General features: G+C 36.5%; 1 protein-coding gene and 2 pseudogenes across 2 annotated transcripts; all 3 read right to left on the bottom strand.

Annotated features, from left to right (window-relative positions):
- Window positions 1-132,338: 132,338 nt before the first annotated feature.
- On the bottom strand, window positions 132,339-133,502 carry LOC144365317 (adiponectin receptor protein 1 pseudogene; annotated as a pseudogene).
- A 67,608-nt stretch (window positions 133,503-201,110) lies between these two features.
- Window positions 201,111-991,207, bottom strand: Cntnap5 (contactin associated protein family member 5). Of its 2 annotated transcripts, XM_021721849.3 has the most exons (24): window positions 990,816-991,207; window positions 809,296-809,400; window positions 782,787-782,980; window positions 655,322-655,469; window positions 633,591-633,794; window positions 624,218-624,402; window positions 608,683-608,826; window positions 576,417-576,681; window positions 561,652-561,801; window positions 558,457-558,628; window positions 524,952-525,058; window positions 484,182-484,301; window positions 457,724-457,924; window positions 365,140-365,296; window positions 349,716-349,843; window positions 349,369-349,539; window positions 340,571-340,789; window positions 324,694-324,933; window positions 315,752-315,976; window positions 264,553-264,683; window positions 256,664-256,751; window positions 213,964-214,182; window positions 211,001-211,072; window positions 201,111-208,247 (listed from the first exon to the last, which is right to left on the bottom strand). In XM_021721849.3, exons 1-24 carry the CDS (start codon window positions 990,895-990,897, stop codon window positions 208,051-208,053), a joined length of 3,924 nt encoding a protein of 1,307 aa, XP_021577524.2. In that variant the 5' UTR covers window positions 990,898-991,207; the 3' UTR covers window positions 201,111-208,050. The 2 variants fall into 2 exon arrangements, with proteins under 2 accessions (XP_021577524.2, XP_077873385.1); XM_078017259.1 differs by lacking the exon at window positions 213,964-214,182 and having other exon boundaries at window positions 990,816-990,991.
- On the bottom strand, window positions 732,174-734,213 carry LOC101961185 (nucleic acid dioxygenase ALKBH1-like; annotated as a pseudogene).
- Window positions 991,208-1,153,433: the final 162,226 nt, after the last annotated feature.

Raw genomic sequence — 1,153,433 nt, 5'->3', positions numbered from 1 at the left:
ACAGCTTACTTACCAGTATATGAAGAAATAAATGCTTTAGAAAAAAAAAGTTCAATAACTCAGAGTAAATTTCTAGGACTGTGATAAAAAAAAAAAAAGAAAAGGGAAATCTTTTAACCCTTTTCTCCTTTTAAATTCTTTGATTCCAATCAACTTTTCATCTCAACAGTGGGGTTGTGAAGAGTGCGTAGTTAATAAGGCAAATAATTTTCTTATTTTTTAAGATTTATTTTTAAGATGCACACCATATCTTCATTTATTTTACTTATTTTTATGTGGTGCTGAGGATCGAACCCAGTGCCTCATATGTGTGAGGCAAGTACTCTCCCATTGAGTTATAACCCCAGCCTCCCAAATAATTTATTTTTAGGTACAAATTTTTAAGAGAAGTGTAAAAATTCATTGTTTTAAAGACTTTTTTCACAAAAAATGAAGATGTCATATTATGTAACTTGGGTTACTATAGTAACAATGGGCATTTATTAAGATCAGATTTGTTTTTTGTTGTTCCATGGAAAATCTTATTCTGAATGTTTAATCAAAACTCTACAAGTGAAGGATTTCATCATTGACTTAAGTCTTCCCATATACTATTTATTTGTATCTTTGCATAATCTGAACACCATCTTTCTTTGGGTCTATGGCTTTGGATCATCTTCTCTACTGCTATCAGATTGTTCCTTCTTGTCTGACTTTGGATGTATTCCCCACTCAGTACATCCCAGTAGTTTCTACGTCCATTATATAAACTCAGAACATCTGAATCCAGAATTTAAGGTTTTTCTTAGAGTCTTTTTTACCACTTCTTTTTTTTCTGTTTTTAAATTTCAATACAAATTTTAGTTCATTCAAATACACTTGTCCCTCTTTCTAATCTGTGAATTTTATGTTTATATCTTGGCAAAATCATTCAGTGTGGAGATTAGCTTTACGAGTTATAGGGAAAGACATGGGAAGATAGGTAACATCTCCAAATGAGTTATTTCAGAAGCAAAGGATGTTGATGTAAGAATTAAATATATTCAAATATGTAATGATGACACAGTCTTTAAATTAAAATGTACATCAGAGGTAGAAAGGGAGGACTGGATCCCAAGGAGAAAAATGCTGAAATGCAACAAAAATTTAGATGTATATTGGTGAAGTTACCAGAATAACTCAGGGACAAGTAACAAGATAATAAATGTTAGACAACTATGTGCAAAAATAAGTATGCAATAATACACAAAAAATTTGAATTTGTATGTTTAAAAAATAAAAGCACCTCTTATTAAAATAATTGAAGATGATATAATGATGATGTAATGACAGTTCCAAGAAATTACCAATGCATCAAATTAAATCATTGATTGAATAATAATGAATAACAGAAGTATATATTGTATTGGAGGAATTGTTAGCAATGTCAATTAAAATACATAAGCTGAGAAATGTAAATTAAGAGCTTGTACCAGTGGAAATACAGAGAGAAAAACAAAATAGGGAGAAGGACCCAGAGGAATTGCATAATATTTCCATTCTTTCCGTTTCAGAAGTGAGCAGCTCTACCTTGGAGAATAATCTTGAGAATATATTTCATATTTAAATTAAGGCTAACTTGTACAGTCTTTCCTTTCTTTTCACTTTCTTTGTAGTGATTTCACACTAAGAAATTAAAGCAGAAAATTAATTAGATAGTGATTCAAGACAGAACAATATTTTACATAGGTAATGTCATAGTGAAGACAATACAGGAAAGAGTTTGAAAAGGATATGGTACATCTGTAAACAAGCAACACTTGAAGGGAAGAAGGGGAACAGAGATTAACTGGGGATTGGCTGACCTATGTGTGCCTTATTTTGTCAAGGTTTTATTTGTAACAAATGGAAATAATTATGTGGTTACAGATCCATAGCATCATTTCTTTTCTACCAATTTATATTGTTACCTGGAGGGCATTTTTGACTGAAAAAAGTAGCACCTTACCTGTGTAGCAATTTTAGCTCTGGTGAAAGTTTATTGCTCAGATTTATCCCCTGTTAATACAGGGTTATAAAAAATGAAACTGACAAAAGAAGATAAAAGAATAGTACTGAGATATGGTCAAAGGCTTGTGAATAATTCTTAGAGTTTGTAATTAAAAATCTATTATCTGATACCATCTTTGCATGCAACTGAGAGCAATAGTAAACTATAATAAAATGATTGCATGTTCAAAAAAATAAATAAAACAGGAAAAGTTCTAAGGAGTTTAAATAAGTCTTGGGTGATCTTAGCTAGAAAGATTAAATCCTATAAATATCACAATTTTTAAAATATTACTTTGGGAATGCCATGGGGTTTGAAAAAATATATTAACAAGATTGTCAGGAAGAAGGGAATTATGGACAAATTCATTCAAAACTCCATATATGGGGATAGGGTTGTGGCTCAGCAATTGAGTTCTCATCTTGCACATAGGAGGCCCTGGGTTCAATCCTCAGCACCACATAAAGATGAATAAATAAAATAAAAAGATGTTGTGTTCAACTACATGTAAAAAATAAATGAACCTCTATATGAAAAATAAACAATTGCAGTCAGAATATGTCTAAAAAAGAAGAAAAAATAAGGAAAAAATAAATTTCTTAAATAGTATCTTTAAAATGCTGGATTTCCAAATTTGTTATCACAACAAAATTAATTATAGCTGGATCAATGATTTAGATTTTGAAAAGGAATTATAAAGACATTAAAATCTAAAATAGGAAAATTGTGTAAAAGTTTAATTATAACAGAGGCTTGTGTTTTTTCTGTTGTTTATTTGTTTGTTTTGCATCAAGGATTGAACCCAGAAATGCTTAACCATTGAGGAACACCCCTAGCCCTTTTAATATATATATATATATATATATATATTTTTTTTTTTTTAATTTTGAGACAGGGTCTCACTAAGTTGCTTAGGATCACTCAGTTGCTAAAGCTGGCTTTGAACTCCTTATCCTTCTCCCTCAGACTTGTGAGTCTCTGTGATTACAGGGCTCACCACCATATCCAGAAAATATAGATGTTTTAATAGGCATGATGCAGAGTCCACAAAGAAAAGGTGGACATTTGACAATATAAAAATTTAAGATTTCTGAGTGAAAAAAATATAAAAACAAAATTTATAAACAACTTACAAACTAGTTACGGATTGCAATACATGTGACAAGAAAATGAAAATTTATTGACATAAATAATGTAATTATTAATTGGTCAATGACAAAAATTCATTAAAAATCATACAAATATACGACTGTTCAATGAAATTCATAACAAAAATAAAAACTAATTTTAAATATAAAAATATATAGTATTTTTTAACTTCTGGGTTTGTCAAAAATAAATATTTTAAAATATGAGATTTTGATATGTTACATAAATAAGTACTTCATGAACTATAGCAGAATAAATTATTGCTGTTTATTTGGAGGACAGCTTAAGATGTAAATAAAAAGTTTAATAGCATATATGCTTTGAATCTAAAGTATCACTTTTAGGAAGTTATGCATATTTTTCTTCACCTATGCATCAATATTTTATGAAAGAATGTTCAAAGATGATTTTGTAAAAACAGAACAGTAAAACAATCTAATCATCCAGAAGGTTTGGGTGGGCTAAAGGAATGTGAAATTTACTACAATGGAGAAATCATCAGATATGGAGAAACAGAGAGGAGCTTGCATGTATTAATATGGAATGAAAAATTGCTGTGTTAAAAGACATGCATTCCTCTCTTTTGTTTAGAAAATAAAAGAACATTCTGCCTGTTTTAGTGTGTGTCAGAGAGAGAAAGAGAGGGTGTGGGAAAGAAAGAGAGAGAGAGAAAAAAAAAAGAGAGAAACTGTAAAAAATACTCTGAATTCTAGGAGCTGCCTCTGGGAAGGGGTGATGGAGACCCAGAGCAGAAAAAGCACAGGTTCACCTTTCTGGGTTTGTCTCTGATTTTTTAACATGTGTGCATTAAGTTTTTAATTAATTAAAAAAGTTTTTTTTAACAAAAACTATGACCAAAGTGTGACCTGAAATTAGAGATGGGAGTATTGATAAAGAAAGGGCAACTCTGGATATTAAACATGAAATCACTGAGTGAAAACCATTAGGAGGGACAGCAGGGCCTGTGACTACATGGGTGGGGTTGGGGCTGAGTGGGACAGAAGCACTCGTGATGACTAAAGCATAGATTGAGAAATAAAAGCTAGTCATGACAAAATTGGAAGTAGGAAACACTTTGAGAAAAGAGTTTGGGAAAATGCAGAATTATTTAATTTAGATATCATATAAAGGCTAAAAATCCATTCATCAAAATGCACCCAAGTTTTAATTACTTTATATGTTTTAACTCAGAATAACACACCTAACAACCTAATCAGAAAATATTGGGCTAATGATGACTTTTAAAAATTGCTGATACACAATTATACACACAATGCAGATTTCATTTACTGCCAAAGGCCAATGTCTCGGCTTGGCACCAGAATCACGAGGCACTCACAGCTTTGTAGGTTCAAACAGCAATTCTTTATTCCCACTCTCACACCGCCTCCACACAGGTCCAGGGGCAATCGCGTTCTGCTGTCTGCCAGCACAATTCACCTACTCCACGAGGCTATCTCCAAATCCCATTTTAATCTCACCAGAACTCAACGGGAACAAGCAACAGGAACACCCTAATCCCAGCAATAATCTTCAATCTCTAACTTCCCTAAAACCCATTATCTTAAACTGGCAACGCCTTAAACTCAAGGAGCCAGTTACTTCCTCAAACCTGATCAGCTCTAAACCCGGATCCGCCTTGGTCCTTGAGCAAGGTCACCTTATTAAAGCATGCATGCAATGTCCCATCGAATGTCCTCTAAGCAGCATGGGGTACGCTTGGCAAGGAAATTTCGATGGTCATTCCTACTTGGTAATGGCCCTCAGCAATTTACTGCATCACACCTTCATTTGAGTCTGGGACAGACCCCCGATAATACATATATTAATATTTTTGCAGGAATGCATGAATAAATAAATGAAAAATCAGATTACTGAGCAAGATAAAGAGACTCTCAGCCTGTATGTTGTAAGCCTGTTTTACTCAGCTTTTGTGCCACGGTGACCAAAATACCTGACAAGAACTATGGAGGGGAGGGAAAGTTTATTTGTGAGTAGTGGTTTCAGAGGTCTCAGTTCATAGATGGTCAACTCTAATACTCTGGGTCCAATGTGATGTAGCACATCATAGCAGCAGGCTCCAAAGAAGAAAGACTGCTCAGATCATGACGGAGTTAAGAAGCAAAAAGAGAAAGAGAAGAAGGGACTTCGGTGATAACAACCCTTCCATGTGCTTCCACCATACCCCACCTACCTGTGGTTACCACCCCGTGAACCCATTCACACTGGGATTGGCTGATTAGGCTACAGGTCTCATGATCCAATCATTTAGAGCAGCAGATCCTAACCATAACCACCTTCTTGCAAGTTTAAGTTCTTTTGGTGACGTGCAGGGAAAAGCATCCATCGAGGAATGAAGCTGTGAGAGCTGTGACTAGAAGGATAGTCATTGTAAGCATGGGATGGGTGAAATTATTTACATGATGTTCACACTGAGACAGGAAGTAGCGTGGGGGATGAACCTGAAAGGTGTCAATGTTGAAGGCATAGGTAAAAAGATTCGTAATAAGTCATATGCATGGAGCATTTACTGGTCTTCATGTGCATTATTCCATTTCACTTTCCATTATCTCCATCAGAGGTATTTGTTTCACTCTTAACATTCATTTGTTGATTAACAAACTCTACTGGTTATATGTCATGGCTCTGTCACAATTGAAGTGAATGTAAATGTCACCCTTCTGTTCTAAAGATAGGGTTTTTCCATCTCACTGCACTGCACAAAATGGAGAATTAGAGTAAAAACGTGATTGCTACCTTTGTCTCTACTTATGTTTGAACAAATAATTTGATTTTTATTTATTCCACAAATCTTTATTGCATACCCAGTGGCATAAGAAACTTAAGATAGTTTCTCAAGGAGTTTAAAGAACATATAGGTAGTATTAACAAAATAAAATGATAATATCTTCAAGGATAATAAAATGATAATATCATTTTATTTACAAAATAAAATGATAATATTTTCAAGGATAATAAAATGATAATATCATTTTATTTATGAAATAAAATGATAATATCTTCACGTCTTGAAGGTGTTAAAATATGAGGCATGAACAATGGTATGGATAGGGAAAAGAGGGCAAACTCTTCCTGAAAAGATAAGAAGAAATGTTCTTGGAAGATAAGATTGAATGAGCACACCTCTAGCATGAGCAAATGCACACTCCTGTCAACAAGAAGATAGTGTGTGGAGGCTGAATAGTCATTTGGAAAGGGACTCACAGGAGAGAGGTTTCAGAGCTTGGATCTAGGCATGCCCCCTGAAACTTTCAGGTGTCAGGCAATGCAGCGATGTCCAGGGCTGATAACATTGGATTTTGAGTGCTGTAATCTCTTCAGTGGATTAACCAATTGGATGGATTAATAATTTGAATGAATTACTTGGTAATAACCATGGGCAGGTGGGGCATGGTGGGAGGAAGTAAGTCGCTGGGGACATCATCTGACCCATATTTTCTCTCTTTCTCTCTTTCCTTCCTTGATACCAGAGCAGCTTCCTCTTCCACAACTTCTGCCATGAAGTTCTATCTCCCTCTGGCCCAGAGCGAGGGAGTAGTGAATATTATTTTGACTCTACACAAGCCTATAAGTTATTTTCAATTGTATGACACCCCAAAGGTTAGATTCTGAGTAAAATAAAGTTTGGATGTGGTTCCAGCCATTCCAGAACTCAACCATAACTAAGCAGCCAAAGTAGCAATAACCTTTATTCAACTTCTCAAGAAGTTGGGGAAATGCCTAGTCCGGATAATGAAGAGATCTTGAATTTCAACTGAATCTCTTCCACATCTAAACTGTTTTGCATCGGATTGTTTTTTAACTTTAATTTTTCCACCTGGAAAGTGTTATCTTTAGTAAGCGTAATCAGGAAGATAGGTTCCCATTACTTTTTGTTTGAAAATCTACAAGAAAGTCTTTCTTGTCTCTCTGAACTTTTCTTCTTTCTCTCTCCCTCCCCGCCATCCTCTCTCTCTTTCTTTTTTTTTTTTGTCCTTACCTATGGAGGGAAAGGAAAAAAAAAGGTATGGTTTACTTATTCTATTGACATTTGAGTTTGCAAAGTAGAAAAATGAGTGCAGCACACATGATTAATATTAATAATCATAATATAAGCTCCTACAAAGGTTCCCCACTAATCTTATATTATTCAGGCTCTGGTGCATAATGAACATCCTGAATATTTAATAACTGAAGGAAAGAAAACTAAATTGTAAGAACATCTTGAGCTGTCATATATATGCATGAAAAAGCCCCTTATCCCATGACAAGGGAGAACAGACCGGATCTGTCAGTGGTAAAATACGACATTTTTATACCTTTAGTCAAATGTCACTACGGATTGCAAGTGACACCTTATAACAAAGAACAACTTCCTATAGAATATGAAAAATATAAATCCTTCTTTCACTGCTAAGAATTCATATTGAAAGGTCATTACAGTGCATACAAAATCCCACTGAAGCTGCTTAATGCACTTTCTACTTTCACTCCAATGCCATCAGGTGTTGAGAGTGGAGCTGGTATAATTAAAAGCAAGTTGTGATTTGCATAGGCAGAGGCAAGAGAAAAGCAGATAAGGGAGGGTTTGCTTGGGTAAAAATGGTTGATCAACCAATACATAATAGGGAAAGATAGAATTAACATGTCTAGGCCTTTGCATTTCGTTTGTAAGAAGAAATGTTCTTCTCCCTTTTATTCTTCTTTCTTTCTTGCTTGCTACATCCTCAGACAAGGCACAGGCATTTCTTTAGGGCAAAGACATGTTCCTATCAAGCACATAAAGGCTTTATGAGGTACAAAGTTTTCTTAAGAAAATGAGGGGTTTTTTTTCCAGTTCAATTCACAGTGGAAATGAAATTAGTTTAGTGTATTGTGTGAATTGTGGATTTTTTCCCCTTTATTTGTATATTCAGCATTTTGTATGTAACAGCAGAGACTAAGAGAATATATGGGAAAAGAGAATAGACCCCAAAGCAATTGGCTTTTATTTGGAGAATAAAAATGCCATCAGCAAAAGAAACCTTAGCGTGCCCTTTTACAGAATGAGCTGTTACATACATTCTTCCTCTTCATAGAGTGCCTGCCTTGCATGCACATAGGCCCTGGGTTCAATCCCCAGTACCACCAAAAAAAAATAATAATAATAAAAAAAATGGAATAAAATAAAATTGAGGGCTGGAGTGGTGGCTCAGTGGTAGAGTGCTCCCCTAGCATGCGTGAGGCACTGGGTTCGATCCTCGGCACCACATAAAAACAAACTAATTTATCCACCTAAAACTAAAAAGACATATAAATAAATAAATATTTAAACAAACAAACAACTGTCACCTCTTCAAATCAGGTTTCAGGGTTGTATCTTTCTTGCTTTCATGGTGCTGATTCCTACATCTGAACCCAATTCATTGGTGTTCCACATTTCTTCTCATTGTTCATTCCCATTAATGTTAACATGTTAATATTTGTCCTGATATTTTCATTTGAAGTCTAAGAAGCCGCAAAACTCAAACTTGGAAATCTTCGAAAAAGTTCCTGTAAGCTCAGATTTGCTAAATGTATCCTAGATCTCAAACCACTGGATGTTGAGTAGGATTTCTGTTTACCAATGTGTTCAGACAAACACCAGTAGCTTGGAAGTTAAAAATCTACACACAGGCCTGAACCTTGTGACTTAATTCAACCTCCCCTTAAGAATGAGGTATAAAACTGAGACAGAAACAAGAGTTGGAAATCCATTCTATTATAAATGTTCAAAGCTTTTAAGATATGTAAAAAAAATGCACTTTCTGCACTGATTTTTAAAACCTCGGCGGTGCATTTTACTATGTCTTCAAGAGTTTTCCTTCAGTTTACAGAAACTATGCCTTCCAAAAACATCACATGGAGGGATTGAAACTAAAGATTGCTTTTATAATATATTGGTGATCATGAAATCACAATAAGCATGTAAAAGACTAGGGAAATACTTTATTAAAAAAAGATTATTTCTAGATATTGGAATTTGAATGATTTCTTATGCTTTCAGTTTTAATCTAGTGACTACAATTTCTAAAATTTAAAAGACTACATTGTATCTTAATAGAAAACTTCAGACAGAATCTGTGTAAGGCAAAATTTATTTCCCTAGTAACTTACATAGCAGTGTTTCTGTGTTCATAAGTAAAATTAACAAAGCCTTTGTAGATGAACTCAGCTGAAAAGTTTTAATGACAAATGTTACTACATGCTAATTGAAGATCTATTCATTCATTTATTTATTTGATAACATTTCTGAATGCTTACAAAATGCCTAAAGTGTTACCAGGCATAATAAGTATTTGCTCAATGGTTATTACCTTCTGTTTAGGACCTCACTTCCCTCTAGGACATCACTTTCAGGAAGAAGAAAAAAAAAAAAAAAACTAACAGTTAAAGTAACTAGAATTCCGAGTGTCGGTTCAATAATTTTAAAGAAGCTCATAATTCATTTATTTATTTAAAAAATCAAAGATCTCACTTCTGTGTAGAATGTAAAGAGCTGAACTTATAAAACAAAAGTTAGAATGGTGGGTAAAAGAGACTGAGGGCAAGAACATGGGGGATCTTAACCAAAGAATTTAAAATTTCAGTTAGGAGGGATAAGTACAAGAAATAGAGATCCATGGTACATTATAGTTAAAAACTATGTTTAGATCATAGTTAATAACAATATGTTGCATATTTGTAAATTGCTATGAAAGTAGATTTAATTGTCCTCACCAGATAACCATGTGAGGTAACCCACAGGTTAATTAACCTGACGTACTCAATTGAAATTGTATGCATACATCAAAACATCATGTTGTACTCCATAAATACATGCAACCTTATTTGTCAATTAAAATAAAAACACATAAATTAACTTCAACTGACTAAAGAAAGAAAATTCTAGGATCATGATATATTCTCTGACATTTTAGCTATCATTCAAAACAAACTATTCATCATGTTGTCTCATAAAAAAGACTGTGTCCAAACAGATATAATGAACTAAGTAAAAGGCCATTTTAAATGCAAAATATCAAAAATAGAAACAGCCCCCTCACAGACACCTTACCTAAGTCCCTAACACTGTGCTAAAGTATACATATATGTATTTTGTTGCCCTGAGCAGTTATCTTCATTGTATAAATAATGAATATGAAGTAGAGAGGGCTGTGCTCTTTACCGGGTCTCAGTGCTGACCAGCAGACAGACTGAACTAGAACTGGTATGTAACACTCTGAAATCTGCCATTTTCATTTCGGTGGGCCACAATAAGTTTCATATTATAGAAATCTCACATAAATGGGTTTGAAAAGCATTTTGTGGTACTGAACAAATACTGAAGGATATGTGTAGTGTACATCTAAGATAAGAAGTACAAAAATAAAGTGAACCCCCAAGCCCACCATACCCCTCAAGATCTAGGATAGTATCGAGAGAGTTTAAAGTCAGTACTCCCCTTCTATCCTCGTTCCCTGTTTCCATAGTCCTAGGGGGGAAAAAAAGGTTTTTAATTCACTTTTTAAAATGTTAGCTAAGAAGCACATTGTTTTGTAGACTTGGTAGTTTTTTATAATGGTACCACTGGATTTCTGTTTCTGAGACTCATATCTGTCATTACGTGTAATTGTAGTCTATGTACTTTTATTTCTGTATATTGTTCCATTGAATAATTGGAATGCTTTAGCTAGTCTTTGGATGATAGCTACTTATTGTTTTCTATTCTTTTTGTTTTTGTACAGATAGTACACACACATATGCACATACACACAGAGATTGTAGCAGAATTCTTGTTTCTCTGTCCACATATAAGAGTTACTCTAATATAATTAGGAGTGAAAATGTTAGATTAATCCCTGTATTCCAATTCATTATATTGAGGCTTTCAATCAGTGTTGCAAGAGAATGTCAAACATTTTCACAAATGGTTGTACCAAGTCATACAGACGACAGTGGTTCACATCAATTCATTTTAACAAGTATCCTTTACAATACTCTGTGCTACTAGACTTTATAATCATTAGCAATCTAAGGACTATGAAATTATACTTAATTATCATCTCAATTTCTGTTTCTCTCACCATTAATCAAGATGAGCATCTTCTCATGTGTCTGTGGGCCACTCACATTTCTTTTTCTCTCTGAAATACCTGTTCACATTTGGTCCATTATTTAATAAATGTTTTGCATATGCTCTGGTGATTTGAAAAGTGTTTTTTCAGTTTACAGACAAAAATATTTTATTTTGCATGTCCCACTAACTCAGGGATTGCACTTTTTAATTCCTTTAAGATTATTTATTTCTAATCAATATTTTAAATTTTTATCCCACTTATGATCTGAGTTGCTATATCTTATATTTAAGATATACTTCTCTACTCTCAGAAAATAGTTTCCCATGTTGACTTTAAAAAGTGTTGAAGTTGGTCTTTTAAATTAAGACTATAATTCACTGGAATTAATTTTGTGTGTAATGTGAGATTATAATCTAATTAATTTTTATGTGAATAACTAGACCTTATAATGAAGGGTGATTCTTTGAATTACTGATCTACATAGCCATGTCCCACTTCAGTGTTTTCATATAGTTTGTGGTTCTGAGTTTGGTCTCTTTGTATTCTATTTATGAAAGTGTCAATCTTATGCCTGTTTCAAGCATCTTAATCAGTATAACACTATACATCATGATATGTGGCAGTTGAACTTTTTCATCTTTTTTTGGATTAGACTCACAAAATTTATGATCTCTGTGATTTTGTTTACAAAAATAACACTTGAATTATTGATTAAGAATACAAAATGTAGATGAATTTGGGGAGAGTTGACATATTTATTATATTGTTTTACTTAAGAACATGGTACAATTTCTCACTTATTTAGGACTTATTTAATGTTTAATAAAGTTATAATTTCTGTATTTTTATACACATTTTACTAAATGTATTCCTTTTTTATAGTTTTCTTTCTTTTTAAAATAGCAAATTATCTTCAACAAATTACTTAATGGTGAATAGAAATATAGAGTATTGTATTGATCTTACATACAATCACTTTACTGAGTTTTAAAAATAAATCACCTGTCATTTTATTTTACCTTTCTATATAAACAAACATATCAGCTAAAAAAAATTAAAGTTTAGAGATTTGTTTTAATAAAGCAGTGTCTAATTTGCTGTTTAGCTCATAAATTACATTTTGATTGTTTACATTTATATTTTAACTCTTACTTTTACTTTTAATTTTTTTCTGGTTCCTTTTGAAATTTCCATCACTCTGAAGGATATATTGCTTACTAGTGTGGTCATTTACAGAAATCTATTTTTAATAATATTGCCTCATAATTTCAATATTAGAAGTGTTCTTGGAGTGTAAGTCCCTGGTTTTAATTTTATGTGCTGGCTCCTATTGTGTAGGCTTTTTCCTTCAGATTTGATGTTTCTTTCTTTGAACTCACATTTGCTTAATATTAATCAGCAAAAATCCTGAGTGGCTGCATTGATGATTCTGCAAATTCTGGGACACTTGAAAATTGACAACTGCAACTGACTTGAAATCACTGTGGTTTCTTTCAGAAGACACCTAGGCTGAGTCTTGATGCATTTCCCTCTGGCCCATGGCATCCTTACCAAATCAAAAGATGTGAGAGTTGGGCCTGGGAGTTACTCTGGATACCTGCATTTTGCATCATCGCTCAATTCTGAAGTGTAGTTTTGTTTGTTTGTTTGTTTGTTTTGGTCTGTTTTGGTCTGAGAGTCCATAGAGATTTTTCTTACCTAAAATTTAGCCAAATTTTACCACATGCATGTATGACAAGACCACTAACCCCCAATTTTATTTGTAACTATAATGTACAAATTAAAAAAAAAAGCAGGAAGATCAATAGAGGGTAGAAGAAGGGGATTGGGTGAGGTTGGAGGGTAGGATTGGGGATAGTACTAAGGGTTGAAATGGAGAAAACTATGTTATATGCATTTACATGTCAAATGCACCCCACTATTATGTGTGTCTAACTGTAAGGGACTAAAATTTTAAAAAAATTAAAGTATCTTTTCTATTTGATCTTTTTTTATTGTTTGTGTGCTGTTTTTTGTGATTGGTAGGTTTCCTCAGATATCTGGCCCACAGTGAAGCTGAAACCAATCTACAGAATGAATTTTTTTTCATATGTACCATTTAGAATATAAACAGCTATGAAAATTCACAAAAACTGGGCTATGATTGGACTTTAGTTTGCAACTCTGGGTTATTTTTCCCATAAAACAATAGAAAAGGGACAAATACCCACATTGTTCCATACTTTATGAAATAAATCCATGAACTCATATGAAGTCTCTGTGTCTGTGCGATGCCATGGGAAGAGCCAGCTCAGAACAGGATATGGTTCATCCAATGCACTTAAGGCATTAGATTCTCCTCCCATAGAGAAAGATAATTGTCAAGTTGCTTCCACCTTGGAGAGCAGCACTTCCTGTGAGAGAGAAACAGGTTGTTGGGAAAGTTTTGTATTTTTTTTCCAGAATAAAGGATGTACATTTGTACACATGTGTTTGTTCCTGAATCCAGTTCCAAACTAAATAAAATATGCATGGGTCCCACCACCTACACATACTATTATAAAGAATACAAGGAACAGAGGAACAAAGAAGTACTTATACAAAATCCAAAAGCAAAATAGAATCCAAATGACTACAACCAAGGAACTTCATCATATTTTCCTGTTTTTCCTGATAGACTTCTAGAAATTTGCATAAAAATTTCCCTAAAATGAGATTGTTATAATATCCCTGTTCTCTTAAACAGAAAATGTACAACATTTAAGAACTGCTTGATGACTGAACTATATTGTTAATAGAATAATATTCACTATGTCTGTCTGTCTCTGCCTGTCTGTCTCTGGTGCCTTGTACCACCTCTTCGGAATGTACTTATTGTATAACTGTCACCTCCATCCCCTCTCCCCAGTCCCAGCCCACCACCCAGTCAATTGACTGTTTATAGGTTATGCCACATCCTTGCTCTATCCCCTGAAAAATAGGAATCCTGTTTTTATAGGGTCTTGTGCTTTTCTTCAACAGCTGTTACCCCAATTTGAAGTGAACGGTTATCTGTATAATGATCAGACACAAGGCTATCTACCCAGCCTTCTCTCTCAAAGCAAAATTATTTTCATTCTTTCATATATTATTTCAATCATTAAGCACAGTTTTCAAAACTAATAATCATTTTAACCACCATATAAATGTAAGTCTACATTCTACATTCTACACTTGATTTCCATGTTTTTCTGTTACAACCTCACAGCCACTGTGTTATTAAATTTCAAAGCTTAACTGCATTGCTGGGTGATAGTGCCATATTAGTGTCCTAATTATTCCTCCAAGAATGTGTATTTAACTCATTCTTCCTTCCTTTCAGATATCATCTTTTCTGTTATTGTATGTAATTCTATATTAAGCAGTTTCTTATATGCATAAGTTTTATTTTTTCCCATTTATTAACTGGATAAATTTCCAGAAGGGGGATATATATATATATATATATATATATATATATATATATGTATGTATTTTGCTCTAAAAAAAGGTTTACTTAAAATATGCCCTACAAACAGTGCTAGTATATAGGGGCTTCATTCTCTTTGCCACCTTCAAGATAATGTTAATGCTGCTAGGCCTTTCTCCTGGTTTCCATAAACATAAAACCTGTAAGATTATGTGGAGGGGAATATGTGTTTGCTCATTTCTCCATTATTTGGTTTTCTCATTCAACCTTCCCAGACATAAAATAAAGAATTAATATAACTTGTTGAATAACTGCTATTTCATAATATGAATCCATCAAATTTATCCTTTTAATCATCAGCCTCAATTCTCTCTCCAGGTTGTGCTAGTTTTGTTCATTTGCTTGCTTGTCTAGCAGCATTAAAAATAATTCTATATTGAACATGCTTGTACATTCCATCACTTGGCAAATTTCTAAAAAGAGATTCCCACAAGTGATGTTATTAGGTCAAAGGCTACTTGTACTTTAATTTTTAATTGATATTGACAGATTCCTTACTATAGAAGTCAACCAACACAGTACATGACATACATGTGAAAGGAGTCATTTTTCTATGCTATGCAAATTCTCTATCACTAAGCTACAACCCCAGTCCACTTAGTGTGACATTTAAAAAAAAAACATGTTAGTGTTTTAGATTTTCATATAGCCAAATGTTATTTTTTTCTGTAAATTCTTGGTTTCATATAGAAATAAATATCATTCTTATAAAATACATATACCTTTTAAATTTTTGCAAAAATTTTTAGTATTTTACATTTTCCTGTTCATTTTTATTCAAGTTTGACATTTAATTTTACAGGTGCCATGATGTAAGGATACTTTTCTTTGTTTTAATCTGAGTGGTTTATCAAAATTTTGTACAATAATTTATTAAATGAACTGTCATGTTTCCATTGAAATAAAATATTCCTTTCCATAGATATCATTCATATTTTTCTAAAAATTTTACTTTTTATTGTACCTTTAATATTGAGCTATGAACTTCAATTGTACATTCAGAGAACAGCTATTAATTTGATATAGTGATCAAAACCCCAGCATATTAATCAATTTATTTTGCCAATATTTTATTAGAATTTCTGGGGCTGAATAAAGCATATTGTTGCATATGAATGAATGAAAATAATCTATTTGATGACTTTTTACCCTCTTAATAATTATTTCTTGAGGAGAGAATGGTATATGAATTTATTAAATACATTTTCAGATATATTTGCGCATGATTGTTTTTCTTTTTCCTTTGATTAATTTGCTAGGAACTGTGCAGATAGTCTTCCCTCTAACAATTGTCACAAATGAAGGTCCATGTAGCCTGTGTCTAAAGCTTAAAAGTAACACCTTCAACTATGAAAAAATACATTGCTAAATAGCATGTGTTCTGTCTCCCTCCCTGGAAAACCAAATTAAAACTTAGCATTCTCTTCCTTAGGATTCTATTTCAAAACATGGGTGCCCGGGGATAATGGACCCTAAACTACTACCATGAGAATAGTAGTGATTTTGGTTTGTGTGTCTTCTAACTGTGATCTTTTATAACTTTGTTTCCTTTGCTTTGTGGATCATCACAATTGCCTGCCAATATTCATCAGTAAGAAATTATTACAGAGATTAGAGCTTTTCTCTTTTTTCCCTTTTTTGTTTCCTTCTCCCCTCTCTCTCTCTCTTTGTTTTCCATGTTTTTGATTTTATAGGACTTTATGGAGACTTTATAATCTCATTACTAAGTGTGATGATAGAAGCAGGTTTTGAAGAAATACATTTGATTAAGTTAGGAACTCCTATTATGTATTCATTATTTACTAAAGTATTCAATGCTAAATTCTTGTTTAATTTTAACAGATTTTTCTTCACCTATTAGAAAAATGATTATTTCTTGCTCTTGAAATCTGTTATTGTGATATATAACATCTTTATTTTTTATTTTGAGCATTTTACATTCATGAAATAATTTGTTCTACTCATTTTCTGTTTTTAAAATATCTATGAATATATACATACATATATATGAATATATATAATAATATGAATAAGTATATGTACACATATATTTTTTAATCACTTTTAGAGTTATTCCCCAAATAAGTAAACCAGTCACCATTTTTATTCTGCCTTTTTCTTGGGGGGGTGGGGAATGTACCAGGAATTAAACCCAGGGATATTTAACCTCTGAGCCACATTCCAATTCCTATTTATTTATTTTTGAGTCAGGGTCTCACTAAGTTACTTAGGGCCTCCCTAAGTTGCTGAGATTGGCTTTGAACTTATGGTCCTTCTGCCTCAGCTTCCAGAGTTGCTGGATTACAGGCATGCACCATGTGCAGCTAATATTGTTTTTAAAAATGTTTTAGTGTCTTGTCTTGGGTTTGTTGTTATTTGTGTGTCTGCTTTTAATATCCATGTCTCAACTTCTCATGTTGCTTTTCTTGTGCTGCTGTCTCCCTTAACAAAAGAAGAAATCATTACCTGCTTCAGGGCACCAGGGAAAACTGTTAAGCATGTATCTGTTCAGTTTTATTGACTCTAAATTTTTCAGGATTGCATAGGTGGTTAGCCTGTGTGTAAGTGATGAGTGTGTGTAACAACATCTTACATTGAACCACACCATGATTTTCCAGGTTATCTAGAACAGGGGTTGTGACATGGAATTCAGAGCTGAAGCTGGAAAACATCTCATGTTAAGTTTCCCTTTAACCTGGCCCATGCATCCAAGCTTACACACCATCTGAATCCTGCAAAGGGTGATGATTTAGTTGACATCTTTCTCTTGGAATAATCAGTTTCTTTCAGTTTCTTTCTGAGTCTTCTATACTTTTTTGAAAATGAGCTTTGCTTTGCAATTTTGACTTTACTGCTCTGCTTTTGATGACAGCCCTCTTTTTTCGTAAGTGGAATGAAATTCATTAATGCTGTGAACCCATCATAAATATGTAGGCCCAAGGAATCAGTGAAAGCAGACTCTTAGGAGTAAAATGCCCCAAGATTAAGAGTCAGAACTCCAAGGGATGCCTTCTGTGTTCAAAGAGGTTTCTCTTGTCTTATTATAATCTCCAAATTCTGTTCTAGATTGCTTACTAGTAAATGAAGTGGACTTGATGGATGCTTAAATTACTGACTTGCAAACAAACAGGAACCCCTACATATAATAGCAATTATAAAAATATATTGGATAAATTACTCATTCTCTTTGAAGTAGAAATTCTTCATGTTTAATCATAGATAACATCTTAGGATGGAAAAATTGGAATATATGAGAGTATGTCAGTGAAGTGTTAAGAGATGCAGAATGAGTTTGCACCCAGTTTCATTGCAAGCTAAACATAGTATCACTTTGCAAATCCAATGTTTTTAAAGTTATTTTAAAAATAAGAATAATTCAATTTTTATAGAAATTTTAGATACATAGATATTTAAATACTGCCCACAAGTTTTCCTTTTTTTCCAATTAATAAGTTAACTGATTTTGAGTTTATTCTTTACCATATTTAAGCTTATTCAAACATAGAAAAATATAAACAAGGCTGTCTGCTGCTGGTTTTTTATTTAATTTTTAAATACAGAGATGTACAACTAAACAATTTTTACTGTTTTGCCTAATGGTACAGCAGGGGAAATAAATAGCTATAGTTAAGTCTCCATTTTAGTAGCCAAAATATATAATTGGTTAGTCAGAAGATTTTCAGGTGTTACATTGTGTTTACCCCTCAAGCAATTTTGCAATTAAAAACTGCATTTTTAATCTTATATCTTGCAAATGACCTCTTATTTATTTATAAGTGATTCATGCATTTAGGATTGCTATGACAAAGCCTTCATTTTTCATATGTTACTGAACTGTATGATAATCCTTAAAACATTGTATCAATTGTCATTTTCACAACCAGTGAGAATAAAATAATAACTTCTTGGGATAAGTTAAAATACTTTTTTTTATTTTTATTTTTTTGTAATTAGTAGTATTGTTAATAGTTATATGTCCTGGTAATTTTGATATTCTCAATAATCAATTGTGTATTACATATTTGTGGAAAATATCAAGAAATGTCAAGAAATTTGACAATGTACTGGGGCAAGCAAACTGTTTTTCATAGCCTTGGTGATGGAGACTGAAAACAAAGCACATTTACCATTTCCATAGCGACATACCAAATGTTTACACACTCTACTGACATTGTTACAAATACACATTCTATACTACTGGGATTAAAACTTACAATTTATCATAACAAATTTTAATTTATGTCCTTGTATTTCTGAAGATAATATAGAAGAACATACTACAGTTTTTAGGGAGACCACTACACTTTCAATTTAATTCTTTGATGGTAGTACCAGTTTGCCATCTTTCTGGAGACAAAACATTGTATTTTGATTTACTACATTGCTTAGAGGAAGGGAACTTCAAAGGCTTCCAGCTGGCATTTCCTCACAAAGTAATTCAATTTTTAAAAAATAATTATAAAACAGAAATAAGAAATCAAGCCAAATATTTTTACATTAATTGGAAGACTAATACCATAGTAAAAGTGACCAATAAAATAATAAGCTTCTGAAAATTTTGATGAAAGAGTAATAGAAAGAAAAAGAAATGGATGCACATGAACATAAAGTAATATTATATATGAAATGGAGACAATTTTATCTATAGTAAATAATAAAATAATGAAAGTTCTAAAAACAAATATATATCAGTGCATTTCTCCCTAAAGAAGACTATTTCCTAAAAACATAATCACCAAAACTTGGTTAGAAGTGAATAAATAAGGACAAACCTGAAGTATTAAAAGTAATTAAAATTCTCAATTAATAATCACATATTATTTTTACTATCTTATGATATTTTAAGCTTTGTATACTAGAAAAAGATAATATTATAAGACCAATATCTAAGCAACTCAGTGAGATCCTGTCTCTAAATAAAAATTTAAAAGGGCTGTGGATGTGGCTCAGTAGTTATGTGCCCCTGGGTTCAATTCCAGGTATCAAAAAAAAAAAAAAAAAAGAGAGAGAGAAAAGAAAGAAAAAGAAGAGAAAGAAATGGTTGCATAAGAAAATTGAAGCAGAAGGAATTCTCTTATTTTCCTCAAGTCATTTATGGATTCAGTTTCTCCACAGAAACTGGCCAATTGTTATATTTTCATGCTGTTTTCACTCATGAATATAAATGCAAACATCCCTAAATAAGCAGACAATATTCAGTGATGTGTAACACAATATCATATGACAAACCCAAGTATCTGGGAAAGTGAAAATTGTGTAATATTACAAAGTCTGCTGATGTTTTTCACCATATAATGAGGTAAAGAGGAGTGAAATAATTTTTCTGAAAAATGTAGAATGTATATTTGATCTATGTAAACATATTTGTTTTAAAATTATTAGCAAACTAGGAATAGGAAAAAAATTTATTTGCTGTGCCTGCTGGTGATACCTGTAATCCCAGCTGAGACAGGAGGTTTGCAAGTTCAAAGCCAGCCTCAGTAAAAGTGAGGCTCTAAGCAATTCAGTGAGATCCTGTCTCTAAATAAAATAAAAAATAGGGCTGGGGATGTCGCTCAGTGGTTGAGTATCCCTGAGTTCAATTCCCCATACCAAAACAAACAAATTGTTTTACATTATAAAGCATGTAAATCAATCATTATGCCTAATGGTCACACATTAGATGCTGGTGTTTAAATCCAAAAATGAGAAAGATAAATTCACTAAGAATTGTACATTCCTAATAGCCATTTAAAAAAAGGCCTCAGAAATAATTCTAACAAAATTTATTAATGAACCTTATTGAAATATTACAGTGTGTAAACATGTGTATATGTTATATGTAAGTAATAATTATTATGTATATATATATGTATGTATACACACATATGTACTTTATTTGTTAAAAATACTATGTCTATGAAAATAATTCCAAAATGTATCTACATAGTTAAAATAGATTTAATTAAAAAGTTTTAGACTATTGCATGGGACTTAATATGCAGGATCTCCATTGTATATGAAAAGAGAGTAGAAAGATTAACAAGACAGCAGCATTATACACATTATCCAAAAAATAGAAACAATCCAAATGTCTAACTATTAATGAATTAATAAGGTATATATGGTATATCCATATCATAAAATATTATTTGCCAGTAAAAATAATTAAATATTTTTATAGGCCACAATATGGATGAGCCTTGAAAACATTCTAAATGAAAGAAACCAGTCACAAAGTGATACATGTTGTATGAGACCATTTATATGAAAAAGCTTGAGTAAGAAATTCTATACAGGTAGAAAGTAAATTAATGTTTGTTTGGCTGTGTGAGTGGTAAGGGATTGAAAGTCATTAATACTAGGTACTGGATTTATTTTTTTCAAAAATGAAAAGTTGTTAGAACGTGCTATAATTACGATGATGATATACATTTGATATTTTGACTGAAAAGAAAAAGATAATGAAAACAAAAGAGAAGCCCCAAGGGAAAGATGCAAGATACATTCATGAAAATTTGTTGCATGATTTAGGTTTTGTTTTTTGTTTTGTACCTGTGATCCTGTGATTGAACCCAGGGATGTTACTGAGCCACATCCTCAGCCCTTTCTGTATTTTATTTAGAGACAAGTTCTCACTGAGTAGCTAAGGGCCTTGCTAAATTGCTGAGGCTGGCTTTGAATGTGAGACTCCCTGCATCAGCCTCCAGATCCATTGGGATTATAGATATGCACCACGGAGCCTGGCTCAAAGTTATTCTATCAATCATTAAAAAAAATAAAAGAATACTCCAGAAATTATCCTAGAAAAATTATAATTGAATCCTTAATAAAATGTACAAATATAAACTAAGGATAAATTAATACTCTAAAAGAGAGACAAAACTTTGAAGATTATTTTGGAAAACTTAGAATAATTTATCATCTTAATGTGGGAAAAATATTAAATTAAGCTATGAAATAATTGATATTTTTTCTAATTAGTATGTATTAGCATCTGTGCATAAAAAATAACAAGAGTGACACAACAAGACAGACTTTATAAACTCATTTTCAAAAAATATGTTGAATGTAAGATCAATATCCAAAATAAAGAACTGCAAACCAGTGGGAACAAAAATAAACAAACTTATAGAGAAACGTGATGAATACATAATTGTTTTGGTCTGTTTTCTGTTGCTATACTTAAAATATCTGAGTGGATAATTTATAGAGAATGGAAAACTACTTGGATCTCAGTTCTGGACATCAAAAGTCTAGGAATATGGCATCAGCAACTAATGCAGACCTTCTGAGTATCCCAAATAGGAGAAAGCATCAAAAGAAAAGAAAGAGCGAGTGTGATGATTCAGGTCCCTTTTTGTCTTCTTATAAAGAACTAATGACCTCATGTGAACCATACCTTCATTATCTCCTCTAATGCTAATTACCTCCCAAAGTCTCTCAAGTACACTAAGTTACACATTTGGGAATTAAGTTTCAAACACATGAATTTGGAAGGGATGCATTCAAACTATAAAAGGAATTACTAGAAAATAAATTCTAACAATCTATATTTCGAACTTATTTTCTACCTCCTTTGCTGAACCTCATTAGAGAATAGGGAAAGTAAACTAAAACAACATAGAGCCACCATATCAGATTCCCATTTGTCAGAAGGGAAATAGAACAGTCATAAACTTCAAATTCCAGTTTTCCTTAGCAGTGCATTTTGTGCGCACATACACATATGGAAATATATATGTATGCATGTATGCACGCACATACTGAAAATAAAAGCACCTTATACCCATTAGCAAAAGAATGAGTAAATTAACTGTGGTTTATTTATACAACAGAACTGATAAGTGAAATGAGACACAGGAGAAAGAAATATCAATGTGAATAGTTTAACATATCCTTTGAAATACACAAATGCCAAAAATACATCAGTAATGAGCCAAGTAGAGAGAAATATGCAAAACAGAACATGCAACATATAATTTTAACATGCTTTGTTATATATGAATATATGCATACATTTATGATAAACATATGTACATCAGCATAGGAATAACGAAATCAAATCTAGAGTACCGGTGATCATTTATAAGAAGAGTAATTGATACAAACAGAAGAAATAACAGCTACCACAACTGAAGTGTCAGTAATTTACTAACTGAAGGTGGGAATGAGATTTGAGAATATTTTCCCCATTTTTTTTTTTTAGCTGTAGGTGGACACAATATCTTTGTTTTATTTATTTATTTTTTGTGGTGCTGAGAATCAAACCCAGTGCCTCATGCATGCGAGGCAAGCACTCAACTGCTAAGCTACAACCACAGCCCCTTCCCCATTATTCTTGATGTCTTTGCTATATTTTAAAATAAAAATTGGTTAACTATATAACGTAAATTGCTAGGAATGGAAATTTGTTAGTTAACAAATACTCAATTTAGTTCTATTCACCCTATGCATTTTTTCCAACAACGTGGTCATGTTTCAATTTTTTGGTACTTTTAAATTAGACTCTAGTCAGTGTACAAACTGTCCTGAAATCATTTAATAAATGTGATACTGCTATGTGTCTTGCTAGGCAATTACAAAGACCCGGTCCTATAATGTCCAGGTCCATGTGTCCAAACAATAATCTGAAGACTAGCAGGTCTTAATGATGTTTGCTAACATAATTTTAATAAGAAACTGAATAATATTGTGAATAAAGTTTAGAGGTAAAAATTATACTCATGGAATAAAGTTTACTGAGAGATAACTACCACAAATAAAGAAAAAATCGAATAAAATATCAATGTCTAAGTGTTAACAACTTTAAGTTACCATCTCTTATCTACAGGGATTCTTAATTCCATGCACTGTTAAATGAAATTCTCTATGAGGAAAAATGAAAGCCATATAGTTAAGCAACTAATTACAAAATGAATGATCTTCCCCTAAATATTAAACATTCTTTTCTTATTTACCCATCTCTGCCATTATTACAAAGGCTATCCATGAAGAACTAAGTTGTGAGAGGGTATTTAGGTCATAAGACTTGTAAAAAATATTGCAAGAGAAATACACATTTAGGCATCTTGATTACTTGTGCATTCACTCATTAAACACTAAATTGATCACTTCCTAAGTGCTAGTGTAGAAAATCATGGTTCTTTAGCGGATCTGCAATCTAGCAAGAGACAAGTGTTCAAACACACATATATATATACACACACAGACACACAAGATTGTGGTTTAGAAGAAGTAATATCTAGTCTAGAAAGAACTTGTGTGTAGTAGGTAATAATCTCAGAAAATGACACCTATCCTACATAATTCCTGAAATAATACAGTACTTGAGTCATTTTCAGGATCTATGTAATGATGAGTATCATTCTTTCTTGTAATTTAGAATGGAAAAGTTTATTGGGGGGGCACTATAGGCTCCACAATCCATCCACTTTGATTATTTAATGATTAACACCACACCGTCAAGTGATGACAAACAATGCCCCACACAGAAAGTAATGACCAGCTGTGTTCTTTCCACAGTCTCTTCCTTAAGCCCTATTCTTCTTTGTGCCGAAATTACTCTCACTGGAGTACAGGGGACTCACCCACTATTCATGAGTTCAGAAGAGAAAAACTCAGAGATGTCAGGGTTAGATACAACAGGCTTTGATGGAGAATTTAGTGATGGACGCAATTTTTACAAGGGAAGAAGATGGGAAAAGAAGAGGCATTTTTCTGTCATTTTTTTTTTCCTCCTTAAGTGCAAGTTGCTGATGTGAACCAACCTCAAGTAATTTAGCTATTTAATTTTCAAGAAGTCTTTGCCATCTAAGCAGGTGCTAGAATTCAAGCAAGCAAATAAATTTAATATTCAAGAGTGAGGCTGTGTTTTGCCTTTCCTGCAGCGTTCCGTAATTAAGATAGGAGTTGAGATAAGAATAAAAGATAAGTAAACATATTGCTTTTGTTGTTTGTCCATTTAAGTGCGGTTTTTCAAAATTGCTTTAATCTGCAACGGCTTGCAATATTATTTGAATAGTAATGCCTGGGATTTGTGTAAAAACCTTCTCCAAGGAGCTAAAGGAGTTTTATGGATGCTATCTAATTAGTCTTCTTAATAGCCCAGAGTAAAGAGGGCTGGGGCCAGTGGCCCCATTATCATAAATGAGAAAATACAGATAGGAAATCCTAACTAGCATCACTTCCAAAGTAGTTGTCATGGTTACATGGAAATGTGCCCCATTCCTACCAAACATCCTTTCTTTTATGCCAAGTGTTACAGTTTGTCAGGTAGAGGCATGAACACAGGCTTTTTGAAACCAGAGAGACCTGTTTTGAAATCCCAGCTCTGCTAGTTATCAAAGCGTGGTCTTGGACATGTGAACGAATTTCTCAAGCTTAATTTTCTGGTTGATGAAAATATGAACAGTCAGAAGAATGCCATTTTATTTAAACTAAATTTATTTTAACTGGTACATTAAAATTACACATATTAATGGAGTACCATGTGATGTTTCAATGCATATATATTTTGTGTGATATTTAAATGAAATTAAACATACATATCTATATCCTCAGCTTTTTTTTTTTTTTTTTGGTAGTAGGGATTCAACTCAGAGGTGTTTTACCACTGACCATATCCCCAGTCCATTCTTTTTTTTTTTTTTTTTGAGATGGGACATCACTAAATTCCATAGTACCTCACTACATTGCTGAGGCTAACCTCAAACAGGTGATCCTCCTACCTCAGCCTCTCAAACGACTAGGATTATAGGCTCAGACTATTGTTTTCTAAGGTGAAAATTTTCAAAATGCTTTCTCCTAGGTTTTTGAAATGTACATCTCATTGTTGTTATCTATAGATACCCTTCAGTTCAAGAACACCCCAGACCTTCTTTTTTCTTATCAAACTTCAACTTAATACACGTTGATAAACTTTTCCCCTCTCTTCCTTCCTTATACCCTCTCCAACCTCTGGTAACCACTATTGCTCTCTTATATTCCATATTTTTAAAAACATTCTTTATGAGTTAGATCATTAAGTAGTTGTATTTCTGTGCCTGACTTATTTTACTTAACATGATGATCTCCCATTCCATTCATGTTGTTGCAAAATGACAGGATTTAATTCTTTTTATGGTTGAATAGTATTCTCTTGGGTATGTATACCCCATTTTCTTTTTCCATTCATCAGTTGATGGATACAAATTGTTTCCATTTCTTGGCTATTATGAATAGTTCTGCAATACACATGGGAGTACAGATGTCTCTAGTAGAGCTGTATCATCTTGATGTTTTAATTAAATAGTGTATCTAAAACACCAAGCACTGTAACATACATAGTAAATGCTCAGCCATGTTATTTCCCTCAACTACATGACAATAACCCTCCAATGTCATACCGACTTCAGAATCCATGTTTATGTAATGTATAATTTTGACTTAATGGTTTAATCTGCATGCGACTTTTTTCACAGAGCTCCAACTTACTGACACCATCCTCTGTCTTCAGTACCTGTCATCTGAGGATTCTTTCATCCCTCTGGAGTTTCAGATACAAATAACTATGCCTCATTCACTCATAATCCTTCAACTTCCTTGCTTTTCTTCTGACTTTCCCACAATGCTTTTTCCTCATTTTTTGGCCTCCTTTCCACAGAACTTTTCTAAGTTTAATTTTAAATAAATCCATTTATATGATAATTGGTTTCAGTAGACTATTTTTGGAAGAGTCTTCCAATTGGTTTGCATGAGAGAAGCATAGCAGAGAGATGAACCTTGTAGTTACACATATTGCAAATAATCAAAGGAGGAGCCATGGGTTACAGTCCATGCAGTTTCATGAGCCACAGGTTGGTGGGATAAGGTGATACCTACTCAAGTGCTAGGCACTTCACAAACACTCTGGTGAGGGGCACTAATTCTGACTGTAATACCAGCTTGTGGCATCTCGGTGTTCGCTCTCACTCTAGAAAGGATGCCATCTGAGGCAACAAATTATGTAACAAATTTATCTTGAATCTGAATTTACATTTCACACACACAAGCTAATTTAAGAACTGATGACAGGAATTCTGAGAAATTAAGCAATTTTTATACTAAATCATTCCCATAATGAATGCTGAAGCCAGTACTCAAAATTTAAAGCACAGTCCTTAGCACATTACAAATACTGCAGATATTTTAAAATAATATATAAGTGGACAAGTCTCATGGTTCTTCCCAATAAATAGTGACACCACAAGGTATCATCAGAAGGCATTACATCTTCTTTTTTTTTCTGAATTATTTTTTTTATTGGTTGTTCAAAACATTACAAAGCTTTTGACATATCATGTTTCATACATTAGATATACAAAATCACACATCTTCTGAAATAATAAGGAGTGAAGTTTTACTTCTCAATCATAGATTATACCCATCATGTTGCTGAGAGCAGAGAGTTGGGTCTGGTGTCTTATCGGATTTTTTTTTTAAGATTGCTTTCAATCCACATTTTCATTTGTGAAAGAGATATTAAAAATGTTTTAAGATTTAATTCTGCTTATGTACTGTTTTGTTTCTATAGAAAATATTATCTTTTTAAATAAGAGATAATTTTTATTTTGCTATGGCTAGACTTATAATTGTTTGGTTTAACTTTTGAATGGTTTTTTTCTTCTTTTTATTGCTTTTTAAAAAAAATAAGTGACAGCAGAATGCATTACAAATTCTTATTACATGTTTAGAGCACCATTTTTCATATCTCTAGTTTTATATAAAGTATATTGACACAAATTCATGTCTTCACACATGTAGTTTGGAAAATGTTATCTTTAAGTATAGTGTTTGCTTGATATTTTTTATTTTTTGGTTAGAAAGCTTGCAAAATCACCAATTTAAGTATACTTCCCTCACTATTTTCAGTTTAAATACAGCCCAATTACCTATTAATAATAATAATTTTATATTTTCAAATTATTACACATTTTAATTCATTTATTTGACTACTATACAGCCTATGATTTTTAATACCAAAAAAAAAAGTCTTTAGGTTAAGCAGCCTTGTTTTAGTGAAAACCCCAAGGAATAATTATATCTTCAAGTATTATGTTTATTCTATAGTTTTTTATACCTTTTCATATAAAGATCCTTTTTGTTCCTGATCTAAGAGTATTTTTATCTTTCAGTTCAAGAATGCATGTTATATATTATCTGCATCTATCCTGATGATCATATAATTTTTCTTAATATTATAATGCAGAAAATTAAATTTAATCAGTTCTATCTAATCAAATTTGAAATCTTGATATCAAATTAACTTGATGAAAATATCTACCATGAATTTTATGTATGAACATATTTGGTTTGCCACTATTTTCCTTAGAATTTTTAATATATTTTCTTTAAGGTGATTGGACTAGAATTTTTTCTTTCTCATTGTGACCTTTGACATTTAGATATTAGGGTAATTAGCCTTATAAAATGATCAGAAAGATGTACTACTTTTTATATTCTCAGAAGAATTAATTTAAGACTAGAACAATTTCTGAGTTTGCAAATTGGATGGTTTTACTAATAAGAGCATGCATGTTTGAAAAAACTGCATGGAAATTTTAAACTATTAAATAAAAAAATCATTCATCATATGACAGTGTAACATTTTTTGTCAACTTTGTTAAATAATATTATTCCAGGCATTAATGTATTTCATATATATTTATACATTTTGGTACAGATTTCTGCATATGAAAGAGACTTACAAGAATCTCTATGATGATTTTATTTATGTGAAAAGAGGCATAGTATTGTATTTTTCTACTTAGTATTGATTCATTTGTTTTCTTATTTTTATTTCTCTTTCTCCTTCTTATATCATCTTTTTTGTCTTCCTACTCTAATTTTGATCAATTAGATCTTAGATCCATAAGTTAATTTATTATCTTGAAAAAACTACTTTTATATGTATAGATCTCCATAAAGATAGCTTCTGCACTTATCTTTATGATGATCTTTTCTATATTATTTGGGATTATGTAGTTATTACTCATAATTTAGCAAGAAACATTTTTCACATTAATATTCTCATTGATATTTTTGTTTCTAAAATATTTATTGAGGCTATATGTTTTACTCATTAAATATAACAGTAGATATTATTTTGTATCATCAGATGGTTTTGCATTACTATTCATTAAAATTTTTAACATTAAGATGTTCTCCAAGGTTTCATATAATTTCTCTTGCTCCATATTTCATTTATAAATTGTCATATATAGACCTAATCTAGGATTAATCTTTACATTTTTGATATTTACTTCTAGAATTCTTGCATTGTTGCCAGAGAAAGGATAAATGTATTTTAATTCAGTTTTTGAGTCCTATATTCTATATATTAGTTCATATTTTTCTTTTAATCCAGTACTCTTACTGAGGATATTTCTTGCTTGTTGTCCCAATTACTAAAATATATGTTAATATTTTCTACTGTGATTTTGACATATCTTATCGTATCTATCAACTTTTGTGTCATATTTTGAGGCCATGTAAATAGATATATACTGATATTAAATGATCTCCCTGATGAACAGAATGGGTTATATTATGAAGCAACTACCATTTCTAGTAATACTTTTTCTATTAAAGTCTACTTAAGTCTTATACTACTACTGGTGTTCCTTTATGCATTTATCTTGTATTTTTGAAGTATTACTTTCTGAATGTTTTTCTCCTTTATTTCTACTTCTAATTAATTGTAGTTGTGGATTACAATTTGCACATTATGGTGGGCTTCATGGTTACACATTCATATATACATACAACAGAATTTCACCAATTTCAGTATCAATTACCTCCACATTCCCTTCCCTTTATTCTTCCCATTTCTCCCTTTCTTCATTTTAATGGTCTCCTTTCTATTTTCATGAGACTTTCATGCAAGTACCTGTTTGTTTGGTTTTGCTTTTTTGCTCTCTAGTGTCCACATATGAGGGAAAACATAGTGACTGTTGACTTTCTGAGCTGATTTATTTGCTCACAAATTACCTAATTTTGTTCTTCTTTATGGATGAATCAAACTCCAGTGTGTGTGTGTGTGTGTGTGTGTGTGTGTGTGTGTGTGTGTGTGATGAGTATGCATGTATCACTACTGTATTCTGACTTTAATCATTTGGGATAAATACCGAGGAGTGTTTTATTTGGATCATATGGTGGTCCAATTCCTAATTTTTTTTTTGAGGAATCTCCATACTTATTTCCAGTGCTTGTGCTAATTACTTTTCCCAATAGTATGTACTGGTGTTTTATAAATGCCATATTTTGATTTTAATAGAGCCAGCTAAATTTTCAATTTTAACCTAAAAACATAGTCAATATACCCTTTATTTAGTTGATGATAGGGCTGGGGTTTTAAATTCCCTGCTTATTCTTTAGAATTTTCCCATTTCCTATCATTTTTGAATTTATTTCAGCATAATTTTCCCCTATTATTATGAATGTAATTCACTCTGCAACAATTTTAGCAGATTTATTAGAAATTTTAAAAGTGGTCTTGAATTAGATTATAATGTTAATTGATTATCTACCCTCTGCACAGAAAATACAAGATGTTCCACTCTTACAGTTGCATTTACACTTTGATGACTTAGTTTTGTAATGTAATTTAATCCTATTTCAATGATTTTTTTTTAAAAATCAACGTTATGTTGTTATTGCTTTAGACAGTCAAACTTCACTTAGGTATGACCACATACATGATTCACAAATTTACTCTCATATTTGTTACAATTGAAATATTTTACTTATTTGTCTCTTTTCTTTTAAAAATTTTCCAACTACTTGGAAAAGCATAGATCTTATTTTAAACTCCTTGAAATTTTCCAGGGTTTTGGAATCTGCAAATGTCTTTAATTAGTTCTTCAATTGCTTCAGCCACTTTTTCTTGGAACATTCCTTTTACCCATTCTTTAATCTTTTCCGTGAAACTACAATAACTGTGTGTTTAACTTTAACCCTTCTCTTCTCCATGCTGCTTTCCTTCCTACATATTTTTACAATTTTGTTTGCATGGTTTGCTCTAAGTAACATCAGCTGTCCTGTATTCTTGGTCATAATTTTACCCTAACTGTGCCTTTTCTACTCTTATACAATAAAATAGGAACTATAAATTATATATATATATATATATATATATATATATATATATATTCAGTGTCAGATTTAATAGTTTATTTTTTTGAAAAGTTTTAAGCTTGACTTTCCCACCTTTAATGGAGTAATCAATTATTTTATGCTAATATTTCTCATATATGGAGCCCCAGTGGATCTGGATTGGTTGTCAATTGCTTCTCCTGCCTCAAAATTATAGAGTCCAATGCACTGATTGGCATGTGTGGCTACAGGCATCCATTTGTTAAAGAGTGGATTTGAAATTTTGGAGGATCATCTTAAAGAATAATAAAATCTTCAGATTCTCTGGACCATGGAGAAAATATAAAGCCTAGCTATAGACCATCCATTGAACAATTTAAATTCTTCATTATTTTAAAAACATAATTCAAGGCAAAAGATTGCTTACTTGTTCTCTATTTTTGGTGAACTCAAGACTTCTTGTGGCCTGAATATTTCTGAACTAATTTTTACTAATTTAAATGTCACTAAGTGTCTTTCTGAGCAAGATTAGTGGGAGGAAAATAAAAATCTTATTTGTTGATATGTATGTTTTGTTGGGTTTCTTTTCTCCAATGCATTAATTGGATAGCATTCTCAAACTATTGTATGGATTCAGACTTTTGCTTATAATGGATCAGACTCTAGAATTTCTACATTTTTATATTTTTATCTTGGCATTTATAAATGTAATAAACATAATCTTCCCTGCTCTTATTTCTTACAGCAAAAGAATTTTCAATTGCTAATTGATATGATCACCTTAGCCACAGGAATAACCTCTGTTGGCTAAGAAAAAATTATAAAATGGATATTCATTGACAAATGACTGTTTTGAAGTGCCAAAGTAATTAATAAGCTACGAATATCTCTTTAGCATCAGAAGGAAAACCTTGAAACAAGGAGAAAAGATGATAATTACATTGATATTGCAGAATACAGAAAAGTGTTCTGGAAATTCAACTTCCTCGTTGTAAAAAAATTAAAATAAAATAAAACCTCATTTTAAGTCAGTAAATATTCAAGTTTCCAAAGTGTTTTGGCTCAGATTGGATGACTACTACAACAGACACTGGAGAGGAATTCCTCTATTGATTATTGCAAGTGTGCTCTGATTGTGATATCATATCATTCTAAGTTTAAGTCCCTTAGCTTAGTATAAATCTGCCTAAAAGGTGTAACTGTGTCTACAGGTGCTGTCATTTTATGGGCTTATATTGATATGATGAAGTTTTATTGCAGTACATCAAATGAGCTCCAATATTTCCAACTCCCTGAGGAACTGCCTTGAAGTTAGATGCTGCCAGTCCACGGAATTTCCAATGAGTAAAACAAATAGTGTTTTTCCTGAAGACTTTTTCAAAACAATGAACTCTCCAGGTGCATACTCCTGATATAAGCCATGGATTCCTTGTTTTTATTTTCAGGTCTTCAATTTCCATCTCTGAATGTCTCATCTTTGACCATGATTTGCTTGTTCATATCAGTCTCCCTTCCTCCAGTATCTGGATTTAAACTTCTCTACTTTCTCAACTAGGATGATATTTTCCTCTCTCCCAAGGGACATTGTGGAGATGAATTAAGTAGTATGACCTATGCAAGCATTACACAGGCAATAGGAGATCAATAAAAAATGCATTTTGCTTTTTTCATCAGGCTAAGATAACAAGGTCCTATAAGAAGTAACTGAATCACAAACCTATTTTTCTACAGATATTTTTAAAAAGCATAATTTGTTAGAGAAAGGAAAATTAGAAGTTTCTGTTTTAACTCACTGAGCAATCCAGTATAATAATCTTCATCTATGAAACTTCTATTGTTTTCATGGCTCAGGGCAGTATCATATTTGAGAGTATTGTTTTTTCCAATGGACAGTCTTTGTTTTACATACCATGCTGAAGAAAATGACAATATAATAAGGCAAGTACTAAGCTCAGCAAATGCACTAATCAAATGTACATATAGAAGAACAATTAATGTACTATGGATTAAAAATTCCCTACCCTTGTATTGCTGTTCCTGGGTTTTTCTCTACTTCTCCTCTCTTCTCTAAGGTCACTGATCTGCGTCTAATTGTTCTTCTGAGAATCAGAGTGGCAGGCATAGAATGCATTAGAAACAAGAGGAAAAAAATTGTGCAAATATACTACAAAGAGACCACAGTTCTTTCCTCTAAAACTGTTCAATAAATGGGTAACCTGGATTTCAAGCTAAAAAATCCCACAAATATACATGAGTTTACACACCTGTTTGAAAACACTATTCTCTTTAAGCTTAGTTTCTTATATTTTTGTACCTGAGAGACCCTGGAAAAGGAAGGCAAAGGAATCTTACGTGTTTGTAGTGAAAAAAGTCAATGTAAAAGTGAGATTATAAAATGAATGCTGAGCATTATTCCTTTGGAATAAGTGGAACATATTAATATAGAAATGTCAGAACTTTTAATAGGGCTGATTGGTTTAAAACTCACAGAGAATCTCTGAAGTTATAAACTTAGGAGAAGATAATATAGGAAATTATTACACTAGGCTTCTAATCAAGTGCTGCTATGTTCATTTTGTGTAATAGTTTATAATATATATGGTTGGACTACCTGAACAGATTATAGATTCTGTAACAAAGGGCCTGAGTAAACCACATATTCCCAATATGTGGCCAAAGAAGCGAAAATTATTAATAAATCCTTGTTAACGTTGATTTGCTTCAATACTAATAAGCTTTGTGACCTTGAGTTACTCAACTAGTATAGGCCTCAATTTTCTTAGCCGTATTGTGATAACCTAAGCCAAACACTGTGTCCAGTTTCTGTGAAGTTTATAGCTCTGATTTTATATACTGTTGAATTCAACTATATAGCTCTTGTCAGTTGTGTATTAAATGTTTGTAGATGGATCTTCAAAAGCCCATGATTAAATGAGATACGCTAGTTGTCATTCTGGAGGAGCAATGGAGGGTCTGACTTATGCTCTAAAAATAGGTTTATTGTCCAAAAGCCTACATGGTCAGGAAACATGCTTGGTTCAAATACACAGTGTTCTTAGTGAAAAATAGCACTCAAAGTTTCATCCTATTTTATCTATATGAGACAAATTCTTTGAAGTGACTTTTATAAATTTGTGACTTTTCATCTACCATGACTCAGAGAAGAGAATATAATTGAAAAAATCCTTTTGATAGAAGAAATTTGAAAGTTGTGTACTCAAAGGAGTTCTTTGGGCAGAAAGGTGATATTTTTTCCTCCTTGAAGGTAGCAGTAAAAAGATGGGCATTTGTTATCTATTTGGGTATTGAAGAGGCTTCAAAAGGATGCTTCCCTATTTTATTGCTTTCTCAAGTGTGTTTACTGTCAAGTGTGGTCACTTGAAGATGCTTAACCTCAATGAGTATCTGTTTTCACATGCCAAAGCATAGATAATGCCAAGAAATAGTTCAAAATATTCAAATTAAATAATTTTAAAATAACATATGTATCTGAATATGTGTAGGTTGATATATATATATATATCTCTTGCACAGTACAGGCACCAGCAAGCACTTAATAAAATCCAATTATTTATTTTCACATGGGTTAGGGAATTTTTTAAAAAAGAGCATTAAGCAGATTTTTGAGGCTATAGTATATAGAAAAGAGGTCACGGTACAGAAATGGAATGGATCTATTTTAAGATGAACTAACATTAACTCAACATATAAGGCATAGCAGGCATAAAGTGAAAACTTCTTCCAGGTACTATCTTACTCCATATCCGTAATTCTCCTGGTAAATAATACTGTCTTCATTTTAGAGATTAGAACATTGAGCTTCATAGCTCAAGAAACATTTTCAAGTCTTATTAAATATTTGGTCTGAGTTTAGGTTTATCAGAGAACATGAAGGCTATGCATCTATCTAAGCTTGAACCACATGAATAACATCTAAATATAAATAGTTATCAAATATTGTATGGGGGGATGGGGATGTGGCTCAAGCGGTAGCACACTTGCCTGGCATGCGTGCGGCCCGGGTTCGATCCTCAGCACCACATATCAACAAAGATGTTGTGTCCGCCAAAAACTAAAAAATAAATATTAAAAAAATTCTCTCTCTCTCTCTCTCTCTCTCTCTCTCTCTCTCTCTCTTTCTTTAAAAAAATTGTATGGAACATATGCATTTCATTAAAAAAAGAAAATTTAACTGCAACCTCCATATTTATATTTGCAAAATCTGGCAACTTATGTATATTCCTAGCACCAATTTTTTACTAGACTACCTCTCTAATTCCATTTTTCATATCATATAGATATCTTGAAGCAAATGCTTATTGTGGATAAAGGAAAGCATATAGGGTGAACAGAAGCTCAAACAGAAGGCAAGGCTGCCAGTCTCTGTGGCTACTAGCTGTGTGCATAGCATAAGGACAGTGTTCAAAGTCTTAACACCCACTTAGTGTAGTATGAAACGGTCGTTGTTCTGGGTAATTGATCAAAACACACTACCAAAAACACTAAGTGACTTATAAAAACACAATGTTTTAGTTTTATTATACTTCATGATTCTTTGGGTCAGTAATCTGGGTAGGGCTCAGATGAGTGACTCAACAGTGACATCAACTGAACAATGATTTTCAGACACCAGCTGGGCCAATTGGGAACATCAGAGACAGCATTTTTTCCTCACGTTTACTGGTTGTAGCTGGAAAGGTGGGATCAACTAGGGCTCTTCTTATTTTGTTTTCTCTCTGTCATAAGTATCAGCCCTCTCACTTGGTACTCAGTGTTCCAAGAAACCGATATTGAAACAACCCGTCATGGGTGGATAGCCTCATTTGTTAGCTTTCCCTTGCTGTGACAAAATACATTAGAAAACTGACTTAAAGGAGGAAAGATTTACTTAGGCTCATGATTTCAGTAGTTTCAGTCCATGGTCAGTTGGCTCCATTCATTTGGTGCCTTAGTGAGGCAGAACATCGGGGTGGAGAAAATGGAGCTAAGCAAAGCTCCTCACCTTCTGGCACTCAGGAAACCAAGAAGGAGAGGAGGGACCTGGCATTCCAATGCTCCTTTCAAGGGTTCACAATGAAATGATGTCCACTATCTCCCAATAGCACCACCGAGAAGATCAAACCATCCACACGTGGGCTTTTGGGGGACATTCCAAATCTAAACTTCAATGCCTGGGAACATTGGATGATCAATCCTGTTGCAGTCTATTATGTGTACATACATATTCACAAACTAACCCAAACTTAAGGAAAGAACAAAGAAACAATAGGAGCAGTGTCCAAAGCTTGGAAAGCTGAATATTGGATGGGGAAGAATAAACAATACTGTATGAAATGCTAAATATAAGCTTTCAGTGTTTATTAATATTGTTGCATATTTCTTTATGGTCAGTATATCTATCTTCCATCTTATTCCATTTCTTTGTCAGTGATTGACACACAGTCACTGCTCAGTGTTTAAACATGCATATCAAATAGCAAAATGAAAATGGAATGCAAACTTGGGGAATGTCCTCAAAATATCCTTCAATTCTCAGGAAGGGAATTTGTAAGTTAGATAGGGTAAGATGAAGAAGACATAAAGTAGCAAACTGTGCTATGAATGTTCAATTTAAGGAATGATTATAACCAAAGATGAGAGAAAATCAAGAGTTACTGGGTTATTCTGGTCTTGGTAGTCTCTAGAAAAAGAGGGTTCTTTTTTAAAATCTATGTATGAAATGAATCTGATTGGTGCAAAATGTTATTTATTTTTTTAAAAGCCCTTCATTAGTAGGAGAAAAGGTGGAAGGGGTCAATTCTAAATGAGAAGTGAGAGCAACTTCAGAGCTTATCATGTTCAAACCAAGCAAATAGAATGGTATCATCAAATGAGGCAGGATGGTCCTGGGATGTGTCTTGGTTGCAATGGAGCTGTGTGAAATTCCCTGAACACACTGCGTGAGGGAAGTGAGGCAAGAAGGAACTAGAAACTGTGGCTGAAAAATTATCCAGGACGAGTTTCTATGCCACAGAGGTACTTGGCTTTTATTATCTTTACTTAAAGTTACATAGACTCTCTTCTATAAGAAGTACTACAGTTATATAGTTATTAGTATGTTATAGAAAAGTAACTCCAGTTGCAATGTGAAAAAGAAAATGAAAGAAGAAACCACTTGCTGGCAAGTAATATATTAGGAGGACTTATTGCCAGAAAAGTAAGTAAAAATAAAATAAAATAAATCATGTATGAATGGGGGACATAAAACAGCAGAATGGTCAGCACTACTACATACAACTTTGATATGAATGCAAGTAGATCACAGAGATTCTCTGATTACATGGAGTATGACAATAAAAACTGTCAATGGATCATAAAGTCAAGTTTGAGTCTAATTCATGGCAGGAAGATTAATTAGAGAGAAATTTGGAAATTATCTTACTAGAAAATTTGAGAACCACAGTAGATGACAAAATACCTCCAAAGAGACAGTTTCTTAATCTATTAAATAAATAAACAAAACAGAAAAGGAAGTTGCTATAGTCTACAAGATCCTCTTTCAGTGAACAAATTGACAGTAAGTGCTTAAAAAATACCAGGCACTGTTACAGGTGCAGAAGATGTAAGTGAACAACATGAGCAAGGTATTGTTTTAGAATACAGTGAGAGTTGAAGATAGAAATTTTGTATGTTTCAGAAATAGAATATAATGGTGACTAAAGCAAAGCAAGTCAACTGAAAGGAAGGAGAAAAGAGATTGAAGATGAAAACTGAGAGATGTGTGAATGGGACCTTAAGATTCCAGGTGGTCAAAACATAGATCTCATATAGAAACTTATCCCACAGTTTTCAGGGACATCAGTCTACACAATATTGCTCAAATTGAACAAATTTAATTCTACAATTTGTAACTTCAGTCAAAGTGTATATCTCACAGGAGTTGAAACTGCTTTCAATGGTTTTATTTACTCTAGAGCCTTTTTAAAAATGTCCATTCCATTTTGTTTGTTTGTTTGTTCATGTTTGGATGTGGGCACAGCTAAATCAGATAAAGAAAAACTTACTTTAGTCACTAAAACAGAAAATCCTCACTAGTGACATCAGTTTGCTGATTTCTGCCATTCAACTACCAGATGGGATTAGACTTGTTAAGAGAGCTACTATTTCTCAAAACCTAAACCAAAACAAAATTCTCAAGCAGAGCCTAGGATATGAAATAGACATTACCCTCAAAGCATGATTTGGGACTTCATCTTTCACAGCTTTTTCTATTTCTCTTCCTTTACATCCCAAGATGGGGATAGTCATCTAGTGACCTGAGCAGACAACTAGAATCTTGTTCTGGCCTTTTGCAGACCGATTTCAATGAAGTAGGTCAAAGAGGAAAGGTGAAAGCATCCCGTGCATTTGCAAGCGATCATTTCAAACCAACCAGACTTGCTGGCATGCAACAGTCTTTACCAATAATTGACATCAGTGAAATCTACTTCAATACAGCTATTTTCAGCTTGTCCAACCTTTCATCTCAGACATCACCACGGGGTATAAATTTCTCAATTTCCCTAACTCTTCTTATTCCAAAATCTTGATGTCTGACTTTCTATCTTGCAATCTTCAGACTCTCACCTAGTGATTGCTGTTGAGCAGGTACTTAAGAATTTTATGACTTTAATATACAGAAGAATCATGAATGCAAAGCAATGAAGGATATACCAAAGCAGAAGGTAAAATTCCTCATTAAATTCCTATCCATTTCTCACACTGAAACCACAATATGAAACTGAATTTCATTTTAACATCATATATCTCAAAGACTTATTGTGATTACTCAACTGGTAGCTTGTTTTTCAATATTATAGTTTTCCCATTTCTTATTTAATCAATAATAGTTTTAAAACAGGATTTGCAAATAATGTGGGTCAAAGATCAAGCAGGAATAATTTGTGATTTTTTTTATCATATTGTCCATTTCCCAACTATTCAACTTCAGAATTTGTAACACAAAATAAAGTGCTACAAACAATAAATTTTAAAAAGCCTGGGTCCCCTGGGCACAGTAGTGCATGGTTGTAATCCCAACAGCTATGGAGGCTGAGGCAGGAAGATCATGAGTTCAAAGCCAGCCTCAGAAATGGTGAGGTACTAAACAACTCAGTGAGACCCTGTCACCAAATAAAATACAAAATAGAGCTGGGGATGTGGCTCCTGGTTGAGTGCCCCTGAATTCAATCCCCAGTACCCTCCAACATAAATAAATAAATAAATAGGTGTGTCTATCTTTTCATAAGTTTTCATTGAAAAAGAAACTTTCCTGTGGGCCAGGCTTGAATCATGAGCTCCACTATGCTGCCTCTGTAGTTTAAAGCATGTTACTGACCCTTATATTTTGGACTATTTATTAATTATCCCAAAGTTTTAATTAGTCAAAAAATGTAATGCATTAAAATTCATCAGTGTATACTGGAATGTCTTCTTTTTTATTGGTTCTTTTCAGTTATATATCACAATAGAATTCGTTTTGACATAATTACAAAAGCATAGAATATATCTTGATTCGGGTCCAATGTTTTCAACACCTCTATTTTTTTCAAATACATATGTGTAGCCATCACTTTACACTGTTGTCAATAACTCTGTACATTTATAACATCACATATATTTATACATTCAAATATATATAGGTGTCCCAAATTTTTGTTTCTGTAAAAATAAGAATAATGGATCCTATAAATTCTCTCATATATCCTATTTTTCTGAAAAAAAAATGATTATTTCATATTACCATTATCATTGCTAATTTTACAAACATTTGCTGCAAGATAGTCTAGCTCATATTATGGAATTGAAAAATCTTAACATATTTTACAATTATCAAAAGTACACTGTAATGGGTTTTAGGACTACAATATGACAATAATTATAATTGCACAAGATCATTTTATATAAAACCACTATATGAATGACATCCACTGGCCATAATGACAGAAACATCAAGAGTATCCGGGAAGAGTTGATGAAATTTAAAATACAAGAAACAGGATGGTGAAAAGATCAAATAAAGGCAAGGAAGTAGTATATCTGCTTTTCTTAGTTCAGGAATTACTAAGAATAAAGGCCCTGGGGGGAGGAACATTTCCTCTCAACAGGGAAGGAAAAAAGGATACAAGGCTGTTCAATGATGTTACCACAGACATCCATGAGTGACGAGTCAGTAATGAATTTTTACAAAACACAAGTTGACATTGTTGTAGATTATTGACATATTGTTCAACAGTGCTCTTGAAGGAGCTCTGTGCTCCGTAAACATACTCAAATAACTTTTTAAAAGAATAGAAGATAGGAAAGGTAGCAGGATACAACAGTTACTAATATGGCATTATGTAAAAATGTGGATGTGTAACTGATGTGATTCTGCAATCTGTATTTGGGGTAAAAATGGGAGTTCATAACCCACTTGAATCTAATGTATGAAATATGATATGTCAAGAGCTTTGTAATGTTTTGAAAAACCAATAAAACAAACAAAAAAAAAGAATAAGGATTCAGAGAGTAAAACTGCCTTTTGAGTTTTGAAAGGTGGAGGATAATAGTAGAAGAGTTTTTTCTACATTATCCCTCAGGCTAAAGATAATTACCAAACAGGGTCCAAAAAAAAAATAGAAGTTAACATTTTTAAAACATATGTTGGGAGACACTGGAAAGTGAGCAAAATAAGGGAGAAATTTGAGAATAGTCATTCCTTCAAAGAGAGAAAGGCACCTAGAAAGATCTGTGTTTGTACAGATTTTCACGGTTTTGTTGGTGCTATAAATGTTTTTCCCTTAATTTCTTTTTCAAACTGTTAATTTTTAATGCAATGAGACTGTCTTTTTTTGTCCTGACTTTGTATGTTGAAAGCATGGCAGATTGGTTTATTACCTCTTTCAGCTTTATTTTGGTGTCTGCAGGATTTCTATATATATGTGATGTGACCTATGGGAAGCAGATAATTTCTCTTATTTCTCTTAATTTGGGTCCCCTTTATTTTTTTTTTCCTGGATAATTGTTCTAGTTAGAATTAGATTACTTTGTTGAATATAAATAGCAAAACAGATCATCCTTGTCTTGGTGCCAATCATGGGGAAATTATTTCATTTTAATCACTGAGGTTGAATTTAGCTGTTTCCTAAATATATGCTATTTATCACGTTGAGGACTTTTTCTACTTTTATTTTCTTGTTATTTTTATCATAAAATCATGTTGAATTCAGTCAACTTTTTAAAATGTTCCTGTATCAATTGAGAAACCAACTGTTCCTGTTGTCCTTTTGTTATTGATATGGTCTATTATATTGATTTTTGTATGTTGAAACATCCTTCCATTCAGGATTAAATCCTGGTTATTTGTAATGTGCAACACTTTTAATATGCTACTGAAATCAGCTCACTGATATTTGAGGGTCATGGCACCTATAGACACATAGGACATTAGTTAATTATTTTCTTTTCTTGTAGTATTTTTGTCAAGTTTTGCTATCAGTGTAACACTGTCCTCTTAAGTCAGTTAGCAAGTTCTGCCTCCTCTTCTGTTTTCTTCATTTCAGAGGCATTAGTATTAATTCTTTTTTGACTTTTGCTATATTTCATCAGTCATCTGGTGCAGGACTTCTCTAGATATTTATGGTTTATTCAGATTTCCTATTGCTTCTTGAATCACTTTTTCCCCCCAAATTCTGCATTCATAGAAATTTGTGCATGTCATCTAAGATATCTTTTCTATTTACACACAGCTATACATGATATTCTCTTAAGTTCTTTTATCTTTGTAAAATTTTAGTAATATTCCTACTTTTTATCCTGATTTTCATAACATGTGCTTTCTCTCTTTTTTTAAAAATATTTCAGCTAAAGTTTGGTCAATATTGTTGATTTTTGAAATTACCAACATTAGGGGTTTGACTTTATTTCTTTGTTCTTTATTTTTTATCTGAATATTAATCTTTATTATTCCATGCCATATGCCAGCTTTAGCTTAGTTTTTAGTTTGCTATTTATAAATCTATTTTCTAAAAATGTAAAGCTAAGTATTGAATTGAGATATTTCTTCTTTTTGAATCTAGGCAGTCATATTTGCTCTATTGTCACAAATTTTCTGCATCTACTAAGTTTATTTATTTTAATTTGTCCCAGATATTTTCTAATTTCCATTGTGACTTCTTTGGCCTACTAATTGTGTAACTGTGTTGTTTCACACATGCTGAGAATTTATCTGTTTCATTGATTTTTAGTTTTATGCCCATTGAATAAATCTGACTTTAGTCAAGGCATTTGAGCAGAGAATTCACAAAAATAAACAAATGGTTAATATATCCATTAAAAGTTACCCAACACTACTAGTCATCAGAAAAATGCAAATTAATCCCATAAGGAGATACCAGAAGATACCCACTAATATGGTTTGTGAGGATATGGAATAAATGGAACTGTCGCACATGGTTTTTGGGGATATTAACTTGATTATTCAAACTAGCTTTCATGTATAGTAGTCAAAAATTTTTTAAAAATCCAAATGCTCCCTGTAAGATTAATGGGTAAACAAATTGTGTTATATTAAAATAGTAAATTAGAATTTAGTAATGTAAAGAGACAAGTTGCTGAAGTACAAAATAAAATCTGGGTGATTCTCAGTATTTTAGCAAAATATTTAGACACAAAGGATATTATTAAATTTATATTTTTTTTCAACAGGCAAAAATGATATTTTGCTGAAAAACAAGACAAAATTATTTTAAAAACCTTGATTTTCTGTGATAGGATGGTAATTCTGGAAGAACATGACAGATTATTCTCTCAAGTGACAAAAAATATAGTATAACTTAATAGGGATGCTACCTACCTTCATGGATTATCTTTAAAAATTCACTGAATTATATCTCTTAAAATTTGTGCATATTACAGTATATAAATTTCACTTCAAAAATAACTACAAAATATTTACCTCTAGATATTAGTTTTCCTTTTTGCAGTAGCATGTGTTAGTAATTGCAAAACTATCTTTTATGAATTCTTGTATCAAACAAATGAGTAAAGTCATTAAGCATAATGGGAATCTGGCTTCCCACTGCTTAAGAAGAAAGTGGCACATGTGGAAAGTAGAATACTCAGGATGCACTCTAAGTTCTTGGTTTGGAAGGCCTGTTTCTTTAAATGTATCCCAGAAATTATATATATGTATATGTTTATATATGCCATATAATATAAGATACATTTATAAATTTGGAAATACAGTAAATATACTGTGTGGGTGTATATGTATAAATATAAATAGAAATATTTACAATTGTGTATGTACATATACCTGTTTTTCCTAGATCTCTTTGCTACAAGGATTTAAAATATTGACATGTTGGTAACAAAATGAACACTTTGAACCTGGCTCTTTGTTTTGGAATATGTCTAAGAAAAAAATATTCAGGTCCCTTGGAGAAAAGTCTGTAGCAGAGGCTATAGCAGAAAAATAAAAAGTAAACTGGAAAGATCTTGTTGTTCCAGGAAACTGAAAAACTTTTTTGACAAAAATAGGACCATAACATATGGGAGTCAAAATTTGGAGAATTTGAGAATTAATAAAATAATAAGTGATTATAACCCACTGAATTGATCAGAAGTGTATGAGTCAATAGTGATATAATTTACCACTTATTAAGTAATTGATTGGGAATGGAAAGCACTCTGTTATAATGGAACATTAACTAATCAATACAGAAAGAATGTTATAGTTAGAAAATCATTTACCTACTCTCCAGGTATCTCTCAAATACTTATTGGTTGAAAATAGTAAGTCAACAGTGGAGAAAACTGGTAGAGGTAGCATGAAAGAATAAAAGTTACAGCCACCATTACTGGGACAACTCATCATCACATATCTCCTGATACAAAGCACTGGGAAGGATAAGCATTGCTCTTGTGGTATTATTGCTAAAATTTATACTTTGAATCTAAACACTAGGTCATTAGTATCAGAATGAGGGATGATATACAATAATAATAATGAATGTACTATCAGGAAACATACGGAATGGCAAAGTCAGGAGACCAAAAACATGTCTCAATTAAACACAGTTTGTGATCTTTAGTTTGTGTCTATATCAGGAAATAGAGATATTAGAGACATTTTTGACATCATAAACAAAGTTTAATTATGGACTGTAGATAAGACAACAATGAGGTATCAATATTAAAGGACCTGACCTTGTTTATTGTGCTGTGGTTGGTTATGAGAATGGTCTCCTTATAATACACATGCCAAAGTTCTTAAGGGTAGAAATATATAAGGCACAGATTTTTAAAAAATTCTCCAGAGACTTTTCATTTTGCAATAATCAAAATATATGTTTGCCACATGGAAGATGGAGAATATTTGATTAAAGGAAGAAAATGAATAGAGCATATAGATTTAATTTCATTAAAATTTGAGTATTTCATGACAGAATATGTGAACTTTCCACTTTTTACTCATTTTTTTGTTTTAGTTTTTAGTTGCCAACGGACTTTTTTTTCTTTTTTTTTTTAATATGTGGTGCTGAGAATCGAACCCAGTGCCTCACACATGCCAGGCAAGTGCTCTACCACTGAGCCTCAGCCCCAGCCCCATGTATGTATTTAGTCCTCTGGGTTCTTGTCTGGCATGTAACCCTATTAAAGTTAAGCTGCCTTTCAAGGCAATATGAATTCCATCAGTAAAACAGAAGTGATTCTTCTTTGAGATGAGCTTTATAAAAGTCATTGATCCAGTTCACTCAAAATAAAAGTCCAAATGATTGGCTGGCATATACTACAAGAAAAAGAAATCAATTTGACTCCTGGCATATAACTTTTAATTAAGATGTTTTCTTAACATGGCAAATTTTACGAGTAAGCAATTAATAAAAGTGGGATTATAGATTTATTTATTTCTAATTCTCTCAGAAAACACTTTTGAATTATTATGTTTTGGTAAATGAAATAGAACATCATGGTGCAACTTGCATGCTTTAAAGTCAGAATGTTTTGGGGTCTGCTCCACTAAATGCTAGTTATGTGACCTTGGTCAAGTTGCTGCACTTCCCCAGACTTCTGCTTCCTTATGTACAGCATGCAAATATTTAAAAAATATGATAAAATGCCCATTTCCTAGTGTTGCTGAGTGAACTGGTAAGCTAATGCATGTTAAGATCTCATTATCCAGAATGTAGTAAGTTCTCAATAAGTGCAACCTATTTCCTCATCAGCTTCATTAAATAATCAACACACAGTTGAAAACAGTTTTTTGGTTGTGTATGCCTAGGTTTGCAATATAAATCATAAACTACTGAGGTTTTGACATTCATATCAAATTTTAACACAAGTGACATCTCTGAGAACACACACACATGCACACACACACGTATGCATGTATATACTATGATTATGTGCATTTCTATGATTACATGCATAGAAAATTAATTTCCAAGAAGTCTATATACAAACTGGACAAACTTTTGTCATCTCTTTTAGTGAAATAATGGAAATTTTAATTTCTTCCTAACATTTTTTAAGTAGTTTTTTATTTCTTTTTATACATGAGGAGTATGAAGGGTGTGTTTCTTTTTTCATCAGTAAAAAGAAATCTAAACTGACCTTATTGGAAAAGTAAAAAACAATGAAGCGGATGACTTTTCTCCTGAAAAGAGACAGCCATGGAAGATGAAAAGCCAACTGAGCTTTTTTCTATTTGTTTTCTTTTCTCTCAAGTGGAAAAGATCTGCAGGGAACTTAAAAAGGTTAGCAGGCCCCTGACCTTTGCTCATCATGGAACTCTCTGTGGATCCAGTCTCACTGGAAAAACATAAAGGTGAAGGAGGAGTGCTGAACTGAAGCTTTATGGACGAGAGCTGAACACACATACAGGAGGAAATTCAAATATGTAGTTTAACAGAAAGAAAAAGAAATGCTACTTGTGAGTAGTAGGCCAATGGCATTATCCCATGTTAATCTGAATGGCAGATGGCTGAAAGCTATCACTGCCTCAGTTGGAGAGCTGATGAAATTTAGAATCCGAGAGTCTATGTTTCCCAACATTACAGAGGTATGAAGTGATGAAATCAGAATTCTATTCAAGTGTTGCATGTGCCAGAGTTATTTTTTAATGATACATTTTGCTTATTATAAATATTAAAACTTTCAAATATTAGATATTTTTTAGAAATAAATAACAAAAATCTTGTTTGAATATGCAGAACATTTCATACTAAAGAAAACTAAATATTTCCCCATATTCTGTCATTTCAATTCAATTCAATATTCAATTTGTTTCAATATAATTAACGTGTATGTAAAAATTTTACCTTATTTTTATATATGAAAATTTTACAGTATGTTTTCTTTCTTTTTTTTTTTTAAGCAGCAACTTTCATTTATTCACAAATACACAGAGATCCATCTTTTAGGTAAAATGTGGAGACTTATATATACAATCTAGAATTTATTCTTGAATTGTAAGTGATGTGCCTTTAGATGTGCTTGTGAAACATAACATAAATAATGGACAAAGTAGCCACATAGTACACATGAAACTATAAATCCCCCTCCTCCACAAGCAGAAGCTATCCTGTCATAACAATCTCATAATCAACTTGAGAATACTTTTTTTCTTTTTAACTTTTTTTATTTGCTTTTATTAGTTATACATGACAGTAGAATATATTTATGCACTTTGATATATCATACATAGATGGGATATAATTTCTCATTTTTCTGAGTGTCCATGTTGTAGAATCATATTGGTCATGCAGTCACATATTTACATACAGTAATAATGTCTGCTTCATTCTACTATCTTTCCTATCCCCACATCCCTTCCCCCCCTCCCATTACTTCCCTCTATCTAATCTAAGGTAACGCTATTTTTTCCTAGTGCCCCCCCACACCTGCCTTACGTGAATCAGCATTCACATATTAGAGAAAACATTCAGCTTTTGGTTTTGTGGGATTGGCTTATTTCACTTAGCATGATATTCTCTAACTCCAACCATTTACTGGCAAATTCCATAATTTTATTCTTCTTTAAAGCTGAGTATATATATCATGTTTTCTTTATCCATTCATCTATTGAGGGACACCTAGGTTGGTTCCATAGTCTAGCTCTTGTGAACTGAGCTGCTATAAACATTGATGTGGTTGCATCACTATAGTATGCTGGTTTTAAGTCCTTTGGGAATAAACCAAGGAGTGGGATAGCTGGGTTAAATGATGGTTCCATTCTCAATTTTCTGAGGAATCTCCATACTGTTTTCCATAGTGGTTGCAATAATTTGCAGTCCCACCAGAGCTATGTAATGTTTTGAACAACTAATAAAAAAAAAAGAAACACAATTGATCAAGAAATATATGAAAAAGTGTTCAACATCTCTAGCAATTAGAGAAATGCAAATCAAAACTACTCTAAGATTTCATCTCACTCCTATCAGAATGGCAATCATCAAGAATACAGGTAACAGGGGAAAAGGTACACTCATACAGTATGATTTCAATGGACTGTTATTTTTTTTTTAAGGACATCTCCATTATATTTCGGCATTAATTCTTCGTCACTTATATGCTGGCAATAAATTTTCCTACTGTGTTGTCTTTTCCTTTCAAAACAATGTTAAAATTTAAATATTGTAATTTTAATCAATTGTGTTCCTTTTTTTTTTAATTTTGGGAGGTTAATTTACCTATCACCTTATTCTCAATACTATAAGTAAATTCTCTTTTATTTCTCTTCAAATGCTTGTTTTTCATTTTTTAGGGTTGAAAATCAGGGTGAGATTTTGACCTTTAAATCTTTCTATAAACAACTGGATATTTATGAATAGAATAATTATATGTTTTACTAATTTTACATTGTACAAGATTCTGAATATTATTGAAAAGAACATTCGCCTACATATTTGAAATTGATTGTTATATGAATGCAATTTCTTGACTAAATGCAATTTCTACTAAACTGAATTCTTGTCTGTTAACTTATACTGTGAAGTAATGAAAATTATAATACATCAGTCATTTGTAAAATTGTCTTTACTATTCTGATATTTTTTTCTCGTAGGACCAGCTTATAAAGAGACATACCCACTTGATTCTAATGTATGAAATATGATATGTCAAGAGCTTTGTAATGTTGTGAACAACCAATACAAAAAATAAATAAAGTTTTATATAGTTCAAAAAAAAAGAGACATGAAAACAAATGTGTGAATACTTATTGGGATTATACTAGAGTCTTTACTTTAGGATTTGGATATTAATGATTTTATTTCATTTACTAGGTTAACTAAAGGAAACTTATTGTTTTTAAAACTCAAAATCCTTTTTCTCCAAATAATATATTCTGAAAAAAAAATTGTCAATAAAACTTTTGGAAAGTACTTATAGGAAATACCCATGTTTCTAGTGCCAAACGAAAAATTATAAAACAAAATTAAGCAACCCAGGAATAAAGAAATACGAAATAGTATTAGTATACTAATACTAATACTCTTTGTATAAGTATTAGTATATTTTTATATATAAAATATTAGTTTGCATTAGTAATTTTGTATTAGTAATTCAGATTCATTGTCTTCTATCTTTTTTTGTTTTAACAGTGTTGATCTTTAAGTCAAAGGGCTGAATGCTTTCTCATCTCTGTTGGTAGTTTTGGTACTCATTTTCTATTTCATGTAGATTTTTATTACTTCTGATAAAGTAATAAAAAGTGATGATCTTTAAGCCAAAGGGCTGAATGCTTTCTCATCTCTGTTGGTAGTTTTGGTATTCATTTTCTATTTCATGTAGATTTTTATTACTTCTGATCATTAAAAAATATTTTCTATAATTTGAATATGACATGAAATAAAATTGCTCTATACCTGTATTTTACAGATTTTTGCTAATACATAGGAAAATAAAACTTAAGAAAATAATTAATATTCTGATTGAAATTTATACTAAAATATCTTATTGCTGTATGTGCTAATAGTGTGGTCAGGTGATTACAGTTTCCTTGGTCTTTGATAGTATACTCTTATGATAATTTACTTTATCTTTTAATGTTTATAGATACGATTTTTTGCTTCATTACACTAAGATTAACAATCTCATATGGATTGCTAATAAGCATTTAACAAGATTTTAAGAACAAATATTTATAAGCAAGCTTATGGTTTATGAGATGAATATACTTAGTGTTAATGTGTATATGTCTATGTTCAAGGACACATGGCATTCTTATCTGGCTTGGAAATCAAATTAAAACTAATGAGGATATTCCCTATATATGGAATAATTTACATCATATGAAGATCATCTGTCTTTGAATTTCTGATACTTAGTTTTTTTTAAACCATCAAAATCAGATTCCATTTATATAAATGGAATTAATGCCGGATATCTTTTATGTGTACACTATAATTGTGTGTCTGTCTCTTCTAATATAACCACTGTAGTATAAAAATGTATGTATTCCTACAAATTATCTGTTTTGTGAATTTTCAAATTTTCTTAGAATGTGTAGCAGTAGCTTAACATGTTCTATGTGTAGTTTTTAAACTTTTCATTCTTATATACGTAAATATATCTTCCATTTATTCTTGCTCAGATTTCAAAAAATGAATCTTTGCATTTTTCTTTTGAAGGGAAAAGTTTTCAATTAGTTTTAAAAACACAACTGTTGAGAATGTTTAGTTTTAGCTTTGTCATATAGAGGACATGGAAGTCACCTCTCCCATTGTTATAACAAGAAAATTGTGGAGAATTTAAATTAAGTGGATTTTAGAGGAATTCATCACAAAACTGTAGTCACAGGAAAAGACTGCCACCAAAAATTCTGGATAGGGGGTTGAATCCATAGACTGGCAGAGAAGATCTGTCTATCTGTAGCTCAGATGCTGCACTGTAAAGTGAGAAGACATGGAAATGCTGTAGTGATTTTGACAAATTGCTGATGTGGAGTACGAATCTCCTGGGACGGTAGGTTTAGTGAGTTGCCACACGTTCACAGAATTTACCCCCAGAAAACTGAGCAGATTATCATACTAAAGATATAAAAATGACACTCTCATTGCTCTGTCAGGCGTTTAAGGTGGATTTAACTTTTGAACATCAATCACTGCCATCCCCCTCATCAACAGGCTAAGGAAGGAAAGGACTAAGGTGGTATCATTTGATGGAGAAAAGAGATTTGACAAATTCCAACATCTCCTTATGATAATAAAAATCTCAATCTCAGCAAAATAAGAGCAAAGGGATAACATATTCAACTTGCTGAAAGACGCCTCGCCTCTGTAAATCCAACAATTCTGTCAAACATAATGACAATAAAATGGACCACTCCCCTGACTCTGTCCAAGACTAGAAGCAAATGTAGGGTGTTGTTTTTCACCACTCTTATTTGATATCATTCCAGAAACTCATAGTACTGTAATAATACAAGGGAAGATAATTATCAGTAAATCAAATAGAAAAGAAGAAATAAAGTTGTCCATAATTGCAGGTGGCTAAATTAAAATTCTCAGAGTCAACAATGTTAATAGAAAAACCAGAGACTCTTGAAATCTTAGTACACACACACACACACACACAAAAAAAAAAAAAACAGTATAAACCTGTGTCCAAAGGAGTGAAAGTTGCAAGTTACAAGGTAATACACAGTGCCTAATTGCTTTTCTATAGACCAAGAGTAAATAAGTGAAACTTGAAATTAAAAATGCAATGCTTTATAATAGATCTTCCCAGAATAAAATACTTTTAAATCTTTCGATAAATGTATATGAAATATATGCAGAAAAAACAAAACATTAATGGAATAAATCAAATAAAAATAAATTGAGATATGAAATACAGAATATGTTTATGGATTAGAAAAGTAAAAGTTGTTAAACTGTCTGTTCTTCTGATTTTTTTTTTTGTACTGAGAATTGAACCCAAGCGCACTCAATCACTGAGCCCCTGAGCCCATCCCCTTTTTAATATTTCACTTAAAGACAGGGTCTTCTGAGTTGTTTAGGGCCTCACTAAATTGCCAAGACTTTCCTTGAATTTGCAATCCTTTTGCCTCCCCATCCCAAATTCCTGGGATTATAGGCATGAGCCACCAGCCCAGCTTGTGCTCCTGATCTTAATCCATAAAATTGGATGCCATCTCAATCAAATTCCCAGAAAAGTAGCTTGTAGTTTTAACAATCCAATTCTAAAGTTTTATATGAAAGGCAAAAGACCAAAAATGTCCACCAGAAAATTGGAACATAAAATGTATGTGGAAGGACTCAATGAAAATTGCCTTTACAACTAACTACAATCCTATAATAATTAAGACAGTGTGACAGCGGCAAAATAGGAGATGTATGATTGAATGAAATAGAAGAGAGAGCCCAGAAACTGATGCACACCAATGTAATCAACAGATCTTTCATAAAGGATGAAAGGCAATTCCACAGAGAAAGGAGAGTATTTTCAACAAATGTTGTAATGATCGGATGGCCATATGCAAACAACTCTGTACCTTTACTCCATTCACAAAAATTTCCTTAAAACATCTAAACAAAAGTGTGCATAATGACTTCCTTTCAAAGAATTCAGTATGGAAAGGGAGATAAGAGAGTAATTTCATAACAAAAGAAATCCTTGAAATATGATTTCAACCATGTGATCAAGATTAACACGGTGATTTGTATGTGCTACTGGTGAAGTATAATAAAAATTCCTTTCTCCGTGTGTTTTTCCTCCCAAAACCCATAGCCAAAGTCAATCATAAGAACCTCATTCAAAAAAGAAAAAAAAAAAACTTAGTTGAAGGACATTCTACAAAAATACTAGACGAAAAGTTCTCAAAATCATCAAGGTCATACAAAACAAGGAAAGTATGAGAAAATTTCATAGCCAAGAAGTATGTAAAGATTAATGACAAATTCCAGGTAGGGTGGTGCACACTTACAATTTCAGCAGGTCAGGAAGCTAAGGCAGAATTGAGGCCACCCAAGCAACTTGGCATTTACCATGCTTCAAAATAAAAAGGGTTATGGATGTGTCTCAGTGTTAGAGAACTTATGCAGCATTTACAAAGCCTTGGATCTAATACCCAGTACCAAAACAAAACAAAGCAAAAAAAAAAAAAAGAATTAAATGTAATATATGACCCTAAGATCCTAGATGATACTCTGGAACACTAAAAAGATAATTGGTAAAAACAGGAAATCTGAATAAAGTAGGGAGTTAATTATTATGGATCAGTATTAACTTATTAATTTTAACAAATTTGTGCTATAAGATTTTAGCAATAGAAGACACTGGGTGTGGGGTATGTAGGAACTCTCAATACTATCTTTGTAAATCTCTGTAAATCTAAAATTACTTTAAAACAATTAAAATTAATTATGAAGTACCTACACTGCTCTGGACACATTAGAAGAAATATAGATTAATTAATAAAAAGAGATCAAATCCTTGGCTCCTTTGAGCTGATAGACTAAGTCTAAGTAAAGAACTGAATGAACAAAATAGAGAGGCCACTCAATAGTAACACAGGCTTATTTGGGACAAACCTGTAGAGTGGGAAGAGACTGGAACCCATCTTCTGCTTACATCCTGGGGCAGATATAGAGGAATGAGGGAGGGAGGCATTAGGCCCTTGCTAGGGGGTTGTCAGGGAAGGCTCCTTGTAGTGTCAAGGTCACAAGGAACTAGGTGTTTTCAGCATTTCAGTCACACATAGCAGTTTCCTTTCTTGTGACCATGATGGCGTGTTTGTGGTTTCTTTGCATGATGATGTATTGTCTGGGGCTTAGATCAGGCAGCCAGAGTGACCTTAAGATGACTCTGGTTTTAAGATGGACAATATGTTTCAAAATGGCATTGCCCATGTCAAGTTCTACCTCACATCCCTTTTTTCTTTATTTGATAAGAAAGTGGTGATAGGAGAAGTGGTGGCAATGTAGCTTAAACACCTACTCACAGAAAGGGAGCATAGTTGAGGAACCCTGTAGGCACTGGTATTGAACAATTCTAACAGAACTCAGCAGGAGAATGTTCTGGAACCTCTGATCAGTAGATTCTCTGTAAAAAGTAGGTGAGTAGCAGAAACAGGGAGGGCTCAATAGCAAGACCAATAATTACACAGAGAATTGTGAATAGAAAAGGGGCCAGACAAGTTCCTGTCCTGTTACTGGGTAGACAAATGTAAGTGTTTCAATGCTACATGGGAAGAAGATTCCCTGATTATCACTGAGGCGGCCAGAGACATGAGAGACCATGCCTTGCTTTAGCTGGAGACGGGTCTTGTAGGAAAATGTTAATGTGAGTTTGGTGGGTGGCCATGGTGGGCTTGGGAGTATCCTATACTGTGGCTGACACCTGAGGGAGGAGAGCTGGCAGAGGAGTGAGAGGGGAAGAAAAAGCTTCAGCTAGCATAAAAGGATAAAGGAGGCAGAGGAATGTGGGGAGCTATGGTGGAAATTTAGATGAATTGTTAGGATGTTCCTGCCAAGGTTAAGAGTTGGGGACCCATGAGTGACTGGGACCTTCCTTTTAGTCAGCCAAAAACAAATGAAAAAGGCTTCAGCCTTGGGTTTCAATGTAGGGTGGTGGGATATTTATCTAAGGTCCTCATTTCTATCTGACTGTCAGAAATCTACCTCCTGCCTCAATCACACCTCCAAAGAGTCCTTGATTCTCTTCAGGGGAAAGGGGCAATGACCGCTCTGGCTTCTTGGAGCTACTGGTTGGTGTTGACTGTGGCAGTCAGGGAATCCCTCAAAAAGGTCTATCTAGGGGACTTTGGTGTTAGTTGGAAGGCAGCTCCATGGAGGGTCATATTTCCATGACCATCTGGAGTTTAGTGGACTCTGGGTATCTCTGATGGCAAATGGCCAATGACTCGACAAGGTGGACATGAGGGAGGAATCATGCTAGGACAACAATAAACAATACAGCAAAGCTCACTTTTCTGTAAAAAAATTAGCACAAAAGCAATCAGTGTTATCAGCCAACCTCTGAAGACCACAAAGATGATGACTTATTAGAGCTTAAGTTGTAGTCTCACATGACATATATTTGTGAGTGAAGGGCATTCAGGGCTTTAGAATCCTAATGGAGTTGCTAGAAACACAGCCTTTTAATTTTTATAATGGCACAGGTGTGCCTCCTGGAGTTGTGGAATGCCATCTGATTTCTGTGTTAACTGAAGGGTCCCTTTAGCTGTGTAACTTAGGACTCTCTTGGGAAAGTCAGCTAAGGTTTTTACATACCACATTTTATCTCTTAGATTGATCTGACAGATAAATATTGGAACTAAACCAGCATACCAATAAAAAACAGAGTTTACCTGTATAGAAGATTAGGAAAATTTGTAGGTTTCAAACTGACTTAGAGCAAACTTGTAATTCTGGCAGCATCTTTTTTTTCCAACTCCCAGTTTTATTTATTTATTTCTTGAGATATACACTTGTCAGAGAGCTGACAAGTGTATATCTCAAGAAATATTTTTTAAAAGCCATTAGTCCCCCTTCTAAATGTCCATGTAAGACTTTGCTTTGGTTATACTCTCCTGCTGGGTATTTAAGAACAAGTTGCTCAAAATAGACTTTGTTTCTATTGACTATTAGGGTCAGCTGAGCTTCCTGAGATTACACTTGGGAATGTGTGAGAAGCCTAGCCTTCCTCTCCCAATTGAGCCATCTGTCTGGATGGGTCAGACTGCAAACATCCCTTGCATGTATCAGGGACATTTCCCTTTGCAATGACCTTTCTTGTTGCAGGATAGGCATTGGTTGGCTTCCTGTTTTCTAGGGTCCTCAAGATTCCCTTGATTTGGAGTTTGAGGTCACTCATCAGAGATGCAAGGCTTGTAGAGGGGTCCCACCTATCCCTGTGTCCTGGCTGACCTTAGATGGCAAGTGCCATGGTATTAGCTACTTTTTTCTTGGCCCTTTTAATTAATTAACTTTGGTGTCCAAGTTTTTGATTTTAAATATCCAACAAGCCAGTTTCACCAGTCTCAAAATGGGAGTAACAGATTATAACTTCACTCTGTATAATTTTACAGTTACCCCTTGCATTTACATCAGGTCAGTATTAGTCCTGCAAGTCTGCATTTCATCCTATTTGTCCTAGGGATGATGGCTTATTGTATTCAACTAACTCAGGTTGTTCTGTTAGAAGTAGCATTTCTGCAAAACACTAACACGCAACAAAAGTTATAATGTTTTACAAGGAAAATGCAAAACAAACACTAATGTATCTTTGGTAACTATTTAGCCTCTACAAAGACTCATATTTATCAACACAATTATGTACAAGTTTTACTTTTTACCAACTTTTACCAACCTAAATAAATACCTTTTACAATTTACTCAAACCTTTACTTAAGTTTTATATTATATCCCTTGTTTATTTTGAGATCACAGTAATCTTTACAATAATAAAAAAATATTAAATATAACTTTATATAAACTTAATTCTAACCTATTTCGGAGCCATCCTAACATGGAGAAGGATAATAGGCAGAACCTTAACGCAGGTTCAAAGTATTTTATTTCTGAAGCTGATCTTTGCCTCTTTTTAATCTCATTCCACAAAGTTGTCATGTATTGTTTCCTGAGTCTAAATAGCAGTTAACATAATACAACATTCCATTTGAAACATGAATCAAACAGAAGGCTAAGGGAGCTCTTAACTAACAAATCGGACTCTCCCTATTACCTTCCAAAGTCTTTTTGAATTTTCATCCCAGTGTAAACAGCAATACAAAATTGTATATAACTTATTAGTAAAAGATTAGCTTTACCCAGTTACAAAAGATTAAATGACATAAATACCAACCAAATTTATTATTTTTATATAAATCCTGAAGGAAACAATCTTAGAGATAATCTTAGTTTGGAGAACACAAATTTGGTAAATTGCTCTCCTAAGCTTTACATTTTAAAAGTCTTTTATACTTGAAAAACATGAAATATAATTTAATATATTTAAATACATCTAATCTAATATACATAGAATCCAGTAATGGGTAGGGTCACAATTACACAGATGTTCTTATATATTTAAAGAAAAAATTAGAATCCATAGTATAGGAAAAACTAATCACAGGTCTGCATGAATTAGCACCACCAGCAAAGATCAAGGGATAGCCTTAAATCTGTTATACGTTTGAGAAAAATTTAAGGATCAGAAATAGATTCAACACAAACAGATAAAAGATCTTTATATGGCAGAGTGACCCTTCTATGTCAGATACAATGTACATACCTTGGTTACCTTGCCTATAATCCTTCATAAACTTTCATTTTATGAACTTTTCCATACCACTTGGACCAGACTCAGATAGTTTTCAGATGTACACATCCTTGTCACATATATTTAGGGTATCAACTATACTGTAGTAACCTAAATTAACAGCTGTTTCTTTGAACAATTACAACATAATCATTTAAATGATTATTACCTGTTTTAAATAATTATTACTTGTTTTAAATAGTCATTTAAACCAGGTACAAACTGTAATCCCTTTCAGAGTTCATTTCTCTAAGTAAAAACACCCAAGACACAAGAAATTATCTTGAGAGACAAGAGGAGATAGATGTTTTAAGGCGCCTTGTTGTTTCTAAATGTAGTGAAGTAGCAATTAAGGTCAACCTTAGGAAAAACCCTTGATAACTGACTGCCGATTATAAATCACTTAATTACATACATACACTTTTTGCAATTTACCTTCCGCAAACCTTTCTCAACTTGCTTAGATATTCTATGATCTGTTTAAGGTCCATACCTATAACTTTCTTGTCTTTCTTTTCCAGTTGCTGACAAATTTACATTCTAAAGCAATTCTTGTGAAGTTTCTGAATTTAGAAAAAATTACTCCTTTTTTATAAGATGAAATACTCTTTTTACAGCACTTTAAATAAAACACAGTTGAAACTTGTACTATTTGCATCTAGAATTACATCTGTTGGAATTTTGACCCTTAGTACCCTTGCTTTTAGTGAAGACTCAGAAACAATACAATCTTAAATTTCTTTTTCATTTACAAATTTGAAAAACACATTTTAATAGACTCAAATTCATATGACCTTATGGAATTCAAGAAGACAAAGAGTACTAGAAATTATATTTAGCAGTTGAGGTTTTTTAGTTTTTTAATCTATCAATGAATTATATATCTCCTCAAACACATTTATTAAAATTAATCCCATTTATGTTAAATCTAATTACTTAATTTTAACTGTTAACTTTAGGTTATCCATGAAAACAAAGATATCAACAGGTGTAATTAACAGTGTAAGCCATCTTTTTCCTGCTGAAGAAAAATCCTAGAAGCAATGGATACAACATTTTAAACATTTTATAGAAACTAGTGCTGAAAGCTTGGTCCTTGTTCCTGATGCCAATCCAATAATGAGGACACGGATTTGAGTAAAAGAAAAAGAAGGTTTATTGTTGTGCTAGAAAAGGAGAAATGCAGGGGACTCGTGTCCCAAAGGCTGTATGATTCTGCCCATCAGCAGAAACAAGGGACTTATGTAGAGGTGATTCAGAAAAAAATGAGATTAGGGAGGAGAGATCAGGAAGCAGAAGATCAGGAAAAAGAAGATCAGGGAGAATAATGTTAGGGCAAAGAAGATCAGGGAAAAGGTTAGAGAAGAGAAGATCAGGAAGAAGAAGATCAAGAAAAAGAAGGTTGCAAAAAAGAAAAAAAATGATGTATGTTTCAAAGCCACAAGGGACATAGTGAAAGCATCAAGTGAACCCCTGGTACACCTTAGTAAATTTAAAGACATCTTTACTCTTATCTGTTTAACAAACTTAAATTGGAGTTTTCCTTAAAGTTTTTAAGTCTCTCTAAAGTTTTGATGTGGCCAGGCTCATGCTGAACAAGATGGAGGGCCCCCAAGGACTCTGGCAGAAAGAGAAGCCAAAATCCAGGGGTGTTCCCATAGGAATTTTGATTTCTCTGATGTTGATTCAGAAACCACCTATGGAATGACCAGCAATGGATGGGCGTCCCCAAAGAAAACAAGTTGTTGTCATTCAGAGGTGATGGAGTTTCTGTCACCCAGAGATGGGATTTCCCAGAGGAACAGTATCCACAGAGAGAGAAACTGTGGCAGGATTCCAGGAAACCACAAGATTTGGAGGGGAGTCACTCAGCCAATAGGTGATGGTTGGTGGCGGATGGGAAGTCCAGCAATGTGAATGGTTCTTACTAGAGCAGCCCAAAGAAAAGAAGGACGGATGAGAAAGGGAAAGAGTGAAAGAGAGACCAGGTGGAGATCCACCCATGGTGGAAACCTTGAACACAGGTCTCAGATTTCAGCAAAAATATGTACAAAGCAAGTGAAGGAATAGGGGAGGCGGCTCAACTGTAACACAGGTCTCTTTGGAACAAACCTGCACAGGGGGGCTTAGTGGAGACTGCAACCCATCTTCTGCTTACACCCTGGGGGAGGTAGAAGTGAATGAGGGAGAGAGTCTTAGGCTCTTGCCAGGGGTTGTCAGAAAAGGGTTCTTGTTGTGTCACCCTCATAAGGTGTTTTCAGGATTTGAGTCCCACATACCAATTTCCTTTCTTATGAGGATGGTAGGTTTGTGGTTTCTTTTCATGATGATGGAGTACTGTCTCTGGTTTAGGTCAGACTGCATCAGTGATTTGAAGGTCGCTCTGGTTCTAAGATGGAGGATACTTTTCAAAATGGCGTTGCCTGTGTCAAGTTCCACATAACGCTAAGGAAACAAAAGACACTAAAGATATAAAGTAAGAAAGCCCATTTTACTACTTTAGAGAGTAACAAAACATAAGTCAAGGTGGTATTTATTGAGGAACCATCCAGTAGATGACTAGACCAATGCAGAAGCAGTTCTAAGTGTGAGGGGAATTTGACATGTGATAAAAGCTGGGGGCGGGGGGAACACTTAATAAATGGAACTGAGAGACAGGAAAAAAAAGGAGAAAGCTAACTCATTTCACATAATATAAAATGCTAAGAAGAAAATGTTAAAATGTTAAAAGAGCAGCTTTGCCAGGCTCAGTCAGTAAGGCTATTTTCAGCATTAAACAAGAACAAAGTCTCTGAGACATTCATTCACATAATATTCAAAGTAAAATGATTTGAGTTTGTCTGCTTCCCCCCCCCCTCCTTTGACCACAACTAAGTTATTTTTAAAACATTCACCTGAAACTTTCCTTCCTTCAGCCCTCACGACACATTTATTTTGGGTGTCAGGAAACTATGTGTTAACTCAGATCTACGAGGAAGAAAGAATCACCTGCTTCAAAGGGAAGGATTGGAAACTGAAAAAGAGATGAAAGGACCAAAATAACAGCTACAATAAAAGTAAGGATGCTGACTATAAAACTTAGAACTTACTATGTGTCATGCACTATTTAAGTATTTTTTAAATGTATTTTTTTTCTCACATGATTCTTTCAATATATTTAGTACCCTATGTGGTGGGCACTAAATATATCCCAGTTTTACAGAGAAGAACATTGATGTCTGAAGACACTTACTTACCTCAAAAGAATATGATTCAGACCACGGTCAGTGGCACCTACCTCCAATCCCAGTGACTCTGGGGAGGCGGGGCAGGACTGCAAGTTTGAAGCTAGCTTGGGCAACTTCCTGAGACCTTGTCTCAAAATAAAATAAAAAGAACTGAGGATGTAGCTTGGTGGTTAAAGTTCCATTGGGTTCAATTCCCAAAACCTCAAAAAAAAAAAAGTAGAATTGAGGGTGAAACAATCTGAAGCAGCACACATATCCCAACTGTGTTTGCATACTGTGAGCTCTGTGTTGGCTACTCTCTGCTGAAGTTTAGTGTGTGACAAGCAATGCCCCACATACTTACTCTCTATTTATCATTGGACTGTAATTATATTTCAAGAGTGGGGTACCATACATGCCTCTATTCAAATGATAAATATCTAAAGCAACTTCCAACTCAGCCAGTTTGGTGGCAGAGTTCATGACCATGGACATGCAAACATAGAGTCAGAGATGTGTTTTGGAGTGCTTTGAGAATAGAAATGAGACCAGGATTCTTATAACCAGAATAAAATAAAGACATTATACTTGCCTTCATTGTTTGTTGTTTGTATATTGTTGTAGTTGTTGGGTTTTTAAAAATTATTTTATCAGTCCTTATCATTTCTTTAGAACCCACCCTCGTATCCATGGTGGTTTTTTAAAAAATTTTCTTATATCATTGCATAATCAGGTAAATTTTCTTATTTTGTATTAATAGAAATTTTAATTTATTTAAGAATGATTTTTCCTTTTGGAGTTGTATCATGAATTTTTACAACGGTTTTCAAAACAAGTTTGAAGGTATCTACATCTCATGACCCAGTAATTGCACTTCCAGGTAAAACTTGAGACCTTCATGCTCCTGGAGTAAGACACTATTTGCATTACCATAATTCATGTATTAGTTTATGTGTTTCCTTTCTGTAGTATACAATTTCATTTAGGGGAGACAAAGGGTCTTATTCATTCAATAAATTCAATGCTAAGAATTAAAGAAAGCATTTGGAGTAAAAATTGGGAGTTCATAACCCACTTCAATCTAATGTATGAAATATGATATGTCAAGAGCTTTGTAATGTTGTGAACAACCAATAAAAAAAAGAAAGAAAAAAAAGAATGGAAAAGGTGAATACCTAATATGTTTTAAAATGTACTCTTTGCTTTTAAAAATAAACAAAATAGTAAAAGTAATTATTTGTTCAGTTATATCTACTTTTTAAGGGTGTCTTCTATACTTCTTCATACCATTTTCCTTCCAGGATGTTTGTTGTATGGGAAGTTATATAACAAAAGCAAAAACAAAACAAAACTAAACTAAAAAAAAAACACTAAACTTTCTTAGAAATAAAAAGCACTTCAATTATCAAAAAGTTTTGCTTCTGCAAATAAGTAATAAAACATTAAAGGAAGTTTGAGGATTCTAGAATCCAAGAACAACTTGTCATATCTGTACTGCACTGTATTTTTGAGAATCTCAAAGATTAAAGAATGTGTTGAATTTTCCCTATGTAAGAATCAAATCCCCAAAGATCTATACATTTCTCCACCCCAGATAACCCAAAATATACTCAGCGCTTACATGAATTACCATGGAATTCAAATTCTCCACTATCCCCCAAAACAGGAATAAAACAATAAGATGTCATTAATGAGGTTCTATTTTTAAATGCCATAGGAGAGTGGAGTTTGACTGTTTGTTATAAATTCAGTGCCTAAAAGGAGACAATTTATCTAAACCTAATAAAAGAATCTATGTCAGTTTTTGAAATGGTAATTCATAATAAAATATCTCTTAGCAATTGCATAGCATTTACATTTTTAATAAAAATCTCTATGCATGTGAACTCTTGGATTTTCAAGAATTTCAGAATCAGCAAGTTTTAAGAACTCCCTTAATATTCTGAAATTTAGTTAAATACTACTTTTAATTTATATTGTACATCTAATAAAGAATGAAGTAAGGTGATCAATTTATAAAAGTCATTAAGATATAACAATAATACATTATTATGAATTCAGTTGACATGTAATTAAACCACATGTTTTAACAGAAATATCATTTGGGAGGCTGGGCTCAGAATGGTACCTCAGTGGTCTAAAGATAATCTTAGTAGCAACAATTACTTCAGAAATAAACATGTGATAAATTCTGGCCAAAGGAATATAAGGCAAGGTTGCTACAATAATTGTGGAAACATGTTTTTTTCTGGTGTACTTAAACAAACACGGATGTTTAAGAGTTCTGAAATTTAGATATTTTTATTAAAAATGTAAATGCTGTGCAATTCCTAACAAATAATTTTATTATATATTCCCTTGGGATATCTATTAACTTCCAAGAAACTTTGTGTGTTTGTGGTTTGTGTGTGTGTGTGTGTGTGTGAGTGTTTGTGTGTGTGTTTCATATAATACTGGGATGAAACCCAAGGTATTGCATTTACTTTGCAAATGCTCTTCTACCAAGCTACATCCCCAGCTCAGTAACTTTCTCATTTAAATAAATTTCTTTTCAAAAAATATTTATTTTTTAGTTGTAGTTGGACACAATACCTTTATTTCACTTATTTATTTTTATGTGGTGCTGAGAATCAAACCCAGGTCTCGCATGTGCAAGGCGATTGCTCTACCGCTAAGCCACAACCCCAGCCTTTAAATTAATTTCTATCAGGAAAAGAAGAGTGAGCTGTAAGGCACAGACAACAACCAAGACTACAGAAGAGAGAGGTGGAAATTTTAGATTCTCATTGGATCCTGAGCTTGGGTTAATCCTATGTTTTCTAACATGTGCATTCATGAATTTCATAATTACATAAGGCAGTAGGGACAGGTAGTTACTTAAGGTGAAATACTTTAACAACTTCAGAGAGTTCTAGAAATAACCACCACTAAAGCTGTTTTCTGGCTTCCAGAGCTTTGCATTAGGAGCTCTCTTCACAGGCTTCCTTCCCGTAAGGGCAAGTGACAAAATCTGACTTACCCATCTTCATAGTGTTACCGTTTTCCCCAGATAGATATCTTCATTTTCCAATGTACTCTTATCACTTCCAGAAGTGAAAGTATATAGAAATTAGAAGTCTGATTATACCTTTCCTCCAAATTACTTAGATACACAGTGAACAGGAGAGCAAAATGGAAAGGGCAGAGTTAGGCATCTGCTCAGGGAGCTGTCAAAGAGCATGGAAAGAAGCAGCTCCTTTCATAGGGTCCTGTCATCTCTTGAGTGCCAGGGATTTAGCACTTATAGTCACTGGCTGGAACACGATGTTTCTACATAATGCACTTATTCAACTAGCCCTTTTAAGTAGATGTCTGGCATTAGGTGCTCCAATGCTAACACGAAAAAGTGCAACAGCGATCCTTATCCCTGAAAGCATTACAAAATCATCTAGGGTGAGCAGTCCATCATTACAAAAGAGGGACAATGTCATGAGAGGCAACCGATGTTTAGGTCAGAGCCACTATCCAGTTTTCATAAAGCCAGTAGGTATAAACCTCTCCCAACTCTAAAGTTTGTGGTATTATCTGCATTTTTCAAGACCTTCGAGTTTACATGGTAAATTATTTTGTCTCATTAATACATTTTATGAAAAAGTTGATATTTCAATTCAGTGTTAGAGGAGGAAAAAAAAGATTAAAGACCTGGAATAAACACAAAACACATAAAGGAAAATATCCCACTTCATCAAGAATATGGTTTAAATATATAAGTCTATGAGGATTTTTTTTCTGTTAAAAATGTTATTTGAGCAGATGAAAATATGATATCTAATGTTCTAAAAACCAAAACGGATGTTATTAGCAAATCAAAAATTTTAAACATTTTTGAATCTTCAAAGGCTTTTGGAAGTGAATAAAAATAAAAGACTTCTATTACTTGTAGGAAATAAATGGCATTGTTCCCAATGGATTTTACTTCACAGTAGGTAAAAGTGGATGCAGAAAAGCCCCCAGATCAATGGTCTATAGAGCAGGTAGAAGATGCCCTTACTTTCTGCAGAGACTCAGAGGTGTATCTCCCTAAAATCCAAAATGTACGAGGTCAGTTGAAATCCTACACTGAGGGGACAAACCCTGGGCACTTCTACTATTTGGCACAGCTCTTCCACAGTCCTGTGCAATTACAGCATGAGCTGACAACCATCACAGAAAGGGATTCTAGAACTAAAATGAAGCCATATTCATGTTCACATATATTGAACAACCAGCATGCAAGCAACTAAAACCTCACTGGAACATATGACAGAGCGAGTTCCAGGAGGCCAAACAAAGGTATTTTGAAGTAAGGTTAATTCCTATCTACTGAAGGATTAAATGTGTCATACACAGATAGCTATGGTAAATAATCAGAGATACTGTCATTTGTGACTTAATCATACAGATGAGCTTTTTAGTAAAAAGATGCAGTTAAAAAGTTATTCATTTAGAGTTTTCTACAACAAGGCAAAAGAGTTTAAAATATAATTTGTGGAAGAGAATTCAAGAGATAAGGTAATCATCAGAAATTTTAACCTAGAAAATCTATTTAAGTTGAAATAAAGATCCTGGTCCTCAGATTATGAATGGTGCACTTGATTGTGCAGAATAGTACTAATATTAAATGATAAATATCTAGACATGATGTAAAATTTTGAAAAATTAGAATAAGAAAAAAATTATAAAAGCCCCAATAAGCAAACAAAATGTGTTATCTCTTATAAAAATATAGATGAGTGATATCGTCAAAATTCATGTGGAAACCATTACATGAAATATAATCTCAAAGTAATATAATAACAATGTTAGCCTTAAAATTTAAAAAAAATTAAAAAATTAAACAAGGAAGCACATATATAAGAAATCAGAAAATTTATTATAATCTCGTTCTGTATAAAGATGTAACTCAAATTTTAAGTCAATACAATAAAAGTACAAACCTAGGAAACAGAATAAAATTAAAAACAAGGAAGTAGATTAGTCAGTATTCTAGACAAAATAGAATTCAAGTTCAGAATATCAAATAGGGCAAAGAAGATTATTTCCCATCTGTAAATTTTCCAATTAACTGTGATTATAAAGAAGACATACATTTCTGTACCTCTCTATCTACCCATCAAGTTAAAACAAAGTAAAAACAACAAAAAAGTAAAAACATAAAATTTATGTGAAACTTTATCATTAACTCTAAAAACCCATAAATAAAATGAAAATAGTTAAACAATGATTTTAATAGTGATTAAAAGCACAAATAACACTGGATGTGTGTTTTTCAAACAAAGTTGTATTAACTAAAACATAAACTCGGTTTTATGTTTTAGTTAATAAAAACGAGTGTCTATAAACATGGTTTGTACCATGAAAGCATGGTAACTCAATGAACATAGATAAAAGTAGATTGTTAGGGAGGGAGTAGTGGGTGGATGGTGATCTGGAAAGCTCAGTGGATGCAATTTACTCTCATTTTCTATTGGCCCAGTCCAGGCTGGTTTAACCATGTTTGTTCTTTGATGAACTAGCATAGTAAGAGAGAAGACCACACCAACTCATGAATTCCCGTTGTGAAATCATGAAATGTAGTAAGTCTCTGTGTTAAGTGGCAAGAGTGTGTCAATGAGTGGTGAAGGTGAACTGGCAACTTCCTATAATATATAGGAGGGATGGGTAAGGATGGGAGATATCAGTGCTGTACCACAACTTCACTTGAAAGCTTCTTTAGAAAGCAACATTTCTGTGGCACCCACCCTGATTAAATGGGGAAAGGTTTCCAGCTGCTTCTAGCCCTGCTTGGATGCTTCCAGACCAAGGAGTTCAATATCTCGGCATCTACAATCAATTTAAACCCAAGGTTTAACACCTTACATTGTTACAGTAAGCTGGCTTCACCTATTCAAGAATAAATTCAATTGTAATCTGAAAAACTGAGAACATAACTAAAAGAAGTAAGATATGTCGAATAAAAGAAAATAGCAAGGCAACTGTATAGCTATAGGAGTATTTTTTAGAATCCAGAATGTTGTGTTTGTGTATGTATTCGTGCCACACATGCACAGAGAGAAAGAGAATGAGTATTTTTGCCTGCTTCTTGTTCGTTTACAAAGCATATGAGCATTAGTAATTGCCAGTGGGTATGCTAAAGCTCAAATCATTCTTACTTTTTTGGTTTTTAGCAACACACTATGTTTGAAGCGCATTAGAATTACTCCATTTGCTTAAAGTATAAGAAAATGCTTGGAATATTTGCACGGAAGCCCCTCAGGCTTCATTTTGTAGGAAGAATATCCATAGTTGACTAAATTGTTTTTCTCAGTTTTTTTTTTTAACTTGGCTGGGTAATGCTACTTGGGTTTAATTAAATTTTGTTGCACAGGTAATTCCAGTGTCATTCTACATAGTCAATTCCAAACAGATGAATATATTTGCACACTGCAATTACGATAAATAAACTGGAAGAAAGGACTTTGGGCATTGAAATTTTTCTTTGGATATTGAACTATGAGTAGCAATTTTGTATATTTATAGATATATATGGGAACAGAGACCCTTTTTCTTACACATATGCCTACATGTGCATACACATATACACAGATGTGCATAGCTATTTGGCTATGAGAGAATGGCGAGCAGAAGGATACTAAAAAGGTCATGGCTTTGGATTCAGATAGTCTTGTTTGTTTTCTATCAGGGCCATTAATTGCTTGTGTGATCTCAGCATCTACTTCTATATGATGTAATAAAGGTATCTTCTTTGCAGGAGCACTAAGAAGCATAATACTACTACATAGACATTCTTGGCATGAAAGTTTATATTTGGCTGTCAAACTTCAGTACTTGATATATCATTATAAAATATATATTCCTTACTATTACATAATATATGTATAGTGTTTACTATATTTCAGTCATTATTTTAAGGTTTTAACCCATTAACTTTTTGTGAAAACCCCATCAATTGAACATCATTAAAACTGTTTCCATCTTAGAGAGAAGATCAGTAGGGCCCAGAAAGTTTACATGATTGTCTAAAGTCATGTAAAAACTGCTAATTGGTCACTAATAGTTGTATCATTTTTCCTTTCTATGCATAATTCATTCTGGGTGTTTTGTAACCAAAGCCAAATGTGTTAGAATGCTGATATCACTTTCAGGCTTGTTTTCAGATCTTATGAGATCTTTCTCTCTGTTCAATGACTGGTTGGCCTCCCAGGAGACAGCAGGATGGTAGAGCCACTGGACAAAGAGGCCTAGCTCCCTGAGTCATTAAGGGGTACAGAATCTTCTCACCTACAACCTCTTCCATCAGCTTGGCATGTAAGCAGAAACAAACAAGTGTTTCCCATATAAAACCTTGGGATTACTTGTTCCAACCCTCACTAACACTTACTTTATCTAAAGAACCTAGGAAGCTGAAGCTGATTGGTCCTTGGAATTCTTCAAACCCATCTTCCCTCTTTCTTTCTTCCCTCCCTCCCTCCCTTCCTCTCTTTCTTTCTTTCTTTCTTTCTTTCTTTCTTTCTTTCTTTCTTTCTTTCTTTCTTTCTTTCTTTCTTTCCTTCTTTCTTTCTTTCTCAGAATTTCTGACTAAAAAAAGAACATTTAGGATTGCTAGAACAAAACTTTAATTACATAAAAGTTTTCAAAAGATTCAGGAACATGATTGTTAGTCACCAGGTCCAAACAATTCATCATTTCAGCAGATTTCCTCTTCCACTTTGCAACCTCTTTCAATTAGAATCATAGGTCACACAAACCATAAATGTTAGCTGGGAAGGTTTCTTCTCTATGCTGTGGTCACTGAACATCTGTAAATGACCCTCCTGGACTTTGAAGCAAATACCTGGGACAACTGTCTCTTGATAAGCCATGGTACACTGTGGGTGACATTCTGCCTGGAAGATCTTCATTAGGAAAAGCAAGATGCTGAGAATCAACCACTGGGCTCAATATGGAGTAAGATTTAGAGTTCAAAGAAAAGGCTTTTGGAGCTTTAGAAACTCTACCATCTATGTATTCAGCAAGAGCATCATCCTGATTCCATTTGAACATTTCCTAGATAAACCTTATTGAAGGTTTTTAAAAATGTCCTGGATTGTTTCTGTCTAGATATGTAAGTTACTTTCTGGGTACAAGATAGAGATTTTCCCATAATGATGACAAAGTCCCCATCAAGGATTTACATTCTCAACGTTATAAGAAAAAAAAAAGGATTACTCTTTAATATAGCTATATTAACATTTGATGAAGAGGAAAATTAAATGCATATTTAAATGCACAAAGGCAGAGAAGGGAATCTTACTCGCTAGCAGAAAGATGGAAATGTTTCAACATGTTTGGGGGATGATGGACAGATTGAAAATGATCATGGATTTGATATTAATGAATGGTGCAATTGCAAAAGTTCCATCAAAAGAAATTCAAAGATTTATTATATTCAGGATGGATTTCTCAACCTTTGCACTGGTGGCATTTTGTGCAAGATATTTTTTCTGCTATAGAGGGCTGTTTGTTCTATGTGTTGTTGATATGTAGCAGCATGGCTGACCTCCACTTACTGGATGCCAGTAGCACCCCAACAGAAGGTGTGACAAATGAAATTATCTCTATACATTGTCAAATGTCCCCATGGTGATGGAGCAAAATATCTTCCTATTTGAGAACAATTGTAGTAAGGGGTGTGGAATTTGATTTTTAGCCAGTAGGAAACAACTAAATTTTTTTGAATAATTTCATGAGTTTTACACAGGTTTGTGTAGTGGCATTATGTAAGATTGATTGCAAGTCAGAAGGACCATCAAACTGATTTGGGTTCCCATTCTCTTCATTTTTGGAGCTAGGTTTTGTTTTGATCTTTTGTGTATCATCTCCAAGCTGGATAATCTTCTCTGGATGATATGATGAAGTACCAGTGATTTGGAATGAGTCAGAGGAAATATAGTGAACATCTCTGAGATGTACAAAGAGACTTGCTGAAATTGCTGTCGAAAGCTCAGTCCTTGTCCCCAGTGCTAATCTAATAATAAGGACACAGTTTTGAGCAAAAGGAAAAAGAAGATTTATTGCTTTGCTAGAAAAGGAGAAACCAGGAGACTCCTGTCCAAAAGGCTGGGATTTTCCCCATCAGCAGGAACAGGGGGCTTTTAAAAGAAGTGACACAAAGCCTGCATTTCACTTGTTCTCTGTTGTCTTTCATTTGTTAATTTGGGAAATAGTTATTTCTGGGATCTTCTGGGGGCCATCCCCAAAGTTTGGATTACTGCATTCTTATGTTGGGGTGGGGGGGTTCAAGGGCAGATAACTCTGTTTAGGACAGGGAAGAAAGGTAATCCTGTTTCCCCTGAGGTGGGGGAGGGGGGTTGGAAAGATGAGGGAGGAGCAGGGAGACAGGAAGAGAAAGAAACGTGTCCATTTTAAAAATAAGTTGCAGTATCAAGAGCAGCAAGGGCTGTATTCAAAGCAAAAAGTGAGCCAATGTTACAAAATGGTGCAATGTTCTATGGAGAGAAGGTCCGATGGAAAAATTAGAGAATTAGAATACCATAGCATGTTGTAAATGAAATTTTCATGTGAAAAGGAGGAAGAGAGGGAGAGGAGGGAGAGGAAGAAAGAAGTAAAAGAAAAGGGCAAACAAAAACAAAAAGAGAAGTTACTAGAAGGGTAAATTCAACTTGAATAATTCAAGGAGGTAAAAATCATGAGAGCCAAGAGGAGACAATAGGACATGTGTCAATGAACTATGTAAGTCATGATGAACAATAGTGGGGCAGGAATTAAGTGGATGTGAATTATGGAGAGATGGGTTTATACAGAGGCATAAGATAGCTATTGTTAACATTTTGCTAGAGTAAGAAAAATAATGGAAATTGGATGATATCCTGAAAGGAAGGAAAGATAAAGTAAATGTTTTCATGAGGCAAAAGAGACTGACATCTACAAGAGGAATGTGTAAGGAAAAGGGAAAAAAAAGCAATTGAAAACAAGAGAAATAAGTGTTCAATATTATAGTTCTTGGTTAGAACTTGGACAGTTTCCTGTGTTTGGACAGACATGCTATTAACTACTTTCTGCATCAATGGCTTTGAGCTGCATTAAACCTTTTGAAAGAACTGAACAAAGATTGACATAATTGAATATTGCATCTATTTATGCCAGAAAGAAAGCTCAAGTCCGATAACATTTGCCATTTTTCAAAAATTAAAAAAAGATACATATATTACCTACACAAAGAAAAAAACAAGCCATGTTTTCTAAAGGTCAAAAATCATGAACAGAAGCACATCCACAAGAATCAATAGTGCTGCTGTATTTATAGCCCGTGTTCCTGGTATGTAGAACAGGTGGAAGGTTTTTTTTAGTGAACTTTGTTTTCTACTTATTTTGTTACTCTTCAGACTTTTCTTCAGGTGTGGGCAAGAGGCCCCAAATTTTCTTAGCCAGTATAGTTAACTAGTAAAAAGCAACATGAGAGTTATGTGAGTTATCTTAACTAAATTGGTTTTAGAAATGCAAAATAATATGAAGAGCCCAATTTCTGGCTCCAAACCTGAGGCTTTAGTTATTTTACCTAAAAATACTTATTTTTTATAGTTATCAGAATAAGAGCTGATATTAAAATTATCAAGCTTTGAAGCTGCCTATCTCTAACTTACTGAATTACATCCTGCCTGTCCCAAACTCCCAGACTTGATTCCAGTTGTGGGGAGGTATGTTATTCACTTAGATACTGGGCTTCATTCTTGAGGTGAGTTTGGAATGGTTCACATAAACACTGCTCATTCGATGTTCTTTTCATTTCAAGAATGAAAAAAAAAATGAAGCCATTATGTGATGATCTAAAAGAACGGAATGTGGAATGTTTTCTTTGTATAGTCATGATTCTTTTTTATTATTAAAGTTAAAATTTTATATGCTATTATGCAACATGTCTTCCTAAATCAGTCTTAAAGAAATCAGGCTGCAAGCCACAAACATTTCTTCCTACAGGAATTGATAAATTCTGTCTCTCCTCCCACCTCCTCCTATAAGTTAAAAGCTCTTCAGTGACTACTGCTTGGTCATACAAACACATCACCACTCCTCACTATTTTCTGTCTTGGTTCTTCTCACCATTACTCACTGAAGACTTTGGAATGTCCCTATTGTGCAGGCCTTTACTAGAGACTGAGGATACATGGAGAAACAATGTTACTTGGCTGACAACAGAGATAGTCACTATAGCCATTCACAGAGGGGGAAGTTAGGAAGCATCAGGGAAACTTATGAAAGAGGGAGAAATTGTGTGATATGTTGAAATATGTCAGTTTATGAGGTAAGTAAAGGAGATTCAACAGTCAAGAAATTAAAACAGCAATGCAAACAGTACAGACTCATGACAAAACAGAAAATGAGATATTTCACAATATCCAAATCCTGGAAAACATGGCACCATAATTAAAAGAAACAAAGGCAGAGGAGCTACTGTATGTGAAAGATATAAAGAGAAGAATTTTCTGAAAATTACATTTGCCTACCAAACACATTATTGATAATTATTGACAAGAACTTTTTGTTGTGGTGGGAAACATGGGTCAAATAGTTAAAACCCTTACCAACTCCTAACTCCAGCCTTTGGAGCTGCCTCTAAGGATGGAATTTTTACAAGAGGTCAGGCTGGAAAGGCAAGGACTATATCCAGAATATCATCTTACTCAAAGTTCTTTCCTGAGGTAATGGGAGTCAATAAAATGTTTTTAGTCAGGAAAACACATTAGTTTTGCAACCCAGGCAGGAATTCAACAAAGGTTGAACTGAAGTAGACTAAGGTTTTTTTAGGAGTTCCTTGTTTAGGACCCCTTTCCTGGAATTAAAACACACAAAGACAAAAGCTCTGTTACACCTGATGCCAAGCTGACATTTAATTTGTCTGCCATTGATCTTGCGTTAATTACTTTTGTATTCAGGCAGCATCATGCAATGAAGTCAGACAGATCTGCTTCAGATTAGACTTCGGTCCAAAGGTCAGCCACATGACATTGTGTGAATTCTGTAATCTCCTGACTTCCCTCTCCTGATCTATTTATATTAGAAAAGTCTATTCTCATGCATTTATTTACATAATTTAGTTTATTTTTATTAGCCACACATGCATATAAAGAATCAGTTCTGCAAAGATTACCATAAAAAACATCATCCTCACAGTTTACTCAACCTAATTTCTATTGTCCTCAGCAAGACATATTTTGGTGCTATTTTATCTGACACTTTTGATATTGGTTTCTAAACATCAGGCCACTATTTATTATTATATTTAATGTCCATTAAAATATTTGCTAGTGAAACACATGGATTCATATGTGTGTGTATATATATATATATATATATATATATATATATATATATATATATATTTACTCTGACTGTATCCTCCCTGTTCATCTTCCTTCCTGCTCATTCTACCAGCATGATTAAATCATAACTAAGTGAAAATGCAGTGTTTTTTTTTTTACATCTCTATGATGATACAACTGCAGCTATTCACAGTTGAGGCACATATTATAACATATCAACTTTACCTTTTTTGTACAATTTTTTTGGCTTTGCCATTGTTGATATGTGTTGCTTTCTAGCTTTAATTTGTCTAGAGTTCTATAAACTTGTTAGTAGCCCAGCCATAAACTACCTTCCTCTCATGTAATTTCCCCATTGATACATTCAGCCATATTTGGAATTGTAAAGCTTTTATCTTCCTAACTCCAGAAGCCTCTTAACTACTCTGGTTTAGACAAGGCATAGACATCGTCCTGTACATATTGTCCAAGAGAACCAAAATGGGTGACACCTACATAAACCAAAAGTCCTGGTAGCCATGTTCAAAAAGCTAACAGTGTGCTCTGTTTAACATAATATAATCAAACTATTGCCATTTCAATACATAATCAATTTATAATTTTTGAGATTGGGTATCTTCAGATTTGTGTACTAGTCTTTAAAAATACACAGTATGTTTTATACTATGAAGAACAGTGTGCAAATCTATAGGAAAATTGTGCATGCTCTCTAACTTTGTGTCTAAGGACACAGCCACTGCCATTTGTTAATTATTAGCAATGATTTTTCTATGTTGCTGTGACAGAGTTTTCAGTTACATAAAACCTTAAATATTTATTTTCTGGGCCTTTATGGGAAAAGTTTGCTAAACCCTGACTAGAGCTCATCTCATTTTGAACTAATCACATTTCAAGTGCTTACTAGCTAGCTGTACATGGCTCAAGGCAAACCTATTGGACTCATTTCTCCATAAATTTGGAGAGTACCCTCTCTTCTCCCTTAACTTAGAGCCCTATATCCTATTCTCTTTCTTCCACTTTTGTTTTCCTCCTATGTTTTAATAGAGGACATCCTCTCATATCTTTCCGAGAAAAGGTGAATTTAAAGTAAAATTTTATAGACCTTCATGTGTTTTTTATGCTGTCAAAATAAATCAATATTTTAGACAAGTGCGGAATTTCAGATTAGGAGGCATTTGTCTCAAGCTTAAAAGTTTGCTTCCTTGTCTTTCAGCCATTCAAGATTGTTGTTGAAAAACCTGAGACTCATTTCTGTTTCCTGATCTCTTGCACAAACTTGTTTCAGAGTATTTCTCTCAGGAAATTCATAGAATCTTTTGTTCAGAGCATTCCGAGTTTTTTACAGTCTTTAGTTTGATTTTCTATTTATAAATCTTTACTTAAATTCCTTGTTTTGGTCCCTTCCTTCAGCTAAACCTGGTATTTTCATGAGTACCTGCCAGCACCATTTTATCAAAATTTTTGTTTTTCTTTCTTCTTTCTACCTTTCTTGTATATGCAAATTTGCTACTTATTTTTTTTTCACTGATGGCTTGAGTTATACGACTCTAAGGTCTGTTAAGCCAGTTTTCATTTATCTATCAGCTTTATAGCTTCCAAAATATTATATCTGTCTTCTTTTCTTTTTCATTGTTTATTTATGCCAGTAAAAAAAAACTTTAATGTAATTCTCATGAGATTTGGAGACATGGTTTTTTAATATTTATTTTTTAGATGTAGATGGACACAACATAATACCTTTATTTTTATGTGGAGCTGAGGATTAAACCCGGGTCCCACCGGTGCCAGGCAATTTAATCCACCAATAATAGGAAAAACTGCAAATTTATTTCAGAATTCTTGGTTTCTTATCTTTGAAGAGTTAATAACAGTACTTACTATACACAGTTGATGTGGAGATTAGAAACAATATGTGCCTAGAGTATCTGTCGTCTACAAACTTCATAGAAATAATTCAAACAACTATATTAAAAGTTCTCAAGAACAAGACACAATAGAAACCAAATGAGACAATGTCAAAAGAGAAAGGAGTAGTGTAGATTGTTACACTCAACCTTGTGACATTGAATTATAATTTCATTGTAATATATTTGTACTATTGTCATCTATTTGCAATCTGTCCATTGCATTATGCTATTAACAGCTCTTACTCAGATATATAAGTAGAACCCAGGCCAATTTTGAATGAAAAGTTAAAGTTTACTGAGGCTGAGAATTGTTGAAATAAATATGGATTTGTTGAATGAGCCTTGTAATCTCCTGTTTGCTCATTTCTTTTTAATGTGTTTAATTACTACCGTATTCTCTTTTAATTCTCTGTTTCCAGGGGATAGAACTCACAGGGAGCCAGAGGTGCAAGATTATAAAGGTAGGGGAGTTCACAATGGGCAGGTCACACAAGGGTAGACCCAGAGTAGAGGGCAGGTGGCACAAGAGTGAAGTGAACTTGAAAGAGGAAGAAACCATCCATTGCCTTGCTAGGACCAGGAAGAAATGCTGAGAGACATGAATATAAAGACATGAAGTGAAAGTTGTAACAAAGATCAGCAAGGCGGGAAAAACACAACAAAGTTGATGACTTACACTTAGATTCAAAATATACTCCACACACTCTCCAAACTTGACACTGATGGTGCTGTTTTTCCAAAAAGAGAACAGGTTAGTGCAATTCAGTTTATCCCTCGTTTTCACATTTTTCATTGCATAAAATCTATATGGCACTTCACTGATTCATTTATTCTGCATTTTATTGAAACTTTTTTTCCTCTAATTTTATGGCCAAATATGCTCCACTAGACTAGATCCTATTTGGCATACAGATTACCATTTTCCCTGTGTGCTGCAGTCTGGCTGGGTACAAATCATGAGCCACTGAAGCAGGAGCAAACTTTATTTCTGAACTCCACCAGCACACTCCACACACTCTGGGGAACTCCCCCTAATGCCACAGGGCTCCTCCAGAAACCAGCAACCGGAAATATCCCTCCTCCGGCACTTCCCCAACCAATGGGAACTCTCCGGGAATCCCTGTGAGAGCTCAAGCGGAACTCAACAGGAACTCTGCTAGAACTCAAAAGTCATCATCTTAATGGCTCGCTAGTGTCACCTCTCAACCACTACTTTTGGCAAAAATGACATGCGTCATCCCGACTCTTCTGTGGCCCTCAACACCTATGTACTCTCCCTTCACAAAAAACATCAGATTAATTTTGAAAATATCAATTGTTCCCAAATGAAAACAGACTGAAATAAATGAAAATCTAGAGAGTGTCTTACTCTGTTTTCTGCTGCAATGACACAATCTTACAGAATGCATAATTTATTAAGTAAATAAACCTAGGTCTCACGTTTCTAGAATCTGGAAAGTTCAGTAACAAGGCACTAGCCATCTGGTGAAGATACACTTGCTCCATCCTAAAGGCATCACGTGGTGAGAGGGAGGGAGCACATAAACTCACATCAGTCTTCCTTTTCTTATAAAGTTACCATTGCCTTCAGAGACACACCACCCTCCAGAACACATTTAATCTAAATTAGCCTTTGGAAAGCTCCACTCCCCAAACCATAAACTTATAAATTTTGAGATTAAGTTTCCAATACATGAACTTTTGAGGAAAACATAAACTTTTGAGGAAAACATTCAAACTATAATAGATAGTACTGTCTAGAGGATAAGAGCAATATTGAAATACATGTTATCTAAAAGGAACAGACTTTAGATCCAAGGAAAACAAGCAATTTTTTGTTTGCAAATGATACAACAATGCAAGTATGAAAATAGCAATCATAAGAGAAAGAAAGTGATCTTATTCAGGTTAGACAATATAGACAAAAAAAGAAGTATCATTAAAGACAGAGGAAACTTTCAGTATACAAGAAACACATAACAAATATAAATGTATATAAGCCTGAAAATAGAGACAGAAAATACATGAAAGAAAAATGGAAATGAATGAAAAGTAAAAAAAATAGTTGAAGAATAATAGCAGTTTTGAAATAAGCATTGTTATCATCCTTTATTATACATAGGGTGTTGGTTCCAGGACCCCGTGGGGATAACACAGTCATTAAGTGTTCAAGATTTTTTTTAATATAAAAATGACCTGTTTTATATATATATATATATATATATATATATATATATATATATATATATCCTACAGATATCCCCTCATAGTCTTTAAATTATCTCTAGCCTATTTATAAAAACTAATACAATGTAAATTCTGTTTAGCAAATAATGACAAAGAACCAAGAAGCTATTCAAGTTTAGTAGAGATGGAATTTTTTCCCAAGTATTTTTGTTCTATGGTGGGTTGAATCTGTGGGTACAAAACTCATGGGTACAAAGGATTGACTATACACTGTAATCAATCAACCATACATGGTTTAGGGCAGAGCAGATGGTAGGCCACAAAGGAAATAAGTTTAAAAGTAGTGAAGTCACAAATTATGCTACCTGACCCCAAACAGACTTAAGTTTAAAATAAACTACAAAAAGAGACAGGAGTCTTTTAAAGTATTTTGGAATTAACTTACTCATTTCAAACAAACTTGTGAGTCAAGGGAAAAAATCCTCAGGGAACTTAGAAAATAATTTGAACCTAATGAAATAAAAAAAAAATAATTGTAACATTCCTGGGCTATGGGCAAAAAAAAAAAAAGATTAGAAGAAAATTTGTTTTTCAAATGACTATAAGAAAAAACAGGCCTCAGATCACTTTAACTAATCTGTCACTAGCAAGAGACTAGAAAAATAAGGGAATACTGAACTCAAGGTAAGCAAACTATAAGAAATAATATACTTTGGAACAGAAATTGATTAATGATAACCAAAAATAGTGGATAAAGTCAACAAACCAAAGATTCCTTCTTAGAAAAGATCAACAAAGTTGATAAGCCTTCATTTAGATGGGGAGGGGGGTGTCGGTCTGCTGTACCTCTTGAGACAAATATTGATTGCAGAGTGCTTTCTCACAGTTTTTTTTGAAATGCAGCATATCTGCCCGTTAACATATTGTCATGGTGGTTGTCACATTACAGGAGCAGAGGTAACTTGTTGCTATAGACAACGTGTAACCTGAGGTGCCCAGAATATTTATTATTGAGCTATTTATAAAAAAAAAAGGGTCAATACATGATATAGACTGACTGAAGAAAACAAATGGCAAATTATTCAAAAATTAGATAAGAAAATCAAGACATAATCACCAACTCTTTAGAAAATGGGAAAAAATATTCCAACAATGAGTCAATTTAGAGGAAATTGGCAAGCATTAGTAAGGCAAAAAAAATAAAGAATAAAGAGAAAACAATAAACAAATTGAACTTAAAATTACACACATTTTCCAAGAAAATTATAGGCTCTGTCATTTCTATAATAAATTCTGTCTAATATTTAAAGAAATAACATAATTATTTGCAGTTTCAGTAAATAGCAACAACAACAAATAAGAGACATTGTTCAATTCTATGAGGCGAATATTGCCCTGATACTTAACCAAAGAAGACATCACAGTAAAAGGAGACTACAAACCCATATCCCCCATGAACACAGACACCAAAGTTCTTTAAAAAAAAATTAGTGGTAAGCTGAACCTAACAAAGATTTGACACCATGATTAAGAATGATTTATCTCAGGAAAGGCACAGTTGGTTTAACAACTAAGATCAAATAATGTATGAAGTTGATATAATAATGAAGCAGGAAAAGCATGAGAATCTCAGTAGATATAGTATAATTGATAAAAATTCATGCAAATTTATGATAAAACTCATAACAAATTAGGGGGGAATGCGAACTTCTTCCACCTGCATACGTGTATCCATAAAAATCTCATGTCTTGTATCATACTTAATGTAATCTAGTTAAGTACTAGACATTAGCTGACTGGGTTCTTTTAGTTTCCTTTTAGCACTCTGAATACATAATTTCACTCTCTTCTGGCTTATGAAGTTCATACTGAGAAATCCAGTGATAGTCTTACAGAGGTTCTTATGTACAAAAAGTCACTATTCTCCTGGTGTTTTCACAATTCTGTCTTTGACTTTCATTATTTTAAATATAATGTTAGGCTTTCTTAGATTCAATCCCGATCTTCTGGGATTCATGAAAGAGATTTTAATTTCCCTTTCCGAATTTGAGAAATCCCCAACCTTTTCTCTTACTCATTTGTCATTTCTTTGACATGTATATCAAGTCACCTCATAGTGTTCTATCATCACCCACATAAATGTAAGAGTGGAGCCTAGAAAAAGCATAGGAGAAGACATGAAGAAAATGTTCAGAGTTTGGGTTTGATAAAGCATTGTTAAGTACCTTATCAAAATATCAGATTGATGGCGGACCTTGGATAAAAATGGAAAATCCCCCCCCCAAATTGATTGGGCTATATTATAATGACAAACCTATCTCAATAGACCCCATTAAGGAAAGAAAAAAAAAAAGCCAGGCATGGTGACTCACATGTAATCCCAGTGTCTCTAGAGACTGAGGCAAGAGGATCAAAAAGTTAAAGGTCAACCTCAGCATCTAGTGAAGCTCTGAACAAACTAGTAAGATCCTAAAATTAAAAAAATACTTAAAAAATGTTTGGAGATGTAAAGCATCCCTGAGTTCAATCTACAGTACAACACACACACACACACACATACACACACACACACACACACATACACACACACACACACACACACACACACATACACACATGCATGCGCGCGATGTGTGGGGGGGAGGGGGTGCGGGAAACAATGAGCAAAAGATTTACTCAGACATTTCACTGATATAGATACATTCATTCATGGCTAATGAGCACATGAAATGATGTTGCCAATCAACAAAAATTAGGGAAATGTTACTTTTAATTTGCAATTAATTACCAATATACACCAATGAAAAAGACATAGAATGCCAGGTTTTGCTAAGAATGCAGAGAAATAGAACTCTTAATTTATTACTGGTAGGAATAGAGGAATGTAAATGGTATCAGTTTATTAGAAAATGTACTCGTTTCCTAAAGGGCTACAAATAAATATTATATGTGACTTAGAATCAATTATTGATATATGATACAATAGGGATACATTTCCAAAATATTATAAATGAATAAAAAGCTAAACACAATTAAATGTGTTAAATATATCAGAAATTTATATGAAGTATTTAAAAAAGGCAAATTATAAATTCAGAAAGATCATCAAGATTGCCTAAAACTGAGGATGGAAGTAGAATTTAAATTAAAATGATTATGAAGTAAATTTATTGGATTATGAAAATACATTGATGTTTGTTATGGCTGTACCATTCCATGAGCCTACTAAACTTTCATTAATTTTTACCCTTACAATGAATTAACTTTATAATATTTAAGTTATACTTCAAAAAATTGTTTATTGTGTCAGACTATCCAACAAACATAGTTTCTAAATGTCTAAAGTCAATACTAATCAGGAAAATATAAAAATTCATCATATTAAAATTCCCTATTATGCAATTAAATATAAAAATATTTAAATCCAACAATTTCAAGTCCTTGTAGAGGAATAAAGGAGTAGAAACTCATATAGTACTTAATGAGATAGCTACAACTAACGTGGAGAAAAATGGAAAATGCAGTACTGTTGAAAATATACAAGCATACTTCCAGAAGTTTTTATTTCACATGTAAGTCTACTGCTGTGCTTCTCAAGCTAATGTGCACAGAGATTAGCTTGGTATCTTGTAAAATGAAGGTTCTTATTCTTTCGGAATGCAGTCTTAAATTCTGCACCTGTTCTTAAGTGATACCAATTTTTCTGGTTTATAATACACATATCCTCCTGGACATAGAGAAAGATGTTTGTAACAGCACTCTTGATGATAAAAACAAATGGTACAGACTGATCAATATAATAGTATAGAAAAATAAGTTGACACATAATCATACTAAGAGATATTTTATAGTAATGAAATCAACATATTAAATCAAATATGCAGTAGTTTAAACAAATTAACTGTGCCATTACAATATATGTATGTACACATACTATATTATAAATATATAATGTTGACAAAAATAGCAAGTACCAGAGGAATAAATGAAAATTGTATCAAACATTTAAAAAAATAGGTGAAATACATTGATTACAAAGGTTATAAATATCATATGTTGCTATACATGTTAGAGATATGAATAAAAATTATGAATGAAACTATGAGAATTGGGTGGAAGGAGAAGAAAACAGGAATGGTATGTGGTTGATCTGGATCTTCAGCTGTACAGATATAGAATTATTGCTTTAGCTAGCGGTGTGGGTACATGTTTGTTCAATGTATTTTTCAACGTGCCATTTTATTTTAAGTATTTTGTAAATACTTAAGATAATACTTATAATACTTAAAATAACAAACAATTGTATAGAAATAAAATTAATGAAAAGCATACTAAAACTACATGAATAAAACCTTAAAATTCTATTTTGAAGAATAAAAAGAAAAATTTAACCCTCTCCTTAGACAAAAACTGGTACTACCAAGTCTTCAATTTTTTTCTAAATTCATTGATAAATACATTGAATTTCTAATTAAATTACAACAAAAAATTTAAACCACTCTATTCCTTCTTAGTTAAGTAAATAAATACAAGCTCACAAATAGCCAGTAAAATTCTGGAATAGAAGAGTTGTGAGAAAAATTAACCCTACTAGATACCAAATACAATTATATAGTTAGAGTAATTAAAAGTACTAATGTAGTAAAATAAGAGGCTTGAAGACCTTTCAAAATGTGATCAAAATCTAAAATTAATAAAGTTTGTGTTTGGATTTGTTTTTAAAAAAGAGGTCCCCATGTAAAAAATACAAAGATAAAAAGAAATGAAAAACTGTTGAAAACCATTGTAACACATAGTTCAGAAAATTGAATGATATTTTCAATAGATAAACAGCTACCAAATTAACAAAACTGTTAATGAACCATTTAAGAAAATGTCAAATGACATGAAAAAGCAGGCGATCGAATGAAATATGTATGACTTAAAGTGGCTGGAAAGACACCCAATTTTACTCAAAATAAAGAATGTTTAAATTAAAATTATAACAGCACATCAATTTCATTTGAAGTTGTAAAGTTTAAAAAATATAAAATAACTTCATGATCTAAAGACAAGCAGGGATTTTCTTACTTATGTGGATGAAGTGCAAAATGATAACTCATAGTGGCATAATTTGGCAAACTTCACCAATGCTTAAAATGCACACATACTTTGGTAGAGCACTTAATTTCTATGACTATATCCTGCATTAATACTGGCACACGTGCAAAATGGCAAATTCACAGTTTCCATATTGAATATGTATGTGTGTTAGCAAAAATGCTAACCATGTAGCTGTAGATCTACCAGTAGATGGCTGGTAAATATGTAACTGAATAGCATGCTACTGTGAAATGTAATGTAATGGTGTAGAAGAATCTTCAAGGTATATTATGTAATCTAAAAATGAAATAATGGATAGTATAATATCTTACCACTTTTTGGATGAAAAAAAAGTCATATAGTCTATATAGTGAATATTCCTCTAAAGATACACCACATAAAGTATCAATAGCAAAGTTTGCCTAGGGGAGGGAATAACCAAGGAGCCTGGGAGGATGGGTAATTTCTATTATGTGTCTACTTGAATAGTATATATGTTATAACCTGTTCATATAGTCCCTACAAAATTGATTCTGAATTATGGAAACTGAGTGATAGGATGATATTCTTAGTCATTTTTGTTTGTTTGCAATTGAAAGAGTAAGAACCAAACAAGAGTTCCCAAATATTCAACATTCCAAAGGAATGTGCTGGACCATAGATCAGGAGGCATTCAGCAACAGGTTAGTCAGTTAGTTCTTTCTTGCCAATTATCCATTGCCACATTTTACTGCCTATAATGTGGTTCAGGGATTGATCAGGAAGCTGAGGGTTTTAGAGTTGTTGGCATGCTGTGGTCTCCTCATCTTTAAAAAACTCTGCTGAGGAAAAGAAGGAGTGACTGTCCTTTACCTTGATACAAAGGGGAGAGTTGAAGAGCACTAATGGCAGACTCACTGTTGAAAACTCACTCCTGTTTTACAGAGGCTCACTTATTGAGAAAGGTGATCGGGAGCAGGTAAAGGTAAATATTTGGACAAAGGTACATGATTTACAAAGAGCCTGTTTGGGACCTCAAAGTTGAAAGCTCAACTGGGTCATTTTGAAAAGAACATCCAATTTAAAAAAAAAAAAAAAAAAGGTTACTTGGCAGTTGACCTCAGAAGAAATTGTCTGGTGAGATGTGTGGTATTGTAGCTCATGAGATGCATCAGCAGCCATGGGAGAAGAGATTGATAATCTATGTCCCTCAGTGAACTCTGGTCCAGAAATATCTGGGGCTGCCAGGAAGCAAAGAATACACATTCAGAATTATTTCTGCTGTTCTAATTGTGATACCCAGACCCAAACAGAAAACACATAGGGGAGGGAACTGGAGATGCTAAGAATCTAAGAGGAAAGTGAAGAAAGAAAGATATTCACAATAAGAGGCATCCAATTGCCTATCCCTGCAACATCCAGTGCAGGAATGTTGAGCCCAAGATCTGGGATCCTCAGGCAGAAGCAAAGACTTCAGTGGCCTTGCCAACAGAGATTTGGGTCCAGAAGAAAAGTTATCTAAGATAAAAGAAAATGGGAGAAATGCCATGGCTTTTCCCTTGTTCTTTTTGTCAATCTTATTCCAGCAACTTCCATTGTCCAAACCCAGCCAGAATGCCAACCCTTGTTGGATGAGTCAGCTAGGGTCACATGTCCTGAATTACACAGAGTATGTTGAGGAATGTATCTGAGAGCAGTGGTGCCCAAAATAATCAAAATAGCCACAGCGGTCAAATAAGACCTACTGTACTTAATTGAGGTGGGGAGAGATAAGGATTATGAGGTGAGAAATAGAGAAAACTAGTTGTGCTTATCCTCCTTCTCACTCCTAAACACTCTGACCAAATAAACAATTACACCCAGAGCTCCCTCATCCTTCTCTGAGGGAGACAAATCTATGTAAGATTAGAGATTAGCCACAATGGTGTACATCGTTCAAGTGCACCCTACTCCCTCACCATGGGTCCTATCACAATAAATGCAGACTCTATGGCAACAGAGACTTGTTCCATTCACTAGGCTGCATACAGTCACCAGCTGATGTTGTACTTCTCTTAGAGGCAGAACACAGCTTAGAGAAATAAGCATTCTGATTAAAATTCTGCTAAGTCTTTTTTAATATGGACAATCTCAATCAAGTTGTGAAACATCTCAGAAATGGAATACCCTCATCTATTACATGAGAATGCAAGTGCCAATCATTTAGTCTTTTGTGGTGTGAATATTCCCACCTCACACTACGTAGATGATCACTAAATGGGCATTTCCATTGTTTCATTAATTCAAGTATTCTACATCTCTTTATCATCAATGAGAAGCTCATCTCTTCTATAAATCAAATTCAGGACTTTCTTGAGATTAAATCTCTGTCAAAGAGAGGAATGCTGTTTATTCATACATCTCTTCCCACCAAGAGAGGAGTGCTGATTATTCATCCATTATTGGTCACATGTGAGTTGTGGAGTGATTCAAGATGGAGGCTGTAGATCATGAAAGAGTAAGGAGGGATCTCCAGGCACACAGTGGGCTCCATGCTACATTCTTCTGTATATAATCACCATTCATGGGCATTCACCGTTCACATCCTACTGAAGCTCAGACCAGCAGCCAGATTGCTGTAGTCAAATCATGGCTCCACTTCTTGGAAACTGTGTGATTTGGGGAAGATCATTCAAACTCTGTCTTCCATAGTTGTACCATCAACAAAATTTAAATAATAACATACCTGTCTTATAGGGTTATTCTGAAAAGTTAGTTCATGGGAGATGTTTATATTTATGTCTGGTGCATAATACACACTAAATGGAAGGTAGAATGGATGTGCAGATAAGCTTTCAGATCTCCTAAAAAATAATTCATAATCATCCAGGTGTGCTTTGTTACTGGGGGAGAAGGACATTTTATGCTATATGTTTGTTTATTTATACATTCTTTTTTTCTTTTCCACAGAGCTGTATCACCATCCCTATGTATTCCTTTTTAAACATTATTTTCCTGCCAATTTATTACCACAGGGAAATGCATGTGAACATGTAATTGTCCAGATTCAGTCCCCAAATATTTTTTTATGGCTCTAAATTATTTCTTAGGTGGTTTTCCTACAGAAATTGACATCTAAATAAAAATGAACACATTTCACTGAAATGAGTCCCATGGGAAATGGAAATCTTATCTATGACTATGTGTTTGTATGTATTTAAAAGTTATCTTTGTATACACAATATCTTTACGTACATTCCTTCCAAAATAGAATAATTTTAGGGAATTTTATTACTTTATTATTTATTATTTACTATTTTATTTTTTATTTGCAAAAAAGGAAATGCATTTTCTAAAGTTCTCATATATTTTTTCTTCATGATCTTTTCTTATAAGGACTTTGGTCCCTGACTTGCATCTCTGGGAAAGTCTGTACAGTCTACCTTGTTCCATCATTCTGATCAGTTGGTAGTTTACTGCCGCAGTCCGGCTGCAGCATAATAACCGGGGGGTGACGAATAACTTGTGTACGATGATGCAGCAGGAATGGAAGCCGTTTATTGTAGAACAACAGAGCTATTTATACATTTTGCACAGCTAATCTAATTAGCATAAACTAGATACATCAGTCAACCAATAAGGAATCTCCACACTTAATGGCTTGCTTTTGTTACTTCTCAAACCACTCCCTCTGGCATTTTGCCAGGCACCATCCAGACTTGTTTACAAACTCTAACATTTCTCTGGCAAAATACCACGTGTTATTTTGACTTGTCTACAGACCTTAACAGTTTACAAAGGAGAGAAATAAATTATAAATGGGTCGACTGTGGCAGAAGCCCCCACTTTAGTGAGCAATCTTCTCCACACAGGTTCACAGCCTCACATCTCTTATACTTGGTCCCCTGTTACCTTGCCAATGGGATGATTTTCAAATTAAAGTGTTACACATCCACCTTACAAGGAAGCCATGTTTGATTGTCTTGGCTTGTACCTTTCAGGTATTCTAATGAACATCTGTCATTTTTAGATCAATATAATTTAAAGCATGGTTTATTTATTTCCATTTCTTCTTCCCCTTGCTAAATAAAGGTTATAGCACTACCCACTATCCAAATCCCCCCCACCCCACATGCTCCTCTTCCAGCAAAGACACTTTTAGGCAGGCTGTTTTATGTCCAATTTGTGTATCGTGATGAGAAATGAGAGAATCTTTGACAGAGTCCATTAATTTTATAGCTTGTGTTTCAAAAAGTAGTTCCTGGGCTATTTACATCTCTTCATATTAACACCAGAGAAAATGAGTCTGTGGAAGATATAAAAGTTGAGAGCAAAGTGTGTTTACCGTTCCCCTCTAAATATAATTCATGGCTCAGAACAGGTCTTTATGACTCATGATCAAATATTTTCCTGGGGTTGAATTTGATGCTTGCTGCAATGACATGGAATGTCTTTGGATCTTTTGATTTTGAAGACATTTAGTTTCCTCTAGGATTTCAATATTCAAGGTGAAATTATTGCAATTCATCTTGGCAGGGACAGTTGCTTTTTGAATTAACTGGTATGAGTGTCAAGTGTTGCAAGAGATTTTCAGTCTAGGAAAAGAAATTACTTATTTGGTGAGAAGAGAAGCTGAAAGGAATCCCAGAGATTATACAGTGTAATCTTCTTATTGTTTTGATAGTTACGGCAAATGAAAATCAGAGCTATATAAGGACAAAGTTTATTCCAACATCTATACAAGCCTGGCATACAACTTGCAATGGAACTTATTCATTTATAATAAAAGAACTTCTACTCTTTCTTTCCCTTCTTTCCTCCTCCTTTTTCTCTTCTCTTAATGCATGTTAATTGCTGCTTTACTAGGTAATCAATTAGAAATGCTCATAAGCAAAGATGAGGTTCTTATACAAAAATGCTGTGTGAGGACCCTCCCTTTGAGCCAAAGCTCAAACCAGATGCTCCCTATTCAGCCTCAGGACTGCAAGTACCTTTACCAGCCCCCCCCCAAAGTACTTGGAGCACTCAATGGAGAGATTTGAACATTGTATTATTCACATGTTCCTCTTACTCCTCAGCAGAAGTGAACCAGGATACAAGGAGGGCCACCCTGTACCTACTAACAGAGGGAGTGCACAGGATGGGTCTGCCCTGGTGAAATTTTTCAGACATTTTACAAGAACATTTTTTACTTTACAATGAAAGTCACACTGTTTTGACTTACATCTAAAGACTGAAGTTAAGGGTAGTGAACAGTGTCCCCTCTGCTGTTACTTCATTATCAGATTATTTAAAAGAATCTTTATCTCACTGCAGGCTTTGCTAGGCACTGATTAGAGTGCAGCCCAACATCCTAGAAGGCAGATAATCCTAAATTCTGTCCCCCAGACAGTGGCCTGCCTACTACCACCATAACCTACATAAAAAATGAAAATTATGTCTAGACTATTGCCATATATTCTGTGTGGAATGACCTGGACAAAATCTATAGATGCATACTTTTATATCTTCTTTGGATTTCTTGCTTACAATACAAACTGGTCTGTCACATTTACATATCACCTGCACAAAATTTAAAGGGAATTATAGAGAGAAAATAAAAGGGCAATAAATGAGAGGGAAGAGGGGGTAAAGGTCATCAGGGATTTCAATGGCATTATGGAAGATAGAAGGCCAATAGGGCATTATAACTCTGATGAGACCATGGTCCAGAGAAGCTTCAGGGAGGTGGGAGTTGAGGCCACTCTTACAGGGGAGAAACTCTGATGTGATATTAGTGGGTAAAGAAAGCCAGAGTGGGAAGAGAGCAAGTGCATCTTTCTCATCCAATTGAAAACCATGGATAGTCAGCAGAGGGTTTACTCTAATCCACAATGGAAGGTTTTCTATCTGGGGGCATTGACTATCTTCCTGGGGAAAGCCAGCCCCCTCTGCTTGAATCTAACATAAAGATGAGGCTTTGGAACTATAGTGTGGAAGTAGAACTGGCAGTTCCATGTCTATCTGACCCTGAAAGTGAAATTATTCATTCCAAATAGACTATCCTTATATGCTGGTTTACATAATGAGCACTCCACCCTCTTCAGACACAGAAACCCACAGGTAGACAGACCTACTTAGGAGGCACAGAAATCCATGACCTTTCTTATAGTAATCAACATTTCTTCCCTCCATACTCTGAATATTCAAGTAAAGACCAGATAGTCAAGAAAAATAAGTGAACCAACAAAACAAAATGAAAGAAATGCAGACACAAAATGAAAGCTCCCAAAGAAAAACAAATATTCCAGGGAGAAAAGAAGAATTAAGATAAAACATTTTTGACAAGAAAAAAATTGTATTTATTTATTAACTACTAAATCTTTTCCAGGCACCAGTTCTGGGCCAGGCACTGTAGAAATAGAGAGGGTACATCCTAAAGCAAGACAGAGGATGCCTCAGCTCCCATGGATCTCACATGCTAATAAGAATAGTGGACATCAAAGCAATTAGCAAATAAAATATGATTTCAGAGTTCACCAAGTACTAAATACCTAATCAAAAGTTTAGGGATTTAGCAAGTTGCAAGCAACAAAATTGAATTTAACTGCAACAGAAAACAAATGTATCAACAAGAAAATCTTGAGAAGCAGTTTTTACAATGACCAAATTTCAGCCACACAATCCAGACAGTGGGGAAACCAATGCTGTCACTCGGGGCGGGGGGGCTGTCCATATTAGCATGTGTCTTTATCATTGGGAACACCAGAAATTACTCCAATTGCTGTTTTAGGAATGTCTAGGCTGCTTGCTCCCCTTCCCAGGAAACTGGAGAGTCTCCATTGTAGGTGTATCTCTAATTTCCAGGTTAAGAACCAAGGTGGGTACAGCTAGGGCAGAAGCTTGGTTTTTGTGACAACCAGGAAAGTTTTAACAGTTGGAAAGAAGCACATGTAGTTCTGGAGTATAAGGCCAACTCTAATGTTTTAGTGGATGGTTCCTGAGACATAGGATGTGTTTTAAAATGGCAGACCCCCAAAACAAGAGACAGACACCTAGCACAAAGAGTAGAAGAATCAGGCTGTGATTCCAGGGCATGTTTCGATCTTCCTTTGCCTTTAATGCCTTTGTTTCTTTATCCTAGGCATGAAAGAACCATATTCAGTTATTTCTCAAGTCCCTTCCTTTTTTTCTTTCTTTCTTTTTTTTTAATTCTAAGATTCACTGATTTAAACAGAAATATACAAGATAAAACAGTTCAACCATGATGTTCAGAAAGTAGATGGAAACAGGATGATGCAGATGAGAGAAGGGACAGGGGAAAGAGAAAAAAAAAAGAAGCTGACTTGTTCATTTATGAGAGAATTGAATATTCTGCAAGGAAACATGAATCAGCTAAATTGACTGATACAAGAAGAAAACTACAGATATCCCCTAAATTGACTGATACAAGAAGAAAACTATAGATATTCCTAGGCTCATGCTTACAGCAGAGGGAAATTGTGTACCATGTGAGTTAATGCCTTACCTGAAGTGGGAAAAGTCTGAGAAAATAGGAAAGAATATCATTCATTTTCTCATTCATCCATTTACAAACATTTTATGCTTCTTCCCACATTTATAAACAGTAGAACTTATACTCCCAGCTGCAAGAACTTCCAGCCTAGGGTTTAATGATTGCATCAGCATAGCAAGTGTCAATATATCAGTAAATGTGTCATAACATCAGAGAATAGAGAAAGATCATACACAGGAGCTTAAATTATCCATTCTATAATATACACAAATTTTAAAACAACATGTTGTATGTGATAATTATGTACAATCTTCATTTATTAGTGAAAAGATTAACTCAAAAATTAAAAAAAAAAAATATATATATATATATATATATATATATATATATATATATATATATATATATACACTACATCGGTTAACTAGGTACAGATAAATATAATCCTGAGCATGGTTTCCTCAAAGCATACCAAGCTATGTGTGTGAGTATATGAATGCATATACACTGTATACTATAAAGGAATGAAAAAAATCTAAAACAGTTTAGTCATACTAGATTTGTCCTGGGATCAGTTTCCTGAGTTCCACATTTCCTAACTAACTGGTAGCATTTTTGTAAGGCTAATATGTATTTCAGAAATATTTGTTTTATGGAAAAGAAGAAAATTTTATTGGATCTTTTAAAACAAGTAATAGTTAGGAATGCAGAAAACAGAAAGCAGAAATGTAGCTCTTAGGAGCAAATTGATCAATGGCTTGAGTTTGACATGAATCTAATGTGCTCTAGGAATGGAGAGACGATTATACCAATTAAATAAGCAAGCCTTGCCAGTACAGTGTATCTGTACAGTGGCATGTGCCTGCAGTCAGAGGTACTTGGGAGGCTATTTGGAGAGAATTGCTTGAGCCTAGGCCTGGAACTTGAGGGCCAGCCTGGGAAACACAGTAAGACTCTATCTCCTAAGAAAAAGTAAAATGTTTATTTGGCCCAGAGTGTAACTAAGTGGTAGAGCACATGCTTAGCTTGAGCAAGGCCCAGGTTTCAATCTCTAGCATTGAAATAAACACATTGCTAACAATTTATAAAGAAACAACACAGAAGGCTAAGGAAGTTAAAGTAATCAGCTCCTTCTAGAAGAAGCATTTCTTTAGTTCTCTGGGTGGTGATAGTAGAATGAAGTGAGAGAAGGTTGGCATAAAAAATAATTTGGAGACAAAATGGGATCACATAAAGCACATCTGGGAAGGAGACCTGGGTAGCTTGAGTGGCTACATGGAAATGAAGGGAGCGTACTGGGGTGTTCCTGAGAGTGGATGAAATGGAAAGATAAGATTTGAGAGTTGGGTAAACCGCCCCCCCCCAAAGAAAAGTCAAAAAGGAATATCTCATTTGAACAACAAGGCTATCCAATGTGAAGACAGGCAAACACAATTGCAAGGCATAAACACAGAAGTATAATTAATATTTTAAACTCTGTGCATGTACAAAATGTAACCCCCAAATCCCACCATTATGTACAACTATAATGTACCAATAAAAATATGGGGAAATATCTTTAAAATATAACTGCAGAAAATAAATTAAAAAATAAAAGACTATAATAAATTGGATGTGTCTACATGACAGGATATTGCCCCATATCTGTAGTTCAGTGATAAAATGAACAGAATTAGAGTTTGTCTGGGTTTGAATCCCATGTTTGCCACCAAGAATCTATGTCCCAGTGTGGAATTATTTTAACTCTAAATAATTCAATTTTTTTCTATTAATAAAGTAGTGAAAATAGTATCATGTATGCCTCATGATTCATAAAAATGTATCCTTCTATAAAAACAAGTTAATGAAATGAGTTAATTAGTGAATTAATAAAAATATAAAGCTTGTGTCTTTCACCCAAATGATCAAGAAATGCTCACTATTTTTAACTATCCCTTAAAATCGCTTTTATATTGTTAAGTTTCTTCATATGGCAATTTTCAAATATGTGAAACCAGACTCATTGTCAAAGCCTAGAATGACACCACTTCCAGTTCTTTCCTCTGCAGGTGATGGCACTAACATTGCAGTTACGTAACTGTTATTTTACTTCAGTCAATTCTGTAATTTTTGTTGTATTAGTACCCTTGTACACTTCTGTGTTCTTTACCTGGGTGACTTAGTCTTTTGATATTTGATGAAATCTTGATAAAGGAAATGAACATTAATATGCATTTCACCAGATTCTCCATGGGATTTGCACCCCCACTCTTACTCCCCAAAAGTATGTGTCTTCAGCCATTTATCACCTGTTGAGGCTGTTGAACCTTCTCTTACACCAAGATTCTTGCAAGGTGACTTATTCTGAACTTGTTTCTTGCTGTGTCAAACTTACCAAAACTCAGCCTGGGTATTCTGTCTCCTAGCATAGTATTTTACATTTCCCAGACTTCCTGTTAAGGCTATCCAAAAGATATAATTAATTAATGCACCTGACTTCACTTTCCACTAGCTTATAGAGTACATTTTTCCCAGGCAATGTACTAATTGTGCCAAAAGCGCTAATTTAAATTTGTGCTTTTGCACATTATAATCCCTTTTTCTGGTACACATGACCTTTTTTCAGCTTTTATGCCTAATGCTGGTTATGTTTTTCATACAAATGCTTATATAATTGGGCATTGTTCAGTATTTCACAAAAGTGAATAGAAGTATTGACAAAAGGGCTTATAAAATCTGAAAAGGATGATCATTATTTTATTTTTTGCTTCAGTTATCTGTAAACTTCAGCTATTCAAAATAACCCTCTCTCACTTGAGGATTCCAAATCATATGGACATTATTGATAATCTTAGACCAAAATATTCAAAATAATTCCTTTTATAAGAAATAGATTGCACTTTCTTTCCTTAATTATGTTGCATAAAGTATATTCTTCTGATATTCTATGGGAATAAGGAAATTCAATTTAAAATGATTAGACTATGTAATCACAGCAACATTGAAAAATTCATAGAGTATAAATCTTATTTTCTAGCCATATTTTGTGTAAAGTAATATCATATTAATACAATTATCTAAAATTACCTTTAGTCGTTTTTTTCTTAACTCAGATAATTTATCTCAATATTTCATGATCCATACAAGTTTTCTCATAAGTGTCCAGTTTGGACCCTAAGTTATGAACAAATCATAATGAATTTATTAATGATTTCTATGCATTTTTTAGGCATCTTGTAGACTTAGGATATTCTGTGCAATTATTTTGAGTTATATCATCTTCTTAATTCTTATGCTATAATCAGGGACAAAAACTAAGGAAGACAATTGTAGTTTTATTTAAATGATCCATGGAAATATTTTAAATGGAAATATAATTTTATTAGGAAAATCAGTGAATTGTAGAAATATTTTTAACAGTATTTTGAAAAATGAAAATAATATATCATGAAAAGCCATCATTTTGATTATAAAATTAGAGAAAATAGGGCTGGGTTGTAGCTTACTGGTAGAGCACTTGCCTCACACATGTGAGACACTGAGTTCAATTCTTAGCACCCCATAAAAATAAATAAATAAAGGTATTAAAATAAAATAAAATTAGAGAAAAAATAACGATCTTGCAGGAGACATCTCAGCAGTGTATCTTCTGCAAAATCATCTATACTTTCTCTAAATATTGGGCAGTGGATAAATAATTCATACTGTAACAAAACACATTGATAAATTGTAGATAACAGTTCCCTAGGTAGCTTGGTAAGGGATAGGTGACTGTGTCCTGAAAGGCAGTCACCAATGCATCCCTCAAGCTGCTTCATTTGTCAAATGACTCCAGTTTGAAAAAAGCAATAAAAAGATCATAAATATATTGGAGTGTTTTCCGTAAATTTGTAGGAATAACATCTGGTTCTAACCATCACTTCTATAATGTCAAATATCAACCGTAAGAACTATTAACAGAAAAATATGAGCAAATATATTTGTTCTAAGAACATAATGCATTTATGAAGAAGAAGATGCAAATTACTACAGATCAAACTATCTCACCCCTGATTTTTTTTATTATTGTCATTGTTGATGAGGATCCAACCCAGCACCTTGTACATACGAGGCATTTACAGTACCACCAAGCAACAACCTTGTTCTCACCCCTGACTTCTTACGATTAACATTAGCAATGGACTAAAGATCCAAAACTTCTAACAGATAATTGAAAATCATGAACTCAGCCTGACTTGAAGAATGGTCAGGGATTGAAGAATGACCTATATGATACTTCTAAAGCCATATGATAAATTGAAGCTCATTCAGCCAGGAGGCTCTCCTGTGAGATGCAAGGAGATTGTGAGTTGGGTTGCATTTAATTTTTCATTGTTATTAATGATACGAACAAGAGGATAAACAACAGATTAAATTAAACAAGCAGATGTAGAGGATTAGAAAGAGATGCATGCTGATGCAATACAATCATGCCCAAAGCAAGCTGAAATAAAATATGAACCCAAGAGATGACAAAGCACTATTTAAGACTGAAAATAACATGCATACACATATACAATAAAATAAAAAAAATTGGAGAAAATGGGGGAAAAAGAAAAGAGTCAGGTTAAAGTATTTAAGAATTAAATGTCCCAATATATGTAATATATATGTCTTTAATATGATCAAGTAGCTAGTGATCTCTTAATGTTCTATCTACCTCTCCTTTGTTGTATATCATGACACTTGGAATACCAAGTTAATATAGTCAATGTTTACTATAAATGCTTACTTAAACAGAAATTTATATATATGTATATGTGTATATATATGTATATGTGTACATATATAAATGTATAGTGTAACTTCTTTTGAAATGTAATAGAAGCCTAAGATAACAGTGACTCTTTTATATTTTGCTTTCTCAGCACCCTGCTCATATAGAAAATATCACTTACAGCTCTGTGCCTCATGAAGAGACAAGGGACAAGTAGATCCTCACTCTGTTAGTTCTGTATTCTTGACCAAAGAAATTGAGATTGATTGTGCAAGTGCGTGTTGGTATTTTGCACAAATCCACATCCTTACAGTGCTGTGGACCTACTTCACAGATGTCTTCTCTGTGACCCTAGGTGCCTTTTCAACACTTTGGTATATAAAATAATGTTCATGATGTCACAAACAGTAAAATAGAAAATGGAAAATCAACTGAGACAGTATACAGAAGAAGAAAAGATATTTGAGAGTAGCTATTGTGCCTAACCTCAATAATCATTGAGACTGACTGTTCTTTCTTTGTGTGAGAAGGAACCAGGCTGGTAATGGAGCCACCAATCAGCATAACACCAGCAATTTATTGACTCCCACTGTAATAGACTTCAGAAAGATACATAACAAATTACAAAATACTAAAAATATCAAGAGCCTGCCAAGTTGGTCATAGATTCACCAAATTTTGTCAGGCTCGACTATAGTAATTACATTAAAACATTCTTGGAACACGCACAGCCAAGTGTCAATTTCTAGGCTCTCGGAATGGGAAGGCAGATTAGGCAATCTATATTCACCCTCAAACTAGATGCATAAATCCCAAGTAAGTGGCCATGTAGCCTCTTACTGCACATTTCCAGTGATGGGAAATTCACCGACTCACCAGGCAGTTCATTCCATTTGAGGACAACTTTAATTATTTGAAAATCCTTTCTTCCATTAAGTCCAATTCTAGCTCCTAATAATTTCCACTTATAGACCTTAGGGTACTTTTCCCTGCTCTCTGGCTACACAAAAAAAGAAAGACTAGTAGCAAGAGGTCCAAAAATTACTCCTAAATATAAGCTAGTAAATATTTGAAGGCAGTAATCATTTCCACCTAAACCTTTGTCACAAGGAAAAATCATTGTGGTTTTTTGTTAACTCTTCTTTGCATAGGCCCTCAATGGTATGTCCATCACCTTCTTGTCTGCTCTCTATTATTCCTAGGTCCTTTGAAACAGTTTTATTTAGGATTCAATCTGCCACTAATCTAAACATGATACAATTATCATAAAGTGAAGAGATGTCATGACCATTTGGTGCTGAACACTAAGTTTATTCTCTGTCTAAAAGATATCACTAGCTTTCTTGGAACTTGTCTGTATTGATGATATGCATTTACCTGACGGCTGGTCACCCATATGGGATAACTTCTGTCATTCTATCTTCTCAAGCCACCTTTTTTCATTGGTAGGTTAGTAATCTTTAAGCAAAACTTGAATTCCTCATTGTATAGTCCCTTGGTGGGGACTGCACAGTGATTTAAAATCAATAATGTGAAGGCATAAATATTTATTACTAGATTATTGGCTGAGTGAATGAGGAGACTGGTGGTTATGGGTAATTTTGAGTTGTGAAGGGAAAGGGACTAGAAGAATGTAACTCTGTGACAAAAATACATGTTTTGCTAACTTACACATTTTTCCTATAGTTATCCTTAAGAAATGTGTGACAAGCTGGAAATATCATCTTTGGAAATAAGTAGACCTGGCTTTGAATTTGTGCTCAATCATTATCCCAATTTAGAAAAATTGCAAAACTTCTCTAATCCTTTTTATTCTCCTTCATACATTCTAAAAAGTTCTAGCCCTGCTTCAGAGATAACAATGAGAATGGAATAAGGTGATGTACTACACTCATGAACATAATAAGCCAGCATGAGGATCTGCATGTACAGGGACTTCCTCTGCTTCCTAACACCTTAGATACACCTACTGAAAGTTTTTAAGAAGACAGATAAAATTCCTTAAGAATTCTGATCATTTTTAATTCAAACCTCAGCCAGGATTAAATGCCTGCCTATGAATTGTTGAAAAATAAAAATAACATTTACCTGCATGCATCCCTTCCTCATCTCCCACTGCCATTGTGCCTTGGTCCTTTCTAATTTCTTACAGTGTTTTCATTTGTTTGTTTGTTTTTGTTTCTGGGACAGTAGAAATGTCAGAGAGTGTTGTGCAAAGAGAAAGAAGGCAGTTGGGAATAAGATGAGTCCAAGTCACTGGTCATCCAGAGGTCAGCTTAGGAAGCAGGCTTCTATGTGTCTAGGAAACTGGGTGGGGGACTACAGATTAATTGTGGAGACAGGAAGGGATTATCTGCTTCATTTTGAGAAGTATCCAAACAAATTTGAGATATTTATTAGCAGGTGTGGACTAGAACTAAATAGAATGTATACGGGAAGAGAGGAAATTTAAAAATCAGTAGAGGAGAATTGACCCAAAGTAAAGAAAAGACTTATTTTTTTAAGAAAGATTTTTTTTTTCTCCCAGAAGAGCAACAATAAGAGTCAAGGCACAAGTCTTTTGGCAGGGCATTGGTTAGAATGAGGCAATCAGCCAATAGCCATGGAATGCATATCATGAGACAGGTAGCAGAAGTTAATGTGAGAGAACATCTGAGAGCAACTTTGGGTTATTTCCACTAACTTTGCCCCTTTCCAGCAGAAAATAGCTTGGAGATGTCATCACCATTTTTTCCATAGAAATAATGTGAGGAGAGAGCCTATAGAATGGGAGAAAATCTTTACTACATGCACCTCAGGTAAAGCATTGATCTCTAGGATATATGAACTCATAAAACTTAACAAAGAATCAAATAACCCAATCAATAAAGGGGCGAAGGAACTGAACAATCACTTCGCAGAAAAAAATACAATCGACCAACAAATATAAGATAAAGTGTTCAATATCACTAGTGATTAGAGAAATGTAAATTAAAACTCCTCTGAGATTTCATCTCACTCTAGTCAGAATGACAATTATAAAAAATGCAAGCAATAATAAATGTTGGAGAGGATGCAGAGGGAAAGATTCACTCATACATTGCTGGTGGAACTGCAAATTGGTATAACCACTCTGGGAAGCAGTTATAAGATGCCTCAGAAAACTTGGAATGAAACCATAATTTGATCCAGTGATCCCACTCCTCAGTTTATACCCAAAGGTATTAAAATCAGCATAGTACAGCTACATCAATATTTATAGAAGCTCAATTCACAATGCCAAACTGTAGAACCTAGATGCCCTTCCACAGATAAATGGATAAAGAAAATGTGGTCTATATATAACAAAATATTATTCAGCCTTAAAGAAGAATGAAATTATGCATTTGCAGGTAAATGGATGAAGCAGGAGAATATCATGCAAAATCGATCAATATCAAGCAAACTAAGCCAATACCCAAAAAAACAAAATCTGCAAGTTTTTTCTGATATGCAGATGCTAATTCACAATAAGAGGGAGGAGGTTAGGAAAGAATAGAGGTACTTTGTTTAGACAAAGGAGAGTGAAGAAAGGGGGGATATTTGTGGAAGAAAATATAGTAAAACTAATTTGGACACTATTGCCCTACATGCATGTATGATTACAAGACTGGTATGATTCTACATTGTGTACAAAAAGAAGAGTGAGCAGTTGTGCTTCATTTTTGTCTGGTGTGTCAAAATGCACTCTACTGTCATGAATAACTAATTAGAACCAATTTTTAAAAAAGAAATGGAATGTAGAAATTAGCAGTGGGAAAATATAATAGTGGTCCATTTTATTTTTTGAATGGACATATTTCATCCTCTTCCTTTCTCCATGCTCCCCACTAATCTCACCCCACCTTAATGTCAGGGGAAAAGTATGACTTTGAATCCCCATTGTAGGCAGAGTTATATGTCCTTGAGCACTGACCCACCATAGGTATAAAGTAATCCAGACTTTGGGGATGGTAGGTAGCACAAGATCCCAGAAATGACTATCACTAAAATTAACAAGTGAATTATAATTCCAACAGAGAACATGTGAAATGTAGCCTTTGAATCATCTCTTTAACAGCCCCCTGCTCCCACTGATGGGGAGAATCACAGTCTATGGGACAAGAATCCCCTGTGTTTCTCCTTTGCTAGCAAAGCAATAAATCTTCCTTTTCCTTTCCTTAAACAAACAAACAAAGTTAATGTGAGATAAAGGATTCGGAATACACAGGGGCAGGAAAGTGCTGAGGAATTGCATTGCCACTGAGCCATGATTTCTGGGTATGGAAGGTGGGATTATCCAAGGTCCAGACAGAGAGCACTCAAACAAACACTCTCTACCCCTTCCTCAAGTTGGCCAGGACCAAAGTTATATGCTAGCTCAATGTCTTACATCTTTATTAAAACAGGTTTAATTATCTAGAAATATCAGATTATGCTAATATGCATGCCTTGGCTAAATACCACTACTGTAACTATCACAGAAATCTGATAAATAATGAAACCGTGTGTTAGATCTGAGTCCATAAATCAGGATGGTGGCGATGGCTATATAGGACTTGAGGAGTCACAACTGTCTATGATCTTTTCTTATTTTTATATTTTAAATTCTGAGGCTAGATCCTGGTGAGTCCTGTTTACTTGGCTGGTTTTGTGGAAACTCTGCTTGCTTTTCTGTTACGTTTTGATTTATTCACCTTTAAATAGGTGTGATAGCTATTTCCTTGGCTGCTGGACTCTGATTCCTATTCTCACGAATACAGTAGTTAAGAAAAAATATCTTTTATCTTGAGTGAGCAGGGTTTACAAAACATTTTTTGAAAGAACAAATTAAATCCATCACCTTAATCATGGTTTGAATAAGTGTGATTCCATTTTTAAAAGCTCCTTTAGTTCTCAATTATGTGTCATTTCAGTTAGTTCTTAAAAGGTCAGCAGTAAGTCTATGAGTCTTTTTTTCAAAAGGTTTCATTTCATTTGTGACAGGCAGCATGAAATGAGGGATTCCATTGTGGTTATTTGTACACACACACACACACACACACACACATGCACGTGTACACAGGAGTCACACAGTCACACAAATACATACACAAGGTGCAGCAGAGTGGAACAGGATCATGCTGCAGTATCAGCATGACCCAATTCAAACCAAGACCCTGGACTTGTTTTGCTGTGTCATGTTGGACAATGTACTCAACATCTCTGAACCTTAGATTCTTGGACCGTAAATCTTTCATAAACTTATTGTGCTAGTTTGAATAATGGTAGCAACATGCCTATCGAACAAAGACGTTTATCGTATATTGGCTAGTATTATAATCTATATGTATAAAGAATTCAGCATAGAGCCACATACATAGAGCCACATAGTGTTATTTAAGACATAGTGTCTAGTATTAGAGTTCTTACTTTTTTTTTTACCATCACATGAAGTGTGAAAGATCATGTAGAATACCATAAGTGTGAATGTGTATAGCTGCACTGTGTGATGGGGACCAAATACAGTTGTTACACAAATAGAGTAGATGAGGCTCGCTCATCTAGGTCAGGACCATATGAACAGGACACCTTTGATAAATGGTGGTAACAAGAGGGAGGATTCATAAATAGGAAAGCTCTCACCACAAAACTAAACCCACAGGAGTAGCTTAATAAATGGTGGCTGCCCTTGTGTTCTCCATAACCAGCATCACACCTAATAGCTTCATCCATTGCTCCAATCCATCCCCATATCAATGCTGCATATGAATGCTTCTTAAGTGGATCAATTTTATTTGACGAGGTCAGCCTTCATTTTCATCAAGTCCCCTGGCATTTTGCTTTGTTTTCTCTTTTTCCAAAGTGTTTAGGCCTTATTGATACAGGGCTTATCCAAAGCAAACAGGGAGAGTCCTCTGTACAAAGGAAAGAGTCAAGTAGAAGAAACATAGAGACATCTATGTCAGAATCAAAGGGGCTGTGGGCAGGCTGGATGTTTGCACCAACTCCAACTCGGCTGGTGTGGAAAGTCTCTATACATTATGTCCGTGCAGAGATGACAATCACCAAACAAGCTCACCACCAAGTGCAGGCTAGAGGAGATATATATGAAGGGGTTAGTTCTGTTAAGGAGTTTCTCCTCTGTGCACAATTCCAAGCATTAGGACCACAGACTGTTTAACCTAAGGATTTGGCTCTGCCTTAATCAGTCTTCAAGATCTTATTCTGAGAAAAATGTTTGGAATAAACCGAAAGAAAGAGAGCAAGCTTGTGTAAAAGCGTCTTGTGATTGCTGTTCTGTTTGTTTGGGGAACTGGTCATGGGACTCCCCTGAGTGGACCATCTGACAGCTGAGCAAATGCAAACAAGACTCAACATTAAAACACACAAGTACACTGTAAATAGATGAACAAATAGAAATTTTCAAGTACTATTTAACATGAGCCTAAGAAAATCATATTTCTTGTACCATACATTTAAAGGTCCTCAAATTTTGTGCCCACTGCAAATCAAGTGGAAGAACTCAGATCTAAGTATCTGTCTGGCTCACCTGAATATTTTTCTGGACTTAGGATCGTCAGCTCTGCGCAAGACAGCTCGAATATGCTTGATGTTTGAAGATATGCTCCCTTGTGCAGAGATTAAAGCTGATGAGCTCCTGGTCCTCATGATGGGAATTCCAGGGACATTAGCCCTCCTATTTTTCCATCACTGTTTTGCTGAGACTCTGACATTCTAATTTGAAGAAGAAAGTAAAAAAAAAAAAAAAAAAAAAAAAAATCCAGTGCTCTTCAGAAATGAGCTCCGTGACTTAAATCTATTTCATTTAAGTGACTATCAACCAACTTTCCTGAAAATGGATTTGGGTCAAAGGAAAAGAAGAAGAAAGGATAATGTGATCGAAGATAAAGAAGAAATGATATTGAGACGGTCTAAGTGATATACAGTTCAAAGGACAATTTCACTACTTGTATTATAGCAAGAAATGTTCCCTGACTCGGTGTAAGAAACCACCATATGTGTGCGCACAAATGCTAAGAAATGTAGATGTGGCTTTTGCAAATCTGTTGATGCAGAAATGCAGATCTCTTTCTGGTTTATTTGTTTAAAAAGTTCCCAGGGTTTATTTGACATTTGATTTTATTAAAACAATGGTGGCATTTTAACAAACTTCCTCAGGATCTTGAAATCTAAGAGGCAAATGAGACTTCAAACATGAGAACCACCCTCATTTGATTGAGGCACAATCTTTTTATTAAAGTATTTCTTATTATTCTTTTGCTTAGTGATTGTGCTTTGGTAATTCAACCTTTTGAGGGACTGCCAGGCTATTTCCCAAAGTGACTGTACCACTTACACTCCCACCGTTGAACCAAGCCTGCCATATCCTCCTCAAGGCTTGCTGTCCTGTGCATTCCTTATTAGCCACACTGTTGTACACAAAGAGCTTTCTTGTGATTTTCAATTGCACTTTTTTTTCTAATGGCTAATGATGTTAGGTATATACTTTCAAGTGTTTATCATCTATTTCTGTTTTCTTGCAAAAATATCTATTGAAACCATTTTCACATTTTAAACTGGATTATCTTTTTTGTTTCTTCATTGATATGTTCTTTTTACATTCTACCTATTCTTTCTTTGTCAGACACCTGATTTGCAAATATGGTCTCCCATTCTATGGGATGTCTTTTTTTTTTTTTTTTACTGAATAACATCATTTGCAAAACAAATAAGCTGATATTCAGAGTCATAGTCCATTTTGAACCAATCTTTGTGTACGATATGAGGTTGTGGTTCACCTTCACTCTTTTTCATGCGGAAGAACCAAACCCGTTTATTGATAAGACTATTCTTTGACCACTTAGTTATCTTAGTACCTTTGTCAAATACCATTTGAAACTTTTGTGTGCATTTATTTTTAAACTCTCAATTGTATTTAATTGAAATGTGTGTGTGTGTGTGTGTGTGTGTGTGTGTGTGTGTGTGTGTGTACAGGGTGCGATGTCTCTCCTTATTAGGGTACTGCATTCTTTGAATTACTGTGGCCATAGAATCTTTTCAACTTGAAAAGACTGAGGCATGGACTGTTGTTACAGATACTGAGTATCTTTGTGGAATGATGCAAATGTTCTGGAATTTTACAGTAGTGATGAGGGTGCACCTCTGTTAATGTCCTAAGTTCATTGAATTCTACCTTTAAATGTGTGGATTTATGATGTGTAAAGTATATTTCAATAAAGACTTTTTAGAGGCAGGAAACACTTCCCAGAGAAAATAAGGTCACATCTAGGTTGGTATAAAAATTTATAGATGGAGATAAAAGAGCTTCCAGAAAGAATATACAGGGTGGCAAATGCAGAGTGGTGTGAAACCATACTTATTGTTCAAGAAACTCCAACAAATATATTATTTGTGAGGTAGAATAAAATATCATAAGTACTCTGTCAGAAGAAGGGAAAAGTCCATTTAGAATATCATTCTAGGTGATAGAACAGAGGTCAGATTTTATTTTGTTGGTTAATAAAAATATTTTGGACATGTGTCCTATATTTATGTACTTACATACTTCCAAAATTAAAAATATATGTACATGCTACCAAGTCATTAATTAAGCATATGATATTTATACTTCATAATGGTATATATAATATATAATATAATACTTATATTATACATTTCAGTATATAATACTTAATACTATTTCAGAATTATTTAGAAAAAATGCAAATATAAAATAACAGTTAAAAATAAGGAATAATTCTACTGTTCAATAAATTCGAGTTCATTCCTTAGGTATGCCTAAATAAATATATAATTCTTCACTGTCTATAAAGAAAAAGGAAGAGAGGGAATAAAGAAGAAAAAAGAGAGAAAAAATTGTGTTACTTTAATTTACAAAGTTAAAGGCAAAATATTCCAAATTTCAGAGGAAGATTTAATTAATTCTAATCATGCAGTTTAGAATGAGACACAAATTATGCCTTTTTGACTTACTCTTTTTTAGGAAAAGAGTTAGTAGAAAATGATTTGTGTCATTACGTTACCTGGAACATATCCTTTATGATTACCTCATATAAAAATTATAGTGAATAAGTAAGCCTCTCTTGTTCTCTTGTCTACTTGAAGAAAGGGCAGATCACTGAAAGAGTAATAATTTTTATATTTTTTTTTCTCCTTCTTGTGTGGAAAAATAAAAACCTCACATTTTATAAACTAGAACCCAAGTTCTTATTATTTCACTTAATTGTACTTTCTGTTTGTCTAGCATTGGAGAAAAGACATTTATAGTCTCCACTTTATAATAAAAAAATTATAGAGAAAATTTGTAAATTTGTAAATTCCTCTATAGTATACACAATGTTGAACATCTGTAATCTTTTTTAATTCTTACCAAATATGTATGAACTAAGTGTTAGCTCCTTATTTTACAGGTAGGAAAGCAAAGTTAAAAATAAAGATCACTCTAGGGCACAGTGGTGCATTCCATAATCCTAGCAGCTCAGGAGGCTGAGGCAGTAGGATTGCAAGTTCAAAGCCAGACTCTCCAATCCAATGAGGCCCAGAGCAACTTAGCAAGACTCTGTCTCAAAATAAAAGATTTTTTTTTAAAGGGAGGACTGGGGACATGGCTCAGTGGTGGGGTATTCCTGCACTCAATTCCTGATACCCAAAACAAAAGCAAGCAAACAAATGAGCAAAAACCCTAAAAAACAAACAAAAAAAACCTTATTTACCTCCAATTGTGTGCTATACAGTGTTTGAAATATCAAAGACATGGGCATGAACAAGATAGAGCAAAAACTTGATTTCACTAAGTCAGCTTTGGAGAGCAAAAAAACAAATAAAAGCAGAAACATATTATACAATTCCAAGTGAAAATAAAATACACTGAAAATAAATCAGGCTAAGAAGTTAGAAACTGACTGGGGCTTGCGGGCACTATTTTAAATGAAGTCATCAAGAAAAACTTCTCTAAGGAGGAGACATTTATGAAGATTTTGGAATAAAAGTGAAGAGTGTACCTTAACCGGAGAGCATTTGAGTATTCCAGGAATAGGGAGAAGCGGTTCAAAGGCTCTGCAGATGAAAGAAGCAATGAGTCTGTCATACTGAGAAAGAGAGCTGTGGTCATTTAAGATTCAAAAGGTTTAGGTGTAGAAACAGCAAAAGTCATCAGGAGACTCACTGATCAAGAAACGAAGTTGTTAAAAAGAGACCATCAATGGAATGGAGGGGAGAAAGACAGATGGGAGATATTAAATAAAGGAAAAAGTAAACAAACCTATCTATTTTTTTCCCCCACTTGTTTTTCCTAAAGGACTGGTAAATGATTTTCCTAAGGGAAGATCTGGGGGAAACCAAAGTAGGAGTAAACTTTGCAGTTAGTGAGCTAGAATAATGTGTGGAGCGTGGTAAGTTTGAGTTGTCTCAGCCATGCAAGTAAGAATGTGGGACAAGCAGAAGAATATGTCATATTTTATTGATTCCAAGGCTCATCTCCTTATCACACCTGAACATCACTCTGAGATAGGGATATTTCCCACTAATATTCACTTCCATTGTAGCTGCCCTTGTCTGATCTTAGACAAATTTTATTGTAGCAATTTATATTGTCAGGAATTAATTTAAGTGAAGTGAGTTGTGTTGTTAGTCTTCTGCCATGCAAATGCCCTTCTGCTTTTTATCCAAAATATTGGGACTCTTCCACATGCAAACAGCATTTTGAGTCACAGGACTGGATGAGATGCTCTGTGCTATCAACACAGATCAGAAGACAAGGATCCTGAACTGAGCTCTTTGGCACGTCATTATTTAGAAGTCGTAAAGTCAGAGTGGAATAAACAAAGGAAAACAAAAGAGAGTCTCAATTAGATTTGAAAAATGGAAGAAAGCAGCATTTTTGAAAGCAGAGAAAATATTTACTTCTAGAAAAAGGAGATGACCAGTTATGCTAAATGTTGCTGAAAGCTCAAATAAGATAAAAAGTGGATTGACCATTGAACTTGGCAAAATATGAGCCATTAGTGACCTTTACCATAGGGAAGGAGCTCTACAGAGAGACAGAATCAAAAGTCTAAGAGGAGGAGCTTGGAGAAAACAAAAGATGGGGAAGCAGAGTCCCACATAGAATGGCTTTGAGCAGTTTTAGAATAAGGATATTTAAAAAAAAATCAGAGGAAAGGTGTATTGGAGAGAGAAGTTTTGTTTCAGTGTAGAAGATCTTACAGCCCCATTATAAGCTTATCATGATATCATAAAGAAAAGAGAAAGATGAAAGAAAAAAAGACATAGGAAAGAAGTAGGTGATTACAGGAACACAGTTGTTAGTTGAAGAGATGAGAAAGGACAAGTTTTGACTTTGGAAGTTTGGCCTTATAAGGCAAGGATCACAATGGTTCTTTTGTTCCATGGAGAAAACTTGCTTACCTTGAGCAGAGGAGAGATCATCCACCTGTACTAAGAGCAAGCACAGTAACCTAAGGGACAGTGACTTGGTCTTAGCATTAAGCACGACAAACTTCCAACTGTCTCCTGGATGAAATGTATTCCATGCATCATGCTTTTATTTAATGTTCACATGACTACAGAGATGGAAGGAAAGCTAGAATGCCTGGGTGGTTATAGCAGTTTAACGTACCCTACGAAATGCAAAGTGCTGCATTTGACTTTCATCTGACTGTTCTCAAAGTCAGTTTTTTGTCCCTATGCCAATGTTCCTCTGAATACCACCCTAGCAGCACCCTGACATACTTTATTGGCAATAGTAAAAAGCTTTGCTGGAGGAGAAACTTTGTGTTTCACTTCACATGGCTTGCTGTGTGGGGGTAGCTCATATACAAGGACAATTTAGAAAACAGTTGGCCCCCTGGGTCTCCTGGTGTGACTTTCCTCAGGGTGTGATTGCTGTGGCAGCACCACCTGGCACCCTCTGAAGTTACCAACTGTTGTGCTTCGGAAGAATGCATGAAGGCCTGGGACTCATGGGGAGACATCAACACCATACATCTTCAGAGAATTGGAAAATGTAAAAGATTATTGCTGAGATTTGTTTCAAAACAGATTTTTTTTTCTGTCTTCAAAATTTCAAACATGTAATGCATCTATGTTTCTGTGATAGGTATCCATTCAGTTCTATGATACCTGCAGAATGCCTATACTTTAGTCAGCTCTTTCGTCCTTGAGGGACTCAAAGCCTACGTATGACATCAATCCACCAGGAAATAATTGTCATAAAAGAGTAATATTTGGAAAACACCTAAGTTCCAGAGTGAAGAGTTAAAACAGCCCTCTCAACATTGAACAGGTCATATGGGAACCCTGATTTCTGGATTTCATTTTGAAGGTTGTAGGGGTGGACACTGCAGAAAATCCAGAAATGGAAAATAAGTGTTCTAAAGACAGAGATGGAAAATGACAATAATTTAGAGACTTGTGAAATTTAATATTTATCTACTTTTCTGGAAATTGATTGGTTCATAAATTACTCAAGGAAAATGATCACATCTTTCATTTTCCTGACATTTAATCATGGAAATCATTAGTGGGAGATATATATGGAGCAACAATTGGTCTCAGTATAAACCAATCCAGGTGACTAAGAACAGAGGACCTGTAGGACAGCACCCACCAGGGACCTCACTCTCTGTGGATTGGGTACCATGTGCCCAGGGGAAGCAGTGAGTTCCCTGCTACCTGTAGACCCTCACAACATGGGGCCACTGTCCCTGGATCCCACCATGGTGTGATTTCAAAACCCAAGACATTTCAGGTCTGCAGGAATGATTGCCACCAGAGGTGGGGGTTGTGCCCATTGTTCTCACCTGGCCAATCATTCGACTTTTTCTCTAAGTCCTTCCAGGGAAGTCTGGGGTTTGCCTTCTTCTTTCTTTCATTTCATAGTATATGAAGGCTTCTGGGGAGCCAAAGAACAGGGTGTATGGAAGTCTTCACAACGTCACTGATATGCACTGTGAGAATTTAAAGACCACTTTGGACTCTAGATATGGACATGCCTCCGAGAGCAACTAGAGGTTTCAAGAGAGGAAGTCTATCATTCAACTTAACCATGTGATGGGCATAGGCTGGAACTTAGCCCTGCTCCAGATGGACCTGAGGCTGCAGCCGGGCCTGGCTGCTAGGGTGCTCACAAGGGCTTCCCTCTGCCTAAAAGGAACCCTGGACTTAGGATCCCTGTGGATAAAGGATCCAGGTTCTGAGCAATCAGGCAGGAAAAGGAAGTGAAAGAAATACAAATAAGAAGATAAGTCAAATGGTCTCTGTGTGCTAATAACATGATCCTTGATATAAAATGTGCCCCCTAAAAGAAAAATCGGCACCAGACTTCTAAAGCTGATTGATTCAGGAAGTAGAAGAATACAAAGGCTTTCCTATACACCAATAATGGATCTGCCTAGAAAGAAATTAAAAATAAAAAGATCCTTTTCACCATAACCTAAAAAAAGAGAAAAGTAAAATACTTGGGAATTTATCTAGCCAACAAGATAAAAGACCTCTATAATGAGAACTATAGAATACTAAACAAAGAAATTGAAGAAGACTTTCGAAGGTGGAAAGATTTCCTATGGTTTTGGTAGGCAGAATTATTATTGTCAAAATGGCCATATTACCAGATGGAATTGGAGAATACAATGCTAAATGAAGTTAGCCAATTCCCAAAAGCCAAATGCCTAATGTTTTTTTCTGATATAAGGAGGCTGATTCATAGTGGGGTTGGGAGGGGCAGCAAGGGAATATTTGAGGAACTCTAGATAGAGCAAAGAGGGATGGGAGGAGAAGGGAGGGGGCATGAGGGTAGGAAAGACAGTGGAATGAGATGACATCATTACCCTAAGTACATGTATGAAGACACTTACGGTGTGAATATACTTTGTATATGACCAGAGATATGAAAAATTGTGCTCTATATGTGTAAAATGAACTGTAATACATTCTGCTATCATATATAACAAATGAGAATTTAAAAATAAATAAATAAATAAATATGGCCATATCACCAATAATGTTATACATATTCAATGCAATCCCCACTAAAATGCTAATGAAGTTCTTCACAAACCTAGAATAAATAAAGAGTCTTAAAATTCACTTGGAAAAATGAAAGACCCAGATTAGCCCAAGCAATCCTGAGCAAGAAAAGTTATGCTGGAGGCATCACAACACCTGATCTCAAATTATACTACTGAGATGAACATCTATTTTATTGCATGTGCTGTGTGACCTTGCGGGAAGATTTTTTTTTTTTTAAATGGGGATAACACGTCTGCTCCTTCCTGCCACCTGACATTCTTGGATCTCATTTTTGACCCCATGCTGTCCTGCCTACTCTCTAGATACGGATTTTGTGCTGGTCTCTTGGCTCCAGTGCACCTTCTGATCAACAAACTTCTCTCACCAGGCCTCTCTTACCCTATTTATGTCTGTTCCCCTTCTTATGTGATATTTTTACATAATTAAACAAAGTAGTGGAAATCAAAATGAAAAGATAAAAAGTATATGGGGTGTGGTAAACATGGAGAAGCATGGCTCTGATCTTCATTCAGGGAAGGGTTTCTGCTCAGCTGCTGTGGGGCCATCAGCTCTCAGGCAAGCATCAGCTGTCAGCCACTTCAGGTCAGCTTTGGCCGCAGTGTTGCCTCCGATGAGGCTAAGCTCTTCTTGGCTAGTGCACACATACGAACTAAGCAAGTCAAGGGTGTCCAGGTCCAGTCATTGGCCTAACATGAGATAACTCCATCAGCAAATAATCTTGAATTCTCACCAGTTCGGCCCAGGCTTTTGGGTGTTAGCTATAACTCCTCTTTTCCCTTCATACTAGTGATCCCTGTGAACACTCCAACTTCAAACTGTGTCAGCATCTGTTCGTGGAAGGCTCAGTGTGTGATGGGGAAATGGGACAGTTGGCTGCATTTTAACTAGTGACTCTTTGTAGAAAGATGCGATCATATTTTGTTTCTATTTCAGTTGATCTTCCTTAAGGAATAAAGACTTCTTTTGTGATGGTTTAGACTCTTAACATTTTCCCGTGAGTATGTCAGGCTGTTTTCTGTATGAATGGCAGCTGAGATTAGGTCATGGTGGTCTGGAACAGGGGTGGATTCTGTTTGAGGGACTGGGAAACTGTGAAACAGAGAAAGTCTAAAAGGAGTATCAGGATAAGAATTTGGTCATTCCCTGTGTGGGATAAGTGCAAGGTGTCAATGGAGTAGATCATGTGGGAAATAGAGTGTTTCCCACTGGGGTAAGGAAAAGTCTAATGTCATATTGTAATAATGCTTTGCACATGAAAAGAGCTTAATAATGTTGGACATTTACTGTTTTCTATTGTTTACATTATGCCTTTCTCCAGAAATAGAAGAGAGAGAGAGAGAGAGAGAGAGAGAGAGAGAGAGAGAGAGAGAGACACTTGACAAAGACAAGCTTTGCCTTCTCTGTAACTTGGCCCCGGCCCAGTCTTCTCGCCCACTGAAACCAAGAAAGAAATTGCTTAGTATCAGTAGTTAAATAAAAATAAATGAATAAATTGCTTATAATTTTCTGCAAAGTCTTTACACAAATGCAGAAATGAAGAACTAAGAAAAAGAAATTAGGAATGATAATAATAATAAAAATGGAGATAATGAGCATTTGAAAATAAGCAATGATTCATTCTTTTAATTGCGGTACAGATCAGAATTGATTCAGGCCATCTCAGAGGAGGCATGTGAAGAAATGGAGAACAGGGATGTGAATATCAAAATGATTTCAAAGGCATTAAGATAAACTTAGATAAAAGGACAGTAAAATATTGAATTTTAAATAAATATTCAAGGGATGAAAATCCATGGGGAAAAAAATATTCTACTTGCCTGTATAGATAACTGAGTCTGCTTAAAAATAATGTGCTTGTATCAATATAGCCCAATATCTGTTCTCTTTAGAGACATCAACCAGGCTTTTTTCTATTAAATGATTTTGAGGGTATTGTCAGGCAAGTACTTACCAGTATCTATTTCTTCTTAAACTAAAATCATAATCAGTAGCACTGGAAATTTGTACGTCATCATTTAATCCAGTGCTATTGTTTTAGGACTGATGATACAGAGTCCCAAGGAGATAAAGCAGTTCATGTCATGTGACAGAGATAGGAGAGCCAGGATGAGAGCACAGGGCTGAATTCCAAGCCAGCACACTTTATTATAACCCAGTCTTTAAAGAGTCATTTGATGGTAACAGACATGGCGCCACTTCTCCACAACATATCACAAAATTCCCTTTGTCTGAAATGGAGGTATAAAATGATTCAAAGGTGTCATGATGGAATGGCTCTCTGGGAAAAGGGCAGATTTGTAGATTTGCTGATGCCTATAGGGCAAATATTCATAAATGTGTTCACTATGAACAAGTTTAAGCTACAAAGGGACATCACCAGACACTGTTTAGAAAGAGATATGCATCCATAACTCTAATCAGAATCATTCAGAACATAAAATTCAACCTGCCCACAACTTGTCCGCATCCCCTCTTGTCTTGCATTCCTTTAAAGCCCAGGGAAGCATTTATCATGGGCTACAAATACACTTAGTGAAGAAACAAATTTCACCTATTAAAAAAAATCTGTGGGACTGACCCTATATTGTGAATTATTTGAGGTCCTCAGTAATTAGGGTGTGGGAGATGGAATAAAAAATGTTCCATGTCTTCCCAAACTAGTATGCCCAGTGATATACTACAGATCCTGTCTTCACTGTAACTTCATAGTCCTAGACCTGGGAAAGTCAGATAATTTAATATTTGAAATTGAAGCATCTTTTGTCACACAATGGAGGCTTCCTATTCTCTCCCTTAACAAATGAGAACCAAAAGTCAGTGTACAAAGCTCATTGGCAGCATAAGAACTACAATCCTGACTCCTAGCTGCAAATCATGCTCAAATCCATTAGCCTGAGCCAACCGAAATAAAATTTCTTTTCAGAATTAACACTAGGTTTATCTAAACCCTATTGTTTCATCTAGAAATTGAAAATCCACTATTTTTTCCCCATGGGAGAATTTTAATATTAATCATTTTCCTGATCTACAGCATGAGCATCTCTCTAACATGTCCTTCTTGGATTCTGTATTTTCTCTAAACATTCTTTCCCTCATGTCTTCATCTTGCAATTTACTCATAAAAAATTTATGTAGAACACCTCCATACCAGCACTCAAGAGTGCTCACAATCCAAAATGGAAGGCAGATAATTCAAAGCAACAGTTTGAAAGGAAAAGAACATATATAATAATGTGTGCTAGCACACATAGGAAGAGACATGTTGGGAAATCTAATATTTTTTGTAGGTAATAGGAGGTTCAGAGGATAGAGATTGCTCTGGTTCTTGCAGGATGGTGAGGAGTTTGCCAATGAGTTGAAAGATTGTACCCTAGTCAGTGGAAATAATGGCATGTACACATGATCATATTATATTTTAAGTAACCAAGGGGCATGCCCCCTCCCAAGCTACACTTCCTTTGTACTTATTTTCTTTCAATCCAAGATTGTATATCAAAACAATATCTTCCCCAAGAGTAAGGTAACAAAGACCCTTTTCTTTTCCATTGGAAGTGCTCCAAGATGGAAGAATATCACTGGGACACTGTTAAGTTTCAGAACCGTTTGCCTCCTGCTTTAGCTATCGACTTAGGAAATAGCTATCTATGGGGGTTCCTCTGTGCACTGTTATTTGGAAGAGATATCTGCTGAAAAAGAGAGGGCCCAAGTGGCAGTAGACTTTGATAAAATATTCCAGCCAGTCCCTAATTAAATAAATAAGCAATGCATTGCAAATACATGACTTGACACACTTGCTGAGACTCTAACATATCGAATTCCAATATATTTGCAATGTATTTACTAATAATAACAAAAGAATTATGGGTGGGAGAAAAATTATAATGTGCTAAGGAAATGAGATGCATAATTGTGTTAGCATTAATGGATATAATAAATATACCAATAAAATCACAAAATGGAATAAAGCTGTATTGCAGAAATATTTCCACATGTTATTAGAATTAACTGAAGTTTTGTATAGTAAGATATGTATGATAGACCCTATAGCAACTCTAAGGAAATAATAAAATAATAATGAACAAAAGTATAATACTGAAATAAAAAATATTTAATGGAAAATAAAACTATAAGGGTGGGGGAAAATTCACAGGCATATAATAGACATAAATGTAAATGGCAGACATGAACTATATCAACAATAACATTAAATGTGAATGAATTAAACAATATAATAAAAAGGCAGATAATGTCCCACTGCATTAAAAACATAATTTGGCTACATGTTTGTAGGAGAAATACTTGGTATTCAAATGCACAATTAGATTGAGAATAAAAGGATGGAAGAATGTGTAACACATCAACAGCAAAAACAGGAAAGCTGGAGTAGTTCTGCTCATGCTATACAGAACATTATAAAATATTATACATTATATAAAATAGGAAGTTACTAGAAAGAAAAGAGACCATTTTATCATAATGAAAGGGCTAATCCATGAGGAAGATAGAATAATATAAACCATATGAACTTAGTAACAAAGCACAAATACATGCAAAGCAAAAAATGACAGATATGAAGAAATAGACAATTCAAAATAGTAACTGTAGACTCCATTTCCTAACTTTCAATCATGGATGGAACCACAAGAGGAAAGATCAGCAAAGGAATACATACAAAAAAATCAATATCAATATCATAAATCAAGTCATTTCAATAAATATCTCTAGAATATTCTACACAACAAAAGCAGAATACATGTATTTCTCAAGTGTATTGGAGCATTCTCTGGTAACCATTTCTTGCATTATAGAGCACAACTCAGTAAATTTAAAAGGACAGAAATTATACAAAGCATATTCTTCAATTACAATTTAATAAAATTAAACATTTAATCAGTTCTTTTTTTCTGAAAAATAAGAAAAATCAGAGGAATGGTTTTAAGCAGTGGTCTGTTCTTGCATAATTGGAAGTATACATCAGAAAGATTAGAGACGCCCCAGGGAGAATGATTTTTGGCAAAGTGGTTTCAACTACTTTCAACTACGGCAGAGGAGGCAGAGGGGGAATGCAGGAAAAAAAAAAAAACTCACAAGAGATACCTCTATCCAGTCAGAATAAAGCAACCACTAAAAATACATGATAAAGGTGCAGAACAAGGACCACAAACAAATAAGACATTGTCAGGAAAAACCTTACAATATAAATAACATTGGAAAATGTTTTTAGGTTATTCACTTCTTTGTTAATAATGAGTAGGATAGCACAAGGATTTTTGGAGTGAGAGAGATGGAAAGAGAATGCCTACCTTTTACAATGGAGTTTCACACCTGAGTTCATTCCTGTGAATTAAAGCAAAAGATGCAAATTAGGTAAACAGTGCCATTTGGACTAGATCCTGACTAGTTTAAATCAGGAGCCATGCAGTCAAATTAACCATGCATGAGGATAAAAAGAAAGTATAGCAAGAGGTGAAAGGTGACACTCTAGCTCATAGTTGAACACACCTGTGTGTCTATAGAAGGGAATATGAAAATATGGAATTGAGCATACCCCTGGAGCATGACAGGTCGTTGGAAAATGATGATTAAAAAAGGCTGCATAACAGAAAGTTGAAGAGGAGTTGGTTCAGTGAATAATTTAATGGCTCAAAGAGTGATTAGGGTCTACCTCTTAGTTTCCTGCAGAGTCTATTCCTTATTGCATCATTAGTACTTATGAGAAAGTCCTAAAATAAACTATTGTGCTAAGTCTAGTCTTCAAAAAGAAATGAGAAGCATGGTGGTGTATGCCTGTAATCCCAGTGACTTGGGAAGCTGAGGCAGGAGGATTGCAAATTCAAAGACAGCCTCAGCCAACTTAGCAGGCCCTACACAACTTAGAGAGTTCCATCTCAAAATAAAAAATAAAAATAAACAGGGCTTGGAAGTGGCTTATGCTTAAGCACCCCTGTTTCCGAATCCCAATACCAAAAGAACAAAAAAAAAAGGAAAGAAAAGAAATTCTGCTATATTACAAGACTTTGTAAAATGTAGCTTAACAAAATCTTTACTTGTCACTTACCCAAATAATAAAAAAAGAAGTGTCACAATTCCTATATTGACTGAGAAATTGCTCAAAGTTGCCTGAAAAGGTGGTAATTATGGTAGTTAATAAAATGAGCTTCTAAGAATGAAATGTGGAGAAACTCAAAGAGTATAAGTTTTAAATAGAAACATACAAATTAAACTACCTATGAACTCCTAAATATCATCTTCTTATTTCACTCTTCAACATCTTCTCCTGTTCATGCACCCAGGAAAGATTCCCATCCTGCTTAGATTCTTCACTTCTTTAGAAAGTTTTCTATGATTTCTGTTGGAGTCTGTAAACAAGTCAGGATGGCCCCTGGCATTTTGCCAGAGAAATGTTAGAGTTCGTAAACAAGTCTAGATGGCATCTGGCAAAATGCCAGAGGGAGTGTTTTGTGAAGTAACGCCACCGAGCCATTAAGTGTGGAGATTTCTTATCGGTTGACTGATGCATCTTGTTAATGTTAATTAGATAAGCTGTGTGGAATGTATAAATACTGCTCTTATCCTCCAATAAACGGCTTCCACTCCTGCTGTATCAATGTACACAAGTTGTTCGTCACCCCCCCCCCCCCCCCCCGTTATTTTGCTGCAGCCAGACTACAGCAGATTTCCAATGCCCCAATATGCATGCATGTGTCTCCAAATGTTTGAGAACATCTTTCAACCTCTTTTTAGCAGAGGTGTCTCCTGAAAAGATGGTTTTCTGCATAGAACTAATCTCCCATACCCTCCACCCCTATTTCGTAGTCCTCCAACCAATCTCTTATTGGAATGTTAGAGCCAAAATCACACCCTTGCTCTTTGCTATTCAACAAAAAGTAAACACTCTAGAAAGTATCTTATATATTAAGAGAATGAAAATAAATTTAATCCTCAAAACTTGTCTTTTCCCTCCAGTGACTGCAGGGCTGCTTAATTTCAAAACAGTGTTGGAGAAGTCAGATAGGGAGGGAACAAGAGACAACGCTCAAGGGCTGGGGATGTGGCTCAAGCAATAGCGCACTAGCCTGGCATGCATGCGGCCCGGGTTTGATCCTTGGCACCACATACAAAGAAAGATGTTGTGTCTGCCGAAAACTAAAAAATAAATATTAAAATACTCTCTCTCTCTCTTAAATTTTTTTTTTTTTAAAATGAGACAATGCTCACTGTTCTCACCAAGGATCAATATTATTTTCTTGGATCAGATTGTTGCAAGCCCTTGGGTATTTTACAGAGTTCTGAAAAACTTGATTTTTTTTATAAGTAATTCTTTTATGGAAGTGTGGAATTAGAGATATTCCTTCTTCTCCATTCTAAATTGTGTATATAATGTTGAATTAGATTTGCATATTCTAGGCATATAGGGAAAAGAAAAAAAGAGACAGGAGAATATAAAGAAGAAAAGGAGGTGAATAGAATACAGAAAGGAAAAAATAATCAACTGATATTTGAGTGTTTTTCCAAAATGAGACGGTACAATTCATCCCTGGACATGTATCTTCTGGATCTTAAAACTATTTCAGTATTTTCAAAGAGGAAAAATACAATTATATACACACACACACACACACACACACACACACAAACAAACAAACACACACACACACACACACACACACACACACATATATATATACATATATTAATTTCAATGTTCATTTGGAGGAAATTTAGGAAGTAGAAAAATTGGGATTTTGATTGGAATTGCATTACATCTGCATAGTGCTTTTGGTATTATGGTCATTTTGATAATATTAAGTCTGCCTATCCAATAGCAAGGTAGATCTTTCCATCTAAGGTCTTCTTTGATTTCTTTCTTTCTTTAGGGTTCTGTAGTTTTTGTTAGAGTCTGTAAACAAGTCAAAATAACACCTGGCATTTGGCCAGGGGAATGTTAGAGTTTGTAAACAAGTCTGGATGGTGCCTGGCAAAATGCCAGAGGGAGTGGTTTGAGAAGTAACAAAATCGAGCCATTAAGTGTGGAGATTCCTTATTGGTTGACTGCTGTATCTAGTTTATGCTAATTAATATAAGTTGTGTAAAATGTATAAATACCTCTGTTGTCCTACAATAAATGGCTCCTACTCCTGCTGTATCAATGTACACAAGTTATTCCTCAACCCCCGGTTATTTTGCTGCAGCCAGACTGCGGCAAGTTTTCATTGTATAGATCTTTCACCTCTTTCATTAAGTTGATTCCCAAATGTATTTTTTTGAGGTTATTGTAAATAAGGTCGTTTTCCTCATTTCCTTCTCAGAGGATTTGTCACTGATATACAGAAATGGCTTTGATTTCTGGGTGTTGATTTGATATCCTACTACTTTGCTGGATCCATTTACTAGTTCTAGAAGTTTTCTGGTGGAGCTTATTGGGTCTTCTAGGTATACAATCATATAGTCAGCAAATAGTGCCAATTTAAGTTCTTTTTTTCCTGTGTGTATCCCTTTTATTTCTTTCATCTGTCTAATTGCTCTTATCAATGTTTCAAGAACTAAGTTGAATAGAAGTGATGACAGAAGGCATCCCTGTCTTGTTGCAGTTTTTAGAGGGAATGTCTTTAATTTTTCTCCATTTAGAATGATGTTAGTCTGAGGTTTACTGTAGATAGCCTTTACCATGTTGAGATAGGTTCCTATTATCCCAAGTTTTTCTAGTGTTTTGAACATGTAAAGGTGCTGTATTTTGTCAAATGCTTTTTCTGCAAATATTGAGATAATCATATGATTCTTTGAGTCTATTGATGTGATGAATTGCTTTTATTGATTTCCATATGTTGAACCAACCTTGCATCCCTGGGATGAATCCCACTTGATCGTGGTGCACAATCTTTTTGATAAGTTTTTGTATTTGATTTGCCAGAATTTTATTGAGAATTTTTGCATCTATGTTCATTAGAGATATTGGTCTGAATTTTTCTTTTTTTGATATGTCTTTACCTCGTTTTGGGATCAGGGTAATATTAGTCTTCATAGAATGAGTTTGGAAGTGCTTCCTGTTTTTCTATTTCCTGAAATAAATTGAAGAGCATACGTATTAATTCTTCTTTAAAGGTCTTGTAGAACTTGGCTGTATATCCATCCAGTCCTGGGCTTTTCTTGGTTGGTAAGCTTCTGATGGTGTCTTCTATTTCACCACTTGATATTGGTTTATTTAAGTTGTGTATACCATCCTGATTCAATCTGGGCAAATTGTATGACTTAAGAAATTTGTCGATGTTTTTAATGTCTTCTATTTTATTGGAGTATAAGTTTCCATGGTTATTAGGGCATAGCTTAGGCAAACTGAGAGGATTTCACAGAGTGGTGTTCTGAGCAGGTTGCAGACTCATGAACAACTATGCAGGACCCCTCTCATGGGCCAAGTGACGCACATCCTTGAGGCACCAGGGGTGTTAGGAAATGTTACTCACTTCTTCCTCTTCTTCATGTGGAGGTACATGAAAAATAACTTTACCTTGATTATGTTCTGTTGTTAATCTTGTACCCACTCCTGAGTTTTTGATAGGCCTGTGTTAAAGCTGAAAATTCTTTTTCCATAAACCTTTGTCTCTTAAGTTATCTTAGAGAGCAATCCAAAGTCTTCCAGTTAGTGAGGAGAAGGGGAAGGTCTGAGAGGTTAAGGGATTTCTCCAATGACCTTACCTCACTAGTCTACAAGGCTACAGTTGGGATTCATCTGATCCCAAGAGCTGATGCCCTTCACATTACTCTATCTTCTTTAAACAAAAAATTTATTTATTTTTTCTGACTGTCATTAGGTCTAGAGGGAAACACTATAGTGCCTTCAGGTGGAGTAGGTTGTGATTTCAAATTCTGTAAGTTCATGAATAAACAGAACTAAGGGTTTTTCCAAAGCATAGTGAATTGTCATTTGGACTATGTTGGTTAATGAAGATATAGGACAGTGTTAGCTGCCTTTGCCTGCTTCCAACCCTGAATTTAAGGTTGTGTGTATCAGATAATTTCAAATAGTTCAGACAGTATATTTCCAGGCTGGGGTTGTAATAGTGACAAAAATCTTGCCTAATATGCACAAAGCATGAGACCATTGGTTGATTCCTAATGCTGTCAAAAATTAAAGAAAGAAAAAGCCAAAAAAAAAAAAGACCTATTTTCAGACCATTACAGGTACCAGGCATGAGGGATGGGGGAGTGAAACAGAAGGAGAAAATTCCACATAATTCATTCCTGTAATATCCATCACTAGAGACATTTCTGATAAGTCACTACCTGCCTAGGGTACTAAGGGAAACACATTAATCCACTGAATACTCCTCCCAGTTTCAGGAGGTGAACACATGACTGCTAACTTCCATTTTTTTTTCCTATGGATGTACATGATGAGTGATCAGCAGGCTCCTGTGGACATAAAATGCTGCAGAGTCAGAGACACCCCAGAATAGGAAGTAAGCTATGTATGGGACAGGGTCTAATGTACAAGACATGAGGTTACATCAGTATGATTTGATTAATGCTCATGCAAACTAGTCACTACAGCTGCTGCCGTCAGATAAGAGGCTGAGTTCAGATAATATGAAGTGGTGCCCAAGGGGAGTAAGATCTCTGTACTGTCTGGTCCCATTTTTATGTTCTATTAAGTCCATCCTCTCCCAGAATGTCCAAGGTAATAGGAAGCCACAATCTCTACAGAAACTTCATGTAAATAATTAATGGAATAAGTTATAAGCCCTACTACTGCGTCCAGATCTGAAGAAATAATTGTTTTTTACCAACTTTTGTTTTCACTCCAAATTCTAGCATCCCTCACTTTAGCTTCACTAAGTTTTCTGATTGAAGGACTCAGGCTTTCCTGATCATCAGTGCCTAAACACTGTTGAGACTACAGACATAACTTTTACTTCAATCTTGCCACCTGCATGGAAGAATTAGAAGTCACCCTGGTGAATCTCTGCAATTATGAGATACATATGCCTCTGTCCACATTATGAAACAGTGTCAATAACATGTACCAGAAAAGTCATCTGTCATTTATCTTCTGGACCAATGACATGGAGAGTGGTCATCATGAGACTCTTAGCTTCAAGTCCTGTAGGATGTTTCTTTTCTGTTACGTAGTTACAGTGTCTTCCACATCAGCCCAAGAAACAGGACATCATAGACTTTGTGGGGAAAAGGAGAGGATATTTCACAGGTATGTTATTATGAATGATGGTAAAAGGTGTCTTCCTTTCATACCTTGTTTTATGAATGCTGGCTTTTGGGGACATGACACAGTATATTAGCTATTATTCAGCTTTAAGACTCTGTCATCAATATTGTAGATTTGCAGAGATTACAAAAACAAATATCTTGGACTTTTCAGGCTACTATACAAAACTATTACAGATTGATTGTTTTATAAAGAACAGTTATTCATTCATTATTTTTTTTTTCTGTTATGGGAAGTTCAAGTCTTTACATTGTGGAAGGGAAAGAGGAGTCTGTGTCACCTCTTTTGTAAGGGCACAAATTTCATTTATGAGATCAGAATCCAAAGTCTCCATTTTTCAATATTCTCATAATGGGGATTACATTTAAACATATGAATTGAGAAAGGATCCAAACGTTCAGTCAATCGCAATGATGGATTTCCTTAGGACAGAAAGTAGAACTAGCATTCTGCATAGACATCATAGCTCTACTTCTTACATAAATTAAAACTTCTTTTGTTCCTCCCTACTGACATTTTTTTGAGAATAGTGAATCCACCAGTTATTAGCCACATACTGAATATCAAGACTGTGTTAATCTGTTCCAGTAGAACCACATCAACCACATCAAATGTATAGTTAAGCTGCAATCTGGCTAAAATTACAGTAGTCCATTGACCTTTAACAAGAGCTATCTTTATTTTCAGAGGTCACGCAAACTAAGTGAATGTGGTGATAATGGAAGCAACACTGTAGCATTCTTTAGTGCTTTAAATCTTTAATGGTGGCTTAATCTCTGCATTTCCTATAAGGTGCATAATTATTTCTGATCTACTGTTTCTGCAGCAAGCAGAGGGCAGTGTCCGTGGAAATTTCAGACTTCATCTTTAACAGCAATGTGGTTTTTACTCCATAGATCATGAAACCCAGTGAGGTTTCTATGAACAGCTAAGAGTATTTATTTCAATTATACACTCAGACACTAGAGAAATGATCAAAAGGCAGTGCACAGAGGATTGAATCTATGGGGAAATGACTTGGCCTAGAGCTTCAGTCATAACTGGTCTTTATATCGCCTTCAGTTGCTGAAGGATTCTGATGGGTGTTTGTTTCACTGATATCAGTGATGTTCCCATATTCAAAGCCAACAATTGTGGAAAAGTTTGAGTGTACCATTTTTCTCCTAAGCAGTTTTAGTCAGATACATTACCCTAGGTTTCTTTCGGGAAGGATCTAGAGGATGTGTAGCATATATACTTTCTCTGGTATTGCAGAATACTCTCTTATTCAGTCCAGCAGTTCTGGGCCTATGAACAGTCTTAAATTGCAGGACCATGGTTTTGCTAAGCAGGACTGTCATCTGATTTCTGGGCAGCAATTCACCCTTCTTTCATTCCATGCTTCCTTCTTTTCTTCTTCCTTTTTACTTCCTTCTTATTTCATTCAATCTTTCCCTTCTTCCTTCCTTCATTTCTCTCTTTCTCTCTCTGGGGTAATATAAGTCAACTAATACCACAAACAGGTATTGACTTATGTTGTCTCATTTAATGTCAAGATCTATTAGCTCTCACCACAGATCCCAGGGGACAAGCTAATCTCATTGTCATTCCAGCCTTTCTGTATGTTTAGTAATTACATCTTGCATTCCACAGTTAAATGCCATCACCTGGCCCCTGCATTCCAGAATCCTATCATCTGCATTAGTACTAACTGCATATAATCTGCATTGATACTGGGGAACTCTGGTTTATGGCAGCATCTTCTACTTTCAGCTCCTGCCTACAGAGGAAAACCTGCACCTATGTATAAACAGCTTTTTATCTGCTAAAGTGGTGACATGTCTGCATACACAGAAAACAAAATCAAGTGACAGTTACTTTGATTCTATATAATTGATACCTTTTCAGATTTCTACCTCTGCCTCCCGAAGCCTTTTGGACCTTAACTGCAATGCTCTGATTCAGAAGTCCCGCCATTCCTGTGGCATTTACTGTTAACCTTCTGCAAACCTCAGCTTTAAAGACTCATTACCACAATGCATGGAGTATGCTTCTAGCTGACTTTCATTGGATGTGAGAGCTGCAGGCATTGGCTATTGTTCCCATTTCATTAAATTCTCACCTATCCAAATTTACATCCAACATCCCATTCCAGCTCCTATTCTCAAAAGGTCTGTTCTTATTCATATTCTCCAGATTCCCACTAGTGTCTTATAACGTCAGTGCTTCTTTTTCTATTTGGAGTTATTTACTTCCGGGCATTTTGACTTCATGTTCCTAATCTGGAGTAAGAATAATCCAGGTAAATATAAATCAAAGAGCAGAATACCATAATAAGAATTGGATATATTTTCATGGACACATAGAAGGTAGCATAGCATGCATGGAGCAGAGTCTGAAAAGGAGAGTGGTAGGAAGTAAGATCAGAGAACTTGTTAAACTTACCAGCACCTTATAAGGATTTGCCAAAATCCATTCCAGCTGCTTTGCCAATATCCCATAGATTGGGTGGTCCATGAACCATAGAAATTTATTTCTTACAATTCTAGAGGTTGGGGAGTTTAAGACCAAGATGGATTTAGTGCCTAGTGAGGACCTACTTACCTTCTGGTCTAAGATGCTGACCTCTTGCTCTGTCTTCACCTAGTGAAAGGGGACAAGGAGACTTCCTCAGACCTCAAAAGTAGGACACTAATCCCATTGGTGAGAGTGGGACTCATAAATCCCAAAGATTTAACCTCTTAACACCATCTCCTTCATGATGATTCATATTTCAATACATTAATTGTGGTAGGGCATAAAAATTCCAGTCCATTGCAGGCATGAAGTATCATTGTCTCCAATTCAAAGCAAAGTAAATTGTAGCAGGTTAAAATAGTTTCCATAATTGTATTCTCCTAGTATTCATACCAAGAGGGGCACACTGGCACCCTCTGAAAACCACTTCCATGCTCTTGATTCCAGGCATCATTTTAGCCCCTTCCATACTGACAGGTGTCAACTAGATTTGGACAGGTGGAACCTGATAGTACTTCATCTTCAGTACCAACCTCATTCTCTCCCTTTCTTATTCAGGGATAGCCCTTTGATGCTATTTTAAATGTCAACCCTGCAGCCTTCTCAGTTGCCCTCCTCTGATGTAGTACTCCACATAGCATTTTGCATTTTAATATTATTCCAAAAGATGGACCCATGTGTTTGCTGAGTTTCCCCAGCTAGAACGTGAGTTCTAGGAGGCCATCCTCTTTTGCATCCTGCTGTAATGCCAGGGCACAGAAGGATGCCAAGTGCATAGCAGGCCTGCAAACATACTTATTAAATAAATTAATGATGAATAAATACCCGGAGCCTACTTAGAACAGTATCTAACATGTTCTGAGAGCTCAATAAATGGTAGATGTTGCTATTACTTACTGTGTGGCAAGTAATACTTGAGTTCTCTAATTTTCTACTTTGTCATCTGCAAAATGAAACAATTATCTGCCCCATGTGATTTGTGAAAGTAGATGACATATGAAAGGGAACCTGCTCATAGTAGGAGATCAATACCTGATAGCTTTAATCTTTTTAATATTACTTCTTCAATGTAATAAGTATCAAATTCTGTATGATGAATTTTATTAAATTGAGAAAGACTTGCTCCATTTAATTTTATTGAGGCCATGTAGTTCACAGATTTTTTTGTTGTTGTTCCTTTCAACATTTTCCTTCCCTGCTTATTATTCATTTTTTCACTAAATGCAGACATTAAGGTTTAGCCTCAAGGTATTTTTTTTTCACAAATAGCATCACAGGAAAACCAAACACACTTTCTCACACTTGCAAGCAGGCATCTCAGAGTTAATGTGGATTATTCAAAAATGTAGGAAGAGCCCCAGGATTCTTAAAGAAAGTGAATTATTCTGAAAACACACAGGCCAACAACTCTCTGCCTCCTTTTGGCTAAGGAATAAGTGAAACCTAGTGTTCCTGTTGACTCTGGCACACCTGCTAGTATTGATTGCCAAGTTTTAGGACTTGGTCAATGCTGGCTCATTTACCTATCATTTTTGTTAGCTGTGTCATGTTTGAGTGAAAGCTGTGCTTGATTTGATTTATTTAACTTAAAGAAATAGTTTCCCAGAAATGGTTAAGATTTAATTTCTCTTTTCACTGAAAACAGGATTTTCTAGAATTATTCAAGTTAACATTTAAAATTAACACCACCTTCATATCAGCTCCACTCTTGATGAATCCTGTTTCACACTTACTGAGTGATGTTGCATACATAGCTGAACTTCACTCAGCTTGAGGCTCAGTTTTGATATCTGTAAAAAGAACAATAATAGTTTACAAGGTCTCTAGGAAGATAAAATTAAAGGAAGATCATACAAATGTACAATACATGCAAGTAATTCAAGAAAGGTAATAAATGGCATAGTTTAGCATGTGTTTTATGTTAAAAACATCTATCCAGTGACTGATATAATAGGAATTTCTCTGTACTCTTTGTTTGAATTAACTCAATAAATTGACACTACTCTTTTAAATATGCAGTTATCTTCATTTAAAGCTATTTGCAGTCAGAGTTCACAGAACTAACAACTTCAAGTGTACTGCACAGCATGATTTCCATACTTCCTCTTTGCACTGACCATACATCATTCAATCTCTTTTGTCCCCCATGCAAGAAGTACTAATATACTCAGCATTTTACACAGAAGGACACGCTGTTAGAGAAAAACCAGGAATCTGTGAGAAGTCCCATTGCCAGGAACCACTAGTCTGAAGAGGCACACTGAATCCAGGCACAGACTTTACCACTGTGTCCTGTTGCTGTTTGATTAGTGGCACTGTCATTAAAGGAACTTAAAGTACACAACATGTTCTTAGAAATCACTTCTGATGAAACACTATATTTTTATGCATATGTGTTTCACAACCAGGAACATCTGGAACAATGATCTGAATGGATATGGGGCTGGAGCTCTCAAACATGTCCTTGCTCATTGAGCAACCCCCATCACACACACCACCACACTCAGACTCATCATGAAAACTCAGTACTCAGTTGCAAAGCAGAGATAAATAGGGAGTTAATTGGTTTTATACATCTCAATTGGGATATTTGTTCATGTGCAAAAACCTCACTACATTAAATGTAATTTGATTTAGAAATATTTTTTCCTTGAAAGAACCCTGAATAATGTCCCCATATTCTATGTAATAAAGGCGGAAGGGACGATATTTCCAATTAAGCTCTTGAAAACATTTTATCTGTAAATTATTTTGCCAAATTTACGGCAATAAATTCCATAGAAGCTAATGTGGAGATTGGGGACATAGTGTTTGTTCACGGAGAAAGAAGGAAAGAGAAAGCATGTAAACATAATCATCATCTTGTAAGAAAACCTCCCTGAGGAAAGGGGTCTTTGCAGATCTATGTTTGCTGAGGTAATTGCCTGCTGAGTATCTATAAAAATATTTTACCCATTTAAAATTTTTCTATGTAACTCAAACATGGGCTAGGTATTTCTAACTGCCCCCGTCCCCAATATCCTATACCTAAACCTTACCACATGGAATTTTAACCACTTGTTTATTTAACTGTCTTTGCTACTTCTTTGAGGTCAGTGACTTTCAATAGTTATTTCTGTGTCCCCAAAAACTTGCCTCAGCCTGAGAGTTATGCAAAGAAAAGCTCATAGCCAATAAGTCACAATTGCAGAGAGTTGACCAGGTAGGGCCATTAGACTGGTAGGTACCAGGAAGAAAAGGTAAATGAAGACAAAAATATCAGAAGATATGTTTTCTGCCTACAAAATAACTTGCAGTTGATTTGAATGAGTATCAGCCATATTAATCCTTTGTTTCTCTAATCAACCATATTTTGAAGGGTCCAGAGATACAACTGAATGGTAAAGTACTTGTCTAGCACTCACAAGGCCCTGAGTTTGAGCCCCAACACTGCAAAAATAAATAAACTAATTAATGTAAATTAAACATTTTATGATATAAATAAAGTAGTTACTAATTCTGCATTGCTTAGAATACACTATATACGGAAATTTAAGTTTTGTTCATTCCTATGGTAGTCATATTTAAAATACACATTTCATGTGTCTCATCATTAAAGATTGAAGTTAAGTTGTTTAATCATAAAAACACAATTTTGTGTTGTTGCAGAGACTGGGAGTTATCTAGCAAATCTCCTGTTCCTATTTTTACTGCTGTGTTGTTGTGCCCTAGAGAAGGATGACTCCATGTCCAGGTGCAGAGGATGCTATCTTCTCTGGGCCCCATTTCTAAATTACATCACTGCTATATTCTGCCTATCAAGAAACAGAAGATAATGACAATGTCTTTGGCTTATACCAGCTTCAGTTGGGTTTCATAGGAGAGAAAACAGGCATTCTACTCTCCAGTTTTGTAAAACTCATTGGTACCATTCCTCCATCAAACCTTCCAAGTAATCTCTCCTCTAACCAAAATATCTTCAATTATCCCCTTTGGAAATCCATTATTCCATTTCTCCTCCACAAACATGGCCCTACCCCCACAATAGTAATCAATAAAAAAGAAGAAAGTGCAATCTTTTCTAACACAGAGATAATTTATGTTTGTCTTTCCAACTATAAAATATTCCAGCTTGCTATGGATTGAATTTGGAGTGAACCCCAAAACCTCATGGAACTTGGTTCCCAATGCAGCAATATCCTGAGATGGGACTTTGAGAAAGTAATTGAATCATGAATGATCTAGCATTATCAGTAGATTAGTCTAATTAATAGATTAATAATTTGAATGAACTATTGGGAGGTGGTGGAAACTGTGCAGTTGGGCCATAATTAGAGCTTAAATTAGGTTAATGGGAGAATGTCCTTGGATACAATATCTTATTCCTAGTTCCTTCTTCAGCTTCTCTCTCTCTCTGCTTCCTGGCTGCCGTGACATGAGTGACTTTCTTCTGCTGGGACTATCTGCCATATTGTTCTGCCTCACCTTAGCCCCAAAACAATGGAGCCAGACAACCCGGCATCACAGCATGTGAAGTTGTGAACCAAAGTATATATCTCACTCTTTGTTATTGTCAGGTATTTTGGTCACATTGATAAAAAGTTGACAATGTATCATCTGTTGGTTGATTCACAATAAAAGTAGCATTCACTGATTGGTTGGCTTTCTTGGTGGATATGCAATTGTAGCAGAGATTGTGGAATTTGGAAATTGTCACTGGGATAAGTGGAAAACCAAATAAAATATTTAGGAAAAATAGTATATTTTAGCAAAAGCATTTATCTTTGCTTTACTTGCTCCCTGAAGACATATGCCAGGCACGGAGCTGTGTCCCATGGGTAAGGAAACAAAATCTAAGATGTGCCTTGCCTTCCAGAGTTATATTTAATTGATGAGAAACGTGCACAGATTCTTGCCATTCACTATATGGTCAGTGACTGATTTAGAATTTAGGCAATAAATACTACAGTGGTATAGAAGTGGGAATGATTTTAAAAGCACAGTTTTTAAAAAATCATCACCTATACTCTTTGTGCCCAGAACTTGGATTCTCATGGAAGTGTGATGTAGGTAACTGAGCACCAGTCACATGACTTCAACATGCCTATAGTCCATACACCATCAGTGATGAACTATCAGATGTGGGATTCCCTCCTTTTCCTGGAACGTATCTGGATAACTTCAGCTTTAGATTTCTCTTACACTTACAGTATGTTCTCACCATGAAAAGTTAGATTGGGAAGCAATTACAGACCCTGAATTAAATCTGTAGAAATCAGAGCCTCTTCCGTGAAGATTGGCCTATATGGATGGAGTTGAATCAGAAGTGGTTTTAAGAAGTTTTCCTCAGTGTGAGACAAGCACTACTTATTTGGCATTCTGAACACACTTTTTTTTTATATAAATCATATATGAATCAACTTAACTAAATTTATTTTTCAAATAACAAAACACATTTAGTCATTCATATACTACAGGAAGCAAAGAGCTGTACAATTTTAAAAGGCAATTTCAATATTTAGCAATGTTTCTCAAGAGAAATGCAGATACAGCTCTACTTTGAAATATCAGAAAGTATGGTATGGGATTCAGGGGAAGATATGTAATCAAGAAAAAGGAATAACCATGACTGAGTCTGTGAGGAAGTTATGGAATGAAAAGCATCCAAACAAGGAGGAGAGTCCTATCTGGAAGCAGAGTCACCACCATGGTGGAGTCATTTATAAGCACAGTTTGGCAGTAAACAGAGGCAGATATTTGCAAACTCGTGGAGGAAGTCCCCAGCCTGACCAAACAGTTATCTAATGTGGGTCCAAGAGTGCATCTGGACCAGAGTAACTGAAACAGGCACAAGAGAATTTCTCCTGGGACATCCAAACTTGAGATACCAACAAGCTCCTTTGTCACTGGAGCTCCACAAGGGCTATTGGGAAGACACTAAGAATGGCCAGACAGGAGTGTCTGCACTCCAGAGCTGAATCTGGGTAACTTACATCCATATCATTGAATGCGAAACCTGCAGAGGATTAAAATTAACACCCTAAAAGTGGAATTTATGGAATGGTCCCTAGATCCAGACATTCAGCAGAGAACAGCATCTCCCAGCAACAAGGGGTTATGGATCAAATCTCAAATACTCATTTGCAGAGTTCCAATGTTCATTCAAAACTAAATCCCAACTACTGGAACTTTTAATTCTGAACTTTGCACCAGACCTGCTACAGGAGTACACAACTTGTCAGTCTCCCCAGTCTATCCCATCCTATACTGGGAGTCAGGAAGCTGAGAGCTACTACAACCCACTGTGTCTCCCAGTCATAGTGCTGGCAGCTTGGTGAGGATCACAAAGAGGTTGGACTGAACAACCCCCAGCACTTGGCCTAAGGGCTACAGAGCTCCAAAATAAATAAAAACAATAAAAACTCATCCTGTCAACAGTTTTGTCTACCACAGGAGAAACAAGCCCTTTATTTCTCATTAAGAACTTTTATATTTTTTTCTATCTTTTTTAATACTATCCTTTGACTCTTTTTTATTTTAAAGTAAAAAAATTAAATATAAATGTTTTTAAAATGTTATGTCATTTAATTTTATTTTACTTTTTCCATTCTGCAAATTTGGGTCAGGGAGTGGCTGTATGGGTGGGTGTGTTCTCACTGCACACACACACACACACACACACACACACACACACAATTTTACTTCTATTTTAATTACTTTCTTCCTCATGTGTTTGTTCTTTAGCCTTCGTTTGACTTAATGTGGAATAAAATTATATGTGGATAAAATTACTTAATGCCTATTATATATAGGATTTGAGTTGTTTTCATCTTAAATTTGTTTCTTTGTACCTTAGTTTTTGTTCCTCTTATTTCCCCTTCTTCACTCTGATCCCAAAGTGATAGTCAAATTTTCATGTTCTCTCTTCATTATTTTATTACTTTTAGTTATTTTCACTCCTCCTCTTGGATAGCTATAATCTGCTAATATTTCCTGCCTCTCCTCTGTTCACTTTTTAAATATTTCAAAATTTCTCTTGCCTTTATATTCAATTTTCTTTTTACTTGAAAACTGTAATTACACTATCTGATAGAATGGCATAGTTTATATCATTTCTATTCTATTAATGTTGTGAGTATCAATACAGTGAGTGATGTAGTAGACACCTGAAGTTTAATATTTGATCCAGTTCATGTTGTTTATTGCTGGTGCCGATGCTAAATGCTAACCTTACCATTCCTATACAGGTGGCAATCAGTGGTAGAGATGCCAAAGTAGACACCAGACATTTATCTTCAGGCTATACATCTTTTGCTAACAATATCACTACCCCTGACTCCCCTCTTCCTCTCAGAGTGAATGGAAAGTGATTAGAAACCTTCAAGTTCAGAATTTCAGAGTAGAAATTCTGCTGTTGAGCAATCCTCACAACTCAGTCAATTAACAACAAACCTCACTCTAAACATAATCAAGCTCTACTCAAGCCTCAACAACATTTCAACACATAGAACAGAGGAGACAAAAACCTCAAACTAACAACCAGGTCTCAAGTGGAAAAACCAGAGAGGGACCTTGTGTCTCACTCCTGTATATCTGTTTATACTTTAAAAACCAGAGAGAGATCCCAGAACATACAATATAGCTGCTTACAAAATGTTCCATATATAAATAAGGAAGGAAAATCCATGTTAATTGATCACAAGTCTAAGACCTCTGAAAATAGGAGTAAATGGGCAAACAAATCTCTCCACAATATTCAAAATACCCCAACAAGGGATCCCATATGGAAGTGGATGAAAAAATTTCACAAAAAGACTACAAAAAATTGAGTATTAAGATATTCAATGAACTAAAGAAAGATCAAAGGAATGAACTAAGTAAAGAATTATGAGAGAGAAAAGATCATTTCAATGAAGAAATAGAGATATTGAAAAGAAGCTAATCAGAAATCCTAGAAATGAAAGACATAGTGAATCAAATTAAAAATTCACCTGAATACCAGGCACAGTGGCCAAATGCCTGTAATCTCACAAGGTCTGGGTGATGGAGCAAGAGGATCACAAATTCAAACCCAGCCTCAGCAACTTAGCGACACCCTAAGCGACTTGGAGAGATTATCTCTAAATAAAGTATTTTAGAAAGGTCGGGGGATGTGGCTCAGTAGGTAAGCATCTCTGGTTTCAATCCCTGGTAACAATAAGAACAAATAAATTCACTTGAAAGTATCACCAACAGGTTATGTTGGGGAAAAATGAAATTCAGGCCTTGAAGGCAAAAATTTCAGGCCTTAAAGATAGTATATGTAAATTTGAATATTCAGTATTCAATAAAAGGAAAAATTAAAATCTCATGATCCAAATATATAAGAACTCTGGGATATCATTAAGAGAACAAGTTTGAGAGTCTTGTAATAAAACAGGTTATGGAGATATAGGTGAAAGGCATTAAGAACATTTCAATGAGACAGTAGCATAAAAATTTTCCCATATTAGAAATGAAATAGACATTCACATACAGAAACCCAAATACACAAAACCCCAAATAGACAAAATTTAAAAAAAAAACTACAAGAGAAAAATTTCATGTCAAATTTAGAGTCAAACCAATAAGGCTCATTTGTGACTTTCCAACTCAAACTCAAAAATCAAGGAAGGCCTGGAAGAAGATATTCCAAGCTCTAAAAGAAAATAATTGCGAGCCAAGATTGCTTTATGCAGCAAAGTAATCTTTCAAAATTGATGGAAAAAACTTTCCATGATAATGATAAATTAAAATAATTCACAACCACTAAGCCAATACTACAAAGAATACTCAAAGATATACCACATATACAGAAACACCAAATGAACCCCAAATTTCCCAAATAGATGAAAATCATTAGAAGAGTAACCAAATAAATGAAAATAGAGACAGGATTAAATATAGTAAATGAACCAAAATGGCAAGAAACAACAAAAAATCTAACCATAGTAACACTGAAAATAAATGGTCTTGACCCCATAATTAAAGGACATAGATTGGCTGAATAGATTAAAAAATAAGATCCAACTATATGCTGTTTGCAACATATTCATGCCATAGACAATACATATACTAAAAGTAAAAGGATGGAAAATAATTCCATTTAAATAGAGTCCAAAAATAAGCAGGAGTAGATATTCTCAAACCTGACAAACCAAATTTCAAGCAAAAATTAATCAGAAGAAACAAAGGTGGCCAATACATACTGATAAAGGTAACAGTCCAATAAGAAGTTTTAGAAATAAAAAAATATATATGCTCCAAAAATCAATGTACCTAGTTACATAAAAAAAAAAACACATAAAAAACAACAAAATAATCTTTCTTAACATTAAATACCAGATACAAACAATAATAATACTGGATAATTTCAACACACACTTGTCACCAGGAGTCTGATCACACAAATACAAAGTCAGTGAAGATATTTTGACCCAAATAGTACAATAAATCAAATGGACTTAAAGATGTCTACAGAGTGTGTCCTCCAAAACAGATGAATTTACTTTCTTTTCAACAGCTCATGGAACCTAGACCATATTACAGGACACAAAGTAAGTATTAGAAAATAAAATCTACATTTGCAGTTATATAAGGCTCCTGTATGTGAATGTATATCTCATTTTGAATATGGGAAATTTTTTATACTACTGTCTCACTAAAGATGTTCTTAATGCCTTTCACCTATAGCTCCTTAATCTAAAATTCATATCGAAAAATAAGTAAGAGACTCAGAATAGCTAAAACAATCCTGAGTGGTGTAGGATGCATCATAATACCTCATCTGAAATTATACTACAGAACTAAAGAAAAATAGCACAGCATTTAATTGGCATCAAAATAGACATGAACACAACTGGAATAAAATAGAAGACACAGAGATAAACTCACATATGTATAGCCATCTGATACTTGACAAAGGTGCCAAAACTATGTTGGTGAAGAAATACCCTTTTTAACAAATGGTGCTGGGAAAACTGGATATCCAAATGTAGAAGAATTAAACTAAACTTCTTTTGCTCTGTACAAAAGTCAAATTAAAATAGATTGAAGACTTAGGAACTAGACTAGAAACTGAAAATTCTAGAGAAAACATAAGCCCAACAGTCATATTTTTTCAGGCATTAACTTTCTTAAGAAGAACCCTAAAGCTAAAAAAAAAATAAATCCAAAAATCAGTAAGTAGGCTCTCATCAGATTATACATAGCAAAGGAAATGATTAAGAGTATAAAGAGAAATGGGAGATAATCTTTACCACTACTCCTTTGATAGGGCATTGATATCCAGAATATATAAAGAACTCAAAAAAGTTTAACACCAGAATCAAACAATTAGTAAATAAAGAAAAACAAAACAAACAAACAAAAAAAAAACAAAGAACACAATCAACAAATGAGGGAAAAAAGATCATATAGAATTTTTTAAAAGACAAACCACCAATGGTCAACAACAACAACAACAAAAATATATATATATTTTTTTCAACATCTCTAGCAATCAGGAAAATCAAAACTGCACTAAGATTTCATCACATTTCAGTCAGAATGGCAATTATCAAGAATACAATAATAAATGATAATAAATGGTGGTGAAGATATAGGGAAAAGGTGACTTACACATTGTTAGTGGAACTGCAAATTAATACAAACTATTTAGACAGCATTTTAAGATTCCTTAAAACCTAAGAATGGGATCACCATATGACCCAGCTATTCCACTTCTTGGTATTTTCCAAATTTACTAAAATCATCATACTATACTGATATAACCACATCAATGTTTATATCAACACAATTCTCAATAGCCAAATTTTGGAACCAGACCAAATGCCCTTCAATATGTGAATGAGTTAAGAAACTGTGGTGAATATACACAATAGAGATTTTTTTTGATGTTGTTTTGTTTTGTTTCACTGTACTTTCTTTTATTCTCATCATAGTTTTTGCATTGAGATACATTTCAATAAGAGCAAGTTTCTCTTTAAGCTTAGTATTAAATATTAAATATCTTTCCCCAGTTTAATTTACATTACTCTACCAAGAAAAAGAATAAAACTCAAGTTATTTAAAGTCTGGACACACTTCCATAATTAGAAAGGCTATGTAAAAAATTGTGTCTTTTTTTCCTGCTATGTAATCAGTTCTAGGCCCTAGAAAGATAGGTTATAATTGTTTTTGAAGAACGTGCTACGAAAATAAATGGCCTGTTATAAGCCAGGTTATAAAGTAAGGACAGGGGTAAGGGAGGGACATTTTCTTTCAGAAATAAACAGAATGTCTGAAGAGTCCCAGTCCATAATTTTTTCCTAAAATGGTAGAAGGAGGGGGTAAAAATCTCAAAATGAGCTTCAAAGTGCTGTCTCTGTGAGGGACCTGTATTTGTCTTGTTGAGGAGGGTGACTGCCAAGAAAGTAGATGACTATGTTGACCCTCCCCACCCTACCCAGCTAGGGGAATGGAAAATGGAAAGTTTATTGCCCTGTTTCTGTGAAAGTGAGCGGAAGCTTAAAGTGTACGGAATTCTCTAAGAGGTTTCTTCTACAAACAGACAACTCAGAGACTCTTCCTCTTGCTGCAGCAAAGAAGTTATTTTTAGAAGCACTTGGGAAGTTCCTCCTCCACCTCAAGGTGGGAAGGCTCAGAGAAGGGAGTCATCAGTACAGCCACCTTGCAGGCCATAACGGAATTCCTGAAGGTTGGAGACCCCATAGAAGTGGACAAAGGTTGCTGCCACTACCAGGCTGTGGAAAATCTGATGGGACTGGAACCATATGTCAAACTTCCCAGGAAAGAAGCGCTCAGGAATCCGAGCAGCGTAAAAGCCGGTTCCAGCGATGTACATTATAGCCGTGAGAAAGAACCAGCCCATCTGGCCCACTGTGATGGCCTTGACAAAACCCTCAGCCATAGTCAAGTGCATGGCGGGCACAGCACCACTGAGGCCAAGTCCCAGGAACACTGCTGCTCTTGTTTGCCGGTGCTCAGGAGTGGCAAACCGGTCCCACTGTGCCACGAAGATGGAAGAGATGCCCAGGACACAGATGATGGAGAGGTAGATGAGCCGAGGCTGCGGGGCGCAATAGAAGGAGTAATAGAGCCAGAGGACAAAGCCCCCCATAATCAGTAGAGAAATCCCTGAATAGTCCAGTTTGGAAAAGGTCTGAGAGACTTTCTCTGAATGACAATAGACAGTGTGGAAGAGCCAGGAGAAGCTGAGGCACACGAGTACACTTAGAAAGAAGATGCCCAAAACCACTTTCTCCTGGAGAGGGACCATGAAGTACATATTTGGTCGAAGCATGGTCAAGATTCCCAAAAAGAGAAACAGCACGAAACCAAGCAGATGGGTCCAGATGTTGCCAGTCTCTGTGTGGATGCGGAAGATGCTCTTAAAGCAAGCCCGAAAGGAGGGCATGGGTGGTCTGTGGCCATGTAGCAAATAGTTATTGTGCTTCAGCCAGTAAGGGAGCATCTCAAAAGGGATGACGCTCCAGTGTCCCTCCCAGACCTTATGCACGAACTCCTCCATCTTCTCCATGGCATGGTGAGCCTGCAGGGGGAGCTTCAGGACGGGTACCTCCTCCTCTTCTTCCTTGGGCAGTGGGCACGTTTGCCCCTCTTCAGCTTTGTCTGGGTTCGCAGTTACCCGCTTGCCCTTCTCTTTGGGCACAAGTCTCAGCTTAGCCAGTTCTACTGAGTTCGTTTGCTTGTTACTAGCAGGAGCCCCATTGCCCTGGGCCACCACTGGTCCTTCATGGGACGACATCTGGCTCGCTGGCACCTCAGTACCCTGCAGCTTCAGCTTTGGAACAGGTTGGGATCGCTCAGCCCCAGGGAGCATAGACCTCCCTGTGATGGCAAACAGGCCGGGTGGGCAGGCTTTGCTGGGCACCGCCGTCCCCCAGCTACATCCCCTGGCCCTGGAAGTGGCCTGCGGCCCAGTGGGCCCCAATCTTCAGTGTCCTTCCTTCGCCGGAAGGGGCGCGCGACCACTCGGCGTCACCTCCGCAGCCGCGTCACCTCCGCCATAGAGTTTTAATCAGTTTTAAAGAAGAATGAAATATGGCATTTGCTAGTGAATGAATGGAACTAGAGACCATCCTGCCACATGAAATAAGTCAGCCTCAAGAATCAAATGTGTTTTCTAATGTATGGAAGCAAGAGGGAAAAAAAATTCAGGGAAAGGGGGATATTGCATATCAAAAAGACATGGGGAGGATAAATGGAGTAGATGAAGGGGATTGAGGGGGACGGGAAGGGGGAGTAAATGGGAATGAATATCACAAAATCATGCTAAGTGCATGTATAAATATATCACTGTGAATTTTACCTTTATGTATATCTATTAAGCACCAATAAAAAATAAATGAATAAATAAGTTAAAAAATGTTCAAGAAAATAGAAGAAGAAGTATATGGGGAGGGAGGTGGAGAAAGAAAGAGCCGTCATGGGGGGAACTGAAATGGTGTAAATCAAATTTCATGCATCTATGATTGTGTCAAAATTAACTCAACTACCATTTATCACAATAGTGAATTAAGATAAGGGAAGAAAATGAACAGAAGATCCACCATTGTCAAACAATATATCTTCTTCTCCACCATTTCCAGGGCAAATTTGCTGTCTCAGAAATTCTTGGTTTTCTAAGTATCTACTGATCTGCCTCAATTTATAACTTTCATTGCGATTACATTCCCAATAAGCCCATCAGACAGCAAAAAATATGTGAACCAAAAAATTCACTCAGTGCATTTAACTGAGTAAACATCATAGTTCAACAGCACATCACACTGCAAGTACCAGTTCTTTCCTATTATGATGGCTTGGCTACCAGGGACCTGTGGCTCTCTTCCACTGCCCTGCGGTCTTGTGAGACCATAAGATCAAATATAAATAGCCTTGGGAAAGATAAAAAATTTAAATTTGAATTGCATTTTCAATTTATTTATCCTTATCCATCTGTAGACATATGTGTACTTAGGCTGGTCCCATAATGTGATTATTGTGATAATATACACAATGGAGTTCTTCTCAGATATAAAGAAGAATGAAAGTATCTCATTGGCTGTGACATGAGTGGAACTGGAGGACATCATGCTAAATAAAATAAGCCAGACTTAAAAAGTCAAGGGTCAAATATTTTCTTTCATATACAGAAGCTAGAGAAAAAAGAAAGAATTAAATAGGGAAATCTTGAAAACAAAGAAGGGAGAGCAATAAAGCAGAAGCAGGGGATCCATGGAAAGTGAAGAGGAAAGAGAAAGGGGAAGAACTGGGAAATGCATTTGACAAAATTATTCTATTGGCATATATGACTTTACCACCCTGGGTTCCAATTTTAGATCTAACTCTAATTCACCCATTTAAATTAATAAATAAATAATGGAATAGAGAAAGGGGACCAAGGGAGCTTGAAGGGGAGAAAACAAGGAAGTATTCAGCATTGAAATGGAGCAAACTATTTTATATGCATTTATGAGTATGTCAAAATGAACCCCACTATTTTGTGTCACCATAAGGCACTAATAAAAATTATTCAAATTACAGTCATTACTGAATGTGGGTCACTTTGGTACTATTGTAAACTTGAAAAACCATGCATTGAATCATGGTACATTGGGAACTCTGTATTTATTAAAACACTGTGGTTAGAAGTCTGGCTTTTTTTTTTTTTTAAGTGTGGTGGTGTGGGATACTGAGAATTGAACTCAGGGGCAATCAACCACAGAGTCACATCTTCAGCCCTATTTTGTATTTTATTTAGAGACGGGGTCTCTCTGAGTTGCATAGCTCCTTGCTCTTGCTGAGGCTGGCTTTGAATTCACGATCCTCCTGTCTCAGCCTCCTGAGCCACTGCGATTATAGGCATGCACCACTGTGCCCAGCTAGAACTATAGCTTTTTTATTCCAATATATATTGTTATCTTTCCTTAAACTCTGGATTTCTGTAGCTGTAAAATTTATCTGTTACATCCCAGAAATTACCCTCACATTTTAGGCTAGAAAAAAATGTAAAATAGATAAGGATTATGACATCTATTTCCATCATTTTCATTTATTTCTCTTTATTCCTTACTATAGGTCTTTCTTAACCATTAACTTTCTTAATATTTGTAATTGCCATAGGTTCTCACAGAAATTAACAGAGAGAGGTGCTGGGCTCCGTTCCAAGAACATGTTACATGCCCACATATATTTCTTACATTGGATAGTTTCATGAGATATAACAGTACTACCATTCTTTAGAAAATATTGTGCATAGAATTGTTTTTAAATGTTAATGTCTCTAATTTTATCTTCACATAGGTCTCAACTACAATATTTGTAGAAATTATCTTTGGGATGATCTCAAATATGTCACATTATACACTATATTCTCAACTTTTGAAACAATCTCTTCAACTCTCTTGATTGGTGGAGCACCAAATTGTCAAGTTTTATTTGATGCAATCCAGAATACCATAGTCACAGTGGACTGGTCAATAGTTGAACAACCACTTTCTGTGGGGCAATCAAGTGGCCTGGACACTTACATTGGGAAGCTTTGTCTGTTATCTTCTGATCACATGACAGTATATATGGTGACCTACCATCACTGAATTTCCATATAATGAGTCCGACATTTTTTTACAACTTTTATCTCTTAATAAGAGATTCTGTTGACCCTCCAGGATGAAGAAGCCAAGCAATCTTGAAACTAACTAGAATTTCTTCACACTCCACAGTAAAACATTTTTAAGAACCTGATCTGTTGGAGGTACAAAGCACTAGAATTTTCTGTGTCTTGCTCAGAAAACCGGATTCATTCTGAAATTAACTTCTGACAAAGAACCAAGTCTTGGTGATAATTTTTCCCCAAAATGTAAGGAAGAATATATTTGTAAAATATGTCGGTAAAACTATTTCCTTAATGGAGATGGGAAAGTTCAGATACAAGAGAGCCAATAGACATTGGGTCTCAAGTACCAGTAGAAAGAGAAGAATGAAACTAGAACTTATAGCAGCAAAGAATGTTGGAGATTTGTGGATGTACTGACAGCTGACTCTCGTCTTCTGCTGCATTTTATGGTCATAAGGCTCAGGATCAAGATGGCATAAAGACATTTATTCTATTACTTTATACTGAAGTACATGAAAATAAATAGCTTTCAGAACTCTCTGTTACAGTTAAAAGATGGGAATAACATATTTATCATTTATATCTCACTGTGGTGGGATAAAATGAAAATATATTGAATATTACATTGCAAAGTGCACAAGTGATGTATTTGTCCCCATGCTAGCCATCACCAGCTCTCTGACCTCACATGCATCTCTCCTAAAGCACTCATAGTTCATATCTAAAGGCAGACTACATCATCGCCCAACCTACAACAATCACTCTATGAAGTTAAACTCCAGATCCACATGTGGCCATCTGCAGATTATTCCTACATGTGTGATACACAACGTTAAAATGAACTCAGGAAAATGCCTCATTATCTTCCATAAATCGCAATCATTTTCTGATGTTACGGTTGCACCACCATCAGAAATCAGGATCTGTTCATTTCCTTTGCCTATTTATTGATTGGGTTATTTGGTTTTCTATTATTTTTTTCTTTTCTTTTTTCTGTCTTTCTTATATATTTATTTAGTTATTTACTTATTTGACATTAAGTTTTTTGAGTTCTTCTTATATTCTGGAAATTCCCTTCTCAAAAGAAGAAATACGAATGGTCAAGAAACACATGAAAAAAAAAATTCAACCTCTCTAGCAATTAGAGAATTCAAATTAAAACTGCTTACCCCACTAAGACTGGCAACTATTAATAAGACAAGTAACAACAAATGTTGGTAGGGAAAGGTAATGCTCATACATTGTTGGTGAAACTGCAAATTGGTATAACCACCCTGAAAAGCAGTATGGAGATTCCTAAAAAAAAAAAAAAAAAAAAAAAAAAAAAAAAAATGATGCTGTTACTCCACTCCTTGCCATATATTTAAAAATGCAAAATCAGCATATTACAATGACACAGCCACATCAATATTTAGAGCAGCACAATTCATAATGGTTAAACTATTGAACCATCCTAGATGCCTATTGACAGATGAATGGAAAAATAAATTACGGTATACATATCCAATGAAATATTACTCAGCCATAAAGAAGAATGGATTTTATGACATTTTCCAGTAAATGGATGAATCTGGAGACTATCATGCTAAGTGAAATAGGCCAATTTCCAAAAAACAAAGATCAAAAGTTTATTGCTGATATGTGAAACTAAACCACAAAAAAGAGGGGTAGAAGAGAATCAGTAGATTAGACAAAGGGAAATGAAAGGAAGGGAGGTGACTAGGAATAGGAAATACAGTAGAATAAATCTAACATAATTTTCCTATTACACATATGAAAATGCCTAAGTGAATCTCACCATTGTGTCCACCCACAAGAATGAGGTCTTCATTAGAATAAGATCTATTTCATGCTTATATAATTCTATCAAAATGGATTCTATTTTCATGTATAATTAAGAAAAAAAATAATAAAAAAAATAGGAAAACAATTACCCATCTATTGATCTGGCTTTTGTGTACCTCATTAGCCTCCTGCTTCCCTCCTTCTAGTATTTTATTTTGCAGTTATATAGAGCTTCTTTAAGTATATTGCATACATCATGCTTTATTTTATTACTTGGTCACTTTGACATTAGTTGGTACACTGAATTTTCAACTTACTTATTTCTGGGTTTACTCTCCTCTTGCAGAAATTCACCAGCTTTTATTTGTTGTTGTGATTTTGGTACTAGGGATAGATCCCAAGGGTGCTTCATCACAGAGCTACATCCCCAATACTCTTATTTGTTTATATGTTTATTTTTATTTTGAAATTGGATCTTGATAAATCTGTGAGGGTCTCAATAAGTTGCCTAGGATGGCCTCAAACTTGTGGTCCTCCTACCTCAGCCTCCTTAGTCATTGGGATTACATGTATTCATCACCATGCCTGGCTCATTAATTCATTCTTTTTTTTTACTTGGTCACTTTCGATGGGGAAAGGGAAGTCATTAATAATTATTCTGGAATAAGATAATAAACTTGGACTCTCTCAGGAAAATGAGGAAATCTGGTCACAATACCTTAAACCTATGTTTTATTTCCAGGGTAATTTTTCTAAAGAGAAAATGAAAAAAATGTGCTTCATTGCTGGCTTAAAATCATTCAGTAGCTTTCCAATATTCACAAATTACTGTGTTTCTCCAGATGCACAAGGTCATTCAGGTCTACATTTCCATCGAAAACTTTCACTATTGGCCTCCTCTTTTGTGAAGTACCAAGTATTTGCAGTTCTCCAGAAGCATCTCATTTTTCTTACATCCGAGTCTTACAATTCTCCTGCTTCCTAAAGTACCTTAAACACTCATACTTTGCTTAAATTCCACCTTACTTTCAAACTTTATTCTCTGTTGAAATAACACCCTACAGTCTTGAACACATCTTCTATCTAAAGTTTAAAATAATGACTGAATTTTAAATAAAATAAAATACAAAAGCAGAAAGCAGGGAGCACTTTGTGACCTAAAAAAAAAAATGCCAATTGACTTCTCCTTATTAGTATATTTCATCCATCTATTTACACTGCACGTATTTACTACCAATGCTATGGTGTTGGTAGCTGTTTCACTAACTTGTTAATTTTTTTATTCACTCCTTTATGATTCATAGTACACATTTTCTGTACCTCCAAGTGATTATTTTGTCATGATGAAATTAATATTTTAATTTACAGAGTTCTTTATAATCCAGCTCTACATACTATCTGCAGACTCCTCCACCCTTACCCCCCACCCTGCTATTTATCCACACCAAACCCTGTGGTCCCCTTTATCGCTCATTACGAGGCTTGCAAGGCTTTATCATTTCCTTCACTTGTCTGTAGCTTCTTGGGCTTCTTGTTATTGCAGTTGTCTAAATTCCCAGAAATCATAATCCATGCCCTTCTCTGCCCCCCTCTTCTGTGTTCAACACCTCTTACTCTCAAGAGGTCCTGTGGAGTGTCTATTCCAGGTCTCACCCTCAAGGTAAGCCCATTTTTTTTCTTGTTCACTGAAATGGAAATTGCTACTCCCCACCATTCACCTCATGCCTCCTCCTCCTGTGGCTACTTGTCATTACAATTGCCTTAACATCCTTTAAAACCGGCCAGGCAGGCACATTATTCTAAGGAGTGAAATTTATGTTACAGATAAAATAGAATTTTTTAAAAAAAGTCAATTATCTTAATGAGTTGCAAGTGTAGGAATAAAAGGGGGCATTGAAAAGGGCATGCTGAGGTGCTGTGCATGATGGAAATGAGATTGGTACTGCTGAGGTCCAATAGCAGCGAGGTCCACTGTGTCTGAATGCCAAGAACAGGATAGAGAACTGTCTTCCCTTGTACTGAGTTGACATTCAAGAGAAAGCAGTGTGGGGACGCATGGGGGAGTACATTAGCTAATTGACTGCAGCATAGGAAGCTGCATCATGGGAAGGAGAGGCCCTGTTGGAAGGGGAAAGCACTGGAATAGAAGATTTAGATACAAATAAATATAATTGGCATTCTGTTGGAGGCCACAGCCTCCACCTGGTGTGAAAAGGGCGGGTTCCTAAGGGAAATGAGATCAGCTGTCCCTGTCTTGTTTTTAGGAAATAATAAGAAAATATCTATACTTATTTTAATCAACTAACTTTACTTCTGGAAACTGGCTTAGGTTATAACAGGTACTTATTGTGAGATCCTGAGGGTCTCAATAAGTTTGCCAGGGTGGCCTCAAACTTGTGGTTTGTTATGATTTGAAGGTTCTTAACTTTGCTTTGTGTATTTTTATTGTCTTTTCTGGGTTGGCTAGGTTTTAACTCAGCAAGAAGACAAGAGTTATTCTGAAAACACGGCAAATTGATGGTTATTAGTCAGAAAAAACAAACAAACAAACAAAAAGCTTTACTTAATCTCCTCTTAGCTATTGTTTGTTTTTTTTTTTTTTCCTGGAGACCAACTCAATTCACATCATTTTCATCATATGAGTGAAACTCAAGTTTCATTCACTCATCTGTCCTGAACTTCCTTTGCCTTCAGTCTGTGCAAGTGCAAAACGATGGTTAGAAATGATTAGTAGCAATTCTAATTCACATGCATGTTTTACACATCTTTAAAAATTATTTCCCAGGCTGGGTGTGTAACTCAATGGTGAAGTACCTAAATAACATGTAATAGGCCCTTGGTTCCATGCCTAGCATACAGGGAAAATAGATTGTATTTGCATTGATTCTAATCAATTTGCATTGATTCTAATGGTGGACAAGAGTAAGCATCACTTCCTTTATTTTACAGTTTAAGTTGCAGATCATCAAAAGTGTTGCAGATGTACACAGGATTGCTGATTTTGTTTTCTGGAGTTAGGTACACTGCATTGTTCACCTCCCTAGAATAACTAAGATCCGAAACATAGACTCCTCTGTTCTCACATAAACCTGATGGTCCTCAGTCATCCTCTAACTCCCAGGTCAGATTTCAGAAATCCAGGACTTTGCTGCACTGTGGACCTCAACTAGAAGCACAAGAGCCACCAGCAAGAAAGCACTAAATGTTCCACTCCCACCAACAAAGGAATTGGTGTTTGAACAAATTTCTTTCCCCTTATTCAGTTTCATTTTAGAAAAACAATATATTTTGTCAATATTTGTCTCAAAACAACCACCCCTAACTTAGGCAGTCTTATTTTATTTTATGTTAGGGGGTTGAACGTTTAGATACTTGGTATCAGGAGGGATACCAAATCTTTGGATGCTCAACTCCCTTACATAAAATTGCATGGTATCTTTTTATAACCAATGCACATCATTCCACTTACTTTAATTCTTCTGTAGATTATTTTAGCCACTAATACGACCTACATTATATAAAAGAGTTGTTATGTAGTTTCATTTAGGGAAGATGACGAGCAAAGTCTGTACATGTTCAGGACAGAGGTAAATTGTTTTGAGGGCAATATTTTTGTTATAAGGTTGATCCAGCTTTTTACTTTGAGGGAAAATATTAAAACAACAACAGTTAAAAGAAAGAATCTTTGCACTTGTTCTACATATCACTGTTAAAATGTTCAAAGTTGACTGTGTTCCTAAAGTGAAGAAATTGTGACTAACCAGAGGCTCATCCAGATGTGGTAAAAGGCACAAATGCCATAAGATAAGTATGACGAGTCCTCCTAGTACAATACTGTCACTGGAATAAAGCATTGAGCTGGGATTCTTTTAATTTTAAACTCAAAAAAAATTGTGCTATACATATATACCTAATTTAAAAGAATTGTTATATTGGCTGGATTTTGAAAAGGTTCGGATGGAAAAACATGTGTGCAATAAACAATTGGAAAATTTGATTTATGGTCTTTTCTACTGTAATTTTATTCTCAAGATAAATGCTTCATATTTTATTAAAAGAAATATCAATTTTATTGAGTAAAATAAAACATCTGCACACATTTTTACAATAGAATAAAATCTTAATTTAGTCTTACAAAATTTCCTAAACTTCTAAAGATTCTCTTGAGTCCCTTTGAATAATGTGGAAAAGTCAAAAAGATACTTTTGGTACAAAAAGGCTTTCCAGCCTCAGCATAATTTTCTACTTTTAAACTTCTGTCTCTGAAGTAGCTCTGACAATAAAGTTTATTCATTTTATTACAAAATACACATGCAAGTTACATGTAATTTGGAAAGTGCAAAAAAATAATAATCAGAGGCATGAGCACATTATAAATAAAGTAAACACCTTGGGCTTTTCTATTTCCCAGTTGTGATGGTTAATCTGGATTGTCAGCTTGACAGATTGAGAGATGCCTAGGATAAAGGGACCTTGGCTGTGTCTATGAGACTGTTTCCAGAGAAGATCTATATGAGGCACAGGAACAGAGAGAGGAGACCTACTCTAAATGCAGGCACTGTCCAACATGCTGCAGGTCCAGATGGACCAAATGGTATTGGAAAGAGGAAACTGGAGGTAGATGTGAGGTCTATGTTGAGAAGGAGCTTTTATTGCTGCTATATTTGTCCATGGACATCAGATACCAACTTCCTCAGTCTTTCAGTGTGGACTGTTCCCAGTGATTCTCTAGGGAGTTTCCAAACCTTCAGCCTTGGGCTGGGGCTCCATCATTGGTCTTCTTGTTATGAGGCTTTTACTTTGAGAACTAAGGCGCTACTGGTTCCTCTGGTTGTACATATTACAATATGGCCTTTGTGGACTGCCCAACTTCTGATGGTATAAACCTATCTAATCAATCCCCTTTTACAGTCATACATATACAGATGCTGTTGGTTCTGTTCCTCTAGAGAAACCTAATACAACAATACATTATGAATATTTTTGTATGTAATGAAATATACTTATTAAACTGTATTAAAATGACTGTATATTGTTCTATTGAAAGATTACTCCATAATTACCTAGTCATTTCTTTATTGTTATAATTTTTTTCCAAGATGACCTCTGTTAAAAACAATCTTTTATTAAACATGCTCATAAATATTAGATATTTTATATGATACAGTTTTTATGGATTTGTAGAACAACAACATGAAACAATAAAAAAGAAACACAAGCTGACACATTTTTTAATAAGAATAGATAATTTTCTTGGGGTTTTCTTTAGCATAAATGGGTATTATTATGCAAAGGATCAATCAGGCTAATCATGAGTCTCAGTGGCAGGATGTATTCAGACAAATGTTGGCATCAGATTTCCTGGGAAAGCAGGTGGCATCAGAAGGGCATTCTTGTAGATAAACTTGAGCCCACCAAACTTAATTGTGGTTAGTTTTAGGATCAAAGTTATTCTCAGCTTCAATAATTTACAAGAATTCAGAGAAACCACTGAGACTGTATACTCATAGTTTAGTACAGAGAATGGATTCATACCAAAATCAACACAAGGAAAAGATAGAGTAGGCAACGTCTGGAATAAGCTCTAAGACTGAGCAATGGGAACAAGTCTATGTTAATTCTGTTTCCAGACCCACAGGCACAACTTTGCATAGGCTTAAAACAATTATAGTGTGTTGTCTCTAAACTCAGGGCCTTATAGAGACAAAATATAATGTTTGAGAAGGCAGACATTTTAGGCAGAGAAGACAAATGCAACAAAGGAACAAGTCCTAGGATCAACCCATAAGAACACACAATATCATCAATCTGGAGGATTGGGGGGCATTCTGATGAAGGTAAAAGAGATGGAGAAGTTATGGATTATCTAAGAAATTCAGGAAGCACATCTGAAAAACACTGAATTCTTCGTCAAGTAGCTAAATCCTTGGCTTAGGGTCACACATTCATTCTCTTTCATTTTTCCTCTTTATTTTTAACTAATAAAAAAACATAAAAATTTTATATATTACTGGGGTAATGTACTATTTTAATACATGCATATTTTACATAATGTTTAAAAGAGTTTACTATCTTGGGCTGGGGATGTAGCTCAAGCAGTAGAGCGCCATGCCTGGCATGCGTGTGGTCCGGGTTCGATGCTCAGCACCACATACAAAGATATTGTGTCTGCCAAATACTAAAAAATAAATATTAAAATTCTCTCACTCTCTCTTTTTTAAAAAAAGAGTTTACTATCTTTTCAAAAGTGTATCATTTCTTAGTGTTCAAAGCTTCAAAAAATTCTTTCTTTTAGATCATGAGGTCTCGTTTTTTTCATTCTTTTTTCCTTTTAATTAGATGTAGAACTCAGTGGCAATTTGCAACAGAATCATATTCCTAGTCCTTATTATTAGTTTTAGTATTATTTTTAGATGAGATCTCATTAAATTTCTGAGGATGGTCTTGAACACGGAATCCTCCTGTCTCAGGCTCTTAAGTCATTGGAATTAGAGGTGTGCACAACCACACTTGACCTGTGTTTTCCTTATGTTTATCTTTCTTCCTTTTTCTATTCTCCAATAATTCGTTGCAATTATCATATATCTAATACTGAATTAGAATTCGGTATTCAAATATGAATAAATCATAAATTTTACCTTTGGGGACAACATCACAATCTTTTGAGTCATGAAGAGATACACAAATAATGACTACACAATATGCTAAAAGCAAAGCTGCAGACGGATCCTTGAGTGGAGAGGAGTGCCACTCACCAGTTAGAAGGATAGGAGGAAAAGAAGGCTTTGCATAAAAAGTGGAGTAAATCATAGTGATTAGTCAGGATTAGAGAAGGAAACAGTGAAACAAAAACAAAAACAAAAAAAATTGAGAGAGCAGATCTCATGACTATACTCACACACTTAAGAAGAACAAAAAACATAAAAATTAATACTGATAAAACAATTAATTTATAATTGATAATTATCACAATTGATAATTATCAATTATATAATTATCTGCCAGGTGCTGTCATAGTACATCATACTTTTTAGCTTAGTTTTTTTTAAACTGTCAGTCACAAAGAACCATTATTTGTCTTTTATTTTTTAACCTGTTACATTGATGGTAATTCTACCGGGCACTACCAATGAGTAGCTTGCTCCACATGTAACTTAACACATACATTTGACAGTATCTAAACCAATCTCTATCCTGTTCAATGAGATATGTCTTCTGATCACATATAGGACAATGTAAAATTACTAAAAATATTTAAGTATTTCCTCTTAATGACTAAATCTTTCTTGAACCAATAACTAATAATGTTCCATAGATAGTTATGCTTAATGGAATGTGACCTGTGAGGTTGACAGTATGCCATACTCCTAGGAGACTCATGCTTGGTTTAATGCTTAGCTATCTACTTATTTTTTTTATTATTATTTGTTGATTTTGATGTACATGACAATAGAGTGTATTTTAACATACGTACATGGAGTATGATCCATTCCAATTAGAAGCCCATTCTTGTGGCTGTACATGATGTGGAAATACCCTGGTTGTATATTCATATATGAACATAGGAAAGTTATGTCCAATTTATTCCACTGTCTTCCCTATTTCCATTCTCCCTCCCTTCCTTTCATTTTCTTTTGTGTAATCCAAAATACTTCCATTTTTCCTACCCCACCCATTATTGCCTTATTATGTGTTAGCTTCTACATATCAGAGAGAATATTTGGCTTCTGGTTTTGGGGGATTGTCTTATTTTACTTAGCATGATAGTCTCCAGTTCCATCCATTTCCTGCAAATGCCATAATTTCATTCTTCATGGCTGAATAATGTTCAATTTGTGTGTGTGTGTGTGTGTGTGTGTGTGTGTGTGTGTGAGTGTCTGTGTATCACATTTTCTTTATCCATTTATCTGTTAAAGAGCACCTTGATTGGTTCTTTAGCTTGGCTCTTGTGAATTGATCTTTTACAAACATTGATGTGGCTGCATCACTGTAGTATGCCAATTTTCAGTCATTTTGGTTATGAGCTAAGGAGTAGGATAATGGGGTTAAATGGTGGTTCCATTCAAAGTTTTCTGAGGATTCTCCATACTGATTTCCAGAGTGGATGCAACAATTTGCAGTTCCTACAGCAATGTATGAGTGAAACTTTTCCCTCACATCCTCAACAACATTTATTGTTACTTGTATTCTTGATAACTGCCATTATGACGGGAGTGAGATGGAATCTCAATGTAGTTTTAATTTGCATTTCTCTAATTGCTAGAGATGTTGAACATTTTTTCATGCATTTTTTGACCATTCAGAGTTCTTGTTCTGTGAAGGTCTGTTCATTTCCTTTGTTCATTTATTGATTGAGTTATTTGGGTTTTGGGGTTTTTTTGGTATATATTTTTTTGAGTTCTTTTTATACCCCAGAAATTAATGCTTTTTCTGAGGCGTAGGTGGTCAAGATTTTCTCCCATTCTGTAGGCTTTCTGTTCACATTCTTGATTGTTTTGTTTGCTGTCAAGAAGTTTTTAATTTGATGCCATCTCATTTATTGATTTTTTATTTTACTTCTTGCATTTTAGGAGTCTTATTGACAAAGTCTGTTCCTAAGCTGACATGATGAGAGTTGGGCTTATCTTTCTTTTAATATGTGCAGGGTCATGGGTCTAATGCCTAAGTCCTTGATTCACTATGAGTTTAGTTTTGTGTAAGGTGAGACACAGAGGTTCAATTTCAATCTACTGCATATGAATTTCTAGTTTTTCCAACACCATTTGTTGAAGAAGTTAACTTTTCTCAAAATGACCTTACTACCAAAAGTGCTCTACAGATTTAATGCAATTCCCATTAAAATTTCAAAGATGTTCTTCATAGAAATAGAAAAAGCAGTCAAGTGAAATTCATTTGAAAAAATAAGAGGCTCGAAATAGCCAAAAACATCCTTAACAAGAAGAGTGACACAGGAGGCATCACAATTCAAGACCAAATTATACTACAGAGCTATAGTAACAAATACAGTATGGTATTGGCCAAAAAAACACACATGAAAACCAACGGGACAGAATAGAAGACACAGATACATCGAAATAAGATACAGTTATCTCATACTAGACAAAGGTACCATTAACTTACATTGAAGAAAAGAAGTCTACTTCTTGATATTCCAAATAATTGATGAACAAGAAACCTTTTATTTCTTCTGAAATCCTGGGCCCTGCCAACTTAGCAGCTGGTACTGTCCACAGATCACACTCTGAGTTGCATGGCATTTAAAAATTTAACACTCACAAACATCCTGTGGCGTACATATTATCTTAATCTTCATTAAGATGAGAGGAATGTGAGAGGCACACTGGTAGCTGGGGTTAATAGAACCCATGAGGGGACAAAGAGATGTGAAGCCAGTCAGAGCCCTGACTTTTAATAACATACAAAATAGGGCAAACGCTGGGAATGATGGCATATATAATGTTGCCAAAGCAAAAGAAATTATCCTTCAACAAAGAGGGACATTATACTTTACAAGCAGAAACAAGAGTGGTGCTAATGTGAAAGATGCTGCAGTGTAAGTGATGGCCTCTGGTGTTCTACAACTTGAGGACAGTGGCATGCTAGGGAACTGCACACATCATTTTTATTTTTGGAGTCCCAAGAGGTGAAGTCCCTGAGTATTTGAGGCACTGTACTGCTGGAGACCTGAGTAGTCCAGAAAGAACTCTTGCAACCTCCCTGCATTGGGGCATGAGTGGCCAGGTATCATTACTTTATGAAATCTATTCATGTGCTGCCATAGCAGACCAGGAGCTAGTGACATGTGGGAGAAGCTACATGGAGGATTCTCTCTGGTGGTAGCTTGCCTCATCTCCATGGTCAGCAGCAGTCCTAGGCCCTCTGCATCCATGCAGAACCATGGTGGTACCGCCATGGTGGTCTGATGAAAGCAATGATGTCCCCCACAGTGCTGGGACACAAGCAGCAGTCTGGCCGGTGGCTGCTCTTGGTCTGCCCATTTACAAGGCACGTTTTCCATACTTCACAACTATTCCTCCCCTCCTTGGTATCCTTTTGATGATTTCCACATTGTCTCATGGGATCCCTAATCTGCATCTGTGACATGCTAACAGGAGCCCTTACTGAGACAGAGACCGAATGCAAAGATGACATAAATCTTGACATTTCAAAGCCAAAGACAGCCCCAGAAGAGTGAGGTGCTGTGGGTCAGACACACAAAAAAGTAGGAGTTGCAGAGATACCATAAAAAAGGTAGAATTAGAATGGGTTAATTATTCATTTTAAAATTAAAAATTAATTATTGAGATTAATAACAACCTTACATTTATGGAAGGCATTTCCTACCTGAAGAACCTCTAAAAGCCCTTTTGAATTTATAAGCTAAGGTAATATATAGAACATAAAATCATTAATTAAACCATGAAATTTGTGAAATATATATGTCCTTAACCAGCAGAAAAAGGATTTGTGCAAAACTCTTATTAGTATCCATCATTAACGTAGTATTGGGAAGATAGTGGGGGTTGAAGTGTCATCTCTATGTACGTTTTTGTGGTATGGAGACCTTGGCCTTTTTGTTCTGTGTCTCCAGAAGCTTCTGCCAAGTTGCTTTCCCTCTACTCATTTGTTCATATCCCCAAATGACCCATCAGAGATTTTCACTTCAAGGGTGAGGTGTGATGGGGGGCGGTGCACAATGCAAGAAGCAAATGTGTCTGTCTTCTATAATCATGTTGTATCATTCACAAAGCCAAAAAGCTAGATGAAGGAAAACCTCCCCAAAACCAAAAATGTTACTGCTCAATGATTTTTGTGACACTGTAAGTAGGTAGTAAGAACAATAGTTTCTATGAATACACATCTCTTCAAGCACAGGGTCTCTCGGTTTCTCTTATCCAGAATTAAACAAAAATTATAACCATAGCTATCACTTTATCAGTGTTTAATAGAACAAAATGTCCACTGCACACAGCTTGGTGCATGTGTAAATAACCTCAATGATCCAGCACTTGAGATATTCATATTCTCTTGGTCACAGTGTGTTGGGGTAGGGCAGGAATTCAATGGCTTAGCAAGTGTTATAGTAGAACTTCCTGAAGGTTGATGTACAAATTGTATAGGCAAGGTTAAGGGGTGCAGGGGGTCTAAGAATTTAAAACTAGGGAAGGGAATTTCCAAGTCCAGCAGAAGCTAGCGCCAGAGAAATTTAGCCTGTGCAACAGGACCCACCAAAATGAAGAAGGAACCTGAGGACATCATGCCAGGTCTCTTTTCTCACAGCTTGAGAGGGCCATGATCTCCTTGGGATCACTGTGCATATGGCCAGCCTTCCAGAAACCAAGGTAAGGCAGAACATGGAGCTGGTGAATTGATAGAGACAGAACACTCAGCACAGCCATCAACTTGGCATGTAGGTAAACTAAAGTGCAGCGGTTCAGTGACCCATGCAAGTAACTCTGAAGTAGCTGAGTTGGAAACAGAAACGAAAATAGCACATTTTCTTTCCCCATTTACCTGTGTCTGACTATCCACACCTCTCCAAAACTTCTCAGATTTTCCCACCTACACAGCTTTAAAGTTAAAGGCAATTATATATAAACTAACGCTTTGTTCCTTTCAAGACCCATGGACACAAATTCCAGGAGAAGTTCTTTGGGAAGCCCAGAGGTTTCTTCCCTACTGCCATAATATACAGGTCTTTGCAGAACGAAAATGTCAGCTACAGAAATGGCAAATGAAATCTCCACTCTTGAGCCTGAGGTGAATCCTTGGAGTGCTTGTTTAGAGTGGCTTCACCTTAAAAATAATTCTTGGTCACCTGATTTTAAGAGCAAGTTAGGCAGTGGTGAAGGTGGTCTTGATGAAGAAAGGTAGAGAAGCTACACCAGAAGCAGTCATTTCCCACAATGGCCAATGTAAGAAATGTCAATGATTGGCAGGCCTCACTAAGGGGAGCAAGAGTGTTGTCGATGGGCCCCTTCTTTGGGCCCACATGAATGCTGTACAAGCTTTTGTGCTGATCCCCTGGGTGGAACTATCCTCAGCAGTAGCCTGGAAGGGAAGAAGGCTCAGTGTCTGGAACATCCTGAGTAGGTGAGGGAAGTGGTTTGCTTGCCTTCAGAATTGCAATCAAACCACTTCCCCCACCTACTACCATTTATTAGAAATATATTATGCATTTGCATTTTAATAGGTATTTTATATGCTTTCTCCTTTGGTCCTCATTAACAATGTTTTAATTTTTTTCCTCACTGCATAGAGAGTACACCAGAGATCAGAGAGGTAAAATAGCTCAATCAGTGTCACATAAAATTGCAGGAGTCTGACTTTCAAACCCACACTGCCTTACACTACCCCTACTTAACCTAAAATATATGATCAGCCTGGGATGGCTGAAGGGTGGAGAAAGACCACGTGGTCTTCCTAGGTTTGGTAAGAGGAACTCTTATGGGGTTGAGAGTTTGGCACCAACATCAAAAGAAAAACAGTTTCTACGAGTGATGGATGCTCATAGAAACCAATTTAGTTGAAATAATCTGTGTTTTGGACTTTGTTTCATTTTGACACCCAAAGATTCACATATGTGTCAGAAAGCTTTTACTGCTGCGACCTTTTGGTTAGGTATAGACCTAACAAGAACAGCTTGGAAAAAAGTGGTAGAGCGCTTGCATAGCATGCATGAGGCACTGGGTTAGATCCTGGGCACCACATAAAAAATTTAAAAAACAAATAAAATAAAGGTATTATGTCCATCTACAACTAAAAAAAATTTTAAAAAGTTTATTTGGGGCTCATAACTTCAGAACTTTCAATCTATCATCAGCCAACCCCATGGCTCTGGGCCTGAAGTATGGCAGAACACCATGGCGGAAGGTTATGGTAGAGAAAAACTGCTTGGCTCCTGGCAGCTGGAAAGAAGAAAGGCATGCACCAGGACCAAATTATAAACCTAAAAAGCACCCCAAATACACAGTAATCTGATTCTTTCTGCTATAACTTGGCTGCCTATACTTTTTACCTGGTACTAGATTCCTTTCAAATTAATAATCTGTCAAATACATCATAATCTAATTATGAAGAGAGCTATCATAATCTAATCATTTTTATTCCAGGCATTTCTGCATTATTAACACATAAGCTTTTGGGGATACACCTCATTTCCAAAACATAATAATGTGTTGGCTGCTTGGTGACCAGTGGGACAATGTGGGAGGTGATGGAAGTTGTGAGAGAAGGGGCCTTGGTGGAATTTCTTAGGTCATTTGGTGGTGTACTCTCTGAAGGGATTAAAGTAGCTCTTGTAGAACCACTGAGCTCTCAATAAAGCAAACTGTTACAAGAGCAAGCCTGACCACTGAACAGCTAGCTCCCTGCCTTCCTGTTCTCTTTCCACTACTCCAACTTCTACTATTTACCATGAGGTACCTGCCAAAGATGGCACTATGGTATTTGGACATTCAGCCTCCAAAACAGTGGAGAAAAAACAAACCAACAAACAAAAAACACCTCTTTTTTTTTTTAATTACCCAGTCTCTTGTACTATGGTAATAGAAAACAGACTTGTACAGCATATGCCCATGTCACACTATGGTTAAGGTCAGAAGCTTTAATCACACAGAACTGGGCTCATGCCCAATATTTATCACAATTTTGCAGAATGATCTTTGCCAAGTGACTTAAATTTTAAGCTTTTGTTGCCTTATCTGTAAAAAGCAATGAACCAGTTCCTACTTCGTAGGATGGTTAGGAGGATTCAGTGAAATCAGGCATCAAATGCAGTTGGTGTGACACATGGAAGCAGGCTCCTGGATTCTACCTTGCAGCATTAATGTTAATCATGTAGCACACTTAGCTAAGATGCCATCATGAATTACTGATTGGTTTCTAAGTCTGTGTAGTTAAAAACGCCCAAATGCTTGTATCTACAGGAAATGAAGAACTCTGTTTTGGAAGGAAAATGAGATTCCTTAGTCAGAACAGGTAGAAGCATTTTAGGAAGACGAGAAACTCTGACCAAATCTTTGAGGCTTGGGGCAGGAAAGACTAAAACAAGGCAAGCTGGAAGCAGAAGAGTACCCAATGCTGGGCTTGTCCTCCAATTTCAACTTCCTGGTTCACAGGTGCTTAGCTTGCTGCTCATTGGAGTCACAAGAGAAATTTATGGATGCCCAAGAACCACACTGGAGATACTTTAAAAAAAATTATATCTGTTTTTTTTAGTTGTATATGATAGAGTCTAGTTTTTGAATATTTATATAAACACGGAGTATATCTTATTCTAATTAGGATCACAGTCTTCTGGATATACACAATATGGAGATTCACTGTGGTGCATTCATATATGTACATAGGAAAGTTATGTCAGATTCATTCCACTGTTTCTCCTATTCCTATATCTTCTCCCTTTTCATTCCCCTTTATCTGATCCACTGAACTTCTATTCTTTCTCTCCTCCCTTTGTTTTATGTTATCAACTACATATCAGATTTATCCCACTATTCAATATATATCCAAAGAATTTAAAATCAGCATACTACAGTGATGCAGCCACAATGTGTTTATAGCAGCACAGTCCACCTTGGAGATCCTGATTTAACTGGTCTGCTGCAGCAGGAGCCTGAGTAATCACTGGAGTCACCTGGTGGCCCTACTGTGTAGCAGGGTCTGCTTGTTTGACCTGTCAACGTATCTGTCTCCTTCCTCAGCCCCCACCAGAAAGGTTCTGAAATTTTATTGAACCAGATCTCATCACTTCCAGTCTCAGGCTCCCATTTCCTGCATCCATAAAAACTAAACCTTCCTAATTCTGCCTCCTCCATCTTCTTCTCCTTCTCTTTTTCCTTTATTTGTTTCATATTGAAACCCAGGACTCCAGCACAGTAGACACCCACTCCAATACTGAGCTATCCCCCCAGCCTTTTTATTGCCATACCTCTTGGTAACCTCTGAAGTTTGTTACAGACCCAGCTCAGACATGGTGGAGGACAGGATCTCTGTGGAGGCAGCTATGTCTGCTCTGGGCAGCTCACCAACCATCAAGAAGAAGTTGATTATGATTCCAGGATCTTTCCTGGATCTGCACTTCCCTATTTGCTGGTCTTCAGTGGATCCAGCTTTGCCTGGAAAGAGGTATTGTTGGGTATTAACCAATTAATACATTAGTTTTATTCTCCTGTGTCCATACATTGTTATAGATCCTAAGCAGACTACCATAGATATTGAGTAAATATTCTTAGAAAAAACTTTTGCTTTTTCTATAGTGAGTGCTCAATAAAATTGTCACTGTTCCTGAGTCATCTCATTCCTCCTTGGAGAGAGAAAATGTGCTGTCAGGTGTCTGGTTGGGGCAACATTTCTAATATTATTCTGTAAACCAGAATATATATATAACCTACTGAGCAGGGAAAGCACATTGAAAATAAAAATAATAACAAAACATCATGGTCAACTGTAGCAGGATAAAAATTTATTTTTAGACTTGAAAAAGTATGACTCCCCCACCCAGGGGTCAGCTTTATCTGAACTATGCTGGAGGTTGTTGGCCTTAAAGTTATCATAGAATTTGCAAAATACTACCCTCTTATAAAGGCAGGGAGAGCAGAGATTCAGAGAGGAGAGAACCAGCAGAGCATTTCATTAGAACTGGGAGACTTCCCTCATGCTAGCCATTTATTGAGATTTACCAGATCCTGAGATTTACTGAGGGCAAGACCTCAGATGATTTTGCATTCATCTGCCTTTTGTCATCAACTTCACTGAAGTGACTGGGGCGGCAGCAGAAAAGGCCATCGTTTCCCATCACGAACATCTAGCCTCCATTAGCTATCCAAATGCAAAGAGAGTTTTGAGTGTGACCTATGGGGAAATGAAGAAAAGTCAGCTTAACGTCAACTGAAATGTCTTGTTCTTTGCCTTCAGTCCCTCTATTTATTTTTTCTCCCCTGTGGAGATTTTTGCAAGCTGTCATGGCAATTCTTCAGGCAAATTCATGACTTTTCCTTAGAATCTAAACAATGAAAGGCCACTTGTGCAATTTAAAAACAAAAGCAAATTGCTTTGTAGGTTATTGAGCTCCTCCCGGGAGAGGGAGGCCTGAACTGCTCTGGTCACACAGAAGGTACCTTTGCCCTCCCAGCAGAGGGTAATGATGGAAAGCACTGTGCATCCTGAACTGAACTGGTTTCCTTCTGCTAGTCTGGGGCACTGGCCTCTCCTAGTCTAAACTACCCCAAGTCATTCACAACAAAGGACTAGAGAGGAACAAATGCTCATTATACCTGAGGAACACACCTTCTATCCATACCCTCAACACATAAGCTCAATCCTGTGCCAGAATCTCCAGAATATACAACATACACTGTACCATCTCTTTGCCTTTTTCTAGACAACAACCTACAGTTAACTGAGACAGAGATTTCTGTGCTTGGGAGAATGACCTAAAAGGCAGAGGGAATTTAGGTAGAAAAAGTGGAGAACAAAACTCATTGTTGTAGGAGCAGCAGGGAGTCAGTGGACCAGAAAAAGGAGTTGTAAGAATGTATTGTATTCAGGTAGCCTTTTTTTTTTTCAGAGTAGATGGTGATGATAAAAATAGACTGTGCAAATTTTTACCAGGCATGTACCAAAAATCAACCCTCTTTACCATCTGTGTTCATTCGATTTTTGTTTCTGGGACCTGAAAACAACTTAGAGAAAGAAACATTGATTGTGGCTCAGAGGTTCAGTCCAGGGTTGGTTGGTTCCAGGACAGACACATCATGGTGGAAGGATGTGACATAGGAATATGGTAATCCAGTGACAACTGGAGGAGAAGACAGACCTTTTTAAGACATCCCCCTACTGATCTACTTCCTCCAACCAGGTCCCATCTCGAGGTAGTCTGTTCAGCTATTGATGGATCAATCCACAGGGAAGGTCAGATCCCTCAAGATCCAATCATTTTCTAAAAGCCCCAGCTCTGAACCTTGTTCCATTGGGAGCCATATTCTCAATACAGGAGATTTTGTGGAAATTTCAAGTCCAAATCGTAACACCATTTCATCTACACTAGAGCAGCTTCAGTGTCATAACTAGAAAAGGGCCTCAGATGATTCTTCATCCTAGACTCTTATAGAGGCATTATAATCCAAAGAAGTATAGAGCTAGAAAACCACGTGCTAATCCTGGATGAACCTTGCCTTGGACAAGTGAGTGACTCAGTTGACATAAGTCCCAATTTTGTCATTTTCTAGATGTTAATAATAAGAATACCTATCTCAAGAGTTACTATAAAGATTAAATAAAACATTTTGGGTAAATATGCCTACTATTAGGTCTATTACAAATTTTGATGCCAAGTAGCTATGACCACTTTTTATTGGATAGATTGCTAGGTTTTATCAGATTTTATTGTGTTCTGTTGCGTAATTTATAAAAGCTGCTCAGTTGAGACTTTGATTGGTTTGCTACATGTCATGTGGACCAGTAGAAAGGGGGCTAGGATTTATATCCTTTGCTATTTATTCAGCATTGCCTTTGGCACCCTACAGAGCATGGATTTGTAGGTATTTGATGTCTTGATTAGGTTGCCATCCTTAGTGACCTATAGGTCTCCTCCTTGTCTGTCAATCAGCAAGTCAATGAATATTTAATGAGTTCTGAGGATTTGAGAAGATGCTGAAAAGACAAATGATCTAAGTGGGCATATAAAGAAAGATCATCATCGAATTATAACCCAAATACCAATACAGAATAGTTCCAGAGGTATCATACCAACGAATAGGCTCAAAAAAGAAATTTATTCAGCCTAGACATTTTTATAGCTGTCTCCCTGATTTTTCAAATCCACATAGATGGAGAAATTTCAGAGAGCATCATGCTTCTGGCAATAAGAATGACTTATCTGAACATCATGAGAAGACATTTATCCTTTGCCCTCAGAGCTCAGAACATTCTATGAAGTGGCACATGCAAGTGAAAGATATTGAATATTGAAAGAAAAAAACAGTGAGATGGAGACTGCTTCTGCACAGTATATCAACATCCCATTAAATTCTGTTCTGTCGGAGAAAATGTGTTGCGGCTTTCTATGTGCTTTTACACTCCAGTTTCACCTTTATATAACCTTTGATAAGGTCCTACCAGATTCATTTTATTTTTTGTGATTTTAAAAATCCAAGATCTAGCAGTTCTGTGCAATGCTATTGGCCATGAGGAGAAACTATCCACTATTTTGTCTTCATCCTCCAATGCCTTTTTAACTGACTAGAGTGAGTAAAGGAACAGATTTTATGTGAAAGTCCCTTGGAACAAAGTGTTGCCCAGATTCAAGAAAGAGCAACTGAATAAGTGCTATCATTGTGGCAAGTTGAATAATGTCCCTCAAATTTGTGTCCAAGAATATTATCTTTATTCTAGAAGGAATAGATAGGCATTTATTGAAATAGGGTGTGTTGAGTTTCTTGGGCAAATTTCTGAATGCCCTCACAATATATTCACATATAATTTCAAATGCCTGATATTCCTTAACTGAATTTTTCTCAAGATTTCTGTATATTAGAATCACAGCAGGGAGTTTTAGAAAATACTTATAACTGGATCTCACCCTTAGAGGCACTGATATAATTTCTGGGAATCAGTAGTATTAAAAGCCCTGGTATGTAGAATAAGCAGGGAAAATATAGACCAATCAAATTTTACCAAATAATAATTTTACAAAAGTAGTTCCTACCCTGGCTTATGCAGAAATGTTCCTTAAACCAAAATGCAGCTTCCTGCATAGATGAATACGTAGAGGAGAGATTGCTCACTTTTCAGTGACATCACATTTGTTATCGTCAATACAGACATAACCTGTCTCAAAATACAGTGCTGAGTCCACATTTAAGCTAAATGTTACTGTGCATACTCCACCCCGGGGCTTTCAGCTTGGGAATCTTCCTTTGGATGTAGATAGAATGGTGCTGACAGAAAGTATCTAAAGTGGTACAAGGAGATGCACACACATGATTCATATAAAAGGAATCTCCATGGCGAGAGAGTAAGAGAGCAAATAAATACCTCATTTTACCCAAAGGCTGATGTGCAGCTGAGAATAGATGGGCTTTGTTCATGTCCAGTCTTGTTCAACAGCGACCATTCTATGCAACATGGCTAAAGTCAGATGGTAATGCCAGAATTTGGGCTTTCCCTCTGGGTTTCTGGAATTCTGTAAGCCATCTAAAGTTTGCCTTAAGTTGTGCACAAAAACAAGACTCATCCCACACTCCAGGTCTGACTTAAATGATACATTCATTACCTTGATCAACCCTTAAAACAATAAGGCATAATTTTCCAAAGACCATGCACTAAAAAGTAATGAAGCATTTTAGCTTCTGCTTAATCTGAGAGCAGATAGGAGTGGGGATCATTTGAGGGAGAGCTAGACTCCATGGTAGAGTTGAATAATCATTTCTGAGGACTCATTATTTAGGATTTCTTTCTATAGGATGCCAGCGTTTTCATTATTCAGGTCTGGGGAGAACTGACATTTACAAAAAGTTCTAAAGAATAACAGGAGGATTTCTTAAGATAAAAGACAGAAAAACAAAAGCACAGCAATCTCATTTTCCCCGCAGGATCTTAAGTCTTTAGATCATTTCACCCTTACCTGATTTAGCTTTTATGTTCACAGGGAACCTGGGAACAGTGGTGTCCACTTTCTTCTCTCAGAAGGGTTAAGCACTACTGCAGATCTGAAATCATACAAGAAAATATGTCGATTTACTCTGATTGGAGACTTTGCTTGATTTATTTGCATATCAGAAGTGACTGGATGAACATGGGTATCTTTAGGGATTGGAGGGAAATCAGCGAGTCTAGGAGGGATGACATATTGCATTGTGAAGTGTGTGTGAAGTGTCCGAGACACACACACACAGATACACACACACACATACACACACATACACACACACACACACACACACACACACACACACACATATATATATATATATATATATATATATTTATTGAAGGATGAAGAGGGAAAAAAGGAAGATAGAAAAGGAGGAAGAAAGCAGTCCACATTATAAATAAGGAAGTACAAATTAGAAACTTGTCAAAGATTAGGGCAAGGCAGACTGAGAATGAGTCTCTGGTGTACAACTATTGACCTTACCCCCAGACCCCTCCACGCACTCACTCTTTGGAAAGACACTAGTAATCAAGCATCTTTTGTCTCAGAACAAGCAACTGAAGCATGAGGAAGGAGGAGGAAAGTTGCCATGCACACATTTCACCAGGGAGTCCACAGCAAGTTGTATCTGACCAAACAAGGGGAGAGTGAAATTCTAAAGGAAAAAAGAAACATGCTAAGAATGTTCTAACTGTGTACTCTCTCTTCTTTCTCTGTCCTTACCAGATCTGACTGGATAGATAACTAAACTTCCTTTAAGTCAGGGTGAAGATAGACACAAATACAGATACAGATACAGATATAGATAGATATATAAATACAGTTCAGAAATAAAAATAGAAATAGATACAGATATGGGCATAGATAAATCCAATTGAAATTTCATATATAATTTTCTTTTTTGGTACCTTGATTGAACCCATGGATGCTCTAAAACAGAGCTACATTCCCAGTGCTTTTTATATTTTTATTTTGAGACAAGGTCGTCTTAAGTTGCTGACGCTGGCATCAGACTTTCTATCTTCTTTCCTCAGCCTACTGAGTTGCTACAAATAGAGGAGTTTGCCACCATGCTTGGCTCACTATTTTTTATCTACTATACTTTATGTACTAAAACCATGTGAAAAAAATAGAAATTACTTAAAAAATTTTATACTAGTTGCACAGTTTTGTCCCCCCAAGAGAAGGGCAGTTTTATTTTTCCACATGCATCTTTGTGCATATTTTACTAATTTATCTTATTTCATATATAATAATGACTATTTGTATATATATAATTTAATTTAAATCATGAAACATACAAGATGCTTACATGTTATTCTGAGTTAATTTTATTAGAAGATAAAAATGTACCAAAACCCCACTTATTAGTAACAAGAGATTCAAGTTGAGAGGCTAAGAACTTTAATTGAGTTAGTAACTATATCACATGTTTCTATTTCATTATAAAAGTAAGAAATGGAAGTAGATAATTACCTCTAATGGGACTTGAAAGGGGAAAAAAGTGAAAATATTTTCAGCTCCCACGAGAAACCCTATGTCTATAAATGGGCACATGGGAAACATATATTTTCCTCAAAACACATCTGTTTTATGGAAAGAATGTTGGGAGCATACTTCCATGAAAATAAACACAGTGTAAACTACAATATATTACACTTAAGATGGCACAAGGAGCTAGCTTTATCACTGCATGAATGGGGGATAAATTGTGAGCTTTTTAAAGCTTGTTTCTCCCCAACTCCAAAACAATTTTATGTGTGATTCACTAACAAACGCAATAAAGACAGTAGAGTGGAATTTGAGACATATACACACTCTTGCATAAAATTCTTGGTATAATAAAGGAAGATATGATTCTGTCATCCAACACTCGTCTCCTAATTATTCTTCCCAGGTAAGTGATTCCCTATTGCACACACAGACATGAACACACATGCACACACACACACAGGCACACACACACACACACACACACACACACACACACAGGCACACAGGCTTACCTAATGATTTTCCCCACTCATAGGAAGAGGCAATTCTACTCCATTACAGATGAGACTAGTCTCAGGCTTTTATACCTTTCATTCCATGAGAACTAGGGATAAAGCCTTTACCCACTACTACTAAAAGGTAATTCACTTCATATAGTCATTTAATATTGGACTCTAAAGATAATAACATGTTGGGACTGACATTCTTCATTTGGAACTACAGTTTGATAGTACATGAGCCGTATCTGAGACATGAGTGTCACCAATGCAGCTGCATTGAGAGGTGGTGAGAACCTGTGCAGAAAAGACATAAGAAAACTAGAAATGCAATCAGCATTTGTCTTCCCATGGGGAAGGGGGAAGTTGTTTTTAGAATTTAACTTAGTGGAAAGTCTTGTGAAAAAAAAAAAAGTACACAGGTCTTCTTTTGGTTACAGTCACCCCGATGAGACATCAGGGAATGAATGGTCACATCCCATGAATCAAAGTTATAGGAAGGCTTATCAACTGAAAGAACTTTCCTTAGAAGTTCATACAACATCCAGGATAGCTCAACCAATTATAAGAGACTGAATGCAATGGAGTGGAAAATTGTATTGACAACTTTTATGGTTGGAATGTGTTTTGTCCTCCTGAGGTTTGTGTTAGAAGCTTGATTCCCAGTGTGATGATTGTGAGGTGGTGACACCATTAAGAGGAGGGTCCAGTGGAAAGGTCTGGCTTATTCAAAAGAAATTAAGATAGTTTCATAGATTAGTTTCCCCAAAAGGGTTGTAATACAAGAAAAACCTGGCCCACCCCAACTGCTCTGGCTTCCTGTTTTCCCATACAATCCTTCCCTCTCGCTTGCACTTCTGCTGGAATGCTATCTGCCATATTGTGATGTGATCAAAAACTTCTCACCAGAATGAGCACCATGTCTTTGAGCCTCCTGAAATGTAAGCCTATATAAATTTCTTTTCTTTATAAAGAACTCAGCTTCAGGTATTTTATTATAGTAACAAAAAGTAGACAAATACACCAGCCCTTGAAAGTCTAAAGTGCAACAATGTTAATAATACAGAATATGGCTTAGGGGAAAAAAAACTGATTGAAAATACCAGAACACAGATGTTTAAGTGAAATTACTTGTTCTTATCAGTTTGTAATCATAGTTTATGGATTACATTGTATAATTTGTATAATTTCTGAAATGTATATACACCCATTTCCAATAAAATAAAATTATGTTATCTCTTAAGATACATTCATCCCTTGCCAGGCATAGTGGCACACCCAGGGGCTCAGAAGGCTGAGGCAGGAGCATTGCAAGTTCAAAGCCAGACTCATCAAAAATGAGTTCTTAAGCACCTCAGTGAGACTTTTTCTATAAATAAAATACAAAACAGGTCTGGGGATGTGGCTCAGTGGTTGAGTGCTCCTGAGTTCAATATCCAGTACTCACTCAATTCCCCCAAAATATATCCTTCTATATCCATGGAGGTTTGTTCTCTGATCCACTGTAGATTCCAAAGTTCAAGGATGTCTTATATAAAATAGCTTAGTATTTGCATGTAACCTATGTGTATCTTTCTGTATATTTTCAAACTATTTTAAATTACTTCTAATACCTGATACTGTGCAAATGTTATGTGAACAGTTGATTTACCATATTATTTAGGATATACTGACAAAAAAGTATATGCACATTCAGTACAAATATAATTGCTTTGTCAAATTTCTTTGATTCCTAGTTGCTTCAATTCATAGATATTGAAACTGCAGACACGGATGATGAATGTACTGAATTTTCTGATACTATCAGATGTGGGTGACTTCATTTAGTGGATAACTTTAACTACCACAGCTCCCCAGAGTGGGCCAACTAACTAATCAGTCTTGTTTACACAATTCTGCTTTAGCAAGATGTTTATCTATCAGAATATGTGACATGTTTCTGTGCCTTTCCGTAAGAGATTTTCTAAATCCTATGTAATTCCCTCCATCCTTTTTAAAAAAAAAATTCCACAAAAACCTTCTTTTATACGTGCAATATTCTCAGGTTGAGATAGATAATTGGGCAATATGTTCTAGAAGTTTAGAGATAGATATATATCCTTGTCTTTCTTTGTGATATTAGGTAAATTCTAAATTATTTGACTGTAAGCCTCCAGCGTCTCCTTATATGAAGAAGTATCATTTCTGACCACATGGACAAGCCAAGAGGCATAAAGAAATCTGATTATGTCAGTGCTAACATTCTTCCAATCCCAGAGTCATCTGCTTGCCTATGAATTTTGTCATGTTCCTAATTTTGGTGAATCATAGTATTTTTAAAATGAAAAGAAAATTCAAATGTTAAAAATAAAAAGGAAGTCCATTGAGTTAAAGTTCTATTTGTACTTCTGATTGTGTGAGTCTTACCTAATATCTAGAGATTTGATTTCCACACAACATAAATTCCTTTTGGGTGTCCCTCCTCCACTAGTGCTCTGAGAAGTCCGACACCTGCCTGTACATACACCTGGTACACCCTGGGGTAAACAGTACAAGGAGGTGTGATGAGTCCACATCTTCTCTGGTGGCCAGCTCCCCACTTTTCTCTAAAAATTAGATTTAAAGCTAACTTGTAGGTTTAAAGGGAACTATCCTGTGAAGGTTACTGCTTTTCATATATGAACATATAAAACATAATATGGTGACTTTCTTTTTATGCAAGAAAAGATTATTAAATACCTTCTTATTTTAATGTTGTTAGAAAGCAGATATGATTTTTCATATTGTCAACTAATTACACTATTATATTTTATATTATTTTTTATATTTTTAACTAATTATACCATTATAATTCTTTCATATATATTAATATTATTTTATTTAAACTAAAAAGTGTCAATATCTTATCTAATATTACCTATATACTATGTTGCCCATATGTTTACCTATTCCATAGTTGTTGAAGTAATTTTCAAATGTTTAATGCTATGTACTGGATGTTAAAATGTATCTGATTTATTTCCAAATTAGGTTAACTGATGGTGGATTTAAAAATAAGACAATAAATATCACTTTTAAAACATGATAAAAGCAAGTATAAATCAAAAGAGGAAATTCCTAAAATTTATTTTTATGTAAGAGAAAATTGAGAATGAGTCAAAAATTGAGGCTTGGGTGAAAATATATACACCATAAAAGTGTAAACAAACAAACAAACAAACAAAGAGTTTGTTGGTGGAAATCTGTGTGCATATAATTGAAAGACACTAAGCGCCAAATGTGAATTTTCAAAATGATTAGGCATAAATCAGTGTCAATCAGCAAAGAAACACCTTAAAGATTTTTCAAGGAATATTTCCTATAACATTGATATTATTGATGGGGATAAAACACAATTTACTGATAGATGAGCACATAATGCAGAAAAGAAAAGCATCAAAATCTTTTTTTTTTTTTTTTTTTTTTTTGGTACCAGAGATTCAATCAGGGGCACTGAACCACCAAGCCACATCCCTAGCGCGTGCGAGCGCTCTCTCTCTCTCTCTCTCTCTCTCTCTCTCTCTCTCTCTCTCTCTCTCTCTCTCTCTCTTTCTTTCTGTATTTTATTTAGAGACAGGGTTTCTCTGAGTTTCTTAGGGCCTCACTAAGTTGCTAGGCTGAATTTGAACTCATAAATCCTCCTTTCTTAGCCCCGCAAGCCACTGGGATAACAGCATATGTGTGCCACTGAAAATCTTTAAGTTGTACTCTTGTGTGGGAATCAAAGCTGACTGGTCATTTACTGCAGCCTCCTCTAGCTGTGTGAAATTGGAACTAAGGACTTTAAAGAAGGAAACTCAGTAATAGCTATCTTTTACCTAGAAGAGAGACTAAAACCACTTCATTCAAAGGACTGCAGAAGTGTCAAGCAAATTATAGCAGCTCTCCTGAGAAAGTGAGCCCCAAATCTATGGCACCTGTGAAAACAAGCACAGGTTTCACAAACTATGTAGTTGACAAAAATCTCCAAACCAAAATTTTAACACAAAAACTGATCAGGCACCTCAGGGCACCTAGCTCAGTAAAGACACCTCCTTAGGTCCAGAATAAGATAATAGTATTTTATATCCCCATCAGCAGTGGCTAAGAGATTGTTCCTTCTAACACTGAACAGCCTTGTTCTATTTTCATTAAAGCCTTTATAATAGTTGTGCACCGTTATCTCATTGTGATTAGAATATGGAATTCTCTGATGCCTAATGATGTAGAACATTTCATCTTGTGCTTTTTAAGTATTTGTATATCCTTCTTTCTTTTGCCTCTTTTCTAATTGGATTATTTGTTATGATTCTAAGTTTCGAGAGTTTTCTAGATTCTAGTTCATTAGCAGAAATGGGGTTTACAAATATTTTCTTCCTCAATAGGTTATCTTTTCATTCTTTTTATAATGCCTTCAACAGAGCAAAATCTTTAATTTTAGGAGGTTAGTTTATCAATTCTTCTTTTTATGACTTGCATTTTTGTTTCCAGGTTTAAGAAAATCCTGTCCAATCATGAATCCTACAAATTTCCTCTTATGTTACTAAATTTTCTAAGTTTGCCTTTAACATTTAGCTATATGCTCCATTTTAAGTCATCATTTTCATGACATTTTAGCCATATTTTTGTTTCTTACCTCTTTTCCTTTTTTTCATTTATTTTGCCCAGGGAAGTACAGTTGTTATAATATCATTTATTTAAAATGTCTCCAATTTATCTGCCTCTATATCCTTGACTAAAATTATTTGGATACTTATGAAAGTTTACTCCTAAATTCCTTATTCTGTTCAATTTATTAACATCTATTCTTTTACAAATAGCATGTGGTGTTGACTACTGTTGCTATATGATGTCTTGAAGCCAAATAAACCATTCCCTTCTACTTAATAGTCTTCTAAAACTGTTTTTGCTATTCTAGTATCTTTGGCTTTGCATGCAAATTTTAGAAAAATCTTGTTGAAATCTGTAATAATATATCACTGAGATTTTGGTAAGATTTGTGTTAAGCCAATATAACATCTTTATTGTGTTGAGCCTTCTAATCCATTAATGTGGTATACAAAAGATTACAAAATACTAATATATATGTATATATATATATATAATATATGTATATCCATTTAACTAGTTCATCTTTGATAGCTTTCATCAGTTTTATGTAATTTTCAGTATAGTTTGTGCGTTATTAAAATTACAACTAAATATTTAATTTTTGAACATAATAAACAAAATTATATTTTTAATTTCAATGCAGACATTCATTATTAATATATAATTGCTCTTTGTATGGTGATTTTGTATTTGCAGTCTTGTTGACCTTGCCTAGTAGTTCTGGGATCATTTTTGTAGATTCCTTAGATTTTCTCCATACACAATAAACCCTTCTGAAAATAAAGACAACATTTTCTCTTTTTAATATATATTCCTATTATTTCCTTTACTTAATCACATTGGCAATACATTTCAGTGCAATACTATATATGAATAGTAAGCAGACATTGTTGAGTTTTCTTTGTCATTAGGCAAATGTATTTATTCACCATTTTGCATTCTTGCCAGCAATGTAAAATGGATTACAATTTTTCCATATCGTTGCCAACATCTGTTATTATTATCATTAGTGTTAGTAAATATGAAGGAATATCTCACTGCTGTGTTGATTTCCATTTTCCTAATGACATTAGGCATATTTTCAAGTGCTTTTTAACCATTTACTTGTATATTTTTCTTCCTTCTCTCCTCACCCTTAGAACACCATAAAAATGTAATTTAGGTTAATTTAATCATCACTTTTTACATTATTTTGAAGTTTTAAATGCTATTTAGAGCTGAACCACTTAGTAAATAGGTTACTTTTACTTTCTATCACAACTTTTTTTTAAATAAATTCAGGAATAAATTTATTTTTCTTTTGTTCTACCTGGTATTTTTTTCACTACGGAATCACTATGAATCTCACCACAAGCTCTCTTATGACATTAACATTATTAGACAACACACAAATATATTCTTAAAAGTGTCTGACTTTTTTAAAGACATTGAATATCTCTAATTCTGGCACAAAATTTCTGTGTGGGTTTCTTCTGAATCACCATGATAGTAATTTTCTTTGGGCCCCTTGATTACTGAATCCCTATTGTCATTATTGGTTTATTCTCTTTTTCCAATGAGACACATAATTCCATAGCTTCTTAATAAAAATGTAGTACAGCAGGTATGCTTTTGCAGATATTTTGTAAAATTCTTTACTTTGTCAATGGATTGTTAATTTATCTTGCAACAGAATTCTAAATCAAAATAAGAGAAATCTTAAGTATTTGGACAGCTGATTGTTTTTATATGTGGTGTGTGTGTATTGCCTATATCATGTTTTGGGCGTATATTCATTCAATGTCCAGGTACACTGAGCTTTTTTACCCTGGGCATTCACACATGGCACATAAAGATTTTCTTTTAGTTCTGTTGTTGATTCTAAATCACTATGAAACATGACTTAGGAACATGCTTCATACAATTCTTAATAGCTTCTCTGATTTTTTTGAATCCTTTCTATTATCTATCTCATTTTTTGTCTTATTTTTCAAAAGATTTCTGTATCCAGTATTCATTCAATTACATTTTCAAACTTCTATTAAAATTTTTTATATGCATGACTTTGAAAATTTGTTTTGCTCTATGAGTATTCTTATTTTTCTAAGTTCTTTTCTTGCTTCATAATTACAAAATATTTTCATATTTCTCTAAAGTCACTCACTTATGGATAGTTATTTATTTGAAGTTTTGCTCGTCTTGACAAAGCTTTCTTAATTTTTTTTTGTGTGTGATTATATCTGTACTCAATCTCTCATATTAGAGAAATTTTCAGATAAAAATCTTAGCTTGTCTATTCAAAATTAAGTAGAGGAAACTAAAACCTCTTTGTAAACACTGAGAATGTGTATCTTGCATTCGCCTGATGGAAATTACATTGATCTTTTTGATTGGATTGGCCAGAGTTATCAGAGAAACATTTGCCAGCCTCCAGATGAAAGGGTAGAAGCCTGACTACCACCAGCATTCTGGAAACTGAGTAGAGTTCATTTTTGCATTCAGAATTCTGCTCCCTGACATTCTTCTTTGCCTCCATTAGGCATTTATACATTCAGTGACTGTGGTTTTTGTGCAAGACCCGGTCCTTATTATCTTGCCTTCATATATATATATATATATTTTTTTTTCTTTTTTAAATTTATTTCTCATGTTCACCAGGAATCATGCAGGTCACTGCCTGCCTTCCTCCATCATACCCTTCTGCCATGATCAGTTCTTTCTTACCTTTAGCCCACAGCAATGAAGTTGGACATCTATGGACTGAGACCTCTGAAACAATGAGCAACACATAAACTTATCCTCCTCTAAAATTGTTCTTGTCAGTTCTTGTGATCAAAGCAATGAAAAAATTGCCTAAACACACACACACACACACACACACACACACACACACACACATTGTATTACTTGTGATTCTCCAGAGAAATACAACCAAAAGAATATGTGGATAGATGGGTGAATATATTGAGGGATATATGGATGTTTGGAAAGATAGATAAATTTATTTTAAGATATCAGTATCTGTTGGATATACTGGCAGCCTAGAGACCCCATGAAATGCAGATGCTGTGCTTATTGTCCAAAGGCCATCTGTTGAAAGTATTCCATCTTATTCTGGGGAAGTCAATCCATTCTATTTAAATCTTCAACTGGTTAACTAAGGACCCACACACATATTAAGAAGACTAATATGCTTTACTCAAAGTAATTTAAATATTAATTTAAATGTTAAACTTGTCCTACAAAAACATCCATAATGATGTTTGACCAAATGTCTGGGCACCATGATCAGAGAAGTTTACACAAGATTAACCATCACACACACACACACACACACACACACACACACACACACACACACTTTTTTAAAATTAGAAATTAATTTTCCATGTTTTAAGGATGTATTCTCCACAATGCAGGAATGTTTAGAGGTGAAATGATTAGATAATAAGACATAATTAAATCAGTGGATTAATCCATTTAATGGATTCATCACTTAAATGGATTAATGGATGATAACTGTATTGGGGGTGTGCACTTCAAGAATATGTTATTCCTGGGCCTTGCACGCAAGTTCTCTCTGCTTTCTCTGGCTGTCATGAGCTGAAAAAATATCTTCCGTCATGCCCTTCCACCATGATGTTCTACCTTGCCTGAGGCCCACAGTTTTGGAGTCAGCTGACCTTGGACTGAGCCTCTGAATCCATAACAAAACAAACTTTTCCTTCTATAAGTTGCTCTTGTCAGGTCTTTTGGTCACAGCAATGTAAAGCTGAATACTTCATGAAATAGAATGGATAAGACCTTAGTTCTTAGATTCAGAAAGACCAGGATTCAGTTTGTTTCATATCTGAAGCTCATTTTCTCCTTTCTTCTTTTTCCTCCTCCTCTTCTTCCTCCTTCTTCCATTTTCTTCATTGCTGTTACAGTTTCAATATGAGGTGTCCCATAAAAGTGCATGTGTGAGACAATGTAAAAAGGTTTAGAGGCTAAAGGATTAGGTTATGAGAACCTAAAATTATTTTATTAATAATTATTTTATTATTAATTATTTTATTATTAATTATATTCCACTGATATGGATGAACTCAGAAATACTGTAGGCAGGTGGGGTATGACTGGAGAAGGTGGGTTACCGGGGGCATGCCTTTGGGGTATGTTTTTTTTCCCTGGTGAAAGGAGATTTCTGTTCTTCCTGATTGCCATGCCCTGATCTGCTTGTCTCCATCAAAACTGTCCACCATGATGTTCTATCCCACATAAAGTCCAGAGATGTGAAGTTGGTTGAATTTCTGAAACTATGAACCCCAAACAATCTTTTCTTCCTCTAATTGCTCTGGTTAGGTCTTTTACCCTGATGAAAAATCTAACTAAGTTGTCGAATAAATAAGCAGGGTTACAGTATCACAAACTTCTAAGAAGGGGAACTCTTTTATAAAGCAATGGGAGGAAGAAATGGAAAAGGCAAATGGAGCCATCAGCCTGTCAGACTATAAAAATGTACCATATAATGTTGTTATTATTATAGTATATGTCTAAAATAAGAATTAATCATGGAGTCATTTTCTACTGATTTCATCTGGAATAAGATTCCCCCCAGTCACTAACCTCTTTCTATGTCTTATTTACCCTCTTATTACTCCAGAAGGATGAGGTTCACACTTGCATTTTGGCAAAGTATACTTTACATGGATGGAACTAAAAAAAATTGAATAAACTGGTTATCAATATCAGAGAAATCATATGTATGCTCAAATCACTTTAAAACTTTTATTTTTATTCCTGACTTTGTCTCTTTCCAGAACTAAACATTATAAAAGCAGCTGTTAATAATCAAAAGCAGAATAATAGGAAAAAATGGAATTTGACAAACTGAAAATTTCCACTTATTAAATACATCATTAAGAAAATGAATAGACAAGCCATACACAATGAAAATATATTTTTCAAAATAAAATATATATCTGTCAAAGGAGTAGTATTCAGGATTTATAAAAATCTCCTATATTTCAACAATAAAAAGACAATCAATACAACTAGAAACAAGCAAACATTTTCACAGACACTTTACAAAAAAGAAATGACAATAAACTCATAAAAAACGATTCAGTATTATTAGACTGCAGAAAAACATCCACGAACTATACTGAAATGCGATTACCTCCCACTGGGATGGTAAAAATTAAAGACTGGTAATAATAAATGTTAGCAGGTATGAGGAACAGTAAATCTGTTACAATATTGGCAAATATATGAGATAGTACTAAATGCTATGGGAAAAAAAATATGAACCAGGATTGTGTATTGGTCATGGGAAATACCTAGGAGGTATCATGACAAAACTCTCTGAAACTCTCTGAGACTGAGTTCAGTTGTAGATTGCTATTTGGATATCTGAGTATATGCATTGATGAACACTAAGCAAGAGAACTTAAGATTTATGTAGTTCATTGTTTGTAAATATGAACATTATTAACAATATTGAACTCTATTTGACAATAGACAGGCTGAAGTATTTATCATGCATGTTTATTTAACTTACTATGAAATGAATCAAAAGATAAGGTTGATTAATTGGTGGAGATCTGGATGAAGAAAGGATTAGATGTGATCAAGCCAGCAGTCTATTGTAGCTTCCAGAGAATATTCACTGAAAAATTCACCCGATTATACTAAAGATTGGATAAATTTTATAATAAAATTTTGGAAAACATAAAATCAGAATTTTAAAGAATTGCAAGTCAAAGATATTGTAATTTTTCAAAAGTCTTGGAGTTGTTTGCTCTACTTGCTCTTGTGAGTGCTGAAGTTGTAAGAATCTAGGTTGGAAGGTCAGATGGCTTACTGTCCTCACCACCTGGAATTAGATGGTTCCTGGCCACACAACAGTTTTGAGTTCAATTCTATGTAAACCTATCTTGTTCTCAAAACGTCACTTAAACAGAAATAATCTGAACAAGACATAGGCATTTATTCTTTCCCTTGCCTTTTGGAGATACAAATGATGTTTTCAGGAACATTTCATGTAAATGTCAAAAGCCATGAACTGCATTTCAAGTCCACAGAGCACATGCTGACGACCTGCATTGAAGTTGTCCCAATTCTTACCTTGTGAAATTATTCAACAACAATCACTCTACATATGGTTAAATCAATACCTGGAATCAATACCTGGAGTTTGGGTGGGGGTTTGCTGCTGAGCATTTCCACACACACTGTTTCAAAGAAGAGGCTTCTAATGTCATGGATCTAAGATGAGTTGGGAGAAAAAATAGAATCATAAATCTCAAAAATATACTGATTCAATTGTTGCAGTGTAGAGAGGATTACAAGTTGGACATGTTTTAAATCTCATTTTAGACAACATTCCCCATTCTTCTTAGTCTGCAAAATACATTTAGATGCTCTGGGTCCAGGTCATGTTTACTCTATTTCTTTGTATTATTTCTAACACTGGATTATAGCTATTTGCATAAGGAACTTCTACTACACTATGCAACCTTGAGGCTGGTCCAAAACATGTTTTGCCTATTTCAGCTAGGTATCAGATTCATTTACAAGGTAGAAGTAAAATTAACTATGTGATAAATTTATCAATGAAAGAATGAAGATTGTTGGCTGATTTCATTGTGCTTAGACTTTGATCTAATGTGTTATACTATATATAACAAGATATATCACTTAGGATTTGTTTAATTGCAAATAAATAACAAAAGTCAACCAAAATTGGTTAATACAAGAAGACTCATGCAATGAAAAGCTGAGGGATAAGATTTGCTTTGCATGTGCATATCCTGGGGCTAATGTGAACCTGTTGTCTCTTCTTTTCAACTGCCCTCTACCTGTAATTCTCTAGATATTTATCTTAGTCACTGTCAGATTTCTCTATGATTCCAGTTGGCTGCTGTTTTCTGGGGAAAATTCTTTCAGACTCTGTTCAAGTAGAAGTGTATGAGTTTTTTTTTTTATGAATCTGTAGCAATAGTCAAGAATCATACTCATTGGTGCAGTTTTGATGTTTCCCTTTCTCATATGTCAAAGCTTTTATTTCACATAAACTCACAATTTCCATTCCACACACAATGAATAAGTTCCAAATCCATAAAGGGTCCATAAAGAATCTGTAAACCCTTATTTGAATGGCATATATAATAAAATACTTTTTTTGAAAAATTCCTCATATACAATACTACAGACAAAGCATTTTTATTACTTTGTTCTCCAAATTATCTTTCAGACAGATCATATTTTATACACCAAATCACTTCCTTCATGTTTTTTTCTTCTTTTCATAAAAACTGAAAAACTTATTGATGTGGCTAAAGTCATTTCCTTCACTCTCTCATTGCTTCTTGAAATCACATCTAGTCATCTTTCAAGGGTCAGCTCAAACTCTCTCTGTCCTCCAATATATTACAATCCCCAAAGTGAATACTGTGCTTCATATTTCTGAATTTAGATGATATTGAGAGTCCCTGCCAACCATTGTGCATAGTGCATAATGCACATTGGCCTTATATATGGATCTTAGTTTTGTGCCATGGCTAAAAGCACTTGATAGGAATTTAGTTTGTAATAATATGCCTCACCTTCAACTTTCCTTAGCTACAAGATGAGTAGAAAATGTGCACCCCATAAATCTAACCAAGAATAAACAGATGTTATAATCATTTTATTTGGCATACTTTCAACATTCTAGAAGTTGTTGCTGCAATGATAATTAATTAATTACCACCACTGTAAACTCTTGAAGGGTGGATAATCTTTACCAAAGTTTTTCTGCATCCTAATCTTCTACCACAACACCTTGAAGATCAAAGACATTTCATACATTTTTTTTATCTAATAACTCCAGTTGCTATTATCTACTATGTGAGATTAGTGCAATAGAAATTTTCAAGATAAGATACTATATACTTGTAGAGAGGGTCATTTTTTAGTAAAATATGTATCACTTTTTAATGGATTTCTTGTCCTTTTTGAAATTGTTTTGTCCCCACTACATGTGTCAAAACCTCTTCTCTATAGAAGTCTATCTATGTAGTCTGTGTAACACTGAGCTATTTTATTTCCTTTTCAACATTATTGGAATAACATTTTGATAGTAAAATGATCTAGAAGGTAAAAAAAAAATTACTCATCATAGTCTTTAGGGTGGACGTGTCAACTGATTTGACCTGTAAGATTGACATGGTTTGAAAAGGATTTTCAATATAATTATTTGTCTTTATTTTACATATATCTGGTGAAAATTCTGAATTTGATTTTTAAAGCTATTTTTGAAGACGAATAGCTTAAGTAGAAACATGGTTTGTTTTGATATGTGCTCATGATTTTCTATTACAGTGTTTTTAAAACATGTTTCCAAATCCTTTGACATTCTTGCTATTCAAAGGCTGTCTACATTCTCTCTGCCTGATCTTGGATGGCATTTTGGGGGACTGCCTCAACAAATGAAAGGTAGCGAAATTTACGTGACATGACTGCTGTGGCTATTTTAAAAGGGGGTGTATAGATTTTTTTCTAGTCTCACATAGGACAGTCATTTCAAGAGATCTGATTTGACCTATAAGATGTGCCACTATCTTGAGATGACCATGTGGGAAGACATTTGCAGAGACATCATGGAGACAGAGACATCCTATAATCCCCATCTTTCCAGCCCCCAGCTGTTTGAATCTCTCAGTCAACAAGGCAGGTACACCAGGGAGGGAGCCTCCCAGATGGCTCCAGCTTCATGCCCATCTGACTACAAAGGTGTGTCAAAGCCTAAGTCAGATCTGCCTAGCCAAGTCTAATCAGCCCCCACATTGGTGAGCAAAACAGATTTTGATATTGCCTTAAGCTACCATTCAGAAAGGCTTATTATGCAGCAATAGATAGCTAGAAGACTTTTACATCTGCTAGTAAAAAAAAAGACTTATTCTTTACAGTTAATTTAAGCTTTTCAACCTAAGTATTCAGACCGACCAATGTTAGGATACAATGCTTTTAGCATCTATATGGGTGTTTTTTCCTGATGGATGCAATTATTCATGAAAAGGAAATTATTTCTATATTTGTTCCTAGTAGAAGGAAGCAAATGATAATTTGATTAAGTCTTTTCCACTCTAAATGTCATTAGTATGTTCCATATTTTGTGAATGTAATATGTGTATACTATACTCCTAAGGGGTATATACCAAGTATATACTTGGTAATTTACTTATGCATTATTTTTCACCTTATTGTGTGGGTCTATAGCTTCCTCCAGGTATCAGCTCCATGTGTTCCTTTGAATATTCTAGAAGCTGCAAACAGCACAGTCACAAAGAAGTGCTCAGTGCAATAAAACAATCTTATCATCAATATTTAAAAATGCACAGAAAAACACCACCATCTCCTCTCAAACCCACCAAGTTGCATGTGCTTAAAAGATCAAAAAAATCACATAGAAGTAGACATTTTTCTGCATGGACAATGTGCAAATAAATTGGTATGATGTTGATTATTATCATTATTAGAATAATAAATAAATATGGCATGTACAATAGAATATTTATACAAGTAGCTTTTATTACAAAATCATAATTATAATACAAAGTCACAAAACATGAAAAATCAAGTCAGCAGAAATAAATGAGTAGTAGAAGGATATGATTTACAACACCATATATATATATTTTGGGGGGGGCGGGGGTGGTGCCCAGGATTGAACCCAGGAGAAGTTAACCACTGAGCCACATTCCCAGCTTTTCTTATTTTTATTTTTAATTTTTTAAAATATTTATTTTATTTTATTTTTTATTATTGGTTGTTCAAAACATTACATAGCTCTTGACATATCATATTTCATACATTTGATTCATGTGGGTTATGAACTACTATTTTTCCCCCAATACAGATTGCAATCTCACTAAGTCACTTAAGGCCTCACCAAGTTGATGAGGTGAGTCTTGTTTTGAACTTGTGATTTTCCTGACTCAGCCTCTTGACACACTGAGATTATAGGAATGAGCTACTGTGCCCAGCAAGCAAATATATGAATTAAAAATAAAACTTAAATAAAAATTTAACAAAGTATTTAAATGCAACATATTTGCTAATAGGTATATATTTATATAAATGAATATAAGCATGTATACGATATAGTTTGTCACATATCTTAATAGCAAATGTTCAGAACATTGTTAAGAAAAACACATATCAACATCAGTATACTGGTTACCTCTGTTATTGGATTGGAGGGGAATGGTGACAAAAAGGAAAATGACTTTCAAAGGCACATATAAGAGGGGATTCCAACATGGCGGCGGGCGCGGAGAGATCAAGTCTCTGACCTCTTCAGCTGTGCAGGCATAGGGAGTCGTAAACAGCCTAATTCTGTTCGCTCAGGATCACTAGGCAATGCTGAACTGACGTGGATCTTGGGCAAGCTGTTTGGGCCTCTCAGAACACACACTGAACCTGGATCGGCTGAATTCAAGCTCCCGTTCGCCTGCTTCCCGCAGACAAACAGCTGTGACTCAGCACTAATCCATCCGGCTGAAACAACCGGTCAGCCCTTCTGATCCTACGGAGGTAAATGCCAACCGAGCCTTCATAGGTAGTGGCCACAGGTTTGAAACGGGGCTTGGGAGAGACAGTAAGGACCCACCCGTTGCATTGGTCACCCGGCAAAGGGAAACAAACTGTCGCCATTTGCAAGAGATACCACCATGGCAGACAACTGACGTCATCAGACTGCAGAGGAGGAGATAACTTCATTGAAACCTGCGGCTACAGGTGTGTAATTCCCTAGCCTTCCCTCTCCACACATCGGGGAAACCTTAAGGGTCAATCTCAGCTCTTCTGTAAGGACCCCTCCCAGCTCTCCCGTGAGCACGGTAGCCAGACGGAGGGAATTAGAGGTGGTGCGGGACCCACGGCGCGGGACTACCACTCCCACCAGTGCTGACAGCTGAGGTCTCTTGCACCAGCTACCGGGGGTGTGGCTACCAGAGGGGCAGTAAAATTCGCTGAGGATTCTCAGCCCCAAGCTCTACAAACTTAGGGTCTGAGGGAATGGCAAACTGGAACAGTGTGCCCAGTCATTCATGACAACAGGGCTCCCGGGAGCAGCAGACCTGGCGTGTACCCAGTATTGTGGTGAGCGGCACCCTTGAGAGGGGACTGGCTAGAGGAAAAGTGGGGAAGTGACTAGACACAAGAGGACGCCCTAGGCACCCAGGATTAGAGACTCGCCCAGTCTGGGAGGAGGAGCTGCTGCACAGTGATTGGTTTCCGCATATTGATAGGAGAAACTTGGCCTGGTGGTCACAGCGCCACCTACTGGAAGAGAAGTTAATCAAACTCTAAGACTGCATTTATTAGTTTTTTGTTGTTGTTGTTGATGTTGTTTTTTGTTGTTGTTGTTGTTGTTGTTTAATTTTGATTTGGGGTTTTCTTTCATTTTCATTTTTCTTTCTTGTTTTTTTAATTTTTTTATTTTTACAATTTTTTTTAAAATTCTTTTTTCTTCCAATTTTAATTTTTTTTATTATTTAAAATTTTTTTTTCTTTTTTTATTTCCTATTTTTTTTCTTCTTTTGTCTTTTCATTTCTTTTCAATTATCTTATCCCCCCTTCCTTGAATTCTACCTGCTTACTCTCATTCTCTTTAGTGACTTTTTCCCTTCCCTTCTAATACCTTTCCTCCCAAGCATCAAATAAATTTATAGGAGTAAACAGTAACTCAGCAGTCAAACAGAACAAGAAGTAACATGAGCAGCTTCAAAAAGCAAGGAAGAAAAGGAGTACAAACAATGCAGGACAGCCTAAATATTCAGGAGGACTTAGAGTCACCAGAAAAATGGTCATATACAGAACTCAAGGAACACCTTAGACAGATGGAATGGAACCTTAAAGAGGATACAAGACAGCAAATTCAAGCAGCGAAAGAACACATTGAGAATGTATTACACAAACAGATAAAAGAAGAAGTTAAGCACCTTTATCAGGAGATAGAGATTATAAAAAAGAATCAAACCATAATCTTAGAAATGAAGGAAACTATAAACCAAATTAAAAACTCAATTGAGAGTATCACTAACAGAGTGGAGCAAGTAGAAGCCAGAACGTCAGATAATGAAGACAAATTATTTCATCTTGAAAAGACTCTAGCCAACTCAGAAAGGCTGGTAAAAAATCACGAGAAAAACATCCAAGAGTTATGGGATAACATAAAAAAGCCAAACTTACGAGTCATTGGGATAGAAGAAGGTACAGAGATTCAAACCAAGGGAATGAGTAACCTGCTGAATGAAATAATTACAGAAAACTTTCCAGAAATAAAAAAGGAAACAGATATACAAATTGAAGATGCATACAGGACACCAAGCACACAAAATCACAGTAGACCAACGCCAAGACACATTGTTATGAAGATATCCAATATACAGAACAAAGAGAAAATATTAAAAGCTACAAGAGAAAGGAGACAGATTACATTCAGGGGTAAACCAATAAGGTTAACAACGGATTTTTCATCACAGACACTGAAAGCAAGAAGGTCATGGAACAATGTATTTCAAACACTGAAAGACAATGGATGCCAACCAAGAATTCTGTATCCAGCAAAATTAAGCTTCAGGTATGACAACGAAATAAAAATCTTTCATGATAAACAAAAGTTAAAAGAATTTGCAGCCAGAAAACCAGCATTGCAAAGCATTTTGAGCAAAACACTACACGAGGAAGAAATGAAAAACAATAACCAAAACCACCAGAGGGAAGTGCCTCGGTAAAGACAGAGGTCAAGGGGAAAAATAATCATGGAGAAACAAACTAAATTTTTTTTTTTAAAAAAAGGATAAATAATCAAACATGGATGGAAGTACAAACCATATATCAATAGTAACTCTGAATGTTAATGGCTTAAACTCTCCAATAAAGCGACATAGGCTGATATCATGGATTAAAAAAACAAATCCAACAATATGCTGCCTCCAGGAGACACATCTGATTGGAAAAGACATACACAGGCTGAAGGTGAAAGGATGGGAAAAAATATACCACGCACACGGTCCTCGTAAGCAAGCAGGGGTGGCCATACTCATATCGAATAAAATCGACTTCAAGACTAAGTTAATCAAAAGGGATAAAGAAGGACATTATATACTCTTAAAAGGAACCATTCACCAACAAGACATAACAATTATCAATATTTATGCACCTAATAATGGCGCTGCGACATTCATAAAACAAATTCTCCTCAAGTTCAAGAATCAAATAGACCACAACACAATAATTATGGGTGACTTCAACACACCTCTCTCACCATTGGACAGATCCTCCAAACAAAAGTTGAATAAGGAAACTATAGAACTCAATACCACAATCAATAACCTAGACTTAACTGACATATATAGAATATATCAACCATCATCAAATGGATATACTTTTTTCTCAGCAGCACATGGATCCTTCTCAAAAATAGACCATATATTATGCCACAGGGCAACCCTCAGTAAATATAAAGGGGTGGAGATAATACCATGCATTTTATCTGATCATAATGGAATGAAACTGGAAATCAATGATAAAAGAAGGAAGGAAAAATCCTACATCACATGGAAAATGAACAATATGTTACTGAATGATCAATGGGTTACAGAAGACATAAAGGAGGAAATCAAAAAATTCTTAGAGATAAATGAAAATACAGACACAACATATCGGAATCTATGGGACACAATGAAAGCAGTTTTAAGAGGAAAATTCATCGCCTGGTGGTCATTCCTCAAAAAAAGAAAAAACCAACAAATAAATGAGCTCACACTTCATCTCAAAGCCCTAGAAAAGGAAGAGCAAAACAACAGCAAATGTAGCAGAAGGCAAGAAATAATTAAAATCAGAGCGGAAATTAATGAAATTGAAACAAAAGAAACTATTGAAAAAATTAACAAAACTAAAAGTTGGTTCTTTGAAAAAATAAATAAGATCGACAGACCTTTAGCCATGCTAACAAAGAGAAGAAGAGAGAGAACTCAAATTACTAACATACGGGATGAAAAAGGCAATATCACACAGATGCTACAGAAATACAGAAGACAATTAGAAATTATTTTGAAAATCTATATTCCAATAAAATAGAAGATAGTGAAGACATCAATAAATTTCTTAAGTCATATGATTTGCCCAGACTGAGTCAGGAGGATACACACAATTTGAATAGACCAATATCAATTGAGGAAATAGAAGAAGCCATCAAAAGACTACCAACTAAGAAAAGCCCAGGACCGGATGGGTATACAGCGGAGTTTTACAAAACCTTTAAAGAAGAATTAATACCAATACTTTTCAAGTTATTTCAGGAAATAGAAAAAGAGGGAGCTCTTCCAAATTCATTCTATGAGGCCAACATCACCCTGATTCCGAAACCAGACAAAGACACCTCAAAGAAAGAAAACTACAGACCAATATCTCTAATGAACCTAGATGCAAAAATCCTCAATAAAATTCTGGCGAATGGAATACAAAAACACGTCAAAAAAATTGTGCACCATGATCAAGTAGGATTCATCCCTGGTATGCAAGGCTGGTTCAATATACGGAAATCAATAAATGTTATTCACCACATCAATAGACTTAAAGATAAGAACCATATGATCATCTCAATAGACGCAGAGAAAGCATTCGACAAAGTACAGCATCCCTTTATGTTCAAAACACTTGAAAAACTAGGGATAACAGGAACGTACCTTGACATTGTAAAAGCTATCTATGCTAAGCCTCAGGCTAGCATCATTCTGAATGGACAAAAGTTGAAGGCATTCCCTCTAAAATCTGGAACAAGACAGGGATGCCCTCTATCACCACTTCTATTCAATATAGTTCTCGAAACACTGGCCAGAGCAATTAGACAGACGAAAGAAATTAAAGGCATAAAAATAGGAAAAGAAGAACTTAAATTATCACTATTTGCAGATGACATGATTCTATACTTAGAAGACCCAAAAGGTTCTACAAAGAAACTACTAGAACTAATAAATGAATTCAGCAAAGTGGCAGGATATAAAATCAACACGCATAAATCAAAGGCATTTCTGTATATCAGCGACAAAACTTCTGAAACGGAAATGAGGAAAAACACTCCATTCACAATATCCTCCAAAAAAATAAAATACTTGGGAATCAACCTAACAAAAGAGGTGAAAGATTTATACAATGAAAACTACAGAACCCTAAAAAGAGAAGTAGAAGAAGATCTTAGAAGATGGAAAAATATACCCTGTTCATGGATAGGCAGAACTAACATTATCAAAATGGCGATATTACCAAAAGTTCTCTATAGGTTTAATGCAATGCCAATCAAAATCCCAATGGCATTTCTTGAAGAAATAGATAAAGCAATCATGAAATTCATATGGAAAAATAAAAGACCCAGAATAGCAAAAGCAATTTTAAGCAGGAAGTGTGAATCAGGCGGTATAGCGATACCAGATTTCAAACTATATTACAGAGCAATAGTGACAAAAACAGCATGGTACTGGTACCAAAACAGGCGAGTGGACCAATGGTATAGAATAGAGGACACAGAGACTAATCCACAAAGTTACAACTATCTTATATTTGATAAAGGGGCTAAAAGCATGCAATGGAGGAAGGATAGCATCTTCAACAAATGGTGTTGGGAAAACTGGAAATCCTTATGCAAAAAAATAAAACTGAATCCCTTCCTCTCGCCATGCACAAAAGTTAACTCTAAATGGATCAAGGAGCTTGATATCAAATCAGAGACTCTGCGTCTGATAGAAGAAAAAGTTGGCTCCGATCTACATATTGTGGGGTCGGGCTCCAAATTCCTTAATAGGACACCCATAGCACAAGAGTTAATAACAAGAATCAACAAATGGGACTTACTTAAACTAAAAAGTTTTTTATCAGCAAGAGAAACAATAAGAGAGGTAAATAGGGAGCCTACATCCTGGGAACAAATTTTTACTCCTCACACTTCAGATAGAGCCCTAATATCCAGAGTATACAAAGAACTCAAAAAATTAGACAATAAGATAACAAATAACCCAATCAACAAATGGGCCAAGGATCTGAACAGACACTTCTCAGAGGAGGATATACAATCAATCAACAAGTACATGAAAAAATGCTCACCATCTCTAGCAGTCAGAGAAATGCAAATCAAAACCACCCTAAGATACCATCTCACTCCAGTAAGATTGGCAGCCACTATGAAGTCAAACAACAACAAGTGCTGGTGAGGATGTGGAGAAAAGGGTACTCTTGTACATTGCTGGTGGGACTGCAAATTGGTGCGGCCAATTTGGAAAGCAGTTTGGAGATTCCTGGGAAAGCTGGGAATGGAACCACCATTTGACCCTGCTATTGCACTTCTCGGACTATTCCCTGAAGACCTTAAAAGAGCATGCTACAGGGATGCTGCCACATCGATGTTCATAGCAGCACAATTCACAATAGCTAGACTGTGGAACCAACCCAGATGCCCTTCAATGGATGAATGGATAAAAAAAATGTGGCATCTATACACAATGGAGTACTATGCAGCAATAAAAAATGACAAAATCATAGAATTTGCAGGGAAATGGATGGCACTAGAGCAGATTATGCTTAGTGAAGCTAGTCAATCCCTAAAAAACAAATACCAAATGTCTTCTTTGATATAATGAGAGCAACTATGAACAGAGCAAGGAGGAAGAGCAGGAAGAAAAGACTAACATTTAACAGAGTCATGAGATGGGAGGGAAAGGGAGAGAAAAGGGAAATTGCATGGAAATGAAGGGAGACCCTCATTGCTATACAAAATTACATATAAGAGGTTGTGAGGGGAATGGGAAAATAAACAAGGAGAGTAATGAATTACAGTAGATGGGGTAGAGAGAGAAGAAGGGAGGGGAGGGAAGGGGAGGGGGGATAGTAGGGGATAGGAAAGTTAGCAGAATACAACAATTACTAATTGGGCATTATATAAAATTGTGGATGTATAACCAACGTGATTCTGCAATCTGCATTTGGGGTAAAATTGGGAGTTCATAACCCACTTCAATCTAATGTATGAAATATGATATGTCAAGAGCTTTGTAATGTTGTGAACAACCAATAAAAAAAATAAAAAATTAAAAAAAAAAACAAAGGCACATATAAGAGTCTGTGTTCTTAGTCATAACAACATTACTATTTAAACATTATTATTAATTAGTAGTTGAACCAAACTTGACAAAATGTTAGCAGCTGTTAATTCTGGGTGATGGGTACATGGGATTTATTGTTATTGTTTTTTTTTCTGCACATATAATCTATATTTGAAATATTTTATAAATCAAAGTGCTAATTACTTAGTCTCAGGATATATCTGTAATATTTCATGTTTTGTTTAAGTGCCTGTGCTGAGGTTTTTGTGAAATGTCATGGAGCTCAGATAAAGAACTGGATGCTATTCCTAGAACTGTGACAAGAAAGATTGCATAAAGAAGATACAGTGACCTTTAGTGACTCATAAGGGTACATTGTTTGCATATTGGAAAAGGAAATTCCAGTGAGGAGAAATTGAAGGACCAGCATCAGGAAGACATGAGATGCCATATCTAGTGCAAGCGGCAGGTGAGAAGTACTTCAGAGGAGGAGCTTAGGTTGGTCCTCAAAGCAAATAGAGTACAGGACACTTTCCTGAGCTCCCTGGTGGAGAGATCCCCAGGGTTCAGTACTATGTATAAACCAGGATGTATTAATATGTGTTTCCCCAGTGCCACCATGAGCTTATTTTGTAACCACAGCAAGATATTTTTTTTCAATAATCTTCTTTTTTATAGGACAAAATTATTTGCAATATTAATAATTCAATAAAATAATAGTGATGGCAATGAAAGGAAATATAGGCAGTAAAATGATCTTTTAATGAACTTTGTCTATGTAATCATGTCAGGGAGCAATGAAATAAACAAAAAGTAAAGTGAGCACTACAGTGTTATCAAAGCAAAACAATCAGATAAGTTTCTATTTTAAAGATATTATGGGGCTGGGGATGTGGCTCAAGCAGTAGTGCGCTTGCCTGGCGTGTGCAGGGCGCTGGGTTGGATCCTCAGCACCACATAAAAATAAAGATGTTGTGTCCACAGAAAATTAAAAAAATAAATAAATAAATATTAAAAATTATCTTTTTCTCTCTAAAAAAAGATATTATGTACATATGAATGTCATTACATGTATAAATTAAATTTTGTACTTAAGTAATAAATGGTATACCTCAATTTCACGTCTTAAAGTGTTTCATCAAATATTAATTCTGATTGGTTTGACAACAAAATAGCAGATTCAAATTATAGATATGATTCCTGAAAGTAAAGTGTAGGCTAAGTACTCCCATTTGATAATTACATGTTGTATACATGAATTATCACACTGTACCCCACACATATGTGCAATTAAAATAAATTAGTAAAAAAGATTATCTGAAACAGAAGAAAAACAAAATTTAAAAATCTATCTTAAATAGACATACATACATAGTTTTTAAAATATTTACCTATTTTAAAACATAAAAAAATGATTTTGGTTATTACTCTATGTGCTAAAGAAAAAAGAAGATATGAATTTTGAAGTAACGGAAGTTCTGTTTCTTCATGTTTTGCTCATGGCCCAATCAATGCTTCATTTCAATAGGAGTCTGTGGATACCGAAAGGGTTATACTAAAAACAAACTTGAACATTTCCACACCAGCACTAACTTATTTTCCAAATGATGTGTGGGATGAGTTCTGAAATTCATTTCAGTTCCTTGCCTGAAAGACAAAACATCTGCCTTCTTCAAAGTAAAATTGGAAACCATCCCTTGCATGTTCTTCAGGGATAGGAGATTCTGACCAGTACCTCTCCATAAATAACCCTCCAGCCTGAAGCAGTGGATCCTGCTTGGGAAAAAGGGGGGATTTTAAGTTTAAATTTGATAATATTTTGATTACCAATTGCTTCAGGACATATTAAGTTTCTCAAATGAGACTCTGACTGGGACCTAAGGTATTCTAGTTATTCTAAGAACCACCAGCAGTCACACAGACCAAGCAAGTTTTACATCAGGAACAGAGAATGGGCCTTCTTCCTTTTCTTGTAAGCTAGTTATTCTGAAAAATTATTGTTTGGAATTGCTCCACACAAACAAGCCTAACATAGTTACATCATAGTTTAGTTTGTAAATAATTAATTTAATTATTTGATAACTGAGTTAGGGGAGCTAAATCCAAGCCACAGATGGGTGGCTTAATTTTTTAAAAAACAAATTTAAAAAATTATTATTTCATATTTCTTGACTCCAAAAGTCCAAGATCAGATCAAGGTGTAGATGGGTTGTCTCTGGCAAGGCTTCTCTTTCTGACCTGCAGATGGCACCTTCTTGCTGTTCCATCCCTCAGTGCTTTCTGTATGCTCAGAAACAGTAATCACTGGAGTCTCTTCCTCTCATTAAAAGGGTACCAATCCTGTTGGGGTAGGAGCTCTCCCTTACGACCTCACTAGACTTTAATACACCCCTGGAGCCCCTATCTTCAAATCTCATCACATTGGAGATAGTTTTCAATATATGGATTTGGGGGAACACAATTGATTCCATAAAATAACCCAGTAGAGAAAAGATCAACTGACAAATACTGCTGAATGCTGCTTTTATTCTAACAGAATGTGGCAGCATAGTGGCAGCTGATATGATGGGATGAGCTCTTGTGGAGGACAGGACAACTGAATAGGTTCATGAAGGGAATGGAGAGGTTAAGCCCACATCCAACTCTGGTCTGACCAGTGCTTCTGATGAGGAGTGCTTCCCATACCTGTACCACAAATGTATTTTGAATAAATCCAGTTTGAAGATAGTAATCTTCCTAAAGACAAGTTTGCATGTCTGAATTTTTTCCCAAGCTATTAAAATATGCATTTGAGCAAAACTGTTAGAGATCTTTAGTCTTAATGTAGATTTGCTCAAACTATATTTGTCCATGTGGTAGAAGATAGAAAGTGAAGAAAGAGAAGAGCCAAATGTTACAACAAGAAAGAATTATGAAAGTAAAAACTATGCTAGCATCAATTCAAAGCTCAAAATGAAAGCAGATAACATTAAAGAAAATACTCAGAAGGAAGAGTGAAATTATGGCAGGGATAAACAGAATTAGACCCAGATGCTTCAAATTATTTTATTTCACAGAACCATACAGAGAAATCAAAACATGATTTATCCAAAAATTCTTGAGTTTTTCTGAACTCCATCCTGAGAAACCTGGTTCTTTCAGATTCCAATGCATAGCAAAGAGCTCACATCAAAAGATATCATCATGGATTTCAGAAAAGAACAAAGGTTGGATGAGGGATAAATCAGTGGTCACCCTATGAGGAACTGATATGGTAAAAAGGCTTTTTGTTGCCTATCTTAGAAGCTAATGTTGCAGTGGAGAAATGTCTTCAAAATGCTAAGAGAAAATATTTTCAAGGTAAAAATTTTATACCTGACCCAGCAGCAGCTAAACAAGTATGAGAAAGAAGTAATTTTTCAGATAAGCACAATCTAGAATTTTTCAATTTCTTCTTGTGTGCATGTGTTGGGGTGTATGTTTCAGGATACCCCATCCCCAAATATGAGAGAGAGAGAGAGAGAGAGAGAGAGAGAGAGAGAGAGAGAAGGAAAATGAAATCTTGCAAAGGAAGTATAATGCAGAATAATGCACAGTGTATATCTTGGCTGACAGTGAAGGGAAAGCCCAGGAGAACCGCAGAGCACTAGGCCCTGGTGAGCAAAAGTCTTGACTGGAGCAGTAAGATCAAAGACTTGGAGAGGCAAGGAGGAAATGAAACCGCATACATGATGTGTTTTAGCATACAGAAGGGAGAATCACACTCTAGGCAGTTTAAAGATAGATTTGCCATAGACTGTAGGCCATCAAACGCATGAAAATATAAGAGAGATTTACAAGAGAATGAACGCAACTAAAGCACAGTTATTGTCTTAAGTCAACTAACATTTATGTGTTCATAATGCTGTAAACACTAACTTGATGTAGCAAACAATTTTGCAAAATTATCATTCTTCTGGGTTGAGGGTAAAGGCTATTTTTCACAATAGAAAAAAAACATTTAGAGTGCCTAAAATTGAAAAATCAAAAGTTAGAAGAATGCACATGATATTTAGTAAAATAAAAGATGGTATGAGAAGAAGCAACCTTGAGGAAGTTAAAGTCGGGGAGGAAGATGGGTGAGACAGAGAACTGATTTTTCATTGTAAGTCTTATCAAACTATTTTGCTTTTTAAAGTAGGTACAGGTTCTAAGTTGATTAAATATTTTTTTTCAAAATTAATTACTCAATTCAAAGTTAACTTATTAACAAAAGATGTCTCCATTTTTGCCACAGTTAACTACTTGGTTACTTTAGGACCAGGGACTCAGAATACTGTATTCCCAAGGATGGTGCATTGTTGTACTGAGTACCTTAAACTGAAAATGACTGGCAGGGTCTCAAAAGGAAGGTTAGGTTGAACTTTGGAATATGGAAAACATATTATGACCTAGGAATGGAGATTTTCACTGTGGAGTTGTGAGAAATACTGAAGATATTTTAGTATATGTTCTGTAGAAAATAGTCGAAAATCAAAGCCTCCAGTAATTGATAAGTTTTCCAGGACAATGATGAAATGACAGGTAGCCAAAGAAAGTTGTCCTTTATTGGTGAAGTAGTCATGGAGCTCCAGAGAGAGGGTAGGACTTCCACAGGTATAGGAAAGAGACACCATATGACTTGGAATTTGGCAACATTTCCTGAACATTTTCTCTGTTTCGGGTACTCTTTTGAGTGATTTCTATTGACTTTTTGAAGCACTTTTTGATTCATCACATGCTATAGCTTTTACTATGATGACCACTCCTTTTCAGATTGGAAACCCTGAGGGTTGACACAAATTGAGTATTTTGCATGAGCTCTCGTGAATTTTTAAGTATAGAGTCATGGTTAAATGAGAAATTCACATTAAGATTGTTCAAGTTTGTCATCTGAAAAATAAATATATTAGGCTAAGTGAACTCCAAGTATTGTCCATGGTCCGTTCTTTGATCCTGTAACCTCCACATTGTTATTTTGGTTAGGACTTGCGTGAAGATTAAATGGGGGAGCAATTGTAGCAGTAGGCACACGGTGTACCCGTGTCTGTTTTTACAATCTGAATTATAATGCTCATTTCCCTTCAGATGTTGATAACAAAAATAAAAAAGAAAAAAAGAAAAGAGGGAGGCAGTTAGACCCCCAGTGTTCAAAATCCAATAAGGCACTAGCTAATTAGCTCCTTTAATTGGAGTTACTCTCTATCACTGATGACAAGTGGCCATTGCTTAATTTCTAGGTCAGTGAATTCAAGGTTTGGAAAATATCCCAGTTTATATGTTCGAGCATCTTTAACTTGCATTCTAATCAAGGTGGGTGTTTTGACTGAATTCCTGACCTAGAACACAGCATTTAATCTCATCATGAATTACCAGCCTCACGTGTATCCACCTCATACACGGAGGTGCTTGAGTTGGCAGGCATTCACCCAGTATTAAGAGCTAAGCTAGATAATACCAGGTCTCAAGCCAGGCTTTCTCACTGCCTATATTTTACCAGTGCAGAGAAGTAGAACACAGTGTTGAGATCATGGGATTTGGATTCAAGGTCTGTCTCTAAGTCCTTTCTGTATCCTTGCTGCATGACCTTGAAACTTAATCTCTCTAAGGCTGTGCTTCTTTATTTGAAAATTTGGAAAGAAAGAAAAAATGTTGGTGGGGGTTGGGGCTTCTCCACGAAGTTGTTGTATCAGAGATAATGAACATAAAACTTTTAGCACAAGGCTTGACACACTAAGATTTTTCAATAAATGTCTATGTTGTTTGTTGTTTGACGTGTTGTTTATCTATCTATGTATATTTCTACCTAACTACTGTTTTATCTATCTTCTATTTATTTATTTCATCTGTCTATTCATTCTTCTGTCAGTTCATATATCCATGTGTCTGTCCATCCTTTTATCTACCCATCTATCTTTAATCAGTTATCTATCTATTTGTATCTATTTCAGAACAAAAGAAGTCTCCATTTTTTTTTGCCACAGTTAACTACTTGGTTTCTTTAGGACCAGGGACTCAGAATACAGTATTCCACAATGATGGTGCATTGTTGTGCTGAGTACCTTGAACTGAAGATGACTGGCAGGGTCTCAAAAGGAAGGTCAGTCTGAACTTTGGCCTCTCCCTGTTCTTCCTAAGTGACCCATTTCCTAAGTGAACCATAAAAACTAAAATTTTTCTCCCCTAGAAAACTGGTCTCCTCTTTTTTTCCTGAAAATCCTCTTGTGACAAATATCCCATCTTATACTAGCAAGGAATGAATGCTCCACAGAGACACAGAAAGAAAAACTTGGACATTTAGGCATTGCTGGGTTCCTCTTTTTAGTTTATCCCTATTAGATTTTATCCTCTTTGTCCAGTCATGGTTCTTCTCCATTACTATATCCTGCACTCACAAGTCTTAGCATAAAAAATACACAGCTTTCCCTGGGTTGTCAGGTCTCCATTTAGAAGGTTCCCGTGACACCTAAAATTTTGATTAAATAAATTTGTCATGCTTCTTTCTTGTTAATCTTTCTTTTGTTACAACAATATCAGCTAGGACTCTCATGGTATTGGTTACACAGAAGAACAGGCATGTGGAATCAATTCATCCCATGTCCTATTTCACCCTTTTCCAACAATGACTAGAAGAACATTCATTCGAGAAGTTATAGTCTTTTGGAGACTAAATTTCTCATCAGGAAAGCAAAAGTTCTGGGTCTTATTTTGTAGAAGACTTGTGAAAATAAAAGATATAAACGGCAGTGCCTACAGCATTAGCTCAGTAGAAGCTTTCATGTCTGTTATTGACACTTTAGCTAGAAGAAAAAACAGATGATCATTATTTTCAATTCAGAATTTGATCCAGATAAACACTAAGGATTCTTTATTTCATTATGAGAAGACTATTAAATTTGTCTTATGTAATTGTCCCTCAAAAATCCTGAAAAAGTTTCTTGAACTCTCAATAGTTTTTCATTTTCCTCAGAATAGAATCATCAACTCATAAATTGAAAAGGGAAGGACTCCAGCATATAGCTTTCCTATTTCCTTCATCTGAAGGGGAAGAAACTTAGGATCAGAGTTGAAATGGACTCGATGGGACCCACTCAGGTCCTTCCGTGGAGAATCTACCTGTTAGAGGGGTTTCACAGCTTTATGGAACAGCATTCATTAATTTTCATATTAAACCTCTGCTGGTATCAAAACCCTGCTGTCCTTCTTATCTGTCTTTTCACTCTCAAACTTTAGCACAGCATCAGAGCAATCTTTTCTGCACAGAAATACACCCTAATCTTTCCAGTTAACATCCCTAACCTCTTTTAAACAGGAAGAGTGACTGTATCTTGTCCCAGTTTCCACAGAGCTGTTCAGAAGAGTGTCCCTAACACTGACAGCCTTGCTCTCATCAGATTGATGCTTTCATAGTCAAATTTCGGAAACTGAAGAACAGCACTGCATTCAGGAAGTCCTTCAGCATTTTCATCTGAATAATGTCAATTCTCCCAATTTCTCCTTTTGCATCTGCTTTGCTGGTCCATTATCTCCTCAGTCTTCACTTTTCTCACACCTGGGAGTGAGGTCCCCGGGGTGTGAGGGCATTTTTTACTTATGTGAATGGACTCAGCAGGAAGTTCTTCCCGCCAAAAGAACAAGAGAGCAGAGCAGACTAAACTATAGGGTATTTTTAACTTATATATGTGAGGGTGGGAAAACAGAAAGGAAGCCTAATATGGAGCTCTGTACTCAGACTTGTGTAGCTAGGATGCTGCCTTGCCCCCAGGGTGTGTGATGAGGAAGGAAGCAGCAATGATCCCGCGGAGGCCAACATTCACCTCCAGGTGGCGGTCTTGGGTTTCCCCTTCCACCCTTTCAGCCTTCCTTACCTGGGTTCAAAATCCCACCCTTGAGAGTGTGACCTTAGACATTGAACTTCCATCTTCCTTGTCTTGGGCATCTCTGTGTGTAAAATAATGAGAGTGCTTTGCATTCATTCTTCAAAAAATATGAAGTCACAGTGTTTAAGGAAGTACCTGACTAGAGAATCATCCCACATAACGGTAAGGAAGAAGCTACTGTGGCTGTTGACAGAAAATCGAAGAAAATGAAGAGTTTTCATCCCAAAATATTAGCGAGACCCATGCACCCTTAATCCTTAAGGATATTAGTGTTGATACAACAAATAAAAATAGTTTAGTTATGGAAGTTAAACTCAAGAAATGAACCACCAGACACATGTTAGCAACTAAAGTTGTTTGTTGAAGGAGGATAGACTGGTTTATCAACAATGGATCCCTGGGAGATTATGGATATTGACATAGGGATTAGAGGAGGTGTATTTCACCTTGTGGATGAAGTTAGGGTAGTTAACTAAACCTTCCTGCACAAAGCATTTCTTGGCTTCTTCTATCAAAACCTTATTATACTGATCTTAAAGGAACATAGATCACATCCATGGCTAAATTATTAGGCATTTTTTTCTTTTGCATGTTCTTTCTTTCTTTCTTTTCCCACAGAGAGATTACTAGTGTGAAACTCTAGGTTCAAACCCCAGCACCAAAATTAACTCATTAGTTAATTAAAATTATTGAAAATTATTAACTCTATCAGCCTTCAGTCTCATGTTTGATTGATTGATGTTATGTGTTCTTTGGTTTGATCTAGACTAATGTGAAAAATCAATAACAAAGAGGCTTCATCCTCTTGCTTTGAGAACAGACAAGGTTCTGAGACTCATCTGTATCAGCCCTCAAATTTTACATTTGTGGAAATTGTATTACTGAGCTTAAAGTTCAAGGTAACACAATGAGTCAGAAATGGATCTCAATCTTGGATTCTACCAAGGGCTTGGGAGAATATATCTCATGCTGAAAAACACTGGCATAAACAGCATAAACAAACCTCATGTATTTTTTACTTTACAGGGTTGGTTTCATTTTTCCTCATACATTGGATTGCCAGGTTTAAGAATCTACTTTATTCCTCAGATATTACCTACTCATGTGATCCTTTTGTATTTGCATAATATTTAATTACTCTACAGAACAACTAACCATAGATTTTGGAACAATTTTTCAGACCACAGTTTGCACATACTGTTTCAACACCCATGACCTTAATTCAAACTAAACAATGTTCTCATTGAAGAACAAGTATTGGCAATTCCTGTATCTCTTTGCCCACTGAACATCAGGCATATAATGGGTACAATGTGACTATTGAATAGTACTACTTATTTTCATATTCATAATAATAAAGTGATGACAATTTGCAATTAGCTCAATATCTAAACCAAAATGGGATTGATATTTCTGTTGCAGATTACCATGTGACAGTGGAGAGGTATTTTAATAAATTGGCTAGAAGTCTTTCTTTAAAAAGACTATTTTTGGTGCTAGAGAGAGAACCTAGAGCCCTCTATATACAAGCTCTACCATTGACCCGGGTCATACACTCCCAGCTCCCAGCCCAGGACTATTTAGCTTTAGGTGTCTATAAATTATATATATATATATATATATGTATTCTTAAGTGCTTGTCTTATCATAAGGTTATGATTTAAAGAACATTTATTAAACTCATTAATTTTTTGTTTGCTTGTTTTTAATGGGTTACTGTGTATGGAACAGAGCATCATGCATGCTAGGCAAGCACTATACCCGTGAACCACATCCTCAGACCCAAACTCAATGTCAGGAAATCCTATAAATATTGGATGACAAGAAGCTAGGTATAATAGCTAAGTTTTCTAGGACATATGAATTATTCACTTCTGTTCAACATTTTTAGGGATTTAGGCTACACCTTATTATTTAGGCTATACTGTATGTCTTCATAAAATTTCAAATATCTGTTTTCAAATATATTATTTTTTGAGAACTTACCAGGGTCCTTCCTGTCTTGGCTTACATTCCTTTTGAAAGTCATCATGGTATTTCAATCTGACATTTAACCATTGACCCATTCAACAACGTTAATGAGGAGGCCAAAGTCTCCCATGTGTTCAGCAGTGTATAAGGAAGGGGACTATGGCTTGACCACTGACATCAGGATGCTCAGGGACTGAAAGGTAAACCTAGACCAGCAAAATCCTAATAGCACAGCCATAAGTTCCAACACAAGGAAAGCTAAGGGAAACGGCTGGGACATTTATGGACAATACATATTGGGGAAAGGGTTCTTCATTTGACCTTTATTCAAATAAAAGCTGTGGTCTTCTTCAGTTTTTCCCTCTACAAATTCTTCCTCTTTCCGAATTTAGGTGTAATTATTATTTTTCTCATATTTATTCCATTTTGGCACCTTTCTGTTTTCAGTAGTAACTTTTTTTTGGACAATGTATCATAGCATCTTAAAACATACTTCTTTTACATTGTGATGATCCCAGTGAGGTTTATCTACATATATGATGCATATATAATTAATGTCTTAGCTGGGTTATGGCATACTCCAGGAGTCAGTATTGGGAACTAATATTGAGAGCCCTAGTTAAGACTGAGTTACAGATAATCACACAACAGTTACTCTTCTACCAAAATATTATACCCAAATATGCAAAGTGTTTTCTTATTGAATAGAATGTCTTATGAGGCAGAATTAATCACAGACTTTGTGAAGATAGACATCTGATATAGTTTCCATTGTGTTCTTACATTTCTGTACCTTTTCAATGAGAGAAACTAAGTCAACCCAGAAAGAATTGCTCTCATCAGAGGCTTGTATTCTAGTACCATAAATCTCAGGCCCCTTTCAGTTCACTCAGATAGGTCATACCATTGTTCACAAGGAATTCTCTTTCTTTCTGACATGCAACTTTTCAGAATGTTTTCTTTTCTTTCTTAAAGATCGTAACCAGCTGGATGGCTTAGCACCCAATTCCTCTGATAGGCATGTGGTGCTCCTCCTAGCTCTTGCAAATCTTTCAATATTTACCTGTGACTTTGCAATGAAACAGACAGTTGTTCAACTCAAAAATGCACATCATTTTTTTTTAAAGTGAGAAGTGAAAAAAGTTGTACAAACTTTCTGGATTTTATGGCTTTTTGTAAGGACTTTTCTTTTTTTAGCACAATACAAAACTTCTTGACCCATAGTCTAATGGAAATTTATGTCATTGTATCTTTTATCTTCTTTCTCTTAGCATTATGTAGCCAGCTGTCATTTTTCTCATTTTGTCCTTAAAAATCCTGTCCATTTCTTTATGCTTTACTCTTAGTTACATAATTCATATTTTTAAATTTCAATTCCAAAGTGTGGATCAGGACTTAGAGAATTTGATCCACCATCCACAAAGCCTCAGCAGGACATCATTTCTAGAACCTAGGACAGGGCCACCAATCAGAATGTCCCAGCCACCCTAAATCCTGCCATTCCACACTAAGGCTCTTAGGAAATCAATACCTTACTGGCTTCCCACTCTTCATGTAAAATTTACATTTGGGAGCTTTCTGTTGTCCTATCGACCTTGGAATCCATGAATGACAACTATGCTGAGGGAGTAAAACTCCCTTTCAATGTTTTTTTTTTTTTCCTGTAAATGACTCAGCCCAGTTAACTTGTTCATATAGGTAAATGTACAATATAGTCATATCACTGAGACTTCTCTAAAGTTTTGAACTTCCTTTTGGTTTCCCAAACCACACAAGCAAGATTTCAAACAAAAAGGAGGGTTTATTTCTATCCAAACACAAAATTATATATGCTTTTATGGTTAACACATGTTTTCATTTTTGCAATTCTTCTGTTATTCGTTTCCATGGCGACTCTTTGAGGTAAGTGAGAAATTCAGGTCCTCTTCCCGCTCCTGCCTGTCAGAGCTGTGACTCAAGGGACCCCTCTGCTTTAGCCTTTCTTATTCAGCTAACTCAAGAGCTGTCTTGATCTCTTTTGAATTCTACATCTCTCAGAGAGCTGGCTCTCAGCATTTCCAATCTTGTTTTTTAAAGTTTGTATGTATATTTGAATGGCATTCTTTTCCTAAGGTAAAAGAGCATATATTTTATATCTCCACTCCTCATGCTAAGAGAGGCTTGCCTCCAAATTCAATGAGTACTTGTCTGATTCAGAGATCAGCAAAACTCTGTTTGCAAGTCAAACCAGGCCAACTGCCTATTTTGGTACAGCCTATGAGCTAACAATGTTGTTTTGCATTTTTAAATGGTTAAAAAAAATCAAAAGAAGAAGACTTCATAGCACATGAATATTATATGAAATCTAAATTTCATTTTTCAATACATAAACTTCTGTTGGAAGCCAGCTGCACTCATTATTTTATATAGTGTCCATAGCTGTTTTCACACTTCAAAGGCAAAGTTGAGTCAGTCCAACAGAGACTGGTCCTTGAAACCTAAATATTTACAATCTGTCCACTTACACAAAAAATTTTCCAGTACTCGTCTGCTATTGATAGATATTTTCTTCCCTCCTTGCTTATAGATGTAATATTGATAGCTAATATGTTTATTGCTCTACATAGTTTAAACAAATGTGATTCTGCAATCTGTATTTGGGGTAAAAATGGGAGTTCATAACCCACTTGAATCTAATGTATGAAATATTATATGTCAAGAGCTTTGTAATGATTTGAACAACCAATAAAAAAAGAAAAAAAAACTTTTGCATTTCTCATTTTTTTTACTATTCCTAACAATCAAGTCAGGTAAATATTTTTATACTCATATTACAATTATATATATATATATATATATATATATGACTAGGGCCCAGATGAAGTGAAATCTTCCAACAGAAAATCCCATTAATGGTGGTTAATTTAGTAGTTGTCAGCTTGGTTGAATTAAGGAGTACGTAGAAAGTGGTAAATTATTATTTCAATGGTTTCAAGAGGCAATGAACATGGGAGTATGGGTGAACTAAATAGGTAAGATCTGCACTGTGTGTAAGTGAGCACCATTCCATCTGCTGGGGTCCCATGAAAATAAATGCAGAAGGTGAATTGCCTTATTCTGTGAGAGCTTGGGCAGATTTTTCTTTCTGTTGGCTTGGACATCAGAGCTGCAAGCCCCTCTGTCCTCTGGACTCTAGGACTTATACCAACTGTCCTCCAATCAAGTTTTCTCTTTCAGAATGAGAGTTACAGCACAGACTTCTCTGTTTCTGATGCCTTTGAACTTGGACTAAGCCACATTACCCACGTTCCAGCATCTCAGTCTACAATAACCTGTATAGGTCTTCTCATTTCTGTAATTTTGTAAGTCAATTCCCCTAATAAATTCTCTCTCCTGTGTCTGTATTCCTATTTACTCTTTCTCTCTCTTTCTATAGAACGGCAACTAATAGATCTTCTCATGTTTGCGTGGTCATGATGTGACCTAAATATAATGCCACTTCACTTTTACATCTGCCATGTCACCTTTGTTTTCCTTATCCCATTTCAGGAGCACTCACATACAAAGGCATCCTCACATCTCTCCTGGGCAACCTGCCATTTCTGATCACAATTTTCTAGTTGAAAGCTGAATTGAGTTATATGTAATTTTCTGAATTTTCACACTGGCTTTTGTTCTATGCCTTCTTTCAAATGCTGTTCCTTTTCTCTCTTTTCCAAAAATTATTTTCTTCACTTTTTTATTGTTGCATTATGGTGGTATATAATGTGGCATTTATTGTTACATACTTGTACATGTGATAATATAAATTGGCCCATATCCCACCTGAATACTTGCCCCTCTTTTCTCTTCAATGTCACTTTCTACCCAACTTCTAATCATCCTTTAGACCTTTTGCAAACAATACCTCCTTTAGTCAGGTGCTAGCTCCTGAATGAAAATCAAAAATCTGGGCCATTCTTTTTTGGGGGTCAGGGGACAGTACCAGGGATTCAACTCAGAGGCACTCAGCCACTGGGCTTTATTTCCGCCCTATTTTGTATTTTATTTAGAGACAGGGTCTTAGCACCTGGCCACTGCTGATGCTGACTTAGCACCTTGCTTAGCACCTAAAATGCTTAGCACCTTGCCACTGCTGATCCTCCTGTCTCAGGCTCTCAAGCCCCTGAGATTACAGGCATGTGCCACTGTTCCTGGCTGAGCCATTCTTCATAGCACCTGCTATTCATGCTCCTGTTCAATTGTTAGAATCCTTAAACTGCGGCCCCTTGCAAGCAGGTGCCATACCTGTCAATCTTATCATCTGATTATTTCTATTACCTCACTCAAAATTCATGTCAAAGGGCTGGCCAATACTTGCTGAATGAATAAATGCATTGTGGAGGAAATCAATAGGGTTTTTTTTTCCCAGATAATATAAGCTAGAGATGATTTTATTCACTGTAATACTGTTTGAGTTTCCCTTGAGACCAGAAGAGTTTTGGATTTTAGATTTTTTTCAGATATGAGAATATTTGCATGTACATAATGAGATATCTTGGGGATGAGACACAAGTTTAAATGCAAAATTCATTTATATTTAATAAGTACTTTGTACACATAGCCTGAAGATAATTTTATACAACGTTTTTAGTGCACTTGCATTTGGACTGTGACCTGTCACATTAGGTCTGGTGTGAAGTTATTTATCCATTTATGGTGTCATGCTGTCAAAAAATTACTGTTTTTTTTAACATTTCATATTTTGCATATTTGGATTAGGAACATGCACCTGTATTAACACTATAAAGTCATCTTACAAATCCTAAAGAAGAACAAAATTTTAAAAATCCTTTTATGTAAGATAAAATGCCAAATAACCTATATCCACATACCCAATAAGTTGAACCCAGTTTGTTTGTCTCCAGTCATTTTGATTAGTAAGGCTTTTTGCATAGTAGAATTTAAAAGGGAAGTTAAGCATCCAGCACATTACAGCTCTCTGCATTGCATCCTCATCTTTGCCCAATCAGTTTCCTCCAAGAAACCCAAAATGAAGCTCCACAGCACTGAAGCACAGCACTATGTGAATATACTACCAGTGTTTCAAGATGGTGCCTTGAGTGGTGAACATTCTTTACCTGCTTCTTTGGAGGAATACTTGACTTCTAACTGATTGTAAGTTTGTGTGCTCAAAGAAGTTTCCTTTTGTTCCCTGGCTTATGTGAACATTCCCCCAGAGGAAATTGAGCTTTTCTAGACATCTTCTGAGCAAATACCAGCTACAGTCTGCATTCACCAAGGAGTGTCCTGAGAGTCCCATGCATGTCTCATGCTACTATTGTCTCCGCTTCCATACTGCATGAGTGTACTTGTCCTGAAAAAGCTTCATTGTGATGTTAATGACTGTTAACAACTTTCTTTAAAATCTGCTTATCTTCCTGGAAGAAGATTTCCCACTAATTTCATGCTGCAGAAGAGGTCTGGGTCAGAGTATTGGAGGTAGGTAGAGCTGAGTGTAGTTCAAGACAGAAAATGGTTAGATTTTGAATCCTCCCTTAACCTTGTAAATCTTCTAAATAAATTCCACTTTCTCATTTTTTAAGAGAGAAACTGAGTCATGATAGGGTAAAAGATTTCCTCAACTCTTCGTAGATAATGCTTAACAAAAAGAATGTTAAAACAAAGTGTTTTAGACATCAAAGACAATGTATTAATTTTAGTAAATTAACTTCAGGCTAGATATTCTTATCTTCAAAATGAGAACAAATACTACACCTTTTCTAACTTGATTAAGACAATAAGTGGTAAGAAATTGGTAACATGCATATAGGACTGGTCATACAATAGGTCAGCAACAAATGGCTCAATTACTCTATTTATTATTACTATACATCATTGAAAATTCTTGACTCATTTAAATTCTCTCCAAAAAAACAATATTTCTTTTTCCCTCACAGTTTTACTATAGTAAAATATGCAGAAAAAAATTATCATATAAAGTTGTACAATTCAGTGATATGTAATATATCCCCATTGCTTTATAACCCTTACCATTATCCATCTCCAGAATTCATCTTTCCAAGCTGAACCTCTGCGTCTATCTGTTTGAGTCAACTTTTTATTGCTGTGATCATAATGCCTGACAATAACCACTTGGAGGAGAAAAGTCTCTTGTTGGCTCACAGTTTCAGAGATTCAGTTCATGGTCAGCTGGCTCCATTGTTCTGGACTTGAGGTAAGGCAGATTATCACAGCAGAAAGAAATGGTGGAAGAAAACTGGTGAGTTTATGGTAGTCAGAAAGGGGGTGGAAGGGCAGGCAAGGAGCCAAGGACAAAACATAATCTCTAAAGGCATGCTGCCTGTGACCTACTTCTTGTAGCCACTCCCTTCCTGCCCAGTGAGCACCCAGTCTATTCAAATTATTAAGCCACCAAATGGATTAATTCACTGATAACATCACAGCTCTCACAATCTAATCTTTTCATCTCTGACCAGGGCTGCATTGCTAAACACATGCACTCTGTAGGGACACTGACTATTCCAAACCCTAACACCATCAGATGATAACTCTCCACACTCTTTCCCCCCTTCTCCAAATTGTCACCATTCAACTTTCCATTCTTATGATTTTGACTCCTCTAAACACTTTATATAAGTAGAGTCAGTATTTCCTAAATAAGAGCTTTATGTAAAACCAAGGATCCTAGGAGACAAGGGCAAGTTGATCTATCCTCCAGAGCAGTGTGTGTGGGAAGAGAGTGCTAGGCCTGCCCTTTTACTGGGATCACACTTGGCCCTTCAAGTTGAAGGCACTTCTTCCCCTCGATACCGGTGAAGGATATGCTCTGAGACAGGCTTGAATTCTCGAAGGCCCTTTTGAAGAGTTGGAGCTCCTCAGAGGATACAGCTGAACTGGATTTACCTTTCTGACAAGTCAGTGCTGTCATTAACACTTATGTGTCCTCCCCAGAGATGGATTTTGCATACATGAACTTGGCTTTCAGCAAACTCCATGTGTTAGAGTTGAACTGAGCTGATCCACAGCCCTCCTGCAACCACAGTGCTTTTCAGCCTGGCCTCTGTGAGCACACACTGTGATATGATTTACCTGATCAGATTTTGGCTCAGGAAAATTCTTTCTTTTTGAACCATCATGAAAAGTAAAATATGATTGTATTTAATTTGACCTTGACTGAAAGTTTGTGTCCTCCACAAAATTAGTATGTTGGAATCTTAACCACTAGAGTACACTATTGGAAGGTGGGAACTTAGTCTTGAAGGTAGAGCCTTTGTGAATGGTATTTGTGCCTTTTGAAAGCTTCCTCCTCTTGTTCCTACCACATGATGCAATGAGAAAGTGACTTTCTGCAACCCAGAATGGATGACTCCCTCATCTGACCCAGCTATACTGTCACCCCACACTTCCAGCTTCCAGAAATCTAAAAAAAAAAAAAAGGTTTATTGTTTATAAGCCTGTCAGATTGTTGTAATTTTTTTATAGAATCCAGAAATTAATACATAGTTTAAAATTTTGAATATTTTTAAATGGCTTTGCCCCCTCCCACATATTGTATGTTTATTTGTACTAAGAGCTACATTTTATCCTCTTTTATTTCATTGGCTTAAACCAAATACAGGTATTTAAAGAAGAATTCAATTCAACAGAGTTCTTTACATATTTTTCATTTTACTCTTTGATTATGTTTTATGGCTAGAGGTAGGAAGGGAAATTGATGTTTTTATTAAGCATATGAGTATTTCTTTAAAATATTTTGAGTGATGAAGAATTGAGCCTTGATGATCAGACAGGACCCATTCACGTGCTGTCTTATTTACTTATTGCAAATATTTCTATTAAGAAAATCGATTTGATTCATTATTTAGAGTCATGTCTTCTCTTTCAGGGAGGACATCTCAAAGGCTTTCCATAGATCATCTGCAAATAATTTATTCAAGGTTACAAAGATAATTTATGACACGGACAGAACTAGAATTCAAAACCTATTCCCAACACAAGTTGCTTACAAATTACTACCAAGCATGATATGTGTCATTTTCTTTCTACAAATTAGAGAATGGTAAATATCTAAGTTATGGCAGATAGCCTTGTGGAAGGCCCTAGTGACCAGGGACTTTACAAAGTGGTTTAAACAAAATAATTTGATCTTCAGAATCTATTAAGTTTGATCTAGTTTGGTTTCCCAATTTACATTTGAAAATCTAAGGATTTAAGTGGTTTATTTATTTCATGTCACAAAATTAGGGAACAGAATTCTTTGGAATTTGAGCCTGTTTTATCTTTCCCTAATGTCCATGCATTTCTCCTTCAGATCTGGGGTTTGGAGACTCATTTCCTGAAACTCTCAAGTCTCTCTATCTCTTTAGCTGACTCAAAATAATATTTCTTACCTACTCCTTCATTAAATAACTCTAACAAGGGTCATTAGTGTTTGAGGATTGCTAAAGTCAGTGGCATTTATCTATCCTCACCTGACTTAATTTCTTAGCATTTAATGACACTCGACTTTCTCCTGATGAAGCAGTTTCTTCTCTGGTCTCCAGATTAATTGCTTTTTTTTTTTTTCTCATTCCTCAATGAACATGTATAAGTCCCTTTGTCTGGCTTATCCTCCTCTAGCAAATCATATATCCTGGCTCTATTTTCTAGATGTATTTGTACCCTACATGATCTCAACATGTCTTTCTCTCTCTCTCCTTCATAGTCACATAGGCAGATATATATTTCTATACCTATCCATACACATTTTTGCCATGTGTCTCTACAGATGAGACCTCTTCTCAGCTTCAGACATATTCTGAGCTGCCTGTCCAATATCTATACTTGACACCTAATTGGAATCTCAAATTTAAGAGAATCTCAAAATCAAATGATCCATTGTTCTAAATTCAGAGCTACCAGTCCCCAAAGCAAAACAAAAACTTTGCTCATATTCATTCATTGCATAAGCCGAATGTTTAATCTCTGATTCTTTCTTCTAACATTCCCTTTCAGTTCATCAGCAAGCCCTGTTGGTTCTTTTCTGGTGCCATCTACCATTGTACTCTCAGCTACTATCTGCTTAGTCTAAGCTACTGTGGCTTCTCTCAGGTTTCTGAAAGGGCCTCTATTGGTTTGCACATTTTTCTCCTTCCCATTCCACCCTCGTCCTTTCTCCATTGAGTTGTTAGATGGATTTTTGGGCGTGTACACCTGATATTGTCAATACCTTGTTCAAAAACTCCTTTCAGTTTCTAGTTTCTGTATGTTAACTAATTATCCCATGTACAGAAGTCTTAAGAAGCACCACCCAAAGTAGGTTGTTTTTCATAGCCTTTGGTTTAGAATTTCAAACACAGAATCATAACAAGAAGATACCAGCAACGTAACATAAGAAAATGCATCTGCTGTGAGGGGACACAAATGAGGCTTTAGCAGAGGCTTCGAGTTCCCTGTGGAATCCTGAAACCAGAATGGTTCCAGAACCCTGAACCTGACTTTTTACCAAATCAATGAGCTTGCTTTTGAACACTTTTGAGCCAGAGATGCAATCTAGGATAATTCAGTTGAGCAATGAGAGGACCCAGGACAGCACTTTTAGCTATGTAGAAATCAATAAAGCCAGGGAGTAGTTGTTTCATGTTTCTCCGGCAACCCCAAAGGTCATGTTGACGGGAAGTTAATGGTCCAAGGAATAAGAAGCTAATGATGGTCTAAGAAATGGGAGCTCAGGGATTAATTGCTTGACTCTTCATTAACCAAGAACAACACAGCAAGACACATTTGTCTTCCACACAAAATCATACAAAATTCTCTCTTTATTAAATATACATTATTTACAGTTTAAGTCTTTCTTCTGTACAACAATAACCATAGAAAACAAATAAATCTAAGGCTAACTTTTATTTTCCCCATACAGTGTATTAAGACATGTTACGTGGTCTACAAAACTGACTTGGAATGAGGCAACATCACTTGGGATTCTGTTATAGAAACAAAAATAAGAAGATCCAAAGGAAAGGAGAGTCTCCAGCAGATCCACAAAGGATATGACCTGTTTTGTGCTTTTACCATCACAAATAATCTGATATAGACATATCAGATATATATATATATATATATATATATATATATATATATATCAGATTATTTATGTCTTTTTTCACTTTAGTATTTACTTGTTAAAGGTAATTTCCCCTGCTCTTTCATTCTTCATATAAAGAGGGCCTGAACATGTCAGAGGAGGACTAATTTCCCATTTGAAATGGGAACTGTAATGTTCTACCTTAGGGATTGGGAAATTACATTTCATGAACCGAATCTGAATTGTTGCCTGATTTTATTAATAAAGTTTTATTGGAAAATGGCCATGAATATCCATTTACAAATGGCCACCTTTTGACAAAAAGAAGTGTCTGCTCAAGACAACACAGGATATCAAGAGGCCTGTCAACTGCCAGATTCAGGAAAAATTTCATGGTCTTGGTCCTCACCAAATACAAAATCCCTCTTACAATGTAACTATGCTACTTTAAGCAACATTTGGTATTTTTTGCAAGAGTTTTTAAGGCAGGACAATGTTACTCTGGTTGATTCTGCCATTCAACGTGAAGAGACTATGCTAACATTTCATGAAAAACCTTTGGGATTGGAGTTGACTATAATGAAAAAGTATGAATAGGCAGATGCCTATTAATATTATCCTGTAAAGTTGCATGTGAATTCGTTACCTGTGGGGAGACTTTTCAAAGAGTCTGAAAAGTAATGCAATGCATCTTCTGCATACCCAGTGCCTTTTTTCATGTTATCTGATGCTACTGTTTGCATTTGAGGCATGGGAGAATATGATGCTAATGACATAAGACCAAGCTGTCACCACTAACACAGTTAGCTTCACCTTTGGTCTTGACTTAGGGCTAGTCCCCTAAATTTACCCTGCTCTTCTGTAAAGCATTTCCCTGTGTCACTGGGGAGAATTGAGAGAAACAGTGTTAAATGAAATATATTGACAGTGATTAGTATTGGGAGATAGTGTTAGATGGTGACTCCAGTGTGCACTGTCAGGGCTGGAGACTATTTTAGCTTCTTACCATATGACATGTCTATGGACGGCAGGACCAGGGAAGGAGGAAGAAAGAACACGAGACACACTAAAGGATCTCAGGACTTCCGCTGATGAAGGCTCTATTTAGGACAGTGGACTTGACCTAGGGTGTTTTTTTATTAGTTCGTTTTCCTTAAAGCTTTATCTGGGTGCTTAACTTGGGCAGGTTAAGTAGCTGTGGTGATAGTTCTAAAGCACCCTGGGCAAATCTCAATGAAATAAAATCTTAGAAAATAATGTAGACACAGTACTGGTGGGAAGGGTCAAAAAAATTTCATGCAAAGGTAAGTAGAGAATTCATCATGCAAAGCCTGTGATATTGCCTCTTCCCTAATGTGTAAGACAAGGATCCAAATGCACTAAAGAGATGCCTGAGTTAGGAGCTAGAAAGTGGAGGAACTGTCACTGATTCTTGATAGAAGCAATGACATTCCTCACCTCCAAAAGCCACCAACCCCTGCCACAAATCCCTTCTTCCTTCTTGATACATCCCCAGCAGGCTTGGTCAAAACACCAAAACTAACATTTGCCCTACACTTTGTAGCTCATATCTGCTCAGCCACTTTGTAGACTATAAACATTACCAAAAAAATGGACAACTAATTTACGAATACAGTATTTCACTAGAAAATGTGCTTTCCTGTTCTTCCACAGAGTACCTTAGTGCAAAACAAGAGGAAAAAAAATCACTCAAAAATAGTAAAACAGTTAATTATTAAAAACTTACATGAAGGATTAAAATAATTGTCAACACAAAGTGGGAATGTTTCTGTCGCTATCAAGCAGATATGTATGTAAAATTTCCTGGAGAATACTTAAGTAACAGCCCTATTTTTTACAGTGTGTTTGTGTTTGTGTGTGTGTGTGTGTGTGTGTGTGTGTGTGTGTGTTGCACTTTTCCCCCTTTAGGTGGTTCAATTATTTGGAATTAATGAACAGAGTTGAGAACTAGGGACAACCAAAATCTGCAAACTAGATATCTCAAAAAGAAAGAGTATGGGCGAGGGTGCAGTGCACAGGGTAGGAAAGATCCAAAAATAGTGTATGAAAGTAATTCTATTACACTCTATGTCTTTTAAAGATAACATTTTCAAACCGCATAAGAGACATGAAATAGCACTCAGTTATCCTCCAAGTATTCCAACAGTTTTGAATTTGTTACATCACATTCCATTAACCTCCTGTGCCATGTTCAGGAACAACGAAGCCTATTTATTTATTTAGTCTACACTTGACCTGTAGGACAATTGAGGACTACAAGTACATCCAGGCCTTTAGCTTAAAGAGGAATGAATGACGGAACTATACAGATGTCTCAAAAGCTTCTTGTCAGGATGGTGTTGTAGCAAGAGTTTGATGGATTGTACCTGTAGAGGAATCCAAAGGAAGCCAGGGAAGGTGGAAGACATAGTATAAAGATTTTTTTCTAGAAAAAAATACAATTTGCCTGATTCCTGTATTCCTAGATAAATTGGAGAAATTGTTTTGATAGTAACTTTTAGGTGTGGTGCCTCTAAATGAATTAATGTGGTACACAGAGATGGCATACATGATCTTTGGGATTGGAAAAAATTTACCCAGGGCACAAAAGGAAGTCAATTATTTACTCAAGGATAGACTTCATCTACCTCTTGTAGATGTTCCTAAATAGAGTCCAAAGTTTATTTAAGAGAGGAGAATCTTAGAATGTGATAGAGGATCACAAAGCTAACTTCAGAATTATCTAGAATAGCAATGGTATGGAATGGCTTAAATGAATGGAAGTGAAAGACCTAAAAAAGGAGAAGGAGAGGAGCTGAAGTGGAGAGCACTCTTTTCTATCCCAAGTAGTCCCAAATTTCCTCTTAGGTCTAATTCATGGGAAAGAAAGGAGTCGTCTAATATACCTCAACTAGAACTGAAGCAAGAATGCAGAGAATTCTGCTGTCTCAAAAGTATGTCAGAGATAAGAATCATTTATTCTTGCTCTCTCAAAAGACGTGATCAATTTGTTTCCATAGAAATATATTTGTGTAAATAGATATTTACTTTGAGAGTAAGAAACTGGGAAGTCTATTGCAGATGAAAGTAATAATTGAGAAACAAAATTAAATTTGCCAGATTCTTGAAGTCTCTCGCAAGTGCTTTACAAAAATAATTGCACAGAGTCTTTGCCCTGTGTTCAGAGCACTTTATGTATACCCCTATTAAAACAATATGTGCCACCCCAGCTAAACTCCCCAAGGAGAAGAGCAAGGTATAATTTATGTCTGTATACGTAATGCCCAGCACAACAATCCTTGGAGTAGAGGGCATCCATTGTATACTTCTTGAATGAAATAGAAAGAAGAGAACAACTTTTTTTTTTTCAGTTTGCTCCTGTTACACCGGGCACATTTCTGACAAAAGAAAGAAATCAGGTTAGTACCACTTCCGTTATTACTAAAGAGAAAAAAAGATCATTTTAAAACATCAGCTGCAGGATTCTTAAAATAAATCACCCTTGTGTTTTGGAGAGTGAATAGAAGAGGCTAAGCTATTCATAAAAATATACATAGAGAAACACACAATGTCTATTTCTTTAGATGGATTCTCTTAGAAACCGTGAGAAACTTGCCCTCTACGCATAGTGAATGATATAGTCAGTCTTTTTTGGTAAGCAAATGTACTGTTGCTTAAATAAATAAATATGTTTGGTGGAAATAATATCAATGGAACAGCCCCCTTAGAATGTGAAATTGCACAGGTATTTTTGGTTTTAGTGTAAAGTAACTATATTCCATGAAATATTTCTATAAACAGCAGCTACCAAAGACTGAGTGTGGAACCAGAGGAGGCTATGGAGGTCTCGTAGCCACATGGTGCTGTCAGGAAATGAATATGGCAGTGGAACAGGGGTGGGAGGTAAAGAAGGATTAGAATGCAAAGTCTAGTTTTAGATTATAGTTGCCTGAAGATTGAAATACTCACAAAATTACATAATTACAGATAATGAAACAGATCGTGGTTCCAGAAAAGACAGAGAGGTACAGTTAGCATTTATTCCTAATTGTGAAGTGTGTTTTTGTTTAGAAAAGTGTGTTTTCGGACACATCCAGTGAAAGTCATAGTGTTTTCTGGGGTTGTGAAGAAATCCAGTCTTGTATAATAATTCTGATTCGGCACTGAGACTATTTATAGCAGTGTTGTGCAGACTGTACTTTCTGGGTATCCATCTGCCTTTTGGCCTGGGTATCCAGAGCTCTTCTATACACAGTCCATACGTGGGGGCGGGGGCCAGTAATTTGTGGTGTCCACGTGGCCAGGACAGAGCTTCACAAATTCTCCAACCTATACAACTATCTACAAGCATATATAAGTCCATGAAAAGTTCAGATAGGATGAGTTGACCTTTACTAGTCCTCCACGTCGGCAAAATATGGGACATGCTTCTCAGAGATTTGAATAAGGGAGAGTTTCAGCATTATTGCTTATACTTTCCTTTTCCTTTCCATTTTTCTTTTGGAGATGCTTCGGGCTAAACTCACTGCACTTTGTGGTGACTTTTATTTCAGGTGACAAAGGAATATGTAGCCAAGCAAAAGCCTGATTTATACAACCTTTTTATAGAAATAAAAAATTCAAAAGTGAGAACTGGAGAAAGAGGAAGAAAGGGCGGCGGAATGCAGTATTTAAAGATCTATCCTTTTATTCGGTTATCATTCGTCTTATTAAAGCTAATTTTTAAAAAACATATATTCTTGTTTAAAATCACTGTAAAATAAATTTACTAGGAAAATGATGATTATATATTAACTAATGAGATGACTAAAAATCCAAAGAAAATTGTAAGGAAAGACTGTATGTAGAACAATGTCTTAAAGTCGAGACATGATTATAAACTCAACCCTCCTTCATAAGCTTTGAAACTGGAAGAAAAGCTGGGGGATTGGTATGGAATGAAGCTAATCACGTGCTCCTTGTGTGCTTCCTAACACAAGAGGAGTGCTAAGGAATGAGAGGCAAAGGACATCAGAACAAGATGGACCGTCTGCTGTCAAGGCTGGCCAAAGCTAAGGTGGTAATTGTTTTGCAAATCAAATTCACCTAAAAAGAATCAGTAAGTATTTTCTTCAACTCTGAATCATTCTACTGGCATTGCTAGGACCCTGGAGCATTGATATCCTTTATCCCTTATCTTTCTCCAAGGTAGTCCAGGGGCAAAGAGTTAGGCATATTGCTACAGCAAAATCATCAGAATTCTTACTATCAAAACCCAGAGATAGTCTCAGGATGACTTCCCAAAGGGATGAATTCCATACTTTGTCACTAAAAGGGGCAAAAAGCCTGAAATTTGTTGCTGCCTCATCTGGGAATATACGTCTGCAGAAAAATATGTGTAAGTGGAGGCTTTTTCAATGTATAGAATGCAGCAGATTTCAAAATGGGGTGTGCTACAGAACCTAAGGGATCTTCTGAAATCAATCACTGGGTCAGCTTGAGGTGACTACAATGCCACATGGGTCAGTATGTCCGAAACCTCCTAGAAACAGTTCAGTGGACAGAGATGGATTCATTATAACTGTTCCAAAATGTAAAACCTGCAAACTGACTTTCAGTTTCTCCACCAGGTCTTTCATGAGTAGATGGAAAGGAAGAATTCTGCCTAATGTTTCAGTTCTTTCATGCAGTTTTTTCCATATATATATTTATTTAAAGCTGAGTTAAGATGGTTTAAGCTTTTTCATGGAACCAGGTACTATTTTAGACTTTTGTTTGAATTTCTTTATGCTGCAGCAAATTACATATATATGTGTGTAGATATATATTTTTTACCTCAATATAATAATCCCAGGAATAACCTAGCTAACATGTCTTACAAAATTGGAGGATATCATTTTTTGAAGTTATGGAACATCTACTTCCTAGCAACTTTCTTTTTACCTCCTAATTTCAAGCGACTATTTCCATGCTTCCTCTAGGTTTATGCTATTGTGTGCTGTTTCTAAAGTTTTGGCCCCAGGAGACAGCGATAAGAAAGGAGCAAAGTAATTGCTCACTACTATCAGCAATTCTATTTGAAAATACTCAGGGGATAAGAGTCATAGCCAAAAAGGGCGATGAGTTAGGGCAAGGGGCCTAGGGAAATTAAATTAACGCAAGTTGTTCTTGTTCCTTGTAAAATGCCACCGATGCAAACCAGGCCTGAAGGATCTCTCTGCCCTGGCTTCCCTGGTAGAGATGAACTGGGAATGGGAGAGGATGTCAAGGATGACCATTAGATGCCTAAGTCACAGAGCTCAAGTTCAAGGTAAGCCTGCCAGAATACGAGTCTGCAAAACTAAAAAGTGCATTTTAGAAAGTGGAACACAAAGCTGATTGTGTGTGTGTGTGTGCACATGTGTCTCTTCCTTGTCTAGAACAGTAAAGTCAGTGTCTTGAGTGGTCATTTTCACCACGATACAGGTGTCAGACAGGAAGGCAGTAGCTGTAGCTGCCTAGTCTCCTGAGCTGGGTCAAAGGGATTGATGTTGTGGTAGATGCAGGTTATGTTCCAAAAAAGGAATGGCAAACATTTAAGAGAGAAGGACCAAAATTAAAAGACAAAAGAGAGAAGAGAAGGAGAAAAAATTAACAAGTAACCACAGACATGAGTATCAGGTGACCCTGTAGTTTTTTCAGATGAAATATTCCCGTTTACACTCGCTGACTGTGTTTTGCAAGTCAATATCATTTCTGAAGGAACTGTCCAAATTCTCTGGATATTCCTTCTCCTTCATCTGGTTAGTGCGATGTGAGTGCTTATGCTGGTAAAGGAGGCGGGTCATGATGCCGATGATGCAGAAGGTGATGAATATCACCACTGCTATTACTCCTGTGGGGAAAGGAAGATGGAAAGAAGAAGAAAATTACCACAGATCATCTGGTCCAGAGACGATTCAACATAGACAGGGATGCACTTCAGAGAAAACAACACAAAACAAATACACAAACCAAACTCTACCAAAAGCCCAGAAATAAAGACCTGCTACATGACTTTAGTCTTCAATTACTATAAAACCACCTTCTTCCACACTAGGGAGGGAGAAAGTCAGTTTAAGTCACAGAAAGTTTTATTTCATGGTCTAAGAATGCTACCTTATAAAGATAGAATGAGAATAGCAAAGGATTTCTTCATATATTTTTTTCAAGATCTGCTTAAATAATGTGTCCAAATCATTTGTAATTAGCATATTTCATTGTCACCCGTACCTAAGGCTTCTAGAATTACTTGAACATCCTAGAAAACAATGCTTAAATATCTTACATCCTGACACATGCTGATATATTTTTGTTTTATGTTATGTTTGTTTGATAAAACTTTCATTAATAATAAATACTTACTAATGACTTAGGGCATTTCTACACTGATGGTCACTCTGCTAACTCAGACAAGGAACATAGCTGTTCCTGTAAAATTTATAGTTAACTGAGATGGTAAACTTCAGCCCAGTTCTGTTAATTCCACCTTTCCTTTGATTGTATGTAATAGTTCTGGATCTATTTTGCAAGTTGTCCTCATTGACCTTAATATCTTTTACCTACCTTTGCTAGAAAATTTTCTGGGACTTAAAAGACAGTCCAAATAAAACTGGTGAAATGTTGGTGGGAGAATATGTCTCTACACAAGTACAGGTTTTATACCATTGAAACCATTCAAAATACTATTGATAATCAAAGATATTCCATTATTAATAATTTTATATTCTGGTTAAATTTTTTCTAAGTAGCATAAATGTTGATAAAAAATGTTTACATTAGAAATTTGCTGTTGGGGGCTGAGGATGTGGCTCAAGCGGTAGAGTGCTCTCCTGGCATGCATGTGGCTCTGGGTTTGATCCTCAGCACCACATACAAATAAAGATGTTGTGTCTGCTGAAAACTAAAAAATAAATATTAAAAATTCTCTCTCTCTCTCTCTCTCTCTCTCTCTCTCTCTCTCTCTTAAAAAAAGAAATTTGTTGTTGGAGACTTTATGTTACAATTTACGCAAGCAAGTATATTGGAGGATTAAATATGCTCTTGGCATGCCTTCACCATTTTTTTTTTTTGAGAGCTGAGACAAAATTAAGATTGCTTGCATTTTTATATATTCTCTAATCATTAGGTAACATTGTCCAACTATTTTGGAAGAAGGCAGAGTAAAACCACCTAATCAATAAATATATGGATAAACTAGGTGGCAGTGAGTGACCCCGTGAGTGTGCTAGAGCTTCAAGACATGAAAGAGGGAACAGTTTTCTATTCCTCCAGTGCCTGGTTGATTCAGAGTTGGAAAGTATGAAGGCCTCTGGGAATTTTCCTATAGGGTTGAGATAACTTTCCTACTCCTACAGAGACTCACAGAAGCATGCAAATGAGTGGAGAAAAGTCAGCAGTCAGAGTCTCTTCCTCACTTGTCAAATGAAAGCTTACAGGAAGAGAAGCAGGCACAGGATACTTTCTAACATTTTTGATGCAAACAGAAATTAAGTTCAACGTTCTTTTCTTAAGCAGAAATTCAGGTCAGATGTTTGGTGAACTTCCATAAATAATGGTCATGGATCACCTTCCTTGTGATTGCATTATGATGATGTACCACTGGCTCCCCTTGTCATTTCCACTCCTCCCTCAGAACAGTCATCGCTCCTTCTTCTACAGTTTGCTTATCCCAGCTGTAATTTCTGAGGGCAGTGTCCCTATCTTTCATCCCATATCCCTATGCTTAGCACAGGACCTGCCCTGCTACTGGGACTCATTAAATATCAATTAAATGAATAGATACTGCAAAGTTTTAAAAAGAGAATGCTATCTTACCAGATACTGATCGGTTTATCTAGGCTGCCAGCAGGCAGGGATGGGGGCACCTGCTAGGCTGATAGTTCTCAGATGAAAATTCATTTATTCTCTCTCAGGCATCTTACATTAAACAAGGTTTGGGAGTCATTCTGTGTTGTAAGACCCAGATGGAAAAATCAAGCTACTGCAGGCAGCAGCCAAGCTGAGGCAGAATAAAAAGGGGGTGAGGCCAACATGCAGTTAGAAAATGGAAAAGTAAGGGAGGGAGTCAGGAGTTGAGTTTTTACAACACAGCCGACAAGATCTGCATCTGTAACCATATATGCTGCTGGATATGAAGCTACAGTCCTGTGGGCTTCGCCCTGCTCATTAGATCTAACCCAAATCACTTGTTGGAGAAAGCCCCCGACAGGACTACAGCTTCACCCATCTGTCTGCCCCAACGTGGCTTCTTCCCCATATGTAGTTTTATGGGTCCGCTTTGTTTGTGCTTTAGGAAAAGTGACAACTGGATGAGATGAACAGGATGCAGGCTGCCTGTCTGTAAGTAAATGCTCCAGCTGTTGACTCAGTGCTCAGCTGCTAATGAATCAGAGGCAGGAGGAATTCACAGAGCTGCTGGAATTTGAGGAAAGGGTGTCTTTGATCATGCAGCACACAGGATTATTCATTAAAAAGGCTCATGGTCTTGCAGATAATGTGGGATTCTGGGTTTTGGATGGCTGTAGTTAAGGACGGCTTCAGATAACTTCCTCCAAAATAGAGGATTATTTTTATCTTTTCTACTCTCAACAACAAAGAATGGCTTACCTCCAATGACCGCTGAATCACTCCGAACTGCATTGGTAAGTGGTTCCCGCTCATCTGTCTTCCCAAAGGGATCTAAGGAGAAAAAGACCTGAAACTTGACTCTCCACTGGAACCATCAGAAACAGGATGTAAAATACCTACAGATTATACCAAATGCACTAAAATAATTGTGAGTTAGCATTTTGGAATTCCAGTGAAAACAAAAAGAAGCATTTTAAATATGCTGCTTATAACCCACAGTTCCTAGACCCTCTTAGCTTATATGTAAATTACAGGATAAAGAGTTGAGCCAGAGAATACTGGTTTCTTGACCATATGTCCTCAGTCTTCCCTTGAGGTCCTTTGCTGCTTTGCTGGATAGTTCTTGTGTATGAGTAGGCTTCTTACTGTAAGCACACATCCCTCTCTGCATGAGGGTTTTCTTCATTTGCAAGAGGGTTCTGAGCCCATTGGCAGAGAAAAGAATAAATACTCCTAGGAGCAGCCCTCACAGAGATACATACATGGTACAAGTGAATAATATGTATATTATAGTAAAAGAAAAGAAAAACAGCAAGTTTAAAAGTACACAGATGTGGCTCTGAATCCTTGCTTGTGCTGTAAAATGTGATCTCTTTTGAAATGACAAGTTGCATACATATTAAAAGTGGGCAGGGATACTTATGTGCATGTATATAATGCATACAAATATTCAAAACCTGGTGGATAATACACATTTAATAAATAGCCACTCTTGTTTTCATTTCATCATTGAATTCTCAGGAATCGACAAAATTTGTATTAATTTAATTTTATTATTTTATTTTTTGGTATGAAGAAATAAGAATGGAGTCAGTAAGAACTTGCTTAATGCCTTGTACTCATTTGTTGCAGAGTGGAGAATTCAAACCCCAGGTATACAGGGCCACAGTCAGACTCTTTCTATTATACCTTACCACTGCCAGGAAAAACCTAAGACCAGTAAAGTGTTGAAAGTAACAAACCACCCTTTGCTCATAATTAATAACTTGTTTGGCAATTAATAATGCATTATTTCATGACATCACTAGAGCTATGTGTCATTTATATTTTTTCATCTGTTAGATGGGAAAAATAATAGTCTCTATAAGATTTTATGGGAATTACATGAGTTAATGTATGTTTTTAAAGTAGTGCCTGACACAATGAAACTGTTTAATAAATCTTGCTTCTTATTTTAATGTGGTGATTATTTTCATACACACATAGGTGAGCATGTACATCCTAGTCTCACTGCCCCCGCAGCATCAAGCTCTGATGGAAAAGACCAAGTCTTACACATGTATCAGCAGTTCTACCTGCCATGTGTGGCAATACATAAAAGATGTTGGGGTAGTATTTCTTGTGGAACTGGGTAAACAGTATTAGACTCCTTGTGGTATATTCTGTGGAACTTTTCCTAAGACTCATGAAACTGAAGCTCAGAAAAAAATACTAAGAAAGAGAGAATGAAGAAAAATGGGAAGGGCATTCAAGGAACTGGTATGGGGTGGACATTCTGGGTTGGAAGTATTTATAGAGTAGTTCTATTGAAAAAAATTTTGGTTGTGGAACTTGATAATGCTATTAATCATTGCTGGATGTTCAGATAGTTTACATGCATGTATGCATACATGAGATTGATGACAACAGGAGCGACAGTGATAGTGGTGTTTATATGTGACACACACAGAAAGCAAACAGACAAGGAAAGGTGGAAATGAGAAATCAGAAGAGGAGATGAGAAGAAGTGAGAAAAAGGAAGGGTTATGTAGAAGGTGCTCCAGGGCAAAGGGGGAGGAAGGGGAGAAAGGAGGGAGAAGGAGGGAGGAAGGAATGAAGGAATGAAGAAGTGAAGAAAGGGAGAAAAACAAAACCATTTAGTCATTATATTTCCTGTGTCCTCTAAAGCCTGCTGTTATTATGTATTCCTATGCCAATATTCCTTCCTGGAATTCCTCCCACTTTGCCATACATATATAAACTTAGCTATCTTCCAGGTTCAGAGCATGGTTTGTTTTTACTCCAACTTGCATTGATTCCTCTTTAATTTAGTCTATGCACTACTTTGTAACTGTATAAACCAATGCAGACTTGGTTTTAACCCAGATTTTTCAATACCTGACATATTTTGTTGTTGTTATATTAACATATATTAATTCAGTTTATTAATTCTAACTCTCTGATATATTTATTGGAGCCACAAATAAAACACTTCTGAGATGATAAGATGATGGTTTTAGTAACGTGATTAGAAAACTTTTAAAATAACAGGATTAATCCATGCTTGGATGTGTACCTCCAGGAAAATAATCCTTCAGGGTGTTAATCTATATATTTTTGGTGAGTATTGTGTTGATGGTTTGTCTCTATTGTCTTTTACAATTTTAAAGCCAACTGTGAGTTGTAAGTCCCCCTCTCAATAATGAATGACTTCATTTAAATACATACCTATATACCTCTATGTTTCCAGATCTGTCTGTATAAATATTAAAACACACACACAAACACACATACATAATGTTTAATAAGAACTCCCTGTTTTTTAATGCTAGACTCCTGTATCTGTATGATGAATTTCCCAGAGTTTTCTATGGTTTATTAAACATGCTAAACTGCACTAGAAATTCACACATCTACTTACATATTAGTTCAGCAACCAGACTGTACCTCCCTTACACTTAAATACTTTGATCCTCAAAACAGCAGCCACTTAAACAACAGGAACTATGTATACATATACACACATATAATATGATTATATATATATGTAAAATATATAAAATTGTGCCTTTAGTTCTAATTGTTCATCACATGAAATAGTATTATATTAAATATGTATGAAATCACCCAATTCAGGGTAAAGAATTGAGTACTATTAGCTGGCTCTTTAAACTGGAAGCTTCTAGAAGACAGATAAGGTAGTCTTAGTAAGGGGACTTCATTAGGCATTCTCAGGAATCTACCTGATGAAGAATGCACAGTGGTCACTGCATTCACTTCTGAATCCACCATGGAGCCACAGCTAGATTCTGTCAAGGTCCCCTGGACGGTCACAGGTGCGATAGTGGCATGACGCAGGGCTGCCTTCAGTGGTGCTATATGATTATACTGGACTGAAGAAAGGCATCCAACAAAACCCAGGGCATTCACTTTAGCAATTTCAGAATCCAATCCAATATTATCTGCAATGTAAAAGACCACCAGAAAATATATATATTTTTTTAAAAAAATATGCTCTATGTTTTTTGACTATTGTATATAATAACTGAAATGATCTTATTATTCTTTAAGGAAAAAAAACTTCCCGTCTTTATATCCTCTTTCCAACTTTACCCACCCCACACTGCAAGCATCAATGTATCAACCAGATTTTGTAGATAACTGCTTAGCCCATCTCTGCTTTTAGATAGAAATGTTTCAAAACAAAACTTGTATTCATGTATTTTATTATCTGTAGAAGGACAGCAAATGTGTCCTATACTCTTGGTGTTTAATAGAATTTGTATCAGCATCTCTTTTACCATTATCTGTGAATGCAGGTAATTAGGACATCCATACTACAATTCTCATTAAAAATCTCAATAAAAATGAAACAAAAAATGATAAGATGTAGACAATGAGATTAGAAATCAAAATGGTCTTCCCATATATTTATTGTATTTACTATTTTAAGATATCTGTGTAGATTAACCTCTAGAGAAAATGTCTACCTGCTTGGTTCTGCCCATGGTACTGACTGGTGAGAGATTGCTTTGTTATTTTGACAGCATTCAAGTTCCTAAAGTAGTTTTGAGTCTTTATTAAAGATGAAGATGCAATCATTTGGGATTCACAATAAGATCAAATGTCTCGTTTTCTTCAAGATTTGTAGCAATATTATCCAGCATCATATTTCTTTCTCTTAAAAGGGGTCATTTGGACAAATTGCTGTGATGCAGTTACCTAAACCTTCAATGCATAATAAACCATGTTCTTAAGATATGAGAGTTTTAACATAATTAGGTAGCTCAAATGGTTATTTTATCATGATAATCTTTTTTTTATTATTTTCTGGAAGGGGGCAGCTACTTTCTTAACTAACGCTGTACATTACAATTTTATTTTGATTCATAAATGGTCAAAGGGTGTCTTCATGGATCTGTAAGTATGCATTATGTTGGCAGTATTAAGGAAAAGATGTGATGAGATTATATTTGAAAATAATAAATTAACATCCCTTGATAATGCCTTTTCTAATTTATGCCCTCAATTTACCTCCCTCTTCAATACCCATGTAACCTTCATCAATTTATCATCTCTCTTTTCTTACATGAGAAGAGAGTAATTGCATATTAAATTTATGTAATTGCATATTAAATTTGCTATAACAAATTATCACAAACTTAAACAACTTATATCAAATAGCTTAAAACACAAATTGATTATCTTTCATTTTTGTAGGTTAGAAGTCTGATATAGCACTCGCTGGCCCCCAGTGTCAGCAAGAATGATTTCGTCTGGAGTCTCAGTATGATACGTTTCTGTTATAAATCTGGGATGTCCCCTGCAAAGCTCATCAATCTAGGGATTAGGACATGGAATCTTTGTGGCAATGCAGCAATGTTCAGAGATGAAAAAGATTGTATTATTAGAGGTGTAACCTCATCAGTCCATTAATCCATTTGGTGGATTAATAACTTGAATAGCCCACTTGATGGTAACTGTAGGAAGGTAGGACATAGTTGAAGAATTAAGTTACTGGGGATGTGGCTTTGGACTACATCTGTTCCTGGCTTCTTTCTTTGCTTCCTCACTGCCATAAGCTGAGCAGCTTTCCTCCACCATGCCCTTGCACCATGATGTTCTTCCTCATTTCAGAGTAGAGCAATGGAGCTGGCCAATCATACACTGAGACCTCTGAAACTGTGAGCTCAAAATAAACTTTTCCTCTTCTATGTTGTTCTTGTCAGGAAGTTTAGTCAATCAAAAGCTAACACATTTTCTTTTTCATTTTTTAGCTTCTAGAATCCAATCGTTTTTCCATAGCTTAGTCTCCTTCATCTATCTTCAATAAAATCAATGTTGCATTTCTATGTTCCTTTGTTTATAGTCACACACACCTATGATTCCATTATTTGGCCTCTCTCCTTCACCTTTAAGGATTCATGTTATTACATTGCATTTGTGCTGATAAGCAAAGATGATATTTCCATTCTAAATGCAACCCATTAGCAACATTAATTCTATTCCCAAACTTAATTCCTCTTTGCCACTTAGTCTAACATATTCAGAAGTTCTAGGGATTAGGACATGGAATCTTTGTGGCTCATTATTCTAAGACTCCATGTCAGATATGCTGTAAGAGCTGTCCTGGTGATGGAAATTAAGATCCAATAGCATTGTAATACTACTCTTCTTAAGTGTAAGAGACCAGTAGGGTGTGGGAGGAAACAGATAACTTCTAAATATTCAAATAAACAACCTCCATCCATGGCACACATTTTTTTACTTAGTAAATGACCACATATGTTTATTTGTTAGCATAGATTTTAAAAGACTGTGTCCCATATGAGATTTCTTGCACCTTGTTATGCAACAGTTTTCTAGATCAAAAAGCTGCGATAAGCTGGAGGCTATTAACCAGTGTCATCAGAACTCAGTGTACCCAGCTGTAATAGAGAATGTATGTGAATTTCTGATTAGTTGTTAGTGAAGGGTAAAATTAGAAATCAGTAGTATCTAGATGAAGAAGCAGAAGAGAAGGGAAGCATAAGTTGTCATGAAGTTTTTGCACTGTAGGATATAAAAGCAGTGGAAAGTGACAGGCTATTGAAGCTATGCCTTGAGGGTCTTAGTCAAAAGTGCCAGATCTCATTCTCAACACTCACTTGGAATGCTGCTGACATTGGTGCCAAGGTCATTGGAGGACATCACATAGTGGATGTCATAAATACCAGTCCCAGGTGCAAGAATAGGTAAGAGATAAAAAATGGGCAAAATGCCAGTGAGTGGCATTCTCCACTTACAGGAAAATTGTGTTGAATAAAGTCTTATCTTATAAAAAATATGTTTTTTCTAGATGTAGAAGAGAGATCTTGAGATATTTCTGGAAAAAAATGAAGAGAGCAAGGAATTCCTGGTATGAGAAAATAATCTCAGTATGACATCTCAGATAGTAATTTTTCAGATTTTTAGTAAAAGCCGAAAAGCAAAAACCATAGAACTGTTTCAAATGATTTTTGCATTTTATGATAGTATTATCTACTAAGTAGTAGAAAATAAAAATAAATGAATAAGAAGCTGCAGAAAAAAAGAACAAACTCACATTCACCAATCATTGAACAACTACTATACAACAATGTATAATTGCTACTCAAATATTTTTATATTTTCTTCAAACTTTCTTCCATGTATTTGTTATGATTCTAGAAAATTTAAAGAGGAAGGGATTGAGAAACAGATAACGTAAAAGATACAGTGAAGTGAGAATTAAGGTATAGACCCAATATGTTATGACTTTAAATGCTATACTCTTCATCTAACATATGATAGCTCTCAACTAAGTAAATAAATAAACTTCAAAACATTTTATACACAGAGTAAAATAATTTTACATAAATTATTTTCAAAAGCATAGGTTGCAAAAACTAAGAAAAACATAAAGTGTTTTTGTTGAATGTCTCATGCAATTTACTGAACTCTGTATTACATGAAAGACATAATGTATTTACCAATCAATTTAATTCAGTTTTTGGATTACAATTGCATTAGACTCATAAGGAGCCAAGTGATGAAACTATTTTGTGTGCTCAGCTAACAAATGAATATCCCAGAAGAATGCAAGAGTGAAAGTGGTTCCCCAGAAGCATATGGGATGAGAATGCAAAGATATTGCTACTAAAAAATATTCAAGTTCCCTTTCCCACTCTTCCTTAGATTTTCTGTTAATGTATAAAATTTTCATCCAAAAAAAGTATAATTGCAAAGTTTTCATTCATATGCTACCATTCTGAGAAGCCACGGGTGTCTTACAAGGAAAAATCTGCAGTATTTCCATTAGTCTTATTTGAAATACATACTTTGTCCCTCTCAACACAATTTAAATCCAATCAAAATGCAGTTTCTGATTCACTTTATATCCCAGCAGCCCTCTCTCAAATATTGATGTAGAAGCAGCATGGAGTGCTGACAAGGTATGGGGGAAGTTAGACATCAGTTACTTCTATAAGAGGGTGTGCCATCAACCAGAGTCAGGCAAGCAAGCACACTTCAGCTAGCAGCAACCTGTTGTTATAGCTAATGCAGCACTGCCTCTTTGTTTTGATAGGAGAAACTTGAAGTTTCAGTGTTCATTGCACAAGTAACTTCTGTTTCCCCATTTCTGAGCTCCAGTTTTGCCCATGATAAAATAGTGATCACTGGATCTGCCATATGCATCATGGTAGAAATAAACATAATGATATAGTATAATTCTTAGCTCAGTACCCATGATTTGTTTTTGGTGTTTTGATGTTGTTGCTGTTTATTTTTTTTTTGTTTTGATACAATATGCTGTTTTGATATAGGTATGTATTGTGGGATGGCTAAACAAAATATTTAGTGTATTTGTTATCTCACATACTTATCAATTTACTTTTAGGGTGAGAACACTAAATATTCACTCTTTTGGCAATTTTCAAACATCAAACATATTCTTATTAATTGCAGTCACCATGCTATACAGCAGATATCTTGATCATTCATCTACCTGGTTTAACTGAAATTTTCATGATTTATCAACATCTTTTCATAACAAGTGCATATTATCATTAGTAGTAGTTTCAGAAGTACCAATGTCTTTTATTCCTCCTACTGTTCTTCAATTCCAAACCTCTTTACCTGAATTCAAGACCCCTCAATATGCCCAAATAATACCGTGCTTGAGAAAGAAGATGTAAATGTTGATTTGCATGCTGTGCAATCTTTCTACTAAATTTTCACTTCACATGGACTCAGAGTTGAATAGACATAATGTTCAAAGTTTTAATGACTCAGCTGGATAATTTAATATAGACTAACTTCTTCAGGCATTTTAAAACCTGACTTTTTACATTAATTTGCAAACACTCTTATTGCTTCAAAGTAAAGCTGTACTTCACTATTAAATCTAGTGGATTTGAGATGCCAAGGAAAGTAGCACAGAACCAATTTTAGCCCCAGAAATGCTTCACACAATTGCAATTGTTTGACAAGAGGAGTCAGATAGAGCAAATCCAGGCTAATTTTATGCAGGCAGTTTTTTGCAGTGTGGTTTTTTTTTTAATACAAAAAAAAAATAGAGTAGGAGAGATCAGCACTTTGCTAAAAACAGACATTGTTCTGGGATGTAACATGGCATTTGCTGTATGTTAAAAGTCATTTAAGATATTCAAATCTTGAAGTGTCACAAAACAAGCCATGCAGACCCATGTGACCTGGACTTATAAGAGTAAAATGTTGTACCAAGATAAAATATAAATAAGGGGAACTGAAGTCAGTGGAAGGTAAGAGCAGCATACACAAATGAAGAATTTCTTTCTCTAGAGTTCTTTGGGTTTCAGGGGCGGGGGGCAAAAAGCCTGAAAACTTCACAAACAGAAGTTTGCTGAGTCTATGAACATGTTTCTCAGGTAAATTTTTAATTGTAAAAGGAGATCATCAAACTGGATTAAACACACAGACACAAGTTTGTATGCAAACTTGGGATTTGTTTTTTGCTTTCATATTTTGTCATTATGGTCATCTGCACAGAATCCCACATAAACTACATCCTTATAAAATGAGAAAGATTAAGATAAGTATACACACTATCAAATTAGAGGGAAAAATCATAAGTTCAAATTATTTTTCTAAATCAAATTAACAGTCTTTGGCCAATCTAAGCCTGGAAACTTAGGTCTGTTGGCTTCTACCTTTCTTTTTTGTTCTTGTTGTTTTTGTTCTATTATGCCATGCTTAACATCTTTCCTCTTCTGCAAAATATATATCTATTTATTGACCACCTATGGAAAATACAGTTCTATATTCATAGTGGTGGATTTGTAATAGCTAATCAATGAACTTTTCTCTCATCTTGGTGAATTTCAGTCATTATGGATGATGAATTTAATAGACCAGCAAAGATATCAGGTGATAAATCTTACAATAGAGAGAGATCACTGTGGCTGTGGGGTTGTAGAAGGGAACTCTGGAACAATATAGAGAAAACAACATTAAGAATGCAAAAGAACTTCCAGAGAAGTGTATTAAAATATATATCATAACTTTCTTATGCAGTTATGTTATAGATGGTCCATGGCCCACTCTTTGAGAAACACTGATTTAGAAAAGACAGCTTGGGATAAAAATTGCTTAAATAAATGCTGGAATGATGAATCGAGTATAGTTACAAAGCCAGCACAAGGCATAAAGGAACAAAGTACATCACATGTAAGACAAAGAAAAGTCAAGTTAATTTTGTGTTAAATAAGGTAAGGAATGATTTTGGAGAGATTGGTAGAAACTGTATAGCATAAATTACTTTCATATTCCCAAGGCATTTTTCCTACTGCTATTGGATGATTTTATTTCATGATAACGTCTGTCCTCTTCTTGCTTTCTAGAAGACCCTCTTTTTCAGATCTTTATCCCCTTCAACTAAAGTGAAGTGCCCAATATGCAGAATAAGTTAGAATAAATTTAATTAACTTTAGTGTTACATATTGAATATTAAATGTCCCCAGAAAACTCCTGTTAATGTAGGCATATTCTGAAGTGACATGATTAGATGATGAGAACTCTCATCTAATGAAAGGGGTTAATTCATTTGATGGATTAACAACTGGATTGGAATAAGTGGTTGGTAACTGTAGGCAAGTTGGAAGTCACTGAAGGAAGTTAGGTCATTGGGGAAAAACTTTGGGGGTTTTATCCTTTGGCTTCAAACATTGTTTCTCTGCTTCTTGACTTGGATGAGCTAAGCAGCTTTCCTCAGCCACAATCCTCTGCCTCATTTCAAGCCCAGAGTGATGGAGTTGGCTGACCACGGACCGAAACCTCTGAAACTGTGAGCCAAAATAAACTTTTCGTTTTATGAGTTGTTGTCAGGTATTTTGGACACATCAATGAGAAGCTGGCTAACAGAATTAGTAAATGGAATTAATGAATGAAAAAACATTTCCTATTATCAACTGCAATACAGTTTAATCAGGGATATATTAATAGGTAGATCTCAGACTTTTCCATTCTAGCCATTCATACATATACCCTGGTTTTATTTTTACATTCACACAAATGACATGTTATCCAGAACTCTGCTGAGGCAGGCCAAGTTCTGATAAAAACTTCATTCAGAACTCTTATAATTATATCAGGAGTGCACAAGAAATATGCCTCTCCATTATTCTCAGACTCTTGTGTCCTAAAGCTAAATGAACTGTCTTTATAAAATCTGCATGTGTGGGTGAGTTTGGTTGCTACATGTCATGATGTCAATACTATTTGTAATGACTTTACACACTTTACACATGAGGGCCTATGCACTGACTCTTCACATGCTGGGGAGACCTCCCTGGGGCTCCTTTCCTTTAGATATTAGGATAAAAATTTTTCATTGAAGAGGACTTTCATGGGTACCTAAAGAGTACATCCCCTGTTCCTTTCTCTATTTCTCAACACTGAACCCAATTCATGTCCTTTCAATTTTTTTCTATAAACTATATAACTATAATTTCACATACACATATGTGTGGGTGTGTAGGTGCACAGGTGTGTTTGCTTATTGGTTTATCTTTTATGCACCTCTGTAAACCATAAGTTTAATGAAGAAAATATGCTTTACCTTCCAGGTAACTGCCAATTTCTTAACAAATTCATAACCTTGTACATAAACTTTGCTAAATATTTTTGAATGTTTGACTAGGTCTACATTACATGGGGTCTGATAGGTAGAAGGTCTTATACAACTGTCATTTTTCTTTTTTTGGTACTAGGGAATCAAACACAGGGTATAAGGCATGCAGGTCAAGTGCTGAACACCCTGAGCCACATATCCAGCCATTTTTATTTTGAGAGAGGGTCTCTCCAAGTTTTCCAGGCTGGCCTGGAACTTCAGATCCTCTTGCCTCTGTCTTCCAAGTTGCTGGGATTATAGGTGGGTGTCACCACACTGAACTCCAACTTTTCTTTAAGTAAATACACAGAAATACAGGTAGGTGGATAGATGGATCGATAAACAGAAACAATATAAGAAGCAAATAAAAAAATCAATGTAGTAAAAAAAATTCTATCACTTGAGAATTAATTACTTCAACCTAAAATTTCACTGGCTGAACACATTTTTCACTTTTTAATTAGGTTGCCTTGTACCATACATCATATGAGTTCCCCTCTGTGGTTACAGGACAGTGACTGCCGAATCAGTGCAACCTTAACCATCTATTCAAATTTTGGAATTCTAGACATCATATTCCCATGGTCTATTTTCCTTATTTTACATATAAAAACAACTTCTCTGCCTTTAACACTTGTATTTGCAAGTTAATGTAGAAATTCATTCCTTTGGGATTCAAAGAAACAAAAATAATTCTTTCTAGGTTGTTCATTATTTATTTCATGTGGGGCTAGAACTGAAGGACTCTCATGTTTTGGTTTACAACAATGTTGTTTACTTTGCTAAGAGAAAGGAGCAAAACTAGGGGACATTATGTCCCAACAGAGAATCTTTGGCAGAGCACAAAATAATCTATAGAAATATAATACTCCGATGGGGAATTACAAGTGATGGAGTGAAAACATCAGGATAAGTAAAAGTTATAGCAGGAAACTTTGGTGATTTGATGTTGTTTTTATTTACAGGGTTTATGCAATACAAATTTTGTTAGGATGCTTTTTACAGCAGGTAACGGAAAACCCAACTGTAAGGAATCTAGACAATAAAGGACTAATTTTCTCACATAGGAAGTTGTCTAGAAGCATGGAAAGAAAGCTATGGTTCCAGGATACCAGATCACCCCCCGTGGCTGTCTCAATATCAGGCTGGAATGAGGTGATAATGGAGCTTCAGACATGATGTCTAGGTGCAAGAAGGATAATATGGAAAAAGAACAAGTGTCTGTCTCATCTTTTAAAAGGAAAATCCTGCCCCAGGACCTCATAGACTCAGCCACCTCACAGGCTTCTTCTAATTATCTGGATGTGGGTCATATTTATGCCTAATCCAGGTCACTAGCATAAGACATGGACATTTTCTTAGACTAGGAAACTCAAGATCCCTTTTCAACTTTTGAAAATCCTAAAGATGGTCTGGGGCTGGGGCCCAGTGGTAGAGTACTTGCCTGGCACACGTGAGGCACTAAATTCAAACCTCAGCACCACATAAAAATAAAATAAAGGCATTGTGTTCACCTACAACTAAAAAAATACATATTTTTAAAAAATAAAATCCTAAAAAGGTCTTAGATATCTGTGTGCATTTTTAAATCTACAGATGTCCATTTTTATTAGAAATCAAAACTGAGAAAGCTTTAAAACAAGAGTCCACAACATACTCTCCATGAGTTCACTTAGTAATGACATCATGAAACAAGACAACCTCTGAATAAACCTAACTATATGTATAAGACAACTGGATGAAAAAGGCAAATAACATCTACTGGGAAAATGAAGATACTTTTGACCAACTGGATTCCTTGGAAAGATCTCAAGATCTGCTTTCCCCAATGATACCTGCAACAAATACTTATAACAGATCACACAACTAGGAGGAATCCTTAATTATCACAGTTAGAGATGATTATCTGAAGAGCATGTAAGCTTATAGAAGAAGAAGAGTTACACAAAACTGGAATTCTGTTAGGAAGAGAGAGGGGATTCCAAATTGGTGCTGCATAGGCAACCAATACAGTTCAGTTATATTCATGCAAGCCAATCTCTGGAATCAAAACAAAATATAATATATATATATATATATATATATATATTTTTTTTTTTTTTAAGAGGCAGTCTTTTAGTGGGTTATATTCTGACTTCTATAAAGATTCTGATGCTACATGTATGCTCACATATAATTTGATCATCTATGTTTATGAGATATATATATATATAATTTTAATTTAAAAGTCAATTATTTTTAATGAATAATAAACTGATCTGAATAAGAATTCTGGTGTCTATACTAAATGACCTTAATTTGGCTGTTGTTAATAAGGAAAAGTAGAGCTATTCTTTGGGGGCTAAGTAGAATCTAGTAGCCACAGAAAAATTTGCCCTATATCTAATGCCTACATGGAGAGCGGCTTTTGTTTATGCCAAGTCTCCTGTATTCTGGTTCTAACTTTTATCATACATCACATACAATCCAATAACATAATGAGTCACACAGGGTAACCTTTGTAGCATTGCTCCATAGGAATATTAATCACCAAATTCTATCAAATTATGTGATAAAACATCATACAGAAAAATGACACAAATTAGCTTTTATGATTTGGAAAGGACAAAATAGTGGCATTATATCCACCATGCAGATCATGAAACAAACTCATAATGATTCAGCAAGATGCCCATTTACATAGTAGCTAAAATTCCTAGACTTTAATTACTAATTTTTTCTTGCATGTCATACTATCCCTTTGAATTCATTAACCTAAGCTTAAGACTGAATCTGACTTTATAGAAGAGCTGTTTTTATAATATCACACCATCAGTCACCTAGTACAGTACAGATAAATTGCAGTAGAGCAAGGCTACAAAAAAAAAAAAAACTACTTAAAGATGAGCTCTGTTCAAATGTCTTGGGACAAAGATTTGGGTTTGTGGTTGGAGAGAGCAGATCCTTGACCTGACCAGACCTCAACTCTGTGTATGAGTAACCACTTGTCCATGGCAGGGATGTGCTTACAGCAGTCTGGCTGCCTGGAGGAGGATCTTTCTGAAAACCAACAACAATGCATTTTTCCAAGGGCCTGCTGAGGTAAGAGTGATAGAGGTAAGTCTCTGTATGTCCAGACTGTAATCCAGTATGTGATTGTCGTTTTTGTATTACATACAATATCTAATGGAAACAATTTCTCCAACATGGGGACCATTAAATACAGTTTTTAAGCTGCATTGACTTGAATGTAAAAATGAGTTGATCATAGTATTCACCCTAAAGTTGGATTTTTAAGACAAAAACAAACATAAGATCTGAGTTATTTGGGTCATTGTGACCAAAAATACCCAACCAGAACATCTTAATGGAGGAAAAGTTTATTCTGAGATAACTGTTTCAGAGATTCAGTCATTAGCCAACTCAATCCATTGCTCTGGGCCTGAGATGAAGAACATCATGGCAGAAGGCCCATCCGAAGTAAACTGCTCAGCTCATGGTAGCCAGAAAGCAAAGAGAGAGCTGGGCGCTAGAAATGAAATACAAACCCCAGGACATCCTCCCATGACCTATCTCCTCCAGCCATAACTCATCTGTCTACAGTTACCACCCAGTTAGTCCATTCAAATCATTAACACACCAAATGATCAAATCAAATGTATCAATCCACTTATTAGATTAGAACTCTCTTAATTTAATCATTTCTCCCCTAAAAGTTCCTACATCAACACAGGAGCTCTGGTCATAGTCATAGCAATTCCTGATATTATTCTTAATAGTCCCTACAGATGCCCTTGTCCAAGTTCACAGTGCCTGTGATTATGTACCATAAATGGCAATAGGAACTGGACTGAGATGAATAAATGAAGGATATTAAGATTTAAAGATTATTCTGTATTACCCTGATAAACTCAATGTAATTACAAGAGTCCTGTAAGAGGGGACTAGAAAGATCAAAAGCAGAAGTACACCACTAGAGAGATCTAGGAAAAGAATACGAGCCAAAGAATGCACTGACCACTGTAAGTTGAAAATGAAAAGATACTAGAGTATTCCTGAAGCCTCCAGAAGTAACACAGCCTTAATTATGCACTAATTTTAGTTTCAAAACTTCAGCAAAGACTTTTGACTTCCCGAACTATAAGATAGTAATGTATGCAGTTTTAATCTACCAAGTGTGTGGCAGTTACCAGTAGTAGCAATAGAAAAATTGTATACTTTGGAACATTCTGTGAATGCTATTAAGAGGCTCTTTGCATCTATATTTAAAGCATGCCTAGATATTAATATTTAAGCAACTATACTGACAATAATAGTTTTCTCATTTAAATACTGCTATTCAATAAATTTGGTAATGTGAAACAATCTCTACTTTTCTTGCTTTCGTTATGACTGCATTTCAGTTGCCATGATTTAAATAGCACCATTCCTCCCAAAATAATAGTTCAAGTTTCATTTACAATGGTGTATTAACTGTGAGCAACTGCTAATGTGCAAACACGGGTTGTAAGTTCTTTTTTTCACAAATGAATATAAAATAATTGTGAGTTTGGGGATCAGAGTTCTATCCCATAATTTCTTTCAAGGTCTGTGGGTGACTGGGCACTGCATATCTGTTCACACACAAAAAGCAACATGTATAGTTAATGTTGCTTCTTTCTTTCCCAGTAACATGCTGGTGTGCCATTTTAAAAAGATAGATAATCAAAACAGGGAACTAAAGCTTGGTGTAGCGCTGCACACCTATAATCTCAGGAACTTCAGAGGCTGAGGCAGGAGGATTGAAAGTTGGAGGCCAGTCTGGGCCACTTATAATGAGACACTGTCTCACAGTAAAAAGTAAAGGGATGGGGTATCGCTGAGTGATAAAGCACCACTGGGTTCAATCCTCAGTACCACATGCACAAATACATGAGTACTCACACAGTGAGAAGGGAATAAAGGGAACTTGGTCAGCAAATCTGAAAGTGTGGCAAAGAAATGAAATCTGAAAACGCTGGAAGTGAAAAAATTTCAAATGTACATGGCGCTAGAGAGGAAATGGCTGCTCAGGGAAATGCCAATATTGACCCTGTGTGAGAGTCCGCAGGTACACAGCCACAGGGAATTAGTGACTTGGAAGAGGAAAGCAGTTATGACAAAGAGCACTTCCCACAGGAAGCCATGTTAGCCAAAAACTTCACATGAAAGGACCCTCCTCGGTATTTTACGGGATTGAAAGCACAAAGGACGAGATGTTAGAAGCTGATCCTGACTTAGAAAAGAGGATGACAGTTCACCAAGGTTTAAGAAAGATTTAAGTCAAACAGTCAGAAGGCCAGCACAGTTCAAAACATTCTTGATAAGCTTTTAGACAGAAATAAAAAGACAATTTCTCAATGTTTCTAGAGCTTTATATTGCAGTATACCCAGTATACTGTTTCAGTGCACTCTCTTTTACTAATTTTTAATTTTCCTATACAATAAGATAAGGTTAAGGCTTTGACAAAAGAAAATTAAAGGTCATAGAACCTCCATAAATTTTGCATGGATTATTAAGAGATATGAGGAAAAGACTACAAGCCAAACACCCAGTTTTAGCTCATGTGGTCACTTTCATAATCTTGCAGTACTGGAGAAATTGAGGACTGCCTGCATATTATCATGACTGGATTTCTCAACATGTGCCAAATGTTGCCTTTCGTGCCATGTGACTAGAGAACATCTTCTGGGTTACTCTGCCCCTTTTAAAGACAAGACAACGGAAAGAAAACGTAAACAATACTGAAAGTAACCCTCAGTAAGTCTCAGAGTTGGGATTTGAACCCATCATTTGTCAGCTCAGGACTAGGCTGTAGAATGCGAAGCTGATACTCCTAGGACACCAGCTATGTACTAGACTTCATGCTGCTCAATTTCAATGGGCAACTGTGTGTGATGATCACCTCGTGACAATTACTTTGGTATGTGAAAATTATTCATCTCTGTGTTGCAGATGAAAGAAACAGGCTCAAGTCCCAGGTCTCACAGTGAATGGTGAAGTCTTATTCCAGGCAAAGGGTCTTGGTGTAACAAGTATAGGAACTTGATATCTATTATTGAACAGATACATTTAGTATCTGGACCTTTACATTGTATTCTAGATATTTTTCTGAGAATTTGGCAAACACTTTCCCCTCAACTTATTAACTATCTTCAGCAAAGTTTGCTCAACCCAGAGAGCCTGTCTCCCTTCCTCCCTGAGGAAAGGAAATGCTAACTGACTGGAAACCTAATGAGGTAATCATGTTTGATGATTGTTTACTGTGCTCTTCTTCAAGATAGCTTATGTATATTTTAGAATTTGTCTTGATGTATTCATGATAAGAAGAAGCATATTTTGGGATTTCACTACAAGTGACATTTTGAAACTAGTATGCTTTGCAGCCTGCATCGAATCATACCACAAAGTTGATTCAAGAAATACTAATGAGGATGAACTGAGCACAAAGCATTGCTTATGCTGTCTGCATACAGGCTGACTTCTTAGTTTTTAGAGCAGGCACATCACAATTACACTGTAGCACTCACCACTCTCTGGAGTTTTTCCAGCCTGGAAACCTCTTACCCATGACCATGCCTGTTTAAAGAGAGTGATCCAAGGGCTGGGGCTGTAGCTCAGTGGCAGAGCGCCTGCCTCGCACATGTGAGGCACTGGGTTCCATCCTCAGCACCACATCAAAATAAACAAAGGCATGCTGTCTACCTACAACTACAAAATTTAAAAATAATAATTAAAAAAATAAAGAGTGATCCATATCATCCTTTACATACTACGGAACTCCTTGTCTATAGGTATTGCTTAAAACTTATCCTTGTTTTGTCTCTCCAAGATTTCTTTTTTTAAATAAACAACGAGGTGACTGCCAAGTTTCAATGGTGTAGATGTGAGTAAAAGCAAGTCATCCACTGACTTCTCTACAGGGCAAAGAACACATGAGGAATTGCTCCAGATTTCAAAATTACTGGCTTTCAGAAATTTCTATCATTGTCATTCTATAAGAATTTTTTGATTTACCTAAAATGGAAACATTACCTTCTCTCTTACTCCAACTGATCCTATGAAACACAGTCATAATTTATGATTTATAGTTTGCACATGTTATCAGAGATAAAATAATAACATGGCTCATATAAACTCAGAGTTCCTTTTTTTTCCCCAGTTAATATGAAGCCTATTATTAGGAAGTCTAGGGTTGGCATCCACATCTTGGCTTCAGATAGCATCAGAGAATCAGAATTGCTTTTGCTTAAATTTATGCTCCTCTCTCTACAGACTAGAGTCTTTGTCTTCTTCTTCATAAGATGACTTTAGGATCTCCAGCCATGCCCTTATGTTGTAGGTAGAAGAAAGAGGAAGAGTGAAGGACAAAGATGTACATATGTGTGAAATCATCCATCTGGAAAATTCTAGTGCTTTTAGCCCATGGAATAGGAGAATGTCCCATGGCTATTCTTAACTCAGTGGAGGATATGGAATAAAACATGTTTAATTTGGTACACTATTCCCTTAAAAAAATCAACTACAACAACAAAGAGAAAAAAGAAAGAAAAATGCCATAATTTTTAATTAAGAAGAGAGGGAGAATTAATATTGAACATTAATAGATGGGTAGCAGTCTCTAGCTCAACACTTATTTGCGAAATAAACTTTCTTTTTGATCCCTTCTCTCAATGAAACATTTAAACAATTTTCCCACTCGGCAGTTTTTTGTTTGTTTGTTTGTTTTATTTTTTATCATTAACAAATTATACTCCCCAGGTTCAACATTCAACTCTTTCCTTTGGTAACATCTGGCCCAAACTCTATCCTTGGACTCAGTTTCATTTAACCTATGAGATGAAGATGAATATACTGCATGCATATGGCAGATTAAAGAGGACAGAAATCTTTGGCGAATCTTTCACTGAGAGACAGGCATTTTTTCTTTTTTCTTTGAATTTGAGCTGACTTACAAATGACTTATCCAATGTAATCTACTGGAAATTATATTTTGCCAATTCTGAGATGAGCCTTCATCTCTAGCCTGATAGACCTTATGGTTTGAATATGAGGCATTCACCAAAAGCTCCTATTCTCATCTGAAGAGACTGATTCAGTGGTAACTGTAGACGGGTGGGGCATGGTTGGTGGAGGTGGGTAACTGGAGGTGTGTCCTGGAAGAGGTCATTTTTCCTGCACTCTCTCAATCCCCTTTTGGATTCCTGGCTACCCTGAAGAGGATAACTTCCTCTACCACACCCTCTGCCATGATGTTCTGCCTCACCTTAGATACACAGAAATGCAGCCATCCCACCATGGACTGAATCTCTAAAATCTGGGCAAAAATCAACTTTCTCCTCTAAATTCTTCTTGTTAGATATTTTGGTTACAGCAATGTCACCAAACTGACTAACAAAGAAAATATGTGGAAATACCATGAAACCAAATGGAGAAAGATAGGAACCCGCTTAGCTTAGACTTTCAGCTGGTCTGTTCAAAGCCACCCAAAACAGGAATGAATTAATTCAGACTCTCCTGACTATCCACACTCCCAGCTAGATATAAGTCAGTGACTTAGTCAACATCATAAAGAGCCAAAGAGCCAACCTAGCAAGCTCTATTTAAATTCTGAACCCCCCAAATATTGAGAAATTTTAATATGGATATTGTATAAAGCTATGTTGATGTTGATTGTAGGGTAATTTAGTACACAACAATAGATACCTATTTGTTGAGAACATTAAATATAATATTGAAGACAAGTATTTTAACTTATTTCCTGGCACATGGTAAATATTCAATGTTTATCTTACCCATTAAATTCTAAGACCTCATATATCTATCTATGTAAGAGATTTCCCATCCAATGCAAGATTTTGTCATGCACTCATCAGCTCAGAACTACATTTGCTCTAAATTAGACTTCCAGCTGATATTTTGCTTTCATTCAGCCTTTTCATAATTTCTCCTCTTTTTGCGTACTAACATTTTGGCCCTGTAATATTGCAATTTCTATGAAGCTAGGTTTATAACTTACATGCTTTTTATTAAAAAATACATGGTATAGCAGGATACACATAACTTTTAAAGTCAGGAAAATCTGATTTTGCATACCAGGTCAGTCAATTAGTGAATAGACGAGTGATAGTTTGAATTCTCAAAGGCAGCCATTTAGAACACAAGTATTTTTTTCTGAGTACTGATGAAAGCATTGGCAAGGTCATGGAGGAATTCAGATGAGAAGAAAATGTAACAGGTACATTATCAAACCAACCAGCACTGTGGGCAATAAGCACTTTCTCTTGCTAGGACAACTCTGGGAGCCAAAGAAGATCACATGTATCATTCTTGTTCCAATAGATGGGGGCGAGCAGGAATATCAATACACCAGCTCATCTTGTAACTGGCTAAGGATTATTACCAGCAGACACCAAAAAATCTGGCACTTCTGCACTGCCATATAGATAGGCAAAGCAGGCTTCCTGGACAGAGATGGCCACCAGGATAATGTGAAGACCTGTAAGTTCGAAGTGAGCTGGCATGGAACTGGTACAGGGAAGGCAATAGACTACAGCACCAATAGCATCTGCTAAAATACGTGGACAAGTTACTAAATTGGATTTCCTCATCTCTCAAACCAAGATAAAAATAATAAATCCAAACTTACGATGAACTCTCTGTAATTTCTAATCTTCCCAAAGTCCTACCCTTGTGCCATCAACAGACATAAAAGAATAGAATTTAGAAAACAGCTGGGATGCAATTAATGATAGTTGACTAAAGCTAAGTAATCCCACTAAATATGAAAACACATGACTGCTTTTGGAATATTTTACTCCTGGCAACCTACAAGCATCAGAGATAAGAGTGGAGATAAAACCATCTTGGTTTAAATCACTCAAATATTGTAATAAAAGCAAGAGGAAGAAACCTTGTGTGAAATAACAGTAAAACAAACAAAAAGCACTTGCTATCATTTTTTATCACAGCAATTATTGGCATTAGCAGTAACAGATGTAAAGCATGTTTTCATTTAACTTAATCAGTGAGCATCAGCTATGTCATAAAGGAGCATTTGAGTGAACATCTACAGAAATATTTGACACTATAATCAAAAACATAAAACAACAACTTAAAAAGAAGCCCTCCAGGAAAAGACCAGGAAATACTGTATTTAAGAATTTTTTCACCTTTTTGTTTAAAACTATCCATAGCTTGCCTTTTTATCTTAGATAAAATAAATCAGACAAACAATCCTGACTTTTTGAGACCTTAACTTACTAGTCTATCCCACCCCCACTAACTCTGGCTTCTGGGAGCCTGGCTGTACAGATTGGAATTTTTCCTGGGGAACCACTCCAGGGATTGAAGACATTGTATAACAAAGAGATCTAGGAGGCATGGGTGGTCTCCATGTGACAAGTTTTCTTTTCAGGTTGAATTTCACAAAAATTCTTCCATTTCCATTTCCAAATCCTGTATCTGTAACTGCCTTTACTTGGCATCTAAATATCAAGCAGTCACTGTGCACTAAACAGTGTGTGTATAAATGCATAATACATATACGCACTCACAATATTATATAATCATCAAAACAATCTGCATAGGTAGTCATGGTGAGTCCTGTGTTTATAGATAAGGAAATTGAGGTCAGATGAAGTGCAAAGTTACCAGTGTCTTAGGATGGAATATTGAGTCAAGCCTTTCCAAAGCCAGAGCTCATATACTTACCCCTGTCTTCTCATGACTTTATGAACCAGGCAAGTTTCAGTACTTGCTGCTCAGATGCTGAATGAATACACAGCTCTCTCTAGAAGGAGCAAAATGGACTGAGAAAGAGACAGCATTTGGGGAGGTGGGAGGGATGCCTGACTATCATAGAAAAGTATGTTAATTTATCTCTCACTGTCTTTGGAAGACATAGGAAGAATGTTTACATGGCTTATGACCACTTATGACTTTTGTTCATTATCTGAAGTAAGACATAGGGGAACACAAAGCAACACTTCAAAACATGATATCAGTATTCTGCAAGGTTACTGACATGTTGTATTTCAACATGTCGATGTGTATATGTGTGTGTGTGTGTGTGTGTATAAACACGTATATCCATCTATACACACACACACACACATATATATATACATGTGCGTGCTCGCACGCGGTTGCGCACACACACACACACACACACACACACACACACACACAGAAATCTAGAGACCTAGGAGAACTAATGGTATAAATTCCAGCCCAAAAGCCAACAGACTGGAACTCTATAAAAAACTGATGTTTCATTTTGAGTTCCAATAGGAAAAGACCTATATCTACCTCAAATAGCCAAGCAGAAAGAGGGGTACCTCTTACTTTGCTTTGTTTCCTTTGGACCTATTTCTTCTATTCAGATCCTCAACTGATTGAATGGATGAGGACCACTCACATTCGGAAGGGCAATCTGCCTTACTCTAACAATTCCAAAGTGAATTTCATCTACAAACACTTTCACAGACATACCCAAATAATGTTTGACCAAATGTCAGGGGACATATGACCCATTCAAGTTGACATACAAAATTAACCCTTTTGTTCCCTTTTTGCAGAGCTAAAAATATAAAATTCTGTTCCCTCTCTTGATTTAAATTTTCTCCACTCAACTTTATACAAAGAAATTATCATCTTATCAAGATGACAAGCCAGGCTCTGGCACAGGACCTCCTCCTCTGACCAGCAGACTCTCACTGGAGCTCAGGCCCAGCCCAGATCTCCGTACATCAACCTGTGGGGGACCCAGGCCCAGGGTAGATCCGAGTCCACTCCCTGCACCTGGGAGCCCACACTTAACCCACTTCTATCTTGGGACACTGCAGACATCACTATAGTCTTCCCCACACAGTAGTCTCTAAATTTTGAGAACAGGGCTTAGGAGCAGCTGCATCTCCAAGCAGGCATCTCAAAGAGAGTGTAAGGCCCAACCTTTCAGCTCCATCTCTGAAAGATGCTGCATCCATCTTGAGATACCTCCACTACTATCTTAAGTTATCTCCGCTATTGCTGAGACTACCTTTAGTTGTAGTAGCATACATGGAGGGACACCTGCAGGGTCTGGAAGCCCAATATCATGGTGAAGTACATAAAATATACATGGATACTACAACATTATAGTGTAGAAACTGTAATATCTCAGATTTATATTGCAAGAAAGGAAAAAACATAGACAACATAAAAAGACAGGGGAGGAAAGTGCCCCAAACAAACAAGGATACTACAATAACAGAACCCATGGACAGAGCAGGTGATGAAATGTTGGAGAAGTTCATAATTAAAATGATCTGTGAATTAAAGAATGAACTATTTGAGCAACTATAGGCAAAAGTTGATCACTCCAAAAAACATATTAGAGACCAAATATAGGTAGCAAAAGATTATTTCAAGAAAGACATACTCTGAAAAAAAACACTCAGAAATCCTTGAAATGAAGGAAACAATAAACCAAATGAAAAACGCAATAGAAAGCATCACCAACAGACTAGATCATGCGGAAGACAGAACTTCAGATAATGAAAACAAAGAATACAATCTGAAAAATAAAGATGACCACACAGTGATGATAGTAAGAAACCATGAACAGAACATCCAAGAGTTATGGGTCAGTATCAAAAGGCCAAATCTAAGAGTTATTGGGATAGAGGAATGTACAATCTCTTCAATGGGATAATTCCAGAAGTTTTCCCAAGAATGAAGAATGAATTGGAAAATCAAATACAAGAGGCTTACAGGACACCAAAATGTACAAAATTACAACAGATCTACACCTAGGCACATTATAATAAAAATGCCTAGCATACAGAACAAGGATAGAATCTTAAAGATTGCAAGAGAGAAGAATTGGATCACATATGGGGGAGGCCAAATTGTATCTCAGCAGATTTTTCAACCTAGACCCTTAGAGCCAGGAGATCATAGAACAGCACATACCAGGCTCTGAAAGAAAATGGATGTCAACCAAGAATCTTATATCCAGCAAAATTAAGCTTTGGATTTGATGATAAAATAAAAACCTCCCATGATAAATAAAAGTTAAAATAATTTACAACTAGAAAGCCTGCACTACAGAACATCCTTGGCAAAATATTCTATGAAGAGTAAATGAAAAAAAAAGATGAAAATCAGCACAAGGAAGTATTACACTAAAGGAAAAACAATCAAAGGAGAAACAAAGCCAAGTTAAATGCCAAAAATAAATAAAAATGGCTGGGAATACAAATCATGTCTCAATAATAACCCTGACTGTTAATGGCCTAAACTCACCAATCAAAACACATAGACTAGCAGATTAGATCGCCACCCCACCCCCCCACCCCGCAAAAAAAATACCCAACATTATTCTGCTTCCAAGAGGTTCATCTTATACGAAAAGACATCCACAGACTGAAGGTGCAAGTTTGGGGAAAATCATAGCATTCACTGGACTGCAGAAGCAAGCAGGGGTTTCCATTCTCATTTCAAATACATTAAACTTCAAGCCAAAGTTAATCAAAAGGGATAAAGAAAGACACTACATACTACTCAAGAGAACCATGCACCAGCAAGACAGAACAATTATAAACATATATGCGCCAAAGAATGGAGCATCTATGTTCATCAAACTATTCTCAAGTTCAAGACTCAAGTAGACCACAACACAATAATTCTGGGTGATTTTAGCACACCTCTCAGCATTGGCTAGATTTTCCAAACAAAAGGTGAACAGACAAACTGTACAACTCAATAATAGAATCAAAAACTTAGACTTAACTGTGATATATAGAATATTTTATCCTTCAAGGAGCAAATACATATTCTTTTCAGCAGCACATGGATCCTTCTCTATAATAGACCCATATATTATGCCACAAAGCAACTCTCAGCAAATAAAAAAAATAGAGATACTACCCTGCATTCTATAAAATTATAATGGAATGAAACTAGGAAACGATGATAAAATTAAAAATAAAAGCTACTCCAACACCCAGAGACTACATAATATGCTACTGAATGAACAATGGGTTACAAAAGACATCAAGGAGAAGATTAAAAATTCTTAGAAGTGAATGATAACACTGACACAACATATTGAAATCTCTGGGACACTATGAAGGTAGTGCTAAGAAGAAAGTTCATTTCATGGAGTTCATTCCTTAAAAGAAAATAAAGTCAACATATAAATGACTTAACATTACATCTCAAAGCCCTAGAAAAAAAGAACAAATCAACACCAAAGCAGTGAAAGACAGAGAATAATTAAAATCAGAGAGATGAAATAAACAAAATAGAAACAAAAAATTGAAAAATGGACAAAACAAAAAGTTGGTTCTTTGAGAAAATAAATAAAATTGATAAACCCTTAGCCATGTTAACAAAGAGAAGGTGAGAGAAAACTCAAATTACTAACACATGTGATAAAAGAGAAAAATATCAAAACAGACACTACAGAAATACAGAAGATAATTAGAAATTATTTTGAAAACTTGTACTCTAATAAAATAGAAAATATTGAAGGCATCAAAAAATGTCTAGAGTCATATAATTTGCCCAAAATGAATCAGGATGATATACACAATTTAAACAGATCTATTTCAAGCAATGAAATAGAAGATACCATCAGAAGCTTACCAACCAAGAAAAGCCCAGGACTGGATGGATACACAGCTGAGTTCTACAAGACTTTTAAATAAGAATTAGTGCCAATACTCCTCAAATTATTTTGTAAAATAGAAAAAGAGGGAGCACTTCCAAACTCATTCTATGAGGCCAGTATCACCCTGATTTCAAAACAGGCAAGGACACATCAAAGAAAGAAAACTTCAGACCAATATCTCTAATGAAAATAGATGCGAAAATTCTCAATGAAATTTTGACAAATTGAATACAGAAATATATCAAACAGATCATGCACCATGATCAACTGGATTCATCCCAGGGATGCAAGATTTGTTCAACATATGGAAATCAGTAAATATAATTCATCACATCAATTGACTTAAAGATAAGAACCATATGGTCATCTCAACAGATACAGAAAAAGCCTTTGGCAAAATACAGAACCCCTTCATGTTCAAAACACTAGAAAAACTTTGGATAACAGGAACTATCTCAACATTATAAAAGCTATCTATGCTAAACCCCAGGCCAACATCATTTTAAAGGGAAAAAAATTGAAAGCATTCTCTCTGAAAACTGGAACAAGACAGGGATGCCCTCTTTCTCCACCTCTATTTAACAAGATTCTTGAAACACTGGCCAGAAAAATTAGACGTATGAAAGAAATTAAAGGGATACGTATAGAAAAAGAAGAACTCAAATTAGCAACTATTTGCCGATAATTTGATTCTATACCTAGAAGACCCAAAAAATTCCACCAGAAAACATCTAGAACTAATAAATGAATTCATCAAAGTAGTAGGATATAAAATCAACACCCTTAAATCAAAAACATCTCTGTACATTAGTGACCAATCCTCTGAAAGGGAAAGAAAAAAAAAACTATCCAATTTTACAATAGCCTCAAAAAAAAATAAAATATTTGGGAATCAACTTAACCAAAGAGGTGAAAGATCTCTACAAGAAAAATTACAGAATGCTAAAGAAAAATATTATAGGAGACCTTAGAAGATGGGGAGATATACCTTGTTCTTGGATAGGCAGAATTAATATTGTCAAAATGACCATACTACCAAATGCACTATAGAGATATAAAGCAATTCTGATCAAAATCCAAATGACATTCCTCATAGAAATAGAAAAAGAAGATGAAATTCATCTGGAAAAATAAGAGATCCTGAATAGCTAAAGCAATCCTTAGCAAGAAGAGTGAAGCAGGTGACATCAGTATACAAGACTTTAGTCTTTACTACAGAGAAACAGTAACAAAAATAGCATGGTATTGGCATCAAAATACACTTGTAGATGAATGGTACAGAATAGAGGATACCCAGACCAATCCATAAAATTACAATTATCTTATATTAGACAAAGGTGCCAAAAGCATACTTTGGAAAAAAGATAGCCTCTTCAACAAATGGTGCTGGAAAAACTGGAAATCCATATGCAACAAAATGAAATTAAACCCCTATCTCTCACCATGCACAAAACTCAACTCAAAGTGAATCAAGAGCCTAAGAATTAAACCATAGTCTGTGCAACTCATAGAAAAAAAAGCAGGCCCTAATCTCCATCATGTGGGATTAGGCCCCAACTCCCTTATTAAGACTCCTATAGCACAAGAATTAAAATCAAGAACCAATAAATGGAATAGACTCAAGCTAAAAAAGCTTCTTATCAGCAAAAGAAACAATAAGTTAGGTGAATAGAGAGCATATATTTTGGGAACAAATGTTTACCACACACACATCAGATAGAGCACTAAATTCTAGGCCATATAAAGAACTAAAAAAAATTTTAAGAACTCAAAAATTTTAACATAAAAAAAAATAACCGAATCAATAAATGGGCCAATGAACTGAACAGACATTTCTCAGAAGATGATATGCAATCAATCAACAAATATATGAAAAAACTTTTCAACATCTCTAGCAATTAGAGAAATGCCAATCAAAACTAGTGTAAAATTTCATCTCACTCCAGTCAGAATGGCAACAGTTAAGAACACAAACAACAATAAGTGTTGGTGAGAATATGGGGAAAAGGCACACTCATACATTGCTTGTGGGACTGCAAATTGGTGCAGCCAATATGGAAAACAGTATGGAGATTGCTTGGAAAACTGGGAATGGAATCACCATTTGACCCACCTATCTTTTTCCTTGGTCTATATACAAAGGACTTAAAAACAACATACTACAGGGATACAGCCACATCAGTGTTTATTGGAACACAATTCTCAATCTGTGTAACCTACCTAGATATCCTTCAGTTGATGAATGGATAATGAAAATGTGGTATATAAACACAATGGAATACTATTCAGCATTAAAAGAGAATAAAATCATTGCATTTGCAGGTAAACGGATGGAACTGGAAATATTATGCTAAGTGAAGTTAGCCAATCCCCAAAAAACAAATGCCAAATGCTTTCTTTGATATAAGGAGGCTGATTCATAATGGGGTTAGGGGGTGGAGCATAGTTGGATTAGTTCACTACCTCAGCTCTCTGGATATCTTTCTTCCTTTTTTGAAGACCTGGCAGGCCAAAACCTGAGTCCTAAATTCCTTCACACTGCCGCCCTTAAAATGAAATTATGAACTTCCATAATTTAAGTTGATGAAGTTCTATGAATTAGAAGTTCCTATCCAAAAGGTTTAAGGATTCACAAAACTATGATGCTGTATAAATAAGTCCAGTGGAAGCTGGGGGCATATACCTCCAAATTCCATACTCTCTCCACTATGTGAAGAAAAAGGAAAAAGATGAGGAGTTACTAGATACTTCTACACATCAAAGTAATGATATAATTCAAGAGAGAGCAAGAGATTGTAGACAGTCAAGTGCCTGGGCCTGTGTTTGCAATAGGCAGTCAATTGAAAGATTTCTTCCATGGGAATTCAGGGTGTGTGGTCAGAGCACATTCAGGTATGAGGATAAAGCAAGAAGAGTTTGGAATTACACAAGCTTAAAAAAAAACATATATCATAAAATTCCCATACTTCTCCTTCATACAATTATTGAGTGCAAGCTGGTATTTTAACTGGGAATATCACCAAGCTCAATTTCTTTTTCAACAGAAATGGAAAAGTAGGTTTTCTTGTAACCTAGAAATTCACCAATTTAGGTCGGCAAAATTGACTTTCAATTTTCCTTTTTTTTACCCTTTTAAAAAATGAAATTAAATGTGACTTTAGGGTCTGCTTTGGATTTTCAAAGTCAAATTTCATCAAATTTCCATATATCACAATATCACAGGATGTTCAAAACTAGCATAAACTTCAAAGATCACCTGGCAGTCCCTGACATTTCAAAGAGGAAGAATTCACATCCAAGAGAGTTTTAGCAGCTGCTCAATGTCACACAGCTCTGTGAGCACAAAGACATTTTTGCCTGTGCACCTACTGCTTATCATCAGTTGGGGGGCTAACAACATATCCTTGAACCACTGATTGGAGAAAGACCATGTAATGGTACACAGTGACTCTTCTTATCCTAAGTGATATTTCAGGTTTAATAGTGTAACATTTAGTAGTATGTTTGGTTTCTCAGTGACACACAAAGTCAGGTACTTAAAAGAATAAATCAACCAGGACTTATCTTTGAAGATTTTCTTGTATTGATAAGGAGGGGAATGAGAATGTGGGAAACATAGGTTATAAGTGAAGATTTGCTGGATTGATCCCACTCACTTAAGCCTTGGGTATTCATGGTTTTCCAAAGAAACCAGATCCTGTCAGATTACCTAGGATAATTTTTCTTACCTAAAGTCGACTGAGTATGAATTTCATTTACAAAATACCTTCACAGCCACACTTGTGAATTTAAAATAGGTATTCAAATGGATACAGGTACACACATGTTTTCTGTAGCATTATTTACAATAGCCAAATGGAAATAACCTGTATGTCCATCAAATACTAAATGCATTAAAAATACATTGTAGTGCATACAATGTAATATTATCCATTCATAAGAAGGAAGGAAGTACTGACATTTAAAGTAATGTTATAAACCTCAAAAGTATCCTAAGTGAAAGAAATCAGACACAAAGTTTCCCCAGTTGTATGATTCCATTTATATGAAATGTTCTGAAAAGGAAAAGCAAAACAGATAGAAAAAAGATTAATGCTTTTCAAAGCTTCAGAAGAGGGAGGGATGGGGAGTGACTGTTTAAGGGTGCGGGGTTTCCTTTGTGAATGATGAAAATGTTTTGTAGATAAAGTAATAGTTTCACAAAATCGTAATTGAATTAAATGCCATTGAGTTGCATATTTCTAATTTAAAAAATTAAATTTATTTTTATTAATTACTGATTTAATTGTACACATTATAGGATATAGTGAGGTAACGATGCTACATAGAGAATATAATGGTCAAATCAAGGTAGTTGATTTTATAATGGTTAATTTTATCTCATGTGGATTTCACCTTAATAAGAAAAAACAGAGTGTGATGTAAAGATCAGTTGATGGGTCATGTGTCATCTTAAATAGGATACAGTCTCTTGTTGCTTAATCAAGGACTAATCTAATCACAAGCATTGTTATGAAGGTATTTTGTGACTAATGTTCATAATCAGTGGACTTTAGGTAAGAAAAATCATCCTAGGTAATATGGGTGGGTCAAGTTCCAGCATGTTCAAGTCCTTTATAACTGGGTGGCTTTTCAAACTTCCCTGAAGAAGAAATTCCAGCTTCAGCCTGCACTTCCTGTGTTCTAGAGCTATAGACTGCAGATATTATCCCCAGCCTCCATAACCACAGGAACTAATTCTGGACAGTAAGTCACAGTGCATGATCACTACTGATTGTGCTTCACTGTTTGAACTCTGACTGACAAAGGTGGGTTGTAAAACTAGGAGGTCTGTCATCTAAATGTCCTTAGTTCTCTCTCAGTCAACTCTTCACAGTCTCCTCACAAGATAGAAATCTTAGAGGAAAATGAAATAGTTCTAAACAGTCCACTTTATAACCTGACATACCCATAGTTTCGGAGAAAAGAATAAATCTAAGTGCCAAAACACTGCAGGGATATGACAGGTGAAAAAAAACACTCATAGCTAAAGTCAAGGATGTGAACTGAAAAATGACAAATGAATGGGCTTTTACTCAGAAGATACTGAAATCCTGGACATGACTCTGTTCCCCAACAGGAACTTCAGAACCCTCCCTCTTTAAGCCAGAGACTGGAAAGTCTTTCCTAGGAAATCTGCCTGCCCCAAGAATGGACTAAAGAAAAAGATTGTGGAGTTCCTCTAATTAGAGACTCCTTCCTCTTCTTCTGGGTAGATCCCAGTCAAGGCATCTGGCCAAACTCATTCTGAAACATAAGCAGACTATTCCAGGGCATGGGAATTTGATGAAACCCTCAAATGAGGGAATGAGACACAGTGACTTAAATGAGAAAAAAAAAAAACTTGGGAAGAGAAACTGTGCAGTGATAAGCAAAACAAAGACCACATACACATGGAAACACACATCTGTATTCACACACACAAACACATACACACAATTATGTACAAAATTGACATGGTCATATGCACATACAAAGATACACATGCACAAAGACATGTGTGCACTTCTGTGTCTAAACAGAGCTCTTTTTCTTGAAAATTTGCTCCTCTCATGGATTTCTCCAAAGCAATGAGAAAGTAATATTCTCACGTACATGGACACACAAACATACACACACACAGAGGCTATTAATAAACTCAGGGTGATAAGAAAAGATAATTCAAACTTGAAGCTCAATATTAATCTCCAAGAGTTTCTCTTCCTGTCTCCATGTATAAGAGATTTATTGATACATATTTGGGGAATAGCACCAGACATAAATGTATGAACAAAGCCCTTGCCTACCTTTCACAATATGCCAAAGTAGTCCCCACAGGTCCCAAGACAATGTGAGCTCTTGTTAGAAGGAATGATAGATGCAGGACTTCCGGTTTAGAAATCTAGAGCAACTGAAGTGATTTGCACTTGACACCTAGATATTACCCAGCCCAGACACCACTGTTCTGCATAAGCTACAATTGATGTGCCTCCTTCATTCAAGAACTTGACCCTCTACCAAGGTAAAAGGAGCTGACCCTCTACCTAGGATGGGTAGCAGAACAGCATCCTGGTTACTGAACGTTTTATTTTGATTTATCCTTTCTCTATAATCTCAGAATAGAATTTTTATATTCTAAATATAAATGGTTCCATAATTAACTATTTGCACCCAAGTTTGTTTTTCACACTCAGACCACTGGCCTTTTAAGAGAAGAAATGCCTTCATGCTCTTATTCTATCATTTTGGCACACCTGGGTACTGTGTTCTGCACCCTGGCGAAGACTCAGCATATGCTATTCAGTAAGCTGACTGGTTTACTCTAAATCCTTCCTCAGCCTCACCTGGGTCAACTCATCGCATACCATTTTGGATGGGGGCAGCTGTATTCAGCTGTCACTTTGAAAATCATGAGAAAAAAAGAGTTGCTCACCTTTCATTCAAAACTCTGACCCCACTTCTGTTAAACTATTCAAATTCCCTAAATTGAGCATGGTAAAGGGTGGCTAATGTCCTGGCTTGCCAGGGACTTTTAGTTTTAGCACCAATAATCATATGTCCCTAAAAATGCTTTATTACATGGAAAATCAGAATAAGTGGTCACCCTAACAGGGATTCTAAAATCAGCAACACGAACATAGACACTTTTATTCTGTGGTGGAAACAGGCATTTTGTCTGTAATGCACTAATCAAAAGAACCGCATTGTAAAATACATCTGAATCATAAGCAGAGCACCGAGGTCTTCTTTCAGGTAGGAATAATAAGACTATGGATAACAAAGAATCTCTGCATTCACACAGAGTATTCCCTCTCCTAGGGAGTATTCCCTTTCCTAGGGAAGCTGCAATATATACAGAAAAGAAATACAAGTCAGTGAAATGGGAACAAATTTGAGTTGAGGAAAGGTAGGTCTCATGCAACTGTGAACTAATGTCAAAATCCCCTCTATGATTTTCCAGGATTCCAAGTGAAACTCTCTCTTCATTGCAATCTGATATGCTTCTCTTCCTCTTGTCCTTAATGATAAAGACATCTCAAATCTACAGGCGGCTGAGCAGGATAGAGAGCTGCTTAAGAAGGAGGAAAAAGAATTCAGTATCATCATCCCTTATAATGTGTGCCCCACTTTAGTAAACATGGATGCAGGCCAGACCAGGATTGTGGGATTTCCATTTGGATTGACTGGCCAAAGTTACACCTCTTTTCCATTCCTATTGTTGCTTCCATTTCTGTTTTCCTACTCAATTAATTATCCAAATTTTCCAATTTCTATTCCATACCTGTAACCTGAACCTCCCCACTTAGACTCTTTTGTTCCCTTCTTAAAGGATAGCTATTACATACCCTCCATACCAAGTCTCTTTCTTCTCCATCCTACTTGATTTCCACAAGAGAGGCTTACAACAGCCGTTCTACCCATGAGAGTTCTCTTGGACTTCTTCTCCTACCTCCACAGTAAAATTTGGATTCTTTTTGCAGAGTAATGTATGTCTTCTGTAATGTTCTCCTATCTCAACATGCATGTTTTCCTTATAGGATCTTTAAGAGGTGACTTAAGTCATGAATTCCCTGGCCTTGTATTAATCAGCATTCGGTCACCATTATACACTGTCTGAGGCAAGCTACTTATGAAAAAGAGGCTTATTTGGCTTTGGAGTTTCACAGACAAGAGGCTAGCATTGATTTTGTTCTGTCTGGGATACTCTCAGTTGCATTACATTGTTCAGGGTAGTAGGGGCCAGAACATGTGTGAGAGGAAACAGTTATATCTGAAATCAGAAGCCAAAGGCAGGCTAGGTGGGTCCAGGCTCATGCTTTTAAAATGACATTCTCTCAAAAACTAACCAGGTCTATAGAAAAATTCCCTCTGAGGGCAATGCCTACAGTGAACCTGTAGACCTCCCATTAGATCTCACCTCCGGAAGCTTCCACCTCCCAACATTATATAGATGTTGGAGATCAAACTGTGTTTTTCATATTCATTTTCTTTCTTTTTTTTTGTACAAAGGATTAAACCCATTGGCACTTAACCACTGAGACACTTCCCCACCCTTTATTTTATATTGTATTTATTTTTTGGTGTTATAAATATGTATTTACAAATATAAGTTTTTGAAGTGACATATTTGCATATCACTTACAACACTGGGGCACAACACATTTAAGACTGGAATTACTTCTGAAATATACTTTTCTTGAACAACATGTAAAATACCACTTTTGCCTTGCTAGCATAATTTTTAAAAAATGACACAATAAGATGGGCATGCTAGTACAAGCCCATAATTCCAGTGGCTCTGGAGGATGAGGCAGGGGTATCACAAGTTCAAAGCCAGCCTTAGCAACCCAGAAAGGCCCCAAGCATCTTATTGAAATCCTGTCTCCAAACAAAATATAAAAATGGGCTTAAGATGTGACTCACTGGTTAAGTACCACTGATTTATATTTTATTTAGAAACAGGATCTTGCTAAGTTGCTTAGGGCCTCACTAAGTTGCTGAGGCTGACTGTGAACTCACAATTATCCTGCCTCAGACTCCCAAGCTGCTAGAATTACAGGCAGGCACCACGGCACCCAGCCCAAACCTTCAATATATATGGATCCTTAAGTTATAAACCACACTCCTAGCATGACAGGCTCCATGAATGGAATCACTTATGTCTATTTATGAATTAGTGATGTTACTGCAGAAGTGAATGATTTCATTCATGAATTAGTGATGTCACTGTAGAAGTGAATTACTTATCCTGGGAGTGGGTTATTCTGATAGAAAGGAAGCATTGGACTCAGTTTTCCTTCCCTTTTCATATATGTGCATTTGCCCTGTCACCATATTATGATTCAGCCTGGAGGCCCTCACCAGATGCGGGTTCCATGCTGTTGGGTTTTTATTGCTTAGGAATTATCAGCCTGTGGTATTGTGTTGTACCAGCAGTAAACAAACTAAGACACAAGGTCTCTCTTTCTTATTAACCCTAAGCACATCAAATCTGCATATCATTTATCAAAACTACTCATATTATGATTGTTAAGTAAGTATCATATCTCTATAGATGGGTTTTATTTTTTAGTAAAAAAGCCCCATAGGCCATACCTATTTAAAATTCCATACTTTACCTTGCCTTCATCTCATAGATGTTTAAGAGACATACAGTAAATGAATTACCTACAAATAATTCTAGGGGGTAATTTTCCTAATAACAAGTATTTATGTTATGTTTATATTTTAAGAGAGGCAATCTCTATCCAAAGATTATATTCAATAGGTGTACTTTGAAAATGGTGAGGAAATAATGAGAAAGTTAAAGCATATATCCAAATCTTTGGATTCATTAGAGCAGTAAGTAGTTCATTTTAAGGAAATGAACTCAAATGAGAAAACAATTTTTTTTACATATAATGATTTACTTATTTATTCTATCCATTGGGAAACAGCATTGTGAATCTTTAACAACCAAACAGTAGAAAACTTTAGAATATTAACCATCAGACCCTAACTCTGATACTGATAACTGGTAATAACAATTGTGGAAATGGAAAATAAAAAAATCCAGGGACACAAGGCAAATCTCTTTTAGAAAAGGATGAAGAGATATTACAATTCCTTAGTGAAATGAACTTTATGGTATTTTAACCCATTTTAATATTCAATCTATTTTAGTTAACGATATTCTGCAAAAAACAAAATTTCAGTAGAGTCAATGAGTGAGCAATGCCACACCATCTTCCTGAGCCTCTGATACCCTCTTCTTCCCCATGGGAAGGCATCTAAAATTCTGATCTTTGTTTTCTATCCATTTCATTTAGCTTCTAACCAATTAAGTGCTTGTATTCTCAACAAGCTTGGGAGATGTCTCTACAAGACAGTTACAGGGAGTTCATTACTCTTATCCATACCCTCTTCACTCCATTACCTTGTCAGCAATGACATTTATAATACCGTTCCAGATTCCACAGGCAAAGGGCAAACAGGTCAATAGAAGTGCCATTGGCTAGGAAGAGGAATATCAACCAAAGAAAATCAATAGGCAGCGTGGTTGCAAGATCTTGTTAACAATAGCCTCTGTCTGTAAATATTTCTAGGTGCCAGACATTTTACATGTTTATCTATAATCTTCATAAGAAATCCATAAAGCAAGTATGACCACTACATTACAGATGAGGAAACTAAGGCTCAAAGAGCTCAAGTTAATAGTGGCATAAATAGCAAGTGACCTTCATTGAATTTGAGGTCAGAGTTACCAGATTCCAAACACATACATTTTCCGACTTACAAAGACATACCATTGTAAGAAGAAAAGATAGCATAGAGGAGCCTGGAGAGCCTCATCTAAAACCTAGTGGCAAGCAATTGCATGGTATTGGGGCCATTAATGTGTAAATAATTTTTCAGGTTACTGCTGCATATATATATATATATATATAATTTTATATATGTATATATAAAATATATATAAATGTATATATAAAATTTTTATACATAGAATGTTTTATATAGTGCATATATAAAATTTTTGTAAACATATTGAACACTTAATATGTACCTGCCAATATTGTAGCAAGAAGAATAAAACCATAAATAAGTTCTTTGCAATTTTATGATTACCCCATTCTGAGAAGGGGAGAAGTAATGATTGATATCTTCAAATACCAGATCAGATTTTATGATTTTTTTTCTTTTGATACTAGGGATTGAACTCAGGGGCACTTTACCATTCAGGTACATCCTCATCCCTTTTTTATTTTATTAATTTATTTGGAGATTAGGGCCTCACTGAATTGCTGAGACTGACCTTAAACTTGGTATTCTCTTGCTTTAGTTTGCCAAGTTGCTGGGATTTTAAGTCTACACCACCAAACCTGGCTTAGATTTAATAAATTTAAGCTCAGTTGACCTACCAAGTATCAAACTGTTATAGACTACCAGCAGCTTTGCTCCTGAGAACTTAAGTTTAAATAATATCAGGTAGAGTTAGATGATCTTATTAGAAACTGAATATTGTCTACACCCCCTGCTTCTACTATTTGCTTCTATCAATAGAAGGCAAGAGCACACACTGTCGAATCCATTCACTCCCTCATAGCAGGAAAGAAAGGGAAATCCAGTTTCATTATACAAGAATACAGAGGACATATTTTTTCTTCCCTATGGGACATACTTACTCTGAAACACAATGGGAGGCAAATGTCATTCTCAAAAGGAAAGGGTTGGATGAGGGAGTTTCTCATATCTTTATCATCATCATCATCATCATCCTTCAGTATTGTTCTTGCAATATATTTATTGAGATTTTAATATATGTCAGGTATACCTTCTACTTTACCACCTTATATCCTGTATTTTAATTGAGATAGCTGAAGTTCAGCAAATTAAGCCATTTGTTTAGTCACATTAGTCAATAGTGGACTTGGAGTATGAACCCAGGGCTGATTCCAAAGCCTGACTTATAAGAAACATACTACACCCTCTTCATGACTAATGCCTTACTCTTCCTTTTCCTATAAACCCATTAAGTCTGAATAGACAAATCTTTGATGCAGGAAAAGACAGTGTGTTCTCCTTGTAATTCCTCTTGTTTGTCCTTAAAAATCAAACTGTGGCAGGGTTGGTTGGGAATATGGAATCCGACTGGCAGTGTCTGCCTTTCCCTGCCAGGTCTGCCACCTACTAGGCTCCTGTCATTGGGCAAGTCATCTATGACTCAACTTTCTCATCTGTAAAGTATAAGTAATGATAATACCTATCTCCCTGGGTGGATATGATCAAAAAGAAGTTAACCTAAAAACAAGCTTAGACCTGGCATAAAGCAATATATTATTAAATAACAATACCAATAATAACTACTCTGTTTTATTATATTCTTAGTATTAATGTATCATAAACTCTATGCCAGTATTAGTCTTCTTATTTGGTTATAGTGGGAAAAAACCTAGTATATATCCCTGGAGAACTTTCATATTCTTAAACATACTCTGATAATACTCATTTGAGAAAAATAGTTTTAAAGTTAAGCAAGATTTATAGCAGAGATTTTTTTACTTGTTCATTTGTTTCAGTATCAATATGGCCAACCACATTATGTGACCCATAGTCATGATCAATAACTTTGTTTGAAGACAATTAATTTGAACTTTTTATCAATAACAGTCATGCTCCATATGTTCTGGTCAACCTACAAACAAACCATCCTTTCCTAAAGCAGACAGGCAAAGATGGTAAGTCTGGCACTTCTTTGCAAGGACACCCCTCTGAGAAATGGATTTGCAATTGCTCCACCTAGCTAAGGACATTCTGTATTTGGAAGCAACATATCATGGATACTTTTGCTTCACTCATTTTTTAACCTGTTAGTAACACAGAACAGACAAGTGAGGATATCAAATGAGTAACTCAAGGGCATGCTGTTCAGAGACTGTTTTTGCTCTTAGAAAAAAACAGTCAACTTTTATAGAGCAGCCGAGTACGGAGGAGGCCTGTGCTCCTATCATGAAGTGATTCATTTAAGAAACAGAAATAAAATTGCATCTTAAATCAGAAGATAACATACCTTTCTGTTACATGAGGAGAAACTAAATCATCTATTGAGCTTCTCCATGGGGAAAAATGCAGTTCATTACTTTAAAAAGAAATAATAACAAAAATCCTATATAACCCAGTTACAATCCATCATTGGTTATCTATAAAGTAGAAAATACAAGACACGTATATTGAGAAGTTGGGATAAATCCTGAAATATCATATTTCAGGATGCTTTTAAAACACACCATTTACTTCATGGTGCAGACGGTCAGATTACATTAAAGCATGTGAAGTATTTCATTACTCAGAAAAATGGTATCATTAAGAATTATTTGGACACAATGTAAAACAATTACACTATATTATAATCTAAGAGTCAGCAGTTTGGGGATCTATTTATTTCCTAAAGATCCATATATGGCCATAAACAAAGCAAAATATTATTAAAGACACCTATGTATTTAAATGAAATTATATTTTTGGAGCGTTATGGAACTACAAATATGTTCAAAGGAAGTAGCACGCATTTCTCCAAGGAGTATCTCTAAACTGTTATATTTTTCTATTGTAACACATTCACATTCGGACTGTTGCTACATATAAGGACAATCCTTTCCCAAGATTATACATAACTCCTACCCTATTCCTATAACTTTGTCCCCTTTTCTCCTGCTTGAAAAAGACAGCAAAATGCAAATGAGAAAAGTGGTGATTTTACTGGATTTTGGTTGTTGTTATTTTTTTTTCCCCTCTCACAGTCCACCTCTCTCTAGTAATGCATCTCAACTTCCTTTTGAGAAATAACCTGTCCTTGTTTTCAACAAATATGGCTAACACTGAATCAACTTCTTTCCCTGGAGAACCATAGTGGGAAGATAATTCAGGCTTGGCATTGGATTGTTTCGAATATCTCAAACACCTGCACATTGTAACAGTCTGTGCTTGTCAGTCATCACAAATTGCTCTTCAAAAACTCAATCCCAGAACTTACTATCACTTTTAAAAATGAAAGGCTTTCTTTCCATATGGGATGCTGAACTGGTAGTATTTAAGACTGGATTTGCTGATTGTTCTATTATGTACCACTGAAATCCTATCTGAGAATGAAACTCCACAAAGAGGTAAGCAGAGTCAAAGAAGGGAGTGGGAAACAGACAGATCGACAAGGAGTTGGATTATGAGGATACTGGAGCTTTTAACTTCAGCAGAATCATATGCCTTGAAACTCTCATTTTCATCAAGCATGACAGGCTCTTTTTGCTGTCACTGTTTATGCTGGGAAGAACTTGATCTACCCTTGGGACAGTGCTAATTGACAGTGAATCACATTCACGTCTTCACAACTCACCATGTTTCAGAACTGCCCATTAAGAGCACATATCCTTAGAATTTACCTTTGTAGTCACTTTCTAGACACAATGGAAGTGAATCAGTTCTCTTTGATGTTCTTCAGTCTTTGATGCTCAAAAACTGTTGAAACTAACATTTATTGAGTAAATACTAAATACCAAGTACTTTGAATATAAAATCTTATAGAATCCTTACAGAGTTATATATATCCAATTATGTTCTCATTTTACCAGTGGAGAAGTATAGAATAGATAAATGCATCATCAGAGTCACATGACAGTAATTATGGGACAGAAAGAGATATCCACATCAGTCAATTTGTCCCTACAAAACCAAATATCTTTCACTCTAATTTTGTTTCTCGGTTTAATATTGACTGGGCCATATTTGAATCATAAAAACAGCCCAGCTGTGCACAAAATCAAAAAGGTATTAGAGCATAGTCTTCTCAAATGAGCACGTTGAAGGCCACATCTTTTATTTATATGTATAAATTCTGCTGTGTTTTCTCATTTGGCAGTCATTACTTCCCTTCTGCAAGATACTTGGGAAATGCTTCAATGGAAGAGCATTCAGGATATTCATTCATTCAACAGTACTGTGATGCTGTGGAGGGCTTGAAGCTCAAACCTGAGGGTCTGAGGAGAATTAAACAACCCGTTCTTCAATAGGTACAACTAGAACTCAATTCACCTTAACAGACCAAAAGCATACATAAGTGCTCACAGATTGCTTTGCAATTTTCTGATTAGATGGGTTTTATGTGGGCTGAAAAGGATTATTTTACACTTTCTATCTGGCCTTTTAGGATTGAGTGAATGTTGGAAGCTATGTGGGCAAACACCAATCAGAGCAGAAAATGTCTTTTACAATTGTAAGCTTTTACCTATCAAACTGGCATGTAGGCAAGGGATTAATAAACTTTGAATGCATAAAGAAACAAAGCTATCAGCATGTCCTGAGTACAAATCCTATAGACATTAATCTATTCAGAATATGGTACTTATGGTTTAAACACAAAATTATAATTATTTTCCACTTTCCACCTAATATTTAACTTGTTTCTATATTTTAATAAGTAACTATTTCCTAAATCTGCATACCAGCAAAAGGTCTCATATTATTTTCTCTTTCAGAAAAATAATAATGAATTCTGAAATCCACCAAAAAAGTGCTTATTTTTTACTTTACAATCATATTTAACAATACACTCTGGCAGTAACAGAAATCAGGTTTGGAAAAAAATAAACAGATACTGGGTTGGGGTTGTAATTCAATGGCATGATTAAGGTCATGGGTCCAATCCCCAGGCATTACCCCCAACACCACCACCAAAGAGAGAGAGAGAGAGAGAGAGAGAGAGAGAGAGAGAGAGAGAGAGAGAGAGAGAGAGAGAGAGAGAACAACACACAAAAACCAAAGAACTAAAAAAAAATTTCTTTTAGAAGCTTCAAGGTTTTTGGATTCCAAAATCTGACTCTCCATGTTCCTGTGATAGGAACAAATTACACCTTAAAGACCTAAAAACAAAGATATTACATTTTTCTTGAATCTGAGGAACACTCAATTTTTACTTTCAAATAAAATAAATTTCCAAAAACAAAAGATCTTTTCCAATTGGATGATTTCTGTAAATATATTCTCATATTCATATTCATTCTCTCTCTCTCTCTCTCTCTCTCTCTCTCTCTCTCTCTTTCTCTCTTTCTCATGTTACTTTCTCTTAATCTCACTAACAGAGTTCATCAGAACAAAGTAATTCCCCTTGGAAGAAAAGGAATGTCAGTAACATCCACCCCCACACACATACACAAAGACCTTAGACTTAGCAATATTCACAGCTTCTTATAGATTATGACCAACATTTATAGAGAACAAACAATACAGTTTTGGTATAGATGATCACGTCTACTCTTTTCATGGGCAAGTATACATCATAGGAATCCTCACAAAAGAAGCTTTTTTATATATCATATTTGAAGCACCAAGGGTGGTGCAGAATGATACTAAGTCACTGTCCTCTAGAATACTCTAGAAGAGAGAATTGCTCTTTCCTCTTATGAGAAGAAAATAAACAAAGTTGGTTCTATTTTACAGTAGAATGCTATTAGTGGTACTGAAGAAAACAAACAAATTTTCTATACATTTTTCTCTTAGTGTCTATGATGAAAAATGCTTGTAAATCCTTACTTTATAGTTGAAAATGTCCTACAAAGTCATTTTCTAAAATTACAGAGTGAGGTTGCATTTGGCATGAATTCTACTTTCTGGTTCTATACCATTCCTTCCTATTCCCTCCCTATCCATTCTACGCTCTGGTGCATGAGTCTTGGTTCTTTTGTTTTCTAATGGTTCCAGAAATAACATTCCTCCTTAATAATGAGCCTCACATTCTGCTATAGAACTTTCACAGACCAAAAATGTGGAGCACAAACATGACTCCAAATCTTCCTGTTGAATGGAAGTTTGGATGGGAAGGAAGTCCATTCATTTCTAGGCAGAGGGCTACCACAATACAACAATAATGACATTTTTTTTAAGTTCTCTCTCAACTCTTTCCTGCTTGATGATCATCACAAAGTATCAGAAAAAAAACCAAGGTGTTAAATATGCAATACCTTGATTTAAAATTTCACTGTATTATTCTCATTGTGCATTTAACTTGATAGGTTGAAGAGTCCTAGGCTTGCCACACATAGTACCAAGATACATGGAGTGAAAAAAGGCGGGAGGTATTATTGAAGCTTCCATTACACCATCAGGCACTATGAAAAAGGTCTGAGCTTTGTGGTGAGAAAGTTAGATCTCTCCTATCAAGGTTCTTCTGATTTGATTGAAGTGAGGTCTTGATGGTCCAAAATATTCTTAGCATAGGACAATGTTAACAGATTGCACAATCAAAAACGTAATTCTCCTTCATTAAAACCAACACACATAATTTTAATGCCTTCCTGAGCTTCAGGAAGAAAAGAGAAATCCTGTGTATTTGAATTTTTTGATTTTTTTTTGAGAGACAGGAAAGTTAAACCAAGATAGTAAACCAAAACTAATATTAGCATTCCACTGAGGAAAAAAAAAAGTTGTTTTGGAAAAGACTTGGAATTTCAAACTTTGTGCCTTTGAAAAGGGAAGATGTTGAAACCAAGACTTTGACATTCAACTTAAGAAAAACTGGATCAGAAAAAAAAATTATCTAATGTAATATGGGATAAAGTAAAATCCTTTCTAAATCTGGTGTGCTTGAAATTGAAAAACAAACAGAAACAACAAATCAAAAGGGTAATGAAATGATATATTGTATTAAAATTATCAATATATCTGCTGAAATTTTACCAAGATGCTTGATTTCACTGAGATTTGAAACTCCAATTTATATTCCTCCTCTGTTCAGGAAATAAGAAATAATAATAATAAGGAGAAACTGATAGCACCAGTGGACACTGGTAGCATTGAAATTGCTAGCACCTGTTGGCATTTGGCATCATAAAAAAAAAAAACTGACCTGACCTGTATGAAAGCTTCCCAATATTTTAGCCTCCAGATTACTACGAGTTAATTTCTACTAAGTATGGACCAGTGCAAGTCTACACATGCACACATACACAGAGATAAAAGCAAGTAAAAGCAAGCTACCATGGAAGAGTGCTAGAAAGTAGCAAGTAACAGATTTAGACCCCAAGACCTTAGATACTGAAATTAGCAGAGTCAAAAGTTCAACAGCCATTAGTGAAATGTTTGAAGATAGGAAAAGTTGGAAACAGAGGAAATGAGCAAGGGCAAGAAATTATCTTAATGGATCCACATTTTAGCAAAAGAACAACATGTTTCTTGAAGAAATTAAAGACATATTAATAAAAAATGACTTATCAAGTAGTTTAGAAGGCATTCGGTACACATGAAGGATCAATTATTTGAAGATAAAGCCAGTTTATTGTCCAGAATGCAACCTACTGTGTCAAAGAGTAAAAATCGTTATGAGAGGAAAATAAGAGATATGAGGACAGAATTAGAAAGTCAAAAGCGTTATCCAATAAAGATCTAAAATAATCAAATAGAGAAAATGTTAAAGAAAATATTTGGTATGTTGAGAATTTTTAAAAACTCATGGATAGATACAGATTAATAATACATATGAATTATTTACATAGGTGCATGTGAACTAAATAATAGATTCAGGAAGCCTAACTGATTAAGTATGATGCTTTAAAACGTTAACAACCAGATTATAGAACTATAGAAGACCAAAGAAAATGAGGTGACCTTGAAAGTAGCTTAGTGTGGGTAGAGGTGGTCAGAGGACAAATTGACAGACATTTCAGCAGTAGCGACTGAAACCAGAAGACAAGGGTAAAGTGGTATGTTTGTGAATATTTAAAACTGGCTGTTCAGGGGGAAGAGACAGGCAGCATCTTGGTATGCAGTGTTGTGATTTCCACAGTATGAGCACCCCCCAGTATCCATAATATGAGATACCAATGTACCATTGTAACATCACTAATTGCAGAGCTGGAGAAAGATGTGTGTTATGTGTCTAATGTGAGCCAGGACTGTCTCCATCACAGCTCTGAACACTTTCTCAACATCTGAGGAAAAAAAATCTCCTTCAGTGTTGAATTGCGTGTCTAGCAAAATTATCTTCTGAGAATGAAGGTGATATGAAACGTTTTTTTTTTTTCTTTTCCAGATAAAATTGACAGTCAAGGAACCTTGACACAGGAAAGAGATAACTGAATGGATTTAGTTTCGAAAAAAGAAAATCAAATCCGGTAGATAGTAAAAAGTTCTGAGACACAGGAAGGAATTGGAAATAAAAAGCTAGTGACAGTATTAGTAAATAAAAATATAAACAGTATCTACAGAAAATATAATAACTAGGAGGGGGAAATAGGATAAGAAACCAACAACAGTATATCCAGAATTTGCTTACTATTGATTGGTTCATTTAGCTGTCACTTGGGAAACTAAAATCGATGTTTTCTAGACTTAATACACTTAAGTTTCTGGATCCACGTTTTGTCCTGGAAATTATATACTCTTTCTCAGTTTAGAAGGCCAGTGAAATAGGAATCATTTCCCTTCTTTTAAATTCTTTCACTGTTGAGCAGTTATGATAGCATGGGGCACACTCTGTAGCCATTTTTCTAAGACCTCCTGTCTCTTGCAAGTTGATATGCTGTACTGTAGCCACTGTGGTTTCTGGACTCTTGCTCACAACAGTAGGTAATAAACAACTGTCCATAGCTCTGTGTTACTCCAATCAGAACTCCTAAGGAGTCATTCCAAAAGGGCCTCAGAAAATCCACACTAAATTCCAACACAATTTCATAAGAAGCAAGTTTCTTGTGTTAAGTTTATTCCCCCTTAAAATGCCTAAACTTATCAGTGTTTTCTGCACTGCATTATGACTGATAGAGTAACAAAGAGCATGAGAGAATCACAAGAAAAATTGGCCAATAGAATATAAAGAGGCAGAAAAAGCTCCCGCTATACTAGTAACCACAAAACATGAAAGGACCAGCACTTGCCAATATAAAAAGCAGAGATGGCCAGATGGATTTAAAAAAAATCAAAATTCCACTGAATATTCTTCATCAGGTCATATACAGGACTTAAAGAAAAGGAAAGGTTGAAAGGGAAAGGCAATAAAAGACCAGCCAAACAATAACCAATGGAAAGCTATAATACCTGTGTTATTAATAGACAAAATAAATTGAATCTCAAAAGACATAAAGTTAAAAGAGATAATAATCTCTCTATTTAGTGTGATAAATGCTTTTCATCAAAAAGATATAAAAATTTCAACTTTGCATGTATGTACTAAATACCTTTATATAGAAAATGAAAATCCACAAAACTTGCAGTAGGAAAAAAAATCCACTATTAGATCCCAATCCCTTTTCAATAGTCCAATTTCTTTAGCTCATGTCTTTAAGTAAAAATCAAGGAAATCAAAGGAAAAAAATTTAAGTGCAAACTTTCAAATAAAATTATTTAAAAATTCTATTATCTATTTCAATTATTTTACCAATCTACCTCTTTCAAGTTTCTATAGAGGAGAAATAAATCCCATTCTCCACTACTGTCATACATGCATCTTAGAATTTTATGTATCAGAAATTTTAGTCCTAGAACTTTGATATAAAGGGAGCAAAAGCTCCAGATATGAATTGCTAAAATTCAAAATAAATATTATTTATTTATTGGTTTATTTTGACAAATCACATTGCAAAGGTGCAGAGTAGAACAACAGACCTGTGACTTTACCCAGGACAAGTGACCTTATCGTCCTGAACTCTACTGCTGGGGAGAAGTTGTAAGTGAGCCGGAACTGCTGGTCCATCTGTTTGAAAACAAAAACAAAGGTCCATCAGCCAAGGTCCTCAGGAAAAGGGCATAAAACACACTCATCTGAACTCCCCTAGGATCTTCTCTCGGGAGACATGAGAATGTTTTCACTAGTTTTCCCATAATTCATGTAAAATATCCCTTTCTTCTTTGTGAAATATTGGTTTTCACAGACATCTTCTCCCCAGAAATTTTAGAGCTTTTGACAGGAATTTATCTTCCTTCTGAAGTTTTCTCACCAAATTCTTTGCTATAAACAAGTAAAGAAAGCTGCTGAGGAACTTTCTGTACAGTATTAACACTGAATGGGAACAGGCAGTCATTTCCTATTGCTCTCCACTTCTCCCCTTTTTCCTCAGGGCCACCAATGGTCTCCTTTCTGCCCTAATTCTGACCTGGTCTCATCCAGGTGTGAATTGAGAGAAGTGTCCTGGGAAAGAACTGGAGTTTGACAAAACATTTTGGCTGCAGGAGGAGAGGCTAACTGAGCAGATGCCAGGGACATAATTGGAAGATCACCCTTCCTTTGCAGGACTGAGCAAAAGTCACTTCTGAGGTTTGCTAGGACTGCATTTCTAGGGTATTTAGGAATGCTTCCTTGACTCAGTTGCTAATTCCAGGGCCACCCATTGTTCCCCTCCTCCTGTTTCCTAGGCAGCACTCCCCATCCATTGCCACACTTTTTTTGGACTAGTCAAGTCCAACCTGTTTCTTCCAGACTCTACTCTTGTGTCCATATAATGCTACCCATAGAAAGACTCCTTGTTATCTTGTAGGTCACCTGTAAAAAGAGAAGACTAAGAATCTCCTGGGCTATGTTACTGCCTTTGCACAGCTCAGGGAGCAGTATACATGTCTACTCACAGTGATCCTTCTCTGCAACTTCTTAGTCCTGAGGCAGTTTCTGCCAGTTACTGGCTATGAGCTACGGTACATGATCATATGCTTTATTACCATTTTATGAATGAAATTGTTCTGTAAAAATATTTGCGATTTATCAAACAATGGTATGTATGAGACATGATAACGCATACTTCCAAATTATTTCTCTCTGGAATACTATGAATTAGCTATTATTATCTCCATGTTAGAGATGGACGTCACAGAGATCAATGACTTGATCATCTTTAAGAGGGCCGCCCAATATATGATATCATCTCTAGTTTACTTGTCATACCTCAATAAATATTTGAGAGATTTTTAAATGAACACTGTATCCATTTCTGAATCTCTAGTGTACACTTTGAACAAATAATTGAAATCTGTTGTATGCCAGACCATAGGAACCCTGTAAGTCCACCTCATCCAGAATGTTTTTGTGGATTGGTAAGATTAGCTGCCTTCTTTTCCATTCTTATCATGACTTTTTCTATTTCTAACCTTGCATTTAATATATTGCAGTATAATGATTCTGCTCTCTCTCAGTCTCCCTACACTAACTTATTGGCTCTTTGAGGGCTCAGATCCCATATATCCATATGTATTTTGTAGGTCATAGCACAGCAATTGGCAAAGTTTGCAGTGTTACACAGAACATCCTGTATTACTTCCCCTTCTAGCTGGTGTGCTATGAAGTTTATCATAAAACAAGAGTATCTCTAGTGCCCCCCACACCTTTAGCTACAACACAAGGTATTTAGTACTCTTGGTCCCCATCCTTCGTCTGTTTAATGCTCATGGGTTTGGCTTCAGCTCTTGACCCAGAGGAGTTTTCTTCCTATCCTAATGTAGCACTTTTTCCTGCCTCTTTTTACTCTTTCCAGCAGGACACAGGATAATTTGCTGCCCAGGTAGCAGAAAGGCTAAAGTGAACCACGATGTCCTGCCACATAATGGGTAATGGCAGGATTTTCAGAACTGTAGGCTGAGTTGAGATTCCTCTGGTGTCTGCTCTTCACTTCCTCACCAGGCCCCAGAGGGCTAGTATCTATAAGCAATTCCCGGGACAATGACCCTCTGCTCAAATGCCACACATGGAAGAGCCAATTGTTCAAGTACCAGAGTCATTCCTATCCTACTGTTTTTCTGCCTGCTCCTTAGCACTTTAACCAGATGACAAATGAAGGAGAGAAGTGGGTAAGTGATACTCAAAGAGGCTTTTAGTGAAATGAGTGTCTGTAAAAGGTGGGAGAGGAAGTGGGCTGACTCAAAGCATTCTTCACATTACTAATGCACTGTGGATGCCTTGGGGGATGGTTCCCATCTTGGCATAGAGAAGGGCACCTGCACATTGGTACTGTGTGTTAGTCAGCTTTCTGTTACTGTGACCAAAATACCTGAGAAGAATAACTTGGATGAGAAAAATTTTGTTTTGGCTCACAGTTTCATAGGTTCACTATATGGTTGGCTAGTTCCAAGGCAGAAGCATTGTGGAGGAAGATAGAGGAAAGCTGTCGGTTCATGGCAGCCAAGAAGGAGAGAGTGGAAAGTGCCAGGGAGAGACACAGTTGAAGCCACTCCTCCAGTGACCTACTTCCTCCATCCATGTCCCACCTGCATATAATCATCTCCCAGTTGTCCATTCAACTACCAATGCATTAACCCAGCATAGGGATAATGCATTGGTAGTTATCAGTGCCCCCATTTTTGCCTAAAACATACAGTGTGGATCCTGCTTTAAAAACCATGAGCTTTGGCAGAGGATATTCCAGATTCAAACCATAATCCTGGTTGAGGTATTGGATTACCTGTCCAAGAAAAAGTAAATTCAAAGGGCAAAAGTAAAATAAAAGGGGGGAAGGGTTTACACAAAGATTTCTTTATAAGACTCCAGTATCTATGATATGGACTAAGAAATTTTGAGTTAATGGGAAATGTATCATTTTTGTCATACTTCCTTATGTCTATTTTATTATTTAGTATTATTTTGCTCTGTATTTACAATAGGTAAAGTACCATAGTCTTTAAACCTAGAGTTTAAAGTTTTCAATGTGACTTAGAGAGGCTCCACCAATCTCAGAAGCAACCAAGAACACTCAGTGACCTTGTCAAGTCATTAAATAAATGGGAAAAGGAGGATAATGGAAAAATCTTTTTTGAGCAAGCTGTAGGTGCCAGGCTGTGTGTGTGGTCCTTGAGCTTCACTTTTTTCCATATAATCTTTACAAGAAGTGACTCAGCCTGGTTGCATTCATCTTTATATAGATAGATAGATAGATAGATAGATAGATAGATAGATAGATAGATAGATAGATAGATAGATACAGATACAGTTGTAGACATAGATATATAAGTAGACTCAAGGTCATAAAGACGAGTAACTTGTCTAAGACCACAGAGCATGAATTCACACTTGAGCCTGTGTCCCTCTAGGGATGCTTTTTAACCTCAGGATCTTCAACTCTCAAAGAAATGAATTAAGGAGTTGGTTTTAAAACAATGCTCCCTCCTTTGTGTTCTGTTGACCTTTGGTTAAACTGACTCATTTGTAAAATATTATCAGTACATTTTAAATAATGGCACCAAAGTTCACCTTCACCATCAGGTCATGGGGTAGGAGTTGCATCTGAGCCTTAAAATATTCTAGACAGGGATGGGGACATAGGCAATAATAAAGTGTTTGCCTAGCATGTATGAAACCCTAGCACTGCCCAGACCTAACAAACAAACAAACAAACAAAAATCAATAGCCAATTCCAAGTCTCAATATCATTGCCAAGAGTTCTTGTTCTCGGTGGCAAGCCCAGGTTCCATGTTTTCCTTCCTATGGTCATAAAGAACATAGTAGATGAGACAAAGAGCAAGTCAAGGTGAGGTATTTTGGGGGAATCTAATCTTGAGATTGCATTATAGCTGGCTGCCTGTGGTAATAGCTGTCCCCTTTTCTCCAGCAGGTTTTGAGTAGTACCTGAGATCTCCTCCACAGGATTGGGAGTGGGGCAGAGGATATAATGCTTCTCTACATATTCACTAAAGGGCTTATTCTAGTGGGTAGAACAGGAAGAGATCTAGAATGGGTGAGGGAGATAAGAGTGACAGGGACATATGTGTGTTATGGTTCTATGCCATTAAAATTACTTAAAAGCAAAAGTCTTTCCCTCTACTTCTTTATGCTACCTCAGTACTTTGAAAATAATGTGTTTTCATCTAATATGTGCTTCTTAATGAGTACAAATTATTTAGATGGAAGAGGGAATGAAATGAATCTCTCATCATCATATCTGTATTTGTGGAAAAGGAAAAAGGGGATATAAAGGAGGATAAAGTAGACCTATGTTCACCCCCTACTTTTTCAATGAGGATCGCAGTCAAAAAAAGTCAGAAGTCAACATTCCTTTCCTAACCCAGTTTATTCCCAATCCAAAACTGCTCAGAGATTTTCCCTCTACTTATTTCTACTTCTACTTTACTAGAAGTAAACCAATTAAATCCTGATAACTCTAGATTCACTTGTACTATATACTTGGCAATTAGTCTTCTTTTTTTATTCTTTATTCTCATTTATTATATATGACAGCAGAATGTATTGCAGTTCATATTACACACGTAGAACACAATTTTTTATATCTCTGGTCATATACAAAGTATACTGACACCATTTGTGTCTTCATACATGTACTTAGGGTAATGATATCCATCTCATTCCACCATCTTTCCTATCTAAATGTCCCCTCTCTTCCCCTCCCACCCCTATCTAGAGTTTGTCTAATCCTCCCTTGCTCCTCCTCCCAACCCCACTATGAATCAGCCTCTTTATATCAGAGAAAACAATCGGCATTTGATTTGGGGGGATTGGATAGCTTCACTTAGCATTATATTCTCCAAATCCATCCATTTACCTACAAATGCCATGATTTTATTCCCTTTTATTGCTGAGTAATATTTCATTGTGTATATATGCCACATTTTCTTTATTCATTCATCTACTGAAGGGCATCTAGGTTAGTTCCACAGTTTAGCTATTGTTAATTGTGCTGCAATAAACATTGATATGGCTGTGTCCCTGTAGTATGCTGTTTTTAAGTCCTTTGGGTATACACTGCCAAGGACTGGAATAGCTAAGTCAAAAGGTGGTTTCGTTCCCAGTTTTCCAAGGAATCTCCAAACTGTTTTCCATATTGGCTGCACCATTTGGGGCTATTGTTCTTAAACTTCTATTTGCTTCAGATAATTAATAGTCATTCTTTTCCTATATTCCACAGCCAATAGCTCACCCAATGCTATCGATACTACTTCTATGAACTTTCTCAGATTTTTCTCTCCATGGCTCCCATTATCTCTTCCTGACTGGTCTCTGATTTATGTGTCCACACTCCCAAATATGTCCACATTTCTATCCAATGATCACAGGGAAGTCATGAAAGTGGAAATTTGGCCATGCTATTCCCATTCATAAAATCCAGTGGTTTCCCTTCCCTTCATGATAAGGTCAATTCAATCTCCTTCACATGGGACCTTTCTTCAGTTCTGCAAAATTCATCCATGTATTTCACAAATATTTATTTAGAACTTTCATATGTCAAGCAGTGCTTGGTAATGTTGGGGTTTTTTGATAATGAAAGCATATAAAAATCCCTGTTGTTATGAATCTTACATTTTTATAGGAAAAGAGACCAGAGAGAAAGTTCTACAAATAAGTAAATTCCATTGTGTATGTTGGGTAGCATTAAGTGATAATAGAAAACAGTTAAAGCTGGCTAGGGTAGTAGAGAGCTTAAGGTTGAAGTCAAAGAGACAGGTTTCAATCTGCCAGAAATGGAGCTAGGTATGCAGTTGGGATTAATTCATCAGCATAGACATGACATTTTTAAAATGGGAAATTGAATGAGATGAGCCGAGGAGTAACTGTAACGACCAAACAGAATGAATCTGAAAATAAGTCCTTTTGTGCTCTAGCTGATAGAGTTTGAACAGATGGGGGAAAACCAATGAGAAACCAGAAAGAGCAACAGAGGCAGAACAGGCAGGAGGGGTATCCTCCAAGCAATTGAAAGCTCAGTTAAGTCCCAAGGGTGGAGAGAAATCATTGTGTTAATGGTACTAAGAGGAAGAGTAAAAATATATGCTCACTGGGGTTTTCAGGATAAGGCCATTGGTGATTTGAGAAGTACAATTTTGGTGCAGCACAGGGGAGAAATCTCATTTGTGTGGGTTTAAGAAAAAGGAATGGGTAATTTGAAAGCTAAGTATATAAGCAACATTTCTAAAAAAAATTGGGCAATAAGAGAAAAAAATGGGACAATCAGTGAAATCAGGTATAAGATATTTCTTCCATTGACCCAGAAAGATTTTTGTTTGATGGTTTATTTTGTTTTGGTTGTTAACGCATATGATAATTGCCTGTGTTATGCTTTGGGGAGCCATCTAATAGAGCTGGAAAAAATAGTAAAAAGTTATAGAAAGAGAACAGAATGCTAAAGTGAGTTTTGTGAGCAGGCTATGAGATCTATCCCTCTGATAGCAGGTCAAACCTTCAATATAATCATGAACCATTCAAATTCAGCAACAGGAAGGAGAGAGCAAAAGTCAGGTGCAAGTAGGTGCATAATATGCTACTGAAAGTGTATGGATATTCTCTCCTGAATGCTATATTCTTCACAAAAGAAGAAAGTAAAGTAGAGGAGATGAAATTGCAATTGTTATTGTTATAAGGAGAAAGATTTTAAAATGGCCAGATAGAAAAACAGGAGAATGGATAGATTAAAACAATATGGAGTGATTGTTAGATAGATTTTAGGGCTCCTTTGAGGTTATTATTAGAAAAGGGGATAGTCTAGACTCTGCCTCTTCTCTACTGAGACCTGCCCTCACCTAATGTCTGCCCTACATATAAAGACACACTATGCTCTTTCAGATAGCTCTACTAGTGCTCATGTGAACCCCCTTCCTGAGCCCTCCTCTCTCCCTTCTTGAACTAGTCAATTGCTATTCAACATTCAAGGCTTGTTTTTCTCCTAACTTCCACTAGGAGGTGTTATGGTTTGGATGTGGTGTCCCTTAAAAGCTCATGTGTGAGAAGGTGCAAGAAGCTTTGGAGGAGAAGTGACTAGTTTGTAGCCTTAATGTGATTAGTGAATTGATCCCTGATGGGATTAGCTGGGTGGGGACTGAAGGAGGTGGGGTGTGGCCAGAGGAAGTGGTTCATTGGGAGCATGGCTAAGGGGTACATATTTTGTATATGGAGAGTAGAGTTTTCTCTCTGCTTCCTGATCATCATGTGAGCTGCGTCCCTTTGCCACATCCTTTCACCGTGATGTTGTGCCTCACCTTGAGCTCCGAGGAATAGAGCCTGCCACTTATGGACTAGGACCTCTGAAATTACCATGAGCTCCTAAATAAATCTTTCCTCTTCTACAGTCATTCTGGTCAGATCTGTCAGTCACAGCAGCAAAACAGATGATTAAACAGGAGGTAAGTACTGATGCCTATTGTGACCTGTGCCCTCCTCTGTGCTCCTGTGTCACCTGTGCTCACTCCCCCCATAGCTCTTGCCACATTTTATGAGTTCTCTTGACCTGTGTTCCCCACTATAATTTACTTGAGGTTATCAAATTCAAGCAGATGTTAGAGTTACCTGCTACTTACCCCTCTGGAATAGTTTCTGAGTAAGTAGATCTATGTGTGAGGCTCAAGATTTCACATTGCTAATGTCATCCCAGGTCATGCTGATGGTAGCAGGAAGTGAGAGAACATCCTCTGAGAGCCACTGTGAGAGTTGGTCCAAGGCTGAGGCCAAGTGTGCTGCATTTTGCTATCCCCAACACCTGGCTCTGCACTTGGCTTAGGTCAGAAGCTCAGAATAGCTTGATTGAGGAGCCATGGTGCCTTGGAAGAATAAAAAGAATGGAAGCAAATACCTGAATGGCAAGCTCTCTCCCCTCTCGGTTAATCTTCAGGTGGTGCATCTTTCTATTGGCAAAGTTCTCTACATCGATGGTGAATACATGTGTTTCTTCCTTGCCTAGCTGATAGCGAACCTGTAAACTTCCTTGAAAGAAAAAAATATATAAATTAGAATTAAGAATAGTAATCACAAAATGCAGAGCCATGATCAGTCTGTCTTTTAACTGGTCATTTCAATTTTCTAGGGACTCATGTCTCAATCTTTCCACAATTTGAACTCTTAAAATATATTACATGTATACATCATGGTTCAAATAGCAAATTTAAAGCATGTGTGTATGGTGTGTTATCAGTAATTAAAAAGCCAGTTTGAAAACCAAACCCATCTTGAGCTTGATTTGTGATTGGATTGTAAGAAATTCTAGTAAGAGACAGTAAAGACCTCTTTTTACTCTGTTAATTTCTTATAACTTCCTGTATCTCTTCATCCTTTTCGATTAAGAAAGAAGAGGAGAAGTCCTTAGGTTTCTCATCTGTTGATATATAATGCCTCTGATAATTGTACTGTGGTATGGTTAGGGTACAGTGACTAACTTTAACCCTTTGTGGCCCATGAGGACATTCAAATTTCACTAGAATAGTGTTTTTCAAATAACTGTTCATTATCCACTGGAGGTCAGGAAATCGATTTAATGCTTCTCAATCAATATTTCTTACAAAATGGAACAGAATTGAAAAAGAAATATGAGAGTCCCAAGAGACTTATTAAGGACAAGAAGGGAATTAGTTTCGAAAGGGAAGGAAGGAGAAAAAGAGAGAGGGAGGGATGGAGGGAGGAAGGGATAGGAAATAATACATCAAAATGCAAAATAATTACTATGGATCATATTTTTAAAAATCTGAAAATCATTCTATATGAGAAAACCAATGTGGGGAAGAACAAACATTTGTTGAATGACTACTTTATCATAAATGATCTTTATTTTACCCTCTCTCCAAACATGATTGGTTAAAGTGAAATTTTCTGTTTTCCACTCTGAGGGTCTTAGGCTCTGGTGTAATTGGAGACCTTACACAGAGATGCCAAAAGCTCTTTTTCTAAACATACATAGGGAAAGGAAACCTTGCAATCAAGGAACAGTGTTATAAGCTGTGGCCATTGGGCAGAAAAGTACATTTACTCAAGTTTGGTCCAAGAAGCATTACGGTGATTCTTCCTGATCCATTTAGTCTGTCATGCTTCAGAAATATGGTTTGACTTTCTCACATGTTTCCTAAACTACCACCAGACAACAATGGCTCATAAGTAAACAATATGTCCATGACTTATATTAGAGCTTACACAAGCAGTGGAATTTTCTTTTTTCTTTCTCTACCCCTGCCCCCGCCCCTCTCTCTTTTAAATATTTTTTTTTTTAATTCTCCTTCTGGAATTTCAGAGTGCATAAATGTGAAATAAAATTTTAAATTAATCTAAAACTAAATGAAACAAAATGATTTAGGGCTATATCACCATCACCCAAGACAGTAACTCTGTTTTTTCTGGCTTCTTCTAATTCTAAGAATCTGCGTGTTTTAATATTTAATTTGACCCAATAAAGTGAATCAGTGTGGGATAATTATGTGCTAGGCATGGTGATAAATACCGCATTCTTCAGGCTATTTGGACTCCCTTTCTATCCTACTGTTAGGGTAATTTATGCTTGCACAGGTATTATTTACATATTTTTCCATTTTAGAAATTACTTTTCATTTTATATATCCTTACTGACATGAACTTCACAATCATTCCTCTTAGTTACCAGTAATCTCAACAGAGACGGTCTCCCTTACAGTGTTCTGAAGCATCTCCAGTATCCTAATTTGAGGTGAAAATACTTCAACTAATTCTTCTACCATCCAATATTTCTTATTTTCTTAAAAATTCTGATGAAATCCATGCCTCTCAAAGTACCCCAACACAATATTCTGAAACCACTCACTAACACATTTTTCCAGAATCCTAATAGAAGAAAATTCATCCATAACTTTTCTAAATAAGTCCTATGTTTGGAAAGACGGTGAGAGGAGAAGGGCCCAGGATTGGGGTGAGGAATGAATTAATCACCTTCTGCAGCATCTTCTTTAGCTGCTTGGTCAGGAAGCTAAGAGTCTGCCCTCTGGAGATTTAGGAGGTCACTTAGCCTCCTGCCCAGCATTTCCAAGTCCCCTTGTCTCTGAAGAATCCTCAGTCCCAAAACTAATACCCCTGTCCTTGGGCCCTCCTCGGCCTCCTTACTTGCTTCATTTTCTACTTCCATCTTCTCCCTAGTGTTTCCCAGCCCTATGAACTTACACAGACTTGCACCAATGGTAAACACTGCAATTGATAGTCCCATAGACAGTGGGCAGAAGGAATGAGTTGTCTATAAACCTAATAAACACAAAAGTAAATTAACTGTCCTAACCAGGAGTGCATTAGAATTTTGTTAACACATTGTTATCAATGTTATCTCTTATTTGATCTCAATCTTTTTTAAAATTTTTTTTAATATACATTAACACCACTACAATATAAAAGCCACCTGGTATTTTATAATGTGCATATGAACAGAGATAAGATGTTCACGATCTGGAAATTAAAAATCAATCTGATTTGAGCTCCAGTTGGGTCCTTTTTTCCAAAAATGCTCTTGGAATACATATGTATATAATGGAATGGATTTTTGTCAACAGTAAGTACCTCATAACAATTTTAAATGGTTCTATTAATGTTGGTACACTCAAGTTATATCTAGCTGATTTTTCTTCTTTTTAAAATGTTTTCAGGCAAAATCCATATCATTTGTTTAAAACTAAACATAGATGTAACCAATGCCACTTAAAAAAACAAGAATAGAAAATCTATATGTTTTCATAAAAAGGACTTAAACATAATGATAAGTAATCTTCTTCAAAGGGAAGGTAGTCACATTCTGTTAAAATTTGTCTGAACTTTCTGGATGGAGCTACACTCCCTGGCTTAGTACACAAATTTCATCCCAGTTGGCTTTCCTGTTCAACATTCCACTTTCATTTGGAAGGTTGTTTGTTTTTATTTGCTTCATTTTAAAGTTAAACAAACAAACAACAACCAAAAAAAAAAAAACACAGAGGTGCTGTGAAGTAACTTTTCAATGTGCTTGGTCAGTGACAGAGTCAGATTTAGAAACTAAATCTAGCTGTTTCAAAAGATCACAGGTTTCCTCTAGACCACAGCAGCCCCAAGTGGTCATCTTTGCCCAGAATGGTTTCCATGATGATCTTTCTGGTTACATTTTCTTCGAGTCACCTTCAGACTCCAGCACAAGGCTGTCTGCCCCAGGAAGCACTTCCTGGCTTCTACTGGCTGACCTTGCTCCAGTAGGCCCTGTGATCACCTTTGTTCTAATATGTACTGTATGTTATCTACTTCTTATAGATTCTTCACCTTTATCTGAAAACTCCTTGGACCTCAGAATGTGTCTTATCTATCTTGCATTCCCAGGGCTTGGCCCATGTTAAGCACTCCATAGGAGGGAGTAGGGAACAATACAACTCTGGGTTGCACTTCTGTTCAGTAAGTCCAGAGACCAATTGTTCTGAGGTACCTTATTACTTAGGTGCTTACTGTTCTAGAGTTCTGTGTTCATCTATCTGGAAAATCCCAAGGGAGGCATGCCAAAGAAACTCAGCAATTCTCCATTCTCAGTTCTCTAGAGCTGAGAAGAACCTACAAAGGTTTAGCCTTCTTCTCACTGTGTCTGAGAATGTGAAGTCTCAGGAAATGCATTAGGTTTGGATGCCACCAACTGTCATGAGTATTGTGCCTCTAGTTAGTATTTAGGATTCCATACCTCAAGCTTTGCCTTATATTATGAATCCAGCTTTTCAAATATGTTTTAAATCAGAAGACTTTACAAATGGGATCTAGCAAAGAAACAGATAGACTTGGAGTTGCTTTATTGGGAGTAAGGGATGAGAGAACCCCTCTGTAACTGTTACTGCCTTGTCCCCTTTCATCCTGACCCCACCACATAGCCATATTTGACCAACAGAATTCCTTGATCTCTCAGGAGCACATTGAAAATACTTGCCCCTTCAAAGACACAACTCATACCATCTTGGTAACATCTTGGTAATATTTTCCCTAGACAGCTTCTTATATCTTTGACCTGACTCCCATAAGCCATGACCCAGAGATCAGCCCCTCTCTCAGGACTGATCCTTGGGACCCCACACTCCAGATGCCACATCTGACATGTTTATCACTGAGTTTGATTAGGCTTTAAGTTGATCAATGATGACTCTGTATATATCTAGGTACACACAGCTGGCTCAGGAAGGATCCCAATCAGTTATAGAGAAACTGGTCACTTAGGGAGATGTTGGGCCTACATTCAAAGATTTCCTAATAATCAGAAAAGGACACTCAAGTAGTTTGTAGAAAAATGTTTTGCTATTTATGCCCTGCTATAAACCTAGAATTGAAAAGCCAAAATAATATTCAGTTTAGCATTTCAAGATAGATCTTAGGTAAAGAACCTTGCACTTTTATTTTTCAAGACCACCATTTTCTGTTTTATGGTCTCACATTTAGTATTCCTACTCTCTAGGCCTTCCATGTTACCATTAAGGTGTGAATTATAACAGGTAGTTGGCCAAGTAAATATATTGCCTAAAAAATCCCAAGGGCTCCTTAATTCTTCATGATGTCAAACTTCTTAACCTGACATTTGAGAGCCTTCTCTTACCTTTACAACTTTATCATATACATATTGTTTATATCTTAATCACAATAGAGCACTCTATATCTTCCTTTAAGAAAATGTTCTTCCTTTCCTCTGTGAATTATTATCACTTTGTTTAGTTTTATTTTTACTTTCTTCTCGGCTAAACAGACAATGCTCCACTGCTCCCATGGGATTGTCTGGCAAGCTTCCCCTCATGGTTTAAACCCAGTTCCTAGGGCCCGGTCTCCACTTGTCCCTAAGACTGACACCATCTTTTCTTTCACTGCATTGCCACTGTCCCATTTTGAATACCAATCTCGACGTATGATGGCTCTTTGTCTTTCTCCTTCTCTTGAATTCAAGCTCCCAGGATGTACAGTTGCTTTTCTCATCATTGTGTCTATAAGGAACAGTCTATGACCTATCTTAGTTTACAGAATGTTTATTGAATACAACAACCACTCTGGAGAATGTTATCACCATATTCTTCAAATCATAAACTAATGTTTATTCAAGATCTGTTCCATATAAGATACCAGAGAAACAAATAATCATATTAAAATGTTTCTATCTTCGAAGAGTTTGAAAGAGATTAGAGCAACTTTCATACCTTGTGTGATGACGTGGCTACTATGTATGAGGCACCTAACCTGGTGTGTGATTTCAATATGGAATGTCCCCCAAAGATTCATGTGTAGAAGGCTTAGTTCCCAGTACAGAAATGTTCAGTGTGTGGGGGTGGGGTGGGGGGATTATGGAATAGGATTTAACATGAGGACTGTAAACTCACCAATGGATTAAGAAATTGATGGATTCATAGCTGAATGGTAGTATACTGACAGGTGATTGAACCTGTCGGATGTGGGGTCTAATTGGATGACACTGGTCACTGAGGGAGTGCTCTGGAAAGGTCTTCTTTTTGTCTCTTTCCTCATTTTCTCTCTGCTTCCTGGCTGCCATGAGGTGAATAGATTTTGCTCTGCAGTGCCCTTCCACCATCATGCATTGCCTCATCACAGGTCTAAAATCATAGAGCAAATTAACCATGGACTCTGAAATCATGAATCAAAATAAATCTTTCCTCCTCTAAGCTCTGGCATTTTATCATAGCAATGAAAAGATAATCTACTCTATGGAAAGTGGTGACAGTGATTGGGAAACCAGTGACTGAGACTGGGGTCCCTAATGACTTCATGGCTGTGGCATGGTTGGTGCCTGGGAAAGTTTCTGTGCAAAGATACAGGATGGCTGGTTGCTATGGTAATGACCTTCATGGGGAGGCTCTCTGCTGGAGTCTTATCAGCCTTGATTTTGCTCTCAGGCACACAGCTCCTAGGAAGGAAGGAATTGTCTTGCTAAGACAACCACAATGTTTCACCAGTTCAACTGCTCCTGAACCTGCCAGCATAATAGTAACTTTAAACAATGGACTTTCTTGAGAGCTTTACAATGGTCCTAACATTGCACACTGCAACTGTAGAATGAAACTGAAGAAATAGTTGCATAATTTTGTAACTCTGTAACTTCCATGAATACAAAGAATAATTCTTGAATGGTCTTTAATCTGATTAATGAAACATATATAATAAAGTTTGCTGGTGTAATTCTTTAGACCTGCTTCTCCACCAAAGAGCAGCACTCCACTGAATCCCAGCTGTTTATTTCATAATTTGAGTTCATAAATCTTATTTCTTCCATTCTCCCATCATCTTTCACCAGAACCTGCTAGTTTGGCCATGCTGGTCATGGCACTACACACCTTGAACTTGAAAAAATATATATTTCAACTTGAATAAATATATATATATATATATATATATATATATATATATATATATATATATAATTTCAACTCTTCACATTAGGAAATGGAATATCAGAGACCCTGAAGAGGGAAGGCGATCTTGAGAAAAAACTAAGCTAAAGACATCACACTTGCTATTTTCAAACTATATTGCAAAATAATTACTATTGCAAAATAATAGTAATCAAACTAGCATGGTAGTAGTACTACAACAGACACATAGACCAATGGAACAGAATTTTAAAAAAAGTAGAGTTTCTTCAGATATTGTTCTTGGGAAAACTAGATATTCCCATAAAAAAGAATAAAATTGAATCACACAAAATTTAACTTCAAGTGGACAAAAGACCTCAATGTAAATCTAAAATTGTGCAATTAGAAGAGAACATGGAGGGAACACTCCTTCATAATGGTCTTGGCAATGATTTCTGAATATGACACCAAAGCATAGAAAACAAAAATAAAAATTAACAAGTAGAACTAAACCAAACTAAGAAGTTATTGCACAGCAAAAAAAAAAAAAAACAATCAATAAAATTAAAAGGTGACCTACAAAATGGTAAAAATATTTGACTGTAATATATCAGATAATGGGCTAATATTCAAAATATATAAGGAACACATATACTTCAATAGCAAAAACAAATACTACCAGGTTAAAACAACAACAACAACAACAACAAATGACCTAAATAGAGATTTTTTTCCAAAGAAGACATACAGATGAGCTGTATGAAGACATACAGATGTGAAAATGTATTTAACATCACTATTCATCAGAGAAGCAAATGAAAACCGCCATGGGTACCACCTAACACTTTTTGGATGTCTATAACCAAAAAGACAAAAGATCAAGTGTTGGCAAAGGTGTCAATAAAAGGGAATTCTTACACACTGTACAAGGGAATGTAGAATGGTACAGGCTTTATGAAAAATAGTGTGAATGTTTGTACAGAAATTAAAAATGGAGCTACCATGTGATCTGACATTCCCATTTCTGGATATATTTCAAAAAGAAATAAAACCAGCATCACAAAGGGACAGCTATACTCCTGTGTTTATTTCAGCATGATTCAGTTAGCTCAAATTTTGGGGAAAAATATGTGTACATTGAGGAATAAATAAATAAATAAAATGTAGTATATTGTATACATTGTGATATTATTGAATTATAAAAATGAAGGAAATCCTTCCATTTACAATATGCATGATCCTTTGGTAAAATTGTCCTAAGTAGAGTAAGCCAGATGGACACAGAAAGACATCATGGGATCCCACTTGTACACTTTTATATGGATTACAAAGGTGGAACTCACAGAAGCAGAAGGAAGAGTGATGGTTGCTAAGGGAAGAGAGTGAGGAAAATATGAAGACGACAAGTTTTGGAGATTAAATGTACAGCATGGATGGCAATGGCTGTGTTAATTAATTTGATTGTGATAATCATGACATAATATGCATATATGAGAAGTTATCAATTTGTGCACCTTCAGTATATTCAGTCTTTGTCAAGTTAAATTTTAACAAAATGCACTCAGATGACTTCAAATGTTTTAAAAAGTTTAATATTCTTATACTTTTTTTGGCAAAAGACACATTTGTGCTTTAAAAAATGCAAACTCTGTGAAAGATAAAGTCATTTTCCCCTGCAAATGCAAACATTAAGGTTGTTCTCCATAGTTTCTATCTTGGGCAAGGTGAGGACAGATTAGAAAGAAAAGAATCAGCTATCCTAAAGAACATATTCTTAGCTATTTGAGAATTTCTCATGAATCAGTAACCACAAAGCGCTGAGCATTCCCAGATCCACTCAGCTATGATGGTTTTCTAGGGCTAAATTCATTTCTTATTCAAAAACAACCTTGAAAACTCTCAGAGGAAGTAATAAACAGGTACCAAATCCTCCAGCCTATGCAGCCTATAGGTTCTAGTTTACTTTATTCAGCCTTATTCTAAGCACTTTAATAAGGAACAATTATCTTCTTCTATTTCAGCACTTCTGTTTACGTTAGCACAAAATATCCCACAACCTGTCTTACCTTTAACTCAACAGACATTTGCATAGAAAAAGAGTCCCATTACTGCCAGGGAAGGCAGACCAATTACCACTTTTCCATGGCACTCTGTTCTGACCCACTTCTCTTTTGCCTGCTTCATGAAATAGCAGCTTTTTTTTTCAATAAAAGAGAAAAATAGATTGAATTATAAAATTAGGAATTTCTTTAATTTTTATTTTTCAGTTGATATATATAGGTAAATCTAAACAAGTTCCTCTGTTCAGGTCCATTCTTTAAATTTAGCTTTCATCTCTAGATAAGGCAAAGGGAAAAAGGGGAGGGAGGAGAAGGAAGTGGGGCATGGGGGTAGGAAAGATGGTGGAATGAGATGGACATCATTACCCTAAGTACATGTATGAAGACACGAATGGTGTGACTCTCCTTTGTGTATAACCAGAGATATGAAAAATTGTGATCTATATGTGTAATATGAATTGTAGTGCATTTTTTGTCATATATAATACGGTAAAATTTAAAAATGAAAAAAAAAATCAGCTTTCACAGGATGTATAAAAGTGTTAGTCAACAAAATTCCCTGGGAGAGACTGGCTGATGCTGTATGTGCTTAGAGATTTCGCCAACTACTGAAGATCTGTTTTGCTTTCTTCTGAGACCCAATTAAAGCTCACAGACACTTAAGAAATTCTCTTCTCTTATTTGTATATGATTTATGAGATTTGAAGGCAATAGTCATTAGGTCTCAACATAGTAATTAGTCGTTAAAGAATTTAGGATGAGACAGCTTTGTAAATTTTATGTTCATTTTTGATGATGCAGTTGCTTTTGGATATAGACATTTTTGATCATGACACTTAAAATTTTAAAATATGTGTAAAAAGCACTGTGTGTTTGAACATTCTTTTAAAGTTTCCATAACCACTGATACTGGGAGTGATGCAAATATACAGAAATATTGGGTCACAAGTTGTGGCTTGCTGCTAAGTTGGCTGAAATGCTGCTGAAAGCCACTATTTCTCTCTCTCAAAAAGAGCTTATGCCACTTTTTTTTCATCTCTGTAGCCTTCTGTGCAGGGGTCATCCAGAGCAGGTCCTCCATCAACATGCCATAGACAGAAGGTCAACATCCATTATGTTGTGCCAGGAACACTGTTATGAGTACCTGCCAGAGAAGCAAGATGTGCTTTCTCCCAAGACACCCACAGACTAGCAAGCAACTCAGAGCAATAAGCAGACTATGACAGAAAAGAGAACTGCAGGGCAGGAATTTACCCACATGGGAGGATAAGGAAATCAGAGAAGTTTTGCCAGGGGACATAAAACCTGAATTTGGGGTCTTGAAAACCACATAAAAATTATCCAGAAGGACAAGACAAAAACAAATACTTTTACTAGAGAAAAGAGTATACCAATAGAAGGGAGATGGGAAAGAAGATGGATTGTCTGTCTTGTGGTTGTGTGGAGAGTGGGAATGCTTGTGAAGAATAAGTACAAGACAATATTTGTGGGATATTTTGAAATATGAATCAAAATTTTGACCATCAAGACAGCCATTACCTCTATCTATGTATGGTATTCCTAAACACATTTTTTTCCCTAAATGTTACTTATGAAGATAATGTCAAAGGAAACACTACTGTAAATGGCAGTTCCGGTACACTTTAAAAAATACATTACAAGGAGTGGTCTGGGGGGTATTTGACCCACAGTACAAACGTATCCACATAACAAAGTGCTGATCCAAAAAAGTATTTAATAGCCAACTCTAAAATTATGTCTAATATTATGCACCTCACTTAGTAAACATTCCAAAATATTTTCAGGGTTTAGAGTGATGATTTCTAAGGTTTAATGATGTGAAAGTTACAGCTTAGTCAGAACTCTACCCATACTCCAAGGTCATATGTTTCCTAGTATCTATCAGACCCACATTGTCTGCCAAGTGCAGAAAATACAGCAATTAGTGAGTGCTTCAGGCATTTCCTTAAATTAAAATATAAATGATGGTCAATTGGAGATGATTTCCTGAACCACTTTCTAAAATCATTCACAAATGGCATAACTGGCTCTTGAGTAACTTCAGGCGCTGGCCACAATGCAAAGTCATGAAGACATAGTAACAACATTTATTTCATGCACAGAGACTATCAGATGGGGAATTTTGTTTTATTACTGAGTGGGCGTGTGCGGTACAACAACTTCTACTTGTGGAGTCCCACCTATGCAGAGGTAAGGACCCTGCCCAGGACATTGTGCCTTCCAGGTAACTAATTCTTTCTTACCCACCCCCCCAAATGGCCTCAGAAGTGGAATCATTGATTTTCATCTGAAAAACTCATTCAAAGAGGAACATGAGTTCTTTTGAGTGTCTATTCTCTGCCAAGCCTTGTGCGAGGTTTTTATGTGTTTATGCATGACACTTTAGTCAATGAAAGCCTCTGCTGGCATCTGAGGATACCCCTGACTGCGGGTTCACAGTCTCTGTTTCTTGACTCAGAATCCTGCCCCAATTCCCATGAGGGACAAGTTGACCCTAGCATCAGGACTGTGACAGTGACAGTGATTTGAAATAGTTATTATTATTCCATGTAACAAATGAAAAAGAAATGGAGTTCAAGAAAGTCAGAGTTTGGTCTAAAGTTTTGGTGGTCGCACAGAGATTTAAACCCTAAGCCTGTAAAACACCATGGACTTAGGCAGATGGGAAGTGGTGAAGGAGGGGTCTTCCCCCAATGACTTCAGATATAACAGAAAGAAAAGACTATAACAACTGTCCAAGAAGTTTTCATTTTTGTCCTCATCCCTGCTTTCCTGAACATGTGGTATAATTCATTCTGAAAGAATAATAAAGAACATCCCCCCACCATGTTCAAACACATTCTTATTCATGCTTTTTCACACATGCATACTCATAACATACACATGTCATATCCTTGGCTGATTCTCTGTGGTGTAACTTTTCAAAAAGATTTAAACATTCTGCATCCACAATAATAAAAATAACAAGGAATCTTGTTCTCTACAGAGAGGGTGAATGTCATGTCGTATGCAAACATGAATAATGAACCATGCTGGGGAGAGGGAGGTCAGAGATCATGTAACTAATCTTCCCTAGCATTACAGATAAGAAAATCAGGACTAAAAACCTGGGGTCAGAAATCATGAGTGGTGACATGACAATGAACTATGCTATGATGAGGATATTCATTGGCAAGTAGCCAGCGCATGCCTACTGAGTGCCTACTCTGTGCCTTTCTTTTGCTGACAACTGGGACTATATACAGTGACCCCTTCTGAGCTTGAGGAGCTCACATCTACTGGGAAAGACAGAAGGTGAATCTTCAACTACAAACTAAGCAAATGTCATGACCCAGAGCAAAAGTCCCAGGATTGGTGGGACCATATAACATATGAAGAAAAAAACAAACTTGTTTGAGGGGATTCCCTCCTTATTCTAAAATACCTGAGGGAGTACACTGTCTTCCCATTGACCATTCTTTCTCTAGCGTCCTCTCCTATCAACATCAAATCTGCTTTTCTCCACCAAGACTACGGTAGTGCTGCTGCACTGTGGAGAAACTTCCCTACGTAGTGACATAATGAAGTCCAAAGCCTGGCCTGCATTCTCAAGAGTTTTTGTCAACCTGTCTGTTGGCTGTATTTTTAGGAACCCCCTCCTAGTGTCCGTATATTCCATGCAACAGAGATTCACATACTTACAATCTTTATAACTTCTCACCCAATTCTCCTGGACCATAGTAAGTGCTGTTTAATTCCCTGCCAGATGAATGATTGCATTTCAGAAAACCTGTGCTCGAGAGGAAAACTAATGTCATTTTTCTACTATGTCAAGTATATCTGTTCTCTTATGGCAAAGTTGAAAATGTGCCTAGCTTGAAGGAAAATAATTGCATTTGGTTTTCCCGATATTTTTTAGAAAATATATTTGAAGCTTTCCAAGAAACACTTTTTAATTGACAATATGTTGTATTTCAGAGAAAAGTGGGAATGTAGAAAACTTTCTAAGGAGATTTGATTTACCAGGTTTAGCTAGGCTGGATCAAATGCTGAATAGTTTGGTACACTATGAACCTAAGTTTATACAGCAGGAGTCTGAAGAGTCGTGATGATTCTAGTAGAGAGGATATCCTAAGATGTATTTTAGGAAATTTACAAATAAAAACTCCAGGCCTCAATAAAAAGAATTATAGGCTGGATGGGAATGGGAAATAGCTGAAAGGCTACAGGAAGAAATCATGCAAGATTGGGTCAAAGAAAAGTTTATCCCAGACAGGATTTGGTGGCATTATTGCATGTATGGAGGCAAAGAAAAGAACCAGGATCTTAGGATGTTAGGTCCAGGGGTGACCTGGATACAGCCTGCTCTCTATTCCCTTCCCAAGGCAATCACTCTCATTGTCTGTGGCCAGCTAGACCTTGACATACCAACCTCTCTCATCTGGAAACCTTTACATAAGTCATCTCATGTACTGCAGTCAGCTATAACCAACACAACCAACCCCACACATCCCCAGATCTCAGTCCAAGTGTCTGTCTGTCTCAGGGAAGGCTTCCGCATCCCCCATTTTGAAATGAGCTCACATAGTATTCTGAAAGGAATAAAGTACTCTGTAATTTCTCATGTGAAACTTGTCACAGTTCACGACTATTCTGATTAATGTGGACGTTTTATTAATATGTTTTTCTTCCAGTTGAATGTGAAATCCAGTAGGACAGAGATTCAATGTTCTATAATTCTCTGTATCTTAGGTACTTATCAAAGACACCTGAAACATGGTAGCTAATAAATCTAAATCTAATGGATAAAGGAATAAGTCAATAAGTCGATTTAAGGAAGACAATATAGAAAGAAAAAAGAAATTTTAAAGCATGAGAAAAATCAAGTTTGACCACAAAATTATGCATAGGATGTTATTAGCTAAAGATGGCAAACAAAATACCTAAGAGCCTTGAACAAAGAAGTTGTAGAGATAAGATAGCAGACCTGTTCAGTTCAATCACATGTAGCATGACATTGTTTTATAGCAAGTTAGGAATGGTACCTTCAATTTAGTTCTTCCCTGTTCCTCAACCAAATGACTGTTATAATACACAGGGACACAAGCCATGTTCTTTTCTAAGATGCCCTGTAACCATTTAAATGACCGAATCCATGACACTCTGCCCCAGTTCAACTGGTGAGCCTGTATATCTAACAACATGTGTTTTCTGAGAAGGAGGAGAGAGTAGACATTTCAAAGCAGTCTGTCTGGGTCAAAGTTCAATGCATTGAGGACGCCAAGCAGATCAAACAAACACCCTGTGCATTATCTCCTCTTTGGCAAATGGATGTACTCACTGCCTCTACTTCATAAAACTGTGTGGTTGAAACCATATTAAGTACTTTAAGAGCATCTCAATCATAACATTCATAAGCATTAACTAGAATTACAATTACAATTTTGATTATTGTTATTTATCATCTCCAAAACTATACTTGCAGGAATTCCACAAGAAATGAGGATAGACATATCCTCTTCCTCCTCCTCCTCCTCAGCTAGTTGGCTTACGCTTTTTCCTCTGTGTCATTATTTTTTTTCACTGTTAAAATGAGTCTGAAAAGAGCTCTATTAATGCAGCCCCATATTAAAGAGCTCGATTTGCACAACAGGGAGTTGGAAAGAAGCGAGTGTAGTGTCGAACATTGAAACAGCCGCCTGGAGAGCCAGTCTCATTACCAATTGATATCAATTGAGTATGTACAATTTGCTAGGTAGGAAACAGCCTAGAAGAATTCTCAAAGACCTAATCCTCATCTCCAGTTCAAATTTTTGCCCACTGAAAATCTTGGAACAGATCAATTCCTGGAAGTAGCGGGGTTTTTACAGAAATAAACCAAACGATTCTTATTTACTTGCTGTTTTATAAATAAAATTGTGCTTAAAATATCATGTTTTCTAGATACTAATTCAATTACAGTTGAATTCTGTCCTAAACCAAAAAAATGGCCCACATAATTCCCCCAATACTTTCCATGGGCAAGGGAGGAACTAAAAATAGAGCAAGCTGTGAAAGAAGGAAAGAGAGCCATCTGATCTGCATATATTTCATCTAAAAAACTCTCTGCAGTAGGAAAAGAAATGAGTTATTTTAGCCAAAGTTGGGAATTAGTCACTAAGGTATTTCAAAGCCAATTAGCTCTGAATTGTAGAACTACAATCCATGTTTTAAAAACCCCCTCCCCCTGAATTTTTATTGCTGATTAATGAATGTTTCTAATAGTTCAAAGGTAGTACAGAACCCTGGCTTTCTTTCCAAAGGCCGCTTAGTGCTACTTACCTGGTTTTATAATCCTAGTTATGAAGTCAATCCTCACAAACTCAAATTTAACTTTAATAAAATCTGGCCTGTTACTAGTGCACAGTTTTAGAATAATTTTCAATATTATTTCAATTACATAATATTTTATTTTTATATAATTAATAGAAAATTATGTTACATTGTTTGCTTGTATTTCCCTTACTATTGGACACAAATTGATTTTAATATTTTGCAATTTAAAAAATGATATAATCAATAACTTACTACTGAGCTTTTAATCCTCAGTACCTTCTGGGGGTAAAACAAGATGTGCTTACTCTTGCCTTGGGTGGCAAGAACTTCTTTACTGTTAAAACCCTGATAGAAATAAACTTAAGTCCTTAGAGATAGAAGTCTTGGAAATCAAAGGTCTTATTTATTGTTTGCAATTTATATTTGCAAAGTGCTCCAAGCTCCCTGGGGAAAGTGGGAATGCAAACACAAGGTATGTGTATAATTAATAACTCTTCAATGGGGATTATGGCCTCTCTGGGTAAGAATGTGTATATACATTGACACTCATGCAAGAAAGTTAAATGATTTCAAAACAATCCAGGACACAGTGCCCTCAGGGTGTAGGGAGAGTTCATTTGCAGATTGCTCAAGAACACCCATGGAAGCTATCATAGACAAAGCCCATTGCAATCCACTCTCATCCCTGAAGACTGCAACACGTGTTCACATTGAGCTGGGAGGTGATTCTGCTGTGCTAACTTGAGGACAAGCAGGAAGCAGCAGAATAATTATTATGACAAAATGTGCCAAGATTGCTCTCCCAGAAAATCATAGACCAAAACCGGAAAAGAACACATTGTCCGCCATTCTTCCCTCTATAAAAAAGTCCACAAATTTGGCATGTTCGACTTGATCAGATGGATATAATGAAAACCTACAAGAGGTGAGCTGTCTATGTCGAGAAAAATTTTATTTTAGAGACTGATTTTATTTTTAGATGACATTAAAATTTCTTATAAAATCTTCTCTAACCTACTACCTTCTGACTAATACTATTATATAAGTGCATTTGTATGGAGTTTAACAAAGTACCTTGCTAACCATTTATTGATTCTGCAATCTTTCATAAAAGTTCTAAGGTGAATAGCTTCCTTAAATCGGCTTTTAGCCATTTTTTTCCCTGTAGTAATCTCTAGAAAATGGTATCTTTTCCCCAGTGTGTTAGTCAGCTTTTTGTTGCTGTGACTAAAATAACTGACAAGAAAAACTTAGAGGAGGAAAAGTTTATTTGGGGCTCATGGTGTCAGAGGTTTTTGTCCACGGTCAGACTCCAGGGCTCTGGACCAGAGGTGAGGGAGGACATCATGGCAGAAAGGTGTGGTGGATAAAAACTGCTCAGATCGTTTCTCTCATCCAGGGACAAAATAAAATCCCAATATACATCTCTAGTGACCTACTTCCTTCAGTTACACCCTACCTACCTACCACCCAGTACAGTAGACCTATCAAATTATAAATCTATCAAATGAAATTAATTAATCGAATAGATTCATCCATGGATCAGGTTATGGATCTCATAATCTAATTGTTTCATCTCTGAACATTGCTGTATTGTCTCACACATGAGTTTTCAAGGGATACCCCATATCCAAACCACAATACCATTGTCTTATCTTTCTCACTTCTATCCTCCCTATCTTGAAACACTGCTGTGGTTCACTGCTAACCGAAGGGTGAAAGTTGCAGGTTTTTACCATGGACTGCCAACCTCATTCGAATTCTCCTTTACTTTCTTATATGCCCTCAATAATCTACTGAGAACAGCAAAATGCTTTCTGTGGCACTGGAGTCCCCATACGTATGACAATATTTGTGCTCTAGGGCAAGAGACACAGTCCCTCTGTGATCTTCCTTAGGTCAGAAGACAAAAAGTTGAGCTGTCTTTTTTTACTGTGTGGATTCTGACAGCTCATGTAACCTCTCTGCTCCTAGCTACAAAATAAGGATATTAATGTCTGCTCCTCAGATATTTTTGCTACATTTGGGGGAAAAAAAAAAAAGAGAATGCTCCAGACTGCATAAAATATAACAGATACTGAAAAAAAAATAGTGATTGTCTAAGAGCCTGACATTGTGCACTATTCCTAGGGACAGGTCATGACACCATTGGTTCTCGTTCCAGACCTCATTAATACCACATTATTATTTTTGGCAGGGATCTGGATGTGTCTACCCAGGAGGCACTCATACTCAAGTAAATGCTTCTGCATTCTAGAAGCTTAGCAAGGAGGTGCAATCAAAGGACCTTGACAAGTTCTGCAACAATCCTGTCAATTTGTTTAAATATATATGTGTGTGTGTGTGTGTGTGTGTGTGTGTGTGTGTGTGTGTGTGTGTGTGTGTATAATAAAAAAAACTCCATAAAAATGTGCTGGGTACAGTGGTCCATGCCTATAATCCCAGGAGCCAGGGCTACTGAAGTAGAAAGATGGCAAGTTTGAGGCCAGCCTGAACAATTTAGAGACACTCTGTCTCAAAATAAAAATGGAAAGGGGTGAGCATGTAACTCAATGGTAGAGCACCCCTGGGTTCAATCCCCAATACCAAAAAAAGAAAGAAAGAGATAGAAGAGGAAACGCGATGCTGACATCCAAGCTGTAATCCCAGCTATTCTGGAAGCTGACACAGGAAGATTACAGGTTTAAGGCCAGCCTGAATGAATATTCTGTCTAGCAAGACCCTATCTTGCGCTGAGGATGTGACTCAGTTTTAGAAATTCCCTAGATTTAAAAATGCATATGCTTACATTAGCAATTCTACATTTAGGAATTACCTAGGGAAATAACTGAGGCTTAAAAACCTCAGTAGTAAGTTATTGATTATATCACCTAAAAATTACAAAATATTAGAGGCTGGGGTTGTGGCTCACTGGTAGAGCACTTGCCTAGCATGTGCAAGGCCCTGGGTTTGATCCTCAGCACCACATAAAAATAAATAAAATAAAAGTATTTTGTCCAACTACAACTAAAAATTAATTTTTTTAAATTGAAAAATATTAAAATCAAACTGTGCCCAACAGTAAGGGAAATATAAACAAACAATGTAATATAATTATCTTTAATTTATAAGAATATAATATTATGTCAACAACATAATTGAAAATTATTCTAAAACTATATATAGTCTGATTTTTTTTGCAGTGTTAGAGATTGAACCCTGCATGGTTCTACCTCTGTTCTACCTCTGAATATTATTCCCAGCCCTTTTTCCTTTTTCTTCTGAGGCAGGGTCTTTCTAAGTTGTTGACACTGGCCTTGAACTTGGATCCTCTTTTCTCAGCCTCCCAAAGTGCTGGGATTACAGGCATGTGCCACCATGCCTGGCTGCATTCTATTATTTATAGGGAGATGAATAAGTGTCACCATTAAATATGATCTCTGTGTTAAGCACTGCGCTAAGTTCTTTACCTATGTTATCTTAACCTTCACAATAACCAATTATTATTTCCATTTAACAACTGAGAAAAGAACAAAGGTGTTTTTCTATGATTTCCCAAGGTCCACAAGCATGTGGAAGAAATATGGTCCTACCCCAATGCTCAACTCTTATCTCTGCTAATAAATAAACATATAGCTATAGGAATAAATCTAAAGCCAAATTTTTAAAATTCCTTTATCCTGGTGATATTTTTACGGGTGATTTGTTATTTCCTCTTTTGTATATTTTTTTAATTTTTAACTTTTCTTCATTAAGTGTGTATTAGTAGTGAGTTATTTTAAAGTTATCTTTAAAGTAAATACACTATAGCAGGGTGTTGAGGATGTACCTGCTAGATATGCAAGTGTCTCTGTCACTGTCATAGTGCTCTTGACTCCCTGGTTCTGGTTCTGCCTAGAGCTCCCTTGGGAAGGATTCTGCAGTCTGTAGACCTGTTACTTACAGATCATGTTGGCAAGCCAGCCCCTGCTTCCATTGCCATTCAACAAGAAATATATCCTGGCAGCTTGCACGGGCCTTCTGCTGCAACACCTCCCCTTTATAGCCTGGATCTTTAAACATGAACTACCTCTCTCAGTGTGAAACAGCTGGCTATGAAGCCTGAGCCTTAATTAGCTGTTTCTCCCTAGGGATTGGTTCTCAGTAAATTCACTCTTCAGAGGAAGTACAGCTAGTAAGATGAAGCAACAGAGTCAATTGTCTAAAAATGTGTTTTTAAGAGAAGCATCATTTGTGAATGTGTGTTGTAGGGGTGATGTTGGTATTAAAGGCACTAGAGGTCAGTCTCCTTGCTGAGCCATTTAAAGCCAAAGTCAGTAGCATAGTGGTCAAGAGCACTGATTTGCAGCAGAGTATCTAGTTTGTCTCAGTTTTACTATTGTGATCTGGGTGATACCAGTAATGTGTACTACGTAGAATTACACACGGAGCCTTGCTACATAAGTTTTTCTCTTGTAACCATCCTTTGTATCTTGGTTGATGTTCAAGGCACAAGGGAAATCTCTGATAAATATTTTTAGCAAATGCTGCCACTATACTTTGAGTGTGCACTATACTTATAGTATACTATAAACCTTACTACACTTATAATACAGTATAAAGAAGCCATGTCTCAAGCAAATTCAATCATTCAAATATAGTTGAGAAAGAATGAAGAGGAGAATAAAACAATTTTTAAAAAAAATTATTTTTAACTGATCCATAAGAATTGTATACATTAATAGGGTATCATGTGATGCTTCAATACATGCATATATTGTGCAATGCTTAAATCAGATAAAGACTGCTTCCTCAAATATTAATCATTTATGGTGAAAATTTTCAAAATTCTTTCTTCTAGCTCTTTGGAAATATACATTACACATTATTATAACATGCAATGTTAGTATATATAACCACCCAACTATATTATAGCACACTAGAACTTCTTGCTCCCATCTAACTGTAGTTTGATCGATTTTTTTCCCTCAGCTCCCTTCCCGCCTCTGACTCTGCTCACCCTCTGACAACAAACCACCATTCCACTCTCATATTCTTTAATATAAAGCTTTTTAGATTCCACATGTGAGTGAGATCCTCTGGTACTTGTCTTTCTGTTCCTGGCTTATTTTACTTAACATATGTAGGGATGGCATGCCTTTATATATTCTACATTTTCTTCAGTATTCATGGCACATTCTTTTAAAATGAGAAATAGACATCAACTGTTGCAGTTTGGATATGAGGTGTCCCCCAAAAACTCAAATGTGGAAAAAAAAATGCAAGAATGTTCAATGGTAAAATAATTAGATCATGAGAGATGCAACCTAATTGGTGGATTAATCTACTTGAATGGATTCACTGGGTGGTAACTGTAGGAAGGCAGGGCATAGAAATAGGTCACTGGGAGTGTGTGCCTTTGGGATTTGTATTTTGTCAGTGATAAGGAGAGCTGCATTTGCTTCCTGGCAATCATGAACTGAGCAGCCTTCCATTCCTTTCCACCATGATGAGAATTCTGCCTCCTCTCTGACCTGAAACAAAGGAATTGGCTGATCATGAACTGAACCTCTGGAAATTCAGCCAAAATAAACTTTTCTTCCTCTAAGTTGTTCTTGTAAAATCTTTTCTTCACATCAATAGAAAACTGACTAACATTACCCAAATGTTATGGCATGGAATTTGAAAAATTCAATAGCTCTTGCAAAGCTATGATGGTGGCAGCCTCAGATGTAAAATGACAATACTCCTTCTGTCACTCATATCTGACCCTCATAGCCCACTGCAACCAAGAGGAAGAACAACTGAGAGCTGACTTGGAGACTATTTGTTTCAAGTGTTCACCCAGAACAGAGAAAATTAAAGGCAGCAAGTTTCATGACCTTCTGTAGATCAAATGCCTCAATCTGAGATAGGTGACGATAAGAAAAATGGGAGAAAACCTGCAGAACAACAGCTGCCTTAAAGATGACTTTAGTATGGCATACAATAGATATTAACACTTTTTAGTCCATTTAGTTGGGAATCATAATATAAAAAGAAAATGTATTATAAAAATAAATTGTGAATAATGGTATTTTATTTACAAATTAAATGAGAATTTAAGGTGGCTGTGATCTCCATGGATTCTTCTCTCTATCCTCAGATATTGCTATACCTGTCCAAGGTTGAGGATCCAGGACAGCTCTTCATTCAGGTGTCTTAAGTCCGACCAAAGAACATGATTAAAGAAGGTCTCTGTTAATGTAGGTTATCCTGGTGAATGGGGTTAGATCTTGATAGTCTAGTAAGTTTTCTCATCAGAATATGTGTAGAGACACTGGTGCACACAGACATAGCTGTTCAGAGAAAACGAGTCCAGGGCATTTAACTGTCCCAGGTCCATCTGGCTTTGGAACAGAACTGCTGAAATCTCCTGTATCCTTCAGCAGCATACAGTGTGCCATGGGACGTGGTGGGGATGGTTACCCAGTGGGGCCAAAGTGTGCTGAGGATATGAATGTTTATTGATGCTATTAGCCCATCAGGTCTAATAGTCTCAATATCAAAATTAAATACTTACATTCTTTAAATCATCTTATATATAGGACACCTATAAAAATTTTAAATTGAGCAACAAATATATTATTTATGGTCACTTTTAAATAAATATTATGTTTTTAGAGTTTCTGGGGCATTATATAGATACACTGAATCAGAATTCTCAGAAAGCATTCTAGAAAGGTATATATCTAAACAGTTTTCGGGCTGGGGATGTGGCTCAAGTGGTAGCGCGCTCGCCTGGCATGCGTGCGGCCCGGGTTCCATCCTCAGCACCACATACCAACAAAGATATTGTGTCTGCCGAGAACTAAAAAATAAATATTAAAAATTCTCTCTCTCTCTCTCTCTCTCTCTCTCTCTCTCTCTCTCTCTCCTCTCTCTCTCTCTCTCTCTCTCTCTCTCTCCTTCCTCTCTCACTCTCTCTTAAAAAAAAATATAAACAGTTTTCCAGGTGAGTCCTAGCACAAGGACGTTGTGGAAACATCATCTGGCTTATTCAGTGGCTTTCAGACAGAGTCAGAATCCTCTAAATTGCTGGTGTCTCTATCCTGGCATTTTTCACTTCTGAAATCCCCTGACAGGGGTTTGGGGTTAAAATTTGCATTTCTAACATGTTTCCAAGTGAAGCTGATACTGTGGGTCCAGCAACCACATTTTGAAAAATGTTGAGTTCAGAGAACTTGTCCGACCTGGAGCAAAAGAGGGGAGGCAATACCTGGGCTTCACCCCAGAATGAAGTGGTCAGGATCCGGTGAGGCACTGGGAACTGGGTCTGGAAGCATCTCCCACCATCATATCCCACCACTTTACTTCTTTAGCTCCTACATGCACATTCCTGAGTCTCCTGAACATCCCCCCTTCCAATTCTAAGCCTATCCTATTAAGAAAACAGAATGTCTATGGGACCCAAACTGTCTTTGAGGAAAGGCCATGCAATTAACTTAAGAGATTTTCCTTCACAGGAGCCCAGGAAATGAGAAGTAAAAGAAGACCAGTACTTTAGAAAATCTTTAAATAAAGTAGAAATATGATCATAAAGTTTCTTAAACTGAGGTACCTCTCCTAGTTTTTAATATTTAAGGCAATCATTCTCTTAAGTAAGGTTTTTAAATCCAAAGGATACAGATTTTTAAAAATATTATTTGAAATTAATATATTGATTTTAACATAATATGTAGATATTTTAGGTATACAATATATTAAAAAATAGAGTATATGAATATATAAGAATACCAAAATTAGATATTTAAATCCTTTAAATGCACTTCTACTAAATAGACCAACATAATTTTAAAAAGGCTCCAAAGCCCTTTTACTGTTCTATCCTTAAAGGCATTTTCAGGTTATTTCTGTCTTGCTGTATTGGGGATTAAACCCATCTGCGCTCTACCATTGAGCTATATCCACAGCCCTTTTTACTTTATTTTAAGAGAGGATCCAGGCTGGCCTCAAACTTGTAATTCTACTACCTTAGCATCCCAGGCACTTTGAAGTTCTAATAAAAGTCCTGGATCTTGTCCATGGGGAATCACCAAAGATTTTAAGTAAAGGGATCTAAATCCTGGGGTTCCTGGGTTGGGGTCTCTATCATGTCCATATGTCAAGAATGCCTGGGGGAGAAACTATAACAGATCTTCTGCCAAAAATAAGTCTCCTCTGCCTCATCCCCAGATTCCAGAATCAAAGGATCCCTGTGATCAGCAGGCATCCCTGACCTGTAAGTATAACTCCCTGAAATGTTTCTCAACCCAATTGCTGTTCTGATTGGGAAGGAATTCATATCAGAGGAAGAAATTTTGAGATACTGTCATGTCTCCCCCATGAAGATCTGCATCCAGTCTTGTTAAGTCCTTACTGTCTTACTCTACCTGCAGTGTAAGGGACTAATGGCAATGATTAATGGTAAATTTCTGTTATGACTTTTCATAGTTTTTGTTCTTATTACCTTAAGGTATGGTATTGAGGGAGAGGACTCCAAAGTGAACTTCAAGATATAACTGTTGATGATAAATAATTATATAGAAATATTCTCAGTGCTGACATCCATATCTCTGAATACAAGCAAGTAGTTTGGGAAAGATAAGAAAAGCACATAAAATAAGTTCTACTGGAGGCAATAAATTTCTATTCTTCAATAATATTAAGAATATAAATTTATGATTCTGATTAATTATAAAAAGTCACACATATCCTGTCCTTGGTGTTACAGAGAGGAAAAAGGATGATAAACAGAACTTAGCAGAGCATGGAATTTTTTTTTAAACTTTCTCTTTTTTAATATTTACTTTTTGTAGTTATACACAATAACTTTATTTTTTTATATGTGCTGCTGAGGATCGAACCCAGGGCCTTGCACATGCAAGGTGAACACTCTATGCTGAGCCATAACCCCAGTCCCAGAATTTTTATCAAAACTTCTCAATATACATGCTTTAAATAATTATGATCTTCATTTATTAAGTAATTCTCAGACCTTGCCGTTATTTCCTTCCTTGGTCATTATGCCATTTTTACAATTGTTATGAGTAGCTGAAATATTGTTCCAGTATTGTTTTCAGAATGAAGAAAGAAGAAGGGTAAATGGGAAAGAATGAAACAAATTTAAACAGAGTTTTGTTTCATTTCTGAGATCAGACAAATAATTTAAATCCAGTAATAACAAGACCTATTGGAGAATCAATCAATTAATAAATGAAGTGTGAGATATTTTGCTTGTGTGACATGCTAATAGTTTAGGGACCAGGACTGGTAGGATAATGAGTGATGTCCTGCCATTCTTGGCAGATATCACTAATCATGCCCTCCTTCTAGCCAGGGCCAAAGTGGCTTCACGATTGCTCCTGGGGCAGCCATAAATAATCAATAGGAGTTGCCACAGCATCACCAGGCCTAGAGAAGATATTATTTTAAATAACTGAATATCGTGGCTTTTCTCATGCCAATATTCTCCAGATGCCATCGCTGAGCATTCCCTCCCCGACCACTCTGCCTTAGGCACCCTTCAGAGCAAGCTTCTAACTAATGAACCTCCTTCCACTGCACATGGTGGATAAAACATTCTAGCAAACTGTGTCATCACAGATTTTTGTTTATTTCTTTCAGTCAGACAGCCAGCACCTGCCAGCAAGCATGCTACTTCCTGTTTGGAAATGCAGCAGGGGAATGAGCAACAAACTGTTTTGGGCATGTTAGCAAGAAAATTGAAAATAGCATACAAAGACAGTGAAATGGAATGATGACTCCCAGATGGTTCTGGGAAAGGACATGGTCACTTGTCTAAAAGAACATCAGAACCGTCACTCATTGCTAGCCCACGTGACAATCAGCAACATCAATCATAAGAATGATGGCAGCTCATTACCGTATACTTAGGTGAAAGTATTCTGTTAAGTACTTTATATGTACTGTACTAAGTCCATACAACTGACGTCTGGGGTCCTGCTGCTGTTACAAATGAGGGTCTTGTGTTCAGAGGTGTTCAGGCACCTGTCCAAGATCACACAGCTAATAAGTGTCAAAGCTGTGATTTATCCGTAGGTGTATCTATGACAATGCTTAGTCTAATGGTGACAATAAAGAACAAGATGAACAGGGATCTTGATAGGTTTTTTTTGTTTTGTTTTTTTTTTTTTTTTTTTTTTTTTTAGGACTAGAGAAATTCAGAGATTTGCAGTTTCCAATAAAGTCAGGGATAAAACACAGATGTTTCTAAACCTTAGACTTTTAAGTCTGTTTAAATTTAATCTATAAGACTTACTTTTGGCAGAAGCTCATGTCTTTGAGGTGTTTGCAAAGGTGGAATATGATTGGATTCAGGAGACTAAGCATTTGATAATGAGACAACTTTAGAAGGAGACCCAACACCCAATACAGCACCTGATAAATACATAATGAGGGGCGTCTGCAGACCAATAGAACAAGGGAGTGTATTAGTTCCTCTAGCACTAGATCTGTTGCCTTAGGTAGCTTTCTCAGAATTGTCAGCCATAGATAAGTTGGTTTTAAGAGTTTACTGCTCCATACCTGTGCTTACCAACTGAAGCTGGGTATCCATATAATTGATGTCAGTAACAGTCCCAAATTATTCTTGTTGTGTGGGTGAAATTATAATTAGCACCTCTAGAACTCTCTGTTTTTGACAATAAGTCACACTTATCGCAGCATGTATGATAAATATTATGCTTTCCCTATCTTTTTGTTCAGCTAAACTATAAGCTTTATAAGGGCAGGAAGTATATTTACAGAAGACATGGAATTCTGTGTCTCTAAATTTCATCTCAACCTTATGAACATACAGGTATTGTTGGAGATTGGAAAAGATTGTCTTGTTTCTAAATATCATCTTATCAACGTTTTCATCTAAGATGCCTCTACTTCCATTTCTGCTTGACATTAGTTCTTTACTCTAAATTTCTTTCAGCTGGAAAAACATGCACAGTCAAATAGAATATCCCACAAAATTTTCCCATTCAAGCCAAGACTTTTGGCAAATGTTCTGAAGTGAGCAAACATAACATCTGCATTTGCTACATAAACATCACATATTTGGAGTGAAATGACTCAGAGTTTGCCTAGAAATCATTTGAGATGATAATCTGTTTCTCTCATTTCATTGTCTACAGTCTTTTTTTTTCTTTCTTTTCTTATTTCCAGAAAACACAAAATGACTTCTGGATGCAGAAATGCTTTTCAAAAATGATGATCTGATACCTCGTTGGAAGGAAGCTACTAATTGTATCATTCTCATGAACAATCCATACAGTGGCAATCAGCCTAATAAATGAATTGTATTTTACAAATGCATACTAGAGTGAGCCTAATTATTTAATACATTGGATAAAACTGCCCATAATTGTAGTCTCAGAGGATAAGGGGAAGAACAAAGTAGGTCAAAGTCATAATGAGGGAAAGTGGAGGATGTAAATAGAAAAATACAAATCTTAAGGAACAGGGACTTGCATGCCTGGACACCCCTATTTAAACCTTCACATAGAATCAATGTAATAAAAGAGGTGAAAGAACTCTACAATAAAAACTACAGAAAAGTAAAGAAAGAAATTGAGGAAGACTTTAGAAGATGGAAAGATCTCCCATGTTCTTGGAGACGCAGAATTAAAAATGCTATATAGATTCAATGCAATTCATATCAAAATTCCAATGACATTCCTCATAAAAATAGGAAGATCAGTCTTGAAATTCATTTGGAAAAATAAGAGGCCCAGAATATCCACAACAATCTTTAGTAAGAAAAGTGAAACCAGAGGCATCACAACACCACAACTTAAGTTATACTACAAAGCTATAGTCACAAAACAGCATGGTATTGACACCAAAACAGGCAAGAAGACCAACGAAACAGAATAAAAGATGGAGACCTCACCCTTTTAAATGGTCATTATCAGAAAAAAAAAAAAGATGGAGAAACAAATCCACCTAAAATACAGTTCCCTCCTATTTGATAAGACAGTCAAAAACATACATTGGAGAAAAGATAGCCTCTTCAATGAATGATGGTGGGAAAACTGAAAATCTAGATGTAATTGAATAAATTTTAAACTCTGTCTCTTACACTGCATAAAACTCAACTGGGAGTGGATCAAAAACCTATGAATTAGATCATAAAAACTACAAATACCAGAAGAAAATGTGGGCCACACATTGCAGCTATTGGCTTAGGAACTGACTTCCTTAACAAGACATCTAAAGTACAAGAAGTTAAATCAATAATAATAAATGGGATGGCATCAAACTAAAAAACTTTTTCAGAGCCAAGGAAAGAATCAAAAACACAAAGAGAGCTTAAAGAATAGAAGAAAATCTTTGCCATCTGCACCTCAGATAGGGCATTAATTTCCAAGATGTACAAAGAACTCAAAAAGCATAACATCAAAAAACAAATTACCCAATCAATAAGTGGGCAAAGGAACTGAACAGACACTTATCAAAAGAAGGAATATGAATAGTCAACAAGTATATAAAAAATGTTCAACACCTCTAGCAAATATAGAAATGCAAATTAAAAGTATACTGAGATTCCACCTACTCTAGTCAGAATGGCAATTATCAATAATACAAGTAATGGTAAATGATGTCAAGGATGTGGGGGTAAAGGTACACTCATACATTGCTGGTGGGACTTCAACTTGGTGCAACCACTTTGGAATCCATATGGAGATTCCTCAAAAAATACGAGGAATGAAACCACCATTTGACCCAGCTCTCCCACTCTTCAGTATATATCCAAAGGATTTAAAATCAGCATACTATGGTGATGCAGCCACATCACTATTTATAGCAGCACAATTCACAATAGCTAAGCTATGGAGCCAACTAAGGTACCCTTCAACAGATTAATGGTTAAATAAAATGGATCATGACTCAGCCATTAAAAAGAATGACTTTATGACATTTGCCAATAAATGAGTATATCTGGAGACTATCATGCTAAGTGAAATAAACCAGTCCCCAAAATCCATAGAGCGAATGTATTCATTGATATGTGAAAGATAACCCATAATAAAAAGAAAGGATAGAAATTCAGTAGATTAGCCAAAGAGGAATGAAGGTAAGGAAGAGGGGAAAGGTAAAGGAAAGACAATAGAATTGAATCTGACATAATTTTCCATGTACATATGTGAATCTGCCACAGTGAATCCCATCATAGTGTACATTCACAAGAACAGGGTCCTAATTAGAATCAGATATAGTATGTGCTTTTTAAAAATTCTATCCAATGGATTCTCCTGTCATATACAACTAAAAAGAATCAATCAATGAATACATAAATAAATGAATCTTTCCATGCCAGCCCAGCAAAAAAGAGGTTTGGGAAACTTTAACTGGTCTGAGGTTCTGATAATGGACATTAGCCAGGAAGAGGAGCAGTGGTGAGCTCTGAAACTCCAAAGCATAGAATCAAGAACCATTCAGGATAAAAATGATAACTGAAGTTCAAGCAAATATTTGGTTCTAACTGTTGGACTAAATGGCTGAGTTAATAACAGAATCTAAGTGCTCTGATACATTCCTAGTAATAGGAGACCCTAATGCAATTGCACCTACCAGAAAAAATTCCTAGCTAGAGAGGTCTAATACGTAAGGAAGTGCCACCTGGGAAGAGTTTGAAAACCTGAAGAAATTTCAAGAAAGGGACATGCGTTAGTCGTTCAGTTCCCTCGACATAGTCACTATTGAAGCCACTAGTTTCCCTCTTTCCTTTTATTATTCCTGACTCTCTGTTTCTCAATTATGGTACTTTTTGTTTGTTTTTAAATTTTACTATTCTTACTTTCCATACCTCCCTCCCCTTCTCTATTTCTTTCCTTTAATTCTATATTGTTGATCCTGGTTCTTAAATTTAGCCATGAAGCTAAATTTAAATATCAGCCCATCCGTTTCCATAAACTGACTCTGAAATCAAAAATGGTTTATTTCCATAATGGACTGCAGGCTGACTCAAAGGAGATGCTCCATCAGAGGCAGCGTCAATTGTTCACTGATTTTGTTAAGATTATGATAAAACTCTGGTGACGTATGGTGTAAATTCCCAACCAATCACCAGTCAGGATCACACAGGCCTATGTTGCCATTTTGTTAGTTGAGGTAATTTTACCAGCAGGAAACAAGAAACCAAGCCACACATGCTATAGGTAGAAGTATGTGTAGGCTGAAGGATATTCTCCCTTGGAAAGAGCTGTGCTTGGAACAGTATGATTCTGGGCGGTTCACAAGGATACATTGAGCTTTACAGAGCCTTCAAAATGTTACACAATTCTATCTACTTTCTGATAGAAAGTGATCAAGGCCAATTTCACAGTACAGACTAAAAAAAATGAGGCTTATGTATATTAAATGTCAAACCTAAGATCACCAAGTGTATTTGTTTTGTTTTCACCAAAGCACCATATGTAATTGTAGTTAGGAAAGTGCATGGATCCTAAGTATAATGCTCCAAACATTTTCACAAATAACATTCTAACACCTAAAGGCCTTACGGCATGTCCTTATGATCACTAGCTCCCAAGGTCAACTGCTATTCTGGTTTCAAATAGCATGGATTGATTTAGCATGTTTTTAAAAATATTTTATTTATTCTAATTTGTTATACATGACAGCTGAATGCATTTTAATTCATAGTACACATATAGAGCACAATTTTTCATGTCTCTGGTTGTTCCCAATGTAGAGTCACACCATTCATGCCTTTATACATGTACTTAGGGTAATGATGTCCATCTCATTCCACCATCTTTCCTACCCCAATGCCCCCTCCCTACCTCTCCCTCCCCTTTGCCCTATCTAGAGTTCCTCCATTTCTCCATGCTCCCCACCCCATCCATCCCATTATGGATCAGTATCCACATATCAGAGAAAACATTCGGCATTTTTTTGGGGGGGATTGGCTTACTTCACTTAACATAATATTCTCCAACTCCATCCATTTACACATGGATAATTTTATTATTTTTAATGCTGAGTAATATTCATTTTGTATAAAAAATAATAATGGGTTCACCAGCTATGGTGGTTCATGTCTGTAATCCCCCAAACTTGGGAGGCTTAGGTAAGAAGATCATAATTTTGAGGCCAACCTCAGCAACTTAGTGAGGCCCTAAAAACATTAGTGAGACCTCATTCCAGAAATATACATAAAAAGGGCTACAGAAGATGTGGTTCAGTGGCAAAGAATCTCTGGGTTAAATCTCTAGTACCAAAAACGAAAAAGTGAAAGAAAAGAAAAGGATCATACAGAATGTGCCTTCTTTTTTTTATGTATGGTTTCTCTCAGTGTTAAAATTGTGAGATTTCTCATTTTTTTATGCCAACATAAGTCATTATTTCTTGGTGCTTAGAGGGAATATGTAACAGTGCCAAGTTTTTAATGACCAACTCTATGGTTTGGATCTAAAAGTTACTCCCCAAATGCTCATGTTTTGAAAGCATAATCCCCAGGGCAGGAAGGTTCAGAGTTGGGGCTTTTAGGCAATGACGAGAGCTGTAAATTCATAAATTGATTATCCGTTAGAGAAAATAATAATTTAAATAAATATCTAGGTGATAACCATAAACAACTGGAGGGTAGCAGGGGGAAGCAGGTGATCAGGGATGCACCCTTGGGGTATATCTTGGGCTCCTCAATCTCCCCTCCTCCCACCTTGGCTTCCTGGCTGCTATGGGTAGAGCAGCTTTCTCTGCCATGCCCTTCTGCCCAGGGCCCAAGGTGACCCATCACAGATTGAAACCATTGAAACCATGAGCCAGAATAAAGTTTTCCCTTTCTAAGTTGTTATTGTCAGATATTTTCATCACAGGGATGAAAATCTGGCTAACATAACCAAGAAGCACAAAAGAGTTGGTGAGTCTCTCATGTCCACAGTGTATATAGAACACCAACTCCTGAGCTTTTCTAAAACCCAGGAGCTGCTCTTAGTAAATGGCATACAGCAAATTACATTAAAAAGTGTTAGAATCTCTCTCCCGTAATCCATACCTCTGCCCATTCTCTTGGGCAGGGACCTGTGAAGAGTGCCCCATGGAAAGGAATTTTGATGGCCTCTAGGTGCTGAGAATAGAGCTTGGATTACAGGGGGAAAAAAAAAACTAGGAGCTCAGTTCTCAACCACAAGAAGCCAAATTCTGCCAACAAACTATGGAAACTTGGAATCAGAACTTCCTCTGGGGAGACTGTTGAGAAAACAGCTCAACTCACACTTTGATTTCTGTCTGAAGACCTAGAGCACCCAGATGAATGCTGCTTCGACTTCTACTGTTCTAACCACTGTATTCATGGAACAGTATCACTCAGCAATAGTATAGTAATCCAGGAACCAGTTCTCTTTTACAAAAAACAAAATTCATCAAATATTTATTTAATTTTTGTTAAAAGTCAAATTAAAATTTAAGCTAATTATTTTAAAATGTCATCCTAATTGCAACAGATATTTTTACCTTGTAAATAGGAGATAACTTTTCAACAATTTTTATTTGTGCCTTATAATCATATTTAATAGTAGGATTTGTTGTTACATATGTGTACAAAATACAACAAGATAATCTTTCTAATATGATTTTAACTCATTTCATAATATTTAAAGTAAAAGCAGCACCCCATCAACAGTTCAGCAGTGTTTCTTAGTTATTCAGTCTCAAGAATTATCAATTAGGCAAACACAGTCCATGCAGATCATGAGTCTTGGTCCTGTCATTCTAAATTTATTGTGGTCTCTTACTTTTGAAAAGTCATTTATTCATTAGTCAGACACAAATGAGGAAACCAGTGTAAGAAGTTGAGGTTGGGCAGCTCAATACAATTTCCTGGGAAGAACGATCTTAAGAGAAGAAAGGGGAAAATGGAAAGAGGAGGTTGCATATTTTCATGATGCTATTTTCGGCCTGCATTTCCCATAGAGGCATCTTAAGCACTTTGGAGCGGTGCCAGCCAGGGTGCAATGTGGTTGTAAGTCAATATCCTTACAACACAGGCACTTAACAGGAGGACACGCCTGATGCAATACACCTGCTGGCATGAGAAAAAAGCCTGCCCGCTCTGGGGAAATAAGTTTCCGATAGCCCATTTCTATTCCTTTTTTCACTTCGTCCTTGATTTATTACCTTTGCCTGACTTCAGCATGACAAAGGCTTCAGCTTTCACACAAAATGATATTCCATACTCCGCTAAATATATTTGTAAAACAAGGGCAGCCAACAAAATTAAACTGCCGGCACAAAGACCAGTGGTTATTTAAAGCTGAAGAGAGATCACAGGGGATTATTACTTTATCAAAAAATATTTCAGCGATGATACCAGTGCTTATTTCTCCAGTACCTTTGGCTGTCTGCTAATTTATCTCCCACCTTGCATGGATTTAGTGTTTCATTGCCAATTTATTGAAAAGCCTGGCAAATGTCAGCGCCTATGTTACAGGACACCCAGGCTTACTTAGTTATTGCTACAGAGAGCTGGAAACCACGACCTTCAAAGGAGAATTATATGCACTGCTCCTTTGATTTTTATGGTTGTGCTTTCATTTGAATGAGCTATCAGGCACTTCTCTTTAATCTCATTTGTCTCTTTAGAGGTCCCACTTAAGGGCGGCAATGCCAAAGAACCAATATTATTACCAAAATGGAGCCGATAATATTGTCAAAACTTCTTTTCCATGTCTTTTCTTAAATGTTGTGTGTTATCTGTCTTGAATTTTCTCTCTTTTAAGATTTTTTCCCCCTATGACTTTTAACATCCGTGGAGGGGACAAGTACCTGTCAAATTTTGCAGCCAAAGGACGAGAAGAATCCATTTTAATTATTGTCTATCACTTCCTGCATTTTTCCCTCATTTTACGTCCGTGCTTTTAATTTCTTCTCCTTCATTCTTAGGAGTGCTTTAGTAAACCACAAAGATATGACAGCAAACACTTAATTTAATTTCTTCTCCTTCATTCTTAATGAACCACAAAGATATGACAGAAACACTTCTAAAAGATCAAACACTTGAATATTCTCATAAGAAGGATCTTTTACTTAGAAAAATGTATCCCTTTGTCAAATAAGCTCTTAAGCAATTTTACTAGAAAAAGCTGCCTTCAATGGTGGCATGTTTATTGTGTGTGGATGCTGGGTCCCAGGTGGCACTAGGTCAGTGGTACTAAGTTCTGGAGTCAGGATCACTGTAGTGGAAGCGAGTAACAGTGATTATGACCACTTTTGTAATAGACTGTTGTGGAAGCCATTAAGAGAGCATTTAACATTGTCTTAGGGAAAAGGCTAACAATGCTTCCCAGAGAAAATTAGGTTAAGCTGAGACTTGAAGGAATAAGAGTTTCCCAGGAAGGAAGAATGGGAGCAGGCAAAGAAAGGATGGTCAAGCTGACTATATTGGTTCCCCTTTCATTACTGTGACCAAAATACCTGACACAAACAACTTGGATGAGGAAAGTTTGGTTTGAGAACACAGTTTATTAGATTTCAGTTCATAAATGGCTGACCACATTGCTATGGGCCTGAGATGAGAAAGAACTTCATGGAGATAGAATGTGACAGAGGCAAATATGTCACCTCATGGCAGCCCAGAAGCAAGGGCAGGGCAGGGACAATAGATAATCCCCAAGGTCCCTCCCCTCACTGACCTACTTCCTAAAACCACGCCTCAACTGCCTCTAGTCTTCCCAGTAGTCCATCCAAATTATTAATTCATCAAATAAGCTAAATTATTTTGGGGTTTAGAGCCCTTATAGTGCAATCACTTCCTTAAAGCCCCACCTCCAGACATTACTCTGATGGGGACCAGTATATGTCGTCAACATATAAACTTTTCTGGGATGTTTCAAATCCAAGCCACAGCAGTAACAAAATATGAAGGACCCATAGAAAAGATAGCACATGATGCACTCAGAGTTCTAAACATAATTCATTGTATCATAGGCACTTAAAGAGATTGCCTTTGTCAAAAAAAGTGACTTCAGTTGGACCTGCAGTTGCCTTCTGGGAAACTGAAAGCAGGATAAAGTTGGGGATCTCCACCCTCACTTTGTGTAGGTCTCCTCTATTACCTTAAACTTTGGGTCAGGTTCCTGCTCAGCTTTGCATGAAAGCATGTCAATTATTTAAGGAATGTTCCTCTAAAAATTGGTAACACAGGTAAATTCTTGTCCCCCTTCAAGACGTAAGGTTTGCAGCATCCTGGTTTAGATCCCTGGATTGTTGCCTAGAAGTCCTAAGTAGTCACACTATATCTCATGGGAGCTGAGATGCTCCTGTCTAGAAGGGCAGGTCTGATAGATAAACATCATGTATCCTGTGAAGCCCTCACAAGTCATAAGGACATCCCTGGACTCTCCTTCCAGAACCAGAACTGAAAAAAGTGATCAACCAGAACACAGTTTGACCAAGGCAGCTTAGTGATAGCTTCCTGTAACCTTCTGCCCCAACTCTTCCTATATCTTAGCCTAAAGCTCCCATCAGCATCCTGAGGACAGGGCTGAGATGCTGGATCTCACTTTGCCTTCCCAATATGATCATATTGATTAAAGTTTCCTTCCTTGTTTTTCATTGTTAGCTTTTCTTCTTAGTTTTTGGAGTGAATGACCAGACCTATTTTGTTGGGACTTCCACAATCAGGCCTGCATTCTGGGGACTTGGTAACACAATAGATAAGAGGGTACAGTGAGGTAGAAAAATGTTAAGAATTAAAACTTCACCAGAGAGTGCTTGAAAGTGAGGGGTTTGGGAACTATCAAAACATGCATGGGCTGGGAATGTGGCTCAAGCGGTAGCGCGCTCGCCTGGCATACATGCAGCCCGGGTTCGATCCTCAGCATGATGGATCCTCACATACAAACAAAGATGTTGTGTCCGCCCAGAACTAAAGAATAAATATTAAAATTCTCTCTCTCTCTCTCTCTCTCTCTCTAAAAAAAAAAAATGCATGACATGAATATATTTGAACTTTTAAAAGATCATCCTGGTCAAAATAGATAATGAATTAAAAGGAAACAGGTACAAAAGTCTGAGAGAAGTATATGAACACTGTGGCCATATTTGCTTCTAAAATTAGGTGGTCCAAACCAAAGATAACCAAAGTGGTAGTATAATGAATTAGATGAATGTAGGGGGCTGAGACTGTGATTCCAGGAGACCCTGGATTCCATCCCAAGCCCCACCCCACAAAAAATGAATTGAATGAATATTAAAGAGACTAAGGAAGTAGATTCAAAACAGTGCACATTTCCATGATTTTTAGCTATCTGTGAATTTTCTGTTTTTGTTCTTGATTTATTTTGTATTAAAATAAGAGACTTTTTCTTCTTGAGTTATAGAAGTTCTGCATATGATAATGATATTTGTACAATCCTTTTAAACCCTGGTCTTGTGCATGTCTTCATCTTTTGAACATGGAATAGATTCTTGGAAATGGCTGACATGTGACACGACTGAGTCAGGTTGGATTGACTTCAGCAGTATAACTTTAGTAACCATATGTTTGGAAGAATTTAAGCCTGTCATGTGAACTTGGAGACTGATATAATAAAGAATAGACAGTGTTGGAGGTGTGATTCTGATGAGTAATTGGTTAGTTGAGAAAGCTGAGGAAAACTTCATGCATGTGTGCCTTAAACAATTGGAATTGAAATATGTAATGTCATGTCATTTCTAAACTTTTGTTGTGGGAAATACTTTTTCTTTGCCTTTGGATCTGCCAGTGGGAGTTTGTGTTCTTTGTCTTGCTTGCACTGTATCTTCAAAGCATTTTCTCTACTTTCCCATTTGAGTCATCTGACTGCATAGAAACTGCAAAGCTGAGGCACAACAGCTCTAATTTTTATAATTTTTCTCTCATTTTTTTTTACAGCCATGCCATCCAAAACTAAACCAACAGTAACTTTTCTTTTTCTTTTTTTAACATTTCATCTTTATCAATCAAATTTCACAGAAACAAATCTTTTATATTCATATTTAGTCACTGTATATCATATTTAAATTATATGTAAATTTACCAATTCAATTTAAATAATAAATAAAATTGACTTAAAAACAAAACAAAACAAAACAGTGCAATATAGTATTAGAAGATTCAATATAAAAAATGGTTATTGCTGGATTCTGGAATGCAGAGAAAGAGGAAGAGATGACCATTGCTTGTTTCTGACTTGGACATTTGCATTATTGTAGAATATTTCTGTGAGAAAGGAAAAATTCATGCAGAGGTTTATCTCAGAGGGAAGAAGGGCTACAAGTGGAGCTAGGATCCTTCTGGAAGAAAGGGAAAAGTCAAGTGAAGTTGTCCCCACAGGCATTTGAGATGATTTTTGTAAAGCAAATGGAGCCACCCAAACTAGGCATACAAATGTGCAGATCATCAACTTACACAATCTGAAGTCATGGGAATAAGTGAGACATCTCAATAAGGGCAGATCTTTCCTCCCAAAGAGCAAGAACTTCCCCAAGAAGGCAACATTTAAAGGTTAGGTTCAGGATGAGAGTTCATACAAGACACTGAGACGTAGCCATCAGAGCTCTTCTCAATATGCTTGTCAGAGCACACATTCTACAAAGTTCATGGAAACAGGGGTCTGAAATAAGTCAGGAGATGAGAAGCTTCTTATTGGTCTCTGCTTGAATTATCCAAATGAAACATGTTTAATTGTTGGGAAAGTAATATCATTTTCTTTGTACTTGTTAATTCCAATTCAGTCATTTCATTATTCATTCTTACATTCTTTTCTTCATTCACTCATTGAAAGACTTCATGCATGGAGAACATCAAAATTGGGCATTAATGCAAAAGTGCACATAATTATCTCATATGTCTTTAATCAATCAATATTCTTTAGATATTCAGACATATTTGTTGCTGGGGAGACAAACTAATTTTCTACTAACACAACTCTTTATCACTTTCTTTAGATTATAGCAGTGCACTCATTTCAAGCATTTAATTATTTTTTAATCAAAGCAATGCATTTACAAAATAGTATAGAAAGACAATGTGATAAAGTACTCTTCCTCAGCCCTTTATCCTCACATGCAATTACTTTCAGTTCTATTCATTTTCTCATTATTTTCCTTCAACTATTTTATTAAATATACTGCTGCTTCTTATGTTAGCAATTTTAGATGTTTTTTTTTCCCTGCCAAAACAGTGAATGAAGAGTTATCTTCCTTAGACCTAGTCATTATATGGGACCATACCCAGGTCTCTCTCTCTCTCTCTCTCTCTCTCTCTCTCTCACACACACACACACACACACACACACACACACACACACACACACACATATATATATATATATATATAACAATTTTGGTTAGGTTGGTCTTCACAGTCTATACTGTTTATCTGATATAAATACAACCCTTTGCTTTGCATATTTTCTTTAGGAAAGCTCTCTCTTCTGCTTTGCAGATACTAGGCCTATTTTTCTGAACCTCAAAACTACCAATAAGCTAGAATACAGAATTCTTTGTCACGGGAAGCTCTCTTGGATTTTCAAAACATATCACAGAATTCCTAACTTCTACCCACCTTATACTAGTAGCACTCTCCATCTCAACAATGAACAGTATCTCCAGGGGTTGCCAAAAGTCCCCCAGAGGAAGCACAGAGAGTTTTGGAACACTATGCCCCTTTGACAACAATGGTCCTATAAGACTAGACTGGTTGATCTCTTGGACTTAGGCAAACACATTCTAGAGATATGACCTGGCCTGTTCTGAGGTGGTTCCCTGTTTCCTGAATTCCATATGTTTCCTTCTTATGTACTTCTTGAATTGGTGGAACACACAGTAATTGACAGCCTCCATGATGGACTTCAGTAATCCCTGACTTCTTGTATCCAGACCCTTGTGTGTTTTTTTCCTACTTTGTATGAGGTTCTCTCTCTCTCTCTCTCTCTCTCTCTCTCTCTCTCTCTCTCTCTCTCTCTCTCTCTCTCTCTCTCTCTCTCCATTTCTCTGAGGGATGCCAGATGACAAAATGTCTGAGTGGTCCCACTGGAAAGTCAAAGACCTGACAGTTCCTCTAAATAGCAACCCGAGGGAGCTTGGAAGCAAATGATGGAGCCCTTTAGATTACTACAACTCAGGTCAAGAATGGGTCCTCCTGGGAGACCAGGAGTTAGAATCATTGAGCTAAGCCAATCCCAGATTCCTGACTCTCCCAGTACTCTGTACTGTGATAGAGACTTTCTATTTTAAGGTGTTAAATTGGGGGATAATAATTTTTGAGCATTAGAAAATTAACACATGTATATAAAATAGCATCTCAGAAAAGTCTGTTACAAGATCATTGAAAAGGACCTCATGTGTGACTGACTGATAAGTTGACTAAACAGAGAATTCTATTTTGAAAATCATTTTCCCATATCATGAAAATAGGAGGACCAGTAGAGGAAGAAGGCCAAGAGAAGGGAGAACGGAGGGCCAGGGAAAGTCCTTGGAGAATGAAATTGACCAAATTATGTCACATGAATGTATGAATATATCATAATAAGTTCCATTAGTATTTATAATTATAATGCACCAATGAAAATGAAAATCTTCACTTGGAAATGTACGCATAGTTTCCCACTACTTGCAAATTTTTCATGTACTTGTTAAGACACTCTTTGCTATCCTGCTTACTGATCCTATATTTGTAAGAGACAGGATTTGGACTTTGCTTTGGCATGTTGTTTTCTAATCTTTATGCTGGGAAAGGGAACAAATTTTACTTTGTGTTTGCTTTTAATTCTATAAATTGTTTCAATTATATTTTGTTAGTACCCCCTTCCACTTCTAATCTCACTTTCTATAAATGCTTTTAGACATTGGACAAGTTTGTCATTATACAAAAAAGCATGGAATGTGCTTATACAAATCTAGATGGGATATTATATACCTAGCTTATATGGTACAGTTATTAGTCTTAGGCTGCAAAGCTATACAGAATATCTTTATACTCAATATTGTAGGTAACAGTAACCCAGGGGTAAGTATTTGTATATGTAAACATATCTAAACATAGAAAAGGCACAGTAAGGCTGGGGATGTGGCTCAGGCGGTAGCGCGCTCACCTGGCATGCGTGCAGCCGGGGTTCGATCCTCAGCACCACATACCAACAAAGATGTTGTGTCCGCCGAGAACTAAAAAATAAATATTAAAAATTCTCTCTCTCTCTCTCTCTCTCCTCTCTCACTCTCTCTTTAAAAAAAAAAGAAAAGAAAAGAAAAGGCACAGTAAAAATACTAGACGTTTAAGGTTTGGATTTCTAATGTCCCCTGAAAAGCTCATGTGTTAAGCAATGCAGCAATGTTCAGAGGTAAAATGATAAGATTATGAGAGATGGAAACTTCAACAATGGATTAATCCATTTGATGAATGAATAATTTGAAGAAATTTCCAGGTGTATCTATATGTAGTTGGGGATTTGCTGTTGGAAGTCATCACTGGCAGTGTGCCTTTGGTGACTACATCTTGACCCTGGCTCCTCATGATTCCCAGCTGCCATGAGCTGAACAGATTTCCTCAACCACATTCTTCTGCCATGATGTTCTCCCTTACTTCGAACCCAGAGCAGCAGAGTTAGATTATCATGTACTAAAACCTCTAGAACTATTATATTTTTTTATATATGAAGCAGAATGCATTATAATTTTCATTGCACATATAGAGCACAATTTTTCATATCTCTGGTTTTATACAAAGTATGTTCATACCAACCAGTGTCTTCATACATGTACTTTGGATAATAATGTCCATCCATTATAATCTTATGGAATCACCTGTATATGTAGTCTGTCTTTGAAGAAAACATCATTATGTAGTGCATGTGTATGTTAGCTCCTACAAAGCATTTTGTAGCTGAGAGACCAAAGAAGATGGCACGTGGGTGATGTCAGGAATTTGAATTGAACTCTTAGGACTGAAAATGATTCACCATCTCTTTTGTGCCAACTGTGGCTTTAGAATAAGGGATCTGATTTCCAAAGCTCTCATTTTTAAACATAGAGAAGTCAGGCTACTTGTTCAAGCAGCAGCGCATCTTTAATAACTATGAATTAGGAGAAATAATGATCATTCAAGGCCTACTTGCTTCACAAAAGGAAATTAACTGCACAGAGAACTGAACAAGCCCTGAGCTTGGCCTGTTGCTGAGTTTGTCTTGCATCTCGAGATGTAAGTATTTACAGGTCAAGTGCTCTGAGGAGAACAAAACATGTCTTTTCTCTGAGAAAAGCTTTCTTCTAACAGACTCCAACTATTTCCTTAATCCTTAAACCTCTAATTAGAGTTCTAGTCCAAAAGCTAAACATTCAATCCCCCAATCTCTTCACCCCAGCTTTAAAAAAAAAATTCCAGGTGGCTCAGAAACCAGCCAGCTCTTTGGAGAGTTCTGTAATAACCCTTCTGGTATTTTTCCCACATCTTTCATCCGAGTTCCTCCAGACCCTTTACAAATAGGATCTCATTAATCCCCCACAGCACTGCTGTGAGACCCTTGACCAACACAATTATCCCAAATGTACAGATGAAGAAACCAAGGCACCTCAAGCATTCCGTTTTCCTTTCTACAAACAATGTAACATCACAGGGTGGATAATAATTATCCTGATTCTCACACTACAGTTGTTAGCAACTGGTCTTGTTAAAAAATAAAAAATAAAAAAAAAAAAACAGCTGCTCAATTCTAGGAAAAATTTCTCAAGTGTTTAAAGTGGAAAAGCACAAAGTGAGAAGACATAGAAAGCCCTTGGAAAATAAAGCCACAGAACACCAGCTCCACAGAGACCCACTCTATAAACAACCCTGTTTCTCACACATATATCACAGGTGGCAGAAAAAAATACTATGAAGGACAAAAACACTTCAGTATAGCCTTCCTGCAGTCCTATGAAGCTGTTAGCTGCTAAACTGACACATTTAGAAAAAGCTTCTATATTTACACGAGTGAAAAAGTTGCAGCTCCTTTAAATGACTGTTACTGCACTTTCAAAGTTGTTTTCCTTTCTGTTTGTTTTACATAAAGATTACAGAGAAACTTGAGAGAAGCTAGTCAAATGGCAGAGAACTGCCTCACTCCTTTCAGGTGATCTAAAGTAAAATGTGCTCATTATAATATTAAATTCCACCACCATTAGGCATTCAATTCCTTTTTATTTATTTTTTTAATGTTTTATTGACCATGACGTGAACATGCTCAGAAATGGTCCTGTGTCTATTGTGCTGATGAGACTCTTTGATATGAATATATTTGTTCCCTCCCAAGTCCCCTTGCTTTCTATCTTTGGGAAGAACTCCACCTTTAGAATCATCCCCAATGTTTTTCTTACTTGGTGAAAGTGATAAACTTCTATTCACTCTTTTACCTTCTGGTGGTGCTTCTTGGCTTTGCATTCACCAAGAGGAATATCCATTTCATTTGGTTACAAAAATCTCCTTGTGGATTCTGTGGGGGCATTCCCACATTTGCTAGATAGAATTCATTTCTTCTATTACATTCAAAATGCATAATTTGCCGAGCACTGTAGCTTGCACCTGCAATCTCAGAAACTCGGAAGGTTGCAGTAGGAGGATCATAAATTTGAGTCAATCCTTGGCAACTTAATGAGACCCTATCTCAAAATAAACAAAAGAAGGGCTGGGGATATAGTTCAGTGGATAACTACCCTGGGTTCAATCTCCAGTACCAAAAATAACGATGACAACAAAAACAACAGAAAACCATTAATTCAACCCAGGAATATTCTCCGTACTAAGGAACTATGGCAGATGCTTATGTTATAAAGATGAGTCATATATGGCTCCTAAACTTGGGAATAGCCCCGGAGTCAAAGATACCATATTTATTTTTCTATTGTGACATATAGAATAGCTTATAGCACATGGTTAATGTATGCACTAATAGCACATGGTTAGTGTATGGACTACAACAACTCCACAAAATTTATATGCTTAAGAATAGCCCCCAATGTGACTCATGGAGGCCTCTAAGAAAGTAATTCAGTTTAAATGAAGTCATAAAACTGGGGCCCTAATTCTATAAAATTGGTGATATATATATAAATGAATGACAGTGGAATGCATTATAATTCTTATTACACATATAGAGAACAATTTTTCATATCTCTGGTTTTATACAAAGTATATTCACACCAATTTGTGTCTTCATCCTGTACTTTGGATAATAATGGTCATCACATTTCACCATCATTAATAACCCCATGCCCACTTCCTTTCTCTCCAACCCCTCTGCCCTATCTAGAGTTCTTTTATTCCTCCCATGCTCCCTATCCCACTATGAATCAACTATATATATATTCTGCATTTGTTTTCTAGGGATTGGCTGACTTCACTTAGCATTATCTTCTCTAACTCCATCCATTTACCTGCAAATGCCATAATTTTATTCTGTTTTATTGCTGAGTTATATTCCATTGTATATATGCCAAATTTTTTTTATCCATTCATCTATTGAAGAGCATTTAAGTTGGTTCCACAGTTTAGCTATTGTGAATTGTGCTGCTGTAAACATTGATGTGGCTGTGTCCCTGTAGTATGCTGATTTTTAAGCCCTTTGGTATAGACCTAGGAGAGGGATAGCTGGGTTAAATGGTGGTTTCATTCCCAATTTCTCAAGAAATCTCCATACTACTTTTCATATTGGCTACACCAATTTGCAGTACCTCAGCAGTGTATGAGTGTACATTTTTCCCCACATCCTCACCAATACTTATTATTGTTTGTCTTCATAATAGTTGCCATTATGACTTGAGTGAGATGAAATCTTAGAGTGGTTTTGATTTGCATTTCTCTAATTGCTAGTGATAATGAACATTTTTTTCATTTATTTGTTAACTGATTGTACATCATCTTCTGAGAAGTGTCTGTTCAGGTCCTTGGCCTATTCATTGATTGGGTTATTTGGTTTTTTGGTGTTTAGTATTTTGAGTCCTTTATATACCTAGAGATTAGTGCTCTATCTGATGTGTGAGTGGCAAAGATTTGCTCCCAAGATGTAGGCTCTCTTTTCACCTCACAGATTATTTCTTTTGCTGAGAAGAAACATTTTAATTTGAGTCCATTCCATTTATTGATTTTTCATTTTAATTCTTGTACCACAGGAATCTTATTAAGGAAGTTATTATTAAGTTATTATTAAGGCCTAAGATCTACCTTGCTCTTGGATAGGCAGAACTAATATTATCAAAATGACCAAACTTTCAAAAGCACGATACATATTTAAGGCAATTCTGATCAAAATTCCAATGACAATCCTCACAGAAATAGTAAAGGCAATCATAAAATTCATCTGGAAAAATAAGAGACCCAGAACAGCCAAAGCAATCCTTAGCAAGAAGAGTAAAGCAGATGGCATCACTACACCAGACCTTAAACTATACTACAGAGTAATAGTAACAAAAACAATATGGTATTGGCACCAAAACAGACTGGTAGACCAATGGTACAGACTAGACGACACAGAGACTGACCCACAAAACTATAATTATCTTATATTAAACAAAACTGTCAAAAACACGCATTGGAGAAAGCCTTTTCAATAAATGGTGCTGGGAAAAACTAAAAATCCATATGCAACAAAATGAAATTAAATCCTTATCTCTCACCATGCACAAAACTCAAACTCAAAATGGATCAAGGATTTAGGAATACAACTAGAGACCCTGTGTCTCATAGAAGAAAAGGATTGGTGTCTTTGTATGAAGAGACAGTAGAGAACTTAATACAATCTCTCTCTCTCTCTCTCTCTCTCTCTCTCTCTCTCTCTCTCTCTCTCTCTCATGAATGTTCAGAGAAAAGGCAGTCAACTCAACAGGTACCAGCACTTCTGCCATCTTGATCTTGAACGTCAAAACTCTAAAAACTACAAGGAAGGGAATTTCCATTGTTTAAGTCAACCATCTGTGGTATTTTGTTATGGCAGCCATAGAAAACTAAGATCCTGGGTATTAAAAAAATATATGTAGAGTTACTTGAATTTTTTGTTAGTTTTATTTCTGTACTAGTCTTTAATTATGGTCCCCCACCCCCCATGAACTTAAAGAACTAGATCAATAGGTGTGGTTCCCCATCTTGATTTTCCTTGATGCTGGCATTTGCTGCCCAGCTTGCCCCACAAGGAGAGTAGTTGGGGTTGAGGTGGGACACTTCTCCCACATTTGACTACATCTCCTACAATGTATCTTGCAGAGCCTGACTTAGTGGTTTACTCAGAGAAAGTTTACTCCCTTCCAGAGTTTTCTCTGTTTTTGAAACATCAAACAAGTTCCCTGTTTCTTGAAGGTCTGCATCAGAGGACATTTGAGAAAATAATCCTTAAAATGTATTGTTTCCCTGCTCTTGGATAGTAAAATATGCTGCCTGTGTCCAATGACAATCAGCTAATGTGCAGAGTGAGCACCCACTGCCTTATCTTTCTCCTTCTTCAGGCTAATGTTCTGCCCATCAAGTGCTCAGCCTCTAGCCACTGGGCAATTTCCTTTTCCTCTTTGTATTAAATTTTAATCCCAAATGCATTTAACCTTGAACTTTGTATTCATGCTCTGATAACACAATTATGCAAATAATTCTTATTATTACCATTATCAATAAGAAAATAAAAATGCTATGTACATTATAGCCTGCAATGCACGTCCATGTCCATTTGTATTGCTTTATTTGATCTCTGTCTGTTCAGTCAGTTAAAACAAAATATGATATATTGAGTGGCCCAAACCAGAGAAACTTGTTTTCTCACAGTTCTGGCAACTGCAGGTCCAAGGTCAAGCTGCCAGCTGATTTGGTCTTTTCCCCAAGGAAAGGCCCTTTGAGCTTGTAGAGTCTGACTTTTCACTCTGTCTTTACATGGCATTTAGCAACACAAAGACAATTTTGTGTTCTTCTTATGAGCTCACAAATCCTGTTGGTTCAGGGCTCCAATTTTGTGGCATCTTTGACATGCTAACTTCTTTACAGTAAATGCAGCTACACTTGGGGTCGGGATTTCAAAATGAAGATTGAGGGCAAGGGAAAAACTAAGTTCATAGCAACCTTCAAGAACCTACAGGGACAATAACAAATTAAGGTGTTCATTACAACAAAGTTTAGAAAAACAAGAAAGTTTCCTCAAATACAATTCCACTCAACATGTTTCTACTTTCACACTCAGACTCACCACTTAGCACTGGAAGCTAAATATAAGATAGTGCACGTTCCTTTTGTTCCAGCCTCTGACACTTCCCCTTCCCCTAGGAGGGAGAGGTGAAGAGGAGGACTCTTGATCATCCCCTAGAGGTCATGGTATGCCTTACCCACATTGTGTAATGGATGATGAATGACAGACAACAAGAGATAGTTGGAAAGCCTACAAATGTGGGAAATGAACAACAGAATCAAATTGGGGGAAAAATACAGTATATTTGGTGGATTTCAAATCAAAGCTAGCAAAATTGCATGATGCAAGCCCCTGAGACACGAGTGATCAGGGCATAGTAAAGCAATACAAATAAGCCTTCTGAGGCTTCTGAGGCTTCTCTCAGTCTGTTTATCAGAATCCCTGCTGCCTGAGGAACACAAACTTATGCCAATGTCAGAGAGTGGGTAGTAAGAGATAGCACTAAACTCTACGGGACTCACATGGAAGAATGGTGAGGATAACCTAAGGCCAACTCAAAGCAGGAAGTAAGTTTTGTCCTTGGAAGACACAAGAGTCTTTGGATCCCTGACTCGTGTGTTAGGGATCTGTCCAAATGTGAAGTGTCTTGGTTCATCATTATTCCCTCCAAGGTGTGTACAATCAGAAATGCAGACAGTTCGTCTTATGAGTGTATATGTTCAAAAAGATTAATAAAGAGGAAATACTGAAGCAAAGGCAGACAAACCATTTGGTGCTGAAGGGCAGCTGAACAGCCACCATGGTAAGGTGACCTGGGAGCACCATTTGGATTTTGTACTCACAGCATGTCACTGTAGTTTGGTGGCCTAAAAGTTAGCACATCTTTCAAATTTGACTTTGTATACTACTCAGGATCCAAAATGGACTAATGTTTAAAACCATATTGAATAAAATAGATTGGGAATATATATTTCTGCAGTGGCATTACAATGGCGAAATGCAGAACAAAGAAACATTTTTATTAAAGAACATGGTATCTGCATAGAGAATACTGGCTTATGTGTCATAATTCAAAGTTCACCCACTGCATGATGCCTTTTCTGACCTTCTCTATCAGAGAAAATTGGTTCTTTTGACTTCCCTCTACCTTAACCTAGGATCTAGTATATATGTACCTGGTGCCATGTTATGTGGTTGGTTGTCTTTATCTCTGTCCCAAAACAAATTCTGTAAGGCAGGGTCTTGTTGACCTCTGTCTCTCTCTCTCGGATGTGAAATTTAATCTGCTTGTGGAAGGGTCTCCTTGACTATTTTCAAATGAGAAACTTCAAGGACAACATTCCCCGCCCCAGGACTGTAGAGAAGGCAGAGCCATCCCTCAGCAGAATGATGTGAAGGTCAAGTGTAGCTTTAAAACACTCTCAGCTCCCTCTCTAGAAGCTTTCCTCATTTGAAAGACCCTTCTCTTCTAATTGCCAAGTCTCTGAGAAGTTGCCTATGACTCAAAGCCCCAGAATATGGAGCTCTAATTGCCCTCTCTCTCCTGAGAACTACCTGACCTCAAAATGCCTCTGTTTCTGCCTCCACTCTTCCACCCACAAATTAAAATCCTTTTCTTCATTTAGGAAGAAGAACCTGTTTTCACTTAAAAAAAACAGCAGCAGCTTAAATCCAAATAAATCCATGTTTGGAGAAATTTCAAGAATAATGATAAAGGGCAAAGAAGAATTCCAAACCAGCCAAATCAAACCCTTGCCAGGGCAAGACTTGTAAGCATGACTTTGAATCACATTGATCTTTCCTCTGGCCTGCAGAATTTTATGAAATAAGTTTGCAAGCTGATAATTCAGTATTTGCACAATTTATCCAACTAACTCCCCACCCTGGCTTCTTAACCTACGGTACTGGAATTAAAGCTATTTTGTATAAGATGGTTCTGGATGTTTGCTTCCTCCTGGGAAAGCAAAAAGGACTCACTTCAATAGGGCCCTTCCCTCATAATTCCACCAGATTCCCAAAAGTGTTTTAGATTCAAAAAAAAAAAAAAAAGGTTAAGAAGCCTGCATGAGCACAAGTCCCTTAATTCCATCTCAGCTAGGTATGACTCAATCTTATTATAAAAACTCTCACAGATAAAAGACCTTACCTAGTTAACCTTTTACTATTTTTTCTCTCCTTATCTTTTTCGCCCATAAAGTATTCCTGATTTCCAATAGCATTTTCAGTAATGTATTTTTTTACTGCAGTGAATCAAAGGCACATTGAAAATATTCCTCCCTCTTGATAATGCAGTGCCCCCACCCCACATATGATTCACAAGTGATTTGGTCAGAAACTTGGTATCATGGATATATTTACAAGTTGTAAAGATATCAATTCTTAATTCCTCAAACCAGCATTTCAAGGTCTGTAAAAGAATTATTAATAGTAAGCAATATTCATGTCAGACTACACCAGCAGAAAACAAATAATCACAAAATCTAAGATATGGGGGGGGGGAACTCCACCTATTTTTTTCTCTCTTCTGCTGCTGGAATTATTACAGTTTCTCCAACAAATAGTCATTTAATTATTATCTGAAAACTCCAATGAGAAGGCTACCACTTGACTATTTGATCCCATTGTTATAATCCCTGATTGCTTTAGAAATCTGGGTACTTCCTTTTCTCACTAGGCTGCCTTTCTAAAACTTTAAGACAGTTTCTGTGTCTCTTCTTCCTTATCACCTAGACAACACACTATCTTGCTTATCTTTTCTGTCTTTTCAGTCTCTCATACTACATAGTTGAACCTAGTACTGACCTTAAGAGTTAATGGAAGAATGAATGAGTGATCATGGATCTTGGTTGTATCTCTGTGGCATAAGGAGATGACAGGTGATACTCAGGATTCTATATGCCTTAGTCCTTCTCCGAGGCATTCACAGAAGTGTTGCCTGGAACAACATGGGGCTGCCTATTACTAACCACGTTGTGGACATCCATCCCTATGGTTTAACCTGAGCTAAAAGGACTAGCCCTTGGGCTTTCACAATTTCCCTGAGACCTAACCATAAAACAAACAAAGCACAGGTCTCCTTATTTCCTGAATTTAGCTAGTGTTTTAAAAAAACACAAATGTCTATGGAGTCAGGCCGAGTTTCTGATGATACAGGAGGCTAGGAACATGGCAGAATTCAAGAATGCCTTCCCTATTAAATATATAAATTATTTTTAAAATTATTACAGAGAGAGCTGTAACTCAGAGGTAGAGAACTTGTCTATATATTCACAACCCTGAGTTCAATCCCCAGCACTACAAAAACAAACAAATTTAGCTCTTATGACTTAGAATACAGAATATGCTACCAGACTGGGGAAGGGAGGTTGAATCCTGAATCTGCCCCTTACCTGTTAAAAGATTTTAATGAAGTTATTTGATTATGTGCCTCAATAGCTCCAACTACGGAAAACTGGGTTTTTAGGTTATATCCACATCACCAATTAAACAGAGTTGCTTCGAGAACCATGGACAGTCTGAGTTAATTAAATTAAGTAGACAACATCAGTCTTGTTATGCATTGTCTGCATTCATGACAGTCATATTCATGGTCCTGGCCTGACAGCAATACATGTGCTTGTGAAGTTACACTCCAAAGAGGCTTTGGGGAGAATCCTGCATCTTACTTCTCCATAACCATCTTTTGTTTTTTTCAATTCTCTTTATTTTATTTGTTCTTTTTATATATACACGAGATTGAGTGTATTTTTACATATTGTACATAATGTTCTATTCATGTGGTTGTACATGATGTGGAGTTTCACTGGTCACGTATTCAGACATGAACATAGGAAAATTATGTCCAATTCATTCTACTGTCTTTCCTATTCCCACCCCTCCCTTCTCTTCATTCTCCTTTGTCTAATCCAATGAACTTGTCTTCTTCCTTCTCCCCAAACCCATTGTGAAATTATTTCACATAACATGATAATCTTATTTCACATAACATGATAATCTCCATCCATAACTATCTTTTTTTTTTTTTTTTTGGAGAGGGGTTACTGTGTAATGAACCCAGGGGCAATCGACCACTGAGTCACATCCCAGTCCTATTCTCCTATTTTGTTTATTATTTAGAGACAGGGTCTTACTGAGTTGCTTAGCGCCTCATTTTTTAAAATTTTTTTGTTGAGGTTGACTTTCAACTCACGATCCTCCTGTCTCTGCCTCTCAAGCTGCTGGGATTGCAGGTGTGCACTACTGCACCCAGCCATAACCATCTTAATATGTTCCATCCACATCATTAGACGATGAATTGATTTAGAGGGAATATTTCTAGACTGATTATCAGGAGATCTGGGTTACCGTCCTAGTGTTGTCATAAATCATCTGTTTGGCATAGGTTAACCTGCTTGACCTCTGCATCACCCAGTGTCCTCAGCCAGTCTTATCAACCTCAAGAGGAATTATAAGGCAAAGTGGAAGACCTGGCATGTTGATATAGTGGTACTAACGACAATCATGTAAAGGTCTTCCAATAAATAGAAGACTGAATAACCTTTCTCTCCTGTAGATTCCTCAAGGACTGATGCACTTGGAATGACCTGTCTCCCTCCTTCAACTCCTTCTTCTCCTCTTTATCTTTCTCTCTCTCTTCTTCTCTGTTACTCATACAATGAATGAAACCTTTTGCATTACCTGGGCCATTGTTATTATCATTGTACTTCAGGCCTGATTCAAACCACAGGCTCCCCAATTTTGATCCTACAATTAGAATCAAATACACCATTCCTTACTTTGAAAGTCGTAAGTCATTAGACATCAAAAAGCAGGATGAAGTAAAGAACAATAAACCCAATAAAATGTAGATAAAGAAAATTATTGAGAATCTCTCCTAAGGTCTAGAAAGGGCTATATAAGTGCTTCATTCCTTGAACTCTCCTTCTACTGAGGGCCACCACAATCCTTCCTATAGTATACCAGTTTGGGTCCTGCAGAACTGATCAAAAGCCCATGTCATAATACCTGCAGATTTCAAGAGAAGGAAAGGGAAGCTCTTGATTACAGGACAGTGTTTTTGGAGATCATATAACAGGAATATCTAGGTCTTGGCCATTTTACCTGTTCAAGCAATTATACCAACCCCATGGGGTTCTAATTTTGTAATGTCCTTGGCCACAGAGATAATAAGAGTCCTTATTCTTGCAAGGTGTAATGAGGATATATGAGAAGAAATCCTGACTTCTAATAACCTTAATAACTGGCCACCTTCAGCATACCTTGTGTGGAAGACAATCTGGCCCTTCATTACCTTAATCTTCTCATAGTCCATTTTGCCCACATTCTTTCCACATTCTAACCTTTTTCTTAAATGAATAATGGATAATTTAATCATGAAAGCCTAGGTTCTATAAGATACCTTACAAATGGAGAAACAATGCCTTATTTTCAAATATAATGATACTGAACGTATCACCAGTCCAGAAGCATAAACGATAATATATTATATATAACCTTCAAAAATAATTGGTTCTATTTATTTAATTTCAGGAAAAAATGCCATGCAAGTGTTTGTGAATTTCATATTAAGTTGGAATAATTGTAGAATGAAAAGAAATAACAAATTGTTTATTTATAAAAACAATAGTATTATTGTTTTGTTGAAATAAAATATCACAAATTTTGCTGTTGCAAGATAGAAAATGCTACAGTATGCACAGTCTTTAACTATATAGAAAAGTTTGTCTCCCCCCAACCAAAATCTGATTCTCAGAAGCAGATTCTCTCTTCCACAAGGTTATAACTCATGTATAGTACTTTTCTCTAAGACCAGGACAATTGACATCTATTAATATAGCCTGCATTTTGCTAGGTGTTTTAACAACCCTCAGTAAAAAGGACTGCAGCAAAGATGACAGGATATATGTGGCAAGTGTCCTTCTGAAATTCAGATATGCTTATGATCTTCTCCTTTACACTTAATGGATTCCAGCACAGAATAAATAATAAAGAATTACTGCTACACAGTTGAGGCAAATTAAAGTCAATGCATTTGAGACTTCAGCAGTGAATTGACACTGGCCCTGAATACCAATTGCAACTCATAAAGGTAAAGTATAATCAAGAGTTTGGCTGGCAGGCTTGAAAAAAGCTACCCAAATGGGACCAACTTTAGGTTAAAACTATGCAGCGTTCTGGAGGACATGCACTGTCCCTCCCGGCCAGTCTGACACTCCACTGGACTTTATGTCATCTACACTTACCATTTTTGCAGAGCAAGATAGCCAGAAAGTCCTGAGAAGAAGAATTGAGAAAGAGCAAGAGGCTGGGTGTCTGAGCTGTCACAAAACTGAATGCAATGTTCTCTTTGGATGGAGCCGCATCTGTGTAAATAGCTGAAGATGAGAGGTTTGTATTCTTGGTGACAGGGTAGGGTTCTTGAAACATGTACGTAACTGATGTTCCAGCCTCAAAAACAGCAGAAACCTCTGTAAAAGAGAAAAAAGGGAGCACACATTGAAACAGTCAGTGAAGCATTCAGAATAGTTATAGTTGCTTGTGTATTGTCTCCTACACACCAGGCACCATGTGAAGGGTTTTAAATGTATTATGTAACATGCTTCCCATAATAATTTTGAAGTGGCAAAAATTATTATTCTTATTTACAAATGGGAAACCTGAGACTCACGGAGTTTAAGAACGTTGAATAAAGTTGCACAGCCAGAAGGAAGCTCACATTTGCCTCCTAAAGTTTAGGTCTGGATCAACATACATTTGCAGAATGACTACCATATCCCAGGCTAACTTTGTTAGAAGCAAAATGTAAATGTCCTCAACTTTAGCATAGTGCAAAAAGAAATTTTGCTGGGACCATATTACAATCAAAATAGAGAGCTTAATAACTCCTATGTGTATTTATCTGTATAAGATTACAGGATGTGAATGGGTATTCAATTACAAAGAGTAGGACATGGAGGATGGGCAGATGCCATTGTCTATAATGTTGGGTCAAGCATGAGCATGAAGGGAAACAGTATAGAAGGAATTTTCTGAAACAGTAGCAAATACATAGATATCAGTCTTATAGGCATTGATACTCAGTTCCCAAAACTAGCAGACTTAGGCACACAAACCCTATAACACAGCACATTGGATGAAGCTCTGCCAACAAACACCATGGAAAAATGTGGCGTCTATAAAGTAATAGAGTTCAATTAGCAGAAAACTGAAAATCACTCAATGCTCCTTATAGAATGCTCCCACTCCATTACATCATTTTAGTTCATAGAACTAACACTGCAAGAATCAGTACTAGATTTGATTTCATGCAGGCTCTGTGGTCCTAGGTAATGTATTGAATCCTATGGAGACTTTCCCTCTGGCGAATGGGAATCATAACACCTACCTCATTAGTATTTTTAATGAAACTGTGCCAAGCAATGCTCTTAAGTGCTTTACACACTTAAGAGCATTGCTTGGCACAGTTTGAACTCCACATTAGAAGAAAATTTAATCTGAACTCATTCCTGTTGCCATCATACAATGCACCATTTTATTTACCATGCATTCATCCAAATGCTGAAATATTTATTCTGCTTAGACCGAGGCTGCTCTTGAGTTCACTTAAAATTTCATCTCTTTACCAGGGTGTGAAGGAAAAGTTCCTTTGTAGAGCAACACATCTTACATCTGGTAGCCATCTCTGCCATAGAAACAGCACAGCAAATGTAAACGTGTGTTAACTATTAACATGATGAATTTCCCTTCATCCTAAATGACATGCAGAATATTCCTAATTTCTCATAAAGTTCTTTGATTGAGTTTGTAGCACCTAGAACATAATGCAACCTGGATTTGCTTCCTAATTCACTCACAAATTTGTTCCACTTTGTGAAAACTCTGTTCCAGTGTGTAATCATCTCAAAAATTAATGTTGCATATTTATTAATATTGCTTAGCAGGTTGAGAATATTAGTTTGTTCCTACTAAAGATTCATAGAAAATGTTTTGTATTAATTGAGCAAGTTACAATATTGGTATTCCTGATTATAAAAATATGCATCAGATAACTTGTGAGAGTGAAGATCTTGGCTAATCATCAGCGTGATCCAAGTATTTTTCTTGAATAATCTTCCTAAGGGACATTTATCATGTATTTAGAGCTACTGTTTTCTAGTTAACACAATGAAGGACTTTTATTTGATGTTTGTCTATATGCTTAAATATTCACAAGTCTAATTCAAAGCATTCTATTACATATATTATATATTGGCTTATGTCTTTTCATATTTAGGACAAAAAATTAGAAATAAAAAGCATTTCATATTTAGATACGTAAAGCCAAGTTTCTGTCATTTTTCTTCCCCTATCTCCAGTTCTAACTATTTTTAATGTTTAGATATTGCCTATTTTAGCATAAAGCTAAATTTAATAATGTACCTCGATTCTGTTATTCTTTCTGCTTCTTATGTTTTATAATCTGAGAATCAGCTTTTGATCAAATAAATTGAGTTTCTGGATATTCAAAACAATGAGATAAATGGAAGAAAATATTTAATTCAAAGGTGACTGCCAGTGATCATTGTGCTACTCCAACCAGTGATGTCAATACTAACATCCCTGCACATCCACTTGGTAAATGAAGCCATAGTGTTAAGGTCTGGAGATAATAGGACATGCATTTAAACAAATAAATACCAGTGGAAATAAAGGAAACTGGAAGGTATTATCTAAAAATCTGAAGGAAATAAAATACAAGGGTACTCACTATATTCCTTCTATCTGTCTAAAAGCAGAACAGGAAATTACAAAAATGAAAGTTCTTTGAAAACCTTTTCTCTCCGGCTTAAAGAGAGAGAGATAAATTCTTGCTTGATTACCAGTTCAAAGATATGGACACTAACCGAATCTGCAGGCTCACTTTCCTCCTATAAATTTGCCTTCCCTATTTTCTTACTTCTGAAGCCTGGGACTGCTTTTCCTGTGTTGTGCCACTTCTCTAAAATTTATTGTTCTTTGTTGAAATACTATTAAAGGCAGATCCCTGAACCACTGCTTTGAGTAAATCTTCTTCTCTGTGATATGAATTCCAAAGACTAATTGATCTGCTTGTTTATCTCTGGTTAGTCTGTTTTTACAGAGTTTTGTCCCAACTCTATACTTATGAGGATTGGAAAAATTGATCTTTTTTCCCCTCCCTTTCAGAACATAAGTCTAAGGTTTGAGTTAATTTGTTTGAGTGACAGAAACCAAGGTTCTCAGAGTTGTATGCTCCTGAGGTCCAGAGAACCCTAAGACCTGAAAGAGGTGCTCAGCATTGATAGGACCTTGAAGTGGAAAATTAACTCAGAGGAGGTTCTAGTAAACAGGGATATCCCTATGGAGGGATCCTGCCTGGTTGATCTGGAACTGGATTCTGGATTTGTCTATTTCTAGCTTTCACAGAATTCAAATCAACCTCCAGTTTCTTAGAGACCGATGGGGGTATTTAGTCAGTAATAGGTTGGATGGAAGATTTAGAAGACAGTGTGGAAAAGCATAGCACATAGGATTAATTCAATAAACAGCAGCTAGTCTTAATAATAGTGACAGAATTAAATTAAGAATGAGAACAATAAAGACCAGTGTACGATAATGTATAGTCTAATGGATACCTAGAAATCATATGCTGCATTAATTTAGAAAAAAATAAATATACTAAAAGTAAATTGGAAATGTGCACATGGAATATATATTTCATAATATTAAAAATTACTATTACAGTTTTTCCTTATGAAAATGACCCTATGCATGTGCTTTTAATGAATCATTATCTTCTAGGAATCCCTGCTGCATTATTTATACATTAGATGATATTATATCTGAGATTTGCTTCAAAATAATAAGGGAGGAATACAGGAGATGCTTATATTGATGAAATAAATGAGTTGGTCATTGTTGAAACTAGAAAACGGGTGTATGGAGATTCTTAAATTCTTTACTGTACTGTAGTTTGTTTTCATTTTCCACAAGAAAAAATAAAACAAAATGATATAAATTGGTAGAAATGTAAATATTAAAGGATTCTTGAACAGAGTTTTAGACTATGTAAAAAGAACATAAAATATATATGCTATCATTTTCACTGAAATTCCATTGCTAAGGAAAAATTAATCCATTTGTTTATTGTAATATTATTTAAAACAAAATCTGATCCAAAATTCAACAGATGGTCCAAAATTTTGAAACAATAGGAACTGTAAGCATTTAGTGTGACTTTTTTTTGCAGGAATTATCTCAAGTGCTTTGTGGAGGGTTCATTGGATGCTAAATCTCACTATTTGTGAAAGATTCCTGCATTTTCCATACTTGGTAGAGAAGGAAATTAAGAAAGCTTGAGGTTCAGTTTCATGACCAGCTTCACATACAGCAGGGTGCAGGCAAGCCAGGGTCTGAATTTAGTTAGATCTCATGGCAGAGTTCCAATATGATTTGGGGGGCTGTAATGCTGTGGTGGTGGAATGAATTAAATAAGAGAAGGCAACTACACCAGATAGAATATATTGCAATCGTTTAAACTGATACTTACAGATATTTATGATGTATATAGGAATAAAATAGATAAAATCCATGGTGTAAAATATAATGGGTAGCACTATCTCTGCTCTATTAAATACAAAGAAAAGAACTAGAAGGAAACATTTTTTAATTATAGTAATTACATTGGGTTTTACCTTTTCTAGTTTTCCAAATAAATTTCGACATATATTATCTAACATTTTATTTAGGAAAAATATTTGAATGACATTAGCATGACAGTCTTACCCAGATTATTCAATTAATGGTAAGTGGTGGGGGGCTAAGGACAAATACATATCAACAAATGATATGGGAGCAAGTGGATATGAACATGCCAGAGAATCAAGGTGGATCCCTACCTCACAATACACATACACACACACACACACACACACACACACACACACACACACTTAACTCATAATGAACCAAAGCCATAAATTTAAGAGCTGAAATTATAGAAATTTTAGAATAAACTATAGATGCAAATTTTCATGTCCTTGGACGAGACAATGATTTCTCAGATATGACACTAAAAGCATAGAAAAAACAGTTGATCAACTGGGCTTTATCATAATTAAAAACTTGGTGCTTTAAAAGATAATGTAAATAAAATGAAAAGTAAACCCAAATAATGGGATAAAATAAGTGAATATATATATATATATATAATATATATATATGTTATATATATACATGTTATATTCAGAAGACACAAAAAATCTGTATACCTGAATAGTATAAGAAAAAATGAAAAATTGGCAAAGGATTTGAGTAAACATTTCCCCCAAAAAATTATACAAATGGATAATAAACCCATGAAAAGATGATCAATGTGATTGATACTTAGGGAAACACAAGTCAACACCCATTGTAATACCACATCATAATCAGTAGATGTCTATTACAACAAGTCAGGAAATAACAAGAGTAGGCAAGAATGTGGAAAATTCGAATATATATATACATACACACATAAATACATACTGCTGGTAAGAATTTAATGCCCAATTGCCTCTTTGAAAACCAGTTTAGAAATTCTCAAAACATAAAACACATAGTTACAACAGGATCCAACTACCTTATTTCTAAGTGTACACTCAAGAGAATAAAATACATACATCCATACAAAAATATATACTCTAATATTAATAGCAGAGTTATTAATAATAGCCAAAGAATTTTAACCATTCCCAAATTCTTCAACTGGTAAATGGCACATTTATACTGTGGAATACTCTCTGGAATAAAGAGAAATAAAATGCTAAAACAATGATACAACATGGATACACCTTAACAACATTGCATTAAATGAAAGAAAGTAGACTAAAAGAGGCCAAAAATTATGTGGCTTCATTTATATGAAAAGTCTAGAATGGGCAAATTCATAGAGACAGAAAGCAGATTAGTGGTTTCCAGGGACGGGCAGGTGAGGTGAATGGGAAGTGACTGTGAAAGGGCATAAAATTTTTTGGAAAGGATGATGAAAACATTCTGGAATTAGATAGTGATGATGGTGTGCCTCTCTGTGAAAATGTTAAAAATCACTGAATCGCAAACCTTAAAGGTATGGATTTTATGGTATGTGAATTATAATCATCTAATAATTGACAAAACAAAAAAATACATACAAAGCAAAAACTCACATAGTCAGAGAGATGGAATCCTATTACCATAGTTCTATACAGAATTAAATTAGAATCATAAACAAGAAAAAGAAATAAAAAATATGCTGTATGAATCTCCAGCTTTGGAACATATTAGCAAGTCACCGAATCTTCTGTTATGATTTGGGGTCTAGAATGACTGCCAAAGGCCTACATGAAAATGGCTTGGTCACCAGCTTGTGGTGTTCCATGGAGGTGGCACAACTTTTAGGAGGTGGGGTCTAGTGGAAGAATTTAGATAATTGGGGCCATGCCCTTGAAGGAGATATCAGGATTTCAGCATTTTTCTCTCATTTTTCTTTGCTTCCTGGCAGCCATGAGTTGAAGAGTTTCTGCTGCCCTGTGCTACCTGTCATGATATGCTGTACTATGCCACCCCAAGTTCAGAGGAAATAGGACAATGTGACCATGAATGGAAACCTTGGAAATTCTGAGCTGAATAAACATTTCTTGCTTTTTAGGTGATTATCTCAGGCATTTTGTCCCAGGTACAGAAAGAGGATTAATACACCTCTGTGAAGCTCTCATATGTTAAATCCAGATTTTAAATAAGCCTGTCTTATTGGTTTAAGGATAAGGAATATATATTGCACTTAACATCCAGTTAATTTTATGACTTGCATTTCTCCATATTACCCTAAGAAATAGAAAGTGGGCCAATGGAGTTTCTGGCCCAGGATTGGAAATGAACATGTCCCTAATTCCACCCAAGATATTTTCACTATTTCCTGGGATACCCTGTGCTTCAGTAAAAGAAATGGAAGAACACCCCTGTAGAAAGGGCATTTTGGTCACGACCATCTTGTAGCGGATGGCTTCCTATTTCAGTTCCACACCACACTTCCCAGGGTCAATTGGCATGGTTAAAAGTCCCATGCATTGCAATAACTGAACATAGAGGGGATTATTTCCTTTGAATATGGAGAGGGGAAATTTGGAAATAGTGAAATCCGAGGCTCCCTGAAAAGGCTAAGCATACATCTGTCCATTTAATTTACAGATCAAAGTAAAGGTGCAAGAGCACAGAAAATTAGCATATGTAGGCAACAGATATAGTGGCGTGGCCAGATGAGACTAAATAGGAATTCTCTCAGACAAAGGAGGTGACAATAAAAAGATAAATCTAGAACAATGTGATCTACAAGACACATGTTGGAATCACATCCCTGGAGAAATGCAGGGAAATCTATTTGGCTTTTTTCTAGACAGTAGCCTTGGATGGGGACACTGTAAGATGGTGCTTTTGCACTTCAGTGACCAAGCCTGGTAGTGTTTATTCTGCATTTGTTCTTCTTAGTATGTGGAACCACTCTAACAATGGCATCCAAACTTTTCAGGGGATGTAACTTAGAGATCTCTCCCAGTGTGAAACCTAGTAGCATTTTTGCTTGCCTTAGCTCATATTAAGAACCTACTGAGATGGCACTTGTTATATTTCAAGCTCCCATGCAGGGCCCAACACACTCTTGGCCCTAAAATTTGTACCATTAATTTTTCCCAAGGAGTATTACATGCTTACCAGCAATAATAAGCACGTAATTCAACCTAAATTGAGGAGAAGGCTAAAATGAAAGATTGGAGAGCTTAAAATACAGAATATATCAAGGAAAACACTGGGTGCTTTATGTTTCTCCTTTCATTTTTAAGTTCCAAAGTAGGTTGAACTACAAAAAGCATTATTGGTAGAGACACTTGGAAGATGTGTTTTAATGAGCTGACAAAATTACTTATAATTATGATCATCATTTTTATGTAAACGGTTCCGTACCGTGATTAAAACATTTTAATATTTTATTTATTTATTTAAAGAAATATTTTTATTTTTCAGTTATTGGCGGACACAACATCTTTGTTTGTATGTGGTGCTGAGGATTGAACCTGGGCCGCACGCATCCCAGGTGAGCGCACTGCCACTTGAGCCACATCCCCAGCCCCACAGTTTAATAGTTTAAATGCTACCCTGGGTATACTATTTACATTATTTGCTCAGTAAACAATTTTCCATCAATAAAATAAACTTTAAAATACTGCAAAGATTGATAATTGGTTTTGTCTTTGTTTGAAAAATACTGAGTGTTTACCCCAAATAATAAGATTCTACAATATTTTAAAGCTATCTAGAATTTATCTAGAGGAGTCACACCATATCACTCTTTCACCAAAAGGGTACGTCAAGCATATAATGATATACTTGTGGATATAATGAATTCATTAGATTTGGGTGTGATATGTAAAGTGCCCCAGGGCAGGAATTTTGACTTTTACGTTTCAATTCCAGAAGAGCAAAACATGAGTTCTCAAAACAGGGTTTTTAAGATGTGTTTTAATGAGATGTCCATGTTCATCACTTGCAAAAAAGGGAGATTTCATAGGGCATATGATATTGTTTTTATTAATTTACCTAACTCGGGCTGGGGATGTGGTTCAAGCGGTAAGGCGCTTGCCTGGCATGCCTGGGGTGCTGGGTTGGATCCTCAGAACCACATAAAAAAATAAAAAATAAAGATGTGTGTCCACCAAAAACTGAAAAATAAATATTAAAAGATTCTCTCTGTCTTAAAAAAATTATCTAACTCTTCTTTTTTTTTTTTTTTTTTATAAAAATGACTTAAGATGGCTTCAATATCTCAAAGGCTCCCACAGAGCTAGATGCTCTGATCCTTTGCTTACAATTGTTCACTGATGAATTAGAACTGTAAATAATAGTCTGCTACTTATAATCCAGCAATGAAAGTCCACGTCTTCTGGTCTTCAGCTGGCTCCCCAGCTACAGACAACATGTATTTCTGTAACTACACATTCAGTTCAATTGCATCGACAGTGTCCATTCATAAGGAAGATGTTTAGATGTAATTATGTTGAGGAGCTATGTAGAGCCTCCGAGCAGAAGTAAATCAAGTGAAAGAGCACAATGAGGAGGGGCACCATGTGTCCTGGTGGTTGCTATCACCCTGCACATGGGAGACCATGAATATCCATACCTTTTTTACAAAAGGGTCCTTCATATGGTGAATTGGTGCAGTCGCAGAGGTAGCCACTGTGCTTCTCCACACACTTCCCACCATTGTGGCAGTTGCTGCCATAGCTGCTGCAATGACCTGGGCAGCCTGGCCTGACTCCAGATGTGACTTTTGCCCTCTCCTCCAGGTCCAGTGTCTGCCCATTCAAGTGTAAGGAGCGGATGCATCCTAGGAAGCCTTTCTGCCTTGATGATGTTCCTCCTAAAGGTAAAAAAAATAAATAAATAAAAGAAAATACTGTAAGATATCCTAGGGCACAATTCTTTTACTTTTAAGATCCTATGTGTCACAGTTAACTACTGTCCTATTGTCGTATTTTGCTGAATTTTTCTGTTAAATTTTCCGTAAAGAATTAGAAGTTTAAACCTGGGGGAAAAAATACTTGTCTTTCTAGACTTAGAACCACCCCCGCACAAACCCACACAGAACACACAGAGAGAAAGAGAGAAAGAGAGAGAGTTAGTTTTTGAGGGGTCCTTTATAGGTTTATGAGTGAAACTTCAGATGGCCATAGTCTTTGCAAAGAAAATAAAATGACTTATTGCGTGGTCTGCAGCAAACTTTCATCCAAAGTAGAAGGTACAGAGTGAGATTGACCTTCTGGCAAATTTTAAAGCAAGCTGTTAGCTACACCAAGCTAGAAAACTGCAGCACAATTCTCAGTACGTATGTAGCACAGCTCATGATTTGGAAAAGAGAATGGACTTTGGGGCTTGCTGCAGATTAAAACTCCATGACCACCAAATCACTTAAGCCTCAACTACTTGATCTATAAAATAAAATGAAATCCATTTAATCTATTTTGTGTGTTGACAGTAACCTCAGGTAAGAACATGGAAGACAGTGTGCATTCAATCATTGCTGTTCTCTTATCCCTTCGCTGGGGTCCTTATAGTGGCCAGAAGCTGTAGGTCCTTATGTGCTGATTGATCTTACAGTTTATCCTCAAATTACTATTTGGAAGACAAGGCATCTGGAATGCAGAATAGGCTTGTACCCCAACTTTCTGTGGAGAACACATGTTGAGGGGTTCAGACAGGCACAGTACACTCCTTACAAATTATTGAAAAATGGAGCAGACCCAAAGGTTCTAAGTATTTTGTTCCCACTGAAAATCCAGAATTCTATTCACCTTTTCCTCTGAAATCAGAAAGTATATGTGAAATGGGATCACAAATCAGAAAATAAATTTAAATCCCACTAGCAGATATTTATTTGGTTTTGGGAATTTGGGGAGATTCTGGAGGAGGCAGAGGTCCAGCCTGCCAATATAGAACAGGAGTTTTGTTCTATGTCCTTGGGCTCAAGGAGACACACTTGCATCAGTGGAGAACACATTCAAATCTTTGAGGTCTACTAAATGTACTAATAGAGTAACAATAAGGGCAGCAACTATGTGACATTTATTTTTTGTCTCCCAGGGATCTCCAGTCTGAAACTCATTCATTTCTGACCCCTCGTCCTACAATTTTATTAAATCTTGGCCTAGTTAAATGACTAGATCAGCATATGTTCTCATCAAGGTGGATCAGATGGGAATTTCAAATGTGTTATCTTAGACAAGAATTATGGATGTTAAAAAAAAGGTACAGCTATAAATTAAAGGAATGAATAGGGAATGGGGGAGGCAAGAAAATAATTAAAAATGTAGGAGTTTTCAAGTCTGGGTGAGTGGAGGAGATCGCCCCTTGCTGGATCATAACAGATTACCAGATGAGTAAATAAAAATATGAAATTCACTGCCTGCTTCCAAAGACTGAGATGGAATGTTCCTAAGGAATAAATCTGTTTTCATATTCTGAAGTAATGATCAAAGTCCATTGTACATTCAGTTCTGATATGTGATTATCAAGCAGGCCAAGAGAAGAAACCCAAATTGCATTCCCCTGTCTATCCCAATTTTGGTGAGCAAATCTCCTTTTAACCACAAGATTAATCAATTATACACATGGGCAGATCACAGAGGAAGGTTCATTATTTCTTTCCCAGAGACTGTGCAGAGTAAGAAAGAGAGGATTTATGTACTCAAATGTTTTGTTTTTTTCCTCCTGATTTTTTTAGTCACTTCCTATGGTGGATTTGAATAGCTCTTCATACATCTTGTTAGTATAATTTTTCTTCTATCAGGAGTGGAGAATGTGAGATCTATTGCACATTTGCTTGTGTGTGACTTAGTCAATGAACTTATATAAATAGAGAAGAAGGTGACTAGGTTGATTTGCTAGGTAGGAATACACTCCTTGAAATTGGAAATACACAGACCTGGTCAGCATGCTCCCCAAAGAAAGGGATCATCTCACTTGCAAATGCTGACAAGACCCAATGACCCATGGAGACAGAGCACAGCTAAAATGTACAAAGAACTAAATTTCAGTTTCACCTGATTCTGTTATATTCTTTACAAAGGAGAAAAAATACAGAATCAGACCTCTTTATTTTATTGAGGCAAATATACAGTCTAAGAACAGGATAATTTTAAGACACCCCCCCCCATCATAAACACACAGGCACACCTGCACACACCCACAGAGACCCGGAGTAGTTGTTGATTCTCTACATCCTCTGATGAAGTTAGCTATTATGTGTGATGTCACCTACTATGTACAGAGACCTGTTCAAGCCTTGTATCTTCTACAAAATGTAAATTCTGTGCAGAAAGGCAGCTGCAATCTTCCTTTCTTCTCCTCACTCACAGCATAGATTTACTCTCCCAGATACTTCAGAATCCATCTTCTTCTTTCTATAAACAGCGTCCCACTCTGGCACAGTCTCCTCACTCCCACCCTAATCCCTCCAATAGCAGCCTACCTTCAGTCCTGACTGTAGCCATTCATTTAGCACTTTGCAGTCAGAATGGTTGCAAATTTGTAAATTGGATTCTGCCATTCCTGCTTGATGCCCTCTCTAGACTAGTCATTGCCCTAAGGATCAAGGTGAAATTCCTTAGCCCGCCTGATATAATAAATGAGAACTGGTCTCTGCTTAACTTTACAGCTTCCTTCTCCAAACTCCCAGCTAGGTTCCCCAATGCCTCATGGTCTGCCTAGACTTTGAACCTCTGCATATGTTTTATTTACTTGATTTGCGATGATCAGCTTTACATCATTTTGACTAAAAAACTGACAAGAATAACTTAGAGGAGAAAAGTTTATTTGGGGCTCATAGTTTCAGAGGTTTCAGTCCATGGTTGGCCAAATCCATTGCTCTGGGCCTGGCATGAGGCAGAACATCATGAGTGAAGGGCATAGAGGAGCAATGATGCTCATCTCATGACTGAGAAATAGAGAGTCAGGAAGAGGCCATGGACAAGAGAAAGTTTCTAAGACCATGGCCTCAGTGTTTTGATTCCTCCAGCCTAGAGTTACCAGGGAGAAGTCCATTCAAATTATTGGTTCATCAAGTGAGTTACTCCACTAATGAGATCATAGTTCTTATAATCCAGTTTTTCACCTCTGAACATTAAAGCATCACCTAACACAGAAGCTTTTGGGAAGAAATTCCAGATCCTTCAAAACTGTATGCTATTTCCCCCCATGTTTAACTAATGTCCAGAACAATTCATCCATGCAGTCACAAATACACATACCTGTACCCATATAACTAATTCTTTATTCACTTATATTTCTACACATCCACTATTTGATTATTTTAATTAGTTATCATTTTTTTTTTTTTTTTAAAAAAGAAACATTTATTTGGGGCTCAGAGTTTCAGAGGTTCATGGTCTATTGCTCTGGGCCTGGCATGAGGCAGAACATCGTGGGTAAAGGGCAGAGTGGAGCTCTTAATTTTAATTAAGTTTAACATTGAAAAAATCATATTTAAGTGAGCCCACTCTCCTACGTGTCAGAACTCAAGTGAAGATGCACAGAGTCAGCTCTCCTGAAGGTGGGGCATACACTCCCCACTTGGCCCCATGCCCCATGGAAACCTCTGCATTCATTTACGCTGCCTTCCTGAGTCTTACAGGCATTTAGTTTTTCAGTCATTATTGGAACGTACTTTTCTCCTTCCTGTGTGCATCTTGATTTATGCACAGTTCATTGAATGATTAGAAGAACAAAAAGCATGCAGCATTATTCTTAACAGTAAATTAAAGTCATGTTTTTAGGCTTCACTTTACCTGCAAATCTGTTAGAGAATCAACACATTGGCATTTACACTAAATGTGTCTATTTCAAATGTGCTAGAGTTTAGTTTGTCCTAAACTCATTGAATTCACAGTGGGAATTCATATTGCATAGTTGAGAAAACTTAGCATCAAACTCATTACCTTGGCTAGAGTCAAGGATCAAATAAATTTAATGTAGCAGATCCAGGAGTCAGACCTGATCTGGTGACTTCAAAGCTTACACTTAAATCCATTCCATAAGATCATGAAATGAACCATTAGATTACAAAATCTAAGTGAATACTGCAATTAAGTGATTCTTATACTTTCTTTCTATGATCTTTTACATTGTTTCTTCCACCAAGTTAGATACACGGTTGCATTTGTCTCCTTGACTTCCCCATCACTTTCCTTGACAACTTAGACCATTAGTTGGCTGGCCTAGCTAGAAGCAATTTTGTATGAAACTCTTCACTTGGCCCTTGGTAGCAGCTACCGTCATTATGGTGGTATTTCCTTGCACTGACTATGAATCAACTCCTAAAATCTTTGCTGTCATCATTCTAAGCCTGTCTTAGAAATCTTCCATGTGTCAGTTCGACAGATGCTCATTGCTTTCCGAGACATATCTCACTGCCTTGTGCCCTTCTGAGCATAAGCCCAGGAAGCTCTATTTCTTTCACATGTGCTTGTTCTTTCCGGCACAGGATCATGCAAAACTCTTGCTAAGAACTCCTTTCTTGGAATAATACTAAAAGTGCCAGGTCAGGCTCTTTTCTCACAAAATTAATTCAGTGCTTTAGTTTCTGTTCTTGTCCTCCCTTGTCTTGCCCCTTTCCCTCTCCTTCCTTCTCCTTCTCTTTTTTTCTTTTCTCTCCCCTACCCCTTCTTTCTCTCTCTTTTCCCCTTCCTTCCTTCCTTTCTTCCTTCCTTCCCTCCCTCCCTCCTTCCTTCCTTCCTTTTTTCTTTCCATCCCTGAACACTGATGAATTCATTCTAGATGAATTACTTGTCTAAAGTCAATAAATCTCATACTGAAGTTTACCACCTATATTTCAAACTTTAACATGAAGGCAGTTTTAACATATACATCATAAAATGACAAGTACACTAACCATAAGCTGTCTTCTTTAAATCCTGTCCTTCTAACTGCCTGAACATTGAGCCTTACGGGAAAGGTAACTTCCTTAGAAGATGAACCACAAAGAAATAAGTACATGAAGTGAAATCCTGAAACTATAAACTTTTAAAAATGTCCCTTAATAGTAGTCTCACATAACAAGAGTTTTTTCTTTCTTTCTTTTTTTTTTTTTTTTTCTTTTGGTACTGGGGATTGAACCCAAGGGCACTTTACTATTGAACTATATACTCATCTCAATTTTTTTTCATTTTTATTTTATTTTTTAAAATTTTGAGACAGGGTCTTACTAAGTTGCCAAGACTAGACTCCAACTTCTGATCCTCCTGCCTTAGCCTCCCATGACACTGAAACCATGCCCAGCAACAAACATGATTTTATATGTGAATGCAGAAGAATGTGGACTAATAAAGAAACCTACAAGTCACGAAAAAGACAGTAGCACTGGCAGGTCAGGGACAAATTGTACTCAAATCCCCATTAACACTGTTTGGACAGTCTGATGATATTGTGCAACGAACATTTTGGTGTTCTTTTCATTTTATCTTCCTTCGTGGAACTGATGGCAGCAACATAAGACTTGGGCATATCATTAAATATGAGTAGCAACTCTGGTCAGAAAAATAAGTCAAAATTTGAAAATAAAGCAAAACAAATGACTGATGTTTGCGTGGCAGAGATGCAAATTTGTTTGCAGTATGACAGACAACTCCAAAGAGGTCATTTTGAACATTCATTGGTTTTATATCTATTCCAACAAATTCATCCTAAAATTTGTTATTAAATTGTCTGCAAAAAATGTTAATATTCAAAAGTTTTTCAATTGGTCATAACCTATTACATGGCTTCCTCATTAACTACTGAGGTAAATAAAATCTATGATGCACATTCATTGTCTCTTTGCCCAAGACTCAGATATTACCTTTTTGAAGATTACACTTAACATATACCACCAGCTTGGATTTAAATGATGTTACTTTTCATTAGAAAGTAGTCAACTCTGATGACTGTTAATTCTATAATGCATGCTGACAGGGAGAAGTTTAATAATAATAATAATGAGAATGCAGGCATCTGTGGAGGTTAAGTGACTTTCAGGTATAAAAGAAAGAAAGAAAGGTGGATTTGCAAAAGGGGGAAGGAAGAGAAACAATGAGGAGAAATAGTAAAATAGAAAATAATAAAATAGAAAAGGGGATTTTAAAAAATGATGAAACCAGAAAAAAACAGGATCAGTAGGCTTTCTATATTAAGCGCATGCACACACACACACACACACACACACACACACACACACACACAAATGTGGTTTCTGCCCTGGGCAGGGACCATTTCTCACTACTGGTTGGGTGGGTCAGTGTCCAGTGAGACTATGCTGAAGTCTGGACTTCAAGGCAACCTCATCTTAGCAGTAGCCCCTATCTCTAATACTGATGAGTTCATTTCTCTGGGGAGGGTCTGGTTGGAGATGAAATGTGGAGAGGGAAGGATCTTTGAGAACAAAGGCTTTGGGGGATAGGGTAGGGAATAGAAAACAGAAGAGTGCTGCTCCATTGTTGAGCAGCAGCGTTAGTTCACTATTAGATGACAAACAGGAGCCTAAAGCAGGGCTCCAGTCAGTGCAGAAGTGGCTGAGAGGGGAAGGTGTTCTAGCCCCCAGTGGCAGTGCCCACTGTGGCAAGTCAAGTGGGAAGCAGGATGGGGATGTGCAATATGTGTAAGGTCCTGAAAAGTCAGGGCTTCAGTTGTCCTTCCAGAAAACTTAATAAACAAGTGAGCACTGAAACCAAATACCAGTTCTGCTCCCTACATACCAAGAATGTGCCCAAGTCTCAGACAACTTTGCAAGGGCTGGTGCCCTTAGAGACTGCACCAAACTGTATATTGACCTTATTTCCCAAATGTAAGAAAGAGAGAGGCAAGAAATAATTATCCTCCTAGGAGAGAGAGAGTTTAGAATCTGCCTTTCTGCCAAATTAGAAACGGGATCCTCTTTGCTCTGTTCACACCACCTTGAAGTTTCAACCCCTAAACTTATTTAAAACCCAACACCCTCCATACTCCTTAAACAGTGGATGGATCTCTAAAATATATTTATATTTTTCAATGAATCTTTTTAAATTTTTATTTATTTATTTATATGTGGAGCAGAGAATAAAACTCAGGGCCTCACACGTGCCAGGCAAGTGTTCTACCACTGAGCCAGAAACCCAGCATGGATCGATCCTATTCATCTCCATGTTTCCATTTCCTAACCTAGGACTGATTACTGAACATACACTCAGAAAATATTTGATCAACAAATGGCAGCAAAATAATGTGAAAAAATGAGGAAGAAGGACACAGAGTAGCAAGTGGAAAGGTAAGCTGAAGCAGCATGCCTGTTCTCCTGCCCTGCATTCTAGCAAATAATGTGAAGGATGCAAACTCAGCTGTAGAAACCATTAAACTTTAAGTAAACTTTTGGACATAGAGCAGAAGGGGAAGAGGCTAATCTCTTGGAGAATGAAGGATATATTTTGAGGGATATATTTTGCTTAAAATTTTTGCTTTAATATTTTAAAACAAGAAAAAAAGACCTTGTTTTATGCTTTTTTTTTTTTTTTTTTGCTTTATTTTCAGCCCAGCCCAAGAGAGGGACAGTAGCTGGGGAAGGTCACAAGTGTGTGATGAATGTGGTTGGCTTTCAGTTCACGCCATGAAACTACTGGTGTCCTTGAAACACAAGCTCAGGGCTCATCTCTGGTCTGAGCACTTGTTCTTACAACTAGATCAAATGCAGTTCTCCTTTAAAATGTCTGTATTTATTGAACAAAAGGGGAAAAATCACACCAATGTAATCTGACATTCATACCTCTGAAGTGTGGTGTGTGTGAATAGTATACCAATTTTAAAACCTGATTTCGAAAATTCCATGCTAAGGAAATGACAGTTGCAACGTTTCTCTTTCCTGAAGGCCCCAGCCTCAGACCTGAAACATTCTCTCTCTGGATACAGGAACATATAGGGGCACTTGCTGACAGATGAAAAAAGGGATAAAATCCAAGGTAGGAAAGGTCCTTTCACTCTGGATCTGTTGCACCCGCTGAGTGTGTTCTTCAAATGCTCAATCACCCACATTTCCAGGAGTGCCTAGTTATTACACAGAGTTGGGGGCACAAATGGTTTCCCATTTTAAATAGTCTTTTGTTTGCACTCTTATTTCATTTAATCTTATAAAGATACAAAATGGGAGAGGAAAATGCCCATTGTCGCATTCAACATTGGAAACTGATTCATCGTGTATTGATCATTACTGATTATTATTAAATTCAGATGGAACAATCAAGGCTCAGAGGAGGTAACTGACCAGCATACAGCTGTACAGCTATTGTTATTAGAGCCAACAACATTTGGAACTCCACTTTATTATTTTTTTAATTCATTAGATATTTATTATATACAAAATATACTGGTGACCTCAGCCCAGAGGATAAATTCACCACTATATCTGCCCCCAATGAAACATTAGCAGGGATATGGACAATAATCAGGGCATTGTGAAGACCTGTGATGAGTGGCTCAAAGAGGTCTGTGGGTGTGGGTGTGGGTGTGCAAGAATGAACTCCTCCAAGCAGCAATAGTTATCTGAACCATAAAAAAAAATATCCTGTATCATTAATGAAGGAGAATCTGACAGGTAGATGGGGAATGGGAGCAGACCCACCCTGGTTTGAACGATGGGACCTTCAGAAAGCAGTGAAGCAAAATGCTGTAAACTTGCTCTAAAGAACCCACTAGCTTTGAACACACTTTGCTAAAGAAAGTGGGAGAGGAGGAGGCATCGTTTTATTGACAGCCCCTGTGAGGTCTGAGGAATAAATTTCACTTAAGGAAATTGATTTCATTTTTAAAAACTAAGTAGGCGTGTGTGTGTGTGTGTGTGTGTGTGTATGTGTGTGTGTGTGAAAGAGAGTGTTTGTGTGTGTGTGTTGCATAAGAAATCTATCTTATTCTGTCTTAGCTTGGGTTCTCCAGTAAACAAGCTCTGAGATGGAGTGAAGGGAGTAGATCATTTTTATAGAAAGAGGTTCCTGGGAACATCTGTGAAGAAAAAAAAAAAAAGTAGGGATGCACAGAGGAGAACTACCCAGACAAACTACTGACAACAGAATAACACAGCCCCACCAGAAGGTTGGAGTTAGAATAACTCATCAGAGATGACCCTCCTTGGAAGGAGGACAGACCTTCTTTCCCTGGAGTTAGCAGGTCACTAGATAAAGACCCTTCTGGGAAGGAAAGAGCTCTAGTGATGGTTTCTCTGCAGCTAAGGCAGACCCTGAAGGGGGGAGTGTATATGAGGATTCCTCCAACAGCATTCAAAGCCTTTCTTATTGGAGACTCTGGGCAAGCATCCCAGGGTCTACTCACACAGCACAAAGGGCCTGAATTACTTTCTTTACCCATTAGCCTGAGACAAGGGTGAAGAAGTCAGAAGCTGAATTCATCATGGATCTTCTTACCTCCCATTCTACAATATCCTTACTTTAGTAGCTTTGGCTCTAAAACTCTTTCTCCCAGGATCAGAAGAATCTGATAACATAATGAGAAAGACTAGGAATCTGCCCCCACAGTTTGGGGAGGGTGTTGCTACATCTTCCCATCCACTGCTCTCCTCAAGGGCTTTCTCACCCTCTACTGAGCCATCAGGCTGTTGACAAAGACTTGAAGGAATCAAAACAGGACACTAAGTCTTAGGCTGAGGCCAGCATCAATGTGCCCCCCTGGGTTTGCTCTTTTTTAGCCTGGACTTTTCCTTGGGCTGCTAGGCATGTCCTGGTCACATTAGTTCAATGACACTTTGGCTTTGGGAAAGGTAACCTGGACCTCTGAACTGTATAATGTTTCTCAGATTGGGTCCTTGAATGTGCAAAGAAAATTGATTCATTTTCCTGAAAAACTCTGGCCTGAATCTCTTTTTGTAAGTATAATCCTAACTCATATAAATAATGGCATTCTCATTTTTCTTCCTTTACTGAGTTATAAATTTTGGCTACTGAACATACCAGAAGAATCAAATAACTATTTCCAATCCTGAGTCTCTGTGCTCTAATTCTCAGGGCTTATCTCCCTCAGCTGCATGAAAAAAAAAAAAAAACCAAGGCCATATTACACTCTCCTTTAAAAAAGACATTATGATTCCTGATAAGTTTTTACAACAGGAAAAAAACAATCAACAAACAAGAAAACTCTTCATTCTGCTCCAATTTCGCATTATCAATACAACAGAGACCAATACATGGTGAAATGAGCTTCAATTAAAACTGAAAAAAATTGTAGATAAACATTTCAAAAATGTTTCTTGAATGCAACGGGGCAGAAAACACTAAAATGGTTTATTAGGTTGGGCTAAATGTGTCCAACTCTCAACTTATTTGAGAAGAAAATAAATTTTTGCAGACGAAATTTAATGGTTTAGCTCTCTGAATATAAAAGTGGACCACTGTTGTTTCCAAACATTTTCAAGCTATAAGAATCTGATTTTGTGACTCAAAGGTATTTGGAAAGAAAAACTGATGAAGAACCTGATGGTTCTTCATCACTTCTTTTTAAGTGAAGAAACATTTTTTAAAAGGTAATTGATCCATAATAATTATACATATTTATGGGGAATAGTGAAATACTTAGATACATGTAGAGAATGTATGATGGTCAAATCAGAATATTGATATCACTATATCTCAAACATTATTTCTTTTTGTTGTTCATATTCAAATTCCTCTTTTCCAGCTGTTTTGAAACCATCCATTATTTTTAACTATAGTCACCTATTGTTCTAGGGAGCACTAGAACTTAGTCATCTGACCTAACTAATTTTGTACCTATTGACTTACCTCTGCACTTTCTACATGACACCCTCTACCCTCCAGTGACTACTATTCCATGCTGTATGATATCTACTTTCCACATGAGGGAAGAAGCATTATTAAAAAAAAAAGCATAACAAATTAAAAACTCTCACATTTTACCTTTTAAATGTTACCATGACAAATATGAATATTTATCTGACTATATCATGTTATGATAAAATCTGGTCTTCTGAAACTTCAACATTTGGTTGGCATGTTTTAAAATGTATCATTTGTTTCGCATTTGATCAAGAATCATTTTTATTGAGTGGCTATTATGTGCTTTTCCAAGTGTTTATGATGCAATAACCAAGTAAGGTTCTCTAGAGACATTTTGCTGAAGTTTGGAGGTTTTGCCAACTTCTTAAACTGAACAGAACAATTCCCTTTATGCAATTATTATATGTAACATCAGAAGTCATATGTCAATTTCTTCCAGAGGAAAATGATTCAAGTTTACTTGACATATTATTTAACTTCGAATCAAATGAAATTTTTCTGGCAAAATAAATATATCTAATTAGACATTTATACAATTTTACCAGGACAAATATTTTTTAACTTTTTGCTTTCTCAATGACATAATAAGAAGGATAATTATATATTTATGCAATAAATATGCTAAAAAGTTGTTTTCCAATTATTTCTTAATGTGAAAATAACATATACATCCTCCTGTGCTCTGAGACACATCTCATCTTCTCAAATGGAAAAGTGTTCTGACCTGCATCAAGACAGCCATACTCATGAGGCACTCAAAAGGATAAAATACAAGTTACTAATCCATGGGAGATGGTATTTGCTTCACACTATGGATCATGAATTTATAAAGTGCCTGAGTACAAAATTAATGTACATGCCAAGTCTTCTTGGTTAACCATCAACCTCTCTAAGTTTGAAAAGCTTCCCCTGCCTATAGCAATAATAGTTCTCTTCTATCCTGGAAAGAGGAGTAGCATTTGGGGGATCTCTTCATTTTATGATTTATCAAGTTGGTATAGTATTTTCCCCTGGTGATTGTAAGTTTGAACTAACTTTGGTTTATTTTGACACAAATAGAGCAACTGAGCTGAAGGGGGGAAAATGGGAACATATAACAACAACAGCAACAAAAATATTCATAAAATGAGACTTCTAGACCTACATTTGCACCAAATTTCCACTCTGTAATTGCTGTATACTTATACTCAATTTGGAAAGAATAAGACACTTTCCTTGAAATTATAGAGACATGGACATGGGAAGTATGATTGTCATTTCTAATATATCCACACAAGGAACAGATCTTCAAGTCTTAAAAGACTGGTTGCCAGTTTTCATTTTCTTTCTGAATATAAAGACAATAGTAAGCTTAGGCTAGTTGTTTTCCTACCAAGGTCAGCTTGCAGTAGCTGATCTGAAACACATACTCAAAGTTCTCCTCTTCACTTTTAGCAATGGATGGAAGGTTCTTGGATTTATCTTGCCTCATCTACATATTACTGGACACATTAGTAGGCAATAACTAAACAGAAATGGTGATACCATTAGCCAACTATAATACTGCCACGTGCTTAGAGCATATATTTCAAAACCAACATGGTATGAAATTTCTCCCATCCTGCTAGACAATGCAACCAGCAAAGTGGCATGGATGCAAGTGTCCCTAACAATCATGGTGATAAAGCAGCTTGAAGTTAAAATATCGATTCTGGGAATCCAGCATGCATTGACTGATGCATCAGCACTTCAGCCTGTCACATTCCAATGACAAGGGCAGAGCTGAGAGACACATCCTATTTTATAAAATGCAGCCTGGGTTTAGTACTGAGGATCACAGCCGCTTTGTGATTTTTGTAATGCTGAATGGTGCTCTGTTATGATTGAAAGATCCTTCAGGGACCAAAGGTATGTAGTCAGACTTATTCAACTTAATATTTAAATAATGCCACACTCACTCTATCCCAGTCAAGAATAAAACATCATTGATACTTTTCCATGCATAGCAAACATAAATATTTAGTGTCTCAAATTTTCTGATTGAAAAAGAATGCAGTCTTTCATTTGGGCTGCTATAACTGAGTAGATGATTGCAGACTGATAAATTTATTTATTCATCTATTGAACAACTGAATTATACAAAATGATGATATTGGGACTTTAGCTTTTTTTTTTTTTTTTTTTTTTTTTTTTTAGTTACCTGGCATTTCTAGATGTGCATTTCACTGAATTCTAAATGATAAAATGTAAACCAACAGGCATTTTTTTTCTTCTTCAAGTACCTTTAGGCAAATTCAATAAAGCAGAAACACATCTGAGATGGGACTTATTGGAAAGAAATATAAGAGGAGCATGTCCTCTCACCAGAGTGGACCTTGACTCCGGCTTTGGCAACCCATCTCCCCCAGCCCCTGCACATGCTATTACCTATCACCACTCACTGCATTTGTGATTAATTTAACTGAAATATTTGTAGATATAAACTCACCAAGAAACACGACTGGGGGCTGGGGATGTGGCTCAAACAGTAGTGCGCTCACCTGGCATGCACAGGGCGCTAGGTTTGATCCTCAGCACCACATAAAAAATATAATAAAGATGTTGTGTCCACCAAAAACTAAAAAATAAATATTAAAAACATTCTCTCTCTCTCTTAAAAAAGAAAGAAATCCAACTGCCACTCCTCCCTTTGAACTTGCACAAAATTTCCCACATATTCAGTCTATACAATAATTTCATAGCTACATGAAATTGGTATGAAAGAGCAAATACAAATTATGCTATCTTTTTACATTCTCCTTAGCCACAAAAAAATCATAAGTTAAACATTGACATGGAATAAAATTTATGAAAACTACAAAATACTTAAATTGATTCTGCTAAAAAAGATATTAAATCTTAATGACTAGGAAACTTCCTTAGAGAAATAAAACACAATGTTTAAATAGAATTAAAACAGCAATATAGATGTTTAAAAAATTAATAGTAAATCATAGCACCTACATGAGTTATTAATTAAGCAAAAAAACCTGTGATCATAAAGATTTTAATCACTACCATTTTAGCTTCTGCTGGATATGTAAATTATAACAGATGAAGAGAGAAACGTGATTGAGGAAAAAAAATGACACCCTCCTTCTGTTACATTTTTTTTCTTTTGGTTGACATGTTTTTGGTGACAGTTTTTTCTCACAGTTAAAAGTTGTATAAAGTCAATTTTAAAGGAAACAAGTAAGAAATGCTCCTTAAGTGGGGAGAGCATTTCATTACTAGCAGTAAAGTTATGTAGTTTGGGAGATGATTTATAGACAAATAAACAAATGCAGAAAAGAGGTTAAGTCTGGGCAGATTGGCAAATTTTGTTCACTTATTGGCATCCCTATACCAGGCATCTGAATTTCAAGTTTATACAGGAACACACTTATGGCTTTTATAGAGTTACAATATCCCTAATGTTTAAAGCTCTATTTTGTATTTTTATAGCCTTACAAGCCCTCCTCAAATCCATTTTCTAAAAATCTTTTCCAAATTATGGCTATAAAATGGCCTTGTATTAGTCCAGGAAATTACCCGAGCCAATGTTGTTGAAGCTTTCCCTCTCTCTCTCCCTCTCTCCCTCCGACACATGCACACACACACACACATGAACACGCACACACACACAATCCCTTATACATAACAAAATACAGAAATTGTAACAAGAAAAATAAAATGTCAGTTGAACAGTTGAAATGCAGTTAAAGCTCAAACACAGATGAAAGAACCCCTGTGAAATCCCACCCCTGCCTTCTGTCACACATGTGTATATTCACACACACGTCACATACATGCATGAATACTTGCACATGCATGCACAGAGAGAAGACCATGATCTCCTTTAGAAGCAGTGGCATTGCTCAATTTATGTTTCATCCAACAAGGGTGCCTGACTAGTGTTAGATGCCCAATGACTATTGAGGGAAAGTAGAAAGGAAAGAAAAGGAAGGAGGGAGGGAAGGAAGAAAAGAGAAGGAAGGGAGAAAGAAAGAAGTAATGGAGGGAGGAAAGCAAGGATTTAGGAAATGATGTTGGAATACATCCCATCTTAATCCCAACAGTGACTGCCATGTCACAGGTTAATTCCAGCTGAGAGATATCTATTCAGGGGCCTGGGACTGCTTTTCTGCGCAAGTATAAAGCACCTACCTAAGTGATATGATTTCAGGTAGGATCAGAGGAGCCCCTGGTTAAAAAAGCAATGGTTCTTCCCCCAACATATTATTGATGATTGAAATTCCTGTGAATGGGCTCAAGGATTTCATTATACTGTGACTAATAATTATCACACCTCAGGCATCAATCACTAGCAAGGGTGTCCCACTGTCCTGGAATCTTTACCTACTAAAGTCTAATAGGTTAACCCATGTTTTCCTTGAGAGTAGACTTTGAGCATAATGATGAGAAACAAAAGGAGTCCTTAGACACTGGAAAATAATATAAACCAAAGAAAAGGTACAAAAAGGGTCTGAGACTATCCTCAAATTTGCTAGTATGTGATATAATCATTTATTGCTATCACCAATGAAGCTAGACAGGAACAACCTACAGAATTGAATTTATAATTTAAAATGATATATTTTCATCATTTCCCTGACCTCAAATAAATGCAAGATTCATTGGACCTAGTCACATAGTGGTCTTGTAGGGTGTTAAACACAAAGGTTGTTTTAAGTTGTCTCCTACCTACAAACAACTGGCTGTTCAGCTGCAACCGGAAATGGCCCTCCTCTGAAGTCTCTCTGGTGCTCCTTGGAAGGCTGTCCACCTGAAGGGAGGTCTCTTTGAGGTTCCTCTCAGCCCGGACATAATGCCATTGGTTGTCATTCAGAGCAGAAGGAGACTGGACTACAAGTTCTACTGGGCCATTCCCAACATCAATGGCAAATGTGATCTCAGAAGGAGCTGAAACAAAACAAGAAAACAGGCAGAAGGATGAAAGATGAAGGAAGTTCTCAGTGTGTGGAGGACACAAGTATGTCCTGAATGAATGAGAGAAACAATTAAAGTCACTGTCATTACATAGCAGACATACTCTTTAAAATCAACACTGAAGTTGTTATTAATAATAACAACCACTAAATACTAAGAGCATACATGTTCCAAGCACCAGCACCCTACCTAGTTGGTCCTAATGGTGTAAATCCAGGAAATAGCATAGGAAACTGGGAAACTTATGCCTATGTGATAAACACTAATCTATGCAGAGGCTCCTGGGTCTTCTCAGGCTTCAGCTGTGTCATCCTGGACATCTGTAGATATGAGGTCATGTAGGCACTTTTGCTACTACAGAGAGGAGACACACAGCCTAAGCCCAGTACCCACTTTCATGATATCTCATTAGTACATATGATACAAGCATATATGCTGTTCCTGTGTCTAAAACAAACAAGAACAAAATTAATTTGAGAGACTAATTTCCTTGACCAAGGAGAGATGACTGCAATGCCTTAACACAAACGCAAGCCTCTGCTTCCACGTTGGATTACTTTTATGCCTCTTTTTGTCACTCTAGAATAATCAGATATCACCAAAGTTAGGTGGCAGCCAGTTAAGAGAAATAATACCAATGATATTAAAATACCACAAGTATCAGGGTGGTTGTGATGGTGATGGTAATAATGGTGGTGGTGATGGGAGTGATGACATTGGTTGTGGTGGTAGTGGTGATGATGGTGGTGACTGTGTGTTGATGAATGGAGTTGACGTTGATGATGATGGTGATGGTGCTCTGTAATGATTGAGAGGGATGGACGGACGTGGGAGCATAATAGGTAGACTGAGCTCTCTATCAGCCACTGTGCTAAGTACTGATGGTAAACCCTCTCATTTTAGTCTTCAAAATATCCCAGGTTGGGAGGGGTAACATTATTATTCCCATTTGAGTGGAAAAAGGCTCCAAGAAGTATGAATAATTTGCTCAAAATGTCCCAGAAAATAGTAAGAAGCAAACTCCAAAAGCAGATTTCTCATCATTTTTCTCTATTGAGAATATTGTCTTGCATTTTCCATTATTACACAGGAATTATGTAAATTTGAAGGAAGTGGAGAAGTTAATTATAAAAGTGAGGTTGAGGAGAAGGGTCTCATGTGAGAAAATGGAGCCTTCATATGCCAGACCTTGTGGTCCTTCTCGGCACTCCTTGATTGTCTCCTCTTCTCTCCCCTTTCAATCAGAAAATTTGCATTTATTTACTTGACAAAGTCATCAACAGCCAGATCTAAATTATCAAGATACCAACGGTCATCCACTTCCCCAGACTAAAACCTTAACAAAAACGTTTCCTTCCTATAAGAAGCCTTTATAATGCAACATTTCAAGTAACCAGAGACCACAGATTGCTTCACCTTCTTGTGAGCTGTGACCTTAATGAGAAGCAGTAAGTCTAAGGCTGAAAAGGGGGATTTGAGAGAATACACTGATACCACCTTTTCCTAGAGTAAGTTTTTGATGACACACTTTCTCAGTTTTCTCATCTGTAAAATGAAAATAAAAGCAATACCTAGTCATCAGGTTGTTTATAATATTAATCTATTTTTAAAGATTTTTTTAAAATATTTTTTCAGTTGTCAATGGACAATGTATTTATTTATATGCAGTGCTGAGAATCAAATCCAGTGCCTCACACATGCTAGGCAAGTGCTCTTCCACTGAGCCACAACCCCAGCTCTATATGTTAAACTTGGTGAAGTTTTTGAAGTGTGCCTGCCATCCAATATGAGCCCAAGTTAGGGATGCTACTGTCACTACTTCTGGATGACATAATTTCCCCACCCAGGTGACTTGGCTATGACTTACAAAGCCATGCATGGAAGGAAATGGAATTGAAAGAAACAAATGGGTGACAATTAATGGATAAAAGTGAAGAAAGTCCCTAGAGTCATTTTTTATTTCTGATTCACAACATCAATGGCACTTTGCAGCCCCAAACATTTCAAAACCAAATGATTGCTGAGAGATGAAGAGGTTCTGTATTTATTTCTCTCTACAGAATATAGGTAACAATAAGTAAGAATTTGGAGGGAAGAATTTTAAAGATTTTGCTAACAAATATTCCTGCAAAACCAGCCTTGTGGCGATCAAGTTCCACTCAGAGAGCACATTCTGGTGGGGGGCTCTGTGCTTGGCTGTGTCTTCCCCCACCTCTATGCTAGGTTTCCATGTATCCCTTATTGTTAATAATTGGTTTGCTGTGTATCCCCCCTACAAATCTGCAAAATCTGGATGAACTCTATTTATTTTAGACCTAGCACATAACCCTGGAAGCTCTTGCCAAATTAAAATTTTATTCATTAAAACATGGTTATATTGCAACTATAAAATGCAATTTTCCTTAGTTATTCTTTAGCTTTATATCAAGATATTAGGTTCCTGGAAAATTTTTTTAAATATTATTTTATTCAAATAACCATTAAAGACCTACAACATTTAATCTTTCCCTCCTAGAACTGAAAGAGTCAGTGAAATGAAGTACTAACAGTTAATATTTACTGAGTGCTTGCCATGAGCCAGGCACTCTGCTAAGCATTTTGGGATGACCTAATTCACTTGAGCCTTATTACTGCCTTGTGAGATTGTTACCTTACAGATGAGAGAACTATGGTACAGGTGACAAAACAAGTCATCCTAGTGGCAATGGGGTGGAGTAAAGTTTGATTACTGGTGATGTGTTTCTGAACCTCATTTTCAAAACCATTTCTCTAAACCTCACATTGAGACTCCTATATACTCTTTGGGGAAAGTTGAAGCTAGAATATATAATACAGATACTTGAAAATAATTGAATGAAATATTTGTGGGTGAATGAATGATACACCCCACAATGCCTACAGACTATGTGGTGGTGCACTGGAGCAAACCCAAGCTACTATGAATGACCCAGTGGCCCTGGGGAGGGTGGCCCTGGGAAAGCAGTAACTCTATGATAAACTTGCATCTGACTTTTCCACACCCTAAGTGTCAGAAAGATACCTTCTCTCAGCATCAACTATTTTATTGTAACCATAAAATAGTGACCATAAAGGAGTCGTCACGTTAGCCTTTGAATGGGTTTTTATCAAGTCAGGTCCTCTGCTAGGCACCAAAAATTCAGAAATGAATGGGACAAGAGGAATCCACATTTTAATTTAAAGATTGATAGTGGGATGTGAAAATGCCCCAACGGAATGTTAACCAATGCTATGACAGAGGAGAAGAAGCCTTCTGACCAGAGGCACCTTTATGATGTTCTTCCTGACCTCCATGGGAAGACCTGCTGACCATATCCTTGAGAGTGTTCTCTTAGTAAACCCTCACACGTCTCCTCTGAGGACGAAGTCCTGAGCTTCATGAACATTAAAGCCCAGCTTCATTTCTGTGTCCTCATCTCCCAACCCGGGTCAGACATGAGAGTGATCTCAGGTACATTTGTGGAATAAGGAGGTTGCAAGTCTTTAATGTAGCCAATTAACCTCCCTGACCTCTCATGTCCACATCTATAAAATGAGAAATATGAACTGAGAGGAAGAAATATGGTCATAGTGTTCAGACACAAGCGCTCTCTGAGGATCTGATGACTGCTGTGATTTTTGTCTTTTACACTATAGTTTTGCACAAAATCTCAGGAACTTTGTGAATGCCCTATGCCTTGAGATCTGGAGGAAAGTCATTCTGTGTTCTCCTGAGTCCTAACATTCTTGAATCTTGAGACAATTCTTCAAAGCAGAGTAGGGAGCTGATGTAAGGATCAGAGGGATGGGATTGAGTCCTGGATTCTGAGCCTTCAAAGTGCATGGAAGGACTTTCTGGATTGTTATATATACTCTCCAGGTTCATTTTCTTCCTCTGCATATTGGATGAGAAATTGAGCAATGATAATTATAGTACAATTCAGAGATAATCATAGGTAGGATTATTTGAAAACAAAAGGAATTAATGTAAAGATTTTAGTCAAGAAACTAATCAACGTAATCACTCAACAATTCAGTGAAAATTAATTTTAGCAGTCTTAATTTTTACTATTCTCTGAGGTTATGACTATCATATATTCAAATTAACATTGAATTTAGTAATATTCTTAGTAGGATACATCTGAAATGAAAACTTTAAATATTTCTGTCTCTCTACATATATATGTATATATACATGACATATACTTATGTTTTTTTTTTTACTCGGAAACTCAGGAAATTTATGGATTTTTTTTCTACTTAATTCACACTGAGAAGTATTATAGAGATTATTTGAATTAATATTATTAAAATCATCCAGATAATTAGAATAAAAAATGAAAAGATTAAATTTTAATCATTTACAGAATAAGTGATAATATATTAGGCCACAAATAATACTAGGATTACAATTGCACTGAAAACTAATATGTCCAAAATTAAATGCCTATTTGCTGGTTCCCAATAACCACTCTGGGTATATTTTTTTGGGGGGGAGAATACCAGGGATTGAACTAGGGGCACTCAACCACATCCCCAGCCCTATTTTGAAAATTTTTTTTAAGAGATAGGAGCTCACTGAGGTGCTTAGTTGCTCTCTTTTGCTGAGCCTCTCTTTGAACTCACCATCCTCCTGCCTCAGCCTCCCAAGCTGCTGGAATTACAAGTGTGTGCCACCAGGCCAGAACTCTGGGCATTTTTATGCAATGACTCATCTCAATCCTGAAAGATGTGCCTTAGAAGAAATCATAATTGATTTCCTTCTACCACTCCCTCTATAATAGTGCCAGAGTTTGCTTTGGGAAACTACCTTCTCTTGCACTTTGGTATCAGGCTAGCTTTGCCTCAGATGGGAGGGATTTTAGCATAAACAATCTACCATCTTTTCTTGTCTGGCCACAGTCTTTGGTGTCCAGGTTATCAGGTGAGTTTTATACTACCTAAATATTTGATTATCTGGAAATGAAATGACTCTAGTCTTTTGCAATGTAACTCTGCTGTAAAGGACAGCTAGCCTGAAGGAAATATTAAGAATTTAGAGCACAGAGAAGATACAAATCATCCACTGATGACTTTTTTTCAGTTGCTGAATTCAAACAAATGAAGCCAGACCCATGGCCTCTGTGCTAAGCCATGCACCCCAGAACCAGGGTTGAATTCCCATTCTTGTGTCTGTCAGTTCAGAATGAGTTTTCTGTTAATTGTGGCCAAACACATCCAGTTGGTATCTGAGTGTTGTCAATGCCATGGTACATTAATAAATACTGAACAGGTGAAGAAATGTCCAAAGTGGCTCATGAAATGACTTGGACAGACAGAAATCTGAATCTATATTGGGCTCTATAATTCAAGTTCTTTTTATTACATTATACCTACTCTTAAAAGTGATTTCCTATGCTCCTTCTTATCTAATCCAAATACCTAGTTCCATATGCATACCATTGTGGGATAATTGTCAAATGGCAATTTTTCCCACAATCCTGTTTGAAACACATTCTCTAAAACTTGAGAATATAGTGAAGTATTTTCCTTTTCACAGACTACAGGCTAATCCCAAGGTGACAGAACCCAAATGCCTTAGTTGGAAGTAACTTAGAAGAAATGGATTGGAAATTTGACGGAAACCTGCTGTTTCCTGTCTATCAATTTGGATATATCAACCTTGGAAGCTGCTATTCAGATGGTTATAAAGGAATACTCCTTGGGGATGGAAGCAGAATCTATTTGGAGCCTCTGCATCTGGTAAAAAGACTTTTCCTTTCCAAGCAGCTAGAGTATATGGGTTCCTTGCTATGAACTCTTTAGGGTAAAAAAAATCCCATCTGCCTAAAATCCATAATGTGAGTGAAGCTGCAAATAAAAAATGCAAGATGCCCTCACAATTTGAGCATTTTCTCTTATAAACAATAATAGTGATAAAGATAATAACATATTTTGGAAACATGAAACCTTGCACTTTATTTTTTTATATTAAATCTTGTTTTAGAAATCTAAATTCACCAATCTCGTGATAAAATATGCACCAAATAATTACATAAATTAGTTTTTTTGGTAAATTTTTGTATTAAGAATATCTTTGTACAATTCAAAGGGCAAAAAACAGCACCACAAAGTACAAATTAGAAATTGATATGTAATTAATGCTAAATTATAACTCATTATCCTCCAAAAGTATACCATGACTTTGCTGTGGCTTTAATGAATCAAAAGGCCGTGGGGCCTAATTTTTATTACATTTACAGTGAGCTTATTGCTTCCATATTATGCAACATTTTCAGAGCATGGCCAAGTTAGTATGAGGAATTTCATTTTACACCATAGCCACAAAAGCTTCCTCCCATTAGTAGACTAAATCCTTAGAGGAAAAGGTGAAACTCCCAATTAAGAGGCTCTCTTGCTTTGTATGTATTGTCCTGTAGCTGAAAAGAAAACACTTAGCTGTTCCTTGATTTGCGGGAGATTTATACAAGTATCTCTGCCATCTCTACCAGGCAATGCTTCTGTTTCCTTTTCCAGATCTCTCAAATCCCCAGTGTCTGTTTCTGAAGTGTTGCTTTGTTTTTTCAAGATATTTCATGCAGTCACATCATTGTTGTGATATGGTCAGTTGCTTCACTCAAACTATACACAGAGGGATGGGGCACTCAGTGACAGGCCCAAGTCATCACTCTCATGTGCATAACAAGGGCAAGGCAGGGGTGTAGTCCACACTCTGTTTGTGAGCAATAAAAGTATGCATTGGGTGCAGAAAACCTAAAGGAATGGCATAAGCAATTAAAATGTATCTGATTCGTTCTGGTTTTTTGTTTTGTTTTGTTTTGTTTATTGGTACTGGGGAGTGAATCTAGGGACGCTTAACCACTGAGCCACATGGTCAGCCCTTTTGTGTATTTTATTTAGAGACATGGTCTCACTGAGTTACTTAGAACCTCACTAAGTTGCTGAGTCTTGCTTCCTGGCTCAGTCTCCCAAGCCAGTGGGATTACAGGCATGCACTACCATGCTTGGCTTTATTTTCATTATTGAACAGTAATTCTAAGCAATGTCAATGATAAAACATTCCTCCACCAAAATAGTTTTTTGCTCATCTACCTTTCGACAGATGCTAAAGTCACTGTAAAATTTTAATAATGTATATATCAACTTCATTTTATTACTATATTTTATTACTTGCCACTTAATAAATGTTATAGTCTGGGGCAAAGTCAATACAGACAACTATTTAAAGTGTATTTAAACACTGCTGGCTTCTGAACATGCAGACTCACACACATGTTTATTTTCAAGAGTAAGAACTCAACTTCTGCCGTTTTATCTATACACTTTCTGTGCCATCATTGTTTAGCTTGAATCTACTATTAAATGCAAAATGTTCAGTACCACAAGGGTTGTACCCTAAAAGAACTCAAGAAATTATAAAGCATTGGAAATTTTATTTTCACTTAAAAAAAAAAACGTATTATTAATTTTCTGGTAAAAGCAGAAGATATTTGGTTTCAGAGCTATTTGGAATTTCGTAGAGCTGATCCTAAAACAATACAGATACAGTACCATAATTTCTGGAATTTATTGTAAAATAGAACTTTTATTAATCTTTAGCAAACATTTGCACATCTGTGGCTTTATGTGGAAAACCAATCTAATTTAAAATTAATAAAGAAATATTCTTTGTTCAACATAGAACACAGATGGACAAATATGACTAAGACTCTCTTTTTAACACAAACATGTATACAAAATAAATTTTGATGAAGTCATCAACAAATTTGTAGAAATAAAGATTTAGAAACAGAAATGTTAATGTCTTCATTACTGGTAGAGATCAAAAGATTGGTACTTCTCATTTTTAAAGAAATTATTTGCCATTGTATTTCATGTACTGAAATATATTTTAGTAGTATCATTATATATAAACTGCTCAATAGTAGAAGATTTTACTATTTGTATTTCTATTTTTTTTCAAATCATGTGATGATTATTGCTGAAAAAAATCTGTATATGGGGGATGGGCTCTCTATAGGAAGATGGACATCCTGGCATCTCATTCTGTAGATATGCCCCTGTTCATGAGGAAAAGATGGGGAAACTGAGAATTCTGATTGTCTAGTAACACTATCTTAGTGGGAGGAGAGAAGTCAGGAAATCACTTTTGAAGCACCAGTGCAACAAAGAGTTTACCTCAAATGTCAACAAAACGTATAATTATGATAATGATCTCTACTTTCCATAAAAGGTATATTCCTTTGGTATAAAATCTCAAAGTCATGGGTAAAAAAAAAATAACCATGGCTCAGATAATGGAACCCACAATAGGTATCATCAAGAATTTCTGGAATGTATATATTTTGATGACAGAATGACTCATAAATGCTGATAGGACATAGTTAGATCATAAAGAATTCAGAGGAAGTGGAAATTATCACTGCTAATTTTACCCTTGTCCAGAAAGATTAACTTGATGATAAAACACCACTGTGCTGTGGTTGGTGTCAAAGTCAAGGCTAACACTTATCCTGAAGATCAATGATAGTAAATTTGTAGATGAGGGCACTTACAGCTTATTTCAAGTCGGATGAAGTCTTTAATGCCAAGGTTTTCAAGGAAAACTCCAGATAAAGCGGTGGTTTTAAAAAAGAAGGAAATATCGGCACTGAATTCCGCATGGAAGGTAGGAAAGTGGAGATAAGAGGCTTCAGTATAAAATGAAACAGCATTCCAGAAGTGTCCTGCAAATGAGAACATCCTTAAGCATGGTTCATTGTTTTCTATGCAGGATGGAAAACACTGGGCATGTGGATAATTTTCAGGACTAGGGGAGACTGCAGGGAAAAGGAATAAGCGAGTTAAAACATCTTGTGCTCATGTAATGCAGAGAGAAAGCTTCTTTCGATTTAGTACTCACGGTCGCCATAGCAACGCAAGGGACCAATTCTCCAAGCAGCTTCTGAGTTTGATCTGTTGGTATCAGTGATAACTATCTGAGTGACAGGCAAGTGGTCTTTGAAGGAAAGAAAGCCAGTATCATTTGTCCTGCAAAATATAAATTGAAAAAAAAAAAGAGGACAAAATGTGAATAATCTCAGGACTCTATGTCAAGACCCCTCTTTTCAAAAGTAACCTGATTTGATTGTAGAAGGCACGAGTGCAGGAGTATAGCAGACGGTCTTTCATCTCAGGAGTGTATATGGAAGGCTGGAATGCCAATTACAAAACCCATGGCCGGCTTCCAAATACCACTGGATTTTACATCTTCCCTAAATGTGGTTGCAGAAACACTGATAGTTTACAAGGATTTCTGCTACTCCTTGTGACTAAGAGCACCCCACCTGCCCAAAACAGTGCTAATGTAATATTAAACGTCACCTCACTTCCTCATAAAAAAAAATCAGCTATCTTAGCAACTAACTTGAAATAGACATCACAAATCCCTCTCAAAGTCACTCCAAGGACTTGTTTCAGTCACCTGCCAACAGGTTTTAATCAGCTTAAGATGTTTCTTATCACTTTTTAATTCATGTAAATATAAATCTTTATAGTTACTGGTTGCTTTTCATTTTGTTCTTCCTTTTAAAGATCTTAAAAGTTAATGACTCTGACTTTGTTGGTGTTAATTATGCAAATAAGAAATTGACTAGTTACCTTTTGATAAGAGAGTTTATTTAAAAAAATAGGGAAAAAACCATTGTTCCCCCCCCACACACTTTCTAGGTAAAAATCAGAAGTAAAAAAACTGGCATTGAAAGTATGAATATTGTGAGCCAGAAATTGACTAGGGATGGGTATATTTTTAACACAGAAATGCCTGTTCAGTGAATCCCATTAACTCCATTTACAGATGGAGAAACTGAGGCCATCACAGTTCCTAATGTGCCTAAATTCACATTGCAGAAGGGACAGGAACCAAGTCGCATTCTTGAAGTGCCCCAGTATCTGTCACATGTCTTTAAGGACAAAGCTTTATAAGTACACACATTTGCTCTGAAATTCCAGGTCTCAGTTCCTAGCTGTGTCAGTTTGAGCAAATAAATTCCTTTCTGAAATCCTCACTCTACTTCGTTTCTAAATGGAGATACATCTGCAATAACCACATTTAAAGGATTAAGTGAGATTATATAGTCACTGAGCATGGTGCCTGCTCTATGTTAAATATTCCAAAATCTAAGTGGTGACACTTACTTTAGTTCTCTCATTTGTCCCTGAACCACTGTGTGGCCTCAGGCAAGTCAATTTTTTTTTTTTAATGTATCTAGCTGTGACTCTGTATTGGAGATTTCTTGCTATATAGGACATGTGGAAAATTGAATTTTAAGATTCAGGTTCAAACTCACAAGCTTTTAAGAAAACACATATTAATTTATTTTGGTTATAAATAAATCAAATATTCACTTGCATACTTTTCCCTCCAGTACTATTAACCAAAAATGCTAAGAAACACATTATAGAATACCTATAATTTGAGTACCATATTTGGAGGACATTAAAATGATCTAATTTTAGGTTTAGAATTTAATTTAGATCATTAAATTAATCTAGAATTAGGCTTTATTTTCAGTTTGAAAGCACATCTATGAAAGTTATGTAGACATAGAATAAACTTGTCTTTTACATTCCGATATATTTTCAAATAGATTTTAAAACAAATTTCAAATAGACAAAGTAGAATGAGTATCAAGCCCAGATTCTTTCCTGAAGAAACTTGGTGATTTTATATAGTATTTTATTTCTCTCCATTTTTACTTTCAAGGTAAAAATGATTGATTCTGAAGTCTGTCCATCAATGCTAACTTCTACCTCCTTTACACACTATGGCATCTTGCCTGCATCAATTTGATGTTCTTGTGTCAAAGTACTGGCCTATACAAATAGACCTGTAAGAACGAAAATCTCTTCCCAAAAAAAAGAAAAAAAAAAATCACATTTAGTTTGATGATGCAAGACACATCACCAAGCACACTATTTGTTGTTGTTGTTGTTGTTCTAAAAACTTAAACTGAAAGAAAAAGTAAGTTGCTTTCCAAAAGTTGTTTAAAGTAGCAGAAACAGATACAAACTCAAATGCCTAGAGGGGCCAGGCAGGTAATAAAAAGAAGTGAAGCCAGCTTTATGTTAGTAATAAATGGAACCTGATACACAGCTTCATTGTCATAGAGTGGGTGAGAAGAGTGCCTGGTAGAAACTAGATGTCTCTCTTAAAGTGGGGCAGCAAGTTCCATTAGCAACAAGTAATAATGCAAATCAAGAATGCAAGACCAATGGGCTAGCCTGGAATCTTAATATGAGATGTTTCCATTGCAAATCTTGGCAAAGTGCTTAAAATTCTTTAAAAAAGCCAAATGAATAAAAACATGGTGGGAACCAACTCTGAGTGGGCCAATAAACTACATGTAAGGGTTGTGTTCAGCCTATAGGGAAGTAAGCTATCAAGGGGAACTTACAAATTTATTCATGCCCTTAGGGATGCATTGAGAATAAAATTAGATTAAATTTAATTTATGAGTAGCAAGTGTAACTTCACCATTTTGAAACCACGAATAGAATGTTTGGGGTGATACTGATAGCGGTCGTGGTGGTGGTAGTAGATTGAATAATAAAATGATATGAATTATAGTAATACCACCTGACAGGTAGGGAGACTGAAGCTGTAGAATTATTTTTTTCACATTAAAGCTAACATTTTTTAAATACTGACTTCCTCTGAAATGATCTATGAGATCTTTGTTATATAACTGCAGTTTTGAGGTGACTGTCATAGTGGGAAAGCATTTTCATTAGAAACAAATTAGCAAGAGCTGGAACTATGTGGCTCAGTACACTAGTTGTATGACCAATGAGATCACTCTGGACCTGTTGCCTTACCTTCTGAATGGCTATAATACTACTAATGGATATTTTGCTGTAAAAATCAAAGTCAATAATTTATAAAACAGCTAACATGCTGAGAAGCAGAGAGACTTGATAAATACTTAATGAAATTATCAGTGATATTTGAAATAAAAATGCTAAATGAAGGGAACCTCATTGTTGGAAGGAATGGGCAGGCTAGCCAAAGGGTCCAACTCATAAGAGCATGTGGATCAAAAGAAAACTCAAATTCTCACTCAAGAGCTGGGCTGAGGCTCAAAATCAGTCAATGTGGTTGCTCCTTAGCTTAGTTATTTGAATCTGGAGATTTCTCTAAATTTAGAAAAGCCGAGCTGAGGTGGGAGCTGCTAATTTACTAGTATAACCTTGGAGCAAAGTGTGGTGAAATGCCACACGCTAAATGTTATTTCCATCAACCAATTTTGGTTAACTGTTGCTCTGGAACCTTCTTTTAGTACAGTCATTTGAGTGACTGAATCCATTAAGAGGGATAATGTTTTTTCCCCTTTTTATGTCCTTTCCTATTTCAATCACTCTAAAGTAACAAATAAAACATTATGCATATGGCAGGCAGACTTAGAAAATTATAGGATGAACTCAAGACCTCAGCAACTTTTGAAGTCCTTGTGTGAACTCGAGTGGATTAATATTAATAGATTCTAAATAACCTTCCTTAGAGTGGGATGCACAATGTTGTTCCCTGTGGTTGCAAAGTGAGGATGACCAGTAGGATGGCCACAAGCAACTCTGCAAATCTGAAGTTCTATATTGATGTTTGCCAATGACTCTATTATAGCTTTGTTTAGAAGGCATCAGTTGCATTTTGACTTCCTTCTCCAGACTTCCCAGGAAAAAGACCCAGGGAATTAGTTGATAAGAATCTCAAAATGAGCTGAAGGGTCACTTGTCTGTTAACAAAAACAAATGCAAACATTGACAATGTCTACACATGGATAACACCCATCCCACTGTGCTTCCTGGACTATTCTTTTTTAAGTCCTGAGCACAATAAACATAAAGAAAATATTACTTGCATACACATTTAAAAAATTCTGAAACTGTTTTATTTTCTATAAATACTCTAGAAACCTGAAAGCCTAGGGCTCTTCACAATTAGATGTAAGAAAACAAAGTCAGGTCTTGGCCTAAGAAATCACAGTCAATGTTTACTCAATATCACTTTCCTGTGAAGAGATAAAAATGGCCCTCAAGACTTTATAGGTATGAAACTGATTTAAAAATAGTGTCACTGATGAAAAATCGTGGAGGCATCATTTGCTGAACATACTCTGGATTCACAGATTTGAAAGGAACAACCAGTAGTGCCATAAATATATGCCTTTCTAGACTCATCAGTCCTAGTCAGGAAGCAAGTAGATTAAAAGTCAAAACCATTGGATTGTGGAGCACACACACTTGTGATTCAACATCACTTAGATGCAAATGACTCCATACCCATCTCTCTCATTCCCTGAAATAAATCAATTCTTTTTTCAACTCTAAAAATTTTGCCATACTCAAATTCAGTTCCTCCTCAAAAATGTTCCCAAATGTTCTGTATCCTGTCTTCTTTCTCTGCCCTAAATTCCTTCTTCTATATATAATTTTTACATATATATATATATATATTATATACAACGATGTCTGATGTTTGTTAACAAATTGACTTGTGTGCATTGTGGGAAGCCATTCTTGCATATGATTGGGCACCTCCCGGATTGGGTGTGAGGCGTTCTGGCAAAACTGTTTCGGAGCTATCCCCACCCTCTCCAGGTGCAAGAGCCTGTCCGTGTGGGGGTGTGACTGACCACTGACCCTGAGGCCAATCACTGACCCTGACCTTGGAATGCTGCCCCCCTAGACCTTCATTGGATGGAATTTTCCCCTGAATTTCTGTTCCCCAATAAAAGGCCACTCCCTGGTGTGCTCTTTCTCTCTCTTCTGCTAGCCCTGAGTAAGCCTTGCTGCCCCACTGGATGGTTTGAGGTGAGAGCCAGAGAGGTGAGAGCCGTCTTGGACCTGGTCATAGAAAAAGGTAATTGAGTCTGTGTGTTTTATTTTGATCTCACTAGTTAACTTCTATGCCACGAACCTCTTTAATGAAACGTGTGTGCTGGTCACCTGGTGGAGTGCATGTAATTATTTTTCCCATTGGAAATGGGTTGATATTATATATAAAGTAAGCTCAACTATATGCAAGGATACCTAAATTATTAGAGCATCTGTTCCCATAGTGACTTGCTTCCTTGGCTTTCTTATGGTTTTAGGGGTTCAACCCTGGATAATCCTGCATTTTGAGTCCCATCTTCTCCTGTTTTCTCAGTTCAATTTCTCCTTTAATAGATCTCTATCCTTATATTTCCCACCTTCAATTTCTCCCTTTTACCCATCTCTTTCTGTTCATATGCTTTGGCTTCCTTAAATCTACCTCTCAATCCAGTTACTTCTCTTTCTCCTTTTCTCTTCAGGGCTCAACCATTTTTTATATAAGTATCTGCATTCTCTCCTTTATCGCTCTCATTTTTAAAAAATATTTTGTTTTAGTTGTAGTTGAACACAATATCTTTATTTTATTTTTATGTGGTGCTGAGGATCAAACCCAGAACCCCGCATGTGCCAGGCAAGAGTTCGACCTCTGAGTCACAACCCAGTCCCCTATTTTCTTTTTTGAAGATTTTTCTTTTAGTTGTAGTTGGACACAATAGATTTATTTTATTTATTTTTTTTAATGTGGTGCTGAGGATCGAACAGTGCCTTGCACATTGCTTTGTGAGTGCTCTACCAATAAGCCACAATTCCAGCCCCCTTTCTCTCTTTTTATCCCTAATCTCTCTTCCTCCTCAACCTAAATAATCATCCTTTCCTCTTTTTAACCAATGAAATGTCTCCCTTTAAATTTCTAATGATCATGCAACATATCAGCCTCTCTCCCCTTCACCTTGTTGTAGTATTTTACATTATTGCCTTCATGCTTGGTAGACACACACACAGACACACACACAATTTTTTTTTTTTTTGGTGGTGCCATATTGAACCCAGGGCCTCATGCATAATAAGCAAGCACTCTACCACTGAGCTACTCCCAGTCCCGAACTTTAAAATATTTAGCAAAGTGAACAATAAGATACCATTTGAGATCATTTTGCCTTTTTTAGAGAGGAGTTCTTTCTGAAGAAAATCATCTGAAAGTTGGAGTCATTACTAGATAGAGTTAGCACTGCTATTCTTGGAACATAAAGATGGCTTGGGGGTTCAGTTGCAGACCTCATATCTCCGAATTGAGTGTGAGGGTTGCCACTCCATTTCCCTGGCCATTGGATATAAAGTTTTATCCATGATCTCACTTAATCGTGAGGAAAAATCCTGTGATGAATTTGATAATAATTATCTTGTTGTGCAGGAGAGAAAACTGAGATTCAGGTGGTGACAAAATTCAACTTGCATCATTTGCAAATGGAGTAGCCATTTGGAGTGAGCCCAGATTTGTACACCAATAAGTACCATGTTGTTCTGTGCCTTCACTGTCCCCTGGGTATATTTACATTTATTCTCTGCCTTGTTTAGACAGTGCTAAAAGTACAACACCAGGACCTGAGTCCTTGAGCTGTCCTTGGTGGGTTTTGGGCTGACCATCCCCATTCTGTTCACACAGGCTTTCTCCACATGAGATACAAGTCAATTGATTAGGTTTCAGTTTACTAATTTGCAATCATTTTCCAGACCTGCACTCCCTGAGATTACACCTGGGTCACCTTGGCAAGAATTCTGCGAGTCCACAAACTCTTCAGTTACACATTTACAAGCAATCTTTTGGCTTATTTCCACGCAAGGCAGACCCATCTATTACATGCTGATTTTTACCAAGAAACTTTCAGAAAGAATTCCCATTTTGCCAAGAAAGTTCCTCGGTATTATTTCTTTACCCCAAATTCGATGAGTGAATGAAGTTTGTGAAGGTATACTATTGCTTCCTTTATGTTATTTATCTTATTGCATGCATGTATATATACATGTTTTAGAGAGTAATTTAAAATCTAGAACTCAATAGTTCCTCTTATAGTTTATTTATAATACTGTGAAAATCAAGAAAATAATAACAAATGTGATGACATACATTTTTTTCAGAACTGACTGCATACCATGTCTGCTAGATACACAAACTATTACTAATTCAGCCAAGACTCTCTAGAGGATAGTTATCCCCTGCCTCTCTATTTTTTTCTTTTTTAATAAAATAAGAACCTGAAGCTAAGAAAGGCTAAATCATTTAGATTCTACAATTAATAAGCACCAAATCTGGAATTTGATTGTCCAAGTACAACTTACAGATTTATTATAATTTTGTATCAAGGAAGTGACAGGCTACCAAGAAAAGAGAAAGAAAATAAAAATGGAGGGGGGTGTTAAGATTGTGTTTTTTATAAATGCACTATATGTATTAGCTCATGATATTTTCAGAAAAGAAAATAGTTTTTTCTTGCACATGATGAAGACTTTATATTTTAAAAAAACATGCAGAGACAATGGGATTTATTTGTCATTAGCTAACTGTATTACCACAGGTTATGAAAGCAGCACTAGGTAGAAATGAAAAAGGCAGAGAGAAGGTACTAAGGAGGACCAGATTCAGCAATAGCCTCTAAAGTGAACTGTCCCTTTAGAGCTGTTCCCTGGAGCCACACTTGACAAAGGAGTCCAGCAAGTTTTCAGAGCAAGGTTGTTAGAAACATCTCCCTCCACCCCACCACCACCACCTATTTGGCTGTGTTCTGACTCTAGAGAGTTCTGAATATCTCCATGGTAACTACCTCCACAGGGAAGGGGCTATTTCCCTCCACAGGGTCAGAGCAGCCCACTGGGTACTGATTCACCTGCAGTCTATATGAAGACCAAAGTTCCTTCAGCAATTTGATCCAACCTACCAAAATCAATAAGTACATCATCTGATAATTCTATGGTGGTATACTCCTCAATAATAATAATGTAAAAAGTAGAAACAGAGCATAAATCTTTTTTTTTTCATTCTAAACTTGTTTGGAATAGGAAAAATCAGTCACAAATCCAATGTTGTTCATCACAAAGACATGGAAAAATAAGTAATGATATAACCATACCATGGGACACCATGCAATCATTAAAATGGACATGGTACATTCATTTTCATGCTTTTTTAATAAAACCAAGAAAAAGATCTCCAATATTTGGGGCAGAGGAATTGGAAAAAAAAACAATTCTGCAGAATAATGTATAACTTTATCTTAATTAAAATATAGAACTAATGATAGACCTGTTTTAATTGCTCAGTAATAACTGAACAAACATATCTAAAAACCTGCTACAAGTATAGAAAAATTTTATGTATAGAAATATCTTACACCTCCAACTATTTTCTGTAGGAGCAAGATTCTGCACATGGGGAAGAAATGAGGACTCAAAGTGGTAGGGAGCTTCTACATTTTATTCAAATATGCCTGAAAAACCTTGAATATTTTATAAGATTATATTATATTTCTTTGATGATAAAAAACTCCTAACATTAAGAATATCAGAAAAATAATTCCCTGTATACATTATTTAAATTGTGGTAGAGCAGAACTGACAACTATAATCAAACTTGCAGAACAGACAAAAGAGGTAAGCAATTCGTCTGATTCTAATCCTGATCTGAGTAAGAGTTAGTATTAGCCGGGTGATGTTATAAACTTGGTGATAAATAGGTAAATTAAAATGGAAGCCAAGGCCTTATTGTATTGAAGTATATAATATTTTTGTATAAAATAATAGTCCAAAATAAAAATGTTGTATAAAATATTCTAGATAAATGTGAAACTCATTGTCAATATTGACTCTGTGTTCTAACTATGTACCTTTCCAATTTCTCAAATATGAGACTTCACAGACAATCTGGCTTTTTAGAGATTGATAGATGCAAATGAGACCTCAGTTTATATCTTTCTTACAAGTAGTAAAAAGAACTATTCCATAGTTATATTTTGTTTTCCAGAATACCTGAATCATAAACTACTCATATTGGATATTTTCTCCTAATAGATGATGAGATGGCATCATCATAAAATAACAAAAACAACAACAAATTTTCTCCTAAATACTAACCTTGGCAAAATATCCACTATTTTACCCCATCTAGAATTCTACAAAAGAATGAGGTGATATTATGATTTTGACTTGTCAAACTCTGATTATTAGTTATTCTTTTTTTTCTCATATTTTCCTTCTTCTCTTGAGTGTTCAAAGCTCTTTCTACTCTATTCCAATGCACTATGAAACATTCTGTTTTGTAAACTCTGAAGCCCAATGATGGGGACACTACTATAAACAAGGTACTATCAAGTTACCCCAGAATGTGTACTCTGAGGAAAAAGGTAATGTCTGAACTAGCAGGTAGAAACTAACAAGTAGAGGGTAGATTTAGCATAGAGGAGAAGAAGAGGGGAAAGGAAGGTACTCCACCACCCATCCATTCACTCACTCACTGATTCAGCAGTTAATTCATGGATAACCCACCATTTGCCATGGACACTTATCTCCAATACAAGGACGAAGAGCCTTGATCTAATTGCTAGACGTAAGTGGGAATTCAGGGACTGAGTGAGTAACAACTCAGATAATCCTTTGATAATTCCTACCTGCTTGGGAGAAAAGCACTTCCAAAGCTCAGTAAAAAGTAGAGTGACTCACAAACAAAGTCACAAATAATAAAAGTCAACCAGTAGAGATTGGACAATATTATTATTATTATTTTAAATAAAGGATAGAACCTTAGTATGCCCTGCGGTGATGTTTTCTTTCCTTTCAGGATTCAGGATCAGAGCCCTGCCTCAGGATGCAACCCAGTAGGAGGTACCCTAACTAATGTCTGAGCATAGGGATCTCAGACCTGGAAGTTTTGAAGAAATCAAAGGTTTGAGAGATCAAAGAACAGCCTAGGCCAGGAAATAGCAAAACCCTAACCGCCATGGGTATATCCAGGGTCATATCATTAAATCCCATGAGAAGAAAATGAAGGGCACTTATGAAGGGCAAAGTCTAGGACAAGAATTAGACATGGACTTTCAAAGAGAAAGGCCATTTGAAAGTAAAGGTTATAAACAGGTATCTTTTGCAGGAGGATGAACACTTTTAAGTACTTTGTAAAAATTAAGTCATTTTAATTGACAAAAAACGTGTATATTCATAGTATATAATACAGTGTTTGAATATATGTATAAATTTTGGAATGACTAAATCAAGTTAATTAACATACCACACTAGAAAACAACCTAAGCGTTCATCAATGGGAAAATGGGCAGAAAAAAAATGTGTACCAACTATACAGTGGAAAAATAAAACATTCCTGCCATTCATGATTTGGAGTTCATAATGTTAAATGAAATAACCCTGGCACCAAAAGATAAATAACTACTTTTGATAGTGAAAGATAATTAATCTCTAGCAAAAACATTTGTTAAACGTGGTAAACCTTGCTTGTGAGACTGTGAAAGATAAGCAATGGTTAACAGTAAAGTAAACATCAATGAATTCTAAAATGGTCATGACTGACCTACTAAAAGAAAAAGATGTGAAAATATGTCCAACAGAAGCCATTCACCCATCTTTCATTCATGGTTTCAGCAACGTTCATTAAATAATCGCTCTGTGACAGAGAAGTAGAATCAAGGGCTACACAGAAGGCAAAAGCTCCAGGATTCCATACACTGAAGAAAACCAAAAAAAAAAAAAAGGTCCCCTAAAAATATTCTATTTTTTAAGAAAAAGACCAGTAGGTTTCCTTTCTTGTCTTATCAGATGAATAGAATTTAAACCCTATATCATTTTTTCTTCCTAGTTTGTATCATATCACTTTGTACAAGGATACACTAAGGGCAAAAGGCACAGAATAGTTTTTTCAAAAATCAGATAAAAACTTTTACACTTTCTTGTACAACAAATGAAAGAATGCTCTGCTGCAAAGCAAGAGAACATTTCTGTCTTTCAACCTGGAGAAATGGATGAAAAAGCTCCTGATCAGGCTGTGGGTCACCATCACCAAGGAGCCCACTATACACCTCCCACCTGCCGTCCCCAGTGCTGTCTACCCCTGCTTTTCATCCTCCACCTGGAAGATTATTTCACCTCCCACACAGCCCAGCTCTGCTCTGTGCTATCTCCAGGGCTGCAGGCTGGGGATGTCACTGGGATTTTCTTTCCTAATCTCAGTGTGGTTCCTCAGTCTGAAGTACTTGCTTCAGCAAACTCATAGTTGGAAAGATTCCTATCAATTGGATAATTAAATAAAGAAAAGTTCCCTTGCAAACAGTCATTAGCTGGGAAACTGTTATATATTATAAGTTTCTTCATTCCTTTCTCTTTCTCCTTCCTATTTCGTTTTTAGGCTGAGATAGAAACACTTAAGAGATCAGTTCCATGGTAAAATCAGCCCTCATAGCCACAGGTTTGGCATCCACAGATCTGATCCACTACAGATTGAAAAGACATTTCAATTCTAATTGTGTCTACTGAACAAGAACAGTCTTTTAAAATTTTGTCATTATTTCCTAAGCAACACAGAACAACTATTAACATAGCATCTATATTGTATTAGGCACTGTAAGTAATGTAGTGATGACTTAAATTACAGGGAAGGATGTGTGTAGGTTCTATACAAAGTACTACTTCACTTTACACAAGTGACTTGAGTGTCTGTGGGTTTTGCTATAGGGGTGAATCTTGAAACCAAATATCAGGAGATATCGAGGGACATCTGTACACATGATTTACTTATCTAACTGGGGCTTCCTTTTACCCAAAAGAAATATACTACTTCTTTAAGCAGCAAATGTATTCCTAGAAATATCCATTGGGCAACTCTTTTTCTGTCCACAGGCACTCCATCTTTTGACATCTCTCACTTTCACCCAATCCTAGAGAACACACCAATTTTCCTTAATTAATTGGTTCTCATTGGAACATATGACGGTAAGTTACACAATTACAGAGGCTTACTGAAATAGTCCAAAGAATTCTCAATCACCAGAGGCTTGGAAGTCAGCCCAGGTGCCATGAGCTATCTGACGTAGCAAGAAGAAGCATGCTGCAGTGATGTGATTTGAAAGATCCTGGGAGAATTCTCTCAGCATCCTCGCCGACTAGCCATGATTGAAATCCCAACATTAGCAGTTTCTTTGCTATAGTCAATAGGAGAATCCTTGAATTCAGCTGAAATATCAATTTTTTGTTCTCTTACTCAAATGACCTTAACCATGCCACTAATCATCTCTGAGCCTCAGTTTCCTTTTCTGGGTAAAGGAGACGATAATAAAACCAACCTCAAGGGGTATTGAAATGTAAATATCAGAAACAGTACATCAAATACTAAGAAAACTTCAGATGCAATAGCATTTTTAAGGGACAATATTATTTAGGAGTTGTAATATATTAAACTGCTCTCTGGAAGGTGCTACACTAGCCCAAGTCTGTTCTGATTAACTTTCTCCAAGATCCGAAACTCCGAGGGAATTTTACAAGGCAAAGTCATTTGTGGTTTATTAGATGCCCTGGGAACACCAGCAGTGCTAAAAGGAACATGCTATCTGAAACAAAAATCCGAATTTTATGTGGAAAAGCATCTTAACCGTAATTTGGTCAAGAATAATGTTGGATGAATGTTGAACCTAATTAATCATTTCAACACAGTATCAGCTTTTGTACTTTTCCTTTTTGAAATAAATAATGGAACCAGGTACATAAAAAATGAATGCATTTCCACAAGGTTCTACCAGGTGCTGTGTCTGAATGCATATTGCATGTCCTCAATCCCTATGCAGACAGAGCTAGCTCATTGATATTTCCCACAGAAGGAGCTTGCTTCATGATCATGGATTCAACCTTCTTTCCTAGTTTCATCCCCTGTAGATTCTCCATATGAAACTATGCAACAACTACACCAATGAGCCCATGTTTTGGGGAAATAGTGATTTTCATACTTTTTTCACATTACTCTGTCTCAGCACACAGAGGTTCCTCTTTCCTGTATAACACTAATTTGCATATTCTTCTAGATGGCTGGCACAGAAGGGAGACTTTGTAAATAAGCAAAAAAAAAAAAAAAAAGCAAATACCACATGGCATAAAACATACAGTTGCTCATATAAAATGTTATTCTCCCAAATCATGTATCCTTAGACAATGGAAAAAACCGAAAAGAGTTAAGTTGGAATCTCAGCCTCTGTTTTTTCATGAGAATGATGAAATGCACTGGGTCTTTTCCCACCTAGACTTTGCCCTCACAGGTTCCATAGGAACCCCTGTGGATAAGGCACACAATGTTCTGAAGGGAAAGTTAGTTCTCGTCTCCTGATTCTTGGAAAGTTGGCTGCTAAACAAGACCCATATCTCATAATGACTTTTGACAATCTAATAGAGGTTGCTGGCCCTAGAAGGAGGAAAAGAGTGGGATTTTTGCATGTCTCTAAAGGAAGTAGAAAGGGTGGTGAGATGTGCAATAATCTCTAAGGTGCTAAAGATGTGCTGGCCTAAGAGTTGGAGGAAATCATGTCCCTCTGAGCACAGTCTAGATGATGAAGACAAAGCAACACATGAGGGGGTTCAGAGGTTCATGAACTAATGAGCAGATCAGAGGAGGGACAGACTGGAATCTTAGTAGAAGTCATGAAAATATAATGTTCCAGAGAAGTGAGTATAGAGTAACAACCATATTAACTGAATGATACCATTGTCCCCACTTCCCTTCAATGTGCAGTAAATTAAGCACTGGCCTGTTGTTCCCTAAAAGAGGAGTTTCTCAACAGTGTGCAGTAGGAAAACCCATCAAAGGAGAAACACTTCCCTTTATCAATGACTTTCATCTTGCATCCTACTTCTTACATCAACTTCTCTAATTATACACCAAGAAGTGAAGGTGTTTCCATTGAAGCCTATAAATCTGTAGATAATATTAATATCATGCACAGTGAAGCTGAACTTATGAATCAAAGAGATGACTGAATCCAAGCTGCTGGGAGTGGAGAACTTGAATATGTTTTTCTGGCAAACACAGCCCTCTACCATTTATCACACGTAACTCCCATGCTTGTAGAAGACATTTTTGTGGTGATTCCTCCTCTCCAAAGATATTTAAAGTTTATGTGTTCCACCAACTACACATCAGGTGTCTACTGCCTCATGAGCTGGTCTTGAGTGGTATAATGTTAACAGAGATACAGTCACAATCCAGGACACAACTTATATTTTTTGTAGGTTTTCACAATGCTATCAGAGAATTTACTGCGGGTAAAGTAGAGGTCCGAAGAAAACCAGAGGGCCATTGTACGTGCAGTCAACTTCATCTGATTCTCTCCATATGAAGAAAATAGGGTAAAGAGAAGACAGTCAGGAAACTTGCCGTAAGAGAGCAGCCCTGTGGTGTTCTGAAGTGATTATCCATATCATATGCAACCCAATGGAGCCAGATGCTCAGCCCTTTCCTCACTGAAGTGAGATTTAGACTCAACCTGACATTTTGTTTGCAGCAGTCCCTGCTGGTAACAATTTGAACAGTGAAAGAAAATTACTGTTCCAAAAAGAAATTTTATCTGGGCAGAGAGCAGCTTGACATAGGGATTCTTAAATGTGATTGAGCTGCATTTGATGAGGCAAGCAAAATTGCATAATCCAAAACCAAATAATGCCTTAAATTCAGTCAATACCAAAGGGTATGTGGAAATGCTCTGTGCATATTTTCATAGCTAATACAGTAGAAAGCAAACAATTCAGCTGGAGGACGAAGGAAACATAGTTTAATGGGCATGAAAACTTAAAACGCGACTACACTTTACAGAATTAACTTAGTTTAGGAGAGTTTGATATATTATCGCTACAGATAGACCAACTTCAAATTTGGAATTTATTATGTGATAAACATGCATGACCCTGGGAAAAATAAATTATCTCCTCCCAGCCTTTTTCAACCTAAAAATGAAAAGCCAAAAAGTCTTACGGAATATAATGACTACCATGAAGGTTAGTTAGATGATCAATATATATGAATTTGCTATATTTTTGTTGGTGGCGAAAGGAACTAAAAAAATCAGTGACAGAAAGGAGAAACTTTCTGTATAATTACATATTACAAACCCATCACTTCCTTCACCCAAACCTATATTCCACCCATAATTGACTCAATTGCATAGCTTAATATTGCTTTCCATTCCTTTGGTTTGAAATGCAAGATTCCAAATACAAGAAGACAGGCAATGTTGTAACCGTATGCCTTCATGTCACAAACCTCAGTAGTAGTCCTGTAAATATCAGAACTAGCTATTTTCAAAATTAAAAACAATCACAAATATCATGGGGCCTGGGTTCTTATTGAATCTCTCATCCACATTATTCTCTCTTTGGGGAAATTTCATGCATCAATTAATGTGCTTCCTCCACAACTGTAGAAAGATCGAAATTCTCATTACCATTCATCCTTGTCAGCGTCACAATTGCAAAAATGTCGAATGTCCAGGCAACTCTCTTCCAGGCCACATCCACACTGCTGGACTCCGGGAAGAGACCCTCCCCAGTAAGGATGCCTTTCATTGGACCGCCCGATCCACCAGGTAAATGGGGTTCCATCTGAAAGACAAGAGAGTTCACAGCTTAGGGACACAAGGTTGAAGCAGAGCACAGGAAATCATAGAACTGAGAAGAAAATGTCTCAAAGAATTTGGGTTGTATGTGTACACCCACATTAAAAAGGAAGGAAATACTTTTTGGAGAGCGTTTGTCATGATTCGCCATATATATATGTCTCATCTCTCTGCTTTCTTTTCTTCTTTCCTTCCTCTTTTCTTTCCTTTTTCCTCTTCCTTCCTTCCTTTCTTCCTCTTTATTTCCCTTCTTTTTCCCACCCTCTTTCTTCCTTTCCTCTTTTTTCCTGCCTTTTTTTTCTGTCTCTCTCTAAATATACATAAATGTATATATGTATGTATGCACACACATATATGAACATACAAATCATATTGGCATCAAAACTGTTTGAATATTGTTTAGTGACAACTCTCAAGAGGCAGGGCCACAAATTCAGGTTTCTATGATATCAGTAAGGAATCATAATTGAGTGAATTGGACATGCGTTGACATAAACCAAACACAAAACATTATATATGAATTTTAAAAATTCCTTTTAAAAAGTATCAAATACAAAAGCACCACCATCACCAGGGCCAGAAAGAGTCTGACCTTTGTTCTCTGCCTCTGTGAGACAATGAGGAATGTGGAGCCTGAGAAAAAGGAATGTTGGTTCAGGAAAGGGGTCCTGACTTACCTCCCATGTGTCAGGATAAGAACAGCTCCGGGTTGACTTTACATTTTGATGTTTTTTTTTTTTTTTTTTTTTTTTTTTTTTTTTTTTTTTTAAGATTAGTCATGAAATTTCAAGCTTATAGGTTTGGAGAAAACCCATCAGATAGGGGCAGTGACACATGCCTGCCATCCCAGAGGCTCAGGAGGCTGAGACAGAAGAATCATGAATTCAAAGCCAGCCTCAGCAACTCAGAAAGACCCTGTCTTTGAATAAAATACAAAAATGGCTGAGGATGTGGCTCAGTGATTAAGTGCCCCTGGGTCTAATTTCCTGCAAGCAAATAAAAATCATAAGCATCAGGAAAGCCAATAATATGTAGAGCAAACAAAACCTTCTGAAGGCCATTTTCTCATACAACTGAGAAGAAAATGTCCTTCTCAGTTTGGGGAAACCCACGAAATGTGTTTAACCCACAAAAATGGGTATGCTACATACAATTTCCAGTTCACATAGTTAATAGCAAACCATTCCTGAGTTTTGCTCTCATTTTTTTCCTTTACAAATTTGAATGTATTAAAACCTGTTAGATATTCTTTTCGTGATTAAGAATGTTTCAGTAGCGTAGTATTACCATTAAGAAAATTATAGTGTATTCTAAACAACAGGTGTAGATTGAGATGGAGATGTTTTACATTAGGCTGAAAGCTGTCCTGCCTGGGCTCCCTTTGATAACCACTGTTGTGTTTCTGTTCGGTATACAAAAGGTGCTTATAATGTGCTTATTTAAAAAGTGAAGGAAATATTTATTAAAGACTGTTTTTCAAGATTCATCATTTAAAAGTAGAATAATAACACTTGTTTGAGGAGGCTATTAGGTTTTATTGTGCAGTAGGTTCTCATTTATAAACAACTGCAATATATAAACAGTACCAACTTTCTTTTAGTTGTCCTCATGGCTAAGGTTCTCATGGAAGCTACTGTGTCAAGTCAAGGAGGAGGCCACCCCAGAGCTTTCCATAATTTGTAAAACATGCGAAGAACATGAGGAAGATTCTATTAAAAGCAGAATTATTTTCGGGGTGCTACTTCACAGCAGACAGTCTGAAAGTCTGTATTAGCCCCAACATAATGTTGTACCTATCTAAAATAGTATACACCCCTTTATAATCTTCTGAGCTAGAAAAGCAGTTACAGATATTTGCAGAAGCAGTATCCTTCTTAATAATAATTCTAAATGACATAACTCCATTTTCCCTAATTCCAAATAATTATAAGTCACTGTTAAGTACTTCAAATGAATTGGTTTCTCCTTAAATCCCCACTCATTGATGTGGCCTGGAGGGCTGATGGGTATATCTAGTGCATACAGCACTTTCAATAGGAAGCTTGGGTAGATGGTTCCATTGTGTGAGTCCAAGTAACATAATACTTGGGCAAAGGATTTCCTATTTTGTATGCATTCACCAGTGGGGCTTGAGTCTGAGAAAGAGAAGACATCGCTTAACCCCTTTCTCTTTTCAGCACTACCCAGAGATCTCCTTTTAAGAACATAGAATCTAGACTAAATAGTCAAGCTCAGTGTCATCATGGATTTTTTTTTTCTATTTATAAACTATCCCAAAGGGTAAGCACATTAACAGTCCTGTTATCAATGGTATAATTTTCTGAACAAGCAATTTGTACGCAACTTACCATGAATATGTTGCTTCTAGAGGCTTTACAATCCTTATTTGGTATTTTACCCTGCCTAGAAGTTCTATAAGCTTCTCAAGCCTGTTTTGTTTTGAATGTATTAATGTCTTATACCACTGAGGCTCAACAGTCCTCTCCTAAACTCTAGCAATTGGCTTCAAGGTTACAAATTGTATTAACCTATTGACTGTCAACAAAGAAAAAAAAGGAAGGGAATGAGAGAAACATTTTTTTTTTTTACATATATATGAATGATGTTGGTGAATTTTTTTCCCTAGATGTCCCAGCTCATCCCTGTAGAGGACTAGAGAGAACATAAACATGAGGAAGCTGAGGCTCAAATAGGATAATTGGTTTGCCTCAATCATGACTCTAATGATATAGTCAGGAAAACATTCTATGCCTTAACTGCAAATTTTGACCACTGAAGAAATTGATTTGTTTTTCTCCTTACAAAATTTTCTTTCACAAAGGAAAGAAAAAACTCATAATTATAAAAATTGCACTTAAAAGATATTACTTTATTCAGTGAATATTTACTGGGACTTTACAATATTTCAGGTACTATTCTGAGCACTTAGAAACATCATTGACCAAAACAGAGAAACAAACAGTGCATACTTCCACAGAGCTTGTATTCAAATAAGAGAAAATGTACAATAATAATAATAATTAAATAACTTAGTATTTAGAAAGAATAAAAAGTATAGAAAAATAGAGCAGACTAGGGAAGTAGAGCGTATTATGAAAAAGGGAGGTTTTCAATATTTAGTGAAAATGGTCAGGGGAGACTTCAACTGAGACAAACTATGAGCAAAACCTGAAGGCACTGGAAAAGTCACATGTGGCCACTGACCAAAATGCATCACAGACAAAGGAAATGGGCAACCTATGGCCTAAAATAAAAATCAAAGCATTTTCTAAAATCCACGACCATTGTGGTTTGGATCTAATAACATGCTCCAAAATGTTTATGTATTAGGCAGTAAAGAAATGTTCATAGGTGACGTGATTATGAAGCCGGAATTCGACAGGCAGTCAGTATAGATAGATAAATTGACTCAGTTCAGACCAAGTCAGGCCAGTTTTGAATAAGTCCTGGGATGTTGGAGACTGTCCCCTGAGGAATTGAAATGTTAATTCCTCCAGAGCCCTTCCTCCACCCTTATCAAGAACCTGCCCCTGCTCCAGCCTGTTGCCAAGGTAACCTGTCCCAGGAATTGCCCCTCCCTACAGGGAGCTTAAGGTTGATAATGTGTTCTGAGCTGTATCATCTTGCCCTTCCCCCTTCAGCCCACTGGTTTCCCTCCTTTTGGCCATCCCACCAAGCATTCCTGGGCCTAGTCACACATGCAGGAAGAAGAAAGATGGGGTGGGGGTGGGGGGGCAGGAGAGCAAAGGAAGCCTAGGACATATAAAAAGGGCAGAACACCTCACTTCTGGGGATACCAGGATACCAGCTATGGCCCCCTTCTCCCTTGTGGGAGAAGTCTGTGTTACCCCTTTTTAAATAAACCCGGCTTTATATGCTTGCCTTGGTGTGCTTCTCTAATGTTTAAACTTCAACATGTCAGATAACTCATCATCACCGATAACCAGCAGTATCCATTAAACCTCTGAAATCCCAGGTTTTTTTTTTTCTTTTCAGTAAAATGAGATTACTTATAAAAGTGTCTACCTTTTCTTTTCTTTTTTTTTTATTGGTTGTTCAAAACATTACAAAGCTCTTGACATATCATATTTCATACAATAGATTGAAGTGGGTTATGAACTCCCAATTTTTACCCCAAATGCAGATTGCAGAATCACATCGGTTACACATCCACATTTTTACATAATGCCCTATTAGTAACTGTTGTATTCTGCTACCTTTCCTATCCCCTAGAGAGAAGATGGGAGGGGAGGGGAGGGGGGATAAAAGTATCTACCTTTACAGATATTTCTAAGGAAACAACAGACTCTGTGAAAAGTGGGGTAAGGGCAAACAACAATTTTACTTTGACAATCAGGAAGCCATTCTGCTTTGAAAGGAAGCAGAATGGGAAACGAACAAATCAATTCACCCCACAGCTGCATTCATGCAACATAGTTCACAGTAAAAGAAACATGCAGGATGCTTTTTGATCACAGGTCCTGAGGCCCTGCAATTTTACAGGCCAGCTCCTTAGCCAGGAGACAGTTTTCCTTCCCATGCACAGCTGCAGCAGCTATATACCACAAAAACTTCCTCTAAAGAGTCCAGATGAAAACCAGGAAAGGATTACCTAGGAGAGCACACCAGGATCTCCTAGGAACTACCTTAAAGATCTTGGAGGAAGGTAAGGACCCCAGAACAAAGGAGATGGAAAAGAAACCTGAGGAATTGCATTAATTTGAATTACTTTTATACATTTAGGATCATTATTATTATATAACTTCATGTATACAAATAAGGTCTGGGAAATTCAGATTCCACAGTTAGTATGCAGATTTTATTACCTTTTGATATATAGTCAGAAGTGGGATTCTTGAATCAGATCTATACATTATTTTAAATGAAATAAGCCAGACCCAGAAAGATATGTACTGCCTGTTTCCTCTCAAATGTGAAAGTAGAAAGGAAAAAAAAAATAAGTCAACCTGAATGTACAAGAGTGATTAATAGAGGTTGAAAAAAGTGTGGAGGTCTGGGAAAGATGAAGGATAAAAGAAGGTGGCATTTGACCAGTGCTTGCTGCATGCCTGTAAGGATATATCATACTGAATCCCATAATGCATGCAATTAGTATATGTTAGTTAAAATAAAAATAAAAGATGAAAATAAGCACACAAGCACACACATACATATACAAATTTTATTATTTGAGTGTTGCTCAGTTTTTTTTTAAAATCCATTTCCTAGAACCTGAATTATCTGCTGATATTTTTATTGGTGCATTATAATGATACATAATAATGAGCATTGTTATGTCATATTTGTACATGCACATAATTTTTTTAAATCTGTGAATTTTAAATGCTAGGATATTTGAGAAGCTAAAATAGAAAATTTTATAAGACAATTATTTAATCCACAAGGCAGAGCTGACTGGATGGAGATATATATATGTAGGCTCAAATTTGCTCATAAAATCTCATTTCCAGAGATGTTTTCTTAGCTTTTTTAAACACAGTGGGCTTCTTTCCCTCTCTATCAGTGCAGAGGTATAGTTCAAAGGCCTGCATACTCTGGATCTCTGTCCCCACTGCAGAAACTTTGGGATCTTCTTTACTTTCTGTTGGGATTACCAATCATAGGTTACCATTTATCTGGCAACCCTCAAAAAAATCATGCAATATAAACTTAGAAAAGAACTCTCAACAGTTAGTCAAAGGATGATAGACATAAAGATAATACTGCATATTATATGGTATCTTGTAAAAATAATTAAGTTTGGCAAAATTTAAGTGTTTTTTTGGTGTGTGTGTGTGTGTGTGTGTGTGTGTGTGTGTGTGTGTGTGTGTTGAGTGAGAGAGAAGAAGAAGGAGGAGGAGGAGAAGGAAGAGAAAGTAGAGAAAAACAGAGAAAGAAAGTTGCATATTCATTTATTAACTTGGAAATTTGAGCCCATGTCTCCTCCTTTATGAACAATTTCAGAAAAAAATGTTAGGCCTGAATTTAAAGTCTTAGTAAAGGTCAAGTCAGGAAGTTTTGCTAATGAGTACATAAGCGTTCCATACTGCCTCTAATGTTTCCTCTTTGGAACTTGTATATGATATTTATAGGAAAATAATTCTAGGAGAGAAGAAAACTCAATATGTTTTATAAAAGAAAAATAAGACAAATTTATACATGCCTAGTTCAATTGTGCTTTTCCTCACATAAGAAATTCAAGATAGGGGCGGGGTGGTGGCTCAGTGGCAGAGTGCTTGCCTAGCACATGTGAGGCACTGGGTTCAATCTTCAGCACCACATTAAAAATAAATAAATAAATAAAGGTATCATGTTCATCAACAACTAAAAAAATATATTCAAAAAAATAGAAATTCAGGATAATTCATTGACCAGGTTAGTTGCACAATTTTATGGCTTCATCACGAGGGGCTATTGAACAGAATCCAAAGTGGAGATCCCTGTTTAATCTTGCAATTGTTAAAGTCCTGACAGCCTGGGAAACAGTAAACACAATAGCCTCTCAACAGCCAAGAGAATTTGGCCTGTTCCCATTGCTAGGAACAGTCCAAGCATCATTTCAAACAAAGCCAGAGTGAATCTGAAAACTTCAGTAGATAGGGGAATGGTGCTACTATGTTGACCTATTATTGTCATTGTTTTCCTTTATTTCACTTTTAAGTTTAGAAGTAACATAGGCTCATCACCTTACTTTTGGGTAAATACAGTATGCCAATAAAAAGGAGTTTAGCTTTTACAGATTTAAAGCTTTAATGGGTCTACATTAATCAGCAAATCTGTGACATTGGGTTCATGGGCACAGTAGACAGTCCTGCCCCATCAGTGTTTGGTTTGGTTTTGCTTCCTGTTTCACCCCATGGAATGTGGGCAGAGGTGACAGCAGGTCGGATAGAGTCTAGACCTGAAGAGGAATGCACATTCCCCTGCCTCTGGACAAGCTTCTCTGTAACCATAGAAACATATTCAGATGGTTTGGCTTCTCCATCATGGACCCTAGGATGTGGCAATGGAAGCCCAATGGACGGCCAGGATTGTGAGCCTGAGGAAAAGGATTGAGCACTGCATGTCACTGAGCTCTGGTAACGGGTTATAGCATTACTGTGTCAATAACTGACACAAAACAAATTGGATATAAGCAGGTAAAAAGAAATCTATACAGATTGTAAAGAAACATAAAGATCAATGATGGTCCTACTTTCAAGGTGTTTTGTGATTTAGTTAGGAGTGTAAATAAGGAGTCAAACAGGTGGAGAAGAAATATTAAAGGAAGCATCAGCTGTTTTTACCCATCTCTCCTCTGACTTTCTACCCATCCATGGAAGGACTAATCAGTCAGGTCACCCCTAACACCTTCTACTATTCCTACCCACATTCTTATAATTCTATTTCCAACTCAGTACATGCCTTTCTCTTACCTCCTTCAAGCACTGTTCTTGGTTGTCTCTGTGATGTGTGTGTGTGTGTGTGTGTGTGTGTGTGTGTGTGTGTGTGTGTGTGTGTTTTCCCAGTGGTGATGGTCTGGCCTCATCTTTCTGAATCTCGGTGTCTTCCACCCATTAATTCACTTGGAAGTATGGAGAAACAATTTCATGGCTGGTCATTTCACTATAACCTGGTTAAACCAAATCTTGGACATCTTATAACAGCTTCTACTCACCAAATAATGCAAGACCAAAGGTTTCATATGAATTAAATGTAGTAAATGATTCATAAAATACTATAAATAATAAAATGGTATAGATTATATTATCATTACATTCAATGATTCCTTAATTCCATGCTGTGTAAAGGTCATGGTATGACCTATCCATGATATAAACTTTAGTAGAATTTTGTTACCCTCAAGAAGCTCATAACATTTAGGGGGAGAAGGTCATGTGCACAGCTGTGAGTGGTTCAAAGCAGAGCCAGATAAGCTCCAAGCAGAGTAGTTAATAAAATGCTAGGGAAGTTCAGAGTAAGAAGCTAACTTTTCTCAGGAGACCTGGGAAAGGTCTCATGGAGGCTTCACATTGAGGAGGACTTCAGCAAACAGTGCTATGTGGGAATTACAGAGGGAATCTGATAGTTCACTTCAGTATTTCTAGGAAGAAACTATTTGAAATAATGATATTTCTAAACCTACATACTGTGTTTTAGTTCATTGATTGTAGTTGAATGTTGAGGGTGTAAAAAATCAGAGTAGCAAATGATGGCACCAAGGTTCCAAGGCCAAGTAATTACCAGTGATTGCAGTACAAGGTTTCACTCTATGAAAAAAATGTGAATCATCCAAACACTGGCTTAGAAAAGTCAACCGACTAAAGAAAGTTTTTCATATATGCCTTTCCCCCCCCCCCCAAATAGATATCATTTTCTGAGGAAACATTTAGTTTAAAAGAAAAACAACCTCATCCACATCAGAAAATAATGGCAGCCATTTATCAAAGTCAATCTTCTTCTTACTGCTTGCTGGTCAGGATGATTAGATCAGAGCATATGTCTAATAGTGTGATTAAGAGCTAGTCAGTGACATTAGGAATTAACACTTTTATAATGTTGTTCATTGTTCTTCTCTCCTGCCTATTTAATTGAAGTTAACCCAAAAGAGAGAGGGAAACAGCAAAGATTAATGATACGGCTTCCAAAACAAATGATAAAAGTCACTTGGATGAGGTCATTTAAAGCTGAATTAGACACAACTCTCTAGAATCTACCACAGGGATCCTTCATGGAAAGAGAAAGGTAGAAAAGCAATTTAATTCAAGTGATTCTATTTACATTGTTTAAACTTTTGTGTAAAAATATAATTATTTTTTTATTTTGATATTATAAAACAGAATATGTTTTATTTTGATATTTTTTGGAAGAGTTGTAATGAAGAATTCAAGCAAGGTTAAGTGACTTGTTTAAAGCCACCAGGTAACTGAGGGACAAGCTGTACAAAGGTAAAGTTCCTAGGCCCCTAGTACACTACATAGCATGGTTTGAGTCCTGCACACCACAGACCAATTTTTCAGTGTTCCAGAAACACACTGAGGTAATGTAAGCTTCACAGATAAAAATGACAAGTTAAATACACTTTGATGAATTTGTGGGATTGGACAAACAATAAAGGAGTAATTCAGCATCAGAGTAAGATCTTCAGTTTCCCACACAATTTCTGACACACTTGAAAGCAGGTGTTTCCAGATGTAGTGTGACATAATACAAGAAAACTCTGAAATCTATGTCACACTGTGATATGAGAAGAAAGGGACCTTTACTGTGTTAATCCACAGCAATTTGGAGTGGGGTGTGTATGATTTCAAATGCACTGACCAAATATACTAAATGTTAAAATTAATGGGAAACAAAAGGAAAATAATTAGTATCTGCACACCACTATAAAGATGGGGAATTATAATAAATCTGTGTACAAATCTAATTAGTATATTAAAATTAGTTAAAAATCTAGTATTTATTGAGCATTTAATATATTCTAGGCAGTTTCATACACTTTTAATATCCTGGTTCATTCAATCTTCATAATAACCCTAATAAGGTAATGTTTTTATGTTCATTTTGCATATGAGACAATAAAGGCAAGGAGAGGTAATATTTACTTGCTCAAGGTAACTCAGCTGGTAAATGAAAAACCCTCGTCATGACTACATGGTCTCTCTTGTAAGAAATTACATTAAACTCAAAAGTAAAATGTTGGCCTCCACTATTATTCTATTCCCCAAAAGGTTAATCTTGCAACCTCCAAAGGAGAACTTTAAATTACAATCAACTTATGAGGGATTGGTTCCAGGCTCCCTGAGGAAAGAAAAATCTTCAGATTCTCAAGTCCCTTTATCTAAAATGGCATAGAGTTTACAGATATCCTCTCATGTTAAATCATCTCTGGATTACTGATAATACCAAAATACAATGTAAATGCAAAGTAAATAGTTGTTGTTATGTACTGTTTAAGGAATAATGACAAAGTTTGCTTGAAAGTTGAGTACATTTGCAATTTTTTTAAAAAATATTTTTGATCTGCAATTGGTTAAATCCTTAAATGTAGAATCCATGGATAAGGAGGCAGATTGTATATAACAGATGATTTGTCTCTCTGTTTAAAATCCTCCAATAGCTTCCTACTACAACAAGGATAAAATCTAAACTTCTTATGATGACCAATAAGACCCCAGATGCCTAGCTCCTATTTCTTCCCTCTTGACCTTATCTAAAGTACTCTCAAAGCTCTCCATTGTCCTTAGGAGTTCTTATTACTGTGGGAAATCATTCTATGGTTTGTTGGTCTTTGTTTAACAAGTTCCTCATGTGTCACACCTCATGGAAATGAGGGAAAGGCCTTTTCATGACTTGTTCATCACCCAGCACATAGAATGTTGCCTGATTCATTCTAGAAACTAAATATAATACTTGCTAAATGAGCAAATCATTAAATATTAAGAAAAAGAGATATCAGCTTAGAAGGATTTCCCACAGGTGACTCAAAAACAGAATGAATTAAAGTAGAAAAAAGCTTGTTGCAGAAATATATATGATTAAGATATTTCTAAATTCTACATAGGTACATAGTTACGTGCTGCATACTGAAAATATGGTCAATGATAGACTGCATATACAACAATAGTTCTGTGAGATGATCTCACCGGGTGAGTTTGTTGCTCCTTAGTTTGTGTAAGCACACTCTTTGATGTTCATAGAATAATGAAATCATCTAATGGTGCATTTCTTGGAACATATGCTGTTATTAAATAACACATGACCTTATATTCAACTTTTGCATATCAAGTCAAAATTGAAGACATCAAGTAGCTTTTAAAATTACAGTTACTGATCCAGATGACACCCATTCAATCTTTGAATAAATACTTACTATAAAAAATGGCCTATAACAGATCACTATATCTCAAGGTGTTCAAATAACAGTTCATTCCTAAATTTAACAAAATGACTTAAAACATCTACAAAGGACAAGTAGCTTGCTGGTTAGAAATTAAAATACAGAACAGGTATTTGTCCTGCCATCAATACCTGAAATGTGGTAGACAGAAAACAAAGAAACAAACAAACATTAGCTTTAATGCAAATTAGACTAAAATAAATTTGAAAGGAATTCAAGCAATATGAGGAAAGTCAAATGGGAGAAATGGCTAATCAGAGAAGCGTACATTTATGTGGGAGGGTTTAATGTCATTCCTATTACAAATACCCCTGCAAGTTTTGTTTAGCTACTAGTGAAATAAATTTGTAGTTACATACTATTAGCATTCAAAACAAGGTTCACATAACTTACCTCATTCAACCTTTCCAACAACTCTATGAAGGCTTTTAATTCTAATTTTTCAGGAAAAGAAATAGAAGCTAATAAAAGATCAATAAATTCCCTAAGGCTACGAAGAAAGGATTACTCCAGTTTAGATCTTATGGCTCCAAACCTTAATAGTAATTTTCTTATATTTTGTAAAATCAGTCCTTTATAAAGAGATATAAAAGCATATCATAGGTCTTCAGAAAAAATGTTCTTGAATCAATATTAGAACAATATATATCAAATAAAAATTGAATCAACAAAACTATAGATCTGTATTCTGTAGTATCCCCAATTTTTGGGGAGATTTTCCCAACTGCACTGTCTCCCCAATTATATTGTTGTGCTAATTTATAAAAAAAAATAAATAAATAACAGAAAAACAAAAACAAGTAACACCTTTAGAAATAAATATTCTACTAAAACTAAGTACCATTGATTCTGAGAAGTCCAATTTGCCTGAACTCTTTTAATATTGTTCAATAGTTATTTAAAATAATGACAAGATAATCATATAACTAGGAATCACGTTGAATTTCTCTCTAGAAATCTTAGATCTGTTTCTTAAAGTATAGCCCCTGGCCATTCGACTTGGAATCATCTGGGTTGCTCATAGGAACATCTGTCCATGGCCCTTCCCAGATACTCAGAAAGTGGGCCCCTAATACTATATTTCTATCATACTTATCAATTGGCACTAAAAATTTACCCTAACTTTTACACATTAAAATATCAGAATCATGGGTTACCAGGTTTGAACTGTATTCCAACTTCTTAAAAACTTTTTACATTTACTCCCTCTGACCTTTTATTTAATTTTACATTACTATTTTATTTTAGTTAAGAATTATTATTTGATAACCTTACAGATTGGTAAGTACAAAGGAGCTACTTAATTTTACATTTAATTCAGTTGTCAAAATACACGTATTAAGTTATTTTAATTCCAGCTAAAGAAAGGCATAATAAAAAGAGACAAATGAAATATAGTCTAAAAATGAGGTTTCCTTTGTAACCGAGAAGAAAGTCACCTAATTTGTACATGAGCTCCTTTCTTACAGTCATGAACCTACTGCTCTTCTGTCTTGATCCAGTATGAATATAGTTAATGGGTATTTGATACTGCTAACCTTTTCATTCAGTCCCCAAGATATACCAGAGAAGTGTATTCCATAATTTTTAATTCTTCTCTATCCCCCATTTCTATTCCATTTTGATATGTTTCCTGAAGCAAACTCTATTTCATACTTTGAAGAGATTGGAATGGTCCAGTTTAGGTTTTCGTAGTTTTCTTCCAGGCTGATGCAAAAAAAAAAAAAAAAAAGTTTCCAGTTTCAAGTCCTCTCTCAAATGATTCTCTTATGCTTGCTTCTCATTTCATTCAAAGGAAAGAATGATAAAATTGACTTCTATCATTCTGTCCCTCTCTGTTCATGAGCCCACCCACTCTTATATCCCCTTAGGTATTATTTACCTCCCCATAGCCCATTGGTGGGCCTGGTAGTTGGACGTATGGTAGTATTTTTCTTTGACATTATTAATAGATACTTCAACTCTTACTTACACACAAATAGCTTAAATGTGTATATGATCCATCCTTGCACTCTTTCTGAGCCATTTGATGGACATTTCCATATAACAGCTGCATCAGTATCTCAAAATAATGTGGTGTCATATGTCTTCCTCTCCACCCAGTTTCTCTCATATTTTCTCATTTCCCCTACATTTTTAAGCAAAGAAACTTCATGTTATATTAAGCAAACAATATTCTTGACCATGAAGACAGAAATGACTGTAAAAGTTCTTAGGAACAATCTCTATTTCATCAAACCCTTTCTTCCTGAATCATTTGTCAGGCTCACCATGTCCTGCTTGCAAATCATTCCAATTCACCTGCACAAATGCACTCAGCTACTTCTCACAACTAACTATTCCATTAGGGTGTTGTCTGGAAGCAAAATATACCACAGCATCTCACTTCTGAAATTTTCAGCAGCACCTTTTTTTTTTTCCAAATGAATTTTTAAAAATAAATAACATTTGCAGTTTGAAATAAAAAGTCTCTACTGAAAGGAGAGACCCAAGCTACTTTTTAGACTTGTTTGCTCTCCTAGACATTTGTTATTCTTCAATCAGATTGGATGATTCTTCACTTTAAGTAAAATATCTTTTTTTAAATTTTGTTTGGCTCTCTTCTAACATAATTCTTTCTCCATCACTAATTGACTTCTACCCCTCCACATTTGACATATTCAACTTCTATTTATCTTCCTTCAAAACCCATCTTAAATACTTTTCCCTCTAAAAGATCTTCTCTGAACATTTTAGTTGAAAAGTGTTCCCTCTTCTCAATTGAAAAAAAATATAGGAATTACTTATTACATACTATCATATTAGGTTACTTTTACTCATTAAATAAAAGGTCTATCTTCTTTATAGAGTTGTAAGTTTTTTACATAAGACTAATTATGTGTATGAAATGCAATGTAGCAAATACATTATCACATATATAATGTATATATAAATAATGGGTGTATGTATATATAGTAATATACACACACTATTTATAGTAATATATATTACTATATATATGTACACATATATGTAGAATTGTACACACAGAGATATACATGTATGCAAGCTCCCCAAGAGTTTCTGATTTTTTCTTAAATAATGCAATCAATAAATCAATAATTTTATGTTAAATAAAGTGAAACATAAATAAACATTGCCTCACTAATCAAAATGCCATTGTGATCATTCATATTAATATACCCTCCTAATAGTAATTTTTACCAGTTAATAAGGAAACAAGTACATTGTGGTTTATATCACGCATCTTTCAACCAGATTGTAAGTTCCTCATGGTGATGGTAATGTTGTGGAAGTTTTATATTGAATAACATATAACAAAAGGCAAGAATGCTCCTATATGGTACTGAAAATTGCCTGTACTTTGATCTGCTGGTATGCATTCACCCTAAACGGTAGAAAGTTTAAAATATCATTTGAACTACTAAATTCATCACATTTTCTTTTTATAAAGTAAATCCATATAAAACTTCACTCATTTGAGTTTTGGGAATAAAATAGCATGAACTGGATAGTTTGTGAGCAACAGAAATTTATTTGTATGGTCTAGAGACTAGAAAGTCTAAAATCAATGCAGGGACAGTGCATGTCTAGGGTCTACTTTCTGGCTTATAGACAGAACCTTTTTGCTGTGTCTTCATGTGCTGTAAGGGGTGAGGCTTTCTGTGGGTTTCTCTTATAGAAAGATGCTGCTGCAGATTGGATAAACATTGGTGGTGCTATTGGGAGGTGCTGTTAGCCTGTAGTGGGGCCTAGTGGGAAGTTGTCCAGTCATTGAGGGCATGCCCCTAAAGGGGATTGGGACTTCCTTTCTTTCTTGTTTCCTGGCCATAAAAGGACCAGATTGGTCTGTCATATACTTTCTGTCATTGCTATCCAGCATGACCCCAAGAGGCCCAAAGGAATGGGCCCACCCATCTTGAGCTGGAACCCCCCAAATTGTAAGCCAAAATAAAACTTTTCTCTTTATAAGTTTATTATCTCAGCCATTTAATTATAGTAATGGAAAACTGACTAACACATGCAGTAGTCCCATTCATGAAGTCTTTACTCAAGGACATAATCACCTCTGAAGACCCCATCTTCTAATGTCATCCCATTGAGGATTAGTTTTTGAGATGTAAATTATGGAGGCACAAAATATTGTGAACAAAGCAATATGACAGAATGTTTTCTGAGGACAGGGAGAGAAAATTGTGAAAATAAACAAGCTGAACAACCAAGAATTAATTGTGTTTTCTTTTCAATCACCTCCATAATCTTTATCAATGTTTTATTTTGAGCAAACCCATGATAAAATGAAGAAGAATAACACTTCCTCCAAGTACTCAAGAAAATCATAATATAGATCCCTGACAGGCTGCTATTTGCTTTATAGTGTATTTTCTTGATTTCTTTGTCTTATTTAAGTGAAATTCACTAAGACAGAAACCTAAATGTGTTCAGAGCACAAGAATAAATTTCACCCAGATGTTGAACAAGGAAACCTAAATGAAGGGAGAGAACCCCTCTTGTCCCTTTTCTCTTTTCCTCATTTTCTTTGATTGACCTCTAGCAGTAACTCTTAATTTCTTCTTTTTAAACACATAACCTAGCCACAGATTCATCAAGAATGGATCACAATTCTAATCTACAATATTCTATGGTTAATAGGCATGATCTACTTATGGTAAAACAGAAAGGAAAGAAAAAAGAGCCAGAAAGAATCCTTGAAGTGAATGCGTACATGAATCAAGGTTCCCTTCAAATTAGTTGTAAGAGGTGAGCAAATACATCAAAGAGAATCTGAAGGAGACAAAGTGAGTTTGCTTTTCACAATGCTAATAGACAAACAAAAAATCCTCTGTTCATTTATTTCTGTACTTGAAACATAATTGATGGCTGCAAGTCTAATATTCATTACTGGACTGAACAAGGCAGGAATAGAAAGTTGATGGAGCTCACAGATCACACCCATTAGGAAGTGTTAGAAGCAGCCAAGGCAGCAAAAGAAGAAGAATGGGCACAGAGAAGCTCTTCTAATGAATAAAATATGAAGAACATTGCAATTACATACACCAGAGAGAAGTGGCCAGAGGATCATCAGCATAATGACAGTAATAAAAATAGGATTTCATGCCTGTATCTCCTATTTCATATCGCCAGATCTGAATAATATTTATTAACCACTCTCCTGTTTATGATTATTTGCAGGGTGCATAACAAAAAAATAGAGCAAGGCTACAGATTCCTGCCTTCAAGGATTTTCTGTTCCGTCATGGCCAGCAAAGGTCATTCAATTATTCTGAAAGTATCCGACAATCAGGAAATAGATGAAAGCGATAATTTTGGTTTGTGAGCAGGAATATACCATTCTAAAGACTGCTTTACATGTTAAAAATTAGATTAAATGACCAGCTGATCTAAATGATTAATTTTATGTGTTGATAAAATGCAATTTTCTAAATAGAAAGCTGAAAATATGGGCTAGTGTTTACTGAGGACTTACTATACACTGGTGGCTAGGTTTCCACATCATAGAAAGTAGAGAACAAGGAATGAGGCTAAAAGAGGTTGACAATAAGTTACATAGGGCTGGGATGAATAGTAATCATTCTGTTTCCAGCATATACTAGACATCCACTAATTCTTCAGATAATAACTGAATGAATAAATGTTCATATATGTGTAGATACATATGTCTATGCACAGGCACATGCACACACAAATACACCTATGCACAACGTGGAACTGTCCTTTTTTAAATGATGTAGTGGCACAGTTTTAATGACAACTCTATTATAAATCCCCAAAAGATGATTTATTTTACCTATGATTTAAGACAGAAATATCACCCCTATTATACACCCCCCCCAAAAAAGAAAAAAAAACCTCAAAAGTTTTCTGCTTATAACCAGGTATAAACTTTTTCAGATAAGATGGTACAGGGTGCCATTCTTCAAGAGGCTACTTTGTTGCTATCACAAGAAAAAGCTGAGTGATTGAATATAACTTGATATAGTACATTAGCCTTAAACTCTGATGCTGGCAGACCTATTGGTTGTCTGCCATCAGAAGCTGCCTTCTAGGATCTCAGTCAATAGAAGCAAGTCAATTAAAGGACCTTTCAGTTAACAGACTTATAGCTAATGCATTGCTGGCTGCTCTTAGGAATCTGGAATCAAATGAGAGAGATGAGCACATTATATAAAAAACCAAAACAAACAAAAAAGTCCTCTGAGGGCTAACAGGTTTCTAGATCAACACAATTAAAGTAGACCTAAGACCTAGGACTCATTTGTAGTTATATGGAATATATCTCAACACAAAAGTTGATATTAGATTCTAAGTATCTTGTTATTCTGTGTTTTTTTTGTGTGTGTGTGAATTACAACTATCATATTTCTTTTTATTTAATACCTTTATTTTTATTTTTATGTGCTGCTGAGCATCGAACCCAGCGTTCCGCATGTGCTAGGTGAGTGCTCTACCATACCACGGAGCCACATCCCCATCCCCACAACAATCGTATTTCCTTCAAAACAATGAAAAAGATTACCAGTAGTAACAAGATGAATCATTATTTTACGTACATCTAAGAAAAAATAAACTGCTCCAATTCAACCAAGATATATCATTGATTCTAAGAGCCGTTTTAGCACCAGAGATATTAAAAATGCAAAATGAAATTTGGTTTCAACTGCATTTATAAACATAGTTAAGCTTCTTGTGACTCATTGCATCTGTTTTACCTATTCAGGAATAGTACTTAATATTTTGTTGTTGGTGTTTCTAATATACTTAATAAGGACCAAGTGTGATTTCTGTAACAGAAAATAATATCAGCAAATCTGTCACGATTCTATCAATAATTTCCTATATATAATAACCACTGCTTGCCTTAAATTAGGCAGTGATACAAGTTTTTCATGAATATATTTGAAGACTAAAGTTTTCAAGTAAGAAACATGTATATAAGCTGATTTCAAAGGGGGTCCTGAGCACCTCTGATACTCCTCAAACTGGGAGGTAAAGTTAATGTCTCCTTCCCTAAAGGTTACTGGGCTGGTAACTGCTCTAGTTAGCAGATCAGAAAAGAGTGAACCTGTGTGACTTCTCAGCCAGTGTCCTAAAAGGCCTGGTAGCTCTGGTACTTCTAGCATTGTGATTTTCTTTGTTTATATTACCTCTTGGGAGAATAAAATGCCCCCCCATTATATATACCAGTCAATCAAGTAACAAGGCCTTTCCAACACTCTAAGGATATTTGGAATTTGACACTAGATAAGAACATAGTTCAGCTTACATAGTAGATTATAAATTCTCATTCAGTTTAGGCTGCAAATTAAACTATAAAAAAAAAATTACCCAACTCTATTTTTGTGCAGTTACCATATTCTAGGATGGGCTCATTCAGAAGAGTAAATGGACCCATAATGATCTGAAATATTTTAATATTTCCTTGTCTCAAATTTTATTACAAATATTATCTCTTTCATGAAGCTTTCTTTGACCAACTTAGCTATAAATAACTACCATTCATTTGGAATGTTTTTTTTTAAATTTACATTTAATAAAATTCCATATTCAAAACATTTTAAGTTTTGGGGAAAAAAATGGAACATTATTTCTTGAGTCAATTCATATATTCTATTTGAGAGGATTTTCAATAAGAACATAATCCACAAGTCTGAACAGATCAATGATGAGTAAGGAGATTGAATAAGTAATCAAAAACCTCTCAACATTTAATACCTTCATTCCAAACCCAGACAAGGACAAAGAAATTACAGGCCATCATCTCTGATGAAAATATAAAACGTCCTCAACAAAATACAAGCAAACTGAATTCAACAGCACTTATAGGAATTGTATAACATGATCAAATGAGATTCATCCTTTGGGTGTTAAGGATGGTTCAATAGACACAGACCAATACCTACAAGACACCACACGTTAACAGAGTAAAGGATAAAAACCACACAGGCAATCTCAATGGCTGCACAAAAGGTATTTCAAATATGTTTTCAACATTGTCTCGGGATTAAAAATTCTCAAGGAATTCTGTATATAAGGAATGAACCTCAAAACAATGATGGTCATATATCACAAGCCACAGATCACACCAAATTCAGTGGTAATAGGTTGAAGTTTCCTCTCAGATCAGGAATGAGACAAGGACACTCAGTTTGGCCACTTCTATTCAGCATAGTTTTTGAAGTCCTCAGTATAGCAATTAGAACAGGCAAATAGTTCTAATTTACTTCTTCATACGAAATGAAGAAGTAAAATTGTATCTTTAAAAATAAAGTGATCTTATATTTACAAAACCCTAAAGACTCTATCTACACCCCCCAAAAAAATAACTTTAAAGCTAGTAAGTGAATTTAATTCAACAGGATGGAAAATCAAAATAATGAAAATTCATACTCTTTCTGTATGTTCATAACAAGCTATCTGCTTAAGAAGTGAAGAAAACAATGCCACATATAACAACAACATAAAGAATAAAATTTCTAGAATTGCATTTAATCAAGAAAACTATAAAACATTAATGAAAACATTATGAAGGGTTTAACTATTAAGATCTCCATACTTTTCAATGTTCTCTGTGGTTCCAGTGTAATCACCATTTAAAATAAAATGCCATTTTTCACAGAAATGGAAACAACAATTCCCATATTTATATGAAAGCAGAAAATGTCCCAAATAGCCAAATCAATCTTCAACAAGAGCAAAACTGAAGTCATCACACTTTCTTGATTTCAAAATGTAAAGTTACAATAACTAAAACAGTATGGTACTGGCATATAAGTAGATATATATTTCAAAAGGGACAGGATAGAAAGTGCAGAAATAAATTCATACATTCACAGTAAACTGATCTCCAACAAGAGTGCCAAAGACACACAAAGAAGAAAGGATAGTTTCTTCAATAAAGGGTGTTGTTAAAATTGTATATTAATAAAAAGGGTAATACAGTCCCCCTTATCTCATACATATTCAAAAATCAACTCAAAATAGGTTATTAACGAATTAAATGTCAGACCCCAAACTGTAAAACTACTAGAATAGGGAAAATACTTCTTGATATTGGTCTAACCAATAATTTTTTTGAATGTGACACCATAGACTTTGAATTTATTGGGGTAGGGTTATTGTATTTTGCTTGTGAGAAGGGCAGGGATTGGAGGAGTGTAGAATGTTATGTGTTTAATTACATTCCTCTCAAATTCACATATTTCAGTGTAACCCTTAGTATCTCTGAATATTTGTACAAATGAAGTTACAGCCTAGTAAATATGTCTTAGAGTGAAAATATTCTAAGTTGAAAGTGTCTTTAATAACAACACCCAGCATGCCAACAATGGCTTAGCACCACAATATACTGAAGAGTTACCCTGAAGTAAATCAACAGCTGTCAAAGAGCTAGTTGTCACTGCCCAGTGTCACAGAGATTCAGAACACGTATCACTAGCTCAGGAAAAGATCCCAATTCAAAAGTTTGAAGTAGAGTTTCTAATGAATGCATATGGCTTTCTTACCATCATAAAGTCAAGAAGCTGAGGATTCTCTGTATTTGGAGATAAGGGCTTTATAATTCATTTAAAATAAGCCGTTCATGTGTAGCATCAATACAACTGGTGTCCTTATAGGGTCTGTTTTCCAGAAATTGGCCAGGGATGTGCACACAGGAGGAAAAGGAGCACAGACCTGTAAGCCAAGGGGTGGCGGTTATCAGAAGGAGAATCCTATCAGCACCTGGCTCTTCCATTGCTCATCTTTGAAGACTAGGAGAGAACAAATATTTGTTCTTAAGTCATCTAGTCTGCGATATTTTGTTATGGAGACCCTGGTGAACTAAATCAGTACAGTTTAGCAATACTCTAGAATTTTGAGAATTTTACATTTTAAGATATTCAACATACTGGGCATAGTGGCTCAGCAATTTGGGAGACTGAGGCAGGAAGATCTCAAGTTCAAGGTCAGCTTGGGCAATTTAGCGAGACCCCCCTCAAAAATAAGTAAAAATGATTGGGAGTACTGTGAAGTCATAAAGCACCTTGGGCTCAGTTCTGTTTCACAGTAAATAAATAATCCAAGACATTGAAGGGAAACTCTAATTGCCCTTAATGACTAAGAAGAATAGTGGTATTCATGAAAATAGAGCAATAAAACTTTAGTTTGCTTGTTTATTTTAAAAAATTTTGATGTCTTCTGTGCACTTTTTTTTAGAGAGAGAATGTTTTTTAATATTTATTTTTTAGTTTTTCCGTGAACACAACATCTTTATTTTTTTTATTTTTTTTTATTTTTTTTATGTATTATTATTTTTTTATTGGTTGTTCACAACATTACAAAGCTCTTGACATATCATACTTCGAACAATAGTTTCAAGTGAGTTATTTTATGTGGTGCCAAGGATAGAACCCAGCACCCCGGACTTGCCAGGCGACCATGCTACCGCTTGAGCCACATCCCCAGCCCTCTTCTGTGGATTTTGTTTATGCTTTTATTTTTTCTTTTAATTTATCTTTCTGTTTTCTAAAAGCCTACATTGAATTTTTAAAGGTAAACAATGTAGAAATACAGCCACTATAAATATGCTGAGATCTGTCCACTGCACTGTGGAAAGGGAGCTGTTCAGAGGCAAAGGTGAGCAATGGAAGACTCTATCCATTTAATGAGATTTGCCATTTTATACCTCAGGGTGTAGATTAGTTAGGAAAAGATAGAAACTGAAGCAGACAAATAATCCACTGAGCATGGAACAGTATCTTTTAGTTTGTCAGGGAAGACAGAAATTTTTACCCCTGGTAAGTATAAGTTGAGTATCCCTACTTCAAAAAATCCAAAATAAATGCACCAAAATCCAAAACTTTTTGAGTGCCAACATGAAATCACAAACAGAAAATATCACTGCATTAAACTTTCTTCCATGTGCAAAATTATTAAAAATATTACATGAAAGTAGTTTTAGGCAGTCTACATAAAATAAATATATCATAAATGAATTTCATGTTTAGATGTGGGTACTTCCTAAAATATTTCATAATGTAAGTATAAATATTACAAACTTTGAAAACAAATAAACGAAAATAACCTGAAATCTCAAAACTTCTGGTCCCAAGTATTTCAAATAAAGGAGCATTCAACCTGTACATTTAAAAGAAAACTCCTGCCTCAGTCTCCAAAGTTGCTGGGATAACAAGTATGTGCCATTATGTCCAACATGTTAGATATCTTAAAATTCAAAATTCTAAAAATTCCATTCTTAGAATGATCTGAAAAAAATTATTAACTAATAAAATTTATTGTTCTCTTTTCATAACTATAAGATCATGAGTTCACAAATAATGTTATCTTGAAATAATACCAAGTATAATAAATGTATTTACTCTAAAATATTGATTTAAAGTTACCATTTTATGCAGGGTGTAAGCACACCTGTAACCCCAGCAACTTGGGAGGTTGAGGCAGGAGGATCACGAATTCAAAGCCAGCCTCAGCAAAACAATAAATATTTCTAATTAAAAAAAAAAAGTTGCCATTTCTAAATGCTGTGTTTTGTAATTTTAAGGCTCCTAGCGAGGTTTGCTCAAGGAAAATAAAGTTTCTGACTCTGTCCTTTCTCGGTCTATGCCTACTTCTCCTAAAATTGATCTCAAAATAACAGAACCACCTGAAAATTTAAAATAATTTTTAAAAAGTGATTTTCTGTATCCTTTAAAAATTTCATTTTGAAAAATATATTTTCCTACAAAAATACCATCAACTTCCACATTATTTCCAGTTACATCAATTGTACCCTTGAAACCCAACAGAGCAGAATGGATCCCATAGAAGCAACTAAATGGGAGGTAACTGCAGCTTCAACTAGGGAAGAGAGAGCACATGTCCCCAGAAAACACTGAAAGCAGGAAACCACTGGGTTTTCCAACAGCTTTGATGGCAATGTTTGTCAGCTAAAATCCTTCAGATAATTATCATGAAAATAACTAATAATGTACTCAACACAAAATATCCAGACAGCGAAAACCCCTTCTCACATTTGAAAAAAAAAAATTGAAGCTCAGTTTGGGATACTGGTGTTCAAGTGGGGAGGCAGCACGGAAACCCAGATATTCTGGCACCATCTAGGACCAGAAGGAACACCAGGTTCACAGATAATTCAGAACCGACACAAAGTCTTACTGTCATCCTATTCCTATGGGCTGATTTAGTTTTCCATTATTTCTAATCCATCTTTGAGGAAATATCAGTAGCCAAAGTATTCATACTTTCCTTCTTTCCCCACAACTCTCCAAAGAAATTCTTTGTTTCAGGCAAAGCAATCTACAAATATTCTATCACCAAAATGGTGACCAGTAGGACATCCAAAGCAAATTGACTTATGTCGTATCATAACCATAGATATACACTCACCTAAATACTTTCTAGGGGTTATTTAAAAGCCTTAATAATCCTCTTCTAAAGATATATCTTAAGAGTACTTGATAAGAATATTCATCATGGTTTTACTGAAACTAAAAGGAAGTCAAAATGGGAATATAAGGCCAGTGCCTCCAAAAAAAGTTATCACACAACTACAAAAAGAATTATTATTTATATGCTAAAGATTACCTTGCACAAGAAGTTTTTGAGTTGTGTATAGTGAATTTGCCACCCATAAAAAATAGATGATGCGATTTTAAAACTCTTTTATTTTGCACCGAATATCAGAACAAATATCATCCCTATCCCCAATCCCATGGTGAACTTGTCATTGGATCGGCTGTTCTTTATGTACATCCGTCATATGTCCTTTTAGACTGCAAGCACCAGGCACAAGAACTCCGGTTACATTCATTGTGCAATCATTTTTTGTATCAATCACAGACTTAAAAACCTGTGCATGAGTTTTTTTTTTAATATTTATTTTTTAGTTGACCCAATGTCCTTATTTCACTTGTTTATTTTTGTATGTGGTGCTGAGGATCGAACCCAAGGTCTCACACGTGTGAGGTGAGTGCTCTACCACTGAGCCACAACCCCAGCCCCACATGATTTTCATAATACTCACTTTACCGTTAAAAAGACTAAACCTTGAGGATGTTAAAAATTAATCCAAAGTAAACATTGAGCATCCTTAATCTGAAATACTTGGGATAAGAAGTATTTTAGATTCCTGTTTTTTTTTTCTTTTAAATATTTGAATATACATAATGGAATGCCCTGGATATATCCAAGTTAAAACACAAATTCATTTATGTTTCACATGCATGTTATGCACATTGTCTGAAAGTAATTATACATAAGACTTTTGTGCACTTGCATTTTAACTGCAACCAGTCACACAAGGTCAGGTATAGAATTTTCCAGTTGGGACACCATGTTGGCACTCAAAATGTTACAGATTGTGGAGAATTTTTGGATTTCAGATTCCCATGAAGAAAAAAGAACCTAAACTGAAGCTTGACCTGGTCATTCTCTCTCTCTATGCTGTTCTCCAAGACAAGGCACCATGTTCTTCTAATCCAAAGAAAGCTCAGTGGTTTGTGTTTTGAGAAGTAATGACTTGACCTTGATTAAGCCTATGTCATTCCTTTTTGTCATTGGTCTTGTGTCATTTCTTTAAGGTAGCCTTGGTCTAACAAATTTATGTACCTGGATCTCTGAGTAAATGGTGTGTGAAAGCCATTATACCAATAGGAACGTTTCTGCATCCCTGATCGTCACCGTGGTTTTAGGAGCACCAGCATATTTAAAGATAAGAACTGGGTGTATTTTTTGTTTGTTTTCCAATAAATGGGAGTTTGGGCTCTTTGTTTATTTCCTCTTGACAGTTTATGCCATGACACATCCTGACATAGTTGGAAAATGCCAAAAAAGAGACAGAAGGAAAGCAAGGGCCAAAGATATTCACTGACAGTAACCTATTTGGAGAGTTAGTTTTACTGATTTTTCTACTATTTTCTAGGTAAAAAGTCAGACTTAAAAAGTGAAAGTAGGAAAAGTCATCTTTCCCCATCATAAGTCCCCCATGTAGGATGGCTTTCCTAGACATACAGGTAGTAATTAATCCATAATTATGGATTTTGTCTTTCTAATTTTATGTCTCCAATTTAAAATTTTCATATTTTATCTTTCATTGGGTAAGAATAATAGAGAATTGGAAGTTTGGATATATAGGGGAGATCAATCAGGCAATTTGCCTCTTTACAAATATGAATCTTCTACATTATTTGGTGCAAAGATGTCAAATGTGATTAGATTAATTCACATGCACCTGGTCAAATATTAATATTATTTTGGGGAGTGGGTGAGCAATTTGGAACTTGGGGCATCCCTGGCCATAAGAATTATCTAAGTTTCACTGTGAATCTGTCCTTATTGTCCTTATTGACTCATTATTGAAGTTGCACAGTTCATTCCCACCAGCATGGATTACATTGCTGATTTCCAATTCCCCCAGTATTCAGCAAAAATTGGCATTTATATACAAGCTGCAGCTGATCCATGCAGGTTGTATTCTTCAATTCCTTAAGTTCCAGATTTCTATGCCTCTATATCACATACACTAAATTGGAATTATGGGGACAAGACCTAGAACTCAGCATTTTTTCAAGTTTCCTATGATTCTTACACACACTATCTTTTGCAGGAACACTGGCAAGCTAATGCTTTTACATATATCTGAGTTTGGATCTATTTAAACCAATATATACAAAGTGCTGAGTGTCTCAAGGCAGGTACTACTGTTTCACAGGATAAAGTGCACCATTCCACCCTCTTCAAATATCCCGAGTGTTAAACTGACACAAATCCCACAATTTCATTCCGAAATGAAAACCTTTTATAGAACAGAAATTATGCCACGGTGGCAGCGTTCAGCCACCGATCTCCATTATGTTACCTCACAGCAGGCACTCCCCTCTCCTCTGTCCCCTGGAAACACCATCACAAAGCAAATCAAATTAGATTCTAACCATTTTCATTTTCTAACCTACCCTGGAAATGGCATCATTTGCTATCGTGGTTAAAGGAGATAGTGCTCCTGATTAAAATAATTACATAGCAGGAGCTTGGCCAAATGAAAATAAAATGTGGGGGATGATCATCGAGAGATTAAGAACTGTGTTCAAGAGGATAAGCACCCAGGATATTAAGGCAGGGGGTGATTATGAGTAACAGGAAGGAATTAGGCAAAGGAACACTTGCATTGCGTGCCACAGATGTGTTGCCAGACAGCCGTGTGTTAGAGGAAACTGATTTCCCAAGAGGTGGACATTTGTCTACTAGTTGTTGGACACAACAAAGAAACCAACAGCCTAATTTTATTTCCACTCATCCTAAATACGTGTCACGCCAGAAAAATCTATCAGCTAATCAATATCTATTTATCATTCACCTCATAGTTATCTATTCTAAAAAAATGTATATTTTCATTTCCTATTCATGTAGGCATTCCCAATATCTGAAATAGATCTTTACACAGAGTAGGTATTTGAATATTCTTATCAAAAATCCTAAAGATAAGATTTTTCACTGCCCTTAAGTTGTTTGCAGTCTAACGTAATTAAAAATCAATATTGATAAGATATTTTACTAAAGATATTAAGAGTTTTCAGATATTACATAGGTGAGAGCTTCTACTAGTACTATTCTTATATCTGATTTATCCAACAATTTCACACAGCATCGCTTTCTATAAGTGAACTTTCAAATAATAAATGTGGATTTTTTTCATCATGCATTTTTGAGAAAAATGATGATAGTAATATATTCTGATAGGAAGTTTTGAACTGCCCCAGGCTTTATTAAATAGGAGATAGCCCTGAACATTCAGAATCATTAGTATCAGCAAAAACTGTATATACCAGGATTTATTTAAGTATCTAGAGATAATGCAATTTATTTTTGTTTTTACTGCTTTTTAAAAAATCATTTTTTTGAAAGTCGTAATGTAGGGGGCTTGGCTGAAGTGTGAGGAGAATTTTCAAATAAAGGACTGTCAGGTGGGAAGAGAATAAAGGGGAGAATTAATGTAGGAGTATAGATGACTTTTTCTTCAGTGTAGCCTTTAAAAATTTAAGTAATAAAAAAGGAACTAAATCAAAGGACAACTGGCCTTGAAGCCACACCTGCTCCCTGACGCATATAAACATAGATCTCAGTAGGAATGGTCTTGGATGAGTTATAGACTTGTACTTTTGATAAGTTCTGGTATATTTCAATAGGAAGTCATTTTGGGTATTTGCTTTTCATATCTGCTTATTTATTCACAAGTCCATCTTTCTCTACCAGTGGAGGTGACAAAAACCTGTAATTGTTCCCCCATATCTATTATCATTCATTTTGTAGCAATGGCATTTTTAGAAGAGTGTGGTTTCATCTACATCAAGGTTACATTCCCAAGTCATCTTTGCTTTAAGGAAAAGTCTTGCAGCTAAATTCTAGTCAATGGTATGTGACTAGAAAGGATGTGTGCCCCTTAAACAAAAGGACCAATCCCGTTGCTTCTGCACTGCAGCCTCTTTGCAATATCCAAAATCATGAAGGGAAAGAAGTTCAGTCTCTTGGGAACAACAGAACATGAAAAAGGGAAAAAATACCTGAGCCCAAACAATGCAGGATTATTATGTGAGAGATACCCGCATATCTTATGTTCAAGATTTTGCTATGTTGACTCTTTATTTCAACTGACAAATGTCAGGTGAGCTACGTTTCATACCTGACTTATTTTTGCATCCTCCACAAGGCCAATGCCTGATACATAAAAATGTTAGAGTGGTTGAAATGAAGGGCTCAGTATTTTTCCTCTGAAAAAAAAACCCACAATGTTTATCTGCCTAGTGCATCTGACCTAAGATTAAACACACTGTGTTTTTGGGCTCCCTAGCAAGAACAGTGCTGTTATCTCCTAGTACAAGGCTCCACTGCTTTTTTGAATCTAGTAGCCTTGTCTTTTCTTGTCCCCTATATGAAATTGTATTTTCTAATTTGCCTGAAAAGTTAATTAACAAAATTGCTAGAGTCTTGTTTAAAAGGTCAATGAGGTATTTTCTCGAAGTCAAGAACAATTCCTTTGCAAATCTGTCTTCACAGACCAGAGGTTTTTCTATATTGTATCTGCATTATGGAGTCTTGGTTGTTTGGGGGACTTAAAATCTCTATTTATCTGTATCTATATCTACCTGTGATCCTGGTAAAATTAAATATGTGAATATATTTATAAGGATCAAGTATACATTTGATAGGTAATCTACAATATAATTTATAATATAAAGAATAATGTAAAACTCATTATTATCATATAATGTGTATTTTTCTGTGTTTTGGACATGTCCCTCAAAATTCATGTATCTGATATTTAATCCTCAATGCAATTGCGTTGAGAGGCAGGACCTTTAAGATGTCATCAGGGCTTAACCCTCTTGAATGATTTAATGTCCTTATTGTGAGGATGGGTGTGTTTATAAGTGAGCCGGACCCCCTCTTGCTCACATTCTCACACATACATAAATGTTCTTGCCCTTCCAACCTGTTCTCACCAGACAGTGCAACAAGAAGGCCCTCATCAGATTTCAGTGCCTTGATCTTGGACTTAACAGCTTCTAGAACTGCAAGCAAATAAATTTCTCTTCTATATAAATTACTCACTGTCAGGATCTGTATTATAGCAGCACAATACAAGACTAAAACTATTTCTTAAACTCACAAGCAGTATGGTTCTCTAGATTCCCTAAATGGGTGGCTCTATGACCTTACTTTGAAGAGACAGTAACTTTATGTAAATACCAATAATAATCACCAAATAACAACTTGAAGGCAATGGTTTGTTTTTGAAATGGCACCATTCCTGAGGAGAGAACTCACCTGAAGCATACCACAACACTCAGCAAAATGGATCTTGTGATTTGAAACATCTGCTTCTTTTCCTTAGCATTTGAGAACTGGGGAATAAGCTAAGAACAAGCGCCAATTATCAGTGGTATTACATTAGCATTTGTGTTTATCCTAGGATTCACTGTGTTTCAACGGAAATTGGAGAAACTAGATGAGTGAATAATTGCATACTGAAACATTTAAAAGTGTTTAGATTTGGGGAGAAACACTTTATTCAAGGTTCCATTGAATATGATTATTAAAACCTTTTAGATTTTAAGTTGTTAATATTTTTATTTAAACCTGAAAGTGTAAAATACTGTTTCTGAAATCTATGACTTTTTGCCTCAAGTGTGAATCACTTAAACCAAAAAATAAATAAATTTTACAAAGGTTCTTGTATGTTGAACCATGTTCTAAAGTAAACATAAAAATGTGACATTATTTCCATTTCAAAATTCAATCCATTTGCCAGTAAATAGATGGAACTGGGGACTATCATGCTAAGTGAAATAAGCCGATCCCACAAAACCAAAGGCCACCTGCTCTCTCTGATATGTGGATGCTAACCCACAATAATGGAAGGTGGATAGGGGAAGAGTTGGATTAGACAAAGGGAAATGAAGGGAAGGGAGGGGTGATGGTAAAAGGAAAAACAGTGGAATGATCTGGACATAGCTTTTTCTTTGCTCATAAATGTACACACAATCAGTGTAACTCCAAATTATGTACAACCAAAAGAATGGAATCCTAATTGGAATAGATTGTACTCCATGTACTCCAAAATACACTCTACTATCATGTATATCTAAAAACAACAAATGAAAAAAGGTCTTACAAAAAAGTAAATAAATAATCCAGAGACAATGAAAGGTGAGGCCCTCTTTCCTCATGGAAAATAATGCTTACCCAATAAGGACCTGATCTCAATGAAAAAAAAAGAGGTGAACTACGCATAGATCCTCTCTGGCTTAAGCATTTTCTTCCTTACTAGCACTGACGACACAGATAATTGGAGTAGCCCATTATCTGCCATGTTTTTAGTGATTGATACTAACCTTCTACATATCTTGAGCACCAAATATGAAATTGGCATTTACTTGCCACAAGAAATGAAGGATCAAGGCAACCACAACACTCTCATATAATATCCTCAGATAGTGAAACCCGAAGCACTGAGTGCCGTAATCAGAAAAACCAACCTGCATGAAATCTGTGGGGGTCACTTATTAAGTGAGGATGTAACAGCAGTCAGTATCCAGAGGGTGCATGAACCCCTCTAGGAGAAAACAAAAATAATCCGAGCTGCATTGTTTATCAGTGTAGGCCTGAGGTCATCAATGAGAACATAGGAGCTATAAATAGCAAATTAAAGGAAAGAAGTTCAAACACACCCACCCCCTTCCTCCCAGGATGCCCTTACTCACAGTTGACTCACAGACACATTTCCTCATTAAACTGGTTTCTCTAGTAGGTGTTATAGCAACTTCCCCTCAAACCCCAGGGGTTACAGACCCTCTGTATGGGCTACTGTACCCTGCACTTATGTTTTGGATCAAATGTATTATATCTCACTACCTATTTTATTTCTCTGCCCCTCTAGCTGGAGATACAATGACAATGTTTTTCTGTTTTGTTTTATATATTCTCTTTAATTTCTATGTCTCAAGTACCTCATACATGATACGTGGTTAATTGAAGGTAATTACATAAAGTAAGGAATGATTCTGTCTGCCCCCCATGCCCATTCCAGGAAAAATCCTTGAATTTCACCAACTATTGATGAGTTTGCTGAGTGTTAAGTCAAACAAAACCTACGTCGATTATTAGAGGTTAAATTAGGGAATTCTATTCAGCTGTGATGGGATCTGTTTGGGGCCAACTCTCCCTAATTGTTATAACACTTCTCCTATTATAGAAATACCCAATATCAAATGCTTTCTTTACCTTACTAGCTTCTGAGCTTATTGTGTGTGTATGTATGTATACATATATATATATATATATATATATATATATATATATATATATAGTCATTTAGTGAAAATGTACATTATTATAAAAGATGCACTGTGAGTATAGAATTGAATCATGCACAATGACTGCCCTCAAGGAATTTATACTGCCCTGCAAATGAGGGACACTTAGAAAACAAATAAAATATGTCATAAGACATGGGCATCCTAGAAACAGAAATGAAACTTGTCAAGCTCAGTAGGATACCAGAGAAGAGAACATTAGAGGAATTGATAGGTTAAGCATGGAAAAAAAAGAGGCAAAGGACATCTTGCCCCAAATATAAATACATAAAAAGAAAGAAAATATGTGTAAAAGTCAAGGGGGAACATATGCTGTGATCTTAATTAGAAAGCATTAAAGCACAGAGTAGAATTTAAGTTTTTCTGAAGTAAGGTGATAAGTTGGGCCAACAGATGAGCCTGTGTTCCCTGATACAGATTTGAGATTTCCCCTAGAAGTCAGTGATGCTTGACTGACTTGTACCACAGAAGTAACATGATCATCTTTGTAATTTCAAAGAGACTCTTTGTCATTTCAAAGGTTGCAGAATAGAAAGGAAAGAGAGAAGAGGAGCAATACTGGAAATAATGGAAGTATTATTAGGTAGTCATAGTAAGAGAAATGCAGTAGACACTTTGCAGCCAAGTGATCTGCTTGAAATGTTTGTGTTCCTCCCCATCCAAAGCAATTATAGGCTGACATTCTATCCCTCAAAGTAATGATGGCATTAGGACTCAGGGCCTTTTGGAGGTAAAGTTTTTAGGGCTTTATTTTTGTGAATGGAATTAGTGCCCTCATAGAAGAGGGCCTAGACAGACCCCTTTGTCCCTCTCAGTCACAGCAAGAAGGTAGCATCTATGAGTCAGAAAGCAAGTCCTTGTTAAACCAAATATTCCTTAATGATGGACATCTGAGCACAGACTTCAAAACTGTGAAAAATAAAATTCTGTTGTTCATAGGCCACTCAGTTTACGAAAACTTGTTACAGCAGCTCAAACAGACTCGAACCCTACTCTGCAACACTCTCCTATGCATAGCTTCCTCTTATGCCAATAAAACCCATGTTTGGTAGAAAATAGTGGATGATATCAGAACTCTGGAGTCAGAAAGCTTACGTAGAAATCTTTTTTTCTTATTCAAAATCCTCCTAAGCTTCAGTTTTCACTTTTGTGAAACTGGGTTAATAATGCAATCTACCAAATAGTGTTATTATGAGGATTCCATAAGGTAATATAAGTAAATGCTTAGAACAGCATTGGTCATGTTCAGGTTTAAGTATCATTATTATTACTATTACTACCACTACCACCATTTGGTTTATGGATCTACCATACATGAGCCTCAAGAAATGTGCATCCCAAAAGAAAAAGTAAGTGTAACTGGTCTAAGCTGGTCAGTATATTTCAATTTCATTTGCAGTGATGGTTTTAGATAGAGGCATATTATATAATTGTAGTTAATAAGCTATAAAAAATATCAGACCTAAAAACAAACTTGAGAGAGAGGCCTTTTACTACTGTATATTATTCATTGTGTTAAGAGGTCAGAACATCTACATACAGCTGACAAGTTTTAGGGTGACATGTGTGGAAAACAGTGAAAAAATTATCTGTGAGGAAATACTGGATTCAATAATCCAAAACTGTCCAAATAAAAACCTTTTTTTGTTGACAAGAAAATAAATGTCGTTGTTGTTTAAAATGTTTTTGCGTTGTTGTCTGTCGCTTGTTACCAAAAGCATCTTGACTGTCACCTTTGACACAAAATAAGAAGAGCGTGAATTAAAGCAGAGAGATGGGCTAAAGAGGGTCATTTTGAGAATAATAATGATATAGAATATAAAGGATCCAATGACCATTTGTATATAAGCAACTAGGATAGAGGGAATTGATGGCTCTCAATTTAATAGAGTTTTCAAGAATGAAGACTGTGACATTAACTCAAGAGATTTGAAGAGTTAACAAAGATCTACAGAGGGAAAAGAGTCAGGTCTGGGAGAGAGAAGGGGATGGAGAGGTCTAAAGTAGAACAAGATATATTTCATGTTTGTATAATTATGTCAAAATGGATTCTATGGTCATATACAACTAAAAGAACCAATAAAAAAAGACAAAAAGTGAATAAAGATAAATCTACTAAAAGAATAACGGGCAGAAGTTCTTAAGCAGTAAAGAACACATTCTTAGATGTCGGAAGAGAAATTTCCCAAAACTTCAGAATAGATTTTTAAAGGTAGCCACAGGAAATGAGGCTACATGGAGACTAAAAAATGTTTCCTGTATTTAACAATGAGTTGGTCCCCAGTTTCACTGCTAAGAGCAAATCAGAAATATTCTGAAGTGGGGAGAGAGTGTGCATTGCATTAAGAAGCCAGCTGGGAAAAAAAATGTGCACATTAAAAAATCTGGCAAAAAGGGTCCCAGAGAGATGGATTCACATTGACCTTCATACTTTAGCCCAACACTTGGCACATCATCTGGGATGAATAGATGAGTGGATGGACAGGCAGATACACAGACTATGGATGTTAAGTTCTCTTCTTGAGCTGAGAAGACATAAACATTCTAGACTCAATTTTAAATTTATATAGGAAAAAAATCCATCAATTCTCCATCACGGGTTATGTACAAAAAACACCTGAGAAACTCAGATGTCTCCGCTGGAGCTTGTTCTTTTGGACTTAAGGAAGAATTACAAGATGAAAACTTCCTAACCAGAGGTATCCTGAAATTGTTGCTCTCCATTGAGCATTTAACTTTTTGATTTACTTTTCTAATATGTAAAAAATCAAGAGATTCAACCTGGAAGTCTGGATTTCTGGGTCTTCTTGGAAAATCAGAAGGGCTAGCAACACCATGTTCACATTCTCACGCTCTGTGAAGGACAGACATTGCCTTGCCCAGCCATGTTCATCATCTATCCATTTACCATGAGTGGCAAAAAATGGCACTGTTTTCATTTTTATTTATTTTTTAGGTGTAGATGGACACAACACAATGCCTTTATTTTTATGTGGTGCTGAGGATCAAACCCGGGTCCTGCCAATGCGAGGCGAGCGCTCTACTGCTGAGCCACAATCCCAGTCCAGTAGCACTGTTTTTAAAAAGTTTGTTGAAGAACTGAAAGGAAAGTGATTATTTCTTTTACACTTAGATCTATCAAAAATGGAAAACCTAAGAAAGCCAGGGTATATTTTAAGAAAAACAGAAGACAAAAAATTTCTTCCTTAAGTTTTCTGAAAATTGGACATAAGACAATGAGATAACAAATACTCTTTTAATGTCATATTGAAGCATTACTAAATAGGCAAATCCAGTATTTAATTTAATTCTACAGATAATTTAATTATCCAGGGGATTAATTATTTCATTAGGGGATTTACTTTCAATGTTCACTACTGGTTTGGAACATAATATATGTTGACTTGCAGATTTTGTCCAGAAAAGATAAAAATTATTTCTAGCTGTAAACATTGTGTTTTATTGTCTTATAAGACATTAACCAGTTTTGGGTGTGTGTGTGTGTGCTTGTGTGTTTTGGTAACATTCTCTTGGGGAAATGGAACTTAGTGAACTAAATGTAGCATATCCTCCAAACTGCATAATTTTCTGTCCTTAAAATGTTCTTTGAAATAACTTTTGCACCCTCTGGTTCTCTCATTAATGAGTTACACATTTTTAACACGTGTTCATTCTATACTTGTATGAAAGTCACATATTTTAAGTTTGTGAAAAATGTAACGTGAGATTTTTGAAAAAGGCAAACATTTTCCTAAATAGTTATTACTTACACAAAATGGGTCTTTGTAGAAATAACGTCTTCAATTATGTTACCTGCTTGGCCTCTGCAGACAATTTCATTTCTGGTCCTTATTAAACTGAACCCACACACTCCCTCCCCAGGAAGTTGGCAGTGCTTAGTCAAGCTGATCCTTCTACTTACATCACAGTGTGAATGAGAGTTCTGATTGCAGTAGAGATTGCCCAAAGACTCTCGATATTCTTAGAAGCGCCTGAGGCAGAAAAAATAAAAATGAGGCTAGATACTGCCCACTTGACAGTTTTGCCCAACAGAGACTCGGCTGTACAATGTGGAACTGAGTAAAGTCCATGGTGAGTAGGTGAGTTGGTGCTGTGACTCAGCAAGCAGAGAAGAATTCCACCAGCTGGGCCCTCCACCCAGGTTTGCAGAGGAGAAAGAACTCATTTCTGAAACTTCTTGGTAGTTAGGTAGAATCACATTAAAGAGAAACTGCACATAAATAATTGCTGATTCAACACAGTTGTCAACTGCTGAGCAATTCTGGCTTAGAAAACTCAGCAATTAACATCAATGGATAATGATCATTAAGTGATGCTGTGGGCATCTATGGCACCATAAACGGATCACATTTGTGCTTAAGGATCAGGTAGTGGCAAGGAAACTGTTTGTAGCAACCTCACACTATACAATCCTGGGAAACACAGTCCTGGAGAGGATGTCTAAATGGTGGTCTATCCCAATAATAAATAGTAGTGTGATTTGTATCCCCTTTGTTCTAGTTATTTCTGCTGACACTACTGTAGCAGTTTCATTATTAAAGCCTCTTCATTTTGACTATCTGAGAAAATCTAGTTCATTCAGCAATAAGTGTTAAAGAAAAAGTCCACTTGGTCTTTCCATTTATTAATAACAAACTTTACAAGCTCAGGTGAAAGTACTTAAGATATTTCAAAAACAAATACAACCACCAAGACCATCTGGGTCTGACTAGTTATTTGACATAATAATTCCCTTTTGCAAACCTGAGCAGCTTCTATTAAAATTACTGAAATAGTATATATACTGAAATTTATGCTACTGGTATTAACAGTATATGAAAATTATTCATCCTCACTTATATTTTAAGGTATCAACATTGATTTGAAGCAAGCCATGATATGTGTTGGTAGTCCTAGCTACTGGGGAGGCTGAGGCAGGAGGATCTCTTGAGCCCAGGGGTTCAAGGCCAGCCTAGGCAACACAGGGAGACCCCATCTTTAAAAAAAAAAAAGTAAAAAAGAAAAAAAAATAATATCTAAATAAGAATCTTATATCTAAACCTAAATCTTATGGAATCCTGCTAGTTCTTGTGTTATATTTTTGTCTCTATAGCAAATACCTAAGATGATCAATTTATAAAGGGAAATTGTTCAGTTTGGCTTACAGTGTCAGAGATTTCAGTGCACGATTGGTTTGCACTGTTGCTTTGCGCCTGTGGTGAGGCCGCATATTATGGCAGGAGCACAGTATGGTAGAAATCTGTTCACCTCAAGGCCAGAAAGCAAAAGAGAGCAGGGAGCAGGATGAAGAATCCAGGTGGTACTTCCTCTTGAGGACATGACCCCAATGATCTGCAGACCTCCCTCTAGGCCCCACCTCTTAAAGGTTTACCACTCCCCGATAGCACCAGGTTAGAGGTCAAACTTTCAATATGTGGACTTAAACTGTAACAGTTCTTTTGAAGCATTTTTTTAAAAATGCAAAATGCTAAAGAAAGAGGTGCTCCTTTTGTAGTAGTAGAAAGTGAGACAAAGAGGTTTGCTCAGCATCATGGGTTTAACCACTATAGAATGGTCCATGGAATCAAGTGCTCCCATCTTTGTGACTCTGCCCCACACCTTCGACTATGCTAGCAATTCTTCACTATAGTAAAAATGTGATTATTTTATTTGGGTGACCAATCCCCTAAATGGTTAAGAGATAGCAATGGGAGAATAATTTGAGAGAGTTAAGGACTTTTTTCCCTTCAGATTTGACTTACCTCTGGCTTTGAATTTATTTAGATGATGGGACAATGCGATATAGCTCAAAAAAAATGTTCATACTTTCTAGAATAGTTTTCTTCTCACTTGAAAAAATGGCAGTTGACCATATCAAAAAGACAACTTCATCTCCAGATTTGACGGACATTTTTGGAAAAATCCAAGTCCTTCTTCTTCAACTGCTGTATCCCTCCCTCCATATGTCAGGTCACCCATGGGTGTCACCACTGAGAAAATTCTACAGTCTTCTCAAGTCAATAAACGTTGTTTTTTTTTTTTTTCCACCTCAGAATACTTTAAGGGCCACAGAAACCAGGACAAAGAAACAAAGGATTAATAATGCTTTGGGATAGAATTTGTATAGTATCAGATTTTCACACCAATGTAAACTTTTCCAAAATAAAATTCTTCTGAAATTAGTCATTTGCATTGTAATTTGGCTGTGAATGAGAAACTTAAATTCTATTTTTCCCCTTTATTTCCAAACAAATGGATCTTGCCAACACAAAGCCAATTTTTTTTTTTTTTTTTTTTTTTAACATTTGATGAGAGAACACTGCCTTTTGGAAACTTCCTTTGTTACCAGGGACTAAATCTCAGATGATGAGGATCAGTAACCTAGAGTTAAAGCTGCTGCTTTATCATTCTCACTTCATGATCAAACCTATACACACTTATCATTGTCTTCTGGTCCAAGCACCTGGGATACAGGTAGGAGAGATAAACATGAATAAAATCAACTGTCACACTTTTCTGAGGATCAGAGGCTTGGAAGGAGATAGCCACAAAAGAAGTCACTGGGATTCTCAGACTAACCCTCACAAGAGGGTGCAGGGTAGTAAACATGGTTCACTAATAGTTTTCTCCTTAATTACAAAGCCAGTCAGTTTCTAGGTATATGAACATCTTAAATTTTTTGCTCAGATTTTATGCTACTCACATCTTCTCTTCTTTTAAAGAATCACTTGTTTTATTGACCACATCACTTCATTCTTATTCTAAATCGTATGGCATGCCAACCCCCATTCATTCACCATGTATTTAGAGAATTCCTAGAGATGCTATTTCAACCACAGGAATTACATTCTAGATTTAAATAGAACAAGCAGTAAATGCCTTCATGAAACTCACATTCCAAAAGGTAGAGTTATACACACACCACAATCCATAAAATATGTGTATATATTTATATAATACATGACTGGCTATATATAACCACATGCCATATGACAGTGTTTTGTTAAGGATGGACCACATACATGACAATGGTTCCACAGGATTATATTACTTACTGATGTCACAGCCATTTTAGTTTTCTTCCAGTACAGTCTTATGTTTACAGAAGGGCAATATCACCGCAGAAACTATTCCTATCATTAAGCAACACATGACTCTCTCTTTATGTATATATGTATATATAAATATGTATATATACACACATATACATATAAATATACAAATATATATAAATATGTATATATACACATACATATGTACCAAAATTCACCACATAAACATCACAGATTTTAGGTCAATTTTTTTTCTTGCAAAAATGTGAGCTGTGACCATTGTATGAAGCATTTTTTGTAACTGTGCCAATATTGTTTAAAAATCATTTATTACAAAACTCTGGTACAAGATTAGAATGCACAGAATATTCCTGAGTATATGTTAATGCAGTGGTGAGAATTATGTCATAAACTATGGTACATGTGTTCTGGACTTTTGCTCAGGGACTATTTCCCTATAACATGAATACTCAATTCCCTTATATAAAAAGATGTATTGTTTGCATATGACCTACGCATGTCCTCCCTTATACTTTAAACTGTCTATAGATTACTTCTAATACTTAATACAATGTAAATGCAATGTAAAAAGTCATCATACTATATTTTTAAGGAATGATGACAAGAAAAAAATGTGTACAAGTTCAGTAGAGATGCAGCTATGTATATTTGGATATTTTGGATCCATGGTTGATTGTATTCAAGAGTGTAGACCCATAGATACAGAGAGTCAACTGCACATATTAAACTATACATCTATGTATGTAGTAGTACAACATATACTTGTAGTATACAATTAAGGGAAAACTACTATGAAAAATGGATTAAGAAGCAGAAAGGGATGGGGAAGGAGGAGAGGAGGAGGCAAATTGTTAGTCAACATGGCACTCTTCATGAGGGTAAACCACCTAGAAAAATGATACTTGAGTCAAACATGAAGGAGATGCAGGAGCCACTAAGCAGGCATCTTTGTTCAGGAAGAGGGTTTAGACAAGGAAGCACTGGTTCAGAGATGCTGAGTGCAGAGGTAAAGGAAGAAAAGGCACCCAAAATTAATAGGAAAGGGAACATGCTTGGGGGTTGAGAGTGGTAGGAGTTGGGAAGGGAGAGAAGACACAGGCAATGTAGGGCTTTAGTAGCCTTCTGCAAAGAACACTGAAGCCAGAAGATAACTAAACATTCTGATATTTTCCCTTCCAATTTATTTTTTCCTCTGTTTACACACAGATAAACATTTAAAATGGGTTGGTAGAACACTAAACTTACCAGGGGTACCCTGCAGTATTTATTAATGGCACTTTATAATCATTCCACCATGATATAACATATTCTGCATCAACACACTAAGGACCGTATATTCGTCTATTTGTTTCTTCCAATGTATAGGCTTAGGAAAGTAGATAGAGGTCCTAGTATACTCCTGGAATAATAAAATGGGATTCATACTTTATGTCCAAACACTTTATTATGTTTGTTTAATTCCTTTGAGGAAATAAGGAAAAAGAAATAAATCTCTTCATCTTAGAGCAAAAGTCCACTTAAATGTTGGTGATCTTTTCAAGGCTGATCCACCTGTAAAAGTGGAAAAGTCCCTCAGATATCCCTCTGGGGACACCTATATTTGTAACAAGGAAGAAAAGTGTGGTCTGTGCAGATCAAGCTACCTCCAGTATAATCTTATGTAGGGAATTAAATGCCTTACATTGCTATCTTAATTATGAATACAGAGCTAAAGCAATTCATAGCAACTAAAAGCAACATGATCTGTTGTTTTTGGTACCACAACAGGAAAAAATTAAAATAGTTTAATAGGCAATGATAGCCAAATGGTGACAGCTACCAGAATTCATGAATTCATGGACATTTGCCTGTAGGGATGCAAACCAGTCTTTCACAGCTGTGGATGAAAACATAAAATCTTAAAATGCATCTGGTATGGATTCTTCACACTCCACACTGTCCTGCTCACAGAGATAAGAGCGTGTCATTCACTAACGTGGCTATTGAGCACTGACCTTCTGTGATAAACTTTGAAACAGCAAAAATATTCCAAGAAATCTTGATTCTTTCAAAACGAATAAGGAAGGAAAGAAGGAAGGAAGGAAAGAAAGAAAGGTTAGAGGGAAGGAGGGAAAGAAAAGGAAGAAAAAAGGAGAAAGAAGGAGAGTTTTGAGCAGAGGGCTTTAAAAGCTTTGTTTTACTTTTAAATAACATGCATAGATGCCTATTCTGACATAAGAACAGCTGGCACATTTAACAGTATAATGTAAACATCTGTTCATGTTCATGTGTTGAAATAAGCATATCAGATGTTAATGTTCCAAAAATTCAAATTGGTTTCAAAATAGTGCTTTTTGATAGCCTATGAAGTAAATGGCAAAACTAAGAACGGCGAATGGGGGGAAAGGGCAAATAAATTCCTTAACTGTGCCCCCAACTCCCTTTACCACTGTATCCCACTCCTTTGCCAATCATCTTAAATTCAGTTGCTTCTCCTTAATAGCTGCTTTTACATAATGGGAAATTTTGTTTCAATTCTCTTTTCCCAGGGCTGTGCAGAATTGATATAGGGCAGACATTGCTTGACATGCAATTCTCCAGCCCCTTCTGAAATTCTGCTGAACTTTCTCTTTAGAGCAAATAAAGCAGGTAAACTCAACAGCCATGGAATTGGCACTATTAAATTCAGGGACATAAAATAAGGCACTAAAGGAGATAACTTCTCACTCACAAAGTCTTAAAAAAAATCCACATCCCTAAGCGATTATTTTAGCTCTTGGAGAACACACAAAGTCAAGGGTGGCATTCATGACCCTAGTTAGTTGCAAGGAGGGACGGGAGCTGGAGATGTGGCTCGGAGATAGAGCACTTGCCTAGCATATGTAAGGCTCTGGGTTTGGTCCCCAACGCAGCCAAAAAAAAAAAAAAAAAAAAAAAAAAAAAAAAAAAAAACCAAGGAAAGGAAAAAGAGAAAAAGAAAAGAAAAACAAAAGAGGGATTGCTAACAATTCACAGAAAGATATCATGATTCCTAATTCCACAATTGCTGTCCAGCAGGGCTCAACCAAAGTGTGATTTTTATGACAACTAATATGGCTCCTTAAATTCAAATACTTAAGATAAATGTTCTCTTTTTGAGAACAATAAGATAAATGTTCTCTTTTTGAAAACAATTTGGTTGCATTGTTGTTTTTCCCCCCGAGTTCTGAATGGATCAATGTCTTGGCCCGTGTTGAGAAAAGCATTGAAGTTTAGGAAAGGGAAGGGTTGAATTAGGAATGTCCAGAAAAGCCTAAGAAAAAATAAAAATAATATAATCAGATGTATGAATATGTGATAAAGTATAGGGAGCAAAATATTATTGTAGAACTGAAGTAATAAGTTATAGGTATTCACTATACAATTTTTATTAATGCATGTTTTTTTTGGGGGGTTACTGGGGATTGAACTCAGGGACACTCGACCACTGAGCCACATGTCCAGCCCTATTTTGCATTTTATTTAGAGGCAGGGTCTCACTGAGTTGCTTAGTAGGTCATTTTTGCTGAGGCTAGCTTTGAACTTGCAATTCTTCTGCCTCAGCCTCCCAAATTGCTGGGATTATAAGCGTGCTCCACAATGCCCAGCTTATTAATTATATAGAATCATGAGTTCCATAGTGTCATATTGACTATCACATCTTTAGCAGACCTGAGGTATGCTAAAATGAATATTAAATACATGTTACAGAAGCAGTGAGATATGCCACAAGGAGATATTGGTGAGTGTTCCATGGTGGGTGGTGGGTGGTTTAGCACAACATGTGACAATCTGAGAAGCCCAATTTCCTGGTATAGCATGCTCACTGAGCTTGGCTGAGTACTGACATTGTTAAGTAATAGTTATGAGTACTGGAATATGCACCAGTGTAGCAGAGTCACAGGGTTTGTTTGAATTCCTTTAATAAACAATCAAGTAACTTATAGAACAATCACCAGTAAACAAGGAGTACGTTGAAAGCATATAAGAATGAAAGAGAAAATGACCACAAGAGACCAATAGCCACATGTGGCTAGTGACTATAATACTGGATAATGTAGATACAAACTTGTCCAATATCATAGAAAATCCTATTGGACACACTGGCTATAATATTTTGGAAAGGGCAGAGCAAGGAACAGTGAAGAAAAGAAAGAAGGTATTCCTCCATGGAAAATGACACAATGAATCTCTCCTTCAGACTTGATGATGACCTGATTAATGGAAAGACCACAAAGTCCAGAATAGCTGGACCCCACATATTAGTGTTTATTGCAAAAATAGGATTTCAGACTATCTCTCAGGAATTAACAATGGAAGAATTAGCCTGGACAGAGAGAGTGTTAGTAGTGGCTAGAAGTTATAGAAATTTAGAAGCTCTTCCCCGTTATGGGATAAAATATGTCAATCTTCCCAATTCTTCGTGCCCAGAAGGATTAGACAACAGTTACCAAGATTATATTTCTTGACAGACTGATTCAGATTTAATTTGAAATGAAGAAAACACAAAAAGTATAATTTATTACTTATTAGCATTTACTAAAGAAATATTAATATCTGATCTCAATCAATTAGTCTATGATAGATGACTACATCTATATATATAAACACAAATAAGTATACATAGCTGGATGTAGTGGGTATATGCCTGTAATCTCAGCAACTTGGGAGACTGAGGAAGGAGGATCAAAGAGTTCAAGGCCAACCTTGAACATTTGTTCAAGACAAGGTCTTATGAGATCCTATCTAAAAAGTTTGGGGACATAGTTTAGTATAAAGTACCATTGTGGTCACTCTCTAGTACTGAAAAAGAAGAGAGAGAGAGAGAGAGAGAGAGAGAGAGAGAGAGAGAGAGAGAGAGAGAGAGAGAAAAGAAGAAGGAGGAGGAGGAGGAGAGAGGAGACGAGACGAAAGAAGGAAGGAAGGAAGGAAGGAAGGAAGGAAGGAAGGAAGGAAGGAAGGAAGGAAGGAAGAAGGAGGAGGAAAGAAAAGAAAATGAAAGAAAATTCTAACATGTATATATTATACATAAATTTATGAATTTGGAATACACATATATCTTTTTTATCCCCTTATGAGTATTAAAAATAATTTGTTTTCCAGTGGTAATTCCAAGAGTGACTATGTTAAACAGTTTTTCACTGCTATGCAGGAAAAAAATAACATGAACAGCTTAGAAGAGGAAAGGTATATTTCGATTCATGAATTCAGATGTTTCACTCCATATCAGTTTGGTTCCACCACTTTTGGCCTGAAGTGAGGCAGAACATTATGGTGGAAGGGTGTGGTGAAAGGGTCATACATCAGGAAGCAGAGAAAAAGAACAAGGAAGAAGCCTGGAACCAGATAGAGCCGCTAAGAGCATACCCCCTAGGACCTACTTGTTCAATTAGGTCCCACCTCCTGTGGTTAGTTTCCACCACCTCCCAATAATGCCATCATATTTTAAACCCACTGATGAGGTCTGAGCCTTCATGATCTAGTCACTTCCTAAAAGCCTCATCTCTGCCCACTGCTATTCTGGGGACTAAGCCTTCAACACATGAGCCTTTGGGGGAACACTTCATATTCAAATCATAACAGGGTCTGTACAGATGGAGTTGAGGACGAAGAGGCCAGGGATGGAAATGCGGTCCCTGCCTCTGCCTTCATGCAGATTGCCTCTCCACCTAGATCATCTGACAGCTTTGCAGCTTTAGCCTGATCTACCTCTAACACATTCTGAACACTGCCGGAAAGCAATTACCCTCAAATATAAATCTGAGCAGGTCACATTCCTTTTTGTAACCCTTCCGTTATTACATTTTTCCTCAGGAAAAAAAAAAATCTGTGGCCTTTGCATGGGAAAAACCAGTCTCCAGGATAAGGTCCCTGCTCATCATGTGAGTCCCAATATTTGCAATTTGCTTCACTTTGGGCTAAAATGATTCCTACTTTCTGCAAGTCCATTTTCTTTCTTCCCTTCAGGGCTTGGTACACACTGTGTCTAATGTGTGCCTTTGTTTCCTTATGCAAAATAAGGATAATTAAGAGCCTATCTCATAAGGTTATGGTAATAATTAATTAGCAAGGTGCATAAGAAGAATTTCTGTTATTTAGCAGGCAGAGTGAAATAAAATGCATAATGGTGCTAGGCTGCTAACAGATGACACAGGTTAAGGGGTTCCCCTGCTTAGAAGCATATGAGATCTGGAAGGCTCTTGCAGCGGAAGGGATCTCTCTGGGAAGATATGCAAACCCCCTGCCAGAATGCTGGAAGGGTATGATTTAATTTTTTTTAATTAAAGATGATCTTTTAGATCTATCCATCAAATTACTCATTGACATTTTTCATTTAAGATAAGATAGGCTTTGTTGGAAAAAGTCAGTATTGAATAACTGAGGATACCACTGGATTAAAAATCAGGAATTCACTGTATAAAACACCTGCCAAGGACTCCTCAATATTACCAAAGTCACCAAAAGCAAGGATAGTCTGAGAAACTGTCAGAGCCAGGAGGAACCTGTGGAGACAAGAAAATCAAATGCAATGTGGTAAACTAAATGAGGTCCTGGAAGAGAAAAAGCCATTTAGGGAAAGCAGGAAATCTCAATTAACTCTGGACTTTAGTAACGATAATATATTAATGTGGGCCCATTATTGGAAAAACTTCATCATATATAAACATAAGTTTGCTAAGAGTGAAAACTTGGTACAGGTTATATAGAAACTCTGTATCATTGTTTCTATTTTTCTGAAAGTCTTAATTCTAAAAAAAAAAGTAAAGACTAAAGATGTTAAAAAAAAAAAAAAAGTCAGGGCACCTGAGTAGCATAAGCAGACTTGCTCTTGAGGAGATGCATGACTCTGTGGCTCAGATCAAGGTCATTCACCTTTCTGAGATGCTACTTCCTCAACAAAGAGTTGAATGAAACAAAATATACTTTCCCACACAGTTCTAGTTCCATGAATTTGAATAGAAAAAAGAAAAGACTGAATCCACAAATGATACACTACCAATACCAGAGCTTGTGAAACTATATCTAAATCAGAAAGTGGGCAGAAAAAAGTATGTTTGTATATGTATTTGCTGCGTGTTTTATCATTTTAAAAAGAGCAACAGGGACTGAACTTCACCCTGGCTGGGGTGCAGGGGGTTGGAGTACAACTTGTGTACAGTATGTACTAGACTCCGGGTTCAAATCAAAGAAACAAAATATAAATTAGTTAAATAAATAAAAACAGGAGCACTACTACCACCTAGGACTTAAAAAAAATCAAAACAAAAACACATGCAGAGAATCTAGACTGTGCTAAGTGTCCTTTGCTCTCCCACAATTGTCACCCAAAAAGAGCAGAGTATGGTGCTTCTGCCCTGCACTCTGAATGTACTGACTCAGTGGGTCCTTTAGCTCATGCAGGACAGAAATCAAACATGGACATAAAAGAGGATTGGTATAAATTATGCATTGCACTGATTCACAGAGTAAGCAGGCTGGACTGCCCCATAGTCAGGTAGCAGGGAAAGGTGGCTGCCCCATAGGCAGAAAAGCAAGAAAGCCATGGGGTAAACAATACACACACACACACACACACACACACACACACACACACACACACATGTATATATATATGGTGTATAAATATATATCATATATACCTATATATTATATATATGCATTACATATACATGAAATATATTATTTATATATAATATATATATATAAATATATGTTTGTGGTTAGAAATTAATACATTCATAAGCTATACTAAAATTTCTCATTGCATCTGTGCCAATTTGCACACCTGCAAAACTATGAGTGAATTTGTGTTAAGTCCTCCTCCCCCCAGTGCATCTTTTAGCATGTAAATAAATTTAATGAGAATCTAAGTTACTTTCCAGCAAGCAGCTGTGGTCAGATCTGCTTGTACTGGTGGTTCAATACTTTGTTGTTGTATGTTTTAAACAATGGGTGTAACTGGGGAAGGTCCTCCTACCATTTACCTCAAGCAAAAGAGCATGCAGTCTTTTTCTTTCAACTGAAATTTTAACCCTATACTCCAGTCTCATAAGGACAGCCTTGGCCATGGGACATTAGCTTCATTAGTCTGTTAGTACAATCACCCTCCATCTGGTCTCAATGTAGAACTCAGTTTCCTAGGCTGGCCAGTTCTTTAAATAACAAGTTCCTTCTTTAGATATGTTAAAATAGCCTTTACATCTGATTTAGGTTGTGAAGATGCTTGGTCTCTTTTAGAGGATTTGAAAATGCCTGACAGTTTAGATGCACAAAGTCTAATAGTATCGATTGTAATTTTCCTGTGTATAAATTCTTCAGGTACATCCAGTGGTGTTCTGTAGTTAGCTTGAACTGGATCAAGAGTCCTAATTGCTAAATATTTGGAAACTTGGGGGATTAGTTGTGAAATATAATCAATATTAAAACTTAAATTATATAAACTTACAACTGAGAAGTCATGCTAAAAAACAAAGGGAAAATACAAAACTAGTAATATCTCAATGGTTTTACAACTATCTATGCTCTTGAGGCTGTGATTAGTAATACCATTTGTGTGTGTGCGTGTGTGTGTGTGTGTGTGTGCATAGTGCTGAGAATCAAACCCACAGTCTTGTGCATGCTAGGCAAGTGCTCTAGCATTGAGCTGGCCCCCATCTTCAGGGTAGTTTTGCATGTCTTTTTTAAGCGTGGACAGAACACCAAAGTGCTCTATGAACACTGCTGCACATTTTTCCCGAGTTCCAATGTCAGTAACAGCAAGTTGGTGGGTGAAGCCAGCCATGGTGAAAATATTCATAGCACAGAAACTGACAAACACTACAAACCAGAGCTTGATTCATTGCTTCATTCATTATCTAGATTCAAGAAGATGATGGAGAAAACACTAATAATAAAAAATCAATTCAAAAGTTGACATCAATATGTTGTAAATAATACACAAATAGAATGGGGATGGGCTGGGGGTGTGGCTCAAGCAGTAGCATGCTCGCCTGGCATACATGAGGCCCCGGTTCCATCCTCAGCACCACATACAAAGATGTTGTGTCCGACGAAAACTAGAAAATAAATATTAAAAAATTCTCTCTCTCTCTCTCTCTCTCTCTCTCTCTCTCTCTCTCTCTCTCTCTCTCTCTCTCTCTCTCTCTTAAAAAAATGGAGAACTATGCCAGTATTCAAAAGCTACTATCTGATTCTACAATAACATTGCTCACATCATGGAAAAACAAGTAAATTTTCAACATATGCCTTTATTTTCTTCACATTCAACTTATTCATTAGTGTGAATGCAAATATCAAATGATATTTATGTTGTTCATTTCAGAGTAATAGGTAGCCTATCATCAGAACTTGTGATCATAAGATGGCTATGAACACCAGAATTTGCCAAATAAAATGAAATATATCCTGCAAAAATAAAATGGCTACCCGGAAATCATAACAGGAGTAATACGTGAATTTATTGTGATTTGTCGATTGTATTCTGCACAATCTTTGCATCAGTAAATTTATGTACACATAAATGCATAGGTACACACACCAACACATACACTGTAAAGCCTTTCATTAAATATTTACTATTACAAATAAGAACATCAAAAAATGGGATTGTATGTTGATTAAATGCATTATAGATAATTATTCCTATTTTCAATATCAAAGTTTTTTGTGATTGTTCCTACCACAACTATGAAGATGATTCCAAACTGCATATGGGAATATAACATTATACTATACAAAAGAACATGGTGTTTAATATTTGACTATATGCAGATGGGCAGAAAGAGATGCCAGGAGTGTGGATGGAAACAGAGTGCTGGGGTTTGAATCTGGCTTTTCATTTATGAGGTAGTATCAGCAGACAGATTGCTTATTTAATGCTTCTCCAATGAATCAAGTAGGGACTACTAGAGATTACAAGTGAAACAAAGATAAAACAATCACAAAGATAGACAATTGCTCAACTCTCAGGTTTGGAAGTACACACCTGTAAAGAAATTCACCAAGTGTCCACTGAGGAGGTGAAATCTGGTGTTTTAAGGCTAGAAAGGGGATACAGAGGAGATGCGTCAAGGAGACAAAGGAAACCAGAACTCAGCACAGAATGAGTCCATACATCTGAACACAGTTGAATATAAGAAAACCCGTTGCTCAAGGATTGGACAAGCATATTCAGCACATCGCAGTGATGGACTTTCAGAGTTTATGGTCCTTTATCAGCTTTCAGTAGTTAGGGATGACTGTGTTGAAACATAATTTTCAGGTTGGTTGTTTTTGTTTGGTTGTGCTTTCTTGTATTTATTTAGTTTTATTTTGGCATGTAGCATCATGAACTATGATAATATTAGGTTCAAATGCTTTAAAATACACAGAAGGGAAAAGGGTTTCATTCTAGTTTTGAAAACAGAACAGATTGGCCCAAGCCAGGGATATGAAAGATGGGCAATGATTCTCAGTGAGCAAAGTGCAGCCCACTATGGCTCATCCATGTCACAGACACAGACTCCACAGGGATACCGGGAATAAAGCAATAGATGGATGCAAAGTGCTTATAAATAGGTATGGTAAGCACTCCATGGGGGAAAAAATGGTTAGCATCCTGAATTCAGAAAATACTGAATAAAACCTAGCCTACACAATTTCCCAGTAGATCTGAGGGTTAGCAACCATGATTCCTCACACTGCAGATGTTTCCATCACTTAGGAGAGTCATCTTCCAAAATTTGGGGAATGCCCAATGTGATCACTGTTAAACAGTTGTGGATAGCCCACGATATTTCTAGGGTTTTTATTTTAAAATGCTGAAGGAGAATGTGTCTAAGTATAATACAAGAATGCATTCTCATTACAAAAAGACAAAAACGGTACTTATCATGTTTCTATTTTGTCCATTCTTCACAGAAAAGTGATGTAGAGAGAGGCCTTTTCCAGCTCCATTCAGCAAACAAATGGTGAAGCCAGGATTTCACACTGTTTCTCTGTATGTCCTTGCCTCCACGTTGGGCTACCTCCTTCCCATAAACTAAAATATGTCTTTGAAAAAAAATTACATAATTCACAAGAATGTGTCATGGGAAAAAAAGAATTCTCCATTTCATTTCAAGAGAACAGGTGCATGTCCCCTTTGGGGGATCATAAGGAAAGTCTGAGAAGGAGTAAAATAAGCTAAACACAAAAAGGCCCTATTCATCAGCCAGGACTTTCCCAAGAGACCATAGACCATCAGAGCCCAAGGGCCTAGCTTCTAAACTCCATTTTGCATTCCATTGGCAGGGACAGACGACAAGGCCTATAGCAACTGTAATCCCCTCCCCTTCCCGTAGTTAAGAATTTTTTTTTTACTTACTTCCTCTTACTTTGCATTAATACTTCATTTTATAGCATTAATTTACAAAAAGGGAGAGGGAGACCTAGAAATCAACCAATACTCTACAAAGTGACCTGTGTCTAAGCAGGGTGTTTGGCAGGCTAGGTGGATTTGGTACGTTTTCTTCTAAGGAGGTGTTTGTGGTGAGGGAGACCCATCTTAAATAGGAATCATTTGTACGCCAATATGTTGAATCTACCTCATATCACCTGTCACATCTTTTTCTTCATTATCCACAGATCAGAGGAAATCTGAAGGCAGGTAGGTGTTCTGTGTTCTTTTGCTGATTACCAAACTACCTCAAACTTAAGACCTTAAAACCTGGTTCAGAAATTTTCCTGCTAAAGGCCACATAGTATCTAGTATTAGTTTTAAAAGCTCTATGGTCTCAGTCATAGCTGGTTAATTTCTCCCTGGTATTGCTGAAGTAACCATATTCAATACACAAATGAATAGACATTCCTATGTTCCAGTAAACCTTTTTTTTTTCTAGATTAAACAGTGAGCCACAAAGACTGTCATTTGATGACAACCATTTGAAAACAAAACGATTATTTCTCAGAATTTTCTGAGCTATTCTTCTCTCCATGTGATTTTGGATGCTACCACATTCATCTGGGCTGGCACTGGAACATCCAAAATGGCCTCACTCATCTGTCTAGCACCTCAACAAGGGTGACTGAAACAACTGAAGTCTTTATGAACTTTTTTTTTTTAATTGGTCTAATCACCCAATAGTCTACCCCATGCTAATTCCCAAGGATGTTTGGTCCCAAGAATGCAGAAGTTAAAGCCGTTAGGTCTCCTAATGCCTAGACAGAGAACTGGCACAGAGCTTCATGGTCATACCAGTCATAGGACAAGGGAGCCTAGACTCATAGGGAATGGAAATGAATGCTATCTCTGTGACAGAGCAGCATGCACATACAAGGATTGAAGGGATGGTTGATGACCTCTTTTGCGAATAACTTCCTATGACACTTACCTTGTATATCACATAATTGATTATAAAATACTAGTGTGAGCAGAGGTTCCTAGATCACAGAAGTTCATGATCTAATTGAAGAAAATTGAGACAACTGAGTGAAAGGAAAGAATACTTCCTCATTCAAACATCGATTGAACTTTAAAGAAGTATCAGTCACTAAAATACCCAAGTGGACAGACATGGCTCCCTCTTGGAGTTCATAACATGTTATGGGATAAAGGAGTTAAAAGAAAATTTATAATTTCAGAAATATTGTTATTTCTGGTTTATAAATATTAATAAGGAAATAACCATAGGAACACATTTGGCAGAAGACTTGGGCCCAGAGATATTAAGGAAAGCTTTGAGGGAGAACTCATGTTCGAGTACAATCTTAATGAAGCAGGAAGGTTGAAGGATGGGCCCAACCAGGAACAGTGGGTGGAGGGTAGTATTGTAGGCAAAGGGAAGAGGGTGGAAGTATAAGGAGACCAGAAGGAAGTTGGCTGGTAGAAGAAAGGCAACATAGCAGGAGAGGGGCTGGAGGGCCCAGGAGGTAGCAGGATCAAAGAAGGTCTTGAGTGATGGATGCAGATGTCTGGCTTTTACCTGGTCCCCAAAAGTGATCTGAGGTAGGGTTTCAGAACAGCAAGACTTTAGAAACAGCAGAGAACAGAAATTAGTGAAACAAAAAACCAGAGCCAAAGATATCAGACTTTTATAGTATAGCAGGCAGAAAAAGATTAAGACTTAGAAAAAATAATCACATTGCAGAGATTTCTGTTTATTCATGCTGCTCACTGAGGGGAAAACTACTCCCGGTACTTGGGTTTAGAGAAAGAACAATGAATAAGGAAAAGTGTTCAAAAAAATAAAACATGTTGACTTGTAGGAAGACCACTTGAATAAATGGTGCGCTGAAGGAATCTGAAGAATTAACTTAACCTTCAAGAATTGAATAGTTTTATGTTTCTATAATAGACCTTTAACTGAAACTTAATACATTCTTAATAGATGTACAAGACTTTTTTTTCACCTCAATCTTTTAAATATGTTTTGAAGCATTGCTTGTTGCTTTTGAAGTTACACACATAATATATATTCATTCTAGAAAAACTTTCCAATGAGTGAAAATTCATGAAAAAGAGGGAGAGTGAAAAGGGAGACTTGAGCTTCCTCTTCCAAACTCTCTAATGCTTTTCTCCTCCACTCCCCCTTCTGTTCATTTTGAAAAACTGTGAAGATTCATTGTATATTGGCCATAAGAAGGCAAAACTGAAGAGAAAAGAGGTAATGCTAATTTTGTTTCTTACAGAAATCTCCTGCTAAGTGCTCAGAGGAAATCAATTGAACCAAGAATGAAAAGACCATGGGGATTGTAAATTGAGATTGCAGGGCTCTGAGATTGCTTTGTAGAGATTCTGAGACTACTCTGGTTCCCCTGCCTCCCCCAGTCAAATACACACATATACCACATGCACATACATTCACACACATAAACATACACACACACACACACACTCACATGAGTTCACATCTCACATGCAGGTCCACACATATGCACACATGCAAATGCTTATCACATCTGTACCCAGATAAGAACACGTGTGCATCTGCACGTAGATGTTCATGCATTCTCCTTTAAACGTATGCACACATGCACACATACACTTGCACAAACACACACACACACACACACACATATATATATATATGTATATATACATATATATATGCACAATACTTTTTCATGTTTACTAATGTCCCAGTTTTTTTCCTGGTTATGAGCCCCATTCTCCCAGACTTATTCAGACCCAGTCTTGCTCAAGAAGCCTCTCTAAACATCTCCATTCCCATAATGGTTATTTTGTTTGAAATTATTTTGTTTATAAATTTATCTCTTCCATTACCTTGTGAAGTCCTAGGGAACAAAACTCTTCCTCAACATTATATCTTCAACTATTAATATAAAACTAGGTAAAGAGTAAATGGATGATAAATAGCAACTGAGCTGGATGTGGTGAAATGCAAAGTAGAATTATGATGGTTCTATGAACAATGAAAGGACTGTCCCCAAGAGCAGGAGACTAAAAAGAGTGGCAGTGCTCACTTAGGAAAACTATACTAATGAGAACTCTTAGTACCCCAAGTGTGCACATTGTGTGTAATTATCTAGCTGTATTATCAAAATGCATTATAGCTGAATTCAATGTTTTCCTCACCTTTTATTTTTAACATGTTTTATAGCTTTTGTAAGTGAATTATTCATAATACATTTTAAATGGATATGAGACAATTGACCTTGTCTGCATGAGAGACCTATAATCTCACCCTGTAATAATTAACTCTCAGATGTGGACTATTATTTAAGGGTAATGACTTTTCCTCCATTTGGCAGCATATTGTTGTTTAACAGGTTCATCTGATTGTATATTTCACACCTTGTTTTGTAATTTCCCCTCTAAACCTAACACTTGCTAGCTCACTGCATGTTCCCATCTGAACTCAGAGTCTTTCTATTCACACAAGGAGTGTCCCTCCTCTTTCAGTTAATTGCATTATCATTTAGTTCTTTCATGAAGTTAACACTCTAAGACTAATCCTAGAACTCCAGTTCCTTCTATCTGACTCATAACTCTGCACTTTCTTTTTCATAAATAGATATAAAAGTTTACTAACTTTTTTCCCCTGAAATTTGCCACCTTGTTTATCACAGACACTGACAATGTCAGACTCAATATCTCTGCCTTAGGCTGGGACACCAGGCTGCAACCCATCTTCTCACCTCATCTTTTCCCTTCCCCTCTGCTGAACACCACACTAAAGTTAAGAATTCCAAAATACAAACCATATTATGCCTTTGACTGCTTAAAGCATTTCAAACCCCTCTACCCCACCACTGCCACAATTCCCTCAGGATTTCATTTGCTAGCAAAACAATATAACAGACATTCTGAAAATATTATTACCAAGAGGCATTTCAAATCAAACCATTATCAAGGCCTGGGGTGGAGGTGCACACCTGGGGTTCCAGCTACTCAGGAGGCTGAAAGGAGAGGATCCTTTCAGCCTAGGAGTTCAGGACCAGTCTGGACAACACTGAAAGCTCATCTCAAAGAATGAATTTTAAAAATTCCAGTTAAAGAACTTCATAGCTGATTGTGGTGGCAACTGATCTAAAGATTACTTATAGTATGAGATTTGGGGTGCAGATTTATGGAGAGACCTTAGCAAAGAGTGTCTTATAGACAGTAATGTCTCCTCCCATAATTACAAGAAGAAACCTAAGATCTAGAGAGTGTGAGACCCTGGGAAACCAGTATATTTGTCATGAGTATGGAAGCTTCATAAATGTGTACCTCATCATTCAGAATTAGTGGTAGCAACAAATTCTTTATTTTTATTTATGATTTTTTGATAATTTAACATCTGCTTCATTATAAGTAAAACAGACAAGAGAACAAAATAAAATGCTGACTTTTTGTAGCTCAACTGAATCTTCCTGCCTCCAATTTACAGACTTCTCTGTAGTTTCCATACACAGAAGTACTGACATTTCTGAATATAGAAACTGCTTCCTGTGATTACCAACCACCTTTCACATCAATATTCTCTAAGCACTCAAGAGGAACTTAAGAAAAGTATAATTCTGGGTGAAAGGAAACACACGAAGCATGATGAACCTTACAGAGAAGTTCTTTTCAAATTAAATAGAAAAGATGACATATAAGGGGTCTTGATGAGCATTAAAGAGTGTTAAACATATCTAATGAAATTCTGAGTAAGTGTTGAGGAAAATCTACCTGTTAGTATTGCCCACAGCCATCTGAACAAATTAATTATACAAAGAGTCGCACCTAGGAACTGTACTAGCACCCACATGAGCCAGATCCTTCTATAATATAGTGTTTGAGTCCATCAAGCAGAAAGATTGGGGTGGGACATTTTTAACAGTTCTTATTCTTACATCCCATGATTTGAGAGATACTGATGTACAGAGTCTTACTGATATAGAAAGCTTTGCCACTCCCCCACAGCCCTAATAATTTAGTCAACAACATACATCAACTCAGTCAACCCCTATTCCCATCCAGACAAAAGGAATTGTAAATAAAATTCTGGATTGCAAAAGGAATTGTAAATAAAATCATATTGCCCAACACTCAAATGTATCCACTCTCAGTGTTATAGTGGTGGTGTTCAACATAGTAGCTGCATAAAGACATTAATTTAAATTTAACTTAATCAAAAGTAAATAGAACTTAAAAACTGAGTTCCTTGTTCCCAATATTTTCATTTTAAGTGCACCATTGTCACATAATTCCAATATTTTCATTTTAAGTGCTCCATTGTCACATAATCCTTATGTGATAATAATCACATAAGTTGCTACTCTGGACAATGTGCCTAGAGAACATTCCCACTATTGCAGTCATTTTTATTGGACAGTGCTAATTTAGAGAATGTATTGGGATTTCAAATAATTGATATAAAACTTATTATTTCTCATCATTGCTGGCACTTATAAAGCCTAATTATTTATGCAGATTTTATCCGAGTTTCAAACCTTCAGTGTCTCTTTTATCTACTGCTGTGTGACAGATCGCCCCCAAAATGTTGTGACTTTAAAAAACTATTTTATTATTTCTGGAGACACAGCAAGTTAGCTGGGTCTCAATGAGATGTTTCTTTTCAGTTTTGTGCATACTGGAAAGCTTGTAGTCAAACTTCTGCAGTCAGGTGGTAACTGGGGTTGGATGACTAGATCCCCATATGTGACATGATAGAAGGGACTTTTGAGTGGCTAGGCCCATCTGGAGCCTAAGACATTTATTCATATTATTATTCTTTCTCTCTCTCTCTCTCTCTCTCTCTCTCTCTCTCTCTCTCTCTCTCTCTCTCCTCACCTGCAGATGGGCTAACTTTAGGGAATATTTGAAATCTCCACTAAAATCACACTCTTTTATAAAGTGTTACCATTTCAGTTCACAGTTCTCTAAATCTTCTCAGTACTAATTTGCTTCTAGCATTCCAGTGTCTGTGTATCATTTTGTCCTTCAAATATTTCTTGATTTCATGATTTCCTCTTTACCTCACTAAACCCAAATGTGTGATGTTTTCTTGAAAGATATGATAGGGCCCTAATATGATTGTTCCTCAATTAACAGATAAGGACCTGTTAAACCTGTGTAAACTAAAAACATCCTAAACAGAAAATGCATTGAATATTCATAACCCACCCAACATCCTAGGTTAGCAATTCAATGCACTTTATGAAGTATCCATCATTTCCCCTTGTGATCATGACCATGGGTCTGACCAGGAGCTGTGGCTTACTATCACTGCCCAACATAGTGATAGAAGATGGTACCATACAGAACTAGCTCAAGAAAATATCCAAATTCAAAATTCTAAGTATGTGTTTATTACCATCACATCATCATATAGTCATAAAATCATAAATGAAACCACCATCATGTCAGGAATTGTCTGTATGTAGTATCTATGTACTTCTCTCCAAATGACAGCATTTAGCTGAATGCCAGGTACAAATTAAGCCATGGATAAATAAGAGAGAATTGGATCTCCCTTCCACACCAGACAACACTTTCTCATTTCAAAAGTGTAAGAGCATCCACTATGTTCTAGTAGTAGTGCACAGTAAACTTTGTGACATATTTTACCATGTAATGGTTGCAGATTTTATACCAAATTTATTTTGGAAAAAAAATGAGGTACAACCATTAGGTGAAGCTATATATTTTTAAAAAATATTGTGTCAGTATTGCTTAAAAATCATTTGTTGCTAAACTGTCTTTGGTGCATGATTGGAATGCATATACTAATTGTGAATTTACACTAATTCCATGGCAAAAATTATGTGGTCAAATTTGTTATAAGGACAAGGTTTAAAGTCCAGATTCAGGTTTCATTAATAGGTTCCATTTAACCCTATTGCTTGTGTAAGTCTTCATCATAAAACTCTGGAGATGGCTTCCATCTATAGAAAGTTAACTAAAGAATTAAAAGGTAATTTAAAAAAAAAACAGTACAAGTCACAATGGCAAAGATACAAATTCTTAGAGAATTATAGCAAGTGTCCTCGGATGCTCACCTTGCTTAGGTGCTCAATATTTTAGCTTATATGCTATTCCCTATTCTTACAGGAACACTCAGTTACACACACATACACACACACACACACACACACACACACACCCTCTTTAGGTGTTGGGTGTCTCCAGACTCTTTAAAGGTATTAGCCACATAGACAATCTTGCCAATGAAGACTGCCTACATAATAAATTGCACTCGTTTTAAAAAACCTCCATTGTAAGCAGTGCAATTTGCTCTACTGAAAATCCAGATTTTAGTGATTCAGGATTGAACACCATAAAACTGCTTTTGTTGGCAGTAAAAATATTTTCACTACCTCAAGTCATCACAAACACCAACTGTAACTATTTTTCTTTCAATGCAGAGATGCTGGGATACTCAGGCTCATAACCTACAAGGGAAAAATTTTATCAGCTGCCTTAGCCTTTGACACAAATATTTCTATAGGTGATTGAGATGATCTATGTAGGTACTAAGAAATAAAGTGTAAGCAGAAATGAGCCATTTTACAGTATTTATTCTGCACAGCCTCCAAAATAGTGAAGAAGGCAAGATCTGAGACAGGGAAATGGAAATAATGTGTCTTCTTTAATTTATGTGAGAGGCAAAAGGGAAATGAACCCTTGCACTTTGGCAGTTGGAATTAAAAAAAGCATCCAAGGGGATTTTCATCAGAGACTACCTTGAGTTCTCTAGTAATTTACATTTTGAAGATCAAGAGGCTTTATTAACCAATATGAAGAATGTGTACCTCAGAGGTTGGCTAGAAAACTCAAATAGATCCCTATGGCAGATAAGAGGGGTGGAAGTGGTAACAAGAGCTAAGGAAGGAGCCCAACATCTGTTGAGGGCTACGAAAGGTGCAGTAACACCTTAGTGGTTAACAGTTAAGGTCCCAGGGCCAGATGACCTGCCTCTAAGGTCCACCTCACCCACCCAGTAGGTCAACGACCTTGGACAAGGTGTTTAACCTCTCAAATGTCATTTTCTCCAAATGTCAGAGCTAGATTATAATAGTTTTCACCTTATAGGGTTTTTTTTTTTTTTTTGTGTGTGTGTGTGTGTGTATGTGAGAATTGGATGACATAATGCAAATTAATCCCTTTGCACAGTACCTGTCATGCATCCTAAGGAATCATTATGTTATCTAGGATTAGTATTATAAAGATATTTTTCTCACTTAATCATAATAATCAAAACTACCCCCCAAAGGTGACACTATCCTCACTTTACATATAATGAAATGAAACCTCAAACACTCCCAAGGTCACAAACTCATCAAATACTTTATTCGATTACAGAGTCCATTCTTTAAACCAATATAGTTGATGGCCTTTTGGCTAGGAAGGCAGCTGTTTCTAGTCTACTTCCTTGGAAGGAAGTAAAGGCTATAAGAATTTACACAAAGCAAGTGGGATGGGAATGTTTGTTTAAAGAAAGAAATGATTAACAGAAATCAGCTCTGGCATTTTTGCTTCAATCTCATGTATTTAGCATATACTTACTAATAAAGATTGCCACCTGTGTTGTTAAAGCCCAGGAGTGTGGGTTGAGGCACCCACAAGCTAACAGCATTTTTCTGGCTTTGTTTGAGTAGCCACAATCCTCCACCGCAGACTTGAGAGTTCCTGTCATTTCAGGGAACTTCTATTTACACGTTTAGCTTTGGCTTCCTTCCTCAACCCAGATTCTAAACTATGACAGTGGGTCTAATGGGCTGTTACACTTTGCTAATTTACCTATTAATTTTGCAAATGGTCTGTTTCACGGAAGATAAACCTTATCCTTTGGAAACATGACATTCTTCAGCACGATCCAGCTCACAGGATCCCCAGGCCTTGCGCAGAGATAGAAATGAATTGTCTAAGGTGGCATTTCCCAACTTACTACCTCCCAGTGGCATCATGCAGATGAAACAATTGCCCAGTCAATAAAGTTAGGCAATTAGTCAGTTAATAAATGCTAGTTGCCTAACATATTTGAGGATTTCTTTTTTTGTCATGAAAATGGTAAAGAGCTACTTGTGTCCAGACTTCGATGGGAATTTAACATGAGCAAAGCCACAAAGATTCCCTTTCTTTTGATAATTAATGAAACAGAAAAATAAACATCAATGAAATTAGTGGCAAACACTTTTCAGGTTTCCTTGTTTTCAAAGCTGCAGTGAACAAACTATGCAATCTAAAGTACAAACCTGCACAGGGCAGGGGGAGGAAAGGGGGACATTCTGAACTCCCAACAGCTGGTATTGGTACTTCAGCCACCCTGTGCTGATGGAGGCTCCTCAGAATTGAAATGAACTGGGGGAAACAGAATTAGGACTCTAAAAATAGTTGATTTTACCCAAATGAAATGTTTTCAAATAAAACAAGCACCTCAAACATACACACACACCACTCCCACCACCACCAACAAAAACTACAATGAAAATCTAAAAAAAAAAAAATCACTTTAGATAGATGAGAAAGTTCTTGATGATTCCTGTAGTTGTTCACATGTAAGCCAATATTTACAGAGTGATCAAAACAACCTATTTTTCAATTACATAAATAGTTCACATCCTATTTTTGAATCACTCAGGATACAGCTTCCTTTTTCTATAGTTGGTGACAAGGTGTAATTCATTTCAAAACCTGTCTGCATTCACAATTTCTCAATTATAAAATCGGGAGCTGGAGACGTAGCTCAGTGGTAGAGCACTTGCCTAGTGTGTGTGAGGCACTGGGTTCAGTTCCTAGCAAAAACAAAATAAGACAGAAGACCCAGGCATGGTGGCACATCCCTGGAGTCACAGCTACTCAGGAGCCTGACTCAGAAGAATCAATTGAGCCATGGATTCAAAGGCAGCACTGGCAATGTGAGACCCTCTTCTCCAAAAAATAAAAAAGTAAAGAAAACAAAAATAAATAAATAAATTAGGATATCTTCCAAATTACAGACTGAACACCTTGGTTTATTTATGCTCCCTCTAAAACAACCAAAAAATACAGGCAAAACAACTAAAATCAACCATTTCAGGACTCTAGCAATTAACCTCAGGCACAGAAGGAAGTGAAAATTGCCTACCCAAATAAAACTCCTGAATCTCAAGAAGACAGTGGGGTGGGGTATGTGATGTTCCCATTTGTCCCCCACCCCCAGTTCTGTGGCCCTATAGCCAGAAACCTGCAATCTTGCAGATAATGGAAAGATCTGACGACATCTGGGGCTCCATTCAAAGCACCACCACAAAGCACAGTCGACATTATGTCCAAACTCACATTTCCCTTGGCAAATCTCTATTCTCACAGTGTGATCGGTATTTAATTTAACTCAATGCTCAGCTGGATTGGAAAGCAAGAAGCGCTAACTCCGAGGCATTGCCAAAATAATAGCAAACTGCTGGCAGCTTCTCAACTGCTTAAGATTTCAATTCGAGCAAACAAGAGCTTGGTGTGAAATTCAATTGGTAATGGAGAACCAGACAGCCATAGAAACTTTGAAAACCTCTTGGCAAGTGAATTCTTGCATGGATGTGCAATTGGGTGATCTCCAAGCTGCATATACATGCGAGAATATTTATATCCTCGAGAAGACCTTGGAAAGGAGAGAGCACCATTCACTCACCTCTGGCAAGCCACGTGAAAACTGAAGATGTCTTACAACACACCAGAAGTTCAAAAGTACGACTTTCCCCATAGATTCACTTGGCTAGGGATGGATAGGCATGGCATTTAAGAATTATCTTCTGACATTGACTGACCACTAAATTATACTGACCCAGAAATAACTCAGAAGAATTCAGGTTTAGAAATAATAAAAAAAAAAATTAGAAAATGATTTGAAAAACAAAAGTTAGCAAAAAAAATCTAGAGGCTTAAAACAACTGGGAATACAGAATATACAGAATTAATCCAGAAAAGTCAGTAAATAAGTAAGTAGCAGCAGCAGCAACACCACCAACAACAAAGCATTAATAGCAATGAGCCTTAGGGTACCCAGGAATTGGATAGAGTTGGTACAATACATCATCTAAAATGTCCAATGAAAAATTCCAAGACACCCAATGAGAAAAGAAAGTCTGCTATGCTCACATAGAAAAAAAAAAGAAACCACCAGAAAATGCCCCTTAAAACACCCAAATATTGGACTTAGCAAAGAAGAAATGATCGGCCTAGAAGATTTCTAGCCAGGGTGGTCCTCTGTCTGGTTAATTCAATAATCAGTCTGCCATCTGAATGTTGCTCACAGGTGCCCATGATGTGCCAGACTTACTGCAAAGAACAAAAAGATGGCAGGGAATAATAAGCCATCCTTATCTCCTAGACATTGTGCTCTTGTAGGTGACTCAGACCTGTAAAGGGACCACAAATACACTGTTATGAGGAGACGTGTCCATTGCAATGAGGTTGCAGAAAGTGATGCTAACATTTCTGTAAAGGAACCTAGAGGAGGCTGTGAAAGATTCCAAAGGAGGAGCCTAACCTGGCCAGGGGGGTCCAGGAGATGTCCCAGGGTATGTGACATCTCTGCTGAATCTTGAGGAACAATAAAGAGTGTGCTTGACTCTCACCTTAATGAAAAATTTGACCACGAATCCCTGAGGGAATCTGAGGGAAAACAATACACTTCTGTTTTCTAGATGTCCTTCTGAAGGCCAGGTTATAATTCCCACTTTCTCAAAGCTTCAAAATTGGAGAATGTAGGAAGCAGTGTTTCCACAGAGTAAAAAGTGGGTGGAGACCGAGAAAGCCAGTCGCAGATTTGAACTGATACAGAACCACTGGAGAACCAGAGCCAGTCATCCACCCACGAGGAAGTACCAAAGCAATGTACTTTGTTTTGAACTCAACTGAAACAGGAATAAAAAATGGTGGTGTTCTCCAAAAACCTGGGTTTTAGAATCAGATTTGTAACTCATCATGATTAATGATGTGAGGAAATCCCCAGAAAATGGAGATTAAAGAGTATGTGTCCTGTGAGGCTGTGGCTTGCCATATATGGTTGTTATATAAACCCTGAAGTGTTTTAGAAACAAAAAGAATGAGATAACGGTGCTACTGATTATTTCCCATAGAAATAATCTGAGGTGGCATGGGAAGCTATTTCTATTCAAACAATAAATAAATAAGATATGTGGGTCTCAACCACTGCTTTCTCAGGGGTGACCCAGCAGCTGGGGCCAGTTTTTAATCAGCTCAGCTTTTTTGCATATCTGTCATCTACCAGGTTTCTTTATCTTGATTACCACAGAGATGCCTCCCAAATCAGGAACTGAATAACTCTGTCCTTGCTTGTCTTTAGTGGCTTGGCCTCTGGCCATTCATTCCTCTAATAAGGAACTTGTGGGTGGAGGTGAGAGAGTCTGGCTGGTGCTTTTTCTTTACTTTCCTGTGTGACAGATATTTTAGCCTGCCCTGCCTGTACTATGTTTGGGATTTTATAAGGAAAGTGTTTGATCTCACTTTATTTCATAAACATTGATTATCTCCTATAGCATACAAAGCATTGTGCTAAGCCATAGGGATAATAAAGGTCCATCAAAACTTTCTGTCCCAAAGGAAGTCCTTTGGTGAAGGGATAGAGAAGCCAACAGTTGACAAGACAGTGGACAATGAGGCTGAATAAGAAAGGCATGGATAAGAAAGGAGCTCAAAAATACCAGATATGCAGTCAGAGATGGCCATAAGAGATCTGGCACAGTCACATCCACAGCAGAGAGTTCAGAATACAATTTCTACTTTCCTACCCTCACATCAGAAATGCTTGGTGCAACAGTAGGCTCCCATTAGAGGAGATGGCATTTAACAAGGCCGAGCACCAGATCCCACACTAGGCCCAAACTCTCATGTTCTGAAGCTGTTTCAAGAATAGTGGAGGAAAGAGCTCCAAAACCTGCACCTCCAAAAAAAAAAAAATTGTGACAACATTGTAAAAAAAAAAAAAAATATATATATATATATATATATATATATATATATATATATATATATATATATATATAACCTTTTTCAAAACTTTGAAAGTCACCAAAGTTTTGTTAACAATGTTAAGGAGCATTTGTGTTTTAGCCAGCTTTTTTGTTGCTATGACTAAAAGAACCTGACCAGAATAATTGTAAATAAAGGTTTATTTAGGGACTAACGGTTTCAGAGGACACAATCAATAGACAGCAGGCTCCATTTCTTGGGACTCAGGTAAGGCTGACCATCATGGCAGAAGAGTTTGGCAGAGGAAAGCAGTTCACATAATGACCAGAGGCAGGGAGAAATAATCCACTTCCCAGACACAAATATATACACCAATGCTTCGCCCCCCAATGCCTCGCCTCCTTCAGCCACAGCCCTCCTGCCTATAGTTACACCTTATTTAATCTCATCAAGTGATTAATTCACTGATTGGGTTAAGGCTCTCGTAACCCAGTCATTTCTCCTCTGAACCTTCTTGCATTGTCTCACATGTGAGATTTTGGGGGAAACCATATGTATACCATAACAATTTATTAGTGAAAACTAGATGATTATCAATGATACCATCAAGCTCTATGGTGTTTTCACTTACCCTGTTTACATCCTCCTCTTCACAACTATATGAAAGCATTAAAAACAACAGTCTCACAAGTGTGGTAGCTTAAGAGTGACTCAAAGGAGCAGAAAGGGTTTGGTGTCCACCCTAAGCCCACTTCAGAAAAATTTCACTATGTAACTCATCTTATATCTCCTTGAAAAGCTCCATTTTTAGGGACTATAAGTGACTTGACTTACCTCTCATTCACACAGTATAACCTTATCCCTACAGCATTTTCTGAAAACAATCAGTGACAATTGTATAATATTGCAGCTTGCTGAAGTATGATGTTGCCCAAAGCTCAGTCCTTGTCCCTGATACCAAACCAATAATGAGGACATGGTTTTAAGAAAAAGGAAAAAGTAGGTTTATTGCTTTACTAGCAAAGGAGAAACACAGAGGACTCCTGTCCCAAAGGCTGTGATTCTACCTATCAGCAAGAATGGGGGCTTCTAAAGAGGTGATTCAAAGGCTACATTCCACGTGTTCTCTGTCCAGAGTTGTAATTTTCTTGTTAATTTGGGAGAAAGTCATTTCTGAGATATTCTGGTACCATCCCCAAAGTCTGGATTACTTCGTTCCTGTGGTGGCTATGTACTCAGGGTCAGATAACTCTTCCTGGGATGGGAAAGAAAGGTAATCGTGTTTCCCCTAGGATTAGGGAAAGGGAGAGATTAGGAAGAAGAAGGGAGAGAGGAAGAAAGAAACATGTACATTTAAAAAATAAGTTGCAGTGGCAGAGCCGCAAGGGCTATATTTAAAGCATAAAGTGGACCACTGTTACAATGTGAATAAAGACTGTAAAGAGACTGACTAAATATGATCAAGGAACAATTGGGGAATGAAATGTCTACAGGTGACTTTATAAAACTCCAGTGTAATTTGGGGAAATTTTAAGTCTATGCACATGTTCAGGATTGTCCCCATTGAAGAAAGAACTCAGAGCCCTTAAGATTTTACAGATGCTGGATGTGAAATCTAAGGAACAATTATAAACTTTTTGCAATAAGGCAATGCCCAATCTATATGCTGAGACTCTCAGAAAAACATGGAACACTAATTAGTTTGGGAAAATTCAGGTAATCTGTGCATTAACTGGCTTCAAAGAATGTCAATTGAATAGAAACTACTGTGGCCACACATGAAAAGAACAATTTTTTTTTTTTTTCGGACTAGTAAGGTGAAATGAATAAACATAATTAAAAAAACTAAAACAATGGTAAAAAATTTTTAAAAACCAAATAACTATAAAATAATTTAGAGGTGTGGAATATAAATTTTACAGTTAATATATCATCTAAAATTTCACATTTTTAAGAAAAAAAATAAAAGCATGAGATGAAAACAGGAAATTGTGATCTATAAAAAACTCAGTAAGAACTCCCTGATGAAGCCCAAATGTTGGACTAATGAAGCAAAGACTTTAAATGACCTTTCGAAAAGATATCCAAAGAAATACAGGAAAGCATCTATAGAATTAAAGAAAAATCTAACAAAAATATCTCAATAAACAAAAGACAACTACATAAAATAATAAACACAAATGGTTGATGAGTTTATAACATATAAAGAAAAATTGCATTGCAGTAAAAATATAAAGAAGAGAATAAAAAATCCAAGTACGCTGTAAACAAGCTTTATATGTAGTAGTGAAATTAAATTAGTATTAGTCTAAACAAGATTGTTTTAAATTAAGATGCCAATGGTAATCACAGAATAATCTTTAAAAATGTCTTAAATGATATGGTAATAGAAGTAACAAAGGAAGTTAAAGTGATACTAGAAAATATCTTGTTATACTTTGGATATGAGATGTCCCCTAAAGAGCTGCTGTGTTGCTGCAAGAATATTCAGAGGTGAAATGGTTGGATTGTAAGAGCTGTAACCTAATCAGTCCATCTTAGTTTGAATGGATTAACTGGGTGGTAAGTGTAGGTAGGTAGGTGGGGGCTGGCTGGAGGAGATGGCTCATGGGGGCATGCCCTGGAAGGGTTCACGTTCCCTGCAGCCCCTATTCCTTTCTAGACTTCAGGAGTCAGGGTATTCTGAGCAACTTCATTCTGCCATACCCTTCCATCATGACGTGTTGTCTTACCTTACTCTACCACAATGAAGTCAGAACATCATGGACTACACCTCTGAAATCATGAGCTAAAATAAAGTTTTACAGGTTGTCCTTGTTGGGTGTTTTGGTCACAGTGATCAAAAGTTGACTAACACACACCTATTTAACAAAAAAACAAAACAAAACAAAACAAAAAACAAGAGTCTGAGTTGAGGGGAGAAGCATAAGTTATTTAAAAAAAATAGAAAAATGTCAGTTGGAAATCCCATCAGTAATCAAATCAAGTAAAAATGGATCAAAGAACCCCATCAAAATATAATAATAGATAGAATAAAGTAGTATAAATCAAAAAATATGATTCAAATATACTGTGTCTATAATAAATAAAAGTTGTATTTAAAACACAAACATGTTGAAAATGAAAGGATGACAAAAGAAATACCATGCAAGTATAAATAACAGAAATAGACTGGCTACACTGATATCAGAGGAAATAATTGTTCCTAAAGATGAGAAAGGGCATTTTATCATGATAAGAGAGACTACTTATCAGGGAGATTTAAAAAATTCATAACTACAATCAAACCCCCAAATCATAAGGAAAAACAAAAGAAAATGAAGAAATAGACAACAATAATGGTTGAACAATCCAATACCCTAGTGTTAATACTAAATTAAACAAGGCAAAGGGTCAACAAGAACTAAGGACTTACATATCTTTTTACATCAAGTATACCTATTAGACATCAATAGGACATTCCCGATAATAGCTGACAACATAACTTAAGACTACATGGAATATTCTCCAAGACATATGCAAAACAAGACAATAAATTTTCAATAATTGACTATTTTTTATCTATCCTGAGAAAGAAGAAAAAAACAAATAAATAAAGAGAGAGAGAGAGAGAGAGAAAGAGAGAGAGAGAGAGAGAGAGAGAGAGAGAAGAGAGAGAGAGAGAGAGAGAGAGAGAGAGAGAGAGAGAGAGAGAGAGAGAGAGAAGATTAAAATCAGAAATAAAAGAGGATATATCTGTCCTGGGGTTGGGATATTGTGAGGTGGAGCAGGATGGAATAGGGATGGGTAATGACTGATAACAGATAGGAGGTATTATTTTCCGGTGTTAAAAATGTTCTAAGATTAGATTGTGGTGATGTTTTCAACTCTGTAAAAATGGTAAAAACCACTAAATTATACATTTTAGTGATAAATTTTATGGCAAGTTAAATATATAGTAATAAAGTCATTAAAATCAGCACTTCATCATTGTGAAAACATTTTAAGAATGTAGAATGAAAAAAATTGAGTTTAAGTCTCCACCTTTGCCAAAATAGCTGTGTGACTCTGCAGAAATCATAAGTTCTCTCCAGTGTGTCTAAATACTATGAAAAAAATTCTCTGCACTGCATGGTTCAATTATGTATAGCCCATAGTAATTAGCCTGGATTTCTAGCACAAAGTAGGTATTTAATAAGTGAATACTGCTTTATTATTGTGGCAGATACTATATAATATATAAAAGCAGATTCCCAACAAACAAAATCTATCAGAAACATTAACATACACCTTCATGCCTTTGATTCTCAAGATACATAAATTAACTAAACTTTCAGAAAATTGGGCTGATAGCCAGAAACAAAAATTTAACTCACTACATCCCTGACATTGTTTAGGATACTAGGTTACTACTACCCTAACACACCAGTTACTACTCTATCAGGAATGAAAGATTGTTAATTCATTATAGCTCATCTTCATCATCATCCCTGCCATGGTCATACTGTAATTAGCAAGTTAAATCCATTCAGAAAGACATGTTAATTTTTTAAAGATGTTTTAATTTTTCTAAGATGATGCAGTGCTTTAAGTATTCTAACACTTAAACTAAGACAATAGCAGTATTATTACAATAAGATCAATGCTCATAATAATAATGAGTATTTAAAATACTCTATGCAAGGCTTACTAGTAAATGAAATTTAACACGCATTATGTGAGTGGTCACTTGGGAATGATTTTCTTTAATCCTCACAATGACCTCATATTACAGATGAGGAAACTGTGGTTCAGAATAACCTTGACACTTACATAAGGTCACTATGCTTCTAAGCAATAAATACAGAGTTGCTATTTCTTATGCCTGTGGGGATTTTTTTTAGGTAAAATTGGGTTACATTATCCAATAAACTTATTTTTAATTCAAAAACTATTCTGGAAAATTCCAGAAGGGTGCTTCTATAGCTATAAATAGTTTAGCATCATAAGGAGATGGAACCTTTCTAATTATTGCTTACTAGTGATGACTGTATTGAAAATGACCCAGTGATAAAATAACAGTTGAAAGGAAGGATAGGTGAGGAAAGGAACAGAAAACTGCTTTGCACAGGAACCATCAGACTTCTGGCAATAGGCTACCTGTCAGGTGTGTTGAGTACCTCCTTGACCTCAGCCCTGAAGGAGGTCAAGAAGGTCCTGAGGAGGGGGACCTCCACTCAGGGTCAGTAGGGCTGTGGACACAAGTTTCAGAAATTAAATTAAGGACATCTCAGAAGCATGGCAGAGACTTATTTAGGAGAAAAATAAATATATTTTAGATATAATATGAACATCTCCAGAGGAATGCATGCTTTGAGGTTTGGGGGCTTTCTTTTAAAGTCAAATGTGAGGGGTAGGCATAGGAAGGTATGCTTGGATGATATCAGTCTGGTGGCCTGGCAATTCTCAGGATCCTTATATGACACGGTCTCCATATTTGATCAGGAGACAACTTTGAAATGTACCCTAGATTGTAGCCTTCTTAAAATATTTTATCTATTTTTCTCAATCTATTTATTATGTAGGCTAATGAACAGTGCACCAGGTAATTTTTGAACATGAGTAAATTGTTCTGTAAATTTAAGATTTTAAGTGAAGATCTGTAGATTTTCCAGAAGTTTGGGAGTAGACAACTTGGAAGTGAGAACTGGCTTGAGAAAGAAAGGTATGAAAAAAAAAATGGTGGTACAAGGCTTTTAGATTCAAGTTATATTTCCTTGCACTTTATTTTGTCTCCTCTACCTGTCTTTTTATTTCTTCTATCTTACCTTACCTCCAGGCTCTTCCATAAGCAAGTGAAATACAGTGACATATTATAGACAAAAATCCCTGCTTTATATCTATAAGCAGGCATACATAAGGAAGGAAACTATATATGAAAATAAGTGTTGAAGAAAATAAACAGGAAGAGGGGCAAGATTATGCTGAGGCCAGAAAGGATTGCAGTTTTAAACAGGGCTATTCCCTGAGTGCTAAGTCATTGCCTGACTTGGGGGTGAAGGTTACTAACACACCAGATTTGGCCAGTAGCTTTCCTCCAAAGACTAATCAGAGACAGATGAGCAGCAGTTAAGCCAAAAAGAAATTTACTACTCATTGTGGACACATAGGGAAGATACAAGAAGACCAGTGTACTAAGCCTTGTCTTCAGGATACAGACCAAAGTTTGGGAAGAGCCATATGCTGCATGCATAATAACATGAGCCTTAGTCATACCAGAGTCCAGTTGATCATTATGTTAGGTCTGTTCTGCCAGGTTCTACTGACTCTATGCAAAATCCCTATTGCTTGAAGAGCAGTTTGTTTACCATTATAAGATTATTATTCCCACTCAGGGTGGGGGACAACCTTGATCCAGTGATCAGGGGCTTATTGTTCCAACATGGAGGGGGGCAGTCTTGGTTTCCATCATGGGGTGTTCTGATTCCAAAACTTGTTATTTCTGGAATCTTGCAAATATATTAGTGACTCTTACCTTGGTGTTTTCAGACTTGAAGGGAGACAAGAAAGATTAGGTAAATTTAGGTCAGATCAATCTTGTATTACTATGTCTTAGACGAACACTTCTCAAAGGAAATGATGCAGAGTTAAAGCAGGAATCTGACCCAAAGCTTAAGGTAGCAAAGAACACAGCCAAGTAAAGAGCCAACGCTTTTAGCAAAAGCAGCCTTGAAGTCCCTCTTACAGAGATAACAGTGAAAAGTTCCTGTTCCAGGCTTAATAGTGAAGACCTAGCTAAGAAGCTTGTGTTTGTACAGAGTTTTAAAAGCAATAAAGGAATAAGGCATAGAGTAAATTAAAACGGTATAGGCAGGAAAGCAGAAAGTGCAAAAGCTGGAAAGTGGATTTGATATTTGACATGGAGAGTTCAAATTACAAAGAAAGACAGATGAATTGTGCCTCATCAAAACTAAACATTTTACATCAAAGGTCAATATGAGTGAAATGACAAGATGATTCACAGAATTGGGAGAAAATAATTGCAATCATATATCTCATCAGAGCTTAGAATCCAGGTGAATAAAAGAACCCTCAGCACAAAAAGATGATTGAAAAAGGCAAAGGACATGAGCAGACATTTCTCTATGGAGATAAACAGATGACCAAACAAGTACATAAAAGATGCTAGACACCATTATTGGAGAATGCAAATCAAAACCACAAGGAGATACCACTTTACATCAAATAGGTTAAGTACCATAAGGGGGAAAAAAGGGTAGAGAAAGAATATGGGAGACTTGAGACTCCATTAGTCTTGTCCTGATGAGATGGGGAGCCATTAGATCTCCCAGTCAGGAAGAAACACATACTGGCTTCTAAAATGAGAACAAACTACAGGGCTTTGTGGAAATCCATTATAACAAAAAAAAAAAAAAAGCAAGGAAATCCATTATAGACACAATCATAATAATACAAATGAGAGATGTCCTGTTAGTCAGTTTCTCCTGTCTATGACTGAGGAAAAAAAAAAAAAGAACAATTTAGAGGAGAAAATGTTTATTTTGTTTCAAAATTTCAGAGTTTCAGTTTCTGGTCAGCTAATTCCACTGCTCTGGGGCCCAGGTCAGGCTGGACATCATGGCAGAAGGGTGTGTGTAGCAGGAGGAGCTGCTCAGTTTATAACAGCCAGAAAGCAGAGAGCCCTGGAATGCAAGGAGATAATATAATTCTCCAAGGCAGGCCCCTAGTGACCTACTTCCTCTAGCCACACCCTACCTGCCTATAGTTACCACCCAAGAATTGTCTCAAATTATTAATCCATCCAATAGATTAATCTACTGATGAGGTTAAAGCTCTCAAAATCTAATCATTGCACCTCTGAACATTCCTGCATTGTCTCATACATGAACTTTCAGGTGACACCTCATATCCAAACCGTAACATGAGGCATCTTGAAACTGGGGAGTGGCCAAGACAGTAGCCAGAATAGTTAAATTGGGGGCTGAATTTTGAGGATAGCCCACAGGATTAGGAATGTTATGAGACGATACAAGAAGAAGAGTGGAGTCGAATAACTACAAAGTTTCATGGGTCTCACTAAGGATTTAGTAGAACGTGTTACCATTTACAAAGTTGGGACAAATGCTGGAAGAACAGATTTTGAAAAAAAATGATCAAGAAATGATTTTTGGACATTATAATGCCACTCGGAAGGAAGAGCAAGAATCTTGTTCAGAAAAGAGAATCTCAGCCGAGATCTAAATTCGAGAACCTCCAGCTTGTGACTAAATTGGAAACCCCAGAGGACAAAGCACAAGGTGGAGAGCCATGGACTGATCCCTGAGGCCTCCTTGTATTAGGTAAAAGGACCAAAGAAAGAACCAAGGAGAAAAGTAGCAAAGGCACAGTCAGGTAGGCAGGAATAAACTAGGGAGTGGAAGTCAAACAAAGCAGATATTTCCAAAAGAGGGACATGATTAACTGGGTCAAACATTGCTAAATGCAAGAGATGAGCTCTGAATATTGCAAGGGATTTGGCCACAAAGAAGTTCATTGGAAATTTTGATAAGAGAAATTTCTGAAGGAATTGTGTGTCTAAGACTAATCAACTGGTTTGTTATAAATGTAGGTCTGGGCACTGAGGATACAGAACTGAATACCATTTGCATACAAACTCTGGGTATTAAACTGATTAAATACAAAGGACATGTAAGTGAAAGTACAAAGCAGGTAAAAAGGTAACAGAGACACTGAACCGGCCTGCTTGAATCAGAGTGGGCTTCACCGAGGAGGCAGAGCTGACAAAGGAAGTGGCAATGTCACCAAAGGCAGTGTGGGAAGAAGGCCCTTGGGGGAGTGGATTGAGTATGAGTAAGAGCCTAGGTGTTGAGGAGCAAAAAGAACCTTCCTTTGTTCTGAGATAGGGAAGAAGAAATGTAAGTGGGAAAGGGCAAGGAAAAAAATACAACTTTAATATGAAATCCTTGTGTTAACCTTTCTCCTCCATTTCCTCCCCTGCCAGTTCTCTCTTCCAGGCCTGCCACTTGCAGATTTCTGGGAAATCTATAAATCTTCACTTGCAATCTTATTGGACAAAGGGAGATAGGAAACTACTCATGTGGGGTACTTTCCCAATGTTACCTTTTGATCACATAATGAAAAAGATGTCAACCTGTGAATCCTGAGAATTGTCAGGCCTTCATAAACCATCTTCTGATCAGCAGACTGATGTCATACCCTTATGCCTCCCTGTGCCCACCACCCACCAACTTCCCTTTAAAAGAAGAGCCTGAGAACCCCAAAGCATCTCTCATTCTCAACAAGCTCCACATTCTCCCTTGGGTGTGTTTCTCTTGCTGTCCTAAGTAAATCTCTGGGCTCAATATCTGACACTTGTAGAAACTCTCTTCTATGAAACTTGTCAAGAACCCTGTCTTCCTGAGGTGAGGTCCCCATCTCTGGAACCTGAGCAGACCCTTGCTGGAGACAGTTCCAGAAGCAGCTTCCATTCTGCTGCCATTGCTACCTGCACCATCACTTGTTCCATATTTTTTCTATTGAAGTAACTTTACATTTATTCATTTCTTTTTCATTTACATTACTCTCTTAGTAACAAGATAACTGAAGTGTGCTCATTGCATACATTTTTTTTTTTCCAAATAAGATGAAAGGACAACTTGTGTTTTTTTTTTTTATTTGTTTGGTGTCTGAGATGGAATCCAGGACCTCACACTAGCTCTTCAAGCATTCTACAACAGAGCTCCACCCCTAGCCCCAAATAACATTTCTAAAATGTCCTTCCTGTGTTTCATATCTTGGGATCCCTATATTCAACCCTAGAATATCAGGGAAGGCCAATGGAGGGAAATGATGATACAGAAAGCTGAGTTCTTATCCGTGATGCTGGACCAAAATGAGGACAAGGATTTGACCAAAAGGAAAAAATCTTCCCTAGCAAAGGAGAGAAGAACAGACTCAAGTGACCAAGGCTGCTATTCTAAATTTGGGGGGAATCAGAGGATTTTGAAAAGGGAACTACAAGGGCTATTTCTAGATATTATCAGTGTATGTAATTAATGTTCAACTTTATCTTTAAAAGAGCTGTTGTTCCATTTTCAGGTCTGGAGTTTCTCTGCTCAGGTGGGCAGTGAACCAAAGGATAGGGAACTCAGGACAGGAAAAATGTTCATCCCATTTTCTCCACAATTATACAGGGCAAGAGGGAGAAGAGGAAAGAAAAATTTTTTAAAAATTGTCAATTTTAAAATAAGTCTGGAAGACTTATAGTCAAATTATAAAGTGGACCCCTGTTACATAAAAGGGACCTCTGATATAATAAGACAGGAAAAGTTAAGCTGGAATCTGCCAAGTCTGGATAAATTAAGTATTTATGGAGGCCTCACTCCATACCACTCCGTTTCCCAGCTAATTTCTTTCTTTTTGTAATGACCCCAATACAAGCCCAGTTTGCTTCATGGTCCCCAATGCCTCTGAAATGCATATCATGCTAAACAATTGCTCTCAAACTTTCTAATTAGTTGCTTAAGATCTTTCAGCTACTTTGCATTTGCCCCTCTCAGAAGAGCTCCCAAGTAAAAATCCGAAGGGAAATCTATAACTGAGTGGAACTTCTGGTCTTGCAAACTATGGGAGTCCCTGATGCCCCATGGATGTTTCTGTTTAACTGATGGGTGGGAGGTTCTAATGGTTGTGCATAAATTCAAGCAGGCCAAGACAGATTATACCAGATAGTGTTACAAGCCCAGGGAATTCCCTGATCCATCACCATCAGTCACTTACATTTAACCTTTATAAAACTCACTGTCTATTGTAATGACCTTTCAATTCCAAGATAAAAGAAAAGTTCACATTTGATCATTTGATGAACAAGTTCCATCATATTTTTTCTGCAGCAAAAATTTTTTTTTGACATTTCCCCATCCAATTCAGCTTCTTTCCCTAAGGACTGCCTTTGATCAGCAGAGCAAACCTGTCTTAAGGATACTGCCCTTAGCAACCCTTAGTTGGGGAAATGAGAAAGAAAAGCAGGAACAATGATCGGTTTTTGTCTTTCATGAACATATAGCCATTGTTATTAGATCTTCATTAAGTGATGCAGGGAGAAAAAAAATAGAAAAGAGAATAGAGATGGAAATGGCTACTGCTTAAAAAATTAAGCCATGAGGAGCACTTTCCACACACGATTAATGTTAATGTAGTAGAATTGCTCCATCCTCTTAATTAGACTCATAATTTTTAACCTTTAGGTAAACTGTGTATTCAGGCATGGCGAGGGAGGATGAGAAATGAAATTAGCATTGCCCCAAGGCAGGAAAGAACACACCTACCAAAGACCAGTGGGTTGTGATGAATGACTGCAGGAGGCACTATGCTTACCTTGCCCAAAATAACACCACACAGCAGGTGAGACCCAGCTCACTTGCATATGTGAACAAAGATGCTCAGTGACAAAGATGCCCTCAAACTCCAGGATTAGCTCTAAGACACTAGAGACCAGATTATCAAATCAAGGAAACAAAGAAATCTGTGGCAGCCAGAGCACACACTTCTACTTTAAAGAACTCTCTGAGCAGCACACAGCCAGCAAACTCCATTCAGCAGGAAGTAGGAGTTCTTTTCTGGTGTAATTGATCAACTCTGGAATGTTCTTAGCAGAGAACATAGATCCTACAGAGACGCATTCAAATCACCTGCAGTCACAAACTGCATCAGACCAGCTCTTCAGATTTCTTCCTTTGTTAATCTTTCCTAGCTGCCAAGATGCTTAAAGTCCTTCCTTGTATCGAAGGACTTCTAAATATTCAGTCCTTTTAAGATGATTCTTCAAACTTTTCTCAGAAAGTACCTCAAGCTGCTATAAAATGCAAACAGTAATTCCCAGTTTACCAGTTTCACTTTGGGAGGTTTCAGTTACCCACCATCAATCTAACCAAGGTTAGAAAATGTGAACTGGAAAATTCCAGAAACAAGCAATTTAGAAATATTAATTTGTGCACTGTTCTGAATAGCTTGATGAAATCTTGCACATTCCCTCTGGTAGGCAAATCATTCCTTTGTGAGGTATATATGTTACCCATCCAGTAGTCACTTAGTAGCCAGGTCCAATATCACCGCAACTCTTGCAGTTTGAGTACATTTTCCTACTTTTAATATTCATTCATGTGTTACTCTCTTACTGTGCCTAATTTATAAGTTAAACTTTATCACAGGTATGTTTATTTGTATAGGGAAAATACTGTATATTTATATAATACATTATATAATATGCATTATATATATATAATAAAATGTATACATAATAAAATTTGTATATAATAAAATAGGACCAAACTATTACATTATACTACAGTCATCCACTGGGAGGCTCAGAACATGTTTCTTGTGGACAAAAGGGAACTACTTGAATTTTATTGTCCATGGTAAGAATCTCCCTGGTTCTTTGATGTAGTTCACATAGCATCTTGAAAGTCTTGGGAAATCAATGCACCTCCTTCAGAGATCAAATACACAGCAGGAGAAAAGGCCACTGTGGGAAAGAGACCTCAATGGCCAAGGCTGTCTGGTACCCTCTGCTCTTCCACTGCCAGAGAGGGGGACAACTTTCAGACCATGAGGCAAAATATGTCAACAGTGGATGTTGAGTTTTGCACATATATGCAGAGATACACACAGATGATCAAAATCCCCAGGCAACAGGCTTACAAAAGCCATATTCAATGGGATGTCTATGGGAATCAAAAAGATAAGTAGTGTTTATTAGCTACACACAAATACAAGCATACAGAAATAGTTTTATACACATGTATGTTAGACTTCTGTGACTATTAAAAAGATAATTTTGGAAATTTGTTTTGATTTCCCCCAAAAAAGGCAATAAAATAATCCTTTCCAAACATTAACTTTTCAGTTTATGTTGACATTAGTATAAACTATCACAGCGATTATAATATTGCCTAAATAGTAAAGCCAATTTTGACTTGAACTAAATATTTGATTTTAGCTAAAACTAAAATTGAGGACATACATATTCATGCTTACATTAGGATCTACAAATAGATTTACAGGTTTAAAAATAGCTTGATGATAGTACTTTAGAGGTGTTTCATATCTTTCTTTGGTGTGCTCTACATTAAAAAAAAAAAAGACACTTTTTTTGTGATGGAATGAAGCTTCATGTTTAGTACTCAAGCAGCCTGAGCAAGGCCATGGGTTCCATCCCCATTAATACGCACGCGCGCGCACACACACACACACACACACACACATAGATTTTTTTAATAGTATGTGAGAAGTAAACTCAATAGTGTAAATATGCCTTTTAATTTAATTCTGATTTTAATTTTTTCTCTCTGTATTTGTCCATTTGTTAAATGGCTAATGATCACTGAGGTTATGCACTGATTATTTTGGTAGAACCATACTGCCTGGTCCCCTTGGTATAGAATGTATTTCATTGTGGACAACGGGTTATAAGCAGAAATGCGATAGGTTACCCTAAAGCTGCAGCAAGTTGGAGGCATTTCAGAGTCTATCTGTCTCTGCTATGCTGACTAGTAGCACTTGAGAGAGAGTTTATTGCATTCATCTGGGTGCTAGAGGGAGAAGATATAACAAGGAGCTTCCAGCCAGCCAATCCATAATAAATAGCTGGTCTCCGTAAGTAGTGAAATCTTGTCATTTTAAACCACTGACATCTTCTGAATTTCTATTTCGTTGTTGGAATTCCAGCAAAATTTAGCTTTGCTTATCTGATATAGGAATGCTAATTGTTATCTTTTAAATTTATTTTACCATATTCTCACATGATTTTTACATATAAAAAATGTTTTTTGGCACCTACTGTGTGCCAGTTCCTAAGTGTGGTATTAGAAGTCTCAAGAAATAAATATGACTCAGTTGCTCTTTTGAAGAAATTGCAGAGCTGGAAGATTTTCACTTGGAAGTGGAATTCTCATTTCAATTTTACCTTCATAAAAATCCATTCCAACAAAAACCGCCAATCCAGAGTTCCTATGCCCCCGCCCCCCCCCCCCCGTTTTTTTAACAGCTCATTGTGGGATGGTGTCATTTGGAGTAGTTGGGTCCATTGTCATGGACTCTTGCTTCTCACTTGCTTCTCATCAACAATATGTTCAGGGTCTTGGGAAAATGAAACAAGGTTATGTGGCCAAAATCCTGCCTCCATGTTGAGAATCTGCTCAATTTCACTGACAATGAAATATGAGACAGTACAGGTTCGTAATTCAGAGACAGTTCTCCAAAAGGTTTCTCCTTCCTTCCCTCCCAACCTGCATTCCTTCCTTCTTGCATGCTCCTCCCTGCCCTCTTCATCTCCTCTCCTCTATTCTCCTCTCCTCTATTCTCCTCTCCTCTATTCTCCTCTCTCTCTCTCTCTCTCTCTCTCTCTCTCTCTCTCTCTCTCTCTCTCTCTCTCTCTCTCTCCTCGCCCTCCATCCACAACCCCTTCCTCTTGTGGTAGTTTCTGCAACTGCTCCACTATCCTTACATCTTCTTTTTAAATTCCAATCCAAAAATTCTGCTGAATACATAGATGGATCATAATAGCATCAGCAACTTCATTTCTGATTTTCTCCTTATCTGACTTCCTTTCCCTGACAGTGACGTATTTCCCAAAAGAATTAGTTTTCTATTTTGGAAAGAATCTTGTGAAACGATTCCCCAGATAGATTTTGAGTGGATTCTGACTGTATCTACATAATAAGAGACAATCCAGTCTAGGCTTGACTCAGTTCCGAGCATGCTGTCCCTTGTCATCTGGGGAGCTAGTGACCTGGAGGACTCAAGCAAGGATTACTTTTACCTGCCCTTGAAACTGGATTTAATCCCACAGTTACAGTTGGGGTCATGTAGTTTTCATTTTATTTTATCTCTTTAACCCTCAGTCTGCTCATTGGTAATCCCCAATACCTCATGGGACTGTAGGGAGTAATTGAGATTTGTATAATTTGTCTATACAAGGAATTCTGAAAATATTTAATCGCAAGGTGTGGTACACAGCAGTGATGGATTCAAATACTATGCTCATGTGAACAGTTTCCTATTCCTTTTCCCATACTTAGGGATTTAGAATCTAGAGGAAAAAACCTATGTGTAAAATGCATAAACTTATATATTTATATTTATATTTATACATATCATATGCAGGCAAGCATAAGTATGTTCTTATTTTATACATGCATATACATGATTGTATAGGCCATTTATGAACATGTTCTCTTTGATAAACATACCTCTTTTCATAGATAGAAACATCAGACAAAAGAAAGATATTTGGAAAAGATATTTGGATTCGAGGGCTTTAACTTGATCCTGCTTTGTTTCCATTCTCTCCTGACAGTTGTCTGTGACTTTGAAGTTAGATTTACCTGGATTTGTGTCATTCCTATAAGACCTGGGCAATTTACTTCATCTTTATAATCTCTATCTCCTTCTTTATAATACTGGACTAATAAAACTATTCTTTAATGGCTTTAAAAATATAACACTGTTATGACTGATATAATACAAACATAAAATATAGATAAATGTGCATCTCCCTATCTTACTTTTGGTGCTGCCTATCTTACTCAGTGCAAGCTCATGACATCTGTTGTCACAACTGGTGGGGATGTTTTCTGACAATCATAAATGGTAGGGGTATGGTTTTGATTCTCTGCTGGCTGGTCCTGGACACTTGGCTTCAGGGGCTCTAGACCACCTCTGTGCTTTCATATCCACTGCTCAGAAAGAAATATTCTGGCTCTTAATTATAGCCATTCTTGTAGCAGGGGAGATCCCTGGATGTGTATCTGAGACCACGGCTCAGAATCTTTTCTCTCTTCAACCAGGTGAACTCCAAGGTTTGGTCACTGTTTGCATTTCCAAGGGCTTACATCTTTTTCACATCTCCAGCCCTCCACTCTCAGTTCTTACAGCTTTCTTCTGTAGCCCTTATCCTTTCCTCAATTGTTCCCTGAAGAGCAGGAGCTAGCTGTCTCTGATCTTCCAGCTCTTGTCTCTCATCTACCTTGTCACCTCTGACCTAATTTAGCCTCCTGTCCTGACTGTCCCCCATCTCTCAAAATCAGTGTGTTCAGTATAAAATTTATTACTCAGCAATGAAAGAGAATAAATCATTGTATTTGCAGGTAAATGGATGCAGTTAGAGAAGATAATGCCAAGTGAAGTTTAGCCAATCCCAAAGAACCAAATGCTGAATGTTTTCTCTGATATAAGGAGGCTGATTCATAGTGGGACAGGGAGGAGGAGCATGGGAGGAATAGATGAACTCTAGATAGGGCAGAGGGGCTGGAGGGGAAGGGCTAGAGGGCATGGGGCAATTAATGATGGTGGAACGTGATGATCATTATTATCCAAATTACAGGTATAAAGACATGAATTGGTGTGAATATACTTTGTTTACAACCAGAGATATGAAAAATTGTGCTCTATTTGTGGAATAAGAATTGAAATGCATTTCGCTGTCATATATAAATAAAAAAAATAAAATCTGTTAACTTCTTTACTATTAGATTCAAATCTTCCTTCAGCTTCCTGACTTTGATCTTTCTGCTAATGGCCCCTGCATCGTCACACTTTCTCAGGATTAAAGATATCTGTGGTCCATGCTGTCCACTAGCCACATATGACTATTCAGATCATGAATGCAGTTGATATAAAATAATATGTGCTGTAGATGTAAAATACACAGCAAATTTGTCAGGTTCCACATAAAAAAAAATTTAAAATAGTTAAATAGTTTTTCTTTGTTTGTTTTGTTTTTAGTACCAGGGATTGAATTTAGGAGTGCTTAACTGCTGAGCCATATCCCCAATCTTTTTTTATATTTTATTTATAGAGAGAGATTTGCTAAGTTACTCATTGCCTCCCTAAGTTGCTGAGATTGGCTTTGAACCTGTGATCCTCCTGCCTCAGCCTCCCACGCTGCTGGAATTATAGACACGTGCCACTGTGCCCGGGTAAAATAGCTTTTGATTATATTCAGTTAGCTAATCCCGTGTCAAAAGAATACTATTTTTAGATATTTTGAAATAAAATATTGTTGAAATTAATTTAACTTGTTAATTGTTAAATTTATCCTGTGATTACTGGACAATTCTAAATTGCCATGCGACTTGAAACTATATTTCCAACTGGACAACATTATTGTAGAATTTTCTTTCTCCATTGAGACCACTCTCTCACCTGACAAAACTGGGGTTCCCATCTAAGTGTTCTTCTTGTCTTTATTATCCATTTCTCTGTTTTTTTTTCATGCTCCTCATCTCTTCTTAGACTAGTAGGCTTGCTAACTCCTCTACCAGTCTCTAGTCTCCTTCCAGTCAGTTCTGGTTGATTTTCTGTGGCATCACTATCCACCTTAAGTGGAGTGAAAGGAGCAAGGAGGTGAGTTTCTACAGAAGCCTGCTGCAATGTATCTAAAACAAAGAAGGGCTGCCATTGTCCACCCCCGCTCCATGCTGCCCTTCCTTTTCTCTGTCCTCTCTGTCTACTTATCTGAAACAAAGAGCAACAACCCCACTTGCCTCCTTCCCAGGAATTCTCCTCCACTCCCTCAAAGTGAATCCATGACCTCCCTCCATGACTCTTCCCATTACTTCCTTCAACACAGAATGACTCTCACCCACCTTAAGTTAAAAATGCGATGCCTTTCCACAAAAGACCTCTGGGATTCACCTAACTGTAAATATTTTCTGTCTTCCAGAGTACTTTACACTACTCTAGCATTCATATAATCTCTAATGTTTCCTACCTGCGCAGAAACTTTTGAAATAATAGTGGGCTCTGTGGTGAACCTTTTCCCCATACTCATTTGGAACCCTTGAAAAAAATCTACAATTTAGTTACAACATTTACTTATTTTGCAGATGAGAAAATGAGATGCAGAGATTCTGGTTATATGCCTGACAAGTGGCAGAGTGGGATAAAGCAGTTATTTTTCTTCTTTAGAGCCCCAGTCATTTTCACTGTACCATACTGAAATGATGGGTTTGCCAATTTTAGGAAGTTGCCTACCTTCTCTGCAAAATTAGTATCACCAGATGGAAAACACATTGCTTTGTATTTCTCATCAGATTTTATGTGTGTGTACATACACAAATGCAAGTGCACATACTGAAGAAAGCATGAAGAAATAAAAAATGCCATAGTTCACCCACTTCCTCTTCTCAGAAAAAGCAAGAGGACAGTGAAAATTATATTTAGAAAGATAACTCTCTCATCTCCACAAATTTAGGTTAACTGACAGCTGAAGTCATAAAGACTATAATTTCCCAACATTTCCTGTCCTGCCAGTGATGTGGGTGTGATTAGTGATATATTTGCCATCCTCATTCTTACGAATGGGGAAACTGAGGCTCGGAGATGAATCTAAGATCACATGGTCAACAGCAGTCACCGAAGTGCTTGATTGAGAGTAAGGTTTAACCCAGCAGAACCTGTTACCACTGCTCTGCTACGTTTTCCTTGGGATGGTGCTAAAGAAATCTAGTAACAGCCCTAGATCTACCAAGAGCACAAAGTCTGAGTAGACCCATTAGCCTCATTGGTGCAAGTCCTTGAAACTTAATTTCCATATCTATTCCAGAATTTACCAGGTGTATTTATAATATAAATATCATCATAGATGTATACATACTTCAAGGTAAGAAATTGTTTTTTTTTTTCTATTCTTTGTGTCTATGTGTGGGGGCAGGTAACTAGGGATTGAACCCAGGACCTCACATATTCTAAGAAAATGCTCCACCACTAAGCTACTTCACAGTCCTATATTTCTTGCTATTCGTAACTGATGACCTTGGCAATGTTTTATAATTTCTAATCAATCAGTATCACCACATGGAAAGTATGTTCAGAGGCGATCAAGTGCCTGAAGGTATAAAACCCATTGCTATCAGTCATTTGTCATAGGCTAAAGACTCTCAAAAGTCTTTTTTTTCCTCCTTTGTTTTACCAAACTCTCTGGTTCCTTACTGTGACAGGAAAGTAATAAACTCTGACATGTGTTTTCACTCACTTTGGTTGGTTAGTAAGTGTCAGGGTGGAAAGGACACTCGGGGAACATCAAATATAACCTCCACCACTAAAGAGGAGAAACTTGAGACCCATAAAATATAAGTAACTTGCTCAAGGTCATGGAGAGTCAATGGCAGAGCCAGGAGTGAGACAGCAATGCCCACCTCCCAGGCCAGCAGTTTCCACCCTGAGAATCTGCTTCCCACCCACAAGCACCAGGGCAGGAGTCTCAGCCAAATGCACTTATTTTATCACTCGTCCTCTGACATAATATGAATAAGAAGCAAGTGATGCTTATTATTAATTGAGAATGACCCTGTTATTCATTCAGCGATTATTTATTAAAAATTCCCTGTGTGCCTGGTACTGTCTAAGCAGTTTGGAAATAAATAATGAGACAAAAGAGGCCTTTTTTTTTTCATGGATCTTACATTCTATTGGTTAGGAAATACAGGAAACAAATAAACAGGAAGAAAATGCTATATAGTAATCATCTCTAGGAAGAATATGAAAATAGGATGGAGTGTCAAAGAGTAATGCAGTGGATATTACAATTGAATGTGAAATTTGAGTTGAGGGCTAATTAACAAGACAAAACTAAACAAGGGGAGAACACTGAGGCTTCTGAGGGGAGAGAACACATGGGACTCACATAAGTCACATCAGAACGCATCAGTTCTAAGAGGTGAGGCAACCTTTACCAGGAACAGAGGCAAAGGAAGTAAGGTCAAGTGTAGCGGCTTAGCTGGAGAGAGGGGCTGGCAAGGGGTCCATCTGACAAAGCTATGTAGGCCACAGGAAGGAGTCTGAGTTTTATTTATTTATTTTATTTATATAACCTGGCTTGAAACCAGGTAATATAAACTCATTTTGAAAATATCATCACTTTGGCTACAGGATAAGAAGTAGGGCAGATTGGCATAAGAGAGGAAGCTGGAATCTACTGCGCTTTTTCAGTGTCGGAAAAGATGGTAATTTAAAGATAGTGGGTAGCTGTTAAGGTCTGTAGACAAGTCAAAATAACACGTGGTATTTTGCCAGGGGAATGTAGAGTTCGTAAACAAGTCTGGATGGTGCCTGGCAAAATGCCAGAGGGAGTGGTTTGAGAAGTAACAAAAGTGAGCCATTAAGTGTGGAGATTCCTTATTGGTTGACTGATGTATCTAGTTTATGCTAATTAAGATAAGCTGTGCAAAATATATAAATACCTCTGTTGTCCTACAATAAACGGCTTCCATTCCTGCTGCATCAATGTACACAAGTTATTCGTCACCCCCCCCCCCCCCCCCCCCCCCCCCCCCCCCGGCAGGTAGCAGAAGAATTAGAGAAGAATTTGGAGAGTTTGAGCATTTGTTGTTGTATGGAATGGAGATGGTGAGGAGGAGAAAAGGCCTATGTTTTCCCCTTAAGAAACTCATCAGATGAGAGTACCCTTTATTTTAAATGAGAAGTCCAGATGGATGAGTGAATCTGGATGGCTGGCTGATGACAGGAAGGAGCTAGACTTGTCTCTAACATGCCCAGTAGTGTTACAAGGGGTAGATAAACACCTCATTATAAACAAGTGAATTTTATAAAGCAAGTGTGTCCAGAAGCCAGAAAGAGGCAAACTCTAAAACTGAGCTTTTTCCTGAACATGGAGTGGTATTCTGAGACCCTCTCCATGGGAACATGCGTCTGTCCTAGGGAGCTCAAAGCTGTTTCCATTTCACCAGGCAGAGGGAGGGAGTGACCCAAAATGTCCACGTGCTCAGCAAATATGGATACCAGGTTCAATGTGACTCACGTAAACTGACACCAGATCTTGAATTTGAAATAGGAAGATTTAAAAACATTAAGACTCAAGATGTTCCAGTGACTTCTCTACATCGTCTAAAGCCTTGCATGATCTCTGGATACCCCACTGCCTCATTTTCCTACCACCCTCCTTCCTGCTTCCCGGTCCTCTAGCTACAGTATCCTTTATGCTATTCCTCAAGCTGGAACTCTCAGCCCCAGTGAGGCATGTGCTCTCCTGCACCCCCCTCCTCCACCCATGGTGCTCAGCTGCAGAATCTTCTAGCAGCTGAGCAACAGAAGACCTTTCACCACCCCTTCTGAAATGCAGCCCCCTATATCTGCCCACTCTCCATTCTTAGTCTTCTGGACTTCATTGCCTCACTTTGTTTTTGAGAAGCGACTCTGAGTGTGTGTGACAGGGAGTGTGTGTGTGTGTGTGAGTGTGTGTGTGTGTGTGTGTGTGTGTGTGTGTGTGTGTGTGTGTGTTTCTGTCATGGCAACTCTAATGATGTGCTCAGGAACCCTGTTTTTTCAGTGTTTTATTCCCACCATCTAGAATAGTGCCTGAAACCTGGATGAATCCTCAACACATACTTAGTGCATGAAATAAAATGTAATTTCTGTTAATTAATTTTATTTGGTACAAAGAGAGGTGATAAAGAGTTTTAGTGTAGGAAACTCCAGAGTACCTTGATGTGCTGCTCCATTTCTAAAAAGTAATTAGGCTTTTCTTCATCACAATTCCTTACTTAGATTTCTGAACTTAGTCATTAGTTTTGAAAGCATGAGGAGTTGAATACTGGAAATGCCTATGAAGGTGTATACACACGTGCATTTTAAGATCTACTTGGACATTCAAAAAGTAAATTATTATGAGTATATATGCCATTACATGATGCATATGTTATAACAGGTAGTGTATAAATCATGTGCAGTCATTCCTCAGGATCCCAGAGGTGATTTCTTCCAGGACTCCTCAGAGATATCAAAACCCAGGGATGCTCAAGTGCCTTATGCAAAATGATATGCTATTTGCACATAATTGCATCTTCCTGTATACCTAAAATCACAGAGCAATATGTGACACAATGTAAACAATATATAAGTTGTTGTTATACTTTGTGGGTGAGGAAATAGGACAAGGGAAAAGTTTATACATGTTCAGTATAGGTGCATTTTTTTCAAATATTTTCAGTCTGCAGTTGTTTGAATTTGAAGATATAGAACCTATAAATACAAATTATAATACAATGCCACATAGAATATATATGGCTATAAAATATAGTTTTTATTTATGTAAGTTTTTTTTATGTATATAGCCAGTTAGTTGCATGCTTACTAAAGTATAAATAATTGAAAAAAAAAGGGAGGGAATTAAGAATATTAGGATACTTTTAAAGAATAGTTTTTTTTGCCTTTAAATTCCACTAAACCATGATCAGGTAGAGCAATTGAATCCAGATAAAAATCACTCCTCTACCAGGATGAACAAATGGACAGGAATGACTTCAAATCACCCATTACTTCTAGGCAAATAGAGGTTTTGAAGTGCTGGAGGGCACTGGATTCTTAGCTCTACTGAAGAACTTAAACAATCCTCACAGCAATCTTGTTTGCATGACTGATTTACTCTGCAAATGCTTTCTGTTCAGAAAAACCAAAGTAAACTCCAGCTCAGACTGTCTTACAGCTATTAGATTTCAAAGTAATGGAGTCTGAATCTTCAATGGCTTCATGTGGTGTTAGTCAGCTTTCCTTCACTGTTACAAATTTCTGAAATAATCAACTTATGAAGAGAAAAGGTTTATTTTGGCTCACAGTTTTGGATGTTTTAGTCCATGAGAAGTTAACCCCCTTGCTTTGAACCCAGAGTGGGAACCCATAGGGTGGAAAAACTGCTCAGGACAGGAAGTAAGAAAAGTAAAAAAGAGGAAGAAACCAGGGCCCACTGTACCCTTTAAAGGCTTGCCTCCAGTGCCCTGAGATCTCCCACTAGGCCCTACTTCTTAAGAGTTCCACTACTTTTTTAATAGCACCAGCACTGGGGAGCATGCATTTAACATATGGGCCTTGAAGGGATATTCAAAATCAAAATCACGTTTCATTATTGACTTCTTTCCTATACCTTGAAGAGCTATACCTTTATTGGGGAGGTTACCCCAAGTAGACTTCAGTAACAGTGGTAATGGCAAAAGGACACATATATTGATACTCCAATGAGTATATCTAGCGGGTATATTCTGTGTAGCATAGTGTTACGGCTTTGTTGTGATGTCTCCTGGAAACTCACGTGTGAGACAGTGCAAGAAGGTTTGGAGAAGAAATGACTGAGTTATACCCTTAGTCTAATCAGTGAATTGATCCCTGATGGGAGTAACTGATGTGGCAGGGTGTGGTTGTGGGAGATGGGAATTGGGGCATGGCTTTGGGGTATATATTTGTATCTGGTGAGTGGAGTCTCTCTCTCTCTCTGCTTCATTATTTTAAATACTCTTTTAAAATATTTATTTGACAAAAATCATATGCATTCAAGGTACAACACATGATGATTTGATATACGTACATGTTGTGAAATGATCAAAACAATCAAATTCAGGAACATTCCGTCACCACCTGTGCTGTACATTACACCTCCAGAACTTGTACTTGTTCATCTTATAACTGAGAGTTTGCATCCTTTGATCAATGTTTCTCTACTTCTCGTCACTCGCCAGTCCCTGGAACTACTGTTTTACTTTCTGTTTCTATGAGTTGGACATTTTAGATTCCATATATAACTGAGATCATTTGTCTAGTTTATTTCCACTTAATGTCCTCTAGTTTCATCTTTGTTGTCACAAATGACAGGATTTCCTTCTTTCACACACACACACACACACACACACACACACACATACACACACACCTTTTTTTTTTTTTAATCCATTTATCTCTAATGGGCACTTGGGTTGTTTCCACACATTGGCTGTCATGAGTAATGTCATGAGCGCAGGGGTGCAGATATTTCTTTGAGAAACTGATTTGATTTTTTTTTATATTTTTTACCCCAAGAATAAATAAGTGAAAGGCCAAAGGAAGAATAATTGTCTTCAGAAGACAAGGGAAAACCTAGCTTCAGAGCTCCTTGGGTGAAACTGTGCACTGTTCCTGCGTCAGCCTTCCCCTACGGTCCCCTTCTGCCTCTGAATGTTCTACAGGCTCCTTCTTCTCAGAACCCCATTTAAATCAGGTCACTCTGTTCTTTCTCCCTTTCTAGAACGTTCATAGTGAACAAATTCCCACTAAGGCAGTAGAAACTTCTCAGACTATGTTTTCTGACAGCATTTATATTCTTAAACTGAATAGAGAGAGCAATATTTAATGTAAAATTAAAAAAAAAACTTAATGGTGATATTTAGGAAAGAAATTTTGGATATGAATGGCATTCTCAGTTCTCTGGAAAGCAACTCTGTAAATGGTGCTGCTTAGATGTTCAGACCTGGGTAGGTGAGTGGGAGAATCCACTGTTATTCATGGACCCAGAAAGGTCAAATGGAAGGAGGTTGCCAAGTCACCTTTGAGGTCTAGCCATTCAGACAATGGGGAAAATAAACAGTGATACTAAATATATCATCTGATTATGTCAGTGAATCATATTTTCTGAGCAGAGCAGAATCATACTTCCCTAATTTACCCTACTGACTTGAATATACTATTTTCAATGTTATATATATATATATATATATATTATACTACTTTCAATATACTATATTTATTTTCATATCTTAAGTGTATGAGTTTCACTTTCAGTTTTTACCTAACAAGATGTATGTCTTGATCAATACACATCAATTCACACAATTCTCTACAAAGTCCAGGGCTTTCAAGATGGTTATATCTATAGAGCACCTTAGGGTCTTTGTTTACCTTTATGTCCATTATCTCATTTAGTGTAAATGATAAGTATGTACATCAGAAGGACAGCTTTGCTGTTCATATTCTACAAGTAGAAAATGAGCTCAAGAGAAGTCAAAGTGTCTGGTCAAATGTCACAGAACTAACAAGTGACAAAACTGGGACTGGGATCCAGGTCCCTTTGGTTAAAAAACAACACACCATGTACACAGTGCACACTGCAACAAAACTACAACCATGAGGTTAATCACCCAGAAGTTATTTCTACCATACCTCAATTCATTCAACCATATCTATTCAGTCCCTACCCGTGTCGTGTCAGACACTGAATTAGACAGCTAAAAGAATAACCAGCCTACATGCTTTTTCAGAACTTTGTCTGACTCTTCTTATCCTCATTGCCAGGAGTGACCTGGGCTTTCCTAGTCAAGTTGTCCAAAATAAATACAGCAACAGCCTGAAGTCATAACCTGCAATTGGTACCACTGTGATGAAGGCATTCGAAAAAGTACATTTTGGGGGAAAGTTTCTGAGATTGTCCTTGAATCTCTTTGCTTCTTAATTACCATGATATGAGCTGCTTCCCTCTACCACACTCTCCGTCATGATTTTCAGCCTCATCTTGAGCTCCAGGAAATGGAGCCAACCTTCTATGGACTAAGACCACTGAAACTATGAGCCCTCAAATAAGCTTTTTCTCCTCTACAATTGTGCTGGTTGGGTCCTTCAGTCACAGGAGCAAAAAGCTGACTAAAACACGTAGCAAGTATTGGAAGAGAATGTGAAGCTAGGCAGGACTTTCTATGCTCATTCCCTCCAGGGATATTGGCACAAAGCTTCCCCATGAGAGCACCTCCTATTGTCCTTCTCAATTTGTCATCCGTCTAGGGGGAAGTGATAGACTGTAAAGCTAATTGACTGGGCCTCAATATTAATTTTTGTGTTCTCTGTGCAAATCTTTTCCAAGTGGGTTCTATTTCATTTCATATCCTTATCATATGCTGCTTTCAGGAGATTGAGCTCAGGAAAATTCCTACATAGGTACTGATACTTGAGGAAAGGCCAAGGCTCCCTCCCTGGGGACAAGTGGCCACTTCCTCCTGAGGTGACAAGGAGCTGCCAAGCATTTATAGGTTAGTGATTCCTGGCCTGGAATTTGGAAGTTGCTCTGTAGCAGAGTTTCAGGGCCTACATAAAGAGCAGGGTAGGAAGTAGCAATCACAGTGAAGAAAAACAAAGTTAAAGGGGAATAACATAAAGATTCCCTTAAGTAACAAAAATTTCAATCAACATCTTGGAATTCTATTCCTTTTCAGAGTTTTCAGAATACACTTCCAGTTAAAGAGACACATGACACATTCCAATTGGTTGGTACTTATCAGTAGCTCTGGGGAAGAATATCAGAAGAATCTGTCAGAAAATGACAGTGTCATGGTTCAGTCACACACTGAATGAAAAAGACACAGTGGTGAACCATGCATGACCTTATCTCGCTTGTCTTCCCTCTCTACCTGCCTGCTGCTAGATGAAGAAAACCGGAACAACAACTGGAATTAAAAGACAGCAGACTCTGAGGATGCATTTGTAGGATTCACAGGGCTCCTCTGAAGGGAATGTGAACGTAGAAGCTGCTGCATCTTGGCTAGCTTAGTGCAAACCCTTTGATGCTGCAAAAAAAAAAAAAAAAAAAAAAAAAAATTGCCCAATTTCAGGCCACACACTCAACTAGATAGCTTTGCTGGAGACTGCTTTGACAATTCTTCTCTCTCTTCACCCTTATTTTTCTACAAAATTAGGAAATTCATGCAAATTCTCAATTCCTATGTATTCCTCATTTCCTTATAACTTTTGGCTTTTTGGAGCTTTGCAGAGTGCAAGAAGTAGCATCATAGTTTGACTTCAAGCATAGTAATAGGTGCTAGAATGAGACTTGTCCCCTCCCAGCTATGTGGCATTGAGCAAGCATTTTCTTTCCAGAAGATAAGAAGGAGATAATAAAATCCTCCTGGATTTTATTTTCTGAAATATCAGACGGGGAGAATTACACTGTGCAGGTCTGTTTGGGTTAAAGATAATGATTATACAGTACCCCACACATAACTGAGGCAGAAGAAACCTCTGTCATTGATGGCCATTTGAATATTTTCTTACTTTTCTCCCATCTTGCTTTCTTTATTTCCTCCCTTTAATTATCTATTATGTATAGCATGGAAAGGAATTTATGGCAAGAAGTCATCCTCCATATCCTCTTATTGATTTAAATCCACCTGCAACCACAACTTAGAATATTTTATAGCTTCTACTAACCCTGGCTACTAGTAGTAGCAACCAAAAAGCTATGGAAAATCTCCTAAAATTAACATTTTTATTTTTTTAAAAAAATTAAGAACAACAAAAAAATGTAAAATTGTCTTTGATCCCCTTTATGTTTATCAGATAGACATAGTTGAAGAAAAGTGATAATAACTATTTCTGGGAAATGGGCTCCTCATCTTACAGTGTTGTTGTGAGTATAAATTGGCACAACCCTGATGTGCTACAGAAGTCACTGTGGCAAAAACCTTAAAAACGCACAATCTTTCTGCTCTGGCAATGGTAGCTTAAGGAATAAATTTTGAGTAGATAATCAGTTATGTTCATAAAGATCTTCATACAAATTTTCTTGTAGTGTTATTGGTATTAATTTTAAAATATGAAAGTAAAGCACATGTCCAAATAGAGGATTTGTTAATTGGAGTATATCCATATAAGGGAATATTCTTCCCTTAATAAAAATCATGGTCTGAAATCTTATTTGTTGATATGAAAAAGTGTGAGTTTGTGTGACAAATACAGGCTGTAAAACAGCACCCCACGGTTGGGAATCTCTGCTGAATGTGTACTAAATTAACGGATAAAGCAGAAACCTGCCTAATGCTTCCAGATTTGCAAGCAGAGGAGGGAGAGATGTCTCCATCCTTCTTATATCCTGGCCTTGGCTTTTTCTCTGGGGATGGGAGTGCTTACCGCTGAGAGATCCCAGGGGAAAGTTCCTGCAGGGGAAAGTTCCTTGGGCCCTGGCTGTAGGATCCATGTGGCTGCACACTGTTCTCCTTGTCTCTACCTATTTCACAAGGTGAGCTCCTCTGTAAATGTGCCCCAGTGGTTTCTTTCCCAGTAGTGGGAGGGTGAGGCAAGGGCCACTTCCCTATGATGCTGTCTGCGTGAGTGCTCTACTGCCCTCCCACTAGCAGTGCCTATCTGGAGTTGGAAGCTGAGGGACATAAGTGCCCATATTGCAATCTTCAAGCCAACCCTCCAGGACAAAGGAAATACTGCATCTGTGCCTAGGGTCCTCCTTTATCTCCCTCCTTTGATTCAAAATCCATGGGTAAAAAGAGACCTAATGAAAAGCATCAAGCTCTAATACTTTATTCTGATATATTTCTGTGAATACACACATGGAAATTTGTTTGGAAGGATGCAGGCCAGAATGGTACAGAAGTCATCTTCATGAGTTGAGATTATCTGCACGTATGAGTTTCCTAATCAAGTCAGTCAACATATAATTATTACCTGTTTTTTCTATTTTCACAATTTGAATATAAATAAAATTCTCCTTTGAGAATGTTTCCCATTATGACCCAGATTTTGGACCTTCCCTGCTGGGATGGAAGATGTGAATGATGTGGACCTTAGTTTTTGCTGGACACCTAACACAAACCAGGCCTAGAACAAGGAGGGTGGACTAGATCTTTCCTTCAGCTCTTTCACCAGGCTTAAGAGCTCAGGCGAAATGTAAATTTTTTATGTGGTAAAAGTGAACTGTCAGAAATGAGCAATTTATACAAGGACTGATAAGGACAGAATCAAGTCCTCACTCCCAGTAAGGCTTCTACCAAATCCATGCTTTTCCTATTCAGAGAATTTAAGACAGTTGAACTTTGGAAACACACACACACACAGGGTGGTATAACCAACTGGATATCACAGAATGAGTATTTTAAAGGACCTTCCAAAGTTAGAATGAGCATGCTCTCATTTTCCCTGTAATTCCACAAAACCCAATTCTTAGATAACTAGAGACTACACAGTCAAAAGTAGGTAGAGTAGTTTCTGGAGATAAATGTTTTGACAAAATGCTGATATTGGCAGGTGCAGCCTTGACATCCAAGGGTGAGAGATATGAATAAACATTGAATCCCGCAGGGTACTATGTCTGAGGATTCTTAAAGGGGGCACCAATAGGTGCCTACAATCTAATCAGCTCTGCAAGTATGACTGCATCCAAAGAGAGTACAATAATTGATTTTCACAATGATGATCTTGAGTCATCAGGAAAAGGTTACATTTTATGTTCAGAATTCTCCATTTAAGAAGGCAAGGGAGCGTGTAATCCATTTGAAAAAGATTTTCATTTCAAACAGTTAAAAATTCTTTGAAAATATTTTTGGTGTTTAAAAGGATAAGTGACAGTTATCTGGAAAATTCACTTATGTGGAACAGCGTCTTCCCTGAAGATTCTAGATCAGCCAGGCAGTACATTGTTTTAGTTAGGCTTCTCTTTCTTCCCCTTTGTTGACATTTCACTGTGTTTTTTTTTTCTCCACCCTTTTGAAATTCCTAACCTCTAATCACCAAATTCTAAGCTTCTGAGACTAGGAACTATGATACCCATCTTTTGGGTTCTTGTGGGCTTTCTCTGCCTTGAAACACATGATGGACTGACATTCCCCCCAATAGGTGTTATTTTTTTCCCATAGCAAGCACAAACTGATGACAGACTCCTCTTGACATTTTCCAAGAAGCTGGTTTGGGTAAATAGTCCTAGACTTTTTCTCTTTTCTCTTTACTTTTAAAAACACATTACTAAATAAGTAAATCATTCATTCTAAATGAAAAAAAAAATCAACCACAGACAAAAGAAGAAGTAAGAAGAATAGGTCCATTTTTTGCTAAAATAAAATTATTTTTAAAGGAGTCATTTCTGTTAAGGTCTGCACTCTTCAGGTAAAATAATTATTGTGAACACAGAGCATGGCTCTCTGCCGGTGTTTCTGGCATCCTTGCCTAACAATGCTCTCTTGTGTGCATCTTTTCACCAGGAATAGCTCATCACTCTTGGATAAATGTGCTGAGATTCTTGATGCCTCATCACATTCTATGCCCTCTCTCAGAAAGAGCATCTCTTACCACCATCACCAAGAAAGCTAGTGCAAATGGTCTCTTTCAGTGCCTCTTCTCTCAAGAAGCTCTGTATTCTCACCACTGTTGCAGGATGGATGTTGTCCACATTTTCTTTTTGGAGATGAAGGTGAATCTATAGAACTCACCCAGATCATACCTTGTATATCAAATCCAATGCTTGTAGACAATCAGTCCTTTTCTGGCTGCAACTCTCTCTGTAGAGTAAACAACTGCAACTATAAAGCCCCTTTGGATAAACACCCATTTTTTTTTTTTTAATATTCTGGGTTTGGGAGACTCATCTGTTCTACTGAGGCCACCTCCCACTTTGGCCTATGAAGAAGCACAAGGTCAGGGTGAGACTTACCAGGCGTGTTGAGCAAGCGGGATCTCCTGCAATGGTAGGCCACTTCCTGCTCACAGTGCTCGGAGCCATCAATCAGAGCCTCTAGCTGCTCCATGCTGCCACCGTAGTCCAAGGCCATGGCATAGGGCTTCTCTGGGTTGGCACCCCTCACATGGGTTAGCTCTGTGTTGTTGTGCTGTACTGACATCCAGATCTTGTCTTCTGCTCAGACAATAACCCAAAGCAAGAGACATTACAAGGAAGGTCAAAAGAAGAGCAAGCAAAGAGTATAAATGAGTCATTAAATGTGTAACTCTTTATCACCATCCCATGCAAAGTGCAACAAGTAAACACTACCTGAATGCTTTTCTTATGTAGAGTGTCACCAGAGAGTTTTTGTTCCTCAGACTTAGTGTCAGAGCAAATTATCTAAATAGCTAAATTTTTGAAGTTCTCATTCACAGGCTTTATACAAAGCCTTAAATGTCCATTATGTCATTTAAAATTAATAATAGAGTCTTATTGCCACATCAGTGGGAACTTGGTTGCATGATATCCTCAAGAATACCATACCAAAATCTGTATGTGCTCAAGACCCTTTTATTTAAAAAGTGTAGTATTGATATATTACCCACTAACATCCACCCATAGACTTTAAATAATTCCTAGATTTTTATAATACCTAATTCGATGTAAATGCTGCAAATAGTTGTTGCATTATATCCTTTATGAAATGACAACATAGATCATTTTCTCAAAAAACTGTCAGTATCTTGTTTAAAAATAAGACATATACATAACAAGCATCTGTAAAGTACAACATCATTAAGAAGGCTGAAACAATGTGATCAACGCTTCCTGTGCAGGTGCTTAATTGCAGTTTTTAATTATTCATTCTCCATGTTACCTCTATTGGACAAAAATAATTTAAAAGTTTTACAATAAAAAATACAGAGAGATGAAGATCTCTAAATCAAAGAGAAACAATAAGACAGGAAAACATGGAAGCCAATGAGAAAAGAGAGGAATTTGGGTTTTAGAGGTTTAGAGATCTGCATTTGAAACCTATTTCTGCCAACAAAGAGCTTGGATCAGTCATTTTACCTTCACAAAGTTCAAGGTTATAGTCAGTTAAGATGACAGCAATTACAACAAAATCAGGACAGTAACACCTGCAACACAGGCCTCAGGGTTGTTAATATGAAAAAAAAATTGCAGTTATATGGCACTGTCTGGAGGCATTCAGTCTGTAACAGTCTGTTACAGTAACCTGGGCAAATATTTACTGCAATTGGACATGCAATTTAATTCTGAACATCTTCACAAAGCAAAAGAGGAAATCGGAAGACTTGAAAAGCTTTTGTCATTTGAGAAACTTGCCCACATAATTGCATTATTACTCTTCATAGATTCTCAGAGCTGAAAAGAAATCTAACATAGAAATCAAGTGTTTTTTTTTTCCTTTCCCACCCTTTTAGTTTTAAAAATGGGTAAACTAAGGTCCTTAAAGTAAGGAAATAACTCAAGGAATATCTACCAGACACTAACTAATGACTGGCAAACATGCTCAAAGTATCACTACTTATTAGTCCTCACTACTCAGAGGCAGGGAGAGGACTATTGGCAAAATTTAACAGGAAAAAAACGCAGAAGAGACTACCTAGGAACCTTAGATTACTTCTTCTTCTACCATCAATTCTGTACATGACTTGAAGCGAGTTATTTCATCTCCCTATTCCTCACTTTCAACATATTTAAAGTAGAAAGAAAAGATTCAGTTTTAATTATTTCCAAAACATTTTCCAACTCTACAAAAGAAATGCCTCCTGGACCATATAATTAAATCATGCTCAAACAGTCTGACACGTCTTAAGTCTGTTTGATAACCCACATTTCCCCAATGTTTCTCTGAGCCAGGATTACATTTTTCTCTAAAATGCAAAAACAGTCAATGTTATCAGATTTTCACTTAAAAAATAATAATAGGACATGATTCTTATTTATAAAGATAATATTATAACAAAAGTAATTAATCTAAAACTTCAAAAAATTTTGGCAACCATTTAGACAAATATTGATAAAATAAGCAAAGAAAACTTATCACTGAATACTGAAATGACATAAAGGGAGGAATAAAGATGCCCAGTTTTCACATAGCCATTATGCTTACAAGAAGAATAAAAGGAAAACTATGTCTAGTCTATAATAACAGAAGATGTGTTACTGCTTTGTTCCAGGATATTTTAAACATGTTATTTCTTTATTAGCAAACATCTACCACAACCCCAAAATTCAAACATATTGTAAGGGACAATAGGAGAGATGATTGCTTGAAACCTCAAGCCCATTTACAAGTTTTTATTTCAAAGCTGCCCTGGTAGATAGGTAAAGAATAAAAATAAGGAAAGTAGTTAGATACTATTATTTCTTTTTTTTCTATCTATCTATCTATCTATCTATCTATCTATCTATCTATCTATCTATTCATCCCCTATTCTCCATGTATCCAAGCTGATATACAAATGTGAACATCATTAAATTGCATGTATTTACATTTTCCTTCTAAGGATAAGTATTCATATTCATACATATCTAAGTGTAAGTATTCATACTCTTACATCCATTCATCTAATTGATGAATGTAACCATCAACTGATTTTGCCAGAATCATATTTTATCTTTGGCAAGAAGTAAAAGGAAGTTATATTGGAAGTCAAGTTTTGTCTTAAGGTCACTTATAACATTGATAACTCCATCTTTTGGCTTGCAAGGGTAAATTTTGCCTTTAAGATTTCAATCACTAACAAGCACTTTTAAGTACATGAAATATGTGGGAGAAAAACAAGAGAAAATTTAGAACTTCAAAGCATATCCCACAATTCACCTAATACACATCTCAAGCCCTACTTGCAAGCACAGGACACAGGAGAAGAGGAAAGGAGATTGTTTCAAACCTAGAACGTCATAGTGGATTTCTTTTCAAAGCTACCCTATGTTCTCTGAATACTTTTGCTTCTGGAAAAAGAATAAAATTGAAAATAAAGAGGTGATCAATCCTGTTTTATCTCACTTTCTATTTTTTTTTTCAGCTATCTTATAGCTATTCACACTAATACCTGCAACCTGGCTAAATATTGGGAAGCCAGGTATACCCATGTCACCATGGCAAAAGTCAGCTTTACTGACTGATGTTGCTGATGCCAGGCTTAGGATGGGAAAGAATAGCTTTAGCTAGAGAAGCTTAGCTCTGAGGGATTTCCAAATGAGCTGGATTCATTTGCAACAGTCTGGTAGGCTGAGGAGGAGGGAAGATTCATTCCCAAGTGGGACCATATATGGATTTACATCTTATTTACCTTTAACTAAAACTGGATCTATGAAGTTAAAAGTTCAAGGGAATTGATTTGTTCAATGGACAATGGAAAAAAGTAGATACAGTTGGGTTCTAGAGCCAGAAAATCTTTCTGTGTATGCTAACTCAATGCTTCCAGGTTAAACAACCATGGTCAAATTATTCTCTCTAAAGCCCTGTTTCCTCAACCAGTAATAGAGAAAAGTATTATTTGGTTGAGAAATTAGCCTATCTGAGTTGAAATCTGCTTTCTAATCCTTGGCAGTAATTTTGGGCCCATCATTGAAATATTTTCATTGGAAAACAAGGTTACTGAACTGTGGATGTGACTCAGCAGTAGGGTACTTGCTTAGCATGTATGAAACTATGGGTTTCACCCCCAGCACCATAAAATCACCAATAAACACATAAACAAAGAAAATGAGATTATTTGATAATCAACATTTCCATTCCTGATAGTAACATCATGATTTGGTGCCATGATCCACAGGAACACATAACAGGTTATCTGGTGCTCAACAGCTAAGAATCTACACATTAGAACTTTGTATCAGAATGAGGAGCTGGATGTCATTCCTTAGAGATTTGAGTGGTGGGAAGCGTATTCTGCAAATCAAGTTAACAAGAAACATGGATTGTAATTTCTTGAAGCATAGCTGCTGCTGTACACAATAAATTATTACTACCTTATTCAATTATCCATAAACAGTGGAATAGCATCATATGTCTATTTACTGGTGTCTCTTACATTTCCTGAAATTTTTTTAACAGAATTATTTTTTAAGAGCTAAGATCTAGAAACCTCAAAAAATATTGCTGTCCAATTCTACATTGCACTATCCTGTCCATTCTCTTTCATCAGTCTGGTAGGCTGATGTGTCTGCTGCTATTCAATCCCATGATTAGAAACACAGATTCATATCTCTTACTGTTCAAAGGCATGTGATTGTGTTAACTAATTCATTTTGCTTAAGAGAGGAGTGCATTAGGAGATTTTTGAACATACAGGAATCTGTTTTTTTCATTATTAAGAATGAAATAGGGTCACTTCACTAAACATCCAACTTAGCTTAAAGAAACTGTTATTATATATTCAAAAATTGTTTTTATAAGGTAACATTCATCCCAATGGTTTGGTTTGAGAGTGAATGATGTCATGAGCCAGCTATCATGCCAGTTTTATGTATGAAAAAGTCACAGGATAAGGGTCATCATATAGCAAGCATGATCAACTTCCAAAGCACTATTCCATAGATATGACCATGCAATATTATGTAGACCAATAAAACATTCCTCAAGGTACACTAGGACTTTCAGCTTTTGATCTTTTTTTTTCCCCCACAGACTATGTTATGGTACAAGATTTCAAATGTGTCCTTCATTCTTGTGTTCAGGTTTCTACCTCATTAGTGCTATGTTAGCCACTAGAGTACAGGAGTATAAGGCACCATGTAATTCCTCCAAAAGTTTGCTGTCAATTGGGGGAGGAAGTTACATATACGGCAATGACAATATCTCAGGCTGTTAGTTCCAGTATTTCCAAATCAGCTCCTCTATATATGTGTTATATAATGGTGCAAATTTAAATGACATTTCAAGTTACAAAATCAAAACACATACACACAACAACAAATATAGCAGGATCAAACTAAAAGAGGTTTCACAAAGAACTGGTAGAACAGCCATGAATAAATATTCTGGAACATTCTGTCTCATCATTCTTGTGGAGAAATCTTCCCTGGTCATCACCCCAGGAACGTGCTCTGACACCCCTCTATAGTGGGTCTCTCGGTAACCTACCAGGTTCCTCTGCCTCTCATTTCAGAAATTGTAAACTGTTTACATACAGAGCCACAATTTAATTTTCTTTCAAGTTGTTTCTCTCATTATATCTGATTGGTATTATTATTATGATCAGTATTATTAATAAATAGTAATTACAGATCTTGTATACTGTTCCATTGTTGCCATGGGAATCAAGACTCAGAAGGAAGAACAAACACAAGGAAAGTTTTAAAAAAAAAAAAACAGAAACAAGAAATAACTGATTAATAAGACCTCATTCTGCACATAGAGCCAGAAAAAAAACTGCATTTTTTTTCTATTGCAATGCTTGGAAGGAAGGGAAGTCTACAGATTGTCAATACTGAGCTTAATTGAACTGAAATCACTGTGGGGAGCTGCTTATGTTCCTTTGAACAGTGTGCCAATTCACTTATATTTCTATTGTAATAAAATAAGTCTATATTAAGGTCCCTAGGGTCACTTCTGGTACAGTTATCTCTATTGACAAAGTGAATTTTCTATGCCAAGGGAAAAGACAGTTTAAATAATCCTCAAAATACTGTCTCTACCATTCATTTGCCATCTACTCATGTAAGGTCTTAGGATATGTCATTTTGCATTGATAGTTATTTAATTTTTCAGATGTTTGTATCTTTCCTCCCCATTTAAATCACAGACAGTGACTGCTAAGTCAATATCGGCTTAGAAAGAACTTGCACAGTTAAAAAGGCAGAAGTGCTAGAAGAAAGCATGGGTTTTGTCATAGTCAGACCTGGTTTCCAATAGCCAACTTGGCCAGCACCAATTTCCAGTCATGGAAACTGAACAATTTGTACTGGGTCACATGACTGGTAATGGCAGAACCAAGACCTCAAGCCTAATGTGACCTCTCCAAAATTCAAGGAGGATCTGATGAGGTAATTTCACTATTAGAAACACTTCTAGGAATCTGTGATGAGGGGATCAATGCCACCTTCCCCCCAACCTTGAAAGTGAAGGAAGTCAATTGTTGTAAAGCGATTTCCAACTCCTTTAAAAGGCTAAGAATTCCCGCAGGAGCTGTTATTCCTCCCATGCGTACCAGCCCAGCTGCCTGTGAGAGACTCCATCCGTGCCTTGTGAAAACCACTGCAGGCACAGCTGCTTTTAAAGGCTGGGCTTCTGCTGTTTGGGTGAGCGCGCATTACCGGTTTACAGCCACCTTGCGCTGTGCATTAGCGGGGATGCAGACACCGCAGTGCGCGCGGATCAGGCTCCCATCCATTACCTGCCTGCTTGGGCCACGCTTTACGACTTCCAGACAACATACTTGACTGTGATTTATCCTCCCCACTTCGCTCTAGCCTTTACTTTTTATATACCTTTTTGGGGGGATACTTTTACTTTTTTTTCCCTTATTTTAAAATAGATGGCATGATCAAAGAGATTTGGGCAATCTGTTTTATGATTCTGAAGGGTGGTGGTTTGGAATGGACTCCATGTATGCTGTATCATCTTTATCTGTTCACTAATTTATCAAAGGGAAACAATTTAAATGTCTAGTGTGTGCAGAGTACCCTGCTAGGGACTGGAGTGGGACCACATGAGGGATGCAAGGTTGAATCGCGCTCTGGTTTCCAGCTCAAGGAGTTTACAGGAGTGGCTAGGGGAAGAAGCTACTTGGTATTCTTTTCTTATTGAGGTGACTGTCGGGCAGCAGCAAACGGGCAGCCGGAAAGGGTGGCGACTTAGACCTTGCCTCCCTCCCTCGATGCTGAGTCTGTCAACATCTAGAACAGGGAAAAAAGGCAAAGGAAGCCCTAAATCTTAATCGCCTGATGGAAAGAGGACCCTGAGGCTGTGGTGGGGTTTGATTGCTGCTAGATTTTGTGAGTTTGTGTGTGGGCTGGGTGACACTGAGGATTGGGGGCACTGTAACACTAAACTACACCCCCAGTGCTGCTGCTGCTTCATTTATTTATTTTTTGAATACAGGGTCTCAACAAGTTGCTGAGGCTCTGCCTCAAACTTGAAATTCCTCCTTCCTCAGCATGCAAGTAGCTGGAATTAAAGGTGCACACCATCTTGCATGGCCTTTGTGAGGTCTTGAGGAGGATCTTTGTGGTAGACACTGTTTTAGTGCATTTTGAGGATAAAAAACTGTGGACTCAGATCAACTTAAATTTGATTCCAGGATGGGTCACTTTTACTAGTTGAGTGATGGTGGACATGCAGCTCAACTTCTCGCAGCTTCTGCTTTCTCCAAATCCAAATGACACATGATCCCTCCCTCCCTCATGCTTTATTATATAGCCTAAAGGAGATACACTCTAAGAATTTATGACCCAGTACCTGGGACCCAAGTACATAATAAATAGTAGCCTTCTATCCCTTTGTTTAAAAATCAAAAGTTGTCAGTATTGAGCTCAGAGGACTTCGTGAGATTATGAACTGAGTACAAATAGCTAGCCTTAAGAGAGAGAAACAAGGGTGACATTTGTATATGCTTTAACCAGGTCAAAGAAGACGACAACCCATCCCTGAGTCAACTCTGGTCTCATGGAATTTATACTTTGGTTCTAGAGGAGGCTGTGAAAAAAAGAAAGCTCAAAGGGGAGAGTGGAATAATTCATCTTTCAGCTGGCATCTCTACTCTGAAGCTCATCATAACATAAATGACATTGCCAGGGTGCCAGTACCGTCTCTGGTGGGAAGCCTTTCCTAACTCCACCAACTTCTGTGCTTGTCTCATTCACTCTATAAGAACAAACTCTTTACTCATTCCCTCCTGCTAAACTGTAAGTGCATGAAAAGACTGCTTCGAAAACCTTTGCCTAACACCTGGCTCACCATAGGTATTCCCTGACTACAGAACAGAACATTTAACAGACTACCAGGATTTTTACTGACTTCATTGACAGCTCTTGAAATCAGCAGGAATATGATACGTGATAGGAAACGATGTTTAGATAAGTTGTTGAAATTCTGCTTTGCAGCTGAGGTTATCTATTGCAGAAAGCAACATATTGGGAAAATTAAATACACATCAATAGGTGTCTCACTGAATAAAGTGTGGTTAACTGACACACTGAAATACAATGCAGCTATAATAAATAATACATAACGTCTCTAAACTGATCAAGAGTGATTTCCACTAGATATTGTCAAGTGACAAAATTAAATTATTGATGTGCAAAGGCATATGCTGCATATTGTGCTATAAAAAGAAGAAAAATAGATAAACATAAGAAGGACAAACTAATATAAATGGTTATCTAGATGAGACAATAAGAATGGAATAGAAGCAACAAGAAAACAAAATATCTCCAGTCAACCATTTTGTGTGAGTATGTGTGTGTTGAAATTTTATAACATACAAATATTTTAAATAGTCAAGACATAAAACTGAGTCAAGCTACACATAGTGGTATAAACATATAATTTAAGTGACTTGAGAGACTTGCAGCAGATGTATCATAAGGTTAAAGCCAGACTGGACAACTTAGCAAGGCCCTGTCTCAAATTAAAAAAAAAATAAATAAAAAGGGCTGGAGATAGAGTTCAGTGGTAGAATGGCCCTGAGCTCAGCCTGCAGTATGACAATAAATACATAATTTTTTGAATCAAATGAATGAAAGGGCAAGAATTAAAATTAACAAAAATCTGAACTGTGCATTATATTATTAACATAATTACAGTAAAAGAAAAAATAATAATTCAAGTAGTTTTTTTTTTCCTTTTGGTACTGAGGATTGAATCCAGGGTGCTTAACTGTTGAGCCATATTTCCTGCCCTTTTCATTTTTTATTTAGAGACAGGTTCTCACTGAGTTGCAGAAGGACTTGCTAAGTTTCCTAGGCTAGTTCAAACATGCAGTCCTCCTGCCTCAACCTGTGAAGTTGCTGGGATTACAGGTGTTTGTCCCCATGATTAGTTCAAGTATATTGAAAATAATATTCTGTCAGACTTTACGCCCTTGGTGGAATATATTCTAAGAACTAAAATTAAAATTCAAGGAAATCTTAAACTTTGTTATTAATCTTGATATTGCTAATGTGATTCTGAAACTATTTTATTTGTGTTGTAGGAGAGCAAATGCTTAAGCATATTGATCTCATTGGAATGAGTTTTCAGAGTGAAGAGAGACAAGACAGAAGAGAAAAATAAATTTAATTTTATCTGGTTTGCATTGGAAATAACTATGGACTCAAATTCACACACACACACACATGCATACACACACACATACACACACACACACACACACACACACACACACACACACACTTTCTATCTTTATCTATCAGAGAAGCCTAGAAATGTACAAACCTAACACCTGGATCTGAATTTCCAAATACCACTTCTGACAAAGGAAACAAGGCTTCTTTACGAAAAAGTCTTGAGTCTGAGTCTAGGGCAGAAAAATTTTAAGGTGACATCCTGGGACATGTTGTGTTAGAAAGCAAGGGGATGCTACATGATTAAGGTGGAAATGTAAAAATGATATAAAGCAGAATTAAAGGTGTTATTATTTATGTTTAGAAATATCTGAGCATCAAAAAGATAAAGAGGGCATCACAATATTTTTAAATGAAATAATTTTTGAAACCATAATGGCATGGTAATAGGTAAGAAGCCAGGCAAGGAGGCAGGGTGTGGTGGTGGACACCTCTAACCTTAGCCATTTGTAAGGCTGAGGTAGGAGGATGCAGTTCAAGGCCAGCCTCAGCAACTTAAGGAGGCCCAAAGCAACTTAGTGAGAACCTGTCTCAAAGTAAAATAAACAAATAAGTAGATAGATAGATAAATAAATGAAAAGGGCTGGAGTTATAGCTCAGTAGGTAAGCATCTCTGTGTGTTCAATCCCCTGTACCAAAAAATAAATAAGTTAATAAACAAAATAAATCGGGCAAGGAAAAAAACAAAACAAAACATCTCTATAGTGAAGAATGCAGAATGACAGCCAGAAGTGCAGAAGGAAGTACAGAATTAGAAAACCAGCATTTTATAAATTTCCCTGTAATAACTTATGAGTCATGACCATTCACAGATTGGAAGGAAATGCTGGGGAACAGGATATTCATTCAGTGTCCGCATGTAACACCACAGATAATTCACTGAAGATAAATCACATTCACCATGCAGAGATCTGCAGACCACTTTGGCCAACTGAAGAAGCTCAGCACCCCCAATAAGAGAACGGAATACATCACCTGCGGCTCATGGGAGGCTCTGAGCAGGACAGATATTACCTAGGAGAATTTCTTGCTGATGTTCTAACAATGAGTGAACAATCAGAAAAAATCATAACAACTAGCTCATACTCTTTAAAAAGATACCATGAAAACCAAACAAAGGAACAAAAATAGCAAGAGATGGGGTCAGGCAGGAGGACTTTTGGATTAAAAGAGACTAATTGGACATGACAATCAAATCCAAAGTATTGGCCATTTGAATCTTGAATAAAAATATAAAAATTGACATTTCTATAAAATATAGAAGAGAAAACATGTCCCAAAATAATATTAATTGAAACATAGTTTTTTTCTTATGTGTAGTTTTAATACTGTGGTTATAGGAGAGAATATATTCCTAGGAGATACAAGCTGAAATCCTCAGGTTTAAACCATCAGTTTATCTAGAACTTACTTTCAAATGGTTTGGAGGGGAAATTCTATAGGAGAAGTTAGAAAAAGAAAAGATAAAAAGAGAGACAAGCATAATGATATGCAAATGTAGCAAATGTTAACAATGGAAAATTTTGGTACAGGTTAGATGGCTACTCATTTTATTATATTTTTAACTTCTCTGTAGGTTTGGATATTTCAGAATAAAACTTGGAGAATATCAAGTCGGAGATTGCCATAATGCTTTACCTGTAGTAATGACTTATAATGATCATGCTGTACGCCCAAGAATGCATATGCACGTGCCTTTGGTGCCTTTATACTGACACCAACAAAAGCACACACCCACACTTAGGTATACACATGTAGATAAGGATTAACTGGTTGAATAATTACCAAAAAGCAAAGTGATTTACAAATTCCACCAATCCTATGCTGTTAGTTCAACCACTTTTAGGCATGTGTATTTATTTTCATGGGTTCTTTCCCATACCAAGTGTTATGCGCTCATAAAAGTTATTAGTTATTATTTTTTCACCATATTCCCAGAAACACCAAGAAATCAGATTTCAGGTTTCCGGAGACAGAGTAATGAAAATAATACCTAATAACAGGTGCCACATTTTGGTAATATAAGGTCAGACATTTTTTCTGATGGTTCACATTGTTTTATGTAATCTTCACAACAAACTTATAAATAGGTTTATATTTATAAATATAATTAATATTATTCTATTATTAATAACAGGAAGACAATGGAGGCTGAGTAACTGCTGTAAGTCAAATAACACGAAAAAAAAATGAGGAAATGTTAGTGCTGAGATTCCAATCAAACCCATGCTCTTAATAACTAACCTGGATTTAGTAGTAGTTCATTGGCTACATGAACTCATGAATTCAATGAGGAGCCATGAAAATTCAATGTGTCTTCATAGGAGAAGGAAATGAGTACTTAGTCTAAAGAAGGAGGTAGTCCAGAAAAGCAAAATTGGATCTAAGGATATATGAAATTTGCACAGAAGAGTCATGCGGAAGCTGTCCTCAGGGACAGTCATCAGTTGTTGTCTCCTGCTGTTCCTTATAAACAGATAATAAACATAGCATCTTGGGACACTTGCACATGGAGAATGCAAGGTTGGTTGATGCTCATGTGTCATGAACCCATGCTGTGGTTGGAATGTCCCTTTCTTCATTCTCTCTTTTGCTTTCTTTCTTGCCATCTGATCTCTCTTGCATACACTTGCACCATGAGATGCCATTTACCATGTTATAAATTAGCCAAGAAGATTCTCATTAGGAACTGACCAGATGAGGCCAGGTGATTTTAGGCTTTCAGTATCCCAAACTGGGAGCAAAGTGAGCCTCTTTTCTTTATAAAGTACTCAGGCTTAGGTTATTTTGCTGCAGCAACAGAAAACAGACTAAGGCAGTTCACATAAGGGGAAGAGTAATGGAAAAAAAAAAAAACTCCCAGGTGAATGGTTCCTCTTTTTCCCTACTTCATAGAACAAGGGATCACCTGCTGCCAGTACAACTTGGCTCTTTTATTCTAAACTGACTTTGATTCATTGTGTCTCCCTGAAATCCAGGGCTCAGAGCAAAGTGAACAAGAACAAGCAACCTTTCTGGGAGACACCTTTGACTCCCACCTGTAATTTTTTTTTTCTCTTCCTAGCTGGAAAAAAAATATCTTCATTCAGCTAAACTGTATCAGAATACCTGTGTGAGCCAGGATCCCTTAAAGAAGGGAAAGAACCTTTGGACACCTCTTCCTTGCATCTCTGTGTTCATGATTCTGCTGAACTCAACAAGACTGATTTTTCTTCTATTGTTTATTTATTTATTTATGCCTAACCCAGAGACACTTGTTTTCTTGTGTTAAACACAAGATTGATAACTCCCAGGAAGCCATTCTTGACTAATTCTCTCTTTGAATTTCCTTAGTATCTAGAAACTCCTGTGATAGTGACACTGAACATTGACAATTGTTATATGAGGAGCTCTTAGAGAAAGCCAGATATTAAAGAGACTCTGTTTGATACATCCATTCATTTAGTTTTTTTAATCTGCACATCAACCCAATCAAGTAAGAATAACTGACCACTCCAGTTATACAGATAAGGAGATGGAGCCTCATAGATGTTAAGCAACTTGGCCAGCATTCCATGGCTATCAAGCCTTTACAAGATAGTAGTATGAATTAAAGATAATGACATAGATGAAGTTGCTTTAAGAGCTGGATGACTTTATTCTGTGGTGATAGTGGGAAGTCCTTGTGCACAGGGGCCAGCAGTGTACAATCCATAAGGCAGCACCTCAGTAAGCCTTTGTTGGCTGTGCCGCCTTCTGATCCCCTGGCATAAGAACAAGGAACTCTTGGGAATCTGCAATAAAAGTGCAGTGAAAATCCATTAGGAAGGAGTCAGAAGACCTATTTTCAGAGCTTAAGAAGGAGAGCTCCTTTAGTCTCTGTTCAGGGTCCTTTAGAAGTGTGGAGTTGAAAAGGAAGAGGGTTTTATAACTGCCAAAAAAAACTGTGCTAATCACCTTCTATAGACATGTCCCAGAGTCCAATATCTTCAAGTGCTTGCTGACCATTCTAGTTCTGATCACTGTCTTACATTCATTGAATAAACACTTCTGGGAACAAGCCTAGAAATTGGCCATTTAAACATTCATCCCAGCTTATTCTTTAGCAAACTAAGCTTTGAGAACCTGTGCTTTATAAACTTTTCATCTAGTACTCAGAAAAAAAACTTGAAAAGGCATCTTCCAGATGAGGAAAGTGTTGATCAGGGAAAGGAGGTGGGGACCAAAGAGAACGAATTCTTATGTAGTCATTTCCTGGAAGACCTTTCTACCATTACACTATCAGGTGGAAGGTGAACAGTGGATGGGACAGTATGGGCCAGAGGGGACTGTGTTTGGAAACAGGGATCCTTCCTTGCCCAGAGACTCCATGTCATCTGACCCTAGGGACCTAGACTTGAAAGTCACAGCCTCAGAACTTGAATCACAGCTTTAACTCTGGTCACGATGTTTAGTCTTTTAATATTTCTGTGCCTTTCTCTATAAAATGAAGAGAATGGCAGGTTCCTCACAAAATTGTTAGGGAAACTAAGTGACATCAGGAATGTGAAGTACCTAGCACAGTGCCTTATACTAGTAACTACTCAGTGTTAATCAATTCTACTAAAATATCGACTCAGAGGGTGGCACTTCAAGGACATCTTGTCTGACTACCATATTCAGTCCCCTTTTACACTTTCATTCAACTCTTACCTTATGTGTGCTATTTATGCATGATCTACTGCTTTCTGTTCTATTTCCCACACTGCATATAATGCATCTGTTTACATTGCCTGTCTTCTCTGAACTGTGAGTTCCTTTAGGACAAGAATAGATTTACCGATTTTGTAACCTTGGTGCTTAGCTCAGTCAATATTCAAAGTTTATTAGCATGACCTAATTTCCGAATGACCAGATGAAAAATTGAATGATGTACAAATCACTGGACACATAAAAAAATAATTAAGGAAGTAAATAAATAAGAGAATTAATGAGTGAGTAAGTGAGAGATTAATAAAGTTTTAAGAATTTGGTCAATGAATACAAGGGAATGCAAGAAGAATCACCAGGTGAATGAATGAAAACCACATTTCAATCATCAGAGTCTCCTATTTCCATCCATGTGGATTGGAGTCAACTGGCCATGCTAAACGGGTATGTGAAAGAAATTTCTCTAAGTACCTGTTAAAATTCTTGGCAATTCAAAGGTGACAATGCTTTAATTTCAGGGTAATGCTACAGCTTTATGACTTAGTAGTTTTATTTAATGGCCCAATTTAGCAGGAGATTATGCTGTCTGCGCTAGCCCAGAGAGACCACTTTAAAGCTCAGCCCTTCAACACTCGCAGATCCATCCGCTCCTGAGCTTTGCCTAAGAGACCAGCCTTCTGGAAGCCTATGTGGTCTCCATGCTTTGGTTGACAGCATAATGTATTAAAGAGAGGAAGAGAAATATTTTTAAAAGCTTCATGCCCCTAAACTGTTGAATTATAATTCTTCTGCAGCCCAACAGAGTCCTTTGGAAAACACTTCATTTACAGAAAGCAAATTGTCCCTCTGAAATATAAGCAACAATACAAGTATTATTCCAACTGATTAAGCTGCTAGTGAGCCACAGCACATCTGTCACCCATGAGTGAGTCTCAACCAGAAAATGATGCTTGTGCTGCCATAGGAAGCAGCTTTTGAGCTCCTCCCCAGGATGAGCTGAGCCTGCCATCCATAAAGACATAGGTCATGTTTCCAGAGGAAGGGGAAAGATAGTAAAGGGAAGAACCTTGGCTACCCTTACCTTCTGTTCTGGGACCCTTGTGACACACAACTAAACCAGTCAGGGTCACTCCAGCTGAACGGGGCTGGCATGAAATAATCACACAGAGACAGAGAAATACCTTTATCTTCGGGTTCTCTGACAGCTCCTTTGACCAGGCTCCCACAAAAAAGGCAAGGCAGGCAAGAAAGAGAAAGAGCACACCCCGAATCTGGTTTTATTGGGGAGAAGCCATTCAAATGAGGCAAGGGGTGGGGTTACAAAGGAATAGGTGAGTGTAACTCAATCCCACCAGGTAACGCCTGCTCCTGGAGGCATGGCTCATTATCCAAGTGGGGGTAAAGCCCAAGTTATTGCAGGGTGCAATAATTGTTTAATATTTCTTGCTCGGGACTTAAGGGCATGTATTTCCAGAGTGGCTCCTGACAGGCATTCATTCTCTGGCACTGCTTACCCATTTTCTCATTGACTAAGTGACTGCAGGTCCACCATAAGAAGTTGTCATCATTGTTCTCCATTTACAGAGACAGAAACTATGGTCTGTGGGCCCACAGAAGACAAGTATAATAGATAATAAAATAATTCAGAGGTTGCAATAAACACAGACAGGAATTGATATTTAATTGATATTAATTATATATAAGCTATTGCCCTTCAAAAATGGTAAGTCACAGATATTAGAATTGACACATGCGAAGATAGAAAGGGATTAAGAGGCATAGCCAAAACTGTGTTTTTAAAAGACCACTCTGGTTTCGTGTAACTTTTGAGTCATGGCTGGGATAGCTGAAGACTTAGGCATTTGTTTTGCCGCAAAGACAAGCAATTATAAAGTCTCTGAACTCTAAAGACTATATCTTAATAATTTCTGTATTTTCAGTGGCTCATCACTACCTGGCCTGAGCAGACTACTGATGTACATTGGTGCAAAGCAATAGAAGAAGGGGGGGTTGCTTCCCAAGCCTTACTCCTCTGATGATAAGTACTACAGAAGCCTCACTCTAGATAGCTAGACTTGCTATCCCATTTCTACAACTTACTAGCCTCATTAATATGTTTGTAAAGTCAAAATTATTCCAGCTACTTCACAATGATGCATGTTGCACTATCTGTGTACCCAGCAGATATTCAATGTGATTTTATACAGTCTGTAATCAAGTGATAACATTTAGGAAACATTAATTCTGTAGTGATGACTACCCAACTTAGGATTAAAATCAAACTTGAGAATTTCATTCCAGCTTGTTCTTGTGTAAGCCTTTGGCAAGGCAATGGAAACTAATACAGTCTCTCTTTCTCTCTCTCTCTCTTTCTCTCTCTCTCTCTCTCTCTCTCTCTCTCTCTCTCTCTCTCTCTCTCTCTGTGTGTATGTGTATGTGTGTGTTGAAAGTGGAATGTTTTAGAATAGAAATATTTAGAAAAATGCCAGCACAGAAATATATTACAAATGCATATGACACAAATACCTGGATTCTACTTACTTTTCTGTAAGATAAAACTGTCAAAGAATGAACAACATAATAGGACTGGGAAGAAATAAATGGTACAACTTAGTGACCCCATCCTAACTCCTGGGAAACTCTAATTTCCCTTGCACTGACTGTCTGGTGTGCAACCCAGAGGCAATTCACAACCATCACGCTAACTTTAGGAAGCAAGGCTAACAGTTTAGGTTTAACTGTGTGGACACATGACTTTGTCAATAGTGGGTTGATAATCTATTACCTGAAATAACACTGTACAATTCTGTGCAGGAATTTTGGAGAGACCTCAATTGTAGCTTCTCTACCTACTCCATTATGCATGCTTTGATGAGTTTTAATGAAAACAGAGGCTGCTGCCAAAGCAGTGAGAAATGGAGCGTCATAATACCCAGGGTGATAAGATATGGAGCCTTGTAAGGTGATTTGCAAATGGATTAAGAGATGTTTGAGAATGGAAAACAAGTTTTGCTTTAGAGATTTACCTAAATGTGCCTTGCAAATTCCTTATAATGTCTGATGATTGCCCTACAGGTCCACACACATGAAATTGACCTTGTATCTATCACGATAGGAAATAAATGTGTTTTGTTAGTAGACAAACAATTTCACATGTAAATATGCAATTTTAATGAACAGAGGGAAAATAGCATGCAGGTAGGTAATAAGTATCTTTTCATATGTTGACAAGGTGTCCTGTTAACACTTAAAAGAGCTCACTTTAAACTGCTTAGAATGAGTTTAAATGTCAAGTTCTAAAGAAAACCTTTCTAGAAATCCTCATCCTTCTGATTCTGCTGTATTCATACTGAAATGCCCCCCTCCAGATTTTTAGAGCCACTGAAATCTCATGGCATCTATAGAAGGGATAAAGATTTTATTGTTGAGAAAGTGATTTGGTTGTTGTCTATAGCTAGGATGTCTATATAGATATCATCCATACTAGGACGATAATGAGCAAGGTGAGAGTACAACCCACTAAGTATGCAGGACATTGTACTACTGTGTTTCATGGCTACTCTCAGGGGCTAGGAACTTTGCATATATATTCCAATTCTCACTTTAATCTTGAAAGGCAGCTATTTTCATTATCATCATTTTACTGATGAGGAAACCAAGACCCAGAAACATTGAATGCCTGTCCAAGGTCACATTGCTAGAATGTTTTGCTCTAGAATATGAATTATAGTATGTGTCCAAAATAGTTTGTCCTTGCAATGTTTGAAGAAACAAAGGCATTTGGAGATGCTGGGAAGCAGCGAAAAGACAGGGAGAAATAGGCAAGAGAATTACTAGAATTACTAGGAGAATTACTCCTAACCTTATAGAAGAGGATGCAAATGGTAATGACTAATAATTGAGGCCTGTTTGCATAGTTACAAACTATTATTGATTTAATAGGAAAGGGCTTGCATCTAGGATAAGTTATGGAAAGTAGAAAGTCAAAAAAGAGAAGCTAGAAATAAGTCTTAAGTTAGCAGTGATTTCATTTATACTAGACTCATTGGAGTATGTGTAAAAGGAGATCCAAGGATTCATCTCCCTCTGCATTACTCCATTGTCTACAGTTATAACAATATACCTGAGGGTGGGTAGGGTAGAAAAAAAGGTGTATTCTGTTTATAGTTTTGGAGAATGAAAGTTCAAATAACATATCACCAGCCCTGGCAAAGACCTCTTGGCAGACAGCATTAGAGGGCAGGAAGGAGTACAAGAGGGAGTCAGAAAGACAGGAGAGGGGCTGCTCTTGGTCTTATATAACAACCATTTTATGAGAACTAATTTATTTTATTTTTTATTGATTTTTTAAAAATAAATGATAGTGGAATGCATTATAATTCCTTTTACACGTATACAGCATATTTTTTCATATCTCTGGTTGTATAAGTATGTTGACACCAATTCATGTCTTCATATGTGTACTTTGGATAATGATGTCCATCACATTCCACCATTCTTGCTAACCCCCTGCCTCCTCCCCTCCCTTCCCACCCCTCTGCCCTATCTAGAGTTCTTCTGTTCCTCCCACGATCCCCCCCCTACCCCACTATGAGTCAGCCTCCCTATATCAGAGAAAACATTCAGCATTTGTTATTTGAGGGATTGGCTAACTTCACTTAGCATTATTTTCTCCAACACCATCCATTTACCTGCAAATGCCCATGAGAACTATTTTAATCTGACCTTTCAACAATAGCACCCCCAATGACCTAAGGACCTTCCACTAAGCCACACCTCTTGCACTCCCAATACCACTCACATGACCACATTGGGGACCAAACTTCCAACCCATGAACACATCACATTGAAATCAGAGTACATCCTATTAGTTATTTTCTAATATGAAAATCATCATCCCATAGAAACACACAAGTAAATTGATGGTTATTACACAGAGGGATCAGTTTCATTGAGGAAATCTATAGAAGATGAAAGGGGAGAATTGAATATGGACATCCATTTGGGCCTAAGGGTACCTGACTGAATTATTCAGGGTTCTCCAGAGAAACAGAACAACCTGAATGAACTAGCTTTGTGTGTGTGTATGTGTGTGTGTGTGTGTGTGTGTGTGTGTGTGTGTGTATGTGTGTGTATGACTGAGACCGAGAAGGGGATAGGGAAAAAGATTGCTAGGAATTGAATCATGGAGGCTTGGTATATCTAAAATCTGTAGGATAAACTGGCAGTGTGGAGACTCTGGGAAGAAGTGCAATTTGAACCCAGATATATGTCGTCAAAACCCCTTCATGTTCAGAACAAGTCAGTGTGTGTTGTATTAAAGCCTTCAATGGATTGCATGATGTCTACTCACTTTATGGAGGGAAGACTGCTTTACTCAAAGGAGTAAAATGGGGGCTGGGGATGTGGCTCAATGTAGCGCGCTCGCCTGGCATGCGTGCGGCCCGGGTTCGATCCTCAGCACCACATACCAACAAAGATGTTGTGTCTGCCGAGAACTAAGAAATAAATATTTTAAAACAAAAAAGGAGTAAAATGATTTAAATGATAGCTTCATTAAAAAAAAAATACCTTCACACAAGACATTCAGAATAATGTTTGACTGGATAAACCAAGATTGAATCTCAGTCAGTATGACATATGAAATTATCCTTCAAATCGAGGGAAGAAAGTAGCCTGAGAAACCTCATGTTCATGCTTCTGTCTCATCAACCCAAGCTTCCTCTACAGGGAACTCAAGGGTTTGCTAATTTCAACCACATACAATGTTCTCTTTTTTGTTCCACTTCTGTTTTGTTTTTGTTTTTTTTTCTGCATATTGGTCATAGCCCCAAGGATTTCTTCATTTCCTGATGGCATCTCACCTATCCTGAAAACCTACCTTATGTGCATTTTCTTTCAGTAAAACAATTCTTAGTCCTCTCTGGACTCTTCGTTGTCTCAAAGGCATGCTTTCCTACTTGCCCAATCAGATTAATGCAGGCAAGGGTGATCACAAGCTCCTTCATCATTGCCTGAAATGGTCTGAGTCAGTCCAGACCTTTATCACCAGAAAGTAATATGGAGCCCATTTACCACTTTTGACAAAACATTACATTTTAGTATGTCACAGTTTCTCTTAGTTGTCTAATTGTCTCTTGGTTTAATTTTTAACTTTTAATCACCTCCTGGGGATAGTTCACTTTCTACATCTCTTATTCCTTGCATGTTTCTTATTTTTATTTTAAACTTAACCCCGTTTAACTTAAAAAGAGAGACTCTTTGTTGGTCAGATTGAAATTTATTGGAAAAAAATCTGTAAAATTCATTTATTTGCACAGTTTGTAGATTACCCTCATCAACATCAACCATCTTGATCTTCGATGAACTATAATCATTTTTCCTAAACTTCTTTGGATATTCCTTTAAGCATACTGCTATGGATAGATTCCATTTGCCCCAGTAGATCCAGTTTCTACCCATCTCTAGTTTTCTTTGTGACCAAGAAGGCTGAATAAAAAACATTCTATCAACAAAGGTTCTTATCTTCTGGATTCTAGTTGGGTCTGGTCAATAGAAAGAATAGGAAGGTGACTGGAAGGGGCAATGGAATATTGAAGTCAGAATGGTCACTCCCACTGAGTTGGCTGCTTCCCAGCAAGAGGTCACAGCACTCCCATGCAACATCTTCTCCACTATGCCTTCTTTTCTAGCCTGATAGCACATCTTTTCCTCAATTGTCCAGACTTGGTGGTGGGAACCACCCATTTGTTACTTTTAAAGTTCTGGGATATAAGCTTTAAAACTCACCACCACCATAATCCCTTTTATGTGCTTGTATCTTTGTGAATACTCCCTGATTTGAACTAACCATCAGGCAAATCCACTGTCCCCAAGATGGGAATGCAAATGTCAGCTCTAAGTCTGTGCATGCCATAAAGAGAACATCTTGTTAGGGCTCAGGATTTGGTTTGCTTTTTCCTCAAAGCCAGCTAAGTAGTCTGACAGGCTCAAGGAGCATCTATGATAGGATTATTTCTCCTTTTCAAGTCTTCTGCCTTGCTGTGCAGATTATGCATCTTCAATAAAGTTAGCTTACCCCTGGTCAAGTCACTTCGATCCTTTCTTTTCTAGTTGATCACAAGATTTTCAGAGTTCTACTCAGTGACTCAGCACAGGGAATCGGTGGCCTTCACAAATGTATAGACCACAGAGACACTTGCACTTTGTTCCTGCCATTCATTCTGTCTTCCCCAAAAAATGTGTTCTCTCATTGCTTCACGTGGTCAGTACCTCTTTCCCACCCAGGCTTAAGAGGTACCACTTGCCTGCCCAATAACCCTTCCACTGCACTCCAGACTAGGTTACGAACTCTTCCTGTAGGTACCCAACACACACTATATATATCCTTTCCCTGTCCTTATTTATACTTTAATTGTTGCTGTAGCATCTCCATTATTAATCTGTGAAAAAGGCTGAAATGATATTGTCATGGTTAAACATTTTCTGCCAAAACTATATATGGAATTCCTAGCCCTGAAAACCCATGAATGTGGCCTATTTGGAAAAAGATTTTCTACAAATATAATCAAGTTAAGATGAGCTCATACTCCATAGAGGTATAATTGGACTCAATCCAATATGAAGGGTACCCCTGATAGGAAGAAAAGAAAAAGACCCACAGACACAAAAATAAAGGAAGCCATGTGCCAAGGTCATCTGGAGGCAGCATGACTATCTCTAGGAGGCAGAGACTTAGTTCTAGCTAAGGGATGCCAGAGATGGGGCAGACTCTTCTTCCAGAAAGGAGGAAGAGATAAAAGATTCACCCTGCAGGTTCCAAAGGAAATGTGATCCTGCCAACACCCTGATTTTAGTTTTCTAGCTTTTAGAGCTGTGAGATAATATACTTCATTTCTATGTCCTGCCTAGGGTGTGGTTCTGTAACAGCAGTTATAGGAAACTAATGGAGACAAGCTTTCACAACTGATGCACCTTGCATAGTGTCTGCAATGTGCAAGTTTATTTTGAGTTAAATTATATTGAGCTGAAATGAATTATAAAATCATGTGCAAAGATGTTGAAAGTAGGTCCTGTGTGTATTCCTATAGCCAATAGCTCTTTATCTTTCTCATTCAGCACTTCACATAGTCCTCCATCCAAAAACTGAGGCTCCTCCTCTCCCATCCACTAGTCCCATGGCAAAGCAACTTAGAACAGGGTTCCAGGGAAGGCACACTATCAAATGTTTACAGAGGTTTAACTTTAGTCCCTTCATTGGTAAACTTAAACACTCCATCATGTTGCTAATGTTATTAGGCTTATGTTCCCCATGCAGAGATCATGACACTTTACATCAAATGTGGCAGTTGCCGTTGGAGCATTTGAGCATCTCACCTCCCCAAAATTGCCCTGAGAGTAGTTTAGATGCACAGACTGCAATCTCTCAGCACAGGTTACGTACCACCTTGCCTATAGCAATAGGAAACTAACATTCCCTAGGCTGCCTTATAAAGAGGGAAGCACATTTGCTATCTTCCACACTGAAAGCTTCTCATCTTCAACCACTTGACGTCTATTTGAAAGTACCTGTAGACTCCTTAGGACAAAAATTCTACAGATAATCTCAGAAATTTCTAAATGAGAAAGGGCTGTAGGAATACCAGGCAACAGATCCATATTTTAGAAATGTGACACTGAAGCCATAAACACTCATCTGATGGACATATAAAGGAGAACCCAGGTTTTCTTTCTCCAGCATTCTTTGTGTTCTTTATGTAATTGAGACTGAGAAAAAAACTCAAATAAGCCCTCTAAGTTTAATACATTGTACTTTCCTTGAGTTGACTTTTAAAATCACTGATTTTAGAGGTCATGTAGCTAAGCAATATATTATTAGATTCCAAAAGCTTTGCTATAGATCACACCACTGATGTGTGGGTCATGATGGTAACGGCTGCCTATGTTGTTTTCCAGGGACCTACAGACCCCTTTTGTCTAGTTCCAAATGGTTGAAACCACATGCCCTTCACTTGGGCCTAGGCAAATATATATCTGCTGGATGATTTTGATTTCAGAAAGTCAAAACTCCACCTCCAGAGTGTGCTAACACCACCATTTTCTCAACCTGCATCCTATGAAGAGCCATGAAATTTGATTATGCATGCACAGATCACTAAGTACTTCACCTTTCCAAACCTCCAATTGTCTTCCACTTTGTCTTAGACCATCCTGCTTTATACTCCTAAGCCTTGTCCTTAGGGAGATGGATGGAAGACATGCTTGATCACCTCATGAATAAACTCTGGTAAAACTCATCATTTCAGTGAATGGCATCTTGCACGGAATACAAAATGGGTCTGGTTCAGTAACACTATTACTTCACTTGCTCCGAAAAGGCAGAGAAGAGTAGCTTTGTGTTTTCAAAAATCAGAGCTAAAGACAGACTGAACCTCTGTATTCCATTTCTTTTCTCCCTTCTCCTTCACTGTCTTCATTACTCCCTTTCTGTCTTTCCTGGACGAGTTTTTCATACTTTACATAGTGTTATAAATCACTCACATTTAAGAGCACTGAAGATTTAAAACTCACAAAGAGAAAGATGCATACTTAATCATCATTACATTTGTACATTGGAAAATTGTTTGCCAATAAAATATGATAATTGATGATTTAGCCTCAACACAGCCTTGTTTTTATTTCTATACATACTTTATGAAAAAATAAAACCTAATCTTCCCATGAGATGAAATCTAGGTAGGGAAGAGGGGTGGGAGGGAAAAGAAGGGGACAGGGGATTAACAAGGGCGGTGGAATGTGATGGACATCATTATCCAAAGTACATGTATGAAGACTCTAATTTGGTGTCAACATACTTTATATATATAAACAGAGATATGAAAAATTGTGGTATATATGTGTAATAAGAATTATAATGCAAAAAAACAAAGTACATGTATAAAGGCATGAATTGGCGTGAACATATTCTATATACAAAGATATGAAAAATCATACTCTATATGTGTAATAAGAATTGTAATGCATCCCACAGTCATGTATTTTAAAAATAAAATCAATAAAACTAAAAAAAGTAAAACCTAATTATTTTGCCACTTCATATGACCAAAATAATCATATGCAAAATAAACAACAACCCATGATCATCATAGCTCTCACCTTTAGACACAACTCAAGTCTCTGATCCTTCAGGATCACAAATAGCAAGTTTTTCATCCATACAATTGGATGAAAGCCTACATATGGACTTTATGAAACTTCAAGATTATTATATCTGTGTATGCACATAACATACATGTAGAACATATGTGTTCATAGAAAACGTTTCCTTTCAAATTGTAATAATATAATAACATAGCAATGTCTAGATTATTTCTTCTAGGTGGTTTTAACATCTTCTTCATATTTTCCTTTTAGGCCCAAATTTCATACTATTATCACTGAGTATTTTATTTTAAAAAAACCACTTAAGCAAAACATGCAATACAAAATATCCAAGTAAGTTTCAGTGAAATGAATTTTTTCCTAATTCTTGACTCAAAATTGCAGAACTTATTACCTTGAATATATCATGAAATTCTAATATTTTCTCTCCTTCCATGTAAGGACTATATAAAAAATATTAAAAAAAATGAGCATCTGTCTCAGATCTTTATTGTGAGGATTAAAAGAGATATATATTTTTAAAACTGTATTTGTTCTTTTTAGTTATACATGGCAGTAGAATGTATTTTGACATGTTATACATACATGGAGTATAATTTCCCATTCTTGTGGTTGCACATTAAGTGGAGATAAACTGGTTATATATTCATATATGAAAAAAAGAGGTATAATCTTTGTACTCTCCCAATTCAGTTCTCAAAGGTAGTTGACACTCAATAGATGATTGCCATCATCACCAGTTCTACTATTTCACATCATACTTGGTGACTCAGTAGGAGGTATTTATGTTCTTTGCTCAATTCTGCAACCAAATTACTTTTTTGGTAAAGTATAGACCAAGGAGAATTTGCATTAGAATGGCTTGGAAAACTTAGAGAAACTGCATTTACAGAAATAGAATTTCTGAGGCTGGGAAGCCTGCATTTTTAGCAAGACTCCATATGTTTTAAAAATATCCTAGAGTTACCGAGAAACCTCGTACTGTACCAGGTTTTCTAACAAGCTAGGTTACCACAACCATGAAAGAAAACAATAATACAATTTCTAATTATGTTTTAGGGCTACTGAAAAACAGCTAGCATACATCCATTTTAGAAAGATGAAGTACTGTGAATATGCAATAAAACTGCATCCATTTCCAGGTCTCTAACATGATCTGCAGAATATTTCTGGCCCTTTGGATGCAGTTGCTTAAATAGCTAAGTGTTCTTACTTGTCATTTCTTGCAATGGTTTGCTTGCATTTCTGCTTGTAGGATTGCATGGAAATGTTGCCAGTTATTACTGATGATGAACCATAGTCACTGTGTCTTATTTCTCTGCATATCCTCAGTGTTCAGGACAGTGTCTAGCTACAGAAAGAGTTTCATACATATGGTTGCCTTTTTGCTGAGAAACCTGGGGCATGAGGACTCAATGAACCCCTATTACTTTCCTGTTTAATTATATGATACAGCTGGCATCTCTAAAGAGAAGTACTTGAAAGAGAAACAAAAAAAAAAAATGTGTATTTGCTGATTAATGACACTCCACATGGTAGGAATGCTCCTGTAGTTGAATGTTTATTTAACGATTAAATCAAGTTTTGGCACTGTGAAATTATATTTCAGAGAAAATTAGTGATCAGATGTCATTTCTAAACCCATGTACTAATTGCCTTGTTCTATGTCCTTCTGTGATTTAGAAAGAAGTTTCAAGGTATCACGAAATTTCTAGGAAGAACAAAAACAGCTCACCATATTTTTAGGCATCTAATGGATAACCAGCCTGGCTTGCTTCTCCAATACACTTACACATGGTTGCATTTAATCCTTACAACTCTAGGGGGTGGAACTATCATTCCCATTTTGCTGATGAACCACTGAAGCCCAGAGAGAATATTAAGATCCACCCAGGTACACAGTCCTCAGGTGCATATACAAATGAAGGTTTCCTAATTACTGAATCAGGGCTTCCCACTGATCTTTAAATTTTGTTTTTTTGTTTGTTTTCCTTTTCTTTCTATTTTCAGAGTTTAAGAGAGATCATGTCCTTGGCAAGCTTGACAGAAAACACTTGATAATTAATTCTCGATTCAGTGAGACATTATGAAGACCATTAACAGATTTTCTCCTCTCGCTCTCTCTCTTTTGAAAATAACCTTGCTGATAATTCCTATCTTTACCAAAACAATTTACCCCAAAAGAAGTTGTTTCTCTGTGTTTCTATCCACATAAGAGGCTCCTTCCAGTGATTCCCCATTGCTTTGTACCATCCAATGGCTAGTTTATGCTTGAGTAGAAACTCTGCACTCTTACCAGTGATGTTGCAGTACACTTGAAGAGGTCCAAGGGGCCCACTGCCATCAGAGTCGACGTAGAAGAATCCAGCCGTGTGCCCTTGGTGCCTATAAACCTCACAGGATTTCTCGTAGATGGCTGAAAAGACAGAAAGGCAAGAGACAGGGAAGTTTGCTTGGCCCTGCATTTCCCCCTGTAGGTTCAGTACCTCCTATTGTATGTACTTGACATGACTCCTTCTTTCTCTTCTTTTATAGCCTTGGCTGGTCCCCCATGCCTTTAAAAACTATCCTTCTAACACTTGATAGAGTCCTGTCCTCCACTTATCTTAACTCATCCATTCTTCCATTATTCCAAACTCAGCTCACAGGGTATACCCCTCCTTATTCTGCCCTTACCTCTTATATGCCCCTCCTCTTTGATGATTTATATATCCTTCTCTAATGCCCCCACAGTACATTAAGCTAAAATCATCCATAGAGTATTCTGGCTCCCATCATGCTATGGGATACCAAATGTGTACAAGTAGTAGCCATGTGTTATTTTACACTGTGTTTCAGCATCACAGTGCTAGTTCAATAAATGTTTGATTCGTGAATTAAAGAAAAATAAAATGCATATATGCAGTCATCTGTCTTTACTAATGATGTACAAAATTACTGTCTGATGTCTAAGTATCCAGAGCTGGGCACAGTAACTGACAGAGTAGTTGAAAAACCACATTCAGCCCATTTTGACTGAACTGGCACTAACTTCCTGACTCTTGTCAACAGATGAGGTTACCATCAAAGGACAAAACCATGGATTAGGCAATCAATCTGTGCCCCAGAAAACTCAAAGCCCTGCTGTTTGCAGCCACGGATGTTTTTGGTGCTTGGATAAGGACAGGCACAGTTATCCCCAAATAGAAGGTTTTAACTGATCTATCAGTTCTTTAGAGAATCATAAATTTCACTAAACAACATGCATGAATTTGGAGGAGTGTAAAGAGGCATCATCTGGTGTCTCATGCATGAGAATATAAAATGTCATCTGATGGTTCAGACAAAATGTGGTGGTTCAGAGCAGCAGGTACACATCCAATTGTGTCACCCAACCATGCTTAAAACACTTCAGTAGCTCCTCACAGCCTCCAAGATGTAGTACAAACTGCTCACCTTAGCCAGCATCTGCCCCTTGTGACTAATGCCCCATCCCAGAAATATGAAGCTGCAGTTTGTCATGATAGAGTATGAGGGGTGTCTCAAATAATTCATTACCAGTAAAATTCTAAAGCCTGAGAGAGTTTGATTTTTATAAATTAGAGTGAATTCAAGGTTATACTTATATTCATGAAAATTTTTCTTGCATTCCTGCACATTTCCTGAAGCAGGAGGTAAATGAGAGCTTTGTCATTTGTGCCCTACATAGTGAACGTCACCTATAGCTCATTTGTATTTGCTAACCCCTGTGCCTGAATGTGTTACACAAGTGAAAGCCAAGTTGTATATGTGTGACCTTGCCATAAATACCCTCACATTCCCACAGAGAAAGCCACATGCAAGGAATGACTATTGTCCCATGAAAGATAAAATGTCACCCATGAAGCATGTGGGTGCTTGCATAATGGTTAAGAACATGCATGTTAGACTGGGCAGTTTCTCAGTGTAGGACTACCACTTCCTGTCTGTGATAGCTTAAATAGCTTCACCTGTGCTAGACACCTTCTAAGGTGACTCCTGTGATGGATGCTTCCTGGTATTCATATCCTGTTCAAAAATCCATCTTTTCCCCCTGAGTGAGCTGGACTTATTGACTTGTTGTACTAAACAGAATATGACAGAAATGATAGATGTCATTTCCAAGAATAGATTGTAAAAAGACAGTGGCTGCCATGTTGGTTGCTCCTGTATCACTCCTGGTGGTAGAAGCCAAATGCCTTGTCATGGGGAAGCCCTGTGACGTGGCCTACATGAGCAAGCTCCGAAATTGCTGCGATATGCCATGAGAGTGAGCACTGAAGCAGATCCAGAGTCAAAGCTTGAAGTGACAACAACCTCAGCTAACATCTTGATTGCAGTGCATGAAAGACGGCCAGAACCACCCTCTAAAAGGCACACAAAACCAAAGGAACTAGGAGATGATAATACCTGTTGTTTCCACAAGCTAAGATTTGCCATGATTCATTACAAGAGATAGCTAATCAACTCTCAGAGCATTGATTTTCTCATTTACCTGTAGGTCCAAAAAGAGTCTACTTTATAAGGTCCTAGTAAGTATTCAAAGTGATAATTTATGTATGGCACATAGAAGTTACTTGATTAATATAAACTATAATTAATAGCCCTCATTTCATGTTATTGTTTTTTTCTTTTGATAAGTTCTTTACCTATGTTTTCAGTTCCATTACTATTCAAGAGACCTGTTATACAAAACCAGTAACCCTTAACTCCCTTGTTTTTCTTTCTCTCATCTCTCTTCATATTTTACATACACACACACACACACACACACACACACACATATATACAACATATATAACATATATCACAAATTTAATTCTAAATTTTCTAACAATTATATAAAATGTATCCCAAAATATACATATAAAATTAATATAAACAGATATCTATTGGGGGAGAGAGAAAGTAAGATAATAGGGAGAAGGAAAGAAAGACTTTCCTGGATGTTTTGTATTTTTAATTTTGAAACCATTAAAGTATTTCAAATAATTACAAAAGTATAAGTAACAGAAGGAAAAAAAATAATAGTCCCTTCTTAATCACTGAAAGAAAATAAAAACAAATTAACTAGAAAATCTTTCAAGTGGTGTTGAGATTGAGTATTTTCTTCTTTATTAATCACAAAATCCAGATACATAAGAAGAGCACAGAGAGAAATAAATGAACCTGATATCAGCCTTAGCAATCAGTGTCATTTGATTTATCTTCGGTCATCTATATTCTCCATGTTTCAGTTTTCTATTTTTTCATAAAAACAAAGACATATACAAAATAAGCCACTCGGATTTTCAGTTAAAACAACCATTCCAAGATTCTGCAGGTCAGCCATTGAGGCTGGGCTTAGCTGGTTTATTCTTGCCCAGGCTCGGATCACCTGTGAGGGCTAACATTGCATCTGCCCTCAGCCGCCCAGGCAGAGAAGGTTTTGGGAGAAAATGGGAATTTCAGTTCTTTCCCATGTGGTCTTTCATATTCTAGCACCTAGGTTTACATAATAAAGACTCCCAGAGCAGCAAGAGAGCAAGTGCTTGCCAGACCTCTGATGGCATGATGTTTGATGATGTCTCAGCTTCCAAAACAAGTAACTGAGCCAAACTCCAAAGAACTGATCTCAAGGGTCTGAAAGAATTGCAACTATAGGATAGGTCTTGATTAAATCTTTGTTTGACTTCATGGGGCAGGATCACACTAGAGTGTGACAAATGTTGGGATTTGGATATCTTTTATCCCTTCATGTAGCCTACTAATCTTTGAACACTAGTTCCTTAAACTTTGGCTCAGTTACCAGGTGATTTCTAAGGGCAAAGCCTAGTAAACCAGCATTTCTACATATACACTATACTTGAGCTCATAAAATATAAGTACTTTGCCCAAAGACAACTAGCTGGCAAGTGGTTACACTAAGTTTATCACTGTGCTCTACTTTGGATCTAGAATATCCCTCAAAGGTCTATGGTACCTTGATCTTCAGATGGTGCTATTAGGAGGTGGGGCCTAGTGGAAGGTCTTTAGGTAATTGAGGACATGTCATTAAAAGAGATTGGGGTGTCCTAGCTATTTCTTCTTTCTCTCCTTTTCTTCCTGGTCACGAAGAGAGAAATTTTACTCCTATATAAGTTCCTACCATGATATGCTGCTTAGCTACAGGTGCAAAGCAAAGGGATCAACCAACCATGGACTGAATCCTCCAAAATTATAAACCAAAATAAATCTTTTGTCTTTGTAAGATCATTATCTTCAATTTTTTATGATGTCAAAAAACTAACACACACTTCTTCCTGATTTGTTAGTGGGGATACTTTATAAATCTCAAATGTCAATCATCTCTGATTTGATTCCCCTTAACCATAAGATTGTATGGGAAAAGCAAGATAAATATCTGATGTTTTCCTTTAATTCATCAGTTTCAAAACACTCAAGTGTTTACCTAGCATTTTCTAAAAGTGACCAACGAGAATATTTTTAGAATTACTATGAACTTAAATTCTTAAAAACATTTGATATTTACACAGTAATTTGACAAGTAGAATAAAGTAGGGTTTCTTCTATTAGGAAATCAAAACAAAAAACAAAAACAAGCATAACAAAAGTCTTGAAATAGTGAATAATGTGATTTTTTAAAAAGCATTGTTATTTTATTATGAAACTAGTATAAACAGCAAGAAAAAGCTAACAATTATGTTCTTGTGATTGTAAAGTAAGGTTTTATTAGATAAAATCTGTAGTACAAAAATCACATAAAATTCTCAATTTGAGTTTATAATATCAGCAGGAACTTATTATTTAATTTTTAAATAACAGCATCATTTCATATTTGTATCACTGAAAACGCTATAAACAATCTACTGTACAAAGGTTTCTAAGTGCATTTTCCCATTAAAATATTACAAGAGTTTTACTGACTCCATGTTTGGAGCAGGAAATGGTTGGAACACCTTGTATTACTTGAAAAAACAAGAAAAATATCAAAAGTTGGATTCATGTCAAAATAACAGAAGAATTAATTTAATAGAAGAATTACAGTATCAAAAATAGTAATCACTGTAATTGTTAAATTTATGCATTTCCTTGTATCTATCTCATCTATATATCTAAGTCCTTTGGGCACCTTTCAAACTTGCTAATAAATGAACTCTTGTTATGAAAAATAGAAATAATACAGATCACATTCTGTTTTTCTTGTATTAACTGTGTTTGAGAGCAACCTAACAATCCAAAAGGATAATGTTTAGAGAAAAATCAAATCTAGAAAATGCAAAGGAATACAATAGCCCACTTGCCATTTCTGTAGAAAACATATCCCAAGACTCCCCAAAAGCTTTTTGAAGCCATGGGTAGTCCTGAACCCCATTTATATTATATCTTTAATTCTTACACATACATACTTGTGATAATGTTTAATTTATTAAGTAGGCACAAGAGATTACAAAAATAAATAATAATAAAAAGAATTATAGAATAATAATATATTTTAATAATATGTATGTGAGCGTGATTTCTCTCTCTCTTTCTCAAAGTATTCCGTTTTACTTTCCTGTAGTTTTAGGCACTGGTTGACCACCAAGGAAACAAAGGAAAATTAAATCTAGAGTGAGTGAGCCTAATAGAACTTGAAAATCATCTTTTTAAAATACCCAGTGAAGCAAAAGAGTGATAATAATGAAGGACTGCTAAAATCATTAGGTAAGAAGTTAATAGAAGATTTTTTAATTCATGGATTCAGTTAACAACACTCAAACTCATGAGTAAATCTTAGTATTCTTAAAAGTGATTATAGGGTACCTTAAGATGGTGCAACAAAAAGTCCATAGCCCCACCTAAAACACATCTTTGCCAAAAACTGAAGCTGAGTTTAATCAGGCACTGAGTCCTAAACACTGATTTACAAAAGAGGTTAAAAAACATGCTACACTATAAGGATGTAGTTTGTCATTGGAACCTTAATGAGAATTGCATTAAATCTGTATAATTCTTTTGGTAGTATAGCTATTTTGACAATATTAATTCTGCCCAAAATGTACTAAATATTTCCATCTTCTAAGATTTTCTTCAGTTTTTTTTTTCCCTGTAGTGTTCTGTAGTTTTCATGTAAAGGTCTTTCACTTTTTTGTTAAATTGATTCCCAAATATTTTATTTTCTTGGAGGATATTGTGAATGGGATAGCTTTCCTAAGTTCCTTTTCAGTTGATTCATCAGTGATGTAGAAGAACACAATTGATTTATGGGTGTTAATTTTTTTTGGAGGGGGAGGGTACTGGGGATTGAACTCAGGAGCACTCCACAACTAAGCCACATCCCAGCCCTATTTTGTCTTTTTAAATTTAGAGACAGGGTCTCACTGAGTTGCTCAGCACCTTGCTTTTTGCTGAGGCTGGCTTTGAACTCAAAATCTTCTTGCCTCAGCCTCCCAAGCCTTTGGGATTACAGACATATGCCACCGAGCCTGGCTTACTGGTGTTAATTTTATATCCTTCTGTTTTGCTGAATTCATTTATGAGTTCAAGAACTTCTCTGATGGAGGTTTTTTTTTTGGTTCTTATAAATGTAGAGTCATGTAGACAGAAAATAGGAATAGTTTGCATTCTTCTTTTCCTATTTGTATCCTTTTAAATTTCTTTCTTCTGCCTAATTGCTCTGACTAGAGTTTCCAGGACTATGTTAAAATAGAAGTGGTGAAAGAGGGCATCCCTGTCTTGTTGCAGTTTTTAGAGGGAATGCTTTTTTATTTTTTTCCTGTCATGTTCCAGTTTTTAGAGGTAATGATTTCATTTTTTTTTCTCCATTTAGAATGATGTTGGCCTTGGGTTTAGCATGTATAGCTTTTACAATGTTAGTTATATTCCTACTATCCCTAGTTTTTCTAGTGTTTTGAACATTAATTGATACTGTGTTTTGTCAAATGCTGTCAGGAAATTCATTTGGAAAAATAAGAAGCCCAGAATAGCAAAAGTTGAAGGAGAAAGCATCAGAATACCAGACCTTAAATTATACTCCAGAGGTACAGTAAAATAAATGTCATGGTATGGGCACCCAAACAGACAAGAAGACCAATGGTAGAGAATAGAAAACAAAAAGACAAACCCACATAAGTATAATTATCTCATACTAGACAAAGGTACCCTAAACACACATTGGAGAAAAGATAGCCTCTTCACCAAATGGTGCTGGGAAAACTGGAAATCCATATGTACTAAATTAAAATTCGACCCCTTATCTCTTATCTGAACAAAAATCAACTCAAGAGGATCAAGGACCTGAGCATTAGAACCTGTACCTACTAGAAGAAAAAGTAGACCCAAATCTCCATCATGCCAACTTAGGGACTGAATTCTTCAACAAGACTCCTAAAGCACAAGAAGTAAAGTCAAGAATCAATAAATGGGATTTTATCAAACTGAAAAGCTTCTTTACAGCAAAAATCAAGAACATGAAGAGAAAACCTACAGAATAGGAGAAAATCTTTGCTACCTGCACCTCAGATAGAAAATTAATCTCAAGGATATATAAAGAACTCAAAAAACTTGACACTATAAAAAACAAATAGCCCAATTAATAAATGGGCAAAAGACACTTCACAAAAAAAGAAATAGGAAATGGTCAACAAACATATGAAAAAAAATGCTCAACAATACTAGCAATTAGAGAAATGCAAATTAAAACTACACTGAGATTCCATCTTACTCCAGTCAGAATGCCAATTAACAAAAGTATAAGTAATGATAAATATTGGCAAGGATTTGGAGAAAAAGTCACACTCATATGTTGCTGGTGGGACTGCAAATTGGTACTCTAGAAAGCCACTCTAGAAAGCTATATGGAGATTCTTCAGCAAACTTGAAATGGAACCACCATTCGACCCAGCTATCCCACTCCTCAGTCTATATCCAAAGAACTTAAATCAGCATACTACAGTGACAGCCAAACCAATGTTTTTAGGAACTCAATTCACAATAGCTAAGCTATGGAAACAATCTAGGTACCCTTCAGCAGAGAAATGGATAAAGAAAATATGATGCATATATACAATAGAATATTACTCATCCATAAAGAAGAATGAAATTATGGCAGTTACTGCTAAATGAATGGAATTCTAGGCTATCATGCTAAGTGAATGTTTTAGTCAGCTTTTTTTGTTTTGTTTTGTTTTTGTTGTTGTTGTTGTTTTTTGCTGCCAAGACTAAAAGACGCATCCAGAACAATCATAGAGGAGGAAAAAGTTTATTTAGGAGCTTATGGTTTCAGATCTCAGTCCAGAAATAGTAGGCTCCATTCCTTGGGGCTGAGGAGAGGCAGGATACCATGGTGGAGGAGTGTAGCAGAGGGAAGCAGCTCATGAGCAGGAAGCAAAGTGAGCATCCACTCACCAAACACAAAAGTTAATCCCATCAGAAAGTAGTTTACTGATTAGTTTAAGGCTCTCACAACCTGATCTTTCCCTTCTGAACCCTCTCACATTTTATCCCATGTGAAATAAGCACTAAAACTGTGAAATAAACCAATTGCAAAAGAAACAAAGGCCGAATATGCTCTCTGATAAGCAGAGGCTGACTCACAATAGGTAGGGTGGGATGGAGTGGAGGTTCACTTAATTGGACAGGGAGGAGTAGGGGGAACAGAGTGGGATGAGAATGGGAAAGACAGTAGAATGAATCAGACATAACTTTCCTGTGTTCATATATTAATACATGACCATTGTAACTCCACGTCATGTACAACCACAAGAATGGGAAGTTATATTCCATGTATATATAATGTCAAAATACATTCTACTGTTATATAAAACTAAGAACAATACAATTTAAAAACAAGAGTAAAAAAAAGATGTAATTTTTTAAATTTAGAATGTGGGGATGATTACTCAGTATCTTCAACAAATAAATGATAAGAAAATGTGAGAATGCACAAAACACATCAAAAACTATATACACTTTATTTTAATTCAGAGACAAACACACCAAGAAGGAAAGATGGAGGGGAGGAAAGGAAGAAAGCAAAGGAGAGAGGGAAATAAAGAGAGTGCTGCAGTATTGCCTAGGGTGATCCCAAGCTAGTCATAGCCATTTCTTTGGGACATCCCTCACTGTCATGCATGACATTCTGTCTTGAAATTGTTGTTGTTGTTCATTTAGTATAATTCCCTTGAGAGCCATTCCAATCGCTTGGGGTCTCAATAGTATGTTTCTGTGAGCAGTATTGCACAAAATGGATATATGCCACTTTGTTTAATCATGAACACTTGGGTCATATTCAGATTTTGCCCATTTCAGTTGTTGTATTTTAAAATTTTAGAGTGCTATTCCCTTTGAATAGTTTTTTTTAAATAGCAGATGATTCTTCATTCATGGATGCCGTATTTCCTTCAGATCTCTGAGAATATTCAGACATAATATTTTCCTTGACATTTTCTTCTTTGTGTGCATGCTGTTTACTCCAAACTGTATGCACTTGTTTACCTGCTTTGTTTTGCCTTATGCTTTGTTCTCTATCTTATCTTTCTTGTAATACTCCTTCCTGGGATGTTAGGATGTCTTTTATAATTTTTTCATATTTAACAGTGGTTTCTAAAACAACAATTTTGAATTATAAGCAAACTCCTGTGGTTTGCCCTCTGAGGACATTAATGTAGATGTATCTAGCTAGATGAGTTCTTGAGAATCCCATCTTAGTGTCTTCAGACTTTACTCCCAGTTGTATTAGAGTTTAACATTTAAAGGACACATATTTGGTTAATAGATCACTGGAACGGAGAAGACTGGGTAGTTTTAACATTCTGTGCATAAATGTCGTCATATGTATACCTCTTCCAATGTATTTCTGTCTACTTCAACTATACTTGTTTTCTTCCAGTTTCAGAGACTGTTTTCTCCCAAAAGAAAAAAACAACAACAACAACAAAAAAAAAACCTTCAGGCTTCTTTCTCAGTGATGAGGATAGAATCTCCAAGTGTCCAGAGTTTTTGGAGAAGGACTGGTCACCTTCCCACCTGTAACACAAACTTAAATGACTCTTTCTATATTAAAACTCACCATTACCTCCACTTGTATAAAGTAGCTGCTATCTCCAGTTCCTATGCCTTTGAGGAATTTTGCAATGAAAATTTTTGTTTCTTGAATTTCACTATTGTAAATTAGTATTTGACTTTTTTAGATCAGCTACTTGGACACTGTTCATCGACTCACTTCCCAACCTTTAGTATTTTTCTATTTTATTCCCTCTCCTTTTTGTTTTCCCTGTTTTGTTTTGTGTTGTGTTGTGTATGTATGTGTCTATGTGAATATTTGCCTTTTTTTGACATTTTGTGTTTATAACATTGTGGGGAGCTTGAGTTGTACAAACGTAAGCCAAGCTTAAGCTACATTTTCAGCATTGCTTTCCCTGCATAAGTTTAGTTTATAGCATGTTCCACAAGGGACATTTTACATGAGATTTGGAAGGTAGAAGGGATTGCAGTAAGTACACATATTTGTTTTATGCTTGTGAGGTTGGAACTGGGCATGAGGGAGTATTGCACATCATACACATTATTGTCTGTGTTCTGGTGCATGGTTTTAGTATTGTGCAAGCAAATCAGCAGCTCCCCCAGATGGACTACCTTCTACTTTAGGACAAGTGCATTTAAAAATCTCATTTGAAATCCCCCTTTTCTAAATTTGCAGATTTAGAGGTGATAAGTGGTAAGGTGCCCCTGTCATCAGCTAGCAAAGCCATTAAAAAAATCATTTACTATTGGTTATATGTGACTTTAGAAGTATCTGAAGGTAAATAGCCACATTCAATCTACTAGAAAGTACAGCATGCTCTTTTGCTTATGGAATTGTTCTTCCTACACTGCTTGAGTAACACATTATTACCCAAGTGAATATGAAATTTAGTAGGTGGTAAAGGTAACAGTTCAAATTAGTAGGAAAAAATATAACTGTATAGTAAGTTGAGATAATTGGGAAGCCACATAGGAAAAAGAACATTGGATCCACACCTAATACTGCAAGCTAGGATCAAATTACAAATGAAACAAGAATTAAACATTAAAAAGTAAAATATATGCTTGTACTAGAGGACCACTGACTGATTTTCTTTATAAACTAGAAATTTCAAAAATTGTATAGTAATAATTCAAAAGCCAGAAGTAATAAAATAAGATCCAGATAAACTCACATTTAAAAATAAAAAATGAAAACAAAATTATAAAACTAAATCTTATGAATAAAAAATAATGTACCATAAATAAAATAAAACCACAGATGGATAAAATGGGAAGTTTCCCATTTTGTATTGCTGAGTAAGTATTCACTATGTGGATGTGGAATCCAGGATCTCACACAAAGTGGGCAAATGCTGAAGCACTGAGCTCAGCCTCTACCAGATGGATGTAGGATGGATCTTTCTTTTCAAAGAAGAGTTTAAGCTCTGAAAAGATGCAGTGCAATGGTGCATGAAATGCATGTTCTTTAAAACTAAATTCTAGGGTTCCTTCCTCTAGGTAGCCTTTCTGCATTCTTCGTCTGAATTAGGCAGTCCTCCTGTCTGTTTCCATCACTGTCTATAGTAATCCTTGAATTCCGTTTTTGGTCTTCCCTGGAAGACCATGAATTCCTAGAATGCAGAGATCTTTTTCTTTCAATCAAAAAGGGAAACATTTAATGAAAATTAGTTGAGTATCCCCATTATTGCTAAAAGCTGAAATGAGCAAAACTAAAAGATTCTGTGGCAATGTTGTTGTTCTCTGCACTTACAGCCCAAGTTGAATAAATTTCCATCAACTGCCTATAAAAACGACCTGATGTGTTTTCTATAACTTCTCATTTAGCACTGGAGCTTGTCTACAGAAGAGCCATCACATTTTCTGTAGTGACGACATGAGATGAGGGAAAAACAAAATAAATTTTTCAGTGGCAAGATTTGTCTCTTTTAAAAACAGCAACTAATAAACCTACTGTCATTTGAAGGTCTACTATTAGGAGTACATTCAACGCTATGAGCTCCTCAGTGAAAGGACAATGGTGGACATATCAAGACTCTTTAGAATAGATTTTTACATTAATGGGAACAGATGTATAATGTAGCTGGACAGAGCAGATGGATCAGTGTTTTCATATTTGAGGAAAATAGTCTGAATATAGTTCTGGCAGCTAATTTATTGCCTAAGGTACAATTTGAAATGTCCTTGTGATGCTCACACTCATTAAAGATAATGATAGTATTCAGACAGCAAAATAGTTTTATTTAGACCTCACCTTTTCAAGTACCAAGGTCAGAACTGTAGCTTTTCTGCTGTGCCATTTATATTCCTATTGTAAAACTATAGAAACAGACAAGAAACTTATCTCAGTTCATATTTTTAAGGCCTTAAAAATGTTTCATTCTTATTTCTTTCCTTGCTCCCTGTGTCCTCAGTAATATAATATTTGCCACATGATTGCAATTAGTTACAGATCTACATACACAGCCTACAGACATAAATAAGATCAAATTAATTCTAGTAATTAAGTAAATGCTTGTGAAGCATTTTGCATTTAGCAGCCATTTATTTAATTAAGTTTATCAAACCCCTTGTGCAGTGGTTTTGTGGGACTTTGCCTTGGCCTTGTTTCAGTGAAGAACAGGAAAAAAAATATGTTAAAACTAATGGGATTGCTGAAATTAGTTCAAAAAATGTGTCAGGGGATTAAATTAGAAAATAGATCTTTTGATGTCCCAGGCTGCAGATAGCTGGTACAGGCTGAAAATAGACACAGGTTCTGCAACAGTTTCATTACTTAAAGGAGGTTAGTGAAAATGAAAACTAGATTAGTGGCTACCAGAGGTTAAGAATGGAGGAAGAGAGAAGGTAGGTATGGCTATAAAGGATAATAGGAAGGATTCTTGTGATGAGACCTTCCATTCCTTTATTGTGATGATTATTTAAATCCACACATTGTATAAAACTGCAGCGAACTAAAGACACACACACACATACACACACACACACACGTGCACGCACACAGACAACATCACAATTGAGTGCATGTAAAAATGGTAAAATTTGATTCATCTCTGTATATTATAAACATGTAAATTCCATTTGTAATAACATATGACAGATGTGCAAAATGCTATCATTGGAAAAACTCGATAAAGGTTCACAAAATCTCCAAAAGTTTTTTTTTTTAACAATTTATTGCAAAAAAAAAAAACAAACAAATTCAGAAAAAGAAATGGGGGTGTAACCCACTGATTTCACTTGTAAGTATATACTTAAAAGAAATAAAAACATACATCTCCATAAAATCTTAATCTGTGAATGTTCAATGTAGTGCTATCTATTCAGAATAGTGAATAAGTGGGAAAATCTCAAAAGCCCATCAACTGATGAGTAGATAAACAAAATTAAATCACATAGAATAATTCATATGATTGGATTATTTTTGGGGAGGTTCTGGGGTTTGAACTCAGCAGCACTTAACCACTAGGCCATATTCTCAGCCATATATGTATATGTGTGTGTGTGTATATATATATATAAAATTATGAATATTACATATTATATATATGTATGTATGTATATATATATCTATATACATCTGTGTATATATATATATATATAATATGGAGACAGGGTCTTGCTGAGTTGCTTAGGGCCTCTCTAAGTTGCTGAGGCAAGGTTTAAACTTGCTACCTTATATGCCTCAGCCTCCTGAGCCTCTGGGATTATAGGCATGCACCACTACTCCCAGCAGGACTCATATTAAGCAATGAAAAGGGATGAACTAATGACCCATGTTACTACATGGATAAATTTCAAAAACATTATGCTGAGCAAAAGAAACCAGTCCAAAAGCCACAAAGTGCATGATTTCACAGGTATGAAATATCCAAATTAGGCAAGTTTATAGAAACATAAAGTAGATTAGTGACTATTAGAGGTAGGTGTTGGGAGGTAAGCATCAGGAATAAGAAATGACAGTGAAGGTGTGTGTTCCTTTCGGGGACATTGACATGTCTTAATACTAGATAATGGAGATGATTCATAACTGTGTGAACATACTAAAACCACTAAATTGGAGCCCAGTATGGTGGTACATGCCTGTAATCCCAACTACTTGGGAAGTTGAGGAAGGAAGATTGCAAATTGGAGGCCAACCATGCAACTTAGCAAGATCCTGTCTCAATAAAAACAAAAAACAAAACAAACAATCAAAAAACTATTAGTGATGTAGGTCAAGGGTAGTATAGTGTTCCCTGGGTTCAATCCCAGTATCAAAAACAAAATAAAACAAAAACACCAAATCATATATTTTAAGTAGGTGAAATTTGTATTACATATAATAATTTCAATAAATCTGGAAAAAAGTTAAAGGATACAGTGTTGGATATGGGACAAGTCTCAGAAGGTGATTTTGGTTCTCTGGACATGCAGCACCAAAGACTGGCGTCTATTGTACTTTGGCCACGGTTTCTGACTAGGGCAACAAGCCAGGCAAATGACCTCTGGTGAATGAGAAAGACGACTCTGCCTGCCTCTAGCTTTACCTCCACCCAGAACTACATCTGTAATCATTTTCTTGTGAGAAACCACAGTATATCTTTTTTAAGATAGAAAGCATGAACAGTTTTTGAATATACATGGAGATCTTAGTGTCTAACATTTCTGTTACACGTCATGACTTTCTGTGATGCAGTAAATTAATCTACAAATGCACAATACTTATTCCTAATAATGTGTTCTATTTAAAATATAAATTGGTAGGGGTAGAGCTCAGTAGTAGAGAACTCGCCTAGTATGTGCTAAGCCCTGGGTTCCATTCCCAGCATCTAAAACAAAACAAAACACAGAAAGGAAAGAAAAAGAAAACAGTGCAAAAAATGATATATTCATATATATTCATATAGCACATTGGATGCATAGAAGCAGAGCTCTCAGTGGGTTGAGGCACAGGATGAATTAAACCTCAGGGAGAACACCTAGCTTCAAATGCAGTGATGCTCTTTCTGAGGGCATCCTCAGACCCACAACAGTCACGTGCCCCCTGAGCTTCCCGCACACCTACAACTTCACAAAACCCAAATTAAAGCAACCTATTAAAGCAGAATCTCTGAGGATAGGTATCTTGAAACTGTTTTACAAAAACTTCAGCTCATTTTTCTGAAAGTTAAAATTTAAAAGGCATCATTCCAAAACAACAACAACAACAAAAATTGATTCAATGGTGGCAGATATTGAGATTTTTTTTTTTTACCTTTTACATTTTGTGTCCTGTGTGCTAAACGCTCAAATATCAGCATAATCCTTGGTCAAAATAGTAATTTTGAATTGTTCAGAACGCTATCTCTGTATTTTTTTTCTATCCTCCCTTTTTTTAAAAAAATATGTCTTAGTTGTCAATGGACCTTTATTTTATTTATTTATACGCAGTGCGGAGAATAGAACCCAGTGCCTCATACATGCAAGGCAAGTGCTCTACCACTGAGTCATAACCCCAGCTACTTCACCCCCTTTCTTCCCCAGTGATCTTATGTTTCCTTTTAATAGCCTTCATGTACAAATGTAAGTCCAGAAGATTTCCCAATTCACTTATTTAATGTCCCTATCCCAGATGACTTTTTACCATCTTATATATTTGTAGAAAGGATCATTGGAAGTTGGTAACACTGAGTTCATACACTAATGGCTTGTAAAGATGTGATCTTCTGAGGGGCTTCTCTGGAAGCCAGCATAGAGCTGAATAGAAAAGGTGGTGAATGGAACCAGAAAATATTACCCAAAAATATGCCTCTCTGTTGATGTTTTTAAATCAAAGACAATTAAGAAGAAACAATTGCGGAAAAGCTGCACTCAACTCAATCTCTATCAGAAAGAACAGAACTTCATCACTGCAGAAAACTCCATCAGCTCAGATAGAGCTCACCAAAGCAATCTACAAACAAACCTCATTCCCTGAGTTTCTTTTCATATATTTACCTTTCTACAGATTTTCACCTCTGGAAATCTAAAGCAAATCTAGTGTTGTGACTTCTCTAAACTTTATTTTTCTTTGTTGAAGATGTTAAACAAACCAGAATTCTAAGTCACTGTCCTGAGTCACCTTTCACTGAGTTGTTTCCCCCACGTGTGTTGTGCACATGATGTGTTAAGGAATTTCTGTGTTTTTCTCTTGTTATCTATTTTTTCATTACAGAGGTATGTCCAAAAGATGAATTTTTGAGGGTTTTAGAGATATTGGACATTCCCCCTCAACATCAGGAAGATGAGAAAAAAAGCAGTTGCAATAATCTCTCCTTAGGAAGAATGAAGACCTGAGCCAGGAAGAGGCAATCTCATGTCTTTTTAGAAACAGGCCTGGCCATGTGCACCTGTAATCCCAGCTACTTGGGCAGCTGAGGCCAGAGGATTGCTTGTGCCCATGAGTTCCAGGCCAGCTTGGTAACACAGAAAGATCCTGTCTCTTAAAACAATAACAATAACAAAATAATAAAAATAATAAAGTTCATAGCACCCCATGGGAACATTTTAATGCACTCTCTGATTTGAAGATGATTATTGTATAGCTCATCTAGGACTTCATATACCTGGCACCCATATGGAATTTTTCCTAATACTGGGGAACGCTCCCATAGATAAGGTCATTTGTTCTTGCATTTCCCAATATTGGGAAAAATTGGAAGAAAATTTCCTTTCTTCCCAGTGAAAGATTAACACAATATCAGAGTAAGATTGAATTTTCAAATGTGTCATTCTATAAATGTCATTCAAAGAGTCATTTCAAATTACACAAAGATTCTGTATTGGTCAAAGCTTCTGTATTATAGGGAGTCACATAATTGAGGAGGGTAAAACAACTAGAATAAAGAAATGGCAATGCAACCAATCACTACTGCATATTACTGGAGTTAAAGACATAATGATAGCAGTTACCATTTGATACAATAGTTGCCTCTTGACACTGTAGTTACTATTTGATATAATAGTTACCATTAATACTGTGGTTTCTACTTTATGCTAGGTACAGCCTTAGGCACCTTATATATAGAATATTAGTCTGGAAAAACTGTTTTCAGCTTCAATTTTACAGCAGAATAGGAAGAGGCTCTGAATAGGGTCCTGGCTTCTCTCAGCCCATGAACCAGTGAGTGGGAAGCTGGTATCCAACCCCAGGCCAGGGTTGGATCCCCCACTTCACTAAGAGAAGTTCTTGTGTCACAAATACATTTAATGCAAAAACACAAAATATAATATTCAGAAATATATTTCAATATCAACTTTCCAAACATTGTTTCCCTTAACCTTGGAAGTCTTCCAAGGTCCCTGCAAGGATCTGTCCATCCATCTGATTCCGATGTTCTAGCTTTACTCTGCCAAAGAAAGCCTTCAGAGTATAGTAATACAACTTGATTCTTTTCAATTTTGTTTAGAATTGACATATAATGATACATATTTATGAGGTACAGTGTGATGTTTCAATATTATAGTACTTAACTCTTGACAAGCACTCCCAATGATAAGGTCATTTGTTCTTGCATTTCCTTGAGGCCTCAACTTGAACATATCACTGCCTATCCCAAGCTGAAAGGAGAAAAGGCAGAGTCTTAGTAAGAAATTTTTACTTTTTACTTTTTTTTTTTTTTTGCCACACTGAGGATTGAACCCAGGGGCACTCTTCCACTAATCTATAATCCAAATCCTTCTAATTTTTCAAATTTGGGGACAGGGTCTGACTAAGTTACCCTGGTTGACCTTGAATTTGTGATCCTCCTGAATCAGCCTCCCAAATAGCTGGGTTTAAAAGTGTGTGACAGCAGGCTTTCCTAAGACGTTAACTTGTAAGAACAACTGTTTAAGTTATTATTTGACTCTGTACTTTATGCACAGAAAGCAAGTTAATATATGAATATTTAAAAAAAAAAACACACATCTGAAGCTCAAAGAGATAAAATTACCTGGTACCCTGCATTCTTACCAGTGTCTGATTCTGACTTGGTTTGGTTTTGGCTAAATTGACCTCTCATGAGCTCTTTATAAATATATATTTATGTATATATATGTATGTGTGTGTATATATGTATATATATATATATATACATATATACACACATATATACACACACATATGTTGTGGATGGAAACAATACCTTTATTTATCTTTATAAGGTGCTGAAGATCAAAACCAGGGCCCCAGAATGCTAGGCAAGCACACTACCACTGAGCTACAGGCCCAACCCTCTCTTGAGCTCTTAAAGACTCAAAGATCTGAGTCATATCATTCCTGTCATCTTCCATGAAAACAACATCTCACTAATGTAGATTTGGATATTGAGAACAGATTAGACAACAAGTACAAATTGCTCTTTGATTCATGCAACTTGAAAATAAAATAGAAATACATCAGCAGAGCTAACTGAAAGATCCATGCCATTATTAAAAATCACTATATGATGAACAAGGAGTCTAAGAGTCTAAGTTAGGATTGCAAACTATTTTTCCCCAGGCATAAGATAGGATCAGATGTCTTGTCATATCCAGTCTGCCTCAGCTCATTCCAGACCCCATGCTACAGTCTTCCCTCCTTATGACAGCTCCTGGTCTGCCCATACAGTACAAAACCAAAACATCTTATGTTTGGTTTGTATCATAGATAAATCTTTAACTTCCTAACCAAATGTTTATGTTCTGGAAAGCAGAGTTCATGGAGCATCGTCCAAAACAGAGAAATAGTTAAGCTGGGGAATTTTGAATTAAAATTCTGCATATTCTACCTATGGATTTTATAAACATGGGCTTATTGTTGTTCTCAATTTCAGTTTCCTTATAAAGGAATACAAATAGAACTAATTTCAAAGGTTTTTAGTGAAATTTCAAGGTACATATACAGTAAGTGTTCAAAAACAGTTAAATACCACCCCTAGTTTTGCTTCCCATTCATGGAAAAGTTAACTCCCTATGCATTAAGTATTTATTAAGTACATTTCGTCCAGAAGGACACATTGGCGCACACCTGTAATCTCAGCTACTCTGGAGTATGAGGCAGGAAGATTCCAAGTTTGAGACCAGTCTGGGAAATTATCAAGACCTTGTCTCAAAATTAAAAGTAAAAAATAAATAAAAAGGGATGGGGATGTAGTTCAGTGATATAAGACCCTGGGATTCCATTTCAAGTTCTGGTGGGGGAGGGTGGTTAAAAAAAAAAATCCAGTCTATAATACAAGCAGCCAGTACTCAGGGTCCAATTCCAATTCCATTGATCCTCCTCCATTGGAGGTTTATATTTAGCAAGTGTTCTGATTTAGTGGGTCTCTCCCCAAAGTAAGTGTACTACCTGCACCATGTGTTATGTGATTTGCATATTATTTATATGAAATTACAAAAAAATCTAAACTATATTTTAGTGATATAAAAACTAACAAACACAATTTCTGCTCTCCAATAATAAAGAGATGAATATGTAAGCATTTGCAATGTACTATGACATGGTTTATGATGAGGTCATGTAACAATTCTAGTTTCCATTTGACAAAAATGAACAGCTAGGTCTGTGAAAAGTATTCCTTAGATGGAGTGTGAGTTGAGATGGAAATGCCAAGTACATGTACCCTGGCAGACAAATAATCTTACAGTCTTCCTGAAGAGGCGACAGCAATAGTTGAAGATTCAGAAGGACAGTGCGACACAAGTACTACGAGTTGTTTAGTGTTCTTTAAGCAGAAATGGAGTGGGACATACATCCCACTTCCAAGCATGGCCCTTAGGAATTTGCCATCAGCGATGCTCTCTTTCCCCTTCTCTACTAGCTGACTAGAGGTTCTCAGGGACTGGGGGAAAAAATGGAGAAATAAAGTACAAGTTGACTGAATCCCTGCCCACCTTCATGGATCAGCCATTCTGCTATGTAAATATGTACAAACAAAACAATTTTTATTTTCCTAAGCCGCTAAGATTTTTGAGGTTGTTTGTCATCTTTGTTTGTCTACTCTTCCCAATATATTTGCTCCTTCAACTTTAGCTCCATTACTGGGAGATTTCTAGGGGAATATCCCAGTGTCGAGTATTCTTGTTTGCAAATCAGCTTACACAATGTAACAACTTTGCTCTAAGCTTCCCCCTGATGGTAAGGGGTGAATCTGTGAATATGATGTTGATTCTCTGACTCTAAATTCCTTGCTCTCTCCTCTAAAGGCTGAAATCAAACAAAAATTCATAAAATAGTTATCCTGTGGTCACAAGTTTTCAAAACTGGGCTCAACTACACAGAATAATAATATTAATCGCAGGGAAAGTTCTTCGAAGGCATCTTTGGAAATAATTGCACACTATTTAGCTATTGTTTACTGTCATTGTTATCGAGTCCAGATTTCTCTGTGCAGAGGCCATAGTGGTACACAAATGAATATTTTTGCATTTGCTAACGAAATATAATTTATAGTTCTGTATGAATAAATTATTGAATGTTTTTTGTAGTGTTGCAGATTGAACATAGAGCATCACAAATGTATACTGAGTAATTGCTTTATCTCTGATCCCACTCCAACCATAAATGTCTGCCTTTTTAAGCTGTGAAAAAAGCAACACTTTACAAGGAAAAATGTTTTGTTTTTTAGTATATGCAATGCACATCATATTTGATGGAGAAGACAAAAGTATCCTGTGCTACTCTTGGGAAGAATAGTTTTGTTACTACCTTGCTGCAACACAGGATATCCATATCCAGACTAAATTTTTTAAATGCTATAATACTTCCTCTCAGATTATGCTTATAAATTCCTTTCTATAATCCTGGTATTTAAATAATATCAATTGACATTAAACAACATGACTGCCATGAAAAGCAATTTATATGCTGCTTTATATACGGACATATATTGCTGGGTTAGAGGTGATTTTATTGTAAAACTAATGAAGCTGAAGCTTCGATATCATCTTGCAAAGTCCTAAAGTATGTCCTAGCAATGTGTTTACATGGTCACATATTTTTGCAAACTGTATATGTCAGTGGAAGTCATATCACAGAAGTGGACAGGAGATAGCCATCGATCTGTAGTAACAGAACTTGACTTAATGTGTTTGTGAAAGCTGGTGAAGTGGTTTCTGTAAGGTTTTGTCATTGCATTCGATGTGAAAGCTTGAAAATCTCAGTTGAGAAGAGAAAGCACATGAGTGGAGGATCAAGACCAAGCCAGAGCCCACACACAAGCACTGGAGCCCAGGAGGACAGGCTGAAACTGGAGAACCTTTCTGTGGTCTTTGACCTTGGTGTGAGCATCCTGCAACAGCTGGGGCTCTCTGTCACCCAGTTAAATACACAGACCTGGCTCAGGAGTTACAGAAGCTGAAGTAGGATCCAGATAAAAGTGGAGCAATTTCACATTCAGCCACTGCCCTATAACAATGATATGAGTCACCAAACCAGCCATAGCTCATGTAAAATGCAAAAGGGTTGCTGCTTCTGTCCCACTTTTCAAAGTGCCAACAAATCTCTCATCTCTGGTTCCCCATAACTAGAAAGACAACAGGGGAATAAAGTTGAGTCAAACCATGATGGCACACTATAAAGGTACTAAAGAGCAAGAATAAGTTATTTTAATTGCTATTGGTTGAAATAAGATATTGAACTGTAACTAATACAATTGTCTCTTTCTCTGTCTCTTCCCATTGTCACACTTCTTATATCAGCACAAAAAGAAGCTACTGAAAATTTAATACCCAATTAGGGGAAATTATGCTGTGAAAACATATTTAATTAGATTGGTGGGATACAGCCATGTCTTTGTGGCCACTGGCTTGTACGGCTAAGTTGTCAATAGCTATTGTGATTTAAGAGTCGTTTCTATGAATATTTTTGCTGTTTCCTATGCAAATTTACCCAGCATCATAACAAAGCAAACAGCACTAGAGGATTGTAGGTTGTGGGGGAAAAAATGGGTTGGAAATACAGAAATAAATGTAATTATGTAGAAATTTCTAAATCTTATCTCAACTTGAGGAAATTGGCAAGATATTCTCAATTTCAACCACAGTCATAAAAACTTATGTGACAATATCAATACTAAGATGTGAAAATGAGAAAAAAAACCTTCAAAACAATCCATGTAATTTAAGAGAAATAATCAGATCAACCACACTAGAGGAAAAACTGAATCTCATCTTTATCTTATGTAATTTGTTTTCACAAACTCATAATGTAAGGAGGCAATTAAAGTCATAGTAGTCGAAAAACATACGGAAATTCAAGTTTCATGTAACTGTAAGAAAGTTAATCAAAATATTATATGTTTTTTATTTGATTTTAAAAGTTGCAGTACTTGCCTAATTTTTTTGAATCAATTATTGTTTTTTTAATGATTTCCTTTTTTATTCTAAAAACAATTTAGAAAGCTGGGCACCTATTATTCCAAATAACTGGGAAGCTGAGGCAGGAGGATCACTTGAGCCCAAGAATTTGGGGTCAGTGTGGAACACAGAAATACCCCATCTACATATATATATGTAATATGTGTATGTGTGTGTGTTATATACACACACATTAAATAATGCAGAAAAAATTAAATAAGCACACTTAGGTTATAAAAGTTCTTTGGTTTTTTTGTTTTTGTTTGTTTGTTTCTTTCTTTTCTTTTCTTTTTTTGGTGGTGGGGTACCAGGGATTAAATTCAGGGGCACTCAACAACTGAGCCACATCCCAAGCCCTGTTTTGTATTTTGTTTAGAGATAGGGTCTCACTGAGCCTAGCTTTGAACTCATGGTCTTCCTTCCTCAGCCTCCCAAGCCACTGGCATTACAGGCATACGCCACCACGTCTGGCTTCAAGTTATGAAAATTTGGAGTCCTCTGATACTTGATCTGACCTAACTAATAGCACAGAGACTATGCACATAATTGGTGAGTCACAATTGCCAAGGTCATTAAGCAAAGCTGTCAGCTGCTTCCAGCAGGGATATTTCTGAGTGGCTGCTCTAAGTAAATAGGAGCCCTGGACTCTCGGCTTTAGAGATTGCTTGGTGTCCTAGAATCCTCATTTTGCCTTTGACCTCCAGACCGTAGACTTACTTTTTGTTCTTCTTTTTTTGTTTTAGTCAGAAATCTCTAGTTAAACATCCCCCTGTGAAATTATTAGAAATGGATGACTGGCAGCAGAAATCTGCCTGCCTTGTAGTCAAACACTGGTTTCCAGGGTAGGCACGAAAGCAGCAATCACTCCTGCTGGAGTGTTGCCCCAAACAGGCTGCTTCATGTCCACATTTTGTGTGCTGTCTGACCACACAGCATCAAAACCCACAGAGCAGAAACGCAGACAAGGCTTTCTGAGCAAAGGAAACCAGCTCATGCCAGATGGCACGTAGTTCCTGACACTGATGGTATCACCAGATTTACACGGTGACCAGTTCTATGTCTTTTTTAGCCTGCTTTCATCTCAGTCTTCCAAGATTCATTTCAAGGTAGATTTACAACAGACAGAAAAAAAAAATCACCAACTGTTTTAATGAGTAATTTAGAATCATACTCTAAGCTCCTTCTTCCTTGTGTACAAAAGCATGCCTCCCTTTGGGCTGAGAATGTAACTCAGTGGTAGAGCTCTTGCCTACCATGTATGAGGCCTTAGTTCAAAGCCTAGCACCATACCAAAAAAAAAATGTTCTTCTTTCTTAGACTGGAGAGAAAATTCTTCACACACTGGACATTACTGTCTCCTTTGGCTAGTGTATGGGCTGGCATGATGGAAGTAGTCTTTTTCTTCCTGAAGAACCACTATATGTATATATGTATCAGAATCTTTCTTTCCTCAGCAGTCTGGGAACACAGTGGGCATGACCTTGCTTTGCTTCCTTGCTGAGGGCCATTACCAAGTAGGAATGACGCATCGAAATTTCCTTGCCAAGCGTACCCCATGCTGCTTAGAGGACATTCGATGGGACATTGCATGCATGCTTTAATAAGGTGACCTTGCTCAAGGACCAAGGCAGATCCGGGTTTAGAGCTGATCAGGTTTGAGGAAGTAACTAGCTCCTTGAGTTTAAGGCGTTGCCAGTTTAAGATAATGAGTTTTAGGGAAGTTAGAGGTTGAAGATTATTGCTGGGATTAGGGTGTTCCTGTTGCTTGTTCCCGTTGAGTTCTCGTGAGATTAAAAGGGGGATTTGGAGAGAGCCTCGTGGAGTAGGTGAATTGTGCGGGCAGACGGCAGAACGCGTTTGCCCCTGGACCTGTGTGGAGGCGGTGTGAGAGCTGGAATAAAGAATTGCTGTTTGAACCTACAAAGGTGTGTGGTGGCTCGTGATTCTGGTGCCAAGCCGAGACATTGACTTTGGCACTTCCTAGTATGCATTTCAGGGCATTAGTTCAGTTCTGCATCTGCTCATTCCTGGGGTGTCAGAAGCACCTCTTGGCTGGTCATTACCTGCATGCTTTGTCTTTCTACTCACTTTCAGCTTCATGAAAACTTACATCTGAAATTATCCAATTTTTGCTCAAACTCTCAAACATTCTTTCTCATTCACTGCTGCCTGAACTCTGTCTAACCTTTGCCAATATTCAACAAAGTCCTTAATGAGATTGTTTTATGTTGTCATGCTAGAAAATTGAAAATTAAAGAGCTTTGATTTCTTAGTAGAGGAATCACATAAGGGAATCTATGCACTCACTTTCATGCTTTATCTTCTAATTAGAGGATTGGACTTTCTTAAGCAGGAAGAATGAGGAGACTAGAGACTATTACAAAGACATTATTTCTACTTTCACATTTTTTCCTTCTTTCATTTGATTCCCACCTTACCATGATTTTAATTTACAATTAAGAAACTTGAAATGATCTTTGTGAATAAAGAAATAAGAGGATCTATGTTGCTCAGAGAGTTTAGAAGAATGGGAAAGTTAAAAGAGGATATTTCTGTCCCAAATTGCCAGTCACTTCCAGTCTGGTTGCTTGCTGTCTCCAAAGGCAGAAATTTCCCTGCTTAGTTACTCTAGTCTCCTTATTGGCCTGCTTCCAGTTTTTTTGTGTTCCCTCTATCATCTCATCAATATACCATGATGTTCTAATGACAATCTGTGAGGAGCTAGGCATTCACTCTATTTCCATGATATATCTGCAAGGTTCTCCCCACCTTGTGCAAATACCTGCATCCTGTAAGGACTTGCTTCGTCTCACTTCTTTGATAAAGATGCCTGACTTTAGGATGCCCCATATTTTCAATCCAGTCTCTGTCACTTAAGCACTCACACGCAGAGTTGTGCATGATATAACCATGTTTCTGTCAACAGTGAATTGCAAATATGATGGTAGTCTCATAAGATGATAATGGAGCTAAAAATTCCTATAGTCAGTACTTTATACTGGGCTTTTTTTTTTTACATTTAGGTGTGTGTGACTATACAAATACCATTGTGTTGTAATTCCCTATAGTATTCAACACTATAATATACTGTGTGAATTTGTAGCCTAGAAACAATAGGCTACACCATTATATTCTAGGTATATATTAGGCTGTATCTTCTTGGTATGTGTAAGTACACACTGATATTCACACAGCAGTAAAATTGCCTAACAATGCATCTACCAGAATGTATCTTCATCATTAAGTGATGTATGACTGCATTTGTGTATGTATACATATATATATTTATAAACATACACATATAATCTATGTGTGTACAGATACAGAGATATAGACAGATGAAAGGAAGACAGAATGAGAGAGAGAAAGATAACTTTCCTTCTAGCAACATGACAAAGTGTAACTATTAGGCATATTAGAGGCTGTGACAGGAAGGACCAAGCAATCACAGAGCTCAGCTATCACTTGCTAAGTACAGGTACTTAAATGATGTTCTTACCATTTATTTTTTTTTTTGAAATAATTATCAAATTGGCAAAAACCCAAACATTTAACAATGCTTTTATGAATCTCTGGGGAAACTAGCCCTCTTGCACTAGTAGTGAGTGAATTTGGCCCCATGCCTTTGGAAGTTAATTTGGTAGTGTACAGCAAAATCACATATAAACTTTGATCCAACTATTGCTTTTCTGTGAATTTACCACACAGATATGTTTGCTACTGTGTGAAATAACATATGTTCAAGTTTATTTAGTGGTTTAAATAAAACCACAATGAGTTTTGAGATCCAAAAATAAATCTTTAAAAAAGCTCATCCATTAGGGTTACATGAATTGAATGATGTTACAATTTTACAATAGGATTTCAAACAACTAAATGAAGAATAAAACTCTTAATGTATGGATATGTAAAAAAGTATATGATTATTGTTACAATAAAATATCAAAATGAAAAGCTGTGTAATATGCACTGTGTTTGCTTGCATCTTTGCAAATAAATTCAAGTAGAAAGTGAGAGTTACCTGTAATAGGCTGAAGGTAACTCTAAAGAAACAGAAGACAGGGACAGAAATATGGGTCTTCACTGTACTTCTTTTTATGTGTATTGATTTTTGACCCTTTTGAGCATAGTATCTATTAAAAATTTTCATTTTAAAGATTTAGTTAGGCATGGTGCTACATGCCTACAATCCCAGCTACTCAGGAGACTGAGGAAGGAGAATCACTTGAGTCTAGGAGTTCAAAGACAGACTGTATCAGAGTGAGACCCCCATCTAGTAATAAGTGAATAAATTCTAAACACTCTTTTAAAGAATTATGTTTTAAAAAATGGGGCTTGGGGGCAAAGTCCAGTGGTAGAATGCTCACCTAACATATATCGGATCTTGTGTTTAATTCCTAGCACACATACACATGCACACACACACACACACAAAAAAAAAAATCAAGTACTATGTATTAAGACAAATACATAGACAGCAAATAGATTCTTAAAATCTATGGAAAGATTTTAGTCCAGAAAAGATGGCATAGATTCCTTTCTCCCTGATAGTCCCTGTTACAAGCCTGCAGAATAAAGTAAAAGGAAAAGCAGTCAAGAATTCAGGAATGTGGATAGGAAGCTGATGTGGTTTGGGCCTTGGAATCTGAAGAAGTGGTACAGCACCCGTGTACCTACACTGCCCAATAGACCAAATGGTGACCTGAGGCTGACCTTTCCTGACCCTCTTCTAGCAACAGATGGCAACCCAGGTAGGATCAGCCCTCCATGCCCCACAAATACTACATTGAATCTGGGGAGTACCTTTGCTAACCCCAGGTATACAAAGAAGGACCAGTGGGGTGATCCACAGGGAGCCCACTAGCAGAAAGTGGCCATGGTGAACTGCTCCTTGTGGGCACAGCTGTAGTCTCCCCTCCTAAGGACATGGGGGAAGCCAGGCTGTACCTGTAGGATGGATGCTGCCACAAAAGCAAGCAGCCTGACACAGGAAGCCTGAGTATCCACAGTTCTCTCCAGAAACACAAACTCTGGTATGTGCCATGGAATACTATTGAAATTTTTTTTTTTTAAAGTCAACAACTTGAATGTATCTTCAAGAAATTATGCTGAATTAAAAAAAAAAAAAAGTCCAACCACAAATTCTCTTCCCTTCGTCCTCATTTCCTACTAGCCTTATTTAGAGGTAGATTCTTAGAAGAAATCTCAGAGTTCAATGAAGACTGAATGAAGTATTGATGATTTATTAATTAGCTTCCACAGTAATAAAATACCTGAGTAGTTAACTGGTAAAGAAAAGTGTTTTTTTGTTTGTTTTTTGTTTTGTTTTTCTTTTTGGCTCACAATTTTGAAGGTTTCAGTCTGTGATTGCTTGAAACCAATGCATTTAGACAGGAGAGAAGGCAGCCCATAATGGCAGGAGCTTGTGTGTGGGACAAATCTGCACATGAGTCATGGAGCAAAAAGACAGAGGCACAGGCGGAGCCCCTCAGGCCTCTTAGAGGGCATACCTCAAAGACCTAAGGAACTCTCACTAGGCCACGCTTCCTAGAAGTTCCACCAAATCCTAATAGCACCATTCAAGATCCAAACTACAGTAGATGGATATATTAAACTGGGCCTTGTTAATTCTTGCATTGTGGTACACAGGAATTAGAAGAATGTGTATCACCTAAGAATGGAAAGGAAAATACTGAGTTGTGCCTAAGATTGTATCCAGAGGTAAGATTCAATAAAATTTAAAGCAGGGTAGGAGATTAAAAAAAGAAAGAGAGTTGTGTTTTGACTGCATATTCTGCATCTTAGTCAAAGGCAAGATTACACTATTACCAGTATTATCTTTAAGGTACTACACAAACTTAAGTGAAGTCGGTTGTACACAGGAACATTGTATTGTGCAGGTGAAGTATGACATTTTAGGCAGAAGTATAACATATGGTCAAAGGAGGTAAGTGCAGGGCTCCACGTTGACAAGTGGATAGAGTAATGGCCCGTTTTATGGGTCCACTTGGAAATAGTATCCAGTTACTCAAACACTAATCTATGTATTGTCTAAAGGTATTTTGTAAGAAGTGATTAAAATACAAAATCAGTAGAGAAGACAAGAATAGAAACATGGGTTATCTCTTCAATTACAGGAAATCAGAGAGAGAGAACAGTAGGAACACCCCTTCTTTGGGGGACTCCTTATAACTCTCTAAAGAGGACTTAAATGATAACTTCTCCAAAGAGAATCACTGGGGACCCAAATACAACTAGCTCAACAAAGTTAGAAGGTAAATTTCACTAAGAGAAACAAATCTCCTAATTCCCAGAGAAGCAGTGACAGCAGGAAGAAGTGGTTAACCTGTCTCCAGAGCATCAACTTGAGGAAGGAAGCAAGAAGACACACATTTGAAAATTCATTCCCAATAGAAATGAGCATTTGCTACTAATCCAAAAGTTATCCACAGAAGAACAGAAACTGTAGAAATGCAGAGTCTTGATGAAGCAAAGCAAGCAAACTCAGCCGAGTGCCTCTTGCAGAGGCACTATACCCAATGCTCTATGTGTGATCTATTGCTTAATTACAAAAAATCCATAGAAATAGATATCACTATCCCCATAATTAGATATGAGACAAATCAGAGTTCCGAGTTAAACAAAATTTGCTGTCACTAATTTAGGTAAGTGGTAGAGCTTGGAACTGACCCCAAGACAGCCTAATTTTCAAAAGCAATTCACTTTTCATGCTCTATCTTTTAAAAAACCAAAACAATGGAGCAGAATTTTTTTCTAGACCTTTGGAACAATCCCTCATGATGTTGTTAAATGGAAGACTCCTCTAAGTGGAAGCCAGGGAAATAGGTTCTCTTTCTAGTGGCCTGTGAGCATAGGCATCCCTATTCTACACATGTTCCACATCAGTTCTTCGTCTAAATGCCTATTTAGACAACAGGCAGTAATGAAATCAAACGTTAGCAGACGGAAACACTCGCTTCCTATTCTAGCCATAATGACAGCAGCATCAGGGAGACAGGAGCAGGGGAGTGATTGCCAGGGTCTCCATCATCACATTAGCTGCCAGCAGGAAATCTGTGCTACTGAAAAGTGACTTTGACAACTCTGCTGTTGACAGTCTAATAAACTCAGTTACATGTCCTGCTATGACATGGATGGTTTTATATCGTTGTTATGTTTTCTGTGTATGTTTACTTAACCAAATGCCCTATTTATGCTAGTATCTTAATATTGTGCACTGCAGCTACTCCAACTGAAAGATGATTTAGAAGCCAGGTTGAGAACTAATGGGGACTTGATGAGGGATCTTTAATAAATATGTTTTGAATAAAAAGATGAAGCCTCGTTCCTTTCACCAAATTAAAAAAAAATGAAATGTTTCTCTACATGGTGGCTAAAAAGAAAGCATAGCAGATGCTGTGGGGTACCACATAATTTGCTGGTTTTTACTTTGCCTCAGTGTAGAAGGTATATAAGCATACTTTGAGGAAATGCAACATGTTGAAAATTGGAATTCTACTCTCTCAATATTTATTTTGTACAAGAAATATTCCAGTCCTAGTGTTGGGTGTTGGAAACATATAAAGAAAAAGTCATAGTGCCTGAACTCAAGGAATCACACACATACAAAATGTCAATTATTTCAACTACATATACACACAGAGGGGATGCTAAAGCAGGATGTTGGGTTGAACAGAGAATTACTTGAAGAAAAGTGAGCAAGAAAATTCTAGGCAGAAGTAACCACCTGCCAAAAGATGAGAATGCTAAAAAAAAACTCAGAACCTAATCAGGTAATTAATAATCATCAGAATGGCTATAACTTGCATACATAAGGGGGCAAATCATGATGGTCTTTGCTAACTGAGTTGAAATAGCAAGGCTTTCATTCAACAGGATAATGAAGAGACACTAAAAGAATTTGAAACTGAACAGTAACATAATCAAAGTATTTTTTAGGAGGGGGTAGACAAAAAGTAAAATTTTAAATTAACCCTGGAATTTTACTTAACAACCACAGATCTCACCAAGTGAATGCTATAGCTAAAGAATCTTGGGAGTAGTCACAATATTCAGTTTTTTTTTTTCAATTCAACTTGGGTCTTATGACTATGTCCTTGGGCTCTCAATTCTAAACTGCTCTGAATTTCATATCTTTCCTCCATATATTAGAAAAAAATGAATACTTGCCTTGTCCCTTACCAAGGTTGCAGTGGAAACAAAATGATATAAATATATAAGAAAGAATTTATAAGGGAGGATTGTGATCATACTTGTCAGAAATTTCACGCCCATTGATTCATGAATTTATCCCAGTAGCAATAAGGGGCGGACTCTTATTTTTTTCTTGCATATGGTACTAGTGAAGTTTAAACTGGTGGAATAACTTGCCATAGGTCACAGTATTATTGTGTTGCAGAATTTTAATGGATGAATAAATGTTTCCTGAATTTTGTATCTGTATTACGCAGTCAAAATATTTTTGCAAAGTTCAAACTGGGGATTTATTTGATGACAATTTATTTGGTGAAGTCAGTCATAGTTTAAAACAAAACTGATAAACTATATTGAGCAATCTCACACTCTCTTCAATCTCTTACTGCTTATTACTCTTATTACTCTCTGAGTTTCCCACTCCAAATGAAACCCCAGGAATTCAGCATTGCCAAATGCTTCAAGAGGAATGGGCAAGAGCTTTGAACATCTATGACCCTTATATTTTTATCTTGTTTTACTGTAAAAGGTTTTTTGAGTAATAATGTGAATGAATGCTCAGTTTTTTTTTAACTACAGAAGAGATAAGGCTCTTTGATGGAAAAAATGTTATTCTGGGCTCTAACATTAAAAAAATGGCTAAGAAATAGAAACTGTGCAATGTGATTACAGCACACCACAGTAAGTAAACACACTCACTGGAATCATGCAAGAGCAAGTCAAAACAATCTTTGCTAGTGATCATGCACAATCTATGTACAATTCACATTTCATTCACAAGAAATCACAGGTTACACAAACCTACTTCCTTAAACTCATCTGGCAGAGAAGACTTGAACTGCACTCCCTTCACCACAGCCTGGGGGTCGTGGGTGACATTATGCCTCTCAGGTCATTATTGGTAGTAGTGCCTATGCAAAAATCTTCATCTCTATTTGGTAACATATAGGGGAAAAGCATCCCTCTGGCTATATGCTTTGGTAGCACAGAAAGATAAATCATTAGATGTCTCTTTCATGAAATTTTATTCAAAATAACTCTAGATATGAAATGGTTATAACCAAAGATGGAAATGCCAGATTTTAAATATTGTGCTAGTTGTTTTCCATGTCTCTTTTAATCAACACAATAACTGTGTAATGGAGTTATAATTATATTAGAGATAAATGATTTGATGGTAAAAAAGTTAAGTAATTTGTCTAATACTGAGGTGTTATCCATAAACTCCATCCGTTCACATCCAAAACAGAGGCACAGATGGAAAATGAGTTTTCATGAAGTGAGTTAAAATATGTATGTATATTCCAGATGACTTCTCACTCATGGGACAAAACAGAGTTTTGTATTTCTCTGGCAATTAGTCTTCTGATGATTGAAATACGTTAGGAATAAGTGCTCATTGTTCTTGCTCAATGTTCAAAGTAAATATCAATGGTTCTCTGAAGGAAGGTAACATCAACAATTAAATTATCTTCAGTTAATTATCTTCTCTCATATTTGGGGATCTTTTGTTGCTTCTAGGGGTTTGGAATAAAGCCAAAATTTGTGATTACATTTTTGTACTTTGCCAATGCAACATAATTATTTGAAGTAGCTTCAATTAACAATGGGGTAGGGAAAGATGGAGGGAGAGATATTGACAAAGAGGAAGGAAAGAACAAATAGAACAATTTAACATACAGGAGATGACTCTGGGAAGCTCTTAAATGACTGAGATGTACTCAAAAGGAAGAAAATTAATCTAAGGTGAATATGCACCCTTGCACCTCCTGCCCTCTGTTAGGAAGTCTTCGAATGAGTTTTGTTTATAAATCCTGCTGCATTCCATCAAATATTTACTACTGCTCTTCCTTCCACTTAGAGATGTTATAATGAGAAAAGGAAGTGCTTTCAAGCCATCTAGAACTGAGTTCAAATCCCACTTCCACCAGTTCTGTGGCTTTAATCATTTTGGCTATGAAAGAATGTTTACATTTATCGATCATCTGCTATGGTAGAGTAAGTGCTGTGTGAGCGATACTGAAGGAGCAAAGAGGTATCTAAGATAGGTCTGAGCAGTTTCTTGCAGAAGTTGGCAGAGAATACTCTGACAAATAATCCAAAGGAAAAAAGTGAGAAGTCTTTCTGTTTAGGAGATTTGCCTATGTATAAGACAGAGTTGCTTAAACATCTGCCATAGTTAAACCCAATCACATTTATGAATATGAGAAAGACTCACAACTTAAGAGGACATGCAGTTATCCCTCTTCACCTGCAATTTTGCTTTCGGAGGTTCTAGAAATTTTCCAGTAGCTGGAAAATATTCAATGGAAAATTCTAGAAATAAACAATTCATGTTTTCAACATTTGAGTAAAGGATACTGTTATTGAGCGTTTTATTTTATCATTAGTTATTATTAATATCTTACTGTTCCTAACTTAGAAATTAAATTTTATCAAAGACATGTATGCATAGGAAAATTTAGGGTATAGGGTTTGGTGGTATCAGTGATTTCAGGCATATACTGCAGGTCTTGGACTGAACCCCATGGATAAGGGGGAAATAATGTATTTGAAGCAGTCGCTGAAGCTTGTGGCACTTAAACTGGGCTCCACAAATACGCACTCCCTTCTCTTTATGCTACTGGCCCTCACATATCCTCCATGCTCACTTCTCTTCAGATCCTTCCTCTCTAGTCACCCTTGAAAAACACTGCCCTGAAACTCTCTGCTTATTCAAGCTTGGGTCTGGCCTCACTTGCAGGTTCAAGCACTCTTCCAAGTACTCTTTTATGGCCATCTAGTCGACTTGGATTCCTCCCTTCACAGAGCAGAAACCTTCCCATAGTCAATCCTGGGCACTTAGTTACCCAAGGTCAAGCACTACTTGTCTGTTAATGGATTTGTGGATGTTGGACTTCTCTCCCCAAAGAGAGTGCAATACTCTCAGAAGTAAAGCTTTTGAATCATCTGGATCCTGCCAACACCTAGGTCTGTCCTTTGTCAATAAATTAACTTGGAATAGCTTATTCCAATGAATTCCAATAACGACACCATGAAGGGCTGCCTGTAGAAAATGAGTTTTCCTCATTGCTTTATCTTTGTCTTCCTCCAACTTCTGTTCTAAATTTCCACCAGTCATTTAAGGATTGCCAACTAGTATAATGAAAGAGTAACCTGGGGGATACTACTTAGACCTCTCTTCTAATAGTCTATTTCTGAAACACGCCCTTCTGGTTTCCAGGATACAACTTTTTCATAGCTCTTATTTTATTTTTTTCCTTCCCACTCCATGTTGGTTGTGTGTCATATGTACCTCTTCTTGAGTCCCTCAGAATTTTTGCTTACCAGGTTCCACTTTTTAACCTGACATGCCTTATTGATTTCATCTGCTCAAAGGGTTCAGCAATTATATACCCACTGATTCTGATCTTCTCCCCAGACTTTAATGGAAAGTTTTCCAGTTACTTCTGCACAGTGGAAAGGTATCCAGGAAAATACTGTGCCCCAAACGGAACTGCTGATGGTATCCACTAAATTTCTTCTGCCTACATGTCCTCTATCTGTTCAAATAGTAGCCAACCTGGATCAGGGACTTTTCCTGTGCCAGATACCATGCTAAAAATTTACGGAGATGCTTTTATTTAATCCTCTTAATATTTCCATGAGGTGATTGCTATCATGCCATTTTTCTTCATCTGTGACAGATCCCAGATGATGAAGTTAAAGCACAAAGCTCACATAGCCCACCCAGGTCATATTTCTTGTAAATTGCAGATCTGAATTTGATATGAAGCTGTCACACCAAGCCAGACCTGAAGACTCAGTCACTCCATGTCTCATTGATAAAGTCTTCCAAGCTAAAAGTTAAGTCATTGTCTCTACCTTGTTCAGTGTGTCTTCAAGTTTTCTTGATCCAATTTTAGATACACTTTTACATCAGGTCTTTTCTTTCTAGCTTGCTCCGTCTCTCATCATTTACTGCCTACCAATTGCAAACACTATTCCCCATACCTCTCCCTAAAAATACACATCTTCTAACTTCAGTATATGGTCTACAGTATCACCACAGTTATATTTTCAAAACAAATCTGATAACAAATCCAATGATAACATAATTACTAGCAACTCTATTTCCAACATTAAAATTAAAAAAAAATACACCATGACTGGATCTTAGTTGCCCAGCAGACAGGCTCACTCCTTCTCAACCTGTCACCTGAACTCATTATGCTTGCACTTCCTGTATCTCTATTGTTTGCTATTTCATCTCTGCAAGATGTCTTATAACCCATCTTTGTTCCATGGTTTTCCACTTTTCTCTTCCTTTGCAGATGTTGCTCACTCTTCCTAGAAGACTCTTTTCCTTGCAGTTCTTCCTACTCGTCCTTTATCTCCACTCAAAACTTCTTTCTGAAAACTTTCTCATCTTCCCCAGCAAATACCACAATTCTCATCCTAGCTATACAACATTATAAATTGCTAATATCTCATAATCTCACTTATGAATATGAATGAATATATATATATATATATATATATATATATATATATATATATATATATATTCAGGGACTATGTAACAGGGATGAGAAAAGAGAATGGAGAGCTGGCGAAGATTGGGACACCATTCTGTCCTATGGCATTCTCATCAAACGTCACACTATGTTACCTTCTCTACTTAATTACTTGTCTCATTGATTATATGATATACCCTGTATATCACCAGTGGTTTATTTGTGGTTCCTACAATTAAAAGCAAGACATAGTTATTCCTTCCACGAGTTTATAGTCTCACTAGAAGAGTTAACATGGAAGAAAATAATAGCAAAGAAGACTGTGGTTAATGTCATAAAATGAAGCAGTGTATCAATTCAACAGTCTCCTCCTCCTCTTCTTCCTTTTTCTTCATCTAGCTGACTATGAGAACAATTTGCTGATGGCATTTAGGGATTAGATCTTAATGGGAGTCTTAAAGAATAATATTAAGATATGAGTAGACCTGAACTCAGAGACATGAACAATGATTTTTTTAAAAAGTCTTTATTATCAGCATCCCCTACTTTCTCTAAACTTTCCTTCCAACCATCCAAATGCTGTGCAGTCAGAGGACAATTTACCTACAGTTAAACAAGCGAAGTTATATTGTTCTGTGATGACTACTGTGCAGTCCAATGGCCAGACAACTTGATATGCTTCCAATCAATACCTGGTTATTGACTGCCCAAAGGAAGCAGCACTATATCAAGCTTGGGAGAGGAAGAAAGCTGACATGCACTTATAAAGCTGAAAAATGAGCTAAAAGCATTGTTAGGATGTCAGAGAGTCGCACCGTGAGAAGGTATTAGTAAACACTGAGACACACTAAAGGGGTCCTGCACAGGGATCCCATGAATGTTATCAGACATTAAAAAGGTCAAGAATTGTCTCACTAGACAGTATAAATACAGAGGATGATAAGTACTCCTATCACACTTGGCAAGTCAGCCCTCTGTAACAGCGATCATTGAATGCATAGTTACTGACAATAAATGTGCTTTCAAAATGTACTTGAGTGACCAAAAAAAAAAAAAATTATGGAAACAATGCCATGCTCAAGGTTCAGGTTGTGGCAAAGTCTTTTCCTTATTAGGGACTGGTAATGAAGATAATATCCATTTAATATGGAATTGTTTAGTAAAAAGACATGTTGAATAAATGAGTAAGTAATTCTGACAGTAATGGTGACAGAAGATCTCGGAAAATAGTCATCAGAGTACAAACTATATTAAGACTTTAGAAAAGTTGGTAATATGAATGAAGACCCTTCAAATTACTCACAACCTTTGACTCAAGAATGCCGCTTCTTAGACGAGTTTATATAAACACTAGAACTTGTGGAGTTCACACTTAAGCACAGTGATGCTCACCATTGTGTTGGTTATAACATTGAACATTTGGAAACAACACAAAATATATAAAAATGTTACAAAATATAAAAGTGTATTTTTTAATATTTTATAAGAATATAAAAAAGAAATCTATCATTAGATTATTTATATGTAGTATCAAAGTGGCATTTACGAATGTTGCATTAGTGTGAGAAAAGTCTTGATTATAATGGGAAGTGATCTCTACTCCCTTAGGGAAAGTGCTTTGCGGGAATCCCATTAGGGCTTCAGCAACAAATGAACAGAACTGCTCATTTTTCCTATCTTGATCCAGGCAAGCGCACCTACATTGTTCTGAATCATAGCATGTATATTCTGGCCCTCATGCCTTTACTCTTGCCAGTCTCCTTGCTTTTGATACTCTTCCTTTTACCTACATCTATTTCAAATACAGCTGTCCTTTAAATCCTATCTCATTCCACTTCCTTCTATAATGCTTTCATGATTATTTTAGAACACACAAAAAAAATTTTCATCTCTTGGACCCCTAGGACTGCATTTTAATGAGGACATCACAATACCCTACTGTGTCTCATGCATATGATGGATAACATTAAGTTCGTATATGGAACTTTGCACATATCCTACTTGTTTGAGAGAAGGAATAAGACATAGGGCTTAAGTACGTGGCATATAATGCCAGATTCCTTTACTTCATGTCCCTTCTCCGAGACATGTGACCTTGAGAAAGTTATGTATCCTTTCTGGTTCTCAATGTTCTCCTGTTTAAAATGGAGGCAATAATAATATCCAGCTCAATTTATTCTTATATTGCAATGGTATCTACCTATCTGCTAAGCTTCTACAATGAAAAAAAAATGTTCTTTTGAATCTTAATTTGTACTCCTAATAAGGTGGACATGAAATCCCTAATCAGGATGTATCCTGAAGAGTTAGAAGTTTGGCTTCAAGTATACAAACTTCTGAACTCATAAATCATATAAAACTAATGACCAACTGATAAATGTTGGCTGGCAGCTAGAATTGCATCTGGATCAGAAACGTTGTTTACTTTTAGTTATTCCTCTAGAAAAAAAAAAAGAATAAAACCTAAAGGAGAAAGTTCCTCACCCTAACAACTTTCAAATATCACAGAATAGTGTCCAATGGCACATGGTGGGATACATGATGAACTTGAATACCTTCTCTATGGAGAGGCTGCCACAAATGAAAAGGAATTGGACACACTTGTCATCTCCTTCTTAAACAGGTGGCTTTGAACAAGGTGTAGTTAATAGGTGACATAACTTGCATACCCAAGTTATTTATGTGTTGTCAGGCAAGGGGAAAAGAAAACCAAGATACACTGAAGATCCCTGTGCTTTCGGCAGCAACCTGAAATGTCTGAAGACTGGAAATTCCCATGTTGCCATTCTTTAGAAGTTCATTGTCACGCTTTACCTTCCTCAACCAGATCTCTCTTTCATCCACAAGAAGTAGAGATGTTAATCCCATCTATCCCAGGTCTACTCTATTGGCCCACCTTTGCTGGAAAGCACAAATAATGAGAACAACATACCCTGAAGAGCTCAAAAAATCCGAAATAATACTCAAAAATTAGCACTTTAATATTATTATAAATATTTTATCAATCTAAAAAATTGAGGTAATTGTTCTGCTTGATGATGAGTTATTCAACACAACATGCCTCAACACACCAAGGATGACCCTGCCATTTTGACATGAGCAAGATTGTGGGCTGGTTTGTTTGTTTTGACCCGAGGGCTTTCTGCATGCCACCGTCTGCATTTGGGCAGCTCCCACTCTTGAATTCTCTGAGGCACATATTTATTGAAGGCAAGAACTGGTTCACTCAGTTCAAGAAGTACTCAAAACAGGGGGGTCACCCAAATAGCAGAGGGAGAGATTAGTCAGAGGAAGAAGGACAGATCCTTGAATTACATCTCGCCATCCCAGGTGTGCTTGCCAAACGTCACAGATACCCAAGCAGCTCTGATTTGTTCTGGCTACATGCCCAGAATGGAAGATAGAGTTTCACAGAGTTTCAGTTTACATTGTAGGAACTGTACAATTTCACAAAAAGGGGAATGGGAAGGTGTTAAAAAAATTAAGGAATGATATTTTTACTACTTTATATGTCAAGTCTCCTGCTCACAAGACTTGACAGCATTCCTTTAAAAATCAGCACCTCACCTCCATCAATTTTCAACTTCACACTTTAAAAAAAAACTAGAAATCTTCTATTTTCAGCCTAATGGATAGAGCAAATTAAAGGAGAACAGCATCTTTGAAGATGAACTCCTCAAAAAAAAAATTGCTATGTTACTTTTGGAGAAAATGAACAGATAAACCTTGAATGCTGTAATGTGCTTTGACTAGGATTTAGTTTGCTTTGGGTTAAATCTTCTCCAGGGCTCTTTTGTTTTACTATTAGACTGATGAACATGTCAATTTCCTTTGAGCTTCTTCCAAGAGCACACTGACATACAAACTCAACAGTACTGTGCATGTCCTGCAATGTTTCTGAACAAGTACATGTTGCTCTTGACTATGTGAGGATAATATTTCTGGAAACAGACTTCTAAAGTTTATAGATTGATATTAATTGGAGTCTTAGATTAAAATATGATTTTTCTCCCTAGATAGGTCTGCAAGAATTCATGAGTTTTCCCTCATAGGATCTTAAAGGGAAAAAAAAAGATCTCTAAAGAGATAAAATTATGTACTTATTCAAGTATAATATAATTATGTACTTAGTCAAGTATAAGGGCTGGGTAAAATTTAACTTCAGTCTCTCTCTCATTCCCTTGTTCTCTTCATCATTCCAAGTTTTTAAGTAGCAAGATTTAAATGAAATATATTATAATATAGCCAGATGACATTTCTCAATTTCCCAGGCAACTAATAGCAATAACATCATCATTCCATGATGACCACTGCACTAATTCTTTTCTGATTCAGTTAGATTCTTCTATGGGAGTCATTGGTATATGCCACATTCTGAGGCATAACAGAGGTCATGGGATGGCTGAGAAGTACACAAAAATCAGAGCATCAACTTTGCTCCTTCTTGACTAGAGTGAATATAGTCCAGTGGACATCTACCAACCCCTTCTGTAATCCTTCAAGGCCAGGCAACAACATCAGGAACTCAGGAAAAACTGGTGAGATCTGCCCCAGAATGATATCTCCCTATGGTCCTCATTATACATCTAAGCCTTCGTTGGCTTCAGTGTCTTTCTATAATATCTTCTCCTAACTGTCCTTCCAATTTCCAATTTCATATATTCCATGAAATCTCCCACAATCACTGCCAGCACCTTCAGATATGTCTTTCTCACTTAATACTGAAGTCCATTAGTCAGCATGGAATAAAATTTTCTAGATGGCAACCATTTGTTTGGTTGTCTTTTGTTTGGTGATCCCAATGAGAATGTTAAATTGTGGGACTCAGGGCTCCAATTCTTCCTTTCTTTTTTCTTTGCTTCTTAGGTTCGCACACTTCAGCCTACCTTCTCCCTGCCTCCTGTCCTGCCATCTTCTCCACCACCATCGTCCCGTCCTGTGTTACTACCTGCAGACTCAGACTTCCTTATGTTTCCTGCCTCCATCTCTTCCTTTGCTCTGAGTATCCCTTTTACTGGTTGCTATTGTCCAGACAGGTCTCTACAAAAGATCAACCCAGGCCTTTTATATGAAGCCTCCTCCAAGCCAGGATTGACAGGTACTTATCGCCAGTGCTCAAGTTTTGTTGTCTCACAAGCCATGGTGGGAAGGCACTTCATGCCCTCTTATGTGTGCTTGTGACCCTATCTGGACAATGGAATGTAAGAGAAAGTAATATTTGCCACATAGAGGTCAAGGCATTTAAAAACTAGCCCCTGCTTTCCTGTCTCCGCCCCTGTGTGTCCTTCTCTCTGCCCTGGCAACATTCCAGATGATGAAACCTCCATGATAAGAGGAAAATGTGGAAGAAGACCTCCTACTGATGTGTGATGGGTATGTGTCATGGTCACGACATGGCCCCTCATTACTTAAACCACCAAGATTCTAATTTTCTACTATGGCAACATAGCACAACCTGGAAGACAGTGTAATTAACTTTAGAGCTACCTCTTGTGTGCCCATAGCATGTTTTCTTGTCCCAACCTCAACATGTATGTGACTCCATTGCCACTCTCCCATTTCCTGTCTTACTAGCAGTCTATGAACACCACAGGTTATGACTTTCATCCATGGGTGCTCCCATCCACCACAGTTTTGGCCTTTGGTGTTCTCTAAAAAGCTTACACTTAATGAATGCATACAATGTGTCCCCCAACAATAAATGCACCTAGTTAACCCATTAAGTGCCAAGTTTTCAAGTGTGTGAATATTTCATGAAATTGACCCAGTTGCATTAAAATAGATTGGAATTCATAACCGAGAGCTTACATATATATCCTTTATAATATGTGTATCTGTGTGTATTTCAGATGCTGTAATTATTCATCTGTTACTTTTCTCGGGAGATCAGCCCTCTAAAAACACTGATTATTTCAAAGTTACCTTGAGTGGTATATTTTTTTCTCAATTTAAGATTTTATAGGGGTTCTACCTCTGAACTAAGGAACACAATGGGTTAACACTGGGAATTCTGTAGCTTTGTCCATCCACTGGGCATAACCCATGCATCTACTCACAGTCATGGCAGGTGGCACCAGTGTAACCTGTGTCACTGCAGTTACAATAGAAACTGGCCCAGGACTGGGAGCAGCTTCCTCCATGTTCACAATAGTTTGGCAAACACCTAATGTGAGATAGCACAAAAAAAAGACAACAAAATTTTAAAAGTCAGTTAAAATAAAGAAGGAATAAATAATGTCTTATATCCAACAAAATGAATTAATTCTGGGAAATTATCCACTATAATCATATGCCTAAGTCAGATTTCAAATGATGAACATTATATAATGGCTTAACCAAAACAGGTGTATCCACCAGAGGCTGCCAGGTAATGGAAGTCTCAGAGCCAAATTAGGCACTTGAGTTAATATTCCAGCACTGGGGTGAATGCGTACTGAATTTAAAGTTAAACTGATGTGGTATTTTATTTATCACAGAGAAAATGTATACAGATCGTAATTTCATATGTTTTAAAAGTTTTTGCATTTTTAAAGAAAAAGGGACAGATAATTGAGGTTACTCTCCATATGCTTCTCTCTTGGGAGAAGGCCAGGAAACTATTTTAAAATACATAAGCACAACATGAAATTTGAAAAGATGATGCCTGCTCACTTAACATGCAAGAAAATTGTATCATTTTTAAATGTGCCAGCGCTGTCCTTAAAATAAGGCCTTTACTAGTTATGGTCAAAACAATATGGCTATTCTGAGAAATATTTGCATCACACAATGAAAAGTTCTTTAAAACATTATGTAATTTGAAGCAGAAATCATACTTTGAAGGCTTTGTTTAAGAATATGTTTCAAAATATGAAGACAATATATGCTAACTGCTGCTTGCTATTCACAATGATGTTCACAATGGTGAATCAAGGTAATTATCTAATATTAGAATATTACATAGGAGATCTGTTGCTCACAAGGTTAATGGGGCTACTTTATTATAAAATGACTACAAATAATGTAAACAACCACAACAAAAAGATCATCACAGATTGGGACTCCATTAGGTGAAAATCCCACATATGAAGCATGCCACAGAAACTAAAATAAAGAATCTATGAGTTTCAAAAATTTGGGTCTTAAAAATGTTAGAGTTACTTGGGCTAGTGATAGTAAAGGTGATGCTTATTTCTCTAGGTGGAAATCATGGTCTTTAGGGACACATATGCCTGCGTTTAAATTCCACCTTATCTATTCACTGTATGGTAGTTTGCATCTTGCACACATACTTTAAAATCTCCAGTGCTGCTGCTGAGATGTATCCAGGAAGTGTAGTGAATAAAATTACGTGTAAAAGTAAGGATAAATACTGTAATTTCTGAAAACAATCTTTGCAATGAGTCTAACAGAGCTATGGAAAACAAAATCTCACAAATTTAAAAAGAGAGAGGGTTCAATTACTGAAGTTACAAAGGTGTATAAAACAACAAATGGGTTCATTGAAAACTACTAAGAATTGGAAGCCAGCAAAACACAGGATGATTTGCTCTAAGTGTCCTCGATAGGTAGGAAACCCTCAAACAATGATTGTTTCAAAGTGCAGAAAGTAAAATCCCTGTGTAGATTCAGATGTATTATTAGAAATTTCTGCTCAGCACAGCAAACATAAAATTGTGCTGACAGGTATTATGTTTGGGGAAAGCTTGCTGATAACTTCATGGCACCCAAGTCCAGCATAAAGAACAGGGAAAAAACAAAGAGAAAAAGAAAAAAGAAAAAACTTAAGAATCTTGCTGTGGAATGTCTTCATCAAAACTAAACCAAAATGTAACTGTAAAAAAAAAAAAAAAAAGCAAATAGAAAAAAATAGAGAAAAGTCCTTTCCCTGCTACCCAATTCTGCCTTTCCTCTTGACTCTTATCCACTCTCCTAGACTTGATGAACAGGAACTAAAACAGACTTGTCACTGTTGTGATCAAAGTCCTTGTGAAGGAAGTCCTTGTTCCCTACCAACTCTGTGGGGGAAGCTACATAAATTTGGAGCATCAGTTTCCCTTATTAACAAAATGCAACTAAGGAGCCGGTCCTGTAAGCTAGCTTGCTAGCTTTGTTTTGAATGTCCACCTGCCCCACACGCTGCTTTCACCCTAGCATCTCCCCGGTTCAGCTTCACCTAACTTTTTACTGTATCTTCTCCTGAGCCTTCCAAGTTCATCCACAACCTCTCTATACCACTTTCCACTTCCTCCCGTCTCCCCCAAAACAAGTTTTCCAAGATTAGCAAATGATGATAGTATTGTTCCCCTACTTCAACAAAAAGTTTATTGCTTTAAGGCTGGAGAGCTGAGCAAAAAGCAACATAGATGTTTATTCTTTAGTTCTTTTACTTTTGGATCCAAATAAATTCAGCGTACCCTCTTTTCAGTAGTTGGCACAATAAAATAAAAAAATCAGAAAGTTTTAGTAGCTGTATTTTCAGACATGAGGAGAACGTTTGTCTGCAGTGAATGGTACAGGAAAACAATTTTTTTTCCCAATATGCAGGCTTCAGCAGGAAGGAAAGAGAGAGTCCTGAAGATATTTGTGTGTTTGGTTCCTGCTGTTCTCAAGGTCTGGTTGCCCTCCTGAACCTCTTGGGAACTGGCTGTTTTAATCTGTGTTGGGTTCTGTGAGATAAACCAAGACCTTTCCAGCAAAATCCTCATTTCACTCAGGAGAGCTCCAGTTGGGAGTCTATTACTTTCAATTCACAGAATCTTAACCTTAATTTTTTTTTAGTTGTAAATGAACACAATATATTTTTATGAATTTTTTTTAATGTGGTGCTGAGGATCGAACCCAAGGCCCAACACCTGTGAGCAAGCGCTCTACAAGTGAGCTCCAGCCCCAGCCCAGAATCTTAACTTTTTGTTAGACAGCACTCCAGAATTACAAAAGGAAATGTAAACATGTTTTTCTTATGGTATACATGATAAAAATACCTTGCAATCTTGAGATTACCAAATCCAATTGGGCCTTTTCTAGAAGGAATAGCTTTGGGGAAGCTACCAGAAATATAAATATCCTACATTTTGAATACATTTTCTTACCAGTACTGGAGACTGAACCTAGGGGCACTCTACCACTGAGTTATATCCCCAGTCCTTTTCATTTTATTTCTTTTTAATTTTGAGTCAGGTACTAACTAAGTTTCCCAGGCTGGCCTTGAATTTGCTATCCTCCTGTCTCAATCTCCTGAGTCACTGGGATTACAGGGGCACATCACCTCTACTGGCTTCTTGAGCATATCTTTATAAGTCCTACACAGAACTTGCATTGCAGTATTAATAGACTCAATTTGCCACTGAAAATCTAGGATATAGATTCATCTGTCTATGGTCAATGAACAAACCAATGATGTATTTCTGGAAGAGAAAAAGGATACTTGAATAAGCGAACATCTAATATTCCAAGAATGAGGGGAAAAGAAAATGAATGAGCACTTGTAAGGCTGCCTTAGAGCTTGATTCATTTTGGTTCAACACATATCATGATTAGGGAAACTCATCTGTAAAGTAGACATTCAAAATAAAAGATGTCTAAGCCCAATTTGCTTTTTTAAAAAGAAAGGGCAGGGTTTTATTTATTTATTCATTTATTTATTCTAATTAGGTATATATGACATCAGAATGCATTTTTGATTCATTGTACACTAATGCAGTGCAACTTTTCATTTCTCTGGTTGTACATGATGTAGCGTCACACCATATGTGCAGTCATACATATACTTAGGGTAATGATGTTCATCGAATTCTACCTAAAGAAAGGACAGTTTTATGAGTATAATTTCCCATATTCTTTAATCACTTAAAAAAATGGACTCACAAAGGTAACTGCTCAGAGACCCTTAAAGGAAAGACCACTGACTATGAAGTGAGTCACAATCTTAGGCATGAATCTTCTATTCAAATTGCCAGGAGATAATTGCTCTGAACACAGATCCTCTAAAACTCCTATTGCTGTTGCAGATGTAACCCCACCTGGACAGATGTGGCTTTCCTTAGAGCACAATGTTTCAGTATGAGTGCAACAAGTCTTCCTGTACTCCCCAAGAGCCCCAATAAACTAACACTGTGATGTGTCCCAGCAAAGACTTGGAACACACAGCAGACACATTGGCAGTCATTTGGCAGAGTGTGTGGGGATTTATAGGAGATGAAAGGAAGGGCTAAAGAATGGCAGAGAAGACTTAGAAGTGGAAAGAGAAAAAATTGATGATGTCATAAGGACAAAGGTTATTAACATTTCTTTAGAATTTCCCTCCAAAAATCAAACTTCTTTCAAAGGAGAAAGATTAGGTGGAGCTGTGGATGATCTGGGTAATAGAGGAAGTAGGAAAGTTCACCCAGAGTGGTCCAAAGAACACATTCATCAGTGGTCATGGTCCAGAAGTTATGGTTTCAACTTCCCGGGTGCTGTTTAGGGTGTGTTCAGTTGCTCACAAGAAACACAAAGGAACAAAACAGTTCTCTTTGAAGATTGATGCACAGCAAGGGAGACAGCCAAAAAGCTGCTTCACAGAAGGCAAAGGATTTTTATAGACTGAGCCACTTGGTAGACTAGAGGCAGACATTTCTGAGAATTAAAACCAAAATCCAGTTTCAAGCATCCTAAGCAAGCACACTCGAAGGCAATGCACACTCTCAGTTGGCATTAGGAAGAACAAAAGGACCTCCACAGTCTTCCTTGATGAAGATCCACGTGGTAACTTCTTTCTGATTAAGCTTTAACCAGAGAAAACAGAAGATTCCTGCTGGCGTGGGCAAGGGCAGGGAAGTGTTATGACCGCAGAGAGATTCAGGTTACTTTCAAAAAAGGCAGGATATTGCTTTGTTTTTCATTTGGAAAGGGTCACAGAAGAAATAAATATCTGTGGTTCCTCTTAAGCGAAAATCAAATTACTGAGTGTTATAATTTAGGTCTGAAGTTTCCCCCCAAATCTCATATGCAAGACAATGCAAGAATTTTCAGAGGTGAAATCATTACAGTACAAGAGGTAGAATCCACTGATATGGATTAGTTGAGTGGTATTGCAGGCAGGTAGGGTGTATGCCTGGAGGAGGTGACATGTCCCACTGGGGACATGGCGTGGGGTTTTTCCTTTTGTCCCTAATGAATGGAGGCCCTTAACCCCCTGCTTCCCTTTGCTATGTCAAGAACTGCTTTCTTCTACCATGCTCTTCTTGCATGATGTTCTGCCTCACTTTGGGCCCAGATCCGTGGATTCAGCCAAACAAGGAAAGAACCTCAGAAACCATGAGCCAACATAATTTTTCTTGTCCTATATTGTTCTTGTTAGGTTTTTTGATCACATCCATGAGAAACTTGACTAAAACCCTGAGTAACAGCACAAATCTCAAGACTAAACCCCAGAGACTTTCAAATTTATTTATTTTTTTTATATTTTGAGTTCAGTCCTTTCTCCGACATTCCAGATTCATTTTCCAGCTGACCAGTGGGTAGCTCCACTTGTGTGCCTAGGACTTTTCAATCTCCTTGGATGATCCCTCTCCCACCTACTCCACCTGCATCCTTCACTATCACAGTTGAGAGAAAGACTATCTTCACCCATATCCAGACTCCCAAACTTGAAGGTCTTCCTCTTCTCTCACAGTCCATATTGGAGGTGGGAATAAAACCTTCAAGCTATTCCTTAAGAATATGTCCTGAATCTAACGGTTTCTCACCACCTCTGCCAATGCTGCATCTCTCACCTGAACAACTGCAAATATTAGCTAACTCTGCCCCCAGTTTCAGCCACTGGACCCCTTCAGTCAATTGTCACTCACGAACAAAACAAGATTCTTTTTAAATATGAGGAAGATCCCATTCAAATCCTCTCCTGTGATTCCTTATTTTAACCAGGGGACAAGCAACAGTGTTAAAACTGCCTACCAGTTTCTAATGATCTGCACCACTACTTAACTCTTAATTTTTCCCTACACTTTCTACATCAGCTCTCACCATGACACCAGGTGGATCTCCTTGTTGTCCCTAAAAAATAGCAAGGATGTGTCTTTGTCAGGGTCTTTACACTGACATTTACTCTTCCCAGTTGCCACAGTAGCTCATTCCTCACCTCCTTCTGACTCTGCACAAATGTCACCTTCTCAAGAAGGCCTCCAACATCATGCTAGTTGAAGTTGCAATCGGTCATCATTGGACATCTCCAATCCCCTTTCCTGCCCAGTTATTTTGTTTTCAATTGTCATTAACACTATCTTCTAATACATTGTGTTCTTTGCTTGTACATTTAAGTTTATTATGTGTCATATGTCCTCTTGCAAAAGAATGTCAGCTCCATAAGGGCACTAATTGCTGTCTGTTTGATTCATGTCATGGTTGAGATATGGTATGAGTGTCCCTGAAGGGTCTATTGTGATGGGAGGCTTTGTCTTCAGAGTGGCACTATTGAGAGGTGGTGAGATCTTTAGAAAGTGGGGCCTGGCAGGAGGTCCTTGGGTCATTACGGATTTTGCTCTCAGAAAGTCATTCTCATACAACTCCATGAGTTCTCACCAGAGTGTTGTTATGATAGGTGCAAGTGTAGCACTACCAGGGAATCAAGGCCTCATTAGTTGCTTATTCCTGCACATGTTTCTGTTTCCACATTAAAAGATGACGCAGCCAAAAGAGACCCTAACTTAGCCTACACTAGACCATCTGGACTCTCAGATTCCCAAACTGAGTCCAATAAACCTGTTTTCCTTGATAAGTAGCTTGTGTTAGTTATTTTGTTATGATAATGATATTTGTGTCCATCCTCAGAGCGGGATTAGGCAAACAATCAAAGCTTGTTGGTAGAGTTAATAAATGAACATTTCTGGGGAACAACAGTCAATGGAAACTCAGCCTTATCAGATAATCACGGTCTAGCTACTTCCAATCATTTGCTGTCACCAGCCTATCCTCTAGAAGCACACAGCTCTGAGTGGGGAAAGGGTAAGAAAAAAAACAGAGATTCATGGTTTTTTTTGTTTTGTTTTGTTTTTGTTTTTTTTAAGTAGTAAGGAAAAGATGGCACAAAAAGAGACTTCTCATGGAAGCCATAGGCAAGGAACAGGTAAGTGAGGGCAGAGAAATCTGAGTTTCTCTGAGCAGAGAAAGAAGACATATTAGGAAAGGGTTCCTTTTTTGTGGCTGTTTAGGCACGCAAGTAAATGATGCAATTCCTTCTGATTACTTGTGACTATTGAGCTGTATTGTTGGGCTCTAACAACTTTATCACCTAAGTACTTGGAAAGATAATTGTCCCCAAATTGGGTCAGAAGCAGAACACTGTTGCACCATGTGACTTAGAGCTCCTTTGGGGAACTATCTAGCATTCCTGATGAAATCTGTGCACAGTTTTTGATAGACTTTAATAGCATGAAATGTCTGATGGGAAATTCAGTTTAATTATCTGACTTGCCTTGATTCTTGTTATGTTTAAGCAGATATTCAAAGATGGGTAAACTGACTCTTCCACTCATTTTTGGCCAAATATTCTTTTCCCGTCTAGTTTCCTACCGGCACTTTCACCAAGACAACATTGGATCTTGGTTTTCTTGAAGGCTTTGTCAATGAACTTGAAATGGAACTCTGACATGTGCTCATAATCACATCTGAGATGTGACATTTTTCACTGTTTTATTGGTGAAGAATATGAGACTAGATACCAGAGAATAATTTGTTCAAGTAGGAAGTCACAGAGTCAACAAGGTGAACTATGCTACTTGTGACTGAAGTCTACCCCTTTCAAACACCATGCAAGAAGTCTCATCACCTTAAAAGTAAACTCTAAACATTCATCTGAGGGCTTCACTTCTGCCAAAGCAGGAGGTACAAGTCTTCAGGTGGGTTGTCCACTGATTGCAGACACAGTAGTAAACTTGGAGCTCTCAGTTTATATTTCTTAGAGATATTTTTTTGGTAGAAAAGGGACTTTAACAATATACAAGTTGCTTAATTGGGAATAAATAGAACTACACTGTATAACAAAACATATATTTATTATATTATTAGCATGATAATATATAATTCTATATATATACATAATAATATAAAATTCTCAGTAGTGGGGAAGGATTTCAATTATATTTTAACTCTAACACAAATTTGTGAAATCCTTAAAACAGGACACAAAATGGCCCCTGTCCCACCCCTGAACTTTACTTTTCCGTATCATCCAGACGTTTTATATGTGTTTTAAGCCTGAGTTAATATGATTGCTTCCTTGTACTTAATACCAACATAAAAATTTTAACCTCTGCATGTTTTCAGTACAAGGACCATATATGTTATCATTACAGGTCAGGGCAAGCCATTTAGCCTACTATGGAATTTTATTGCGTATTGAGGAAAATGTACCTAAGGTTATTTACTTTCACAACACAGAAAAATGAAAGAGTTCCTCAATGTTCATCAAGCAAATGGAAAGTTAAGTCAGGATTCAGCTTTGGTCTTTGAATGCAGGCTTTCATGGGAAGCTCACTGTGAATGCCTGTATATTGGAGCCCTTGACTAAGGACCCATCTATAAGGGACAAGGTGCTTCACAGGTCACCAATAATCATCATGCCCAAATTCATCACTTAGTACTGAAGCATCTTCCTCAGCCACACAATTGTTTTATCTCAGAAATTTCTGAATATCAAAGTTTTAAATAACCAAAATCATAATACTAATAAACAATAATATTAATATTTTTGAGTAAAGAAGAAACATGATATGGAAAAAGGAAAATGATCCCAAAGCTGATCTCAGACAGAGGCTCACTTGTGATTCAATATGCATTCTTTTCTGGGGAAAAACAGCTATAGATCACAACAGGATTAAGATTCAGGGTCAGTTGTTAAACAGGAAAGAACCTTACTTAGAACCTTAAACAATCTTTCCATCAGGTCAAGGAGCCTAATTACTATTAATTGCGTTTTTAATTTTAATTTTCATATAATATGTTGAACAAAAATATTTATTTCTTATTTTATCCCTAAAAAAGTCCCCTGCCAGAAGTGAATCTTTCAATTGACCCATTCTTGGTCTTTTTCTTCATAGAAAAATGATAATGACACTTTGAAAATATAGAATAATTCTTTTGCATTTATATTTTTTAAGACAACTTAGACTATTTGAGTATGATCCTTGTAAACATCAATTTAAAAATGTATGAGGCAACTGAATGAATTTTAAAATAAAATCTAAGGTAGAATTAAGTTCATTGAATTTAAAAGTTCATTTTCTGGACGTTTAAGTTTTGTAAGAACTTGCAGCATTCTGCTTACTAAGGTAGTAAATTAAAGAATTTGGAAGGTAAATAAAATATATATTTAAATGTAATTTAATTCTAAATAGGGTAAAGAGGTGGGAAGGGAAGGGAGGGACAGAGGGTTAGCAATGATGGTGGAATGTGATGGATATCATTATCCAAAGTACATGTATGAAGACATGAATTGATGTGAACATACTTTACACACAAGCAGAGATATAAAAAATTGTGGTCTATATGTGTAATAAGAATTTTAATGCATTCTGATGTCATGTATTTAAAAAATAAAATCAATTAAGAAGAAAAATGTAGTTTAACTATTTAAAGGTATATGCTTAAATGACTAAATTAATAAATAAGATTAAACATTTTAAAAGGTCAAAATCTGCTAGACTTACAATCAGAAAAAAAATATTAGTTGAATTTTGAAAAAAGAAAAGAAACATAAAGAAGCAGGATCTTGAAATTTACAATTTTAAGAAATGCAATATCACTTTTTAAAAAACAAAAGTTGAGTCTTACTAACAATCTGTTCTTTATAAAAAAAAAATGTTCAAATCAGCACCTGCATTTCTCATGATTCAGATATTAAATCCTACTTTCACCATGCTCAACTCTGGGCTAATCCTTTACTCTCTATCACCATCTATGCAACACCTGTGAAACTGACCTTGGGGCCAATTCCATTTGTTCAGCCTGAGCACTGAATTCTCCCAGTTCCTCCCTTTCAGTTGGTATCTTTGTTATCTTAGTGAGTACTTTTTGGTGAAAGTAACAGGTGTAAAGATGAATCTCTTAACCAAATTCTCCTCTAAAATCCTTTCCACTTCCCTACGCAGAATTCAGGTGACTGTTGCCTCAAACTTGGACAGCACTTAACTTTTAAGCTTTATGAAAAAAGTTCTACCTCATCTTATTTGCATTAGTGCTCTTGACATATTTTCCTTGTGTCCTCTATTTTTTCTTGTGTTATGCACTGCCCCTTATGGTCTCTGCCAGTGTTTCAAATTCCACAGTGTTTCTTCATGACACACATGAGGGTTATCATCTCTGACATAGTGGCACTGCCAAATCACAAACTATATAGCTTCTTGCTTTAAGATTTTTACAGAGAAACTGGAAGGAATTATGTACGTAAAGTCATATACTGCTTAATGATGGTGATAGGTCAGAGAATGCATTGCTGGGTGATTTTGCTTTGTAAACATCAGTGAATGTACTTACATAAAGTAAAGCAAGCTACCGTGTCACCAGGTAATATAATTTTACAGGGCCACCATCATATTTGGGAGTTGATTATTGACTAAAACATTTATTGTGCAGGGTGATGTGAATATATTATATTTGTGCATACTTTTTTTAAAAAGTTTGTGATTAGAAAATAGCAAAGACAAAGTCATCTTAAATTGGAAATATTCTTTAAAAAGAGAGGCTCCAACCATCCTCAGACACACTCTCATACTGGGAATTAGATCAGCTGCATGAGAGAAGAGATCCAGGTAAATGAGGAGTGGGCAGAGGACCAAGAAGGTAGTTGCTGAATTCGTAAGACAGTGAAAGTGTTCGGTGGACTTGCAAAGTGGAACCTATCCCATGAGCATTATCTGGACTCAGTTCTCTTAGTAACCACAGAGGTGCACAGTGAAGGCTTCTTTTCTCATAAAATTTCCAACGCCCCGTGTGTCCCCACTTTCCCAGCTAGAGCAGAGTAGACATTCAAATCCATCTTGCCTCCTACATTAAACTCTGGAAATAATGTTAAATAGGTGATGCCTCTGCTCCTTTGGAACAAAGCCTGTCTGGCAATACACTCCTAATGATCACCATTCATTACAGTCATCTATTGATCTGTGTAAATTTTAAAAGTCACTTGTCAAAATTAAAAGAAAAGGAGCTTTGCTGCAAGAACATGCACACAATGGTTAATGTTGTGTGTCTGAGTGCCTGTCCTCCTATGACAGTTATTTAGATGCACACACTGTAAGATAGAAGCCCGCACAGCAAAATCCTCAACTTGAACGTGCCTAGAGGAAGTCATTTATTAAGAGGTAGATCAACATTAAAAACAACAACAACAACAAAAACCCCCACTGCATGTTTATGTTAAAAAATACAGAACTATTTTCCTTACTATTAAATTTCCCCCCTTGTCCAATTTTTATAACAGACTAAAATAAATAAGACACCTATTGACAAGCCTCTGAATTTCCAAATATTCAGATAAACACTTCCCTATCCATGAATCTGAATGCATTTATGCTCCATGCTCTCTCTCTCTCTTTTTTTTTTTTTTTAAGAATTCTCATCTCTTCTTCATCAGTTTAAGGTCAATCTAAATTTCTATAGGCTTTCCTTAGAGAGGAAAGAACAAAACATTTCAATAGTCCTCAAAATGCAAGCTGACTAATGTAAGCTCTTTAATGAAGCTCACACATTAAAAATCAGCTAGGTTGTCTGTTTGCTTTAATTAGCAGCCAACTGCATTGATCTTGTTTTGGTCAGATAGCTTTTTCTGAAAGCTTTTGAAACCTATTTCTGTGCCTCTTCATGCTAACAATTACCATAATCCCATTTTACCCCCACAGTTGGATCGCCATTATAATTGAAATTTGTTGTAATTACAGCAGATGCAGACATTAAAGAATTAAGTGAATAAAAAGAAAAGTGTCAGAAGTCAGTTTCCTAATTGGCCTGGGTCTAGTTCCCAGCAGGGAGTCAATTGTGGATTGTTGCCAGTAGATCCCCAGATAATGGACAAGCAATGATGCTCAAAGAGTTTGCAGTGGACATCAGCTATCCCAATCTCAGTGACAGTGCTGGGATTCAAAAAGGAGGGAATCTTATACTTTGGCCTGTGAGCCTCTCCTTATACTGACTGTTGATGGCCACTGAGCAAAAAACCAGTCATGTCCTCCCTACACTATAAAACACACATCTAGTTTATAACCGCAGTGATACTTGGGGGTCTTTTAAGGCCAGTTCTTCAAAGCAGAGAAAATTCAGAATTAAAAACATATTAGTGTCATGCCTACCCTGATTAATAAGCAAAGCAATCTAAGACTGTGAAACTTTGCTACTGAAATCCCACTTACCTTCAAATAATTGAACAATATGTACCAAAAATTCAAAAAGGAAGATAACTGCCTATTAGCCTGGTGGGAGGCATTTTGACTAAAATGAATTGAATTTCTCTAATCAATCCATTTTTTTTCTCACTTCTAAGAAAGTGTTCTATCAGAATGGAAATATACCACAGAACTTATAGGGGGACTCTGGATTTCACAAGAGAACATCTAGTCTGGTTATTCTCTCACCTCAGTTAGGTAAAGGGTTTTGTGATTCTTACAAAAGGATGATTTTGTTTCATATAATAGAGTGGGCATTTCTTTTGAAATACTGGGGTTAATCAGGAAATGGACAGTCATGTTCCACCAATTACTTGAATGGTTTTATTCTCAAATTTTAGAACATCACTCGGAATCCACCTTAAATGGTACTAATTCTATTGTTTGGCTCAGTGTTTCTCAAACTTTGATACAATGAAGATCCTGTTACATAAGTCTGAGTGGATCTATGTTGAGATTCTGCATTAATCAGAAGCTTCCAGATGATTCCAAACTAGAGGTTTCCAGAGCACACTAAATAAGAGCTAGACTGCAAGTGAGAAACACTCTGTAGAGATGGTTCAGAGCAGTTGCAAATTCTGAGGTATTATTTTTTCCTTTTTCTTGTTTTTGGTGGCTTTTAATAAATATTTCTAATTATCTTGTAAATTCTGAATTAAAATGGTATAGCTTCCAAACGTATTATGTATCAGATTTTAACACAATGCACTAACATATTGTACTCCAGGTTAACTCTAGAGGTCATAATGGAAATTTCCTTCCACCTTCCCTTTGCACATGTGAACTTTGAGTAGGCATGTTATCAAGATGTTTTACAGCACCAGCCATATCTTATTTAGTCTGCTCAAGTCCATGTAGGGAGAATGGGTGAGGGGAGGGCACCATTATTCCAAAGCCTCATCCACTTAAATCTAGTCAAGTTCAAGAACATCTGCCTTCCACATGCTCTTTCCCCTGAATATTAATAAGAAATTTACCCAAGAAAAGGTAAATGGGTAAACATCATATGAAATAATACCATAATATAAGAAATATTAACATTGATAATATATTAATTTCAGTTCTACATTTCTAAGAAAAACACACAGTTCTCAGATATAAAACAATGAAAAGAAATTAGACCTACTTTGAAGGCTTTTGGATCAGTCTTACTGCAAAACATCTTCTCTTGCAAGGTAAAGTATCCAGAACTTTTACCACTGGGCTATTTCTCATCTATGTGAATCAAGATTTTTCTCAATAGTTAGAAACCAAAAACAGTATAGCTAAATAAAATGGATACTGAAGTCCATATATGACTGTAATCTGTAACACTCCTTACTCCCTGGGTCAAGCATAGTTGTTTTCAGAGACGAAGTCTCTGATAATTATTTTCAGAGACCAAACTAGAAGCATTAGATTTAATCTTCAATTGTTGATCTTATATGGTATAGATAGACTTAAAATTTGGCAGAAAAAAAATAATTTTACCATCTGGCACAATGGTGCATGCCTGTTATAATAGCATCTCAGGAGGTGGAGGCAAGAGGATCATAAGTTCAAAGCTAGCCTCAGCTACTTAGTGAGGCCCTCAGCAACTTAACAAGACCCTGTATTGAAATAAAAAATAAATAAATAAATAAAAAGCACTGGGGATATGACTTAGCTGTTAAGTGCTTCTGGGTTCAATTTCCAGTACCAAAAACAAAACAACCACATAAAATAATTTTAGCACATAAAATAATTAAAAACACTCATATAATAGAAGCCAAGAGGGCTTAGGTTACACTTGGGCCCCATCAATATACTTCCAGGTTTTATTATCCAAACTCACGGAGGCCTTATTCTCCAGTGGAAACTAGTATTGTCCAGGTTGGCCCTTGCTACTGAGGTCAGTGCGTGGCTCTAGAATTCACAGAAGAAGTAAACAAACACCAGCGGGTCCTATAGTTTCAGGATGACAATCTCTTTTTATAATTCTTTAAGTTTCATTTCAAAGGTTGATGACAATTGAGCTCATATTTGAATTGAGAGAGTTAGGTACTGAGCCAGAGGCTGCCATGTCTGACGGAACATGGCCACTGTGGTATGATGGAGTGAGGATGGGTCTGGGACCGTCTGTCCTCTGACCTCTTGGGTCCCTATTGAGGAATTGCTTGAACTCCTTCACAGAGGTGATGGGGGCACATTCAAATAATCCAGGCATCAGAGACCCACATTCAAATCCTCAAATCACCACTTTCCATCAATGTAATTTTTGAAATTATTCTGCCTTTCTGAACTTCAGTTTTCTTGATTGTGAAATCAAGACAAAAAACACTATGTGAATCAATGAGAAGGCCTAAATAGGGCCATATAGCATATGAACAAGCCTGACCTCATTATTATTGTCATCTATACTTGCAGATGTCTTATGACAAGGACACAGACAATGATTTTTCTTTTCTTTTTCAACTGTTAGGTATTTTTTTCTGATTCATGGGGAAGGGAAGGTTGGGTTGCATATTACTAAGCTTTTCTTCCCCCCCCAATCTCCCACACACTTCATACTGGAGATTGAATCTCTGGACACCCTACCCCTGACCTATATCCTCTGCCCTTTTTCTTTTGACATAGGGGCTTGCTAAATTGCCCAGGCTGGCCTCAAACTTGTGATCCTGTCTCAGCCTCCAAAGTACCTGGGATTACAGGTGTGCACCATCATGCTTAGCCACTCAGTATTTCTATTTTCTGTTGTTAACCATATAGCTGCCAGGAAAGGTCACACTTCATCCTTGCTCTTTGAATTCTCATCCATTTTCTATCCACCTGAGCAGGAATCCTGACTTCCTGGGGTGAAGTGAGCAACAAAACTGCTTTGCTTCATTGCAGATCTGCACCTGTGGCTTTGAGAAGTAAGGGCAGAGATCTGAGCCACGCATTGGCACAGCACTACCCAGTGATAAATCTGCTAATGGCCACAGGTTGTTGGTGATTGTTCCGGCCACAGCCTGTCAACAACTTAATTGGCTCCTGACTTTTTGTCTGTTCTCAGAATAGGTTTTGAATCCAATTTGAGCTAAAATCTATGGCCCTTGCACATGGTGATTATAGAAAACACAAACAAAAGAGAGAACACTAAATCCTTTCTTCTCGAAATTATGCCTCTTTCCTTCAACTTGTTTGGATTCTTCAGCATTAAATTTAAGAGTGTGAAAGATGTGGTGTAATACGTCTCATATTAATGAGAACCTTAGTTAGAAATGTTCAAAATCCAGTTGAAATCATTTTTAAAGAATGAGACATGGATTTATAGAATTCAAACAAGGACTGAACAACTCTCAATGGTAAGAGAACAGGATACAGCTGGGCCTCAGAAAATGCTGAGCCTGGAGACTTGAGCCAGCCAGGGGACTCCAGCCTTCCTGTCCTTTGCTTTTTTTTGAGGGTGATGGCTCACTCTTACATTACAGCTTCCTCCCTTGTAGCAAATACGACTGCCAATTGCTATGTTCTGCAGCCTGAGGCGCCCACTATTAGAAAATAACCTTTCTCTCTAGCTTTAAGTTTGAGAATACCTCAAAGAAGCTATTTTTGCCCTGGATGAATGAATCAGTCCACTCTGAGCCAAGGTGAGAGGTTATATAAGACTGTAAAACTCCTACAGAGCCATTTGGATGTAATGAAGGAGCAACCTCAGAGGTACTGGACAGACAAAATTATGGCATGTTTCTAAAGAACTTCCCACACTTCCCAGTTTAACAGAAGAATCTACCTTCACCAATATTGCCTCTTCTCTTTGCTGAAAAATTCCCAAGAATATTAGGCTTATTAGACCCATCTCCAAAATAATTTCTCAGCATTAATAACCAACACCACAAAGTTCAGTGTGTAACTGTTCAATTGTATTTTTGTTCCGTTGAAACTGAATACCATGTGAAAATTAGTTCTGAGATGGTGAAGGTCACATCTCATTTTGCTTTTATTTTTCCCTGAAGGGGCTAAGAAAAATGTTGTAAGTCATCTTTATTCCTAATTCTATGGACAATGACACTGGGGTCTTTCCTCTTAATGTTCTTTTTCTTCTCTGAGCCCAAGCCACCCCTGGATTTCCATATTGCTTGACACCACTATTGCCAGCATGGAAGTTGGTATAAAACCTGTAGTCTTTGCAATCTGTAAAGGATGTGGGGATGGAGGGAGGATAGACCCTACTTCTTCTCTTTTTTTGTTTCATTTGCCTCCAAAACTTGAATATGTAAAATAAATGTTTCTATCATGTATTAAACACTAGGCTTGGTGTGGTGAACTTAGTGCAAGGCCATCGTGATAATTATATCAACAGATCAATGAAACAACCTTCTAAGACAAGGACCACTATCTACAAGAAAGTGAGGTTCACAAGTCAAGTGATTCATTTAACATCCCAGAAGTTAAACTGGCAAGCTACAAACCAGAGTATAAATAAATCAGAAGCACATACTAGAAAACAGGAAAAACTGGCATAGAAATGACCTTAACACATAACCATTTGCTTTTTTATAAACAGCTAAGGAAAAGCTAAGATGAATGCCTATCAATAGCCCTCCAGTTCTCTTTAATGCTACCTCTAGAAGTCATTCTATCTACACTACTGACTACCTCCCGGAGCTGGTGTCCTGCTGCTAACAACAAACAGTCCAAAAGTTTCCTGGTGTTTACTATGATTTATGAACTCTAAGGCAGAGATTCCAAAAGCTTATTATAGTTTTGTTCGTGTGCTTGTGGAATAGAGGATTGAACCCAGAGTCTCATGCATCTGCTGAGTTACTTACTCAGCCCCAAACAAAAGTTTGTGATCTCATATATTTGAGAAATTTCAATCCTCTCTTACACATTTTATAAGCATTTCAGTGCATGTGTGCAAACTCACACACATACACACACACACACTCACAGCTGGGCCTCAGAAAATGCTGAAAAATTCTGAAAAATTTTGTGGGATGGAGGAGGCAGGTAGTGAGTCTAGCTCAGGGTTAGGGTGCTTGCCCAATATGCAGAGCATTCTGGGTTTCATCCTAGCACTGCAGAGACCTGGAATGGGGGAAGGGAGGGAGAGAGGGTGAGTAGGAGGGGGGAGAAATAAAAGCTGAAAAAAAAGGAAACCCATTTAACTTTTTGTACTCTGGCATTACTCAAACTTATTTGAACAAAAAAAAATCTCCATTTTCAGTAGCACACCATTAACGTTAGACAGAACTAGAAGTTTAGTTCCCCACTGTGTAGAAAAAATTTGGCTGGGACTATATTATGATGAGCTCAATAAAGAAATGTCTGTTTAATATGCTGACTCAATATTTCTAAAAGACTGATATACAGATATCCTGGAGTGTTTCATACAATTTGAGATTCTAAGTCTCCATTCCAGATGGAATCAATCAAAATTTCTGGAGTTGTGGGGTCCAAAAATCTGCATTTAAGAGATTCCTAAATGATTTTTATGCTTTCCAAAATATAAAGCTACTAGCCAATTCAGGATTGAGACTGAATTTTAAAATTACATTAACTCATGGTTAACATTTATGTTAGTCAGCTTTTTGACACTGTGACTAAAATACCCAAGAAAATAAAGGTAAAGGAAGAAAGTTTATTCTGACTCACAATTCCAGAGGATTAGTCCATAGATGGCTGAGACCCATGCTCTGGGCCCAAGGTGAGGCAGAAATCCTGGAACTATCCTTTCAATTCCCACAATCCAGGCTTTTTACCTCCAAACATCCCTGTACTAAGGAGTTTCTGGGGGCACCTCATATCCAAAGTATAATTATATTAAAGAATGTTCTAGGTCGTCATTTATAGTCTGGCATATTTCTTTCTGTGAGTACATTTCTGCTAGTATAAAGACTCAAATGAATTCAACTAGCTGTCTACAGAGCCCCCATGAGGTGGTCTTTACTTTGGAAAGCATCTGGTGCAAGTAGACTAATCCTAACACACTCTGAAACTGACTCTTGACAGATCACAAGGACCCTCAGTCACCAGGATTATGGTATGTGAAAGAAATCTCATAAAAGACTGGTATATGACACTAGAATTACAATTCACAAATTTACTTTGAAAACAATGATTTTCAAAGGGCCTGATATTTTCACCAGACTGTGGTAGTATTTTCTTTCTATAATTGAACTTCATGCAGTTGCAGAATATAAAAGGGCTCTGAGTTAGACTTGAAATCAGAACAAGGATAGTCCCAGGATTTCTGAGTTTTTATGTCAATCTAAATCTTAATCTGTTAAAAAAGAAATAAAATTAAATATTCAGCTCTTTTTTCATAATGGTCATATTTCAGAGTCTTGATCACCTCTAGTGACTAGGTATTTTATTGCATAAAACAGAAAATTTCATAAAAAATGCATTATGCTGATCTAGAGCTATGGTGTTTGATGCATTACAGCAAAAATGTATATTATATTCCTATAATTTCCATCCATTCCTCAGGTGGGGAGGAAGTGCTAATGCATGCAGAGTAGTGTGGGCAAATATGAGTGTACAATTGATGACACTTCTACCCTTTCCCATTTGATGTTACACCAGAGAATGAACTTTTTTATTTTAAGTGTCTGATATTATAGACATCTTCATTTAGTTCTTCAGCTACAATGATCTTTATGCATTTGGTTTTCCTTATTTATAATTCAGCTTCACACCATCCCACTGTACTCGGATACTATCTTCCTTTGGAAATACTGGCCTTAATTCAGATGCAGTCTAGTCTTGCATTGATGCTCTCCTGTATCTTCAAGATGATCCAGTAAGACCTATTTAGAGTTCCTTGAATCGTTTATTTATTTGATTGATTGAATGACTGATTGATTAATTTCCCTAGTTGTTTGTTGGTCTGTTAACTTTTTTATTAGTTGTAGATACAATACCTTCATTTTATTTATTCAGTTTTATATGGTTCTAAGGATTAACAGTGCCTTTATGCATGCTAGGCAAGCACTCTACCACTGAACTACAACTTCAGCCCTGGTCTGTTAACTTCTAATGCAAACAATTGCTGTCTAAATAAATTTGGGAAAGTCATTTAATACCTGTGAACCTCAATCCCTTCCTTTGTAAACTGAGAATAGTTTATGTCTGTATATTTTAATATAGCTCTCCACCAATTAAACAACTATTTGAGAAATAATCCCTATCATGGCACTTGGCCCACTGTTTAATTCATTTATTTAGTTAGTTTCATTTGCAGTGCTAACGATGGAACCCAGGGCCTGGTGTGTGTCAGGCAAGTGCTCTACCACTGAGCTATACCCTCAACTCCATTTTTTTATTTCAACTAATGTCAACTTAAGTGACATTAGTTGGAGTATAGTGTTGAAACAAGGAAGAAAAAATTTCTAAGGAGAAGAAAAAATACTACTCATATCTCCTCCTCCTCCTCCTCCTCCTCCTCTTCCTCCTCCTCCTCCTCTTCCTCCTCCTCCTCCTCCTCCTTCTCCTCCTCCTCCTCCTCTTCCTCTTCCTCTTCCTCCTCCTCCTTCTCCTCCTCCTCCTCTTTCTAAATAAAGAGCCTTTAGATGACATTTGGCAAAAGCTAGAAGCAGCTCTCTATGTTGGAAGATGCTGGAGAGTTTGACAAAGCCAAATGAATAACAATGCTGTTTAAGGCTCTGTCAGGCCCTTTTGGAAAGAAAGAAAGAAAGAAAGAAAGAAAGAAAGAAAGAAAGAAAGAAAGAAAGAAAGAAAGAAAGAAAGAAAGAAAAAGGAAGGAAGGAAGGAAGGAAGGAAGGAAGGAAGGAAGGAAGGAAGGAAGGAAGGAAGGAAGGAAGGAAGGAAGGAAGGAAGGGTGGCACAGTAAAGTCTGTACTTGATTCCAGTGTTGCTTCCTGGGCTCATGGGAATCCTTTTTCTCTTCAATAACTTCACTTTCAGATAAATAGGCCACATTGATACCTTGTCACCCTTCAATGACATTTTGGTTTTGGTCTCATTCCTACCAGGTAAATACAGGTTTGCCCACCTCAGCCTGCAGGAGCTGTTTAGAGGTGCACAGAATCCAGAGGTTACTCTCAGCAGATCTTATTACCAGGAGACTGCTGACATCCTTTACAATCACCAAAGACATTTTGTGCATTTCTCTAGAGCTGCCTCCTCTTCACACTTGCCTTCTATTACAGAGCTGCCCCATTTTTTTGTTTCCTTAAAGCACAAGATTGTAATAAGGATAATGTACTTGTATGCTTCCTTCCACTGTATTATTTATAGACTACATTGCTCAAATCCATTGCTATGGTTTGCTTGTCTAATTTTATGATGGCCTTGCTAAACAAAAATACTCTTGCTAGCTAGTGCTTACAGAAGGAGCACTTAACACCATGTGAACGATGACAGCTGGCACCAGTGTTGCTTTTATTAGGCACTCTTGCTATTCAAATAGAGCGATAGTTGGCACAAACCACATTGGAAAGTTTTCAAGATGAGAAAGGGGTGAAGGGCTGTAATTTCTAAATCTTGGACAGCAGTCTCTAGAGTTTTGAGTGTACAAAGTTATTAAAGATTTCCAAGTTCATTCTAAATCTTGGGGCAGTACTATATTCAACACCAAAAGGCATTGTTGAGTTTCATAAGCTTTGTAGGCAGTCCATCCCCAGCTACTAAGAGCAAGTATTGTTATAATTTAAAATGTTCAAATTATTCAACAAATTATCACAAAGCACCTGCTATCAAATGAATGCATCACCTATGTCAAGAAGTTTCTCATGGAAAACAAAACACACGTAATGATTATGTTTGGGAGCTAAATTAAATCTAAAAATAGTATAAGAGACATTCAAATACTGAATTCTAGAAGGAAAGTATCAGTTTCATTCAAATAGGCACAAATCAATGTAAATAGGGAGAATTCACGGAGTAGGTAGGATAAGAAGTAGATTTTGATAGATGGGCTGAATGTGGGTAAAAAGAACTGGGAAGGGGACTCCAGAAAAAACAAAATGGCAGCATTCCCTGGAGACAGGAACAGGAATGGTTGCTTGGGGGATGACAGTGGTCCATTTCTAGAATGCTCTAGCCACTCCTATTTCTATTTCTGCTTGCCTAAATATATGTATCTGGGATATAGCCTTATGCTTCTCTGTACCATGAACATGTAAAAAATGTCTGGTTTGTTGTTGTTGTTGTTGTTGTTGTTGTTGTTCTGTTGTGGCTGTCTTGCTCTTGAGCTTCTTGAAGGTGGTGACAAACTGCATACTTAGTAAGTACATATAGATGCAATGATGGATTCATAGAGTAGAAGATAAAGGTGAAGAAGGGAGAGGGAAGACCATAAAAAATGGCAAAACACAAGCTGGAGAATTTGGAACTTTGCCTGTAATGTCTCTGGCTCTAATGTGTGATGGAGGTCATGTGAAATGCACATGGAGAATCTGATATTCACAATAGCTAGGCTATAACAATAAATGTGTCTGGGGAGATGGAAGACTATAAATTTTCAATTATTATATTTCTCTAAAAGATGGTTCTACATTTGGGAAAATTCTATCAAGAAGTGTTGTGTTTTGAGTTCACGGTGCTGTGGAGAATAAAGCAGTTGCATATAGAAGTTTAAATGAAGATGGGAATTCATCCTTGGGACTTTTTCTGATAAGTCCCTATACCATTGTGCCAAATGTAGGTTAGAATCAAGCTTTAGAGCTATGCCCTGCTCTTTTTCCATACTTGGTTTCCTGTACTAATCAAATGCTTCAGATGCACAAGAATCATTTTATACCACTGAAAACAATAGTAATTTGTAGTACTCTCTTCACTATATGCTTAAGTCCCTGCAAGCTACATGCTCTCATCCCTCAGTGTGTAAATCTTCAGACCTGAAACTTAACATGAGTCAGCATGGTAATTGGAATGACCTTTAAAATGTGTATTCTCTTGTCACTTTCAGATTCTTGGGATTTCCCAAATTGCCAGCTGTGATACCATTCCCAACTTACACAGATGTTTACTTTGTAGACAGACTTTCTTCATGTTTTGATAAGTGTTGGTGTAGCCTATATAATATTAAGAATGAATTACTAGAAGATAAATTCTTTAATCATGGCAGCCAGGGAAAGAATGGGGAAGTGAGGGAGAAGAAGAAAGGAGTGATACTAATGTCAGACAGAAATTCCCAGCAAACATGGCTTTGGGGAAACACAAAAAAATTGTTTTCAGCTAAACTGTATAGTTAGAAGGTTTCTTTCCACTAATGAAAGAAGAATCTTTCACTTCTCCACCCCATTCTCCCCACGGCAGTGATTTCAGCAGAGGACACATACAGAGAACAATGACCATGGGAATTATCAGCCAGAGGTTTGTAGAAAGCATTGGGAAGTGCATACCTCTGAGAAATTTACTGACAACAATTTGCAGTGGCCTCTGAACAGTTAATTATGAAGAGTTTGAGGACAATGACACTCACAATCCCCTTTCTTGAAATACTGTCCCATCCCCAATAAAAACCGTCCTTCCTCTAAGATTCTCTCCTACTAGCCTGTTTATTTACATCATGCTTTGGGAGAATATGTTCATCTCCATGATTATTTAGGCAAACCTGTCTTTCCATGGAGTTTGTTAAAAGTCAGGATGTGTGCTGTGTTCAGCATGCAACCACATCATCCCCTCTTCCCAAGCCCTTGGTATAGCTAGGATGTGCCAAACGAGAGAGATAAATGAATGAATGACCCATTATGACCAAAGCAGACCTGTGATCCTAGGACACAAGGAAGGCCACGGCAGTACAGAAATAATGGCATGTGCTCTTAAACACTCTATACTTTGGTCACTCCTGGATGCTCAAGGAAAAGCAATATTCCAGGAACAAAAATAGGCACTCAAAAAATATTCGATGAATGAATTATGGGGTCTCAGAGTAAGATTAGCAAAATGTGTATAATCTCTGGGAACCAGAAGTGTGTATCAGGATACATTGGGTCCAGTTATATTATACATGAATATGTACACACATGTGTGTACACACAAAGGCTAATATTGATACATATAATACCCATTTCAGATTGTGAGGGCCTGCAATTTTCATAAAAATTATCTGGGCAAATCTCTAAAGCCAGAGTTGTTTAAGAACAACTCCAAGGATTGTTTTGATAGCCAAACCTGGGATAGCCTCCTACCTAATTATTGCAGTTAAAAGTGTAATTTTCAGCATGGATAAAAACAGGTAGCAAGCTGATTGTAACATTCTATCATAATACAGTTAATGGTGTTCTGGTTGTGCTGGACATCACGAATTTAAAAAATGCAATATTGGAAACACAAAAATTCCAACTTAATCAGCATTCTCTTCAGTAAGTGTCTGCTTAGGTTTGTTTGTTTACCTCTGCATTTCTCAGGTGTTGAGATACCCACCGCTTGGCCTGTGCTATATCCCAGTGCTGGGAGAAGAGAGCCCTGCAGTAGGCCTACTAAATCATGTCCAAGAGATCTTTTAAAGATGAAGCTAAACCTCGAGGGAAGATTTCAAATCTGTAACTTGAATCAAGTGAAAACATTAATCACTTGTCCAAAAAATAAAATAGGTTATGTATGTAGGTAAATTATTCAAAGAAATGTCATCCTTTCCTGCCTGCGTGCAGATTTTCTAAAACCCAGCCTGCTGATATGCACAGTGCCCCATCCATTTCTGTCTCTCTTGCTTTTAACTTTAAGAACTTTCATCTTTCCACTCTCAGTCAATCCTTGTCAACACTCCAAGAGGGATGAGGGAATAATATCATCTGACTTTTGTTTTAACAACTTATGGCTATAAAGTGTATGCATCACCTTCAGTAATAACTGAAGGAGATGAGATTCCAATGTTGAGCTAAAATGCAAAGGCTTTAAACCATCACAAAATCTGGAGTTTGATTTTATTTTAAAGCAAGTTATTAAATTTAGTTAATGTAAGCTTCCTCATCTGCTAACCAGGGGGCCAAGGTCACCTTCAGGCTCCGTGCAAGTTAATAACACATTGGTGTAAATGGTGCCGACGATGCCTATGACACAATTGCAGGTGGACACAGCTTAGTAACCATAAAATCATGTCTGTGTCACCATAAAATCCACAAGGCCAGATTTGAGCTCTATGAACTTTCTGTGAGAGTTCCTAATCATAATAAAAATAGTGCAATGCTAATTTTAGATTAATTTCTGTAGCAGCAATAAGTGAGAAACTGTTATTGGAGGTTAAACCTGGTTTTTCATTGTCTCACAACATTGAAATTTTCTCTTCCAAATGTGTCTACAAATGCTGCTTATTATGGCTACCTATATTTTATTTTGGACCAGAGAATAACAGTGTTAAAAGTCTTCAGATACTTTGTCTCAAGGGCTCAAGGAGTGCACATCAATGTAGAGAAGAAAAAGAACATAGTGTTTGTTGTGTAGATGGGAGCTCCTTTAGAGAATGTGGAAAAACAGATGGAAGGCCTGTATCAGGATTTTGGATGAAGGCTCATTGAGATATTGATTCTGTGAAGAGATCAATAAGGAAGAATCTCTTCTAATTATTAATTTAGAAATGTTTTCTGCCTCACAAAAATAACTTGAGAATCTAAACTAACATTTTCCTCATGCTTCTATCTAACATCAAAGTTTCCTTGGCTTCTATGTTGTTTAAAATCTAAATTGCTTAGCCAGTATTTCTCAGGACAGATGATCCAGACACCTACAGATTTTGATAGACACTTTCTCACGGCTCCCTGAAAGTGTGCATCACCCCTTAGTCTCAAAGCAATAGCTCTTGGACAGAATCCATCATCTTTGGAAGTGTCCATGAGAATTCACCCAGCACACCAGTCTGGCTTTGTTTCTAGCATTAAGATTTCAAATTATCACTTGATGGGGGAAGATTCTCAACACTGTCTGATGGGCCCAAATAAAATGCCACCTTCAGTGTGGTTGACCCTCTGTTTTTGCCATGAATCAAATGTACCCTGGTGCCCTTCCTCACGCACAGTTAGAGAAGTACCATTTCACCAACATAATCATCCAATTTCCTTGTGAAAACAAGTGATGAGAGAGATGGGGTTGGTAACAGAATACAGATTCATTCATTAAAGTGCACTTATTCCAAACAAATTCAGCTTGATTTTTCCCAAGCCTCTCTTCTCTACTGACATTCAAAGAGGTGTTAGATGCGGTTGGGAAGAACTTTGACTTAAGGAGCAGACAAATGAATCTGCACTTTAATAGGGAATTCCAAATGAATAGCCCATACCAAACCTGCTCAAAAATCTATGGCCACAGAATGGTCATGCCAGGCTAGTTCTGAAGTTTCTCTACTCCTAACCAGCCTGAAGAGCTAGCATAGCTAAAAATCCTGATGGAGGCATTAGCTCCCTCACAGTGTCCCTTGGAGTGTTCATCACAAGCCTATGACAGTGAGCTGCATGGATGATAACTTGTTTCCAGAGGTTCTCTATTCTCCATGTTCCACGTCCCTTGTCTTCTTGCTTCAATACAGCCCATTTTGTGATTTTGTCACAAGATGAAAACACAACATTTTCTTTTTTCCAATGATGCCAAAGAAGGTAAAATGTCTGACCATCTTTGCATTCAAAGTAGTACTATACAAGGACAGGCAAAATCTCTACCATGGGTCTCCTTTTTGTGTAGTCAAGCTCTGCCACAAACTGGCTATGTAACCCTTGGGCAAGTTACTTAGTGTCTCTGTATCTCAATTTCATTGTTGGTAATACAGAATTAATGATATTACCTATTCCAGATCATTAAGGTAACACACACACACACACACACACACACACACACACACACACACACACACACTCACTCACTCTCATGATATCCTGGCCTATAGTAAGCATCATTTAAAACTTAGCTAATAATATGGCCTCTTATTCAGATTCAGACTGTTTTGTGTGCTGGTTAGTTCTCTCTGATCCTGACTCAAGTTCTGTTACCCACTGCTTCCAGTGCATCCCCTCTAAACCATGTAAAGAAATATCCAACACCTCACCAGCTCTTAGTCTCAGCCTTAGTTGGCCATTGTGGAGCATCTTGAAGTCTCTGCTTGACCTCCCCAAACTGAGCCTATTCTTGGATCTCCTTCTAAAGTCTTAAGTCTTCAATGACACCTCCCTTCACCTTCCCTGGAAAAAACATGTCGGTTTTTCCTATTTCTCTGGAAGTTTGAGAATAGGCCCTCCATATTTATATGGATTGAGGAATCAGGAAAACTGGATTTGAATGTCGGTACCCCCAATCACTAGATATGTGACCTTGGGCAGTTACTGAAACTCCCTGACCACTGGTGATTTAATCTGTAAAATGGTGATAGTGGCGGGGGGGGGGGAACAGTGGTTCTTAAATTTGAGTGTGCATGAGAATCACCTGGAAGACTTGTTAATACTAGATTTCACCTGCAACCATGTTTCTGGTCCAGGAGGTGTGATTTGAAATTTGAGAATTTGTATTTCTAGCAAGTTACCACAGATGCTATGTGGCCTGTGAGCCACTCTTTTAGAGGACCACTTGGGTGGGCTTGGCAGGACTGTGGAATTAATTGAATGAAGTGATATTTAGAGAATATTTGCTCAGTAACTAGTGCATAAAATATAATCTTTCCTTTTCCTCCATGAAATTGAGCAAAAATGATAACTTAAAAAAAAAAGCAGAAGTGATCTTTTGATTTTGGCCTCATCCCATGAATAAAGGGAGAATACCATATTGCAACTTTTCTCACTTTAGAGTTTGGAGCACAGATTGTGTGGGCATTGCCCTTACGATGGCTTTTCTGGCACCCGATGTAAAAGCTTTCAATTTGAGAGAGAACTAAAACATATGTATTACCCCGCAATGTAATCTTTTTATATTACCCACTGTTTTTGACAAACTCCCCCACACAGGGTGGGTTTTAGCAGGAGTCTGTTTATGGGAGGTTATCCAACATAATGCTTTCCTCCTCCCGTGTTTACAGCACTCCAAACCCTGAGACCAGAAGGTAAGAATCTTGACCAGAAAGTTTGGCAAATGCTTTTCTTTAGAGAAAACGTGTGGAGAGAAAATGAAGTGGTTGTGAAGGGAGAAGCTACATTTCATAATAAAAATGGCTAGCTATAGGAAATCCAATGCATTGTTTTACATGTGATCCATTTTTGAAAAAAAAATTGTTTTACTTTCAAAAGAATTGTAGCGAAAAGTCTGCTTGAGATGCAATAGCAAAGACCAGGGGGAAGTTCCTGGTTCTGTACCTGACTTTATTTGTGGGACTTCCATTTCTGGCTGTACAAAACTAAGGCTGGATGATCTCCAAGGACTTTCCCCAATAGCATCACTGTATGAGGAAGGTTCACAGGAAATAGAACCTATCCCAGCCCTTTTCCAGGAGTACTAGGTCTTGAAACCAGTGTCTGTCAATCTTTAATAAGGTATCAGTAATGTGAGGAGAGGGTTACTTTGTTGACAATGGTACTACTACCATCTATAAGGTGTGTGATTTTTTTAGAAGAAAAGATCAAGCTATGCCATTCAGTGGGGACCAAAAAAGTCAATCAATTGTACTCATGAGTACAACTGTTGACTCCCTCAGCTATTCTAAAACCACATTCCCATCCAACCCAAATCCCCCATCATTTATGCATCTGAGTATTTGAATATTTTGATTTGTAATAAGCAAGACTTTGTCTTGAAAAGCAGGGAGGAGGTGAGACAAGGTAAATCTTGGAGGAAAAGAAAACTCATCTCCCTGAGCACTGCCTCTGTGACTTACTTAAATGCCCCTTTGGAGAAAATGACATTAAGGCAGGTCTCCTGGAATTTTTTGGAGACCCCATGAGATTCTGGACAGGAGAGAAGCTACATGTGGTTCCAAGAGGTACAGGGACCATCCTTTTTCCCCCAGATCTATATCATCCTTGAAGAGTCTCAGCAATTCCATGGTTTCTAGGATTAGATTCTTTAAGGTAGCTATTATCAAAAAGTAGTCACTTGGCCCTTCTTACCAATAGCAGCTGAAACTAGCAAATTTATTAGAAACTCAAATTTTTAGGCTTCACCTTCATGCCCCCTCCCTCATTCAGAAACTTGTGTTTAGACAAGCACTTTTGATGATTTTGATGCAAACACAAAATTGCTTAAAAGATTTAAGGAAGTCCTTAAACTGGGAATGTACAGTTGGCACAAGCCTGAATCTGTAAGGAAGGACCACCTTAAAATTGGATCTCTAACCTCATCCTAGCACTGGTTCTGAGATGTTTGCCTTAAGAAAATTGGCAAGACTACATCAGTCTTGGCTTAAATGAATGTGTGATTTACTAATGGGCAGTGGCTGGTGGCCTGAACTAGAGGTCCTAGGAACTAGGCAGGTCCTCTGAACTAGAGAAAACTGAAACCCAAAAAGGGTGTGGTAAAACTGAGCAATTTGGGGCACATGCAAGGAGATGTTTCTGTGGGAATCACTCCCAGAAACTATTGGGAATCATTTGGCCTTGGTGGGGTTTGAGGATTTATTGAAAGAGATCAGAACCTCTCTTCTCTCGAGGAAAGACTTTGAGTTTGGGAATGAACATGGTGAACATTTTCTGAGTATTACTTCATACTAGATATGCAACTGTTGATATCACACTCTCTTTTACCTCTCAACATAAATGGAGGTTTTATGACCTGGGTCTTTCAAGAGGAGAAACATGGAACAAAGATTGATAACATAATATCATTCAAGGTGGAAAGCAGTGGGTTGGGATTTAAGTGCATTCTAACACCTCTCAAAACTGTAGCCTCCTGCCCTGGGGTCCAAGCTTCTTTCTGGGATTGACATACCTAACTCATTCATTAGCACCCTTGTCTCCGCCCCCCCCCCACACACACACACACTCCTTGTTGGACTTTGTACTTGGATTCCAACTTCTCTTTGAATTCTTGGCTGGCATTTGATATCTGTCTCTACTGTCCTATAACTTGAACTCCAGAATGTTGCAGATTATTTCTGGCATTGAATGGCTTTTCCATAGGATACTAGATTCCAGGCCACCTCTGGACCTGGCCCATCTTGCCCCGCTCAGACCCTACCGGACAGTGCACAATAATTGACTGTCCCTCTTTTGACTAGAACCATCCATTGGGCACATAAAGATGACAAAGAATAAGACATACTGCATACTTGTGAAAAATCTATCCGGTTGAGCAAAAGGTGGTGTTACATATTTAGAGTCACAGTTACACAATGACTGACATTTCTAGGTCAGTGCCTGGTTAGTAGATTGTACAGAGAAAGGAACATTGGCAGTGTTCAACTCTTAACTGCAACTTTAGCCGTATGTGAATTTAGAAAAGCTGAAAAACATCTCTGGCTCATAGTTACCCCATTTTTGAAAATTGAGCTTACTGTGGTTTAGATCAGGAAAGTTCCCCCAAAGGCTCATATGTTAAAGTCTTGCTCCCCAATGCACCAATCAGAGGTGGGACCTTTGGAAGGTGATTGTATCATGATATTCTCAATGGATTAACACATTGATAGTTTTATGATTTAATGGGCAATTGGGAGGTGGTAGAAACTGTAGGAGGTGGGGTGTAGTTGCAGGAAATAAGTCCTTGGGGGCAAGCCATTGTAGGCTTTGCCTTGTCTATATCCCCCCCTTTTTTTTTTTTTCTGCTTGCTGGCCACCATGAGGAGAAAAACTTTTCTCTACTATGCCCTTCCATCATGATGTTCTGCCGCACCAGAGGCCCAGAAATAACACAGCCAAGTGACCAGGAACTGAAACCTCTGAAACTGTTAATCAAAATAATTTGTTTCCTCTTTCACGTTGATTTTTCTGGATATCTTGTCACAGTGACAGAAAGCTATTGACTGCAGGGATATTTGTGGTTCTATACTTCCAGGGTTCTATATAACTCTTTCAGTATCTTATTCACAAATATACATGTTTGTTTCACTTAATGCCTTTCTGTGAGATTGAACTATAGAGAGTGTGATAAATAGCTGTTCTTCAAATGAGGCAATTATGGAAAGTACCTTTTCTCAATGAGAGATTAGAATACAATGTCTTGCCTTCAAGGGAGGGAACAAATGTAGCTCAAAGAACCAGAGCTTGGATATAGAGACCATGAGAATGGAGGAGCTGTACTTTGTATCTCCCAAATTAATAGGGACTATTAAAGGGTATGGGGTCTCTTTGGAAAGGTCTACTGGAATCCCAGCTGTCTCTTCCTATTCTGTCTTTGCACAATTAGGCACAGGAACTGCCTAAACCCATGCTTTCCATGCTGCTAGAGCTGTAAGCCTGGCCAGTTATTCCACCACCTTTCTTCCCAGAGGCAAAGTATTTGGTAATTTGCCCATTACTGGCATGCAGATTAATAAAAAAAATTTAATTCCTGAGAAAGGACCTTCCATTTTTTAGTTAAGATAATATCTCAAAAGCAGACTGTAAACTGCTCAAACCAGTCAGTACCTACCAGAGTTTCCAGCCACTATCTCAAAGGAGCCTCCCTGGAGAATCTCTTAAGATATTGGAACCATCATGCCTTTTCTATGAATGCTAACATGGGTTTTCATATCTGATTTTCCCATAAAGACCAGCACCAAGACCTTTAATGTGTAATAATTGGGACCAGTGGGAGAGGCTGGTAGGGATGATCCTTTTTCACTTTGAAGGAGAAGGAGAGCTTTGGAAGGTAAGGGAGGAGGCCTGGGTGTCTGTAGCCTCTGAGGAAAGAGACAGGAAGCAGTTTGGGAGAAGAGACTGTTAGGCCATCCTCCATGAACTTCCAGACAGGAACACAGATAAGGAAAGTAACAGCCACACTATTATCTCCTCCCTCTCCACCAAGTTGTCCATTCCTTGAAGGCAATGACTTTGCAATTACCCTGAAATCGTGTTCATATTTAATTGTACATTATAAATGAAACACCAAACGCAGAAACTACCCCTGTCTCTCTCCAACAAGTGTTAAATATAGGTTCAATCAATAATGCATAAAGCAAACATTTTGCCATGGGTTTCCCTTCTCTTAGAGAAAGTGTCTGGCAAATCAAGAAAAACATACCATTTACCCACTAAACTAAACACAATCCCTTATTATACAATTAAACAAAACACAATTGTATGTAATATAATTACCCAAGACTACAATTACACAAAAGTAATGATGCAGTGTAGACAGCAATGACTTTCATGTAATCAAAAATAATGAGAGCTTCCTTGATTAGAAATTAAGGTATCAAAGAGATTCCTATTGATAACTGTTCCCCGTATTGATCCACACTTTGCAAAAGGCTTTGCTGCCTGATGAAGTAGGATGCTTATATCTCACCATTATTAAAGACCAAAGGGGAGAAATTGTTCCCTGTAATACCCTTTCTTCCGAGTTCTTTAACTAGTGCATTTTAACAAAGCACACATTTTATTACCCACTTTTTCACCTGGTCAAATAGAAAAACAAAAATAAAGCATACAAACCAGGAAGTCTGTGTGTTTTAACAATGATTCCCTGAGTTGTGGTATTAACAGGAAAACATGCACATGAAGCTCCACCAAATTTGATGGGTCATTCCCAACATTAGCAAAGACTATTTTCTGCATAGTTGATTTCTATGTCACTTGGTAGAAGACCTGATACCTCTCCTCATTGCTCCCCCAGATAAAGATGGACAGTCACCTTCCTATATCTGTGCTTACTCTCTAACTTGTTCTGGAATATTCCTTCAACTGTGTAAATTTGACCTCTTCTTCCTGATTCTTTTTTTTAAATATTTATTTTTTGGTGTAGATGGACACAACACAATGCATTTTATTTTTATGTGGTGCTGAGGATCGAACCTGGGTCCCCCGGTGCTAAGGGAGCGCTCTACCACTGAGCCATAATCCCAGCCCTTCTTCCTGATTCTTGTCTAGAACATGAAGGCACATTTCACTAGCACACAAAATTCTTCACAATTGAAGAACAGGTCCACCTCTCTAGTTCAAGCCATGTGTTTCACCAGACTGCTCCTCTCTATATGAGCTATATTAATTGAATCTAAAGACACCATGAATAATAAGATATACCACCAATTATATACCACTGAGAAAAATAAGTGCTGTCAATTAAACTATTACATACCATCCATTATAAAATGCTTTTGTTCCAATAATAGAGATTTTAAAAGCAAAAGAAGTATTCTGAGTTAATACTTGTAAGCCATGTTATCTCCTGTTTCCATGCCTTTTCATGACACTATTCTTCCAATCCCCATCCACTCCTGCCTTGGCCATTCCCGACTTTGCCTCCTCCTTTAAGATTCCACTTAGCATCATTGATCTCATTCTTAGAGCAAGACTAAATTGCCACTGCCATGTGTCCCACAAATAAGGGTGCATTGCTTGGTCATTTATCTCACTTTATTGTAATAACTAATTAATTCCCTGATGAAATTTGAGCAGAGGATCTCTATCACCAACACACAGCCCATGCACTTAGCAGATCTTATTCAGCATATTGGATCAATGCTATTTGGACTGGGGTGAGCGGAATTAAAAGAATAAAGGAGGTGGGTGCTGCAGGGGGAACATGGCAAATGTTGCTAAAAATCCAGAATTCATTCTCTACGGTTTTCTGCAGTTTATCTTTAAATCTAGAAATTCCCAACCTGAGAAGAGCCACATCCCAGGAGAAATGATGGAGAAAACTAAGCTTTTGCTAGATCCATGGGTTGCAGAATAAGAGTGCTGATTTTTGCTAGCCAGGGTCTGGGTCAACAAAACCGCACAGGGGATCATGACAGTGAAGATCAACCACCCCAAGACTACTGCTGTGCACAGTCTGACACTGCCCAAAGCTTTTGCTGTCAGATTCCCAGGAGGCCTGATGCTTAGATGCTTGTGATAGAAAAGATACTCAGTGCAGCAAAGAATGAAATGGTTCAGGAGAGAAGCAATTCCTCCCTCCTTTTTGCTTTACTCTTAACTTCAAAGTAATCAAATGTTGTTTATGCATAAAATTTTAATCCTTTCACAAATTTGTATTTTGATTTAATTTGCATATCCCATTTACTGCAAGTCAACATGAAGAGAGACTCAACTAATTTAAACCATTTTTCTCTGGGCCTGAAATCCTTTCAGAAATATTTTCCATTAGGCGACTCAATTATGTCTAATGTGGCTAATGTTGGTGGATTAGAATTTTGCTTAAAGAAACTCATATTTAGAACAGTGAGAATGGGAAGGGGGTGGGAGAACAGAGGAGAAGAGACAATAATTACCTGTCTTTGATGCTACACAGATCAATGTGTAAATCACTAAAATTCCCCAGGGAACCTTGCTGAACTGAAATGAGGTCCTTGGGCTGGTTATCAATAAAGATGAGCCTCATGCAGCCTTGGAAAGCCTTAATGGGATTTAAACATTGGGAATCGGTGAGATTGTCGGGGCACCCTGTGGGACAGAGAAAAAAGATGAAGAATACTGAAATGATCAGTCATTGTTTTGGCGACCTATTGATGGAAGACCTTGAGGTCTAATTATTTTGGTACTTTTTCATTCATCGCAGTGCATGTACTTTTGTTGTAAATCCTAGCATTCTCAGGGAGGGGACAGAAATGATACAAAATGGGAATACTCAATCACTTTATAGGGGGAAAGAGGGTGTTAAAGGGAATACCGACACTATAACATTTATCTTGTTCTTATTTTATTTTTTTTCTTATTCGCAAGCTATTTGTCATTCTTTGGCATGGCATCCTTCACTCATCTCAAGGAAGAAACATATTGTAACTACTCAGGAATCTTGGCTCTGTCTTGAAACACATGTCTAAATGCACAATTCAGTTCTGAATTACACTTTCAAAGGAAATCATGTTTTGGGTAAGCATGGCAGCAGAGTCATTGCTTGGTTAATTGTTAGCATTAACAGGCTTAGTTTCTGAGAAAGGTACACACAGGAATGTAACTGGAATTTTGAAATCATGTGCAAAGGAAATCCAGACATTAAAGGAACTAGGGTTTAAATGCACAGAGTTATAGATCTATAATATAATATAATAGCATTTGTGAAAGGTTAATGCTGTATCTTTTTTTAAAGAGAAAAATGCATTGCAATGATTTAGCATAGCTTCCAATAAGGGCATATCTACTTCTCATTAAGACAGGTATAGAGCGAAGCAGGTATAGGAGTGCTTGTGCTCTTTACAAACTCCATCTCAATGGTTTTAATAGGTTCAAAGCATATGGGAATGCAAGCTTGAAAACATAGCAATAACCCATAAATAATTGGGAATTATTTCAGCCATCTCTAATAGACAGCCACTGCCGGGTTGAAGCCAGCAGCTGGTTAACAGCTCACAGACACACTATAAAATGAAGAGAGATGCTACAAGTTCTAATTGAAGCTGTAGGGAGAATTTATGTAAGTTGACTATTATTACTGAAACTCATTTTTCACCTCAAGTTTACAGTCTATGCATGGGGCGTTTGTTTAAACACTATTCAAATCACAGATAAATCTTTATCTCCTAAGCCCAGTGCCCCTGAAGAGTCCACCTCTAAGAGAACTTCTTTAAATGAGAGGAGTCATTTTGCCTTTGTGACAGGTCAGACACTTATTTAATGATAATTATTTAAAGTCAGTTTTTTCTAGAATAAGTTTAAGAGCACTTTTCTTTCTCTGTTGCTGAAATAGTGCATGTGGGGCAAAATTACGCAGTCTGTGATGTACATCTTCAGGGACCCCAATACCCTTTTCTGTATTTGCTTTTATCTCTCTGCTTTCATTAGCAGGCTGAGGAGAACACAGTTTTGTATTTGAGTCCTTGCTCTACTACCTTACTAGGTCTGCCACCTTACATATATAGATACTTCATGTCAGCAAATGTCAATCTTATTATCTATTAAATGGGGAATGCTATTAGCTACCTCACAAAGTTGCTGCATGAATCAAATGAGGTAAGACAGAACTGCACACATGGAGAAGAGTTGGGTTGAAGGACCAGAGGGTCTTTCTTATGCTAAAAATCAAACCTCAGAGATGTTGTTCTGCACTGCTTCCCTCCTACTTTCCTCCTTCCCCAAAATATGTAAGCTGCACCTTGCATAGTCCCTTGTGTATTTCAAAGCTTTAACTACACTTCCTCAAGAGGAGAGAAGTGATTTGTACATGCTAGGGTGTGAATATAAGAGACTAAAGATGCTGTGGTTGTAGCTCAATGGTAGAGTGTGCACTTAACATGTGTTCAATCCCCAGCACTTTGAGAGAATGTGTACAGATGGGAGAAAGAAAGGGGTGGGGGATGCACTGAATGCTTTTATATAATAATTCAATTTTGTAATGGAAATAGAGTTAGGGACTATAATCTTGATCCCAGCCCCATGCTCATATCTATAAGAACTGAAGCCAAATTTTCCATGCTCTATCATATAACAGGTGCCATTTTGCCCAATTTTGTGTATATGTGGTGCTGGGGAATGAATCCCGGGCCTTGTACATGTTAGGTAAGCACTCTAGCACTGAGCTACACTCCCAGCTCCCATTCTACATATTTAAACCTTGCTCTCACTTAACTCTCCTAGCAATTCTGGAAGTTGAGCTTATTTTCCCACATTTCAGATAAGAAAGTCCAGGGATTATTGGTGCCTTGCTCAAGGTCAGACAGCCATGAAGCTTAAATTCCTTTCAGGGATGGTTTCTAGAATACCAATAACTGGCTAAGAAGTCAGGTACTATTTCCTAAAATAAAGGAAATAACATTTAAAGGCTAAATAAGAGTATATGTGTATATATACAAATGTAGTAGATGCCTGATCATATGTTATTTACCCTCACCAATTTGTTCTTGTGTATCTGTCATCAGAAAGATTTCCAGGATTCACCAGACATCAGAGAGAATAGAATGTGAAGTGGTTCACATTGCAGAGCCTCCTACTTCCCGGCCCCCACTCCCAGCTGTCCCTCTCCATGGGCAAGGAGGAACTCAGAGGAAGTGGAGAAGGGAAGACAGTGGCTAAGACTGCAAAATAACATTGAACTAACTTAGATGACTGGGCAGCTGGCTTTGCCTCTGCACCTGAATTTTCCCTCTTGCAGGTACTGCTGACTCTTGGTTCACTTTCTCCAAGTTTTCAGCTGAGTTTCTCTTTTCCAATGCGATCACAGAACTTGGCATGGCTACAAAAAAATCTCCTTTGGATGTGTTATGTAATACCAGCACTTATAGCTCAAGTTCTTTTCTTCCTCAGCACTGTCCTAGATAATTTATATTTGCACAGCTATGAAAGATTTTGCTTCACTCTATTTTAGGTGTGTTTGTGTGTGTCTCTCTCTCTGTGTGTATGTGTGGTGTGTGAGTGTGTGCATACAAATACTTCAGAAGAATTGCCTAATTGACAAAGTGAGAAATAATTGCCCACTATATTTTCCCTCCCCCTGCCCATTTATTTTTGAATTCAAAGGCTGGAGAATTTACCTCCAAAGTAGTAGCTATTTCCAGAATAAATCTGTACCCGGGTGGTGTCCTGAGCAGGGGATGCTGCTTCATTATCCACAGTGAGAGTGATGCGGTTCCTTCTGGCGTTGATGCTAACCGAATGCCACAAGCCATCATTCAAGTTGCTGCCTGCAGGAGAAACAGGAAGGGCAAGTGTAGGGATGATTGATTTGGGGAGGTTTGGAAAGAGTGGGGCTCATTTCCCAGCCTGCTGTGGTCAATGTGCATGCTCTGTGCAGCCCAGCCTTACTTGCTTCAAACCAAACCTCCAACTGCTACGTGGGAGTCATCTTTCTCCTTCTCACCACTTAATTCTGCTGTCTTTTCTTCTTTTATTTTTTTAAGCAATTAAATCACTTCTGATATATCTGATTTTTAAAAAAAGGGTAAAACACAACATTGTATACACATTTCAACTAATGGTGTGTCATATATTAAATGATCTATGGATATATAATTATAGAGGAAAAAGCTAAGGGGGAAAAAAACCCTCAAACTAATATCAGCAGTTTTATCTTTGTATGGTATGGTTACAGGCAATTTTATTTTTCTCACAGTTTTCTACAAACAACTTACATCCCATTTTTAGTAAACAGTAAATTTTCTTTCCTTCAATGTTGAGATAGAACCCTGGGTTTTGTAGATGCCTGTGCTACTTAGCTACATCCCCGGCCTAGTAAACTGTTTTTAAAGTGCACAAAGAAAGCTTGATTCCAATGATGTACCAGGCAGAGAGTGTACTTTTAGACTAATAGTACAAACTAGTTCATTTCTAATTTTTTTCCTGCAACTAATTATGTGACACTGTATTAATTACCTATCTTCACTAATTTTGGATTGTTTATCTGTAAATATTAAGGTACTAATTCTGTATCACTGTGAAAGGGATTATATGTGATCATCAGGAAAATTCTCAGAGCTTTTTGAAGGTATAGTTCATTTCTCTCTTGTTTGCTTGTCTTGGATGCACATTATGCTGCGTACCTGCCTGATTGAGAAAACTGTACTAGGAACTAGTCACCAGAGTTTCAATGATTTCTTCTAAAACATTTTTCATCTATTAAAATTTTGCCCTGTTGGGTCAAGGTGCTTTCTAACAGAAATAGAGTCGTCTTAACTGATCTGGTCACAAAGAGTTGTCCATCACAGTAGCACACGGGCAGTTTCTTCATTTGAAAGAAATGAATGGACCAGTTTGGATGTGCATATTCAAGAATCTTCTGACTGCAAAGCAGATGATAGGAGCTGGGAGGGGTCAAGGCTGGAGGCAGACTTGATAGAGCTATTGCTTGCAGAAGTCCCTGGGGACAAAATGATGGGTTCTCAGCCAAGGTAATGGCATTGAAAATGGAGATCCACAAACGTATTAAGAGCTATTTTTGGAGGTAAAATAGAAGCCTGGGTAGATTGTACTGGGACTGCCCCTGAGCAGCCAGCTGGGAAGAAGGCATGAACACACAATCAGATGAGAGGTCTGCCAGGCTTTCAGACTGGCACGTGCAGAGCTTCTGCCCTGAAGCTCTAGATGGCTAGATGAGCTGCCCAGGGAGACTGGCCCCACTCCAGGCGAGGGGCCCAGCTGTGTATGCACCAAGCAGCTGTGCCCCATCTGCTCAGAGCAGCCCAGATGTATGGGCCCTCCTGCAGCTTTAGCCAGTTCCCCTGCAGTCAGTCTCTGCTGCAGCCCTGAACATCTGCTTGGGGTGAAGGGGAGAACTCAGAAAGCTCTCAGTCGTGTGGCCCTACGTTTTCCCAAAGGCAGCAGTCCTCAGATAAGGCCAAGATTTGGGTCCTGGCTACAGGGACTCTGCTAATGAGGTAGAGACTCTGTCAGGTGTTTCCTTGTGAAGAACATTTGACTTCTTTCAGGAGCCTTTGGGGGGCTCAGCCAACTGCAGGTCTTTTCTTTTCCCCTTATTTTGCATATCATTTGAATATATCTGCATAACCCAGGAGATGTCATTTGAAGGTAAGCTATAGATGGTTTGGGCTGAGAGTGTTCAATTAGTTCAATACACAGAGTCTAAAGTATTCCTAAAGGACAAGTGTCCTGATAGGTATAGAACACAGTGAGGAAGAAGAATAGAGGCTGCAGGAAGTGTCCTGCTCTTTTGAGGTCTATCATCTAGTCAGCACAACAAGAGCATTTGTTGTGGTCTCTACCTCCTCCCCCTTATCACATCAGTCTGTTTGCCTTTAGAGTTATCACTTATTGAGGCTTATTTTGTTGGTTATTGTCTTCCTTTTTTTTCTTTTCCTCTTGTTATTGCTGTTCTGAGATGGAACCCCACGCCTCCTGCATGCTAGGCAAGCACAGTACCACTGACCCACAAACTCAGTCCACATTTGTAGGAGTGGGGGGTCTGCTTTTCTTTTTGATTGGACCTTAAATAATTCCTTGTTCTCTGCAGGAGGAACCTGAGTGAAATCCCAGCTCTTTAGAGGAGCTTTAATATAACAATAGTTCCTGATGTAAGAATCACTTGGGGAGTTTCTGAAAACTGATGGTATTTGAGTCCCAGTGCAGGTTAATTAAGCCAGGTTTCTGAGGGTGGTCCCAGGCCTTGGAAGGCTCAAAGATCCCAAGGATTCCATCATGCAGCTGGGTTCAGAACTGTTTCCACTAGAGATTTCAGAATAGTAAGGCAAACAGCCAGAAGAAACTCAACTGACACAGGGGAGCTAACTCTAGAATCAATTCCAAACTAAAAATATTCTTTTTCTATCTGGCTATTATTTTTCTCCACTTCATTCTGTTATTGGAGCCCCCCAAAATACCCCTAGACATTCTCCTATAATTGCTTATTAAGAAGACTCTTTAAAAAGTACAGTTGAAGTGCTATAAATTATTCACAAATTAGGGAGAATCAATTCTATCACACCGCTTTCCTTCCAAACTTCCCTGAGATAAACAGCTTTAAAACAGCAGCAGTTTTCAAAGAGGAAACACAAAAGCAAGGTTTGAGGTTAGGAGAACCCAGATGGGAAAATGCCCCTGGAAGTAAAAAAGCAAGGGATTTAAAGCCATATCGGGGCAAAAAGCACCTATGTACTTTGGGAATTGAGGCATGAACGATGGCATTTGATTTCTGAAAAGAGTTGGGTGATAACAAACATAGTTTCTGAAATTTAGTGAGATGTTGATGTTGTCTCCTGACCAAGTACAAAACATGATTATGCACACTGGAGCTCAGAACTCCTTACCCTCAAAGTATAGAACCTTGCCAGACTGAATACTCTGAGCTGACGAACATGGGAGGGCATTTTATAAAGGCTGTCTAAGGGTCCTCTGCCCTCTTTTGTTCTTTCCCTCTTTCATAAAATGAGCCATACACAAATAAATTATTTTCCCTTAAGGAGGACTGTGGAAACTAGAATCCTACGCCCAGAAAGCAAGTAAAAAACTAGTACAGTTGCTTTTTTCCTATCTCTTGAAGATTGTCATTTCAGGATCCTAACCCAAATCTGGGAGAGAGGGAGTGCTGCACAGAGAGTTCAGGATGAATCTGAGCAGAGAGTCTGGCTGAGTTTTCCACTCCATCTACCATCACTGGATCAAATAATGGTAATAGCCTTGGGTGTATTTGCACTTCTATATGGCTGTCTACTCTTCATCCAACTCAGTTTAAGAACAGATCGGTTGCCCTGGGTCTTTGGGTCTTTATTTCTGAAATCTCCCCTTTCACATAAAATTTTGATTCAGTAAATTAGCTACATTTTTCTCATGTTCACCTGTCTTCTGTTATCAGAATGTTAGTGATGAGCCTTGTGACAGGAAAGGAAAAGAGATCATACTTTATGCTGGTACTTATTCAATATTAGCAGATATAGAGAGAAAGAGGACATTTCATATGTTGCTCATGGCTGCATATGTTTATGCATTCTTTCTGGAGGGCAATATACCAAATGGCCATCAAAAATCTTATGAATGCCATACCTCATTTTCCATAGTTCTAGAGAATTAATCCTAAAATAAAAAATGCTAAAGACCAGGTGTATGGTGAAGATACTTCATGACACCATTACTTATAATAGTGAAAGCTTAAAACTATTAGTGTTTTCAATCATAGCAAGTTAGCCAAATCAAATATGGTATATTCGTCATATGAGATATAATATCCTTATTAAAAAGTGTAATGTCCCATAATGTTGTTGACATACTGGTAAGTAAAAACTTCTGGCTAAATAAACGGTTTGTTCTGAAGGTTCTCCAAGGAGAAAACACTGAATGATAGAATCTCAGAGTATTTTTGTTTTTTCTTATATAGAGTGCTGGCAATTTTAAAGTTTCTAAAATTAAACTCTAAAAATTTTGCAATCACTTAAAAATAAAGATAAGAATCTATTTAAGTTGAAATACAGGATGGGGCACGTTGTAGTCTTTATCCACTTTGTCCTTGTTGCTTCTCATAGGTCCCAGAATTCAAACTAAGACATTAATAAAAAAAATGTTCCTTATATAGAGTTAAATAGGATGTTCTGAACTTCCTCAGGAAGCAAACCAAAGTTGGAAGGGATCTTGAGCTCCATTCCCAAGATCAGGGGGCAGTTCTCAATGTTGCAAATAAATTTTTAAAACACATCCCAATTGTAAAAATAGCTAAAAATACACATCATCAGTCTTGAATGTGTATAATATGCCAGGCACTTTAAGTGTATAATTGCTAATTCTCATGATAGTCTAAGAGAAAAAGTTAATTGCTCTCATACTGTAGATGCCAACACAGAAATCCAGAGTCTGCCCCAGGTCATGTGACTACTTAGAGGCAAAATCAGCCTTTAAGGGAGGTATCTGACACCATGGCTAAGCTGCTTCTGTATCTGATGCCAAAGTGAGCCCTGCCCTGCTCTTGGAATCACTGTGGTGAGCAAGTGTTTCTTTAAAGTTTTTTTGTTTGTGCTATTGAATTTGCCTTTTTAAAAAATTTTATAGCAGCTTTATTAAGGTATAATTCATCTACTTAGAATGTACAACTCGATAGATTCAGATAACCAATACAACAAACAATTCTAAGATATTTTGTCATCCCCCAAATCCATAAACTTTATCTACCATTCTCCCGTCTTGTCGTCCTACACCTTCACTTCCACTCAACCACTAATCTAGTAACTACCTCTATGAATTAATTGCCTTTTCTGAAACTTTTAAAAATAAAACATAAAACATGCTCCATTTGTAACTGACTTCTTTTGATTTGCATGATATTTTTAGGGTTCATACATATAGTATGAATAAGTACATTTGTATGGCTGAATAATATTCCCTTGTATGGGTATATTGCATTTGTCACTGGAAAGTTGGGTGGCTTTCACTTTGGGCTGTTATGAATGATGTTGCTATGCACATCTGTGTATACATATTAATATAGACATGGTTTTCAGTTTTCTTTGGAATCCCAGAGTGGAATTGCTGGGTCATATGGAAAGTCCATATTTAATCTTTTAAGGAACTACAAGACTATTTCCAAAATGACTTCACCAACTTATATTCTCAGTAGACAAATTTTCTTTTAACAATACTACTTTGATCTTGTTTTTTGTTTACTGACTATCAAATTGTGTGTGTGTATGTGTGTGTGTGTGATTGTGTGTGTGTGTGTGTGTGTGTGTGTGTGTGTTACTTACTGGAGATTAAAGCTAGGGCCACTCTACCACTGGGCTACATCCCCAGATCTTTCTATTTTTATTTTGACCCAGGGTAAGTTTCCCTGAGCTGGTTTTGAAATTGCAACCCTCCTGCCTCAGGCTTCCAAGTCACTCAGACTACACACATGTGTACTCAACTAATCTAGCTTTCAAAAACGATTAAAGTTTCAACTTTTGTATCTCAAAATGCCTATGTAGGTATAATTTTGGAATTATAGCTAATTGTTATTCAAATTTATTTTCCCTTTTAGATAAAATATAAAATAGGAGCACTTAATATATCTCTTAAAATGTTTTTTTTGTGAATTAATTTTACAGAAATTTTAATAGTAGACATTTGATGAAACAGACTCAGAAAAGTTCAGTGAGACCATGAGCATCTACTCTTTATATAGAAAGGCAATTTGGTTTAAAGCAGGACTGACACTGAATCTTTCAGAATGACTAGTTCTCAGTTGGAGTGAGATGTCTGTAGTACAACTGGCCTGCAGATGTGGAGAGACTCCCTTATTCATTAGACATGGATAACAAGACCCCAACTCCATAACAATAATGTCTCCAGACATTGCCCAAAGTTCCCTAGCCAAGGATGAAAAGGGTGAGGGTGGATGTGATGGAAGTCTGAATCTGCCCTCACTGAGAACCCTGGCTTAAAACAATAATTCTAAAGTTTTAGGGTACTGGTGCCTGACATGCTCCTGGGCCCTGGTGCACTTATACTTTCTCTTTCCTTCCTCAGTCAAATCCCTAACAGATCTTTCCATGTCAATCTTCATCTTATTGTAGTGGCTCTTTTTGTGTTTTGGAGAAGGAAAAGCAAGATCATAATCTGTGTTGCAAGGTGTTAATGAAAGTAAGAGTCTCTCCCAGGATGTATCATCTAGGGACGGCCAGTCAGCCATGACCGGCCACAGCCATTACAACCACAGACAAGCATGCAGAGAGAGAGAGCCCAGGCCAGAGACAGCTCCGGAAAATTCTATTTTCAGTGCTGGAAATAACTGGTTACAGATTTCCTTGATACCTTTTTTCACTTGTTACTCCTTACTCAAAGCCCTGCCACTTATAATTTATAGGAATTTAGATTTCTTAATCTCACTGAACCTGCTTCCTCATCTGTAAAACAGAAGCAGAACTGACTGGCTTGACTTACAACTTTCAGCTTTATTGTTCCTAGAAAACCCAATTTGGCTGTTTTTTTCCACATCCTGTCATCTCTACCCTTACTTAATAGTACAAAGGTAGTTTCAATTTTGTGAGAACAAAGTAGGGAATATATAAATAATTGAGTAAGGCAATTTTAAAATGTCAATCACATTGTAAAAGAACATATTACAATTATTAAGACCGTTATGCTATATCTTAGAGCCTGAGTTATGTTTTTCTTGGACATCTTTTGTCCATCAATTATCAAATTATATTAACCCTTCTCCGTACATGGTAGATAGACTTGACCTATTCTTTCAATTTTCCTTTTTCAAACTTTATTCTACTCTTTCTCACTACAGTTGGGTTTTTCATGATGCTCTCCCTCTTTTTCTCAAGTTCTGCTTCTTTCTGGTTTAGATAAAGAGCAAGATTATTAATGCCCCACCCGTTGTGTGAGCTATGAGATACAGCAAATGAAACTCAAACTTGATAGTTTGTTCCTTTTGTAGTCAAGTCAGAACCCATGTCCTCTCCATGTTATTTCCCAATATCCCTACACAAATTCTTTACTCCAGCCAGTCCAGTGAATTACTTATGCTTCAAGTCAACACACTTAACCAATCAGTACTTCTACTATAGCCTCTGCTCCATATACATGCTACCCTGCCAGTTTCCACACTATCAAATCTATCATCCAATTCTCCAAGGCTGAGTATTTTGTTTTAGTGCACTCTCTCCTAAACTGTATGGGTGGGGAACATATGCATCCTAACTTTCTATCTCCATCACTTATCATAACACAGGGCATATTAAAAGTGTGAAATGATTGATTGAATGAATAAATAAGTGAATTAAAAAGATAATAAATCTGGAAATGAATAAAATAGGCTTTCCTCCACTAAACCAGTACTTAACAATTTCTCCTAAATTACCATAATATCTGTTGTCTTATCTACTCATGTACATCATATTATTTACTGCTTTGTATTATTAATTAACATTTTGTCTATGTAAGTTTCCTTTCCCCAATGGGATTACAAGTTCCTGGGGGTCACAGTCTGAGTCATGGTTTGATGTCTCCCTCAGTATCAACAGAGGAATATCCTACCCTCTCCAAATGCTCATTGATTGATAGAGCACCAGGACAGCTGAATCTCCATTGCCAAGTGTCGGCCATCTCATGCACACTGCTCATAAATCACAGGTTAAATCTTTTCTAGTTGTTAAAGCCTGGCTCATATTTCAGGGTAACCTGGATCTGAAAACCCTTGGTCAGTTATAAGGGGGAAAACATCTGGGGTTACCATCTACTGAGTTATGTGTTAGATACATTTGTAATCGATCATGGAATTATTCTTTTTCTAATGTAGAACTGCGTACACAACCCCAATATCTCCATGCTAAAAATTAAGCTCAACTCCAAATTGTTATGTCCCTGTCTCCTTCCCAGTGCAGCTCAGACTCTAGAGTCCTGTACCAAAATGCTGCTTCCTTCGTGCCTGTCCTTCTTTGGTGTCTGTTTAGTCCTAAGCTCTTATGAAGCCTTCCATCTCTGGTTCTCCTCCTGTTTCACTTATCTGATTGGAGCATCCTTTCCCTCAATGTTTGTTTGCTCAAATTTTATTCACTCTATAGAACCACGCCACATTGTCCTCACCTCAAGAAAGCCTTTATTTCTCACCATTTTGTTTCTTCTTTCCTTTGCATACTGGGTATGAATTTTACCTCATCACAAATGCCTCTATACCATCCCTTCCAACAGTACCAACAGGCTGCTGAATGGAGGTGTCTCCACCTCCAGTTTCCAGCCCAAGACCAGCACAGAGAATATACTTAAAAAAAATGCTGCATTAAAGGAAAGCAAAGCAAATTTTATGAGAGAACTGTGAAAGTGGAAAATAAGAAATCAAATGAAAGTGATAGCAAGTTTGAGTACTTGATTATTCTGCTACCATAGTGATAATCTAGCTCCCTCAGTTCCCTATTGAGTAAAAGAGTAACATGAGTGAGTTAGAAAAGAAAATGTTGCCATGGTTATTACCCAGGATGGAAAAAAATTGCAGATAATTAAGAGATCACTACTTTGGTAAATATTTCTAATATTTGCTTGATATGAAGCTCAGACAATTGCATTTCTCAGCATTTCTCAGAGTTTTCTGAAACTCGAACTCTGTGCTCAAGCAGACAGCTTGTTGTGACATTCATGGCCCTGTGGCTATCTATTTGTCTGCCCTTGCTAATGGGATTTTATCATCAACATTATCTTAGCTAAAACACAGAGGCATTGATGAAAACTTAATTGAAGCAGAGGATGAAGTTCACAGCCTCATCATGTTTACTTGATGTGCAGATGGTGGCTAGTTACAAATGGCTTATATGAAAAAGGGCAATATTTGGGGAACAGCTCTTAATTGCAGGGCTGTAGCCTGTAACCATCTGGCTGCCAGTATTAATCAGGGTGAGCACTTTCATTCTGCAAGATAGAGCTCTCTAGGCCATTTCCCCACCTTTTGGAATCCCACTGGCCTATATTTAATTAATACTTCCCCCGAATTTATCTCATTCCGATGTTTGACACACTCTATAGCATATTCTGTTCTAACAGGAATGTTAAAAATCACTACTCTTTTTTTTACTCTGAAAATTATAACTTTCAGAAATGTTTGGGAGGTCAACTCAACTGGTTTATTCATCCTTTCACTCATATTACAGTAAGTGTTTACCAATGACGTGATTAGGCAAGGTGTTGGACTAGGCCTTGGAGTAATAATGATGGGTAAGACAGATAGTGTTCTTTTTCCCATGGCCTTTACATCCCAGTGGTGAGATCACATTAAACCACTAATTATTTGAAATGTAATTAGTATATCTGGTTTTAAATTGAATTGTGTCTTGGCCATATTCATATGGTAAAGTCGTTAAAGTAATATAAAATGGTATATATAGAAGAGGATATTAGGACACACCCATGAAAAAAAGAAGACAATGTGGAAACACAGGGAGAAGATAACCATCTACAAGCCAAGACAGAGTCTTCAGGAAAAAAAAAAAAATCAACCCTGCAAACACCTTGACCTTGGACTTATAGCCTATAGAACTGTGAGAAAATAAATTCCTATTTAAGTTACTTGCTTTATATTTTGTTATGTAAGACCTAGAAAACCACACACATGCTCATACAGACACACACACACACACACACACACACACACACCACACACTTGGGACAAAAGCTACAAAGAACAATTGGAAACCTTGAAAAGGGCCACCTGGCCTTCTTTGGAAAGGTTTCTTTAGAAAATATCAATTGAGATAAAATCTACAAGACAGGATGGTGTTGGCCATAGCTCAGGATAACTTAATTGAAATGAGCTCAGTGTTAAATAGACATCAAATAATATTCCTTAAGGCTGATCCAAGTTATGTCACTAGAATCTCATGATATAGAAAGGAAGACACAACTGTCTAGCAAGTATTGAAAATCAATGACCAATAGAATGGATGGCTTAACTGATATTTTTAATGCCTTCGGTCCAACTAGTACCATTCATGGGACTACAGAAATACTGAACAGTTATTAGGTGTTTGAGGAAATACAACAAGCACCGTAGTTTTCTCCTAGAAATGGGTTGAACTAAAATGGGCTCCAATAGGGCATTTGTTTCAACTAAAAAGCGTTTGTCATGGCATCCGTGTATGGCTCTTTGCTAGCCATGGTTCCCATTTTTCAGAGATTCTGTTCCAACCCAGGTGATGGGCTTTCACCTTCTAACTTTCTATCTTTATCATCAGTTGGTGGTGCCCAGATGTCAGGCTGAGAACTCTCAGTTTGGAGTTTTCTTCCTGTTTCTTCTGGAGTTCATTCAATTTATGCTGAGACTAAAGTGCCGATTCATCTTTTAATTCTGAAAGTTCTAGTGTACATATACTACTTTACTGACACACGCACACATACACAGAGTATTCAAGTGTGATTTAAAGAAAGTGTTATGGTTCTGATCTTCAGTATCCTCCCAAGGCCCACGTATTATCCCAGTTGATGGGTCCAGTAGTAGAAAGAGATAGGACTTTTAGAAGATGGGATCTTGTTGAGTGAAGTTAAATCACTAGTGCGGAACATGCCATCAAAGGCACTATGGGGACTGATCCTTTCTTCTCTTTGCTTCCCTCTCACCAGGAGGTGAGCACCTTTAATCCACCACAGGGTGCCCTCCATGTTATATTGCCTCAGCACAGATGCAAAGCAATGACCCAAGTGACCATATACTGAAGCCTCTGAAATTCTGAGACAAAATAAGTCTTTGCTACTTTAATATCTTATGTATTTTTGTCACAGGGACAGAAAACTGGCTAACCTAGGAGGTTATTTTAAAAAAAAATCTCAGGAGTGTTGGTGCACGCCTATTATCTCAATGGCCCAAGAGGCTGTGGCAGGAGGATTCCAAGTTCAAAGCCAGCCTAGGAAATTTAATGAGACCCTGTCTTTCTCTCAAAATAAATAATAATAATAATAATAATAATAATAATAATAATAATAATAATAATATTAATGAAAGGGACTAGAGGGCTAGGATGTACCTCAGGGGTAGAGTTTCCTTGGACTCTACCTCTAGCATCACAAAACAAACAAACACTCAGATTTGTATTCTAATTTTCCACTGGTCATTGAAAGTCATGTGAGTAACCTCTATGGGATGTACAAGCATATGAGTTACACAAATCATGGCATCAAAGTGGCAAAATGTACCAGAATTTAAGGAGTTGAAAAGAATTATTTCTGGTAAGGTGTTTGGCCCTGGGAGTTCCCAATCAATGGGAAAGTGTGTTCATTTATTTCATTTCAAAAGAAGATTTGGTTTGATAAGTTCTTTAAAAATAATAAGGAGAAAGTTGACTTACACATTTCTTTTAAGAACTTATTGAAAGGGTTAGAATGGGTTCCATGATTCTATGTCTGCCCTCCATTTAAAACAGGAGGAAGCTGAGGTTTAACAGAGCAATACTGATGCCTACCTTGCACCTGAGAAGTGCCCAGGGGAGCTGGAGCCTGGACCAGTAAAACCCATCATCAGCTTCTTTGCTCAGATTCTCTTTAGTGGAGAGGTGACATTTTGTGAAGCACTACAATTTAAAAACTATCTTTGGACTGATACTCCATACTTCTTTATTTCCTATTCTTACTGTCTTGCATTCTCTCAGCAGAAAAATAGAAACAAAAAAATGTCAGATCACTTTCAAAATAATTATAGCAATGCTAATTTTCTTTTTACATTATTTAACATTTTACATGACATTTCCTCATTCTTCCTAAGAAAATGAAACAGGTGGTCTCTTACCTTTATAAATGCCCTGTTTTCTTAGTGATTCAGATTGAAATGGTCATCATCAATCTCAATTCTAAGCATTTTTCTAAGATTCTTTGAAATGGCAGCCATTTTCCTCATTAAAAAATGGACTACGGTAGGTATTGCTCAGGGAACAGATGAGAATTTTGACAGATCCTCAGGATCATATGACTATTGTGAAGGTGATCTCCACTGTACATGGTATTTCATGATGAGCAGCAAAGAACAGGAAGTTCTAAATTTGTAAAGCAGGAAGCTGAAATATTATTTCATTAATTTAAGACTTGCCTAAACAAATTTTCTGATTTCTAAGAGCTAGAGTCACTGTGGTTCAAGTTCCTTGAAGATATCATCTATTTCCATGCAGTGTCTGAATTTCCATATGGGCCAGGGAGCACTAGGGTGTTTAGCATTGGAAATGCTGTAGAATACAGGGCAAAGTCCTTGGAAGCAGATAAACCTTTGAGAGAGACTTCAGCCTCTAGTGCCTTAGTTCTCATTTCAGATGATAATCCTACTGCAGAATACATATTAAGAGCTAAAACATATCTAGAAAAACCCATGTAAAATATATAATACTCAGTGAATATTTGTGCTTATTGGTACTTAGATATGTAAAATTTGTTTTGTATTACACCAAAAACTTACTTAAAGTATACTAGAAGTCTATAAAGACAATGGCTTCCCCATGTTATGTGAATCCCACTTAACTCAAGAAAAATGCTTGAGAAAGAAACAATGATGGATCCTAAATAGCCCATTCTTTTTGTAGACTACTGCATATTTGTCTGCAGACCCTTCATCTAAAGCAGGATCTCTTTTTATATGAGTTATTTAAGCAACAAACAATATAAACAATGAATATATATAGCAACAGGATACAGAGGAAAACCAGGTAATGGAAATCCAAAGGAAAGAACTTAGGTTATCAGTTATCTCCATCTCTTTAACTCACCTTCTGGTTCTGTTTTATTCTATGTGTGTTGGTCGAATAACTATGATCCTGTCAGTTTCATTACGTCCCCCCTCCTGACAGACCCCTATGTCACAGTCCTATAGGATATGTACCTGACCAGCAGGAAGCCTGCAATGAATGTTGGTTCTATCCTCACATCACTTAACAATGAAATGAGGTCCTTGACCTTCTCGCTAAACACATATGTAAGACTTTCAAGAAAGGAGACAACAAAAATAGAAAATTAAGAAAAATACAAAGAAGGGAATTTTTCATCTTACCAAGCACCATCACCTAAAACAACTAAATTCAGATGCCTTCCATTTTAAAGATGTATGGATATATTTATTTTGCAAGTCTCCTTATCATCCACAATACAAGAAACCCAAATTTACTGCTTCTCCAAAGCATGCACACTGTACGTAGCTCAAAGTGAAGGTTTCAGATAGCCATGTGCTGACCTACCCATAGAAATGAACTTCCAACAGATCCAGGATGCTAGAAACATCAGACCCAGTCAAAAGAAAGCTTTTAATATTAGATTTCATAATAAAATATGGTGCTGTATTACATTTTACATGACAACTATATATCAAGTGTAGCCCTGTTGGTCTTCACAAACTATTGGACAATAAGCCATCATATTTTCACTGCTTATGTGGGATTTTCATCTCATAAAGCCAATGATATCTCAAATACTTTCAAAAGAAGTTCCTTCAGAAATATTTTTTTTTTCTTTTTCTTGGCTGTCTCCCTGCTTCCCAAGTAGGCGAATGCCAGAAAACACAAACTCTTGAGCCATTTGAAAGACAAATTAAGAAATTGTGCAAAATTTCCAAAATGCAGGAAGTTCTCCGTAGGGACAGAATTATGCAAGAGTTTTCTGAGACAGATGTCAGGAACTCAAACAGCACATTTTGAGATTTCCTTTCACTTATTTCAATATTTGAAAGACAGGTCTAAAATAACTGATGATTTTTCCCTTTTTGTAGTTGGATAAGGTGGCAGTTCTTACCAGCGTCTTTCTCAGTCATAAATGCATGTTAATGGACTGACATGTGCTTAATAATACAGGCTGCACCTGGATTCTTTAGAGCCAAGAGCCGCCAGAGCCTGTACTATATTAAAACTGCATTTTTGACCTGAGGCCTACAAGTCTCTGTACTCAAACATTTCACCGATTAGAGAGAAACAGCCCAGTGCCAGCTCACATTTTTCTTCTCCAAATAAAGAGGATGGAGATTTAACTTTTATAACTCTGAACATAAAAAATATTATAATTCTAAGTGATTAACTCACTCCCATTACTGGAAATCTAATAAATTTTATAAAATGCCTCTGACTGCACAAATTCTCTCTTAGCTTTAATGACACTATGGAATAAGGCCCCTTCTCATAATAGGTCTTGCCTTAGTATGGACGCAAAGGAAATTTGTTAAGAAGATTCTCAACATTGCTAAGTGAGATATATTCTATTATGTAATGACCATTCACAGTCTTCTGAAGTATTTTTTTTTTTCCAGTGCTCAAGTGATGAAGAACTTCTAAGTTGATCCCTCATGACTTACTGGCTGAACAAGGTACCATCCAAAAAAAGAAAAAAGAAGGAGAAGAAGAAATTCTGCTAGAAGGATATCATCAGACAGTACCTGTAAAGATTTCAGCTACGTGTTCTGTCATTTTCTGAATCACCAGTCTCAGGATTCCGGCCTCCAGGCTGAGCAGCAGGGTCCCCGAGCCTTCAGACATCTCTGTGGACAGAAGCAGACCATCCTTGTTCCATGTTCGAAACTGGAAACTCACTGAGAGCCCATCAATTTGGGGGGTGCCGGGCAGCAGCAAATAACTGCTGCTGGAGTTGACAAATGTGATGGGAACAATTTGTGGTTCGGAGCAGGAAAAAGTGACATTGCCCTGGAAAACAATAAAAATCAAACATATAAAAGCCATTTTTTATTCCGCAATCTGACAGCTGATATAAACAACCACCTGGAGCTGACCTTAATTTCAGGATCATTCCACATTCAGCTGCAAGATCTTAAAGGAAAAAATATGTCAGCTTTGCTCAGATATACTCGCAAGATTGTTTTCTGCTCCTGTTTTAAGGATCACAGTGCTATCTGCAAAGAGGGCCTTCTGAGTCTCCAGGAAGATAAGGGGATGGAAACATCAACATTTTCTAGGGAACCAAAGATATAAAAATAATTACTTTCACTCATGGAATAAATCCATATGGCAAGCCAGCTACGTGCCAAGCTCTGGGATGGCTTTTAAAGAGATACACGTGGAAAAAAACTTTTTTAAAATGTGGATTGTGCTTGAAGAGAGATAGATACCAGCTCCCAAGGGATCCTGGTAGAAGAAATAACTAGACCAAAAAAGCTATCACAGAGAAAGAATGCTTGCATCAAAGGAGGTAGGAAAAGAGAGGAATGAGTGAGGCCTGGTTGACATTTTCTGCAAGAAGCACAGTGTGGGCAAAATCTTGGAAAAGTTGGCAAAATGACACCCTGGGAATTACAGAGAACTTGGCATTTCTCAGCACTGAGTCTGGCAGGAGGTTCCAGACAGCTTAAAGGAGGTGAGGCTGAAAGGAGAATTAAGGCAGAGTTTAAAAGCCTTTCTGTGCTTGCCCAAACTTTTTACTCCAACTTAGATGACATTGGTCATATTTTAAATTTACTAATAGTATTTGCAATAGCATAAGATAGAAAGTGAATGAATATTGTATATAGAACAGAACCAGAAAGAATAAGATTATTCTCTGTATAATAAGGGGGCAATGTCTCCAAGTTTATATGAGAATGACTAGATTGTTTCTACATTATAAAGTTGTAAGAAATTAAAAACACAAATCTGTGTGCACAACAGAGCAATATAGGCTGTAGTGACTTCTAATAGATAGGTTAAGAAGAAAGCTCGCATAACACCTTATATTGTGAATAAGTGTTATGAGAGCCATTTGAATTTTATATCACAAACTTCAGAACTGACCACATCCTACTTTTCAACCCTGCCATTTCTCTCCTTTGGCCTCCAAACACTAATCTGCACAACAATACCGTGAGCTGCATCAGGTAAAATCATGGAAATACCCATATACACATCACGTTCCTTGTAAATGTTTCTTTTCAAGGCCACTGAGCAGTTCCCTTTGCAAGATGCTCTGATTTGACCTTTTCTAGCCTGCTCCCATAGCCAGCACCACTTAATGCAAAAGAGAGAGAGAGAGAGAGAGAGAGAGAGAGAGAGAGAGAGAGAGAGAGAGATATTTTGATTCTCCAGAGGAACACCCTGACTGAATTTAATTTCCACTGAGGTGGCCAAAGCACAGAATTAGCTAGAACAGCTGTCAATCTTTCAGCAAGTTAATGTATCAAATCCAAAAACTTCTTTCCCAGAAAAGCATCCCTAGGTCTCAACCATGTTTGTTTAAGATACACTTGTATGCCTGAAAATAAATACTCATCCCAAAACAAACTTTTTTCACACACAAGTACGTTTTTAAGAAGCCAATCATCAATAACACTGCTATGAATATATTCTTGCATGAATCATTTGCTGTAGTTCTTTATATGTTTTCTTCTCTTTACATTAGATTCCCATAAGTGAATTAATGAGTCAAAGGATAATACTTTGGGTACCCATCAAAAAAAAAAAATATGCCCACACATTAGACTGCACCACCATGTCAAATAGTTGGCTTAGAGTTTCCAAATATAGCCAGTGAATTCTGCACAGTGATGTAATCATCTATTATAGAATTGATTTAAAGAATACAGAAAATCCCAGCTATTTGGTAGGTTGAGGCAGGAGGATTGCAAGGTTGAGATCAGCCTGGTCAACTTAGCCATACCCTGTCTCAAAATAAAAGAAAAAAAAATGTTGGGGATCTAGCTCAGTGATAGAGTACACATTGGTTCAATCCCTAGCACCGAAAAAATAAATAAATGAACACACACATTAAAAACTTACTAAATAAATGATACACAAACTAGGATTAGAGACAATAAGTAACTTAACAAAATCCCTTTGTCTTGTTAGACAATGAGAGGGAAGCATGCATTTTTCAAACTGAAGACTTCTCATCTAGCCACCATCATGGTGCATCCTTCTGTGCTCTTGGTGCCACCACGGAACCAGATACTTCTGAGTGTTATCTCATTGCTATTTCATTTGCGTTTTTGGATTTGTGGTAAATTTCCTTTAAAGAATGAAAACATTCCCACTGATGATGGACTAATTTTGGCAAGGTTATCTTTAAAAGCCAAAATCATGAACAATTTACAGAGAAGGTAGGGGATAGTTGTAACTTTTCTTTCCTTTTTCTTTCCCTGAGGTCCGTATTACCTCCTGTAACAAAGTTGCCAGAATACCACTGTACTCCAAATTTGAATCTGTGTAAAAAGAATAATGGGTAGGAAATTGTAAAGAAAATGAAGGCAAAGATCATTGAAGTTGTTAAAATCTCCACTTGAAGTTATTGATTTAAAACTTTAAGTTCAACCCAATTCAAGTCTTATTCTGAGTGTCTTCGTCAAGAAAGCCATGGAAGGCTGGTGTCAGGACAGTAGAAAACTGGAAGAACTGAGACTCTTTCATTATTTGATCAGTTCACTGATAAGGACCTGACAGCTCCCTTTCCTATCTCCCTCCATCCTATTTTTAATGGCCTCAACTGCTTGAGAACTATAGGGCAGGGTTAGCTTCAAATATAAAGTCTCCCTGGATTAGACCCTTGGAACAAGAATTTCAAATAACTGCTTTCAGGAATTCTTACTGCCGTAGATAAAGCCATGAGTGGTAATCAACAATTTTCTCAACAAGGTAAAGGAAAAGTTTGAAATCCACTGGGTATTTTCTCTGTCTTTGACTGGTTTTCCTGGCTCCCTGTAGTTAACTCTCCTCTCTACCTTCCCTCAGTTCCTCTTATACTTTACTCTGTTCCCATGCAGCTGGTGAAACTGTCTTTTGTTTTTAAGAGTGTGCCCTTGTTCTGTTCTCCATTGGCAAAACCAAGGGCAAGGAGGTATGAGTGAATGGAAAATTCCCTCTACCCCAAATCTGACCCGTTGAATGTGTTTCTAGCTAAGCTTCCCATCACAGGGCTACTGCATGACAATTCTGCTTATAAGCCTATTTCATTGCGCTTGATGCCAGGGAATGAAAAGTGCCACACAGTACTGAGAAGTATCAATAATCAGCACTATCCACTCCAGTGGGGAGAAAGAAGAAAGTGTTAGTTAGCTACCTGTAGAAGTGCTACTTTTGAAATCAACTTTGACTATTTGATAATTATCAATAGTGCCATTTCTGACAACAGAATCTTTCTCAAGGTAACATTTGAGAATATCCACCAATCATTAAGAAGTGCCATGAAAGAAAACAATTTGCTTTAGAATTGTATCAAAACAGACATGGCAAATGGTCAGCAGACTGCATTTTAACTGATATACCTCTTTCATCTATTTCATTCCTTTCATTCCCTAGAAGGGAATTCCATTTCTTGGAGTCCCTTCATCCCAACATACACTTAAAGCATTCAAGATTTCAAAATCCATTTAAGATATTTTTAAGCATTGTAAAATGATATGCTAAGCATAGGAATTTAGATGTTGCATGCAAAACTCTTATCCTTTTTCGTTCTATAGTTATTAAATGTAGACTGCAGCTGTATTTGGTATGAAGTGTGACATGGAAAGGAAAGGTACCTTGTGCTTGAATCTCCAAGGTAAAGTCACTAGTGCTGGCCTCATGGAAGAGATTAAGAAGAATTCAATAAACTGGCATGGATCTTTTTCCCTCTCTATCTTTTATAAGACCTACAGGGGTTTTCTATCCAAAAGAAAGTTACTCTAAATTGGAAGAACTAAGTCTTTAGTGTATGATGTTTCTTTCTTGACAACATTCACCAGGTTCTGGTTGAATGACGGTCTTCAGCATCTGACTGAAGATGCTGGTCTAGACTATAATGAGGACTCCCGGGATGACAAACGTCTCAGGTCTCTAGGTATCCTAAGTAGGAGCCTCTCTTAATTTCCAAGATGACATTTCTTAGTAACTTATGTTTCTTTCTCATATGTGCCAAAAATTACTCTCTACTGAGGGCCTGCAACTAAAGGTAGAGAAATAAAAGATTCATTTTTTATTTTGTTTTTTGCTTCCCCCTTGAGCTGGGACATTATCATTTCAACTTCCCCTGCTCTCAGACTAGAATTTATGCCATCAATTCCCCTGGTTTTCAAGCTTGCAAACTCAGACTGAATTATACCACTGTTTATTTCTGTTTTTTCCTTGGGTCTTCAGTTTGGAAGTGACAGATGGTAGGACTTCCCAGCCTCCATAATAGTTATTTCCTATTAAATAAATTATATATGTATATATATATATATATATATATATACACACACACACACACACCACATATATAGACAGATAGTATATATATATATATGTATATGTATATGTATATGTATATGTATATATATATATATGTATATGTATATGTATATGTATGTATAAACAACTATGGATATATAAATACATATATATCCTGATTTTTTTTCCTGTGGAGAAAACTAATACAAATAGTAATAGGGGAGAGGAAGGAAAGGAAACTTATTCATGTGAAATGTACAGACATAATTGATAGGAAGTGCTGGTCAGACAAAGAGTGAGGGTCAAGTGTGGCTCCCATTGTCTTCTACTTGCACAGTGGACTTCAACAGGAAAGAACAGATGTCTCCTGATTGCTGATAGACCATCACATACTTTGGTGGTATAAACTGGTCACTGGCACCACCCCAATAGAGTGTGAGGACACACTAAGAGCAAAAAAAAAAAAAAAGCTCTTAAACTTGCTCAAAGTTTTCATTTGGCATTGCTCCTATGGTAACCTGACTCCTAAGCATACTTGAGCCTTCCTCCCTCCACCAGGAGTGACCCCTCCTAGCTCTGCACACAACTTTATGCTCTTCCCCCAGGGCAAGTGAAACTCCTTGTTCACACCTGCAGGAAAGTTATTAAATGTACACTACAGCTGTCAAGTTATTAAATGTACACCTGCAGCTTTATCCATAACCCCACCCCCAAGGTGGCTAATTCTCTACTGGCTTTCCATGGTATGTGCTACCTGAAGAAATTTATCATATTTCTTATAATAATTAGCTACTTTTTGACGACTGCATAATTCTTACATAATAGGACATTTGTAATTTGGTATAGAGCATCTTGCTTTTATTTCTGAGAAGAAAGTAAAAGTATCTAAATCTAGGCATACTGGATTCTTTTCATGAATATTTGCTGAGAAAGCCCTACCTTCCCTCTTGTGTCCTCAAATTGGGAGGATGAAAACAGGGTTGATGTAGGATAGCATGAGACCTCATGCATGGTGCCTACCATTGCTCCTGTCTTGTTCTGTTTCTTCAAACTTGACAGTTTTCTGGATTACTAGAAACAAGTGATTTCCAGAGCCTCAGTTTCCTTATTGGTGACCTAAGATTATTTGCATGGATACTTCTAGGATTCCCTAAGTTCTTTCATTCTTGGGTGCCTCAAAATGAATACTTTTCTTCTATCTTTCCTTTGGAGAGGGATTGGTCATTATCTTTTGTTGGCATAATAATTATAATCATGTATTTTTATTTAAAAAGTCTTTTCCAATGAATTATCAGAGCATAAAGAGGGAGAACAAAGCCTTCTCTGCCTTCTCTTACCAATTCCTGTCTCAGTGCAGAAAAGCGCATGAATCACCAAAAATGTTAATGATATTTTTAAAGTACATAGAAAATGATATAAAAAATGAAAGCCTAATATTTACCAGAGAAGGACAACCAATTTTTGACTGTCTGTTCTTCCTCTTCTCTGGAAATATACTCTAAAGTAGTTCACAAAAAGAATGCTAGGTTAATGCTAAACTGTGGAGTGGTTAACAGTTTATTGGAGATGATGGAGTGAGAGAAACTATCTGCAGGGTGTGGATCCAAGGTCTGTTCAATGCAAAGCATAGGAAAACACTGAGACTGAATGTAGGTTGTGAACAGCACCTTCCTTCTGAACGTAACCAGGAAATTGTGCCACCCCATCTGAAGGGTGTCAAATGCTGAGTGAAATCCAATAAAACTTATCCAACTAAAAGCTTTTGTCTGTGACAGAGGGGCTCATCAAAAAGGAGATCTTGCAGTAATAACATAATTATAGCCATCTCATGACTGATGGGTGGGAGTACCATGACAGCGGCTTTCCTTCTTGAAGCCTTATGACAGGGAGAACTCGATACTGTTTAAGTCTTTGTTAGGTGACTACAGAATGAATCAAATAAATGGACTCTGATCTTTTACATGGAAGGCCCAACTTCAGAAGATGCTGCTCTGCTGACAGACACAATAATGAAACATCACAGTGGGCTGAACGTCAGTGTATGAGAAGGAACAGACTGAGCTATCTTGGGCAGTGAGCTAACGGCTCTCTGTGTTTGTAGAACATTCCTTAATATAAAATCCAGCAAAGCTTCATTGGTTACCAGGTATTTTAGCCAGATCTCAATTTATGACATAAATGTCAAAATGTATTAGGCTAGAAAATGGAGCTAAAAGAACTGAGAAATGTTCTTCAATAGGTTAATGGGAAATAATACACAGCTTCATAATTAAATATATTCCTTTCTTGTTTTGCTTGAGGTCATTGATGAATATGACCAATTTCAGACCTTACCAGCAAAAGATAATTGTTCCTGAATTTTCTACTTAGCTGTTTGCCTTTACCTTATGTTTCTGTTAGGTAAAAATTTTGGAAGAGAGTGGATTCCTATTTGTCAAACTTGGGTTGGCTTGATAGACTATGGCTTATGGCTAATGTGTGTCATTTCTGGTGTATTGATTATCAGTATTTCCCATTCATTGGTATTTTTCCTCCAGTCGAATCAAGTAGTTGAATTTGTAAGGGCATTCTTTCTGGACTCATATCACTTTCCCAAAGACCTCTAGTAATATCTACTTTTGGTGAATCAAACCATTTAGATATGTGGAAGACTTTCAAACATTAACATCTGCTCAGGTTTCAATGATAACCAGAACATCAGAAGTATAAATAAGAGAAATGTGAAGAACATACAAAGGCCGTAGTCTCTTGTCCATCTCAATAAGATGGATATCCCCATTATTCAACCCTTGTAGGGCTTCACCATCCCCAACACTGCTCACCGGCTTGGCAGTAAGACAGTAGTCTGGGTCTCTTATGGTTTGTATCTAGAATGCTCCCCAGAGGATTATGTATTGAAGTCTTAGTCTCAAGTGCAACCATGTTCAGAGGTGGGACTTTTGGAAACTGATTGAACAATGAAGACTCTGTTCTCATCTCCAAATTGACATTTTGGTGGCATTAGTGGAAGGTGGAACTTTGGTGAAGGAGTTGGTCCTTGGGGGCAACATCTTGTCCCCTGTCACCTCTTCATCTCTCCCTTTCCTTCCCTTCTCTTCTTTTCTACCCCACCCCCCACTCCCTCTCCCCTGTCTCTATGGGCTGAGCAGCTTTCCTCTTTCTCACCCTCTGCCATGATGTTCTGCCTAACCTCAGGCCCAAACAATGGAGCTGGCCAACTTTGGACTAAAACCTCTGAAATCATGAGCCAATATAAATCTTTCCTCTTTTTAGTTATTCAAATCAGGGATTTTGATCACAACAACAAAAGGCTAGCTAATCCAGAGTTCAAGTCAGCTGGGAAACAAAAAAAAAAAAAAAGGGAGAGTGACCATTTTGTTGAAATAGGGCCTGTGGTCACAGATCAAGGAAGGCTTGTAATTAATTATGAACAAAGCTTGGTGACAAAGATGGAAATGAGAGAAAAGTATTACAAGGGGTGGGCCAGAGAAATGGATAGGGTGGGTAGACTACCCACTTCCACCAGGAATCCTCATTTGTCATTATGGGGAAGTCCTGTTCCATCCTTCTGTTATCATCCCTGAGAGGGGATGATAAGCCAGCCCAGGATAGCTAACTGCAATTTTTAATACCCCAAGGTAATAGAGCAGACCCAGCTTGAAGTTCTGCTTACCTTGACTGGTTTCAGAGTTTCTTAAATGTGCCACTTCTGAGGGTTATGTTACTGCGCTGAGCTGTTATTTACAAATAATTTTTATTGTGGGTGTTTGTTTTGTTTTTAATCATCATCCAGACATCACAACACCCTGGCGAGTTAAAAAAAAACTAAAGCTAGCCATGCAAGGCTGAGCTTCAATCATGAAGCATCAAACAAAGCCAATCAAGCATTTATAAGCTGGGGAAAAATGATCTTGATTCAATCTAATTTGTGGGAAAAGATTTCAAAGCCAGTTCGTGATTTTCCAAATGAGTACAACCATTTCTAATTTGATTTGTCTGAAAACTACCAGGACTGACTGGCATGCTATCAGCAAATGTAGAGGCAGGACTGCCCTATGTATCAAAACTTATTTTCCTGGTTCACAGACTCAGGGAGAGTAAGGGATCAAAGTTAAGACTGTATTTCACGTTTGAAGAGAGACTCCTTCATATTAGCATGTTTTTTTACTCAGAAGATGTTTACGAAACTGTTCTTAATGGTCATACTGGATTCTCATGGGTCAGGACACAGACCAGGAGGGAGTCAGCCTGAGACTTTGCCCACCTCAAGCATTCACAGCAACAAGATGAAGCTTCCAGAACATCGTCATCACAACTGTGATCAAGTGCCATGAAGCTGACATACATGTTGATGAGACAGCATGCAATAGAGCTATCCAATAGAGTATATTTTGATCTGAGCTTTACAGGACAAGTAGGCAGGAGTTAAGATGGAAGCAGGATTTGTTTAGAGGGGAAATGGGAGGACAAACACCGGGAAGACCATGATGACTTTCAGAAATTTAAGGGAGAATAGATGCTTGTCATTAACATACACAGCCAAGTATTTGTTCCTGCTAAAGGAAGCCCTCAAGCATAGAAATCACACCTCTTGGAGTTTCATCAAGGGGACATCTAAGAGAAAGGCATATTTAGTAATGGAGGGAAGGCTCCACTAATAGCCTAAGTTCATAGGGAGGTCAGAAGACAGTTTCCGCATAGCCTTCTCCTCTCCTCCCAGCAGCTCCCAGGAGGACCAGTGAACAGAGGAGACTGAAAGCCACACACTGCCCGTGGCTTCAGAGGTCCTCTTCTGCTTTTGCCTCTTCCTTTCCCCCATCAAACCTGCCCTCCTACTTTCAGCATCTTGATTCTGGTCTCAGTTTGGGCTCCGTGTGTCCGTCTTGTTTTGGGTCCTGTGCTTTGTGTTTCCTTCCTATGCACTAGAGAGGAACATAATCTACCCAAGATTTTAGCTTTTGCAAATAGTGGTGACTTTGAGTTTCACATAAATCCCAAAGAAGGATCTTGGGAGTTGGTGGGAGGAGCATCTGAGAGAATGGAAAGTGGACCCAGGATTAAGCTAAAGACTTTTAAGCTTTTAAACTGAAAGATAAAATTGAAGCTTTATTTTGAGAACTCTTCAAGTTTTGTTACCAAATATTACAAAAAGATATTTGGAAATATAAATCAAGAAACCAAAAAATATTAATAATCCCTTTGACACATCATTTTGAATTCTAGATAACTATTCTCAAGAAATAATCTGAAATTGGACCAATACTGAACATTATAATATGCAATAAAACAAAACTGGCTCTAAAATTATGGGAATAGTTAAGTAAATTATGGTATATACATATGATATACTATTTGCCCCCACTAATGATGAGGTTTATGGTAAACATAAAAATGGCTTACAATTTCAAATTGAATTAATAAAATGCAAATTTGCACACATGAATCAGGTAGAATACAGTAACATAAATACATGTGTATAAAACAGATTAATTTGCTTACTAGTGGCTCTTTCTGGTGGAATTATGGTGATACATAGAGTTACGGCTTGCATATAAAGTGTCCTCTGAAAACTCATGTGTGAGACAATGCAGAAATAGTTAGAAAGTGGAACAATTAGATTAGAAACAGCTGTAAGCTAATCATGGATTGACCCATTTTGTGGATTGATAATTTGAAAGGATTATGGGCTGAGTGGTAAGTGTGGCAGTCAGAATATGACTAGAGTGATAGGTCACTGGGAATGGGACTTTGGGATTTACATTTTGTCTCCTCATTCTTCTCTGCTTCCTTGCTGCTATCAACTAAGCAATTTTTATCCCTCACATCCTTCTACCATGATTATACAAGATGGCTTTATCTCAGGCCCAGGGCAATGGAGTCAGCCATCCATAGATTGAAAGCTCTGAAACCATGAACCAAAACAAATCTTCACTGCTCTCCGTTTGTTCTTTCAAGTATTTTGATCATACCAAAATGAAAAGCTTATTTACACATGTAGTTTAAAATTTCTACATTTTCAACATATTTAAAATGAAGCATTATTCTTGTAATGCTATCCAGAGCAATTATAAGAAAGAAATTAAAGGGACACAAATAGGAAAAAACTCAAACTATCACTATTTTCTGATGACATGATTCTATATTTAGAAGATCCAAAAATTTCCACCAAACACCTTCTAGAACTAATGAATGAATTCAGCAAAGTAGCAGGATATAAAATTAACACAATAAATCAAATGCATTCCTATACATCAGTGATGATTTCACTGAAAGAGAAATTAAGAAAACTGCCCCATTCACAATAGCCTCAAAAAAAAAAAAGAAAAGAAAGAAAGAGAAAGAAAGAAAGAAAGAAAGAAAGAAAGAAAGAAAGAAAGAAAGAAAGAAAGAAAGAAAGAAAGGAAGAAAAAATGGGAAATCAGTCTAACAAAAGAGGTAAAACACCTCTACAATGAAAGCTACAGAACACTAAAGAAAGAAATTAAGAAGATCTTACAAGATGGAAAGATCTCCCAGCTTTTGGATAGTCAGAATTAACACTGTCAAAATTGCCAAAAGTATTATACAAATTTAATGCAATTCCTAATAAAATTCCAGTGACATTCTTCATAGAAATAGAAAAAGGAATCATAAAATTCATCTGGAAAAAATAGAAGAAAGCCAAAGCAATCCTAGGCAAGAAAAGTGAAGCAGGAGACACCAAAATACCAGCACTTAAATTATACTGTGGAGCCATAGTAACAACAATGGCATGGTATTGGCACCTAAACAGACACACAGACCAATGATGCAGAATAGAAGACACAGAGAAAAACCTACATAAATTCAATTATCTCATACTGGACAAAGGTGCCAAAAACACACAGTGGAGAAAAAAATAGCCTTTTCAACAAATTGTGCTGGGAAATTATATAGCAAAATGAAACTAAACCCCTCTTATTCTGTACAAAGATCAACTCAAAGTGGATGAAGGACTTAGGCATTAGAACAGACACCCTGCAACACCTACTAGAAGAAAATATAGAAGAAAACACCCAAATCTCCTCCATGTTGACTTAGGAACTGATTTCCTTAACAAGACTCCTAAAGTGCAAGAAGTAAAATCAAGAATCAATAAATGGTATGGAATCAAACTAAAAAGATTCTTCACAGCAAAGGAAGCAATCAATAATGTGAAGAGAGAGCCTATAGAGTTGGAGGAAATCTTTACAACATGCACCACCAATAAAGCATTAGTCTCCAGGATATATAATGAACTCAAAAATCTTAACATCAAAAAAAGAAAAAAAACCAGATAACCCAATCAGTAAATGGGCTAAGGAACTAAACAGACACTTCACAGAAAAAGAAATAAAATCCATCAACAAATATATGAAAAACTGTTCAACATCTCTAGCAATTACAGAAATGCAAATTAAAACTACACAGAAATTTCATCTCACTCCAATCAAATGGCAATTACCAAGGATACAAACAACAATAAATATTAGCAAGGATGTAGGGAAAAAGGTACACTCACACATTGCTGATGGTACAAACACTATGGAAATCAGTATGGAGATTCCTTAGAGAACCTGAAATGGAACCAGAATTTGACCCAGTTATCCCACTCCTTGATTTATACCCAAAGGACTTAAATTAGAATACTACAGTGAGATAGCTATAGCAATGTCTATAGCAGCTCAATTTACAATAGCTAAACTATGGAACCCAACTAGGTGCCCTTCAACAGATGAATGAATAAAGAAATTGTGGTGCATATACACAATGGATTATTATTCAGCCTTAAAGAAGAATGAAATTATGGCATTTTCGGAAAATAAATGGAAATGTACAATATCATGCTAAGCAAAATAAGCCCATCCCAAAGAACCAAAGGCTGAATGTTTTCTCTGATATTCAGATGTTAATTTGCAATAAGGGGAGGTAGTGCTAAGGAAGAATAGAGGACTCTGGATTAGGCAAAGGGGAATAAAGGGAGGGAAAACAATATAGGGGTAGGGATTATAGTAGAATTAATTGGACATTATTACCCTATGTGTGTATGTGATTACACAACCTGTATTAACTCTATATCATAAACAACCAGAAGAATGAGGAATTATACTCCATACATGTATGATGGGTCAAATGCATTCTACTGTCATGTATAACTAATTAGAACAAATAAAAAAATAAATAAGTAATAAATAAAATGAAGCACAGAATATTGTTTGTTGTTTTGTGGTGCTGGGAATACAACTCAGGTCTTCACTCATGCTATGCAAGTGCTCTAACACTGAACTATCCTAATTTAAAAAATTAAATAAACAGAGGCCAGGGTAAAAGAATAATCTAACACATGAAAATCAAGAAATTCAATAAACCACATTAAAAGAGGGAAGCATAGAATTCACACAATCATCTTCATCAAAGCAGAAAAAGCATTTGACAAAATTCACAGTTCTTTCATGATGAAAATTTTCAACAAATTAATTATAGAAGGAATACTCCTCAATAGAGTAAAGAACTCATATGACAAGCCTATGTCTAACGTCATTCTCAACAGCAAGGAGTTAAAAACTTTCCATCTGAGATCAGGAGCAAGGTAAGGGTGCCCATTCTCACCACTTCTGTTTAACAGAGTATTGGAAGCATCATCACAAGCAACTAAGAAAGGAAAAGAAATAAATGGCATTGAAACCATAAAGGAAGAATTAATATTATATCTATTACATATCTTCTATTTATAGAAAACCCTAAGGACTCCACTAAAAATTTGTTAGAACTAATAAACAAATTCAGTAAAGTTGTAAGACATAAAACTAAGATTAAAAAGATCAGTTACACTCTACACATTAAGAGAAGACTCTCTGAAAATGTACAATGATATAAAAAAGCTTAGTAGTGAGCTGGGATTATGGCTCAGTAGCAGAGCGCTTGTCTCATACATATAAGGCACTGTGTTTGATCCTCAGCACCACATAAAAATAAATAAAATAAAGGTACTGCATCTATCAAAACTAAAAAAGAAATGAAAATAAAGCTTAGTAATAACTTTAACCCAGGAGGTAAAATATCTTTATGTTGAAAATTATAAGACATTATAAGAAATTGAGGACACATAAATAAATGGAAAGACATCCCATGTTCATAGGTCAAGAAAATCAACATTGTTAAGATGTTTATACAGCACAAAGTAAACTATATATTCAATGAAATCATAGCAAATTTACATAGGCATTCCTCATAGAAATAGAAAAAAAAAATCCAAAAATTTGAATGGAACCACAAAAGATCCCAAATAGTATAAAGCAATTTTGAGATAGAAGAACAAAGTTAGAGGCATCACAATTCCTGATTTCAAAATGAATTACGAAGCCATACTAATCAAAATAGTATGGTACTGGCGTACTCATACATAAACCAATGGAACATTATCCAGGTCTCAGAAATAAATCCATGCTCACATAGTGAACTGTCATTTGAAAAGGGTATCAAGAATGCACAATGGGGAAAAGATATTTTCTTTAATAATGCTTAAAAATAGGATGCAACCCTACAAAAATGTTAAATTGGAATTGTGCCTTACAAAAATTCATTTAAAATAACTTCAGTGCTTAAATACTATAACTAGTTTTAATAAAAAAAGAGCATTGCAGTTTCAGAGCTTATATTTAAATATTTAAAAGAAAAAAATCTTTGTTTGACATCATTCTTTACAATAATTCTTTCTTTTTTTCTTTCTCCTATTTTTTCCCATGCAGTACTGGAGATTAAACTCAGGTATGCTTTACACACTAAGGAACATCTTCAGATGTACTATTTTTTAAAAAAATTCTTTTTATTTCAGACAATGTCTCACTAAGTTACTGAAACTGGCCTAGAACTTCTGATCCTCCTGCTTCACCCTCCAGAGTAGCTGAGATTACAGGTGTGCACCACCATGCCTAGTTTGGCAATGCCTTTAAGTATGGCAACACAAGCACAAACAATAAAAGTAAAATTAAAAAGTAAGAATACCTCAAAATGAAAATATTCTGCACAATAACAAAAGCAATCAACACATGGGAAGACCATGCACAGGATGGGAGAAAATTTTTACAAACTCTATATCTGTTGAGGGTAATATCCAAAATATCTAAGGAATTCATACTACTCGATAGCAAAAGCAAAACAAACAAACAAACAAAATCCCCACAAAACACAAATATTCTGATTTTAAAAACTGGACTAAGAACCTAAATGAGGATTCTTCCAAAGCAAATATTCATTTAGCCAACAGGCACATGAGAAAGAGCTCAATACTGGTAATCACAAGGGAAATGCAAATCAAAACCACAATGAAATATCATTGCAATCTGTTAATAGGACTCTTGTCAAAAAGATATGAGGTAAGATGTGCTTACAAAGTAGTGGAGAAAAAGAAATTGGGGAACCTTACAGGAAATAGTATGGAAAGTCCTCAAAAACTTAAAAACATATCTACTATATATCTGAGCAGTATTACTTCTTCTTTTTCTTCTTTTCTTCTTCTCCTTCTCCTTCTCCTTCTCCTTCTCCTTCTCCTTCTTCTTCTTCTTCCAGTACTGGTGATCAAAGCCAGTGGTGTTCTTCCATTGAAGTGCATTCTCAATTCTTTTTGACTTTTTATTATAAGACAGGGTCTCACTAAGTTGTCCAGGTTGGCCTCTAACCTGTGATCCTCCTGCCCTATCTTCCCAAGTAACACTGGGCCTGGCTTGTGTTACTGTTTTACATGAAAAGACTCATATAGTGACATTTACTTGTCAAAGAGATTGTGGTAGAGATCTCTAACTATCTACTCAAGATCCGCTCTCTTTACTTTTCTTGAGAGTGTAATGTTCGTGAACTTAAGGCAACAACATGCCCAAATGGATGACTACATTTCCCCTCCTTCCTTGCATATATGTGTGGCAATGCTGACTTTGGAGGATACTGGAATACCCGAAATAGGCTACTGGAGTAGCTTGTTAGGAGCCTTAGGATGGAGGAAGGGGATGGAATGGCCAATCAGAAGGACTGAAGGATTTAGAAGGATTGAAAGTACTATGGAACTGATGGTCCTGTTTTTGTTTTGTTTGAGAAAATGGTTCTTACAAACAGTGAATAGAAGCATTTTATGTGGTCACCAGATCCCTAATAATTGTTACAGGTTGAATTGTGTACCACTCAAAATTCATCTGTTGAAGTTCTAACCCCTAGAAACTCAGAATGAGACCAGAATAGGAAGAGCTAACCAGTTCATCAATTAAAGAGAGAGCAGTGCTCTCTCTAGTGAGGACAAATCATTTCTGCTGAATTGGGGAAGTCTTAGGCTATGTTAGTGGGGAGAGGCACCCAAACATCATCTTTTAAAACTATTTCCAGGCAACTGAGTCAAACGGAGCCAAGTATCTCTTAAGTTTGTTCATTGATCTCTTGGTCCAGAGAAGGTCAACCTTCTTCAGGAGATGATCCAGGATTAAATAGGGAGATTTTAAAGAAATATTTATTATGCAACTTTTTTTTATTGTTGGTCGTTCAAAACATTACACAGTTCTTAATACATCATATTTCACAGTTTGATTCAAGCGGGTTATGAACTCCCAACTTTTTCTATTTGTATTGTTTCACTTATCTATAGGGAACTCAAATTACTCCTTTCTCTTCTCATAAAAAAATCATTAATTTATTCAGTATGTATTGATCAACTTTTCATAATGAAATTTTATTTTAGTTAAAATTTAGAAAAACAGTAATTAGAAAAGGTTATAAAATATGTATAAACCATACCACAGTAGTTAAGTATGGATTTGCACCAGGTAGACCGGGAATGGAGACCAAGTTCTGTTACTTATTCGTCATATATCTTGTGAGGTCACTTTAATTTTGGGGGTGGTACCAGGGATTAAACTCAGGAACACTTAGCCACTGAGCCACATTCCCAGTCCTATTTTGTATTTTATTTAGAGGCAAGTTCTCACTGAGTTGCTTAATGCCTTGCTTTTGATGAGGCTGGCTTTGAACTCACCATCCTCCTGCCTCAGCCTCCACAGCCACTGAAAGTACAGGCCATGCGCCACCATATCCGGCAACACTAATATTTTTGAGCCTTATTTTTCTCAAATCTAAACTAAAACCACAAATAATTATTCATTTTTTAGAGCTATTTCAAGGATTAAAATAAATAAATATATGAAAATCACTTGATGAAATATCTGGGACATGCTAAATATTTAATGTTATTATTTTCATTATAATGTATATTAATAACAAGGAAAAAAGGAATTGAAAACTTCATTAAAAAAGAACAGAAAATATGTACCCTGTATAATACTGATGTCTTTGATCAGAATTTAAGCATTTTTTTCTGCTTTTCTGTGTTTTTCTAATTTCCTATGAGTTGAAAATATTGATTTTGTCATGAAAAATGGAAATAAAATATATATTTTTTGATATCTTATTGGTTTATATTTTGAACCAATACTTTGCTGGTTAACAATGATGAGATGGTTGCAATTTTTTTGTTTTTTTTTTATCAAAGCCTGCCTAGTAAATAATGGCATCTTTTGGAACTTTCCACTTTTCCATTTTCCTTGGGAAGCTGGCAGTGGCTGCTCCTTGAGATGACTCAATTCTCAGTGTGGTTGTGTGTAAATACACTGTGCAGATGGACATCCACCATGCAGCATGTAACTGAAGTAAATGGTAGGCTTTAGAGCATCCCTCATTCAAAAGGACATATTTGTTGACCACATCAAAAGTGGTTTATGGAAATATTTGTTGACCATATCAAAAGTGGTTTATGACCAATAAACATATGCACATTTATCCTTGTTCTGGATCTCAAAGTTATGTTTTAAAAGGCCCAATCATTCTACAGTTTTCATTTTTGAATTATCACTAGTTGCAAAGGTAAGAATTTTCTTTAACTACCAGATGATATTGATGCCACAAAGATGAATATGAACATGTTTCAAAGGGTTTCTTCCTTGACTGAGGCAAGACAAATTCGGGACCTTTTTAAAGTTTCATGAAAAAAAAATTGAAGTAATTACTGTCCACCATGGAGAAGCCCAGATATCTCCATGGACTGACTGACAAATAGAACAACGAGATGAACTAAAGGGTTAGAGAAAATGTAGACTGAAATGGTTGTGAGACAAAAAGATGTCAAAAGAGAAGGGTGAGCTGCCTGAGGAAATCAGAGATGGAATAGGAAAAGGTAGTTTTTATGAGAATAGTAACACAGGAGATCCTCAGGTAGAAGGGTACCTTGTTCAGGTGCTTCAAATACAAGCACTTGTACAGAGCCCTAATCTTTTCAAATGTGAGAAGTTCTTTTTAATGCAATAAATCATATGGGCTCATAAATAAGAGTTGTCCTTTCAGTATTTTTTTAATTGAACATACCTACAGTAACAAAGTTAAAAAAAAATCACGTTTTACTAATCACAAAAGTTTAGACCTATTTTGAGATTTTGTCCTACATACATGTGTGAGATGTGCTAGTATTATCTAAGACTGTTCAGGTGATATATGAAATTATGAATATAAGTATGTCTCCTTTTGTTTTCCCAAGTGCTTCCTTTAGATGTCCAAACATATATATATATATATATATATATATATATATATTTTTTTTTTTTTTTTTAAGGGAAAAAGGCAACTTGTGGATGTGCCAGTTATCCATTTCTGAGTTTCAGTCCTGAAGTCACCCATATTTACACTGATTTTGATAATGGAGTTTGATCCTATAAATATTTCTTTTCTCTTTTGTCAGAGAGCTTGATCATTAGTTTTAGGAATGTTTTTGTTGTTGTTGTTTGTTTGTTTATTTTGCTACCAGGGATTGAACCTAGTAACACTTGACCATTGAGACATATCCCCAGCGCCATCCCTCTTTTTGTTTGAGGCAGGGTCTTGCTAAGTTGCTTAGGACCTTGCTGAATTGCAGAGGCTGACTTTGAACTTGCGATCCTCTTGCCTCAGCCTTCTGAGCCTCTAGGATTACAGGCATTCACCACCACTCCTGGCTAATGTTAGGCATTAGGGGGCACTAGAGGGCCGCTGAAGAGAGAAAAAGGCAGAAAAATACTTCCAAGTTCCTGTCTTCTTATCATTTATTGGGAAGCCCAGGGCTGTGCATAGGTAAGTTACAATTTCACTCTCTCTGCTGGAGATTGATTACTCTACTTCAGACAGACACTCCAGATAGCTAGGTTCTCTGGCAAGATTGATAACTGTAAGCCTCATTTTCCTGTGGTAACCACACCCTCTTTAAGAAGTCTGGACAGTCCATATGTAGGAGCAACTTTTCTGGTCCTTATTCTTTCACTGTCCACTTTCCTTCTTGACCCCTTAGAATACTCTTTTAACCATTTTAGTAGTGAAAAACCTTCTAATAGCTATATATTATATATATTCTTTTTCAAATGACCTGGGCTTTGATAGATAGATACCTCTTCTAAAGTTTGTAACAAAAAGTATAGAGTTTCTCAGAAGCCAGTCCATATTCCCACATGGAACAGATTCCATATTGGGTCCTCTTGCTCTGACAGAGAACACTTATAGCAGATTGTTAGGAATTTATAAAGATATATAAAAAGTTTAATTATACCTATGACATTCTGATCTAAAATTTAACCTAGAGTTTTTAGCCTCTATCCATAGGTAGACTTCAGGAGCAGCAATAAGATCTCAAAAACATTCTGCAAAAGAAAATGTAACCATAGTTTTCATTATATTCTTGTGACCCTTAAGATATTATTAATTTCTGATCTAATCTTTAATATCGCATTAATAAAAGGCCACTTGTAGATAAGGATAGAGATCATTTATAGGAATATATTCTTCACAGGGAACATTCAACAAGAAACAGTGAACACAATGGAAAAATAAGATTAGTGGTATCACATAGCTAGCTACTAGTGATGTGAATTAAACAACATCCCAGGAATCACTTTGCATATGTAAAGTAGGCATTATCAGTTCTACTGTGTAGATCAAGACTTTGAAGCAGGGAGAGGTTTAGTAACATTATCCAGATTCTGTATCAATTATGAGATAATGCTGGGATTTTATCTTACTGCCTTCAAAGATCAACCTCTTCATCAGAAAGACATTTCTTCCTTCATAAACATTTCCTTGATATCTATCAAATACTCAACACTATGAGTGGTATAGAATATGTGAAACTTTCCCAGCACTTAGAGTTATGGGAATCACTATTTGCAATAAATAGACTAGAATAAAACATTATTTCTTATGTGTCCACCTTGAGATGTTTGCAAATATTATGCCTCTGCTTGGACTTCCTTTTTCTCTCCTTGGAATTATCTGGAAGATACCCTTTCTTCACAGTTTAGGCCAAGTTCCTACACTCTTAATGAAGTCTTGAACCTACTAGCCATTTTCCTTAACACTGGGAACTATGTTAGAGTCTTACCCACAGGGTACAGTCGGTAGCTGGTGCATGGTAGTGAGAAGCACAGTTGGGCCACAAAGGTAGGGACAAGGTGAAAAATAAGAAAACAGATGGCTGGAAAAACATAATAGTGGAAAGTAAGCAAGGTTGGAAAACAAACAAAAAAAATTGTGTGAGATCATGAAGACAAGTGACATGAGAAGGAGAGGGCTATTAAACTGGCGGCTGGAAGTTCTAAGAGGATGGCCCAGGGAGTGCATTAGCTTTGAATTCTGAGTAATGGAATCATAACATGGCACCCAATGTGCAGATGCTGAGAATAGAAAGAGTCTAAGATTTGGCACATTTAGGATCATGTAATATTGGCAATGCACACAGTAAATGCTTAACAATGATATTCTGAATAAGTGCTAAGGTGGGTCATATTGTATGTCTATAAAGTTCACAATAAGGGAAGCATTTGGACCTCAGCTTTTGAAAGGTGGGCATGAAACACACTTGGATGGGGTGAGCAGAATGCACATTCAACAGGACCCCTTGCCCTAACTCACCACAGATCCAGAGTAGACATGGCCCTATAATTCCCCACACTGGGCTCCTGGAAGACATTAGAAATCTAATGTGGAATTGAGAAGGCAGGACACATACATACATAGCAGGTTTACACTAGCATGACGTAATGGCATTTTGATATTTTCATTTTCAAGTCTCCACATTTTTGCTCAAGAGCCACTGGCGCAAACCTCCTGAATGACTCTGTATTAGTCAGGGTTCTCTAGAGGATCAGAACCAATAGGAGGTATGATTATAAAAAGAAGATTAATTAGATTGGCTTAGACAATCAAAAGCTGGATAGTCCACAATAGCCGTCTGCAGGCTAGAGAGCTGGAGGAACCAGTAACTGTACAGTCCAAGATGCTGAAGCCTGAAAACAAGAGGGATCAACTATGCTATCCCAGTCTGGGACTGACAGCTTCTGGAAATTCCCTGAAGTATCACTGCAATGTCTGCTTTGGAAGACTGAAGGACCTAGAGTCTGAAATCCTTAGGTATTCGCAGCAGCAATTAAGAACCTATTCAAGAAAAATGGAGCTTGCAACTGCTGCTGCTTCCTTGTTCTTCCAACTTTTATTCCATCCAATCTTTCAACCTATTGGACAGTGCTGCCCACACTTAGGGAGGGTCTCCTCTTCAGTTTGCTTTTCCACATGCCAATCATTCCTAGATACATCTTCATCAACACACCCAGAAGCCTCTTAACTCTTCTGCATCTCTTAATCCAATTGAGTGAGCAATTCAAATTAACTATTACAAGCACTTTAAAATCTGGACTTGCTGCCTATTTTCCAGTCTCCTTTTGGCTTCCCCACAATGCAGTAACTTGAGGTTTCATGGTTAGCATAGCCTTGGGACTGCAAAGACTTCTTTATTGCTGCAACCAACTCAATATTTTTATTATCTCCTTGGTTCATAATATGAATTCTCCTGTGAGTGAGCAGAAGGATACTAGTTGAAGACTGGGTCAAGGAGGAGGTGAAGGAGAAAAAAAGGAAAGTAGCTGGCACAGGAGAGGTACAGATGGGAAGGCTTAAAGGAGGGTACCCATCCAGTGAACTTCAGAAATGGCAACTAGTCTGGGCATGGCTAAAAAAAAAAAAAAAAAAACGTGAAACAAATCTTTATACTGTAAGAACAATTTTGAGACCTTTCTGCACAAGTTTCTACTACTTTGATGCAGCCACCAGGTACCCCCATCCAAAAGACCATTTTCATAATTAAACTTCTCCACAGAGACCCCTCCCAGCAAAAATTGTAACATGGAAGCTTCTGTCCTAGTCAACAAGATTTTTACAAAGAAAGTTAGCAGGATTTTTGCAGAGAGTTCATTGTGGTTTCAGGCTTCCTCTTTCTTGTAAAAGCCAGGTTTCTCTTTTTTTGTAAAATCTAGGTCTGCAATCAAGCCTGTTGCTGTGTAAAAGTTATTGTATCTGGTGTTTTTTAGTAGATATTTGTGAAACCTCTGTCTAACCTAGGAATATGAGACAAAGAGTAACTGTTACATACCCAGCCACTCTCATGTAACCACCTCACTGAGTATAAATCTGAAAGAATTTCCAGAATGGGGATCCAGAGACTTTTTTAGGCATTAAATCCTATGGACTGTTGTAGCTTAAATAAACCTGCTTCCTGAAAATTCCTCAGGTGTCCTCATCTGTTCTACATCAGCTTAGAAGAAATACAAGAGCCACTGGAAGCAGAGGGCTGAATCTGGGAAGCATTTATTCCCTGCACAGGAGTCTCCACCATCTCCTGCATCCAGGAAGAAGAACCTGGAAGCCAGATGCCAGACACAAGAGGGGCTAAGTGACACAGGACAAGTGGAACCTTCATCCTTCGCCACCCCTTTTCTTTCCCTCACTTAAGGCAAAAATCGTGCCCTAATGCTTGCACACTGCAACAGATACCCAGGAGAGATTTCTTCCGTAATTAGCTAATGACAAGGGACCATTTCTGAAACACCTCATTGCTCTCTAACACCCAGGGAAGTAGTTCTGCTCATGGACTTTCTCAGCCTTGTGTGTGTGTGTGTGTGTGTGTGTGTGTGTTTGTGTGTGTGTGTGTGTGAGTATATTTTTTCCTTCACTTTTATGTGAAAGTCATTCAGGACTCTAAGAAAAAAATAGATGTATAATAAAAATGAATAAAAGCTGATGGTGTAGTGCTTTCCAGAAAAAAGGAAGAAGAGTGTGAATGACACAGTGGCTGACTATATATCATTGGCTTTCTCTAGCCCCGACTATAAAGTATCTTTCAGTATAAAGTGTGGATAATAACGTCTGCCCCCTGCCTGACTCCCACAGATGTGTCAGGGACAGAGGAACTAATATGACCCTGGCTCCCATCAGTCATCTCTCCACTCACTGTGCCTTTGGCGTGAGCATTGTGGTCCGTGGCATCCTGTCTATAAGATAGCTCTCTGAAACAACATGCCTTCAAACGCAGGAGTTATCATTGCTGCTGATATTGGGGGAAGAAAGCAAAAAGAAGAATCATGCACAGCTTCTTAGTTGGAAGTAGTACACAGCAGAAAAGCACCTGAGTACATTTCAGCTTTCATTTATCTCCATTCTTGTAAAGTCACTTGAATATTCATATGACTCGACAATGTCGGGTAAAACTAGAAGAATAAGCAGATTCCTTGTACACTGCGGGATGCATGGAACTTGGTGAAGACTTTAGAAAATAGAGTTGAATAAAAAAAATCCATAATCTATAACCCAATAACCTACATTTTCAGTCATCTATTTTAAATGTCAGAAAATTACTTTCACACTGTAGTTGTCATTTAGGTGGTTTTTCAGCAGTAGACTTTCAGACAACTCAAATTTTTAATGTACTGGGCTCTTAAATGAACAATGGTAAATTGATTTAATGTTTTAAGTAACATTTATAAATACAGATTGAAAATTTTAATGATATTGAAAATATCTAAAGAATGTATTAATATGAAAAATCAAGACATAAAATTATCATTAAAATATTGTCTATGCTATATAAAAACATTCATTTAAAATGTGAAACTGAAATGCATATGGATAAGAACAGTGTCTTTCTGGTTGGTGTTCAGTTTTGTACATTTTGCATTTTCATTTTCATTAAGGAATATATATATATATATATATATATATATATATATATATATAAAATACAGCACTTGCCTAGTATGTGTTAAGCTGTGGGTCCAATCCCCATCATTGTGTGTATGTGTGTGCGTGTGTGTGTGTGTGTGTGTGTGTGTGAGAGTGTATACACACACAAAATGTATTTTTTCCCCTCTTTGGTATTGGGTATTGAACTCAGGGCCTGGCACATGTTAAGGAAGTGACCTATCTTTAAGCCACAACCACAGTCATTAAAAACATTTTTCAAAACTTTCTGAAGTAATTTTTTTAAAATAACTTCAAGTAATACTTTTGTCACATGAGTAAATAACACTGATCACCTTAGAAAATAAGGTCAAAGCTGGTTACAGTGGCACATGCCTGTAACTGCAGCAGCTAAGGAAGCCTAGGGAGGAGGATGGTAACTTCAAATCCAGCCTCAGCAATTTAGCAAGACCCTGTCTCAAAATAAAACATAAAAAGGGCTGGGGATGTAGCTCAGTGGTTAAGTGCCCCTAGGTTCAATCTCTGGTACACACACAAAAAAGAGAGAGAGAGAGAGAGGAGAGAGAGAGAGATGAGAGAGGGAGAGAGAGAGAGACAAGAAGGAGGAGGAGGAAGAGGAGGAGGAGGAGAAGGAGAAGAAGAGAGAGAAAAAAAAATAAAGCTTTAAAACCAAGAGAAAGACTTATGTGATGATGTGATGGCATTAGGAGGTGGGGCCTTTTAGAAGTTCATAAAATCCTGAGGTCATTGGATTAATGCCTTTAGCAAATAGGCCCAAAAAAGCCTACAGGCCCTTCCATGGTGTGGTATGAGGATATAGTGAGAGAGCTACGGTGTTCAACCCAGGAGAGGCTTCTTCTAAGTCTCTACCATGCTGGCACTCTGACCTATAATTTCCCAGCCTCCAGAACTGTGAAAATATAAACACCATTGTTTACAGGCCACCTGGTTTATGGAATTTTGTTATAGCTACCCAAATGGATCAAGACAATGACCATGCCACTGTTAGCATATTTATTTATTTTTCCTACTCTAAGTTACATTATTCTTCATATGACCTTGAAATGTTTAATCTCAATTTTCTGAAAGGAAGGAAGGAAGCATCTGCTCAGAAAGCTAATAACTTAGAAATTGTTTTTTCCAAGGTATCAGAAGAACAAAGCCCAGCGCAGGTGAAGTGAATGTCAGACTGGTCAAATGGCAGTGGAAGACAGCAGGAACACGCAGAGAGAAGACGTGATACGTTAGCTGCTTTTCAAATGATTCCTTCCATCAAGGGAAAGTATCATTTATCACAGAGCATACTCACAGAGATGAAACATGATCTTGGGGACAAGCTGAAGAGATTATAGGCTTCACTAGACAGTAGGGAGTTTTCAGTGAACGATTTTCATGAGCTTCTGGGTCACAGGAAGGTAAGACAAAGGTTGCTGTCAGTAGATTGTGTGTGTGTGTGTGTGTGTGTGTGTGTGTGCATGCGCGTGCATGCGCATGCACGCACAGATGTGAATGTGTATGCCTTCTCAATTACACATGCACTTAACTCTTGAAGAGTTTTTTTTGACTGTGGAGTTGTGATAAATAAACAACTATGCTCCAGTGATTTGCATGACAGGAGGAGACACAAACAAAAATGAAAAACTTCACAAAAACTCATTGTTGTTGTTACTTATCTGGATGTCTTATTTTACCCACTCCACAGTGCATCATAATTTTTTAAAACGTCTTATTTTAAAAGAGTCCATCATTTGATCAAGACTAGATTAGAACTGTCACTAAATTTCCTCAAATGAATGAGATGGATAAAATTACAAATGTATTTACTTTGAACCCAATTTATGATTTATATAATTCAGGAGTAAGCTAAAATCCGGATTCAGAAATGACCATGAGCTCTTTCCAATATATTTTTATTATTTGGAAACTGGATGTGATGTTATTAGTTATCTATGTAATATGGTGAATAAATATCGGCTTACATGCCAATTTGAGTTGAATGGATGGGTAGATGTTTTACTTAGGAACAACTCCTCCGCGTATTAGGTGCTAACTGTGGACCATGTACTGTATCAAACACATGGCAGGTAGAATTAATCTATACATTAACACTTTGAAGTAAGCACTCTAACTTTTCCCCATTTTATATATGAGATGCCAATGTTTGGTAACTTTACCAAGGTCCGTTAGCTGAGTGAGCAATGGAGTAGGGCTTAGGAATAGAGGCCCCCATGCTCTCCACCACTATGTAACATCTGGTACTGTCCAGAACACTGGATTGAGAAGATCATTAGGTTCGCCTCTAGAGCAAGTTGAAAGATATTTTGTAATTCATTTTCATTTCTAATCATGAGGTTGTGCTTAGTATTGGCTATTGCCCACCAAATTCCTTGATTTCAATGATTTGAGACAAACTCACAGAAATGAATGGACATGGTCAATCAGCTCCAAAGCCAATTCTATAACTACAGTCTTAGCTATTGGTCACTTTGTTTTCCCTCCTCTTCCTTTGAAGACAAAATAAAATAATATGACCTTTTTGGGCTTTTATTTTAATTGAAAAAAATAATAATCATTTTAACACCTATAATGAAGTGAATGAGATTTCAGACAACTTCTAGACAATCATGTTCCTCTCTTTGCCTCTTGAGAGGAGGTGTGATGCTCAGGAAAGGATGGCTCAAAAGAAAGCATCATTTCTCATGGAATTCAACGTATGAAATTAATCATGTTCAAGAAACCATCAGGGCAATATATATTTTATATTATACATATTATAATCCACATTACAGGTACTGTACACACACTTCAATGGGCCATTTACTTTCTGATTGTTTATTATATGGTGCTATATTAGCATAGGATAGAGGATTTGAGGAAGAATAGCGAGTTATTTTTTATGTCTACTTTAAGCTGTTAGTTTTACTGCGTTTCAGAGTGTGAAGGATCGTCCTGTAGTCAAATTGAGCTATAAAGACTAAATTGAATTATCCCCATGGAACAGCTGTTAAATCTCCAGGGAGTGGGCAGGTCCCACAAGAAAGGGATGACAGATTGCAATGGGGATGCCGCCTGAATGCAGCCAGTAGGAAAGGCTTGTGCTACATGAGGCAAAGGCTGGCGCTTTTGTGAGCCTCACATCCGTATTTTATAATTTATGGGCATTACCATGCTCTTCCTGCCTGATTTGTTGATTTCTTGAATAGCCAAATAAAATGAACTTCCCAAGGCTTCATAGTTGATAGAGAATCTGTGAACACTGGAAAAGATCAAAAACACCCTTTCTTTCAAAAACCCTTACTTGGCATTGCAATGACTTAGTGACTTAGAGTACAGCTGATTTGGTGCTGTTGGGAGAAATTTTAAGCTTGCTGACAGGAATGAAGAAGTTTGTAACTCAGTATTTGACCATGCGAACCATTCTTTCCCACAAGGAATTCCAAAGACACAGACCAGGTATATAAGCGTGTGTGCATGTGTGTGTGTGTGTGTGTGTGTGTGTGTGTGTGTGTGTGTGTGTGTGTGTGTATGAATTCTCACTTAAGCCAAGTGATGAAAGCAATTTGGAAGAAAAATAGTGTATGTTTTTCCCTTCATATTGTGAAGGTGAAAACTAAGGTTGTCTCTCTACACAATAAAACACTATTCTTGGGAGTTTTTTTCAAGTGCATTAGTGCTAAATGGATTCTCTGAGCCTCATATTAACGACACTGCCAATTAAACCCTGAAGAATAAAGTACACTAGCCAAGTTTCAGGGAACTTGCTAAATGCAATGGTAGTTAAAACATCACCAAAATATTTGTTAAGGTTACAATGATGTAATGATTCTCTCAAAAAAGAAGATGGAAGTTGCCAATATTCAGAAATTCATGTTTTGTCTCCATTATCTCATTTTTATTCAGTGACTGTCTTCAAAATATCTTGTCATTAAAGATATTTTCTAGTGTAATATATATGGAGATTTCTTTTATGAATGTTACCATAGGGATCTTAGTTACTCATATCTGAGGCTCAGGCTCTCTTATTTTTAAGAACCTTTTATAAACAATGGAAGTGAGTGATGTTTTCTTAAGCTTATTGTATTGCAATTTGCTCTACAGACTCAGAGCACAATGGTAAGTACAGCTGCTTTTTGATGTTTATGACATTTGTCTAAGCTAAACTTCTGGCAGGGCGTGAACCCAATGTAAGTGCTCTTGTGTTAGCAGACTACACTTAATACAGGAACTGATATATTATGAAATAATTCTTGAAAATAGTATTGTGGAAAGGATGGGAATTAATGCATTTTCCACGGCTTAAATCTTCTGAGCCAGACTCAAGAAAAATGTCATCAGCAAGATGGTGCTTAGGTAAATTAGGAGATAACCTAAGCTCATGTGGAAAAGTGGGGGAATTGTCAGGGGCCTTCTGTGTGAGCCAGAACCGGTAGGTCAGGTAATATCAGTTGATGTCACTCCTGGAACCAATGGAGGGAATGAGCCCTTGTTAGTATTGTGTGTCTTAACCTTTCCCAACAAAAGGAGTCAGAAACTTGGTGACAAACTTTTAAACAATAGTGACCTTTATTTAATCTTGGTGTGGTTTTCCTAAAGCAAATGTGTCTTACATCTAGGAATACAATGGCAATTGGGAAAAATGTGTCAAGGCAAAACCCCGAATTATAAAAAGCACTTTGTAAATAACCTAAGCTCATGTGGAAAAGTGGGGGAATTGTCAGGAAAAGGGAAAGTAAAACAGGCTCATTTGCATATATAGTTTCCCCAGATAGTTCAATTGACAGACTTCAGGCAGTTAGGGATTTTTTTTTTTTTGGTTCTTTGTTTTTTAATATATTTTTAATTATAGATGGACACAATGCCTTTCTTTTATTTATTTATTTTTATGTTGTGCTGAGGATCCAACCCAGTGCCTCACACATGCTAGTGCTCTACCACTGAGCTACAACTCCAGCCGGAGGGTTAGGGTTTTTTCCTATCAGTGATACAATGACTTACTCTTGTATGGATTAAAAAAAAAAGTTGTAAAGAACTTGCAATTTAGAGATTATGAAGCAGCATAATTCTCCATATTCGTCCTGCTACTGAACATAACTAAACCACACTGAAAATCATGTGTAAAAGAAACCTAAGAAGATGCTGACTGATGAAGAGAGGACAGAAAGCATATGTAATAACTTCAAGGTCTAAAGCACAACAGGGTGGAGAGTTCCTTGTATTTTCCTAGTGTCTTAGCCCCATTGCTGAAGAACTAACAACAACCCCAACAGACAAACTGGCATAAACAAATTTTTTTAAAAATAGCAATACCGAGCCTGCCCTCTTCAGCCAAAGGATGAGGAAATAGGCAACAAAATAAAAAAGAATATTTTTATAAAATAACTAAAATAACTCTTCAACCCAAGATAACTGACATAGAGAAAACTCCTGCTGCAAAGCTATCTAGCTATGCTGTAACAAAATGTCTCTGACCCTAACCAAGGTGGCATTATGGAAATGAATCTGGGAATGTCTAGAATCTAGAAGAAAAATCCTGGGGATTTGAGAAGTCTATCTTTGTCAGAAAAGATCAAGTGTTTCACTGTGGTGTCAGTGGAGACTACATGGGGATCCTGGACTTCAATACTACTCAGCACTAATGAGGGAGGCCATCTACTTCACAAAGATGGGGTCAGGATGCCTTGGTGGACTTCACCACAGTCCAATGATATAGCAAGTGAGGACCCTTTCTTCTGATAGTAATGTCACTGGAGGTCACACAGAGGATGATCATGAGGCATTACTATGCAAGCTACTATACTCAGAGAAGAATCAATGAAACTTTTGTAGGAAGCAGTAACTCTCACATACTTGGTAGTAACAAGTACCTTTTCCATCCTCAGAAGTCAATGGAGGCTCAGTAAGGAATTGAATTTCTATTTCAAACCAGTATTATTAAGGCCAAACCTCTCCTTCCCCTGCGTGGACAGGGTGAGCAAAAGACAGATAAACAGAAAATTTAAAGAAGATTTACCACAGCATAATACTTAAAATATGCAGGTTCACTTATAAAAACCAACAACGATATTTTGTTATACCAAAAAAGAACTCAAGCTAAACGAAAAAAGATAATTGATAAATGCCTCTTGGATGACATTTAATTAATGTTAGAATTATCTGACAAACATTTCTAGAGCAGCCATTATAATAAAAATGTCTCAATGCCAATTACCCATTTGAGATGAGTTAAAAAAAATAGAAAATCTTAGTAACAAATCAAAAGTCTTAGCAAGGAAATCAAAATATCAAATGATAAGAAGAATCATATGAAAATTTTAGAAATGAAAATTCATTATCAAACCTAAAAGATAATAAATAGGTTCAATAACAGAAAGAAAGAAAAAAGAAAAAGAATATTAAACTTCTACCTAAAACAAAAGAACTGACATGATTTGAACAAAGCACAAAATAAGACTAAGAAATAAGATTTGAGGGATTATAACAAAAGATCTAGTATTCATGTTGTCAGAGTTCAAGAAGATAAGAAAGAGACAGGTATAAAAGCACTTGAATAAATAATGGCAAAAACCCCATAAAACTCCCCAAATTATTCACATGTAAATGTGTAAAGATTAGCCCAAGACATAGTCTATTCATTCATTCAAGACATTGAGCAATAATCAAACAAGCTTAGCCCAAAGAAATATACAACATATCACATTCAAACTTTCAAAAACTAAAGACAGAAATTTTTGAAATCAACAATAGAGAATGACGTGTTACCTATTGGAGAAATGAAACTAAATTCATCACTGAGGCCAGAGGTAAATGATTCAGCATTTTCCAAGTGCTGAAATAAAAAGAACTGTCAACCTACAATCTTACATCTAAAGAAAATATCATTCAAAGGTGGAAGGAGAGAGAAAATCATTATCAGATGAAGAAAAATAAAATAATTTGTCACTTTCATATACACTCAAAAAGAATGGCTAAAAGAAAGTATTTCAATCAAAAGAAAATGACAAAAGAAAGAAAATCAGGCTACAAAAAAAGAGAGAGAACAATAGTAAGCAAAAATATGGCTGAACTCAAGAAACTCTCCTTTTTCTCTTGTGTTTTCAAACTTTGTTTGATAATTGAAACAAAAATAAAACTGTGCGATACAGTTCAAAGTGTAGAGGAAATATGAAGACAATTACATAAAAATCATGAAAGGTAACAAATTTAAAAGGAGAGAAGTCTTATATTTCACCTAAATTGGTAAAATGAAACCAGTAAGTTATCAAACTTTGCATATATGTAATATAGTAACTAAGAAACCACTAACAAAACCTGTACATAGAGATATGACCACTAGATAAATCAAAATGAAATTCTTAAAAAGCATTCAAGGAACACATAGAAAAAAGAAGAGGAGCCTGAAAAAGAAGATAACAGAACATAAAAAAAAAAAAATGGACATTGCAACCCTAACACATTAATTACACTAAATGTAAATGGTCTAAAGATACCTATTAAACATACTGGAAAAGTGAATTAAAAAAAATGAACAAAATATTTGCTGTCAATAAGAAACTCAGTTCAAGTACCACAATATAGCTAAGTTAAAAATAAAAATATGAGAAAGGAAATATCATGCAAAGTTAATTGGAAAATATATAAATGGCAACATTAACCTCAGATAAAGTAGACTTCAGAGCCAAAAAGGTCATCAGAGCAAGAGCATATCATTATACAATGATTAAAGGGCTAATCTGCTAGGAACAAATAGCAGTACTAAATAGGGCTATAAAATATGCCATGGAAAAACTGAAAACACTGGAAGCATGTATAAACGGAAAAATCTTTAACTATAGCTAGAAACATCAACACCTTTATTGAGTACCTACTAAATGCAAAGCACTCTGCTATATATTAAAAATCCATTAGTGATAAAAGAAGACATATACCTGACCCTAAAGAAACTCATGCCTTATTAGGAAAAACAAATGTTAACTATTTAACTTATCAGGATTATACATGTAACAAAGGGCATCTCTAAAATTTAAAAAAAAATGTAATTTCATTTATTTAAAAGGCCCTCTTTTGAAGTTCAACAAATTCCTAGACAACTATGTAACTCCCAAGCTCTTGAATTTAATGGAATATTCTTTGCTTTGGTTTACCAGAGATTAAAAAAAAAATCCATGTTAGCCCTTATAGAATGCAAATCTCACCCACAGCTGAAAGCAACCACAACCAAAAGAATAGAGTTCTGTAAATGTCTTTGATACACATTTTTCTCCAGGAACACAATTTGTACTCAGTCCAGGCTGGGAGTCTTGCTCTCCAGTAATGACTGAGGCTGATGGGACCTCTTAAAAGTACAAGATAAACACAGGCACACTATGAAGAAGTACAGGAGTGTGATAGTGAAAGCAAGACTTACCCCAAAGTGATAGAAAACATCAAGAAATAAAAATAAAAATAAATGAGATAACTTACCACAGTATAGATCTGATGCTTTCTTCTTTTAGCCAGGTCAATTATGTTTACTCCGTTGTAGTAAAGGTTTTCAATACATCCGTGGAAGTTTTTCTTTAAAAAGGTCCCAGGTTTTCCTGGTACTGGAATTCCTCCAAAACTAAGCTTTATAGTGGGAAAAATAAAAATCAACTCTTAGTTGTAAACTCTGAAGGAGTAGAAAAGGAAAGGAAGCAAATACATTCGGTAGATTCAATTGTATGTATGAGACAAGTGACTCAAATAATTATAGATGCCACTTGATTACACATTTAAAAGGATACTGATTAGCCCATGTAAAAATAACTGTAATTGCTTGCTTCTTGAGGGCTTATTTTACAAAACCATTTTCACTTCTTTTCTGAACCTTTTTAATACTAAATAAAACAGTAATTTACAGAAGGAGAAAAAAAAGAAAAAGAAAGAAAACTAGCATCTTTATATTTATCTCTTACACAAGCATCTTAGAGAAATTGTCCATAGAAAGCCAAGGGACAAACAAAACATCACTCTCTTCAGCTGAGAGACCTACTTTAAAGGCCTGCATTGTACCAAAAAACTCAGCACAAGGTTTTTCCCAAATCATTATTGATGAAAATAAAAAACAGACAATAATGCAAATGCCTTATACAGTTTTATAATGCAAATAAGAAACAATTTATTGAAATCTTTATTTAGTTCTCAATAGTGACACTTGTTCAGCATTTGTGATAAAATGGGAAATTACTATAAATTTGATTGAAAAGTGCAAGAACTGCAACTGATTGTGAAGTGTGATTATAGCACCAAACTACTTACTTATAGTGAATTTGTCTGGGAAGATTATGGAATATTAATTTTCATGATCATTTTATGTCTAGTAAATACTAATACAAATTATTTTAATGAATATATTACTTTTTGGCATCTTGATCTTTTGTGAATAATTTTTCTTCCATGAGAAGAAAACAAAACAGAACAGTTTCTGTGTTTACCTTTATTCCAATATAATTTAATAAGTAACCTAGTTTTGCTCTACTACTTGAAAATGTCACTTTAATCTTGTACTTATCTGATATCCATGTTTAAACCTCTCCTGTCTTTTCTGCGCAAACACACACACACACACACACACACACACACACACACATTCTCCTATTCTGAATGTCTCTCCCTTATATGAATAGCAGTTATATACAAAGGATTACTACTAGATATTTATTTTTTCACAAGTTCTACACTATTGAAAAATGTTTCTTAATAAATTGTAAGAGGTGATAAGGATTATTAATCCTTTACTCACTTTTACTTATTGATGCTTTACTTTTGTAAGAGAATTGATATTGTCCTTCATTTTTTTCACAATTTCAGAATTTTATTTGAAAAAAAATTGTTGAAATTTTGATTGAGGATTCATTATTTCATTAAAGAATATATTCAGAGAAGAATGAATTTTTAAAAATATTTCACATTCCTTTCCAAGAACTCAGTATCTTTTTCTATTTTCAGAATATTTCAGATAAGGTTCCTCCACCTAAGTTGTTAATGTCTTTCCCTAGTTCACATATTCTTCAGTGAATTAATTCCTAGGAATTTCATACTACTAAAATTTCCATTATATTTTTTTCTAATTCACTAATATTTTATCATATAAATACCCATATTATTGGTGCTGGTTCATTTTCTCAAACAAAATATTTTGTATATACCTTCATATTAAGTCATATACTTTTTAAAGATAATTTCTTTGTATTTGTAAAGGGTACAATCATATTACATCTACAAGCACTTGGTTCCTTTTTAAAATCAATTTTGTACATAGCTTTTCTTTATTTTGTCATCATAACCAAAACTTTCTAAGGTTGAGCCACAACTTAAGAAATATTAAATAATAATAATGGTATAGAACCTTCTAAAACCAAACTAAAATAAAAGAAGGCAAAAAAATCTTCCATTTACCATGGACACATAACTCTGATTCTGACTTCACATCAGGGAAACATTCCTGTACTCCCAGTTTACATATAATTTGTTTCTGTGTTTGAAAAGAAAATGAATACTTTACATTATCCATTGTTTTTCAAAAAGTTTGTGGGTTGGAACTAAGTATTTCATGCTCAATCTATTGCTGTGTTGAATTGCATTGTTAGATCATGAATTAATAGATTCTCTCTTATTGAGTCATGGTTGGGTACCATTTGTTTTATGTACGTATTTTACCTAGCAAATGAATATAAGCCTAGTTTTCTTTCGTCAAACATTTAAATCAAGTCCATATTTTTTCCAAGAAAAGCTTTATCTTTCACTATAAGAGTCCATATGTCTTGGAAAAAATTCTAGAAAACAAAAACAATCAACAATAAATTTGTAAATGCCACAAATATTTTATAAGAAATACTTTTGAGAGCTTACAAAATTACCTTTTCACTTTGATGTTCACCACCTTCTTCAATTTCTAATAAAAAAATTAATGCTCTACTTCACTGCATTGTGATTTAGGAAAACAGCAGATACAGAACAAAATTTGAAAGGTAATAGAAAGAACAAAAAGCACTGTCTTTTACACAGCAAAAACAGTAGTTAAATTATTCAGGGTAAAGATTTTTATCCAGAGAAAAATAATACACAGAATACTGTATATAACCTTGCAATTTTCTACAGCATTAAGGGAGCAACTATAACTCCTTTTAGTCTGGGTGGAGGATTTTTGGAAGAATTTGTTGGGGAAAGTTGGGTTGTAGTGTACAGACTATTCTCTGTTCCACTCTGAGGGACTGAAACTTATAGAGCATTGGGGAAGGTGGATAGAAATCACAAGTCAGATCCTGGAAATCATCCTGATTACCAAAGAAGTGATGTTCGAAAGCCTATATGAGCTGCTTCAAGTTCAGTATGGCCCCAGAGCAAAAGAGCTGTAGAGAAGACAGGAGGATTATCAGTGGCTTAAGTGGAGCTCCAATATAGGAGAGCCTGAGACCTGTTTCTCACTGACCTGGGCACTCTAGCTAGCATAGGCCTAAGAGAACAGGATGCAGGGGGAGGTATGAAAGTGCTGAGGTTTTCAGTAAATGTACAGAGGGCTGGTAGTTGCATTTGAAGTCTGGGAGAGCACAAGTGACTACATCTCACAGATCTAGGTGATACCAGATATCACAGACCACAGCAGCAGAAGGTGACACGTGGTTTTCAAGACTCCAAACCAGGCCGGACTAGTGGGTGACATGCTTTCAGGTGGGACAAGTAGATAGAATACCTCCCTTGATGTAAGATAGTACTGACGCTAGCCAGTTAACAATCTGCCCAGGAAATATTAATATAATCCAGTGTTTACACAATAATGCACACAGGTATAAATAGGTATTAACTAATTACTCAAGAGAGATGTTTTTCCTGCCATCAAGGGAAACAGAATGATGAGCATATTGGATCAAGTGAGAGAGAAGTAGCAAAATGGCATTTATTTATATTTGAGTATGAGTACAAACTGATATATATATATATATATATATCACACATATGTATATGTATATATATATATATATATTTGCAACTGATTTATACATTTTGATTTTTCAAGTAGAAACCTGCAGCTGTAATTGTAGTATTGAGTTATAGATTTAGTTCATTTAAGTTAGATTGGAAAAGTTTGCTTCATATATTGATGTATTTCTTTCCTATAAAATGTTGTTTTTCTAAATATTTCATAAACACTTGGTATATAACTATTAATTTTATATTAGTAATTATAGTCAATGGATCATTTGCATTTATATTTTATCTTATTTATCAAAACTTTGATAATAAAAACTAAAATCTTGCTTAAAATTGTTTTTGTCCATCAAGTCATGCATATTAAAGTCACTACTGTGTAATGACCTAGGCTGGCAAATTATTGTACCAATTATTTGAAAAAAAATTGAATATTGACCATTCTCAAGCTGTTCTACTTGATCTAATTGTACTCTGATTCACTGTCTCTCAACACTTGCTTTTCTCCTCGACTCCAACCATTAGTTCATTCATTTGGGTTCAGCTCAGAGAAAAGCAGTGTTAACCAATATTTGTAGTATAAAAATGTGCAATTTAATTGGGTATTTTTTGTGTTTATTGAGGTTTTATATGGTACACACATGTGGTTAGGATAGATATTTTAAATAAAGGATCATAATGAAAAGTTTACAATGATTTTTATATTTTGATCTTATTTTTTCCTTTCAAAGGTACTAATTTTCTATCTCGTTTTTCTGTGGGAATTCAGTTATTGTATATGTTTCTCACAATTCCAAACATTTTTAAAAAAATTTCCTTCACTGATTTCATTGTTGAGGATTCTGAGTTTCTATTCAGAATTTGTCATAGTTCATCATAAGATGGATATTGATGATGCTGAACAGAGAGTATATTTCAGCATATATAGTCCACATGAAGTGCCTAAAGGTCTTTGGTATATGAAAGACAGAGCCAGAACCCTGGCTTGCCTTAGATCATGTTTTTATCTATTCATTGAAAGTTTATAGTGGTCATAAATTTCCAAATAAAATTTGTCATATGTGAACAATTATTTCTAGTTCACACCAACTGAAAAAAATCTTTTATTTTAAGTATTCTGTTAGCAACTCTCAGAAACACTTGAAAAAGTTATTTCCACTTTTTTTGGTCCAAATCAAATTCCCTAACTAGTTGTTGAAACCCTACTCTCTGTAAAGCATGAATCAAGCCTCTGTGGTGGTGTAGAGGTTAAATTATGCACTCTCCCTTTTCTCTAGAAATGTAGTGGCATTCCCAATGAAAAATTCATCCTCTAACAGAATGATGGAAGGCAAGGTATGGTAAGAACAACGAGAAAAGACCAACTGCTATACAAAGAAGAAGTCTGGGAAATAACTGGAGAAAATAACCAGAGAGTTGGAGTTTGGAGAATAACAGAATTTTGAGACATACATTTAGGAAAACAGACATTTCAGTAAATCATATGGAGAAAAGTATGGAGGACAAAATAAAGGACACCCCCACAGCCCAGAAAACACTATGCTGGTGATCAAAAAAATAAGTAATGATAGACATTTAAGTTATAAATAAAACTAGCAAGGTGAGTTAGAGACACACACCAAAATCACTGAATGTAGAGCTCAGAAGAATGGGGAGTACTGAAGGATTTTCAGCAAGAAAATATTAATCCTCTTCAGGAAGATATCCCTTAAATTGTGAATGCAAAGATTGGATTCAGTAGGCTTAGTCTAGCCTCTGCTGAAGGGCCCGGAACCTAAAATGTTCAGTACAGCTATTTTAGGTTAGGAGTCCTAAGTTCTCAGTCAACTCTCTCCAGATAGCAACACAACAGACTTTAGGTTTCTCCTCAAAGGTGACTGACCCCATTTTGCTAATCTTTATCCTTGAAATCCCAAGCCCAGTACTGTGATCTACTTTTAGTTTTCTTCTCACAGCAGTTTGTTGTCTACTTACATAGTATAGAATTTACTGATTTGTGTTGTTTTCTTGCTGAATAGTTTTTCTCTACTGCTAGAATCCAAATATCACCAGGGTAGGCATCATTGTTCTTTTCATGGACATATTTCAAGCACTTAAAAGGAGGCCTGACACATAGTAGGTACCAAATAAATATTTGCTAAATATTGCTACATTTGGGACCTGAAACATCCTTAAATGCCCATGTCTACTAGTCCCTAGATGTAAGGGAGTAGTAGAAGGCATACAGGTCATTGAATGCATGCCCTTGAAGGGGGTCCTGGGACCCTAGCCTCTTCTTCTTTCTCTCTCTTTCACTCCCTGTCTGTGTGGTGAGCCAGTTTGTTCTACTATATACTTCTGTGGTAATCTTCTGCCACAGGGATCCAAGTGATTATGGAACTGAACACTCCAAAACTGGAAAGCAAACTATGCTTTTTGTCTTTATAAGATGATGACCTCAGTTATCTGCTTTGGTAGCAGAAAAGGGACTAAGGTGAATATTTTGAAATTTATCCCTTAAGTTTCTCAAGATAGAGAAAATATCTTACTCATTTTTTATTGTATAACCCTAAAAGCTATGATTAAATATAATAGGTCCAACAAAATATTTATTTAATTGGATAAAAAAAAGGGCATAAGCAATTTTCTTCTAGGTCTTCTTTTGCCTTTTCCCTTTTGATGAATTTACCTTTTTTTTTCCTGTTCTTGTTTTATGGGTCTTGGCAAATTGCAGAGTGTACCTTTCACTGATGTTAGTAGGCAACAAAACTAAGTATTAGATTCCAGAGTTCCACTGGCAGTTTTTCTTGGACAAGGTAGTCTACCTAGTAACCTGAGGGAATTGTGTGTGTCACAGGTATGCTCCAGCTGGGTAAGTCCCAGGAGAAAGCTCACGTTGGTGTTAAAGGTATGAGTTCCCAGAATCTGCCACTCTCGTTCTCTTTGATCTATTCATCTCCTTTGGTCTGGTATATGCTTGCCTCTTGATCCTTGATGATACTTGGATGGCAACGAGTTCATTCCTTCTTTACTGTTTCTTGTTTTCTCTAGGCCCATATAAATTTGGAATCTTTCAGTTCTGATGATTCTACTTTCTGTCTAATTTGACTCTCTGATACTTTTGAAATTTCTCAAAATATTATGCACATTTTTGAGTCACATTTGCTCTGATGGGCCACTTTTTAATGGAAGGGCTATGAAGAAGGATCTAAACTGTTGTCTTCTTTTTAAGTCTTTGAAACTCACATTGCTAGGTGTTATTGAGTCATGTGACCCTTCCCTGAGGGCACTGTCCCTCATGGGCCAAGTCTAGGTTGATGAATTTTTGCCATTAAAAATGAGGCAAAAAAATCCAAATTTTCTCATGAAATCACTTGATATTTTTACAAATATCAATCTGAATTCAAATGATTATTTTTTTTGAAAGAAAGAAAAACAACAAACAAGCCAAATGAGATGAAGCAGTGCAAGTCTTGCCTGGTCAGTCACATAGGTCACCATTTTGTAACTTCTACTCTGTTATTTGACTAGATCAATGACTCAGTCTGTGACAGGATTGGAACTTCTGATCTCTAGAACTTTAATGTTCTTCCATTGCACATGATGTGCTATTTCCCCCTTACATTGACATTGGAAATTGAATGAAGATAATTGACAATGTTTTCATAAAAAATTACTTTGTTTTTTTTCTTTTATGAGCTAAACTTTCATAAGTTCCCAATGTTCCCTTCTTTATGCATGAAGACTATCTTATTTCATTTTGCTAGGGACAGAGAATAGATGATATCTTACCAAGATACAGCCTATATTGGGTAAAAATAAAGCATTAGTCTCAAAATCAGTTCTTGTTTACAAAGTACTGAATGCCTGAACTGTCTCCTCATTCCTGTTCCCCACTTACTGCCCAGTTTTCATGTGATATACAAAAAGTTCACAATTCAACTGAGGTCTCACAGCCAGAAGTACAGGAACTGGGATTCTGCATCTAACTATCTCTTCACCAATATTCTGGTTTTCCTAAAACTGTCTCATTGTTTAAAATGAAAATTTCTGAATACAGCACCAGGACTGTATTCAGAACATTTTTTTTATTATTGTTGTAGTTCCCATTGTTGTTCCTAGGCCAAATCAGATCAACTGTTAGAACTTTAGTTCATTTTTCCAAATAGATATCTTTTCATAGACTTGCAGACCTCAGGTATATTAGCCCAATTGGTCTAATACGTTTTAAGATCTTTTTGTCTGAATGAATTTTGTATACACACACATATTACTGTATATAGAAATGCCTATTTATATATAAATATATCTCTATATGCGTATCTCTCTCTCTCTATATATATATATATATTATATATATATATATTATATACACACACATACACACACACACACACACACACACACACACACACACACACTTCAGACCCTTTGGCCAGTCAGTTCAGTTATGTCCATTTCAGTACTCAAGCAGGAAGCTCAATGGAAAGCCTCACTTCAGCATACCCTGTGTTACTCAGGCAAGGTACTCAGGTTCCTGCTGCATCCCCTGGTCACATCTTGTCTTGCAGGGAGATGTGTTTTGATCCCAGAGGAGATGATCACAAAGCTGCTACCACCATCCAGACCAGGAATTCCCCAGCAGCGCACCAACACTTCTGCCTCAACAGCTCTGAAACCACTTCAGGGTCTCCACTGTCCTCTTCCCTCATCTGTCTTTCTGAGAGATGTGAACAAGGGGCAGCTCTTTGGATTGCAGATAGAATTTGGACCTATGCACTTTAGCTGTGAAGGATTGTTTACTAAACTGGTAGAGTAGAACATATTTAGTTCAATAGTTTGCAAGCTTGACTTGTAACTCTTTAAATTTTTAGTTTTAAGATACCTAGTTCTCCAGTTATACTATTGCATCAGGCTCTAGGAGCATCCAAGAGGGTCCTGGATAACTGTAGATTATTTTATTGATGATTATATTACTTGAACCTAAAAAAAAAACAACAGTTTTCAAGTGCTTATTTAGCCACTTCCACTAGAGAAAATGGGGTAATTAAACCATACTGTCATTTTCCTAATAGAAACCTATTAAACAAGAAGATATATTATCATTCACTCCTTGGGTTCATGTTAATAAAAACAATTATGTTTTTCTATAATACTGGTCTTGAAAGATTCTCTCCTTCATATTCAATGCAATTGGTTTGCTTTTAAGACATATTAAGAGGAAGTGTTCATATGTCATTTCCTTGCTTTAAAACTGGAAGAAATATAAATTTAGCAGGTCCTCCAACTCACAGTAATCTTACATTGAAGACTAGAAGCAAAGGGGAGAACCACATAAAGCGATTTCAAGTCTTGTACACAGAAAGGACCCAGAATCAGCTTCACAATCTGGGCCTGTGCCTCCAGGGACTAAGTTTTCCTTCCCTAGTGAGAAATTTTGGCCATCCCATGGATCCTGCTCCAATAGCCTCAGACCTGTTCTCACATGCTGGCCCTACTGCTGTGGCAGGGGTTAGTGGACAATAGGGATTGTGGGACTCAACAATTTTGCTCTGTCTTTTAGGTTTTTGTTTGTGATGTAGTAGTTGATAACCTCCTTGATAGGGATTGTTCAGAGGTTAAACAAAAATCACAACTGCCACACATAATAGGGATAATTTTCCTTTACATTTTTTCGTTGTCATTTCCTTTTTGCTTTTCTTTCTTTTTTATTTTCTTCAGTTTACTCTTCACCTTGATGTCCTCCTCTGTTAGCCTTGAAACTGATTTTCCAAAGAAAGAAAAGGATCGATAACAATTATACTCTCTCATGGCCTTGAAAACAGTTTCCCTAGTGATCTGTAGTTATTTTGATCACCAAATGAACACTTTTATGATGTTCATCCAATCAAATGACTGTCTTAGTTGTAAGAGAAGTGTCGGTTAGGCCATGCCAAGCAATGGTAAGGCAGCATCAAAGGTAGCCTCTGAGCATGGAGAAATTATTACATCCTTTTTATGAGATGAAAAAATAGGCCTTAGATTCATATTATTTGGGATTTACATAAAAACAATCATTCATTTATTCAACACATATTTCCTTACTGTGTTTTCCACGCCAGATACAATTCTACAGAAATAAATGAGAATAAAAAAGGGAAATCTTGGCCTTTTTAATGAGGCCCTTTTTAATGAGGGGTGGGGATGCTAAGATACACAACTCAAAAAAAAAGTAAGTAAATTTAATTATAGATTATGAAGCAATGTGCTTTTGAAAATAAACTGTGAATTAAATCAGAGCATGTAGTGTTAGAAATAAATATAAGAAACATTTCTTAAATCATCCACTATTTTTATTGCCTCAGCTTCTTAAAACATTTCTTTATTTGCACATGGTATAAAATTCAAAAGGTTAAAGGAGGGTATATAGTAAAAAAAAATTCTTCTTGTTTTATCCCACACTCTCAGATTCTTTCTTACTAGTCTCCTTAGCATCCTTAAAATTTTTTCTATTTGCACATTTTAAGTTTATGTAATCTCTGCTTTTAAAACATACACTATTTATATTGTACTATTACACATTGATTTTTCTTTTGTATTTTCTTTTCTTCTTTACATTTCTCATGAAATATTTATCTTCTAAGACTGAAAAAATTTTGTCTAGTTAGGACATTCTATTATTATTTTTATTGGTGCATTATTGATTTTCCTTTTTATTGAACAATTAATATTAAGAAGTTTCAAATTAGAACATATGGGACTGTCTCTGTCATTAATGAGTGCTACTTTTCTATGGGTTTATAAAGCATCCTCACAGTAGGTGAGCTGAAGGCCAACATCTGACTACTTTACATTCCTGGTAAAGATACAGGAATCGTTTTTAAATTCAGACAGCTTTCAATTTGCACAGATGACAAATAAAACAAGAGACATACTTTGCAGCTGCCCTTGGTCCCTGCCCTACATACCCAAAACAATGGCTCCTAAAGAAAATGGAAGAGATGACCTTCACATAAGTGTGTGTTCCCATTCCTCAGTATGTAATTGTAAATTGCAGTTTAAAAAAGTTTATATGGTACAGCTGTATTCTAGGAGAACAGGGTGAAAACCTTACACCTTATTAGAATGGGGAGGTTATTAGAAACTGTACCTTAACAGCTTCCCTGGGTCAGGAAGGTGAGTGAAAGAGAGTCTCTGGACAGATCCTGCCCAGCCTTTCATGTCTCCTTGGATCAAGGAATATCTTGCCAAGACTTAGATGACCCCCTGCTGTGAACTGCAGGCTGTGTGGCCTATGTGGACAATGCAAAATCACCTAGGCACTGAAGTGGAGCTGCTCCTCCACTGAGATGATCATAATATGTCATCAATTTCTTTTGAAGGATTTGGGGAAAATTTTTCATTTTTCTTTTTTAATTCCTAGAATATATCCATTGCACACATTATTTTATAATTATAGGAAAATTGTTAGAAACAGAATGTTGTAGTGAAAGAAATGTTTTTCTTAATTTTGAATATTATCCTTTCTTAAATATTGCATTAATTACTATGCCAACAACAATATACAATATCATTTTGGTTTCTTTTTATCATGCTATTGTGGCAGATTATATAGTGTTGGACTTTGTAATTTGGAGCATGAATTGATATTTCTTTCTTTCATTTTTTTTTTCAATTAGAGAGTTTGAAGACCCTTTTGCATATGAAAGTCATTTGTGTTTTTTTTTTTATATTCATGTTCTTTCCCTGTTTTTTTTCCAATGGGATACCTATTTCAAAAAAATGTAGGGAGGCTTTGTTTATTAGTAATATTATAACATTTTTGAAGTACTTTTTCTAGTTATTTGGTGGAGTGTGGCATTATTAAACATAGTTTTTACAAAAAGTACAAGTTATTTATTTCTCATTTTATATAGGCACATTTTTTTCAGATAGGTAAAATTTTTTATATATTTTATTCCCAGGTTCTTGAAATCTACATCATACTTAGAAGGACCTTAAACATTTTTAGATTATGAAACTATATTTCATTTTTTAAAAACTTCAATCTTATTTTTGAAGATATACCACACATGTATTTTTAAACATGAAAGGATCTTAATCTGGTTTTAGGGTTTTGTATACATGTCTTAAGATTTTTACTAAAATACATTTTGTAGTTTATGAAATGCCTGTTATTTATAGAGTAGAAACATGTAAATCATTTCTTTTTTCAAAAACAAGTTTTTTAGAGTTTGAGTACATATAGTGATCTAAAACGGGGCCATCTAGCACTATTGATAGGAAAGGACTTTTTCAATTACAGGGGTATCAGAGGAATAAGGTCCTAAAAATGTCTTTTCTAAAGCCTTTCTGCTTCAGGCTAGAAGAAATGCAAACTGCTGTGGTATCTCTCACAGTATTCAGAAAAGTCACATGGATTACGTGATGTGAACTAGGAAGACATCCCAATACAAAGTACTTGATCTACATCTTTTTTTCTGCTTATCTTTTTGACAGAGGTCTCCCTGAGCCTTGTCTGTGTTCACCTTCTAGGTTGGACAAGAAGCAGACAATCTCGTGCCTTACATGGCAAATGCCAGACTAGTTGCCTCATACAAAGTCATAATGTCACTTGATTGACCTCCATAAGACAGTCTAAGAAGAAGCCACTGTACTTTCTTTGTCAACTACTATTCACAATGTGGTAAAATCTGAGAAGGAAAAATAGGTTTATATCAAACAGTTAGACTTCACATAAAATTTGATAGAGAACAGCTCTACAGCAGGAGGATGCTCTGATGTTGGGTCACTGGAGCCTGAGGTTGTGAACTCAGTCATCTTTCTAGCTGGCGGTAGCCCAGGCCTCATGTGTGCACAGAAGGCTCATGGCAGAAACCAAACTTGATCAATATATAATTCTGAAATAAAGCAGATCTTAGATTTAAATATCTTGTTTGACTATATTCTTTCCAATAATAGTGCCAATTTTGCTTCTCAGTAATCAGAGTTGTGAGTTTTCATTTCCCTGGTTAACACAACTACTTGGTGAGATAGTGGTGGATAGAACTTGGCCCTCCCATCCCTGTTCTCGCTCTTCTTCATATACCCTTTCAAGTGCATCTGCAAGGCTAGAGACTTTTCTGGGCATATAACTCTTGTTTTCCAGCACAGCCAGCAGCTCCCAATGCTATTACAGACAATCTGTCTTCTTTTATGATCATTAGAGCAACCTGGCTACACATATTTGGAAAGGACTACATCCCCTGAAGCAAAGGTTTCTTGGGAGAAACTTTTCAAGGTGTTTCTTTCCTAGGAAGCATTTTTTATAAGACATCAAGACATCAATGCATGCCCTAAAGAAATCAGATCCAACTTCATAAACTGAGTGACATCATTGGATTTCATTTCCCGGAATGCTGACATTCATTTCAATGTCACTCAGCTGTGATTGTGTACAGCTTCTATACACAAGAGATCATAGGTAAACAGATTCTTGCAAGTCAATTAAGTCAAGCAATGGTGAATTTTAGAACCATCCCCTTGGACATTAAAGGGAAAGTATTTGAGGGACTTGATAATACTGAGTGATAATTTTGTAGGTTTTTCTTTTATTATTGTTTTCAAATTCATCAAAGACCTCTCTGCTTTGAGGTAATTTTAATATAGTGTGTTCACTTTGTTCTTTTTTTGTGTTTTCAATCAATTAAACAATTAGACAAAGGGAGAGTGATGGATATTCACAGACTTCCAATTTTCAGCAACTCCAAAGTATCATTCTGGCATCTAGCATTCTGAGTCAAAAATGACAATTTTTTTTTTTGAAGATAATGAATGGCATGCCTTATCTGCAGTGTACTAAAGTAACATTAGGATCAAAAGAAGAGATTTTTCTCTAAGTTTATAATTGTGATTGAAAACAAAAAATAGGCCACCTCCTAATTTTTCAAACACCAATCTCCATCTCCACTGTTGTGTTATTTACTCAATTGGTAACTGAAATTGTCTCCAAACAGGATTTCCTACTCTCTGTTCAGAAACTCCTTCCTTCCACCCACCTGCAAACCCGAGCTACACATAACCTTAAGAATGACTGCTGTGAGACTGTGGTTCTGAGATATCAGGAACTTCAGGATTCCCTGGAGGACTTATTGCTGAGTCCTATCCCACAATTTCTGATTCAGTGGGAAAGGGAGGATCATGAATATGTTCACTTTCAGTGAGTTTCCAGTGGTTTCTGGTTGGACTGGCCCTGAATCAAACATTTAGAAATGCTAGTCTAAAATGAGAAATTGGCCATGTTACCATCATGAAAAAATTCTTCAGTCGTTCTTCATTCTCAGTAATGTAAGATCATTAACAAGGTTCAAATGGCCCTCTACCACTCCATGCTTTCCTAATTATTAAAATTTATCTTTCACTATTTCCTGCCTCAAGTGGGCTATTGATAAAGGTTTAACAGGTGGAGGTCCAAGGTGGGTCACTGACACACAGAGACACGTGTACAAATGTGTTGTTTATAGACATAGATCATTCTCTTATAAGTAATGTGCAATACACAATTTATAAATAATAAACCATACACTAAGTTTTGTCATTAAGTTTCATCTAATCAGTTGATTTTTTTTAATCGATTGATTTTTTTACTCTTTTGCAGTCACCTATGGTTTCTGTTATATATTCTTTATTCTTTGCACAAATCTTTAAAAATGTAAAAATTAATCCTAAAGGAGCCATAGGAAAATAGTTTTCAAACCAGAGTTTTCTGACCCCTGGTCTAAACAATCCACAAAAAAAATCAATCAAACTTTGATTCATTGTGTTTGATAGTATCCATAGTATACATTCTTCCACTATTGTAGATGTCAAGCTATCAGAGGGAGATCAATAAACGTGAAATTGGGAAGGCATGCTATATTAACCCAGTGCAGAGTATTTTCACTGCACTGGTAGAATGATTACAAAAAGCTTGAAGAGTTCATTTAGATAGATAATGGATAGATAATTATATGGTAAAATAATAAGAAAGTAATATTTTAAAATATTTTACTTAATTGTCAGCTTATGCAACTTAACTTTTAATAAGGACTGTGTTTACCAACCAACTCACAGAATTTCTGAAAATCTAATATTTGTCCCTTATAATTTGAATTGACCCCAACAAACCAAGATTGGCCTACTGCTTTAAATAACACAAATCCTAGACAAGACTAGTAGCATATCATGCTCTGTGCCCTGGTGTACCTTTCTGACCATTTCTATCAGGATAACTTACCTCATCCAGGACTTAGCAGTGTATCCTGCTGGGAGCCTTCTGCCATTTCCCAGACTGACCCCAGTATTCTCAGTGTCCATTCCTTCCTACCCCTTTAGCACCTCCTTGTTCTATAATGGTTTATGTTGGCTAATAGACTATAAGCTTCTCCAACGCAAGGAATTAGACTCAGTCATCTCTGAGCCCACCATTAAGCCTGGTAATCCAGGAAGGGTACAATAGACATTTCTTGAACTCAACTACTAGTAAAATGGCTAATTCTTGGTTGCCAATTTTTAGAACTCTGTGCAACCTCCTTGGCAGTGTTCATCCAGTATATTTCACTGTGGCTCTTCTACAAGGGAGCAGGGAGAAACAGCTTTTCATGCATTAGTCAAACATCTGCATAGGAATGGTCATAAAGGCTAATGATTTTAGTCCAGATTCTAGACTCCTGGAGATTTTATTTATAATTTCTAGGTCTTTCATTGACCCGGCTAAATTGAAGTTTAATTGAAGAATGACTATGTTTAATCAAGGGATTTGACAAAAACACAGAAAGGCTACACATGTGCGAACACATACATGTGTGTGCACATGTACACCCAGTAATAGGGAAATCTTCAGAGTTTAAAACACACAGTTAGTTAGTTGGTACCTCACTGGTGACCCCCATTATCACCTGACTGCTCAGATTCCTGGACTCCTTTCCTTGTAGATTGTCTGGCATAGATGGAGGGGAGATAAGTCCCAGGGCAAGATTCCTCAGTGCACCATGTCTCTCAATGGCTCTCTTTACTGGTTTTCTTATGCCTCTTGAGAAAATGACCTAGAGATGTTCAGGGAGAGTCAACTCACCTCATAGTCAATGTTCAGGGCATCTGCCTCACCCTTGGTCCGGAAGTGCTGTGTGTGTTTGTCCACAGTGAAGTTCACCTGCTTGCCCACCCGTTCGATGAGGACCCAGTGCCAGTGCTGATCATCCAGGAGGCTGCCCAGGGTGGCGGAGGGTGGGCTGCTGCTGAGTCGAACTTTACTGTCATCTGTGGGGAGGGAAGAAAAGAAGATGGCATCCATCCGTGTGCGAGGACAGCTTCCAAGACTAAAACCTTCTGTGAACGTGACCCACATTCTCTCCTAGAGGTAAAGAGGGACTGTCTTTTGACACACCAACAACTGTGCAGAACTTGTGAAGGAGTAACAGATTTTGCCCATAGATTCTGAGACGGCATTCTAATTCAAACCCTATACTCCCAGCTTTCAGACATGAATATTTCCTGGACCAGAACAATTAAATAGTAAAAAGAACTCTATATCTTAAGAGCCTCAAAATTGAAATTGAAAATAGGGTTTTGACTCTAAGAAAAAATACCCATTCTTTGAAATTTAGAATCTTTGTAGGGGAGAAAGCAGATCATGAACCATGCTTGGGAGGACGGGAAAACTTGGAAAGGGTGAAGTGGGGTCAGTGGGCAGATCCTATTAGATGAGTCTGTGGGCAAAGGAAAAGGTTAGGAGCTAATTTTTCTAGCTGACACTCTCCAATGCTCAGTTGTACGTACAATATTTAAGTATGAGGCTAATCCCTCTATCTTATTACCCAAATTTGACAAATAAGGAATCTGAGGCTCAGCCAGGTAAGCCTGCATGCCTCAGAGGTAGAGTGAGGCTTTGATCCTTTGCATTCTGATTACAGGTAGTGATCATGGCACAGGTCTCATGTGGTGATGATTCAGCCTACAATGGGACCACAATACTGCTTGTGGGATGATGTGGGAGATTCAGATGTAGAGTAATTCCTCTGTCAAGTCAAACTGTCTTCCCTTTCCCTCTCCCTCCTCCAATTTTAGGGAAGTCCTTGGACATATCTTCCCACCAAATAGATCACAAATACCCAGCATCCTTCACCCCATGCCCTTGGCAGATTTGGTCTCAGCCTTAGCAAAATGAACAACTAAATACAAATGACATTTACTTATATGTAAGTTTTCAATTTGGAAAATATTTCATGTGTTCTGTCTTCTGAGAAACTGAAAATGAAGTGTCTCTCCTCTCTTGTGACATGTTTTTTTCTCAGCACAGCAGCAGCAGCCTGTTCAACAGTGTGACATTAAGGGGGCAGGAGCTGCCATCTCCCTGTAGGCTGTTTACTCCCACCTCCAGTATGGCCCAAAGTCACTGCTTAAGAACACTGTGTTGCTTCATATAGGAGTGCATATGGGGACACCAAAGTTATAATAATTGGGAAATAAGAGCTGGCGACTTAGTACATAATTCTGCTAATTGATTGCTTATTTGCTCCACAACTTTTGAAATTTCACTCTTTGATAGATTATGCTAATAAATGAACAGATATTTATCTTTTTATTTCTCTTTCTGTCCCTTCCACAGGCAACATAAACTACCTGTGTTGGTCACAGTGACAGCTGATATGTAAAGTAAATAAGAATTATAAAGATGTACAGCCCTTTCTGAAGGTCTTAGTGTAGAGACCTTCCACAAATACATCTGTAGAAAGTGTCCTGGGCAATCATCAAGGATACAAATAATAATAAACACTTGTGAGGATGAGGAGAATAAAGAACACTTGCACACTGTTGGTGGGACTATACGTACTACAACCTCTGTGAAAAGCAGTATGGGGGTTCCTCAAAAGATTAGGAATGAGACATCATATGATCTAGTTATGCCAATTCTCAACTTTTATCCTAATAACCTGAAATCAGCATTCTCTGGTGATACATGCACACCCATATTTATAAGAACACAATTCCATAATAGTCAAGTTATAGAACCAGCTCTCTTGTCCATCAACAGATGAATGAATTAAAAAAATGTGGTAGAGATACACAATGAAATTTTACTTACTTCTAAAAAAGAATGATGTTTGTGTCATATGCAGAAAAATGGACAGAACTAGAGAATACTCTCTTAACCAGATTCAGAAAGTGAAGAGTCATTTTTTTTTCTCATACATGGGAGATAGAGAATAAAACAGAACAAAAATATGGAGAAGGGGAATCTCATGATATTAGAAGGGACTTCAGTAGAGTAGAAGAAGGAGACCAGGTACAGGGAGGAGTGAGGAGAAAAGGAAGGTAGGGGAGAATGAAATTAACCAAATTTTGATATGTACACACATGGGTATATCAAGATGAGTGATGAATCTCACTCTTATGTATAATTAAAATGACCCAATGAAATATATCTTAAAAGTGTCCTGGATACAAACAATAGTCAGTGCAGGGAGTTGTGGAAATGCAGTCTGGAAAGCTGGAGAAGCCTCCTTACTTCTTACTTACAGAGCAGCCATGGGCAGAATTAAGAGCAGAAGAAGGAGCTTGTTACCCAGCCAGGAGAAACAAATGCCAAGGCTCAGAGAGCCACAAGAAAATGGGAGAGCAATCTCAGAAGCAAAGCATGGGATGTGGTTGGAAGAGCCAGAACCCATGATCCAGAACTTTGTGTACTAGGTTGCATGATTTATATTGTATCTCTAAGGAATGGGAACATGAACAAACTAGGAAATCAGAGATTATTAGCCCATCTTAATACTGAGGAAAGGTTATTTGGGCAGCTGTTTGAGAATTTGATTTTTGATGTCAAGTTGTCCTCTGTTAATGCTGTACCTATTTAAACTCCTGATGATAAGGATGAGAATCCTTCACCACAGGCTTCCCAACAAATTAGGCTCTAGCTGAAAAAAAAAATGCCTGATAGATTAAAAAAAAAAGTTAAAAAATAAAAAGCATTTCTGAGTAATTGTAATCTGCATTTCTCCTAATATGGATGAAATTGAAAATCTCCTCCATTTTTGTGTTTTCTCTTCTGTGAACTGTCTCCTCCTATCTCATGTCTATTTATTTCTCTATCAATTTGTATTTAGCCCACTGTCTGTACTAACAATTTGGGCAGCATTTTTGTTGTGTCTCTGTATTCTATTCTTGATGTTGCTTCTGTTTTTGGTTGGTTGTTTACTTTATTCACCAGCAATATATTTTTTGTGTTAAAAATTCCATCATTTCATTTTTCTTTTATGGCTTCTGGAATCACATTATAGTTTAAAAGATTTTCCCTATTCCAAGATCACTGTAGAATTCTCCCAAATTTTCTTCCAGTTCATTTAATTTGAAATTTATTCTGATATATGGCATAAGGCACAGTTCTATCTTTATTTTGTGCTCTTAGATGATTACCTAATTGTTTAAAATCTATTACTTTAAAATCCCTAGGTGATTATTTATGGAAATGAACATAATGTGCAAAATGTAAGGAGAAAGCTACTAAGTTAGATGAGTAGCTTGGTAGGTTGATGAGATCTCTAAGTCCTGAAACTTCAAGTAGTAAGTTTTGAATTGGTTGTTACCACTGTAGGCTCCTTGCTTCCATTACCACATCAACACCCTGTGAATCTGGGAAAGGGAGCAAGCATCCACAGCCCACCCTCATTCTTCTCAAGGTCTAAGATCATCCCTTCCTCTCCCATGCCCTAACCCAGACTAGGAAAGTGGCATTACTGTCATTCCACCTAACAATTCTTCTCTTTATATTTTTTTAAACATTTTAGGACAATAGAAGTGCAAATTTTAAATAAATGGTGACTATTCCTTACTGCATTTAATGAACCCCTAAACATTAATTAACAAACATCATTTCATACAACATAGCTCCTGAGACTTTTACAAATACACAAAGCAATTTGTTGATCTTTCCTTACTTCTAAGGAAACAGGTTAAGATTGTTCCTTGTTTATCTTGTTAATTTACTTAGTCAATATTTTATTGCCTAAAGATAATGCAAAATTGAATTCCATGAATATTTTGAAAACAATGTTAATAGATATTGATGAACATTAAAAAAATATTTATGACATTTTATGTAGTCATCCCCTTTCTGGAAATTTATTTAAAGAAAACCAATTAAAGTGTGGTAAAGAAAATTTTAAATGGCTCTTGATTTAAAAACTAGAGATAATGTCCAATAATTTGGAAAGAGGAAAAATATCTTATGTATAAGTTAGAATCACCAAATAGACTATTAGAGAGCCATCAAATGATATTTATAAAGTATTTATATCATGTTAAAATATACTTAGTACTGAATAACCTTTTTAATAAAATAAACAGTAACATTTAATAAATAAAATACTTAATAATTTATATGTTGCTGATTTAAAATATATAAAAGCAGAACAGAACATAATAAATATAACCTAAACACAGCTATGGAAAAGGCATGGAAAAGTATTATGAGCAGATATAATTCAAGAACACATTTACCACAACACATTCTTTCCCTCCCCTTTTATTCTATATTTTAGAGGGAGCATAACTAGTTTTGATGATGGAAAAAATTAATCTCATTGAAAACACAATCCTCATCCTGCATAGCTGCTTCATTGAAAATAATACATCAGTGATGTATAAATTATTGAATATCTCTGAATTGCAATTTACTTTTTTTTCTTAGTGCTGGGGATTAAACCTAGGGCCTTAAGCATGCTAGGTAGTTGTTCTACCACTGAACTGCACCAGTAGATCACATGTGCTTTTAAATTAACCAAAAAAGATAACTCAGGACTGAATTTAACTCCCCCTCTTCTTTAGTTATTTTACACTACCACGCAGATATTTTGCATTAAAACAAGTTAAGTGAATGTTGGTTTGGTTAAACAATTGGGAAAAGAGAATTTCTGCAAATCATTTAGAAGGGTTTGAATCATCTAGAAATCTTCATGATTAGACATTACAACAAAAATTCAATTCTCAGGAAATGATTACACTGTTTATCTTCGAATATCTATTTCAAGTTTTATCTCAGTGGCACTTGAAGTTGTGTTACTTAGTTTTAACTAGTTTCCAATTTATTAAAGCAATATTAAAAATTCTCATGGGCAATTGTGAAGGTTAAAAGAGAGGAGATCATGAAGAAGCTAACTTGTGGGTTGGAAGCACAGGAAAAATTATTCCAATTAAATAAAAACTTGGTCTGAAATAGAGTTAAAATGAATTGATGTATGTAACATCTAAGACCCTAAGCAGCAAAATTTATACATGAAACTTGAAATGCTTGCAATTTTAAGTTCATCTCTTTATTCGATCCCCTACCCCAAAGTGCTGTGGATAGACATGTCAGTCCCCTCACTTCCTTTAGGACTCATTTTTTCATTTTTATTGTTTTTTTTTTTAAATTAAGGTCAACATATAGCACTGTTTTCACCTAAACTCATTGTTTTATTAAATCTTTTCTAGATTTATCTTAACTGTTCAAATATGAATGCCACATTAACTTTCTTTATGAAATTCAGAAAGCCTGAGAAAAGGGAGATGATAACATTTATTTAGATGATATTTTGGCCAAAGTTATTCTTAGAAGGAGATTAATTCACTTTGATAAAACAGGTGGCCACTCATGTGAACCTCCCTATGCCTGCCTCCACCAGACTTTCAGAATCCACCTCCCAACCTTGAACTTGTCAGCTTATCAATACTCATAATCACTTGTACTTATTAAGCATCTCCCAGAAGGTAAAATTCACATACATTGTTTCAATTATTTCTGATCACAACTCTGTCAAAAGCCAAAAAGTCACATGACTTACCCCAGGACACAAAGATTAGGGTTTCAACCCACTTCATCTGATTTCAAAGCTAATATTCTCACCACCCCTTTTACTGAAAAAAAAAAGTGCTCGTATTTCTCCCTTATTTTCTGTATTCATACTATCTGCTCCCCACTGTAGGAACATTGTAAGCTATGCTGCTTAGTAGAAATGCAGGGTCTCAGAAAATATTTGGATGAACTGTAAAGCAGATAGTTATGGCAGATGAAAAGAGTGCCATACCGAAGAGGAGGGATATGAAATAGAGAGAAAAGGCAAATTTTATCTCCATAGGCTACACAGTTCCAGAAAGCTAGCCCTATATCCTTGCTTGATGGTATGCAAGATTTATGAATAGTCTTTTAAGCACCCAAGTCAGACCTCTGAAGAAAATAAGAAACTAACAGGAAATAAGCCACTGCAGTGAACCTGACCTTTAAGTCAGGCAAATCTCTATGTACCAATAAAACAATGAAATCCATGTCTTTTCAGTGAATAAAAATACTTTCCAGATTTAGGAGTTGTTCAGCTCTGGATCCTAATTTATATTCATTCTCTGTGACTTTGTTACTTTAGGAAAGTATTATCTTAACCTGTTTATGTTACATGGTTTTGATGATTCATAGCTACTACAGATTTTATAAATACTACAAAGTTAGAACATAAGTAGAAAAAGTTATTTTACTAGGCTGCAACTGGCAAATCCAACTTTTAACTGAGCTCAGGCCCTGACTTAATGTACTTGCTTAACCTCTTCTTATTACATAAATGACAGAAATGTGGAACACCTCATCCCACTGACACTTTGTCTGCAATGCCAATCTCCTTCCCCTCTTCATAATTGAATCTTCAGAAAATGCAAGGTTAATCCTAGATGCACATGTCCCATCCCGATCTCTCTTCTCACAATCTGACTCATAAATGTAGTCTGCCTGATATTTAATATATAATTTTTTATGGAGGTTTACAGATTTGGAGAGAGTGCTAATCCCAGGTCTATAGCTATGCAGCAGTGTGATCTTAAGTAACTGACTGGGGTCACTAACTGAGTTTAGATATAACGTATAGGACTGCTTTATAACTTAAATAAAACATATATATGTGTATACATATTTATATATAATATCATATATAATGTTAATGTGTATATATATATAGGTGTGTATGTGTACGTATGTATATATAGACATACAAAATGTTTAATACAGTGCAAGATTATGGGCTCTTAAAAGTGGCAATCTGAAAAAAAAATTATCTTCCTTAAATATTTGTGAGTTGACTCATTAAAATGACTGAATTTCGAAAGAGCGGAGTAAATGTTCATTTGACTTTTCGGAGGCTATGAAAAGCTTTCACTGAGATCTCAATGGTCTGACCATGCACTTGAGGGCTTTGGTCTTCAACTGTTGCACTTGGCCCCAAAGGACTTCAGCTCTGCACATGTTTATTCTATGTCAGCTGTTCGTATTAGAGATCGCCCAAACATTCTGCCTCAGTTCAAAGGCAATGAATTCTTGTAAGGATGAGTGACCTGAGTGCACTATTGATGTCTTGTTTTGTTCTTACAACAGTTTCCGAGTCACGTAATTCTTGTGCTCTTTGATTCTCCACCTGCCTGTGTGGGTACTGGTTGTTGTCATTCTGTAAAGGCAAGATTGCCATGGGCGATCTGAATGAGATGTGCAAAAACTAGGAAGGGGAGTCTCTCTAATCCCCTGAGGGATTGAAAGAAGAAATGTCTTTCCCATTTAGTAGTCTGGAAAATTCAATGTTCTACCTTAAGAGATTAGGCCAAAGAGAACTACCTAGTAAATTTCACTGCAGAACTTATTCTGTTGAAGTCAGACAATGTACTGGTACTTTGATAATGGAAATACAAGTCATCAAAGAGTATCTCTTGGGGCTGGGGATGTGGCTCAAGCGGTAGCGCGCTCGCCTGGCATGCGTGCGGCCCGGGTTCGATCCTCAGTACCACATACCAACAAAGATGTTATGTCCGCCGAGAACTAAAAAATAAATATTAAAAATTCTCTCTCTCACTCTCTCTCTCTCTCTCCTCTCTCACTCTCTCTTTAAAAAAAAAAAAGAGTATCTCTTGAAAAGAACACCACACTTTGCATGTTTCTAAGCATCTGACTAAAGATGCCAATTTTGAATTGAACTACGGATTCTGTAGGTTCTTCCTGCCACCCTGCTCATCACAGAGCTCAAGAGGGATCTCAGAAATGCCTCAAAATACTCATTTGTTTGGATTTGGAGATGATAGATGAGAACACCACTCTTCCTTCTTAAAACTGTCCTGCTAATTGCTGAAACATATTTTGCTGTTTTTATATTTCTAGTCTCCTATACAACATGAGTTTACAAACTACAATCAGTTATGTCTTTCCTTTGTTGCTATTTGATAGTAAATACTAAAAGACAATTCTCTTCCCCTCCCTTTAATGTTAATAAATATCAAATTGGAGCCAAAGTGGTGGCACTCTTATATTAAATGGCCACTTGCTCTCTCTCTTTATCTTGTCTTAAAAAAAAAAAATATATATATATATATACACACACACACACACACACACACACACACACACACACACATTGGTTGTAGTTGGACACAATGCCTTTATTTTATTTAATTTTATGTGGTGCTGAAGATCGAACCCAGGGCCTTGCATGTGCTAGGTGAGTGCTCTACCACTTAGTCACAACCTCAGCCCCTATCTTGTCTTTTTTTGTGTGATTTTGTTGATGTTGTATATTTGGATTTTGTTTTTACCTACAGATGAACCTTTTTTGTTTGCCTTGTCATCTTGGGGAGCTCTGGTCCCCTGTCTTCTGCACTTTGCTTACCCTTCTTCACTCGATCACTTGAAGCAGTCTGAGCCCCGCTCTTTTCTTCCCTGTGTTAGGGGAGCCCACTACAATGAAATACAGATGTGCGCGCAGTGAGGTGGAAAGCCATGTAAAAGCTAACTAAGGTCCTAGGAGGTTCAGGTCCTAACCCCTTGGGAGGAAGGAGGGCAATTTGCACTAAACAAGCTGGCATTGGACAACTCTGATTCACGCTGGCACAACCAAGTCACATTAAAAAAGTAACAAGGTTTCCCTTAAGACAAGGGAATGTGCAGACTTATCCCCCCACTTTACATATATCACATCCCTCCCTCCCCCACCCCTGAAGAAATAACACAAAACAATTTAAATATTTCTCCTCCACTTTCCCCTAAAATCTAACTATCATAAATGATCATTATTTCATAAAAGAGATGGGGGCATGCTCATTATAATACACATGTGCTTAAACTTGCTAAAGAAATAACTAGAAAAGAGATACATAGACAAGGAGATACATAACAAATAATTGTTAATCGGTAGTTCCCTCTGCATAGCAATACCACCATTTGTCAAATAAAGCCATCTACTATTTAAGTATTTCAAAATATGGTACTTTTCTACCCCCAGGCAGGTAAAGGTGATAGGGCACTTGTAACTCCAGGGATTTCCCTGTGATGTACTGAAAGCACTAGTGTTTATGTGCTACTTTGACTTGTTATGAAGAACAGTTGTTTTGTTTTGTTTTGTTTTGTTTTTTTTGACAGGAATAGAAAGGGAGTGGACAGAGCCTGATCCTACCCAGGTTAAGGTACAAGGCAAGCCTCCCCTTCTGGAGTTCCAGGGTGATGTGGTCTCCACGTTGACCTTCTCCATGGAATAAGACCCCATCTCCTTGCATGCTCTTGAACTTGAGGGAGATCACATCTTTAAGTGTGCTCATCAGTTTCTGATTGAACCTGTAGAGAAGTGAGCTTCGGCCATCAAAGTCAGCAACGTCCGATTCTGAGCACCAAAAAAGAGGGGAGGAAAAGAAAAATCGGCATTTATCCTTGGGATTCCTGTTCCTGTTTTTGCGATCTTAAGCATTATCCAATTCACAACAATGTTCTTGAGTTCTGGAAGGTCCCACCTTAACAAGAAGCATATAGACTAGACCCAATCTAATTAGACTCAGAGGAATTATTCATTTACAAGCAACCACCACACACTGAGTCAAAGTGAACTGATCATCAAACTGGAAATAAAAAAACTCTCATTAGTGATATGTCAGCCTTTGCTTGAGGGGACAAGTACCTATGTCAGGCTTTACTGTCAGATGCCTGGTTTGTAAAAACCTCTCATGATTTATCTTCCTTATTAATTTGCTTCTGACAGTTGGAATCATTTGATCGCCACATCTTAGTCTTGACACGGGAGATCAAAAAGAGATATAATTTATTATGCCAACTCTACTTGAGTCATTCTGTCTTCCCAGAAACCTGTGTTCAGAAGGATTCTGAGGATTCTGCTGAGGTCAGCAGAAAAGAATAGTCAGCAAAGAAAGATTTGATGTTTGAACAGAAAGGTAAACAGAATGTATCCTTGCCATTCCCTCCTTGTTCTATGCTAGCTATATCAATATAGTGCTTATAAAAACATTTATTATTTATTAGTTTTTACTTTGTAATTATGGGATATTTTTAATCCAGATAAAATTATACCTGCAGATGGGGTACTATGTGATATTTTGATATGAGAGCCTTGTGTAATGTTTGAATTAGAGTAAGCATATATATTTCTTCAACCATTTATAATTTCATCGAGGTAAAAACACTCAAAAATCTTTTCTTCCAGCTTTTCTGAAATAAATAGTAAATTATTATTTTCAATAGTCACTATATAGTGCAATAGGACACCAGAACTTATTTCTCCTGTCTGAATACAGCCTAGTACCTCTTCCCATCTCTTCCCTCCCCAGCCTCCATTAACCATTACTTTACTCTTAATTTCTATGAGGTCAACTTTATGGATTCCACACAGGCATCACATCTTGTCCATACTTGTCATTTGGTGCCTAGCTCATTTCATTTTACATAGTGTCCTCCAGTTTGGGTATTATTAAAGACAAAAGATAAGATCTTTTAAACCAACTCATATACTGTACATACATTTGACAAATATATGCCAAAAAAAGCTAATAGAGACTTTTCCAATTTTATCATAAAAACTTTTATGGTAAGCTTTTATTAATTTTATAATAGAACAAGGGTATTGTGAATTGTGCTGCTATAAACATTGATGTGGTGGTGTCCCTGTATTATGCTGTATATAAGTCTTTTGGGTACCTTTAGTGGATGAATAGATTTAAAAATGTGGCGTGTATATATATAATGGAATTTTACTCAGCAATAAAAAAGAATAAAATCATGGCTTTTGCAGGTATATGGGTGGCTTTGGAGAAGATAATGCCAAGTGGAGTTAGCAGTCCCCCAAAACAAAATGCTGAATGTTTTCTCTGATATAAGGAGGCTGACTCAAAATGGGGTAAGAAGAGGGAGAGTGGGAGGAATAGACGAATTCTAGATAGAGCAGAGGGGTGAGAGAAAAAGGAAGGGGGCAGGGGATTAGCAAGGATGGTGGAATGTGATGGACATCATTATCCAAAGTACATGTATCCAAAGACATGAATTGGTGTCAACATACTTTATATACAACCAGAGGTATGAAAAATATTGCTGTATATGTGTAATAAGAATTGTAATGGATTCTGCTGTCATTTATCTTTCTAAATCAATTTTAAAAATCATTTTTTGAATAATACGTATCAATGAAAATGAATTAACCTCAAGTTTAAAACATAACAAATTTCTCAAAATAATGTTAAACAAAAACAAAAAATAGAACAAAAGTAAGGCTATTTTATCATAACTTAAGAGAGATTCATGGTATGCTACCTTATATGAGTGAAGTAAAGGCAAATAATGGCTTGAACTGGATGCGATTGCCTATATTTCAAATCCACTACCCAGGAAAACTCAACTTCTCACTATTTGCTAAGTAATTAAAATCCTCAGCTTGAGCATACATAAGGATAAATTAAGCACTTTTTGATCAAGATCAAGAAATATCCTTGTAAATTTAAAAATTGTGAAATGAAGAGAAAAATGAAGTCAGACTTGCCTATGATTAATTTTAAAACACAACTTCACAATTTATTTCTATGAAATTAAGTCAGTATAACCAAAAGGTCATTGATGGCTTCAGATTGTAAAAAGGAACTGCCCAAATGCAGAAAGATTTTTACAAACACCTACCCCTCTGAAAACCTTCCCACCCCACCCCATCTGTGCATCTGTGCCTGTCTTCTAAACTGGAGTTTTACCCAAGTAAAATGAGGTCTACAGGAAGCAAACTGCCCTCCATCTCAGAATAATGAGTACCCTGGCATGGGAAAGAGCACAGATTTTGGTCTATAATGGCCATAGAATTTTAGCTTGTTCACCTTAGATAACTTCACCTCTTTAAGATCGATGTCTTTTTTACCTATAAAATGGGGATACTTATATCCATTAGAAAAGGATGCCTCAATAATTAATTGTCTGATACATATATAGTGACAACACATAGAAAGCAAGGACATTGGGCCAGACACAATATATGTTCTAAATCCATTAATAGGTTGTAGGAGTATGGATCATAATGGATTAAACAGAGGGCCTGAGTTCCTAAGTACTCAATTCTAACAGCTGACAACTCCACCTTTTCACCCCAAATGCTACTTTTATTTTTGATTCAATGGCTTACTGCCCAGGGGATGCAAGTTTGGCCTCAAGTTTCTTATTCTACCACATTTCAGCTTCTCACGCTAGTTGTAATGCTGCACATGTGTGTTTTGTACACTCCTGTTCTCTTCTGCTTCTAGTCTGCCACTGCACAAGACTCTGGTAGCAATTGAGTTCGTAGGAGCTTTACTGCCCATCAGAGAGAAGAACAACCGCACAGCGCCCATCAGAGCTTGTAAAGGTGAATGTGCGGAGTCATGCACACTCAGAGAAGACTGACCCAGTTCAAAGCAGAGAAGGTTCGGAGAGTTTTTCTTAGAGAAAGCAAGAAATATACTGGACTTGAATGTTGCATGTGGGAAAAGATGGATCCAGTGTCTCTGGGAAGAGGATGATAGGATGAGGACATGAGGTACATCACAGGACTATGGGAGGTAAAGTGGTCATAGGGGAAGGAGCATAAATATCTCAGTTTCCAGTGTGTTTGTTTCCTGTAGGCTTAGGGACGCAACACATTGAGTGCCATTTAAACATTAACTCAAATTCCACATTTACTCATGGAAGCATTTATCTCACTGCATCTGTCACAGGCAGATACAGTCTTTCAATTCTGCATTCTCATAGCACAAGGAAGGCCCCCATAATTTGGATCACTGTTTTGTGTTAGAGTACCCCTCAATAAATTGTGTTTTACACTCACTCACTGATACCTGTACTGTCTTAGGAACCTCCTGAGAACCACCAGCGCTGAGTACTTAGCAGAGTCTGGGACAGGACAGGCAGTGCCTGATGGATGTTGTAGTGAAAGAACATGGGCCACACTTGCGTGTTGTTCTCTGGAAACAGCACTGAACAAAGGCAAGAAGAATGCTTCGGAGAGAAGCCCCTCTGATGACCTGGGGCCTGGATGGGGCAACTCTCTGCATCAGAACCATCAGCCTCGCTTTCATTCTCTATGAAATGGTGCATAACAGTATATTTATTTAAACTTACAACAGATTGCAGTACAACAATGATGTACTAAGAAAGCTTATGTCAAAAAGGATGTGTGTGCGAGCACACACACACACATGATATTTATTATTTTGCTGCTATTTTCCCCATCCTGCTTCATTTTATGATCTCACAGTATGGTGGTATTGTCCACAAAATCCTTCACGAAACCATGAAAATTTTCAGTTTAGTTCTGGATTCCAAAAACTTCCTTTCTCCAGTAACTATACTATTGAATTTTCATCACCATCCATCACAACTGTTCTGATCCGCATACCCTATCACCAATGTCTGACTAGGCTAGTGACTTCATTGATGAAATGGCTTGATGACATAGGTCACGGTGAAGGAAATACATCTACGTGTTGAGAAACAACAACAAAATCACTGTTGGAACCAGAGAGGCCAGTGTTTCATTTCAAGTTTGCTACTTACTAACTGGGAGACTTGAAGCATTTCTTGATTTCAAACAAGTTTTAGTTCTCCTCTCTGTGCTATGGGACTTACAGAAACCTACCTTACAAAATCTTTGTGAGAACTGCAAAAGCTCACACCTGGAAATGAAAATTCTATTAGTAGTGCAAAAGAATTATTCAGTAGTAAGGGTTTCAATCATGGTGTGAAGATACTATGAAGAACGTGGCATGAAGAATGTGGCATGAAGATATTCTGTCCAGGATTGGGGTTCCAGAGAATTCACATCAGTCATAATTCCCATTTTCCAAATGAGGAAATCTTGGCTCAGAGATGAAAAATTATGCAGTGAGCAAGTGGTGGAGGTAGAAATCACCCCGACCCCGTGTTAATCAGATTAGTGTCCTGAGTGTGCTGAACTCTTTTGTGAGTGCTGCCCCTCTGCCTATGAAGCTCCTGTGCTCCACTTCACTTATAGTTTGGATCTGGAATGTCTTCCATAAAGGTTCAGTTCCTGGCGTGTGATGTTTTCAGGAGGTGGGGCAAACTTTAAGAGATGGGACCTCATGGAAGGAGGTTAGGTTGGTGGAGGTGTTCCCTTAAATGGGATATTGGGAATCTGGGCCCTTCCTATCTCTTTGTTCCTCAGCTACCATGAGGTAAGCAGCTTTGTTCTATCATGTGCTACAGCCAGGATGTGCAGCTTTACTAGAGGCCCAAAACAATAGGACCAAGCAACCATGGGACTGAAACCTATGAAATAATGAGTCAAAATGAACCTGTTTTCATTTAAGTTGATTTTCTCAGGTATTTTGTCACAGCTATGGAAACCTGGTTAACATGGCTCAATCAGATTCCACCCTTTTCCCTAAGAAGTTCCCCATCCCACAATAGTAACAGCTTCCCTCCAATCATGCTGCTATCTCCTTCATAATTACACTCGCATTGGCATTAGTTACTTGTTTGTTTCCTTTTCTGTTTAGAGTCTAGCTACCCCAAATGCCAGTGCATCCATTTGGACATGTGCCAGATATGTATTATTCACTGCATTATTTCTAAGTCTAGCACTCAGTCCAGAAAGTTATATTGGTCCAAAACACTAAAGAAATAAGATAGTGACAGATTGTGGTACCTGTATACCAGAGCGATGCTACCTGAGCATCCTCTGACTTCCTACTACATCATCTTCTCCATCCTTTAGCACTGGCTGTATCTTCACACTAAGAGGTATAATTTCCTTTGCAGGAGCATGCTCAGCCACCTGAGCTGTGATCCCTATAGCCCTCAGACAAACTCCTTAGTGTAGGGAAGAGACATATCTTTATTGAGCATACACCTCCCCTTTGGAACAATGGAAACAGCTAAAAAGAACACTTTACATATCCAGAATTTGGCCAACCACCCCGGACATTTGCAATATTAATTAAATCACACATGAAATGCATCTGCCTCCTCACAGATTGAGAAGTACAAGCTGAAGAAAGGCTTTGAAGAAGGATTAAATATTTCCCAAGATGAATACTTAATACCTCTCCCAGACACAAGGGAAATACTCATCATCCCCAAATTCACTGGGATAAAGCAAATTCAAAATGGTGATAATAAAGACCCATTTTCTTTTTGGTTGCTGTTGACCAAAAATAAAAAAAAATCATTGAATGCTGAGTTATTATGATCATTTGTCCTGATTATCTCATTTGGAACTTGATTTGCAGATGGGATCTGGTTTTGGACATCAAACAACTATTTGGAGTGTTTAAGATATTTCAAGTGTTTAAGATACTTAAGTATCTTGGTAGATTATTGCCTTTTAAAAATGCAAAAAAGAAAAAGGGAAAGGAAAGTGTTTTGGAAAATACATAAAGGTTAAAGAATGGATCTTACTGGCAGATGGAGAACATGGTACCATCTTGGAAGGCAGGGTTAAGGGAACTCACAAAATAACTAACAAAACCAAATATAGCTCTGTTTTCTCTGTCACAACTTCTTGTAAGATACACATGGGGATTTCTTTCTCTAGATTAAGTAATCCTTACCTCAGGGTATAAAGAGACTAATTAGCACATATCACTTCATTTAGTGTTCTTAACAACGCTGCAAGGTACTGATTTTTCATCCTTTAAAAAAAAATGTGGAACCTGAAGCTCAGAAAGATTTTGCACCTTGCCCAAAGGGATACACAAGGTAATGAGCTGTTTGACACTGAAACCATATGTTTTTTTCTCATTAAAGAAAGGATGGGGAGGGGCTGCCTAGAATTACATGAGAGGTAAAGGACTTGGTGCATTGTGCACAGAACATGCAGTGGAGAATAGTGTGTGTGTGTGTGTGTGTGTGTGTGTGTGTGTGTGTGTGTGTGTGTGAAACAAGATATCTATTTAAATAAAAGGTAAGTTGAAAGTCGAAAGGGGAGATTTCTCTTCCTTCACAGTTATTATGCATTTCCATGGAAACCTGCTCATCTGTATGCTCCTTCATGATAGGAAAAGTTCAATGGAGCAAGTGGCCTTTCCTGAGAGAACCTGGAAATCACATTACATGGTGGCTTCCTTCAAGTTGGACCTCTCAGCCCCACTGTATCCACTGAGCCCAAAGCCTCTGTCCTAGTTGACTTTCACAGTCTTGTTTCATTTATACATTATTGCCCACAACAGGGCAGAAACTCGAAGTGCAGCACAGGGTGTCGTGACACCTTCCATAGAGGTCCTGAATTTAAGCACTAAGCTGGAACTGCAAACTCACAATTCCATATTGGTAGGCAGCAAAGGAGCATTGTATACTGAGGCTGTCCAGAGGAGGGCTGCCAAGATAGACAGGTCGGGCAGCAGGTCACCACATCATCCGGGTGAAGGCAGTGCTTCTACAGAGTTCTGAAGGATAAGTGGAAATCTTGCAGATGAGGTGACAGGAAAGGATGCTACCAACAGAAAGATGGTGCCATGTGTTCAAACCAAGGATAAAAGAGAATGGAACTTCATGTTGAATTTGGGAGGCATCAGTCTTGCTGGAGCCGTGACCTAGAGGTATGCCCTTTGAACAAGCAGTATTAGTTTGTCCTAAGAGCTTGAGAGAAGTACAGGATCTGTTATACCAACAAACATCATAATTGTCAAGTTTGGGAACCAGCCCATGTGCTCATCAACAGAAGAATGAATACAGCCAGCAAATGTGGTGTATAGACACAATGGAGTTTTTAATCACAAAGAATAAAATTATATCATTTGCTAGTAAATGGATGGAACTAGAGAACATCATCCTAAGTTTAATCAACCAGACTCAGAAAGTCAAGGGCTAATTTTTCCCCCTCATATGCAGAAGATACAGAGTGAAAAATGAAATAAAAAGGGACTCACAAAAATAGAAGGGTGATCAATAGAATAGAGGTTAAGGGATCAAGGGGAAGACAGGAGAAAGTAAACAAGGAGGAATCGGGTAATGAAATCAACCAAGTGTTGGGAGGTATTATATGAAGATATCACAATGAATTGCTCTTTTATGTATAATTATAATGCACCAAATAAAAAATAATAAATACTAGGGAGAACAATAGAAAAGAGGAAGTAGCCCAGGGAGAAGGAGAAAAGGAGAAAAAGGGGAGGTGGTGGGGAATAAAATGGAGAAAATTATGTTATATGAATGTACAAAAATGTCACAGTAAACCTCACTATTACTTATGATTATGATGTATTAAAACATAATAGAATAAAAAATAAGTATAGGACATGGGAACTCATAACAGGCCAATGGTTATTCTGACATTCATGAAGGTCTGAGAACTTCTATACTGAAGCCTAAGAATGTCAGAGGCTGTGAGGAACCCACAAAGTCAGGAATGTTATTAAAAGTAAAATCAGGACTGGTAGTGTAGCTCAGTGGTGCAGCCTTTGTCTAGCATGCATGAGGCTCTGGGTTCAATCCACTGTAACAAAATAAAACCATATGGGTTTTAATGTGACACTGAAGTTAATAAAATGTTCGTGAAGCATTTAAAGTAGGGACACTGAATGGTCAGTTTTAATTTTTGTAAAGAGTTGTTTCTTGGTAAACTCATCTGCTTACTTGCACAGTTAGCCACGGTTCTAATCCTGGCTTTATATCCTCCCCTTTCTCTGTGGAATTATCTAGCTCTGTTGTTTGTAGTCCAGGTAATGAAATCCTAATTTGGGCCTATGGAAGTTTTTTTTTTTCCCCTGCCATTAATACATGATGACTATTCTTCAGAATTCTTTATTTCATCTACAGTGCCAGTGACCCAGAGCACAGCTGTTTGATATTTATTTCCTGGAGTAGACAGTCTCTCCCTCTTTCTGAAAATTGATTTTTAAGATCTCATCATTGTGAACTCAATTCTACTCAATTGGTGGTTTATTAAGGTGATGATGCATTGGCAGATTTCTCTAGAATATGAAGAATAGGTCAATTGTGGGTCCAGCAGTCCCCAGGATAAGGGCAGTTCCTGCATCTCAATGGCCGCTCCATTTAGGTCAAGATAAATCCAGCGCACTCTTGCCACCCTCCCAGCAGAATGGAGAAATGTCAGCGCTGGCCAGATTTCCCACTGGGCCTATAATTGCTGACCCAGCTGTCACGGCTTGTTTTCTGGGAAAGACAGAGTTCTGGAGGCAAATTCTGGCATATTTGATGGATGTTGGTAGCTTGTCATCAAACTAGCTAAAAAAAAAAAAAAAAAAAAAAAAGTCTGTACTAAAGAAAATATTCCAAGCTCAAATCCCCCAGTGAGCTGAGAAGACTCCTGTGTGGGCCTGAGAGAAAGAGGGCCTGTTTTCTCATCTGCTGGAAACCCAAGCTCCAAGTTGACAGGAGAAACTATCGATTCTCTCTGAGACAATTAGTCCCACTCGGACTGTTTGGTTGTTCCCAGTAAACAGGATTTTCAATACAATTACATTTTGAAGCTTTTCTCATGATACATTATATAAGAAAAAATGATTATTATTCAGACCATAGGCTTCCACCCAAGGCTCAAGGGCTTTGGCTAGCAATCCACAAACCACAACAGTCAGCTCAAATTTGCACACATTCCCCTACCAATTCTGTGATTTTTCCAGGTCTTGTCAGAAACTATGATAACCTCAGATGAACTATAAACAGGATATAAGTTTCCAAGTCAACTGTAACCACTTCTAAGAATAGTCGTTCTCACAAATTTTCTGACATTTCTGTGCATAATGGCAGGTGAAAAACAGAATGGGCCTCAAGAAGACAACAGAAAAAAAAATCAAAGATTAAATTTTAAAAATCTTAATCCTCACCTTAGCAGATGCACTTTTTATTAATAATTTTTAAAAATATTTTTTTAGTTGGAGTTGGACGGGATATCTTTATTTATTTATCTTATATGGAGCTGAGGATTGAACCCAGCACCTTGCACATGCTAGGTGAGTGCTCTACCTCTGAGCCACAATCCCAGCCCCAGCAGATGTACTTTTTATTTCTGCTGCCAGACTCATCTTCTTACAAAGTTAGGTTTCTTTTAAATGCATAGATATCTGTGAGCATTCTTAAAATGTGTAATTTATTTGAACTTTTCACTACATTCATAATGTATTCAGTTTTTCATTCATTCATACTTGGAGTCTGTTGGTGGTATAAGGCACATCCTGTATTCATTTTGGTCACTATGCTCTCAGATGCCAAGATCAGAAAGACATCGGCCATGTCGTCTAGGGAATCATGCATATGAACATCAACATATATGCATCCCCGTGGCGGAGTAGAATATAATAAAGGGAAGTGTTATTATGGTCCCTACAACCCATTTCCTAAACAGTGCCTTGTGGAGTGAAAAGGGAGGTATAAATAGCTAAACAGGAAAAGCAACCATGAAGATGCACTTAGTGCAGAAAATCTGGAAAACTATGGTCACCTCGAGTGACAGGTGCAGGGTGGGCAGTTAAGTGAGAAGTCACTGGTCACCCCCATTAAGAGGTAGATGTGATAACTAATGAGCTCATTAAGGGAATAATGTTGTAGAGATCTTATTCACACTTTCACAGAAGAAAAGGAATGATGAAGGCAAAGGCTGATGGCAGGCAGCCAACCCTTGTGACAATAGCGTAGGTAGATTATCAGATACTTCCCTTGGTTACTTCAACATTTAGGGGTCTTCAGATGCTACACACAGCTAGCTGCTCCCTGGAAGAGTACTTATTCAGTGAAAAATTAGAAATGAGAGTGGCTATTTTTCTGTTTAACACTGGTTGGTACTTTTTCTATAGAAAGATTGTTATGAGTGGGGGAAATCAAGTACTCTTTGTCCACGACTCAACCTGGGCACAATCTAAGGAACTTAGAGCTAGAGGACAACATGGAGTGATGAAAAATCACTGCAGTGACTACTTCAGTAGTGAGTTAAGTGTGAAACAAACTGTCAGAGGCAAGGCCTTGACATGCATGTGGAAAACCACTGTTGCAGGAAGAGGTTGATCTGTTAGGTCATTTCCACTTTTAAGGTTTTCATTAATGTTGCCACCATGAGCATATGAGTCCTGGCAATCAGAGATATGGTCAGTCAAATCACACACTGGGACACAGAGCATTAATTCTTCAAGAAAAATTGCTCCCTGTCCTCCCTACAATATAGTCACCTACCAAAGGTGTTTTGCTCAGACTCCTCATCTGTGAGTATTTATTTGACTCTTATGGCTTCTGAAAATCAGAATTCCTAAAGGGCAGAAATGATCTTATTCATTTCTATATCCCCACAGCCCAGCAGACAGGGGCTAAGTGAGGAATGTTAATGAGTGTTTGATGGAGCTTTAAGAACCTCAATTAGAAATGTTATGAAGAAGTCATTCATTTAGGATAGAAGATCACAGTCATTTTTGTTTACTGTGTTTATGTTGCATATAGATAGGCAGATTATTATCATGGAATATATTTTTCACTCGTGGATTAAAAGCGGACTCCATTCACTGACGACCTAATTTTAAGATGTTTCTGGATTTTAGTTTTCTCATCTCTAGAGTGACAAAAATAGTAATGGATTATCTTGGAGGTGTTTTCAGATCAAAAACACTGGGATTCTGAAGGTGGGATTCAGAGCTTCCATGAACCTGCAAGCCCCAGACCAGGTCTAGGGCAGGCACAGCTGTAAGCTGGAATTTCCGAGGTTCCCTGGGATAGGGCCATTTGGGCCTTAGCCCATCAGTGATGAAATTTACAACTTGTTGGCTTCTACCAGGTGTGACAAATGAAAGCAAATGATAAGAACAACAATGAGGAGGTCAGCAGAAGCAGAGACGACAGGGAAATTTATTTGAGGAAAGAAAGTATGACTTCAGCTGTGAGAGTGATAAATTTTGGATGATGTTACTTGGCAGTAATTAACCAAATAGGAGAAAGGTATTATATAGAAAGGAAGCAACCTGAGGAATAAAATGATGGTTGTAGTTCTTAATGAGACTGGGAAGCCTGACAGATCATTCTACTTATCAAAATTCATAATGATTTTTAAAATTAATTAGCTTCCTGTACATAAAGAAATTCAAACAGAAGACCCCAGAGAAAACTTAATGTAGCCTGCAGTCTCCAGATGGCTGGATTGAAGGTGTTGAAACCCTTCAGGACCAGGTGCGTAAGAAAGCTGACCTCCTTTCTTGGAAGTACAGGGGAGATGTGATCCTGAATAAGGAGGCAGCAAAATGAAGGGAAGTTTAGCCTAAATAACTAAGGCAGAAATAATTTTTGAGTGCTTTATCATATGCCAGGCACTATTTCAAGCAATTAGATGCATGAAACAAACACTATTATTACCTCTTTTTTATGAGTAAAGGAATTTGAGTTTCACAGAAGACCTACGATATCCTAAGATTACATAGCTAGTAGGTCCTAAAACCAAGTTGCTATCTCTGGTAGTTTGAGTCCAGGGCCCATGCATTTATCATTTCATTACCACGCATTTAAAGTTCAGATTTCACTGAAAATTCTAATGATTAGCAACCAGAGATATTAAAATGATAGTTCAGGCTAAGAATTACCTGACTATCACAGTTAAAAAAGTAAGTTTGAGACAATAGTTTCAAGTTCTGACTCCTCATTCTAACTACCTAGCACCAACAAAAATGTGCCGGAGGTCCTACCCAGAGATTATGATCTGGTCAGAGCAGATAGAGTAGGTATTTTTAAAGATAAATTCTCAGATGATTCCTATGCAAAATTAAGTCTGAGAAGTCAGATAAGGGATGTAGGAGTGGAGATATGTGATCCCGGGAGTTGTTGGTTCTGGAAATAACTTTATCCCTATAAAGCATCTTAGCTGCATAAACTCAAAAATTGTAGGCTGCTTTGATTTTGTGAATAAAATAATAGTAATCTGTGTATGAAAAGACTGATTGTGGTTTATTTCCACCAACAAAATTTTCCCATGTCTTGTGATACTTTCAGATACTAATGCTTAAGCATAAAAGGGCATGGAAAAAAGCCCAAGAACATAAGAAAAATAGAGCACTGGTTAAGCCCCTGGCTCAGAGGGAGCCTACAAGTAGTATGAATATTGAGGAAATTGATTATTCAAAAAAATCATTTACTATTGATAGAAATTACTCTTAATCTGTGCTGAATGCTGGTACTTGGCCTTACTGGAGTTCATTACTTGGTAGATGATACAGATAATTCACAACAAAATATACATATAAATAGCTATTTAAAAGAGATGATAGATGGATGGATAAACAGGAAGATAATAGATGTAGTTAGGTCATCTAGATAGATAAAGGATAAATATAATTAGGTCATATACATTGGGTGATCAATGCTGTGAAAAGAATAGTAATGTTTTAAGGTAGAAAAACTATGAAAAACAAAGAGTAATCTGATTTAAATTTAAATCAATTGACATCTTCCTGAGAAACTGATATTAAAACTGAGGTTAATTAAGCAATGAGTCAAGGAAAGGAGAGGGCACATTCCAGGCAGAGGGAGAAGTCTAGGCGGGGATCTGAGACAGGAGAGCACTTGACATAAGAGAGCAGAGCAGATGGCCAGTAGGGCTAGAGTCCAGATGAGAGCAGGCACTGCTGGGTGGTGAGGCCTGTGAAGTAGTTAGATACCTGCAGGACCCAGGCTTCATGCATGGAACTTTGGATTTTTCCTAAGTGTGGTCAGAAGTCATTGAAAGGTTTTTAGTAGGTAGGAGCTCAACTCAGTGTTTTATGATGATCCTTTTGGCTGTAGCAGGATAACAGACTGAAAGAGGGAATGATTGAAAGGGCATCGCTAAGTGAAAATTGAGTAGATAGATGACAGAACTGCACTAGGCTAGTGACTGTGAAGATGAAGAAAGGGACAAATTTGTGATGATTGGGGTGGTAACACTGATAAAATTTGCTGATAGATTTGCTGTAGGAAATGAGAGCAAGAAAAGCTTTCAAGAAAGACTCCCAGTTTATAGAAATGAGGGATTGGGGGTGGGGGTGGGGCGGGGGATATAAAAAAGACAAAATGTTACTATCTGTCCAAGTCAACTGGGTTTTTAATGGCACTTATTAAATTTGAGCTATTGATGATGTAATCAAACAGATATCAATCAGGCAAATGGATATGTAATTTTTAGAGCTCAGAAGAAGTATTTGGCTTAGGATGCAAGTTGCTTAACTTTTCTAAAAGCCATTTGATCTTTGTAAATTTTAGTTTTCTTTTCTAAAATATATAAAAATTGGAATTAATACCTTGGCAGAGTGCTATGAGGTATGGGATGTGTGTTACAAAATGTCATGCAAAATATGAGGGAATGTTGATCATGATGGCAGCATTTTTAATAATTGGCTAATTTAATGAAGGAGAAGTTGCCAACAGTTGGGAAAATATTGGCTCTCTCCCCCAGGAAGTGTTTTGTTAATGTCTTCTCGGTATAGTTCTCCTCATTTCCCCGTATCTTCTCTTGTAGTGTCTACATGAGATGTATTTGCTCACACAATAGTATACTGACATCTTTATTTTTAGTGTAAAACTTTCATTTCCCAACTCACAATTTAGTAGAAAGTATGTCCTTTTTTATTTTTTTTTTAATCTGGTTCATCAGGATGAGCAAGTTTGACAATCAGTCTGTAAACATAAGTGATGATTAAAGATCATCACTGTGATAAAGTAAGTCTTCAATATTTCTTTTGAGAAAATAGTGAGCCTGGTCATCAGATATCCACACATGGAAGATGTCTAATAGCCAAAATGGACTTGAAATTCAGCAATGAAAGGTTGTAACTTACTCAGAATAACTACTGTCAGGATGCTAAAAATCACTTCCTTTGAATTATTTTCTACATGTTATTATTCAGCCTTAGTAACCTTCATGGGAGAAAACAATTTTTGGTCATGTGGAATGTAGTGGGAAATATCATTCTTTTCCATTCTTAGGCAAGACCAGAACCTAGATTTGGCAGGAAGCTGCAAACTCAGAGCCTAGGACAAACCAAGTAAAAATAAAAGCAAAGACATTGATGTAAGTCTCAGAGTGGGTCCTTGTTTGCTGGGGGCTATGGTTAATGTTTCCCAAAATGGCAACAAATAGTGGCAATAGAGGATTTCTTCTAGGAGTGTGTGCTGACATTTGTACAAATATCTTCCAACATGAACTATGTTGGATACTCTGCTAAGTGCTTGATATATAACAACTCAAATTATCATAGAAGTCTTAAAATCATCACCATTGCCATCTACATATGAGGGAAGAGAGCTTCAAGTAATGGTTGGCTAGAAGTCTCATCAGTTTTTAAAATTTACTTTTTATATATTTATATTTAACTGATACATAAAAACAAACTTTGTACATATTAATGAAATGCCATACAATATTTTCATATAGATCCTGTAATGTTTCAATTAAGGTAACCATGTCTATCGCAGATTTTCATTTCTTTATAGAGAAAACATTGAAAAGCCTTTTCTGTAGCTTTTTGAAATATAGAATGAAATATTCAGTTGTCACTGAAGTCTCATGTTTTTAAGAAGAGACCAGCTGATCAAGGTCGTGTTTGAATACACAAAAGGAATCTGTTGCTCTGGACTTCATTGTGACCTCTTAAAACAATGGCCCTGGTGACATGAAAGAGAAACCTCATTAAAGTTGAGCAAGTCATTCTGGCATTCTTGAGATGGGATAATCTCATCAAAGACAAAGAACTTTAAAGCATGAATTCTTAAGGAAAACAGATGTCTACATCTATCAGTAATGATTTTAAAATAAGCTCTTTCAGCATACACTTATGAGTTCCCAACAACCTCAAGTTGGGAATTGAATTTATAAATAAATTTAATCATTTATGTCAAAAACAGAATGAGATACTTCAAGAAATCCATGTATAAGGAACATTGTGACCAACATATTTTAGCACCTATAAAATATGCTTATATACACATGCATATGAGATGGGAGGATGCCCATGAGAAAGATTTTTAAAAAATTTTTTAGTAAAAATGGCTGATCCTAGGTCCCAAAATAACTAACTACTTAGTAAATGTTCACAGAATACATAGCAGGTGTCAAACCCTAGTTTGTTCCCAGAGAATAAAGAGGTAGGACATGATCGCAGTACATTTTAAAATTTACTTTTTATTTATTTATATTTACCTGATACATATAAGCATAAACTTTGTACATATTTGTGAAATACCATATGATATTTTGATATGGGCCATGTAATATCTATAGAGACCAGCCCAGATTAATGAGCAGGCAGAAGTACCAGGTAAGGCTCATATCACAAGATCAGACCTAGATCATGGCCCAACTCATGGAAATGGGGTCCATAACCAGATCCAGGAGTTAGGGAACTTAAACATAAGTGATATTTGACCTGAGTGGTGAATGGTAACCAGGAGCCTTCCTGGGTAAGGTGAAGGATGATATTGCAAACAAGGCAGAGGCGGAAAGATAACATGAAATTGGGAAAGAAGCTCAGCATCATGAGCACGGGATGAAAACTGAGTATGGGATTTTCAGGAAAGGAAAGAGGGTGGAGTATGAAAGATATTGAGAAATATGGCCTCTTTCATAGGCCTTGAGGCCCTGAGGTGTTGAGCCTCTGCTCCTTGTAGAAGGATCTAGAAAACAGAGGGACTAGCAGAATGGCTACTGAAGTGCAAGAGAGAAAAGATGAAGGACAAATCCAGATAGGGATGGGTAGCTATGGCACGTGGCAAGTGGAATAACCAGGATTGAGTGACTGGGGATTGCCAACAAGCCCACAGCCATGGGATGTTTAAGGCAGGTTTGAAGAGAGTGAAACAAACAAAGTACCACAAAACAAAATGCAGGTCTCCATGTGGGACAGACTCTGCAGATGACTGAAGGCAATTAAACTCCTTACTTCCCAGTGGACTGACTTTCCCAATAAAGTGGGATGCTTTCCAAACTGGAAAGGGTAGAAATTCTTAGGGAGAAGTGGATGCCCAGGAGAGGTGGAAAAGAGTAAGGGCTGTTGCTGGGTATCTATGACCCTACTCCTACAGACCAGGTGAATTCTATTTAAGCCATTGAAAGTGCAGACAAGGTGGGAAATGCAATCACAGAGAGAGGCAAGTATCTCTATTTCTCTTTCTCTCCCACTGCCTCTTGTGCACTGAGCATAACAAAGCCATGTGGTTGTCCTGCCTCCTCCCTGCCAACTCTCCTGCTGCTGGGGCTCTATAATGCCAGGGAAGTGACTCTTTGAATTTTGAGACTCTGCTAATGGAAATGATGTTGTCTGACTCATTCTAATTTCAACAGTAATCCTTATTTTCTCCTCCTTACCTCCCTTGCCCTCTTTATAAACTTCTACAAAGCCCAAATCATCCATTATTACATGGATTTATTCACATGCTTGTTACCCAATACTACACTCTGAGCAATGCCAATCATTCTGCCAATCCTTACTGCAAGTATTCCACCTACTCAACACCAGGAGGGCTCTGGGATGCCTGGAAGGCACAGTTACTGCCTTAGTGAAATTTAGGGTCAAGTCAGGGGAGGTAGACATCAGACAAACAATTATACAATTAATTGATAACATCCAATCATCAAATGTGCGTACAAAAAGTTCTTGTAAAAACAAAATAATGGGTCTATTCTTCATTTCTCTAGAGCCTTGCATAATGCTTATATATCAAATGCTAAAAAAATAAATACAACTCAGTGAAGAAATGAGCAAGTGAACAAATAAATTAATGAAAATGCTGATTTTTTTCCAAAATGATAAAAGTTTATGACTTAAGAAATCATAGAGCTATAAACCCTATCGATCTTTAGCAACATATTCATAGATTTCAAGAAAAAGATTTAAAAGTCTATAGAAATAAAATTAATTCCTTAGAAAATAAAGTGGGCTTACTAACAACAAGAACCTGGTTACCTAAGTGGAGAGAATGCGGACAGACTGATATATGCACCTATCCATTCAAAAGATGTTTATTAAATATTTGTGCCTATTAAGTACTGGCAATCAATAGACAAGCTGCTTTATATCATGGTACCTGACTTATGTTCTAGAGCAAGGACTTGGGGAGACACACAACAGACAACCAAGGAAAGACTAGTGAGGTTCCTAATTGTGGTACTATAAAGTAAATAGTCACATCATAGAACCATGATTAAATTGAAAGTTATCCAGGAAGTAGGGCAGGTGATATTAGAGGGAAAGCCAGGGTGAACTTCTTGGAGGAAGTGACATTAGAATTATGCTCTGTCCCTAGCGAACAGAAAATATCCTGAGATAGTAAAATACTAGTATATTTTAGAAGCAGCAAATAGATCCACATGGCCAGAAATCAGTAAAAGAAAGCTAAAGAGGTAGGAGAGGAAAATTCCATGGGAATTTTACTTGCTAGTAAGAAGGCTCAGTTTTTTAAGTGCATCAGGCAATGGTATGGCATCATTTTACTTCTTATTATAAAGATCACTAATATTGATTATGCAAAAATGGGTTTGAGAGATTGAGGTGGAAAACCACAGGTAGGAAACCAATGAGATCCTTCAGGTGAATACAGAAGAGAGCCTTCTGGAAGTACACGGGCTTAGAACATGTTTTGTAAAAAGCAACTATCAGAGCTGCTGTGATCTATAGACAAGGTGGTAAGACTAGAAATTATGGGAAAGGAGGAAGCAAGGGGGCTACCCAGGGTTTTTCTAAAGGAACAGGGTCTAATGGTTCCATTTACTGTGATAGAGGGATGTGAAGAAGCGGGTCCTGAGGCTATTAGTAATCCAGAGTTACATTTTTACTATACTAAATATGAGACATTGATTATAGTTTCAAGTGGAGATATCAAGTAGGCAATTGCATATATTAATTCCGGAGGTCATATGTACAGGATACAGATGTGAAGAGGACTAGCATGCAGATGGTGTTTAAATTTAAGAAACGATAAATTCAGCTAGCCATGGGGTGTAGACGAAAAAGAAAAAAAAGAAAGAAAAAGAAGGCCTGAGACTAAGCCCTGAAATGAAATAGGGATAGCAAGTGACAAGGAAGAAAAGTCTAAATTTTTTTTTTTTATTAAAAACGGAAATACCTATTTGAACCAAATACTGGGACAGATTGAATGAGGTAAGAAAAGTTAAGTGTCTATTGGATTTGGCTGTGTGACAGTCAGTGGTATGTGCCTAGGGAACAGAAAGTGGAAAGATTATGAGGTACTAAAATACTAGTATATTTTTAGAAGCAGCAAGAAGATCTTGAATTAAGTCATATCTCTAACGTATTCTGCATTGGTCAAGGTTCATCAAGAGAAACACAACCTATAGGATGCTCACATAAATTATGGGATTTATTGCAAAGAGTTGCTTAGGTAATACTAGGGCTAACTAAACAAATGCAAATTCCACCGGGCAGGCCATGGGAAGGATAGGCTGGAAACTCTTTTCAGGAGTGGCAGATGCTGTCCACAGGTGGAATTTCTTGTTCCTCAGGGAAATCTCAATTCTGCTTCAGGAAACTTTCACCTGATTGAATCATGCCTACCCAGATTATCTAGAAACATCTTCTTAAAGTCAAATGGTTATAGACATCAACCACATCACAGCAACATTTACAAAGGTGTTTGGTTGAATAACTAAACTGTGACCTGGCCACGCTGACACATTCAACTGACACTCAAATGTCTAAAGATTGATTGGAAGGAGTTCCAGCTTGTCTTATTGGAATGAGACAAGCAGGTGGAGAGAGCAACTAAAGCCAAGTTTTAAAGAGAAACCATTCTGAGCATAGGAGGTGAGGAGAGAAGGAGAGGTAGCTCTCAAATTGGGTCCTAGGATTTTTATTACTATTGATTTGATTGGTAGTGTATACAGCAAGGTTTTATGTTTACATGAATAATCCAGGGAAACAGAGATAAAATTATGCTGAAAAGGATGGATTGGACCCAGAAGATATGCCAAGGCTTGGTTTTAGACAGACACTCAGGTATGTGTTCTTCACCTGCTCTGCCAAGGGTATGTGCTGGTGGTTGAAGATTACAAGGTGCCAGTATTGGGTGCACAGCAGAGCAGTCATGCTATGTCTAATAAAACCCTAAAGTGGGTACATGGCATTGCTGGTCATGTGTACCTGAAGGCAATTCATCCCCTTAGAGGACAATCTAGATATAGATTGGACATGGAGAGATGGAGAGTGGGACCCAACATCAGGGTTATCAGCCTGCTCCACAACTGGGCTCTAGCACATCTGTGAACCTCTACTACTAAAAATGTACATAGGGTCTTTAACTGAGCAGAAGCTCTTTTGTTGCCATAACCTTCTTACTGGAATCTATCACCAGAAAAAAATCTAAATGTGCTGCTGGAAGATGTCTTTCAATCCAAAAGTCTATGACTTTATTAGAGATGCTGTTCATCCTGTGTGAGCATACAGTGTGGATGAACAATGGTGTGAAAAATGAGGACAAATGGCCCCAAGGGAGAAAGATAAAGAATGAGGACATGTTAGAGAGTAATAAGATTATTAGGACAAAGCAGATGGTTGGCAAAATAATATGAATGAGCTTTTTCTAGGCTGATCTTTTTTTAAACACAAAAACATATGTATTTTAAAAAGAAAAGAAAACCGCCCAGGAGAAACAACTTGTTATCAAAAGAACCTGGAGGGGCTGGGCTTGCAACTCAGTGGTAGAGTGCTTGCCTAGCACGTGTGTGCATCACTGGTTCTGATCCTCAGCATCACATAAAAATAAATAAATAAAATATTGTCTTCATCTATAATTTAAAAAAATAGAATTTAAAATGCCAGAGGCTAGGGGAGGAGTGGGGAGTCCTTCCTAGGTTTAATGCTTTGTTGATGCTTCTGTTCTGTATCATATTCTTCCTGAAAGTGCTTGTTCAAGATAAATATAATAATTTCACCAACAAATCTCTGTGAAGAACATTTACTTTCAGTAGACACACCTTATATCCACAGTTTACTGAAGAACTAACATTTGCTATTGTATGGAGGGGAGGTAATAGGAATTGTACCCATGGGTACTCTAACAAAAAGCTACTTTCCAAGTGTTTTTAATTTTGTATATTGAGACAGGGTCTTGCTAAGTTGCCAAAGCTGGCCTTGAACTTGTAATCCTGCAGCCTCAGTCACCGGAGCTGCTAGAATTACAGGCTTATGTCAATGTCCCTGGATGACATTTGCTTTTTGAGCACTCATTGCCAGGTGAGTCAATTTAGTGTGTATAGGACAGAACCAGGGAAGTGAGTTTTTCTGGGGCATTTCAAATAATTCTGATGCTGTGGCCAGGTGCTTCTTTTATGGAAAGTAGTACAAGTAGGTCACATATCTGGCACTTTTACAATCAAAATGAGGACCCTCCTCTGGGCAATTCATTCTTCTAAAGTGAACACCATTTCTATCCATGTTTAAAGCCTTCCTTATATGCAAGATGGAGTTCGACTTTTGACTTCAGTACAAACCAGCTCATGGACCCATAGATGAATACCACTAACTCCAGGAGAGAAGCATTCCATGAGTTACTCCAGGTTGAAATTATCTACCTCTTCTGAACATGTGAAGGAGATCTCCTTCCCTACTCTTGATGCTGGGGCAAGAGAAGACCTGCATGATAACACACCAAACTTTTTCGGGGAAAGCAAGCTTACCTATACCTTTGATTTCAAATGACAAATCTCAAGCACTCTTCACTTTGAACATTTTGTTCATCTTTTATCCTATTATTGACTCCAAGTTCCTTCAGCCTTACACAGAAGATTTTTTCTACTTCTGGTTTGAAGTACACATTTTCAATTATGCAAATATAAGGTAATTAAAGTCTGGAAGTAACCTTAAAATTAAGTAATTGTCATTGTCAATGTAGACACACTGATTTTCTGTGGACAATTTCGCTCAAACACACAGCAGTGTTAGTTGGTTTGCTGGTACTTACTATAGGAGCATCCGTAGACCTCCACCCTCATGCCAATCTTTCCATTTGGATTCCATTCCAGGGGCACAAAGCGAATGAAGCGGGCCCTCACTGAGTGCAATAGCTTGTGGTGCACTACACTGTCAGCATTCATGTTTCCTGCAAACGTCTGCGGGGAGAAAGGAGATCCAGTGAGGTCCAAAATACTAGCAAACATCAACGGAAATCCAAGTTACACCACAGTTAGTCAGCATTTTATCACTGTGACCAGAAAAATTGATAAGAACAACTTGGAAGAAGAACATTTTATTTTAGCTCATGTTTCAGAGGTTTAGTCCATAGATACCCAAGTCCATTACTCTGGACACAAGATGAGGCAGAAGATCATGGTGGAAAGTTGTAATGGAGGAAAGCTGTCAGCTCATGGCCACCCAGAAGCAGAGCTATGGGTGAGGGGAGAGCAGGAGCTGCAGGGAAGGTGCACCTTGTCAGAGCAGACCCCAGTGACCCACCTCCTCCAGCCACGCCTTACCTGCCTACATTCACTACCCAATCAATCCATTAAGATGAGATGATTAGGTGACAGCTTTTGTAATCTACTCGTTTTATCTCTGAATATTTCTGCATTAATACAGAAGCACTTGGGGGATACCTCATATCCATACCATAACATTTACCAATTCTTTCAGGAAAGAAATCCTCTACGTCTCTGATATTCATCTGACTTGGGTAACAATGTTGCATCATGTGTTGTATTTTTTCAGAAACATCATGCATTATTCTTTAAGAAATTCCTCCACCCAACTCTCATGTGCAGCCAAATTTTATGAATAAAGCAATCCTAGCAAGTTGTAAGACATAAAGCCTAAAACATTTATAAAGTTAATAATATAATGAAATACATACATTCCTAATGTTCATAATCACTATGACCTGGGAGACACCATACAATCTCCTCTTGAAAGGAAAAGCTTTGAATTAAAGCAATTGTTACCATTATTTGATACCAATCACTTTGTTAAGCACTTTCCATTACCATTATCACCACTTTACAGATAAAAAAATAACTGAAATCTACAAAGTGAAAGGGGGAAGGGAAAAAAAATCTTCAAATCGCCCAACTGACTAGTAATTGGTCTGAGATTCAATTCCAAGGCTGTCCTTTCCCAAATCTCATGTGGTTTCTACAGCCCCTGCTCTTCAACTCTCCCATTGTTAATTGCTACAGCAGGGAGACATCACAACTCAGATTTATGTGCAGTTTAACTTCACATTTCGTGGAGCAGTTTAAGTGAAAACACACAGCATAGTAACTACTTGATCCACTAACAGTGTGCCTCATAACCTTCATTTGATGAAGATTACTAGAATTTATTTTTTCTACAGATCAGATCCAAAGTTCTTACACCTCATCTATTTTTTTTAAATGGGGTCAAATATACATAACAAAAATTTACCATTTTAACTATTTGAAAGTGTGCATTCCAGTGCATTAGGCACATTCACACTGTTGGGCAAACATGACCACTGATCATTCTCAGGATATTTTCATCATCTCAATCCTACCTCATCACTAGGACAGGATATTGACTGGACATACCAATGTGCTTGCTTTATTGTAATTATCCTCTGTATTCAGCCTCAAGGATTTATAGATAAAACCAGGTGTAGTGGTATATGCCTATAAAGGAGGCTGAGGCAGAAAGACCTCAAGCTTGAGGCCAGTCTCCATAAGTAATTGAGACACTAACTCAAAATAAATAACTAAATAAAGGGATGGGAATGTAGTTCAGTAGTAAAGTACCATTGGACTCAATTCCCAATTTGGACAAAAAAAAATTACAGATAAAATCTGCTTCTTCATGTACAATTAATATCAACCCCCAAGGGAAAAAAAAAGAAAGCAAGAAAAGAAAAAGATTTTTTTTTCCTTTCTCAAATGCCAAAGTGAACACTCATTAACAGGATCTTGTGTTATTTAATGGAACCCATTTTCAAAGACTCCATTCTTGACCTTGTATTTTTAAAGCACCTGTGACTTAGAGTATCTTGAACAATCTCTGACATTTCTACTACCCACAAAATGCCAACTTGCTCTGACACTAGGCAATTGATATAATTACCACTATGTATAAAAGGTGGCTTAGAAAGAAGAAAGAAGCTTACTTCCTCTTATGCTACTACTCAAGCAGCATAATTGTTGTTTAAAAAGATAATGACTTGGGGGCTGGGGTTTTGGCTCAGTGGCAGAGCGCTCACCTAGCACGTGCAAGGCACTGGGTTCAATCCTTAGCACCACATAAAAATAAATAAATAAAATAAAGTTATTGTGTCTAACTACAACTGAAAAAAGTATTTAAGAAAAAAAAAAGAGAGAATGACTTCTTGGAAAGAAATTCCTTGAGTTTCAAGTCCAACATTCATCCCACATGCTTGTCAATGATTTGGTTATTTTATCTTATTCAAGAAAGAATTATTTTGTTAGGCAGGATTGATCTTCCACAGGTCCTGCTTCCAACTTTAGCAATGAACACATGCATGATGACATCTTTCTTGCCTTACTCACCTAGAAAGAACTTTTCCCTGTAGAGTGTCATTTTAAATTTGTATATATTCAAACTCTTTGATATGTGTGGGTGAAGGAAGGGAGCTAGTTTCTGGTTATTTCTCATTGCTTCCAACAGAATGCAGGTAATTTGAATTTCTCTACAACCTAATGGGAGAGTATCTCATTCAGCATTCTGGATTCTGATTGTATAACTTAAAAGGTTGAGTTTTATGATGTAGGAATGCTTTATTTGAGTTTACCCCCTATATATGGTGTGCTCTCTAAGGAGAGTAAATCCTAGATTCTCAGTCAAAGGAGGTCATGTTCTGGCTTGACTATGTGACATTGGGCAAGCAACTTAATCTTTCTATGACTGACTATGTCACAGTCTTATGACTGCAGACTCATAGTCACAAAGTCTTCCTGTCTTCAAGTCATGTCATTTGCAGTGTCATAGTCTCAGAAACTCAACTCCAAGCAGACACAAGGTCATACAGTACTGAGACCTCGAAATTTGCAATGCATTATCCCTAGACCTTCCTGGAGTGAGAGCTTAAAATCACCTCCAAAGCCTTAGATGCTTGGGAGCAGACTGAGTCTAAACAAAGCTACCACCAGTTCTGCACCAAATTCACTGGTATGAGACCAAAGTACAGAGATTCTGATTAAACTTCAGGAATTATTTTACTTTATTCTCATTATCACTTCCATATATAAATTCAATCAATTCTGTACAAACAAATAATTGCCAAGACACCCTTTTCAAGGGTCTCCTCCAGTCCAGTCACTTGGTATGTTCTTTGAATTATTATTTCACCTCACTTATCATGGAGGAAGGTTTTTTCACCAACCTTCCCACTAAAGGGATGCCTCATCACTTATGCACTCTTAAATTTTCTGAATTTGTGATACATCTTACAATTATGTCGTGAGATAATATCACATCCCCCCACCTCCCACCAGGGAGGCCTCGGGACTAAAGAGGTTAAACGCATGAACACATTGCAAAATCAGGGCAGGTACTTTATATATCCACTTCAGAACAATATTACCTACACTACTTCTCAGAAGTTTGTTCTGTTTCCTTTTCTTCAGCTGTACCTCATTTATTATGCTAATTTGAGCACAGGCCTGCACAGTTGTAATGACATACATATGATTGCTACTATTATTAAATAACATGCATATGGTACCTAACAAAGTAGTTCACCGACATTTTTTCCCTACTAGGAATGGTAGCCAGTCCTCACTCAGGTTAAGCAGTGCTCTGCCACTGAGCTACTTCCCCAACATCAGTGGTTCATTAATCTCATCACTATGCAGCAAGAGTATAGGAGCTTATCTTTCTTATCCAACTGTTAGAGAACTTAAGGCTGAGGGAAATTAAGTTCCTTGTAATTGTCACACAGCATAAAGTTTGTTCATTGAGGAGAACCTCAGTCTCCCATATTCCCTTTCAAGGAATTCTTCCACATTGGGTGTAAATAATATAACAGACACAAGCACATAAAAGGGAACCACCGGGAACACTTATCCACGACTGTGGAAGGATATATAATAAGCAAAAGGAGACTGGTAGCATCACCCTTACGCACTGTCCCCTCCAGATGTCATCCCTGGACATTAAAGTCCATTTTGGTCATAAATGGAGGAACCTGTGGAGATAACGAAGGTGCCGTGCCTATGCCCTTCCCCGCATCTTGTTAAGTGGGCACACACTGTGAGGCCAAGATAGGCTTCATTCACACTGGACAGCGAAAGTTCTGCAATAGCAGCCACTAGAGTCTCTCATTTGAATTCACCAACTGCACAAAATTCAGCCAACCCACCCTGATGACTTTGAGTGGCAGCGAGATTACAAGCATCTAGGTGCCACCAGACAGATGCTATTAATTTGCCTAACTGCCACTTATGCAAGAAATAACAAGTACAATTACCAAATTCCTCATCAATGACCTTGACAGGGACTACTGGAAATTCTCAGGGAGACTATATTTCAAGTCTGGGTTTCTGCCAAACATACCTCGCTGCCTAAGGGTTCATTTTAAGAGAAGCAGCAGTGGGGGAGAGAAAAAAGATGAGCTTTGGGTGCTAATCCAAACAACTCTGCTGATCTCTGCTCTTCATCCTCAGCAAGGCAATTAGCCTGTAATTCCCGGGTGATATGGATTGCATCTTGTTTCAGACTGCAGTGTCTATCTCAGTGCATGGAACAGAGTATTTCCATGTTAACATGGATTTTCCTTACCCAAACTGAATCCACTTAGTTGTTTCAAGATCAGTGAATTTACAGACCCTGTCGTAATATTGCTCATACTGTTATTAGAGACTTAATGAATGACTGAGAGCATATATGAACAGGTACATAACCAACTTTTCAGAATCTGTTTACTTATGAGCATATGCAAATGACATTGCACTTGGGAAGTTCTTACCAATACAAGCAAGTCTTATGTCAGAGGTTGGGGGTTCAAAGCCAGGTTTCAGTAAAAAAGATTGTGAATATCTCTGTGTAAGAAGGTATCCAAAAATAGTAGCCTATTCATACCCTCAAGGCCCATGCCAGTCACTTGCCAATTATACTTAAATTTTCTGAATGATGTTTAAAGAAAGACTGGAAGCTCAGAGCTAATTATAAATGTATTTTCTTTTATTCAATGAGATACTTAGTAACTCAAAGGGTAATTTACATGCAAACTATAGAGTTAAAACTAAAAATCAATAAACTCAGTCAGGCTTCTTGTTTCAACTGATATTTAGGGGTATGTTCTGACAGGCTTTTTTCTTTCTTTCTTTTTAATTTTATAGTTCTGAGACTTGAATCCAAGCCCTTGCTTGGCAAGTGCTTCATCACTGAGCTACATTCTTAGCCAGACAGGTACTTACAGAAAGAAACTGAGAAAGGTAAATATAGGGCATTGACTATTATTAGTGGCTGAGAATGACTCTAAAATGTTGATTACATGAGGTTAAAGGAGAATTAAACTATTGTATTTTCTTTTTTCCCCCTAATTCTTCCTTGTTTGTAACCCAGCATCTATTACATGATCACAAGTATGTATGTAGTATATCTGCTTCCCATTTCATAGGAATTCTTATTTAATTGGGCTGAGAAACAACTCAGAACTTGATTGCTGTGTCAATGTCATCTTAGTTGTATCATAATGGTTGGCAAAGGAGGATGATTGATCCATAATGCTCCCACCCTGCCTCCTTTGCCTCCTTTGCCTGGCTATGGCCTCCAGAATAAGGAAAAGATTTTGGGCAGCAGTACAGTCAGTCTCAACTAACAATGGTTCAACTTATAATAGTTCAACTTAAGAGTTTTCAACTTTATAATAGCGGGAAACAATATGGATTTAGTTAGCAAAGTATTTCAAATTTTGACCTTTCCTGAGCCACTGATGTGCAATATGATCTTTTCTCAGGAATCTGGGCAGTGTCAGTTAGCTTTATCTCCCAGTGTGGCACACAGCTAAACGAGAGACATCCTATAGGGCACTATCCTATAGGATGAAGTGTATTCAAAGCATTTTCAATTTGTGATATTTTCAAATTGTACTAGCTTTATTGGGGATTTAACCCCCCCCTCCCCGTTAAACCAAGGAGCACCTGTACAAAAACACTATGATCCCACATGATCCTAATCTCCAGCTGAGTGGGGAATGCACTTCTGTCCCCTCAGGTAGAGCTGTGCTAAAGACAATCATGTGATTACGGGGCTGTTCCCTTGTCTTAGCAATCATCACCACCTCTGCTCCTATACCTCAGGTAGTTTAACTGTACCAGTAAAGACCTATTGTTTTAGTCAGCTTTTTTGCCGCTGTGACTAAAAGACCCAACCAGGACAATTGTAGAGGAGCTCACAGTTTCAGAGGGCTCAAGCCATAGAAGGCTGGCTCCATTCCTTGGAGCCTTCAATCACCAAATAATCCCATCAGGTGATTGATAAACCTTTAGGGATCTCATAATCCAGTCATTTCTCCTCTAAGCCTTCCTGCACTTTCTCACACATGAGCTTTCAGGAGACATCTCACATCCAACCATAACATCCATGTATTTCCTCCTCAGTCTTTGGTAGTGAAAATTCTTCCCATGGACCTTAATGCTTCCTCAGTGCTGTCCCACAACCTTTATAACTCCTGAGCTCTCATGAAGTAAGTGGCCACATTTTGCTTCTTGCTTTCTTGTTCGGATCTTAGCTGTCAGTCATCCTTCTGAAACCTGGTGTAGACCTTTCAGAAAATAATATCTGAAGTGATATCCTAAGATTAACCACGTTATTATTACTTTACCCATACAAAAGTTATCTTGATGCAAGTCTTATTAGATATAAGGTCTCCAAACACACTGCTGTAACCCCATCCCTACTCACCCCAAACATTCCTTTTCATTGACAGTAATAGGCTGTTATAGGACTAGCCAGAAGAAATTACATCACAACCTATAACGTTGTGGGTTATGGCTCCAATCAAGTGCCTTTCCCACTTCTAGGTACCAGTACCATTGGAATGACGAGCACCTGGCTCCAGACGAGAAATCTGCCCATACAGGCAGCTCCCCATGGGCATGGAGCATCTCCATCTCTAAGCCCATTCCTCTCATCCAAGCAATTAACTTAATATCCTCATCATTCTCCAAGTTTCATGAACCAGTATGCTTCCCTGTAAAGTATTTGCATTTGCATTAGAACTTCTTCCTTCAATGACCTAAGTACAAATAGAGTCCATTGAATGTCATGAGTCACAAACCAGGAAGGAACACTGACAAAGTTATTTTAAAGTAGAAATTGACGAGCCCTCAAGCCACCAGTGTCCTCTGCCTCCCTTCCTCCCTCCCTCCATTTTTCCTTTTCTTTCCTTCTCTTCCCTCCCTACCCACCCCCACTCTCTTTCTTTCTTTGCCAAGATTTGAACCCAGGATTGCTTTAACACAGAGCCACATCACCTACCCTTTTTTATTTTTTTTTATTTTGAGATAGGGTCTCAATAAGTTGAATAGTGCCTCACTAAGCTGATGAGGCTAATTTTGAACTTGTGATCTTCCTGCCTTAGCCTCTGAGATTATAGTCATGCATCACCATGCCAGGCTGTTTCTGTCTTTAAGAACCAATCACAATTTTTTTGGGGGGTGGGAGGAAACTTCTGAATTAAGTGGCTCAAAATTCTTTCAAAATCAATATGAACTTTATGTATACAAGTAGTCTTACAGCTTCTGCCTGACAATTATTATAAGTATCTGGCTCACTTATTACTGGAAAATAAAGCAATCATTTCTATCAACCCAGAGCAAAATAGAAATGTGGTTTTATTGACTGTTAACTTGGATGATCCAAGTATACTAATTCTTGAAGACACTATGTATGTAACACAACTATTCATTAAGTAAATGAGTGCATATATATGACACCAAACTCTTCCACTGCTGTTGTTGTATTTGTTCTGAAGTTCTAGAATGTGTGTGTGTGACTTCTGCTGTGTTAAGTATAAGAGGTAATAAAGTGACTGTTGACAACCAGGTCACATATTTATGTTTCCATCTCTGTGCCGAGAGCTATAACACCAGCATGTACGGCAGCTCCACCATATGGTGCGTGCCTGGGAAGACTGAAATACCCACTTAGCAAAATCCGACTTTTCACACTCCAGTAAAGCAAAGAGAAACAATACGTTTGCCCTTCTGAAAAAAATAAATACAATGCTTTCTTCCTGATGAAGAAGGGAACTAACATATGAAAGTTGACAGGAGGTCTTGGCCTTCTACTGCAGGACCTGGTTTGAGGACAGAGACTGCAGCAAGGGTTAGGCCCAGACATAGAAAGAGAATAACTATTGTGTCCCGGGTAAAGCCTTGGGGCAAAGGGAAAAATGGAAAACAAGTTGGAAAGGCTGCCAAGCTTGTCAGCTCATTTCTGTGCCAGTGAGCATTGCAGGGACTTCAGCAAGGGTTTTGTGCCAACTCTTCCTGTCCAACATTACATATACCTTGTTTTGTTTTATTTACCTTCCTAAATTTATCACCACCTGACACGCTGAAAACATACGTGCGTGTGCGCACGCACAGACCACAGGCGCGCGCGCACACACACACACACACACACACACACACACACATACACACACACACACACACATTTATTTATCATGACTTCATGAAAGCAGATTCTCCTAGAATCACAAGTGGAAGAGAGAGGGCCCAGAAGTATTTGCTGAAAGAGTGAAGGAATATACTCAGCTTTTGTTTCTTTTGTTAATTGTCTTATTATAGAACCATTTCCTGGTTTTTGTTGTTGGTTTTTCACAGAGTGAACCATGCTCCAGAGAAATGTGAACATGATATCATCGTGGAAGAACTTCTTTCTCATTGATTTTGATGAGGAAAGCAAAGGATAGCAATTTTAAGAACCTTTCTCAATGCTAGGTTGTTCTACTCTTAATCTCCAGATTAGAGAGCTTCAGAGAATCAAATAAAGTTTTAACGTTCAAGGTTACTCATATGTTGCATCTCCTGCTCTGTCAGAAACTGAGGGAGAATTCTCAAAAGTAGTTCACGGGCAGGACTGCTGGTCTGTGACTCTTCCCTGAGGAAGTATTTATTATGCCTGTGAGTATCAGCCTGCTAACTCCAGAACAGAAGCTAACCACCCACTGTATAGTCTGGTTCCTGCTTTTTTTTTTTTTTTTTTTTTTTTTTTTTTTTTTTTTTTTTTTTTTTTACATTTAATTAGTCAGATAACAGGTTAAGCTGAGTGCTCATTTTGTGAGGGCCAAATCATGACCAGGAGGTTGCTCTCACACTTCTTTCTCCCAAGAGTTTTTCAGACAGGCTTCCAGACATCAGTGAGTAAACCAATAAACTCTTCTTCTCTCATGTAGACAGTTACCTCCAAAGATAATTGAACTTCCTTGAATGAGAACCTTTGAGAAAGAAGAGAGCAGACTCTCACTGGAAAGAGCAGCATGAACACACCAACTGTATGTCTTTTCTTCCTTTTTCTCCCTCATTTATATTGCTGAGGTTCAGATTGCAAACTAGCACTCTGCAGAGAAGACTGAAGTTCAGTGGCAGCCTTCAGCAAAATCATGCAAGAAGCCAAGTTTTTCATGATTTCCTTTACTTTGTTTCTTTCTTCGATTTTGACTTTTAGCTGACTTTTCCTTTTTTGTGGTTTGTTTGTGTACATATTAAATTGTAAGTAGTTCAAGCAATGGCCTTCCCTTAGGTGAATCAGCATTTAGGCTTTTAAAAGCTTTGAAATGCAGTGGAAAAAAGGAGAAAGGAAGAAAGGGAGAGAAAATGGTTTTGCATGTCAAAGAAATTAAATTGGCTGATAAATTGTGACAGAGTCAAACCCTGAGGTCTGAGCCTGAGTGAATAAAAACCTAAGTAAATATCTGGCATATGGTTCACCTCCCACCATCACCACTACCACCATCACCTTCATTGTGTCCTTCTGGATTACAGAAGTAACATCCACATGATCTTTCCACCTATGATATTACTCTCATCTGGTCAATCCAAGCAAAGGGTTCACTGCCTTCCAGAACAGGTACAAATGTTGTAGTATGCCCTATTCAGTCTTGTGCATTCCAAACCATTTCTTGCTTCTCTCCTTAACTATAGCCTCTTGCTGTTATATCAAACAGCTAGAAGTTCTCTCAAACACACAGGTGAATTCATTCCTTATTCATCTTTTCTGTTGTGCTCTTTACCAACCTCTTTGTTTCAGCTGGTGACACTGTCCTTGTTATTCCTATTATCCTCTGTCATAGCTACACATCAGCAAAAGTCTGGAATGCATGTCCTTACCATGGTCTGCTCTACACAGCAAGCACCTTGAGGTCTTCTGCCTTCATTCATTCTGTATCCCTAGAACCTGTTCAAGCAAATGCAAACAGAAGGAAAATGCATGCTTGGGGCTTGGGGCGTGTTCTAAGTGGTACAGTGCTTGGCTAATGTGGATTCAATCCCCAGCACTACAAAACAAAATAATTAAATAAAAAAGCATGCTTTTTTTTCTAAGAACTTAATGGAGTTGTAGCCAAACCACAGCATCCACATACAAAAAAAGAGTGATATTACTAGTCACTGAAAGAAATTTCTAGTTTTCTATTATTAAGCATAGGAAATTTAAAACGTTGGCCTAATCCAGGTAACTATTATCATGGAGCTAGTTCCTCTGAATTAAAGGTATGTGTGAAGTTGTATGCAAGTGTTTTTCCAATGCCTCTATAAAAGCACTGACATTTTTCTTTTTCGTTTTACTCACTATCCCAAGATTCCCCTTGAGAAGTGTCACTGCATGATTCAATATGAAGCCATTGGACCTTGAAGAGAGATACTCCTGAAAATCACCTACAACCATTATTTTATATATAGCCTGAGGCTTTTCATATCGTCTTTTGGAATCTCAGTTACTTCATCTATTGAATGGAGACAAAAATGCTACGTAATATGAGTTATACATATTAGCTACATGTCATAACTCATGGTTGATTCATTTGTGGAGTCATGTAGCATAGTAATAATCATCCCAAAATATGACTTGGAGAAAGGTGTTATTGATGGATTGTTTGTATCCCCCCAATGTTTGTATATTAAGAAGCTAATACCAAATGCCATGGTATCAGGAGGTAGGCTTTGAGAAATTACTACTTCGTGAAGGTGTATCCCCATGATGATGAGTCTTGTGTCATTATAAAAAGAGTGCTATCTCTCTCTCTCTCTTTCTCTCTCCCTCCCTTCTTCCCTCCCTCCCTCCCTCCTTCCCTCCTCTACCATATGAGAATAAAGTGAGAAGATACCTATCTACAAATAACAAGCAGGTCATCATCAGATAATGGATCTCAGCACATTGATCTTGGACTTTCTAGTCTTTAAAACTTGAGAAAAAGATTTCTGTTGTTTTGGCCATTCATTCTACATTATTTTCTTACAGAAACCTAAATGGATTAAGACAAAAGTTCTTTAGAATTGCTAAACTGTGACAAATGGCCATGTAATCTAAAAACAGCTTGCTGTAAACTCAGTGTCAAAGAACCCCTCTGGCATTTCTTATCAGCAGAGTATCACACAAATTTCCTTACTCACAAAAATGCCTGGGAACCTTCATGATCACAACATAGGGGCATCCTAAGGTATGAGGTTGAGACTCCAGAAGATGACCAGAAGATACTATCTCCTGGTCAATAGCCCAAGCTACACTCTCTGTACCTGACTATAGGCCTGCCCTATTCATGCAGACTGATAGCAGAGTTAAAGACTAAAAGGCCTGGGGCAGTCAGGGAACCTGGATTCTAACTCCAAACATATATGATGCAGTTATTACTGTCGTTGTTACTGTTGCTCTTGACAGGTTAATAGAAGCATATAATGTATTTATACAAAGATGTACAGTAAATTTACTAAGTTAAGAAATGTAGCGAAGTTTTGTTCCATTTCCATATTTTTCTAGAGCATCGAGAGCCAGCTATTTGTTAAGTAAGGTATATAATTGAAAACAAGACTCTGACACAATAAAGTTGAAAGCTATTCTTAAATCAACAAATTATTTAGAAAGAAAAATAAAAACAAATTGCTTGCTGTAGCCTGGATTGTATTCGTTATTTTAAACAAATTTACTGAAGCATTTCTTATCAACAACAAAACAACCCTCCCCCCCAAAAAAAAGATCCCCTAGAACTGAGAATTGATTAGCCTTCTCCAATAGCTTGCAACAGTGCTTCCACTGCTGACATTAATCATGCTTCCAGCTGCTCCCCTGCAGGAAAACCAGGGAGGTCAGCATGGAATGCAGAGGATTAACGATGGATAAATGTGTTGGCACTATGGTGCAGAGAAGAGTACTGAGGCTTTGTTCATATTTTGGTTCTTTCCCAAGTTTAAGTAGTGATTTTCAGACAGTCTAGCTTGATGATTTTACTCCTGGTCTGATTAATTTGTTGAACATATTTGAAACAACCTGCACAGGCTTTCTGAGTCCCTTGGGTTGACCCACAGGGTCCCCTAATCTGGCTTTGATCTGTTCGATGTGTCTTATTTCTCACTATCCCCATGTGCGCTGTAAACTCCAAAATCAGGCTGCTCACTCCCCATCATTGGCCACACATAATCTGCAATCTTGTTATAGTAGCTCTGTGATATGCATTTTGGGGATTTTAGTGTGGATCTGAGGATGGATACTGGAACATGCTGCCTTCATTATACCCATGCTCTGCCTCTTACTGCAGGTGAGAATTTGGCCAATTACTTCGCTTTTCCATCCTACCACTTTCCCAAATTTAAAATGGGGATACAAATGCATTTTCAAGGGATTGTTGAAAGGAGTGTACACTTCTATGCACATGTGTGTATGTGTATGAATGTATGTGCATACATTGGTTAACATGTACACTGATAACTCATACTAAATTATTCTAAGTAATATACACACTGACGTATAATGCTTGGGTATTTCTTAGAATAGTTCTAGCATGGAATATGAAGCTGTGATATAAACTATGACTTATATAAGGGTTCATGATTATTATTGGTAGTTCCATATATTATGCAATCCATAAATGTTCTTCTGACATATGTCTAATACTGACCCTTTATTAAACAAATCTTAATTTTCAAGGAAAAGGACAAGAATATTTATTGATAGAGTAGAGAGTGATCTACATACATGTTCTTATGCCAGTCTTTGTCTTATGCTGCTTTTATGTATTTTATAAATGAGGAAACCAAGAACTGGAAGTCCAATAGATTGCACATTGTGTGACTGGGAGATGAGCCCAGATCTGTCCTCCTGTGCAAATCTCCATTTGCTCTGCTCAACACCATTGCTTCTTGGGAATTATAACTTCTCATCCTCAAAACTATCATTCTACATAATTTCTAACTCTATTGTGAAGCTTAAGAGTTTGTAGTTTCTATTATAGCTAGGCATATACATATCTGAACTTTGCTATGAGAGAATTAGATTTTTCAGAGCAGGAATTTATATGTAACCATGTATATATATTTCATATTTTCCTTATATTTTAATGTATGCATAAATAAGAATGCATTCATATTTAAATATAGGGATACATAATTTATAATATATAATATAATTTATATGTAATATATATAATTTAAAATATATAATTTCCCTACTTGTACTATGTCTATAGCCTCTATATCTTCCAAGCATCATTTATTAAACATTTACTTAATGTTTGACCTTGACCTATCTCCAACATTCTATATTTCCAGTTTTTGATCAATGGAGAATTTTGCTTCCTTCATAAGATCTTTTGTTTCTGAAGTAAATTAAATTATTCAAAATTTATTCCTAGAATTTATCATGGGGTAAAATCTGGGGTATTTCGTTATTACTGGTTGAAAAAACACATAGTAAGTAAAAAATGGTCACAACATGAGCCCCTGATTCATTGATGGAAAATGAAGACTCAATGTTAATCTATACAAGATTCTCTTAGTGTGAAGGAGGCGGTGCCATCAAAAGGAAGGATCAAGGTCATCCATATGGACTTCAGTTTTCTCTCCACCACAATGGGATCTGAGCAAGCTATTACCTCTCTGTGCCTTGTATCATTCTTTGTTAAATGGGGATAACAAGACTGGGAATGTCTGAAGGCTATTATAAAGACAAAAGGAGAAGGTCATGCAGTTACAAAGTGAGTCCCTGCTAATGCAAATCTTCATCACATGGTCAATATTCACCTTCTTCTTCTGGTTTTTTTGTTTGTTTGTTTGTTTGTTTTTTGTTTTTTTTTAATGCCATGTGTCAGGCACCACATTGTCCATGGAGACCTAAGGCATTCTCTGGCAGGAACAGGATTTGTTGTGCCATTCCAGTGATGTATCATTTCTGTCTCTCCAGTTTTCTAAATTCTTCATTCTCCTTTTATTAAAAATAGGAGAAAGCATAGAATGATTCTAACAAGTATTAGAAATGTATAAATATGATTGGCAACCCCAAAATAGTGTAACTGGGTTCTCTAACCTACCCTGAGCATCTTAAAACCTTGATAGTTAGAAATTAAGACAAATTGGTAGCTTCAAGCTGAGAATTTTTTTTATTATTATATAGGAAGAAACTGCACATTTGTTTGTAGAAAATAAAGCACAATGCTTTGTCAGACCCACTGGTTTTGCCAAAATAAAGCCACATTTATGTTCCATTGAGGTGAAGCCTAAGACAGTCTGATGCTACCCACACAGCCTGACCTTTGGGTGGGGGAAATGCACTCTTCCCTTTCAATTAGTCGATAGAGTAAGTTGGGAGAAGCACGTGCCTCTGGTTTTGGAGTGCAAGAGATTTGTTCTAAGACATTCTGCAGTCAAGTGAGCCTTAGCTACAGTGTCGTGCTGTGGGTGAGGGAGAGAGATGCCCATCAGGAGGTGGTGAACTATGCCTATGTCTAAATATGTAATATGTAATAATCTATATGAAGCTTTCCTATGATGTACTTTTCTTTACTTATTCTGGAGTTACATCTTGTTTGGTCCTCGGAGAATTGTGAGCAGGGACTATGTGTTTGCTTGAGGAATCTTGAAAACTGGTTCTGATGCATTTAAAAGGCCAAGAGACCTAGCCGAGATGGATTTTGAAGATCATGAAAGCATTTCTGAGGGTCTCTCTGAAATATTTAGGAGTTTGAGTAGTCATGGAAAATGAGAACTTGACTATTTTTCACCTGGAAATTAAAGGCAAGTGTGACATCTGAACATTCTACACGCCATGTTACAAGAAGCTGTCAAGTGTTACTATATAACTTACAACAGTAAATGGGCACAGATTCAATCTGATAAACACTATGCTCACTTAACAGAGTTCTCCCATTCTTAATCATCCATTAAATGATCAAGAAACTAACAAAAAATATTCCTACATTACAAAGAGACAAAAACTAAAATAAGCTCATCTGTGGAAATTATTTGCATGGCAAACTAAAAAGCTCAACAAAGTTTAAGAGTTTCCTGGGATCAGTCTCCATTAGAATTAATTGCCTGCACATGTCTGAATATATTTAAGGAAGTGTTTTGATGAGGATTAAACCAAAAGTGCTTCTTCATAATTCCTCAGTGAACCTGAGACTCACATTGCTAATACCAACTGACCAAAGCATGTCTTTATGTTTGTTCTCCTTTCTATCCCTTACTCTTTTCTCTTTTTCTTTTTTCCCCCTCTGGCAAAGAACAACAAAATGCAAATCATAAGTCAGATTTATTCAAATACCACTCTTAGGAAGCACATCTGAGCAAATTATTCAGAGCAGGAGCTAGGGATTCTGAGAAAGATGACAGGGTTATATGAATAAATTTCAATATAGATTTACTTGTCTATGATATAATCTCAGTCTTAATTTCCAATGAAGCTGTCAAAATACATTGGAGCCTTGTCTCCATTAAAGAGCTTTTGGTGTTATGAACTTACTTACTGAGGTATTTAGAGATTTCATTTAACTAACCTATTTCTAGAGATTTGTAAAGACAACTGGTTTAAGAGATTAGCAATCTTTTAACTGGTTTAAAGTCAATCAAAGCCCTTTCTTTCCATCAACAGGGGTAATTGTTGATTTTTACTATTTCATCCTGTTTAGATTATTTGACCTTTAACTTGTTAGCGTTTATAGTTCTTCATTCCTTCTAGCATTCCTTCACAGTAAGCAACTTTGATATATAGTAAATGCTAATTGGCATTTTAGAAGGTTCCCATGATAAATGTCTTTATGTCTCAATTTAAATTTTTCTGGGGACAGAGATGGGAGAAGTCACTTTGTGCTGTCCTTCATTCAAATTTGTGCTCCTCTCTCACCTTCCTTCCTCGGTTCCTCGGAACAACATTTGATTACTTTTTGTTCACCTGTCATTCTCCCTGTCTGGTCTTGTCTTTGCTTTTTTTTTTTTTTTTTTTGGTAAGAACCGAGAGTGCTCTAGATTAACACTGGGCCTGTTGGGTTTTCACCACAAGAGTTAAAACAAAACTGAGAGGTTGCAAAGAAAAGCACAGAAGTGGACTGGCAACTAACCACCTGTCGGGTGCAAGAAGCAATTTACTGAAGGCAAGGAGGGAAGGAAGCTCCTTCCTTCCATTTTTTATTGTCTGACTTATTTCAGGTAAAAAGTGGAGGGAGGAGGTGAATAAATTGAACTCACCCAGATGATTTTATCTTTCCATGTATGACCATATTTGCCGTCTTTCCATTTGGTATTTTTAATATTTTCTATTCTAATATATATATTAGAATAGAAAGATATGTATGTATGTATGTATGTGTATAGAAAGGTATGTATGTATGTACATACATACATACATAAATACCTTAAAATATAATGTGTCACATGGATCTAAAATATCTTACTTGTTATACAGTCTTCTCAATAAATCTTGTATATCTATTATGTAACAACCATTTCCTGCTTCATTTCACTGGGCCATGACCTACTGGCCTCAGTAGGTCTTTGTATGTTTGTGCTAGGGATCAAACCCAGGGCTTTCAGCCTAAGCCATCCTCTACCACTGAGCTATTTATCCCTGGCCAAGATTCTTTTTTAAATACACACTAGAAATCTAGTGTGTATTTAAAAAAGAATTATCATTAATTTCTTAGAAAGTTTCTGTGAGGTAGCTTTTCTTATGTCTACTTACTAGATAAAGATATAGACCCATTAAGTTCAAGTAATTTTTCCAAGGCCATATCTCTGTAAATTTGTACAAGCAGAGTTTATTTTTTATTATTATTATTTTTAAATTTTTTAACCCAATGATTCTATGTAGAGATTCTTGATGCATTACATTGATATGAAAGTGAGTTCATGCTGGTATGTTCAGACATGCATATAACATAATCTGATTAATTTCAATTCCCAGGATTTCCCTTTACCTTTCCTTCTTACCTCCCCGTATCTCCTTCATGTTACCTACTTTCTTATTGTTGTTGTTGCTGGTTTTCAATCTTATTTTTCCCGTATTTGTTGTTGCATTACAATTGTACATAATAGTGGGATTCATTTTTACGTATTCATACATGCACACAATATAACAATATAATTTGACCAATATCATTCTCCATTATTTTCCCTTTTCATCCCCTCCTCCTTTTTCTTGTCCTTTTCTTTACAACATTGGTCTTCCTTTTGATTTTCATGATATTCACTCCAACATACCTTCCTTTTTTCTCTTTAGTTTTAACATATGAGAGCAAATATGACCGTTGACTTTCTCAGTTTGACTTATTTTATTTAATATAATGTCCTGAAGTTCCATCCATTTTCCTGGAAATAACATAATTTGATCTTTTTTTATGGATGAATAAATCTTCATTGTGTATATAAACCACATATTCAAATTCGACTTTTCTACTAGATTATACAGAATAGTTCAGCACCCACCATGCTCTGCACAGATATCTAGCGTACAAATCCTCTCTCTTCCATTCAGAAATATTTTCATAGAACTGTCTAATTCCAGTCCTGTGTTTTTATAGAGGGTAATCATGCTTTTCTGAATGTTGTGCAAAAAAATATTGTTGAATCTTATTTTGTTGTTTTTTTTTTATTTCATCATTTATGTACCTCATGTAAAACACTATCTAAAAATTTGCCCACTATGGCACTCACTTGAGATTACTCTATAAGGGTTTGACCAAATACTTCCTTCTCGAAGTTAATCATAGAAGTAGACAATTTACTACAAAGCCTAAGGTGCATTTTCTGTTGGTATAGATAAAGGGTATAGGTATACAACCCACTTTGTTGCATAAATGCAACAAATGTTGTAGTTCACTCAATTAGGTTCCTCTATTTTCTGCTGTCACATCTTTTGATATGTCTCTTCTTTCTTTTGTCTTGCATGGTCTTATTTTCTGTACACTGATTGAGGCCAGTAGGTCATGGTCCAGTGAAATGAAGCAGAAAATGGTGGACTTTTATGACCTTTCAACAGACAACCTTGTGGTGGACGGGAACATTTTCTGCATTGTGAGAAGAGATGTCATCAGGTTGAGCTATGAAAATGGTAGGCAGATGAAAAATGAAAAGCTAGAATTATAAAACAGGCAGGCTTGCTGGTGCATGCCTATAATCCCAGTGGCTTGGGTGGCTGAGGCACAAAGTGAGTTCAAAGCCAGCCTCAGCAATCCAGTGAGGCCCCAACCAACTCAGTGAGATTTTGTCTCTAAAAAAACAATACAAAAAATTGGCTGGGGATGTGGTTCAGTGGTTAAGTGTGCCCAGGTTCAATACCGGAACCAAAAGTAATTACAAAATTAAAAAAAAAAAAAGTGTGTGTGACGGGGGAGGCAGAGAAAAATCTAGAAGTTGACTTTGTCAACAATTGCTTAATCTGGAGTTTATGAAAGTTTTGAACCATGTACTCTTTTTGCTGTACTTGATCATGATTTGGGGCCTCTTATATATGGTATTTTAACTGGAAAGGTCTCTAGGCTAACCTTCACATCTGTAAACAACAACAACAACAAAAAATTGTTGTTTTTGCTGTTTTCATTTTTCTATCTTTAAAAGAAGTGTCTGCAGGTCCTCCTTTGTAGGAATTTATTTCAACTACATGTGAGAGTCAGAATGCATTGTTTCTTGTCCAAATCAACTGAAACAGAATCTCATTAAGTGAATAATCAATTTGAGTATTAAATATATATGTATGTCTTTCTTTAGATAAAATCCAAACTTGTCCTACTGTGAAAAACCTGGAAGCAAAAGCATATTTTTGAAAATGAGAAACATTCATTGCCTATGAGCTAATTTAAATGAGTAAAAAAAAAAACAACACAACAACAACAACAAAATCCACTGTGCCATGTTCTTATTACTGGTAAATAATCAACATAAAAAAACTTGCAGAACTTTTTGAGTAGGATTCAGAAAGGAGGACAGATAATTATATCACTATTCCTAGAGCAGTTTTTTTCGCCCATCTTGTAGCAACACATCTTTTTTTAAAAGGACATATTTTATTAAATTTTCAAAACTCTCTGTTTGGGTTTCTTATCTGTATGTAAACATTGCAGGAGAGAAAAGGTTGCTGTTTCTTTCTTTTTTTTTTTCCCAGCTGTGTTTCTTTTAAATCACCTATATAAGAGTTTGGCAATACTGCAATCACATTGTGGAGAAAGCTGTGGTGGGGCTGAGGATGCAGATATGAGGTTCATCTAGTGTTTATGGTCTCATTGACACAGTTCAGCTGTTTGGAGAACGAATGGACCCTGATCCTTTGTAGGTGCCTTGTGTTCTGTGAGGCTGTGGGAAAATTGTGATCACAAAATGGACTCTATGTTCAGAGCATGAAGTCAAGCTGGGGACAGATATTACCAATAATTCACACATGAATGTATGATTTTGAAGGCACATATGTATGCTTTGAGAGCATATAATCCTGACATCCAGCATAGACCAGAGATCTGGGGAATGAGTTTCCAGGAACTTGACTCAGACACTGGTGCAGAGCCCTGAGCTCCTTAAAAGCCCAGGATTTTGTTAAACATAAGACAGGCATGACACACATGGTGTGTGTTGGGTATACTTGATCCCTGCAGGGCTGTGCTCTTGCCTTGCTGGAGTGGCCTCAGCAGGGTTTTGTGCTACTCCCACAGTTCTGGTGGCTGCTCAGGTGACTCCTGCCACTGCAGATAGGAGGTGTCTTCACAGCAGCTGTTCCCTAGCCTTCCAGTCGCATCCTGACAGTGGCATCTTGGTTTATGCACAAGCCACACATCTCCCAATGCCTGCCCCTGAGACATGGTGCCTGGGGACATGATCTGTGCTTACCGAGTGCCTCTGAAAGCGGGGAGAGATATAATAAATTATTTCCCTTCGATCCTCTCAGTAAGCGGTAAGAAAGTACAATCATTCCCCAAGGCCACTGTGAAGCCTTTGAGGAAAGGTACCACTTTTTATAACAGCTTTCCCTCTCTCCCTGCCTACCTTTTTCCCCTTCCACCTGCTTCCCTGGGATTACATTTCCCCATGAAACTTTAGTTTTCAGTTTTATTTTCTAAGACAGTTTGACTAAGATATGACAGCTATGGACTAAACTGTAAATTGGTCCTCATTCTTCTTGTTATGATCTCAGGGTACATGCTCTGAGATTTTAAAATTCCTTTGTTAAAACATAATGAATTCTAATAAAATTATCAGTAGGGCATAGTAGCCAAAACAGTGTACTCATGGCAATACTCCCTCCAGGAGAAGAGACGGCATGTGGTTGGTCTCTGTGCTCATCTTTATGAGGTCACATGCACATTTTAAGAATTCTGTGTAAGGGAGGAGTGTGTGGACCTTAGCCCAAATTGCCACAACCACCAGGTACCACAAGCTGGGTGACTTAAATAACAAACAGTTATTTTTATTACTTGTTACAGTTCTGGATATTGGACCTCCAAAATCAGGGTGACATATGCTCAGGTTCTTGGTGAGGGGTATCTTCTCCTGTTAGAGACAACCATCTTCTTGCTCTGTCCTCAATGGCGGAAAGAGTACAAGATGGCTCTCTGGTCCCTTAATATCAGGGTAGTATTATGGATTGACTATGCTCTTTGAAATGCATTACTGGAAACTTAATTTCTCAGTGCAGCAGCATTGGGAGATGTGGCCCCCTGGAAGGCATTTGTATGGTGGGGGAAGTTCCTTTCTGGCTAGTTAATGCCATCTAGTAGGAGCAAGTGGGTCCCCCCTTCTATAGAGCTGGATCAGTTACTATGAGAGCACGTGGTTATCAAGCAACTTTTACTCTTGTGTTTTGTATCTTTCATAATTGCCCACATCCTACCACATACCGCTGAGTTAAAGCAGCATGAGGTCATCACAAGAAGCAGCTGCTGATCTTGGACTTCCTCATTTCTGAAATCATGGGCCCAAATAACCTTTTCTTCTTTGCTTATCCAGTCGAAGGTATTCCATAATAGTAATAGAAGATGGACTAAAAACAGCACTAATTCCATCATGATGAATTTATTATATCCTCTAAGGACCCCCATCCAATTATCATCATATCAGAATTAGGATCTCAACATGTGACTTTTGGGAACACAAATATTCAATCCTTTGAAGGGAGTGACACTTTTTTTTTAATGGCACTTTTTTTTGGGGGGGGGGTGATACTGAGGATTGAACTCAAGGGCATTTGACCACTGAGCCACATACCCAACCCATTTTTTGTATTTTATTTAGAGACAGGGTCTCACTGAGTTGCTTAATGCCTTGCACTAGGTTGCTTAGGACCTTGCTTTTGCTGGCTGTGAAGCTGCTATCCTCCTGCCTCAGCCTCCCAAGTGGCTGGGATTATGGGAGTGACCTATTGCACCTGACAGCTTGAGTGACACATTTTTAAGGGAGCACTTACAGAAGATGATCAGAAGAAAATGTGAGACCAGAAAGTCATCCAAAATGATCATGAGGAACAGTGAAGCCACTAAGGCATTTTGTAAGAAAGAGATGGTAAAAGAGCAGGTCAGAAAGACAGTAGAGGTTGCTGTAGTTTGGATCTATAATGTTCCCCAAAGGTATATGTGTTAAAAACAAAACAAAACAAAAACGTGGTCCTCACCGTAGCTCTTTTGGGAAGCAATAAAACCTTTATGAAGGAGCTCAGTGAAAGGAAATTGTCATTGGGGATATGCCATTGAAGGGGTTATTAGGATTCCATCCTCTCTCATTCTCTCTCTCTCCCTTGCATCTTGACCCCCATAAGTTGAGCACCTTCTTCCATCAAATGCTCCTACCACAATATACTACTTCACTATAGGCCTAAAGTGTTGGGGCCAATCCATAGTGAACTAAAGACTCTGAATGAGTTGCTCAAAACAAATTTTTACTTCTTTTATGCTGTCAGGTATTTTGTTGAAGTAATGCAAAACTGACTAACTTTGATAACTACTGAAGAAAGATGCAACCTGTTTTGCATGGTTGTAAACTAGAAAAGTAGAACAATTGGAAGAAGCTATTGTTAGGAAGATTTAGACCAAAACAGTTATGACTTTTACTTAGGAGAAATGCTATTCAACAATGCGGGAGTCTTGATGATGTAGCAACTACACCTTCCCCGTGTGTTTTCCAGTCTCTGCAGGGATGTTGCAGAAGAGGGGATTCCCGCAGAGGGTGAGAACTGGGTTGGACGATTGCCACGGTTTCATATATTTTGTAAAGCCTGTGATTCTGGCTCTCAAACAAGGTTAGTACCTCCTCTAGAGGGAACCTGTATTGCAAGCCTCTAAAAGGCATAGATTTCCTCTCTTTACAGGCCAATGACCTTCACACAATAGAAAAGAAATTTAAACAACATTGCTCAGCAGCCTTAGGTGATTCTGAGCAGCTATATCACACAAATATAGGGGTTTGGTTTTCAGTAGACCATGTGAGAGAAAAGAACAGTGCAGTACAATCCATCACTCCACAGGAAACGCAACTCAATGTGCAAGGTCAACCGACTGTACATCTCCTGATGCATTCACCCCAGGCAGTTCACTTTTTCACTCACTCAGTCATTCAATACGCATCCACGCTGTCTAGGTGCTGGATACCACAGAGATACAAGGTGAATGATGTGCTCTGAGAGAATCCATGGCCAAAAGGCAGGTCTTAGGAGAGGAAGAACATGTTATCACAAAGCATGATAAAGAAGGAAGTAAAAAGTGGGAGGGAGCCTTGCCTCATCCTCCCACAGGGCTTCCTGAAGACTAGACTCTTCATTCTCTTGAGGAATTTGCATGATTGTTCTTACCCAAGAAGAAAGCAAAGATTTTTTTTTTTTTCCCTGCATTGCTTAAGATTTTCAGGCAGGCCTAGGGTTGGATAGACAGATACTTCCACTCTCTTGCTACATGGACTTCTCTCAATGCAAATTCATTCATTCAAAATAAAAATTTTGAGAGGTTCTCAAAAGTGACAACCAGAGTACAAGACATTAAAGATAGAATTACCCTGTCCCCGTAGAATTTAAGTTTAAGGGAGTCCCATTTGCAGATAAATTTGCTTAAATACTTGCATTGCAGTATTGTGATTAGTTGAAGGAATGGGGAAGCAAGTTCAGCCATGGGGGGCCAGGGATAATAATTGTGCCTACCTCCCAGGATTCCAGTGGGGTGAGGAGAAACGAGGAATGTCAAGTGCTCCATGTAGTGCCTGGGCATGAAAAATGATACATATTCACTATTTGTTTAATTTTGATAATGATGGTTCCTCTCCCATTGATGCCTCTGTTCTGAACACAGTTGTGACTACCTATATCTTCATCTGTGACAGGTATTGGTTTCCTGATCTTCAGGCAGAACTTTCCTTGAACATGTACAAAGATAATTTACGTATTCCATTCCAGTTGAAATGAAATATCTCTTATTACCAAAACCTGAGGTATGGTTAGAGACTTCTGGCTCAGTGCCTGGGTCCCTGCCATTTGCTAAGTGACCTCTCATCACTTGCCAAGCACCAACTGCTTGTGTGGAAAGCCTCTATCCAGCGAGGCCCGTGTCGCATCCTGGAGTCCATATGGCATCCCTGTCCTCTGGATTCTTCAACCTGTCCATAGCTCACCTGTCAGGAGTGGAGCTGCAGATGGGAAAGGCAGGCAAAGAAAGGTGAAGAAGAAAGACAGGGGAGTGCCTGCTACGGAGATCTCCCTGCCCTTCTCTCTGTTGAGCTTGCAGGACAGAGGAAACCAAAAAGCAGAAGAACAAAGCCAAGGAACAAGAAACCTCCAGTTTATTTAACAGGACCATACTTATTCACTTTTCTACTTACGCAGAGGAAGGATACATGTTTTAGATTTAGAAGAATTTACATTAGAATGCCAGCCTTATGATCGCATAGCTTTATGGCTTCAGGGAAATTGCTCATCTTTTGTAAGGTATCATTTTCCTCATGTTTAAAATGAAGATGATAAATCATTCCCAAGCAGAAATTAAAATGCAACATATATGAAGGTTCATGGATGTAGAAGTTACGTGATGAATGTTTTCTCTCTTTCTTATTGCCCAACATTTACATAATTTCTATCGATGCTACACTGGACATCAAAAAAGAAAAAAAAATCCTCTCTAAAAAAAAAACTTAGGTAAACTTCCAAATTGCCAACCACCACAACACATAAACATAGTTTCATACGAGAAAAAGAAGAGGGATAAAATTCTGAGTTTTATATTCTAGGGTAAAATTTTGTGCAGTGCGACCATGTAAATTCAGTATAGCAGAGAAGACTTTCTTCTCCAGTATACTTGGAATATTTATAAACTTCTGTCCTGAATAATAAATATCACAAAAGAAACCTCAATAAATTCCAAAGAATTAATCACATAAAGACATATATCATCTACCACCTTGCAATACATATATATGTATAACCAAATAACAATTATAGTATATTGCAAAATAATAAATTTTTTAAATCATACCTCCAGAAACTCAAGAATATAATAATAATAATAAACCACAAATTAGAGAAACAACAATAGAAGAAATATCAATACTTGTACAGCTCAACAACTTATAAAAGGCTCCATTTCAAAGCTAAAGCATTGCTAAGAGAGAAACAGGTAGCTTTGTTATATGAATTAAAAAACAGAAAAGCATGGATGTAAATGAGATAAGTCAAACCTAAGATTTTCATTTTAACCATGTGACATTGACTGAATCCTGCAGGACCTTGTTATTATTAAGGAGAAAAAAGCATATTTACATTAAACAACTACTAAATGATAAAATATTTGTGGATTATAATTCTAGAGTACTAATTCATTGAATGTCAAAGATGGTAGAAACTGATGTGAAGCACTTTGCATAAACCAACTCTTTCTTCATAGAAATCTGGCAACTTTGACCAATAAGTGAGTAGAAGTGCAGAGATTTTTAAATACCCACCTAGAACATGATGGGGTCAACTTTGTAGCTCAAGTTTTGTGCTATATGTTTTTTCTATGCCATCAGAATACATTGCCTCCTGCTGGACTGTGGAACCAAAAAACATGGGTGTCAGTACATGGATGTGTGTAGTGAGGGAGCAGAGTTGAGTGTAGAGAGGGAGCAGAACATGATGCCATAATTATTAGAGAAGGTTTCATATTGCAAATAGGCTGCAATGGACATCAAAAGACTGCTAAGCTGGGTGTGATGGTTCATGCCTGCAATCCCAGTAGTTTGGGAGTTTGAGCAGGAGGATTGCAAGTTCAAAGCCAGCCTTAGGAGCTTAGCAAGGCCCTGAGCAACTAATCAAGATCCTGTCTCAAAATTAAAAATACATAGATAAATAAATGAATATGGGCTGGGGATGTGACTCCCTGGTTAAGCACCTCTGGGTTCAATACCTGGTGCATTCCTTCTCCCTCCAAAAGACTGCTAGAAGCTGGAGAGTTAACAAGAAGGACAGTAGAAATAAATGATAGCGCTGGGACTGTAAAGTTTCAAGACCATTGTTTCCTATCTGGAAGTCCAATGCTAATGTTTGCTTCAGGAATTGTATTGGGAGAGTGCATAATTTTAATGTAATCTTAAGAATTGTTTTTATTACTACAGTAATGACATTTGCAAGTGTTTTAAATGCCTGTAAGAAAAGTGACTTGGAAATGCACAAGGCTATTGTCATGCTTGGCACAGGAATGTGGGGCTGGAACTGGGATCCCTTGAGCTGAAAGGAGGATATTCATGCAAGAAGGCATCAAAACAAAGGGAGCAACTTTGCAGCTGATCTGCAGGAGTATATTTGAAATCTTGACATTTCAAAATATATACCTAATTTTACTTGAAGCAGATGCCAAAATCTGAGGAATGTTAAGAACACTTTAAAAAAAAAAAGCTGATAGTCTTTACAGTCTTAAATATCTTGTGTTTTGTTTTAAAAGAAATATGGACTCAAATTTCTAAACTTCAACCAAAAGGAATCCTAAGGATCAATTAAGTACTAAGTAGTGTGAGCTGGGATTGCTAGGATTGATGGGGAAGAATAATGCCAACAAATTATTCTGAAAGCCTAGTTTTATAGTTGACAGTGGCCTTTCATGCTCATGCGCGCGCGCGCACACACACACGCACACACAGCCTCTCTCTTACTACATACCATTAAGCCATTTTACAGATTAAATTAAAGGGTTTATGTAGACACCTGATGTCACATGACTGTTATGCCCAAGTCCTCAATTATTGTGACTTTAATTGTACTGCTGGAAAAACTGAATCAAAGAATTTAAGCATTTTTCTTTTTCTTCCTTCCTTCATTTCTCCCTCCCTCCCTCTCTCCTTTCCTTCCTTCCTTCCTTCCTTCCTTCCTTCCTTCCTTCCTTCCTTCCTTCCTTCCTTCCTTCCTTCCTTCCTTCCTTCCTTCTTTCTATTTAGATCATAAACCCTAGAGGAGGAATGAATTGAGACTCAAATCTATTGTGCAGATTTTAAAACCACCCAGTGATGCTTCCTTAGGAAAATTCACTCTCCCCGTCTCCAAGAAGATGACTTCATGCAATCTTCTTTCTTTGCATCTCTAGTACTCCTCATCACCCCCACATTTAGCTGATGGACTCTCTTATTTTTAGTACAAAACAGAAGCAGACTAGAACTACATCATCCAATACCCCCAAAGCTATTACCCAGCCTGCACTCTTGCACATAAGGTATCATCCCCCCAGGGTAGGGAGCACAACCAAATATTTGCTCACTCTAGTAAGTACCTGTGTGACTTATCTTACACCTCCTGCCCACTTTTTTTCTTTGGTAGTGACCTCTTTCTTCATCAGTCTTCTTTTTCTCCTGGGTTATTTATATGGGCTTGCAAGTATGCCCTAATAATGCTCATTCTATAAAACAAAAAAACACGCAAACAATACTAACCTAGATCCCGCATCCCTTAGTAGCTCCTGCCCCTCCTCTGCTTCCCTAATGCCATACCCTGGTCATTTTCCTACTCCTTCACTGTCTCTCTTAACTATTCTTGGTTCTGTGATGCCTGATTGTGATTGTTAGAGGACACAGGACTCTCCACAGTGTGTTCGAGGATCTTCAGGCCCAGAGGAAGAGCGCTTTTTAGTTGACCTGGTTAAGCCCGTGGCTATAATTTCCATTGATATGTTCAGTGACTACCTCATCTGTACATCTAAGCCTCTAGCTAAGCTGCTTGCAGATCTGGCTCCACACCTCCCTTGCTGTTGAACAGATAGCTCAAACTACAAAATTAAAATGAACCTTGCCCACCCCACCCCTGCACCCAACAAATCTATTACTGTTCAGCACTTAACATCTCAGTAAATGGCACTTCCAAAGTGTTCAGAATAGGGGGTCTCCTTATTCCCTTGGCTTGCATGCCCCAGAGACAGCCCATCAGTCTTTCCCCTTATCTCTATCCCAGTAGGATCACTTTTCACTTTCTTCCTGCTCTTGTCCAAGCCACGGCATGCCTTTCTTAGCCATAACAATGATTCCCTAACTGGGGCCACTACTGCCACTCATTCAGCCTATTGTCCCATCTCCCAAGTTTGATGTGCTCCTTCTAAAAAATAAAATACTTCACTCCTCTCCTCGGGTAAAACATGGTGTTGGTGGCCTGTTCAAATGCCATTCCTGGTCCCACGCGATGCCTAGGTGATTTGTGGCTCCCTGGATTCTCTACCATTTTCTCTGCCACATGCACTTGCCTCCAGTCACCAAGCTATTTCAGACTGTCATCTGTCTCTAAACACATCACCTCATTCCCACATCAGGTTCTCTGCATGTCATGTTCCATCTGGGCAGCGTTTTATGTCCCGTGGGTCTTTCGTCATGGTTGTCTGCTCCGAGAAGTCAGGGCTCAAGTCAAATGTCACCTTCTTCGAGATTCCAGCCCTCTTTCCCCAGGGAAATGTCACTTTCTCCGTATTCAAAAGTTGTTCCCTAACACACGGTATAGCAGTTGACTTTTTTTGTATGACACATATCATTATCTAAAATTATTTGTTCATTTGGGGGATGCATGTTTCCTTATTCACTTTCCAACAGAACATGAATCTCCTGGAGGCACGGGGCTCCATTTTGATGGCTGCCCTGTCCCCAGAATTACAACAGTGCCCTGCACTTAGTTCATTCTCAGAGAATATTTAATGACTGACTGTTGACTCAAAAACTGCTTCAGAGTGGAGCAGAGAAAGATTTATTAGATGGAGTCTTTATTATAAATTTGGAAAGAGATGATATAAACCCATGGAAAGGAAAACAGTGAGTAGTGCAAGAGTATATAATTTAGTGCTAACGCACATGAAATGTATCATAAGTGCTGTAAGGAATATGCTTATTAGTTGGAAATCAAAATGGACTAAGCCTAGGCTCCTATGATTACCAGAGAATTACAGCAATTATCTGTCTTTCTATGGCATAGTATGAAGGTGTTATATGCTACAGAACCTCAAAGACAAATTCAATAAAAGTTGTTCACTATAGTCAAAAAGCCTGAATGTTAGAGAAAGAGAAACTTGGCTTTACACCTCAGCCCAGCCATGTACCAGCTCTGGCAATTTTTCCTCATTCTCAGCTCTTCAGTTTTCTTTTCTCACAAGATGGTTTTTAGGATTAAATGAGATGGTATACAAAAACAATCCTTGCCACCAAGTCAATCTTTTTTCTTTTTTTTTTTCTGGAGATTGAACCCAGGGATGTTCTACCACTGAAAAGCATTCCCAGCTCTTTTTATTTTGTTTGAAATGGGGCTTCACTACATTTGTCAGGCTGGAAATAGTATAAATGCACCACCCTGGTGGGAGATGCTGATAACAGGGGAGGCCTTGCTCTGAAAAATAAAGTCTATTAATAAGAATTAGTGGCAGTCAGTTTTCAAAGTGAGTGCATGATAGGAGGCAAGCCTTCTTTGCAAGCTAATCCATGTGCAAAGTGAGCTCATTCCATGTGAGGCCATGTGGGATGGAAATTTGTTTCTCTCATAGTGTAAACATAGAATAACAATGTCCACACTCATCAATAATAACTGAGGTCAGCACCACCTCCACATGGAATAATATCCACCAAGAATAGATAAAAGATGTACAAACACACACACTCTGCACTCTGTACCTCAGACAAACATTACCTAGATGTTCTTAAACTAGCATGCTAGGATAAATCCACAAGGAACACATTAGCACTATTTATGAAGGATGGGCTTCTAATTGACACACACATGATTGTACAAAAGTCAAGGATTATTAAAGAAACATTGGTAAGACCATATAATGGAATTTTAAGGAACTCTTAAAAAAATCTGGAACCTATATATGCAATGATAGGAATGTTTTGTTTTTAATATGGATATCTCAACATTTGCAATGATGTGTTTCTTGACAGGGACACATTCTGAGAAATGCATTATTAGATAATTTTATCACTGTGCTAACATCATAAAGCCAGATGGTACAGACTACTATACACCTAGGCCATATGGGATATATTGTTGGATGTGTGATCTGTCATTGACTAAAAAAATCATTATATGAGGCATGACTTTGTAGAGAGTTAAATACTTTTATTTATTTAGGAAAATTTCTGAAAACAAAACACATGTAAAATACTAAAAACAGTTACTTCCAAAATACTACTTGTGGGAATCAGAGGGAGAGTCTGAGAAGTGGTGGGAGATATGAAGAATTATACTTATATATACTTCTCTAATGTCTGCTTTTAGAAAAAGCATGTGTTACTTTTAAAAACTGTGCAAGTTACATATGGAATGGATTCAGCCTTTCACAATCATTTTGTTGTCTTCATGAAGTTCTTAGTTTAAAGAATCATAAGTCAGAGATAGATGACTGATAAATAGATTGAGAATAGATAGATATGGACCACTGCAATCTTCTCAGATTATCTAATAAGGGTTCTAAGTAACCATCAAAATCTATTTTAAAAATCCTGTTGATATAGAATATGTGATGGTCCTCAAATAAATACAAAATAAATAGAAATCTTGAAACAGAATTCCCAGTAATTAGCACTGGCTCCTAGACTCACAAATTGCAATGAATGATCCTCAGGTTGATTCCATTGGAAGTCAGATACACATTTCAAACAAGACTGTAAGATTTGAATGTAAGGTAGATATAATTTTTTTCATCATTCATCTACCTAACTCAGAAGTTCCTGTATTTTCTGCAATTAAATAAGAAAAGTTTAGTTTGAAGATTCTACATTTTCTGGTAGCCATAAATTTTCCCAAAATAGATTTCTCCCTCACCCCAACCCTCAGGGACTTGCATTATTATTTTTAGGATGTTTTATCACATTTTGGGGTTGCAGAATTTATTGATAGCTCCAAATATAGTTTTTCCATAATCCTTTAGATTCCATACCTACTAAACTCCTCATTCATTCCTCTTAATGTAAAAGGTGACCTGTACACTAACAGGAAGAGACCCTTTTTGAAGAATAAATCCTTCCACTAAAGTAAATCATTATTTATGAAGCGGAAGAAAGTGTCTGTGATGCAAATAACCACCTTCTTAGTTATCTGCTTGGTGAGCTTGAGCTTTCTTACTGCATTATCATCCAAAGCTTGGACAGTAACTGCCTGGAAGGCAGCTTTAAGGCTATTAACAGAAGATTTTTCCAGCTCCTTTCTCCTGGGGGACTTTTATTTTAATCCCTCACACTTCTTACTTTAATGCCATCAAATCTAAATCTTACTTTGATTTACATACAAGACACAGTTTCACAGCTCCCAAACCCCAGGATAAACTTGTTTACAGGTATCAATATTTCCATTTAAATATAGGAAATGAGTTTAAAAAAAATAATAAAAAAAACAAGAATACCTTCCCCACCACTTCTCTGGAGGTGTGAGGCCTGACTCCTGGAAGCATTCTAATTCTTTTCTTTCTTAAGCTTAAGAGAGAGAAAAAAAAAAAAAAAAAACCCAGCCTGAACCATCTGGGCCCTTTGTGGATGCTCACACCAGAGTAAATATCTTGTTAAAAAAAGGAGAAACTGGATATTAACATGGAAGGGCATGTGCACAAAAGCAATTCATGCAGCCATAAAGCTCTACCCATCAAATGCTGAACTTCATAACAATTATACTGCTTGCATATTCAAGTCTATAACAGACACACACACACACACACACACACACAGAGACACACTTACACACACATAAAGTGCATATTCTGAGGTCACAGCATTCTGGTGTTTTAGTTTACATGGACTTATGCTGATTGTAAAATCTTCTTATCCGAGTACAACAAATATTACCTCTATCAGCTTCAGTGGAAATCTTTCCTTTCTTCCTGGATACCTCCATTTACTTGGCACGTAGTGTTTCATAAGTAACCATTGCAAAGATTTTCCTTTCTCTGAGCCAACATTTACTTCCCGGTATTTTCTATTCTTGTTTCTACTTCTGCCTTTGGGGATAATATAAAAAGTTCCATTTTCCTCATTATAGATTTCCAATAAAGAGGGCTCATTATGTTAAATGAATGGCAGCTGTCACTCACACGTTTTATTTTACCTGATTTCATGACAGGAAGCATCTTTCCATTTCCTTACAGGTGTTGAGAGTTGTTTTGAGCTCACAAACTATAAAATCCCTGGATGTTTCTTAAAATTAACTTTTAACCCAATTCTTCCAGTTAATCTGGGGAACCATGTTCTTTCATCTCACTTCTACTTTCTCTTCTTATGAAAAACGTGTAAGTCTGATATTCATACTAACCTGACTCTAAAGCAGAGCAGCAGGATGAGGTCTAGGGTGCCTTGTGATTCCTTCTAGAGAGTACTTGTCAGGGTAAAAGAACCATTAAACATTTGGAGTGTTCTGTGAGCAGCCATTTGGAGTTCACAACTGTTAGTACTATTTAATACATGTCTTAATGTTGTCTTCCTGGGTATCTGAGAACAGTTTAATGCGGAATGGTCTGTTGTTTTTTTAAATGTTTTATGTTGAAATAATTTTGAACTTACAGAGGGTTGCAAAAATAATGCTGGGTGAATGTATGTACCACTCAGCCAACTTTCCCTAATGTTAAGAACTGGAATTGTCATAGCACCATGATCAAAATTAGGAAATTGCATTGGTGTAATCATATTAATTCTTCTATATTCTCTTTTACATTTTCCCTTTGCTATCTCATTATTCTATTCAGGATCCCACATTGCAGTATCTGTCATGTCTTCTCCAATCTGTAACAGTCTCCCCATCTTTCTTTGTCCCTATGACCCTCAGATGTAAAGAATAATTACAGGTCAGTTGTTTTGTAGAAAGCCACTCAGTGCAAACCTGTCTGATGTTTTTAAAATGATTAAGTTGAATTTCTACATTTTTGTCCAGAAGGATACAGAAGTGGATCAGATACTGGTACGATCCCTTACTGGTGATATTAACCTTAATCACTTAGGGTAGGGTCTGTGGGTTTCTTTAACTGGGAAATTACTTTTTTTCCTTTATAATTAATAAATATCTTTGGAGAGGTCCTTAGTATTATGCAAATATCTTGTCTATCCTCCAATTTCTTTCCACTTATTTTAGTACCCATAGGTGAGCCTTGTCTGCAACAATTATGACTGTAGGGTTCTTGAGATGATTTTCTGTTTTGCTCATTCATTCTTCTTTTGTTAATTAGAATTCCTCTGTTGGAAGAACTGCCCTTTTCCCCAGTTTTTATTAATTGTTTATTAAATTATTTATTTATATCAGGATGGACTCATGCATATTTATTCTATGGTACATGAGTTATAATAATATATTTATTTATTTCTCAGTTTTTTTCAATTGTGTAAGTTTTTAGCTTTTTTTCTGTTGACTCCTGTGTCATTTTGATATGTGCCTGTCCTTTATTCAGTCCTTCCCTTTTTTGTGTTTGTCACAGAATGTTCCGGTCCTAGCCTGCATTCGCCCTGTCCTAACTCTGTATCAATACTTCTCCCTATCTCTGTTTAGTGGAGAATGAGTGTAGAAACCAAAGTCTTGCTGCTAGGTGTGCTCCTTTCTACTGAATTGGGACTTATTCTAGATGTCCTCCTACTAATTCATAGTGATGATTATTTTGTTCTCACACATTGTTTATCAAATTATTCTATAATTTTGCTTGGAATAATTGTTTTATTCACTAGCATACAAGCTTAGTCTATTATCTTTGCTTTCTGGGAAATGAGGGATACTTTGGTATATTTATAGTATTCCAGAAATCTGTTCTTTAATCCTAAACAGAATATTATTAACTTCCTCTGTCAGTACACTCAGTCTCTGAGTTGCAATATGTCTGAACAAGACCAGGAGCTACAGGCTTATCTAGAGCAATGGGAACTACCTTCATGATGTCCCTAATACTTGGAGATCAACTCCTTACTGATTATGATAGTTCAACTCTTTCCAATCTGAAGAAAATTATATCTGAGAGAAAACTATAGAATTCCCACTATCTGTTCTATCTGTTCTATTGTTATCAGACATATTTTTCCTCTTTACATGTAATATAAGGAGTTAATTAATCAACCTTAATGTAATCACTTTTATCTCTGTTATAATTATTTCTTAAAATATCTAATTTTAACTTCACTTTATAATTACCATTTATGAATTTAATATATAAAAATAGTGTCAACTTCCTTTATCACCCAATAACATAGGTCATAATAGAATAAAAAGTTCCAAAAGGTCCCCACCAGTGATAAACACTATCCCTACAGTGCACATGTATACACACACACACACACACACACACACACATTTAACATATACACACAAACACAGGAAAGTGAGAATACATTCCATGCATGATAATGTGTCCTGCTATTGTAACTAGCATGATATCATGAGTAATTTCACACACAAAAAAATTCATAAACATAATTTTACTAATAGTATGGATCATTCTATGTGTTGACTAGAAGTTTTAATTAAATTCTTATTATTGAAACTTCTCTATAAATATAATAGACTGTAATAAAAAAACTGTGCAAAAATTTGTGTTCAGACTTATAATCACCTTCTAAAGATGGATCATTACAAGTAAACTCACATTGTTCCTAATATGACTGGAAAATATTGAATACGATTAAAAGTGTCAGTTTTATTTTTGTTTCACTTTGCAGTTTCTTCAATCTATTAATTATTGTCATTTTCAGGCTTCTAGATATAATTTTTACACTCCTGTGTCATGCTTTTGTATTTCTTCCTTTACATAACTTGTAGATGTCTTGCTGAAGTCTGAATTTGTCAGTGAATTCTGTACACCCCCACTTCAACTAATTCTTTCCTGTCAGCTCAATTATCATAGTTATAGCTAATCTTTTTTTTAAAACCACTATTTTAAATTAGATGGTTTCTCAATTTTTTGGATCCATTCCTTTTTTGTTTCTCCTTTCTAGAAATTGTGATCGTGGTCATTTTTGAATGGTTGGGCTGGAATCCTTCCTATGGATGAGATTCCATGCTTTCAGGAGTCCTCTGTTATTTCCAATTTATAACAAACACCTTCTTGTGGATAGGAAGTAATAGTTCTCTTCATCCTTTCTTGTATGTATTTCTTAGAGTCTGAAGTTGCCTGGAAGGCAAATCAAAAATTTATGGACTGTTCCTTTCTCAGCTGAGACTCCAAGCTATTGTTATGAACATTGATACTCCTCTACCACAGTGGTAAGGTTCACCTGTGGCTGTTCTGCTAGCTATCTTCACTGTCAAATCTTTGTCTTCAATTGCTAATCTGTTCCTGCAAACATATAGTACCTGTTATCTTTGTCATTTGCACATATGCCCCACTACTCAGGTGCCTTTAAATCATCAGGTGGGAGGAATTCCAGACAGTAGCTAATCTTCCTCACATGCATATTTGATTCTATCTCCTGTATTTTTTTTCCTTCAGATTCTAATTCCTTTGGACATAGTTAATTTTCCATTCTGTTACTGGATGTCATGTTATTAATTCTTGATGAATATGCCAGTTAGCACAGTTTTATCTGTAATAACAGAAAATCTGATTCAAATTGGTTTAAATAAATGAGAATTTAATATTTCATACATTAGTAAGCCCAGAAGTAGGAAGAGCTAAAGGATTGATTGATTGAGTAGTTTTATGACATATTCAGTAACACAAGTTCTTTGCAACTGTCCTTGCTACGGTCCATATGCTCAGCTTCACGCTAAGGATGATTTACCTCATTTTTAGAAGTTGGCTGTTAATTAATGGCTACCATGAAATTTTGTTTCCTTGGTATTATTAATGGGGAAAAACTTAAACACCTCCAAAAATAACATTGACATATTGCTCTGCAGTGTGATTTGAAAATTTAAGATCTCTGGCCCTCCCCAGTACTGCAGTGCTTCTGTACTGTTGGATCCTTCACTGAAACTAGAAATGGTGTAGACACATTCTCTTCCTTCTTCACCCACAGGCTTCATTTTGTTATATAGTATATTGAGACCATGTGCAATTCTCTATGTACTTTCATATCCTCCCCCACACTGCCTGTCATTTGATACCCACGTCCCACTGCTTCATTTGATACCCACTACTGCAACATTCTTCAGATTATTTCAGTTGCATAAATATTACAAATTTACCAAGTGCCACTTATGCTATCTACTTTGAGGTGATTCATAAAGCATATTAAAATGCTATAGTCAATGACATTTCTGTGGTTGAACATAAAAGTTTTTTTTTACATGTTGAATCTCTCATTCTCCAAACTGACACTATCACAAAACTCTCTTGTTGCATATGGGCTCTTTGAATCCTGTGATTACAAAATTTTAAAAAGGGATGCTTTGGGGAAAGCTAGTTTAATGTATACTCTAGTTATTTCAGTCAGAAATTTCATCTATCATTCCATCCTTTTGTAGACTAAGAACTTTTGCCAAATTTGCAGATGTCAGAGAAAATGGATAGTTCCCACACCTGATAGGGGTCGACACCTGCTATCATAGAACTATTTTATAAGCTGAAGAAGTTTAAGAAAACAGTAAAGTAGGAAGGTCACTCTCACCACCCACTTCCTGTTTCTTAAAACAGATCTTAAACCTACTAAGGATGAGCTTCTTCCAGAGTGTGCCATAGTATCTGCAGGTGAGGGGCCCTCTTCCTATTACTAGACTAAAGGAACATCTTTATATCTGAAGACACTGGGAGACAGGGAGGAATCTTAACAAAATGAGCTTGCTAAGCTCCCATCATTTTATTGAAATGGATCAGACCCCTTTGACTGACCTTATTTCCACCTGATAACCCACTCTTCATCCATCCTACTCTAAAAATAAACTGAGCACTTAGTTTAACTGTTTCTTCAGGTCTTTGTGTCTTTATGAATCATCTCATGTGATATAAAAGTAACTTGAAAAAAAATTGAATACTATATCCTCTCAATTATCTGTCTTTCATTATAGGGATTTTGGTCATGGACCAAGATAGATTAAGGAGAAGATGTTTTCCTCCTCTACAGACTCCATGCAGTACAATCCATCTACACACAAAACCTAGTGCCAAGGGCCCAACCATGATTCTGGAAAATCAAAAGGGAAAATCAAATACCAATTCCAAAACCAGCAGGCTGAATCCATATCCAACTTTAGTTCCCTCATAAACCCTCTCCCTCCATCTGGAAGTAGAACGTGGAAATACATGAGTCTCCAAAATTTAGTTTCTCTCAAGAAGAAAATGGTCTCCAGAGTTGCTCCCAGGTTTCTTCTTCTGGTTCTTTTTGTTCTTCTTGTGACTTAGAGAAAGGCTGGCAGTCACCATGCTTAGGAAGTCTCAGAAGCAGGTTTCTGGTGGAGGTGACCTAAAGCACTTCAATATTTTATGGCACTTTCCTCAGGGCATCTCAGAAGCCCCAGGATTTCACTTTTTTTTTTTTTCCTGTAGCCATTACATCCATTCCCCTCCCCACCCCATGCTGCTTTGCCCTCTTCTTCCACAGAGAACAATCTCTTCTGGTCTAGATAGGTTTCATCTCTACCAAGCACAACATTCAGGTTTTGCACTTCCTTTTCCTTTGTGAAGTATTTTCCCACTTTATCATTCCCCAAATTCTTTCTCTTCTCAATTCTTGACATTCTGTTTTCTCCTAGAACATCCAGCCCATTCTCCTAGGACTCTCCATACATTCATTATACACTGCCTTTAACTGTAAAGAGTACTGATCATCTAAGAGTCTTCTAAGATAACTGCGTTGTCTTTATTTATTTATTTTTTCTTTCCAATAACCTTGGAAAGCCAGTATTATTATGACTACTTTGTTTCAGAGGAAACTAATGATGAACAGAAATTTGCTTCTGGCCATGTCACACAAAAGTGAAAAGATTGACCCCAGGTAGCTCTGATTTTTAAATAATCAGATTCTTTCTATGAAGCTCTAGGGGATTGCCTTTCCTGGGTTTTGTTATGCTGATGCTATGATGCAGATGGGTATAAATAGGACCTTTTTACATTTTGCCAATGGGGACTTTTAAAACATATGTGATATATGTGCATATCATTTGCTAAGCACTTTTTCATGTGCAGGATATGGCAATCCCCTCTTGAAAACCTTGTCTTTATTCTTAGGGTAAGTCATGAGGTCAAAAATGTGTCATTTTCAATCTATAATGTATTTTATGCTTATATATCAAAATTTTAAATGTTATAAAATCAAAGCAAAAAAAAATGAAAAGAAAAAAAAAAGGAAAGAAAATATTTCAGCCCTAGCTTTGATTTGGGATCATGTGGTTAGGTAGTAGCTAGCCATAGGCAGTGAAATTGAAAGCAAAGGGTGGTAGTTAATTTGTAGAAAATAAACAGTAGCAAAGGAACTAATTAGAAACTACATCAAAAGAAAAGGATTAATGGGATTAACTCTTGACAGGGTCCACTGATGTTGATGAGAAGCTAGGAATCAGCTAGCTCCATTTGGCTAGGAAGGAAGATTCCTTTAGTAGTACAGGTGCACTAAGGTAACTTCTGACCAGCTATTGACCACAGTACCCAAATTAACATGGATTGACTTGTAGATGAAGCCCCCCATAAAAGGGATGGCCAGCAATGAAATTACTGAAAGGACCATCTAAGGTCAAAAACTCCACCACCTGACATGAAGGAGGAAATGAACGCCTGATTGATAAAGAGTACAGAAGGTGGCCCCCAGTTCTTCTGGTAAACATCAAACAGTAATACACTGGGAGACAACATTTGTTGTTCTCTGCTCAGAGACAATCCATTCTCTCTTTAGTGCTGCTGTCTGCTCAATTCTCACTTTGCTTTTACTTTACTTTCACCTCACTTTCTCTTTACCTTCACTTATAATAAAGTTATCTTACATGACTTTTGGTGTCTGACTTTAAATTTTCTTTCACTGGAACACAAAAACGGAGGTTTGAATTTCCAGCTCCCTGCTTTCCTGTGACAATCTGAAAAACTTAAATACAAAAACAAAAATAACAAAAAAATTGTCTCTTCTTTAGAGATTCTGATTTAATTGGTCTGGTGTGGTTCCCCTCTCCCCTACCCCATCCAGGACTATATTTTTTAAAAGCTCCCTTGTTAAATTCAAAGTGTAGCCAGACTTAAGAACCGTGAGATTAGATGATTTGACTAAAACCACAAAATTGACTGTTGTTTGCAATTAGTTCTAGAGACTCCTGATTGCTACCCAAGTTATTTTTGCATTAGGAGGCCTCCCGGGTTTTTTTTTTTTCCTATGCAAATATAGGAATTAGAAGTCCCTGGGTGTCCTGACACAGTTGGTTGGGTGGAGATAGTTTTCTCTTTCCCTTTCCCCAAGAATCCTCTTAACTCAGCCACTTTCACCGGTTCTCTGGAACATCCCAGAAGCCTGACCGAGCTACCACCACACAGGGTCTTACAGTAAAGGGCCCACCAAGTAAGTTCTCCAAACCTCCTGGCTTTTTCCTCTCTCTCCCCTTTTCTAATTAAATTAGCTTTTTTTTTAAAAAAAAAAATTGTAGCTGTAAAATAATATTACAAAGAAAAAAGAGTGTCAATTATTTTAAAAAGACAACTAATGTTGTTCACAATATCCACTATTTTACATCTTGCTATTTTCACTTCTTAATACATTTTGAATGTCTTTACATATTGTATAGAATACACTTTTTCATTCTTCATTTTTAAAATTTTTCTATATTCAATTATGTTGTACCATTCTACTGGTGATAGGTATTTAGTTTGTTCCCAGTTTTGTTTTGTTTTAATAGTGTGGGGGTTAGATCCTAGGGCCTCCTGCACCCTAGCAAAGCACACACTACCACTGAGCTACATCTCCAGGCCTGATCCAAATAGTTAGTTGTTATAGATAAGACTCTTAACTAATTAATTCCATGAGTTTACCCTTGTGAAGTACATTTCTCAGGCAGATTTCTAGAAATAAAATTGCTGGATCAGTATATCCATATTCTGTGGATATTGTAAGATTCAAATTGATCTCTGTACATCCTATCTATATGGCTCTCCTAGTATCCTTATCAATACTGTGTGTTAAAAAAAAATAATAAAATTGGTCTGTATGTCAATCAAAAAAATAGAAATGGCTTTCCAGAATAGTTTTATGTGTTTTTTTATTGCAATCAAGTTTCTGATAACGATTTTTAGAGTCATATTTTTTTCTGTTCTTCTTGTGTTAATTCTCAGCATTGTGCTAATCAAAGTTGATATATTTTATTGCAATTGTTTGTTTCAATATGTGCTGAAACACCTAATTCGTGGGCTAGCCTGGGAATCTACTGAGTACTTCCATCATTCTTTTTATGGGAAAAAATTATCTGTAGTTCCATATAACTGTATTATAAAAAGATGTTTGAAATGAATTCAGTTTTGATGAAACATGTTTGAAATGTATGTGATGCTGTGCCCCTCATCATGCAGGTACTACATATTTGATGGAAAGTAGATTCTGCTCAGGTGAACAGTACTGAAAAGCAAGTGAATTCAGAAATTATCTGCTAGTCTCTTCCAAGAATTGATTTTTCTCCCTAAATAAATTGCATTTTGAATGAAGGTCATTTAACAGTCATAATAAAAGAGTTAGCATTTTAGAAGGTTTTGTGAATTTTATAATTTTCCATCACATCAGGGAGTCAAATTCTTCCTATGGTTCAAATGGAGTACACTTTAAACCCCAAGGCTCTCAAAAATCAATTTATGCCTACATACGGTTTTCAGATGCAGAATGAAGGCCAGAGGGCTAGTAACTTGTACAGGGTCACATCATGGGCAGCTGGATAGAAATGGAAACCAAGCCTCCTGCCTCTGGCATAAAGGTTACTGCTCTCTGCATTCACCAGTTCAAATGCATATATCCCTGTTCATAAAACAACAGTTCAAAACTGAAACTGATCATTATCCTTGTGAGTTAAATGCAAACTGAAGAGTCGCTGCAAACAAGTAATTACTTCTTTTTTTCCCCTGACTTTGTATCAAGCATGGGCATTGATAAGACATAAACTCTGTGACCATCTCTGGTAGGTGGCATGCTGTATGGCTTAGGACCCTCTGCTGCAGTTTGCTAAGTTGATAGGATTTATGGCAGCTGGAAACCTTCACCTAAGACCCTCTCTTGGTATTGATCAGCAGAATAGAACCTATTTGGATAAAAATATACCTCCAACTAAGGGCCTGCAACCCAAGACAGCTGTATGTGGGCAATGACACAATAAGGTTTGTTATGATTTCTATATGAGGTGTCCCCCAAAAACTCACATGTGAGACAATGCAAGAAGGTTTGGAGAGAAATGATTGGGTTATAGCCTTCACCTAATCAGTGAATTAATCCCTGATGGGATTAACTGAGTGGTAACTGCAGACAGGTGGGTTGTGGCTAGAGGATGTGATTCTTCAGGAGCGTGGCTATGAGGTATATATTTTGTATCTGAAAATCGGAAACACTCTCTAGTTCCTGATCACCATGTGAGCTGCTTCCCTGTGCCACACTATTCTGCCATACTGTTCTGCCTCACCTCAAGCCCCAAGGAATTGAGTCAGCTATCTATAGATGGAGCCCTCTGAAACTGTGAGCCTTCAAAAAAACTTTTCTTCCCTAAAATTGTTCTAGTTGGTTCCTTTAGTCACAGTGGCAAAAAAACTGCCTAAAACAAGGCTCAACCTTTTTTTTCCCTCAATCTGAACAATCTTGAAGAGCTCTCTCAGCCCAAGAGACTGCCATGAGATTGGCTGAGACCTTTATTATGACTTCATTTACAAGTTATGCAACACGTTGGCAAATGTAGCTGGAGAGAGCAAAAGAGCAATAAGACATGAGACCTGAATGTTTCTGGAAGTTTCATGTATCATGTGCTACTTTGTAGACCATAATAAGGACTTGGTCTTTCTCCTACCTTGAGTTCACTAAGGTACCTCTGCCTGGAGTTTAGTTGCCATGATCCAATTTAAACTTTAAATGGATTGCCTCTGAATTTGGGGTGGATAATAGAATCCAGGGAGATAAGAGCTAGAAGCAGGAACTCACTCGCTTATGGAGAAGGTAATGGTGCCTTGGAAAAAGGTGGGCCTTGATGGAGGTGGTAAAAATTAGTTAGATTCTGCAGATGTATATATAGCTTTGACATGGGAGAATAAAGGTCTCCTGAGAAGAGTTTGAGCAGTTCCCATAGGGGAAGGGGAATTGAACTCAGGATCAGTGGGGTTGTTGGAATATGGAGACAAAAAAGAATTTCAGCACAAGCCAAGCAAAGGTTTATTTAGGAATAAGACACAGTCAAGGGAGAATGTGGGCTATCTTGAGAGTAAGAAGCCCCTCCTTAGTTTGGGGATCCAATATTTATAGAAGGGCTATAGTTAGGGACAGGACTGGAGGTGAAGCCAGGGTGGAACAACACTATGTTTTACCAGTTTTCTCTGTGCTCCTGTATTTCCCTCATTTTACAAGTAAGGGCGTGGGCCAAGGGCATGTCACTCAAGATTTACAACTGTGTTTTCTGCATCTCAATGGCTCATGAATATTTCCTTTAAGACTCAGTGTCTCTCTCTCTTTTTATCATAAATCCCTATCTCAGCTTCCTTGAGGCACGATTTATATACCTACATTTGCACATATTTATTGTATATAATTTAATGAGTTTGAACATATAAATACATCCATAAAATCATTGCCACAATCAAGGTAATAGACCTATCTATTGTGTTAGCCAGCTTTTCATCACTGTGACAAAACATCTGGTAAGAACAACTTGGAGGGAAAGTTGACATTTGCTAATGATTTCAGAGTCTCAATAGATGGTGGACTGAGTCCATTGCTCTGTGCCCAAGATGAGGCAGAATGTTATGGGGGAAGGGCATGATGGAGGAGTATGCTTTAGGAAGGAGGGAGACAGATGGAGATGGATAGAGAGAGGGAAGGAAAGGGGCCACAGGGAAGATGAACCTTGCCATGGCACACCACCAGTGACCCACCTCCTCTAATCACTCCCCATCTGCCCAGAGCCACTACCTCATCAGTCCATTCAAACTGGCATGGAATGATTATGTTATAGTTCTCAGAATCCCATCATTTCAGTTCTGAAGATTTTGGACAACACCTGATATCCAAACCATAATATCCCCTTTTTAATTTGTCTTTTTTTTTTTGGTTTTGTTTGCACTTTTTGATAATTAGAGCATTTAACATGAGACAGGCCTCATAACACTGATTTTAAGTGCACAGTTCATTGTTGTTAATATAGACACTACACTGTCCAGCAAACTTCTAGAACTTAAGTCATTTTACATAGCAGATTCAATAAGTATTTTTGAAGTGACAGCTGATGGACAGTTATGAGGTGAGAGAGAGAGAGAGAGAGAGAGAGAGAGAGAGAGAGAGAGAGAGAGAGAGAGAGAGAGAAAAGATTTGGGGTTACCAGAAAAATTGAGCTTCCACCCACTGAGATTTTCAAGGCTGAGAGTGAGGCAAGTTAGCAATAAAATTAGTTTGTTTCAGGTATTTATCTGTGTACTAGTTTAATGTACTAGTTTGGGGGATTGCTATTGCTAGTGAAAGAGGGCTATTGAGAAAACAGATGAACCTCTCAGGAGGAGGGTCTGGTTGGTGATGTGCATATGAGAATCTGGGAATAGATAATATCAAGTGAGGCAAAAAAGAATAACTCTGGGAACAAATCTGACAGAGGTCTGCCACTAAGGTGCGAGGAAAACCCAAAGGATGAGTGATCCAGGAAGTCACTGAAGAGTGATGGTACCAAATGAGATTTACAGTGGAATTAAGATTGAGCAGGTCCTGATTAATATCCAGCAGCAGTGCAATTAACATGAGGCATTACAATCAACCAAAGTACCTTCCTATCGCTTGCCACAACGATAGTGAGTGAAATTTATCTGTGTACTAGTTTAATGCCTGTCTCTTCCACCATAACCCAAGCCACATCCTTTGTTTGTTTTCTGAAATATCTTGAGCTCCTAGAAAAGTCTGACTCACAGCAGGTGTGGTCACAAATATTTATTGAACAGTGATTAACAATGTACCAACAAGTGGAATGTAATCAATGATCAATAGAGTGTGATATGTTGCAGCTTAGCATATTACCCATCCCTCATTAGTGGAGTATTGCCTAGATCCAGGGGATAACCTGAAAAAGTTCTGAATGTGTACTGTAAGAAGGCTAAAACTAGTTAAAGTCACTGCAGGGTGAAGGTCATTATTCAGGCAGTGGGATCGAGTTTATTCCTTCATGCCCAGTAAATAGTCTCCTGTTTCTTACTTAAGGCATCACCATGTATGGTAGAGGAGCAAGAAGAAATCCTCAAAGTTACTGATTGAAAAATTAGAGGGGGAGGCTATCTTTTGCCATGGTAGGAAGTGAAATAAAGATCAAAGAACTGTTCATCTAATGTATGACAAGATGCTGAACAGTAAGATAAAATTCTGGAAACAAGTAGTACTTAGAACTTAGATCATACTTTCAATGGAACCTGGCTGTTTCTTGTTGATATTTTTTAAGGTTCTGGAATTCTATGGCTCAGCATCTATCAAGGAATATTTCTGAAGTGTAGTGCTAAAGTCATTGAACATGTACATATTTTAATGAAAGCAACATATTATCTTAGTTTTACATCTATTAGCACTTTGCTATGACTTAATCCTACTTTTATAAGTATGTTCTAAATATAGTTTTCAAATCATTAGACAATCTTGAATTTGTCATTTGGTCATAATGTATGACTGCCAAGACTCAGAAACAAGAAAATTTGTTTAACTGTATTTTATATAAAAGCATTATCTACTCTCACTCACTCTTACCACCCTCAAAATTACGAAATTTTTTTGGGAAAAAAAAGTATAGCCCTTCCCTTTCATTTGCAGATTTATTATCCTGGGATGATATCTATCATTGACATTGGATAGTCCAAAGGCTGAACAAATCTCTCAGGATCTGTCTTTCTAACCATAGAAATGCCCTCTTTATTTTTTAATATCCATGACATTTATCATCTTCAGTAAATGCAAATTAGAAATCTCCAACTTTGACTTCTATATTTAGCTCTCTTGGACAAAATGAAATTAGACTCTGGCTGTAAAACCCACATTTTTGTATAGACAGTTTGCCTACTGGGACTTTGAGTTCACTCTTGAAAGTAGAAGCAGGAGAAGATGGGTGTGGTGACACATGTCAGTAATCCCAGTTACTCCAGAGGTTGAGGGAGGAGGATCACAAGTTCAAAGCCAGCCTCAGCAATTTTGCAAGGCCCTAAGCAACTTAGGGAGACCCTGTCTCAAAATAAAAACTAAAAAAAAAGGACTGGGGATTGTGGATCAGTGGCTAAGAAACCCTGAGTTCAATCCCTGGTACTGAACAACAACAACAAAAAGAAAGCAGAAAACAGAAGCAGGAGAAACTAGTTCCCAAGAGGTGGACAGAGACTTAACCTCTAAGTTTACATATGGAACAAACTCATAGAAAGTTGTTCTACTTTTCCAGGTTTTCCACCAAAGATGGATATATGGCACAAAGGGCTGACACATGGTACAAGAGATGGTTGGTCTGTCTGTGGCTGCCAAAGCCCTTTGCAGTCATACTGACCAGCTCTGCTCATTCCCAGGCACAAACTGGACACTTGTGAGAGACAACAGTAGGAAAAGATGGCATAAATACATAAAAATTATTTTTCCTTTATTTAGTTTTCAGGACTTGGGGGTTGAACCCAGGGGAGCTCTACCACTGAACTCCATTTTTGACTTTATATTTTTGAGACAGGGTCTTACTAAGTTGCCCAGGCTGACCTTTAACTTGTAATCCTCCTGTCTCAGCCTCCAGGTTACAGGCATGTGCTACCACACCAAGCCAAAATTAGGCTTCTAGGGCAAAAATTCTACCTGTTCCTCAAAGGGATGTGGAAAATGAGAATGGTAGCTTTTGAAAAACTTTCCTAATTGGTCCATTTTGAACATAGAAAAACTTTGTGAACACTTTGGAGTATTTATTCTCTGACCCTTTTGAGAACACATATATTTAATTTTTTAAAGTACTGGCCACTTCTTATGCAAAGCATAAATTATATAGATATGAAAAAGGGACAAGAAAAGGATTATACATATGGGGTACAGAGAACATAGATTTTATTTGAAAATCAGTCTTCCTATAGAAGAAAGATGTTATGGCACAAGAGGTATCTCTGAGACACAGTCAAGGACAATCTCCTAAACTGATGATTAGGCTTACTATGATTATCAGACAGGGGACACTCTCTTATAGAATTATTGACAAAAACTCTATGTGTAGAAAAAAAGTCATATCTCTAAATTAGAAAACAAAAGGAAGAAATATCTAGTTAGAAATAAAAACTAGGCAACCAGTTGAGAATTATTCTGTGCTAACCTAATATTTAAAATAAGCAAAAGTAACAGTTCCTGTGCCAGGAAATACATGTTTCAAGAAATACAACTGTGAAAACTATAAAATAGCTTTTTGATCAAGACTGGGAGTTTACTCATCAAGTCTTACTTTAAGCTGGGTATGGTGGTACATGCCTGTAATGCCAGTGGCTCGGAAGGCTGAGTCAGGAGGATCTAGAGTTCAAAGCCAGCCTCATAAACTTAGCAAGACCCTAAACAATTTAGGGATATTCTTTAAATAAAATATAAAAAAGAGCTGAGGATGTGGCTCCGTAGTTGAGCACCCATGCATTCAATGCACACACACAAAAAACAAAAAACCTCACTTTAAAATTTTGTTTGCTTGTTTTAGTGCTGGGGATGGAATCCAGGACCTCACACAGCAAGCAAGTGCTCTAACACTGAACTGTATGCCTAGTCCTAAAGTTCTTGATTCTCTGTGTCCATAGCTCCAAGGTCTTGAGTAACAAATTATGCCTGATCCCAAACAGTTTCTCATCTTGCAAAATTAGCTTTAAAATATCCCATTGTAGGTCTTCAACTCCTACAAATGTCCTCTCCTGCCTTCCAGACTCTCTGCTGAAACTGACAAGGCGAGGTTCTTCCTCTTTGCAGTAGGTCCTATACCTTAGCTTCCTGAGCAGTGAGGTTTGAGATTCTCTTTTCAAGAAATTGTCAATAGACACTGCTAAATCCTACGTTACTGCATCTCCAGATCTCTTGTACTCTGGAAAAACTTCCAGATTCTTTTGTTTGTTTGTTTATATTTTCAGTTCACATTGGTTTTAAACATTTGCAGAGTTGTTTATGTTCTCTACTACCTCAAGCAAAAGAGTCAACATATTCTATGTGGCCATTTTTTAATGTCCTTTTAATCCTTCATTATTTAATTCATTTTTGTTCATCTCAACCTCTAGAATTTCTTCATTCCCATCTCCTTCTTGTATAATTGTGTCTTGTTGTGGTCATGTCTTCTTAAATCCTATGAAGTTTTTATTCTTCTTGCTCATGGAGAGGACGTTTCTCATCTATGTGACAGGTGGCATTTTGTCATTTGTCTCTCTTAGACAAACTTTCAGTCTACTTTTACCAAATGCATTTCTCTTTCATTGAAATGTGATCTGCCCTGCCTTTGTCACCTCTCTGGGAACACTGAGATGGAGTACAAGAAAAACTGTCAATGCCCCCAAAGCCTTCCTCTGACAATGCTTGTCTGCAGCCCTACCTACAGTTTTAACTGCCATAGATTACCAGTCCCAGAGAGAATGTTCCATGTCTGAATCTTTATCTTCTTCAAAGTTGCACAGACTTCCCTGCTCCTGTTCTCCAGTGTTCTAGGAATGAGAAATTTCACATGAGATTTTGAGACACTCTGTCCTGGAGCCAGAGAGAAGGAGGGGGGTGCAAAAGGTAACTTTCCCTGCCTCAAATCAGACCTGCAAAGGACAGATGTAGATTTCTATGTAAAACACCCATCATATTTTTGACCCAAAGACATGCTTCTTTAGGCAGACAGCCTCCTGTTTATAGAGCATGAATGGTCCTACCATTTCAATCCATTCTCCATCTCCACCAGACTCTAATCTGTGAAAATATCTCCAGGTTTTGGCCACTAAATTAAATGTCATACTCTTCCTATGGTGCTATCATGGCCTTCATATTGTTGTTCTTTCTGATTTTGTTGTTGATGTTTTGAGAGATTGGGAAAGAAGGAATCAAAGGCTGAACACGATTTACATAAACCTCCTACATCCTCTGACGATGAGGGTTTTTTTCATTGACTGAGTTGATTCATGCTAGCATTAGCTTGCATTGAAGTCATGTCTCCTGTATCTATCATCTTTATGCCATTTTTATAAGATTTCACTAAGTTATCCCTTGCTAAAAAAAAGTAGCTCAGGGTGACCCACCCAGTGCTGGGCTCTTGCCAGACTCTGGTGCTCATTTCTTCCTTTTTGTTAAAGATCTGAGCCTGTATATTCTTCTCTAGCTCTGCCTCTCCTCAACTGAAGCCTGAAGACTGTTCCTCTTTCCTTTAAAAGCTAACACCTTTGTTCAAGTATTTTATGAGTTTAATATCTTTACCAAAGACAGATGGAATTTTAAATAGCAGATAATTCTTCAATTTTCAGTTATCAGTTATCCTGCTGCCTGTATTTGCACTCAAAAGCAATGCCAAATTATTTTTTCTTGTCTCATGAACAAAGCAATTTTATCTACATTAAGACTCAAAAGCTGAAACTTCTGCCTTGAAAGGTATTTGCCACATCACAGTTTGCATTACTGATGCTAAAAAGCAAACATTTTTCTATGCCTCTATATTATCAGTACTTTGGGGTTGATATCCTTGTTCTAAAAAGCAGATGGCAGAGACTCAGAGAAGGCTCATGACGTCCTAAAACTAGTACACCTTAATCAGTGGCAAATGTCCAGACTGTGAGGACATTGAGAACTCTTTCTCCGCACCTGCATTTCTGTTTTCAGGTACTGCTTTGTCTTTTACCGAAAGCTCTAGCACTCAGCTGCTTTAATTCCCTGGAATCTCATTCTCTCCTGTGCAAAATGCTTCTGGTACTCATCTGGCACATAGTCATATGATTGAGACTCCCTCGGGGTAAGAAAGTGCTGGACGCATAATAAACTCTTCCTATGAATTCTCTTTTCTCTCCCTGAATAATTTTCTTCAACCAGGTGACCATTATTATAAAACTTCAGGCATCACACATAGAAAATGGATCTTCACAGCCACATTTATTTCAGGTAGATGTAGTGAAATAGGCAAGGCACAAAATTACCTTGCATGACTCTATTTGTATACACAAATGCAAAAGTGCACTGGTGTTACCCTAGGAGTTTTCTCTAAAGTGATGGCTTCTATTCACTATTATAGCTCAGTCATCACCTACTGTTGGAATTCTTTCCCAACTTCCAAAATTAGGTTCAGTGCTTTTCCTCCCTATCTCTAACACTGCAGTTACTCTGTTAAATGAGTTACCTTTTAATTCCTTCATGCAAATAGCAACTCTTAGATCTGTGTATTTATATCTTTCACTTCAGTAATATAATTCCAGAAATTAAATTATGAGGAATATAATAAACATGTGATGAATGAGTGAAGATGTGACTATAATGCTCCTTTAATTTCAAAGCAAAATATTCTTTGCACTAACTATTGCTATTGAATGCCCCAACATAAAGTTCCAAGCCCCTAGTGGATCCCTGAACCCAGGGGTAGTACTGAACCTTACAACTAAGCACTTATAATGTGCTATAGCTATAACTTATGAAATTGGAAATGAGACAGCAAAACAAGATTTTTTTTTCTTTTTCACAAAGGATAAATGATTCATTCTTACCATAGATCTAACGACTTCAGAATACAAGTTATTCTTAAGAACTTTCACATTCTCACTTAAAGGAAGTACTTTATGTCTTTTCTATGCCACATCCAAATTGCTAGGACCACTACTCTTAGACATGGGAACAATATTAAATAAAATAAGAGTCCCTTAAGCACAGACATTCCAATACTATGACAGCAGATCTGATAATTGAAAGGGTCATTAAGTGACTAATGAGCAGGTAGTATATACAGTGTGGATAATGCTGGGCAAATGATGAACATGCCCAGGTGGGGGCAGACTGGCATGGCAACAAATCTCATCACGCTACTCTGAATGGCATATAATTTAAAACTAAATTATTTCTTAGATTTTCTGTTTAATATCTTCTGACTGTACAAAACTGTGGATGAAGGGGGATAAAATTATGAAATTAGTGACAGCTACTGAACCAAGGCTGATGTTCTCAGCAATTGCCTGTTTTGCTTACTGTTACACAAGTAAGCATATGTTGGAATTTAAGTAAGTGTGTGAGAATGGGATCCTAGGGATACTGTCAAATATACCTGAATTTATTTTTGGACAGCAAATCATTAACAAACTTTAACACATTATTAATATAATGAGATATTTGCAGCACACCTTGGAATTATCTCCAGTCATTGGTATTGCAAATTGTTGATTTAAAAGCATAACTTAGATTCACATGTTTGAAATATTTCTTGTGTTCATTTACTTTTAGAGATCTTCAAGGTCCACCAGGTGGGTGGGTATTTTATGGTTATTTCTCTGGCTTAGCAACTAGTACAAACTGATTGGCACTCAGTAAATATAAGTGAGCAGAAGGATAAAAGGCTGGAAATAGAAGGGAGAAGGATAATTGTGCCGGATAAAAGAGAATAAAGAGGAGATTTAGCAGTTTCTTGACAAAGCCATTGTAAGTGTTTGGTCTAAACTTTCTCTTCTTCTCTTTTCCAGTTAGTCATGATGAGCAAATGAGACATTAGATATGAAAAACACTTAGAAAAATAGCGATCATCATATACACATGAGAACACACACATAAAGACAGTTACATCTATACCATGGATACATCCACTATGTGACTTCATTTATGAACACTGAAAATGTCACAATTGTTTCTTTCCATTTGTGTCTAATTCTAAACCTCTTCTCCATGTGACTGTACAATTTAATTCTGGGAAAGTTAGAATTTAAGCATCTGTCCTCCCCCATGTTAATGACAGCAGGTCTCCACCTCCACACAACTGATAATGAGTTTGCTAGGATGTTGTCCTGATTTCCACTGAGTTTTTTATTTGGAACACAGTAATAAAACAAAATAAAAGTGAGAAAACTGTGCCTTTGAAACTCTTGACATCTGCCTGGTCAACCCTCTGCAGACATGATAAAAAATGTGTATTTTGACATAGTCAAAATATATTAGAAAAAAAAGTATGCTCAAACTGTACTACTTCTAGCAAAATATTCCAAGAGTTAAAATCTAAGGCCTTGATTGCTTTCAATACAAAGACATTGGAGACTATAAAACATTTTTCTCAATAATCCTTTTATTTTCCTTTTCTACATCTATTAAGCTAGTTCCAAGTTACATTATCCTGGTACCATAAAAAATATTGAAATATTTTTTATATAAAAATATTACAGTTCACAAAGGTTTTCTGTCTCCTTTTCTCTAACCCAATCAACAACTTCCTCTGCATTTTCCTCATCCAGAACTTAAGTAATATTATTTTACTGTTTAAAAATTATCAAAGACCTACCATGAACCCATCATTGCAAACAGTGCAAGAATATTTCCTTGTTGTTCAGACAGTTGGAATACTTCCTAGCTGAGGAATATTCCACAAGATTTTTGACACTCCAAGAAATTTATTCATAAAATTGGTATGAATTTTAGGTCTCTCAGTTATGGTGTGATAGAATAAAAGTGAATAAATATAAGTTACTCTTCAAGAAGATGATCTATTTTGTCTTAGACAAATCTGTCCATCCACATGTACCCTGAGTTCCAGACCCACAGGGTTATGTCTCTTCTTAATATAACATCTATGACCACCTTCTCTTTTTCTGGACTTGCTCATGATATTTTGCCCACTCAGAAGATCTTCACCATCTACCACATCTAAAAGACCACTTCATGCCTACCCTCTAATGAAAAAGTTCTACCTTTGGTGAAATTTTTTATTCTTACTAAATTCAGATGAAAAGTCTCTTCTTTTAGACTTACTTATATTTCTTTTGTACTTATACTTGTCTAACCCAGAATATTTTAGTAAAAGTTTTATTCCCCCAGAGAAAATGCAAGTCCTTCTCTTTTTCCTCTGCAGGGAACCAATACTTGTCTCTGATCATTTGCATTTCTTTGAGAAGAGGATTTGTCAGAGGACACTGTCCACAAGCATTTAAAGGCAGTGATAATAAGAAAGCAACTCTAATCATCCTCCTTGTGTGTGAGGAGGGAGAAGGAGTAACTTAGAGAAGTAAAGAGAGACTTTTGAAAGAACCCTGAGATAAGACCAAAAACTTAAAGGATTCAAAGGATTTTGAATAAGAGGCAAGGTATTAGCAATAGTATCTCACATGGAAAGGATGAAAACAAGACTACTTGTTTGAAGAGAAGAGCAATATAAAATCTGCAATTTAGAAACTATCTTTTCCCTATGGAATTTTTACTCTGAAGAGGGAACTTTGTGGAACTCGCTTACCTTATGTATATTACATGAAAAATAAAAACGATATTTTGTCTTTCAAAAATTGTAAACTGTAGGACCTATTAATAGTGAGTTTAAAAACTACTACTTATTTTCTGTTGATCACTCTGCCTTTTTATTTTCCATTAAAATTTATTTTCAATAAATGTTTGCAATCTTGAGCACATTCTAATGGCAGGCCCAGCTCTAACGTTTTTTAAGCTCATTTAATTCTTAAAACAATCTTATGCAATGAGTACTTGTATAGTGTTCAGTTTAAGGATGTGAAAATGAATGGAAGTCCTAAGTCACACAATTAATAATAAATTTGAGAACAGGGTTTTCTGTGCTGAAGGAATCTGGCTCCAAAGTTTATGTGTTGTGTGTGTGTATGTATTTTCACTGGGGATTTAACCCATGAATGTTCAGCCCCCTCCCTCCTGCTTCATATTTTAACACAGGGTCTTGCCAAGTTACTGAGACTGGACTCAAACCACCTGCCTCAGACTCCCTAGTTTCTGGGATTATAGGTGTGTACCACCATACCTGGTTCAAAGTTTATTTTTAACTGCTTTAATAAATTACTTTTCATATATAGTATCATTCTTTTTTTAAAATTAAATTGTTTTTATTTTTTTATTTTATTTATTTTATTGGTTGTTCACAACATTACAAAGCTCTTGACATATCATGTTTCATACGTTAGAATTAAGTGGGTTATGAACTCCCATTTTTACCCCAAATACACAGCAGGGAGGAAGAGCAGGAAGAAAAGATTAACATTAAACAGAGACATGAGGTGGGAGGGAAAGGGAGAAAAAAGGGAAATTGCATGGAAATGGATGGAGACCCTCATTGTTATACAAAATTACATATAAGAGGTTGTGAGGGGAATGGGATAATAAACATGGAGGGAAATGAATTACAGAAGATGGGGTAGAGAGAGAAGATGGGAGGGGAGGACAGGGGGGATAGTAGAGGATAGAAAAGGTAGCAGAATATAGTATCATTCTTAACGATTCAGTCTTTTCTGTGTCAAGAACAGGATTTACACTGATAGCAGGCGCAACACATGAAAAAGCTTTATGTATTATGTTAGGAGTTCCTGCCAACAGTAGACACATATCTACTCAGGCACACACAACCACACACCACTAGATCTTGGCTAAAACACAAGTTTAATGCTTTAAAAATCATTTTGAAAACTTCATAATTACTGCACAACTTTAAGAAGTTAAGAGTATTCTGCTCAGGCCATGCATATAATCTGTCAGGATGTTAAGCCCCTTGATCAGGCTCTCTGGGGATAAATTCTTCATTGTGAGCCTTCAACAAAGATACATCATTCTCTTCTACCCTCCAGTGTCTAAACTTAATGTTCCCTTGGCTCTCTCCCAGGACTGCATTCCACTGTAGTATATCCTGCAAACACTTAATCCTATTTATTACTTGTTTGTTATCTACATTTATCCTCCTTATACTCATTTTGTGTTCTCATTGTAACAACCAGCATGACTGTGCTTAAATCTGAAGCCCCTGGCTGGTGTGCTTCACTCTCTAGCTCCCGTATAAAGCCCTGAACATCTTCCTAAGAGTACTGTGAATAGAATGGAACCCACACAGCAGGACTAGTGCCCAGTGGAGGTTTACGCCCAGTTGCTTTGATTTCTATGAATAAGTTTGCGTTAAGGCAGCCAGATTCCCAGCTGTAAATCCTTATCCTTATTTGCAAGATGTGAATAATTATAATATAAAATATTCAACTGGGAAAGAAGCTTAGCAATGACCTCATCTCACTTTCTCATTTTAGAGATGGAGAAATGGAAACTCCTAGAGAGCAGGAGTCACTAAACAATGTTGCATGGGGTTGAAGCTACTAGAAAAGTTTTTTTGTTTTTTGTTTTCCTCCAAGATTTATACTTTTAAACCAATTTCACAATATCTCATAAAATAGAGTTTTTAGAAATCATTTCATGAATACACACTGTATCACAGACAAATCTTTAAGGATACAATGTTTTTCCAAGATTCCAGAATTTTCTGGGGAATGGTCTATTCTTTTCCATATAAGAAGTCACTATATGGATTCCATATCTCACCAACCTATGCTGGAAACTGTGTTTGAATCCATTCAGGCTGCTATAAGAAAATATCACAAATTGAGTGGTTTGTAAATAACAACTTTATTCCTCATAGTTCTGGAAGCTGAGAAGCACAAAGTCAAGGTGTCAGCAGTTTGACTGGTGAGGACCTGCTTCTTGTTGATACATGACCTCTTCTTGCTGTGGGCAAGGAATCTCTCTGAGGTCCCTTTGCAAGGGCAGCACTCTTATTTATGAGGAATACCATCCTCATAACCTCTTCACCTCTCAAAGGCTGTACCTCCTCATTCTATCACACTGGGGATAGGATTTCAATATATGAACTCGAGGTGACATAAACATTGAGACCAAGTCACTCTACTGTTGAATGAATGACTATATCCTATTTTCATTCATTTTCAAACTATTCTACTTATAGCTATAATGTACAGTATTTCAAAAAAGGTGTTCTTATCTCATTCCTACTCAGGGTTCCAACATTATCTTTAGTTGCCTTCAAAGTCCTTGAACTACTAAAACCCTGAGGTTAACAGAAGTTTATCTTATAAAATGAACCTTTTTCATCTGTGGGATAACTGAATTTTTCTCTCCCTGCTGTGCCTCGCTCCAGGAAGTCCTCCAGCCTGCTACCTTGGTTGGTCAGAGATCTTGCAGACTTGCTTCTCTGTTTCATTAAACTGCATTGTTTCAGGGTTGATTTACAAGCCTGTCAAGCTACTGAAGCTCATTGACCAAAACCTGCAGTGATTAGTAGCACATATGTAAGAGGTTCACCACCTTTGGCCTATATCCAAAAACTCCAGGTATCCAATTCTGCATTGTTAGGCTCAAGCATTCCTGAGGGTCCCACCTCCTATTTGCCTCAAATCTACTCACTTTCTTATCTGCCCTACCTCCTGTGACCTTGTTTTTTTTTCCTTCCTAAAGCCCAATTCCAGTGTGACATATACATTTATGAGCCTAGAAATTTGATTACTAGGGTTATATCTGCAATAATCAGACCTCATATTCACTCTGGCTCTGGGAACTCCCTCTGTGTCAGAGTCCTGGGCTCCCAGCCTGCCCAGGAGGTGGGGTTAGGACTTCAGGGTGAAATATAACTGCTGCCAAAATTCTACACTGCACCAGCTTGTTGCTATGTCAACTCCCTCCTCTGTGCCCTGTACAATAATGTCTACAATAACACAAACGTCTCAGAGTATTTGTTTACAAGATCACCATCACTTCCACAGATGGAACTTACTTTCGTCATTAATCGTCGTATATGACAGCACCAAACACAGGACATATTAGGCATATTAGGTACTCAGTTAATTTGTTCAAAGAGTAATGTTGCATTCCTGGAGTTTTAGAGGAGCAGCACAGAAATGCATGTGCATGGTTGGCAGAGGATGAAAGTAGACTGCAGTTCTATCTGGCCAGGTTTGTGATCTGGAAAGACATGCTGCTTTCACAGCCTGAGGAACTGCTTCGTGAATAAGTATTCCTTAAAATTCTAGCTGTGCAGGACAGTCATTGCAAAGTACTTAATAACATGTCATATCATTGGTAATTTTTTGAGCTAAGACTCCCCAAGTAAAATCAAGACAACTCTCCTACATAACTATTTTAGACACATGCATGATCCTGCTTTGTTGTAATTGGCGTTAATTCTGCCTTAATACAGGTTCTTAAAACCCATGTCTTACAGTTTTAATCCTTGATCCCTTCATAATTCTTGCCTTTCCTCTCTGCTATTTAGCTATAGAGTATTTTAGGTTACTTATCTATAGATGGCAATCTCTTAAGCATGAAATCGACTAATACTTGTTACCAAGTGATTTGCCTAACTTCTGGCAGAAGTGGAGACAAATGTCACGAGTGATCTATGTAGTATGTTCCAGGCTCTGACAAATGCTGAGATTGCCACCCACCAAATTAATAATTTGTTGTCTTTACAGACTTTTTGAGGAAAACAAATCAACATAAAAATATCTTATTCAACACCACATAAATATTTTAGGTTTAAATTTAGTGCCTCAGATTTAGGAGGCAGTAATAAAACCTGTCCCAACTTTCTGTTTGCTCATTTGTTTGTTTTTAATATGATAAAAGATCCAGAATACATCAGAACCCATAGGGATAATTGGAACTGACAATCAACTCTGTACCAAAATCTGGGAAGCTTTTCCACTAACTTCCAATCACATTTGCTTGAACACCACAAGTCTCTAGACAACCACTGCAGAATTTGTTTTAAAAATTATTTTCAAATTTTCTTTTAAGAACATATGCTACTTTGTAATGAAAAAGTCTTCTTAAAAAAATCAGAATAGAATTAATCCATTTTCCCTTTTGTTAGATAAAAAAAGCACAAGGAAAAAAATATTCTTGTCCTTTCCTTTATTTTCAACTCCCACACTGAATTTCCCCTGCACCCCCATTGCATGGCAAACCTATTTCCTCCAGCTTGCCTTCTGTGGAGCTGGGTTATAGGAGCTGCCTTAAAGACTCTATAGCAGCTCCACAGCGACTGCTTATCTGAGTCTTGGAACACAGGGACTCAGATCTCCCTCACATTTCCCCTTAAACTAAAGCCAGACAGCCATTCATTTCCCAGTTGATCTTGTTTTCCATTGTGACACATTCCTGAAGACTGAAGATACTAAATATGACAACAGAAATGCATATTCCACTGGTGATTATGTCTCAAAATTTCTGTTTGGATAAAAATGCATGTAAAATATGAGAAACATTCAAAACTTTAGTTATGAGGAAAATATTGTATTTCTTTGAATGATGTTGAATTAAATATACATAATTTTTGGTACTTGGAAAGCATGTTTGATGAAGAGGTTGAAGACTGTGTATCCCAGAGTGTTATTTTAATGTATTTGAGGTTGGATAAGTCGGTATTGCATAGAAATCTCCAAGGCAATGGCTCCAAAATTCAGAAGTGGGCAGTGGAATAGTGACTGAAGCCCTGCAGGTACCAGATGTGTGTGGTTCCGGTTTGATACTTTTTTAAAAGCAACTCCTCAGCAGCATCACTATCAGGGAAATGCAAAGTACAGTAGTGGTGGGGTATCACTCTAGATTTATTAAAAAGCAGAGCCTTGACAATTTCTGTGGTCAAGCATGTAGGGCAAAGGGTAGGGACTCCTCCACATTGCTGGAGAAAATTTAGATTTCACCATTTTTTAAAGAAAACATCTATCAACTTTCACTTCCATAAATTATACATACACTTTCCAGGGTAGAAATCTCATTCCAGGGCAAGTAGGCCACAGGAATAATAGGGGAAGCATGTATGAATATAACTGGAATGATGCTAATTATAGCATTATGTGTTTGGACCGTAACAGCATCAGAGTAAACATTCATAATGGTAGTATTGGCTAAAAAGTTGGCAACACATATATACATGAAACATGTGGACATTTTAAAAGGAACACATTGGTTTCATATCTACCATCTTTGAGGAAGCAAAGAAGGAAATATAATAGGGTACCGATTTTTAAAGGCAAGAATAACAAAATCTTCTGCATACCTTCTAACATATCACTGTGTGAAATGAGTTCTAAGAGGTATCCCAGCATTGGCTTTCTAGAGCAGTGGATTCCACTCAAGGTGGGTATTATTTCACTGGGGACATTTGATAATCTCTTGGAGACACTTTTGGCTATTACAGCTTGGGAGGGATATACTACCATGGCTAGAGACCATGGATGCTAAACATCTTACAATGCACAGAACGCTATTGACTCCTAATGATAGAGCTTACAACCTTGGACCAGAGCATGAAGATGGAAGGGAGATGGGAAATATGAGAGAAATAAAGGTTATTTGAAAAAAGAAAGATGATTACATATTTTTTAAAAAGTTGTCTATGCCAACATACACCAAACAAACAGAGCATTAGCAAAATACATAGAAGTAGCCTGGACAAGAGTCTGATATACATTGGTAAGGAAAGCTAACCTGAAAAGTAAGATCATGTGCATACCTTAAACTATCCTACTATAGATTGGAACCTTTCTTCACATAGCCAGAAGGTAGAATCTTGACAGGAAAGAGTCTTTGATTCACTTCACTGGGAAGGAGAAAGTTTTATTTCCTTAATATCAAATGGAAAAGTAGTCGTGGTCCACAGCTTCACTATTTGCCATATCAGCATGCTAAAAGTCCCCAAAGCAAAGAATTACTATCTTCTTTGGACTTATGAATTAAGAAGGAAGATAGTTAATAGAAAAAGCTACTTAAATAAAGGAATAAAAAATAAAACTGGGCAAGGAAAGCATCATAGGCACCGTGTTCTTCACTGAGCAAGTACTGACAGGTGATCTATATTGTCTGCCCAGTGCCAATAGAGTGCCAGAGAGAACACAGCACCATCTCTCTTTCCAAAAGGCAGGTTATAGATAGTCTAGGAGTGGAGACAGACATGCAATGAAAAATGCCCCCAAAACTTTCCTGGGAACTCTGGTGTGGACCTAAAGAGGGGAGTGATCAGTTCCACCTGAAGAGAAGGCATAGGGAAGTTACATGGAGATCAAAATCTTGATGCATAAGGGCCAAATGAATTCTGAACTTACAATAGTAAGAGTGGAAGTGGGACTAGAGAAAAATGAACAAAGACCTTTAGGAGGTAGAAATGCCAGACTGAGTGAAAGTGAGAGGTGGGCAGAAGAAGACTCCTAGGCTTCTTGCTAGGAAGAAAAAAGTAGCCATGTAGCTAATGATTAGCATTGTAATAAACCAAAATATTGCAAAATAATCCTGCCTCAGGATTTTATAAAGATCCTTTTTCTTTTGTCAGACATGATCTGAATCACTAAAATAAAACAGTAAGGGTGTTTTCCAAACTCTTCCCTTGGCTTATAAATAGCTTCAACAATTAAACTTAATAGAATTTTAGACATTCTTTAAAAATTATAAAGCCTGACTGTGAAGCATAAAGTAATATAATTATCTCATTATTTCCTGATCGTGAGTCTATGCACTGTACCTGAAATGTGAGACAGATTCATCCATACTTTGAGGAATTACTGATTTTATAAGCCATCCTTTTGGCACAGAGCCTTATAAAAATTAGTGACATAAATATTTTCTATTTGAACTGATGGTATATTTTAACAGTGGTTTCTAGCTTTACATTATTTAATGTTTAGATATTGTTAGGGATCAGAACATGATACTCAGAGGTCTGGCAATTTGATGGGCTAAATGCTTTGAACTGAGGAAATCTAAAACACCTCAGACCTAAGGCCTTTCTGATCTTCTCTGCCTGGTTACTTCCATGATGTGAGACACAAGAAAACAGAATCCTCATTCTGCAAGAAAGGTCCTAGAAACTAGAACCACTCTCTCCCAAACCAAGCCATAAAACTTGGGGTCACTCTCTTCCTTTTCCCTTGAAGACCTTTTCTCCAGAGGGTCCTGCCTCATATGAAGGGGGAAGGAACAATGAGCAGAAAATCCAAGAAGAATCTGTACAGACAGGTCTTGCTGGGGTTCCTCTCTCTGTCTACCACCATTAAATCACACAACTGCTCCAATCACATTTCTACATGGCTGTCCATTCTCCTGCAAGTGAGCATAAAAATAAGACTTTCCTGGTTCTTTGTGTCTTTTTTTTTTCTGCAGGCTCAGGTCATGTGAAACTTTGACCAAATACATTTGGAATGCTTTTCTTTTACATCCTGTCTTCTGTTATAGGAGTGTTGGCCATTATCCTTGTGATGGATGAGGAAGGAGATTATACCCGCCAGACCCTGCAATATTAATTTTAAAAGACAAACATCAGTACTTCTACATAAAAAAAAAAAAACCCTGTACAATGTGTCCCCTGTCAACTGCCCCACAGTGCCACCGAAGAATCCACTTGTGTCTGGAGCTCTCGCTGGCTGCAGCTCCTTCCCTTTATGTCATTGCCTCTTTCTGCAGAGAAGTCTTCACTCTCCTCTCTAGTCCTGCTGCAGTGTGGTGTCTCCTGAGGGCACTGATGGGAGATCTCCCTTTTCATTTCTGCTATGAAGGCTTGCACACATTCCAACTCCTGAGCCTAACACAGGTACTAAAGAAAAGGGAGTTGAGGGAAGGGGAGAGGAGGGGAGAGGAAGAAGGAAAAAATGGCTAGTTGGCAGACATCTCCAGAAATGGTTCTGGTACAGAGTGGGAATCACACATACACACACTCACACACACACACACACACACACACACACACACACACACACGTTCTGTAAGTAGAAGGATGAATGCATATGTGTCTGTGAGTCCATATGAATGTGTGTGTATGGGTGTGTGCATTTTAACTCAGTGATCTCAGTGGTCTCCAAATAGTCTCTTATTTGTCTTTGCACTCTCTCTTAGACTTTAATCAAAGCTAGTTTCTCTTTAGACCAAATAAGATTTTCCACAGAGCATTTATCCCAGTTTTACATATTAAACAAACAAACAAACAAACAAAAAACCCTAAAGCATATGAAGGTTAAATTTCTACAGGTCATTCAACTTTAAGTGGAAAAGCTCTGACTAAATCCAGACTGTCTGTCAGAAGCCCTGGCTCTTAACCACTCAGCTGACCATTGTTTGCAGAATGCCTATTTAGACTCCTCTGTCTTCAACCTGACAGTTAATATACTTATGCACCTTATCTTCTAAGAGACTGTGGAACATCAAATCATATTAAATGTATTTCAGAAATTTGGTTTTGGAATAGAAGGGGAAAATGCATATACTTTCCTACTTTCATAATTTCTCTAAATGTTTTTGAGTAGTAAAAATGTTTATGCCAAAAATAAATGAAATAAAATGTCATCCTGCCAACCTGACTCTATTTATAAAACAAAAAAGTGGAACAGGTCCAGAGAGAAGACCTATTCTGCCAGCTTCTACCTTGGCCCACGGCAACCCCCAAAGCACCTCTTTAGAATTCTTGAAGTTTGAAAATCACAGAGCAAGATGTTCTGTGAGCTCAATTCAACCCCCAAATTATACATATTATATAATCAGGTTTTCCTCTAATAAGGGAAGGATAATACTGGCCAAACAAACCAACCAAACAGAAATACTTATTTGTCCTTTGTATGCATGATGCACATCATTTATATACATATACTATATACACATTTTGGAAATTTTTCTGTAGCATTAAAATTATCTTTAAAGTTAAAATTGCTGAAGACACCAAAAAGTTTGTATATTTGGTATGTAGTTTACTAAATGGAAATATTTTTATAATATAAAGTAAGCTGTCATAAATACATTCTTAAAGCAGGAAATATGAGAGTAAATGGAGGGATTAATGGGTGGATGGATGGATGATGGATGAATAAATGGAGGGTTAAATAAACATATATATAAAATTTTTAAACATCTTTTTTAAACAAGTGATTATGGTGAGATTATGAGAGATTTTTTCTGTACATATTTTGTGTCATATAAAGTGAGCATGTATTATTTTTGAAATGAAAAAACAAAGCCACAGACTGGTAATAAAAAATAAATAAAAATGAGAATCCTAGGTTCAGAGTAGAATAAGGTAGGCATGAACAAGTGGACCCTTTAAGTACATTTTACATATGAAAATAATTCAGTCATTTGGTGCCTCCTCTCTGCTAAAGTCATGAATCAGCACAGTGTTGTTCCCAAAGCCAAAATATGAGTCTCTTAGGGCCCACTATGGAGATTCAAACAAGTCACTGCAAATCAAGGAGAAATGGCTTTTCTTACTGGCTTTGGCAAGGTGCTTTCTAATTTGAGCTATGCTTCCTTTACTTTTGAAGTCCAAGAAACTGCAGGTTGTGAAACATGAAAATTAATAATAGAATGCAGCCAGAAAAATTAATTTTTCCATAATTCAGATGCAGGAGTGTACCATTGTACGTGGCCAACTCTAGGCCTGCACGTATGAAAGTTTGAGGAAGCATAGTGTCATTATCACATTACTCCTTGCGAATCCTGCACTTGGAAAACATACTGCATCTTGGCTTTCCCTACAAATCATCTATCCACAGTATTTCTGAAAAGATCCATTGGGGCAACAAATCTAAAGCTACTTTGAAGCACATGGGATAAAATACAGCATATTTACAGTTATTAAGAAAAGTGATTGAAGTCTATGATTGAACTCTAACAGTAAAGATGATGTTATGAAGGAAATCACTGAGTTCATCTACTGGTACAATTTCTCATCCTTGCTAAACCATTACCAATTAAATGGAGATCAGGAATGATCTATATTTGGGGTCCCCATGTCCCCCCCAGCAGAATCACTACTCCTCCATCTGCTGTGGTGAGTTCTGAATGACTTTCTTCTGCTGGTCTTTCTGACCCTGTGCCATATTCTCAATTAGTTACATGGACACAAATGGAATAATCCAGATAACCACAAAAACAAAATTATTGATAACTACTTAGAGTCAAAGGGTTAAAAAAAAGTCAAAATTTTATTTTACTCTTTTTTAGGTCAATGGACAAAAAAGAATAAAGGTAGGACAAAAAAAGGTGTGAGCAGAAACTGGATTTGGAATTTCTAGGAAATTCTGTCAATAGAAACAGCATCACTGGGGCTTGATTTTTCTGTTCCCAACTATCTCAGGTGACTGATATTCCAGCCTAGTGTCCAATCATCTTAAAATGTAGGAATGATGTCTTGAAAATTTCCTATCGCGATCAGGGAGATACAAGAACTTTCGCCTTTTGATTACAAATGTATTTAATGATCTGATAGCCAGAAAGTAAATTAAAAGAGTTTTTCCAATCATCCCGGACTGGTGATTAATCGTATAATAATGGAGTGTATTCACCTTATACCCTATTTTCAGTTTATGTTGAATGTGCAAGCTTGAATGACTCTTAAATATCAATGATGGCACAGGGTTAATTGAGAAAGAGTGATGAATGTTCTTGATGCATTGTTAAGGATGCACACACAGTAATTTTCAGCCCATTCAGAGCCCTGTTTCCTATTCACCCCAAAAGACTGATCACAAGTAATCACAGTGTGAAATTCTTACTTGCAAAACCCATTTTTGCTTCAATCTCATGTATCCCCAGCCATATTCTTATTTCAAATCCTGTACATTATGATGAAAATAGACTTGTCTTTGTCTTCAAGGACAAAGAAATTGCTCTTTACTGAGAAACACAAGGTCATCTACTGACTACACCCTGTCTGAATGCTAGCTTTATGGCTACTGAGTCATGTTCTTCCAAACCAGCCTCTAGAGTTTTCAAATAAGCTATAGGTTGCCTATTATCCTCCCTGCCCAGCCTGTTCCTTGTCTTCCACTTCTTCTCCACATCAATTTCTACTATTCATTCAAGATTCCCTAGAATCTTCATTTAAGTCCATAGGTGGGAGTTTCCTCCATGCTCCCTGAAGTACCATGACCCTATTTCTATGACCATATCTATAATATTATCATTTTTAAATGTCTGTCTCTCTTGATTAGATTTCAGAAGGATTAAGATTATATTTTAGTAATTTGAGGAATCCCAGAGACTAGTATGAAGCACCATATACTAGGTTATTGATAGTTTTTTTTTTGAATGAATACACTTGTGTCAATCAGACACTCACACAAATGGTTCACTTCTTTCTGTAGAAACACTTAAGAATTGTGTAACCCTAGGACCACAGTTCATGAATTAAGTAGTGCTATGGACTTCACTGTGTTCCTAAGGTTGATACATTAAAGCCTTAACACCCTAGGTAACCATATATAGGGAGAGAAGTTTTAGGAGATAATAATGTTAACAGAAGCCATAAGGGTGGTTCCATAATATGATAGGATTGCTCTCCTTATACAAAGAGAAACTGCTCTTTCCTCCCTCTTTCTCTCTCTCCCTCCTTCTCGCTCACTCCTCCAAGGTCAGGAAGTGAGGGAAGGCCATGTGAGGAGACAGGGACAAGATAGTCATCTTCAATAGAAGAAGCAGCCCTTACCAGAAAGTGCATGTTTTCGCACGCTAATCTTAGACTTCTAGCCAATACAAGCAGAGAAAATAAATTTCTGCAGTTTGAGCCACTGTTATGGTTTAGATATGAGGTATCCCCCCCACCAAGCTCATTTTCAGAGGCAAAATGATTAGATTATGACAGGTAGATCCTAATTGGTGGATTAATTCATTGACTGATTAACTGGTCAATACCTGCAGGCAGGTAGGGTGTGGCTAGAGGAAGTAGGTCACTGGAGGTGTAATTTGAGGATTTATATTTTGTTTCTGTTGAATGTAACTCTCTTGCTCTCTGCTTCCTGTTGCTAAGTCCTGATCTACTTTCCGGTATCATGTCCTCTTGCTATGCATGATCATCTGCTTCACCTGGGGCATAGAGCTATGGAGTCAGCTAACCTGAAACTGTGGGCCCCAAATCAACTTTTTCTCCTCTAATTGTTCTTGTCAGATTTTTTTTTGGTCACAGTAACAAACAAACAAAAAAAAACAACCCTGATTAAAATAACCACCCACTCCATGGTATGTCTTATCACTGCACAAGCTAAGGCAGGTAGCAAAAAAAAAAATGATAGTGTATTAGAGATACAGCCTGAAGGGGAAAAAAAAGAAGGTGAAGTCTAAGAAGCAAAGGGTTCCCTTCTCATCAGCAAATGAAGGCCAGGTCCGCTGAAGAGACACTTAGGGAACTAAAGTAATAAGACTTGATGTCTCCTTGCATTATCAGAGGAATAAAGTACTCAGTGGTTGTTGATTTCCTTTCTAACTATTAAAGACAGATGCTGAGTTTTATTTACATATCTTGTCTACCTTTTATACATAATTTTAAGAATGAAAGAAATTGGCAAGGAGTGGCATTATTCCTCAGATCACACTTACACTTACTTGCCCAAGGACAAGGGGCTAGTAAGTGCAAGAATTGAAGCATAAGTCTGTCTCTGTCCGCCACACTCCTGTCAACCTCAAATTCAATGGTGAATGTGGTTAACTATGCAATGAAACTCTACTTATCCATAGCTCTAAAAGATAGCTCTTTTTATGACATTTGACACTGTCCTTGAAATCATCTCTATTTTTCTTAATGAAAGTTTCCATAAATCCCATGGGGCCTTTGACAACCTTCTAATGGGAACATTGTTTGGAAAGATCTAAAAATACAAAGTGAACAAAAGACAGAGAGAGAGAGAGAGAGAGAGAGAGAGAGAGAGAGAGAGAGAGAGAGAGAGAGAGAGAGCGCTCTTCTTGAAAGAGTCATTAGGGAAATTGATGAGGCCTGTTTTCTTTTCTTACTCTCTCCAAGGGCTGTTAAGGGCAGGGTTGGGTACAGTAAAGGGGACATTGGAGGAAGGGGGGATATTAAACTACAATGAGAAGTTATGATTCTAGCCAACCTTGAATTTCCTTTGAATGAGATGTAGACATAAAAATTATTATTAATAAAGGAGAAAGTTTACCAGCTCACTAGGTAAACTTTTGCACTTTTTCTTTCTCTGCACAGAACTTTCTTTCTCCCTTCTTCCCTGACCACCATAGCACACAGACACCCACTCACAAGTATGCATGCATGTGTACACACACACACACACACACACACACACACACACACACACACACTCATGAGCCCATGCCTCCATTTATAATCTAACTAAGGACTCTTGACATGCAACCTTTCTTTTCTGACATTAATACCAACACAGGGTTCTGGAAACCACCTTGAACATCAGACTTAGTTATTGATGGTTGAAATAGAAATCTACAGTTTCAACAAGCCCCTCAGGAGATACTTCCACATAAACTAATATTTCATTTGAGAACAACCTGACTACCTGATAGTCATGCTCATGGAAGGTAAGAGATAAAAATTTTGTAGAGCAGGCAGACTGTTTAAGCTACCCACCTTCCCTTTATAATATAAAAAGCACACACTTGTTGATTAATCCAGTGATACCCTTGATCTTCTGCTTGCAAGACTGTTCTAGGTATGTTGGATAAGTCCTTGGAATGAAAAAGATCTACTGCCTGGTGGAATGGTATTCTGTGGGTTCTATTAAGAGTCTTTTTGTCTTTCATATCTTATTTATCTTGCTGGGAAACTTAGATCACAAAGAGGGCTGGGGGCACAGCCCTAATGGACATCCATTGCAGAATAGCTGGCCCTGCCACAGCTCTGTCCTGACAAAGGCCCCAGGTTTTCATCACATGGAATCTGAGATTCAGCCCTTGCTCTGGCATGGTCAGGTGGGGGCTGTAAGCCATTACTTAAACTCCCTGTTCTTCATGTTCCCTCTGCCTGTATTACTTTGGAAAAATATTTAACTTTCCTACTCTGCAGGTGTCTATGATGTTGAAATTATGAACACAGAGATGACTCTTTTAAGTTTAATTAACATGGATTTGACAAGTAGATGTTCCCTAGCATCATGCCGTCTCCCACTCCTGCTAGGACTCCTCTATCAGCTTCTCCCCACAATTAGGCTAATCCTTCTTTACTGAGTATCTGTAGTATATGTCAGACTCTATAAGTAAATATTATCATTTAATTTCCACCACCACCCTTTATAGATTCCATTACAATTCACATTTTATAGATAAGGAACCTAGCTCTGGAAATGGAAACACCTGAACTTTTGCAGCACAAGAAGTGTATGGTCCATGGGAATTTGAAGCCAATTCAGTCTAATCCACAGATACATGTTCTTTCTCTCTTTCCCAAAGCCTCTGTTTTCAAATTCTACAAGTCTACAAGACTATTTTTAAGTACAATCTGTATTACGTTTGCCAATTTTATGTTTATATATGTATGGGTTCATTTTTTAATTCCAAAAGCAGTAAAACAGCTGATACTTCATTTAGAAGATAAATCTATAGGTCAAGAGGTAACTTTTCTCTCCTTGATTTAGCTTAACTTCTTATTTTATAACTCAAACAAACTGATCCTGTTCTTTTCATTTTGTAACCTTTTAAGCCTGTTTAAATAGTCTGTGGCTTAAATCTCCTATGCTTTAATTTTCGATTAATTTGGTTTGAGCCTTTTGGTAATTCAGCTTGTTACATAAAATAGTCAATAAAATTCCTAGCACATCTGGTTTAATTTTAGCTTGCAACATTGGGATTGGCTGTCTGTAACCAAAGGAAATGGAAACTGAATAAATTTATTCTTCTATGTAAGCAGGTAGTAGAATAATGTTAGGAAATAGGGTGGAGACTGGGGAAAGGCTTAAGAGTAAAGTTGAAGCTATGGATAAGTGTTCTAAATTGGCACTGCGGGTATACGCTATTACAATTAACACTGGTCTCTATACAATAAAGCATGAAGCTCTTTTTATATTTATTTATTTATTTATTTATTTATTTACTTTTTGAGTTTTTGAAACAGAGTTTCACTAAGTTTTCCAGGTTAGCCTCAAATTTGCAATCCTCCTGCCTCAGCCTCTTGACTAGCTGGGGTTACAGGGATGCATTATCATACCTGGCTCTGATTTTCCTTTTTAAAAAACCCTTCCAATATTGGCAACAAAGAGTATTTTTCATGCAGCAAAGGGACATTTGTGTAAGCCCAACATTTATCCCTTGAAATTTACCTTGCTGATGGGAATAACTTGCTAAAGAGTTATGCACCATTAACATTATCGCCAAGTGCACACTCTTTGTCTTTTCCAATTCCCTGAAGCACAGTGAACTTGGGACTGAAATGTACACAACAGTATTTCTCTTACTTTAAAGTCCTTACAAATTACAAATTGCCTGGCAACTTGGTCATACGTTGCAGGTTCTGACTCAGCAGGCCTGGGGTGGTACTTGAAATTCAGCATTTCTCACTAGCTCCCAGTCAGATTTTGGAGAAGACTGCTAAAGTGATGAAGTACTGAGGGGGAATGAAAGCATTAAGTGTCAATAACCATCAGTCTCAGTGCTGAAACATCATGTGTAGCCCCATGGTGGGATTAGTGTCTTTACAAAACAGAAAAACACACAATCTCTTTCTTTCCCTGCACCATGCATGCAGGTACCAGGGAAAGGTCATGTGAAAGCATCATTTGGAAAAAGGGTACTCACCAAGCCCCTGACCATGCTGTACCCTCATTTCAGAATTCCAACCTCCAGAAACATGAGAAACAAATGTCAAGCTGTTGTTATTACTATCAATACTTTTGGTGGTATACTAGTGAGAATTGAACCCAGGGGCACTCTACCATGGAGATATACCCTCAGCCCTTTTTAAACATTTTATTTTGAGACAGGGTCTTGCTAAGTTTCCCTGAATGGTCTCAAACTTGCAATCCTCCTGCTTTAGCCTCCTGAGTGGTAGGATTACAGGCATCCACTACCACATCTGGCTATGATTGCTCTTTGGTATCCATTAGGATATTGTACTCAAGGGATGCCTTTGAAGTTCCCAAATCTATGACTACTCCAGTCTCTTATATAAAGTAACATTATATTTCTATATAACCTTTGTGCATCCTCCCAAATACTTTAAATTATCTTTGGATTACTAATAATACTACATAGGCTTTAAATGCTATATAAAATTTTTATACTGTATTGCTTATAAAATTGTGACAAGAAAAAAATAAGTGTAATGTTCAATAGAGATAATTTTTAAAAAATTTAAATTGTATTGGGATTGAACCCAGGGGCACTTTACCACTGAACTACATTCCTAGCCCTTTTTACTTGTTTTAACTTTGAAATGGAGTTTCACTAATTTACTTAGGGCCTCACTAAATTGCTGATGATGGCCTCAAGATTGTGATCATCCTGCTTCAGCCTCTTTTTTTTTTTTTTTTCTGAAATGGAAACACCTGAACTTTTGCAGCACAAGAAGTGTATGTAACATTTTGATCTTCATTTGGTAAAATCCACAGACATGGAACCCATAGTCAAGGAGAACCAATTGTATAGGAAATTAATAATATGCCGTAAGGGACATAAGCATAAAGATGTCTTATTTTTTTTTCTCCATCAAAAAGTCATATGTTTAAGAAAAACAATGTTTGGTGTGTTTTACTTTCAGTTCTCCTAAGTCCCAAACTGAAAGCTGAGAAGTCCAAGGTCAGGCACCCACATTTGACAGGAGTCATCCTACGGTATAAGGCAGAAGGACACAAGAGCATGAGAAAGAGGGGGTGGGTGGAAAGAGAGAGACAGAGACAGAGACAGAGACTAACTGACTGACTTATCCTTTCATCTGGAGCCTACTCCCAGGATAACTGAGATAACCCACCCACTCCTCCCATCACATCATGAATCTGTTCATAGGGTCAGATCTCTCATGCCATAATCACCTCTTTGCTTCTTAAAGGTCTTACCTCTCAACACTGTTTCTAACATATGAACTTGGGATGAGGCACAGGGGAAAGAGGCACATACCAACCATAGCTGGCTCAAGTGAGAAACATGACTGGCCCTTCCTAAACAATACCAGTTTCCTCTCTGGGTTTCTTGTAACTACTCTTATCTCTCTGCAATTAATTCTCAGCAGTGCATCCAGAAGATTATTTTTAAAGAAGGTGGCTGATGGTGGTGTTCCCCACTGAGGATCCTTTGGCAGCTTTCCAGTGATCTCAGAACATTAAGTGGCCAATTATGTACCATTACTATCAGAAGGCTAGGGCTCTGAGCCCCTCCTACCTGACTCCTCTAACCTTCTGGAGTTCTGAGGGGCTCCTCTTGCTTCAGAGGTCTCACACAATCTTCTCCCTTCATGCACCTGCTTTTGCCCATTTCTCCTGGTGGTGATTTCTTGTTTTGTATCTGATGTCAGAATCAAGGTTATTGCTTCAAAGAACTCCTTGGTCCTCCAGTTTTGGTCAAGTGCTCAAATGATGAATTTTCAGTTCACAAAGAATACCTCCTTTTCTAGAATAGTAACATTTTCTAATAATCTGCTTAATTATTTTCTTAATCATTCCCATTGCTAAAGCATGCAATTTGTAAAATCAAAGCCCTTGTCTAACTGGTTCACTATTTATCCCCAGCACCAAACATAGTTCCTGGCACAAATAAATGCATGATTATGACGATGATCCAGAAGTGTGAGTTAGGTCATGCCTCACTGTGTCAAAATAATTGGGCTCTAAGAAGATGCCCTTTCAATAGTTCTCAGTTCTTTCCAGTAACCTACAGTTTTAATGCCATGAATAGCTGGAATCCACAGTCTACTTTAATGTGTTCATGTTTTATGGAAACAGACAGAAGTAGAAATTTTGGCAATTGTTTGTTTCTAAATTGAACACCTGTCTTAATTGTTATGAGCTACATCAACAGCTGCTTCTAGCCTCAGAGGAAGGGTCAGACATTTCTATGGCTGTTGCCATGGGTAAGCTGCTGTTTCATCTGCTATAAACATCTGCACAAGAGTTTGCAAAGTGGAATCATCTATTTTTAAAAATCACCATTTAGAAAATATGCCATGACTGACTCGGTAGATTTACTTGTACGTTTTCCTTAATACTCTGGTTATGTGTCCACGTGGGTCCTTCCCTGCTGCGTGGGCTCCAAGAGATGAAATTTGTCTCTACCTCCCTCGTCCTTAATAAAGAATACTTCATGTTTTAGACAAAAAGAAAAAAAACTCCCAAATAGTCACCAGAAGGAGAGAGGCTGTTGTCACAAAACTGTGCAAGCTGGTAGAAAATGTAATTCCTGGTGACCTGCAGTCAAATACAAGACAGATTAGATGAGGGCAGAGTGAAAGGTAGGTAGTTATCTGGACATTCATGTGGGCAAAGATCAAAAAATTATAGCCAGAATACAAACAACAAAGAGAATGCAATTTCTAGGAAGATATAAGGAACAATAGAAGGATGAACTCCAGGTCAAAGATATGAAAAATAGACATATAGCATACAGGAAAAAAAAGAGCCAATATTAGAGTAACTACTTTATAAACTAAGTATACCTTAAAATATGCTCAGCTCACTCAGTTCAAGAATGATTTTGACAGAGAATCCAAATCTACAGATGGAGAAGAAAATAGGCACTTCAATGTAGAGTGCATTCATTCTTTCATTCATTCATGCATTCTTTGTCTATGCAATAGTCTGCTAAGACTGCCATAAAATATACAACTGACTAGGAAACCCAGTCAACTGTGATTATTTTATCACAGTTTTTGAGGCTTAAAGTCCAAGATCAAGATCCCAGATGATTTGGTTTCTGTTGAGGCTGATCTCCTTGCAGACTGCTGCCTTCTAGCTATCACCTCAAATGACATTTTCTATGTGTGTGCACCCCTATTGTATCTCACTCTTTTTATTAGATTAGACCCTCACTTTAAGACTTCATTTAAATTTAAGTATATCCCTAGATTTTTTATCTCCAAATATAGTCATATGGGAGTTTACATTAACTTGGGGGAACACAAGTCAATCCATAGTAGTCCACTTCAGTGAAATTTTTATTTAATGGCTCACCTATGGTGGGTTCCTTCCCCCAAATAATATGAAGTGGAATCCTTCAGGAGAACCCACAAATGAATCCCTAGAAAGATCATGATAAAATTACAATACAGAAGCCTCAAAAGTATCACCTCAGAGTCACCTCAGGCCTGAAAGAGTACTAAGTTCTTAGACAGGATGGAAATGGTCTGAATAGATTTCCTGAGACCAGGACGGTAGGATGCCCCAAATAAAGGGGATGTGGGTGCTTTCATGGAATAGTGTATGTATGGGTATCAAGCTGAACTAAATGTTGTAAACTAAGCTGAGTGTTTACCTCTATTAGAAAAGGTATAGAAGAAAAGAATGACTATTTTTTTTTCAAAAATATGAAAAATATTTATAACAGAAGAGCCAATAATACTGTACTAATGAATAACTCCTTCATTAACAATTACCCTTCATGTATGAGGAGAGGGCATGGGACTAAATAAAGTTGTGATGCGTAATAGTGTAATGTTAGTTTACAAACTGAAAAAGGCATGAAAGTTTAAGAGTTTTCTCAGTGCTACTCTTTATTTAGCAAGTACAGCTGTCCAATTTTGGGAGATTGCATACTGCCTCTGCAAAAAAATAAAAAATTAAAAATATAAAAATCACTATCACTTTCAAATGTTATATAGTTCATCATCCAAGAAAAAGAGTTAGTAGTTTCAGAAATTGCAGAACAATGTCCTTGTAAAACATGCAATGCCTAATCACATAATTGTTAAAACAAAAATTGGAGAAGAAACAAGGATGAACTTAGACATTGTAACTTCTACAAGGAGCTTATTTTCTTTAAAAATAATGTAATTAAAAAAACCTTTTCATTTAGATACTCCATATAAAGGTATTGGAGAATGTATCTACTTCTTTTTTATGCCCTTTTTTTTTGGTTCTAATTAGTTTGACATGACAGTAGAATGCACTTTGATGCATCACACATAAATGGAGTATAATTTCCCATTATTCTGGTTGTACATGATGTAGAATCACACCAGTCATGCAGTCATATATATATATATATACATGGGATAATAATTTCTAAAGCTGAAATACATCATGGCAAAACACCCTGGGTTACATGATTCCCGTAACTGGATCTGATGGGTAAATATATTTCCCCCCAATAGTTTTAGGTTACAACTTCTGCAGTCTCCCCTTTGAACCTCCAGTAGATTTTGTAGGACCAGCTGGAGACCTGACCCCTTAAAAAGCTACTGTTGGCCTCAGGCAAGACCTAAGTCCCTGCAGCCTGCGGGGCATTGCAGGAACACAAAGGAATGGAACAGTTCCCCCTGTACTTGTTTCCTTAAACTGGCTGTCCTCGGGTTATACTGCAAACTCCTGAATGTGGCTTCCCAGCTCTTCTGTCTCCACTGCCTGCCCATCATGCTGTCCCATGCTGCCATCTCTATGGCCAGCACTGAGTCCTGGTGACATTGCTTCATTACACTAGGATTTCTGTTCTCTTCTTCCTTTAAGCTTACTCTCCTCAGCTTTATAACGGGAACCACACTCCTCCTCTTTCATCTTCACATGGCTCTTTTGAATCCACTTTAAAAGCAGCTTCTCCCCAGCCGACTCAGAGAGGTGACTCTACTATGGGTTTTCACAAAACTTCTCAACATTTATCAGAATTATTTTTCAACCTTGGTATTTTGTATCTTTGTGATTATTGGGATGTTTGGACTCCATGGTAGTATTTGAAGAATAAAAATAAGACATTCTGCATGCACTAAAGTTAAGAGGAAATAGTTTGAAAGCTAGGGAAATCAAAGACAGGTGTACACCTAAGTCATGAGTTGGCTTCCTCAATCCTAAGAGAGAGTTGAAATTAGTATTAAATTGTGGATGAGAAAATGGTTTTGCAAAGAAAAATTTATTTTCAATAGTGTGACCCAGAGATTTAAATATTACCAGATATTATGTGTGTCTCTTAAATTTCCCAGCCACACTGAAATTAGATGAAGTCATCAAACTAGTTGTAGCAAGAAGACACAGTGGGCATGTGGGGTGACACTTAAAGACCAACATGATGGAAAGTCATTTCAACTCATCCTTCCTGTCACCATAATCTCAGAGAACATGCATTCCACATGGCCAAAATTTAAGATGAAGGAAGAGAACCTCATTCTCATTATGGTTTGAATCTGGAGTGTCCTCCAAGACTCATGTGTTGAAGGCTTGGATCCTGAGGACTCTGACATCACCAGTGAATAAGCCCACGGATAGATGAATGGACTACCGGGCGGAGGTGGAACCCATAGGCAGGTGGGCCACCATTGGAGGAAATGGGTCCCCTGAGGTATGTCCTTTGGAAGTAGATCTTGTCTGGGGACCATTCCTCTGAATCTCTCTCTTCCCAGATGCCATGAGCTGAGCAGATTTCCTCTACCGTGCACTTCTGCCAGGGTGCTCTGCTTCTCCTCAGTGCAGAAGCAAAGGAGCAGCCGACCCTGGACAGGAACCTCTGACACTGTGAGCCAAAATAGAAGCCTTTGGCAAAATTCCAAATTCCAACTATAGCAGAGGCACTGTCTCCTGCCACTGTCTCTTCGTCTCCAAAAGAATGGGGATGTCTATTGCACCTATTTGTTCCTGTTCTGCATTCAAATTTTGGATATATATGTATATATCGGTATGGAGAGAGGGGTGTTGAGAAGAGGATATCAGTTCAGTTTCTTTATTGACTGAGTTATGTTTTGTATTCAAGATCTTTGTCCCAAGAGAGGCCACATCTACATTTATGGAAATGACCATGTGGCTGGACTTGGAAATAGATGTAATATTACATGGGACTTTGGAATGCCTTCCAAAAATATGAATCACAAATCAATGGTGAGCCATGTCCCATGAGAGGAGAGACAGGAGCATGCACATGTGCATGTATGTGGAATGGGAGCAACTGTTTGGTGACAGAAGGGGAGGGTGGCAAAGGCAGTTCTCACTAACCATTTCATGTCTTCCCTTGTTCTCAGCCTTGAATCCAGCTCTGCACAGTGCAGCATTGGGTTTAGCTTCTGGGCCACTGATAGCCCAGAAGCTACACCCAAAACATCCTATTTTGTTCCCTCTGCCATTGTACCTTTGTAGGTGCTTGTTCTAAATGGAGTGGTAAAAGATGGCAGATGGCCATCCATTCATATCTGAGTGGACTTTGTGGCATTAAGCCCCTGAGATTTCAAGGGTGTTAGGGCTGGGGATTTGGCTCAGTGGCAAAGAGCTTACCTAGCATGTCTGAGACCCTGGGTTTGATACACAGCATCAAAAAATATAAAATAAATAATTCAATGATTTCAAGGATGTGTCTTCTATTGTGGGAAGCTGACATTAATTACCTTGATAAAAGCAAAAACAAAACAAAACACCTCTCACCGGCATTCTAATCCTTTGAATTACAATGTATATGACATGCACAAAACTGGTAAAGCATACACGAAGAAAAAAAAAAGACCAAAATATTAACAGAAGGGAATGATATACTGTCTAGCTATCTATATATCTATATGTGCAGATATATCCTGAGCTTTACTGCTGAAATACACTTCCAACCCCAAGATTTTTTTTAATATACAAATATAATATACTAAACAGAGGAGAAGCATCTACAAACTTCTGTTATTTTTAATTGCCTACAGAATGCCTTTAATTGCTCATTTCTTGCAGATGATTACCACCTTGACTAAGGCTGGGGAAAAAATCAATCAAAGTCAAAATGGTAGTAACCACTGACATACAGACAATCAGAAGGAAAATTAACTCATTTCTGAAATAATAATGTGCTTTACAAAAAGTTAAACGCCAAAGCTGTATTATATGTTCAGGTGTATGAGGCCAAAAATTTTTAAAGATTTTATAAGAATGTTTATTTATTAAATAATAATGTTATTCCACTGGTGAGCCTTTTAAGATTAAGAAATACAACCAATTTTAATAACAAAATTATTTCCAAGAATAATAAAAATAACAATTAATATATTTAAATTTTTGAAAAGCTTGGAATGGTATATTTGAACATTTAAGCAAAATTACTATTCCTGTAGAGCTTCTGAGCTCTACGTCACAGGATCCATTCTACATAAGTGACTCTCCTCCGGAATACGGCCTTTGAAAAACATCTTTCTCAATGAAAAGTATGTTGAAATGAACTCCAGAGCTTTGATTCATGGGGGTAGGTATGACGTGGGTACCATGGGAAGTTCCACTTTCTAGTTTTATATAAAGCTTGATAGCATTTCTAAGTATCAAATACAATCAAGGGCTCATTACAACAACTCAAATACATGAGACATGTAGTCCCTTACAGATTGGAGCAACAGTATTAATAAACTTATTTTTTTTATTACAGGAAAATATTTTTATTACAGGAAAATAAGATTTAAGCTTGTCAACAAAACCTATAAACTCTAGAGGGATTTTGGCCTCTGTCTATCTCTTTATCTTCTTCTTACATCCCTCTGGTTCTTTTTTTTTTTTTTTTAAACCAAGTGAGTTTATTCATGGAGAAAACAGTAACAGAACACCTTTGGGACATTTTTAGTTCAATAATTAAAACTGCATTAAAAAGCCAACGGGAGAGTTTGGAGACAGAAAAGATGTGGAGAAACTACTGTTCCCCTTTTGTTTGGTTTACATATATTTGTCTTCTAGGCAAAACTGATGGCTATGATTAATTTCTTTTCTAGGGGACAATCCAGTTCTATGGTTATCCGTACATGCAATTCCTCTGTGAGAGCCAGTGAAGATGGCAGAAGAGATCAAAGACTTCAGTGATGACTGGGGCAGTGGTGCTATATTTTCCAGTAGTAAAATCTGAGGTATTTAGATTCCACAGATCTGTAAACTTACTTCCACCTCCCTCAAGGTAACCGTAGAGACTGAGAATGCTGTGTGGACCATCATACCTCTTTCGTATCCACACACATCACTGCTGACATCTCACTAGGATTAGACTGTGTCTGAGCAAAGTGAAGGCAGTTTACTCTTTAAGATGGCTTTCAAGGCAACAGTGTGATTATGATGAGTCCTTCCCTGTCTGTTTTTGTTTGTCCTGGTGCTAGAGTCCGTGGTAATATAAGACCTGTCTCCATGTCTCAGCTGTTAGGGTGCAACCTGGCCCGTTTTACTTGGCTATTCTGGTCATCCAGATGGCAGGAACCTTCTATGGTGATGTCTCTTTTTTTCTCCTCCACAGGTTCCAAAGGGAAGTCCTGGTCTGTGGCTAATACCTGTTGGTGTTAACATGACTATGTTAACATGAGCAGTTTTCAAGTAGCTGGCACATACCTGCCAGTCCTCCACAGAACAGGGCTCTACCAGTGAATCTCTGGGGAGGACACCTGGGAGAGGTGTCTCCAGGCAGTGAGGTAGGCCTTCTCCCTCAGGATGTGGAAGAACTCCAGGGACTGCATGGTTCAACAGGCGGCTGAAACCTGACATCACCATAATGTCACCACTGTGCATAAACATGGCTGTGGGGGCCTCATCTCTTTTGAGGCCACCTAGAAGAAAGATGGCAGATTGTCCAAAGCTAAATGACAACAGGGGTTTGGAGTGATCTAGTTCAGATCTGTCTACATGGATTCCTAATGTGGAATCTAAGCGGTAGTAATTCAGGATACCGGCTTCAGCTTGGAAACCCTGAAATCCACAGGCAGAGGCTACTTGCTCTGAGAGGAAAGCCAGGTCAGAAGGGAAAGGTGTGTAATGATTTGCTGAGTATTTCTCTTTGGTTAGAACTTCTGTTTTTAATTTTCTCTTCTTCTATTGAACTTACTGTCCCAGTTATAATGGTAGCCTAGGGTTACCCAGCACAATTTCTATTGTAGACTTCCGGGTCTCAGTTTATTCACTTCTTTATACCTCAGGAACTCTTTGCTCTGTTCCCACAGATCCTGGGTCTCTTCTTTAGTCATGTGTTTGTCCACATTAGGTTTCTGGGAGTATAACTTTAGGCACTGCTTTACCCAGTGCCACTGGTACCCTGGGAGGAATGGGTTTGAGATAAAAATAAATCCGGGATAGCCTTCAAGTCCATAGGCTGGCCACTTGCTGACTGGCTGAAGTCCTGCTCTATGTGCATCGTGCTCACTCATTGAGGACACACTTAACTGAGATCTGACGACCTTATGGGCAAAAGGACCCGTGCCGTGGGCTGCGTGGGCCGCCGAGAAGTCGATGACCCCTCCCAGGTCTGTGGTCCCGGGTCGGCTTTGTAGGTAGAAGCAGAAAAGTTTTCAAAAAGCGTCCTCCCCAGGTTCTGTCACCAGCGATGCCACAGAACCCACGACCGCCACCATCTTCCCCGTCTCGCTCCCTGACCGCTCTCTCTGGTTCTTATTCTACTTTCAAATAGCAGGCACCAGCTTTCTTCCAGTTCATCAAACAAACAACATGCTGAGCTTTATCCTGCCTCAGGACTTTTGTACTTGCTCTTTTGTTGTTCCCTTTGCCTGGATTGGTTTTCCTCTGATACTAAAGAGACTGTGCTCTTCTTAGAATGATGCCTCAGTCCACATCTCACCTTTTCATGGATCTCCCAGACCACTTAATCTACATCTAATTTCAGCCCACACATTATTTAAAATTACCTGCCTTACTTTATAACCCTTATCGTTACCCAAAATTGTCCTATTATTTCATTCACTTATTGCCATTGCACTTATCTATTGTGCCCGTAGCCCTGTTTCTGTGGATCAGCAGAGTATCCAACATGTGGACAAAAAGATATCATTAAATGTTTTTGAGTGACTATCCCACATAGAATAATAACACAACTGCTGGTGTCTGCTACAAAAGTGTAATTTAAATGCAATGAGAGAATTCATATCAGGGACAGATAAAGTTTTCGCCACTTTGATCACAGACACTGTATGCCTATCCTGCCACACCTCCTCCAGCCCCATGCAACAACTAACTTTACAACTGTCTCTCTGTCTCTCCAACACCCATGGTTTTTCCTAACCTGAGGACTGTGTCTATGCTGCTCTCTGTTGACTTTCTCTCTTGTCTCCACCTTCAAATTACCCTGCTTCCCAGACTCAGATGAACTGTCTGACTCCTGTGAAATCTGCTCCATGCAAATCTACTTTCCAACAAATAGAATCACCCTCTGCACTCACTGCCCTCAAGACTCTGTTAGAACAATTGTACAAGATTATGGTAATTATCTCCATGTATGCATTTCAGCCACAGAGTTCTATAAGGACAAAGTCTGTGTCCTCTTTACCTTGGTAAGTACAATATTATGTATAATGCCTCAAACATGCCAAAGACCCCACAACTGCCTTTGATTTAAAAATGCGATTGACTGAACAAAAAAAAATAGAATTATTCTCAAATAATTTTCACAAGTACCATTCACATAATTTGCTGAACATTATCTTCCTACAAAGTCTTATTGCTATTCTTTTAGTTATTTAAAACCTATTAAATTTTTTCTTAAATTATGCATTGGATTTTTATTACTATTATTCCCTGATATTCAGAGAGCACCTTTTCAAAAGACTTCAACACATTTAGTTTAAAATGTTTTATATTATAGGATTCAGAAGTTCCACTACTTGGAATCTATCCTAACAAAACGATCAGGATTACAGGTTGAGGGGGCCTATTTAACACTGATTACAATCAAGGAAATGGGCAATATCCTTAATGCTCTGCCTTAGCGGAAAGATGATTTCACCTTTGTGTTCCATAGGAACTATTATTTGTAGGCATGAAGAAAATTTTTAAATATTTTATAAGAATGTTTATTTACTAAATAATAATTGAATTCTATTGGTAGGCCTTTTAAAATTAAGAAATATAACCAATTTTAATAAGAAAATTATTACTAAAGTAACAAAAATAACAATATATTTAATTTTTGAAAAGCTTGGTAAGGTTTATTTGAACATTTAAGCAAAATAACTATTCCTGTTTCCTATTTATTGCTTTAATTAGTGTTTATTTTCTTTTCTATGGCACTTCTTTATTACATTTGTTGGAAAAATTCATTTTTCAATATATTCATATTATTTTTAAAAATACTTTCTATAGTTTCTTATAAGTTATAGTTTATAACACATTTTGTAAATAATTGACTTATTCAGTTGAATCTTCTCTATAGACCATAATATTTTTAATTTTGAAACTAATTTTCTAAAGTGCTAAGATTTCTGACACATTCAAAGCAAATGCACTAGACTGAGGACATTCTTAATCCTAACATTTTTGTATAGCTTTCAAAATTATCTAAGTCCAAATATTTCACATCTGAAGTCTTTTTGCCTTTTTGACACAATTTTTCTCTCTCACTGATAAACATTTTTTTAGCGAGAGAGAGAGAGAGAGAGAGAGAGAGAGAGAGAGAGAGAGAGAGAGAATTTTAATATTTATTTTTTAGTTTTTGGTGGACACAACATCTTTGTTTGTATGTGGTGCTGAGGATCGAACCTGGGCTACATGCATGCCAGGGGAGCGCACTACCGCTTGAGCCACATCCCTAGTCCTGATAAATATTTTTACACCATAGAACTTGTCAAATAAATTGATTTTATGATTGCTTTGACTATTTTACTGGGTTTAGATTTATGTGAAATCATAGGAATTCTCAATTTTCTTCATTTCTGGTTCAGCATATGAATATCTAATTAAAAACAAGAGTTCCCTTAAGTTATTCTTCCCAGAAGTCAAGAGATTCTAACACACAATTATAGATTTTAAAAATTAAATTTGTATACATTGAAGTGTTCATCATATAATTTATTTAGTTCCTCCCTTGCTTTTGTTGGAATAATTTTCAATATGTTCCTTTTTATAGTTTTATTTTCAATGATTATAATTTTCTAAAAGCATTAAAAACTAAGGCTTTTTGGCTCAATATTTGTTGAATACTTTAAAAGAAAGAAATTTTGAAGAGTTTCAGAGATACTGGGAAATGTTCCCAATTTAATATTGAATGGGGAAAAAAGATAAAATTAAATAAAGCACCCTAAGAGAAAATTATATAAAACATGACTTTTTACTAGGCTAGCCTATATACATTGTTCCTACTGTAGCATGCTTGACAGCTGGGTTCATCTCCACATCAATAAGTCATCATTGGCCACCACACCACTGTGGTTGGCCATGTAAGAATTGTGTAATCATGGGCAGAGCTGGCACATCTTTGCCATTGGACAAAGTATGTGCATTGTTTATAATACCTATGTTAAGTTTAATTGCTATTTAAAATACTTTATTTTGATTCAATATTGAAAAGCATTGTTTACACATGGAAAATCAGCAGCCCAGATGATATTGTGATGGGCTCAGACACATAGATGTACCAAAGGAGGTTCCAGAGAGACAGGATCTGATTGTGGATGAGTTTCAGGACTATCTGATCCAATTTGTTTTGCATCTACTTTATTTTTATGTATGCATAAGAATGATGTGCAATAAAAAGTTCTGCGTATGTAATTTAAGAGAGCCATTTCGAAACATACAACATAAAAGTTCTAAGTGATAATAAACTATTGTGTTAGTGTGTATTTGGAAGCATATTCTTTTTCTTATTAGGATATAATTGTAAGTCTTAGAATCACTACTATTTAATTAGACTTAATATACATAAATATATACCCTAGAAGAAAATATCTTAAAATGTTAATATTGCTAATTGCTGACCTATAGAAATACAAATGCTTATAACTTAAATTTACTCTCTGTCCTTTCCAAATGAAGAAAGTATGCATAATTACTTATACAGATATAAAATATATGCACAATTTGTTACACTATTATAACATAACTTTACTATATTACTATTAATTGCCAGTATTTATAATAGTATTATAATAGCAAAGTCATGTACTTGTTTTTATTACTGAGTGAAAAAGTATAAGGCATATATATATATATATATATATATATATATATATATATATAATACTTATATAATTAATATAAATGGAAAAGAAAAGTGCCAAATGTTAATAGTATTTACAATGATAATGATGTGATAGAATTATAGATTTGTACTCCCATTTCCTTTTTACCTATTTTTCAATAATAATAAGAATGTATATACATACTTATATACACTATATCTATATACCTATTTATATGCAGATAGAATTTTTATTATACCAATGAACAGAAAAACAACATCAGCCAAGTAAATACAATTTCTGACTTAATGCTTAAAATAATTTATGTCTTCATATACTTACATCATCTGTCCACAAGGCACCCACTCTTCTCATTGCAGCTAGTGTTTTACACACACAGGTCAAGTACCCCTTATCCAAAGTGCTTTAGACCAGTTTGTTTGGATTTGGAAATATTTGTATATGCATAATGAAATGTCACATGGATGGGACCAAAGTCTAAACATGCAATTCATTTATATTTCATGTACACCTTATATGCACATCCTGGAGATAATTTTACAAATGTCTTTAGTGTGCTTGCTTTTGACTTTGACCTCTCATATGAGGTCAGAATGGAATTTTGCATTGGTGGCATCCTGTCAGTGTTCAAAGAGTTTCAGATTTGGGAGCACTTCAGATTTTCTGGTAAGGGTTTCTCAACCTAAATCATTTTCTTTCCTATCCATAACTCTATTAGGGATTTCTATATATTCCTACTTTAGGGATAGGAGAACTGAAGCTTGTTGGGGCCGCAAAGGCCTCACTAATTCCTGTTGCTAATAAAGCAATAGAGCCAGAAAGAAGATGGGCTCCTTTCTGTTCAGGACCTTGTGACATGCATGGGTTCCTACCAACACCACCACAACCCACACTGATTGCAGCATGCCTATGGAGGGAATCACAGAAGGAACAATTTCCATTGTATAGAAAAAGAAACTGGGACAGAGAGGCCAAGAATCTTGTGGAAGACAGCAGAGCTGTTAAGAGAAAGTGTTGGTTCTAGAACCTGCCTAAACAAGGTGAAGACCTGAGAGCAATGGAAATTGAAATAGAGAGCCCAGATCACTTTCCAAATAGTCCTGGGAATAATAATATTCCACAGTGGAATATTATTTTTTTCTGAAATTTATGTTGCATCACTGGGTTCAATTTCAAAGATCCATGTACAGAATAGGTTCAGACAATGGATCTTTTATAACAGCTTTGCAGTCAAGTTGTGGACTGAATTGATTTCCTTTTCTTTTGGCAGATAAAGGTGGAATATAATTGTAGTAATAACTTATATAGTGATTTCCAAACTCAAAGCACCGAGGAAAACACATTAAAGAGCTCAATGCCTTTTGAATATTGCATTCTATTAGCTGTCGAGTTTCAGGGACTTGCTACAAGAGAGGAAGGCACATTGAATTGGACTTGATGAGTACTTTATCTTTTGATAGGCTGTCCTGAATGAGGCCAGGGTCCTCCTAATTTGGAATTCTTCTTCTCACAGCAATTCCAAGGGGTAGTATAGAGAGGCATGGCTATAAGTCTTCAAAATACTTGCAGACACCATCAGAAAAGCTCAATGGATATTTTAAAATTCATAGACAAAGAAATAGCTTGTTTCATGTAGAAATTTTGAACAGCAAATAATCCCATCAGCATAAAAATATATGCGTTTAAAATCTTTGTAGAGCAACTCAAAAACAGCACTATGGAGCAAAAGGATGTACATATTTGATATCTGTCTCTGCCCCGCCCCCCAGTACTGGAGAATTGAACCCAGAAACCCTCAACAACTGAACTACATTTAAATCCTGTTTGTTTTTTATTTTCTCACTAAATTGCCAAGGCTGGACTCAAACTTTTCGAACTTGTTATCCCCATGCCTCCTATATCACCACCCCAGGCCCTATTGGAATAACATGGTAAGACTGCTATTAAAGTCTACACCACAGGGGGCAGTGTTGCAGCATGCAAAGAGTAAACATAACTTGTCCAAACTCCAGATTCATCTTCTCATTAATCTCTTTGATTCTCAGTTTCTAAATCTGCAGAATGATGATGACAATGTATCTTTTTCATAGGGCTTTAGCAACATTTAAAGAGAATAAGGTACTTTGAATATCTGATCTACTGTCTAACCAAATAATGGAGATTCACAAATGGTAATTGGTTATAAATGTGTGGGTTTCTTTCTTTCTTTTTTAAGCTTAGTATTTACTTTAATTGATTGATTGATTGATTGATTGATTGATTGTGGTGCTGGGGATTGAACCCAGGACCTTATACATACTAGGCAAGTGCTATACCACTAAGGTATATCCTCAGCCCTGTGGATTTTATTTCTCTATATTGCTTCTAAAACCTAATGAAGTTTGTGTGCTTCAAGAAACAGGCACTTGTTTTTATATTATTAGGCCTGGTTACAAGTTTGTATTCACAAACTCATATTTTTTCATATCCCTGAAACACACTTCTTTAATTGTCTGGGTTTTAAGTAACGTGAAAACAATTTCAAATCTATGCTCACTCTTTAGAAGCTAAAAACTCCCAATACATTTACTCCTCTAGTAACTGCTAACAATATTTTGGTCCTGTATTTCATTAAAAACAATAATAATTTTTTTTTAAAAAAAAATCAGTTTAGTGAGTGTTAACTTTAGATTCTCAGCAGAAATTGAAGGTATCTATAATTAGTGAAGTAGTCTTCAGAGGATGAAAGAAAAAAGAAAAAAAAAACAGACATCTTTAAAGACTGAAAACCAGAACAATACACTAGATAAAATGCCAATGCCATATGGTGTTTTTATATAACTACAATGTCCTTGGATTAGTAGCTACATTTTCACCGTAGTAACCCTATATCAACAGGCTCAAACAATAGTTATTATTGTTAACCAGGAAATTGAATCATGAAATTGTAAAATCTTATGATTTAAAAGAGGACCCTAAGAAGTGTCACCACTCATCCAGTGCAGAATTTTCTCTTACTCCATTCAGGGCCTATATTCATCCATTTGTTGAAGGAATATTTATTGTTTACCATTTTTCAGCTCATATTCTTTTCTTTGGTGATATATCATCAAACTAGACACAGATTTTGGTGACCATAGAATTTACATCCAATTCAGGAAAGATGGACAAGATGGGTAAAAGCATAAATAAATAAATTTTGAGCAAGATAAAATTCCTATAAGGGAAGAGGATGGAAAATCACTTGGGAAGGCTAAGGGAAGAATTTTGGTTAAAATACTGGGGACCCATAGGTTCCATTTTTAATTATTATCTAAGTACCCTGAAAGATGTTAAATCAAAATAAATTGTTTCTTAGAATATACATGTTTTCCTTTAAAATGGGAGAAAACAGCCAGGCACAGGGTGTATGCCTATAATCCCAGTAATCCAAGGAGGTTGAAGCTGGAGGATCACAAGATATATCCTGGTTTGGGAAAGTCATCAAGTGCTTAGTGGTAGAGCACCCCTGGGTTCAATCCAAGCACCATGAAAAAAAATAAAATAGGAAAAAATAACCAAATAATAAAAAATTAATAAAATATTCTATGTACAAGGAAGTGTCAAATTGCTATGTGGTAGGTCTTATATCTGATGATTTCAATTCCCTAGGCTTAAGGCAGTGCCCAGTATAGGGAGTTGTCAATAAAAATCTGTTGACAAATGGATTGGCTTGATTTAGAATGAGAGTAAAACTGAAGAACATAGAAAGCTAATGAGGGACATCTCCAGAAAGCTGTGCTATCGGATGCTTAAATTTTAGCAGTGTGTCATTACTATAAATTACACAGTCCTTATGCCTTACTGAAATCATGACTTCTTTTCTGTCTTTTTTTTTGCTATTCAATATTCACTAAACATTTTAAAAATGTATAGTTGTAGCCCTAAAGTAAAACAGATATAGCTTTCTCTTTATTTTTTTTTCCTTAAACCTAAACTATTTTTTTTTTGTCTTTATGTCACTCAGAGAAATATTGCAGACCCACTAGCTCAGAGTTGATTGGGGAGTTTTTAGATTCTAGCCCCAAAGTACTATCTTATAATCTGCTGACAAATCAAAAGATGGGCACAGCAAAAGGACCAGAATCATATAAGAGTTATTCAGTCTGCAGATACATTTGCTGTTTATACTGGACATAGTTAATATATCCCTAGCATTAAATGGTTGTTCCAGTTTCTTTTTCTTTTAAATAGGGATGGTCTGATACATGCTTCTTTAAAAGCAGTGAATTGATGAGTTGTTCATCTTCATTATAAATTAAAGGGACAATGTAGGAAACAAGAAGCAACATAGGGCCCAAATTAGAAGAATTTGATTTTTTAAATTTACAAAACTAAAAATGTGCAAATCATTAATCATCCCTATTTACTCATACCCACATCCAGCATACTTGTTTAAATCATTGCATTTTGGGTTATCTACAGGCTACTTGCTCTCAGAAGGCAAAAACTATGAGCTCATTTCCCCCTTCTAACAGGGATAAGGAAACATGGAATATTGTGGGAAATCTAAAATGGTTAGCATAGTGCCTGGGATGACAAAATTACAGCTAATATTGCTGTTTTGTATTTCCTATCAAGATGATGCTATTGATCTGTTTGTGAGATGGAGCCAGGTCCTGGCTAATTTTTTGGTGAATATTTTGCACATGTGGGTGGAGGATCCCTCCCATGGGGCCAATCTCACACATCAGCGGGTGCTCTGGCTGGTCTAGAGAGAGGAAGAGCTAACTGGTCCCTGCAGGCATTAAACTCAGGCACTGAACTTGTGACCTGGACTTCATTACATGCCACCCAGTATGCCACTCAGCCAACAGAGTGGTGGTTGAAACTGAAGCTTTTACAGGCGTTACTTGGCCTGCCAAAAGAGAAGAGCTAACTGGAGTGGAGACTGTGAACCCCTGGGCAGGAAAATTTCTCCCAGGGGGAAGGAGCTGGAGTTGGAGATTGGGCATACTTTGTAGAAGAAGGGAGCAGTATTAGGGCCTTGCTCACAATGTGTGGGTCCCTGGACCAGTAACCCAGCATCACTAGGGGCTTTGGGCAAATGTAAAAACTCGGATCCGAACTCCAGTTCTACTAGTCAGGATTCTCTGTAATAAATTCCTGACTGGTTCGTATATACACATGAAATTTAATGGAAATCTCTGTAAAACGAATTCTTTTTTTAAAAAATGATTTTTAATTATTATTTTTTAAGGTGGACACAATATGTTTATTTTATTTTTATGTGGTGCTGAGGATCAAACCCAGTGCCTCACACCTGCCAGACAAGCACGCTACCACTTGAGCCACATCCCCAGCCCCTGCAAAATGAATTAAAACTTCAGCACACATTTAAATGGCCAGAAAGCCTTCAAAAATCCAGATGTCCAGGAACACTTCAGATAAAGTAAATCAGGATATCTGGAAGTGGAACCTGAATAGCTGTCATTTATGTGGTCGCTCAAGACATGCTAAGACTCTACAGTATTTGAAAACCACTGCTCTGGAATGTGACGGTGATAATGTTATTCCTGCTTTCAAAGTACGTGAGGTAGATGGAAAAAGCAGACTGTCTCTGATAAGGCATGAGTTGGTAGGAAATAAAAGAGATGCCAGCAGGAGTCACGCAGACGCAAGATGAATCCCAGAACACCAATTACTAACTCGATGGCCTCAGGGAAATTATTTAACCTCTCTGACTTTCGGTTTCCTCATAGGTAAAACTGAAGATTAAAAATACCTAGTTTGCCAACCTAGTTTGCCATAGTAAGATCAAAATTAAAGGCAATATGTATATAAAGCACCTGCCTTGTAGTGCTATGATCAACACATAATAAATATTGACTGAATAAAAACGTTATTACTAACAAGGTGTTTTATTTTTCAGGATAAAAGGGTATCTGAATAAGTTCTTAATAGAGACAAAACTCACTACATTCAATGATGTTCTGGAAAAGTGTCAATATCTAAACAGTTTCAATAAACTCTACATACCCAGCATTTCATTGATGAGCACATGGAAGGACAGAAAGTCCAGAACTGTAATTATTTTTTAAAAGAGAGAGAGAGAGAGAGAGAGAGAGAGAGAGAGAGAGAGAATTGTTTAATATTTATTTTTTTAGTTTTCGGTGGACATAACATCTTTGTTTGTATGTGGTGCTGAGGATCGAACCCGGGCCGCACTCATGTCAGGCGAGCGCACTACCGCTTGAGCCACATCCCCAGCCCAAGAACTGTAAATTTTGATGAAAGAAAATACACAAAAATTGGCCAGCAATTTTTAATGACTCTATAACCTTGTCTTATACTGTTTAATGCATGTGTTAGATAGCAGTTGTTAATTTTGCTTCTTTAGATAACTGTATGGAAAGAGAGCTCATCCATGTCCAGAAATTCCCATTGGTGCCAAGGAAGGGAAAAACTGCCAAAGTGACCATAGCTTAAGAGAGTAATTGTCTTGGGCACTGATTTGATAGTACACTGACTTTGATATTACAACAGTACCCGAGTAATACCAATCAACCTAGAGAATGCCACCTGGGATCCTAAAAACTAAAATTAGTCACAGTCCATGGTGGAAAGGGAAAACATACGTATACAGTTCAATAGATATTCCTACTCCAACACAAAAATTACTTTTAAAATAACAAAGTATTCTGAAAAACTACCCTATTTGAATATTCTGGTTTATTAAAAATAGGTGGTAAGGGCGGTATTTAAAATATTTAACAAATCCTTGTCAACCATTGGCTGGTATCACAGCCTGGGGAAATGTTTTTAGATAGGTCTTGGAGTCCCCTATTTTCCATTCTAGATGCCCAGTCCTGAGAAGATTCCAGATATCCTGGGGAAGGTCAGAATAGCCACAAAATTATGGAAACTGTTTGGAAAGCATAGGCATTTTATTACTGGGCAAGAATAATTTTTATATACATATGCAGCTACTATCACTTCATCCCCAATTTGAAGAAAAATGTAGTACAAATACTGGCTAGTCCAGAGGACAAACCCCCACTACAGTGTGAATGCTTGTGTCCCACTAACTATTCCTGTCTTGAAACTTAATCACCAATACACTACAAATAGGAAGTGTGACTTCAAGAGGTGATTAAACTGGGAGGGTTAGTATCCCCATAAACCAAGCCACAGAGAGCTCCTTCTCCTCTCCCACCATGTAAGAACACAGCTGGATAGCACCATCTGTGACCTAAAAAGTTCTCACTAGACCCCCAGTGTGCTGACGCCTTACTGTTGGACTTCTCAACCTCTAGAATTGTGAGAAATAAGTGAATCCATTGCAGGTCACCCAGTCTATGGTATCTTGTGAATGTGTTGCAGCTATTTTGTGATAGCAGCCTAGACAGATTAAGACTCCCTTTTCCATTCCCGAGAGGTCAAGCAAAGCTTCCCAGCAAAAATTAATATTGCCAAGACGGAGTATATACTTCCTGTTGTCTTTGGGATTGATTTTTGAAGTACTTGACAGAGGTCTGCATCCCTGCCTGGCTAACAAGAGCCCCAGGTATATCTGGGAGGATCTCTTTGCCTGCAATGCTGAAGGCCATGCCTCAGCAGGTACCAGAGCCAGATGACCTGTCTCTCCACTCCAGAGCTGGCCATGCCTCAACCTCCCTACAGCTTCATATTCCACTGTGAAGCATCCTGGGGCACACTTTCACAAAATAAAAAGGACTGGCAGCCTGCCATTAATATTGAGACAAAATTCTTTCCAGCGAATCCAAAACATCATTCCCTTCTACTAGTCCAAACCAAGACTCTGGCAGGTCTCCTTCAATTTATTGGGGGAACAAAGAGGAATTGCTCCTGCCAGGGCCAAACAAATCCTGGGAAGCTAGCTGAGAGAACAATTAAAGCTCTTGAAGTATCCAGAGAATGGTTTTCATGGTGACCTGAAAGCAGATTAGAAAGAAGGAGAACTGCATATCGAATGGGAGTCTAAGGATTAATCCCCAACTCATTAAGCACTCGGGTAGGAAATTTATTTAAAATCCTCTGATTTTCTATGCCTTTATCTACTAAAAAGAGGATGATAACGACATATTATTTTTCTCAATAGCAACTCTATCTACTCTAGAACATCACTTTTAGGTTTGAATCTCAGTCTCATTATGTATTCCCTTTGTGACTTTAGAAAAATTGTTCTTTCAAATTATCAGCTTTTTTACCCAGTGAAATGGGGAATTATAATTTAATCATAATTTTTTGTAACATCTACTTTTTATTTAATTGGATCAGTATTTGTTGTGCAGACTATACGTATAGGCATCTTTGTGTGCTCTGGGGATGCGAGAGAGAGAGAGAGAGAGAGAGAGAGAGAGAGAGAGAGAGAGAGAGAGAAGAAAACAGAATGTCCCTGCCTTTAAGGTGTCTAAAGTCTGTTAAGAGACACATTTTAAATCTATACATGATTACCAGAAAATTTCAACTGTGACCAAGAGTGGAGAGATGCTTGGTGCTATAAGTATACATACTAGAAACGTCTGTACCACTCAGAGAAGTCTGGCTGTGTACATTCTTTTGCGGAGCATAAATTATCCATGACTGTGAATTCCAAAGATGAATGAAAGGAGAATAACTCTGTGGATTTTTAACATTTTTATTTCAACCACATGGCCATTGCTTATTGAGCAGCTTCTTCTTCTTACCCTTTAGTTCTAAACCATGGAGACGTTATTATTCCTAGTTTAGGAGTAAATATATAGAGGCTTACAGTGGCTAAACATTAAATATAAGGTCCACAGGTACTCTGCCAAAAAGCTGGAATTCAAACATAAGTGCATGTGATTTCAAAGTCTTTTGTTCTGCTGCCAGTAATATGTTTTGCCCTTACTGTGAACTGATGCTTGTTGGAGTTCTCTACATAGGTGATTCATTTAAGCTTCAAGGCAGCTCTGTCTTAAAGCTTGAAAACCATGCTGCTTTGGATCTTTGCATGTCAAACATAGGGGAATTCTGATTTATCCTGGGAAAAAAGGAAAGGATAGAGAAGGCAGTTACTGAAAGAAAGAGAAGGTATAACCTGCTTGTGGACAAATGCCACTGGGAATACTAGGAGGATTTACATGAAGCAAAGAAAGCGCTCTGGTTAGTTACAGAAAGAACATGCTGTTTGTCTTGAGCCTGGGGAAGCAGAGCTGTGAGAGATGCCGTTAACTCTTCATGCTTCAAAGGTCTCATCCTGCTTCCTTAGTTGGTCAATAATAACACTGCAGCTGATATGTGAAGCCACCATAGAAGATAAGCAAGCAAAAGCTTATTTCTCCTATTCTTATCTAATTAGTCCCAGGAGAATCCACATTTGCTAAGTGTCCTCAGTTAGCTGATTTTTCCTGGGGGTTGACTGGCCTAATGATGCTAGCCTTATACAGATGGTAATCTTTTAAATACCTCCATCTTCAAAAAGAAAAAGCAATATTTTTTTGAGAAAAAAAAATTCACTTTAAACTTTTCCTAGTACCATGTTTTTATTCAGTCTATATCTCTACTTTGACCATGTTGAATAGCACAATTCTTAGGCAATAGAGAATACTCTTCACAAAATTTCTGCATACTGCAACTTGTCAAAGAATAGGGGTTTAGGAAATATGTATTAAATCAACTTTTATAAATATATTTAAATGTTAAAGAATATGTTTCTTTCCTTAAACTCTCTCAGTTGGATCTTCAAACCAGTACCATTTAATGGGCTAGGAAAAGTGAGTGTGGGAGAAAGACCTAGCATTTTACTCTCTTTCTCCATTTTTTTTTCTTTGTACTGGGGATTGAACCCAGGGGTGCTTACCCAGTTAGCCACATCTCCAGCCCCTTTTAAATTGTATTTTGTTTTATTTAGAGACACAACCTCACTAAGTTACTGAGGCTGGCTTTAAACTTGTGATCCTCCTGCCTCAGCCTCTTGAGCTGCTAGGATTACAGGCATGCAACACCATACCTGGCTCTTTCTTCATTTTATCTGTCTTTAAGAAAGAGCTCCTTTTAAACTGGCTGCAAATCTCCTCCAGAATTCATATATTATGTTGCTTTATAGCCGTATAATTTCCCCCACATCATTCAAGTATTATAGGTGCTCAATAAATGCACTTTTAATGATTAGTCCAATATGTTTCATTTTTAGCATTAAAATAATATTGTTAGTTTTTTAAAAGCTGATTTTGGCATTTTATTGTTCTGGAGTGGCAGCATAAGAAAAGAGTTTACTTCTCTACTTAGGGCAACAGCTTAATGAATGGCTACAAAATAGTTATAGAAAGGTCTAGACAAAGCTAGATAAAGGCCTAGGTATGATAATAGAAAAAGGTAACATCCTTCTTCAGGTGTGCTGTAGAGATGTTTTTTTCTTTGTTATTTTAAGATCTTCATAATAACCAGACGAAATAAAATATTGATTGATGGATTGACTTGGGGAACTGGGTCCATGTATAAAAACAGACTAAGAGAAGGGTCTTGGTATGAAGACAGCATTTGCCTGTACCAAGGCCTCTGAAGGGAGATGCCAGATCAATATCCAAGCTAGAGAAAAACTGGCCAACACAGGGACAGCAGCACTCAGTGTTTGGTGCTTTGTGGTCTCTGGTGCTAAGATCATTCTCCACCAATGTCAGAATGTCAGCAGTCACTTGACTAATCAAACAGCCATGGTGTTGTGAAGAACTTCCAGAATGAAGTGAACACAGCAAGTGCAGCTGGGTCTTTTAAAAGAGCGTGAGGTTAGGTGTAACAATTGGATCTTGGAACACATGCAATAGGAATCCTCTGATATTCATGGAAGAACACTAAATTTTCTAGAAGCAAACCCTACAGAGATATTTAAGTTGTACCTTTGGGTTTTAAGTAAAGGAAAATGCTAGAAATCTGAAATGAAAGAAAAAAAAGATTAAATATACAGTGACATTTGGTAACAAACAAATAATGTGTATATAGGAATTAGGGTCAGTGGAGGTACAGAGGGAGGTGGTAAGAAGGAATCATGGGACGAATCTCTGAACCCAACAGATTCCATCAGAGATGTGGAACCACAATCTCATCAAAGACATTTGTAACTCCTCCCCTGTCCCTCTGTCTCTGCTCATTCTTTTCACCCTATCCACAACCATGTGAGAAGAGATTTTCTGAAATCTGTGAGTAACACAGTGAATCCATGTGCATCATGCCCTAGTTCAGTCCCAGTGTGGTCATGCTGGGTCCGATGGGCAGCTCACTTCACTTGTCACAACCTCAAAGCTTTCAATAAGAAAACAAATAAATATGCCTACCTTATAGGATTGTTGCTGAGAGATGGGTGATAGCTAAAGAACTTTATCACAGAGTATTTAGTAGTCAATGAATACTCCTATCAGTGCTTCTGTTATATAAGTTAACACTACACAGAAATTTCTAAGAGCTACTCTGTTTCCTGGTAGCCATTGGAGCTGGATTCCAAACATGAACAACAATACTACTTTGTCAAGCATGGGATCTGAGTTTTTTAAGCCCATTGGAAATCACAAATGGAAGACATGTGTTCCCATGGTCATTCACTTAGGAAAACCTATTTCTTATGGTTTTAACTACTAACAAAGATCTTAAAGCATGTAATTTGTTCTCCTAACTAGAACACTTGAAGATCTCAACAGTCAGTAAAAATAGTTATATTTAGATGATAGACATATTGTTCCAGAAAGAACTGGGTACAAGGAAATCCTTGTGCTAACTTGTCTGGACTATGGAGCAGGAAACTATGGTACTTGTAGCATCTGTTTTTCTGTCCCCTCGAAAGATAACAATGAGCAGGCATCCAGCATACCTTGAATATAAAAATAAATAATGCATAGAAACAGATTTTACATACAGCATGACCAGAAGCATGAATGAGACCAATAGTGAATTATGCTAGACACATTCTTCAAGGAGATATATATTTCCTCATATAGAACCTAAGTCCTTATTAAAAGGGGAACAGTTGAGAAAGAACAAGAGAATTGGAAGAAGGAAGAAGAGAGTCACTCAAAACATTGATGAAAATCAAGAAACAGAAACCAACTGTAATGCAATGTGGCTGCATAGCTCTCCAACTTATTCTGGGCTATCTGTTAAAAGCCATCATTTCTTTAGACAGAAACCACAGCTTAGAATGAGAAGAATTGGATGGATGAAGCCATTCTACATCATGTTCAACTCTTGATCACTCAGTAAAAGTTCTGCATCATCTTCAACGAGGCCCCGTTTGTGGAAATTTCTACTAATTGAAAGAAAATGTTGAAGTCCCTGACTTTCTAGGGCTTTGTTTTGATTATGGGCAGACATGTGAATACATGATTAGCCACCTGGGGTATTAAGATTGGTCATTTCCATATAAAGTTGACTATAATGACTAATTATGCAAAGGTAAATGTTTTCTAAAATTTGTTTGGATTATATCTCTGTAGGGGTAAATGCCTTACACTTTTATTGAATTACCACCTTTTTTCAGTATTTTTCCTTTTGAAAATAACTTGTGATTCCTTTGTTGGGAATTAATTAAAAGAGTAGAATCTGTTTCTTCTTATTATGAACTCATTGTTTTCAATGAGTTCATTGTCTCTCCTTAAATGTAGCATTGGATCTGTTAAGCCTGATGATTTTAGATACTTTGGGCAACTCCAGTGATCTGATTCTCTCTAATTTAAGAAATAGATTTGTGAAATCTTCCATCTAAACCCTGAAACTTCCTTCAGCTTTCTTTTCTATAATTACATCTAGTGTAGATTAGGGAAAGAACAGCCACTTCCAGCTTAACGCGGCTAGGACAATACCATTACATTCTCTAGGAGCAGAGGGATATCTGGCAGGAAGGTAACAGGTCAGTTACACAATGACCTATTTCCTGAGACAGGATCCTCCTATACACTAACATGGTGATTACATGGACCTTACTGCAGGATGACTCTGGATTCACAGCCTAACGCCTGTACTTGCTAGTTACTTAACATTTGTTGTATCAAGCCTGGATTTACAGGATTTCTGATGACGAAAGACAAATAACCCCTCCTTCCCATTAGAGCTAGTGGATAAGCCTACTCCTAACCGATGTGCTCAGGTTATTGTTGATGATGATAGTTTTAATAATAATAATAAAGGATGATTGATTTGATATTCTTTTTAATATAACACAGTGGTATATAGCAAACATTCTGAAGCTAACGTTAAAAGGGATTGGCTTTTATCCAATTATTTATAAATGGAGTAAATGTTCAATGGAAATAGGGATAGTATATAGACTGTTTAGGTTTATGTATAGCTTTTGTATGTTGTATCCATTCTGAAAACATGGCAAACGCAATATGAGTGCTTCCAGTTTATAGGACTCTGATGGTTTCTTTCCTTTGGCTGCAGATTACTCATGACAAGTGCAATCAATAAAAGATTTCTTACCAAGAGACAAAGAGGGCCTGAGTTTCCCTACTTTGTGCCAAGGCCAATCCCACTTTCTGAAGTGGGTTGTATTGTTGTTTACTTATGAAAAAGCAAAACTTAGTCAAAACACAAACTTCTTGCTAGCAGGCATTCCCCTTCCTGATATATTTAAACCAAATCTGTACTTGCTTACATTTTGGGAAGCAACATGTATATTTCACAAGTGGTTGTGGGATAGAAATAGTTGATGTGTAAATCTCAAGGCTAGAATGGGTCTCTGAAGGTCATTAAGTTCAACTTCCCATTTGTGACACCAGCACAACTCCTAAAGAGGTGGTCCTGCATGCCAATATTTCCTGAGTCCCCTTTCTTTAGCTTTGGGCTCTTGGTATGGGATCCAAATTTCATCCCCTCTTGACATTACAGACTGGAAGTCTGTAGTATGGTTCATTCCTTTCCTTGTGATTTGGTGTTAATTTGTTTACTACTCCGGAGCTTTTTCCCTTAAACTTAATTGTACATACATACTGTCTTAAACTTAAATGTTTTATACCCAAAAAATATATTCTCCAATTAAGATTTTTCCCCAGTTGATCCATAGGAGAATAGAATTAATGGGCCCCTCATGGATGAATACTGGGGAAAAGTACACATCACATATTTAAGTATTATCAACTTTAGGATTAAATACTAAAATTCTCCAAGTAAGAAAATAACTTTTACCTAGATGCTGAATTTGAAATGTTGGAAGTTTGAGCTCAAATATCCTCTCTTTGGATTGACCCATCATCTAAGCATATACAAATTTTGATGGATTAATATTATGACATCTTTTAGATACAGAAGTAACTTAAGTAAATCAAAAAAAGATATTTGTATAATGTGCCAGTTAATTTGGGGTGACTATGACCAAAAATACCCAATAAGAGTAACTTAGAGGAGGAAAAGATTATTTGGGCTCACAGTTCTAACTCCATTGCTCTGAGCCTAAGGTGAAGATCTAACTATCACTGCAGAAGGGCATGCTTACTCATGGCCACCAGGAAGCAGAGAAATGGGTGAAGGGGCCACCAGGGAAGAATTACCCTTCCAGCGTACATCCCCAGTGACTTACTACCTCTAGCCACACTCCACTGCCTACAGTTACCATCCAGTCAGTCCATTCAAACTATGATGGACTGATGAGGTAACAGCTTTCACAAGCCAATCATTTCATCTCAGAACATTCCTGCACTAACACAGGTTTTTTTTTTTTTTTCAGGTCAACTCATGTCCAAACCATCACTCATAAACTCCAACTAGAAGATAGACTGATACACTTTTTCCCCTCTTGATTAGGTTTTTAATGAGAACCATCAATACTTCCTTTAAGTTAAAATCAGAGAAAAAAATCTTGTCTGTCATGGTATTTTGTTTTTAAATCATTTCATGACAGAAGCATGCTCTAGATGGCCTCAGGGATAATAATTTTCTTTCATCTTTATTTCTTACATTCTCTATACTTTCTAACTTCAGACCTGCATTCTACCACATACAAAGTAATTCTAATTTCATGCAGAAAATTTTTGTTTAAGAACTTGTTTTTACACCTATGGCACTTGTGGTTCTTCAAATATTTCTCAGAAGTACGGAGTATTTCAGTGTGACGTTTGGTGAATGTGTATAGTAGCCTTATTTGGGGGCAAATTTTATTACATGGAATTAAGCAAACAACAAAAACAATACAATAATATCATCAAGAACAAAATCATGCAAACAAAACTTCTTCTTACTTGGCAGACATTAGACAGTTCATTGGCAGAAGAGCTTGTCACGTACAGCAAACTATGTATCATATGGGGAATGTGAGTAAAAAGAAAGCCTGATGACCAAGTGCAAGACTAGAGTCCCTGGTAGGTCACTTGGGAGTGATCTAATGACAATCACATCATGTAGGACATGGGAGTCTGAAACCCAGGGAATAAGCAACTGGTGCCAAAAATCCTAGAGTTCATGGGCAAAATCAAAGAATCACCTAATGATTCAAGTGACTTATTGTCTGATATCATATCAGAAAAATCAGAGTGAAGAGGAGCTTTTCTCAGAATGTAACAGAGGCAGGAACTGAGAAGCAAGGCAGCTGAAGGAGGAAGAATCATAGATTGCAAAGTGACCTAGGTGATGATAAAAATAGCTTGTCAGAAATAGATAAAAATATACCAACAGGAGGCATTGATGTCCAGGAGATAGTGCAGCCACATAGATTGTAAGACCGATTCTCTGCCAGTGCTAGAGATTGTGTGTGTGTGTGTGTGTGTGTGTGTGTGTGTGTGTGTGTGTGTTCATGCACCTACATATGTCCTGTATTTCAAAGTAGCAATTTAGGTTCGAGTGTGAGCATCCTGGGACCAGTGGTTTACAAGCCACTGTTATAAAATTGATTGTACCAGGTGATGTAGGATAGTGGTGGTACTATTCATATTCTGATAATGAGATTTAGACACTCATTGTTGGGGGAAACATAGAGAAAATATGTAAAAGGAAGACTTTTCCTGTTCTGTCACTACTGATCCCTTTCAAGTATCCACAACACTAGAGAATCACCATCATAGGTAACTTAGTTGCTCTATGTAGAAAGTATTAAAAAGAGATGACTAACAATGTTGTTGTCTCAAATGTGGCTATTGAGCACCCAGTACATGGCTATTCTAAACCAAGTTGTTCACTCTTTATAACATACACACTGAGCTTTACAGACTTAATGGATTAGTAATTTTGCATTGTTTATTATGTTGACTTAAGGAAGATAAATTATGAAATTAAATAAGATATATTATGAAATTAATGCCAACAATATATTTTTGTTTTTTTAACTAGATAACTTAACATTATGTCCATAACTTACAATGACCAATGCCAGCCTATATTGCTCAGAGTTTGAGTGTCTCCACCATCTTTGCTGTTAACTGAATATACTCACTTGATCAATTACATTTTTTGAGCTTCAGTGTCAACTTCTAAAATTTTTGCATAAGTAATATTATTGTGGGTTGCTGTGTAAATAATATTAAAAGTTACTGAAATGATAAATAATTTATAAAGAACATAGACTTTCTATTATGAGGGAGATTTTATGAACAACACCCCCCACTCAGTTCCCTTTGGGCTTCTTTGGGAGACCATAATGTTCACTTGGGCTCTTAGTCACACTCTAAAAACCAAGGTTCACAGTCTGGCAGCAAGAGGTAAGGGCCATCTCCATTCCCTTTGTTCCTTTTCAAACATTCAACATGGAAGCACAACTTATACCTGTTCTGTTTGAGAAAACAAATCTGGGTTGTTCTAGGCAGCAATTCGAATGGTCAGGGGATTGAAGGAAAGAAAATAATTATAGCAACTGAGGAGAACTCTTCAAGTATTAGCCATGAACACTGACAGAGTAAATAAGGAAACAGAGCATGCACTCATTAAGGTGGGATTTGGAAGTCTGTCTTTCTCTTCCAGCTAGGAGGCTTTCCATTTCGCATCTATTATTCCATATCAGGATGGTGATCTTGATAATTGCTTTTAATTTTAACACACACACACACACACACACACACACATAATGTTAGTTAGCTTTTTGTCACTGTGACCCTAATATCGGATAACAATTTAGAGGAAGAAACATTTATTTTGGCTTAGAGTCTCAGAGGTCTGAGTTCATGGTTGACTGACTTTACTGACGAAAAATTACGGTAGAAGGTTATGAGGGAAGAAAGCAAGAAAGCTAACAGCTCATGGCAGCACAAAAGCAAGGAGAGAAAGAGAGAGAGAGAGAGAGGTGGGGGGAGGGTCCTGGGAACAGATGAAACCTTCCAGGGCATGTCCTCAGTGTCCTGCTTTCTCCAACTAGGTCCTACCTCCCAGTAATCCATTTAGCCATCACTGAGTAGACTAATCCATTGGTGAGGTCAGAACCTTCATTACTTAATCATTGTTTAAAAGCTACACCTCTGAGCCATGCTGCATTGGGGACCAAACTTTCAACACATGAACTTTTGGAGACATTCCACATCCATACCATTACATGTAGTGGTTTCTGCTATATCACCCACTATATATTTTGAATCAAAAATAACCCTAAAATGTAGGCAAGTTGGGTGGTGTTGTAATGTTACAGGTGAGGTACTAAAAATAGAGAATCAATGCTTATTGAACATCTGATATTTGAGAGGCACTACACCAGGTATGCTATATCTTACTTAATATTCAAGAATCTCTTAGCCAGAAAATTGAAAGGACTTTCTATCTAGGCAATATCAAAATCAAGACTATCACCACTCTTTCTATACTATTTAGCACTTGCCTCTGGAGAAAAAGTTCAGGAGCTAAGATTCATAAGGAAATGACTTACTGGATCATGTATTTGCTTGTCTGTACTAAGAAGTATAATTCTTAGCTTATTTGTGCATTGAATCCTTTACTTATTCAAATAGAACCTAATAATCTTTATGGTGTATGTTCCAATTTTACTTTTTTAATAATAATAATAATAATATATAGGTACAATTTATTGAATATATCATGACTATAGTTTTACTTACAGTATGTCATTTAATAATTGAAAACTTAAAGTAATTTGATTGACACACAGCCAATGAATTAGGAATAAGCTGAATTTAAATTTATTTAATTTGCCAACTTCATCTTTCTCTTTTGTGCAGTGATAAAGGTAGTATTATATGATCCTGACTCTCAAATTCTAGAATTTGACTTGCTATCTCTGTTACTTTTCTACTCTCCTCTGAAGAGGTGGAGGAGACAGTAGATGGTTTCTGTGGGGTTCTCAGGTTTTAGGTTCCTTTTCTGTGAGCACATTCTGTATATAAAATGTCTGGTGTGTATATATGCTATAGCTAGTTCCCATTAATGACCATTTAAATCCACACTGATAACATAGTTAAAAGATGGTAGAATGAGATGGACATTATTACCTTATGTACATGTATGATTGCACACATGGTGTGATTTTGCATTATGTACAACCAGAGAAATGAAAAGTTGTGCTTTGCTTGGTAAAAAGAAAAAGTAGTTTATTGCCAGGAAAAGTATCTTCTTCATAAGACAAAACAATCCATCTTATCTGAACAAAGTAAATAAATGAAAACTGGAAGTCCAGATCAGGGACTGACTGGGAAAGCTAAAAATATCTCAGAAATAAACTCTTTCTCTGCTTAATTTTTTATGATAGCTATCTATAGCAAAATCTCAAATGTGAAGGACAAAAAAAAAATAAGCCTATGTCTCATGCACACGCAATTAAAACCTAACGACAAAACACAAGAGAGATTTGTCAAACAGAAAACTTTTTATTTATTTAGAAATACATAAAATCAATTGGAGATGCAGGTGAGTAACTAAAGATGTATCTTTTTGATGCCAAAGTTTCAAAAGAAAACCAAAAAACTTGTAGTTTCAGAGGGACCCTTCTCAGGCTTTCCTCACTTTATGTCCTTCTGCCCACATCAGTATTGATGCAGTTAGAGATGCATTTCACCAAGGCCCGCCCTCATCATGACACATCTTTGCTTCAAGATCTACTCCTCTTGCCCTCCAGCACACCCTGCCCTGGACCTCTTCAACTTGCTGTCTCCCATCCCAAATGTGCCCCTCCAGATGATCAGCAGCTCTGTTACATCCTGCATACCACCTCACTTTTGTCTTCTGGATCTCCTCTTGTGCAATCTATTCTCTTTCCTCTTTAATTTTATTTTATTTTTTGTTCTTGTAAAGACATATACCTTAAAATTTATCTCCTCTGTAATCTTTTTCTGATTTATTCAAATAATTTTCATCTCTCTCTTTTCTAGAGTTGTCTGGTAGTATTTTCCAACCTTTTTTAAATTGCAATACTCAGTAATTATATTTGTACAGTACCACAGGAAGTTACTTACAGCTATAGGGACAGGCCCTGCCCAACAACTCTGAGGATTAGAATGGTGACTCCCTATTTATTTATTTATCATTTTTTTTCAATACTTGGGATTAAATCCAGGGCCTTGTGCATAGAAAGGAAGAGTAGGCACTCTACCAATGAGGTACACCTCCACCATATAAAACATACACATGGGGCTGGGGTTGTGGTTGAGCAGTAGAGTGTCCGCCTAACACGTGAACGGTCCTGGGTTTGATCCTCAGCACCACATAAAAAATAAAATAAATACACCAAATAAAGGTATTGTGCCCAACTACAACTAAAAAATAAATATTAAAAAAGCATACATACATACACACATGTATATGTGCACCTATATATATGTGTGTGTGTATGTATATATATATATGTATATGTACACATATATGTGTATATATGTATGTAGGGATATAGGTGTGGATTTAGCGATTGAACCCAATGCTTCATGCATCTCTTGAATGCTAAGTAATTGCTCTACAACTGAGCTACATCCCTAGCTCTTTATTTTAGGACAGAGTCTTGCTATGTGGCCAAGGCTGACCTTGAATTTGCATTCCACCTTCCTCAGCCTTACTAGTCACTGGGTATATAGGTGTGTATCACCATACCTGGCTTAGTAACTCTTTATAAATATAACCCATCCTTACCACATTCCAGCAGAGAGAAAGCACTGTTTCGAGAAATTGATGACCATAACATTGAAACCAAATCTAGGGGGAGGCAGTGTGATAAATGTACACAAATTGTAATAGTGAGATAATTTAGGTGGAAGAGAAGCAGATGTGTTCTTTTGATACTGTCACTTTGATGTCAACACAGTGGCATTTGGAATGTGAATAAATAGGGCATTTCATGGTGACATGGATTTTTTTTTTTTTTTTTAAATCAGGGATTGAACCCAGGGCACTTAACCACTGAACCACATCCCCAGATCTTTATATACATATATTTATTTATAATATATATACATGTAATATATATATTTATTTATAATGTATATACATGTACCTATATGTATATATAAATATATATATTTCATACAATTATATTTATTATATATATATATTTCTTTTATTTAGAAACAAGGCTTGATGAGGCTAGATTTGAACTTGTGATCCTCCTGCCTCAGCCTCCTGAGTCACTGGGATTACAACTGAGCACCACTACACCCAGCTGACATTGCTCTTTTGATAGAGAATTTTAATGTGGTAACATTTTGCCTTGGTCTTAAATTAATACACACGAATACATTTAATTTAAGCATATCCAAATCCCACACTCAGACATTCTCATCCCCTTCCTTCAACATATCTAGAACCCACATACCCTGCTTGATAGAGAGCTGTGGAAGGGGTTTATTTGTTCTGCACTCTCCTCTCTGATAGTCCCTGACCTGGGACTAGCTTTGCCTTTATCATATTATCTTCACTGTAATCTCTCCAATGAGGTATAAGTCTGTTACCTGGGACCCTTTACACAGTGTCACCATTATGTCTCTATTTAAAGACATCTTGTTTCAACTTGCACAAGTGTTTAAAATTTAGCATCTGTCTGCTTCCTCACCTCCTCTAGGTTTGTCCTAATACCCGTAGACATGGTCTGTATAATCAGACTCTCTCTCTCTCCCAGCAATTGACTCAAATGTTCACCTTGGTTTATTTCAATTTAACTTAATATTTTGTCCTATTTTAATACAGGAAACCTTGAGACATTTGATATGTTGATCTATTTTAGTAGAGGAAAGCTCAAAAAAATTTTTAATGTCCATATTTTTATTTTTATTTTTTGCTTGCAGACTATGAAATAAAGTTGTCCCTAGAATGTATGAATCATTGCAACCAGTTGCCCATCGTGCAAAGGCCTTATCTTTTCACGTTAGTAGTTCCCTTTGGTTCAGCTTGTGTTAGCTTTTGGGGTCAGTCTGCAGAGGTCTTCCTTTCTTATCACTTTGCGTGTTCAGACTACTGCAAAAAAAAAAAAAAAAAATCCCTTCCCCTGGTCCTGATAGTGGCCTCTCTTTCATGGTTATCACACACAGAAAGCTGCCCAAAGCTCCTGTCACTCTCTGGAAGCACCACTGGGACATCAGCAGAGCCCTGCTGGTCTTATCTTAGGCATTACTAGCAGATAAGTGGTCCTGGAGAGCCTGTGAAGCCCAATTCAAGGAGATCCCAAAGAAAAAAAACCTTGCTCAGCTAAATGGGGACCCCTCTTAAGGGCACTAAGGTACCTGAGGAGACTCTACTGAGGGTTGATTCCCAGAATCTTTTATTTTATCCCTATGCAAAGAATTCCTGAGAAAGTCAGGTATCTATAGTGAAATATTCATTTTTCCTTATGTTTTCATCAAAAACACTAGTGAGTCAGCCACGTAGAGTGGATAAAATGCAGCTTTTGAGTACATGGTCTTGTTTGGAATTCCCTATTTCTTGGCCAAATAGTCTCTTAGATCAGAGTAAGATAGACTCCTCTCCTGGGTTCTGTGCTCTATAAGAGCCCTTCTTCTGTCCTCTTTTCCTGGGGTTTCACCAGCAATGGGTACTCTGGGGCCTGGCAGGTGATGAGTGTGCTTAGACACTGCCCTCCCACCAGTTATCCTGTCTTACTCCCTCATTCCAGCCAAGAGTCTCTTGCAGCTGGCCAGACCTGGCCAAATGGCCCCCAGCCCAATCTTGGGTCTGTGAAGGCCTCTGCCAGAGACCAAGACATAAGACTAGTATGGGCTCCCGGGGATTGGGGCATAAGCAATGTGGGGAAAGATGGCATGTTCCAAATGTGAGCTCAACCCTTCATGATGTGAGGAATGGTGTCAAGGGGTTAGAAGGACATGTTTGTATCACATGAACCTTCATTTCTTATTTTATCATTCAATAGTAATAGTAAAATTGTTTCATTGTCACACAATAATTATGTATATTTAAGGTACAATGTGAATATTCAAGATATGTTTATATTATGTAATCATCAATCCAGGTTAGTTAGCATATCTATTGTTCTTTATTATTTTCCTGTGGTGAAAGAAAACCTTTCTTCTGGCTATTTTGGAATATGCAATCTCTTCTTGTTTACTATTGTCACCTTACTGTGAAATAAGAAACCAGCCCAAATTTCTCTTACCTACTTGACACTTTACCATTGACCCACAACTCCCATCACCCCAATATTGGGTCTGAGAAGTTCTCCCCAGTCTCCTTTCCTCCCCAGTCTCCTGTAACTACTATTCTACTGTATCCTATGTGGTCAGGATTTTTTTTCAGATTAAACATATAAATGAGATCATAAGTCATATATCTTTTTATGTCTGGCTTATTTATCTTAGCTTGATGTCTTCTAGGTCCACATATGTTGTATCAATCATTAACAATTGTATCCCAGGAGCTACCTTTGCCAGGAGGGTCCTGCCTCACCTTGGGTTTTAGAGTAGTTTCCTAAATCTCTGCAAATCATAATCCTTTGATATATAAAATAGCTATGATTATACCTATCATTTACTTTCATTAAAAAGTTATAATATCCAGAATGACAGAGACTAACTGGCTAGTAAATAAAACTTATGAACTTTCTATACTAGATTGATATAAGGAGGGAAGAAAAACAGAACAAAAACTCACAGCAGTTGGGTTTTAATAATATTCAATTACAACCATGCAACACATACCGTAGAATCCAGCCAGATTTTATATCACCAGAAGCTTTCTCATTCAATCTACACACCTCTCCCTCACCTACCCAAACTCTCCCTGACAGGTCTCACTTGGATTGGGAGTCAGTCATAAAAGTTGTATATTTTAAAGTATTCAAAACTAGGAGTTGTGTTGTTTTCCCTCTGCTCATGGGTCTTCTACTTCCTGAAAACAGTTTGCTTACCAGGAGCATTTTCCTCAAATTCTCCCAAGCTGTGAATGTAATCTTATATACAGAACATTTTATATTATCCAAAGTTGCATATTAGAAAAATATATATTTCTCCCTGGATACTTGTGCTGTATAAACAATGCAAGTCTTTCTCCTAGAAAACTGCATAAATTTTATATATTTTTGTATCAAAGTGCTCTCCCCTAATTTAATCAAAATTGATAAATGAGTACAGAAACAGGAGCTGAAACCCTGAAGACTAATATATTTAGCCTTCTTGAAGTGCCATATGCATATTTACACTTCACAATTAAATGACATAGAGGGAGACGTGCACTATCCCAAAGAAATCCTGACAGCTTTATTAATTCTGCCAACAGCTCACAGGGTTGTTGGTCACAGGGGAATATTTACTGGATTTCTTGCCTATAAGAAGAGTTACATTTGGAATGGAAATTAATCACCATGACCCCAAAGGTGAGGATTTGAATTTTTTGCTTTAGATGTTCTTACTACGGAAATTCAGAAGTCATTCCCTTCCCAAAATCCACTTTGTTCAGGACCCAATTTTTGTGTACTGTTAGAAAACCTTTTCTCAACTTTCCAAATATGCTTTTGGGATGGCAGTTGAGCCTCCGTCAGACATCATTCTTCTCTGCATAGCGTGCATATTCCATGCAGGAGCAAGCAATGCTTAAAAATTATGAATCTTAAAATAGTGTTCTACCGTAAAAAACTGGGGAGATAGATCTGATAACGCCTGCTTCCTAATGATAATGAGGACAGTAAATAATTTTAAGGCCTTTGGCTCATGTTTAAAAAAAATCTCTCATTTATCTTCTCCATATAATAAATCCATATTATGCTTAAGACAGCAAAAGTGTATGTAATTTCTATTCTATGGGGGTGTATTTTGGGAAAGGAAAACACGATGCTGTCTTTTCACCATTCCCGGGTTAGCACACAAAAGACAAAGTGTTGCTTGTCAGATGAATCCTAATTGGTTGACGGGGCTGAGTTTTATGGCTTCACTTCATCTGCACATGAAGATCCAGGCATTAATATGCAGCGAAGTAAAACATGATATAAAGTTCATAGTGCAGGAGTTAAAGGAAGAACACCAGCACATCAGTCAAATATGATCATCCCAAGACCTGTCAAGAGAAAGTTTCAGTAAAATTCAGCCTGCATGGGAGGCTGAGAGGGTTACCGCAACCAAGTCCTACACAAGACACATATCGGGAGATCTTTTGACAAATGTACTAAAGAAAATGAGATTTTATGCATCAGAGGACCATTCATAAATCATTCTGAGGGGTGCCCAACTTTTTTTTTTTTCTTTTGAAGGTGAAATTTAACTCTCTTACAGAGCCTAATCCAGGCAAATCAATTTCTGAAGTCTGCAAAGCAACTGATATTGTAGTCACAAATGCCAGGTAGTTTATTTCATTCATCTAGTTTAATAAAATATCAATTTGGTGCTTCAAAATGGCATTTTCTAGTCATATAGATTGGAGAACTCAAATGGTTTGTACTCATGATAATGTGAATTGTCATCCTCAAACTTCTGTCACTTCTATGTACTTGGATAAAATTATCAATGGCCATTGGTTGGGTCCTTATTATGTACAAGGATCAGGGAATAAGACTTAAAGTACTAATTTTATGGGGTCAATAATTCTGTTGGTTTCTTCTTACAGGTGAGGAAACTGTTTGGGGGAGATTAAGCAATTTTCTGAAAGTCACCCACCTCGTAAGGGTTGAAGCTAACTGTGTGGCCCCAGAGGGGGGACTCTTAAGCAGAAGCTGTGTAGTGAGAGCAGGAGAAGTCTGTCCGCACAGGTCACATTTGGGACTTTGTGGTTTATCTGCTTGTGGCTACTGGATCATTGGCTTGGATGTTTGACTTTGCACTGACCCAAAACCTCACTGACTGACTCTGTTCTCTTTACCATTCTCATGCTGCAAATGGAAACGTGAAGGCCCATTAATTTTGTGCAGTCCAGCCAGGACTGCTGGAGCAGACGATAGGTCCCCAGCTCCCAGACCAGCCCTCTGTTACCTAGATAAGCCAGAGTGTATACACACACTGCAAAAGCTCCAGTTTCATGTCAGGATACTTTACCCATGAATTAGTTTCATTCGCTGCGTTGCAAAACCTTGCCAGAGGGCCTCTCTCTTCCCTGTCTTGCTATAATCTCTCTCAGGCATGTTGCCCTTCTGTACCTTTATTCTTTTATCTTAGAATGCTTCCAGAAAGTACAGGCACAAAGGCCCCTTTTTAAATACAATTACTTGGGTTCTAAGAATGGCTGGTGTGAAGGGTAGTGGTCAATTAGGACAGAAGCAATGATGTTCTAGTGGTGATTTGCAACCGGTAAACATGAGTGGGGGGGATAATGACCCCATAAGTGTAGCCAGCAGGCCATTATCACCATAATCAGAGTGTGCAGAGGTGTCCTGCCATTCATTTGGACTTTAATAGAGGCAGAAGGTGGAATTGACACTAAGGGATGAGGCAAATGAGCATTGATGAGCTGCATTGGAAAGATACCATTCTCACTTAAGAGATTCCAGATGGCGAAGCTATGCACAGTGGGAGCTTTATTTATGACACTTTCTTTGCCTAGGTTGGGAAGGGATGGCTTTGGGGCTCAAACTGTGAGATGCTGAATAGTATTCATCACAGACTTTGTCTGAAAACATACATTCCCCAAATGGTGAATTGGCATGTGCCCAAATCAAGCACATTAAGCAAGAAGGCCCACTGGCTCTTCTAGCAACATCAATTATGGGTGAGAAGAGGCATCTGGGTTCAGATGTGAACCCCCAGATTCCTACCCAATGACATCAGGTACAAATTCAGCCAGCTGTGTATTCTGACTGTGTGCCTAGCCTTGCACACAGTCAAAACACAGACACCCATAACTTTAGAGAAGGATTCTAGTGTAGCGAATAATGCAGGTAAAAATGCAGGGGTGCCTAGGATGGCCTTTGGCTTGTCCGTCTGTTCTCTGGTTCTTGAGTAAGTTCACAAAACCACTAGGGATGGTTGGGGGTGATGAGCCAGCATCTTCCTACATTGGACAAGATATGGTCTCATTCTAGTCAAAACCACACAAGCCTGAGCTCTCTAATTGACAACTTAAATTTAACTGGTCTTTTTGTCCTTGGTGTTGATATGGCATCTCTCAGATATCTGATTGTAGAGTGTCCCCCAAGAATCCTGACTGGACTAACTCTTTGCTTTTCATACCATGTGTTTTGGAAGGGCCAATAGGCATCATTCTGGAGTCTTGGAACGTGATCCTGTTATTGGCCAAGGCGATCTGTGTGAGCGTGTAGATTTGAGCATCACTGCATTTACTTGGAAGACATTTTTACTAGAGGACTCTTTCTGTGTTTTTTCATAAGAAGGGTCTGATTATTCTTGTTACCTATACGAGGCTCAACAATTTACATAATTAAAATGAACTCTTTTTTTAATCAACTCAGAAGTTTTTTTTTTTTTTTTTTTTTATCAATGACTATCATTTGAATGTCCAGATAGTCCCTAAGTTTCCATTGCTGAGGCATCTAGGAATTGAAAACATCTTCTTGTGTATGGCAACATGAGTTCATGAAAGGAGCAGTAGTTAGTAATGTTAAGAGTTTGCTTATCACCCATTGTGTGAAACACATTTTATAATTTACTAAAGTTCTTCAATAATCCAAAAGGAGAGCATTATTACTTATATTTCATGTTATTTATATTTTATTATTATTTAATTATTATTATTATTTCATTATAATTTAACGTTTCACTAGGGTATGGGCACAGAGGACTCATTGGTGATGGAACCGGGATTCAAAGCCAGAGCTTTATGTTGATACAACTCATAGTCTTTCTAGTATCAGCATAAGGGTTTTGGGTACATTTTTCACTTACAAAGAGTGTAATTAGAGAGAAATGGGCCTCCATGTCTTAAATGATCTTTGAAAAATGTGCCAGGGTCACCAAGATAAGTTGATCATGAAGCCATTTATTTTATTTTACTTTTTGTAAGAAATAATGGAGTGGTCCTTGGATTTTTCCATAGGGACCTTTTAACATATATCCAGTAGTACTGAATGAGATAAATACTTATAGTTCACATTCTGCATATTTTAAAATAAGAGCTTCTATTCAGGTCAAATCTGTTGAAGGACAGCTTAATCTCACAGGACCCATGGTTTTCTGCAAGCTTCCTCTGTCTCCTGCTTCTTGGTGTGGGCATTCTAGCCCATTTATTGAATGATAAAGCAACACTTCCCCTCCTGGAATACTTTTGCAAATATCTGTTTCATCAAATAAAAAAAAAACTAGTTTCATCAATAAAGTTCGTGCTGAAATAACTTGCTTCTGTGTTTAAAGAGCACAAAATTAAAGTATACTCTAGATTCTTATTTTCATTTAGTAATTTGCCTATCATATTGGAAAACTGAACAAATTTTTATTCCAGGTTTAGTGGCATTCATATTTCACAATAAGTGGGAATTTATAAAATTTAAATATAGTCCACTTTTGGAGTGTAAAATAAAAATATATACTACAAAAGAGAAAGTAAAAACCTGATCTCTTTTCAAACTAGCCAGTTTGAAAATCTGAGTGTAATTTGCAAGTAAAAGAGGAATGGGGAATAAATTCCTAATATTTCTATTTTCATGTCTTTCATTTGCAAAGTGTTTGTCTTTCATATGCAATAGCAATATTAGCAGAGGTGATACTTGTCATAGGAAAACTTGCTATATGTTCAATTTTATTTGTCATATTAGCATCATACTGGATTTATTTTATTTATGATTAGTGGTCTCATCTTTTCCACTATTTATTCATTGATTTCTTTTGTACTTTTTATTATATATCTTTTGAAAAAAAAACTCACTTCTTAGATCTAGGTAGGTTATAAATGACTAAAAAGCAGCTACAACAATCATAATAAAATTAATAGCTGTCTTTTCCAATCTATCAATGTTTTCCTGTCACTTTCCTGCTTGGGTTGACCCTGGAACCCTCCAGCTACACAGGCAACAGGTTTTCTTTATTCAAGCACATGAGGACTAGTACCTGATCAGCCTCAGCTTTTGAAAACCAAGGAAGAAAAAGGATTTGCCACTGCAGAAATAGCATCTTGCCTATTGCTCCCAAGTATAGAATAACCTGGCTACAAGGCAAAAATTGTGGCAGGTAACCTGCTGGTGATATACCTCCTGAAGAGGAGGCTTCCTTCTGCCATCTACCTGGATTCTGGGAGCTCAGAAGTTAATGAGGTGGATTGCTGTACTGAGCTGGGGTCAGGAGATCTAAAAATGTTATTGCCACTGCTGTGACTACTTTTTAGCATCATTATCATTAATGATTATTGCTATTTTCACATAAAGTATAGTTCCTGTCTCCTTTAAAAAAAATTCACTGTTTTGGGGGGAGAGAGTCAACAAAGATTAATACCATCCTATGATATGTCCTTTTCATGAGGAAGAATATGAAGATGATTAATGTTTTTGGCAGTAAAGACTGTTGGAAGTTTGAGTGGGGAGGAATGCACTGAAAGGTTTTATGCAGGGAGAATATCTGTATTTTACAGGCCTCTATATTTTAATGAGTCCCAACATAGGAATCTCACCATCTTGTCAGTTATTAGATGAACTGACTCATCAGATGAATATGCTCTATGGATTTTAGTATTGTTGTGCATTACTATTCATAATAATTATTTCATTTGTAAATTGCCATAAAGATATTTCTGATACATTGAACATTTTGCCCTTGCTGATTTTATTATGAAATTTGAGATGTAATCACAGGAAAAAAATAAGTATTAAGATAGAACTTTAACAATATTTTCAAAATGACACAATGAAAGGGAGTAATTCTTTGGTAAATATAGTCATTTGTAAAAATCACTTACAATAGGAAAATTCTATTCCATTTGTGTGTGTGTGTGTGTGAGTCTGTGCATGTATTCACATGTATGATATGTAATATATTACCTGAAACAAAATCTTCAGGCAAAGAATTCTATGTTTTTGGCATTGGGATTAAGTAAATAGCTTTTTTCTCTGTCTGACAATGAGTTAACCTTTTCTTTTACAGCTAAGAACTTACTTGTCTCATCTAAAATGTTTCCTTCTTAAAGCATATTAAGCTATGATATTTGAGAGTATTATTAGATAATGATATATGCATTTAAAATTATTTTTAAAATTATTAAAACTGTTTGAATAATGAAATCATTTAAAATGTTGTATGACCACTGAAGCATGTTTATAGTATTGTAGGAAGTTATATGAGTCTTTAAAGGCAAGTGCAATGAAATGTTCTCTGCAAAAATGTTGCATTTTGTCTAGTGGATTGCTTACTTACTGTTTGTCTATCTACCTGCATTCCTTCCTTCTTGTACTGGAGATGGAACCCAGGTCCTCATGCATGCTAGGCAAGTGCTCTAACAATGAGCTATATCCTGAGCCCTACTGGATTTCTTTTAAGTGAAACACCATTATAGCACTGTCACAAACTCATATTCTCCAGAAGTATTGGATTTCAACCAGAGGTTTAATTTCTTCTTGTAACACAGTGCACAGATGGCCCCAGTTTGAACTTGTGCTTTTAAATATGCACATTTTTTTCATATTCTCTAAATATAAAGGGTGAGAGAAGGTACTTTCTGGCTAAAATACCCAATGAAGCATGATAATGTGGTTTCATTTTTGCCCCTTTTGCTCAAAAGCAATTTTTGTCACCTTTTTATGCCACATATTCACAGTCTTGATTTCTTCCACTGAATCATCATTTCAACAATTATTGTTTTGAAATGCTTGTTTGATAATCTTTGATAATTTACAGAGCACATTCTAGGGGCAATATTATGTTGGCAATCCTTGAAAATTGTTCTCTCGAAAGAAATTAATGAGAGACGCACCCTCTTTTTTTCCACTGATGACTGGCGACTGCCTTCTCAAAGTCATCTTATTCACTGCCTGTACCCTGAATCTGTAACAACAGCAGAGTCATCTCATGATCTGTATGTCTCGAGGTATTGTCTTACAGCCAGCCATTTGTATGGGCCACTTTCTCACTTGGGGGGCTAACATTTCTCTGTTCCTATGAATATTTGTGCTATATGAGGGCAGCTTTAATGAGCTATGGGCAAAAGATAATCCCCAGCAAATGCATCAATTGCATGGCTTTCAAGTCAAATTTATAATGATGGAAAAGTAATTTTAGAGAACATTTCAGTTTTATCACTGTGGAATGAGACAGCCAGGGCAAATAGTCAACAAATTACTATTGAACATTTACTTTGTACCATGCAAAGTAGAGAAATGGAGATAAAAATGAGATTGGACTGGATTTTTCAAGATCACTCTGTTTAGTTTCATGGTCAAGATTGGTTCACATGGAGCAATATTTGGAGGGATTATAACAAAACACAGTGAAGAATTTCTCCAAGTCCTAGCAGATGGGCCAATATGAAATGGAAAGGGAGCAGAGATGTGGAAGAGAACACTTCTACTTGATGTAATTGAGTCTATAGAATGTGGTTGTGGACCTGGGATTGGATAAAACTGGATCTTAAAAGAAGAGAGAGAATTTCCAAAAGTGGAGATGTGTGTGTGTGTGTGTGTGTGTGTGTGTGTGTATGTGTGTGTGTGTTGGAGAAGAATAGGGAGATTGAAGGAGAACTCTAGACAAAGATGTCACCAAAAGCAAAATCTTAAAGATGAAGACCCATAAAAATGCTCATCCAGTTGTAGGTATAATGGACCAGCAGTGTCCCTCACTGTGCTGGGTGCCCTGGAGGAATTGTTTCTGGACTGCTACCCACAATCCAGCATAGAAGCTCAGAGTCATGTGTGAAGTCATAGCAGATGCCAAAAAATGATAAATACACAATGTATTTGCTTCCTAGGGTTGTCATAACAAATTACCACAAGCTGGATGCCTTCAAATAAAACAATTTTTTTCCCTAATTCTGGAGGTCAGGAATACAAAATTGAAGCACTAGGAGAGCCAGGGGCTTTCTTAAAGTTCAGGTTATCAATCTGTCCTCGCCTCTTCCTAGATTCCATGGCTCCCAGCACTTTTGGGGGTTCCTTGGCTTGTAGACACATTACTCCAATCTTTGCCTCTTTTTAAAAATATGATCTTTCCTCTGTGAGTCTGCATCATAACCACTTTTGATACAGACATCAGTGATGGGATTTAGAGCCTGCTCTAATTCCAGAGTGAGTTCACCTTATGATTAACTAATCACATCAACAAACTCCTATTTCCAAATAGTATCACTGAAGTTTCAGGTGTATGTGAATTTTATAAGAGCACTCTTCAATTTACCTTAGCAAATCTATCCGTGCATAAGTTCAAAAGTGACCAAAAGAAAAAGAGTTTAATCTTATAGTTTCTAACTAGACTTCCATTGAATAAGAGTGACTTTGTGAATCTTCTCTTGTTTTCTGCTTTACATTACAGACTATCTGTCCTCGAAATAGACTAATGTGTCTTTAATAAAAATTTCTTGAGGCAGGTAAGCCCCTGATTGTTTATCTTCACAAGCCTTCTGCAAGGAATTACTTAGATATTAGGGTCTCTTTATTTATAACATTATTGCAAACTCTAAGTCATCTAAATTCCTAAAGACCATGAACTTGTACAATCATCCGAGGCTTACAACCAAAGTGTCATCTACAGCAAGCTTAAACTTTAAACTTAAAGAATACTCACCATCTCCTGAGTTAACATCAGTTAAGGAACATCCAGCATCAACTAATATCATTACCCATCCTCAAGTCACACATATTCAAAAGGTAATGGTTTTCCTTAATTTGTTTTCTTGCTGAGTTAATTATAATTTTCTCACTCTGAATTGATTGCCCCTAGCAGGACATTGATCACATAATTTATTATAAAAATCAACACATTTTTGAAAGCAAAAAAAAATTGGCTCTATTACTAGTTACACTAGAAGGATAGGTACGAGCATGGTATTTTGCTGAGTAAACTCAGAAGATTCATCAGTCAATAAATCTATTGACTGATATCTTATGTCCCGAATACATTAAGTCCTGTGTTTCAATCAATTTGATGGCATTTCTATTAATTCCTGGGCAGTTAAATGATGTTATATGTCCTTTTTCCACCACTCAATTTTAAGACTTGTCACAATATCTACGGTTCATTGAAAATGACATGGCTTTTAATTATTAAAAACCAGCATTTACTGAATAAAAGCTACATACTTCCAATGAATTTGTTCATTTGAATAAGATTCAGTATTAGAGGCTCAGAGAGATGTGGTGACTTTGAAAATAAAAAAAAAGGGACTGGGGTACATCTTCTTTTTTCAAATCCTTTATCACTTGTTTCTCATACCTCTCATAGAGGGTTCTTTAATAAGTTTCATCAAATAGGGATGAGTTTGAAGTAGGTGCCTTCAACAATTTAAGATCTTTCTTAGAACTCATTCCTGTTCCCATCTAAGTCCATAATCTGTTCTTCACTGGTTTCTCCTTGCTACCTAGCCTTTTTCTGGTGGGGGTTAAGGGGGCGGGGGAGAATATCTATCATCTACAGTTTGGTCTAAAACCTGGTGCTACCTAAGCCTTTGAGTAACAACATGTTTCCTTCTATGGGAATCTTTGTTAGATGATATCTTTGGTGAAAAGAGAAGGAACCTGTGTCCACAGGGAAACAAATTACAAACAGCCTTGTGCTTCCAGAAATCAGTCAAAAAAATCATTATTTTGAGTCACTTCTTTTGACCACCTAGCCAGTCCATTCTGAAACAAATGCACAACAGCTCTGCTGTTACCTAGTGTTTCAAGAAGGGGTGTTGATAAATGATTCCTCAGATTCTAGGCCTCCAGCAAGATGCCCAACATAACATCCTTTCCTCAACCAAGTCCCCAGCTCTCATTGTAAAGCTATGCTCAAATGATTTTCCTGAGAACTGATTTAAACAAAACGCCAGAAGCTTCAAATCTGCTCATTGTTAAATTCCTGGCCCTCCAGGTGGGTTACCTTGTTTCCAAACCCACTTACATTTCCTGGCATGTTACTTAGTAACTCCTGTCCACCCACAGAATGGCAGATGCTTCATCTATCCTGGGAGCAAGAAAAGCAGCACCACCCCAACAGGGAAATGCTCATCTATTCATAAGGGCCCTACCTGCTTCTTTTACCAGCAGGTACCTGCAGGCCATAGCCTCTGGAATTTGCAAATGTCACTGGCCTAGCAAAATATACCCTAGAACATAAGCTGTGTTAATTTTAAGGTACTTGACATCTTACATTTAAGGGAAGAAAGTTGCCTTTTGGGATTCTGACACAGTCTTGGTCAGCATTCATTCTTTATTTCAAGTTGAGATTCAAATACTATTCATTTGAGTACTTCTTATATATTAGGGACATTGGAAGTCTACATAGATCACCTCTATGAATTTTTATAGTACTCTGTTGGAGCTTTTATAAACATTTACAGATGTGAACTCTAAGAATCAGAGATACAAAATGCTGCTTGGAGTGATATGATTAGTACAAAGCGGAGATTCAAACTCAGATTTGCCTAAATCCAAAGTTCATGCTCCAAATCCGCTCATAAAGGAGAGTTTTATTAAGTACACTTAAATTAAAAGAGTTTCAAATGAAACGATATAATCCTGCTCTGGTTTGAATAAAAAAATCCTCCCTTCCCCATTATCTTCTTATCTAAATCCCTGGGGTACAGTCACAGGTTACCAAGAGCACTGTATTTATTGTTGAATAAACAAAGGTAGTTCAAACTGAAAATAATTCAGAATCTGCTATGCTTTTGGGTCCAACAAGCATAAGTAGTATCCAATTATGCCAAAACGCATTAATTTATTTTCTTTGTCTACTGTTTTCTTGTTTAAATGAGAAAATCACATAAGTCATTAAACACCAGAGCAATACAATTAACAAACACTTAATATGTTCCTTTATCAGGGGTTATACTGATTAGAGGAAGAGAAAAATTATGATTGTGTCCAAGAATTGTGGTTATTATGTTTTAAAGTAAGGTTGCTGGCATATCTGTATTTGCAAGTAAGGAACTGTCTTGTTTATTATGATTGTGTCTTGTGTAGCCCGAGACAAAGGCTAGAAGTTCAACTGCCTCCAATTGAAATTACAGCCCTGCTACTCTTCCTGAAGCAAGGCTTGTGATTAACTCCAGGAACCCTATTGACCACCTTTAAATGGGGGTAATCTCTCCTTTGCAGGACAGATCTTAGAAAAGTATTTAGCACAAATGTGACTCATAGTAGATGCTTAGTATATATTATTAGCACAATTGTTTATAACAGGCTTAAAAAAGGTGGATTTAAGAAAAAAACAAATAGCAAGACTCATTTTCAATTCTATGAAATAATCCTTCTTATTCATGGATAAATCACTCCATGTGTCCTTTTTTTTCTTCTTTTTTTAGTACCAGGCATTGAACTCAAGGACACTAAACTACTGAGCCACATCCACAGCCATATTTGGTACTTTTACATAAAGATAAGGTCTTACTGAGTTGCTTAGCACCTTTCTATTCCTGAGACTGGCTTTGAACTCGTGATTCTCCTGTCTTAGCCTCTCGAGCCGCTGGGATTACAGGCATGCACCACATTGCCTGGCTCTGCATGTCCTTATTAACATAAATCTAATGTACAGAGGAATTAATTCATGAAGTTTTCACGTAACTCCCATGGCAAATGTTACCTCCTTATACCTGACTGAGAATTGTCAGTGTCCATGGAGTTAGGAGTGGAGAAAACAGAAATTGTTATGTTGTCTCTCTTTCATTTCAGCACTTCATTAAGACACTGGCAGGGAATAGCACAAACTTGCAGTAATTTGGCATCACGTATGCTACCATTATTGTGATATTTAATTATAAGATCAAGATTTTTAATACAAAATAAATGGACTCAAAAATTTCAAAATATGTTAATAGCTAAAAACTTTTTTGAAAGAACAGATTTATAGTTAATGAGAAATCAAGATGAAACATGATGAAATTTAATGATACATATGTATATATACACACACAGAACTTATATATTATTAGAATTTATTTAAATATGTACAAATATATTTAAATTTATCAATATGAATGCATATAATTTAACTATATACATATGTATCTTTAATACTAAAATGTATGCATATATATATACACACACGCACACACACACACACACATTAAGGTAATATATCCACTTTAGCTTAAATACTAGGATCACATTCTAAAAACAAAGTTTTCATTAACATCCTCACATTAAATAAAGCCAAATATATGACTTCAAGTTTCCAGGAAAATTGGTTTTGATGAATTCCTATTGATTTTTCAAACTTAGAGTCCTCAAATTTTTTTTGTAACTTTGCAGTTATTTTTAAAACCTCTCTACAATGTCATGCAAAGAAAGATTTTGCATTTTCTCACCTGATAATTTGGCTTTCCATTACAGAAAATTGACAAAGCCATTTATTGAGTTGTCATCTAATTGTTTCAGAAATTATTCATTAAGTGACAAATCCATTAAAAAAAAAAACACCTCCACCATGTTATGTGGAATAAGAGGAGGTATATAAAGAAGCATAAGCTCAGGTCTTCCTAGTCACCTGCTTCTCCCTGGGTACATCTCAGAGGGAAGCTGGCATGGACTGAGCAGGGAAGAGTGGTTGATCATCGCTGTCATCATCAGAAGTGCACTTGCATGTGCATACCTACAGTACCAATGCAGCCAGGTATTTCTGTGTGAGAGCAGTTTTGGACCACCCAGCTTGGTGGAAGGGGTTTCCAGGGTTTGGTCTGCAAGCAGAGCTATTGAGCAAGCACTTGTTGTCCCTTTAAATTATCTGTTCATTAAGTTGGCTTAAGATGCCACTCCTATAATCACCTTCATAAATTCTCACATTCCTATAGAAGTCATATGGACATAATGTCTGAAACAAAACATAACATCTCACAGAACCACACACAAGTTGAGAAAGACTGGGGAGACCAAGGCATGAAAGCAAAAGGAAGAAAAGTTTCACCTCTTTGGAGTAACATGGATGTAGATCATGGATGTCTCCACCAGCACTATGTTTTCCTTTCTCTCTCCTACACTCAGATTGTCCATATCCGTGGATAGTGGACTCACTGTGTGGACTAGAACAAAGCACTAACGTGCACATATTTACTTCCCTAGCCCTTATCCATCCCTTATACTCTGTTTCACCATCTGTTATTGGAACTCTGACCGTCTCTTATTGTAACATGCCATAGGGGAAGGAAGACTGGATGAAACTTGAAACATGTCAAAGTCGAAATCACTTCTGGAAAAGAATTATAGCACGTAACTCTACCAACAAGTCAGAAACTTCATACTTTCACCTGTATGTGCATCTGGGCATAGTCTCATCGAACATCTTTCCATGCATCTCTCTCACCTGTTGTGGGAGAGATGCCTATATCTAATTTTAAAGCCTCCCTAATTTATTGCACGCAGAATGAGCTTAGCAGATGTTTGATACCCTAAATTATAATCAGATAAGACAGGATGTTAGAGGTGTATGATTCTCAGGGATAGTTTTTTAAGTACAAGTCCCTTCCCAAACAAAAAGCACCTATGATGTTCATTAGTTAAAATAACTTTCTCCCTATTCTTAGGGCTCCTTCTCTGTTCTAGTAATATTTTTGTGTGAGGGGAAAATTTCTGGAAAAAGTCTCAAAACACTAAATCAAAGAATTATTCTGAAGGCAAGTGTAAGATGTGAGATGCAGTGGCATAATTCAGGATCTACCACGGCGGCTCCCTTTGTTTATAGCAGTGGGAAGGACAATCTCCTACATGAACAATTGCAATCCCTCAGGTATGTGAAACAAATTCTCCACTTTGCTCACCTTATTTTGTTTGGCCTTTCTCCTTTTATTAGTATATATTAGTTAACTTTAGTTCCAACTAACCTTAGGCAAACAAAACTGAAACTCCTAGATAACAGTCAGAAACTTGTTACCATGTTGTGTTTTTTCCTTAAATTGCTGTGTTGTGACAATGAATTTAATAAATTTATTAAAGATTGTTTTTCTTTGAACTTTTTTTTTTTATGCTGGAGAGACTCTTTGGCTCCTAAGTTTTCTGCAAAGCCTGGACTCTTTCCATCTGGCTAGAGCCCAGTAGACACCTGAGGCTTCAGATTGGGCCTAGAGTTTTATTCTTTAGGCGTCAGCAACTCCCTCAGGTGCTTCTTCTACCTCTCTGGTCTAGTACTAGGACTCTGAGCTAATTGTCTTTAATGAGCCTGTTTTGGGTAACTATCTTAGTCTGTAACCACAAGGAGATCTTACCTTCTCCACTGAGCATTTAGTTTATTAAAAACTGCTGACTTATTAAGCTTACCTTCTTCATTATATACAAACCTCCAAAGAAAGCAATCTCTGACAGCTGGCATTCTCTGGGTATCTTCACCAGGTGTCCCACCTGCACCCACCTTTAACAGCCATAATAGCCCTGGTTGTTTTAGACTGTGCTTAACTCCTCCAATTTAAAGTTCAAACAATGGTTCTTAAACTGAGGTCCCAACTAGAAGCCCCAGCATCATGCCACCTGGGATTTTTTTAGAAATGCAAACTTTCATCCTGCCCCAGACCTACAGGGTCAGAAGTTCTGCAGGTGGGGCCCAGCAAGCTGTGTCTTAACAAGCCCTCTGGGACATTTTGATGCATGTTCATTTTTTGAGAATCTCCCCTTCATAGATCACATGGATTAGCATCCCCATTATACTCCCTTTTCAAAGGAGGAAAATGCACCTCCTAGGGATTTAATAATCTATCAGAGTCACAGAATCTCTGTTAGACTTCAAAGCTGAGGTAATATGTGGAAGGAAACAACAACAATGAAACACAATTTGCACAATAGTTAAAAATTCAGTGAATAAAGGATAGTTTAAAAGATCTTTTCCTCATTCTTTATATCTAACATAATTCAATACATTTAGATTCTAAAAACCCAAAGAAAACTAATGCTTCTGCATGTCAAATTTGAAATATTAACTCTGATTTCTCCTAATCAAAGGTGGGTGTCTCCAAATGCTCACAGGTTTATACATATTGCAAATACAATTATAAGTCGAGTTTCCTGTGAATCACTAAATACCTTAACAATAAGATTAATTTAATAGCAGTGGATTTAGGAGAATTAATTTTAAGCAGATCATCCTTCTTACTTTGATATCAGCTGCTGGATCCTATCCTATTACAAATGCAACCAGTTTATAGGGTACTGCAAACATCTGTTCTTGCCTAGAAAGTGTCCATATGAATATTAATCCTGAAGACAGCATGTTGACTCCCTGTCCATGGGATGTGTTTAAATGCCACATGTGAAAACGTATGAGAGCATTTTCTCCTTAAAAGGAATAGACCCCTTGTGGGGAAGTTCTCTGAAACCTCTCAGAAAATTCTCACATTAAGATGGGGAAACAGATGGGCCTCAGTGAGGAAGTTTCTAAGGCTAAGTGTGGAACCAGAGGGCTGGAGAGAAACCTACTGATGCTGGGGCAAAGACCAGCTGTTGCTTTCCCAGGTCTCATTGGAGAGTTGTTCTCTCTTCCTTCTTTTCTCCGTGTTTTGTCCAGCAATAAGACCACCTAAGGTCAGCCAAAGAACTAAGGACAGAACCACTGGGGCAACTCAAGAAGAATACTGGGCTTTGAGGGTCTTTACTGGATTGTCTTAAATTGGTTCCTAAGAGAAGTCCAAACTTCATCTCCATGTATTTTCCACTGTACACACAGGATGGTCCATAACCAAGAAGTCTAAGCAAGGCAGTATAGAAGAATTTGTGCAATGGATCTGGAAGATTCTAGATATACACCTTCCCTAAAAGGGAAGAAAATTTCAATATAGAGAGGCTAAGTTACGTTTCCAAGGTCAATGAAGCCACTGCTAGTGCAACTGGAAGCTGGCCTTAATCAAAAGCCTCTGTGTTTCCCTCTGACCCTATTTTCTGTTGGTTTGTCACATGGTGATAAATTACTTTTGTACTGGAGGACTCCATTAAATCTGAAGTTAGATCCTCTGTATGCTAAGTTCTTATTGAGCTTTTAATTAAGTCCAACTATTAATTAATCTCTGTTTTAAAACTTTATATGTGTGAAAGAACAAATGAGAGAGCTATTAACAAAATCATGGCAAATATATTTAATATGCAGATTCCTACATGTAGCCTTTGTTATCAACCAACAAAGTGTTAAAACAAAATGGCTAACAAATGACACAACACTCTTAGATGATAGCTTAAAAAAGATGGTACTGGTATATACATTCTGTCAAGTCTCCCTCTTCAGATTTATCTTGTATTACTGGTCAGGGAAATCTTGTATCTGAATTTATTATTTCTTTGTGTTTCAAATGCAATTTGATATCTTCCTGTAGGGCTTCTTATACTATTTTTTTTCTTGCTGTGAATGTTTCTCCCTTCCTATCATTTTATTTTCCTGTCTTCTTACACGGACTGAATTTGTATTAGGCATAAAACACTCTGTAACTGCTGAGAAGCCAAAGAAACTTAAACATGGTCCCTGCCCATTAAACTCATCTAAGTCCCTGCCAGTCATGCATTCCCAGGCACACCCTCTCCAACAACTTTGCACATGTGCACTGCCATCAGCACTATTCACATAAGCACATGCTGTGTCAAAGTGTCATTTATTTCTCTCATTAATCATCCTATGCATTCAGGGGAGGAAGGGACCACATCTTAAGTCCCTTAGTATGCCCAGCAACTAGTGCGGTGCTTGGCGTATAATGAGAGCTTAAAAGATATATGTTGATGGTAATGAGATTCTCCCTCTCAAATTGTTTTCTGAAATTGGTAGGCTTAAAATACTATATCAAACAGTGATCAATACTCAGGAAGTTCTAAGCTAAATTGGCAGAATAAATGTGTATAAATCACGAATATAGGAGAGCATCTCCCAGAGAATTTGGAAGTCACTCAAGGATGAAATCGGGGAACTGATGACTACAATGTATAATCCATTCTTTCAATTGACCTCTGTGTGGGAATATGCTGTGTAATGAATGCAGGCCCTCTCTGTTGACAGACTCCAGAGAGCTACAGGAGATCAGAGGCCATCATATTGCATAGGCCAAAAGATTCCATGGTATAGAACTTGATGGGTCTTGTTTGGGGAGAGGCAAACTGAGCATTAATAAAATACAAGATCTTAATAAAGTGCTAGTGTAGGGTTAAATATCAGCCACATGGAATGCTGTTGTGTATGTTGGGACACTGGGCTGGAGGGAAACAGCTTTTCTGGTAGTAGGGAATTGTGGCAGAGAGGGGAAGGGATAAACATCCTTGTTATGAAGAGAAGCAAAGAACCATTCTGTAGAAGATGATAATGAAACATTTTTGTGTCCACATTGTGTGAGAAACCAACTGGGGTTCCATTCTAGGAATCTCTTTGCTCGACAGGTCTTCCCATGAAGTCACCATGTCAGTTAGTCCAGGGTGGCCTTCAGTTTCCATTTTGGCTTAGATTATCATGGAGCAGAATGTGTTCTGAATCTCAGTTCAGGTTGTTCCATCTCCTTTATAAGAGAATATGGGTTGAAAATTGTCATGTTTTCAACAATGGCTGAAATATCATATAGTAATTTAATTGCTTAGGCTTTATGGACAGACAGAGCTAGGGTTGTAAATTGGCCCCATCACTTCACTACTTATGAGATATGGGCTGAGATCTTGACCTCTTGAAACCTCATTTTCTTCTTCTGTAAAATAAAAGCAACTCATTAGGATCACAGAAGAAACTTAACTAATCTCCTTCATGATCTTAGCTGAGTGCCTGCCTTTATTGAGTGTCAGATAAAGAGGAACTGTAGCAATGCTTTCAGAATCCCAGGATACAGACACTCAAAAGAAGCAAAAGAATTCACTATGAATGTTTAAATGTTGAATTCTAAGATGCTATCATTTCCTATATAAGTACCAGCCTTGCAAAAGGCCTTCTTTCAGTCATGGACACAACTCTTTAACTTCTTTTCCTTCCCCAGTGTTCCATGTCACTATGATCATTGCATCTCTCACTCATGATTCTCCATGTTATCACATAGGGAAGATTAGAATATGGGCTTGCATCCTCACAGACTGCTTGAAAGTGACTAATTAAATGGAGACTAAGAAGACAGAAGTGAATACATCAGTAAAACAGAATCAGCTAATATCTTCACTGTCAATTCAGAGAAATCTACCAGCATCAAATGTTTGCTTCTAATCAGTAACTTAAAGGGGTTTATCAGATTATAATTGCACAAGTCAAATAAAGTAAATTGTTTTACAAATACAGGACTAACTTTGCCACTGATATTATGTGATTGTAATTAGAAAAGGCAAATTATTGGGCAAAAGAGAAATTTGAAAGTTCAGGTTTCTCAAAATTTGCCTTCAATATCTATTTTGTGTTAAGTTTGTATATATACTGAAAAAAGAGAGAGAGTGTAAGTTTTTAGATAACATTGAAGTCTCTAAGTAGGATAGAGACATTTTATGTGAGTTTTTTGATACATATGTTAAGGAGGCTGGAAAAGTGAATATGATGATATTTATTATACCTCAATAAAAACCTGAATGCTAAACTTGATTGAGAAGGGGATCTCAATCGTTTGATTATTATAAAATAAGTGTTCGAAATTTAAGACTGATAAGTACTAAAAAATAAAATGTCAATGCTCAGAGAGGGGAAGGAGTTTTCACATACCCTTCTTTGTATGTAGGACCCCTACAGGGATTCATAAAGGGTCTGGACACTTGAAACACAAAGAACTCAGGAAGGAAAAGTTACCTATATGTATATATATGTATAACAAGAACAGTAAGTGTTTCTTATGATGTAGGTTTCAAGGTGAATGGAGACAGGAAGTGGTCTGAGAGGATTTAATTAAGAGGTTCTCTTAATTCCAAATAAAATTTTCCACATTACCAAACAAAAGATTTACATTGCTTCTTGGAGTTAGAATTTTATCATCTATCTTGCTTCAAAATATCTTCACACCAAACAGGAAGAGATTTTTGATCTGCTAAGTTTGTTTATGTGACACATTATGCCTGATTATTTAGTGAGGCAGGAACTCTGGCTTGTTCATGTATCATGGTACATCATTAAACAACTGCTTGTTGGTCTTATTCATAAACATTTCATTCAGTGCCAAATCAGAAACTCTCCAAATTGAATTATCAGGAGATAATTATAATTAACAAATTATGAAGATTTGTTACTATATGTAGAAAAAGTATTTTTTAAAGATTCCTGTCCTGAAATGAACTTTGTAAAATAAAATAAAATTTTCAAGGTTTGGCAAATTGATGTACTATTTACAAAATGTGCTATATTTGTATTATTTGATAAATCATTTTTAAAAAGCATTATAAACTCTATCACATCGAAAACTTGAGGCTCTGAAAAAGACCAAGTGAAAATGTGTATTCAAGAGATTATCTCCTTGGTATACTCTCCTTAATTAAGTTTGTACTTGTTATTGATGTTTTCAAGTCTTGGCTTTTTCTCTGAAAAGTTAAACTGAAACCATTTAGACAGCTTTACCTAAACCTCTTGTTTGGCTGTTGCTTTTACTTTGCTTATAAGGCTAAGCTTTTGTGAATCCATAGCCTTCTAAGTTAACAATAAAAAGTAAAAAGAAAAACTGTAATCTCTTTTATGCAACAGCATAGTCTGAAACAAGTATCAATGAGCATTAGTCACAAAGCAGATTTTACATATATTTGTGAAACGTTTGTAAAACATCCTCAATCTGGATTCAATAGATCCAGCTAAACAGTTTCAGACACTTTAGGCAACATTGACAACATTCACAAACACAGTTATCTGTTAATGGTGTTTTCTCACTTAAAAACTATTTTTAGTTGTAGATGGATATAATAACTTTATTTTATTTTTTATTTTATTTTATTTATGTTGTGCTTAGGATCAAACCCAGTGCCTCACACATACTAGACAAGCACTTTGCCACTGAGCTACTTACCCCAGACCTGTTTTCTCATTTTTAATTCAGCACTGTGTAAATTAAACAGTTATATTTAATATTATCTCAAAGATTAGTGCTTACAAGGGTAACAATTAAAGTGAGAGAGATTAATATGTATATATATGTATATATATACATAAATTTATATACATGAATATATGAATTTTTAAAAAATTAATTGGGGTAAAGAATAAACAAACTACAGATATATTTAAGAATAAATCTTAGTTTTGAATCATGGTGCCGCCAGTTTTGAGCTTGGATTGATCACTGTGATGGCAAGCCCCTTATTATTGGAGATATGAAGAGCAAATCACCAGAGTTTATAGAATCACATATTCACATACACACACACACACACACACACACACACACACATACATTAGTGTGTAAACGTGACATGTCATTGATGTAATGGTTGTTAGTTTTCCTAGTGTTAGTATAAGTGGACACCCATTTTTTTGCAGATACCATGACTTATGGTGTTCCTGGCAAATGCCACTGTATTTTATACTTTAAACTGGAAATTGTGATAACCTCTTCTGGAATCACTACTCCTCCCAGTGTTTGCAGCTGACAAGCTGGTCCTAAAGCTGCCTGTTTCCTAAGTGCCCTGCAGGCATTGTGAACATCTCTGAGGATGCTGCAACTGGAATTTTCTGCCTTGCTGCACACAGGATCTTGTACCTCTCTTTCCCTGCATCCTTCACCTATTCAGCAATGTTGAAGCTGTTTGGGGTATGAAGTATAGGATGGGATAGTCTCCTCCTTCTACCCCCTCTCCAATTCTAAGAGTCTTAGTCATTCTGCAGTTCTAATAACCTTGCTAAAATGAGCCTCATATGTCCACTAAAATCAGGCCCAGGGGCTGTATAGAAACATGAAAGAGAGACTTCTGTCTTTAAGGAGTTGAAATTACTTGGAAACACAAGTAACTAATAGGAGCATGGACATGGAAGAGACCTTGTGCCAGCTGTCCCCAAGCCCAGAGAAATTGTCATCCCTTGAAATACATCCTGATCCAGAGAGTAGGCTGAAAGCAGGTCATTTGGTTCTGAAGAAAATGAAACTTGGAGTTTAAAAAAAAAAATTGAGACTAGATAACTCAAAAACTGCAGCTCCATCTGAAAAACAACCAGTTCTGATTGAAAATGCCAGAGAAAATAAATAACCCCACATCTATTTGTCCCTCTAAAGTCAACATAAAATCTTAAAATTGCTCCTCAAAATTGAAGGTCTGCTCATTTCTCAGTTCAAACTAAAAACAAAACCAAACAGAAATTTGTAAAAGATTATGGTGACTTCAACACTGAAATGAAAAAAAGGATCTTCAAAAAAACTATTTTTAAAACTGAAGAAAACCCATGTCTTCTATGAATATTACAACTTCATATACTAGTAACAATAAAAAAATGGCAATAGTAATGTTCTCAAGATATTGCTATGATCAATCTTTATCGTTAATTTACTACTATGTTCAATTAGAACCTGGAGTGGTGAACGCCTGGCAATTGGCAAATAATAGTGAATCCAAAACAGAAAGTATTTTTTTTTCCAAAAGTGGAGCTAATACAGAAACATGCACATGAAACTGACAGCAATTTAAAATTCTGGTTGTCATTGATTTCACAGGGAGGCAAGTAGGGAGATTCTGATTAGGGAAGAGTTTTTTGTTTGTTTGTTGTTTGTTTTATCAATGGCTAAATCTTCACATTTTTTTATGGATTTAGAAAGTAATGGTGATTTTTCCCCCCAGTAAACTAAAAGCAGCATAGACTAACCCACTGTTTTATTCATGAGCAAGAGTTTCCAAAGGCAGGCAAGTTTTCTTTGTGCCTCTCCTTGTTCTTTTCCACTTACAATCTGCTGACAGCCTCATAACAATACTGAAGTCAAGAGTGTAAGGCGGAGGAGATAGGAAGAAAGTTCTGCTTTGCAACTTGGAGCAAACACTCCTTCTCTAAGCTGAAGATTGTTTATAATTCAGTATAATTCTAAAGTGTGTAATTTATTTCATATTTCTAACCCTTCCCAGTGGCTTTCAAATCTTAGATCCAGAGTGTTCATCACTGAGATTTAAAGTCAAACAAGAATTAAGAATCTTTGGCCAAAGTGCACAAATTGGGTAATTTTGGCCAACTGACTTAACCGAGTCAATTAGGTTGTTACAAAGGATTATGGTACATAATAAACAAACAATAGATAAATAGTAAACGAATACCCTCTCATTAACAATCAGACTTTGTTGGTGTATTTCTCTATTACAGAAGAAGGAACTGAGAATCAGGCAGAGGATTATTGAAGTTGCCAGAAATGGAGGCACACAGTAAACTGCACAGCAGACACCCAGTTTCCCCAGGAACGACACAGCCACACTGGAGTCAAGGCTGATTCATGACCAAATTATTTCTGAATCGGCTCTTGACGGTTATTAAGCCACCAACAATCTGGGTGTAGGAAAATGACAGAAGCACCCACTGGTTACCACCAGCGCATCTCAGTTTTATTCATGGGGAGAGAAAACAGTGTCCTACCCAGATGCTGTCTTCTTGCTTGTACTGTTTCCAGTTGCGTCCTGTGTCACTGAACATCAGGCTATAACTCGTCACCCAGTCAGAGCTTCCGTATCTTCCCTGCGTGGCCACGGCTGTAATCTCCACTCTGTTTCCCAAGTCCATCTGCAGCCACTGTTGAGCATTGGAATCTGCTGGGGACCAGCCACCAGTTCCTAGAACAGCATCAGAGAGATGAAGAGAGAGAGTTGGAGTCACGTCTCACCTAGCTACAACTTTCAACTGTCAAAGATCAATGAAACGGTGTTCAATGAAGATGCCATCACCTCAACATGCCCTTCCCTTCCCTGTCTCTGCATTTATTGTCCTGCTATTTTTACAACAAATTTTCATCCTGTAGCTCTTATGGCTTAAGACTCATTTTGAATGCTGTATCTGCCAGTCATCATAGCTTCCATCTAATGAATTCCTAGAGGGGTTTGTCCTATTTCTTTCTTAAAACTCTATCCCTGACACAAACTAGCCCTAGGTCCTCTCTCTATGACTGATATCTTTTTTCTTTCTCTTTTTCCTTCCTTCTCTTCTTCCGTACTTTTCTTCAAATGATTTCTATGGACTAGACACCGAGCAGATATGTGTATCCCGTATACCAAGATAAAAGGACACTGATCAAGACTTTGAGGGGCATCATTCATTCATACCACATTTGTTTTTTGAGTTAACAGGACCATCCTGGGTGGTGCAAGGTGGAGGGAGAGAGACTAACTTAAAACGGATAGAAAGGAAGATCTTTTATATTTCCAAGAAATCCAAAATTATCCTTTTTACTCATCTTGCTGCCCATTTTAGAAGTTTCTTTATTCTTATTATGCTTGTGTGTAGATATTATGGAAACAAAAATGTGTAATACAATGTGAAAGAACCCCTCCCAAAAGGTAAATACAAGTTCCTGTAGGAGCCCAGAGGACAGAATGCCTCAGGAGATGATGAGAAAGTCCTTCTAAAGATATTGAAAGATATTAAAATCTGAGGCAAGGCACAAGCACATCCAGAAATAAAGGGGGAAGTTAAATAAGCATCAACCAGACCAGAAGGAAGAGCACACACAAACCTCAGAGACAGGAGAGAGCCCGGCAGTATGGGACCCACGTGCATTTCAGTGTACTGGACACACAGGAATATTCTAACATGTCAGAAGGCTTTTTGTTCCAGAATTTCATTATTCATCACACTTGAACTTTGCAGAAGATCAATATGCACTCTCACTTAATTGGAAGACTTGTGGTCTTCAGTTTTCTGTTTCCATTTTATGTGAGCCCAAAGAAGTCAATATGCACTTCTACTTCCCAAATACTCTAAAGCCTGAGGGGAGCTATCACAGATTGTTTTATATCATAGATAGGGATGGACCCCAACCAACCCCTGTGTTAACCACTTTGCACAAGACATCAGGGTAGAGAGTTCATTAAAATTTTAATTTAGAGGAATCATTTATAAATTCATTTGTCTTTGAAATTTTGTCATTGGAAATCATTTTAATGATGGTCTGGTCTAGTTTTCCTCCATGCATTGGAGGAGAGGTCACTTGGGCCTCTTCTTGGCAACTGAGTGATTTTTCTGAGCTGTATGCCCACAGTACAGTCTCTCGGTGGGCAGGGATGGACATACAGACAAGGAAGACAGAGGACATATGGTAGAACTTATTCTAATCATAAGGCAAATATAACAAGGTATGGTTGACTTCCTTTCAGTAAATAGCTAGGCCTCAGGAATCTAATTTGATAAAAGTATATTTTGTTTTTGTTTTTCCCATCCTCCCTAAAAATATTTAAATACTGGAAAAGCAAAAGGAGGGAAAGTACTCAGCACCCACTGCGGATTTTGTATTTTGTCAAGTGCTTTACAAGACATGTACACAGTAGCAGGAATTGCTGATATTAAAGTACTTATCTCTCTTCTTTCTGTAGAAATAGGACGGTATTGGGTACATGGCCTAATAATATTTTTCAGTCCCCATATTAATAGGGTTATAATAGAAATATGAGTGGGAATAAGATGTGGCACTTCTAGGCAGCCTGCTTCTGCCCCTTCCTCCTCCCCACCACCAATGGAGGAAATTTACAAGATCCAAGATGTTGGTAGGATGACAAGAAACAAAGAACCTGGATCCCTCTACTGACACATGGTGGAAAGCATCTGTGAACTTGCACATAGCTGCACTGACCTATGCCATGGAAAGGAACTGAACATCTCCAGTGTTTAAGTCATTGCACATTTGAATTTATTTGATACTACAGATTAGCCTCCTTCAATACCTACTCAGTATCCAAATGAGTAAATATCGTTATCCATACTATACAGTTGAAGAAACTCAGAACTAGCAAGTTTAGAACACTTGGCAACTAGAATTAAAGCACAGGAGTAACTCAACTATTTGGGGTTACTCTGCAACCCCCCCCAAAATACTTCTAAAACCCAGAAAACCAGTAATGGTGGAATGTCACTGGGTTTTTGAACCAGCTTCCAAAGTACCAACTACAAAAATATGTGTTTATCACCAACATTGTCTTGTCCAATATGTTTATAAACCCCAATCCCCTCCATCTTCCCCTAACTTAAAACTGATAGAAAGGAAGATCTTTTATATTTCCAAGAAATCCCAAATTATTCTTTTTACTCATCTTGCTGCCCATTTTAGAAGTTTCTTTATTCTTATTATGTTTGTGTGTAGAGGGAGGCAATGTTGTTTAAACAGCATTATCTCAACAAAATTAAAATATGGTAGAAAATGAATTTATAAAGTGATTTCTTCTGAGTAGTTAAAATGTTAATGATTTTGCACTTTTATGCTTTTTGCATCAATGTTTTTTTCTAGCATGTCTCTTTTAAATAAATTGATAGCCTTATTACATATGATTTATTGCATAAGAAAAATACACAGAAAAAATAAAAAATAAAATCATATCTATAGAAATTTGAGACTTGATGGTAAAATATAGGACTTTTGCCACTTTGAGTGTTTGTCACTATTTTTGAATTAAAAATCCTCAAGCTATAGCCATTTCTTTTTTAGTACCAATTGACTAAAATTGGACTTCTTATTCTTGCTTTGATTTTTTTTAACTTATTTGTTATAATTATCATATAATAAGAATTTATATTAAGGATGGAAAGGAGAAAGTGATGTGAACAGAATTTTCCCTCAAAAAACAATAAAGTCACAAAAAGTGGACCCAAACCTAAACCAAAACAAAATAAAACAAAAAATAGAGGAAGATTTATCATTAAAAAGATTCATTCTAATTTGTCTAGAGAAAATCACATCTACCTTTTGCCCAGCAGGAAAAAAAAAAAAAACCTTAGCTTATTAATCCTCCTGAAATTAACCAAAGTGGAATAGTTGCTGTTAGCATTCATTAACACATCATGTTAAGAATGTTCTGGACCCAAGAGCTTCAGCTTAAGCGCTTTGGATGAAGGTCTGCTCCCTAGGTGATAATTGCCAAGGACTCTCTCCCTTCTGTTGAAGATGCTCCCTGCATTACAGCTAATAGGAGAAATACCCAGGGTTGCTGTGGTTGCTATGGCAAACATTTTGTTCCTTCCACCAAACAATAACTGTGTTTTCACAAATGACCAGAGTGGCCTGAAGATACTATTTGTAGTTTCTTTAAAGACACACACCATGCACACTAGCATCCTGTTTTTGAGTTATTTCTAAATTGGGGTTGAAACATAGATACAAAAGTGTGTATTTAGTAAGTTGAAGATGTTAACAAAGGCAGTGTTGTCTGTAATGTGTTTGAAGTCTTCATAACTATTAACTACAAACATTCCCGTAAATCCTGCACTGAAAGCATATCATCGAAATTTAAATTTAAAAGAAAAAATCGTCTCACCTTAGATTTTTATTGCATTCAGGCTTTTTCAATAGTTTCTCAGACACAGAAATAGAGATGACTTGGAGGCAATGTCTTAGTTTAATTCTAGCATACCCTAAGCCTCATCATCTATGCCCTCAATAATTTGACTTTTGGGGAAAATTGGAGTAAGGAGATGCTGGACATAAAGTCAGAAGAACTGGCACAAGAGCCAGTTCTGCTCCTGAGGTTACTAAATTAGATGAGCTGTTCTCATTTTTGCTCAATAACATAGCCATAATGGTTGGGAAGCTTTTCCGAGACCATACAATCAATAAATGGCCAAGCATGGGATTCAAACCCAGAAAACCAGATCCAGCACCAAAGCTTTGACTCTGCTGCAAAGTACCTCTCAACAGCAGGGACAAATCCTTCTCATGATCATCTTTCTTCTCCCTCTTAATAGCCATTCTCACTGGAGCTGTAATTCACACTTCATGTTGTTTTCCATCTCTCTCTGGATTCTTATGGCAAGCAGCCGTAATATTTTTAATTTCCTTTTTTTAGGGCCAAGAAGTAAGTCCAAGTCATATGTCTGGAGAAAGCATTTCAACCCAGTTCTTCTGATTTCTAGTTCTAAGCTTTTAACGGAGACTAGTCTTAAGCAAGCAAGGGAAAACTCTCATGATGAATTCTAAGCATGTTTTTAAGATAAGCCAAGAAACCTAAGTCTCCCGACTCCTGACCAGTGAATTGCCAAACTTCATATTTCAGGGTAGGATTTTAACATGAAACAGAATAACTTGTAGAAAAAGCAGAAATTCCTCTGTTTCTATAGTGATTTCCACTTCTAGTTCAGAAACAGAAATGATAATTGACTGATGTCACACATTGAAAATGGGCACTAAATGGATTATATACAGGTCTTTCCTAAGAGATATTTCAATGCTATGGTTCAAACACAGTCCATTTAGTACAAGACTAGATGGAACTGAATTATTCACACACAACATATAGTATTTTCCTAGATAATTTGTTTTGAGCAATAGCTTGTCCAGTTTTTCTTTTTTCAATCCCTAAAATAAACCCCTATAGAGAATAAGTGTCCCATTCACATGCTTTCACTCCCATTTTACAAAATTCCCTATAGACTTACATGCATATTCTCACAAATTTATGAGAAACCAGCTTGCAGTACTTGTTACATCTTTAGTTATAAAACAGTTGATACTCCTATAAACTAAGGTGTGAGATTTCTAAGAAAAAATCTACCTACTAATGGTAATGAGTAAAGCAAAGAGGTTCTCACATAAATATTTAATATAGTGTGTGGAAGAGAGATAGTGCCATTCACAAATGTGCTCACAGTATTGGGGAGGGCTTCCTGCTCTTCCCTAAGATTGCTACCAACCATGTATCACAGGATCTTTGGACAGGGATCCTAGAGACTGGAAAGCTGTTGGCTAGAATATGTAGCATCTTTCTTCTGCAAATGGGCAGGTGCAATGGAACTGGATGCTGCAGCCTGGCCCTGGCTAGGAATCCTACACTTACATCCACACAAAGACCAAAGACTTTTAAAAGGGAAAGAAAGTTGGATCTTGATCAGAAACACCATGGGATGCCTCAAGACCAAGATTAGAAGGAGTGGTTCTTTGTATGAGTTAGTTTAAATTCTGTGGATATCAATTTTGAGATAAAGATTTGAATGCATTTAGTTCATTTGGGAAATGACTCCAGAAGGCCAAGAGAGGGTGACAGAGATGAGACATAGAAGAGATCAAAGGCAACCCATGGAACATCATTAAGCTCTCATGTCTGTGGGTAAGTATACTTCCACCTGTGTAGGATGCTCCTGAGTATTATCTCACCCAAGGGGGAAGATGCTGTCACGTTTGAACACCAACTCTTGTTGGTTAGTGACTAAGTCCTGCTGGAGAAATAGTGTTGAAAGCACAGAGACCAAGATCTTGGGCACAAAGGAGGAGATGAAACAAACAGGGTGGGAAGGGGTTCTGCCAGCGATGTTCTTGGGGCTCCACCAAGACCATCCCTAACAGGTAGTTTCATTCCCCAGATATGGGTGCTATCTGACAACCCAAGCCATACCCTTCACAGAGATTTTCCCTTGACCAAAAAGAAGACTTCTTGCTTGAGAAGCCATCTCTTCTTTTACCTGCATCTTAACCACTTTAAGACCAATAGAAGGATGAAAATATCAGTCCCGTAGTCTTAAGGCATGACTGACTTCAGGTTGTAGTCTGTGGTCTAGAACATCCTCTTGGCATCCAGAAGAAACTAGACTTCAGCAGAGACTACATTCTTGACAGATTCCCCAACCTCTGCCTCATCCTGTTTGCCTCACACCTGGTCCCTATGGAACACCCATTATCTATTACTTCAAGAAGACTTTTCATATCACTTCATCTCTGAAAGAAAACAGTTTTTAAGATGCAGTTTTTGGAACAATGTGGTAAAGTCTGAGGGATGTGGTCAATGTCAGCCTCTGTGACAATAGATGTACTTGGCTTCTCGCCTGTTTATATCTGTAATGAGAAAGCAACAGTGTTTTTGATTTTTTATTGCTTTATCTTTGTAGTACTGAGAATTGAATCAAGGGTACCTTTATTAGGCAAGCACTCTACCACGAGCTAAACTTCCAGCCAGATAGCTGTATTATTTTGAAGGATGCTCATGGTCCAGGCTACTTGGCAGTGATGTCCTCCAAAAAGGACATTTCTTTTAAAGACTGGAGCCACCAAGGTTGTGATGGATCAGGAAAGGACAACTGACACTCGGGAGATTTGGAATTTAATCCCAAGGAAGAGTATCTCACATTTATGCATTCTCAGGTTTAGGACTAATTCATATATGAATAAAAAAAAATCCAGACACTTTTAAAAACTTAGGTGAGAAGGTCGTGTATATAAAAATTGAAGATTTTAGAGCTGGTTGTTTAAAATGGTAGATGATATTTGAATTTAAGCTAAATAATTTAAATGAAATAAAAATTTGATACCTTGGGCACATCAGCCATATTCTAGTTTTCAATAGCTGTGTGATGAGTGGGTATTCTGTTGGCTGGTACATGGTGACTCTGTCCTCACAGAAGTTTCTATTGAACAATGTTGCTCTAAGATTTCTCTCATAAAATGGGTGGAAGCTTAGCTCTACTTTAATTTGTCAAATCAATAAACTCTAACTCTATCCATCTCTTGCTCATGCCTAAGGGATTCTTAGTGGATTTTGGTAGCTTATCTATACCTTATTTAATGGATTTTACAATTATTGAGTTCCATCCATGAGCAAAATAGTATAGAAGATTTAACAACAGGGTAAGATAGTCTTCCTGTTTTTAGGTAGATAGAGAAAAAAAATCACTCAAATATCTTTTAAGAGAAAAATCAAGAAGTGGAATTGGAAGTCATTGGAAACTGAAGCTATCATATTGTTAGAATTGCCACTTAAAGCAATTCTTTCATGAGCAACATACTTTGTCCACAGTTGGGCATACTAGATTTAACCTAGTTTCTTGAAGCAATTATATTTGAAAGGAAGGGCCCAGTCTAGTCTAGTGTTTGAGTTAAAAGGGTTGCTTTTTTCCTTAGGGACTATGGAAAAGTTATTTTTGTATTTCCATGAAAATAATGTTTTGAGTGTCTATCCTACCAAGGATCAAATAAAATAGTATATATCAGCTCATCAATGTCATCACTATGGATACAAAATGATTAAACATACATGTGTTTAACTTTATTATAACAAAATCTTCCTTTAGGCTACACCTTTTTATACGAAAGAGAAACTCTGTCATCAGTAAAAACCTCCATCAGAAAGTTACACTTTAGCTTAAAGATGTGTAATATAACCCAACAAAATAGGTGCAGGGCAGGGCAGGGGATAGAGTTAGAGAGTAGAATGCAAATCAAAAGACATCCCACTAAAGTCATTTACAAGCAGTGTTTTAGAAGACAGGGAAAGGTAAAAGACAGGAAAAAGGGAGATAATGTAAATTTATAGGCATGGTCTATAAATATAATTATTTTCTTACTCTCTATGAGGTGATAAGACTAAAGTTAGTCATAGTACTTCCATGCCCCTTGGTAGCTGATTTCTTTCTGGAGTAGAAATACAATCAAATTATGAGTATTTGATCATGAGAACAAACTGCTGGTGAAGTGGGAGAAAGGTTGGGTTTTGGGTCCTGGAAGAATTTAATGTTCTAATTGATGGATCCCAATTTTTATGAGCATCCAAATACCTTGGGAAATTTGGGGAAAGAGGTTTCAGGTCCTACCATTGCTAGTAGAGTTGGCTTGTAGGAGTCCAGAAAATGTGTGTTTCTGTCAGGTTCCTAAATGACATTCATCAAGTTCCTAAATGACATACCATTTTAGTGTTTGAAAGCAAATCCAGGAAGCAAATCCAGAGCGCCTTGTGCCTGGCTGAGAGGGGACAGGCATATCTGGTTCAGGATACTGGTGACACTGAAGATAGTATTGTTGAACTGAGTTACAAGCCCAGGAACCAACACTGTAAACTCCCTTTTATGAAGAGTAGTAAATTTTATTTTTAATTTTTATATTGTTATAATGCAAAACTATAACATAGAGATAAAAAAAAACCTCACAAAACAGGAATTGGGGTATAGCTTAGTGGTATAATGTCTGCCTACCATGCATGAGGCCCTGGGTTCAATCCCAGTACTGGGGGAAAAAAGTAGAAACCCAAACAAGCAACAAAATTTCACAAAAGGAATCTTTAGCCTAATGAACTATTATAGGATAAGCACTCTTATAACCACCCTAACCCAGAAATATAACTAGGGATGTCTGTCAATCTCTGGGTACTTAATCTCAAAGATCTTTTTTTTTTTTTTAGCAATGTGATCTGGATTTTCTATTATTTGTACTCAGATGAATGCTAATAAAGATGCCTTAGAAAAGGATAATAAAGATGCCCTAGAAAATGATCTGATTGTTATGAACATTTTTGTGATTGAGATTCATTAGAAACAATTGCTTCACCAAATACATGATAAGGAGTCTTTGATAATATCTGGATTTTTATCAAACTTGTACATTGATTAGAAACATGAAGTACAAACATAAACAAACAATAGCATTGATGACCATAACTGAGAACAGTCAGTTTGAAACATTTAAGTAAAAGATTTCTAGCAGAGTAAACAGATCAAGTGGATCCTACCTAACTATTCTACATTAGACAAAGTGAGAATATACACATTCAATGTGTGATTCAAAGACACAGTCATGTGCCACACAGCAGCCCTTTGGCCAACCATGGCCCACATATATGATGGTGGTTCCTTAAGATTATAACAGAGCTAATAATTGCTAATACATAGTGAGTTCATAGCCCTTGTCATTTCGTGGTAGAATACATTACTCACATCATTGTGGTGATGCTGGTATCAACAAACCTATGGCACTTCAAGGCACAGAAACATATAACACAGACAATCATATATAGTAGAAACTACTTGATAATAAAAGACCATGCTACTGGCTCATATATTTAAGGTACTATGCATTTCATTATTATTTTACAGGGTACTCTAAAATAAGTAGGTTACTTATTTTAAAAGTTTACTGTAAAGTAGTTCTCCATGTTATACTTGTAGTATTCTCATACGTTTAGGATTTATTGCATCTTTTGATTGCACTGAGAGGCCAGTTGAGTTGATCTTACTATCTAGGCTTGTGCAAGCGTACCCTAAAATGTTTTGCAAGGATGAAACCAATTACGACACACTTTTCAGAATGTGTTCATGTTAAGTAGGATAGAACTGCATCTTACTTACTCCTGATTGTGACACATATTGCAAACTTGGTAGTGTAAACTGTCAATTACTAGAGAAAAATAAGACATTAATAATCCTTCTGTTAATCCCATTATAAGGTTTTTAAGTTTATAATTAACTATAACGAGCTGGTGAACTGAAGAAGCTTTTGTCTCTCTGCAAAGTATTAAAGGCGTCAGGTTGGTGATTCATTGAGCTAGAATATTATGGGGTGCTATTTAGAAATAATGTCAACTTGAACCTTCAAGGGAAATGATCAGCCATCAAAAAAAAAAAAAGGGAGGTAAAGTACCTTCATTTCTCTATCACTTTTTTTTGGACCAAACGGTGAGTTTAGATTTTGGAAGCACTATATTATTAGTGAGCAAAAATATTAATACAACCCATTTCCTAACAAAAATATTCATACAACCCATTTTCTTCTTTCATCAGAGTAATATCAAGCATTTTAGAGTACTATCAAGATGATACAAGAGATAACTGAAGCTTCTACCTGGTTCCTTACCATAAGAAGTTGGCTAATTCTGACACTTTCCATCCTCCCTTACCATACATATTCAGGGTGAATAAGGCGTGGGGGTAATTATTGAAGGAACACAAGTGCAGAAATGCATCAAATTGGTGCTTCTCACATTTGAATGTGCAAATGCAACACTTGTGACAGCACAGGTTCTGATCCAACAGTCTGGGTAAAAGTTCATGTCTTGCCTGTCTAACCACTTCCCTGTGGAACACCAAGTAGTGAGGAAGAATATGAGGCAAGAAAGGGAACAGGTTTTAAAGCATACTCTGCCTGGAGCAGCTAGACATAATAAAAGGAAAGAGAGGCACTGAAAAGAATGAAAGGTCATTTCAAGGGGAGAACAGAGAATCCAGTAAATGATTTCTGCATATCCCAATGTCTTTTTTTTTTTCTTTATTTCAGACAGGGATTGAACCCAAGGGTGCTTAAGCACTCAGCCAAATCCCCAGCGTTTTTTCTTCTTTTTAATTTTATTTTTTACTTTGAGGTGGCTTACAGCCTCATTAAGTTGCTGAGGTGAGGGTGGTTTAGAACGTTCAATCCTCTGACCTCTGCCTCCCAAGCCTTTGGGATTACAGGTTTGCACTACTATGCCACCACCCCCTGTCTTTTTGAACCTATCAAATTATATCTGTATTATGCCTATATCTGTCAATCTGTGCAGATGAAAGACTGGTACTTTCCTTAGCAAGCAGTCATTCTAGACTTGCTGTAAATTGTACCTTCAGTGTTTATTCCTGGTTATCTGGAGCAAGTCCCTAGAGAGCCAATATCATGCTAATTGTGTTTATTAACCCTGATTCCTACATTGCTGCCAATTCTCATCTTCTCATGATTAGTCTGGTGACATCAAACTGAAAACCAACTTCCAAAGGTTTTCCTAGATCCTTAGTGCTTTGTAATCAGTGCTGCCCAAAGGGAATTGGGGGTGGGGAGCATGCATAAATTCTGCACCAAAAGGAGAGGCAAGGGCTTTAAGCCTCTTCGCCCATCCACAGCCCTGGAAGCTGAAAATGCATTGACATGAGCAATCAAATTCTCCATGGCAACAAAATTGTCATGCTAGAAACATACAATCTCAACTTACACAGGCAAGCATCTCAACAAAATATATTCAAGTGAGGAAGAAGGATTAAAATTTCAAGGGACAAATGGCAAACATGACTGTTTGCAAACCGTATTTGAAAAAAAAGTAAAAGAGGATGGGAAAGAGAAATATAAACCTTTCCTCTCGTAGGGCAAAAGATGTCTTTTCCTATTTGCCTTTTAATCGTGTGAAGTAACTTAAATCCTTCCCCTCATTTTCAAGGTCTAAGCCACAGCTCAGCTCAGTGGCTTCATGCTCTGCCACCAGCCCCTGCACTTCCCGCTGACAGTAAGTGCTTCTCAAAGCCCAGCTGACTTAATGCCCGATCAAAAGCTTTCTTGCCACAAAACAAATCACATTTGACAAAGACAGATCCTTCCTAAGCCACAATTATATAGATTGACTTGGCAACCTAAGTTAATGGTGATCTGACCCCCAGCTTAATGTATTTTGTCATTTTATTTTTTTTTTCAAATGTAATTAGGTCTCTTTCTTGCTTTTCACTTTCTTCGTGTGAAATGAGATGGAGGCCAAAGGGTGCGTGTGGAAGGGAGAGAACAAAAATTCCATTTGGCAAATCCCCTCCACAGATGAGATAGCAGTGTAGAGACTATTACAGTTGGGTTTTAACCATCTAATCCCCTTCCTCATGCTGTGAACTTCCCAGATCTTGATTGGCACAGCAATAGCTCAGGTCAACAGCTGTTTTCAAGGGTGCTTTATTTATTTATTTGTGGCTCAGAGAGATTAGTGGGTCCTTGATGGAAACTCATTACACTTTCTTTACGGAAGCTTGGAGGAAGCTCATCGGTCGTCTTTGCCCAGTAAGGCCTTTCCTATATTCTTCCCTTAAACTTTGGGAAGTTTTTCCTTAAAATTTGCCACTGACATTCACCATCCATGTATACTTTCTTCCTGAGTATAGTCATATGTGTATAATGGAATAGCTTGAACACACTGGAAGCAAAGCATCCATTGATTTTCTATGATCAATGTATCTCAATAGTTTCTATGCTTCTGGGGGGATTCAGCAGTTTTACATGTTTGTTGCTCAGGAACGTGCAAGGAACTTTGTCCATGTGAAATAGCTCAGCAGTGATGAGCTGTAATCCTGCCATTGAGCACACTCGTGTCTATTGATCTAGAAGTAATTTTGTAAAAATCATGGGCTTTACAATTTATATTTCATCTCCAAGAGAATAACAGAAGGGTATGGGGGTGGAAGGTTGGATGGCATATAGTAGATGGAATTCATTAATTACTGTGAAAAAATGCACAAATGAATAAATAAGATGTGTTAGGAAAAAGCTAAAATAATTTTAAAAATCATAAGTATGGTGTGTCCTATCAATATCGCCCTGGGCATCATTTTATCAAATCAAATTAGTGATCATTTAATTCTCCTGACAGATAAAGCTATCTTTGGTTTTTGTTGTTTTCTGGTAGATTAGATCTCAGATCCTGTGAAGTTACATGTTAACTTATAATTGTCCATCTAATGGAGAAGATTAACCCCTGAATTTCATTATCCTATAAGGCATGGTAACAGTTGGTTTAAAGTGTCAACTTGATTGGGTAAAGGAAAACCTAAAGAATGGTAATATATTATTTCCCATTATAGGTCTGATTTTTTTTTCCAGAAGCTCCAATTCCTTGAATGACCAGATAAAATAAAAAGGCAGAGTAAAGGTGAATTTGCTGTCTTTTCTGAAGTGTTCTGCTCTTGGACATTAGAGATTCACATTTTTAGCCCTTGGGTTCTGGGGCTTGTATAGGCAGCTCCCAGATTCTCAGGTCTTTGTGTTCAGACTAAATTAAACCCTGGTTTTCCCTGGTTCTCAAACTTGCAGAAAGTGTAGCAGATCCTTCTTAGCCTTGATATGCATGTGAGTCAATTTCGATAATAAAGCTCTTCTTACATATCTATATGTAGCCTATTGTTTCTATGCCTCTGGAAAACCCTAATACAGAAATTTGCTAGTTTTGTATCTACCTAATTACTTTTCTAATAGCCTTTGCTTTCCCCTCAAAATATATCTGAATACCTGGTTCATTAAAACCCTTCTTGAAGCTTCACTATCTTGCTGCTTCCCTCATTAACAAGCTGAGCAATTTTTATGGGTTCATTCTGTATTTGTACGGGAACTATGATTTTAACCTTATTCATAGTCATATGTTTATGTCAAGTATTGCTCACCTATTTTAAACTATTCATTCCCTGGGGATAAAAATAGTGAATGTATATGTTGACTCCAAGTTATTGAGAACTTAAATCCAGGTTAGAAGATATGGTCATGTGTGTATGTATGTGTATATGTGTATGTACAACCTGGTATTTGGATATTTAGGAAGGGAAGGGATTTGATGTTAAACAGTAGAATTGAGCAGACAGATTCACAGTGCCCCCCTGTAGGAGAGAGAGAAATGAGTCTAACTAAAACAGCTCATTGCAATTGGACACTATGAGAAAATCTGTAGAGTAAAAGAGCACATTAGAAGTCGAAGGGGAGATAGAGCCCTGGGTATTGAAAATGGCACAGGAAAAGTAGCTAGAACACTCACAGTAAATTCTTTATTGATTTCCAAGGTAAGTAATGATCTTTTTTGGATATGACACCAAAATCATGGAGAAAAAAGGCAATAAGTGAGACTCATTGGCAATGAGTGAGAATATGTCAAACTAAAAGTTCTATACAGTGAAGGAAACAATCAACAAAGGGAAAGAAATCCTATAAAATGGAAGAAAGTATTTGCAGACTATTTATCTCATAAGGAGTTCATGTCTAATATATATAAGGAATACATACAAATGAATAGTGAAAAACAAATAACCCAATTAGAAAATGGGCAAAAAAAAATCTGAATAGAAAATTTTTTTTCCAAAGAGGACATTCAAATGGACAGCAAGAACAAAAAAAGGTTCTTAGTAGCATTAATGATAGAGGGAATGAAAATCAAAACTATGATGAGATTTTATCCCACATCTGCTAGGATGGCTATTACCAATATGAAAGAAATAAGTGTTGGTGAAGATGTGGATAAAAGGAGTCCTTTGTGCCACTGGTGAGAATATGAAATGACATAGCCATTATGGAAAACAATAGAGAAATTCTCAGAAAGTAAAAAATAGAACTACCATATGATAAACCAATCCCACTTCTGGATATATGTATGAATAATACAAAAAATCAGCATCTCATAGAGGTATTTGTACGTCCCTGGTCACTGTAGCATTATCCTCAATAACAAAGACATGGAAACACTGTCTCAGTGTCTATAAATGATGGATTTATAAAGAAATATAAGTCTGTATGCTCATGTGCACATGTTTGTGTGTGTGTGTGTGTGTGTGTTTGTGTGTGTGTGTGTGTGTGATGAAAAGTTTTTCACCCATAAAAAGGAAAAAATCCTTGCCATTAATGGCAACATAGATGAAGCTGGTGGGCATTATACCAAGTGAAATCACCACACAAAAGACCAATTCTGTATTATCTCTCTCTTTTGTGGAATCTAAAAATGTTGAACTCAAAGTGACAGTGAGTAAAGTAGTGGTTTGTAGGATTTGGAGATGGGGGCAATCTGTCCCTGTTGGTCAAAGGATACTATCTTGCATTTTTTAAGAAAAAATTCTGAGGATTTTAATGATATACCACAGTGACTTTAGTTAATAAAACTTTATCATATACATGAAATTTGTTAAGAGAGTAGGTGCAATGTTCTCTTCACCCTCACACTTCGCCCCTGCAGACACACAGAGATAACTGTAGGAAGCGGTAGATATGTAATCTAACTGACTACACACAAATTATCACATTATACATCTTAAATAACTACAGGTTAGTCCTCAATTATACCTCAATAACACGGAGTGGCGGGGGACCAAGTCAACTAATGAAAATGCCCCCCTCCTGCATTTTTCCTTCTTTAAAGTATCAGAGTAGAGATGACCCTCCAGTTAGGACAATGCTGAGGTGTAGTGGGTAAGATCATGGACCAGTAATAAGACTTCAGTGGTAAAGGTCTACTGTGATCAGTTTTCCTCTCTATACCACAACATTTTCACCTTTAAAACAGAGATAATGGTGACACCCACATGGAAAGCAGTTGTGGAGACTGCATTGATATACCTTAGGGGCTTAGAAGAGTGAAGTTTCTGGTCTGGTAAGTGCCTACTGTGTGGTGGTTGTCATTTATATGCTGATAGTATAAGGTGATGTAAAAGTCTCAATTCCTAGACACACAATCCCTGTATTCAGACACACCAGCCCACATGGGACCCAGGCTACCAGTAGGTCTGGTCCCTCCCTCTACTGGCAGGGCAGACACCCACCAAAGCTTAGCCTCCAGCACAAGACCACCCCTTCCATCCAGCAGACTACAGCGGGAGGTCAAGCCCAGAGGCCCAGATCCACTCACACTGACCTGTGCAGGACCCAGGCTCACAGTAGGCCTGGGTCCACCCCTCCACCGGCAGGCACCCACTGGAGACCAGCCTCCTGCACAGGACCACCTCTTTCCACCAGCAAACTACTGTGCAAGGCCAGGCCTAGCCCAGATCTGTCCACACCAACTTGTGCAGGACCCAGGTCCAGGGTAGGTCAGAATTCGCCCCTCCCCCCACCTGGGAGCCTAAGACTAACCCACTTCCATCTTGGGACACTGCAGTCATCCCATAGCCTTCCCCACGCAGTAGCCCCAAACTTTTCGACAATAGATAGGGCCTAGAAGCAGAGGCATCTCAGAGCAGGCATCCCAAAGAGAGTGTGAGGCCCACTCTTTCAGCCCCATCTCTGTAAGACATTACTTCCATCTTGGGGCACATTAACTATTATCTCAAGTTACCTTGGCTATTGCTGCCACCACCTTTAGATGTAGTAGCATACACTGAGGGACACCAGCAAGTCTGGAAGCCCAACATCAAGGTGGGGTACAGATAATCTGCATGGGTACTACAAGAATAAAGGGAAGAAACTTTAATATCTCAAATCCACACTGCAAGAAAGGAAGACACACAGACAACATGAAAAATAAAAGGGGAGGAAAGTGCCCCAAACAAACCAGTATACTACAATAACAGAACCCATGGACAGCAAAGTTGATGAAAAGTCAGAGAAGGCGTTCAGAAGGTTCATAATTAAAAAGATCTGTGAATTAAAGAATGACCTAAAAGAGCAAATATAAGCAAAACTTATCACTCCAACAAAGAGATAAGAGAGCAAATATAGGTAGCAGAAGATTACTTCAAGAGAGAGATAGAGACTTGGAAAAAATCCAGCCAGAAATCCTTGAAATATAGGATAAAATAAATCAAATAAAAAACTCAATAGAGCACATAACCAACAGACTAGATCACTTGGAAGAATGAACGTCAGATAATGAAGACAAAGTATACAATCTGGAAAATAAAGTTGACCACACAATGAAGATAGTAAGACACCATGAACAGAACATCCAAGAATTATGGGATGGCATTAAAGACCAAATCTAAGGAAGGCACAGAATTTCAAACCAAAGGAATACACAATCTCTTCAATGAGATAATATCAGAAAATTTCCAAAGCATAAAGAGCAAATTGGAAAACCAAATACAGGAGGCATACCAGACACCAAATGTACAAAATTACAACAGATCTACACCAAGGCACATTAAATTGAAAATGCTGAGCATACAGAATAAGGATAGAATCTTAAAAGCTGCAAGAGAGAGGAATCAGATCATATAGAAGGGGAGACCAATTCATATCTCAGCAGATTTTTCAACCCAGACCCGCAAAACCAGGAGATCTTGGAACAACATATACCAAGTTCTGAAATAAAATGGATGCCATCCAAACTAGCAGATTGGATTTAAAAAATCTATGCCTCCAAGAAACTCATCTCATAGGAAAAGACATCCACAGACTGAAGGTGAAGGGTTGGGAAAAATCATACCACTCACATGGATTGCAGAAGCAAGCAGAGGTTTTCATCCTCATACCAAATAAAGTAGACTTCCAACTAAAGTCAATCACAAAGGATAAAGAGGGACACTACATACTGCTCAGAGAACCATACACCAACAAGACTTAACAATTACAAATATAAATGCCCCAAATAGTGAAGCATCTATGTTCATCAAACAAATTCTTAAGTTCAAGAGTCAAATAGGCCACAACAAAACAATTTTGGGTGACTTTAACACACCCCTTTCATCAATAGATAGGTTTTCCAAACAAAAGCTGAACAAAGAAACTATAAAACTCAATAATACAACAAATAACTTAGACTTAACTGACATATAGAGAAATTTGATCCTTCACTGACAGAATACACTTTCTTCTCAGGAGCACATGGATCTTTCTTTAAAATATACCATATACTATGCCACAAAGCAATTCTTAGCAAATATAAAAAATGGAGATACTACCCTTCATTCTATCAGATCATAATGGAATAAAATTAGAAATTAATGAGAAAATAAGAAATAAACCCACTCCAACACATAAACTAATAACTAAATAATATGCTACTGGATAAACAATGGGTTGCAGGAGACATCAAGGAGAAGATTAAAAAATTTTTAGAGGTGAATGAGAACACAAATACAACATATCAAAATCTCTGGGACACTATGAAAGCAATTCTAAGAAGGAAGTTCATTGCATAAAGGTCATTCCTTAAAAGAAAAAAAGTCAAAAAATAAGTGACTTAACATTACATCTCAAAGCCGTAGAAAAAGAACAAGTAAAAACCAAAAACAGTAGAAGACAGGAAATAATTAAAATCAGAGTTGAAATCAATGAAATTGAAACAAAAGAAACAATTCAAAAAATTGACAGAACAAAAAGTTGTTTCTTTGAAAAAATAAATAAAATTGACAAATCCTTAACCATGCTAACAAAGAGAAAGAGAGAAAACTCAAATTACTAACATATGTGATGAAAAAATATCACAACAGACACTACAGAGATACATAAGATAATTAGAAATTATTTTGAAAACTTGTACTCCAATAAAATAGAAAATATTGAAGACATCAATAAATTTCTAGAGTCATATAATTTGCCCAAGTTGAATCAAGATGATATACACAATTTATACAGATCAATTTCAAGTTGAAATAGAAGATACTATCAAAAGTCTACCAATCAAGAAAAGCCCAGGACTGGATACACAACCAAGTTCCAAAAGACTAAGAACTAAATACTCCAATTTATTTCAGGAAATAGAAAAAGAGGCAGCTCTTCCAAGCTCATTCTATGAGGCCAATATCACCCTGATTCCAAAACCAGGCAAAGACACATCAAAAAAAAAAAAAAAAGAAACTTCAGATCAATATCTCTAATGAACATAGATGCAAAAATTCTCAATAAAATTCTGGCAAATGGAATACAAAAATATATCAAAAAGATTGTGCACCATGATGAGGTGGGATTCATCCCAGGGATGCAAGGTTGGCTCAACATAAGGAAATCAATAAATGTAATTCATCACATTAATAGACTTAAAGATAAGAATCATATGATCTCAAGAGATGCAAAAAAAGCATTTGACAAAATACAGCACCCTTTATGTTCAAAACACTAGAAAAATTAGGGATAACAGTAACATATCTCAAAGTCATAAAGGCTATGTATGCTAAGCACTAGGCCAACATCATTCTAAATGGAAAAAAAAATGAAGCCATTTCCTCTAAAAACTGGAACAAGACAGGGATGCCCTCTTTCACCACTTCTATTTAACATAATTCTTGAAACACTGTCCAGAGCAATTAGACAGATGAAAGAAATTAAAAAGTTGCACATAGGAAAAGAAGAACTCAAATTGGCACTATTTGCTGATGATATTACACTATACCTAGAAGACCCTAAAATTTCCACCAGAAAAATTCTAGAACTAGTAATGAATTCACCAAAATAGCAGGATATAAAATCAACACCCATAAATCACAGGCATTTCTGTATATCAGTAACAAATCCTTAGAAAGGGAAATGAGAAAAACTAGCCCATTTACAATAGCCTCAAAAAAAAAAAGTAGTTGGGAATCAACTTAACATAAAAAGGTGAAAGACTTATATTATGAAAATTACAGAACCCTAAAAAAAGAAGTAAAATAAGACCTTGGAAAATAGAAAGATCTACCTTGCTCTTGGATAGGCAGAATTAGTATTATTAAAATGACCATACTTCCAAAAGCATTGTACAGATTTAATGCAATTCTGATCAAAATCCCAATGACATTCCTCATTCCACGTAGAAATAGAAAAAGCGATCATGAAATTCATCTGGAAAAAGTAAGAGAGCCAGAATAGCTAAAGCAATCCTTTACAGGAAGAGTGAAGCAGGTGGCATCACAAAACCAGACCTTAAACTATACTACAGAGCAAAGCAAACAGCAAGGTATTGGCACCAAAACAGACTGGTAGACCAATGGTACGGAATAGAAGTCACAGAGACTAACCTCAAAACTACAATTGTCTTATATTAGACACAGGGGCCAAAAATATGGGTTGGGGAAAAGACAGTCTCTTTAACAAGTGGTGCTGGGAAAAGTGGAAATCCATATGCAACAAAATGAAATTAAACCCCTATCTCTCACCATGCACAAAACTCAACCCAAAATGGATTAAGAATTTAGGAATAAAACCAGAGACCCTGCATCTAATAGAAGAAAACGTAGGCCCTAATCTTCATCATGTGGGATTAGGACCCAACTTCCTTCATAAGACTCCTTTGGCACAAGAATTAAAACCAAGAATTAAAAAATGGGATAAATTCAAACTCAAAGGTTTACTTTCAGCAAAAGAAACAATCTGTTTACATCTTGGGAGCAAATCTTTACCCCTCACACATCAGATAGAGCACTAACTAATCTTTAGAGTATATAAAGAACTCAAAAAGCTGAATCCCCAAACAACAAATAATCTAATCAATAAATGGGCCAAGGACCTGTACCGACACTTCTCAGAAGATGATATACGATCAATCAACACATATATGAAAAAATAAAATGTTCATCATTGATAGCAATTAGAGAAATGCAAATCAAACTACTCTAAGATTTCATGTCACTCCAGTCAGAATGGCAGCTATTATGAAGACAAACAACAATAAGTGTTGGCGAGGATGTGGGGGAAAAAGGTACACTCATACACTGCTGGTGGGACTGCAAATTGGTGCAGCCAATATGGAAAGCAGTATGGAGATTTCTTGGAAAATTGAGAATGGAACCACCATTTGAACCAGCTGTCCCTCTCCTCGGTCTATACCCAAAGGACTTAAAAACAGCATACTACAGGGACACAGCCACATCAGTATTTATAGCAGCACAATTCACAATAGCTAAACTGTGGAACCAATGTAAATGTCCTTCAATAGATAAATGGATTTAAAAATTGTGGCATATATACACAATGGAATATTACTCATCAATAAAAAATAATAAAATTATGGCATTGCAGGTAAATGGATGGAGTTAGAGAAAATAATGCTAAGTGATGTTACCCAATCCCAAAAAACCAAATGCCAAATGTTTTCTCTGATATAAGGAGGCTGATTTATAGTGGGATGGGGAGAGGGAATTTGGGAGAAATAGATGAACTCTAGACAGGGCAGAGGGGTGGGAGGGGGAAGGGAAGGTGCATGAGGTTAGAAATGATGGTGGAATGTTATGGTCATTATTACCCAAAATACATGTATGAAGACACGAATTGGTGTGAATATAGTTTGTATACAGCCAGAGATATGAAAAATTGTGCTCTATATGTCTAATAAGAATTGTAATGCATTCTAATGTCATTTATAAATTTAAAAAAATTTAAATAAAATAATCCCTGTATTCAGGAAGAAGATGGTTGACATCTCCAAGGAAATCTGAGCACATCGCAGATTTCACACCTTGTGGTGCAATGTACTCTTTGGGCTATATTTGATGTCTTTCCACTCATAAAATTAAAGGGAAGATTTAAAGGAATCCATGTGGAAAAGGAGTTTTCATTGCTATAATTTCTTCTGGATCCTGACAATGGACAAAAATTACATCAGACTGGTTTGAGAAGCAGAAAATTCAGTCTACTTTTACTAATATGTCCAATTTTAATTAATGCTATGGGTTTTCTTCCATAACTTATTTTTTTATCCATTCATATTACAAAATTTATTCTTAATAACATTATTATAATCGCATGTATGTTTTATACTAACATGTATATTATAGTATATATTCAACATATGCATGTATTTTATGTATATTTGTACATACAAGTGTATATTATTTTATCCATTCATATATTATATATAGTAGGTTCTTTTTATCCTTGAGTTTTGCATTTGAGGATTCAAAAAACTAGGGACAGGAAACATTTGAAAATCATGGCTTATGAATTGAACATGTATCCACTTTTATCCTTGTCATTATTCCCTAGTAAAATATAGTGTAACTATTTACATGGCATTTACATTGTATTACGTATTATAAGAAATCCAAAAATGAATTAAATTATACAGGAGGTTGTGCATAGATTATATGCAAATCTATATCATTTTATCTAAGAAACTTGAATATCCATAGATTTTGGTATGCATTGGGGTCTTGAAACCAATGGATACTGAAAGATAACTATACATATATATTCATTCTATTACGTGTGTGTATGTATGTGTGTATCCATGCCCAACCCTATATGTGTACTTCTGTATACATTAATTCTACTTTTATATATTCAATATTTGTATATATTTTAAATTTTCATGCCCTACTAAAAATATACTAGATAGCATATATGACTTATTTTATACATACATATATATCCATAAATAGAATCCATATAAAACAATATTATAATATCATTATTATCATCAGTGACATATGTTAGGTGTTAATTAATATCACAGGTTTCAATTATAGTCTGCTTTATCTATGTCAACTCTTTACTGATAGTGTTTGTACCTATTCTTGCCAATTTTTGCATGATGACTAACAAACTGAAGGTGCTCAGTAAACAGTCACAGAAGGGTTTGTTACCCATGAATTCATCCTATGTAGTGGTTTGCCACTATCATTGTATTCTAGAATCACTCCGAAAGCATTTATTTATTCACTTGATTGGCATCTTTGCTTGAATCTCATCCCAATTAATTCAGATATTTGGGATATAGGCTCAGGCAATGCTCCCTGTAAAGCTCTCCAGATGATTCAATGGTGCTGTGAAGGGAAGGTTGGGCCCCACAGAAGGAAGGGAATTCCATGTTGGAAGATGAAGTCAATGCATCCCAACAGTAGGACTGAATTTATTCAACTTTCAGGATTTAGACTGTTAAGAGAGAGGAGAGAAGTGGAATTTCCCTATTCACACAGACATAGTGGCCTTGGGCTGAGGCATCCAGCCTCCCTATGAACTGGAGCAGGGTTATTATCTATTGCAGTGAAGACACTTGTTCCTAGTCACTACCACTCCAATAAGGAAAGAGCTATGACCAGACCCACAGTTTCTCAGGAAATGCCCAGGGGTTGAATGGAATTGAGACAAACTATCCCAGCAAGCCCTGTTGGAAATGAGTTTCCCCAACTGCTTCTTCCTGAAAGAACAGTGGACCTCCTTGCTCTACTCCAGTTCTCTGTCCTGCAGTGGGAAAGACTTTTTTGGTTATACAAGTCTGGTTTCTTTCTACACATAATGCTACAAGGCAGTCATTCTGAGCCTACTTCACAGATAAAAAGCTGAGATCAACAGCAGGTAAGTGACTTGAAGTAACTCAAAGTAACTTGTAACTTTTATAAGTGTTACAGTCTGAACTGTAGTGGATTAGTTTCTCTTTTTTCTTTTTTTTCTGGTTGGATATTTTTTTCATTATTTATATATAACAGCAGGGAACCACCATTTGAGACAAATATCTCTCTCCTCAGTCTATACCCAAAGGACTTAAAAACAGCATACTACAGGGACACAGCCACATCAATGTTTATAGCAGCACAATTCACAATAGCTAAATTGTGGAACCAACCTAGATGCCCTTCAGTAGATGAATGGATAAAAAAAAAAATGTGGCATATATACACAATGGAATATTACTCAGCAATAAAAGAGAATAAAATCTCTTTCTTCTTTCTACTTCACCCTCTTTAATCTGTACCTGTGAATCAATTTGCTAATGTGCTGATTGTGAAAATGAGACTTAGATTCAGATTAATTAGGTTTGAATCCAAGTATTTTCTTTTGTAGCTGTGTGATTTGGGGTAAATCATGCAACTTCTCTTAGCCTCAGGGACCCTACTTGAAGTAAAAGGTTACATTGCTTATTCTAAAACAACTTTGTTACCTCTATCATGATATTGGTAAAATTATTCATAAAATTTATAGCACAGAATAATCATCAAAGGTCAGTGTTATTATAAAATTTTATTAATATTTTTCTGTTATCTCTCTAATTGGACATTCTTTTGCTTTTAGAATAATGCAATCATCCCTTGGAATCTGTAGTGGTTTGGTTCATGGTCCTCCTCTGGTACCAAATTCCGTGAATGCTCAAGTCTGTGATATAAAATTATGTAGTATTTGCATACAACATAAACACATTTTTGCATATATACCTTAAATCATCTCTTTGATGATTTATAATATCTCTTTGATCTTTACAATACCTAGGATGTTGTAAAGTGCCAGGTAAATTCTTGTTATCCTTCAATGTTTACAGAATAAGGACAAGAAAAGAAAGTCTGTACATGTTCAGCACATAAGCAGTTTTTAATAAATATTTTTGAGTGTTCAAATATGAAAGATTGTCTGTATTCTTAAATGGCTTTCTCAAATAAATTTTGACCCTTGCTGGCTTTTAAATTACTGGTCTCATTATATTCAAAAATGAAATATAAATGAAAGCTTTCACAAATTAAATCTTTCATTACTTAAAAATACACACTTAAAAATCACAAAATCACTTATTAAAATGTACTCCAGAATGCAATGATGATTCAACAATGAAAAAATTTACTAATGTGGTTGGGCCAACATACCAATGAAATAATGGTCAAGAGAAATTAATATGAACTCTAAAATAGACCCCAAAAGGGTCTTTTGAAATTTCATACATTTTTTTCTTCACCTAGGAGAAAGTTTATAACTTTAATCAAGTATTCAAATGTTATCAGATAATTAGTCTTTATACCTAAAGTAATTCAAATATCACCTTTTATATCTTTATATCTCTCATATACATTATAAAAATCAACACCCATATATTATTAAAGTATTATTCTATAGAAAGGGAGACTATTATAGATGTAAATGATTATTTTATGGTCTTCAAGTTCTCCTATAGTAATGTCCAGACATCCAATATCGCATTTGTTAAGGGGATTTTACATCAGAGACTAGTTCAGAGTGTCTACCCTGACTTCTGTCAGCATTTATAGAGTTACATACTAGGTACTTAACCACAGTTATCTCCTACTACTAAGATTATAGATTGAATTCTTACTTTGAATTTTAATGGTATTTTGAATACTCTTAAAGATAGCAATATTAGTTTTATAGTAAAATTAAAGTTGGGAATTTTAAATAAACTTCATTATTCTATAAACTTGTTATAATAACATGTTTGGGTAGTTATTTATGTTAGATACACAAAGTATAAAAATAAAGCAAATTCCTTTTAAAAGTCACTTTTGAAAAGGCTTCTTAATAACAAGAATCAACAAATGGGACTTACTTAAACTAAAAAGTTTTTTTTCTCAGCAAGAGAAACAACAAGAGAGGTAAATAGGGAGCCTACATCATGGGAACAGATTTTTACTCCTCACACTTCAGATAGAGTCCTAATATCCAGAGTATACAAAGAGCTCAAAAAATTAGACAATAAGATAACAAATAACCCAATCAACAAATGGGCCAAGGACCTGAATAGACACTTCTCAGAGGAGGACATACAATCAACAAGTACATGAAAAAATGCTCACCATCTCTAGCAGTCAGAGAAATGCAAATCAAAACCACCCTAAGATACCATCTCACTCCAGTAAGATTGGCAGCCACTATGAAGTCAAACAACAACAAGTGCTGGCGAGGATGTGGAGAAAAGGTACACCTGTACATTGCTGGTGGGACTGCAAATTGGTGCGGCCAATTTGGAAAGCAGTATGGAGATTCCTGGGAAAGCTGGGAATGGAACCACCATTTGACCCAGCTATTGCCCTTCTCGGACTATTCCCTGAAGACCTTAAAAGAGCATACTACAGGGATACTGCCACATAGATGTTCATAGCAGCACGATTCACAATAGCTACACTGTGGAACCAACCCAGATGCTTTTCAATAGATGAATGGATTAAAAAAATGTGGCATTTATACACCATGGAGTATTATGCAGCACTAAAAAATGACAAAATCATGGAATTTGCAGGGAAATGGATGGCATTAGAGAAGATTATGCTTAGTGAAGCAGGCCAATCCCTAAACAACAAATACCAAATGTCTTCTTTGATATAATGAGAGCAACTATGAACAGAGCAGGGAGGAAGAGCAGGAAGAAAAGATTAACATTAAACAGAGACATGAGATGGGAGGGAAAGGGAGAGAAAAGAGAAATTTCATGGAAATTAAGGGAGACCCTCATTGCTATACAAAATCACATATAAGAGGTTGTGAGGGGAATGGGAAAATAAACAAGGAGAGAAATGAATTACAGTAGATGGGGTAGAGAGAGAAGATTTGAGGGAAGGGGAGGGGAGATAGTAGGGGATAGGAAAGGTAGCAGAATACAACAATTACTAATAGGGCATTATGTAAAATTGTGGATGTGTAACCGACGTGATTCTGCAATCTGCATTTGGGGTAAAAATTGGGAGTTCATAACCCACTTCAATCTAATGTATGAAATATGATACGTCAAGAGCTTCGCAATGTTGTGAACAACCAATAAAAAAATAAACTAAAATGCATAAACAAATTTAGTAAAGGTGTAGGATACAAAATCAACATACAAAATCAGTTGCATTTGTAGTCATTAACAACAAACTATTTTTTTTAAAAAGTCCCATTTGCAATAGCATGAAAAAATACTTAGTAAAAAAAAAGGCATTCTCTGGATTTCTGTTATGTAATGGGAAGTATGATTCTGTTAAATTTTAACCCTTGTCCTTCCACATCTTCTGAACAAGCCTTTGGACATGAACCCAGTATATGAAATGATCACTTTTTCTCCTGTGTTCGTGGTATTCTCATTTGGCACTTGGCGTGGGGATTTTTGTTCCTTCTACTTACCAACTCTCCAGTTGAGCTGAGCTGCACTGGGGGTGCCAGTGAGATCTGAGGAGCTGGAAAAAGCCATTGGAGACAGCAGGGATGCTAATGGGTCATCACAGTTGTCTACAATGACAGGAAGAGAGAGAAAAAGAGATTAGATTTCCCATGAAGAGGGCAATCATGACATTAAGGACCATCATTTATTAATCAATTTCTCTGCATAAAGTCAGGCCCCACTTCCTTCCTTGTGTTATTGCATCTACTCCTCACAAGAAGTCTGAAGGACAGGTGTGATTTTCTTTCACAGATGGTGACAATGAAGCTCAGGGTTTCTTGTAGGTTGTCTGTGGTCCCAAGACTCACGTAGGAGTGTTTCATCCACCTAGGTGGGTCTGACTCAAAAGCCCAGCTATCCATGCATTCCTTTAATTGACCATTTGAGCAAAGCATTGATTAATTACACTTGTACTTATTCTATAGAAAGGGAGACCATTATAGATGCAAATGTTTATTTTCTGGTCTTCAAGTTCTCCTATAGTAATTGTATCTAGAGGTATAAGATTGTTTCGAATTGCTAACTCTCTGCTTTGTGAACACCACTGGAAAATAAGTTACTCATCTTAGCTCATTTATAGTGTATACAGCATTAGAGAATAGTCTCAGAGGCTTTTTCTTACAGTCTTAAATTTGATATTCACTTCAATAGCTACCATCCCAACTATTCTAAATGTGATATGCATGTTTTCTAAGGCTTCTTTGATAAAATCCAAATATGAGACAGGTGGAGGCTCAGGCATAGACATGGTACTGACTCCTTATATGTCCCTCTAGATTGATATGAATGCCATGACCATCCAATTTCATATAGAGGACCCTGTCCTTCACTCTTAGCATATTGACACTTTGGTTACAATGTTGTACCCTCTAAAACTCATATTGGGATTGAATTGCCATTCTAGCAATGTAAACAAGAGAGAACTTCAAAGGATAATTAAGCTGTGAAGACTCTGTTCTCACTGGTGGGTTTTATGCCTTAAAAAAGGGCTTTTGGGAATGTGGTCTCCTACACTCTTGCCTTCTACCATGTGATCACAAGGCAATTAGCTCTTGTTAGATACTAGAACCTTTATATATGACTTTCTAGTTTCCAGAAATGTCAACCAATACATGTCTATTCATTATAATTTACCTAGTTTTAGGTATTCTGTTAGAACAGCACAAAAGTGGCTAGAACAATAGATCATCTTAGTCTTATATAATAATTCCTTATTTTGTTTTTATCTTCCACTAGGTAGCACACTCTTTGTGGGCTCCTGGCAAAGAATCTGCAACATAATATGTCCTGAAGAAAAGTTTTTGTAAAGGATGGTATGGTGAATGATGAAGGAAGAAAGGAAGAGAAGAAAGGATCAATCAATCAATCAATCATCAGCCTCACAGTACCAAAATTCTTTTCCTTTTTTTTCCATGTTGTAAAAAATTGATTCTGCAGAACATTAAGAAATGACTTCATGAGACCTAGACATACCTCATTCAAAACAAAATCAAAATGTGCTGTTCAGTTTGCAGGTAAACTTCTTAGGAAACTTTGGTTTGATACATTCACATTGGCTCATGCTTGATTATCTAACAAATTCTTAGAGACCTGCATTTCAGCTAATTGCAGGAAAAATTAATTAGAAGCATAAGAATTAATTTCTTGTTTGTTAAGAGTGCTAAAAAAATCAACTGGCAAAGTGTATTTTGAGTTCTCTCCAAACAGAAATGTTTGAAAAATATTTTGAGGTATTTGACTAATATGAGACAACACCAGATCCTCACTGGAGAAAGAACATAGATGTCACTACTTTGGTATCTCTGTAGTTTTGGTCACTCTGTGAACAGAAAGCAAAGCATGTGACTGCTTCACTCCTGGTATAAGACACAAATGTTAGGTGATGATTGCTCACCTCAAAGCACTTGCTTGAAAACACATTTTTACTTTATTTATATATTAGGAAACAATTTAAACATATGTGGATGTTGCAATTTACTTCTGACTCTTATCATCAGAAAATATCAGATAAATACAGAAAAATGAACCTTAGATGTATATTCCAAACACACACACACACACACACACACACACACACACACACACACACATACACACACACACAGTTATCAAATATAAAAACAGAATTTAAAATTCACTACTGTGTTATGAGCTTCCCTCATTGACATCTGTAGTTATAACTATCATTCCATTTCATAAAAACACCTTTCTATCACTTTGCAAAAACGCAAGCCCTTCTGACACCCAAATCCACAAGAAAACTGTGAATCTTTTAAAGGCAAAGAAACCTATTTATTACAGCATTTATGTATTTCTAAAATGTTTAATATGCCTACAACCCTGCTATCATTTTATTAGGTTCTTATATTCTATGTGTCATCGATGCCTTTTGAGTATGGTGCTCCTAACCCTATTTTACCTTAATCCCTTTCTTTTTTTAATTTTTTTTTTAATTTGTTTTAATTAGTTATACATGACAGTAAACTGCACTTATGCACTTTGATATATCATACATAAATGGGATATACTTTCTCATTTTTTCTAATTGTACATGCTGTGGAATTGCATCTGTCATGCCATAAGCCCTTTCTTATAAGATTTTTTATTGTACAATTAAACACTTGTGTTTATAAATACATATACTATATTGCAGCAGTATCAACTATACTTGTGTAGAAATTTCAAGTCATCTCAAGTCACACATCACTCAAGAAACAACCCTGGAGTATAATTTTTTAGCTCATAGACCTATCAGAAATATAAAGATGTAAACAAATAAAGAAACGGGGAAGTTTAGGAAATGTTCACCAAGCATAGAGCCCAGCTGCTAAAACTGGTACTCACTATCTAAACTTTCAGACAAGTGATCTTTGCCATCTCCTCCAACCCTCTGCCCTTCCCTCCTTCACAAGGCACTGGCCTTAGGGAGGACTCAGCTTCCAGGGCCCAACGGTGGCAAAGCTGTCACACTTCCTCCTCTGAAAACGGCTTGCCCTGTGTCTCAGCCTCTGAGGTTAATGGTTCCATTTCAGAAATAAGTAAATACGTAAAACACAATCTATGCCAAGGGAAAGGCATTTATTGTTTTAGGGTGCACCCCCTCACACACTCTATGCATTTCAACAGTGGCTTTGAGAGAAACTATCTGAACTTCAACTCCTTGCTCAAAATAGGATAAGAGTGGGAAATTTTCAAATTAGAAAGGAAGAAAGATGGCGTCCCTCTCCATCTAGAGCAGAGACATAGTTCTCTCTGCCATCTCTAAGTCAAGTGAATAACTTGATAACCTCATCTAAAAGAGACTGGAACATGACTCTTCTCAAAAGTGTTTACAATATAAACATCCTAAATCTAAAAATGGGTATGATTTTAGACAGGGTTCCAATTCTTAAAGCAGAAGATAAATGACCCAGCATACCTGAAAACAATCATTAGGTTTTGTTTTATTTTATTTTATGATTTGGAATAGCCTGGGATAGTGGAAAGTATCTGGGTGTCTAGAACTAGGAGATCCTGGTTCCTAGATTTGTTTCTTCTTTTGACTCAATGATTCAATATAATAGATTCAAGTGAATTCAACTTTATTTTCATTGTCTGTAAAATAAAGAATCATCTCTGCCAAATACATTTATAGAATCATTTTAAAGATGGAATTAGAATAGATGAGGGAAAAAAACCCAACTTTTTGTCAAGTATAAAGCCCAAAATGAGAACAGAAAGTGGTATATGAATTGCTGGTAATATCTTGCTGTAATTGAGAACAACTATTTTAACAATCTTATTTCTGGGATCTCATTTTTGTACCATGAAACCTGCCCAAGAATTGGTATCACAGATAGCTTTTTTTGCACTAAAGGCTTACAATGGGCCAGATGAGCAGTAGAAGATGAAGTGGAGGGGAATGAGGGGGTGAAGGATCACAGAGCCTTGGATCTACAGCCTCCTGGAGGCTGGCTCGACATCACACAGAACACATGGCAGGGAAGGAAGGAAAGGAAATACCATCTGTTCCACCCCTCCTGCATGCTTCCAATAAGCAAATCTATGTTATCGTTCAATTTCAGGTTCCACTAGCATCTCAGCCTTCTGACAGTGAGTCTGCACAATGCTAAATCCATCACTCTCTCCTCCAGAAGTGTGTGTATGTGTTTATCTGTATTTAGAGAGAAAGCTGAAAATGTGAAGAAACTGTGGTCCAAAGGGAGGTGTTTAAAGTTTAGGGAAAAAAATGCTCAGGGACTAAACATCAGGTTTCTCTCCTACCCACTTCCAGTGGGACCACTTAGGATAGACGTTAAGCATTTTCCAAAAAATTGCTTTCAAGAAAAAGGGATTTTCCAAGAAACCATGGATGCATTGGTGTAATTGAACATTTTCAAAATGAGCTTTCAAAAATCTTCTTCATGGGCCTTTTCTCCCAACCATTAGATGAAATTAAAAAGCAATTTTCAAAATGCAAACCCTGATTCAAAGGTGACATATGATTCTCCATTTTTCCTCAGAAAATAACTACGGGGCCATCTTCACTGTTTTTCTTGATAGCACAAAGGTCCCCACCTGCTGCACACTGTCTTGTGCAGATAAAACCCCACACCTGTGGGTGAGACTGAGGCTCCTCTGCTGTTACAGTTCGGTAGCTGTTTATGCAACCCCAGGGCTATTTGCAGATAATCTGCCTTGTATTCATAGACTAAAAGAATTTCAGGACCCAGAAGTCACATCTACATTTATTAAATCTAAATCTTTGCTTCACAAATGAGGGAAGAGAATAACATTGTTCAGGATTATCCAGATAATCTGTGGACCAGCCTGGACCAAAACTCAAGTTCATTCACTGTCTCCTGATGACCACAGGGTCAGTTACCTGCCTCCTTTTCATAAGGCACATGACCACGATTTATATTATTCTTCAGAAGAATTGTTTTAATGGGTGAGTTTTTATTTGTTTTATTTTTAATTTTTTTTAATTTCTTTTTTTTCTTTTCTTTTTTTTTCTTTTTCTTTCTTTCTTTCTTTTTTTTTTTTTTTTTGCAAAAGGAAAAACATCATCTCATTTCCCAGATAACAGACAAACATTGACAAAGGACAGTCTATCACTTTCAAAACTATTTGAATCTTTTTGCGTTCCTTATGTCTTCCTTCCTCACATTCTCCTAAGTCCCTCATTTCCCTAAGGCTAACAGACAAAAAGTAAAGCACAATGAGAAAGAAAAAAGAGGTAAGAACAGAAACATAAATGAGACTTAATGTGATTGCCTATGAATATATATTTGCATAGATACTTAAGCATTTTAGCATTGCAATCTGAAGAAGTGGGGATAATTTTTTCCTTAATATATGTGTACAGTTCAGTGCTAGAGGTCTCCTATCACATTAATTAAGAGATGAAGGGACACACACCAAAAAGAAGTCTGGGTAATTACGATATTTACACAGCTTCTTAGAAATTATCATTGACTCTTTAAGATGATTCTACTTTAAGTAACATATTTTTTTGTTGCCAGCATATATTTTTATTCATTATTATTAAAATACCAATTGAGTTACAGATGGTGCTGAAGTGAAATTGTTTGCACCGTCTTGATTACCACGGTAAATTGTCTGTATATGGGGATTTGGAGCTTAAAAGATTCACTTGTATTTATAGGTAAGATAAAATTCCCCTTAGCACCGCACACTTAATGGCCTACTTTGTTTAAAAGGCATAAACCATGCATTTTGTAGAGTGCCTACAATGGTGCTTAAAAGTGATAACTCATGCTTTTAGCTCCATTTCTTTCCCCCCTTGCTACCTATAATTTCACTTAGCAAACAACAAAAATAAATACTACAATATTACATTTGAATCTGACCCTGTCGCCCTTTTCTACAAGGAAACCTCAAAAGATAAATTGCTTCATAATGAGCAGACCAGAAAACAATAGCTCTCTAAAATAAGTCATGAAAATAAGGTCTATACTGGTCTTTATCTCCAAGCCTTTACAACACCTGCTTTTTGACCATCTGCTGGACACTCAAGGTGAGGCTTTTGCCATGCCAAGACAGAATAAAGTCAAATACAGAACTGAGCTCAAAAAACCAAGCATCTACGTTTCTTAATAAAGAAGAGATTAAATGTCTAGTTTAGTGGTAGAACTTGCAGTTAGCACGCAGAAGGCCTTGGCTTGGATTCAATCCCCAGCACAAAACAAAACATCAAAAACAATAACACAACCAAAATTGCCTTTGTTTGTGAACAATAGCATGTAAATACACGTAAATAACATTTGGACAGGAATCCAGGAGTCCTGGACTTCCCTTGCTTGATCTATAAATAGGTCTCATTTTACCTCTAAATCTCATTTCAGATTCCTCAACTGTAAAATGACAGTGATTACTGTTCAGTTGTTCCCTTATCATACTTTAAGCAAGCATATAGTAGGTGTCATAGTTTACCTCAGTTTCAATACAGTGGAAGGCTTATGGCAAATCCCTCAAACGTGGTAGAGGTGGACATGCCACTCACAGCAGACAGATGGGGCACTGAAGGCTGCAGGAACATCCAGAAGAGGGTCTAGTCCTATCTAGGGATTAACAAGAGGGTTCTGGAATTTGAACCAAAGTCTGTGTGACTCTGTGTACTGCTTATCTCAAAACCTGCTCTGGATCTCCACAACATAGTCCTTTGTCACAAACTGGCAGGGGAAGCTCCTGTTGGACTGACTACCTTGTGTGAATATTGCTCTTCTCTTTAATTGTGCAGAACATCTGTCCAGGGATGTTCCAGAGTTAGCACAAACTCAATGGTTCTCAAACACCATTCTCTCTTGTATTAAAGTCTCACGGCCCATTTTTTTTCCCCTATACCATCACTGATTTTGCTTTGTTTTGTTTTAATTCTCAGATAAAGATATCTTGTTCAGATCACACTGTTATTTGTTTTCCATTTCTATCTTTAAGTCTAATTCATCAATGACTTTCTCAATTTAATAAATGTTTCTTTTTTTGCTTTTTTCTCTTTTTTTGATGAGGTGTACTGGAGATTGAACTCAGGGGTATTTTACCACTGAGCCACATCCCCAGCCCTATTATTTGCATTTTATTTAACCACAGGGTCTTGCTGAGTTGCTTAGTGCCTTGGTTTTGTCTAGGCTGGCTTTGAACTCTCGATCCTCCTGCCTCAACCTCCCGAGTCATTTGGATTAGAGATGGGCACAATTGCATCCAGGTCAACAAATGTTTCTTAATCCCCTAATATGTGAGACACAAAGTGTACTAATTATGAGAGGAATATAAAAGGTCCTGCTGAACTTGAATTTTTAAGCTTATTTATTTATTTTCCCTAAGATTTGGTATGTGGAACTACATGTGTTCAATAAATCTTTGTTAAATAAAAGACTCAGACCTCATCAAGTTTATTTGCTTCTTTTTACTTAGAAATATCTCACAAATATAAACTCACATTTTTGTTCCCAAAATTTGATTCTAATTTATCCTTTTCACATATATGATGATTTTTGTAGTAGTCTTCTCAGGTAGACAGCAAGCTGCATTTGTATTAGACTTTTCCTTTTAGAACCCTGCTTTCAATGTGTTTCCTGGAGAATAAAGCATGTCAATCTTAATTTTGGCTTCTAGAGGTGGCACCATGAGGATGAAAGAGGAGAGAGGGGTATTTGCACTTGGTAAGTCCCTGCTAAGCACAGTTTTGGCCTTGTTGATGGCCAAAGAGTAAAGCCCAACTGGCAGAGGTCAGAAGTCAGGGGTCTGCTGCTGAGAAGTCTGAGAATCATGCCCTCCAAAGTACCACCCTGATGGCATCTAAACTCAAACATGACCAAGTTATTAAATCCTTAAGGTTTTAAATGGCCCTTACTAGGTTAATTTGATTATCTAGAGAACATGGGACATTTTTTTTATTAGGGTGTAGAAATGGTGAGATTTGTAGATGAAAAGAATTAGAAACTTCTGGAATATGAGAAGCTGAGAGTTGTGTCTAGATTTCTTTGGAGGATTTTAGAAATGTCTGATAAGAAAAAAAAGTCTTCGGAAAAAAAATGAAAACATAAAAATTTATCTACCTGAAAGTTGTTTCTTAATCCCCTCATATGTGAGACACAAAGTGTACTAATTATGAGAGGAATATAAAAGGTCTTGCTGAACTGGAATTTTTAAGCTTATTTTAACTCTGCTTATATACAACCCTATCTTTCCTATTTCCACCTATCAACACTATAGAATACACACACACCACATACACACACACACACACACACACACACACTCAGACGCACCCGCACGAACGCGCGCACACACACACACACACACACAGCATTAGGAAATACAGTGCCAAATCTGTTTTAAAATTTATTGCATTTTTAAGCAAGCTGAATAAATGAATGGATAGGATAGTATGAATCACAAGACTTGGAAAATAGAAAAATGTAAAAGAAAAAGTTTTGAAAGTTAACAGGTAGAGATGATTTCTTTTCACTTTAAAAAGTGGATTGTTCAAATGATTATTCGCAGAATATTAACATGAGGGAAAAGAGTGGGAAAATTTTAAAGATAGTGTTTCTTTCAATTCAGTCCTCATCAGAGTTGAAGATTTTCTTCTCTGTGTCTTTCTCAGTAGAAATCTATTCTTTTTTTGAATACAATGGGCTAAACTTCCAATAGCTAATCATGATCCTGTATTGAGTGGTTCTAAATTACTCTAAAATTCTTGGTTACTCAGGAAACCATAAACTTAAAGTGCAGCTCAATCAGTCCATACACAGTCATAGAATCCTCTTCATCTCATAAGGATCTAGGTATAGTATTCCTCAAAGAATCATTGCAATCTCTTTGTGTCACAATCTGTTCATTGAAAATTGATGAAAATAACTGGTCAAAAGTAGAGGACTGGCCAGCTGGCTTCTAGCATAATCAGTGATCACAATGTCAGCTATTTATGAGTGAATGTGATAAACATGTATTGAAAGTTTGAAGAAGCATTGACATTTATTGGTCTTTGTAGATGAGAAAATAATGGCAGGCCAGAGACAGAGAAGTGATCCTTCATGATAACTTCATGTATGTGTGCAAGTGTGTGTTGGGGATTCTATTGTATTTGTAAAGAGCTCAGATATTGGAATCCAGCTTATTCTGAATGCAGACCCTGATCATGCATTTAAATAATTACATATCCTTTGGGAAGTTATTTAGTCTCAATTTTCTCTGTATAAAATGGGAATAAAAATGATGTATGGGATTTCTGTGAGGACAATAAGAGGCAATTCATATAAAATATCCCAGTGATTGGAACACAATTGAACATACATTATTTTCAATTGGATATACATTAGTGTCCTTCATTTTTAAAATAATGCCTTAGATTCAGTCACAACATCTTCAATTTCAGACAGGGTCTTTGAAAAGTGATGTCCTTGTACCCTCTACTGTATCTTTTAAAGTTTGCCCAGCTGCATGGTTTTAACAATTTAGCATCTGTTCAAAATTCATAGAATAATTCTTTATTTATGCATCGCTTATGATCCTAGATGAACAGAACACACTTCCAGGTGTTATCATACTTTTTTTTTCTTGAGTACAACAAACAATCACTTAAGCACAGTAGTCTAGACTTCCTGCTATATGGTAGTTGGTCTGGTGACCCTTAAGGAGAAGAGGAAGCATGGCTATCATGCAGCATTACAGAGGTTGTGGCAAGATGGCATTATCTTTGCAATATATATATATATATAAATATAAAATGTAGACATATTTAAATAATCCACCATGCTTTCAATTTTAGATACTAAGCTTAAAAAGTAGGAAGACATCACTTCATGCAAGAAATACATATCAATTTTTTTTATGAAAGTTGGCTCTCATTTCACTGCAAAGAATGGGCTATGTGTGTGTGGGCATATGGCAGGGGTGAGAATAAGGCAGCAGGGTAATGAGCAAGCAAGATTTGTGGCAAGAAGAGTCAATCAGGGGATATAGAAATAGTAAAGAAGATGTAATAAAGGCCAATTTTTTTAAAAATAATGACAATATGAATGGAAAGAGGGTAAGAAAATCTAGCTATATTGTATGGGAATAATCATGACCTGATGAACTGAAAGGAAGGTATAATTGAAGGATTTCTTCAAGATTTCTGGTTTCATTGGTGATCTGTTTTTTTATTCTGGAGAACTGGGAAGTGCCCAAATCAGTTTCTAAAATTAATTCTCTAAATCAAGCGATACAGAAGTGATAAATGGTCATACATTTAAACAACTGTCAAATTATAAAGTTCTTCATCTATCTTTTAGATGAATAAAATAAGTATTATCATGAGACTAAACATTATATATCCCTATGTTTTTTTTTGCTTATTATCAGATGACAAGCCATAAGACATTATAAGGTGATGCTTTCTTAATTGTCCAAAGACAGGTGAGCAATGCGTTCTGTATTTAAGATAATGAAAAATGACATTGATCTGAGGTTGGTAGTTCCTCATGCCTCTGGAGTAAAATCACAGTTTTCTAGGTTTTATTGCGAGCTGACTCTTGGTTATTTCATCTTCTGACACTCCTAATTTCTCAGTCTTTGCTGAGACTTGACAATCTATTGGCAGCATTTTGGGCATACTGGGTTCCAGCACTGTGACCCTCCATATCTGAGAGTTCTCTGTCCCTCCTCTTCATTGCACTCCCACCAACTCTTGCTCACCACACAATGCAAATGCTTTCAGATGTGTGCTTTGACGTCTTTAGAGAAGAGAACTTCTTTCTGCTTTTGAGATCTTTTGTGTCTTGTATTCTCCCTCCACTAGGAGGACCAACACAACAAGGAACATTTCTTTGGAAGATGATGTCAAACTAGTAACAGATAACTCTTTGAGAGAAGACCCCATCTTAGTCATCATCCTGTCTTCATGACTTTTACAGTGAAGACCAAAAAGCACTCACTCAATAATTATCTATCAGAATTTTAAATAAGTGGAGGACAATCTTAAATTAGCACTAAAATCCAAGTAGGAACTAAAGTCTAGGCAGCTTTCTAAAATGCAAAATATTTGAGCAAATATTGATCTCATTTGCCTGAGTCACATAGGGGAATGAAAACAACACTATGCATTCTGGAAGACAATATTGATGAGATTGTCATTATCATCCCTTACATGTGTAAGATTTCTAAATACATTCTTATAGCATCAGGTAGGTTAAGACAGTCAAGGTGGTCATTGAGAAGAGGAAGCATGAGTATTCAGGTCCCACAGTATTACCTGGGGAGGCAAAGACATATTCTCTCCAAAATATTTATCCCAGTCACCAACACCCTCTCATTTTTCAAGACCAGAAACAAAGTCTCAGAGAGTGCTGGGAACATACCTAAGAATCTGGAAGACAGCCTGATTGTGTAGCCTGGGAGTCTTATGAGCATGTAAGCCACACGGAATAGAAAGAGACTATCACATGGGTGGGAACCATCACCCTGCTTGTACATTGGTTACTGTATTGACTGCCCTGGTTAATTTAGGCAAATCCAGTCCCTCCTCTGCTTCATTATCCCTCCCTTCCTCTTTGGAAAATGATGATACTTGCCTCCCTTTCCCGCCGCCAAGGTGATCATGACAAATGAGGATAATCATGAATCATCAACAGTGCTTGGCATGTAGAAAATGTTCAGTTAATAGCAGCTCTAACATTGTAATTATAATTGTCCAGTAAACCTCTGTAAATATTTTTGAGTAAGAAAATAATGTTTAGAAAGTGCACACATTTGAATCCTGAAGTTGTAACATCAAAATACTGTCAATTTGAATAGTCATCTTTATCATAATTTATCACTATGTCTTTCTCTTAGTTTGGATTTCTGTATTTGGAGGGTGAAAGCAAATTATTTGTTGGCCAGGGTGGTTCATAATCTGCCATGGGTGATTTCCCCTCACCCACTGGTTCTGTTTGATCTGTGATGGAGAGATCTAGTTTATGTTTTGTTTGTCTGTTTGTTTAGAATATTTTTTTAGTTTAATTTCTTTACTGGAAAGAAGGGAACTGGGCAGAACTCAGGCTAAATCCCAAGTCCATCACTTTTTCTTTTTTCATTCTTTAATATAGTATTGCTCTTAAAATAGATATCTGAGATAAAAGATGTGAGAATAGACAATAATGTATACATGGAGGTAAAAATTACCTATTCAGAGATCCTCTGACTACCATATTTCAATTTTGGAGATACTACTTTTCACATTAACTCAAAAATCCTGGGTGTCATTTACTGGACCAGACTGTATTATTCTGCCATTTGTTAAAACTCTGCACACTGGAGAAAGTTTGCATCTCAAAAGAGGGAGAGGCCAGGTTCCAACAGTCTACTTCACCAATTGCACTGTGGTCCTGAGAGCCCACCCATGTAGAACAGAATAGGATCCTTCAGGACTTTATGAAATGATCTTCCAAGCACTCAAGTACAATGATTTTTTGGAAACATCTCAGGCCTCTAGATAATGTTTTTTTTTGAGGGACAGGCTAAAAATAAAAGCTCATTCAGGCAAAATGCTCCAGCATGTTCTACTTTTCCTTGTAAAATACTCTTCTTGCTCATCCCAAATTACAATTGTGATTCTTAAGCAAACGTTGACTGTAGCTATCAAGACATAAAATGCTATAAATGTTATATGTACATGTCCAGGTATTTGGTTCAATAATTTAAAAACATCAATAAAACGCAAGTTGTATTCAGAGTTTGCAAATCTGTCACGGTCAGATGAGTTCAATTTCCATTTTTCCCTCACCCAACCCTTCAAATTATGCATGAACAGATTAAAAATTGCAGGAAAATACATTGCTTTGTGTTCACTAAATATCTTCTATTTTGGAGAAAATCTTTAGCAATCAAATAACATGAGAAAAGACACACTGGAAAGCAATTATAACCCTAGGAAAATTTCATTTTATTGCTCAAGACAGAAAGTGGTGTATTTCAAAACTGTGAGCAAAGATTAATGGAGATGAAGGGAGTGGTAAGTGGCCGTGAACCAAGACATTTAACTTTAATGTCACTGCAAAACATGAGAAGTCATCATTTTAAGTCTCAATAACCTCAAACTGAAATGAATTCATTGCTTTTTCTTTCTTTCTTTTTTATCCACTCTACAATATACTTTGCCACTTTGCAAGTTGAATGATCCTGACAAGAAATTGGTTTGAAAGTTCATTTTTTTCTTTCTTTCTTTTTTTTTCTTCCCTGAGAAAGGTTAAGTTTAACTTTGATGACAGCATAGCTTGGAAATCTCCTGCCATGCGTTTCCTCCAGGCAAGAAGGCAAAGGATTTTCACTTTTTCTGTCAGCTTTAGCTCTATCTCAAGTGGTTAGGAGTCAAGCCTTGGAAGGGAAAAGAGAGAATGAAGAAAATAGAATCTTTAGTGCATAGCTTTGGTTTCAGTGTTGCAGACAGACTGTTTCAAGTGCATTTGGATGAACTAGGTCACAGAGTCTTGTTCCTTAGAATCTATAGAATGTGTTAGGAAGAAGTTCTGGTTTCTTGAAATTGAATTTTAATTTGGATTAAATTTAGTGTACTAGGAAGATGTGAATTCATACCATTAGACATGAAGCATTATATTTACCATAAAAACTTGGACTGAATCTATATGAATACTGAAAAGTCAGAAAAAAATTCAATTATGTCTGATATCTACTTATATTTAAACTGCATAGTCTTTTATTTTTTTTCTGCATATAACCAGTACCTTCAAAAGAGGTGTATCTTGATGAAATTCCTAGCAGGGTCACCTCCCTACCATGGTAAGTACCTGACTCCACTGCAGCATCTACCTGGTGTCTGTTACCTGTTACTGGAACAGGCACTTGCTTTTGATTTCTTAGTGTTCTTCCTATGACAGGGCTTCTCAAACTTTTTTTGCAAGCATGAATGATCATGATAACACACAGATTTTGACATAGGATCAAGATTCCAGCTGTTTCTGATGCTATTGGTTCAAGAGCCGTATTTGGATCAATAAGGGTCCAGGGCACTAGCCGCCTCCATGGTCTGGATTTCCTTTACTTTACTACTTAATTAAAATACCCCTTCTGACCAACTTAGACCTCTGGAATCTACAAAACCCTTATAATAGCACACAAAGATCTTGGTAATTATGCCCAGCCCTGTGGTGAAGGAAAAAGAGGTGAAAGATGAAAAAAAAATAAAGAGGGAATTTTAAGCATTGCATTATGTAAAAGAAGTTTACTTTTCCATTTCAAAACATCCTGCAATGCAGACCCAGTGGGTCCTGTCCCAGTTGTCATCACCATCATTTTGGTAACACTTCCCATTTATTGAGTTCAGACAATGGGCTGCTGCTACAGGTGATTTCCATCAATTAAGTCATTTAATGATGCCTAGTTGTCCTGGTTTTATGAAAGAAAAAAAAAAACCGGAGCATCAGAGTATTTAAGTAACTTGCTCAAGATCACAATACTGGGATTGGCCCTAGATCTGGCCAAAGGTCCATAGTTACCACTCTGATGAATTGATCCCCAATACTATGTCAGTTCCTTCAACTAATTTGTTCTCAATTTTGCGGCCAATCTTGGCACATTTAGAAAAAGTAAAGTGATTTATACATACACTCTGCCCAGCATTCTTGTAATATCTGAGTATACCTAAACCAAATTTTAAATTATCACGTAGGAACTAAAAGCCCACTATTACCATTTCTAAAGGGAGCCCTTATTTGAAAACTTTGTTTGGAGATCTTTTGTCGGAGTTTGCAAAATACTATTAGCATACACATAATTCCCCTGTGTCCACTGGATTCAGCATAACATACAGTGGGGGTAAAAAGAGAATTATCTTCAATATTAGAGTTGTGTTTTCTTTAGTGCCTCTACTTATAGGACCACAACTAATTGCTTTTTCTCTCTTGAAAACTATAATTTGATTCAGGGGAAACTAGAGACATTAGTTCTGTAAACCTTACTGAATTTCCTGACCTGGAGAGTTTACTTTGACTTTCCTACCCAATAGTTTTCTAAGTTGAAAGAGAAGCAAGGGAAGATTGACTCAGGTAGGGAAATAGTATAGGCTTCCAGGTTCTTTAACCTGTGTCAGATATTTGAGGGAGCCATGACAAGGAAGAGTAACTGGGTTGATTCCACCTAAGCCATGCTAGTCCACTCTTGCCTTTTATGATAAGACAGCCTAGGAAAGGAAAGGCTGAGGGAAGCATTGCTACACAGGTGGATTCCACAGGATCTGTGGATCTCAGAGGTGTCTTTATCCTAAGACGGCCATGTTTCAGAGAATAAGTGAAGAGGGCTCCAAAAGAGAGGGTGGAAAGCTGCAGGAAATTCAGATTTCAGCTGACCTTTGGGTGACAGACAAACAAGTGGAAAGCAGACAGGTTGTGGACGAATTTTGCCACTGAACCAGGAGTTAAGGATTGGTTGAAAAGTAAGAAATGCAAGGTAAGAGAGAAGAGCTTGCAGCCTATGAATGAAGATGGACACTGAAAATAGGGAGTTAATATGCAATAGCTATGGAGTTTTTCAGTGATGCAAAATTTAATAAGTTCTAGAGATCTATTGTACAGTATTGGGTCTTTAGGTGACAGTAAATGGAATTTTACTCAGCATTAAAAAAGAACAAAATCATGGCATTTGCAGATAAATGGATGGCATTGGAGAAGATAATGCTAAGTGCAATTAGCCTATTCCCCAAAAAAACAAATGTCAAATGTTTTCTCTGATATAAGGAAGCCTGACTCATAGTGGGATAGGGAGGGAGAGCATGGGAAGATTAGATTAATTCTAGAAAGGGGAGAGATGTGGGAGGGAAAAGGAGGGGGCAGGGATTAGCAAGGATGGTGGAATGTGATGGACATCATTATACAACGTACATGTATGAAGACTTCAATTGGGTGTCAACATACTTTATGTACAAACAGAGATATGAAAAACTGTGGTATATATGTATATTAAGAATTGTAATGCAAAAAAAATCAAAATACATGTATAAAGGCATGAATTGGCGTGAACATACTTTATATACAGAGATGAAAAATTGTGCTGTATATGTGTAGTAAGAATTGTAATGCATTCCACTGTTGTCATAAGTTTATAATAAAAATAAAATCAATAAAAGGTATAAATAAATAAATAACATATAAAAATGTCTTAAAAGGGCTGGGGTTGTAACTCAGTATTAGAGCAACTTGCCTAGCATGTGCGAGGCACTGGGTTCCATCCCCAGCACCAGATATATGTAAATAAACGAAATAAAAATATCATGTCCATCTCCAAATAGAAATATTTCTTAAAAATGTCTTAAAATATTATATTTCATGTTTGTAAGGACTTAATTGTCAAATCATGTTATATGATTTGAAAAAAAACTAAAATGAGGTATGACTTAGGAAGTAGAAGAATTTAAAAGTTATTGAAAGTCTGAACCAGTTCATGCCAACAGAAAGAAAACATTTTGAGAAAAATATCATCAATTGTTGGTGTCTCAAGAACTTTGAATGAGATCAGTAATTTATAAAGGAGAGTAAATCCTAAATAGAATTCTGCAGTAGTTGACAGGAGAAGAATGGCTTAATATTAGGAGATTATTTAATATTATTTTCCACATTGAAAGATAAAAGGTGGAAAATAATATCACTATTTCAATCGATTTAAAAAATCAATATACAATATAAAATCTCAACTTCTATTATTCACAAACTTTTTTAGCAAATTAGGAATAAAGAGGTGTCTGTGCCAAACTAGAGCAAGCATTATCCTAAATGATGAAATATTGAATGCATTTCCTTAGAATTATGAGAAAGACAAACACTCCCACCATGAAGATTTTTCTACTCCACTCTGTACTTGAAAGCTTAGCTAGCAGAGTTCACAAGAAAAGGAAAGAAAAATTCTAAAATTGGTGTTGGAACTTAGCAAATGATATCCCAAAGGATTGTGTGTTGCCTGGTTAAGTATATTCCACTAAAAAGAGATGGGGTGACCTCAGAGGAAAGGATTCTTTGATCTTTCTCTGATATCTTATCACCCCTCTTTCTTTGTACCAGAAGCAAGTCATAGAAACCAGAAATCTTCCTGAAGGACAGAACAGAAACTAAACTTGTCTTCCTTGAAGTAAGCCATAAAAGCAAGAAATTCACTCTCTTCCTTTTCCCTAGAAGGCGCTCCTTCCAAGGGATTCTGATCCAAACTGAAGGGGAATGCTACAGTCCAAGAACCTGAATAGCAGGCCCTGCAGGATCTCCATCTCAGTCAATTGTATTTGATCTTCCCTTGGCCCAATCATATCTCTAACAGAGGAGCTTAAGAATAGTTTTTCCTGAGTCTTAAGGTCATCATTTCCTAAGGTTTCCAAGTCATGCAAGAATTTTTGTAAATAAGTGTGCTAGTTTTTTCTGTTATTAGTCCACTTTTTGTTCAGGGGTATGTTCCAAATGCTAATTTATGAGATGAGAAGATAAGTCATTTTTTTTTCCTTGACATTAGAAAGTAGAAAACGTAAGTATTTATGGGTGACTTGATTGAATATTTTAAAAAATATACATATGAGCTGCAAATAAATAATGATTTAAAAAACAGAAGATATGCAGTTTCAAGAATTTGGGAATAAAATTGAGACGATATGTGAAGAAATTATAAAACATTTTGGAAACACCTAAATAAAGGAAGAAGAATTCTTTGTTCTTGGAGAGGAAGAATCAAGATTGTAAAGTTTGCACTTGTGATTCTCCCTAAATAGGTCCATACATTCACCCTCCATTCAGACTCCATGTTTGAGTTTCCTTTCCACCTTACACCCTTTTTTTTCCTGTCTGCTTTCCTTTTAAATTTTGTTTTAACTTCTTTTTTAATGTGTTTTAATTCTGACCAGGTGGTTCTGAAGTTGACAAGAAAAGAACCAACATTCAGGAATATCTGAAGAATATTCCTGAAGGAATAAATAATGAACAGAAATGCCTTGGTAGATATAAAAAAATATATATTTAAAAATCGTAGTGATTTAGGCAGTGGGTATATTGTTGTGCAATAGAATATTACCAATGTAAAAAAAATAAAATGAACAAGCAGACATAGGCTTAAAAAATATAGGATCTTGATTTGTGATTCAATTAGTCCCATGAATAAAAAAAACTAATATAATTTACAATATATGATACTGAAAAATATCCATGTGACAATACATGAAATTCAACATATTTCCTCTCTCTCTCTTTCTCATTCTCTCTCTCTCTCTCACACACACACACACACACACACTCACACACACACATACACACACAAATTCCAGACAGAGTAAAGATTTGAATGCAAAAAATAAAACTACAGAATTTCCAGGAAGCTCTACAAGATAATGTTGCTATGACTTTAAGCTAGAGAGTTACTCTTTTTCAACAAAAATACAGAGAATCAAAATTGTCAAATAAATGATGGATTAATTTTCTTATATAAAAAAATCAAAAACTTCTGTTCATTAAAAATATACATAAAAGAGGAGTAAAAATCTAAACCACACATCAAAAGATAATTTTGGAAACTATATAACTGACAAAATATTAGAATTCAGAATACATAATTAATTTCTACAAATCAATAAAAAGCCAGATGGCTCAGTAGAAACATATTCAAAATATCTGAAGAGAATTTTTTTTTTTAAAAAGAGCCCCAAATGGCTTAAACATTTAACAAACCTCACTGGAGTATTTAGAGAGATGAAAATTAAAACAGAAAGGAAATGTATTTCTCATACCATCCATTGACACAAAACAAGATTTCTGACATTAGAAGTTCTCAGGAAGATTATGTAGCAACTATGAATATATGATCTGGGACAAACACTCAGACAATGATTTGATATTATCAATAAAGTTAAGGGTTTGCACACCTCATGAATAAGTAGTCTCATTGGCAAGTGTAGACTCTACACAAATGATTTTTGCCAAGATGTGGCAAAATTATTCTTGTTGACCTTGTTCATTATAGCAGAAAACTGGAAGCAACCCAACTACTCCCTAACAATAGAATGGATAGATAGATTTTTGTATTTTCTTAAAAAGAAAAATCATTCAACATGAGAATAAACTACAGATACATGCAACAGCATCATTGGAAATCCAGGAATAAGACCGAGTGGGAAAGTTAAGTCCTAGAAGAAGAAACAGTGAATGGATATATTTATATGAAATTTAAAATTAACACAAAACTAAACGTAGACTTGTCGGTACAAATTCTTCTTAAAGGAAAGCACGGTATAAATTCTTCTTAAAGGAAAGCAAGGGAATCATAAACACAGAGTTATCAGGATATATGTGTCTGCAAAAAAAAGGAGGAAAAGAAATAGAATTGGAGAGGGGATTTTTACATGATGTCAATACTTTTCCTAAATTGAGGTAGTGAGCACATATATGTGTATTCATTGTTAATATTCATACTTTACACATAACTAATACACACATATATGTGTATATATATATATATATATATATATATATATATATATATAACTTAATACAAAGAATTTTGAAGAACAAAATAAAAACTGTGTGAATAGAAGTATGTAAATGATATTGAATTGACTGGTGTGAAACACTGCCTCAGGTCATTTATTCATACCACCCCCATTTTTACCCAAAGCAGAGGTGTGGATGGTGTGTGCATCAGGCCTGACTCACAGGTAAATGAATGGGAATTAGATAGGGGCAGAAAGTGCCAGCATTGGGGCTGGGGTTGTGGCTCAGTGGTAGAGCCCTCCCCTAGCATGTGCTGCTGGGCGCTGGGTTTGATCCTCAGCACCACAAAAAAATAAAATATAACAGCATTGAGTCCAGCTACAACTAACAAAAAAATATAAAAAAGAAAAAGAAAAAGAAAGTGCCAGCATTGTACTTGGATCTTCGGACCTGAGAAGAAAAGCAAATAAGAATGTATAAACTTGGATCCTCGTGGTGTATCTTTTTCGAGTTTACTAAGTCGCTAATGAACTCATTTACTAATTTACTAACTTTGCCTTTTTCTTTGTAAGTGAGGTCTTTTACAAAATTTTTGTGAGTGTTTTCAAACTAGGAGACCCTCAGGCACTTTGCAGTTCAAGACAATACATGGTGTCATTCCATACAATGTGCCATTTTGTGCCAGTGGTCTTCTCTTTGCTAAGGAGGATGATAAATGAGTATGCCATCTTTGCATGGAAATATGGAAAGCAACAGAAATTAGGAACTGCCCATGATACAAATTACTGGTAAAGCTTTCATGATAAAAGTGTTATTTTATGTACATCTCCTAGTTTCTAAATTGGCCTCTGGGCCCTCAGAAGAACTCTTGGAAGTAGATATTCTCATGCTAATTGTAACATGAGGAAACGATGGGTAAGGAATTTAGCTATGAAGAGCCAAGCTGTGAATGTAAATTAACCAGATCCCTTACTTATATCAACTGTGGAATCCTTTTCATCTAGGGACAGGCTTTCTTGTAAGACAGATCTCCATTACTTCTTTATCAGAGGTAATACCTGGAACAAATTAAGCCATTGTACATGTAGCTTGACAATTTTCTTCTTCCCTTGAGCATTTTTCAAATCATTATTTCCTGATCAAGAAAAAACTGCTGCTATTTTTATCTGGTGCCATTTATTTTTCAAAAAAAAAAAAAAAAAGGATGGCACTAAAAAAGACATTGTACAAAGTACTATGAATCCTAGCCACAGTTAGGCACAACATCAAACCAGATGCCCAAGTTTTATATTAACTAACTCACAGTGGGAAATTTGGCTGCATGCTACATAGAAACTTGGTTCTTGAAAAATTGTGAGCAAATTAATGTTTTTATTCAAAACCATAGCTTTTTTACCCTTATTTAGGGGGGATGCAATTAGACCCATGTAAAAATTATGAGTCAATGAAATTCCATATTCCTAGGATCATTTTCATCATCCTCCCCCTTCTCCATCTCTTATTCTCTTTTTCATCACTCCCATTCCCTTACTTCACAAGCTGTCATTCATATATGGCTCATGTGTGTGTTGTATTTTATTGTGCTTGATTTTCTTCTATGCATGAGCATAATTTTTAAATGAGGGGGGTAATTATAAATTAAAGGAAAATCTACACATGATGATACATGCCAAATCCAGCCCAATGTCTATTTTGTTTTGTATGCTTTTTTTTTTTTTTTTTTTTTGGAGCATTAGCCATGTGCATCCATCTGTATCATGCCCATGGGGCTGCTTTCAGTGCACTGGGACCTTACGGAGTAATTGCAAGACAGACTCAGGGTCTCCCAGCTCTGCCTATTACTTTCAAGCTCTTTACAGACCTAGTTTTCTGACTCCTGTATTAGGATGTTAATGACTGTAACTTATAACTTATGCCCGTTACTCATTCTCTAATAACCCCTAAACTGAGCATTCTCAGGTTTACTCTCCTAAGAAACTATACAAGAATCTTTTAAAATATATGCTCAGGGAAGAATGGACGGTTTTAATGGCATGTACATCGCTGCATCCTGCTTTTCCTGCTAGCCAGCTCTCCATCATGGCTTTACCCACCCACATCAGCCCTGATCATGTTCAGCTGTCTGCTTTTTGCTGGAGTTTTGGATGTTAAGTTAATTCTTTTTGTTGCTTAAATACATATTATTGATTTTTAGTATGAAGGACTTCTCTTCAGATTCTTTATGTGCTTTTGAGCTTTTCATTTTTTATTATTTCTGAAAGTGACTGAACTATTTTGCCATATGTATATTGATGTGGTTGTCCTTTTAGTTATGACTTTTGGTCTGTAGGATCTCTCCCATATTTTACCAAAAATTCTAAATGAATTAGGACACTGCTATCCATATATTAATTTTCTCCTTTGTGTCTAATATAGAAGAGACACAATTTTCTAGAATACCAATGCTAAATAGAGTAGCTGTTACTATCATTATATCAAATTATATTATATATAATTATATAACATTACATAGAATGTAGTGTGAAATGTAATATGCCATATTATTATTACATTATTAGTATATCATTATTAAAATGTAGCAAACTAATGTGTTCTAAGTAAAATTTTTCATTGATTTGCCTGTATTTTCAAATAATGTTGATTAGTAACTGATTTGATTGGATGTAAACAACTTCCAAATATTTGCAATTATTTACCAACACCTACAGAATCGTATAGAAGATCAATAAATACATCCTTATCAAAATCAAGGCCTCTTTGTGTTATCTGAACATGGATCATCTGTACATGGAACCTAGTATATACCTGTACTATGTGGAATTTGGGTTTTGTTAACATGTATGGAAAATGGTATTTGCTACTTGTTTTCTTCCACAGCTGTTCTTTCCCAAGTGTAAAATGCAGCTCAGAGATTTGGGATGGTATGAAAAGCATACTAATGTACCAAATGTTGAAATGGTTTAGTTGTCTTGAGAAGAAAACAAACGGGAGAGTGGTTAGGAGGTAATATGAAATGGGGAAATTTTGCAGCATCTGTGTCGTAGAGCCCATGTAAAAGGACATGCCCTTTAAGGCTGGGGATTGGTCGGAGGTGAGGATGCTGGTGAAAAGCCATTAAGTTATTGCCAAAGAGATGTGGACTAAGGTTGACCAGGTCACTTATGACCCAGAACTCAGGAACAACAGTAAAGTGAGCTCCACACCCAATCATACTGGGTCTCCCTTCTGTTTATTTGCATAAGTCTGCTCAGGGCTCAAGTCTGGCAGCCCCTGTTTTGCCTCTACTCTCCATCTCTTCCCTCTTTACCTCCTCTGCCTCCCCAGGGTACATATTAAACATCTGCTAGAGTCAAGCCTCAGGTCTGACATTCTAGAGATTTAATAGCTATTAGTTGAAAAATAAGTGTGTCAAATTTCACGAATTGGCTATAGAATAAGGGAGAAAACTCATCAAAGTAAAATGTGAATCCCCAAGTGTCCAGTGGAGTATTGTTTTCCAAGTGAAAGGCTGGAGGTTCAGTGTCTTTTTAAAAATCATAATAAAATGTTTGCTTTTCAACACCAAGGCTGTCAAACTAGACCTTCCGGGACATTTTTCCCCATTCAGAGTAAAAATTCATGTCGTGTTAATTCTTAAAGCAGACTTTCTTTCCTATCAAAAGGTATTTCTTGAACAGCCACTCTTTCACCATCAGCTTTGGATGTTTGAGAAGCATCTAAAACAGACAAAGATTCCTTCCTTCAAAAATTCTAACTCTTAACTAATGGAGACAGATAATAAGCAAGGTTCATAATAAATAAGTCAGCCACGGGTTATAGGCTGAGTTGTGTCACCCTCCCCCAAAAGAAAAGATAGGTTACAATTTGAAGTCTGAACTTAAGCATCTTCAAATGGCACCATATTTTCAAATAGGATCTTCGTAGATTTAATCTAGATAAGGTGAGGTCATGAAGGAGGATGGGCCTTTGCCTAATACAACTGGTATTTTTACAGGAGGAGGGAAATTTGGAAACAAGACACATGGAGAACATCCTGTGAAGACCCACACAAATACAGAAGGGAGATCATTCAAGTGAGGCCAGGGTCAGAAATTGAAGTTACACATCCCCAAGCCAGGAAATGGCTAGAAACTGGATAAGATGAAGAGGGATCCTCCCCAAGCACTAAAGGATAGCATGGCCCTGCCAACTTTATTTCAAATTTCTAGCCTCCAGAACTATAAAATAATATTATATTTAGTATATGAATAATCTATATAACATATATGTTAATCATAAGAAAGTGTTTGCTTTTCAACACCAAGGCTATCAAACTTGAGCTTCAGGGGCATTTTTCCTCATTCCGAGTAAAAATACATGTCAAATTAATCCTTAATTATACATATTTATATATATACATATACATATACACACACACTGTTATAAGCCAGTCAATTTTGAGTAGTTCGTTGGAGCAGATTGAAAGAACTAATATGGCATGCATACTAGGAAATCATAAATGATAAGCAACAAAGAAAAAATAGACAAAAGTAAGGTAGTTGAGAGAAACCAGAAATAAGGTAGAACACTCAGTAGGGCAGTCAGTGTAAGACTTCTTGTGACAATAGCATCTGAAACAAAGGTAAGGATAGTAGCCCAGAGGTCATTTAAAATAAGGATATGCAGTCATGGAGACTGCTGGACAAGAGTTCAACATTTTGTAGCTGAAAGGACTGAGTATAAGGGACATGAAAGTGGGAATGTGGATTTTGAGGGCTCCCAGGTCAGATCATGGAGTCTTGCTGGCCGTTTAAGGAGCCTAGAATTTTGAGATGGGGTTCAGTGGTTGGAGTTTTTGAGGAATATGATCTTTTTTATATTTTAATTCAGTTGTACAACTTCTATATTGAGAGTAGGGCATTGGAGACCGGGGAACCTTTTAAAACACCACTGAAAACTAATCTGAGCAAGGAATGATGAGAGCTTGAGCCTGAGAGGCAGCCAAGTTTCTGATGAGAAGAGACAAGATTCTGGATGGGTCTTAAAGGTAGAGACAGTGCAATTTCCTTACGGATGATGTGTGGTTGATAAGAGAAAGAGAGCAGTCAGGAAAGGCCCTGAGGTTTTGAGTTTGGCAACTGGCTGGATAGAATTGCCACAACATAGAGAATGTGAAAGCATACAGATAAATCATATCATGGAGTTCAGTTTTGACATCTTGAATCTGAACTACCAAATAGATATAAAGTCAGTCTGGGGGGCGAGGAGGAAGCAGTTGGCACTCTCAAACACAAGGAAGAGAATAGAACAAAGGGACAATGCCCAAGGTGTGGACAGGGTGGAGGGAAGCCCTCCCTGGGCCAGCCACAGTGGGCAGTATTCAGCATGGTTCACTCCCACAAAGGGGCAGCTGAGGAACCAGGGCTGCGGAGGGAAGCCGGAGGAGGAAGACAGAGGAAAAGTCAGGCAGGAGCTATTGTATTCTCTAAGGAGAAGCAACCAACTGCACTAGCAGAGGGCAGGAATGCAGCAAACATTCTGGCCTCATATCCTCCAGTCCTAGATTCTTCTCCTCGTGCCTCCCATAGGTGGAAATAAGCAGAGAAAGAAAGCCAGCTTCGGAAGTCTAGGCTCCAAGAGGTAGAGCATGAATCTGCAAGGACAACAAAATTTGCCCTGCTGAACACCTTAACACTACAGTTACTTTTCATGGGCGGGAATGAAAGAATCCAGTAGGCTCCATGTCACCAGATCATCTACCTATCATTTCATACATTTCAAATGTATGAAATGTCAAGATCACTGTACTGTCATGTGTAACTAACATCTACCTGATCCTAGAAACATCCCAAACTGGAGACACTTCAGCATCTTAAAAGGATCAAAGAAGAATGGTTTTATAACCCCTCTACACAAAAAGTTCACAGTTACTCTTCATGTCTTATCATGGAACTCATGTTAAAATTCATCAATGTCACCTGCTAGCTTAAAAAACTTCAAATCTTTCATTTAGAAATGATGCTTTTGTTTACCTCTTTTTCCTGATCACTCAATTTTCTCCCTTTTCTTACCTGTCACATCAAATAATGTTAGATGATTTGAAGGGCCTGTTCTTTCAAGCCTCCTTGTTCTTGGAATGCTCTTTTCTTTCTTTTCTGAAAGTTCTGCAACCTTCTTCACCAAATATCTCTTCAGTATCTCCATTAAAAATCTTTCCCAAGGAGTCTTTATAAGAATCACTCTTCCTAAGAAGGAAGGCAGTAGGAGGGAGAGGTAACAAGTTCAAGTAACTGGAGTTCAGTCCACTGGGAGAGGGAGGTTAACACCATGCTCTGTACTTGCTGAATAGAGCTTCTAACCCCCTCCCCCAAGTCCACACCAGTGTGGTGGGCCAGTCTGTTTCAGGGGTCCTTCTGTGGTCCTTTATTATTTTATGGTTGTCTATGTTAGTTGACCTTATTGCCCTGTCCTATTAGGGATATTTTGGGGTGTGTGTTTCTCCATATTACTCTTAATTCACATAGGCTGGATCTGTAGCATCTGCACCTTGTTCTCCATTTGCAGATTTTGTGTATCCAGAACATCTGGTGCCTTACTGTTGAATGAATGTCAGAATGTTGTGTCTACCTTCTGTTGCTCTGTATCTAGTTCCCTTTTTAGTTCCCTTCAAAAAACATAACCACAATACCTTTTATGTTCTGTCTCTTAAAGTACCCTAAGATAAGCTCAGCCTTCTCTTAGCAACATCATCTGAAGGGCCTTGGGAAAATATTTTCTGGAATATCAAGACATGCAAAGAAGCTATGCAATACTGGCAAAGTTTTTGTTTCTTCTTTTATTTTCCCTTCTGTTACTTATATGAAGTTTACTGCTAGACTCCAATTGGGAAATTTCACTGTCTGGCCATAAAAAAAAATGCTACATTTATTTTGCCTATTTTGAAATTACTCATTTCACTTTTAAACCAGAGTCATTCTTGTTACAATACAGTAAAGCAAGCAAGGTAAAGTCAATCATAAGTAGAAATAAAGTCTCTTGTTAAAAATCAGCAATGCTTCAAAAGTGGAGGTTGAGCTTATTTTATTCACAAATGCTTAAAATGACTCCTTGGAAACATGCAGATATTAGAAGATTACTAAATTGAACAAGTTCTGTGTCTATTTTGACTTTATAAAAATGTATTGATTTACCAATAAGCATGGGACTGGGGATGTAGCTCAGTGGGGGAGAGATTGCCTACCATGCTGGGTTCCGTTCCCAGCATGACAAAAGAGAAGAAAATATTTAAGCATGACCTTACATTATGCATCTGTATACATCAAAAAATTTTATTCTGAATAAAAGATATTACCTAGTGCTATTAATTTATATATACTAATTAGTTCTTGTTTATTTTCTTTCTGGAGAAAAATTCTAAATATTCATTATAAGATGAAATAGAAGAAGAAAACACAAGTTCTTTTGCCTCAGTTAATCTGTCAAATACCCTTTAAAAAAAGACAGTAAATCTATGTTTGTTATCGTTTTTACTTGAAAATATCATTTAGGTATACAACAATTGCTTTTCATAGTAGTAGTTAATGCTAAGAATACTGTCTCAAATTACCTAGATTTCAATTAGACCAGAAACTATCTTCTCAATAATGACTGATGTCCATATTCTAATATTGTAAAGGTATTTCATACCAAAGGAAAAGCATCCATCCTTCAGATGGAACAAAATTATCATCTGTATTAATAATTACACTGGCTGGCCCATTACCAAATTGTTAAATAGATTCCCCCAACAAGACATCTATTTCAATCAATATTCACATTTGCCAAAGAAATATGGCTTTTATAAAAGGCACAGTATTGCGACCTCCCTCTGGAGGATTTTGCATCTTTTTTAAGGCAAGAAAAACAATAATGCATTTCTAGTATTATGTAGAAATAATAAATGAAATATCAAAATTGCATAGTAATACTGAGCCAGAAAGGGAAAAACTGAATCTTTGCCTCATGTGACAGACAAGCCATATGACTTCAGCCAGGCTGACCTCCTTTTTGCAATGTTTGCCTAGTAAAATGAGCACTGGGGCTAAGTAATACTGAAGACTCTTTCCTATAAATCTGTGGTCTTTGCATTTTTAATTGGAAAAGAGACTGAATTTAAAAGATTGATTTTGGGTGAGTTCAATTATCCAAAATAAAAGAAGAGTCACATAACAATTTGATTTAATGATCATTGTATGGTCATAAATCATGGATGAGTAGGCTAAAGCTAAGACCCTATAATTTTTGCTTGGGCTGTGATTATAGGAATGGATATAACTTAAGGTAGGAAAGATCTTATGTTGGGAATGTTGACATGAGATACAAATATCTTAAATGTCTTTTTTGTTTGTTTCTTTGTTTTTGGTGCTGGAGATTGAACTCAAGGGTGCTTAATCACTGAGACATATCCCTAACTTCAATCTGTAGTACCAAAAACAAACGAAAAACCTTGAAGACATTTAAGGCATTTGCACCTCACATCAACAATCCCATAATCTTTCCTACCTTAAATTATATCATTATATCCAATCCTATAATCAGAGACCAAACAAAAATTGTAAGGTTTCAGCTTTATTTATTTATTTATTTTTAAATTTTGAGACAAGACCTTGCTAAGCTGCTGGGAGCCTCGCTAAATTGTTGAGGCTGCCCTTCAACTTGCAATCCTCCTTCCTCAGTCATCCAAGTCATTGGGAGTCAGTATACGCATGTACCACCACTCCTGGCTTAATAGTTCTTAATCCACTGGCTGACTCTAATATAAATATAGAACAAATAAGACTTCTTAAAGACACACATATGGGCACATGAAAGTTCAATCAACCAAAAAGAGTAGGCTAATGTTAATGCATACAGCAGAGGAGTCACTACAGTCCCCATCTCCTGACATCTTCCCCATAGGGAGCAAAAAGTATATGAACACAACCGTGAGCCATATATATAGTACATATTTGTTGACCTGGGAAAGAGTAGAATAATGTAATTCCTCAAAGTCTTTTTGAGGCCTTAGTCAGAAAACATAAGTGCATTTTGGAATTTGCTCTTGGATACACTTGAAGATACCCACAAAAATAAAACACAGTCCACAAAGAGGAATTGCAATATATTTAACCCTTTGAATTTCCAACAATGTATGCCACAAAAAGCTAATATCATTATCATTCAATGAGAAGAAGTCTACCTTTGCAGAATGAAAAGTAAGTAGAATCTCCTGAGAAAATAAGAGGATTTGAAAAGTTCATGTCAGTGGAAGCACCAGTCAATATCTAAACTGAGACCATTGGAGAAAATACTTAGAACAAAATGCCCACAGACATGGGATTCACATCTGTATGTGTACATTATATATATTCATATCACACATTGTTAATGACCATATCACTTAACAGATATCATATGACTCTACTAACAATGCAAACATTTATTATAATTTGCTTATTCTTGCTTTAACAAAGAATAGGCATGTTCAGAGAAGTGAGTGTTACTGAGAAATTTCCACTCATGTCTCTTTTCTAGGGAACAAATATCTTTTTTAAAAAAATATTTATTTATTTATTCATTTAGTCAGTCTTAAGTGGATACAATATCTTTATTTTTATGTGGTGCTGAGGATCAAACCCAGTGCCTCACACGTGATAGGTGAGCACTCTACCACTTGAGCCACAATCCCAACCCCAGGTAACAAATATCTTGACTGATATGTTTTTATTCTCTTGTCACATATATTTTTTTATTAATTGATAATGCAGGAAGTGATTATTGTAAAGTTAGGATTTTTTTTATTTTAAGAGAGTATTCTTGATTTAGTAGGTGTCCTGCAGGGCTAGTGTGATAAATTTGATGAATCGGGACCTCAAATCACATGTGGTAAAGTTATGTTATTGGAAACTGCTCGTCCTACTCCCTAATAGAGCTTTGAATACTGGTTACCACCCCTTATTGTGTTTAAATCAGAAAGCAGTTACTTGCTGGTAGACTTCTTCTTTAACTACCCTTAAAGTTTGCTTATAAAGATAATTGCTACCAATTTTTAGGCTAATGGTGGCTCATATCATATCCCTATTCAGACAGACCACAAAAGCAATAAATTCTTTAAATAACATATGCATTATGGAACAAAGAGAGATAAAGCTCACCCTTAAGAATACTTAGAGGAAAAGTGGTCTAGCCAAACAGATGAAAGCTGTAATTTTTAATTCAAGCATGAAAGTTTTGTATCTTTTCCCTTTGGAGAAAAGCCTCAATTTTAAGGCTCCACAAATAGTCAGCAAGGTAGATTTTTTTTTCTAATTTTCCAGATGGATAAAAAACTCAGTGGGATTAAAAGCCTTGTTTAAAGCTAGAATGAAGGAGAAAATGAAAAACCAGACATGCAGATCCTTCTCTGTAGTACTGTCTTTCCAACTGCAAGTGGGGAGAGCAGCTCAGCAAGCTATATTGTCATCTCTGTGTCCTTTCCAGAAATGTCTCATCACTTACATATTTAGAATAGCAATTTTGAGACCATGCAAGGTGTTCAGAAATTTATTACAAATCTAGTGGCAAGCCCTACCAATTCTAAAAATATAGATAACTGTCCAGTCTCCTTTAAAACAAAACAAAACAAAACAAAAGTATCCCTACATAAAAACATTTTTCTCCTTGGTTAATTTTGGAGTAAATTGTGTTGATAAAATCATGGTAACAAAGAGCATCCATGGCTCTTTTCATTGTTAGTTACATCAATAGCATCTCATTTATATTGTCTTCTGTAAAACTCTCAAAAGTTTTCAAGGTAAATATGATATCCACAAGATAGAGAGTTGCTCCAATGCAGCTTGGTGTGGCTCAGTGAAGCCTGGTCAATTTCAGAGCAGGTACATAAAAACCACACAAAGCTACACAGTTTCCTATGCTCAAAAAGTTGGCTCCTGTGTTTACGCTGGCTAACAAGGACTATGAATGGACTCTATGAATAGACATTATGGAGAGTTTTTTTTCCTTCTTTAGAATATAAAGTCCATAAGTTTGGGAATTTTTGTTTTGTTTACTGCTGTATCTTGAACACCTAAAAAAAAAATAATCTAACAATGATGCTGGACAGATAGTTATTGCCTGAACAAGAAAAATTCAAATGCAAAATGGTGATTTCAAATTACCTAGATAATGCACCTGATTACAGTATACATTTCCTAACTGTTTTGATTAATTTCCCTTTGACTATTGGGTACAAGAAAACACTGAATAATTTATGAATGGCTTAATCTTCAAAAAACTAATACCCTATTATACACGGTCTTGGATTCATTCATAGAGACCCATGTTAAGTTATCCAGATGTAAAATCCCTTTGGATATGACTGATCTCATTCTTCATGATGGCAGAAGGCCTGAAGCATGAGAGAATGGTAGCTGCCATTCTTATTTCTGGTTAGTGTTGAAATGACTCTTTCTCTTATTCTCTCTTCCTTTATTTCTCATTTTTATTTCTTTTATGAATGGATCATTCTATTAACTTGCCTCATTTTACGAAGCACTCTAGGTTTTGTTATAGAACTTGATTTCCAATCTCATCCAAGCTTCTTTTCAAACAGCCAGGTTTGGGAAGCACTTTTATAACTCACTAATAAACCCCTTTGTTGTTTCTACCTTCAGGATCTCCCATTTTCTGTACTGAAGCATTGCTATCCTTTCTGATCATGGGAAAAATGTAAATATACTGGGAAAGATAGCTTTCCAGGAAAGATTCTACACACATTGTCTCTGAGCTCCAAAAGCCACCACTTAATTTTCCTCTGCGGAAAGTCTATGCAAAACACCAAATGACAGAAAATTAGTACCATTTGCCTGCCAGCACCAAGTTCTCTCATTTCTGTGCTCAACCCCACTCCATAAGTTTTCAGTGACTTTCTCCACCTCTCTAATAAATCATCATCTCTGAATATGATATGCCATTCGTTATTTACACATTCAGGTACTGAGTCACTTTCCACTCATTTCGATTTTGAAACAAAATTCTACTTTCTGCGAAAAAAAAAATAGTCATTAGAAGACTGGAAAGATAAGTCAAATTTGAAACAAAGCCATCTCCAATTGGGCAATTAATTCAAAGAGTGTTAACTGTGATCTTACCACTGGTTAAAGACCCTGATAAAAGCTATGGGATAAACATTCATGAATCTTGGAATTTATCCACGGAGGTTCCTACATGGACAACTCACCACTGTGTATCTGGGGAATTCTGCTGTCAACAGCTTACTGCACATACCTCGGTATCCCAAGTTTATTCTTATGCTCCAAAATGCAACAAGCTCAGTAACTCTTTTACACCTCCCTTATTGAGATGCATGTATTTTGATGCATAATTTAGTTTATCATTTGAACCTCCCTTTAATGGTCATTTAAGAAAAGATCTAAGTTTCTGAATCTGAGCTTTGGAATCAGATAGATCTTAGCTCCAATTCTGGCTCTTCCCCTTTTAGCTAAGAATCCTTGAACATGTGACTCAAATACTCTTTCCCCCAACTAATATAGCTATCCATTGAGGATGAAATATGTGGCGGATAGGGTGGCACGAGGCGTAAAGAGAATGTGGTCACAACTGTAAAACACCGAGGCTAGCAAGGTATCACCTTCTTTTTGTGTTTCCTTTTCCTCATGGGACATTCTTCTCTCTCATTTTGGCTGAAGAATTTTGAGTAGGGAAGGATGGTGGTGGAGGGAAGAGTTATCTGAAAAAAACTGGTGCTTTCATTTATTTTCCATCCACTTTTGCCCCACATCAAGAAAGGATGTGTTGTGATTATGCATTTATTAGGAATAAAATAAACTTGGGATATGGGGTACAGCAGTGAGCAGTTGGAAGCTGCCCTTCAAGATATAGCATGCTGGGTTTTCCAAGTGGGAACCTCCTTAGAGGGAAGCCGGTGGATCAAGTCCATTGATATCCACAACTTTCATCAGAAGTTTGACCTATGTCAGGCCCCACACTCTTGGCTCACATTTCTTCTTCCTCCTAAGACAAAGTTTGCCTTTGAAGAAAACAAGCACTTCCAGGGGCTGGGTTTGTGGCCCAGTGGTAGAGTGCTCACCTGGCATGCTTGAGGCACTGGGTTCGATCCTCCAGCACCAACCACATAAATGTAAAATAAAGATATTGTATCCACTTACAACTAAAAAATAAATATTAAAAATAAGAATTGAAAATGTTTAAAAAAAAAAAAAACAACCAAACACTTCCAGCAATGGGAAGGGATATGACCCAGGAGCACGCCAGGCATTGAATTTGTGCTGTTAACGTTAATTTTTGCCAGAAGAATTGCACTATCTGTCTTTTAAAGAGGAAGGAAAAGAAGTGAAATGATTGAAATTTGACTTTACAGGAGGACCCTGGTGGTTCTGAAAGAACGTGGACCTTATTTAATTTGGCACGTCCATATGTGAAATATGGCAAATGTGTCGGTTTCTCTAGGGAATATGAAAACAGATCATTCTATTAATAAAGTTTAACAGAGCCCATGTGAAGTCTTATCTGCCCTCAGGTTTGAACATTTAAGAACTGCTTTTGATGATGAGTTTAACATAAAATATAGAATTTGATGTGCACTTAATAAAGACCTTGTTATAAAAGGAAAAGACACATTAATGATCTATGCATATACCTACAACATATAAAAGTTTCAAAGAAATAGACTTGTAACTGTGTTTCCATATACAATCCTATCTCTGTGTGCATGTATATGGGCAATTATATATTTTGGTTTATAGCCTTTTATAAACATTTACTTACATGTAACTCATATATGAATAGGTAACTCATTGCATATATGTATATTTGGTGGTTCTGGGAATCGAACCCAGGGCCTTGCGCATGCAAAGCAAGCACTCTACCCACTGAGCTACATCCCCAGTGTTCATTGCATATTTTATATATGTATGGGTAGACTTATAGGTAAGTCTGTTTACATTAATATGTCTCTACAATAAACAACTGCAAAACAGATGCAACCATATATCAATTACTGTATGCCTAACCCACGAACAGAAAAATATAAAAATGTATTTTTGGTATCAATGAGTCTCAAAGTGTGGTTCTATATTAGCACAATCAGCATCACCTGGGAATTTGTTAAACCTGCAAATTCTCAGGCACATCCAGGACCATCTGGATTAGAAAAACTGAGGCCCAGCAAGCTGTGTTTTAACAAGTTCTCCAGGGGACTCAGATATACACCTTGGCATGGTTAGCATGAGAATGACTTATATCCAGGACATAATAAATGTTCTTTGCACACATTTTACATACAAGAATATATATATATATATATATATATATATATATATATATGCCCTATGTTACCAAAGAGAATGAATGAATATTTGAATATAGTCATAAATACAAAGCCACATCCCATTAATTAGGGATAGATGAACCAGTTGGTGCATTAAACTCTTTGACCTGCAGACAGATCCTCTTGATTTTGTCCCAGCATTGCACAGAACCTGGGCAGTGGCTGAACTCACAATCTCCAAGGCAGACAAAGAGGACAAGAACTGGAGCAGGGCATCTGGGAGGGAAGCCTGTGTAAAGTGGAAAGTCTCTCTCCACCACTGGATGGCGCAACACCATCTTTTTAGTGTAGCTTATGTTCGATCCTGCGTGACATGTGGGGCATGAGTAAAGCATCCTCTAAGTAGTACTGTTCCTACAATTTTGGGGTGTACTGTTTTCAAAACCCGACCTCCATATTTTTCAAAAAGGTATGAAATAAAAACGGTTGCAAAGATAACTCAAAAGAGTAGAAGGCTTTATACCATGGTACTAGATCCTTTTTTTTTTAAATTAATTTCTAGCTCTGTCACTGATGGTTTGATAATCAAATATTTATTCAGAGTCTTGTACATACACAATACTCACTAAGATACTGTGGAACTTTCTTTGAAAAATGCAAGAATTCATCTTTGCTCTTTGGCAAGCTTCTGTTCAGTGGGTGGCAATATGAACGCACAGGATAAAACCAAACCTGTCTCAGAGAGTGACCTTGTACTGGACTGAAGTGTGCTGATATTCATTCTAAGTGGAAAGATGAGTAAAATGTGGAGAGCAAACATTTTGGTAGGAAATGTGGGGATTATAATGGGATTTGAATAGCAAATAGTATTTTATGAGGAAACTTAAGGCAGAATATTTTTATATAATAGATTCCCTTATAGGTCACTGTGGATTCATGATAACTGTCTGCTGCCTGCAAAATCATTGCAAGGCCATAGAGTATCAAGAGCATAAGATGAAATTAAAACATTCAAATGACAATAGAAACACCACTATGGTGCATGTTTGAAAACTTTTCAAGAGACCCAAGAGAAATCCTCTGGGTCTTTGTATCATAGGTTTTATAATAAAAGTGACTGTTTTACCCCCATGGTTTTCAGAACAGCATGTACACATGCTATATATATCCCCCTCAGTTTAACATATCTCCATCATAGCTCTGATGGCTCCAGATAGACTTAGAACTCTACAAATACTCATTCATTTCAAAATATTCACTAACTTCTGAGTATGATCTAAAGACAGCCTCTTTCTCCAGGCTGTGCCTCTCCGTGTCTCAGGCATTTCAACAAAGAGGTTCACATCTTGAACTCTAGCACTGCCACTGTGACCCAGAAGATGAGTCTAAGCTTTAACAACTTGCCCCTCCAAAATGTCTTGTTCTTTCTTCTTCAATTAATTTTCCATACTCTCACCAGATTTAACACAGAAAAATACAGGAGGTCCAGTTAAAGCTGAATTGAAGAATTTCAAAATAGTATTATATATATATATATATATATATATATATATATATATATACACACACACACACACACACACCGTGCAAGATTTAGGGCATGCTTATACGTTTAGAAAACATTATTGTTTGTCTGAAATTTAACCATGCTTTATCTGGCAACCTTATACCAGGAAAGCTGCTTCCAAATGCTAATCTAATCATACCACTCATCTATTTAAAGCTCCTCTCTCCACAAAGCTGGGGAGGCATATATGGTCTGTTTGGAAGTTGCTCCTTCATACATTTCTAGATTTACCCTCACCCTGCTCTTAAATATGGAAATCCACTGTCCCTATCATTCAGCCAATGCTTCAGTCCCCCAAACACAAGTCTGCCATTCTAGTAACTATGTCTTTACATTAGCTCCTCAGGACCATGCCCAATGCCCTACTATACTCCTTACCACTTAGCCCAATGTATAACTTCTCCAATGTCCTCCACATGCCCTGGTCTCATGGTTTTCCCCTCTTCTCTTTGTCATAGAACCTGAGCATCTATCTCTCTGAGACCAGATAATATAATCCATTATGGTTATCTATTAATCCACCTCTATCTAAATATGAACATCTTGGGCATATGTTTTCTTTTATCCCTTTGTGCCCCCAGTCTTTGGGAGTTTCCTTGTACATTATGCTAAAAAAAATAGATTTTGAAAGAATGTCTGAATAAATTAGGTCAATCTCATTATCATCTTTTCTAAGGCAAACACTAGGGACATTTGGGAGTGGCAATGAAGAACATTAACTATGTTTTTACCCATTACCACATGAGAAAGAATCAACAGTGGTTTACTATTTGATTGAATTGATTAATACCATGGATGATGCTCTCTGAAAGTAATATTCAACTGAGCACATTCACAATGACAGAAATGTAACATTAGCTGAGTCTACTGTATTTAACACACTAAATGCACATTTCATTTTTGTAAGATGTGAACATATTTCAAGGAAGATAGACATTTTTACCACTTTTCAAAAATAATTAAAAGAGAGAACCATTAAGGTTTTCAAGGACCATAAAATAATCAACAGAGAATGTGCCTCTTTTTAGCTGACATTATAACATAGATCAGAGGAAGCAAATTTTGAAACAATACTTTGCTTCTAAACATGTATTTCATTCATTTGTAAAATCGCTAATTATTTGTTAATGGAATGTTTACTAAATGTCACTGTGCCCAGTGGTAAGAATACAGGAAGCACTGGCCATAGAGAATAATTATCTAAATCATCCTGATGTGTTAGATAGACTTCTCAATAAAGAGAAGTTATCACAAACTGTTGAAGGACCAGTACAAACTGCAGATTGAACAAACAAAATGCAGAAGATCTTCCATGCTGAAGGATTTTCTTGCTACTGATGAGAATGAAGAACAAAAATCCTACATCAATTTAGGATTATATGTATGCAGAGATTCTATGGTAAGGAAGGCAAAATTTAAGCACAAAATCTGGTATGTGTAAAAGTGAAATAACATCATTATTATGGAATGAAATCAAAGAAAATTTCTCACTGAAAGAAGAAAATATTATCAAACTTAGGTAGAATAGAAGAAATAAAACCAGGTAGAAATGAGACTAATGGCAAGACAAGAAAATATAATTTTAATTTAAAGTTCCACATGCTTTTTCAGGACTTCCATTCCCAATATAATCTTTCCGCTACGTCTGTCACTTTCAAATTTCTGGGAAATATATAAGTCTTGAAGTTAGTGTAAATTCATCATTTATGAAAATTATCTTGTGTACTGTTTATTAGATTAAACAAAGACTGATATGATATTTTGAGAAACCCATAATTTAGGGGATTTTCCAGCAGTATGTGTTGATCAGATAACAGAGACCATATTAGCTAAGGATCCTGAGAATGACCAGACAATGATAAATTGTCTGGAGATCACCAAACTGATATCATCCACACATACCTTCCCAAACCCATCCAAGTTTCCTTTAAAAGAAGATCTGGGAACCTTCAAAATCTGCCTCTCATTCTCATGATGTTCTGCACCTTTCCTTGAGTGTATACTTCTTGCTTTCCTAAATCAGTCTCTGTGCCTCTACTGAACCTTGCTGGAATTCTTTTCTGTTATAGATGTCAAGGACCTCCGCTTAGTCTAAGTCTCAATTCACCCTCTCCCTGGGTACTTCACGGGATCCTCTTCCAGAGGATCTTTGTTTCTTCTGAAACAAAACCAAGGTATAATTGGTGTTAAAGACATGCTTGACTTGATCAATACAAACATTAAGTTTTATGGATAATTGAGGTCAAGGTGCATTTAAGGAGGAGTTACACAATTTTGTGTAGAGACAATTATCTTCTATATTCTTTGAAGAAAATGTGAGGATGATATTTCCAGTTTTAGTAAATAATATCAAATAAGAAACATACATGTTTCTCTTTCTGTCACAGTAGAAGAATTAGATTAAGGCACTGGAAGCTTTCTTCCAAGTCTGATTCTTTTGATAAGGAATCATATCTGAAAAGACTGTTAAATCTACTTTTCCTTAGTTGATGATCATTAAGCCTATGAGTCAAGTCCAACTACACTTACCGGTTTGAATGACTTTCTTTCTAAAATATTTTAGACTCATGACATTACCTTCTATCCCATTGCTAACTTTGAAAGTCAAAATATCTAGAGCTGGGAATGGCTACTGGTTAAATCAAGATTGAAGGGGAAGAAGAGAGAATTCTGCTTGATTTTTTAATTTAAACTGCAACATAACTAATACTCTATCCTATCCCCACAGGAATAAACAATCCCATCATATAGGTGGAAAACGTATATACCACTTGTGATATCTCTTCTAAGATTGCAGTGATAATCTTATTCACCACAAGCTCATGATGTAGACAAGACACACAGTATTTTCCTTTTCGAGATAAAGAATGAATAGTGCATGTAAAAGGAAGTGACTCACCTACCCACTATTACAGAGGGAAGATCAGAACCCAGACTGGAAGGGAACCTATGTCCCATAGTCCAGGATGATTCTCATGTAATTCACGGGAAGACTTTTCTCACCTGACTCATTTACTAATTAAGTAGCTTTAACAAAAGAGAGAATGAAAATATATTGGGGAATATATAGCTCACTAGGTGGAAAGAAAGAAAGAAAGAAAAAATTGAAAAGGAAAACAGGGAAATGTGGATATGATTTGCAAATGGGTAAGACATATTCCTAGAATATCTTCATGATACTTAACACACCATATTGAATGCTGTATTTCCCTAGCTTGAATATGTAAAAGGGAAGGAATTCCCACACAATATAATTTGGATTCATAAATATCATAAAACCACTTATTTTATCTTAATTTTTTTCTTAATTCTCAATTGAGCCACAAATCAAAGTGCCACCTGTTTGCTATGGCTATCCAAAGAAATATACAGGGTTTTATAAAATATATAATTATATTAAGTCTACTAAAAATATGAAATTAATGTTTAAATTAATTGAAACATAAAATTGCATTAAAATAGGGTGACCAAATATCCCTTATCTTTTAATATATCAGTGAAAGTGAGTAGTCCTGGCTAGATGAGAAATGCTGGCTTTGCTAAACAGCCCCTTCACATTCTCTTACAGAACAGGAAATCATGGTGCCCAGGGGCATCTGTGACCCAGCACTTCTCCCATGGAAGCTGCAGGCTTTTAAGAGGCTCCATACATAAGGAGAGAGAAGTACAAAAATGTAGCTAAGGGGACTCATTCAAAGTGAACAATAAGAGGAAATGAGCTTGCAAGAGAGGGCACTTCCTGTAACTTACAGAGCGGAGCTTGAATTATCAGGGGGCAATTTTCATTTTCTGAAATCCAGAACTGAGAAAATAATAACATTTCCTAACTCTTAAGTTTTCATATAACACATTTCCAACAGTATTATAATTCTTTAAATGATTTCTATCAATTGTTGGAGTTAGTTATAATGAGTGATAATAAAACTCATCTTGAACTTATATGCAGTTTTAACCTTATCTAAATATTTCTAAACTTCTCATTTTATTTTCAATTTGTATAGATTTAGGCTTTGGTCCTGGTCAATCAGAGGATGGCAAGAGGGTAGCTGAGACTTATTACTGAATGTTTATCATCATCTCTTACTAGCATTTGCATTCATATTACAAACTAGAAGCAACCAACATTTATTTATTTCTTTACTTACAGAATTGAGGGCATTATTGGAACAAACTGGGGTCTAAATATATATGTACAATATTAACTTTGATATCACTGATGATGATGGATAAAGAGAAATTAAATGATGGGGTAAAATATCTATTTCAAATTTCCATCAAGTGCTTCCAGAAAACAAGCAGAAAATAGACTCTTGAGAATCATATCTGATGTTGGCCTAAAATCTTTGCTTCTTCACCATTTACAGGAAATTGATTTTCTGTGATGGAAATCATTTTAGCCCTGGAGTCTCTTTGAAGTCCTGTCAAAGACTATTGTGCATTTTCATGCATTGTTTGTAAGCTACCAGAATACACTTTCATGAAATTAATTGTTGCATAAGACACCAGAAGCCAAACACTATTTTTCTCTTTGTATTTACAGTCTTAAATCTTCCCAAATCATATCTTTTCATCTTTTGCATTCACTGTGGAATCACCAAATCACAATGGTAGAAAAAGAGAGAAAATGACCATACTTTTATTTTTTTAAAGAAGCCCTCTCTAGTTTTGATAGAAATACAGAATATATATTCTGAAATAGCCTTGTCTTCAGGGAACAGAAATAAGCAGATGAGCAGCATCAAGCACAGGCATGGGGCCAACTATTGAAATCTAAAAGTCAAACCTATCAGGAATGCATAGAAATCCTATTAATTCTGCTAAAGCCACAGGGTTTGGATTTTAATAGCTGGAAGTGGGAAATGCATTTGTCTTTGAGTGAATTGGAATAACCACCCCTCCTTCTACTCCACGCAGCTTGCAGACTGACATTTCATGTAATTAAAGGAAACATCTTCATCTTGAATGTTGATAGCTCCCAGTATTGTAGAACGCAACATCTGATGATAATGCAAGCATGCTAAGAAAAGTTTTAACATTATCGCTTTGTGATTTTTAAAAAAAAAAACCTTCATATATTTTCCTAGATAAAATTGATCTTGCAGTGGATGCAACCCATATCTGTTGTAAGTTAACAGAATGAGCACAGACAGACTCTTGTGAGTGAAAAGTCAGGAACAGGGTTGGGCTCTTGTGAGGACTGAGGACAGGTGGAGGGGAGTGCAACATTCATTGAGGTCTCTCTCAAGTTCTTTGTTCTTCTTCAAACTACTTACTGCTGACATCTATTTGTGAGTTCTATCAATCTCTTGATAATAAGCAACTATCAATATCTCAAAAGGGAAAAATGTGTGAATATTTTGTTTTTGGTAGGGGACCAGGAACCCTCAAACATTGAGACACATCCTCAGCCCGATTTTGTATTTTATTTAGAGACAGTGTCTCACCGAGTTGCCTAGTGCCTCACAGTTGCTGAGACTGGCTTTGAACTTGAGATTCTCCTGCCTCAGTCTCCTAAGCCACTAGGATTACAGGTGTTCGCCACAGTGCCCAACAAAACGTGCGAATCTTAAAAGCAACTTTTAAGGTTAGCCGCCTCAGGAGTTAACAACAACAACAACAGAACCCTACAGTATGAGGCCACCACCACCATCAAAACAAAATGCATTTCAAATCTAAGGTGAAAAAGAGCAGAGAGTCCCTGAGAGACTGAGACCAAAATGAACTTGGAAGCTTTAGTGGAATATAAGCTAAATCATAGTTTCCAAGAGCACACTAAAACTGTAAAGCTAAATAATACGTCTACTAAGGAGATCTCAGCACGTAGGAATTGTCAGTCATTCCCAAATTTTAGTAAGATTAGACAAACTAAAATTAGATTGCCCTCTCCAGTGGATAATCCTAGCAACTAAATGAGAATATCAAAAATATGGATCACATCTAATGGAAAACAACATTTATATTTAAAAGTGAAAGAAATTAGATAGTAAGAAATAATGAATTGATTTTATAGCCTAGCAGACGCTTGACTTACAGTGTTAATTTTTACATATGTAACGTCTTCAATATATAAAAGAAAAACACCATAAAGGAGAGTTGCTTGGTATATATAGTAACTAGTCATGACAAGAAAGGATGCTGAAGAAAGTTAAAAAGGAAAAAGTAAACCATGAACAAAACAAAATAAATACAACTAAACAAAAAATTAGTATAGAAAGTAGAAATTGTTATTTTAATTCAGTCACTGAGTGAATATTAGCTCTTACCTGATGTCTCCTTGCTATGAGGTTCTCTGGGAAGTGTGTGTGTGAGTGTGTATGTGTGTGTGTGTGTTTGTGCGCACACACATGCATGCGTGTGCATACACATGTGAGTGTGCTCACGTACCCATAGGCACATTCACAGCAGAATGAACATTAATTAAAATATCTATCTTGTGCCTTGTGTTGCTCATTTATCCATTCTCCCCATATACCAGCATAAATAGGGGATCTTGACACATTTTACCTAGAGGAAAGGGACAATGATAAAAGGAAGAGATGGTATATCAATACACATGCATTTCAGGCAGAAAAGGCAGGATTTGATTCCAGACAGATTTGATCTCTGTTTTTTTTCCACCTGTTTTCTAATAGTGAACCCAGTGATTATTTTTTCAGAAAATGAATAGTTTTTTATATACTTAAACAAGAGTGCTGCCTGGGATAGAAAGAACAAAACCTTGAAGAGGAAGGTTGCATCAGAGTTCTGTGCTTTCCACTCTGAGAGTTATTTCATGATCAAAACCAAGGCATGATTACTTCCTTCCCCTTCAGTCATCCAAGCAATTAGTTCATGTATCCCAATAATAAGATGTGGAAGTAAGGGCAGTGGCCTTCATCTCATGACCATTCACTGTGATTTATAAGAACTGACCCCCAGCAGAGCATGTGCTGGCCTGTGCAATCCTTCCTTCAGCCCAGGGATATGGAAAGTGAAGAAAAGACTGGGAAGGAGGGAGAAACCCCAGGAGATGCAAAGGGCACAGCAAGCTCTCCTGAGGACTCAGTGTTCTCAGCCTCAGACACTTTGAACTAGCATGAGTTTCCATGAGTATAATCTAAAGATATGTTTAAATCATTTTAAGCATTTTCAAAATTTTTTCAAGAAGAGTCTTACTATGTTTCCTAGACTAGCCTTGAAATCATAAGTTCAAGGGATCCTCCTGCCATTGCCTACTTAGCAACTGGCACTACAGGTACATGCCACTGTGCCAGGCTTTTAAAGTGTTTTTGATGACCACTTAAAAACATGGGAAAGATAACAATGGAAGTAGAACTGAGAAGAATCAGGATGCTGAATTATAAATAGGTAAGCTTTAATAAACATGTACATATAGATTCCACTTGTGATAGATATATTTGCAATTTATATGAAATATTAAATGTGTGTGAATATATTTGTATACGTTTACACATAGTGTATATACATACTTATCTGAAGAAATTGTGTGTATGTATATGTGAGCGTGTGTATGTGTGTGTATGTATAGATAGATAGATAGATAGATAGATAGATAGAGATAGAGATAGATACATATAGAGAGAGGAAAGATTAAAAAACATAACAGCCTGGTGCAATGGTGCATATCACCTGTAATCCCAGCCACTCAGCTACTTTCAAGGCTGAAGCAGGAGAATCACAAGTTCAAAATAAGCCTGGGCAACTTAAAAAATCCTGTCTCAAAATTTAAAAAAAAAAAAAACAAAAAAAACCAAATAAGGGCTGGGAATATATCTTAGTCATACAATGCCCCTGGGTTCAATCTTCTGTATCATAAAAATATTTTTTAAAAAGAAAATTAAAAAAAAAATAAACAGAACAAGTTAAAGACCATGGTATAAAGTCTGTCAAAATCATTAGTATTTAGTGATTTAATTTTGTAGGGGGGGGGTTACATATTTTCTAACTTTTTTAATGATTTATGAACTTCTAAACTGAACCCATGTTTACTTTTATAGTCAAACAAATATAGAAATATTTTAGTATGTGCTTCATAACTTGTCCCAAACTAAGAACAATGTCCATATCATGGTGTATACATTTTGTGATTCTCTTAAGAATTTGTACCATTTTCACGGCTGTCTTAAGAGGGGAAATTGAGCCTTCTCTACAGGATGTATTTAATATGAGCTCCAGGGATCTAGAAATGTTGAAATGCGAATATATTTGGTCAAATCCTGGTAGAGAAAAGTAACTAGAATAGTCAAACCAGTAATTCCTCAGTCTCTGAACACTGTTGTGTCACTGTGGGTAGGAGCTGCGATTAGGCTTTGAGAACCCAAGTTTAAGTTGGCTCGGGAGACCTTGGTTTGTATCTGAATGAGGGAGGGAGTCACAGTGTTGTTATTTTCTGGGGAGAAACAAAAAACAACAAAGTATGATTGACAAAAAAAGTTTTCTGGACTCTTTTCCTCAGATAGTCCTATTTCAGTATTTACAGGATAAACAAAAATGCTTGACCTTTACAATGCATGTCAAGGACACCTTGCCCTTCACTCTGGCAGACAGGCCTTGACTCCAGGGAGGCAGAATGTTCCCACCACCAGAGACAGGAGAAGGTCAAAAGTCTGAGAGGATAATGTCAACTGTGTGTGTTGCACGTCCCCTGAGGGCTGATCCAGCTAGGACACTGATCCCAGGACCTCCGGGAATGCCTGTGTAGCATCAGCCCATAATTCCTATGCTTTCTCATGACTCTTGGTGTCCATCCAAGAGCTGTTGTCAGAAGCCAACCACAATGATCTTATCTAGAGAAGAACTCAAATTAGCTACATGTGCCAGGTTTAGGGGGATCTTGCTGTTGCCCCTTTCCATGGTCACAAGCTATGCGATGACAATTTGCAGCTGGTCAGTTTGAGGGAGGTACCATGATTTGTGTGTTCAATAACTAGCAGAAATTACACTTCAGCTTTTTGTCTAACCTTGCTCAAGGAGACAGTGGGCAGGGAAAGAACATTTGCAGAGGGCAGAAAAGCCAACAGGACATCTGAAATTACCCGATGGAAGCCAACATTCTATATCCCTGCTGTAACTCTATCCTGTTTTGAAAAAGCAATAACCTTCTTTCTATCTGAGTGACAGCCATATGGGGTTGTTACTGTAGTTCTCAATAACTTAGGAATGAAATGGGAAAAAAAGAATCAACCCACATGGTGGAGGAGGTAGAATGCGAAATGAAGGGGTTTTTCAAATGGGTAAAGAATCATAGGATGCCCCCAAATCTTTCTGGGTTTCCTACTTAAGAGTGATGAGCCTAATGCTTAGAAAAGTCAGGGTAACTGACACACGGTACCACAGCTGGAAAGGACATGCCATGGGTCTGTGAACGCTGACTTTCTGCTTCATCTGTCTGCTTTCTGATGTCATTTATCTCGTTGGGCATATTCTATTTTTTTTCTTGCTCCCACCCTCTTACTAATCATTTGTCCTATTTGACCCACAAGCACCCCTTCCCCACAAGGCAGGTTGCCAGCACATGCTGGGGAAAGGGCTGATATACCTCACTCTGTCCCAACCTTGACCTGACTGTCTCTAGCCACTCAGTCTAAAGCACCTCAGTGATGTGGAAGTTCTCCCTAGAAACTCCTATGAAAAGCCCCATCGTTTACCTAGATGAAGGCATCCAGGAGCTGTGGCACCCTTGCCTGCCTTTCCTATAATGGCAGAGGACACTGCTGTGTGATTTAATAGCACCGTCTCCACTGATGTCCCAGGGCGCCACTCATTTGAGAAGCGTCTGCATACAATGCTAATATTGGCAAGATTTCTGAAAAGCTAACTCAGGTACTATATCATGCCAAATGAACGAGTCAAAGCCACATTGGGCTTCTCCCAAGGTAACTATCCTTAGAGAGAAAAGCAAAGGTTATGTCGATGACTGAAACAGAAGTCAACCTAATGCCCTTTCGGGGAGGAAAAAAAGAAAAAGAATATTTAAGACATAATGTCTGAAAGTCGATTTCTTCATAACTATCTCCATATGCTACCTGCCTCTTCTTATTCCTGCAGATTACAGGTCACCCTTGAGTATTGCTGTCCTGGTTTTCTATCCTGCCTCTTTTCCTTTCAAAATGTGAATATATGACCAATTCCCCTGAATATGCAGTTGTGTGTCAATAGATATACTCTACACTTATGTTCTCTTGATCAGGGTTTTGCTAGTTATCTTTTTCCACCTGAAAAAAAAAATGAGGCAGATCTATGTGGTGTGGAAAGTGTTAAAGCTTAGCTCAAAAGCCAATTCAAGTGCTCCCGGCACCTAGAAGAGGGGGCTTTGACCTGTTTCCATCCATGCTAGCTATAGTCACATGAAGCCTCAGCTTGAGTGACAGTTCTGTGCCACCACTTTAACCTGCTCCTTAAACCAACCAACAAACAAAAACAAGAACTAATAATTGGACAATGGATTTTTATTATTGAAGCATTATAAATCTAATAGGCGAGGATTCTTGGATCTTAAAAAATGGAATTTTCCGGTTGGGTTTTGCTGGAAGTACACTATTATATTACCAGTTATTATTTTCTAAAAATAAATCACTACATTTTGTCTGGTGTTCCTCCAAAGTTCACAGCAAATGTCAAGTCTTCACGGTTTCTATTCATAACTCAAGAGTCTTTATAGAAACTTTGCACATATTGAAGTTTTCTTTCCAAAAGGAAGTTCTTTTTTTTTTCTTTATTATATTTTTCCATCCTCCTCCACAGCTGCTTTCCTTTATGGATGAATTGGATCCTTCTTTGTGGATATGTCTACTTGTACTTTGTGAGGGGAGAGCTGCTCAGTGCATCATGGCTGGTGTGTCTATAATCCCTGGGTCAATTCTAAATACAGACTAGCAAGAACTCCAGGACAGCTTGACCCACACAGAGGAAAACAACTGTGCATAGTTACTCCTCAGTTTTTCCACATGCTGCCCTCTCATCCTGTGTGTGAAAAGAGTTGGGACTTGGAGAAAAATTGTCAGTGACCTGTGCCTTCAAGATTTATAGTCCAGTGAAGAAGAAGACATGGTTACGATTCAAACAGAGAGTGCCAAGAAAAAAATAAGCAAATGAGGCAGTGTGCTGAGTTTTGGAATCATCAGTTTGGTGATTCCAAATGGGCATAGGGATTAGGGAAGAGGTGCACCTTTGGTTCCATCTGAGGAGCATGGGGGTTATTAGTTGTGCTATGTGGTTGGTGGGGAAGGTCACATGGAGTGATCTTTTAAAGTTTGTATCAACTTTGAAGTGCTACATAGGTAGTTGGCATCCCCAACTCACAATCAGTATTGATCAGTAAATGCTTAGTTTGTGCTATGGTTTGGAAAGGGTTGGAGTATCCCACAAGGGTTCATTTGATTGAAGGCTTTGTACACAGAGTGATGGTTTTGGAAGATATTGTGGAAACATTAAGAAATAGGGCTGAGTGCAAGTCCTTGTGTCACAGGGAGACTTGGTCATAAAAGAGTTTAATGTATTTATCATTTGAGACCCATGTTGTTGAGAAAGGATTATTACAAAAGGAGTAAGCCTGACCCTGCACTCTGTCTGCTTCTTGATTACTGTATTGCAAGTGTTCTGCCATTTGCAATGGGATCATTAAGAAGCCTGCATAATGCTCTTTATATTTCAGCCTTGAACACTGTGCACTAAATAAACCTCTTTGTGCAAAGCTGACTAATGCACCTCAGTTTTGTGTGAGTTTCAATAAATGGTAATATCTCTAACTATTTTCACTGGTTTATGCTCCATCTTTATATACAAAAAAACTTGAGGCAGCTGATAAAACACATTGATGCTTCTGCAAAATAGACAGGGCTAAACAAATTCCAGTTGCTTTCTTTTTGTGTTCTTTCTTTTCAGTTCTCACCTGATCCTCACAGAAGATTATCACAGACTATTTATACAAATCAAGTGCATTTCTTTAAACAAATCAAGAAGATATTTGATAATTTAACCATTTTCTCCTCCAACTATAGCAGGAATATTTTTCTCCCAGTTCTCTCTCAAAGCTTACTTCATTATTTAATGAATGAAGGAATTCTGCCCAACAAATTGAGTCATTTGGGTGAAAGAACAGAGGGTTGATGTTTGCTACAAATGGTGCCCTAAAAAACAGATTCCATAGTAGCAAAATGCAGTAGCGTGGGAAACATGTTTTAGCATTGAAGTTTTCTTTCCTGCTCTCTGGGAGTTCAAGGTCTGTGGAAGCTCTCTTCTTTGCTACCTCACAGTCCATAGACCTGTAGGGAAGGATCAAAGTCCTGTCTACATGATAGTATGAAGTCTAGATTCAGAGCCCCAGCATTCTGTTCCCTGATGAGATTAATAATTTATAGTAGGAGAAGCAAACCAATTATGATAAGTTCACTAATATATGGATGCACTTTATATAGCAATGTTTTAAAGTGTTTATAACAGTTTTATAAACGTTTTGTTCTCCTGCCTCTTTTACAGCAAGGAACTGACTTTTCCCAGGTCATGCATCCAGAAAAATCCAAGAAGTACAATGACAATGCTTCTTCTTCTTTCTGTCTTTCTTCTCTTCCTGCTACTTTTCCTTTCTCTCTTCTTGCTACCTTTCTTTCTTCCTGATTGACATCAATGTTTTAATTCCCTGCTTTGTCCTTATAGGACTTCAGAATCTCCTTGTCTTTCTTCAGCAAATTTGAGGTATCAAGAATGGGCATTGGAAAGGGAAGATAGTTCTTTGTATCTGTGACCTTCCATGGTCTCTTGAAGTCTTATTGGGCTTGCCCTCAGATTCTGCAGAGTAACTCTGACCCGGCATGGATGCAGCTCAGCTGCCCTTGAGGTTCTGTCTAGACAGGCTCTCTGCAAACAGCTGAGCAGGAGACCTAAAGAGACAATCTATTCTGCAATGACCCTCGATTATTTTCAGAACACTAAGGAGAGTACATGGTAATGGAATCAGTTTCTCCGCATAAAACCTGCTGCTTTCTGCATATGCCTTTAAAAAAGTGAGAAAGTCACTTTTTGTTTCAGAAAAGCAAAGTGAGAATCTTCTTTAAAAATTGTCCTGTGTTTTTACTTGCTATCTTCTGATGGTAAGTGAAGCTGTAGTTACCAAGTAAAAATGGAGCATAAAAGAATTTTTGTAAAAATCTCTTATGGTTTTAAGTCTATAGTCATATGAGGTAATATATGAAAGAGACCAAACGTCAACCTTGAGGGTCAGAAGCCATATTTTTTATCAAGTTACATGTGGTTTTCATCAACATTAGAACTTCACGTAATGGTAACATCTTTAAGAGGCAGGGGAAATCAGCAATGCTGTGTCCCTCTGTATTGATTTGAAGAAATCTCTAATTTTGAAAGAGAGGCATGTTTACAAATATAATCTGTTACAAATATAAACTTGGAGAATTTAAGGAAGATGGAATGACAGAATATAATACGAAAAGGTTAAGAATGAAAAATTTTACATTCATATATGTAAGAGTCAACATGACAAAAAAAAAATATTCCATTGATATTCTACCATGTAGTGAGGAAGACTCAGATGTAACCAAAATTACCAGTGGCCATGGCTCTGCTGTTTCAGTTACAGACTGCTTCCATTTGTAAATAGCACTATAAACAGAAAACCACAGAAGAACAGAAAACAAAAACCTAGTAGGACTTGATCTGCCAGCTCTATATTGAGCAACGTTAGGGAGAGGGATTTGAGAAAGTTTTGTGCAAGGACTGAGAGAGGGAGCTGAATCTGCAGCTGAGCCCTTCTTGCATTCAATGACCCTGTTCTCTTTGTCAATATAAATATTCTAATTGTAAATCCTGGTTGTGCCACCTGCTCCTCCTGGTGGGCATCACCACATGGAAGGGAAACTCCAGATGTTAGAAATGGCACTGCTCTTTCTTTTGGAGGTTTCTGTTAATTAGCTTGAGTTATTAGCCCAATAATAGAACTGCCACAGCCATTTAGAATAAATAAAAGGGGGAGTCAATAAGAGAACAAGGTGAAATGGGAGATAGGCAATAACTAGCTACTTGCTCAATCAGATAAACCTCCAATAGCAACTCCTCTAAGCTGATCTGCTGTTAGAGACCTAATCAAGGCTAAAGGGCAGCCATGCTCATTTCCTCATCTTTGGGTTTTTCTACACCTAAATCCCAGTGTAAGTAAGTGTAACTAGTTCCAAGCTTTAGATTATTAAATGTGATTTAGGCTCTCCCTGGCTCTAATGAGAACTGCATGTAATTATTATTATAAAATCTCCCACATGATGCTTTAATCAGGATTATGGCACATCCGTTTTAAAGAAAACAACAGCCCGTGTAATTCAATCCATGTCCTGTTTACAAACTCACAGATGTTAAACCATAGGAAGGATGGATGATGAGGCAAATCAGGCACATCACAGACCAAACAATTGGCTGTTTTGAGATTTTTTTTGTTTTTTTGGTCTGGATCATTAACATTCATGTTTCAATGAGAAAAAACGAATTCTGGGATCAGGAAGTTTGGAGAGTTTCCACGTCCCTATGCCATATTTTTCCTTGCAGTTGATCAAGTTTTTGCACTCACAGTCCTCCGCATGCTCATTCAGGAAAATGGATGAGTGAGTGGGCTGGATGTGAGAGCAATAGGGAGTTGGGAGTTACATCTAGGTGAAGGGCACATGCCTCATGGTGAGAGCCAGTCTCTGTACTGCACCATGCAACTGTTACAAAATAATCAAAGTTTTACAAAGGTCAATAAGACGAGATTTTTATGCAGAAAAGTTTTGATTTAAAATATAGAAAATAATTTACTTGTATTTACTCACTGACCCCCAATAAAGCCATATATCAGTTTGGGACTTCTGCTCTTTTTTTTTTAATTTTAATTTTTATTTATTTTTTTTTCCTGCTCTAAACTATATATTTTTCAGATGAGATACCAGGCTACCAGGATCTCCTTCCTTCTCTCGCTCTCTTCTTTTATTTTTTTAAAATATATTTTTCAATGTCTACTTCACTGAAAGAGAATTTGTGTGGAATGCATTAGTGAAAATACCAATGAATGTATTTGTACCAAGGAAAAATGAGTTTGGCCAAGAATGGAGATACAGACAGATAGTGACAGAAGGAGAGAGAGATGCCTTCAGGTTCTGCCTGGCATCCTTTATCCTGTAATAAGCAAATCCTGTACGTTTTGGTGAAACAATGATGGAGAAAGAAGATTGCAGGCGTTCACTTGGCAGAACACCTCAAACCATTGAGATCCTGGATATTTAAAATGATGATTTATTTCAAATGCATTGGGCCAGGAGCAGAGAGAAAAGTGACTTTGCTGAGAATTCAACTATCTCACTTTTTAAAGCACAGAGTACATGGCAGACAATTGGGTGAAAACTACAGATATGTAGTTTTTACATAATCTTCACAAACATATCAGATATTTCCATTTTATAGAAGAAACTGCATCAAATAGAGATTAAGGGAATCAATCCAAAATCATTCAGCTACTAAACTATATTCCCTATATCTTAGGTGTTGTCCTATGTGGTTTTTGTTCTTAATAACAATCATGTGAGATGAGTGATATACAAATTTTGCAGAGGACTGAAAAAGGATTTGCTTAATGCACAAAATCCTATATGAAGCAACAGGGTTCATATCCCCACTGATATGAATGGGATTCATATCCTTTATAAGCCATCCTTGCCCAACCTTATTTTCCCTTTCTATCTGTTCCTTTTGGTATTTCAACCACTCTTGCTTTCTTACAGATCCACCAGTAAATCAAGGGTCCTTAATATTATGGACTGCCCATTCTACATAAATTTTCTTTTCATACATCTTGCTCTCTCTCTCTTCATTTATGTGTGTGTTCAAATATAGCTTACTCAAGGAGACACTTTCTTTTGAAAAAAAAATATGTTTATGTAATATAAAATAAAGTCCCTGAGCACACCTAGGCTTATTTCTTTTTCTAACCTGTAGAGCCATCTAAAATTATGCTATGGCCTTATTTACGTATTTTGTTATTGCCTGTATCCTTCACGGGAGTCCTATTCCATGAAGGCAGGAGTATTGGCATGCTCACAGCTGGACCACCTAGAAGGAGGTCTATAGAAATGGAACAGAGCACATCTCTAATGAGTGGCTGAATGACTTCCAGGACACAGGCACATTGACTCACATTTGGTGTGCATTATAATGTTGTCAGAGCCAAAACCACTAGCATAGTCACATTTTGAAATTCACTGAAAACAAATACAAGGAATATATACGAGTTAGAACAGAAAAATTTTGGATGGATCCCAGCTCAGTAAACAAAGGCATAGACTTTGGAACAAAGACTAAAATGATTAAGCCATGAGTGGTGTTAAGAGAAATTTTAGTTCTTTAAAAAAGGCATACAGAGAGGATAACTAGAAATCCAAAGAAACAGAAGATGGGTTCTTCATGGAAGAAAAGTAAATGTTATTTTTCTTTAATTTCCTCTTTGGAAAATGAGATGAACAATGGAATGGAGATAGCTGGGTGAGAATGGGGGAGACGTAAAATCTTAAGGGCTGTCAAAGACATAGTAGTGTTTTGTACTATAGATGTAAGAAAAGAAGTCATCTCGCATTCAAAATGGAGCTTAAAGTGAATTTAGCATTGCTTTTGTTAACCTTTAAGGGAGGAAGGTGGTTAGCATTTGCTTGTTTAATTTCATGTAGAATGAGGAGCCTTGAAAGACAGCATTTCTGTCCTAAAATGCCTTCATGTGGATCAGACTCAGCCCCCTATGCCTGCTCCTCAAAGCATGCTAATCCCATCTTGACATTTGCAGCAAATGAAAACTCTCTGTGGGTGGGTAGATAAGATGCTTTCTTTCTGAGGGTCTCCAATGGTGGCGACTTGATAAAAACAAAGTAACTACTGCCAAAACTCTGCTCCTGAGGGCTGTAGACAGCCTGACACTATCCGCAGTAACACCTGGGGGATGGGGAGTTCTGGACAAAATAGCGAACATCACATTTGGATCACGATACATTTGCTCAGATCTGGTTGTGCTTTTAATTCCTCATGATCCCATTTCTAGATTGCAGTTTTAACCTCTTGTGAAATAAAAGGATGGATGGACTGAATAAGCCCTGTGGTCTCTTCACAAATTTAAAATTGAATAATTCTAAATCAGTAATCGGTCGTAGGAGAAATGGCTTAAGAATGTTCCAGTTAAATAATATGTCAGAGGAATGCTCCCAATAGTACCTTGAGGCTCCATATTAGTCAACATTGAAAGATTATATTTACTTTAGAAAAAGTTCAGTTTTAAGCTGTCTTTGGGATTTCCACCTGGCTAATGATATTCAAAAGTGGGGAGGTACAGAGAAGCAGGAATCGTGGTGGCATGCATAGGAAACCTACCTTGAAATATAAGCTATGATATGTTTGCCATTCCTATGTTTATTATAGTTACCAGTTCATAAAGACATATAGTAACTAAATTAATTCTTAGCTTACTTTTCAAAATGGGAATAGTTAGTGCTTTTCTGTTAATTTTAGATAAAATTCTAGTGTCAAAAATCATTATAATTTCCTTATTGTCATTTCTATTTTTCAAGCCTCATTTCATACTATGGATAGGGGTTGGGTAGTAATACAAAGGGAAAATTATGTTTCTTCAATTAACACTAGAGCCATCATTCCCAAATCAGTGGTGATTGTATCTGCATTCTGAGGACAACCTGAGAAAAACTAACCAGTAAGCAGACCATTTACTCGGGACAGGAAGGATGTAAAGTCATATTTGCCACCTTTATCTATGCAGCAACTTACCTTCTTGGTTTTACTTGATTAACTATCTGTAAAGTGAATATAATAAAAGTAATTACCTCATAATTTTGTTTTCAAGGTAAATGAAGTAATACCAGTGAAATACTAAATGTGTGGCATAAATTGAACAGGCCATATAGGCTAACTATAATTAATGTAGGTTTCAACACTTTATTTGTTTTTTAAAAATTAATGCCTTAGCTGTGCATGGCGGCACATGCCTGTAGTCTCAGCGGCTCAGGAGGCTGAAACAAGAGGATCACAAGTTCAAAGCCAGCCTCAACAAAAGCAAGGTGCTAAGCAACTCAGTGAGGCACTGTCTCTAAATAAAATACAAAAAGGGCTGGGGATGTGTCTTAGTGGTCGAGCGCTCCTGAGTTCAATTCCTGGTACCTCCCCCTGCAAAAAAAATAAATAAGATAATAATAATAATACTTTTACAAGGAGGAGGATCAAGAACAACTAACATGTTAATTACAAAAAAGTACTCTTTTACTGACATATTTACAAGTCCCAACTCTGGTGTCCTATTTCCCATGTAAATAAATGCATGTATTATTTTCTTCAACACTTACGGTGAAAATATCAAACATTTATTGAATATTTATTATGTGCAGGCTCAGTGCCATGAATTAGAACTCACCATTGTTTAATCTGCCTTGTGAAATTTACACAAAGGAATATGCCTAGAAAGATGAGTAAATTACCTGCTCAGTCCTACAGATCATCAGGGAACTAGGACTCCACTCCAGGAAGCTTCCTCATTGCAATGTCCACACATGCAGCATACATCTGCTTTTACCATTTCCCTTTGTTCAGTTTGTTTTTGTACCTTTTAAAATCTTAAGTTATGATTTTAAATGTGTTTCAAGTGTCATCATACCCAGGAGACATTTTCCAATGAACCCAAATATCTATTAAATCTATCAATGAATTTTGAAAAGATTTTTATTGTCGTTTGATTTTCATTTGTTTTTTCTTTATCTAAGGAAGTGACCATTCGTATTTTACTTCTACTTTCTTTTCCCTTTAAAACGAGCACAAAGATGATCATTTTTATAATTATTTTTCGGTAAAGGATGGCTATCCCTTTTAAGCAAGGTGTCCACACTCAAATGAACAAATAGCACCAGTGTATTGACACTGAGATACGTCCATTTTGAAATGTCTCCTTCTTTCACTAAGGCGTCAAGTAAAGGCTATGTGCTTTTGCTAATTACTAATATTGGCTTTTGCTAATTACTAATATTTTGCTAATTACTAATAATGGCTGGGAGTGGCTTTTGTGTGGTCCCTGTCAGAGTACATGTTCACATGGTCAGGCAGGGCTTTCCATTGTTCCTGTCCTCTCTGTCTACTTCACAATTCTAGATGATCGGGATTCTCCAAATACCCAGCCCAATCATCTTCTTCATAAGAAAATACCTTCCTACTCATAATAGTGAGTTTTAATCTCAGCTTTGTTCCTTTTTTAACTGAATAAATGAAACTGGTCAATTTGTTTTCACCTCCCTGACCCTATCTATTAAAAAAAAAAAAAAACAGATCTCTACTTTACAGGGTTGGTAAAATAATTAGAAATAAAATGACATATTAAGCACTTAGTCATTTAGTCACTGCAAAAAGAAGCATGATATTAGTTTCTTTTATACTGTACAACTCCTTCTTTCCTTAATATTCCTCTGATCTTAATGTTTTGTTTGCCATTGTACATGAATTTTTTTTTTCCTATTGGATTGTTTATAACTTTTGCAGATGAACCCCACAGCCTTTGTGAAATTGGCAGGAGAAAGTACAAACAATATGAGCAAACAAATAAAAATAAATAAATAAATATAGCCTTTTGGTCATGAATTTTCTAAGCCTTGTGTTCTCTAGTTATACAATCTGTCAACAGTGATGATTATTTATAAATCCCAAAGAACCAACAAAGTGAGAAATGTAAAATTTAGCACAGGGATTGCCTATGCAGAAGCAATACTAATTGCAGTCATTTATGTCAACAGCTTACCATTTATACCTAATTACCATGCCTCAAAACTGCATTATGTATATCATTAGGTGTGTGTCAAATTAACTCTGTTGTAAGTTTTATTTGATTATGCCACTATTCTCCACACCTGCACGCTCAGTTTTTATAGTTTGTTGCTTATGTGTCATGGTCAATTGATCTTAACTTTTAAAAAAATAGAAAACACAGTTAACACTGGGTGGGGAGAAGAGGAATAAAGTTCATAGTGTCTACCATCCAAGAGTTCATTGTTAGGCAACTGGAGGGACCCAGACTATGAATTTGATAACCTTAATTTTGGCTTCTTTCTTCCCAAGACTGTAGCATATTTTTTTCCATTCCCATAATATGATATTAGTCATCTTCTCCATTAGTCTAAGAGAGTCTAATGTGGTAAAAACAAAACACATTTGGAAATTAGTAAATGTGTATTCAAAATCCTTTGATTTATTTGGTGGGTGAACTTGAGATAATTTCTTAGCTGCTTTCATTTTCAACTTCCTCAGATAGGAATACCGATCTGCCTGTGTTGGTCAATTGAGTTTCCTCATGACATTCTGGAGGTGCCTCTGGGGATATTGTTGGATGAGATTAAAATTTGCATCAGTAGACAGAGTGGAGCAGAAGGCCCTTGTGCATATGGGTAGACCTCATCTGATCCATTGAATATAGAACAGAACAAAAAGACAGAATGAGAGAGTTTCTCTCTCTCTCTCTCTCTCTCTCTATCTATCTCTATTTCTATCTCTCTCTATCTCTCTTCTTAGCATTGGTCTTCCCTGCCTTCAAACTTAAACTTCTCACTGATTTGGACCATCTTCTTTCCTGTTTCTCAGGCCTTCAGAATTGGACTGAAATTATACCATTCAGTTCTCCTGAGACTTCTATCACTGACTACAGATTTGGAGGCTTCTCAGCCTCCATAATCTTGTGCTGACTGTTTAAAAGTCTTTCTCTTGTGAATTCGGGTTAATAGATTATACTGCAGATTATATCTAAGAAAAAAAATTGCATTTGAGAAGAATAGTAACATTATTTAGTTTTTGAAAGTTTTTTTTAAATAAGTATAGATCTATTTATCCTCTTTCTTCAAATGTATTAATGTTGAGAGCCACAGCCAAAGGGGCCCCAGCAAACTTCCAGCTGCCAGCAAGCTTCAGACTGCCCCAGCAACATCTAGCTGATTGGCTCCTCTGCGGTGATGTTCATTGGGCTGTTTCCCTGCCCTTCAGACTGCCAGCTGATGATTGGCTCACAGCTGCCCCAGCAACATCTAGCTGATTGGCTCCTCCACGGAGCTGCTCATTGGGTGACTTCTTTGGCTCTGCCCACGCAACCCAGCCAATCGGCCTCAAGAGGAGGAGGATTGTGGGAGGTTGAGAGGCTGGTGTGGGGGAGAGAGGCTTGTGGAAGCCGGTGGTGGCAGTTGGGCTCTGAGGGTTTTTCCCTGGAGCTGTTTTGTTTGGCGTTTGTAGTTCTAAAAATAAAGTTAGTTTCTTTTTGACAAGTGGCTCCTGATTTGTGCCAAGCCAGACTTCGGCATTTGGTGGCTCGCACGGGGAGCAACTGAGGGTAAGTAAACTGCTCGCCCCTGAGGGCAGGGCGAGAGGATGGGGAGCCATTCTAAGTCTCCTCTTTTGTTTTGCTTCGTTTTTGTTTTAACTTTCCTGTCCCTGGAGATGAGTAAGAGGGAAGAAAAACCACTCACATCTGAGGAAAAACTATTTGCGTTTGAGGAACAGATAGGGAGAAAGGACGGATGCATATGTCAGGAGGATAGAAAGGCTGTTATAATGATTTTGTGTGGTTCCCTTTTTATTGGATTCTGTCTCGGTTTTGTTTGGCGTCATCTTGTTGGGTTGTATTATAGTAGAAATACGGGATCAGCAATTAGTAAAAAACAAACCGAAAGAGTGTTAAGTAAATTGTTAGAGGAAGGAAGCTTCCCAGTAAAATCAAGAGCAGTCAGGGCATACGTTGATGTAATACAAGAATATAGCCCATGGCTTTTTAAGGAGGAGCTGTTAGATATATCACAATGGAACCATCACGGTGAAGATTTAAAAAGAATAGAAAAGAACAACCCAGGGACTCTGCCAGTTGGCACATTGTCATTGTGGACGTTGGTATCTAGTTTGCTTAGTCCAAAGCCTTCAGTTCAGACAGAGGTAGAGGAAGAAGAAGACATATTGATTCAAGTAGAAGAGGAAGTCTCTCAAGTTAGTCAGACAGAGGAAAAGATTCAAGTAAAAGCTCGAGCTAGTCAGAAAGAGGAAAAGATTCAAGTAAAAGAGAAGGTCTTTCGAGATAGTGAGACAGAGGAAGGAAGTTTAGAGCAGAAAAATCTATCAGGGGAAAATTTAAAACAGGAGACTGCTAATAAGACCCTTTTATTAGAGAGCGTAAGTGTCCAACCAACAGCACCGCCTCTACAGGAGACTGCTACTAATAGCATTCTATCACCAGAGGGCATAAGTGTTCAACCAACAGCGCCACCTCTACAGGAGACTGCTACTAACAGCACTCTATCACCAGAGGGCATAAGTGTCCAATCAACAGCACCACCTCCATATGCTAAGAGACTCCCAACCCCCGCAGTTGATAGTTTGGATCCTGAGACAGGATCTCAAGTATGCCCTGTATTTGAGGTAGGAGGGCAGCGAACTTACCAGGGTTTAAATTTCAAATCAGTGAAGGAGCTAAAAGAGGCTGTAGCAACCTATGGTCCTCAAGCACCCTTCACTGTAAGCTTGGTCGAATCCATTACCAACTTAAGCATGACGCCAGCAGATTGGGCTAGTTTGTGTAAAGCTGTGCTAAATGGAGGACAATACCTGTTATGGAAGGTTGCCAATGAGGAATTTTGCAAGGAGACGGCTAGTCGAAATGCAGCAGCTGGTTATCCTCAGAGAAATCTAGATATGTTGTTAGGAAAGGGACCTTATGAGGATCGGCAGCAACAACTTGCATATGATCCTGGTGTATATTTACAAATTGCTGTAGATGCAGTTAGGGCATGGAAGTCTTTACAAGAACCTGGAGGTTTACAAGGTCAATTATCTAAGATAATACAAGGAGCTAATGAACCTTACGCTGAATTTGTAGATAGGCTTATTCAAACAGCTACCAGAGTTTTTGGGAATACAGAACAAGCAATGCCATTTATAAAACAACTGGCTTATGACCAAGCGAATCGTTGGTGTAGAGATATCATTAGACCATGGAAACAGGAAGATTTAAACACATATATTAAATTATGTAGAGACATTAATGAACAAGGGCAAATTGTGGCAGCTGCAGTAAAACAAGCTTTAGATGCCAGAGACATTAATGAACAAGGGCAAATTGTGGCAGCTGCAGTAAAACAGGCTTTAGATGCCAGAGACATTAATGAACAAGGGCAAATTGTGGCAGCTGCAGTAAAACAGGTTTTGGATGCCAGAGACATTAATGAACAAGGGCAAATTGTGGCAGCTGCAGTAAAACAGGCTTTAGATGCCAGGCCAAGAACATGCTACAATTGTCAACAAACAGGACATTTTAAAAGGAATTGCCCCATAGGAGGAGGGTTTAACAAAACTAGGTATCAAACAAGTAGAATACCGGGTATTTGCCCACGATGCCGTAGAGGGAGACATTGGGCTAATGAATGCCGTTCTCAAACCACCATAGAGGGTACTCCATTATATTGGGCTAATGAATACCGTCCTCAAACCGCCATAGAGGGTACTCCATTATCAAAAAACGAACAAGGACAAGGTGTTTATCCACAATATCGTGGACAAAGGCATCAGGCTCCGTTGCCAAAAAATGGACAGGGGGCCCCAATGCTCCGGGGCCCCAAACCACAAATATACGGAGCACTGGAGGAACCCAGCAACCCCAGCAACCCCATCAGGGTAGTGCCCAGCACATCAGATCCCTCATCAGACAAACCAGAGGGAGCGCAGGGTTGGACATCTGCGCCTCCACCAAATCAGTACTAACTCCAGAGATGGGAGTTCAAATCATTCCCACAGGGGTAAAAGGACCTCTTCCCAAAGGAACAGTAGGCTTATTATTGGGACGCAGCTCTTCTACTCTAAAAGGACTTTTGATAAGTCCTGGGGTAATTGATTCCAATTATGAAGGTGAAATAAAAATTATAGCCAGTTCTCCAAAGGGTATATCAGTAATTTCACCAGGAGATAGAATAGCACAGTTACTAATAATACCAAGCCTACATGATAAATTTTCCAGTCATGTTGTAGAAAGAGGTTCCAAGAGATTAGGCTCCACAGGTGTAGATTGGGCTATGCTTTCTTTAAATTTAGATTCTCGACCCATGCTAAAACTAAATATTCAAGGACATGAATTTAATGGGCTACTGGATACAGGTGCAGATCTTAGCATCATCTCTCGTCAAGAATGGCCAAAACATTGGCCATTACAACAAGCCACTCAATCGCTTCGAGGCCTAGGAGTGGCGACTAATCCCGATAGAAGTGCAATGCTATTAGATTGGAAGGATCCTGAAGGATGTGAAGGAACTATACAGCCATATGTATTGGATTATCTTCCCGTAAATTTATGGGGACGAGATGTCTTAGATCAATTAGGTTTGACATTAACAAATAATATCAATCAAAATGCACCCACTATTATGGCTAGACAAGGTTTTAGGAAAGGAAAAAGATTAGAAAGACAAGAACAATGTATAGCAGCACCAATACAAATAGATCAAGGAACAGACAGACATGGGTTGGATTTTCACAAAGGGCCACTGAGACAATAAAAATTACATGGAAATCAGAAAGACCAGTATGGGTTCCTCAGTGGCCCTTGACTAAAGAAAAGACACAAGTAGCCCATGATCTGGTCAAACAACAATTAGCGGAAGGACATATACAACCTTCTGTATCTCCCCATAATACTCCCATTTTTGTCATCAAAAAGAAATCTGGTAAATGGAGATTACTGCAAGATTTAAGAGCCATTAACAATGAAATGGTCATTATGGGACCTGCTCAATCGGGGATTCCTCAATTGTCTGCTTTGCCAAAAACTTGGTATGTTTTAGTTATAGATATTAAAGATTGTTTTTTTTCAATTCCAATTCATCCTGAGGATAGTCCACGTTTTGCATTTACTATCCCTGCACTAAATCATGAAGGTCCTGATCAGAGATATGAATGGAAAGTACTCCCTCAAGGGATGGCTAACAGCCCAACTATGTGTCAAATTTATGTTAACAAAGTAATCCAGCCACTTAGAAATCAAAATCCTGAACTACAAATATTTCACTATATGGATGATGTGTTATTGGCACACAAAGCTAAAAACACATTGCTAGAATGTTATGCCACACTTACAAACTTATTAAAAAATTATAATCTAGAGATAGCAATAGATAAAGTGCAATTAAATTTTCCAATTAATTATTTAGGAGTTCTATTATCCTCAACCATGGTCCGTCCACCAAAAATTCAAATACGAGTAGATCAACTCAAATCACTTAATGACTTTCAAAAGTTATTAGGAGACATAAATTGGATAAGGCCTTATCTAGGTATTCCAACAGGAGAATTGGGACCTTTATTTGATATCCTAAAAGGTCCATCAGATCCAAATTCACCCCGAATGTTAACGCCTGAAGCAAGAAAGGCATTAAAAATCATTGAAACATATATGGAAAATATGCATTTGGATAGAATTGATATAAGTTTGCCTTTATTATTTATTGTACTACCAACAAAATATATTCCTACAGGAGTATTTTGGCAAGAAGGTCCATTATTATGGATACATTTATCTTATTCTCCTAACACTATTCTTACTAGGTATCCTGAGGCTGTAGGACAATTAATACTCAAAGGAATAAAAACAGCAAAGGCAGTGTTTGGAATTTCTCCCCATAAAATTATTACTCCATATACTATGAATCAAATTGATGAATTAGCTAATGAGTTAAATACTTGGGCAATAATAATGTGCAAATCTAATGTTTCATTTGATAACCACTTACCATCTAATCCTTTATTGTCTTTTTGGTCATTGCATCCTGTAATTTTTCCAAAAATGACAAGAAAAACACCTATCATGAATGCTCCAAATATATTCACTGATGGGTCAAATAATGGTACAGCAGCAATAGTTACACCTGATCAAGCTTTTACATTTTTAGTACCCAAACAATCAGCTCAAAAGGTAGAGCTTAATGCAGTATTACAAACTTTTGTGATGTTTAAAGATTCTGTATTTAATTTATTTTCTGATAGCCAGTATATAGTTAATGCTATAGTATCCCTTGAAGATGCTGGTAGAATTTCCCCTTCTTCTACTGTTTTCTCTTTGTTTTCCACTATACAAAGTTTAATCTGGGACAGAAAAGATCCATTCTTTATAGGACATATCAGGGCACATACAGGATTGCCTGGAGCCCTTAGTTTGGGCAATGATTTAGCAGATAAAACTACACGTGACATACATATTTTCTCTATACTAGAAGAAGCTATAAATTTTCATGAAAGATTCCATGTCAATGCTAATACTTTACAAAAGCGTTTTAAAATAACTAAGGAACAAGCTAGACAAATAATAAAACAATGTCAAAATTGTGTGACCTTTTTACCACAAGTTAATCTTGGAGTCAATCCTAGAGGATTGATGCCTAACCATATTTGGCAGATGGACGTCACACACTTGCCAGAATTTGGAAAATTAAAATATTTGCATGTTACAGTTGATACTTCTTCTGGATTTTTGATGGGCTCCCTTCATGCCGGTGAAAAAACTAAAGATGTTATAGCTCATTGCTTACAAAATTTTGCCACTGTGGGCATTCCAAAACAGTTAAAAACAGATAATGCCCCTGGTTATACGTCTACTTCTTTTAAACAATTTTGCTCATCATTTGGCATTACTCATATAACAGGAATCCCATACAATCCACAGGGTCAAGGCATAGTTGAAAGAGCTCATCAAACTATTAAAATGTACTTATTAAAGCAAAAAGACGGAATTGGGAAGGGGTATATATTCCCCAAAGATAAACTTAAAATAACTCTTTTTACTCTAAACTTTTTAAATTTGGATTCATCAGGACTTAGTGCTGCAGAAAGGCATATGTGTCCAAAAAATGTACATAAGCCCAAGGTACTTTGGAAAGATATTCTAACAGGACAATGGAAAGGTCCTGACCCAGTAATTGTCTGGAATCGGGGGTCTGTTTGTGTGTTTCCACAGGAAGAACAGCAGCCGATTTGGATTCCAGAGAGATTAACCAAGGTTCTGACCCAGAACAGCAGCCGATTTGGATTCCAGAGAGATTAACCAAGGTTCTGACCCAGTGATTGTCTGGAGTCGGGGGCCTGTTTGTGTGTTTCCACAGGGAGAACAGCAGCTGATTTGGATTCCGGAGAGATTAACTAAAATCCTGACCCAGTGATTGTCTGGAGTCGGGGGTCTGTTTTTGTGTTTCCACAGAGAGAACAGCAGCCGATTTGGATTCCAGAGAGATTAACTAAAGCGATTTCTACAGACCAAAAAGAAGATGATTTAGCTCAAATCCATAATAGCTGATATCCAAAACTCCAATTTGGCTATCCTTACATCTGCGACAGAACCAGGATGCTTTTTTCAATATCTATTTTATTATTGCCCTTTCCCATATCATGAAGTTCTATTTTATTTTTTTGAGCTCATACAGACCTAGGTTAATGTTTTGCTGATCAGTTCTATTTTTTTTTGACTATAGAGTTTTTAAACATTGCAATAGAGATTTTACCTGTAAAAAGTTATAAGGCCTTTACTATTGTGTTATGTGTTGTATGTATTATATTATGTGTGCACACTTGTGTTTTGTGTTATATGTTTGAATGTACGTATGTCCAATGTACATATTTCTATATATCATATATGATGAGCGCTCATGAAAAGATGGATCCAAATATTTTTTTTTTATTCACGTGATTTAAATGGTTTAATTTAAATTGGGTAAATAACTGTTAAGAATTGTTTTAATATGTAAACAAAAAGGAGGTTAACAGATCTGTTTGTTTACTCTCACCTTTAGTTTTCATTATATTTAATAATTCTCTTCACTATAATATAAATTGTTAAGAAAATTGTTTTCTTTTAAGAAAATTGTTTTCTTTTAGTGCCTTCTGGAATGTTACCTAATTTTTTCTTTAGCCATTATTGCCAGAATTTCTATCTTCATCCCAGTGCCGATGAAGATAATATAAATTGTTAAGAAAATTGTTTTCTTTTAGTGTCTTCTGGAATGTTACCTAATTTTTTCTTTAGTCATTATTGCCAGAATTCCTATCTTCATCCCTGTGCCGGTGAAGACAAAGATAAAACTAATCTACAGTTTCTGCAATAGCCATCACTGAACTGCTTACAGAACTTGCACTGAACTGCTTACAGAACTATGTGTCATTTGTATGCATTGTGAACTATCTGTTGGTGCAGCGACTTGTGGTAGTGTTGGGGTATTTTTGCTGATGATATCATCGGTGGTACAATTTTCCCAAAAGGAGCCGTCAATTGACTTGGTATATCTTCCTCCCTTCTGCTTGTCATGATCATTCAGCTAAAATTTGGGGGTCAACAGAGGTGAGGCAAAGAACCTCACCCCCCCCCCCGCTGAGACCTCTCCACAGGTGTGGCTGTACTGGACCGGTAGTCAATGACGGGTAAGATCCAATTACAATGGTACCAACCTAAGACAGGAGGCTGACGCCCTGAGGTCAGCTCATCCGAAGACGGGTAAGGACCATATGTATTGGACAACCTAAGGCAGGCACGGTCCATAAGCCACATGCTTGTTGTTTAAACAGAGAGGGGGAGATGTTGAGAGCCACAGCCAAAGGGGCCCCAGCAAACTTCCAGCTGCCAGCAAGCTTCAGACTGCCCCAGCAACATCTAGCTGATTGGCTCCTCTGCGGTGATGTTCATTGGGCTGTTTCCCTGCCCTTCAGACTGCCAGCTGATGATTGGCTCACAGCTGCCCCAGCAACATCTAGCTGATTGGCTCCTCCACGGAGCTGCTCATTGGGTGACTTCTTTGGCTCTGCCCACGCAACCCAGCCAATCGGCCTCAAGAGGAGGAGGATTGTGGGAGGTTGAGAGGCTGGTGTGGGGGAGAGAGGCTTGTGGAAGCCGGTGGTGGCAGTTGGGCTCTGAGGGTTTTTCCCTGGAGCTGTTTTGTTTGGCGTTTGTAGTTCTAAAAATAAAGTTAGTTTCTTTTTGACAAGTGGCTCCTGATTTGTGCCAAGCCAGACTTCGGCATATTAATCCCTCAAATTCTTCAAAGCCTGGATAAACTTTTTTTCCTTGAGAATTCCTTAGAAGCCTTGGTTTTTTCATATACATGCACATACCATTTTCTGATATTTGAGAGTGACTTTAGAGGTGAGATTTTCATTCAAAACAAGATAATAAGCTTCTTGTTCATCTTTTCATAATTTTCAGCTATATCCTTGAAATGTCACACTGGAATCACAGAATGTAACGTATCAATCGTAGAAGGAAACCTGGGGTCACCTTGACCACCTTTCTTCTTCCAAATCAAGAAAACCAGGACTCAGAAAGGGAAAAATCACTTAACCACTAGCCACACAGTTGGTTAGAGAGAAAACTGGGATAAAGTGTTCAAATTGATCTTTGCACGGATTAAGGTCAGGGCCTGACAAACTATGACCTTCAGGTCAAATAGGAACTGCCACCTATTTTTGTAAATAGAATTTTGCTGGGATACAGTCGCATTCTCATTCATTTACATATGGTATAGCCTTGCTGATCCAACAGTAGAGTTAAGGCGTTGTGACAGAGACCATATGGCATGCAAAGCTAAAATTATTTATAATCTGATCCTTTACCAAAAAAAGTTTGCAGACCTCTGATTAAGAAAAAGAACAGTTCCCAAACTTCAACTCATGAAATGAGATATCATGCATTCTTCTTTCATCTGAGTGAATGCAAACAACCAATAACAAATTATGTTTGATGTTTTTGCACTAAGCTTGTTTCTCATACCAAGAGACACACACTGTCACGTATGCAATGTCAACATTAAAGGAAATTATTTCCATTAAGAAGTGTAATGAAAACAATGTGATAGAACTGACTCTTAAAGCTACTTCACATAGTCTCTCTCCTGAAGGTTTGCAGTAACCATTAAGTAGTTCTTATTTACAGGACATACCTTGAAAATTGAACTCTAAGATCCTGTGAATACTGAGAACAACTTATTACACTCACCAATGCACAAGAAGTTGACAGAACACATACCTCTGGCACTCCTGTTCCACACTTGCAAGGTGTGATTCATGCCACGCTTTCAATAGAATGAAAGACCAACTGATATTCTGGTTGGATACCTCTGTTTGATAAATTTTACCTGTTTATCTTATGGCTAGAAGAATCCAACAACCTGTGTCTGGAACAGACACACAACTACTGAGGAAGTGAAAAACAAGTAAAATATTCCTTCATTGCAGGAAAAAAATGAAATAAAAGCTATCATAAAGTCACTAGCATTTGTTTAACATGCAAACATGTCTAGTACAAATAAGCAAGTATTCAGCTTTATACATTATTTCATCAGCTCTTTCAATCCCTCCATAATATAGACAATATTCACAAAGAATGCACTATGGGTTGTCAGTAACAGAAAATCCCAAATTGTCATAAACAACAAAGGAAATTCATCATCACTTGCTGTAAGAAAAGGGACAGTGATTTCAGGATGGTTTAACTGGATGATCAAAAGCATGATCAACCACCCATCAAGCACTTTCTCTTATTTGTTCAGCATATCTTCATTTTCTAAGTTGTTAAAACTAATGTTATAACAATATCCATTGGAAGAATATGAGTTGATTATTTTCAAGGACCTCCCTTTATAGAAAGGGACTCTTTCCTACTGCTAGAATTTTATCATGTATCCTTGCGAGAGTAGGGCATGAAGAGCTGCTAGATCTCCAATATTACCTTATACTTTGGTTCTGGGGTTGGAATAGGTTCTTTCTTTCCATCAGCACACAGTTGGATGAAGGAGGGTTAATGCTTGAACACAATTGGAGTTTAAGCAGGAAAGAAGAGTAGATAGAAATATATTTTGTATAAATTACTAAACGTGCTTACTGTAGATTCCTTTTAAATTATGAATAATGAGAACTGGAGATGCTATAAAATGTATTCTAAATCATAAATGGGAGTTTTCTTTCTAAAATTTTGAATTTATATATATGTGTATATATATATATATATATATATATATATATATATATATATATATATCCATAGTTTAAATCTGCAACATTCTCTGAAGTTCCATGTGTTATAGCTATATTCCTCAGAATATCTATTGAGAGATAGTAGAATCTTTAATAGCTGAGCCATGATGGAAGGTTTTAGGTTATTGGAAACATGCTCATTACTCCAGTCAGCTTTATGTAACTTTATTCAAAAGACCTGAAGAGAACTGTTAGGTGCAGAACAGGCTGAATTACTTTATCTGCAGGGCAGGCTGAACAAATGTTAGCTGCAGGATAGCCCACGCACTCAAACCCTCCTCTGTCTGGTCCTTTATCACTTGTTTGCGTTAAGTCTGAACATTCAACCCCGCTCAAGGCTGAACACTCAACCCCCTCTCAAGGCTGTACACTTAACCTCCACCCCTTGTGCCATCAAGGCAGCTTGCAGACCCAGAGGCCCCATTAGATTTGGGCTATAAAAACTTCCACTCTCTTGTTCTGCCTCTCTCTCTTGTTCTTGCTCTCTCTCTCTCTTCTCTCTCTCTCTCTCTCTCTCTCTCTCTCTCTCTCTCTCTCTCTCTCTCTCTCTCTCTCTCTCTCCTTTCTTTTCTCCTTTGTTGCACTGCTGCAGTAAAGATCTCTTGGTTGCTCCGAGTGTTGTGGTCACTTTCCTTTCAAGAACAACTAGAGAGAAAAAAGTTTGTTTTGACTCATGGGTTTAGAAGTTCAGTCCATGGTCAGCTAACTCCATAGCTTTGAGTTCAAGGTGAGGCAGAACATCAGGATGGAAGTGTGTGGCAGAAGGAAGTAGCTCAGGAAGCAGACAGAACTCTGGTCCTCAAGGACAAAATTTAAACCCCAAACACACACTTCCAGAAATCTACTTCCTCTAACCACATATCACTTGCATATACTTACTACCAAGTTAATCCTAATCATTTCACCTCTGAAAATGCTTATATTGTCTTACCCATGATCTTTTGGGGGACACTTCATATCTGAACGTTAACATCCTCAAAGGACTCTGATATCTTTCTTTGTCTCTCTTTCCATTCCAGCCATGAGGTACTCAGCATTATCCTACCATATGCTCTTCACAAGATGTATTGCCACAGGCCTCAAAGTAACAACGGACTCCAAAATTGTGAACCAAAATAAACCTTATTCCTTTTTAAGTAGATTGTCTCAAGTATTTGTTACAGTAACAGAGAGCTTCTTTCATCTAAAAGGAATTGTACTATTAGAGTTATACCTATAATGTAAGATGCCTATAATCCCAGCAGCTCAGGAGGCTGAGACCGGAGGATCTCAAGTTCAAAGCCAGTCTCAGCAAAAAAGCAAGGCACTAAGCAAGTCAGTGAGACCCTGTCTCTAAATAAAATACAAAATGGGACTGTTGATGTGGTTCAGTGGTTGAGTGCCCTTGAGTCCAATCCCTGGTTCCCATGTGCCCCCCCTCCAAAAAAAAATGTAAGTATGAAACTTCAGTAAAGGAGTCATGAGGATAAGTTATGAGGAGAGAAAATTAAGTAGGAATAATTACAAAATAGAAGAATCAGAATTCATCTCTCAGTTCCTGTTTCCAAGAGCTTAACACAGCTGTGTTTCTATAGAACCATATGGAAGCAAAACCCCCCATACCACAGGAAAAGGTGTTACTGAATTAACGTATGCATTCATTCATTCATTCAAGATCAGGTATCAAATGTAACCTAACAGCTAAACATCAGAAAAATAAAATAAAATAACTAGGGTCTGTCTATGGGAAAAAGGTGGCTGCAAGGGAGACAGATATGCAGCCAAACTTTCAGTACAACTTGGTAAATGCTGCAATAAATACAGAATAAGAGCCAGACTCCTCAGTGATATCCTCCATTATACATTTGAGCCTTATGCGTTTTAGACAAGTGGGAAAGAGTTTAGAGTGGATCATTTCATGTGAGCTGCATGATTACTATGCGCCAGGCTCTACTTCATTGGCTTTCTACATATATAAAATGATCCGTCCTTGTAATAACTCCAGAATTATTGGTATTCTTATGGTTTCAATTTTACAGAAGAGAAAATTGAAGTTCAAAGATGATAAGCGACTTTCCTAAGTCATGACACTAAGCTCATGGTGAAAGCTGAGTGATCTTGGTCTTCTAGCTTTAAGAACTATTATCGAGTCAGTAGGCAAAATGCTCACCCTTACCAGGATTTTCAGTTTAGACCTAGGTCAGGCATGATTTCATGCCACTCCCACAGTAGTTCTTTGGTTAGACATTGACCTTATGATGATGGTTACCCTCATTTCACAGTTGCATGACCAAGTCTGATGAAGGAAAACTCACTCTGGTGGTCAGCCTGATGACCAGAAATAGAGCTGGAGTCAAAATGACTTTCATCTGATTCCAGTCTCACCTCTTGTGCCTGAGTCATGTCTATGTTCCTCTTACTGCCCAGCCCTTGACCCTATTGGGAGACTCAAAGCATCTTCTTCCAATGCTTTCAGATTTGACCATGAAAGTCCCTAAAAGTCTTAATCCTATTTCAACGTCAAGATTGCTGACCATGGCCACTTGCCAACTCTGTTTGCCTGTCATTTCTGAGATCATGTTACTTAGCTGGCAAAAATCTGCCTTCCTCCTGAGCCATCTTTTAGAATCACTTTGCCAAGCCACCTGGAGTCCTATTTTGTGCAGGGTCAGGGCAGTCAGGCATGGTTACTGCCTCCCGAGGATCAAGGGTGTACTTTATCTCATTTAGACAGAAGAGGTCCAGATATTCCTCCTCTAAATTTGCAAAATACAAGGCCATTGAGAAGACAATTGCTTTTCCTGAAGTACCACAGCCATTTACTCCCTTTCTCTAAAAAGTAAACTTACTAGTTTTCATTCTGTTATGTTTTGTGGTTCCTGAATCCTGTGGATCAGCAGTCTTAAAAAGTATGGGGGACAAACCTCCAATATCAACATTCTTCACTCCCCACTCCATGTTATTCATGTTAAAAATATATCTGTATTGCTTTGCAAAGCAAAACAAGGATTCAGCTGTTCAAACAAATTAACCAAGAGAGGAAAAAATAAATGTGGCTTAAAAAGACAAATTTTGGGAGAAGGGAAGAGTGAAAATTCTATTTTTTTTTTTCAGTAAGCCCATTATAGCAAATATAATTTAAGCAGGTCCATCACTAATAACATTTTCTACACATGCACACACACACACACACACACACACACACACACACACACAAAAGCATCTATTTAACACGTGATCTACTGTATATTTTGCTCTAAAGTCACTGACCATGAGTTCAGTTGAGAATTCCACAGGATAAAAGTGGTATTGGCAAACTCAAATATGATTAGAAGAAGTTGAGTAGCCCTTGTTGGAGGAGCTGAAAGTGTTTGGAGTGTAAAAATGAAGGTCAAGTTGGGGCATTACTGTCGATTTTAAATATCTAAAGGGTGGTCATGTAAAAAATGGAATAGACTCATTCTTCATTGTTCCAAAGTATAACGTTAGGATGACTGATGGAAGGGGCAGAGGCAGGTTTGGGCTCAATATAAAAAAAATAACAATTAGTGTCATTGAAAAAGGGAATGGTTTGCTTCTGATAATAGCAAAATCCCTCCCCATGAAGAATTTAAAAAAGATATGTATATAGTTATCTGTCAAGAATTTTGCAGACAGAATCCATATATCTCATTGAACAAGAGCAGTGGTACTCAGTTCTAACCACACAGTGAATCATTAGGTGAGCTTGCAAAAATTCTGATACTAGAGTTTCAACCCTAGAGATTCATTTCATGGATCTGCAGTGTATCCAGATCATCTGGATATTTGAAAGTTCCCAGTCTGATTGTTATGTGCAGCCAGATAAAGAAGTACAGGGCTAGAGGATGTACCAACCATCTTATTGGTCATTCACTGGATAGATATTTATATAGCGCATACTAGAGGCCTATTGCTCTGCCCTGAACTAGGGGTACGCCGAGGTTATGCCCACTCGTGTCTCCTCCTCTTCCTAGCACTTCCCATAGTATCACCTGCTTTTATTCATCTGAAAACTTTCTCTTCCCAGTGAAGACCTCTTTGTCCATCATATGGCAGGAAAAAAATTTGGAGAATTATTGCTCCTAGGAAGGAAGCATCCTGCAATCCAAGATGGGTGGGAACTTCCCCATTCTGACAAGGGCATCTGACTTTGAAGTGTGTGGCCCTGAGAATTTCTCCAGTTAAATTAATCTCCAGTCCCACCTGTGCCTAACCACTCCTTGCTAAAAACAATCATTCTGTGATGGCTTTTCCTCTCCCTGTCTCTGTGCCTCTAATACTTTCCCTTTATCTCCCAAAGTCTTCACACAGGAATTCTTGGCTTAAGTCTGCTCTAGAAAACTCCAAACTAATGCTAGATTCATACTGGTTTGAGGAAAACTCACACTATAACAAGGAGAGCTGACAAATGAATAAAACTTTTAATTTAGGATTATACCTAAACTATTCAGATGAGGCTATTAAAGGTGAGAGAGTTTATATATTTACTTCCTACAAATTGAATGTTCATCTCACTTCCAGAATCACATGTTGAAAGCTAATCCATAATGCGATGATATCTGAATGAGGGTGTTCTGGAAGAGGGTTAGCTCACAGGGGTAGGTTCTTATGAATGGAATTAGTGCCTTTTTAAGAGAGGTCTCAGAATGCTCCCTTGTGCCTTCCTCCTTGTGAGGATACAGTAAGATGACTGTGTATAAACCAGGAGGCAGGCCTTCACTGGAAACAGAATCAGTTTTTGACTCAATCTTGAACTTCAAGTCTATTTATTTATTTATTTATTTCTCAGAACTGTGAGAAATAAACTTGTGTGGTGGGAGCCACCAAATCTGTGGAATTTGTTGCAGCAGTGCATGCCAACTAACAGGCTGCACTCAGTTCTCATGCAGCCTGGTCAGGCTCTGAACCCAGCAAGGTTTGATACCAGAAACTATGCTTTTAACCAACGTTCTATATAACCATGGCTATCTGAGAGGATTCTTTAAAATATTTATTAAGCCTCTGTATTATGCAAGTCCTCCCCACATTTGATCTTTGCTTTTTTCTGGTTTTCAATTTTTTTTCTATTTTTTGCTGAATGTCACCATCACTTCTCCCTTCTTCTAGAAAATCAATGAATGATATGAATTATTTAAATCATGTCATTATATTATGAAGGGGTAAGTTTCTTATAAATCTACCAACAGGAATCCTGACCTCCCTTTCAGCCTTAGCCGAAGGGCAGTTTTAGGTTGGCTAATCACTCCCAGAATATGCTAAGCAACACTAACCCTAGGGATGCTCCAGATGACCTTGATTCCAGGATTCTGTATGGAACCTCAACAGTGGTTTCCATAGCAACTAACATTGATGAATGAGGATGATTTTCATTTGCCTGTCTCTGAGTTACAACTTTCTTTTAATAGGAAACTAGAGAAAAATTATGATTGCCAAGCAGAGTAGTATTTGCTATAATAGGATAAGTTTACCATCTATTTCCTTAAAAATGGAAATTTAGATTCTTGCTCTTCACTTCTCTCTGTGGTCTCCAAAATCTGTCCTCTCCTTTCCAATACTTGTTTGTAATCATTCCTTACTTACAATGCATTCTCCTCTAGACCTATTTGAATTTCTATCTTCAAGCCCATGTCTGTTGCTCTCTCCCTTCCCCAAAACCTGCCCTAGTAACTGATTTCAACTTTGAAATGATATACCAATTTTAATTTTGTGTTGCAAATATATGATTCTATTATTGTGCATAAGTGGAATGATTACCAACAACGGTATTGGCAAACATATAGATATGTGACTTCAGCTCTACCACTTATTTACAGTGAGGCTTTGCAGTTTGTTTACCTATGCATGAATCTCTGTTTTGTCATTTGAAAAATCTGGATAATTATAGAACCTACCACATAAATTTATGTAAGGAACTCAATAAGATAATGAACATAATGAACTCAGCACAGCATCTGGAATATAGCATGCATTCAGTACATAATTGCTAAATCATGACCAACATTTTTCATTGTGTGACTTCCTGGGGGAGTACTCATGTAAGTGGCATAAACGGTAAGTCTGACAAGCCCTGCTCTATGGCTACCCCGTAAGTGCACTGACAGGTAGGATCAGACCACATCCAGCAGTTGGTATACCTTTCTCAGGCCTCACTTCCTTATTTATAAAATGTATTTGCCACTATTAACTTCCTTTGGTTTTGGTCAAATTTAGTTTAATGACTCATTGCATGAGAAGTACTTGTCAACGTACTTTTAGTGGGTGACCAGTAAACTTGCTTTCCTTATCCCACTTATCCTCCCACTCACCAATTCAGCAGTTGTAATTTCCTTAATAATGCTTAGTGTTTAGCAGATAATTAATTCATTGTTATATGCCTCAGGACAGATATACATTTTGAACAAAGATGTGCACTGTATAAGTAAACTAAATGAATAGTAGTTGTTACTGATTACTGGGCCTGATATCTTTCTTCATCTGGGAAGGAGGATACCTAGGAATTATCCAGGCTAAGGATACCAGGGTACACGGTTACCTATGCAGGCCACTCCATAGAGTTAGGTCCTGTGTGATTACTCAGACATAATTAATTGTCTTCAAATATATATGTGTATATGTGTGTATATGCGTGCATGCGCGCGCGCGCGCGCGCACACACACACACACACTTTTTTTTAATGAGTTAATCTTGAAAGTCTAATTAATGACTTTTGGCCACTGAGTTAAGACATTTAATTGAAATTCATATGACTATGACAATAGAGAAGAACATCTCTAAACTTTTGAAACACAGAGTTAATTAGCAGCCTATTAGGAAATCCATTTAAGGAATAATGTCTCAGCCATGTAATGTCTAAAATTACAAAGTAGTCACTGGCAGAGCTGATTTTTAAGCCAGTTCATCAGGTTTCCAGTCTTCCAACTGGGATCACAACACCTTCCAAGTCCTGTAAGAATGCTCAGGAGGATGCCCAGAGAAGGGAAAGTCCCTAATCTCATGTGTCTCCAGCACAGAGACTGATAACTAAGAACATAGTAAGTATTTTCAATCTTCCCATCTCAGCCTCCAGAGACAGTGTTTTCAAATAGTTTATTTTTCCCAATGACTGAATATACTTGGATATTGAATATACATCTGATATACAGAAGATGGGCAAACTGCACTACAGGAGAAAGGGTCTCCAAGTAGTAACTCTCCAGTATCTATGTTGTGGGTTGGATGCTCTTGTTACCCCAAACTACCTAGCTTGTAACCATAATTCCCAATGTACTGATACACAGATACAAGGCCATTGGAGAAATCAAGTCATGATGGAGGAGTTGAAACAATGTCCGCACAAGTACAGACATAAGAGACTGTTCTATCTGTGTCTTTGTCTGTTCATCTCTCTCTACCATGTGAGGATACAAGAAGAAGCCAGCAATCTGACAGCCAGAAAGCAGCCCCTCAGCAGACACTGAATCCACTGGTACCTTGATCTCCAACCTCCATCCTCCAGAACCATGAGAAATAAATGTCTTGTTTAAGCAATCCCATCTATGGTATTTTTGTGATAGTACCCTGAACTGACAAAGGCAATCCATTATCCAATACCTCTAGTTAATCTGCCCCTACTTTCCATGTCTATTACCAATTTATAAGTTACCTGCTGAGAAATTCGTTTGTAACTATAATCTCTATGGGGTAAATGAGTAAATGAATGCACACAATTAACAGACGCTAAAATACACCTTCAGTATGTTTAAAACTGTGTTTCTATATTACAAGTCTCAATTACTTAATACACAAACTTCAATATAATAGATGCTAATGAATTTACATATTTTGATACAAAAGCAAATATATACTTTTTATTATTACTCTTTCTTAATCAAGAATAAATGTTACAGTGTTCTGTGGAAAAAAAATGAATTATAATGAGAGTTTCTTAAGTATTTCTTTGGTGGGGGGGTCGGGTACTTTGAACCCAAGGATGCTAAACCACTGAACCACATCCACAGCCCTTTTTAATTTTATTTAGAGACAGTCTCTCTGAGTTGCTTCAGGCCTTGCTAAGTTGCTGAGGCTGGCTTTGGACTTGCAATCCTCCCATCTCAGCCTCTAGAGACAGTGGGATTATAGGTGCATGCCATCGCATGTGGCAAATTTCCATAGTATTTTTAAAAGCATATGGAATTAAGGACTTTGTTTCCCACTCCACCACTGGCCCAATAGTCCTATTTGTTTGTTTTTTCGTTTGTTTGTGAGTAATATAGAAATACTGCAAGAGATGGAGGTCTAGATTTTCAACTGCCAGAGCAAAGGTTTTCAAAAAACAGCAGCATTGGCCCAAAGGTGAAAGGTCAGGACCTCCTTAACTCTATCAAGTCTATCAGGAATGGCCTGGGAGGGTCAAGTAGCTGCATCCAGGATGCTCACAGATGCCAAGAGGATTGTTTTGGCAACAACAAAATATGAGCAGGTGGCCTGGCCAGATGTGAGTTGCCAGGCATTTGCTGGCTCCATAAAGACACTAGCATTTTACTTTTATAGTTAGGGCCATAGGAAGGGGAGGAACACTGGCAGCCTGGCTGTTGCCATCCCTTTGCTGTCTCTCTGTCCATTGTATAACTATTCTCAGAACTGTGATAACCCTTAAAAAGGGAATTTGGAGTGGATTTCTCTCCCTTTTGTTTGAAGAAAATTTCTTAGACAAGTATAAATAACGCAGAAAATCATGCTATTAGCCCTGGGTATACATTTTAAAGAGTTCTGAATCCAGATAATACAACTATAAAGACCATTTGTTTGTGATATTAGCTTCCATTTTCACTGCAAGTTTAGTTGAGGCTTTCCTGGACTCTTTTCTCCCTGATTGACACTACCTTGGACCACATGGTAGCAAACTCCTATTTCCTCAATTTCCTTCAGCTAATTCTTCTTTGTCATGAAAAGCATTACAATTTAATGTCCGAACAAGCCACATTCCCTCTTTTCTCGTTTATCAGAATTAATGTGAAATATAGGGACCTAAAATATAATGACAGGAAGAACGGCAGGATGGAGTAGAACATGTGAGCAGACTCATTAAAGGGTATGTGGATGTCCCAGTTGGAAATAAAATTTAATAAAATGCCCAGGACCTTAAAGTTTTCCAAGGAAACATAAAATATATGTGATTAATTTAGAATATACACAACTTAAAAAGACATATTTTACTCTTTACTTTATAGGAATTCAATATAATATCATTAAATTCAAGGAAAACAATTAGTAATATTTATTCATATATGCACATTCACACACACACACACACACACACACACACACACACAGAGTTGTCCATTGATGTCTCTGAGGGATTGGTTCTGGAACTGTACAAGAAAATCCAAATCTGGATATAGTTAAGTGCCTTATATAAAATGGTATAGTATTTGCATAGAACCAAAACCCATCCTTCTATATACTTTAAATCATCTCTAGCTTTATTATAGAATCTGATACAAGGCAAATGCGACATAAGTGGTTTTAGTATAGTGTTTAGGGAATAACAACAACACGCAATCTGAACACATTCAGTACAATTTTTTCCCAATATTTTTGACTTGAGATTGGTTGTATCCAAACGAAAAAAAGCTAACAGTATGTACATCTATAGGTATGCATGTACTTATGTATTTCTATCTATATATTTGCATACAGAGATACACTGTGCATGGTTTGTTATAGCACACTTCCAGGACCTGAAGATATAGGAAGAAACAAAACCCCTCCAGTCCCAAACTCAGGACAATCTGTAATGCTACAGCAAAATATTTTCTGAATTATCTTTCAGGATATGTAAATCAAAACTAAACATAAAATGAAAATGTCCAAAATCATACTGTCTTAGAAATGTTGAAAATTATGTTCATCCAAGTGATTTAGTAAAAAGTAAATCATAATATAATAAACTAGCTTACAACCCTCGAACACAGAAGACAGTTAACCTGGGAGACTTTGGAGCAAAATGAGAGCAGTGTGGGTAAAATCACATGTAGCCAGGTGCCTTCAGTCATTTAAACCTTCCTTCAATGAATATTTATTGAATCACTTACAAGTATCAACATCATGTCCACAAATGCCAATGACCAGCTTTATATCAATATCTCTCACATGCATTCCCATCAGAATAGTCACTGTTAAATACATCTGTTGAGAGAGTTTTGCACACGTGAATGTATATAGAGTCTTGCATCATCTTAGAGTGAAGGAACATTGAGGGGTACCCTAGTCCAAGCACCTAAGCAGTGTAGGAAGTCCCTTTAGTTGGAGGCCTGGCTGTTCACCCACCTGGAGCTAAAAGGCTCATCAGCAAGTTAGAAAGAGCCCATTCCATTGACAAGCATCTCAAATATTGCAAGTCCACCCCAGGAGCTACAGGTTGTCAGAGAGATATCTGAAGAAAAATGTATAAACCCTGATGGCAATAAATATGAAGGGTTATTTCCAATTACATCACTTTACTAAAACTCTATTTCTTATAGTTTTCAACCCCCTATTTCCATTTCTGAAACCCAAGAAGATCTGAAATCCAAATTTTTTCCCCATAATTCATTTGGTGGAAAAACCAGACCTAAACTAAAGTGAGGTTATATACTTTAATTTATCCTTTTGTGTGTGTGTGTGTGTGTGTGTGTGTGTGTGTATGTGTGTGTGTGAATTCATATGTTTCCCTACAGAAATACGAATGTGTTTGATTAAGGGCATGTTATTGTTTGGATGTGAGGTATCTCCTGAAACTCCCTTCTTTCTATTCCCTATTTTTATAAATGTTTATTCTGTACCTTTCTATATTGGCTATTTGTAAATTACTTTTAATTTTATAGGAGCTCACAATGTGAGATTTCCTTGAGCCTCAGAGAAGGCTTTGGATTTGGACTTTGATCAATCTTGGAACTGTTGAGAATATGGGGACTCTTGGGAATGGAAAGTGTATTTTGCATTGTCAGATGAGTGTGAGTTTTGGGGGACCAGGGGCAGAATGTTATGGTTAGATGTGAAGTGTCCCCCAAAAGCTCAATGTGAGACAATGCAAGAAGGTTTGGAGGCAAAATGATTTGTGTTATAGCCTTAACCTAATTAGTGAATTGATCCCTGATGAGATTAACTGGGTGGCAGGTAACTAGAGGCAGGTGGGGTGTGGCTAGAGGGAGTGGTTCATTGGGGATATGGCTATAGGGTATATGTTTTATATCTGGAGAGTGGAGTCTCTCTCTCTGCTTCCTGATCTCATGTGAGCTGCTTCCTTCTCACACAGACTCTGCCATGATGTTTGGCTTCACCTTAAGCCCTAAGGACAGGAGCTGGCCTTCTATGGATTAAGACCTCTGAAACTGTGAGCCCTCAAATAAACCTCTTTTCCTCTATAGTTGTTCTGGTGGGTATTTTAATTGCAGTAGTGAAAAAAACTGATGAAAACAGGTCATTTTCTCAGACCCCACTAAAGTGCTACCTAATCATAGTGCATCCTTGGAATTACTTCTTTAAATTTTAACAAATTCCCAAAACAAACATGATATTATGGTTTTAAATAAGAGTTGTGTCCTGGTTGAGGCTCTTGTTTCCTTAGACTTCATTCAAGTCCCATTCCTTCAAAAGCACAACACTCCTCCTCTAATCTTGATATCCTGTACATCATTTTTTCTTTTTTTCATTTTCTTATTTTTTTCCTCTCACATAACCTCTGGCTACATATTGTAGTACTTTGTAGAAAGACAGCATTTGAAAGTGATTGTTAACTTTGGAAATTTTAATCATTTACTCAGTGTGTTTATGGTTACTGTCTGTCTGTGCTCTCCAACCCAGTCTCTGAGACACCCCAAAAGACAAATGTGAACTTCATAAGCTTAGGGCCTTGTGCATGCAAGTCCTTGAAAAGAGCTATCTCCATCGGAGATCTCAAAAAAATCACATTGAATGAAAGAACATATTCATTCATTTATCATTTTTACAAAAATATTAGAATGTCTTCTTTTTATATCACCCAAACAATGATTTCATTTTACAATTCTATAACTAAAACAAAAAACAACCTGAAAATCATCCATATAAATCACCTAATCACCTATTATTAAAATTTTTATATGTTTTTAATATTATTTATTCTTTATTTACTTAAGGTTAAGTCACCAGCCTTCCTCCAGCTTATGAAATATTTCTTTGCCTGATCTTCAACAGCTTTGCAAAATTCCAGCATATGGGTAGAATACAAATTACTTAACTGATTTCTAGTGTTTGTGAGTGAGTTTATTTAAAAAAAATAATATATATATATATATTTCTGAGTTGAATGCCTTTGCTCACTGTAAGTGAAAGTGCATTTTTCTTTATTTAGCTTGGATTTCTAGATGTGAGACTCCTAGGTGAAAGAGCCAGGGTATTAAACTCCTTAGCACTTTGAGATACTAAATGTGACTTGGACATTTTCTGCTATTTATGATTCTGACCATTCCCTCAAGAAAAGAAGTGTGTGTGTGTGTGTGTGTGTGTGTGTGTGTGTGTGTGTGTAAACAAAATGTATCAGTATGAGTAAATCAGTAATTTGGGGCACATTTAAACATTTGAGCATTTAGCAGCTTGTAACCACTGAAGTAGCAGCTTCCTGTGGAAAGTACTCCAGTCCTACGATAAGTTCTCTGGCAACAGCTTCTGTCTTCATGTCTGTCTGCCCTTTCTGTGCCTCCATTTCCCTTTCTGTTTGTTTGCAGGCATGATGGACTCTTCCCTGTCTACTTTAAATGGACTGTTCTGAAGAGAAAGCAAAATATTGTTCATGAAAGTGTTTGTAAAGTAAAAGATTGCTGTACAATAGCAAGGTGTGATTAATTCAACAACCCAGCAATGAAAATCTTTGTCAGCTATGTTCTATTTACAAAATTTCAGCCTTTCCCCTGAAAGATCAAATTTCAATCTTCCCCATAAAATTCAAAGCTGAAAATCACATTAAATATATATTAAGGCATTGAATCTTCCCTATAATTAATAATAATGATTGGACACAGAATTCTCAAAAATAGACTTATCTGTCTATTCAGCGACAGCAAATACTAATGAGAGACCAAAGGAAGTAGATAATTATAGAGCAGACTCTCCGTTGCCACTCTCCAGAGAACACTAACATGAGCAATATGAAGCCTAACTCAAGTGACAAGGATTCTGTCTCAGAGCTTCAACAGATGAGTCTCCCCATTTCCTCCTCAGAGGCAGTGAAGGGCATCCAAGAGGAGGGAGTTCACAGTGCACCTCAGGAAACATCATTTTATTCCTTCTGTCTTAAGCATCTCTCTTTTTAAAATATTTTTTAGTTGTTGATGGACCTTTATTTTATTCACTTATTTATATGCAGTGCTGAGAATCCAACCCAGTGCCTCACACATGAGGCAAGTGCTCTCCTACTGAGCCACAACCTCAGCCCTATAGCATCTTTTAAATGGGTATAGTTTGTTGCTTGAGGGCATGAGGTGATCAGATGGCATGTTAATGGTTTTTTTCAGTCATTGGATTAATGTTCTGATCTGTGTATGTGAGTGGGTGTATTTGCCTGTGTGTGGTCTAGTGTCAGTGGAAATAGGGAGCATTTATTTTGCTAAGAATATGCTAAGATTTCGTGATTCAAGATAAAATCATGACCCTTATCTTTGAGAGGCTCACAGTCTTGTAAGAAAAAAAGTAAAGCACAATACAACAAATAAATATGTAATTAACATACAGATTCATTTCCAGGATGAAGGAAGATCTGAACCGTTTAGAGATGTAGTGCAAGGTAATCTCTTATAGTCTGAGGACTCACTCTGTAGCCCCTAATAGAGTCCTGAAGGGATCCTAATAGTTAGACAAAGAGTGTTCTGAAGAGGATAATTTTCCTACACAAATACATGGCAGTGGAGGACAGAGCATGAATTATAAGTAATCCCATAATCCCAGAAGGCTGGCACACAGTGGTGTGTGTGTGTGTGTGTGTGTGTGTGTGTGTGTGAGAGAGAGAGAGAGAGAGAGAGAGAGAGAGAGAGAGAGAGAGAGAGGGAGAGAGAAAGAGAGAGAGAGAAGAGCCAGAGAGATGCAAATCGTGTGGGTCTTACATGCTATATTAAGAAAACTAAATAGAAGTAATGGAGTCACTTATTCTTTTGTCAATAAGCAAATTAAATAGGTTTTCTTTCCGCCTCAGGGACTAATTCTTCCATTTGGTTTTGAGTGCAGAGCACACTTGGCCCCCAGCTCCACATGCTGTGACCACGCTGCTGGAGCACTTGAAGTCTCCACATATGGCAGTGGAGGGATAAAATGGTGAATTTGAGAGAAGCCCCCAGGTGAAACATAAACAAATTTGAGGTGTTCATGAAAAAAGGCTTACATCCTTATCTCTGAAAGCCACAGTCTCTTTAACATTCGTGAATTAAGTCTCATATCAAACTGGTCCATTAAGAACAAAGGATTCCCTAGGACTTTAATCTGAAAGGCCTATTAAATGGCTGGAGTGAAACCAGGGGCTGAAACATGACAGGCATGTTCTGAGCACAGCTGGTCCTTGGTGTGGGCTTGAGCTCTTCCTTCCTTTGCCTGCTTTAGCTGTATAGGAGAAGACACATGCCTGGGGGAAATTTACTCTGTCTGCTTCTGGGTCTCTCTCAGTTCTTATCAGCAAAGCCTGTGAAATACAGCCACAAAACAGGGAGGGTGTGGGTGGAGTAGTGGTGGTTGGTCTCAATTCCTCCAGCTTTCTGTTCTATACTTCCTTGTCTGTAAAAGGTCATGTTTATCTTTCCTCTTTAAAGTACTTTTGATTTCTTTCATTTTGAATCAAGGACATCTAATTTGAGCAAAACAGGTGTCCACTGCTGAAATCTCCCATGATGTACAGTTGCTCCAAAATATAGAGTCTATGGGAGCACAAAAGGCATGGGCTTCCATTCTGAATTTATAGCTTAGTGTGCCCGCCTGTACAAATAACTGACTTGATTCAACTAATGCTATCTCCAGGTTTAAAGCCTCTGAATCCCATTATCTTCCATCCAGAAAGTCCACTAATTTTTTCCCCATGTTCAGATCTTACATCTATTCATGGCATGTCATATTTTTCTCTACAGGTTATGACACTGTTTCTGAACCTTACCATATACAAACACACATACACACACGTGTGTATGAGGCATGCTTTTTAATAGAATGAAAGCTCTTTAAAATTAAGTTTTGATTCCATTTTTATTCTCTTAAAGCACTCAGAGCAAACTCTTGTTGTATTAATACATGAGTATGATGAATGAAAATTTTCTCTGCAATTGAACTTCCTCCTGTAATTTTGTTCCAAGATATTAGATCAGAGTAAATGGACTGGAAGTTTATTTTAGATTACCATTTAAGGTCAACAGACTCCACTGGGGATTTCTTTACCAAGTCATTAGTGGATCTAGACAGAATGGAGATTTTTTTTTCCTCCTTCTTCTTTTCCTTTTTCATTTATATACAAATAAAATCTGGTTAAAAGTAACAGGTAGAGCAAATGTGCAAGAGAAATCTCAAAATAGAAAAGACTTCACAAAAGTGTACTATGCATTTTCAAAAATTTCATCCATTCATTGACAGAAAACACTGATGATTCACCAGTGCTGAGTCAAAGCATGTTCTAGGCAATACCATATGGAGATGGAAAGGATCATTTAGACCTTGAGGAATTCATGGTGAGGAGAAGAAGATTGACATTTACACAAAATACAGCGCATGAGTCATGCTGAAGGGAAAAGCAAGGGACAGGAAAGCCCAAGGGAGGGATGGCTCATCCAGCCTTAATTGGAAGGATCGTATGTAGAAGCTTGGGACAAGAGAGCCCACAGGAACAAAGGAGCATAGACCACTGCAATGGTTTGAATGTGTCTCCTAGAGTTCATGTTCCAAGTTCAAAATTCTTGATGTCTTAAGCAGAACTTTGTGGAGGTACAGTTTATTGAGAAGTGTTTGGGTCATGTGACATCACCATCATGAATGGATCAATGCCATGATCACAAGAGTGAGTTTCATATAAGAGAGTAGGTTTGGCCCTCTTTTGTCTTCTCTTTGGACTCTTACTTTCCACCATGGAATGATTATGGCTAGAAGGCCTTCACTGGTTGCCAGCCAGTTGTTAAAATATTCAGCCTCCATAACTATAAGCCAATCAATTTTTGTTTATCATAAATTATCCAGTTTGTGCTATTTTGTTAAAGAAGTGCAAAACTAACAAGCATATTCAAGACAGAACTTGTTGTTTGTAATGGCTAGAGTTTTCCTGTAAAAGGGACACTTCCTAAGTGATATGACATTTAATCTAAGCAATATAGAGAAGAGGTGCACTAGTTCAAGTGGCAAGTTCTTCCCAGTGCAAACATGGTGTGTTTTACACACACACACACACACACACACACAGCATACATGCACTCCTTAATGTTGTTGGTGACACGAGTTTTCTCATCTTTTCCCCCTATAATCACTTCCCCTTTCCATTCTTATTACCCTTTCGTTGTAACAATGAGAAAGCTCAAAACACAAAGGCCTGGGACATTGTTCAGGTTTTCTCTGATTCAGCTACAATTCTTGGTACTTTAACAATGGTAAAGGCCTGATCCCTGTCTTTGACCTCTCAAATGACCTCTCACATGATTAAAAGATAAGATTTCTCTGTGATAGTCTATTTTATATCATTATCACCAAACTGCTCAACAAGAGCCATTTATAGGAAGAAAAGTTTGACAAATGATTTCAGAGTGTCAGTCCTTGGTTGGCCAATTTCTTCACTTTGAGATTCAAGTAAGGCAGAACTCCATTGAAGAAGGGTGGTGGGAAAGGGAAGCACTTAACCTCATGGTAGCCCAGGATCAGAGACAGAGGGGAAGGGGCTTCAAGGAAGATGAACCCTTCCAGGGCATGCCTACAATGACTTACCTCCTCCAGTCACACTTATCCTGCTTACAGTGACCACTCCGTTATTTCATTCAAACTAGGAGGGACTTATTAGGTCACAGCTGTAGTGATCTAATCATTTCACCTCTGCGCATTACTGAATTAACACAGGAGCCTTTGGAGGACACCTCATAGCCAAACCATAACACCTCAAGGGGGAAAACAATCACGATCTTTAAGGATGAAAACTATATGCCCTGAATTATCTGCATGGCACAACTTCAATACTCCTCATCCAATGTTAGGCAGCTCATCTGTCTTCATGAAAAAGGTTATGTTTGTCTTAGTTTTAGAGGATGGAAAGGAAAAAACAATGTTTATACAGCAAGGAACAGTACAAGTTAGAAGATAAAGCAAGTATCACACACTAAGTAAATATTAGAAATAAAACAAATTCGAAGAAATGGACAAACAAAACCTCGGTCTCCACACCTAGATATTGGTGAAGAAAAAGGTGGTGACGTAGATGTGGATGAGCACAGAGATGTAGACCTACATGAAAATATTGGTGTATGTAGCGTTAGAGAAAGGAGTAGAAGGGGAATTCACTCACAGGGGAAACAAGCTTGGCAAATCCACAGGGGGACATGGTATTTGTAGCATCAGAGGGATGGACAGTCCTTGGGTAAATTAAGTTCTTATGAGCACTCAACTTTCCTGCCAGTTTCTTTTGGTGTCTCTGGTTCTAATCCATTGCAGAATTATATAATACAAACACCAAGAAAATAAAAAAGAACAATCTACACCCTCCCTGTGTAGGTGGGAAGAATGAGTCTCCAAAAGGTGGAAGACAGCCCAAGCTCCTCGGCTCCCCCATGGCTGACCTCTGGTGGGAACCTGATGGCAAAAGTCGAACTGATTTCTAAATGTGCATGGAAGTTTGTCTAGAGCTGGCTTGGGAGAGAAGTTTGCGTCCAGAAGATAGGAATTCTCAGAAACATTGCAAATTACCAGAGTTTATAAGAGGTGAAAACCTTATCCGATCATAAGCTTATGCAGAGAAATTCAGTACATTTTAAAAATTATTTTTCAGGCTGTCTTATTTTTCCTTTTTTCTTTCTATTTGGGGCCTCACTGTTGAGGAGAAGAATGGGGATTTATATGGAGCTGTACTAAGCATATGAGCATCCCATATCCCTTTCATTTTAATTTAATTCTGCAAGCAATCTGTACAGCAGATATTTTTATTCCAATTATACAAATGAGGAAGCTAACATGCCAGAATAAAATCTTAGGTCATACAACCAGGCAGAGGTAAAATTACATTTTGCAGTCTAGTTTAACTGATCATAAGGCCCAGTGGTCTTGGAACAGAGGAACGTTACTTAGGGAGGGTCAGGTGAGGGGGTGTGTTGAGGAGAGTGTCAGCTAAGACTAGGCAAGAATGCCGATAGATGCAGATGTGTCTAAAAAGCTGGTAGGAGTGATCATTAGGACTTCTGACTACAGCCAATTATTTGCACTTCTGTGTCTTTCATTTCAAATTATCCACATGATTTCCGGGCCCTAGGACCACGCACAATTGGGTTTTATTAGCTAGTGTGTTGATATTGACTTGAAGCAGACAATATGGATTTTATGAGATGGAAATAGCATTTCGCTAGACCCCTTGCTGGGGGTATTTTACTGATAGCAAGCTTTCTGAAGAAGAGTTTGCCATATAATAGAACTGAAAGCAGTGTTATTTCCAAGTAATTTTTATTAATAGACCCCATAGTTTCTGTCTGGAACCTAAGTTCATTAATGTAAATAGCAAACAAAGCTTTACCAATTCTTTTGTTTTCTTTTCTATGGGCTAATTATCCTGGAGAGTATTTCTTAATTGTGTCCCCTTCTTTTCTTTTAATGGAGACAGTCGCACTCTCCTTGCATTTTTTTTTCTTCTTTTCCTTTGACTTCAAGCAGAGAATGAAGGTAGGATTAGGCAACTAATGGCCCTGTAAAATGAAGCCCCAGAAGCTCTCCCTGATGCACTGAGGTGAGACTTTGACAACATTTCAACTTTGACCTTTACAAATGAGTGAAACCAGAATTAGGCTCCACATACATTTGCAAAATGTGTTTGGGTGACACAGAGGAAGAATTAGCACATTACACTGGTAATGTTGCAGGGAAAGAACAGCAATTAAGGACCTACGAAAAAAGTGGCAACTTCTTTTGCCACTTCAACTTCCAGCAGAGCACAGCTGCTTCAGAGCATCGACAGATATCCTGCCCTTTAACAAATGCAATGCTTTTTAAAAATTATTTATTTATTTATTTATTTATGTCTCGTGTTTTAATTTCTCATTTATTCAAAAATATGCTGTGGCTTTATTGCTTGTCATTGGCTGCGCTGGAACAGGGACGCACACACATGACCACATTTACATTCTGCTGGTTGGCACAAATCTGTGACTAGGTGGGGGACGGAAGATATTGCTGGTGCTTCATGGAAAGTTGGTCCTGGATTTGGGAGGGACACAAAGGTAACAGTGCTCCTCAGAGCGTTGGGGAAGATTTCATGGGAGGGACAACATAGCTGGTGCTGAATCTCTTCCTGCACCAGAAAGTTGATAGAAGAATAATCTTTTCCATGGAGAGAGCATTAACCCTTGGCCTCAACTGTGTAACCTGGACTTACATAAAGAAATAGAACTAGTGATGGTTGTCATAGAGCTCCATGGAGCTCAGACCACCTGAAGGCAGCTAAGAATTGCAGAGGCTGATGAGGTAAGAGTCTTGGAGGAAGACAGAAATTCTTCTAGGCCTTTTTTTCTTTTCTTTCCATCAAAGGGACTTGAAAGGGAGGGACAGTCATTTGTAGCAGAGACAGCTCTGGCTGCGAATGAGCCAATCTGGGTGTGAATTTCAGTTGGCCACTAGGGTGGATTAGAAATATCCATGTCTACATTTCAGCTGTCTTTTTTTTTTTTTCCTGAAAAATGAGAGTGATAATACCTGAATGATCACAGGACTATTTTGCAAACCAAATATAACAAATACTTTGTACAACACGCAGGCTTTTATAATGGAAGAAATGCTCTATAATAATAATAATGATCTTATTATCATTGCCATTATAGATGCTATTATTAAAGAATTAAAGGGAGAAATGTAAGAAGAATTGTATGTGAAAAGTAGAACAGGCAGGAGTGCTAGGGTTGGGAGGTTCAGTGTGTTACAGAAAGACATTTTTTTAGTCAAGAGGCTAATAAAGGTACACTTACTATTTAATAGTACCTAACATACCCAGGCACTATCGAATACTTTACTGCACCTCTTTCTACAAACCCCCATGAAGTGAATGGAACAGAATTATAGCTCCAATTCACAGGTGAAAAAAATTGAGATGATATTTAGCTCAGTGTCTAATGTATAAAAAGAGCTCATTAAGCATTTGCCACAGGTAACATTTTACATGAGAATTAATAAATGTATCATAATTATCAAATATACATATGGTTTGACTATCAGATAGCCCTAAAAGCCATAATAATTATCCCTTATAAATCAAGTTGCTATCTGTAAAATGGGATTAATAAGGTTGATTGTTTTTCTTCATGGGATTATGCTAATGTTGAAATCACATGTTCCATTTGAAAATATATTATCTAATATAGCTAGATAAATACAAATTAAAGCAAGAAAAATATTTTATAGAAGTTATTTGTTTATCTATCCAACAAAATCTCAAATGTAATAATTTAGCATAGTTCACCTCACCTAAGTATCTTCCTGTAAAAATATAGGCCATTAACTCTGCACTTTATGGCATCAACACAAAGATTTGTTGAGAATAGCCATGACCAGTCACTATCATAAGCATCATTTGCAATGTTTTATATTATTTTATTCAACAAACTGTAAGGAGAAATGATGGGTTCTGCTCAGTTCTCTACTTTTTTCTAGGAAGGAACAAATGATAACTATTATCCAGTCTGAGCAAGGCACACTTCACAACTAGTCTGTCTCTCTTCCAAGCCAGGATGTCTGCTGCTTCCATCAGGTTCTGATTGCTAATCACACTTAATGCTCATGTAGGCTGACTCTGTGAAGGACCACTGATATTCTGTGGCTCTCTCTAGCTTCACCTTCCTCTCTTTGGGTTCCCTAAGATGGTATCTATGTGGCAGTGTCTCCTCTGACCACCACCTTGGGAGAGATCAGCAGGCCCCTTTGGTGTGAAAACATCTTTCCTGCTCTCATGTGATCTAAAAAAGGGACCCTATTACACATAAAAGCCCTGCTGTGTGGCACCTTTAAACATTCTCCTTCCCCAAGGTGGAATTACACCTTTCTGTGTGATTCTTTTTCTTGAGATAGTGTGAACATCTCCAGTAGACTAAATAGATTCTTATTAATACACTTTTGCTGATTCCTTTTTGATGCTTTTACCAGGGCAAGACCAAGCTCTCAGTTTTCATCCATTCTCTACACACAATGATGTCATGCTTAAGCCTGGGGCACAGTGCCAAGACACAAAGCTAATGAAACATTGTCCTTGTGCTCACTAATCTAAAGGGAGGCAGATCATAAGAGAAGGAACCTATTTCTCTCTAAAACTTGTATAAGGGAAAGGGAAATATATAAACAAAATGGTGTTTATAACATACCTTTGGGGTTGTTTTCCCTATTAAAGTCTTTCATTTAGCATTTGCATAGAAACCACCTCCTTTCCTCAATGAATAAATAATATCAATGTCTTAAAGCAGCACTGCCAAAGCACACCTGGATTAAATCTGCATGTAATCACCAAAGGTAAATGAATCCTAAGATCAATCTCCAATCTATTACTTCCCAATCACTTATCCACTGGGAAATCACTTGTATTGCTGAAACAAGGACTCTACTCAATTCCTGATTGCAGAGTCAGATACACTTGAGACTGAATCTCAGTTCGACATTTAACCCTTTTCATCTCCATTTCCCAAACTTCAAATGGGGTTAGCCATACTTGTAAAACTGTTAACAGGAGTAAAGTGTCCTGGTGAGAACGACCTCATGACACTTCCTCACAGGATAAATGATAGGTTCCTCCTCTATGGAATGTTTTCTTAAGGAGGTCATGATCTCAAATGTATCATCACAGCATATCTGAGGTAGACAATATTTGCTCTATTAACCCAAGTTACAAGTCAGAAGGATAGGGCATCATCAGTTTCAAATAATGCAGGTAAGTCTACACAGCCATTACTTCAGGATCAGTGCTGTATCCAAGTCAACACATGATCTTACACAATGATACTCCCACTGAAGCACAACTGCCGATATCAATGGTAAGTCGGTTAAATAGCATAATTGAATTTATAGAAAAATTCTAAGCAAATCAAACTTCAAAATTGACTGCTGCCACCAATGTTTATGGGAATATAATTCTTAGAGTCTTTTTACTTCTGAGGATTACTACTATTGTGTCATCATTCTTCTTTCCTAAAAAACGAAGGCAAACCATAAAAGTGATTTTAATTGATGTATTTTTCTTACTTATTCATTCAGTATTTGAATGTCTACTTAAGTCATAGCATGTTACTAGACACTAAAGGAATGAAATCTCTATGCCCAAATTGACAACTTAGTTTGTGAGGTCAGGCACGTATTCAAAGCATACAAAAATCCAGACAAGCAATGAAAATATTAAATATAAAAATGAATCTGGGGCTCACAAGTACTATTGGATAAGCTTAGAGGATACTGGAGACACTACTGAAGCATTCATGCAGGTCCTCTTGGATGAACCCAAAAGACAATGGATTTGTACAAGTTTATTGACCAGATGTCCTGCCTGGCCCAACCAACTCTGATATTTTGCATTTTCTTCAGGCATGATAACTTCCTGTCACTTTCAAAAATTATGTAGTCACTTTATGAATAGACCAAATGGCAGTCATTCCATGTGAACACCTTGGATAAAAAAGGGGACACATGGGGCTGGGTGGAGACTGAACAGCTGAGTTTGGTTGAGAGGAGACTAAGTCTTTTGGTGGATCCAGAGGCTTGAAAATGCATCATTGAGCTTAAGAAGGACTGCTGCCAAGGGACAAGAGTCTGTGACTTCCTCTTTTCCCTCTGCTAGTCATTCACTTCAGAGTCAGCACTAGACAGCCACCTAAGTTCAATGCTAAAAACAAAGGCAATTTCTGAAACCTTAGGGATAAAATGAAAGATGATCATATGCAGACTCTGACAATATATTTGCAATTTGTGATTTTAAATAGGAAATCCTTGTCAACAGAAAAAAGAGAAACAAGAAAAAGGTTTTCAAAGTCTCATTGCAGCAATAACATGTGGCCTTGAATTTGCCTAGTTGAAAATCCATATGGAATGAAGATGAGGTCCCAGACTGGGATTTAATGCCAGAAGACCTTTTTTTTTTTTTTTTTTTTTTTTTTTCCTTTGTGCATGTAATTTACCCTGATTGGTTTTAGAAGTTCTCAGGTTTAGGAACAGTCTCGGTTTACTCATTTGCAAAAATGATGGAAAGTCTTTTAGAATGCAAGGTAGAAATTAGCTAGGAGCATTCTTCTCTCCACAATCAGATTGGAAAATAACAAACTCAGATCAAGACATTTTAAAGTAATCAGTTCGGAACTTCAATTAAGGCTTTTTAATACTATTCAACATGATTTTCAGTCTTGTTTTTAAATCCATAATTTTATTGTGCTCAGTCTAATACCTTGTGTTTGTACGAGATTCGACTATTATGTTTGCCAAAATGGTACAATATACTATATTTAAGCCTATTGTTAAGAGAATATGTAACATGTAAATGCAATTTTAGAAAGATTTTGAGGTCCACTATTGCTTTTACCTCTTCTTCTTTTTGACAACTTGTAGATATCTTAAAATCATTTCCATTCATTCTTCTTCAGTCAGGCAATAGAGTATCATTTTTTTTTTTAGAAAAGAGATGAGGATCCCTAGAGATGAGAAACAATGTGCTCATGGCCATACAGGTCTCCACATGACCTGGCCATGGGAAAAATGATCAGTTTCAATCTAAGCCCAGAGTTCTCTATCTTTAACTGGCTTTAGAGATATAGCCCTAAAAATAATCTTACTCATGACAATGACCACCTCTGGAGAAGAATTATACCTTTGTCGACTCCATTTCTTTGTAGCCTTTTTTTGTCACCAAATTGAAGGGTTTTAACAGACATAAAAGGTGGGAAAGGGGTGAAAATACTGGTGAGAGAAAGTGCAATAAACTTTGTAGAAAATGAGCAAGTTTTTGTTTGAAAGAGCCCTCAGTTTAATATGTAATCTGTTCCTTATGACTAATAAGGATAACATACTGAATAGAGTTATTAAAGATGATCCATGGAAGGTTATTTTTGTGGATGTGTTTGTTTCTTTGAATATCTCTGTGTTTCATTTTCTCATCTGTAATATGGGACGTGTAAGGGTACCAATCCAGAGACTCAGGGAACCTGGTGCAAAACAAATTGTAATTCTGCAAATGATAGTTCTGTTGCTTCAGTCTTTACCTTCTGCCTTCCTTATCACATACTTTTGCTTCTCGAAGTTGTAAAATTTGGAATTGCTAATACTAAAATTCAATGCCACTCATATTCATAAAAGGGCTAGAGAGAAGGAGAGAATGTGAGATGAAGGAGAAATTGTTCTCTTGGGCCTGGATTTATCTCAGATTGACTGTTATGTTTGCAGATACCGTGGAGATGAGCACTTTATACTTGGTCTGATAAATAGAAACAATTTTACCAGAATCATTCAATATGCAAACACTTTAAAAATAAGCAAGAGCTGTTACGACTTTAAATATATCTGTGCTTGACAGCCCGCCTAATGTTTCACGATTTAATTAGTAATATCATTTCCCTGGACCTAAGGTTATCAATCATGTTACAGTTATTTCATTTTTGGCTGTCTAAATATAGCTGGATTGGGCTCTGGCATTGTTCCCTTTGCAAAGATGAGTGAGAACATTCAAGGAGAAAATGGAGGCAGGAAGAAATAAGACCATGGTGCATAACAAGCCACGAGTCTGGCCCACCAAGTAATTCCATCTTTAATAAATCCACAGCTATTTAGCATCTTCTCTTTTCCCATCATGAATTAGCTGACATGGAAGCTCCAGTCGCAAGCTTACAAAAGAGCTGAGGAGGAAAAATGAACACACAAAAGCCAATTAATCTAATTAATGGTGGTAATAGTACCATGCATCTGTCTCGTACAGTTCACAGCAGGCACTTCTGCAAAAGTGATTTTATTTAACCTCATTTAATTAGCGTTAAGTGCTAAATTGTTTAGTACACACTATAAAATTCAGCTGATGTTCATGTAAGGGAAAGATCAACGTGGGTTGCAGCGATAGAGTAAACTTTGGGTGTGTGTGTCATAAAAGTTGGGTACACTGGATCATTCAGGGAGGGTTTGAGAAAATGAGCAAGGAGTTCCTTAACCCATTTCCTAAGGTGCATCTCATGGCTCAGAAAACCTCATAATTTTCCCATCTGTACACTCAATGTCTAATTCAGCATTGGGCCACAAAGGCATGTGATTTTTAGTTTTGCATCTCTCCCCAATGATGATAAAAGTCCGGGAAGCCAGACATAAGCAATAATTGTGTTGACTATGCAGACATACCAATCATGCTCAGCAGCCTCCCTGCAGCTCAATTGTCTTGGCTGTGCTGACTTCAATGAAACCAAACTACAGAAAAACAGGAAAGACCGAAAAACATTCCAGGAAAGTAAATAAATGTGGAAAATGAGGAAAGGAAATACATACATCTGTGCTCGCAGACAGGCTAGGCAGGGAGCACTGTGCTTTCTTGCCAGTGGTTTGCATTAAGGAAGTGTGATTCAAAGGGTCAGCCTGTAGCCAATGAAACTGAGTTAAGACACTCAGAGGAGGATTACTGAAGATTTTAACTTTTTAAATTCACACATCTGTGTGTGTGTGTGTGTGTGTGTGTGTGTGTGTGTGTGTGAACAATATCGAAGTTTCAAATCCTAGAACTGCTGCCAATAAGGTGGCACAGGCAAAGAACTCATGGAATCGATCCAAATCCATCACATGAGAAACAATTACTATTTCAATTAAATCTAATGCTATGGAATTAGACCACAGCCAACAGTAATCTCAAGCTTTCCAGCTGGTTCTAAGTTTGAGAACCGCTACCTTAGAGTGTCCAGCTCGCAACTACTCAATACCTGTTTGCTAACAAATGAATACATCACTCCATGTTGAAAAGAGCCGGTGCTGGTTTCTTGCTTTCTTTTTTCTTCACTGCAGTTTTCGCCCTTACAATTTGAAATTTTTATTTAATGAACAATATCTCGTAGTCTAACTTAAATTATCGCTGTATATATCATGGCGCCATCCACATAAAATTTGACTGGTAAACTTGTTTTGGATGAAAATTGCCATCATTCACTCAGTCCCATAATGTTATAGATAGAATTCTTGAAAATTAATCATGTATTGTTCCTACTGATGTGAGCAGGTTTTATTCATTCCATGAAAATACACAGTGCACATTGAGTGCGGACTGATTTCCACAGATCACTCTAAGGATCAGGTGTAAAGCAGAAGGCAAGAAAGAAAGCCCCCTATTCTTTGAGCATGTCCATTCTAATTGGAAAGTGAGGACAATAAATGAGTGCTCAAAAACATGATTAATGCAGAGCCATTTCATTATCTAAGCCCCTGGAGGACAAGGAAGTAGGTGATCTGATGAGAGTGAGCAGGGACTTTCCTTTTCTCTGTATGGTCAGGTGACCCTCTGGATGGGTTATACAAGTGAACTGACAGAAGGGCAGGAAGAGTTAGACCTGGGGCAGAGCGTGCCTGAGGCAGAGTGAACAATAAGTGCAAGGGCCCTGGAGAGGGGGGACTGCTCCACAAACAGAAAGAAGGCCAGTGTGGCTCCATGGTGTCCACTTCCCAGAGCTTAGGCAGTATTGTAGGCATAAAACATTATTTGTAACTAGACCCAGACCAAATGTTTCTCACTGCATTTGTTAGATAACATGTGATGCTGGACTTTCTGAACCTCAAATTCCTTCTTTAAAATACAAATGGAATTTTTATCATGTGGGTTATTTTGAGATGATAAATGAGATATCCATATACTCAGCCCACAGACTGTGTTATTAGATGCTGATTTTCTTTCTTACTGCATGTCTTCTGTCACACAGCAGGTCACCACAGGCATTTGGGGTTAAGAAGCATGAGCTGTTATCAGAGTGCTATGTTTCTTTTAGTTTCTATGACCTTTCTTCCCTCCAAAGCACTCTCTCTAAAACTCAGAATTCCCATAAGCAGATTGGGTCGTGGTGGTTTACAAAGTAAATGGCTTACTGTCATGCCATTTCCTTATGGGAAACAAGCCTCATTATTTTTGAATCCACTTTACTCCTCCTTCAGTCTGCCCAGTGACAGGTGTATCCTCTGGAAGGTACACATCTAAGAATGACTTGTCAACCATTCTAAGTTGAATACAAGCCATGTGGCTTGAACAAATAACAATCTGAATCAGGTATTGTGGCATGTAAGGCTCTTAAGTTAACAAATATAGATGGATCCACATTTGGCTTTTAAATGATCTGTGTTTGCGTGTGTGTGCGCGCGCGCGCGCACACGGGCAAACACACGCGCATGCATGCGTATACGTGCATGAATTTAATGTGTGTAAATATGAATTATATGTACAAATACATACAGAAATACACACAGATGTATTTTCAATTGTTTTGTTGCATGATAATGATCTTCCTCTTTTCATCTTAGAAAAACTAGAAAAGAAACAATCTTAAGATAAAATAATGATTTGTTTTTAAAAAGAAAGCATGGATCAATGATTCTCAAGCTTCATTACCTATCAGAGTACACTGGAAAGCCTGTTAAGATATGTTGCTGTGCCTTCTCCTAAAATTCCTAATTTAGTTGGCCTGGGAATGGGCGGGGTATTAGAATTTGCATTTCAGAACGATAATTCCAATGATTGGTTCAGATTTGTGCTTGAGTGCTAAACAAAAGAGTAGGTCAGTAAGGGTATGTGAGGGAACAGAGATTATGAAAGGGAATTCACTTCTTCTGATAAAGGCCTTTTTGGTATAAGAGTTTTAGTTGATTAGAAAGTATTCAGGGTTAAATACTCATTAAATTAGTTTATTTCACTAAAAATTGTTTGAATATTGCTTTTCTTTATCTTTCAAACTAATTCATTCTCCCAAACCAGCCTGGATAATTTGGAATTCAGTGCATCTTGTTATAAATTAACACAATAAACTATCTCGAGGAAGACTGCACTGAGCACACACTACATGTCATGCATGGTTGAGGACTGGGGACATAAAGTCAAATCTCCATCTCCATGGAATCCTGGCAAGGGATACAGACAAAAGATGAATTCATCAAATAAAATATATAGTACGTCAGACAACAGTGATAGGAAAATATCAAATGGGATAATGGGATTAGGAAGTGATGAGGAGAAGTGAAATCTTAGATAAGGTGATCAGAGAAGGATTCAGATTTGTGTCCAAGATATAAATTATAAATTTCGGTTGTTTTTCCTGAAAACTAAACCAGAAAATCAAATGGAAGTGAAGAAATGTTGAGGTGTAGTGATTCTTAAAGAATAATGTCGCCACAATTATTTTGTGTTTGGAGAATCGGGCAGGGGGAGAGAATGTTTCAAGTCTTTCAAGGTTCCAAGGGCAATAAAATGTAAATATTGGAAAAACAGAACAAAGGTTAACTCAAAGATTCGCTTTAAAATTGTAATCAGTTTCATTTTCTTAAAAACCCTGGCGAGCTGTATTTCACCTTGAATTCTAATTCAAAAGCAACAAGGTGTATTGAGGTGAAGGATTAAGATTGGCTGTGAAAATTACACAACTTTGAAATACATGACCAAAGGAGATGACTTAGGACAATGCCCCAGAGGAGTTTCCTTCATCAAGCAACATGTTCTTAATAGAACCTCTAGCATCTGAAATTTATTAATAGATAAGTACAGAATTCTCAGTAGAAACATCCTCCAAATTGGAAGTCCTGGATTACATATTTAGATTTTTGCAAAAGTGAAACAATTATTCTAGAGTTTGTTAGGTTTTCATTGCTGTGACCAAATTCCTGATAAGAGCAACTTAGAGGAGGAAAGATTTATTTTGGTTCACAGTTTCAGAAGTCAGTCTATGATCGGCTGGCTCCCATACAGAAAACCTAAGGTAGAAGACCATAGCAGATGAAGGCTCACCATATGACATCCAGAAAGGGTCGAGGGAGGGAGGGACAAGCTGTACATATATAGTCCAAGGCCACTCCTCTGATGACTTAATTCCCCCAGCCATTCCCCCAACTCCCTACAGTTTGTACTCAGTAGTATATTCAACTATCAATTCATTAACTAACCAAAAAGACTAATCCACTGATGAAGTCACAACTTCAGTTACTGCCTAATAACCCACATGTCTGATCCTTGCAGCATTACTAACATGTGAGTTTTGCAGGGAATTCCTGGATCCAAACTATCACATAGGGAAAGTCCAATCACCACGTCTAACTCAAATATCTGTTTTGCTTTATGCATAGACAGAGATCCATGGTTGAGTCACCAAAAGGAAGGAACACAACAGAGCTCACCTTGGGGTTCAAATGCATGGATAAATTGGCAGGGCTAGCACTGTTCTGAACTTCCCTTCCTTTCTGTTTCATTCATTTGTGATAATGATTGGCTGCAGAGAATTTAACTTTATGCCCCTAACCTTTTTCTCTCTTCATGAAAAGTAGCAGGTCGGCCTCTTATGCTATGGGAATGGTGGTACCAGGACTTACGCCTTTGCAGGCAGTTCCTCCTGCCCCACCCTTTATACTTGGAACACCTGGTCCTCACCTTACTAAAGGTATACTAAGTGGGGAGGGAGGAACCACAGTCTGAACTACTGTCTGGACTGGATTCTGTCTCTGTGGTACCTGCTGTTATATTTACCTTCTTATTAGTTTGTTGTTTACAACTAAAAAAAAAAATAAAGCATATTTTTTAAAAATGGCCCTGTTAAACATCGATATTTTTTTATTCATTGTAAGTTTGGGTTTACTAAAGGAAGATACAGAGAGAAAGAAATTAACATCAATGAAACACCATGTGCCAAGTGCTAGACTTCACCAAGTAGCTGTTAGTGATCTTTGAAGGAAAGCAGTGGTTTTTCATTTTGGCCAATAAGAAAAGTGAGATACAGAGAAGTTTTCAGGGTCACACAGTTAATAAATATTAGCAGCTTCATGTTATACTCAGATCGGTCTGATTTGTGTCTTTGATCATTTCACCCTTGAGGATTGACTATGGATTTTCTAATAATTTTACTTTGTTTTGTTTTCAAAATATATTACCTTTTTAATTTCATTTTAAAAAAAAAAGCTGAAGACCTGGCTGGCTCTCTATTAGAATATCAATGACCTTCACAACATAAATGTCTTCATCTAATTCCTTGGCTATTTCTTAAAGATTCCTAATGTAAACCTCATTTAACTCTTAATGTGCTCATGGCTTCTGACATTGCAATGAATCTAATAAAATATGAAGTGAAGTGTTAGCAAACTTAGTTATGTGGGGGTGTCCATTTTGTTCCTTGAGTTGAGCATCTATAATTGTTACATCTGTGTGTCATGTTTTTAATAAACAGTAAAATGTATTGGTCAGCTGAATTTAGTAATATAAAAACAGACATATAAAACCATTGTTATATATCATGACCTAATGATACTATGCTATTTATACACTATCATAATATAATTTTAACATCTCTAAATATCTAGGTATGTAACTCAGTAGAGATACATAAACTATTTAGGTTTTTTTTAAAAAAAATGCAAGGTTTATCAGAAAATTAATCAGTGTAATTGATATGTTCATGAAATAAAATAATGTCTTAGACATAGAAATAACATTTGGTGATCTTTGTCTTCAATAATTTATATACACAATATACACATATACTTAATTTACATGCATATAGAGACTGAATGGCATGTATTAAATGGAACTCTCTAGCTTAATAAGTAGTATCTACAAACATATCTAGAAAAACACCATATTTTTTGATAAAAATTTGAAATGTTTCATAGTGAGATTAGGAATGAGAGAGTTCTCTATAATTCTCACTTCTGCTGAATATTTTACTGAGGGTCCTATGCAGTGGGTAATGAAAGAAAATGATTTAAACATTAGGATCAGAAAAGAAAATATAGAAATGCCATTAATCATGGAAGGTATGATTACACACATAGAAAATCTGACAAAGTCCATAAATAAATCATAAGGATTTATAAGGTTCAAAAGGCTGATAAGATTCAAGGTCAATATACTAAAATAAATTTACTTCTGAATACTAGAAGCTAACAATTAAAAGATTATATTTGAAAGTAAGATAATTTATACTATATCACAAAAATATCAAGTGCCTAAGAATAAATCTAACAAAGTACAGTTTCTTCTAATCAGAACTTTCTAGAATATTAAGGGAAATATGTAAGAAGACACATATATGAAGACAGAGATGAGACTCATTGACTCATGACTAAATGCCGTAAAGTTGTCTGCTATTATTTATATGATCTATTGATTTAATGTAATCCAACCAATATCCCAATGTTGAGTTTTTTTTTTGTTAACTTGAAAAGTTAATTCTGAATATTCACAATTTTTTTCCAAAAAAATAACCAATGATGCTCTTCAAGTGGTCAGAATTATTCTTTTGCCATAAAAAATATTATAACTATTATAATTAGGGCCACAAAATTAGGCAGACAGAATAGTGAATCAGGATTGAAAACATGAAATAGGCCTATTTAAAGAAATATTTGATTTATAGCAAGGATTATATTGTAGTGAGAAAATGGGCTTTCCAATGTTGTTAGAACAATTGGAAGATATGAGATAAAGCACTATCTTATACCACATCATCCACAAAAATGAATTCCAGAAAGATTATAGATATAAATGTAAAAGGCAAAAGCAATAATGCTTCCAAATGATAAGAAAATATCTTGTGATTCTTAAACAAGATGCAAGATGCTGTGAAGAAAAACACTGCTAAATTAAAGCATTAAGAACTTCTGATTGATTTAATTAAGAAGATGAACAAACATGACGGGGAGGTGTTTGCTATACATAATGGATCAAGGGTGCTAACCACAATATTAAAAAATTTCTACGAAGCAATAATAAAAATATTTCAATAGAAATGAACAAAATAATTGGACAGGCCTAGTGTTTAATTTGCCTAGTGTGAAGTTACAAATAGTCTTATTTACATTTTTAAATAAAGATTTCTTTTTTTACTTTTTTTTTTGGCAGAGTGATAGATAAAACACATGCACAGAAAAGTATACAGAAAAACTTACATAGAAATATTCATCATATATCATAATTCACTGTATGCAAATGAAATAATTTTTCATTTTACAGTTCATATTTATTGAGGATTTCTAGTTCCTAGCTATTATGAATAATGCTGTTCTAATGATGTGCATGTGTTTCAAGATAGGTACCAGAAAGGAGACTTCTGAGTCATCAGACATGGGTACAACATGTTATGTATGTATGTATATATGTATGTATGCATTTTGGTACTGGGGACTGAACCCAGGGGCACTTTACCAACTAGTCCCAGACCTTGTTATTTTATTTTGAGACAGGGTCTCACTAAGTCGCTGAGGCTGGCCTAAAACTTGTGATCCTCTGCTTTAGCCTCCCAAGTAACTGGGATCCCAGGTGTGTTTCACCATGCCCAATTGGATATGCTCATTTTAAAAATTAGGAGGTAGTAAGTAGCAAACAGTTCTCCAGTGCGTGTGTATTCAATAACATTCTTTGGTAGGGTGTCACTGCCTAGTTCACTCTTGATAGCATTAGTTTTTTAATAAATTTAGGCATTCTGTCTTTTGCATATGAAAACTTCTTTTGGCTTTGTGTGGATTTTTCTAAATTTTAATGGCAATAATGAACTGTTGTTACAAATACAACTTGAAAGAATGTCAAAAGAACACAATATTGAGCAAAAGCAGCCAAACCCAAAATACGTTCTATTTATAGGAACTGAAAATACATGATGTTTAGTGATGCTTACGGTAGAGTAAAACTACATCATGACTGCAGATCAGGGTGGGGCTTCCTTTTTAGCAGGAGATTGTGGGGGAGGTGGTAATGGGGAACAAGGGGCCTCACTCTGGGTGCTGGTAATATTTGCTTTCTCAACAAGAATGATACTTACACAGGTCACCACTTTGCAATGAATCATTCAGCTAAACATTTTTCTTTTGCAGGTTTATCTTTAGGAACACAAAATTTAATCAAAATAAAACAAGAAAAATAAAATCAACAAATAGACTCAGTTGATATATGCAAGGAAAACAATACCTAACTGTGCTACTAAAGAATAAGAGAAACAGACAAGCAGCAAATTGCTGTCTCTTTTCTAAAAGTGAGAGTTGTGACAAGTTGGTTCAGTCAACCTGGGTCATCTGAGTGAAGCAATTGTCAGAACTCCTCTTGGATGACCAGGTTTCTGGTCAAGGGCAGGCCAACTTTCATGTCTAAGGCAGAATCCTGAACCTCCACATCTAGATTACCAACTTAAGGAGAACCTGAGACAGTGGAAAGTCAAAGTCTTTAAGAACTAAGGAAAACACGATCAAAAAATGAAAAGCCGAAATTAATAGGAAGGTAATTTCTGTGACTAGTTAAGAAGTCATCCAGTGAAAGGCACCATTTTTTCCTTATGCATGACAATTAAACAAGTCAGATTTATATAAAAACCTGAATGGTCAGAAATCTTCTTTATGTTTGTTGTTAATGAGTTTACAATTTGAGGGGGGGTGGCGATTTGGAATTCAGGAAATTCCATATTTATATTTGGAGCAGCATACAATTCCAGAATCCTCCTGTAGGTGGGGCCGTTGTGCCTAACTAGGAAGAAGTCACCAATGGTACTCTGTCCCCTTGAGGATGCTTCTGAGACAGAACCATAGCAGAGTGTGTGCTGAATTATGCAGTGATAAAAAAAATAAAAAATAAAAAACCCTGAATAGACACAGTCTGGTGACTCAGAGTTTTGAGTTTGGAGACACTGTGAAATCAGAAATGAAAGCTATTATTTGGAAGGAAGACCGATGTTTGATTCATGTGAAGAAGGGCCAGAAAGAAGAAAAGGTGGTGTCACAGAAATGTTTACATTAGTTCCAATGAATGATTGGCCTTGGGCATGGGGTTCTGAATGTTTGCTATTTTTATCTTGTAGCTGCCTTTCTGGGTTTATTTTAGTCATATTGTGTCTTCTTCCTGTGGGCTGTTTTCAGTTGCCCACATCAGTTTTGGAGCCTAAAGTAATATTTGGGGTTGCAAGGAAAGATCAATAATGTTATAATTCCACGAGGTGTTGAACACACACTGCAACAGGCTCCCATGTATCAGCACACAAATGACATTAAGCTCATTAGCATATCAGAATCCTTCATGACAGGCTGAGAACTTATGAAACAACCCACCTATCATATGTAGTCAGAAGTAGACTCCCCTTTAAAATCTCCTTTCCTTCATGTAATTTCACTCCGAGATATGCAACCGCATATTCGTTCTTTTCAAATGAGCTTCCAGATGTCCCAGGCATTCAAATTCACCCCAACTCTCAAGAATTCCCCTCCTTTTTTAGCGTTCTTCCTTCAGTCTCTGTGGCCTTTCCCAAGTGTGTATGGAATTCGCCCAAATTTCATTTTATTTTTTGATTGTCTGCCAGCCAGATAATAAGAGGCATCTGATCAAGGGTTTAGTTAAGTGCTCTATCCAGCAGTATTTGTGCTGCATACATTATTCATATATTACCACCCTGGACAAATCACACTTTGATTATACAGTCATTTTTCAGTCCATTCATTTATCAGACAAGTAGAGTTCACGGGAGATCAGAGGAGCCCCACTTGTGAATAGATAATGAACTTGGGCTCTTTATCCACTCTATGTCCTCTGCTCCCCTTTCTGGTGGTGATCTCTGTGTCAAGGACCTTTGTGAAGATCAAACGAAGTAATAGATGTAAAAGTTCTTTGAATGGTAAGTGTTCTGAATAAACAGAGAAACATATCCTTGGGAGGTAGTCTTTTATAATAGAATTATTCAGGGTCACCTACACTTAACTTTCAATCCCAATCATTGTGTGACCTCAGGACCAATTGAAACTTTCAGAGCCTCAGTTTGATAATCTATAGAATGCTCACAATCAGGATGGGTAGAAGGAAGACAAAAAAAATCACGTATATAAAGTCCTAGATAAAGTACCCGGCCTTACTTATCCCAGGTATTTAAGACAGAGTTCTTTCCTGTGGTTGTTTGTTGGTATGTTTCATTTGACAAGTCATCATGGACATATTTATTATTTTGCTCATTTTTCTTTAATTGAATATGTGCTTGGCTGACAATTCTAAGCACCAGAAAGATAGATCTTTATTGTTTCAACTTCCTTCCTAGGGTCAAACATATGAACGTTAACATTGCGTGCATAAGCTCAAACGTGGAAGTTCTATTCTCAAATATGAATCTCTGTGCTCAGTAAAAGGAGGCGCCAAGTGCCTCTGTACTGACGATTTAATGGAAAGATGCCACACGCAGGTGTGCACATGCCTACATGACCTCACAGAATAAGTCAAACCCTGGCGAGGCCTGCTAATGTGTGGACTTCCTGAAGGAAGTAGAAACGTAAAGGTTAAATGCAACACCTTCCACACATTCAGTTGACTGAGAATAAATTAGCACCCTTTCAGCACTTATTTTAACTTCATAATAGTTATACCTTAATAGTTAGAGTCAGTAGTCAAATTATCTTCTACCTAAATTACTTCTAGGTCAACACACATGATTGCAGAGGCCAGTGTAAAATAAAATCTGGGTTCTTCATGCAAAAAGCAGAAAAAAAGTGCCATTAATCTATATATAATACATGTATTTACACATATTTTATATACATATACACAACACACATATACATATATATGTATATATCTATATAATTTTTCTTTGTATTTATCTTGATCTCTGTTGGTATTTTTTAAATATTTAATTTTTATTTGTAGTTGGACACAACACCTTCATTTCACTTATTTATTTTAAAGTGGTGCTGAGGATGGAACCCAGGGTCTCACAAGTGCAAGGTGAACACTCTACCACTGAGCCACAAACCCAGCCCGGTATTTTTGAATTGATATTTAGTGGCACACTGTCTCAGGAAAGGGGTACTCACAGAGTATGTACAGACTCTCTGAGGTGCCCAGGAAACTCCTTGGGACGTGGCAAATGAACCTACAAGACTAACTGTTGTGATCACATAGAAATTCCATCCTTCTTTTCTGTGAAATTACCCAGAGCATAGGAGCAATAGTATTCCAATATTAACTGGGTTACAAACACTAATAATATCTAGATGAGGTATCAATTTACCTCTCCTGACAGATGTACCTTGCCCAGGTAGGAAAGTCAACTTCCTTTTCCCATGGGCCTGCTCACCAATATAAGGAGGATGGGTGACCCCCAGGGATTTACAATGCTGTTCCCAGAATGTTTGTCATCTGAATGGAGAGTGAGAGAGGGGTCTACCTGTGCTGCATCACATGCCTACTGTGCCCTGGTGTTGCCAGACTGGGGAGGGGAGCACTCGCATGCCTTGGCCCAAGATGCCATGGGAATGGGTGGCCTTCCTCAGCTCTCCCTGGACATGAGCCCAACTTTGCAACTTCAGTGGAGTGTGACAGCTGCCATTGTGTGACTCTAAGGAGGGGAGACAAGATGGAATCTAAGCATCAGTAAGTGGGACATGAGAAACCCAAAAGCCCCTGTGAGCCAAGACTCTAAGACCCCAGTGAGTGCTCTTTTATCTCATGGGATATCAGTTACAAGACATGCAAACAAATATGAAATTATTAATAGTTCCATGGGTCCCCTGGTAGGAACAATTCTGCAAACTGGAATGTGTGGCTGTACCAGCTGCAGGCTCCTGAAGATGTCACTGATTGTTTTGCACCATGATGCTTTTCAGGGATCCCCCAGCTTGCTGCCAGGATGTAAACTGTAACTTAATATTTATCTCCAAATTCCTCATTTTTATACATTTTTATACTAGGGTGGTGACTTGGTAATAATCTGGTTCATTAGAATTGTGGAAATACAAAGGGTGCAGGATTAAGTATGACTGATATCTCCTTTGAGAACATGTATGAGCGTTATAACCTCAATTGGAAAAAAAAAATCTGATTGCCTTTTGGTTTCTGAAATGCATTGAGAAAATTGCTGTTCTGCCTGGGTTAGACAAGTGGTTCTCCAGTGTAGGGTTTGCACAAACTAATGTATGACAGAAAACAGTGTGCCATGTGGCAAATAAACTGTTTTTAATATCACTTAATGGAGTAAATTTGAGAATCATTTATTTTGAACATATTAAAAAGTACTCATATACTTCCAACGAATGCATGACAGAGTCATTTCACCCTTCTGTTCTGAGCAATGATCCAGAGTATAAAAGCACGAATGTTAGCTTGCAAGCTAAGTTGAAAACAGTAACAATATATAAAACACTGAGACACCAAAGGGGTTAAAGGGTTGGAGGAAGTGTTTTCTGAATTCCTCACCTTCTGATGTGGTCTTTAGACACTAGAGTTGAAATAACAGAGGAATACATACATTAAATGTTACCAAAAAAAGTAAACACAGAGAGACAATATAATAAGATCAAGTGAAAGGTAAGCATAAATTAGAGGAATGAAATCAATTGGATCATTGGTTATAACCAAAAGTTGATACACATTGTTTAAGAAGAGGATCAAAGATAATATGTAATCTAACAGCCTCAAAGGTAACCACAAGAATAAAAGTATTCACTCTCCAATTTGAAATGAATAAAGCATACAACACCCACACATACACCAAAACACATTGTTAAAGCAAAGCCAAGAAAATATTGACTGCATGAAGAAATATTTTTTATAAAGTCACAACAGCTAAAATGCGAACAGAAAATATTTGACTATCTAAAAGCAAATATTTCTGCCATGTAAAACTCTATCATGACGCTTACTAAAAGAAAAAAAAAAGATATAAGTTCAGACCAAAGCACACCTTGGTTCTATATTGCTTATAAGAAAACCCATATAACACATAATTCAGAAAATTGGAAATATAATAAAGAAAAAAGGCAAGCTGGCCTGTTTGGTGTATATTGCAAAGCTACGTTTTCTAGATTTCCATTTTCCATATGACCTTACTGGACAGAAGTATCCCTTGGAGCAGTTTCAGTAGGCTGTGTGGACTCCTCTATAAGAAGATTTTATGATCAGGTATAAGAACAGATAGATATAGTGAGACTCAATGTCCTCAGTTCCAAATCCTCTTCTCCTCCTAACAGACATCCCAGATCTATCATCAGAAACTAGCTAGGTGGTCACTGCCCCAAAGCACTAGCTTCCTCAGTCCATGACCTGTTGTTTCATAGTCCTGCTCAGATGACCAAAGAGCTGAATTCTCAGGGATATAGGAAAGCCCCCACCTGACCACTGATGCTTCACTTGGGCAGATCTGAACTGCTGAACTCCACAACATTTCTGTCACCAAATGTATGGAGTTTTTTCTTCCACAAACTACTTCTCTAACTCTTCAGAGGTCACCTGGATGTCCTATACTTCAATTCTGACATTAATTCCCTTATACAGATCTCAGAGCATAAGAACTCAGTGCCACAAAACTGCCACTACTTCAGATGCCAGTCTCAATTCTCAGATAAGCTACAAATTCAGTCTCAATGATTTGCTAGAATAGCTCACAGCAATCAAGTAAGCATTTTAGTTACTACAGATTCTCCTCCACTTATGATGGGTTATGTCTCCATCAACTCATTTGACATTGAAATGCATGGAATCCACCAAGCCTATGGGACTTACCACCTTAGCAATACTACATATAGAGGAAAGGCTGTTTCCTCTAGTGATCTCAGGACTGCCTGCAAGCCACATTCACTACTTCTGCTGCCCTGTGTCATGAGTGTTGAACTGCATATCATTAGCCTAGGGAGAAAAATCCAACTCAAAGTATAAATTCTATCTAATGCATATTGCTTTCACATTATTGAAATTGAAGTATGGCAAGTCAAAAGTCTTAAACGTGGTACCATCTATATTATCGGTTTATTATAAAGAACATAGCTCAGAAACAAATGGGAAAAAAAATGCATGGGGCAAAACACTGAGGAAGAGACAAGGTGCTTCCATGCCTTCCTGGGGAATATCATCATCTCCCAGCACCAGGATATGTTGACACATAGAAAATCTCTTCAAACCTTGTCTGCTGGGTGTTTTGAGGTTTCGATATATAGACATTATTAATTATATCATTTGCCTTTAGCTCAGTTTCTAGTTCCTCTCTTCTTCTACCCAGAAGTGGAGGGGTGAGGGAGGGGGGATAAAATATCTAGTCTTTAATCAAGCCTTGGTTTTCTGGTGACCAGCTCCCAACAGAGTCTATCTAGTATCCTCCAGACATTTGTCATTTATTAGCATATAAAGGACACATCATTCAGAAGATTCCAAAAGCTGTGTGCCAGGAAGTGGGGACAAGACACCAAATACTTAATTTTTATTATCATGAGTGTTAGGAGAGGCACCTTCCATGAATCTCTGCTCCACTTCCTGATCTTAGCTTCCCCTTCTTCTCCAAATCCTCTTCTCCTAACAGTATTCATGCAGTCTATTGCCTATAATAATAATAGGTATGTTTTAGTCAGCCATTTCACTGCTGTGACTGAAAGACCTGACCAGAATAATTGTAGAGGAGGAAAAGTTTATTTGAGGGCTCACAGTTTCAGAGGTCTCAATCCATAGACAGCTGGCTCCATTCCTTAGGGCTCTAGGTGAGGCAGAACATCATGACAGAAGAAGAGTGGTGAAGGGAAGCAGCTCACATGATGATCAGAAAGCACGGAGAGACTCCACTAACCATATACAAATATAAACTTCAAAGGCAGACCCAGAGACCTACCTCTTACAGACACAACCCACCTGCCCTCAATTCCCACTTAGTTAGCCCCATTAGGGGACTGATTCACTGATCGGGTAAGGCTGTCATAATTCAATCATTTCCTTAAATCTTGCATTGTCTCACACATGAGCTATTGAGGGATGCCTAACCATAGTGATAAACATAGAGAAAAGGAGCATACACACACACTCATATGTGTGTGTATGTAAATATATATATATATATATATATATATGTGAAAAAAATTTAAAATAACATTTTAATCCTTTCTTTAAATTCCATGAAAGATCAAGTGGGCAAAAAATAAGGAAAGGAGTTAAATATCATAATTTAAAAATCAGATGCAATAGATATATTTTACTTCCTGTGGCCTTATATTTGAGAATGAACATTTGTATGATAATCCATAGACTACCCCTAAAAAAATGACCACTAGGAAAGGTGTCAAAACAGCTCCAAACACAGAGAGGACACAGGCAACTTTATTAAATTACTATGGGATAAAACTAGAATCAATATAATAGTCAGAAAATCAATTGATTATGTGCCTAGATATTAAATAACAACAGCAACCAAAACTATAACAGGATCAGGTCAAAACATCTCATAAGTTAATGAGAAAATGATTAATACCAGAAGATGCAGGATACTTTGAAAATGGCCATGATTACACAAACCATATTAAAATTCAAAGGATCCAGATAAAGTGAGGCTGACAGAAAATGTTAGTTAATTAGACCAAGATAATGCTTTTCATTACATAGGCTTGAATAGGTTAGAAAAATTAATAAAACTCTATTTTCATGTAAGTCTTGGGAAACTGTCACTCTTTTAATTGATCATTAAAATGAATATTGGTGCAAATTCTCTAAAGAACAATTTGATATTATCTTTAAAATAAATAATTGTTCTTATGTATGATGTAATGATTCTACTTCTAGAAGTATTCTTACACATGTATTCAAACACTTACATGATGTCAGGTGTGCACAGTTATTCACCTCAACATCATCATCATCATTATTTCATTACGGGGGATTGAACCCCAAACCTTGTGCATACTAGGCAAGTGCCTTACCTCTGAACCACATCCTCAGCCTACAGCCTTCTTTTTAATAGCAGTGATTAGTCATAATCTACATTCCCACAGTGGGAAATGGTTTTTAAAAATTACAATACGCACATTCATCTTTTGCATCTTTTAAAAAATGAAGCTTTTCATGCAGTAATCTGAAAGGATTATCAGAATAGATAGTTAAGAGAAAAAGTGCAGAAGAGCTCATTTTTATAGCAATCTATGTTTGTTCAAAAAAGAGGTCTTCTATATATGCTTGGACATATGCAGAAAATTTCAGAAAGACAAATAGTGACCTGGAAGGTGAGAACTGGTTTTCTAAGGAGTAGAAATATCAGTAGACTTCTAATTACATGACTTTATGCACACCTCTAACTGTATATAGTATGCACATATTAATTACTCAAAAAATAAAATATAAACAAGCACAGGAAAAGCCCTACTATACCAACTATAAAAGCTAACAGTATGATAAGTTTCTATGCTCTTCTGAATGAGAGAGTAATTTGGTGAAACTAGTGTCAGATTTCAAGAACTTTGTAAAACTTCTAAAGTCTCTTATTCATATCAATTATCAGAACCTACCAACACCAATGTGTTGAGGGTGGACAGGAGAGGATAAAACAAAATCAGAAAACCACAGCACTTTGCCATCAGTGTTCCTATATACCATATAGTAAGCACTTCTGATATTTATCCCTTCCTGACTCTAATCAATCACTATTAATTTTGTACACTTATTTCCAATCAGATGCACATGCAGTATTCTTTTTTTTGCTAATTTTAGATATACATGACAGTAGAATGTATTTTGACATATCATGCATACATGGAATGTAACTTCCGATTCTTGTGGTTGTATATGATGCAGAGTTATGCTGGTCAGTTATACATATATGAACATAAGAAAGTTATGTCCAATTCATTCTACTGTCTTTATTCTTAAATCCCATCCTCCACTCTCCTTCAAGTACCATCTACCTCATTTGGTATTCAAGACTATCTGCAGCTTTGGAAACCATGCCTCTAGAATCGACATACACATTCCATGTGGATACTACTCTAATTATAAAGAAATACCACCTTGTGTCAAATATACTTAGCTTTCTAAATTTTCCCCTACTTTCTCATGATATAGGCTGTATATGCACTTTTACTCCTACCTTGCCTATCTCTGCATGTCAATATCCCCCAACCCTACAGACCAGTTAACATAGACTGTCAAATTGGCCCTGATTTCTACATTTCATAATTCTGCTTACTCCATGAAAACTCCTGACACTGTTTACATTCAATTTAGGGTACTTTTCACATATCATCATATATACATACATATGTGTTTTTATTTAAGTTTACAGATCTTTTCAGGTCAAAGAGAGAATTTTATTAACATTTTTAATAGTGATTAATGTGTTTCCCTATACAAAGTAAAAATTGAATAGACATTTTGAGTGAATAAAGGAACAAATGAACCTCCCCTACACACACAATACACACACACAAATACATACACACACATATTTATGCTCTCTTCATCTAAAGCTGATGTCTTGATGATGATGCCGAAATTCTATTTACTGTTCTTTTAAATGAAATACAAGTAGCCCTATCTTTGGACTTTTTAACTTGAGGGTATAATTAACCCACTGTGCTAGTCTGTCTCTTTTGCTATAACAAAATACCTGAGGCTAGTAATTTATATTTTTAAAAAAAGAGGTTTATTTAACTCAGTTTAGGAGGCTGAAAGTAAAAGATAACATTATAACAGAATAATAATCATTGGTTTCATGAGCACTACATGAATCCCTTCTGAGGGCAGTGTACCCCAGTGAATTAATTACCTTTCAGGAGGCCCCACCACTTAAAGATTCCACCACCTGTCAACATAGATACAATGGGCACCAAACTTCCAAAACATCAATCTTTGGGAGACACACTCATACCACATTCCAATCATATGACCTAAATATTTTAATTCCTTTCTTCCTTCCTTTATTTATTTATAGCTATAAAGACAATTAAGTCAAAACTTCGCTATTTACTCCCATATTTCTTCTTGACTTCCAAAAGCAGTATAATATAAAAATGATACAGTTTGAGCATTAATTTACTTCTGTATCTCAGGTACTGCGCTAGACAGTAGAACTATTCAAATAAAAGAAAAGACTTGTTTACTGCAAAAGAATTTTTCTGCTAGTCTATGAGTAGAAGTTGACAAGTGCCCAGTGATGACTGGGCATAAATAGTGCTGGTGAGAGAGGAAAGTGTTTAGAACACAGTAGAGAAACACCAGATGCTCTTCTACCAGAGAGTCATTAGCAAGAAAGCCAGATTAGTATTTTTTTTCCTAATTCTCCTTCCCAAGAAAAATATTCTGAATGCCAAGAAATAAGGGCCATATGCAAAATTATGGAATATATCAAACTTTCTGAAGCCTGGGGTTGAGAAAAGTGTCTTGAAGTTGTGATGGATCAGTTATAAGCAAGGAGAACAAAGTATCATGGAAGACAAATGGCGAGCTACCAATATTAGTTCTCATATAGTAGCTACTAATACTGATTACAATATGTGCTTTACTGTAGAACTGCCCCCTCAAAGAGTTAACAAAGATTACCCAAGCTGTGTAACTTAGATTTAATGTTAGTTCAGATCTGTTTCACAGTAACCTATCAAAAGGCCTCAGAAAATCAAATATAATTAGGGATGATAAAGGCTCACTGTATTTGGCAATGTGGAGGTCATTAGCTACCTTGACCCAAATGAAAATCTTTTTAATAAAATGAGGGCAAGTGGGATACAGTACGGAACAGTTAAAACACCTTTCTAAGAAGGAAAGTCATGAAATACTGCTCAGAGAATTGAGGAAGAACCACCAATCTATTCATCACTCTGTGTCTGGAGGGTACACATGTTCCCGTGTTGAAAAGGAATGGAAAGTTAAAAAGTATAAATTCAATCTGTCGAGATGATACATGCTGAAATTTATGGAGAAGGCATACAATGGCAATAGTTTGCTTCAAAGGAATGTGGGAACAGAACGTTGGTGAGGTAGATGAAGCTGTGTGATAAGTACATGGAATCCATTACCTTTTTATTTTTCCTTTAAAATAGAAAAAAAAAAGAAGATGGTGGGCTGGGGTTGTGGCTCAGTGGTAGAGACTTTGCCTCACATGTGTGCCATGGCGCTGGGTTCGATCCTCAGCACCACAAAAAAATAAAGAAGTGATATAAAGGTATTGTGTCCAACTACAACTAAAAAATAGAATCAAATGTATGAAAGATGATATGTCATGAGCTTTGTAATGTTTTGAACCACCAATAAAAAAAAATAAGAAGATGATAAATGTTGACCAATTGGAGAAGAAATTTGGCCATGGAGGAAAATTGAGAAATAAGGGAGTAATTAGCTACAGGGTAATGGAATATACCAGTCAAAGATATATATATATATTTTCATATATCTTATATGTAATACATATATATGTACAGTGTATATAATACATAGTTATAACTTCTGAAATGTAATAATAATTATTGTAGTTGAACTATATATAATATTCTATTTTTTATCATATATGAATATTTACTGTTAGACACAATTTCTTAGATGAAGAAATAAAAACCAAAAGGAGAAAAGGTTAGCGTTTATTGTATACTTTGAAGTTACCACGCACTTCCCTAAACCATGACCTGATTTATTCCATTTATCCTCACAATGGCTTTGTGTGGTAGGTAATATTTTTAATTCAAATTCATCAATGATGAGACTGAAGCTCAGGGAATCTAAGCAACTTTCCCAGCCAGATCAACCAAAGCAATGGGAGGTGGTTCCAGAGCACCCGTGGAAAGATCCCTGCTATGACTTGGGTCTGAAATGACCTTCAATGTCTTCTGTGATCAGAAAGGGTTTGGGAGAAGTGACTGGATCAGGAGGGCTCTGACCTCATCTGTGAATAATTCATTCATGACTGAATGGACTGCTGGGGCGAGGACTCAGTTGGGGTGGGGAACAGTCTGGGAACTGTTTCTTGTCCTCTGCCCTTTCCTCTCTCTCTCTCTTTCTGCATCCTTTTTGCCATGAACTGGGCAGCTTTCCTTGGCCCTGCCCTTCTGCCATGAGATCCTGCCTTACCGCAGGCCCAGAGAAAAGGATCCTGCTATCTATGGACTCAAACCTCTCAAACTGTCATCCAAAATAAATCCTTCATGTTCGGTCCTTTGTCCAGTGACAAAAACCTGAATAATGCGGCCCAATTTCCTCAGAGAGAAGAAACTCTATTCTTGGGTCTGGAGCGCGGGGATTGGTTCTCATTTTATTTAATGTAATGAGCTTTGAATTATAGACAGAACATAGTGAGCTTTCTCACTGCTTCCGGGTCTGCCTCTGTGACTTCTGTTGGTGTTCGTCATTTTTCTACAGCAAAAATGTAAACCAAGGCCCAAGAAAGATTGAGTAGCTTTTGCCTGAGGTGAGGGCACAAAGCCAATGAATGGCACAGTTGGGATGAAGACCCTGTTCACTTAACTTCTGACCCTGTGCTCCTTTTCTCTGCAAAATCAGCCAGAGTCCAGGATATAATTATCCCCTGAGGATGATTTACATTTCTTTATTGTATTATTCAGCAATTTTAGCTGGTGGTTTCTTCATTTATTTCATGCAGTGGCTTACTTTTTTTTTTTTTATTTGTTTGAAAACGGCCCCAGGGACTTAGATTAGTTCCTATGCCTGTGGTATTGCTTTTAATATTTGTAAAAGAGGATTCAAAGGTTACTTTTTAATATACAATACATTTTTTTGCTTCCTTTATAATTAATTCTGATTTAGTAAGTGGTAGAAGGAACTGGGAAGCTCTGTGTTTAAGAGTTCAGTGCGTGGGGAAGTCTTGATTGTTTTTAACATCTATGGTTGGTCCTAAAAGACATACAGGCAAGTTTCTCTGGAGCTGGGAGTGACTTGTCAGTGGCATACCCTCAGAGGCCCTTCAGCTCATAATAAAGACTAATCGAACACAAGGTAGATTTGGTTGATATGAGCCAGAGCTACTGATCGACATTAAAAAGAGTACACATCTAATAAAATCAACCTTCTCAACTTGGAGAAAAGCCTGAGATAAGTGATCAATGTGGAGTGGCCATTTAGAAACCCAGTGTCGTTAACATCGACTTATTGTTTCTGTCAGTTCAAACCTCAGGAGCAGTTGGCACGGTCTCCAGACATTCTGGTGCACGGATTTATTAGGGTTGAAGTGAGTGAACAGCTGAATTAAATCACTTTTCAAACTAAAGTTGGGTTAAATCACTTTTCAAACTAAAGTTGGGGATCTGTCCTATAAGCAGAGAAAAGCCTCATCTAGATTTGTTCTGCAGCACCCACTCCTGAACCAAATTATGTGTTAAGAGTAGAGCACACTAATGCTTAAGATTCCCACTGGAAATTTCTAAAGCACATTCACACAGAGACCTTCAAGTCTGGTCGAATCATACCTTGCCTAAATTATTTTACTACTTTCCTGCTCTGGCCCTCTGGATCGACAGGCCCTGAAGCAGCATCTTGGTGAAGGTCAACACTATTAAGAAAGTGGAGGATTCTCTCTATGAATGTGGCCTGTGACGCCAGACAGTCTGGGTTGAATTTGAAGTCTGCTTCTTTTGCTTGGTACATTGGACTGTGGTATCTGCAGAGGATTGGTTCCAACACCCATTATGAATACACAAACCTGTGAATGCCTAAATCCCTTATATAAAATGTCTTCTTACTTGCATATAACCTGCACACATCCTCTCATATACTTTAAATCACCTCTAAATGACTTATAATACTTAATGCAATATAAATGCCAGGGAAATAGTTGCTATGCTGTATTTTTTTAATGGAATAATGGCAAAAAAAGTCTGTATATGTTCACTACAGACACATTTTTTTTTTTCTGGATATTTTCAGTCTACAATTGGCTAAGTCCATGGATCTACACCCCATGGATACTGAGGTCAAACTGGCAGTGCAAATTTGAGCAATTCACTAAATTTGTCTTAGTTTTCTCATCCGAAAGGAAATGAGGACAGAATATATTGCTAGAAAGATAGAATAGTACCACATAGTAAAATAGTTAAAACCCTTAATGCCTTACAGTAAGTGATTAAAATATTAGCTATATTTTTTATTATTCTTAATAACATCATTATAGTGACTCATCTCACAATTTTTCTAACTCCCCAATACCTGTGATCCAGGTCTGGCCAAGTTCTATGGGCCCTGGAACTTTTAACTAACCATGAGTGATAAAAAAGAACTGCTTTAGACTTCTTTAAATGCCCCCTGTTCTATTTTTCTGCTCCACTGATTCAAGAAGTATGGAACACGAATTAAGAATCACTTTTTTTTTGTTGTTGTTGCTTTGGGGATTTGAACTTAGAGTCTCCTGCCTGCTAAGCTTATTTTTTACCACTGTGCAACACCCCCAGCTCTAAGAATCATGATTATTAAACCTTCTACTGAGCTGCCTTAATTTCAACTTTCAGCTCTTCTTTTGAGAGTCAGTGTGGTGCAATATACAGCTTTAAGAATCAGTGCTTGGTGCTCTACAGACCCAGGAATCAGGCTCTGGACATGGACAAGTCTGAATCATAAATTGATCACTTACTTAGAACTTATTATATTTATTTTACTTCATTTTTTACCTGTAAAGTCAGAAATGATGTAAATTGTTGAGGTCATGTTGAGATTAAAGTTGGAATTTAAGTAGCACACTGGGTCTATTAACAATTCCGTTTGTAACTTTTTGACACATTATGTACCAGGGGTTCTGTTAAACTGGAAGACACTGTGACCTTAATCCCACAAGAACAATTTAAAAGAGAGAAAGTTTGTTTTGGCTTCTGGTATTCAGAGGTTTAGTCTGTGGTCTGGGCTCAGGGTGAGGCAGAGAATCATGATGGAAGAAAGCTGCTCTATTCATGGCATACAGGAAACAGACAGAGGGCAGGGGAAAGGGGCTACAGGAAAGATTAAGCCCCTTCAGGGCTCACCTGCAGGAACATCTCCTCCAGCACACCCCACCTGCCTATAGTTATGACCCAGTTACTCCTTCTAAACTAGGATGGACTGGTTAGGTTACAGCTCTCACAGTCCAATCACTTTACCTCTGAATATTCTTACCTCTAAATATTTGTGCATTGACACAGAAACATTTTTTTTGTGTGTGTGTGTTAATGGGGATTGAACCCAGGGCCTCTTGCATGAGGCACTCTACCAATTGAGCTATATTCCCAGCCCCAACACAGAAACTTTTAAGGGACACCTTATATCTAAATCACAACAGTATGTATCCAGACAGATATAAGTGCTTGGTGCTCTATGGACCCAGGAAGCATCTCAGCTCATTGTGTGCTGAGAGGAGGTGTCCTGGATTAGTGAATAGTTGAACTGAGGCTGAAAATGCTTTCCAGGTACAAAGGGCACATAGTGCATGCCAGGTGGAGCAAGAGTGTAAAGGAAACCTCCAAATTGAATGGTAGAGGAGGATAATGGTTTCATTGATATTATCAGAGCTTATAGTGTGAGAAAGGATGTAAGAGATGTGGGAGATAAATCTGAAGAGATCAGCAAATCCTACATCAGGGAGTTTCTTGAGAGCTGCACATAAGAACATAGACAACAGGGAGGCATTGAAAGCCACAGAAATTATTCAATAACTGATAGATAACATGATCATTCTTGTTGTTAATGGTATGGTGCCCTCAGGCTGGTAACTGATATTTAGATAAGCTCAACTCTCTCATGCATGGTATACTCCTGTAACAGTTTCTGATTCTGTGTTCCCCTTTCTGATGTTTCCCAAAGCAATAAAGTCCACCTGTCTAAGGCATCAATCATTCTTCAATTTGTCATCTTACCATTTTCTTTTCCCCCTAACATTCTAGCCTATCCCAGGCCCAGGTAGTAATGTAAAGTGTAGGCTCAGAGTCTGGATTGCCTGGAGATAAATTCCCAATTTAATACTTATTAATTTTGTCCTTGGACACATTTTAATCTCTGCCTTAGTTTTTAAATTTGTTAATTGGGCCTATTAATGGTATACAGCAGCTCTTAGAATTGCTTTGAGAATTAAATAATCTGATACATGAAATAACATTGAAACCTTCTAGCATAGGCTGAGTACACAGTAAATTTCATTGCTTTGAAAGCCATAAGTCATGCTGCTCCTTCTACCCCTGCTTTGAGTATGTGCTTCAGAAGTATTCTCCACTCATTGGAAGAACATGGAAAAACGACTGATGCAGGAACACACCATTCACTTCAAATGCTATCTCCCAGGTGTACCAGAAAGTTCCATACCACCCAGGATCTAGGATGTTAGGGTGTCTTCAAAGGCGAACTTGAGTTGAAGGTAAGTAGGGTAGAATGTGGAAAATGGAGAGGACTTGTTCTAATCTATATTAGCAGAACATGTGTTCTGTTTCACTTTATGCATTTATTTGGTTGTTAATATGGTAACAATATGTTTGACCAAACAGATATTTCTTGGCTTCATCACCACTTATAGAAGTTGAGTGAAAGGGTAATTAGAAAGCAAAATCTTCAGGGTGAAGGTGGAATTGGGATGAAGTAACATGACAGAGCTTTAAAAAGTGGACTTCAGAATCAAACACATGTGTCAGAATCCCAAGCAGAGATTTCTTTTTTTAGTTTGGCATTTCCTTCCTGGGCAAGCCATGTAATCTCAACATGTTTCAACCAACAAGGAAGCATGCATAACCATTTTTCTCCCAAAGGATATTGTGAAACTCTGAGATAATATATGGGTTTCATGCTTTAATAAGCTCCAAAAGTATATTTGAATTCTAGTTACTGCTAGTGATGGGTCATGTTTGGTGGCAGAGAAGTAGATGGATGATCCACTCACACAAATGTGAATAGATGAAAAGAGCTCATTTGGGGTATAGAGAGAAAAAGAATCTGCTCAGCTTGTGAATAAAGTTCACCAAATAATTCATTGGAATGAATATGATATGCATCCTCTGCTTCAAGAATGCACCTGAAAATTACGGAGAAAGACAAGTTAGTGCTGCGCAAGAGAATTTGTGTCAGGTGATAAGAAAAAAAGAAGTCTCTAGACCTCACAGAAATGGATGCTTAATTATAAGCAATATTGTTAGCTAAATTGGCATGAAGAATCTAATGGAGGGATTTTTCTTTACTTTTTGTTTTGTTTTGTTTTGTTTTGCATGAGACCAATGACATCAAATTCTATTTTCTCTTGAACATTTATTCCCCAAAGAGGTTTCCTCTTAATTTTTTTTTTTTGTACCAGGAATTGAATCCAGAGGCACTTAATCATTGAATCACATTCCCAAACCTTCTAAAAAAATATTTTTTTGAGACAGGATCTTCTTAGATTGTTTAGGACCTCAGTAAGCTGAATTTCCTCCTGTGTCAGCCTCCATAGCTACTGGGATTACAGGTATGTGCCGCCATGCCTGGCCCCACCTCAATCCATTCATCAGGGCCCTATGACTGCATTCGATGGGCAGATATATAACAGGGAAATTCTAAGGTTGATGGTATAGGTTTTTTATATATAAGTACAAGTTGGAACTAAAGACAAACAATGAATATTGAATTACCCAAGCAAGGGCACAAGGACACTGGATTTACTTAGTAATTATGTAATAAAATAAAAGTAGTAGAAGTGATATACATATCAAAGAAAATATCAGCATAACCTTAGGTTTTTGATTCTGGAGATTGACCCCAGAACTAAGCACATGATTTACCCCTTATCTAAAGTTTTAAGGGTAAAACAGAGGATATGCATGATAGCACTGCAAAGGATCTTACAAAATAGAGTTTAAGAGTAGTTTGGAGGCAGGTGAATTTAGCTTTGAATCTCTGTTCCATTTTCAGTACGTTGTTAGGTGTTGGTTAAGTTACTATTTTTGTATATAATCTTCCATTAACTCATCTAGAACATGGGGCCATAGTGATTATCCCATCAGGTTGTTTCAAAAATTATATAAAATAAAAAAATGTTTGCTACCAAGACTATTTCTTAGTGAACATTCAATAAATGTCAACTGACACAAATTAAAAATAAAAGCTAAAGGACAAAAAGATGCCTATGAACAGGAAAAAAAAGGCAAGTTCAGAGAACTAATCCTAGATTATGATATTGACCTCAGGTATAAGCAGCAGAAGTGAGCTTCATTCATGATCCATTTAGAATCAATGCTCCAGGTGCCCACCATGCTTCAGGCACTTCCCTGTGAAGAGTAGGACAGTGAGATTTGCTCCTAGTCTTTTCAAGAATCCATACTCCAGGAAAAGAGCCATATTAGTAAATTGACAATAACAGTCTTACACTGGAAAGGTAGTATGCTCTAGGGCTATGGAGGAGGGCTGTGTCCACTCTGGCTCATTCTTTCTGTGGTCCCCCAGGAGTTGGGGACCTCAGCCTCACTCTGATCCCTGCCAAGGCAGTCCTGTCTTATCCATGGGCAATGCCCATGTTGGTGGAATTCCATCAGATTTGGTCTCATCTTCTCCAAAACTGGTGCTGCATTGAGCATTTCCTGGCATTGTGCATGACAATTTCCATGTAACCTTCTGCACTCCCACTAGTTCCTATTGGGGGGGTGTGTGGTCATTTAGAATAACTGTGCGCATTTTTCAACATATTTTCCCTCCATATATCAGAAATATTTTTTAAATATATTGATTCACACATGAATCTTTCGGACTACTTATTAACAATGTTATCATAAATATACAAATTTGCAATGTCTCCAATATAGGTGGTACCCTACAGCATCTGTTTGGGGATCCATATGTGTGTTCACCTGACTGCCATATCGGAAATCTTGGCAAATATTACTGTTTCTGTTTTCCGATAAAAAACTAGGATTCAGATAGACCAAAACATTGTCTCAAATCGTACAACTTTAGAAAATGACATGGCAGAAATTACGTGCATGCAGGCCTGACTTCAAAATTCCTACTTCTTCTGCTTTGTGAAATGCTGATTATTAGAAAATGTTAATTCCTTCTAGTGACCACTTCTGCCCTTCACTTCAAAGAAGAAACAATTCAAGTTTTCACATTCAGAACATCCCTTCTAATCACTCCCCAACTTTCTTTGATTCATTGTGTGAAAGCACTTTCAATTCATTAGGCATTGCCTCTCTTTAGTCTGTGTTTCAAAACTCATTATTCAACATTTATCTACACCAAACTGTATTTGCCATCCATTAGCTCTCTATTAGCCTGAGGTGCCCAAATGAGCAAATTTTTCCTCTGTCAGAATGCATAGTGCCTCATTATTTGTTGTTCCCCATAATTTAGTAGCATCTGCAAATTCCCAAGCTTGGTTTTGAACACTGACACTGTGATATCAGTAATCCAAATCATGCAAGATAATACTGAGTTGAAAAAAACATCTTTATTTTCACCCCCATCAAGCTGACATAAAAATGCAATGAAATTATGTAGTTGTCCCAGAGTCTATGATATTTTATCTCACACCCAAGTATGGATACTGGAAAAGGTGAAAAGAAAAAAAATTATACCAGTGGGTGCCATGGTGCATACCTGTAATCCCAGCAGCTCAGGAAGCTGAGGTGAGAGGATGGTAAGTTCAAGGCTAGACTCAGCAACTTAGTAAATAAAAAAGGATAGGGATGTATCTCAGCAGTGGTGTGCGCCTGGGTTCCCAGTACCAAAAAAAAAAAAAAAAAAAAATCAAGCCAGAGAACTAAAAGATGAAATATCAGCTGTCTGTGCCTTTGTTAGGCTTTACCTTAACAATGTCAAATGGGTTCTAATTTTTAATGTGGCTGTGGGTGCACATCCCTTTTAACTGAAAAAAAAAATTCTATTATCTCAAATACTGACCTGAAACATCTACTGTGTAATCATTCATTTCAATACATTTACTGAGAATCATCAGGCATTCATTTTATTCCAAATCAGTCCAGAGTTGCCTATGCTTCAACAATCATCCTGCCATCAAATTGCAAGCAAAAAAACATACAGATAGTAATCATAACAGGGACCGTTTATTGCACATTGATCACATGCTATTCTCCTCAAGAAGCTTCAAGTTCATTTACTATTCCTCACCACAAGCTTTTAGCTCACTGTTCTTTTTTTCCCATTTCATAGATAAGAATATGGAGAATAAGAAAGGCCAGGGCACTTGCCAAATTCATATAGTAATAATGTACCAGGATAAGATTTTAACTCAGGCTTATCTGGCTCCATAGGTCATGGTGTAGCCAATAAATTATGCAATCTTTTATGCAATAATAGTAGCACAATTTTTTTAAAAAAGGTGAACAAATGAAGACCTTGTAAATTCAGTCTTTTGTGTGGACTAGATTTGTATTATATGGAATAACTTCCTTCCCCTAATCCTATTTCCACTTGTTAACAAGAATGCTGTTGCGAAAGATTATACCTTTCATTCTATGAGTGGAAATAAAATTACATGGCAAATATTCTGGTAAATAAAATGAAAGACTGTTGGAAGATCACAGTACCAGGTGTTCAGTGGGGACGGAGGGATACAAGCCACCTGAAGAAGAGAGTACAGGTGGTTGAAATGGTCAGTAAAGATCAAATCTCCGTTATTTCACTGATTCAATAATGTGGGTAATTAAATGTAGAGGCTTGAAAATACTTCGATGGGTAGCGTTGTTTGTAATTAGAAGAGGATCACTAGTTCTTGTTTGCTATTTTATTCCCAAGACCTTGGATGCACTCAATATATACTCACTGAAGGAATGAATGATCTCTATTTCCCTTGCAAAACTATGTGCACAGCATAACTTGAGGTTTAGCTCTTAGAGAAAACTGTGAGAAACCCAGGTGGAAAAATCAAAATAAGACCTGTGGCCCTCAGAAGAGCTCACTGAAAGGAAGGCAGTCTGGCCTTGATTGATCAGCAACAAATTAACACAATCGACATGATTTCCATGGGTGTATGCTGAGAAAATGGAACCAATGAGTGGGTAGAAGTCCTCCTTTAGAAGAACACAGGCCAGGGAAGGAAGGAGAGGGTATAGAATGTGAGGGTGGAGATGCAGAGAGGCTCCCTCTTCTGCACCTTGTATCCAGCCACTTTACACTGGCTGTGTTCTCATGAGTCAACAGAATGTGCTGAAGCCAACCTTTCTGCTATTCTTCGAATGTTAAATGTTCCCCAATGTCCCCTGGGTTCAAGATGTGGTCCCTACAGCAATATTATTGGGAGGTTGTGCTACTTTTAGGAGTTAGGCCCCAGGGGGATATCTTTATGTCATTGGGCGGGGGACATGCCCTGGAAGGGGACTGAGGAACTTGGTCCTTTCTATTCTTTCTCCTTGTTTCCTGAACATGAGGTCAGTGGCTCTGCTCTGCCCTATACTCCTGCCATGATGTGCTATCTTGCCATAAACCTAACTATAGTGAGGTCAATTTATAGAGAGGAATGTCAAAAGTAGTCAACGAAAATAAAAAATTTCTCTTTATATGTTGATTATCTGAGGTATTTGTTCAGTGACAGAAGGCTAACACACTATTGGAGAACTCCAATAAATTCTGCTCTCGAACCATTAGCCACATTGAAGAGACTATAAAACCCACCATATACACTTTCTGATCTTTTGTCAAGTTTTTCAACACCACTTCAGGACCTCAGTTTCCCTCATACTTTTGACTTAAGTAGGGAGTTGACCCCTTTCCAATCACTTTACCCTCCTGTATTTTAGCTTGACAAACTGTAAAATGGTATAATATAATCTAACATTGCAGAAAGAGATTGTGAGGTTATAAAGAGAAATTGAGAGCACTCTCAGAAATCAAAACATGATTTAAAAAAAGAGGAGGGGGGCATCAGATCCAATATAGAGGATGCCATCCAAGGTAAAAAAGACATTGCCTTAGACTGACACAAGGATAGCACAAAAGTGGAGAACGTACCAGATGTGAGACCGAAGGCTGCTTGGTTCCCAGAAATTCCAGGTAGTATGTATTTGACCTACTTTGGATTTTCAATTCAGTCAGCTGGCTCAGCAGAAACCATCTGCAGTATTTCTACACAGACAGCTCTGAACTGATTTTTCCTGAAAGACCTCAGGGCAAAGAACTCATACGACTTTACTATGTGGGGACTCATGACTCTAGGGTCCATTTCAAATGTTTTCTTCCAAAGGTGTGCGGAATCCCTCCATGAACACATATGAAGCCTCCTATGTTAAACTCATCCTTCCATTTATCTGTGCTCTCCTCTCTCTGCTCTTCATTCAGGATATAAATCATAGTTACTTGGTGCCTATTGTGGGATACATACTTTACATATTTTATCTAATTCAATTCAACTGGCCACCATGAGGAGACAGTCAGACCTTCCCATTTTCATCATGATGACACTGAGACTGAGAAAGGTAAGATAATGTTCCCAGAGTCAGAGACTAACATAGAGGCAAGGCTACAGGGTCAGGCTTCTCCCCTATGCTAGTTGCGACCATCCATTTTTGAGTGAGGTAAGTGATTTCTCTTCTTCACTCACACTGAGCCATCTATCACTTACTCTGGGAAGTAACCGCTCAGTGCCTTACTTTGTAATCACTGGGGATATCAATTCCTCACTTTCTATCTCCTTTAAGTCATTCGAGGGCTCAAAAACGGCCCTAGCTCCAACTTGTTCTCCCTCACTGAAATGCCTTGATCTCATCCACTCTGTCTCCTATCAGGTCCAACATACACTTGGCTATTGTCTAGATCACCCTGCTGTGGGAGGCCTCTTGTTTCCCAGTGAGTTTCTGTCCTGACCTGACTGCTCTCCCTCTTTCCAGAGGCTACCTTTTCTCTTCTCCATGCTTCCAAACCCTACTCAGCTGTGACACTCATCCTTTCCCCATTTAGAAGGTTCCTCTTCTCTCTTATTCATATCTTTATCATTTTAATCCCTAAAACACACATCTGTTAAATTTATACTGCTTATGTACCACAATGGGCTTGATGTACTTGAGAGAGAATGGCTTTTGTTTCAAATTCTATTTGAATCTTGCTTCTTTTAAGTAAGATATTCAGTCTTTCAAAGTCTCAGATTCTCCTATGTATAAATTGGAGGTAGCACTATTTTGAAAGGTATTTTGAGAGGATATCATTTAAAAGTGGCCCATATAATGGCCAATGCATAGGAGATAATCAATACCTTTTTGTAGTCTGTCACTGTGATAGTTTAATATGCCATATGCATACCAGTACTTCACTCTCAGAGGCTGATAGTATTTCTCATTATTTCTTCCATAAATCCTGTGGGTTTCAAGGGCAATGCAAATACCATTAAAAAGGGGGCCCTGCCTTTTGTTATTTTTTGTGAGGTTTTTTGGTGTTATTTTATTTTGATAATTTGTTGGGCATATGGGAACCAATCAGAAAATAAATAATTTTGATTGGTTAGTATATCTTAGTGGGTGGAAAGCATTGTTTTACCATCAATTCCACCTAGTGTAATCAATATAACCCCCTAGAAAAGTTAGCCACCAGGCAGTGTTTTGCAAGCTTTCTTTATTCAAAAAAAATTTTTAAAGAAAAACAAATATCTTCGTCTACATTGTTGGTTCTTTTTTTTTCTTTTTAGTTTTTGAAAAAGTTCAGAAAAACTTAAAGCATGCTGAGAATGATCATTTATGTGGTTTTATAATCATACAAAGTTCTTTTTGAATGTGGGAATTTTGTTTTCCATAAAGAATTATTCAATCAGGGAATAATTTCTCACAACTATATTAATGGTAGCTTTGCTAATTATTTTTTCTTTCCTTCATCCATATATTCTCTCATTGTTTTTGAGACCCTACTATGTAATGGCTGATACAGATGTTAGGAATGTAAAGTTGAAAAGATTGTTTTCTGTCAATGGCTCCACTCTCAGAGGAGAAGATGAACTTGCAGAGAAGCCGAGATACTATGAAGTAATTGGTATACAGTTATATATGCTCAGTTAATTCTGGAAATGCTCTACAGCTCAGGGCTGAGATTCAAAGGCTGAGTATGAATTAGTTAGAAAGACTGGGATAAAAATGGGGCCAGGCATTCCATGCATTCCCTGCCCCTGCAACCACTATTATCACTTATTAGCTCTTCTCAATTACGTTAGGTTCAATTCATTAACCAGTGATTCAATTCATTTCCCATCTATTATAGCAGGAAGTGCACAACAGAGCAGAGATCTGAACTAAGCCACATGTGTTGAGCCCAAATCATTATGTTTTGAGATCAATCAAATATACTTATGTTTGCTGTTCTCAAGTTTTATAATTTTGATTTAAATTTCTCCTCTAACTAATCTGGCATAGTTATTTCGACACTTAAACATTATTTTCTTGAAACTGTTGTTGCAAAACTTTTGTGACTGTGAAAATATGAAAGAACACGGAAAGAAGGTATCAAGCATATTGGATCTGGTAAATTAGCCACCTGTGTGCCCTAAATTCCAACTACTCCATATTTCATCTGCATGACCCGGGGCTAGTTCTTTAAGCTTTCTCAGTCCTGAATTGTTTCTTTAAAAATTAGAAAAGAATTTTTAAAATATGAAACGATATGCTGCCTGTCAAATGTTTAGTGCAGATTAGTCCAACAAAATGGTTTTTTTTTCCTCTAAGGCTTAAAAAAAGGCTTAGAGTCTTCTGCATCTGAGAAGATAGAATAGACATAATTTTTCTATTCCTGAGACTAAGTACAACTGAAAATTCTGAACACTGTAATTAAATGGGGATAAAGAAGTCTCTGAACATTGAAATAAAGTGGATGAAGAGCTTGAAACTGAAAGGATATAGTCATAAATGCTCTGAATTTTCTGTTTTTTCTCTTATATCGTGAATTTAGAGATGATGAAACTAGAACCTGAAAATGTCAATAGTAGTAGATAAAAAGTCTGTTCTCCCTTAGGAAGCTGTCAGGAAAAGAGCATCCTAGCAATCTGGAAAACTTACAAAAAAAATAACTACTTTTTTTTTGTTCAAAAAAAAAAAAAAAAAAAAAAAAAAACGCTATTGCCCCCAAGTGGAGCATTTGAGAATGAAGGTCAAGTTGGGAGCCTGGACTTTATTGCCAACAATGCATCCTCCACTCATCACAGATTCAGTGCAGACGACCTGGGAAGTAAGAGTTCTCACCTGACTCAGCACTAATGGGGAATCCAGTCTTCAGATATCTATAGGGCTGAGCAGGAAGCTTAAATTTCTACATCCACCTAACAATTGCAAAGTGGTTCTCTCTTCTTTGAGTAATGTCAAAAAATCCAGTTAAAATATTAAAGAAAATCCAGAACCTTGTATATGAAATATACAAGTTGTAATTCTAGATTACCATCATACCAAAAGTGGAGAAAATTAAAGATGGGGTGAAACAAATTAATGCATACTGGCATCTGGATCAAAAATGTTAAATCACCTGACAAAGTTTCAAAGGTAGGCCTGATGAAAATGTTTAAATGATCAATTATGAGCACCCATAAGTGAAAAGTTTAAAAGCCTCAGCAAAGACATAGTATCAGTAAATAGACAGAAGATACAAAGAAAAATCAAATGAAAATATTAAAATGGAAAAAATATAATAATAAATAAAAATATTGTGGATAGGCTTTAGGATAGGAGAGGACAGGGGGAAAAAATAAAAAAAAACAGAAGAAAGGAGAATTAAAAAATTGCCAGGCTTAAAAAAAAACAGAGAGAAAAAGAATTGGAATAAAAATAAATAATGCTTCAATAATATGGCGTGAATACCAGATTACTTAAAGTTTTGTCATCTAAGTGCCAGAAGAAAAAAAGGGTGGCACCTAACAATCACTTGAATAATGGTGAAAACTTACCATATTGACAGAAGACAAAAACCTACAGAAGATAGAAAACCTCCCAGATAAAAAAAGACCCAAAGATATCTATAGCAAGACACATCATAATTAAACTTCTGAAAGAAAAAAGCACTCAGGGAAAATGATACCTTACTCATAAAGGGGGAAAAAAACCAAAAGATTTCTCATCAGAATTTACAGAGGTCAAAAGGAAGTGGCAGAATATTTTTCATATGCCTAAGAAAAGAACTGTCAATCAGTCAACCAGAATCCTTTAACCAGCAAAAAGCATTCTTCAAGAATGAGGAATAAATAGAATCTCAGATGAAAAAAAAAAAAAACTAAGAAAACTTGGCACTGGCAGACTAATTCTAAAATAATGGTTATGCTATGTTATTTAGACAGCAAGAAATGATTAAGGGAAAACAAAAAGGTTGAAATACCTAGAAAGAAGAAAAAATACAGTGAGCAAAAACATGAGTAAATTCAATAAGCATTTCTTCTTCTTGTGAATTTTCTAAGTTGTGTTTGACAGTTGCAATGAAAATCATAACACTATCTAATGTGGTTCTAAATGTATGCAGGCAAATATATAAAATATTTAAAGCATTTATATTACAAAAGGAGGAGAATGAAGGGACATACAACTAAGCAAGCTTTCTATACTTCACTTAAAGTGGTAAAATGACAGCACCACTAGACTGTGATAAAATACTTGCATATAATATACCTAGTAACTAGTAATACAGCTACATAAAGAGATACACTCAAAAGCCCTATAGATATATCAAAATGGAATTCTAAACCAGGCTCGGTGGCACATGCCTGTAATCCCAGTGGCTGGGGAGGATGAGGCAGAAGGATCTCAAGTTCAAAGCCAGCCTCAGTAAAAGCCAGGCACTAAGCAACTCAGTGAGACCCTGTCTCTAAATAAAATACAAAATAGGGCTGGGGAGGTGGCTCAGTGGCTTAGTGCCCCTGAGTTCAATCCCCAGTACCTAAAAACAAACAAAACAAGAGAAATTCTAAGTATATGATCAAGTAATTCAGTAAGAGAGAAGGAAAAGAAAAAAAAAAAGAAAAACAGATAAAGTAGAAAACAATGTTGAGTTTTAAGTTCTAATATATTGAAATAAAATATAAATGATCTAAACACAAATTAAAAGATAGGATTTTTCAGGATGAATAATAAAACCATGACCCAACTCTATGCTGTTTTCCAAAGCTTATTACCAATATATACAAATAGGCAGATAGGAAGAAGAGGGAAAGAAAAAATAGCATGGAAACCTTAATCACAGAAGACATAAGTGGAAACATTAATAACAGACTTGGTCGACTTCAGAGCAATGAAAATTACCAGAACGGTAATGTGTGATGTGAGGATAAAAACATCAATGCAGCAAGAAGATACAGTGATCATAAAAGTGTATGATTCAACAACAAAGCTGTGAAATAAATACTGATAGAACTGGAAGGAACACCAGACAAACCCACAATTATAGTTGGGGAATTCAACATCATTCTGTACATAATTAATACTACAACAGAACATTGGAAAATTTACTGAATAACTCCACAACAACCAAAGTTCTAGCTAACCTCAGCCAAATGCATATTATTTTCAAACTCCTGTTGAATATATATATCAAGATAGAAGAAATACTGAGCCATAAACCTAATCTCCACAAATTTTAAAGAACTGAAATAAAGTAGTTATTTCATGTATGACCATGTAATAACATAAGAAATAGAAAAATCTCCAAACACTTGGAAACTAAACTGCACACTTCAAAAGAATGCACTGGGTCAAAGATAAAATCACTAAGTTACTAATTTGAACAGATTGCAAATGAAAACACAAAATATCAAAATTTGTAGGACACATCTAAAATAATGCTAATGTGGTATTTACAGGTCTAGATGCATGATTTAAAGAGTTAAATCAGTATTCTAAAGTTAAACCTTAAGAACCTAGATAAAGGAGAGCATGGGAAATAGAAGAGGGTGGAGTGGAATGGTAAGCAGGAATCAATAAAATTGGAAGAAAAATAGTGAAAAATCAATGAAGAAAAGAGGTGGGTTTTTGAAAAACATCAACAATATTAGAAAACCTTAGCAACACTAAAGAAAGATTAAAGAACTAACATCTGGAAAGAATCAGGAATATTGCTTCGGACATTGTGAGAAACATAAGGGAATACTTTGATTGAAAGGCAATTCCTTAAAAAAAAATCACTACAACAACTCAACAGATACGAGATGTATGTTTTGGATAGTTCTATAACTATTAAGGGGCTTAAATTCCAACTTTGTAAAACTCTGCCCCCTGGAAAAAAAAATAAATCTCCAGACTCAGATGTTTGTACTGAAGAATTTTGCCAAACAATTAAAAGATATATTAGCACCAAGTCTAAATAACCTCTTTTAGAATGAGAGATACAGAAGAGGGAGAATACTTCAAAATTCATTTTATAAATACGTAGATACCTTGAATTCCTTCATGAAAACAGATGTAAAAATCTTCACGAGAACTTTTGAAGTATGTAAAGGTAATTATACTTCATTATGAAATGGAGTTCCCTTTCTCCTCATTCAGGAATGTTAAACTTGTCAATATTTCAAAATTCCTCATGAATACAGATGCAAAAAAAATCTTTTAAAAAGCTTTACAAGTAGAATTTAGCAATATCTGAATGTACTTATGCACTATTACAAGTGGGGACTTCCTCTCTCCCCCCTCAAATGCTATTGAACTTGTTAAGTATACAAAATCCTTGGAAGTATATCACTTTATTGACAGGCTAAGGAAGAAAAAAATCTCATGATAATATCAGTCAACCCAGTAAACACTTTTGAAAATTTTCAATACCCAATCATAATAAAAGCTCTCAGAAAACTAAAAGTAGAGAACTGTCTCAATTTAATGAAAAACATCTACAAAACACTATGGCTACCAAAACTGACAGATGTAACACAATTCATAACAGATTCCAGTATAATCTATTTTTATATAGATAAGACTAGGCTAACTTTGCATGGAATAGTAAAAGAACCAAGTAGAAAAGCAATTTTGAAAGAAACAAAGATAACAAGAATGAAGGATAAAGAAACACAAAGAATGAAAGAAGGAGAGAGAGGAGGTGGGGGAGAAGGAGGATTGGATCTGCCTGATTTTAAGACAATTTATAGCAACAATAATAAAATTTATGTGTAATGGTGGAGGGATAAACAAATGGAACATAAAGAGAACTCAGAAGGAGACACAAACATACTCAAATGATTTTTGACAAAGGCTTAAAAGCAATGCAGCAGAGGAAAAAAATAACCTTTTGAACTATTAAACTTTTAGAAGAAAAACACAACAGAAAAACTTTGGCATATAAAACCAGGGAAAGAATGCATAATCCACAAAGCTAAATTGAACTTCACCCAAATTAGAAAGCTTTGTTACCCAAATACTCTGTGAGATTGAAAAAGGAGTATTTAAAATATTTCAAACTACTTATCCAAGAAAAAAATTATCTTCACAAAAAGGGAGATTTAGATGACTAACACACACATGCAAGATGATGGGCAACATCACCAGCCAACAGAGAAATTCCAACTACAACCAGGAGACATTAGAATGTCTAAAATAAAAACCATTGATAGCACCAAACACTTTCCAGGATGTGGAGAAAGTGGATCACACACATGTTGCTGGTGGGGATGTAGAATGTTATAGACATCTGAAATATAGTTTGGCAGATGCTTCAGAAAGTTCTCATGCCATCAGTATATATGGCTCAGCAATTGTATTTCTTGATATTTATTTCAGATACATAAAGTTCTATCCATACAAAAACCTGTATTTGAATTTTACATCTTTATTCATAAGAGGACCAAACTGGAAACAGCCCAATTCTCCTCTGAATGGATAAACAAACTGAGGCACATCCATACCTTGGAAAACTATTTGACACAAAATGAAACTGATAAATAAAAGGAAAAGGAATGAATGAAAAAGGAGTCAATACATGCATATCAATGAATCTCCAGAGAAGTATGCTAGGTGATAAAAGCCAATCCCAAAGTTTACATACTACATGATTACATTTTTATAACATTTAAGATCTGATCAAAACTTATGGGATGAAGAAAGGCTTAGCAGTTGCCAGGTCTGAGGGAGAGTTGAGGATAGGAGGAAACTAACTATAAAAAGGGAAATAATAAGTGATAGGAGTTTTGCATTTGGCTATATTAATGTCTTTATCTTGGTTGTGAGGTTATTCTACAGTTTTGCAATATATTGCCACTGAGGACTCCCTGTTAGGGACATACAAGATCTCTCTGTATTATATTTTACAACTGAATGTGACTCTATAATTATCTCCATAATAAAAGAATAATTAAAATGGGGGATGGGTAAGTCATGTGCCACATGCATATACATATATATATACATATATCCTGTTTAGTACTGTTTTCAGTGTCTTCATATAAAGGCAAACCCTCACCACCAGATCCCTTTTCAAAGAAACAAAGAGAACACTCACACAGCATGAGAAATTCCACATCCTGCAGCTGATTCATTCACACTTTTCAGAAAAGAGTCCCTAAGGCCTGCAGCTCAGGAAAGGCACTGGTAGAGCAATGCTTTTATTTCCCAGAGACAAGTAAGAAATTAACACCTAAGAGAAGCTTCCACTGTTTAAAAGCTACTTTCACAAGCCAGAGAGCATGTAAAAGAAGGTTGCTAGGATGGAGAGCAGACAGGAAGTAATTTCACATAGGAAGCAGCAGTTAAAGAAGTTATGGAGATTTAGCCTGGAGAAGAGAAATGTTAGCAGGTGCACGTATTTGAAGAGCTGTTAGGTGAGACAAATAGGAGGCTTATTTCCTCTTGCTCATAAAGAGTGTTTCCCAAAGGGTGAATTTAATCGACGATTTTAAGTGGTATAAGAACTAACATATTTCATGTTAATTGTTATTTTGTCATTTAAATGTATATTAGAAAAATGGTACATCTAGTAATACAAAATTCTAATTATAGTAAGACACATACACACATATATACATATATATGCATATATTCTCTATTTTAAAATACCTATTTTTTAAAGACAATTTTAAAAAGGGAAAAAAATGTAATGCAGTTACATCTGGATAGTGGCTACAACAATTTTGGAGACTGTTTATGAATTGACTATGGATATTCAGTAAAGAAAAATAACTAATTATTCCAGAATTCTTCAATCAGATGTAAGGAGATATATGAAGAATGCTGGCAAAAAAAGAGTTTTTCTCACCATTGGGATTCTGGAAAAAATGCTGTCTTGGATCGTTTCCTGACATTTCAGAATCTTAGAATCCATGCTTTTTTGAGTTTTTTTTTTAAGTAGCAATGAAAATCAACTAATTGTATAATTGCTGCAGATGTACTAAAAATAATTCTAATGGCATTATTTCAAGCCAAGAAAAAGCAGTCAGCAAATTCTAGTCCAAGTAATCCCAAAATTGCTTCTCTTTGGATTCACTGTCACTTTCTAGGAGTATTTCTTATATAATGAATTTGGGGCAATGTCAGTGATTCTTATGTAATGGGCCCCATGCAACTGGAAGACGATGTTCAGTGTGCCCCCAAGAGAATTCAGTGTGCAATCAATTTAGAAATGACTTCTCTAGATTACGTAAAGAGAACACATCCATACTCACACAAGGGTTCAAATTCACTGTTCTTGTCCCAAAGCCTGGGTTGTAGTTTTCTTTCTGAGCTGAAGTGTTGTAATTATATCTTAATTTATAGCAATTTGTAAGTCAATTGCTTAGACTGAAACTGTTTTCAGCATAAGACCATATTACACAGTGCATGTAGCTTCCAGAGTACTGGACACAATGCATATTTTTGAATGAAATTTGGTTTACTAATGTAAACCTTTTAATTTGATTTTGCTGAGATATTGATGGCTTAAATTGATAAATATTGAGTTTATATAGATCTCAAACATTGATTGTGAGGGAGAGTTAAGAGAGACTTGTAGAAAATTTTAAATTTAATTCAATCCTTCCAGTATATATTTCCAAGTACTTGAAAACTTTGGAGATTTTCTTCTTCTTATTCTATATATATTGGACAAAGTTTGCCTGCAAGTTTTGTATTTCATCAATTGAATATGCACTTGTAATAATAAGTAGAATTTACTGAATAACCTTAATGTGTTAGGTGTTCTTCACAATATCCCTTGAGGTTAATAATATGTTATTGATAGAATGGCTGAAATGGGTCTGCCTAGTAGGTGGTATAGATGGGATTTTTAACTCTGCATTTTGAACATTATCCAACCTCATTTTAAACATACGAGTGTCAGTGGCTTTCAAAGCTTCCTATTTATTGTCAATTCCATGAAATCATTTCCTTGTGGAGATTATACACACACATACACACACACACACACACTCACACACACACAATGAATGAAAGAAGTAAACATTCTTTCCTTTGCAAAGTGACAGAAGCCACTCCCCTTTGATACTTGTTTCTCAACTATTTCATTGTTAAAATGCTAGTCAACACTAAACTGATTGGGCATCAACACTGATATTGCAATGCATCATTGAAAACTGAGGTAAATGAACTTCTTTTGCGAAGCCGGAAAGTAAAGGGTTGCAAAAGATTTTTCAAATTGCATTCCCTGTGGTCAAGTTCCAGGACTGAAAAGAATTTGGAAGTTGATGGGTGATACCCAAAAGGAGAAGCCACCCTACTATGCCCAAGCAGCTAGGGAAGACAGCACAGTAGCCAGAACCTCTACTCAAGCAGACTGCTGCTGCTTCCTGGAGGCAGGATCATGTGTGTGTGAGCAGGTGCGTGGGGGCCAGGAAACCCAAGTGTGAAGCATGCATCTGCTAATTGCTGGCTGAGCTTTCTCAGGGAAATTAATTAATCTCTCTGAGATCAAATTTCCTGCCTATTATACTACAGTGATGCAGCAGGTGTTTTCACTGTCCTGAATCTTATGCCCTTGTTCTCCTTGTGATTTCAGCCCCCCTCACAGCAGACAGTTTTATATAAACACAAATTCATACAAATGAAGTTCCATTTCTATGCACAGCTGTGTGGCTTCTTCCAAGATCTTAGAACTGCTTCACCCAACCTCATGAATTTAGAGGAATTATGGTCCAAGAAGTGAATCTTTAACCAGTGAATAAACCTTTCAGCTTCCTGCCCTTGGAGGAAACAGATCTGCAAATTATTTTCTACCTCTCCCAGAGGTGCCACACAATTGAGTCCCTGCAGCATTCAACTGGACTTTTATTGATGTTGCCTCTTTTCTTGTATCACTCTCCCACAACCTTACTTCAACTTCCTGGGATCACCTCACAAATAAACTACCTGCACCCGACTTCTATCTCCATATCTGCTATCAGAAACACATAAAATAAAAGGAACAAAATTGACATAAGGATGGTTGTAAGGATTATATGACAAAAGAAAATTCTTTCTCTAGTGAAATGCCTTTTACTTTAGATATGGTCAAAAATTATAAGTTGTTTCAGATTGAAAATTCTATTACAGTATGCAGATGAAATTTGGGAAGGGAAAACACATGTGTTGGAGCTAAAACTAATTTGAAGTTAAGAGCTAATATATTCCTAGTAAGTAGAGAAATTAGAATTCAAGCTCAGGCCAATTCATAGTTATCTGCAGCTAAAATTATTCTTTAAAGACTTTAATCCATAATATTTTCTATAAATTTATCTAAATGGTACAGTTAAGGAAGTGTACAAAAGAAATTAGCAATACACTGTTACAATCCTACAAAACATGTTTACAGATATAAAAAATACACAAAACTTATTGGTGAATAAAAAAATAACACAGGTTGGCTTTTAATAGGAAGACCATGATCCCATTTGTAAATATACCATCACAGGGATTAAATGCACATATAATTATAAAAAAGAAAATTTGATTACTATATATTATACTTCAAAAAGTAGAAGGTCTTTCAAATGTAGAATTCTAGATTTGGTTTGGCATTTGCTTCTGTATTTTCTAATCTTTTATTTTTGGCGTCATCATACATTGATAATTTAATTCAACAAGTGATCTCTTTGGCTCCACTGCCATTGCTGCTGCAACCTGTGGTCACGTAGTGGGCCTTGCAAAGAAATGGAGAACCCTGTCAAGTGCCCTCCTGTTCTGTGACCTTTACAACAACGTTGCCCAAAAGGAATAGTTCCTGGTATGACTATCTACAGAGCAGGATCAGTGTGTCTATATACAATAAGCTGTTATCTTCCAAAAATCCATATGAGTCAGGTGGTACTATGAACCAGAGATAATCTTGCCTGATTCTACCTACTTTCTGTAAAGCTTTTATCAGAGACTTAAATCCTCTCCACCCATCTGCTTAATCAGAGACAAAGAGCATCAGGAGCCCCAGTGTCAACCTGAGACATGGTGATGTCAAGGGAAAATTAAATACAGCTCAAGAAGAAGGGGAAGGGCTTTAAAGTCTGATTGGGCACCAGAGGTTATGGTTCCACTAGTGAACAGTTTGGTGGCTGGGGGAGCTTGCGTCTGTCCTTGCCCTTGTGTCTTCATTCACTACACATACATAAGGTGTTCTTAAGTCAGACCTTTTAATAACATAACATGTGGCAATGCAGATGTCAGCAAACCAGAGCTGGAGTTTGAATTTTAGATAGTATCTGTTTGTCACATAGCTAAGTTTAGGAGGATAACCTACTACCAAGGATCTCTTCCTCCAAAGGGTTTATAATTTTGAGTACTATTCTCTGGTTACCTCTATCAAACAGAAAGAAACATATGGAGATGCTTTTGGAAGCATGTTACCTAGGATGTCATCAATAAATTGGTCTGTGATTTTATTAATAGTTATTGGAGTACAGATATTAGGAGTGCTACAAAAATCATCTGGATATTGTCAATAAATACATAGATAAAGATAAAAGTTTTGCTTATAATTTCATTTGTCTTGGTGTCTCACTGATTGTATTCCTGATTTACAAAAATTGATTATTTTTACTATAATTTTTAATGCAAAGTAAATGTACAAATTCATGATTTTCAATGTCAAAGTTCCAATCCCTGATATTAATATTTGGTTTTGCTTGAATTTTATATGTAATGGCAGCTTTATATCAACTATCTTTTCATTTACACTGATATATCTAGGGATAAGATAAGAAACTTTGCAACCACTAGAAGAAAATAAAGGATAAACACTCCAACATATAAGCATAAGAAACAACTTGCTCAATAGAGCTCCTAAAGCTCAGAAAATAATACCAAGTGTTAATAAAGGGAACAGCATCAAAATCAAAATCTTCCTCACAGCAATGAAAAGGAAGGAACTATAGAATGGAGAGAATTCTTCTGAGCTACTCTTTTGATGGAGAATTAATATTCAAAATATATATAAAAAACACAAAAAAGCTTACCATCAAAATGATAAATGGGCAAATGGACTCAACAGACATGTCTCAAAATAAATAAAAATGGCTAAAAAAAATATATGAAAAAAGTGTTCAATATCTTTACCAATTAGGAGAAAGCAAGTAAAAACTGCACTGAAATTTCATTTCACCTCAGAATGGCAGCCATTAAGAATAAAAATAAATAATAAATGCTGAAGAGGATGTGGAGTAAAAGGAACACTTAACACTGCTGGTGGGATTGTACAATCAGTACAGAGGTTCCTCAAAAGACTAGGTATGGAAGCATCATATATCCCAGCTATACCCCTCCTTAGTATTTATCCTAAAGAATTAAATCAGCAAAATATAATTTTACATGCATATTCATGTTTATAACAGCACAATTCGTAATTCAGATAATGGAAGTGCCTCGCTTTTCATCACCAGTTGAATGGGTAAATAAAATGTGGTAAATATACATAGTATAATTTTACTGAACTATAAAGAATAATGAATTATGTTATATATAAGAAAATGGATGAATTTTAGAGCATTATATGAAGCGAAATAAGGCAACCTTAGAAAGCCACGGGTCGTATGCTTTCTCTCATATATAGAATCCAGAAAGAAAAAAAAAAAAAAAAAAAAGAAGGACGGGGATCTAATGAAAACAGAAGAGAGAAATAAAATATAGTAAGTGGAGAGGAAAGTGAAGGTACTAGAGAATGAAATTGGCCAATTATATTGTTCTATTGTGTGCATATATGAATAAGTAATAAATCCAACTATTGTGTATAATTATAATGCACCAATTTTAAAAAGCAAATAAATGAATAAAAAATAAATAGATAGATAAATAAGACACCAATATTCTGAAATGTTCCACCTTGCCCTAAGTCTCAGTCATTAGACAAGAGAGCAGACAGAGAGAGAGAGAGAGAGAGAGAGAGAGAGAGAGAGAGAGAATTTTTTAATATTTATTTTTCAGTATTTGGCGGACACAACATCTCTGTTTGTATGTGGTGCTGAGGATCAAACCCAGGCCGCACTCATGCCAGGCTTGAGCCACATCCCCAGCCCACAGACAGGTTTCTAATATCGAATCTGCAACACTTTCTTCTATATGATGTGGTATCAACTCAGACCACCATGTGAGAACAATCAGTCATTTCTAAGCTGTGATTATTTCATTTGATTATTCCTTGTGAAAAATGATGGAAAAGAAAAGACTGTGGTCACATTGGTTCTATGGAAAGAGGAGATGCTAGCTACCTGGAATGAAGAGAGCTAAGTCTCCAGCCCTTTTTATTTTTATTTATTTATTTGGTACCAGAGATTGAACTCAGGGGCACTGAATCACTGAGCCACATCCCCAGCTCTATTTTGATTTTGATTTAGAGACAGGGTCTCACTAAGTTGCTTAGCACCTCATTTTTGCTGAGGCTAGCTGTGAACTCACTATCCTCCAGCCTCAGCCTCCCAAGCCAATGGGATTACAGGCATGCCACCATGCCCAGGCATTTTTATTTTTATTTACTTTTTTAAACAGTTTCTCTAAGTTGCTGAAGGCTTGGCTAAATTGCTGAGGCTGGCCTTGAACTTATGAACCTCTTGTCTCAGCCTTCAGAGTCAGTGGAATTATAGGCATGTGCCACCAAGCCCAGCTGATATTCAGTTTTAGAAGTGATGAGACAATTGCAATTTTTTCTTTGTTTATTGAGTTAGCTTTGTGTAGTTTTGGCTTTCACAGACAAAGGTAGAAATGCTTGAATTTTTATGAAGATTAAATCAGATGAACTATGTAAAGTGAATACTACTTGTTATATTTTTCTCACTTTCTCCAGCTATATACCATAGGAGTAGTTGTTTCTTTACAGATTATCTCCATAGTAGAAGGGGTATGATTCACAATGACCTATTATATGGTTTATGAAGATCAAAAAGAAAGAAACTCAAAGACTCCCAATGTAGAGAAATAATAACAAGAGAGAGATGCTACTAATGCACACTGGATTCATGTGTTGAAATATCACCCTGTACCACCTTATATGTACAATTATCATATGCAAATCAAAAAAATTAAAAAACTAAAATTAAAAAGGTTACTATTTGAAATAATAAAATTGGGTAATAATTCAGTCACTTTGGCTTTTAAATTGGTATAACAATAAGAAGTAATAGTCTTAATTTCAACAAACACCAAAGCATTGTCTAGGAAGGCATATTTTGAATAACAGTCTCTGTACCACCTCTACCCTTTCCACTAGTTACTTTTTCCCTGAAATTAACAATCTATGATTAAATGCTGCAGTTAAATTTCTGTTCTCTTAGTGGTTGTAGAAAATGCCACTCCTCAATAAAAGATGCCCTGTGCTACTGGTACCTATACATATACCTTATATAAAGTAGGTCTTTGCAGATGTGAATAATTTCTTGATGTTGACATGAAAAAAATTGTCCTAAATTATGAGAGTAAGATTTAAGTGTGATCACATTGATATTTATAAGAGGGAGTCATAGAGAGCTCATATATGCAGAAGAAGGGTGGCAAAGTGACTAAAGAGGCTGAGATTGGAGTGATGTGGCCACAAACCAAGACATACTGATAACCTTCAGAAACTGGAAGAGGCAAGGGCTGAATTTTCAACCGAATGGTACTTATGTCAGATTTCTCGCCTCCAGAACTACCAGAAAGTACTTTCTTGTTGTTTTAAGTCACTGATTTTATGGTAATTTTTCACATAAACCACAGAAAACTAGTATATTATCCTTCAAGATTTTGTACATTACCCTGTATCTTTCTATTTGTTGAGTTAATCCAAGTCAACTGTTATGGTTCAGACGTGGTGTCCCCAAAAATTCACATGTGAGACAACGCAAGAAGGTTTGGGGGAAAAAACATTGGCTTATAGCCTTAAGCTAATCAGTCAATTAATCCCTGGTGGGATTAACTGAGTGGTAAGTGGAGACAGATAAGGTGTGGCTTGAGGAAATGGTTCACTGGGAGTGTGGCTATGGGGTAAATATTTTGTATCTGAAGAGTGGATTCTCTCTCTCCTCCTGATCCCTCTGCTACACTCTTCCACCATGATGTACTGCCTCGCCTGAGGAATGGAGACCTCTGAAACTGTGAGCCCCCAAATAAATTTTCCTTCTCTAAAATTGTTCTGGTCAGGTCATTTAGTCACAGCAGCAGAAATACTTAAACATCCACAAATGTTTATTGAGAACCTTCCAAGTATAAGATGTCAGGTTTGAATAGTACAAGACTCCTTTTTTTTTTTTTTTTTTTTTGTGTGTGTGTGTGTGTGTATTCATAGCCTAAACAAACAGGTAAACAGAATTCTTACAGTATAGTGCATTACTTCAAATTCTGGCACCTGGTATAAAAACAACCACATATTTGTATAATGGAATATAATCTGACTTTTAAAAATAAGGTTGCTAACAGATACATTGAAATAGAGATACATTGATACATAAAGAAATATTAAAAAGGTAATACATAAAAAAATTATCAGGGAGCACATGATCCAAGACATTATTCATGGTTTTGCCTAGGTAGTGGGTTTCTGATGTTTATTTTAATCTTCATTTTGTTTCATTTTCCAATGTTCTGAGTTTTTAATAATAAGACAACAATAAAAGTATTTCTTATTAAAAATTGTCTGGGCTCAGTGCCAGTTTGAAGCATATTCAGGATATAAAAATAACACAGAAAAGGGATCTAAGAAATCAAATGAGCTGACATGCATCCACATGGAAGGCCCTCAGCACAATATCAATGCTTAGATGCCATCAATCAAATGGGATGCCATAAAATTAATAAGTTTTCAGAGACAAAAAAAATCAGCAAATTAAAAGTACAAACCCTAATCTCCAAATATGGCAAAGTGAAATAAGACGATCATAGATTAATGGAACTGTAAGTTTTAAAAAGTAATCTAGAATTTGTTCTCCTGGAGACTTAAGTGAAATCATTTGGATTAAACAGAAGCATTTCAGAATTTGAGTAGCTGAAACCTTAGTCAAAGTTTGTTGGGAAAAAGAATTGTTGCCTCTGAATACCCCACCCACCACCTCTCTCTCTCTCTCTCTCTCTCTCTCTCACACACACACACACACACACACACACACACACACACACTGCCATAGGAGCTACCACACCAGGTGCTATGCCAGCAGAGCGAAAACTTCCTAAACCTCAGCACTAAGGCAGGTGGCAGCAGTAGAAACCTCCTGTTTCTTTGCACTGGCTGCTTTGATATTCTACCTCGAGAGCATATCCACTTACTGTTAATAGCTTCAGAAAGTATTTCTCAATTTGAAACTCAAGCCAGACTGTGAATACATCATCCTTTTTTTAGCTTTGTAAAGCAGATGGACTTTAAGCTGATAAACCTCCCGTCGGAGACTAACATTAGTATCAATACTGTGAACTAAATTGGATTTTTTTTTTTTTTTTTACTTTTGATCATGAGTCATCTCATTTTCAGGTTGTAGCTCCACCATGATAAACTGAGAACACCAACCATGAGAGGAGGTGTCCATTGCTCATCACTTGGATTCCTATTTTTGTTGGCGGGTACCGCCTTTCTTCCAGTGTTCTAAATTAGGATCCTTTTTTGTTATTATAATGACAAGTTTCATTCTCGGGGCATGATAGCTGCTGTTCTGCATACAAAATCTGGATTTGTACAACTCTTGAAAGAATTAATATCTATTCTACTTTCAAGATGTGGAAACAGACAACCAAGGGGATTTGGAATGTGGGCCAATGTGAGCTTAAATTCAGTGGAGCAGGCATCTGACACTAGCACTGTGTGACTTAGTCATTTCTCTGCTGACACTTTGACTCTTCTGCTTTTCTTCATACCCACATAATTAGGTCAAATAAATTACTCTTTTATCTTCCAGGACAAGCCTGGACAAATTGGAATTGGTCGGGTTCTACATCACAAGTTCTCAATGAGGACCAGTGTCATATGTATATTTCTTTACTTGCTAGTCTTGCTTATCAGCCTCTTAATCATCTACAATCTCCAGCCATTTATTTGTTCCACCTTGGAACAGGATTTTGAATAATTACTAGCAATTCTGCCTTAATTCTAATCACCTTTGCTTTCTCAGCAGTATCCTAACCTGAGTCGTGTGCGGTCTGACTAATTCTCCATATCCTTTTATGATTTAGCTCTTTAGTAAGCATGGAGTACCCCCTGTAAATAGGCACTGGTGCCCTACAACAGTGAACAGGGTAGACAGGAACTTCAAGCAGCATACAAAATATCTACCCCATAGCCACACCCCCAATTAACTACTTCCTCCAGCCACACTCCACCTGCCTCCAGTTACCACCCAGTTAATCCCATCAGGGATTAGCTGATTTCACTGATTAGGTTAAGACTCTCACAACACAATCATTCTCCTCTGAACCTTCTTTTATTGTCTCAATAGGAGCTTTTGGGGGACACTTCACATCCAAACCATACAGTGGGATAAGGTGAATTCAGAAAGATTATAGGAGTCTGTAACAGGAGGAAGCAATCTCCACTAGGTTCAAAAGAGTCTTGCTGCAGGAAGTGAAATTGTTGCTAAATCTTAAGGATAATAGGATCATGCCTGACATGAGAGAATAGCATTCCTAGCCCTGTGAAAATCATGTATGAAGGTTTTAATTCATGGCAGAACATAAATGCATTAGTAAGATTTCAAGGAGACTTACAACTTAAGTGCTTTTATAATTATCATTTAATGTGTCTTATACCTTAAACTTACCTCTCCAAACTCCAGTCACAGAAAAGGGTATACATAAATCTAATTATTAACAACTTTATAAGCAATTTTCTAGAATTTGGTCATTATCAAAGAGCATGGAGCTACCACTGAACATGGTCTTTGAGTCAACAAATGATAATATATGATTTGTATTGTAGAGAATAAAATAGATGAGAGAAAACTGAATCAGATTCAGAAGACCAGTTAGAAACATGCCATAGTGATCCTCATATGCAAAGATGGTGGATTGGACTGGGTTGTTGTCAAAAGAAATGGAGAGAAGTATGTAGCTGCTTGCATGTGATGAATGAGGGAAAGTCAGGCTATTGGATCTTGCCAGAACTTTTCTTACCATGCTTAGAAGTAGCCTTACAATGAAAGACTTTGATTGGGTAATGCTTTCAATTCTCAAATATATATATAATCTCACAACCTTGGAGAGTTATATAGCTTTATTATATTCTTCAGCACTAAGTAATAGGAACTCTGTACTTAGTATAGGAAGATTGTATCTGAGATATTGGGAAGCCCCCCCAAAAGAGTAGGCTTTAGTGGGAGTTGATTTATTTCATTCTATTGTATCATGGGGTATTTAGTTTCTTCCCATATTTCTGTTTTCTATAAGCACCAGCTTCATTTTAAGTCTAGTTCTTTGTGTGTTCATAAAATAGTTGCCTGCAGCAGTAGGAGTAACATATTTTTTTTTATCATTTCCAACAACAGAAAGAGCCTTACTCCTCATAGAGCAGATTTTGCTTAGCATCTCGTTGGCCCAGATGGGTGTAAGCCTAATCATCCCTGAGCAAATCCCTAGCACTAGGTATGGAAATAGTATGCCTCTGTTAAATTACTCACTTAGGATGGAATGTCTCATTTATCCCACTGCCTTTATGGTAATATTCCTCTTTCGGGATCTGAATCTTATTCCAGCTTTATATTCAATATCAGGCTTGGAAATAGTTTACCTTACTAGATCTTGGGTAGAAACTTTTTCTTTTTTTTTCATTATATTATAGGCAATTAACATAGTGCCTGAAATATAGAAGGACTTGAGAAATATTCACTATGTGTAAGAAATATGTGTTGAATGGTCTATATAAAACACAATCTAAGTGCTTTCATAATTCTCATTTAATGTGCCTTATGCCTTAACCTTACCTCTCTAAATCATAGTTTAATATGAATAAAGACCAGACCCTGTTATTTTTGGCTGAAATTGCTAAGCATAAAGAGCTTTCAGTAGACACCTTTAGAGTAATTTAAATCAGAATCATAGAATGTGAAATCATAGAAGGTCAAATTTATGAGGAATTTTAGAAATCATCCAAATCAATATTCACATTTTATGGAAAATGAAAGCAACACATAAAGATATATACAAATTTTCCTAAAATGACATATGCAAGAGAACAAGAGCTGGAAACTATAACTTGACTTTCTAACTCCAAGATAAGTGTTGAATGACTCTTTTTGATGTGTTTTGCTTTCTACCAATCCATAAATGTAAACTTTGGAACTCATAGTTTGGATGTACAATTTCCCCACACCCTGTGGGGAGATGTAAACCAAAGAAACAAAGAGAAAACTTGCCCCAAGTTTCTCTTGATCTTTTTGCTATGATGAGATGATCATCAAGAAACCAATCATGAGAGGTTAAAAAAATAAAGATTGCAAAATAAACATGAAAAAACAATATCAACCTACAATATCAAATTACATCTCTTATTCTGAAGAACAGATCCTTTTATATGATGAACTCTCAAATGAAGGAGTAGGAAACATTCATCCAGAGATTCTGCTGCCATTCGGTTGTATGTGATGATTCCTCCAAGGGAGAGTGACAGGAGAATTTTCTGTGAATTTCCCACTGTCTTTCAACAAACAAACATAATAACAATAACAAAGAAAAGCTTTCCAAAGAAGTGAGGGACTTCATATTTTTGAGTCCAAAAAAGGGTCCCAATTGGGCATTAACATTTATGGTCCCAATTGGGCATTAAAATTTCCCCATATACATTTCTAAAATCTAAAACTGTGCTGCCACTCCATCCTATTTATTCCATCTGCCATAAGAAGCCTTTCAAATGTCGTGGAAAGCATTTGTTGAGCACCTATGCAGTGAGTGATAGGCGGCTGTAATAGGTAGTTCAATGGGGAAAAAGACTTAGTGAGGTCATAGAGGACAAGTCGTTTCCATGCATAATACACACACAGGGAGGGGAAGGACAGTGTGTGTTTTTCCATTTGCTTGGTCTAGGTTGATAGTTTTAATAGAAAAGACAGAAACTCAGAAGAAAAAGCAAGCCTGAAAAAGGAGATAGAGTTAAATTTGGACACACCAAGGAGATTAGGAAAGAGGTTCTAAACCCAATTTTGATATTATTTAGTTGGGGAGCCCTTCAGTTATTTACTGAACTGTTTTTTTTTTCTTATTTTTTCAATGGTACATTTATGTTTTTGATTTACAACCTAATTAAATAGTGTTATAATCATAGTGTCTTATACCACAACTTTCTCTCTTCCTCTCTCTCTTGTTTCCTATAGAAAGAAGGCACCCAGAAGAACATACTCCCCAGAGTCTTCTTTTAATACAGTGGCCAGTCACATGTCTTATAGACACAGGGATTAATAAATGTGCTTTCCCAAGTTCTATGACTCCTGATACAGCTTTTCTTATAGACAAAGGGTCAGACTGGCTTCTATCAGAAAAACTGAAATGATGAAGAACAGTTAATGATCAAATATAAACTAAAAGGATTACTGAGACTTCAGTCAATGATAGAATCAAATTTCAAATGATTTGTGTAGACAAAATGTATTTTAAATGCTAAATGCTTCTCTGCTTTGGAAACATTTTCCCACCTTTGAAGATGAAATGCAATAAGGAAGTAAATATTGAAGTTTTGTGCAATAGGGCACAGCCAGGGAAGATCTCAAAATGAATCACAGTTGATATTGCTTTATTCTGGGTTTTCCTGACCCTTGAGAGCATCTACTCCTAATGGAGAGAGCACATGGTCTGTAGGGGTTAAAAAAAAAAAAAAAGACCAAGCAGAAAAATCAAGTGGTATTAGGAGATTAGGAAAACAAACCTTTCATGAAGTCCTCTCAGATAAAGCTGGACATCAGCTGATATCAGCTGAGTCAATTAAGATCATCTTAATCAGTATGCTTTCTTGGCATTGGTTTCCCAGTCAAAAAAAAAAAAAAAAACACGCCAAAAAGTTTAACTTGGTTGTTACCCTAGTTTGAGATCGAAGACATAACATTCTGCCATTTAATGCAAAGATGTGTTTACATTTGGTGTTGATTATCATGGCTTCCAGAAAGACGATGGCATTTTTCAGGGACAGGCCCCTTAGCAAACTCGATAACTTTTATGCATTCCTTCATTCTTTCATTTATTTACTCATTTATCCGTGCAGACATTTATTCATACAATTGTATTTTAAAAATAACCCATGTTGGTAAAAATTCAGGTGTGAAGCTTAGGGTAAAATATTTAACCTCTCTTCATTCTCTTTTATACCTGATAGATGGGGATAATAATTAACCTATATTATAGGATTATTATGAAAATAAAGGGGTTATATATATATATTCAGTGCTGAAAATAGTGTGGAGAAAAATAAAGACCGCTCAGCAGACCTCAGGGATTATTGTTGATATTAGTATTTTCCTTGTGTCTCATTCCCTGTTTTTCTCAATGTTACCTCATACCCAGAAGGTTATAAGAGAGACCGCATTTTATTTTTGTCTGTAATGTGCAAGCTAGACATTAAATATGCATACATGGATAATATCAAAACTAAGTTTTTTGAATACTTCTTATTTACTGTGCACTATGCTTAATCTTATACACATCATATTATTTAATCCTTGCATCCCACACATTTGGTAACTTCTCTGTGTGACATGAAGAATGACCACCAAAACCATACTACTGAGAATCCATGGATATATTATGATACATGCAAAAAGTGAATTAAGATCCCTAGTGGAAGTAAGGTTGCCAATCAGATGACCCTGAGATGAGATTATCCTAGATTACATAGGTGGGTTTAATATAATTACAAGAATCCTTCTAAGTGGAAAAGGGAGAGAGGACTAGAGGAATAACATTATAAATAGAACTAAGCCTGATGTTGCTGTCCCTGGGAGAAGTGGCCATGCACAGAGAAACACATTAAACCTCTAAAGCCTCTTGAGGACCAGAGTCCTGTTAGGCTCATGATCTGACCTATAAAAGTGGAAGATAAGAAACTTGTATTGTTTTAAGCAGTCATTTTGTGGTAACTGTTATAAAAGCAATAGTAAATTAATGTAGTGTTGTGATGGGTTCATTAATTGTGATGCATCAGGATTTGTTGTGGTACCAACTATAGTCCTCAACAGTGTAATAATTGCTTCTCTGCATGATATTTGCTCTCTTCTTGTGAAGATGAGAAAGGAGTACATAAAGTAAATACTAAAGGGAGAATGAGGTAAAGAGGTGAGAGTTTGGAAACTGATTTTTGCAAGGTGTGACTGAAATAGTTTTTGGTTCCGGAGTAACTATGAGCTCAGGAGTCACTGTGAGACTATGGGATAGCTATCCAATTCCAACTCCAGGAAGTACAGGTGAGCCCTTTGAGAACTTCTCAGTTGTTTTTCATGTAGGGAATATTTTGCATATGAGGAGGAGTTTAGACTTACCTTGTAAAAGTATTTGAGAAAGGTAAAGGATGGGTATATGAGCCACAGAGACTATAATCCAAATGAAGATAAAAGTTAGCATGCTAAGTAGCAGAGTTATTGTGAGGGAGGTACTGTGCTTAGTCATAAAGATGCTTGAGAAATGTGGCAACTCTGGGTCACAGAGGAATCAGGACAATGATAATCTTAGTCCTTGCATAGAAAAGCAGGAACCAAGCCTTTAACAGTCATTCATAACTAGCTGCCTTTTTGTTTTACCGAAGGGATCATGTTGTTATTTTTATTTTTCTATCATGTGAAACATTGTGTGAAGCACTGTTGTAGAACACATTTCTGTATGTATACTGACCTAAAAAATTTCCAAAAGTCAACTTTGAAGTCTGTATGAAGTCTTAAGGAAGGGCAAGAGAGAGACCTGGCTCTTTTTTGGAGCTGATCTTCATCTCCTGTGTTATTTCACTCTGTCTTGCCACAGTTCCACAAGTAGGTATTATTTGTTTCCAATCTATTTGGAGAGGTAGGGCTGATGAGCATGAATCAATTTGGGAACAATCAATTAAGAAAATGTTTGTGTATGTGTGAGTTAGAAAAAAGGGAAAAAACCAAAATAAAACAAACAAAAACCCTAGCACTGTGGGTGGGTTCTTCTCTCATGAAATTAGGAGGAAGATAAGAAAGGTGACCAGGGAAAAGGAGGAGAAGAGGAAAATGGGAGATCCTGGAAAATCAAACTGACCAAATTATGTTATGTACGTGTGCAAGTATGTTAGAATGAACCCCACCATTATGTATAATTATAATGCACCAACAAAAATAAATCTTAATAAAATAATGGTACTGGTAGGGGCAGGATAACTGAGAAGCTACAGAGCAATGTGGGCTACAGAGGAATGTGGTACAAATTCTTCACCCTGAACAGAAACTCTGGCTGAAGAAGAAGATCTGATTAGCCTGGGCCAGGGGTTGAGAAGGAAGCCACTGGGGGCAAAGACAGACCTTGGATAAATACTTGAACTGCATGTAAGCAAGCAAGAGATGCAACACCAGGATGACTGGAAGAAAGTGTGGCATATAGATTTAGCTAAAGAGGGGAGAATTGGGTTTTAAATATTTTGAGATCCAAGAGGAAAATTTTGGCCTTAAGTCTTTGACTTTGAGAAACCTCAAGGACACAAATAGCAGAGGAAATCAGATTAAAAGCAAATCAGAGGGACACGATCTACAAGTTTCCTGATGAAAGTCTATTGCTCCAATCTCTTAGGAATATCGTGTTCAGCTGTGATTTTCACTTTCTTAAGTAAATAAAGGACCTCAGATCTCTGCTGGAATCTTCTACACTAACCACCCCTCTTTGACCTAATTTAGCAATTATTTATAGAGAATTTTCTGTGCCAGGCCTTGTTTAGATACTGGAAAAAAACCGGAGGAAATTTTTCATTCTTTGACAAGCTCATAATCTGGAGGTGTGGAGGGCTACATACCAGAAGCATACCACACAGACCTGCCCAGTTAAGACTTCCATTGAGGCAAAGATAAATATCACTACCCCCCCTGCCCCAGTGAAAAGAACCTCCAGATTTTTGCCATGTCAATTTTAGTAACAGAATCCAGAGAATTCTCTGAACAACAGACAAGTCCTTATATCTTTCATCATCACATTTTTTCTTTTTCTGAGGTTAAGCCTTTGGGGAGAACACTCAAATGAGGCATAAGAGTACTCATTTACGGAAACACACAGTTCCTGACATATAGTGGGTAGACTCAAAAAAAGTTTATATGGGGTTAATCTTTGTCATTATACAATATGCCACATCTCCCCTGACGGGAGATTTGAATTTTAACATGCACCTTCCTTGCTTTACCATAGGAGCAAAATAACCACTGTGAAATTTGTAAGATTATGGGACAAACAGTTTTGTTAAAAAACACTAAAAGGGGGCTGAGGTTGTGGCTCAGCAGTGTAACGCTCACCTAGCATGTGCGAGGTGCTGGGTTCAATCCTCAGCACCACATAAAAATAAATAAGTAAAATAAAATAAAGGTATTGTGCCCAATAAAACTAAACTACAAATAAAATAAATAAAATTAAGTTAAAAAGATGAAAAGTTTGTTAAATCATATTACCTAGGTACCTATCCATAGGTGGGAAGGTGATGACTTTGCTTCTTAGCAACCTCAGGTATACAAATTCTCAATTATTCATTAGAACACTGAACACTGAATTGGGGTTTATCATTTCCATATTTAGATGTAGAAATGGAAACCAATAAATGTCGGATACAGAATCTGAACTAAAGTCTGCCTAGTGTCAAATTCCATGTTCTTTTATAATCACGGGTAGCCCCTTCCACACCTGTGTGTGTCCATAAAGCAGGTTTATGCATAGGTGTACTCTCATACAGGCTACTTGTAGTTCAAATTTTCAACTACTCGAGGTTGCAACTTCCAAAAGGAGTTTTTGTAACTCTGCTCCTTGGGTGTAAATGGAGGCTTTCCTGTGGATGACAGGGAAAGCTTCCCTAGAGCAGCTGAATAATTTCATGGGTTCCCCAATCTGTTTTCACCTGGTACATTGCCACCTCCAGCTGCCTTCCAAATTAATGTGATCAGGGCAGGCCTTTGCAGCAAAACAAACTCACTCATGCTTTTCTTATTGAGAATTGCTTAGCCTGATTAATCATGACAGATGTCTTCATAGTGGATGGATTTCTGGTACAGCAAGTGGATACAGGCACCGCTCAGCTTTTAATTCCACTTTATGTTGTGTTGAGTCATCAGTTCCAGAGTAGCGAAGTCTGAAAAGGTAAAGGGGCCATTCTAGACACGGGAAAATAAAATTCTGCTTAAACTACTCATATGTGTCAAGGCTTAGAGGTTATGGACCTCAGCCAACTACAGCACAAGTCTTACAAATCATGGACTTGGAAGACTCACAAAAGATTTGAAGCATTTTTACTTCTAACTTTATCATTTTAGGGAATATGCAGTTATGAGAAGAAAAATTATTTTCCAAGCATCACAGTGCTCCTCTTATACAGTGCTATCCCAGCAAGTTTTAGATTGTGTCCATCAGATGTTTTTATTCAGGGAGTTCATATTTTGTACTGGCATTCACAGGCTCTTGCCCTTAAGGAACTCATCGTCTTATTGAGAACACCAGAGTACACAGATATTGAATAACTTTACAATGGTGCCAGACAGAAGATAATCAAGGCTGATAGAAACATGCCAGAATAATGAGAATAATGGTTTCTCAACTCCTTCTTAATGGCTGTATAAAAAACAAATCTTCCAGCTATGATAGAAAATAGATCAAAAACACAAACCAGGAAAAGTATTTCTAAACTGCCTAATATGTGCCAGTTATCAAAATATGCTCTATAGTTTATTTTGATTCTACCACATCAACACTGCAATGTTCATATCATTATCTCAACTTTATAAAAATCTGAAGATTAGGAATGACAGGCTCCCTGTGGATGACCATAATGGGTTATAGACCAGGACCCCAAATTACTCAGTTTGGCTTTAAATCCAGTGCACAAGCTTCCCTTTGACAAGAAAAAAGCAAAAGCACAATCTTCTGAGGGCATCCATATGTTGGCAGACTTTTAGTTGTTTTACAACTTGTTCAAAGAAAAATGATGTATTCTCATCAATCCAAACAGCAATGTTATCTTTTTTAGAGTTAGGGCTATCAAATACAATCAAACCTAACATGTCCATTAGTTTTTGAAAATTTTAATAATACTGCTAAGGGCAACTTTTATTCCTTAACCAAAAGTGAAAAGTAAATAGAATAAAAAGTAAAACTCTACAAAATAATAAATAATAATTTCATCACCACAAGAGGTGGGACAGTCATTTACCTCAGAGATTACCAGGGGAACGGGCCCAAGGCCAATTAAATATCCTGGCAGATTGGATCAGCAGGAAGCAGCTGGAGAAATCACTTGCTTAGAAGAAGAAGGACTGGGAACAAGGATGCAAATCTTCTCCACAAGGTGACCACTTTAATTTGAGAAGGTCATCAGTGGACACAATTTGGCCCATGGGACTGGAAGAGATATCTGATAAACATACTGATTTAAAAGAAAATTCCTCAGTGAACAAATAATATTTGAGCGCCTCCCATGTGCCAGGTATCTTTTATGTTCTGAGAAGCTCCTCAGATGGTGAGAAAGACAGATGAGTTAACAAACAATTAAAGACAGTGACATATCTTTAATGATATAGTTGATGGAGATAGCACAAGGAGGGAAGGGATGGTGATGTCCTTCACCTTAAGAAAGCTTGGAAGATGGATTCGTCTCTGAGTGAAAGGGTAGTGGGTTAATTTTCTCAGTGAAGCCTTACTAAGGGATAGATGATTGATGACAGCTACTTTTAGGTTGATGTACAAGTATGACAGCTGAATTGAGTGTAAAAGGACTTTAACACCATATAAAAGGATGAAGACAGGATCCAGATCCTAGGAGAGACAGGCATCCCAAAAGGCAAGAACAAAGTGAATTCCAAGAAAGAAGGTCTTATATATAGTGTTAAAATACTATTGGGATGGCAGATTTACAAACACTCAAACAATTCAATGGCGTCTATATTTCACTTGATGCATTTTATTATTTTATCTCTCACGATGACTCCATGCAGGGACAATTACTCCAGTTTTATAGAAAAAGATGCCCAGGCACAAAAGAGATTTCTTAAATGGCCCAAGTTCACGTGGCTAAGTTGATTTCTACCCTATGTAGAAGCCTGTGCCCCTTCCTTTTTCATAGACTATCTTTCTAAAACTTGGGGTGAAAGAAATTCCAGTAGACTTAATTCCCATAAGTGCAAGAGTAAATAGAGGAAGTAGAATAGAAAAACTGCATGTCGATGAGTCTTTCTTTAGTCTTGTCTCAGAAAGCAAACACAACATGAGATGAAGAGATATGAAATTGAGAAAGGGAGAAAGCATGCTTCAATTAAAAAAGCGAAGAATGAACAGAGAAAGAAAAGTTGAAGGTAAAGGAGTCACTTCAAAATCAAGTTCTGAGCCAGGGCAGTGGACATGGGGGATGGTGAAGGAGAAGGGATCAAAGATAGAAATAAGTATATTGATAGATGGAGATCCATCTTCTCCAATGCTTTAGGAGGCGTTTGCTGAGAATAATAGGATCTGCCGATAAAAGAAGGGCATGAATGAAATGAAATAAAGGCTTGAATAACCTCTCGAAAGATTTTGGAAAGTCAGGTAACCAAAGTCCTATAGAAATGGGACCAGGTAGTTTAAATAGGATGGGGCTAAGGACATAGAATACTCTGCTTTTATGTTCAAGTCACTCTCAGGATCTTAGGGAAAACACTGATGCCCATTTTTGACAACCTCTGTGATCAAACATGAGTAGTTAGGAATCACTGGACTAGAACATTCTAGGAAGGACTCATGAAAGATGTGAGAGTCAGGGAGGACTGTAAATGTTGAAGAGGATATGAGCTTGTGCACAAGGGGAGAAAGAACTTTCCAGGAGGAAAGAGCAACTAGAAAGCATGGAAATCTCTGCCTGAGGAGGGTAACATAGCATGTGGTGTTGAAGGAGGTGAGGGGGGCAGAGAGGAATTCCTGGGCAATGTTGGAAATAAGAGTTAGATGAGTCTTTGTCCGGCCAGAGAATTCCAGTCTAAGAGAAATAGTTGGATTTCATACCTTGTCAACAGCTATAAAAACTGAAAATGACCATAACTTCACTAAGTGTCTTTCCTTAGACTTAACAAATATTTGTATCCAGTGGTGTTTCATGATGTTGGGGAAGGGAGTCACCATTTGGTTAGTTCTTTCTCTGCTGGAAAGAGATTTACAGACACAACATTTGAGTCTCACACATTCAGCAATGTGAGTGTTGAGTTCATATGGCCCAAGGTCCCACAGGTAGGTCAGAGCCCACAATCCCACACATTTGATTTCAGTCCATAAAAATCTCTAAGGACATAGTTTGTAAGACTTCAACCACATGGACTTCCCAAGGAGAGCCCCTCTGTATATAATCAGAATTCCTTGTCTTTATGGAAGGATATTGGAAATCAAGGGACAAATTCTGTTACTATTGTGGGAAGAAAATATAGAAAGTAAATTTTTTGTTTGTTTTCAACAAGACTTATGAAAACAGGCAATTTTACTAAGTCACAGCAGGAAATGGCTTGAGTACTGTATGTTATATAGTTTCCATTGCCCTTGGAAGGAAGAAACACAAGTAGTCAAGGACAACAAAACTACCTGGGGCCAAGACCTGCTGCAGTAAATCTGGGATTTTATGAGCAATAAAATCCCAAGGAATTTGATATTCTTCCTTCCTCATGACTTCTGTCCCATGTTTTTGCAGGCCTAAGCCTCTGGCAATTTTCATCCAGACGGCTCAAGGAAGATTAGTGACATGGACAGTTATTCTAAGTGCACAGCCACTGTGGCCCTTGCCTAGGTTCACATTTGTTGAGGGCTGGATTTAGGAATCCTGGGAGGCGAGGAACACCACAGTGCATCAGCTCTCCTGTGTTTTGAAAAAGATATTTAATTTCCCCCCCATTATATTTCTTTTAAAACTATATGCAGCTGGGCCTGAGGGCACATGACTGTAATCCCAGCAGCTCAGAAGGCAGAGGCAAAAGGATCACAAGTTCAGGGCCACCTTCAGCAACTAAGTGACATCATAAGAAATTTAGTGAGACCCTATCTCAAAATTTTAAAAAATAAATAAATAAAAAGGATTAGGGAGGTGACTCAGCAGTTAAACACCCCTGGTTTCAATCCCCAGAGCAAAAATACATAATAAATAAATAAACAAACTAACTAAATAACTATAAGCACTTCCCCACTGCCCGAAAGCCCATTTCTCCACACTTTCAAGTATGCAGCTTAAAAGCACAATGGATCCAAACATCTGGAAAAAAAAAAAAAAACGCACAATTTCTCTGGACGTAGCAAAAGACACATGTCTCGTTCATGCTTCAGTTGAATTTTTTTGACCTTATGCTTTGCTTCCTTAGTGTTCCTCCTCTAAAATACCTGTAGTGCTCCAAAATCTGCAACCGCAATAAGGTTTTCCTTACCTAACCAACGCTGCTCTCTACTGCCTACATGAAGTCACATTGCACCAGTAAATCATTTTGACATCTTCCTTTTCCTTTATTTTATTTGATCCTAATTCCTCAGCATGGGCTTCAAGGTTTTGCACATTTTGGAAAAAGCTCAGATTTTCAAAATATACATCATTATAGACAGGCTTACAAATACTTCCTAAGATCACATTTGTTATAATGTCTAGGGCTGGTTTTAAGATGAGTAGAAACATGCGTTGAAGGGTCTTTTAAGTTTACTCCCCCAAACTATCTCCTTGTAATTAGTCTGTGATACATTACAAAGCAAAATCAGATTAATAAAGCTTTCAAGAAGAATATAAATAACTCTGTGATCATAATAGTTATCATTAATTGTACCTGACACCATAGGAGATGTTTATGTAAATCATGCCATTTAGCCCTCAAAATATCTTGTGACATAGGCTATTACTATGTTTTTCATTTTCTCCCCAGTTGAGGATACAGAGACGCACAAAGGTCACTGGATTGTTGAACTTATAAATAGCAAGGGCACAGTTCCCATCTAAGACTGGTGTTCTGTCCATTATTCTAGACCAGGTCTCATCTCTCTCAAGGTATTTGTCTATACAAAAGTAGAGACCTTTGTCCTGATAGCTGACAGTAATTCCTTGGCTTTACCCAAAATATATGCAAACATATTTAGTTTATGTCAAAGGGGAAATAGAAGAAATAGAAAGTGTGTAGAGAAATAATCTTGATTCTGCATTTCTTCTTTTACTGATGGGTGAACCTGATAAAGGTTGATACTGCTTTGCCTGTGTCAAATTTGTACAATAAATTTTGCGTTTTGCTTATTAGTATGCAAGTCGATTCTTGAGTGCCTCTCGACACAGCCATGACAGCTAACTCAGTTATGGTCAGTTCTCAAACATTTATTGGACATTTGCTGATGAATAAGAAATGAGGACAAACAGATGGTTTCAGAATAATGCAGTCGGTTCAGTGGTCAAGGTATGCAGAGGAAAGTATGGGCACACAGAGCAGTGATGTCTAGTCCAGCTCAGGGGAGGGAAGGCCTGGAAAGAATTCCTGGAGACTTTCTGAACTAATTGAAGGGTAACTAGAAGTCAGCCAAGCAAGGAGCACTTGATGCTGGGCTGAGCAGACAAAAAGGCAGGAACAAAGGAAGGCAAAAGGGTATGAAAAAGTGAGATGAGGGTAAGGAACTGCCAAATGTTCAGGGTGATTAGAACATAAAACACAGGGCTAAATGCAGAGCTAAGAAGGAGGGCTGTACAGACATGTCAGGCAGAACTGGGCCTAGAAGGCCCTTGCATGCTGCCTCAAGGCAAGTGATATGAACAGGGATGCATTTATGTGGATCATTTTAACAGAGATGGAAGGTGCAAAGAGAAGTAGGAGGTGAAAGTTCAGGCTACAAGTCCAATGCTCTCCACTCCTTCAAGACAGCAAAAGGATTATTTATAATTACTGAGTGAGGACTTTGGAATGGAAATCTATAAAATGCTAAAAGTCCCACATTATACAATGCATGCATTCATTTCCAATTCCTCTCTGTTATGAACACAAAGACCTTTGGTAGAAAAGGAACAAGATAAATGCTCAGGTGGCTTCTAATCCCTTCAACCCTGATATTGTGTCTTGATCTCCTCTGAGTACTCCCCCAATCTCTGCCCTTGATATATGTGTGAGTATGATCATTTTCTTAGGTCAGATTAAAATCAGTTGCAGATGGTGGTTGGTCCTTCTGTCAATACTTGCTTGAAGCAAAGCCTTCCAATAACAGAACCCAAAGACTTCTACTTTTAATCAGATTAAATTTAAGAGCCATATCATTTACCTTCCAGTTCATGGTACTCCAAACATAATCTGACAAATAGGATGGACTGAGAGAGGGTTCCTTTGCCACCAACCTACGGTGTGTGCAAACTTTGAGGGTAAATACTGAAAGACCTGTAGAAGTCTAGATGCATACTTTTATCTGTGTTTAATCTAACTGAAAAATTTGGCTTGGAATTTTTGTGCTTGTTGTTTTCTTTATTCTACTATTCTAATAGTTCATTTAGTTGCATTTTTAAAAGTATTAGGCTGTGATAGGTTGGGTCATAGGAATGATTGGGAAAGGACAGACTGCTTCTCACAGATTGTTTGAGAAATATTTTTTTACTTCATGTAGCAAAATAAATGCCATAAGAAAAAAATAAAGCAAAATAGCCTAGACTTTTTGAATGACTACTATATGTCCTTTAGGTAAATAGGATGTGTCAACCTTTACCAGAGCTCTATGGCATGGACATTATTTGGCCTTTGTGCAAATGGAAGAATTGGGGCTAGAAGAGCATGTAAACCATTCAGATTGGTATCAAACTTTAGGTTTTCAAATCACTGTAATCCTCAAATCAATATTCTTTTGGTATCTCCTGCTCCTCTGTCACAAAGCATGTAATTTAGTGTTAAGATTAGATACTTTTTTTTTCTAGTTGTTACTAGGGTTTGAACCAGGAGCATTATATCTCCAAGCTACATATCCACATCCTCAGGCCTTTTAAAAAATATTATTTTGAAATAGAGTCTCATTATATTTCTTAGGTTTGTTTCAAACTTGCAATCCTCCTGCCTCAGCCTCCCAAGTGGCTAGGATTAGAGGCCCTAAATACCAGACCTACTACAGTTTCTCTAAATGATGAGAAGCTCATTAAGATTAGAGTCCAGGGGCTGGGGATGTGGCTCAAGTGGTACCGCACTCACCTGGCATGCGTGCGGCACCGGGTTCGATCTTCAGCACCACATACAAATAAAGATGTTGTTTGTGTCCGCCGAAAACTAAAAAATAAATATTTAAAAAATTCTCTCTCTCTCTTTAAAAAAAAAGATTAGAGTCCATATCATATGCATTTAAAAGTCTATAATCTAATGACATATCAATGTGTGATTAATACATGCTGGAAAATACCGCAGTGAAGCCCATCAATTTGGACAACTTTTTTATGTAGTAAAAATTATGAAAAAAAATCCAAAATAAAAAAAGTTCATTTTTCTTATTATAGAACTAGAAGAAACCTGAATTTGCAATATTTTCTGCATGATTGGCACCATGCTGAAGTTGCCCTTAGTATTACATGCTTTGTTGGTGCTTAAAGAGCAGCCCCATGTGCACAGGGAACAACAGGTAAAGTCCAGCTTATGAGCAGATGATGGCATCTACCAAAGGAAGGGTCTTTGCACTACACTGTCATCTAGAAACAATAAAACCTTAGGGCACTTCTTGTAGCTAAAGGAATATTTTTAATTTAATCCTGAGAATTCTGTTTGCATATATTTTGAGAAGAAGACCTAGAAAGAAAGAGAGGCATTAGGACATTTAAGTCTTCAAACTATTGCAGATATTCACATCAGCTACAATATCACTAGGAAACATCTTGTCACATGCCATTATTCTGATCCCATCCCCCCTCCTCAGCTATCTATAATGTTAGATTATGCTAACAATTAGTGCATTCCTATTTTAGGTTTTCACTATGAACAATCTAGCCAGCTGTGGAGCAGGAGAATTCTTACAAGTTGAAGATTTAGCATCAGAGATGTTCTGCTTGTGCCTGTTTCATTCAGAACTAACACACTTTGAAGAGAACCTGCATCTCTGCACTGGTTCCTCCTATAAATCATACTTAGCACTTGCCAGAGCCCCAAGCAGAGTATGCTAAGTGCAACTGAAGCTGTAGTTTGTGAGATGGATATTGCAGAGAAATTGAAATTCTGTCAAAAGTATTCTCCATCAAAGTGTGGAGCTGTATGCTGGATCTGAGAGGAACTAGGTATCCAGATCTCTCAGCTTTCCTGCCAGTGAGTCCAAGGCACCAAAGGACAGTCCAAAGAAGCAAAGTAGTATGTATTCTAGACATTTTCCACCACCCTGCCTTCCTAAATTCTTGCTAAAAAAATTCTAACTAGCTCTTTATTCTTAATAATAGCAATCATCTTAAGGATATTTATTATTGAATGAGTGAGTACCTACAAGATGCTAAGCACTGTGCATAAAATGTTGTCATGGCCCATGGGTCTGTGACCACACAACACTGACCTAGAATCCTAACCCCCAATGGTATTAGGAGGTGGAGTACTTGGGAGGGGATTAGACCATGAGGCTGGGAAGTTCATGAATGCCAATAGTGCTCTTATAAAAGGGACCCCAGTGAGTTTCCACCCCTAGTTCTTTTCACCATCTGAAGTTACAGTGGGAAGTTTCCATCTGTGAACCAGAAAATGGGCCCTCATCGGACAGCATCTGCTGGTATTTTGGTCTGTGGCTTCCCAGATTCTAGAACTATAAAAAATAATTGGCTACAGAATTTATTTGTAGCAGCCAAATCAGACTAAAACTGACATAGCATGAAAGTTAGCTTCTGTAACCTCCTTTTTAATCACAAGAATAGTTATGGTTATCATTTAACAAGTGAGGAAATTGCAGTCCAGAGGAGGTTAAAAGGCTAGTGGATTATAGAGCCTGCATTTAAACTCAGATACAATTGCCCCTTACACTGATATTTTTTAAACATTATTTTATTTACCACCAACAGGCAGTATAGCAGGTATGTACACTGAGAAGTTAAAATTATATACCAATATTTTGACTGTTCACATTGAAAATAAACACAGTCATTCTCTGTGAGAATGTTGGTTTTAAGACACACAAATGTCCAGCACCTCCACTCGTCTCTTAGAGATATGCTAAAGAAAGGAGAAAAAAAAAGAAACCTCAGATGTTTGAGGTGGTACCAGGTACAGGAAATCATAGGAACTATAGTAGTAATAAATCAGAAGGTCTTCAGATCTATATTTCTCAAAGTGATGTTTGATAAACAGCAATTCTGACTAATGAGACTTGTGGCCAAATGAATGGGGGAAAACACTACACTTGTTTTGGAGATTCTTGCTTCAATATTAATATATCAAGAGCTTGGGAAAGTCCTGCCATTAAGAATTAAGAAACCAACAAAAAAAAATCCTTGTATTTGATGTAACCCAACATCTTGCACAATGCTTATAAAAATAAACATGTATAACTATTTGCCTCAGTGAGATTGTTTAAAAGCATTTTAAGTTTTTACTTTAGGCTTATTAAAGATCATCCAAAATGCTTTAGGTTCTTTGGGACCCAAATAATAGTGGTCTTCACCATTCATCATCTACTTCCTGTCTGCAAATGTACACTGTCAACATTTTTATCTTGGTGAATCAGGTTAAAGATGGAATAAAAGGCTATATTATAAAAACATATCTAGAAGAAAAATAATAAAAGCATTCCTAAACTTGTCATTTTTTTTATCTTGTTCCCCTCTGAAAGTATGATAAATAAAGTAAGACACACAAACATTCTTACAAAGAATTTAAATATCTATAGATTTCCCCCTTCCAACCTGGCTAACAGAAACCTGAAATAGAAACCAGTGACAAATGAGAGTACTTGAACTTTAATTCTCAGTTAATAGCTTAGGAAGAGCCAATAATAGGCAGAGAGTCTTGGCCCATGCCTTTAATCCCAGCTATTGCTCAGAGGAAAAGCACACCTGGGTTCATGTCCCAGTATGAAAGCAAACTTAAATAAATAAATAAATAAATAGCCAATAAAACTATTTATACTTACAAACTTCAGATACAACAAAATATTAAATGACATCTACATATTCATCAGGTGTGAATGTGCTAAAAAATGTGGGAGAGAAAAGAACTTACATTTCCTTGCAGAAAAGAGGAGGTAAAGGGGTTCCCATGGTTACCTCCCTCAAGTAGAGCTAGTTTTCACTCCTACTCCCTTGGGTTCTCTAAAACATGCCCTCGTGACCACATGCTGCAAGTTTAATGAGAACAACAGAGATGAGCATGAAGTGACTCTAGCTTTAAGGAGCAATATTTGGGGGTAAAGATTAAAGATATACATATGAGAAGGAAAGTAATTATTCAGAGAGAAGAATTCATTAGAAACATGAGGTAGTACTGAATGAGAAAGGGGTGAATATCTCAGTGTAGGCTTGGGAATGGCTAGGATGGAGATAAGCAAAGAAGTCTCGTGTGTGTGTGTGTGTGTGTGTGTGTGTGTGTGTGTGTGTGTGTGTACATCTGTGTGCATGCCCATGCTCATGTGTGAACAAGAGCCTGTGCTAGAGGAACAGTTTGCAAATGAGATCAACAGAAGAGATCCTCCAGGGGTCCCCAATCTGAACCTTTATGTATCATGGGGACAAGTGCTGGCTCTGTGCCATTATTTCACCCTGTGCATACCCAATAGGCACTCAATAAATGCCCATGGGGTTCATGAATAGATAAGGCTGAGAAGGGAGAAAGGAGATAATTGGTGGACGACTTCACACATTTCTGAGTGAAAATACTTTCTTATACCTTTTAGACTTGAGGTTCTGACTGCTCTCGTATGTATTAGGGACACAGGGGAAATCCAGATGGTATGCAGGCAAGGGCTGAATCAAGGAAGGCATCCATAACAGTATACACAATAAGGTCCATTTGGGCTGCAGCCTTATTACTTTCATGGGTCCAGGCACCACACAGTTAGGGAAGTCAACTTTGCTGGGATGCACTTCAATATGATGTCATGCCTGATGAAGACTATGTAAAGTGATATTCAACTGAGAAATGGGTATGCAGCTAGGCAGGTCTAAGTCCAAACCAAGTTCTCTGTGTACCAGTGCTGGATGAGACATGTTAGATGAGACCGTTCACCTATGACAGTTGTATATTCTCCTCTGTCAAATAAGGATCATAACACTGACTTTGTGAGCCATAGAGCCAGACTAACTGAGATAGTATTTCTACTCTCCAGCTGTGACCTTAGGAAAGTGACTTTATATCTCTGTGCCTTTGTTGCCTGATTTATAAGCTAGGGTTCAACATAAACTACCACATAGGATTTTCATGAAAGTTAACGTGCTGGCAGAAGCAAATAACTCAGAACTGCTTCTGGTTGGTAATAACTGTTGCATACTTGTTTTTGCCATCAATCTGGGCTTTTCTATTGCTTTCACATAGTAAGAACTTAATTCTCATGCTATGGTAGACTGAGGAAGGATGATTTAGAAAAGCTTCTCTCAAAGTTTAGTATTAGAAAATTTTGAGATTTCACAATCAAAGAAATCTCTTACAATTGGAGATTTTAAAGACCATTCCAACATTAATAAAAAACAAAAGATACACACACACACACACACACACACACACCGCCAAAGCTCTATTTCCCTCCTTGATCCAACTCAGCCTGGTTTCTTTGCTTCCTCTGCAAAGAGCCTGGGCTACAGAGGAAATGTTGAGGCACCCCTGTGGAGCCTTTGATACTGTGAAATGCTTTTTCATTTATCTCTAGAAGGTTCCCTTAGCATTAACAACCCATTTGTCTTCTTTTCTCAAGTGAAATGTGCCTTATCCTATAACTTGACCTGATAGCAACATGATTAGCTAATTGCTGTGGGCACCTGATATTTGAAAGGAGAAATAGATCCCTCAGCCATCTTTCTTCTGATGCAATGGGAAATGATGAAGTTCAGTGGTTTCTCAGTAGGAAGCAGCTGTTTTCAGGTGAATATTCAGAGACTTGCAAATTCTAGGTATTAAACTGTTCTTATTTCTCTTTGTATCTCTCACAGGGGGATGACAGGGAAGGGTGAGGAAAGGACAAAGGGACAGGATCTGAATAATTTTTTTATGAGCATCGCAACTCTTTGTAATGAAATTGTTCATCCCTATTAATTCCAGATTTTTGCAATGCACATACTCAGCCACTGGCAAAACTGTGAAATCTTTTATTCTTCTTTTTCCTGTCCTTGTCTTTTACATTTTGTAAGACTCTTCCCCTTGGCGGGTTCTTTTTCACTGCCTTCGGCCCCTGGAGCTCAAACTCATCCTGTCAGGAGCTGAGAAAGGGTACCTGCTTATGCACACTTAGGTAAAAATCATGAGTATTTAGAGCAAGATTGTCCCTTCTCCCCTCCCTGAGGACTTTGAGGGTAATCAGGGACTCCAAGCCTTCCCCCTTCATCTTTTCTGGATCTTGGCCATATTTTGGAAATCAGGAGAAATATAAGGAAGTTTATGCAAGAAACATGCACAGATGCTCATAAATATACAATGTCTTGTGCAAATTTCAGAGGTTTCACATCACCTCTTAACACAAACTAGAAATCCTTGAGAGTCCTGAGGTAGCACCCCTGCAGGGTGTCCTGTGAAGAGCCTGGGAGAGGGGGAAGGAATGTCTTACCATCAGTATCATTTCATTTTTCTTTCTTCCCCAAGATATAAAACTAGTAAAAGGGATTATCTTAATATTGGTTTAAGAATTCTTTTTTTTTTTCAAAAAGATGAGTGTTAACATTATTATTTCCAGCATGGGGCATCTTTTATCAGAGAATGTTAAAGAGAAGACATTCACAATTATAACACTGTTCTATGTTGCAGCACTGTCTAATAATCTACCTTAAATTAGAAAAGGGGGGACTGGAGATGTAGCTCAGTGGGAGAGCATTTGCCTAAGATGCAGGAGGCCTGATTTCAATCCCATGAACTACTAAAAAAATAAGTTTGGAGAAAGCCATTTTCAACTGGAGGCTGAACTGAATGATTTAATCTAGGCCTCAGGGCCGCTCTTCAAAAAGTGGTTGTTGATACTGTAGTTCTTTCTGGGAATTATTTAACTTAGAAACAGTTAACCTATTAGCATCAAGTTGTTGTGGACCCACCCAATTTTAAACCAGAGCAATGTTTAGAATCTCATGTTTAATTTGAAAATTTCATGAGATCATTCTACTGCAGAATATACCTGTATTTTCTTTGTTGTTAAAATAATGCCTATTTCCTAAGCATTGAGTGAAATAATTGCTCTAAAAAGATGGGCTTGGTTGATGGGGGTGGGGGGTGGTTTGAAAATGTGCTTATGTCTGTGTTTCCTCATTACCATTAGTTTCTTCAGCAACATGGGAAGTACTAAAGCTCCAATTGGGAAGTTTGGGTTCTGAGATGAGGACACTCGGAAGGATCTGTGTGTTCAAACATACCACGATCATTTCACAGGATCCACCCACATGCTAGTGGAAGAGCTAAGAACAACGATTTGGCATTATGAAACATCGAAGCAAAAATGGAAGCACACAGGAAGACCAGCAACAAGGGAACAGTGTGGGACATGATCTCCACCAGGATGGCTTTGAGAACCCATGGGACCCTGTCTTCAGTCTGAAATAAAAAGCCATGGTTTATATGTACAAGTTAAATATGTTTCTTTATCAAAAGCTAAGGTGAGTTTCTGGTTTAGAATTTGCATTCAAAAAATATTTTGGAATGAAAACAATTTCAATCAACCTAAATGATACTGAGACCCTCTTATAGAAGTTCAGTTCCCAGCTGTGTTATGAAATATTTTCAATAGTAAAGACATAGTGCTTTGGAATCAGCGTTGGATTTTAGAACAACCATTTTAGGATTGCATAGATTGAGGCACATTAATTAGATAGCTTAACCTTAAATTTCTTTACCTACAAAATAAAAATAATAATATTAAAAGCATGACTTCGGGACAGATTATCAGTAGTGTATATTAATGATAAGATATGGCAGGGAGTAGCCAGTCTATAATGGTAAATCCCGTTACTATACACAGACTAAGTATAAAATGCAATTCTTAGCATTGACTTGCGGTTAGACAGATTCTTAATGAAAAGAAAAGTAGATGCCAATAAAAGGCAGCATATAATTAAGGGCTTAAAGATTTAATATATATTGTACAGGCTTTGAAGGCTTAGAGAAAAGCAATGTTAATTAAGACTAGAGAAGGGAGCATAGAACAGGCCCATGGGGAAGAACTGTGCAGACAGAGGTGAGACAGAGTTCATAGTTCATTCAGTTTAGGAGACACCACCAACACAAAATTTCACCAGGTACCTTTGAGTAAAGTGAAGAGACCTATTTCTGTCAATGTAGGGCCAATTAAGTGAAAGAGTGAGTGAGAGAAAGTAGAGACAACAATGGCCTTTTGACAATACTATTCTTTGGTGATTTCTAGCTTGATTCATTTTAGACTTCAGGGTTCATGTTATTGGAAAATCTCACTGAACCTCCTTCCCAATCCAGGTCTTTTCACAACCTGAACTGTGGCCTCTGCAGGTAGGTAAAAAATAAGAGTTGCATCCTATTTTGGAAATTTTAAGAGAACATTGACAGAGTGGGGCATGCACAAAGTAAAAGAACATGCTTATGGGGAGTTGAAGAGGGAGAAAAAGTGGACATCAGGATTAGAGCCGTAACAGCTACATTTCCCAGAACTATTTTCAATTGGCACGATGAAAAAATTTCCCTCCGCCTTAAATCTTACACAAAAGTTACCTGATATTAACCACTCAGTTAATAGATTTATGCCTCTTTCTCCACCTTTCAAGGATAATGACCAATTCATCTCATTTTTTGTTGTTGTTTTGCTTGCTTTCTTCTGCTTTCTTCTGTCTTTCTGTGTCTATAAAAACCAACCAAAAGATTGCTAGACCTATCAGAAAACATGTTCTATCCCACGAAATGAAATATTGCCGAAATCTAGAATCAAAAACAAAGCCAATTCAACTCTTAAAAAATAAAAAGAAATAACAAGATTTCTTGAAGCATGGTGGCAGTTATTAGGTATTCTTAGGAATTTTCAGAAGAATCATGAAGAGGACAAGGAGACTTGGCTTAAGAAGCTTTGATAAGCAGGGGTAAGAGTAGTTATTTATTTATACTTGGAGGCTGACTTAGATAAATGGAAGGATGTCGTATCAATCACAATCTATGGTGAGGAAGTGAACTGTTCTGTGAGGTCATATTTTTACACTTGAGAAGTCAAATAGGATGGACTTGTCAACTATCTGGAATGCTTTTAGGGAATGTGAAGACCTACATAGGTTATGCAGGCTGTGACCAGACTATAAACCTTCAAAAATCTTATCCAACTCTGAAGTCTCTGAATTCTGATTTTTCAACCTGCCTTTTATTCAAAAAGCAGGCATGTAGTAAAGGCCAAGGCTGATCATCTCATTTCCACTTAAAAGACAAATTAAAGACTGTATTTCTGATTTAATTGATTTTAAAAATTGAAGATTGAAGTGAAGCAGATAAGCCATCAAAGCCAGGGTCCTTATTTAAATGATCTTTGAGCTGCTAAATGAAGTAGAAAATGTCATCTGAATAGATTATTGGTTCATGGCTTTTCCTTAGACATGAAGCTATGTCACTGCTGAAGCTCAGGTCATTTTGGCACCTTTAGTTTTCATTTCAGAATGTTCTTATCTATATATCTATAGGGCATATATATCCATAAGGGGCTTATCAGAAGAAAAAATGGCCCAAAGTGCTACACTAGAAGAACAGTATGTAGCTGTTGCCTGAAGCACATGGCACCCTGCCAAAGAAGCCCTGACCAGATGATTTTTAAGAAAAGACAAAACGTTGAGCCATAAGGCGCCTAGAAAAACTGAAAAATGGCTTGAAATTTGCCATCGCAGTTTTTAGTGCAGGATGTGTCCTCTTAGCCCCTCTTTGCTCTGTGCCTGCCTCATCGATATTATCTCTTGTCAGTCTAAAAGCCAAGGAGGAGAGTACAGGGAGGCCACTACTCCCACAAATAATACAAATTATAAGAAATATCATGCATCAGAACATCTTCACAGATTCTCAAATCACTCTTTTTCTTATTTATTTTCACAATAGCAGATAGGGTATATGTGTCATTACCCTTATTTGGGAAAAATATATGGAATGGTAGCAATCAACTCATACAGTGAATAGTGGCTGAATCAGGAAACAAAACTCTACTTCTTTTTCTCCTAATACTCTTCCTATGGAAAGAGATACTAGACTAAAGCCTCTTTTTTTTCTATTTTAATAAACACATGAAGATTCATAAGTGACTAATAGATCAAAACTAGCTTCTCAAACCCTGGCTATCTTGACATTTCAGGCTACATAATTTTCTGTTCTGGGGGAGTCCTGTGCTTGTAAGTTGTTGCTTCTCAAGGTCCCTGGCCTCTAAACTAGATTTCAGTAGCAATCCCTCTTTTGAGACAATCAAAAATGTCTCCAGATATTGCCATATGTTTTCTAGGGCAAAATCGTCTCCAGTTGAGAACAACTGTTCTACCCCAACTGGGTTTAATTTCTTTACGAAAAAAAAAAAAAAGTGAACTAAGTTAATTAACACTGAGGAGGTATTGTGCTGTGTGGGGGCATGTGTGCACACTCACACAACAATAGTAGACAAAGAAACCTCCCTAAGATTTTGGCTCCCTCTGGGAATCATCCCAGTACCTTACATTAATGGTGCCATTTTGGTCTTGTTTTCTAATCTGGGATGAAAATGGGATGATGTGTAAAATGAGACATCAAGTGTGGGATATTTATTTCTCTATACACAAAATGACATCATCTCCCAAAGAAGCCACAAAACACTTAGGTATAGGAACCCAATAAGTCAAATTGAATTTGCCAACAGAAATTGATATTTATGCAGAAAACACAGAAATCTTTACCCCAAACAATGTATCAACAAGGGTGAAAACATCAATAGAGTTATACATTCTACCCTTGAATTGATTTTGTTTCACTTGCTCAGATGTTTCTTGGATTAATTTTACTAATGAATTTTCACAGTATATATTCCCTTGACTACTAAGCCACAGCCTGAACTTAATTACGATACTGTTTCCTAAGTCTAGGTCTTTTATCAGACCATTAATGAATGGAAAAGATTTGCTGAGATGACAGTTAAACTAATACATCTTGTTTGTAAAGGACAAATCAAGAATGCAGGGTGTGCAAACTTATATAGAAAAGTAAATATGCATCCACGCATATATAAAAACTGTATGCATTATACTTTTATTTAAATGTCTTATCAGTTCTTTGTAAAATGAACCATTATTCAGAATGTATATTGTGACTCAGTACCCAAAATTGGTACAACAGTTGTGAGAAGAATAATAGGAAAATGTCACTATTGTAGACTCACATTTTTAGAAAGAATTTCTACCAAAATCATCTACCAAAAGCAAGTGGTACTGACTTCTTCAAGGAAAAAATTTAAAAAAAAAGAGCTTTGGTACAAATATGCACACACAAAAACAAAGCCTTACCTACAGTCATGCATACCATATTTCCTAGACATATGACATGCTGTAAGTCTGTATCAAAATAATTCATCAGTGTCTTAAACCAAAGGAACTATTTTGTAATCATATTCTTGTCCTGCATTCCTCAACTAATTTTATGTCCTTGTTGGAGGAGGTCTATGTTTATTGGCCTAAATAAATTCAAAGTTCAAGTTGCTCATTAATCTAATGTGTGCTTGTTATCCAGATGCTCAAGCATCGGTATCACCAGATTATGTTACCAAACTATCAAGCCAAAGGTATTTGAAGTTCACATTCTGTCTATTAGACAACAGAACTGTGTAAGAGAACTATAAAAACAAGATAATAAATAAGAATGCAAAGCATGCTTATCAAGCAGCATCCTGAATAAAACAGCCATAGTGGAGCATGCCCACACACCTCCCAACAGTTTAAGTTCCTCCCCTTGGCAAAACACATTTGATTTCAGAAAATAAATAGATATTATTTTCCATCTAAATGCCCATTTCAATTCATTATCTAGAAAGATACATATTCACAAAGGTGACACCCAAATCAATATTGACTTGGGGGTATAATAAATCTTGACAGTCACTGAAAGAATTGGTTTGTATAAAGAATATTAAATTGCACAAATCTATGGTTTCTACATGTATTAATTTAATACTAACCATAAAAGAAAACTAGATTGTTAAAAAAGTGGGTATGCATCTATGTATAAATGTATTATTTTACATTATTAAATTATTTTAATAATTTATTACATGGCCTACACTATATTAAATTATTAAATTATTTATAATACTAACTTCTACAGTATATTAAATTATTTATTACACTAAATTCTATTAAAATATAGAGCAGGGGCATTTGTAGTTCACTGAAGGGAGGGGTAAGCACATCCAGATTTTAAATGCAAGGATGTTCTGATGGATGATACTTTAAACAAATACTAAAAGATATTATTAACAGTGCAGCCAGAATGAGAAACCAAGGCTGAATCAAGATATGCAACTGTTTTTGTTTTCCTTAATTTTGAATGTTCTCTCCACTTCTACTCAAACTAACTGACATCAGGGTACAGTAACAGATCCTCACTGATGGTGGCCCAAGGTCCCTTTCTTTCAAAAAGTTTAGGAGATGGAGGCATGGGACCATGGAACAGCACCAACTGTGTCTTGGTTCAGGGATTGGACCTCTACTGTTCCAGATCCAGGTTGCTGCCTCTGTTTGGGTTTCACTCCACCCACCTGTGCTTCAATTTATCAGGTAGTTACTTTGCCTTTCACTGTGTTATGTTCAGGCAATTTAATCACAGCTAACATAAGATCCCTTCCTTTGAGGAGGCAGGCCCCAAGGGAATGTCAGGGCTCGAGGTGGATAATTCAAGGGCCTTTACAAGATAATTCTTTAACATAAAAATAGCTGTTGACTACGAACTAGAGATCACGGTGAGGAGGCAATTTTTTGACAAGCTACTATCTTTTCAAATCAGTAAATGCCAATAAGATTGTCTTGCCCTGACACTCATATAAAATAGCAGCAAGAAAAAAAAAAACAGATTTCTGTTAGGTTAAAAATAGAAACTTCTCTTTGAGCTATTTGAAATCTACAATGCCTTATTCTTAGATATAGTCACTTAAATGTGCAGTAGAGGAGCATAACTTATTGTTCTTACTTTATCAACAAAGAAGAGACTAATGTTGGAGGTGAGGGATATGCTAATTCTCCTGGTTTTTTATCGGGGGGATTGAATTTAGGGGCACTTAACCACTGAGCCACATCCCCAGCCCTTTTTTGTATTTTATTCAGGGACAGTGAGTGTCTCGCTGAGTTGCTTAGTGCCTCACTAAGTTGCTGAGCCTGGCTTTGAAGTCTCCATCCTCCTGCCTCAGCCTCCAAAGCCACTGGGATTACAGGCATGCACCCCATGCCCAGCTAAATTCTTCGTTGTACCCTATGAATATGTATAACGTGTCAATAGACTTAAAAAACAGATGTCTGTTGGGTTAGTGTGATTTGGGGCAGAGGTGACACTTAAAGCATTTAATCACCTGGACCTTGGCTCATAGACCAATGCCAGCACTGTCACAGGTGCAGTGTTCCCAGCTTGGAGCCTTCATGTGCCTAAGCCCTTCTGCATGCAATTACACTTAGAGATTTCTGCAGTTAGAATAAGACAGCCCTTCACGTGGTAACTTCATGAAGAACCAGGAGAGACATAATACTCTGAGAAGCAGAATTCTGGGCTTTCCCATTTTCCCAGAAGCAGTTCTCCTTGTAATTTATTTTACATACAAAAATTTTATGGACAATTTCATTTAGGAAACTAAAAGATCCTGGTTTTGAAATGAAGTTTAAATATTTAAGGCCTTTATTTCTTCAGAATGCAGAATCTTTTTGAAAACTAGAACACACGAGTTATTAATGGTCTCAGTGAAATAGCTTCAGGATGCTCCATGCCCCTTATTGGTAGCAACCACTTATAGGAAAATGGAGGCATAGCTGTAGGGCACTGGATATTGAACACATTACTTAACTTCTTAGACCTAAGCGGGAAGGTCCACAGAAACAGCTGGAAAAATAACATACAGGAGACACAAGGATAGACGGCACAATTAAGCCACCAGTAGCCTATGTTGAAGGAAAAGATCTTATGAGACCTTGAGCACCAAACAAAAGTCTAGCTGTCCATGCAACTGACAATGAATCAAACCAGAGCAAGAGCTGGTCCTTGTCTACCAAATGGATGCTCAAGGCCAGCATGTAATCTGTGGCAAAGAATAGTGTTTGGGGGTTGTGGCTTAGTGGTAGAGCACTTGCCTAGCACGTGTGAGGTACTGGGTTCAGTTCTCAGCACCACATAAAAAAATAAAATAAAATAAAGTTATTGTGCCCATCTACAACTAAAACATGTATATTTTTCTTTAAAAAAAAAAGAATAGATGTTTTGGGTTCACACTTATCAAACTACCTTCCCATCTAAACCACCATCTATCCCTACTGAGTGAAAAAGAGGTTACAAACTGTGTCTGAGATGAACCTTGTAATTTAAAAAGGCAAGGAACACATCTGAATGCCACCCACTCCTTGCCTCGTTTGGAACTTTGATCATGAATAGGGTTTTCCTCATTAGTGCCAAAACTTTTATGATTTACTTGAAAGAAATCATGTATTTATGGCACATTGTCTAATGTTTACATACATATAATATATATGTATTGTGAAATTATTGAATCAAGCTAATTTACATATTCTTACCTCACATATTTATACCACTTTTTTATTATTCAAGTTTCAGTAAGTTTTTAAAAGTTTAAATAATATCCTTCATATTCTCAAATCATGATGAAATAAAACTGAAAATCAACAACAAAAAAAAAGAACAGTGGAAAATATACAAATACACAGAAATTGAACTGCATATTTCTAAATGACCAATGGGTTATTTAAAAAAAATTTTTTTAAAAGACATAAAAAGAAAAACTTTTTACCTGGAATTACAGAATGCTGATCAAACTATACCTAGATCGTATGGGGGGAAGTATGGGAATCAGTGAGGCTTTTCATACTGGTAGCCATGGACCTAGAGCCTCAGGACAGAGCTAGGATATTGCCTAGGTCCAGAGGGAAAAGTATACGTGGCACCATGGTATGTGCTCTAGAAGCTAAAGGTCCTGGAACTGCAGCATTCTGAGGAGCCTGTCCTCCTTCCTGTGAGGCATATGTAAGTCCAGGGCTTCTTGCAGCATCAAGAGGTCTGCTTCTGGCTCTTAAAGCAGGATAAAGCTTTTAAGTGGCTATTTTAGCAACTTGTGTTCTGATTGTTGGGGAGTCCCAATTAGTTCCTATTGTTGAGCAAAGCTGTCACTCAAACCTCACCCAGTTCCCTAAACTGAAACTAAAGCCTCTAAGACTGTGAGATCCTCCTATAGTTAAGCCTGCCAGTCTGATGCTGTGATGGGGTTACTTTCCCATTTATCTTATCCCAGCATTGTGGAGTTCCACCCTGGCCTGGGAGCCAAGGTTGAAGTGACAGTGTGGTTCCTTTCTCTATGTTGTTTTCCTCCTTCCTCAAGCTATTTAGGGTTCCCATCACTTAGTTGCTGATTTCCAGAATTCTCTCTGTCAGTATCCTTGAATTGCAATCTTTCCTTTGTTAACCTGGCTTTTCTCTGTGGTAGAGGTGGGGCCGGATGGCAAAAACATTTAAAACCTAAACTAATCTCAAAGTACAAAATACACTATTGTTGGAGGTACTGGGGAATGAAGTCAAATTGTTCTATGCACATGAATAAGTAACAATGAATCTCACTATTATTGAATGATTATAAAAAATACACTATTGCTTTTAACTATGATCATCATGATGTACAAGAAAACTCTGAAGCTTATTTCTCCTAAGTGAAACTTTTTCATACTTTTTGACCAACACCTCCTCTTTTCTCCCTATACCTTCAGTGTCTGGCAACAACCATTCTACTTTCTGCTTATGAGTTTGACTTTTGTAGATACCATATATAAGTGAAATTTTGCTATATATGCCTTTTTTGCTTGGTTAACTTCATTAGTATAATATCTTCTGTGTTCATCTACATTGTCATAATGAGAGAAATTCCTTCCTATGCAAGGCCAGATAGCATTTCACCATGTGTATATACCATGTACTCTTCATCCATCTTCTGATGGACACTTGCTATTGTGAACAATGCTGAAATGAACAGGTAAGTGTGAGATTAAAAAACAAAACAAAAAAACCACAACATGTATCTAACAAATTCTTGGAGTGATATGAAAAAACATAGAGATAAAAATACTGCATTTTTATCTCAAAACATGTACAGATACATTAATAGTGGACACTGATCATTGACTCTCCAAGGCCATTAGTAATACATCCTGACCACAAAGAGTTGATAGAAAGATTTAATGAGTGACACATCCAGCTTTTATAAATTTGTAGATCAACAGGAACTGCATAACTTCTAGGTATGGGGAACAGACTCTGCAATGTTGGAGTAATCTGACCTGAATACTGGGGCAGAATTTGTGGACCTGGAAACACAAGGTTTTTTCTACCCACAGAGAGACCAGGTTCTGCAAGATGAACACATGCCTATCCCCTTAAGTTAAAAACTAGCTCAGCTTTAGCACTGGGTTCAATGAAACAGAAAACAGTTTTGAGCTTAAAAGTCAGAAAAATGGATTGAAATTCCAATGTGACCATTTACTAACTATATGATCTCAATTCTCTAACTATACAAGCCAGGACATTCTCACTCTAGAAGGGGAGTGAGAACCACTGTTCCATAGAAATGTGAGAAGTAATAGAATGAAATTAATTAAGTACCAACCTTGACAAAGGGTGCAAGTATGAAACTCAGGCAATCAAAAATAATTAGTTAATTTTATCTCAAATTTCCAATTCTCCAATATCCCAATCTGTTTCCTTTATTTCTTTTGGTCAAATATTTCTGATTATTGCAAAAGGAGATACATGAGTCTTGTTTTTTTTTTTTTCTTTTAAACTATCCTGGTGATTTCAGCTTGTGAAATCAGAAAAAAAAAAATCTGCACTTGTTGACCTCAATCCAGCTCCTCACAGAACTCATTTGCTCCTAGGTAAACCTCATGAGTAAGACAACACATGCCCAGGTGATTGCATAGGGGGCAGCACTGACCTGGGGAGAGAGCTGGGAATTCTTGTTACAGAAACCAAAAAGTGTCATTTTTGTCCACTAAGCAGTCTGGTGGGTTTCTTTCCTTTCTGTGAATTGATATGTCCTTTTTACTTCCCATTATTCATAAATCATAATCTGCAGCTTACACATCAGTAACAATTAGTAATGGGAAGCAAAGCAATTTGTTGTTCTGAGAAGAGGAGAGACACTGAAGTTGTTTTCTTCAATACAGAAACCCTAGAAGACATGAATAGGAAGAAAAAGCCAAAAATCTTAAGCTTGTGCCCCTGGGTATATGCTGCCCTCTGCTATTGGTTAAATTAATAAACTCTGCTCATAAAATTTAGAGATTTGGGGAAAGTATTTTTATCATAATATAAACACGGATGTAATATGGAGCTGAATGGCAATTTACCCTAGTGTTTAGGATAAAATTCAAGAAATTGCATTCTTCTGTGTTACAGCCTTAATATCTGAACTCCCTGGATTCTTGTGCTTGTCTTTATTCCAACAAATAGCACTTTAGTGGAAAATATTGAAAATAATTAAATAAGGACACAAATCATAAAAAAAAGAAAAGTTATTTAGTAAAAACTAATTGAAGCAGGCAGAATGAGAGAAGAAAGATAGAAAGGAGAGAGAGAGTGATGAGAAAGAAAAAAAGCAGAAAAGAGTAGAATTGGGGGATGACAGAAGAGGAGAAGGGAAAGGAAAAAGGAAAAAAGAAAGAAGGTACATTGGAGTGAAGAGGTTGGTCACTGAAAAGGGAGCAGAAGGAAAGATCTTTGGAAAAATAAAGAGGCATTTTCTATGTTGAGCAGGAATGAAGTGATGGGGTGTTACAGTGCCCAGCGTTTGCTTTGAGATAATAATTATTTTGATGGCTCTTTCTCTGGAATTATGTCAACAGTGATCGGACTCCTTCTCCCCAGACACTGCATTGCTATTGCACAAAAGGCTTTTATGGAATGTGTAGAGAAATGTATGGACAATAGGCATTTCATAAATATCCATGGACGCAATGAATGAAAGATGAGGCTCTTGCAGATGGAATGAGCCTTTATTATTCATAAATTATAGCACCTGCAACTGATTGTTAACTCACAATCAACAAGAGCAAATGAATACCTCTGCTATTTATTCACCAGAAGCAGCTTCCATGGTATACAGAGGGTAATACAGCTCTCTGGGATCTTCCAATTCTACCTCCATCTGCTTAAACCTTCTGCAAATGGTGGGTTGTAGGAAATGGCAATACCCCTCACATACCTCAGAGCAGGGTCATTGGTGTTTCCTTAAGATCTGTTCAAATTCTTTTTCTCACAATGCTGACATAACCTGCAAGGGGCTGCTCAGTTTTCTTTGCTCCTCCTCCTTCTCTAGATGAACCTGGTTTTCCACTCTTTTATGAGGCTCCCTTTTTGAGTTTCTCAGCAAGTAACTTCACTGGCCAAGGACCAGAAGTAGTGCATGTACTATGCTAAAGTCCAGGAACCAAGTGAGGATTCCAGAATAGTCATGTTTCTCTGTTAGGTGGAGGTAGTTTCTGCCCCCCATCCCTTTGACATATATGTCACAGTAAGAGCTTGTTTATATTTACCACTCAGTGCCCTGATTATCCAGTTGAAGAGGAAGCAAGAAATCTATCTTGGCGTGACACTGTGTCATTGCCCTTGTCCTACTTTATATTATAATTGAATGTTGAGATTCACTAACAATTGTGATAATAGGCATAATTATTAGATGCCCACACCATGTTCACTGTGTATAGAGTAACTCATATTATACTGTGCCAACTTTGCAAAGTCCATGTTAGTTAGTATCCGTGGTAAGTATGTAGGGAGAGAGAGAATTAAATCAATCCAGAACTATGCAACTTATGCCCTTCCCTTACCCTTTATTATCTCCCCTTTGCCTATGTGTTGTACTTTCGGCCTTATAATATGGAGAGACTGGGGGTTACTCTGGGCATAAAGTGGACACAGATCCCACTTTCTTAGACATCCTGGACTTTCCTGTTTGCTTTTTCCCAACTGAGAACAATCTTTCCTCTCCCACCAATATACAGTATACATTTCTATAAATTTTTCTTTCTAATGTCTGTTTTGAGTATCATTCAGCATAGATTTGTATTTCTATAAATGCTTTACAACTTACTTTTATGAATTGGAAGCCTTTCTACCCCCATAATTAGAGATTCGGGGGATTAGTGCAATTGGCCGAGGAGTTGTTTGGGGCATTGGAATCAGTGGGCTTTCTAAGGGCCCTGGAGTTGGACGTTGGCATGTCAGGCCTGTGTGGGTAAGGGCTTGTGGAGGAGTTTCACACTGGTGATTGTGCCACGCAGTTTAACAAGGCAGCCCTGGGATTCAACACCCTTAGGCCCCTCCTCCACATCCTTAACAGAATAGTGAGCTCGGGGAAAAGTCAAGGATGATGCACAAACTGTATGACGACATGTCAGAGAGAAGGGGTGGGAAAGAGAGGAAGGAATAGAGAGGAAGTGAGGGAGGGGAAACAGGAGATGGATCTGAGCATATATATTCGGCGAATAGTGGCCTAGACTAAACACCTACCAAACATCTGTCAGTGAGGAGAATTTCTTTAGATTGTTATTTTCCTTGCACTGTCTTTGGAGGGATATTTCTGCTTCCAAAGGTGGATAGTTAAAAATAATATACATCACAAGTAGTGTTTTGGCATTTCCCCTTCACTTTCTTTCTATCTTCAACATTACTGTTGTCATCCCTTAAAACTCCATCAGTGCGGCTGATCCAGGGAACAGATGGCATTAATCAACCCCCAAGAATATGCACAAAAGCAATTAGGAATGTAGAGACACGGGATTTATGCCTGCAAATCAATTACCAATGATAGCAAATCAACGTGGCACAGCCAACTTCCCTTTTTCTCTCTTTCCACTGAGCAGCCACTGATGATAGTGATGATTCCCCGGTTTACCCCCCTGTCAGAGGGGGAATGAGAACCAGTATGCTGAGGTTTGATTACCTATTCCTTAATGACTAGTTCTCGCTCTGATGACAAAAGCCAGCATAATTTACAGACTAGAAGATGTATCAGGATGATGGATACAGACAGCATGTGCTGTACGCTGTCATGCAAATATGAAATACACTGTATTGAGAATATGGTTGTTTGGTATTCCCAGAGAAGAACTTCATTTCAGAGAACAGAGCACCTTTTCTAGCATCTATAGCTTTCATTTGTCAAAAACAATGGAAGCAGCTATAGAATACATTTTAACCACAAATCTGTGCCTTCTGTGAGTTTACTAGCTCATATATCCTCATGTCTTGAATTTACTTGGCCATTATTTTCTTTCCGAATGTGTATAAACCACAGAGTCTAAAGAATCCTTCTTAAGATCCTTACTGAGAGTCTTCTGAGTTACTGTGATCATCTCTTAACTAGATTTCTTAACACCAGTTCTTGGACTATTCCAATCCATCCTTTACTGAGTGATTAAGGAGGAATACAAAAACAAAAAAAATCTGATTATGATAACTATATATATAAAATCTTCAAATAAATCTCCATGGCTCTAAAAATAAAAATAAAATCCCATTAATGTAATGTTTCTACTTCTATCCCTATGCTAAGTAAGTTCTTCCCCCTCTTTCTCCAGCTAGTGAATTCAGCTTATTAAGCCTTAGTTTAAATTTAACTTTCTTCAAAGGAAATACCTTGATGCTCTAGCCAGGTTTAGATTCTCATTTTGTGCCTTACATCACACCTTGTGCTTACCTTTATTATTGAATTTTTTAACTCTAACATCCTTAAAGATTTAGTTTTCTGGCTGCCCAGTGTTCAAAGTTCCTTGAGATCATGGACTATACTTCTTTTTCATATATTTCTCCAGCTTCACATGAATACTTGAGTTTCAGAAAAAGAACCAGCATTTGGGACAGAGTTCTCTGATAATTCTTTAAATGAGTAATACATACAAACTATTATCACTTAAATCTTCTCTGACTGTGGCTTAAAATGAATGATGTCACAGAAATTTCATAGTTGTTTTATCAGGATAATGTTGTAGTTTTGCAATTTAAAAAAAATCTTTTCAGTAATTTAATATGAAAGCCCCATTGAACACAATCTAAACTTTTTATGTCAGACCTTGAGCTAAAAAAAAGTACTTTTACAACAAAATGATCATGTATTTTTCAGACTATCTAGGAAATGCTCACTAAAATTATATAAAGCAAGATAATAAAATTAGTTCCAACTTGGCACTGAGATCAAATGGATGAAGAGACTTTGTCTTTAATAAACCAATGGCCAGTGCAACATAAGAAGATAATTTCCACATGAAGGCATGCAAGTTTATACAGACACAGGGTCCCATTACATAGCTTACACATTCGATAAAGTAATCTAAACTGCTTCTGCTCTTTCATTTAACAGATACCCTAATCCTTGGATTTTAAAAATGATAATAAGTACTACTTATTAGTTTAAAAAATAAAAACAAATAAATACATTTTCAAAATAAGACTCTAGAGCAAGGGATGTGGCTCAGCAATAGAGCACTTACCTAGCATGTATAAGGCCCTGGGTACAATCCCCAATACCACAAAAGAAAACAAAACAACAACCACAAAATAACAACAGCAAAGTAAAAAAAAACCCACAAGTAATAATACTCTAGTAAGAGACATCAAGAATTTCAGTTAAGGAATAAAAAATCTTAATAGAATTATACTATGTACATATATGAATATACCACAAAGAATTCTAACTTTAATTATATCCATAAAGCACCGATTTGAAAAAAAAACTTAATAAGAAACCATTTATTTATTCACTTCCTTATCCAGTGTCTTAGGTGTCGGACATAGACATTGCAATAGAATATAACCATCAGGGACCTTAGCATCCTAGTTGAGGAGACAAGGGTTTTGAGAAGTGCTATTTTCGAAATCGTAATGTATGGGAGTACCAGATCTAGCTTAAATGTGTGTGTGTGTGTGTGTGTGTGTGTGTGTGTGTGTGTGTGTGCATGCATATGTGTGTGTATGTGTGTGTGTGTGCATATGCACATGTTTAGTTAGCCAAGTGAATCAAATTACAAATGGAAAAGTGTATTTTAGACCAATCAGGTAGTTTATATAAATAAACTAAAGCCAGACTACCTGGCTTGTTTGTGGAATGTGTTGGTGTTCCACACAGTTCTCTAGAAGGAGTTTCTTTCATGGTACTGTTAAGTGTGTACATGTGGGAGAGGGGTTCACAAATCATCAATTTCTTTTTCTATGTCCTTTCCTTATCAAGGTCTTTTTTCTCAACACTTAAAAAAGATACATAAATCATGAGGTACCCATCCAGATGGGAGGCCTCTCATCTTTCATCATTGTGATATTAACTATTTTGCATCAAGTCTAGACCTCAATTATTTTGTTACTTTTTAAAGGTATGACTCAGGAGTTGACTCTGGCAAAAACTGCTGATCTATGCCTTTTGCCACAATATAGTTACACCAATCTCAGAGAAACCATGCCCAATTTCTACAAAAGCTAATATGTAGCACTTAACCAAATGCATTGGAATGAAAGTCATGTTTTGCAAAGAGTTTAGTATTTAAAGAGAGATAAATATACTTCCCAATACTGAATTTTTCATTGTTTAGCTTTGTGATCTTAGGGAAATCATTAACTTCTATTAACCTAAAACTTACTCGTCTATAAACTGAATCTATAAATGTCTACCTAGCTGAGCCGCCTTATAAAACTATGTGTATGAAGTGAGTGATATAAAGTGCCTCTTGTTGCTAGGAATTAAAACCTATTATTCTATCATTCTAATTATATTTACTTTACAATTTTGGAACACAATCATTCCAGGGTATACACATGGAATGAGAAAATGGAAAAATCAGCAGTTTAAGAAAAAAAATACATTACAAGTAGGTAGTGCCTTAATAATTTGATCCAATTCCTTCATTTAGTACACAAAGATCATCAAGATAAGTAAGTAACCTTTACAAGGTCATTGGTCAGAAAGTGGCAGACTTTTGATGAATGAAGATATCTTCTCTTGGAATTAAAAATGTCATTATACGCTTCTAATGAGTACACAGCAACCTCTTGATGAAATCCTATTAAGTAAAACACTATTGTCTTCTGGCCTTTCAGGTAACTAGATCCATCCCAATCTTCCTTTCTGATGAGGATAATCCACATTGAATGTACAGGTCGCACATTGCAGAGTTCTGGCTTATAAACTAAAAGACTTGGGATTTCCAACTAAAAAGTTTAGAAACATTTTGAATATTATCACATTGCTTTATAACAAATGGACACTGAAAAGTGATGCAATTCAGCCAAGGAACTGGGACTCAAAAAAGATTTCAAATGCAATTGGGCAGAGGAGCCGAGTCAAAGAAAATTGCAATTTAGAGGGTAGTTATTCATTAGGTCAAGAAGAAGTGGGGAGGGAAGCAGTTATTCATATAGAAACTAATTTCCTCATCAAGTCTGGAGTTTTGTTGGAAAATTATTGGTCTATCATTTAATTCACATGTTACAATTGTAAAACATACCAATCTGGTTTGGAAATAGGGAGACATGTAAAAGGAATGAAAAGAGAGTTCATAAGGATGGTACCATCAAAGAAAGTCAACTCAAAACAGTGGGAAACATTTTTAGGACTCTTCTAAATGAGCATTAAAGTGCTTCCTTCACTTTTGCTAACTGTAGATGCCAATGAAAGTACACACCACTACAACAAAACAACAAATTATCATAAAAAACAATTTTAAGTTATTATTACTTGAACAAAGTGTATTAGTATAACTATGTACTATGGAAAGAAATAAGATTTTCCTGCTAAGAAGATCAGCGTGATCTTTGTTTACTTATACCATTACTTATTGATTGGGTTTGTGTGTAGGCTTCAGATAACTCAAGGTATAGTGGGTTTCTTTATTCTAAGATCCTTATGATTAACATCCTCATATATTTTGAGTGCATTTCTGCAAGATATGAAAAAACAAAAGTGAAGAATTTCAGTACTCTCTCTAGGTTTTATAATTTGAAACTAATATGCAGCAGCAAACTTAGATAAGATGCTAAACAATAATTTTAAGCAATTTTTGGTCAAAATTAAGGTGATTTATAATGACATAACGTCTGCTTATTCTGTAAAATACATAGTCACCCTATGTGTATCCCTGTGTATATCTCCATTCCTACTATATTTTGAATGCAAATTCTCTCTTTGTAACAGACTATCAACATATCTAATACCTGAAGAATCTCTATAGTAAGACATCAAGCTGCTGTTCTGTTGGAGAGCAGACATATATAATAGCTTCTGCTATTCAGCCAACTGTGAGCACTGGAAGGTTGAATGACCTGATGGGTATTTGATACTTTAGCTATAGAATAACTAGGACTAGAACTTCTTAGCTCTTGTAATTCCTGGTTTCACTTTATGAACTATCAAGTTACAGGGCTGCTTCCTGTGTCAAAGGAGTTGATATTATATGTAAAATGGTTTTTCATTTAACATTGGTCTGTTATATCTACATTTGAAATTAACTAATCCCCTTAGGGTAAACCCACAGGAAATGTTCTAGCTATTTAATATCCTAAAAATCTAGAATGGGGGAATTTCCGGAGTTTTTATTATTGGTAGGTAATTATATTCTCAGCAGATATTAGTAATATCTATATTATAGCCAGGCCTTCTAAACTGACTGCATTTTAATTTTGCTTAATCAGAAACTTATAAAATCTATAATTGGATCAGCATTCATGTTTTCCTTGGAGATAAATTCCCAAGTTTTAGTCAGATCATAAGAACTAAACACACACACACACACACACACACACACACACACACACCACAACAATAATAACAACAAACAATTATAAAAATATAAAAACAATTTAAAGTTATTATCACTTGAACAAAGTCTAGTAGTATAACTATGTATAATGAAAAAAACTTGGGTCAATAATCCATTTTCAAGACTACTTCACAAATGACATGAGATATATTTTTATTCTTTAAAAAATAGTTTCTCCAAATAAACTTTAAAAATGACCATTTGAAAAGAAAATGCTATTATTCAAGATATGTGCATAAATGGCATTAAATGACATATAGATGTAAGTCCACACTCTATATTTATGAGTAAAGTGTGAACAATAGCAGTCTAGAGAAAATGTGAAATGTTAAGTCTTTTTCTTAGGGGTTTTTTTGTTTGATAGGTTCTGAAAACCACAATCTGTATTGAATTCAGGAGTAATTTTCTGCTGCTATCCTATTGTTCACCAAATTAATACTTTTGTACAGCATAATCAACATTTATCATTATTCCTTAAAAGCATTGACCCCAAAATATTTAGCAAGCTGTGTGCACTCAATTGGAACGTTGATTGGAAATGAGGAAATTAAACTTTAGTATTTCATTGATGAAATACTAAAGCTCATTATCACATTATCACAAAATTTCATTTTAAATGTTCAGAATTATCTCTATAACTGCATCAGCAATGATAAGCATGAGTCTTAAGTCCATGCCATTTAGGTTTCATGAGCATTATGAACACATATTAATCATAATTTAGTTAATTTGCAAAAAAATATCTATCTCCCCACCAAGCTCTTAAAGTGCTATTTGAGGAAGCCCAAACCATAATCTAATGGAGTATGTTCTATCTATTTCATCTTTATTCTTTACCACCTTTGTGGATTTTCAAAGTATCTACTCTTCAGATAGACAAAAGTGCTAAAGGGAAAACAGTGATAGTTTACAGCCACACCTTTGAATCATTAAGACAATGCTGACCTCTAGTGTTCTAGAAGGTAGAGAAACTAGCTCAGAAACATACCTAACTTCCTTTTACTAACCACTCAGATCTTTTTCTAAAGCACCATGGGAATGATTTAACAGAAGAAGAAGGAAGAGAAAGAAGAAGAGAGGTAGAAGGGGAGAAAGAGAAGAAGAAAGGGAGAGGGTGAGAAAAGAGAGGAAAAATAAAGAAAAAATCAGATTATAACCTGCCCCCACAAAACCTGAAATAATTTCTAAATAAATTTCCTCCTTTCCAGTGAGGTTGGCCTCTTTATCCCTCCTTCAGAATACAAACTTCAGTAAAATCTTTATAAGACTTTACCACTAACTGTAGGTTGTAGATCTCCCAAACTTCTGATCACAGATAGAAACACTGACTGTGCTCCGGACAATTTTCAGTATATTATATTTGTCTGTTTCCCATTGGAACTGGAAAGAGATATTTAACTCCTCTTGGACTTACAAAGGTGGGAAGTGAAGTAAAGGATTCCTAAGTAGAAATATTATTTCCTCCTTTCTCTAAAAGGGATAGTACAGATTGCAAAAACTAATGATAATGATAATGATAATAATAATAATAATAATAATCCTGTTTCAATATAGATAATATTTCTGAGGTTCATGGCAGGGATATGGAAAAGGGGAGCAAACCCAGAAACTTAAGAGACCATGATAAACCATCCTTGGAAACAAAACAGATGGCTTAATTGCATTCCTTCTCTTTAGGAGTTCCCAGAGCTGGAAAAACTTCCTTTCCTCTGCCTAGAGAGGCAGCTGAGCAATTGAGCTTGAACCTCTGATAGCTCTAGCGATTTATTCAAGTTTGACGAACTGGGTTCTTTAAATACATAGTGCAGGTGGTGGATCCCCAGGTGTCCAGCTTTCCTGCCTATTAAATTAAATGTCGGTCCTGCACTTGCCGAGGTTAGAGTGTGAATGATAGAGTGCACACTTAGTGCATACTCATTATCTGTTTCCTTGGCACAAAGATTTTGGGGGTGGGGTGTGCATCAAAGCTCTTCCTCCTGTAATAGGGGCAGCCATTGATCTTGTGGTTGACTACATCGGGCCATAACTCTTAGGCCAAAACTCCCCATTCGGCTAAACCAGTGCCCATTGGTTGCAACACACCCCAACTGAAACCTTCTGCCTAAGGCAATGCAGAAAGCTAGGTATTGTGGGGAGCTGGGCATACTGCAAATCCAAGGCAGCTGCATTCAGAGATGAGTCGCTGTCACTGTGCGCTGTGGCTGGGAGCTCTATCCCTGGAAGCTGAGCTCCCAGTGTATATTATTGGAACCGGGGCCCTTTGGGGCAAAAGCCCAGGCTGAGATTAAGCAGGCATAGAACACGAAACTAGATAGGATGAGAAGGGAACTTTGCGAGAGAAGGGAAGGGAATCTAGCAGGGCTTGCGCATGAGAGCTCTGCTAACTTTTGGGATGGTTGGAGTGACGATGGTTCCACACTGATCAGCATTTCCTCCTGCCCTCCCGTGCCCAGAGCAGACACACTTGGGGTTTTGATTGCATTTTCGAATTTTTATCCTTTCCCACCTCACCTCCCCGTCCTCAGATCCTGGTACTCACAATTTGTCGCTGTTAATCCTAAATGCCACAAACCAGAGAACAGCAAAGTCAAAACGCTGGTCAGCCCTGGTACAGAATCCATTTCCCCCGAGTGAGTGGTCCCTTCCAATCGAATTCCAAATTCGCAGGCACCAGCCGCGGCTTGTCTCTCTTGTCCGCACCTTCTGACCCCCTCCCACCCCCCCTTGGAGAGGTACTCTCTTTCACTCCATCCCGCGCCCAGACGCTCCACCGAAACCGTGGGGAGGGCTTCTTCGCAGCTGCGGCTGAGGCTACAGTCCCCGAAAGAGCCGCTTGCTGTACTCTCCTTCCTCCGCTCGCCTCTTCCTCCTCTTCCCCCCTCCTTAAAGGTGCAAATCCAAACCCAATTGCAAAGACAGGCGCCTAGCTCGGTGGACAGCTAAATCCACCTCGCCAAGCTCGAGAGCAGGAATCAGCACCGGGGTGGCGGACAGCTCCTTATAGGCAAGCGGGCCGCGCGGCACCGCCCCCGGCCAGGCCCGCCCTGCGCTCGCCTATAAGAGCGGCCTGGGCGGGTCTTAGCCCCGCTCCAGCGAGTTTCCTCCAGCAGGCGCGCCGCTGCGGTGCGCTTTGGCTACCTGGGAGGGCAAGGGAAAGGAGTCTTAATCTCTCTCTCTCTCTTCTCTTTCTCTTCCTCCCCACCCAGTTTCCTCTCTCCCTCCTTACCTTCCCCCTTCCCTTTGCCTTTCTCTATCCCCCATCTAGGGGATGAATAGAGACTGAAATTTAAACAAGGTTTTCGAAGAATGCTGCTGAAGGGATACTAAAAGGAGTTGAAGGACAGACGCATTAGGAAGAGAGAATTTCCCGTGGAAAGCTTTGTAATGACCTAACGAGATGCCTTTTTTCCTCCCTTTGGAAAGGAGGAGCAAGTAGAGCTTTGAACTGTTGAGATTTAATTTCCCTTGCGTTCGTTCTCTGGTAGGAAGGCTGATGGATATTGATATTATTGGATCTGATTTAGAGGTTTAGCATTATGTCCAATCTCCTGTTTTACCGACCCCGCACCCTATTCCCATCGCTCATCTTTTCACCGGCCTTCCACGTCCGCGTCTCCCTCATCGATGTTGGCACATTGCTTCGGGCAAGTACTGCAGGGTGCGCGGTGCTTTGGGTTCCGGAGCCTAGGTGTTTCGCTGGCGCCTGGGAGAGATGGAGAGTCTCTACTAATGGGTGTGGTGGTAATGAGAGTCAGGGTGGAAGCCCAGGTTGGTGCTTTGGAAATCTGAGGTCTCCGCTGGAGGAATTTACATTTAAAAAGAGGGAACCAGTGGTTTTGATTTCTTCCCAGAGGCTCCCTGTAAGAATTCCAGTTTCTGTCTCTGACTTCTAGTATGTGTCTGGGGACTCTCTTGCTTTGCCATGAATCAACTTATTTTGTTTTTATTGGAAGCTGTCAGAAAGCTGTCAAACCTTAACAAAATGAGGGACCATAATGATTTCTCCTATGTGAAGCTTACAATCAAGTTGATAGAGTTGTTAGACTCTACCCACTTCAGAGGAAGTTGATGTCTCCCTCTCTTCTCACCCACAGCGTTAACAATTATGCAGACTTATTTTACACTATGGATTCCTGACAACCCTTAGTCTTCGGCAGCCGGCTGCACAATTGCAGCAAATTGAGCTGTGTTTTGGCAGCTTTTGCATAAATCCTGAGGTTAACCTTGTGGTTTTGGTTAGAACTGGTCTCACATCATTGGAATACTAAAAGATAGTTCAATGACAACTGGCTCAGTGACCTCATTATTTTATTAAAGGAAGAATCCTGCAGGTCTTGTCAGTCCTAAGTAAAAGACCCTCTCCTCTCTAAGCTTCTCACTGGAAATAATTATGTAAGTCAGTAGATATTTTTCCCCCAGCAGAAGCTGTAATTGTGGGCAAAAGGCCACACCCAGGAGATGATGAATTCCAAAACATCAAAACTAAGGTGACCCAAGGAGCTATCCTGTTGGCAGGGGACTGCAGATAGGGGGAGTGACAGTCAAAGGGGGGTTGCTTGTGCTTGGCTTTCCTTTTCACCTTGGGCCCCCAGAAGCTGTGACCCTATCCCTGACTATAGATGACACTATCTTGCTATTAAACTGGAAAATCTAGAGTATATATATTAATATACTCTAGATTATATATATATAATATATATATATATTTCATTTTGTGTGTTCCAAACGTATGCCAAAGAAATTTTATTAAGAAATAAAATACAATTTAAGGCCTTTCTGAATTATTTATTTAGATTTATTTATTTGTTTGTTTGTTTATTTATTTATTTATTTTATATGTGGTGCTGAGTATTGAACCCAGTGCCTCATGCATGCTAGGCAAGTGTTCTGCCACTGAGCTACAACCCCAGTCCCCCTTTCTGAATTCTTGCTTCATAAATATTTATCTTCCATCATATATTCTAGTAAACTTTTCTTTGGGTATATATCATTCCTATAGTTAACATTTTCCTACGTTTGTCAGATACATCTCTAAGCACTAATTAGCTTTGCTTTTTCTTTAAATGGTATAACACTCTTATTTTGTACTTCACAATTTATTTAATATTATATTGTTGAAATTCACATATTTGACTACATTAAGTCCTCTTTCATCTTTACTGCTGTATTGTATTTCTTTGTATTAATATTTCAAAGACTATTCATTAATTCTTTTATTTATTATCTATACATTGTTTCCATTTTTTTCCTCAATAAAACTATCATTTTGTAACTGTCTATTAGTTTCTCTCACACACTAGGAGTAGAATTTCTGGATCACAAGAAATTTTTTTCTTCAGTTTTACTACACATTGCCAGTCATTCTATAAAACGGCAATACTAACTCATAGCTCTCCTTCCTTTGCTAGCAGTGTTTGAGATTTCCTGTAGGTCCATATCCTAACCTATCACTTCAAGCCTTACCATTTTACTAATAGGAAATTGAGAATCACAGAACACACATATTCAGTCATCAAGTTTATGTCCCTCCATATAATCAAAGCTTTTACATATCTTAAAAAAACTGGTTAAATAAAATCTTTTAATGCTTATAAAAGATTTATGTCTTTATTTTTGGCAAAATGACTTAAAATGAATCCACTGTGCCAGTAACATATATTTGGAATATATATTAAAAGGAAATCAGGAAAATTTGTTACTTTGAAGTCCCCAACTGTGAATGATCCTCAAGTTATTAGTAAATATTGGAATTCTGCATTGAGATGTCCATATGTGGGCCCCGTATAGAGTATATAAATTGAAGCTAATTTAAAATCCTATTTACAGTTGTAGTTTGCGTTTTTTTCTCTCTCTCTCTCCAACACACCTGTTCTCAGAGCAACTTTGAGCCTTAAACAGCAGACATTTGTCTAAGATTTGTTAACATTTCAGTAAGAATACTGCAGCTCTCAATATAGTGAAGGGTAAACAGCTGTTCCACTCAGACAATAGTGTAAACAATGCCATCTTCTGGGGGCATTTTGGCAACAAGGTTTTGTTTTTTTTTATCATCAGTTGAATATTAATCTCTATTAAAACTGTCTTCAGCCATATTGATATTTACCTATTGAAATTCTTTTTTCAGGCGTTTAGTCTGACACATTCAACTTTCACATGGTGGAGTAAGAGTTGAGTAACATCTACTCATGTTGATGCATTTAGAATAACTCACATTTCAGAGTATCTTGTTTTTGAATTGGTTGAAATTTTCCACACAGATAGATAGAGTAGGTTGAATACTAAAAGGGAATGGAAAATGGGTAATTAAAACCCAAAAATACCTGCTTTTTAAAAAGTAATTATAGACATCTTCCCAAGCAAACCTTTGATCTGAAATCTAAAAAAAAAAAAGAAGAAGAAGAAGAAGAAGAAGAAGAAGAAGAAGAAGAAGAAGAAGAAGAAGAAAAAGAAAGAAAAAAATGAAATGGATATGAGTGTATTTCAGTGTCTCTTTGATTTTCCCTTGAGCACTTGCACTGCTTTACTCTTAAAGGAACAGAAGGAAAAGAATCATTCATCAAATGAAGTCTCAGCCTTCGAATATTCAACAAGTGGCTCATCTCATTGATTTTGCAATCCTCTTGTGGGGCAGATAGAAGTATATTTGGTCATCTCCATTTTATTGATGGAATCCTAAGAGGAGACAGATATTGACACGTTAAATATCATGCAGAATTAATGGCTTCAACCCAAAGGATGCTAAAAATGAAAACCTCCCATCCCATCTCCTTGATCCTTATAAAACTTATAGCTGAAAGTCACTACAACATATGAATACTTGGGTGCATGGAAGAAAGGTTCATTTACCATCAAAGTAATTCAAAATAATTTGTTTCTACCCATACCTTCAATTTAGAGTTTTCTAAAAATTTTGATGTGGCAAAAGTTAATTTATTTTTCTTTTTATCTTATTTTCTTTGTATTTCCTTTCTTTCTTCCTTTTTTATGTTTTTTCTTTCTTTTAGTATGTGTGGTCAGTAATATGCTACAGGGGATAGAAAATAGGAAAAAAATCTTGCTCTCATAGAGCTAAACATAATATGAGGAAATGAGATGTAAATACATTAAAACTTAATATTAGAATAAAAATTAGCATGTGATTAAGCACCAGATTTCCTAAATTATAAGTATTCTAGAAGTTTTTAAGCTGACAAAGACTGATTCTCCTGGGTGAGGAGGAGTTACAGATGGCATAATGAATCAGTTCTGTGTCTCTTGGGAGTAAAGGGAACTGAGACACTCTGGGCCTTGCACTTGTTATTCAGGCCAGGTCAAGTCAGGTGTATTTACCATAACAAGAAAGTCAAGTCTGAAGATAATGAAGGCAGAATTCTATTTTTGCAGAAGAATGGACATTCATAGTAATGCCCATGGATTAAGCCATATGTTGAGAAAAATTTTCTATAATCTCTTCACTACTTCTCTTTCTTAGATCTGAGTCAAACTCAAGCTTGTCATCACAACACTCATCCTTAACATCAAAAATAGTCATCTTCTGTCATCCAACTCCTGCCAATAAAACAGCCACTTAAATACCTTTGCCTGGCATGCACGCTGCATGCTGTTTACACATAATGCTCTTTCCTTTTCCCAGGTGAATGTCCAGTAGTGAATTTTCAAGTTCAAAGTCAACTGGAACATCTCTGGTAAGGTCTCTATGGATTGTGTGGGTGATGCTAACACACATTAATGTTTCCCTAACCCCGAGTAGTTTCTCAAAAGTAGTTTCTTGATAAGCTTCTCATTTTGAGTCTTCAGTATAGGTTTTCCACAAGTGTTGATTTATGAATAATGTTACATATTAATGACTTTGTCAGCTCTTTCAGAAGTCACATCTATTTCCTACCAGTCCTTGTGCCAGAATGCCTGGGCTCCTTGGTGGAATTTATCTTCATTTACTTTGGAAATTAAGATGCCAAACATGAAAAAAATCAGTGGAAATTATGTTTTGGGTTGTATTCTTGATAGCTTTCTCTTCCAACTATATATGTCTCAAGTATGTGGATTTATTTTTTAGGGAGAGTTCACTTTCCAAAGCATATATATAATTACATTTGTACAAAACCAACCATTCCACATCTAGAAACAAATGAAAAAAAAAGGATTTCTTTTCTTCATTTATTTCTATCTGTTTCTGAAGGACCTTCTGCGTAAAATCACAAAGGAGTCATTTGTGATACATTTTATGTTTTCAGAGAAACCTGTTTAGAGTAATTTAATGAAAAATATTTATGAGTGTAAAATTAGAAGTTCTGAGTGTGAGTCTTGATTTTGAAACCTATTGGTATGAGATCTTGAGTACACAACTTGGTCTCTTCAATATTCAGTTTCCATGCCTATTCGCTGTGAATGATGAAAATCCTTGCCTTTGATAATTGTGTATACCTAATACAATGACACCTATAAAAATGATTTTGTTACACAAACCTGTTATACATTCCTTATGCTAGCCCAAAGAAGACAATTTATTTAGCTCATAATCATTGAAATTCTATTGTATTTTATTTTTTAATTCATTCCTGGAGTAAAAATAAAGCAAGTATTTTAAAAGCTTACCCATTCTAGGGAAAATATGCATAATTCATTACTTAACACAGTAATTCAGTTAACTAGTATTAACCTATATGAGTAACAGTAGTGTGTCTAGACATGTATCATTTGCTTTTGGTGAATTAGATGCCAAAAATGAACCGGTTCTGTGTTTAAGGTTCTTATACTTATCACAATTTTTAGGTGGGAAGATAGCATATATAAATTTATAAGTGTAGGTAATGAGTGCTTGAAGGACAGAAACAATATCATCTTTTTTTTAACATACATTAAAGTGGCACATTTTGATTTCTTGATCAACAGCCAATTCTAACTTCTTTGAAAACTAGGCTGATCAATTACATATAAGAGGATGTGAGGGGAAAGGGAAAAAAAACAAGGGAGAGAAATGAATTACAGTAGATGGGGTAGAGAGAGAAGATGGGAGTGGAGGGGAGGGGGGATAGTAGAGGATAAGAAAGGCAGCAGAATACAAAAGTCACTAGTATGGCAATATGTAAAAATGTGGATGTGTAACCAATGTGATTCTGCAATCTGTATATGGGGTAAAAATGGGAGTTCATAACCTACTTGAATCAAATGTATGAAATATGATATGTCAAGAGCTTTGTAATGTTTTGAACAACCAATAAAAAATAAAGAAAGAAAAAAAAGAAAACTAGGTTGATCAAAAAAAAAAACATAATTGGAGTAAGACTACCATAGCAATTATATTCCTTTTCATGAATGATTATCTGTGTGATATTTTCTGTGTGGTGCAGATCTGACCAATGAGACTCAAGAGTAAGGTTAGATTTTCTTTAAAAAAAAAAAAAAAAAAAGAGAGAGGTCTAAGAATAAAAGTCTTAGTATCTTTGCAGATTTCCCCATAGCATTTACAATATCCCATGAACATGAGGTGGTTGATGACAAAGACATTTTCTTGAGAGTAAATTACAACACGAAGCTACTTCTACTCTGAAAGAGCAACGGTTTGTAATATTTAAGCTATAGCTATTTAGGTTCTGTAGAGGAAAAAAATAAAACAGAACATTGCTTATAAAATATCAACCTAACATTGGCAATTTGACTTTGTTCTCTCTTTGAAAATTCATAGCAAAATTCTAAATTTAGTGCTACCCCCTCCATTTCACAATAAGGATAGTGAGACTCCTGAAATTTAAGTAACATTGCTCAAATCATAAAGTGATTAAGTAGAAATGCAAAAAATTCAAACTTGTACTTTGTGATTCTAGAATCTTGGCTTATCATGCCATTGCTTTAGTGCCACGAATATATAGAAATGAAGTATATCTAGAAAATTGTGTGGGTTTAGTAGATATATTTGTTTCCTCATTTGAGCGCAAACATGACTGACAATTTTGACTCTTATTTTTTTAAAAAAATATTTTTCTTGGGGTTTAATAAAGCCTAATGTCTCTCAGAGAATAGCTGCCTGCACAGCCAATATGCTATTACTAAGCTTGTTAGAATGAAGAAAGAATAGCTGGTAAACATTCCCTCCCAGGTGCATACCTGAACTTTAAGTAAATCAGGTCAACATCTGAAGAGAGGATCTGTTACAGACTCCACCATGAGACCTCTTCTACAAATTTATAACATTTTCCAATGGTATGTTTTTTCAGGGAATACATATTTAGGAGAAGACACAACTAATTTCAAAGAATTATTTCATCATGTAACCTAATCCTTGGCATTTATGTCCTTTTAATCCTTTCACACTTAAATCATCATAGAAAACAGTGAAAAACATCTATAATATGTTTTTCATTGACATTTTTAATAAGGTGGAATGAATGTTAGCCTAGAGCCAGCAGGGGGTGTGTTGACTAGGACAAAGGGAAAAATGCAGAACAGATTTGAAGCTTCAGTGTGAGAGATTTTATAGGTTTCTGGATTATTATTCATTTGGGGTTTTGAGAGAAATGGATACAGATGAAGGCATCAAAGCAGAAAAAGAAAACTGTTGATTTATTTTAGAATTTTACTTCTCTCTTTTACTTTATGTCTATTAAGAAATCACACAAGACCTAACATTATAAATGTTTGTAATTCAATATATTAAGTAACATTTGTTATCTTAGCTAATATTCTTATTAAAATGAATAAACCACCAGTCTCTTTCGATTAAAAACTTAATTTTTTTAATGATTTGAAGCTGTGCAATTTAGAAAATATATTCTTTCTCAACATTAACAATATAGCATTTTGACTATATTATATACATACATATATATGCATACATATACATGCATATATGTATATATATATATATTTTTGATAGGCCATATGGATTTTTTTTCTTCATAAATAGTTTTAATTACTATTTACTAAGTACCTTCTTTCTAATTGTTTTGTTGAGGACACTACAGATGCCAAATGAATTAGAAATAATCTATTTTGAGGAAGTCATGCCATAGCACTGAAAACAGATGCCGCCAAATAGCAGGGAATTTTGCTTTATTGTAAATGCAGTGAACTTTCTACGTCTGTGGGTTCTACAGCTGCCGATTAAATCAAGGTTAGATTAAAAAATACTTTAACAATCCATCTTTATTGTACCGATATAGAATTGGTTTTTCTTGTCATTATTTCTAAAGAAATATGGAAAGACAATTATTTACATAGCATTTGAATTAAGTTAGGTATTGAGTCTCTGGGATAATGGGTGTGTACCACCAAATCCAGCTTGTGTTGTCATGCTAATTAGCACAGTTGTGCTAATTTGTTTGTGTTATTTGTGTCTACTCTTCTATGGGAGTTGTGTAGCTCTGAAGTTGTCACAGAAATTCTGTGGGGGTCCAGTAAAGTATTTACCTAAGGCCCTGGATTCAATGCCTTCAGATATCATATACAAAAAAAAAGAACAAAACAAATACTTCATGTCCTGCAAAGCCTAAATTATTTACTGACCTTCTACAGAAATTTTGTTGATCCCTGATGCAGTTTACAAATTCAATAGTAGAATAGGATACAAGAAACAAAAAGCTTATACAGTATAGGAAAAGATAAGGTTCATTTATCTGTTCACATTTTTTTAAAACAAGACCCTTTGATGTATCAAATGCTGTGGGATAAACACAATAATAAAATAATCTCAGAAGTTTTGAAAATATAGACTGTATATTTGGCTTTGAAGATGTTTATTAAAATGGATTGAAACAATTCCTCCTGAACAAATTAAATTTAAATCATTAAGTTATTGCTTATTTCACTTTTTTAAAAAAAATATCCAAAATTATAGATTTGTTCTCATTTCTCTCTAGTGAGTATTGATTATTGATAAGTCTTCATTGCTTTCCAAAATAGACTTCTTTGGGTCAGTATCTCTGTGTGTTTTCATTGATGCTTTCATTGTGGTATTCATTGTGACATATTTTCAACTTATAAAAAACTTGCTTAAGTAGTATAAAGAACTCCCATATACATTTTTCTTTTCTCCTTTATTAAAGGCACTTTGTTCCATCTACTTAATAATTCTCTTGCTCTCTCACTCTTTATCTCACTGCCCCCCTGTACTATGGTCATAAATATCTACAGCTTTCTCTAGTTTTCTGATCCACCCAATATCTGGTTCAGCATAAGGAAAGTCCAGGATGTGGGCAGCAGAGGAGAGCAACCATGAAGGCTCATGAAATCTAAAGGTCTACTATATTTTGTCCCCGTGGGATAACAAATTAGAATTGTACTGCATGGTAATTATTTAAATTATTTTATGTTTAAATTATTTTTATGTGTACAGTGCTGGGAAAATCAGAGATGAGGTAAATGCAATGCAATACTTAGTGCTTGAAGGGCTCATTCAAAGCTCACTGTCATTCATCATTTGGTGTCATTGCATGTGACACTTCAAGACACATTACATGCAAACACTCCAAGACACTAGGAAACTACACTTGCAAGAAGACTTGACACTATATTGGATCAGGAAAATTCCCCCAAATAAATGGTTTATGTAGATGCTGAGAACTACATGAGGAAAATATTTGTATATTTAAGGGGGGCAGGGAGAATGGGAGAAAGGCAACCAAAATTACTAGTGGCTTCCAAATGGATGGGGGATGTAACAAGGTCAGCCTACAACAGTTGTGAAGAATTTGATATGTATATTTTTTATGTATATTTATTGTAGGTAAGGGAGAGGGTGTTTGTTTGGCTTTGTTTGTTTGTTTGTTTGTTTGTTTGTTTTTAAGGAGAGGAACATTTAGTTATTTCATATTTTGTAGTTTTATGGCTCCAAATGTTAGTCAGGTCATTTCTCAAGCTAAACGAATTCTCTTAGAAGCATTAGCAGCTACAATGAAATAATGTGTTACTCTTTTATTTAACATATGTTTTCACGTTAGGTGTTTATAACACTTTACTCAAAAAAAATAACAGTTTATGGATTTGAGATTTAGTGTTCAGGATATTAGGCACATACTAAGTTTTCACCTCACTTTAAGCTTATGACATAGAAGGCAAATTATTTAAATAATTTTTATATGTAAAATGGGATAACAACTATTATACAATGTGTTGTGAATGTTGAAAATGAAATGTAGCTTCAAATGCTCATCAGACATGCAAATTCAGTTTGGTCTCATTACTTGTGATATTTCAACTCCCAGCTTATCTTGGTTGGAGACTCTTTATTGCCTTTCACAGAGCAGAGTTGCACAGGTGTAGCAAGATCATGATCATTGTCAAGAATAATCAATATCACCTTAGATAAAATGTTTAAAATGTGGGCAATTCATATTTTTCTACATATTTGACATTTGTCTGACAATTTTTTTTCTTGTAGACAATGACTTATTTTCTGAAGAATTAATAGCAAACATTAGAATCTAAATGATTACATGTCATTCTCAAATACAATATGCTTTCAATACAGGTATAAGGAACAGGTAGAATAAGACCTATCTTTAAGATGTAGAATGATTTTAAAAAGATAGAAAACAATTTATTTAAATTTGCTTATTAGAACAAAAGGTGTAGCTCTGAGTTTGGTCAAAATGAATAAAGATTAGGATGGCCAAAACTGTATATGCTAAAATTTAAAAATTTGGTACTAAATTTACTAGACAAATATTTCTCAAGAAAATTCCATCTCCAAAATTTATCAAGTTTATCTCCACTTCCCATGAATTATACCCTTTCTCTGACATGATGTAATTCTTAGTTGAAGAAAGAGAAATCTCAGGTTTGTAACCCTGTGAAGCCTTTATCCATAGCAATACAGAGTATAGATGAATTTCAGTTGTTGTTTTTTTTTTTCAGAGTAGAAATTAGAAGTTTATTAAAGGACAGCAGAAAAGACTTCTCCCGGAGGAAGAAGGGGACCCAAGAGGTGGAATCCTTTCAGTTGGTTTTTTAGGAATATTTTTCTTGTACTCTTGAAATTCTACATAAAGTGTTTTTTTTTTCATCTTTAATTTTACTTGTCAGAAAATGTAATTAATGAATTTTAAAATTTATATCTTGATTTTTTTAGCTGTTTTTCAATGGGCAAAAATGAGAACTAGATTCAACATCATTCTTTTTACAATTTCAGACTTATGGAATTGGATGAAATTCAATCCGATTTGGGGGAAAGGATATGTATAAATAAGCATGCATTCAATTTAATTTCAACCTACATTTTTATATAGGGAGTTTTTTTATTATTTCAGCTCACAATCTTTGAACCATTTTTCTAAAATTATACTTACATCTGTTCTGCTATTAAATGTATATATAGCAAGTCTAAACCAAATAGATTAGAGACAAATATGGAGAGATGGTAACATCACTTAATAATGTGTTACAATAGAGAAGAAGTTAAAGACTTTGGTAACTTTGGTTTAGTTCACAAAAGTTTTCATTTCTTCATTTGGACTGATACAGAATTGTAGGTGAGTTGGCTACTCTCATCAAGACTAGCAAGCAGGGCATGTTGTATCGTTTCCTGTCCAACTCCAGTAACATGAGATCATCATGGTACAATAAAGGTATTGCATTATTTTCACTTGGGGTAATATCTGGAGTAGTATCTATTTGGGGTAGTATCTTGGGGGTAGTATCTATTTGTTTGATGCTCACAATGTTCTATGGAATTCTGAGGAATTTGTTGCTCATGTACATTCTAAGCCTTTTCCTGTGGAATTTATTGTATAGAGAGGAGGAAACAATTTGGAGTTTACACAGTTACACTGGCTATATAATGAATAAGATATGCTTCTGGCCTGAGGATTTTTACCCATGTGGATGGTGAGATAGGCCTTAAAACAAGTCATACTCAATGGAGGAAAGGACATGGGAAATTAAAGCAGGAAGATATAAACTCCGGCCACCTGAAAGTAGTAGGACTAAGATTAGGTGAATCCAGACGCAGATGGATAAGCATCCATGGGTCACAGGAGCAAAGGAGGGATTCCAGAGGAAGTCAAAAGCCCTATGCTGTGACCTGTTAACCATGTGCTGGGGAAGACTGGGACCTTCCTGTAAAGTAGAATCAGTATTGCATGTGTGGGATACATACAGACACAGTAAGAGGAGTAATTCGTGAATGTGTCAATGTCTTCTCTATCTTAGGTTGGTCAAAGGATTGGGTGAAGTATACAAAATGTTAATTTGAAGTAGGGCCATTTGTATAGTTAGTCTTAGAAACGACTATAAAGATATTACTATCAGAGCAGAGATAAAGGTTATTTAAGTGTCTTAACTTCTAAGTATTTTACAATCACATTTTGATTTCCTCCCTTTCAAATATGCCTGTGCATAGTATTAGCTTGGAAGAGAGCAAAGCTCTGTCTATCTGACCAGTTTAGGGAGTGGTGTAAAAGACGAAGCAATTCAACCCTGGTTCTCCAACTTCTTAAATTCCTAACACAACACGTAAAATAATAACATCTTATTCATGATTTTTGCAAACCATCAGGTCACTTCTTTGAAGAGATGTTAAACTCTAAAGAATAAACCTAGACTTTGCACTTTGTTTACAACTGCACAAAAGATTCTTTTAACTTGAAGTGGCTTAGGCTAAGTACTTTTGCAAAAGTGCTAATTAAATTTGTTGTCTCTGAAACCCCACACAGTAGTTAACACCAATAATTCTAAATAGGCTGTATATATAAATATTTAAGGCTTATAATGAGCGGTACCAATATACTCACAGAAAGATCTCCTTCCATATCTACTCCAGAGCATAATGGATTATGCCTGTGTATGTGATCTGAAGTTTGCTCTAGATTCTAGCACTTTCATGAAGAGAGTGTGCTGTTCTACAAAAATAACAGCAAATAAATCAAATAAATGAACTACAGCAGCAAAATATTTGGAAGTATAACAGACTCATCATGCTCAGAATATAAGATGTCAGGAAACACAGAATTTGGGTTTGAGGTGGCTTTTTTTTCTGGGTCTCTCCCAGCCTGGAGGAACTGTTGGTGAACATGGGGGAAGGAGAAAACAAGGAGCATTCTTGTGTCTCTGACCTGACTACTAGTACCACTTTGTTCTGACTTTTTTCCCTTTTGGGCATTTAAGGTTGGAAAGAGGAGAACCCCACATGTTTTCCCATCTCTTCCAAAACATCCCAGCACAAGAGCTTGCCTTCCATTAGTGCATACTGAAACAATCTTTCCTTGTTATGCTGGAAAGATAACAAATGTAAGACCTGAAATAAGATGAATTAATTATAACCTACAACTTCAAATATCTTTAAGAGACTATGCTACAACAAAATATTACATTTTTCCTATAAATATATATGACTATTATTATTATAATAAACAAACCCAGTGAAAATAACACTGTCCTTTGGGAAGGTAATTATGACACGTGTTTCAAGAATTGTCAAAATGTTCCCACTTTTTTTTTTTTTTTTTGCAGTGGTGCTGGAGATGCAATCTGGGGCCTCAAATTGGCTAGGCAAGGGAACACTGAGATACATCCCCAACTCTAAAACATTGATTCATTTTTGCTCTGTAATTATATTCTTGTGAAATAGTCATAGGGGAAGTTCTTCTAAACATACCAATTAACATAACAAGTTTTTTCTAAATATAGAATCTTATAAGTGCATAAGGATGTTCATTTTATCTTTGTTTTTAAGAGTGAAATGTTATAAATAGCCTGCCCCCTTACTATCATGTGCTGGCAGATACATTTTGTGTATTCATGTTGCAAAAATCTTACACAACCATCACCAGTGCTAATTATGGAGAAAAAGTATCCTTAAAATTTTCATGACATGCCAAGGCCAATTAGCATATGATGTGGTTTCAAAGATTAATACAAATATGTACATTCTATGCATATGTAGACAGATAAAATTAGATAAACAATCATATGCTAAAATGAAAGCATCTTAGGCTTTTCATGTTTTTAAAATTTTATATTCACCTTTGAAAAGTTAATTTTAAAATGAAGTAAAATGGATCTCAGGGCATAAGAAAGCCATTGATGATGACTAAATTAAAATGTTGGCATTCTAATTATCTGTGGTTAATGATATAAAGTCTATCCTCAAATTAAATAGCCTCCTGTGAGAACTGACAGGGAGAAGCAAGATTTTATTATATGTGTGTCCAGTGACAAATCTCACAATAATAATGTGTGACCAAGAAAGGCAGAATGTGACAGAGGAAAACTGAGAGCACCAATATAATTGGGTTCCTGCTGTATGCTGGGCACATGTGTGGCCTTGTGCTTGGTCTCCTGCATGTACTCTCTGGGTTAACTACTCTGGTGCTCAGTGATGAAGCACTTTGCAGAGTGATCATGAATCTGCCACATATCCCTTCCTCATTTTCCTCCTTCTGTGAAATATAGGAATGAGCTCAAAGATTTAAGAGATTATTTCAGCTCTTAACTCTATTTGATACTAGTATGTCCCTGGACATAATTCTGAAAGGTTTTAGTGGGATCCATGATAAAGCATATGTTTGACAGAAAAAGAATGTCAGCTAACTGGAGGTCTTGGGCTTGTCCTAATGCTAGGGAAGAGTGGCCATCTGCATGAGTGTGTGCAAAGGAGTGCTATATGTAGACAAGGCCAGATGAGACAGAGGGATATGGACAAACCCTTGGGTGGCAGGATGTGACCTAAAGTCTCAGCAACTCCACTGAGTGATCTCAAGCAATTTACTGGTTTAAGCATTGAGTTCTAACACCCCACCTGAAAGAGTGTTTAATAATAGATATGCCATCTTTTCTTACTGGCTTCCTAAATAAAGCAACATACCTGTAAAATACTTTAAAATGTGACAACAGTTAACAGAGTGCTAAGTACACAATAGTGGCTTAACAAAAATTAGTTATAAATGCAAGAAATTTTTACATTAAAACCAAATTTTGTTATAGTGGGACCACTACTTGTCGTTCACAGTTGAAATCTTCCAAAAATATGATCATTTCAGGAAGAAAAATTGCACGATGGGTATTGGAGTCTGGAAAACATCACTAAACTTTTACCTAGCAATCTTGTTTTCTGGGATCAAGACTATGAAAAATACACTAGGAAAATAAGCATAACAGAATTGTATTTACAATAAAGAAAATTTAAAATCTAGATAAATGCTCACCATGGCAAATTAAATATACTACAGTGTAATAGCCTAGTAATTTTTAAAAAAATCATAGTAATTAAAATATTTGTAAAGGCATTAGAAATAAAGGAAAGGGGAAGGAAAAGATAGGATAATATAAAGAGCCAATAAAATATAAATTAATAGACGAACAAAAGAAGACTAGTAGAATAGAGGAAAGAGAATGGGTGAGGGGAGGATGAGAGACAAGCGAGAAAAGGGGAAGAGAAAAACATGATTATTAACTGAAATCAATTTCCATGCATGTATGAGATTATTGGGATGAACTCAACTATTCAGTATAAATATACAGCTTTAATAAAAACATCTTAATGCGATTGTATTAAAAAGTGAAGCCTTTGGGAAGTGATAAATGGAATGAGGGCTTTTTAAAAGAGACCCCAGAAGCCTCCCTTGCCTTCCACCAGGTGAAGGCATAGTGAGAAGATAACAATACACGATCCCCTAAGGGGGCCCTCACCAGAAACTGAATATGTGCCTTGATTTTGGACTTCCCATCCTCCTTATCTGAGAGGAATAAATTTCAGTTGTTTATACGTGAAAAAGGAGGAGGAAGAGAAGAAATACTTCTTTGTATTTTACGAAGAAAGTCAAGATGCAAAAGCTAATATGAACATTTACGTGTACAACTGTTGGAAATTATAAATATGGAATCTGGAAGCATTTGTTTTTAAGTTATGGGATTTTTCTAGATTACTGATTTTTTCCCACATTATCTGTCATCATTAAGACATCATATAATCAGAAAGAAAATTTGGCAATGAATGTGAAATGACCAATTATTAACCAGTTACCAGAAAGGGGGAGAGGCAGTCGATAATAAAAGTGGTGTAACAGAAAATCATAGTTCATATTATTTGTGTGTTCTAAAAGCATCACATGTCCCTACTATATTTAAGACATTTTGAGCACAGATTGACTGATTAGCTTTTATTTTTTTATTTGGATTATGTTTCTTAAGAAAGATAGACAGCAAGAGATTAAAATTCAAAAGACAAGCTGGAGTACATTAAGATCTAAGACATATAATGTCAGTTTCAAGCAGTGTTTTTCTGAAAATGTGAAGAAACTGGAAAAGAGAGTGTTACAAAAAAATAACATTGCTTGTTTAAAAAAATCTAAAACTACCACAGTGTGAGTTAAGAAATAAGAAAAGGAATGAGATATAATTTCTGCATAAAAAAATAAGTCTAAAATACCCTCCACCTCCACCTGCAAGTGTCATTTCTGCTGGTTCTTTTAATCAATTTGTGATAATATGGTCACCGTGTTGTAATCTAAGGTGAGATATCCTTGTCATTTTTTGGAGTAGAAGGAGGTTTCCGTTCATATTAATCAGCTTTTCATTGCTGTGATGAAACTATCTGAGACAAATTAACTTAAAGGAGACAGATGACTTAAAGGAGGAAAGATTTGTTTTGGTTCATGGTCTCAGAAGTTTCAGTCTATGGTTGGCCAGCTCCATTGTTTTGTGCCTGAGGTGAGGCAGGACTTCATGGTTGAAGGTCATGGCAGACAAAAGCTGCTCAGCTCCTGGCAGCCAGAAAGCAGAGGGTGGCGGTGCAGGTCAAGGACAAGGAACAGAAATACTCTTTCTGGATGTGCCCCAGTGATCTCCTTTCTGTAACTCTGCCCCACTTCCTAAAGTTTCTATCACTTCCTAATACTGCCATCAAATTAATAATCCATCCGTGAATTAGTTCAAGGATGAGGTTCAAAAGCCCCACCTCTGAGCACTGTTGCCTTGGTGACCTTCAATGCACCAGACTTTGAGGGATATTCTAGGCCCAAGGCATAATACCCTTATTTTACAAGTTGACATTCTAAACTTCTCTGGAATATGTGTTAAATTAAAGTGACTTCCTAAGAATAACATGGTGCCCCAGACTTGGAACATTTTAATTCAGACAACCATTCTCTGCAGAGTGCAAAATCTGAATCTTCGGAGGGACTCAAGCTGGTTTAATGGCTTTGAGTTTACAGATTGTATCCATCATTTTAGCTCCATTATGGGTAAGAATGGAAAGAATAAGATGTAATACTTTGAGATCAATATGACTTTATTGAAATGGCCAGCTCTGATAAAGGCTACTGTATAATTTGGAAAAACTTGCATGACTTTCTTGTATCTCATATCCTCCTGAGTCAAGTGATGTGATTGGATTACATGAGTTAACACATGCAACCTGTTGGGCACAGAGTGAGTACTCAATACATAAGTGCTCTTCTTTAAATGATACTTTAAAATAGTTTAGTACATTTAATAAGCAAAATTAAATGAAACAAAGTATTTTTAAACATGAAGTATCTTTTAAAGTTAAATACATTCACAACAGAGTAATGACTAAGAAAGCTGAGGGAAGAAATTAAAAACTTCTAGACTTTTCACATTATTTTATCTTCTCTCTAGGTAAAATGAAGGATGTGTGGATGTTTGTTTTCCCAGTTTAAAACTAATTTCTCTGCTTCTTTGTTGGTTCACTTTGATTTTTAGAAACTCTGAGGACTCTTTTTTTTTCTTTTCCCTTTAAATTAAATCCTCTTCCTCGGATTATAAATTAAATCAATAATTTAGAATCTTAAACATATATTTCCTACACCCTGACACACATAAAACTATCCTAGACTTTGTCTTGTCCTTCAAAGCAGAAAAGAAAAATATTCCCTAGGTTTATTGTATGGATTTTCTTTACTTCCTATTCACAAGTAAACTCATGGCAAGTTATTAAAATAGCTGTAAATATGGCCATGATTTCTCTGAGATGGTAAAACCACTGAACACCACTAACTCTCAGGATGCTTGGCTCTCATTAACCTCATAAGTAATTGATACTTTACCAATGCATTCATTCTTTCTTTCTTTTTTCTTTCTTTCTCTCTCTCTTTTTTTTTTTTTTTGGAGCTCTCCTTGTTCTTGCCTTCTATGGAGTATTCATTTTCTTCTGCTTTGCTGATAGCTTCTTTATAGAGTACATTTTTTTTCTGCTATTGAGTCAGTACAGTTTGGAGTTTCCCAGGGCTCAATTTTAGCTGTTTTATTTTTCACTGAATAGTCATTCTCTGGGCGAATTCTTATACACCCAAGGTTTCAATGATGAAAATTACATCTTATTGCAAGACAGCCCCTCCCAGCTCCCAACCCACATGCTCAGCCTTTGCAATATCTCCACCTGAATGCCATAGGAAGAACACAGACAGCATGTTCCCGATACCTTTATTCAGTGTTGACTCCTTCAGGAAACAGCAATACCTTCCACTGAGCTTTTAAATCCAGAATCTGCTTCCACCCATATCCCATAGGTCCTGATCCCTGTACATTTCAAATCCCTTGCTCTGACCCACCCTGATAATTTACAAGTTCTATTTTATATAGTCTCCTAAGTAGATGACTTGATCCCTTGCCGGGGACTTTTGTTACACTGCAGCCATAGTGATCTATTAAAGACAAAATTCTGAACTTTTAATTACCCTAGTAAAGACTTTTAAATGATTTTCCTTCACTGTCATGAAAAATTCAAATCTCCAACATGGCTTTGCAGACCACAAATGAGCTGACCCTCCTTCTATCTCTGTTATATTTGTTGTTCCACCCACAACTTCTCTTTTGCATCATGATTTGGATGGTTGCATCCTCCTTTATATGGCTTTCTTATACAGTCTTTTTTTGTGAATAGAAGGACATTTCTTTTTATTTTAGTTTGTCTGTTGTCAACTTATGTTTCAATGTTCCACTTAGGTAAGCTAGTCCAATCTCCCCTAATCAGTGCACTTCTCGTATGTGTGTGTGTGTGTGTGTGTGTGTGTGTGTGTGTTTTCAGCACTTATGCTTGCAATTATTTAATCTTTTTTTAAGAAATATGCATTTTCTCTCTTGACTGAGGTGCCACTGAATAAGAATCTTATTTATCCTTTTTGTCAGTATATCTTCAATCTCTGGGACAGCGCTTGCCACAAAGTTGGTTCTCAAGAAATGGTTATTGACTTATTGAGGAACACACTGGTTTACTCATTTTTAAAATCAATGGAAAATAAATAAAAAAAGGGACAAGGAGAACAAAATAAAACAATTGAACCATCAGTCTATTTTTTTTTTTTTTCATAGTGGAAACCACGAGGGATCAAGAGAAAATTTTCTTGCTCTTCTCACAGGATTTTTCCTCCTTCTCAGAGAACTGGTGAGGGAAGGTTAGGAAAAATCCTGCCAGGCTAGATTAAGGCTGAAGGAAAATAAAGCCTGGAGCAGGTCACTCACCAGGCCTCTGGCCAGGTCTCAAACCAGGCAGGAAAAAGGATCCCTAAGACTTTCCTTTTTGATCTGCACGTTGTTAGGATGCTGATTATGATTTGAACTTGAGGGAAGGACAGGAAATAAGAGCTCACATTTGCAAAGGATTTCCTCTAGTTAAATACCCCCCTAGGTAAAAACAATTAGGTAATAATAGAAACGCTTGTTACTAGCATTAATTAACAACTGGGTACTAGAGCACTATTCTAAGTCATTGTATGCATAATCTCTTTTATGCTTCACAGAAATTTTATTGAATAGATATTTTCATATTCCTTTTGTAAATATGGATGCTAAGTCCTGAGGAATTAATTGGCTTTCCCAGGAACTTGAAGTTTAAAGGTAGTAAAATCTCCATTCTAATCCAGGAATTCTGCATGCTGAACTGAGCTCTGGGCCACTCTGGGCAGTGCTTTATGGACTCAGAATAGTCTTCCTACTTGGGTTTTATATGAAGTTAGTAGGATGAATCCTGATGAAAATATTTTCCTTTAAATTTCCCCTATTACCATAACCTGATCCTTTCATTGTTTTATCTTCTGCAAATAGGAAAATCCTCAAGCATTTGTTTTTTAATGTTGCAGACATGTAAAAAATCAAGTGTGTCCATTCAACTTTATAAAAAATGAGTGTACTACGTTATTTTCAAATGCAATTACCTATGGTTTTGACACAATCATATTTCTTTTTTAAATTTTTCAAAGATGCACATATTTCAGAAGGTTGTAATTTATTCTTGGATTTGCACTGGGAGAAATCAGGCTTCATTGTCAGTAAAACCTAAGGCACATGGATGCTCCTAACTGGGGGATAAGAATTACTTGGTAGGTAACATCAGAACAGGCTAAATGGATTTTTGATTAAATTTTCAAAATGCTTGCTCATGTGGATAAAGTAGAGAGATTTTTAGCCTCAGAGGTAAATCTTTTTACACATCAAAGTGTTAAAAACTAAAGGCCTATTAATGCACTTTCTTCTGTTATGGTATGATGTAATTTAGGGTGTCAGAAGTAATCCATGGTCTGAAATATCTCCACATTAGTCTGCACAAGGTGTTCAAAATTCCAATAATTTCAACAAAATCCTTCTTTCCAGTTTAGGTAATATCCCTAGATAAAATGTTTGAAGAAATAAGTTTGTGTCAAAAGTAGTCATTAACACATTGATATACATTCGTTCTCAGATATTGTCTGTCAAGAGTTGAGAATGGTTTAAAGAGGCATGATGAGCAGGTACAAGTGCTTTAATCATATGTGATGGGCAGTTTAGATGAGGCAAAGTCCAGAACTGGGCTAAGGAATACCTTGAGAATGGGGAAGAGAAAGAAAAGGAGTTTGGGCAACCTTTAAAACAAGCTTTTGTGATGTCTCAAGTTTGTCTAGCAGTGTTAGCATCCTGGAAAAGCATCCTGTTGCATTATGGTATCTTCTAAGGGGCTTTGGAAAAATCCCGAAGCCGATGATGTTTCTATCTGCAACCCAGACATGATATTGCTTTAGAAACAAAGGCAGATGTGCACAGCTATCAGAGATGGACAAGATTGTCAGGCTCATGAACCCACAGTATCCTGAATTTGATTGTCCCTAAGCAACACGTCATTGGAACATCCATGTTCTCTAAGAACTCAGACTTGAGTCCATCTGAGGTGGGTCCTAGCAATCTGTATTATTATTGACAAATCTCTCATATCATTTTTATAATCAGTCACATTCATAGAACCCTGATCATTCAACAGATCAGAACAGTTGAAAGAAAAGAAGGCACTTGCCCCAAATAACACGGTTATGAGATTCTTGCTGAGTTAAAAAATCTCAAACTCTCAATTCCAAATGCATGTTCTGTCAGCTGCACGAAGCCCTCCCCAGCTGTGCTTTGATTTATCTTGATATAAAACTGGCCGAATGCCTTTTTCCTCTTTCCTTCACTGTGATTTTTACCATCAGCGACAACTCCAGATAAATCAGATGAGAAGGGTGGGGAGTAAAGACGTGATTGCCCTGGTGTTAACCTTTTAATTAAATCAATTGCTTGTGCCTCTAATAAAGGGAGTGTTTAAATGGAAAACAGAAGAGACTCAGAAGATGACATACTAAATGCCCTCATTTTTGGGCAATGCAGAAGGCAGCAATGCCTGGAAGCCTGCATTCTTCCGTTTGAATGGAGGAGGACTCTAGAGATTAGAATTCTGCAGAGCCCTGAGTTGTTAGAAACAATACTTCAGGGCCACAGATGCTCTGCAGTGGCTCCACTCAGCCCGAGGAGGAGGAGAAGGAGGAGGAGGAGGGGTGAGGCCATCCCCAGAGATCACCTATTAGCAGGTTGGAGAAAGCCCAGGAAAGCAGGCTGCCTTGTTATAAATGGCAAATGAACTGTGGATGATGCTGTCAGTCAACGTCTCTCCATCGGCCCAAGTTCTCCATTCCACATCGTTCGCATATGGTGTTGTTTTTGGAGTTATACTCAGGCTGGGTTTGAAGTCTGCTTCCCCCGTTCTCAAAAATGGCTGGTAGCCAAAGTGCTTTTGTATTGAGAACTAATTGGGGGTGAGGAGAGGTGATGCGGTCAGCCCTGGAGATAGGGCAAAGGGAAATGTCTAGAGAATCTATTTTTAGTTACCTTGGCGCCTCAATTGGCCACTCGGAGAGGGAGTTGCTCAGAGCAGTCAATAAGTGGATCCCTAATGTACCACACCTGAACCCTAATGAGTGCTTGTCATTACACACTGTCACAGCAATGGCATATTTCTCACCACTGTCTATTCAGGTCTCTTTGCCTACTCTACATACACTTTTTTGTGTGTGTCAAAATGCAACATGACACAGCTTGCCCTAAGACAGGCTTGAGCTTGAATACCAGTTTCCTCATGTTAGAGATATGACATATGGATTTAGTGGGCTTTCCCTGGGTTTTTGCATTCTATTATCAATTGAGGACAATAATTTTTCTCTTCATTTTTTTATAAGTAAGAATTCATTTAAATTAATGTCACTATCTAGCAGATGAAATTGTTAGATTATATGTTCCTTGATGACATAATCCCACCCTCCGGTTAGTCCTTGTTGTAACACCAGAACTCTCCAGGGAACTTGTTTTGGAAAAGAATTGATATATGTATTTGAGTGAATGGATGGACTTACGATTAAAAATGGCACAGGGCAAATTTAAATTCCTCACAAATACACCCATCTCAATTCCTTAATGCAACCTGTCTGATAATCCACACTGATTACTTTGTACTCAGAATTTTGTGCATACTTTATGACTCTAACATCTATTCAACTAATATTTTTACTTATTTTATTTGCAAGTTTTTTGACCACAATCTGTATGCCCAATCCTGTATGATTTCTGAGAGACTTCACATGTTTAAAACATGCCCTCCAAAGGTAAAAGTGTATACAGATTTACACAAAAAAAAATATAGTCATATGGTATACAATGACATTTTGGCCAATGAGGAATCAAATATGTAAATGACATTGTGTCCCACAAGATCATACCCTCTAGAGATGTCATAGCTTCCTTACTTTGTCTAAGTACACTCCTTAAAGTTTACACAATGCTGAAATCACCTAACAGTGCACTTCTCAAAATGGATTCTTCTTCTTAAGTGATGAGTGACTATCCTAATTTCAATGTGATATGTTTGGATAGGGGAAGGAATAGACAACAGGGAAACATTAGAATAGAGGCACTTAAGACACATGGGTGACACAGGATGTTTTCTAGAACATTCAATACTACCAAAATATGCTCCATCCAAGGCTTCCAGGTATGTTTCTACATGTATGTATGAGTATATGCCTATGCATGTGTATGTCTTAAATATTGATGTTTTATAAATAAATATTATTTACATTTTCATAGAACTCAGTAAAATCTGGGACAGAGAGATATTATATGGTTTCAGCTGATGATTTCTTCAGCTGTTGCCTTTATTTTTAAGGTATTCTTACACTATCAAAAGAATGATTCAGAAGCTAAAGAGTTCTTTACTATATTACATATAATATAGTAAAGAATATATTTATAGAGAGAATTTAGTAAAGAACTCTCTGTATACACACACACACACCATATATATATATATATATATATATATATATATATATATATATATATATACATATATATGTAGGATTTAGTAAATCTCGCAGAAGTTAGGCAACATTTCTTGCTGGTAGACTATTTCTTTAATTAATAAAGAAAAGGACAAATTTCACACTACTGTAAGGCTATCCTCCCAGCAGGATATTTGTATCCCAGGAAGCTAACCCACCAAATGGGGCTACATAGACATCACACATGGAGTTGCTCTTTTGAATTGTGCTGGGAAAATGGACATAGCTTGGAAGACACATTATTGAACTTAATTGCATCCCATCCTACCTCCCCTAGCAACTGCACACAGTGCAGACTCAAATAATTTTTGATTAACCTGTGTTTGATTTTTAAGTGTAACTGGGTATTATGAGCTCTCAGCTCAAGCTGAATCCATACCAAACTCTCTCAGCAGATTTCTTAACAAAAACGCAAGGCCCTTGCAATGTTTCTATGCTTCACCATATACCCTGTAGTTGTAATTCAACCTTTGAGATGTTCTCTTCCTGACAGCTGATGTCAGAATTTCTTGGAATGTAGTCTATCTGTCATGAGCAATAGAAATATCCAAGAGCTGAGGCTGGAATACTGTTTTTCTACATTTAGAATTTAAGACAGATGAGATTGTGAAATACTGTGGAAAAACCTAGTATAACTTTTAACTAACTCCCCTCCCTCTAATGATAGAGATGAAAGACAGTGCTCGGAACCTCATACACAGAAGGTGCTAAGTAAATGTGAAACGTACGAAAGTTCTTGTGCATATATTTTAGACAAACATTTTAGTGGGCAAAGTATATAATTTCTAAAATCCAAGTCATATATAATTTATTACCCTGGAGGCTTGGGAGTGATTTGTTCAGCTCTTTAGATACAAAAATAAGTTACAGTGACCATATGCATGAAACACACACACTGGGAATAGAGGTTGACATCTATTTTGGGCAAGAAATTTGACAAAATATTAGCTATAGAGAAATTCCTGCCACATCATTGACTGTCTTGAGCACAGGTTGAAAGGATTTATTGACTTCTTACTGTGATTCTAGCATGCTGTAAGGCACACCTCATGCATACATCATACCCCTAAATATCCCTACAAGATTCACTGATGTGTCTCCCTTCTTTTGCCAGGAAAGATGAAGCTTAGAGAACATAAAAAGCATTACTTTATTTACCAAGTTAAGAAATCACAGAACTTGGATTTGAATTCAGATCTGAGTCAATGTGTGTATTTTTAACAAAACATCCATTTAAGCCATTTAAGTCCTTAAGCAAAGGTTCATCTGTTGCTAGGCAAAGCTCAGATATTAAAAATACTTGCTTTTATCATTTTTAATTTTACTTAACTTTGGTTTTGCTATTTGAGTCTTTTTTCCCTGTGTTTTTCTGCTCCCTAAAGACCGTACTGCTGGCTACTGCTGTTGATAAGTACATTTACCAGTAACTAATGCTGTCCAAAGAGCACTCCAACCCAAAGAGGTTGGGATTTTAATACAGTTTGAAAATTGCTTTCAAGATATAAAATTCCTCCTCAACATACAATGAGCTACCTATAAACCCATTGTAAGGTGAAAGCATCCTAAGTTGAAAAACACCTTTAATGCACTGGATGTGCTACTTGTTACAGTTAGCTTAACTGATGTTCAATGTGCCTACAGTTAGGCCAATCATCTAACACAAAGCCTATTTTATCATAAAATGATGACTATATCATGTTATTTTTTGGATATATGTATCCAAAGAAAAGAAAAGAAAAAAAAACCCCTCTGGCAACACACACTGCACAGTGGCACCGTGCCAGTTGTGTCTTTCCTGGTCACATGCCTGATTTGGAATGGCAGGGAGCTGTAACCATCCAGCATAATGATAGAGAGGATCATATTTGGGACCACTGACAGCTGGGGGGTGGGGGTGGAGGGGAGTTACAATTCAAAATTTGAAGTATATATTCTGTGTGGACCTTCTATGTAAACTCATAAAATCACATCCATATAATATATATTGTTATTATATAATAATGTTCTGTGATGTATAATATAACCATACATAATATGTATGATCAGAAGTGGAAATATCTAAGTTGGGAATTACTTTTGTTGTCAAAGGCTCAATGGTACATAACAGAATGAGTCTGAATTTTGAAGAGGGGCAAGGATGAGTTATTTTCATGACAGGGGTCCTCAAAACATATTCAACTAGACACCTAGACTAGGTGACTGAGACAATGAAAGACTATTACAAGAGACTCATCTGAGGCTGGGGTTGTGGCTCAGAGGCAGAGGGCTTTCCTTGCACATGTGAGGCACTGGGTTCGATCTTCAGCACCACAGGAAAATAAAGAAACAAAATAAAGATATATATATTTTTAAAGGCTCATCTGTTTATTCACTACATGGCTATTAGTATAGCTCTGTGCCAGGAGTAACAAAGGCTGTGCATTGTTTTAAAAACTTAGTCTGAAAATGCACATACTAAATACTACTTCTATGATGATGATGATGATGATGATTATGATGATGATGATGATAATGTCTACTATGTCTACTGATTCAATGGAGATACTATAACTGTTTTTTTTATAAATAAACTATAACTGTTTTTAGTTGGAGAAAATGACATCACATGAAGATAAAACTACCACATTCAACAGAAAGGAAATATGAGAGAGCATGGGACATACAGGTAATGTCTAAGCCCCTTGAGCTACTATAGCAAGACATGGGAGACTGGGGGTTTAAACAGCCCACAGTTCTGAAGGCTGGTAAGTCCAACATCGACCAATATGGTGGATGATATGGATATGATTGCAAGAGAGGATCTACTTCTTGGTTTGTAGATGGCCACTAAACCCAACATGAGGGCTAACCATAAAGACCTAATTACCTCCTAAAGACCCATCTCTAAATACTATCTTAAGGTTTCAAGATATGAATTTGAGGGGAACAAATATTCAGCTCATTTCAGATAATTACAAAGCATATTGTACAGGTATAGATAAAGGATTTTTAGCAAATAATCAAAGGTAAGAAGGAGCTGAAAAAAGGGGCTGTTAGTGTTTGTTTAAGGAAACAGAAATATACAAAGCCTGGAGAATATGATAACACCAAAGGATATCAAGAAATTATGAAAAAATGCAATGTTTCTATTTAAAGCCATGATAAATAAAGTTTTTTTTGTGAGTAATCCTTTGGGAAGAATTTAAGTTCTGTCTTTGAGAGCACCTCACACATTCTAAGTGCTAGGCAACTAATTGCTAACTGAATACAGGAATGTAATTTTTTTCATTCCAAAGTAAGGATAATGCAGAGCATTTATAACTGTCAATCTCTCCTCCTACCCTTCGATCTCCATGCACTGGTAGAAAACACAACCAAAGAGATGAGATTATTGATCACAGATGCTTTCAAAAACAGGAATTTAAGAATGTTTTGCAGTGAGAGGCAGTGTCCACCAGGTGGCAACAGCGGTGAATCTGGTCCAACTGGGCTGTCTCCCTATTTATTCTATTGCATCTTAAGTGAAAAATGATTTTAAAAAGCATAATTTCTTACCTGGAAAATTATGATGTTCTCATTTCACACTTGAATCATTTATACTTAGGAGAAGACTTTTTAAAGAGAAGAAAGAGTTGTTGTTGTTGTTTTTTTTTCCCCAAGCGTAAAGGAGACAATTTCAGTTAGAGATGATTTTTAATTGAGACTTGAAACAGATACTTTGAAAAGACTTCTGTACCACATGATAAAGAAAATTGGGAAAGGAAAATGTGAATTTCCAATGAAAGTCTAGAACATGATTTTTACAGAAAGACATTTGGTATGCACACATAACTTACTGAACCTTCCACAAGCTCTGAAAATTCTTAAAGGAAAAATAATGATATTCAGATATGGTTATTTATATGCAGAGCTTGTAGTGGAATGGAAGTAAAAAAGATGTGGATTCCAGTCCTACAGATGCTAGAAACTGGTTTTTTTTTTTACCTGCTAAAGATTTTTTTCCTTTTATGTACTTTATTTTTCTCATCTTTTATAAAGTGAGACTATTGGATAGCCACTAAAAATAATCATTCTCATTGGATAATCATTAATAAAGAGTTAGATTCTGTACTAAGTAATTCATGGAAATATCTCACTTAATTTTCACAACAGCCTCATGAAGCAGGCCGTCATAAAATCCCACATTGGCTTGAGGAACTGGCACCCAAAGCTAAAGTGACATTTTCCAAGGCAAAGGAAAGGTAGATGTAGGAATCAAGGCCTGAATCCAGTTCTGACCAACTAAAAAAAATCTTTGCTTCTATCCACAATGTTTAATGCATTTATTTATGATGTCTAAACATCTATTTGCAGTAAGAAAGATAACAGGATATTTTTAGGAGTATTTGGAAAGTGGTAGTATAGCAATTGTAGAAGCTAAAAACAGCTGGAAATAAATTGTTTGCCTTAAATAATTATATGATTTTCTGATTGGTGCTGCAACAAGTCACCACAAACTTTATATTTTAGAACAATAAAAATCTATTACTTTGCATTTCTGTATTTGGAAGTCTGAAATGGTCTCTGTGGGTTAAAACCTAGGTAGCAACAGGGCTGTACCCCTTCTGAACATTTCTAAAGGGATTCATTTCCTTGCTGCTTCTATCTTCAAGAGCCCTCCTGCTTTCCTTTGTGGTCTTCCCTTTCATCTTCAAAGTGAGCAGCATAGAATCTTCAAAGCTCTCTCTGACTCTGACAAGGACCCTCAGGCCTCCCTCTTCCACTTGGAAGGGCCCTTCTCATTGTGTGGGACCCATCTAGATAATCCAGGATAATCTCAGAATGTTTAACATCTACAAACTCCCTTTTGCCTCATGAGGTATCTTATTCATAGGTGTTGAAAATTAGGACATGGACATATTTGGTTACTCATTTTGCCATGAAGGCTGGTATATACTGCTTTGTTTTACAGGCATTTTACACTCTGGATTGAATTGTTTTTCTTTCCAACAGCTCTGAGAGGTAGTTGACTATGGGATTTTATGAATAGTTAAAATTCACCAGCAAATGGTTCAAGATCATCAGCTAGTAAGGGAGTTCTTTATCTTCTCCAGAGCCCCCATACAATAGGATCTCTGCAATAAGAATCATGGGGCCTCTTTTACCAGTGCATTCAGTGTGCTGGTATCTTTATGGTTAGTGTTGCTATTTTCAATTTCCCTTAGGGTTTCAGGCCCTCTGATCACCAGCTAAAACTACATTATTCTGCTGGCAAAAGAGAACACTGTTGTCAATCTCCAAAAGGTTGATACTGTCATGCTGTTCTCTAAAGAGACACAAAATTCTATGCAAGATGATATAGTTATGAGCTAAAGATAAATTTGCTTGACATGTTTTGTTTAGATAAACAACATTGTCTGTGATAAGTGACAGTTCTATTTCTTCTGTTTCAATACATGTCACTTATTGACCTTTATCACATATTGTTTTGTATGATGTTGAATAGAAATTGTGTGAGAGGATATTTTAGCCTTTTTACTTATCTTAAGAGGAAAGCATTCAGTCTTTTACCACAAAAAAATGTTTGGGTTTGTTATCAAGACCATTTACCAGGTTCTGACAGTTTATTGATATCTTTTGTTTGCTAAGGAATATTTTGGAGTTGTTTTTTTTTTTTTGGTTTGGTTTTGCTTCTGTTTTTGTTTTTAATCACAAATGTGTATTATATATTGTCAAATACATTGTATACAGTAATTCATGAAATCATATGAGGGTTTTATTTTCCTATTGTAACATGATGTATTTAACTGAGTTTTGGTGAATACTAAACCAGCTTTGTAATTCTTGAATAAAACCCCACCTAGTCACAATGCATCAAGTATATTGTGCATTTAGTTTGCTAATACTTTTGTGTCTAAGTACATGAGAGACATTTTTTAGTTTTCTTTCATTATGTTTTCTTGACCGGTTTTGATATTAGAGTATTCCTGAACCTTGTGTAAAGTGAAACTTTCTCTTCTATTTCCATGGAATAATTGTGAATATATTACTATATATAACCATATACTTTATTATTTGATAGAATTTTCCAGTGAAACCACCTGGAACACCTTCATTATGTGAAGGATTATAAATAGATATTTAATGTCTTTAATAAATAAAAGATTATTTGGAACATTTCTTCTTCAATATGTCATGGTGGTTTGTCTTTCAAAAATTGTAATATTTCATCTAAATTGTTCAATTTAGGGGCATGGAAGACTCATTTTAATGTCATTTAATGTTCCCAATTTTATTTCTGATATTGTAATTTGTATTTCTCTCATTTTTTTGTTTGTTTTATTTTGTAGATTATTATTTTTTTATTTTTTAAAAATATTTAATGCTTTTATTCTTTATTCCTTCTTAATGTCTTCTTTGCTTTAGGTTCATTTTGTTCTTTTTTTTCTAATTCCCTATAACAGGAATTTATATTTTTATTCATCTCAACATAATAAAATAATGCTGTAATTTTTCCCTCTATGAAATTTAGTTGCATCTCAGAAATTTTAGTATATTTTTTAAAAATTTTTATTCAGGTTAAAATATTTTCTAAGCTCCATTAAGACTTACTTTTCATCTAATAGATTATTTACATATGTTAATATACTTCCAAATATTTTGAGAGTTTTCACTTTCTGTTTTTAATTTCTATCTTAATATTATTATTGTCAGGCAATACAATTTAAATATGATTTCAAGTCATTTAAACTTACTATGAATATTTTTATAATCAAGATTAAGGTTTATTTTGGCAAAGATTCCACATACACTTGAAAATAATTTGTGTTTTGATATTATTATATGGAATGTTCTGGAGGAATGTCAATTAAATTGCATTTGACAGTGTTTTTCCATCCTTATGTAGATTTTTTGACATTATGTCTTTTTGCTTTATTTGTTGGTGAAAGGGTGTTGCTTTCTCCAACAAAAGTGTGAATTTTTTGTTTAATTTTTAGTTTTATAAGTTTTTCTTCATGTGTTTCAAGGTTCTCTTAAGTATGTGAACATTTAGGAAATCTTGGTAAATTGACATTTTTATTATTTTATACTTATTGATTTTTCCAAGTTCTTCTCCATGCTCTGAATTATACTTTGTTTATATGTAAAGTAGCTACTCCACGTGGAGATCTGTTAATGACTGAGATTTTGTCCAATCTGCAAGCTCATAATCAGCTTACTACAATTTTAAGGATGTAGAGGGAGGGCACCACACTCTTGAGTTGGAGACCAAGGATAATTTATGCCTCACAAAAACAATAATATCTAGATTGTCAGCATTTTTTATGAGTTTCCTAAGCCCCAGGTTCTACAAGGAAACAATAAAGGGATATAATGTTTTATGCATATCAATGGTTGATTAGAGGTAAGAAAGACTCAGCTTAGATCACCCTTATCTTTCAAAGACAGTTGTAATCAAACCAACCTCATACTGAATGGGGAAAACAAAAAGCATCTCCTCTAAAAAAGAATAACAAGACAAGGATGTCTGTTCTTACCACTGTTATTCAATACAGTATTGAAATTTTAGCCAGACTAATTAGGCAAAAAGAGAAAATAAAACAGATGCAAATAAGTAAGGTAGAAGTCAAACTGTCACAATATGCAGATGATATAACCCTATACTTAGAAGATAGAAAGACCTCCACCCAAAGATTTCTAGAACTTATAAATTCAAGTACAGTAGCAGGATACAAAATTTTCGTACAGAAATCAACAGTTTTTCTATGCACCAATAATGAATCTTCTGGGGTAAAAAAAAAAAAAAGAAAAGAAAAGAAAGGAGCACAAAACAACATAGAAATAAATCTAATCAAGGAAGTAAAAGACCTCTACAATGAAAATTAATAAGATACTAGGAGAGGAAGACTTCCAATGTTCATGGATAGGCAGAATCAATATTGTTAAAATCACCATATTACCAAAAGTGATCCATAGATGTAATGCAGTCCCTGCAAAATTATCAATGACATTCTTCACAGAACTATAAAAAACAATTCAAAATTTTATATGGAAGAATAAAATACCAAGAATAGTCAAAGCAATTCTAAGCAGAGAAGAACAATGCTGCAGGCACCGCAATACCTGCTTTTTAAATATAGTTCACAGCTATACTAACAAATGCAGCATGGTACTGGCATAAATATGGATACTTAGACCATTGGAATAGAATACAGCGGGACAAACCCATACAGTTGCATCATCTCCTCCAGACTTTCTAACAAATGGTACTGAGTAAACTGAATGTCCATATGTAAAAGAATGAAATTAGACCTCTATCTCTCACTCTGCACAAAAGTCACCTAACAGTGTATCAAAGATCTAGGCATTTGATCAGAAAATTTTCAATTGCTAGAAGCAAACTTAGGGTTAGCAATTCAATGTATAGGTGCTGGCAACAACTTCCTCAATAGGACTCCTAAAGATCAGAAAATAATGCCAAGAATTAATAAATGAAATGGCATCAAATTAAAAAGTTTATGCATAGTAAAAGAAATAACAAAACACATGGAAAGAGAGCCTGTCTACCAAACAAGAGAAAATCTTTGCTAGTTACTCTTCTGACTGAAGATTATTATCCAGAATGTATAAAGAACACCAAAAACATAACACCAAATAAACAATTAACTCAACCAATAAATGTGAAAGTGATCTAAAGATACAGTTCTCAAAAGAATAAATTCCAAATGGCTAACAAATATGTAAAAAGATATTTAACATCTTTAGCAATCTGGGAAATGAAAATCAAAACTATACTGAAATTTTATCTTGCTTCAGTTGGAATTGCAATCATCAAGAAAACAAATAATAATAAATGCTAGCAAGGATGTAGGGGGAATGAAACATTTATCACTGTTGGTGGGAATGTAAATTAGCATGACCACTATGGAGATAAGTATGGAAATTCCTCAAAAGAATTGGAATGAAATAACCTTATGATCCAGCTATACCACTTCTCAGCACTTCTCTAAAAGTTAGCATACTATAGTAATATATGCATATCTCTGTTGATAACAGTGCAAATTCACAATAAGCAAGTTATGAAACCAGCCCAGGTCTCTCTTAACACATGAATGAATAAGAAAATGTGATATAGATAGATAGATAGATATAGATAGATATAGATATAGATAGATAGCTATAGATTGATAGATACACACACACTATGGAATTTTTTCAGTCATAATAAAAAATAAAAATAATGTCACTTTCAGGAAAATGGATGGAACATGAGAGCAGTATGTTAAACAAAATAGCCAGAACCAGAAAGTCAGAGGTATTATATTTTCTATCATATGCGTAAGAGAGAGAGAGAAAAAAATGGAGGTGGGAATCTCATGAAAGTATAAGGGACATCAGTAGAGTAAGAATACCACAGAAATCCAGGACTCTAAGAGGTACAGGAGAATAAAATTGGCCAAAATATGTTATGTGCATGTACAAACATATCACAATGAATTCCACTATTATGTATAATTATATTGCAATAAAAATATTAAAATAAAATGAACAGTAATGTGCCTATTGTTATGGTTCGTATCTGAATATGTCTCTCAAAGAGTTCATGTGTCAGCAATGTTCAGAGGTGAAAAGATTGGATTGTGAGAATTGTAACCTCATCAGTGGATTAATCCATTTGATGAGTTAATAATTTGAATATACTATTAGGTGATAACTGTAGGCAGGTGGGGTATGGAGGAGGAAGAATACCACTGGGGAATGAATGTGCCACTGGCAACTCTATCTTGTCACTGGCTTCTCACATGCTGTCTGTCTGATTCCTGACTGCTGCTAACTGAGCAGTTTTCTTCCACCATGATGTTCTGCCTCACCCCAAGGTCAGAGTTGACTGACCATGGACTTAGTTACTGAAACAGTGAGGCCAAAATAAACTTTCATTCCTCGAAATTATTCTTGTTCGGTATTTTGGTCAATAAAGAGTTGACTAACACCACACCCATACTTTAGTCCAAAGGAAGACACTTGTACATCAGTATTTTTTGTTGTTGTTTTCTGTTTCTTGCTGTATGCCTATGTATATTGGAAACCTGAGAAGATATGGATAAAATTTTTGCTTACATCTTTTACAAAAGAAGAGAAAGTTAATCTATTTATATGTAACAGGATATTTCACATTTTTGTGAAATTTTGAAATTTTGCTCTTCCTTCAGTCTGGTGTTTCCAAGTTTCTATTTGGTATAATTTCCCTTCCATATGAACGATTCTCTTTAGTATATCTTTTACAGAAGATTTCCTGTTGAAAAAATATTATCAGTTTTTCTCCATCTAAGAATATATTTATAGCATCTTTATTCATTATGTATATTTTATTTGATCTAGATTTAGCTGACAGTTCTTTACATGTGGCATTTTATAAATGAGGTTTCAATGTTTTCTGCCCTCCCTGAATTCGGTTGAGAAGCCCACGATCATTTAAATTATTGTTCCCCTATATTGTTTTCCTTTAACTGCTTTAAATATTCCCTTCTGTTTTAAAGCCTTTAGTAGTTTCTTTATGATGCTTCAGAGTCTTGATTGTTTTTAATTTATCCTACCTTAAGGTTCATTGAGATTTTTGCATCATTTTTTTAAAAAGAGAGAGAGAGAGAGAGAGAGAATTTTTTTTAATATTTATTTTTTAGTTTTCAGCAGACACAACATCTTTGTATGTGGTGCTGAGGACTGAACCCGGGCCGCACGCATGCCAGGCAAGCACGCTACTGCTTGAGCCACATCCCCAGCCCAAGAGATTTTTGCATCTTGTACCTTACATATTTCACCAATCTCTTCAGCCATTATCTTCCATCTTTTCCCCCAAGTCCTACTCTTTTCTCTTCAATTTTTTGGCATTCTGATAACATGAATTTGATGATTTTATTTCACAAGCCTCTAAAATTTTTATTTTTTTTCTTTTACATTTCAGATGGGATAAGTTCTATTGATGTATCTTCATGGCTATTAATTCTTTTATATATTTTCTCTACTCTCTGTTGGGCCCATACATTGTGTGTGTGTGTGTATGTTTTCTTTATATCTTTTTTTTTCTGAAATGTTGTAACTTTTTATGTTCCAAAAGCATTTCTTCTTACTTCTTGGCCCCTATTAATACCAGCTGCTTTAGCATCTTTGATGACTTCAACATCACTGTATTTTCAGAGCTGACATAAATTGATTTTCTTTTCCTTTTCTAGAAGTTATTATTCCATGTTCTTTTACATGATCAGAAGTTATAGATTATATCTCAATTTTTTAAAAGACTATGTTTTAGTCTCAGAGTCTTGTTGAAGACATGGATCTTCATCATAAAAGACAGTTGATCATGTTATGTTTACCAGCTGGGTTTCTATATACCCTACGGTTGCAGATACAATTTCAAGTCAATTTTCAAAGTTTTCACAGTTCTGTTCTAAGTCCAGCCTCAGTGGTCAATCTGGAATGCAAGAAGTGGTCAGTGGTTTAATTTCATTCTCTAAGTATTTGCTATGATGTTTAAATCCATACATGTACAGATCTGAGATAAGTTCAGGGTTTCAACTTCATAGAATCTTTTTTAAAGAACTCTTTTTTTCTGTATCTTCCTTGTCACTTTCTTGAGCATAAGAGATACTCTTTGTGATCTGACAACAAAATCAGAGCTTAATTCTCTGTTCTGTCATAAACCTTTTATGATTATGTCTGTCTCTGGAACCAAATAGCCAGCAAAACAGGAGAAGACAACAATGTGGTCCTCCCCTTGTTATAGTTTAGATGTGAGGTGTCTCCCAAAAGCTCATGGGTGAGACAATGCAAGGTTTAGAGGTGAAATGATTGGGTTATGAGTGCATTAATCCGCTGAGAGGGATTAACTGAGTGGTGACTGTAGGCAAATGCAGTGTGGCTGGAGAAAGCAGGGCTCTGAGAGCATGGCTTTGGTTCTTATATTTTGTTTTTGTTGAGCAGAGTAAGCTCTGCTTCCTGGTGCCAAGTCTTCATCTGCTTTCCTCAGCCACACTCTTCACCATGATGTCTGCCTCTCCTACAGGCCCAAAGAAAGGAGCAGGCAGTCTATAGAGTGAGACCTCTGAAATTGTGAGCCCTCAAATAAGCTTTTCCTCCTTTTATTGTTCTTGTCAGGTCTTTTGGGCACAGGAGCACAAAAGCTAACTAAAACACACCTGCACTTTTGAGATCACAGGTGCTCATTTTCTGAAACTGTAGGTGTCATCCCAGTTGTTACTGCTTCTGCAACTACTGTGAGATTGCCTAGTTGATGGGTAAAAGGAAAACAACAATTTTTAAAAAAAAAAATCCATGGACTTCCCTCTTTTGTCTCTGCCTCATCAATGCTCACTTTGCCTCTGCTTATGCCACAGACCTACAGATTCTTTTCAAGTTGCTTCCAAATTTGGTGCTAGTGTCTGAATATTGTGCTGTCTTTAAGTCCAAGTTAGGAAAAACTGAAGGAACAAAGGAGAGAGGATTTCATGTCCATTTTGTGGTAGTTCAAAATCTCATTCTCTCCTCCAATACTCCTGCTCCTCTTTTCTTTAGGAGTTCTCAGCTTTTCCATGCATCCTTCAAAGTTTTAGCTACATTCAGTGGAAGAGACTTGTATCTCACTCACTGTTCACTAGAACTTCAACTTATTAATATCCCTTTAACTATTTTAAATTATAATAATTTCAATACAGCTTAAAGATACTGCACAAAAGAACATAGTAATTTTCATTTCATTATATGAGTTGATTTTTTTGTTTTATTTTATTTTTGTTTCTACAGTCAATTATTTAACAGAACATTGCAACTTAACAACAATTTGAAATCAGAGCCTAATCAACTTATTAATATCCCTTTAACTATTTTAAATTATAATAATTTCAATACAGCTTAAAGATACTGCACAAAAGAACATAGTAATTTTCATTTCATTATATGAGTTGATTTTTTTGTTTTATTTTATTTTTGTTTCTACAGTCAATTATTTAACAGAACATTGCAACTTAACAACAATTTGAAATCAGAGCCTAATCTATCAATCAGGACAAGAAATGATTATGTTGGAGATAATCAACAACAACAGTATCCAACTAACTCAGAGTATACTCTCATTAAAACTAACGGGTAGGAGTTGAACCAAAATGAAGACTGATTTTTTTCCAATCAGCCACAGGAGTCAGCAAGAAATAGCCAAAGACCATTGGCTTACAGAAAATAGCAGACTTATTTAGCTCCTTAATATGCTATAAAGCCCTGAATATGTTATTTAACTTATGTAGGTCTCCTTACTAAATCTCTAAAATGTGCTATAAAAGAAAATCTACTTAGATTTGCCCTTAATGCACCAAGACAAGTTAAATCAAAGTACCTAGTAAAAAGAGGTATTCAAAAAGGCAAGTTAGGGCTAGGGTTGTGGCTCAGAGGTGGAGCGCTCACCTAGCACGTGTGAGGCTCTGGGTTCCATCCTCAGCACCACATAAAAATAAATAAATAAAATAAAGGTATTGTGTCCAAATACAACTTAAAAATAAATATTAAAAAATACCTACCATTTTAAAAAAAGGGCAAGTTAATGCATATGATACCAATTGTGCACTTGTATTAAAAGAGGAAGCCACATTAAGCATACAAAGCTACAAAATTGAATATGAGATAAAGGAGAACTATATATAAATTTAAGGATGATCCTAGCTATCATGAGAAAAAAATAATTAGAAAAAATGAATGAATATACTCAATAATAATGATAATATTTTTATGGCAAATTGTGCTATTTTTAAGCATAATTCTCATTCACATTTCACCCCATTGAAGCTGTGCCCTCTGAAATAAGCATATTATTTCTCCCACTTGGCAGATGAGGAAACTGAGTCCAAAAAATGTCATATAGTTAGAAAGTAGCAGAATTGATATTCTAACCAAGCAAATTTGGGGCCAGGCCCCATTCTATTAAATACAGTGCTGTTCTACCTACTTAGGAAATACATCTGGCATTGTTACTGTGGCGATTATATAATTTTTATTATCATATTAATCTTGCCATTTCCAACATCTTCCTTTGAATTAAAAGTATTTGCTTTACCATGGTCTTGAATTTGTATCCAAGCCTGAGTAATTAAATCACTCCTTAGGGGACTCATATCTTCCTCAATGCACTTCAGCTGCCAATTATGCTTATGTAAGAAGAGCATTATGTCACCTTTTAGAAAATCCTATGAACTAGAGAGTTGGCAGAAGTTGCATCTTGGAGAGGAACATAAATTTTTGTTTGCATAGATTATAACTGATAACGAACCCTCTCGTGAATTACATGCTAAAGCCAAATCATCAAATAATAATGCATTTGCAGAGCCATTGTGCTATTGAAACAGATGAAGCTATATTGATAGCATCATAGAAGACCATGTAAGGAATAAAAACTAGCCCCTCAAACATTTGCAAAATTATTTATGGTAGCACTAATCATAATAGTTAGAGAAAAAGAGAAAGAAAAACTCAAATATTTGTCAACAGGAAACCAGATTAATAAGTTGTTTATTTATACAACAGAACCATCTATTAAAATGCAAATAAATATATGACAACTATGTTGTATAGCAGATACAGATCTTCTTGTCAAATGAAAAAATATAAAATATGATTTTATCTTTTAAATTTAAAAATATGCGAACATTATTATTTTAAAAGAATGGAGAGAGATGATTTCTTTGGAGGTAATAGAGTAGCAGGAGACAGGATGAGGGACGTCTGAGGTATGGCTGATATTCTTGATCAGTATGCAGATGGTGAGAATGTGAGTGAGGTATGGGAGTAGTTTGCTGTATGCCTGTTTTATGTCATGATGTGTCTGTTCTACTGAATACAAGCTTAGATTTTCAAAAGTTGAATGAACGAAGCAAAAAGGGACTTGGGTTTGACTCTTTGGATTTCAGTTTCCCTATCCATAAAACAAAGGGGCATGCATTTTGCACTCTCTGATTGCTGTGCTTAGTTAGCATTAGATTTTAAACCTTAACTCTTTGGGTAACAAAGGATCACTGCTTATAGGTGCATGGAAGAGAGGCTCAGTTCTGTTTCTCATCTCTGCTCAGTCCACATTCTTCCTTAAAACTCCACATCCATTCATCAGATTTCTTTGTTTCTTCTCTTTTAAAAATATTTCCAGATTCCAACCATTCTGCACTATCTCCTTTGCTATCCTCTTGCTTTAAGCCACTATCAACTCTCATCTGGACTATCAAAAAAAGCCTCTCACTTGGAATAAATTCTCCTGTTCTTGCTGCTCTGAAACACAGCAGTCAGAATGATCCTCTTGAAACTGATGTTAGATAGTGTCACTCTTCTGTGAAAAATGTTGAATAGGCTCCTACATCATTCACAATAAAACCACATTCCTTACAATGGTCTAAAAGGCTCCACAGTATCCTGTGCCCTAGGATCCAACTGAAAATCTGCTACATCTCCCTCCAGCTCCCTCACTTGAATCTCACTCATTCTCGCTGTGGTTCCCAGGACTGAGGTGTCAACCACACTTAGAGCCTTTGCACTTGTGAATTTCTCTGCCTAAAATGCCCTTGCCCTAGATATTTGTAAAGCCAGATCCTTTTCAACTTTCAAATCTTTGTTCAAACATCATGTTCTTGCAAACACTTTCTCTGACTATATATATGTCATGGTCAGAGAAAGTGTATATATGTATATGTATTTGTAAAATGCTTCATCTCCAGAACTCCTTAATGCCTTCTGAAATATTTTTGCTATTTTTCTTCTTTAAGTTTTATCAGTAACTAGCTACACAGAAAAATTGTGTATGTGTAAGGAGCTCTTAATCCAGCCCTTGGGTCTTTATTCCAGATGCAGGTGCTTGGGTTGATGTCTCTCAACTAGTTGACTAAAAAATTTTATCAAAACCATAGTGCTTATCTGTTTAGAGCACTAAGAGAATTTAAGGTGTTCAAAAGTTATCCTAGAAAATAGAGAAGGGGCATAGCCAAAGATACTTTTAATTAAAGAAAAATTAAAAATGGGGCTGTGGTTGTGGCTCAGTGGTAGAGTGCTTGCCTAGCAAACATGTGGACCTCGGTTCAATCCTCAGCACCACATAAAAATAAAGATATTATGTCCACCTAAAACTAAAAAATAAACATTAAAAAAATAAAGAAAAAAAAGCCCAAGAAGCTTTCTCATATAAAGAAAAAAGAAAAAGGAAATAAACAGGATAGGTCTCTGTTTCTTTGGGGCTAAAATCTATGGGTGAAATTTTAGGGAGATACATAGTATGTAACAAGTGTATTCTTTCAAATATTTGAGCTGCCTAATAGTATTTTGATGTGCCAGAAAACATAAAGCATTTCTTGCGTGCAGATTCTTCAGGTTTGGAGATAGTAGCCACTGATCAGACACCATGGAAACAATTGGTGCTGCCCCAGGGGAGTTATCTAAGAGTTTCCCAATGCCTTTGCAAATTTAGAAAAATAAATGATTTGGGACTCAGGAGTGGATGATACTTGTCTAAACTGTGCACTTCAGGTCCTCGTGTGATTTTGAGAAAAGGTTTGCTAAGTATATAAATCTAAGAAGTGTTTCCACTAGATGACGGTAATCTGTGGTGTTCAGGGATCTCAGGAGGTCCTAGTTGACCAGTTTCCAGGAACAACATCTCCTCTTGTGTTGACTGGCGTCAAAGATGAACTTCAGGCACTGTCATATTCAAGCCATTTATGCTGGAAGTGCTCCTAAAAGACAGATATTGGGAGAAGGCTGATGTCATGAGCAGGAAAAAAAAAAAAAACCAATCAGGGGAATAGTTTGAATGTTTTCAGTTTATAAGGAGCAGAAGGTAACAGTGTAACAATTTATTCCTAATTAAAGTTTGTGTGTGTGTGTGTGTATTCAGTTGTAGGTAGACACAATACCTTTATTTTATTTTTATGTGGTACTAAGGATTAAACCCAGTGCCTTACATATGCCAGATGAGTGCTCTATCACTGAGCCACAGCTACAACCCCATATTTCTAATTTCACTAACATTAAAAGGACATTTTTAGCTGGGTGCAGTGGGGCACGCCTGTAACCCCAGCATTTCAGGAGGCTGAGGCAAGAGGATTGATAGTTCAAACCCAGCCTCAATCATTTAGTGAGGCCCTAAGCAATTCAGCATGACCCTGTCTCTAAATAAAATATTAAAAAGTTTGGGTATGTGGCTCCGTGATTAAATACCCCTAGGTTCAATCCCTGGTACCAAAAAGAGAGAACTTTTTGTCTGCTTGTTATTATTTTTCTGGCCCTTCCTCCTCGCTCCTTCCCTTTTCTCTATCCTTCCATCTTTTCTTCTTTCCCTCACTACCAAAAGATATTACGGCAATAGAGCATCATATGTTGAGGAATGCAAACAAAGAGAAATTCTGTCACAAGAATGGAAGACAGAGGTGAGTAACAAGAAGTCAATGTGCAGTTATGTGTCACTAAACAATAGAAGCAATTGCTGAGAGAAGTGTTGTTCATTGACTTTATTGTCTGTAAGCATCATAGTACATATGCAAACCAAGTAGCCAGGACAGCACTAGGTGATATAATTTTATGGCAACACTCAATCAAATATAGCCTGTCCTTAACTTTAAGATAATTATGTGGCAGATGACTGTAGATACAGTTCTAAAACTCCTTGTTTCTATAAAGGGAGGAAAAAGGATTTCCAAGTTCCTTTCTTAGGATGTTTAGCTTTAATGTATGTTAGTACAACAACAGACGCTTGGACATCTGGAGCAACTCCTGGGCTCTTATTCTCTCAGGTGGATGAGATTAAGTCTCATCTCTCTTTTCAAGGCAAGTTACTCAAATCAGGCTTTTAGGTTTTCATTTTATAAAATTTATTTTTAGATAGTTTTGCGATGTGATTAGTAGTGAATGGAGTTTGGTGAAAGACACACTTGGGTTCAAAATTTATTTCTATCCTCTAATAGCTGGATCATTCTCTCCATTGCCTCACTATGCCGAGCTCCAGAATATTCAGCTGGAAAGTGGAAAATGGGATAGGCTGTTTGAGATTTAAATCAGAAAACATGTGTAAAGGGAACGGGCAGAGCTCTAGGGAGTCAGTAAGTGCATGGTAAATACTAGCCAGGTATTATTAAGAAGCAACAATATTTGAGTCCCATTTATACAAAGATGTTCTATTTTTAAGGTTTATTTTGAGCTAATAAACTATGAGCAGAGCAAACACACAGAGAGATAAAAATTCCATGTGTAGGACTAAAAATATTCTCCAGTTATCAGAAGATTGGTGGGGATTGCCTGAATTAACACTTTTATTCATAAGAAGGGTTGACTGCCACTTCCAGGGTTATTTAGTCATTACACATGGTCATCAAATTGCACTAATACAGCATCTCTTTGAAGCCCTGGAAACCTTATTTTGATATGTGAAATATCTCTAGTTTCTTTGGGCAGAATGACAACTAAATATAAACACAATAAGCCACCATTAATTTTAGTTTCTGTTAGGCAGAGTCCATCTCAATTTCCCCGTGCTTTGTGATCTAAATAAGATCAGCAGGACCAAGTCCCAGTTCTGAATAACTTTTTTTAGTGTGTGTGTACTGGGCGTTGAACTCAGGGGCACTCAACCAATGAGCCACATCCCCAGCCCTATTTTGTATTTTATTTAGAGACAGGGTCTTACTGAGTTGCTTGGGGCCTCACTGTTGCTAAGGCTGGCTTTGAATTCACAATCCCCCTGCCTCAGCCTCCTGAGCCGCTGGGATTATAGGTGTGCACAATGACACCAGGCCTGAAGTCTAACTTCTTTCTCAGTATTTCTTATCATTCCTGTTGCCATCATATCATGCTCAGCTGGGACTCAATTTTGCTGTTTTCTCAGATTTATGATTCTTACGTCTTACAGGTTGGTAATTCCTACTCTATAAATTTGAAATGTTCCCAAATCAGAAGCTTTTAAAGGATCAACATGATGGCCCAAGAGAAAAATCCCACACTTGACCTCATATGATGGGTCAAAGTCAAAACACTGACACACTAAATCACTGGCTTAAAATTATGTATAGGCTTTGTGAATAAGGCATAGAAGATACATCAGTGGATTTTGTGTTTAGTCTTGGTTTCCATCTTCAAGGCATCTCACTCCGTATAGATGAATACTCCAAAATCTAAAAGGCATGATCTGCAACACTTGTGGTCCCAAGCATTTCTGATAAGGGATGTCCAATTGGTTTGTGCTGTTTCTTTCTTGTATCATCTCACTCCAGGCCAGCACCTCCTATTTCTATATTTCATACAAGATACAAAAAAAAAGAAAAGAAAGAAAGAAAATTGGAACCTCAATGTGGTCTTCCTATATGCAGTAGATTCTGTTAGAATTGTAATGGGGGAGTGGAAGAGGGGCTGATGGGACATGACTGAAGAAGCTACACAAGATCACAGCTACACAAGATCTTCCAAACAGAAAGTTAAGCATCCTCCTGTTTTAAATTGACTTTAACAATTCTCCCACTTGGACTTTTGCTGATTGCTTCTCTTGATGGAGATGGGGATTCAACTTTAAATTCCTGCTTCTCACACCACGGTTGCTTCTTTCTGAGCCTCTCCTACACTGAACTCTCTATTATCATTGAGACCAAAAAAAGATGGCTGACATTTTCTAGAAAGGCCCTTGAGCTTTTCCTATTCTTGGTTCTTGCCAATACTCCTAGTGTCAGAATTTTCTCTTCCTCCATAAACAGCTTGTTAATGCACTGCCCCCAACAAAACCTGCCTGAGGTGGGGAAGAACACTAGGGTGGAATGGTGGCAGCAGAGGAAGCAGCTCAGTTGGGAAGAAGCTGGGATGGGGCACAGGAACATGAGCCCTTCCAGGGCACGCCCACAGTGACCCACCTTCTTCAGTCATGCCCCACCTGCCTACAGTTACCATCAGTTAATCCAGACTCATGAGGTTTCAGCTGTCACAATCCAATCATTTCACCTCTGAATATTCCTGCATTAATGCAGGGGCATTGTGGGGGACACCTTCTGTTAAAAACATAACATCCTCAGATTCAGGCCTCTCATGTCACTTTGGATCATCATTTTCAATAGGTGAATTAATTGCCTAAGATTTTCTAGGATACAGGCTTCCAATGTTCTGATTCAAACTCCTCTCTTTCACCCTAGTAAAGGCTTTGAAAGATGTTAAGTGAAATAGAACAGGGTAGGAGTCGGAGAGTCTGAAGACCGGATCGGTTTTCAAAGGGAGTCAGGTTTTCACTCTTTACTGAAGTCAGAGGAGCCTGGGAGGTAAGCATGTACGCTCCGTGTCCCAAATCCAACAACTGCTACTTGCTAAGTTGTCACCTGGGACACTTCATCTCACTTCTTTTTGCCTTATTTTTGTTTCATGTAAATTATCATGGGGTGAGTATTCAGGAATTTTTAACTATTATTAATATTAATGGAAGAATTCACATGTTCATTTGCATGATACTGTGCCTAGGCAGACCAAAGAGACAAGGTCTCTGTTCTCAGAGAACATTTTTTGTAGTTCAGAAGTCAAGCATCAAGGTTACTATATATTGCAGTTTTTCACTAAATGCTTGCGGAAAGAAGGGAGCAAAACAAGGGGGTGCAGGGTTGAGATACCCTAAGAAGGTGAAGAAAGGCAGTTGCTTCCTTAGGAAGGGAGATTGAACCTGGGATTCTTAAAATGAGTTGGGTGGAATGGAGTCGTGAAGGGCAAAAGAGGAGCAAGAACATAGTAAACAGAGAACAATTCATGCAACTATTAGGGCAGGGGAGGGGTTGGACTCAGTCAACAGCACAGAGCAAGAGAGGGTAGCAAGGTAGGAATTTTCTGAGCTTGAAGCAGTGTGGCAGGAGGAGAGGCTGGCTTGGGGGAAACAACTGAATCATGTAGAACTTTTAGGGTCATAGTAGAACTTTTTAACTTGATTCTCAGAGATCCTAGGAAGTCATTAAAGTGCATACATATCCCATTTTTCTTCATGAACTATTTTGGTAAATTTGTTTTTTTAAATATCGTACTAAGACATGAAGTGAACCTGTAATGATATGTGCTGGGCACAGGTGAAGAAAATGGGCTTGAATAAGCCTGAAGACCCTCAAGTGTTCTTCAAATATTGGCCTCCTGCCGTGTGTAAGAGGGGCTAGAATATTCTGTGAGGTCCATGGTGGACATTAGTTGGCCCTGACCTCCTCTCCATCCACCTTGTATGCCAGCATTCACTCTCCTTTCCAGAATATACTTTATTTTTGCACACGAAATTCATGATTTCCTATAAGGTAAATAGAAAAAGCTCCGGCAGTAGCTGTGAGAGTCTCCAATAGTGACCACAGTGCCCCATCACCATGAGGGAATTAGGAGAGTGTGGCAGATTACACCCATGAAAATTTGGCTGGAGATTCTGATAATGCAGACCATTGACTTTTCTATGGGATTTAAAATATTTCTCTTTATTTTTTAAGCTAACTTTATTTAAGATTTCTTCCTTCCTCTTTCCTTCCTTTCTCCTTCCCTCCTTCCCTACTCTTCTGAGGTTTGGAGATTTCAGTCCATAATTGTTTGACCTCATTTTTTTTTTTTTGAGGGCAGTACAACATGGTGGGAACATGTAGTAGAATTAAAAACAAACAAAGAAAAACAAACAAACAAACCTCATGACCAAGATGTAAAGCAGCTGGTGTCCTGTTATCCCCTTCAATGGTGCATCCCCAATGATGGAACCTCTCATTAGGCCCCACCTTTTAAAGGTCCAGCACCTCCCAATAGAATTATGGTCTGGGGACCAAGCTTTTAACACATAATCCTTGAGGGACATTCCAAATTTAAACTATAATAGTAAAAGAGAAAGAAAGGGGGCTTATCTAATCCACAGTTTTAAACTTTAAAAAGTCTAAGATCACACAGCCCTATTTGTTTGGCCTCTGGTGGGGACCTCATAGAGGACAGCATCATTGTGGGAACACAAACAAGAAAGTGGATCACATGGCCAAACAGGAAGCCAGTGAGTGGGGCAGGTCAAGCTCACTCTTGTGCTCCTTCATAACAGCTCATTACTCACTGTGGTAACTTGAGAACCACTTAACCCCTGCTGAAGTCAGCTCCATCAATGGCCTAAATCTCTCCCACCAGACCCCACCTCTTAAAGGGACCACCATGTCTCACACCACCACGCTGGAGAAAAGTCTTCCTCCAACACATGCACCACATGTAAACCACAGCAGAGACCATCCACTGTGGCTTAAGCACCATCCCATCTCAGGCAGACAATGTCTAACTCTAGACAGAAGCCACTAAAAACACCCATCATACTTCATCGAAAAGTGGGAAATGTGTGTCTACTTGGAATATTTCTCCTTTTTCATAACCCAGGAATATTTATTCCTTTTCTATTGTGTAAGCCACACCCTGTAGAAGCTCTCAGTTTAGAAGTATGGAGGAGGCATAGGAGATATTCCTATTTGCTCATCTCTTTCTACTTCTGCTTTACTTCTTACCAGCGTTAGATTTTGCCACATTGTCACCATTTCACTTTTGGAGAATGAGGTAATAATATCTTTATCTTTCCTATTCAGTGGCTTGAGGTAGTCATGTGTGTATGTTTGTATGTGTGTAGGTATCTGATTCAAGATTGGTAGAGTTATAACAGAAAGAAAGAAAAAATAATAATCTTCTGTGTACTTGACATAACATTAAACTTGCCACATTAATAAGCCATGTAGTTCTTTTCCCTTTTATTAAAATATGCCCAGCATTAATGAGCTACGATATCACCACTTTGCAAGGATCATAGTTCTATAATGACTGTGGAGTTTATGCAAATGATTTGAAACAGCATTTGTACAAAACATCTTCAAAGTTCACTCTACCTGGGTCTGCATATCTATTTCACTGAGAAGTCAGCCACCTTCACAGTCAAGCATGAGCAGCTCTGGGTAAAATGTTGGAAGCTTTTTCTTTACTTTTCTCTGAACTGCTTGCTATTATCAAGAACTCCTGAAGATTCATGAATACATTGTTCATCCCCTAGAGAAGAAAAAATTCTTTTTCATATTTTGGTAGTGATTGCATGGGTTTCAAATTTGGGCAGATCACAGTTGATATTCTTTCCCAACACTGCGTATCTCTTGGACTTTTTTTTTATTAACTTATTTAACCTCTTTAAGCACATATTTTATAAAATTAAGATCACAAACAACATGTGGTTGTAATATTACTCTAATTTCCAGCAACATTTGAAGACTGAAAAGGAATAGAAAATATCAAAGTTTATCCAAATTATAAGAATAAAACTTTGTTAGCTATCACTAGTTGTAAGACTTAAATTCCATATGCTGTCTGACATATTCATTTAGGCTCCTGAATTTCTCAAAATGAATAAATAAATAAAAACATTATATTAAGCCTCATTATCACCAAATCATTTTGCTATTTAAAATCTTTATCAAAGTGGACTATATTCCACCTTGATTGCTAGGTCAGGAATGAATTTCTTTCCTATTTGAAACTATTTTTAGAACCAAAATACCCTGAGAAGATACAGGATAGCTGGAAGGTGAGGGGATCTTTTGTATATATGTTCCCCTGAGACCATCACTGCTGAAGATCAATTCCTGAACTTTATAAACAAGGTCTGGGAAGTTGCAGGTTTAGGTTTAGGTTAAAGATAACAGCTGGACAGGGAGGGGAGAAGAGTGAATCCATCCAGTCACATGGTGAACATAAATGCAGGGATGGCCAGTCAGGAGTTTGCAGAATACCAAAAAGTTTTTAAGAATGCCAAGATTAATTTTATGGTCTAAGATTAATTTTTAAGTGTTATCTATCTGCTTAGGACACTCTTGTCTCTAATATCAAAAACGAAAGTAGAAAAATAAAGTCTAATGTAAATAAAACAATATGGTTTTTTTAATGTGCCATATTATACTAACTCCTTATTTTTCACATATATTTACTCTATGTAATCTATAGTGTTTGAGTGTTGCAAAATGGTGTTTTGTGGTGATCATAGAAAAGAAAATGGTTTCCGTATTTGAGATAAAAGACTTCTCTGAAAAAAGTGCAGATATGAGTAACAATTTGGGATAAGAAGTTCCCTGAAAAAAAATAGGTATTTACCACTTTTCCACAAATTCCCAGAAATATATGTTGATGTGCTGGATTTTTTCAGAGCGTCTAAGGTAAGGCAGTCTTTGAAAATGTCAAAGGATGAAAATTTGGAGATATCAGCCAATTGACACCTGTTTTACATGAAGATGACATAATGAGTTTTACATTATAAACATATGTGGTTTTTAAATGACCAAGAACAAAGATAGATATATGCTCTTATATCAATGAAAATAGGATAAACATACCCAATTGTTTTAATATTTTCAAATATCTGTAGGCTGAATTGAAAAATAAATTTATAATGCTCCTTAGCAGACTGCAGTTAACAGGTCACCAACTAATTTGAATATCACAGTTTGATGTTAGATTAATTTTAATTCATATTATGGGGATTTGGCATGCTGCATGTCCAAATGCATGTTTTTAAATTAGTTCTTTTTAGTTATACATAACATTAGGATTCATTTTGACATAATTATACATCATGAAATATAATTTGCTGTAATTCAGTCCCCAGTACTTCCCATTTCCTTCCTCTCCTCCTTCCCCAGTACCTCTTCCTCTACTCTACTGATTGTTCTGCTGTTAACTTATGGTTACTTTTTATAAATATGAGCCTTGTGGATATACATAAAGGTAGAGTTACTGTGGTATATTCATATGTCTACATTGGAAGGTTAGATCTGACTCGTTCCACTGTTCTTCCCTGATCCCATTCCTCCTTCTTCCCCCTCAATCCACTGATCTTTCTTCTACTTTGATGAAACACCCCCACTTTTAATTTTCCCCCTTTTATTTTTATCTCACTTTCACATATCAGAGAAAGACATTTCACCTTTAACTTTTTGGGTCTGACTTATTCCCTTAACATGATGGTCTTCAGTCCCATCCATTTACCACCCAAATCCACAATTTCATTTTTCTTTATAACTGAGTAACATTCAATTGTGCATATATACCACATTTTCTTGATTCATTCATCTGTCCATGGGCACTAGTTTGGTTGTATAACTTGACTATTGTTAATTGTGCTGCTGTAAATATCAACGTGGATTGCCAATAAATATATGAAAAAAAATGTGTAGCATCTCTAGCAATAAGAGAAATGCAATTGAAACTACATTGAGATTTCATCTCACACCAGTCATAATGGCAATCATTAAGAATACCAATAATAATAAATGTTAGTGAGGATGTACTGGAAAAGGTACACTCATGCATTGTTGGTGGAATTGCAAATTAGTACAATCACTATGGAAACTAGGAATGAAACCACCATAAGACCCAGCTATCCCACTCCTAATTGTGTATCCAAAATATCAAATTTAAGATGTTCCATATGAATACTTGATTCTCGGTAAAGATCAATTTCTTTAAGAAAAGAAGAATGGATGGAAGGTAGGGAGAATCTGGCAGGCTGAAATATTCAGGTTGGTTCCTTGTGTATGTTGATATAATAAATAAAGAGCTTTAAAAATGTGTATATGTGTGCATGCAAGTATATTTATGTATGTGTATGTTTTTAATGTCTAGTGTTGAAGACAGGAGAGTTCTCCACAAGTGACAAGTAATTCAAGATGGTGGAGGTCCTGAGTGAAGAAATTATGGAGCAGAAACTTCTACCTGCCTTAATATGGACTTATAGTAGGAATGAAAAATAATATGCTTTGCTTTAAAACACAGAGATTTTTGAGCCTAGTTGTTACTGAAGCATAACTTAATGATCCTGATCAAATCATATGGCAAGATAAATAAAGAAAATACATTGTAAAGTGTGATTGCCTTCTCAATCTACTTCTGAAAACTGAGTAACATTGGATAAGTTAGTTAACTTATATGTGCTAAGACTTTCTCATCTGAAAAAATGATAATATTTTCTTGTAGGATTGTTGGGTTGTTGTGAAGATTATGTTTGAGGTAATGGATATGCCAAATTCTTTGGTGTGATTATTACACAGTATTTGCATGTATTGAAATGTCACACTGTAGCCCACAAATATATAAAATTACTATACTCAAAACTAAAAATATTTTTAAAACTAAAAATATATTAAAATAAAAACAATATTAATAGTGATAATACACATAAAACACTTAAAGCAATGCCTAGTACCGATTAGCTATTCAAAACACTTATTATTATTATTATTATTATTATACAGTTTGAAGTAGAATAATTTGGCTTCAAGGTATTAAAACAACTTATTAGTGATAAACACCATTTTTATTTTTTAAAGGATTGGATTCTTAAAGGAATTCAATCACTTACTTTAATTTTTAAAAATATATACATTATATCAGGGATGTTTTCTTATTATATTTCATTTATATTTATAGCTTTTTTGTGGAAAATGATTGTACTTTTTTTTTAGTTACTGAGAAAACTTACCACATCCAGCATGAAAACACAATTTTCTCCAATATCACAGTTTGTGCCATCTTTCTGCCACATTCCATCTGTGTTTAGAGATATAACACTAAAATTGTGAGATTAATGTGGTTTTATTGCTATTGTGGCAAGAATTTCACTTTAACTTGAATTAGTTACTAAATTCAAACAAATGTAATAAGTAGGCAATATATAACTTGGTAAAAAAAAAAGGTAAGTTTGAGATAAACAAATTGGTGGATATTATGGAACTCCTCTTTCATCAGCAATTATAAGATTTTAGTTTGGCTTTCCAAAAATGGCTGCTTTACCAAAAGAAAATAGGCAAAATTAGTCACCAGGTGCCCCTTGCAGGAAACTTCCTTAAGAGTCGTTAGATAAATGTCTGAAACTATTATGATGCCTATATGCGGTGTCCCCCAAAAGCTCATGTGTGAGATAATGCAAGAAACTTTAGAGGTATGAGAGACTTAGCCTAATAACTGAATTAGTCCACTGATAGGGGTTAACTGGGTTAGTTGTAGGCAGGTAGGTGTGGCTGGAGAGAAGGGTCAATGGGGCATGCCCTTGGGTTTATATTTTGTCCATCGTGAAGGGAACACTTTCTGTTTCCCAGTGCCATTTCCTGAGGTGCTTTTCTCCACCACCTTCTTCCTCCATGATGCTCTTTCTCACCTCAGGCCCCAAAGAGTGGGGTCAAACATCTATGGACTAAAACTTCTGAAACTGTGAGCCCTAACAAACTTTTCCTCCTCCAATTGTTCTCCTCGGGTCTTTTCAACACAGCATAGAGAAAGCTGACTAAAATAGATACCAACCATTACACTGTGAGGTTGTCTTGTTTTTTGACCCCTCAAATTCTCTAAGAATTTCTTGCAATGACTCCACATCTTCAGTAATGAGGGAAGTATGATTTTTTTTGTTTTGTTTTGGGGTTGGGGGAGTGCCGGGATTGAACTCAGGGGCATTTGACCACTGAACCACATCCCTATTCCTATTTTTTTTTTGTTTTGTATTTTATTTAGAGACAGGGTCTATACTGAGTTGTTTAGTGCCTCGCTTTTTGCTGAGGCTGGCTTTGAACTTGAGATCCTCCTGTCTCAGCCTCCAAAGCCCCTGAGATTACAGGCATGTACCACAGCTCCCAGCAATTCCAGTTCTTTTGGAGATACCTTTGATCATATGTTTTCTATCTGACTGTCAAGCAAACAAAAACAAACCCTTTCAATTTTAAATCCACATTGATCAACCTGCACTTTCACTAAATCAAATATTTATTTGACTGGGAAGATGAAACTAAGTGAGAGGGTAGGTGGGATCCTTAGATATAGCTATATTTGTCTTCTCCCTTTCACCTTGAACTTCCTCTTTTCCCCACTGACTTAACCCAGACCTTTAATCTCTTCTATTTGAACCCTGCAGCAAAACAAAGCAAGTAAATAAATAAAACCAACACATCCTATTGAGCAGGAATAGAAATGGCAGCTCACTTTTAATAGCCATGTGTTTTCTCTCAGATCTCAGTGTGAAGGTATTTTTACCCTGAGTGGAATTGGCAAGTGTTTATACCATTCACTCACTTATGTGGGTGTAAGATATCTGAGTGCATGTATGAATAAATTTTTCCTAAATCTGAATGTCTTTTGTTGCTATCAATGTACAGGAAGTTGTGAAGAACCATCTGTCCTTCCCCAGGGATACACAGAATAGATTTAATGGAATAAGCCAAGAAACACAAGCCATAGCCTAGGTCCTAAACTATATATTGTCACTCATGCATCATCCTCACTACATGACACGGGGAAAATTGACTGCCTGTCTGGTCTTTGCTTCTCTATTGCATAATGATAGATTCATATGAGTACAATGGAAAGTTTTGAAAAATTCTTGTTTCCTTAAAAATAAGTCTCTATGGGGGGGGGGAGCGTCATGTGAGAAGAGAAGAAGATAGGTAAGATTGGATGTGATTAATTAAATCATGATAAGAAATGACTGCTGTTATTGGAGAAGTGAATTGGGCATTATGCTCATGAATTAAATTCACTATGTCATTTAAATTTCCTGAGCGTATTACAAATTCAGAATTATATACTATTCACATCTTGACCCAAAGAGACTGGACTTGAGATAATTAAAAGTCACCCATTTTCACTAATGAAAATTTGCACAGCCAGTTTTGGACCTCCAGTTTTGCCTGACTCTGAAGCCAGCATCCTTAAACACTATGCTCTGTGACACCCTTCCCAGCTGCCAACCATTGCAATTACTACCAGATCTAAAAAAAAAAAAAAAAAAAAAAAAAAAAAAAAAAAAAGCTATATATATACACAAGATGCAAAAATTTCAATAAATTAAATAAAAATACAAAGTTAAAAATGTATTTGATCTATGATTGAAATTACAAAACACAAACACACAAATACAAAAAGAAGCTGAAAGGATTTATGCCAAATGTTATTGGTAGTGGCACTTTTCAGGTTGTTAAACTCTGCTTCTAAAATTTTTATTTTTTTAAATTTTTTGTACATTTTCCAACAGGAAGTATATTTAATGAAAACTGAATAGATTTCATAGTAATGATAATATTAGTATAGGCAGGTAAAGTGTGGTCTCAAGACCTACCACTCTCATGTCTGGGACAGTCTTTTGACTGTCCCAAGGCATGTTCTCAAGGAAGGATAATACTGGCAGCTTAGGGCTAGGACGTAGCTCAGTGGTACAGCATGTGTTTAGCATGGGTGACCTCCCAGCATTCACTCCAAAAATAAAAATAACAGCAGCTGACATTTAATGACTATTTTACATTTACCAGGGATTGAGCTAAATACTGTATTTTTGTTTTCCACTGAATTCACAAGACTACTGTATGGAGAGGGTCCTATTCTCTTTTCCATGTTACATGGTAAAGAACTGAAATCCAAAAAAGTTAAATAACTTCTGGAATTCACTCATCAAGTTTGTAGTGGAGCAAAGTACAATTCCTTTACCATTAAATAGCACTGCCTATCAAGCCTTAAAATCCTAGTGACTTGGAAGTCCAAAGGTAACTTTAAGGAGGTAACTTTTATCACATTTCTATATTAGAATTAAAAAAATAAATAGACTGCTGATGGTTTAAATTTATAGTCACAGGGAAAATTTGGAATTTTAAAGTTAATGCTTAATGAATTACTTCATCAATTTCTCATTTACAGCAATTTATTTGGTGGGGGAAAAAAAAGCAACCTTTGTCCCAGTTTATCTCCTCAGGCTAGTTCCTTAGTTTCTAAATATTTAGGGGGAAAAAAAACATGTCTTTTAATTATGAAAGCAATTTTGGTGAAAAAAAAGTCAGCATTTTTTATTCATTGATGGATTGATTTTTAGAATGCCTGTAGCTATGCAATTCAAGACTCCACAATGGGAGAAGAAATTGATGTTCAGATACAAGAGCAAAGTAAACTATCTCATATATGAATCCTTCAGTTACAGGTAAGTTTTGGAAAAAATTAACACAGCAAGCATATTAGCCTGAATATTGTTTTATAATTACTTCAGGGGTATCACTGGCATGTTTAACAATTGATGTCATGATGTAGTCATGATGTGGCATCCAAGCATCATGGCGTTAACACTTGTTCCATTTGTCCCCAAACAATTGATCTGTTCTTCTTGGCAGCACTTGATACTGTCTCAGTTCTATCTATCAAACTTTATGAAGAGTCTGCCATGATCCAGAAATTCTCCCAGTATTGCAGAGACAACCACTATGATGCTATCCTTGTCCTCCTAGCCTATTGGATCCTAATTGTAGACTGCTTTATATCTCAGAGATGGACTAACATATGTCAAAATGCATTTTATGCACCAAGTAGGTTACTAGAATGGAATTTCTCTCCAAATAGTACTAGATTGGAGGAAAATGTAAGCCAGCAACAAAGTCATTCATGTCTTATAAAACTAAGTTAATGGAAATGTCTAGCAAAGGAGAGAGAAAAATGAGAAAGAGAAGCAAAGGAGGTGGCTTTGTTCATTGAACTCTCAGGGAGAAATAAGACAACTCATATAGATCTCACAAATATCATAGCTTGTTAAAACATGACAGGGAGGCAGCTTCAGAGAATTCAGCAGCTGCGAAGGCACTGGTAGTAGTAGTTCTCTGAATTAAAGGACAGATGGGTACTACAATCAGCATGCCCTCTGGCAGGATGCAGAGTCTGTGGTCAGTCCTCTGCAAAGAGCTCTTGGCCCTGAAGATCTCTGCAGACTACTGACATGAACCTGTGTTCCTCATTGCATGCAGTAGGATCCAAGAAGCTCTATGCCATCAGATATTTTAAGAGCCACAAGTATAAACTAGATATTCTGTCCCCAACTTCTGCCCCTATCACAATGAAGATTAAAAATAAAAAAACAAAAACTGAAGTGGATTGAAATTACATCTCCTAGATCCTGTCAACCTCTTGCCCCTATGATTATTCCAAACTGAAAAAGTTGTCTAAATTCAAAGACTACACAGACCATATCAACTAACAGAATGTGCAGTGATTTAAGATAACTCCAGTGGTTTTGGCTTCCACCTGAATTTCTAACACAGCATGCATGTATGAATGCATAAATAAATAAACAAACAAACAAATAAATAAACAGCTTTATACAGATGCAATTTACATGGCATATAATTCACTCATTTAAAGTATATGTTTCAGGCTGAGGACGTTACTAAGTGGTAGAATCCTTGCCTAGTATGTGTGAGGCTTTTAGTTCTATTCCCAGTATTGCAAAAGTAAACAAATGGATTAATTTATTCAATTAATGTATATAATTCAATGATTTTCAGTATATTCCCAGGTATATATAGCAACCTCCACAGTCCATTTTAGAATATTTTTCTTTACCTAAGAATATACCTTTAGCTACTACCCTTTCATCCTACCCAACATTACCACTTCATAATTAACATTGTAGTTCATACATAAATATGCCTGTTCTGCATATTTCATATAAAATAAAATGGAATATTATACCATGTGACTTGGTATGTTTGGCTTATTTCACTTAACATAGTGTTTTCAAGTTTAACCTAAGTACACCAACTGTCATTACTTCACCTGTTTTATAGATAACTTAATGTCCATTGCAAGGATATGCCACATTTAAATTTTTGTTATTTTCTGACTTTTTGATTCTAGTTTTGTTAGCCAGTAGGAAGCAATATCTTATCCTGATTTTGACTAGCTGTTCTCTGAGGTCTCACAATGTCAAACATCTTTTCATGAATTTCTTGTCCATTTGTATAGTTTCTTTGGAGAACTGTTTATTCAGAATTTTTGTATATTATTAAAATTGAGTTCTCTTCTTATTTTGACTTTAACTAGTCATTAGATTTCTAGCTATAAGTCCCTCCTTATATATGTGATTTTGCAAACATTTTTCTTCTGTTCTTTTAGTTTTTACTTTCTTGATAATGTACTTTAAAACACACACACACACACACAATAGTTTTAATGAAGCTCAATTTATTTATTTTTTTCTTCTGTTGCTCTTATTTTTGGTATTGTCTTTAATAATCCATTGGTATTCTTGTAAGGAGTTAGCTGAAAGGTATTATTTCTGGGCTCCCTATTCTGGCCTTACAAAATTTTGATCACTATATCTTTGGACTAAGTTATGAAATTGAAGAGTATAAGTCACACAAATATTACCCTAATTATTTAGTATTCTTTGAACTATTTTAATTCTCATGCTATTCTATATAAATTTTAGAATCAGTTTGCCAGCAGAGTGCAGGCTACTCAGCAGGCTGAGGTGCGAGAATCAAGGATAGAAAGTTCAAGGGCAACTTGGGCAACTTAGTTAGACCCTGTCTCTAAATAAATAAATAAATAAATAAGGTTGGAGAGATATTTTAGAAGTGGAATACTTCTCAACCCCAAATACCACAAAGAATCACCTTTTCAATTTTAGCAATGTTACTTTTCTGAATGATGAACAGGAGACTTTTTTCTATTTATTTAGGTATTTTAAAAATAAATTTAAACAAAGTTTTATAGTTCTGAGAGTACATTTTGTACTTATTTTGTAAAATATACTAATTGTTATTTGTATTATTGTAAATGAAATGTTGTTTTGAATTTCTCTTTCAGGTTATTAGTTTCCCTTCACATTATATTTATATAAGTACATTTTAGTGTTTGTATGTTGATCTTACATCCTAAAACTTTGCTGATCTCATTTATTAGTTCTAATAATATTTAGTGGATTGCCTAGGAGTATACACATACGATTCCATCATTTGTGAATAGAAATAATTTTATCTTTTCTTTTCTCACCTGGACATATTTTAGTTCTTTTTATTGTTTCATTTTTATGGAGTATAGTCATTTGTTCAATGTTGATTAGAAGTGGCAAAAGAGGACATCTTTATCTTGTTTCTAAACTTATGATGGAAAGCATCTAGTTTTTCAGCATTAGGCATGATGTTAGCTCTCTCTATGAATGAGTGTGTGTGTGTGTGTGTGTGTGTGTGTGTGTGTGTGCCTGTGTCTTATATGTCCATCATCAGATAAAAGAAGCTCCTGTCTTCTAGTTTATTTTTATCATAAATGCCTATTAGATTTTTCCAATGATTTCTTTTCTGAATCTATTGTGATTTTTTTTTTGTTTTTTTTGTTTCTCTATTAATATGATACATTATGCTAATTGATTTTCAGATGTTAAAGTAATCTTGCCATTGTGGAATAAATTCTACTTGGTTTTAGTGTACAGTTCTTTTTTAAAATGTTTCTGTTCGTGCATTATAGCTCTAGAAAATACTGGAGTTCATTTTGACATAATCATATGTGCCTGGAATATAATTTTCTCCACTTTGGTCTCTAGTACCTCTTTGTTTCCTCCATTCATCCTTTCCTCTGTTCAGCTATCTTTACTTTACTGGTCTTATTTCTATTTTTTTAAAATTGGTGCCTTATAGATACACATGTAGGTAAAATTCACTATGGAATATTCATATACATACATATTAATAATTTGCTCAGCTTCATTCTGCAGACCTTCCCTTTTCTTATCCCTCCTTCCTTGCCCCATAATTCCCTTCCCTTCTGATACTTCCCCATCTCCCTTCTATTTTCATGTAATTCCTCCCTCCCTGACATTTTGGTTTCCTTATTTTGTTCTAACTTCTATAAATGAGAGAAAACATTTGATCCTCATCTTTCTGAGTCTGGTTTATTTCATTTAGCATGACGTTCTCCAGTTCCATTAATGTATAAGCAAATGGCATACTTTCACTCTTTGTGACTGAATACAACTGTATTGTGTATATATACTGCATTTTGTTTATCCAGTTGTCTACTGAGGGACACCTGGGTTAGTTTCATAACTTGACTTTTGTGAATGGTGCTGATATAAACATTGGTAGGAGCAATTGATATAATATGCTGGTTATAGTTCTTTTGGATAAATACCAAGGATTGAAATAGCTGGCTCTCATGGTGGGTCCATTTCTTGTATTTTGAACAATTGCCATATTGTTTTCCACAGTGATTGTTTGGATTTGGAGTCCCACCAACAAAAGTATGAGTGTACCTTTTTTCCCACATCCTCACCAATATTTATAATAATTTGTACTACTGATATTGACATCCTAACTGGAATGAGATGAAATCACAAGGTAGTTTTGGTATGCATTTCCCTGATTGCTAAGTATATTGAGCATTTTTTCATATATTTGTTGGCCATTTGTATTTCTTTTTTTGTGAAATGTCTTTTTAGTTTCTTTTGGCCATTTATTGATTGAATCATGTTCTTGAATATACAGAAGTAATACTGTCAAAATTTTATACTACCAAGAAGATTATATAGTTCTTTTTATAAACTGTTATGTTTAGCTTGTTAATATTTTGTGGAGAATTTTGTGCCCAACAGATAAACTATAATGGTCTGCCCTATCCTGCCTTGTGATATTTTAGTGTAATTTTGGTATTAACGTGATAATAACCCAATAAAGTAACTTGGGAACTATTTGCTCATTTTTGTGTTTTAGGAGGGATTATGAAGTAAGGAATTGATATTAATTCTTTAAATGATTGAAATAATTCATCAGTAAGTCATCTGAAAACTATTGCTAACAGGCAGTCAGTATAGATAGGTAAATCTAGTCAGATCAGAGCAAGGAGGCCAATATGAGTGAGTCCTGGAAGTTGGGAGACTGCCCCCTGAGGAACTGAAATGCCTTCAGAGCCCTTCTTCCACCCTATCAAGACAACCTTCCCCAGCTCCAACCTGTTGCTAAGGTAACCTGTCCAAGGAGTTGCTCCTCCCCACAGGGAGCTATAAAGTTGTTAATTAATGTGTCCTGGGCTGTTCCATCCTGCTCTTCTCCCTTCAGCCCACCTATTTCCACCTTTTGGCTATCATATCCAGCATTCCTGGGCCTAGTCACTTAGGCAGAAAGGAGTAAAATAAGGGGAAGAGGGCAGGAGAACAAAGGACGTCTAAGACATATAAAAAGGCATAATATTTTGCTTTGCTTCTCAGGGTTCTAGGATATCAGCTATGACTCCCTTCTCCCTCCCGGAAGAAGTCTGTTACCTCTTTTTAAATAAACCCTGTTTTATATGCTTACCTCCACGTGCTTCAAACTTCAACATATGAGGGAGCAGAACTCTTCACTGATAACCAGCGGTATCATTACTACTGATAAATCTTAATTTTATCAGTCTATTCAGATTGACTACTTTTTCTTCAGTGGGTTTTAGTGTGATATAAACTTTTAGACATTTTTGCATTCCATTTATCAAAATTGGAAACATTATTATTCAGAATATTTCCTTTTGATACTTTTTATTTTTACAAATCATTAATAACAACCCTCTTTTGTTACTGAATCTAGTTGCTTCCATTTTATTTCCATTTCTCCAGGTCAGTATGGCTCAAGGTTTGTCTGTCTTGTTCTTTTCAAAGAACTAGCTTCTGTTTTATTGACTTCTCTTATCTTTTTTTTCTTCTCTGTTTCACTAATTTTTGCTCTACTATTTGTTATGGCTTCTGTGTTTTTTGCTTTAGATTTAGCTTGGTCTCCCTTTTTTTTTTTTTTTTTTAGTGTCTTGAAGTAGAACATTAGGTTATTGGTTTAAGCTCTTTCATAATTTTTTTAGATAGAAATTTACAACTATAAACATCAGTCTGAACATCTCATTCATTTGGAGAATTTATCACATCATATTCATTCATTTCAAGGTATGTTCTTATTTCTTTGATCCATTTACTATATAAGTGTGTTCTCCTATTTTCACATATTTGAGATTTTTCAAAATTTTCCCTTGTTATTGATAAACCCAGCCTAATTCACTCTTAAGACTGGGAGCCATGTCACCACAAAGGCATGAAAAGCTAATTTCAGCTTTAGTATAAATCACTGCAATTTCTAAACTTGTTTGGAATGCCTGCCCATGCCTTGAACTCACTCATGTCTGGCTTTCCTTGACCAGAAAACAACCCTCTCTGAATCTCCAATGAACCTCATAAATTCTGATGTTGGGGCCAGCTAAAATATTAACTAGCCTTTTGTGTTATGCTTGTCAAAATTTTGTTATCTTTAAGTTCTCAAACTCCCCTTTGTGTAACTTTCTGTGCTATAAAGCTGTGCTCCTAGAGAGATTCGGGGTTGTTTTCTGTTCCCTCAGTTTTTGTGAGAGGCAGCCTGGCTGGTCGAAATTATAAGCTTGCTTTGATTTGATTTCAATTGGAGTTGGTTGTCTTTTCTTTGTGTCGTGGTTTAACAGTTATCTCAGTGCAAATACCATGGAATGTTCTCATCTAACTGAATTTCTATAGATAGTCTTAAATAGATACTTATTTTATGTGCTTTTATTCTTACAACCATTTCTAAACACTTCAAGGGTTGCTTTCTATGGTTCCCACCAGGTTTTTTTTTTTTTTTTTTTTTTTTTCAGCAGTGGGTCAGCTGAACTTCTCATGATATTATTCTGGAAGTCAAATGAAAAATTCTTACCATTCTAGAATTGAAGGGTATGATACCTTTGAGATGTTTCATCCCAATGGTGAGCTTTTAGAGAGGAGGGACTTAAAGTCAGAGTTGATATGTAAATTTCCCATGAAAAGACCAGCAGAAGACCCAAGCCTGAAGCACTCATCTCCCTCCTCCTCTATGGATCTTTTTCTATCCCCAGATTTGACAAACTATACTTTATGGGTTAAGTATGACTGTGCCTACTTGCTAACAAATCATTCATTGCTTCTTACTTGTGATAACAACTGTGTTTAGTGTTTGTGACAGTGGCTGAGAAAACTAAAAACATTATCTATCGGGCTCTTGCTAGAAATACTTTGCCTAGCTCTACATTAAACAAATCCCTGAAACTCATTTTTTTCAGTTCTGTTTCTTGAGATTTCTCCTCTTACCAGTTTCCTTTACCAGCATGTTATAGGCAGGAGATAAGCTGTACAAACAAAGTGGAGATTCTGGGATCATTTAAATTTATAAGTATAAAGTAAGAGTAAGAGCCTTGTAGCACTGAAACTCAGATTTTTGTTAATGAACTATGCTGGGACAGGTGTCTCTGAAGCCTCCTATTGATATGGGAGCTTCAGGAGGAGGGTTTCTGAGTATACATGTGATAATAGTTCTCAGAATGTTGGAAACTTTGAAAACTTTCTTGGATTGCTCTCACTAACATGAAAGACAGCCACAAAAGTGGAGAGGCAAGCCTGGTGTGATCCTCATAGAATCAGGAAGTAAAAAAGAGGGCCAAGTCCCTGTTGCTCACACCAGATTTGCAGGCTCCCTCTGTATCCTTTGTTAGCAGATCAAAACAAGAAACAACCAGCAACATGGAAATGTGTTTTGAGTCTCATCTCCAGCACAATGTGGGAGAGAACAAAAGTGCAGTTTTGAAGCCGAGAGACAAGTGCTTCACAAATGGGGCATTTTAAAATTTTAATAGGCCATAGTGTATGCTTGAAGAGGACTGTCACTGGGAGAAAACTTAGTCACTTGAAGGAGAACATGATCTGTGCATGAGAGTTACACTGAACAAGGCACACATATTTCAAAGCCATGATCACTAAAGAAATTAATTTAAAACTCACGTGGAATGAAAAATGAGCATTGAGAAAAAAATATATATATATATATTCACAAGGAGAGAAGAAGGTTGTTAACTGATTGCAAAATGCAATCATTCAAAACCTAAGCCAACTATAAAATTAACTAAGGCATATGTAGGCTGTCTCTAACAACCACAAAATCCCAAATCAAGAAATAGGAGTGTATTTTGTAACTTTATCAGGCTTTTCTTTTTTCTTTTTTCTTTTTTTTCTGGCAACCAATGAGAATAATTTGGGGATGACACAGGTATATAATAAATCAGAAGTGAGACTTTGCAATTGATTATCACTATGAAAACAGAATTAGACAGGCAGTCAGTATAGATAGGTAAATCGAGTCAGGTCCCATCATGGAGACCAATTTGGAGTGAGTCCAGCAAGTTGGAGACTGTCCCCAGAAGAATTGAAATGTTAATTCCTTCTGAGTCCTTCCTCCACCCTTATCAAGAACCTGCCCCAGCTCCAACCTGCTATTAAGGTAACCTGAAGTGTGCTTCTCTAATGGTCAAACTTCAACATGTGAGAACTTGTCACCAGTAACCAGTGGTAACATATTTGGAGGTTCCATGGAGATCTACACTGAGGCAAGCTTTTCTCCACGCACCCGACATCTGCTTGAGTTGTATCTTTTAGTCTCTTTCATTTTGGAGAATGATGGGCACCCATAGGCTACTTATTGCATAGTGCAACTTTTGTAAGGACAGAGGAGGCAGGGCACCGAAGATAGCAGGAAACAGTTTTATTTGGCTGCTGCCAGGTTCAGAGGGCTCAGCTTTTGCTGTAATCAATCAATCCCCTGAATCCCGAGTTCAGGTAGTTTCAGAATTGTATACCCAGCATGTAAGGGGAGGGGCTCAGAAGTTCACAGTCTGCAGAAATTCACATAAAAGCAGCTTTTTCTTTCACTGTTTTGGGCAAGTTAACCCTTCAAGGACAACTCCTGAGAAGGGGAGAGCTTCTTCTCCCCTTTCTTTCCTCCCCCTGCCAGCTGTTACCATGGAGCCCAGTTGGTTACTTCCCTTAAAAATGTAGATATCTCTGTGAAGCCCAGCTCAAGGCCAGCAGCCTTGTTTGCACATTTCTACAAATTACTATACTGGATATGTTTGTGAAAAACTAGAAAAGGGAGTAAGGGGGTGTCCAGCACCTGGAGAGCTGGTATCTTCCTGGCCAGTGGCCAAGTAAACAGGGCAACATGAAAATAGGAAGTTTATCAACATTGAACTCTTTTGCAGAAACTCTTTTGCTAACAGTCCCAAAATCATCTATGGTGCAGAATTCTGGAGAAGCCCAGTTAAGACTTTTCCTTGGAGGAAGAGGGTGCCACTTCACAACCACCACACTTCAAGACTCGGGTGAAAGGTTTCCTGGTCTAGGCAGCATTCAATCACCTCTTCAATACAGAGCAGACATGTTGGGTTCTGCCAAAGCCGCTTCCTAGTCTTCTGTTCAGGTCTGGAGAGCAATTGGCATGAGTACACAGTGTCCCTAGTCCTGATCTGCCTTGGATGCGTGAAGGTGGATGAAGGAATATAGAACAACTATGAAATTTCTGGCCTTAGCTACACTCAGACGAAAATCCTAAGGTTCCTTCTCTAGAGCCCCCTCCTGACTGTCCTAAGGGGTATCTAGGGTGATCAGTAGATGATGGCACTGAGGAAAAGCCACAATTATATTTGCCATGTGGGCCAGTCAACACTCCCCACCCCCGCATACATTCCCTCCTGGATGTACCCCTTCCTTCGCCAGTCAGAAACACTAGTGAGTCAGGTTGTAGGACTGAGAGAAAGACATGGAATGATTAGTAAGAAAACATCCAGGTTCCCTTTGTTGACATAGTTAGCCTTCACAAGCCAGTTAAAAATCTCCCATTACTGTTTCTGTGCTCAGATGTACTCAATGTATTAAAAGAAAAAAAAAATTGCCACAAGAGGAAGGCATTTTTTTTTACCAAACCCTCCCATAAACTCCTCCAGAAAAGGGTGTTTGTTATGCACTTAACAATCAATAGATGTTCCCCTTACTTGCTGGAGATTCCTTTAGTCTACAGGACAACAGTTAGGCACAAAAAGTTAAGACTATACAATTGTTCTCTCTCTCTCTCTCTCTCTCTCTCTCTCTCTCTCTCTGTCTCTCTATCTCGCTATCTCTATCTCTATCTCTATCTCTCTCTATCTCTATCTCTATCTCTATCTCTATCTCTATCTCTTTAATAGGTTTTCATAGTCCGGAGTTTTAGTGGCAGGGAGAAAAGCAGTAATGCCTGTAAGTCTGAATGCTCCCAGGGTCTCTGACAGAGGGCAGACTGGGACCCTAACACTTTGCCAAAGGAGGCCAGAAATAACTGGCAAAGCCAATGATGAGACACAGGTTAGGTTTTCTGGACCATAATGAAGCTCAAATTTAGGGAGATGTTCCTAATATAGTAGATAAACAGTTTTGTCTTAAGAGGGAGAGAACTTGAATTTCCCATCACTCAGGTAGGAGCTTCTCTCTCAAGTCAGTGTGTAGATTGACCACTAGTCTACACACTGAAAAATTACAGATGATCAGGAAAAGTGCCTCATTTTTACATATTGGCAGGCCTAACCTCAATCTCTACCATGAGAGAAGGCCTTAAGAAATAACCTGCTGAGGAAGAGAAATCAAGGGGAGCCCCGCCCCAACTTAAAACAAATAAGAACAAATTCAGAGAGATTTTTGGAGGATCTACATAAATATTTTGGGATGTTTTAGAACTTATGCCAGGTGCTTGACCTCACCTGGAAAGAAATTATATTATTACTTAGCCAAACTTTAACCTCCAATAAGAAGGAGGCCACTCTAAAGCAAGCAGTTGAAGAATTTGGTGATGGGCCAAATCTTGCCCATGCCCCAACATCGCAAACTGGAAACAAACCTAATTATTCATCTAGAGCACAGGCAATTTCCAGAAATGATCCTGACTGGGACTCAAATGATGAATGGGAGCTTGGAAAATTACATATTTCCAAATGTTGGTCCCTGAAGGTCTCAAGAAGGTCAAGCAAAAGCCCATTAACTGTTCTAAGGTCTCTGAAATTACTCAGGACCCCCAGGAAAGTCCAGCTATTTTCATGGGGAAACTCAGGGAGACAATAAAAACACACCACCTTTAACCCTGAATCCATAAAGGGCCACCTACTTTTAAAGGATAAATTTACTAAAAAAGTTTAGTCCTCCTCTGAGTTATGAACAGCTCTAGGGAGACTTTAAGCCATTAAAACTAGGCCTTAGTTTGTCCTCAACTTACTTATGAAGCAAGATTTAACCTGTTTTTCACTGAGGCCTCAGGAATGGTTGCACAAAATAATGGACCTGCTTAACAACCAGTAGCTTATCTCAGTAAGGAGCTTACCATCCTAGCTTTGTTCTCAAAACTAATAGAAAGTAAGTTATTATAATTTCAACATACAAACCTGTCCAATTACCAACTAGGAAAAAAAATGGTTAAAACGCCTTAGGCATAAGGTTTCTCCTGCTCAGAATAGCAGTTTAGAATAGCAGTTTTCCCAGTACCTTCCTGACCTCAGCCAGGACTTACATTGAAATGCTAATGAAAGAAGCCTGCTAGCTCTGTAGGAGACTGATCTGAGGCCCAAGGGAAAAAAAAAAAAGTAAAAAGTGTCTTTTACCTGAACTCAAACTAGACTAAACTGAAAAGCAAATTGTATGATACCTTACTAATTAGTGGCTGGTCATTTTTTCTAGTACTCTTGCTTTTTCTTAGATTCGGTATTTTTTTGAGCTCATGATTTTGATCCTACAGACCTAGGTTAATGTTTTTCTGATCAGTCCTATTTTTTATTCAACTATGGAATTTTTAAACATTGCAATGGAGATTTCACCTTCAAAAAGCTACAAGCCTTGACTATTGTGTTATGTGCTGTATGTCTATATGTGCTTATGTTATGAAAATTTCCTACCGTTGGGCCATCCCACCAAACATTCCTGGGCAGGAAGGAGAAAGTTAAGGGGGAAAAGATAGGAGAACAACGAAAGCCTAGAACATATATAAAGAGCAGAACACCTCACTTCTTGGGATATGAGGATACCAGTTATGGCCCTCTTCTCCCTCCCAAGAGAATTCTTTGTTACAAACCCTTTTTAAATAAACCCTGATTGATATGCTTGCCTCGGTGTGCTTCTCTAATGTTCAAACTTCAACATGTGGGGAAGCAGGACTCCTCACCGATAACTGATGGTAACAACTCTAAATATTTTTATTCCACAAGAATTATAAGATGTCTAGAGCAGTCTTAGCTTGATGAACAGAAAAGCAGTGCCAACTTTACCCTGGATTGCTGTTACAGTCAGAGAGCACATGAGTGCTTGGACAGTGTCACTATGAAACATCCTTGTAACTTTGCTATGTAACTTCCCTGTATTCATATGTGAATACACCACTGATGCAACTCCACATCACGAACAAGCACAAATGGGATCCTAATTTAAAAAGTTATACTCCATGTATTTACAATATGTCAAAACACAATCTACTGTCTTTTCTATCTAGAAAGAATTTTTTTAAAAATGAAATAATAAAAAAAGAAACATCATTGTATGTTTCAGTCAGCATTTTTTGCCACTGTGACCAAAAGACTTGATAAGAACAACATATATAACTATATAAATGTCACGTACCCACACAATCACACATATCCACAAAAGTATAAGGACTATGCAATATATGAAGCTCTCACATTGTATCACTACAGATAGCCTGGGTTGCAGAGGATGAGTAAGCTTGGAGTCAGTACCACACAATTAAATAGAGACATACTGTTTAGGTAATATTATTATTAATTTGCTGACAAAACCAGTATGATTTTGTGTTTGTGTTGAACTCTGCGTCCTTTAAAGCAATTCTACTTCCACTATTTTCTTTACTCTGTGACTTAACCATATATGTGGGGTCAATAAAGACAATATGTCCATTTACAAAATGTTTTTCAGTACCTTGTAAGTCCCAGGGTCAACAGCGACAGAATTTATGTAATTTCTTTTTTACAAGCTCACAGTTTGATGGAAAAATCCAATGACTGTTGCTCAATGAGTGAAAAAGTTGGATAAAGGTATGGGGAATGAAAATTGGTGGATGTTGACTTGCTAAGAGTGTTTAAAGTCAAAGTGGAAATTAAGTGGATAATAAAGAGAGGAGAAAGGGGATAAGTAGTGAGGAGAAGAGCAGATATAAATGAGAAGCTATGAGATATCTTGGAAGGCACTCAAATTCACAAATCTTCCCAAGGCCTCCAATTCAGGGATGAAACAGGGATTTGGCAAAGAATAAAATGGAGAAGAAGGAAGGGCTTTTGCCGTGGACCGGACCCTGTTTTAGTCAGTTTTTATGCTGATGTGACTTAAGAACCCAAGGAGAACAGCTGTAAAGGAAGAAAGTTTTACTAAGGGGCTCATGTTTTCATAGGCCTCAGTCATGGACATCTGGCTCCATTCTTTGGGGCTTAAGATGATGCAAAACAACATGGCAGAAGAGAGTGGCAAGGGGGAAACAGCTCACGTGCTGATTAGGAAGCAGAGAAAGAGACTCCATTTTCCAGATACAAACATATAACCCAAGGCCACACCTCCAGTTCCCTACCTCCTCCAGCCCCACCCCACCTGCTTTCAGTTACCACTCAATCCCCTAAAATGATTATTTCGCTGATATGGTTAAGGGTGTAGAAACCCAATTATTTCTCCTCTGAACCTTCTTTCATTGTCTCACATGTGAGCTTTTGGGGGACACTTCACATCCAAACCATAGAGAAGAACCCTTTTTGTTATGCTCTAGAGGCTTAATTTGGGGCTGGCAACAATTAAATCGTCTTATTCAGGGTTTATATAATAGGACAAAAATTTGCAAAGATGAATATACAAATATATATAACAATCTATAATAAAAAAATCAGAGAAAGGAAGATATGCACATAAGCATGAAAAGAAGTTGCTATTCAAGTTTTAAAATAACTGAACAATACTATATTGACTGTGCAACTTGGAGTAAAATTAAAAAAAATACATTGAGATGATATAAGTTAACCTTAGAAGCATGCTATCCTTGGAGAGGATTGTAGGGAAATGACAAAGGGGAGAGCCGAAAGGAATTTCAACAGTATATTTCCCTAAGAAAAAAAATCTCATGTGTAGGTACTAGAGTCATGGCTCAGTGGTAGTGTGCCTGGTTTACGTGAAGCCTTGGATTTGATCCTCAGCACTGCATATAAATGAATAAAAGATCCACTGACAACTAAAAACTACAAGAAAAGAAAAAAATCTCATGCATATAAAACAAGAAAAAATCCTGTGTTATATCCACCTGATTTCTGGTAGACATATGTTTGAATTCATTTGCCAAATATTTTGTTTTTTTCAAAAAGTCACTCTTTGGGGAAATTGAGCTTAGAGCTAGGAAAGTGAAAATTAAAGTGGGAGAATCAGAAAGAAAATTATGATAGGAACTATACTTTTTGGCAGAGGGAAAAATGATGACACATTGATAGTTTGCTCTCCCAGTTAAAGTTGCAATAACTCCTGTCTTCCGAATTCTAATCTACTTCTTCAGAATTCATGGATTCCACTCTGGACAGGCACGATTTCTAAGGAAACGATGACCTCAGCACCACACCCCCATTTTGTGTTTTTATTAGAACAGCTCATGGGTTTCAGGCCTGCTCCAGCCCCAGCACACAGGATGATAATTAAAAATACAGTGGTGTTGTAGCAAGAAAGATGTCAACAAACATTCATTCATCCTATCACCAGGATTTCTTGACTGATGGCCACAAGTAAAGTGAACAACCATCTACTTTATTATTTATCTGCATCAGGAGATGACTAAATGACATCTTGATTTGGTTTTTTAAATGTATGCTAAGGAGATCAGTTTCCCCAGTCCAGAGAAGTCTGTTATTCTGCTTTGAGTACTTGAATAGTAAAGAGAGTAGTCGTAATTCTGAGGAGCAAGTCAAGGTGTCTCCTTGTAGAAGAAAGTTACAGGGGTGATACTGCCAAGGTCTCGGCTTGGCACCAGAATCACGAGCCACCACACAGCTTTGTAGGTTCAAACAGCAATTCTTTATTCCAGCTCTCACACCGCCTCCACACAGGTCCAGGGGCAATCGCGTTCTACCATCTCCCGCACAATTCACCTACTCCACGAGGCTATCTCCAAATCTCATTTTAATCTCACGAGAACTCAACAGGAACAAGCAGCAGGAACACCCTAATCCCAGCAATAATCTTCAACCTCTAACTTCCCTAAAACCCATTATCTTAAACTGGCAACGCCTTAAACTCAAGGATCCGGTTACTTCCTCAAACCTGATCAGCTCTAAACCCGGATCCGCCTTGGTCCTTGAGCAAGGTCACCTTATTAAAGCATGCATGCAATGTCCCATCAAATGTCCTCTAAGCAGCATGGGGTACGCTTGGCAAGGAAATTTCGATGCATCATTCCTACTTGGTAATGGCCCTCAACATGATACAAAATGTATACTTGCATGGAAGCTAAGAAGCTTAATTGAAAAGGATGGAGCCTCTGAGGATGGTTGCATGTGCTGTTCAAACTCACATGTATGTGCTTCATGGTGCTTGACTTTGCTGTCTCCACTGCCACTAAACTTAACTAGAAGAAATCTTTAATTAAAGGAGAATAATATTGAACAAGATTCAGGGCAATCATGATTCATGGAGCCAAAATTTTTCAATGTCAACAATTGCCTCTTTTAATATTCAACATAGATCAGTGGCTCAATCCAGTCATTGATGCTTCCACAGCTCACTACCAACAAAAGAAAAATTTCCTTCTTGTTTTAAGAGAAATTTTTAAAACCCTTCTTTAAGTATAGGTTTGCTAAAAACAACATTTCACACTTGTCCTTTACCTAATAATAGATGTATTTTCTCTTTATTTAGAAAATAGTTTGCCCATATACAGTTCTTCTTCCTGGTCTTCCTGGTTATGAATGAGATGTCCATTCTTACTTCATTTCTCATTGCCCTCTAAAAAAACTAGTCACTTCCCTGTGGCTGCCATCAGGATTTCTCTTAGTTCTTAGTTCCCAGAAGTTTCCTTTTAATGTATGTTGTTGTGGATTTTTTGTTTTTTTTGTGGTTCACACATGCTCTTGAATCTCTTTTGCCAAATTAGAGCAGTCACTCATTTTTCCTTGGATACTATTTTAGTCTTATTCTCATCCCCACCCACTCCTCTCCTCTCTTCTAGAGAACTAATAATATGAATATTAGCTATTTCTTTACTTATTTATATATATATTATTTACTTACACTGCTCTATAGTTTCCTGAGAATCTGTTAATTTATTTTGCAGTTTATTTTCTCTTAAGTTGTTTGCATTATTAAAATTCTCTTTCTTTGCCCTCCACTTTATTGATTCTATCCTTTTCCACATTTTCCACATTTCTACCTTGCTATTGATCACATCCGGTGATGTTGCCATCCCTGGAATTGTATTTATCACTCCTATACTTTTCCTCCTGTTCTTCCTTCAACCACTGATTTCTTTCTTTGTATTTTCTGATTTTTAATTTGTAAGTAATTGATTAAGGAATTTTATGATGGCTACTTTAAAATCTATATCATTTAACTCTCAAACCTGATAAATCTCACTGATAGCAGCTGTTGACATTCTTTTCTTACTCTTGATGATTTTTCCCAGTCCTTGGTATATGGGTATTATATTATTAAACTCTGAACCTTAGTTATTCTCTCGTTTTAGTAAGTGGTCTCATTGCTTAGGGAGAGCAGCAAGGTTGGTGTACATGTTCAACTTCCTTCTGGTGGCTGCCAACAGCACCTTGCCCAGGTGGGGCACTTCTTCTCACTGCCCTTTGCAGAAGTGTGGGCTGGTAGGTCTGCTGGCTTTAGCATTATGCCTCATTTTCCCCAGGAGTGGAGTATGGACTTTTTTTTTTTTTTCTCATTTCTTGTTGTTTCCAAGTGGAAGTGGAAGGTCAGCTGCCTACTAGGTCCTGTTGCCAATAGAGAGGGTGGGGGGGGGGGGTCTGACACACTTTTGTTGCTGTAAGGTTTGAGACTGAAGCTTAGTTGTGGCCTTATCCTCATTCACTGGGAGTGGAATACCAACTCACCCTCCCTCCTTCCCTCCATTCTTTGTAATGCATATTGTGGGAATGGATGCCTAAATTCTCACTGGGTCTTTTCAATAGCATGGAAGAAGCGAAAGTGATGACCTTGATATTAGCCTTGCATCTACCTGATGCTCTGTGAGCTGGGTCCTCAGCTGCTCCCTTGTCCTCAGCTGCTCCCCTTCTCACTCTTCATTTTTTTTTTTTTTTTTACTTATTCTGCTGGTGGAGCCTCCCAGTGACAGCTCTGTCTTACTATGTCTGGCTAAGCCTCCTTGCTGCTGGGTGGAGTGGAGGCTTAGCTCCCTGGTGACACTATCCAAGCAAGAGACAGAAAATTAATCCAAGTTTACCTCCTGTTGGAGGAACCTGAGGAGCAATCTGCCTGCTTGGAAGGGTGCGGAGGGGAGAAATGAGTTCAAGACCTACTATAAACTTTTTATTCAGTCCCAGGGAGTGAGTGGAAGGAGGTCAGCATGTTCTTTTTCTGTTAGCTGGAATAGGAAGTGTATTGCAAAAAATTAAAATGATAAAAATAATTTTAAAAATTTGCAATTAGGCTATCCTTTTCTCAACCTCTTGGCAATCTTTCTTGAAGCTTTTTGGTTGGTGTCTGTTGCAGTTTATGGATTGGATTAGAAGCATCTGCAGTGCCCTGTGGAGTAATAAAGAAACTCAGGGAAATTGCAGCCACGTTGTCCTTCAGATCCAAAGGTCATTAAACAGCATGACTTCCCTTTTCCACTTTCTAGAGACTTCTAGTAGATTTTCATTATTTAACGTCCAGCACTTTTTAGTTGCCTAGGAGAGGACAGTGAGGACTGGGACTATAGCATTTTGGCAGAACTGGAAGTCAGAGAGTATCTGTTACCCCATTTTTTTTGTAAGAATTAGTCAAGATATTGTTTCTCAATATTATGTGATCATAATGCCCATTTCCATGCCTCGTATAATATAAGCAAAAAATCAGAGTTAGTCATAATGGATACCTTAAGGCCCTCTATGAAAACCATATTCAGAACATTGAGAAAGAAAAAATAGTGAACAGGAGTGCAAGGAAGGGCACCAGGGCCCTCCATTGTGGTACCACATAGATGATGACTGATGAACTGTGATGACTTAAAGATAAAAGCAGGACAGAACAACACAGATTTCTTAAAGTTTGGTGTTAACATATTGCCCTGGCTTTAGACAGTCCTCCACAGAAGAGAGAGATGTTAATGTAATGTGCAGGAGTGATGATTAGTTTTTATTTTCATTTGAGGATGGATAAAATAAATTTTAAAAATATTGCCCCACATCATTTGTGACCATGAGACACAAGCTCAGAATAACTACTCTGAAATAGCAGTGCAAAATTAAAATTCAAAACTATGTCAACAATCATCTAATAAATCATAGAAACAGAAAAAAAGCTGAGAATTGAAAGTAGAAGGATAATATTTGGTGATTCAGAAATACCACTATTAATAGGTAAAAAAAATGAAGCATGGCTAAGAAATACAAATATGACTTCAGCATCAATATTTAATTTTAATATTTTATCATTTCATAATTCTTAACATTTGTCTTGAATTTGACTGTATATCTTCAGAATCAAATATCATCATCCATCTTTTTTAAAACTCCATTAATGTAGACAAATAAATTCAAATGTGCATAGTAAAATGAATTTTGTGAGCTCATCAGATAAATGTCAATGTGCTTTTTTAAAAATTTTTCTTTCCATCAGGATGGTGGGATTTTTTTTTCATTTGCTAATATAACATGTTATAAATTCACTATTAATAGCAGGCTAAGAAAGCTTTAACTTCCCTCAAAGAATCCTTGAATTTAAATTCTCTTTTTAGAAGGAAACACATCCATATGTTCATGGGTGGATTGATCTTTTTTTTTTTTTTTTTTTACTCTCTTCTTTTTTCTTTCTTTTTGTGCATTTGCCTTTTGACTCTATCACAAATATTTTTGTTTTGCAATAATTTTTACATAAAAGCAAAACACATTTCTTTATTCCCTCCACTTTCATTCAGGAATTGCTGATAATTTTCCTTATTAGTTTTATTACACACTCTAAACATTGGAGAATAAGTAGGAGACATAGGATCTCTTTCCTACTAAATATTGCAAGTTAACTTCCAAGTTTGCCACAAAACAGGAAATTCAATGTTGATATAATTCTACAATCTAATTTAAAAATTTATTATTTATTTAATATTTATTTATTCATTATTTACTTTTGCATATTGTACCAATTGTATCCTTTACAGTAATTTATTTTTCCTCTCCAGGGCCCAGCCCACTATCATTTAGAGTTGGTGTCCTTTTAAATGACATATTATTCATATTCCATAAAATTAACTCTAAAATGTATAATTTTGTATAGTTTACTTAGTGTGTGCTGTTATCACGCTATTCAATGATGTAAATATTCTCATCACCTCAGAAAGAAAACCCATACCGATAGCAATTTCTCTTCACTCAATATTTCCTCCAAAACAGCTAATGTGATTTTCTTAGACCTTTTGTGTTTTTGACTTCTTTCACTTAGAATACTTTAAATTAATCAGGTTTCAGTGTTTCTTTCTTTTCATGGTCAAATAATATTCTATAATATGGAAATGTGTAAATAAATAAATAAAGGGTGACACAGACAGGTGCAGAGGCAGGGAAGGTGGCAGAGTGGCTCTTTGTCCAAGTGGCCCCGTTTTTTTATAACAATAGGTTACATTAGGTCATTAGTACCATAACCACATTATCGCTTAGAGTGTCAGTAAGGTTGCTTACTCTGCAGTTACCTTTCCTAGTTACAATATGCAATGTTAGGAGCTTTGTGAAGTTCTCAAGAAAGTCCATTGTCTGAAGTTACTCTTAGGCAGGCAGACCCAGGAGCACTGGAGCTTGGTGAAACATTGTAGTTATCTAGCAAACAAGTTCTTCTATTCCCAGGAGCTAAGTGCCTGCAATCAAGGCTTGATGCGGCTCCAACACAGAGACACCTCAGGGCATTGCCATACCAGCTAGACACTGCACATACATTAGCTGTATTGCTAGATCCTAAGAGAGATTGCAGGGCATTCTAAGGGTGGCAAACAGGGTGCCTGTTACCACCCCCCCACACACACACACCACTGTCCCTTAGAGTTTTCTCACCAGGGGAATGCTTCCTGTAAATTTCCATGGTCAGAATCCCTACAGAAATATCAACTTTTTCTTTTTCTTTTTTTGTCTGTTTACTTATTCCTCAGTTTACATGCTTTTCTTGTAAGTCTTATATGTGTCTTTATATATATCTTGTATGTATGTCCCTCCCAAGACTTACAAGTCTATTTTAATAAATAAGCTTTTGCATCAATGCCCCTAAAATACCTGACAAGAACAGATCACAGGAGGGGAAATTTATCTGGGACTCAGGATTTCGGAGGTCTCAGTCTATACAGAGCTGACTCTATTACTCTGGACCCAAGATGAAGGAGCTCATCATGAGGAAAGGGGCCCAGCTGAGGAAGAAAACTGCTCAGCTCAAGGTGGACTCGGGAACAAAAAGAGAAAGAGGGATGGAGGAAGGAACTGCGGGGAAGATGAACTCTTTCAGGGAATACCCCCAGTGACCAGAGACCCACCTTCTCCAGGCATGCTCCACCTGCCTGCATGTACCACCTAGTTAGTCCATTCTATTCTCTGAATAGAACATCCCTGAATATCTCTGCATCAGTAGGAGCTTCTGGGGGAGACCACATTTCCAAACTAATAACATTATCTTATTTTGTATTTGTTTTATTAAATCTATATCTATGTAATTTTTATACTCTATATGCATTTTTTTTTCATTTTATATTGAGAAATGTCATTGCACTTGGTGCTGTAGTGCATCTAAGTGGCTCAGGAGAATCGCAAGTTCAAAGCCAGCCTCAGCAACTTAGTGAGGCCCTAACCAACTCAATGGGACACTTTCTCTCTCTAAATAAAGTACAAAAATTTGCTGGGGATTTGGCTCAATGTTTAAGTGTCCCTGAGTTCAATCCCCGGTATAAAAATGAAATAAAATAAAATAAATGTCATTGCTAATGAATATAATTTTAACTAAGATTTGTACATTGGTCTTATAATTTTCAAGCTTGATGAGCTCATTTATTAGCTACAATTTTTTTTTTGTATGAAGTTCTTGGGAATATCTACATATAAGAACAATGCACTTAGATACAGAAGTAGTTGCCTTTTTTTTTCCAAACTCAATGTTACTTATTCCTTTTTTCTGAATAATTGTCCTAGCTAGACCCTCCATTAAATGTTAAATACAAGTAGCAGTAGTCACTATGGTAATTTTGTTTTTGAAGCTTTTAGTCTTTCACCATCACATTTGATGTTAACTGTGCGATTTTATAAAGTGATTTATATCCATATATTGATACAATTACATTTTCATACAATAAGATGTATTTCATTAATAAATTATTCTGTGTTAAAGTACACTGTATACCTGGAATAAATTCTGACTGGTTATGGAGTATTCAAAAATATGCTATTGTGACTGAAATGAGCAGAAATTGATGAATGTCTGATAATGAATTTAAGATTTTTTTTCTTTCTTATTTCTTTTTTTATAAATAGTGGAACCAGGAACAAAGTTATTTAAAGCTTTTGTGCTACAGGACTCTTCTCTATAAAATGTAAAATAATAACACTACATTCATAATTGATTTTTGAAGATTATATAAATTAATATAGATGAAGCACTAAAATATTTGCTAGTATTATAATGAATTATTTTTTTTCAGAAAGAGAATTGTCCTAAAATTTATATTTTTGTTCTCTTCTTATTCTGTTAGGTTTCAACAAAATTTTGCCTTCATGAAGTCTGTCAGCTCTCCTCCTTTATTTCTTAAACAAGTATTTTTTATGTTTTACTATGAAAAATCCTCTGATGATATAGGAGTCACCCTTCTTTAAATGTTTATTAATAACTGCACATGAAACATTTATAAACTAAGATTTAGTTCCAATTTTATTGCTGATTTATTTTCTCTAGTGGCTATAGAAATATTTTAATGTTTATCTCTTTGTTGAATTATTTTTAAAATTTTATAGATGGATAGACACTGTCATTTTCATCTATTCTCATGTATTGGTTTTAAGTTTTTGATTCATGAATTGCATTGTATCTATAATTACACTTGCTCTTTCAAATCAAATATTACTAAACTTTCTTTTCTTTAATTCATTCTGATTGCTTATCCTGTGCTCATGTCCTTGCTTTTTCGCTTTTGTTGTATATTGTGCCCCAAACAAGGCTTTGTATATGATATTTATTTTTTATTTTATATGACACATACATATGACGTGTGTGTGTGTGTGTGCGTGTGTGTGTGTGTGTGTGTGTGTGATTTCTGTGGAATTCTATGAAAAAGTTTAGATTTACTATTCCTTATTAACTGCAAGGCCATATTATATGAAGTAACAGAACATTTCAAAAATATTATGCACTGTGTGACTATTTTTATAATACACCTTTTGTATGCATGGAGTGAATCTAGAATTAAGTGTATAAAACATTAGCATTCATTACCTCTATGCAATTTAATTAGAGGTGATTTTATTTACCCTAACTGCAATTTTACTTTCCTCTGTAGCAACTGTATGTTACTGATTTCCACTTTAATGGAGGGAGGGGTGCTTTTGCATTATGCTGATATTTCCCAAAATTATTCCTTCTAATTATATCAATCATTTGAAATGATTTGATGATTTGCTGTTGCCTAAAGGATGGAGTTTAAATTCTTTATTCTAATATCCAAAGTCCTCTGTCAGCTGGCACACAGCTGCATTTCTAGTCTTATAGCATAATTCTCACTCTCAAAACATCAGTTCCAACCAAATGCCTGTACCAGCTGTTCCCACAAATTTCCCTTTCTGATCTTTATGCACTTGTTCAGTTTATCTCCACTATCCAACAAACAGAACCTCTATGACTTCCAACTAGGCAAATCCAACCTATCTTACAAAATTCAATTGCCCTTTCTTCCTCTTTCACATATTTTCTTTAAAAAAATAAGCATAATAATGAGAGATTTTCTTCTGTGAGTGGAATACTGCCTTACTAATTTTCTAATTTTTACCCCACTGGAATTGATTCTAGTGGCACCAGAGTAGCATGTACTCTCCTGTGGTTTGGGACCCGCCCAGAGCTGTAGAGCCAAGGAGGTGAGTGTGAGCTGACAACAGCACATGCTAGCTGCCCCAGCTGTGTGTCCTGGCACCAGGCTGCACCTGCAAGAGCAAGAGAGGGCTTTTTAAAAAAATGTTTCTATCTAGAGAGGAAGTCATTTTGCCATTACGGGATGCCCAGAGAGGGCATTCTTTTGTACTCAGCAGAATCATTTCATGAATTAGCAATTTTATAGTTCCTCATAATTAACGTTTTAAGAAATTTTATCTTTCCATCAAACTAGGATTTTAATTACATGCTCAAAACTTTTGTTTATATCAGACTGCCTAGAACAATAACACATGAACTGTTTTATAAATAAATATGCATAATTCAGATATATCAGAGCAGGAAAAGAAATCATGAGGGATTCTCTTAAGCAGATTCTTACATTTCAAGCAAATCACAGCTGCACAAATTTGTCACATGACCTTTCATCTCTCAGTGAGCAGATGAGAAATGTGTGGAAGATAGACATTATACTAGTAGTCAATTTACTATCCCACAGGATCCTTTTTTTTTTCAATTAAAATATAAGCATATTCTTTGAGCACTAACAATAAATATTTAAAAACCACCTTAGAGGTTTCATGTATGTTATCACTAGATAATAACCACATGCTTTTTTTTCTGACTTTATAACTAGAATGGTGCTTAGAATAGCAGCATCCAGTAAATATTTCTATAATGGATGAAATAAATCTAGTATGAATCATAGACTTCACTGGCTTTTTCATGTTGAGGGCATACTGAGACAGGAAAGGTGAACATCAATCAGAAAATTGCAATTTCTTTCCAATATGCTTTTCTGTACTAAAAGGAGAAGAGGGAAGCACATTTCCTACTGACCATGGGCAATAAAAAGCACACTAAGCTATGGAAGTCAATCAAGTTTGTTGTCTACAGTGTTGATAATTGCATTTATAACCAAATCACTTATTTTTCTTCAAATCAGAGACATTTTGCTAGTAGAGGCCTTGATCTTGATCTCTTCATTTATTTGATTTTTTTTTTTTGTACCAGGGCTTAAACTCACAGACACTTAATCAAGGAGCCACATCTCTAGCCCTACTATATTTTATTTTAATTTAATTTAATTTAATTTAATTTTGAGATACCCTCATTAAGTTGCTTAGGGCCCCCATAAGTTTCTGAGGCTGGTCTTGAACTTATGATTCACCTTCCTCAGCCTCCCAAGTCACTTGGATTACAAAGATGTGCTACCATGCCCAGCTGTCTACATTTCTATGAACAACAAACTCATAATAATATTTCTAGAGGCAAAGCCCCAGAGTGATACAATACTCTCAAAAATATCAACGACTAAAAATTGACCACCTTGTTGGTCAGTGACATTAGAAATCACTATTCTGAAAGTCTTGTCTCTGGTATATTAAACTGTACAGATGCCATTAAGGCTGTCACATATTTAGGATGGTTGTAAAACAATAGCAATTGGGAAAGCTGTGGACACAGATGGGATGCATGCTCATGCTCACATCCCTACTGTTACCAGGACCATGTGTGCAGCCTCCCACTGTGAGGTCACACAGGCTTCATTCCACATATCAATACCAAACATACCTTTCTTCTTCTTCCAAGCACCAGAGAGGCAGTTATGCTGTTCCACACTATGAAACTTATAACCTCTATAGTCTTTTTCTTTGTCTTCTGGGGAACTCTGAACTAAACCTGGTGCCAGTCTCTCGGAACCTACATGTGCCTGGTCCTTGTGTTCACCTCTGTGTGTTCCCTTTGCCCAATTGGATCTTACATTTTTAAAATTTTTGTTTTGATTGTTTAAAAATATATTTTACCTTGATTTGCCACATAATTGTTAGTTGCTTGAAAGTCTTTGGAAGCACCTGGGGTACACATAAGAAAGGGAGTTGTCTAGCACAAGTCATAAAGCTAAAAGTAGAATCAGAAGATATTAGAGCCCATTTTACCAATAAAGAACCTGAAATGTAGAGACTTGTCTAAGGGCAAAAAATTATCTGTTGCTACATTTTTTTTTAAATGTTTTGATCTGGTTTTTTCTTTTCTCATGTGAACATATATCTAGAGTATAGATCAATTTGGTGCAGATGACTATCAAAGAGTTCAGCTGTTATTTTTTCAATTTTAATTTTTAATTAATATGTATGTGTGTATATATAATTATGGTACATACAAGTATATATAATAATATAATTGTACCTATTTATGGGTACATTGTACTATTATGACCAACACGTTATAATATAATGATCAAATCAGGGTAATTAACATATTCATCACCTTAAACATTTTTTTTTTTTTGGTGGTGAGATCATTTGAAATTCCTCCTGCACCTGCCATGTAATGTACATTATATCATTGTTAGCTATGGTCAGCATAGTGTATAATATGTCATCAGAACCTATTCCTCCTACCTTATTACAACTTTGTATCCAGTGATTAACTTGTCATCACCCTCTCTGCCCTCCCCAGTCTTCAATAACCACTGTTCCATTCTCTCCTCCTAAAACACCTTTTTCAGATTTTACAGGCAAGAGTGAGAGTTAGAGAATTTTGATAGTTTCTATTCATCTGAACGAACAGGATCACATTTGGAATTTGACCTGTCTCATAAAGGAAGTTGCAAGTATAAAGAAGATTGTTGATTTAGGGCCTGTGCACCGTGTTCCCTGTTACAAAACATTTCTTTAGAAATTTCAACTGGGAGTTTTAAAACGTGCCAAATATTAAATCTTCAACTTGCAACTTTTTCTTAAGAGGCATGCTTGAGACAGTGATGACTTTGTGGGAATATTTTACAATGGTGCCATGAGCCTCCTTGTTCAAGTTCCCTCAGTTGACCAAAGTGGGAGAGAAAACAAAAAGTAAATCCAAACAAAAGAAAAATTGACATCTGCATCTGTACTGTCAGAACTGTGCCAAGAAGGAGGTGAAGTTAATGAAGACATGACCAGGTACCACAGAGCTAATTAGAGTGCTCAGTCTTTCTATAGAAGAAGTTCGCTGGCATCACTCCTGGGTACTCATTTGACAATGACCTCAGGTCACACTTCCCAAGGTGGCATTAAGAGGATACCCTTTCAATGGCTCTTGATAGACATGCAAAGAAATATACTGGTGGATAAGTTTGTTTCTTTAGCTCTTAAAACTAAGTGGTTTCTTTTTACTGCAAGTTTCTGCTTTGTTATGTTAATGATCACACAGTCTCAAAAAGAGGGATTTGATGATCAGACTTTCTCCAACTTTTATGTCTGAAGGAGTCCCTTAGAAACACTGCCCCATGAACCACTTTTTGTGAAATATTGAGACACATAATAGTAAACATATTACCTTACTTATTCATATTTTATAGGATGAAAATATAAAAAGGAATTCAGATAGTCAATGCACATTTTGTCCATATACGTATACAGAGCAATGTTCTGTGAGTTTGTAACCAGTTTTACCAATCATTAGATGTACAAACTGGGGTAAACAATTTGAGCTTTGTGTTCCTCAGTTTTCTTATCTATCAAATAAGGATTATGATAGAACTGGAGGTAAAGGTTTGTTACAAAGGCAACTTGCATGATAAATGTGTTTCAAAGACAAACTGAAATGTTCCTATTCACATCCAGTTTTCCCCTTTCACTTAAATGTGTGTCTGGAATGCACAACTTGTCACAGTCTGCTTCTTTTAACAGCTTTCCCTTTTCACTTCTCCTTACCATCTCTTCTGGAGGGCTGCCTGGCCGCCTCCTCTTCTATCAGGCAGCGTTGGTCTGTTTTGATTTCTTATTTATTTGAAGAAGAGCATAGCAAAACTCAGCAAATATTCACTGACATGTATATTATTTGTTTCTTCAAATGATACAAATATGCACTATATTTAGATCATTTCATAGATTTTTATAAATGTAATATATATTATATATCATATATGATATTATATATCATATATCATATATATTATATATGATATATGTAATATATGATATAAATATAGTATGTAAGTATATATGAAGATTTTTTTTCACAAACTCTTTTATAAACCAAAAAGTAAAAATTGTATACAAGAGTATGCCAATAGTGAATTGTCAGAAACAGAAATCAAGAAAGCAATCCTATTTACAATAGTTGTAAAAATATTTTTAAAAATCTAGGAGTGGGGCTGGGGATGTGGCTCAAGCAGTAATGTGCTCTCCTGGCATGCGCAGGGTGCTGGGTTCGATCCTCAGCACCACATAAAATAAAATAAAGATGTTGTGTCCACTGAAAACTGAAAAATAAATATTAAAACTCTCTCTTTCTCTCTCTCTCTCTCTCAAAAAAAAAATCTAGGAATGAACTTAAGTAAGCAAGTGAAAGACTGCTACTTTTATCAGTGTTTTATAATGAAAATTTAAAAATACTCATGAAATAAATTGAAAAAGCACTAAAAGAAGGAAATACTTCCTGTATTCATGGGTTGGTAGAATTAATATTGAAATGTCCATGCTTCCTCAAATAATATACAGATTCAATGACATTTTTATAGAACTGAACAAACACCTAAAATTTGTATAGAAGCACAAAAGACCCAGAATATCCAAAGCTGTCATGATCAAAAGGAATAAAGAAGGAGGCATAAGACTATCTGTCTTCAAAACTTTTTGTAAAGCTCCAGTTATCCAAACAGCATGGTATTGCCCTAAGTGCAGACTCATGGACCAATGATCTTTCAGTGGTCCATGAGTCTGCACTTAGGGTAATACCTAAATGTGTACCCATGCATCTACAGCTAACTGATTCTCAATGAAGGTACTAAGAACATACATTGGAAAAAGGGCAATCTTTAAATGAATGGTGCTAGAAAAATCTGTGTATCCACATGCAGAAGAAACAAAGTAGACCCCTATCTCTTACAGTTGCAAAAATCAACTCAAAATGGATTAAAGACCTAAATGTAAGACCTGGAAATATAAAACTACTAGAAAAAAAAATAAGGGCAACATTTTAGTGGCAATTAGGGTTTTTTTTAACAAACCCCCCAAACCCAGGGAACAAAACATAAACAGATAAGTAAGATTTCACCGTATAAAAAGTTTCTATTCAATAAAGAAAACAATCCTCAGAGGAAAGAGACAAGAGAGAAATGCAAATCAAAACCAAAATGAGAATGACTTAATCTCTGTAAGAATGGCTGTTTTCAAGAATAATAAAGATGACAAGTGCTGACAAGAATAAGAATAAAAGGAAATCCTTGTATCCTGTAGATGGGAATGTAAGTTTGTACATCCCTTATGGAAAACGGTTGGAGATTCCTCCTAATATTGAAAATAAAACTATCATATGATGCAGAAATTCCACTGGTGGGTGTGTATCCAAAGGAAATGAAATCTGTATGACCAAGTGACATATGCACTTGTACCCATGTTCATTACAGGATTATTCACAATTGGCAAGAAACAATAATAAGGGAAATGTCCATTAACCAATGGATAAAAAAAAATGCAGTACATATAAATAACAGAATACCACTCAGCTTTGAAAAAGAGTACAATGCTATCACTTGTGACTACATGGATAGAACTGGAATTCATTATTAAGTGAAGTAAGCCAGACACAGAAAGAAAAATCTGTGTGATTTCGTTCCTATCTGGAATCCTCCCCCACACCTCCCACCCCCCCAAAAAACAATGTTGATTTTATAGAAGTTGAGAGTAGTATAGTGGTCTCCAGAAACTGAAAATAGCAACAGGAAAGAGTGATTGGGAAAGGTGACTAATGAGTATAAACTAAGTCACAGATAGAAAGAAGTCCTAATGTATATTGTACAATAGGGAGATTATGGATTACAGTAATGAATTATAAATTTCAAAAAGCTAGAATAAATGATTTTTGAAGTTTTCATTATAAAGAAATTAAAAATGTTTGGGTAGACAGATATGCTTAGCCTAATTTAAACATTGCTCAATGTACACATGTATCAGAACTTGATATGGAACCAAATTAATATGTACGATTTTATGTTTTTATGCACAGTTAAAAACAGCTAGGCTCAGTGACACATGCCTGTAATCCCACTGATTTGGGAGGTTGAGGCATAAGGATCACAAGTTTGAAAAAGCCTCAACAAGGTCCTAAGCAACTTAGCAAGACCCTATCTCAAAAAAAAAAAAAAAAAAATTAAAAGGGCTGTAGATGTAGCTGAGTAGTAAAGCACAACTGGGTTCTATTCCCACTATGAAAACAAATAAATAAAACGTTTGAAAAGGTTAAAAAAAATGCCCAAATTGTTAGCTCATAGTATTTTCATTGTTATTTGGTATTTGGTATTCTGTTATTTATATGCAAATCAATGTTGGCTATGTTGTGTCTTCAGTCCTGTGAAACCTCTTCAGCATATGCCCAAGGCTCATAGGTCCTTTCATAGTTGAAGTCTTTGCATATTCAGTCTGCATGAACTTTTCTGAGACTTATTCTAAGCTCAGTTCCCTTTAGGAAAATTTTGTCACAGCAGCAAAGTTTTTATTATTGCAGTATTTACTTCTGCTATATTTAATTCTTGTATTAGCCAGATGAGGTCAATAATCTCACATTTCAGTTGAGAAAACAGAGATTTGGAGAATTTCCACAGATTCCAACTTGTGGAACTTGGATCCCAAACCAGGACTAACTGATGCCAAGGGCCATGCTCTTCGAGCTCCACTCTGAGGCTGTCATGAATTCAAGAATCAGACCCTGTTACCCTCTGCCACCAAGTGACTATGGGGAGGGAGCCAATCCCTGCACAGTCAATCAAAGCAAAGGCAGTAAAATCAAGGCAGAGAGTTATCCTAAGGTCTTCAAATATTTCACATTGTTCCAGAGGTTTATTGTTGTGAAGTTTGAGAAAATTACCAAGATTATTTTCCCTTTCTTCTATTTTTCTATTTATTATATACTTTGGGGAAAAATAACTATTTAAGTTCTCACCACAAATTGATTGCAAGTCTTAGTTTGAATTGCTTACTTGTGTACCTCACTTGTTTGTGTAAGCGAGAATGGTGCAGACATATGCATACACATTTCTCAGGAGCAAATAAAATACTTCAGGCTGTACCTCATTAATCTCCTTAGTATTCGTAGAATTTCTAAAGCAGCATCTAGCTGTACGTGTAAACTAGGTGGATAGAATTCAATAAGACCAATATTAGTCAAAGAGCTTAATGTGTCAATTGAATCTGGGTTTCTTCTTTGCAAGACCTTGTCTAAATCTCAGGCTTTCCTCCAGGGCCACAAGTCACTAAATATGTTATAATAAAGGCATGCAAGAAGAAATAACTACAAAGTTTCAATAAACACAAAGTTTCAAAATTTGTGTTTCTCTTTTGTGTTCATTTCACAACAATTATTAAACATCTAATATACATTAACCTTGTTCTAAGTGTTGGAAATACACCAATGAACAAATCAGGTAGAAATTCCTGAACATATGAAAACACACACACACACCCAAACACACACACACAGAGTAAGTATATTTTGTAGAGAGTCTGAATCAAAAACCTGATTGCAGTGTTGTGTAAATCAGAATAGGAGAAAAGCATTTGAAAACCAAATACAACATATTCTTTAGAGCAATTTTATTGGAAGGCCCAGAAAGAATCATGGGGGTGGAAGGAATAACAAAGCAAGAGTGTAATATTAATAAAAAAGAAAAAAATAGGAGGAAACCCTTTTTTCCCTCACATAAACACAGCTAAATTGAATGAAGGCAAATTACTTTATGTCTTGATTTCAGTTTTACAGTCATTACTCTTCTGTCCTTTTAATGAAGATGATGATGCTGTTTAGTGGTTTTTTTTTTTTTTTTTGTACTTGGTATTGAACTCAGAGTCACTCTGCCATTGAGCTACATCCCTTTCTTTTTTCTGTTTTCTTTTGAGCCTGGATCTCACTAAATTGCAGGGACTGGCCTTGAACTTCTGAATCCCTGCCTTGGCCTCCCACATTGCTGGAGTTATAGGTGTCTGTTCTTACCCTTGATAATTTGTAACTAGTAATTTTTCCCAGCACTCTCTCCAAACCAATTGAAATCCAGTCACAGTTCTTACTTTTTCTTTGTCACTTAAAGACAAGTTCTAGTTAACTCATTTGAATTAATCTCCTTTAATTTCTGTTGGTGCTAATAGTGATCTAGCAATCACTATGACCACCTTGTATACTGCCTCCGTAACTGCTCCCGAGTTTTCAAAGCCCTCTTATATTTTGTTTTCTGAACTGCATTATAAATTCTTAGGAAGGGAACATAAATCTTGTATTCATTCTGTTCTTTTGTATTCATCCCAATCCCTAGTATTTCATCAAACAGGAAATTAATACTGTGCTTATTCCATTCACATACTAGATCATATTTGATTCTATGGCAGAATATTGGAGACTATCAAGTTCAAACACTTGAGACTGATGAAAAAGATTACCATCTTGGATAATTTATTTTAGCAATAATCTTTTTACTCTACAATGTCTGCAGCTAGTATTCACTATATCATACACATCTATTTACATGATTGTTATAACAGGTGCTTATTTTATCATTAATATATATAAGCTTCAATATGTTTTTTTAAGGTTTTAGGTTTAAGGTTTAATTTTTTTCTATTATATGGAGGGACTCCTTCCTTCCCTACTTCCTTCCTTCCCTCCTTCCTTCCTTCCCTCCTTCCTTCCTTCCCTCCTTTCCTTCCTTCCTTTCTCTCCTTCCTTCCTTCTTTTTAAACTATAATTCCATTTTATCTTCTTTATTTATAATAATAAATTCAAATTATAAGATGTTAATATTTGCTCTTCAGCTCTTTTACTTTCTATTCTGGAATGTCTATGTTTTATCAGATCATAGTCATGTAGAAATCTGATCAGCTTCTTTGAAAAATATGAAAAATGGAAGTACAAGGTATTGCCCGGGCAGTGCAAACTTGAGTAGGGGCAATAGCTGGCAGTAAAACACTGTCCTCTTCTGTTCCCTGAGTGGGCAATTCTCAGCTGCTTTCTCTACAGATGGCTTCTATATGGTACCTAAAAGGATCTAGACACAGTTGCCCACATTGGTCATCAGCTGGATAGGGTATCCTTGGATAAACTTTCTACATATAAACCTTTTCCTACATTCTTGCTACAACTTGTCTTTAATACAGAGCTACATGTATTAACTATATATCTACAGACTTGATTCATAAGATGTGGAAACTATATACCTTCATACAATATGGATTACATATTAAATGGGAGTAAGTTCAGAATTATACCATGCATTGATATAATAGTGAAAAACTCTAAAACAAATAAATATATAACATCAACAACAATAGAATTGACTCTCAAAGAATATAGGGAGTGAAGAAGGAACATATGTAACATAATGTTATAATTTGAATCTGGAATGTTCCCCAAAGTCTCTTTTTGAAATATGGTTCCCAATGCTACAAGTTTCAGAGTGGGGCTTTTGGGATATTTTTGCTCTCACTTCATCAATGGGTTAATCCATCGATGGCTGAATGGACCATTGGGAGTTAGGACCTACTTGGAAGAAGGCAACAGGTTACTAGTTGTGTGCCATTGAAGAGTTTATCTTCTCCAGTTCCCTCCATTCCTCCTCCTCCTCCTCCTCCTCCTCCTTTTCCTCCTTCTTCTCCTTCTTTTCTCTCTCTCTCTCTCTGTCTCTCTCTCTCTCTTCTCAGAGCTGCCATGAGTTAGCAGGTGCCCTCTGCCACACCTTTCCAAAATGCTGTTCTTTCTTAGAACATTCTTAGGCCTAGAGTAACGGATTTAACCTACTATAGACTGAGATCTCTGGAACCACGAGCCAAAAATAAATGTTTCCTGCTCTAAGTTGTTCTTGTCAGATGTGTTAGTCACAGAGACTAAAAGCTGACTAACACAGAATCACATAAAACAAATAATAGTAAAAGACTTAGTGTTCAAACTAAGTACAAAGTGCTATGAACTGGTTACAATAGGAATAATTAATTTTCTCACAGGATTCAGAGAAGGCTTCTCTGCAGAAAGGATAGTTATCACAAAAGGAAAAGTTGAGTTATTTAAGCAAGGAGTATAGGAAGAGTAGAGAAGGGTAATTCTGAGTTAACACCAGGCATACATACTAAGAGCCTGAGGATCCATGGTAATCAGGGAAACACACATACAAATAAATAAACAAGCAAAAAACAAAAAACCAGTTATCTAGAGAAGAGACATCAGGGGAAAGTTCTTTACAACATTAAGACCAAGGTGAAGAATAATAGCAGACATGGCTTTTGGGCCATGCTCAGAATATTTTTTTTTTAATTTTAATGGTAATTTCATTGAAGTGTTTTTCATTATTACTGTAGAGTTGGTATTATTGAATTTCTATTTTCAAAATACCGTATGTAACCTAGTGAAACTCTGTTTTTAATAAAATGTAAAAAAGTAGGTGGGGCTGGCTCAATGTTTAAGCACCCCTGGGTTCAATCCATGGAACCAAAAAACAAAAAAAATCTGGTTTTGAAATTATGGCATAAGTACCATTTCTTAGAGTTAGCACATAGTGTAACAACAACAACAACAAAAAACCCCAAAAAACAAAAAAACAAAAAAAAAACCAGTGAATTAGGAATCAGCCCTGAATGTGTCCAATGTTTAATGGCCATTTTATGTACAAAAAAAGGGAGGAGGGGGAAGAGATACAGAGAGAGAATAAGAATCAGATCAGAGAGATAAGAATAAAACAAAAACAAAAGGATGATAAAGATATCAAGGGAAGAGAATTTTATAAATGACAGAGAGGTGCTGAGAAATAAAGTAAGGAAAAAATGAAAATAAGGAAATCTGTTATAAAAACACAGAAGTCATTTGGTGTCAATCAAGATAATTTGGAATGTGGAGAAATTCCTACATTAGAGCAAGGCCATATATACCAATAGACAAACACATACACACAGAGATGCCATTTCACAAATAATTTTATAAATAACTTACTGAATACTCTATAACTTACCATATTCTGGACCCTACACATGCAAAATGACTATCTTCACTCAAATACTACAAAGAATGTGTCATATTCCAAAGAGATGAAATGAAGGCTTAGAGACATCAAATATTTGGCTGAGACCACACAAAAGGCTTATTTTGGAGCCTGGTTTCAACCCAAGTCATGCAAGATCTGATGCCCATCCTTCCCCTTATGTAGCACAATATGGGAAGCCTCTACATCCTATAGATTGTGCTTTTGTAGACTATAATATTACTTGCAAAATTTGGATTCATCTCACTCAGATGCAAAACTGTTTTCATGTTTTCTCTCTTTTTATAAGCAGGATTGGCCATGGAGTTATTAATCATTGCTGCAACAGATAAAGCTGACTTGTAAAAACCAATCTCCATTATTCATTTGGAACCACATTGTGGACTGAGATACTGTATCACCAAAGGAAACAGATGGTCTGTGTTCCTGGTTTAAAAAAAAAAAAACAAAAAACACTTTTTAAAAGCATTTCTATCTACACTAAACAAGTTCCAGATCCAATCCTATCAAACATGATTCTCACAAGGTTATTGTGTACAGATGACCTTTAATTTGTTTGAAATAGGAAATACAGTATATCTAAATGACATTAGAAAAAAAGGAAACACACTATAAGTTCAGTACAAATACATAATATAATTAAATATTTAAATCATGTTTCATATTTAACAATGAAAAAAATGCTACTTGGATGAATGTAAGTATGCTCTATAACTCAGCCTAACTGCCCTCTCTACCAGAGATGGTCTGATATAGGATCAACCTTCCAGATGGAAAAATAAATTCTTAAAGCTAGATCAGACAATTGTGCTGTTCTAAGTCTTTAAATGATTCCCTATTCCCTCCAGGGGGAACAACATTGAATAAGTTAGTTAAAATCTTTCTGACTAGTTCCAGATGAAATACACCACAGTGGCTGAGCTGAAAGTTCACCCCATCCCCATCAGACTCCAGTTCTAGTTCTCAACCACTAAGTGATCACAGTTTTCTGGAACAGGGTGAACAAAACATGTCTTTGGAGTCAAATTCCTTTTGTCATCTGTTTTTATTTGACCCTAAAGCTAAGAAATCATTTTACATTTTCAAATAATTGAAAAGAAATTTTAAAAAGAGATATTTCATAACACATGGAAGTTTGATGAAATTTAAGTGTCCTTGTGAATAATAATTTCACTGGCACATGGTCTTGCTCATGGGTTTGTGTGTTGCCTGTGGCTCTTTTATGGGGACAGAGTGGAGTGGAGTAGATGAGAAAGAGACTCCATGGGACACCAAGCCTAAAAAAAATATTCTCCAGCCTTTTATAGAAAAAGCTCATAAATTAAAGACTGTGGTCACAAAGAGGTAAATACAGACCAATGGAGGTAAGTAGGAGTCAAGATACAAAAGGTCAAATCACTTAATTCATGTATTTGGACTTATAACAAGCTGAAACTTATATATCAAAGTACATTTTTTTGAAGTTTTAATTCTTATAAATTGCATGTAAAATATAAAGATAGTTATATGTTTTAATGCATATTATATTCAAACATGTCTGAACTATATATATTATCACAACTTGAGTATATTTCGGGGTCTTATATCTTTTGTCTTCATTATTTTTTTTCTTCCTGAAAGCCTCTTTTTTCTTTTTTAGTATTTAACTAACACCAACTTCCTTTACATAATCTGCTTAGCCAGTGCCTCCCAGAAGAAGGGTCTATGACGTCCTTCTTATCATTCTATATCTAATGGATGCTTTTGCATTGTTCCATTGTGGCTGATTTCCACAATTGAGTTCCTTAAACCTTGGCTTTATTTGTCTTTTTATATCTTATACCTAAGAAAATGCTTCATGATGTAAGCTTGTGAATTAAAATTCAAGAAATGCCACACAAATCTTGGATCCACTTTGATCCTGGTTTTGCTCAGAGCAAAAACTGGGATCCATCTTTGATAAAAGTGTTGAAAATATCATAAATTCTTAGCAGCTTCTTTAGACTATTGGGGAAAACATCATCTATTAGAAGATTGGCATCCAGGATTTACATAGGAAAATTAAGGCTTGCTTAAGATAAAATATCTATAGATATAATAGAAAATAATCTTTTTAAAAATATAATGAATGTTTTATACTCATTTATTCTCCTGCATAATACTAGAGAAAAAAAATAAGTTACTGAGAGCTCACTGCATAGAGACTGAAACCAATGTCAAGAAGAGTTGTTAGAATAATACAGGCACCCAATATGTACATGGTAAATGGATTTTTATTACCAACAAATAGATGGATAAATCAATACAGGTTATAGTACTGTTATCATGCACTGTGATAGAAGTTTAGACTCTGGGTTAGAGTGTCTTCACAGAACTCCTTTTTATTCTAAATAAAAAGTAAAATAGTGATTACTATTTAAAATATTTACTGACTGCTTCCTAGGAGCCAGGCACCATCCTAAGTACTTTATAAGTATTGATTTCTTTAATTTTTAAAATCATCCCATGAGGCAGTACATCTATCATATCTTCACTACAAATGATTTCTCATAATTCATGACACGTGTCTTTTACTGCCTTTTCCTCACATATCTTTCTGGCCTTTGCTTCCAAACACCAACCATCTCTTTGTTTGTAATATATCTCCCTGTATGTCTCTTGTCATGTCTTCCATGCAGATACTAGAGAGAAATTGTTATGGTGTGGATGTGAGTTGTCCTCCAAAAACTCATGTGTGAGACAATGCAAGAAGGTTCAGAGGAGAAATGATTGGGCTATGAAAGTCTTAACACAAGCACTGAACTAATCCTCTGATAGGATTAATTGAGTGGTAACTGAAGATGGGTAGGGTGTGTGGCTGGAAGAGGTGGGTTACTAGGGGTGTAACTTTTGGGTATGTATTTTGTATCTGGAAAGTGGATTCTCCCTCTCTGTTTCCTGATCACGTGAACTGCTTCCCTCTGCCACACTCTTCCACCTTGATGTTCAGTCTCACCTCAAGTTCTGAGGAATTGAGCCTGCTGTCTGTGGACTAAGACCACTGAAACTGTGAGCCTCCAAGTAAACTTTTCTTCTATAAAATTGTTCTTATCAAGTACTTCCATCGCAACTCTGAAAAAGCTGAATAAAACTGAAATTGGTACCAGGAGTTTGGTTATTGCTGTGACTAACCTGACCATGTGGTTCATAAGCATTTGGAGCTTTTTGGAATTGGTGCAGGAATTTTGAGATGTTTAGCATTGCAAGCTGGAAATGCTTTAGGTTGTTGTAAATGGAGCTCAGTGGGTGATTCCGGTGGGAACTCAGAAGACCAGAATGCCAAGAGGACCATGGACAATGAAGATGGAACTAAAGAGGGTTTAGAAGAAAAGAAGGACACAATTGGCAGTTGGACTAGAGGTCAATTCATGTTATGCTCTGGCTGAGAAATTGTCTGCATTTTTCCCTGTCCCAAGACTGTCTGTGAAGCTGATTTTAAAAGTGATGGATTTCTGGGCTGGGGATGTGGCTCAAGCGGTAGCGCGCTCGCCTGGAATGTGTGTGGCCCGGGTTCGATCCCCAGCACCACATACCAACAAAGATGTTGTGTCCGCCGAGAACTAAAAAATAAATACTAAAAAAATTCTCTCTCTCTCCCTCTCTCCTCTCTCACTCTCTCTTTAAAAAAAAAAAAAAAAAAGTGATGGATTTCTTAACCTGGAAGTAGACATTTCTAGACAGCATAGCATTTGGATAATGGCTTTTAGCCAAGTTTATTTTGATATTCAGGTATAGATAGAAGAGCAGAAAGATTTGAAAAACTTGGACTTGAAAGGCAGGAGAAAAACTGAGCCTAAGGAAGTTGCAGTTGTTAAAGACATTACTGCCACTAAAAAAATCCTGAAGACTTTTCCCAGAGACAATAAGAAAGATGGCTTGAGGGCACGTCAGGAGTTGGCAAGACAACACTCATCTCAGATTAAGAAAGTAAAAGTAAAAATTCTCTTGAGAAGAGATCAGAGGGGCACCTTTCTTGCATAAGGAGGCCTAGAAATTATTTTAAAAGTGCTCAGCTACCCAGACACTCAGAGGTCGCTGCAGCCAGAAACCCAGGAGGATTTTCTTGTTCTCAAGATGGCGGCAGTCCTTGATGTCAACCACATGGTGCTGGTTCTGCAGGAATGAATTATACTGGAGTTTAGGGGTCATGGAGGTTTTCACCAAAATTTCAAAGGAAGGCTTAGGAGGCAAGGCAAAGTGCAACAGGGTGAGAGTCCCTGGCAGCAGTTCCTAAAAGGGTGAAGGAGAAAGCTGAAGCTCATTGGAGACTCCCAAGATTAAGAAATGACAGTAACACAGTACATCATTCTAGGAAAACTACAGGGATTGAGCAAAGACAAGTCAACAGAGAGGCCACTTGGGCTGCATCCAACATGGCCACAGAGGCAGAGCTACCCCAATCCTTTGAATAGAACATCACAATGCCAAAACCATGTGTTCCAGATTCTGAACACAGAACTACAGGACTTGTTTGCCCAGCTGGCTTTGAGTCTTGACTTGCTCCTATCCTTTCTTTCTATGCTGCTATTTTTGTGAATGTAAAGATTTACTCTGTATCTTTATATATTGGATGCTTGTAAATTGCTTTTGATTTTTATAGGAGCTCACACTTCAGGCTTTCCCTGAGTCTCAAAGGAGACTTTAGACTTGAACTTTTGGGCAACCTTGGAACTGTTGAGACTATGGGGACTCTTGGAAATGGACAGAAGGTATTTTGCATTGCGAGATGGTTATGAGCTTTTGGGAACCAGAGGTGGAAAATTCTGTTTTGGATATGAGATGCCCCACAATAGCCCATGTGTGGGACAATGCAGAAAGGTTTAGAAGAGAAATGATTGGATTTTGAGAGCCTTAACCCCATCAGTGAATTAATCCCTTGATGAGATTAACTGAGTGGTAACTGAAGATGGATAGGGTATGGCTGGAGGAAGTGGGTCCCTGCGGGCATGCCTCTCTCTCAGATTTCTGATCATCATGTAAGCTTCTTCCTTCTGCCATACTCTTCCACCTTGAAGTTCAGCCTCACCTCAAGACCCAAGGAATGGAGCCCACTGGACTGAGACTTCTGACATTTGGAGCCCCCAAAGAAACTTTTCTTCTCCAAAATTTTTGTTTTTGAATATTTAAGTCACAGCAGCAAAAAAGCTCCCTAAAACAGAAATCTTCTTTATTGACTCATATATGATACTCTAGATTCTGCCTTCATAGCTCCCAGCTCCTTACACAGAGCCTCTTCACATGCTCCTGGCCACCCTAAAGTCAAACTTCAAGAGGTTCATATGGAAGATATCAGTGGGAGTGATTGGCTTCGTCCATTTCTGTGTCTATAACCAATATTTTTAGATGGGGGTAATTTATGAAAATCAGAAAATTATTTTTCACAGTTCTAGAGATTGGGGAGTTTAAGGTCAAGGCATCAGCAGAGGAACTATTTCTGGTGAAGTCTCCCTCTCTGCTTTGTATATTGTGCTTCCTGTTGTGTTTTTACATGGTGGAAGAAGCAGACGGCTTCTATTCCCTTCCTTGAATCCTTTTATAGGAACACTTAATTCCATGCATGGGGGAGGAGCCTTCATAATTTAATGACTGTCCAGTGACCCCACCTCTTAACATCACCACTTTGGGGGTTAAATTACAACAAACCAATACATTTAAACCTCACATGCTTTTAAACCATAGCAACGTCTTTATTCATTTATCCATGATGTGCCCATTGTCCATCCATTCAATATTTATTTGGTTCTCACTTGCTGGAAATCAGTCGTGACTCTACTAGGTGCATGAGCAGTCAGTGTGACCAGCACTCTGATAGAGGAATCATGAGTTATGGCTCATAGCAGCAGTATAGGGGCAGCCTGGAAAGGCTGTCCCATGAAGATTTTAAGGAAGTAGTGGAATGTTAATCAATTGGCTATAGATTATGAAAGAATGGAGAGGTGAGTGGGTGTGGTGTCAGATGGGGCTGGGTACAACTTGGGTGCCATTGCAAGGGAGCTAACAGACAAAGGGAGTACTTGGGGTAAGGATGAAGCAAGCAGTATGGTCCAGCCATGATGGTACTACATGGAAAACCATCAGATATGTTACCACTCTGATAGACATTCTGGGCTCTATCTGTCTAACCTAGGAGATATGAATTCTAATTGACAAAAGAAGGGGTAAAATAGACTCATCAGAGTGCTGTGGCATTATAGAAATGGAGTTTGAAATGTGAGTCAATATTTGGGGTTTTGGTGTGCATTTTGCATGAAAAAAAATGTGCTATTTCACTACCAAGTTTTCTATTGAATCCCGTGAGAGTGTGTGTGTGTGTGTGTGTGTGTGTGTGTGTGTGTACATGGTGTGTGAACTTGCACAATTAAAAAAATGTCTTCTCTATTTCTTATTTAGTATAGTGCTATAAGTTGAGCAGATGTTTCAGAATGTGAGAGGAAGATTAAAGAACTGATAATAAAAGAAAAAGAAAAAAAAGATACTGTATATAATAAACACCTGTTCCCACAGGCTGAATTGTTAAAATTATAAAACATTTCAGTTAATCTCAGCAAAATGCACTCGTTTGTAACAATGTACTATTATTTTATAAATGAAAGACTAATCTTATGAATATATACATTAATATTTTAGTCTGTGCCCTATAAAGACCTCCCCACAAACCAAAACACCCTGGATGAAGTGCTCCAGCCCCAACCTGTTGGAAATTTTGACTAAATTGGAGAATTAAAAAAAATGACATTGCATCACTTAATTCATAAGTCAAGCAAAACTAAACCGTGTCATTTAATTCATATAATAAACTTATAAATTAGGTCTTCTTATCATCATGTTGCATATAAAGGGAATGAAGTGCAGAGAAGTTAACAATCTAACCCCAGGTCAAATGCGCGTGTAACTCTAAAGCCCAGGGTTGTTCCTATGTTAACCAATATGCATCAAACATGGTGTTCAGCAGAGCTTTCTGCTTTCCACAGCAAGAGCTTGAATGCAAACAGCAGGACAGGAGGATTTTTTGAGAAAGACAAAACTTCTGTTTATGCTAGATCTAAATTTTGAACTACCAGAAACTGCCTGTGAGTGTGTGTGTGTGTGTAAAACCATGTGGCTGCACATGGATGATTGGTAACAGCAACACTATACCTGAGGCAGAGGCCCATGTAATTGAAGTCTGCTTAAGATATAACCTGTACACCTGGATTTTAAGACAACCCTCAGTGATTTTCTGTTTTCAAAGTTTCCAATCCATCCTGTCATGTCTCTCAAAGCCAGAAACGACCGACAAGATCACCTATTTCTAATCTCATCTATATTTCCTGAAGATGAAAACAAGACCCAGAGACAAGAAAAAATATATATATAAAATATTAGGTAGCAGCCTTTTGGGTCATATTATGTTCTCCTAATTTGCCAAGAGTTTTGTGAATAGCATTGGTAACAGCACAGCATGTCAAGATTAATATAAATGTCTTCATAATGAAGAAAAGAACTCGGAAGATGGAAGCCTTCCCTGTGGCTTTCTCAGGGATACGCCTCTGGCTGTGATGAAGCTGGTATTCAACCTTCGGTTCTAACACCTGCACCCTTTAAGCTCAAGCACTTATCCTCTTCTGTTGTCAGCCAGCTCATCTGAATAGGGTCGGGTCTAGCCCCCAGATCTGTGTCCTACAGGAAAGTGCTTCTCTTATTCTAGCTGCTAAGGGAGCAGGCCCTCACAGGAGACTCACCATGTTGAGTGTGTAGGACAGCCTAAGGCAGACGAGCGGAGACACATTACAAGGACATCAAGAATAATTGCAGCTTATTGTAACTATGATTGCCCTCTATGTAAAAGCACAGCTAAATTTTATCCTCGGTGAAAAGCCCCCATGCTCTACGTGTGCAGAACTGCACAGCTCACCGGCTTTGAGTTCCTTCCTCAGTGTCACTGGTGATTCATTCCATGACCTTGATCAAACCGCTAAACCTTTCTTTATCTCAGTTTCTCCATCCATAATGTGATTATAAATAATACATGTCCCCTAGCTACTTCATAGGGGTCACAAAGGCATTAATAATGTAATTATTTATAAAGTACTTTGAGATTCTTGAGTGAAATATGATATTAAAAATATCATGGTGCTCAAAATATTCCCTGACAGGCAGACTTAAATGAGAAAACTATTGTTCTCTGAGTAGAAAATATGTCTGACGGGGTACATAATTTTCCTTCAGAAAAATGCCTCTCATACCAGGTTCTCAAAACCTCATTAGTTTTGTTTAAGGTGCCTGAGACTCTGTGGTTCGTAGACCTCAGTGGGGCCTTAGTAGGCTGTGCTTTTTTCTCTACACCTTTATGACTCTATTAAAACTAGAAGGAATGGGATAATAAGTGCCCAGAACTAGCATCATATGAAATACAGAACACACAGTTACATTTGAATTACAGATAAACAACAAATAATTACTTTATACAAGTGCATTTTAAATGAGTACATTTCTTTTTCTTTTCTCTTAAATAAATTTTATTATGCATATTTGAGGTTTAGAACATCATGTTTTGGGACACATAGTGAAAATAAAATGGTTATTATAATGAAGCCTTAGATCTATAGACATGCTTATCTTGCATTAACTGCTATTTTGTGTCCTTCAAACTGCATGTCCTCATTTCCTCTTCCAACTAAATAATAAGTATACTTGCTATACTAAAAATACATTATTTATGTACAATTAAAATTCAACCGAATGCTATTTGTTTTTATTTAAATAAATCTTTTAATATTGTTTCAAATATTATTTATCTAACTTGTTTGTCAATGTATGTTAGTAAAATCTTGTATGGAATGATTGCAAAGATAATTTTGTTACATCCAGGTATTATACAAATTAACCTATTTATATTGAATGCCTAAGTCACAATATTGTGGATTTCTCAAAAGCAAATGCTCTTTGATACTTCTTTAACTTGTCAAGAATTGCCATGGTTTCTTCAACACTGCCAAGCATCAGATAAATGTCTCCTGAATAAATAAATTAATGAATGAAGGAGTAAATGAACAAATTCCATTACACTGAAGGATTTTAAAGTGTCCTGGAAACTTATTTTAAATATTTGTATTTGGGTGACAGCCAGTTACCATATGAATTTTACATAGAAATTTCTTACTAAGAGGACTAAATTAGTTTGCTAACTTTCTTAACTTATGAGCTTTTATTAAATTCAACAAATATTTGTTGAAGTTCTCTTTGTGTGGAAGTGTTTATCTTGGTGCTGGATTTACTCTTAATTACTCATCAAGTTATTTGTTGTGGAAGCAGGCAGGAGGAGACCCACTAGTTTTCAGTTATAAAAACAAACATATTCTAACTGCTTACTGACTTAAAATTCATTGGAAAATGGGCATATCCTCAACAAAATCAGGAGTGTTAAGAATAGAAAATATGCAAAGATTCTGAAAAGCAATTTAGAAATTTAGTTAGAAATAAACACATATAAGATAGTTACGCAGGGAACATAAAATCTCCATGGAGAGATGAAGGATTCCAGGAGTTGTGCGGACATACAACCTGGGTTCAAATCCTGATCTTTTCTAAACTCTGTTAACCTTGGAGAAGTTCACTTTACTTCTCAGAAACAGCCTCTTTAGACACACTTGGGGATAACAGGAGAACCTACCAAAGGAGGCCACTTGCCAGTGCTGCACATGATCATACCAGGAAGCACTTGACCTAGTCCTTGGGAGGGGAGATTTTCTCTTCAGTTAGCTTTCATCACTTATTGTATTATTATTGAAGCAATGGGGGAATCAGGCTCCTCTCAGATTACCTGTAGACTTGAAAAAAGTAATTTAAAATATATTTTTAAATAAGAGCAAACATAATTATGCTCAAGTTACATTTATAACTCTTCTAAAAGTTAATACACTTTCTTGCAAATAGATTGCTAATTGCAGGTCACGCTGGACTCTGTCTGGCTCTATATAGATTTTTGTGGAATTATTTATTATCCTTTATTGTTAAAGTTATAGCAGTGGCGAAATGTTTGGGAAGCCACAAAAATGTTTGAGTGAAGTATATTTTTGGTGTAGCATAGGTGCTCAATAAATACCAACTCTTATTATATTCCAAGTTATCTATGTCTGCCATCATGTGTAACTATCAGAAGTAAGTTTTGCATTGGTTTCATTATTTGTGAGTTACACAGGAGGGAAGAGAGACTCCATGAAGGCAAGAAACATTTGCAGAGCAGAGCAGTTCACTGGTGAGTTGAAGACCCATGGTTGCTGCTGCTACAGGCCCCATCTTTCCGTGTACCACCTCTCCCACCTGAGTAAAGAGAAAGAGTACCATGGTGGAGATCTAAATTTATTTTGCTTGATAGAGAGCTAGACTATTAGGTATGGTCACTTTCCTAAAATGAACCTCACTCACCAACAAAATAAACACATAAAGTGAGAAATGATCATTATAGAACTTGACAAGCAAGAACTATTAACAAAAATGATAATGATCCTCGAAACCTAATTGCTCCTGATTCTATCACACGGGTACTCTGGGAGCATCCCTGCCAAGAGAAGAGCAGTGGCTGCTACTCCCCTCTGGCAGAGGACATTTCCTGCCAGGGGCTGGAGGTAACATCAATGAGTCTCGCTCTACTGATGGTGTTAATTTCAAGCTCTGTTAAATACATGAAATAATAAGTGTACAATATCTTATTCAGAGCAAAATTACAGCACTATTAACTGCTTCACCAATGGTGAATAAATTACCATTTGACACATAGTGTGCATTGATCAAGCAAAAAGAAGATGCTGGAGGAAAGGAAGTCTTCAGATCCACTTTCAACTGCTCGCCCTGTGCCTCTCAGGCTTGTCTGTCTGCTTCTCATTCCTCCTCCCCTCAGTTCTGTGTTATATAGCCTGCCTTGCTGCCTCTACCTTTCTTTGCTCATGCAAGCCAGTTATTACAAATTACCCTGTTTATGGCCTCTCTCTAATACTCCCTTGGAGACCAATTTTGCCTCCACCCCAAGTGATTCTCTCCTTTTATTTTCATCTCTTTCAATTAGATTGTGCAAAAGTAAAGATTGCTTGACCTCACTAGAGTTCCTTATTCTTAGGTCCAGAATTTGCATTTCAAACAAGCTTAGAAGGGAGGCCAATGATGCTGGTCCAGGGCATCTTTTGAAAGTCACTACTCATCAGAGGGACCCAGGATCAGAAGGGCATTTGGCTGAGTTATGCAGCTATTTGCTGCCAGTAACTTATGCTAGTCTTTGACTTAGCACCTGGTTGATTGCTAGAAGAACCCATTGTAATTGAATCCTTTGTCAGAGTGTAAAACCTTGGCTGCCTCCTTTTCAACTCTTTGCCTTATTGTCTATTTGTAGAGCACTTGCCCGATTATGTATACAATTCTGGTATTCCTCTAACATTCTTGCCAAATGTGTATAGTGCTTATTGGGAGGCAGGATGGGAAAAAACAAATGAATGAATAGACAGACACAAGAAACAGGTTGAGATGTCAGAACTGGGTGTGATTATCTGTTCTGTAGTTTCCTCTTGCACTGGCTTTGCTTCATTACCTTAAAATTCAAGCTAAACAATACTCTGCTTGCAGAGCTGTTATGGAGATGACTTAAATTAACATTGAAGCTCTCAAGTATGGGCACACATCAGAATCTCTGGAAAGTGTGCTAAACCACAGAATTCTGAGCTTCATCCATCCAAAGTTCTGATCCCAGCTCTTGAATGCTCCCCAAAATTTGCATTCAAGGCGAAATACCCAGAAACACTGATGTGGCTGGTTGGTAGAACCTATTTGGAAATCCACTGAACTGATAAAAATGACAGGCTCAGCAAAGGGCAGAGCCATCTGTAGGATGTCAAAGTGCTATTTTCCTCTCTTCCTTGGCATTCATGAACTTAACTATTTGAATAGATCCAAAGGAACTTCCTGTCCCCAAGACCTCCTTCACCTGACTTCTCTAAATTTGCCATCTTCCTTTAACTATTCAGAAGTGGCATTATGGCAAATCTGGTTTTATGGAACCCCATTTCTTTGCAGATGTAGCACCTTTATCCAGATTTCAGCTTTTAATATCTTTCCTTCTACCCCTGTCTCTCTCTAATCTCCAGCCTCTTCCCAGGAAGTCTCTCCCATAATTAGTCACACACATTGGCAGCAGTGGAGGTGTGAGACTGGATTATTTTTTGCTCCAGGTGAAGGCAGAAGTTCATCTGAACTCTCACTGTTCAAGAGGCTTTGAATGCAGCCTTCTGTTAAAACAAACAGGCTGTCTCGGTGCAGACAGCTGTGTCTGCCCCCAAACACTTTCAACTTTTGAAAAAGAAACAGCAAGATAAAAGAGCATCACATCCATTCGGAAATTTGTCCGTTGGCAATAAGCCTCTGTTTCTTACTCTGGAAAGAAGCTTTGAGACTCCACTTTCTTTTCATCTCTCTCTGCCCACCTCCCCTCCACACACCGTGTGCCAGCACTCTCTCGAACTCCTCCTTCGTCCCATTGTGCCCAGCTAAAAGGATGCAAGAGGCAGAGATCAGACTGTACTTTCAAGTGATAAAAGCCAGTGTGCTCCATTTATAATGTCTCTCTCTTCTCCTACACGTTTCATCCAGGGATCTCCAACCAGTACATAAGTGCTCTGTAAAACTTGCTATTGTCCTCAGTTCCCAAAGGGGAAATTGAATATAAGCCACACTCTTTATGATATCGCATCTCATTGACAGCAGTGGATCGCAACACTAATTTAAGGGACACACAAGCTTTTCTGGAGCTGCTCCAATTTCTCCAATGTATGTTAATTGTGTAAGGGAAAATGTTAGAAATTAAAAGGTAATTTCTGTGCAAGAGTGATCTCTCAGAAAGAATTTTGGAAAATTCACTTTAGGACTGACTTTTTATTTTGAGTGATCAAGCAAGTGATTACTTAAATAAATTGATTTTAAATAGCACGCTATAAGGGAACCCATATTGGGCAGTTAGTAGACTTAAGATGCATTAAGAATCTAAATAAAGCTCATTATAAAGTTAAATAGAGAGCTAAACATGCCTCACCCCAACCCACACGTACACTGGGCACTTAGAGAACTTCAGGAACAGCATCTTTATGTAGTGTTTCAAAGAATGTTAGACATTCAATATGGAATTCAAGTCAGTTCATGAATTTAAGGCTGACCGCATATTACAGAAGGATTCTGGGATAAAATCCTAACCCTAAGGCCTGGCATATTTCACCAGCCCTTTTTATTCTAAATATATCTTCTTGCTAATCTTTTTCTCTTTTGCATTAATACAAATTAAAGTTGCTTAAACAGATTTTACTTTAAGTGATCCTGTCCTGTAATTAGTTAGAAGCTGATCGATGAACAGAACTTCTTGTGTTCTTACTGGGAAGAAGTCAGGCAAAACTCAATCCCTACAGATGAGGTTCCATTTGTAGGACTGCCATCTATCATTGGAAGTACACCGACTTTCATTGACTGCTTGCTCTGGTGCATGATGGTGCATATATTATTTTGTCTAAATAGCATTGTTGTGTAGCAAATATCAATAATCCAGCCTTCAAAGCTAGGTTAGAGATTCAGGAAGGTCGGGTAACTTGATTTTTTAATATTTTTTATTTTTTTGTGGTAGTGCTGATAACTGAACCCAGGGCCTTGTGCATGTGAGGCAAACACCTTACAAACTGAGCTATTTCCCCAGCCCTTGATTTCATACTGTTAGACAAAGCTAGGATTGAAATTCAATCCTAACAATATCAAATACCTGTGTTCTCTGTTCCTGGCAATTATTAACTCTGCCATTGACAATGAGAGAGATTCATCTTGGTTTCAGCATACTTAGTCATTTTTTTCTACACGTATGTCCTGGATTGTGATTTAATTGAACAGAACAATTAAAAGTTATTATTTTTTTGCTGAGCGCTTTGGAGCACTCCTGTATTCCCAGCTAAGGAGGCTGAGACAGGAGAATCATTAATTCAAAGCCAGCCTCAGCAATGGTGAGGCACTAAGCAAGTGAGTGAGATCCTGTCTTTAATCAAAATACAAAACAGAGCTGGAGATGTGGCTCAGTGGTTGAGTGCCCCTGCATTCAATCCCTGGAACTAAAAAAAAAAAAAAAAGAAAAGAAAAGAAAAAGAAAGAAAGAAAAGAAAGAAAAAGAAAAAATATTATTTCCCCTGCTTAGACAGCAACTGCTTAGTGATTTGTTAGATTATGATGACTTAACTATTTTTGAAACGTTAGTTAGATGTTTAGATTTGGATTCAAGTTTCATCTGGCCTTGATAGTGGTTTTCCCAGTTTAAGAGGGTTTTTTATTTGTTTGTTTCAGGAGGTGTTTCTTGAGCAGAAGCAAATAGAGCAAAACATGGGAGAGTCTTGCACAATTAATTTCCCTACATTTGACATCATTTTAAAATATCTTGTCAGATATTCAGGCAGGAGAAAAAAAAACTTGTTCTAAAATATTGATATTGCAATCAAATTCCATGTTACATTTAAATAAAAATAATTTTGGCTACATTTTAATATTATTGAGTTTTCCAGAAATGCAACTAACCTATAAATTGAGGTGAAGTTTTACTTTCTTTTCTTCTTCTTTTTGTGTTAAGTATGCTGCCCAGAATTGTTCACAGCATTGGAAAAGCACATCATGAGTAGCAAAGCTGTAATATTTGAATTGCTAATACAATGCACCTGTTTCAGGCAGCATCATAGCTATTGTTTTCATTATGATTCAATGTACAGGCACAAGCATTTATTTTTTCGTGTCTTCTACTATAGACCTGCTTGGTAATTTACATATTGAAAAGTGTATTATTTCATTATAAATTACTTTCCTTTTGTTCCTTCTTTATATTACTTTTGGTATGACATTTTAAAAAACTTCAAAACACTGAAAGGGTGAGGTGAAGCATTGATTACCAAGGTGACATTGCAATTGTAGGGTTGTTAGCATTGAGCTGAACTCTCAGTTGCCTGTACAAATACTTGGACTTTTACCTTCTCTAGTTGTGTTAGTCAGATTTCCATCACTATAACAAAACACCTGAATAATTAAGTTATAGGCAAAAAGGTTTATTTTGTCCCACAATTTTATAGGTTGCAATCAAGAATTGGCAAGATCCCCATTACTTTTAGGCCACTAGTGGGCAAAGCTGGGTCAATAAAGCATGTGTTAACTTTTTGCCACTATGACAAAATGCCTGAGATAACCAACATAAAGGAAGAAAGGTTTACTTTGGCTCATGATTTCAGAGGTTTCAGTTCTTGATTGGTTCAATGCTTTTGGGTCTGTGGCAAGGCAGCACTTCATGGTGGAAATACACAATGAAGGAGGCATGTGTACAATCTGGAAGCAAAAGGTGGAGAGGAAGTACTGAGGTTCAAATATCCCCTTCAAGAGCACACCCTCAATAACCTAACTTCTTTCTCCTGGGCCCCACCTGCTAAAGGTTCACCTCTTCCTAAATGCACCATAAACTGGTGACCAAACCTTTAACAATGAGCCTTTGGGAGATACTCAAGATCCAAATTATAGCATTTTGCCTTTGCATAGTAAAGTGCTCACCTCATTGCCAAGATGAAAAAGAGGAAAAGTATGTAGGCAGGGTCCCACTATTTCTTTCAAAGGTACACCGCCCTTAATGACTTAAAGACCTCACTAGGTCTACTTCTTAAGGGTCCCACCCCATCCCATTAATACTACCCTGAGGACCTTTAACTCAAGGATCTTTGGGAGGTTAGTCAATATCTAAACTATAGCACTAGTGTTCAAAAAAGAAAAAAAATGTTAAATGTAGAAGTATAACTTCCTCTTTACTGATGTGGTCCTTGTTTGCTTTATTCTAAATGGAAAGAATGTATTTGTGCTACTTATAAGATTCTACTCCACATAATGCTGTTGAAATAATACCATTTAAAATTAAAACATCTACTAAAACACCAAGCTATACCTTCTAATATGGCCAAGATTAGAAACTAGAATAAAGCTGAGTGTTGATAATATGGAGGATATAAAAACCCTATGTTAGTGCTATATGGGTTTGAGCTGGAGCAGCTAGCCTGGGTGGTCACAGGAAATGCATGCATATATTTCACCTTAGCAGTTCATCTCAAATATTTTGAATACTCAAATAAATGGGTATTTACCTCAAATATATTCTTGTATAAACATCAAATAAGTTCTTGCACAGGTACCTAAAGGAATATATGTAAAAACATGTTCATTCAGGGCTGGGGATATAGCTCAGTTGATAGAGTTCTTTCCCTGCATGCACAAGGTCCTGGGTTCGATCCCCAGCACCAAATATATATATATATATATATATATGTATATATATTCATTGCAGTGTTACATATGGTAGCTACATATTGGGATCCAACTGCCCAACTGGCATCAGGAGAATGGATGGTGAAAATTTAGAGTTTTATTCAGTAGTAGAGAATATTAGAGTTGATATATATAGGAACATGAGGTAAACTTAAATTCCAAATGATATATAAAAGTATTGATGAAAAAATGTGGTATATAATCATATGCTATTTCCATAAATTAAAAAATAAATATACAAATATACCTTTTGCAAAAAATAATAAAATATATATTAAGCATAAAGAGTTGTGTATAGTGGGCAAGTGTAATAGTAATGTGTTATCAAGCTAAGAGAATAAATAGTTAAATTTTTGTATTATTTTTATAGCCTAGGCAAAAAATAAAATTTCGAAATTATTTCTTTTATTTGTATTTCTTCTGAGAAAAAATGCATAATTTCACAACAACAACTAACACGTTCTGTGAACTTTTAGAAATCAGGTAACTTTCCTGTTGATATAAAATTGATGCATGCTAGTGTCAAGAAATGAGCACTTATGGGGAATACTTTTCCTTACTCCACTTTCTTCTTCACTGTAAAAATTTAACTCAATTTAACAAAGTAGGAGTCACCATGGATGGTGGGGAGGAAAAACACCATTGCAGGAAAAGCCTGGGTTCTCTTTTTTGATGCCACAGAGAACAGATGGGACCACCTTCCTGTGAACATTAGATAGATACCACTTTGCCCAGGATGACTGAGTAAACCCCCAAAGCCCCACTTATACACAATAAGATTCAGTCTTTTACAAATGTAAGCAGAAAAGATAGATCCGAAAAGCAGAAAGCTCTAGTTCTCAAACTCAAGTTTTGAAAAAAAATATTTAAAATAAAAGGTAGTAAAATAGTATCTTCATTACTGCAGAAAATATTTATACAAATAAAAAGGATTATATTGACCAAGATATTAATCCCTATAGCCTATGTTAGGACCAACTTTTTTTTACCAAAGATCACCTAAGATGCAATACACAATACCTAAATGCTGTCTGTTCTTCTTTTTTCCAGTTTTTTGACTCTGAATTCAATTTCAAGGGTCCTGACGACAAAATGAATGGTCTCTGGATATGAAAATAAATATTTCAATCATGGGAAAGGAATAACCCTAATTATAAAGAATGCCATTGGGAACAGTTTATGTGGCAAAGTCAAATAAATTTGACTTAAAAAAGTACATGAATTCAGTATCAGTTGCTTTTATAACATCAACTCATGAAAATGTTTATTTGAAGGTGACAACTCAAGCGATTGTTAACTGGAAGTGAATGATGGTCTTTGATAAGTTTTCCTCTGGATGCAAACTCTTTCTCATTCTTTTCATTGAAGCTCACTGGAACATTCGGCAACAAGCATGATCATTTATGAGCATATTTAGAGAATATTGATAGGTCTAAATAGTGACTTTCCTATATATCATGTTCTTTAAGTAAAGGGATTATTTAATTCAACCTCCCATTCAGCCACATCTCATATATTAGTATATATTAGTAGAAACATGAAATGAATTAAAACTAATAGGCTACAAGGATTCTCTTTTCTACTTTGTATCATTTCTAATATTTAAAAAATTCTTTTGCTAGTATAGATGAAAAGAAAAGGAAATTCAAAAGGCAATTATAGGTCCTTCCAAAGATCTTCTCTATTCGTCTCTCCTAATGCTTCCTGCAGTTCTTCACTTTCCTTTGTGAAACCCTCTGAAGTCATCCTGCCTCAGGATGAATTTGATTTAGCACATTTTTCAAAGCTTGAGTGAGTTGTGGATAGCAGGTGCTCACTGGAGGGTAAATGAAGTGGCCTTGTTGGAATTCAGGTCGTCCTTCATGAGAGAGTAGGTAATTAAACTGAATCAAAGTTCGGATTAACATTGTGAATGACCTACACACGTCACCTTCGTCTAGGAGACAACAGGGCACCAGTGAAGAGTATTTGATTGGAAAATTATAAGAAACGCACACACACAATTATTGAAATGTTCTATACTAAAAGTGTTTTGTCTTAAAATCAGAGAGACCTGAATTAAAATCTACAGTTATGCCACAGTGTAGTTGTACGATGTCTGGTAAATTATGTAAACCCTTAAAGACTCTGTTTTTCTCATCATACAGCAGAAATACTTATAACTTTTCAAAGTTATTGTATGCGTTGAACATATTAATGTGTAAATCACTTAACATATTGCCTCACACAAGATTATTTTTAACAACTGTAAGACATTACTGAATGATAGCATTGCTGCTCAAGGTGTAAACTGAGTTAAAATGAGTGAGAAATTGCAAGCAGGGGAAACACATGGCTCAATTCCTGCTTCAGAGTTCATCCAAATTGTTTTAAGGTTTGGGGCACAACATGGGAATTCACCAAGTTGAATCTGAGCCCAAATCCATGACTTACATAGACGAGAGGAGTAAACCATATTGATGACTGTTTTGTGTCATCAACTGAGCAATCATGTGTTCAGGGAAAATGAATGTGCTTTTGAGTGTTAGGGAATTCAGGGACAGAATATGAAGTCATCGTTAGTTAGGATATAACTGAGAATGTCAGCCAGAGAAGTTGCAAGCAAATGTTCTACCTACAAAATAGCAGCATGTGCCAGTAACAGTACATCTGCTAATGAAATAAAAATGTTAATGAAAAATAGTGAAATTTTATAAGAATTTGGGAATGTCAAACTATACCTTCTCTTAAAGAGACAAAACTTTCCAAATATTATCTTTCTATAGTCTGTTGAGGTAATAGTTGCCACTTACTGCACAGAAAACTCTTTATATAGATGGTCCCACAGCATCCTCACGATTTCTGAATATGATCAGGTTATTTTTCATATCACCACCTAGGAAAATGTGATGCAAAAGGGAATTTTTTTTTTGCCCAATGTCACATAGGCCTTAAGTGGTGGGATTATAATGTTTGAATTCAGTTCAGCTTATTATTGATTTTCTCTCCCCAAAATTTATACATAAAAGAAGAAATAGAAGACCCTAACAAATTATTTTAATAATTATTTTTATTATTCTATTGTTTACAATAGCATCTTTTGGTACATATACTGTGTTTTACTAATTCTGGTTACCATATTGGTTTCCTGGTAAACATGAACTCAGTATATATCTGAATGCCTAAAACTTCTACATGTCTCACTATTGAAATACAGTATAAATTAAGATCATTTTCTTTGGTTATCATGACAAAAATCAACCCAACTCAAAAAAAATACTAAAACTACTATGTACTGGAAGATAGCCTAATACTTAAAAATTCTGGTAGACATATAATTACACCCTACTTGTGTTTGTAATTATACACATTTATTCAGTGTTGTCTGAAAGACTACAATTCATGGTCTTAGAGCAAGCACATTTGATGTTACCCTCCAATGTCTGTCAAAGACAAGGTATTAACTAGGAAATAATGACATCCTGTGCTGTTTGTCTATGTTGGTTGGTGGCTTTTGGAGACTCTCTACTCCCTCCCCCAACCACCACCACACAAGTTCGTTTAGAGAATCTTTTATTATCGTAGTCTCTAATTTACAGTGCTGACCAAAAGCACTTAACCAATTTTTATCGTTACAAGATAGTCATTTTCTTTCCTACCATCACTTTAAGGTCATTGGATCAGGAACTTACATGACCCTTTTTCCTTTTCTTCAGTATGAGCTTATCTCCAGGGTGACTATCTATGTCAGAGGCATTCTGTTTTGTTTTAGAGAAATGAGTGGAAGGAGTTTGTAGCTATGCACTCACTTGAATAAATTCACTTGAAATTACCTATTCAATGCAGATTTAAATGTTTCAGGGCCCAGAGGAGAAGAATGTGACAGCACTGGCTTTGACTTAGAAGGCTACCTCAGTTCCACACTGGGGCGATGGAGGGAAGTGAAAGACTTGATAAGAAACTTAATTGGATGCCTCGTGGAGGGATTACCTGCAGCCTACATTCTCTTCTTTGTCTTCGAAGTTTTTTTGCAGTAGCATATTAGTTTCAATAATACCTAGATTATAAGGGTGATTTTTACTACTTGTTAAAAAAAATAACTCAGCAATATTGAAAATACAAAGGCAGAAAGAAAGTCTTTTTCTTATTTTTATATTAATTTTCCCAAAATATGACTCCACATCACTATAGATAATGATAATGTACCGTATATATATTTAAAATCTAGAAAAAATGGACTCTGATTGCTTTCAACACAAAGAAACGACACGTTTGAGGAGAAAGATATGTTTAACCTTATTCAAACATATTATATTGTTTTAAGGTTTGGGGCACAACATGGGAATTCATGTACTGAAATATCACGTATACCTACAAATATATACAACTTTTATGTTAATTAAAAAATTAAAACATATTCCAAAAACAATTTAAGGGAATATACTCAAAGATACATAGAAGTGTATATAAATATCTTAGTGGGCATTCAGAAATAATTTTTAGAAGCAGAAAAAAAATCATTGTATAAATCATTACATTTATTTTATTATATATAACAAATAATAAAATTTGAATTTTATTATTTGTTATATTTTATTTATAGAAAATAAAAATAAAATTTAAGAAATTAGATAACGTTGATAAATATTTAATTAAAGCAAGCAATATTGTTTTAAAAATGTTCCTGATTAAAGAACATAATTATGAAAATTTTAATATTTTATTAATATCGATTTCATATTACTACATGTTTCAATTTCACATGTAGTGATAGTCTCCCTCCTTCAAAACGGGAGCTCATAAGTTATCATAAATTTTCTCACCTCTTTTCCCCTCTCAGCTCCACATTTTTTAATTACCAAAAACCCAAATTCTATTGGAGTTCAACACATTTTCTTTCTTTGTGTGTGTGATTGTTACTGCCTTATCATTAGGGCCTCATTTTCATGTATAGGAGGATGGAATCTTCACTGCTAGTTCGTTTATCATTATTATTGGAAAAGGTTCTTTGACTATAATTATTTTCCTTTCCTCCACGTCACTCCATTTTCTTCTGCCACAGGACACTTGTGTTTTCCCTCATAAATGACTTGATTTTGTAACTGAATGATTTAAACAATCTTTTGTTATTTTGAAAGTTCACTGACTCTTCTGAGTGGTCCACACTCGATGTCTCCACTCCTGCCCATTCTCTCCTGGCTGTCCTCCATGCTGACATTACTTGTGCCATTCTAGTGGACCACCTTTGATCACTCAGGATCCCTCTCCAATGGTTCACTCTCAGCGTTCACCTTATTTGGAATGTCAGCAGCAGAGGACACAGTTGGTTATTTTTTCTTCTTTGCCCTCCACACTTATCACATTCTCTCTATTCCCATTAATCTCTTTGTCATTTTCTTTTGCATTTACTTTACAACCTCAGGTCTTTTTTTCTTCTTCAGTGTTTCTATTTCTATCACATCTTTTAATTCCCTTTTGGTTTTTCATTCACATTCTTCTTGTAATAATATTTTCTATTTACTTTCTTTCACCTCCACCAAAAATCAATGCTACTTTTTTCTTAACTTAGTTCACAACCCTTTACGTTAAGCTCTTGTTTACCAAATTCATGCTACAAATTTCTTCTAGAGGACATACATGTAAATAAAAAGTGGAAAAAATGACATAGCAAGTCAATAATAACCAAGATAATATAAATATAGTTCTATTAAAAATATTAAAGAAAAAAATATTTATAGGTAAAGAGGGGGGCTACCAATGAATAAAGAACAATGTGTGAATAAAATATAATAATTCAAAACTTGCATTTTATCATAACATAATCATATGCAAAGCAAAATATGACAGAATTTGAAATAGAAGTCAATAAATCCATAATTAACATTACTGCCAATAATGTTAATTTCAATGTGCCAACCTAATAAATTTGTAGATTTGAACCCTATCATTAAACTTAATAGAACATAAAGACCTATAATCAACTATTATAGGTTATACATTTTTTTCAAGCATAGAAGGTATATTAATCATTTGCTAGGTCACAAAGAAAACATAAAATAACAGAATCAATATATAGATACTATTGTCTTATAGCAATAAAATCAAATTAGCAACCAAAAAATGTTCCCTGGAATATTTAGAAATTTGGAATTACTCTAAACTCTTCTGGAAAAATATAAATCAGTCTTTCATTTAATAGTTTCAATAACGATGTAAAAATTTCCTTAAGTACTATTAGTTGAATGTCATAAACATTACTCATAGTTTGTGCCTCATCATGAGATGTATGAATGTTTGCAAATATCCATTGGGAGAACTGAAATGTGGTATTTTAGTTTATAATGAAATCAAATCTTATTGGGCAAAGGAATTCAGGAAGAGCAGTGACTCTCACACATGAGCATGCTCGGCTATTACTGGTGGTGTTTATGAAGCAGAAATGACTGGGCCCCACCCCAGAGTTTCTGTTTCATTAGTTCTTGGTTAAGGAATCAATAATTTGCATTTTTAGCGAGTCCTCCAGGGATGATAGTAATGCTTCTCTGGGAATGAAACTTTGGAAACCAATGAAGAGAGTAGTGAATTAGAAATGATACATTGGAGTCCACAATTATTCTCAAACTATTCTTGAGAGATGAAGAATATTTTGAGTTATTCCCAGAGTCAAGAAAATAATTTATTTTTAAAAGGGGAAGATTGAGCACATTTGCAGTTAAAAGAAAGATGGTAGGAAGGTAGAATATTCAAGGCAGAGACAGGGACAAATTTATTCAGCAAAATCATGGAGAGGGATCAGACATTATGTGTGTGTTCATTAATCCAATAAATATTAAGAATTTACTGTGTGCCTAATGCTCCGTCAATCACAGAAGAAACCTGAGGCTGCCATTGAAATTGAAAGAGATGAGAGGAGCCAGAAGCAGAAGAGTAAATGGCAATTATGTCACAATCTGATGAAGAAGAGAGTTGTCAGCCTATGGTCTCTGATAGCAAAGACAAGAATCCAAGTCAACCTAGAGTGTGTAGAGAATACTTCTCAGAAGAAATAACATTTGTTTTGAGCCTCTACACCTTTACAGAAAAGAATGACACGTCCTCTGAGCATGGGAATTTGCATTGGTCTATACATCAGGATTAGTCAGCACAGAATGACATCTCAGGTGATTATTACATTTAAATTAAAATGGAAGGAAGCATAAAGGAAAAGCAGAGGAGGGAGAGAAAAAAAGGGAGAAATAAAGAATAAAATGGATAACAGAAGTCATTTTGATATCAAAAAGTCCTGTAGAAACACAGGAGTGGTTTTAGAGAAACACTCGTAAGTTGTCATCTGTTGAGAGTATCTCAGTATTGAGAGAGTGAAGTAAGGAGCCAACTGGAGATGGATAAAGGGGTGATGAGGCTCAGAGGATCCTGGCTGTGGTTAGTGCAGTTTTATGGGATACCAGTTGTAGATGACATTTAACCAGCATAGCCAATAGCCTGAGGTTCACAGTGAACTTCTCATGGCAGCCAACTCTGCTCAGGGGTTGCCAAGTGAAAGCCTCATAATGATATTGGATGTTTTTATGAGGTCAACGAAGAGCGTATGATGTTGCTCATTAAACTTCAGTATCTAAAGTGGAACGACCCTCTAGTCTAGTCTGCCTTAAGGTTTGGCAGCTGTGGTAGCACTTGGGTATCTGTGTATACTGTTTAGAAACTAGAGAATTCTGGCCACTAATGTCAACACCTGCAATTGAAAGGAGTAGATAACAAAGGCAATTTTGTTGCTCTTTCTATAAAGTATTCCTAATTCCTATTACCTAGGAAGAGTCAGAGCATTTCCTGAATGGACAGAAGTTACTTGCCGTAGCTTAAATGTAAAGCTAATACAACTAAAGAAAAAATGGTATCAGGAAAGGGCACAAAACATTAAGAATAAATGAATAAACCAAGAAACCAAAATCAGCACAGTGTCCTATATTGTCCAAGAAAGCTGCTAATTATGACAGATGTGTGCATTTTCATATCAACCTGTAGGTGCGCTTCAGGTTGTCTTCATGTTCCAAAGGAAATAGCTTGCATGAAATTTGAAGATTAACCTTTTGTTCTTCTCCCAGGAAGTATAGCCTCAGCATAAGCAATTTGGAAATTTAACATAGACATGCATTGCAAATTTGAATCTTGCTTTTCCTTATATCATTGGGGAAGTGTAGCCTAATGTGAAAGGCAGCGTTTCCTGGCACCCTTCAGGATGACCTCAGCAGGTACACAGCAGTGTAGTCATGACATCCCCCACCACCCCAATGCTTGTACTACTAAGGTCAGCTTTCTGCCAACTGCTAGAAGCACCATCTGCTGTATAAAATTCCTCATCTATCTCAGGCTTGCCTTATAGAAAGCAGAGTTTCTTTCTTGCTATTCATTTTATCTCCCTTTCCTTAATCTCCAATGCTTTTGGTGATAGCCCAAAGAATTGGATCCTGATTTAGCTTCAGTGATGTAAAGGCATGGTCCTGAATTTGACCCAACTCTAACTCAAATCCTCTGCTAAATATCCAACTTACACATTCATACTCACGCTTCCATTAGCCAAAGGATCAGCAATTCGGTGGGCCCCTTTTCTAGCTAAGTGACTGAAAACTTCAGGAAGAAAAAAATTACAGTAGATAATAAGGGATAATAAAACTTGCAAGATTGTTTCTGTTTTGAGTATCAAAATTGAATTTGCTACAGAAGCTAAGATATGTGTGTGGGCCAACTACATTTCCAAAAGGGAAAATATATGCCATATTAAGACATCCCATTTACAGAAAAACTAGTTATAACTTTATGTCATTCGTGTTTAATTTCAGCAACTTCTATCCCCAAATAAAGCAAAACATTTTATGGATAATGAACAAGAACTTTAATATTGTATGGGTGACTAATTTTGTTACTTAAGAAAAAAAAATAAAAAATGAACTAGATGCTCTCAACTTGATTAGTGTTTCTAACGTAAAGATGCAGCATTAGTTTGACAACAATTGAAACTCATAGCTCATTATTTTTGTATGGCTCCTCCATTAGCCATACTTCTTGGAGTTTCGCTGCTCTGTTAGAATTGTTAATTTCTGCTTCTTGCAGAAGTTTTGCTTAGTAAAGCCAGTTATGACAAGCTGAAATAAAACACAACTGAAGCAATTATGTAGATCATTCTGGACTCGAATTTCCCCCCCCCCCCCTCTCTCTCTCTCTCTCTCTCTCTCTCTCTCTCTTCCTTCTTTTAATGTTACCTCAAATTTTATCTAGCTTTAAGGACCTGGTCAAAAAATGAACACTTAAAGAAAAATAATGGAGTTTATTAATATGCTTTAGAAAACGCTAGGTATGAAGGTACTTTCTTCCCACTTCCCATATGAAATTTTTTACTACCATTATCATTGCCAGAAAGGTTTTCATTAAGATGCAATATCCATTGGTGCATGAAATGAATTATGAGTCATTCGCACCTTAACACAAACTAGTTTAATCATCCATATTTCTTTATATCACCTTACCAAAGAAATCAGCATTTGGAACAGAGGAAAAAGGGGAAGAGAATTTTTACAACAGACAAAACATTGAACATAAGATGCCTGAGTAGAATGTGAAAGTGGAAGAATTTAGGTAAGCTCAGGATAGCTCGATAATTCCAAAGTTGCCCTGTCCTACACTTAGGATATGACAGCAGGAGAAAAGAATAATCAAAGTATCCAATGCCAAATCTTGTGTATTTTGCTAATCTTGCAAACAGACTTCTATGATTACCACTATTAGTTGATTTGATAAAATTTTCTGAAAAAAGAAAAAAACAATAAGAACAATAAAATGGCTGAGCACAGTGGTACATGCATATAATCCCAGCAGCTTGGGAGGCTGAGGCAGGAGGATCATGAGGTCAAAGCCAGCCTCAGCACTGGTGAGGCACTGAGCAACTTAGTGAGACCCTGTCGCTAAATAAAATATAAAAAATGGCTGGGAATGTGGCTCAGTGGTTAAGTGTCCCTGAATTCAATTCCCACTAACAAACAAAAAAGAACAATAAAAGATCTGTTTGGTTCCTTGCTTTGATGGAAACACAGAATTTGCTAAAAGTCAATTTGTTGAAAATAATTCCTCAAATGCCTATGTTGTCATATAATCTCTTCACTGGGCAGCATATCTAGGTGAGTTTGGATTAGCCTGCCCAAAGTCTATCAAAAGAGACTACTCAAAGGTAGAGACAGCACAGGCTCCTGGTTTGTTTTTAGGGTATGTACGTGTGTGTGTGTGTGTGTGTGTGTGTGCATGTGTGTGTGTGCATGTGTGAGCATGTGTGCACATGCACGCACATGCACATGTGCCTGCATGAGTATGGATCTAGGATTCCTAGGAAGAAAGAGTTTAGCTGAGCCCTAGGTGGCTGCCCAAAGGACTACAACATCTTGCTTTTATTCCTGACTCCTCTTCATAACTTCAAAGTCTGGATGTTTAGAACCCATTATTGTAGACTCAGTTTGATTTTTCTTTATCACCTATTGGGCTGCTAAACATCTAGCATGGGACCAATTTACATGTTTCTCAAATCTATATCAGCAAGTAAGCTTTGGAGAAAATGATTCAGAGCCTTTGGGGTCCTCTTAGGTCTCCTGCTTGGAGATCTGTCCCAGGGTGAGGTAGATTGACTTTTGCATAGGAGTCCTTCAGGGAGTGGTGAGGCAGTTAGCCAGTATCAATACCTCAGGTCAGCCCTGTAGACCACATGCTGATCATCTCAACTCAGTTTGTAAATGGATGTCAATCTTTTTGGCTCTAAATATCATGAACGTGGTATATATATATATATATATATATATATATATATATATATATATATATATATATATATATATATATATATTAATTCTGTTTTCACTTGTTAATTTCTTTGACTAGGAATCTTATTTCTCTAGAACTGGGAATGGAGATTGAGGAGGGGTTATCTTTGCTTTACTATAACAAATACTTGAGATAATCAATATATAGAGACAAGATTTATTTTTGCTTATAGTTTTAGAGATTTCAATCCATGATTAATTGGCCATGTGACTGTTGGGCCTGCATGTCATGGCAGGAGCATATGGTAGAGCAAATCGTTCAACTCCTGGCCAGGGATTTAAAAAGAGGGCAGGACAAGGTCTCACTATCCCTTTTCAGGACATGCCCCCAATGACCAAAAAATTCCCACTAGGTCCCACTTTTAATTTCTTTCACCTCTCAGTAGCACTAAGCTTGGGATAAAGACTTTAATTCATGAACATTTGAGGGACATTCCAGATGGAAACACTAGCATGGAGAATAGCTTTCTTTCTGCTCCCAACTGCTACCCTCCAGTTCTCTCCCAGACCTCACCTTCATATGCAAAGCTTTGCTCTCCAATCTATTTATTACCCTCTGATCACCACCTCTGCACTGCTTTTCCCTCTGCTTCTTTTCCATAGACCAATGCTTACAGCAGGTGCTAAGCTCTCACTAAGGCTATTGCTCACCTCTTTCATGTTGCCCTCCGTGTACTTGTCAGTACTGAGGATAGGAGAAAGGGTAAAATTGACTGCAAGGTATATGCCACCTGCCAGGCTCTGACCTTTGCTGTCTACATACATTATTTAAATAAACCTCATCATAACTTCAACTCTTACCTGTTTTGTCCTTTCACAGCTGAGAGCTGCTGGGAAATTATATTTACTGTAGTATCCCCAGTATCTACAGAAAAGTCTGAAACATGTTGGGATTAATGAGCACAAGCAGTGTGATAAGTTTATAGGACTCAAGAATTCTTGAGAATAAATACTTGGGGAGCCTCTGGAAGTGTGAAATGGTATGGCAATTGTATATACTCAAGCAAACCTATTGACATTTAGGGTCAGAGTTACCAATAAATTAAGCTGAGAACTTCAGCACTTCCCTGGTGTATTTCCTATTACCCAGTTTGACTGTAATATTGAGTGATAAAATGGTTCCATAATACAATAAGATCTTACATTCAGATTAAACAAACTCAAACACATGTATTTTCTTTTCTTTTTTAAACCTTGTTTTAGTTGGAAACAATACCTTTATTTTATTTTTATGTGTTGCTGAGGATCAAACCCAGGGCCCTGCACGTGCCAGGCAAGCAGTCTACCACTGAGCTACAACCCCAGCCCAAACACATGCATTTTCTACATGCTGTTTCAGGTCTTTGGTCTAACGTGTATGGTATACGCTAATAGAGAACATGGTTCCTGTACCCTCAGAACCAGATCTGGAACTGGCATTCTTTAGAACACAAATTGGAACAGTCTGCCTCAGTAAACAAATAAAGGTCTAGCTCATTGGGAACTAAGATGCTCAGGGAAGGGCCTGAGTCATAACAGAAGATTGAGCCGACTCCAAAAGAAGAGGTCATAGGCACAAAGTGTATGAAAACTTCCAATATTACACTGCCATCGGTGAGCATTGTGGAAGGACTGTCATTAAACCCCTATCATTATCAAAACTATATGGACTGTTTGCAGAGCTGAATCTTCAGCTAGGATAGAGTTTTGCTTTTCTAATTCAAATAGTAAGTTTGAAGGGGAGGGTAGACACTGATTGATGAACAAGGCAATCTGAATAACAGAACTAAATATATTACCTCTAATTTTATTTTATTTAAGTAATAATAACTTTCTGTTTCTTTATCATGAACCCTTTCTCCAAAAACTAGTTCTTATTTCTGGTTTTTTGGAAAGAAAACATATGCCTATCCTTGGATTGATATTACAAGTTTTAGTTATTTTAAATTTTAAAAACCCCACCATTTTATCCTATTAAATACTGGTTATTAAAAACTGACATCAAGAATAGATATTATTTGTTCATTTAAATATTTTCCCCCGAAAGAAGTGGAGTGGTGAGTGGAGTCTCTCTCTTTGCTTCCTAATCATCATTCAGCAGCTTCCCTCTGCCACACCCTTCTGCCATGATATTCTGCCTCACCTCAAACCTGGAGGAATGGAGCTGCTTGTCCATGAACTGGGACCCTTGAAACTGGAGGCCCCTAAATAAACTCAATGTAAGAAATTCTGATCTTATAGACTTGGAATTTATTTCAAAAATAAAATCCTATGCTTTGGAGGCCTGAGGTCACAGACCATTTTAGAAAATGTAGACCAACCAGTCCGAGTCTTGAGTTTTCCTTAATAACAAGAGCAATGTCACCACACCACTCAAACATTAAATGCAAGAATGCATGTGAAGTGCCTCATACACTATGGTGGCACAGAGAAAGTCTATAGAACATAAGTTAGATTTTTTTCCTGTCCTACTCTTTACAACCACTTGCTACAGGACATCAACAGTTGCTTCTGGACAGATGTGGATACAGGTGGAAGGTAGACATGGCATGGCCATCTTGGGAAACAGGGGGCAGTGAAAGGGGGTCCAATAGCTCCATCCATGGTCTTCTATAGGCATCTGGGAGTAACTCCATTCTTACAGTGATTTAGGCTAATAACCTTGTGTCATTTTTTATTTTTCTCTTTCTTTTACATTCCACGTCTAATACATCTGCCATGTGTCCAAACTCTGCCCCTGATTCAGACCTCCCTGAACCTCCACCCAGGGCCAAACTGGCTGATCTTTCTCCTATGTAGTCTGCTTTCACAGGGCAACCAGAAGCACTTGGTTAAAAATGACTGCTGTCAAACCATGTCATCTCTGTATTCAAATCTGTTCACTCTTCCTTGTCACACAGAAAGTCAAAGTCATCCTTTTGTTTGTTTTTTAAATAAAAATTAATGGATGATCCTATTTCCTTTTAGAGTCCATCTTCTGCTCTCCAAGGACCCTGATTGCAACCATGACTTTTCCCTTGACATTCACCTACTCAGCCAGCTTCACATTTAGGCTCTTGTACCGGCTCTTCTCTCAGATTTCTGGATGACTTGCCCTAGGAAAAAAGGTTTATTCAAGGAATGTATGGATAAAAGGTCCAGCACAGTGCCACCTTTTATCTGGAAATTCCTTGAATAACTTACTGTAAATCGTGACCACTCAATCTCTGACATACCTTATGTCCTTCCCTACTGTATCACTTTCTCGGGAGATGATACTTATATTAGATGTCATGTATTTTACCTCTATTTTAGCTGACTGTTTTTTCTCCCCCTCTTGCTGAGTAGGATGCTTTTTGTTTGTTTGTTTGTTTGTTTGTCTAGATCACTGATGTATCACTAGCACAGGTAATAGATTCAAATACACATAGTTATAATCAACATTTGAATGAATACATAAATGAATGGTAATTTATACATGATTTATAATAAATAAATAAATATATGTGTGTGTGTGTGTGTGTGTGTGTGTGTGTGTGTGTGTGTACATATATATGGCTGGCAGAATATTTAAGATACTATACTTACATCATATAAATTATTTCTTCTACTCAGCGGCAATTTTTTGAAGTCAGTCTCTCAAGGTTGGTATTTACAAATGAACATCATACTAAGAAATGCTAAATCACTTCTGTAATAATAAAGTATACATCATATATTTGAGAAGAGACCCATCTGTTCCCAAGGTAGCTATCAACTCTTCTACAGGAAGTTATCTCTCATATCCTAGTCACAGGTAGGAAAGATCCAAGTCTTGTAGTTTGATAAATTCCTTTAATTGACTTTAATAGAAGTCACATGTGTGGGATACAATATCAGTGTCTAATTAAGTCCTGTTCACAAGACCTTATGTATTTTTCTGTATTGCCAAAGAAATTTAGACTATTTTTCACAATGCTAAATCTTGTTGTGTGTAAAAGATCCATCATTAACATATCTGAACTTCAAATTCACATTAATTAAGAAACTAAAACATTAATGTCCTCTGGAGATTGTGTAAAAGCTTGTCATTGGTTCAGTAGGCAATAACTATGCTTGATTTACTGAAGTTATAGTATTAATTTGTGCTTGCATGACATGTCCTGTCAGGAACCTTCAAAAGCGTTTGAGCAATGGTTAGTGAATCTTATGTAAGTTTGACTGACTGGTCTTGCATACCTATAAGGCACTATTCTATCAACTTTTCCTTAAACTTCCTAGAATCCTTCTCATTAATATGTTGTCATAAAGTCGTCTCCGCTTTGAAGTCCTGCTCTCTTCTTCCAAACCTATCCTAAATGTAGAATCTTTTAACACACAGCTAATACTTTCTCATTAGCTATAAATATTTCAGTAACATTGATATCCCCCTCAATTGACCTCTTATTCATTCACATTTACTCATTAAATTTATTGAGTTTCTAGACTGTGTCATGTTGTCATGCATGAAAACATGCATGTGACATCCTCTCTAACCATATGAAATATGCAGATATTTTTCATCTGTTAAATTTTCTTCACTTCAACATCATTTGGATATTTAAAGTGCTCTATATTCTTACCTTCATAACATAAAAATAAATAAAAATGCATTCTTTGACCTTCAAACATTTGTAATGTGTGTGTGTGTGGGGGGGTCACAAAAGCTTATGATCACGGTCTAACATGGTCATTACTAACATTGGCACAAGCACAGAGTAATGCTAGATCCACTGGGTAAGGTTAGGCCAAGAGGAGATGGCACTTGAACTTAATCTGAAAGGATCAAAAGAGTAATCCCAGTCAGGGCTGACCAGGGTTGGAGGGTTTCAAGGCCTATTGATAGGATTTGGTTTCATTTTCTCCCTATCCAAATTTAAGAAAGACTAAGCTCTTAATGGGTGACAATAATGATCTTTCTTACAAGGTAAACATGATATGCAAGTAGAGTAAAAATTAAATTTTATTTTATTTTGGTACCAGGGATTGAACTCAGGGGCACTCAACCAGTGAGCCACCTCTCCAGCCCTATTTTGTATTTTATTTAGACACAGGATCTCACTGAGTTGCTTAGCACCTTGCTGTTGCTGAGGCTGGCTTTGAACCCTGATCCTCCCTTCTCAGCTTTCTGAGCCCTGGAATTATAGGCATACACCACCATGCCTGACTTAGATTTTATTTTGTGAGTGAATACATTAACTAGTTATTTAAAGTGAAATTTAAATCAGGATCTATCATTTAAGCCCCTTGCCTTAGACACAATTAACAAAATTAGTTCCGGTCCCTACATGATTCCTTTAGGCAGAAACGGAGTAGAGAAAACAAAACAAAAACAAAAACAAAAAAACATTTGTGTGTGTGTGTTTTAGTTATTTTTTAATGTTCCTCTATTCCCCTAATGTGCCCACATATAATGGAAAAACTATCAGAAGACAGTAACAGTCAAGATGACTACCAAAGGTCCAAGTTTCTGGCCTTTTACAAAATTCTTCCAACTTTGATTTAAAACTTGATTTCTCTATTGAATAGCCCTGCAGGTGAGCCAACTTCTCTGCAGTGATGCATTTTTGTCACCTGTGAATTTCCTAGTGGGGTCAACTACACCGTAACCTTCTGTGGATACATGGTGACAGGGAAGTGCATCTATTCCCAAACATGTTTGGCAGAATAAAGACTTGAAAAAGACTCCAGGATGAGAACACATCCCTAAAATACCTCACCATTATGCCACAGCACTTTGACTTCTCCTGCGTGGCCCCGATTGCTGCCACATGCTGTGGAGTCCGGAGGCAGAGAGTCTGGATGTGGCTAAAGAGCTAATTAGTTGTGTGGCCCTTAGCAAGTCACTTGACCTCCCAGGCCTCTGCAAATCCTTATTTATAAAATGAAGAACAAACTGCTACCCAGTGTTGAGAGTCTGACTATGAAATTATATAGAGATTCTCTGAGCTCCCTGTGTCCTCATTTCCCAAATTCTCAGCCTGTCTCCTCTAGTTGTATATTAGATGTGCCAGGAATTTCACAGTGAATTATGTCATTTAATTATTAAAATCTCATTTTGAGTGCCATTTCCTTTAGAAAGCCCATCACTGGGGGCTCTCATGTCTGACAAATTTTCCTTCCTCGGTGTCTCCTCAAGGATTCTTCAGTTATAGCTGTCCTCATGTTTTGATCCTTCATTTCTCTTTTCTGTGCCTTCAAATGTGCTGGAAATGACTTGACATGAAAAATTAGAGTTTTCATGAATGCTGCAGACCTAGAGCTGAGTACCTGCTCAGTAAACCTTTAAAACATGAAGATGCAAATGAGTACAGTAATGATATAGGAGCACCCCAGAGTCAATACTTTATTATGTTTCTAGTTGGTTCTATCTTCAAATTTTATACTGTACTATTATATTAATTTGATTTTTTTTTTAAATCTTAGAATAAGCTTAACATGGACCATGGGCTGCTAATCATGATAAATGTACCTTTGTTATAAAATTCGGCATCAAATTATACCAGTTGAAGAGAGCTCTGTGGATTGTTAAAAAAATATTCATGTACTACTGCATTTATGTAAAAAGTTTTCAAAAAGACTCTATGATAAGTGGAGGTCCACCATGCACCCAAGAGATGGACACTTCTTCTCTTGACATGGGGCTCTTCTTACTGATCCTTCTGCTCTCAGCTCAGGTATTACTTTCAAAAGGAAGCTTTCCTTGACCTGCCAAACTATGCCCAACACCCTCACTGTCTCATTAATCTTCTGTATAGCAATTTTCATGGATGTCAGTTTATTTATATTTATTTGAATAATCAGATTGTTTTTGTCTCCCTACTTTTGAGTTCCATGAGAGTTTATGGGCTTGTTATTACATGTTCAAAGAGCATGAATATAATAACATTAGAGTATGATAACAAACCAAATATTGAAAAAAAATTAACTAATGAAATACACCATATACATATAGACCAATGTAATCTGCTTTCATGAATCTGGCTAAGTCAACTTCGACTACTTGGCTTAATGGCACACAGCAAGAATGAGAGACTCCCATTGATAACCCACTGAAGTATGCTTTTAGTTTAAAATGCAGTGTATAAGTAGAAAATCCGAGGTATAGTAAGGCAAAAGATCAAGAGATGAACACTCATAAGAGAGTTTGTTAGAGTTCAAAGGAGGTTGGGGTGGGGGCACTAGGGGAAGCACCAGGGTGGATCAGGAGGCAGAAGAAGAAAGAAAAACCTGGGCAGGGACCTTCATTGTACTTTTTCTGCTGTTTGCTTTTCAGGAAGAAATAGGTGAGTGAGGGTCTGCAGACTTGGCTATTGTGAATATTGGCTATTGTGAACATTCATCACGGCTCTGGGGCATAGGGACTACTTCTAGATGTCTGGTACCTGATTCTGGGTTGACAAGGGCAGGGCTGGTGGCGTAATGTGATAGCCTAATAAGGGAGGTGGTTGGAGAAGTGGGCTCTGAATCGGTTCTTTTGTATTTCAGAAGTGAGGCTGGAAGGATGACCTCCTTCAAGGAGTGAAACATACAGAGGAGCAGGAGACTGAGGAGCGAAGACTTGAGGATATTACTGGATTGCCCCAGCCCAAGATGTGTATGCCACGTGCCTTAGGGCAGATGTTAAAGCACCAAGTTAACAGAGGCTGGAAACATGGCTAATCCATTGCCATCCACTGGAAATGAAGCCAAGTTGCTTGAAAAGCAACAGAAACATAACACTTAAGCTCTCAATCAACTGAAAATTTTCTTAATATTTGAAAGATAGGCATAAGAAATACTTTAAACTTTTCATTCTATACTTCAAAAGAATCTTTTTTTTTTCATTCACAAAGCTGCATACTGTGAAGGGAAGGAAGAAACCTAATTGTATTTTGATTTCTTACCTCATTTAATTCTCACAACATTCTTGTGACATATGAAGTCAGCTTGGCAGATGAAGACACTGAAGCTCAGAAATGTTAAATGATTTATCCTAAATTTATATAGTAAATGGCTAACAGATCCTGTTGCAAAGCATGTTTCTTTCCCATAGAACTCTACCTCCTACAGTCTGCTGCTTCAACAAAAAGTACAACATATGCTCACTTAGCATGCAGAACCTGCTCTTCCTTCCATGAGCAGCAAGTTCAAGGTGCCATATTCAATGAAATAGGAGATTCTAAGGAGTTTAAAATATGGATTTCACTCACTAGAAACATAAAGTCCATCTGGGGAAAAAGGTATATATGTCATCTCTATTGTTGAAGTATCTGCTTTTTCTCATATGGAAAATAAAACCATATATTATTTTGAAATTAGTGGCCAAATTTTCTCTTTCTCTTGTACATATCATTAAATAAATCTTTGGAGGGGGGCAATGCTGGGTGTCTACATTATCTCCTGCTATCCAAAGAAACTGAGAAAGATTAATATCTTAATGAATGACCTACATTAGAAATAAACAGATATTGGAACACAGAGGACAAGTGAGAAGATTGAACCATGGAAGAAGAGAGGAGGATAATATTACCAGAATCTGAATTTGAATTTGGAAAATGAGAACGAAACATAGAAATAGCTAATATTTGCATTGTTATAATTTAATCCTTCCATATCACCAAAGATTTGGTAAAGTTTGAAGCCTTTAAGAAAGAGCTTAATTGATTGGGGCTGTAGTTACAGCTCAGTGGTAGAGCACTTGCCTAGTACATGTGAGGCACTGGGTTAGATCCTCAGCACCAAATAAAAATAAATAAAATAAAGGTATTGTGTCTATCTACAACTAAAAAATTAAAAAAAAAAAGAAAAGAAAGAATCTGATTAGATTCAGAGCATAACCTTGAGCTGACATGTAAATTGTGGAATCAATAGAAACAGGAACTAGTCTCATCTAGGGATGAATATGGAAATGCAATATTGCTTGCAAGATATGCAAATTAAGAATGGGCTGGGACAATATCTATACCATAACGTTAGGAACACCAAATTCAAAGTTAACACACTTCACTATAATTTTGGCAATATGTTCTATAAATTCTATAATGGATTTTAAATGCTATAGGATGTATTAAATCCCCTAGTTGGCATCTGCCTTACCAAGTTTCTCTAGGACCTAAGTATAGACCTAAGCACAAGGAAAAATTGGATATTATTATTTCAGTATAGAAAGCTAGGTCATCTCAGTAGCTTAACCTGATTCCAGAGCTGTTCTATACATTTTCCCATTTTCCTTTGCTAAATCATGCATCATGTAAAAGGAAAAAATCTTTCCACTTATTTTTCCTGGAGGAGAGTTCCACAAGACCAGGCTGTGAACGTGAGTGTAAGAATGCATCTTATTGCTGAATCCTCACTGCTGAGCAGAGTATCAGGTGCCTAATGGAGAAGCCAGCACTGAATATTATCTGAACTGAATGATATTGGTGGTAGGTGGACTTAATAAACTCACCAAATTTAATGGGGAGGGGTGGTCAGATAAAATTACATAGACACAGACACTGAAGAACTTTTTGAAAATTACTTTTGATGTTGTTAAGTATTGCTGGGGTCCAGCCTTAGCGGGGTAAAGAGAGTCCTCAAGGATGAGTGGTGTCATTGAAAAGATGAGACAGGAGTCATTCTGTAGGAGGAATCTCCAGAGAGAGCGAGCTCTAATGCAGCTTTCTCTGGGTCATCTTTTATTACAATTTTTCTCATCATTATAGATTCAGAATACGTCATTGATTATACAATTTCAAAACTTTGCCAAGACATAACGTTTCCTTAACCATAATTGGGGTATAGAAAAATGTAACATCAATTTACATTTTTCCAGGATGTGACCTTTAGTTATCAATCATTAATAAAATGCATCATTAATTTACATTTTTTCAGATTTTCCCAAGATGTACTATTTTCTTATTAACTAATGCCAAACTACGTAACCAGACTCTAAGTCTCCTAACCTATCATTAACCTTTAAGTTTTAAAGTAGACCTGCACATTTATTTCTAATCTAAAATTCCCGTCTAAAAAAGTCCCCTTAAATCTTATGCTTAAAATATCCTAAAGTTTATAAACCATTCTTAAAACATATCAGAAACCCATACAGCTAAAAACTTAAGAATTCTAAACCCAAGACTCTAAATAGAATAATATTTCTTACATTATTCTAAAAATATGTCTTATAATAAAGCTACTTTAATTAATTCCTGAATTTATTCTCATAAAACTGGTTGAGCTGCTTTCTCAAAGAGTTTCTTTGTTTCTCAGTCAAGGTGCACTAGTTCTTACATCTTTATATTCTTTCTCAATAAAAAAGTAAGTTCTAAACATCAGTCCACTTCTCACCAATATTAATTATATTCATCATAAATCCCTATTTAAAGTAAAAAAGGGTTTATAGAAATGAGAAGAATGCATCCTTATATGTCTTAACTTTCCTAAGTGTATAACATAACTTTCCTTAATCAAGAATGAAACTACACATGGTGGGTTTTGTACAATGAGCATAATGATTAGGTTTTCTAAGAGGCTGGAAATATGGGCTTTGGTTCTAGTTGATAAATTCAATGTGGTGCCTAAAATTCTCGTGACCTTTCGGAGAATGATTGTCTATTATCAGTTTTGTCCTCAATGTGCTGAGATAGTAGAGCAGCTTTCTACTTTGTCCTTGATATGCTGGGACGTAGTAGAACAGCCTCCAAGGCATGAACTACCTGTTATGTTCTAGCCATCTGAAATTTAATTTGGTTTGGCATTTACCATACTCATGCCTCCTTTCAGGAACATGAGCATGAAAATGAAAAATCCCAATTACATAAAAAAGGGTCTCATGGTTTTGGTTTCCCATCAACCAGTGTGGCTTTGCCAGCATTCATTCTCACTGTGACCTTGTCAAGACAGTGGGAGATCGGCTTTGCCAGCACTTATTTTCACTGTGACCTTGTCAAGACAGTGAGAGGGGAATTGCCTTCAAAGTTAAAATATCAAAAACTTGATTTTTTTCCCTTGTTATTTTTTATTCAATGGAACTCTGTGAAATTTAGACAAAGATAAGTTAGACTTTATGCTTCTAGAAAAAAATATTTTAAATTTTATTCTATTGCATTTTAAAATAAAAGGTGTTAATTGAGGGCATCATTGAGGGCTATAACTTTAAATTTTCATAATTTTAAAGTCACAGTTCTTTCTAACACATGAAGGAGACTATCAATAGTTTGTATAGTATTCACTGCTCAGTGGATCTTAGTATTAGAAAGAAAACAACATTTTATTCATGTTACTGTTTTCTGAGTTCTCCGACATTTCAATGAGTAGAGAGATTCAGGCCAGGGGTCTTTTAAAACTTTTCAGCAGGTGTAATTTTCTTTGAGCTGGCCATCATTTTATAATCACCAACCATTCTGTTTGCTTAAAGAAAGTTGGCTGTTCCAGAGATAATTACAAGTACAAGGAGTTCTATGGGTCTTTCCCAGTAACCATTTCATTAAATAGTCCAATTTTCTTCTTAGGTATTCTGCTTATATTTCAAAATGGAATCTGTCTCCATTTTTATTTATTTATTTATTTTAATTTTTTAGTTTTTGGTGGACACAGCATCTTTGTTTGTATGTGGTGCTGAGGATCGAACCTGGGCCGCACGAATACCAGGTGAGCGCGCTACCGCTTGAGCCACATCCCCAGCCCCTCCATTTTTATTTTATTTTATTTTTTTTTATTTTTTTTTATTGATTGTTCAAAACATTACAGAGCTCAAGACATATCATCTTTCATACATTCGACTCAATTGGGTTTTGAACTCCCCAAATACATAATACAGACTCACTTCTGTTACATACTCACATTTTTACATAATGGCATATTAGTGACTGTTGTATTCTGCTACCTTTCCTATCCCCTACTATCCCCCCTCCCCTCCCCTCCCCTCCCATCTTCCCTCTCTACCTCCTCTGCTGTTGTTCAATTCTCTCCCCTTTTTTTCCCCCCACCCCCTTGCCCCTCATAACCTCTTATAATTTTGTGTATCACTGAAGGTCTCCTACCATTTCCATATGTTTTCCCTTCTCTCTTCCTTTCTCTCCCCCCATTCGTCATAGTTTACTGTTAGTTTTTTCCTCATGCTCTTCCTTCCTGTTCTATTCTTAGTGGCTCTCTTTATATCAAAGAAGACATTTGACATTTGTTTTTTAGGGCTTGGCTAGCTTCACTTAGCATAATCTGCTCTAATGCCATCCATTTCCCTGCAAATTCTATGATTTTGTCGTTTCTTAGTGCTGCATAATACTCCATTGTGTATAGCTGCCACAATTTTTTTATCCACTCATCTATTGAAGGGCATCTAGGTTGGTTCCACAGTCTAGCTATTGTGAATTGTGCTGCTATAATCATTGATGTGGCCGTATCCGTATAGTGTGCTCTTTTAAGGTCCTCAGGGAATAATCCAAGAAGGGCAATAGCTGGGTCAAATGGTGGATCCATTCCCAGCTTTCCCAGGAATCTCCATACTGCTTTCCAAATTGGCCTCACCATTTTGCAGTCCCACCAGCAGTGAACAAGTGTGCCCTTTTCCCCACATCCTCGCCAACACTTATTGTTGTTTGACTTCATAATGGCTGCCAATCTTACAGGAGTGAAATGGTATCTTAGGGTGGTTTTGATTTGCATTTCTCTGATTGCTAGAGATGGTGAGCATTTTCTCATGTGCTTGTGGATTGATTGTATGTCCTCCTCTGAGAAGTGTCTGTTCAGGTCCTTGGCCCATTTGTTGATTGGATTATTTGTTATCTTATTGTTTAATTTTTTGAGTTCTTTGTACATTCTGGATATTAGGGCTCTATCTGAGGTGTGAGGGGTAAAAATTTGTTCCCAGGATGTAGGCTCTCTATTTACCTCTTTTACTGTTTCTCTTGCTGAGAAAAAACTTTTTTAGTTTAAGTAGGTCCCATTTGTTTATTCTTGTCATTAACTCTTGGGCTACGGGCGTTCTATTAAGGAATTTGGAGCCCGACCCCACAATATGTAGATCGTAGCCAACTTTTCCTTCTATCAGACGCAGTGTCTCTGTTTTTATATCTAGCTCCTTGATCCATTTTGAGTTAACTTTTGTGGCTGGCGAGAGAAAGGGATTCAATTTCATTTTGTTGCATATGGATTTCCAATTTTCCCAGCACCATTTGTTGAAGATGCTATCCTTCCTCCATTGCATGTTTTTAGCCCCTTTATCAAATATAAGATAGTTGTAACTTTGTGGATTAGTCTCTGTGTCCTCTATTCTGTACCATTGGTCCACCTGCCTGTTTTGGTACCAGTACCATGCTGTTTTTGTTACTATTGCTTTGTAGTACAGTTTGAGCTCTGGTATCGCTATACCTCCAGATTCACACTTCCTGCTTAGAATTGCTTTTGCTATTCTGGGTCTTTTGTTTTTCCATATGAATTTCATGATTGCTTTATCTATTTCTACAAGAAATGTCTTTGGGATTCTGATTGGCATCGCATTAAACCTGTAGAGAACTTTGGGTAATATCGCCATTTTGATGATGTTAGTTCTGCCTATCCATGAACAGGGTACATTTTTCCATCTTCTGAGATCTTCTTCTATCTCTCTCTTTAAGGTTCTGTAGTTTTCATTGTATAAATCTTTCACCTCTTTTGTTAGGTTGATTCCCAAGTATCTTATTTTCTTTGAGGATATTGTGAATGGAGTGGTTTTCCTTATTTCCATTTCAGAGGTTTTGTTGCTGATATACAGGAATGCCTTTGATTTGTGCGTGTTGATTTTATATCCTGCCACTTTGCTGAATTCATTTATTAACTCTAGCAGCTTCTTTGTAGATCCTTTTGGGTCTGTTAAGTAAATTATCATGTCATCTGCAAATAGCGATAATTTAATTTCTTCTTTTCCTATTTTTATGCCTTTAATTTCTTTTGTCTGTCTAATTGCTCTGGCTAGTACTTCGAGAACTAAATTGAATAGAAGTGGTGATAGAGGACATCCCTGTCTTGTTCCAGATTTTAGAGGGAATGCCTTCAGTTTTTCTCCGTTTAGGATGATGCTAGCCTGAGGTTTAGCATATATAGCTTTTACAATGTTGAGGTAAGTTCCTGATATCCCTAGTTTTTCTAATGTTTTGAACATAAAGGGATGTTGTATTTTGTCAAATGCTTTTTCTGTATCTATCGAGATGATCATATGGTTCTTGTCTTTAAGCCTATTGATGTGGTGAATAGCATGTATTGATTTCCGTATATTGAACCAGCCTTGCATCCCAGGGATGAATCCTACTTGATCATGGTGCACAAGTTTTCTGATATGTTTTTGTATTCGATTCGCCAGAATTTTATTGAGAATTTTTGCATCCAAGTTCATTAGAGATATTGGTCTGTAGTTTTCTTTCTTTGAAGTGTCTTTGTCTGGTTTTGGGATCAGGGTGATGTTGGCCTCATAGAATGAATTTGGAAGAGCTCCTTCTTTTTCTATTTCTTGAAATAGTTTGAAAAGTATTGGTATTAGTTCTTCTTTGAAGGTTTTGTAGAACTCCGCTGTATACCCATCAGGTCCAGGGCTTTTCTTGGTTGGTAGTCTTTTGATGGCTTCTTCTATTTCTTCCTTTGTTATTGGTCTGTTTAAATTGTGTGTGTCTTCCTGTCTCAATCTGGGCAAATCATATGCCTTAAGAAATTTATCGATATCCTCGCTATCTTCTATTTTATTAGAATATAGGGTTTCAAAATACTTTCTAATTATCTTCTGTATTTCTGTAGTGTCTGTTGTGATATTGCCTTTTTCATCCCGTATATTAGTAATTTGAGTTCTCTCTCTTCTTCTTTTTGTTAGCATAGCTAAGGGCTTGTCTATCTTATTTATTTTTTCAAAGAACCAACTTTTAGTTTTATCAATTTTTTCAATGGTTTTTTTTGTTTCAATTTCGTTTATTTCTGCTCTAATTTTAATTATTTCTTGTCTTCTACTACAATTGCTGTTGTTTTGTTCTTCCTTTTGTAGGTTTTTGAGGTGTAGTGTGAGTTCATTTATTTGTTGGTTTTTTCTTTTTTTGATGAAAGAACTCCAGGATATGAATTTCCCTCTTAAAACTGCTTTCATTGTGTCCCATAGATTCCGGTATGTTGTGTCTGTAATATCATTTGACTCTAAGAATTTTTTTATCTCTTCCTTTATGTCTTCTGTAACCCATTGATCATTCAATAACATATTGTTCATTTTCCATGTGGTGTAGGATTTTTCCTTCCTTTTTTTATCATTGATTTCCAATTTCATTCCATTATGGTCAGATATGGTGCATGGTATTATCTCCACACTTTTATATTTACTAAGATTTGCCTTATGGCATAATATATGGTCTATTTTTGAGTAGGATCCATGTGCTGCTGAGAAGAACGTGTATCCACTTGATGATGGTTGGTATATTCTATATATGTCAGTTAGGTCTAGGTTATTGATTGTGCTGTTGAGTTCTATAGTTTCTTTATTCAGTTTTTGTCTAGAGGATCTGTCTAATGGCGAGAGCGGTGTGTTGAAGTCACCCGTAATTATTGTGTTATGGTCTATTTGACTCTTGAACTTGAGGAGCGTTTGTTTTATGTAGATTGCAGCTCCATTGTTTGGTGCATACAAATTGATAATTGTTATGTCTTGTTGGTGGATGGTCCCTTTTAACAGTATATAGTGTCCTTCTTTATCCTTCTTAATTAACTTAGGTTTGAAGTTGATTTTATTTGATATGAGTATGGCCACTCCTGCTTGCTTCCGAGGGCCATGTGAGTGGTATGATTTTTCCCAACCTTTTACCTTCAGCCTGTGTATGTCTTTTCCTATCATATGAGTCTCCTGAAGGCAGCATATTGTTGGATTTGTTTTTTTGATCCAGGTTGCTAGCCTATGTCTCTTGATTGGTGAGTTTAGGCCATTAACATTTAAAGTTACAATTGAGATATGATTTGTACTTCCAGTCATGCTTCTTTATTTATTTATTTTAGTTTGTCTAGTTTTACTTTTTTGGTTATTTTCCTCCTCCTTTACTGAGATACCTCTTGTTGTTAGTTTTGGGCACTATTTTTCAATTCCTCTTCTTGTAGTATATTGCTCAGAATGCTTTGCAGTGCTGGTTTTCTTGCTGCAAATTCTTTTAGCTTTTGTTTATCGTGAAAGATTTTAATTTCGTTGTCAAATCTGAAGCTCAATTTTGCTGGATACAGTATTCTTGGTTGAAATCCATTATTTTTCAGCGTTTGAAATACATTGTTCCAGGATCTTCTCGCTTTCAAAGTCTGTGCTGAGAAATCAGTCGTTAACCTAATTGGTTTACCCCTGAATGTAATCTGTCTCTTTTCTCTGGTAGCTTTTAATATTCTCTCCTTGTCCTGTATGTTGGCTATCTTCATAATTATGTGTCTTGGAGTTGGTCTATTATAGTTTTGAATGTTTGGGGTCCTGTAGGCTTCCAGGATTTGGCAATCCATTCCATCTTTCATCTCTGGGAAGTTTTCTACAATTATTTCATTTAATATGCTGTCCATTCCTTTGGTTTGAATCTCTGTGCCTTCTTCTATCCCGATGACTCTCAAATTTGGTTTTTTAATGACATCCCATATCTCTTGAATAGATTGCTCATGGGATTTAAGCATCTTTTCTGTGTTGACTATACTCTTTTCAAATTGATAAACCTTGTCTTCATTATCTGATGTTCTGACTTCTACTTGATCAAGTCTATTTGTAATATTCTCGTTTGAGTTTTTAATTTGGTTTATAGTTTCCTGCAATTCTAGGATTATTGTTTGATTCTTTTTTAAGATCTCTATCTCCTGGTAGAGCTCGTTCTTTGCCATTTGAATTTGTTTGTTTAATTCATTTTCAAAATATATTTTTATTGCTTGGACTTGCTGTCTCATGTCTTCTCTAATATTCCTTTCCATTTGAGTTAGGTATGCCTTGAGTTCTTTCCCTATCCCTGCTTCTGATGTTTCTATGTCCTCTTGTAGAATTAAGTTGTCTTGCATTGTTTGTACTCCTTTTTTCCCTTGTTTTCTCATATTGTCCCCGTTGCTTTCCAGCTCTATTTGATTGTCGTGTTTCTACTCTCTTCTATAGATTGGTTTTGGTTCTGTATTACTCTGATGCCTCTCCTTAGTGTTGTTAAACTATGCCTGCTGACGTGGATTCCACTGTGAAGGAAGATCCGACGTCCGAGCTCCAGTGATGACACTACTTTGCTATGACCGGCCCTAGTTCCTTGCCTGGGTGTCCTGAGGTGGTGTGACTGGACTGTCTCTGTTTGATTTCAGCTCCCAGTCGCGGCAGGCAGGCGGTCTCTAGCCGCCCAGTATCACAGGCCGCGGGCGGGTGATCGGTCACCTGCGGCCGGGTGTTCTCCTACCGCCCAGCTATGCAGGCAGTGGGTGAACTGTTGCCGGCGGGCCTGCAATTTCCAGCTGCCCAGTCTCGAGGGCCTTGCCTCTAGCCTCCTGGTTTCTCCTGCTAGCCTTCTGTAGCCGCAGGGCAGGCCGCACGAATCAGTGGGCCTGGATCTCCAGGGTCCCACAGTTGGCAATTGGGATCCCAGGCACTCTGTCCTTTGGATTTTTCCTGCTTGCCCCACCCCCAGCTCTAGCTAGACAGGTTTCCTTTTGGCTGCAGATGGGTAGGGGGGGTTGCAGGTCAGGTGCCTCTAGTTCCCCCCTAGTCTTTATGCAGGCTCACTCTGATTCTCCCTCCCGCGGCAAGCCTAGGAGAGATTTTATGCGAGTTCCCGATGTATGGGGGATGGGTTGAGTGCCACACACCTGTTTTGTTGTTGATCTGTCGGAGAATGGCGGTGGATATTTCAGCTGTTCAAGATGCTGACTGCTGATTCCCTTGGTGGAGTGTCCGTTGTGGGGGATGGGACTGTACCGCTTCCTTCCCCGTCTAAACTCCCGTACTCAGCCCGGGGGTCAGTGCGGGCTTGGCTGGTGGGATTCCACCTAATCGCAGCCGAGCCTCTCCCTGCTTGCTAATTCCATTTTTATTTTTAATAGTCTCAATATTTGAGAATAATTTAGAAAAACTGTGAGGTCTGAAAATGAATACAGAATCTATATATGTTTAAAACAATCATAGAGGGCATTTGTTTTAGTTTGGGACAGATGTCACTAAAAACATGAACATATATATATATTCATATATATATATGAATATATATTCAGCATTTGCCATGCATGAGCTGTGTATCCTCTTCCTGGGTCAGCTTATCAAAAAACCAGAAAGAGTAATTATTACAGAAAGACATGTTTCTAGGACTCAACCACACTCCATGACAGTGTGTGATGAGTAAGAGTATATTGAGTGGATGGCGACTGTTTTAATTGCTAATTTCAAATGTGGGTGGATTTCAAAGCACAGAGTATTTTAGCTAATGTAGGTGAAATGACCTGCTTTTCCTTCTATTGTCATGTATTTTATGCCAACTTAATGCACTGGGACAGTGGGAGGTTAGGAAATTGCCAAGAGAGGAAACTAAACGTTCATTCAGTTCTGATTTTACACCAACCTTTTATTTTAAATATATTATCATCATGTTTATAAAGAGCTTTTCATTATTAAATGCCCACTACTGTGATAAAACTTTTTTGTATATTACCTGATGGACTCCTTTTTTATTGATTTTTTAAAATAAATGACAGTGAAATGCATTACAATTCTTATTATATGTATACAGCACCATTTTTCGTATCTCTGGTTGTATATAAAGTATTTTGACACCAATTCATGTCTTCATACATGTACTTTGGATAAAAATGTCTATCACATTCTACCATTCTTTCTAATCCCCTGCCCTCTCCCTTTCCCTCCCACCCCTCTCCCTTATCTAGAATTAATCTATTCCTCCCATGCTCCCCCTCCCTACCCCACTATGAGTCAGTCCTATCTTATATCAGAGAAAACATTCGGCATTTGGTTTTTTGGGGTTGGATAATTTCATTTAGCATTATTTTCTCCAATGCCATCCATTTACCTGTGCATGTTATGATTTTGTTCTCTTTTCTTGCTGAGTAAAATTCCACTGTGTATATATGCAAATGAAAGAACTGACAAAACAAAAAGATGGTTCTTTGAAAAAAATAAATAAAATTGACAGACCCTTAGCTACACTAATGAAGAGAAGGAGAAAGAAAACTCAAATTACCAGCATACGTGATGAAAAAGTTAGTATCACAACAGACATGGACTCATTATATTACCTTCTTGCCTCTGCTTTGAATAGAAGAAAAATGAGGTTTTATGTATTTAAATGTCTAAGTGTAGGATTTAGAATTAGAAGTAAGTCTGCTTGATCCCGAACTTAGTTTGATAGCTGTAGCTAAAATTTACCAAATACTTAGGTATTGCATGTGAATTAACTTATTGGTCTCTAATAATGAATGGATTTATCTACCTTATTTTATAGATAAAAAACAGATAAGGCACAGAGAAGACAAACAACATTACTAAAGTCACATAGCCAGTGATGTTAACTCTGGGAATCAATCCCAAACAGTGTGACTTTAAAACCAATATACAAGCCTCACAGGCTTCTGGCAGGAAAAGCATAGCCTTTGTGTTATCCTATGAGTGCTGTTCTACCTCTTAATCTCTACAACTCTGAGCTCTCTCTAATCTCAAACACTAAATGACTAGATTCTGCAATTTTACTCTTTGTAAAATGTGCATACATTTTGCAGCACTATATATTGGCAGGAACTATATTTGTACGAATTAGCAAATTAGTCACCAAGAGTACAGGAAAGAAGGCAGATGATACTAAAAACCTGTCCAAGATCTCAGTGCAAAGTGAAGCTGTTATCTATAAGCTGAAACTGTCTCTGGTTTGCACCAGAATTCTGACATATAGTGGGTGTAAGTGTAGTTTGGAGGGGACAGGAACTTTCTCCAAGAATGAGCCATGGAAATGATGGAGAGTCCTAACAATCTAACTAAAAAACATTATTTTACGAATGTATTTTATGTTAAAACTAGTGTGCAAGCTGATGTGGGGAGGACTGGTGAGCATACTCTTTCTCCCAAATGATATGAATAAAAGCAGTGGTAGAAAACTATAACACCTCATGAAAATCACATCAGGAACTGGGGATGTAGCTCAGTTGGTAGAGTGCCTGCCTTGCATGCACAAGGCCCTGAGTTCAATTCCCCAGCACCACCAAAAAAAAAAAAAAAAAAAAAAAGAAGAAGAATAAATCACATCAAACAGGCATATCAACAATCTTGGTATTTTTTTTTCCCTGAAGCAGACAGGAGGCAGGATTGCTAAGGTCCTTTCCACAATGGCCTAATCAGCACATTTCAAGTGGCATTGCCATTAAGTATCAACTGTGGATGGAGTTCTATAATTTTCTTTATTAATAGATAAAGGAAAAGGCAGAGTAAGCCTAAAATGTCTGCTTAAAGGGTGGGAGAACTGAATGAATAATAGCACAGCTCTGTTCAGGACTGAATTTTCCCTCTGGGAGTTTAATATGACTGCTTTTATGCAATGACCCTTTAAACCATAAACATGGGGAAAGAAAATGTCTGTTTATATCACCTATGATTAGCCCCTCAGATCTGCCCATGTCAACCCAGAGAACAGCAGGACAGAGGAGGGTTTAGCAGGGTCTTTCTCACATAGAAGGATTTCAGAATGATTTTGAGAATTGTCAATTTAGAGCTTAGGCCTTCTTCTGTGGAGAGGCAGAATGAGCTGTCAAGAGACTGAATCAGGCATGGGTGCCAGGGAGTGATGTATATCTCCAATACATGCGACCTGACCACCCAGAAAAAGACTACTCTGCACTGTAGCAGATGCAAAGCAGGCAGGGTGCTACAGCCTTGTAGGACATTGTAGTACACCCATTCTGTCTGGAACACCTTGACACGCCCCACCTGCTTCCAGAGCTCCCTTCTCTCTAATTGGCATTGGCATTGAATGCTCGTTTTTATTCTACAAGTTGTCATTTTCTCTCTCCTTTCTCTCCCTCCCTCTTTCTCTTCTGTCTTTTATTTTTTTAAATTTAATATAGATGAGGGACTTCAAACTTAAGCCTTTTGAGCTAAAAATATGAGCTGAATTACTTTATTTACCTGCTATATAGTGTTTGGTTCAGTTTGAACAGTATTAAATGAGACATTCTTTCTCCATTTCTTTTTTCTTTTTTTCTTTTTTGGCACTGGGGACAGAATTCATGGGCACTTAACCACTGAGCCACATCCCCAGCCCTATTTTTTATTTTATTTAGAGACAGGGTCTCACTGAGTTGCTGAGGCTGGCTTTGAACTCGTGATCCTCCTGCCTCAGCCTCCTGAGATGCTGGGATTAGAGTTGTGTGCCACTACACATGGCTTCTTTCTCTATTTCTACCATCATCTTTCTTAGGCTGTTCTCTTGCATCACTGATTCTCTGGAGAAGATACCTGAGTTTGCATTATAATGTGTTTTTATAGTATTTGCCTTTTGGGGTGGTGGTATTTTTTTAAGGGTAAAATGTACATAATCTAAAATCCATCATTTTTACTGGTTTCAAGTGTACAGTTCTGTGGCATTAAGTACACTGGTATTGCTGTGTGCAGCCATCCCCAGCCATCTCTGGAACCTTTTCATCTTCCCCAGCTCCAACATGCCATTCATTAAACAGGAGCTCCTCCTTGTCCTCTGTGCCCCTCCCATGGCAACCACCTCTCCATTTTCTGTCTTTATGATTTTCACTACTGTAAATAACTCAAATAAGAGGATTCACACAATGTTAGCTCTTTTGTGACTTAATGTAGTTTCCTCAGGGTTGTAGTATGTATCAGAATATTATCCCATTTTAAGACTGAATAAAATTTTATTGTTTTGTTTTGTTTATCCAATGATTTGTCAATGGACACCAGGGTTTTCTCTATCTTTAACTTATTGAAAATAGTATTATAAACACAGGTAAACAAATAATCTGTTCAAGTCTTTGCATTCAGTTATTTTGGGTATATATGTAGAAGTGTAATTGCTGGATAGTAGAGTAACTGTTTAATTGTACAAGGCATTACATACAGTGTTCCATTGCAACTGCACCACTTCAAATTCAAAGTGCAAGTTTTTGGTCTCCTTGGTTATGTAGTTTTTTTCTTTTTCCCCTTGAGATATGTATTCTTTTTGATGTTGTTGTTCTTTTTGTATTTTCTTTGTCATATTTGTTCGTTGGCAACAGAGAGGAACACAACTGATTTTAGTGTGTTTGTTTTGTATCCTGTATCTTTTCAAATTGCATTTACTACTGCTATTATTTTTCTTTTCAGGTGAAAATTTTTGGGTTTTCTACATATAAAATTATCCTGTTTGCAAATGGAGGAAATTTTTTACTTCCTTAAAATTTTGAGTTCCTTTTCTTTTTGTAGCCTATTTGTTCCTTCTAGTACTATATTGATAAAATAGGCCAAGTCCAGACTTCTCTCATTCTTGATCTAATGGGAAAAGTCATTATGTTGAGTATAGAATAAGTTGTGTGCTTTAAGTAGGGTCTTTATCTTATTGAAGATGTTTCCTTTTATCCCCATGCACTCAGTGATTTTTATCAGGAAATTGTGTAGAATTTTTGTTCAATAATTATATTGAACAAAATTAGTTATAGTGATGTTAAGTTTTTGTATTTCCCTATGGATAATATTTCTGGTTATTCTAGACATTATTGAAAGTAGAACATTGATATCCCCTTCTATTATTGTAGAGTAATTCATCCCAAAAATTCTGTCAATACTTGCAAACGCTTTGGAATGGTAATATTTAGTGAAAGTATGTTTTTAATTGTTATATTTTTATGGCAAATTTACCCCTTTATAATTATATAATATTTAACTTCCTGTTACAGTTTTGACTTGAAGTTTATTTATCTGATATTAGTATCAATACTCTTGCCTTCTTTTGATTAGAATTTTTATGAAAAACATTTTCTCCCCTTTCATTTTCAACCCATAGAGATCTACATAAATGAAATGAATCTCTTAAAGATACCATATACTTTAATTTTATTTTAAAAAATTCTTCTAGTGTATTTCATTTTCTCAGATAATTTAAACCATCTACCTTTTTTTTCAAGAGAGAGAGAGAAAGAGAGAGAATTTTTTAATATTTATTTTTTAGTTTTTGGTGGACATAACATCTTTATTTTACTTTTGTGTGGTGCTGAGGATCGAACCCAGCACCCCACGCATGCCAGGCAAGTGCGTTACCGCTTGAGCCACATCCCCAGCCCTAAACCATTTACCTTTAACATAAATATTGAGGGAAGAAGTTACTTTTGCCATTTTGTTATTTGTTCTGACAATATCTTTTACCTTCATTGTTATTCATTTTTTAATCTTTTATTTCAAGTTTCAAAAAAATAAACATAGTATGAAGTGATATAAATATATTTATATTATTTTGTACATACTATGTAGATATATTCTTTGTGGTTACTATGAGGATTTCATGTAACTTCATGACATTTTACCAATATATTTTAAATAAAGTCCAGTTTAACTTCAATTGAATATAAAACCTTGATCCCTTACAGACAGATTCCTCTACCATTTAATATTTTTGCTTTCACAAATTATATTGTTATACATAGTTACACTTAAAATTCTGTTGAAAATAAAATAAGGAGATACAAATCAAAATTACAGTGTTATTAGTTTTTTTATATTTTTCCATGTATATACCTTAAAGAGAGAATAATTTTTGTATGAGTCCAAGTAACTATCATGCTTTTATTTCAATCATTTAGAGTCCCTCTTTGAATTTCTTATAGGATAAGTTCAGAAATATTGAACAGCCTCAACATTTTTTATTTTGCAATGTTTTAATTTCTCCCTCATTTTTGAAGGGGAACATTGCCAGATATAAAATTACTGGCTTTCAGGATTTTACCCCCTCTTTCCACTTTAAATATATTTTCCCACAGCTTTCTGACCACCAACTTTTCTTCTGAGATATCTGCTGATGATCAATTTGAAGAACCAACTTCCAAGTCTCAGTTCTCTTATTACTTTGAAAACTCTTTGGGTTTGGTGTTCAACAGTTTGAGTTTAATCTATCTGTTATAGATTTCCATGAGGTGTCTCCAGAAAACTCATGTGTGAGACAATGTAAGAATTTTTTGGAGGTAAAATGATTAGAATATGAGAGAAATAACCTAAGCACTGGATTAGTCCACTGATATGGATTAATGGGGGTAGTGACTGTAGATCAGTAGGGAGTTTGGGGAGGAAATAGGGAACTGAAGGTGCACCTTTGGGGATTATATTTTGTCCTTGGTGAGTGTAGCTCTCCCTGTGTGCTGACTGTCATGTTCTGAGCTTCTTTCCTCTGCCATGCCTTTCCACCATGATGTTCTGCTTCACCCTGGGCACAGAGCTATAGAGTCAGCCATCTACAGATAAGAGACCTCTGAAACCATGAACCCAAATAAAATTTCCTCCTCTATGTTTTCTTCATCATGTCTTTGGGTCACAGCAACACAAAAGCTGACCACTGTGGTTCTCTTGAGTTCATCCTACTTGGACTCCAATGAGCTTTTTGAATTGGTAATTTTGTGTCATTTCTCAAATTCAGGATTTTTTAAGCCATATTCCTTCAAATAATGTCTTTATACTATTCTGTTTTTTATATCCCTTTGGGACTCCCATAATACTTACATGGATCAACTTGATGGTGTCCCCAAAGTCCCTTATACTCTGATTACTTTCCTTCATTCATTTTTATTTATGTTCTCAGATTTAAAATATCATTTTTTTCTGTCCCTAGTGCTGTTTTTTCCCCTGTATCTTTTTGAATTCATTATTGAACATATCTCATTATTTGTTTTTTAATTTAGTAATTGTGCTTTTTAGCTTTTGAATTTCTAGTGTTTTTATTTATTTTTTCTTGTTACTGAGGGTTAAACCCATGGGCACTTAACTACTAAGCCACCTCTCCAGCACGCACCCCCCCCCTTTTTATCATTTAGAGACAGGGTCTGTCTTAGTTGCTTAGGGCCTCACTAGGTGGTTGAGGGTGGCTTTGAACTCAGTATGCTCCTCCATCAGCTTCCCATGCTGCTAGGATTATAGGCATATGCCACCATGCCCAGCCTCTGGTGTTTTTATAATATTTATTTTTTGTTGATATTTTAATTTTCTTCATTTATTTTTTTTGTATTTGAGTAATTCATTGTCCATTATTTTCCTTAGCTCTTTAAGCAGATTTAAGAGTACTTCTAAAGTTATATACTTTCTCCAAAAACTCCCTACTGATCTACTACCACCCCATTAATCCATATCAGTGGACTAATCTGATAGTTAGGTTATTTCTCTCATATTCTAATCATTTTATCTCTAGAAAATGTTTTAATTGTCTTACACATGAGGTTTTTGGAGACACCTCATGTAAATCTATAACAGATTTTACTCAAACTGTTGAACACCAAACTCTAAGGAAGAGTTTTCAAAGTAATAAGAGAACTGTGACTTGGAAGTTGGATCTTCAAATAGATCATCAGCAGAAATCTCAGAAGAAAAGTTGGTGGCCAGTAAATTGTATGACTTATTTCTGCAAAATGATTACTGGAAATTTATTTATTTTTTTCCTTTGAATGGACTATGTTTTCCTATTTTTTTTTTACATGTTTAATGATTTTATGTTGAAAAAAAATAAGAAAACAGCCACCTCTCCTAGCTTTTACAGACATGCAAGGAAGACCTTCATTAATTAATAGGTCATATTGTGTTGAGCCTTTTTTTTTTCAGCCTTGGATGAATATTTAAGGTAGTTTCATGGGGGATTATGTTTGACCAGAGATTATTCAGATATTTTAAAGAAAATTTCCTCGATATATATGGTAGATTGCAAAAGTCTATATTTCTCAGGGTTTCACTTCAGCTCTTCTGTATGACATAAGTATTCTATTGTATGACTGTAGACAATATCTCCCGGTCTGAGAAGTTGCAGTTCTCCAATTTACCTGCAGCATTCACGTAGCATCTGATACATTCTTCTGTGGCTTTCCAGACAGGTAGCTCACCTTTCCCCATATATGTTCCCAGTCAGGCAAAACAGAAACTGCTCCAATGACCATCCCACAAAAAGTTCAGACTTATGGGAAAAAAAGAAAAAAAGTGCTGTTCTTCTGTGTTCCTTTCCTCTTGAGAGGAGAAGAGCTGAGTCACTTCTGCCTGTTCATGCTTTGCCAGAGAATCAACTGGGTAAATTGCTCTGAAACTTTTGCTCATTTGGGTTTGGATTAATCTTTGGGGGACATTTTCATAGTGGCTGCATTTTTAAACTAATTTCGAGATTTTCTCTTACAGTAGCCAAACTTTAGTTATTATTGCTTCCTTGGGAATCAAGATCCTAGAGCTTGCTGGCCTGTTTTCTTTTTGATGTGGCATTGTATTTACAATTTAAAAATTATTGTCTTCATAACAACACCATATTACCTGAAAAACACAGGTCTCAATTAGGAATAAGTATGAAATAGTCAATAAGTCAAAAAGGGAAATTCTGTAAGAAAAGGCGGCTAACGTCTTAAAGTCAGAAAGAAATCACAATTCTTTGAGAGAGCAGGACTTCAGTAAGGGACCAGGAGAAACATCATGCAGGATCCTTGAAAAGTGAAGAGGACTTTTGCAGTCAGAGGTGTCAGAATCCCTACAGTGAAATAAATACAAGCAAAAGCAGGAAGCCAGGGAAAAATCTAATACACTTTTTAAATAGGAAAGTTGGGTTGAAACTAAAAGTATGTAACAAATGTGCATATATGAATTTATAACTATGTGTTCTAGAATCCTTGAAAATTTATTCATCTAATCCTTATAAATTAGGTATTATTTCCATTTTAAACTAGAGAAACTGAGACATAGAGAGCATCTTAGTCTGTTATCTGCTGCTACAAGAGAATACCCCAAACTGGGTGAGTTATAAATAATGGCATTTTACTTGTCTTAGAGTTCTGAGAGGATTGGATGCCTAAGATGGAGGAGGTACATCAGGTACGGACCTTCTTGATGCATGATTACATGGTGAAGGGCAAGAAAGTATGTGTGAGACAGAGAGTACGGGGGTGGAAATGGTGTGTGTGGGGGGGGACTACACTTGTAATAAACCCATGCCTGAGAAAACTAACCCACTCCCATGATTGACAACAACATAATCCATTCAGGAGGCAAAGTCCTCATGTCTTAATCAGACTCACCTGTTAATTCTGTTACAATGGCCACTAAATTTCAATGTTAGTTTAGGAAAGGACATGCCTACTATAGCAAAGAGCTTCATTAGCACACCAGAATTACACAGTAAATATGTCGAAGTCGGAATCTAAACCTTGGAAGCCAGGCACTCCTTAGCACTTGATCATTGTAAAAACTCTGCCACAAAGTCACACTTTTTAATCTAAGTTTTATCTGTGCAGAAATTGAGGTACATAGAATAGAACTAATGTGCTCGGGATCATACAGTCTCAGAACAGGATTCTGTTGTTGCTGTTTATAGCCTACATGCTTCACCCCTAGGGGTGAGAAATCAACTTGGAAATCTCATGGAGAAGTTTTGTGAGAGTGCCAATTAGAATATCGTAACAAGAAGGTTCAGCTTATTCTGTTTATGTTTGGGGGCCTTGCATTTTTTAAAATTATTTTTGAGAGGGGACTGAATTCATATGTTTTAAGGAAGATTGATTTAAGTGGATTTTGAGAAAGAAGGGATACTTGTTGAGGGCATTACTCTAGGGCTAACCCCATGCATATGAGGGCTAGGGAAAGATGATAGCAGTAGAAATGGAGGGCAGAAGGGAAATCCACCAGAGCTTCAAAGAGATGGCACATGCTGAATGAACACAGAATGCAAAGCAATATGATGGGTAAGATGCTACTTGGTTTTCAGCATTTGGGTACCAGTAATCAAACAATGAATTTTTGCTCAGTCAGTGGGTAAATATTTATTGAAAGGCTTAAATATGAAAATCACTCTGCTAATTATCGTACTAAAAATTATTATGTGTACAAAAAAAGGATAAGATACTCAAGATCTCTACCCTCTTTCTTTTTTCCTTTTTCTGTCCCTTTTCTTCCTTTCCTTCTTCCCTTACCTCCCTCCTTTCCTTCCTTCCTTTCTTCATTCTTTCTCTGATTCTACCTTCTTCCATTATCTTTCGTTCATCTCTCTCATTCTTCTTGCAGTTTAAATTATTTTTCTGCCCTATGTCCCTAGGCACTGGAGACTCAAGAGTTGAAAGACAATATCCCTGACTTTACAGATATTACCTTTTTAAGGGAGGTAGCAGTTAACAAATGAATCAAAAAGTTAATTTAAAACATACATATTACTTACATTCCTTGAAGAAACAGAAGACTGATAACATAGGTGGAGATGAAAGAATTGTCTATCTTACATAAAACAGTTGAGAAGGGCTCTTCAAATTTCAGAAATAAACTCTCATGATGACTCCTGTAGATTTCCACATGAGGCAAATGTGACTTAGTGGTTCTTTAAAATTTTTCTTTTTTTCTTTCCTCCCTCCCTCCCTCCCTTCCTACCTTCCTTCCATTCTTCCTTCCTTTTTATGTTTAATTTCCTTCTTTCTCTTCCATCCCTACTCCAATGATAGCACTCCAGTTTCAATTATTCCACTCTTTATATATTTTAGGAAAATGAATAAAAGCTCACTGCTATTCAGTAATACAACACAATGAAAAGAAATCTAAATACTTACAGTGTACCAAGGACATTAAAACAGGAAGTGGAAATATAACATTCTGCAAAACATATTAACAAATGTATTTACATATTGTGGCAGCTGGTAACTATGACCAAATTATCACTAAAATGTGTATTTTTCATAATCTCCCCTAGAACTTGAAGGAGACCAAAGGACTTCCCACTTAATATTAAAAGACATTAATGAATGAACAACCAATATATGTGCACAAATATAGTAGGAGGCAAATTGTGCAAAAATCAGCATTCTTCATAAAATATGCAATTTCAGTCCTCATTAAATGCTAGAAATATACAAGTTTCTGTTTATAAACACTGATGTTTAGTAAAACCAAGTTGAGAACTGAATTAGTAGTGTATCCTTGGGGAGACAGTCTATTCTGAGGGAGTCCTTTTCCTTGTAGAGGATTAAGAGAATAAAATTATCCCTCTGTAGAAAAATCACTAGTTTCTCAAAATGTGCAGGGTAGACACTAGTCTTAGGAGATGCTCTTGAATATGGCAAAAATAACAGGATGTTGATCATATTAGCAGGGAAAATGCTGTCTACCTTATTTGCAATGTCTATTAATATATCAAAAACTCTCAGAAGTATCTTCAATAAGAAATTAAATAAAGAAACCTCAATACATTTATTTGAACCATTGGGTCTCAAATTCTACACATTTTTTTCTATACACTTTATTTGGTATTTGTTCTGTTTAGATATACCTGACCGTAGAGTGTATTTTGACATATTATACATACATGGAGAATAAGTTATTCTAATTAGGATTCCATTCTCATGGTTGTCTGTGTAAAATGAATAAGACATAACTTTTCTATGTTCATATATGAATCCACCATCCATGAAACTCCACACACTTTAAAAATATGCTCTTGAACACTGTTTTAGGCATTAGCTTGGTCAGTTGTTTTAGGGTGATTCTTGTTTCTCCCCTAGCAGTCATTTTCTCTTTCTTCTAACTGATATCACTTTCTCTTTATATGTTTCAAACTACCTTATTCCAAAAACAGGTCTCTAAAACCATTCTGCATTCACATCATCACTCAAATATGCTGCCCCTCTCCATATCCCAACTTACTGTTGCCATGTTGTACACATGGAAGAACTGAAATTGCCACAGGAGTTAAAAAGATCATGATAGTATTCCTTTCACTCCTGAAAGAAAACAAATACAATAATTCAAATTAGCATGCCATTTCTCTGGACATCTTAACAACAATAATCTCACCTGCTTTGGTACAACTCTCCGGCAAGTATTCTGACCATGTGCTTGGTCTCTCAAAAATACACCCTGCCTCATATCTCAGTCCTTGCATTTCTCACTTGGATTCACAGTAAAACCAATGCCAGCCCAGGGACTTCCAACCAAGAATTTCATGAGTAGCAATCTAATTGAATGTTGCATTATATCTTAGCTTGGAAGCTAAATTTATAAGGCAAACACACTATTATTACTTAAGGTTGCATAACAGAAAATGTTGGAATACTCCAAGATTTTAGGAAGAAATGGATCTTGTCTCAAGCCATTTAACAGTACTGCTACTTTGTGTGTGCCACGTTGGTAGGTATGTGCTACTTATTATGTATGTGTGTGTGTGTGTGTGTGTGTGTGTGTGTGTGTGAGCACATGTCATATGTCTCTTAAAGTCTTCCTATCTGCTTTCTGTATTATCCTAATTGTCATGGTCCCACATGATATCTCTAAGCATAAAACATCACGAGGATTCTCCCATGGAAATTCAGCATGATTCCCAGATGCGCACTCTTTGCCATGTAGATTTTAACTCCCTATGCCTTTCCTTGTTGTCAATTTTCACTGTCAGTTCTGCAGTCCTAGGACACAATTTTCATTTACATTCATCCTTATAACATAAAAGAATTCCTGAACAATAAAATGCTACCTTATCTGCTTATTCAATGATCCGCTTTCCACTTTTCCCACTGCTTAAACACACTGGAATTTCTGTTGTTCCTTTTATTAGCTACATGTTCTCCATCTACAAAATTGTCATAGTTACAGAATCCTTAATCGGAGATTATCTACCCTTAGGTATTACCACTGCTTACTTCCTTTTTTCTCAAGATGTTCAAATATTACTTCCTCTGCATATTCTTTGGTGATTACCAAAGAAGAACCTCATGATTAACTTTCAACTCCTATTCAAATATTTTGAATTTTATAAGGTTAGGGACTTTGTGTCTTCTGCTACTTCATTCCCAGAACCTAGGGCAATGCCTGACACCTAGTAACAACTCAATAAACATGTGTTGAATGAGTGAGTGAATCTCTTCAGTTTCAACAAGGCTGTCATACAAATGAAATTTTATAATGCTATCTTCTTGCCTCTAGACCCTATAGTTTTTCTCTGTTCAAAAATACATTAGAGGGGCTGGGGCTGTGGCTCAGCGGTAGAGTACTCACCTAGCATGTGTGAGGCACTGGGTTCAATCCTCAGCACTACATTAAAAAAAATAAATAAACAAAATAAAGGTATTGTGTCTATCTACATCGAAAAAAAGAAATTATTTTTTAAAAATACATTAATTATATTCCAATCCTAGCTCAGGTATTGACTTCTCTGGGAATGTTTCCTGACAGCCCTATATATAATGATATATATAAGAAAGACCCAATGACCTTTTTTTAATGCCCCATGCTTGCCTTCCATGGAATATTTTTACTTTACATTTTCCAACTATAATATGTTGTGTTGACCTGCCTGTATCACCATGAAATTTCAAAAGCCTTTTGATCCTGTAATGGTTCATTTGAATTGCCAGCTTGATTGGATTAAGGGATACCAAGGACTAAGAGGCTTATGGGTGTGCCAATGAAGGTATGCCTAGGAATGATTGGCATGTGCGTTAGCCAACTGAAATGGAGACCCTCCCCTAGTGTGGGCAGCACTGTCTAATATGATAATGACTTGGATGGAATAAAAATCGGAAGCAGCAGCAGATGCAGGTTTGATTCTTCCTGAATGGGTTCTCCATTGCTGTTGCAATCATTTGCGGATATCAGACTCAAGCTTCTTCACTCTTCCAAAGTGGATTCTGACAGTGATTCTCCAGAATCCTTCAGCCTCACGCGAGGTAGCACTGTTGAGCCCTCATGTTCTGGGACTTTAGCCTCTCGGACTGTGCAGTTACTGCCATTATGGACTATCCTGCTCCTGGTCATGCAAACCAACTAATAAGTCCCCTTTTTTATAATTATACTTCCTGTAGTATAATTCTGTTTCTCTAGAGAATTCTGACTAATACGGACACTAATTTTATCCTATTTACCTTAGTGTATTTAGCCCTTTGCACAAGGCCTGTCTACTCATGTGCTTCTTAAGAAATGATTATTGACTTGAACTAACCTGTCTTTCAGAATTTCAGCTAACATAAGCAAAAAAAAGATCATGGTGTTTTCCATTTGTAAGTATAATTTAGTGAACAGAGACATATGTGAGTGTATATGTGGGCACACTCACACACACATAAATGTGGACACCAGTTAGTGGGGCAAAAGTAGCAACAGCATATTTTTTTGGCTAATACCTTGCTTGTGATTGTGAAAGATGTATGTCAACCAAATGGCTATCCAAAAAGGCTGATGATCACTCCCACAAAGACCTTGATTATGTAATCAAAACATGGATGAACTAACCTCATAAGAATTCTGAAAAATAGTCACAAAGATTTGTATGAATTAAGCAAATAGCTAGTTAACAACAACAACAAAGATCAAAAAACAATATCAATACCTTAAGGATGATTGGAACCTGAACTATATTTTATTTCACTTGGGTCATACACTTTTCTGAGTGGCGAGGAAGGGCCTTGGTCTAGAAGATGCAATAGTCTAGTTCCCAGCTCTCTACTCAGCTGTCCTTCATACTACAGGGAGTAGATCAGACATTTGCAGTATTCTAATCTGTTCATGAGCTTCCTTAAGGGCAGGTCTCTGTCACACTAAACAGATATGAGGCAGAGCCAATGGCCATGAAAGCTGCAGAGTAACAACAGATCCATAGACTCCTGGGCAAGAAGTAATGGTAGAGACATATAAATGACTATATAAGACTCTGGAGGAAAGGCTGCAATGAGACTCTGGAAAATTAGGTTATATAAAAACCATCATGTATGAAGTGGAAATAGGAAAGGTACCTATGGTCTAGTCAATATACATGCTAAGAAAACACCTGAAAATATTTCATGTTTTACCTTGATATGGATCCCAGGGCTCAAAGCAAGGCTAACTAATTAGTGATATTAAAAACCTGCCACAAAGTCAGTCTGCAAAAACTAAGAGAGGTGGTTGTGTTTCCACATGCCCAATTTTAAAACAAAACAAAACAAGGCATACAAAGAAACAACAAAACATGATCCATTCAAAGGATAAAACAAAGTATCAATCTTAATAAATAAATAATTTCATGCAATCATCATGAGAATGCTTGAAGAACTAAAGGAAAATATGGAAAAAAATTTTAAAAATTAGAGAAACAATTTGTTAAAAATGAAAAATATCAACAAAGAGATAAAAAGAAGATAAAAAGGAAACAGAAACGAACAGAAATTCAGGGCCTGTGAATCACAACAAACTGAAATTTTTACCAGCAAAATTGAGTTTCCTTGTTTTTTTTTTTTTTTGTCCCTAGATAAAAGAACCAGTGATTCTGAGCTTTAAACAATTAAAATTCATTTAGATTAAGAACAGAAAGGGAAAAAAAAGATGAAATGTGAACAGAACCTATAGACTAATATATTCTTTATTGAAGTCCTAAAGGGAGATGAGGGAGAAAGGAGAAGAAAGATTATTTGAAGAAATATTGGCTGAACACATCCTAAATTTACGAGAAATCTCACATCTACAAAAGATTTCATGAAATGCAAGTAAAACTAACCCAAAGATATCCTTATGGAGTTACACTACAATCAAATTGTTGAAGGCAAAACAGAAAGAGAAAATCTATAGAAAGCACTAAAAGAAAATAAATGTGTTTGAGTAAGGACCCTCAATAAGATAATAATCAGATTTCTCAATAAAAGCATTGGAGGCAATAGAGCAGTAAATTATATTGAAAATGCTATAAAAAATTCTGTATCTAGGGCAGGGGGATATCTCAGTGTTAAGAGTGTTTCATGGCATTCACAAGGCCCTGTGTTCCATCCCTGATGATGAAAAAAAAATTCTGTATCCAAAGATCTGCTTTTTAAAAAAGAAGTAGAAAGTAAGACTCTCTCAGGTAAACAAAACTCATTGGTCTTTGTTATTCTAAGTGTCTCTGTAAGAACTGCTAAAGGAAGTCTTTCAAGTCAGAATGAAAGGGTATTGATAGAGAAATAAACCTGTGGAAAGATAGTGGAATCTCTGATGAAAGTAAGTAAATAGGAAAATATAAAGGGGGTATTATAATCTTAGTGTTATATTGCTTTTACTTTCTATAAGATTTAAAATACTACTCCATAAAAATAACTATGAGGATATTTAGTGGGTATATATATTATACATAATGTTACACTGTCATAGTATATGACAGTGTAACATTGTAACATTATATATAATCTATATATGATATTGTAACATTATAATATATATGTATTGTAATATATATATTATAATTTATATTTATATATATTATGATATATATATATATATACATATATATAATCTTGGATAAGCCTTATTGTCATGGGCAAGATTAGTGGTAGACATCATTCCCAAATTATTTTAATTGATGTGGTCATGAAATGCCACATTTGAGTCAAATGACATATACGTTCCAGGGATCTTTTAATTTCAACCAATATTAAATTCACTTTTTTGTAAAATAAACCTTTCCCAGGTATTGATTAACTTACTTGGATTACTGCACAATAGGGTTTAATAAGAAATGTACGCACACATACAAACACCGAAACATGTTATTTGGCCATAGTCATCAGATTTTGATTAATACTGCTTTATACCTATTTTATTTTGAAACTTTCAGCTCATTCTATCAAATGTATGTTTTCTGTTATCAAACAATGCCCAAAGATTCCAAAGAATGCTTACAGACAACTTACCTTTTGTCTGACAAGGCAATTTGCCTTCATTCAGTGTGGAGAAAAACATTACCAAAGCTTGGCTCACAGGTTATAGATGTCTTATGAAAGAACACCTGGTTAGACTCTCTGTTCCTAGGTGTAGGCTGATGGTACCCTGAACTGCTCTGCTGGCTGGCAGAAGACAGGGTGACCGCTATTGAGGTGACTAAAAGACCCATCTGCAACAACTGTAGAGGAAAACATTTTTTTTAGGGGCTCACAGTTTCAGAAGTCTCCGTCCATAAGAGGCTGGCTCCATTCTTTGGGGATCAAGGTGAGGCAGGACATCATGGTGGATGAGTGTGGCAGAAGGTAGTAGCTCACATGGAAGGCAGAGAGAGACTCCACTCTCCAGAAACAAAATGTATACCCCAAAGCCACGCCCCCAATGCCCCACCTCCTCCAGCCACACCTCAGCTGCCTTCAGTTACCACCAATCAATTCCTTCAGGTGATTAATTCACTGATTGGGTTAAGGTTTTTGTAACCCAGACATTTCTTCTCCGAACCTTCTTGCAATATCTCATATGTGAACTTTCAGGGGACGCCTCACATCCAAACTATAACAGAGAGTTTTTTCAGTTATTCTATATCTGAGGCCTTATTTCCATTCTTTTTTTCCCCTCTCTTTTAGAGGATTGTCTCCCAACTGAGTATATTTCCAGAACAATTTCAGAAAGCCAGTTGTAAAAGGGAAAGCTATTGTTATTGGGCATTTACACTACAAGCTCTCTGCACTGACTTCCACTTAATAATTCACTGAATGAATCCACACTCCATAAACCTCACAGACTGATGCTAATGGCATTCTGGATCTTTCCTGGTTGCAAATTCCTATCCAATATATCTACTAATAAACTCTTCTTCCTCTAAATGTAATTGTTTTCAAAATTTTCATGCTTTTACACAGTTTAACCATTACATGAACAAATTTCATGATTACGATAAGGAACAGAGATCTGGCTCTCCTTTTCTTTATCTTTTATTTATTTATTTGTTTTATTTATGGGGATTGAATCCAGGTGGTTGACATGAAAAGCATATGCTTTCTGGCCAAGCCACATAGCCAGACCTTTTTGCTTTTTATTTTATAAAAGCTAAGTTTCAAGTATTTGTAAATGTTTGATGACATTGATTGCATTGAAAATTAGTATGGTCTATCTTCTTTACTGGGTCACTAACACATTTTCCTGGAGTAAATTATATATATGAAAAAATGGTGCCCATGACTATATATTCAGTCCATTGTAATAGCCTAAATGAGAGGTTGAAATTTAGTTTTCATTCTTTCCTGTAATTTAATCTTATTTTATCTTTCATTTTTTCTTTTTGCCTTTATGACCTTATCCTTTTTATTCTGTCTGCCCTCCTCTCAGTCCATTACTTTGCCTCATTTTAAATTTCTTTCTTCTCCCCTTGATTGGCAGTGGCTTCTGGACTTCAGATTCCATTATAATACACCTGTATGTTTCCAACAACAGCCTCAAACTCTCAGACGGAAGATATTTTGGCCAATTTGCTGTCATAGGCAAGCCATTTAACCTCTGTGTTAATGTTCACACCTCTAAAATACTGAACATTAATTATTAATCTTTCTAGCTATAGCCTAGATATGATAGGCTAGTACTTTAAGAAATGTTTGACTAAAAGATGCATCAAGTATAACCAACTCCTTTGCAACCACAGAAAAACAGTTTCAACTAGAAACTGAGTACAAGAAACAGATAGTACTTATAGCCCAGATTTATTCAAAATAAATGAAAACTCAGTTTTCAGCTATTTCAGGAGTTGTACGATTTTGAACACATGTTTGATGATTGGCAAAATGAACAGATGCTATCTAAGATAATAGTTTTGGGAGGCTCCTGCCTCCCTGTTTGCATGGATTTTCGATTTATTGAGTTTCAACTTCAGTATACCTGCCACACACTTACCTAATGATTGGGGCAGTATTTTTCTTGACTTCTAAGGTCTACATTTTATTGTTTCAACAACACTAAACAGACTGAAGTGGAGCTGGGTTCCAAATTTAGGGCCCATTTCCAGGGATGTCAGGATCAGACTGGTTCTATCTATATTTTATTATCTCTTGCCATTCTTCACAATTACGACATTTCTGGCAACAAAATCAACTCCTAAACTCAATAAATACATCTAGGGTGAGCTGCTGGTAGTCAATCTTAAAAGAGTAAAAGGCCTTAGAGAAAAAAAATACACATTTAATAGAGACAGAAAGGTTTCAGTTTTTCCAAAATGATCAAAAGCTGCTTTTTCAATTGTTTCATTTCTAGGGAAAACATCATTCCTTTGTTGTTTTATTTTCACAATTTATGTATCAAATAAATATCACCATGCCTCAAGCAATAGGTTGACATACACAGGTTGAAGAGGTAATAACCTGCAGTTTTGCTTAATCCACCCCTTGAAACAATAAGAGATATACAAGACATATGTATATATATATATATATATATATATATATATATATATATATATATATATATATATATATATTTTCTAATTCTTAAATTTGTGAGCATACATACACCCAATCATTCACAGATAAATTCCGGATTGTAATATAGAAACTTCTGATAAAATACTAGGATACAGACAAGTAGGGACTTAGAAGATACTACTCTATGGACATTTAATAACCACACTCCCCAGAGAAGGCTTAAAAGTGGTTTTAGAAAGTATACCCTCTGCTCTTGAACTGTAAGTAAATTTTTCTGGGAGCTGCTTTTCTGTGGGTTTGAGCACTCTATCCAATACTCAGTGCATACCAATCATAAAGTAGTTTTGACTTGCAATTATTGAGCCTTTTCATTTTAATGATAGAGTAATGGATGCTTATAGTGAGAATTCCAAAGGTTCAAGAAGGCTATAGAGAAAAAGGAAACTTCTCTATTTTCCCACATTCATTTCTTCTTCTTCGGGCACTAACTTTAGAGGTAACTACTGTTAATGGTTAGGACTGCACCTTTGCAAACTTTTTAGTTTCAGGCACATAGGGGATCTTGGTAATAGTATATGACTACTATAATTCTTTTTGTATAATATAATGTTCACCTGACTTTTTGTGTCAATAATATAGATTTAATACATTTTAAAAATGACTTCATACTAATCCAAACAATTGCTAAATAGTAACTTGTTTTACTGTGCTTAGTTTTCTCACATTATTTCCAATTCCCCTGCTACCAAGGTTCTGCACCATACACGTGGATCATGTTCATCTGCATTCGTATTTCCAGAAAACTCTGAGAAACAGAATGGCTGAGGCAAAGGCTATTCATATTTAAAATACAAAGTGACTTAACTAATGTTCCCTCTGCACCTACACTTTATGAAAATAGCCACCCTGTCTTCTTATTCCCATGGAAACTCTCAAATTATCAAATTCTGAAAAAATGTTGCCAATCTGGATAGATTTATTATTTTAATTTACTTTTCTTTAATTGCTGGTGAACTCAGGCATCTTTTCACATATTCATTGACCATACACATGTCTTAAATTATGAATCATTAGTTATTAATCAATTGCCTTTTTATTTTGAAGATATTGGGTTTTTTTTTGAGAGAGAGAGAGAGAGAGAAAGAGAGAGAGAGAGAGAGAGAGAGAGAGAAGGGAATTTTTTAATATTTATTTTTCAGTTTTTTGGTGGACACAACATCTTTATTTTATTTTACGTGGTGCTGAGGATGGAACCCAGTGCCCCGAGCATGCCAGGCGAGCGCGCTACCGCTTGAGGCACATCCCCAGCCCGATATTGTTTTTTTTTTTATTTGCCTAAATATTTGAAGCTTTTAGATAGTAAGTCCTTGCTAGGACTGCAAGCAGAAAGTATCTGCTTCTGTTATGTGGCCTTTTTTATTTTATGTGCATTATCTCCTAATTCAGTTCTTTCATTTTTATATAGTCAATCTTCCAATGTTTTTATTATACCTTCTGAATTTTTGTCTTGCTTATTACTTATTCTCAAGCTGAAGTAATATATTAAATGTTTATTAATGCTTTTATAATTCTGATTTTAATATTAACATTTAAACTGTCATTTTAAAAAATATGACATAAGATAAGCATTTATTTTTTTCCAAATATTTAGCTAATTATTCCAAATGGAATACATGTACAAACACTCATATACACACACACACAAATACAAATTGCATCTATTTTCCATTAATTATAAAAGCCACTCTTACTGTATAACCAATTCTACATATTTTAGACTCTCTCTTCTGTTCCATTGGTATATTTGTCAATTTTGAGCAATATCCAACAATTTAATTAATGTAGCTGTATTTGTTGATATGTATAATACCAATTCTCTTTGCTATTACTACATTTAGAAAACTTGGATATTCTACATAAATTATCATAGACATTTCATAATTTAATACTGCAAGTATTTTAATGTGAATTGCATACATTTATAGATTATTTTATAATACATGTCATTATAATGTGTATTCTAATATGAAAGCAGTTTTATGTGATGTATTACATTCTTCTCTCTTCATTTTATAATTTATTAGTTACTTAAACTTTTTTCATTTTTTCCTTACATTATTTGAAATGTGATAACAGCTAATTTTAGATTTACCACAAATTGTGATTTTTTGGAAGTTAATTGTGTAATTTGTTATTTCAAAGAGAAAACTTTTGGTTTTCAGTTTTTTATATTCTTGTAATTTATTAAATTCTATTTAGCACTGACAGCTTATGATCTACTGTCTTGGATTGTAAAGATGACAATTATATTAAAAGCAATTAATAATGATAGCAGTCTCTTACCAACATTTCGACCTTGTTTCTTTTCTTCTCTAATTACATTAACTATTTCTACTAAATGGTATTGAGCATTCATATTAATGAATCAACTATTTCTTATCATTATTTTGGATTTCTAATGCCTTATGGTTTCATATAAATTTATTGTGAGTTTCAGATGCTAGGATTTGTCAAGCCAAATAAGGCTTAAAATATTAGCTTTCCTCACTGATGAATAAGCAACTGATAACTCCCACAATGTTAAATTTGAAAATGCAACCTCAACTTTGTCTCTAATAACCTCAAATTAATTTCATCTGCCAATCCATAAGTGAAGGAGTTGAAATACAAAGAGTAAAAAATGATGCCAAACTGTAGTAAAATAAGAAGAGGAGGAGGAGGAGGAGGAGGAGGAGGAGAGGAGAAAAGTACTTATTTATCTTGAGTATATTCAGTTCACATGAATGTAATAGGAATAGTTACCTTCATTTAGCCAATTTTTCCAGAGCCTTCAGGAAAAGTCAGGTAGTCTTGGATATGAACTTATTCTGTTGAGAGTGAAAGAGAGAGAGAATGTCCCTGGATACATGAAACTTTCGTTTTCAACAAAGTGACAACAATAAACAAATGAAAGAAATATAAACAAGGAGGACTAGCATGAAAAAGAATAAATTCTTGTAAATACCTGATACCATTTTAGAGAATACTTTCAGATAATTTCTCTCCAATAAGGGGATAGTTGAAAAAAGATCTTAACAAATTTGAAACTGATGAAAAAGGAAGGTGATAAACCAGAAAATCAGTTTCCATTCCTGCACATAAATGTTAAAAAATAAAACAGAAACAGTACAGATAGGCAGACACTGTCTGAAGTGATTGTTTTGGAATTCTGGAATCTATTTTAGTGTTTGAGACTTCCAAGGAAAAGCTTGGTTGGAAAATTGTGCTTGAGGACTGGTGTTGTGGCTCAGCAGTAGAGTGCTCGCCTAGCATGTGCAAGGCCCTGGGTTCGATCCCCAGTACCACATAAAACTAAATAAAGATATTGTGTCCATCTACAACTAAAAAATAAAATATATAAAAAAGAAAATTGTACTTGACATCACTTAATTTCAGCTTTCATTATAATAGCAGCTACCCCCCTGCTCCCCCTGCCACATTCCAGCCCTGTGTCAGGCAGCTGTGGGGATAGCAACCAAAAAAAAAAAAAAAAAACATAAACCATCTCTGCAAAAGACCTGAGAGGAATGTAAACATCGCCTGATGTTCATTTGGGCAGAGACACTCTAAAATAATTAACAAAATAGCAAACTCTGGGAAATAGGGAGAATATGATCTTCCAAGTTTCCATACTATAAGATTAAAATATAAAAATGTTAAGAAATACAACTTATGCAATGAAAGAAAAAATCCATTTGAAGAAAAATATAATTTAGTAGGAAATATACACAAAGAAGCTGAGATGTTAGATTTACTAAGCACAGATTAAAAAGCAACTGTATTAAAGATGCTGCAAGAGCTAAAGGAAGATGTGAACAAAGAGGAAATAAAATATTGCAAAAAGAAAGTATCAATAGATAGATTTTAACAAAAAGCAAAAAAATATATCTTGGAGTTTAAAAGTACAATAATAAAATAGAAAATTATATATATATGGAAGAGCTTAAGGATTTTAAGGATTTGTGCCTATTCTTTATAATTCACCAGTAAAGGCTTTTGCTCCTAAGGTTTTCTCTTGGTTGGCAATTTTTTGATTACTAATTCAAATACCTTACTCATTATAGAATCTGTTCAGATTTTCTGCATCTTTATGATTTGATTTCGATAGATTGTGTTTTAATAAAAAAATTTGCCCACTTAGGTTATCCAACTGATGGAGGTAAAACTGTTCACAATATATTCTTTGAGTACTTTTTTTTTTTTAAATTTCTGTAAAGTCAATACTAATGTACATACTTTTCTTTCTGACTTTGGAAATTTGACTCTTGTTTTTTTCATGATCTATTTAGCTAGGGGTAAATATTGTTGATCTTGGCAAAGAACCAACTTTTGGTTTTGTTTATGTTCTCCATTGTTTCTGTAGTCAATCTTGTCTAAGTAGCAGGGCAAGAGTCTGGCATGGTCATTATTAATTTTACCGGTTATGCTGTCTGTACTGCACAGTGCCATGCTTTTAATTCTGGAGCTCATGAAAATTGTCCAGTGCAGGCAGGGATCATCTGACTCTTCTTTTTTTAAAAAGAAAATTTTATTCAGAAGTCAAAACTTGTTATCTAGAATCTGTGGCAATTGACAATAACAAGTGGGAAAGGTACATTTTTTGTAGCATATAGGATACTATTGAAATCTTGAGGGTGCTCTGTCTGCAACTAGAACATGAGAACATTGCTAACCATACAGGTCAGACACAGAAATCCACTCAGGCTGCTTGTGTCAGTAGCCAATGAGTTCTGACAGTAACCAGAACTCAATAAACCAGGCAGAGACTCAGGGATAGGACTCAAAGCTGGGGCAGGTTCTGGGTGGGATATGACAGGTATTTATTTCAAGGAAGGATACAGAAGCTCAAGATAAGACTTAAATTCCCTAACTTTCTAAGAATCCCTAACTTCACAAAAGAAAGAAATCCAGTGTTACTCTCCAGTTTCCTACCTTCATTGCTCAGAAATTCACAAAACTGTGAGGAAATAAAACTAATAATTGACCTTAAAGTAAAAACAGGTGAGATACATGTTCATGGGAAATAAATCATAGTTGTCTTTGGCTGAGAGAGCATAAGGGAGATGTTGGGAAGGGAAAATGAGGGAGTAGAATAATCTCTCAATCCCCCAGAAGCAAAGAAATTAAAGGTACAAATAAGAGTTGGTCTTGTGTATTAATCCATTCTTATGCTTAGCTAATAATCATCTAGTAGTAAATCACTAGCTATTTATCTATCTGACCCACTGGCATAGTGACTGCTTTCTTAAGTTTGCATTGCCACTTAGACTTCTCAATTATAATGGCTAATGTTTGCAGCTCCATGAATGGCATGCATGCAATATGACTACCTTCATTTGTTTTATGTATATTTTATTTATAATTTGGTGTTTATATTCTTATCTGTAGGATGCAGATGGTGTGTACTGAGCTAGTGAGCCCCCTCCCTTGCAGATGCATCTTAATTCCTTTCCCTACAAATAAACAACATGATGTTGTTAATGACAACAGCATACACCTGGCATTTTCTGCACAGATCCCAGAATTTAGGATAAGAAGTACCCTCTCGCAGTAAAGCTCAGGGTCACTATGTAACTAGGTAGCGCTCATGGAAGCCTGTATGTCAAATGACAGAGTGCTTATGAAAATACCAGAGCTGATTCTTTCCAATGGCAAGGGAAAGAAGCCAATGAGCACAGCAGTTGAGGTTATGCAGCTGTTTATGATATTACATGGCTTTGAACTGTTGTCTCTTATCTGATGCTTATGCTTGGCTCTGTCATCGTTTTAACCAATGAAAGATCAACTGATTCCATTTTACGTACCCCACTACTGGCTTTCTTTCTATCTCATCTATGCCACAATATTTCTCTTTTTGTCAGGCATGAAGTTAGTCAGCAGTATTTATTGAGTTTCCACAGTATGTATAGACACTTGAAGAGATGTATGAGTATTAATCCCAGCAGAATCCTTTGAAGGAGGTACTGAATAAATTATTATTTAATTAAAGCTCAAATCAAGGCTGATAATAAAACGAATGTCTGAGCCATTGGATGATGGTCTCTGGTCTGTGCCTGAACCAATTGGACTATAATTATATACAACCATGGACAAATCACTTCATTGGAACATAGGTGCCCATAAAAGTGACTAGCCACAACTAATGGCTGTCGTAAATCAAGGGATGGTGATAGCTAATCAGATGGAGGCCTCCTCACAGTGGGAAGTTAAAGTGGTGTGAAAACAATTCCCAGCACTGGCCAAAGTGAAGGCAGCTGTGTGTTCTTTCTAAACGCTTCATGAAAGAAGCCTTGGGCAATGTCACCTTGCGTTTCTTGTCATTAGCTTAAAGGTACAGGTTTTTGCATGTATGGGTGAATACTGAAGTTGTAGCCTTAGGTGGAAAAGATATTGAACTTGAAATCATGCAGATATAGTCTTAAATTTGGGCATGTTTGCAATGTGATCTTTGGCAGTGACTTAAATTTTCCAACTCTTAGGTCAACATTTGTCAACTAACATAGGAATATATGATAATGGCATTGAATCTGGGAGTATTGGAATATACCTGTAATCTCAGTGTCTCAGCAATTTAGCAATGCCCTAATTGACTTAGCCTGCCCCTAAGCAACTTAGTGAGACCTTGTTTCAAAATAAAAAATAAAATTGATGGGGAAGTAGCTCAGTGGTAAAGTACTCTCGAGTTCAATTCCAAGTACCCCCCAAAAGAGAAAAAAATTAATGATATTGGATGACTTTATGAGATGGGAAATAGCATACACAATATTACATTATAACATGCATGTATTATATGAGGTTTTGAATACATGATGGTGTTTATTGCTGTCACTACCACAAATGGTTTTATTTTTGCCAAACATTATCTTAAAATCTAAAGTTGCGCCAAGATTCTGTTATATTAAAACACTGAGGTTTAGGGGTTTATTTGGAACATCTCTCAAAGTTACTTCAGTGTGTTTAATTACATTTCTTTATTGCTATCATATAATTTATTAAGTAAATTACTTGATTAGAATGATTCTATAAGCCCCCTGAAACAAGAAAAATTAGTTTGATACCTAAGCACAATCACTTTAATTTTATGAATTATTAAATTATATTCCAGCATGGTTTATCATTTGTAAGCATCAATTTTATCATCAGCCAGATAGTTCAACAGCTGATATTTTACATATTTATTCAGATCCTTCAGTTATTTGTACCGTAAGTCCATTTAGATTTAAGATGAACAATATGTGCTTCACTGAATATGCATATATATATATATGTATATATATATAGTTGGTAGATAGCTTATTTATACTTTTGTACTATTACCAATAATATCATCAATAATCATGAGATTGTTTAAGCATTTATTGGTAGATATGAACCCAAATTTATATGTAAGAAAAGTGCCATATTAACCAAGCACTATTTTCTAGGCATGTAGTAGTTTAGGCTGAAGCCTCTTAATGTTGGAACAAATGGAAATGCTGACAGTAGGATATCCTCTTTCCTTCAAAATGATTTCGGTGCTACTTGAATCTTTCTCTTTAACCCATCTTTATTTCCATAACCACAAAGGATTCAAGATGGTGAAGTAGATGAAGGGTGTATTTCTTGTTGCTCTGTGACCCAGGATTCAAGCAGCAGGAATCTGTTTCTGTGAAAGGTGGGTGAAGGAGGTATTACACTAAAACTCAATATTAGCCAGAGTGCCTTGGAGACTCAGAAATTTGGCTACAGTAAAAAAAAAAAAGGCCTACATTGAAGCCAAGCTGGATGATCCATAGGCTGCACTGTACACTGGTGCATGAAAAGCATTCCATGTTTCCCAACTGGCCACAGAAAGCCACGTCAAGAGGTTCTATATTAAAGTTGCTGCTGCAGGAATCAAGACATCTCAGCAAAGATCTCTTGGCCTCATGGTCCTGGCATGTGCCTGCTACATGACCTAGGCTGTACCTAGCAGAACAAGAGCAAAACAGGCACAGAGAATATTTTATCCTGGGATCCTCAAGTCAGAATGTGAAGTGGAGCCCAAATCTCTTCCTCCTCTCAGTCTAGTGGAATACCAGTCCAGCTGAAGTGGGTCCGGCATTAATTAACCAGGAGCAAGAAGCTGCAAATTAGTAATATTAGAGTTGAAAAAGAAGATATAACCACAGACCCTTTCGAAATCCAGAGTATTATAAAGCCTATTTTGAAAATGTATATTCCAATAACCTGGAAAATCTGGAAGACATGGACAAATTTTAAACATACATGATTTGAGCAAATTGAACCAGAAAGATATAGAAATCCTATACATATGAATATAAAGTAATGAAATTGAAGGAGCAATTAAAGGCCTTCCAAAAAGGAAATCTCTAGATTTGGTTGATTCTCAGTTGAGTTCTACAAGACCTTTATAGAAGAACTAACACCAGTCTTTCTCAAATTATTCCATGAAGCTGAAAGAGAGGGAACACTTCCAAATACTTTTTATGAAGCCAGTATAACCCTGATATCAAAACAAGACAAAGTGTATCAAGGAAAGAAAACTTTATACCAATATCCCTGATGTACAAAGATGCAAATATCCTAAATAAAGTATTAGCAAACCATATTCAAAGTACATCAAGAACATAATACCCATAATCAAGTGGGTTTCATTCCAGAATGCAAGGTTGGTTCAACATATGCAAATCAGTAAATGTAATTCATCACTTCATAAAAATTAAGAACAAAAACTATAAGGTCAAGTCAATAAATGCAGAAGCAAGCAAGGGTTTTCATCCTCATATCAAATAAAGTAGACTTTGAGCAAAAGTTAATCAAAAGGGCTAAAAAAGGATATTTCATACAGCTTAAGGGAGTGAAAAAAAATAAATGCAGAAAAGGCCTTTGATAAAATCTAGTACCTCTTCATGTTAAAAATTGTAGAGAAGCTAGGGATTAAAGGAACTTACCACAACATAATAAAGGCCATTTATGAGAAACTCAAAGCCAACACTGTACTAACTAGAGAAAACTAAAAAGCATTTCCACTAAGTTCAGGAACAATACAAGGATGTACATTCTCACCACTCCTATTCAGTATAGTCCTCAAAACATTAGCCAGAGCAATCATCCCAAAAAACAAAATCAAAGGAACATAAATAAGAAAAAAAAGTCAAACTATCTCTGTTTGCCAATAATATGATCCTATATCTAGCAAATAAAAAACTGCATCAGAAGACTTCTAGAACTTATAAATGAATTCAGCAAAGTTATCAGTATAAAAGTCCAATACCCATAAATCAATAGCTTTCCTATAAAACAGTGATTTAGTTGTTCAATCACAGAAGAAATTAGGAAAACCATTTCATTCACAATAACCTCAAAAGAAAAAAAAACCTGGAAATTAATCTAAGAGGTAAAAGAGCTCTACAATAAAAATTATAGTACATTGAAGAAGGAAATGGAAAGAGACCTTAGAAAATGGAAAGACATCCCATGTTTTTGGATAGGCAGAATTAAAACTGTCAAAATGGCCATATTACCGAAAGCATCACTCAGATTCAATGAAATTCCTCTCAAAATACTAATGACATTTTTTTCAGAATTAGAAAAAAATTATTAAATTTATTTGAAAGAATAAGAGACCCAGAATAGTCAAAGCCATACCAAGTAAGAAAAGTGAAACAGGAGGCATCACAATGCCTAATCTGAAATTATACTACAGAACTGTAGTGATAAAAACAGCATGGTGTTGCACCAAAATAGTCATGAAGACCAACAGAACACATTAGAAGACATGAAGACAAGCCCATAAAGCTATAGTCATATGATGTCTGACAAAAGAGACACATTATCTTGGAGAAAAGACAACCTTTTTAACATGTGGTACTGGAAAACTGGATAGCTATGTGCAGAAAAATTAAATTAGACCTCTATTTTGCTCTGCACAAAACTCAAATCAAAATGGATTAAAGACTGAGGATTAGGCCAGAAACCTTACAACTGCTAAAACAAAACAAAACAAAACAAAAAAGGTTCAAAACTCCATCATTTTTGTGCTGTCTCAGACTTCCTTAACAAGACCCCCAAAGTACAAGACATAAAACCAAGAATCAAAAAGTGGGATGCCACTAAAGGAAAATGCTTCTGCACAGCTAAGGGAATGATTAAGAGTGTGAATAAAGCTTTTAGAATGAAGGAGAAAATCATGACTGTCTACTCCTCTAGTAGAGGAGTAATATCC

The sequence above is a fragment of the Ictidomys tridecemlineatus genome, chromosome 7, assembly GCF_052094955.1.
Source record: "Ictidomys tridecemlineatus isolate mIctTri1 chromosome 7, mIctTri1.hap1, whole genome shotgun sequence".
In the NCBI taxonomy this organism is placed as follows: Eukaryota; Metazoa; Chordata; class Mammalia; order Rodentia; family Sciuridae; genus Ictidomys; species Ictidomys tridecemlineatus.
Note: the sequence above shows the minus strand (reverse complement) of the source record. Positions and strands in the feature narration are given on the sequence as shown.

What these genes read in the sequence shown, in the direction of transcription:
- Cntnap5 (XM_021721849.3), bottom strand. Translation starts at nt 990,897, where the DNA reads ATGGATTCTGTACCAGGGCTGACCAGCGTTTTGACTTTGCTGTTCTCT. An exon ending in CTTGCGTTGCTATGGCGACC is followed by an intron (nt 349,540 to 349,715) that starts GTGAGTACTAAA and finishes TCTCATTTGCAG; the next exon opens with GACACTTCTGGAATGCTGTT. An exon ending in CATCCGACTTGAAATAAGCT is followed by an intron (nt 340,790 to 349,368) that starts GTAAGTGCCCTC and finishes GTTTTGTTTCAG; the next exon opens with CTCCTTCTGAGATCACATTT.